This window comes from Mustela lutreola, chromosome 1, assembly GCF_030435805.1.
Source record: "Mustela lutreola isolate mMusLut2 chromosome 1, mMusLut2.pri, whole genome shotgun sequence".
In the NCBI taxonomy this organism is placed as follows: domain Eukaryota; kingdom Metazoa; phylum Chordata; class Mammalia; order Carnivora; family Mustelidae; genus Mustela; species Mustela lutreola.
The window spans coordinates 178,325,718-179,422,361 of NC_081290.1; the positions used below are offsets into that span (position 1 = coordinate 178,325,718).

The 1,096,644-nt window shown below is 40.0% G+C and overlaps 4 protein-coding genes, 6 long non-coding RNA genes and 1 pseudogene across 32 annotated transcripts; 6 read left to right on the forward strand and 5 right to left on the reverse strand.

Annotated features, from left to right (window-relative positions):
* Nucleotides 1-95,263: 95,263 nt before the first annotated feature.
* On the forward strand, nt 95,264-482,509 carry GRIA4 (glutamate ionotropic receptor AMPA type subunit 4). Of its 10 annotated transcripts, none has more exons than XM_059179531.1 (17): nt 95,264-95,484; nt 96,328-96,499; nt 97,717-97,875; nt 241,675-241,914; nt 363,021-363,205; nt 384,789-384,842; nt 408,162-408,320; nt 412,925-413,092; nt 414,269-414,373; nt 419,868-419,978; nt 427,501-427,707; nt 433,552-433,922; nt 435,929-436,127; nt 442,111-442,358; nt 473,238-473,352; nt 475,501-475,635; nt 480,035-482,509. In XM_059179531.1, exons 2-17 carry the CDS (start codon nt 96,412-96,414, stop codon nt 480,197-480,199), a joined length of 2,709 nt encoding a protein of 902 aa, XP_059035514.1. In that variant the 5' UTR covers nt 95,264-95,484; nt 96,328-96,411; the 3' UTR covers nt 480,200-482,509. The 10 variants fall into 10 exon arrangements, with proteins under 10 accessions (XP_059035514.1, XP_059035509.1, XP_059035500.1 ...); XM_059179526.1 differs by lacking the exons at nt 95,264-95,484; nt 473,238-473,352 and adding exons at nt 95,685-95,778; nt 467,906-468,020; XM_059179517.1 differs by lacking the exon at nt 95,264-95,484 and adding an exon at nt 95,685-95,778.
* LOC131834924 (uncharacterized) lies at nt 103,261-127,815 on the reverse strand. 3 transcript variants are annotated; one of them, XR_009355025.1, is made up of 4 exons: nt 127,645-127,815; nt 123,423-123,543; nt 119,156-119,260; nt 103,261-105,247 (listed from the first exon to the last, which is right to left on the reverse strand). It is a non-coding gene; the product is annotated as an uncharacterized LOC131834924 (long non-coding RNA). The 3 variants fall into 3 exon arrangements; XR_009355031.1 differs by lacking the exon at nt 103,261-105,247 and adding an exon at nt 112,357-112,688; XR_009355020.1 differs by lacking the exon at nt 103,261-105,247 and adding an exon at nt 113,377-113,933.
* On the forward strand, nt 202,895-203,565 carry LOC131834908 (60 kDa heat shock protein, mitochondrial-like; annotated as a pseudogene).
* LOC131834945 (uncharacterized) lies at nt 373,768-390,092 on the reverse strand. Its single transcript, XR_009355041.1, has 5 exons — nt 389,712-390,092; nt 387,194-387,391; nt 380,942-383,329; nt 376,019-376,095; nt 373,768-375,553 (listed from the first exon to the last, which is right to left on the reverse strand). It is a non-coding gene; the product is annotated as an uncharacterized LOC131834945 (long non-coding RNA).
* A 7,224-nt stretch (nt 482,510-489,733) lies between the features above and the next one.
* LOC131834956 (uncharacterized) lies at nt 489,734-494,862 on the forward strand. The gene is made up of 3 exons (XR_009355050.1): nt 489,734-489,904; nt 490,229-490,300; nt 490,967-494,862. It is a non-coding gene; the product is annotated as an uncharacterized LOC131834956 (long non-coding RNA).
* A 372-nt stretch (nt 494,863-495,234) lies between these two features.
* On the reverse strand, nt 495,235-501,889 carry MSANTD4 (Myb/SANT DNA binding domain containing 4 with coiled-coils). 3 transcript variants are annotated; one of them, XM_059179560.1, is made up of 3 exons: nt 501,786-501,889; nt 498,332-498,932; nt 495,235-497,426 (listed from the first exon to the last, which is right to left on the reverse strand). In XM_059179560.1, exons 2-3 carry the CDS (start codon nt 498,791-498,793, stop codon nt 496,851-496,853), a joined length of 1,038 nt encoding a protein of 345 aa, XP_059035543.1. In that variant the 5' UTR covers nt 498,794-498,932; nt 501,786-501,889; the 3' UTR covers nt 495,235-496,850. The 3 variants fall into 3 exon arrangements, with proteins under 3 accessions (XP_059035543.1, XP_059035542.1, XP_059035544.1); XM_059179559.1 differs by having other exon boundaries at nt 501,744-501,870; XM_059179561.1 differs by lacking the exon at nt 501,786-501,889 and adding an exon at nt 501,489-501,737.
* A 363-nt stretch (nt 501,890-502,252) lies between these two features.
* On the forward strand, nt 502,253-532,955 carry LOC131820167 (uncharacterized). Its single transcript, XR_009349493.1, has 4 exons — nt 502,253-502,285; nt 503,464-503,545; nt 530,646-530,772; nt 532,057-532,955. It is a non-coding gene; the product is annotated as an uncharacterized LOC131820167 (long non-coding RNA).
* Nucleotides 532,956-536,759: 3,804 nt separating this feature from the next.
* Nucleotides 536,760-573,794, reverse strand: KBTBD3 (kelch repeat and BTB domain containing 3). Of its 5 annotated transcripts, XM_059179562.1 has the most exons (5): nt 573,645-573,787; nt 560,586-560,665; nt 542,870-544,421; nt 540,462-540,548; nt 536,760-537,062 (listed from the first exon to the last, which is right to left on the reverse strand). In XM_059179562.1, the coding sequence occupies exons 3-5, from the start codon at nt 544,415-544,417 to the stop codon at nt 536,796-536,798; spliced, it is 1,902 nt and encodes a 633-aa protein (XP_059035545.1). In that variant the 5' UTR covers nt 544,418-544,421; nt 560,586-560,665; nt 573,645-573,787; the 3' UTR covers nt 536,760-536,795. The 5 variants fall into 5 exon arrangements, with proteins under 5 accessions (XP_059035545.1, XP_059035549.1, XP_059035548.1 ...); XM_059179566.1 differs by lacking the exons at nt 560,586-560,665; nt 573,645-573,787 and adding an exon at nt 548,987-549,225; XM_059179565.1 differs by lacking the exons at nt 536,760-537,062; nt 540,462-540,548 and adding an exon at nt 548,987-549,231 and having other exon boundaries at nt 541,674-544,421; nt 573,645-573,784.
* A 178-nt stretch (nt 573,795-573,972) lies between these two features.
* Nucleotides 573,973-595,879, forward strand: AASDHPPT (aminoadipate-semialdehyde dehydrogenase-phosphopantetheinyl transferase). Of its 4 annotated transcripts, XM_059179570.1 has the most exons (8): nt 574,104-574,237; nt 574,573-574,715; nt 575,809-576,034; nt 588,274-588,395; nt 589,283-589,444; nt 592,244-592,315; nt 593,943-594,093; nt 594,776-595,879. In XM_059179570.1, exons 3-8 carry the CDS (start codon nt 575,821-575,823, stop codon nt 594,877-594,879), a joined length of 825 nt encoding a protein of 274 aa, XP_059035553.1. In that variant the 5' UTR covers nt 574,104-574,237; nt 574,573-574,715; nt 575,809-575,820; the 3' UTR covers nt 594,880-595,879. The 4 variants fall into 4 exon arrangements, with proteins under 4 accessions (XP_059035550.1, XP_059035552.1, XP_059035551.1 ...); XM_059179567.1 differs by lacking the exon at nt 574,573-574,715 and having other exon boundaries at nt 573,973-574,237; XM_059179569.1 differs by lacking the exon at nt 574,573-574,715 and having other exon boundaries at nt 573,974-574,237; nt 594,762-595,879.
* Nucleotides 595,880-597,406: 1,527 nt separating this feature from the next.
* On the forward strand, nt 597,407-673,174 carry LOC131835122 (uncharacterized). 2 transcript variants are annotated; one of them, XR_009355096.1, is made up of 3 exons: nt 597,407-598,557; nt 599,570-599,666; nt 671,021-673,174. It is a non-coding gene; the product is annotated as an uncharacterized LOC131835122 (long non-coding RNA). The 2 variants fall into 2 exon arrangements; XR_009355097.1 differs by having other exon boundaries at nt 597,407-598,539.
* Nucleotides 673,175-879,411: 206,237 nt separating this feature from the next.
* On the reverse strand, nt 879,412-884,575 carry LOC131835106 (uncharacterized). 2 transcript variants are annotated; one of them, XR_009355095.1, is made up of 4 exons: nt 884,190-884,575; nt 883,700-883,867; nt 881,978-882,080; nt 879,412-879,796 (listed from the first exon to the last, which is right to left on the reverse strand). It is a non-coding gene; the product is annotated as an uncharacterized LOC131835106 (long non-coding RNA). The 2 variants fall into 2 exon arrangements; XR_009355094.1 differs by lacking the exon at nt 879,412-879,796 and adding an exon at nt 880,046-880,188.
* Nucleotides 884,576-1,096,644: the final 212,069 nt, after the last annotated feature.

The window sequence follows — 1,096,644 nt, forward strand, 5'->3', positions numbered from 1 at the left end:
AATAAGTATGAATTGTTATCCAGCAGTAGATTCCTATTAGTTAAAATACACACAAAAATACAAAAGTAAACAAAAATCTTCTCTAATCCCATGACACAGGGTTAACTGTAGACTACTGACAGTATTCGGCTTTATGTCCTTCAAGTCATTTTTCTCTGAATAAGCATTTCCCCCTCGCTCCCGCCTTCCTTCCTTCTTTCTTTTCTTTCTTCCTTCCTCTCTTTCTTTCTTAACTAAGATTATAGCATATATAGTTTTATAGTATTCTTTTTTAAAAATTTTTATTTTTTTTTTAATTTTCCGGTCTTCCAGCATTCATTGTTAATGCACCACACCCAGTGCTCCCTGCATCCGTGCCCTCCATAACACCCACCGCCAGACTCCCCCGACCTCCCACCCCTCTCCCCGCCAAAACCCTCAGTTATTCTTCATCAATTCACATTCTATTATGAACAGTCCTATTTTGTTAAGAAGACCTAATTATTGAGAAAATGTTTAGGTTGAATAGTGGTATTTTGTTTATATTTCTTAAAAGAGTACCTTTTAGAGATCCATACAGCTATAATGATGGATATGATGATATGATATCTTGGATTTGCTTAAAATATCAATGAAGCAAGATTGTCCATAAATAGATAATTTTTGATCCTAGGTAATGGGTACATTATACTGATGATACAATGATGGTTCATTATATTACTTTCTGTAGTTTTCTGTAGGTATGCTATTTTTCATTAAACAACTTTAAGAAATCTTCATTTGAAAAAAGGATGAACGGGATAGAAGGTCCAGGTTCCAGTCCCTATAAACTATATACTTATAAACTATGACCAGAGACAGGCTGTTCAACTTCTCCCTGTCTCAGTCTCTATATCTCTAACATGACAGAGGGAGAAGAGTAACTCCTTCCTCATGGGGATCGAATGAGGAGAAAAATCACTAACACATTTCAAACATCTATCACAGAAGAATAGTTCAACCCACTCTACGAAAACCCACTTCTTCCTCTGCTGTCCTGTGAAATAGGAACCAATTCCTATTCTGTTATTCCATGATAAACTGAAGCTAGGAAATTATTAAAATGTTGATTTTGGTTAAATATGAGGAGGATAGTTCTAATAATTATTGCTATCCACGGGGGGATGAAACCACCTCTAAAAAAAGAAGATCTCTTCCTACCCGGCCAGTGAGCAAATGGATCATCTCAAGAGGAGATTCCTACCAGATGAGACTGGTTATTTCTATTCTGAGGATTATATTAATCTAATGATTCCTGATGGGAGGTATTTTTTACCTCCTTTTCTCTGGATTTTGATCATTTGATGTATTGAGCTATTTGAATAAAGTACATTAAAATAAACTAGAAACATGCTGTAATATGATTTTCTTTGAGCCACAGTTTGCAATAAGACAAGAGTCGGTCACCTGCTTTCATCATCCTGAATTACCGCAAAGACCTCATTCAAAGCCATGTGTTTTCTTATCTATTGACATCAGGGTCCCAATGAGGTCTATTGTTAACAAGCATATTAATTCATAATTATACAATAGAGTGATTGCAGCTAGCTTATCAAGTCCTTAATGTTGAAAAAATGCTGTATAAGATTATGAACCATTTTATCATTATGTCAATATGATTTCTCAGTGTGATGCTCAACATATAATTTGGGTTTGAAATAAGAAATCTCTAGCCTCATAAGAATATCAGGTTACCACACATAAAACAATTGCTATAGAGTGGTAATTTTTACTGTGATATTTGTTATTTTATGGTATTTAAAGTTAAATTCTTCCTCATACAGCATGAAGAGTCAAGAGTAAACAGTAAGGGATAGAGTTTCTCAGTGTTTGATCCAGAGAAAACCACACGATCAACATCAGAATTATAGAGTACTAAATAAACTTTCAAACATCATGGTTTTTCCCCAAGACTATTAGACAAGAATGTCTTGGTAGAGATTAGGGACCTATATTTCTACAAACCTCCCTCACAAATCTTACAAAGACCAAAGCTTTGAAATTCAATGTAACAAAATTTAGCTGAGGACTATAAGAACATAAGCTGTTTGGACCACAATTCATAGGGCCATGTTTCTAAGGCAGTGCAGGTAACTAAAATGGTCATATTCATGATTCTGAACTGAATATACTGTTCTGAAGGCATGTGCTTCTGTGGCAGAAGCAAAGTAGACATTAGTCTGGGCAAGGGACAGTGCACCTGGAGAGGTGCTTTCACCTGAGGCCTGAGTCAATGTTAATAAGCATGAGGATCGTGGAGAAGCAGGAAAGGTGCATAGCAGAGCTCACAGCTTCTGGGAGCCACCAGACTTCAACTGGAATTTCAGTGTTGTTGAATATTTGGCAGAAAGTTATTAAAAATGTTGTGGTGCCTGGGTGGCCCAGTGAGTTAAGCCTCTGCCTTCGGCTCAGGTCATGATCCCGGGGTCCTGGGATCGAGCCCCACATCTCTCTCTGCCTGCTTGTGATCTCTCTCTCTCTCTGTCAAATATATAAATATCATCTTTTTTTAAAAAAAAATGCTGCATTAACACAATTACAGAATCCTAGATCTGTGAGAGACTGCGAGAGTCATCAAGTTCAACCCTTTACCCTTTATTGTTTTTGAATCTGCTTCACATCCTCATTATCTTAAAGTGTATCTGCTCACAAATTGAAGACTTACCCCAACTCAGTTCAATGTTCGTGGTTAAGTGTGTTTTATACAGTCAAATTACAGAGAGGGAGGTGGGAGGGAGAGGGATGGGAACTAGGAAGGGAAGAGAGGAAGGCAGGCCTAAGTTTCTTTCGGTGTTGCTATCTATAAAATCCTTTCTTTGCTTTGTAAATGCATATAGAAAATGATGAATTTTATAGAAAACTGGGAGTCACATCTGGCAAGCTATTTCTGATTTACAGAGCTAGGAATAGCTGCAAACACACTTCCTCTTACAGACTTGTATAATCAATCATTTGTTGCTTTCCCTTGCACATCAGCATTAGTTTTACATTACTAAGCTTTTTTCCCCCATTTTCCAGCATTAAAGGAGGTCACAAAGAAATTCAGTGCAGTTTTCAATTCAGTAAAATTAAGAATATATTTATTGAACAGTACTTCTCTCTCTCCCTCTTCTAGATAGCCACAAAGCTAAAGCCTTAGCTGCCACAAGCTTCTAGTTCTCCTTGGAGTCTCCCCCCAGCGAAATAAGAGAAGTAGAATAACAGAATAGACTGCTATAGAATTTGGGCTGAAAGGAAACTGTTTTAGAGCTAAGAGCTGGGGGGGACCGCTCAGTATTTGTAGGAAGATCCAGAGGAGGCTTTATGACAGAGACAGACACATGAGCTGATTAAAGAACTGACAGATGCTGAATAATTCTTTACCATTTCTTCTATGGCAAAAAAAGGGGAAAAAAAGTTTGAAAAAAAAAAATTACATTTTAAAGAAAAAAATACAGTAAAAAAAAAAAAAAAAAAAGTTTGAAAGTTGAAATGAACATAACTGTGCTGGAAACATGACAGGGTATTTTGTCATTTAGAGAAGCCTTTGAACAGCAGGTTTTTGTATGTCCCAGCTCCCCAGCAGGAATGTCAACCCTTTGAGCAGAAGGACTAGGAAGGCAACTTTGACAGTGGAGTGATTACAGTATTTTGAGTCAGCAAACCTTCATTCTCAGTCCTGCATTTGCAATAGCCAACAATATTATGTGAAAATTTCACTTGCATTCTTTGAAATTTGATTTCTTTATAACGTTGGGAATAAGAGACCGTTTCTGGGAAAGCAGTCATAAAGATCTCTTCAAGATCAATACAGTTTACAACAAATAATAAGCGTTAAAAAATATGAACTTTCTTAGAGCCAAGTGTACTCTCTGCACATAACAAGAGCTGGATATGTGTGACGTGGTTGATGGGTAGATGATACTGTGGGTATATTTTTGCAAACATGTTAGGTACTTGAAATCATGAAAATGGATAACATTATGCAAAGGGAATATGTAGAGAGAAAATTAGAGGAAGGATAGATGGTATCATCCCATTTATACAGTGGAAGGAGAAGAGAATCTCACCAAGAACACAGACAGTAAGTGGTTGGAAGTATAGAGCCATATGTCCCAAAGAGCATAGGAATATTGAAAGCAAATAAATACAAAATACCTGAGTATGAAGAGTCATCTACAGAGTCTAGTTTTAGAGAAACCTGAAATTACAAATAGTGAACAATTTCCATTGGCTGGGGCCATTGTCAGACTTTTTAAGAGTAGCTTCATGGGCCTGGCTGGAGGGAGTTGTCAAACCGAGCAGGCTGAGCAAAGAGTGACAGCGTCCACTGCTCTTTAGGATTGTGGCCGGCAGGAGATGAGAGAAGGTAATTAAGGGAAGCTGTATGAGAGGTGGAAGCAGAAGCAGGAGACTGACCCACGTGTATGGCCCCAGAACAGGTCATCATGGATGGAGCAGAGAATGTTTAGAGGGAATGACGGGAACAGTCAACAGGGATCTTTACAATCTGCTTTAAGTTCTGTGGTAGGAGGTGCATATGATCTTCACCGCCAGTCCTGGGAAATAGCAGAATTTTCTTGGGTGAATCACAGGGAGAGGGCATAGAAGAAGAACAGGGGGAAGAGAGGGACTTAGCATGTTTTCTTCGCTGGAATATGTATCAGCAAAAGGAATATGATATGCACAGAGATTATGCATAGATATAAACTCTGTTAAAATCGTTTAATGCCTGCATAGTGTCTACAGCAAAAAGCAAGAAACAAGGAGAAAGAGAGATATTTATGTTTAAATAAAAACTAATTTTTAAAAATGTTCCAATATAATTTTTTTCTTTGTACTCAACTCAGGCAATGAAACAAACAACGCTGTCATCCAGGGAAGGACTATTATAGCGTTGCTTTGGGAAAAATAAAAGTTCGGGCCCAGTGCCTACCCAGTGATGTATTATCTAAGAGAAATTAGAAGAGGCAGGAAATAAGAGAGAGAGTTTTATCGTTTGAATTCTGAAACACACCACACATTCACACACACACACCCCTAGAATAACACAAGGAAGGAAGAAACCAGGGTGAAATGAACATCACATTTGTACCATCATTATACAAACTGCAAAACGAAACTTCTGACCATTCATTTTCATTAAAGGCCCCACTTCCTTTTTAGCAGCAACTTTGACTCAGGACCTCAGGCAGGATTCCACTTGGCTTATTACAGCTGGCTTCCCCATTCACTAACTTTTATTCAAATTTCTTCACTTCCTGACATACCATGTTTTGCATTATGTTGATGTTCACTTGGAAATAGTTGTTTTCCTAGATTCTAATGATGTCTGTGCCAGCAGCTGTAAGCTTACTGAGAATACAGCAAATGTGTATGCACAGTACAAAATTCTTCCAATTAGGATTGCTGCTTAATTGGCAAGATTGCTGTCAAGTAGCATGACCACTGCGTTATACTGGAATCTGAATTCCATGTAAATGGAGATATTTAGAAGCTTATTAGAGAATTTGTTTGGGAGCTGAAAGAGAAAATAGTTGATGTGTTGGAAAGAAGCAAACCCGACGGGATTTTCACATTATTTCCTTCAACAAACTTGAGCAATGTCACAAACTGGTTAAATGTATCAGATGGGAATTCTAGCTATGCATCTTGGCAAGCTGTGTGATCTTACACAAGATTCTTTGGCCACCTAAGCCCTTGGTTTTTCTTTCTTTTTTTTTTTTTTTTAAAGATTTTATTTATTTATTTGACAGAGAGAGATCACAAGTAGACAGGCAGGCAGAGAGAGAAAGAGGAGGAGGAAGCAGGCTCCCTGCTGAGCAAAGAGCCCGATGTGGGACTCGATCCCAGGACCCTGAGATCATGACCTGAGCCAAAGGCAGCGGCTTAACCCACTGAGCCACCCAGGCTCCCCAGCCCTTGGTCTTTCTATATGTAAAATGGGGATAAAGTATCTGCCTTCTAGGGTTGTGAAATGGTAAATGTCCATCACTCGGCCTCGTGACTGCACGATAGTAATTTCTCAGGAAATTGTATCTACCGTTATTATCCAGTCAAGGATAAGTAGGATGTTCCAGATTTCCTAGTTCAACGCTATACATTATAGACTCAATAAATGCTATTAAATTTTTAAATTCTTCTCTGTTAAAATTTATTTCATTGGATTTGAATACTGGCTTGGAATAAACTATACATTTTTGAACTTAGGTGCACGTATTTTATGCCTGGTTTCAGAATCCCCCCCATTCCATCAGTAGTGGTTCTCTCTCCCTCTGTCCTGACTCCTTTGTCAGAAATTTGTAGATGTGATGGAGGTCAGGTTTGGAAGCAGGAGTATCCACAACATTTCCTCACATAATGGAATAAGAAACAATTTTTCTCATTAATTACGATGAAGGACCATCTGTTGCAAAGCAGTCATGGTCCAATTTTACTTAAGTAGTCTAATCAAGCTCTCGGTGCCTGCATTGGAGCTCCTTCCCTCACCAGGAGTTTAGACGTTAGGATGACTCGCTGATGCTCACATAGACAATAGGTCAGACGTGATGGCAATTCCAGTAGTCCTCTAACAGGACGTGATGTTTGTTTCATCCAACTACCCAGATGTGGGGACCATTACCCCTGGGAATTTCTAGTGAGCACTCTCCCAGTGCCTAGACATTTATCCTCTTATTGAGGATATTAAGAGGACATTTATCCTCTTATTGAGCCTAGCCTCAACAGTCGTGTCCAAACTCTATAAGTATAGATTATCAGTAGCCCCACAACCACACACATGTAACACCACTACAACAAATTGCCACTACTCCCACTGTGGGAAGAGAAGAAGTACAGATATTGAAGCAGCCTAAAATGAAGGTTCTCATTTGCTTATGTGGATGGTGGGACATTGTTATTATTATCATTATCATTATCATTTGCTGATACAGACTACAAATGATACTGTATCATTTGCTGATACAGAAAGACCAAACCCCACAAGTAGATGCAACACTTGGCAGGAGACCTGTCATGTCTCATGAACCTAGGGTCATTCCCTTCATCAGAATTGGTGCTGACTTCCAAAGAAGTCAGGAAGACTAAGAAGCCACTTTCTATGTGCACCCACTTGGTGCCTCATTCTAATATAAGGAAAAAGAGATATTTATCACATACTTAGGTCCAAGATTTCCTTCTCCCATAACTTTTTTTTTGTCCTATCTTACCTAAAACTGTGAAGACGTGTATTTGAGGATTTAAAAACTATATTAATTAAGGTAAAAGAGCTACTAAATGGATTCCAAGTCACATGGTGGGTGTTGCTGAATGGGAAGATTATATGAGGGATTGCTGTGCTCCTTTTCTCCATCAACCAGAGTATTTCCCAAGACTCTGCTGAGCTTCAAGAATTCAAAAGTGTTTATCCTCTCTATGAAACTCAATGTCACAAAAGGCTGGAAGAAAAAAGATTGAGTAGAAGATATGTCTTGGATTTAGATACTAAAAGTACTACATGTATTGGTTAAGTTTACAGGATTGATATATAGATACAATGATACCATGTGAGATACCATCTTATACCTGTTGGAATGACTAGAATAAAAAAGACAAGAAATAATACCATTGGGGAGGAAGATAAAGGATGAGATCTTGGCCTTTGCAACAATATGAGCGGACCTAGAGAGTGTTATGCTAAAAGAAATAATTCAAAGAAAGACACACACCATATGATTTCACTTATATGTGGAATCTAAAAACAAAAACAAATAAAAAAAATAAATAAACAAAAAGCAAAAAAAATTCAAAATATAAATTTGCATGTTGGGTTAAAGTACTATTGTTTCTTCAAGTCTTCAAGTGCCAAATGACCCTCTTCATGAGCTAGCTTGAAAACCATTGTGTAGGTTAGTCAGTACTAACCTGGAATATTCCTACAACATTCCCACAGTTGTTGTTGAGAACATTGTGAACAATGTGTGTAAAATTCAGTCCTTCAGAGAATGCTCTAGAATAGCATGAATACTCTGACATGGCTCTGTGCTTATTAAGTGTGATAATTGGTCTTTTGGGATCTGTTATCCTAAAGGAAGTTTTAATGATTTATATTGTTTCTTAATCTTATAATATAAAATCTTACTACACATGGTATCACAGAAACAATAAACCCATTTTTTAAACAAAATTAATTAAGACTTTTTGCCAAAAACAATTTCCTTTTGAGCAATCAACATTGTAGAACCTTCTCATTCACTGTCTTGGTTACCTATCACAAATCCATGTTTTCCCTCAGCTTGCTAAAATTACCCCGTTTTTTTCAGTGATCCACCCTCTCTTCCATGAATAAGGATTCCATTTAAAACAATAGGCAGTGAGTAGATCATGAGCCTAAGACAATCATGGTGACCCCACTGCACTTTGCAATAAATGATGTAGGGTTGGGTATGTGATTCTAACCAATGAGAAAGACAATGCTGATAGAGTACTAAAAGGAGCCCTTCATCATTTTTTTTTAAGATAGATTTATTTATATTTTAAAGAAGCACACAGTGGGGAGAGGCAGAGAAAGAGAGAATCTTAAGCAGACTCCATTCTCAGCATGGAGCCCACCGCAGGGCTTGATCTCATGACCCTGAGATCATTACTCTAAGATCATGACCTGATCTGAAACTAAAAGTCATATGCTTAACCAACTGCACCACCCAGGAGCCCCATCCCTTACTCTTAATAAAGAGATAGAGTAAGAGACAACCCTTCTTTGTACTTTAGCTCTTATTCTAGTTAGATGTGAGGCCTACAAGTGCAGGAATCAGTTAAGGGTAGAGCCATCTCCTAGAGGTGTGGGACCTGGGGCCTGATCAACCTTCACATATTTTCTTATACCAGTTCTTAAACCAACTCCGGATGAGCCTTTATTAATACCTTAAAAATCTAATTCTTTGGCCTTTATAAGTCATTGGAAAGGCTATCAAGATTGCAAACACTCAGGAGATTACATTTAGGTTAGCTGCAGCAGAAAACAAATTGGATGATGGAAACGAACATTTGCTATATAATTAGGAACTCAGAGCACACTTGGCAAATTCAGAAAAGCTGACACTTCTTAGTGTTTATGTTGCTTTGGTTTCAAGTTACCTGTATATATATATTGTGGCATGGAGATGGTAATAAATACTTTAGTTCTTTTTTTCCCCCAAGATTTTATTTATTTATTTGTTTGTTTGTTTGTTTGTTTGAGAGAGAGTTTGATGGCGGGGGCACTAAGAGAGAGGGAAAAGCAGACTCTCCATTGACCAGGGACCTCAACATGGGGCTCGATTCCAGGACCCAGAGATCATGACCTGAGCTGAAGGCAGACTGAGCCACCCAAGTGCCCTGAAATTCTATATTTCTCTTCATTAACCAGGGTTCATTATGGCCCGCCTCTAGTTCAATAGAGTGTATTTGAGATTAAATAAGATAGGATTTAACACTGTGGATTTGGATAATATGTTTCAAATATTCAAGAACTAATGGTCTAGCTGGAAATCACACGAACTATTCATTTAACACAGTAAGAAACGCAGTGCTTGGAGATAGTAATCACTTGGGACAACCACGACGATAAGTCCTGTGGGAGACAGGGGTCGGGAGGAGAAATGCAGAATTCTGTGATGGTGTCTGGCGTGGCTGGGCATGAAGCGATGAGACAGTGGGACATGGAGAACTGACTAGTATTTATACTGTGTGATACAGAGGTGGAAACAGGATGCTGTGACAGAAAGTATCTCATGGTGCGGGAGTGCTTCTTGTCAGTCTCTGCAAATTGAATCAATATTCTCCAAGTCACACAAACTGGAGTCCCTTTGCTCCCTGTGTGGTGTCCCACAGGTTACCAGGTTGTGCCTCTTCTTCCATCTGCTGTGCTGTGTTTCATCCCTTTTCTTTCACCTGCAGAAAATGTTTCCGCTGCAGAAAGCTTCCAACTATACTTGCTGTCTCCGGTCTGTGTGGCTTTTCTGTCCTTCTGGTAATCCTCACAATAATGTTTTTTCAAGGATTTTATTTATTTGTTTGTTTGAGAGTGTGGGTGAGCAGGTGGGGTGGGGATAGGAGCAGAGGGGGAGGCAGAGGGAAGGGGGAAAGAATCTCACACAGACTGGGCACTGGGCACTGGGCACTGAGCACAGAGCCCTAGGTGGGGGTTGATCTCATGACCCTGAGATCATGACCTGAGTCAGAACCAAGAGTCTGACACTTAACTAACTGAGCCACCCAGGTGCCCCATGCAATAATATTTTAAAATACTAATCTCAGTTCCTTTTGTTCCTTCTCAAAATCTCCTGGGAGTCCTGTGGGAAAGAATATAGAGATGAAAAGCCTTCTGTTGAAGTCCTCACAGTCTGAGAGGAAGTTACAGAAAAACACAAACATAAGTACAAAAAGTTATGGAGGGGTTAATGATAGAAGTTTGCTCCGTGTAGAAAGTAGCTTTGTGACTGACCAATATAAACTTTGTCTAGAGAAAACTATTCATTAATCCTCTATACCCAAACAAAGAAGAGAGTTTATCACCATACCTTTCCATAGGACATTTCTCCTGTCTGGAAAATCCTCTCCACCGAGTTCATTCATTAATATTCCAGTAGTTTCTAGCTTTACTTATAGCTTATACTCATTTTATAAGCACCTAAAATATTCTTAAAATGGACTCAGAAAGCCTCTTCCTAGCTATCCCTGTACTAGAGAGCATTGCCCTTTCAAGAGCAGCGTGTTCTTTTTATATACATTTTGAATTATCAGCCGTGGACTTGTGTACATGGAACCAAAAACCAAAATTACTTTTCTTCAGTTTAAGTTGAATCTTACAAAGCACCATTAAATAATTTTCCTTGTATATAACAATAATATAAATATTTGAAAATATTATGACTTCCCTATATTTTCTCTCTTCTAGGCCAGCTATCAATAACAGATTTATTTTTTTCTCAAATGGCATTCTTTCTAGAATCTTCACCATTTTACTGTTATTGTAGGAATTCATTATACAATCATCAGCATTTTTTACATAATAAAAATTGTGTCCATGACATCTGCTTTTGGCTATGGCAGATGAACTTGTACTGTCACAACTATTCCAAACATGATGAAAACCTAATAGTTTGCCACCTATCTGAAAACTTCTGTGGGCTATGAAAGCAGTGGACTTAAGGGAAAAGATCAGAGAGAGAAAGGAAGTAGCCTTAGCCAAGAAGCCATAGTTGAGGGGGGCGAGGAGGGTGGGGGAAGGTTTTGAGGAAACTGGCAAGCTGTGTAGCACATCAGGCAGCCACCTGCGGCTCATAGACCAGTCAGTTAGGAGACATCCTGGCAAATCCCTCATCTTCCAACCAGGACCCCTAACAGTCCACCTGCATTAGTAAATGCAACAACTCTCAGAAAAGCTGAAATGAATAATCTCAATCTAAGCATATATTCTAGTGATTGGACTCTTCCTTAATTGACTTCCAAGAAGAAAAAACAGAATTTAAAAAATAATAATCCTTAGATAAAAATAACATCAGCAAGACTAAATTAACAGTAAAACTGACTCCAGAATAGGTTAAACCTAGATTTTCATATCCGACATCTTGCATTCTATAAAAAAAAAAAAAAAAAAAAAAAATCAAGCCCACCAGAAGACTGAATGATGGAAAACCAAGAGAAAAAAAAAGATAAAATAGAAACTAATACACATGAGATCAAAGATATTTCTTTACACAGAAATGGATTTTAAAATAATTCTGATCAATTTCTGAAGATGTATTACAACATGAAGGACTTAGGCAGAGAGATGGCATCTATAGAAAAGTCAACTCAAAATTATAGCATTATAATTTTGAATAACTAAAATTAATACACCACCTGGGTGGCTCAGCGGGTTAAAGCCTCTGCTGTCAGCCCAGGTCATGATCCCAGGGTCCTGGGATCGAGCCCCGCATCGGGCTCTCTGCTCAGTGCAGAGCCTGCTTCTCACTCTCTCTCTCTGCCTGCCTCTCTGCCTACTTGTGTTCTCTGTTAAATAAATAAATAAAATCTTAAAAAAAAAAAATACATCGTTAGGTGAATACAGGGCACAGAAGGAAAAAGACGAGTAAGTAGGAAAATAAAATAATAGAAAATATCAAAGCTGAAGGCTAGATGGGGGGAAGAGATAATTCAGAGAATAATGGAAAAAAAATATGAATAAAATGAAAAGTCCTAATATGTGTGGAATTGGGAGTCCTAAGAGCGAAAGAAGGCAGATGGAGTTAAAGCAATACTTGAAAGGATTATTAAATTCTACAAATCCAAAGAGTAAGTGCAAAGAAAACCACTCCAATATATTATGTTCAAAGAGAAAAACCAAAGAGAAAATTTTTTAAGTACATAGAGCAAAAGGATATGTTACCTTCAAAGGAGAAACAGTATGTAGGAAACATACTTCTCAGTATGGAAATTCCAAATTATGGAATCATTTGAATTGAATAGCATCTTTATAGAACTGGGGGGAAAAAAACCAAAGCTCTTGCCAATCTACACTTTTCCGCCTAGTTAAGATAGTCTTCAAAATTGAAGTTAAAAATAGCAATGTTTTCTGACACATGAAATTGATACATAAATGTTCTCAGCAACATTATTCACAATAGCAAAAAGAAGTGGAAACAACCCAAATGTCCATTAACTGATGAATGGATCGACAAACCATGACCTAACCAGGCAGTGGAATATTATTCAGTCAGACAAAACAATCAAATAATACAAAGAAATTTTTAAAAATGACACATGTTGCAACTTGGATGAACCTTAAGAACATTCTGCTAAGTGGAAGAGGGCAGTCAGCAGACAGCATATTGTTTGACTCCACCCTACATGAAATGTCAGGAATGTAATAGAGGGGAAGAACAGGTTATCACTTGTCTAGGTTTGAGTATAGGTGGGATTCTGGAGTGACGGTCTTCTTTTTTTTTTTTTTTTTTTTTTAGTAACATATAATATATTATTTGTTTCAGGGGTACAGGTCTGTGGTTCATTACTCTTACGTAATTCACAGCACTCACCATAGCACACACACCCCCTATGTCCATCACCCTGCCACCCCATCTCTGTGCACCCTTCCCACACTCCAGAAACCCTCAGTTTGTTTCCTGAGACTAAGAGTCCCTAAGGTTTGTCTCCCTCTCTGGTTTCATCTTGTTTTATTTTTTCTTCCCTTCTCTTATGATCATCTGTCTTGTTTCTCAAATTCCTCACATCAGTGAGATCATATGATAATTGTCCCTTTCTGATTGACTTATTTTGCTTAGCCTAATACCTTCTAGTCCCATCCATGTTGTTGCAAATGGCAAGATTTCTTTTTTGATGGCTGCCTAATATTTCTGTGTGTGTGTGTGTGTGTGTGTAAAGATACAGTGTATTATATTTATATACACAGCATCTTTTTTTTTTTTAAAAAAAGATCTTATTTATCCATTTGACAGAGAGAGATCACAAGCAGGCAGAGAGGCAGGCAGAGAGAGAGGAGGAAGCAGGCTCCCTGCTGAACAGAGAGCCCGATGCGGGACTCGATCCCAGGACCCTGAGATCATGACCCGAGCCGAAGGCAGCGGCTTAACTCACTGAGCCACCCAGGCGCCCCCACAGCATCTTTTTTATCCATTCATCTGTTGATGGACATCTAGGTTCTTTCCATAGTTTGGCTATTGTGGACATTGCTGCTATGAACATCAGGGTATACATGCCCTTTCAGATCACTACATTTGTATCTTGGGGTAAATACCAAGTAGTACAATTGCTGGGTCATAGGGTAGCTCTAGTCTCAACTTTGTGAGGAACCTCTGTACTGTTTTCCAGAGTGGCTGCACCAACTGGCATTCCCACCAACAGTGTAGAGGGTTGCTCTTTCTCCATATCCTCACCAGCATCTGTCATTTCCTGACTCATTAATTTTAGCCATTCTGACTGTTGTGAGGTGGTATCTCTCTGTGGTTTTGATTTGTATTTCCCTGATGCCAAGTGGTGTTGAGCACTTTTTCATGTGTCTCTTGGCCATCTGGATGTCCTCTTTGTGGAAATGTCTGTTCATGTCCTCTGCCCATTTCTTGACTGGATTGTTTGTTCTTTGGTTGTTGAGTTTGATAAGTTCTTTACAGATTTTGGATACTAGCCCTTTATCTGATATGCCATTTGCAAATATCTTCTCTTGTTCTGTCAGTTGTCTTTTGGTTTTGTTTTCTGTTTCCTTTGCTGTGCAAAAGGTTTTTATCTTGATGAAATCCCAATAGTTTAATTTTGCCCTTACTTCCCTTGTCTTTGGCAATGTTTCTAGGAAGAAGTTGCTGCAGCTAAGGTCCAAGAGGTTTCTGCCTGTGTTCTCCTCAAGGATTTTGATGGATTCCTGTCCACATTGAGGTCTTTCATCCATTTTGAGTCTAATTCTTGGTCATAGGCTTCTTCTGGGGAGAATAAAAATGTCTTACAGTTAGAATGGGTGATGCACAATTCAGTGAATGTACTGCTTAACTGTACATGGTAAATTTGTGAACTTCACAGTAGTTGAATTGTATCTCAATATAGCTATTAAATCAAAAATAGAATGTAGAAGAGACAAGTCAGATTAAAAACAAATAACAAGATAGAAGATTTGAATATAAATATACCAATAATTGTATTAACTATATATTCCCTAAATAATCCAATTAACAAAATTTTCAGACTAGATAATGAATACAAGAAATAACTTTTAATATAAGTATTTTTCAAAGCATTGAAATTAGAATGTGGAAAAGATGTAACTTGCAAACACAAAGTTAAGAAAATCAGGATAGCGGCACGAGGGTGGCTCAGTGGGTTAAAGCCTCTGCCTTCAGCTCAGGTCATGATCCCAGGGTCCTGGGATCAAGCCCTGCATCAGGCTCTCTCCTCAGCAGGGAGCCTGCTTCCTCCTCTCTCTCTGCCTGCCTCTCTGCCTACTTGTGATCTCTGTCAAATAAATAAATAAAATCTTAAAAAAAAAAAAAAAGAAAATCAGGATAGATGTGCTAATTTCAGTATAAATATAATTTAAGACCCGAGCCATTATTTGATGTTTAAATAATCTTTCTCATTGTGCATGATTCTGTTAATTTAGCCTCAAAACACACTAAGCCAAAACTATAATGCTAAAAGAGATAACTAACATCGCTGGATATTTTAGAAGATATTTATCAATAACTGATAGACTAAGTAAATAAAAAAGTAAGCAAGAACATCAAATATGACATGATTAAGCAATGTAACAATTGACATGTATAAAATACTACAAAAGTCAACTACAGGAAACACTTTTATTCAAATGCACATGGAAAATTTATGAAAAATTACTGAATGTTGCCATAAAAACATTTCAGGGAATATTATAAAATGACATCAAATGTAATCTTTGACCACAAAGGAATTATTTTAGAAGAAAACTGAAAACCTCTTTTAAAATATAAGCAATAACTTTGAAATAACTTATGAATCAAATAATAAATCACAGTAAAATATAGTAAATATTTTGGGTTGACTGAATAAAAATACAGTGTACTTAAACTTGTAGAATGCAGCTAATACTCCTCATAGAAAAATATTTCTTTGCCTCAAAAATATACATTAAAAAAACCTGAAAACCAGTAATTTAATTTCCACCTTAAGAAGTTAAGAAAAGAGGGGCACCTGGGTAGCTCAGTTGATTGAATGTCAGACTCTTGATTTCGGTTCAGGTCATGATCTTGGGGCTGTGAGTTCGAGCTCCATACTCAGAAGGGAGTCTTGGGATTCTCTCTCCCTCTCCCTTTGCCCTTCCCCTCCTCTCAAATAAATCTTTTAAAAAAAGAAGGTAAGAAAAGAATGGCAAAGTCAACACAATGTCACTAATGACAGAAATAAAATGCAAAAGAATCAAGAAAGCCACAATATTGTCCTTTCAAAGTTTAGTAAAATCAATGACCTTCTGACAAAGTAATTTAGAAAAAAAATGAGAAAAAATAAATTGCCTATATATAGAGAGAGATAATATGTATTTTCCATATATATGTATATATGTGTATATACATATATCTGGAAATGTATAGATCTTACAGATTTTTAAATGTTTATAAGAGGATACTATAAACAAATACATGTGAAAACTTGAAAAATGAAATGAAATAAACAACCTTTTTGGATACTATTACTTATAAAGATTAACACAAGAAGCCCTGGGAAACATCTGAAGTCTTAATTCCATTACAGAAGTAAATCTGCAGTTTCAACCTTCTCATAAAGTAAACTTCAGATCCAGATGATGTTAATCATTAATTCTTCCAAACATTGGTAGAAGATACTGATAGGAAGAATATTACCTAAACTCTTCCAGAGAATAAAAAAGACAAAGTAATCCCTGTGCCGCTTTATGAGGATGATAGAGTTTGATCAAAATCTGACAATGACTCATGGTGTAAGAAAGGAAAAGTACCAGGCAGTCTCTCAGATAGAGATGTTATCATCCCAAACAGAAGGATAGCAACCCCAATTCAGCAAAGTACAAAATGGATAATATGTCACATCTTAAGATAGGTATATTTCAGAAACATAATCCATTAGGAAAGTAGCTCCATACAAATCATCACACTCACTAAATAAAGTAGAAAACTATATTCAGTAGATGCAGAAAAGCATTTAATAACTTTCATCACCCATTTATTAGTTCTAGAAAACACTCTGCAAGATAGAAATGGAAAATTTTTTATTGTTTTAGAAGGGACCTGCAGTAAAAGACGTATAGCAATTATTATATTTTCAGTGATGAGATATTGAAAGCTTTCAATCATAGATCAGAAAAAAGATAAAATACATTAACACAGCTTATACTAATTATTATCCTGGAGGTCCCTGGTAAGTGAAATAAGGTGAGAGAAAATGCAAAACGTTATAAATATAAGAAAAAGTAAAAGCATCAATACTCACTACTTTATTTTAAATGTAGAAAATCCAAATAATCTACAAACTAGAATGAATAGGTAAATTTAGCAAGTTTATTGCACACAAGGGTAGTATTTAAATGCCCAATATAATGTATGTATAACTATATTTTTAAAATATTTTTTAAAAGATTTTTAACAACCAGAACACTAAAAACAGCAATTTATTCAGGTTTTCATTTAGTTAGCATACAGTGTACTATTAGTTTCAGGTGCACAGTGTAGTGATTCAGTAATTCCATTCCACTGGGTTCAGTAAAACCCAGTGCCCATCATGACCTGTGCCCATCATGACCCCCATGATCTCTTTCCCCTTCCCTCCACTCACCTCCCCTCTGATCAGCATCAGTGCATTCCCTATAGTTAAGAGTGAAAACAGCAAATACAGAGTTTCTATAGTTAACAGTCAAAACAGCAAAACATAACAAAAGATGACCCCAGGAACAGTAAAATCAACATTTTATTATTTTGTTGATCAGTGAACTACCTTCAGTCTACCACGTTTATTGATTGGAATAAACAATATTATGAAGATACTCTCCCAAATGTACATCAGTTCAAATCAGTCACAATCAAATGCCTAGTCAACTTGTGTGCGAGGTATGTGTGAAAATTGACAAAATGATTAATTTTTACTTAGAAAACATAAAGCCTAGGAATAACAAAAAAAGTTCTTGAAGAGAAGAAAATGGATACTTGAAGGGTAAATGAGTTAATCTTCTGGAAGATATAAGAGGAAAACACAGTTCTTCAAGGTAGGCACGTATTCCATGAGCAGGTCTAGGAAACACTAACCATAAAGAAAAAGTGTGGTAAATTGAGCTACATTAAGAACTTAGATGACAAGGAAGATGAAGGCCACAGATTGGGAAAAGATATTGCTGTTTATGGAAATAAGAACACTTATCAAGAAGATAAAATTTAAAAATTCAAAAAATTCATCTAAATTAGTTAAAAAAAAAAAAAAAAACCTTTAGAAACATGGACAAAAGAATACACAAAAAATGTTCAAATGGTTAACAACCAGGAACTCACTCATGTCAGGTTTCCTGGGACATTCCTGGGCTAGGCTTCCTGGAATTGCTTCCAAGTACTGACACTTTCATTCTCAAAATGTCCTGATTCAGATAATAAATTATAGGATCACTTTGGTAGATTTTTTTTAAATGCTTACAACAGTACTTCTCAGCCCCGTACTGATACATTTCATCGCGCTGAAATGTATGACTTTGCCCTGCCATCCAGAGATAGTACGTAGGGACACCTGGGTGGCTTAGTTGGTTAAACGTCTGCTTTCAACTCAGGTCATGATCTCCGGAGCCTGGGATCCATTCCAGCCCTGCATCAGCCACCCTGGTCAATGGCAAGTCTGCTTCTGCCTTTCCCCCAGCTCGTGTGCGTGTGTGCGCGCATGCTCTCTCTCTCTCTCTCTCTCTCTCTGTCGAATAAATAAAATATTTTTTAAAAAATTTAAAAATTCACAAAGAGAGATAGTACCTATTCCTCCATGCATCCCCTCACATGTAGTGGGACTTGTGACTGGGGCTGATGGAAGCAAGAGGGGCCACGTCAGAGGGCTTCCAGGGAAAAGCCCATGCTGGGTCCTTTGAGGATGAGAGACCACAAGACAGAGTCCCTGCTGACAGCTAGTACCACTAGACAGGTCAGAGACCCTCTGGCCCCAGATGAGCTCCCAGATGATTACAACATGCCCCAGCCCTAGGACTGAGCTGCTGATGTGGCTGCTGCTTACATGGTTCAACCTGTGAAATTAATTCAATTTTCCCTAGTATTGGTCATTTTTTTATGTATATGTCTTACTTCAGTAAGAGTTTATTTTTGTAGATGGCTTAGTTGGTTGAACATCTGACTCTTGGTTTCAGCTCAGTTTGTGATCTCAGGGGTCCTGGGACTGAGCCCCACAGCAGACTCTGTGCTTGTCCCTTCCCCCCGCCCTCTCCTGGTCCCACTAATGCTCTGTCTCTCTCTCAAATAAATAAAGTCTTAAATAAAAACAGAATTTTTGTAAATGTCATCTGGAAATCTTAGACTTCCTTAAAGATCTAATCATTATACTGTGACTATTATTTCCATTATTTGGGATGCTACCCTCATATTAATTCAGACTAAAATTTGATTTTAACGCAGCCAACCCATCATCTCAGACTTTGCAGTTACTTGAAGACACTTGAGTTTTATGTGAAGTACAACACAGTGACAGTGTTTTCCTCTGCTTCTGTATGGGAAACCTTTTCTTTTTAGGCCCGAGTGTAATATGTCCGTGGTAGTAGTCATTTGCTTAGTTGTATTATTTTAACCTCCCTTGATATATTTTAATTTTGTTTATACTCAAAAATCAATCTTCACTGTTTTCTTTGCATTACTCATTCTATGAATTTATTAGTTGTATCTCTTACATTGAGTAATCTGGAAAGTCTTGCTATTATTATGCTGACTGAAGTGTTAGGTGGTCAATACATGTTTGTAAATTTATTGATAAATTAAATATTTATAATTTTATGCCTTTATTTTTATGCATACTATTATAGGAATGAATGGCTGATCCATACGTGCTCTCGAAAGCAGGAGATAATTGTCTTTCTGTTTGAATATTGCAAGTGAACAGCAATAAAGTATGCAGAAGAAGAGCTTTAGAGTTGGAGCTGGACCTGAGGTGGTTCAGATCTTGCTATGTTACCTCTTCACCATAGATCATTGGATGAGTAACCCCATGCCTAGGTTAGTCTGTAAAAATGAGATAAATAATGGTACCTACTTCAGACTTTTGTTGTGAAAATTAAATAGTCTTATACGTGTACATCCCTCAGAGTGCAATTGTGCTCCATGATGGCTCTGCCTTCTAAGCAGCAAATACTCAATACATTCTGGGTAGTTGTCTTTGGGTGGACTCATTGGCGTAAACACAAAGCTGCTGAAACCAAGAGACTCAATGATAAAGTGTCTTAACATAAAGTTGAATTCTCTTTTGTACATTTTTTGCCTCATGAGTGGCTCCATTTGGTCAGACTGTTCAGAGACCTGGGTTCTCTTCACCATGTTGCTCTGCCATCTAGAGTGCCTTATTTTTGTTGGCAAGGTCAACAAGGTCCCAGACATGGCCATGTCCTCCAACTGACTGGAAGACAGGAATGCACAGAGGACTGCATGCCTGGAAGCTTATCACTGGAAGGTTCATTACAACTCAGTTCATGTTCCACTGGTCAGAAAATGTAGTTGCATTACCAGATCAAGCTCAGGAGCGTTCTGGTAACTGTTATTCTCTCATCCTGGAAGAAGGGGAGAGGGAATTCCGGTGCAGTAAAGCAGCCTTGGTCCTACACGGTATCTGCAGTAGGAGGTTGTTGCCCTGTGTAGTTCTAATAGGGAGCGTCGATAGGATAAGAACACGTCTCTCTAAATGAGTATTTCCCAGATCACTAATATTAAGAATGCTGCATATAAATAAAAGGGATGTAGGAGAGATGCAGTAGAAGGCCAAATGCAATTTGAATCAACCTGTATACAATAGAATGCAAAACATTTAAAAAAAAAAACAAAACAGTTTTGCCATGTAGAAAGAACTTATTACTGGGTGTTTGAGTAACAACTAAAACACAATTGCCTCAAATTGATGCAATATGAAACCTTTCTCCAAAATTTATTAATAAGCTCTAAAATTAGGGCATCGTAGAATATTCTTTGGGAAATAATACACTAGTTACTACATTGCTTCTAATTCCCAATCTTTTTGTTTGTTTGTTTGTTTGTTTAAGTTTTTAGCTTATTTAGGTATACTTTGCTATATTATTTTTTAATATAGATTTTTAAAAATTCATTGAAATATATTTGACATAACACTGTGTAAACCTAAGGTATATGTGTTAATTTGATACATTTCAAATTAGAAAATATGATTGCAATCATGTGCTTCATATTAAAAACACACATTTAATGTATACATTTTGAGGAGTTTGGACATATATACATCTTTACCATCACCAAAATCAAGGTAATAAGTGTATCTATCACCTCTATCACCTTCGAACAATTTCTTGTGTCCTCTTGCCTTTTTTTTTTTTTTCCTTTCGGTAGTGGTGAGAACACTTCATAAGAGATTTACCCTCTTAAGATTTTAAGTGTGCAACTTTGTACTACTAATTCTAGTACTGTGTTGTACAACAGGTCTCTAGAATTTATTAATGTCCTTTAACTGTAACTTTATACCCATTGGACAACTACTCCCCGATTCTGCATTCCACAGTTCTATCCCTGACAACAGGGATTCCCTAATGTCAGATCCCCAGATTCTAGAACCTGCTTCTGAACGATTGTGCTTGATTACATCTCGCCCCGAATTAGAACAGGAGCATATTTATTTCTGATAGGTTACAGAGGAAGTTGTTTTCGGCAGTGTTTCAGGCTCTTTTAAGCAACTGGCAACCTCCTTCCTTTACTGCGTACAAGCTCTGTGGTGATCATGATGTCATTTTGGTGAACCCAGATTAGTGTAGCCATCGAGGAACCTGTGAGGTTCGCTGGTTTCTTCTGCCAGTGAGCCTTCATCTTAATCTCTTCTCTGATGACTGTGCTTCCATGAGTAAAAGTCTAAAATCATGCAATTTACCACAAATACCTTTACTTTTTCCTCCAGTCTGAGTGCTCTTGATGAAAATTTGCTTTTTAGAGGGCATAAGGTGTCTGTAGATATTTAAAACTTAACATAAAATATATAACTTACTTCTAAGAAATTTCCTAAAACCATACCGTATGTCTACACATGCATTCAGAGACTGTCCTCATATCAGCTCATATATAATAAGAGTGTATCTAGAATAACATAAGCAATGAGGGATATTTTATAATAGTTTTTAAATTTGTTTTTGTCTTGAGAATATGAAATCTGAAAATTGAGACTTTTGGTAAAATTACCTCCTTTGATAATAGACAAAAATAAAAATCTGGAACATCAACTATTAAGGCATGTCACTGTTTTGATATTACATATCCAAGTATGATACAACATAGACCATTAATTCCCTCTGCCCTGAAAAGATACAGTGTTGTATTTTTTTTTTCTTTTAGGAAACATCTTAATATCCACAATTGAGGTAATTAATTGATGTTAAACACTATCTAATCTAAGTTGGTGATTAAAAAACTAAACTTTTTTTTTTTTTTTAATTCAAAAGAAAGATAGAGGACCACGAACAGAAACTAGTGCAGGGCTGTGAACGGGGAGCTGGGGTAAGGTATTTCCCATTTCTGATTTTCTGAAGTTATTTTTGGAACTCAGATACATACAGTGACCTCAAAAAATTCAGGAGCATTGTGACAATGGTGCTTGGGGGAGAAGCCTGACGTAATGGTTCTTTCCCTGCAATGCTATTGGAAATTGTGGCATTTGTAGTAAAGAAATAAAACCGCCAAGGAAGCTCCCATAGAGGAGGTGAGGAGCAGGGCCAGCTCCAAGGCACAGCACTGTGGCCTAGTAACAATCTACCAAAAGAGAACCCGCCCACGAATAGCAGCATTTGCTTTATCTTGAACAGCAACTGTTTCTTTTATAAGTGGCACACTTTCCTGAGTAGAACCACCTTTGAATATAAATTTATATAACTGGTGACATAACATGAAATCTTGTACCCCAAAGACAAACTTTTATGATCCGGCCCATGTGCATTCCCATTTTAAATTTTCCAGTGGGACTATTTTAAAGCCTGTACCCTCTCTTTCCTAAATATAAGAATTATTCATGCTCTCCTGAAATTCATTAAGAATGGAAAAGCTGAGCTCTTAAAAACTGAACCCTAGTGGTAATCAGTTTTTCAAAGCAATTAATTGATCTTGAACAAATGGATACAATGAGCAGATTTGGAGCTTTTAGCCCCACTAGGGATCTCTGGATGTCCAGTCTTGGGATTTTCCAGAGAAGTGGTAGAAGCAGATCAGGTTGCTGCCTTTTTTTTTTTTTTTTTTTTAAATAGGTTCTGGGTTCTAAAAATTGAGGAACTTAATTAGCACAAATTTTTTTACAAAACTTTCACCTTCCATTATGCTTTTGAAACTCGAGGATACACCACCGTGGGATAGGAAGTCTTCAAAGAAAAAATGTCAGAGTTCACTTCTAACTACTATTTTTTTTCCCCTGACTGTTCTCCACTGTGTGACATCCCTTTCCTGGAAACTCAGGGAAAATTTATGAGGTGGAACGCATACAAAGAAGGAATTAATTAATGTAGCAACCTAGTTCTACTAGGACATAAATACCCTAAAATTAGATTTCAGATATATCTCTGTGTGTTTTTGAAATTATATATTAATCAATCTTTTTAAATCTTACTTACTTTTTAAGTGATGTTTACAAAACTACTAGCCAAATAAATAAATGATTTCCTAAGAGGCAAATCTGCCAACAGATTAGGTAAACTAATTATCATACTTAAATGTAATGGCGAATACTGCACCAAACGGCTTTCTCTGAATCTGAGAAGATTGTTGAGGAACGTTGAGTTAACAAAAGAAAAAAATCAGATGTTAATGCTTTTCTTAACTGATAAAAATCCAAATACATTAAAATAACAGATTTCTTGTTTATATTGTTTTTAACAAAAGCAGATCTAACTCATTCATTTAAACAATTAATCTCTAAGATCAGACAGTGATTATTTCACAGGCCTCTGGCGCATCAGCTCTGGAAGGCTCAGTTCACAAAATGGAATGCACTTTAAGACACCAAAATCCCAGATATGTAACATATATCAATGCATATGCATCTATTAAAAGTGCTTGACCTACAAAACAGCCTATAACTCAGGAGAAAGCTGAGTCACTGATGCCTTGCATAATCTATTTTGGGACACGACACTGTACATTATGCTGCAGCAACAAAATGCATAATTTCTATATCAATCACTTCCGTATTCAAAAGAATATACACTTACCTTCTCCGCAGCTGTTTACTTAGAATAATCACTGTGGGCATTGACGCAGCACTTCCAGGGACACACATGAATATATTTCCCACAAAATTGAAGCATCATTTGATCCTTATTTAAAAACAATTAAGCAACTATGAGACAGTGTAAGAAAGCAAACAGTCTGGCCTGTCTTTGAGCTATGGGATCTTGGGCAAGAATATAACCTTTCTTAAGCCAAAATTCCCTTATCTATAAAAATGGAATGACAATATCTCTGTCACTGAACACTGAACATTTATGAGGATTAGGTAAGATGATAGACGGGAACCCACCTCTTAATTTTAAAAGGATTACATAAGGTAATAACCAATAATTGTTACAGTTATATTTAAAATAACACCTTTCTCCCTTCAAACCCTAGAGTTCTACCTGGTGTAACACGAATTGTAAACTCTAGTGTTCTTTGATGATGAGAGTGATGGCACTGAGCCAGTTGTGTCAAATATTACTCAAATTTGGGATGGGAATTATCCTGGCCATTCATACTGATTCTTGAGACTTCCTATGCCACCACCCGTGTGGGGAGACACAGCTAAACGTGAGGTCAACATCTAATTTTAGAACGTGGAGGTTATAACACGAGTACAAGGCACTTCCTGCCACCTCTCTTACGTCAGGAGCCTCCCCTAGGAACGAGAGAGGCCTTGAGGCTTCAGACAGAGATATTTGTGCAGACATAGATGATCCTAAAATCTTTGAGTTCCTCAAGTCTCCTAGAACGCACTTTGCCAGCAGAGGCAACCCCTCCCTCCCCTGAAGGAATTAATCTTCCCCTGTGAAACCAGACTGTGAATTCACCTGTGGCACTATCCTCATGCGACATTTGCATCTCTTCAGGATTACCCTCCATGAGGGTCAGATCCAGTGTAGCAGGGACGGGACAGTAGGAGCTGTGTGCTGTGAGAAGGAAGATACATCCGTGCAGGTGCTTCAAGACCTTAGCCGAATTTGTGTGAAAGAAGGACCCAACATTCTTTTTTTTATTATTATTTTTTTATTTTTTATTTTTTATAAATATATAATATATTTTTAACCCCCGGGGTACAGGTATGTGAATAGCCAGGTTTACACACTTCACAGCACTTACCATAGCACATACCCTCCCCAATGTCCATAACCCCACCATTCTTATCATTAACAATGGCCACAGCGTATGTTGTGTCCCATATTCTTAGTTATTCGTTATAATATCAGTAAGCAAAAATAATTCAGAATGATTCAAACGTCATTGTTTTCTTCCCTGCTTGAAGTCATGCACTACTCACTCCAGTGTTTGTAAGGTTTCAAAGCACTTAATGAGAGTTTAGAAACCTTATTTGAGGTTTATTACTCGTAGTGAAAGGCAAAAAGCCATATACCATTAAAGAAACACTTTTTCTTTCCTGCTGAAACAAAAATAACTAGAAGAATAGACTAAAACCATAATGCCTTCCTTCCTCAGCTGAGAATGGCCGAAATCTCATAGAAAATACGAATAAAGGTGTGAAAAACAAGCATTAGAAAAAAAAGATGCAATGTGAAATTTTGTTATAAAAGTAGAGGAACACAGAGGAGTTTGTAACACCTCTTTGCTCATTGTATTTACTGGACTTGGATTCTGCACGCCTGTGCGCCCTCCGAGTGCACTGGGCCAATGACACAGTGCTCGGGGCCGGGCCAGTTTCCGAGGGGCTTGTACTGAGAGCTCCAGGGAGGGGCAGGAGCAGGGCCAAGCGCAGGGTTCTGTGGTTGCCAGGTTCACTCTGGTGATGAAGTGAGGGCTAGCGAACTACGCCGGATGTCAGTTAGGCAGAGGGGAGGGGTAGTTAGATTGTGTTCCAAGCCTTCTGGATGAATCTGTGTGATAGAGCGAACCAGTGTTCTCAAGCCCCGATTCACCACTTCATCGTTCTGTTAGGACTGGTTATCTCAGGCATCGGTTGTGACCAGTTATAATGAAGAGCGTTTTAGCTTCTACAGGGTCCTACTAAAGAAGAGGCTGACTCCTTCTATGAGGGGGCATCAATCGTAGAGAAGTTAACCTCTCAGAAAAACAAGAAGAAAATTTTATGGGGAAAATATTTATTCAACAGTAAATACCACCTTAATTGAAAGAAAAATGTTATGTGATGAAATTTTTATCTTCTACATTGATGGCTTAGCTCCTTTTAGCCGAATTTAAAAGGGTCGGGGTTACCTCCGTGGCTCAGTCAGTCGAGCATTGGTCTCTGGATTTTGGCTCAGTTCATGATCCCAGGGTCCTGGGGTGGAACTCCACGTTGTTAACTCTCTGCTCAGCAGGAGTCTGCTTCTCCCTCTGCCCCGCCCCCCTTGCTCTCTCTCCCTTTCTCTCGTAAATAAATCCTTTTTAAAAATGGCCAAAGTTGGCACCTGGGTGCCTCAGGATCTGCCTTCAGCTAAGGTCATGATCTCAGGGTCCTCATCGGGTTCCGTGTTCAGTATGGAGTCTGCTTCTTCCTCTCCCCCTGCCTCTCCACCAACACCCCCACCCCCCAGCTGCTTATGGTCTCTCTCAAAAAATAAACAATTACTTTTTAAAAAGGCCAAAGTGAGAAACTTGGCACCTATAGACATTTTTCATTTCAACCTCAGCAGCAGTCCCTTGAAAATGAATGATTTAGTTATTGTGTTGTCTATAAAGACATTCTGACTTTTTAAAAATACAATTTAACATAAAGGAGAATTGCAACGAAATATTTGTAATGACATATAAATACTGATGGTAAGATTTGCTGGTTATCTATGATAAATAGTTAAAAGTGGTGGTTAAATATTTGCCTTCTTCAAAAAGTATTTAAGATATTTTAGCTTTTTTCATGATAATCATTGATTGCAACTAGTTTGGTACTTGGTTGTTTCAGAATATTGCACAAACAATTACATAAATATTACTTTAACTACATACTGCTTTTCAAATATATTTGAGTACACAGCTACTTTTTAAAAAGAATTATGGAAAAAACATTTCTATTTACATAATTTTTGCTGAAAAATATATCAATGTATAAAAATCCTCAAGTGTACATTTCAAAATTTTTTTTAAGATTTTATTTATTTATTTGACAGAGAGAAATTACAAGTACACTGAGAGGCAGGCAGAGAGAGAGAGAGAAGGAAGCAGGCTCCCTGCTGAGCAGAGAGCCCGATGCAGGACTCGATCCCAGGACCCTGAGATCATGACCCCAGCCGAAGGCAGCGGCTTAACCCACTGAGCCACCCAGGCGCCCCACAAATTTTGTTTTTAATTACCTTACATCATACACAGAAATTAACTTAAAATGGAGTAGAGATCTCATTATAAGGGCTAAAATTAGTAAATTTTCTGGAAAAATACAGGAGAAAGTCTTTTTTAAATTATTTTTATTAACATATAATGTTTTATTTGCCCCAGGGGTACAGGTCTGTGAATCATCAGGCTTATACACTTCATAGCACTCACCACAGCATATACCCTCCCCAGAGTCCATAACCCAACCACCTTATCCCTACCCACCCCACCTCCAGCAACCCTCAGTTTGTTTTGTGAAATTAAGAGTCTCTTAAGGTTTGTCTCCCTCCAGACCCCATCTTGTTTCAGTTTTTCCTTCCCTGCCCTCCAAAACCCCCTGTCCTGCCTCTCAAATTCCTCATCTGAGAGATCATATGATAGTTGTCTTTCTCTGATTGACATATTTCTCTCAGCAAAATACCCTCTACTTCCATCCATATTATTGCAAATGGCAAGATCTCATTTCTTTTGATGGCTGCATAGTATCCCATTGTGTGTGTGTGTGTGTGTGTGTGTGTATCACATCTTCTTTATCCATTCATCTATTGATGGATGTCTAGGTTCTTTCCATAGTTGGCTATTGTAGACGTTGTTGCTATAAACATTTGGGTGCATGTGCCCCTTCAGATCACTACATTTGTATCTTTAGGATAAATATCCAGTAGTGTGATTGCTGGGTCATAGGGTAGCTCTATTTTCAACTTTTTGAGGAACCTCCATACTGTTTTCCAGAGTAGCTGCACCAGCTGGCAGTCCCATCAACAGTGTAGGAGGGTTCCCCTTTCTCCACATCTCGCCAACATCTGTCATTTCCTAACTTGTTAATTTTAGCCATTCTGAATGGTGTGAGGTGGTATCTCATTGTGGTCTTGATTTGTATTTCCCTGATGCCGAGTGATGTGGAGCACTTTTTCAAGTGTCTGTGAGCCGTCTCGATGTCTTCTTGGCAGAAATGTCTGTTCATGTCTTCTGCCCATTTCTTGATTGGATTATTTGTTCTTTGGGTGTTGAGTGTGTTAAGTTCTTTATAGATTTTGAACACTAGCCCTTTATCTGATATGTCATTTGCGAAGATCTTCTCCCATTCTGTCAGTTGTTTTTGTTGACTTTTCTTTGCTGTGCAGAAACTTTTGATCTTGATGAAGTCCCAGTAGTTCATTTTTGCCCTTGCTTCCCTTGCCTTTGGCAATGTTTTTAGGAAGAAGTTCCTGAATGTGAGGTCAAAGAGGTTTCTGCCTGTGTTCGCCTCAAGGATTTTGATGGATTCCTATCTCACATTTCTTTCATCCATTTTGAGTCCATTTTTGTGTGTGGTGTGAGGAAATGGTCCAGTTTCATTTTTCTGCATGTGGCTGTCCAATTTTCCCAACACCATTTGTTGAAGAGACTGGTTTTGTTTTTGTTTGTTTGTTTGTTTGTTTTCCCCTTGGACATTCTTTTCTGCTTTGTCAAAGATTAGTTGACCGTAGAGTTGAGGGTCAATTTCTGGGCCCTCACTTCTGTTCCATTGATCTATGTGTCTGTTTTTGTGTCAGTACCATACCATCTTGGTGATGATGGCTTTGTAATAGAGCTTGAAGTCTGGAATTGTGATGCCACCAACTTTGGTTTTCTTTTTCAACATTCCTCTGGCTTTTCGGGCTCTTTTCTGGTTCCACATAAATTTTAGGATTATTTGTTCCATTACTTTGGAAAAAAAAATGGATGTTATTTTCATAGGAATTGCGTTAAATGTGTAGATTGCTTTAGGTAGCATAGATATTTTCACAATACTTGTTCTTCCAATCCATATGCATGGAATGTTTTTTCATTTCTTTGTGTCGTCCTCAGTTTTGTTCATGAGTACTTTATAGTTTTCTGAGTACAGCTTCTGTACTCATAAGAGGTATTGCCTCTTTGATTAGGTTAATTCCTAGGTATCTTATTTTGGGTGCAATTGCAAATGGGATCAACTCCTTTATTTCTCTTTCTTCTGTCTTGCTGTTGGTGTATAGAAATGCAACGGATTTTTGTGCATTGATTTTATATCCTGACACTTGCCAGAATTTCTGTATGAGTTCTAGCAGTTCTAGCAGTTTTGGAGTGGAATTTTTTGTGTTTTTCCAATTAAAGTATCATATCATCTGCAAAGAGTGAGAGTTTGACTTATTTTTTGTTGATTCAAATGCCTTTTATTTCTTTTTGATTTCTGATTGCCGAGGCTAGGACTTCTAGTACTATGTTGAATGGCAGTGATGATACTGGACATCCCTGCCATGTTCCTGATCTTAAGGGAAAAGCTCTCAGTTTTTCTCCATTGAGAAGATATTTGCTGTGGGCTTTTCATAGATGGCTTTGAGGTTATTGAAGTGTGTATATTCTATCCCTACACTTTGAAGAGTTTTGATCAAGAAAGGATGGTGTACTTTGTCAAATGCTTTACCAGCATCTGTTGAGAGTATCATATGGTTCTTGTTATTTCTTTTATTAATGTATTATGTCACTGGTTGATTTGCAGATGTTAAACCAACTTGCAGCGCAGGAATAAATCCTTCTTGGTTATGGTGAATAATCCTTTTAATGTACTGTTAGATCTTATTGGCTGGTATTTTAGTGAGAATTTTTGTCTCTGTGTACATCAGGGTTATTGCGTCTGTAATTCTCCTTTTTGATGGGGTTTCTGTCTGGTTTGGGGATTAAGTAATGCTGGCCTCATAAAATGAGTTTGGAAGTTTTCTTACCATTTCTATTTTTTGGAACAATTTCAGGAGAATAGGTATTATTTTTTCTTAAAATGTTTGATAGAATTTCCCTGGGAAGCTGTCTGACCCTGGGCTCTTGTATTCTGGGAGATTTTTGTTGACTGTTTCAATCTCCTTACTGGTTCTGGGTCTGTTCAAGTTTTCTATTTCTTCCTGGTTCAGTTGTGGTAGTTTATACTTTTCTAGGAATGCATCAATTTCTTCCAGATTGTCAAATTTGGTAGTGTATAGTTGCTCATAATATGTTCTTATAATTGTTTGTATTTCTTTGGTCTTGGTTGTGATCTCTCCTCTTTTATTCATGATTTCATTAATTTGGGTCCTTTCTCTTTTCCTTTTGATAAGTCTGGCCAGGGGTTTATCAATCTTACTAATTTTCAAAGAACCAGCTCCTAGTTTTGTTTATTTGTTCTACTGTTCTTTTGGTTTCTATTTCATTGATTTCTGCTCTGATCTTTATAATTTCTCTTCTCCTGCTGGATTTAGGCTTTCTTTGCTGTTCTTTCTCTAGCTCCTTAAGGTGTAGGATTAGGTTGTATACTTGAGAAAGGCTTGTATTGCTCTATACTTTCCTCTCAGGACTGCCTTTGCTGGGTCCCAAAGATTTTGAACTGTTGTGTTTTCATTTTCATTTCTTTCCATAGATTTTTTCAATTCTTCTTTAATTTCCTGGTTGACCCATTCCTTCTTTAGTAGGATTCTCTTTAGCCTCCATGTATTTAAGTTCTTTCCAACTTTCCTCTTGTGATTGAATTCTGGTTTCAGAGCATTGTGTTCTGAAAATAAGCAGGGAATGATCCCAGTCTTTTGATAATAGTTGAGACCTGATCTGTCACCCAGGATATGATCTATTCTGGAGAGTGTTCCATGTGCACTAGAGAAGAGTGTGTATTCTGTTACTTTGGGATGGAATGTTCTGAATAGATCTGTGATATTCATCTGGTCCAGTGTGTCATTTAAAGCCTTTATTTCCTTGATGATCTTTTGCTTAGATGATTTGTCCATTTCAGTGAGGGCGGTGTTAAAGTACCCTACTATTATTGTATTATTGCCAATGTGTTTCTTTGATTTTTTTATTAATTGGTTTATATAATTGGCTGCTCCCATGTTAGGGGCATAGGTATTTCTAATTGTTAGATCTTCTTGCTGGACAGACCCATTGAGTATGATATAGCATCCTTCCTCATCTCTTATTATAGTCTTTGGCTTAAAATCTAATTTATCTGATAAAAGAATTGGCACCCTAGCTTTCTTTTGATGTCCATTAGCATGGTAAATTGTTTTCCACCCCATCACTTTATATCTGGAGGTGTCTTTGGGTCTAAAATGAGTTTCTTATAGATAGCATATTGATGGGTTTTGGTTTCTTAATCCATTCTGATGCCCCATGTCTTTTGATTGGTGCATTTAGCCCATTTACATTCAGAGTAACTATTGAAAGATATGAATTTAGTGCCATTATATTGCCTATAAGGTGACTGTTACTGTATATTGTCTCTGTTCTTTTCTGGTCTGTTACTTTTAGGCTCTGTGTTTGCTTAGAGGACACCTTTCAATATTTCCTGTAGGGCTGGTTTGGTGTTTGCATATTTTTTTAGTTTTTGTTTGTCCTAGAAGCTTTTTATCTCTCCTTCTATTTTCAATGACAGCCTAGCAGGAAAAAGTATTCTTGGCTGCATATTTTTCTCATTTAGTCCTCTAACCTCTAGCATATCATGCTAACCTGTCAGGTTTCTGTATATAAGTCTGCTGCCAAATTAATATTTCTGCCATTGTATGTTACAGACCTCTTGTCCCTAGCTGCTTTCAGGATTTTCTCTTTGTCACTAAGACGTGTAAGTTTTACTTTTAGATGATGGGGGGTGGACCTATTTTTTATTGATTTTGAGGGGGGTTCTCTGTGCCTCCTGGATTTTGATGCTTGTTCCCTTTGCCAAATTAGGGAAATTCTCTATTATACTTTGCTGCAATATACCTTCTGATCCTCTCTCACCACCTTCTTCTTCTAGGATCTCAATTATTCTAATATTGTTTTGTCTTATGTTATCACTTATCTCTCAAATTCTCCCCTTGTGGTTCAGTAGTTTGTCTCTCTTTTGCTCATCTTCTTTATTCTCCATCATTTGGTCTTCTATATCACTAATTCTCTCTTCTGCCTCATTTATTCTAGCAGTAAGAGCCCCCATTTTTTATTGCATCCCATTAATAGCTTTTTTGATTTCAGCTTGGTTAGATTTTAATTCTTTTATTTCTCCAGAAAGGGATTTTAGTTTTCCAGAAAGGGATTCTCTGATATCTTCTGTGCCTTTTTTAAGCCCAGCTAGTACCTTGATAATCGTCATTCTGAACTCTAGTTCTGACATATTACCTAGCTCCATATTGATTAGGTCCCTGGTCATCAGTATTGCCTCTTGTTCTTTTATTTGTGTTGAGTTTTTCTGCCTTGTCATTTTATTCAGATGAGAGTAGATGAATGAGAGGACAAAATACTAAAAAAGTGACAAAGATCCCAGAAGGATATATGCTAACCAGTTCAGAAGAGACCCAAAACTGGGGGGAAAAGGTGGGGGAGGGAATTAAAAATACATATATGTAAATATATTAGACTGGTGAATAAAACAGAGCCACCCACTTGATCTTGGGTGTATTCTGGTCTCTTAGAAGAAACTATCTCCCAAAAATTTAAAGAAAGAAAAACTTATATATATATATATGTATATGCAATAATAAGGGTAAATATGATGAAGGGATGGAATATGACTGTAAAGATGAAAATTTTAAAAGATTCTAAAAAAGGAATTGATAAGATAAGTTGGATAGAAAAATAAAAAAGGAAAGAAAAGGAGAGAATGTGATCAGACTGGACACTAGAACAAAGCCATGTGCTAGATTTAGGGTATATTTTCATCTACTGGAAGAAATTGTATCCCAAAATTTTAAAGTAAAAAAACCTATATGTATACAAAAAATAAGGTTAAATATAATGAAGGGATAAAATATGACTATAACAATGAATATTTTTTAAAGATTTTTAAAGAAGTATTGATAAGATAAAATAGTAAAAAGCATTAAAAGAGGAAAGAGGAAAAGTTAAAAAAATAGAGTAAGAAAAAAGTAAAATTTAAAAAAATTAACTTTGCAAGACTAAAGGATCATGGCGAAAAAGCCATGAATTCTATGTGTTGCTTTCCCCTTGCTCTGGAGTTCCACAGTTCTGATTGATCGATGAACTCGGTCTTGGTTGGATGTTCTTGCTGATCTTCTGGGGGAGGGGCCTGTTTCAGTAATTCTCAAATGTCTTTGCCCAAGGCAGAATTGTACCACCCTTGCCAGGGGCCAGGCTAAGTACTCTGCTTGGGTTTGCTCTTGGTAGCTTTTGTTCCCTGATCGCTTTCCATACTGCTTTAAAATTCTGGGAATGAAGATGGTGGCCTCCCAGTCTCCCTCTGGAGGAGCTGAGAGCTCAGGCCCCACTCCTCAGAGTGCCCTGAGAGAAAAGCAGTGAATCCCTCCTGTCTCCCTGGTCTCCGGCCACACTCTGTGCTCACCCGGCCTGTGACCAAGCATTTCTGTCTCTGGCACTCAGCCCCATTTGGAGTCTCCAAACCCAGCAGAAAATCTTGGAGGATTTCCTGGAAGGAGGAAGGTGAGTCTCCCAGATCTGCTACTTGTGGGGTCCCTGCTCAAAGAGTAGTAGCCCAGCTGTGCCTCAGATCACAGTTTAAGGTAACCCTAAGCTGAGAGCCCCACCTCAGCTCCATCTCTGCAGTCAGCTTCCCTGCTATGATACCAGGGAGCTCTGCCATACGTAGGCACCCCTGGTCTTTCTGTGACCCTGTGGGTCCTGTGTCCACACTGACCCCACAAGGGCTCCACCCCTAACTTAGCCTTTGTAACGATGTCCCTCAGTGGAGCAGACTTTTAAAAGTTCCAATTTTGTGCTCTTCTGGTCCACCACTTGCCAGGAGTCAGCCCCTCCCTCCTCAGACTATCTTCCCCTCACTTCAGATTCACTTCTCACGTTCTATCTTTCAGAAAGTGGTCAATTTTCCCTTCCTAGAATTACTGCTCTTCTTCTCTTCTATCTCCTTTTGAGTTTATAGGTGTTCAGAATGGTAACTATCTAGCTTGATAACTATCTAGCTGAACTCCTGGACCTAATAATATTTCAGTTTCCTACTTCTCTGCCATCTTGCCTTCTCATCCCAGGAGAGAGTCTTAATGACATCAGGTTCAGCAATGACTTATTAGAGATAACTTCAAAAGCAAGCACAGTTTATTAAAGAAGATGATTAATTGTACATTTTTCTGATTAAAACTTTTTGTTCTCAAAAGACAACATTAAAAGCATGAAAAATAAATTATGGACTAGGAGAAAATATTTGTAAATGATATGTCTTTTAAAATAACTTTATTCAGAATACATCTCAAGAAGACAGCAAAGCAATTAAAATTTTTTTTGTTCTTTTGGGGGTTTTTTTGTTTCAATTTTTTTAATCTGCAAAAGTTTTGAATAGTTTACCAAGAAAGAAATATACAGGTAGCTCATGAGCACATGAGAAGATACTCATACCATCATTAAGTCATATGATAAATACAAATTGAAACTATAATGTCTTAACCACTAAATGGGTACAGTCAAAAGTCTAATATATCAAACATTATCCAGGATATAGAGAAACAAACATTCTTCCTCTACTGGTGGGAATGGTGATTGGTATATCTACTTTGGAAAACAGTTTGGCAATTTCTTAAAAAGTTAAACAGCATGATCTAGCAACTTCCATGTTAGGTATCTGTTCAATGAAAATGAAAATATATGTCCAAATATATTTTCCCACTCAAAATGGGGAAAGCTTGGAACCATTCTTTTTTTTTTTTTTAATATTTTATTTGTTTATTCGAGAGAGAGTGAGAGAAAGTGCATGAGCAAGGGGACAGGCAAAGGGAGGGGAAGAAGCAATCTCCCCACTTAGCAGGAGCCCAGAAGGAACCTGGGGTCAGGACCTGAGCACAAGGCAGACTCTTAACGAACTGAGCAACCCTGGACCCTGGAACCAGTCTTAATTTTAACTCATTTGAGAAGCTGTTAGGAGTGTCTAGTGCAAAAATTTTCAGTTTAGATTATTACTTGTTATCACTTTAAACTGTTGTCTAAACATCCCTAAATACTAGATGAGAAGCTTCCCCAAGGAAAATACAACCATGGTTCAGCTAAATGGAGAAATGTTTTAATTTATGGTTCCCTAAGTAAGAATTAGGAAAGTTTGGGGCACCTAGGTGGCTCAGTGTGTTAAGCTTCTTTCTTCAGCTCAGTTCATGATCTCAGGGTCCTGGGATCAAGCCCTGCATTGGGCTCTCCGCTCAGCGGGGAGCCTGCTTCCCCTTCTCTCTCTGCCTACTTGTGATCTCTCTCTCTGTCAGATACATAAAAAAAAAATCTTTAAATAAAATATTTTAAAAAAAAAGAATTAGTGGGGCGCCTGGGTGGCTCAGTGGGTTAAGCCTCTACCTTCGGCTCAGGTCATGATCCCAGGGGCCTGGGATCGAGTCCCGCATATTGCTCTCTGCTCAGCAGGGAGCCTGCTTCTCCTCATCTCTCTCTCTATCTGTCTCTCTGCCTATTTGTGATCTCTCTCTCTGTCAAATAAATAAATAAAATCTTTTAAAAAAAAAGAATTAGGAAAATTTTATGCTTTCTGCCTTTTAGATCCTAGAACTGCTTTCTTTTTACAAATTGGAGGACTTATTTCCTTTTATTAGCCCAACTATTTTTTGAACCTAACATTTTAAACCTTCTTATAGAATTATGTGATCTTTTATTATTGTATTTTACATATATATAATATTTGATGCATATTAGCCATGCAACAATATTTTTAATTACTGTGTTTTTAACTAGACTTTAAGAAACTTATAAGCAAGGATCTTGTCTGTACTATTCACCTTGCACACCTATCAGAAAGCTGGAACAATGTTTAAAGATGCTGGTTTAGGAGTATATGAATGAAGGTAGATACTGACATCAAATTTGGAAAGAGTAGTTTAAGCAACATATACTGCATTAAAATAGCATTCTCACATCAGTATGTTATTTTTTTAACTTGTGTTTTCCTAAAATAACACAGTAGGAAAATACAGATCTATTTACAGTGATAGCTGATTATACATGGTGGTGGTGATGATGATGATGATGATGATGATGGAGAGGTAGATAGATGATAGATATGGAGAAAAGTAGGTGTATAATAGATACGGATAGTAGTTTCTTATTATTTGTTTTTCCTACTAAAATGTTTTGTCTTCTGAATGAACTGTAAATGAGGAGAAGCCCATGGGGTTTCAGTGATTTGAAGATGACTCATGAATAACTACCAGTCTTCTTTTTTCACTTAATCAAAGGAAATGTAAGGAGGTAAAATATCTATAAGAATAAAAGAAAGATTGCCAGTGAATAAAATATGACAGAAGTTACTTCAGAAAATATATTATAATATTCTTAAACATTGATAAAAATAGCTCTTTGATTAAGCCTGGATTATTAAAAAAGTACCTTGAATCAGTTTCATAGTTACTATTTAATTTCCTGAATACTGCTGGTAAGAATAAATGTTTAGATGAGTATATTAAATATATATGGGTGTGAAATACTTTAGGATTGAAAATTTATACTGTCTTTAATATACATTATATTCATGACAGAATGTCATTCAAAGTATGCTATTTCCAGTGAGGTCTCTGGAATCTTTGATACAAATATTCAGGGTTTGAACCAATGGGTTCTTTTATAATGTTACAATACTATATTACAGAAACTCTATATATGACTGCATACTATATTCATGTGTATATATTTATAAAACTAAGCACAATTATAATAAAATACACACACACACACATAACTGCAGTATTTTTCTAAAGAAATCTCTTCTTCTTTCTTCTCTCTCCTACCTTTTGGACTGTAGGTTATTACATAATAACAGGAACAATCATAATTATAATTAATTACTTAACATTTATTGATTGAGTGATTGCTGCATGCCAGAAACTGTTTGTATTCCCTTTAAATAAGTTCTAACTGTAAGTCTTTGACAGTTATTGTTATTCATGTTATAAATGAGAAAGAAGCCAGAGTTGGTTAAGTAATCCCACCCATGAGTACACAGTAAGAAGGGAAGCCAGGATTTTTAACTCATACAGTCTGGTGTCTAGGTTTTGTGCTCCAGCAAATAAGCCAGCAAATAAGAGAGATTTTTAATAAGGAGAAAGATATTTAAGGAAAGCTAATGATAATAAGTTGACCTCCAACAGCTAGATTACCAATTTTTTTCAGATCTACTTTTTTTCAGAGTTTATACAGTTTTATGAATTACTAATAGTATTAAAAAAATCCTTATCACCTGGGGATGGTGTTAGTAAGTTGAGAGATATGTATATATCTGAAGCAATTTTCTTTTTTCTCATTTTTGAATGCATCTTATTATAAGTAGTAAAGATAATAATATAATTTTTATTTCATTATGTGTAATCTTAATACAGTCTTTAATAGCTTATTTTCATTTCTGCTTAGATACATCATGAGATACCAAAATTTTATGTTTTGAAAAATATAAGACAGTGTTAATTTCTATTAAGTCTAATATCAAATCATCAAAATTAGCTCTTAAATATCCAATTCATTATATCTGCTTTAAAGTCCTTTTTGAAATCCATGATTTATTTTGAATGCGAGACTTTGATACGCTCCTTCAAGGGAAATTCTAAGAAGATAAATAAAAATGGGAAAATTATTTTTTTCCTAATTATGTCTTATTTGGTACTTATTTTTTTAATATTATGCAATTATTTTTCCTTTCCCCAAGAAAGAAAAAGAAATTTTAGTAAATACATGTTCATACTTAAAATTGTACTTTACAAAACCAATTACAAGATCTTGACAAAATTATAAGAAAATTTTATAGAAATTCTTTGATGTTACATTATTTCAATATTGAATTAACCAATCTTACTTTGTGTTTAAAAAGCCATACACAGAGGGACAGATTTCCTATGCAGAAAAGTCCTAATAAATACTTTATATAGATACTCTGCCCTCAAAAAGGTGGAACACCATAACTCTCCATTTCTTTATAGAGTAGACATGCATAGAGAATTCTTGCGAAGAATATAAGGATGGAAAGGGGGAGTAAGGAGGAGTAAGGGGAAGTAACTTTGCAGGAGAAACCTGGCAAACACTAACTCGCCCAGGTGATCGAGGTAACATCAAAAGATGGAAATCATATCCTTGAGATAGATAGGTAGATAGATATCCCTTGGTAGTATTTATGATAGTATCTACCCTAATCAAAAAATATATATATCAGACAAATCTCAATTGAGAGCATGCTTTAGAAAACTTGACCAATACTTCTGAAAGTTGTCAAGATCATCAGAAACAAAATCTGATAAACTGTCACAGCTAAAAGGAGCTTTAAGAGAAATGGATGCTGTGTAGCATCCTGGAACAGGAGAGGTTGGGGGTGGGGGGAACTAATGGCATCTGAATGAGTTATAGACCTAAATTAATAATAATCAATATTGGTTCATTAATTGAAACAAGTATAAGATACTACTGTAAGCCACTAATAATAGGACAAATTGCATGTAGGACATGTGGAAACATTCTGTCCCATCTTGGTAATTTTTCTGTATATGTAAACTGCTCTAGAAAATAAAAATGATGTGTTTCCCTCATTCTTTTATTTATAAATCTGGATCTCCAAACAATACTTAACGCTGTTTGGACATCTTACTTTTGCATTTAACCTTGTATTGTAAGTATTCTATTATGCCATCACATGATCTCTAAAACATAATCTCAGTAACTGCCTAGAATTGAATTGGGTTCATGAATTTAGTTAATTTATTTTTTTAAATACTATCAAGCCAAAAGAAAATTTTCTAACTTTGATTAATTTTGAGGGAAGGTAATTATTATTCTAGAACATAGATGCCTACTTAGTACTACCATTATTTCTTTAGTACATGACAGTGGATTACTTATTCAAAAGTAATAGAAGTACTTAGATGTTGGATGACCATTGCCACATTGCTTTCCAGAAAGTTTATTTCTTCATTTTCTCTTGTAGTTATGAGCTTTGTGTCCTTGGTTTGTTTGTTTGTTTGTTTGTTTGTGTTTTTGTTTTGTTTGCTAATAAAATAGCTAATGACATTGCATCGATTTTTTTTCTTTGTTTCCTTATTAGTAATGTTGCTATTTCTTTCCTGCATATTGTTTTTACTTCCCCCATGGAAATTAGTTATACAAGTACTTTGTATTTTCTCTTTTTGTTTTAAACTGAAAGCAGGCATTTTATGGAGGGGTGTTGTTTTGTTTTGTTTTGTTTTTTAAGATTTTAAAGTAATCTCTGTACCCAGAGTGGGGCTTGAACTCACAACCCTAAGATCAGGAGTTTCATGCTCTACCAACTGAGCCAGCCAGGTGCCCCACTTTGGGGTTTTAATAATCAGTTATATACTAAAGACCTTAACTCCTTGAAATTAATGTTTATTTCTCACATTCCATCACAATTTTTCTGTTAAACTTATTTAGTGTTATATTTGAAAATAGTCAAATCTGACAATGTTTTTCACTGCTACAATATCAGCCAATTTTGTGTTGACCATGTTGTTTTCTGTTGCAAGATTGTCATAAATATGCACCTGTAGTTTTCTGTGTCTCACCTATTTTCAGTTTATCGTTTGTTCTTTTTCTTTTTTGCTTAGTGATTTGGTTATATGAAAGCTCTAAATTACATTTAAGTTCCACTAAGTACCTGGAGAGTAATGACTAATGTTTTATGCAGCTTTATTTCCTTTGCTCAGAGATTCCAGATCAAGCTAAGCATGTGACAGTTTTTACAAACTGACTGAATTAATGTTGAGTGGAGGAAAAGGTTAAGGAGAAAATGGTAAACTTACATGAATTACTTTCTCTGGGCTATCATCATTTATAAGAGTTGAACTGGTTTTTTGGGAGAAGTTTTTCTCTTGAAACTCAAGAATTTAGATTATATTTGTAGGGAAGAGAAGCAAAGGACTATGGAATTTGAGGTAAGAGATAGGGGATACAAATTCACCTAGAAATAGGAAAGACCCTAATCTTGGCAAAGAATTTGCCTCAAGAATTTGTATCCAGTTCTCCATTGACTCTTTTTCTTCTCTACCATTTAGTTTTGGCCATTTCGTCCAGTTGTTCCTCCAAGACAGAATGGACAGATAATTGTTCCAGTCCCATAAGCTAAAGTTCTTCTTTATATGATTTGCAGCCACTGACCCGAAATTCTAAAACTAGATTTCAAACTTAGAAGATCCTTCCAGTTTTGAATTTTGAATTTTGTTTCCTGGGACCTTCGAACAAAGCATTCCTCTCTCTGATTCTCTTCTACTCCTGCAGAACCGGTAGTTTGGTCCTAGGGCACAGAATGTCTGGATGTTCAGCCATAGCCTCCAGTCTTTTCATCTTCCTATTGGGACTCCCTGTCCTAACTGAGGATCCCATCTGCACTCTGTTTAGTGGAAATTCTGTTTGGTTTGGGTAAATGACAGACTGCCATAAAATCTAATGTAGCATTACATTTGATATCCTCCTCTTATTTTTGTGAACTTTAATCAGGAAGAAAAATGAGGGAAAATCTGACAAACTCAATTCAGAAGTCGATATTAAAAGTTGAAAATATTTAAAACATATTTACATAAGTAATTCTATACATATAATTGGAACTGATATACAAATTAATGCAGAAAATTGGAATGTTTATATATATGGTATTTGAATCATAAAACAAAATGTATAATATCATGATGTTGATAAATTAAAACATGAAAGGAATAACTTTAAAGCTTCATAGTTGAACAAGCCAAAGAAACATTGTTATAAACATGATAGGAGCTCATTATAGGAGTCTCATTCTTATTAAAAGAAAGGAAAACTCAGAATAAAATCTAGCACTGCTTTAGAAAATGAAAAGAAAAGGTTTACCCAATTTTATTCTCTTCAATATGTTCCTTTGTGTCTGGACTCTGTTATTAATTTAAATGTATGAAATCATGAATACCTCTGATCAAAATCCCATTTTTCTATTATTAGTTAATTATAATATTCTTGAATGCAGTATTATAAACTGACATGAACTTTCATGCCCCCTGATATTGTCTATCACATTAAATACTTTGTTGTCTAATCAAGTAAATGAAGTCACTTTCAGAAAAAAGAAAACCAGAGTATCTCTGAGCATGTATTTGATATATATTTCTACACTTTTCTTAAGATTATCAGTTGGCTTCCCATGTAATCCTGTATAACCTGATATTTCTCATCACTCTTTTATTACCAGTAGGCATTTGTATAGAATGACTGTCAGAAGAACTCTCTTTCTTTCATCTTTGAAAGCTCTGCATATTAAACATGTCTCATAAGCATCAGTTTTGTTGTCAGAGAATGCCATTCACACAATTTACCCTGTGATAAATGTCCAATTTCCTTTTAAAAGTCAACTTAAGAATCATCTCTCCTGGAAAATTCCCTTGGAATGTCCTCCCAACACATTTAATTCCTCTCCCGCTTTCCCATCCTTGTGTTGAATTCCTCGTTCTGTGTTGTATTTTATAACTTCACACATCTGTATCCTCCCTAAGACTACAAGGAACTTCAGACTATGTCGTTTTCCTCTATGTATCTCTGAGGGTTGACCTATGTTCCATAAGAATGCTGGGCCTCACATCCTTCTGGTGAGTAGGGGATCTCAGGATAATAAATTATAAATCAGAAGGTTCTTTCTTGAGCAAAGAAAAAAAGCTGCAGTCTCCTCAAGAAAGACATTCCTGTCCCAAACCTTCAGCTGGTCATCCAGAATCAGAAAACTTCTTTTTGATGAGTTGAATAAATTGAGAAATTCTTAGTCCAATAGGTCATAATTTTCAAGACTATGCTGATCCTTTCAGTAGGTTAACAAAATATTATCTCAAGAATTTATTCACAAGGTAACTTAATTCATTTAGAGAGGTTTGTTCATTGCACATATTCTATCCCCTTTCTTTACACATAGTCATTATATTAGATTAAGAAATGTTGCTGTTTGGATTAGACCAAGAAATATGTTAGTCCTCAGATTGAATTTTGAAATCACTTTGTTCTTAATGGTAGCTTCTTATCAAGTATAAGTCCAGTATGAGTATCTGTATATTTCATAGGCTGTTTTCTTTTCTTTTCTTTTCTGATTGAGAAAGTAATGGTCAGCTTAGAAAGTTGCAAAAGATTTAAAAATTTACAGATGCAGAAAAAAAGTAAACACCCATAACTTTGTCACATAGACCAACCTCTTTTAGCACTTTGGCACCTTTGTTTCCTGTCTCCTTTTTTTTTTTTAATTTTTTTTTCATTTATTTATTTTCAGCATAACAGTATCATTATTTTTTCACCACATCCAGTACTCCATGCAATCCATGCCCTCTATAATACCCACCACCTGGTACCCCGACCTCCCACCCCCCTGCCGCTTCAAACCCCTCAGATTCTTTTTCAGAGTCCATAGTCTCTCATGATTCACCTCCCCTTCCAATTTACCCCAACCCCCTTCTCTATAACGCCCCATGTCCTCCATGCTTTTTGTTATGCTCCACAAATAAGTGAAATCATATGATAATTGACTCTCTCTGCTTGACTTATTTCACTCAGCATAATCTCTTCCAGTCCTGACCATGTTGCTACAAAAGTTGGGTATTCGTCCTTTCTGATGGAGGCATAATACTCAATAGTGTATATGGACCACATCTTCCTTATCCATTCATCTGTTGAAGGGCATCTTGGTTCTTTCCACAGTTTGGCGACCGTGGCCATTGCTGCTATAAACATTGGGGGTACAGATGGCCCTTATTTTCACTACATCTGTATCTTTGGGGTAAATACCCAGGATTGCAATGGCAGGGTCATAGGGAAGTTCTATTTTTAATTTCTTGAGGAATCTCCACACTCTTCTCCAAAGGGGCTGCACCAACTTGCATTCACACCAACAGTGTAAGAGGGTTCCCCTTTCTCCACATCCTCTCCAACACATGTTGTTTCCTGTCTTGCTAATTTTGGCCATTCTAACTGGTGTAAGGTGATATCTCAATGTAGTTTTAATTTGAATCTCCCTGATGGCTAGTGATGATGGACATTTTTTCATGTGTCTGATAGCCATTTGTATGTCTTTATTGGAGAAGTGTCTGTCCATATCTTCTGTCCATTTTTTGATATGATTGTCTGTTTTGTGTGTGTTGAGTTTGAGGAGTTCATTATAGATCCTGGATATTAACCTTTTGTCTGTACTGTCATTTACAAATATCTTCTCCCATTCCGTGGGTTGCCTCTTTGTTTTCTTGACTGTTTCCTTTCCTGTGCAGAAGCTTTTCATTTTGATGAAGTCCCAAAAGTTCATCTTCACTTTTGTTTCCTTTGCCTTTGGAGACATATCTTGAAAGAAGTTGCTGTGGCTGATATCGAAGAGATTACTGCCTATGTTCTCCTCTAGGATTCTGATGGATTCCTGTCTCACATTGAGGTCTTTTATCCATTTTGAGTTTATCTTTGTGTACGGTGTAAGACAATGGTGGAGTTTCATTCTTCTACATATAGCTGCCCAGTTTTCCCAGCACCATTTATTGAGGAGACTTTTTTTCCACTGTATATTTTTTCCTGTTTTGTCGAAGATTATTTGACCATAGAGTTGAGGGTCCATATCTGGGCTCTCTACTCTGTTCCACTGGTCTATGTGTCTGTTTTTATGCCAGTACCATGCTGTCTTGGTGATCACAGCTTCGTAGTAAAGCTTGAAAGCAGGTAACGTGATGCCCCCAGTTTTATTTTTGTTTTTCAACATTTCCTTAGCGATTCGGGGTCTCTTCTGATTCCATACAAATTTTAGGATTATTTGCTCCAGCTCTTTGAAGAATACTGGTGGAATTTTGATCAGAATAGCATTAAAAGTATAGATTTCTCTAGGCAGTATAGACATTTTAATAATGTTTATTCTTCCAATCCAAGAGCATGGAATGCTCCTCATCTTTTTGTGTCTTCTTCAATTTCTTTCATGAGTGTTCTGTAGTTCCTTGAGTACAGATCCTTAACCTCTTTGGTTAGGTTTATTCCCCAGTATCTTATGGTTCTTGGTGCTATAGTAAATGGAATCGATTCTCTAATTTCCCTTTCTGTATTTTCATTGTTAGAGTATAAGAAAGCCACTGATTTCTGTACATTGACTTTGTATCCTGCCACGTTGCTGAATTGCTGTATGAGTTCTAGTAGTTTGGAGGTGGAGTCTTTTGGGTTTGCCATATAAAGAATCATGTCATCTGCAAAGAGAGAGAGTTTGACTTCTTCATTACGAATTTGGATACCTTTTATTTCCCTTTGTTGTCTGATTGCTGTTGCTAGGACTTCTAATACTATGTTGAACAAGAGTGGTGAGAGTGGGCATCCTTGTCGTGTTTATGATCTCAACGGGAAGGACGCAAGCTCTTTCCCATTGAGGATGATATTTGCTGTGAGTCTTTCATAGACAGATTTGATGAAGTTCAAGGATAGAGGGAACATTCCTCTATCCAAGCGTCTTAATCAGGAACGGATGCTGGATTTTTTCAAATGCTTTTTCTGCATCAATTGACAGGACCAGGTGGTTCTTCTCTCTTCTCTTATTAATTTGTTCTATCACATTGATTGATTTGAGAATGTTGAACCATCCTTGTAGCCCAGGGATGAATCCCACCTGGTCATGGTGGATAATCTTTTTAATGTACTGTTGGATCCTGTTTGCTAGCATCTTGTTGAGAATCTTAGCATCCATATTCATCAATGATATTGGTCTGAAATTCTCCTTTGTGGTAGGGTCTTTGCTTGGTTTGGGGATCAGGGTAATGCTGGCTTCATAGAAAGAGTCAGGAAGTTTTCCTTCTGCTTCAATTTTTTGAAGCAGCTTCAGGAGAATACATGTTATTTCTTCTTTGAAAGTTTGGTAGAATTCCCCGGGGAATCCTTCAGGTCCTGGGCTCTTGTTTTTTGGGAGGTTTTTGATCACCGCTTCAATCTCGTTACTAAATATTGGTCTATTCAGGTTGTCAATTTCTTCCTGATTCAATTTTGGGAGTTTATAGTTTTCCAGGAATGCATCCATTTCATCTAGGTTGCTTAGCTTATTGGCATATAACTGTTGATAATAACTTCTGATGATTGTTTCTACTTCCTTGGTGTTCGTTGTGATCTCTCCCTTTTCATTCATAATTTTATGTATTTGAGCTTTCTCTCTTTTCTTTTGGATTAGTGTCACCAATGGTTTATTGATCTTATTGATTCTTTGAAAAAACCAGCCTCTAGTTTCATTGATACATTCTACTGTATCTCTGGTTTCTACCTCATCGATCTCAGCTCTAATCTTGATTATTTCCCTTCTTATGTGTTGAGTTGGTTTGATTTGTTGTTGATTCTCCAGTTCTTTAAGGTGTAGAGACAGCTGCTATGTTCTGGATTTTTCAATTTTTTTGAGGGAGGCTTGGATGGCTATGTATTTTCCCCTTAGGACCGCCTTTGCTGTATCCCATAGGTTTTGGGTCGAAGTGTCTTCATTTTCATTGGTTTCCATGAATTGTTTCAGTTCTTCCTTGATCTTCTGGTTGATCCAAGCATTCTTAAGCAAGGTGGTCTTTAGCTTCCAGGTGTTTGAGTTCCTTCTGAACTTTTCCTTGTGATTGAGCTTCAGTTTCAAAGCATTGTGATCTGAGAATGTGCAGGGAATAATCTCAATCTTTTGGTATCGGTTGAGTCCTGATTTGTGACCCAGTATGTGGTCTATTCTGGAGAAAGTTCCATGTGCACTTGAGAAGGATGAGTATTCTGTTGTTTTAGGGTGGAATGTTCTGTATATATCTGTGAGGTCCATCTGGTCCAATGTGTCATTCAAAGCTCTTGTTTCTTTATTGATTTTCTGCTTCGATGATCTGTCTATTTCTGAGAGAGGCATGTTAAGATCTCCAACGATTAGTGTATTCATATCAATATGACTCTTTATATTGATTAACAGTTTTCTTATGTAATTGGCTGCTCCCATATTGGGGGCATAGATATTTACAATTGTTAGATCATCTTGGTGGATAATCCCTTTAAGAATGATGTAGTGTCCTTCTGGAACTCTGACTACAGTCTTTAGTTTAAAATCTAATTTGTCTGATATGAGAATCGCTACCCCAGCCTTTTTTTGAGGCCCATTGGCATGAAAGATGCTTCTCCATCCCTTCACTTTCAGTCTGGGTGTACCTTTAGGTTCAAAATGGGTCCCTTGTAGACAACATATGGATGGGTCCTGTCGTTTTATCCAGTCTGCAACCCTGTGCCATTTTATGGGCGCATTTAGGCCATTCACATTGAGAGTGATTATTGATAGATACGTTTTTATTGACATCGTGTTACCTTTGAAGTCTTTCTTTCTGTAGATTGTCTCTATATTTCTGTTCAATGCTTTTCTTGGGCTTTTTCATCCTTTAAAGAAGCCCCCTTAATATTTCCTGCAGTATCGGCTTGGTGGTTGCATAGTCTTTTAAGCCTTTATCTCTCCATCCATTTTGAATGTCAGTCTTGCTGGATAAAGTATTCTTGGCTGCATGCTCTTCTCATTCAGTGCCCTGAATATATCTTGCCAGCCCTTGCCAGCTCTCTGTGGACAGGTCTGACGTTATTCTGGTGGGCTTTCCTCTGTATGTAAGGATCTTCTTTGTCCTAGCTGCTTTCAAGAGGTTCTGCCTACAATTATAATTCTTCATTTTTACTATTAGGTGTCTCGAGGACTTTTGAGAATCTGTAATCTTGGGGGGAAACCTTTTGGCCTCTAGTACATAAATGCTGGTTCCATTCACGAGATTTGGAAAATTTTCATGAAGAACTTGTTCTACTATATCTTCTAGACTTCTTTCTTTCTCCTCCCCTTCAGGGAGTCCAATAATTCTGATGTTGTAATGTTTCATGGCATCATTTATATCCCTGATTCTGTTTTCGTGGTTTCTAAGCTGTTTGTTCCAGGCTTCCTCCTGATCCTTTCTCTCTATCTGTTTGTCCTCCAGATCACTAATTCTATATTCTGTCTCAGTTACTCTGCCCACTGGCGTCTTCTGCTCCAGTAGAGATCCAGACGTGTGTAATTCTGATCAGGCTGATTTCGTGGGTGATTGGAGATCTTTGAAAGGTAATCAGCTCTCTTTAGGGTGCAGGTTGAACGGGCGCCTCCTCCTACTTCCCCGCCATTCCTGTCTCCTTTTTTTAATGTGCTTTATTTTTGTGACCTATCAAATTCTCTTTTCAGAAAAAAAACACATTATATCATGGGCACTTTTCATCATTAAGGATCTTCATGAACATAATTTCAGACTTTATCATATTGACTTGAACTGACATATAATTATTCCTCTAACCATTCAACACTTGGGTGATTTTTTTCCCATATTTTTAATCTCAAATAAAATGGAAAAGCACTTCCACATGTAAGTTATATTCACTTTCTGATTATTTATCTGCAATACATGAGAAGGAGATCACACAAAGAAAAAACAACAAAATGATTAAGAAAATTATACTGACTTTATTCCCTTGTGATAATAAAAAACTAGTATTGAATATTAAAAGATGTGCTAACCTTATGAGGATGAAAACAACCTTATAAGTTTCATTTGCATTTATTTTATTACTAGTGAAATGAAACTTTTAAATATGTATTTGTATATACTCTTGTGTTAAATACATACACACACGCACACACACACACACACACACAACTGGGGCAATATAGTTTTAGTATCTCTGTGGGTTCTCTATATATTTTAATTTCCTATCCTAGAGTTTGCAAACATGTACCCCAGAGAAACTGTTTTTTAAGTAGATTGTTTTATGTAATTAATTGAACTCATCTGTATTATGCTGATGATGTTGATCTTCCATAATTTATGCAGTGGTATTTCCTGAATGTATTTCCAAAATGAAATAGCACTGTTAGAAAATGGAGTATAGTATTCTAAGACCTAATTTTAATAAACTCCTAATAAATATTTTGTTTGACTTATTGAAACATCACAGTGGTTCTCTTTACAATTTAATGATATCATCACTATTACAATCTGACTCTAACACTGTCTTACATGTATGTCATAACAAGGGGCCACAATCACTACATTGTATCTTTTTAATAACAACATAAGATAAATTTATTGATGACATTTTTTGATAAATTGTATTAGGCTAATATCTATAAAGTAGGGTACAAATAATAGGAGCAAAGTATTTGAATGACATGAATATATTTCAATTTACTATCTGGGTGACAATTTTTGCACATAGCCTGTGTCCATAAGGATTATAGACTACGCTTCTTCTAATCCTGTATGTAAATGTAGTATGTCACATACACAACTCTATGTGAACATAATGTGCCACATATGTAAATATATTATATCACACAAAGTGAGTTTGTGCATGTTTCTTCCTCTTCAGTTTTTTGGAAGAGTCTGAAAAGAATTGATTAATTCTTCTTTAAGTGTTTGATAGAATTTGGTACACCTGGGTGGCTCAGTCAGCTGAATGTCTGACTCTAGATTTCAGCTTAGCTCATGATCTTAATTAAGGTTGTAGGATCAAGCCCCATACCATGCTCAGCATGGAGCCTGTTTGAGATTCTCTCTCCCTCTCCATCTTATGCTCCCCCCTCGCTTGTGCTCTCTCTGTATAAAAGAAAATTAAGAATAAAAAATAAATGTTTGGTAGATTTCACATGGGAAGCCACCTGATCCTTGATTTTTGGTTTTGTTCTTGTTTTGGGGGTCTTTTTTTTTTTTAATTTGACAGAGAGAGAGATCACAAGTAGGCAGAGAGGCAGGCAGAGAGAGAGTGGGGGAGGCAGGCTCCCCGCTGTGGAGAGATCCCGATGCGGGGCTCGATCCCAGGTCCTGGTATCATGACCGGAGCAAAGGATACCAGGACCCTGGGATCATGACCTAAGCCAAAGGCAGAGGCTTTAAACCACTGAGCCACCCAGGCGCCCCTTGGGAGTTTTTTGATTACTGATTGAATCTCCTTGTTCATTACTGGTATGTTCAGGTTTTCTGTTACTTCATGATTCAGTCTTGGTAAGTCATGTGTGTTTAGGAATTTATCGCTTTCTAAGTCACTTCATTTGTAGGCATATAATTACTTAAAATAGTCTCTTATGATGCTTTGGATTTCTATCAGTTGTAATGTTTCTTCATTTGTTTACAATTCTCTTCATTTGAGTCCACTCTCCTTTTTTAAAAATTTTTTTTGTCTAGCTAAAGCTTTGTCAATTTTGTTTCTTTTCAAAAAAAAAAAAAAAGAAAGAAAGAAAGAAAAAGAAAACCTTGAGGCACCTGGGTGGCTCAGTGGGTTAAAGCCTCTGCCTTCAGCGGCTCAGGCCATGATCCCAGTGTCCTGGGACCAAGCCCCGCATCAGGCTCTCTACTCAGCGAGAACCCTGCTTCCTCCTCTCTCTCTCCCTGCCTCTCTGCCTACTTGTGATCTCTGTCAGTCAAATAAATAAATAAAATCTTTAAAAAAAAAAACACTCACTTTTGTTGATTTTTTTTCTATTGTCTTTTTGGTCTTCCTTTATTTTTATGCCAGTCTTTATTATTTCCTTGCTTCTGGAAAGTTTTGGCATAGTTCGTTCATTTATACCTTCCTTGAGCTATAAAGATATGTTGTTTATTTGATATGTTTATTTTTTCTAAATGAAGGCATTTGTTGTTTTTGTATATTGTGTTTTAATTTTATTTGTCCAAGATTTTTTTAATTTCTCTTTTGTTTTCTTCTATGATCTATTGGTTGTTCAGAAGTGTGTTAATTTCCATATATGTGTGATTTTTTCAGCTTTCTTCTTGTTACTGATCAGACAATTGTGGTTGGAAAAGATACTGATATTTCAGTCTCATTAAATTTGTTAAAAGACTTATTTTATGATCTAAATATATCCTGGAGAATAGTCCATGTGCACTGGAGAAGAATGTATATTCTGCTGCTGTTGGATGGAATTTTCTGTATAACTGGCACAGTTAAGTCCATTTGGTCTAAAGTGTAGCTCAAGTCCATTATTTCCTTATTGATTTCCTGTCTGAATAATCCATCCATTGTTGACAGTGGGGTATTGATGTCCCCTAATATTATTGCATTACTGTCTATTTTTGACTTCAGATCTACTCATTTTTTGAGGCTAGGAGTATCCTAATAGTGAAACCAGATAAGAGCACTGTAAGAAAGAAAAATTGTAGGCCAATATCTCTGATGAACATGGATGCAAAAATCCTTAACAAAATACGAGCAAATTAAATTCAAGAGCACGTTAAAAGGATGATATGCAATGATCATGTGGGATTCATGCCAAAATGCAGGGATTAGTCAATATATGCAAATCAGTCAATGTGATACATCTCATTAACAAAATGGAGGATAACAATCATTATCTCAATAGGTATAGAAAAACCATTTGACAAAATACAGTATCCTTTCATGATAAACAAACAAAAAACAAAAACAAAAACAAATTGGGTATAGAAAGAATGTACCTTAATATCATAAAGGCCATTTATGGCCAGCCCATAGCTAACATCATACTCAACAGTGAAAAGTTAAAACCTTTTTCCCTGAGACAGGAACAAGATAAGGATGCCCATTCTCACCATTTCTGTTGAACATTGAACTGGAAGTTCTATCATCGGCAAATAGAAAAGAAAAATAAACAAAGAAACAAAATGTATCCAAATTGGAAAGGAAGAAGTAAAATTATCTGTTTGCAGATGGCATTATCTTCTATATAGAAAACTCTATCAAGGCTCCCACAAAAATCTGTTAAGAACTAGTGAATGACTTCAGTAAAATTTCAAGATACAAAATCAGCATACACAAATCACTTTTGTTCCTATGCACTCACAGAGAACTATCTGAAAGAGAAGTTAATAAAGCAGTCCCATTTATAATTGCATCAAAAGCAATAAAATATTTAGGAATATTCTTAACCAAAGTGAAAGACCTATTCACTAAAAACTGTAAGACATTGACTCAAGAAATTTAGTCTCAAATAAATGAAAACATATCTTATGTCCTTGGATTGAAAGAATTATTACTGTAAAAATGTTCATACTACCCAAAGCAATCTACAGATTCGGTGTAATCCCTATCAAAATTTCAAAAGTGTTTTTCACAGATATAGAAGAAAAAACTATTCTAAAATTTGTATGGAGCCACAAAAGACCCTGAATAGCCAAAGCAATCATGAGAAAGAACAAAGCTCAAGGCATCACACATTCTGATCTTAAGCTGTATTACAAAGTTATAGCAATTAAAATAGTATGTTATTATTAAAAGTGGACATAGACCAGTAGCACAGAATAGAGAGACCAGATAAAAATCCAACCATTACAATCAACCTATTTTTAGCAAGGATGCCAAGAACACAAAATGGGGAAAGGGTAGTCTCTTATAAGTGGTGCTGGGAAAACTGGAGATCCACATTTGGAAGAATGAAATTGAACCTCTACCTTATACCACTTACAAAAATGAATTTGAAATGGATCAAAGACTTAAATGTAAGACCTGACACTGTAAAATCCTGGAAGTGAACCTGGAAAAATAGGTCCTGACATTGATCTTGGCAATAATTTCTTGGATAAGACACAAAAGTACAAGCAGCAAAAGCTAAAATAAACAAATGGGTCTACATCAAACTAAAAAGCCTCTGTACTGCAAAGGAAACAATAAATTGAAAAGACAGCCTACAGAACAGGAGAAAATATTTGCAAACCATCTGTATCTTAGCAGATATATATATATATATATATATATATATATATATATATATATTTATATGAATACATATATATACACACATACATATATTTATATATATATAATATATCATACACACAGACACATATACCATATAAGTCAATAGCCAAAAAAAAAGCAAGTAATGCAATTAAAAGTGAGCAAAGGATAGACATTTTTTCTAAAGAAGGCAATAGCTCTATGAAATACTCGGCAATAGCTATATGAAAAGGTGCTCAACATCAATAATCACTAGGGAAAGGCAGACCAAAATCAAAATAAGATATCTCCTTTCACCTGTTAGGATGGCTACTATGAAAAAGAGCGAACCTTTATAAACTGTTGGTAGGAATATAAATTGGTACAGACATTATGAAAAACATTATGACATGTCCTCAAAAACTTAAAAACAGAAATACCATGTGATCTAGCAATCCCATTTCTGTCTATTTATATACAAAGGAAATGAAATCACTATGTTGAGATATCTGCACACCCATGTTCAGTGCAGCATTAATTAGTCACCATAACCAAGGACTTAATTGTCATTCAGTGGATGAGTGGGAAAAGACAATGTGGTATATTATTCGGTCATTTAAAAAAAGGAAATTCAGCCATTTGTGATAACATGAATGAACTTGGGAGGTGTTACACTATAAGCCGGATGGAGGAAGACAAATACTGTGTAGTATCACTTATATGTGGAATGTTAAAAAACCCAAAAAACAAAAAACACATTTTGTAGAAACCAAATAGGATGGTGGTTTCCAAGGGCAGGGGAAGGGGGAACAGGAAGATACAGGTCAAATGGTACACACCTTCAATTATAAGAGTGAATACAGGTGATTTGAGATACAGCATGGAGAATATAGTTAGTAACATAATGCTGTGTATTTTACGGTTGCTTAGAGGAGATCTTAAGCATTCTCATTAAAAAAAAAAAACAAGTTAACTATGTGAGGTGATGGATGCATTAATTATTTTGAACTTCTTAATCATTCTGTTTTACACATAAAATTATGTTAGTCAATTATTCCTCAAAATAATGTACAGCATATATAATAAAAGCTTTTATACATATGAACATTTAAATTAATTGACTTAGGACTGGTTAAGTCTTATGACTCCTCTTAGTGAGATCATCTCTAATGTTAATTCAGTGGATCTCAAGTCTTAGGCCCTTAGATATCTAACTATTATCAGCAGGCTCACATCAGATGCTTTATTAGGCAGAGAAACTTAAATTACAGAAAATAGGCATCCTAGGTATTGATCTATATCTACATCAAATTTATAAAAGTGTTTAATTTATTGAATCACTTTGTTGCAAAATGTCTGAAAATGAGATACCAATCAAGAAAGCTGCAGCTGTTGGGGTGCGTGGGTGGTTCAGTTGGTTAGGCATCTGACTCTTGATTTCTCCTCAGGTCATGATCTCAGGGTCCTGAGATAGAGCCCTGAGTCGGGCTGTACGCTGGACATGGAGTCTGTTTAATAGTCACTCACTCTCTCTTTCCCTCTGCCCTTCCCCATCCCAACTCACACTATCTCAAAAAAAGAAAAAAAAAGTTGCAACTCTCAATTTTGTTAGTAAGTATATTAAAAGAAAGAGCTTTGAATTATATGTGGAATCTGATCCTAATCATCCTTAAAAGAATTTTGAAAGAAATTTTGAAACAGTTTAATAATCTTAATGATCTTAATGAAGTCATCATAACATAAATGGTACTTTTCAGATTGGATAAATTCTCAGTATTTTTTATTTAATTTGTCAATTAAACATTCAACTCAGTTTATTTGCAACTGAGTTTTTGAACAAAATATACATATAGAGACATATATGGCATTATAATGCATGCTAGATAGGTGTGTAAACCTGTAGCTGTAAATACCATTATTGGCCTCTAAAGTTTAAAATTTTAAGGAGAGTAGATGGCTCAGAGAAAATTACAAAAAGATTAGTAAAGATAAAACCAGCATCAAAAAATAAACCTCAAAAGATGGGAACCTTCTTTGAATATTTGAATCTACTAAATTATCCTTTCTTAAGTTCCAGTATAATTAATATACACTATTATATTAGTTTCAGATGTACAGTATAGTGATTCAATCGTGATTCAGCAGTTTTACCTGTTACTCCGAGCTCTTCAGTTAGTTATACTCTTAGTCCCCTTCACCTGGTTCACCCATCTGCCCGCCCACCCCCGTCTGATAACCATCACTGTGTTCTCTATAATGAAGAGTCTGGGTTTCTTGTTATTGTTAGTCTCTATTTTCCTTGTTCTTTTGCTTTATTTTTTAAATTCCATATAAGCGTGAAATCATGGTATTTGTCATTCTCTGATTTATTTCAATTTACATATATTCTTTAGATCAAATGGCAAGATTTCATTCTTTTTTATGGCTGAATAATATATCATTTGATATGTATATGTACATATGTATACATATATACATATACACATATACATACATATATACACATATATGACATAGATATAATAACATATATACATATATAACATATTTATCCCTCCACCTATCAGTGGACACTTGGGTTGCTTCCGTAGTTTGGCTATTGTAAATACTTGCTCAGTAAACATAGGGGTGCTGTTTCCAGAGGGCGCATGGGAGAAGAATGAGGCACAAACAAGTCAGCTGCAAGAGAAAGGGACCAGGGGTCGACCATGGAAAAGACTGTTTTCCGAACGACTCCTCAGTCTCATATTTATTGGAAAGTAGGTAACAACCAACAAAGAAGCCAGAGTAGGTTACACATTGACCATGAGTCTTGCAGATAAGTAAGAAATGCAAAATATGTCTGGTCCCATAGTACATGACCTATAGTGAGTAAGCCCAAACAAGAAGATTATCTGACTAACTGCTGGTGCTCTCCGGGGAAGGGGAGACAACGGAAAAATGAAGCACGCCGTGTCCCCCCCGCCCCCTTAGCGGGACAGGCGTTCCCAGCTGCTCAGCTTCAAGGATGTATATCGTCCTGTCCCCTAGAGGCCTGTTGCTAGTACATTTTTCCCAAGGCTGCATCTAAGCATGCTTGATAGCTCATATAATTTCTCATGGGTTATATTTTAAGCAGTACGTTGTTCTGAGGGATGGTTACATAGGGGTGCATATATTTCTTTAAATTAGTCTTTTTGTATTCTTTGGGTAAGTATCCAGTAGTGAAATTACCAGATTATAGGATAGTTTGCTTTTTAACTTTGAAGGAACTCCATACTCTTTTCCAAAGTGGCTACAGCTTTTGGATTCTCACCAACAGTGCACCAGAGTTCATCTGCCAATTTGTGTTTCTTGTGTTTCTTATTTTAGCTATTCTGACAGGTACTAGATAATATCTCATGGTGGTTTTGAATTGCATTTCCCTGGTGGTCATTAATGTTGAGCATCTTTTCATATGCTTCTCAGCCATCTGGGTGTCTTCTTTGGAGAAATGTCTGTTCATGTCTTCTGCCCACTTTTAGTTAGATTATTTGGGTTGAGTTGTATAAGTTCTTTATATATTTTGGGTACTAACCACTTATCATATATGTCATTTGAAAATATATTCTCCCATTCAATAGATTGTCTTGTAGTTTTGTTGATCATTTTCTTGACTGGGGAGGTTTTTATTTTGATATACTCCTAGTAGTTTTCTTTGCTTTTGTTTCCCCTGCCTCAAGACACAGATCTAGAAAAAACATTGATATGGCCAATGTCAAGAGAGGTTTCCACCTGTGCTCTCTTCGAAGGTTTTTATTGTTTCAGTCCCACATTTAGGTCCTTAAACCATTTCTAGTTTATTTTTGTGTATGGTGTAAGAGAGTAGTCCATTTTCATTTTTTTTTCCATGTAGCTGTCCAGTTTCCCCAACACAATTTGTAGAAAAGACTTTTTGCTGCTGCATATGCTTGCTTCTTTTGTTGAAGATTAATTGACTACATACATACATACATATCCACATCCATACATACGTATATACTTAATTGTGTATTTGTTTCTGGGATTTCTATTCAGTGCCATGGCTCTGTGTGTTTATTTTTGTGCCAAGAGCAGATTGTTTTGATTACAATAGTTCTGTAATAGAGCTGGAAGTCTGGAATTAAGATACCTCCAGTTTTATTCTTCTTTTTCAAGATTGCTTTGACTATTCAGAATCTTTTGAGGTTCCATACAGATTTTAGGATGGTTTATTCTAGTTCTGTGAAAAATTCTGTTGGTATTTTGATAGGAATTGCATTAAATCTATAGATTGCTTTGGGTAGCATAGATATTTTAACAATATTTGTTCTTCCAGTCCATGAGCATGGAATGTCTTTCTGTTTCTTTTTGTGGTTTTCAGTTTCTTTCATCAGTACTTTATAGTTTTTGAGATTTCGCCACCTGGGTTGTTTAGTACTAGGCATTTTATTGTTTTGGTGTAGTTGTAAATAGGACTTTTTAAAAATTTTACTTCTATTTCATTGTTAGTGTGTAGAAATGCAGTGGATTTCTGTATATTGATTTTATATCCTCTGACTTTATTGAATTCATTTATCAGTTCTAGTAGTTTATTTGGTGGCATCTTTAGGGTTTTCTATATATAGTATTTGTCATCTGCACATAGTGAAAGTTTTACTTCTTCCTTACCAATTTGAAAGCCTTTTATTTCTTTCTCTTGTCTGATCACTGTGACTGGAACTTACTTATACATTGAATGAAAGTAATGAGAGTGAACATTCTTGTCTTCTTTCTGATTTTAGGGGTAAAGCTCTCAGTTTTTCATCATTGAGTATGATCTTATCAATGGGTATTTCATGTAGGCTGTTTATTATGCTGAGATATGTTTCTTCTAACCAACTTTGTTGAGAGGCTTTTTTGTTTTTGTTTTTGTTTTTGTTTTTACCATGAATGGATGTTATACTTTGTCAAATGCTTTTTATGTCAAATGATTTTATCTATTGAGATAATCATAAGGTTCTTATCGTTTCTTTTGTTTATGCAATGCATCACTTTGACTGATTTGCAAATACTGAACCACCCTTGCATTAGAGGAATAAATCCCATTTGATTATGTTAACTGTTACTTGTTTGTTTATTTTTAATGTTGTTGAATTTGGTCTGCTAATACTTTGTCTAGGATTTTTCCATGCTTATTTGTCAGAGATACTGGCCTATAGGTCTCCTGTTTTGTGGTGATTGCTTTTGTATCAGGGTAATGCTGGCCTTGTAAAATGAATTTGGAAGTTTTCTTTTCTTTCTTTCTTTTTTTTTCTTTTTCTTTTTTTTTTTTTTTTTTTTGGAATAATTTGAGAAAAATAGGTATGAACTCTTTCTTAAGGGTTAGGTAGAATTCACCTGTGAAGCCATCTGGATTTTTGTTTGTTGAGATTTTTTTGATGACTGATTCAATTTCATTCCTGGTAATTAGTTTGTTCAAATTTTCTATTTCTTCCCAATTCAGTTTTGGGAAGCTAAATGCTTCTAGGAATTGAGCCATTTCTCGTAAGTTGTCCAATTGGTTAGCATATATTTTTATAATCTTCTCTTATAATCCATTGTATTCTGTAGGTGGTTATTTCTCCTCTTTTATTTTTATTTTGTCTTATGCTTTGTTTGTTAGTTTGCATGTTTTTTGTTCTCTATTCTGGATGAATCTACCTAAAAGTTTATCACTTTTGTTGATCTTTTCAGAGAACAAAGCTCCTGGTTTCATTGATCTATTCAGGATTTTGTTCATTCTTCTTTTTCTAGCTCCTTTAGGTGTGAAGTTAGGTTGTTTGGGATTTTTCTTCTTGAGGTAGGCTTGTGTTGCTATAAACTTTTCTTTTAGAACTGCTTTTGCTATATCCCAAACATTTTGGACCATTGTGGTTTCATTTTCATTTGTCTCCATTTTTTAAAAATTTTTTCAATTTATTTATTCAGAAAAACAGTCTTCATTATTTTTTCACCACACCAAGTGCTCCATGCAATCCGTGCCTTCTATAATACCCACCACCTGGTACCCCAACCTCCCACCCCTCCACCACTTCGAACCCCTCAGATTGTTTTTCAGAGTCCATAATCTCTTGTGATTCACCTCCCCTTCCAATTTACCCCAACTCCTTTCTCCTCTCTAACACCCCTTGTCCTCCATGATATTTGTTATGCTCCACAAATAAGTGAAACCATATGATAATTGACTCTCTCTGCTTGACTTATTTCACTCAGCATAAACTCTTCCAGTCCCGTCCATGTTGCTACAAAAGTTGGGTATTCATCCTTTCTGATGGAGGCATAATACTCCATAGTATATATGGACCACATCTTCCTTATCCATTCGTCCGTTGAAGGGCATCTTGGCTCCATTTTTAAAATTTCCTCTTTGATTAAAACATTAAATCTACTAAATGATCTTGGCAAAATAATTTTCCAGCTTCTTTTCAAATATCTCAAATTACCAAAAGGCAGTACTTCCCAAGGTAACACACTTTTCCTTGGATGGCTCCACATGTGTAAATGAATTTCTATAGTGACAGCTGTCTTTCTTGACACATTTGGCACACTGATTTTTTTCCTAGAATTTGTTGGGGACTTTCAGTAAAATTTTCTTCTTCATGACAGCCCATTCAAATCATGTTCTTCTCCTCTTCAACAGTCATCATTTTTCTGGACTAAACATCACTTAGTCTGCATCTGTTCCATATTTGCTCCTATTTATAGAAAAATCACCATTTCAATTGCTCTCTTCTTAACACAGGTAGCTTATCTACATATTTCTTAAAATGGGAGATCTAAAACTAGAAACAATATCTCCTGTAATGTAATTACATAGGAGGTTATATCCCTTAGGCAAGGTACTTGTTATGGACTGAATGTTTATATCCCCTCAAAATACATATGTTGAAGCCCAGCCCCCAATATGGCTGTATTTGAAGGCAGTGCTTTATAAAGGTAATTAAGGTTAAATGAGGTCATAAGGGTTGGGCACCAATCCAATAGGATCAGTGTCCTTATGAGACCAGATAGGAGAGAGCTTGAATTGTCTCTCTCCCACATATGAGGACATAGCAAAAAGGCAATTTCTGCCAGCCAGGAAGAGTCCACACTAGGAATCAAACTGACCAATACCTTGATACGTGAGCTTCCCAGTCTCCAGAACTGTGAAAAAAAAATAAATTTCTGTTGTTTAAGTCACCCAGTCTATTATATTTTGTTATGGCAACCTACACAGACTAAGACAATACTCTGTGTTTTATTTCACCCAAGGTAGCCAAAGAATGCACTCAATTTTCAGTAATCATGTCATATAGTCATTTTATCAAATTAACTATCACATAAAACCTTCAAGCCTGTTGCACACATGTTACTACTAAGCTGTGTTTCCTCTGTATTAGATTGATATTGTTTATTTTCTGTGAAAAGCTTTGTGAGTACTGACCTATCCCCCTGCATGTTGGTATTTCTTGTAGTGCTATGTTATCTACAGCTAATGACCATCTTTTTGCTTTTCATCGAAGTCAGTAGTAGATGTGTTCAATAAACTTGAGAACAGAGCTTTCTGGAGTACTAGTAAAAAGTTCCCATCAGGGGGTGCCTGTGTAGCTCAGTGGGTTAAGCCTCTCCCTTTGGCTCAGGTCATGATCTCAGGGTCCTGGGATCAAGCCCCCCACCATCAGGCTCTCTCCTCTCTCTCTTCCCCCTCTCTCTCTGTGTGCTGCTCTAGCTACTTGTGATCTCTTTCTCTCTGTCAAATAAATAAATAAATAAAATCTTCTTTTAAAAAGTTCCCATCAGATAGGCAGCAATTAATTAACCAGTTTCTTAGTTATGAGTATCAAGAAGATTTTTATGATCAGTAGGACTTCAAAATTTTATTTATTTTTAGCCAACTTTATAGTGTTTTATCAGTACATATCCTGTAGAGAGATGCTGCTGCTACTATGATGAGTACCATCACTCATAATAGAATGCCCTTCCAACGTTTCTCTATGGGTGTTAAAACATCTAAAAAATAAAACCATAATTTATTTACTGTTAAATTTCCAGTGTTCAGAAAGTCCATGGCATATAATAGGAGCTCACTAACTGTTTTTAAACTGAAAGCCAAGTTGGACCTCTCTAATGATATGGCAGTAGTAAGCCAATTGGAAGAGTCACTATTTAATGATGAAAGGTAGTCAATAATAATAATAATAATAATATAATAATAACTGCATAGTGGTAAAAGTGCCAACTCTAATGTAAGTATTTTGAATTAGCACTTTTATTTTCCAGTATAGCTAATATTCCAATGAGTATTCTATTTTACATACTACCATATTATTTAAAATTCAGTGACTTCAGTCAGAGAAAGACAATTATCATAGGATCTTTCTAATATGAGGAAGTTGAGAGGCAACATGGGGGGTTTGGGGAAGAGGAAAAGAATAAATGAAACAAGATGGGATCGGGAGGGAGACAAACCATAAGAGACTCTAAATCTCACAAAACAAACTGAGGATTGCCAGGGGGAAGGGGATTGGGAGAAGGGGGGTGGGGTTAAGGACATTGGGGAAGGTATGTGCTTTGGTGAGTGCTGTGAAGTGTGTAAACCTGGTGATTCACAGACCTGTACCCCTGGGGCTAATAATACATTATATGTTAATAAAATAAAAAATTTAAAATTCACTGACTTCATTAAAAGTTTTCATATAATTAGTATCTATTATTTATTTTATGTCACATATTATTTGAAAAATAGTTAAGATACCTTATAAGAATGCAAACAACTCAGAAGGACATAATGTACATTTAAATTAAGAAAAATGAGACAAAATAAAAACAAAATTTGCAAAAGCAGATGGAGCCAGGAATGAGGTCACACAACATGCATACCTTCAAATCTTATATACTTGTTGGAGCTGGGCCACAATTTTCCTTCAGTATTGGAGCAATCAACAGAAACAGGAAGAAACATGATTCACAATGCAGTTCCTAACACCGGCACTCAAATGTTTCCTATCTCAGGGTTTGGCACCAAACACCCATCCAGGTTGACAAAGTGGCACAGAAGGTTCTTCTAATACCCCTGTTGCAGTTGCCATATCCAATCCATCACCCTGCCCAATGACTTTGTCCTCTGAATGTGAACTGGAGTAGTACCCATTCTGAAAACATCTCTTTCTCACTTAGACAAACACAGTAGCCTTGTAGCTGGTCTCCCCACACACACCCATGCTGACCCTCCACCTCTAATACATGTTTTACCATGCAGCCACAGTGATTTTTTTTTTTTAATTCAAATTGGATTCTGTTAGGTCCTGGAATAATGCCTTTTAGAAGTTCTTTGTTGACCTCAGGATAATGCTTCAATGTGGCATACCACATCTTACGTGCTATGTCTCTCCAACAACACCCAAACCTAAGTCATTTTTCTATTCTTGTGTGGGGGAGGGTTTAACTAAAAGGGCCTCAGTTTAGTTCCACAGTTACCTGGTCCTCCCAACTCAGGCCCTTTGCACTTGTTCTTCCCTCAGATTGTCTTTTTGTTTGTTTTTTCATTTCGCAAACATTATACATTTAGTGGCGTTCAGAATATTTTAGGTAAGCAGATATCAGAACATTTACTTATCATAAATAAAAAAGTTTTTAAATATTTAAGTTCTTTTAATAAATTTGGAAATGAATTACTTTGACTAGATTATCCATGTAACGCTAACTTCTCAGAGATATTAGTTTAACTGTTATAGACCATAACCTCAAAAGTTTTCCTTTTTCTATAAACAAAATGAGTATTCTGCATTTATTGTTTTTTGCATAGCACAATAAAAATGTCATGGTTATGTTTCACAAGTATAAAATATTGGACATTTAAAATAATAGCGTAAACTCAAAAAAATACTAAGGATCCAAAAGCTGATTTGGGAGATGAAGCAAATAAATCTGACATTCTATAAAAGTGAAATTTATTTAACAATCACTTTTTCTATTGCTTATTCTATAGAGCTATAATTTAAAGTTCCTATTTCACCTCTTCTTCTCACCTTTATGAAGTAATCATCTAAAGATGCTTTGGGAAGACAGACTATAAAGTCTTTGAGCTTCCTCTCAAATGACTCTATAAGGTCCAGGATAAATCTCTTTCTAGTCACCATGTTGGAAGGACATAGAGGGTACAGGAGTGCACATTGTATTTTGTATGGAATAGTGAATGTTAATAATAGTTGTCCTTCTAATATTATATTTCTTAAATTACTTTATAAAATGTAGTCACAAGAACAAACTACTTACAATTTTTATATCTCCTTTGTCAGTTAAAGAAAATGCATTATATCATGACAATATGATGTTTTAAAAGCACAGTAAAAGTTAAGATGGAAAGGCCAACTTTGGGAATATGTTTTCTTTTAAGAATGGAAAGGAAATGGGGTGCCTAGGTGATGCAGTTGGTTGAGCGGCTGACTCTTGGTTTTTGGCTCCAGTGGTGATCTTGGGATCGTGAGATTGAGCCCCTTCCTAGGTCTCCCTGCTTGTGTAGGAGTTCACTTGAGACTCTGTGCCCCCCCCCCGCCCTACCCGCTGCACTTTTGTGCTTTCTTGCTCTGTCTCTCTCTCTCTAAAATAAATCTTGAAAAAGAATGGAAAGGAAATGATATTTCTTAAATCAAGATCAAGTTTTAAGACGGTGCTGATTTCTGGGTTTTAGAATTTTATTATGATTTTTTTTCAATAAGAGAGTTTTCTTAAAAACTGGTTCCCTGGTGAGCTTATGCATTCTAAGGAAGTGTTATATCAGGCCATGTTAAAAAAGACCAGTTAAATGTATTCTAGAAAATTATGAAAAGCATGAAGAAGTGTTGGAATTTGAAAGTTGTGCTTGTTGTATAAAAGGAGTGGAGGAAAGGGAAGGAGCTTAGTGAGTTATTGGTGCTCACAGAAAGCATGTGTGTGCAATGTGAAGACCACATCAAAGGCAAGATGTGATTTTAATAATTGTGGTTATTGATAATGAAATGTGGTCAAATTTCTATGACCAGAAGTTACTCTTCATCAAAATAAGAACCCACAGCATCATCTAGTAGTAGACCCTGGGTGTGCTTTTGGAAGTAATGGATAGACATGGTAAGAACTGTAGTTATAAACTATGCAAATATCCAAATGAACAGTCCTGTGCTCTTCCACTATCCTTATTGGCACCTCCAAAGTTACAGATCTCTAAAGTTACCCCTAAAAATTGTATTTGTATGTTTTCATAAATTTTTATAGTGTTATTTCTATTTAATTTCACTTAATCATCTCACTGATTATATATATATTATATATATTTATAATATATATTCTAATATATATATATTTATATATTTATATATTTATATATATATATATAAACATTCATTGCAGAAAAGCAGTGCAAAAGGAACTGAGAAGGTGCTCAGAGTGGATATGTGAATATTGATCACATATTTTGCTGCTTCATTGGAAGGGAAGAGCTTCCTAAGCTATTTCATTAGCCCAAAAATGATCTTCATGTAAATCAAGTATTGTGAGAAGAGAATTGAATAAGGAGCTTGGTCAGATGTGCAGTAGTTGCTGTCTCTGCTATTGTTTCTTGCTGCTATTCTACCCCCTTAAGGTCCTCCTCTCTGTAGGATTTCCTTATTTTGACCAAGTTCAGTATGAACCGAATATCAACCCAAACAGAACTCACAGAAATTCAGAATAATGACAACAGAATATTTTGAAGTGAAGATGGTTACAGTGATCTTGGTTACACACAATTATAGAAAGATTGGGGCAATAATATATCAGAGTGAGGAGTATCTCCATCAAGATGGTAGGATATGGACGGTGCTTTTCCATTTCCAGAGTAAAAGATTGTAAGATTACAGTTGCAGCACACATAAGCAAAAAAATGGGCTAATCCACAATCATTTGGGTCTTCATAGGGTTTCATTGGTTTGGAGAATTTAGTGTAGATGTTTCTAGCACTCAGGAATCAATAAAAGTATTGAACACTTAGCAGCAGTAGGTGTTGACTTCAAAGTCCATAAACAGAAATTAACAGATCACATTTTAAGGAAGGCAGATAACCAGGCTGGGGTAAAATGGAGAGGCTTTCAGTGCTTGAGGTTAATAACTCCTTGTCATCTTTATCCTTGAGGACTAGAGTTCTTCATTTAATGCCTTAGGTTTATCTGTTTCTTAATTGTTCTCTGCTCCACAATGTCTCCAGTGAATGCTTGAGTAATTGAAAACATTTCACTCCCCAGTGGTTGAGCTTTGATCACTGTGGGACTGAAAGAGCTCAGTAAACTGAACCGATCACGGCATTCACGTAAAGGTGTCATGTTTTCAGATGGAATGGTACAGCATCAACACGGTAACCTCCTCTCACTTAGTTAATTCCTTTAAATCATTTTTATACTACAGTGTTTTGTGCTCTAGTGCCTGTTACGATAGTGCAGATATTAAAGCCTGACCTGAATCTGGTCTTTTATTGTAGTGATAATTCTTTCTACCTCCCCAAATGTGGAAATGATCACTTTAACCCTTTAAAGAATATATAACTAAAATAGATGGGGCATTTTTTAAAGATTTATTTATTTATTAATAGGGAGATAGAGGATTGAAGAGATGAGGGGGGTGAAGGGAGGGAGAGAGAGAATCCCAAGCAGACTCCCTACTGGTGCAGAGCCTGATGCAGGGCTCAGTCTCACCACCCTGAGATCATCCTGAGTCTAAACCAATAGTCAGATCTTAACTGACTGGGTCAAAATATTCCAGGTGGAATATTTTTGGTTGTATTATTGCCAGTGGGATGATCATGGAGTGAAATTTTAAAGGTGACAGATGAATGAAATATTAGTAATCATAATGAAGAGTCTGATGATGGCATTTGTGTTAGGATTAAATGGAACATCCAGTAAAAGTAGAGAACTAGAACAAGACCAGAACAAGGAAAAGATCAAGTTGTGTTTTACATGCACTTCTGTGCTCAGAGATGGTGTCTTTGGGGTAAATACCCAGGAGTGCAATGGCAGGGTCATAGGGAAGCTCTATTTTTAATTTCTTGAGGAATCTCCACACTCTTCTCCAAAGGGGCTGCACCAACTTGCATTCACACCAACAGTGTAAGAGGGTTCCCCTTTCTCCACATCCTCTCCAACACATGTTGTTTCCTGTCTTGCTAATTTTGGCCATTCTAACTGGTGTAAGGTGATATCTCAATGTAGTTTTAATTTGAATCTCCCTGATGGCTAGTGATGATGAACATTTTTTCATGTGTCTGATAGCCACTTGTATGTCTTTATTGGAGAAGTGTCTGTCCATATCTTCTGTCCATTTTTTGATATGATTATCTGTTTTGTGTGTGTTGAGTTTGAGGAGTTCATTATAGATCCTGGATATTAACCTTTTGTCTGTACTGTCATTTGCAAATATCTTCTCCCATTCCGTGGGTTGCCTCTTTGTTTTCTTGACTGTTTCCTTTCCTGTGCAGAAGTTTTTCATTTTGATGAGGTCCCAAAAGCTCATATTCGCTTTTGTTTCCTTTGCCTTTGGAGACATATCTTGAAGGAAGTTGCTGTGGCTGATATCGAAGAGATTACTGCCTATGTTCTCCTCTAGGATTCTGATGGATTCCTGTCTCACATTGAGGTCTTTTATCCATTTTGAGTTTATCTTTGTGTACGGTGTAAGAGAATGGTCGAGTTTCATTCTTCTACATATAGCTGCCCAGTTTTCCCAGCACCATTTATTGAAGAGACTGTCTTTTTTCCAATGTATATTTTTTCCTATTTTGTCGAAGATTATTTGACCACAGAGTTGAGGGTCCATATCTGGGCTCTCTACTCTGTTCCACTGGTCTATGTGTCTGTTTTTATGCCAGTACCATGCTGTCTTGGTGATCACAGCTTCGTAGTAAAGCTTGAAAGCAGGTAACGTGATGCCCCCAGTTTTATTTTTGTTTTTCAACATTTCCTTAGCGATTCGGGGTCTCTTCTGATTCCATACAAATTTTAGGATTATTTGCTCCAGCTCTTTGAAGAATACTGGTGGAATTTTGATCAGAATAGCATTAAAAGTATAGATTGCTCTAGGCAGTATAGACATTTTAACAATGTTTATTCTTCCGATCCAAGAGCATGGAATGGTCTTCCATCTTTTTGTGTCTTCTTCAATTTCTTTCATGAGTGTTCTGTAGTTCCTTGAGTACAGATCCTTAACCTCTTTGGTTAGGTTTATTCCCAGGTATCTTATGGTTCTTGGTGCTATAGTAAATGGAATCGATTCTCTAATTTCCCTTTCTGTATTTTTCATTGTTAGAGTATAAGAAAGCCACTGATTTCTGTACATTGACTTTGTATCCTGCCACGTTGCTGAATTGCTGTATGAGTTCTAGTAGTTTGGAGGTGGAGTCTTTTGGGTTTGCCATATAAAGAATCATGTCATCTGCAAAGAGAGAGAGTTTGACTTCTTCATTACGAATTTGGATACCTTTTATTTCCCTTTGTTGTCTGATTGCTGTTGCTAGGACTTCTAATACTATGTTGAACAAGAGTGGTGAGAGTGGGCATCCTTGTCGTGTTTATGATCTCAACGGGAAGGACGCAAGCTCTTTCCCATTGAGGATGATATTTGCTGTGAGTCTTTCATAGACAGATTTGATGAAGTTCAAGGATAGAGGGAACATTCCTCTATCCAAGCGTCTTAATCAGGAACGGATGCTGGATTTTTTCAAATGCTTTTTCTGCATCAATTGACAGGACCAGGTGGTTCTTCTCTCTTCTCTTATTAATTTGTTCTATCACATTGATTGATTTGAGAATGTTGAACCATCCTTGTAGCCCAGGGATGAATCCCACCTGGTCATGGTGGATAATCTTTTTAATGTACTGTTGGATCCTGTTTGCTAGCATCTTGTTGAGAATCTTAGCATCCATATTCATCAATGATATTGGTCTGAAATTCTCCTTTGTGGTAGGGTCTTTGCTTGGTTTGGGGATCAGGGTAATGCTGGCTTCATAGAAAGAGTCAGGAAGTTTTCCTTCTGCTTCAATTTTTTGAAGCAGCTTCAGGAGAATACATGTTATTTCTTCTTTGAAAGTTTGGTAGAATTCCCCGGGGAATCCTTCAGGTCCTGGGCTCTTGTTTTTTGGGAGGTTTTTGATCACCGCTTCAATCTCGTTACTAAATATTGGTCTATTCAGGTTGTCAATTTCTTCCTGATTCAATTTTGGGAGTTTATAGTTTTCCAGGAATGCATCCATTTCATCTAGGTTGCTTAGCTTATTGGCATATAACTGTTGATAATAACTTCTGATGATTGTTTCTACTTCCTTGGTGTTCGTTGTGATCTCTCCCTTTTCATTCATAATTTTATGTATTTGAGCTTTCTCTCTTTTCTTTTGGATTAGTGTCACCAATGGTTTATTGATCTTATTGATTCTTTGAAAAAACCAGCCTCTAGTTTCATTGATACGTTCTACTGTATCTCTGGTTTCTACCTCATCGATCTCAGCTCTAATCTTGATTATTTCCCTTCTTATGTGTTGAGTTGGTTTGATTTGTTGTTGATTCTCCAGTTCTTTAAGGTGTAGAGACAGCTGCTATGTTCTGGATTTTTCAATTTTTTTGAGGGAGGCTTGGATGGCTATGTATTTTCCCCTTAGGACCGCCTTTGCTGTATCCCATAGGTTTTGGGTCGAAGTGTCTTCATTTTCATTGGTTTCCATGAATTGTTTCAGTTCTTCCTTGATCTTCTGGTTGATCCAAGCATTCTTAAGCAAGGTGGTCTTTAGCTTCCAGGTGTTTGAGTTCCTTCTGAACTTTTCCTTGTGATTGAGCTTCAGTTTCAAAGCATTGTGATCTGAGAATGTGCAGGGAATAATCTCAATCTTTTGGTATCGGTTGAGTCCTGATTTGTGACCCAGTATGTGGTCTATTCTGGAGAAAGTTCCATGTGCACTTGAGAAGGATGAGTATTCTGTTGTTTTAGGGTGGAATGTTCTGTATATATCTGTGAGGTCCATCTGGTCCAATGTGTCATTCAAAGCTCTTGTTTCTTTATTGATTTTCTGCTTCGATGATCTGTCTATTTCTGAGAGAGGCATGTTAAGATCTCCAACGATTAGTGTATTCATATCAATATGACTCTTTATATTGATTAACAGTTTTCTTATGTAATTGGCTGCTCCCATATTGGGGGCATAGATATTTACAATTGTTAGATCATCTTGGTGGATAATCCCTTTAAGAATGATGTAGTGTCCTTCTGGAACTCTGACTACAGTCTTTAGTTTAAAATCTAATTTGTCTGATATGAGAATCGCTACCCCAGCCTTTTTTTGAGGCCCATTGGCATGAAAGATGCTTCTCCATCCCTTCACTTTCAGTCTGGGTGTACCTTTAGGTTCAAAATGGGTCCCTTGTAGACAACATATGGATGGGTCCTGTCGTTTTATCCAGTCTGCAACCCTGTGCCATTTTATGGGCGCATTTAGGCCATTCACATTGAGAGTGATTATTGATAGATACGTTTTTATTGACATCGTGTTACCTTTGAAGTCTTTCTTTCTGTAGATTGTCTCTATATTTCTGTTCAATGCTTTTCTTGGGCTTTTTCATCCTTTAAAGAAGCCCCCTTAATATTTCCTGCAGTATCGGCTTGGTGGTTGCATAGTCTTTTAAGCCTTTATCTCTCCATCCATTTTGAATGTCAGTCTTGCTGGATAAAGTATTCTTGGCTGCATGTTCTTCTCATTCAGTGCCCTGAATATATCTTGCCAGCCCTTGCCAGCTCTCTGTGGACAGGTCTGACGTTATTCTGGTGGGCTTTCCTCTGTATGTAAGGATCTTCTTTGTCCTAGCTGCTTTCAAGAGGTTCTGCCTACGATTATAATTCTTCCTTCTTACTATTAGGTGTCTCAAGGACTTTCGAGAATCTGTAATCTTGGGGGGAAACCTTTTGGCCTCTAGTACATAAACGCTCGTTCCATTCACGAGATTTTGAAAATTTGCATGAAGAACTTGTTCCACTGTATCTTCTAGACTTCTTTCTTTCCCCTCCCCTTCAGGGATTCCAATAATTCTGACGTTGGAACGTTTCATGGCATCATTTATTTCCCTGATTCTGTTTTCGTGGTTTCTAAGCTGTTTGTTCCAGGCTTCCTCTTGATCCTTTCTCTCTCTCTGTTTGTCCTCCAGATCACTAATTCTATCTTCTGTCTCAGTTACTCTAGCATTGAGAGAATTTAGATTAGATTGTGACTCATTGAGAGCATTGTGAAGCTCATCCCTGGTAGCTTTCAGCTCTTCCCTAATTTTGAAAACATGATCTCTGGTCGTTTTCTGTTTGGCCCTAATCAGTTCCATTTGGTCACCTGTGGCTTTCTCCAACCCAGCTATTGCTTGAATAATTGTTAGCCTGAATTCTTTTTCTGACATATTGTCTATGTTGATAGCTGTTAGCTCTGTTGCAGAAGGTCCATCCTCTGTATTTTTCTTCTGTGGGCATTCCTCCTGCTAGTCATTTTGGTGAGAGAAGGCTGAACGAGTGTAGCTGGGTGTATCGACTGTGGTGCAGTCAAGGTGCACCCTGGAATGCTTCTGAGCAATCAGGATTCCCCACCCAAATGAGAGGAAAAAGAAAAGGAAAAGAAAAAAAGAGAGGGGGAGAGAGACAGGAAAGAAAGGTGAAATAAAAGAGAAGGTTTAGCCCAAATGGGCCCCAAGGTAAGATTTATGAAGTATACAAAGAGACACAGACAAACAAAAAGACTGATAAAAGTATATGACAAGAGAAAAAAATTATATATATATATACATATATATATATATGTATATATATATATATGTATATATATATGCAAATAAAGGAAGAACCTTGTCAAAAAGAACCTCAAGTGTAAGATTTATATACTATCAGGACAAACACAAAAACACAGAAATACTGGTGGAAGAAAAAGATGGGAGAGTGATTGTAAATTGTCAGTATGGGTGAGGAAGGTTGTTTTGATTCTTCCTGGATGTATCTTGATATCTTTGTTAAAGGACTCAACTTTCCTAAGATAAGGGGGGATTAGGAATTGGTTTACCTATAGGGGTGGCATTGATTAGGGAAAGGGGATTACCTTGGAGTTTAACTCTATATGAATATTAGAAAATAAAAATTTAAAAAAGGAATAAAATAAAATAAAGAAATTTAAAAAATAGAAATGCAAAAGGAAAACACAGGTGTATGTATCAAAAAGTTCAGGTTAGAAGGTTATTATGGAATTTGATGTACTGGACATCTCACTGTGACGGTAAATAGGTTAAAAAATTATCTATATAATAATAAAAAATTAACTATATAAAAAAATGAGCCAGAATAGTAGGATCGAATTAATAATAAAAATTGTCCAATGAAGTAGTGATGGTTGTTCTCTTGTCATCTTTTTTTTTTTTTCCTTTCCCAGTTGGTTTTCTGGGGGAGGGGCCTGCCACGTGGCTTTTCAGTTCCTGACGTTCTCTCAGCTAAGTCCTCCTGCCCCCCTCAAGGGAGTGGGCTCTGAGGAAACTGGTTTTTTCAGCCTTTTGTTCTCTGGAGGTTTTTATATTTGTTCACTTTTGTTTTTCTCTCTCGCCTTGACCGCTTTTGATGGTTTTTGTAGGTTTAGAGGAAAGCAAACTGCACCCTGACCTCCCTCTCAGAGAGAAGCCTCAGTCTGGCTACAGACCCCATATAAATCCCCCCTTGGCCGCTGGCAGAGCAGGTTCCCAGTCGCGGTCCCTGGGGACTCAGGAATTTTTGCTTGTACCCAAAACCACGGCAGCGGCTGCTGTCTGGGCAGCTCCAGACTGCTAGAGAAGTTCCAAGCAGCGATCACACACTGAGATTTTCCCAATGGCCCGGGCTGGGGGTGCCTGGTTTCTCCGGTCCGAGAGCTCCTGGCTGGCGTTTGTGTGCACCTTTTTCAGGGGAGGGCGCGGAGCACGACTGGGACTCTGATGGCAGGGCACTTGCATGGGGACTGCAAAAAGGCTGTGCTTCTGTTGCTGGCAAGGCTCCCAGACCATCATGAGAGCCGGGCGCCATGCACTCTCAGGTGCACTGGTGGTTCAGGGACCAAGACCTGGTTTCTCTGCCGCACTCTCTCTGGCTCTGTGCCAGGGGTGGCTGTCCTGGGTCTGGGGACTTAAGCCTGGACCCTAACACCCCGATTCCCGCAATTTCCCCCCTGGTGATCCTTTGCTCTTTTGGAGTGCTTTCTACCAGACTCCGGAGTTAATGCTGGTCCCCAGGCGCAGGGCACTCTTGTATTGGGATATTACTTTCCAACGGGTCGCCTCTGGTGGCTCCCTCCCCCTTTTGTTTATCTTCCAATATCAGTCCAATGTTCCCACTCCACTTTACCTGCCCACTGGCGTCTTCTGCTCCAGTAGAGATCCAGACATGTATAATTCTGATCTTGGGCTGATTTCATGGGTGATTTGAGATCTTTGGAAGGTAATCAGCTCACTTTAGGGTGCAGGTTGAATGGGCGCCTCCTCCTACTTCCCTGCCATCTTGTCTCCTCTATATTTCTGTAGTGTTGGTTGTTATTTCTCCTCATTTATTTCTGATCGTATTTATTTGAGTTCTCTCTCATTTTCTTGATGAGTCTGGGTAAAGATTTATCAATTTTGTTGATCTTTTCAAAGAACCAGTTCCTGGTTTCATTGATCTGTTCTACAGTTTTTAAAATTTCTGTTCCATTTATTTCTACTCTTATCTTTATTATTCCCTTCTTCTTCAGGCTTGGGCTTTTGTCTATTCTTCTTTTTCTAGCTCCTTTAGATGTAAGGTTAGATTGTTTATTTGAGATTTTTACTATTTCTTGAGTTAGGCCTATGTTATTATAACCTTTTCTTTTGGAATACCTTTTACTGCATCCAAAGAGTTTGAATCATTGTATTTTCATTTTCAGATGTTTTCATGTATTATTAATTTCCTCTTTCATTTCTTGGTTGACACATTCAATGTTTAGTAGCATGTTATTTAGCCTCCATATATTTGTATTCTTTCAAGATTTTTTTTCTAGTGATTGAATTTTAGTTTTATCTTGTTGTGGTTAGAAAAGATGTATGATATGATTCCAATCTTTTTGAATCTACTGAGACTTGTTTTGTGGGCTAATATCTGATCTATCCTGGAGACTCTTCCATGTGCACTTGAAAGTAATATGTATTGTCCTTTTTTTGGATGCAGTGTTCTGTGATATATCTGCTGGGTACATCTGTCTAGTGTGTCATTCAAAGCCATTGTTTTTTTCATTGATTTTCTGCCTGGATGATTTATCCATTGATGTAAGTAGGGTGTTAAAATGCCCTACTATTATTGTATGACTGTCTATTTCTCCCTTTATCTGTCAATAATTACTTTGTATTTGGATCCTCCTATGTTGGATGCATAGATACTTAAAATTATTAACATCCTCTTATTGGATTATTCCCTTTATCATTATGCAGTGTCTTTCTTTGTCCCTTGCTACAGTTTTTGTTTTTAAGCCATTTTTTGCAATGTAAGTATTACTACCCCAGCTTTCCTTTCACTTCCGCTTGCGTGGTAAATGTTTTCTAGTTCCTTCACTTTCAATCTGGAGGTATTTTTAGGTCTAAAATGAATCTCTTATAGGCAACATATAGACCCATCTGTGTCTTTTGATTGGAGTATTTAGTCCATTTACATTCAAAATAATTATTGATAGGTATGTACTTTTTTGCCATTTTGTTACTTTTTATGGTTGTTTTTATAGTTCTTCTCTATTTCTTTCTTCTTTTGCTCTCTTCTCTTGTACTTTGATGGCTTTCTTTAGTGTTATTCTTAGATTCATTTCTTATTTTTTGCAGATCTATTACAAGTTTTTGACTTACGGTTACCATTAGATTCATATATAACATCTTATGCATATAGCTGTCTAATGGTCACTTCAGTCTGAACTGATTCTGAATATACTACATTTTTACTATGTCCCATGTCATACTTTATATCTTTTTATTTTGTAAATCCTCGACTGATTTTTGTAGATACAACCAATTTTATTGCTTTTGTACTTTGATTTTAATATTGGTTTTATAAATGATTCATCTACTGCCTTTATTATATATTTGCATTAACTTGTGAAATTTTTTTCCTTTTATAATTTTTTCCTCCTAATTATAACTTTTTTTCCTCATGCAAAATATTCCCTTTAAGTGTTTCTTGTAAGGCTGGGTTAGTGGTTATAAATACCATTAAGTTTTGTTTTTCTGGGAAAACTCTACCTCTCCTTTAATTCTGAGTGATAATCTTGCCATTAATGTATTCTTGGTTGTAGGATTGTTTGTTTGTTTATTTGTTTTCAGGACTTTGAATATATCATGCCACTCCTTCCTTACCTGTGAAGTTTCTGCTGAAAAATTAGCTTATAGCCTTATGGGGCTTCCTCATGTATAACTGTTTTTCTTTTCTCTTGCTGCTTTAAATTTTCTCTGTCACTATTTTTTTGCCATTTTAATATTATGTGGTACAGGCTTTCTTGCATTAATTTTGTTGGGGTATTTCTGTGTCTCCTGGATCTGGATGTCTATTTCCTTCCCCAGATTAGGGAAGTTTTCAGCTATTATTTCTTCAAATAAATTTTCTGCCCTCTTTTCTCTATCTTCTCTGAGATATCTTCTCTAAGAGACCCTAATAATATGAATGTTATGTTTGATGGTGTCATCAATTTCCCCTAGCCTCTTCTCATTTCTTATTTTGCTTTTTTCATTTTGCTGTTTAGCTTGGTTGCTTTCCATTACTTTGCCTTCCATATTTCAATCTGTTCTTCTGCTTCTTCTACTCTATTATTGATTCTCTAGGATATATTTTTTTAATTTCAGTTATTGAGCACTTCATCCTTTTATTTTTTTTTCTTTTTAGTTTCTGTCTCTTTACGGGTCTCACTGAGATCCTCCACTCTTTTCTCAAGTTCAGTATATTGTTGGCCATTACTTTGAATTCTTTATTAGGCATACTGCCTATCTCCATTTCACTTAGTTCTTTGACTGTGACTTTGTTCTGTCCTTTCATTTGGTACATAAGCCTCTGCCTCCTCATTTTATCTTACTCTCTGTGTTTGTTCCTATGCATAAGAAAGGTCAGGTACATCTCTTGATCTTGGCCTTATGAAGAAGAGGTCCTGTGGTATCCTATAACAAAATATCCCCTGTTCAACAAAACCAGGCATTTCAGGGGAGTCTCCTATATGGGTTCTGTGCATCCTGTTATTGTGGCTGAGCCTCATTTGCCTTCAGTCCAGTCACTTTAATGACCCACTTTGCCTTTTGTGGAGGTACAGGCAGGGTTTGGTCCCTGGCCCTGCTAAGCGGCCTTTCTGGTGCTGTGGTGGGCTTGTAGTTGGGCAGTGTCAGCAATCGGACCAGATGCTGACTTCAGTCCACCTGCCAGGGCTGCAGTCACACTAATTGGGAGGGTGATCTTGCTGCATTGCCATTTTTTTTTTTCTTTTAAAGATCTAACTTATTTATTGGAGAAAGAGCAAGCAAGTGGGTGCATGCACACAGAGGGAAAGGGAGAACCAGACTCCCTGTTGAGAAGAGAGCCCAATGTGGGGCTATATCCTAGGACCCTGAGATCATACCTCAAGCCAAAGGCAGACACCTGACTGACTGACTGAGCCACCCAGGTGCTCCTCGCTGTATTACCATTTGTAAGTTTTTTTTATTATGTTAATCACTGCACAGTACATCCGTAGTTTTTGATGTAGTGTTCCATGATTCATGGTTCTTATAAAACACCCAGTGCTCTATGCAGTAAGTCCTCTCCTTAATACCTATCACCAGACTAACCCACCTCCCCCACCCCTCTCCCCTCTAAAACCTACAGAATGTTTCCCAGAGTCCATAGTCTCTTATGGGCAGGGATCTTTAGGGGACTTCTCCAAGAACAAAAGAGCTGACAGGTACCATTTCTCTTCCCCTCTCACAGTGTAGATAGTTACTTGGCGAAACCAGTGTGAACACTCTCCACCTAGCTTGCTAACACTGCCATGTCCCACCCCTGCATTCCCTGCCAGATCTGCTTCATCCAAGCTACCCCACATAGCAGACATTTCTCCAGAGCAGCTCCTGTCCCCACATACCCTGCAAAAACCCCAGCAGAGACTGATGCCACTCCAGTAGGACTCCTGTCCTGGGAACAGGGGAAGATAACCCCACACACTGGTGAACCTGCAGTCCCAGCAGCCAATTTTTTTTTTAAGATTTTGTTTATTTAGGGGCACTGGGTGGCTCAGTGGGTTAAGCCTCTGCCTTCAGCTCAGGCCATGGTCTCAGGGTCCTGGGATCGAGCCCCACATCAGGCTCTCTGCTCAGCAGGGAGCCTGCTTCCCCTCTCTCTCTACCTGCCTCTCTGCCTACCTGTGATCTCTCTCTCTCTATCAAATAAATAAATAAAATCTTTATAAAAAAAAAAAGATTTTGTTTATTTATTTGACAGAAAGAGATCTCAAGTAGGCAGAGAGGCAGGAAGCAGGCTCCCTGCCTAGCAGAGAACCCTATGTGGGGCTTGATCCCAGCACCCTGGGATCATGACCTGAGCTGAAGGCAAAGGCTTTAACCCACTGAACCACCCAGGTGCCCCTCCCCCCAGCAGCCAAATCTTAATAAAGGGCCCCTTCTAGTGCATGTTCTGAGATTAGTAAATAAACCTCCACATATGCCCCAGGAACTTTTCAAAATGCTGCTTCTGTGCTCTGTCTCAGTAGGGTTGTTTATTATGCTGTCTCTTTAAGGGCAGGCACTCCACTTTATGTAGCCCTCAGGCTCACCCAGAGCTAAACACACCGATGTTTAGAGTACCTGGAGTTAAGGGGCACCTGGGTGGCTCACTTGGTTAAGTGTCTGACTCTTGGTTTCAACTTGGGTCATGATTTCAGGGCCATGAGATCCAGCCCTGCATCAGGCTCTGTACTCAGTACAGAGGCTGCTTGTCCCTTTCCCTCCCTCCTGCCCCTCCCTTTGGGCTCTCTCTCTCTAAAATAAATAAATAAAATCTTTAAAAAATAAATAAAGTAACTAAAGTTAAACCCTGTTGATTTTACAAACATTAAGCCCCACTGGTTTTCAAAGTCAGGTGTTCAGAGGACTCCTCTGGCCAGTGTGGGACCCCCTTGCCTAGGTTTCCTTTTGTGGGATCTGCTCCTATCCCTTCTCTGTGCATGTGCTGTCCTTCCCATCTGTTAGTCTCACCAGGGTATTTGGTTCCCAGGGTGTGTCTGCCCATCCTACCCTTCCCAGTGTAGCCTCTTGTCTGTGACCAACTATGGAAAGGCTGTTCTGCTAGTCTAGTCTAGCCTTTGGGTTGTTTTCAGAGTTAGCTGCACATGTGCAGCAGTTACGATGATGTGTCCTTGGTAAAACTGAGCTTCAGCTCCTTCTCTGCCATCTTCCTCAAAGTCTATTTACTTTAATTTGTGTTTCCTCCAAAAGAAGAACACCTCGCTATATATACTGGGCTGTGTTGCTTACTCTTCTGAATTGTCTATTCTTAGCATGTTCTTATTGCTCTATTAGAATTATCAATTGTAAGGAGTTTTTAAATGTTACAGAGACTAATCCTTTAAATGGTACAAATAATCAGTTTTCCCAAACTTACATAGTTTCATTTTGTTTATAGTATTTTGCTATCTTGAAGATCTGATATTTGTGTAAACATATCCATCTTTTCATATCAGCTTTAGCTCAGTTGGAAATTCTTTCCCAGTTATAGGTGGTATTTTATTTTAAGTGATCTTAAGTATTTTTACTTTTTTACTTTACTTAAGTTTACTTTATTTAACTTTACTTAGCTTAAGATACTTAAGTATCTTTAAGTGATAGATGCATTTTATCAGAATGCATTTTAAAAAAGAAGAAACAAGACCCAACTTCTGCCCTCAAGAACCTAGTTTAAATATAAAGATCCTGGTAGGTTAAAAGTAAAGAAATGCAGAAATATACCATGCTAACATTAATACAAAGAAAGCAGGGGTTGGTGTACTGAAACAAAACTGAATTCAAAAAAGGACAGTTATCAGGGATATTAGGGGGAATTACATAATGAAGAAGGTAACAATTCTGTAAAAAGGGATAAAAATGCTCTATGGATGTGCTTAACAACAAATCATAAAAATACATGAGGCAAAAATTTATAGAACTGGAAGGAGAAGTAGACAAATCCACTATTACAGTTGGAGACATCAGCATCTCTCTTTTGGCACCTAGAGATCCAGCAGGAATGAAATTAGTAACGATAAAGATGACCTGATTGGCACTATCCATCAACTTGGCCTAACGGATATTCATAAAATATTCAATAATAGCAGAATACACATTTTTTCTAGGATTACATGGAACATAAACCAAGATGAACCCCAAACAGTCATAGTGGTATGAGATATTAACAAAAGGAACTGGGTGTGTAGGGTTTATGGCAGTTGTCTATAATATGTTTACAATTTTTCACTAATCTAAAACTTCTAAAATCAAAAGTTATATTAAAATTATATATGAGAATTTAAAAGTATATTTATGATTTTTAATATTCATATTTAGATACATTGCACATAAAAAATCATAACACTGGATTGAATTTTTTTTAATGTATAAAATACTAAGTTAAAATTTAAATTTATTATATAGGAAGAAATGTAATTAAGTTACAAGATATAAAATTATTTTTTTTAACATTAGCAAATATATATCTTTTAACTGATGAAGCAGACAGATTTGCCAGCATCAGGGGTTAATTGTTAATTATTATGAAATATATTTCAGTGCTTTATTATTTTAACTATAAATGAAATGAATAATCTGAGAAAATATTTTTGATACATCTACTATGTTTCTTAATTTTCTTTTGATGCTTTCTTTAACACAAGAATTTAAAGATTAATATCAATGTTCATTAATAGTAGCAGGCAGTTTCATGAATAGCAAATGGAACTATGAAGGATTATGAAGGACTTAATGTGAACTGCTAAAATGCATTCAACAATAAGAAAAAAATTATTGCATGGAATGTCACCTAACATTTCAAATTATTATTTGTTGCAAGCCATTAAGAAACCAGTGAATAAACTGTTTCATATAATGGGAGTATAAATATTTCATGACAAAAGTCACTGGTCACCTGCTGACGAATGATGATGTCAGTTCAGCACATCCTCCCAGCCAGGTCCAAGAGGCACTATGGCTTAATGTTTGCCTGATTCAACTATGAGGAGCTTTAATAAAGTTCACAGTCCTTCATGCAGAGAGCACAGATTAGTATTACCCTTGGGCAAAAATAATTTAATATTTAGTACTCTGGGACAATATTTTATCTTCTAGTACAATTCAAGTCTACTTAGAATACTTGGAGTATGTAACTTGTTGAAAAATCTCAATCTTGGCATGTTTTTACGATTTTAGTATAAGAATTAAGAATTGTTTCGTAGGGGCTGCTGGGTGGCTCAGTGGGTTCAGCCTCTGCCATAGGTTCAGGTCATGATCTCAGGGTCGTGGAATCGAGCCCCTTGTCAGGCTCTCTGCTCAGTGGGAAGCCTGCTCCCTGTGGGCCCCACCTCCCCTACCGCCGTCTCCCTGCCTATTTGTGATCTCTCTCCGTCAAATAAATAAATAAAATCTTTTTAAAAAATTGTTTCATAGTAGTATTCCATTGTGTATATATACCACATCTTCTTGATCCATTATGCAGCCATCAAAAGAAATGAAATCTTGCCATTTGCAACAACATGGATGGAACTAGAGCGTATCATGCTTAGCGAAATAAGTCAAGCAGAGAAAGACAACTATCATATGATCTCCCTGATATGAGGAAGTGGTGATACAACATGGAGGCTTAAGTGGGTAGAAGAAGAATAAATGAAACAAGATGGGATTGGGAGGGAGACAAACCATAAGTGACTCTTAATCTCACGAAACAAACTGAGGGTTGCCGGGGGGAGGGGGTTTGGGAGAAGGGGGTGGGATTATGGACATTGGGGAGGGTATGTGATTTGGTGAGTGCTGTGAAGTGTGTAAACCTGGTGATTCACAGACCTGTACCCCTGGGGATAAAAATATATGTTTATAAAAAATAAAAAAATAAAAAAAAAAAAATTGTTTCATAGATCAGACACATGCTATCATTATTTTTTGAGGGTAACCAAATTAGTGATTATTATCAAAACACTCTTTTTCTGAATCAGAAAGAGAAACACATTATATTTTTATTTTCAGTCATTGCTTTGCTTTCATTTAACCCTCATAAACAAAATTGTTGGCTTTTTGAAAATTTGCAAATTGCTTTGTTATTGCTGTGCAAAATATGATCAAGTTTGAAACCCTTATTTCATTCTTTGTGTTTGTTACATATTTGATATAATTTATTCCTGTGGATGTAGACTAATCAATTTTAACTGCATTGAGTTTTAACCCTCATTGTGTTTACTGCATTCCGTCCTGTACTACAGTTATTTGAGACATGGACATTTCCAGGCAGGGCATTTTTGTACATTTTAGAATCCTCCCCTCAGACACAGAATCCTGACATTATAAGTATTTAATCATGATAAAAACTCTTGTACCTCTCAACTACGTTTAACAGTGGCTCTCCCTCTTTCTTCCTTTTTTTTCTTTTTTTTTTTTTTTTCGAGATTTTATTTATTTATTTATTTATTTGACAGAGATCACAAGCAGGCAGAGAGGCAGGCAGAGAGAGAGAGAGAGAGATGAAGGGAAGCAGGCTCCCTGCTGAGCAGAGAGCCCAACGCAGGGCTGGATCCAGGACCTGCGATCATGACCGAGCTGAAGGGAGAGGCTTTAACCCGGGGCGAGGCTCCATCCCAGGACGTGGGATGGTGACCTGCGCTGAAGGCAGAGGCTTTAACCCACTGAGCCACCCAGGCGCCCCTCACTCTGCCTTCTTTATGTCTCTCTATATGGCCTCTATAGAGAGTCTCCTGAGTTCCCCTTTCTCTCTACTTATCCCCCTCCTCTTTCTCCCCTCCACTCCCCTCCCCTTCTTTTCCCTTCCTTTCCCTTTCCTTTTATCTTCTATGAGTAAGACATTTTACTATGAGCTGTGGAGCAGAGCTTCTCAGTAGCTCAGTGGTACCCTGTGCAAGCCTTATAGAGAAGTCCGAAAATACTGACCTCAGCCCTTGGGATGGACCGGTGGGGCTTAGGGCTTCCGGAGACTCTGGCCAGTCACTTCCAGATTAAAGTAGGCTTGTCGCTAGCTTCTTTGAGGAAGATGGGCATGAGATGAAGTTAAATTCTACCCTCTTATTGGCAGTGAGCACACTGATGATAAGGAGCGCTCCCTGCTTACTACAGGGTGCTGAGGATGGCCACGAAGGGGTTCCACCACGTGGCTGTCCACCTCAGTGGCCAGTGGCAGTGCGCACACTGTCCATTACAGAAGAGCTGGGGAGTTTCTTAAGGGCTTCCCCTTCCCAGGGCCCACAGAGCTTGCCACTCAGGCCAAGGTGCTGCTAAATGGGGTCCAGGGAACAGGGAGGCTGAGTGGGGCTCCTGACGGATGATTCTTGAGGTGGTCACTGCCAATTCTTGTCCTCACCTATACTGTGAGCTGGCCCTTGGCAGGGGTAGGCCTCACACTGGCTTCCCGTTGGCAGTGGAGTGGCTACTCCTACAACGCGTGCGTGTTCTCTAGATCAGGAATCACTATTTAGAAATCTTTACCATGTAAAACTTTGATGATATCCAAATCCATGCCGCTTATTACAAGAAAGTGCAACACGAAGTCATTAAAGACTGACATTTTTAAGTAATTTCAACCTGTGAAATGTATTAAATGATTTTTAAATAAACAACTTGAAGCTTTATCACCTACCTCTGAAAAAAGTTTATAATAGACAAGAACTAACAAAAATGTGAAGAGATCACAACTAAAAAGTTGGGGAAAATTAATTTAGCTGTTCAAAACATAAACCGTAATTTTTAAAAAATGTTTACAAGAAGCTCAAGTTTCAACTTGAATTCATGATTTACTATTTCCCTTATGACTCTATAGCTAATTGTTCTTATCATAATTATTTAATTATTTAACAGTTGGTTGATCTTTTCTCCAAACCCAATATGGTTAGGTTTGAGAGAACTTCATAAACTGAAATGTCTGCAGGAAAGTATGATGCTAGAAGTATCTAGGGGCTATAGAGATGCAGACAGCTGAGCAACTGCATTTAGCTGGGGAAATCAGGGAAAGCATGAGGAGGAGGGGAAAGAAATTAAGGGAAAAGACAAATAGAAAAGAAGGGGAAAAACCCTTGCTTTAAATAGAAAGACTTATGCCAAAACATAGGAGCAGATATTAACTTTGTCCATTTTGATTGATTTTTGTGCCCTCATCTTCCATTTCCCTTCACCCCCCAAATCTGATTTCTGTCCCTCACTGATGTACTGAAAGTGCTTTTGGAAATTTTTCAGTAGCTTTTCATTTCTAATGAACAATCTTCAGACTACATTCTGTTTGATCTCTGGGGCAGACGACACAGTGACTATTCTGTCTTTTCACTTGAAATTCATGACAGCATTTTCTCCTGGCTGTCCTCTTGTCTGACCTGCCTCCATCCTTCGTGCGCTTTTTTTTGGCTGCCTGCTCTGTTTCACCAGGCTGAGTCCAAAGAGGTCCTCCTCTCTTCCCTCTGTACACCCTCTCTTTTAGCTTCCTTGTCCCTTCCATGGTGTGAAAGACCGGCTGCCTTCTATTGAGTTTCATGTCCAATCCAGATCTCTCAGCTGATCCCTTCATTCTGTTGCTAAGTAGACATCTCCATTGTGCACACTCAAGGCAATCAAGTCACAAATTAATATTCCTGTATTGCAACACATAATCATCAGCCCAAGCTAGAAATTCTGCAGACATCTTTCCTTCTCTTGATCTCTAAATACTATTCCCTCAGTCCAACAGGTCATGCATTCTTACCGGTGTGATCTCTGAAATCTGTCTGCTTCCTTGTGCCACTTTTTTTAAATCTAAAAATGAGAAAAATACAGTTTATGAAAATTTAATATATGCAGTTACATTAGAGGGGGAGAATGCAGACCTTATGTTAGCTGGCCATAAGTCGATCTGTAGCATCTGAGCTTTTCATAGAAAATAGTGTAATTTACATAATCTCAAAGGGTTAATAATTATGCCTTAAATCATTGCTTTATTCTCAGTATTCTGAGAAGCTTACATGCTCCAAGATGCGTTTGATGTAGTCAATTTTATAAAAATAATTCTTTAAATCCAAAAATATTTGCAGTTTTTATAAGGGAAAGGGGGCTTATTGTATTAAAATCTTTTGTATGACACAGAGGTTTGCTGTTTAACTAAGGCAAATTACTTAAAGAGTTGGAGAATTTTTAAAAATTTCAGTGTGGAATGCAAGTTGGTGTAGCCACTTTGGAAAACAGTGTGGAGATTCCTCAAGAAATTAAAAATAGAGCTTCCCTATGACCCTGCAATTGCACTACTGGTTATTTATGCAGAGATACAGATGGAGTGAAAAGAAGGGCCATCTGCACCCCAATGTTTATAGCAGCAATGGCCACGGTCGCCAAACTGTGGAAAGAACCAAGATGCCCTTCAACGGACGAATGGATAAGGAAAGATGTGGTCCATACACACTATGGAGTATTATGCCTCCATCAGAAAGGATGAATACCCAACTTTTGTATCAACATGGGCGGGACTGGAAGAGATCATGCTGAGTGAAATAAGTCAAGCAGAGAGAGCCAATTATCATATGGTTTCACTTATGTGTGGAGCATAACAAATAGCATGGAGGACAAGGGGAGATAGAGAGGAGAAGGGCGTTGGGGGAAATTGGAAGGGGAGGTGAACCATGAGAGACTATGGACTCTGAAAAACAATCTGAGGGTTTTGAAGGGGCGGAGGGTGGGAGGTTGGAGGAACCAGGTGGTGGGTATTGGAGAGGGCACGGATTGCATGGAGCACTGGGTGTGGTGCAAAAATAATGAATTCTGTTACGCTGAAAAGAAATTTAAAAAAAAATGCAGTGTCCCTGGGGTGTCTGGGTGGCTCAGTCGGTTAAGTGTCCAACTCGTGGTTTCAGCTTAAGTCATGATCTCAGGTTCATGAGAACGAGCCCCACAATAAGCTCTGTGCTGGGCATAGAGCCTCCTTAATTATCTCTCTCCTTCTGCCCATACCCCTGCTCGTGAGAGCTCTCTTTCTCTAAATAAATAAATGAATCTTAAAAAAAAAAATGCAGTGTGTTGACCTTTTGGGTAAATTATTGTCAGAGGTAAATGTTAGGTAAATTTTGCAGCATATTTTTAAAATATGTTTTTGTATATAATATAATAATATGTAATATATAATTTTGTATATATACTAAATAGAAGTATATATTATATAATATATACATAGAAATATATATGTATACATAATATAATTTTACATATATATAAAAAAATTTTTAAATATTTTTTTGTAGTGGGTCTTTAGATAACAGTAAAGTATAGATGACATTTTAGCACTTGAAAAATAACTTATTTAAGCAGTTGAAACACTTATGTTATAGAAATATTGTTTTAAAAATGTACTTGAGAGTGTTTTTGTCATCATGTGGGAATTTAGCTGGAAAAAAAGAAATATGCATGGGTCTCCTATGTACCAAGTCCACAGAATTGAAAAACTTGGGAATATCATATTCAAATAAATAGTCCCCATATATTTTAAAGCTATTACTAAAGTAAGACTTTCTGATCAGGGTATAATTGAATAAAAACTTTCAACACATAAGCTTTGAATAATTAATGGTTTGGACTGAAACATTAACGTAATGCTGGGTGAAAACCCAGTGAGCCTCTTTCATTGGATGTGTCTATTTTGGTGTATTTTCAACCTCACTAGACACTAAAAGCAGTACCAAAACAAACTAACACAATAATGACATCTTTGACCATCTGTCTCATGAAGTATTAAGGCAAAATTTCAAAGCTAATAAAGCACATTGGATTACATTGCCCTCCCAAAAATATCAATAAATATATTCAGCAATGTAAAGTACATAATGTTACTAGATTTTAGTAACAGATTATAAAAACTGTATTTTAGGGAAAATCAAAGCATTTTATCAAAATAAAATATAGTTGAGATATTCCTTATTTCCTACTTTTTAATTTCCATATTTATATGGTACAGTGTCCAATTATATTAATATGTTAGGATTATAATAAATACAGATCACTTCTGAATTACACTAAATATATATTGGAGTCCATACTCTTTTTTATTGTATAAATGGAAGGGTACAGAAAATTTGGATGTTGCTGTCATCTCTGTGAAATGTTAAAAGCCCTTCATAAGATCGGATACCTTATGGCTTCTTTCCCTATAGTCTAGCTCACCGAGTCCTAGCTTGCTAGGTAGACATCAAGTCTACCATTAGGACATACAACCACTTCTCCCCACATTTGTATATGCTACCTGATCCGCAAACTTCTCTGTCCATTTGTTTTGATCATTCTCTGACTTACCAGGGATATCACTTATTTGATACGGATTCTACTCCAGTCGAGATATTCTGCATGCATTTATCCTTGTTCTAGAAGTGTTTGGGTTGGTTTGGTTTTGTCCGTTTTATTTCCTCCAATTACAGCAAGCTTCATTCTTCTCCACCAACCCATGAACCTCTTTATTGCATGTGAAAGTAATCTCCTATATTACACACATTGTCTTTATTTTCTTAGGGTGTATTTTATTCTCACTTACTTGGGGCTTTCCAAAAAGATCTCTCAAGTAGAATTGTGCATTTATGCAAACAATCAAATATTTTACTTTCTGTACAGTACACATTTCCCCCGACCCTTATATCCCTATGAGGAACCTAGTGATCAATTTTGTGGCTGTCCCCTACTAATTCACAGACAGTAAGGGAGCCATGGATATTATCAATCTCTAATAACGTTACACAGAAGTGTAACCTATCTGATTAATGTGCAGTAGATTAAAATGAACTATTTTTTAAAATCTATATTCATTAGGTATCATAAAGACTTTAAAGGCCACATAAACTAACAAGAAACTTTACTCTGAAGGTTGTTCTTTAGGAAACATTCAGCTAAAGTAAAGCTCCCCCCCCCAACCCCGTATCTGAAAATGGTGTTTTATGTGTATAAAAGCAATACAGATGAATTTTAGAAAAGTTTGAAAGTACATAAAAATATGCAAAAGAGGATACAAATTACCCATGATGCCACATTTCCCAAATAACCATTAATAATTATTTATTATGAAATAATTATGTATAATTATTTAATACACATCTGATTTTATATGCAAAATTATATCACATGATATAACTGTATATATTTTCTTCCTTTCCACACCATATTTTTTGTATTCTTCTAGAATAAAATAAAGGTACAGAAATAATCAGGTTTCAGCAGTATATCTGGAAATGATAGTAACTGAACACTTCCATAAATAATTTACCTATAATTCTGTCATTGGGCTAAGAGGTGTGCTTGGCAAACACACATTGCACAGGAACAGTAAGAAAAGCAGGCAGGTTTGTGAACAGGATCATCTTGAAAGTGAAGTCATTATGCTCTATGTTATTTTTGTTAAAAATGCTATGCAAAATATATTCAGTCACAGCCAAGGATATTTTCAAGGGAAGGCAGTTGGATGGGGTGTGACTAAGTACACACAACTCAATCTTCTTAGGTGCTAAAAAAGGGGAAAAGAAAGAAAGAAAAACAGGAGAGAGAATCTTCAGTTTAGGACTTAAATTCAACAACCAGGGTGCATATGATTGATAATGAGGAAGAGGGGAACTCTAGTATAAATCTCATCAGTTATTTGAAGTACAAGGTGGCTGTATCACTAGAGTCTGCCTTTATTTTCCTTTCTTTAGACTTTCTTTTTCCTAACCAAGCAAATATTTTTTTTAAATGAAAGAAATACATGTAACTGATCTGACTTTGCTACTACAGCCTTTGCGTTAAATGACTCAGTCAGTACTAATGTTTCTACAAAAATGCAAATGTACATACTTTTTCTTTCATTAATTTTTCTTTCATTATGCTTCCGCTTAAGTCAGAGCCAAGGGAAAGATAATTGGTGCAAACCAAATGCTTGACTTTTCTCTTAAATATAGGTGAGGAATGGAAGAGTCAAGCGAGCCCAGCCCTTAGGGAGAAAGATGTTGCTTGGAATCCTGCCAAGGCTCTGTGATGACTAGCTAGGTGAGATTGGGCTGGTTACCTAACTCGTCGAAACGTTAATTTTCTCATCTCCAAAACAAAGCTGGGACTGCCTAAACTGAAAGGTTGTTTTAAGAAGTAAAAATTACACTTCTGTCAGTAGTTGCTTACCAAAGGACGGTTGTAGCTATCACTGTTCCATTGTCCAAAGTAAAATTAAATTTAAAAATACTGAATGTGTATTTTGTGATTGTGTCTAGTGTAGATGTTTAAATTAGAAAACTTAATCTAACATTCACTTTTGAAAATGTGAATCACTGGGGCACCTGGGTGGCTCAGTGAGCTAAGCCTCTGCCTTCCTCTCGGGTCATGATCTCAGGGTCCTGGGATCGAGCCCCCCCCCCCCCCCCCCGCATTGGGCTCTCTGCTCAGCAGGGAGCCTGCTTCCCCCCCTCCCCTGCCTGCCTCTCTGCCTGCTTGTGATCTCTCTGTCAAATAAATAAAATCTTTAAAAAAAAAAAAAAAGAAAGAAAGAAAGAAAATGTGAATCACTGGGTACCTGAGTGGCTTTGTCGGTTAAGTATCCAACTCTTGGTTTCAGCTCAGATCATGATCTCAGGGTGATGAGATGGAGCCCCACATTGGGATTCTTGCTCAGCATGGAGTCAGTTTGAGATTTTCTTGCTTCCTCTCCCTTTGCCCCTCCCCCTGCTCACACATGCTCTCTCTAAATAAATAAATAAATAAATAAGATTTTTTGATAAATAAAATAAAAATCTGAATCATTTTGGAAAAGTGTGGTTATCCTAGTAACTTTTATCAATTCTCCACCAACTCTTTGTGGATGAATCAACCTAAGCAAAATGGCCCATGGGTTCATCATTAGAAGAAATACTGTAGTGTCTGTTAATAAACACGGTAGGGGAGAAATGTGTAGCTCAAGGCCCTATTTTTTTTTTTAAGATTTTATTTATTTATTTGACAGAGATCACAAGTAGGCAGAGATGAAGGCAGAGAGACAGAGAGAGGAGGAAGCAGGCTCCCTGCTGAGCAGAGAGCCCAGGACCCTGGGAACATGACCTGAGCTGAAGGCAGAGGTTTTAACCCACTGAGCCACCCAGGCGCCCTCAAGGCCCTATTTTGAATCACTTGCCAATTTATCGTTCCAGTATTTTTTTAATATTTACGTATGCCAGGCTCTTAAAGTCTGACTTTATTCCAACTTTTGGGCCTCCCTGGCTACTACTCCCTTTCATGAGTCCTATCTCTGGGCTACTCATTGCTCCTAAGGCTCACTTACGTCTTCCCTCTGTCTTGAATTCTCCATTTTTTAACTAATGAAAACCTGTCAGTGGTTCATAGTCAAGCTCAAATATCTACTTTCTCATGATGCTTTTCTTGGTCATTCCTATCCTGGGATGGGTAGTAAAATGAAGGGCTAGAACTAGGATAGATGAGGTAGATTGATGTTTAATATAACAGTATCCCTGCCTTAAAGGAGTTCACATCAAGTTTCTACCACTAATGTAGGGTTTATAACATACTTCTTTGTACTCACTTGTGTATGTTTGGGGATCCTGTCATTGTGAGGAGCAAATGCCATAATGGATAAAACACTCTTCCCTTCCATCCTGATACCGTGATTCGTGGTAAATGTTCTAGAAATACTTGATGAATGAAGGAATGAGTGAGGGAAAGACTGCCAGGTGCTTCTTGGTGACCTCTTTCAATTACAGTGACTCCAGAGAGGAATGAGGAACATAAAACAAGGAAAGTAATCTTTTTGGTGTAATGAGGATTCTGTGGTTCTGGAAGAGAGATAATTTATCAGCATTAAAGTCACGCACAATGTCAATCAGCTCCATGGAGAGACCATGTGAGGTGGATAGATGACAAAAGATTAATCGAGCAGCTGCTATAGGGCAAGATTAGTGTGCTGATTTCAAGCCAGGGTGACAGATAGATACAAAGGTAAAGCAGCACACTCCGTGAGGCACTCGGGTATTATTCCTGTGGCTGGAAAGTGACCTTAGCAAAATACATGAAAATTTAAAAATGTTAATTGGGGAAAAATATATACACCTTCAAAAAAAGATAAAAAAAAGAAAACTAGGCCCTGATAAGAAATGATTTAGCTTATAAACACATAAATTTATTAAGTTGTTGGCATTTTTCTGACTGATGCAGTATCTTCGTGTAAGAATGACATGGACAGTGTCATCTATTTATTACTAATGTTTATGGGATTCAATGTTTTCTAGGCATGTAGATAACTAGCAATAATAGGCATGCGTTTTCAGTAATCACCAGTATAAAAATATCAGTTGCTTTTGGAAAACTTAAGTTCAGGTTGATATCCTCAGTAAATATTTCTTGATCCTGGAAGCCAGGTTTCTCATGATTAGAGAGAAAGTATAAGCTGGTTCTATATTCTATAAAGCAAACCAGGAAGCCTTCTACCTATATTTTAAAAATCATCATTATGATGTCATAGATTCAACAGTGATGTGCTGTAATATATGGCAGGTATTGTTCCTTTTGATATATATGCACACAACATAGAAAGTAGGTTAGAATGAGCAATGTAGTGCTGGATTTGAGTTGGAGTGATCAGTATGAACCCATGATTAGCTTAATACACATATAGATGGATAGATAAAGAAGCAATGACAGAAGTATATCGATACATAGGTTAGTATACTGGCTGCATCCTGTGTGAGAACCTGTGAGCAATGACATCCCAGTAACAATGAGCAACCCCATTATCAAGATTTTGATTTTTAAAGATTTCATTTTATTTATTTAAGAAAGAGAGCACAAGCGGGGGGAGGGGTAGAGGAAAAAGGAGAAGCAGGCTCGCCGCTGATTATCATGACCTGAGCCAAATGCAGATGCTGCACCAACTGAGCCACCCAGGTGCCCCAAGATTTTGATTCTTACACATCATTCTCCAATGAAAGGAAACAGGACCTCTTGAAGAAATGTATCATGCTATGGTGGAGACAGGAAATACACATGAGCATCCTGGGTCCCACTGAATCCCCCCCCCCAATAGAATATGGAATGGAAACATAGTAACTGTACAGTGGAGAAACCTTGCAAACACACTCACCAACTGATGAAAGGTACACAAGCAATATCAATGGGACTAGCACAGATCCCTTGAATATGAGGTGATAAGGACACTTAACCTCTATGGATTCTTACCAGTAATGCATGAAATGAAAAGCATCAGACAAATCCAAATTGAGGGAATTTCTACAGAAAAAGACTCGAAAGTACTCATCAAACTCTCAAGGTCCTAAAACACAAAAAAGAGGATTCTCAGAATAGAAGAGACCAAGGAGATATGGCAACTAAATGTAATAAATTATCCAGAACTAGATCCTAAAACAAGAAAATACATTAATGGAAAAGCAAACCATTTTGCTAGCACTGGTTTTTTAGTTTTGATGAATGGACCACAGTGATGCAAGATGGTAACATTAAGAGGAACTAAGTTGAAAGATATAGGGAAACTAGTACACTGGAAACTTTTATGCAAATCACAAACTATTCCAAAATGGAATATACTTGGAAAATGGAATATACTTGGAAAAAAAAATCCAAGTTGATTTCCTAATAAATAGACCAGTGCAGCTTCTATCTGGAGTTTTTAAATTATGATTTCATGGATTTCACAGGGATGTGTTATAATATATTTTAGGCATTATTCTTTTGATCCCTCAGTTTTCCCATTATCAGCCAATGTGAATGTACTCCAGTTGGTTCCTAAAAACTTTCAACTTGATCTCAGTAATTATAAAAGCTTCCTTGTTTTCTGAATGCCGTGTTCCAGGGGCATCTTATATAATTCCTTCCCTAGGCTTGGAATAAGTCATTTTTTCAAGGAGCATGGATGTCTTTTAGTAGAAAATGGTATTAGGTACTACCAATGGTGTACATGGGGGTGGGGGACGCTGACTTTTAATAGATTAGTCATTATGTCTAAGCTATCAGCATGTAGAACTGAAAAAAAATCGCATATTTTATGGAAAATACAAAATAAAACAAATCACAGTGCATCTCCCTATTCAAATTGAGAACCACCAGGTTTTTTACTTACCCTCTGATTTTAAATATGTATCACTTTGCCTCAATGCTTTCCCAACACCACCAGCATAATCATTCATTTGCTTCATGCAACAGTATATACACAACATTCTCAGAATAGCAACGTCAATACTAGCATCAACAATGTGATTAGTGAAGGCAGTACAGGCAGTTTTTTGCAATTATTTTTGTCTTTATGAGATATCCCACTGGAGAGGACAAGCCAGAATTATCTGTTTTAAAATAAATTGAAATAATGCAACTCTGAGTAGATTTATTTGCTTCTTTCTCTCCATCCTGATTTTCTGTCCCTAGAGGAAGTATTCCTCCTTCTAGATAAATGCTAGTGTGCTGCACACTCGTCTCTACTTGGCTTGTTCTCATATAGTATGTCCGTCCATTGTGATCACTCCATGCTGGTACATAAAGGTATCCCTCTTTACTTGAATGACTGCTCAGCACCGCATTGTATAGATAGCCCATAGCTTAGTAAGATAGTTTCCCCTTGATGGGCATTTGGGCTGTTTTGTGGCTTGTGGTAATAAATAGTGCTGGAATAAAAAGCTTTGTGTATGTACCTTTGGTAATTCTGGCCATGGCCATTTTTAGGCTAGGAAACTAAAAGCATGATTTCAGGGTCAAATGGTACATTTCACTTCTGCAGTTTTGTTCACATGGTCATTTTTCATCTAGACTGTTTCTCCAGGTCCCAGAGGTCTGACTCCGGCCTCCATACTCATGCCAGGAAAATCTAAAATGCAAATCAGATCATTTCTCCCCTTTGCTTATGGACTTCCATGATTTCTGCATCTCGAGGACATGGAGATGGACCTATTGAGTGAGTCATTGCTTTGCTTTCTGGCCTCATTTCCAGCACATCCCCCAGTGCAACCCATCCAGTCATGGTGAACTTTCAGAAGTAGCCAAAAGACATATGTCCTCTCATGTGTTGCACATAATTTTTTCTCCACCTGATAATCTCTCCACATCCATAAACATTGGGTTCAACTTCTCTGTCTCTGTGAGTTCTTCCTAAATTTTCCTCACATCAGAATTAGCCTTCCTATTTTTCCACACATGGCATTTAGTGCCTCCCTCTGTTGGAACCTTGATCACATTTTTTAGCAACTCCTTATGAATTAGAATTTTCTATTATGTGCCAAAACTGTGCTGAATGTTTACGTAGACTCTATCAGAACAGCAAGGCTAAGTACATGTCCAGGGCAATGCAGCCAGAAAGCGGAGGGCTTGTCATCTAAAAGCCTGAGGCTTTTTAAAAGCACACTGCACCACTTTTCTAAGTATTGTGGATTCTTCCAGTTTACTTTTCTGCTTCCAGACCTCTCATTGCACCTGAAGCTTATCAGCTCCATAGGTTTGGGTTTTTTTTTTAAGATTTTATTTATTTATCTGACAGACAGAGATCCCAAGTAGGCAGAGAGGCAGGCAGAGAGAGAGGCAGAAGCAGGCTCCCTATTGAGCAGAGAGCCTGATGCAGGGCTCGATCCCAGGACCCTGGGATCATGACCTGAGCTGAAGGCAGAGGCTTTAACCCACTGAGCCACTCAGGTGCCCCAGCTCCATAGATTTTAATGGAGAAAGCATAGTCTCTGAAATCAGCCAGGTCTGAGTTTTAGCCCTAACTCTGGCTTTAACATTTACTAGGAATACAACCTTCAGTAAGAATTTAAGCTTTAGATGAGTTTCTTGATATATCACAAATATTCTGTAGATCTGGTGAGGTCTACATAGGGCTTCTGCACTGTTCTGGCTCCTTGGTGGAGAATCTTCTAGTGCGCGCAGGGATTTTGCTTTGCTCACTTTTATTTCTCCAGCCCTTAGACAATAAACACATGGCAGGTGCTCATTATGTAATTATTTGAGTGTGCATAATCTATTGAAAAGCTCATTCCCAAGCAGACTTGCTCCTCCCAGGTTCCTTTCCCCAGCGGAAGGCATTACCAACCTTCCGAACACTGCAGCTGCTTTTCAGAGCAGTCAGGCATCGAACTTGGGGGGTATCCTTGACCTGAAGTATGAGGCACACTCTCCATGCCTCCCCGGCAGCTGGAGAGCCTGCCCTGTCAGCTTTGGCCCCGCAGTGCTCTCTCCCTTGCTCTTCCTCCTCTCTCTTCTATATGATCCACGGCAATCCAACCCCGTCTCACCTGACTTTCTGAAAGGCCAGTCTTTAGCCTCAGCCCCTGCTTTTCCTGGTCCACAGCGACAAACCAGCCCCTGACTCCCACTCCCCAGAATGTGCCCTTTCTAAAAGTGTCATATCTGATGATACTATTACAGATTATACATCAGTCATGAGTTTAAAAAAAAAAAAATCACTGTGATTGTGTGTGTGTGTGTGTGTTTACTTGATATCCCAAGCACTTACATTAATATGCCCCAACCTGACTTCTCTTCTTATCCATCTCTCCAATTCCAAGTTTGTACCTCCAAACAGCTCAGCAATGTGTGCTTTATACTGCAGACTCCTGGACACCATTTTTTCTACCTACTAAACTATATCTATCTGTATTTATCTCTTCTCATTGAAAAAGCTCCACAAAGCCCCCTTTGTTCCTTGATTCATTGACTCTCTGTGGCCATATTATGACACAGTGTGTGAGGGTTTTGAGTAGAAGGTTATGACTTACTCATCTGGGGATTCCCCACAGCACCAGGGCCTTTCCCAAAGCAGAACTGAGTTGAGTTCGAAGGGTTAGAGATTTGGGAAGTGGTGAGGAATCTTAGAGATCTTCTGATATGATACCTTCATTTAATGAGTAAATTGCAGTTCAGAAAACTGTGAACATATTTACTTAAAATAGCCCCAAAGCAATAAAATCGAGTGTGTGTGTATGTCTGTGTGTCGTTTTTGGTTTTCTCAGCTAGTAATAACCTTTTAAATTTTTCATTCTGATGTAGCAGGATCTTTTACCTCTACCTTTACAAATGCTCCAAAGAAAGGCTCTGGTAATTGTTCCCTCTAATAGGAGGTATAACTCGAGTCATAATTATAAAATGGTTAAGAGACCAGACACTCGGGACTAAAAGTGAAAGTGCCAGCCCTACCATTATTAGACACATTTTTATTTTTATTTTAAAAAAATTTTTTTTAGAGAGAAGGAGCTAGAGTTGGAGGTGGGGGGTGGCAGAGGGAGGGAGGGAGAAAGAGAGAGAGAGAGAGAGTGAGTATGAAGCAGGCTCCATGATAAAGACCTGAGATCATGACCTGAGCTGACATCGAGTTGGATGCTCAACCAACTGAGCCGTCCAGGCGCTCCAGCCACACTTTTGTTCATGGCTGTTTTGTCTTCAGTGTCTCAATTATCATTTCTGTTATTTATGATACACATAATCTGCTACAACCCCACTTGCCTTTCTTGGTAACCAACTCCAAATGCTTTCCCTCTTGGAACATCTTAAGGACAGGTATGACAGGAGGAAATATCTAGAGGTGTTTATGTAGAGGGGTAGAGGTATACAGAGAAAGATCATTCCGATTTATAAAATCAAAGGGGGGCTTTCATTAACTGGACAAAATAGAAACTAAAAAAATACCCAGATTCTTATCTCAGAAAAATACATTTAAGATGATAATCTGTGGTTCTGTTAGCCAAGATGTCATCATGGTGGTGAGATGAACCCGAAAACTTGTGCATCTAAACCAAGGGTGGCATCACCTCACAGGAGAGCTCGTGTCTTTCAGTTTTGAGAGTAAAATTTGCTAATTCTCTCTGTGCATCAAGCAGAGCTTCCCTTGTTGCCCAATTAGGTAATGAGTTTCATGATTTGGTGGGTTTTGAAATTTTAATTTAACTTAAATTCAACTTGAATTTTATGTGGCCTATTTATTGTCTTATAAGAGAAACGGAATGATATTATCTACAGCCTTGGTTTTTGCACTGACAGAAAAGACAAAAAGAAAACCATTTCAACTCCCACTTGACTCCCAAGACCAAAGTCTTCTACACCGTAAAGACAAATGTACCATCCGTGTAATCCAGTTGCTCACAATTAGGTTGTGTTTTGTCAGAACGCTCTGTGGTGCAATGTCACACGAAGTGGGTAAGTACCAACAACCACAAAAAGATGTGACATTAAAAGCAAAACTCAGAACTTAAAAAGAAAACCCTCTGGAGAAAAGCACTCTGAAGTTTTAGCAGGGATGATGAAATGTCATTTACAAATTACAAATACAGGTAACTGGTGATAGGTTGTATAAGGAGGCCTGAAGGGGTAAGGGTAGTGCGTATTCAAAAACACGTCTAACCAGGTGGGGCCCTCATAAGAATTCCACTTAACCTGAGCCAGTCTGCTCTTTTCCCAAATGTTGCACTGCGTGAACGTGGACACTTGCTATATTCTTTTGAAAATGTAATGGGAAACTCAACTTCAGTTTCCTTAACCTTCAAGGAGAATCTTTACCTGTAATGATTGCTCAGAAGCTTCATGAACTCATCTGACCCAGCTTTCCAGGCCCTCAAACGGTAGCATCCAACCAAGAGCACCCAAAGAACTGTAGAGATTTAAACAAGCTTTCTCTCACCGTTTAATGCATTAGTGGATCGCATTTACTGTGGACAGCAGGAGACCTCAGGCCACAGAGAGGAAATCAGAAACCTGTCTTTCCCAGCTGCCACGCTCACTCTCTGGGGGTTTGCACAGACTCCATCCATCTGCTGAGATGACCTCGCCACCGTGCTCCTGGAGGGACACCAGAGCCTGGACGCTTGCTAGGATAATCCGCGTTCTTCTTCCCAGTCCACACAACCATGGACACCATCAAGGCAGCGCTGAAGTCTTCAGGGGGGTGAAACGGAGATGGGTGAATATTCCAGAGCCCCAGCTAAGAAAAGATGTGCCTGAAAAATACTCCCCTTTCTCGCAGTCTCTTGTGCCCACTGCCCCAAGCACTGCTTGTTCTCCTTCGTCAAGCCCTGAACGTGTCGGGTTATTCTCCGGAAGTGGGCCACAGCACAGAGGGAAAGTGTCCCCCAGAATTGGCTGCTAGAAAGAAAGGAGGCTTCAGTCGCTCTCACCGCTTTGCACTCCACGCAGTTCTTACTCCTAGTCCTGCCTCATGCCTTTCAAACAACGTACTGGACCCCCCACTACCCCCCACCCGCAGTCCCCCACCCCCGAGTTCTTATTACTCAGGCTCTTCCCCATCCCGCTCATTACCCTCAACTTTGCTATTTAAATGAACTTTTCGGTCATCCCTCTTTTTCCAAGGATGTTACCCCTGCCCTGGGTCTCTTCCCCTGCCTTCGCTCCTCCAATTCTCTCCTCCTCGGTGCTGGCCTTTTAAACCTGCTGGGGCTGCCCTTTGCCTTCTTGTCTCCTCCTCTCCCTCTCCGGGCCCCTTCACCTCATCCATTCCTGTCTCAGGCTCTCCAGATTCCCGGGCTGTTTGCTGGTGAGAAATCTTTGCTGCAGCGAGGACCGGAGTCCCCCGCGCGCAGCCCAGTGGCAGAAGAGGGCGAGGCTGGGAGAAGGGCAAGGGCTGTCGGGGAGCGAGGCAGCCGGTCCTCCCCGCGAGCCTGCAAGGATGCGGCAGGGGGCCGGGGGCCTGGGGAGCCACTAACTCCCCGAGCCCCTGATCCGGGCTTGCGCACCCCGCCCGCGGGGCCGATTTCCTGCCCAGTGCGGCGGAGACGCCGAGGCGCCGGGAGAAGCGGCGAAAGGGGCGCTGGGGGTGCCCATCACCAGAGTAGGTCCCTCCGCGAGCCGGGGGAGAACAGAGGAGGGAGTGGGCGAGTGGTGAGCAGGGAAAGCCCGGCTCCAGCCCGGCCGCGGAGCGTGGGGCGCGCGGGGAGCGCCGGCGGGGTGCAGCCGGCCGAGCGGGGGGCGAGGGGCGCGCGGAGGTAGCGCGGCGCTCGGGGAGGGGCGCGCGGGTGCGGGCGTGCGGGGCGGGTGCGGGCGCGCGGGGCGGGTGCGGGCGCGCGTGCGGCGGCCGCGGCGCAGTGTCGGTGTGTGTGCGCGAAGGCGAGCCGCGGGCCGGGCGAGGGAGGCGAGGACAGGGCGCATGTCTCGTCCCGGCGAGCAGCCACTAGACGCGCCACCACCATCTTCTGCATGTGCAACATTTGCAGCCGGACAGGAAACCGCTCTCAGGGCTATGGAGACTGCGGGAAAAAGCTGGCAGCTCGCGATGGATTGCTGAAGGGGAGCAGTCATAATCGCCAACCACCCACATCTCTCTCCTGTCCTTTTTTCTTTTTCTTTTTTTTTTTTTTCTTTTGGTTGTTTTTAATTTTAGCGCCATCGTCGTCAATGCCTCTCTGAACAGCCTTTCGCAAGAGTGTGAGAGAAAGAGCGCGCGCCAGGGAGAGGAGAAAAGAAGATGAGGATTATTTGCAGACAGATTGTCTTGTTGTTTTCTGGATTTTGGGGACTCGCCATGGGAGCCTTTCCGAGCAGCGTGCAGATAGGTAAGCTCTGCCCGGTGCGGTGTGCATGTGGGTGTCTGGGGCAGGTATCCGAAAGTGAGTTAAATGAGTTGCCGGGGAGCAATTCGGGGAGACCTTCGGCGGCTCCCTTTACCTCTGCCTCTCCCTTCCCGTCGCCCCTGTGCACAAGACTGCCTCTTCGGGCGCTGGTTCAGTTGGAATGTGCACACCCTGCCCACCCGTTCCTCCTCGCCTGTGCTCCCACTGCCACCTTCGGTTCAAGTCGCTTAAGTGGGGTTGGAATAAGTTGGAAACAAAACAAAACAAAAAACCTCCTTGGGGTTCGATTATACTGAATGTGCTGTCTCTTCTCTTTCTTCTCCCTAGAGCATGAAGGGATGTCGAGTTTGTTGGGTGTTTAAAATTATTATTGTGTATTTTCAACACACTTCTTCCCCTGCTGAGCTTCTCCGCTTTCTGCTCATTCCAGAAAGACACTGTTCGGGCAAAAAGCATTTCCATCCGCAACCCCCTGTCTTTGCTCGCTGTTGGTTAACCGATTCCAAAGTTAGATCCCTTTTCCGTGAAACGTTCTCTCCTTTTATTTTGTTTTCCGTTTGAGTCTCTTGCTCCTGTTCCTCCCGCTGGACTCCGCGGCCAGCGACCCTACCCTTCAGTGGCTTTCCTTGCTGTTCTCCTCTCCTGTCTTTTTATGGGACGCAGCTATTGAATTTCTTCCAGCCAGGCTCAGCCTCAACACTGCATCATTTCTCGTGGACTGTGCAACAAAACGGGGCTAATTAGGCTGAGTCCGGGAACCGCAGGAAAACAAAGTTCATGTCTCCTCTCCCATTCCCCTCTGCCCTTCGTGTCACCACATCCCTTGATTTCTGCATTTTAATGTAAACCCTCTGTTCTGTTCATCTGCATGCCTCTTAGACAGAAATGCCCTCAGCTTGGCTGATGGAGCAGTGTGCTGGGAATCATGGGGAGGGCAAGAGGGAGGAAGGAAAACACACTCAATGGTCTCAGAGGTCATTGTGATCGTGACAAATTGGGACAGTAAAGCGCTGAGCTGTCCTAAAGACTAAAATACTAAGCATACACCTTAGGGACAAAAGGCGGTCCCAAGACGTGGCAGGGAGAGCTTCGTAATCCTGTGTGTTTCTGAATGCCGGTGGATTTGACAGTGCTGGGGGGGTAGGTATTGCATTTCCAAGAGGAAGCACCGAATATGCTTTTCCTGCTGTTTTTAATAGGTGGTCTCTTCATCCGAAACACAGACCAGGAATACACGGCTTTTCGATTAGCAATTTTCCTTCATAACACCAGCCCCAATGCGTCGGAAGCTCCTTTTAATTTGGTACCTCATGTGGACAACATTGAGACAGCCAACAGTTTTGCTGTGACAAATGCTTGTAAGTAAAACACAAGTTCTAGCTAAATTAGAAGAGAATTCAAATGAAGCAATAGAGTTCTTCCTCCTCCCCTTTATTATATTATTTTAAAAATGGTTTTTGAAAGAAATACAAGATTCCCACAGTTGACTGGTTCCAGAACAAGTCAGAGTTTAAAAAAAAAAAAAGTGTGTGTGTGTGTGTGTGGTGTGTGGTGTGTGTGTGTGTGTGTGAATGATTTAGTCTCGGGGATATTCAGCGGTCTTTCTCCCTTCTCTTCTTCCTTCCTTCCTTATTTATTTATTTATTTTCATTCTTGACTGGATAAGTCAAGTTGATTTCTCCTGCCACATTTCAGTGGTATTCCTGTTACCTGAATGTCAAGTTAGTGATAATTGAACTCCGTCTAGTTTTTTATTCTGTTCCTTTGTGTCTTTGTATTTACTTCTCCCTTGAGGAAGCCTGTGCCTTGCTTTTAAGGAAGAGACATGCTCTCCTGCCCTGGGGAGGGCGAAGGGAGCCTTGCTGAGAGCGAGGCAGAGGGGAGCGCTGGTGTGGAGGATAGACACTCTGGTCGGTTGGCTGACGCTGCAGATGATCTGGTGATGTCACTGGAGGCTGCCCTGCTCTTATATTCTGGGTTATAAATGTCTCTTACTATCACGTAATGCATCTGTCCTGTGGCTAGAGCTCCATGAATCCTTACCTTGGTGCCAAATCATGTTAGTCCACAATCCACCTGAATTCAGGAACCAACCCAGCTTCCTCTCTCATCCCGCTCGGGGGACTGAGCCAGTGACCTCACCTCATGCTGTAATACAGAGACCGTGGCACCGTGTCCCTCACCAAAATACAGTCTAACTTAGTGTAAAAAAATATAATCAATGATATATTTACTTGAAACTCTCTAAAATGTAATCAGTCAGTAGAGCATTCACATAACATTTTCATTCTGAAAACACATTTCAAATATCTCCTCAGCTTGACGTGCTAATTATTACTGTTCAGAAATTTTTGTGTTAAGATAATGGATCTAGATTATGTAAAATGTGTAAGGATAAATTCTGTATAAAATTTTGCATTGCAGTAATACAACATTTCATTTGATTTGTATTTTTGTGATACCAAATAGAGTCCATTTTGGTTTTAAAAGTCCTGTCAGCACAAGAAAGTGTACTGAATAAGTAGGTCCTATAGAAAATAGAGTTTTTAAATATTTGGAGGATATCTGTTTCATTGATTTAACTATTTTAATTCATATTTATTTGCCATTAACTCGTCTAACAGATACCATGATTGCTTTCCCTAAATTTTTGGCACCCAACTCTTACTTCATTTTAGAACTTGGTTTCCTAAAGGAGGTCCAAGCATTTGACATTTTGTAAACTGCTGCAGTAATGTTACTTTGCAGAAATTCTATAGTTGCTCTGAACACAAATTAGGAAAGACCATTTGTTGTGTTTAGTGAGAAAAATCTACATTATAGCAGGAGGGAATCACTGTTCAGCAGAAACATACATGAATTAGAGCTGTCTTTGGGATAGTTATTTTTGCAGATTTTATCAGATATTAGTATTCTGTTTCAAGTTTTGAAAAGGATATCAACATCCCTAAAACAAGTAGTTTTAGATATAAAGTATTCTGCTTAGTACCTGAATATATTTATTTTTTAAGTAGTTTTTTTTTTTATCTCTCCTGAGAGTATATCAACAAAACATTACTAAGTTTAAAAATACCTCAGGATCCAAATATATGTGATGGTACTTCGTCAGCAGTAAACTACTATTTAAATATTAATCTTTATTACTAAATTTTGGAAACACTTTCTTAAAAGTGGCACATATATTACTTTTATATTATCTTGGTTTTACATTTTAAGTTCTTAAGTAGTCTAACGTTTATATTGCAGCTTCCATCTATAGAAACTGTAGAACACTGATCTTTCTCCATATCATTTGTTAATCTCCTTCAGGATAATGTGATTTTATTTATGTTTTGAAAATATTATATAAAGTGTTAGTGGTAAAGCACACATGGGAAATTAAGAAGAAGCTGCACACAAATGAAAAAGTAGAAGATATAAAAATAAAAATAAGTTATTCTTTAACATGTTGGGATTGAGAAAGTTGAAACTAGGTAAACTTTGAGACTACTGATTTTGAATCCAGGCGTAGTACAATGTTAATGATATCATATTTTTTTATAATCACAAGTAATTAATTTTGTGTATGCTCAAAATATTAAAAAAACATAAATTTTAAATGAGGAAAAAACATTTTCTAGTGAAGAAAAGGACTTTTTTATTATTATTATTATTTTTTTTAACAAGTGAGTGTGCCAAATGTCCTCAAGGCAAATCTAAGTAGAACTTGGGGGAAAAAATTCCTTGACCCAAAAGAGTGTGGGTCAAGGGATTGGTGTTTGTTAAGTGGATTGACTGGGAGCATATATATGTACCATTTTCCAGTCTGATTAAAGGTGAAATGTAAGCACTAAGTATGAGGCCAACTCATCTATCAAGTTCTCTGCCTTTGGGTACAAAAGGATAAAAATAGTATTCTGGAGAATTAACATGGAACTCATTCCTCAAAGTGATACAGACTGGATTTTTAAATTTTTCATGTTAGATTAAATATAAAGATATAATATATGACTGGCTAGATTTACTTTAATTGTGATTGACCTGTAGTGGGTTCTTGTCAAACTGTGGGATCCAGTCTGTCTGTGAATAAGGGCCATTAAAAGGCTATGTATACTCACAAGACAGAAAAGCAGATTAAAGAAGGAAGAGTGTTGGTCATCTGCTAGACAGATATAATTTTCTGCTGCTGCTTCTACCTCAGAATTAATTTAGCACTCTAAGAATACTTTGGACAATCTGAACATTCTGTGTTCACTTTGCATACTATGTAAGTCTAGACCTGATTACCTCGAACATACCACTTTGGGTATAAATCACAACTTCCTGAGAGAGGACAAATAATTTTGGCTTATGTTTTATTTTGTCTTTAATAATATTTGATAATAATTAATATTAATCATTAATTAATATTAATACTGCTTTCCTTTTAAACTGTTCACATCATTGGAAAGTCACATGGCTCAATATAAAACTTTTTAAGAAATATAACAATAATAATATAAAATATATTTTATATTATATATAAAATAACAATATAAAATTTATAAGAAATACAGATAATATAAAATTATGACCTATTACAATAACAATAAATAATAGGTGTAATAAATAGCCCAAGTATTCAAATCTCACTATCATTTTGTCCTCTGGATCACTAATTCTGTCTTCTGCCTCAGTTACCCTAGCTGCTAGAGAATTTAGATTAGATTGGAACTCATTGAGAGCATTTTTAACATCTTCACTGGTGGCTTTCACTTCTGCCCTAATCGATTCCATTTTGTCATTCAAATTTCAAAATGTAATTAAAAGTATACCTTCCTTTGTTGTGGTTCATCTGAAGTATAAGGTATAGCAAAATGGATATTTGATAAATAAATTCAATATGGCAGTGCTCTTTAAGAAAGTGCCATACAGTTGACCCAAATTAGCTATCCTTACAAACAGACATGCTATTTAAATTGGATATGTCCTTTGCAAAACACTTGAGACAATCTCAAAACATGTTGTTTTCTTGTATTTTCTGTAGTTAATGAATGGAAGTATTTTGTTTTGGAGGATGTTGTATATTATATCCGACCATAAGCAATAACCAAAACACTAAAGTAGTCTATCACCAAATGTTTTCAAAGATAAAAATATTGGCGCCATAACAGTTATTAGTTTAGTCCACTTACATCAGAAATCCTTCCTTCGGTAAGACAGTACCTTTGCAATGTAATCCACAAATATTCAGTTTGTGAAATGATTCGTAAGTTTCAGATGGGCAATAGGAAATGCATGATAAAACAGATCAAGAACTGTATTATAACTTCGGTGAAATAATAAAAGAATCTTATGACATATTTTTCAACTTTTTTAACTTGGAAGAACCATTTGGTTAATACTTTTTTTTTAAATGATGTTTTAATCTTACTCTTCTTTCTCTGTCTAAAGTCTGTCTATTTAGCAGTTTAAAAAATAGTGGATTTGAGTTAAATAGTAGTTCTGTTTGTGGCCAGTTTCTTAGTCAGCTCTAAATATCCAGGATGAGTGCTACTTGTAAAGGTAGGTTGGTCTGTAAAATATACGTGTTCAGTTAATCTAAATATATTGAAAATGGGACACTATATCTAGTAGGCTCTACAGGCATTTCCACTTATGCATAGGTACTTGATAAAAATTTATTGAATATGAGTGATACTTTCTCTTCACTCTAATTCAACAGCGTTTAAATAATTGTACAGTTTTCCATTTGAGGGGCATGAAGCCCTGAAAAGACATTCTAAGAGTTTACATTGGGCTGATAAAATAATCTTAAACATGCTAAAAGTAAAATTCTGCTAGTTTGACTTGCAGAGTTGTTGACAGAGAATATAATTATTAAATACTGTTTGACTTTGGATTATTTCTTACGGAAATGAATGATGTGAACTTACATGACTGCCTTTAAGTTTTTTTATTTTGAATTGATAGCAAAATTCTATGTTGATTTGAAATAATTCTATGATGATCTTTCTTTCTTCCTCTTAATTTTCTATCATGAGATTATAGACAAAGATGAGTCATATTCCTATAGTTTGTCCTCTTCTTAAGGGATAAGAAAGTACATAATTTGCATTGCTGTATTTCAAAATTTTCACAGGATTAAGATTTCATAAAATTATTAGAAAAAATCCATAAACTTTATTTCAACCAGATTATTCCAAGTGCTGTTTATTTCCTGAAGAGGAAATTTTTTTTATTTTGTGGCATTAGGAGATACTGAGAGGTCTTATTTACAGAATTTTATTATTGTTCAGGAATTTAAAATGAAGAATAAATACAGCATACCTTACATTTTATGATGACACATAGTTTTTAAACTGCTTTCATATATATGATTTTATTTGACCTCAAACTAGTATGAGAAGGAGACACTCTGAGAAGCGTATTGCGAATAAAGAGTATACATCATTATTTTGGTAGTTAAGCTAGCTTTAGCTCAAAGGAGTCACTTGACTTGGCAAAGACCAGGTAGCTAATAAGTTGCAAGCCACAGTTTGAACTTTGGTCTTCTAACTATTATCCTAAGTCTTTTACAAGGATTCTGGTGGTGTGAAAAATACATCTATTTTGAGATTACTTAAGAAAGTGAAAAGAGGGTCGCCTGGGTGGCTCAATGGGTTAAGCCTCTCCCTTCGGCTCAGGTCGTGATCTCAGGGTCCTGGGATGGAGCCCCGCATCGGGCTCTCTGCTCAGCGGGGAACTGCTTCCCTCTCTCTCTGCCTGCCTCTCTGCCTACTTGTGATCTCTCTCTCTGTCAAATAAATAAAAAAAATCTTTAAAAAAAAAAAAAAAGAAAGAAAGTGAAGAGAATCACCATTTATCTTTTTCTCTAATTTACTTGCACTGTTTTGAAGAAAATAGGGCAAGACACTTCTGGGCAATTTATTCATTAATCATATGACAGTGAGTGATACAGCAAAGGCTGAAGTCATATTATGTAATGAATTTTTCCATCCATTCACTAGATTAGATAATGAATGTAACTATGTATTCATTAGACCTGTTTATCAAGGGCAAGTGCATTTAAGACCCTGTGCTAGGAGCAAGGGTAGGAGAGCCTGTAGGGACAGTTGCTGCCCTCAAGGAGCTGATAGCCCAGTGGAAAAGACAGACGAGTCCGTTAGTCCAGTGGCAATGAGGCAAAGTGCTCGGACAGAGGAACAGAGAGCTGGGGCAGAGATGGCCGTGGGAACAGTGCCAGACATGGCCTGGCATCCCAGGTGAGGTGTCCGCAGATCTGGCTGTTAAGGCTCTTGTTGAGTCATTTGAGAAGGAAGAAGGAAAGGGAGGCCAGCCAGCTGGGAGCAGCACAGGATGCGGCCCTAAGGTGTGGGAGAGCCAGGTGTATTTGAGCCCCTGAAGAGGGTTCGGTCTGGCTGGCTCTAGCACCCAGTGCGAGGGGAAGGGGAGAAGGAGAGGGGACGGGCTGTGGACCCACGGAGGACCTTGTTGCTGCTGGAAGGAGACTCTTCTGAATGAAAAGAGGGCCCATCAGTGACATAAAACACAACAGTGACATACAGGATCAGATTTATATTTTACAAAGAATAGGCTGGTTGTGGGAAGGAGAATGAATTGGAAGGGGACGCGGCAGGAAAAGGCAAGTCAGTGGAATCTTGAAGTCATACAGTTTAGTATGGTACAGGCTTGAAGAAAAGTAGACGCCCTGAGGAGGGAGAAAAGATCCAAGAATACAGAACTGTTGACAGAACTTAGTGATGTGTTGGGGACACCTGGGGGCTCAGTTGGTTAAATGTCTTTCTTCGGCTCAGGTCATGATCCCAGGGTCCTGGAATCTAGCCCCACACGGGGCGCCCTGCTCAGCAGGGAGCCTGCTTCTCCCTCTCCCTCTGCTGCTCCCCCTGCTTGTTCACTCTCTCTCTCTCTCTGACAAGGAATAAAATCTTAAAAAAAAAAAAAAAAAAGAATTAACTTATGGGTTGGTATCTTTATGGGTGAGGAGAAAGGAAGTGTGGTTAGAATTCAAGATGAGTTCTCTGATCTCTAACTTGGGGAGATGACTCGGGGCTGTGTCTGTTGACTGTTCCCCGCAGGAGGGGAAGCAGCTTGGAAAGCAGGAGGTGAGCTTGTCGGAAGTATGGACGTGACGGGTGACGAGACACTGAGCGGAGCTCTGCCCACCTCTGCCATAGACAGCGGGGCAGGTGCGTGTGCAGCTGCGGGGCTCAGCGGGAACGGAAGACCGGCATTTGGGGGTGCCTGCAGCCGTGGAGGTGGCGAGACCACCCAGGAGAGCGAGAAGAGTAAAAATGCTGAGTGCAAAGTCCTAGGAAGTACCTTTACTTCGAGGGGCAGCAAAAGAGAGGAGACTGAAGGACGAGGGGTCAGGAAGTTCTGAGGAAAATGAGACAAGAGCAATTTCACAGGCGTCAAGAGGTGAGAAAGCATTTCCAGTAAATAGTGAAAAGCCTTGTCAAAGCCTGCAAAATTTAAATAACGAATTGCGAGGATACTTGATCTTTAACATCAGGCTTCTTTTCTCTTTACAGTGGTCTTTTGACCAGATTTTTTTGAAAAAGCAGCCTTTATTAATTCCATGTAGATTCCGTTAATAATACTCTTCTGTATGTAGGGGTCTAGCGTATTCCCCTGTTTTTCTTAGAGGTGGGGAGATAGTCTTCTCCGGGCTTCTGAACCAGATGGGCTTGAATTTGCAGTCTGATAGTGGGGAAGGTACTTAACACTTCTGAGCCTCAGTTTCTAAATCTGTAGGGAAATAACATATACACATGTGAATTTTATGAATATTAGAAAAGTGTTTGGGAAATAGAATGCAGTTAGAACGTAATTTAGTTGTGTTAACATTTTCTGTGATAGGAGCATTTATTTCTGAGCTGATCTAACTTTGGAAGAGTTACATTTTCTGTTTATATTTTGAGAAAGCAATGCATGTGTTGAATATCTATATTTTGTAGTTATTTCATAAGAATATTTTTTACCTCTCATCGAATTGCTAGTTTTAATTTATGTACACAAATAGAAATTCCTATTTTTCAAAAGTATTTTCACGTCCTAAGAGAGGGTGTCTTTATCTGGAGTCTGTGGGTGATTCAGAGAGAGGACTTATTCATGGATGTATTAAAGAGGTTGATAATTAATTAACTAAACACAAAAGTTAATTAAGCACAAAAATTTTGTGTTCTTAAGCAGTGTGTGTGTGTGTCTAAACTTTTGGAAGGCTTCTCAGTAAATCCCAGTCACAAAAAAAGGCCCAGGACCACAGCCTACATGTAAATTAGAAATAAACAGTACTTCATTCCCTACTTTATCATTTTAGAAGCCTGTTGGATTATATCCTTGAAACTAACCAGGAATCTTTTCATAAAATCCATCTCCATTAGCTTCTCTCTTGACATAGAAAATAATCAGTGCGTCCTGGCTGGAAACATGCTTGGCTTGGTCCTCTGCCTCTCAGACTGTCCTCCTATTATTTTTATTCCTTCTCTTACTCTCCAAGGTTCTACGCATTCCGTATCAGTTCCTATTTTTGTCATGATTTATCTTTTCCCTCACTATCCCGACTCCTGGAACACTGTGTTCTTGAAGGTCAGCACAGACCTACAGATGGGCAAGTCCAGTTGTTATTCCCTGGTTTTCCTTGTCCGTTGGCGGTTGGCGAGATCTGGCGTGGCTGCCGCCTAACTGGCCGTTGACACTCCTTCCTCCTCTGGTGAGAGTCGTGACTGCAGGAGGGGCAGACGGTGTGCCGGGCCCTCCTGGGATTTACCTCAAGCCTAACACAACTCTGAGAAGCCGGCGTTATTGTGATTATCATCATCACTTTACATGCAGAGAGAGAAAAGATCTGTAGTTAGGGAGATTTGCCTGACGTGAAGGATCTGGGCCTTCAGTTCGTGAAGTCAGTTTTGCCTGCCATTCACACACAGCAGCTTGCGAGCATGGTGTCCCGGCCCACAGTGTGACAGCAGCCAGGCAGCTCTTTTTTTAAATAGAAAGATGTTTTCCTCAAAGCTACCTCTTTCCTGGAACAACTGTGATTCACCCCCGCGGATCCGTGTTGCGTTTCACATTGGACATCTCAGATTCTTCTGTACGATTTGCAGTGTGGCCCACAAACTAGAGAGGCTTTCTCTGACTCATTTTGGGGTTCCAAAAATCACAGTGTTGACTGTGTTTTTTAAGAACATCAACCAAGTCAAAATTGCTCCGCCATCTTAGTGCCAGTACTTAGCCCTGACTTAATAAAACTACTAGGATCGCAAATAATGAGTTATCTTAGAAATAAATGGTAAGAAAGAAAATGTGACATTGAGTGCTTTCCTTGAATAATAGCCATGTTTCTCCAGATACAGGACAAAGTTTACAGTCAGCTATAGGTTGTGTTGGCTTACCTTTGTTGCTTATATGCTTCTTCTAAAATTAGCAGGTTTTCACCAGTAACCAGTAACTTCAAATATATTATGCCCTTGTGTTCTTCCGATTTTCCCATTTTTGTCTTTTTTAGAACGAACATGTACTTGTAAAAATTTCAGATAACTCAGAAATCTTAAAAAGCCAAAGTATTTTGTAATCCTACCCCTTAGAGATAATCACAGTGCAGACCCAGGTAGGGAGACAAGAGTACTGAAAACATACGAAGCTAATGTATGTATATCTAAAGATAAAGGCATTAAAAAAAAATGGTAACATTCTGTGCTTGCATGTTATTAATGGTTTGTCTCTCATACCGTAACAAATCAGCATGTCAGAGCCATCTCATTTTCTTCTACTGCTACGTCATACGTCATCGTGCAGTCACTATGATCAGCATACTCCATACCCTCTGGATCAACATTTGTGTGGTTCCCGCATTTCGGATATGACAAACAAAACAGCAGAAGAACTGTTTATGTACCTGTGTGATCATTCCTATGGGACCAATTCCTGGTAATGAAATTTACCCTATTAAATAATGTGGGGTTTTGTTTTTAATAGATATTATCAATTTCTTCTCCTCAAAAACAAACTGTTACTTAAATTTACAACCACCAAAATGTGAGAATAATTCTTTCCCTATGATCTGCCAACACTAAGCCATTATGTCTCTTGAATCTTCACTTGTCCTGATGGGTAGAAATGATACCTAATTGCTCCTTTCATTTGCATGTTTCTTATTAATAGTGAGGCGGAGAATATTGTCTTCTATTTAGAAAATCTGTGTCCTTCTTTGGGGTTCTCCTCCTTTGCCAACATTTTCTTCTTCATTTGTGGGTGCACTTTATGTACTGCAAAAATTAACCCTTTGTTGTCCGCGTTAAGGACTATTTTTCTACTGTGCCTTTGGCTTCCAGCTCCGTGTATGATGCATTTTATCATATAGACATTTTAAACTTATATGTAGTCAGATCTCAGTTATTTTCTTTATAGCTTCTGGGGTTTTGGCTATACTTAAAAGGTATTCCTAATCTTAAAAGTATAAACATATTGTCCCACATTTTTTCTGGTACTTTTAACTCTTTGGGGATTTTTTTTCTTATGTCTGTTAGGAACTTCCATTTATTTATTTTTGATACTATTTCTTTGACCGAGTTATTCTTTGACAGTTGCTTTGCGCAGATACATTTGTGCAAATCTCCTGCTCTGCCTGGACTGAATCTGAGCTTGGGCAGGAGGCCTGCATTTTCTCTCTTTGCATGCTCTCCTGTTTGTTGTTCCTCACCTACCTTTCCTGTCCATCTCTGGGGGTCACACCACTAGCTTTGATATTTTTATCATCCTGCTTTCTTGCTCCTCTTACTTCCTACTTTTTTTCCCTTCAAGTGTGTCACTCACCATCTGACTGAAGGATATCACCATGTGTTACAAATATTCTCACCTTCTCTGTTTCTGTCCCAGCGTTCTACTGTAGTCGGTGGTCCTTTTCTCATGATTTCAGAATGATCCTCCTGCTTTGACTGTACTTCCCTCTGTCCACTCGATGTACTGGAGCCAGGGCAGCTCCTCTGAACTTAAAAATCAGAGGCCGTCTTTTCCTTTCTTGAAGCTTCCAAAGGATTTTATTCTCGTAGAGTAAGATTGTGAGTCTAGCACGCTCCCGCACCATCTGCCCCTTGCCCACCTCTTTGCCTTGTCTACCGTGCTGGAGGCCCCTTGGGTCTTCTTTTTGATTCTTTAACTTGCTTTAACCCTTTCTTTTCTCTATGTCTTATACTTGTGTTCCTTTTTTTGGTGGGGGGGGGTGGATGGGGAGACTCTTCCTATGCAATTATTTGCTTCACTGGCTTGTTCTGAACCTTCGGGACTCAAGTTAAAATCACCGCACCAGAGAAACCTTCCTGATCAACCTCTGGAGTAAACCCTTTCCTTCCCAAATTCTAGCTACTCTGCATTGCATTACCAACCCTAGGATCATCTTTGCTTTGATCACAATCTGTAATTATTATTTCTACTTGTTTACTTATTTATCATCTATATTCCCTGCTTGAAGATCAACTCCCAAAACCAAGGGCTTCCTCTGCTTTAAGTGATACATCCTCATAAACTTTCCCAGTGCCTGGCACAAAGTAAGTCAATAAATGTCTTTGATTCAATGGGTGAGCAATATGTGATGAATTTTCCCGTTGCTCAACTTTCGGGCATCCTTCAGAAAGCTAAGACTATTTTATATGTTATTTTAGAAAAAAATCAAGGAGAGAATGTGAAGGCAATGAGGTAGTAGATCCAAAATAATTGTTACATATTTTCCTTATCATAAGCGTGTGTTGTTGTTGTTGTTTTTCTATTTGTTTCCATTAGACCTAAGTATGGGATGGGCTAAGTGAGGGAGAAAATCATTCCTATAAGGAGGAAAGTGGGACTGTTAATTCAAATTAGCATACATTGGGCTGGTCAGATTTCACTTTGATAAATGTGTCTATGGTAGAAGGGAACTCCGAGGTGCTTATACCATGTGGTGTCTGCTCACAAACTCACTAGAAAATGCTGATACAATCCACTTTCAAAGTAGAAGAAAGCCCGTTTGGGAAGCCAGGTTAGCTAGTAAGCACACTCAGGAGAATCCCATCTGTTCAGACACTGGCTGCTTGTTTGTACTTCTTCAAGTTCATGAAACCAGAAAACTTGTGAAAATGGAAGGCTGAAGTCAAGTGCATGATGCTGTTCCTGCCAGTTCTTCATTATCTCCACTGCACCTTCAGTAGTAAATTTCACAGTTTGCTAGTTGCCCTAACCCTGCTCCCTCCCTCTTCGAAACTAGTCTACCTTGGTTAAATTATTTAATTTTCAGCTATGTACACAGTCTTTCCCAGATAAGACTGAAAGGTATTTCACCACTCCTCTGCTCCAGAGATTTTTGAAATTAAGAGATTCTTTTGCTTCTGAGAAACATCCATGCTTCTTCCTTTCTTAATGGAAAACTTGTAAGTCGAACTCTTTGTCCTTTTCCTCTGTTAACCAGGGAGCTCAATTCCATTTTTACTGTTCAGTTATAGGACTCCCCACTTGAAACGTTTTGCTTTGTTTTTATATCCTTGATTTTCCTGAAATCATATATATCATATAAATAATATATGATAGGGTTATATTAGATATGGTATAAACATGTGTGAGGTAAATATACCTTGTAAGACTATGCATATTATTTTAGGAGAGGAGCATAAAAACACAGGAGCTATAAATTTAAAAACCTAGTTGATGCCTGATGTCCCATCCAGTATTGATGTTGGTCAGCTTTTGCTTGAATACTCAGATTTCCTGTTTAGTACTTTCTGTATTTTGTGTATGCTTTGGGAAAAGATTTATACCAAGTGGGTAGGTAGCTAGATAGGTGGGTAGGTAGATGGTCTCTCAATTCCAGTAGACTTCAGGTTCCTTGAGAACAAGGATGATAGCTTGCGATTCCTCTGCTCCTAGGGCCAGTCACAGTGCCTGGAACATTTCTATTCCCAACTCAGTAATTGTTTGCTGATGGAATGTAAGAGGAAGGAGAGAGAAGGAAGAACATCTTTCTTTCTTCTTCTTCTTCTTCTTCTTCTTTTTTATATATATATTTTAATTTATTCATTTGAGAGATACAGAGAGAGTGAGTGAGAGCATGGTTGGGGGGAAGGACAGAGGGAGAAGGACTATGCAGGACTCAGTCCCAGGACCCTGAGATCATGACCTAAAATGAAGGTAGACGCTCAACTGACTGAGCCACCCAGATGTCCCAGGAGCTTATTTCTTCTTTGCATATTTGTCACAATGAATTCTTAGCCAGAATTGAATAACAAAACACAAGTCTAGCTTCTCTGTGTGACTCAAACCCTTCACATTTTTAAACAGCTTATCACATGTCCCCTTTGTACTACTTTTCCTAAGCTAAATATCATTTCCTTATATACCTTGATTTCTAAGACCTTTAACATCTAAATTCTGACATTCTAAATAGCCTTTGGGTTTATCAAAATTTCATTAAAATATATTGGCTTGAATTAGCCCCATACTCCTGTTATGATCTGTCCAGAACTAAACTCTACATTTTTGGAATCCATGATCATGATCTAACATGAGCTAAGAGAGAATATTAATTTCAGTTTCTTAGACATTCTACGTATAAAATATATATAGATATAGAACCCAAATTCTTTGGGTTTTAGTCCGTTACAACATTAGTCTGTTTGTGTTAATAAGTTCATGGTCAAAACTTAAAAGTCTGCTTTTTTTTTTTCCACATAAATTGCTATAAATCAGCCTCTCTATAATGTATTTTGAGAAATACTAAATGAGGGTGCCTGGATGGTTCAGTTGGTTAAGCATCTGGTTCTTGGTTTTGGCTTGGGTCGCCATCTCAGGGTCACGAGATTGAGCTCCGTCCTGGGCTCTGTACTGAGCTGGAGCCGACTTAAAATCCTCTCTTCTCTTTTCCTCTGTCCCTCTCTAAAAATAATAGTAGTAGTTGATAAGTAAATAAAAATTAGAGTTGTTAATATTTTGAATTCATGAATATAGGAAAATCTCTAGTTATGCAAATGCTCATTAAAGCATTATTACTTAGTGATATTTAGTCGAGAAATGGTTAAATTAATTGAAGTCCAGGCAGACTGTTTAAGGCGGAATGTCAGTTATGAGAGTCGTCTGTCTGACTTGAGCTAGTAGTTCTAAGTTCAGGAATTCTTCTTTATGTAAGTAGAGACCCTCTCTGCCTTTTTTTTTTTTTTTTTTTTTTCCGTTTTCTTTCTTTGTGTTATTTTGTTTTCTTACACAAGAGCCAGGGTCATAATAGGAAGGAAAAAAAAGTATTCTAGTCAGATGTAAAAAAAAATGTCCTCAACCTGTATTAATTACTTATTTGTGGAATTGCTGGAACTAGCTGAATGATTTCTTAAAATCATCAGTTGTGTAGAAGAGCACAGATCTCCCGGTTCTGGCTGATAGCGAGGGTGAGCTAGGTTCCATGTTTGTCCTAGAGGAGTATACTCTCCAGACTCTGCAGATATTTGGAAGTTCTAATCAAGGAATGACATGGAAATCACTGTTTTTACCCTAACCCCTTCCTTGTTCCCTTCCTCTTTCCTTTCATCCTCCCCAGCACAGAGGCCTTGCAGGAAGATTCAGAAATTATGGGATAATCCACTTGGGCCTTGAAGGATGCATGAGATTCTGTCATGTTGTAAAGAAAGACCAAAATATTCCGGGCGGACAAAAGAGCATCCTGGGAAAAAGTGTAGAGGTGTATGGACATCTCTGGGGAGTAGTAACGAAGGGGAAGTGGAGGCAAAAATGCAAGTGAGGGGCTCTGTAGAGTGGGAGATTAAGAGAGGATGCAGTTAGCTCTGCAAAGCAGGGATGAGCCTTGCAGTTGCCTGGGGAGCTAGAATGAGGGCCAGAAGACAGCAAGAACCATTTTAAGCAGTTTATGGCATAATTATATTTATGTTTTAGAAAGAATTCTAGAGGCACTGTTAATCATTCCTGTATATAGCAAAACGTGGTTCCTTTCTCACACCCAACACACTAAGAAACCATTTCCTAGACAGGAAATACTGTATTGCTACTTGACTTGCCATTCGTAGAACCCATTATTGTATGTAATTCTGCTCACTGTTTTCCATTGAGAACTGTTACTTCCAGCAAAAAAAATATTCAGCTTAACATCTCAAACATGTTTCTTCAGACTGCAAACCGAGTCTTTTATGATAATAGGCAGGTTGGAAAAGAGCTGGGGTTTCTGGGAAGAGAAAAATGAATAAATAAACATCATTTATGATATGTGTAAATGCAATTCTGTCTCCTTAAAGATCATCGTAGTTACTGATGGAGCACTGCATATCCCATTCCAGATTAAATCTCCAACTACTCCCCTTGTTATTACTCTTCTTTTGTTATGGCTCTTGGTAGAGGTTTATTTCGTTCAGTTGGCTCAGATAACCATCTCTACTAAAACTGGAACTTGCCACTCAGTCCCATAATGCAGAGTAGTAAGAACTGGCTTTTAAAAAGTGAGTTGAGAGGTGCCTGGGTGGCTCAGGTCAAGCATCCGACTCTTGGTTTTGGCTCATATCATGATCTTGGGGGTGTGGGATTGAGTCTCGAGTCAGGCTCTGCATTCACCAGGGAGTCTGCTTCAGACTCTCTCCCTCCCTCCCTCTCTGCCCCTCCTCCTACTCCCCCCAAAAATAAATAAATAAACCTAAAAAATTAAAAACTAAAAAATTAGTGAGTTGAACGATTTTAAGACTAAAGTAATAATTAGTACAAGTGCCATCACGCGTGTATGTATGGACAGCATATATGCATACAGATAGACACACAGAGCTTAACAAAGGAAAAACATAGGGAAACAATAACATGTATACTTTGTAAGGTAATGGTTTTTTTCATTGCCTTCAAAGTAATGAATAATAAATGTTCCGGTATATATTTTTGCCCAATACTACTTTAAAGATTTTATTTCTTTTTTGAAAATAAAATACAGCAAAATCACACACTATTTCAGAACAACCTTGTAAATGACTTTCTGTCTTGTTCTGTATACGTACAGCATATACATTAAAATCTGTATGCATATATAATAAACGCAGGCCCTTAGCATTTGTTGCTTGTTGTCGTCACAAAATCTGATCATGATTATACATCATGAAAACATACATGACTGTGCAAATAAGCCTCATTTTACAGAAGTGATAAAATCACAGATTAGAAACCCAAGTGTGGGTATTTTATTCAGAGACAAGTGTCACTAAAATGTTTTTATTTTTTATTTTCAGAACAACAATGTCTTTACCTTCCTCACATTTTTTGCTTTGTTTTATTTCAAGGGGAAGTTTTTCAGTCAGTGTCTGTAAGAGTCTTGTGCTATTAGGTCATCTGTTCGTGGCCAGAGTGCTGTCTGTGAGGCAGAAGACGGCGAAACTACTGAACAGCATGATTTAGAGACTTTTGGTGTGTGCGGTCAGGGAAGCGCAGACACTCTCTGTGATTCCAATTCCATGAGAACCACCATGTGCAGAAGACATTGAAGGAGACAATACCGAAATATAATGATTATTTTTCTTTGATGTTAGTATACAGTTATTATTTTTAACTTATTTTCCTGAGTTTTCTACATGTTTACAGGAAGTATACATTTATGCTTCTCTGGCTAATAATATCGAAACAGAAGAAAATGTAGCTGTCTTTCCACCAAGTCCTGAGTTTGCCTTGCTCTGTCTAAATGGGCAGACCATCCAGGGAGCTCTGTAGACATTTTAGCCAATACAGTCCTTGTCAGAATATCAAGTCCACTTAACAGTTGCTGTGTTTAACCTCTTTGTTTACACTCTTTGATTATTTTTAGATGAAAATATCAGCTCCCATTAATTAATTAGAAGTATCAACTTAAGTCCTTTGAAAGAATCAAGGGAACAGTTGGTCACTATGAGCATGTTTCGTTACTAATTGAAATATGAAACTTATATTAGACTTGCATATAATATGCTCAATTCCACAGAAAGGACAGTAGCTACATGTGGGAACTGATGGCTCAGATATCTAGTCACTTTCTCAGGTCAGTCCTTTCTGACTACCTTATTAGGCTCCACTGGGCTGTGATCCCATGGCATCCTGAGCTTACCTTGCTGTGTTACATAATCATTCTCCCTCTGGAATGTGAGGTCCTGAGACCTGAAATGCCATTGGATTTGTGCACAAAGCCATAGTGGTTGGCTTATGGCACAATCCCTGGCACATAAAAGTGCTATACTGATACCCACTGAATGTATGAGAATGAAGGGATTTTTTAAAAGATTTTATTTATTTATTTATTTGAGAGAGAGAAAGAGAGCCTGAGCAGGAGGAGGAGCAGAGGGAGGGGGAGAAGCAGACTGTATGCTGAGGAGGGAGCTGGACCCCAGGGTCCTGGGATCATGACCTGCACAGATGTTCAACCAGCTGAGCCAGCCAGTCCCCCCCCCCAAAATAAGTCTTTTTAAACATTTTTATCTGGTTCTTTTCATTTCTTTTTGTGTATTTGCACGTGGTTAATTCAATAAATATTTCATTAACCATTTAATAGACCTGAACCATTAACCTAGGAACAATGATTCATTCTTTACCCAGATTTTTTTTTTCTTTTAAGATTTTATTTATTTTTTTGAGACAGACAGAGCACAAGGGATGGGAGGAGCAGAGCGAGAGGGAGAAGCAGGCTCCCTGCTCATCAGGGAGCCTGACTTGGGGTTCAGTCCCAGGACCCTGAGATCATGACCTGAGCCAAAGGCACTTAACTGACTGAACCAGGCACCCGTGGAATAACTTTTTTTTATTTTATTATTTTTTAAAATATTAATTTCAGTGTAATTAATGCACAATATTATCTTGGTTTCAGGTGTGCAATGTAGTGGTTCTACAATCCTGTATATTACAGATCATCAAGATACAGCTTATTTTTTTTTAAATTTTAATTCCTGTATACTTGACATGCAGTGTTATATTCGGAGAATGGAGCGCTTTTTAATTGACAGTTAGATATTAGCATTTTAATTCAATATTTTGGGCACCCATTTAAGGAATTAGGGCAGACTCTAAATTAGTCAGTGGGGGTCTATTAAAAAAATGAAAACAGTTTTTTTATGGACTTTTCCATATGAGTAGGTGACTGGTCAAGGATTGTAAGGATTCTTGCTCATTAAAGCACATTGTGTCCGGGAGGTAGAGGCTAAGAGTCCTGGAATGAGAGTCTCCAGGTGAGAATGGACAGCCGTGCAAGTGGCTCTGCACCCTCCTTCTGAGTTCACGTGCCCCCCAAGGACTGCTTCAGACCACTGACAGAGCCCGATGCTGCCCACAGACAGTGCTGTCTCAGGCCTCCACTGAGAAGTCTGATCCAAGCCATGGCAGTGCATTCTCCTTCTGCCCCTACCTCTTGCTCTGCACAGTGCTGGACCCACTACAGTCCTCACTTCTCCTCTGTTTCAGAGGCAGTTTTCAGGTGTCTGGTGTGCTAAGGAATATTCACTCGGGGAACACAGGCCTCTGAGCCTCTAAGGAGTGTGTCCAGTGATGACCACTGACAATCTGAAGGCAGTGTGACAAAGGCTACAATTACAAGGGAGTCCTGCAGCCCGTGGTGTATGTATAATGTCCCTCAAAAGGCATTTCCTCTTTTCTCTCCTCATGGGTCAGGACAGTTCCCACAACTCTTACAGGGCCAGGACAGTAGACGGAAGAAAAGGGCTATCTTACGCAGACTTACTTGATTAATGAAGTAAAATTGGATCGATTTACTTAGATGCTTAAATTTGTGTGGAAAGAATAAAACCAAATCTTTGTCTACTGCAGGTATACTCAAAACCTATGAATCTGTTGGGGTGCCTAGGGGGCTCAGTCGGTTAAGCATCTGATTTCGGCTCAGGTCATGATCTCAGGGTCGTGGGATGGAGCCCCGCATCCGGCTTCATGCTAAGTGGGAGTCTGCTTGGGATTTTCTCTCTCCTTCTGCCCCTCCCGCAGCTCATGTGTGTGCACGTGCTCTCTCTCTCTCCCTCCCTCTCTCAAATAAATAAATACATATGATCTTTAAAAACCCGCCAGCCTCTGAGCCATATTGTCTCACCCATATTGTCTCAGCACAGCCACTCATCGCCGCGACCTTCTATGTTCCTTCCGCATCTGTATGTGTTTGCTACCGTGTCGTTCTGCCCTTGTTAATATGCAGCTTTGTAAGTGTCCAATTGTCACCTTAATTGAATGTTTTTTGACACCTGTCTTTCCTCCTCCACTGTGCCACACATATTATTGGAAAGAAATATTAGATGTGATATTGGACCGTAAAAACCTGATAATCTTCTGGAAAGGCAGAAGTAACTTAATATGAAACAAGGGAATAAGTAGGCGTTACATTAGAAGGAGCTGTGTACAGCATAATTGCCGAGGAAGGACTATCAGGAGAGACCAGACTTTATAAACAGTAACCTTAGTAAGGTGGAATTTAATCTTGTCATAAAAGGGATGAGGAAGAAGAGGAGGGGGCGTAAAACAGCGTTGAAGAGAGTGGGCACAGGCTAAGCTGCAGGAGTACGGGATGGCACAGGACAGCCTCTTGCTGAGTGGAGATGGGGTGGGGGGACCTTATAAATTCAGGACTTTAGGAGCTGAGACAAGAATCTGAACAGGGAAGGTTTGTGCGGGGGACTGGTGTTACTGGAAGGGGAATGCCAGGACTGTCACTCAGGTTTGGGCACGCAGCATCAACTGAGAGGATCAAGAAGGTAGATCCAAAAATGTAGAATGAACCGAATTAAAGGCTCGCTCATCAGTCATCAGCCCACACTGTTCTGGATTCTCTTGAGTCTGTAGTTTTAACTGACGTTCCATCTTCTCTTCTCAGAAGATCTTCGCCAGACATGTCTGTTTCTGCCTCTCACTCTCCAGCCTCTGCTCTTTCACTTACACTCAGTTTCAGAGACCAGAGCACTGCTTTGAACCTCTTTCCAGCTTCTTCCCATCAGTAGAAACACGTGTTTCGGGGCACCTGGGTGGCACAGTGGGTTAAGCCTCTGCCTTCGGCTCAGGTCATGATCTCAGGGTCCTGGAATTGAGCCCCACATCGAGCTCTCTGCTCAGCGGGAAGCCTGCTTCCCCCTTTCTCTCTGCCTACCTCTCTGCCAACTTGTGAGCTCTCTCTTTCTGTCAAATACATAAAATCTTAAAAAAAGAAAAGAAAAGAAAAGAAAAGAAGCACTTGAATCTTTCCATCATGTAGGGAGAGCTTCCTTAGGCTCTGGGTTTGGTTCCCACTGTGTTGCTCAAAAACTATGTGAATTTTCAAAAGGTTCATCAACTACACTGAGTTTCAGGATTCTAAATTATAAATCAAGGGGTGGGGGGGGAACCTTACCTTGCCTTTAATTAGAAACAGATAAAGCAATGCATTAAAATACATTATGTAAAGTGTTTAAGTCCTCTGAGGATTAGTGTAACCACAGTCATCCCTGAAATAATACTGTTTTTTCACTCAGCCTCCTGGGCACCAGGTGGCAGACCAGTGGTTAAAGGTGGTGAAGGAAAAGGGGCTTCGGGATCATGACTGAGAAGAGGTTGGAAGGTGTTGCTAATAAGTAGCATATGAAATGCCGGCGGAATGAGAGACCCAGAGCAATTTTATGCATTCATTTTGGATCTAATTGAGTTAGAAATTTCTGTCTGATGGAGGACTTCTGTGTGGAGTTGAATATTCAAGTAGCTGTAGAAAGATCTGGGGTAAAGATACGGGTTTCAGAATTACCGGTGTGTAGGTAAGAGTCAAAGCCGTAAATGAGATTGTTGAAATGTATCCAGTTAGCATTAAAAAAAATCGGGATTTCCAAGGAAGATCAACAACATGAGAAGAAAGATACAAACTGTGTCTGTTTGGTCCATAAAACTTTAACAAGTTTGAGAAAAAAGAACAAACAAAGAGTAGTTTCTCAGGCCCCATGAAAAACACACATCATGGCATATGATTCAGATAAGGGTGCGAAGTGCGAACTGAAATGTCCTTGACTTGTAGGGGTAGACTTTTCTGCTCACAGATCACGTGCTCAGGCAATCTCTGCAATACCTCAGCTCCTTGCCGTGGTTCTCCTGTGGGGTCCATGTTCTCTTTTCTATATCATGGGAAATAATGGTTGCATGGGTGCCCGTAATGACTAAAGGACGTTAGTTTTAATGTGTGCAGTCTAAATATAGGAACTTTACAATCCATTTTATGGATTTCTGTTTGAAAATGACTTTTAAACTCAAGATTCCTTTTCTTAAAAAGGAATGTGCTTTTTTTTCTTTTCTTTTCTTTCTCTTTTTTACTGACAATATTGCCATTTCTTAGAGGTTTTATAGTTTGGTACTTAGTACTCTTGAAAATAGTTTCTGCCACTTCCTAGACATCATGACCTCAGGCAGGTTTCTAGACTCCTCTGAGCCTCCATTTCCTGATCTGCAAACAGGGACCGTAGTAGGAACCTGAAGGGCCCGCTGTGAGTCTTGAAGGAGATGTTGCCTGCAGGGTGCCTGGTGTAGAGCCTACACGTGCATCAACCCAACCGTGGCCGTGACAGCTTTGCTACCTGCCCAGGGCCCCTCAGCTAGGAGGTGGGCTCACATCCTAAGCTTCTGAGCCCAGACTCCATATGCTGTTGTTCCCCTTTCACCAAGGACTACTTATACATGCTTAAGACTTACTCTGTTTAGTATCTCTGATTCCAACAGCCCCCAAATTTCCTTGGTTTCCCCTGTGGCTTATCACATAATATGTAGGATATTTTCTTTTGGACGGACTGCATGATTCTGAAAAGAAAACATGGTCAGTTATATTCTAGGTATGGGAGGTCAGAAAAGCTTTTGAAAATTCACTAGAAGGTACAATCTATAGAGTTTGCACTGGTATTTTATTAAATGATTTTTGGGCATGTACTTTTGGGGTGGACCTTGACAAGAGGAGAAAACTTTGTCTACATACCTATGATAGTAAGACCGCATCTATGTGTAGTACTTCACAGTGTTTCAGAAATGAGGCATAGGGGCACCTGGGTGGCTCAGTCAGTTGTGTCTAACTCTTGATTTCAACTCAGGTAATAATCTCAGGATCATGGGATCAAACTCCACGTAGGGCTCTGTAGGGCTGGGCGTGGGGTCTGTTGGAGATTCTCTCTGTCCCTCTCCCTCTGCCCCTTCCCCCATTCATGCTCACTCTATTTAAAAAAAAAAAATCTGTATATATATGTATATAGATAGATAGATAGATAGATTAGATAGATATAGGTATTCATAGGCACTGAGAAATTAATTGATATGCAGAGCTTCTCACAACTATATTGACAGTTAAAACTGCGATTAGCATCTTTTTCTTAAAGATCCACAATCAAATATAGGACTCTTATATTTAAATATTATCTAAAATAATGATACCAGGACTTAGAAAATAAATTATCCTTAATTTTCTTTGGAGTCCAAATTAGAACTGGGGGAATTAACCTCTGCCTAGGAAACTAATAGCTTAAAAGTAAAATAAAATGTCAGTATTTGAATTATAATCATGCAAAGAAAGTTTAGTATAAATACATAGTTTTTGACTTGGAAGCAAAAGCCGGATTTGAAGGGGAAAGGCATTATAAAGACCTGTCATAGAGCTGATAAATGATAGCCCCACAATAAGTGTCAAGTGCGAGAACATACATTAAAAATTTCATTGGTTTTACTTTAGGAAGAAAGGCTAGGTGAAATTGAAATAGAAATTGTGGAAATCACATTTTTGACAAAGGAAAATACTATGAGGGACATTTTAAAATTTCCATGGGAATCGCAGGGATGAGTCTTGTCCTGGCTTCATGCCATTTCACAGATCGTTAGCGTCCGGAGCGGAGGCTGCGCCGTGTCACCTGCCTGGCTGCATGTGGCATTGACCTCACCGTCATGTACAGGAAACCATGTCAGTGGCCACAGGGAGATTTTGGCCTGGCCTTTGAAGACTTTCAAACTAATTCTCACACTTTTACTTGCAACCTAGCTGTCCCAGTAAACAAACCCTATTTACATAAACATTCTCACCGTCTTCAGTTCAGTTATTAAGCAGTCCCCCTCATGGAGTGTCTAGTAGTATAAAATGTTCGCATTAATTAAAGACAGGAATGTTCATGAAATGGACATTTTAAGGCAACAAGGAACACAATCTGTGAACATGTGGATAGTATAATTTACTGTTTCCCATATGATTGCTTGCTCTTTTCATTTTATCCCTCAAGAATACTTTGCCATTTTTCCTTTTTTTCAGGATCAGCCTCTTTTCGACTTCCACGCAAGTTTTTATTCAGAGTCTCATTTACTTTCTTTCCCCGCCCCCCCCACACCTGTACCAAATCAAAACCTCCTCTATGTTCATCTTTTCCCTTGGATATAGTGATTAGGTCCCTGTACACTGTCATAGCTGGCATGGCAAAGCCTGTCCCCTCCCCTTTTCCTAGCATCCTCAGGCTTACCCAACCCATAGTCCGCAAAGCCTAGTCTCATTTAGTACGCGCCATATGGTGATGCTTCCGTGCTGTTGTGAAAATGTCATTGTAAATATATGCCTTCGAAAAGGATGCTTATTTAATCCATGAACTCTTTTTAAAGAGAAATCTTAAAACAATGACACGGGATGACAGTATCTCTCAACAGTGATTTGTTTCAAGTAAACCACCAAGAAGCTCAGGTTCAAGTGTACTTGTCTAGAATTGAATCAGTGCCCTATCTGTCATGACCGCGAGACCATCCAATTCCCCTCCCTGTGATGTTTGGATCTGACCACACACTCGTTCAGTTTCTTGACTTTTCAGTTGGTTATCATAGGACAACAGCCTCAACCTGTATTTACTATATAATGATGCTGTGTTGTTGTTGTTGTTTTTTACTCTAAAATCTTAAGTACAGAGACAGAAAAGAATATAGAACATTTTTAAGATTAAAACTCTACAAAATGCAGTTTAGTTTTGATATTTGTACTCCACAATATTGTGGAGAATATCACCAACCATTTGAAAATATTTCTCATGAAACTAGATCATCTTAATGGTATGAGGTATAAATAGAAGCTTTGTGGCCCTTAACACTAGAAAAGGAAATACATAATTAATTTTAGCGCATTTTATGATATTAAAAATAAAATGCTATGTCTCTCACCTTTAAACAATCCTTTTGCTTGCAACAGTATTATATAACATTTTATTAAAATTTCTATTTTAAAAGTAATTCTTTTCAATTGAATTGAATTTCTCTGGGGACTAAGAATCTCTGGATTTTGTGCATATTATGTGATGTGAATCATGTCAAAAAGCATTTGTGTTTGTTAACACCATGATTTATAATGTTTACTGAAAGTCTCTCCAGTGCATCATACTGTCTTAGGCACTATCAAGGATTCAAAGAAAAGCCATATAGATGCTTTGCCTACATGAAGTATTAAATGTGCGAGGAGGAATACACATGCATAGATGACCATTCTAGTAGACGGTGGTGGATCCTGCTGCTTGCTGGCTCCTAAGGACAGAAAAGTTCCTAGCAGATACTTTGATAACTTGTATTTGACAGTCGTTATAGCATACTGTTATTCTATAAGGTAGGTTTAAAAAAATGCAGTTTGAACATGACGATTCTTAAAACCTAATCCATATGATGGGGCACCTGGGTGGCTCAGTTGTTTAAGCATCTTCCTTCCACTCAGGTCATGCTTGGGGTCCTGGGATTGAGTCCTGAGTTGGGCTCCCTGCTCAGCAGGAAGTCTGCTTCTCCCTCTCTCTCTGCCTGTTCCCCAACTCTCGCTCTCTCAAATAAGTAATATCTAAAAAAAGAGAAAAAAAAAGCTAACCCATATGAGAATGATCATGAAAGAAGATGTCTCGTCACCAATGAAATACTAGTTGCAATTCAAAGGGCGGTCTGAGATTCTGAATGCTTACCCTGGTATTTTTGCTACTGAGGTGTCATGTAAGTTTGAACTCATTTCACTGAGTCACCTGGTAAATGATACAGGTTGCTTGTTTCTGGAAGAACTCGAATAGTCAGTCATTATGCCGGAGTGGGAGCGTGAAGCTCTTCCCCCAAAGCGCTGCTGAGGCTTGCATCGGAACAGGAATGGAAGCACTGGTGGTGATTGACAGGACACCAAAGGCAGTAGAGAGACCATGCTGTCAGGGACATCCCTGAGGGCTCAGGGCCAGGGGCTGTCCACACCCACCCCCCACCACAGACTGTGTCTGCAGCTACCCAGAATCGGCCGAACACCTGTTGCTCTAAATCATACTATTTTATTCCATAAATAGCACAGAGTCATTTTAAAACATATATGGTATAAGTTCAGAGTACTGCTATTATCATAGTTTTTCAGGAATCTGCACCCTAGAGAATGGGTTTTTCCTTTATATTTTCTTGGTGCATATCATTTGTTCCCCTTTCTAAGTAGCATCTGCTCATTTAGCCTGTCTTTCCACTAAACATCACTCCTACTTCGTTACTCGAGTGCTTCAGAGTCTCTTCGCTGCTCTCTGACTTCACACTTTCTCCTCCGTTGGATCTCTTAAGTTCACGTGCTCCTTTCTCTGTACTTCTGCCCCGCATGAGGGATCGCTTTCTCTCTTTACCCGTCTTTCTGTCTTTCAGTGGGTTATTAAAACTCACTCCCTTCTCTTTCTCTGACTTTTCTTGACTTTGCATTGTTCCTTTCCCTTTTCGATCTCCTTTTACCTTGTTTATTAGTGAAGTGGTCCATATGTCCTTTCTGTTCCCTGTTCTCAGTTTGCAAATCGGCATAGTGCACCTAGTAGTTAATCAGTGAGTGTTTACTAAATACTCAGTATTGCACTAAAATGTGAGAATTTTCTCTGAAAACAGTAAACCAGTGAGAATCAAAGAAATCCCTGTAAATAAAGCAGGAAGTACGTCTTAGCCCCCTTTTACTTGGAAAGGGCCTACTTACTCCATGACATTAACTCCATGGGGAAGAGGGAGAGTTTGGGCTCCGGCAGTCCTAATGCGGCTTCCTTCTGCTCTTGCTCCTGAATCCAGTGCGTGTGCGTTCATTAAGTCCACCGACTGCGCTTTGGAAGAAAAAAGTTAGGGGATAAAACATTTACTAAGGGGATAAGTCCCTGAACAAGTACAGAATATGTTTTCAAAACTCAGTTGAAGCAGTTTCATGGATGAGGGACACTCATGGCCATGTTTGAGCAGTAGATGTAACAGGCACCCAGGCCTTTGGCCCCACAAGGATCTCAGCACCAGGGTCCTGCGCCTCCTGTGGGGTGGGTAGCCTCAGTCTCTTCTGGGCTTTACAGCATTTGTGATAGTAAATTCAAAGAGTCTTACCTTAGGCAAGTTGAGGACCTCCCCAACATTCAGTATAATGTTTTACTTCAAAATCATACTATACCGTTTTTAATTTGCAATGTTAATGCCATCGTATTATTATTTGTATTTAAACTATAGCCTTGCTCATCACAGGCTGGTAAACTGAAAGATACTTATGAATCAGGTAGTTCCTGTCACCAAAAAAGGGAAAGGGCTCTCTTAAATTCACAGCGTGCCCTTCTGATACAGCCAGGGCTTTGAATCTAGTCTCTTTAATCTGAGGCCAAACTTGGATGGTTCTGTAGTAACCTTGCTAATACAAAGAGAGCAGAGGAGTTTGAAGAAATCATTCAAGATGATGTTTTCTACATAACCTTCCATTTCTAGACTGCATCTTAATTTTCACTTAAATGCGAAAAAGAAAATGAGTGCCCTTTTCCTAGGTCCCCATGTTAGGTCCCCCAATAATGGGTCTGTGATTAAAGGAGGGAGACTGATACAAAGTGAAGGTCAAGCAAAGCTTTATTTCGCACCAAGCATCAAGAATCAAACCAAACATTCGGGTCTGCGCCTCTTACAGAGAGGGCGACGCCTCTCTGCTTCACAGACTAGCTTTTAAGGGCAAAGGCCATGCGGTTGGGCCTGGCCATGCACAGGTGGCCAGTGAAATTATAACAGAGAAAGCTGCACAGGCATGTTAGGTCACACATAAGTGACCAATTGAATTACAATTTACCTTAGTAGATATTTGAACCAGCCTATCACCTTGGTCAGAATTGGCACCCAAAAGGGGGCCCAGAGGGTGGGGCCCATACTCCTTGGTATCTAGGGAGACAGTACGCGTCCCTCCACTGATCGAATGTCTCCATCTGGCCTGACCCACCCTTGTATTTGGGCTTTGTTACCTGGGACTGGTTTCTAGGACTTGTTTTTAAGTAAGTCCCCTTGGGGCAGGGGGGCAGGGACAGTTTTAAGTTTTAAACAACAAAGTTATTGTTTAACTGGACGGAAGCGCTCTGGCTAAATAGGTCTTTAACTCATACTACTTACATGTCATGCGACAGGTGCCATCACTTGCTAAATTCTATTACCAGGTACTATGAGTATTAAAAATGTTTGGCATTTTGTGGAAATTAAAAAAAAAAAAAATCACGTGTCTGCCTTTGACTCAGGTCATGGTCCCAGGGTCCTGGGATGGAGCCCCGCATCGGGCTCTCTGCTCAGCGGAAGTCTGCTTCTCCCTCTGCTCCCTGCTTATGCTCTCTGTCACTATCTCTGTCTTTTTTTACTGTCTCAAATAAATAAATGAATTCTTTTTAAAAAAATCATTAGAATTATTGCAGTAAGTGATTAATGAAGAATATAGAGCATCAACATTTATATTAATAACTACATTTTAGCTTTTCAGAAATAATCTGGGATTTATTTCTGACCAAGAGTCTGATATAGATGTTTCCCTAACATTCACAAAAGGAAAGTAAAGAGAAGACATTCTCTGACTTAAGAAGTTGGGTGTTTCATAACAATTTCAAACCCACAAAAATGAGAAAAAATTATATTTTCCTTATATTCTGTAAAGTCCTTAGCAACACGTTTATACTTGTTGCTTTGTTTTGACAAATCTTTTTAATTATCACGGTAATGTGCCTGTAGCAGGCAATTTGAAAACTACAGTTATAACAAACAAAACAATTAAAATTACAGTAATCCTATTACCAATTGATAAAAATGTACATACTGGCTTTTCTTATTTTAAAAATATTTATAATATTTATTATGTTATTTAGGATTAACTTTTATTTTAGTCATTATCCTAATAAATATTATTCAAAAATACTATTTTAATGATCACATAATAATTTAGTTTATGGGGTACCTGGGTGGCTTAGTAGGTTAAACGTCTGCCTTTGGCTCAGATCATGATCCCAGGGTCCTGGGATTGAGCCCCGAATAGGGCTCTCTGCTCACCAGGGAGCCTGCTTCCCTTCCTCTCTCTCTGCCTACTTGTGATCTCTGCCTGTCAAATAAATAAATAATATCTTTTAAAAAAATTTAGTTTATGCTTAATAATTATAAGTAACACTTTGACCATATTTCTACTTATTTCCTTTGGGTATGTTTTTAGAAGAAAAATTACTGATGAAGGAGCATGCATATTTATTATTATTATTATGATTATTATTTGTATTGAAGTAGTGTTGATGCACAATGTCACATTAGTTTCAGGCAAACAGCATAGTAATTTGGCACGCTCTGCTGTGCTCACGACCAGTGTAGCTGCCATCTGTCACCATGCAGCGCTGTTACAGTACCGTCGACTACACTCCCTGTGCTGTGTCTTTCATCCCCATGACTTACTTCCTCCACAACTGGAAGACTGTGCCTGCTACCCCCTTTCACCCATTTTGCTCATCCTCCAACCTCCCTTCCCTCTAGTAATCGTCAGTTCGTTCTCTGTATTTATGGGTCTGTTTCTGCTTTTTGCTTGTTTCATTTGTTTTGCTTCTTTGGATTCCATATACAAGTGAAACCATATGGCATTTGTCTTTCTCTGACTTATTTCACGTAACAGAATACCTTCTAGGTCCATCCATGTTGCTGTAAATGGCAAGATCTCATTCTTCTTATGACTGAATAATAATCCATCATACACACACACACACACACACACACACATCTTATCGATTCATCAGGTGGTGGACACATAGGGTGCTGAAGTATCCTCGCTATTGTAAATAATCCTGCAATAAACATAAGAGTGCATGTATCTTTTCAAATTAGTGTTTTTGTTTCCTTTTGGGTAAATACCTAGTAGAATTTACTAGATTGCATGGTATTTCTGTTTCTAATTTTTTGAGAAACCTCCATACTGTTGGAGCAGCATACTGTAAAGGTTCTCAGTATATACCGTGAAATTGCTTTCTGTGTAGACATCCATGGCTCTCCGTAGTGTGTGCTGATGCCCTTTCCATCACAATGTATATTAACGTTTTCTCAATTAGATAGATGACTAGTGATAGCTAAGTATTTTCATTTTGTTTTGCTTTCTTTGTAATATATTTCTTAAAATTACATTTCATTTGCTTAATTTTTAGTTTTCACTTAACATGTAAAAATAAATTAGATTACATTGATGTTTTAAAGCTTCAAACAGGCATGTTTTATGACATTATTCTTATCCTAATTATTATTTTTATGTCAAATCACTGTGTTTAGATTCATGAAGCATTGCCTTACAAGTTTTTAATAAACACTTGCGGAGTTTATAAGAGTATTTATCCAATACCTGTCATGAAAACATTGACAAAAGTAAAAGTAGAATAAAATAGAACTTTGACTTATCATTTAAGTCTAGAACTTTATTAGCATTTAATGAGTAAGTGATATAAGCATAATTATTCCCTGTGTTTAATACAGTTCTGAAATTAGTGACTATATTAACTTTCTACCTGAGAGTTATAGAATTTAGATCTAGCAATTTAACCTAAATTATTCTGTGATATTAGCCTTTTTTCTCTCAACTCACCTTAGCTATTATTCTCCATTCTGATGTTACTTTCCAGCTCAGTCTGGTCACTGGTCATTATAGCAGTTACTTGAGCAGAAAATTGAGAAGAATTTTCCTGCTTAATGACTTAGCTAAGACTAGTATAGAGAGCATTTAAATGGCAACAGACTTGGCAGGTAAGATATCTCTGATTTTTTTTTTCTTTTTTTAATCTCCAAAGAATCCTTGAGTACAGCAAGATCGATCATGTCTCATGAACACAGGAGCAGCTGTAGAATACCGTTCTGTGTCACTCCCACTTGGGTCATGCGATTCCTGAGGGCCCCGTGCTGATGTCACTCACCTGTTTGAATTCCAGCCCATGTCAAGTTAGTCACCTGTCCATCCTTCAGTACCTTGTGGCAGGAAAAAGTTCTCCAGCCCGTGTTGTGTTACTCAGCCACCAAGCAGTGCCGCCTGTAGTTTCTTTATTTCAAGACAGAGAACAGCTCTTTCTGACCTTTGTGCTTTCACAGAGGCCCACATGTGAAGGAGGAGGGGTAGCAGCAGGCTGAGAGCACAGCTGTGTTAAACTGTCACCTGTCGCTCTTGATGGAAACCCGTTATTCATTAAACATTCTATCTCCATTAAACATTCAAGTGAGTGACTTGGGTCCATGTAGTTGGGGCACTTCTAACATCCTTGGAAGGTTAAAGGGTGACCTTGGTTCTTAAGTGGAACCTAAATCTTGACTCATGTGAAGCCTCAAAGGTGTTTAGCTAGTATATACTGTCAGCTTCTCAGTTTTTATGCAAAATTGTATGGCCCCAGCAGCCCTTTGTGCCTTTTTACCCCCAACTCCAGTATTCCAGTAAAAAATAAAAAAACAAAAAATCCAGAAAACTCAAGATGTGTCTAAATTAATCAAGACTGTATGTCGTAGGTGTTGAGGTAGGCTTCCTATTGGACATACTAAGTTTACATGACTTTGTTGAATAAGCCACTTCTGGCTTAGTGTCTCATGTCTAGTTCTGATGTAGAGCCTCACATTCTATAACTATTCAGGTAATTTGTTTGAATGGAAGTATGACATCTTCTCTTTCTTCCTCTGATTTTGTTTTGGATATATGTCACGTTTCAGTGCAATATGTTTGCCATAGTCACCGTATTGTCTGCTTCTTGCTTTCTGAAAATATGGTGGCCAGCATTCAGGGCAGTTATACCCATGTCGAGGAGGAACATGAAAAAGCCAAGATCCTGTAGGCAGGATCCTTAACAAACTCTTCCCTTTAGAAAAGTTGGCCTCTTTCGACGGCCAGCACGTCTAAGCAGTTACTTCCCTGGTTAGAAAGCTCTTGTCTCTTCTGTTTTGATTCTTAGGATTTGTTCAGGGATTTTTAAGATATGCTGCCATGCTTTACTGAGGGGCTAATGTCCTAGGTGCTCCTCCTTTCCTGGTTTCCTCTGGTGTAGCAGCGGGAGTCATCCTTGTCCTAGTACCGTCATAGTAGTGCTCGCAGTAATGGCGGCCGTAGGATGGAAACACAGTGCGTTAGATGCAGCTGTTCCTGCCACCCTTTAACTGAGTCAGTGATATACTTGTATCAGACAGTGGAAGTAACTGTGTGAAGAGCTCTGCACATACACATTTCCAAAGGACTTTACTGAGAACCAGGTTTTAAAACTACCTCACCTACTTCAAGAGCAGGAAAAGAGAATGAGGAGAAGTGATTCCTGAGGTTTGTTTTGGAGGCAGTGACTTCCATGCCATGAGATCCCGTGTCCCCCACTTCCCCCTTGGAGCTCCATCACGTTTACTGGTATCTAATGGCTGAGTCTAACTTTTTATCCTTTTAGAAAATCAAAATCTTGTTCACGTAATTGAAAAGGCTCTTTCCAGGAAGTATGTTAAGAGCACATTGGGATAAGATAAAGGTAAGGTAAAGACACTGTGTTGATGCCGACTCTTAGAAACTGATAGCCCTAGCCCTGAATCATCATAGGTTCCAGGCAGTAGTTTCCCTAGGCCGGGAGAAGAATGCTGGCCCTTGACCCCAGCCTTGTGAACCCGGCGCAGGGTGTCCTGTGTGAGAAGCAGGTCGCTGTTCCAAGAGGCCCTGGTAACAGGCCCTCAGTAGATGTGCTGCGTGAGGCTTAAGCCCTGGTGGCCCCCAGGGGAAACAAACTCCCAGCTGAAGACCGACCCTCCATCCCTCAGAGAATTTCTGCCACAGCACGGCTGAGGGGAAGGAGAGAGGACAGACAGGAAGAACCCTGACTGCAGTGGGCCTCACCGCGAGCCTGACTCACTCCTTGCAGCCCTGAAGTAACTCACCGTGGCTCCCAGCTCCCAGTTCAAAGAATAAGAAGGCAACAGCATCCATTGAAACATGATAGGAAAACAGAAAAGACAACATTATTTCGAAACAAATGGCAGGAGTGGAGCTGCCTAGATTCAGAGGTGAAGAACATAAAAAACAAAAGCAACGAAGAATATCATGGAATTTCTCTTAAAAATGATGAAAAGGAATACAGCATGAGAAGACTAGTGAGAACTGTGCATTTAAATGTATATCCTAGAAATTGTGGGGGATAGGGAGCAGATTTTTGAACTTGTAAGAAAATTAAAGAGACCATGAATTCTATGAAATGAATCATGGGAATAAAGAAAGAAGAAACCATGAGAGATTACAGGGAGCTGGCAAAATCGAGGAAACCATTTGATGAGAAAAGTAAAAATATTTCAAAATCAAAACAACCTGCATTAGCAATTTCAAGGAGTGGAATTAACATTTTTTGAAAAACCAAGTAAAATATCAGGAGGATAGAATGCAGAAAATAGCATCCAGTGTAGAGCTGTACCCAGATAAGGAGAGAGTGGCTATTCTAACTATTGAATATAATGTTGGTCAAGTATATAAATAATTACCCCTTCTGAAGAAAGGAAAAATTGGAGCAAAAAAACATGCAAAAAATGAATACAAGAAGACTTATCTGGAATAACATTCACATGACTCTCTGTACAGAAAGAACTTTTTATATTCTAAGAAAATATATTTCAGTAAACAAAGTTTTACCAAATTCTTAAACTTGGTAGGAAACATGTTACTAAAATCTGGAGATAAATATAATTATTTAAATAATGATTAGTCATGAAGCTCTAATGATTTTTGTTGAGAAATGGAAGCAGGTGTAATCCTTGAAAGAAAGTAGAAAAATAATGTTATGCTGAATATAATTCACTGTTTAAAAAAAAAACAAGAACAAACTCCCCCAACCAAAAAAAAAGCAATACATTACCAAAAAGGACACTAGGGAGGAAGTAAAAGAGTGGAGTGAGGTGTGCTCACAGATGCTGTGAATGGCTGAAATCCATGCACTGAGAAAGAGCCATGTGATTTAGACGCAAAAAGATGACTGCTGTTTCATTTCCCCTCCGCATTACTAGTGGGGAAAAGATATGGCATAAAATAAGCCATATCACAAGTGATAGAACATAGAGGACATATTAAGGAAATTGAAGAAATAAAAAATATAAAATAAGATGAAAAATTGAACAGAAAGGAAAAATTGAAAAAAAAAATTGCAAACATATTGAAAAAATATTTACAAACATATCAAGGAATGCAAAAACTAGCCAGGAAAGGAGTGAGGAAGAAGAAGACAGATCCTGAAGAGAGAGGAGGGAGGGCAGAAAGGAGAGAAGGAGAAAATTGCAATAAGAAAACTAATATAGATGCACTACTTTTTGAAGCTTTCAGTCCATGCGTGGAAACTCATTTCATCTTTTCAGTACCCCTATGAGCAGGTACTGCTGTTCTGCTGCGGGCACAGCCAGCCTGTGGTATAGAGAGCTGAGGATGTTGCCTTGGGTGTCAGAGCAGCTGCTGGGGGGCTCAGCCTGTGGGGGTGAGGTGCAGCCTACAGGCAGTGCCCTGATCATGCTGTAGTGCTCCCCAAAGTTGACGTCATGTAAAACATTCAACGGGGTGAGAGAGGTTACTCGCTGCTCACAACTGTAGAAATTATAGGTCACAAGGAAGTTCTTATAAATCTTCGGACATCACACATACTGACCTACAGAAAGCAAAAACTGTAAGGTAGTTGAGGAAGAAATCAATATAAATGCATCGGTAGTAACAGACCATGCTAGATCAGGCAGGTGAGAACTAAAGCTACAATGTATTTAAAAATGTAATTAATTTTTTAGTTTATCTCAGCTAAACATCCCTGAGAAGGTTTCCCCATTTTTCATTTATAAAGTCTTTGAATCTTTCAGTATAGAACTTAAAATCTTTCAGAAAATTACGTGTGTTACTAAAATTATTTCATCTAGTTCTTGGCCTTAGATTGTATCTTAATAATGTTTATTATCATTCCATTGGTCTGATAGTTCTGCTATTAGACAGAAAAGGTTAAAGATAGAAATCAAGCACTTCAGCTTTCTTTTTGATATGCTTTAGCATATTCATATTCATGGCCCATGAATGTGACCCTTTTTGCCTTGTCTAATAACTAAAAATATCCTATCAAAAGCAACATGCCTATTCATAACAATTTAGCCAAATTTAAAAAAGGATAAAATTTTAGCCTTGTGAGATTTCATACATAGGTTTTATCAGATCCTAGTAGTGGAAATTTACATTGGTTTAATCTTTCTGACAGCAGTCTTATTATATGCATCAAGAACTTTACATTTTCCTAACCTTCGACCTGTAAGTTAATAAATTATTTCAGCAACACAGTAGATTTCAGCATTATTTATAATACTGAAAATGCAAATGCATCCTAAATGTAGCAATATAGCAAAGTGATTACTGAAATAATAAATCCCTCATACACTTGACTCAGATGAAGTCGTTGAAAGGATGATGCTAATAGTTTTGAATTATCTAAGGAAATAGCTGTGAAAGAAGATATTAAGATAAAAGATTAGAATCTTAAAAACTTGTATATAAAATGATCTCAACCATATAAACAATTATATGAAGAGAGAACATTTAGAAAAAAATGCCAGCTTATTCCCTGAATCTTTCTGCATTTGGGGAGGATAAATGAATGATGTTTCACTTAACCGTTTTATATTTACAAGTGTTCCAAAATTATACTTTGAAAATAGTGGAAATACTTCCTTTTACTTATATTTGTAAGTCTCTTCTCTTTGGCGGATTATCCATTCTTCCTTTTCATGATGGAGGCCTTGGAAAGTTCAGGTCTCAAAAAGGGTATATTTTCAGAAGAGAGGGACTTGCAGATGAAATAAAACAATCGCCCTGTTTTCATGTCATGGGAATTCCTAGAGTCTGCACTCAGAGCAAAGTCCTGAGTATGGAAAATAGGACACCTGTTGCAACACCATTCAAGTTATAAACATTTTATTATGGGACAGCCAAATAAAACGAAAATCATGTTTCCATTACTGAAAAAGTATTGACCACAAAATAAATCTCTTAAGCATCCAGACACAGAAAAACTTCAGATTTTGATTGGGAAATTTCAACATTTAGTACATCAGAATCTCTGGATGTAGTGGAGAAGCACTTTGAAAAAATTTTGAATTCAAGGACTTCAACTCTGAAATGTTGATCCTCTTGGTCTGGGGTAGGGCGCAGGAGCTAGATTGTGAGGAGAACTATCAGGCAGTTTATTCAGAAGGGCTATGAAGCACAATCACATTAACCCAAGGAACAAACCAGATTTCTTTTCTCTCTTGTTCGTATGATATTTTTTATAGTTTTATTGAAGTATGATTGACATACAATTGACATATAATAATGACACATATTCAATTGTTCACATATGTTAACACCCATGAAACAATCTTCATCTTAAAGACAAACAACATGGGACACCTGGGTGGCTCAGTGGGTTAAAACCTCTGCCTTTGGCTCAGGTCATGATCCCAGGGTCCTGGGATCAAGCCCCGCATCGGGCTCTCTGCTCAGTGGGGAGCCTGCTTCCCTACCTCTCTCTGGCTGCCTCTCTGCCTACTTGTGGTCTCTGTCTGTCAAATAAATAAATAAAATCTAAAAAAAAAAAAAAGGACATATATCACCAGCAAAAATTTTCTCAGGACCCTTGATTTTAAAGAATTCCATAGTCTCTTGATTACTATAAACTTCTAATAACCTTAAAATGTATGTCTTCAGTCATCTTTTCAAAGTTGGTTTAACTATTCTACCAATTTGGTTATTAATCAGACCCCAAAATGTCCTTACAGAAACACCCAGAAATGTTTGATCAGGTATCTGGGCATCCTGTGGTCTAATCGAGTTCACACATAAACTTAGCCGTCATCCTCACTCAGGAAAAAATACAAAACCTGAATAACTCAGTATCTGCTAACAAAATTGAATTTTAGTTACTAATCTTCCTACCAGGAATCCTCCATTCCTATGTTTTCCTGGTAAATTCTACTAAACGTAGGAAGAACTAGTGCCGATCTTATACAGATTCTTCTAGAAAGTTAAAGAGGCGGAAGGATTTACCATCCCATTCTAAAATGCTGTCATTACTCTGATATCAAAATAATCAAAGATATTATAGTAAATTAAAATTACAGACCAGTGCCAAATACCAATGCAACATTTATAACACTTTTAGAAAATCATATATAACAATACATAAAATGGATAATCCATCAATATCAAGTAGATTTTATCCCAGAAATGTAAGTTTGGCTTAACATTTGAAAATTAATGTAATTTGCCACATTAAGCAAAAAAGAAAAATCATATGATCATCTCAACATATACAGAAAAATTATTTGCCCTGAGCCAACATTTCCTGATCAAAATTCTTAGTAAGCTAAACTTTCATACTACAAGTGGCTTTCTCTGTAGAAATCTCAGAAAAGAGATCATTCGTGAATATTCTCATCAGAATTAGACAGTATGTGAATAATATAGAATCTTTGATACGCTTCTCTTACCACAAAATCTTATCAGGCAGATTTGGGTAGATCTAGTCTATTAACACAGATGGGCATTTGAGGGAACATTTTGCAGTTTGATCAATTGAGGTCAGAAAGGTATTTTAAAAATCCAAATCTTAAAACTTTTATATTTAAAAAATGAAATAGCAGGCAAATCGGCCTTTCACGATTAATTTTTCTTACGAATTTTCAAGCAGCTGATTAAATACAAGAAGAAAAAAGTAATTCCAGTTAACTTTGGTAAACACAGAAATTTAAAGATGAATGTTTATGCCTAATTAATAATCAATGAAAATACTATTCTAAAAGGACCATCAATACTATTTTCTTCAAATAATGTCACACCTTGACTTGGACCAACGTCTTTGAAACACATAGTTACACTGAGGAAGCTGAAGTGTATTAGCACTTACATTCTAAATCTGTGGTTCCCTGGTCTGCATCACGGTCATCTGAGATATGCACAGAGATACTCAGATACATAGAACTCGGAAACTTGGGTGAGGAATTGGCAAGCCGGAGAGAGAAACACACAAGAATGTCTTGCTTTAGAAAAATATCCACGTAATTTTGGTGACAGTCATGTTTGAGGACCACTATTCTAAATAAGCACCTGGATGTTCTTGCCTAGCAGAGACCTGTATTTTGGCTTCATTAGACACCAAAGGGGGGTTCTCAGATCCACCCCAGGGTTCATGACACTTTGATAACGCTCCACATTGTGTCCACATCACTGCAGTGCTTTCTTCTGCACACTTCTGTTTGGGGGGTGCATCAGTTGGACTCGGTAGATAGTAACAATTTTAGTAGCCTGTTGTCATTTATCATTCCTCTATCAGCTTCACTATAATGAGAATTGCTTCAGTGCCAAAAGAATGAATAATGCTAGTCTTTGGGCTAATTAATCGGACTCTTGTCACTGTATGTCCAATATAGTAATTAAATATTGCTGATAAAACAGGTCCAAATTTCACACACAGGGTGGGCCATTTTACAGACCTTTAACTTAATTTGGGGATTTCTAGAACATTGATGCTGGACTTGCGTGTTCCACAAAGGAGGGAAATAACTTTCTTGTGCTAATTTTCTTGATATTTTAAAATTATTATCAGATATAAGGACATCTCTTCCATGAGGGCCAGTAAGCCAGTTACTGAAAACCCTGTACCCATAAAAAAGGATGGGGAGGTTGAATGGTATCTCAAGAGAAATACAGTCTCACTGCATTGAGAAGAGGACTCGGTGATTTTATTTAAATCAATTATGAGCATATAAATCATAATCAGGTTCTAAATCATTCTAAGTTGAAATACAGGGGAATAGCAGAAGGAAGAACAGATTGAGAGCATACTGGGGGAGAAAGACCGGGTAGATCTGAGCAGACCCTCATCAGGTTGTCTGTCCAAACAAGCCTCCTGCTGGTTGCCAAGCTCAGGCACCCACCCTTTTCTTAGTGACGCTAGAAAGAGAAAAGCCAGACCCACATTCAGTCAATAGAAGTTAGAGGTCAAAGTATAAATCATCCAGGGAGTTCTGCCCATCGGTGGGCTGACTGCCCACGGACTTGACATACATCTAGCAGCTTCTGTTTAATATAGGCTTCCAGTGTAACTAATATTATAATACGACTCCTACCTCTGATTTTTTTAATAGATTTTCCTTTATTTGTGTTTAATCTAAATGAGAAGAGGGATAGACTTAGTTTTCCAGATTATGTGAAGCTAACAGCTCATTTCTGACGCCTCATTTTGGAGAAGTGTGGCCTTTCTTCCCCTAGGAAAGTCGGCGCTTTTGTTTTTTTTGACTGCAGTACGGGGTCATGTGCTTTCAGACAGTCCTCTTCCTGGGTGAACCCAGTAGGGTCGGTCCTAGGATAGAAATACACCCAGAATGTGAGAATACTTGCAAGGGTTCAGGAAGAAAAGTCAGGAACCAGGGAGTCAAGAAAAGCACCATAGAGGTAACATATATGGAAATCTTAAAAAAAATGAGCAAAACCAGGGGGTTTGGAAAGGTGGTGCGAGCTCTGTTTTTGTTCTGGTGTCACTTATTCATTTCATTTTGTGGAACAAATTATGGTCTGAAAGCAGTAACAACAGTAATGTTCTATGTATAGGATAAGGTGTGTTAATATTCTGTTAACATTATGAACTGTCTTGTTCGTAGTGTTACCTCTCTGTCTACTGATCCTGGTTTCTGAGTTAAGTTTAGTAAAGGGGAAGACCAACAGTTCCAGCGTCAGTCTGGTAAAATCGCTAGTCAGCTGACTTGCACACCACCAGGAGGTTGTCCCCATCCAGGCTGTTCTTCCACACAGGAGAAGCAGAGCCGCTGAAGTAATGCGCGTACATTTCTCACGATGACTGAGCAAGTCCTCAGGGGAAGTGACGGGTCTGAGTATCTAGGAAGTCCCCAAACCACAGGGCCCATAACCAGACCCTTAAGTACAAGCTCATGGCCATAGCTCTTCCTCCTGGTCCTTTGTCCCACTCTCACAAAGTCCTCTTCACATCCTCCTTTGGGACTTCTCCAAGCAGAACTCCCTGGATGATTTATACTTTGACCTCTAACTTCTATTGACTGAATGTGGGTCTGGCTTTTCTCTTTCTAGCGTCACTAAGAAAAGGGTGGGTGCCTGAGCTTGGCAACCAGCAGGAGGCTTGTGCCGCTAAAACTTCCTAGAGACCTTTATTCTTTTCAGTTGCCAAACAGGAAGGCAGCCACATCACATCGCTGTCCAGGTACTCTGTCCGCAGCATCATTACCAAGCTCTCTTTTCCCTTTCTGCATAGGCTTTTTAAAAAATAATAATAATAATAATAATACAATTATAATTTACAAGATTCTTCTCCTTTATACACAAGACTATTATTGTTACCTTAATACAATAGGTTTCTTCTCTTGATTCTTTGGGTAATATTCTTTTTTTTTTTTTTTTTTAATTTTTTTATTTTTTATAAACATATATTTTTATCCCCAGGGGTACAGGTCTGTGAATCACCAGGTTTACACACTTCACAGCACTCACCAAATCACATGCCCTCCCCAATGTCCATAATCCCAACCCCTTCTCCCAAACCCCCTCCCCCCGGCAACCCTCAGTTTGTTTTGTGAGATTAAGAGTCACTTATGGTTTGTCTCCCTCCCAATCCCATCTTGTTTCATTTATTCTTCTTCTACCCACTTAAGCCTCCATGTTGCATCACCACTTCCTCATATCAGGGAGATCATATGATAGTTGTCTTTCTCTGCTTGACTTATTTCGCTAAGCATGATACGCTCTAGTTCCATCCATGTTGTTGCAAATGGCAAGATTTCATTTCTTTTTTTTTTTTTTTTTTAAAGATTTTATTTATTTATTTGACAGACAGAGATCACAAGTAGAGAGAGAGGCAGGCAGAGAGAGGGGAATACAGGCTCCCCGCTGAGTGGAGAGCCCGATGCGGGGCTCGATCCCAGGACCCTGGGATCATGACCCGAGCCGAAGGCAGAGGCTTTAACCCTCTGAGCCACCCAGGTGCCCCGATTTCATTTCTTTTGATGGCTGCATAGTATTCCATTGTGTATATATACCACATCTTCTTGATCCATTCATCTGTTGATGGACATCTAGGTTCTTTTTTTTTTTTTTTTTTTTTTATGAGGAATTTTTTATTATTTTATTATTTTTTTTTAATTTTTTATTTTTTATAAACATATATTTTTTATAAACATATATTTTTATCCCCAGGTCTGTGAATCACCAGGTTTACACACTTCACAGCACTCACCAAATCACATACCCTCCCCAATGTCCATAATCCCACCCCCTTCTCCCCAACCCCCTCCCCCCGGCAACCCTCAGTTTGTTTTGTGAGATTAAGAGTCACTTATGGTTTGTCTCCCTCCCAATCCCATCTTGTTTCATTTATTCTTCTACCCATTTAAGCCTCCATGTTGCATCACCACTTCCTCATATCAGGGAGATCATATGATAGTTGTCTTTCTCTGCTTGACTTATTTCGCTAAGCATGATACGCTCCAGTTCCATCCACGTTGTTGCAAATGGCAAGATTTCATTTCTTTTGATGGCTGCATAGTATTCCATTGTGTACATATACCACATCTTCTTGATCCATTCATCTGTTGATGGACATCTAGGTTCTTTCCATAGTTTGGCTATTGTGGACATTGCTGCTATAAACATTCGGGTGCATGTGTCCCTTTGGATCACTACATTTGTATCTTTAGGGTAAATACCCAATAGTGCAATTGCTGGGTCATAGGGCAGTTCTATTTTCAACATTTTGAGGAACCTCCATGCTGTTTTCCAGAGTGGCTGCACCAGCTTGCATTCCCACCAACAGTGTAGGAGGGTTCCCCTTTCTCCGCATCCTCGCCAGCATCTGTCATTTCCTGACTTGTTGATTTTAGCCATTCTGACTGGTGTGAGGTGATATCTCATTGTGGTTTTGATTTGTATTTCCCTGATGCCGAGCGATATGGAGCACTTTTTCATGTGTCTGTTCGCCATCTGGATGTCTTCTTTGCTGAAATGTCTGTTCATGTCCTCTGCCCATTTCTTGATTGGATTATTTGTTCTTTGGGTGTTGAGTTTGCTAAGTTCTTTATAGATTCTGGACACTAGTCCTTTATCTGATATGTCGTTTGCAAATATCTTCTCCCATTCTGTCAGTTGTCTTTTGATTTTGTTAACTGTTTCCTTTGCTGTGCAAAAGCTTTTGATCTTGATGAAATCCCAGTAGTTCATTTTTTCCCTTGCTTCCCTTGCCTTTTGCGTTGTTCCTAGGAAGATGTTGCTGCGGCAGAGGTTGAAGAGGTTGCTGCCCGTGTTCTCCTCAAGGATTTTGATGGATTCCTTTCGTACATTGAGGTCCTTCATCCATTTTGAGTCTATTTTTGTGTGTGGTGTAAGGAAATGGTCCAATTTCATTTTTCTGCATGTGGCGATGGACATCTAGGTTCTTTCCATAGTTTGGCTATTGTGGACATTGCTGCTATAAACATTCGGGTGCATGTGCCCCTTTGGATCACTACATTTGTATCTTTAGGGTAAATACCCAATAGTGCAATTGCTGGGTCATAGGGCAGTTCTATTTTCAACATTTTGAGGAACCTCCATGCTGTTTTCCAGAGTGGCTGCACCAGCTTGCATTCCCACCAACAGTGTAGGAGGGTTCCCCTTTCTCCGCATCCTCGCCAGCATCTGTCATTTCCTGACTTGTTGATTTTAGCCATTCTGACTGGTGTGAGGTGATATCTCATTGTGGTTTTGATTTGTATTTCCCTGATGCCGAGTGATATGGAGCACTTTTTCATGTGTCTGTTCGCCATCTGGATGTCTTCTTTACAGAAATGTCTGTTCATGTCCTCTGCCCATTTCTTGATTGGATTATTTGTTCTTTGGGTGTTGAGTTTGCTAAGTTCTTTATAGATTCTGGACACTAGTCCTTTATCTGATATGTCGTTTGCAAATATCTTCTCCCATTCTGTCAGTTGTCTTTTGATTTTGTTAACTGTTTCCTTTGCTGTGCAAAAGCTTTTGATCTTGATGAAATCCCAGTAGTTCATTTTTTCCCTTGCTTCCCTTGCCTTTTGCGTTGTTCCTAGGAAGATGTTGCTGCGGCAGAGGTCGAAGAGGTTGCTGCCCGTGTTCTCCTCAAGGATTTTGATGGATTCCTTTCGTACATTGAGGTCCTTCATCCATTTTGAGTCTATTTTTGTGTGTGGTGTAAGGAAATGGTCCAATTTCATTTTTCTGCATGTGGCTGTCCAATTTTCCCAGCACCATTTATTGAAAAGGCTGTCTTTTTTCCATTGGACATTCTTTCCTGCTTTGTCGAAGATTAGTTGACCATAGATTTGAGGGTCTATTTCTGGGCTCACTATTCTGTTCCATTGATCTATGTGTCTGTTTTTGTGCCAGTACCATGCTGTCTTGATGATGACAGCTTTGTAATAGAGCTTGAAGTCCGGAATTGTGATGCCACCAACGTTGGCTTTCTTTTTCAATATCCCTTTGGCTATTCGAGGTCTTTTTTGGTTCCATATAAATTTTAGCATTATTTGTTCCATTTCTTTGAAAAAGATGGATGGTACTTTGATAGGAATTGCATTAAATGTGTAGATTGCTTTAGGTAGCATAGACATTTTCACAATATTTATTCTTCCAATCCAGGAGCATGGAACATTTTTCCATTTCTTTGTGTCTTCCTCAATTTCTTTCATGAGTACTTTATAGTTTTCTGAGTATAGATTCTGTGTCTCTTTGGTTAGGTTTATTCCTAGGTATCTTATGGTTTTGGATGCAATTGTAAATGGGATTGACTCCTTAATATCTCTTTCTTCTGTCTTGCTGTTGGTGTAGAGAAATGCAACTGATTTCTGTGCATTGATTTTATATCCTGACACTTTACTGAATTCCTGTATAAGTTCTAGCAGTTTTGGAGTGGAGTCTTTTGGGTTTTCCACATATAGTATCATATCATCTGCGAAGAGTGATAATTTGACTTCTTCTTTGCCGATTTGGATGCCTTTAATTTCCTTTTGTTGTCTGATTGCTGAGGCTAGGACCTCTAGTACGATGTTGAATAGCAGTGGTGATAATGGACATCCCTGCCGTGTTCCTGACCTTAGCGGAAAAGCTCTCAGTTTTTCTCCATTGAGAATGATATTTGCGGTGGGTTTTTCATAGATGGCTTTGATGATATTGAGGTATGTGCCCTCTATCCCTACACTTTGAAGAGTTTTGATCAGGAAGGGATGTTGTACTTTGTCAAATGCTTTTTCAGCATCTATTGAGAGTATCATATGGTTCTTGTTCTTTCTTTTATTGATGTGTTGTATCACATTGACTGATTTGCGGATGTTGAACCAACCTTGCAGCCCTGGAATAAATCCCACTTGGTCGTGGTGAATAATCTTTTTAATGTACTGTTGAATCCTATTGGCTAGTATTTTGTTGAGTATTTTCGCATCTGTGTTCATCAAGGATATCGGTCTATAGCTCTCTTTTTTGGTGGGATCCTTGTCTGGTTTTGGAATCAAGGTGATGCTGGCTTCATAAAATGAGTTTGGAAGTTTTCCTTCCATTTCTATTTTTTGGAACAGTTTCAGGAGAATAGGAATTAGTTCTTCTTTAAATGTTTGGTAGAATTCCCCCGGGAAGCCGTCTGGCCCTGGGCTTTTGTTTGTTTGGAGATTTTTAATGACTGTTTCAATCTCCTTACTGGTTATGGGTCTGTTCAGGCTTTCTATTTCTTCCTGGTTCAGTTGTGGTAGTTTATATGTTTCTAGGAATGCATCCATTTCTTCCAGATTGTCAAATTTATTGCCATAGAGTTGCTCATAGTATGTTCTTATAATAGTTTGTATTTCTTTGGTGTTAGTTGTGATCTCTCCTCTTTCATTCATGATTTTATTTATTTGGGTCCTTTCTCTTTTCTTTTTGATAAGTCGGGCCAGGGGTTTATCAATTTTATTAATTCTTTCAAAGAACCAGCTCCTAGTTTCGTTGATTTGTTCTATTGTTTTTTTGGTTTCTATTTCATTGATTTCTGCTCTGATCTTTATGATTTCTCTTCTCCTGCTGGGCTTAGGGTTTCTTTCTTGTTCTTTCTCCAGCTCCTTTAGGTGTAGGGTTAGGTTGTGTACCTGAGACCTTTCTTGTTTCTTGAGAAAGGCTTGTACCGCTATATATTTTCCTCTCAGGACTGCCTTTGTTGTGTCCCACAGATTTTGAACCGTTGTATTTTCATTATCATTTGTTTCCATGATTTTTTTCAATTCTTCTTTAATTTCCCGGTTGACCCATTCATTCTTTAGAAGGATACTGTTTAGTCTCCATGTATTTGGGTTCTTTCCAAACTTCCTTTTGTGGTTGAGTTCTAGCTTTAGAGCATTGTGGTCTGAAAATATGCAGGGAATGATCCCAATCTTTTGATACCGGTTGAGTCCTGATTTAGGACCGAGGATGTGATCTATTCTGGAGAATGTTCCATGTGCACTAGAGAAGAATGTGTATTCTGTTGCTTTGGGATGAAATGCTCTGAATATATCTGTGATGTCCATCTGGTCCAGTGTGTCGTTTAAGGCCTTTATTTCCTTGCTGATCTTTTGCTTGGATGACCTGTCTATTTCAGTGAGGGGAGTGTTAAAGTCCCCTACTATTATTGTATTATTGTTGATGTGTTTCTTTGATTTTGTTATTAATTGGTTTATATAGTTGGCTGCTCCCACATTGGGGGCATAGATATTTAAAATTGTTAAATCTTCTTGTTGGACAGACCCTTTGAGTATGATATAGTGTCCTTCCTCATCTCTTATTATAGTCTTTGGCTTAAAATCTAATTGATCTGATATAAGGATTGCCACTCCTGCTTTCTTCTGATGTCCATTAGCATGGTAAATTCTTTTCCACCCCCTCACTTTAAATCTGGAGGTGTCTTCGGGCTTAAAATGTGTTTCTTGGAGGCAACATATAGATGGGTTTTGTTTTTTTATCCATTCTGATACCCTGTGTCTTTTGAAAGGGGCATTTAGCCCATTCACATTCAGGGTAAGTATTGAGAGATATGAATTTAGTGCCATTGTATTGCCTGTAAGGTGACTGTTACTGTATATGGTCTCTGTTCCTTTCTGATCTACCACTTGTAGGCTCTCTCTTTGCTTAGAGGACCCCTTTCAATATTTCCTGTAGAGCTGGTTTGGTATTTGCAAATTCTTTCAGTTGTTGTTTGTCCTGGAAGCTTTTAATCTCTCCTTCTATTTTCAATGATAGCCTAGCTGGATATAGTATTCTTGGCTGCATGTTTTTCTCGTTTAGTGCTCTGAAAATATCATGTCAGCTCTTTCTGGCCTGCCAGGTCTCTGTGGATAAGTCAGCTGCCAATCTAATATTTTTACCATTGTATGTTACAGACTTCTTTTCCCGGGCTGCTTTCAGGATTTTCTCTTTGTCATTGAGACTTGTAAATTTTACTATTAGGTGACGGGGTGTGGGCCTATTCTTATTGATTTTGAGGGGCGTTCTCTGAACCTCCTGAATTTTGATGCTCGTTCCCTTTGCCATATTGGGGAAATTCTCCGCAATAATTCTCTCCAGTATACCTTCTGCTCCCCTCTCATTTTCTTCTTCTTCTGGAATCCCAATTATTCTAATGTTGTTTCGTCTTATGGTGTCACTTATCTCTCGAATTCTCCCCTCGTGGTCCAGTAGCTGTTTGTCCCTCTTTTGCTCAGCTTCTTTATTCTCTGTCATTTGGTCTTCTATATCACTAATTCTTTCTTCTGCCTCATTTATCCTAGCAGTTAGAGCCTCCATTTTTGATTGCACCTCATTAATAGCTTTTTTGATTTCACCTTGGTTAGATTTTAGTTCTTTTATTTCTCCAGAAAGGGCTTTTATATCTCTCGAGAGGGTTTCTCTAATATCTTCCATGCCTTTTTCGAGCCCGGCTAGAACCTTGAGAATTGTCATTCTGAACTCTAGATCTGACATATTACCTATGTCTGTATTGATTAGGTCCCTAGCCTTCGGTACTGCCTCTTGTTCTTTTTTTTGTGTTGAATTTTTATGTCTTGTCATTTTGTCCAGATAAGAGTAAATGAAGGGGCAAGTAAAATACTAAAAGGGTGGCAACAACCCCAGGAAAATATGCTTTAACCAAATTAGAAGAGATCCAAAATCGTGAGTGGGGAGAAAGGGGATAAAAAGAGGTTCAAAAAGAAAGAAAGAAACAAAAAGAAAAGAAAAAAAAAAAGAAAAGAAAAGAATTTTTAAAAAATGAAAACACCTAAGAAAAATGTAAAAAAGAAAAAATATATATATTAGATAAAGTAGTAAAAAATCGTTAAAAAAGAAAAAGGTAACAGTTAAAAAAAAATTTTTCCCGAAGGCGAGAAAAAAAAAAAATGAAAAAGAAAAAATTAAATTAACTGCAAGACTAAAAAAAATCACAGGAAAAAAGCCATGAGTTCCGTGTTTGGCTTTCTCCTCCTCTGGAATTCTGCTGCTCTCCTTGGTATTGAAACCGCACTCCTTGGTAGGTGAACTTGGTCTTGGCTGGATTTCTTGTTGATCTTCTGGGGGAGGGGCCTGGTGTAGTGATTCTCAAGTGTCTTTGCCCCAGGCGGAATTACACCGCCCTTACCCGGGGCCGGGGTGAGTAATCCGCTCGGGTTTGCTTTCAGGAGCTTTTGTTCCCTGAGCGCTTTCCGTAGAGTTCCGGAGGACGGGAATGCAAATGGCGGCCTCCTGGTCTCCGGCCCGGAGGAGCCGAGAGCCCAGGGCCCCACTCCTCAGTGCGCCCTCAGAGAACAGCGCCCAGTTACTCCCGTCTGCCTGACCTCCGGCCGCGCTCCGAGCTCACCGAGCCTGCGACCGGTTCAAGGTAACACGGAGCTGCGAGCTTACTGTCGGCTCTGTCTCTGTAGCCGGCTTTCCCGTTCCAATACCCGCAAGCTCTGCGACACTCAGACACCCCCGATCCTTCTGTGACCCGCGGGACCTGAGGCCACGCTGACCCCGCTTGGGCTTCGCCCCGGTTTAGCCTCTGGAGCGATGTCCCTCAGTGGAACAGACTTTTAAAAGTCCTGAATTTGGGGACGCCTGGGTGGCTCAGTTGGTTGAGCAGCTGCCTTCGGCTCAGGTCATGATCCCAGCGTCCTAGGGTCGAGTCCCATATCGGGCTCCTTGCTCCGCAGGGAGCCTGCTTCTCCGTCTGACTCTGCCTTCCACTCTGTCTGCCTGTGCTCGCTCTCTCGCTCGCTCTCTCTGACAAATGAATAAAATCTTTAAAAAAAAAAAAAAAAGGGGCGCCTGGGTGGCTCAGTGGATTAAGCCGCTGCCTTCGGCTCAGGTCATGATCTCAGGGTCCTGGGATCGAGCCCCGCATCGGGCTCTTTGCTCAGCGGGAGCCTGCTTCTCTCTCTCTCTCTCTCTGCCTGACTCTCCGCCTACTTGTGATCTCTCTCTCTGTCAAATAAATAAATAAATAAAATCTTTAAAAAAAAAAAAAAAAAAAAAAAAAAAAAAGTCCTGATTTTGTGCACGGTTGCTCCGCTGCTTGCCGGGAGCCGGCCCCTCCCCCCGGGGTCTATCTTCCCGTCGCTTTGGATTCACTTCTCCGCCGATCCTACCTTTCAGAGAGTGGTTGTTTTTCTGTTTCCAGAATTGCTGTTCTTCTTCTCTTCGATCTGCCGATGGATTTTCAGGTGTTTGCAATCTTTAGATAAGCTATCTAGCTGATCTCCGGCTAGCTGAAGCAGTCTCAGCTTGCTACTTCTCCGCCATCTTGACTCCTCCCGCCTCTTTGGGTAATATTCTTAATGGGCATAACTGTAAATAACATTGTGACAAAGGAAGGATTTCTGTATTGCTAAAACTTTTCAGAGTTACATCTATTCTTTTTGTACAATAAGAGATAATTTCTCTGATACTTTCAGATTTTTAAAGTTCTTTCCACCGGTCGTAACATTTCTAATTAGTGTAGGTACTGAGATCCCTCGCTGCAATTAGTTTATCAGAAATAGGTGTGTGTTTACTCTTTTACAGCGATGTTTTCTTTAAAAAAAAAAAAAAGAGTATCAGTATGTGTTTTATATGCGTAATCATCCTAAAAGGAAGCAGCTTTGATGTACAAAGGGAAAAATGATGTGCCGGACTCCATCAGCAAATGGGAGAGCCTCGCTCAGGAGATGCATCCTTACTGCTGCAGGGGCGAAGCGTACAGATGAGCGTATGCGGAGCCGGCGTGATAGTTGAACGAAGTGGCTCAGAGTCCTAACTTCAAACTGCCACTTGACCTGTACAGTTGTGAAGATGGGCTTCTCTCTCTGGGAAGCAAACTCAGTGTACGTTAATGACTGTGAACCCAGAAAGCTAATAGAGGCCACAGAAAATGTGTAGAGCGCCCAGGAGACAACAGTGGCAGCCCAGTAGTTAACTCCAGAACGAACAAGTCTGTCCTGAGGAAATAGTGACGGTTAATTGACAGAAGCTTAACCTTTCCACTCTCTGTTCATCAGTAACAGTCAAGCTTTGTAAAAGTTACTCAAACTCTTCAAAAGACTTTTTACAAATATTAGAACAATATTTTTCTTTTCCTTAGTTAACAAAGGAAATAGCATGATTCTTAGATGCATTCTCAGTACTATTGGCAGGGAACTACCAGCCTTACTGTTCGAAGTGATTACAAAACGTGGAGGGTGACACGTGCATGGTGACAGTGAAAGCCATTGCTGAGGCCTCTTTCTTTTGTCGCTACAGAACCATCTTTCCACATCCCTTGGAAAATCAGCACAGGTGTGTCTCAGAGGGTCCTGACTGCTGTAACGCATTTCAGGTTCACAGTCAGCCACCGCGTGTGGCATCCAGCAATATTTCTCATTTTCGTCTGATCATCATCGTGTGTTCAGCTGTCGTGTTGCTGGACACACATACTCGGTGACCACACACTGCTCAAGAATTTGCGGAGGGGACACAGCAGTCTGAAATCAAGTCAAAGGAATAGCACAGGACTTCTTTTTTTTTACATAGAACTTTGAAGTGCAAGGGCCGCTATAGGTCCTGAAAAACAAACAAACAACAACCAAGAAAAAAACCCAAAACTAGAAGGGCATTGTAAAAATAAATACCAAGTGTGAATAAATAGCAATAAATAGAGCCCAGTACTTTAGAATAAAATCTTCAAAATTGATTTTATTTACCTAGGAGACATCTTTTGCCTTTCCATTGTGGCTCTCTTGATGTTGTCAGTCAGTTTGACATGACACCTTTCTTGTGAACTTGTCAGAATCAGGAGTCTTCCCATTTGCACCTTGACAATTTGCATGACTAAGATAATCCTTCTGAGTAAGTACAGCTGCATCCTGCTGCTTCTACTTTTCAAGATTCACTCATCTTCATAGTGCCTATTTGTTATAACTCTGACATATTCTTGAGACATCCCAGTAAATAGTAATTCTGATTTCAAGAAAATGAGCATCTAGATGTCAGTCAATAACCGTTTTCTCTTTCCTTGGGACCAGCAGTGTGTTAACCTCCAGGTACCCGAATAGCTTCATGAACTGAGGATGGAATTAGGGTATAGGCATCGCGGTTGAGTCCAAAAAGAAGGCTCTCCTCCTCAGGAAAGAGAACATTTTTCTTTGAATATTTATGTCCTCAACACAGCAAGTTTCTTCTGCATTTATTTCTATATTTGAAGAGCAAAATAGTTGCTTTATCTGTACACAGTTTGTAAATACTGGCATTTTATCACATAGAGTTTCTTCATAGTCATTCTCTTGATAGAATCTATGTTTAGAAGGTGCGCTGAACTGCAAAAGACTGTATATATCACGTCGTAATCATAACTCTTCACCATGCTTAGGACAGTCACGAAATAGAGGCCAGGGACCAGGAAGAAACAGTGGATCACAGGACATAGAGAAAATGTGAGTTTCATTCTTAGAAATAGTAGAATCTATTTATCAGTTGCTGTTGGTAAACTCTTCCTCTCTAGGGAACTTTTACCTTCCGAGGTTATAATTTAAACAACAGTTACAGAATCAATGAGTAAATCCTGGCATTTACAGTGTGGGATGGGGAAACCAACATGTAAAAATGCACAACCAAATATTAGACTTTCTAACTGAGATTTGGCATAAATTTTGCATTCTATTTCATAAGTGCACAAGCAGCAATTTATTTAAGAGTCTAAATCAAAGTAGTCTATCTGAAAGGAATTTCAGTTGTATATGCAAAATTAGAGGAAGTTAAACATGAAAAGGAAAAGTAAGATTCAGATATTTAAAGAATTTACAGATGGAAGCTTTTTTGTCATCAAAAATAGTTTTAGATTTTATTATATCTTTAAGTTAATTAATTTTACCATTGAATACATTTCTCAGTTTTGAATGTTATTTTTAGAAAAATGCTAACTAGCATATTTCATATATAGAATTTAAAAAGGAATATTGCTATGAGTGTCATATAGTCTCCACTTACAAAATGTTTGAGTATCTGGTCCTTCCTGGTTTCCAAGTCATCAATAGTATTACTGAATTATGTATACAAACTGATAGGAGATATATATATATATTTCAATGTTCAAACCATGTGGCAGACATTATCGTCATGCCCCAGAAAGAGTAAACGTATTACACAATTTATATACATAGCATCATAAACTTTCAACTTACCATTAACAGAAATATTTCCAGTGATAAAAACATTTTTTAAGCTTTAGAAGAAAATCAGCAAATCTAGTGTTATAACACAGAGACTGTGGTTTCTGAATTTTTAATAAACAGGTTGAATTTATTATTTTTACTGTTGACTTTTGGGAATGGAAATGTTTTGAAAATTACACTCTGTGCTGTGCATGTATCTAGAAACCGGAAGCACTCGTGTAGAGGGAGGATGCTAGGTTTGGATTAAGTTATCATTTGTAAATGAGCGTCATGATTTTTCACAGAGGGGTGTCTTAAATGCAATAAGATATTTAAGTAAATTACAAATATTTGAGTTGAATAAATATTTAAGTATATTTTTGGGGTTTAAGTCACACTGAGAGGGATGAAATAGGTCTTGGGATAAGTTTGCTACTTGCCATGACTTTATAGGATAAAAAAAGATGGAAGAACTGCATTATTACTTTTCATTCTGAATAGATTTTTTCCTTTTAAAACTCATCTACAATGCAAAAATGAGGTTCAGAATAACAAGCAACTTATCTTTAAACAGAGTATTTTAAATGATCTGGAATTTTTAAATGATCTATTGTATTAGAAAGGAAAATCTGGAGCTTGTCTAGAAAAAGAAAAGAGAAGTGCACTCTTGTAGGTAAAGAGAAATAGACATGACATTAAGGGTTGACGTCCATGGGACCAACTGGTGGAAGTCTGTGAATCCACTATGAGTAATTTCATGCAGAAAGAAAGGGTGAGAAGGGAATATTACTCATAAATAAAAAAATAGGTCAAAGAAATTATTTTGGCAGTGATATCTGTCATTGTGTATACAAGAAGAAATTTATAGGGATATAGGATTCCGGTCGGAAGTGAAAAAAGATGCCCTTAGAAGTTTCTAAGAGAGGTTTTCTTTGGGAAGGTAGTACATTGTAACAAACTCATCATTTTCTCCTTAAATGTAAATTGAAAAGATCGGTAGGTCATCACAATTGCTGTTGAAATGGAATTCTTCCATGCCAAGATGATAGATTGAATTCATATGTTAATTTCTCCTCCCAAAAGCATTGCAAAATAATATTCAAATAAAAAAAAGACATTAAGTCCACACTGACAAAGACAGTGGGAAACGGCCATCAGTGGATGCTAGAGTGTTCACAGACAGGAGGTTAAGAGGGAGCCAATGAACTTAGCTGAATTCTGAGGAGATGCAGGAAACAAAACTACCTGGGGTTCCAGAACAGTCATTGACTCCTCCCCGAACCCCATGTGACTGCTGCAGTGGGCTCTTTACCCAGATAGCATCTACATCACCCTCCAGGCATTTCCTTGTTGAGATCCTAGCTGTCAGCACTGAGGCTACAAGTGTCAAAGTCTTACTTAGGAGGACTCCTTCACTTCTCAGGAGGGAGCATTTGACTCAGACCTGCGCAGTCAGATATGATGACGTTATCTCCCTGTGGATAAACAGAGTACTAGGAGAAGTCACCCTTCTGCACCATATTCATTGCTTCTACTTAGGATATGTGTACTTGTATAGCCATTTGTGACTAAGGGACAAGTCTGTGAGCCTCTGCACTAAACGACATCATTGAAATTACTGAATTAACCCAGGAGTAACTTATGCCCACAGCTATAGATGTTCCACACTGTAAAAGCCACTTTATTTAAATATTCCATTACTTGAGACCCAAAGTCTTCTGACAGATAGACAGCCTCAGGCAAAGCCTGACAGTTGACAAGCTCCTTCTCTGTGCACCGAGCCCCAGGCACGTTTGTATTGCCCAGTTCTAAAATATGAACAGATAGGGCAAGGGTTACCTGGCGTTTAAGGAAAGCCTCAGGATTGTAAGAATATTGGGGAAATTGCCACAAAAGAAAAAGATATAATTCAGTGCCAAGAACATAAATTTAAAACTAAAACCTCTAATTAGTATCCTCAGAAAATTCATTGCCCCTCAGAACTCATCTAAGAGACTAAAAACACAAACAACTAAGTAAGTAATATGTAATATGTGTATCTTGTTTGATTCTGATTCAAATAGTCTTTTGAGGGAAAAACATGATGTTGAGATAAATAGAAAACACAAATATGTGCTATATATTAGATGAAATCAGGGAATTGTGTTAGGCAAGTAAAGGGCATCACATTACATGCTGAAAATGCCAATATTTTAAGGAAATTAATGCTTAATTCCTTATACAGGCTGATGTATAAATTGATAAAAGAACATTATGTCTGGACTTTGCTTTTCAGTATAATCCAGCTGAGACAGAGTGAGAAAGTAATATGGTAACTAGTAAGTAATATATAGTAATATATATATAGTATATATAGTAATTAGAAAGTAATATAGTAAATTCTTGGTAACTGTTTGATTTAGGTGATGGGATATGAGAGTTACAAGAATATTTTTTTAAAACATTGTTGCTCCTAAGGAAAATAACTGAAAAGGTTAAGAAAAGAAAGAAGAGATTTTCTGGTCATTTGAGGGCTTTCTATACTATTTGATTTTTTAAAATCATACATTTCTATAAAAAACAAATCTTAATGAATTCATTGTTCCGGCACAACTGTGAGGTTGAGGTAATAAGATTGCCAACCACACAAAGTGTGTGTGTGTGCACATGTGTGTGTGCACGTGGGCCAAATCAATATTAAAAATAAGAACTCAATCTAGTTGACAATGGTAGAAGAATGTGATGTGGTAAATCAGGCAAGACATACCTAGGCAGATGAGATTTTATTCGAGTCCTAAAGAAATATTGGGTTGTGTACATACTGGCTAGAAATTGATTAGGAATTTGGCAATTGACTATATTATCTTCTCTAACTGTAAAATTATCAGTTTTATGGATGAAGACTGAGTCAGGTTGAGTAACTTGCCCCCGTTCACAAATTCTGAATGTCAAAACTAGAAGTCAGACCCAGATCTACCTATCTCTTCCCCCAGGCTTCTCCCTCTGAAACAATGCAAGTGAGAAATAAAGACATTGAGGGTGGCGTTTCATGGGGATGAAAAAGGTGTGGACACGGTTGCAGTGACAGACGCAGAGGTGGGGAAGGAGTAGGCTGGAAGCAAGAGCGCGGACAGACCACTGAGGAGAGATCGAGTTTGGGAGGGAAGAAGAGGATGAAGCCATAGTTACCAGGCCACATAGTATTCATTTCAGGAAGGAGTAGTGGATTTTGAGGGAGGAAAAATGTTTTACTCTTTACCCATTCTGAAGTAGATTTTTAAAAAAAGGAATGTATTACATAACAGAACAAATGCTACATAACAAAGGGATCCATTGTAGGAAGATCCGGTGATAAAAGCAAGGGAGGCGGGAGAAAGCGCAATATTTCAGAGAAGATGGTGGTTAAGAAGCAGGTAAAAGGAGTTGGGGCTGAGACTCAGGTTCTCCCAGAGCCAGTGGGAGAAATGATGGGCGAGCCTCCCGCGTTCCCAAACCCCACCCTGTGGGAGCTCGCGGTGCCCGCCATGCCCGACTGCACGCTTCTTGACCACCGTGACACGGGCGGCGAAACATAGATAAAACAGTATCGGAAAACTTGTGAGCAAAAGCAGTTTTGCCAAAAATCTCTGCATAGCAGATAATTTAAAATTCCCTAATACCTAGATAAAGAGACACTGAATACCAGTCATTATTATAAACTCATGTATTTGAGAATGAAAAATTTTAAAACGAATTAACTGTCTAAACAAACCCAGTAAACTCTTCATATCAAATTCATCAATAGAGTCAACCAGTTTTTATTATAGAGAAATTTATATATTCCCAGCTCATAGTTTTCCACTTCAAAAGTTATTTGGTTAAGAAGATGCACTGTGAAGCTCTCTACATCCATTCGACAGTAAGATCTCCTGTTAGTGACTCATAACTGGGAATCTCCATCTATTTCTTCAACAAATATTTATAGCAAATCTATGTTCTAGGCACTGGGACTCTACAGGCAAACAAGATACAGTCTCAAGGAACTCATGGTTTCTTGTGGAAAATGAGCACGTGAACTTAAAAGTGATGTCTCTGTGACATGACACTGAAGCACAGAGGATGCCAGGAGGTGCAGAGCTCAAGTGTTCCTATGTCTTTGCTTGTAGGGTAGTGGGGAGAAGAACAGTTTTGCAGCCAGACACAGCAGGTGGTGAGTCGTGTGGTTACTTACTATAACGCCATGATACTCCACGCCTTGCAGTGTCCTTAGGAGGACTGAAGGGCAGGCAGCGTGCATCAGGAGCCATACGGAACCCACTAGGGAGTCCGTGCTTATTCCACCCTCAACAGATAACGTAGTGAGTGCCTAGCATGTGTGATGAACTCCGCGAGATGTCAGGGAAACCAGAGAGAACAAGGCAACTGAGGGGTTTTGGAGCTGGGATCCTGCCAACATGAGTGGTTAGGGGAGGTCTCCAGGTCAAGACAATTTTCAGCAGAGATGTGAATGCCTACAAGTCAGACAGTGAAGAACAGGAAAGAGAATGTCTGCACCAAAGACCCAGGGATTGAGATGAGCCTGTTGATTATGAAACTGGGCAGAAACCAATGTTTCCAGCTGGACCACAGTGGGGCAAGCAGTAAGTGGCACAAAGTGAGAGATGCAGGAGGTGGGAGCATATAGGAATTCTCAAAACCAGGCTGAAGGGTTTTGATTTGTATCCCAACTTGGGATATGAGCAGGAAAGCAACATAATTGGATGCCTACCTTAAAATGAGTACTTTAGCTCGGGTATATACAGTTTGTAGCTTTGGTACACATTGCCATTAATACTGTCTGGCACTTTCTTCTGCAGCAGAACCAGTCTCTTCTGTTTGTAAAATAACCTGCTGAAACAAGCAATTAACAATCTTATTTTGTGAAACTTGTGTGATTCAATTAGCCCTCCATATAAGACAGCAGTATTCTGGCCAGTCTTCAGAAAAAAAATCATTGCAGAACCAAGTGGTTAAATCAGATAAGGTGTCAAAGGATCTCAAATACAATTATTTTGTGAGTTGAGAAATAAGCTTAATTTTAATCTTTTTTTTAATATGTACCCCACAACAGAATCAATTGGGTGATTCTCATTTTGTTTAATGATGCCCCAAGGATCTGAATGTTTGATTCCTTTTCAAAAAGGATAAGCAATTATAAGAAGTGCTTTCAATTAATTTATTCAAATTTAAACTGGCACTATTTGAGAGATAATTTGGAAATATTTGGGAGATAATTCAAAAGGAATTAATTTGAGGTAATGACAAAGGGTACCTGCCCGTAATTTAATTTACCAAATATTTTAAACTTTAGCAACTTCTAAAAAGAAAAATATGGTCTGAATTTTATGAAGAGATAGTTTTAAAATTGGCTTGTCCTCTTTTTCATTAGTTAGAATTAAGGTAAAAAATCGATCTTATGAGAAGCAGATTATAATATAACAAATTTATTCACTTCTCGGTTCTTTGCTCAAGATCAAAAAGTACTACTGTGGTATGAACACAGAACTATGACCTCTTTTGGTACTTCAGTATTCATCTGCTCCTTTCTAATGCATCACTATTACAAACAGATGCATTGTTGTAGTAATCTTTGGTTTTAGCATTAAATAAAAGATCAAATGTTAGTAGCATGGGCCCCCTAGGAGGGAAAGTAGGTGCTAACCTTTGCAGAATGATTTGTTAGTACTTAGAATGAAGGCCTCTTGGCCTCCTGTGAGTCATGAACTTTTCTAGAAATGTCTTTCTTTAGCTTAAAGAATGAATCATTGAAAACTCTTTTAATGTTTGAATTAGTAAAATATTTCAGTTTGAATTATTTATCTGAATACTTTGGAAGTTCTTCAGTGGCACAAAAAGAATAAAAGATTTGATTGTGGGATAAGAATCACGGACTATGGGGCACCTGGGTGGCTCAGTGGGTTAAGCCTCTCCCTTTGGCTCAGGTCATGATCCCAGGGTCCTGGGATCGAGCCCCGCATCCGGCTCTCTGCTCTGCGGGGAGCCTTCTTCCTCCTCTGTCTCTCTCTGCCTGCCTCTCTGCCTGCTTGTGATCTCTGTCTGTCAAATAAATAAATAAAATCTTTAAAAAAAAAAAAAAAAAAAAGAATCACGGACTAACCATTATATGGCCTTACTGTGTTCCAGGCACCATTTTAAGTGCTTTGCATAGAGAAACTTGAGACTCACTGCCTTCTAAGATCCTTTTTGTTCCCATTTGATGTACACTGAGCCCCTGAGAGTTTCAGTTACCTATCCTGATTGTACCGCATTAAATGGCAGAGCCATGATGTGCACCTAGCCACACTGGCTCTGATTCAAGGGTTTTAACCATCAGTCCCTACTGGAGGTGTCTTGGCCATGGAGAGTGGCCAGTGGTTAAGAGCAGGTGGGACTCTGCAAGGAGCCCAGGCAGAGTACAAGGCCCTGGGAGCTGGGAACTGAAGGAGCCCAGGAAGGAGGAAGCACGGCGCTAAGGGAAAGCATTTGGCTGAGTACAGTATCTCAGCAGATCCTGTAGTGACTCCTGTTTTTGATGGAGCCAAAATAAAACACATAAAGTCCTGCTAATTTCTCGATTTCTCACTTGGATTTTAAAAACCCTCTCCGGGAAACAGTTTATGTCAAAATGACTCCATGAGCATTCAGACAAAATTAGGAGTGTTACTACATTGCATCTATCAGTGAGATGCTTCCTACAATGGATTTAATGCTCATAAAACATTTTCACGGAAAGAAAGTATGCCAGGCTTGTTCCCTGTGCCATTTATCCAAGAACACTTAGGCTTGCTTGCACACACGTATGTGATGGATGGATGCTTTTGGCCAGGAAGGGTCTTAGTCATAGCTTTCATTTGGACAAGGAATAACAATGAGTGATCAGTCAAGTGAAATTCAGTTATTCATCAACACCTAGTGCCTTTCCATCTTATTTTTGAATCTGTACTATTTTAATGCAATGCACGATTTTAATGAGGCAAGATGGATAACTATGGATAGGTAAGGTTGTGAACCTAAGTCACTTTGGACCAGGACTTGAGATTTTGTAAAATCTAGACACTAATGACAATGTATTAATAACCATTGTTTCTCTCTCTCAAGGGGCAAAATGTGAAAGAAACCATTTTAGTCGAATATAAGTTTCAGAGAACAATTAATTTCCATCAGTTATACCTTATTTTTCACTAACCCATTAAAACAATATTTATTGAATATTTTTTATGTGCCAGCTACTATGTTAGTGCTAAAAATATATTTCCATAAAGTTTTATGATCTCCTTTCCCAACTGCCTATGGAAAACTGGGGGGACGGCTGGCCAGAAATAAACTATATTTTATCAGTGATTCATGATACAGATATTAGCCTGAGTGTATTCCTCCATGATTTCTGAATTAACTGGTTATGAGACAGATATACTAGAAAATGTAATCTTTTTTTTTTTAAAGATTTTATTCATTTATTTGACAGACAGAAATCACAAGTAGGCAGAGAGGCAGGCAGAGAGAGAGAGGAGGAAGCAGGCTCCCCGCTGAGCAGAGAGCCCGATGCAGGGCTCGATCCCAGAACCCCCGGATCATGACCTGAGCTGAAGGCAGAGGCTTTAACCCACTGAGCCACCCAGGTGCCCCTAGAAAATGTAATCTTAAAAAAAAAATACATATATATATATATATATATATATATATATATACACATACATATATATATATATATATATATTAAATTGAGGCAGTGCTTGGTATGGGGTAAGCTCTCAATAAATGTTTGCTGCTATTTCTTGTTGGTATTTTTATTACTGAAGAGAATTCCTTAATACTTGATATGTGTTGTTTTGATCATTTTTAATTAGTTATTCATGGAAGAATAACTTTGTTTTGTAGAGTAACTGTTGTGGTAACCTTACCTAATCACCTAAAATTAAATCAATTTTTTTTAACCTCTTAACCTGATCATCTTTCTGCCTTACATAAAACAGTGTTCAGTTTCCTCCTTTGTTTGATTTCACTTCTGAACATCCCTTTTGACTTTTAAAAGAAATTGTGCTTTTTTTGGTCATGCTTAAACTGTCAGGTTCCTAAGCATCTTCCTAAATTAATTACCTGCTGTCTCCACTGAGTATCAAAACACATGGTCCCCAGATCAGTCAGTCTCTTCATTTGATCACGTGTGAGCATGAAGGGAAAGACAGGAGGTGTTTCCTACAACAGGCTTCTCCAACTATGGCGCAGATCCTTTCAGAGCCACATATCGTAACCACATGTCTTCACAGCCACTCTGAATACATATACCACAGACAAGATGATTCAGACTCATAATATTTTCTATTAAACAAAGCCCAGAAGCCTATGTGCCTTGTGGTGGAATTTTTTTCCTCCCAGAAGAGAAACAAATTTGATGGCAAAGTACCACTTAGAAAACATCCTATACTTCCCTTCTCTGGATTTAACGCTCTGTGGAGGGTAGGATGCAAACTATCCTGGTTGAGGAACATAGAGCTGACAAACCGAAAGGGGCAGTGGGCTAGGATGGAGATAAGCTGTAAGGACTGGCTAAAATCCAAATCATTTGGGGAAGAAACGGCCTCTTGCAGTCGGTCGGTTTTTGTTTTTGTTCTTGTTTTTCCCATTTTAATTACATAAATAATCCTGTTAAGTCTCAAAATTAGAGCTTTTGCGCTCTACCTTATTCTAGTTTTCTCTAGGCCACCCACAATTTGTTTTAATTTTCAAGGATAAAAGGGTTTATAAACAACCCCAGTAAAACTATAGTTCTCATAAAAATGCATGTTAATCAACAATTTATGTGTATCTCATTGATCAGTTCTTCACTTTTTTTTTTTTTTTTTTTTTTTTTTTGCTATCCAATTGTGGTTAAAAAGGTGAATAAGACATGAATTCTTAACCCCATCATCTTTCCTGAGGTTCATTGATCTGTTTCTAACCTTCTACTGGAAATGGCCAAGTAGGTGTCCCAGGCACCACAGTGTCCAAAAAAATTCAGCCTACTTTCATTTACTGTTCTTCTTAGAGTGTGTACTTTTCACTTATGCCAGATAACTTGCGGCCATTTTTATATTTCCCACCCTGCTACATTTAACCAGTCACCAAATCCCGATTATTCCTGCTATAGTATCCCACAGTTTCTTTCTTGTTCTTTCTCCTCTTTTCCAGTCTTACAGATTCTGTTCTAACTTAGACATTCTTTCTACCCTGGACTATTACAATGACCTTTTTATGTGTATCAGCTTTACATTAATGTCTCTGGACTTCAGTCTATACTCCACACCAGAGTTAAAATATCTAACTATGTATATTATTATATATGTATATGTAATCATATAATAATAATACATATATAATCATGAAATAATAGAACAGATCAATGAAAGCAGTATCTGGCTCTTTGAAAAGATTAACAAAATTGATAAAGCTCTAACCAGACTCATCAAGAAAAAAGATAAAGAAGAGAGAGAGAAAAGAGAAAGGACTCAAACAAAATTACAAATGAAAAAGGAGAAATAACAACCAACACCACAGAATTCAATTATTAGAGATTATTATTAAAAACTATATGCCAACAAATTGGATAACCTAGAAGAAATGGATAAATTCCTAGAAATATATAACCTAACAAAATTTAACGAGGAAGAAATAGGAAATTGGAGAGACCAGTTATCAGCAAAGAGATTGAATCAGTAATCAGAAAACTCTGAACAAACAAAAGTCCAAGACCAGACAGCTTCATAGGTGTCTATCAAATATTAGAGGAAGAGTGAATAGCTATTCTTCTGAATGTATTCCAAAACTCAAAGAAGAAGAAGGACTTCCAAGTTCATTCTGTGAGGCCAGGATTACCTTGAGACCAAATCCAGATAAAAACTCCACTGAAAAAGAACCATAGGCCAATATTCCTGATAAACATGAATAAAAAAATCCACAACAGAATACTGACAAACAGAAACCACAGTACATTTAAAAAAGCATTCACCCTGAGTGTTGTGAAGTATGTAAACCTGGCGATTCACAGACCTGTATGCTGGGGATAAAAATACATTATATGTTTATAAAAATTTTAAAAAATTAATAAATTTGAAAAAAATAAAAGCATTCACCCTAATCAAGTAGGATTTATTTCCGGGATGCAAGTGTGGTTCACAAGTCAATCAATGTGATATATCACATCAATAAGAAAAATGATAAAAACCATATGATCATTTCAATAGATGCAGAAAAAGCATTTGACAAAGTACAACATCCATCCATGATACAGCATCCATTCATGCCCTAACAAAGTAGGCACAGGGGAACAAACAACATAATAAGGGTCTTCTATAAAAAACCCACAGGGAGCATCTTACCAATAGTGAAAAACTGAGCGCTTTCCCTAAGGTCAGGAACAAGACGAGGATGACCATTTTTACTCCTTTATCCAACATAGTGCCAGAAATCCTAGCCACAGAAATCAGACAAGAAAAAGAAATGAAAGGCATCCATATTGGTAAGGAACAAGTAAAACTTTCAGTATTTGCAGATGGCGTGATATATAGAAAATCCTAAATACGCTACAAAAAGCTACTAGAACTGATAAATGAATTCAGTAAAGTCACAGGATGAAAGTCAATGTGAAGAAATCTGTTGCATTTCTATACAGTAATAATGAAGCAGCAGAAAGAGAAATTAAGAAAATGATCCCATTTACAATTGCATGAAAAATAAAAAAGTACTTAAGAATATACCTAACCAAAAGATAAAAGACCTATACCCTGAAAACTATAAAACATTGGTGAAAGATTAAGAGTCACTTATACAGACCTGGGGATAAAAATATATGTATATAAAAAATATATGTTTATAAAACATTGGTGAAAGAAATTGAAGATGACACAAAAAAATAGAAAGACATTCCATGCTCATTTGGAAGAACAAATACTGCTAGAATTTCTATACACCCCAAAGCAATCCTCATATTTAATATGATCTATGTCAAAATACCAACAGCATTTTTCACAGAACTAGAAGAAGTAATTCTAAAATTTTATGGAACCACAAAAGATCCCAAATAGTCAAAGCAATCTTGAAAAAAAGAAGAAGCTAGAAGCATCACAATTCCAGTCTTTACATTATATGACAAAGCTGTAGTAGTCAAAACAGTATGGTACTAGCAACTTCTGCACAGTGAAGGAAACCATCAACAAAACTAAAAGGCAGCCTGTTGTCATCATTACTCATCAGGAAAATGCAAATCAAAGCCACAGTGAGATATCACCTCACACCTGTCAGAATGGCTAAAATCAGCAGCACAAGAAACAGCTATTAGTGAGGATGTGGAGAAAAAGAAACACTTGTTCACTGTTGGCAGGAATGCAGACTGGTGCAGCCACTCTGGAAAACAGCATGGAGGTTCCTCAAAAAGTTAAAACTAGAACTATCCTATGATCCAGTAATCGTGCTACTAGATATTTTCCCAAAAAAGACTAATTCAAAGAGATAAATGCATGTTTATTGCAGCTTTTTTTACAATAGCTAAGATATGGAAGCAGTCCAAGTATCTAACTATAAAGGAGCGGATAAAGAAGATGTGGCAAATACACACACACACACACACACACACACACACACTGAAATATTTCTCAGCCATAAGAAGAATGAAAATCTTGCCATTTGCATTGACATGGATGAATCTAGAGACTATAATGTTAAGTGAGATAAGTCCGAGAAAAACAAGTAGATATGTGGAATTTAAGAAACAAAACAAAGGAGCAAAGGAAAAATTTTTAAAAGTGAGAGAAAGACAAACTGAGAAACAGACTCTGAACTACGGAGAATACACTAGTGATCACAGAGGGGAGAAGGATGGAGGAGGGCCGTGCTGTGATGAGCACGGGGTGTTGAATGAAACTGTTGACGCCAATGCTTGAAACTGATATCACACCGTATGTATGTTGACCATATGGCAATTACAATAAAAATAAAATAATTGCATATGTAATATATATTCTTACATGTATGAAGTAGCTTTTATATACATCAGGACTAACCACAATGCATTGTACTTCATGGCTAACCTGTTGGTCTTCCCGGCTATAATCTTTTATCAAACTCTGAGATCAGAGACCGTGTGTATGTGTACATCCTTCTCTGTATCGGGTACCTGGCTGGCGGCCTGCTCAGCTTAGGTAGATACTGTTCCTCAGTGAGTAGACATTCTGTGTCAAAGTGTTGTGTCTGCCACATGATTCCGTGTTGTCCATCTTTACTCATTCTTGAAGGACTCTCTCTTGTGGCACCAAAGGTGTACATTTTGTGGAGTCGTTTCTATAAGCTGCTGATCCTGCATGAGTAGATCTGTTTTATGGATTTTAAATAGATGTCTGTGTTTCTATACCCAATGGGAGGGTTGTTCGAAAAACACCCTGTAGACTCCCAAACCATCTTTATATTAGATGGGTATAGTAAGTATAAAGCATACTAAAAATTTAAGATAAAGAATGAGTAATTAACATGTACCATTTATTGAGTAAATTTACTTCTAAATTCTGGGAAAGTGACCAAGAACCTTGAGATATACTGCGCCTCTGTATTCAATTAGAGCATGCAGATAAAATCCTTCTGTTGTTTCTTTTTATGTTGATTTATTTTAAGGTAACTTAATTCCCATGGATACTTCACTGTGATCTTTTTTTTTTTTTTTAATTTTATTTATTTATTTGTCAGAGAGAGAGAGAGTGAGAGCAAGCACAGGCAGACAGAGTGGAAGGCAGAGGCAGAGGGAGAAGCAGGCTCCCTGCGGAGCAAGGAGCCCGATGTGGGACTCGATCCCAGGACGCCGGGATCATGACCTGAGCCGAAGGCAGCTGCTTAACCAACTGAGCCACCCAGGCGTCCCTGTGATCTTTTTTTTTTTAAAGATTTTATTTATTTATTTGAGAGAGAGAGACAGTGAGAGATAGCATGAGCGAGGAGAAGGTCAGAGAGCGAAGCAGACTCCCCATGGAGCTGGGAGCCTGATGCGGGACTCGATCCCGGGACTCTGGGATCATGACCTGAGCCTAAGGCAGTTGTCCAACCAACTGAGCCACCCAGGCGTCCCCACTGTGATCTTTTTAAATATTCTACATTTTCAGAATATTGTAAAGTTCCTCCATAGCCAGTGCATATATTGCCTCATTTTAAACAAATTGAGACCCTATGCGTTATCAGACTGATTTTCCAGATGAGGAATGATGTGCACCCAGAAAGGGGAAGGGTCTAAGACCAGCAGAGCTAAGAGGTGTTAAGATGATCTAGACTGACTTTAAGATTAGTTGTACTTCTATTAAACAACAATCAGCTTCTGAGCAGTTGAAAGTCTATATGGCAAACATAATTTTGGTGATAAAAACTTCAGTTCTGAATACTTTTGTGTGTTACATGCGTTAGTGTTGTTTATTATAAACCTCTGACAACCTTAGCTAAAACTCCCAAAGCTGAATTTGTAATAACCAGAATGTCTTTCTCTCATGGCAGCTACTAGTCACATGAGTACTTCTGTTCTAACTAGACAAACACAGCTGGGATCACAGCCAATGCCTTCTGTATTTGTTTTCTATTTCTGCTATAACAGATTACCACAAATTTAGTGGCTTAAAAAGCAAAACCTCATTTTCTTACAATTCCAGAGATCAGAAATCTGGTAGGCATCTCACTGGACTAACAATGAATTGTCAGGAGGGCTTCATCCCTTTCTGGAAGCTGTAGGGGAGATTCCTTTCCCTGCCTTTTCCAGCTTTCAGAGGCCACCTGCATTCCTTGGCCTGTGGTCCTGGTTTCCATCTTCAAAGATACCAACAGTGCATTTCTTGTGCCTTTCGTTCATAGGCCCGTGTCCCTCCCTGACCACAGCTGGTAAAGAATCCTTGTTGTTATGCATTTGTGTGATTAGATAGGCCCACCTGGAATAATGCAGGGTAATCTCCCGTCCCAAAGTCTTCAACATTTGTCGTTTGTGCAGGGCCGTTTTTGCACTCTAAGATAACATCGTCACAGTTTCCCGGAATCAAAATACAAAAATGTTTGTGAAACTGTTTTTCTGCCTACCGTGATGCCTCTTAACAAAACCGAAGTGGCTTGGAGAAGGATGTGGAGTCATTAAAAACAACATATACAAGTGACAGTGAGCAGAGTTTTCTTTGTTCTTTGTTTGTTTAGTTTTGGTTTTTTACTTTGATAATAGACCAAATGAACTTCAGAAAAAGAATTTAAATAATTTTGGGCTTAATTGTATAGTCACTGTCATTTTAGGGAAAGAAAAGGTAGACAAGATAATCATTGTAAAATCACCTACTTTTAAGGAAATATCTATTAATGTTTCTATTCCGTTATTACAGTTGATCTTTAGGGTCTCAGGTAAAACTGTACATCTCCAGATTCCACGACCCCTGGGTGCTGACTCAGGAGGCTTCTGTGTGAGCTTGGATTTCTGCTTTTTAACAAACTGATCAGGTAATTCTGATGACTGTGTCCATTTACTGCCACCCTCCAAGAAATGCTGCTGTAGTGTTTATTTCTTTACCACTGGAGCTAAAACGGCTGACTCACTCTCACTGGAATTTGAAGCTCTTCCTCTGGAGAACATATATTATTCAAAAGTGACATTTAGTATAAGACAGCACAAACTCGAATTTCAAGCTAATGTAAATAGAGTGATTGGAGCTTATGAAAAATACAATTTTTCAAATCCTTTACTACAAGTTTTTTGTCATTTAAGCATTGTATGCAATTAAATTGAGTTGTATAATCATAATTTTTGCCCTTTATTCAAAATACAGTCTTTGATTGTCCAGTCTACACATAAAACAAGGCCAAGAGCTATGGGAGGATCACAAGAGGATTCTTAGTAGCCTCATCTTTAGAAAGCATATTTGATCTCATCCATTTTTGCTTCAAAGCTAAGCAGGAAGGCGATTCTCGATGTTAATAGAAAAACGAAGTTAGTACAACTCATAAGTTACTAAACAAAATATGTTTTAATATTACTATATTTAGCTTACTATAAATAGAATATAAATTGAAGGACACTTTTTTTTTAAAGATTTTATTTATTTATTTGAGAGAGAGACAGTGAGAGAGAGCACGAGAGGCGAGAAAGTCAGAGGGAGAAGCAGACTCCCCATGGAGCTGGGAGCCCGATGCGGGACTCCATTCCGGGACTCCGGGACCGTGACCTGAGTCGAAAGCAGTTGCCCAACCAACTGAGCCACCCAGGCGCCCTGAAGGACACTTTTTAAAAATATTTTATTTATTTGACAGATAGATAGAAAGCACAAGAAGGGGATGGAGAGGGAGAAGCCCCATGCAGGGCTTGATCCAAGGACCCTAAGGTCATAACCTGAGGTGAAGGCAGATGCTTAATTGACTGAGCCACCCAGGCACACCTGAAGGACACTTTCTAATGCTAAGGCCCAACTATGAAACTTCTGCAGGTAGACAAGTCCAGTGGTTCAGCAGAAACAGTTTGACTTCTTGTTTTTTTTTTTTTTTTTAATTAAAGATTTTATGTATTTATTTGACAGAGATCACAAGTAGGCAGAGAAGCAGACAGAGAGAGAGAGAGAGAGAGAAGAGGAAGCAGGCTCCCTGTGGAGCAGAGAGCCCGATGCGGGGCTTGATCCCAGGACCCTGAGATCATGACCTGAGCCAAAAGCAGAGGTTTAACCCACCGAGTCACCCAGGTGCCCAACAGTTTGACTTCTTAACATAGAATTCAGAACTCTCCAATGCAAAGCTCAATATTGATCTGTAATGGCGATGCTAATGGTATCCTCAAAGTCAAACAGTTGGTTATGACTTTATTTTACTGAATTATCACCTGGTATTTTAACTCAGAATTGCAGCCATCCCCATGAGTTAGTTCACTTGCAAGTACTGTAAGAAACAATACGTAAATTAACTAAAGGACTAATTACTAGGAAAATGAAATTACTTTTTCCCATTTTTGATTACTTTCAATGCTGTAAAATTTGTGCTTTCTACTCCTGTATCTTACCAATTTTTATAACATATACATAGTACAGATATGTCATTTATTAAATACCAGAATTTATTCAACAATTTATTTTTAGAATGGGTCACATCATTTCCTTATGGCCAAACTGAACTCTCCTAATTGTAAATGAATTGGATCCTTCACTTGAGTTCCCTGTATTCTAATACACCCCATTCACTCTCAACTTGAACGTAGCTGAGAAAATCTGCACCATCAGCCTCCTCACCTTTCCAGCCTTGCTGCATTCCACTTCCCTGCGCCCACCTAAGTTCTAACTGCTGTGATTCTGTGGGTGAAACCATGTTCTCTGTACCTCCTCTGCACATGTGCACATGCTTTCTGTGCCAAAACACTCCGCTCTTTCTCCACATCTTGCCTGGACACCTACAAGTCTATAGCTCTCACTGTTTCCTGCAGGAAGCCCTCTGTTTCTCGCCACGCCCAGATTAGGGCCTCACCTACATTTTCCTGTGGCCTCAACGTCCCTTATTGTCTTACCTGTCTCACTCTACTGTATCTGCCTACCTTGTCCCTCCACCAGAAGCTTGTGGAAGTTAGCACCCAAGAGTAACTGGAGAAGAGCTGTCCTATGTGCTGAAACCACACAGGCAGACATGGACGCCTGACTCCAAGGAGCTGACATAATCAGGTACAAAAATAACGTGTAAACACAGACTGAAGGTACTAAGGTCAGTAACATGAGTGGAGAACTATACATGCGTAAGTCAGTGTGCACAGACACACGTGCCCTGCCCTTCACATTGAAGTTGGAAAATATAAAACCAGAAGGTACCCCTGTTAAAAATGATTTGAAAAAGGGGAATGTCTCCTTCTATATGAAAAAGTAGCAGTTTTACTCTTCACTCCTCCTTTTGTGAATTTTATGAATCGTAACAAGATGGCAGCTCCTAATTTGCCACTTTCATTTTTTTTTCCACATTCATCTCACATGAAATGACTCTGCTTATTTTGAAGTTCCCAGTTTTACTTAAAAATAAATTTGGACACATTTGTTTAATTAATTAAAGATTAAAAAATATTGAAAACACATGAGTTAAATATCGTTGTATTCAGAATTTTTGTCACTGATGAGACTGTTCCTTAAAGTTATGCACATCAAATTACCAGATAAAATAAATATAGCTTTAAAGGCTTGACCTTTTATTTTATTTACTTATTTATTTTTAAAGATTTTTTATTTATTTGCCAGAGAGACAGAGAGCAAGAATATAAGCAGGAGGGAGGGGCTGAGGGAGAGGGAGAAGCAGATTCCCTGCTGACCAGGGAGTCCAGTGCAGGGCTCAATCCCAGGACCCTGGGATCATGACCTGAGCTGAAGGCAGATGCTTAACCTACTGAGCCACCCAGGCGCCACTAAACATTTTAAATAGGAGATTTATATCTAACATTTAAAATTTTAAGTGCATTTTTATGTGTTTCTGGATTTTTTTTCATGCGCTGAGATTCAAAGACAGAAACTTAACAGTTATCTGCATATGCAGCCAACTATATGTTACATTGTATATTTGAAGTATAATATGTTACTTACCTGAAATATGTGTAAAGCATGGAGAAAGTGAGAGTATACATAGAAATGGAGAATTAACATTTTAAATATTTATCTCCTCTGATAGTAAAATATTCTACCAATTGTTGCAATCATGTTTATGGAATATGGGTAGATGGATGGATGGATGGATGGATAGATAACCTATATATTCCGGCATGTATTCATGTTTTACTATGAAGTAAATCAATTTTACCATTGATTTTAGCAATGATCAACCAGGATGGGATTAGGAAAGTAGAGGATATGTGTGTATGAGTGTGTGAGAGGGAGAGTGCAGCTTTCAAATTTATTTAAAAGTAGTAAAGCTCACAGCTCTGTAGCTTTATGGCTACTAGATGATTTAGAAACCCATCTGCTCAGGATGATTTCTGTGTTGGCTTAGTTCAAAGGAAGAGGATGGAGCAGATAACCTCTGAAGATAGTCGTAACCCTTTGGCCAAATATAAACTATAATTCAGTCATGAACAGAAATTATGAATTTCTGTGCGGTTAGACCACATGACTCTGGTATGCCAGCAAATTTGAAATTGTCTGCATAAGCAGTGAACCCAATTATTCTAGTATTTCCATTAAGTTACACATTATACCTGAGATGCCTATATACATTATTAATATGGTCGTGGATTAAAAAGGTGCATCAGAAGGAAAAGCTACTTTCCAGGTTTACGAAAGGGACATTGGGAGAAGAAAAGGAACGTTTAGTATCACTACCAGGCAATATAAAACAAATCTTTTACTCCATGAAAAATAAAACAACGCTGATTCAGGCAAGAAGCTCAGTTGTAAAATCGAAACCTCATCTTTTTTTTTTTTTTTTTAAGATTTTATTTATTTATCAGAGAGAGAGGGGGGGAGAGAGCGAACACAGGCAGACAGAATGGCAGGCAGAGGCAGAGGGAGAAGCAGGCTCCCCGCCGAGCAAGGAGCCCGATGTAGGACTCGATCCCAGGACGCTGGGATCATGACCTGAGCTGAAGGCAGCTGCTTAACCAACTGAGCCACCCAGGCGTCCCATCGAAACCTCATCTTACAGATGTAAGTATTAGCATTCTCTTCCTAATCCTCAGAGACTTGTAAAGAATTGAAGATATAAGTGCCTATGTGGAAAAGGAAATCCCTGTATGGAGACCATTTTTAAAGTACGAAAAGAACTCCTCAGGGAATATGTTCCTACAGTATCTGACAGGCAGAGGGTTCACATTCTTTTCAAGATTTTCATTATAGCTGAAACTCGGAAATTGAGTCAATTAATGGCACAGGCTTTGGGTTGGTTCCTACTTTCAAGTAATTAGGTATGAATTGATGGCAACACGGGGCAAATTCCCATGAATAATTGCTTCCCCTTGTGCTGTTGCCGTCTTTGTAAAAAGCTGCTGCCATTTATTTATATGAAAAAAACAGAAAATGTTGTGTGATTTTTGTGACCCATTCTTTTTTTAAAAAAATATATTTTATTTATTTGACAGAGAGCGAGAGATCACAAGTAGGCAGAGCAGCAGGCAGAGAGAAAGGGGGAAGCAGGCTCCCTGCCAAGCAGAGAGCTGGATGTGGGGCTCGATCCCAGGACCTGGGATCATGACCTGAGCTGAAGGCAGAGGCTTAACCCACTGAGCCACCCAGGCGCCCCTTTGTGACCCATTCTTAACAGAAATCTGCACATTTTGAATTCCATAAAAAGGTACTTACTGGTGTCATCTGTTTATTGACATGGTCAAAGAATAGTGGTTCCAATATTTAGGATTCAAAGCACAGTCTCTTGACGAGTAAGTAGATTTAACTAATCTCTACAGTTTCTCTGTTGCTTAATTTTTAATAGAAGGCTTTGAGGTAACATAACGTGACACTTAAAAATTCTATCCGAAGGGTCGTACTCTTCCCCATTTGGAATTCGATTTTTATCTTTGACCTGTTTTTTTACAAACAAGGATCATCAAACAGTAGATTCCATACCCAGTTAGCTTCAGTGTTTCCTGGAATCTTGAACTCAGAAAACCCATCTATGTAATGTTTGATTGCCTATAATAGTTGGTATGAATGGCTTACCATGTACTGTCTTTTATTCTTTCTGAGCCTAAAAAACCTTTTTTTTTTTTTTAATTTGGGGAATCACAGTTTTGGGGGAATGTGGGCATTTACATACCCTGACATTAATAGCACTTCAGTTATCCAATTTTAAAAATGTAGATATGTTCCAGATATTCCACATATTTTCATGTGTTCCTAGGCTGATGTAGTAAGCCTAATGGTAGGATTACAGCATCTGTGCAAAACCATATCAGTGCACTCCAGTCCTGTCACATCTGTCTTTTTACATGTATAAATATATTAATTTATGCAACAAGTATTGAACAAACACCAGTGAACCAAGTAAATATGTTAGGCATAATGAATGTATTCATAAATAAGAGAGAATTTCCTTTTAAAATCTTTTAAAATTTAAAATCTTAGGGCGCATGGGTGGCTCAGTGGGTTAAGCCTCTGCCTTTGGCTCAGGTCCTGATCCCAGGGTCCTGGGATCAACCCCCACGTTGGACTGTCTGCTCAGCAGGGAGCCTGCTTCCCCCTCTCTCTCTGCCTGCCTCTCTGCCTACTTGCAATCTCTGTGTGTCAAATAAATAAAATCTCTTTAAAAAATTTAAAATCTTTACAATTCTTTTAAAATTATTATAAAATATATGATAACATTAACTATTGGAAAGAATAAAAGTTAATAGATGAGTGCTTACACTGCTGATGGATATAAAAATCATTAGACTCCGTGTATAAGAACACTTTGTAGTGAATGATATAATTAAAAATCTACACACTGTTCCCTCGGAACCAGCTCTTTGGGTCTACTCCAGAAAAATAACTATACAAGTACACGGAAGGCAGTTTCAATATTTTACTGCAGACTTATTTGTAAAGAAAACAGAGAAACAAACCAAATGTCCTTCCATCAATAATGGCTGAATAAACCATTTCATACTCATACATTGCAGTACTTTGCAACAATATGAGAGTAGAATAAGTTTCTGTTGGTTTATAGACTATGTTCATTAGTTAGCTTCTATGTTAAAAGAATCTATAAAAGATAAATCAAGGCTTCTACCGGATGTATGGATACATACATGCTTAGAAAGGAGTCAGATAATGAATCCAAGAACTGCTAAGTACAGTTACTTGTGAAGAAAGAATGGGCCATGTGGGTATGGGAAAAGTGGACCTTAGCACTCTCTCTCTCATATTATACCATAATATTTATGAAATTGAAAACAAATATAAAAATAAAATTTAGTGTGATGGACATAATTATGGGATCATGCATGTTTAATGTCAGTGAAAACCAGGAAGTGACTAATTTAGGCTAGCTCTAGAGCAAAGAAACAGTTCACATTACTGGGGTCAACAGATACTCATGAAGTTCGTATACATCCTTGTGTGCATTACCTTCCATGCGCATTACCTTCCAAAATATGTTACCAAGTTATATCTTCATTAACGTTTTCACGGAGACATGATAGAGGGTTTGTGAATTTTTCCCATAGCAGAATTTCCGACATTGCCATTTAGATACTGTTTACCCCAAGGTTTCCCCAGTGAGCAGCTGCAGGAAACCTCTTCCACTCCCCTCTCACAGAGCCCTGACAGTCCATGATCCTTTGACTTTGGCATCCACCTTTCTGGTCCTATGAATCTCATGCAGCCCTCTCTTGTCCAAAGCTTCGGCACGTCACACACGGTCTTTCTACTGAAGTGTCATTTGGGAGTTCAAGTAACCTAGCCCCTAGTCTGCTTGTCCTGTGATGAAAAGCTCTACCTGGAATTCTTGACATCGTTATGCACCGTATCTGCAAAACATTGTACTAGGTGCTGTGGGGATCAGATGAGTCAGACACACTCCCATCTTCAGAGGCTCCATTTCTAAGAGAGGGGAAGAGACAGACCAAAAGTGTGCTAATGTGTAAATGTAGAAATAGAAGTATGTAAAGAAGACATGGATATGGTTACGGCAAGATCAGAAAAAGATCGATGACAACATTAATTTGTTTTGTTTGATTCTGGTTGACACACAATATTACATTAATTTCAGGTATACAACATAGTGGTTCAACTCCTATGCCTGACTTTACTCACTCTAAGTGTATCTACAATGTCACCATGCAATGCTGTTAAAATATCATTGACTATATTTCCTATGTTATGCCTTTTATTTCTATGACTGAGGTACTGCATAACAGAAGGCCTGTGTCTCCCACTGCCCTTCACCCGTTTTGCCCATCTTCCTCACCTCTTCCATCTGGCAACCACCAGTCTGTTTTCTGTATTTATAGGTCTGATTCTGTTTTTTTGTTTGTTTATTCAGTTGCCTTTTTTAGACTCCACATGAGTAAAATCATATGGTGTTTGTCTTTTTCAGTCTGACTTATTTCACTTAGCATAATGCCCTCTAGGCCCATCCACGTTATCACAAAACACAATCTCATTGTTTTTTAAGGCTGCTCATATTCTGTTGTATATAGAACACACCTTCCTCATCCACTTTCCTACTGGTGGACCCTTGGGTTGCCAGCATATCTTGGCTATTGCTACAATAAACGTAGGGGTACATATATCTTTTTGAATTAGTGTTTTCATTTTGTTTGGCTTAATACCCAGTAGTAAAATTACTGAATCATCTGGTATTTCTATTTTTAATTTTTTGAAGACTCTTGATACTGTTCTGCACAGTGGCTGCACCAGTTTACATTCCACCGACAGTGCAAGAAGTTCCCCTTTCTCCACATGCTCACCAACACTTGGTATTTCTTATCTTTTTTATTTTATCTGTTCTGACAGTGTAAGGTGGTATCTCATTGTGGTTTTGATTTGCAGTCCCCTGATGATGAATGATGTTGAGCATCTTTTTATGTGTCTGTTGGCCATCTATAAGTTGTCTTTGGAAAAATGGCTCTTCAGGTCCTCTGCCCATTTTTTAATCTGGTGGTTCTTTTTTTTTTTTTTTTTTTTTGATGTTGAGTTTGCAAGTTCTTTATACATTCTGGTTATTAACCCTTTATCAGATATATCATTTGCAAGTATCTTTTCCCACTTAGTGGGTTGACCTTTTGTTGATGATTTCCTTCACTGGGCAAAAGCTTTTTATTTTGATGTAGTCCCAGTAGTTTACTTTTGCTTTTGTTTCCCTTGCCTCAGGAGACATATCTAGAGAAATGTTGCTACAGCTGATGTCAGATAAATTACTGCCTATGCTCTGTTCTAGGATTTTTATCATTTCAGGTTTCACATTTAGGTCTTTCATCCATTTTGAGCTTATTTTTTTGTATGATGTTAGGAAGCGGTCCAGTTTCATTCTTTTGCATGGGCTGTCCAGTTTTCCCAACACCATTTGTTAAAGAGACTGTCTTTTCTCCCTTTATATTCTCTTGCCTCATTTGTCATACAGTAATTGATCATATAGGCATAGGTTTATTTTTGGGCTGTCTGTCCTGTTCCATGAATCTATGTGTCTGTTTTTGTGCCAATACCATACTGGTTTTTTGTTTGTTTTTTAGTACCGTACAGTTTAGGCTTTGTAACGTATCTTGAAATCCAGAACTACTTATTTTCCTTTCTCAAGATTGCTTTGGATACTTGGGTTCTTTTTTGGTACTATACAAATTTTAGGATTATTTGTTCTAGTTCTGTGAGAAGTATTATTGGTATTTTGGTAAGGATTGCATTAAATCTTGCTCTGGGTAGACATTTTAATAATATTTGTCCTTCCAATCCATGAGCATGGAATATCTTTCCATTTGATTGTGTCATCTTCAATTTCTTTGATCAGTGTTTCATAATTTTCAGAGCGCACGTCTTTTACCTCCTTTGTTAAGTTTATTTCTAATTATTTTTATTCTTTGTTGCAATTGTAAATGGAATCATTTTCTAAATTTCTCTTTCTGCTTTTTTGTTATATCGGTGTATAGAAACACTATTAATTTCTGGGTATTAATTTTTGTATCCTGTGGCTTTACTGAGTTCATTTATAAAGTCTAGTAGTTTTTTGGTGGAAAATTTAGGATTTTCTAAATACAGTATCATATAATCTGCAAATAGTGACAGTTTAACTTCTTTATGGATGCCTTTTATTTTTTTGGTGGTTGTTGATGACTGATTGCTCTGGCTGTGACAGCCAGTACTATGTTGTGTAGAAGTAATGAGAGTGAACATCTTGTCTTGATTCTGAGCTTAGAGGAAAAGTTCCTGGTTTTTCAGCATTGAGTACGATGTTAGCGGGGGTTTTGATATATGGTTCTCATTGTGTTGAGGTATATTCCAAGTCCCCTTTGTTGAGAGTTTTTATCATGAACAGATGTTGAATTTTGCTGGGTGCTTTTTCTATATCTGTTGAGATGATGATATGATTTTTTATCAGAGAAGATGATATTTTAAGTACTCATTTTAAAAGAGCAAGTAATGCTTTTTCTAGGCCCTGAAGGAGGAGCTAAGTGGTTTAGCTCAAGAGAATACATTTTAAAAACCAGAGAAATGTTGAATACTTTAGTATTGCTAGAGAAAAGAAGTCTTGCCTATCTGTTGTTGATATTTGGCTGTTCATATGAATGTAAATGAATTACTCAGGTCACATGTTTTTGCAGAAAAACATGAATTCAGTTTTTAAATTCAGTTATTCTAACCACAGAATTCATAAAGCACAAAAGTAGCTCTGTGTTACTGAAAAATAAATACATGTGAAGAATCACTGGGTTAAGATAAAATTATTGCTTTCACTATCTGCAGATGAGTGACAACTGAGTGAGCCAATCTAATTTTTATTTATCTTTAGAATAGTTGCTAAGTTAATAATCAAGCTCTAAAAACTTAAAGACAAAGTGCTTCTCAGCAATCAGATTAACTCTGGTGTGTGCTCTGGTCAGTGACGGAGAAGGGCAAAGCGATAACCACAGTCCATCCGCGCACTCTTGATGCTTCTCTCATTAACCCTGCGGCTGGTTAACTGGGCAACCATAGCGTGAGGTGGCATTCTCCTAATTTTCCTGTAGCAGGAAACTTTCCTAGTGACCTTCTTGACCAGTTCATAAAATACCATCAAATTAAGAAGATAGTGAAAATAGGAAGTAATTAACACAATAGAACTAGCAGGGTTTTTTCAAACGGTGTTTGCAAATTCAAACAAAGAAGCAGTTTATCCAGGTAATTCATCCTGAAACGAAAATGAAGCAAACTTCAATTCAGAACCTGGAGAATATGCCGGGTGTTCTGTCTTTTAAAATATATTTTAACATGTAATCTATTTTCTATTTTAAATGTAATCTAGTTCACCACACACAGAGTCCTTATCTTTCACACCTAGTTTTCCCTTTGAACTTAAAAAAATAGCACAGCCATGGGGGGATTTAAAGAGGATAACATTTGAGCTGAGACCTGAGTGAGAGGAAGGAACTAGCATGCCAAGATGTTCAACAAGAATTCTGGGTTCAGGAATCGGCCACTGTGGCCGGTGTGCATGGACACCAGGGATACTCCTAAATGGTCAGGACACAGGGGCAGGTAGACAGTGGAAGTAATTGCACATCATGAGCAGAAATCTGGATGTGTTACAGTGCCAGCCCCTGTTTGCGCCTCCCGCCAGCCTGTCTTTATGTTCAGTGAGTGCAGAGACCTCTGCTCCGTCTATCATGGATGCTTCACACTGTGCCTGGCACAAAGGAGACACTAAATAAATGTTTGTTGGATCAGATGATAGATGAGCAACCTGTTTCATTAAACTTGGCACTTCCATATGTAATTCCTACTCAATGTGCTCTGAAAACTACGGTAGCATATATATTTCATAACCTAGGATCAAGCTCATGTTAAGCAGGATTTGGGTTACTAACACTAATAAGAAAGCCCTCAATGAGTAAATGTAAAATTCAGGTGGGGGCCCAATTATGCGCCTGCTTTTGGATAAATCTATCTCAGCATTGATTATGATGTTTCTCTTCTCACTTAGAACTGTAATGGGCTTTGCCCATTATCCTGGTCATTAGCGAGCAAGCATTTCATAAGATGAAAGAGAGCGGTAATAGTTGAAAATTGTTCTTGCCTGTTTTATTCACTCTAATTCTATACTTAATTGGGGAAACTAATGCTTGCTTTCAGTTTTCTATTCATAATTGTTGCCTCGTGAAAGCAGTGTGGTTTCGACACTTCTTGTAAGCAGCACTGACTTTATACTCAGCATTTGTTTAAGCAACTCTCACAGCCTGTTGCTGCGTGAGTAGGTTCTATGTGTTGTCTCCAAAATTTACCTCTGAACTCCAGCTTTTGAGATTAATTTCCAAGTGGTTTTCCACAGAAGCTCTTGTTGAAACTACCATTCAGACTGATGTCAGTGAAACACGTTGAGAGGTTATGGCTGGACAAGACTCTGAATAAACCATTCCCGGATAATTTCCTCAAATATCTTCAGGCTAAAAGCATTTTATTTGTAGAAATAAATAAAAGGGAGCTAATATTTAATCATGAGGGGTAAGATGGAAGGTTTTGGAAGAATGGAAGGGTCATAAGTGAGCAGAAAATTGTAGTTAATTTTCCCACTTGAAGAGATTCCAACCCTGAATCATCAGAACGCCTTGGAGAATATTTTTTTTAAAAGGAGAGAGTGAGAGAGATTTGGAGACTCCACGAAGGAAATTCTGATTTAGCTGATGTATTAGTCATAGCTCTCCAAAAAAACAACCAAATGAATGTGTGTTATATATAGAGAAAGAGATTTATTTTAAGGAATTGTCTCACATGATTATGGAGCCCAGCAAAGCCAAAATGTGCAGGCTGGACGGGTGGGCTGAAGACCCCGGGGAGAGACATGTTGCAGTTCATTTTCAGAAGGTGTCTGCTCAGAAGTCCCTCTTCACTGATGGGCGTCAGTCTTTGTTCTACTAAGTCCTTCAACTGATTGGACAAGGCCCACTCACTTACAACAGAAATAAGCTACTTTATTCAAAGTCCATTGATTTAAATGTTAATCTTATTCAAAAAACACCCTCACAGAAACAGCCAGAAGAATTTTTGATGAATTATCTGGCAGCCATGGCCCAGCCACGCTCACACATAAGAGGAACCATCACGAATCCGCCCCATGTCCACTTGGCATCTACGTGCATCCCTAAGTCATGCTTAATCTTTAACTAAAGATAAAAACAAGCTCATACTTGTGCCTAACACGACACAGCTATCCTGCACACCACTGCAAATAGCAAACACTTTCCCAAGAAATAATGCTAAGTCCTTGAGTGATATCTGCTCTTCTCCTTGCTGTCCTGTGGTTGAGACACTATGGTGTAAAGTGAGTAATACTGAAATGCTGTGATAAGAAATCTGTATATTTTATGTGACAGGATAGGAGAGGACAGAAAATAAAGATTTTATATGTAAATATAAACACAGACACAAATATATTCATAACAAAATAAGGAAAGTGCTCCTGGCAGCTCCTTGTTTCTCTAACTGGTCATGTGGTCATAGCTGGTATCTTTCCTCAACCCACACCTCAGCTAGGCCTGGTTCTTTCCCTGGGGCGGGGAGGGCGGTGACCCAGACCTCCATTCCTGTGACATAGATACGTGGGTATTGTGTGATACACCCATGCAGGCTTTATAGGAACTTCTAACTGAAGCCGGATTTCTTCTTGACCTAAATGCTGCTTCCAATATATTAAGAAGGAAGTACCATTAAAGGCAGAAAACAGTAAACAGATTGGATTATTCCATTTTTCATCTCTTTCCAGGATGGAATCCCTCAGTGGCCAGAACAGAATATTTCTTTGAAATCTCTAATTTTAGCAACACATGCATGCAAAACCTCCATAAAATTTTATTTGCTTTAAATAATAGTGGTTTTTAATTACTTTCTATGGAGTAAAATGAACACTTCAAGAATCATATGCTACTCTTTTCATCTCATGCTCTAAGTAATTCTGGTCTCACTGGAAACTCCCGTATAAACAATGTGCTCAGAAGGCTATGGTTAAAATCTAACTACTTAGCAGTGGGATTTAAGCAGATAGCAACCAGCTCACTTCTTGGATAGAGTTGTGGTCAGCCCTGCTCCCACTTAAAATTCCAGTCTTGGACGTTACCTAATCCTGTGCTCAAAAAGCAGTTATGCTCACATTATTTTCTGTCTCACACTTTTATTTTAACTCAGTGCTGTTGTTGGCTCAGATGATTAATTAACCAACACTCTAACTTAGAGAAGAACAGAGCTTGGTACCCTAACACTAATCTCTAGGAAATGAATGTCATCTTCTCAGTAATGAATGACTTGGACCAGTGATGTAGTTGTCTTTGGCAAAAACTGTACGCTTCAACTGATGATGCATGCCCCTGGTGGGAGGGATGACAAAACCCTCACCCCTCGCGTAAAAATATCCCGGAAGCCATCCATTATTTTTGATAGGCCAAACACATCCTATTCAGAGGGGGGAAATCTATCATCTAATATTAATTGTACCCCTGAAATCCATGAGCCATTTATAATAATGGTAGGTCTTAGGTTTTTCTGGTCTTAGAATTCTAAGGAAGTAAATTAACAAGCTAAAATTAAAACATTTAAGGTGGAGTATAAGAAATAAGAAAAGCCCCCTTTTACTCTGGGTCCATTAAAATGTGTATTAATTTTTTAGGCCTTTCATTTAATGACTTTAATACAAATTTAATACATAAATGTTATTAATTTTGCAAATGAATCACATGGCTCCTAAAATAATAAGACCTTAGTTAATATTAATAATTGTTTTCTCTCCTCCTGCTCATAATTGATGTGAAACAGCAAATAACTAGCTTAATTTGCACTTTAAAAATGTATATGTGTGATAACAGAAAATGTACTCAAACTTGGAAATGAGTTTAAACCCAAGGCTTCTGAAGGCCAAATAAACGTTCTTTATTAAATAATATATAGTCCACTTTCTAGAAACTTTGTAAGTTTAATTTGTGAATCAGTTATGAAATATCTTCATCAGTTTATAAGTATAAAGTACATTATTCATTGGAGTATAAAAGAAAAACCTTTGCTTGATTACCATCATCTTTATCACATAATATATAATAATTTGACTTGACATTTTGAGCATAATTTTGGAAGATACATGGTTGTTCAGTACATTCAGTACAGTATTCTTTGAAAACAGGTGGAGAAAAATTAGAGCCTTCAGGACCTGAAGAGTGAAAAGAGGGGAAAGCAGATGATACTGGGAAAAAAGGGGTGGGGGATACATGCATATTCTTGGAATGGGGGTTTGCCACACAGAATGTTTCAAGGAAAGCCCAGTGTCAGAGTATGATGCATTTTATGTCCTCACAATAGTCTTGGCTGAAGAATTGTACCGATGGTATTTTACAGATAGGGAGCATTGGGGCTGTGCAATTTGTCCTCCATGGCTCAGTCACAGCTGTACACAGTCCTGGTGTTCTGTGTCTCAGTCATTACTTTGGATGTAGGAGTTTGCTTTCAATTCAGTTGCCTACACAAAATTATACAAAGATTATGTCATCTTAGAGTGACCACACTGATAGAGAAAATAAAACAAAAGCAAAAAACCCTTAGGTGATTCCTTTCCTGAGTAAAATAAGGTAAATAATGTAACATAGAAACAGAAGTCTGTATTTCTCCATCTGATTTTAAGGACAAAGGGAAAAAATGAGGCTCACTAAACCCTGTCTATTCTGAAGGTAGGCACTTTGGAAATAGCATGAATGTGTTTTAGAATTGTTAATATTGTTTAAATTGATGTATCACTGGTGGGGTTTTTTTATGTATTATTTATTTGTCAGAGAGAGAGCACAGACAGAGGCAGTGCAGAGGGAGGAAGGAGCAGGCTCCCCACTGAGCAGGGAGCCCAATGCAGGGCTCGATCCCAGGACCCTGAGATCATGACCGGAGCTCAAGGCAGGCACTTAACCAGCTGAGCCCCCCACGTGCCCTGATGTATCACACTTTTTAATGCACCAGAAAACAGTGCATTCACAGATGTTCTCATAAGGAAAGTTTTTTTTTTTTTTTTAAAGTCTCTATCTTAGTAAGTTTCCTTATAAGGATTTTTTTGATACTTGGTATATACATTTTTTTTTCCGATTAGTCATTTAAAGATTTGGAACTTTGAATAATTGCATTGGTTCTTCTTATGATTATATATATCATTACTATTAATAAAAGCTAAAAAAAAAAAAGCTTAAAAAAGGACAATATTCTGGTATATCTGTGTGGCAGCATTTGTGATCTCTGTATTGATTACTTGCCACAGATTCTTTGAGTCTGTGGTTTTTTTCACCAAAACCCTGGCTACAACAAAAAGAGAGAAAAGAAGGAAGGAAGGAAAGGAAAGAGGGAGGGATGGGGGGAGAGGGGAAAGAGAAGAAAAAAGAAAGAAAAAAATTAAAGAAAGTTCCTCTTCGTCACTCAGCCAGAATGTTGAATATGCTACAGTGTGTCTATCCTCAGAAATGTGATGACACTTCATTAAAGTGAGGTTCCCAGCCAAAGCTCTGATTTTCAAAATAAAATATAAACTTGAAACGAATCTGTGATCCAGCTTACCAGACTTAGCCCCTGGCTTGAGTCACCACCAAACTGGCTGTCTGATAGCAGCACGCACGATGGCAGACCGGATGGACTTGCCATTTTGAGGGTCCACACTGTCTAGTATGAGCTGTATCCAAGCTGCTGCACCCGAACCACCTGTCATCCCAGCCAGCCGAAGAGTCTAGTAATGGGAGAGTGTGCAGAGAAAAGTTGTAAGTTTGTCTGCTAATATTTCTTACTTACCTAAGAGAGAGAAGGCACGGATGGAAAATTCTGACTTACGTGTGATCAGAAAAGTCTCGAAGTGGATGAGATCGGACTGAGAGTGGGAGGAGGACGGCCGAGAAGGGCTAACCGCTGTGGGCAGGCGGGAGGCAGCGCGCGTCCGGAGAGCCGGAATGAAGATGAAGCTGGCTGCCGGTTCCAGGTGGGAAAGCTAGAGGCCCTGGTCTGCGGGGCAGCGGTGGCAAGACTGAAGATTCTCGAGAGGTGAATGAATGCAAACCTAGCACAATAGAAAAGGAAGGGTTTTCATTAGAAAAGTCACATAAGCTGGATGTTTTTTAACAAGGCAACAGTAGGAATCTTAGGCAGAAAGCAGTAAGAAAAGGCAGTCCAAGCCGAGAAATAAAATTGAAGCTATAGGAGAGAAATGCTGGTAAGCCAGAGCCAAGTGGTGGCAGAAGAAATGGGGAGGAAAATTAAAAAAAAAAAAAAATGGAAACGGGGATTTGAGAAGCCTTGTGAGGCATCCGTGTACAAGAATCAGCGTGTTTGGGGGCACCTGGGTGGCTCAGTGGGTTAAGAATCTTCCTTCGGCTCAGGTCATGATCTCAGGGTCCTGGGATCCAGCCCCTCGTCGGGCTCTCTGCTCAGCGGGGAGCCTGCTTCCTCCCCTCTCTCTCTGCCTGCCTCTCTGCCTACTTGTGATCTCTCTCTGTCAAATAAATAAATAAAATCTTAAAAAAAAAAAAGAAAAGCAAAGAATCTGTGTGTTTGTTGCTGTCCTCTAGAGACAAGGCACCACTAAGTGCCGGGAAATCAGTATTCAAATAAGACGTAGACGAGGGCCCCGTGGACTCTGGAGTGTGGCGGAGAAGGCAGCCCATGTGTGTTAGTAGTGGTCCTAACATGCCCAGCCCTTCCATGTGTCCACAAGTCAGGGCGCTCCAGACGGAAGGCAGAGAGCGGCGCACGGATGCCCCTTATTCCCTTGTGTTTTGCTCGGCTGCTGTTCATCCACAGTGAGGTTTGTTTGTTTGTTTTTCTTTACAAATTAACAGTTGGTGACAACTCTACAATCAGCAAGTTTATTAGTTTTTTTTCCAGCAGCATGTGCTCATTTTCTATCTATGCCTTAGATTTTGGTAATTCTTGGAATACTTCAGACTTTTTTGTTTTACTGTATTTATTATGGATCTGTGATCAGTGACTTTTGTTACTCTAGTAATTGTTTTGAGGTGCCACAAACCACGCCCATATAAGACTCCAGACTAATCTGTAAACCCTGTGTTCCAGCTGCTCCACCAACCCACCCTTAGCCCTTTTCTCTCCCTTTCATTGGGCCTCCCTAGTCCCTGAGACACAACAGTGTTGAATGTGGGCCAGTTAACAACCCTTCAACGGCCTCTAAGTGTTCAAGTGAAAGGAAGAATGGCGCATCTCTCACTTTCAACATAAGCTAGAAATGATTGAGCTCAGTGAGGAAGGGATGTTGATAGTGGAGAGTGTCCAAAAGTGAGGCCTCTTGTGCCAAATAGTTAGCCAAGTTGTGAATGCAAAGAGAAGGTTCTTGAAAGAAATTTGAAGTGCCACTCCAGTGAATGCACGAATGAGAAGAGAATGAAACAACAGCCTTAGGGAGCCCGGGTGGCTCCGTCAGTTGAGCATCCGACTCGTGATTTTGACTCACATCATGATGTCATGGTTGGGAGATCGAGCCCTCTGTCAGGCTCTTCCACGGCCGCCTGGCCTTCTGCAGCCCGCAACCCGGCCCGGCGGCGCCCTCAGCACTGCGGGGGGACCCCCGCCTGCCCGGAGCTCAGGACCCACGGCCAGCTCAGATGATGAGTAGTATTTATTAGCAAGGAATGTACATTGTAGGTGATGTACAACAGTAGGTCATACTGTTGCACACTTATTAGGTTACAGTAGAGCGTAGACATATGTATAGCTCTGGAAACATTCATTTGACTTGCTCTCTTGCAATATCCCCTTTATTGTGGTGGCCTGGAACCAAGCCTGCTCCATGTCCAATCCTGCTATGCCTGGATTCCTGGAGAGCCAGGGAGCTCCTGGGCAGGAAAGAGAAAGGCGGTGTGAAGAAGGGGAACAGTACCCAGGTCTTCGAATAATTTTAGATGTTGGCTCATCAGGATGACTTGCGATTCATTCACTGTGGGAGACTTGGCGACTGAAGAAGAATCAATGATAACTAAGTTTCCAAACTTGGAGAATGACCGTGATCTCAGGAAATAAACACCTCTTAGAGGATGCTGTAGTTCTTAGGGATGATGCTGATTTCTGAGGCAGCCGTGTGGCGTGGGGAGATGCCAACCCAAAAGCAGGGTTGTGGGAATGGGGAGGGCTCAGAGTCAGACAGAGACTCACTAAGACATTCCCAGACACTCTCATGCCCGCGTTTCCCCTTAAAACTGCAGTTCAGCACAGCTGATCCCTAATGTTTCTAACTGTGGTTTTAAAATGATCTTTATCAGCTTTGTAGTTCTCTTTGCTTTCTCCTCGTTTTTGTCAGCAGCACCAGCGGAAGCATTTGTTTATAAATAAGTGAAGTTTTACGTCACCATCCAAGAGTGATTTCATGTGCAGCACTAAGTAGAGAATAAGCCTCATGAAGAATCTAGGTAGTTCCCTTAGTCTTGAAAGTGATATTCTTTTGGTATCTATTATGATTTACTTTGGTAAAGTAAACATGCTTAAGAAAATAATTTGATACAGAATTTTAGAAGTTTACTTACAAAACAAAATTTAGTTTAATTCATAATCGTGTAGTTTTACAGGAGAACGGAGACATCAACTACTATGTCATAAGTCGGGTCAGGAAGGGAGCACAGAGCTCAAGCACTTTCCTGGGCATTTGGTTTTTGGTAGCTGCTAGAGCCTTGATTTTTTGCATCGGGAAACAGGTAGAGGGCGGCGGGGACTTCGAGAAAGCCACTGAAGCCTCCCCGCCTCCCCCACAGCGGTTTATTTCCACCTCAGACCTCTTTGTCTCTCTCTTTCTCCCATTTAAATATATATATATACATATATATATATATGGTGTGTGCGTATATGTATATACACGTACGTATACCATCTATGTTTGTGGTGTGCACATGTATATGCGTAAATACTTCATGGTATAGTAGCTGGCACATTTTATACATCTTCGGGATCCAGAGAAATGAGAAAAAGATGATGAAGATAAAGTGGAAGAGGAGATCCCTGCATTCAACAATATGCATCCATGAACATGCAACAGGACTGTGCCCTGTGCCGGGGACACAGTGGTTACTGGAATAGAGAGTTGTGTTCTCATGGTGCTTACCTTTCATTCGTGATTCCGTCAACAGAGGTGTGTTCTGTGTGTCTGCTGTGAGCAAGGCATTCTGCTAGCAGAAAGGCAGATGGTAAACACGTAACACAGACAATGCATCATTAGCAGAGATGACGGAGCCAGGAAGAAGACTCAGGTGCTGTTTCTGTCGGGGAATCCGATCTACTCTAGGAGATCGTGGAAGGTTTCTCCAAGGAAAGGACATGCAAGCTGAGACCCAGACAACGACTTATCTAGTAGATTAATTGTGGCAAGAATATTTGAGGCAGATGAACAGCAGTGCTGGGGAGAGAGAGAGAGAGCGCACGTTAGGTAAGGAGATGGAGAGCAGATGTTTAGATTCTCCCCTTTAAGTTACATTTAACGAGATAATTTGCCATTTTAAGTTGAGAAATGTATTTTATGGTGAGTGTACTGAGTGTGTCAGCCATTACCCATGACCCTGGTTATTTGGGTGAGGGCACACACACGGAGGTGGGATTTCATTAAATTGGAGACATCTTCTTTGAGCAAACGGAAGGATTCCACCGCATTTAAGAGACAACAGAAATGCTTCAGTGGCTTTCTCGAAGTCTCTGCTGCCCTCGACCTGTTTCCCGATGCAAAAAATCAAGGCTCTAGCAGCTACCAAAAACCAAATGCCCAGGAAAGTGCTTGAGTTCTGTGCTCCCTTCCTGACCCGACTTATGACATAGTAGTTGATGTCTCCGTTCTCCTGTAAAACTACACGATTATGAATTAAACTAAATTTTGTTTTGTAAATAAACTTCTAAAATTCTGTATCAAATTATTTTCTTAAGCATGTTTACTTTACCAAAGTAAATCATAATAGATATCAAAAGAATATCACTTTCAAGAATGAGGTTTTTGTTTTTCTGTTCTTCAAATACATTTTCTCTCCTTCTCCTAAGTGTCAGCCAGTCCTATGATATAACCCCTTCACGCAGCCAGCCCAGAACTTTGTGCTTCCAAGTCCAGCCTCTCTAGCAACTACTTTCTGCAGAGTCTGACCTCTCCAGATTGTGACCATGGTAGCTTCTCCAGGAAGCAAGGTTATTTCTTAACTTCGAAACTTAGTCCTCACTGAAGAGCCATCACGTTTCTGCAGGCAGCTCCTGGGCTGCAAGGCTGTAATCAGCGCTTATCCTTACACTCTGGCTAACCCCTGTCTAGAGCTGCCTTCTGCTAACCCTGGCGGAAGAATCATCTCACTGGCATTTTCCTTCATGCCTATTGTTGTATCTTTTTTCTTCAAAGTCAGAGAGACGGGGTGGAAGACTAAGAGATTGAAGAAATGCATTGTCTCCATGCCCTTGATCCCATGGGTCTTCTGCCCTGTCAGCAGGAGAGTTTACTCTGATTTCCATGGCAACCCCGTGACACCTGCCTTTGGTAAGTTTACACTTAGCTTCCCCCTAGATTTAATATGTTGACCTTATTTTTCCTAACTTCAGTCACGTTCACTTGCTGAGAACCTACTCTTCCCTCCCCACTCCCCCTTTTGAAGGATATGACAGTTTTTTGAAAGCTTTAATATTTGACTGGTCTGCAGTACTTGTGTGGTAAAATTTGCTCTGTGTGCGTTAATATATTAAGTAGCAGTCTATCACTTGCATCCTCTTGAAAATTAACAGATGATGACAGGGCTACTCTTAATAGAGTTAAGGGACAAGGGGCTGAGTAGAGCTGCTGGCATAGAAACGGTTTTCCTGAAACAGTATTCTCACAACTGCTGTGATCAACATGCTTAAAATCACAGAAGTATGTAAGTCTCTCAGAGAAAAAGATATGTGAATGCCGTATCCCAGAACTTTGAGAATATCCCCCGCCTACCATGGGTGTCAGTTTCCTGGCAGTGCCAGGGATCGATCTAGGTGACCTTTTCCGGAGCTAGAAAAAAACTCACGTCCAAGACCCCAGTCATTTTTAATAAAGGCAAAGTTATTAAAGAATCATAATCAACTTCAAGATTAAATATTTAAACTATGTGGGTTAATTAATTTTCCCATCAGTCTTCTCTTTCTCTCTGCGAACGTGTGTGTTTTATTTTCAGTTTTTATTTCCTCATCTTTGAAATGAGAATGTTGAACTTGCCTTTGAATGGAGGTTTGAATGGAGATAAGTTAGTCAGAACTGGGCTCTCTTAGGATGCCGTGTGGATGTATGTAGGTGTGGGTCTGTGTGTCTACGTCAGGAGGGAATCTTTGTTACCGTATTCTTATACACAAATAACTGATGGTATTAATTCTCTTCAGTGTTAAGGACTTTTTAAAATCATCCTTAAAATATAAATAGTTACTTTTCCTGGGATCAATGTCACCGTATGTTACTACTGTCCTTGGACAGCCAAGGGCAGGCAGTGGGAGGTCAGGAAGCTGGGTGGTAGGACCCTGAGGGAAATAAGCAAAATTGGTTGCTTCCTGGACAGTTTGTACTGACTTGGGAGTAAAGAGCCGTGGGGCTAAGACAGAGACGACAGGAAAATCGCCTAGTCCATGTCTGTTGAGAGTTTTTATTTCTCCAGTTAGTTAGTTAGTTCTTTAGTTGTAAGCCTAGCCTGTTAAGTACAGACGGACATGATTCCAGGTACAGATTTTTGTAAGTTACATTGGCCCCATTAGAGAGACCGTCAGTGTGCCTGCTGAGGGTGACAAAATTGAGCAATCAAAAATCAATAAATAAACTTCCCAGTAGTGATGTTTAAGTGTGGAGAATAAAAGCAATACAGAAAAAGAGATTTCCTGCAAAGAAGTAAGAAATACAGTCATTTCTTTTGTTTATGTTAGCCGGAAGGAGAAGTTAAATTTCCATATGAAAACCAAACTTGAGTTCCACAAAGATGTTTGGATAGTAAACACTATGCTTGATTTAATTGAAAATTAGCTCTAAAACACTGTGCCTCAATGTCATCATCTGTAAAATGAAGAAAATAATAGTATTATGTCATGGGACTATGTAGATGATTAAATGAATTGTTTCTTTATTGAAATAAATGTATTTCAACATTCCAGCACATAATTTTAAATAATAGATATATAAATACATTATCACTAGCTTATAAAACCACGCATTAAAGAGAATATCCAAAATCAACACAGAGTTACCAGGCAACTTGGTGCTGACCTAACTGAAAGGTAACTCATCTCTAGGTTGTAACAGAATCGTGTTGGTGATACTGATGATGATGAGAACTAGAATGACAGTCATCATTTATTGAGCACCTCTTGTGGGCTCAATCTGTGCCCAGAATCCTTCTATATGTAATCACTTGTTCTGGAAAAAAAAAAATAATGAAGACCCCCACTACACATGGCTTTTGTTGAGTGATGTCTCGGTCTAAAGCACCATCGTGAACATTCTTATTATTGGTAACACTTCATGTCCGGTGAAACCTGTGCCCCCAAGGCACCCAGTACTATTGGAGAGACAACATGGACTGGGAGAGGCTAAATATTCAGGGAAAAATTTGCAGCAGCTCTAAAATTTATAGCCACCCCCCTTTGACTGTTTTCAAATGTAAATAACATGTAAGATCAACCCAATAACTTGCCCCTTTGAAATCTAAATCAAAAGGATAGAATCTCGCCCCCATTTAACTGCTTAACTCAGAAGAGTCATTTGTCTAAGGGTTTTCATAACATTTTGGTAACTCATTATTTCAGCTTTAAATTTTTACCCCAAGAGATATGGAATTCTGAAACTGGAGGCTTTGCATTCTGTAGGTCAGTCAGTGCACAAGGCCATCATCCAAAATGCAGTGATCTCATCTGTAACGTATCAAGAGTAATTTCTCATTTCTAAAATAATGCAAATAATTTAATATAAATCACTAAGCTAATTTATAATATTTTTCTTTCAGCTAAATAATGTAGTCTTGAGGACTGCTGAAATGTATAAATATACATGAAACATGCAAAAGAAGATTATAGCCTTTTTAGTGTATATCGTGTTTCTTGGAAAAAAAAATAAAACATAACCCAGATTCTAGACTCATAGTATTCTGCTCTTAAATAAGTTGGTCATTATCTGCCTCCCACTTCACTGAAGGCATGAATTTCAAAGCTTCAGCTATTTCTATACCATTTTATGTTATTAATATTAATACATTGGGTTTTTAAAATATTTTCAATCAGCCAGTGCTTAAGTCATAACTAAATAAAATAAAGGACCAGAATCAAGTCATCATTTGAAAAGAGCAAAAATATAATGATGAAGTTTGCTACTTACTCTGCTACAAACTAAACTACTTGTGTATGTTACAAAAACATTTTTTTAATGACTACATTCTTGATCTGATCAATATGCAGTTTATCCAAAGAAGTGGCAGGTGACATCTGGCTAAGGGAAAAGAAGAACATTTCTTGGTGTTTAGAATTTCTAAAAATAGCTATTAAAAAAAAAACCTCAATCACTGGTTTTGACTTAAAAGAGCAAAATTTTTTAATTTTTTTTGGACAGGGGGTGTTGTTTCAAGTTTTTATTTAAAATCTCGTTAGTTAACATTGGTCTCAGGAACAGAATTTGGTGGTGCAGCGTGACACCCAGTGCTCATCACACGTGCACGCCTTAAATGTCTGATCGTAGAACAGTCTGTGTCTTAAGCTCCAGAACATAAGAAACAGAGCATGTCAGCGTGTCAGTATTCCTCGACGGCCAGGGAATCTGGCATTTCTTCCTGTGTGTCCGTGCTTCCTACTCAGAAGACTCCGCCGGTGTTGTTCTCAGCGTGGTGGTCACACCTTTCTGTCGTCTAAATGCTGGCTTACCCGTTTGTTCATCGTAAACCCTGACACAGCACCTCGTATTCACTTCCTTCCCTCCCACCAGAAGCATGTTCTTGGAGACCACTTACCTAGACCCCTGCCTTGTTCCTGACTGCTGTATCATACTCTGTGCCAGGATTCACTTCTTTTTGCCTATCCCTTCTTCCACTGGCTAACTCGGGGCTGATCCAATGTCTGAATACAGTGTCCTGCAATCTAAGAATCTAAAAGTTAACTGCCTGTAGAAAACGACTTTTCTTAGAAAACATTTATTGAGAGCCAGCTCGGGGCCAAGTCGTCTTCCAGGTACTGAAGATACATCCGAGACAAGGCAGACAGAAATCCTGTCTCCAGGAGTTTATATTTGATTCGGTTGCTTAAAGGAGTCAAACTTGGGGCCAGCTCTTTTTTGTATTGTCCATGGTGTTTGTTTCTGAGTTCAATTTAGAGCACTTTTAAAAATCCTAAGGCAGGGGCGCCTGGGTGGCTCAGTGGGTTAAGCCTCTGCCTTTGGCTCAGGTCATGATCCCAGGGTCCTGGGATGGAGTTCCACATCGGGCTCTCTGCTCAGCAGGGAGCCTGCTTCCTCTTCTCTCTCTCTGCCTGCCTCTCTGCCTAATTGTGATCTCTGTCAAATAAATAAATCAAATATTTTTTTAAAAATTCTAAAGCATTTTTAAGTTGTAGCACCCATTCACTTTGGAAACTGTTTTTATCCATATGCTCTGTCCATTAAATTAATAAAATGGAGGAATTATATTAACCATGTCTTAAATAGAATGTTGTAAACTCAGAAGTAAATAAGATACTCTCTCTGTGTATATGTGTATGCTTAGGTATTAAAAACAATTTTTTAGTAAGTTTTTTTACTTCTATGTGTGTAACCTTGGTACATTAACTTTTACTAAATTTAATTTTCTTATCTAAAAATGTGGATGATAGGCTCTATTTAACAGTTCTATTGCAATGATTGGAAATAGGAAAAATGCCCAGTAACCAGCCACTTAGTACTCCCAAACATCTCACAGACGTGGAATCCAGGGACTAAGGTTAACACGGGAACTCGTGTGAGGACGCCGGGCTGGTGAGCGGCAGTTCTGAACTCAGCATCTTGCTTTCTCTTACCTTTCCTCCAGCTATCAAACTCTGATGACTGCTAACTTGTACACACGAAAATGCCGTCTATTCATTTAATTTAGGCTGAAAAATCGCTTTAAAAATTGTATACATTTCCCACTTCTGTATGTCCTCGCAAAATGCTGTGTTGACATCTTAGGTTTTTCAGTTTGGTTTTGTTCTGTTTCATTTCTAAAAAGCCCACTTAGTGGGGAGCCCGGGTGACTCAGTCGGGGAAGCGTCTGCCTCCATCTCAGGTCATGTTCTCAAGGCCCTGGGATTGAGTTCTGCCTTGGGCTCCAGCTTCTCGCTCTCCCTCTGCCTGCCACTCCCCCTGCTTGTGCTCTCTCTGTCAAATAAATAAAATCTTTAAAAATTTAAAAAAGAGCCCAGTTATAGACCTTGTATGTCAGTCATGTACTTCCAGCCATTCTCATCTCTGCTCCGACAGCGTCTACCAGTCTGTTCTGAGAATCCTCCTCAGTTCACAGAGTGGCTGCGTGACCACCGTCTCCACCCTCTACCTTGCTTTCCTCCCTCTTCTTGTTGAGTTCCTTATGTTTTTATCCTCACCAAGAAGTGTGTGTGTTGGGAGTGGGTATCTTTTCTTGTCTTGCTTCTCCCACTTTACTTACCTTAATTTGAAAGGACTGATCTTTCCCAAACAGTGCCACTCAGTCCGGATTTCTCTCCTAACCTTTAGCAGACTAGTCCATGACTGAGTTCAGAGCACAGTTGTAAAGTCCTATCCTCTTTTTTTTTTTTTTTTTAGATTTTATTTATTTATTTGACAGACAGAGATCACAAGTAGGCAGAGAGAGAGGAGGAAGCAGGCTCCCTGCTGAGCAGAGAGCCCGATGTGGGGCTCCATCCCAGGACCCTGGGATCATGACCTAAACTGAAGGCAGAGGCTTTAACCTACTGAGCCACCCAGGCGCCCCTAAGTCCTCTCCTCTTTATAGTTACATTTATTTGTTTTAATTTCCTGACAAAGAACAGCCATTCCTTTGACAGGAAATGAGAATTTAGATTTTTTTATTATTATTATTTTTTGCCTAGGAGCCATCCCTTAAACTTGAAGATTTTGGCAGCCAAATTCTAGGGGTCTGAAGTATTCAAACTAACTTCGCTCAGCTGTTGATGTGTGAACACTTTGAACATCAGATAGTTCTGGTTTCTGGTCCCGAGTTGCATCTTCTGGTTTGAAGTCTTTAGTACATTCTGTTGCCTTCTGGATGAGGGCAGACAAACTCTTTTAAGAAATGACCAGAAAGACTGACCCCTTTGGCATTTCAGTTCTCCTGATGAAATGTCTAGCTCCCCAAAGAAGCCAGTCTCCCTGATGTGTCTGGATGTTTACATTGGCCGCGCCTGCAGGCTGGTGTGCTGAGTTTTCACTGTCTCTTCCCTCTCCCAACTCTCAGTTTACTCACACCTGCTACTCAGGAGTTCCTTCATCTGTGAAACTGCTTCCAAGCCCCAAAGACTTGTTAGGCACTTGGCCTTGGTTCATCCAGAACCCCCGTACGCCCTCCTAGTAAGACTTTTCACTCCCATTTCTAATGTATTAAAGGTACTTAAAATTTGATAATGTAAGCATTCTGTAGTTTGTGAGATACTACTTCTTATTAAAATTTAATTTTTTGAAATGCTCAGAGCTGATAAGGACTTTTAAAGTCTATTTTATTCTGCATAGAAGGCAGTATCTGAGAGACAAAAGAATAGCATTTTCCTGCTAACATAGTTTATGTTCCAAAATAACTATCGTTTAAGGTTTCTAGCATACTTAGTAATTTATTATTTTCTGGAAAAAAAAAATAAACAAGCCCTGAGAACACAGTGAGGGACTTTTTGGTGATGTGTGAAAAGGCACCTGAAGGTAGTTATTAACCTGCATTGGAAGACAGCATCCCTTTGAAAAGCTGATAAAAGCTTTGGGCTGTCTCTCTTTGCTCCGGAAAAATGCCCAAATGCACATATACTCACCAATTTTGCCTACCATTTTAGGACTCTTGCGTTTCACTCAAGAAAAGTAGGTTAAGAAACCCTAAGCTAAGATCAGCCTGAAAAGAGTATGGACTCAGCCAGCTGAGAGGCAGGACAAGGGCAGAGGGACTGTGTATTCAAGATGGTCAGGGAGTGTGAGCTTCAGAAAAGCAGAACGCACGCGCTTTCTGGACCTCAGGGAGCTCCTCCCTAACTCGAATGCTCCCTGACACGATGACTGGAATTGTTTGGAACTCAGACACTTGTGCTCCTTCATTCATCCGCTCATCCAGCTGGGGGCTCGGCTAGGGCCTGAGAGCTGGGGGGAGGGGTGGCTGTAGAGGCCTTGTTATTACTGTAGACAGGGCAGTGTCTTGCGTTCCCCACGTCCCAGAAATAAGGAAATATCATTCTACAAATAACGAAAATGAATCCATCTGTGGAGAAGTTTCTGCTAATGTGGCACCGATTTTATACCCAGCAGCCATTTTTCATCTATCATCCCTGGTGCTATTATTATGTGCAAATAAATGAAGTCTTTAATGAAGTTTAGAACCATAAAATATAATTTAATTATTTGAATGTTAGGTGACTATAATGAAAATTATTAATGCGACGTATAAACAGTGCAATAATAGTGTAAGGTTATGGTTTAAAGCATCTTAACAGTGCCCAAGATAGAATGAATATTTTTATAGAAATTTAATGAAAACTGTGGCATCTCTTCATTTCCCTGAAATTCTGTTTATATGCACATAGGGAAGCCTCAAATTAAGGTAACAGTCTCGCGTGAGCTCCAGTAGAGCTCAGGTGGGACTGGAGGGGATTTTCACCCTCCGTGCCATTTACTGAGACTCAGACTTGAGTCCGTTTCCCTAGTAACGTGGAACTGCTTCCCAATGAGACACCAAGGGAGACTCTGATCAAATCAATGTGGACAGAACTGCAGCCTCGAGGAAACTGCAGTGAGAACCCAGGAAAACTTTTTGCGTGTCGTCTGTCAGAAAACCAGAGCGAATGTGCATAGACTAAACGGCCACCTCGGGAATGAGGGTAGAGCGCTGTGTGGGTAGAATGCTGTTAGCAGTCATCCTTGGTGATGACACTGGACGCCAATTCTGGCACACGTGCAGGTGTGACTGAAAGTCTGATTTGTGAACAACAGGCCCTTTCAGTCTGCACATCACGCTATGCTTCGCCTTTGCAGCTGCAACTGCTACTTGCAGAACATGCTGCTGATCAGAGGATGTCCATTTCGACGTGAAGTCAGGCCGAATCTTTGTCCAGAAGAGCACCCAGTTCCTACGTTTGTCGCGTCCCCTGGGTCTGTCCGTGTGGGTCCTCCTAACTTCCTCTCGGCTGCGTCGTACTGTTTGCCCGTGTGCACAGAGCTCCCCCCCACCCTGAGTCCACCTGTCTTCCTTTCTACCCTTTATTAATGCCGAAACAGTCAAGAGTTGTGTTTTCAGGAGTAGCACTTAAACTCTGGGCATTTGTTTTCCCTTCCGTGATCCGTTCATTCAGAAAATCTTTACTAGAGAGCCTCTCTTATCCCACGTGCTGCGTGGGAAGGATGGAGCAGGAAGAAGGCAAACAGCTCCCCCGCACCCTGTTGGTGGGTGCTCCAAACTTGCTATCTGATTTTATTATTTTTAAAGGTTTTTAAACTTGTTCATTAGAGAGAGAGATAGAGCAGGGGAGGAACAGAGGGAGAGGGACAGGCAGACTTGATGCCAGGAGCTCGATGCAGGGCTCAATCCCACCAACCTAAGATCATGACCTGAGCCAAAACCAAGACTGCGCCACGCAGGTGCCCCCTGCTATTTGATTTTAAAGGTAACCTACAAGGCCTGTTGATAGAGTCACTCAGGAAATGAGCAGTGCTCTCTGGGACAAGATTATATCGCGTGATAGTCACGCCATTTGAGTGTGACCCTCACTTCGGGTATCATAGGCCGGCCGGGTCATTTGGGTATGGATACAACATGGACCTTTCACTGCTCCGGTTCTTAAGCTGTGCTCTGTTTCCCAGTCTGTTCCGCCAGAAGTAATACTGTAATTTTTTCTTTATATTGACACCTCAGCTTTCTACCTCTTTTATCTCCTTTATTAAAGTATACGTGTTGTGAGGGCAGGGGCTGCGTTAATGTCTCTCTGTTTTCCTTGCTACACCTTGCACAGACCCTAGCATACATACAGTAAGTGCACAACAGTAGGTGCTGTTCCATGGAGACAGGAGTATGTTCCTGCATTGATCCTGCAGGGCCTCTGCACTAACTCCTCCTTCTGCCTGAGACATTTGTCCCATGGGTATCCACGTGGCTCACTCCCTTACCCCGTCCCTCAGTTGGAAGAGCATCTCATCAGAGAAGCTCGTCCTAACCACCCTTCTTGCATTAGAAATTGCACAGCTGGCCGCTGCTGCCCACACTTCCTGTTCTTCTTACCCTGAGTATTTATTCTTCCAAACGTGGTTCACCCTCTGGCATATTTGTCTATTATCGGTCTTCAACCACCAATGAAGGGGAAGGCGGGGACTTTGTTTAGTCACTGTTTTATTCCCAGAGCCTGGAGCAGTTCCTAGGACCGAGCGGGACACTCAGTAAATGTTTGCTGAGTGAATGAATGGATAACTGTTACAAATCCGTGCACATCGTGTGCTGCCTAACAAAGCATAGAGATGCAACGGTCTGTCATAGAACGCGGGCAGTACGGGAGGAGGGCAGCCAAAGCCGCTCCTGGAAGTGTCCCTCTGAGAGGATGACACAGATCACGGTGGCAAAAACATTTTTGACAACCACCGACCTGATGTGATGCATTGATTATATAACTGCAGAAAGAGAGAGGAATGAATCAGCCCATTTCAGATATAACACTTGAACCTTTGGTAGGTTCTAGAATTTTACCATATTGTCTTCATCTTCTTTACTAAGTGAGACTGTTGCTTTGGCAATCATAGGCCTATGCCGGGCACGTCCTACTGGGCCAGAGTAAATCATTCCTATTACTAGTTTCCCCTCCAGGTGGCCTAATTACTTCCCTCCATATTGGAGCCTCACTGCCGACAAAGGTGCGTAAATCCCATGTGACATTTAGATGCTGGCAGATCTTCAGTGAATACATTTATGCACAAGGTCAGAGCTAGGGGGCCATCCTCAACTCTTCTCTCCTCCTCACCACAAAATCCAAGCATTCAAAATGGTAAGTCAGCTCTGTCCGGAAAACCGACCTCTTCTTTTGGTTCCCACTGATATTAATGAGCTGAGGCCACCATCGCCTCTTGAGACCCATGCATGACTTCCTCTCTGGTTTTCCTGCCTCTGGTCTGGCTCCTCTCCAGTGCATTCTCCTAACAACACAAAAATAAATGCAGATGTGTATCAGCTTCTTCTTATCTTCAGAGCAAAGTCAGAGTCTTCAGCATGGCATGAGACAACCATCGTGCATGGACACCTGCTCCTTTTCCAACTTCCCAGCTACTCCCAATCCCTTTGAGTTGCAGTGATTTTTGAGTTACCTAGAAAATCCCTGAAGATATGTTCTTCCCTGACTCTGAACTTTGCACACGTTATTCTTATACTTTGTAAAACTTCTCTCCCACTTTTAGTGGGGTTTATTCCCATTTCTGGTTTCATTTTGAAGACTGTTGTAACCAGAGTTTTCCTGGTCCCCTGAGACGAAATTAGGCATCTTTTATCTGTGCATATTTGTCATGCTGTGGTCATCCCTCTCTTAGAGTTTAAAATGCAGAGTGCTGAAATGCTTTTCTTCCTTCGCTGTTTCCCCACTGGGGAAACCTTCTGTACTCAGCATGGTGCTTGGTACACAATAGATGTTCAGCTTTGTTTGTGGAATGAGTTCCTTCTTAACTGCAACGCCAGTGTGCTTGTATGCACGGGGTTGGTGCAGGATAAGGATCCGTATTATATCTACTTAGAAGTCACTTTTGGAAGTTTACAGATCCTTCAAGACAGCTAGAGGCTTCAAAATATGTACCTGTGTGATTTTAAAGTAAAGCATTATTTTATCTCAAAGCAGAGTGTATCCATTACATGTTGATCAAGAATTCCATTCCATCGTAAAAAAGAGAGTTATGTGTATTCATATGAATGTGAAATGAGGTCTATTTAAGATAGTGGCTGGTACTTTCAGCAGGTGTGAAGCAAACATAATTTTTAACCTCTTTGAATGCAATTAAACAGTGTGGGGTGAGTCATTGATTAAGATCGCACCTTCACTTAGTCTCTTCCACCCGGAAACTGTTAATTGTTGGATGTGTGACAGCACCTGAAAATGAAGAAATTAATAAGTATAATTCACATTCAGACCTGATACTATGGAATTTTAAGACAACTTCCCCTAAAGTTAGTGTATGACTCAAAACTGGTAAATCTTCTGTTTATATTTTTACTGAAAAGTAAATATTTGATAACAGAAATATATTAATTTTTATCTAGCCACTTACATTCTTATATGAATACTTTTTCTAGTCATTGAAGACAAATAACCTTATCACTATGTATACCTTGAAGATAAACCACAAGTTCTAATTCATTATATATAAAATAAGACAATTGAAAATAGAATTTAATATCCAAGTATTGAGATGATTCTGGAGCAAAATAAGAAAATACAAAGAATCAGGGATAAACATAATTATAAGATATTTTAAATGCACATTTATATATAATCAGAAAACAAAGCATATAATAATAATAAAGATAATAAGAAAACCAAAGAATGAGAAACATACACAACTAATGGCTGATGGAAAGGGAATGGAAATAAACTCACACAATAAAATTTTTTTAATGTAATAACAAATCACAGTAATAAAAAATAGGTAGTTTTTAAAATGTTATTGAGATGTAATTGACATATCATATTGTGTAAGTGTGAGGGGCTCCATCTGTTGGTGTGAGACACATGTATTGCAGTATGATGACCAACATAGCTCTCACTAACACCTGTGCCACGTCCCATCATCATCATTTCTTCTCTATGACAGGAACAACTAAGTAAAATCTCTTAGTGACTTTGAAATGTACAATACTGAATTGTCTATAATCTCGATTCTGTGTGTTGTATCTCTAGGAATTACGTATCTGCTGGTTGCAACTTTGTGTCCTTAAATAGCATCTCCCCAATTTTTCCATCCTTCACCTCTGGTAACCACCGTTATATTCTGTTTTTATGAGTTTGGGTTTTTGGTTTTTTTTTTTTTTTAGATTGCACATATATGTGATATCCTACAGCATTTGTCTTTCTCTGACTACTCTAATTTAGCGTAACGCTTTCAAAGTCCATCCAGTTGTTCCAGTGGTAGGATTTCTCTTTTTCATGGCTGAGTATTGCTCTACTGTGTATGTGTGTGTGTGTGTGCGCACACACGCGTGCACACGGAAGATATACATAGATAGATACAGATACAGATATCTCACCTCTTCTTTATCCATTTATCTGCTGATAGATACTTAGGTTGTTGCCGTATCTTAGGTATTATGAATAATGCTGCAAAAGTACAGGAATGCAGATATCTCTTCTCTGTCCTGGTTTTATTTCCCCTCCATATACAGGCATGCCTCCACGGAATTGAGGGTTCTTTTCTGGACCACTGCTATAAAGCAAGTCAGATTACTGTTTTGGTTTCCCAGTGCATATGGAAGTTATGTTTCTGCTGTACTGTAGTCTATTAAATGTACAATAGCATTGTGTCTGAAAATCAGCATTCATATCTCAATTTTAAAAGACTTTTATTGCTGAAAAATGCTAACCATCACCTGAGCTTTCAGCGAGTTGGGGTCTTTTTGCTGGTGGAGGATTTTACCTGATGTTGATGGCTGCTGACTGGTCAGGTGGTGGCTGCTGAAGGCTGGGGTGGCCATGGCAATTTCCTTAAATAAGACAACAGTGAAGCTTGCCTCACTGATTGTTCTGTTTATGAACATTTCTCTATAGAATGCAAGTCTGGTTGATATCATTGTACCCACAGCAGAACTTCTTTAGAGAATTAGAGTTTTTGTAACTCTGCCTCTGCCTTATCAACTTAGTTTATGTTGTATTCCACATGCTTCATTGTATTTCAACAAATCTCATAGTATTTTTACAACTAGATTCCATCTGGAGAAAACACATTCTTTGTTCATCCCTAAGAAGCAACTCCTCATCTGTTCAGGTTTGATCACAAGCAACATTTTTGTCCCATCTTCAGGCTCCCTTTCTGGTTCTAGCTCTTCTGGCTGTTTTCACCGCATCTGTAGCTACTTCACTGAAGTCTTAAACCCCTTAAAATCATTGCTGAGGGGTGGAATCAACTTCTTCCAAACTCGCATTAATGTTGATATGTTGACTGTGAATCTTGAATTTTTCACTGACATCCAGACAGGTGAATTCTTTTCAGAAGGTTTTCATTTTTCCTTGCCCAAACACATCAGAGGAATTGCGGTCTATGCCAGCTATAACCTTGTGACACGTATCTCTTAAACATTAAGACTCAAAGTTGAAACTTCTCCATCCATGGACTACAGAATGGATGTTGTACTGGCAAGCACAAGAACAACACTGATCTCATTAGATATCTCCATCAGAGCTCTGGGGTGACCAGGTGCATTGTCCATGAGCAATAACGTTTTGAAAGGGATCTTTTTTCTGAGCAATTGACCTCAGTAATGGGCTTAAAATATTCAGTAATATTCATGTTACAAACAAAGGTGCTGTCATTCAGGTCTTGTGGCAGCATTTGTAGAATATAGGCAGAGACTGAGCATAATTCTTAATGGCCCCAGGGTTTTCAGAACGGTACACGAGCACTGGCTCAACTTATAGTCACCAGCTGCAGGAGCCCCTCATAGGATGGTCACTCTGTGCTTTGAAGCCAGGCATAGACTTCTCTTCTTTAGCTAGGAGAGTTCTAGATGGCAGCTTCTCCCCATAAAAGGCTGCTCCATCTACATAAAAAATCTCTTGTCTGGTGTAAGTGCCTTCATTAACTCTCTGAACTAGACCTTCTGGAGAACTCCCTGCAGCTTCTCCATTAGCACTTGCTGCTTCGTCTTGCATTTTCATGTCATGAAGACAGCTTCTTTTCTTAAACCTCATGTGCAATCTCTGCTCACTTCACACTTTGCTTCTGCAGCTGCTTCTCTCTCAGCCTTCACAAAACTGAAGAGAGGTAGAGTCTTGCTCTGGACTAGGGTTTGGTTTAAGGGAACATTGTGGCTGGTTTGATCTTCTATCCAGACCACTAGAACTTTCTCCGTACTGCAATAAGGCTGCCATATATATAGATAGATAGATAGATATGATCATTTGTATGATTTCATTGGACTAACTAGCACTTTAAATTTCCTTCAAGAAATTTCTCTTGGCATTCACAACTTAGCTAACTGTTTGACACAAGAGACCTGGCTTTTGGCTTATTTCAGCTTTCAAAATGCGCTCATCACTGAGCTTAATTATTTCTAGCCTTTGATTGAAAATAAAAGATGTGCAACTCTTCCTTTCACTTGAACACTTAGAGGCCATTGTGGTGTTATTAATTGGCCTAATTCCAATATTGTTGTGTCTCAGGGAAGAGGGAGGCCTGAGGAGAGGGAGAAAAATGGGGGAAGGGCCAGTTGGTAGAACAATCAACACCAATGTCAAGGAACCAAGACCAGTGTCAAAGATCTTCTTTTCTGTGTTTTCTTGTAGGAGTTTTATGGTATCAGATCTTATCTTTGCGTCTTTAATCCATTTTGAGTAAGTTTTTCATTCTAATATGACATCAGGGTTCAGTTTCACAGTTCTGCATGTGGTTATGAGTTTTCCCAATACCATGTCTTAAAGAGATTATCCTTTCCCCATTGAGTGTTCCTGCCCCCCTTGTCAACTATCAGCTGACCATAAATGTGAGAGTGTGTTTCTGGGCTCCTGATTCGGTTCCCTTGGTCTCTATGTCTAATGTATGGGAGCACTATACTCTTAAAATTACTTTAGCTCTTTAGTATTATAGTATGAAATCAGGAGGTGTGATCCTGCCATCTTTGTTCTTTCTCATGATTGTTTTGAAGATTTGGGATCTTTTATGGATTCATTCAAATTTTAGGATAGTTTTATTTCTACACCTATGGAAAATGCCATTGGAATTTTGATAGGAATTGCATGGAATCTATAGATGCCTTTGAGTAGTACTTGCCTTTTAACAGTATTATTTTTTTGTGATCCATAAACACAGAATCTCCTTCCATTTTTTTGTGTCTTCTTCAATTTCTTTTTTCCAAGTCTTGTCATCTTCATTGTATGGCTCTTGCCCTTCCTTGGATAAATTTATTCCTAAATTTTATTTATTTTTAAAGATTTATTTATTTATTTGACAGACAGAGATCACAAGTAGACAGAGAGGCAGACAGAGAAATAGAGGAAGCAGGCCCCCTGCTGAGCACAGAGCCCAATGCGGGGCTCGATCCCAGGAACCTGAGATCATGACCTGAGCCAAAGACAGAGGCTTAACCCACTGAGCCACCCAGGTGCCCCTATTTTATTGTTTTTGCTGCTATTATGAATGTCATTTTTTCTTTAAGAGAGAGAGACAGAGAGAGGAGGTGGGTGGGGAAGAAGTAGAGGGAGAGAGAGAATCTTAATCAGACTACCCCGCCCCCCCGACCAAGCCTGATGTGGAGCTCAGTCTCATGACCCTGAGATCATGAAGTGAGCCAAAATCAAGAGATGGACTTTCAACCTACTGTGTCCTCTAGATGCCTCATGAATGTCACATGTTTTAAGTTTTTTGCATACATTTTGTTGTTAGTATGTACTTATTAGTGCTACTGATTTCTATATTTTTATATATTTTTATATTTTATATATATGATACTGATACCTTTATATTGATAGTTTAGTAGGAGTTCTTTTGTAGGTTATAATCTTTTAATCTCTGGCTGCTTTTGGAACTCTCTCTTTATCTTTGATTTTTAGCAATCTTGTTATCATGTGTCTTAGAGGAGGTTTTTTTTGTATTGAGATAATTGTTAGCTTCCTGAAGTTGGATGTCCAGTTCTGCCTCTAGGTTTGGGAAGTTGTCAAATAAACTTTCTGCCCCCTTTACTGTCTCTTGTTCTGGATCCCTGATTAGTCTAATATTTGTTCTTCTGATGGAATCCCATAGATCACTTAGATGTCTCTTCTCTGCACTTTTTTCCTTTGTTCTCCTCTAAATGGCTTATTTCAAAATTCCTATCCTCGAAATCACCTATTCTGTCTTCCATTTGCTCTGTTCACTGCAGATGTGCTCTGTTGGATTTTTCATTTCATTCATTGAAATCTTCAGCTCCAGAATTTGTGTGTGTGTGTTTTTTAATGATTTTTTTCAGTTGTCTTTTTCAGTTTTCTTGTAGTTCATTGAGTTTTTCAAAGACAGCTATTCTGAATTCTTCGTCAGCTAGCTCATAAAATTTCACTGCTTTGAGCTTAGTTATTGGAGAATTATTATCTTTAGTGATAATATGCTTCCTTCACGTTTCATGTTCCTTGTATTTTTAACTCTGCTGCCTCTGCCTTTGAAATAGCAAAAGTCTCTACTAGTTGCCTTAAGGTACCGGTATTCTGTTCCTTGGTGCTGTTTTCATCTGGGGTTTTCTGTCTTTGTGTGAGAAATAGAGGAAGCAGGCCCCCTGCTGAGCACAGAGCCCAATGCGGGGCTCGCTCCCTCTTGTGGCAGAATTCCTCAGTTTTTATGTCCTTTCTGGTCCTTACAACTTGGGGTAAAGGGGTAAAGCCCCTTTACCTCTCTTTTATTTTCCAGAAGGTGGCGCTATAACTCAAATCCGTGGTTTTTCGGCAGTCCACAAGTCTGCGTGCTCTCCCTGCCTCTCACTGGCTGCACAGTAGTGCACCCAGGGGCCCACTCAGTGTGTGTTTAGCAGCTGGACATTGAGGGTGCCTGCAGACCAGGTGGGGAGATCCTCAAGTGAGGGACTCCCAAGGGCCCATGGGAGGATTTCTTGCAGAAGTCCTGAGTGCAAACAGCGGGGACCTCATCCCTGTAATGCTCTTTTATATTCTTATCTGCCTCTTGGCCCATCTCCTTCCTGTTCCCAGTCATGGAGGTCCTACCCCAGGACTCCGGGTGTTGCTGGAGAGAATGGGCATTCACTTACCACTCTCCTTTTCCTTGGGGAATTGGTCACCATCACTTGATAGTTCAGGTCTGTGCATTGTTGCAGTGGGAGAGGTCAGCACTAGGAAGGTTATTCCTACCATCTCCACTGCTTCCACATATATGTGTATATACATAGTTTTCTCCAATGGCATGTGAGGACCTCCCCTTGAGAAGCTGGGCTTCTGAGATGTCTTTCTCACCCATGGCTGCCCAGGTCAGTGCTCCCCAGGTCTTTTCCTGATGTTGGCTAAAAGAGTTGTGCTGTTCCACCAGCTCTAGGGCCTGAGCTAGGGGAAGGGCCCCCCTAGACAGAAAAGTGGCCAGTGTGCTTACAGCCCACAAAGTGCCCAGAAGATGGGAGACTTGAGAAGCCTAATTAGGAACTCAGTCTTCATCTTAATAAATGTAGAAGCTTTTCAAGCACTTGGAAAGAAAATGAGCACATTTACACTTTTAAAAGATCACTCTGGATTGAATGTAGAGAAAGGACTGGAGGAGGACATGGATGTTCGCTCAGAGTTTCTTAAGTTGCCTAAGAAAGAAAGATGTGGATGAGCGGCGCAAAGCCTCTTTAGCAACTATAACAAACAAGACGACAAGACGAAGGATGTGAAGAGAAATGTGTGATGAAGAACTTTATGAAGAAAACTAAAACATACCAGAAAGACACAGAAGGGGACCTGAACAAGAGGAAAGACATGTCTTTCTTTTGTATTAGATTACATGATATTATAAAAATGCCAGTTCTCCCTAAATTAATTTATAAACTTAATACAATCTTATCAAAATACCAGCAGGGTTTTTTTTTTTTATATAAGACAAACTAATAATCAAGTTCATATGGAAAAACAAACATCTAAGAAGAAGCAGGAAAACACTGAAAAAAAAAATCTATGAGGGGATATCAGCTACCCTCCTAGATACAAGGGGGTAAAGATGTACTTCAAAATATCCATAATTAAATTAGTGTGGTGCTGGCATGGGCGTACACAGTGAGACCAGGAAACAGAATGGAAAACCTAGAAATAGATCAAAGTATGTAAGGAAGTTTACTCTGTGAAATAGGTGACATCTTTGGGGTATTACTAGGGCAAAGCTGAACTTCTAAAGTAATGATTATAGAGCATCTGGGTAACCATTTGGAAAAAAAAAAATTGGTACATTTCTCATATCTTTTACCAGAGTAAACTCCAAACAGATCAGGAATTTAAGCAGAAAAAAATGAAAACATGTAAGAACTAGAAGAATAAAGAGATAAATTTCTCTTTGTTCTCTCTTTATTCTCACTTTGGAAAAATACTTTCTATTTCTTACACTCCAGAGGAATTAAAAGAGGACATTGATAAATTGGACTACATGAAAATTAAAAAAAAAAAAACACAATATCATAGATAATTGACAAACTGGAGGAAAATACTTGCAACATGTGACACAAAGGGCTAATATTGTTTTTTTTCTTTTTTAAAGATTTTATTTATTTGACAGAGAGGGATCACAAGTAGGCAGAGAGGCAAGCGAGAAAGAGAGAGAGAGGAGGAAGCAGGCTCCCTGCCGAGCAGAGAGCCCGATGCGGGACTCGATCCCAGGATCCTGAGATCATGACCTGAGCTGAAGGCAAAGGCTTAACCCACTGACACCCAGGTGCCCCAGGGCTAATATTCTTAATATATAAATAACTCTTAAAACCAAAGAGAAAGAGATCAAAGCCCAATGGTAAAATATGAAATAGACATGAGTAGAAGCTCACATATATTTTTTTAAAAAAATAAAAGTGACTCTTTATATGTTTTTTTTTGAAAGTTCAAACATAGAGAAATACAAAATAAAATAATGTCATTTCTCAGCCATCATATGGATAAAAACTAAAAAGTATGACAACATGTCCTCTTGGTAAGCCTGTGGTTAAACAGGGACTCTCCTGGATTGTTAGTGAGAATGAGAACTGGCACAGTCCTTCTGGGGGGAGAGTTAACAATATATAACAAGACTGTACATGTGCTTGTCGTTTGATCCAGCAGTCCCACTTCTGGGAATCTGTTCTGAAAGATACACCTCCAACAGTAGGTTTGCACAAGGTTCTTCCCTACAGCGTTATTTGATTTGTACAGTATTGGAAACAACTTAAATGCTTGTACACAGGAGAGTGTTTGATTAAAATATGGTGCATCTCCCCAGCAGAGTACTTAGAAACTGTGGGAAAGAATGAGGAAGACCTCAATCAAATAATATAGGGTAATTTCCAAGACATATTACTAACGTTAAAAAAGTGTGGTATACAGACTGCCAGGCATGGCCACTGGGAGAGGATGGAGGCTGCTGTGTCACACCGACAGGGCCCGCGCAGAGGGAGCGGTGCAGAGAGGGGACACGGGGTTATTGCTGGGTGTGCCTGACTTTCTCCCATGCCTGTCAAGGTTCACGCCCGTAGACCCCTTGCAGAAATGCTTGAGGACCTACTACTGTCTTTCACCAGATGAGTCCACTGTCCACGGGACTGGTTCCTCATCTCACTCAGGCTTATGCCAAAGATGTAAAATTCAGTGCAGATTTCTGAGCCTTAATGTTTCAAAGTATAGTAGACCTTTCAGTAGATGCTGGGGTGATTACTAGTGATTATTCGTGATTGAGAAGTCCCAGAATATGGTGTGATCGTTGCAAAGTCAGTTGACCTAAGGGTAAATGTAACAATATGTGAATTATGCTTGTTCAACACTTTGCCAGGGACACAAATGAAAAGGCCAAAGATCCAAGACCATGGCTACCAGATCAGTGTCCTATCTGGCCAAGCAAGGCTTGGAGAAGGTTAGCAGAGGTGCTAATCCTGTGGAAATTGGAATAGGTGTGATGTTAGCTGTAGATGCTGTAATTGCTGATTTTAAGAAATAATCCAAAACTGTGTTGACCACCCAAAGAAATTGCTTAGGTTGCTGTGATTTCTGCAAACAAAGAAATTGGCAATATCATTTCTGATACGATAGAGAAGATTGAAAGGAAGGATATAATCCCAAATAAAGAAGGAAGACACTCAATGATGAATCATAAATTATTAAGTTGAGGTTTCTCCATACTTCATATACATCAAAAGCTCAGAAATGTGAACGCCTATGTTATATTGAGTGAAAAGAAGATGTCTAGTGTCTGGTCCATTACGCCTGCCCTTGAAATTGCCAATGCTCCTTGTAAGCCCTTGGTCATAAAAGCTAAAGATGTTAATGAACAAGTTCTAAATACACGCATTTTGAATAGGCCAAAAGCTGGTCTTCAGATGAGAGGAGTCAGATCTCCAGGTTTTGGTGACAATAGAAAAACCTACTTAAACACATGGCTATTGATGCAGGCGGTTCGATGTTCAGAGATCTTGATGATCTTGATGATGTTGAGTTTTATGACTTAGGAAAAGTTGGAAATGTCCCTATGACCAAAGATGAACCCATGTGCTGGAAAGGAAAAGATAATGGGCTCAAATTGAAAGACCTATGCAAGAAATCCCTGAGCAGTAGCATGCCATAACCAAAAATCATGAAAAGGAAACACTGAATGAAGTGTTTCAAGAAACACTTGCAGATGGAGTCATTCTGCTGAAGATTGGTGGGACAGGCGATGTGGAAGTGAATGGAAAGAATGAGCTGCGGGTCCCTCAAAGCTGCAGCGGGGCGCTGTGGAAGAAGGCATTGTTCTGCGAGGGGGTCTGAGACACACTAATTCCAGCAAAATGAAGATTTTTTTTAGATTTTTTAAAAAATTCATTTGAGAGAGGTACAGAGAGATAGCACAAGCAGGGGAAGAGGCAGAGGGAGAGGGAGAAGCACACTCCCCGCTGAGCAGAGAGCTCACCATGGGGCTCTATCCCAAGACCTGGAGATCATGTCCTGATCCGAAGGCAGAAGCTTAACCATCTGAGCCACCCAGATGCCTCAGTATTTTTTAATAATACAGAAATGTTTAAAAGAACACTCAAAACTTTTGCAAAGACCATTGCTAGGAATGTAGATGTTGAAGGATGATCGATAGTTGAGACCACTAGGCTAAGTTCCTCCAAAGTAGTTTGTGATGCTCTGCTTGGAGATTCTGCAAATGTGGTAGAGAAAGGAATCATCGATCCGGCGAAGGTTAGAAGAGCTGTTTTATTGGTAAGTGGAATGGTCAGGGAGGAATATGTTCTGCTCTCTACAATGGTGCTACAGCAATGCTAATAAACTCTGACAGGATGCTCGGGGCAATGTTTCACACCAATAATTTCAGAGAAGTCAGTTAAAGAAAATGAAAAGGCTCGCTGATGTTAAGAAAATCACTATAATCATCAGTTTTTAGTTTCCATTGACAATATATCGTACTTTACCACTGTCATTGTCCATGCCTACAGATAATTTGTTTTGTATTTTTTAATACAAGATTATTTACAAATTCACCAAAAAACATGCTGTGAAAGTGTCTACAGTCTGCTAGTCTTTAGGTTCAGAGGAAGGGGCAATGTGAAAATACACACTTACCCACTAACCTCTGCAAAGGAAATATAGAAAAACAAACCGTAAACTAATGAGATTGGTTGGCAATGTAAGCTGGTTAGGAGTGGCGAATAAAGAATGTAAAAGGAGTGAAACTTCTCTTAGTTTTCTGTGTAACACTGCCTTTTAGGACATTTGCCAAAGCATAAAGAAATAAAACCAACCAGGATTTGGGGAGCCCAAAATAGAACACAAAAAAATAACAAATGTACTTAACTACGTTATAAATGAATGACATACCTTACGGAAGGAAGTAGAGAAGAAAAGAATTAACTTGAATAATGGGGGAAAACAATATTTTGATTGCAAATATATACTCCACATCAGCCCTGTACTGTATTTTCTAAATTTGTTTTTAACAAATATATTAACTAGAGATTCCGAAGTCCTTTCTGTGCAGACTAAGATTTAGCAGAGAGGTAAATATATCATTAAGTAATGAGAGACAGGTTACAAATAAGGAAAGGGGAAAAGCTGGAAGGAGCCCTCTGGTATCGGACTGAAACTGGAGGAGTAAGTATGGACCCAGGGCTTTAATGTATGGACAGAGTCTTAGGTATAGAAAGAAATACAAATGTGAGTGTGTATGTGTGTGTGTGTGTGTGTGTGTTCATACATGTATTTCCTGAGAGCACCTAGAGGCGAAAACATTTCTATAGCTGCGAACACTCCTGCCATCCAGATCTTAATTTCTGGATACCATTCTACAATGAAAGAAAAATGACTTTTAGAAAAAAGGCAGATGACAGGGTAATACAGAGAAAATTTAGGATGAGACAGCATCATCTCATGGTGTCAGAAAGCAAGGGAGTACTTACAGACTGACAGGCTGAGGCACGCGGGAAGGATTCAGGAGCCAACTTGAAGAAGCTGTTGATGGGAAAATCTGGGATGATGTGAGCAAAACAACAAATAATGGTCATAATATAAAACAACCATCGAATACAATAAATATCCCTGAGTCCCAAGTGGTATCAGTAAATAATTGAATAAATAAATAAATGGGGGAGAAGAGATAGCTCTTCTTTACGATTCAGCCACAATGATAATGGAGAAGGAAGAAGGAAGGATGCAAACAGAAAATCACCGTTAGGCAAACGACAGTAATAATTGTTGCAGGAAAGAATTATTGATGATGCTAAAATTAATAGGTGAAATTGTGATGAGAAACAGGATATTTGAATCATCTCTGGGTACTTCTCCACAAAATACTTCTTAATTATTAGGGGAAAAATTATAACTTGCCCATGGAGAAACCTGGCAGACACCATCCTGACCGAGTGACTGAAGTTGACACCCCAGGTCATACAACCCGCCAGCATCGCACCCCTGCACACGGAGACGTGTCTGTGGTGTATCTGCTGTGTGCAAAGATGTCAGACCCCTAAGTTAGGAGACACTGCAGAAGAGAGAAGGGGGAAGAGGAAGGATAGCTTTGGAGTGTGGTTTGGGTTAAGGGGTCAACATTGCAGACAGAAGAGAAAGAAGTAAATGGGAAGAAAAACAGTAAAACAAAACCTGACAATCAATGCAAGCTGTAAAGGGTATGTTCTAGAGAGAGCAGAAGGCGCTTTAGAGAAAGACACTCATTGTGATGCTGGTAATCCTGTTAGGCATGTGCTGTATAACTTCCTGAGGGTCTTAAAACCTTCCTGAGATTTCCATTGTAAATGAAGTCTTTTTGACTAATTAGTCCTTTTTATTTGTCATGTTAAGTTACTTGGGGAGGGCTGTCAAACAAGTGGTGATAACCCTTAGGTTATGTTGCTTGGGTAGATGCTCTGTTCTAGAAATCCTGTGAAATTCCTAAAGTTTTAATATGTTCTGGTATAAGGTCATCACTTGACATTCTAATTATTAAAGTACTATGTGTCACGGGAAAAAGAAAAGAAAGACAGCCAGACAGGTGGATAGTCTTGCCATTTATTAACCAGAGCAGGAGACCAAGTTTTAATAAGAATTATCCTCTAACTGGGAAATACTATCATTTATTAATACTGTCATCCCAAACAGGTGGCATATCTTTACTGACGCTGTCTCTCATTTTTTGTTTTGTTCTATTTTGTATATCTTATTTTATCAAATGCATCCATGGGGAAGCTAGTTTTTGACTGACAAAATCTCACAGTTGGCAGGCCAGTTCACCTTGGAATACTTTGTCTTCATGAGACCTGGGGCCAATGGGTGAGGAGTCCTGTTCCCCCTGGTTTATTCTTTGTAGTAAAAAGAAGTACCTTTTCTACTTCACTGGCTTGCTCTTTGCAGCTTGTGTTATCTGTAGGAAGCAACGGTAGCCTCATGCGAGGCCTCTAAAATGAGTTTTGGTCCTCACAGTATTAATATCAAAAAAATCTCTGACCCCTGAACCCACTATCTCAGGAAGTTTTCTATTTGAAACATGTAAAAGGGAAGTGGTACAAGATAAAAAATAATCCAGAGTCCAAAGTCTTTGATGGTTTGTCCCCTTCTCTGATCCCGACCCCCACTTCAGTTTTCCCTCCCTTCCCCTGTGGCTCTCCACACTATTCTTTATGTTCCACATGTGAGTGAAACCACAGGATCATTGTCTTTTTCTGCCTGACTTATTTCACTCTGCATAATCCCCTCCAGTTCCATCCATGTCCATGCAAATGGTAGGTTACAGAAGGGAGGAGGGTGGAAGATGGGCTGACGGGGTGATAAGTATTAAGAAGGCCATGTGTGCTGATGAGCACTGGGGGTTATATACAACTAAGGAATCATTGAACACTACATCAAGAACTAATGATGTTGGGCGCCTGGGTGGCTCAGTGGGTTAAAGCCTCTGCTTTCTGCTCAGGTCATGATCCCAGGGTCCTGGGATCAAGGCCTGCATGGGGGTCTCCACTCAGCAGGGAGCCTGCTTCCTCCTTTCTCTCCACCTGCCTCTCTGCCTACTTACGATCTCTCTCTCTTTCTCTCTGTCAAATAAATAAATAAAATCTTTTTTAAAAAATCTATTGATGTTAAATATGTTGGCTAACAGAACATAAAAAAATAATAATAAATAATCTAAAAACAACACCACCCAGCACAGAATTTAAAAAGAAAGAAAAAATAATAATACTGTGAAAAAAATGAAGGCCAACTTCAAAACTTTCAGTAGCTTCTAATTGCTTTTGGGATAAAGACCAAAATTCTAACCAAAAAAAAACCAAATTAAAACATAAAACTACAAGAGAAATATTTTGAAATTCTGAAAACAGTCAGGAATGATTCAGCTGTTTAAATCAGAAAATGTATTATGGGTTTAAAAGAAATCTTTTCTAATCACCGTTCTTATTGCTTTTATTTTATGTAATAAAAAAGGCATAATCATGGGAAAGATAACCAGTGCAGAAGGTAAAACAAGTAGATTTTTATTCCAGTTAGAATGCTTTTGCTAAAGTCCGGTTCTTTAGTATTTGGGTCCATGAAATAATGAGCTAAATTATGAAGAGGTCCATCTACATCTTATTTAGAAAAGGTTACATTTAATTATAACATCCTTGTGCAAGATAATGAAAACTAAACTCATGATGTCAACTAATCAAAAGTTGGATTTTTCTTTTATGCACAACAGGAAATATTTGCAGGTACCTTTCTATGCTGAAGTGTCTGGAGGGAAGAAATAGGACTTAGACCCATTAAACGTGGGTTCAAATTCCAGGGTGACCAGTTAGCCAGTAACAGGTCTGTAAGCCTTGAACATGGGTACAAATATAAGCCTCATTTTCCTAGGGAAAAAAAAAAATGGGGCAAAGGACTCACCTCACAGGATTCATGGAGAATTATTTGGAAGAGTTGCAGTACTGAGTACTGTAAACTGTATACAGTGTACATGGTTGTTTTTTTTTTAAAGCCAATGAATTAAGTTTAGCTGATAGTGAACACATAAGTGGGCTCTCTTTTCATTTTTCTTTACTTTTGTTTCTAGGGAAGTAAAAACTAAAGTCATCAGTACTGAGGTCTCAGAATTATTTGTCATAAAACGTCTTTTTCTTGGCCACACTATTAAGCAAATATCAATTAATCTATTTATTTGAAGATCATAAATCCCAATATAGGGAATCAATGCTGAAGCAGACAGAATCATCCTAAAAGCTACACAACATATTTCATTTGTGTGACTTAAATGTATTCGCCTCATTTGGTTCAAAGATCTGTTCCACAGATAAAATTATGAAGAGAAGAAATTGTTCCTTCCTGTGATGTAACATATGTGTGTTTTAGTTTGCCCAGACTTTTACTCATGTTAAAGAACTTAATTTATATGAAGTTAATCTATATATTCCTCCTGGGAAATAATATGAAAATGAACAAAATAACAGCCATTCTTTGAAAATAAAATACTCTTCTTTCAGTCTGAGCATTATCACGTGGATGATGATACAGGGAAGTGAAGAGAGGTTATTTCAGAAGAGTAAACATTGTTTAAGCATGTTCTGTGATTTCAACGTTATAGGCAGTCTTGTTGCTACATTTTTCAAGATGTGACACCTGTCCTTAGGATTTGGAACCAGGAAGGTCTGGCAAGGCAATTTACCAAAACATGGGATATTGGGCAAATTAGGAAGACCTCTGTAAATGGCTGCCTCACCATCTGAAAATGGAGATACCGTGATATTTACTTTGCAAAGTTGTGAAAATTAAATGTAAAATATTGTGAAAATAATTGTCAGAAAATGTCAGTGCTGCTTTCCTTCTATCATAGCATTTTTAATGTAATATCTTTTATTACTTTTTAATTATTTATTTGCAAGTGGTTGACCCACAACGTTACATTAGTTCTGGCTGTACAATAGAGTGATTCCACTTTCGTATCTATTGTGCTGTGCTCACAAGTGTAGCTGCCAGCTGTCCCAGCGATGTTTGAGAAGATTCAATTTTAAATACATCAGAATTTGAGGTTATATATAATAACGTAGATGTAAATGACTGTTATTATGAATAACTAGAAAAATGGGTTCAATTAGTTCTCATTTATTAAGAAATCCAACCTCACTAAATAAATACATATTTTGCTCTATGTACGCCCATGGCCAACATCCTATAAGACATTGGAAAGCAGGATGGAATTTTCCTGCCATGATAAAGAACTGGCTTATCTAGTTCATGTTAAACTATCCATAGTAGATTTTCCAGATACAAAAGGGAAAACCTTAAGATAGTGAAGATAAACTCAAGAGAAGTGAAAAGATCTACAGCTGTATTCTTATACATGTGTTGTCAGCTCTTTAATTTACTAGTATTTTAATCTTATTTAGAATGAGAAGGTATCATAGAAATGGAAAAGGGATAAATAATGCAGAAGTTCCACTGCCATGCATGCAAATTACAAAGTCAGCTCATGTTTACTTCCCAGTGAGAAGATTATCCCAACACTTTCGCCAATCCTAGTTGTTGGGCATAATTTTAAAAAGTCGGATTACTTGTACCTTTTACCATACGTAATTAATCTTTTTAATATAGACTTCTTTTTTCCAAGGGGTTATGATTTTTTTTTAAATCTAGCTGACATACGTTATATTAGTTTCAGATGTATAACATAGTGACTCAGCATTTTATACATGACAAAGTGCCATCCATCTGGCACAGTATGAAGTTATTACAGTCTTATTGACGGTGTTCCCTATGCTGTACTTCTCCCTGTCTCATTTATTTTATAACTGGAAGTTTGTACCTCTTAATTCCCTACACCTCTTTTCCCCCACCCAGCTCCCCTCTGGCAACCACTCATTTGCTCTCGATATTTATGAGTCTGTTTCTATGTTGTTTTGTTTGTTGTGTTTTTTAGATTCCACATAAGTGAAATCATATGGTATTTAGCTTTGTCTGACTTATTTCACTTAGCATAGTAACCTCTAGCTCCATCCACAAATGACAAGATCTCATTTCTTTTTTATAGTTGAGTAATAGTCCATTGTTTTTGTACACCCACATCATTTTATCGATTCATCTATTGATGAACACGGGTTGCTTCCATATCTTGGCTATTGTAAGTAATACTGCAATGAACATAGGATGCATGTCTCTTTAAAGAACAGCATTTTATAGGGGCACCTGGGTGGCTCAGGGGGTTAAGCCTCTGCTTTCAGCTCAGGTCATGATCTCAGGGTGCTGGGATTGAGCCCCACATCGGGCTCTCTGCTCGGCGGGGAGCCTGCTTCCCCCTTTCTCTCTGCCTGCCTCTCTGCCTGCTTGTGATCTCTCTCTTTGTGTCAAATAAGTAAATAAAATCTTTAAAAAAAAAAAGAATTCGCATTTTTTAGTTTTTTTGGATAAATACCCAGAAGTGGAAGGAATGTCCATGCTCTTTTCCACAGCGTCTGCCTCAGTTGACATTCCCACCCGCAGAGCCCAAGGATTCCCTTCCTCCACTTCCTTGCTGACACTCGTTTCCTGTCTTCTTGATGCTAGCCATCCTGACAGATGTGAGGCAATATCTCATTGTGGTTTTGATTTGCATTTCCTTCAAGATTACTCATGTTGGATATCTTTTCATATGTCTGTGGCCATCTGTAGACCTTCTTTGGAAGAATCTCTATTCAGATGCTCTGCCCATTTTTTTAATCCGATTGTTTTTATGGCATTGAGGTGTATGGGTTTTTAATATATTTTGGATATTAACCCTTGTCAGACATATCATTTGCAAATATCTTTTCCCATTCGGTAGGTTTCTTTTCATTTTGTTGATGGTTTCCTTCACTGTGCAAAAGCTTTTTAATTTGATATAGTCCCAATTGTTGGTTTACCTTTGTTGCCCTTGCCTGAAGAAACAGATCTAAGAAAGTATTACAAAGACCAATGCCCAAGAGTTTATTGCCTGTATTTCCTTTTAGATGAGTTTTTTTTTCTTTCCTTTTTTTAACATGGAGAAAGCTTTGAGTGCATTATCTATAAATATATCATCGTAGTCCAGATTTAAAAGTATGTTTGACCTCAGGCCATTCCGCATAACTAGCGAGTGCTCAGAAAGTGTGAGCATAGTGTAAAAAAAAAGAAAAAAATTTTTTGAAAGTGGAGCACTGGATAAAATGACTTCATAAAGAGAAACCATACATCAAGTTTAAAAATATTTTAGAAAGATAAATATTACTGTCTTTTTCGATATATGATAAGCTGTTGAGTTTCCTGATGGGGATATAAAAATAAGTATTAATCTTTAGAAATCTAAGTAGAGCTCTTCTACTAAGTAACAGGTTGCTACTGCACTATAACAGGGAAGAAATATTCTTTTTTTTTTATTTTAAGATTTTATTTATTTATTTGACAGAGAGAGAGATCACAAATAGGCAGAGAGACAGACAGAGAGAGAGATGAGGAGAAGCAGGCTCCCTGCTGAGCAGAGAGCCCAATTCGAGACTCGATCCCAGGCCCCTGGGATTAGGACCCGAGCCGAAGGCAGAGGCCCACCCACCGAGCCACTCAGGCGCCCCCAGGGAAGAAATATTCTGAACACACTGAATCGTGTGCATATGGACACATCCGCAAAGGAAATTTACAAAATGAAATCATTTGTCAAAATGATAGGATTATGGGATTGTCTTCAAATTTTTCTCTAATGCTTTTATAAATAAGAGTCATGCTTAGTTTACAAAAACACCATCAAGTATTATACGTTCCAATTTTGCCTGCAAGTGTTCGTTCTCTCCTGCATGATCTGCGGGGGATAGAATCTTTCAATAAATTTTCAACGACCTGCTTCTCTGCCTCATACAAGAAGCATTTTAATTTAAGGTTGTTGTTAAATTACTCAGGGAAAATAGTTCAGGAATTATTAATTAATTTATGCTAATTAAGAGCATAAAATATTTTAAAGATGCACAAACAGAACCAGAATAAAATTAAAAGTGGCTTGAGGCCATTGAAGTAAAAAAAGGACAACTTAAAAATTATTAGAACTGACCCAGAGGACGGGTGGTGAGTAAGCTGTGGGAATGGATTACGTGGGCCCCGGTCAGGCTTCGCACGAGCGTTGTCCTTCACTGCACCATGTGCTGAACTCACTGTCTTTGTTACCATCACAGTATAGAAACTGCCAGCCTCAGAAAGGCCTGGAGACTACAAGATTTAGGATTTATGAAATATTATTAGAGCCTCTTGTGTGTGAGAATTGTAGAAATTATGTCTCAACTTCCAAGTGAAATTTACAGAAACATACTTATTTAGAGGTGTCCTTTGAAAAAACTAAAATTAATTTTTATTATTATTTTTGAGATTGAATGAGTCTCTTAAGGGATTTTATTTTACTTTTTAAAATTTTTTATTTGAGTATAGTTGACACATAATGTGATGTTAGTTTTATGTGTACAACAAAGTGACTCAACATCTCTATATATTATGCTGTACTGACCACAAGTGTCACCATACATCTCTATATATTATGCTGTACTGACCACAAGTGTCACCATACACTGACTGTATTCCCTCTGCTGTATCTTTTATTCCCACGACTTACTCCTTCCATAACCCGAAGCCTGTACCTGCCACAACCCTTCACCCATTTTGCCCACTCCCCCTTACCTCTCCACTGCCCATTCCCTCTGGCAACCAACTGTCTGTTCTGGGTGTCTTACAGGTCTGATTCTGCTCTTTGTTTTTGCTTTTTTAGTAATTAACTATCTCAAGCTTATGTTAGTAATTTCTAAACTAAGAATTACAAAAAGTAATCAGCAAATGTTTTAAACTTTGAAGAGCAAATAGAAAGAAAATTAACATATAATTGAGACTCGAAGTTATTGGTGCAATTTTTATATTAAAAAATTATAGTAGGGGTGCCTGGCTGGTTCAGTCGGTGGAGCATGTGACTCTTGATCTCAGGGTTGTAAGTTCGAGTTCCATTGTGTGTAGAGATTTCTTAAAAATAAAATCTTTTTAAAAATAAAGAAAATATACTAGAGAATATGTGTCATAAAATTAGACTAATTCAGTTTCTTAGTATCTTAATCTAATACCACTTTTTTTTTTTTTTCCAGAGACGGAGAGAGATAGGGAGGGGAAGAGACGGGGGGAGAGAGAGAATCTTAAGCAGACTCTACGCTTAGCACAGAGCCTGATGCAGGACTCGTTCTCACAACACTGAGGTCGTGACCTAAGCTGCTCAACCATCTGAGCCACCCAGATGTCTCTGATACCATTTCTGTATGATCTAGTTGACTGCTTTTCTTATGGTCAATAGGTGGAAAGGTCCCCATAGAAAAATAACGATAGAATCTTCTGACACAAATTAGCAATAATCACCTCAGCAGTTGATCCTTGTGTCTAAATATTATCAGACATAAGATTGGTTTAATTATAAAATAAAATTGTCATACAAATATAGATGGTTCATACGCAATAAACCCATGTTAGGAGATGTATTTCCAAGAAAATATTTTATTTAAATTCATCAGGAATCTATTTTGTTCAAACCAGACATACCAATGCAGATATTTATTGATATGCATTATCATCTGCCTTAGAAATGTAAAACAGTTATATGGTATAGAAGACCTCTGCACCCCTAAGCAAATTTCAGGCTTTAAGTTGGAACAGACCCAGATGTGTGTGTGTGTGTGTGTGTGTGTGTGTGTGTGGGCGGTGGGGGGAGGTGGCTGTATTCTGACATGGTCAGCAGGTGTTTCTGAGAGCCTTCTATTAGGGAAGAGTCCAGATTAGGTTCCTTACTGGATACAAAAGGTTAACAGTCGAACCATCTGCGTTTTTGCTTTCTCGTGTAATGCATTCACCATCAGCCAACTCAGACTTGTGGCAATCAAGGGCAGACTTGATGACAATCACAATCACAATCGATGGCTGTACAATTCTTATTTTTTTTTAAAAGTCTGATACACAGATACTGTATTTCACAGAGAATTTCTGAAGAGTGCTCTGTCAAACAAGTCTGATCTTTGGATTGAGGCCAAACAAAGTATGGCAGTTACATATTAACTAAACCTTGGCACCCTAGAGAGCTGCCAGCCACGACAATTGTTATAATTAAACCAGTAGATCTGTTCATTACACTTGCATTAGGCATGCTGTTGAGGATATTTCTTTTATTTATTCATTTTAAAGATTTTATGTATTTATTTATCAGAGAGATAGAGCGCAAGTAGGGAGAGGGGCAGGCAGAAGGAGAAGCAGACTCCCACTGAGCTGGGAGCCCAATGTGGGGCTCGATCCCAGGATCCTGAGATCATGACCTAAGCTTAAGGCCGATGCTTAACCCACTAAACCACCCAGGAGTCCCGAGTGTATTTCTTTTAAATCACTGCTTTCCCTGCATGATGTCTGATGTTTGCAACATCTTTTTTTAAGAAATTAACATTAGAGAAAACGTTTCTTCCACCCATAAAATGGTACATTTTGTCCCTACTGGAAGTAAGACTGTGTAACTATCCATGTTCCCTTTTTGTTTTGATGGCCAGCAAGTCTACAGATAGATGGTTTACTTCCATTAATAGCCAATGGATTAGCAGGAGAAATCCAGTCAGGAAGAGATCATTCACTTCAAGATGAGAGAATCAAGGGGAGCTGCACAGAAGGTACTGGATTCTAGACAGGCTTAGAATATGGAACATATTGGGACATTAGACAGGCATAAGGGATACAATATAATCCTATTCTAGTTAGAAGAGGGTAAGCTGTAAGGACAAAAACACTCAAACATTTAAGGACTGATAAAAGAGAAGTCATTTCCCCCAGTGGGGGATGGGCTTTCCTCAACTTGGTCTTTGGGGACCCAGGATCCTTTCCTCTCGTTGTGGTAGCACCTTGTGAAGCATCCCCATCATCTGCTGTTAGCCGGCAGAAAAGAAGTGCAAGCTACACCTGAGAGGTGCAGCAGGTCAAGCCTGCAAGTGACTCACATCGGACTTGCTCACTCGGTCCCCAGTAGCCTAGTGAGGCCCAGAGGCGTAGCACACCTTGGTCCCCGGAGGAAGAGGAGGACTGCACCACAGATATTAAAAATAATGAATTAAACTTAAAATGCAAGTAGTCTTGCACACATAGTAAAAAAAAAAAATTATTTTTCTATTAGATAGGGACGGAAATTTCTTGTAAATTTTTTATCCATTACAAAATCTCTTTTTCCATTTATGCAAGAGCTTCAGCTGTATTCTCAAGGGTTTCAGAATCCATTGAAAGATATATTGGCCGGGTACCATTCAGTACTGTGGAACATATTCTAGCTATGATTAAATAAATGTCAATTTCAGGGGCACCTGGGTGGCTCAGTCAGTTGAGCATCTGCCTCTTGGCCTAGGTTCAGGTCATGGTTTCGGGATGGTGAGATGAAGCCCTGTGTCGGGCTCCCTGTATACCCTGCGGGGAGTCTACAGGAGATTCTCTCTGCCCCTGCCTCACTCCCCCATGCTGTCATCACTTGTGCTCTAGCTCTCTCTCAAAACCAAAACAAAACACCCAGCATGGAAAATTTAGTTTCCTAAATGTAAATTGATTGCAGTCACTGAAAACCTAAAACGTCTGTACTGTACTAGAATGTGATGTACAGGGACTCCGGTCAGGATAGAGTGGGTGGGCAGTTTCCCAGAGACCTCGGGAATGGATAGATGTGTGTATTCCGGCTATACGTGCTACCAGCATATCAGTGCACCCCAGTGCCCTCCCCTGGAGAAGGAACCTTGTATTTGACATCAATACCACTTTCTCCATACATGTCATATCATGAGGCTTCATAACTCAGCGGGGATATCTGCGTGAAGCAGAGAGCAAAAATTATGTAAAAATGGGGAATGGTTGAAAAATTCACACTCAGATGGACTGTAATTCAGTACTGAACTAGAGAAGATACTGCATTATAATGTAAATTACCTTGATGCATTGCTTTCAAAAAAGTAAATTGTTCTCACTTTTTACACTTGATAGGCAGTTGCTCTAATCCATAAAATAAGAAACTGAATCTTTGCCTTTTCCTGCTCTCTGTAATTCTTATTATTCAGTTTTACATAGATATTTATTTTAGCAAAATTCTCCATGATAATTTATTCCCTAATCTATGGAATATCCAAGATGAGTGAGTATTTTCCCCCTTATTTTGAAAATGAGGTTGGCATTATCTTTTACCCCATAGAATGAGGCTGTGCAGTCCCCTGAGCCACCTTTTTAAAATTAATTTTTCCATGCCAGATCGTGGCAAGCTTCATGACAGGTAATTTTCTGTGTGACCAAAAATATAGCCTATTTACTTAACAAAAGGGTAAAAAGAAAAGAAATGTAAGTGGGAATCTTGCTTTTAGCTACAGTACTTTAGTAGTTACACTCTTAACTCTTCATTACAAATCCTTAAAGAATATGAAATAAAACTACCCTTCACTCTCTTCTAAGGTAAGAGTCTACCCAAGACAGACTCTATCTAATTAACCCAACAATATGTTTCTGAATTCCTAAAAAGACATCATCATGAATTAGTTTCTTTTCTTGCAAAGGTATAATAGTCATTCTGGAGAAAAGAAATACAAATGCCAGTGATTTTTCCCTGCTTGCAGATCATCCTGGTAAGACAAACAATACCCACGAAAATATGCAAATGCAGGCATTCTTCTCCTGAAAAGAGATGGGTTGTTGCTTACGTGTGTACTAAAGTGAAAACTGAAGTTACGTGCTATGGTTCATCTCAGATGTATACCCTATATGTGAACACAGTAAATGTAGCCTTACAATATTTTGAATATTGATACCAATGTACATAATTCACTATCATCACACAAGTATGTAGAATCCATGTGTGGCACCGACTGAGGGAGAAATCAGTTGAACTTGGCCAAGATTTCAAGAGTGTAATTATTTAAATGGACACAATTAGATCAGTGGTGTAATTCTCAGGTGACCAATACCAGTGTGAGACTCCGTGTGGAAGTCCAGCCTCGGGTACTGTGAGTAACAATCCCTCCCACCTCTGTGAAGATGCTTTGCATAAAGCCGTGTCCACAGACTGGTTGGATGGATGGATGGAAGGCCTGGCAAATGGATGTTTGTGGCAGGTTAGGAGGATGTCAAAGATTTTGAAGCCAAGGTAAATAATAAGGGAAAAAAAAACTATCACTGAACCATGGTAACACACATAGAAAAAAAATGAGGAAACTGTATTTCGGCCCCGTGCGGATGGAGCATTCAGCTCCCACACACAAATGTGCTCTTAAAGGCACAGGATGCAGTGAGAATATTAACTCTCAGCGTCACTGTTCTTTTAAAAACATATGGGAGGGGGCGCCTGGGTGGCTCAGTCAGTTAAGCCTCTGCCTTCGGCTCAGGTCATGATCTCAGGGTCCTGGGATTGAGCCCTGCATCTGGCTCTCTGCTCAGCAGGGAGTCTGCTTCCCCCTCTCCCTCTGCCTGCCTCTCTGCCTACTTGTGATCTCTCTCTCTGTGTCAAATAAATAAATAAAATAAAATTTAAAAAGAACATACGGAAGATGTCACAGGTTGTGATATAACAGAATGTCATTATTCATAAAGACTTAAAGATCTTTAGAGATAACATATTTATCTTTTGGGGGATTATTAATATTAAAATGGGTAGACAAGTCTTTCTGCCTCTGTGCCTCTCTCTGACTCTCTCTCTCTCTATATATATATATGTGTGTGTATATGTATCTTTAGCATACTCTCCACTGCAGTGAGAGCAATTCATTGAAAGAAATTTGAAAAGCAAAGAGTTAAAAAGACCACACACCTAAAATAGAGTTGATTATTTTCTTACCAAATCATATGCATAGTCAGGGTCCTAAGTATGGTCTTCTTTAGTTTTGGTGGTAGTGGCTGTATTATGAACTCACACCTCTCAAAAGGAGGGCTGACTTCACTGTCCACACGGACCCCGACGGAAGGCGAGAGAATGCATACGTGCCTTTCCATTCCATTGCTCCGTTGGCAGCTCATTCCTTTGAGCTACTAGGGTATTGAAATGGAAAAGATTTGTGTTTGCTGTGGCTCCTAGAGCAGAATTCTTGTCAATTTCAATCAGCTGCCTACTTAGGAGTTTGGAACCAGCGCGGGGACACAAGGTGAGGAGTTCCGCATGAATGAGCTTATATCACGGGATGTCACTGAGCTCCATGTCTGAGGCATTAACAGTGTTGCAGCCCTAATTCTTAAACAGGTAATCTCTCCTCTTTCTTTTTCTTCCCTCCCTCTCTGCCTCTTTCTGTCTTATTTTTTTTTTCAAGTCTTTATTTAAATTCCAGTTAGTTAACATACAGTGTAATACTGGTTTCAGGTATAGGATTTAGTGATTCATCACTTACATACAACACCCAGGGCTCCCCACAATAAGATCTGAGGAATTCTTTTTGAGTCATTTTTAGGCAGTTGGCTAATGACAATTCAATGGTATTGATTTCTAGAACAGGCAAGCTAAACCTCTTCAGGCATAGGTACCTGGCCTTGTTACTCACTCTTTAAACTACAAGTTTAAGAAGTGCTGCAAAGAGTGCAGTTTTAACCTACAGGGTAACAATGACTATGTGTCTTCCTCCATCTTCCCTGACATTCATCACATCCGCTGGAGAGAACTGTGATCAGCGTTAGGAATTACCAGACCAGAAACTAGAAAGCTTTCCCAAGAGTGGCAGTGTTTCGGGAGTTTAGGGTTCCTGTGCGCACACCCCTTAGCAAACCAGCAACTCTCTTTTGTGCGTGTGTGTGCTCCTGAGTTTTGCAAAGATCAGCAGCAGTTCATCGGAGAATTCTGAGCAGGCAGAAAGGCACGTGTCGTTGTGAACCATTTAGAGGGGTCAGCGAGCCAATGTAGTTCTCAGGGTGTGGCACCAGCCGGCAGTAGGCACAGAACCAGCACTCGAGACGGACTTTCCTTGTAAATAAGCACGCATGATCAGTTCTTTCTGAAAACCAATGAGGAAGCCCTCATCATGCATGGCAGTTTTTTCCCTGAGGGGCTTGAGTAAAGGGAGGTAAATGCATGCCATAAGGCATTTCTTTTCCTTCACCAGCGAATCAGATGAGCTTTGGCTAAGTGGGAGGGAGAAAATTGTTGATGGACCAAAAAAAAATTGTTGATGGACTTGGCCGGGATAATGTTCCAGACAATGACTGTTGAAAATACAAATGTGGAGGGTTTCTTGTTTTGTACAGTATTGTTCACAGCAACTAGCATCCTTTAAAACAGCATTTGCTCACATCACTATAAAAATCTGCCGATCAGTCTTTCGCTCAGCTTCTTTCATTTTAAGATTGCTCGTAAGCAGAACTGTGTGTTGCAAAATATATTCGCTCACCATCTGTGAAGAGAGCCTCTTCCGATTTTCTACACCAACAGTGCAAAATTGTGTCACTGGGCCACATTGGGGCTCCAGACGAGCTTTTTCTTCTGCCAATGGTCCTTATTTCATTTTAATTATGGGCTAATACTTTTAAGTTGTGAGCTTGCTCATAAAATGCCAGGCTTCTGGCTCTTCCCAGAACTCTCTGAGATACCACACTGCTGGGCTTCCATGTCCACACAGCAGTCTTTGGTGAGAGCAGAGTCCCCGCAAGCTGCTGGCCTCACTTGGGCAGGAAATTCCCAGCTTTCCCAGAGCCTTGTGCCACCCCGCACAATGTCTGAGCTGTGTTTTCATGAAGTAGACCTAAAAGGAGAGCGAAGTGTTGCTTGTGTCCATGATTACATCCACAGGAAAAAAAGAAAATATTAGGCCTAGCAAATTGGGATTTCAAAAACATAATGTGTGTGTGGGGGTGAAAATGGTAGAGGTGTGAACAACATATGGCCGTGTCTCGAGAGCACGCTGAATGCTGTCAGTAAGGACCAAGTAGAATAAGAAGTGGCTAGTCTTGACTGAAAACCAAGTTGTTTGACTCGCATTTTACCAGGGTGGTCCTTAAGGCGTTTATGTTTTGAGCCAACGTTAGTGCACCTCTTGGTTCCTCTACTGTCACGTGATTTCAGGTCTCTGAGAAGCATGCAGAAAGGTTGGGTAGATTCTGGGCTGCAGGACACTGACTGCTCCTCTGGAATGTTGTTCTAATCCCTCCAGGACTATCAGGAACCAAGTATATTTGGGGATTGCCTGGATAGGAACTAGCCACTGGCTCACTAGCCTTTCTTTATCTGTAGATTCAAACAGAAGGAGAGGCTGGTTTCTGGAGGGCAAGTGGGGATGGGGCAGTCTGACTTGAAGAACACGTTTCCACAGGCGGTACTGCCTGCTTTAGGTCCTTCTTGACATTGGGCCCTTGTTCCTGGAATGGGGACCCACTTCTGGTTTTTCCTCAACTGATTGTACTGGGCTCTATGTTTTAGGGGCTCTTTACATTTAGGTAATGACTTGCTAATTAGGGGACCCCCTAAAGTTCACTGGGAAAGTAACCTTTGTAGGGACAGATCACTACAGAAGGTAGAATGATTTAAAGATGGAGAAAATTCCATTTCTTCTGTTAGTGCATTAGACTTATTTCTGAGCACTGTTAAAAGCAGGAATGCCCCGTCCCCTCTTCTTCCTCTCTGCCTGAATTTTCATTTTTCTCTTCCATGCTCACAAATGGGCGGAGGAAATCAACAGATTCAAAGACTCTCAGAGTTTAATTTCTATTCTCAGCATAACATCCGGGAACTTGTGTTGTGTTGTTTATGAAAATAATCTATGAACCTTGACTCAAACAGGCACATTAAGGAATATTCTGTAATTGGATTTCTTTCACTGATTCTACAAATATTTATTAATGGTGAAAAGTGCTGTGCAAAGTGCTGCAGACAGATCCCTGCAGAAAGCCCCACCCTAGTGGGGTTTACAAACCAAACAGAAAATAAAAACTTAATTAAACAAGTAATTGCATAAATTACTTGTGCAATTATCAATCCTGACCTTTATATTTTTCACTCTCCTGCCTGGAATACTCTGCCTCAGCTATTAGACAGTGAGCTAACTCCCAGCCTCCCCATCACCAGTGTTGGGACACGAAGAGCTTCCTTCATGCAGGATATGCTGCAGCTGAGATGTTGGGGAGCCTTTGCTCTTGAGCGGAGAGACTGCATCCCTCTGAGGAAGAGCCAGCTGTTCCCTTCCTGCTTTCAAAATAAAGCTTACTTTCTCCTAATTGTCAAGATAACAAATGTCAATACTAGTCAACTTGCTATAAGCTTGAAATTACGAAAGAATACATAAGAATTTCCTCTGCCCATTGCTCAAAGACAACTCATCTTGATGTCTTGGCACATATTCTTCCACTGCCTTTCTTAATTTGAAATAATACTGTGAAATCTTTCAATATTGTGATGTTTGGAAGTTTCTAATTTCTTTCCACTACTGTATTATTGAGATGAGACATCTCTGTGTACTCGTCTTTGCAGATCGCTTCCTAGAAGCTACTTACTAGAAGCTACCTGGTATAAAAGATTTTAAGATTGCTCATATGTATTTATAGCCTGTGTTCCTTTTTTTTTTTTTTAAGATGTATTTATTTTTTTTGAGAAAGAGATGGAGTGAGCATGAACAGGGGCAGGAGCAGAGGGAAAGAGACAGGCAGGCTCCCCGCTGAGCATGGGGCTGGATCCCAGCACCCTGGCATCATGACCTGAGCCACAGTCAGACACTTAACTGACTGAGTTGCCCAGGCACTCCAAAGTATCTTGTGTTCCTTACAGGTTACACCAATTTGTGTTTCCATCAGCAGTAAACAGAAGTTCCTGTTTCCTTATGCCTTTACCCTTATTGACTGTTCTTTCTTTAAAATCTTCTCTAATTTCAAAAGTTAAAATAGTGTCATTTAATTTGCATTTTCCTTGCAATTGTATGTCAATTTAGTTATAGCTGTGTACCATCTATGTGTTTTATGAGGATATCCTATGTATACTATGTGTCCATGGAATGACACACATGGAAAGCTAAACATTTAAGTAAATGTTTAAAAATTTAAACTTTTCAACCAAATTTGCATGCTTTTTTAACCTCCTTTAATAATGAAATCATATAACCACCAAATATTATAGTCACACAGTTAGATTTGTCACTTCTATAAATCAACTTATTTAAATGAATATTTTAAATGATTTTTCACTTAAACATTAAAACTTTTAGAGCTATAAAAGCTCAGTTATGGTGATTCTGCAATTCAATTCCAGGAAAAAAAAAAACAAAACAACAAAACTGGACCCTGGAATCTGTTAGTGAATAAGGTTGAACAGACAGAAGGATGAAAAAAGAAAGAGGGGGAGAAAATCTTTCTAATTACTCACAAACGTCTCAGCAGTGAGCAATCATGAGAAAGGAAATGCTGGAAAAGTACTTGACATTTAAATGTCAATTTAATCAAATTATGCAATTTTTAAAATGTGGCTGAGTGTAATGGGCTCTTTAAATTGTTTAAACCATGCCTTTTTCTAAAATGGTCCAGAGACTGAGCATTTAGCTTCCTTAAGCTGCCTTTTGAACTAATATCCTTAAAGAATGATGTACTGAATTGTATCACTACACTTTTACAATGAAAACATAAATTTTGCTATTTTTCAAGAATAAAAGATATCAGCATATCTAATGAAAACTAGTGATTGGTCAACATTTGAAGTAAGTTAATGACATGATGTTCAAAGGGCACATGAGAAAGTTAGGATGTATAAATTCTAAGGGAAATTATTCCCTTAATTTTAGTAGAGATTAATCTCAACCCTAACCCCCTCCTCCTCCCTAGTCTGGACAATTCACTGGGCAGAAAACTAATAATTATCTCACTCAGACTTCCCAACACCATCAGTTTTTTATGGAACTATGAGAAGGTAGGAAATGATCAGAAAAAGATACTCAGGAAAATAGTTGACCCAGTTTAGCCCCAAAGCTCAATAAAATTTGAGCTCTGGGTCTGAACACTAATGATACAGAAGTAGACTTTTCTGCCTAGCTTGGTAGTTAAATATAATTAATATGTGACTGGAGAAAGACAGAACTCCATTTTGATCACACTGTTGTCACAAAAATAACAAACAGGACATCTGCAGGTACACTTAAGAGCACCACATTTGGACATCAGTGTCTGGATTTGGCTGTCATCTCTCCAGCTCATTTCTGCAAATTTGGATAGATCTTTTCTTTCTTATCTATAGTTTCCTCATTTATAATATGTGAATAATTGATACTTTGTGGGAATGTATGAGGATTAAATGTGATAATATAGAGAGTGATTAGAATAGTGCTTGAACAATTTAAGCACTCAAATATTCGCTATTTTTAAGTCTTCTTGGTAGCAAGAAACAGAAACAGAAATTCTAGCTCTTTTAAGTCAAAGAAGAATTCCTTTAAAAGTTATTAAGTTACTTTCCAGAACGGCCAGGAGACCTGATTACCTAGATCAAGGAGAATAAGACATGACCATTGCCCACATGGACCACAAAATGGTCCAGTGAGGACAAACATGCCACCATACAGCATACAGCCTCTTGCAGCAGACACTTGCTGGGGCTAAAAACTGTCACCATAGTCAGTGTCCTGTGGTTGCTCCTTCTGCACATCATTAATGCCTACACAGATTGGCAGAGTCCTGATCCTGACCTGTATTAATCATGAATCCCAAACCAGTTTATTTGCAGAGGGGAATTAAGAGTCTCATGCTCTACCAACTCAGCTAGCCGGGTGCCTTGCAGAGGGGAATTAATCTAAAGAATTGTTGGGAGAAGAAAATTAAGTCCTAAAAGGCATGCAAGAGGACTCTAAGGTGTCCTGAATTATCAAGTGCAAAAGAATAGCTACAGTCCCAAGGCTGAGGAAGAGCGAACAATAAGAATTAGAGACTAGGAGAAGGTTCCTTGCCAAGGTTGAAATTGACTCTTCGAAGCGAGTATAGCTACCATGGGAAATTGCAGGCTGCAGGTGGCAAAGAAACTTGCCGGAAGTCTCAGGCCAGTGCTGGTTTCCATAAGCGGCCAGAACGCATCTGTGGATGGAGGATGTGAAGCAGCAGAATCAGATCTCTGGAAGCATTCAAAGCTGCCACTGAGTGGAGGGCTGTGGGTCTATAGCAGTAGCCATGTGCTGCTGGAGGGTTCTGGTGGTGTGGAGATGCTTGGAAGCCTCTGGAAGGGACAGTGTGGCCTGGGATGTGGTTGGAACTTCTCAGGACCCCTGCACAGAAAAATAACAGAGGAGGACCACAGGCCAAAGGAATGTCTGCTCATCGTCCCTTGGTAGGTTAATCCAGTGCCTTCTGTTGATGAAGGCTTGCATCCCACCATCCGGCAAAGGAGAATGTTAACAGGATCCAGCATCACAAAGCAGGATACAGAGCCAATATTACGCAAAAAGAAAAGTAGGTTTGGAGCTGAGGGAAGTGAGTTGATCATTGGCATATGAGTCCACAGCTTAGTTGCCAGGGATGCTGGGAAAACAATATGTGGCATTTTCAGGCTCCAAGACTCATGAGGTGATGAATTCCCAGAACACAAGCAAGCATTTCAGAGATCAGGCAGCCGAAAAGAATGACTAACATCTGCCTCATTCTCTCTATTAATCACATAGTTACTTTATAATTTATGCATCGTGTTCACCTTTGTTATCTCAGCTGATGCGTCAAAGTGTCCAGATTGTGTATGTCACATTTAAACATCTTCTCTATAGCTTGGGCTTCATATCATCTTCTTTCTTGTGCATAAGTCAATGTCTAAGAGTAAATTCAGAACACAGGCAAACTCCTGAAGGGTAGCGTCACTGTATGTTTCAGAGAGTCCATCCAGCTTCATACATTTGCATCTCATTGTTACAGAGTTGTCAGAGTCTCAGCAAACAATCATAAGCAATGGTATCTTCAGCATAGCACTATTGGAGGGAATGCTGCTTTAGGTGGGATACCGTATTAGTATATGGCCCACAGGGATGGAAGTGAGAAGGCCACACAGGGATGTGATGCATGCATGAAAATACTTTATTTGCAATTAGATGTTAATAGACTCCTCCATAATATGGAGTTGATCTATTCTTTTTATCTTTAAGAATTTTTTCTTCCCATTACTTGGTTTTTCTTTGGTTTCCAATGACTTGTGTTTTTCTCCTGCTTGACGCCTGCAGCATTTGGTACTAATGACACCCGCTCTGTTTTTGAAGTGCTTTTGTTCTGTTGGATTCCATGAGATGACATTATATTTTGTCCTTATTCTCAGGGCCTTTCTTGCTAAGGTTACTTTGCTAGCCACTCTCTAAGTGCTTCTCCCAAATGCTTGTGCCCGCTCCTCTGAATTCAGAGGCCATTAATTTTTTATAAATCCAAAATTTCTGTCTCCAGCTTTGAATGTATCTGCCCAGTTGCCTTATTGGGTATGCACATCCGAAGTTGGAGATAGAAATTTCTGCAAGCATCTCAAATTCAGGCTGTCCAAAACTGGACTCACTAGCCTTTATAGCTGTACTCCACCTTGGTGAACACAGCAGCCAGCATTCAGCCAGTTGCTTTAGTGAGAGACTGAGACATCAATTTTGCCTCAGGTTCAGGTGTAATTAATCACCAAAGTCTGTCACTTCCACTTGCTACATTATGTCTTGAGTCCCTGTATTTCTCTCCCTCCTCGTGGATCCTAGCAATAGTTTTTCCCTGCCTTACTACGATACTGATTCTCAAGTTCACCAGGATCTATTCCTAGCCCACACAGCAGCTCGCCTTCTAAAATCACAGATTAGATTATTCTCCCTGTATGCTTCAGAACAGAAAGGTGGCTTCCCAACTGCCTTAGAATGAAGTCCCAAATCCATACTCTCATTACATTGTTCTCTAAGACCTGGCTCTCTACTTCCTTTTCAGCCTCATCATTCATTCGCCATATCCTTGCCCTCTCTAGGCACCAAACAAAGTCATCTTCAGTTTCTTTATATCTCTTTGTAGTTTCCAGCTATTGTATCTGAAAATGTGTTTCCCTACTTGTGAGTGCTGTACTCCTAGTTAACACTCCACCTGAACACATATCCTCAGAGCATCCTTACTCCTCCCCCGCTTTTTTAGATTTTTTTTTTTTAGATTTTATTTATTTATTTATTTTTTTGACAAAGAGAGGTGACAAGTAGATGGAGAGGCACGCAGAGAGAGAGAGAGAGAAAGAGAGAGAGAGAGAGAAGCAGGCTCCCTGCTGAGCAGAGAGCCCCATGCAGGACTCGATCCCAGGACCCTGAGATCATGACTGAGCCGAAGGCAGTGGCTTAACCCACTGAGCCACCCAGGCGCCCTCCTTCCCCGCTTTTAAAAGCATTTGTTCCACTTGTTATCATTTGTTCAATTTAAGAGTAGAGGTCATATGTGAATTCTTTCCTGGGACGCCCCCACCACTTAGCACATGGCCCAGCTCAGAGTCAATGCTCAGTATTGCTGAAATAAATATTCTAGCTTTGGTGGGGTTAAATGCTATCACGTAAAGTTCTAATTTGCATATTCCCTAAGTTGTGGGATATATTTTACTTAGTTTTATTGTCTCAGCTTTTAACAAAGGACCTGAAACACACTATACAAATGAGTAATTAATATGCTGACTTAGTACATAGCTACTCAAACACAAAATAGTATTCGAAACAACTAGCTTTTAGATTAAATCCTTAGAAACTTTATCCCATAATGTTTGTGAGTATTATATAAAAAAGAAAGAAAAAATGAAGAGAAAAACCAAGTTGCAAAACAAAAATCTGCCTAAAGTTGCAATACATAGTGGACAGTGGCTTGTATGTTTATCTGCCTGTAAGTGACTAGATGACATAAACAACTCATTTGTCTTAATCGTTAGAGGAAAAAGGAGAACAGTTTATACAGCATGAAAACACTACTGATTAAATATTTGAGTAATTAAAATGTGCTCAGACCCGTAATGAAAGTCTGCAGAAGTATTTGTCATCTTGCTGAGCACAACGATTTCATGAAATACGGTTGGAATGCTACTGGCACACAAGATAGCATATTCTTTCCTTGCTCACAGATCGCATCCTTGCTCTATAAATTTTAAACCTCTATGAATTTATAGGTAGGATCTTACTGTTGTGTTTTTCCTCTCATTTGAATGGGTTTTTTATCTTTACTTTCTGTCTAAGCCAAGGAGGTCTGCTTTACTTAGTATCTCAAGGCCTTGGGCAGTGACTGTAGTGACTGTGTACCTTGAGGATTCACTTTCCTCCTCTGTAAAATGAGATACTCTACCTTGATAGACAGCCATGAAATTCCATAATCTAGGAAATCCATGGTGTCTCTGTCGGTTGATTTCTGTTGGTTTGCAGACCCTCTGGGAGCCTCTTGGGTGTTATCTGCAGCCCGCCCTTGGACGTGGAGGGCAGGGAGAGACAGGAAAAAAGGGGCAGACTTCAATAAAAAAAATTTTTTAAAGAAACAAAAGAAATAACACAAGGGGAATAAACAAGAAGAAAAAAAAGAAAAAGGCAGACCATTCCAGATTGGTGGGTGGCAGGGTTAATGAGCAAGGGAACGTACCTTCGAGGCTTGTCTTGGGTGTCCACAGATAAACAGATAGTCCCACCTGCCTTCCAGAATCTTAAAGATTTCTGTAGCTGGTTCAGTCACGTATACTGTTCAGATGCTCTCGACATCACATCACTGTCTCAGGGTCATGTTCTTGGGGCAGCTTCAGGGAGCAGGGATGGTAAGTAGAACACATATTCCAAGGACAGGGAGGGGGTGAGGAATCTCTGATCTCCCCCAGGACCAGCTCATGGGTCAACCATTGGTCACATCCTCTTGATGATTTCCCCCAACGATCTCTTCAACACTTGGCATTAATTACTTTATATGTATAACAAAACTTTATATTGCATAATTGCCTTTCCCTTGGATAGAGTGAATAAGCTCTTCATTTTATTTGCTAAGAAACAGATGTACATAAATTTCAATTTTTTTTCCCTAAAGTCTGTGTTCTAATATTAAATCTGTTTTTTTTGGTCATAAGAGATTTTAACTATTCTAAGAAAAGTTAATAGCGGGAAACATGTACTCAAGTTTTAATGCTTTTAAAACGACTGTGATTATAGTGATTATTGTTGCACCAAGTCATATTCTATTATTTCTCAAAACCCAAAAGTGTTTTCTGTTTTCATCTCTCTCCCCCCCCCACTCTAACACACACACACACACACACACACATGCAGTCAGAACAATTATTAATAGTGTTCTTTGAATAGTGAATCATGGTTTAACAGCATAGGGAATGAAATAGTATTTTTATTAGACATCATTCTGTTCTGTAATGCCCTAATAATTTAGAAGGATGAAGTAAAGGGATTTATAAACCAGGGTGTATTTAACTATGAAATCTCTGGAAAAAGTTCTGAGCATTCAAAAAGCTTAAAAATGTAACCTTGACAAAGTAGCCATAGTGGTTCATTATTTCTATTTTTGTGTTTTCCTTCTTCATGTGTGGCCCCAAGGTCTGACAATTGTTTTTTGAAATTTGGATATAAACAAAATAATATATCAGAACATAAAGGCTTCTCCATTCTAGAATATAAAATTAGAACCAGAAGTCAGGCACTAGTAAAAAATCATAAAACAGCTGGTTTAATTATATGTTGTGAGATATATACTATAGATCTATATATCTATATGCACTATAGATACTATAAAAATACTATCTATTTTTATGTACACAGAAACTACACCATGCAGTTGCTCAGTATTTCCATCTAGTCATGGTTACCTGTAAATTCTCTCTCAAGATTATATGCAGTGCATTTTAGAAAGGCACAACTACCCACCCCCCAAAAAAAGGCATAAGAAGCATTGGATACTATAATCTTATTTGTCTGAGTTATATGTGTATTTGTCCTTTTTAAATGACAGCTGAAGTTCGGTTTGCTTTAAGAGGTGGCTTTTTAAGAGAAAGCAATTTTCCATAATCCTTTAAGACCTCCGATTTCCATGAAGTATATGCATTCTTATATTGCCTTTAACACTAGCAATCAAGGTGTAATGGCCCAAACGTCCTCAGCAGAGCAAGATAGAAGAAATGTCTAACCAGTCATTTTCCTTCAAGGGGTAGAGTAGAATGAATTTTGGAATCAGACCTGGGCTAAAAATTGACCTTTCCCTGCTTAGATATATAAACTTATACAAGTTGCATAACTTCACCAAATTTTATTTTCAACAATGAAAAAGAAAAATGGACAGAATAATACCTACCATATATGTCTGCCGTGAAGTTTGAGTGAAGTCATGCTTACAAAATGACTATGGCAGAACCAGACATACAGTAGATACTCACTAGTTGTTGGGGTTTCTTCCCATCCCCTTGCCCAGCTAGCTCCTTGGATGTCTTCTCCGTGCTCTGGATGTGGCACTAGAACACTGGGTGTGGAGCTTTGGCCTAAAGCACAGAGCAGGGAGTTGGTAATGGGTTACCAATGTATAAGCTGTGACTTCCAAGGAAGTTAAATGTAAATTCTCATTGCTAAATTGTCCCATCTTAAATCCAATGGGGCAATGTTTTCTTTTATCAAAACACAATTTTACATGTTAGATTTGCTTTCAATGGCGGTTCCTTCCACTTAAAAGGTTAGGCCAAATAGCTTCACAGATCCCGAATACCTTTCACACACAACCCCACTTTGCCTCTGTTCATTTTGCTATTCATTCAGCAAATACTTATTGACCACCAACTCTGTGCCAAGCGTTATGCTGAATGCTGGAGATGGAAAAGCAGGATGAGAGAAGCGGTCAGTCCTTGCTGTTATGTCCTGGGAGTACAGACAGGCATGAAACCCATGTCAAAATTCTGCACCCGAGCAAGGCATGACACTCCAGTTATTTTACTGGGAAGCACCATATTCATGAGAACAGTTGTTTCTAAACCCCACTCCAGTAGCTGTCAGATATTATTCCATTCCATTTTTAATTGAGGTTATCCACGTCCATGATGTTTTGAAATGATTTTCAGGAAGACAGCTGTGTCTCCTCTGATGAAGAAAAGCTTTCAACATACTATTTAGACCCTTGAAGAAGTTTCTCAAGCATACAGAAAACTCTGCTGCAATTATGCCTCCCAGTTATATAGTATAAAATACAGATGATGACGCGAATGTTTCCATTAAGGAGCCACTTAGAGGTAAAACTAGGTTCCAAATCCTTCAATACCGAACAGTATATCACTGGGTGTCTTGGCCCCCTGCATTCTTCTCTATGGCTGGAAGTTGAAACTGAAGAACCAAACACACCTGTTAGGATTTAGGTGCCCTTTGGAATTGGTTTCTTCCTCTCCTCTCAACTTCTTTCCTTCTAAAGACTTACTTGTTGGAGTCCTTACGGTTATATATTAGGAGTATAAAAGAATCATATGATCTTCACAGCACCCAGATTACTGCTAGGACAGCCAGTTTTACACAGAATGGAGCCTTGCTTCTTGTGCTGAGTGTTGCAAATAGCCTTCTGCTTATTCCTTTATAGGCCTTGGAAGCAAAATGAGCCATGTGTTTCCATTATGATGGCCTGACTCTGGAAAGAAAAGTGCAAACAAGCCTGTATATTTTTACTGAGCTCTCAATTAGTTTAATTTAGAATTGAAATATGCTTTCTAGCTGAGATGTCACAAAGCTGAAGGGGGAGCATGTGAGGGCTGTGCAAGTGATTATATCTCATTGTGGTCTTTGACGGCATTGTCCAGAAGCATCTTCAGAGAAGACATCTGAGAAAGTGGAAGTTCTTAATTGTGATAGAATTAAAGTGAAATATTTTTGTGGTATTTGCATTTCAACTTGTCATTTATAGTGATTAGCTTCAGTAACTTTATGTACTGTAGCTAACCACCACTTACAAGTCTAAGAAAATTAGCTTTTACATATTAATAATCTATGATAATGCCTTAAGGGCATAAATTAATGAATTCTGGGCCCAGCATGCTCTATCCACCATCTGATTGAACGTTTTCAAATCCAGATATGAGCAGTTCATCATTTTCATATCAAATACTCAGAGAAAGAGGGAAGATGCTTAACTAGTATGTCCTGACTTTGTAAGGTTTTCCAATAGACTGTTGGCATTTTAAGAGACATTATTTTAAAAAATCCAGATATGTGACAAGATGTCTTTTTGAAGAAAGATACATGGCAGGATTCTTAAAAAAACAAACAAAAAAAAAAGGTAGAAATTAGGTAGACACAGGGTGACAACAGTACCAGGACAGGCGAGGGCCAGGTGAGGAAGCATTTCACACACAGCTCAGGCTCTGCTGTGCTGGAGAGACTCCCCGCCTCACCATATTCCAGCCAAGTCAGAATTAAGTGTATAGAAATGATAATAGGGGCACCTGGGTGGCTCAGTGGTTAAGCTGCTGCCTTCGGCTCAGGTCATGATCTCAGGGTCCTGGGATTGAGTCCCGCATCGGGCTCTCTGCTCAGCAGGGAGCCTGCTTCCTCCTCTCTCTCTCTCTCTCTGCCTGCCTCTCTGCCTACTTGTGATTTCTCTCTGTCAAATAAATAAATAAAATCTTAAAAAAAAAAGAAATGATAATAGAACATCACCATGATGAATGCATAAAACATAGATGATTTTGTCAATGGTAAGAGAACTGTCTCGTTACCCAAGTGTTAAATTGTTTAAAAAAATTAATGTGTAGTTAAGATTATAATTATTTTCCTTATAAGGAATCATGAAATCTCTATGTCATAATAGCAGGCAGTCTTCATGAACTAAGCTTTAATTAAAAACAAATGGTGAGGGGTACCTGTGTGGCTCAGTCATTAAGCATCTGCCTTTGGCTCAGGTCATGATCCCAGGGTCCTGGGATCAAGCTCTGCATCAGGTTCCCTGTTCAGCAGGAGGTTTGCTTCTTCCTCTCTTGCTCCCCGTGCTTGTGTTCCCCCCTCACTATTTTTTCTCTCTGTGCCAAATAAATAAATAAATAAATAATCTTTTAAACAAAAAACAAATGGTGAACAGATGTCCAGTCAAAAGGGAAGGGAGGATGCCCCTAGAGACTGAAAGTAAGTTACCTAGACCATGGGTTGGGGGGACTTAGCTTCCAGAGTCCACTCAGCAACAAGGAAGTAGATTTTTGTGGTTACCGGCCAGTCGTTCCACACTCTCCCAATCTCTCTTCTGTCTTTACTGCCTTTACCAGAGACCGTGATTCCATTCACTCTGCCAGCATTCAGGGAGCACTTTCCATATGCCCATTCCAGAGCCTGAGGTTGCCTCAGTGGATGGGCTGCCAGATTCCCTCTTCTTGCAGAACTCCTGACATCCTGAAGAAAAGAGGTAAATAAGCCATCAAATAAGTAAGGTAATTTCAAATAGTGGTAAGGGCTAAGCACAATATAAAAGAAGGTCACAAGCAAGAGAGTGACTGGAGCTGTGGGAACCTCATTTCCTAGAGGAGTCAGGGAGAGGCTGTTAGGGAGTTGACATTTTCACTGGGACAGGAATGGTAGGAAGTACAGCCAAGGGACAGTCAGGCCAGAGAGAGCAGTTAGAGCCAAGGCCCTAGAGTGGATGGGAAAGTGTATTTAAGTAACAGAAAAAGGGAGAGTCTGGCTTAGTCTAGTGGGTGAGGGGGGCAATGGTGGATGAGTTTAGGGAAGACAAAATCATTAGAGCTTTTAAGGCCACACGGAATTAGTTAAATCGGATGAAAAGCCACTGAAACTTTAAGTCGGGTTGGAGTGCCATCTTACACACTCTCTGCTGAGTGGGCAATGATTAGGAAGGAATAAAACTGGGAACAGGAAGTACAGTCTGGAGACTTTACTAGTAGACTGGGCAGGATAGTGGCAGCATAAAAGGGATACAGAGGAGTGAGTGGATTTTGATATATTTTAGGTATTTTAGAAATGAAACCATCAAGATTTGTCATGATTTCAATGTGGGGTAGAAGGAAGGTAAGAATCAATAATATTTTTATAGATGGTCATGCTTTTTATTTGGATGGGGGAAAACAGACACAAGATTCTGGAAGAAAAATAAAGGGTCCTGTTTTGGCCCAGCTGGGTTTCAGGTGCCAAAAAGACAACAAAGGAGAGATGTCAAGTATTGATGTTTGGGTCTGAACTCATAAGAAAGAACAAAGCTGAAGTTATTAATCAGGGCATTCTTGACGCATGAATGATATTTGAAGCCCTAGAAATAGATGACATTATCTAAAGAGTGTAGAAGAAGTGCTCTTTCATTACTTAAAGATTGGTCAGACAGGGAGATGCAAGCCAGGAAACTGAGAACCAGCATTCAAATAAGAGGAAATGCAGGAAAGAGTGCTGTTGGGTAAGCCAAGAGAAAATTTTGCTTCAAGGAGTAAAGTTGTAAACTCCTCATTATTATTCCCTTTGGTTACTCTTCTCATGCTGTGCCTGAAGGAAATCATGAATTTCTAAATTGTTGCCACCGCTAGTGCATATTTCCATATTTTTTTTCTGTCAATATTCATTTAATCTTTCACTTTGTTTTGTCATCCCACTCAGTAAGGTCTTACAGGGCACTTACCCTGGCCCACGTGCTGTATTGTGTGTGTTAGGTTGGATATTGTTGTGGCTAAAATAGGAAGGGTTCCTTATTATCAGGTGGTTTGTAAGATATTTTATGTGCTCTTGGTTTCCTCTCCTACCCTCTGCAATTATTTGTAACGTGTGCCACTTTTCGACAGCTTTATGGAATCTCACTGTTGCAACCTTGCCTCTCATACTGATGCAAGTAGGAAACTATCAACCACACACATCTCAGCTTATCTTTTAATCTGTGAACTCCATGGAATGAAGTACCTTCCCTACACCTGCTCATCTCATTCAAGGCCAGCTTTGTATGTGCCCTGGGCCCAATACATGCTGTCTTTCTGGACCTTCTTTAATTATTACCCCTTTCTCTTCTATATCCTTTCTCCTTCTCTGATGGCTCCATTTCTCAACCAGTAAACATGCTCGTATTTGTTCTATCCTCTCTCTCTGTCTCTTATCTCTCATTGAGATAGACGATAAATATATTCACTCTGTAGTCATGTTTCCTTGAAGACAAATTTAGCATTACATCATTAATGAAGACTACATCTTTTTGGTATCTAATCCAATTGTTACTAGGATCATGAAGATTTATTACTTATATTTATTTATTAAATACCTTAATAAAATAAAAGATTTTTTAATAATAAAATAAAATAATTTAAATTTTATTATTTAAAATAATAAAATAAATTAATAAAATAAAAGGGTTTTTTTTAAGTAATAAAATAAAGATTTATTACTTATATTCTAGGATTACCTTTTAGAAGTAGGTATGTCCAGGGGCATTTGGGTGGCTCAGACTGTTAAGCATCTGCCTTTGGCTCGGGTCATGATCTCAGGGTCCTCGGATGGAGTCCTGCATTTGGCTCCTTGCTCAGTGGGGAGTCTGCTTCTCCCTCTCCCTCTGTCCCTCCTCTGGTTCACAAGCTTTCAGGGACTCTTCAAATAAATAAAATATTCAAAAAATTTTAAAGAAAGAAATTGGTACATCCAGTAACAGGATCTCTGTAGTACATGTTTGCACAGGGCATAGCATTTTGATGTTTTGGTGATAGGTTTTTGTTTTTTTTAAAGCACCTAATAACCAAATGCCATATAGTGACTCTCTGTGCTCCCACCACTACATTTATATCCAAGCAACTGGCATGTATTTGTTTCCCTAACATTTCTAGATATTATTGGACTCTGATGTGGTTTAAATATGATCTTTAATCAGAAATAGAAATATTGGCAACCTGCTTGTTGGTTTCTATATCTTTAATCACTATTCAAACCTAACCTCCATAGACAAGTAACATTTCCTTCAATCCATAGCCCTATGGCCTATGGGCTAAGCTAAGGACTCCTCTGTGCTTCCTCATAACCTCTGCCTATCACTTACTGTGTTCACTATCTTGAAGCATCAATTTGTATCTGGCTACTTAGAATGTGAACCTCTTCTCAGTGGAAAACACTGTATTAATTGTATTTTGTTAGAAATGCTTAACACAGTGGCTGTAATAAATTAGGCAGCATATAAGCATTTGTTGAATGAAACGATGAGTGGTAGTGTTAAATCTACCTTTTTTTTCTTTTTTTTTTTGCAGTACATTCTTTCTACTACAGATTGATTAAACACCAACAAACACTTTTTACACTGCTTTATGCAGTTTACCCAAACCAGTAAACAGTTCTGTTTACATTGAAAAATGGATAGCTTAATCATGCAAATTCAAATATCTACAAGGCTGGGGATAGATAGATATATAGATAGATAGAGATAGATATATAGATATAGATATATAGTTTGGGGGGGGGTTGTATGCTACACATCCAACATGGGGCTTAGACTCATGACCCTGAGGTTGAGAGTCCCATGCTCTATGACTGATCTGGCAGGCACCCTCACAGGGCTAGGTTATTTTTTTTTAAATATTTCATTGATTTATTTAACAGAGACAGAGATATCAAAAGTAGACAGAGAGGAAGGCAGGTGGCAGGGGGGGCAGGAAACAGGCTCCCCGCTGAGCAGAGAGCCTGATGTGGGGTTCAATCCCAGAACCCTGAGATCATGATCTGAGCTGAAGGTAGAGGTTTAACCCACTGAGCCACCCAGGTGCCCCAGGGCTGGGTTATTAACAGAAGTACCTGGAGTGGCATAGTAGAAATAGGAAGTGGTTGGGTTTGCAGCCCAGCAGACATCTAAAGTTCCAAACCCAACAGAGAACTCCAGTAAGATGGGAGTTCAAGGATGTCGGATTTAGGATGTAGTTGGTCATCAGCACACTTGATGAAAGTGGTTCTGGTGGCTGGGAAGTAGACGAGCCAAATCAAATGAGTTGGAAAACAGTGTAAGTAGAAAACCTTATCAACAAAAGTGCCTGGAGAAGGATAGGAGGGTAAGAAGCGGTAGGTGTAGAAGGTTGTTTGATAAAATGAAGGACAGCTGGGCTTATTTTCGGAAGTTGTATAGGGTGGAGGAAGCCTGCAGAGGCAGGAGAAAGGGAAGAGCATCCGATGGATCACTGGCCTGTGCTCTTCCTACATGCGCCGCGGTGGTCAGTGAAATTCAGCATATCACTTGGATTTATGTCCCATGACTTGAGAAACACTGAGCTAAGACCACGTCATTTGATTTACATGTGATGGAGGGCTATAAATCATCACAAATTATATGACAGATTGACTTGGCTTGGCATCTGGAGTGTGGCATCTGGAACAGAATGGGGTGACTACCTGATGAAAAGACAGATCTAATTAATTGACACCATCAGGTAAAAGATGAATGAATTATTACGATGTGTTTATATTATGTGTTATTTACATAATAACTTGATCTTAGTGATCTCATTAGTGAAGCAGAATATAGAATATGTGCTTAAAATTTTGATTGGATTATTTCCTTGGAAGTCTTATCCTGATTAGTGTTTGTATCCCAAAATATGTATCTAATACCATCACATCTCTTTAGTGACTAACCATTACATTAAAATTCAGCTTGCTCCCCTCTTATGTATGCATTTCTGAACACACTGATACTTACCTTATTTTATTTTCATTAATTTGTGTATGCATACAGATAGTTCAAGAAGTTCCATTGTTTGAATAATTATCTGTATACTAAGCAACAATAGACGTCATAAGACATAATCAAGTGAATTTTGATTTGAGTGTTTGCAAAAGCTAGATTCTAATACTAAATCTGGAAATAATTATCTTTTAAAATTGGTATCTATTGAGCAAATGAAATACTATCTAAGGGATCATATAGAGATAATATTGAACATTTGATTGACCATCTATCCACATACATAGGAAACCCAATAACCCTCACCTACCAAGGATATAATTCTAGATTAAACAGACCAAAAAAAAAAATAATAATAATAATAATCAAATTAGTACTACTAAACCTGGACATTTGCAAAGGGAAACTAAAATGTGAGTGACAAAATACAGCCAAAAGCAAAGTTATTAGTCTAAGACTTTTTACAGTTTCTAAATAAGTGTATTAGGAGAATGACAAGTTGCTGTGAAAAAGAGAAGTTAGATGGATATTTTTGATGATGCAAATGAAGAAAGCAGACAGAAGATGATTAAATATCAGAAAATACTGTTTATTGAGGAACAAGTGGAATAAATTAAGTTAAAATGCTATGGCAAGCACCAGAGTAGTGGAAAGTCATAATGATTACATTGAAAAGAACACAGTAGGAAAGAAAAAATAATCAAGGAACTTTGTATAGGGTATATTAGTTGTTTTGGGCCTTCTTAAATAGCATAATACTATTTGCACATAAAATGTGATGTTGGAAGCAGCTCAGTATTTGAAATAGAGGAAATCAGAAGTGCTGTTCAGCTTTTTTGGGGAAAGGGGTGCCACCCTTTCCTGTTTCATCAAAGGTTCTCCTGCAAAGCTAATGAAGTCCTCTTAGGAAACTTGTGGGGTTCCTCGAAATGGAGTTTGGAAACCAAAACTTGACAAAGGTATGGTTTTAAAAATGCAATAACAAAGAATTAAGTATTTACATAATTATACTCCATAATACTATAATTATACATGCATATAATACATTATATGTATAACTGTCTTAAAGTACATGACTTGCTTACATTTTCTTTTCTTTTTTAAAGATTTATTTATTTATTTTAAAAAGAGTGGGTGCTCATCCTGGGGGGATGGACAAAGGGAGAGGGAGAGAGAAACTCCAGCAGACTCCCTGTTGTGCCCGGAGCCCAATAAGGGGCTCAATCCCACGACTAAAGCCTTAAGCCACAGTCAGACACCCAACTAACTGTGCCACCCAGGTGCCCGCTGTTTGCTTAACAGTTTCTTGAACAACCACTAAAATCTGTGTGTATGTTCAGAACCAAACTGAAAGCCAGTGTCTTAGTTTTGAGTTCTAAAGCTCTTCAACTTTTTTCAATAAAGTGAAACAAAAATTATTTGAACCAGATTATTTGCTGACTAAAGATTAAGAGTGGGCTCTCAACTTGTATGGAAATCAAGGGAACAGGACAATATGAAAAATCTATAAGGGAGCCAAGGGACTCCTAGTTATACACTAAGTGTACAGCACTTACATAAATACATCCAAAGCCTTGGTGGAACTTTCTCAAGGTTAACAGCTGATCCAGCAACTTGATTTATCGGAGAAGGTCTCTTAAGTTATAGAAATTAATTGAATTGAAACACTAGGTACCCAAATGTTACATCATACTGTTTCTTATACCTTGAAAGAAAATTTCAGCCAGTCACACCGTCAGAACAAGTCTTCCAGTTGGTCAGATTACTTAGGTGATCAAATTGTAGTTCCTGGGCGAGCATAGAATTAGAATTGGATGTTTTTTCCTTCATGGAATTTATAAAATCTACTTACAGGGCACCTGGGTGGCTCAGTCAGTTGAGCATCTGCCTTAGGCTCAGGTCATGATATCAGGGCCCTGGGATCGAGCCCTGCATTGGGCTCCCTGCTCAGCAGGGAGCCTGCTTCTCCATCTACTCCCTGCTTGTACTCTCTCTCCCTATCTCTGTCTCTCTCTCAAGTGAATAAAATATTAAAAAAAAAAAAAAATCTACCACTTACTAATTATCTCCTGTATAGGGTCATGGTTTTGTATGCATTATCTTATTTAATCTTTGGCATATTATGTATTTATAATTGAGACAATTAAGATTAAATAATTTAGTCAAGGTCACCTGGCTAACAAGTAAAAGCACTAGGATTTAAACTGTTTTGCTGAGTTTGCAGTCATTCCCTTCTATTTTAAAGTCTAGTCTATCCTAGTCTTGTCCATTTGAATATAGATGCTGGTTCCTTAGTTAGGTGTTACTTTTTCCAGAACTTATACAAGATCTCTTAGAACATATTATCTACAAAAGACCAGAAGCATCCCTTTTCTGTTAATTGGTACCTTCTGCTATAGTTATATTGCTCAGACTCTATCCCTAATTTCAGAGGTATAATAAACAAGAACAGAAGAAACACTGCCAGGTTTTATTAATTTATCTTATTTAATTATGCCTCATAATTTCCTAAAACCTGGATATTGTAGAATATGGGTATAAATGTTATTAGGATAATTAATTTTTTTTCCAAGAGCCTATTATTACTTCAACAAAGCAAAATCTAATTTCTTTGTATCACAATAAACTACTCCTAATCTCTAGATTATCTAATATCCTCGGCTTCTTTATAAACTTAGCACTTAAAAGTAGTAACCAAAATCAGAAAACATCAACATTTTAGAGAATTAAGGACATTTTAAACTAGCGGTATAAGACAAAAATGGGACCTTTCACCATATGTCGTAAACTATAAGAATTTGGATTTCAGTGATGCTTTCCTTCTTAAACAGAAAAAGTATTTTTTTAATGCAAGCCTGTATCCTTTAAAAGGTAAATTAGAAAAAGTTACCCAAGTTAGGACTAGGATTCAGTCATGCTGAAGAAGGGATTAAAATGATGCTAGGAAAGAATCTTGAGAAGAGGTGTTTGTGTGTGTGTGTTTGTGTGTGTGTGTTTGTTTCTCTTTATGTATTTGTCTCATTGTTCTTGCAACAACTAGGAGAATAGACAGGAAAGAGAAGGAGGCTGTGCACCTGTTCACCGCAGGTTCTTACTGCAAGAGCACTTGGTTCTGTTGGGTTTTGAAATTGTCTTGTCTTCGCTTTATAGCCTACCTATAAGCTGCACAGCTCGTCACAATACCGCCAAGTATCCAGGACACCCCAGTAGTGATTTTCCAGAGAGCTTAACTTGTGTTCACACGTGGTTCTAGAGAACTCTAAGGTTGTGAGGGGGAAAAAATGACAACTGCAACTGCAAAAAACAAAAAAGCCACAAAGTAACGAATTTAAGTAGATTTATCTCCGTTTTATTTTAGTTCTTGTTCTTTCATTTGGAGCATATTCCTCTGTCTTCTCTTTTCGTTCGACTTCGTGTGTTTGTTTCTGTGAGCTAGGCGAACGACTACCTTTCCTGAAGTTGAAGGAGGGATCCCATGGAAGGTCGTCCCCAGTGTAGACTGTGTATGTTGGGGGTCCCCGGTGGGATGGCTGCAGGTGAAGTGGGCACTGGCTGCGGTGGTCCCCCGGCTCTCTGCACTGAGGGTGCCCCGGGGGGGGACTGCAGAAGCTGAAGCTGGTGAAGCCGGACGCCTGGCCCTCCAGGAACTCGGTGTAGGGCGGTGTAGGCCATGCCCTGGTGGGGCCGGAAGCACGCGCCCGCAGCTGTCGGGGGCTCGAGGAGTGCTGGGCGCCTTTTTCACCTTATCCCGCTGGCTGGGGGTGCCCCGCTGTGCACCACGCTGGGCCCTCGTTGGTGAGACGCCTGGGAATGGTGCGGGCTGGGGGCGCGGGGCGCACTGCGGCGGCAGGCCAGCCCGGCGGCGCCGACCCTGCCCCGTGGGATTGAGGTGGCTGGGGAACGGCAAGCGTGGGGCTGGCTGGCCTCGGTCTCAGGGTTGTTCCGGCAGCTTCCCCCGCTGTTCAGTGGAGCTCTAAGGCTGGGTCGTTTGTATGCTAGTTGCTCTTTTAAACTGCGGGTTGTTTTCTTGTGCCCGAGGGCATCTGGGGCTAGAGCCAGGGCTCGCGGAGGCAGCAGGCCGGCCGCGGCGCCGGAACCCGGTTTCCGTCAGCACCAGGCGCTCGCCAGGTGGACGCCAGTGTAAACAGTGGCGCTCGCCAGCCTCTGGAGCTGGAGAGGTTCCAGCCGCTCCCCCGCTGCTTGGCAGGGTTCTAGGGCTGAGGCCTTTCTGTGCCGGTTGCTCCTTCACACCCGGCCGTCTATCCGCGCCCCGCAGGGCACACGGGTCGGCTCCGGGTCCCTCCGTGCTCGCACAGCCGGGGCTTCCCCGTGTCAGCGCCTCCTCTCTGTCCCTCTCTGCCTGGGGTCCTTCTGGCTTGTGGGCAGGAGCGGCTCGCCGGCTCTCGGTTCTCCTCTCGGAGGAGCGGCTGTCCAGGTCGGTGTCGACGCGAGGGGCGGGGCGAGCGCGGGCTCTTCCTGCGGCGCCATCTTGCACCGGAAGTGCAGATTGGCTCCGTGAGGAAGGACGCCTTCGTGGAGGACAGAATTAATTATACGCTTCAGTTTTACTCTTTCCTGATGTGACATTCCCAGATGTCCTCATGACTCAGACTTCTTTTACCCTCATAGACGGTTGATGTGGAAGTCAGCAGGTTGAGAGTGTGCTCACAGTTGTGTGGTTTTTTTCTTTTCTTTCAGTCTGTTCCCAGTACTCCAGAGGAGTTTTTGCGATTTTCGGACTCTATGACAAGAGGTCGGTGCATACCTTGACCTCATTCTGCAGCGCCTTACACATCTCCCTCATCACGCCCAGTTTCCCCACGGAGGGCGAGAGCCAGTTCGTGCTGCAGCTGCGGCCGTCCCTGCGGGGCGCGCTCCTGAGCCTGCTGGACCACTATGAGTGGAACTGCTTCGTCTTCCTGTACGACACGGACCGGGGTGAGTCCGCGGTGCGCGGCCGAGCGCTGCTCTCGGTGCGCCGCGACCGGCCCTGGTGTCGCGCGTGCGGCGCGCCGAAGTGTTTGGAGCCGGAGTGTGGCTGGGATCAGCAAGTGCGCGATGCGTATGATTAGTGAACTTAGCCTGACTGGGCCACAGTCCGTCATTAAACAAGCTCCAGACGCGCATGGTGGTGGGTGAGGAAGCCATGCTCTGTCACTTGGCCGAAATAAAAGGATTCCGTGAAAATGTCCGTGATGGTATTTCAAGTACGATCAGGAAGTAAACAGGTCTTTTACCTCGAGTGCAGATGATTTAAGGTCATCTTAATGATGATTTAAGGTCTTGGAAGATCTTAAGAAAGTTGCAGGTTGAGTTTTGTGTCTACTTCTGTATATCTCAAATTTTATTTTAAAAAAGGGAAAGTAGCAGTTTGGAAGCATAGCATTGAGTTTGAAGTGTAGAATTTTTTAAATTAAATTCCGTTAGCCAGCACAGAGTACATCATTAGTTTCAGATGTCGTGTTGAAATGTAACCTTGAGTACTTGAAGCGTCGTGTCAGTGCAGTACGGATTCGGTGGGAGGGCTTGTGCGCTAGGAACCTTTACTTCATCAGGGTATGGAGATCAGTAAGTGACACTGTTCCACTCATGCATTGGGAAAACGGGGTGAAGAATGTTGGATTATTAACAGTCCATTCATTTGTGGGCCTGTTTGAGATACTCTGACTTTACAGTATGAGACATAACTTACGAAGTTCCCATATTCATTCTTTTTTTCTTTTTTTTAAAATTTAGTGACTAGAATGATAGCAACATATTACATTACAATTTAAACAGCAAGAAAACCCCTGTGGGTTTTTGTCTTCAATCTTTTTTCCTTAAAGACTTTGATTTTTTATCAGAAGTTGGAATAATTGAGCGCCTGGGTGGCTCAGTGGGTTAAGCCGCTGCCTTCGGCTCAGGTCATGATCTCAGAGTCCTGGGATCGAGTCCCACATCGGGCTCTCTGCTCAGCAGGGAGCCTGCTTCCCTCTCTCTCTCTCTGCCTGCCTCTTCATCTACTTATAATTTCTCTCTGTCAAATAAATAAATAAAATCTTTAAAAAAAAAAGAAGTTGGAATAATTGAAACTGGCAACATTTTAAGAATATCCTTGAATAGAATTCTATCTACAAAGTGGGTAAGATAATAAATATAAGACAATAAATAAGCAAGATAAGTCTTGAAAATATGATTACCTTCAAAAGTCCAAACATAATTTTCTATACTCAGAGATGGTATATATCATATAAAATGTCACAGTGGTGGTCTTAGTACATTGCTTATATTAGCATTCTTGGTAAATTTCCCTTTCTGTAACACATTCAGAAAATTTAATAACAGTGTTTTTTTTTTTTTTTTTTTTGGCATGGTTGCAGCATGCAGTAATTCTCATTTGGAAATAAGGGACAGTAACACTGTCCTACCGTATCTCATGATAACCTACCCATATCTCATGATAACATTTTCCAATAGCTAATTATCCAAGTCATTCTGCAGAATATATTCTAGGTTGGAGAAATGATCATTCTGTACATTTCTAACTTTTGGAAAAATCCTTAAGCAAGAGGACACTGATAATTGAATCATAATACAACTGAAAACAGCAATGAGATACCACAACATATCTATCAGAATGGCCAAAATCCAGATCACTGACAGCACCAAATGATGATGAGGATGTGGAGCAACAGGAGCTCTCATTCATTGTTGGTGGGAATGCAAAATGGTACAGCCCCTTTGGAAGACAGTTTGGCAGTTTCTTACAAAACTATGCTCTCACCATGTGATCCAGTAGTCCCGCTTCTTGGTATTTTACTAACCGGAGGTGAAAAATTACGTCCACACAAAAAACCCACACACAGATGTTTAGAGCAGCTTTATTCATAATTGCCAAAACTGGAAAGCAACCAAAATGCCCTTCAGTAGGTGAATGGATAAACTGTGGTTCATCCAAATAGTGAAATATTGTTCGGAGCTAAAAGGAAATGAGCAATCAGTGCATAAAAAAACATGGAGGGACCTTAAATACATCTTCCTGCTAAGTGAAGGAAGCCCATCTGAAAAGACTACATGCTGTATGATTCCAAGTGTATGACGTTCTGGAAAAGGCAAAACTATGAAGATAGGAAAAAGCTTAGTATTTGCCAGAGGTTAAGGGGAAGGAGGGATGAATAGATAGAGCACAGAGGATTTTCAGGCAGTGAAACTATTCACTATGATACTGTAACGATAGACACATCATTATACATTTGCTCAAACACATGGAATGTCCAAAACCAAGAGTGAAGCCTAGTGTAAGCCATGGACTTCAGGTGATAATAATGTGCTGATGTAGGTTTATCAGTTGTAAAATATGAATGTCAAATGCAGAAAAAAACTGTACTTCATTAAGTTAACTTAATGTGTTAAAAAATTGAACCATAATGCCAGGAAATATATACTGGGATCAGGATAAGATGGTTTTTAATGACACAGCCCAGTTCACCACTTTGGGCAGAAAATCCTTATTTTATGATGTCTCGATCTCACAGAAATAAGGGTGGGACCCCTATCTTGCTTTCTGCCTCTGTGCCTGAGTAAATCGGTCTCCGGCAAGGAGAATGGTGTAGGCATTCATGTGTTAGCCTCCCTACAAACAGAGATTAAAAGTGGTGCCTTGCTTTTGTACTAGTTGGTACTTTCCAGGATCTTCACTCTTGCATAGCACATCAGATGCTCCAACCCTGAGCCACGTCCCATCACCTCATTCCAGGGATATGTCTAGTATAAATATACATACTTCATTATTTAAAGTATCTTTTTCCTGGCTAAATTTAGGGTTTATGTCCTTCATGGTATGAGCACTGTTTCTTCTAATGTGGCATCTTGTCATCTTTAACTTACTTACTGACTTGCTGCACAAAGCCTGCTTTTTCATTGTTGTCTCCCTGGAGTGTAACTGTCCTGTTGTGTTGTGTTTTAAAGTTCTTTTTTTTTAAGATTTTACTCATTTATTTAGAAATTACACAAGGGGGGAGGGGCGAAGGAAGAGGGAGTGGGTGAATCTCAAGGAGACTCCTTGCTGAGTGCAGATACTGGGCCTCATTCTCATGACCCTAAAATCATGACCTGAGCCAAAATAAAGAGTTGGGCATTTAACCAGCTGAGCCAACCAGGTGCCTCATAACTGTCCAGTTTTTAACCAGTTGGTGCAAGTCACTCTCTCAGATTTCCTAATCTTCTCCAGTAGTGGCTGCAGGATGAACAGCTAGTCCTTTTTATGGCCTTCTGTTATAGTAACCCAAGCCATTTGCAAAAGAGACACCTTTCTACCGAGTGGTAATTGCATGAATGAAAAAATATCAGGAAGATGGCTATTTAAGGTTTTTTTCCTGAAGTGTATTTGACATACAATGTTATATGAGCTTCAGGTGTACAACGTAGTGATTCAACAGTTCTGTGCATTGCTGAGTGTTTACCACAATAAGTGTAGTCACCATCTGTCACCAGACAATGTTATTACAATGTTGACTTCTACTCCCTACACTGTACTTTTCATCACGGTGACTGACTTATTTTATATTTGGTAATGTGTGGCCTTCCCTGAATGTTGAGATGGTTCACCCTATCGTGGCATGATGCTGCTTCCCAATATTCTTGGCCTTAATTAAGTACTCAAAAAAGATAGTAACAATTTTTTCTCCCTTTGAAACTGTTGTGCTTATAAGTTTAGGATCACAAGACCAATTTATTTCCTCTTATTTACTGGGCTTAAGATTTTGTGTCACTGTCACCAACTTTGGCTTGAACTTCAGTTGTGAACATGATTGCTTTCTGTCATAAACATAGTTGGCTAAGAGTCATCCATATTTTCACATCATGCAGAAGAAATGCTTATCAACATTAAAGATAAGAATTTTTTTTTAATGTTCAAAACCAAGTGTAAAGAAATAAGATTTTGGTGCTTTTCTCTGATCTTGTTAACCATAAACTATTTAAACACTTTTCATGTTACAAGTAACTACCTCAATAGGACCCTGAATTTCTTCACAAACTTGAGTGAAAATGGCTTTCTGATGCATCAGAAATCCTTATTTTGGAATATGTATTTTCACTGATCTCCTCAATTACTTATGAAATCTTAATCTCTGTATATAATGATCTCATAAAACACAAGAACCTCACTGTCATAACTTAAAGTAATGTTTTCATGTTGATTCTCGGTTAGTAAAAAGAAGGATGCTTTTTTTCCTCTGTAAGACTTATATTCAAGTTCTGTTCTGCTGTTCAGGAGCTGTGTGAACCTACCCATGTTTTTGTCTACATCTTCTAGGGAGACAGAAATACAGAGAAGGCAGAAAGTTAAACTCATTGTCTCTAAAGCCCATTCATCCTTTTATAAGGTGTTTTTTTTTTTTTAAATTTTATATTCTCAATAGTCTGTTCCTAACCTGGAAATGGTGGTAGTAGGCGGCATCAGAGAAGGATAGTAGGCGGCATCAGCATTCTCTGTACCAGGTGACTCCCTGCTTCTTTTCATTTGACTGCCTCTCAAAGAAGAAAACAAAGGTGTTCATTCATTTATTCATTTAGTTTATCCATTTGTCATTCAGTAAAAATTTTTTGCTCAGTTTTTCTGTATCGGGCACTTTGATAGGTATTAAGATGCAGTGGACGAGCAGGACAGTATTGAAAGTAAGTTAACTCACTTGGTATGGCTTCATTAGGAAACAGTACACAAGATTCTACTTAACAGCTAGAAGCTTGCCTTTGATACATAGTTTAATGTTTTTACAATTTTAATTTGGAACAAAACTTCAGTAAGATTTTTGAGTTGATAAATGTAAGACTAATGAGTACTTAAAATGTGACTTATAAACCTGAAGATTTGAATTTTAAATTTAAATTTTAATTGGTTAATTCAAGTAGCCACATTTGCCTAATGGCTACTGTATGGGACAACACAGTGTATCTAAACAACGAGTTCATTTGGAATAACAGATTGCACTTTGAGTGAAACATCTAAATCTTTTCTTGACTCATGTAGGAAAAGAACTTCGAGAACATTCTGTACAGATCCTTTTTACAGTAATTTTCACATTGCATTGTGTATACATTTACATATCTTTTCTTCTCCAGAAATAGGTCTTTTGCCGGTAATTATTATATCTTATTACGTTTATACCTTTTGCATGTAGCATAGTAACCCCTGATAAACATACCATAACCATGAAATGGACTAATGAATTCATCAAGTGAAGTCCTTCATACTTGGTATCAAATAATTTTAGTGCTCTAATAACTAATCATTTAATTCATATTTTATTAATGATACCATATTTTGTTTTATTTTCAATAATACCATATTTTAGTGTCTCAGAGTTCATAGACTAGTCAAAATGAAAAATTCTCCTATGGAGTGGCCTTTGATTAAATGCAGTTTTCTTATCATGAAAAAATGTGGAGAAGTGTGAAAAATAGCATTCTTGATTTGAATATAATTAAGCTAAATATTTATAGCATTTTAAAATCTGTATTTTTGGTATTATAAAACCTTGAAAATCTTTTCAAATCTACTTAAAGGGAAGTCATTTTCCTTCAGTGAAAAAGACATTAATTTAAGTACTATAAGCAGCGGTTATTTTCCCATTTGAAATAGATCTTTTCAAAGGAAAATATTTTTTACTTGTGTCTCTTGCCCAGAATTGCGTATACTTATGATGCATTTTTGGCCATTCCCAACACCACTGGTCACAAGGTGTATTTATGATCAACGGAGATGAGACAGTGTCTCAAAGGAGACATAAACCTAACATTTTAAAAATTCAAATGATCCCTCTCAGTGTTTTCCAGAGAACTGATAATGAAAGACAGCAGTTTTGGTCTCACATCCAGAGTAACCAGTGGCTGGCACTGACCATGTTTTACTTCCTCCTACTTCTCTTTAATGCTTAATGTTCAATATTTTATCACATCAGTGCTTTCCAGCCTAGCAGTGTTATTTCACAGGTTGCTGAATATCTTGTATTCAGTATCTGAATTAATATTATAACATTATGTAAATTTTCCCTAGGAGAGATACATTTGGCAAGACATAGAGTAGAAAACTTCACTTTGGTTTGTTTTGGCTTATTTCCTTTGGCCCGTTTTTTTGTTTTTTTAGCTTCCCCTCCCCCTTTTTTACAAAAATATATTCTACACATAGCATAACATACTTTGAAAAACCTAGGAAACAGTGTTGTGGGCTGGCATAATGTACGCATGCAGCTCCCCTATGCTGAACAAGGAGGGAAGGCGGATGGAAAGACACCTTTGTGTGGGGAGGGCAGGGATCTTGCTGTTTCATTTTTACTTTTTGGGTTTTGCTGCATACATGCCTTTTTTTTTTTTTTTTTTTTATAAATGACCTAAATCCTTTTGGAAAAAAGTCAAGATCTACATAACAGAAAGAGGAACAAATGAAGAGGCATAAAATCCCCTTCAGTGATGCCTCTCTTACTTCCCAGTAAAAAAGCCTGAATGAAATGCTCCAGAGAACTCTCCTCTCTTCCCTTTGGGTTCTCAACTCCAGTTCTGTATTTCTTCTCATATTGTTGTTCTTTTACTTTTTGCCTCCTTCTCTTCCTGCTCTCGGAAACTAATTGGGATAGGCAGCATGATTCCAGGAAACTGGGAGCCTCAGCCCTCTGTCAGTCCTTACCAGTTACAGACTGTGGTAAACTCACAGCCAGAAATAATGGAGGGGAGCAGATACCTCCAAGGGATATGGCATAACAACTTCAGTTCACATCAAAACAGTATTACTGGTTCTGCTCCCTCTTTGAAATTCCTTTCAGAGAGGTATGAGTTGGGGAAGATTTTCAGGGGTGACTGGACACCTGTCATCTGGGCTCGACACCACTCAGAGGAATGATCAGTGGGGAGCGTTGCTTACAAGCACCCATCTCCAATCTCCAGTTCCCATATGTGCACACGTCTGCCATTAATTGTGCCACTTAAAATGCTTCTGGTCCATTTTTCTTATTAAAAACAAAATTAGGGGCGCCTGGGTGGCTCAGTGGGTTAAAGCCTCTGTCTTCAGCTCAGGTCGTGATCCCAGGGTCCTGGGATCGAGCACCGTGTCGGGCTCTCTGCTCAGCAGGGAGCCTGTTTCCCTTCCTCTCTCTCTGGCTGTCTCTCTGCCCACTTGTGATCTCTGTCTGTCAAATAAATAAATAAAATCTTAAAAAAAAAACCCAAAATTAGAATCACAGTAGCAAAACAGATAATTGATGTATGAATTCAGGAGAAGTAAGAGTCTTTCAGATCCTAACTAGGTGCCATCCAAGAAGGGATTAAAAAAATTTATCTTTAATTCTTGATATATTAAGCCCCATTTTCCATTTGTTTCCTAACCCCGTGGGGGAAGAACTTTTATGTCTAAAACCCCCATGCAGATGAAGAAGATTCCCTTTCTATAAATGTCCCGTGATGAACCTTGGGCAATTATCTGTGTTTATAGTGAACTCATTAGGATTTAGAATGTTTTTACAGCTCATCCCAATACTTTTGGTTACTGATTTTCCACACATTTATAGTCTGGCTGACAATGCCAAATACTTACTTGTTGCCAGTTGCCAAGTGTGAGGATAACCCATTCTACCAGGAGGAAAACAACACTTAACTGTACCTTTCAAGCATGTATCACTGCCTTCCTGCTGGAACCTGGCCAGGGGGAGAGAGAAAAAACAACAACAGCAACAAAACCTGTATAAAAATAGCAATAGAGCTTCCTATAGAGATTGTGGCTTGTAATTGAGGGAGAAAAAGTAATCAGAAGCTGGCAAAACGGCCCTGCTCCCTTCACAGCATCTCTTTTAGTGTCAACTGCAGTGTTTATTCTCTGCCCTCATTAACCCAGATTCCATAGGCTGTTTCCACCATGGGTTATGAAGGGGAGCAGTAGGGTAAGGGGCAAGTGGATGGGATGAAGGCACATGGGTGGGTGTTCTCATTAAGAGGGTTATGTGTCTAATCCCTTTTCCCTGGTTAGAGGAGGCAAAGGGAGGCACATGCCTGTTACCTCCTGCTTTCCCTGGTTACAGAAAGGAGAGGTTGAAGGCAAATGCTAGAAGTCATATCCTAAAATCTACAAGGAGAATAAATCAGAGCCACATTGCCAGACAAGGGGATTATCAAAGAACAATGAAGTAAAGCTACAAGGAGGGTCATCTGAGGAGGGATCAGAGCAAGGAGCAGAAAAGTAAACAGTGTGAACAGATTGGAGAAGGTCTGGAGAAGGACAGAAGCCCGTGGTTGTGTTTGTGGTGCCAGCAGCCTTCTAGACATTCATGTGGAAGGTTAAAGAGGCCTGAGTGGAATGCAGGGAAAACAGACCTGTAGAATTCCATGAATGTTTTTGCCAGGTCCATGCAGTTGTCTGCTGGGAGGCACTAGACACATTGTTGGCTCGGTGACACAACCCTTGTTTAGATGTCCTTCCTTTCCCATTTGCTACCTGTTGTTGGTGTTAGGTCTGAATGGAAGAGCAGAGCAGATCTTGGTAAGACCTTTGGGGGTCCTTCTCACTGGAAAGGTGATTGTGCTCCCCCCCCATTGAAATTCAAAATTCAAACAAACAAATTACTATTATATGGGAGTCCATCCAAATTCTGTCCACCCCCATGGTGACCCATATTAATGCTTTTATTGAAACATTAAATTTGCTTAGAAAATTTTGTTGTGATAGAGTCCTGAGCATAGACACAACCTGTCAGTTGAATTACTCAGTCAGGCCTGAGGACTTCAGGGGCCGGAGGGATACAGACATGCTCCTTGAGGATCCTTAGATTGGCGAAATGTGGATGTAATATATGAACGATTTTCTTACGCTAAAAAAACAGGTTTTTTTTTTTTTAAGGCAAGGATTTCTCACTGGCTCCATCTTTACAGTGACCCACACCTTTCTAAAGCAGTAAGTTTGCAAATGACTTATAATTTTATGACAACTTCATTTAAAAAAAAAGAAAAAGTTGCTTATCTGAAGATATGGGGGAAGATCTTTCTTTTCGACCTCTGACTGAACAGATTGCCTCAAGATAATGTATATTGTCTCTATGAACTGTTCCTTCTCTTATAAAAATGGAACAACTGTGTATGTAATGACAATGCACAGTCAAGTTTAAATCCCTGTAGTGCTAAACTTCTGTCAGAGGTAAGGTTCACTGAAGTGATGTGCCCTGTAGCTTATCACCACGTTATAACCTGTGGTATCAGGGCTGTGGGAGGAGTTATTATTTGTTATGGTGAGAAGTAGTGGTTAGATATAAGTTGAGGCTATGGCAGGTCTGCCAGTCTTTTGCCTGTCCAAAGAGAAGTAGTTCCAGCATTATTTTGGTCCTGTAACCCAGATGCTGTCCATGGAGGACAGTGGCACACAATGGAAAGTGACTGGATTCACATCGCAGCTGTACTGCTGATTACGTGTCTGACCTTGCGTGGGTTTCCTGAAATCGCTGGATGTCTGTGATCTTCCCGGTCACTGTGAGTTGTATGTAAAGTGCTCACACAGTTCCTGGTATAAAGCAAAGTCTGTTATGTTTCAGGTGCTCTATTACTCATTATTGTCAGCAGCGTTATTACTGTACTAATACCTTAGCAATTGATGCTTAAATGCCAATAAATATTTATCATTTTAATATTATTAATCCTTAATCTGATATATTTGGTTAATATTTTATATTGTGAGACATACACCTTTTTTTTAAAGATTTTATTTATTTATTTGACAGATCACAAGTAGGCAGAGAGGCAGGCAGAGAGAGGGGGAAGCAGGGTCCCTGCTGAGCAGAGAGCCTGATGCAGTGCTGAACCATGGGATCATGACCTGAGCTGAAGACAAGAGGCTTTAACCCACTGAGCCACCCAGGCACCCCCCTTTTTAATACAGGGATATATCTGAGTATAAATGCTAAATTGATGAAAACACAAACAGGCATAAATTTGTGGTTTCTAGAGGTTCATTTCCTCCGTAGACTTCCCTTACTCTGACTTCTCTTAAAATGCTGACATCCCCCCCCAGGTCTGTCCTCATGTTGCCTCTGTTGTCCGTGGCCCACTCCTGATTAGAATGATCTCATGTTGGCATTACCCTTCCTCTAATATCCACATTCCTTAAAAGGTGCTGCCCAGCCCATCTCCTGATTACTTCTCCGTTAGGTCATCTGCATCTACTGTAACACCCAGCCCCAGTGAAAATGGCCTTTTCTAGATTCTGAGTGCATTAGATGCTTTTGGCTTGCGTTGTCGGTATGCACTTGGCATTCCCTCAGCCTCAGACATGGAGATCCCAGCTGTTTCCCTGTGATGTGCAGTACTCATCCTTCAGTTCTGAGCATGATGTCTTTCAAGAAGTCTTTTTTTTGCACCTCTTCCCTGGAGTGATAAACCTCTTCAATGTGCTCCTGTTGCATTTTGTGTTACTTGTACCAAACACAGAATTCTGTTCAATTCAGTGCCTCTGTCACCAGACTCTTTGAGGTCTGTAAGAGCAGGGACTTGTCTTTCTCATTGAGAGTCCCTGAACAAGGATTGGACCTACCATTTAGTCACACTCAGTAAATATGAATGGATGAATCTTAGGGTCTCATCTTCACTGTATTTAGATAGAGCTCAGTCCTCACCTGTGAACCAGACTTGTTTTCATAGTAACCATTGGAAGTCCCATTGTATCTAAAATCTCAGCATTTCAACAGTGAATCTATCAACTGCCCCCTGAAACTTGCTCCTTTTCATATGTTTCTGTCTTAGAAGGTGTACTCTGCCTTGCATGCTAGAAAAGGAAGAAGCTTCCTTACTCCTTTTCTCCCTCATGCAGTTCTAGCTAACCACTCATCAATTTTGCCAAATGTGTGCCTCATAGAAATATGCCCAAAGCATCCTCTTCTCTGTGGAAGTGCGTGGAAGAGAGATTTGAGGATAGCATTGGAGCCTCTGCCCAGACCTTCATTGTCCTGCATCAACCAGCTTTCTTCCTTGGCTCCACTGAGAGCCTCTTGAATCTGTCTCCCATGTACTTTGCCAGGATGAGTGATCTGCAACGTAGAACTCACATATGTCACTTCTGTGCCCTCGCATCTTCAGAAGGATCCAGAGATTGTCCATTTCACTTACCAAATACTTGTCAGGAAGACTTCTGTATGTATTTGGAAAGAATAACTTCAGAAGGTACTTGCGTATGTTACATTTCTAAGGAAAATGCTGTGGAAGCTGATTTCTATCTTAGGTTGTGTATCCATAGGGAGAGTTTAGACTTCAAATAATAACAAAAAACAAAGCAACAGTATACATAGGCACATAGGTATCAGTGTGAATGTATGTGTTTGTATGAGGTACACATAATGTGGAGCTGTTACTATCGCTGCTGTGGAAGCTTCATCACCTTCCTGCAGTCCGGCTTCTATTGTCGCTACATGTCATCAACATGTGGCTTCACGTTAAGGTCCATGGTGGCTACTGAAGCCCCAGTCTTGTTCACATTCCAGTCAGCCAGAAGGGGAGAGGGAAAGTAGAACCACACCACTTCCCTGTACTGTACATGTCATTATCATATGTAATTACATGTGATTATGTGTGCAATTTTGTGACAGGGTTATACTGGCTTTCTGGAATATGCTACAGAATATTACATTTTTTTGAATCTGTAGAATGGTAAGATTAACTCCTCAGAAGTTTGATAAAACATGCCTTAAAATATTTGGGCATGACGTCTGAAGAATTTTTTTAAACCACACTTCAATTTCTTTCCTGATTCAGAAGCCTGTTCACATCTTTCATGTATCCTTGTGTTACATTTGTTCAGATACACAACACACATTGGTGGAGGAGCTTAATGGGTTCTGGCAGCAAATATATTCTCTGTGATATAGTTCTTTGAAACCTCTTGGAACTTTCTTCATGTTCCAGTACATGTTCAATTATAATAATATTTCATGTAGTCTTAGCAAGAGTATTCACTTTCTTCTTCTTTTTGGGGGGTGGGGCACTGTTGCATTCTAAGTAATCATTTTATGTTGTCTGAATCTTCTGTGTCTTTACTAAATTTCTGATTGCTTGACCTAATTGAGAGATAGATGTTCATGAAAATCTCCCACTTTAGTCTTAGATTTATCAATTTCTTTCTGTACTTCTATAGATTTTTGTTTCATATGTGATACGTTTTCATATAAAATTCTTTAGACTTTTTAGTGTTTTCCTCATAAACTGAAACTTTTTTCTTTTTATAAACTGAAACTTTTTATACTGTATAGTAAACCTTGCTCTCCTTAACGATGCTTTCTGTCTTGAGGTCTGTTTTTTCAACATTAATATAGCTACCCAAGCTTTCTTTTGGCTCGTATTTTTCAAGTATATCTTTTTAGTTTCAGCTTTCCTGCATCCTTACATTTTAGGCATATCTTTTTGGCGGCATAACTGCCACTATGCATGGGGTAATTTTCTTGTGTGTTGCATATTTAATTCTCCCCAAATCCAGAAGGTGAGTAGAATTATTATCCTATTTTATTCCCGAGACAGTTAAAACTTAGAGAATTTAATTAATTCACCCAAAGTCACCTAGCAGCCAGTAACAGGCTGGGACTTAGCTACTTCTCTTAGTCAACAAACGCATGCCTTTAGCTGCTGTGTTACACTACATGCCAGGAAAGCTTAGCTTACGTTTGTTATGAGGGAGAATGATCTCTACTAAGAGTGAGCAAACTAGGAAACTTTTTGTTAAGAGCCAGACAGAAGACACTTGAGGCTTTTCAGACCATATGGTTTCTGTCTCAACTTCTCAACTCTGATATGGGAGCGAAAACCAGCCATTGATAATACAGTAGTGAAGGAGCATACCTGTGTCCTAATAAAACTCTATTTATGGACACTGAAATTTGAATTTCACATCATATTCATGTGTCACAAAATTCTATTTCTATTTCCCTCTCTCCTTCGAAACATTTAAAAATGTAGAAACCATTCATACCTTACAAACATACAAAGGCAGATGGTAGGTCAGATTTGGCCTGTGGGCTGTAGTTTGCAATATGTATACAGATTTATATATATATATATATTTTTTGAAGTACAATTTTTAACATTGTATTGTTTAGTAGTTTGAATCTGGGTTAAGCGAAAAATGTGTTAATGTGTTAGAAGCAGTTTTCCAACTACATGAGTAAATGCACGCACATGTATGAGCCTGCACTGCTTCCCAAGATAGCCCTTACTCATGTTCCTTTGGGAAATTCTATAATTTAAAGTCTGCAGTACATGAACCAGACCTGCTTCAATGAATTTTTGTTTAAAATCAAAGTTATAATTTTTCTGACAGTTATTTTCTGTGTGATTTTGTAATTGGTCAATGGCTAGAATAACCTTCTGATCTATTAAAACATTGGCCTTGTCTCCATCTTGTACTGCACTAGTTTCTTTTGGAAATACATGTGTGCCACAGGTATTTTTGTTCGCTTCATTTTTTTTATATCCTAGCTCTACCTGTATGCTACCTGCCAACAGACTGTAGAATAGCAAACAAAATGGTGTAAAGAGAAGTATTTGGGATCACGGTGACAGGGCCAGTTGTTGAAACAGGTTTAGAGATCGTGTTCCATCGTGTGGTATAAGCATGGAGCCGTGCTACATGGAGCAGGGGTAGAAGTACAAACTGAATGGAGGGCTAGGGTAAATATCAGGTTGAAAATAATAGAAAATTCTTATACTCTTTGGGGGAGAACAAAAAGAGTGTGAAGAAATAGGATTTTTTAGAAAAACAAAGAGAGAAGAGAGCTCCAAGTACAGCAGGCAGCACAAACCGAAGCTTGGGGGTGAGGAGTGCATAAATTTTGCAGGTGCTGCGAGGTCCTTTGGGCTCAAACCTTTGGCACAAGGGGAGGTGGAAGTAGAGGCCAGAAGTGTGGTTGTGATGACCATGTTTCACTGTGTTCACTAGGGTTACCCCTTACTCTCATGCCACTTTGTATTTACTTAAACTACCTTCCAAAACTCCTAAGACAGTTGGGAACATAACTTGATCAGTCCATAGCCGACTGGATAAGATCTACTGAATGCATGGAGTAACACCAGAAGATGTTAGTATCTAAACATAGTAGGTATCATCCTGTAAGAGGTTACAGTCTTATGGTTTTCTGGGGTTTATTTTAAGGATTTTATTCTGTTTTGATAGATGCCTGATTAAGATCATAACAAACAAGTTTCTTCCTGTATTTATAGGAAAACAGCATAAGCACCTATAGCTTTAATTTGGAAAGCAGAGAAAATAATTTTGTACATGATACTGCTTTGGGCCTTTTACATTTTGCCTACCTCTACCCTGCCCAAAAGGATTCCATGTCGTGAGTATTTTAGATGAGTGCACATTACTCTCTCTCTCTCTCACTTCGCTGGGGATCTGTTAGCTCTTTTCTTGATAATTTTAGGGAAAGCTATTTAAGAGAAACATTTCTATCAATTCTAACTTAGGAAAGATTTGAACTATGACTTATTTAAAAAAATTGTCTACTTGTAAAATGTTGTGTTTGTTTTTAAAGTAGGCTCCATACCCAAAGTGTAGCCCAAGGTGGGACATGAACTCACGACCCTGAGATCATGACCTGAGCTGCTATCAAGAGTCAGGTACTTAAGTGACTAAACCACCCAGGTGCCTGCACTTGTAACATATCTTAAAGTGCCCCCAAACACAACCTAAGAGGCCAATTCAGAAATTGAGTATGAAATTAAAACTAACATTTTATACTTGAAAAATTCTAATGAAATTATTTTTCTGTAGTCTCGTATTAAACTTGATGATTTATGTTAATGAATGTGTACATTTTTTACCTGAAACATGTTAGTTGAAGCACTTCGGATACTTCATTTTGTGATTTTTATATTATCTATGTTGCAATATCGGTTTTCACCAATTATTTAGGAAATAAATGTTACATAGAATCAATGTCCACATGCCCATTAAGTCTAAAAATAGAGCTGTCTTATGCCTCTGCAATTGCACTCCTCTGAGTATTTACCCCAGAGCTACAGATGTAGTGAAAAGAAGGGCCTTCTGGCCGTCTGTACTCCAGCGTTTATAGCAGCAATGGCCACAGTAGCCAAACTGTGGAAAGAACCAAGATGCCCTTCAGTGGATGGATAGGTAAAGAAGATATGGTCCACATATACAATGGAGTATTATGCCTCCATCAGAAAGGATGAATACCCAACTTTTCTATCAACATGGATGGGACTGGAGGAGATTATGCTGAGTGAAAGAAGCAGAAAGAGTCAGTTATCATATGGTTTTGCTTACTTGTGGAGCATAAGAAATAACATGGAAGACATTAGAAGAAGGAAAGGAAAAGTGAATTGGGGGAAATAGGAGGAGAAGACGAACCATGAGAGACTGTGGACTCTGAGAAACAAACAGGGTTTTGGAGGGGAGAGGAGGAGGGCTTGGGTGAGCCTGGTGGTGGGTATTAAGGAGGGCACATACTGCATGGAGCACTGGGTGTGTGCATAAACAATGAATCTTGGAACACTGAAAATATAAAATTAAAAAAAAGAATCAATGTCCACATGCCCATGAAGTCTAAAAAAAAATGGTTTAGACAGGAACTGTAGATTGTATCTTAAGGAGTTAGCATATTTTAAACAAATTTCTGTTCAACTACAATGATAAGTTTGAGAGTGAGTTGTGTTCTTCCATATTAAGTGTATGTTGCTTCCATGTTACTATAGTTGGGGAATGGCAGGTTGTTTTTAAAAGAAGAACAGGGGAAAAAATATTTAAAGAGCATTCTTAGTTTCTTAAGAAGCAGTCTTCTTCATAGCACCTGGACTGCAAATTATTGTTTCCTGTCTAAAAACATTAGAATGAGGTAGGTTTATTCTTACTAGATACAAGAAACTTTTTTAAAAAAGATTTATTTATTTATTTATATTGAGAGACACAGAATAAGGAGAGGGGCAGAGGGAAAGGGAGAGAGAGTCCTCAGCAGACTCCCTGCTGAGCACAGAGCCTGATGCAGGGCTCAATCCTACAACCCTGAGATCATGACCTGAGCCAAAATCAAGAATCGGATGTTCAACCGACTTTATCGGCCAGCCACCCCAAGATCCAAGATACTATTAAAGTATGACATGCTGTTGTCAGAATGAGGCCAGTACTACCTATTAGACCAGATATTACTATAGCCAAGGAGTTCAGCCCCAAGAAGTGTGTGACCGATGGTGCCTTCAGTCCTATCACTATATAGAGTCTGATACACGCTTTAGAGGGAGAAGACCATTAGAGCAGTGCATAAAGCACTTTGCACTTTGAGAACCCTTGAAAGTGGATTCAGAGAGCATCCCACGTTGGAAAAGGTCATGATGCAGCTGAATTCAGTACAGATTAACATTAACATGGGGTGCAAAGTAGGACAGATCATTTAAGAGTCAAAATTTTTCTGATCCAACATCAAACAGTACTCCTACTCCTGTTCAGAACTGTAATTTGTACAGGATATTTAAATTAAAAAGCATAATTTTAAAAATAGCAATAGTAGAATTGTTGATACAAATAGCAAGAGTTAAGGTGCTAGTAATTAACGTTCATGAGACAAATCAGAATGAGTTTAAAGAAGCGCTGGGACCAGCATATTGCTAAAGAAAATACTGATGAGAACATGAACTTCTTAGTTGAAATCAGCGTGAAATGGATGGAGCTGAGGAGTGTAGTCAGGTCTAAAGTTACTGCCCTTGGTCACGCATAATCACTAGAATTTACCAGTTACCACAGATCATCAGTGTTTTGAAGCTTTCATTCCTAACCTTTAGAACAAGAGTTGGCAAACAGCAGCTGGTGGACCAAATCATTAGGCAGACAGCCTTTTACTGCAAGTACACACAATCACATTCACTCATTATGCATCGTTGGTGGCTGTTTTCACCCTGCAGTGGCAGGGTTGGAGAGTTGCCACAGAGACAGTATGCCCTGCAAAGCCTAAGGTATTTGCCACCTGACCCTTTGCAGAAGCTTGCCCAACCCTGACCTAGCAACTTTGTTGAAAATTGATTACTTCAATAGAATTATCTTACATAAAATGGATATTTAAGTTTGTTCTGTGTATCCATTCCTTCCTAAGTAAACCACATTTGCAGAATACAAAAATAACTCTTAAAAACTATTCATAAAATTAACTCAGTAAGTATTTGTCAAGTTGATTTCAGGATCTGTGCAAGAATATGAATATGAGTACCATAGAAACAGTATTATAAATCCATAATACCATGGACACAGATGCTTTCTCCTGGTATATTACATTCCTGAACTAACAAAGTCTTCGTTTTCATATCTCTTACAGTAATAATGAAATACTCCTTTCAGTTACTGGATAAATAGAACCAAAGTCTTTGTTGTTAAAGAATGGTATTTCTCTCTCAAGAATACCCTAAAATCATAGGCCTGATCAAAGCCTCTGACATAAAGTATCAAAACTAGGGATTATACTAAATGCTATTTGTTCGTATAAAACAAAACAATTTCCCAAGTATCAGAAGTTTTTATTGTATATATATATGCATATATTAACTTTAACACAGAGTCCACTGTTTATATATATGTATATAAACAATAAAAAATACATATATTAATATATGTAGTAATTGAAGTAAAACTACATAAAATGAGTTTTCCCTTACCTCACATCATATTTAGTTTTTTGTTTGTTTTAATGCCACCTTATGATTTATGTTAACTAGGTAATAGATAAGAAATTAATCTTGGAACAATTGCAATTTAGTAACAGCACTTTTAACTTGAATTAGACTTATTTCCAAAACCCTAATTAGGTCTTTGTATATGGCTTAATTTTGTTGAATAGCTTGCATACTTACTGACTCAAAAAGTAGATCAGAGAGACTGTCATCTCTAAGCTGGATTGTTACCATAGACAGTTTCTTTAATATTAAAAAGATAGTCTCTTCAATAAATGGTGCTGGGAAAATTGGACAGCTATGTATAGAAGAATGAAACTCAACCATTCTCTTATACCATACACAAAGATAAACTCGAAATGGATAAAAGACCTCTCAACATGAGGCAGGAATCTATCAAAATCCTAGAGGAGAGCATGGGCAGTAACCTCCTCAACATTGGCCGTGGCAACTTCTTTCAAGACATGTCTCCAAAGGCAAAGGAAACAAAAGTGAAAATGAACTTTGGGACTTCATCAAGATCAAAAACAGTCAACAAAACAAAGAGGCAACCCACGGAATGCGAGAAGATATTCGCAAATAACACTACAGCCAAAGGGCTGATATCCAAGATCTATAAAGAACTCCTCAAACTCGGGGTGCCTGGGTGGCTCAGTAGGTTAAAGCCTCTGCCTTTGGCTCAGGTCATGATCCGAGGATCCTGGGATGGAGCCCCACATCGGGCTCTCTGCTCAGCAGGGAGCCTGCCTCCTCCACTCTCTCTGCCTCCTTCTCTGCCTACTTGTGATCTCTCTCTCTGTCAAATAAATAAATAAAATCTTTAAAACAAACAAACAAACAAACTACTCAAACTCAACACACACCAAACAGATAATTATGTCCAAAAATGGGCAGAAGACACGAACAGACACTTCTTCAAAGAATACCAGCAAATGGCTAACAGGCACATGAAAAAATGTTCATCATCATTAGCCATCAGGGAGATTCAAATCAAAACCACATTGAAATACCATCTTACACCAGTTCGAACGGCCAAAATTAATAAGACTGTAAACAGTGGGTGTTGGAGAGGATGTGGAGAAAGGGGAACCCTCTTACACTGTTGGTGGGAATGCGAGTTGGTATAGCCACGTTGGAAAACAGTGTGGAGCTTCCTTAAGAAATTAAAAATAGAGCTTCCCTATGACTCTGCAGTTGTATTACTGGGTATTTACCCGAAGATACAGATGTAGTGAAAAGAAGGGCCATCTGTGCCCCAGTGTTCATAGCAGCAATGGCCACAGTCACCAAACTGTGGAAAGAGCCAAGATGCCCTTCAATGGATGAATGGATAAAGAAGAAGATATGTTCCATATATACAATGAAGTTTTATGCCTCCATGAGAAAGGATGAATACCCAACCTTTATATTAACATGGATGGGACTGGAGGAGATTATGCTGAGTGAAATAAGTCAAGCAGAGAGAGTCAAGTATGATATTATTTCACTTACTTGTGGAGCATAAGGAATAACCTGGAGGAAGTTGGAAGATGGAGAGAAGTGAGTTGGGTGAAATTGGAGGGAGAGACAAACCATGAGAAGCTGTGGTCTGTGAGAAACAAACTGAGGGATTTGGAGGGAAGGGAGATGGGGGGTTGGGTGATCCTGGTGGTGGGTATTAAGGGCACATAATGCATGGAACACTGGGTGTGGTGCAAAAAGAATGGATTTTGGAACATTGAAAAGAAGTAAAATGGAAAAATATATATATAGTATGTAAATATTAACACACTACTGCGAAGTAATGGACTGAATAAGAAATAAGATGGCAAATCAAGTATGTCTCAAAGCAAGCAATATTCCAAAACCTATGGGATACAGCAAAAGCAGATGTTAGAGTGAAATTTACACTATAAAGCTTGTGTTAGGAAAAAATGCGCAAATAAACAACAATACACCACAAGGAACTAGAAAAAGAAAGAACTTAGCTGAAATTTATCATTATCAGAAATGAATGGAAGACTTCAGGGAGGCCGTTACCTCAGAGATAAGAGAATAAAACAATCTATCAGAAATGAAAAATGCAGTAACGGATCATGGAAAGCAGCCTAGAAGAAGCAGAGGAATGAATTAGTGATCCAGAAAACACTAGTAGAGGAAAGAAATAACAAAGAAAAGTTAGATAAATGAAATAGAGACTCAATAAACAATAACATAACATTGAAAGTAACAACCAGTCCCCCCCAAAAAAAAACAAAATTGGCAATAATCTAACTGCATTAACTAAGATAAAGAAGCCAAAAAAGCAAAATGAGAACTGCAAGAGAAAGCAGTGCAAGAAATGACCAAAAATGTAACAGAGTATGGTAATAGATTAAGCAATTATATACTAACAAATCAGATAACTTAGAAAAACATAAAGGTAGTTCCTAAAAATGTACAAGTTACCATGCTTTAGTTGTGAATCCAATAAATGGGAAATCTTAGACCAATAACAAGAATGAAAGGTGAATTAGGAATCAGAAATCTCCTAGCACAGAAAATCCCCAGAATTTACTGGTAAATTCTACTGAGTTTATTAAAAATGACTCTTTATCAAAATCTTTCAAATAATGGAATAGAGGGAACACATTGAAAATAATTCCATGAGACCTGTATTGCCCTGATACCAAAGCAGAATAAAAACAATACAAGAACAAAAAAATAATAATAAAAATACAAGAACAAAAAAGTCTAGTTTGTCTGTTCCCTTCCCCAGATTAGGGAAGTTTTCTGATATTATTTCCTCACATAAACCCTCTGCCCGTTTTTTCTCTTCTTCTGGAACTCCTGTCATACCAGTGTTAGGATGTTTGATGGAATCACTGAGCTCTCCAAGTGTATTCTTGTGTTCCGTAATTCTTTTTTTTTTTTTTTTTTGAAAATTTATTTATTTATTTGAGAGAGTGCGCATAAGCGGGGTGGAGGTGGGGGGGCAGGGGCAGAGGGAGATGGAGAAGCAGACCCCTCACTGAGCTGGGAGCCTGATGCGGGACTTGATCCCACGACCATGGGATTATGACCCAAGCTAAAGGCAGACGCTTAACGGTCTGAGCCACCAGGTGCCCCACCATAATTCTTTCTCTTTTGTTCAGCTTCATTATCTTCCATTACGTTGTCTTCTGGATCAGATTCATTCTTCTCCTGCTTCTGCCTTGCATCAGGCCTGTTTCATGATCAGTTACTGCATTCTTCATCTCTCACTGATTCTGTTTTATTCTCTTATCTCTGTAGTGAGGGCTTCCCTGAAGTCTTCTGTTCATTTCTCAAGCCCAGTGAGTATGCTTTTGATTGTTGCTTTAAATTTCCCATCAGATGTTAGTTACATCTGTTTTGCTTAGATCTCTGGCTGTGGCCTTACCTTGTTCTCCAATTTGGGATAAATTCCTCCATCTTGGTATTTTATCCAAGTCTCTTCCTCCTTCTCTGTGTTAGAAAAGCCTGTTACGTCTCTGCTCCTGAAAACAATGACCTTCTGAGGAAGAGGCCCTGTGGTGCCCAGGGCCTGGTGCTTCAGGGAGTGTCTCGGGTGTGCGCTGCATGCGCTCTGCTGCTGTGGTTTGGCTGCTCTGTCCTTCGGGCCAGCGGTCTGCACGGGCTCTCCTTGCCCGCTGTGGGCAGCATTTGGTCCCTGGCCCGAATGTGGTGAGCTTTAATGAGGTGCGCTCGGGTCTGTTTGTGAAGTGAGACCTGTCAGCTCCTCCAGCAGAACTGCGGCCTTGCAGAACTCCCTGGTTGGGAGACGCGGTGTGGGCAGGGGTTTCTGTTTGTCTTCTGGCACTCTGCGACTGAGGCAAGCTTGACCGGGGAGGGCTTTCCCGGCAGTGTGTGGGGTGGGGCGTGGGCCCCGGTATAAGCAGGGTACACAGCCAGTGTGGGCGCTGTGCTGTTCACTGCAGGTGGGTCTGTGTTTATGCTGAGGGGCGGGGAGGAAAGAGGGGCCAGCGGTGCCTTTGTACCCAGAGAGGCGTCTCTGTAATGCTGCCTCTCAGGGATGCACTCCAAGAAGAGCAAATAAAAATCTTCTTGCCAGTGCCCCAGGCATTTCTCAGGTTGCTATTTCTACACTGTGTTCCCTTGGGTTGTTTGCCTGCTCTCTCCAGCAATAGAGAAGTACCCTCTGTGTTCTATCCCAGCCAAACCCACTGGCCTTTAAAACTCCCGGCCTTGAGCCCCACTGGTTGCAAGAAGTCACGAAATTCAGCCCGTCTCATTTTTGAAGCCAGTTACTTGGGGGAACCATTCTCCTTGTGCATTCCCTTTTGTGCTCCTCTCTCGCCCTTTTTTGCAACCAGGGCTCCCTCTCCTCCACAGCAGCCACAATCCCTTTCTGCCCTAAACCATGTCTCCGCACTCCCTACCTTCTTTGATAGGGCCTCTTCTCTCCCTTTAGGTGTGGACTTATTCTGTCAGTCTTTGAGCTGATTTCTGGGGTATTTAGGTTGATCTGTTCCCTCGTTGCATTTATGGGATGAGAGGAGCTTAGGGTTCAGCTGCTCTGCCACCATCTTGTAATATTGTCTACTGTAGCTTCTTAACTGATTTCTGTGCTCCGGTCCGTTCCCCAGTCTGTGCCTTTCAAATGAAATAACCAGAGTGAACCTTTTAGAACCAGCAGATCACATTTCTCTGCCCATAGCTAGCTAATGTCTTCCAAATCGCAGTGTCCCATCAGAGTTCTCATGATGTCATGCCAGGCACATCCCTCAGGGCCTCTGTATATGCCCTTTTTCCTGGAATATTCTTTCTGCAGCTGCAAAAAGACCTCACCCCTCTTCTCCTTTAAGTCTTTATTGAATGTTACATTCCTAGATTCTCTCTGACCACTTCTATTCTCCTTGCTAATATCCCCATTCTTCTTTTCTGTTTTAATTTTCTCTACAGCAAGCACCACCACCCTACATTCTATACGTTTTACTTAACATAGGCTCCATTATAACAGGCATTTTTGTTTATTCACTGCTCTACTTCCAGGGTCTTCACATAGAAGATGTATATGTATGGTACATATATATCAAATGAAATTTGATAAATGAATTTTAAAATTGGCAAGAATAATAATGAAAGCAAAAAAGGACTGGAGCATGCATAACAGTCTAGTAGCTATTATGGGGAAGGTTGGTCTTGAGTTCCATAGGCCCAGGAATGAATGACCAGAGTACTTTGTATCTAGGATATGTATGGGGTTCATGGAGTATCTGACATTGCCATCACTTATTAAGCTGTTTATACTTGAACTAGGGCTTTTTAAAAATAATTTTACCTCTTAACAGGTGTTGATGGTATAAACGTTTTGTGGTATGCTCTTAAAATTCTAGAAGGGGGGAAAACTCTTAACATATATTGTTCTAATTTCTCCAGAGTAAAGTTTAAGCCCATTGTGTTTCTAATGACCTTTGTACATTTTTTGGATAAATCAGAAGCGTATGCCACACAAAATGCAAATGGGAAAAGAAAAGTATGGACAAGGAGAAAAGCTCATAGATTATAGTTATTATGAAAAAATTGCTTTCTAAATTGTACCTGTGTATCTTCAAGAATTTATAGTCTTATAATAATAAGGACTTCTATAGTGCTTACCATCAACAGGCATGGTTCTAAAAGCTTTACATATATAAACTCACTTCATCTTCACAGCATTTCTGAGGTATGTGATATCATTTCCATTTTATAGTGAGAAAATTGAGGTTTTATAGAGGTTTAATAATCTGTCCAAGATTATACAGTAAGTAGTAGATCGAGGCTTCAAATCCAGGCAGTTTGATTTCAAAACCTCTGCTTGTCTCTACTGTATTATGCTGCCAATGAGGACCTCCCCCTTTAATTTGAATCAGAGATATCCAAAGAAGATAGAGTACACAAGTGCTGGACACTTGATATATATCACTCTGTAGCACTGGGCAATCCCAGCAGTTCCTGAAAGGCTCAAAAAAAGAACCAGTCCCAGATCCAAATATCTCAGCTTTAGAAATTTATTTCGGCATGGACATCTGAGTCCTGCAGCTGCTATGTTTGGTCTTTTGTGTGGCCACAGGTGTTGGCTGTACTGCTAGGGCACATAATGGAGGATGACAAGGCGAGCATAGTGGGGACTGCCAGCCCCAGGAGGTAATGCCAAGTTTAATACTGAAAGTCAAACATAGGCACGTGCCAATTTCCTTATAAATGCATTTTTATTGAAGAAAAACAAAGATGTCTTCTAAAAAACATCATCTGTGGATGGATAAAGGATATATTGGCATAACAAACAGTAGCATTAGGGGGCTTAAGAAATAAAATTTCATTTAAAAACTGGGGTTGAGAGTGATGAAATCAGACAGTTATGTCAAGGAATGACCACTTGAATATCAAGTAAACAATAATCAGAATCTGCATAGTTCAGTTCTAGGATCTCAGAGTGCTTAGGTTTTCATGTAAAAATTTTTTCTTAAAAAAGAAAATCCAAGAAATAAACCACACCCAGAACCTTAAAAAAACAGAAGAAGAATACACCTGGCCCTTTCTGTGAATAGATGCTTCAGTGACCATAATATGTGATGCTTTGGTGAGAGGGGCCTAGAGCCTTCCTTAGGTGAGTTGAGTCATTCACCTGAATTAAACAAATGCTTGTGGATGATCAGATACACGCACCAGCAAAATGACTTAGATTTTGATAGCAAAGAGAAGACAGAACACAGATCACTGTAATGTAAAGTGCACTCGGAAAGTGCACTCGATAAATAACAGAATCACCAAGACAGTGTTGGCACTCAAGGGAAGAAGACCCTGTATTAGATTTGAGACCCAGATGGGCCCTAAGTAGGAGGTAGGATTTGAAATGGTGTCTAAGAAGTTAATTTAGGCTTTTGATCAGAAGAGAGGGAAGGCATTCTGGGGAGAGGAAATTGAGTGATAAAAGGGAAGACGTGAATAGGTAAGTTTCAACATGATTAGCAAGCTGTCCACTTTTTCTGGAGTATAAGCTCAGTAACCTGAGAAGCTCAGAGTCCAGTAAGGGAGCTCTGAGCCCAGGGACAAGGACTAGCTCTTGTTCTGACTCATGTAGCAGGTGTTTGGTTAATGTTAGGTGAAAGGAAATGGTAGGTGAATTGTTAGGTGGAACAGAATGTATGATGGTATGTACACAGGTAGCCCTTACACAGTGTGAACCATGTTCTAAGGGAGGCACATCAAAGGCAGCAGAGGCAGGTCATTTTGCCTGCAGAGTCTGGGGAGGCTTCAGGATGGTTGATGCTGGAGCTGAGTGGATCCTAAAAACTGAGAGGTTTCTAGATGAAGTAGAGGAGAAGGGTGTTTGTTTTAGGGAGCAGTGTGTACAAGAATGTGATCTGTCATGCAAATGGTAAATGACTGTGGCTCCAGAGAGGGTCTGCAGGAGAAGATTGGCAAAGAGAAGCATGCTTGGGATGGATGAGAACAGATAGTGCCACCTGTGGACACCCTACCAGAGATCCTGGGTCCTATGTCCTAGGTATAGGGGAGCCAGCATTTATTTTAAAGGAGAGTAGTGGCATGGGGAAAGTTTATACTTCAGAAATGTAACACTAAAGCAGTATGGAGAATGACCTGGGGTGGTGAGACTCTGCAGGCAAGAAAAACCAACCAGGAAAATTACAGTGTGACATGTAAACAAGAAGATGAGCACACTAAAACCTATATCCATAAATGCTAAAAAGATGTCAAGTACATGAATCACCAGAGTAGGCTGGCTTTAGTCAAAGTTTATCGTGTGGGATTTGGAACCAGATTTTATTTTAAAAGATTTTCATTCCTGTTTTAACTTAAAAGTAACAAGTTACTTTATCTCATGGATTCCTGCTATGTATTAAAATACCTACAAAAGATGCTGGTGACAATATCAATGTATTCATTTTCTTTATGTCATTATACATTATGTTACTGTGTGGTGTATCTACATGATACATATTTATTGCATGGACGATAAAGTACTCTAGTTTGCTCTAGCCTTGTAATGCATCTAGTATCTTGATGCAGGGAGAGTTTAGTAGGTGATGATGCCATGATTACCTCCTAACTTCCCTTCTTTAAGGTGACTCTTCTGATTTGGCCATTTAGCAATTTTATGGGGAAAAAAAAAACTCCTTCTCAAGACTTTAATGTGTGAAGTGTGATTACCAGTATCACTTCCCATTTACTGATGGTACATTTTTGTCAGATTTTATATATATTCTCTCTTAGTTTGTCTAGATAAATGTATTTGTGTAATTTAGATAAGTTTAGGTACTTGTCAAATTTTCTCAACCTCTTCACCTATCTGCCCCAAATTCATCTTGAGTATTTTAATACATAGTTTAAAAATACTCTCCAATTTAAAATCAGTTTTTAAATAAATAAAATCATCCAAATTTTTCTTATTTCCAGGATTCTGTCTAGTCCCGGAGAAAGACATGAAATGGGGTTAGTTCATTCCATTACAAACTGACCTAAGCTCTCCCTGCGGTGAGCAATTTTCTCCTTTTCTCTATTAAATCCCTATTACTTTCTCCAAAACTCTTATTCCAAATGTTTTCTCCAGTTTTCAGAAATAGCAAGATGGACTTTTCTTCCCCTTGATTCTCTGGAGATCAGGATACTTTTATTGAGGCCAATTATCATGAGCTCTCTCACTTTTCTGTCAACATTAAAATGATCTGGATAGTCATTCATTTCCTCTGTGTTCTTTCTACCTTCAAGAAGTCATTCTTGACTTAATTCAGGGCTAACCCTGTCCATGAGACCATGTTTTCCCTCATACTTGAAGATGTCTCTCTTCCATTATCTACTCCTTCTTTGACCATTAGCTTATCTCTTTCTGTCTATACAAATGACCAAAGTCTCCCCAAACTATAAACAGTCACTCACTACCCTTTATAATCTGAACAGTCCTGAGCCCTTGTGCAAAGTCTGTCTTCATTACATTCTGTGGAATATAGTCCAAAGAGTTCTCGCTACGTCTTCATTCTACAGCTGTTTGTGGTTTAGGTTCTGCCTGCTCCTACCCTACTCCACAGAACTTAACTTTTTCAAAAAATAAACTTCAATTTTCGAAACCCAAAGATGTTCCTGATAGTTCACACTCTTAAATGTTTCCTGTTTTTATCCTCTTAAATCCCTCTTTGGTAGCTGACACTCTTTTGCACTATTTTTTGAAATACTGTGTTTTCAAGATCATCTTCAATGCTCTGTGTTGTCTGCCTTATGTTCCTGAGCCTGGGCATAAGTACCCTTCCCGCTGAGTCCTTATTACTCAGCTCTGCTCTTGCAGCATTCTCTCTGGAGCCAGTGCCATTTCTGCTGTTGCTCTAACTGTAATTTTGATCTGAATGATTTCCTGGATCCCAGTCTATGAGCTCATGCTAAAGCTTCAGTCCCTGTTGTCAAACAAGTTCCTCTAAGAAGGTACAATGAATGCTTTTAAATAAACCAAATGCTGATTTATACAGCTTGTATACAGACACTGATATATTTAGAGTAAGGGTTCATGATGAAATGCATTTGTTTCAGAAGAAAAATGTGTATGCCACTTGGAATATACACACACACAAATTTGTGTAGAATGTGTATGGGTCTTTATTGTATTATTTTTATTCTTAAACTTTCTTCAAAGTTAAAATCATTTCCAAAAAAATTGTAAAAAAAATAAGTGGGATATAACTAAAGTTGTACTGAGAGGAAATTTCATAGCTATGAAGACATAGAAGTGAATACAAATTAAAGAAGTGAATACAAATAAACTTTCAACTTAAGAGACAGAGTGAGGGAGGGAGACACACGTTATAGGCCTAAATTAAACATTCAGAAAAAATAAAGTAATGCAGACAAGGGTGAAAGTGAGCATGCACAAGTAAGAAAGCTGCAGGGACTTCTCACTTAGCTGTTCATTACTAAATAGGTCCCCATGATCTCCTCCACCTCTCCTGCTCTTCCTTCTTCTCCTCCTTTTTTTTTTTCCTTTTTTTCCTTCCTTTCTTTCCTTCTTTCTGCTTTTTATGTGCTTTTCTCCAAGTTTGCTCTCAAAATTGTACCTTCTTTAAAGTGCAAGGTATTAAAAGATACCTAATGGAGAGACATGACCTAGTTTGGAAATTGAAGGAAGTCTTTTCTGAGGCAGTGATGTGGGAGCCATCATTTAAAGGGTAAGTAAAGATTCTTAAGGCAAACGTTCAGGAAAAGGTAGAAGAGAAGCGCAGGGATAAAGGTTTAACAAGAAAAAAGCAAAATGAACATTCTCAAGAAAGTAAAGTAAGTCCCAAGTAGGTGGAGCAGAGGGAGAAAGAAGAGACAAATCTAAAAGAAAAATAGCAGTGGTCCAAACAAAGTAAGCTGTGTCACCATTTAGGAAAGCAACAAAGAAATAGCAGCTATATATTAATTTCATATAAAGCAAGTAATTTTACTAAAAAGTTAACCAGTTTTGTAATAGTCGAATTCATAATTTAATTCAAACCAAGACGTTTAAACCATAAAATAGTACATTAAATGAATATATAATAAAAAAGCTATCAAAATAATGAAAAAATTTTAAATACTACTTTTGGTTTTACAGACAGTAGAAAAAGTATAGGGATATTTGAATAATATATTTAATGTGTTTGTTTAAGAAACTAATTATAAGGGAAAATATTCTTTTATTTTCTTTTATGAATTTTTCATGGAACATTTATGAAAATAAGCTATATATTAAGTCCATATATGCAATGCAAACTAATAGGTTTTTTAAAATTTTCAATAAGGAAAGCCATATTTGTTGTAATAGAAGATAATATGCAGAGAATATAAAATATATAATATGTATAAAATATATAGAAGTAAAAATATAGAAATATAAAATATATATTCTATATAGAAAATATGTAGAAGCATAAACTTAATACAAATAAAAATTTATGTGAGTTTATAAAATAAAAATCTGGAAAAAGAACTTGTGGCAAAGAGGAAATTAAAAAAAATCAACTTCAAGCTATGAAAAATAATGAGAAGGGGCACCTGTGTGGCTCAGTTGGTTAAGCATTTGACTTTGGCTTAGGTTATGATCTCAGGATCCTGGGTCGAAGTCTGGCATCTGTATAGGCCTCCACGCTCAGCGGAGAGTCTGCTTCTCCTTCTCCCTTTGCTCCTCCCCTTGCGCCTGCTCACTTGCTTGCTCTCTCTCATAAATAAAATAGAATCTTTGAAAAAAAATAAAAATAATGAAAACAATAAAATCTCAAAGGTGAACCAGAGCTATACTGAGATATAAATTATAGCCTTAAATACTTTATTAAATAGTACAAGATTAAAACAACTTGACTACATACACAGCCTATTACATATACAATAAAAGTGGTATTGAAGAGAAACTGGAAACATAACATACCAAAGATAAAAGCAGAAATTGAAGAAGTAGAAAAGCGTTGAACTGTTAATGTCAAGAACTGATTTCTTCAAAAAGACCAATGTGTTTTAACTCTTATCTGCAGATAGTATTAATGTCCAAGGCTAACGAAAAAAATTTAACTTGCGTTGGATGATAGATGAGAAGTTGGCAGAAAGTAGATGCCTCCTTACCAGATGTGAAAATTTATAAGACTCAGACATTCAGAATACACACATTTGAGCCAAAATACATAGACAGCAGTAAGTGAGAATATTATGTGTCTGGTCAACAAGTATGAGGATAATTTTCAACTTCACATTAGTCAATTAAGTTGAAATACCACGTACATCAAATTGGAAAAGGTCTGCCGCCGATAATGATTTTGAGCTCTAATGAGCATTTAGGAATTAGGCTCTTTTAAATACCATCCCTCGTGGTTCTGTTCATGCCAGTTTTCTTGAGAAAATTAGGCAATAGAGATCAAAACCTATACTCAGAACTTCACTTGTCAAAATTTTCCTAAGGAAATAATCTGAAATTTGCATGAGGACTAATAACTGAAAATGCAATAGAAATAAGATAAATGTTTATAATTATTAATAAGAAAATTGGGTATTTATTGAATCTTACAGTATGTGCCAAGTGAGCATTTTGTGAATAGTATCTCACAGTTTTATCATAAAATTAGTGTTTTTCCCATTTAAGGAAGAAGAAACAGATTTAGAGAAGCCAAGAATGTTGTCCCAAATCATATGAGTGAATCAATGATCCAAGAATTGTTACTCTGACAATAAAATCTCAATCACAATGTTAAGATACTCATCATTGTGGGGCGCCTGGGTGGTTTAGTGGATTAAAGCCTCTCCCTTAGGCTTAGGTCATGATCCCAGGGTCTTGGGATCGAGCCCCATGTCAGGCTCTCTGCTCAGTGGGGAGTCTGCTTCCCCCCTTCTCTCTGCCTGCCACTCTGACTACTTGTGATCTCTGTCTGTTAAACAAATGAATAAAACCTTTAAAAAAAGATACTCATCGATTATGACAGCAAGAGAAATATAAATATCTTAAATAGACATCACCAGGATTTCAAAAGTCGTATTGAATCCATATACCATGTAGAAATGATTAATAATATTTTAGGAATATATCAAACTTGTCTCAACATTAACAAGAAGAAAAATTGGTGGGAAAACCAGTATATTCTTTGTGAGATAGATAGATAGTTCTATACACCAGATAGCCTACAGTTGAATTCTAGGTCTACCACTAACCTTATAGGGTTATGGAAATTCAATGAGATAATTTATGTAAACTTCTGAACTGCTTATCAGAATGCCAGACACATAGTAAATTTCAAAAAAGCATACACATCTCCAATGTCAACTATGCTCTTCCTGGTCTTGGAGGAATAGGTCAAGCTGCTTGGCTTGGAAAGTCTCGATTTTCAAACAGATCTGAGGACCTTAAGAGTTTCCTGACTCCTGCCTTCAACATGTCACCCTATCCCATGTGGCAGAGGGCCAGATGGGAAACCACTCTCACTAAACATTGTGAGTGGACTTTACTGAAGTACTTGGGGTTGCAGAGAGTGGTAATACCAAGTACCACCAGTTTAAAATAATAATTATCAGTAACCTCTAACCATATTTTAGACAGGCCTATTGCTTGATTTTCTACTACCATCACACTAGCTAGAGGTGATCCTGTCCCTGCATCCACATGGCACCTTGTCTCATCCAAGGAGGACAGTGTGAGGCTTTCTCAAAGGCTTTAGTGCCAGCCAACAGCTAGCATGTAAGCACACACGCACCACACAGAATGTTACACATGAAAACCATGTACCAAGTATCATCAGTGCTGCTTGTCTTTGGAATTGAGCTTATAGATGATTTTAATTTTTCCTCTATACTTTATCTTGTAATTATTCTTCAGTGAATAAATAGTGCTTATAGAATTTGAAAAATAATAATGTTCTTTTTAAAGATTTTATTTATTTGAGAGAGAGAGAACAAGTGAGGTGGGGCAGAGGCAGAGGTAGAAGCAGACTCCCAGCTGAGCAAGGAGCCCGATGTGGGACTTGATCCCAGGGACCCAGGCTATGCCCTGAGCCAAAGGCAGCCTCTTAACTGACTGAGCTGCCCAAGCACCCAGCAATGCTTTAAAATAAAGGGAGATGGTACATAATAAATTTAAGGAAATATTTTTTTCGAGCACATGTTTTGTTTTGTTGTTAATTGCCACTTAGTTACGTGTTTAAGTTAGCTAGAACTTTTTATTTACATGGAATAATTTATGAAGTAACCCAATAATGGCCTGCAGATGACAGGGAGATGAAACATTCTACTAAATTCGTATGTCTTGCCTTTCATTAAATAAAAGCGATATTCATCTGATTAAGCTAAGTCCCCACTCATTTTAATACATAACCATTCAGGAAAATCTTTAAAGTTGTTTGAATGGTGCCCAAAGTAACACATTATTCAAATAATATAGATGTTTTTAAGATCCTAGATATCATCAGGATGAAGCTTATGTTCACTGAAGTATGAGAGCAGAGCTGGGAAATTTCAGTTTCTAGAACCTATTCCGTGTTGTACAGTGAGAGCCACTCACTCCCTCGGTTTAGCCATAGGAGCAACGGACATACAACAACAATCCCAAAAGCATGATTTGTTCTGACTCTTCACTTGAAAGTAATAGGAAGTGAGAACAGCTGGCAGATGGGTGTTTTCATGGGTCTGAGGGCAAGAGTGCTTAAGACTCGGGAAGGGACGGGGACCCAGAACTGAAAACCCACAGGCTAGGCAGTGCGACCCCCTTCTACTTCATTCATATTTTCAGTCACAGTTGCTGTGTTTCAGGGGAGGTCAATGACCGTCACTCCACTGATAATGATTCGTGAGACTAAGCCAGATGGAATGGGGTTAGATCCTCTTAGTTTTTATTCTAAATTTGTAGAAAAGAGAATTCATTTGGCCCAGATTTGGGAAGGAATTCCCTTTGTCCAAATACCTAAATTCAGTAGAGTCTTCATGTGTAGTTTATTCCACTCATGCTTTTAATAGCCTTCTAGTTTTGGGTACCTGATGTCATTTCATTATAAATTCAGGGATTCTGTCTTGTAGGTTGGATGTTCAGAACATGGGATCATTGTGTGTAATGTGTGGATCCCTCAAGATGCTTTTTGCAAAGATGCATGCACATCTTTGACAAATGCCTTTCTGGTTTTATTAAGCAAATGCAAATAAAATCTTTAAAACACTAAGCAAAAGGGGAGATATTTAAGACACCAATCATACATAGGAAAACATTATTAAAAATCCCATCAATTTTACAGAATGGAGAGCTCATCTCAGGCTCTATTTATAAGATCATGGTAAGCTATCTACTAAAAAAAGAATAATATTCACATTTACATGCAATAGCTCACATTACTGCATTTAAATCCAGTCATAATTTGAAAGCTATGGAATGTCTTCTTGCAGTGTGACTTCGACTGACTCAAGTGGTTTCTTAAAGCAATGTAAGCATTAGGAGAAAGACGTTACACACCTGTGGCTGCTCCTGGGTCTACCCTAGCTGCTGGCTATAGTGGCCTCCTCCATGTGGTCTTCCCCCTGCTGCAAAAGCCTTCTAAAAATCATTTTATTGGGAATATACACTTGACCACTTACCAAGAACTGGGGAAAAAAGCCACATTTATAGAATACCTTTTCTAATTGAGGTGTGACAGAGGCTCTGTTGCTTGAAGAAGAAAAGCATTAGACTGGAATAACACACATGAAATATTCCAGTCTGATAGATTAGATTTAGTAAGATCAGATTTAAATAGATTTAATTAGATCAGATTTAATAATCTGATTGATTATTAAACCAAAATAATGATCTGATTCCTAGATCAGTTTTAAAATTGATCCTCTATTCAAGTAGCTGGTAACTGCTGATCTTTATTTGTACTGATTTCATTATAGAGATTTTAAAATTGGCATTTTTCTCTCTCTAGTGTAACATTGCAAGGGCCCTGGCAGGGAGGGTGCTCTCACCTGTGTGTGCGCAATTCTGCCACTGCATATATTCATTATTCATCCCGTCTATGCAAACTCCTGTACAATTGGAGTCTCAATTTTGTTTTTACAAGAGATGAAGTTTCTGGATAAAAAAAAAATTGCATACCTAATTTTGTTTTGTTTTATAATTTCTGGGGTACATCTCATTTTATATTGGTGATTATTTTGGCTTATGGAAAGTTAAGGTCAATAATTCTATATAGAGTTACTGTTAGTTCCTAGAAGAAAAAAAAAACTGTTCTCTTATTGGTATTCTTTTCATTTATAGCTGTGTTTAATTCAACTCACAGTTCTTTTAAAAATCAGTTATAATCCCACAAGAATCAGATAGGCAATAATACCCAGAGGAACTTCTTACCTTTAAAGTTCTACTGAACTCAAGGAAAAATTGTATCCAGATGGGTTAGGAAGAATGGTTAGAAAAAGAATCCACCCCACCCCCACCCCAAAAGAGAGGCATTTATTCAGTATTGCAGGTTTCTTTTACAAGTAACAAAAGAGTATTAGGCTCTTTAAGAAATTTTTGCTTTAAGAGTCAGAGGAGACAGTACCCTTTTGTTAATTGGAAAATAAACAAATCTGAAGCAGAAGATGATGCCCAGGAAAAGTCAGTGTGTTTTCAGAGCATAGACGAAAGCTTGTAAACTCTTCCCCTTGCTGAATTTAAGACCTGTTGTAATCAGATCACAAGTGGCACATTTGGCTTGGGTCTGACTTATCTTTTCAGTCCCAGTATCAGTTACCCTCAACCTACAAAGTTCAGACTTCTTTCCCACAGAGAAATTTATCTGGCCTCTGCTTGGTTCCCTCTGGGAAACTGTAGATACTTACTAAATAATCTCATAAATGTATCAGTGCTGACTTTTTAATGAATAATGCAGAGTAAATATACAGCCTGCCAAAATATGTATTTTGTTATTAACAGTATCTTAGAAACAATATCCATTTCCCAAAGAAATTATCAAATTTTTGAGACTTTTGAAAATGTATGCTTTCATTTCAATAATCCTAACAAAATTAGTTGAGTTTTATTGAGTGTCCCCTTATAACCAAGTGGTGCATGATTTCCTCTTACTCTGATTTCAAACCATAGTCAAAGTTAGAGGGGTCAGTGGCACTTCTCATACTGGGATTCATAGGTTCCTGGAGACCTGAAGTACTCATTCAGGTCTGTGGTTTCTCAAGTTTGGGAAAGAAGCACGACCTTAACTTGAGGGCTGAATTGACTAGAGAGAGGCAGAGTATGGATTAGGCACGCTTGTTGGTAGATCTTTGTGTCCTCAGATCATACCAAGGAACATCCAACTTCTCCTCTGCACAAGACCAGCCTGACAGACGGGAAGAGCAGTGCTGTTGTGCTATGGAAATGTTAAGGACTTTGGGTTCAGACAGCCCTGACTCAGGTTTGGTTTCCGGCTTCCACCCTTACTGGCTGCTTAAACCTCAGGTTGGGTTGAGGATTGAATGAAATAATAAACACAAAGTTATATCAATACTCAATACTCAGCTGCTTAATAAAGGTTATGCACTCTTTATGCTCTCATAAATTAGCTTAAAATCGAGAGCTTCTGATACTAAACTCTGTGCTTTACCTTTATAATGCTGCCCTGGGAAAACATGTCAAGAGTAAAATAATTCAAGGATTGTCTTTTACAGTGTGTCTCTCTTCTTTTCCCAAATATTTAACTCTCAATGAAGAAAAGACAATATATGACTAACACTGACTTCACCATTGCAGTTGACTAAAAGGCATTTTGATCTTACCTAACACGAACAATTTAATATAAACAGTTCCCAAACTCTTGGAAAAGTTTAAATCCAAAATTCAGGGAACACAAAGTCACACAATCTTCTTGTTTCCAGAGTCACTTTCAGTCTTAGCTCCACACAGCTGTTACACTGGGAATTATCCAATTGCACACAGATAGATCTCTTTCCATTCATTCAGATAATTCTGAATTCCTTTCAGAGGAAGCATAATGGCCAGTGCAGAAGTATAAAGACTCAATAACGGTCATCCTAAGAAAGGATTCAACCAGCTCCAACAGCTGCTCATCAGAAACGCTGTAAAGCTTCCTTTATCATCCATATGTTTCTGGCCGACAGTTGAAATTTCAAATTATATTGGATATTTTTTATTCAGCCATAGTATTAAAATATTTTCTCAGTTATGCTATTCGAAATATTCCAGGCCTTGGAAGAAGAGATGAAACCGCTTCCAGTTGTGTGTGTGTGTGTGGGTGCGTGTACAAAAGAGTAAAAAATTGTACCAGTCTGTATATAATTGAAACAATAAGGTATAAGGTCAAAAGACAAAGTTAATTTGAGAATATGCACCAGCAGCTAGCTTCACATTACTGAACTATGTGAGACTCCATTGAAATGGATTATTTATTTAAATGTTGATTCAGATGCAGCAAAATTATGTGAGCATGGTTGACTTGAATACAAGTCTGCCTGGATCTAGGTACTGATTTTACCTCTCGTATCTGTGTGACCTCACGTGTCAGACGGGACAACACTTCTTCTGCCTTCCCTGTAGAATTCTTTTAGAAGGTTGAGTCCATCTATGGCAAGTGCTTAGATCAAGTACCTGAGTCATCATAAGCACTAAGTTATAACTGTCAGTATTAGTAATGTTATTACAGAAATTTATCTCTATATTGGTTTAGCAAGGTGACTGTAGTACAGTTTGGTGACCTTGTAATCAGGATTAATTTTGAAGACTATCCTATAGACATCACAACATTTCTGTAATTTATATAACAGCCTAGATAAATAGCTATTAAAAATGCACTTTTGTTAATAAAATTTTTAATTCCACTTCAAGTAATTCTTGAATATGATCATTTTGCTGTTTAAATGACATGAGTGCAGGATTCTGGCACATCTTCTTTATCTTTGTGATCCTGTTAATTAGCACAGTGCTAGGCATGTGTGGGCACTCAGTCAGTATGTGTTCAGTGAATGAGCCATTCAGTAAGTAGTGGACGTTGGCTTAGACTTCTTGAAGTTTCTTACGCTTTTTTGTGCAAATCATCTTTTCCACTATTCCACAATAAAGTAGCAGTTTTCCATTAGTAAGTTAGGCAAAGTTTAAATATTACAAGTATTTCTTGCACCTAAACGTCTAACCATGGTCATTTTTCTGGCATAAAAAAAGACCTATAAAAAACAAAGTATAATTGAAAGGAAAAAAATTATCTTTAAAAAAAGGTCCCGTCACTTACTGGAAGGACCGCAGCTGAGATTCTCAAGTAGGGATGCTGATTCAGTGGCTGGGGTAGGGGGTGGGGGTAGAAATCTGTTGTCTCAGGCATCCTAGATGATCCTGGACACCATGCTTTGGGAGACTCTGAAGAAATAATAGTGAAATCTCTTATGTATGGAGCCCATGCTTAATGTGCTATCTATCATTTCAATGCTTTATGTAGTTAACTAATTTAAGGCCTCAGTATACCCATGCGCCAGAGTTCAGACCAGGCCATCTGCTTCAGAAGCCTGTGTTCTTGTTGTTGCATACTTACTATAAGGTATTGTGGCTCAGATAATCAACTAGATTCTCTGAATTTCGAGTTCTTTCTTTAAAAATTCAAAATTTGGGGCACCTGGGTGGTTCAATCAGCTGAGTGTCTGCCTTCAGCTCAGGTCATGATCTCGGGGTCCTGGAATAGAGCCCCATTGGGCTCCCTGCTCGGAAGGAAGCCTGCTTCTCCCTCTTCCTCTGATCCTCCTCCCCCTGCTCATGCTCTCATTTTCTCTCTCTCAAATAAATAAAATCTTTATAAAAGAAAAGGACATTCAAAATATATTCATTTGGAGTAAAGAATAAATAAAGTGAGGTTTACTAGTACATATTGAAAGTGTTTTGCATACATGTATAAAGTATGCATTTATTAATTAATTATTGCAATTAGATGGGTCAGTGGTGTCAGTTTGAAAGGCAGTACATTTCATTTTCAATATGAAATGGGGAATGAGAAAGACATTACAGAAAGGTTGGAATGAAAAAAGTGATAAACAGAAAGAACATTAATTAAGATTAATTTAACTTACTGCTATGAAGTACCAAAGGGATGTAAATTGTTTCTGGGGAAGTTGTGGCTACTGATCACCATTGAACATTTCTGAAGCATGACCTCATCGTATGTGGTTGTATCTTGCACTTCCAGAATTTTTTTCTTGTTATAGCCCTTCCCATAGGAAACTTGCAATATAAATCGAGCCATGCTCCTATCTTTAAACAGCAACAAAAAATTTCTTCTTTCACATTTAACATCTGATAGCTAACTTCTCTTGCCTACTTTTTAATCTAATACTAAAATCAAGTAACTGAAGCAGAAGGAAGTATGTAGACCTCTTGTCAGTGGTCTCAATTGACTGGTATACAGGCATTCATGCCTAAAATGAAATATTTGCTATTGACCAGCTACTAATGACAATGTTTTATAAAACAGCTCTGCCCTTGTTATGACATTATTGAGTTGAATCTTTTATTACAGTAGATCATCTCAAGTTCTGATGGAAGTGAGGCAGTAAATTTTTCCCTTTTGGGTTCATTCATTATAACAAATTCCAGAATCTAACCCTTTGAGCATAGTAGATTTTACTTATCAATATATTATTGATTGGTAAAAAATTTATCTTTATAACGCTTTATTTAACTTCTCCCTCTGATTTTTTTTTTTAAGTGAAGGATAGTATACTAAACAGAATGTTAGATGGAGTATGATAATTCATTCATTTAAGCGGAAACGGTCATATGCTGAGGGTGTGTTATGTAGTGTGCTACATTCTGTGGATGAAACAGTAAATAAGATACAATGCATACTCTAGTCTTTCTCTTCTAATTCAGAAGGGGGGAAAAGTCTTGCCCAAGGGCAAGGACTTTTATTAAATGAGGTCTGTTTGCTTTTTTGTAAGGTAAGCTTAAAAGTAATGTTGCTATTACTCTGCAGGAAAAACTCTGTTAGAATCTTTTTAATCTACAAAACAGTGGTTTTAATTGAACTACTAGCAATTCACTGTGAATCAGCCTTTAAACATGCTGTTATGGCACATCTTGGACTTTCGGAAAAGAGAAATGGACTACTTCACACACACAGAATTTCTCAGTGAGGAGGTAAACAGAAAGCAGTCAGAGTCAACACTCACCGCCTTACAGATAGACTCATTGTTCTCTTACTCTCTCAGCTTCTCAGAAAATAGCTGAAAAGCATTCTTTTTCTCACTGCACACTGTAAACATTACAGTGATTTCCATTCCTATTCTGGTCAAAAGCACAGACAGACTCTAACCTGTTAGGTAGTTCAAGCCAAAGATAACTAATTGAATACTGGCCTCAGTTTAATTCCACAACTGTTAAATCTATGATTTAAGGAGTATAAAGGCATTTGACTCTGTAAGCTCATTCTCAAAATCATTAGCAAATGTTTCTATAAAGCTTTGTAATGTAAATTTGAGCAGACATAGTAAATGAGCAATGGTGATTATTTTCCCCCAATCAGTTAAAAGTACATAAAGCCTCATTGTTTGTGTCGGCTCTATTAGACCCTCTGAAGGATGCAGAAAATTTGAAACATTGTTCCTGTAGTCAGAGAGTTCCGAGAAATTTAAAACAAGGAAAACATTTCGTAAACAACATAAGCCAGTCCATAAGAGGTGAAGAATTCTGTATATCAAGCTGTTGTACGAATTTGGGAACAGGAAAACTGGTAAAGACTAGGACAATCATGCAGCATCACTGATGTCACATAAGTTTAATATTTTCAACTGTTGCTTAGGTAGTGTTTGTAGAGTAAAAAGATGACTGTGACAGTGTCCCTGGTCTTGGAGGTTTTGTTTGTTTCATTATCTGTTTTGTTAGCATTAGCACTGAAAATATAATGTCTTTACCGTAATCTACTTATATTTAATGAATAGGAATAGATTTACCATCCATTTCAAAGAAGAAATTCTCCCCCCACATCCAAGGAGAGGCACATGGCATTAGTCCATATTTGATCAGTAACACTAATACTACTGCTGTTGATAGTCAAATAATATCCAATAAAAAATGGAATGATTACATCCCCAAAATATTATTTTAGAAATTTGGTGTATTAAAATGACATTAAAATCTTCTAAACTAACTCATAAAACCCTTTGTGATTATTCTAAAATTAATGGAATTAATGTGGTCTACATCACTGTTACCTTCAGTGAGAGGCTGCAAATATCCATGTATTAAATGGTAGGAAAAGAAAGGCTTTCCAGTGTTAGTCAGTATTGATATGATTGGTTGGATTAAAAACTAGGAATCAGCTCCTGGCATTAGGATACTCTGTTGAAGCCCTAGAAAATTCTTATACTTGTGACAATAATATTCATATAAAGACTAGACAGTGACATGAATATTATGTTAAAAAAATTAAAAGGTGAATGGTGGAATTGTCAAGCCAAAGGGAATTAGGCTTTAGGACTAAATTGTCTACAATCCAATGTGGGTGCTAGACAATTCTAGCCACATAGAAGTGGATAAAAGTATTTAATAGGTTCTATCCTGATTCTGAGAGTAAAATCTAACCCAAAGGTAAATAAGCTTTTTTTTTTTTTTTTAACAAAGAACGTAAACTCTGTAGCTTTATAAATACGACTTTTATCAAGACCAAGAAGGCATAAAAGTCATGCAAGACAAATTAAGATCTTGATCTTCCTTCCTTGATGTGATGTACAGATCTACAAGAACAGCAATGGGCTTCCATCAGGAGAACCGAACCCATAAAAGGCCACCAAGGGTAGAATATTCCCATGCTACAAGGTTTATGTGAGATCCCAGCCTGCTGAGGAAGCTTTCTGTAACTACTCAAGCCCTCAGTGACTGTTCTTTTTCTCTAAACTCACCTAGAACATGAAGAATACAGCACCATGTGTAGCACATCTGGATGCCAAGGAAAAGGCATCTGTAAGCCAATGATCAGAGAATTCAGAGACAGGGTGTGTTTGTCCTGCTGCTCGGCTTTCTTCTTCCAACATCATCCCCTCAGAGCCGAACCTGGAGTGCCCTTCCCCGAGGCACCTTCTGACCCTAAGCAGTTCCACCTCTTTGGACCTTGGTGTCTGGCCTGGAAAATGATTAGTGCCAGTCTTGCATTTGGCTCATTACAATGCCAACAATTCAGATGCTGTTCCTGTATTTCTGTTGAAATTACTCAAAAGGAAAATACAAGTTAATATTCTGACCTGTTGAAGTGAAATATAAGCTTTCATAAGCAGATTCTCTAAATGAATGTCTTTAATTCCACTGATGCTTAGGGTGACTTTACTGACCAAAAGAAGTAGCACAAAAAAATTTGCTAAGTGAAGTCATTGTGGCATTCTTAACGGTCCTAAATGTCAGTTTGAAGAATAGGCCGCTGCTTCCGAAGCACTCCTGTTTAAAACAGAGTGCAGCGACACTGATGGATGAGTGGGGCGGTCTGAGTCACACAAGGGGACTTTATGCTTCTGCGAGTAAGGAGGAAAATGCAGAATCTTTTCTCTCTCACACTCACACAGCTATGAAATGCTGTTAGCTATTCAGAATGCAAAACTGTCTACTAAAATCTGAGAGAAGATCATCCATTCTGTCCATCCACCTGCATGGGTAAGAACCACAGGCTGGTTGGGAACTTCTCCAAATTTCTTTATGCTGTCTCCCCTTTTACATCTTTTTGCTATATAAACCATTTTCTCTAGGTAATCTGTCAGAGAGACATCTGTTACCTTTATAGAAGCCAGTGTACATTGGTGTGTGTCACGCTTTGGTTTTCCAGTGCCAACATTCGGAGACAAGTCCTTTCTACTGCACTTTGTCTGGAAACTGTCTTTAACTCTGTCGGTCACTAGGGGCACGTGTGTTACCCACCCTCAACTTCAGGCACTGGTAGCAGGTGATCTATGAGCCTAGTTATCTTCTCCCATGCTGCAAAAAATGACATGCTACTTCTGCGGCTCCCTTGCCAGCTTTTAAACTACCCTGTCAAGCACAGAGAATTAAGAAAAAAATATGAAGCATCCATAATATAACCTTAATGCCCCTGTGCACCATTCTTCCATTACTTTTCACCTTTCTGCCTCAAGCCAGGGAACTAAAAGGATTAGATGGAATGCTATAAATTGAAATGTGCGACAGTCCATGGAGGCCTTAGTCCAGCTTTGCAAGATACAGGAGAATTTTCATGTTACTACTGATACCTTAAATTTAAGGCTTTGATGTATCAAAAAAGTTTTGTGATATTTAAAAAAAAAAAAAAAAAAAAAGGTGGTGGAAGGAGCCAAGGCCTGAGAAGGCGAGTTAAAATTATGGTCATTGCCTGTGAACTCTTGTGTACTTCCATTGACTTCTTATGTGGCTGGATCCGTTGCTTGCTTCTCTGCCCCCAGAGAACCTTGGCCGTCCACATGAACCCTCGTCATAGTGACAGCGTTCTGTCGTATGTATCCTCCCCTGGGGTCCATGTCAGCAGATCCAGTGGCCTCTGTGAGTGTCGTCCTTCAACTGAGTGGATGATGAGCTCCGTTGTTCCAACCCTGAAAGTGCCGAGGGAGCTTCCAGCCCAGATGGTCTTCTTGCTGAGTTTGCCTGAGGCGTGTTCTGTTTTGTTCTGCTCTTCCCTTACATTGACTCATTTAATATAGGATATATCTGAGGCAGTTTGGTGTGAGCCAACAAAAAATAATGATAAAGTTGAATTATTAATTATTAGTTAAAAAAACCAAAGACGGTTACCAATGTAAAGGTATTTTCCTCAGCGTTAAAGAGAAAAAAATTGTGCTAAGTATTTATATGTATCAATACTAACAGGTCCAAGCATCCTGTTTTTTTACTTGGTCTCAAAAAAACAGTGATTTTGCAGTTAATACAACCTCATACATGTTTCTATAGAAGACATTGGAATTGTTTTTCTGATTCACTTTTTAAAGGTTGAAAATATTATGATAGATTCATAATATACATGTCATTAAGGGAGGGTGCCCTCATTTCTCTTCTGAATTATTCGTGGTGGGTTTTCTTCACCAGTCACTGAATGTACCTTGGAGCACCAAGCCCTAAACCTGTCCAGTCTTATCACCTACTTGGAATATGTGTCTGCACAAAGACTTGTTCCTAGTAATATTAACCACTCAAAGATCTTTTCAGATGTTCAAAAGGAAGGACCTGGCTCCATTTAGAGAGAGTCTTTCATCATGGAATGTACAGGACAGTGATATATCCAGTGTCTAGAGATACTGTAGCAATGTGAATTTTGCTATCTGTTGGCTATCCATTTGAAATTAATATTCATAGAGATTTAATTCCAGAATGAATTACATTTGGGCAATGTCATCAATGTCCTGAAACATTAAAACTTAGTAAAAGGATTTATCCCCATGTGATCAGTTAGAGATGTAGAGAAGGCTGAAAAGATTCTCAGGGAGTATGTCAAGTAGGAAGGTTGGTTCACATGGAAACAACGTGGTGTTGCCTGAAATAGAGAAGCAGCACTGTCACGTCCCCTTAGGTAGCTGAGTGCTTGGAAAGCAGGATTTGTAAATGCTGTATGTTAAAGACATTAGAAAAAATTTTAGGGATGCTAATGAGTAAAACTATGCTTGGTTCTTCTCATCTGAAGAACTTCATAGAACTATTTTGTCTGTAGGAGGAAAGTCAACAGCAGACTGTGAATAAGTAGAGATAATGCACATCAAGAAATAAACTGGCATCAAAATCGAGAACTTAAATTATTTTAAAAATATTTTAAATATATTCAGATATAAAAAGTAGTTTATAAGGAGAATGACCATAGTCATATATGCAGTTTATTTTGCCCAAGTTTTTCAGAAGAGTTCCTATGAGAAGAAAAAATTTTGAGATTAACAGTGAAAACCCTCACACTTTACAAGCAAAATTTTTAGACTTTTATATCATAACACTTTAAGAGATTTCTTATCAAGAATAAATTAGGTCCTTTTCAATATGGGAAACTTAACACAGCACTTAATCATAACTTTAATACATATTCAGTCACTCCAATATAATTATACATTCATTATCTATATTTTGATGATGTTAAGTATTTAGAATTAGTAAGGCATACTTTTAGTGTACCTGAAGGCATTTTTTTAGATTTTCCAAAAATTATCAATAAGAGGGAGGACAGACACTTAATGATTATACCTACTATATTTTTGGGATCTAGTTTAATTTTAATTTTTAATTGAAATTCTTTTTTTTAAAGATTTTATTTATTTATTTGACAGATAGAGATCACAGTAGGCAGAGAGGCAGGCAGAGGGAGAGGGAAGCAGGCTCCCCGCTGAGTGGAGAGCCCAATATGGGGCTTGATCCCAGGACCCTGAGATCATGACCTGAGCTGAAGGCAGAGAGGCTTAACCCACTGAGCCACCCTGGCACCCCTTAATTGAAATTCTTATCTAAACTATTCAGTTCAGGGGTGCTTGGGTGGCTCAGTGGGTTAAAGCCTCTGCCTTTGGCTCAGGTCATGATCTCGGGTCCTGGGATCGAGCCCCACATCATGCTCTCCGCTCAGCAGGGAGCCTGCTTCCCCCCTCTCTCTCTGCCTGCCTCTCTGCCTACTTGTGATCTCTGTCAAATAAATAAATAAAATTAAAAAAAAAAAAACTAAACTATTCAGTTCAGCAAGTATGATTTAATGTGGTAAGACATGGTCTTCAGGTGGTTTATCGTCTGGAGCAGGAGACAATGAAACTATACTGAAAGTCCTACACAGACATGTGTTTGGCTATGCCAGTTTACCAGCTGTAGTTTGTGCACCCTGAAAATGTAGGCTGTGTATCATCCCTGTTGTGTACACAGGAATTAAATTTTTAAGACTTCAATCAAAAGAGTCAAAGTTCTATCGGATTGTCAGAAATTCCCTTTATTCCTTTATTTAAGGAGAAGCATACATTATTCACGGAAAAAACACATCCTGTGCCAGCAGGCTAGTAAATCTCATAATCTCATTAAAGTCACTTCAGTTGAGTTCAGGAAACATTTATAGAGAAGTACCATATGCCGGGCACCATGCTGACTCCTGGAGATGTAAATAGAAGTGAGAGTGGGCTCCTACTCCCTAAGGTACCTCCCTAGGGTAACACAGAGGTAAGTGAGGTCCAGCAAGTCTCGCCAGTGCATACCTGAGGCCAGTGCTATTTAACTTTCAAAGATAAACAGCCAGCAACAAGGATGCCACACAGACCCTGTCCACTACTTCCTCAGGCGTAAAGAGAGGAAGAGGAATGGTGCAGATCAGGCATTAGAATGACCATGTTCTGGACACAGTCCTGCGGATTCTGTCTCCTGCAAGGAGCTAGTGCCCTAGAATCCAACAGTAAGAAGCTCAGAAAGTGCATATAACATCCCTTCTGAAAGGGTTTTGAGAACTCAATGATGCAGAGAGACACTCTGCTACCTCTCTTGAAATTGACCTTTATACATTCTTAACAAAGTCAGAATGGATGCTCCCAGATCTGAAAGCCTCCGTAAGGTTTCCCTTCCCATTGGGAATTTGGAAGCACTGCAGTGAGGAGAGGAGTGTGTCTGCTCTGCTGAAGGCTTTGTAGCTCTGGCAGAGACAGAAGGTCACATCGTTTAGGGGAATGAAAATGAGGCTATGAATACACAGGCAGATAATTTCACTTCTGTCTATCAGCTCTCCAAAAAGAGAGAGATGCCTGAAGTGCTTTTTGAACACAAAAGAAGGATTCCTACCCAGGGCGGTGAAGCTCCATGGGAAGAAGTGGAGAGAAACATTCCCAGAGTAAGTGATGTCCCAGTCTTCCAGTGTTAGTAGTTCACCTGGAGCAGCAGGAACACAAGGATCAAGGAGGGGAGAAGTTCATGAGCTAGGACACAGAGATAGAGGAATGGTAATCCAGCAAATCAGGGAGCCCTAAATGTAGCAGGCAGTTAAGAAAATGTATATTCTAAAGGGTAATAACAATCTCTTTCAGTTTTTTAAATGATCTCTTTATTGTCAGCCAATTAATTCAGAACTTCAATACCTGCTTATAAACTGTTACAGCAGATGTTTGTAGGTACTAACTTATCTTAGAAGAGGTCAAAGCAGAGGAGGAACATTCAGCTTCACAAATAGTATGGGTGTCTGTGATGTACTGGGCAGACTTTCCTCTCCTACCAGAATGAATGCTCCATGACACAGGGATCTTGTCTTGGTCTTAGCTCTGTCCTCAGCAGCTACAACAGCAGGTCTTATATATACAGTTACAGTTATATGATGATATAGTATAAAATGGGGTTTGATGGTCCACGAGGCGGATCTGCTGCCTGTCCTCATGGAGTTGGCATGCTAGCACACGGGTTTCAACCTAGGATGGTGGAGAGGGTATTACAAACTTTGTGGAGAAAAAAAAAATGACGTTTACTTTCCCTAACCTGTAAGTGAAATTCAGCATTCAATTTAATTAAAAACATAGGTCACAAACCATATAGATATTAATAGTACCTGTGACTTTGTCACCATTATGCAACCATCAAAAGAAATGAAATCTTGCCATTTGCGACAACATGGATGGAACTAGAGCGTATCATGCTTAGCGAAATAAGTCAAGCAGAGAAAGACAACTATCATATGATCTCCCTGATATGAGGAAGTGGTGATGCAACATGGGGGCTTAAGTGGGTAGAAGAAGAATCAATGAAACAAGATGGAATTGGGAGGGAGACAAACCATAAGTGACTCTTAATCTCACAAAACAAACTGAGGGTTGCTGGGGGGAGGGGGTTGGGAGAAGGGGTGGGATTATGGACATTGGGGAGGGTATGTGCTTTGGTGAGTGCTGTGAAGTGTGTAAACCTGGTGATTCACAGTCCTATACCCCTGGGGATAAAAATATATGTTTATAAAAAATAAAAAATTAAAAAAAAATTTTAATAAAAAAAATCACAGATAATTTCATATCCCATTTCAGTATTTTAAATATTGGAGAATGTAGTTTTTGCTTGTGATTTTTTTTTTTTTAAGATTTTACTTATTTATTGGTATTGGGCGGGGAGCCCAACATGGGGCTTAATCCTAGGACCCTGAGATCATGATTTGAGCCAAAGACAGATGCTTAACTGACTGAGCCACCCAGGCACCCCTAGCTTGTCATGATTTTTAAGTTGTTTGCTATTGACGTACCACTAGGTTTTATTGCTTCTATAAAGAAGCAAGTATATTATGGTGTCAATTTAATTTTTAGTACTTTGAAGTTATATTTCAATATAAGTGTTTTATTTTGTTATCCTAGTTTATGCATTTGAAAACAGTGTTTTAAGAACAGAGCTACAGACCTCACCAGAATATTACACACATTCATGGCACCAAAATCGTTAAGAACTCCAGGTCTGGGGAGGTCATTATTAAAGATTTTTATTTATTTATTTTGAGAGAGAGAGGGAGAGCACGAGAGGGAAGGTCAGAGGGAGAAGCAGACTCCCCATGCAGCTGGGAGCTGGATGTGGGACTCGATCCCAGGACTCTGGGGCCATGACCTAAGCTGAAGGCAGTTGCTTAACCAACTGAGCCACCCAGGCACCCTGGGGACGTCATTATTATTCAATGACAAAGCTCATGCACTGAGTGGAGAAGCACTCAGCACCTGGAGGGTAGCTGGAATGGTCTCTGAAGGATGGCCAGAGAAGGCAGGCCTCCGCTCCCCTTGAGAAAGTAGCAGGAGAGTCTGACATGTTCCAGAACTGGTGGAACTTTGTCAAGAAAGGAACTGGAGCTACAGTGTGTGAGGAAGTGGGTGTTCGGGGGTGTTTGAAGAGTGTATTTAACTGGGCCCAAGTTAAATAAGACTCAGGAGAGTTTGTGCTATCTTCTAAGGATGATGGGAAGCTACTTGTGAGTTTTAAAAACTGAACGTAGGGAGATCACTCTGGAGACTGCTGATTCTAGGAGGGGTACACGGTCATCAGGGAGAGGAATCATTTGGGAAGATTGTGGGAGACTTGCATTGTCATTAGAAAAATATGGAAAAAAAGAAAACCAACATGGTTCTAGAACACCAATGTTTATTCTGTTTTTATACTCAGCTTGCCTACTATCCTTAATAGTAGAAGCACAGGCTTTACTGCTGTTGCCTAATGCAAACCATGTGTACATCTTTTAGTGGCTCATGTAATTCTAAGTAAGTTAGAGGACCTTAGGTAGGGTGTTCAGCAAACAACAAATAGCATTTTAGCTGAAAGTCTGTGTGAGAAAGATGGTCAGCCAACTGTGTGCAGTAGGACCCTTTTCTCTCTTCTAATCATTATTCTAAGCTTCCAATTTGGGCGTAGTGATTTCTTGATAAGCTATATCATTTTAAAGGACATATCAGCTGCTTCTATTTTAATTTTATCTTTAGCCAAATCCTCTCTTTTCTGTACTGTTTGTTCCTCAGGATGCAATTCAGTGTTTTCACTGATTCCATCCAACTTATCCATTATCCTCAAATCAAATGGAGTACACTGTTTGGCAAGAAGATCCAAAATTTTGCTCTTTATGTGTTCACTTATGGGTACTTTCTATTGATTAAATGTTAAACTGTTGTGTTCTTCCCAAACCCTTCAAAATTTTTTACATAGAATCATTCTTATATGTGATTTTGATACATCATCTATAATTTTTTTTTTTTATTATATATGTTGGAGACAGTGGGTGAGCTCTGGAAACTGTGAGCTGGCCTGTTAAAAGCATCTGGATTCCACTGTAACACCCTTCACGAATATCAGTCCCCACTCTAGTCCTACATTTCCAAAACTTGGTAAACACTGTGATTACATACATTTACCTATAACCATTCTCTCTTTGTGTGAAGTTATTTCCATCAGGGTTCTAATGTCTCCATCATCATGTGAGGTATAAGAGAAGACAAGTAAGTAGTATCAACACATGAGAACTGAAGAAAATAACAAGAAAGAAAAATTATCTTTCTTAAAAAATAAAGTGACCTTAAGTAAAGAAAGTAAAATCTACTTTGCTCTGAATACTTTTTAGGATTTTTTTTTTTTTTTTTTTTTTTTTAGAGTGCATGAGCAGCAGGAGGGGCTGGGGCGGTGGGGGGAAGAGAATCTCAAGCAGACTCTGCACCAAGCTTAGAGCCCAATGCTGGGCTCGATCCCACCACCCTGAGATCATGACCTGAGCCAAAATCAAGCATCATACCCTCCACCAACTAAGCCATAGGTGCCCCTGAACATTTTTAAAGCTGTTATACCAAACTTATACAGAGCAATAGATTAATACTTTCATAGCTACTCTTGGTTTTGTCTTATAAAAAACTGATGAAAGTTTTGTTTTTTAAGTACAGTTGACACACAATGTTACATTGGTTTTAGGTGGAAACATAGTGGTTCAACATTTCTGTACTTTAGGCTGTGCTCACCTCAAGTGTAGCTATCATCCATCAGCCTGCAGCACTATTAAAATAGCCTTGACTATATTCTCTCTGCTGTGCCTTTTATTCCTGTGACTTACTGAGTCTAAGACTGGAGTCCTGTATCTCCCACTCCTCCTCCCTCATTTTACCCATTCGCCCACTCCCCTCCCTACTGGTAGCCATCAGTTTATTCTCTGTATTTATGGGTCTGATTCTGCTTTTTGTTTACTTATTCATTTGTTTTTTAGATTCCACATATAAGTGAAACCATATGGTATCTGTCTTTCTGTGACTTCCTCCACTTAGCATAATACCCTCTTGGTCCATCCTTGTTCTTGCAAGTTGCTTCCATATCTTGGCTTTTGTAAATAATGCTGCAGTACACATAGGGGTGCATGTATCTTTTCAAATTAGTGGTTTTGTTTCCTTTGGGTAAATACCTAGTAGTGGAATTTTTGGATCATAGGTTATTTCCACCTTTAATTTTTTGAGGAACCTCCATACTGCTTTCCACAGTGACTGTAACAAATGGTATTCCCACCAACAGTTCACAAGGGTTCCTCTTTCTCCACATCCTTTTTAATGCTTGATCATTCTTGTCTTTTTTATTTTAGCCATTCTGACAGGTATGAGGTGATATCCTGTTGTGCTTTTGATTTGCATTTCCCTGATGCTGATGATGAACATCGTTTCATGTGACTGTTGGCCATCTCGATGTCTTCTTTGGAAAAGTGTCTGTTTGGGTCCTCTGCCCACCTTTTTTTTTTTTTAACTTAACTTTTTTTCAGTGTTCCAAAATTCATTGTTTATGCACCACACCCAGTGCTCCATGCAATCTGTGCCTTCCTTAATACCCACCACCTGGCCCAGCCAATCCCCCACTCCACTCCCCTTCAAAACCCTCAAGTTTGTTTCTCAGAGTCCACAGTCTCTCATGGTTTGTCTCTCACTCCGATTTCCCCCATCTCCCAATGTCCTCCGTGTTATTCCTTATGCTCTACAAGTAAGTGAAACCATATGATACTTGACTCTCTCTCTTTGATTCACTCAGCATAATCTCCTCCAGACCCATCCATGTTGATACAACAGTTGGGTATTCATCCTTTCTCATGGAGGCATAATACTCCATTGTATATATGGACCATATCTTCTTTATCCATTCGTCTGTTGAAAGGCATTTTGGCTCTTTCCACAGTTTGGCTATTTCCACAGTTTGGCTATTGTGGCCATTGCTGCTATGAATATTGGGGTACAGATGGCCCTTCTTTTCACTACATCTCAATCTTTGGGTAAATACCCAGTAGTGCAATTGCAGAATCATAGGGTAGTTCTATTTTTAATTTCTTAAGGAAGCTCCACAGTTTCCCAAAGTGGCTGCACCAATTTGCACTCCCACCAGCAGTGTAAGACTCCACATCCTCTCCAACACTTGTTGCTTACTGTCTTTATTAATTTTGGCGGTTCAAACTGGTGCAAGGTGGTATCTCAATGTGGTTTTTATTTGAATCTCCGTGATGGCTAATGATGATGAACATTTTTTCACGTCATTTGTATGTCTTCTTTGAAGAAATGTCTGTTCATGTCTGCTGCCCATTTTTTGATGTGATTATCTGTTTGGTGTGTGTTGAGTTTGAGGAGTTCTTTATAGATCTTGGATATCAGCCCTTTGTCTGTAGTGTCTTTTACGAATATCTTCTAGCATTCCGTGGGTTGCCTCTTTGTTTTGTTGACTGTTTCCTTTGCTGTGCAGAAGCTTTTGATCTTGATGAAGTCCCAAAAGTTCATTTTCACTTTTGTTTCCTTTGCCTTTGGAGACATGTCTTGAAAGAAGTTGCTATGGCCAGTGTCGAGAAGGTTACTGCCCATGTTCTCCTCTAGGATTTTGATAGATTCCTGACTCATGTTGAGGTCTTTTATCCATTTTGAGTTTATCTTTGTGTATGATATAAGAGAATGGTTAAGTTTCATTCTTCTATACATAGCTGTCCAATTTTCCCAGCACCGATTATTGAAGAGACTTTTTTCCCACTATATACTTTTTCCTACTTTGTCGAAGATTATTTGACCATAGTGTTAAGGGTCCATATCTGGGTTCTCTACTCTGTTCCACTGGTCTATGTGTCTGTTTTTGTGCCAGTACTATGTTGTCTTGGTGATCACAGCTTGTAGTAAAGCTTGAAATCAGGGGATATGATGCCCCCAGTTTCGATTTTCTTTTTCAACATTTCCTTAGCAATTCAGGGTCTCTTCTGGTTCCATACAAATTTTAGGATTGTTTGTTCCAGCTCTTTGAAAAATTTTGGTGTAATTTTGATCAGGATGGCATTGAAAGTATGGATTACGATAGATAGTATAGACATTTTAACAATGTTTATTCTTCCAGTCCATGAGCATGAAATGCTCATCCATCTTTCTGTGCCTTCTTCAGTTTCTTTCCAAAACTTCGTAAAAAAAAAACTAATAGCCAGATAATAGTTTGGCAAGGAAAAAATATAATAGTAAATCAGGGAACAGGCTTATGAAGGAGGGTGAAGTCACCTGTGGAGGTAACTTGGAGGAAGGCTTGAAGGAAGTGAGGGGGAGTTTATCCTGAGAACATCTGTGGGAAAGCTTTCAGGCAGAAAAATTAGTTGCAAATACCTCACTGAGAAAGCACCTTCCTTTGAGCTCTTAAGGAATAGTGACAAAGTAAAGTGGCAAGAAAGTGAGCAAAAGGAGGAGAAGAATAGGAAATCAGCTCAAAGAGGTAATAGATGCTTTATGACATGGGACATTGCATGGATTCATTTTGAGTGAAAATAGAAATGATGTAATCTGACTTACATTTTAACAGGATATCTCTCACTACTGAAAATGGGACTGGGCAGAAACACGAGGACATTTAGGAGTCTGTGTCGGTAATCCAGGCAAGAAATTCACAGACTGGCACTATGAGTGGTCAGAAGTGGTCAAATTCAGAATATATTTTGAAGGTGGAGCCAGTATTATGGGGTGTGAGAGAAAGGGCAGAATCACCAGTGACATCAACCTTCTAGGTAGGCTCTAGCAACCAGAGATGGTATTGTCATTACTGAGAGGAGGGCAGACAGAAGAACAATTGTGGGGAGTGAAGGAGAGCTCAGACTCTGACATGTTAATTTTGAGGCGCTTATTAAATCACCAAGTGGAGATGATAAGTAGGTCTAGAATTCAGAGGAGAAGGCCAGGCTGAAGATGTAAATGTGGGCGTGAGTCATATTAAGATGGTATTTAAAGACATCTCTGAAGACTATCAGCGCCTAGACAACAAGGACAGAAATGAAAGAGAAATTGAAATCATGAATTCTGTTCTGAGGCACTGTGATCTGTAGAGATAGATGAGACGAAAAGAAACCAGCAAAGAGACTGAGAAATGAGTGGACAGGAAGAAAGAAAGAAAACTAGGTGAGTATGGTAGTTCTAGATGCTTATCATCCCATGGTTGTAAAGAAGAGTGATCAACTGGGTAAAATTAGGTCTCAGAAATTCCCATTGGATTTAACATGGTGGTCATTGGTGACCTTCACAACAGCAGTTTCACTGGAAGGAGTGAAAACTTACTTTCAGTGTGATCAATAAAGCACAGAAAGAGAGAAATTAAAGACAGCAAAAATAAAGAACTCCTTCAAGGAGTTTTGCTATAAAGCAAAGAATAGAAATGAGACAGTAGCTGGAGGTAAACTGGGATTAAAATAAGGGAGAAACGGCAGCATATCTGTTAGCTGATAAATGATCAGCAGAGAGGGAAAAAAATGGCGATGCTGGAGACAAAGGAGAACATTTCTATAGATGTCCTTGAATAGGCAGGGTCAGAAGGGAACTAGGGTTTGCAGAGAGGACTGGACCTTAACTAGGAGCACAGATCATGAACCCATAGTAATAGAAGAGAATGTAGAATATTTGTACACAGAGATGTGTGAGTAGTATAATGGTACTTATATGGCTTGTGAAAATTCTTTTCTAAAAAATTCAATTTTAGGTAAAACTGAAGTAATGGTCATCTGCTAAAATTGAGAATATGGAAAAGTGGTGGTATATTTGAGGAAAGAGAAGAAGAGATTTAAATATCATCTAAGTACAAAAGAGAATGGATTAGGGAGGTAGAGTATTATTCTCCGACATCATTAAAAGGAGATGAGTTGGTATGGCTGTGACTTTTTAATCTAGCTACATTCTACTCTGTAGATGTAGGCTCAAAGTGATGAAGAATTAGATTCCATCTGGGCTGGAATTTTGCTACATGAATATGATAAACTCAAGAGAGAGAAAGGAGTCAAGGATGTATATATAAGTGTATAAAAAAGTATGAAATCTTGCCATTTACAATGACGTTGGAGCTATAGAATACAATGCTAAGTGAAATAAGTCATAGAAAGACAAATGCCAGATGATTTTACTCATATGTGGAATTTAAGAAACAAAACAATGAGCAAAAGAAAAAAAACAAACCAAGAAACAGATTCTGAAGTCCAGAGAACACACTGATGGTGACCAGAGAGGAGGTGGGCCAGGGGCGGGGGAGAAGGGGAGCAGACAGTTGATGGGGATGAAGGAGAACACTTACCGTGATAAGCACTGAGGTGATGTATGGAAGTGCTGAATCACTGTATTATACACCTGTAGCTAATATTACACTGTGTGTTAATTAACTGGAATTAAAATTAAAAATTTAATTAAAAAACTAAAAAGGAAACTGTAGGTCAAAAAATTTGTTGAACTGACCAAGGTCATCCAACAAGTAAAAGGCAGAGCTGTGATTTAAACCCAGGTCTGACTGAAGAGCCTGTGCTCAGATGTGTTATTATGACATATAAATAAAATCTAGCTAGATGTGACATTTCCTAGCTCAGATCTCTGTTCCTTCTCCACCTCTTTCACTGGAACCAGCCCTACATAGAACTGCTACATCTTTTTCTCCCACCTCCTGTGGCCCTGCCCTCATGTCCTCCAGAGAAGGCAAGAAGACACCAAAAAACAATAAGGGATAGAGCAAAAGCAATAGGAACAATGGACTGATGGCTCTGTGGGGGGTCAAAGGATTTTTGGAGTATGGCTCTAGAAGGAATTGGTTAGAAGGACAGGAGGTAAGTTTATAGAGTGACTGATTGAAGTTGACATGATAGAGGGGCTGAAGTTTTTAATCAGTGTCAAGATTGTAGCTATTGGGAGTGAATGGCTACAGTGTGATTGGGTAGTCAAAATCACTGGGGAAAAAGAAACCTATGTTAATTTTGGGATCTCAGTTTACTAACTATAACTTCTGGCAAATAACTTACACTTTCTTACCCTCGGATTTTTCTTTTCACGATTTTGTTCTCCAGGGGGAGAAAAATCTTTCATTTGAAAACTTTGAGTCCTAAATAATAGTAGCTGCTACTATTTACTATCTGCGGTGCACAAGCACAGTGCTCATTATTACCGTGGTTAACCAGGGAATAAATTTTCAGGAGGTTGAATTTGATTTAGAATAAGAAAAAACTTCCTAACAATAAGTGTAATGGAAGTGGAATTGAGTTTGTTGGTAGATAATTTTGCTTCTGATGACTGGAGTTGTTCAAGGAAAGATTTCATGATAACTAACTAAAGTAGTCTGTAATATTGAAAGTGTGATACTTAGGTATGAGTCACAGGGAGGGACACCTGTGGAATAGCAGTCTTATAAGGCAAGGTTGAAGAGAAGGCCAGCATCTGGGGTGCCACTTGGAACAGAACAAGGCATGCAATTAGTGGAGATCCAAGAAAGAGAATGACTTAAGAAAGGCCCAGATGGGCAGATGGCCTGCCTGAATCCAGATGGACAGACACTTCCCCATCAAGGAGATTTCATCAGTCTGGTCAATGACCCAAAACAAACTTACAGGGCATCTGAGTTTCAGAGACTGTCAGTGGAAGGATGGAGCAGAAGAACAGAAAGCAGCTAGACAGAGGGTGGTGTTCAAGAGCAAGAATCCATCTGCTGCTGTTAGATAAGCAGCAGGAATGAAGCCAGAATGGCCGAGTGCTGGACAAGGAGCTTCTTTAGTGCATTCTTTTCTTTTCTTTTTTAAAAGATTTTATTTATTTATTTATTTATTTGGCAGAGATCACAAGAAGGCAGAGAGGCAGGCAGAGAGAAGAGGAAGCAGGCTCCCTGCTGAGCAGATAGCCCAAAACGGGGCTCAGTCCCAGGACCCTGATATCATAACCTGAGCCGAAGGCAGAGGCTTAACCCACTGAGTCACCCAGGCGCCCCCATTCTTGTTTAAGAGTTGAGGCAATCTCCATTAGATTTAGAACACTCTGGCAGAAGTAGTACCTACAGGCCTGCATTAATAACAGACAAAATCCAGGCACTTAGTTCATCTTACCAGTGACCCTGGATGTCAAGAGGTAGAAAGTAGTAGCTAATGGAACTCTGGCCCAAAATGGGGGTGGGGGATCTGAGATACAGTTAAGCCTATCAATATAGGCAATTTTTAACCATAAATATATTTCACTATATTACAATAATAATGTATTTTCTCCCTTCTTGAAGCTATTGAAAGGTTTTCTAGATACTAATTAAAACAAAAAGATATTTTTACCATATGATTTCACTCATATGTGGAATCTAAAAAACAAATGAGTAAACAAAAAGCAGAATCAGACATACAGGTGCGGTGAACAAATTAATGATTGTCAAAGGGAAGAGGGGTAAAGGGTTGTGGGAGGTACAGGATGCTAGTTATGGAATGAATAACTCATGGGCACAGAAGCCACAACACAGAGAATACATTCTGCGGTGCTGCAATAGTTCTGTGTACGGTGACAGGTGGTAGTTACACTTGTGATGAGCACAGTATACTATACAGTCAAGGGTAATCATTGTGCTGTAGGCCTGAAAATAATGTGACTATGTGTCAGCTGTACTCAAACAAATTTTTCAAGAAACCTTTTATAAATAAAAATGTTGGGTATTTCTCTAATGTTTACCAAGATTGTTTTTCTTTACAAGCATATTAGATACAGTTTTCTTACTGAATTACATCTGGCATGTTAATTAATTTTAAAACTTATCTCATTGAAAAATTATTTTTGTTTTGCCTGTTCAAAGTAGATTATTTGGTAGCTGTATTTTATTAACTTATGTTTATGACACATATTAGGAATCTACACATTATAGATACTATGTAGCTGTATGAATATGCTACACATACAGGCATATGCACATATGGTAGAATCTTAAAATGGTAATACTCACTGCATTATTTTATTTAGGAAAAATTTTTTAGAGTCCACATAACAAAAGAGCCTGGGCTTTGGCCTTCAGATAGCAAATAGGGTTGAATTTTGGCATTGTCATTTACTAGCTGTACCAATTTTTGAACGTTTCTTAGATTTGCTAAAACTTAGCTTACTCATCTGTTAAGTGGGATGAATGGCTCCTACTTTATTGGGTTGTTGTTAGTGTCCATAGCTAATGCATCTTGTTCAGGATTTATTTATCACCTTCCTGGTCTAGGAGTCTTTTCCTTTTAACTGAATTTCTCTGTTTCTTCCAGTTTCCATATTTGCATATGCAAATATATTCAAAACAACTATCTTCCTCTAGCTTCAGGTATTGCTGTTTTGTTTGTTCTTTATTTTCATTTTGACCCCCTCACCCATTTCTTCTATCCCTCATCTTCCACCTCTGGCAAGCACCAATGTGTTCTTATTATCTATGAGATTGGGTTTTTTTAGGGTTTGTTTTGGGTTGTTTAGAGTTTACATGTAAGAGAGATCATACTATATTTTTCTCTTATCTGACTTGTTTTACTTAGTTTGATGCCTTCAGGGTACATCTGTGTTGTCACAGATACATATGCATAGATATGTACATACCATATGTCATATATATAAGAATCTTATGGATCATATAGTAAGTGTAACAAGTTATTTATTTTACATGCTAATGTGAAAGTAAGATCACACAGAAAAGTTAATTATTTGTTTTAACTTTATTAAGGCTTAATTGAGGTAATTAAATCCCTACACTTTTCTGAGCAATATTTTAGATCACTGTTCATGAACAGCTAAATAAATTGAAGTGCCATTTCCATCATATAATTGTTAATTAGTTAAGCAACACACATTGTATACCTTCTAGATAAAGAATAGTCTATGAGTTCCTAATGAGTTTTATTTGAGGCTTCAAAAATGTGCAAGATGTGGTCTTAGTCTCAGGGTAAGCTAACAGTACAGTTGGTGGATTGAATAAGTAGGTGATTCTGACTGATGCGGTACCAAAGAAAACCAAAGAGCCATGGTGACTAATATCTTGAGGTTACAATGAGAATACCTCTCTCTTGTATGTTTGACATTTCCTGTATTTAAAAAATTCTCAAAGCATATCTGAAGATGAGAAGGATATGGAATTAGAGCATAAAAAAATTACCAAACTTGTTTGTTTGCTGCATTTGGAGACTTTATTGCAGGTGGCATTGTTACCTCCCCAATTTGATGTGACATTTATTTGTGGTGTAGATTGGTGATCTAATGACTTGTCCATACATGACACACATCAGAAGTGTTAATGAAACATACTAATTAGTAAATCCACACACTAAAATTTCTTAAAATAATTTCACTTAGACTTTGAAGAATATAAACCTGATTATTAGAGGCATATTATGATTTAAAGCTACCTTCAGTTTTTCAGGGCATCTGGGTGGCTCAGTCAGTTGAATGTCCAACCCTTGATTTTGCCCCAGGTCATGATCTCAGGGTCATGGGATCGAGCCATGTGTTGGGCTACACCTCAGCATGGAGTTTGCTTGTCTCTCTCCTTCTGCTCTTCCCTTGCTTGCAAGCGTGTGCATGCTGTCTCTTAAACACACAAACAAACAAATAGACTATCTTCAGTTTTCCCTAATAAATAAACACAATTTTCTGGTTGTTACATATTGTTGGTTCCTTTTAATTAGAACACACATACACACCCCACTCCCCACCACACACACACTAGATGATTCTCAAGAAATGACATGTTTCCTTAAAGGAAAAAAGCAAAGTTGCCTTTTTAAAAGGTATTTTAAGTCATGAATTATATTGAAAAAGAGAGAAAATATATTTTAGTTGTGTACCCTTGCACAGAAAAATGACAGTAGACACGAGGAGAATTTGGTAAGGATAGTTAGAGATGTCAAGAGGTTAACCAAGTTGTAGCCAACTGTAATTGATTGGAAGAAGGAGAAAACTATTATTAAAATAAATAATTTTACATGGATGATTGTACAATTTTTAAATCCCAAGACCATGGTTCTAGCTGGTGGTACGTTAATGGCCTTCATTTTTTAACCACTAGCTGCCTCTTTGAATGGTTGAAAAGCATGCTTTACTTGAAAACTATTCCTATATGAAAACCACTAGGGAAATGTATTTGATGTGAAGATCATTGCCTAGGTATTTTCAATTAAATGACTGGAACACAGTATTATGCTTTTTTTCAAGGAGAACATAAAAATGACTCCATGGGGGGAAAAAAACAAAGACTACTTTGATGTGTGAGTGTATAATAGAAATATACACTTAATAGGTTATCTGTATCTTCCTAAGCTAAAGCAGCTGATTTCAGTTACAGAATTTTTAAATTTGAAATAGTTTTATATCAGATTGAGAATTTGATTGCTAATACTTTCATACTTTTTTTCATTTTTTTACTTTAAGCTGGATTTTCTCATTCTTTTTCTGTGACGCTGCTGTTGTAATGTGATATCTATTTATGACATTAGGAATGAGTAAGAATGCTAACAAGGAATCAGAGTAGTGTTTTATTAAAAATATATATATTATTTAATGTGTCATCTGTAAGAAGTTATTAGGGAACAGAAAATACATCATTCATGCGGTGTCTGGGTGGCTCAGTGGGTTAATAAGCCTCTGCCTTTGGCTCAAGTCATCATCTCAGGGTCCTGGGATCAAGCCCTACATCTGGCTCTCTGCTCAGTGGGGAGCCTGCTTCCCCCCTCTCTCTGCCTGCCTCTCTGTCTACTTGTGATCTCTCTCGGTCAAATAAATAAATAAAATCTTTAAAAAAAGAAAGAAAAGAAAAGAATATACATCATTCATGATCTCATAAGATGACCCACTTGCCTGAAATTGATGACTGAGGGGGAAAACATGAACATTAAGTCTAAAATGGCTTTTAAGGCACTCTGAATCTTCAAAATGGCCAAGTATTGTGAGGGTTAAGTTGATAGGAAGAAATTACAAAAGCAGTGAAAAATGGCTACAAGAAAAGAAACTGTATCAGAAGCCAAATTTTGGAATAACCGAAGCCAAAAGCAAAGGCAAAGTCAGCATTGTCATAAGATAAATGGCTCAATTAAAGGAATACAATGTAAAAGTCAAAACCAGAAAAATTCTAGAATGTTAAAGGTCAGTATATGTGAGCAGCTGCATTTCCCTATGGCTCTGGGATTTCCTGACTAGAGTAATTGCTAATAGCTTGGGGGGTTAACCCATCTATAGACATTTACATTTTAATGTGGATTTGTGAAATTTTAAAGCCTTCTAGACACAAAGTGTATATTTCATTATTGAAGGACAGAATGTCAGACTATGTTAAGGTTACTTTGTGGCAGAGAGCCTTCCTGGGTAACTCATAAATGTGGCCTAACTGGAAACCAGGGGCCTGACTTAAGAGTTCCATTTAGTCGAGAAATTTAGGGGGGAAAATGACATTATCTAAGAAGCAAAGATGAAAAGGAAAGAATTAAGCCTTAAAATAGTACAGAACCAAAGCAATTTGTAATTGCAGAAGATGAAGTCAGAGCTATCCTGATTTTTTAATTCAATAAAAGTAATTCATCTATCTTTTCTCCTTGCCCTCCTTAGACCTATAATTCTTTTTTTTTTTTTTAAATTCAAAACATTGAAACTTCTAGTTAAATAAAAACTGCACTTCTTTATTCACCACTATTTCCTCTAATGCCTTCCTTAAAATTACAGGCAAAAAGGTAAATGTCAAGGCGTGGCCATAAACCTACATGAACTGTGGGAATGGAGGGCAGTGAAATTGGGGGGTAGAGATTGTCAAGCGGGAGATTCCAAGGATTTGATTTAGCAGAGCAGAGGGACCTGGTGCCCAGTGGGAAGAGGAAGATCGACCAAAGGAGGGACAACTCGGAAGCACAGACCCCAGAACCTTAGAAAGGTTCAAGAATGAAGGCATCGATTCTATTGAAAAGAGAATACCTTTGGGGCTGGAGATAGGTACATTGGTTCAAGTCTACTTAGAAAAAATAGATAACTAAAAACTCACACTCCCCATTCCTTTCCTAAGTCAAGTAACTGGCATTTACCTATCTCCTACCCCATGCAAATCTGGATGTATACTTTCTAAAGAGAATAAAACAAAAGTATTCTAGGGTCGAGGATATGAAGCAGATTTAGGGAAGGTATGCCATGATGAAAACAGGCTGTGAAATGAAGTTCTCCGTACTGAATGGCAATCCCCTTCTAGTCAGTGATTTAGCACCTTATGTAGAAATATTAGACACATCCCTTGAGAAATGTCTCAACTAGAAAATTATTTACCCAAACAAAGCAAAAAGGAAAATAATATCCGAGTAAAAAGATTTCAGTTCAGGAAGACAATATGTCAAAACACATTTGTTCAGAGATGAAATGATGCTATGTATACATAAAGCAAGAACAGGAGACTAAGGAAAAGGAATATTTAGATAACAATAGAAACAAAGAGCTCTCAAAAAAAAATAAAATAAAATGACAAAAACACAAAAAGATATATAAAAAAGAAGTATAACTTGGCAATATCTCTTAGAAGGTGTACCCAAAAGGCAGAAAAAGAAAAATAGGAGGGGAAAAACAAGAAATTTCCATCAGTGTATGACAGATCAGTATATGACTCCCAATGTCCAAATAATAGGAGTTCCTAAAAGAGAGCAGAGAAAACTAAAAATTTCATAGACTTCCATTATAAGAATTTCCAAACTGGGGCCCCTGGGTAGCTCAGTCAGTTGAGTGTCCAACTCTTGGTCTGGGCTCAGGTCATGATCTTGAACTGAGCACAGAGTCTGCTTGAGTCTCTTTCCTCCCCCCCCACCCCCACCCTACCCCTGCTCATGCTTTCTCATTCATAGGTAGATAGATAAGAAGAGAGAGGAGAGGAGAAAAAAAAAGAAAAGAATTTCCAGACTGAACAGACAGTTCAGCACAATGAATGGTAGGAAAAATGCTAGTCTTAGTCACGTCTTCATACGATTTAAGAACACTGAGGATGAAGAGTAGATGCTAACAGCTTGCAACGTGGGTAATCAAGTGGCCCAATACAGATAACCAAGAATAAAATAACACTGTGTATTGATCTTATCCCTAATTACGGCAGTTATAGTCGGAGGAAGGAAATGGAGGTAAGGTAGGTAGGTGTATATTGAAAAGAATCCAGATAGTTTGGTCTTCATCTTTCATGGCAAAAAGTCAGTAGATAATATTTAACACTGCGAAAAAGGCCAAGAAAATAGCAGTAGAAGTATGATATTCAGAACGTATACATCCAGATATTCAGAATTCAGTCAAAAACTGTCAGGAGTTATCAGGGCTTTGAAAGGATTTTTGTTCTACTCTATCACTAATAATTGAGTTTCACTCTGTTCATTATTATTCAGAGACTTTGGTTAATTATAAAATAGTTCTCCTTATTCTTTCCCCATTCTGACCACTTTTGCTCACATTTTTGCTCACATTTTTTGGATTCTTTACTTTACCTCCTTAATTTTCTGGATATTTATCACAGTTATCTTCTATATAACTTCAGCTAATCTGTTACTTTTTAACTGTTCTCAATGTTAATTTTGTTTGGTCTGTTTCAGGTTTTATGTTATCATTTCTATTGGTACTGTCTTATTCTGCTTAATTTTAAAAATAGCTATTAGTTTAGTTATTTTTTGAATCTATTAAATGTAATTAAGGAAATATATCCTCCTCTACATTTCTACAATGTTGGTCATCTTTATATGTGTGTGCCAGAAGGATTTTCCTTCGATCTAATATTACTGTTTTCTATTTATTGATCCATGAGTCCAATTTGTTGATCTTCATTTTGGGTTTCCATTGATCTTGAAAAGCTACTTTAAAACTCACCCCGCCACACACTAAGTGTTACATACAATTAATGAATCACTGAACTCTACCTCTGAAACTAATAATATACTATATGTTAATTAATTGAATTTAAATTTAAAAAAAGAAAAGAAAAGAAAACTCACTCCCTAGTCCTGGTTGAAATAGAAACCAGGGTGGCACAGTCATTTAAGTGTCTGACTCTTGGTTTTAGCTCAGGTCATGATCTCAGCGTCCTGAGATCAAGCCCTGCAAGGGACTCCATACTCAGCAGGGAATCTACCTGAGATTGTCTCTCTCTCTTTCTGCCTCTTCCACTCATGCTCTCTCTCAAATAAATAACTCTTAAAAAAATAAATCCTTCCAAGTCTAGGACCAGAGGGGAAAAGATAAACAATCAAGGGTGGGGGGTAGCTTTTAATTATGTTTTTTTCCTTATGGCCTAAGAGCTCAGAGTCTTTTTTCTCTGGATCTAAGAGCAGAAGGCAGACGGGGGAAAAAATGCAATTAGAGATCCATTTTCTTTTCTTTTCTTTTTTTAAAGATTTTATTTATTTATTTGACAGAGATCACAAGTAGGCAGAGAGGCAGGCAGGGGGTGGGGTGGGGGAGGGAAGCAGGCTCCCCACAGAGCAAAGAGCCCAATGTGGATCCCAGGACCCTCGGATCACAACCTGAGGTAAAGGCAGAGGCTTAACTCACTGAGCCACCCAGGCGCCCCTAGAGATCAATTTTCACTGGAAAAAGTTATGGTACTAAATTCAGGATGTGTAACAATCTCTGTCCTTCTCTGTTGTCACTTGATCTAAAGTATTTTAATTACAATAAAGAAATAGAGGAATGGCAAGATATTTTCTTCTCTGTAATTCACTCCTTTCTCCAGAAACTACAAAACCAGATAGTTTGCAGATAGTACACAAATTTAAAGTAAAGTGATAGAGTTTTTTGATCAGAAGTATATTTTAGTCCATCTTCTCCCCAAATATGAATAAATGCCAGTGTGTAGCTTGCCTCCCAACTAGTAAAATACATATTCAGTCTCTATCCCTTGAAATTTAAAATAAGTGCCAGGTTTAAAATATGTTGACAAATAAAAAATAAAATACTAGAAATAAATGGGGAACAACAAGTCTGCACCTAATTCATAGTACATTGAATTAATTCTCAGGAAAAAAGCTTCACAAATTCATGGCATAATGCACAAATTTTAAATTTCCTTTCCTATAATGATCAAATAAAGGTGACCTTAAATCATTTAGGCATCATTTCTAATAGTTTGTAAAGCAGTTGCAGGGATTTGAGGATAAGCTCTGTTACCTGTTACAGGAATGCGCTCAGCTCACGGAGTTCTACGTTTTCTCCGTCTGTTCCACTCATTCCTCACCATTGACCTGCACAGATGAGGGAGGACAGGTCTCCTTTTGCTTTGCCTCAAGGCCTTCATCTGTCCGGCTTGGAGTTCAGTTGGGGCTTTCATGGTAGAGCAAAACTCAAACAACATAACTTCTGTATGCTGTCGTCTCCACCTGAAATAAAAGCAGTAAGAATAACCGCGTGTATTATAGGAAGTGGATTGATTCCTTCAAAAACACAGGGATTTAATAAATGTGAGGCATTATATGAATGTCATTAATATATTTCTTTTAAGAATTTAAATGTAAAGGCAGTTCAGGAGAAGTATTTTTCTTCCGTACAGAGGAAGATACTGTTTGTTGGGACACTGTTGGCTAGTGAATTTGCCAGCCATACGGACAACGGTGTTGTGGGGAGGGGGCAGTTACAGTCAGATAACGAGTTTTTCCTGGAAGATAGCTTGCCAGTCGTTAACCACTTTCTTTGCTCCGATGGGGTGGGGGAGCCGAAGGGGGAACCAGGTCTCAGCCTGACTAAGAGCCAGGGTCCATGCTGTTCTCACTGGGCATCCCGCCACCTATGGAAGGTGATTTCCAATGAACCTCATGCAATGACACTTACCACACAGATCAGTGTAGTCAGCCTGTCAAAGTAAAAGCCCATCTTTAGAAATCTATTCCATGAGGTCCAAGAGCCATCAGTTCTTCCTGGGGCTAAGAAAGGTGAATCCTAACTTAACCAAGCAACATTTCATGAGGATGAGTGGTCAAGGCGAGGGAGAAAAGAAATTTCCTGAGGGACTTTATCAAAATGTATCTGTCTCCTGCCTCCTTCCTGAGGCCCAGCTGAAAGTCCGAAGAAGTTGTATGTAAATGTTACAGCTTGCCTGGGTATTCAGATAAACATACACTATCTCCCGGACACTTTGCAGAGTTCCACCTGATACCTGAAGACAAGAATAAGCAGACTTTTTTGCATAAACCACAGTAAGGAAAAAGCAAATGTTTGTGGGCTGCATTCTTCATAATTATTTTTATGAGAAAGTGCAATATCTACAGTTGTGTTTAAGCATGTTTAAATGATTATTTGCTTTCTTTTAAGGTAGCTATTTCTTTTTTTTTTTTTTTTAAGATTTTATTTGCTTATTTGTCAGAGAGAGCACAAGCAGGCAAAGTGGCAAGCAGAGAGAGAGAAGCAGGCTGTCCACCAAGCAAAGAGCCTGATGCGGGACTCGATCCCAGGACTCTGGGATCATGACCTGAGCCGAAGGCAGGGGCTTAACCCACTGAGCCACCCAGGCATCCCAAGGTTGCTATTTCTGAATACTGATCCCAATACTACAACTTTTAGCAAGTCACAGTGAGATCTTACAGACTTGAGAAGAGGCCGGAGGAGAATGGGTTCTTTGGGAGTGAGGAGTTGTGTTTTTACCTGAGTGCATTCACCCCTTTTCCAAACTATAAAATTACCCATGTAGGGCTTCCTAGGTGGTAAGAGGAGAAAGGAGGCCACTGTGGTGACAGGTGGATGAGAAGGAATGCAACAGCACCCCTCAGAGAGTCTGTGGTGAGGGAACTGTGTTAATAACATGATGCAATTCAGCTTTCCTTAAAGTCTTAGCCTGTAACAGACAGAAATGAACAGTCTTTCTCCAGCCTATCTCAGAGGCAGAAGCAGGGGACTTTTAATCCATCTTTTTGATTCCTTTCTCTCTTCCCCATCTCTTCCATTCTTTTGGTGTGTCAGGTTCCAAATGTCCCATGTCCAGAGGCAGCCTGTGGTGGCAGTGGCTTCCAAGCCTCCGTGTGGCAATGAGCAAAGGGATGACGAGAATTGCACTGGCTAGGGAGGTTTTTCTTAATTCCCACCTATGAATGAGACAGAGACATTATTAGTATACTTTATCATTTTTTTTTAAATGAGACTCAGAATCATTTGCCTGGTAAAATATAGGAGACCCAGTTAAATCTGAATTTCAGATAAACAATGAATAACTCTTTTTGAAAAACATAGTCCAAATGTTGCATGGAACATACTAAAAAACGATTTGATATTTATCTGAAATTCAGATTTGAATGAGCTTGCTGTGTTTTTACTGACTCTATGTGACAACATGACACTCAGACCACAGTACAAAGCTAAGCTGTGACAGAGCAGGTAGGTGACATCCGGAGTTTGTACTCACTCTCCTTAGTAAGGGCCTCTGATGGGCCAGAGTTCGTAGGGATCATCATCCTCATGGTGCCCATCATGTCTTCTGTCCCTAACTCATTTTGCTTCCCCTGAGCTTCCCACATGTTCCAGAAAGAGAAACTGTGGGCTGGGGTTTTAGAGTAAGCTGTTTCCCTGGTCCACCCAGAACTGGCACCCGGACTGCTTGGAGAGTGTGGAGGAGGGGAAAGGAGAACACCCACAGACTTTGAAGATCCTACTGTTTCGCCAAGGACCAGCTCTGGTACATGAAAATGTTTTCATTTACTCACAAGCATTTCTTTGTTTTCTCCACATTATTACATTGCCCTTTGCTTTCTCTGCCCTTCCCCATGTAACATACAGGGGTTCGTTCAGATTTATTTCGTAAACACACAGATAAACCAGACACCATGGGTATGTCATGAACAATTGGCCACAGAGGATTAGAAAAGTTTGATTAAATGGAACCTCTCGAAACTCTTCCGGCCATCTCGTTACCCACGTTGGAACACTGAGACCTAGACAAGGTTTGACTGGTCCTTGCAACTCCCTGGTGCCATCTTCCAATGTGATGTAAAGGAACATGCCACCTTCCATCACCTTTGTCGTTTTAGCAAATTTATATAATCATTGTGAACCTTTTCCCTCCTTATTGAACCTGTTGGGTTTTAGAGTAAATTACATAAGAACATAGATATCAAGTGACTAATACAGCATAAAAACTCAGTGTTCCCTCCTTTCCTCTCCTTCTCCCTTATAGGACCATGTCACAGCTACATAATGTTACAGCCGAAATTTCAACTCCAGGCTTCTGGTTCCTACCTTCTTTGAAAATCATGTTTCTCATAAATAGATAATTTCGTAGATTCGGGACATGAAGATTAGGGTAGAGTGCTTTAGTTCTTATTTAAAAGATGATTACAAAAAAAAAAAAAAAAGGAATGACTAGCTGGGCTCTTCAGTAGGCTAGAAAATAAATACCAGAGTTAACATGAAGACTGAGACATGCCATTTTTTTATAAGGGTAGGATGAAAGAGAGGAAGGAAGGAGTAGCATAAAGCCACATCTGGCTTATTCATATTCAGATAACAGGCTAATTGGAGGTCCTCAATAAGGAAGATTTCATCCATTATATAATTTCTTTTATATTTAGCAGTGCTATGTAGAGCTTGAAATATTTTCAGGAATTGAACGGTTCTAATAAAATTCATCTGTTGATACTGAATCACTGAAGTTCCAAAAATAGTTCTGCAAAATAAAGAAAATTTCTAGAAAGAGTTGAAGGCAGAAACATTCCTGCTTTATACTTTACAGATGACTCTAAGTAGATAAGCAATTAATATTTTTCCCCAGAGGGTGCATGGTATGGGGATTAATTAGTTCCAGCTTTAGGTGGGATCTAGGAAGGCCCCAAACCAATAAGGTCAGTAAACATGTAGGGTCAGAAGCCTTATAACCTTATAAGGCTTTGAATGCAGACTCTGCCACTCATTAGCTATGGAATATTTGGACACTTTAAGCCCATCTAACTCCTTCTTTCCTTATTGGTATAAAGTGAGATTCTAATAGTGTATGCTTCATAAGATACTGTGAACAATCCTTCTCTCAGAAAATGCTGATGCCTAGTATGTGCCTAGCCTTGTGCTCAAAATGTTGAGGAAACGTGAATACAAAGTAGACATTTACAGACTATAAGAACCATGAAGGAAACTGTGGGAGGACTTTTCCCTTCTTCCCTTCTAGGTCCCTTGACTGCCCTAGTAACTAAATTGATGCAAAACATTGATCGGAGAAAATTTTAATTTTGAAAATATTGGAGCTCATGGAAATATGAAACTCAAAGAAAGTAGCTTTTATACCTTTTAGACAATGACAAAAGAAATGAGTCTGGGCTTGGGGTAGTAAATTAGTAAAGAAGTAACAACTGACTCATGTAACTGGAGCTGTCCAGTAGAAGGTGTGACTTGAGCTATTGCTTGACTTAGAGCCTGAAATTCTGTCATCAGAACTCTCTTTACCCCTTTCTCAGTGAGCAAGAAGGAATGTTGGTAGCCCCAAACTCAACGTATCTACCTGTTCATGCTAACAAAAAGTTTTTTCTTCTTGCTGGGGTACAGAAGTCCCTGACTGGCCGAGCTCAGGTCACATGCTGATCTCACAGTGATACTGTGGCTAGGGCAGCGTATTGTAGTTTGTCCTTGGTAGAGACTCCCCATGAATTGGCAGAGATTTTCCATAGCAGGAGTAAGAGGAAAAGCTAGATGGAAATATAAGACAATAGATGTCCCACTAATTGCTCTGCACTTACTTCTCTATATACTGCATGCATTCTTAAGAATCCAAGGCTGAAGAATGTATCTAATTTTGTTGTTCCCCTTGTGTATACACTTAAAATGGTAATAATGGGTAACATTTGTTATTTGCCTACTATCTGCCTCTCCATTAGGAATTTTACATCTGTTTTCTGGTTTGAATCCTACAACAGCCTTACCATTATTACCATTTTACAAATCAAGTCACTAAATTTTCAGAGAGGTTCATTTGCTCAAGGCTACACAGAAAGCAACAATTGCTGCAAAAGAATTTATCCTACTTATTGGTATAGACCGCATCATTTTAATTCTGTAAATGGTCAGTATACACACAATACTGTCGTTAATACTCAGCGTGCACATCGAGAGTAGTGTCAACGATAATGATCCACAGATGTATTATGAATAAGTAATAATAACATTAATTACTAACATTTACTGGACACTTACTGTGCATCAGCCACTAATATTCATTTTCTCTAGAGCAGCCACAAAGATTATTTTTTGACTATAAATTGAATCAGACCATCCCCTGTTTAAAACTCTTCATTTATTCACTCTGCACTTAAAATGAAACCTAAACTTTTTACTGTGGGTTAAGAGGCCTTGCTTCCCTCACTAACCTCAGCTGACACCCTCCCTCCTCTTGCTCATTTTGCAACATATTGAGATCTTTTTCAGTTCAGCACATTTGTATTTGCTGTTTCATCCTCTGAAAAGATTTTGTCTTTGTTGTTTTTTGCAGGGCTGCTTCTTTCATTATTCAGGTCACAATGAGGCTTCCAGGAGCACCTGTCTAAAGCAGCCCAACCTCCACCCCCCAGGACCCTTACTCTCTCACTTCTCTGTCCCCCGGAAAGGAGGAAGTAAATCTTCCATGTGAAAGGTATCCTCCCTGTACCAGGAGGAAAGAAAGCAGACATTCTCATGGCCAGAGACAGGGAATTCATGGCTGAGAAGGATGTATAAACAAACCTTGTTCCCCCTTTTGGCTTAAACTAGTGTCAGGAATCAAGCATTCCTGTCTAATAAGCCAGTGCAACTTAAAATCAGTTCTAGAAGTATTTGCGTTCATTTTGGGCAGAAATTTGCTGTTCTCCAGAGCAGATTCTTCACTCAGTTTGTAGAAAGGCCTTCAAAGATAATCAGTTAAGATAAAAAGTGTCACTATTAAGATTCTTTCATCTCGGGCACCTGGGTGGCTCAGTGGGTTAAGCCGCTGCCTTCAGCTCAGGTCATGATCTCAGGGTCCTGGGATCGAGGCCCGCATCGGGCTCTCTGCTCAGCGGGTAGCCTGCTTCCGTCTCTCTCTCTCTGCCTGCCTGTCTACTTGTGATCTCTCTCTGTCTAATAAATAAATAAAATCTTTAAAAAAAAAAAAAAAAGATTCTTTCGTCTCCTAGAAAGGGAATGCGTATGTCCTTCCCTTCCCAGAGCCCTCTGCCTTTCCCACTCTTCATCTGTCCTCTCGCCTGACTCCTGACCTCCTTCACATGCCACATCACTCCCACTTTGAGAGCTCTCTGGGTCATCTCGGTCATCCAGCCCATCTGCTCTTGATACTGCTCCAGCTGCTCCAGCTAAAAGCCGAGTTAGAAGCTTAGATTCACTCACAGATATATTTAAGAGGGTTATATGAATGAAAAACGACCAAAAAAACCCCCAAAACATAACTTGTGCGGGTGAGTCCCAAGAGGATTTCTTCTTCCTTATTTCCAAAGCTTTGACAGAGTTGGGAGTTTGGACATCATTCTTGCTGTATTTGATTTTTCAAGGAATATTTTAGGAAGTCAGATAGCTTCAAGGAGTATGTAATTTTAATGGGAAAATGTCAGACCTTCTCACGAAATCTCTATCACTTTAAAGTTGATTGAGTTTACTAATGTGCCAAGATATTTATCCATGTTTCTAGGAATGACTTAAGATACAACTCCTCCTAATGTCCAGTAGCCCACCCCCATAGCACACATACCAGTCTAGGTGTGAGTGAGAACTTGATATAGCAAGAGTCAGCATAGCATCATGCAGAAAGTGTAAATATTGGATGTTCTATATGTAGGGTCACTGCCCACTCATTTTATGTCTGTGACATTGGGCCAGGCTCTTCACTTCCCTACTTAGGAAAGTACCTAAGTACCTAAGTACCTAAATACAATAACATACCCTTTAAGGCATTCTATATTTAGAAATATAACATGTGATTTCTCATAGGGTCTTACATATATTGTAAGTGATTAGTAAATACAGTAAGTATTATGCACCTACTTTTTTTCTGCTCAGTTCTATTTTAATTGGATATAAATTAAGTGCCTATCAGCTCATGAATGGATAGATAAAATATAGTCTGTCTATCCAACCAAATAGTATTCAGTGTAAGAAGGAATGAAATACTGACACTTGGGACACCTGAGTGGCTCACTGGGTTAAGCCTCTGCCTTCAGCTCAGGTCATGATCCCAGGGTCCTGGGATTGAGCCCCTCATCAGGCTCTCTGCTCAGCAGGGAGCCTGCTTCCCCCTCTCTCTGCCTGCCTCTCTGCATACTAGTGATCTCTGCCTGTCAGATAAATAAATAAAATCTTAAAAAAAGAAAAAAAAGAAATACTGACACTTGCCTACAACATGGATGAACTTTGAAAATACTACGCTGAAAGTGAAAGAAGCCAGAGACAAAAGACCACATATGGTATGATTCCATTTATATTAAATGTTCAGAATAGGCAGATCTAATAGAAAAAAACGATTGGTGGTTGCTAGGGTCTGTGAAGAAGAAGGAGTAACTGACTACTGAATTTTTTATGGAATAATGAGTATTTTGTGCAATTACAGAGTGTTAATAGTTGTACAGCGTTGTAAATATATTAAAAATCTATTAAGTATACACTTTAAAAGAGTGAATCTTATAGTATGTGAATTACATTTTTTTTTTTTTAAAGATAGCATGTTCAGGAAAAGCAACATCACTTCAATGCTTAGATAACCAAAATTTTATGGAATATTTATAGTGTTTACCTTAAAACATGTATCACATTCAAATTATTTTTAAATACAATAACATAAAAGTAGTTGCTGCTTCTCCTCTCGAAAATTTCTCACAGTCACAAGCAGCAAAATTAGAAATAGTCATAAAACCCATTACTGGTGTAAAAAACAGCAGAAACCTTAAAACAAAATAATTATTTATAAAAATTTACCCTAAGTGGTATTAAGCAGGGTTGTGGTGGAAGAAACGTAGAAAAGACATCAAAGCTGTAGATCTCAGAACTAGAAAACCATGTGTCTTAAAGCGAGAGGCACAAACTGAGGTATAACCTAAACTTGTTGCCAGAGTTTAGGCAACTGCATACATAGCATGGTAGTGAGGGCTTCCCTACACTCAGTTCTGGGACTGGAGGAGTCGTTGCTACGTAAGCACTGACACAGTCTATATTTGCAAGGAGTCAAATTCCCACAGCTAGCAGAGGAGGAGTTCTGGTGGAGAAGAGGCTTTACATTGTCAGTAATTTAGCATCTCTGTTTCTCCACTGGATTGGAAGAAGTACAAGGTAAAGAAGCACATAGGTAAAATCCAGGCTATTAAGGAAAATTTCTGCTTTCCTAGAAAAGAGCTCCACCTATCCCTCTCCAATACATATTGCCTACAAATAGCTACTTCAGGAAAAACTGGTCTCTTTCAGAAGTTAATCATCAAAAAGGGCACATGGGGGTGGGGTGGAGAATTGGATGAAATAAATAACGACTAAAAAATACACAGCAACAAATTGAGTCGAGCAAAACTTATGGCAAACATTTTAACTTGATCTGAGCACTTAAATGAAGCAAGAGCACAAAGCAGCGATACAGATTCTCAAGACCAGAGTTCAAGAAAGTAGTGTCTGTATGTATGCATGAAATGAATGAATGAATGAATGAATGAATCAGAAGTAAAAATTGGACTGGATATTGCTGAAAGTACAGTATCCATCATCAAAAATGAGCAAAATAAAATGGTTAAACTAAAGATTTTTAAGAAATTAGGTAACAGATTGCAGTTACCAAACACAGACCCAGAAAATACACCAAATGCATAATTAGAGTCCCAAGAATTGGGAGTTTTGTTGGGTGCCTAATGAGTTAGAAATGCCTGTGCCACCCTTATGAGGAGGTGTCTCTTAGATAGCTAGACGTATCGGTCTGTAACTCAGGAGACAGGTGAATGTAACTACTTGACTGCATTGTTTCACACTTGCAGAATGGCCTGGATAACCTCCTGCATGACAGTAATCTGCATGTCACCTTGGCTGGTGATACTTCCACCCATTATAACCACTTATATTTAAAGGGAAAGAGCATACATTATTTTTCTCCAAATATTCATTTAATATTTTATTACACATGATAATAGTGACAGTTCAGATGGGTAACATTCTCAGAATGGGCACAAACTTCCTCTGTATGAAATGCAGAATGCCTGCTGAGAGCAGTTTCAGGACAAATACAACTCTCACATGCTGACATCTTCCCTTCACGTGTACTGAGGAGGGCATAATGGAAATCAGATGGCCCAAGAGCAAGCAGCAGGACAGAAAAAGCAGCAAAGGAGGCCTTGGCTAATAGCCCCACATAAGTGACCTCTACTCGGTGATGTCGACATGTGTTTGTTTAATATAGGCCTCTGAAAATTGCTACAAGTTTGATACGGGATTTTAGAAGTCATAGCTTTGAAAACTAAACTCTTTCTGTTTTAAATCTAATTGTTTTATGGTTTTATGAGAACCAAGCTATGTGAATTAGCTTAGATTTCATGACCATGCATTTTAGACAAGGAAATTAGGACAATGGAAGAAACTTTTCCCTTCATCTTTCTGAAGGCCGTGGTTTAAGGACCTAAAAAGCGGCCTTTCAGGTTTGGATGCTGTCAGTTTATTTTAGTATATAATTTGTCCCTTGGTGAAACATTTTATGGTTTCACGAAGAACTAGGGCAGGTTAGGGCAGAAGGGCAGAAGGGGATTGTTCGGATTTGTTTGCTCTGATTGTCACACTGGGTGGGATTCAGAACCTTTGGTCTAAAATGCTACTATCTAGTGTTGGACCCTGGCTCTCCCTCTTACTATTTATGTGACTGTGTGCGAGGCAGTTAATGTCTCTGTACTCACTTTTTCCATCCACTGAAATGAGAATGATCATGGACCTATTTGGGTGACAATTAAGTCTTATAATCAACTCATAGCAGTGTTCAACATACAGCGTGCCATCACTTTTTTTTTTCCTTTTTTCCAAGTTTTTATTTAAATTCCAATTAGGTAACCTATACACTCAACTAGTTTTGTATTTTATAACATGCATACATTACTATATATCATCATATGTAAGCCTCTCAACAATGTAATGAAGTTAAGTAGATATGATTATCCCTCTTATGGGTTGAATTTTGTCTCCTTAAAAAGAAATGATATGTTAAGTGGTGATGCAACATGGGGGCTTAAGTGGGTAGGAGAAGAATAAATGAAACGAGATGGGATTTGGAGGGAGACAAATCTTAAGGGACTCTTAATCTCACAAAACAAACTGAGGGTTGCTGGGGAGAGGGGGATTGGGGGGATGGGGTTATTCACATTGGGGAGGGTATGTGCTTTGGTGAGTGCTGTGAAGTGTGTAAACCTGGCGATTCACAGACCTGTACCCCTAGGGATAAAAATATATGTTTATTAAAAATAAAAAAAATTTTAAAAAAAGAAATGATATGTTGATAACCCTCAGAACCTGACTTTATTTGGATTATAGGGTCATTGTGGATGCAGTTAGTTAAGATGAGACCCTAGGGTACCCTTCCTCCAATATGACTAGGGTCTTATAAAGACGACAGTCATATTAAGACAGAGACGCAAAAGGAGAATGTCATGTGACAACAAGAATGGAGATTGAAGGTATGTAGCTCCAAGCTAAGGGGCACCAAAAATCATTAGAAAATCAGCAGAAGCTAGGAAGAGGTAAAGAAAGATCTCCCCTCCAGGCTTCAGGGGTAATACAACCTGAAGACACCCTGATTGTGGACTTCACGGGTCCAGAATTGTGGAACGATACATTTCTGTTGTTTAAAGCCCCCAAGTTTGTGGCAGTTTTATTATCACAGCCTGAGGAAACTAATACAGTCCCCATCTTGCAAATAAAGAAATTCAGGCGTTCAAAGACTCATCCAAAATCACACATGTAGTAGGCAAAGGAACCTATGTGTTTTGTGTCTTTCCATCATCCCTTCCTTCGAGTTCATTCCGTCCCAGGTAAGCTCTTCCAGCTAACTGGTTTTCACGCCTGCCAGGCACTCCCATGCTCTGTCTTTCATCTGAGGGAAGAAACAGTATCGGTTGACTGTTCTCCATGCCCAGCGTCACACAGGGCAGTGTTCATGTGCAGTGTTCTTGCAAGCTGAAATAAGTCCTCCTCCTTTTTCCTTCCGTGAAAATCCTCATCTTTCAGCTGCCGAGACAAACACCCCAAGTCCGAGGGTTTCATCCACCTAGTCAGAACTACTCCTTTCTTCCCTGCCCATTTCCACATCTATTAGTCTTTATCCCGTTTAGCCCTCATGTCACACAGCTGTGTCTGTCGACGACCAGTGGCCTGTAAGTCTGTCAACCTCACTGAAGTTTAAGTTTCTTAAAGCCAGGACTATAAATATAATAGTCCTTTAAGGAACAAGAGATTAATACTTTGGAAATTTTATTTAGACCTCACAATTCAGGAACATAGCTTTTGCTACATATGTTTACGCTGCATGAAATCTCTGTCCTATTCTCCACCCGGAAATTGATTAGTGAGTGGACTATTAGGGATGAAAGGAAGACGGCCAAGATGTTAGGTGAGACTTGGACTTCCAGTAGTCATTTTTGTCGTTGTTGTTTGAATTGGCTCTCCATTTACACTGCTGGTTCACTCTCTCCTTCCACCTTGGGCCTTCTGTTCAATTTGAAATCTCACTGAATCTTTTTTTTTTTTTTTTAAGATTTTATTTATTTGACAGAGAGATCACAAGTAGGCAGAGAGGCAGGCAGAGAGAGAGGGGGAAGCAGGCGTCCCGCTGAGCAGAGAGCCCCATGCAGGTTGGATCCCAGGACCCTGAGATCATGACTGGCCAAAGGCAGGGGCTGAACCCGCTGAGCCACCCAGGTGCCCCTTGAAATCTTACTGAATCTTTAGAAGGCCCTGAACTGAGAGCTCACTTCCTCTCCATACTCAATAAAATGGTGAAATGGAAATTTAGACTCACAAGTTGTATTGCACAAAATGTTTTCAGAAAACAATATGCTAGAAAACTGAAAAAGTCAAAATGTCAGTGATTTAATTAAAATTGTTTTGAAACTGTGTAATTTCAGAAGTATCACTCCTGAAGAAATTTCAGGTGGGTCTTACTAATTTGAATTGTGAAATTTTTACTTCTTATATGCAATTTCTTCATAGAATTTATGTTAAGAAATCACATTTGTGCACGCACAACACACTACATTAGGCCCGTGGCTGGCAGAGCCATGACTGATCATATTAAGCACAATCTGGATGATTTTACTGCTGCTCTGAGGTCTCCCCCTAATGCAGCAGAACTGTTGCATGCTGTAGATGAGCTAGTCTCAGCTTTGTTAGCCATGAGGTTCCCATAGCTGGGAAAATCCTGTGCTAGAGAACAATTTGCATTACAAAGGGACAGTAATACCTAGAGCTTAAGCGGAACGGAAATGCTTAGCTTTAAGCCAAGCCATCCCTTTGTAGACATAATGTTATTTTAACTCCTGTAGCATCTTTCATTCTTCAAGGTAATAAGGTACTTGACAAATAATATAAATATTGTTTCATGACTGGTTTGCAGTAATAACCAAGATAAAGTTTAAATGCCAGATCATCGAAGACTTTGCTGGGAGTGCTGCTTCAGCTGAGCCGCCTCCAAAGGAGAGCAGAATGGGTCTTTGAGAAAAAGAAAAGAAGCTGAAGTTTATTGACCTTTCTGTTTTCTTTTGGTTTGATTTTAAAAGATTATTTCTCAGTGTGGGGAAACTTACATTCTTCTTGTAAGTGTTTATGCGTATGCACATCAGGGTCCGATTTTCAATTCTTGGGAAGGAAACATGTTTGAACCGCTTTTGCACTTGTATAGCATTTAGCATAATGTTGGCAAATAGGATGCATGGGAAATGCATTTTCTTTTTTTATCTTATTTGCTCACATTGTTTTTCTGTGTCCTTGTAAGCTTAACGTACATTTTGTTGTGTTTTGGTAAGTGAGTAACTAAGGTGTGATGAACTAGAATTTAAAATATCCTCTTCATATGATAATACAGTTTAATGGTAGGGAAAAGGGTATCTGAAAAAAACAGAAGATGAAGTTATTACGTCCCAAAAGTATGTTACCCAAATGGATTTTTTTATGTGAATGTATATTTGGGAATTACTCACAAAGCTTGCATACGGTATGAATGTTGAATAAATATAGTTTTGTTGGTCAGTCCCTTTCTCCTGCCTTTAATACAAATGATGCTTCTGAACATTTCTGCTTTGATAATGTTCTTAATACTCTGTGCTTTTCAGTCCTTATAAGCTGCCCTCAGTATTTTCTTTCTTTTCAGAATGACAGTGGCTGGGCAATATAATAATTCTCTCTTGGTTCAATCCCATTTCATATTTCCCCATTAATCTTGTTTAGGATTTGTGTCAGAGTCTTCTCAAAGGCACTGTGATAAAGCAGGATCCTTATCACTGCTTACAGAACTTCATTTGGAGTCACAGTGTCTGTTGGCAGATTCATGTATGTCCTCCCAACAGAATTAACGAGCACTAGTTTTGACTTATTAGAGCACAGATCTTAAATTGCAGAATTAGTTGAAGACCATAGAGGGGAATTTCTTTTTTTTTCTTTTCTTGCTATAATCATCTAGCTTCTCCACAAGAACGTCAAGAGTTCTGTGGTTATTGGGCTCTTGCAGATAAAATAAGATACTAAGCTAAAAAGAGAAGAGGTCAAAAAAGTGGGGGAGAGAGGACAAAACAAATTTTAGAAACATGGATAAGAAGCTTGAGGAACTGCTGGTGTGAACTTGAGAAAACAGGTGGTGCAAAGTGGTTTTGCAAGATGGAGTGGAACCAGCTGATGGAAATAGTAGGGGTGTCATTTTCCCAGTATTATTGTGATTACTGCTATCCTGCTTGAAACCTGATCAATGAATCTAAAATTAAACATTAGTCTCCAAGTTCTGGCATATTGTGCAAAATATAAGAGCACCTGTGGATATTGCAGCTGGAGTGGACAATAGTTTAAAGTGCCAGCCGACTGTTAACTCCTACGTGGTTTACATCTGAAGGATATTTCTGAGATAGGACTTTTTTTTTTTAATTATTGTTTTAACTAATACATGACTTATGGGCTGAATTGTCACCACAGAATTCATATGTTGAAGTTCTAGCCCACCAAACCTTGGACTGTAACCATATGTAGAGATAAGGTGGTTTCAGAGGTAATTAAGTTAAAATAAGACCACTGGGGTGGGCCCTAACCCAGTCTGACTGGTGTCCCTATAAGGAGATTTGGGCACATAAGAGAGACACCAGGTATCCACAGAGGGAAGGGCACACAATTAACATAGAGAGAGCAGCCATCTGCTTGCCAAGGATGGGAGCCTCAGAAGAAACCAAATCTGTAGATATCTTGATCCCCAACTTCCAGCTTCCAGAACTGTGAAAAATACATGTGTGTTCTTTAAACCATTCAGCCTGTGGCATTCTGTTAAAACAGTCCTAGGAAACTAATAGGTGATATGTATGGTTTTTAAAAGTCAGGTAGTTTAGTGAGGCTTAAAAACTCCCCCTAGTCTTCTGCTCCACCCCTGCTTATCCCACTTCCCATATCCCAAAGGTAACTACTTCAGCTCTTTGCTTTTGCTTCCTTTTGTACCTCCTTATATTTAAATAGCATTTCATGTTATCTCTTAAACTTTTCATTAGGCAACACCTACTGACTTCCTACTAAGAAAGCTTATTCCAGTATCACAGACACATCTATCTATCTATCTATATCCCCCATCTTCACAAGAGACACCCATCACAATATTTGGTGTTTTGATTTCTATGCTTGTTGAAATATTATCCATAGTTGAGCCATGCAGAGCACTATGGTTATAATTGTATAGTATTTTTTCCTCTGGAGTTAATAATTGCCTCATAGATCGTTTACACATAACAAGTTAGTTATTTCCCCAGGAACATCTTCCAATAAACCAAGGGTAGCCTCATTTTGGAGAGTTCTCTATAATCATCTGAAGGCTATGTAATCTGCTTCCAATGTTTCCTTTAACCCTTGGATCTCTTCATGTCATGCCCCGTCTGGTGATGGTGGGTGTGATACCGAGGTCAGTACAATGATGTCTCTAGGGAGCAATGGGGGCATTTTGAGTGGTGCAGACTCCATCAGCTCTTGATTCCAGTCTTGTCAGAGAATGGGGCCGTATCTGTTGTTGGTCATTGAGGCCAATGAGTGACTCAGATAGTTCATTGGCAGCCATAATTTGTGGTCTTCAAGAGAAGTAGGACTAATTTAGGAGATCTGTAATTTTCCAAGTGTCAGACCAAAAATCCCAGTCATTGGTAACTTCCCTATGAGTCAGTAAAAATGTAACAAAGTTCATGAAGGGGAACTTTAGCCAGTGCTATGAGAATGAACTTGAGTTCTGGCCACTGGGCAAGGTGAGCACATCTATTTTTTAATTCTACATGGCCGGCAGTGTTTTTTTACAGATACAACACAACAGCAGACATGATTGGGTTTCAACCTAACTGAACCACCAGTGGACGAGGCCCAGGCAATTAGAAGAACTGCAGTGAGCTGGCAACTTAAAAAAAAAAAAAAAAAAAAAATATATATATATATATATATATATATAGAGAGAGAGAGAGAGAGAGAGAGAGAGAGACAAATGAAAATGAAGGCATAACATTCGAGATGCAGTAAAAGCTGTTTTAAGAGGGAAGATTATAGCAATATAGGCCAACCTCAAGAAAGAAGAAAAATCTGAAACAACCTAACCTTACACCTGAAAGAACTAGGAAAAAAGAACAAACCAAACACTAAGCCAGTAGAAGGAAGGAAATAATAAAGATTAAAGCCAAAATAAGTGAAATAGAGATACAGTAGAACAAATCAATGAAATCAGGAGCTGATTCTGTGAAAAGATCCACAAAATTGATAAATCTTTAAGCAGACTCATTATAAAAAAGAGAGGATTCAAATATGTAAAACCAGAAATGAAGGAGAAGAAATAACAACCAAGAACACAGAAATACAAAGGATTACAAGAGAATATTATGAAAAATTATATGCCAGCAAGTTAGACTACTAACAAGAAATGGGACAAATTCCTAGAATTATCTTCCAAAACTGAATCAAGAAAAAATAGAAAATTTGAACAGACCAATTACTAGTGATCAAATTGAATCAGTAATCAAAAATTCCCGAGAAACAAAAATCCAGAACCAGATAGCTTCATAGGCAAATTCTAACAAATATTTAAGGAAGGGTTAATACCTATTCTTCGCCAACTACTCCCAAGAAAATAGAAGAGAGAGGAAAGCTTCAAATTCATTCTACAAGGCCAGCTTATTACTGATACTAAAATCAAGCACTAGAAAAGAAGAGAATTGCAGAGAATTATGGGCCAGTTTCTCTGATGAACATAGATATAAAAGTCCCTAACAAAATATTAGCAAACTGAATCCAAAAGCACATTTAAAAAATGATTCACCATGATCAAGGAAAAAAAAGAAAAGAAAAGAAACTTGTCCGTGTGTCATCTGTGGTTTCAGATTAGAGTTTGTCTGTTTCAGGAAAATCTATCCAAAAGGGCCTAAGCTCTCTTTCAGGGGAAAAAAACAAAAACAAACAAACAGACCAAAAAAAAAAAAAAAAACCTACAAAAAACAAAAACAGTCTTAAACCTTTTATAATCTTCTCCTGAATGGATCTCAGTTTGTCATGATAAAATGCAGAAAGGGCTGAGCCTGATGATAGACTGTTCTTCCTTAATAGGTATCACATGCCCTCTCTCAATCTTCCAAACAAACCAGTCAAGTTTGTAATAATTTATTTGGTTTCTGCCTGGGAGCAGTCCTTTCTCTCTCACTGAGAGTACTCAGCTCTGAAACCATCATGCTAAAGGCAGAACAATCTTCTTCCCTCACAGAATGAATGTTAGTAATGTGTGTTACCCTGGGCAGACCTGGGACCAGATACCAGATTGGCAAGGAAGTCTCCTGTCTGGAATAGAGTTAGCAATAACCAGGGTACTATTTGGGCTGCTGTCTTTGAACCTACTTCCTTTTACCCCTAAAGCAGAGGATCATTTACTGCCTGGTTGGCCATACAATGTCATCAACATCTTTGCTCCTGATTTCTGTGGATTTCCTTCACATCCTGTCAGTCAGCCTGTGAGACCCGTGTCCTTTTGCTTCTGGAGAGACGTATCTCTCAGCATCCCATCCTCACTGCAGAAACTGTAAACAGGGTAAAATCTCAGACCCATTACAACTATCTGTAAGCTAAGCAGTCTTCCTGCCACATTTTAATGGATGCTGGAAGGAGGCAAAAGTTTCTTGGTCAAAGGTGAAGGACAGTTTGAAGGACAGCTTCCAGAGTAGCTATGGTATCATTTCATGTCATGTGTCCAAGTCCTGATTTCCAGAAGCTGAAACAAGGAGCGTCAGGTGACAGGTGCCTACAGAGTAGTTTGCATCTAAAGAGAGGAGCACTGAGCTTCTGGTTCCCCAGTCTTTTTTATCAGGAGCAGTAGGTATGACTGCCCTGTGCTCCAGAGGGAGACACTGTCTTGATCTTCCAAAACTATAAACAAACCCAGTTTTTGCCCCAGAGAGAGAAGCTGTCTCTGTTTTCCAAGGCTGTTTGCTGTACAAATATCCAGGAAAAGATGGTCTGGAACAAAGGCGGTCAGTCTCACAAGACATGCGTAAGTTTGAGAGACCGTGAAGTATTATCTCCCAACAATTGGTACAAGATAGAATTAATGTTCTGAGTAAATTGTTTCAAAATGCATGCCTTTCATTTCTGGAAGATGTCCCTATTGTTTCTTTGGTAATGTCCTCATCTTCAGTTCTCTCCCTTTCTAAAGTCCTGACTGTTCGACATGGTTTTCAGGGTTAATCTTCTCATTTTCTTGTTACCTCTGTTTTTTCTCCTTCTCTATCTGTTCTACTTTATGGAAGTAGAGGAAGTAGAGTATAGAAGTTTCTCTTCTAACTTAGTTAATAATTTTTAATTTCTGCTGTCATTTTTAAATTTTCTAAATTTAGGTTTCTTCTTTTAAGTTTCTGAATGGTTCTCTTCAAAATTTATTCCTTTTTGTTTCATGGGTGTGGTGTCTTTTCCTAGTTCTCTGAGCATACCAGTTGTGATGACTTTTTGTCTTCCAAGTCTTCTTCTGCATTGCCATTTTTCCTTTAAGTTCCTTTTGGTTAGTTTTATTCTGTATTTTTAATAATCATAAGGGCTTTCTTGAAATCTGTGATTTTCTTTACCTATTCAGCCTTCTATGAGACTGAGAGCACCAGAAATCAGACTGGAAGCTCTTACTTGAATAGTTGGAGCTTGTCAGGCAGTTGGCCTCACTATGGGATGGTGGGGTAGAAACCTAGCTATTCCTGCTTTCTACGTCTTTCCACTTGCAGTAGTCAGTATCCCCAGAGAGAAATCATCAATTTTTTGCTTAGGGTATATAACCCTGGCTGCCAAAATCCTTAGAAATGAAGGGACTGGGACTGAAATTCTTTAGCTCTCAACAAATAGACTTTCACGTCACCCACTCTGTTCAGTTCAGTACCCTTACCCACAGCTCTGCTAGTGTCTTCCCAGTCAGTAAACCACCTATATCTTGCCAGGATTAAAGAGAGAATCTGGATGCCTGACACATTCTCTTTCTCCTCCTTAGCCCTACCAGTTTTCAGCCTTCAGAAGTACTGGAGATCTCTAAATCCTGAGACATTCTGGCATTTTACAGCATTAGCCTTGATTCTTGCTTCCTCTATTTTAGACACACAGTGTTCAGCTTTCCCTGCTGGAATGAGTGTCACCACCTGTCCATCTGCTTTCCAGCTTCCAATCATGTCTCAATGTCTCTAGCATGCTCTCATATCTTCTCCAGCTTTCTTTGATTTGTGGGATTTTTAACCTTAGTTTTATCTCATTACAGAGCAAGCAAAAATATGCATTTGTACCCAATACGCCATATTTTACCATGATAGACTTTTAAGGAGCTGCAAAGAAGTGCATTAGGAAAGGATTCTCACTTCCCATAGGTGAAATGGGAATTTCCCATGTTAACCATGCATCATTGTTGGTAAAGCTTCAGAGATGTCAGTTACGAAGTTTTTAAGGTCAGCAGTTGTTTCCAAATGTCCTAACAGAATAACTAGCCTGCCATTTAAAAGCATTCAGGCTTCCATAATTCCAAAGTGCCTGCTTAAAATCTTAACAGATTCCCAAAACATTCACTCAAACCAAGAATTCACAAAATATAGCCATAGTAAAATAATGACACTTTGTTATATACAAGTGTTAAAAATAATTAAAGAATGTGATTTAGTGATAAAATGAACTTTATTTAACCCTCAGTTAAGGGGGCAGTCCTTCTTCCCAAGGGTTCTGGGAGTGGAACAGTGGAACAGAAGATAGGAAGCTTTTATAGGGTAAAGAATAAAGGATCAGGGAGAGAGAAACAGAAGATGAACAAGGAACAAGGAAGTAAGTATAGAGCATAGACCTGGCTTGGCGTTTGAGGGCTGGTTGATTGGAGGTACCATGTTTGCAGTCCAGCAGAGTGCTATCAGGGATAGGAAAGCTCTCTCCAAGTTTTGGTTTGCAGAATTGGCACCCCAGACAGACATGGCTCCATCTTGGGCCTAGAAATGCCTTTCAACACAAGATACTAATGCCAGTGGCATTGTCCAATGGGTATTTATTACATTACATGGCTGACTGATTCCTAATTAAGCAGAATAGAAAATATTTTGCAGAAAAGAAACAACCAGAAAAATTACCCTGAAGTTGAATTTTATTTCAGAAATTTTTCTGTTACAGCAGCTTGTCTTAAAATCAATCTACATCACTTTGTAAGTTTACTAAAGTATCCTATAATTTTATTTTACAGTCAGAGGATAATAGAGAAGAGAATGGTGTGGCTATTCTGGGACCGCTGTCTTTCATAAAAAGGGATCTATAATGAGAGCTAAAAAAAATGTTGAAATTTTTTCCATTCATCAGTGCTTCACAGCTAGGGGAGAGATAGAGCTTTATGATATTACTACTGATTATTTTATGATTTTCCTCATGAGAAGGACAGAAGAGAAATTAATGGTGGTACCAAAGGAAAAATATGCATTTAGAAAATCTCCTTACCTCTTATTGTACTTCACAGGTATTTGTAAATCAACAGTTCCTAGTTAAATCATAGAGTATTAACTAAATTTGCTTTCTTTTGTATGCCCAAAAAAGTTGGTATGTTTCAGGTGTAATGAGGAATTTTAGTGCACATGTATTAAAAAACCATGAGGCAAATGCTTCTCCTATGTGGTACTTGGTTAAGATATCATCAGTGAAACAGGGCTGCTCTTTGAGTTAGGATTTGTATTGTGACACTATTTTTAGTCATTAAAAATAGACCTGCAAGATTTTATTTTCTCCGGACAGTTGACATCACAAATGTGAATTAAATCGGATGAGTCATTTTTAAGTACCAAGTGAAGGGGAGCAACTCCGGATATTTCAAACCTGTTTCTCTTCCACCTCCACAGAACCTAATTTGTTTCTTAACTAAGGGAGTGCCTTGTAGGCATTTGTAGAGGGGGAATAAAATCTCCCAACCTGTTTTGTTCTATGTAAGAGCCACCGCATTAACAGTGAATCCAGAATGATTTTCAAACGTGGACCAGTGACATAGCCAAGCGTACATTTCTCATGCGTGAAAAACCATGGTTGGCACAGGAACCACCACTGACCCTGTGTGTGGTATGTACCCAGGGGATTCCATATGTCAGAAATACTCCCTGCACACTATTGGCAGTTCCTGCCCAACACAGCCAATACAGAGTATCACTGAAGCTCCCCAAATGGATGAAAATCATAATTAGCAGAACTTGTACTTCTCAGTCACGATTCAAAATAAGGAGTGAAACATAACATTTTGCCAGTCAGCTGACCTTCTGAAAGATAAAGGGCTGGTAAGACAAATCCCAGTGTTTTCATAAAGATAATGTAAGGCTTTCAGATCTTCAATTTTGCTCTGGTCCGTGGTCTGATTTCTCACACGTGGTGTCACAGAATTTCTAGAGGGTCATAGCACAGTTCTAGAGGAGCGGTTTATCTGAAAGCATCACAGCCTCCCATCTTTGGTGGTTGCCTCTTGTTCCTGCAGGGTCAAGATGTGATTTCTGACCTGAGACTGTATATTCAGCCACCTTGAGTCCAACAGATGTTCAAACAGAGACCGGTTTTCAGATTTAGTGCTGAGGAGAGCTTGCCGACACTGCAGAGTGAGACTGGAGACTGAGGAGAACAGATGGAGTTCCCTGTGTTCCCAGATATGTCCGTAGGAGGCTGAAGAGTTACAGAACCACCTAGTGTAGTAGCTCCATTTACTGTGTGCTGTGTACGCTGACACATGTACACACACACACACACACACAAACCTGATCTCTAACTCTCCCCAGATCCTGCTATAATCCTTTCACAGATGAGACTAGCGGAGCTCTTAAAGTCTTCATAATGTGTGGAAGACCATCGAGTTAGTGAGGTGGAGACAGAGTCACGCTGACAGTACATCAGAAGCACCAGGTCCCTCGGAAGCTGATGGCCCGCCTTCTGGTAACGCACAAGCAATAACGAGTTCTTGGGCAGGAGCTCCACAGAGTCGAGAAATGTCTCCTCATGTTTCATCTTCTCAGTCAGTCTGTCACAACTTGAGAAGACTTCAGAGGAGGGCTGTGGAATTATTTTATTTATGAGCCTCAGCTGCCACTGACAAAAGTGGCAATGACTGCTGTATTCCATGAGCAGCCCCTGCAATTGCGTGTGCAAAGGGAAGGGACTTTGCAGGCGGCTCACGGTGAATTATGATCAGCTCCCCACAGAGAAGGAGCCCTAGTGCTGAGGGAACGTTAGAAGACCTGCTCCCCTAGTCCATGTTCATCGTGTACTCACGGAGGTGCTGCTGTCTATCTGGAGACATGTTTGAAGGAAAGGGAAAGATGTATCCGACCCATTGGAAGTAGTTTCACTTTCCTTCAATAAAAACTGAAGGGAGGGAAGCAGAAAGCTCTTTTATCCACATGTACATCTAAGCTTCAAGTTAGGGACTCAGAGGGAGAGAAGTATAGGGAGGGCTGAGCTGGCGATAGGACCGGACAGCCACATGTGCCCTTGAGAATAGAGGAAGGGTCAAAAAGAGGGCCCAAGAAATGATTTTGGTTGCTGTGAATTAAAACTAGCAGACTAGTAGACCTGATTAAAACCAAAAGAAATGGCTGATTCTGATTTAGAGGGTAGAGAAGACATTTTCAGAAAACTGATTTGTCTGTTCCTCTTCCCTTCTCCTTAGAAATCTTGATACAGTCCTGTTTCCTGCTGTGTAAAATCCGAACTCCTCAGCCTGACAGCCAAGCTCTCCCATCCCCATACTCTTAATGATTACCCCATTCTGCATGTTGAGAAATTCAGTGGCGACTTTTCTAACTGGGCAGCGAGGGCACAGATTGGTGTTTTAGAAATACTGCTGACAGCAGGTGGAGCATGTACGAAAAGAAATGAAAACTCCACACTGGAGTTCACAAGTTAGGAAACATGTGTAGTGGTTTAGTCTCAAAGATAAAGAGGATGTCAGTGCACATAGTCAAAGTGAGAATGGGAATTGCATTGGGCTTGGTTTTTAAAAGACTGACTGGGACTTAGTGCAGCTTTCCCAGATGCAAGATGACTTGTCTCCAGGCTCTTGGGATAAAACCTGGAGAACTCACCTGAGATGAGGACTTGGAAAGAGAATAGCAGACTCCTCCTTCCTGGTTCACAGAGCCCACAGAGTTGGTAATGGGACTAGTGTCATGTGACAAGCTACATCTCGGCGGGTTTCCTGGCCTTACAGACGAGTGGCCAGGTGTGGGGACTCTTCCTCTGGAATTTCAGGTGGAAGAAGTGTTTCAAGTACCGCAGTCTTAATTGTTGTTCCCTTGAAGTTTTATTGACTCATTTGGACATGAGTGTAACATTTAACAGGATAACCAGAAGCTTATATTATAAGACCCGTTGTCTGCATTTTTCTGTTCAGGATCTGATCCTGTTTTCCTCGTCTCTGGGGCATTCTCTTCTCTTCTTCTTTTCTATTATTTATCCATCGCCTTAACAGACAGTCTTACTAAATATTGCCGAGAACCACCTTGGAAACTACTTCAATGAAAAGTATACATACCGCTTCTAGCTAATGGTCTTCTTTGCCTTTGTCTTAGGTTCTTTAAAGAGATTGGCTGAATGCACATTCATGTGTACACACACACACTCTGTTTTACTTCTCTGTCCTGGGTAACAAACCACCCCAAATTTAGTGGCTTAAAAAAAGCATTTATTATTGTTAATGACTTTTTGTGGTGACTTGCTCAGTTGGGCAATTCATTAGCTCCCTGTGATGAAGGTTGGGGCTCTGGTCTTTTGGTGACCTGACTGGGTGAGAAGGTGCAAGATGGCTCATCCACAGGATGGGCAAGTTGATGCCTTGTGTCAGTTGAGATCTCAGCTGGGTCCGTTAACCAGTATGCTTGGTTCTTCCCTTTGTATCTTTCTTAAAACATGGCAGCTGTGTTCTAAGAAGGAGTGTTTCAAAGGACAAATCCCAGTGCTCAAGACTTAGCAAGTCTTCAGTTGCACCTTTCTTGGAAATATCCCATTGGCCACGGTGGTAGTCACAAGATCCACACAAATTCAAGGGGAAGACAAGTAATTTCTACCTCTTGATGTGAAGAGCAGCATGATCTTATGGAGGGAAAGGATTGCTAGGGCTACCTTTAGAGATTCTTAACTGAACACATGCATGCACACGTGTATAAACAGTGTTAAAATAGATGTGTTTAAATTAAACATAAATCTTCTGCATTATAATTTTCACAGATAATAATCTATATTCACGTACTGTCCCTGATTTGTCAACTGAATTTATAACCATGATGAAGTGGTGTGAATGTTTAAGTGGAAGCCTCTCATAATTTGAGTTGTCCACAGATTCAGCTGTAGAAAATCAAGGAATTAGTGACCACTGAAATAATGGGACAGGCTATTGGGAGGGCTGCCATGTTTGGTTATACAGCTTGTACACGGCACAAGATTGGCTCCATTCACAGAGACTACTGTATGAATGCAGTTAACTGAGAGAAAAATCAGAAGAGAAATTAGTGTAAGGAAAGTGTAGGGAAGAGAATGAATTCCATTTTGGACACACTGGGCTCAAAGTGCCTGTTCAATATCCATGTCCAAGTATGTGATAGATAGTAGGAAGCATTCATTTGGAGCAAAGTAAGACAGGAAAATAGATGAGATCATCGAAGGACAACAGGTTTGGAAAGAAGAGGAAGAGCCAGAAACAATAACCTTGTAATGTATGAGACAGAACGATGGGAACCAGCAAAGCGTTTGGAGACAGAGTGGCCAGAAAGCTGCCACAACATGACACGTATCTGCTAGGATGAGACAGATCAGTAAAAGCCACTTAAAACAAAAAAACAAAAACAAAACCATAAAAATCTCTGCTTAAAACAAGGGCAGTTAACTTTCCATCACTGTCTTTACACAAGTTCTCTGCGTCTCCCAGAGACAAGGCGATAATTCACGTAAAGCGGCATTTTCTCTCTGGCTTTCCTCCTGCTGCATAGTATCCAGGATGACCTTAAATAATGAGGAGTTTGCCTTGTGTTGTGATTTACAGTTTACAGAGCTTGTTCACTTCCTTCGTCCAATTTGTTCTCTACGGTCAGCCGTCGAAGTACACGGGGCAGGTATTAGTACCTTCATTTCAGAGGCGAGCAAACTGAAGCCAGGAGCAGTGATTGGTCCCAAGTGGAGCTCTGTCCTCTTGACTCCTACCTCCATTCTGTTTCCACTGAGCCACTCCATTAAATTAAAGATCGGCAAGTCCTTGTTTTCCATTTGTCTGCGCAGGTGCCCAGGTTATCTAAACTGGGAGTTTCCCGTCTCAGAGTGAAGGGTCCTGGCAAGATGTGGCAGCAGCCGGGACTCTAGGGTGGCTGACATCTGCCCCTCCTGTGCATTTTTGTTGCCATGCGTTCCACTCCCTCTCTTTCTGCAGCATGAATTTCAGAGTATGTGTTACTTTCTTCCACACCACGAAGAAAATTAATCAGTTCTCTCTGCCTTTAGGAATACATTTGCACAAAGCTTAAAACCAGGAAATCAAACATGTTTTATTGATAGAACACCTTTCATTATTTTTTTCATCTCCCAAATTTATGTAATTATAAAACATATTCTTAATAGTTTAACAATACTATTTGCGATGAATTCCCACATCTTTCGGCAAGACCCTTTTTTTTTAGCACTACCCCATCAAAACTTTATTCTGAAGTTGTTCACTGCTTTACCCTGTATTTCTTTTTTTTTTTTTTCTTAAGATTTTATTTATCTATTTGACAGAGAAAGAGAGACACAGCGAGAGAGGGGGAGGGAGAGGGAGAAGCAGGCTTCCCACTGAGCAGGGAGCCGGATGCAGGACTGGATCACAGGACCTTGAGATCATGACCTGAGTCGAAGGCAGATGCCCAGTGACTGAGCCCCCCAGGCACCCCTACCCTGTATTTCTAAACAGAGTACTTTTTCCTCATCACTCGTTCAGCAATATTTATTGACTGCTTAGCAGGTATCAGACACTGTGATATTCTTGAGTTACAACAGGGATATCACCCGAAAATAACTGGTGTTATTAGCTGAGCATTATTTCAACTATTTCTGGGTAAATATAGATCAATTTATAAACATAGCTATATATTTATAGATACATTTTCTGTAGATTTTTGGTTATATTTTCATACCCCTATTCCATATCTCAGTCCTTCCATCTCTTTGTAGTATCTAAATTATTCAAGATAATCATTATTAACCTTGTAAATTAATTTGTAACAATATGAAAGATGTGTATCTATGTATTGTGAGGGAGAGTAGAATGCAAATAATCTCACAACTGAGCTCAAACAGTAATGATATTTTTTTATATAAAATTAATAGTTATTTTACTGAATGCCTGAGAAGGTAAGGAAATATAGAATTATGAACTTCTAATAAATTTCTTTATGATAAATGGTATTACTTCTTACAAGACTTTTTTAATATAGAGACAAAGACTGAACAATCTTAAGAAGCTAGAGTAATTACTGTTGTTTTTCGCTTTGTGTTAGCTACCTATTTCTGTTTTTAAAGGAGCCAACTGCTCTGTGTTATGTAAGATGTGGAATCTCTTATATTTTGCCCAGCCATCTTCCAGTTCTGTATGTTACATTATTATTTTTACATGTTCAATATTTATTACATTTATTTTGTTTTTCATTATAGTTCCTGCCCATTAAGTCTCAATTATTTATTTTAATGGAATCATTGGTCATCAACAATCATTTTACTATGCCTTGTTTTTCTAAAATATTTTATTTCCTATGTTGATCAGTTGATTGCGTCAAGATGGTCAATATGTAAAGGATAATTGTAATAAAAATTAATTGCCATGGCCTTGGAAATACAGGATACTATGTTACACTGTTCCCAGAGTTGCTGCCTTTTATGCCTCTGTGCTATACATGTGTATGCACACGCACACGCGGTCCATCCTGCATATTTCAGTCTTTCAGTCCTTTTTTAAATATCTCAGTTATCCAAGATAATAATTATTAACATGGCAGATTAATTTGTGCAAATATAATGGAAGGCCAGTGGGAAAGGATGTGAGGACAAATGAGGTTTCAGGGCCCATATTGTCCTGCACATGCTGCCCATACCCCTGGGGTATGTACTACAAAGTTCTGACACTTTCCCTTCTGAAACCAACACACACACAGTGCCATTAAACAGAGAATGACGCAGTGGCTCGGGGCTGTACTCTGGCCCCACTAATGACAAGTGTTTTGGAATAGCAGTGCTAGTGTTCTCTGTGGGAAGCATGCTAGCATTTTAAGGATAAGAAGACAAAAAAGGTCGTAAGTGAATCAGAGAAATTATGGGGAAATGTGGCTTTCACCTAGAAATATGCAGTGAATTATAAAGAGTTATTTAAAGAAACTTTCAGATCTGAGTGTCGCTGTCCTGCTGCATAAAGACCTTCTCTCCACTGTGCTGTGTGGCATGAGCTGGTTAAGTCCAGTTCCCTGGGGTTCAGACGGACACGCAGGCCTGCAGCAGGTTGATGTGTAACAAAGAGCCAGCCTATTCAGCTGACTGTTCAGATATCAGCCTGCTACAAATAGTCTCCAGGAAATTTTAACATCACCCTAGTAAATACAGTGTTCATTAGTATAGTGCATTTGGTTCTTAAGCTTTCTGATCGATATATGGACAAGATAGGGAGATAATTCAGATTTCCAATAGTTCATGTTTCAGTATAAAATGCAAAGTGAGCCTAACATTCTAGAAATGCTAATATGAAATTGAAATTCCCAAAGAGCTGAAACGCTCTACTACTTATTCCATACCCTTTATAATGTATTTAGGGCCACCTGGGTGGCTCAGTGGGTTAAGCAGGCAACTCTTGGATTCAACTCAGGTCATGATCTCAGGGTCTTGAGATGGAGCCAGGTTTGGGCCCTGTGCTCAGTGGGGAGTCTTCCTGAGATTCTTTCTCTCCCTCCCACTCTGCCCCTCTGCCTGCTCACATGCTCTGCCTTCCTAAAATAAATAAATAAAATCTTTTAAAAAGCAGAAAAATATATTCAATCATTTACTCTAATCGTTTATTTAATTTTATTATTAAACATCATAATTATTTAGAAATTTGTCAAAACAAATAAAAGAGATTACCATATTTAAGTAGAAAATTTTATTAATCAATTAAGATATCCTCTGATCAGATGTGTAAAATTGGATTTATGCGTGAGGGATACATCTATTGCATGACATAACCTTTACTAATGTATTTGTAGAACATTACATTATAAATCGAACGAAGGTCCAAATCCACTAAAACACAGATGTATGTAATGTGGTATTTATTTAAATTACACTATGCTATGATTTTCCATTCTCATTTTCTATTATAATTAAGAAATATGTAACCATGAACATCTAAGTGAATATCTGTAAACCTGTGGGCTTTTATTAACTGATTATTGTGCTAAAATTGGGGATTAATTATCAGTTTCGCCATTTGGATTCCCAGGTGATACATATTAAATGCCATTATCCTTTGATAGTTTTCAACCAACATGGAAAAAAGTAAAAGTCATTCGATTAGAAGAGCAGAGACCTTTGGTGATACTTGAGAGAACAGCGTCAGCTTAAGTGGGGGCTAGAAATGAAGTGGACTGCAGGAAACCGAATCCAGCAGATAAACCCTAGTCATTTGAGAAATTTAGTAGTGAAAGAAAGAAGAAAAATAACACAGTGATTGACTAGGTTAAAAGGGAAAAGGATAAAACAGTTTATTAAGAAGAAAGGAGTTTTGAATTGAGAGTAAAAGGTACAGAGTCAATAAAAGGAGATTTTTAATATATCGGAGAAGAGGATAAAGTGGTAACAAAAATGTGTTGTGAATGAACAGAATTTTAGTTCAATAATTGTTTCCTTAGCTTTTCTTAATAGTAAGGAGTTGAAGCCCCTAGGCTGGTAGAGAAGGAAAGTCATTAGTCCTGACAGCAGGGGACTCTTGACGGGAGGGATTTTATTGTGATTCCCCCCCCCTTCCCTTAACCAGACCCAATGCAAGAAAGGGGGAGGAGAGGGAGGAGAAAGTCCTGGATGCTGACTTGCTCTTTTTGACTCATTTTCTTGTGGGCAGTAGGGGGAGGAGCTAACATGGGGACCACCTCATTTGATTTCCGTGAGAAATCTGCCTGTGGGGACATTAAATTTGGGGGTGACTGACCCAAAGCTTTAAGTCATTTAGCTGGGAATAACTATGAGTGAACCAGTGATAGGAAGAGCACAGATCCAGTCCTCCCCATCAGGCCGTCCTCCCTCTGTGGACTCTGCCTCCCTCCCTTTACTGACATTCCTCCTTCATATTACCAGTGCTTTTCTTCACCTAAGGCTTCAGCTTCAGAGCACTCACTGCCAATGCTGTCTCTGCAGTCATATTAAGTCAATGACACCCAACCTCAGTTTCCCATAGTAATCACTTGGGGAGCTTGGAAATCCCACACCAGGAGGTTCAGATTCGGAAGGTGTCCTATAGAGCCAGGTATATTCCCTTTTAATGAGCACAGGAACATCACGCTTTTTTAAAAGATTTTATTTGTGTATGTATGTATGTATGTTTATATTTGAAAGAGAGCAAGAGAGAGAGAGAAAGAGCTTAAGTGAGGTGAGGGGCAGGGGTGGGTGTGGTGGGAGCGGCTCCCCACTGAGCAGGAAGCCGGACACAGGGCTCCATCCAGGGACTCTAGGTATGACTAAGCTGAAGGCAGACACCCAGTCAGCTGAGCCACCCAGGCGCCCCGGAACATCACACTTTGAGAAACAGTCCTAAGTGATACCCAAAGATGAGGCACCGTGTGTGTGTGTGTGTGTGTGTGTGTGTGTGTGTGTGTGGGTGTGGGTGCGCGCGCGCGCGTGAGCACCCTTTGCTTCTCAGACTGGTAACTCTTCTTCTCTATTTTTTTATGTATGATAATCCATGTTCCAAACAGTATTTGCATAGTACTCTTAAAGTAGCAGCAGGATGATTTCGGGTGGCAGAGTGAAAATTAGTGCTTCCTACTAGCGAGGTTGTTCCCACGGACACTTAAGACCACACCAGATCTTCATGTGCTGATCCAAGATGGCAACTGGAGTCATGGGCATTAGAGAGAAGGAAATAGACCTAATCCTTCCATTATTAAAGAATGGATAAAGAGCACAGCCTAGAGTCAAGGTTTGGAGAGTACTTAAAGGATATGCGTACAGATAGATGTCCTTTATCTTAGGTAGATCAGCAGGTCCAACTGCTGAAGGTGAGATTAGCCCAGGGCAAAGGGACACTAAGTCCCGGAATCAGAAGGGAAGAGAGAGGCGGCACACCGTGGAACTCAGGAATCGATGAACGCGTTCTGTACTATCATGAAATGTAAGTTCTTCCAGTGTGAAGAGATTTTTGAAATCACGAATTGCTCAATTTTCTGTGTTTTCTTATGTTCTAGTAGGATATTTATCCTTATTGTCTTTTAATTAAGTTGAAAATATAGCAGATTCGCATGTTAGCACATTAAAATTTCCAAATAAGAACTCTCATCAGGAGTTGCAGGCTAGGTGAGGAAACGTGACAGTGATTAATTCTGTTTCTGTTGCAATCACTTATCTTCCCAGTGCACTCATAATGGGGCTCAAGAGATAAAGCCCACTCTGTTCCTCTCATCTGAAAGCACTTTATTTAGATTGGTTTCAAAACTATTGACCTATTTCTGGCAATTTAAAAAATTCACATTAAGGTTTTGATCATTAGAATAAGCTAAACTTTGATAAGAAACTGATTACAAAGCTCAATAAAAGGTGCAGATTTAAAAAATGAGTATTTAACACTGGCATGACTTTCTAATAAAGACGAAATCACCTAATCAGATAATTATGGTTTTCTTTTGTGAATTAAAATGTTTTCAGTTTTAAACTGAGACCTGGGAGTTGGTTTCTTCTGAGTAGTAAGCGGTCAAGTGAGCCTGGTCCTGCACGGTGGTGTGGCATGGGCACCAACGTTGGACCAGAGGCCCCCTTTACTCTGCGTGAAGTCATGGGGTTTGCAGACCCACCTGCTGCTTTGTAGTTGCTGGTCTCATAATCCCCAGGCTCCCAGCAACAGGCTTGCAGAATGATCTGAGGAAGTTGGGCTAGATGGAAGCAGAAGGGCTTACACTTCCCTGACCCCTGCAATCGTGTCCAGCCTGCCTGAGCCAGAGCACTGTATAAAGTACCACTGTGCTCCCAAGGACAGGATGGTGGCTGCTGGCAGACCCGAGCACCCGACCCCTCCATGAAATGGACATTTGGGCTCCACTCCCACCATGCTTCTTGGATACCTGCTCTGGTGCTTGCTCCCCGCAGCTGTATCTCATCTGCTTCCTGGTGTCTGTGGTGCCCCCACACCCATCACACAGACCGGTCTGCCCTGCTGCCTCATGCGTGTGCCTGCTGTCCACTGCCATGCCCGGTGCCCTTCCTTTCTGATGTTAGCAGGACGTATGGCAGTCCTACTCACTACAAAATAAGGGAAGTTATTTCCGTTGAACTTTCACAGAAGCATATTTGGAGCTCTTGAATTACAACTACTACTTTCTTTTGCTTATAAATCAGAATTCTAGAACATTTTAACAAAAGTAGTGTTTTATGTGAATCCAGCATATCTCATCGCACACTGTTGACCAGCAGTTGTGAGCAAATAGAATTTCTTAGGGGCCTTCTGTAATATGCGTTAACAGTTTTTATAATTACCATAATCGTTGTTTTCTAGGGAAGTATGTCTGCAGTATATTTTTAACCAGAATATTATAGCTATAATCATCCTATAAAAAGTTACTAAAGTATATCTTTAAATACAATCAACTTTTCCTAAGTTATATTTTAATATTATTTTCTTATAAAATTTCATTAATAAGCTAAAGGAAATGTAAACCTGGTCCTGTCTTACCTAAATTTTGACAAAAGCTGAATTAGTTAGGTCTGCAATAAGTAGGCCTTTTAAGATTGTTATCATTCCAAAAGAAAAATTACATGTTTTAAAACTGTTAATAGTTGACAAGTTGTTCTAGATATATATTATATTTCACACAGTTTTTACTTACTTTGAATAGTAAAGTCCCTTACTTACTTTGAATAGTAAAGTACTTCTATTTATTTTGAAGTCAATACATTTTTATTTTAATAAATTGAACTGAAGTTTTCAGCTATTATAGACTCTTGGACATAAGCTTTTCCTCATTGATACTATTTAAAATCTTTAGTAACCAGATTACTACCCACAACAAAGTGGGTTGTATTACTGGCACTAAACTATAAATCTCTTTCTGTAAACAGTGCTCTGAAAGTAGATTATTTCTTTTTAAAATTTCTAGACTGTCCCTCAAAACTGACAGCATAACTTATGGGGGAGCTTAATAAGTATAATATGATAGGGGAACATGAAATGATTTGTTTTGACAGAAATCTCCAAGTATACCTACAGCATGTGTGCGTAGCATTTTAGGGTGCCCCACTAACAGAGTAATGAGTTCTGACCCATCATGTGGTACTGGTGGTGAAGGGCCATGCTCCCACACGCCTCCAGGGTTTGAATAGTGCAGTTTCTTCGCTACAGTCACCAAAATCACTTCAAAGGAAGCTCTCAATTGCTGCACATCTTCTGTAAGGTTAACTTTTGACATCAAAAAATACGAATATCTTATAGACTCAAAATATGGTGAAAAATGTGCATTTGTTATAAAGCCGGTCTTATAGAGAAATTGGAATCTGAACTGCTCCTCCGTTTCAGTGTGCTTGTGGTTTCATCTGTTATTAACCAAATGGTTTGACCTTTCCTTACATTTTGGGCTTTTTCATAATCAACCATCCTAAATCCTCAAAAAATATACCACTGCCCTCCATGACTTATGGAAAACTCTAAAAGCAAGCAAAGGAGTCAGGAGTGCTTATTTATTAAGAAACCCTACAAATTTGAATTTCATTTTGGGCTTCTTTAAGCTTCCAGTTTATTCTATAGCAAAATCCAGATGATTAGCATTCTACCGCTGTGTTTTAGTGGATTCTTTTCAGCCCTCCTTTCTTAACAACATGGTTTCTCATTCGTAAAGTCAAAGATTTGAGCATTCAGGTTCTTGAACCAAAAAGGGGAAGCTGAATGGATATTTCAAGAAAAGTCCTTAAATCTTAGATTAACTCTTGTCTTTCTGTATAAAACCTTAACCCCAGCACCTCTTCTTTCATTTCTGTCATATAAAGACCATATATGTACTATCTTTATACCGTGTGTATACCATGCATATCCCTCTATCTCTCCTGCATCTTTATCAATTCATCTGTCAACAGACACCGCTTACCTATCTTGGCTGTTGTAAATAATGCTGCAGGAAACATAGGAGTGCATATATCTTTTCAAATTAGTTTTTTGTTTCCTTTGGGTAAATACCCAGTAGTGGAATTACTGGATCATATTGTATTTCTGTTTTTAATTTTCGTGGAACCTCCATGCTGTTTTCCACAGTGGCTGCACCAGTTCGCATTCCCACCAACAATTTAAGAGGCTCCCTTTCTCCACATCCTCGCCAATATTTGATATTTCTTGTGCTTAGCCCTTCTGGCAGGTATGAGGTAATATCGCACTGTAGTTTTGATTTGCATTTCCCTGATTATTAGTACTGTTGAGCAACTTTTAATGGGTCTGCTGGCCCTCTGTATGTCTTCTTTAAAAAAAAAAAAAGAAGTCTCAGGGCACCTGGGTGGCTCAGTGGGTTAAGCCTCTGCCTTCGGCTCAGGTCATGATCCCAGGGTTCTGGGATCGAGCCCCTCATCGGGCTCTCTGCTCAGCAGGGAGCCTGCTTCCTCCTCTCTCTCTGCCTTCCTCTCTGCTTGGTTGTGATCTCTCTCTCTCTTTCAAATAAAATCTTAAAAAATAAATGTCTCTTCAGGTCCTCTTCCCATTTTTAATTTGTTTTCCTGGTGTTGAGTTGTGTAAATTCTTCATACATTTCGGATGTTAACTCTTTATCAGATGTATCACTGTAAAGATCTTCTTCCATTCAGTAGGTTGCATTTTTGTTTTGTAGATGGTTTCCTTCACTGTGCAGGAGCCTTTTATTTTGGTGTAATCCCAATAGTTTATTTTTGCTTTTGTTTTCCTTGCTTCTAGAAAAGTGTTTCTATGGACAATGTCAAAGAGATTGCTGCCTGTGTTTACTTCTAGGAGTTTTATGGTTTCAGGCTTCACAATAAGGTCTTTAATATATTTTGAGTTTATGTTCGTGTAAGAAGGTGCTCCAGTTTCATTCTTCTGCTTGTGGCTGTCTGGTTTTTCCAACATCATTTGTTGAAGAGACTGTCTTTTCCCTGTTGTGTATTCTTATCTCTCTGTCATAAATTAATTGACTGTGCAGTTGTAGGTTTATTTCTTTGCCCTCCATTCTGTTCTGTTGATCTGTGTGTCTGTTTTTGTACTAGTACCATACTGTTTTGTTTAGTCCAGCTTTGCAGTATATTTTAATGATCAATAATTCTTATTGCACATCTGTTCTTAGAAGAATGTGGTGCTAAGGAAAAAGAGTACAAAATTTTTTGATAATCCTTAAGAGCCTTCTTAAAAGATTTACTTATTTTAATGGGAACTCAATAGGCATATCCTTATTTTGTTCTTTTTCTTCCTTTGCTCTATTCTGCAAAAGAGCTGATGGGAGTTCACATCCTCTGGGAGACTATAGACTTCCTCCTCAGCTTTTCCCTGTCCAGATTCCCCCAAGGACAATGACAGTGTTCTCAAAGACATGAGAAAGGATATTTTTAGATCCTTCTTTGTCAGCAGCCAGCTCTTCCCGTAACTAACTCTTTATCTTGGGCAAGTCCTGTAGGCACTCTGGCTCAGCTTTTGTCCACATTAGAATTTTGATTAAATTGTTCTGTGATTCCTCCCAGCTGTAAAATGCTTCAGTTCAACAACAGATTAGAACTGGAAGTGAAGTAGATTAAGTTGGTTAAGCATCTGCCTTCGGCTTGGGCCATGATCTCGGATCCTGGGATTGAACTCCCAAGTTGAGCCCCAAATCAGGCTCCCTGCTCAGCAAGGAGTCTGCTTCTCCCCCTCCCTTTGCCCCTGCCCCTGCTCATGGTCTTTCTGCCTCTCTCAAATAAATAAATTAAATCTTAAAAAAAATAATTAGACGTGAACTCTGTGTGCCTCATAGGGTCACTTGATCTTCAAATCCACTATTTTACGTTTTGTAAAAAATACTATTATGTTTATTTGTTAACGCTTTTAATTTGGTTTGAAAATATAAAAATAGGCAATAAACATGAAAATTCAATACATAATGTATCAGAGTATGATCAGACATACTCGTGTGTCTAAAATTTAATTTGGCTTTTTAGGAATAGAATCCATTGAACCCATTCTGTTAGTCTAACTGCATTACACCTTTCAGTGTCTTCCCAAATCAAAGTTTGACTTGATTTCCATTGGAATTCCAATGCAGTTCCAATAACCTTGGTATCAACATTCTGCAAACACTGGAGAGCCAGAATTCTCTGATCTCGAATATTAGATTCTAGTTCCTGACCCCCAGTTCTAGACATCTTACAGAATTTCTAATATTACCCTAACTTTCTAAAATTAAAAAAAAAAAAATAGAAATGTTGATAGGATCGTTGTAACTCCTCAGAGCCATGGATTAACATCTGCCCAGATAAGAAGGAGAAAAACAATGAAGAGGACTCAGGACTGCCTGGACAGCCAGGACCTCTTCACAGAACATCCCTCTGGACTTGCACCTGACTTCTCCCACTGGGCATTTTTTCTGTTGGTGTTTTTTGTTACCTCTCAGTTACAATACTGGAAGAGTGGGAGAACTAGGAGCTGCTTCTGTACAGTGCCTTCTTTATCTCTGTTTTCCCCCAGGACCCGCCCTGGGAGCCAGCCCATATATCTGGGCTTGCCTGCACAGTTCTGTTTTGCACCTGACAGCTTAGCAAGCGTAACTGTAACGGGGTCCCCTTTTACTGTTGAAAGTGTCTGAGTTTGTATGAGAAGTTGTACATTCACTCTACTTATAATAAGGAATCAAAGTTAAATATTGTTGGGCTAGAAAATTAATGAGATGTACATACCCCCCCTTCCAATTCGTATAAAGTGACCAATCCAGTGTGAATGAGTTGGAGATACAGGTCACCTTCAGCGATGCTTGAAAAGATTTCAGATTATGCCATGGATAAATAGTCTATTATTAAGCATGCCAAATGGTTTTCTTTTTTATTCTTCTCTTCTGACCTCATCATATTCCAAGAGCCTCTTGAAATGGAATATTAAGACCCAGTAAATTATGAATTCTAGTGAGAGCTATGTTTTACAACTGTATATCCCAGACCCTAAATGCCCTTGAAGGGAATAAAATGAAAATTAATGAATTGCAGAGCGATTGTAAAGCAGGACCTTTCGCATCAGGAACAAACTATTCAGTAACAACTTTTAATAAGGTGCATAATGTAGTCTTTGTAACTTCCAGAACTTAGAGTACTGGGAAAATGCATTAAGAATATAAATATTTCTCCAAGGATCCTGGAAGTTAAACTATTCCGTGAACTGTTTTCCTGTACCTAGCATTCTTTAAAAATAATATTCACTGTAATGCTATCCAGAGATCACTACTGTTACTGTTAGTGGTGCCAGCCAGAAGCCATTATTGCTGCTGCTAGTACTGTTGCCATGTTGCACACATGTGGACGCACACACACACACACACACAACATCTCTCAAACCTGTATAAAGAAGGCTCTCTACATCTTGACAGTTGACAGAAGGCAGTCGGTAGACACAGTACAGTGTAGGGTTAGAAGCATAGATGAGGTGATGAAGTAGGCATGCCATGTACAGGCTCTGGTAATCCACTGTTGTGCAGTCATTCACCCCACACCTAACTGACAGCATGTTAGATCACCTTCCATGGTCCCAGGGACTGGGCTCAGCGAGGTAGGTGGTTCTTGCTCATGGGTCTCCTGTGTAGTTGCAGTGAGATGGTCATTGGGGTAGGAGTGGTCTCAAGACTGTCTTGGTCACGTGTCTAGTGAATGGTCGGGGCTGTCAGCTGAAGCTTCATGTGTGGTGGCCAGCTGTCACCCTCCCCTGGTAACCTGTGCACTGGCTCTTGGGCTTTATGGCTCCATGGTAGTCAGCATTCCCAGGGGATCAGGAGGAAGCCCTATCAATTTTCATGATCTAACCCTGGAAATCACACTGTCACTGGTCCACTGGAGCCAAGGGGAGGGAACTTGGACCCCCACTGTTCAGTGTGGGAGGAGGCTCAGTTTCATGTCGTGTGAGGACAGGTGAGAAGGGAGATTTTAACGCAGCTCTCTCAGAGAAGACTCTGCCAACAAGGTTGCTAGTTCCGTTTCATCATCTGAAAAAGTGTGGGTGAATACCTAATACGTTTTAAACTTGTTTGGGGGATTAAATAAGAAAAATCCGTGCAGAGTCCTTTACACATAGTAAGTAAGCCATCAAATGTTAGCTATGGTGTATGTGCTTCCTTATTAGAGGGATTGCTTTCGTTTGTCAAGGCAAAGAAGAAAGATAATTTTCATTTACTATTCAGTGTGTTTACCTGCAAAATGAATGATAAGTGGTTTCTGACAGCAGTATTTGAGTATCTTGGAAATCTACACATACTATTTCTTTTGTATCTGTATTTCCTTGTCATTAATTCTAAAAATTAGAAAATTTATGTTTGGGGGGCGCCTGGGTGGCTCAGTGGATTAAGCCTCTGCCCCTTCAGCTCACGTCATGATCCCAGAGGCCTGGGATCGAGCCCTGCATAGAGCTCTCTGCTCAGCAGGGAGCCTGCTTCCCTCTCTCTCTGCCTGCCTCTCTGCCTACTTGTGATCTCTCTCTGTCAAATAAAAAATAAAACCTTTAAAAAAAATTATGTTTGGAATTTGGAAAACAAAGGCCATTTTAAAATAATTGATTTTTCTGATGTCCATTGTACATAAGTTGTTTTGACCGTACCTCTAGTTAATTTTGAAGAAGAGGTATTGACTAAAGTAACCCAGAAAGTATTTCCACATATATTCATATCTTAATTCTTAAAAAAATGGAGTTGAGATGGTTTTATTACGTAATGATGGCACATATGCATAATATAATATGGAGTATACATATATGGAATTACACATATATATGTAGTTACACAGGTATATCTGTGCATTATGTCTATATCTAAATATCACACACATGCACATATCTGTAACTTTAAAAGAAGTAGAAGCCAAGAGCATGGAAAGGAAGGAAAAATAAGTATGCAAACAAGGACTGTTAGAATTATAATGATTGAACATCATATTTGCCCTAAACTGCTTGGTAATCAGTGTATGGGGGAGGGAGGAGATGGTTAATTGTGTCATTCTTGCTACTCCAGAATACTGACTTTATGAGTTCTCCAGGAGGGATCATCCTGATGATGAATCATAAAGACAGGTTAAATGAGACCTTATTCAGATAACACTGAATAAAATATATTCTTTCTAAATAGGTAAAGACGTTTATAACAGATGAAAAAACAGTCTAGTGTTACTTACTGAAAAGATTCTCCATAAATGTTGAAGCCTTAGGGGCACCTGGATGGCTCAGTCAGTTAAGTGTCTGCCTTGGGCTCAGGTCATGATCCCAGAGTCCTGGGATGGAACCCCACACTGGGCTCCTTGCTTAGTGGGGAGTCTGCTTCTTCCTCTATTCCTTCCCCTCCTCATGTGTGTGTGCTCACTCTCCCACTCTCTCCCTCCCAAATAAATGAATAAACTCTTAAAAAAAGTTGAAGGTCTCCCATACCTTGTGAACTCCCTTCCATAGCTGGCCTGGGCTGAACTGGGACGAGCCAGTAAGCAGTCTGGCCCAGGCTGTAGTGTAAAATGTACAGGCAACTGCTTTATCTGTATCAGCATTTGATAAAAGGATGGTGGATTATTCAATAATATATTTAATGAAGGCCTAAGATATTGATTTATCTTTATGCGTGACTGAGTCAGCATCATGTGTTTAAAGAACCAGATGATCACATGGCTGGCTAAGATATTTTATTTCAAATATTGAAAAACTTACAGAAAACATAGTCTCATCTCCTTGTGAAAAAATATTTGTAGGCAAAGTCTAGGATGTTTCCTACAAAACATCTTTGTATCTTTGGGTCAAACATGTCCATATTTGTGGGATTGTCACCCCAACACCCTGTATCATATGGAGACATACTTAGATTTGGTAAATTTTAAACAACAGATACTATAACCAACCCATTTGAGAGGCACCTGGGTGGCTCAGTCAATTAAGCATCCAACTCTTGATTTCAGCTCAGACCATGATCTCAGGGTCGTGGGATCGAGCCCTATGTCCAGCTCTGCACTCAGGAGGGATTCTGCATGAGATTCTGTTTCCCTCTCCCTCCCATGCTCTCTCCTTCTTTCAAATAAATAAATAAATCTTAAAAAAATCTGATCCATTTGAGCCACCGTAAATCCCCCATAGATGTCCCTGTAGAATCTGGTTATGGACCATGTAACCATCTGATGTGCCTGCCCGCATGGGCAAGCTGGAAAGGTGTACTCATGTAATTTAATGAGCAGACATGCAAAATGAAGTTTTATAGAGTTAGCCAATTGAATTTTGGGTAATGTCTATCCAAATAATACTTCTAAGTGTAACTTTTTTGGTTGGGGGGGGGGGGGTAGTCAAATAAGCCAGGCTTTGTGGCAGCAATCAGAAAAGCCTTTGTCTTTCTAGACTGTACCTAGTTTGTATCACTAACATAACATAATGGAAAACATTTGATTATTGTTTATTAGAAAAAGAATGCAAGATTACTAAGGTATAACCACAAAATAAAGAGGGCCAAGATACAGCTCCTTTTTATCCTCTTGGAAATTATTTTTTTGAAAATTATTTTTTGAAATTAATTTTTTTTGTCTGAAAATGTCTTGTTTTTATTTAAAGCACAAAAATTGAGACATAACATATACATTTGTACATGAAGAAAAAAATACCAGAAACTGTACAAAACCTTGGTCACTGCCATGATCAGTTGTTCTGGGGCTGAGTGGGCGGGCAGTCTGCACACTGCCTGGGGTGGGCCCCAGGTTCCCAGGCACAGGCGCAGGCAGTTGGCCAGCTTATTGAGAAGTCCCCTCAGACCACACACCCGCCCCTGTAGATGGCCTTTAGAGGACAGGGTGCAGGTTTTATCTGTGGACTCCCAGGTGCCCATCACACGGGACACACCTGAGGAATCCCCAGGACCAGTGACAGGTGACCTAGATTCCATGGGCGGGGTGGGGGGTACAGGGAAGCCCTCAGTAAAGTGGCTCATCAGTCCAACATGAGGGATGCAGTTCTGGACTGATTCTTCTGCCCCCCCAGAAGAGTCATACACACGTACTGATTCTTCTGCGCCCCCGGAAGAGTCATACACATGTGATATTGCTAACTATTGTGTTAGGTCTTAAATTTTGAAGCAATATTAAAATGCAGTGTATTTGAAAGTAGTGATATCTGAGGACATAAGGTTAGCCTAGGCTTTTTCTGATAGAAGGAAAAAAGAAAGGATAACACAGTGAAAGTTACAAACTGTCTCATGGAATTTTTGGAATTTAATTTAATATGAAGGTGAGAGATGTAACAGGATAGGTAGAATAAGTACACCTATAAGTTTCTTCTACTAAACATATATTTCTTTGGATTCAAAGCTATTAACATTAGATGCCATCCTGCTAGGAGATGCATGACATGCTCTAACAGGGTAATTGGTGTGGTCTGGATGTATGTGTCTCCTCTGTTGCATCCCATGGCCAAACTTGTGTGTTGAAATCTTAACTCTGTGATAAGAGGTGGAGCATTTTGAAGGTGACAGGTTATGGCTGTAGAGCCCTCATGATTGGGATTAGTTTCTTTTTATAAAAGAAACTCCAGAGAGCCAGCCTGTCCCTTCCCCCTTCCACTCTGTGAGGTTACTCTGAGAGACAGCCACCAGTAGGTAAGTTGGCCCATCCCATGAGCCAAGATCTATCTTCCCAGTGCCATCATCTGAGACTCTGCAGCCTCTAGAACTGCGAGAAGTCAACGTTTGCTGTTTATAAACCACCTAGTTTGTGGTATTTTTATAATAGCAGCCCAGATGGACTAAAGCCATAATCAATAACTGCTTTTAATAATGGAACTGCTTTAAAAAGATGTGAGTAGAGCCTAGAGACACCAGTGAGAAATGGGAGGGAGCTATATCGCAGAGCTAGCAAGAGCCGGAAGCCTTTACCACCATATACCTGAGTGGGTAAGAAAGTGGGGGATTGTCTGTTTTATATAGAGAGTTTGACTTACGGAGAATGCTGAGTGAAAGGGACTATGGCCCCTTATTTAAGGGATGCCATCACCCCACACTGACTTGGCAGGAAAGGAATTGTGCAAAGAATACACTGACGTCACTCACCTCCAGCCCTTGGGTGTGTGGCATATGACTTCTTTTAATCCCTTCCACCAGAAGCCAGAGATCATGGATGTGGACCATACTGATCAGCCTTCTTGACCATCGGCATTGGGAAGTGTGGCAAAAAATGAGCTGATCTTGATGTACCATCCAGTAGAATTCATAAAAAGTCACCTAGCTAAACTCTGAGCAGATATAACCAGCAAAGTGGAAATCTATATTTTGAATATATACAGGTATGCCTTTTGTAAGATGAATAGCTAATTAAGAATTGAAATGGCTAATTTGGCACGTGTGCTGTACAGCCTGCATAAACAGGTGAGCAGCAGCATGGCCGGCACCATCTTTAGCGTAGAATGATAGATCAGACGGGGGAGAACCCGTGTATAAGCCCTGGATATGGAGAGCGCCTGACTGTGTGAACCTGGAGGCAGCTGTCCCAGGACTGATTAAGCCAGAACAACCCGCATGTCACCCAACAGTGGTGATCCCAATCCTTCTGTAACCTTTACCCTTGAAGACAGCTCACTGGCATCAACATCTCAGACTTTTTGCACTCACAATTAGCCCTAATAATCCAACACTAGAACTTCCTTCGGGAATTTATCATTCTTCATTTTCTCTTAACAAGTAGAGCCTCACAAAAAGAACTATTCTAAAAAGATTTTAACCTAATGAATTACTCAGTGTTGTTGCCCCCCCCCCCCGGGGTGTGTATAGTTAACTGCCTTATTAGCCTTTGCAGTTGTAAAAGGATGGTACCAGTGTTTAAAGCAAACAGAACTGCCTTAGCATTATGAATATCTACTGACATGTAATGCAGAACTCCTTCCATGTTCCCTTCTTTAAAAAAAAAAACACACACAAAGCAAAACAAAACAGTTGAAATGGAGCATTAGAAGCCAAATATACATCACAATATTGTTTACAAGAGCAAAAAAGGGAACAAGGTAAACAGGGACATAAGTGAGCTGTAGAGAAGCCTCATGTCACAATAGTAAGCAGCCCTTAACATGGTGCTTGTTAAGTTTTGAATAGCATAGACAAGTATTTTATGGAATAAAAGTGTACATACAATATTAGAATTCATCTTAGGGGGAATATAAATGAAAAGTACTCAGAAAAATTCAACAAATATAATAGATAGCTTTGGATGGTAGATGCATGGTTTTTTTTTTTCTACTTTATTCCTGACTCTTGCATGCGAGTGCTCTCTCCCTCCATCTCTCTCTCTCTCTCTCCACACACACACACACACACACACATTGCTTTTATAAATAAGAAAGTGTTAAATAGCTACATTTTTTTAAAAAAATCTGTGAAAACCTTTAAAAAGGTTTATTTAGTTATGAGACATATGCTTACATATTTTAAACTACTTCTCAAACTCTCGATCTCGACATTATAGGTAGGATGGTTAGACAACAAGGCATAAAAAAGAAGCAAGTAAATGAGAAGGCGTACTTTTTTGAGCAAAGTCTCTTTTTATAAATTCTGTGCTGATTTGCCATCTGAGACCTTGTTGAGTGATCTGAGAAATGTTTGATTACCTGATCAGGGCAAGAAAGACCCAGGACAGTGCCTGTCATGGATGAGAAGTTATCCCATCTCACACTTCATCTGCTCTCAGTTCTAACTGCGCATTCTAATGGAGATCAGAGCTCTTGAGGCACACGAAAGACAAATTGGCAACAAGCACATTTCTTTTATATGGTTACGTCTCTCAAATAGTACATTTGGTTTATCTTTAAGATATTCTTCATTTAGATGCAGCTACTACATTATTGAAGAGCCTTTAAAATTTTTAGGCTGATGCTTAAATTTAAAGACTTAAGTAAAGGCAAAAGGAAAGAAAACCACTAAGGAGAGGAGAAGTCAGTTTCATTTTATATGCAGTTTTAAATATTCATGGAAAGAATTTTGGATGGAAAGAGAACATTCCAGTACCACTTGGTTTCTGTTTATAAAAGCCAAATAGCTATATTGCAATTTAGTAAGAATATGTTATCCATTAAACACAAACATGATTTGTTACATTTTAGCTTTTTTTTGTATTCCTCATCAAGTTATCAGTGAACATGGATTTGATATGAATTACATTTTCAAAGATTTTATTTTTAAGTAATCTCTACACCAAACATGGGGCTCAGACTCAACCCCAAGATCGAGTGTTGTGTGCTACACCAACTGAGCCAGCCCAAGTGCCCCTGAATTACATTTTAAAATGAAAAATTAATACATTGTATACAATAGGCAAAAATGGAAATAACCTAAATGTTACATAAAATATGAGGCACCATGCAATGGCATACTGTGTTACCATTAATAATTATGCAACTCTATACTTATTGACCTAAAAAGATACATATGATCTATTATTGAAAATAAATGGAGTTATAAAAAACATGTGAGTAGATATGATATTCTTCCCTGCAGGACAGTGCTGCACTGATGATTGACCAATATCAAATGAGTTGTTAAATATATTGCATATTATCTCTATAGGTACAGTAGATTCATTTTGTAAAGTAAAATGTAATAAATGTAGATAATCTAAATGTGGCAAGATGATAAAATGATACAGAAGAGATGGAAGGGGAGAGACAGAATAAGAAGAAAGGAAGAGAAAATGGAGTGGAGGATGAGAGACGGAGACAGACAGAGAAAGAGAGAGGGAAGGAGAGCAGGACAGGGAGGGGCAGAGAGACTTCCAGGTCCTCATTTCACAGGTGACTTTTTATACCCTCTATTCCTCCAGTACTGATTTCGCAACTGACTTCTTAAGGGGTGCCCATCATTTCTTCTCCCTAAGACTCAGTTCCCTTATTTGTTTATAAAGGGAGAGTTGAGTTCTATCTTTAAAATTCTGATTGCTAAACATGAGAAGAGCACTCAGCCACATTCAGTAAGTGCTCAGCCATCTCCAGAAATTTTAAATTATTTTTCTATTGGGCTAGTTCATCTAACAAACACACTTTCCCATTCTCTGGGTCACTTGTGATCATCAGCTTACATTTGGTAGAATAATAACACTTGTCTTGCACTTAGTCCAATAGTGTATGAAAAATGGTGCCATGAGACCATGGAATATACTTGTCAGGAATAGATGTCCCATGACTTTTTGGATTTTACTCTTCTGTCTTCTGGATCCAAAGGAAGACAGGAGGCATGATTGGCTAGATTTGTATTCATATTGTTTTACAAAAGGATTTAGATTAGATTAGGACCTTAATTAGGAGAGGCAGACCCTTTCTTTATTCTGCGTTATAAAAGGAATTTATCATGAGGGTTCTTTCTTAAATAAGGGATGTTAAGAATTTTTTTTAAATATATGATTCTGCAGTCTAAATAAATATAAAAATTCATGTCTGAGAATTATATCCTTGGTGATCACCTTTCTTTAGATTCCCTTCCTCAAATGGCAGTTGTAGAGCAGGATTTTTAATATGAAGCAGTGAAATTCAGGTAAGTATACTAATTTGGGAGTCAGGAGACCTGTTTGATTTTCTACCATACCTAACACATATCTTGGCAAAGCATTTTTGGTGGATGGAGGGGCATTCATATTCTGAAAGTCAAGAGTTTGGATTACATTATCCCTCAGGTCTCTGGACTGCAAACGGTCTGTGAGGGTTTAGATTAGCATGCTAGGGGAATTGGAATCCAGAAGCTCTCCATTTCCAATTACATGGAGAGTTTATATGTTTTATGTAAAACATATACCTATGGCATAGCTGACATTCTATTACAAAATTCAGAATCCCAGTTTATACTCTTCTGTGTACAGAACCACCCCACATGTACAAAGAGGTGAGTCCCAAAGAAAAAATCCTTTTAACTCTAGAGTTCTTCAATTTAATTTTTTAATGCTTTTTTCCCTTATTGTACTGAAATAGTACATAAGGGTGGTCAGTCGATGAAAATTGCTAGAATTATTAAAATTAGAAAGGGGTATCACAAATAAAGCAAACCATGCTTAAGGAGGTTAACAGTGTTTGGGGAAATATCCCAATATCCTTTAACTCTGAGTATCTAACTGCAAATGGATATATTTTTCAGAAATGAACTATAATCTTTGTTCACAAATACCCAGCACTAAAAACTTCTTAGACAATAAGAAGCTTTCAACAAAACAGTAGTTGAATTTAAGTATTGTAATTATATTAATATTATTTTGAACCCTGAGGGAACATTCAGAGATTAAAATAGAGAACATAACTCAAACTTCACATTTTAAAAAGGAACATAATGAAGAAATGTGTCCTGACTTTATGAGTTAATGTATGGAGTGCCTTATAATAACTACACAAATAAAATCAAACTCGCTAGCACAATTAATTTGATTAGTGACATTAGTTATGTCAAAATGAACCCGGAAAACCATGAATTTCAATCAAATGTCAGTGATACATTGTTTAGCTTATTGACTCAGAGAGAAGCAGACTGATTTCCTGATTTATTGCCATATTCTAAGTATTTGATGTAAAAATGAATAGTTCAATCTGATTTTTCAGCCTGATAATACACACGTGGCTCAGATTTGTTACAAATATAAAACTGTGCACAGATGTTTCAATATCCATTTTAATTTTCAGGCAAATTTATTCTAATTAAAAATGCAGGTGCTTTTTGGTTTTACTATCATAATAACTGTTCAGAACACCACTCCCTGCCTTAACCCCTGCGTCAGCAGAAGCCACCCCATACCATGATTCGAGTAGAATTTGTGAAATGGCCTTGTAGGGTTTTGTGACTCTAGGAGGGAAGAGCTTGGACAAGCGTACAGATAGATCTAAGTAGTAATGCAAAAGCCTTCTCTCCAGATTCGACCTAATTCTGTGATTTAATGTTTGATACCCTTAGAGAAGACAGTTGATGTATGTATGTCCTGAGCAGTCCCATCAGTAACCAAACTGGACCATAGGGCAGCATTCGTAAACTGTGGTGAAGGAATCCACTGTGTTCACTATTGTAATCTTCTCAGTTGGTGTAACGTTTGGCGCAGATCTGCCGGAGACTGCTGGGGCAGGGTGGTGTGGGACAAGCGCATCTCTTCTCTGTGAGGCTGGAGTGAAAGCCCTGAGCACACATCCCTAGCTTCTGTGGCCAAAGCCACACACAGCGCTCCTGGGAGGTCCCCCTGGTACCTGGAACACTTCGCAGGCAGGGATATTCCTAGGTCAAAAATGAATCCTTAATAGGGGAATAAAATTAATCCAAACAGAAGGGAATTAAGTGTTCAGTATATTACAGACAGTATCGTTGAGGAGAATAAAAGGCAGACTTTAACATCAGACTGAATGAGGCTCTGCCAATTAATAGCAAAGCAGTCTTAGCCAAGAATTTAACTTCTCCTACATCCAGTTTGCTTTACATAAAATGAAGATAATAAAACTAACACCGTGCCCATAAAGCACTTTATATGATATCTGCTTCAGATTAGGTAGGGCTTCAATAAGTTTTAGGTATTTTTATTATCTTTATTATTATTATATTTAATCAGGCAGGGGAGGGGTATGACATAAAACAGGCAGAATGTTTACCCTTGCTGTGCAGATCAGTCTCATTCTAGATTTTTTCCTTTGTGTTGAGACAAACTAGGGAAACAAAAGTGAATAAGAATTCATGTCATGCTTAAAGAGAATTAGACAGATAAAAATAAGCAATTACGAATTATTAAAATCCAGCATCTTCAGATCAGCAGCTGTGCCTCACTGTATACTTAGTACTTTCAAAAATAGCATATAGTGCTTTCTTGATCAATAATTGATTAATTAATTCAGTGAGATATGAGCTGTAATTACTGTACAAACACCTAGGGAAATTTAAAGAAAAAAGACAACTCCCTCTGAAAGGTCAGAGAAGTCTTCTTTTATTTTTCTTTTCTTTTAATTCCAGTACAGTTAACATACAGTTTAATAGTAGTTTCAGGTGTATGCTATAGTGGTTCACTTCCAGACTTCACCCATCCATGTATCACTCCTTAATCCCCATCACCTGTCGCCCTATCCCCCACCCACCCACCTCCCCTCTTGTAACCATCAGTGTGTTCTCTAGAGTTAAGAGTCTGTTTCTTGGTTTGCCTCTCTCTCTTTTTTTCCCCATTATTTATTTGTTTTGTTTCTTAAATTCCACATTTGAGTGAAATCCTATGGTATTCTTCTCTGACTTACTTTTGTTAACATGATACTCTCTAGCTCCATCCATTTTGTTGCAGATAGCAAGATTTCCTTCTTTTTATTGATGAATGATCTTCCATTGTGTGTGTGTGTATATATATATACATGTATTTTTTAGCCGATGGACACTTGGGCTGCTTCCATAATTTAGCTATTGTGAATAATGGTGCTATAAAACACAGGTGTGTGTATCTGTTTGGATGAGTGCTTTGCATTTTGGAGGTAAATACCCAGTAGTGTGATTACTGTATTGTAGGGTAGCTCTATTTTTTAACTTTCTGAGGAAACGCCATACTGTTTTTTACAGTGGCTGTACCAGCTTGCATTCCCACCCACAGTGTAATAGGGTTCCCCCTTCTCCACATCCTCGCCAACACCTGTTGTTTCTTGTGTTTCAGTTTTAGCCATTCTGACAGGTGTGAGATGATATCTCATTGTAGTTTTGATTTGCATTTCCCTGATGAGTGATGTTGAGCATCTTTTCATGTCTGTTGGCCATCTGATTGTCTTATTTGGAGAACTTTTGTTCATGTCTTCTGCCTATTTTAATTGGATTATTTGTTTTTTGGGTGTTGAGTTGTAGATGTTCTTCAATATTTTGGATACTAACCCTTTATCAGATATCAGGTCATTTGCAAACATCTCCCATTTCGTGGGTTGCCTTTTAGTTTTATGGGCTATCCTACTCTGTACAGAAGATTTTTGTTTTGATGTAGTCCCAATGAGAGAAGTTTTCTAAAATGACCTAAAGCTGAGACTTAAAATAAAAGGAGAAGTTGCAAGTGAGGCTGAAGAATACAGACTTCCTCAGCTCAAGGAATAGCCATCAGAACACAGTAAGCAAGAGAGAAAGAACCTGGTTTGTTTGGCAAACCGCCAGTCTTCAGCGTGACTTGAGCGATGGGTAGCTCAGAGAGACAGTGAGAGAGATTGGTGTGGAAAAATAAGTGCTCCTCCTACCACCACTCCCAGTCATTTCTGTCCTATTCTTCCTTCATTTTTCTTCATAGAACTTAGCACCTCTTTTGTTATACTGTAAGTGTTTTGTGTGTTTGCTTATTGTCTGCCTTAGTCCTGGAGTGTAAGCTTCATGGAGGTGGCATCTGTTACTGTTTTGGTTGTTCCTGTATCTGCAGATCCTGGAGCAATGGTCTGGCATACAGTAGACACTCAGTAAATATTCACTGAATGAAAATGAAACCATAAGTAGGACCATGTTTATGGAGGATCTTAAATACAGTATTTTAGGAGAAGTATCAGGAGTGACATGACTCGATGGTGGAGGGTGGAGAAAAGTGACAAGTCCGAGAGGATCCCTTGGGTTTCTGACTAAACCGACTGAGTTCTTGGCTAATGACCAAATATGTAATTCAAGAATAAGACTTAAGTTTTTGTTTTCGTCTTTGAGAGGGTATGGGATGTTGAGTTATACGTTATGAGTCTCCTAGACTCATGGGGAGGAATTCCCTCAACTACCCAGAATTCACAAAGTACATCCCTCAAATGGACAAAAGCATTCTACATTCACTCTGCCATGGGGAATAAAAGGATTTTTCTTAACAGCTACGGAGCAGATTACTCTATGTAATAAAATTCTACATTCACCATCTTCATTGCATAGAAGTCAGAAGTGGATGATTAAGAAATTCAGATACCTTGCCTTAGAACCAGAGAGTTGAAATGAAAAGCACAGTTGTTGCATTTGAAAGTAGCTGAGTCGACCACTGAATCCATCATTTGTCACTTGGCATGCTGTTCAAGAAATCACTCTTTCTTTAGATGATCACCTCAGTGTCATTTCCCCACTAAAGAAATTTAATAGTGAGTAATCAAATGTATTCACTCTCAGTCACTGACATGAGTTTACAATTACTTCTTGGAATTGAGCGAGCCTCAGTGGGATATAAAAATTAGGCTAATCATATGGTGAATACTTACTTCATCCTGTGTTTGTTCCCGCTAGGAACAGAAATTGTCTTGATAATTGTATGCAAATCCTTTCACCAGAATCATCTAAAGAAAATTATGTACTGCTACTCCTTTTCTAAAGAAAAGACAAAAGTAACATTTTAAAATATCACTTTCAAATCAACCAAAATGAATGGTTTTGGCTTTGTGTGCAGAAGCCAGATCCAAATTAATATTATTTACAGTACACAGTCTGGCATGTGAGGGTAACAAACTGATATTTAATATGTTGTGTAACACTCTGTGTGTTTTGTTGCTAGTGATTGCTTTCATGATTAATTAATGAGATCTATTGGACTCAGACTTCAACATAGGGTAGAATAAATTAATTGGGTCTCTTCAGAACGAGCGTTCTATATGGAGCATAGACTATCCTCAACCAGTGAACCAGCTTTTCAGGGTTAGCTGAGGATTTGTTTTTATAAACCAAAAGTCTTTCTGTGTTTAGCATTTAGAATAGAATTTTTTCTAAAATGGATTTGAAACTTCTTTTAATACTGAATTTTTTTGAGGCTTATTTCAGCCTTTGTTAATGACTCAAGATGGTTGCTGTAAAGATTGATAATGGAAAGTGTAGAGTAATTTCCACGGATACCCTAAGGAATGCCGAGATGTGCAAGGCTCTTGGCTCCTACAACTCATGACCTCCCTCGGGCCTGCTTTGGGAGTTTTTGCATTTACCTGCCACATTATTTTTGCATCTAAATGCATAAATTAAGTAGTTTTCAGGCCACTCTAATTCCTTTGAATATTATTGACCATCAATTCAGAAGCCATCTCTAATGAAACAGAAGACATTGCTGAAATTCGAATATTTTAGACTAACAGAAATGACAGTCTCATATGGTTCCAACCTGATAAAATGAAAATCTCCTGGCTCTTCAGTGGGTGAGTACAGAATAAGGGGGAAAGGATAGAATTTGGAGAGAAGTGAGCAACTGACATTGTCCTTCCTTCCCGTTTGTTTGAGAACTATTGTAGATTGGAGGAATTACTGCATTACACCTGGATTCATTTTAGTAGCCTCCTGTTCGGTTCCCTTTCCTCCTTTCTTTGAGTCCATCATTATAAATGTTAATATTATGAAAACAATTTTATAATCTGTCTCGTCTCTGCTCCAAAACCTCCGTGTTTCTCTGTGGCCCCCAAAGTAAAATTTAACTTTCCATTTTTAATTATCCCAATACATTCATTGAGTGGCTTTTAGTCACCAGGTGCTCTTCTCGCATAGGGAGCAGCACGAAACTTGCCTCCCTGCATAAGCTTGCCCTCTATTGGGGGCAACAGATGATACACAGGATAAATAAAATGCATTGTCTCTTAGGTGATGATGCTAGGGAGAAAAACCGCAAAGAAGGGAGTGTGCCAGCTCAGGACAACAACGTTGACAGGTGGAGAATGAGATTGGGGTGCCCTCCTTGAAGAGGGCAGGTGAGTTAGAGACCTGACGGAGGTGAAAGGATGAGCCTCCCAGACCCGCCTTGCGGAGCGCACTGCACACGGCAAAGGCCGGTGGAGAACAAAGCTGTGGGAGAGGGCCGTTTGCTGGCAGTGTCTGAGAGCAAGTGAGCTGCAGATGGGATCAGAAAGGTGGCGGGCCCTGTGCAAGCAGCGAGAGGGCTGTGAGCTCTGAGTGGGCTGGTCTGCGGGCTCAGAGCCGTGCTATCACCAGTCCAAAGGGGGCAAAGGCAGAGCAAGGACACCTGTCCCAGGAGAGGGCTATAGATTCCGGACAAGAGAGGGTGCTCCTTTGCACGGGGTGGCAGCCTCAGTGGTATTTGGGAAAGACATTAGATTCTCTGAGTGTTTTGAAGATTGCACTGACAGACTACGCTAATTTGCTAGCTGTGTTCCTGAGAAGAAGAGGGACCCCGGCAACACAGCCTTGACCTTACTTTCCAGTCTCATCTGCAGCTCTCTCTGTCCGCTAACACGGGGTTCAAGAGCCCCTCCACTTGAGAATGGGGACCTGCGTTCACAACGTAGTTCTGCCACTTGCTAGGGCTACCATCACGTAGCTCACCCTTATCTCTGTTCCTTCATCTACCGGGTGGGGATGAGCAGACCTACTGCACAGGGCTGTCCTGAGGTCCAGCTGAATTGTCAAAGGGTCATAAAGCTTAGTATGTTTATGAACCCACCACTCAACAAACCAGTCTCTTGACAATTAATAATCTGTGAGGCATTCCTCAAGCTTCCTGCCACTCAGCCCTTAGCTCCTATGCTCATCACCATCTCTGTCCTTCAGACCATCTTCACCTGTCATTCTCTCGCAGAGAAGTCCTCTTCCCGAGGGCCTCTGTCCCTCCTCTCAACTCAACACTTTGCTTTCCCAAAGCGTTGCCATGTGGAGGAAGTTTAACATACAAAATTAGGTCTTAGGTACTTTTAAGTTTTAATATGAGACAAGCATTATTTGGTTGCCTCTTAATTCACAGATCTGCATTTTAATCTTCTTATAAAGATACAATAGTTGGAGCACTTAGGTGGATCAGTCAGTTGAGCATCTGACTCTTGATTTTGGCGCAGGTCGTGACCTCAGGGTCCTGGGATTCAGCCCTGCATTGGGCTTCAAGCTCTGTGAGAGTCTGCTTGCATTTCTCTCTCCCTCTGTCCTTCCCCACCCTCCTAAAATAGATAAATTTTTAAAAAAAGAAAAGATACAATGGCTGCATTTAGTGCAAATTCAAATTGTGAACTTTTTATAGTGTGATATTAAAAAAAATATAATCAGAAATGTGAATTTTACATAGTGTGATATTTAAAATTGATAAAATCTCAACTTAGGAGCAAAATAATAACCATATAGAAATCATTCCAGACATATATTCTGATTAGGAAACTAGTGTTTAGTTATTGGAGTTTAAAATTATGCAAAATTTTCAGGAATGCCTTTCTTACATGAAAAGAGATTGTCATCCACTATGAAAAGATACTAATAAATGCTCATAGTGCTGAGGAGATAGATAATTCTGGAGGCGAACTTGCAAAGATATCCAGTTTATTCTTAGAGACTATTCAAAATCTACAGAGACGGTCTTTAGAAAAATGGATGCCTATTGCAAGAGAGAAAGTTGGGTTTCTCAAGCCTGTGTCAATCTAGCTTACTGGTTTGGGTGATGAAGGAGGTGGCTGCCAGGCCTTATCACCAGAAGTTACTTGACGTTGGAAATCTAAGTAGAAAAGTATGTTCTTCTTCAGGATATCCTAAAAGACCTAACTGCCCTCTGAAAACAGCATTAAATGACCACCAATAGAGCAGATTGATGTCACGCCCAAATCCTCGTCCTCCATATCCCTGATGTTAATGGATCACCACTAAGCAGAGTCATCCTTCCCCCGTCTAGCATCCGCTCTCCTTCCCCTCCTTCATCTCAACTGGTTGACTTCAGTATGCGCTCCGAATGGGCTTTCCATTTCCTGTTAACTCCATCCCCTGTATTCCCACACCTCAGCTGAAGGGTCGGTCTGCAGCACATTTGTCATTCTCTTCCTGAAGTCCTTGAGGAATAAAGACCAAATTCTGTGAGATGAGAGAAAGGCCTAATGACACGACTTTTGCCTGCTTCTCTCTGCTGCCTTTGGAGCCCTTCCTATAGTCCACACCAAAATCTGCCCATATCCTCCTCGTTCTTCAGAACACATGAGATAAACTGAAGAGTTTGAGGTTCCCAGATGTGACCTGTCATGCTACTTCTCACTGCCAAGCCTTGTAACATTCTGACTCCTGTCTGTAAAATTCCCTCTAATTCATTCGTGCATTCAGACAACTCTTTGCTGAGCATCCACTGAGCACAGGGACTGTCCCTAACTTCGTGAAGCCTACAGTATAGTAGAGGGCAAAGACCTAATCGGGTCATCATTCAAATACATAGTTAGAAAGTGAGCTAAAAATCTTGGAAACAAATGTACGGAAAACTATGAGAGCTTGAAGAGCTAAGGGGGAAAGTGATCTAGGTAGGGTTAAGTAATGTTTGCAGTGAGCTCTGAAAGACGAAAGAAAGCAAAAGTGAAAGGAAGCAGTTTTTTTAAAAGGGAATAGCAGCTTTTTGCAAAGGCACTAAGGTAGAAGATGAGTGGTACCTTCTAGAACATCTGAGAAGGGCAGTGTTGCTGGAGGATAGAAAACAAAGACATTAATGGTCTAAAATAATACTGGAAAGAGGGAGGAGACACATATGATTTGGGTATGTATCAGAGAAGAGTAAGAAAATACAGGGCACTGCAGGGAAGTCCATAGAGTCTCTACCTATAAAAATGAATCTAGTATGGAAACAAGTGATTATATAAATAATAGATTCAGGCATTGTTTGCGTTGAAATGAAATTTTCCAGTGGCCTTGTTCTAGAAAAGCCCAAGAGAATGAAGAAAAACATGGTGTTAGAGCATGCCTGTAGTGGGGTGTTCAGGGCCTTGAACCTGTGGCAGATGGTTGAAAATACTTGCAGTATGCCTGTATTCATGAGGGTGAGGCTCATTTGCAACTAACAGAAACTTTAAAGATTTAGATGACCAGATTTACCTGTAAGATGGCATCTGAATTAAATATGCCCATGGAGTGTCGGGTTCAGGAAACAATAAATGTTCTTGTCAGAAAATACTAGAGGCTTTAGGGAAAATCCAGGACCCAGAATGACCATCTTTAAAGATGGATTTTCTGTTTTTACTGTTGATTATAGACAAGGGAAAACTCAAGACTTTCCATCTTCTGTCAGGTTTGCATGTTTGGCCTCAAACGGCATGAGTTAGAAGATCTTCGTTTATTTTCACTCTGCCCTTCTTGAATTCTTGAACTGTGCATAGAATAAATGCTGTAGTCACAGCTGCTGATCATTTTAACCGAGCTGCAAGGTTGGTTACTCCTCCTGTGTGCTGAGACCTTGGAGTCCAGACAGGAGGCTTTGAACAGGTTGTTTGGTGCTAAGCTGCTTTGGAACGAATCCAAACTAAATGGTTGCTAAATCCGTTCAGTAGTTCCAGCATGGTGGCACTCAGTGCAGCGCAGCCTCCAAACCTCGTTCCCTCGCAGACGGAGGTTAATACGTAGCACGGCGCATACTTCCAGGCCTACATGCTAGTGTATGGGGTGCTGGGAGTCATGCCCAGACTGGAGACATCGGTAGTGCTGCGGTGGGTGCCCGCGTAGCGGTTCCCAAGGTTGATGGGAGGACTGGTACTTGGAGTAAGAACCTGCCGCCACTGCGTCCCTTTGCCACTTCTCCTTTGGTAGCTCATCAACACTCCCCTCTCCCCAGCCATGGGACAGACCCAATCCTCTCTTTCCATGCTGGTTCCCACACTCCAGTCTTGCTGATTCTCTGTCCTGCCCTTATCCTACTGGTTCCCAGGACCTAGGAGCTTCTCCACCCCATGTGCATCGTCATGGTCCACCCTTCATGGCATTACTTCATTCTCCTGATGAGACTTTAAGAATGTCCGCACTCTCACCTCTCCTCATCTTCTCCTCAGTTTCTTAGCCGTCCGAAACACGGCTTCTGTACCTAGCATTGCACACTGCTCAGTGTACCCGTGAACTTCTAATTAAAAAGCACTATGAGCACTTTTCAGTCTTGATCGAAGGGAAGTCTTTTTAACAGTTTATCAGTAACTCTCTTCTGTTTGAAATTATATGCACCCTGACATAAATTTCTCCTGATTCTCCTCCTGCTCCTCTGTGTACAGATAGTTGAATCAAATAACTCTCGAAAGAGAGAACATCAAATAAAATAAAACCCAGCTCGTGTTGCTAGCAGCCACATCTCTGGATGGTGCTACTCATCCAAAATAGGTCATTCCCCATGGATGATAGAAACATTGTCACTGTGCACAGATGCAGTCATTTGGGACAGCTTGCATTACTGTCATCAATTACCAGCATAATTGATAATATCATCACATGGCATAAAAACATTTTAAGCAATGTTTTTATGTATAACTGATAGTGTTCTTTAACAACTATGAAAAGCCTTTATTTACTTACTGTAAAATAGTACTGTGATTTTCTCCATGGTACACTTTCACCGCTATTCTGATAAAATTATTTTGGTGCTTTATACAGTACTGTCATTTGTGCAATGGTTAGTTACTTAGTAAGTGACTAGATAGTGAATTCCTTGTAGAAACCAGAATCTTGTCTTTATCTTGGCAAACCTTAAAGGATCTTTATAGTAGGTTTTTAGTAAATTATATTGAATTAAAATGTTAGGCAGCTTTTCTAAAATCAAAGTGAGACTTAAAAGATCCTTTATGGTAGCAAAGTCTCTGTTAGTCTTTTGATATGCACCAAACCCTGAAGTATTCATAGCCAACAATATTGCATTACAGGTTTTCTAATAACTAGGAGATACAAATCATAGCCGGATGTAGAATTAGTATGACATGACTTGTGATTTTCTAGTTTATGTAACAGCCAAGTTACATAACCATAGACTCAACAGCAGTATTTTCTCCCAACTCACAATATATTCCCAACTATCTTGGCAAATAAATAAGACACACACATCTGAGTAACACTGAACAAGAGAGCATATGAAAATCAAACATAGCTTATAAAAGAATTCCAGCTTCCAGCCTTTAACTGCATGTCCTTTGCACTGCACTGAAAAGATGCCATTTATTTCTGACTATGATTAACGGTTCTTCTTAGGCAGCCAACTTTCTTTGCCATTTAACAAAGATTGTGTCCTAGGGTTTTCTCTTATTTCAGTTCTTGTGTCATTTGTAAATTAGATTGTGTAACGAAAATTTGAATTTGAATTATAGTTTGGTTTATTAGTGTGAATCTTGAAGTATCTCTTATACAACTGGGAACATACATTAATTTCATCAGAAGGTTTGTGGCTGTACAATCTGTAAAGGTCCTGTAGGCAGGAAAATAACAACCTGGATGCCTAGTAATGATGTGAAGCCTGATAACCACATGATGCCAAAAATTAAAAAAATAAAGTAAAAAGGCAGTATACAAAGAACACTGCCTTGTGAATGGATCCTAGGGCACAGGACGACTACTTTGATGTGTGTGGTTGGTATTTATCATTTTTTTTTTGGCAACATGCAAAAAAAATCAAATGACATGTCTTTGAATTATTTTGACATGACACTAAATAAAAGGAGAAAGAGGGAAAGTAAGATATCAATTGGAATTTTTTAAAAGAACATGTTCATGGGTGTCAAAAATGAATAAAAGGAACATTGCCTTGCTTCCTATCAGAGAGCAAGTCCCTGTAACAGAATAAATGAGGCCTGAGCATACATGAAAAGAGCACTCAGACCATCCTGTTACCTAGGTATTAGACAGCAAATAAGGGGAAGAGTCCTGGGCTTGGGGTGGGGGCCAAGGGGAATCTAAGTAAGATCCGAAAAGATGGTTACAGGCATGTGTTACAAAAGGGAAGACTAAATGGAGCACTAGATAGACCAGAATAATTACAGAGTAATTAACATGCCCTCTGTCTTCCTCTTGGGGGAATTTTTTTCATTTAGATAAAAATGAATCCTGACTGCCACAGTATTTCATTTGGCAGGATACCAGGTAATTTATATTTCAAATATGATCTCATCATCGGTTCCATCTGTTGACATTAACCAAGCATCCGTAACGTTTGAAGCTCTGACTTGTAGAAAATTTACCTGAAAATCAGAATCCTTGAATCTGAGAGACTCATACCAATCAGAAACCTGAGTAAATACCCTCTTATCTTACAAGTGCTGTGTATTCATTTAAGTCTTCACTTTTAATCCACCCCATTCTACACTCTGACTCCAGGGATCAAGGAAGGCAGAAACCACAGTCTTCTGCCATAGGATGAGCTCAAATCAGTGCTAGACCTTCTTAAAGAGGACCAGCATTTTTTTCTTTTTTATGCTAAGCAGCAAGTGGAAAAACTCACTGGTTACCAGGCTCTGATTCTAACCTGTTCTTATTTATTGTCTATTCATAGTTTCAAAGACTTTTCCCTTCTTCTTATATGCCAGTTGAAAACTGAGAGCTGGAAAAAGCAAGATTATAGGACAGTGTTGGCCTGAAGAAACACTCCAGGAGCTGTGTTCCTAAGTTTGCCTCAGCTTCCCTAACCCAGACCCCGAGACCTTTGACTTCCCTTCCCCTTTGTGCTGGTTGGTACAGGGAGATAAGGACCAACAGTAGGGCACAGACCACCCCATTCTCTGGAAGACTGTCTCCAGATAGCGAACGTTCCCTTTTTCAGCAAGCTTGGATGAGTCTTCTCAACCTTCAGGACCCAGTGCAAGTTGTTCCTCCTCTTGCTGATGAACCAGCAGGCAAATTTAACCAAACCTTCTTTGGGCCCACAATGGACATTGAGTACAGCTTTCATTGCAGTATCTTAAACTGACTTGCATTTGTTTATCTGAATGTCTTTCCTCCTCTACTAGATTATGAGTTTGAATGCCTGGTGCCTCGCCTAGTAGCCATTCAGTTCACCCGCTTTCTGCATCATCCCCCTGCTAAAGAGACAACGAGTTAAATAATGCCTTCTCCCCAAAAAAGGTGGGGGTTGGGGAAAAATAATAATGGCTCCTCCATTCACAATAATGGATCCTCAATAAATACTGTTGCATTAGATTTTAATATCCTCTTTTCCATAACTGAACCCAAAAATGTCATTTTCGCCTTGCTCAAGGGGAGCAGATGTTCAAAACAGATGTTCAAAATTAATTCTGTCCAGTGAGTAAAATTAACAAAAATAATGTATGAAATTTTTATTGACTACGGTAGTACTGAGTTTGGTTTTTGGTTTATTTCATGAAAAATATGTCTAAAGCAATGTAATGTTCTCTCTACTAGAGGGATTGTGAGAGTTTATTCAAGGCATGCTGTTCTTCCTTCATTCAAGAAATATTTTTAAGGGGTGTTGCCCCCAAATAAAAGAACAACCACTCAGATCTTTAGATTTCTCAGCATTTATTGTATATCTGCAGCATAAAAATGTTGACATAGTCTCAGTGCCTGTATAAGTTATTAATGAGGAGGAGAGAAAGTATGTTTTTAGTAACCCTTCTGGATTTCTTTCCTCACTAGGGTACTCAATACTTCAAGCTATTATGGAAAAAGCAGGACAAAATGGTTGGCATGTCAGCGCTATATGTGTGGAAAATTTTAATGATGTCAGCTATAGGCAACTTCTAGAAGAACTTGACAGACGACAAGAGAAGAAATTTGTAATAGACTGTGAGATAGAGAGGCTTCAAAACATATTAGAACAGGTAAGTCCTGGATTTTATATTATTATTACCCTAGACCTTCTACAAAAAGTTGACTTTTGATTTACTTTTTTCCCATCAGTATTTTCTCTAAACCATTCAGTCTGAAGTACAGAGTTCAGGCATTTTCATTCCATGATTCATCTTCAAGACTAAATCGTAATCCTTTATCACCAAAGGCCATTTTGGTTCATAGGTCTCAGTGCAGTGAGGAGCACTATTTCTCACACATTTTAAAGACCTACCACATAGTAAGGACCTTTTGTGAATCACCAAGAGCTCTTGGCCTCCTACGTTCATAAACATAAGTTTTGAAGATTAATGCCATCTAGAATCTTAGAGAGTTTTAGTATTCACAACTGTGCTTTTTGTAACCTTTAGAAAAAGAGCTACATGAAAAAAAAAGAAAAGAAAAAGAGCTACATGAGAACGAACATGAAATAGTAAAGCAATGAAATAAAACCAAGTTAAATGGCATACTTCTAGATGTGTAGCTCATCTTCTTCTGATGTTTTAAGTGCAATGCCATCACAGTGAAGATGGTTTTCAACTCTCTTCACAAATGAATCTTTCAACAAATACTCGTTGATTTGATTTGAAGCAGATAGGAAAAGGTAAAATTGAGCTTTGTTATTGTGTTAAATGATAGGAAAATCTCATCAAATAAAGGGTAGTATTTGCCTTCCTCCTCACCCCACATCTCTATAAGCTTTAAGTCGTATTTGGCCAAAATCGCGGTGAATGAATGCCACCTAGTGGTTTTGGAAATGTTTGCTCCTGCCTTATCTATTGTAAGCCCTTCAATCTGAGAGTATAGTAAGCAAGAGGTTTTGTTACTTTGCTGCGTACAGTATGCATAATAATATGATTGGATTTGTAGAAGTAAACTTAGCAATTTGTAGCTTTATTTATAACAAGAACTTAAGTACTCAACTAGAAAAATCAAAACTGAAATATGTTTTAGAGATTCCTACTTCATATTGAAGAGCCCTACACGAAATGCCTTTCAGTTTCCCTCAACTATATCAGTATTTATAAAAGTTAAAAGTAAAAAAGCATGGCGTACTTTCTTTTCAGGATCTTGTGAAGCCAGTCTATACTGTAAGAGGAAATAACAGTATTCAATTTCTGTTAATTTTTCTTGGAAGAAGAAAAAAATCTTGATTGAAGAACTATGTTTTTATTATATTGGAAGACAGTCATTATAACCCTGTATGTCATTTAGGTTTATTCCTAAGGGACTCCAAAAAAAAATCATTAAGGTTGCAACTATTCAAGGTATTTAGAAATTTTCAGTGTGTATTTATGAAATCCAAGGAAAAACTTTCTGACTTGTCATTTCAGCTCCAACTCTGACTTTCTTAAGACACTCATCTCAGCTTAAACTGTGCTCTCCCTCCCTCTCACTGCCGCCCGTGTTGAGAGTTTGAGTTGATATGAACAAATGAAGCTTTGTAAATACCTCCTCATGAATCCCACAGAGCAGTTAGTTCTGAGAATGCCCAGAATTGCCAGGTTCCTGTCCGAGGGCGAGGAAGGCTCAGAAAGACCCTCCACTTAGCACCTGTGCTTAAAAGACTGTGTCTGGAGAAGGCAGTGCAGGGGGGCCTACAGCACACTTACTCATTTCACAGGCTTAGCTAGTTTCTAAGAAGAATATCGGAGTGCCCCAGTGCTTTGGATAAACTCTTGCCTTAAATAAAATCTTGGCAGGGGAAATGATAGCTTTTTTTTTGTCATCTCAAAAGTATTTTTTATATTCTTAGCCTTGAGATATGACTGAAATATAATGTTGTATAAGTTTAATGTGACGGTGTGGGAATTTGATAAATTAATAGATTTAAAAGTATTTACCACAGCAGAGCAGGCGAACGAACAATTCTTTCTCTTCACATGGTTACCGTTTTTGATGACAGGAGGAATGAGAATATTTAAGATCTACTCTCCTGACAACTTCCAGATACATAATACAATATTGTTAACTGTGGTCACCGTGCTGTATAATAGATCCCCCAGAACTTAGAAAATGGAGTGTCTGCCTTTTCTGTGTCTCTCCTTGCTGAATTCTAAAAGGTTTCTTTTCTCCTGTGACTGCATAGTAATCATGAGACTTTGTCTCTTTAAAATGCCTTTCAAGTATAAACCTAATCAGTTGTACAGTATCTACTATATCATGAGAATATAGTATACTCTAAATTGTTCTATAAAGGGGCACCTGGGTGGCTCCGTGGGTTGGGTCTCTGCCTTCGGCTCGGATCATGGTCTCAGGGTCCTGGGATCGAGCCCCACATCGGGCTCCCTGCTCAAGCCGGGAGCCTGCTTCCCCCTCTCTCTCTGCCTGCCTCTCTGCCTGCTTGTGATCTCTGTCAAATAAATAAATAAATAAATCTTTTAAAAATAAATAAATACATAAATAAAATAAATTGTTCTATAAAGTCTTCCCTAAGAAAAGATGTTTTTTGATCCTGAACATGATTTTTTTTTAGCTACTGATACTTTAATTCCTTGTAACTAGGCCAAATCATTTTAAATGCTCCTTGGTTTTACTCTTGACTCATCCAAACACAAGAGCTGGTCCAAACTGTGTCAAGAGTTTCTACATGTTACCCCTGTGTTTCTGCACTGTCTTTAATAAGTTGAGATAACAGTGGAAGACAGTTTCAGAGAATCAAGTGCCTTTTTTAAAAAAGTAAAACACTAAATAATCTTGACCAAAAAAATGCTTTTGAAAAGAAGTAGCCATCTTTCAGAAGATGATGAAGTTAATGTGATGAAGATAAGGGGATATGCTGGTAGATTCTAGAAAGATGAGCACACTTAATATTGGCATGCTACCAATAACAACTTTGCGGATATTTAATTTGTATCATTTTTCAAAAACATAATGGAAATGGCTTCCACAATTTTCTCTTAAAATCTGTGAACGGACAACTGTGTTTGGAGAACCACTTCATCCTCTGCACATGTTTTCCAAATTATTGTTGTGCCACAAACTGTTTAGTTCTTATAAATGTATTACTGTTTGTTCTTGTAGCATCTCTTTTCTTTCTTTAATCACTGCCCAGAAGAGTTAGATAATGTATCAGAGGTTTCAAATTAATTAAAATTTGTTGTTCTAAGAATTTTACAGTATCTTTTAAACTTAATTACAAATACTCTAAAGCAGTGGATCTCAAACAATAGTAGGCTTGAGAACCACCTGAAATGAGGTGTCAGCCTTGCTAAAAATGCAGAATTTTGTCCGTATCTTTAGATCGTTTGCTTGAAAAAGTCTGGCCTGGGACCCAAAACACTACCATAAAAACAAAATTGTAACTAGAAATCTGTAATAAGTACAACACAGCCAAGATGTTTATTAAAGCTAAAGTTCTTTTTATAAAGGGTGAGTAAATTAGTGTTTCATATGTGTGCTTTACTTTTATTTTTTTGAGTTTCAGTGGGTGGTGGTTTTTTTTTGTTGTTGTTGTTTTGTTTTGGTTTGGTTTTTTTAGTATTTCAAGTTTTTACTTAAATTCTAGTTAGTTAGCATAGAGTGCAATATAGTTTCCAGAGTAGGGTTCAGTGATGCATCACTTACATGGAATACCCCGTGCTCATCACAGGTGCCCTCCTTAATGCCTGTCACCCTCCAGCCCATCCCCTTCCTACCTCCCTCCAGCAACTCTCAGTTTGTTCTCTGTAGTTAAGAGTTTGTTTTGGCTCCACCTTCATCTCCTTTTGTTTTCTTTCCCCTATGTTCTTCTGTTTTATTTCTTAAATTCCCGTACGAGTGAACTCTTAAAGTATTTACCTTTCCCTAACTGCCTTATTTCAGTTTGCATTGTACTCTCTAGCTCCAACCATGCTGTTGCAAATGGCAAGATTCATTCTTTTTTATGGCTGAGTAATCTTTGTGTGTTTGTGTGTCTGTGTATGTGTATATGTGTGTGTGTGTGTTTACACCACATCTTTATCCATTCATCAATCGATGGACACTTAAGCTGAATAAATAGTTTCGCTATTGTAGATATAATGCTGCTATAACCATCGGGGTGCATATATTCTTTTCAGTCAATCTCTTCGTATCCTTCAGATAAATACCCAGTAGTGCAGTTGCTAGGTTGTAGCGTAGCTCTGTTTTCAACTTTTTGAGGAACTTCCATGCTGTTTTCCAGAGTGGCTGCACCAGCTTGCATTCCCACCAACAGTGTAGGAGGTTCCTCTTTCTCCACATCCTCACCAACACCCGTTGTTTCTTATGTTGTTGAATTTAGCCACTCTTACAGGTGTGAGGTAGCATCCCACTTTTTTTTTTAATTTGTATTTCCCAGATGATGAGTCATGTTGAACATTTTTTATGTGTCTGTTAGCCATCTGTATATCTTTTTTGGAAAAATATGTACTCATGTCTTCTGCCCACTTCTTAACTGGGTTATTTGTTTTGAGGGTATTAGGTTTGATAAGTTTTTTTATAGATTTTTTATACTAACCTTTTATCAGATATGCCATTTGCACATATCTTCTCCCATTCTGAAGTTGCCTTTTAGTTTTGTTGATTGGTTCCTTTGCTGTGCAGAAGTTTTTATCTTGATGAAGTTCCAATAGTTCATTTTTGCTTTTGTATCCCATGCCTTTGGAGACGTGTCTACTAAGAAGTTGCTGCAGCTGATGTCAAAGAGGTTGCTACCTGTGTTCTCCTCTACGAATTTGATGGTTTCCTGTCTCACATTTAGGTCTTTCATCCATTTTGAATTTATTTTGGGGTATAGTATTGGAAGGTGGTTCAGTCCCATTCTTCTGCATGTGGCTGTCCAATTTTCCTAACACTACGTGTTAAAGAGACTGTCTTTTTTCCATTGGATATTCTTTCTTGCTTTATTGAAGATTAGTTGACCATATAGTTGTGGGTCCATTTCTGGCTTCTCTCTTCTGTTCCTTTGATCTATGTGTCTGTTTTGTGCTGGTATCATACTGTCTTGATGACTACAGCTTTGTAATATAGCTTGAACTCCAAAATCATGATGAGTCCAGCTTTGGTTTTATTTTTTAAGATTGCTGTGGCTGTTTGGGGTCTTCCATGGCTCCATACATATTTTAGGATTGTTTTTTCTAGCTCTTTAAAAAGTGTTGATGGTATTTTGATAGGGACTGCATTGAATTTGTGATTGCTTTGGGTAGCATAGACATATTCACAATATATGTTCTTCAAGTCAATAAGCATGAAGTGTTTTTCTATTGCTTTGTTTCTTCCTCAATTTTTTTCGTAAGTGCTCCGTAGTTTTTAGAGTACAGCTCTTTTACATATTTGGTTAGGTTTATTCCTAGGTATCTTACGGGTTTTGGTGCAGTTGTAAATGGGATTAATTCCTTGATGTCTTTTTCTGCTGCTATGTTATTGGTTTATAGAAATGCAACAGATTTCTATATGTTAATTTTGTATCCTGCAACTTTACTGAATTTGTGAATGTGTTCTAGCGATTTTTTTGGTGGAGTCCTTCAAGTTTTATATATAGAGTATCATGTCGTCTGTGAATAGCGAGTTTGACTTCTTCCTTGCTGATTTGGATGCCTTGTATTTCTTTTAGTTTTCTGATTGCTATGGCTAGGATTTTTAGTACTACATTAAATAACAGCGGTGTACGGTGGACATCATGTGTTGTTCTGACCATACAGGAGAAGCTCTCCGTTTTCTCCCACTGAGGATGATACTAGCTGTGGATCTTCCACATATGATGTTGAGTTACTTTCCTCTTCCCCTACTTTGTTGATGGTTTTTATCAAGAATGGTTACTGTACTTTGTCAGATGCTTTTTCTGCATCTATTTAGAGGATCACATGGTTCCTGTCCTTTCTTTTATTAAGGTGGTATATCACACTGATTGATTCGCAGATTGAACCACCCTTGCAGCCCAGGAATAAAGCCCACTTGATTGTGGTGAATAATTATCTTAATGTACTGTTGGATTTGATTTGTTAGTATCTTGTTGAGAATTTTTGCATCCATGTTCATCAGGAATATTGGCCTGTAATTCTCCTCTGTAGTGGGGTCTTCGGTTTTGGAATCAGGGTAATGTTGGCCTCATAGAATGAGTTTGGAAGTCTTCCTTCCTTGGATTGCTGTTTAAAATAGCAGTTAGCGGGATGCCTGGGTGGCTCAGTTGGTTAAGCCGCTGCCTTCAGCTCAGGTCATGATCCTGGGGTCCTGGGATCAAGTCCTGCATCGGGCTCCTTGCTTGGCAGGGAGCCTGCTTCCTCCTCTCTCTCTCTCTGCCTGCTTGTGTGTATTCTCTCTCTCTGACAAATAAATAAAATCTTTTAAAAATTAAATAAATAAAAAATAAAATAGCAGTTAGCCATTCCAACATCTCAGAACATGAGTTTCAAAACAACTATTTGATAATGTAGTTTAATATAGATTGATTTTTCTATCCTAAATTACACCATAGGAAAAAATGGAAGAATTTATATAAATATTACCTACTGAGCTTGAAGGTAGTAGAAATATAACAAAACTACAAAGTTTGATCTACTGTCATATTGTTTGTATGAGGCCACAATAAAACAACTTGGCATTTTTGGCCTTCTGACCCCATTGGGCAGTTTGGTTCACTTACCTACAGAAAATAATTCAGGAAAACAAAAACAAAAACACCTAAAAGTACTTTTTGAATATTTGTTGAGTTTGTAATCAGTTATTTAAAATGTCAATTTTTACTTTAATATTCCTCACTGGACACTTGTGGTATTCATCTTACCTAGTTTTCTTCCTCTTACAACAATCAATTATTTCATAATATAGCTAAAAATAACATAGCTGGAATCAAGAATTGCTTTCATGTCAAAATTAGTGCTTTATAGTGGGAGCCTTTTTATATTTTATTTTTGCATCTATCCATTGATTTTAAATCCTGAACTCAGTTACTTGCAAAGAGTCCTGATAAAGTCTAAGACCTTACCCATTGAATATTGAACTCCAAGTCTGATTCATATGTTTAACCCAGTGGCAAAAAGGCTACAACAGATTTTATCTTAACTGTTTTCCTAGCCTCAAAAATTATTTGAGCAAAATAGCACTTAAGGGTAGTGGTTGCTCACACATTTTACTCCACCATGGGGAAAAAAAAAAAAGCAAGGGTCACACAAGTATTTCTGTGTTCCTATAGTCTGTGAAACCCTTCTCTTATAACTTCCAGCTCATCCTCTGGAATATAGGCATTACACAAATGGTGGGGTCACTTGTACTCTCTGCTACCTCTTTTCTTTGCTCAGTGGGCTTATATCCGCAAAATTATAATGCTTCCAAAAGAGATGAATATTTTCACTTTTGAAGAAATGGATAAGAAATCTTCCATTGTTTACTTTTACAAAAAAGTAAATGGAATAATAAATAAATAAATAAATACCTGTCCCCCTGTGGGGGAGGGGAGTAAATAGACTAATTCAATGTTTGTGATTCTTCTTCTCTTTACTCTGAATAAGGAGCATTAGACCAAGATGATCTTAGAAAATCTTGATCGCTCTAAAAGTCAGTAACGCTATTTCCAGTAAAAACTTCCTGATCGTTGCATTTGATCCTGAAGCAATTATAATTTTTACACATGAGATTCACCTTGAAAGGAAGCATAGACTAAAAGCTCAGTCAAGTCGCCCTTTCTGTACATTCATTCATCCTATGAATATTTGTTGACTGCCCCTTTCAGGTGTGGCGCCAGGCCCTGCTGAAGATAAAGTGATGAGCAAAACAGAGGCATTTTCTCTTCTGGTTAGGAGCTCTTCTCTGGCCAATTAAGGTTTAAACCAAAAGCATTTGCTAAAATCCTGCTAAAACGCTTTCTTTCCTTGAGAAACATGGTGCATAGAAAGTGATCAAGGATTTCGTGATCCCCAACAAAATCCCCAATAAAATCTTGGGGATTTTGTTACAGGTACGGTTCTTACTGAATACATTATGGTATCAGGGGCATTCAGTGGAGACCTGGAACTCTACTGTCCCTGGAACACGCCATGGGTATATGTAAGAAGCCTTACCAAGTCCGTGTCGGGAGAAGATGACAGGGACTAACCTCGCAGGATGAAATAGCTTTTAACCAAAGAGCTGAGAAAGTGGCTCATAGGCATCTCGAACTGCCTGTTTATTGCACATCTCAAACGTAATTGATGCCTCTTTCAGCAATATTCCCCCTTCCACTTTATAAAAGGGAAATTGGGGTTTCCATTAGACTCAATGGGACTCAGATAATTGGCAAAATCAGTGACCTTCCCATCTGTTGCAAATTAATAAGAAAAGCCTAAAAACCACAGTGACCTCTCAGAGGTTTATTGCCTCACCAGAGGAAACCAATAATCCTGCCTCGGGGCACAATCAGTTGGAAAGAGGGAAATTTCTCACACAAGGAAATGTGGTCACTTGCACCTAACTGGTGAAAAGTGCACCAGGTCCCAGTTAACCTAATTTAAGTCTAAGGCTGCCTCCCTGGCTAGTTCCATCCAAGTGAGACGTCAGGTGCAGACGGATTTTTGGCAGCTTGCCAAATGTATGGCCTCAGATAATGTCTGTTTTTCTAGAATCTGCATTTATACATTTTCAGACATCTCTAACACAAATGACTACACTAAATCTAGAGTTCTGGCCACCTCCACTTCCAAAAACATCTCTGACTTTGAATAAAGCATTAAAAAGAGCCTGCCCCCATATGCCGTAAGCGGTTGAGTCATTATCTAGAAGGAAAGGAACATTCTATTTACTTTCTGATAACCATAGGGTCATTTTTTTTTTCCCCTCACACTAAGACCCCGCCCCCAAAAGAAAATCCTTAAAAACAAAAGTACAAGAGACAGAGGAGACAAAAAGAAGCACAGAGACAAGGAAAGCTAGCTTTGGTCATAGGAATAGCCCTACAGAAAGGGCCTCATCGCAGGGGAAAATGGCTCTGATTATTTGAATGGTGTCTGGAAGAATGAAGCCGCAGGCGCTACAGCAGCAGCGGAGACAGGACGGTCCGCACTTAATTTCTGATGCCCCCATTCAACACCTGTGTGCCGGATATCATTCCAGGCACAAGGGCGCTGTGCGAAGATGAGCAGAGCTGGCTGGCCCTGCACTGGGCGCGCATACACCCAAGTTGGGAGCTCAGAAGCGTGAGTGCGGAGTGGCCGGCCACGCAGTTCTTGATGGCTTTGGAATCAGAAACATTACAGCAGGTGTCAGGAACTCAGGGAATGTGGTGACTCAGTATAATCCAGGCAGGCCTCACAGGGAAAACAGACACTTACGTTGAAAACGCATTGCATTTTCCCGGGAACAGTGTGGAGGGGTAAGGGTAGTCCAGACAGAAACAACCTCAAAGGCAAAGAGTTCTGGAAAAGCCCAGAAGGAGGACACTCCTTCCATGTGATAAAATTGGCTGGGGGGAAAGGCAGAAATGGGAGCTGAGCAATAATAAAAAATAATGCTGTAAAGACTCGAGGTAGCCAGCATATGGATTCCTCCTGTTGTGTTTAGCTACCTGTCTTTGTTGTGGAACTCTTATCTCCCTCAGAGCAGGGTCTGTACTTAGAGTTACAGTATATCCCCAGTGATATGAAAGGGTATCAAAAATAATTGTTGAATAAATGAAAGTCAATCTCAATGAGCTTCATTTGAAGACACTGGCAGGTGGGATCTCATTTCTGTGTTTCAAGGACGAACAGTCAGAAGCCCTTTAAGGTTCTGGAAGTTAAGCCCTCCATTCCCTGAGAAGCTTTCTTGTCCAGAAGACCTCCCCCGCCAACAATGGTGGGAAATCAGGGTTTTCTGGTGTTTGTTGTATTGGCTGAAAAAGCATGAAAGTTTCATTTCCATATATTAATGTAACAATGAGTGAGATGCAGTGGGAACAAACCAGGCACTCAAAGAAATTACTACAGCAGAGAAATCGTATCAGCAATTTCCCGCACAGGGGCACTTGGCAAAGCTTGCTGAAATGCCTCCTTATAAAGCTTGCTTTGTCATCTTGAGCTCTGCTCAGTCAGGAGCTGCTACGAAGTAAGGGGAAACTTAAAAGACAGGAGGTTATGTTTAAAACCAGGAAGGTTTACTTCTTTGATCTTACTTTTTAGCTGAACTGATTTGAATGCACAAATCCCATCACAATGCACTGGGTTTGTTGTTTTCATAGAAAACAGAAACATCTTTACAGATCTCAGTCAGACTAGTGCAAATGGAATTTGGTGGGAGTTAGAAAGTCAATCTCTAATTGACTGACTCTTAGCAACAGTAACCATGGTTGCAGGAATTCCTCATTTTCTTAAAAGTTTAAAAAAATTAAAAAAGGAAAAAGTAAAGAAAGCAAAGGATGTAAGATTTTTGAAGAGCAAGGAAAATATGGTTGTGAGAATACTAGTACTTTTTTCTTGGAAGAATTGTGAATTCTAGGCATTGATTGTGTTCAACTCAATTTGTTCTGGTTGATGCTCCAAGAATACTGCTTAGAATAATTTCCATTATTGCTGTTGACATAAACATTCAAAAACTCAGGTGTTTTTTTTTTAAAAGGACAATCTGCTTGACAATTTTAGAGAAATAAGTTAGTTTTTCTAGCCTTAAATAGAAAGCAGCTGCATAGACTTACCTACCGTAGTTTAGAGAAAGGCAAGTAATACCTCTTATTAAGGAGAAAATAGAGAATAACTTCATAATTTATTTCATCTACTCTTTAAATATTTAAAAGGCAGTGAGATTAACAAAAAGGAAGCAACACAGCCAGCAATACCTTTGAGGGCACTCTTCTGAGTCTTGTAAACATAAATACAACCACGCTTTATAAACTCTGGAGTATTTAGAGTCAACAGTTCAGTGGTAGAGTGCCTTCCCTGCTAATGAATGAAGGGATACATCTTCTTCTTTTTTTTTTTTTTTAAGATTTTTTATTTATTTATTTGACAGAGAGAGATTACAAGTAGGCAGAGAGGCAGGCAGAGAGAGAGGAGGAAGCAGGCTCCCTGCCGAGCAGAGAGCCCGATGCGGGACTCGATCCCAGGACCCTGAGATCACGACCTGAGCCAAAGGCAGCGGCTTAACCCACTGAGCCACCCAGGCGCCCCAGGGATACATCTTCTTAATCAGTGTGCTGGTTAGAAAGGTAATAACACAAATCCATACTGAACCCTCCCCATGATTGTACACAACTTCCCCAGTGATCATCTAGATTTTCTCTGAACTCCTATACAACTAGTGCCAAGATTAAGATGAGATTATGGAAGGAAATTTAAATGGTGTACTTTTTACCAAAAAAAAGAAAAGAAAAAAAGAGGGAGAATAAGTTCCACATGATCACTGGTAAATGGAAGAAAGATCAAGATTGTACATAGTGAGTTTTTCTTTTGTTTGTTTGTTTTCCCCCCTAGAGTCACATGTATACCCCATGATTCTTATGTTCTTCCAAGTCCAGGTTTATGCTGTCTCTGTACTTACCCTATGTATTTTCCTTTACAACCTCAAAATCTATACTGGAAAAATACGTTTTGAATTTTGTTCTTTTAGTTAATTGTGTGGCTGTTTTGGCTGATTGTTATCATAATGTAAATTTGAAGGTCAAATGTTTTAATATACTATAATGACATAATAGTATAAATATCTTGCCAGTAACACAAAGAAACTCATCTTCTTGTGTCTGCCCACCCCACCCTATCATTTTCCTTTCTTATGCATGTACATAGCATTCACCCATTTGCTCATTTATTCAGTACCTACCAATTCCCGAGCACTGTGTATAAAGTTTAATCAATTGTTGTCCATCCCTTGAAGGAATTTCAGATGTAAAGGAAAAGAGAGGAACACAAGCAAATAATGTAGCACCATGCAGACAGGTGTAATAAAGCACATTGCTGAAAGATGAGTCAGAATTCCCCAGGAAGAAACGCCGGGACCGGGCATTCAGGGCAGATGGCAGTGGGAGAGCAGAGCCCTGGGTTGGAGCCACATGTTTGGGGAAAGCAAATGCATATGTTTGGAACATTAGCTACAGGGGAAATGAAAAGATGCTCAGGGCAAATTGAAGACAGATTACAGAGGGCCCCATGGGGTCTCCTCAGTAGTTTTATATTCCTCATTAACATTTTGATGCCTTTGGGTAGTTTTAGACATGATCTGATCAATTCATATTTTAAGAACAATAATTCTTGTGACATCTTAGAGAATAGGCTGAAAGGGGGACAGATTACTGACTAGTAGTGTGCCAAGTGAGCAGTGGTTCTTAGTTTTCATTTTTTGTGTCTCATGTATACCAGTATTTCATTTCATTTATTTGAAATCTGCATAACAGATATTTATTGAAGGCTTATCAAAGGCCAGGCAGTCTCCAAGATCCCTGAAGTCCCTGCTCCATGGAGCCCCTATTTTAATGAGGGAGACACAAAATAAACAAGTAAATACATAATGCCAAATAGGGATCATGAGAGATTCTTAAAGGTGTTTATTAATACCTACTTCGCCAAGCATCACGATAGGCACTTAATTTAGAGATTCATAGTCCCTATTACTTTTGTTACTATTTTGAGAAGTTTAACTGACCTAAGGTTAAAAAAAAAGAGAGAGGGGGAAATCTCCTTTGGTGAATTTAGTGGTGTTATTAGTTATGGATAACAGTCTTTGTAGGACTAAAATACCTGCACAGTGAGCTTGCTAGGCATATACAACATGCCAGCACCAAGTAGGAGAATCTCCTTTTTTAGGAACATGCATATTATCCCTGCTTTGTTTCTTTTCATAACCTTTCATTTGCTTGTTTTTTTTTTTCAAGTAATTTCTTAGTTAGTCGATTGAAAAAAGATAAAAAATTGACACAGAAAAGATTTTACTTGTGTATGAAGATAGGGGCTCTGCTTTGTCCTCACTCTGAATCCACTTCATAGGAACATGGTCCTGTAGCACTGAGCTGTTGGAAATAAAATAAAACAAAACAAGTGAGCTTAATGGCCAAGAAAACATTCTCCTGAAATAAAAGTAAGGAGAGTGACTCTGGGGTCTTCTGTCTTCTATATTTAATCACAATTTTATCTGTTGAGTAGAACTCACGACCAAAAAGTTACTAGCTGACGTTATTAAATAGCAAGGTGCTGCCACAATTATTATGGACAGAACATACCTTCAGTATGCCTCAAAAAAATGGTTGTGAAAGTTAAGGAAAGTAGTGAGTACAGAGTAAAGCTATAGGAAAGATGTCCTTAAACAACCTTTTAAAACTGTTCTCTAGAGTGGCATGCTCTATTTGGCTCCTGGGATTTCTGTGTGCATTAGCATATTAAAGTCTAAAAATTCCTATAGCAAAGCAACCTCAAACCTTATTTAACCTGGTGTTCCCTGTAAGAGTGTCTATAGAATCTCTCTCTCTCGGGCGCCTGGGTGGCTCAGTGGGTTGGGCCGCTGCCTTCGGCTCAGGTCATGATCTCAGAGTTCTGGGATCGAGTCCCGCATCGGGCTCTCTGCTCAGCAGAGAGCCTGCTTCCCTCTCTCTCTCTCTCTGGCTGCCTCTCCATCTACTTGTGATTTCTCTCTGTTAAATTAATAAATAAAATCTTTAAAAAAAAAAAAAAAAAAAAGAATCTCTCTCTCTCTATTTCTCTCTCTCTCTCTCTCTCTCTGCAGTCACTTCTTTGCATTTTATTTGCCTAGAAAATACGGGAAAAGAAAATGATTCCAAGAAAATAAAGGAAGTTTTGAATTAAGAAAAATGAGGGAGGAGGAAATGCTCTGATGGTAATATTTCAAATAAATATGATAAGAAAAATAAATATAAAACCAAGGGGATAGTGGTAGGAACATGTTAACAGGAGCCCCCAGAAAGTGTTTCATACAGTTCCCTACACTACAAGATTCTCCGGTTGGATAGATCTTAGAGGTCATCCATCCCATAAACAACGCCTTCACAGGGTGCTTCTGCAAGCCATGTTCAAACATAGTTGACATATAATTCAGACACCCCCTCATAATTATCTGTCCCTTGGAAACGTGTGGCAATACATGACCTTTGAAGATAACTTCTATTCCCATCACCACCAACCCCACCAGGCCCTCAAGTTTTCTTTGTAACCCATGAATAGATGTTTATCCATTGATGACCTGTCCAATTAGGGACATGAAATATTCTGAATAATAGAAAGTTAACCACTTACAGTATTCCTGTTCTCAAAAAGAACACCATAGAGTGTACTTAAAACTGTACTGTACATGGGTGAACATTTAATTGGTCATTTTGAGCTTGTCCTGTGAGTAGAATTATCTATTGGATTGAGTTGGATTTACAGTAAAGGTAGGCTTTATACCTCAACTGTCATTTTAGATACACATCTGGTAAAGTACAAACTATACAAAACTAAATCCAAGCTATTTAAGTTTTCCTGCTAATTGGCTTTCTTGTGGATATATAAGGAACTTGCACACCTAAACTTGGATATGTTAAATTTTACCTGCTCGTTCTCCATCTGCGTGGCCGTGTCCCAGTCTGCTGCAGAATGGGACTGGGGAAACCTTGCATATATGATGTTATTCAAATAAGCAATATGTTCAAACAGGAGATTAGTTGAAGAAAAGGAACTTTACTTCATTATGAAAAAGCTGGTTTTTCTCATCAACACATTTGGCATTCATGAACTAGTATGATAAAGTCACTGTCATAAATATCTGTTATTCATTTTCTGCTTATGAAAAATGTATAAAAATTGGCCAAAATCAAACCATTTTTCTGATTGCTATGGCATAGGGAAGGCAACAGTGTATAATTAAAACATATATATATATATATATATATATATATATATATATATATTACAGTCAGAACATCTGGGCTGGAGTCCCAGCTTTATTACTTAATGACTCTACCTATTTAATGTGTTTGTTTATGAAAAAGCAAAGGATTACCCCCTCCAACTATATCTCATTAGAATTATCTTTTATATTGCTTCTTAGAAAATATCTCTTTAGTTAAAGAAAAGCAGGGCGCTCAATGGTTCTTTCAAGCTATTATGTGCATTTCACATTCATAATTACAAATTCCATCGAACCTCTGTGCCTCTTTGCAAATATTTTCAATCACTAAATTAAAATGCTATTAAATCAGAATGGATCTTTGCTAAGAGATGGTCATCATTAGCATGATGAGAATCATATTATTCAAGCTCTGTGGATGTAGAATTCTGGAACCACCGTAATAGGCAGAGAGAGAAGGATATGCTCCTCCACTGTGCTTTTCTGTAGCTGCTGGCAGTTACCATGATGAGATGAGTCCCAAGCAAGAAATAAATACCTGCATTTCAGCACTTAGTTTTCAGTCATTGTTTTACAACCGCATTCAAATCACCTCACTTACAGGGCCTTCCGTGTAGATAGGTATATACAAAGTGATCTGCCATCTTTGTTCTGAAGGGATGAAATTGAAGGTGCTTTGCGGTTGTTGTTGTTGTTGTTGTTTTTAACATTTGGAATATAGTCCAAGAAAGAGACCGGTACTAAGAATGGTTGTTCTTAAGATATATAAAGACAGTATGAAAGGGAAGATCATATGGTGGGAATAAAAAGAAGGTATTAAATAAAGATACCGATTCATTCCTATTTCCCTATATAAGAGGTTTAACCTTTCCCACCAAATTTAAATATCCAAATAAAAGCATGGTGTTTTATGCAACTTGAGTCTTTGACTGTAGACAGTGGTTAGGGACTCAGAATATGATGTATGTGTGTTGCATTATAGGCATGAAAAGCTTGGCACAGTTAGCCAACAAAAGTGTTTTGTACCCTTATTAATTTTCCTGCCACATTCTTCCTTTCTTTTTTTATTTGTAGACTGTCTTAGTTTGGTTTCTGCAGAAGCAGACCTCAAGACAAAGATTTATGTGTAATCAATCAGTCAGTTTGGGAGGTAAAGAACACACTAGAAGGGCAGTGGAGAAATTCAGTCAATTAAAGGTGCATTTATCCCGAAAATTACCACATGGGTAACGGAGGCTTAATCTCATTTGAAATTAATGTAAATTACTGGAAGATTATTGTAAATGTCATTTGAAATTAGTGTAAATAGAACACACATGTCACAATCCTCTCTCTGGCAAGGGCATTGGAATATTTGTGCACCGGCTCCTGTCAATCACTGTGGGAGGAAGGCACCCCACTCCCTGGCACTTCCTACCTGGCCTCCTGCTCCTCTCCACCATGAGCAAATTGGGCTCTGGGACCAGAGCAGACCCTAAAGTCACAGAACTCCAGGTGCCAGGCATTACAGCAGCATGTGCTGAACCGGTCAGAGAAGAGCCTTAGTGGGTGGCCAGTAGTGTCTCTGACAGTCGCTGGTGGTGCAGACAAAGGACTTGATGGCTGAGAAGGCCTCTATCCCTTCTACTTCTAGTACATATTCTAGTACATCTTCTACTGGAATTCAGCAGTCCCGTTGGGCACTTCCACGGAGAGATCACACCACTGTTTCGAGAGGCAGCCATCCTTTCATGGGCAATGCTTTTCTACTCCCTTTACCCTAAAAATGAGTTTGTCCTAATTAGAAAGTTTTATAATTTCTACCATCTCCAAGTGTATGTGTGTGCGGACCCTCTATCAGTTAAAACATCTGATGAGCACTGTCCTTCCATCTTCTCCCTGAATCTCTTCCCATACCAAGTAGCCTCATTCCTTTACTTCTGGGGTTCTTTATTTTCCTCTCTCTGTGAATCACACCCCCAGAAGGAAAAGTCCTGCTGTTTTCTTAGGAGGCTGTAATTCAGCAGTCCATTTGCAAAAGCCCTTTGCCTTATATTTTTCTTTTGGTAAAACTGAGGTAAACAAACTCAACAAACTAAAGAAGCTAAAGCTTGAGTTTTTATCTATAATAAAATATTTTGAAGCATCCTGAAAAATCAACATTCGAGGGACATCTGGGGGTTGGGATTTCTGTAGATACAAAGGACTGGGGAGAGTGACAGAACATCTCCAGCATTTACTGGGCTTTGTGTCCGCAACACCACCAAATGCTGGCCTGCTGTGCTCCTGTCCCAGAATTCTCTGGAATGTGGTAACAGGCAGGAGAGGAATTTCCAGCTGACTTATAAATTCAAAGTAAAAGGAAAACCAAAATCATTCATATTTGGGTGTGCTGTTGCAGGCCTCTAGCTTGAGGACAGTACAATGTCATGATCATGGTTTCATAATAGTAGTTCAAGGTAATACACAGCCGCCCTCCTCTGGGAAGACCCCCAGATGCTTTATAAACCATCGGTATGTAAAGGATTCGCATAAAATTGGATTGTGGGTTAAAGGCCGAACTCTCATCATTTACAAGCCTCAAAATGATCTTAATATACTGTGTTTGTGGCATTTATATGCTAACTTCTGTATTCATCCACTCAATCAATATTTAACATCTGTTCTGTCTTTCAAATTACCTTGTTCTCCCAGCTGAATGATACCACTTCTTAAAATCCATGGCATTCCCTTTGCTTTACTCTGCATTTGCTTTACTCTGTGTGAGGCTTATCGCCTTAAGAGATTAATTAAACACCCTTAGAGCAGCAGCACCAGCTTACTTCTGTCTATAAGCCTTCAATCTGCTTACCCTAAATTTATACATAAGACACATTTATTCAACTCAGTTTATTTAAAGGTGAGGCCAAGGTGGGAAAGTCTCTTGGATTCATTCTTCCTTAATTTTAATAGAAGAGTAAAGATTTAGAAGTCACAGTCATAGAGATTAGGCTGTAATTTGTTAACAAAACAGTGCGGTGGCTGCATCTGGCATTTACCTTATTAGTGCACCGAGGCCTGATTTTAGAATTGAATCATTTGACCAACACCATAGATATTTCTAAGCAACTGTTGTTTCCTAAAAAACAAACAAGAAAAAAATAATCAAAGGAATCAATTTCTTAAACGTTTTATTCTTGGAAAAATGGGCTCCTTGGAAAGTATATGATCTGTGGAACTTGCATATCCTTCCTAATCCGTTCTTTAGAACTCTGAATGGACACTTAATCATCATTCTTTGTTCATTTGCATCCTCTGGGTTTTTTTTTTTAAGATGAAAAGAATAGAGATGCAGAGTCTCTACTCGAACACTTTTCTGTCTTATAAAAGGACATAATTAATTATTGCAACCAAGGCCTCAACGTAGGCATGTTTCCCCCTTAACAACTGACCCAAACCCACTTGTACATCACTGTGGGAGGGCTGCTGGGGTGGGGGGCATCCATTTCCTGGCACTTCTGACCTGGCCTCCTGCCCCTCCCCACCATGAGCGAAGTGGGCTTTGGGGACCAGAGGAGACCCTAAGGTCATGGGACTCTGGGCTGACCGTTACAGCTGCATGTGCTGAACCGATCAAAGAAAGGCCTTGGGGGCAGCCAGCCCTGTCTCTGACAGTCAGGGGTGCTGCAGACATACCCACGCTGTCAGGTATCCTTGTATCTTTCACCTCACTGTTTACTTTCCCTCTTTATAAAGAATAACATCAGAAATACAGAGACACAAGGTTTTGCCTGCTTCCAAAGTCAAGTCACTCAGATTTGTTGTTTTTGAGTTTCTTGTTTGGTTGGGTTGTTTGTTTGTTTGGGGTGGGGTTGTTTTCTGTTTTGTTTTTGTTTTTACACATGAGACAGTCTGCACTTGGGTTGAGATGATGATGGCCGAGTCAAACCATACCGTGACACTGTTTCACACAACCATAAAAAAGTAAATAAATTATTTAGCTTAACCAAACAGCACTTTGGGTGCAGGACACTTTCCTATAGAGTATTGGAGTATCCACTGTATTTTTGTTGATGTTGTTCACAAGAAACTTCCATCTCGTGTTATATGCTTGGCAGAGGGCCCAAGACCTGGCCTTAACCCCTGGCCCGCCGTGGTCAGAAGCTGTGAGGGCCTCACAGCAGTTTCTGCAGCACCTTTGTTTTTCCCGAGCAAGGATCTTGCTCGGAAAAACGATGTTCTTCTCTCTGGCCTCCCCAGCCAGGTGACTAAATCGTCTGCTCACTGCTCCCCGAGGCCCCCGGTGCCCATCATGCCAGTGCACACCAAGCTCAGCAAGGCCTTTCTGCCAGGACTTTTGTCACTTTCACTTGTTTTGTAAGTCTTGAAAACTTCTTACATAAGGTTGAACTTATAGGCAGTCAAGAACGGATGGTTGTTTCCTTGTAGAGGCACCGAGGGCAGAATTTCTACTGGCCCCACATCTTTTTAACATTTACAAGAGTTAGCTCTTCACAGTGTTTTTAGAAGAAGGGAGAGGGGATGGAGTGCAGCCATGGAGAAATCACACACTGAGAGCCTTGAGAGAGAAGAGGCGGGCTGAGTGTGGGGGCTTGGGGAGAGTGAGGAGGCTGACCCCTCACACTGGAGAAGGTTGCAGTGAAAGCTCGAGAGAAAAACAATGAACTGTTGGAGGGCGGCAGTCCCTGCTGAGGTTCCATAGAGTGAGTCCTGAGTACCAGCCATCAAGTGTTCCTTAATAATTATCTTTTGCACAAGCTCCACCTCAGATTCCCAGAGAATTCCAGGGCTCTGCCCTCCTCAGCCTGGTCTAAATCAATCAGGTTTGGGTTACCCGGTATGATGACTAGTTACACAGTTTCTTTCCTGGACTTTCTTTGCAATCCCATCTACACATGGCTTGTCCTCATCTGTATGGTGAGACTGTCGAGGGCTGTTCAGTTTTAGATTAACTGTGGACTGGATGAATCAGGCAAGAGGAAAAAGCTGGAGACACGCTGTGTAAAACATTGCACATGCAAAGGAAAGCTTCCTGGAGAATAAAGAACATTTCAGGAGCCAAGAAGGACTCTGGGAGGGACTGTGCCCATATAAGCTGCCAGATTGGACAGCCTGACCCGGGGGCTAATGGTCACCCGAGAACAGGAACTTCGGGTGCAGCCAAGGCAGTAAGTTCAACCTCAGATCCGATCGAAAGCCACACTCTTGAAGGGTGTGACACTGCAGTCATGAAGGGGACTAGAAAACCACCTGCTACCTGGACGTGGAGTCAGCTGGGTGTGTTCTGCCGGGGCCGGGCTCTGTGTGGCGGGGCAAATACATCCGATGGGAAGTGGTCATCACAACCTTCTGTAGGCAGATTGTTAATTGAATTTAATTTGTACCACACTGTGAGGTGGGAATCAGTGACAGCAACATTGCAGTACCTGTTAGAGGCAAACACAGATACCTTTGAAGGGATGTTTTCAGGGATGTGGGTGGAGAATTTCCCAGAATTGAAGAAATCTTCATACTCAGGAAACACAACAAATCCCAAACAATATAAAAAATACTAAGGTAAAAATCCAAACTCCATTGTAGTGAAACCGCAGAGCCATCCGGATAAGGGAAGGTCTTAGCTATGACCAGAAAGCAATGATGAGATGAGCAGACACTCATTTCACCAGGGGCCTTGTGTGCAAAGCTCTGGTTTGGAGCACATTTTGCATTTTCTGGATTTTAAAAGGGTTTTCCTTTATTTTATACGGAAGTCACCTATTTACAAAGAATTATTTTTAGAGGATATTAAAATGCTGAAAACAATTTAATTTTTTTCTTTGGTGATTGAAGTATACAAAACTCATACATCATGTTGTCCCCTTTGAGGAACCAATGAAGTTACCACACTGCTCACCGGTATCTGTCATTAGATTTTCTCTCATTGAAGAAATTGTCAATTTTATAGAAAATAAGAGTTTTAACTTCTGATGCAATTTTATTTCTGTGATAGAAATTTCTGAATTTCTAATTCCTGAAACATTCCTAGAAACATTCTTAGAAAAAAATTAATGAATCGGGGCACCTGGGTGGCTCAGTGGGTTAAAGCCTCTGCCTTCAGCTCAGGTCATGATCCCAGAGTCCTGGGATCGAGCCCCGCATAGGGCTCTCTGCTCAGCAGGGAGCCTGCTTCCCCCCTCTCTCTGCCTGCCTTTCTGCCTACTTGTGATCTCTGTGTGTCAAATAAATAAATAAAATCTTTTTAAAAAATTAATGAATCTAACAGAGAAAGTCTCTTGATGATGTTTTGTCTTTATTCTTTTGATTATAATAAAATACTGCTCTATTCATAGGCAGGTGGGAATTAACTAAGCACTCTAGTTTCAGAAGCATCTAAACACGGGTACTTTGCCTTACAGAAACCTTGCTTGCTGCTCAGGACAAAAGTCCAATCTACTCATAGAAAATCATTCTTAACAGTGGAAGACACTTAACAGTGTATCATACATTTCTATAAATTACCAACAAATTAAGGATGTCTATCTTCTTTGGACCAAAATAATTTTAAGTTTCTTACGTTAGTGTTTGTTCTTTTTTAGAATATATATATGAACTATCAGTTTGTTTCATAACCATCTTCTCCTCTTTGAGGGAATTACAGTGTAATTTTTTGAACAAGGTTTATTGATTGAAGGATCATTTATACAGCATGATTGAAATTAGAATTTTTTTTTACTTTAATCACTTAATTTTTGGCTTAGGAATTTCTTCTAATTACAAGGAAGAGTGTAACATTTTTTTCATCATGTTTCCACATGGAATTAGGCTAAAGTAGCTAAGATTCTATTTTTTAATGTATTCTTCAGTAAAGTTAAATTGGTTTTCTCTTGTTTCCTTCCATTTTCACAGATTGTGAGCGTTGGGAAGCATGTAAAAGGCTACCATTACATCATTGCAAACTTGGTAAGAGCTCTCTATTTTCTGTTATTCAGAAGAATTGCTCAAGCGTTCCAGATTATTTTAACTGTGCCTTAAAATAACATTTCAGTAAATGAATAAATCACAGTACTTACTAAGCTTTTTATAACCCCTAGGATAATGTACGATAATTTGGTACGGTGGTCATTGTATTTCTAATGTGCAATTCAGTGTATGTTGATGCGGACTCCCCTGACATCTGCCAAAGGGACCTTTAAAGTAACTATGACACTTGCTTTACTACGATACCACCTGGCAAATTAAACAATGGTCTTTCCTCTATAAATGATAAATGTATCACTGTATGGATCAAGATTGCCAATTCTTAGGATATCACAAAGATGATGGAACTGATGACCCATGTCCTCTGATTTTAAGAAAAGCAGGATTGAAATGGCTATTAAGGAAGTCTTTTGATTGCAAGTAATCCATATTTTTTAAATTATGTCAGCTTTTCATGTATATAGGTGGTTATTAAGCAAAATACATACATTAGTATAAAATCCTGAAAGACCTAAGACAACTCCTTCTGGATTTCTTGCCAAGGCTCACCAAGTTTTTCTTGTAAACTATGCGGTGTAGAGGGCACGTGAGCTATGCAGAACACTATTCTCCTTGCTTCATTAGAAGGCCATCAGCCCCAAGGGCTTGATCTCAGATGTGGTTTATTTTAGAGAAGTTAAGAATATTTTCTTCTCCTTTTTCTCTTTTCCTACCACATATTTCTTTGGTGAGGATCTTTTGCTTAAGACAGGAAAAGAGCCAAAAGCTGCAAAAAAGATTCAGATTTATCTATTCCCCTCCTATAGTGAGTGGGCCATCACCCTCTGAGACTGGAATTTTTAGTGGATGGATCACATTGTGGAATTGAGATACTAAAATTCAACGAAAGACTGTCAAATTCTAATAGTAAAAGATTACCATAAGTTACCATCAGTAACTTGTGCATACCTGTGTTATAATATATTGTGTTAATTATGCTTTCTCGACTTACTCATTTATCTCTAAATAACTGTGATTTCCAAAACCAGAATGAATTTTGTTTCATTGGGCCAATCAATAGCTTTTTCTTGGGAACTATTGCATAGGGTTCCTGAATAGGAAGTAAATCCATTATCAAAAGAAAGATTATGTTAATGTAGTTAATGTTGAAAGACTGAATGATTTCCTCCTAAGATCAGGAGCAGACAAGGATTCCCTTCATCCTTTATGTTGAACATTGTACTGAAGCTTCTAGCAAGAAAAAGAAATAAAAGGCATTCGGATTGAAAAAAAAGTATTTTGTGAATAGACAATACTAGAAAATCTAATAAAAATAAGGAATCTAATAAATAATTTTATTCTTAAGGAATCAAATTTTAAAAATCTAACAGGAGAACTAATAAGTAGATTTAGCAGGGTTTCAGGATCTAAGGTCAGTATAAAAAACTTTTGCATTTTTGTACACTAGTAGCTGACATTCTGAGAGTGAGGTTAAGAGAAAAATTCCATTTATAACTCCCAGTTACAGTCTACAATTAATGAGAAACTGCTACTTCAGTCTGGCAGGACCATTCAGTTGGAGGAACCTAGATGGTAAGATAGGAAATCCCCGAAATTCCCTCCTCCCCCAGATACACACACAGAGTAGTCCCTCTGAGAGAAATCGAGAAAGTAGTTCAGTGACTCGTACACATCAGGCAACTAAGAAAATAAACCACGTTGAAATGGGTAGGAAAGGCTTAAACACACTCCTTCCATAAAAACTATACCCAGCACAGTGCCATACCATCAAGAGGGCATCCCCAACTCCCAGCTTCTCCATGAGCAGCAGAGGATGTGGACCATACATTCAGCACCCTATCACTCAAAAGACAGACCCCCAAAACACCTACCTCTGAAAGCCGGTTGGTTATACACCCACAAGACCCACAAGACTACAGAAACCATTCTTAATGGGCTCACATTCACTGTTAACTATCCCCACAGGCCTTGTTAGCACAGAGAGAGCAGGCAAAAATGCCCATCTCTAGTCTTTCCCTGAAAGGAAATTGACTACCTACTTTCCAGTCTGCTGTGGAGAGTCCATATGCAAAAGCCTGGCTGAGTACATTAAGAAAATGGCTGTGATTCCCCGTGGAGCGCATGGTAGCTAGTGGGCATTTCTGTCACCTTCTCCCTCTGGCTCACTCCCACTGTAAAACCAGGTCATCAGCCCCTCTCTAGAAGAAGAGTGAACACATGCCTGATGCCCTACCCTTTACTGTTGCTGCTCAGGGTTGACTGCATCTGATTGCCAACGGAGCTTGCATTCACAAATCCCACAGGCCTGTAGCTAACAGTGAGGTGGTTCTTACCAGCAATGCGTGAGGGTGCTCACCCGGGTATCCGCCAGGGCTCCATGTGGAGGGAACTGGCAAGTCTTTCTCTGAAGCAGGTTTGACTATGTATTTCACAGACTGCTTCCTGAGAGTCAGTCTTACAGTCAGCCTGCATCTAGGTGCTGACTGTGATCCTTTGGGGACACTGTCAGGTCCCTCAACTACTAGGAACCACTAAAAAAAAAAAAGTCTGTTTGAGTAATCACATAGATTTAAAGGACAACCAACAGTTTAGCCTGTGCTGATTTGATGAGGCTCATCTTCTATACGACACCAGTGATCAAGACTGGCAGAGCTGTCTGTATTATCTACTGTGCAGAACCCACAGAGGGAATAAGAAAAATGAAAAAAAAAAAAAAAAAAGAGGAAATACATTACAAACAAAAGAACAAAATAAATCTCTAGAAACAAATCTTAATGAAGTGGAGATAAGTGATTTACACAATAGAGCTCAAAATAACAGTCATAAAGATGCTTGTCAAGGTCAGGAGAGCAAGGCATTATTAACAAAATAAGCATTTCAACAAAGAGGTAGTTTTTTTTTTTTTTTTTCTAACAGAAATCATGGAGCTGAAGAATATAACTAACTAACTACAAAATTCAGTAGAGGTGTTCAGCAGCAGACTAGAATAGGTGGAAAAAAAGATCAGCCAAATGAAGATAAGGCAGTGGAATCTATCCAATCAGAGAAGCAAAAAAGAAAAAAAAAAAAAGAAAGGGAAGATAGCTTTAAGGACTTAGAATACACCATCATGGACCAACGGACATATTATAGGGCTCCCAAAAAGAAGAAGAGATAGACAAAGGAGCAGAAAGCTTCTTCAAAGAAATAATGGCTAAAAAGTTCCCTAATCTGGGGAAAGTCATAAAAGTCCAATTCTAGGAAGACCAAAGAATACAGATAAGCTGCATCTCAGGAGATACACACCAAGACACATTGCAGTTAAGTTATTCACAAATTAAAAGACCAGGAGAGCATCTTAAAGCAGCAAGAGGAAAAAAACTTGTTATTTACAAGGGAACTAACGCAAGATCATCAGCAGAAGCTTTATAAGCAAGAGGGGAGTGGGATAATGTATTCAAAGTACTGATAGGAAAAAAAACAGCTAACCAAGAATACTCTACCTGGCAAAGTTTTCTTTGAGAACTGAAGGAGAACTAAAGAATTTTCCAGACAAGAAGAAACTAAAGAGTTGATCATGAGTGCTTTTACAAGAAGTGTTAATGTTTCAAGCTGAAATTAAAGGACATAAATTAGTAATATAAAAATAGATGAAAGTATAAAATCCACTGCTAACAGTTAAGTATATAGAAAAATTCAGAAAACTCCAATAGTGTCATAGTGGCACATAAATCACTTCTAATTCTAATATAAGGTTAAAAAACATAAATATTAGAAATAATTATAACTACAATAATTTCTTAATATATACACAATGTAAAAGATGTAAATTGTTGCCATCAAAAACAAAATGGGGAAGACATGTGTAGAATTAGGGAGCTTTTGAATGCATTCAGTTTAGTTGTTACCAACTTAAAATAGACTGTTGTGACTCTTAAGAAGTTTTATTAAAGCCTCATGATAACCACAAAGCAAAAACTTATAGAAGAAGAAAGGAATCAAAACCTACCACCTCAGAAAATCGAATCACAAAAGAAGAGAGCAAGAGAGAGAAAAAGGAGTAAAGGAACTACAAATCAGCTAGAAAACCATTCACAAAATGTCAGTAGTAAATCTCTTCCTACCAGGAGAGGAGGGGCAAGATGGTGGAGAAGTAGGAGACCCTGTTTAAACCGGTCCCCTAAAGTGAGCTAATCATCTACCAGAAGTCTCTGAACACCCATGAAATCAGCCTGAAATGGAGGATTATACACTTCTGGATCTCTACGGAGGCAGAAGACACTAGTGGAGATCTAAAGTGTACTGGGAGCAATTGGACTGATATCCAAGGATAAACAGAAGGGGGAGGGAGCCACCAGAAGCGACCCACTGCAGAGTAATACCCCCAGTACGAAAGTGCCCTGTGGTTGGGACCAGCGGTCAATTGGAGTCGGGTTAAAAGCACTAAAAAAGAGCGAAAGATCTTCGGGGACAGCTGGTGGAATCCGGTGGTCAGGGGCACAGGCCTAAGCCCACAGTCCCAGGATGGCCACTGCTGGCGACCACCCCTGCCAGAGAGAGAGCGGCAGAGCAAGTGTGCGGTGCAAGTGCGCGGCTTACACCATGGCTCGACTGGGCACATTCCCGCCCCACTCATGAGGGAGTCTGGTGATGGCGCCAGCCAGCGCTCCCAAGAACTTTTGCACACTGTGTGAACAGGGTCTGACCCACTCCCTACCAGGACCTGAGAAAACTCTGCGGTCGATAGCCATCCATCTCTAGGACTGGCCGAGTAACCATCCCACCGTGGCAACCTGAGGTCTGGACCCTGGACTATACAGTCCCAGCAAAGGCAGCCACCAGAAGCGGGCTCCCTGGACCAATATCACTCACCGTTTTAGTAGCAAAGACAAGCAGGTGCAGAGACAAGCAGGCGCTTCGGGCAACCCCAGGACAGTGGCTGGGGATGTGCTCTGCCTTTGGGAGTTTGTATGGCTCAGCGGAGTTGGCAGAGGGGGAGTCTGTGTGTTCTGGACCACCCAGAGGGGAGCAGACTGAGGCTTCTCTCAGGTGGAGGTCTGGGTGCAGTTTGCTTTTCACTGAACCTCCGAAAAGCTGCAGAAAGCCCCCAAAAGGAAAAAAACCTCAAGAGAACAAAAGCCTGAAAAACCAGTTTCCAGAGCCCAGCCCCTTGATCAAGGGCAGGAGGACTCAACCCAAGCAAGACTGACCGAAAAAACGAGGCAGGCCCCTCCCCTGAAAGCCAGCCAAAAGAATGAGAGGACAACCACCACAAGGTCCCCATAAAGCTGTAAATCTCCAATATCAGGGGAAAACAATATATTAAGCTCCTGGTGTTGCCCTAAAACCTGTATATTTCATAGATACAACTTTAATTTTTAATTTGTTTTCACTATTCTTGTTCGTTTTAATTTTTTTAACCTACTTACCATTACAAATAGAGGTTTAATACAACATATTCCATAATAACCTTTTAACTTGAACTTTTTGCATACATATACCTGTGTTTTTCTTTTTCTTTTCTTTTTTTTTTTTTTTTAATATACATATAGATACAAGCTTCAAGGTAATCCTCTTCCCCTAATCAGTACTACTCCTATATATAAAACGATTTTGATCTCCCTTTATCTCTGGAAAGTTGAGTCCTTTAATGAAGATAGCAAGATACACCCAGGAAGAACTGAAATAACCTTCCTCATTCCACATGGAACCTTCCACATGGAGGATTTATAACCATCTTCCCATCTTTGTCTTCTGTCAGTGTTTCTGTATATTTGTTTTTGTTCTGGTATTATATAAATCTTATCCTTGGGGTTATTTTGACTATTTTTTTTTCTTGCCATTTTATTTTTTTGTCAGTCTTTTTGTTTGTATACCTTATAAATCTTATCTTTGGGGCCTGTTCTGGCTGGCTTTTTGTTTGTTTGTTTGTTTGTTTGTTTTCCTGTTTCTCTCTCTTTTTTTTTCTTTTTTCTTTCTTTTTGGTGGTGACTTCCGATTGCTCAGAAGCATTCCAGGGTGCACCTTGAGTGGATCATGGTTGACATATTCAGCTATACATCCCCTCAACCACCTCTCACCAAAATGACTAGGAGGAGGAACACCCAACAGAGGAAAAATTCAGAGACTGTGCCCTCTCTATCAGAGCTGTTGGGTATGGACATAAACATTATGTTGTAAAGGGAATTCAGAGTAATAGTTATCTAGGCAATGGCTAGGTTGGAGAAAACTATTAGTGACAGCATGGAATCAATTAGGGCAGAAGTGAAAGCTGCCTGGGAAGAAGTTAAAAATGCTACCAATGAGATCCAATCTAATCTAAATACTCTAACAGCTAGGGTAACCAAGGCAGAATATAGAATTAGTGATCTAGATGACAAACTGATAGAGAAAAAGGATCAGATGGAGGCCTGGAACAAACGTCTTAGAAGCCATAAACACAATTAGGGAAATAAATGACACCGTGAAACATTCCAACGTCATAATTATTGGGATACCTGAGGGGGAGGAGAAAGAAAGAAGGTTAGAAGCTACAATTGAACAAATTCTTGATGAAATTTTTCCCAATCTGGGGAATGGAACCAGCATTTGTGTCTTAGAGGTAGAAAGAACATCCCCCAAGATCAACAAATCTAAAAAGACCTCGAGGCACTTGATTGTGAGACTGACAAATCATAATTTTAGACAGGTGCTTTTTAGAGCAACTAGGGGGAAGATATTCCTTACATACAGAGGAAGGTCCATCAGAATAACGTCAGACCTGTCCACAGAAACCTGGCAAGTCAGAAAGTCTGGCAAGACATATTCAGGGCACTAAATAAGAAGAATATGCAGCCAAGAATACTTTATCCAGCAAGGCTGACATTCAGAATGCATGGAGAGATAAAGAGCTTCCAAGACTGGCAAGGTTTAAAGGAGTATGTGGCCACCAAGCTGGCACTACAAGAAATACTAAGGTGGTTTCTATAAAGGAAGAAAGAACCCAAGAGTAGCATAGAACAGAAAATTACAGAAACAATCTATAGAAACAAGGACTTCATAGGCAATATGATGTCAATAAAAACATATCTTTCAATAATCACTCTCAACGTGAACAGCCTAAACAGTCCCATAAAATGGCACAGAACTGCATATTGGATGAAATGACAGGACCCATACTTAAGTTGTCTACAAGAGATCCACTTGGAATGTTAGGATACATCCAGACTGAAAGTGAAGGAATGGAGAAGCATCTTTCATGCCACTGCGCCTGAAAAGAGACCTGGGGTAGCAATTCTCATATCAGATAAATCAGATTTTAAACTAAAGACTGTCGTCAGATAAAGAAGGACACTACATCATTCTTAAAGGGTCTATCTACCAAGAAGATCTAACAATTATAAATATTTATGCCCCCAATATGGGAGCAGCCAACTACAACTGTTAATCAAGATAAAGAGTCATATTGATATGAATGCATTATTAGTAGGGGTCTTAACACAGTAATACATCATCCCAAGCAGAAAATCAATAAAGAAACAAGAACATTGAATGACACATGGACCAGATGGACATCATAGATATATACAGAACATTCCACCCTAAAACAACAGAATACTTACTCTTCTAGAGCACGCATGGATCTTTTTCCAGAATAGACCATACAGTAGGTCACAAATCAGGGCCCAACCAATACCAAAAGATTGAGATTATTCCCTGAATTTTCTCAGACCACAGTGCTTTGAAACTGGAACTCAGTCACAAGAAGAAGTTTGGAAGGAATTCAAACACTTGGAAGCTAAAGACCACCCTGCTTGAGAATGTTTGGATCAACCAGGAAATCAAAGAAGAGCTTAAACAATTAATGGAAACCAATGAATGAAGACACTTCAGTCCAAAACTTATGGGGGGAAATACATACAAATACAAATACAAGCCTCCCTCAAAAAAACTGAAAAATCCAGAATACACCAGCTCTCCTTTACACCTTAAAGAACTGGAGAATCAGCAGCAAATTAAGCCAGCCCCACACATAAGAAGGGAAATAATCAAGATTAGAGCAGAGATCAATGAGATAGAAACTAGAGATACAGTAGAACACATCAACAACACTAAAAGCTGGTTTTTTGGAAGAATCAATAAGATTGATAAACCATTGGCCAAACTAATCCAAAAGAAAAGAGAGAGGACCCAAATTAATAAAATTATGAATGAAAAGGGAGAGATCATGACTAACACCAAGGAAACAATCATCAGAAATTATTATCAACAGCTATATGCAAATAAGTTAAGCAACCTAGACAAAACAGGTGCGTTCCTAGAAACCTATAAACTTTCAAAACTGAATCAGGAAGAAACTGACAACCTGAATAGACCAATATCTAGTAAGGAGATCGAAGCAGTGATCTAAAACCTCCCAAAAAACAAGAGCCCAGGACCTGACGGATTCCTTGGAGAATTCTAGCAAACATTCAAAGAAGAAATAATACCTGTTCTCCTGAAGCTATTTCAAAAAATAGAAACAGAAGGAAAACTTCTAGACCCTTTTTATGAAGCCAGTATTACCCTGATCCCCAAACCAGGAAAAGACCCCCCCCCCAAAAGGGAGAATTTCAGACCAATATCCCTGATGAATATGGATCCCAAGATTCTCAACAAGATCCCAGCTAACTGGATCCAACAGTACATTAAAAAGATTATCCACCATGACTGGGTGGGATTTATCCTTGGGATGCAAGGGTGGTTCAACGTTTGCAAATCTAATCAATGTGATACAACAAATAAATAAGAAGAACCACATCGTTCTCTCAGTTGATGCAGAAAAAGCATTTGACAAGGTACAGCATCCGTTTCTGATTAAAACCTTTCAATGTATAGGGATAGAAGGAACATTCCTGAACTTCATAAAATCTATGGAAACCCCACAGCGAATATTATCCTCAACAGGGAAAAGCTGACAGCTTTCCCTTGGAAATCAGGAACACGACAAGGATGTCCACTATTGCCTCTGTTGTTCAACATAGTACTAGAAGTCCCAGCAACAGCAATCGGACAACAAAAAGAAATAAAAGGTATTCAAATTGGCAAAGAAGTCAAACTCTCTCTCTTCACAGATGACATGATATTTTATATGGAAAACCCAAAAGATTCCACCCCCAAACTACTAGAACTCATACAGCAATTCAATAATATTGGCAGAATACAAAATCAAGGTACAGAAATCAGTTGCTTTCTTACACACTAACAATGAAAATATAGAAAAGGAAATTAGAGAATCGATTCCATTTACTATAGCACCAAGGAACCACAAGATATCTGGGAATAAACCTAACCAAAGAGGTAAAGGATCTGTACTTGAACTACAGAACACTCATGAATGAAATTGAAGAAGACAAAGAAAGATGGAAGAGCATTCCATGCTCGTGGATTGGATAGAATAAACATTGGAAAGAATAAACATTGTTAAAATGTCTATACTGCCTAGAGTAATCTATACTTTCAATGCCATCCCAATCAAAATTCCACCAGCATTTTTCAAAGAGCTGGAACAAACAATCCTAAAATTTTGTATGGAACCAGAAGAGATCCCGAATTGCTAAGGAAATGTAGAAAAAGAAAAAACTGGGGGCATCACATTGTCTGATTTCAAGCTTTACTGCAAAGTTGTGATCACCAAGGCATCTCAGTACTGGTACAGAAACAGACACATAAACCAGTGGGACAGGGTAGAGACACCAGATATGAACCCTCAGTTCTATGGTGAAATAATCTTTGACAAAGCAGGAAAAAATATCCAGTGGAAGAATGACAGTCTCTTCAATAAATCATGCTGGGAAAATTGGACAGCCGTGTGTAGAAGAATGATACTCGACCATTCTCTTACATCATACACAAAGATAAACTTGAAATAGATAAAAGACCTCAACTTGAGGCAGTAATCTGTCAGAATCCTAGAGGAGAACATAGGCAGTAACGTCTTCGACATGGGCCACAGCAACTTCTTTAAGACATGTCTCCAAAGGCAAAATAACAAAAACTAAAATGAATTTTTGGGACATCATCAAGATCAAAAGCTTCTGCACAGCAAAGGAAACAGTGAAACAAAGAGACAACCCACGAAATGGGAGAAGATATTCACAAGTGACACTACAGATAAAGGGCTGATATCCAAGATCTATAAAGAACTCACACTCAACACACACCAAACAGATAATCACATCAAAAAATGGGCAACAGATATGATCAGACACTTCTCCAAAAAAGACATAAAAATGGCTAACAGAAAAAAATGTTCATCATCATTAGCCATCAGGGAGATTGAAATCAAAACCACATTGGGATACCATTTTACACCAGTTAGAATGGCCAAATCAACAAGACAAGAAACAACAAATGTTGGAGAGGATGTGGAGAAAGGGGAACCCTCTTACACTCTTGCTGAATGAATGCAAGTTGGTGCAGCCACTTTGGAAAACAGTGTGGAGATTCCTTAAGAAATTAAAAATAGAGCTATCCTATGACCCTGCAATTGCACTATTTGGTATTTGCCCCAAAGATACAGAAGCACTGAACAGAAGTGTACCCCATATGTATGTACCCCAATGTTTATAGCAGCAATGGGCACAATCACCAACCTGTGGAAAGAGTCAAGATGCCCTTTAAAAGATGAATGGATAAAGAAGATATAGTCCATATATACAAAGGAGTATTATGCTTCCATCAGAAGCATTTTTGTATCAACATGGACAGGACTGTAAGAGATTATGCTGAGTGAAATAAGTGAAACAAGCAGAGAGTCAGTTATATGGTTCACTTACTTGTGAAGCATAAGGAATAACATGCAGGACATTGGGAGATGGAGAGGAGAAGTGAGTTGGGAATCGGAGGGGGAGATGAACCATGAGAGATTGTGGACTCTGAGAAACAAACTGAGGGTTTTGGAAGGATGGGGAGTTGGAGGATGGGTGAGCCAGGCAGTGGGTATTAAGGAGGGCACGGATTGCGTGGAGCACTGGGTGTGGTGCATAAACAATGAATTTTGGAACACTGAAAATAAAATAAATTTTAAAAAATCTATTCCTACCAACAGCTGTTTAAATGTAAATGGACTATATTCTCCAATCAGAAGACCTAGAATGGCTGAATGAATTTAAAAACAGAAGGAAAGAAAGAGACCCCCCCCCCCCAAAAAAAAAGAAAAAAAGAAAAGACCTAACTCTCTTCTGCCTACAGAGACTCATTTCTGCTTTAGTTATACAATCAGACTGAAAGTGAAAGAAGGGAAGAAAGACCATGCAAATGGAAACTGAGGAAAGAAGGAATAGTTATGGTTTTATCAGACAAATTGACTTGAAGCCAGAAACTATAACAAAAGCCAAAGAATATCATTTTTAATGCTAAAGGAGTTAATTCATCAATAAAAACAACATTTGTAAATACTTTTGCACTCAACAGCAGAGCACCTAAATATATAATAAAGCAAATATCAACAAATCTGAAAACAGAAATAGACAGCAACCCAGAAATAGTAAGGAGTTTCAACACGCCATTTTCTTCCTTTTTTTTTTTAAATTAAATTCAATTTAGTTAACATAACGTGTATTATTAGTCTCAGGGTAGGCTTTAGTGATTTATCCATTGTATATAACACCCAGTGCTCATTACATCAAGTGCCCTCCTTAATGCCCGTTACTCAGTTACTCCATTTCCCCCACCCACTTCCCTTCCAGCAACCCTCATTTTATTCCCTGTAGTTAAGAGTCTCTTACGGTTTGCCCCTCTTTCTGTTTTATCTTATTTTTCCTTCCATTCCCCTATGATCATCTGTTTTGTGTCTTAAATTCCACACACAAGTGAAATCATACAGTATTTGTCTTTCTCTGACTGACTTAACTTAGTGTAATATACTCTGGTTCCATCCACGTCCTTACAAATGGCAAGATTTCATTCCTTTTAACTGCTGGGTAATATTACATTTCCATATTTTTATATAGGAGTGTGTGTGTATACTTATGTGTACACACAAACACACACACCCCACATTTACTGTATCCATTCATCTGTCAATAGACATCTGGGCTCTTTCTATAGTTTGGCTACTGTGGATATTGCTCCTATAAACATTGGGGTGCACGTTTTCCTTTGAATCACTATTTTTGTATTCTTTGGATAAATTCCTAATAGTTCTATTGCTGAGTCATAGGGTAGTTCTATTTTTAGCTTTTTGAGGATCCTCCATACTGTTTTCTAGAGTGGCTGCACCAATTGGCATTTCCACCAACAGTATAAGAGGTTCTCCTTTCTCTGCATCCTCACTGACATCTGTTGTTTAATTATAGTCCCTCTGACAGGTGTCAGGTGGTATCTCATTGTGGTTTATTTGTATGTTTGTTTTTTTAAAGATTTTACTTATTTATTTGACAGAGAGAGACACAGCAAGAGAGGGAACACAAGCAGGGGGAGTGGGAGAGGGAGAAGCAGGCTCCCTGTTGAGCAGGCAGCCCGATGTGGGGCTCAATCCCAGGACCCTGGGATCATGACCTAAGCTGAAGGCAGACACTTAATGACTGAGCCACCCAGGTGCCCCTTTCATTGTGGTTTTGATTTGCATTTCCTTAATGATGAGTGATGTTGAACATTTTTTCATGTGTCTTTTGGCCATTTGTCTGTCATTAGAGAAATGTCTGTTCATGTCTTATGCCCAGTTCTTGACTGGAGTTTTTGTTTCAATACTCCATTTTCAATAATGGCTAGATCCTTGACTCAGAATATTCAACAAGGAGACATGGGTTTAAACTGCCTGTTGGACCACATGGGCCTAACAGACAGCTACAGAGTATTCCATGTAACAGGGGAAAAAATGCATTTTTTTTCAAGCACATATGAAACATCCTACAGGATAGATCCTATGTTAGGCCACAAAACAAGTCTTCATCAATTTAAGATCATGCTTCCTTTCTAACCATATAGATATGCAGCTAGAAATCAGTTAATGGAATAATATTCAGAAATCTGCAAATATATGGAGACTAGGGGCGCCTGGGTGGCTCAGTGTGTTAAGCCGCTGCCTTCGGCTCAGGTCATGATCTCAGGATCCTGGGATGGAGTCCTGCATTGGGCTCTCTGCTCAGCAGGGAGCCTGCTTCTTCCTCTCTCTCTGCCTGCCCCTCTGCCTACTTGTGATCTCTCTCTGTCAAATAAATAAATAAAATCTTAAAAAAAAAAAAAAAGAAAAGAAATTTAAAATATATATATATGTATATATTTATGGAGACTAAACAAATGCTTCTGTACAACCAGTGGCTTAAATAAGAAATTAAAGAAGAAATACAAAAGTACCTTGAGACAAGTGAAAATGGAAACATAACATACTAGAACATGTGAAATGGAGCAAAAGCAGGTCTGAGAAGGAAGTTTACAGTGATAAATGCCTATATTAAGAAAAAAGAGAAATCAAATAAACTAAATTTATACCTCAAGGAACTAGAAAAAGTAGAACAAACTAAGCTCAAAGTTAGTAGAAGAAAGGAAAAAAACAAAGGTCAGAGTGAATATAAATGAAATAGAGACCAAAAAGACAATAGATCAACTGAGAAGTGGTTTTATGAAAAGATAAAATTGACCAATCTTTAGGTAGACTAAGAAAAAAAAAAAGAACACTCAAATTAAAAATGTAAGGAGATACATTACAACTCACATAATACGAATACAAAGGATTATAAGAAAGGTCTATAAGCAATTATACACCAACACATTAGAACACTAGAAGAACCAGATAAATTCCAAATACATAACCTACTATGCATGCATTATGATGAAAAAGGAAGACCAGCTAACAAGTAAGGAGTTCAAATCAGTAATCAAAACACTCCCACCAAAAAAGTCTAGGACCAGATGGCTTCTTGGGCAAATTCTACCAAACAATAAAAGAAGAATTAATACCAATCCTTTTGAAATTAATCCAACAAATAGAAGAGGAAGGAACACTTCCAAAATCATTTTAAAAAGCCAGTGTTAGGGACGCCTGGGTGGCTCAGTTGGTTAAGCAGTTGCCTTCGGCTTGGGTCATGATCCCAGCGTCCTGGGATCAAGTCCCACATCGGGCTCCTTGCTCTGCAGGGAGCCTGCTTCTCCCTCTGCCTCTGCCTGCCATTCTGTCTGCCTGTGCTCACTCTCTCCCCCTCTTTCTCTCTGATAAATAAATAAAATCTTAAAAAAAAAAAAAAAGCCAGTGTTACATTGATACCAAAGTCAGACACGGACACTACCAAAATTAATTAATTAAAGCCTTATATTCCTGATGAATGTAGATGCATAAGTCATCAACAAATTATTAGCAGATCAAATTCAATAGTATATTAAAGAGATCATAGCAATATCAGGAGTGATTTATCCCAGAGATGCAAAGATGGCTCAAAGTCCCAACTCAGTCACCGTGACACACCACAATAACAAAAGAATAAAAACCACATGGTCAAAAAAAAAAAAAAAAAAAAAACAACCACATGGTCATCTCATTGGATGCAGAAAATGCATTTGACAAAATTCAACATCATCTCATGATAAAAACTGGGTCTAGAAGGAACATACCTCAAGAAAACAAAAGCCATGTATGTCAAGCCCACATCTAATATACCCAATGTGGAAAAGCTGTAAAAGCTTCTCCTCTAAGGTCAGGAACAAGACAAGGATATCCATTCTCACCACTGTTTTATAATGTAGTATCATATGTTCCAGCCAGAGCAATTAAGCAAGAAAAGAAGTAAAAGACATCCGAACTGGAAAGGAATACATAAAATTTTAGATGATAAAATATTATATATAGAAAGCCTTAATGAGTCCACCACAAATCTAATAGAATAAATGACTTCCTTAAAGTTGTAAAATACAAAATAAATAAATAAAACTCAGCTGTGTTTCTGTACAGTAACAATAAACTCTCAGAAATTAAGGGAACAGTCTTGTTTACAAAAGCATCAAAAACTTTATAAAGGTATTTAGGAATAAATTTAATCAGGAAGTGGAAGATCTATACAGTGAAAACGCTAAGACATGGGTGAAAGAAGACACAGATAAACAAAAATATATTGTGTGTTCATAGAATGGAAATATTAATATTGTTAAAATTCCCATACTCCCCAAAGCAGTCTACAGATTGAATGCAACCCCTATCAAGATTAAAGGAGCATATTCCACAGAGATAGAAAAAATAATCCTAAAATATGTATGGAGCCACAAAAGACCTGGAATGGGTAAAGCCATCTACAAAGCTGGAGGCTTCACCTCCGGATTCAAACTATATTACCAAGCTATGATAATCAAAACAGCATGATTTTGGAATAAAAGCAGACAAACACAGATCAGTGGAACAGAATATAGAGCCCAGGGGTACACCCTGGCACATACGTGGTCAATTAACTTTCCTCAGAGGAGCCAAGAGTATACTATGGGAAAAGGAGAGTCTCTTCAGTAAATGCTATTGGGAAAACTAAATATTTACATGCACACTGAGCCTTATCTTACACCATGCACAAAAATTAATTCAGACATGGCTTAAATTCTTCAACATGAGACGTGAAATTGTAAAACTTCTAGAAAAAAGCCTCAGAAATAATCCCTTTGACATTGATCTTAGCAATGCTTTTTTGGACTGGACTCCAAAAGCACAGGAACAAAGAGCAAAAATAAACAAGTGGACCACGACAAAAAAGCTTCTACCTAGCAAAGGAAGCCTTCAACAAGATGAAAAGGCACCTTACAGAATGGGAGAAAATATTTGCAAACAACATGTCTATTAAGGGGTTAATGTCCAAAATACACAAGGAATTTTTACAATTCAATAGCAAAAATAACAACAATAACAACAGCAACAAATACCTCAATGAAAGAATGGGGGGGCAGGGGGGTGCACCTGAGTGGCTCAGTTGGTTAGGCATTTGCCTTCAGCTCAGGTCACAATCCTCCAGGTCCTGGGATGAAACCCTACATCAGGCTCCCTGCTCAATGGGGAGTCTGCTTCTCCCTCTGGCTCTCCCTCTGGTTTCTGCACGCTCTCGCTCTCTCTCAAATAAGTGAAATCTTCTTAAGAAATAAAGAATAAAAATGGGCAAAGGACTGTTTTAACAAAAAAGACACACAGATGGCCAGCAGTACATGAAAAGGTGCTCAGCATCACTAATCATGAGGGAAATGCTAATCAAAGCTACAATGAGATGTTAGCTTACAACTGTTAGCATAGCTGTTTTCTAAAGGAAAGAACCAAATGCTGGTAAGGGTGTAGAAAAATGGGAATGCCTTCGCGCTGTTGGTAGAAATGGGAACTGATGCAGCCCTTATGGAAAACAATATGGAGCTCCTTCACAAAATTAAAAATAGCAATCCCAACTTCTATGTATATATCCAAAGGAAGAAAATCTGTATCAGAAAGATATCTATACCCCTGTGTTCATTGTAGCATTATTCACAGTAGCCAAAGTACAGAAACAGTCTAGGTGTCCATCACAGATGAATGGATAATATGTATATATATATATATACATCAGCCATAAAAAAGAAACTTCACCATTTCTGATAACATGGATGATCCAGGATGGCATAATGCTAAGTAAAAAAAGAGTAAGACAAACACAGCTGACCTCACCTATATTGGGAATGTTTTAAAGAAATCTAACTCACAGATTAACTCCTGAAGAGTACAGTGTTTCTAGCCAGGTGCTGGAGGGTGGGGAACGTAGGAAGAAGTTGGTAAAAGGGTACAAACTTGCAGTTATGAGCTAAGTATGGTCTTGGAATCAAAGATTTAACAGGGTGGCCGTAGCTTATAATAATGTGTTTTGTAATTGAAATTTGCCAAGAGAATAGAACTTAAGGGTTCTCTCGAAAAGAGAAAAAAATAAAGGTAAACGTGAGGTGACGGATGTGTTAAATAAATCGATGGTGGGAACGCTTTCACAAAGTGTACGTGTGTCAAATCAACAGGTTGTACACTTCAAATACGTTACAAGTGTACTTGGCAGTTATACCTCAGTAAAACTGAAGAAAAGACTGATTTAACAGCAATAGCAAGAACTGATTTCTAAAATAACAATTCTTGGGTCACCTGAGTGGTTCAGTCATTAAGTGTCTGCCTTCAGCTCAGGTCATAATCTCAGGTTCCTGGGATAGAGCCCAGTGTCAGGCTCCCTGCTCAATGGGGAGTCTGCTTCTCCCTCTCCCGCTTTTTGTGTTCCCTCTCTCACTATCTCTCTGTCAAATAAATAAATAAATAAAATCTTTAAATAAATAAATAAGCAAACAAATAAAATAAAAATTCTTACTGGTTACTGGTGGCTACAAGCGATCCAGACGCTAGAAAATATTCTGTAGTCAAAACATTGAAAAAGCAGAAGGTATGAGGCTAACTTGTATTTGCCAAAAAGAGGAGAAAGAAGCAAGCCAGATATTAGACATCATTTGTGCTGCCTAAAATATATCATGAATTTACAGGCATGCATTTTTGCCAGAGTCAGGGAACTCCCTTATTTAAGCAGGTTTATTTCCACAGGAACCCAAATTTCATTATGGATATTTTGGGGGGATTCTTTTCAAATGATAATCCTCTAAACCAAGAAATAAAACAAGTAATGTCCCGGATATTGACTTCTTAATGGCCATTAAATCCTTTGCGTGAAATATCAAAGGCAGATTCCACATATTTAAATAAAATAATATTCCATTTCATTATGAGTAAGGATGCAAATGGTTTGTGAAAGCTCATCAGCACTACTCAGAACTGTGTTTTCATTATCCATAAGTTAAATTTAACTATGATTCAATCTCATGCATCTTTCTATGTTGATGAATTGGGAATAGATTGATGTTTTCGTTCCCTTTGCCACTCCTGCAGTGTGCTGGGACCTCACCTCCCCAGACAGGAGCCACAAGAAACAAGGATCCCTTTAATTCATGACTCAGACGTGACCCTGCTGGGGGTCCAGGACGACCTGCAGGGACTTGAGGCCATCCGGATAGCATGAGCTGTGCTTGACATGCAAGTGCAGGGACATGCCCCTCCCAGATTCTTGAAATTTTTCTGTGATATCACTGCCATTGTCATTAACAATGGCATCTTAAGGATGAGTAAAATTTGTAAGAAAGGAAAGCTCTTTCTTTTCTCTGTCCTGTTTTCGGTTTGTATGTGGAAAAGTTGTACTTGTACATGCCTGTCATCTAGAGGTACTGGTGGAAACATGTGGTATCTCATTAGATTAAATTCTGTTCTAGAAATTGCCAAGATGCTTAGAAGCAGGAAAACTTTATTTGGTTCACTGTAGTCTGTTTTTCAGAAATTTAAGTACGAAAAATATATCCTGTCTTTGCCCATCAACTTTCTCTTTTCCAGTTCTTTGTTTACTTTGCTCCCAGATTTGTTGCTGTTTTGTTGTGTTGTTGTTTAAGACAAGAATGATCATACCATTTCCCAGCTTAAATTATTCCTTTAGCTCCCAGCTGCAAACGCAGTAAAAGAATTTGGAGCTCTGTGAAAGGGAAAGATCCTGAGATCCCTCCAACTCTCCCTGCGGATGCCTGTCCTCTCCCCTCTCCCTAAAACTGCCTGTGGTTCTCAAAAGGACACACCCCCATTGCCCATTTGTCACCACCTCCTACCAGACCAGCACACTGCACTGCCAAGAGCCTTAAGGGTGGAGTAGTGACACTGTCCTCGCTAACGCACAAAACCCTTCCAGTTTTCTCCCTCTTGACCCCAGATCCTCTCTCCTACTCCACCCCTCACATGCCCCTTCTCAAAACCAGACTGGTTCCCAGACACCTGATACCTCCTTTATGTCACAGGTTTAGCTTTGTCTCCCTGGGAGGCAATCCTTAGTCCACCCAATCCTGACACACAGTCCCTTCTTCCAGAAAGCTGTCTGTATGCACTTAATCAGATAGTGGCTCTTCTGGGCTCACAAGTCACTGCAGGTACCAATAATATAGAATGCAATTATTTCTTTTCATCCATAAAATCATTATTTTACCCCTCCTTTGTACCAAGTATTGTCTATTACCCTTTCACCCAGCTGCAAATAAGACATCACTAGCACATGGCAAGTTCTTTAGGGGAAGAAACAATGTCGAATCTGACCTCCTAAAAAGTGCTCTTACCTTCCCTCCCTCTTTGTTGAAGCAGCCAACTGCCTATCCTCCAGCACCCAGCTTGTGTTTATGTTGTTGCTGTAATTGTTCCAGTTAACCCTCAACATAGATATTTATTCTATAGACTGCAAAGTGGAGTTCAGGGTAATTTGCCCAAGATCACACAGATCCTCAGTCTCCAAAGCAGGAATGAAACTCTGCCCTGTCTGATTGCAAAGAATAAATAAAATCAAAATTAGTAAATAGCTGATTGAGCCACAAAGTGAACATGCATTCGAGTATCTCCTGTACCCCCCCCTTGAGGGGGATCCAGCTTTACAGACATTGTCTGTGTCCGTATTCAGAGCTTGCTTCTCCCATCCTCCCACAGTCAGAGTATTTAAATACGGCCCAGAGCAACAAGAAACTGTTGACATTGTTGCACCTGTGAGGCAAATTCTTAAAATCTTGCTCTCATTTAGGTTTCTAATTTTTTAAAAAATATATTCCGTTCACATTTAGGAAAACACCTGGCTCTTTCATGAAGTAGTATAAAATTATGGAATGATCAGAGTATATCATTAAAGATTAACCACAGCTCTTGCTTACCTGTCCCTCACCTCACCACACAGAAGCACACAGGCACATACCATCCATGCCTTCTTTGGAAGGTAAGGAAGTTAAGACAGAAAGTAAAGTGACTTGTCCACATGTAGGCGTGTGGTTGATGTCAGAATGGGAACTAGAACTCAGTTCCCCATATTTACAGACTAGCACGTTTTTACTCAGGGGCAAGGACCCCACTCAAGATTCCATGAACTTGAAGACTTTGTTTTACCTTTTTCCTTGTGCTTACTGTATTTTTAACTTTTCTGCATTGAGCACGTCTGATTCTACCATCTGTAGACTTGGTCACCCAAAATGGATACTTTGTCAATTACTTAACAACCTGGTTTTTAAAAGATGTTAGAAGGAAACCTCTCCCATTCTACTTGGCAGCCATTTCTGTCTCAATATGATTTCATCGTCCTTTGAGTCTGAAGTAAAAAACATCAGAAATGTAATCAGAATTAGTCACACCCTAAAGGGCAAGCCTTTTTTAAGCACCTGTGATGTGAATGGATATCAGTAGTCAGAGGGATATCTGAAGTCCTGCCATTTACTTCCTGATTTCCTGGGGCTTCTTTACCCTTAGCAGATGTATGAACTGTCAGTGGGAGTTAAAGGGAAAACCAAGTTGAAAGGTAATCTTTCCTTAGGATGTCAGTATATTATAGAGAGAGACTATATATACCGTTTACTTAGTTACTAATGACTGATTTCACACACACAGACACACACACACTCTGTAGAATTACAATTTTACAACAATGTCTTCTAGAACCGTCATTCCACAGTACTCTCTGGGTCGGAACTGAAGTCTCAATAGGCACCAAGGTAACTGTTTCCAAGAAAATGACTTCACAGCCTAGATCATATCACTTTTCTATAGAAAACTATTTGAAAGTGTATGAAAGGAAAAATATTGCTTGTACTCAAACAGACATAGCTGAAATTAACTGAGCCACCCACCGCTCATTGAGGTCAAAACTGAAAGAAGCTTAAAATCCGATGTGGTGATATTTTTTTCCTTCGCCTTCAGCCTAGCAGGATGGCATCAGAGAAATGTGGACTGTTATGTATCAGTGAGACTTGACATCAGATGGTTTTTCCAAAGGCTTCAGCTTTGCCTGTGTGTCTTGCAGCTGTGGGAGATGCTGTGGAAGAAAGCGTGGCAGGTTTCTGTTTTAGCCACACTGAAAGAAACTAATAATGTCATCAATTAGCAACTAATGCAATAGTTGAATCACTGTGGCTTTCAGAAAACTGAGATTTTATTTATTTTTTCTCCCCCTGCCCATGGGTCTGCCCTGTCTTCGCATAGATGCAAACAAATGTTCAGCTGACATTTTACTAGCTAGAGATTGATGGACAGTGCTTTTCCCATTTCAGAAACATAGATTTGCTTTCTGGTGTCTAGTTTCTCTTCCAGTGAAATGAGAATGTTACTGATGAGCTGTCAAATTAGCTGGCACATAATGGGCAGGAGATAAATATTTGTCGAGGGTATTAATTAATAACAACTATCGCTTACTGAATTCAAACCAGATGTGCCAGCGACTTTAGCATTGTCATTCTCATTTTGCACATGGGAATCCCAAGGCCAGGAAGTTTCAGAGGTGGATTCAGGGCATGGATAGTTTCCGACAGTATCACCGAGTCTCTCCTAGGGCCATTGTTGATAAATACCACAATTAAAACACACATACTTGGGTAAGAATCCACAGGAGCACAGGGCAAAGAAGGCCAAGGCAAGAGTCATCTTGGCTCTACAATGTGTTTCCTGCATGATCTTCAATCGTTTTTCTTTAATCAACTGAGCCTTGGTTACCTTATTTGTAAGATAAGTCTAATAATAGGATGAATCTCATTATCTTGTTAGGAGAACCAAACTAGCTCATCTGTGTCAAGTGCCCAGCACATAAGCAGCCCCCCTCAGTATTAGCTATAAGTACACATTCCTGGGACTTCCTGTAGCAACTTCGCTTACTTGTCAGTAGACTGGTCTGTTTCTTCCTAGACAGCAGTGTGCATACAGAACCTGCTTGGTTGGTAACAAAACATAGACATTTCCAAAATGAGAAAGAAACAACACCAGGTCCTGGTCTTCTACCTGATGGTTGCGCCCATCCCTGTGCTAACTGTAGTGTCACTGCTGCATAGTTCACTTTTGCCAAAAAAACAGAAAGCAGAACACTTTACCTTAGTTCACTAATACAATTGGATCAAATTCACATTAAAAAAAAAAAAACTTGGGGTGCCTGGTGGCTCAGTCAGTGAAGTGTCAGCCTTTAGCTCAGGTCATGATCCTGTGGTCCTGGGATCGGGGTCTTGGGATCGAGCCCCAAGTCACGGGGCTCCCTGCTCCATGGGAGTCTGCCCCCACCCCACTTGTTCTCTCTCTCAAAAAAAAAAAAAATTTATATATATATGTGTATGTGCTTAAAATTGTAAAAATCTTTACTAAATACTAAGAGGGAAGAAAGCAAATACAGATGCTAGAAACTCATGGCCATGTGTGCACACACATTTGTGTTGGAGGGGGGTTACATTCTCTGAGCCAATAGCTTTGATTTTATTAATTCAGTTACCTAATAGGTTTTTCCCCCTCTTATAATTGCCCATTTGTTTTAGATTTTGTATCGAATGTTTATTTTTGTAAGGCACCTTAAATACTTAGCAGGGAAAAAAAAAAAAAAACAGGCCAGGTATTAAAAAATAGAGAAGGAGGAAAGGGAAAATAAACAACTTTCCAATATTTTTGAAACTTCTGTAACTACCTGTGGACGAGAGAGAACACCCTTGCCTCAGCCCACCTGGTGAACGCCATTTTGTTTCCCACCGCCCAGAAGTCCACAAATGGCTTGTCTTGCTTTCTTCTCTTCCATTACCATGTCCCAGGACTTTGAGCATTGTAGTGACTCATATAATCGAAGTTTTTAACTCTCCCTGGCTCAAATTATTGGCTCCGTCTGCTTTTAGACCACTGTATAACTAAACTGAACCCCCCTAAAAAAGTGCTACCCATCACAGACTCAAACTATCTGAATACCTTGATATTTTCTGACATAAGACACATTTTTGCATACCTATCTCAGTGGGCAATTGAGCCCTCAACCAGAGACTTTTTGATGGTATCATTTTCATCTCCTATATCTGCCTCCATGCTTTATAAACGGCATTCAGAGGCATTCAAGAACTACTTGTTGGGGCGCCTAGGTGGCTCAGTGGGTTAAGCCGCTGCCTTCGGCTCAGGTCATGATCCCAGGGTCCTGGGATCGAGCCCCGCATCGGGCTCTCTGCTCAGCGGGGAGCCTGCTTCCTCCTCTCTCTCTGCCTGCCTCTCTGCCTGCTTGTCATCTCTCTGTCAAATAAATAAATAAATAATCTTTAAAAAAAAAAAAAAAAAAGAACTACTTGTTAAATGGAATTGAACTGAACTGAAAATATTTTTATCCTCTTCTCATGTATTAGATTTTGGATAACAATTTAACAGCTGAATTAGGCATAATTGAACCCTCCAACCATGTTGGTTATTAACTTACCTAATGTTGGTTGTTAACTTACGTTACCATTGAGGAGCTGTAACATATAATGAACCAAACAAACTGTCATGTTGATTTCTTACAGGGTTTCAAGGATATTTCTCTTGAGAGATTTATACACGGTGGAGCCAATGTTACGGGATTCCAGTTGGTCGATTTTAACACACCTATGGTAACCAAACTAATGGATCGTTGGAAGAAACTAGACCAGAGAGAGTATCCGGGATCTGAGACTCCTCCAAAGGTATGTGTTTACAGCAGGAGAGCCAAAGCAAGAAGGCAGAGTGCCACCTTGCTTGATTGTGGCTAGGTTGTGTGTGTATCCTGTGACTCAAATTTTTCAGCACTCTACCCGCATCTGCAAATGACCCACCGTGACAGTGGATTTGGGGGTCATAAACTAATTTTAGCAAGTAATCAGATGTACAAATGTGGGATCCATGAATGAGGAGGATCAAATGCACTTCCTTTAATTGTACTTGATTCTTTTGGAGTCTCATCAAAGATGTAAAACACGATTTCTGATCTCTCGTGACTCCCTGCCTAAAGCAAAAGCAATCTTCCGGAATAAAGGTATTCCACAAGATAGCCCTAGCGAGTCTTTCCAGTCAGATGTCTTTCTTCCCCCTTTCTGGTGAGCCAAACTGAACTGCCCTACATTTTCCATCCTTCCCAGTCCCTGTGCTCTTGCTTTAACCTCCACTGTGCTGCACTTCATTCCGTCTGTCATATCCAACCACCTCCTGAGCGTTTATCTCAAACACTACTTTCTCTGTGAAGCCTTTTCTTAGATTTCCAGAAAATATCAGCTGTGTAATCTCCGTAATTTTGGACTGAGTTATTCTCCGCAAGGATTTAATGTAATTTTTTTGTGTACTTCTTGTTCCCCATCTCTGAAGTCCTTTGGAGCAGTGTGATCTGGGACACATCCTTCTTGTCCTTGCCATTCCCGGCCAGTGTCCAGCACACTTTCAACAGAGCTCACAGATACCGTATGCTATTTCATTCTTTTATTTTTTTCAAGATTTTATTTATTTATTTGACAGAGTGAGAGAGATCCCAAGTAGGCAGAGAGGAAGGCGTGGGGCAGGGGTGGAAGCAGGTTCCCTGTCAAGCAGAGAGCCCACTGCAGGGCTCAATCCCAGGACCATGGGATCATGACCTGAGCCGAAGGCAGAGGCTTTAACCCAGTGAGCCACCCAGGCACCCTATGCTATTTCATTCTTGCAACTACCACAGGAAATAGTGTTCTTTGGTTTGGTTTGGTTTGGTTTTTCTCTGTTTTGTGCCCCATATCTGAAAAATGTATACATTCCCCTAAGACTATGAGTGGCAGAGTTAGAATTCATGGAGTTCTTTCTTCTCAAAGCGAGGCTCCTGGTGCTGTGCTATGATTCTGCCAGACTCCATCTTGTTATCTACAAACCTTGGTAAACAGAGCTCACTTCACCATTGAAATCACTGGTTGAAGCAGGAAATAACTCTCAGCTAAGACCTTGGTTTTACCCTGCCCTAAAATGAAGCATTTATTCAATAAAAATGTTCTAGACGCCATCCAGAATTGTGCACCCATAAATATAAGTTCTTGGACTTTAACTCAGTAAGACATGCGGAAGGGAATTAAATCCCTTGAAAAGGTAAGACCTGTTTAAACTACTGCCTCTTTCATGTCTCAGCTGTGACCTGTCAGAGGCCTTTGCTGCTCGAGCCAGCTGTCTGATTTTCTCTGCCCCACACTGTATGATATCAGTCCTTTTCTCTAGTTCACGTGTTTCACACAAGTGGATGCACTTCTTAAAACACAGCAGGTGCATTTGCTTTTTGGTGCTATCTCTTCCCAGCTTTTTCCTCCCTGGTAAAAAAGCGACAGTGTTTTTCTCTTTTCCTTTCTTGATCCTCAAATAGTAGCAGGTGCATTCTTCTCATGCCCTAACGTCTTTAGTAGTTCTCCCTTATTTCTTGTTTTTATTTTCTTACTTTACAAAACAAAACAATTTGTTGGCTTTTTCTACTCAAGTGTGCTTGGTCCATGCAGGGGAGGACGTATGTTCCTGTTTGGCTTTGCACCATGCTTAAGCACCTTCATTGCCCTCAGCCTCCCCATCCCAGTGGTGAGGGTGTAAGTCTATCCATAAGTCTTTTTTCTCACGTCTTTGAAGAATGTATTGCAAGGCTGTTTATTTACATGTCTCACACACATGTTTCTGATGAAGCTTTTTAACTAGGTTCTCTACCACTGGAAGGTTCTTTGTTAGGATTTATCTTCTTTATCTCATCCACAGTCAGCCTCTCTTCCTCAGAATGCCAGCTGGTGTGCCTACTGATCCTATGGCCTAAGTTTGCTTCCTGCAGTTGAATTTCAAACAGTTGTTTTTCTCTTGCAAGACCCGAAGCAAGGAGACCATCCTCCATATTCCTCGCACAGAGCTACCTTCGGCGCAGGCGTAGAATGGGTTCCTTCCCAAGAACTGACCATATGGGTTTCCTCAAACAGATCACGCGGGGTTTTGGTCATGATTAGCAGTCGGTGCTCTGCCGTGCTTCGGAAAACTGTGCCCTCTTTTCCACATGTTCAGGAAGTCCCGTGGTCAAACTATGCAAATATTCCCTGGCCCTTTTATGAAATTTTCAGTTTATACAAGTTACATTTTCTTCTCTTTTTTCTCTGAGTAGTGCCTCTCCTAGGCTGAATCATTTTTTCCCACTGGCTTTATCTCTTCTCCCAGAGAAATGAGGGGGCGTGGTCAGAAAGCACAGGGCATGTACTGCACTTCTCCACTTTGGCCCTGGCTTACAGTGGAAGTGTGGGGGAATGACTCAGCCTGGCCGCACACACTCACACAGGTGTGGGCAGAGTGACGCTCTTTCCTGTGGACGACAGTGACCGGTGTTAAATCGGCATGTGTTATTTCTGGCATTTAGATCTAAGAAGCGGTCAGCGTTTCCACATTCTTCTGAGAAACCAAACCAGCATACACACGTCAAGTCAGTAAATACATACTGAATCTCCAGGAGCCTTGCTCAGCATTTCAGAAGAGGCATCCCTGCCCTTCCGGGACCTAACCACAGCGTATGACTGCAAGGCAGCCGGAGGCATCATGCAGTTGGCCACTTAGACTTCTCTCCTCCTACTCACCAACAGAAAGAGGCCTTGCTTTTCTCAGCTGATGGAAAACTGTATTAGAATTTCTGAAGATTGGAAGAGATTATGCTGAGTGAAATAAGTCAAGCAGAGAGAGTCAATTCTCATATGGTTTCACTTTTTTGTGGAGCATAACAAATAGCATGGAGGACAAGGGGAGATGGAGAGGAGAAGGGAGTTGGGGGAAATTGGGAGGGGAGGTGAACCATGAGAGACTATGGACTCTGAAAAACAGTCTGAGGATTTTGAAGGGGCAGGGGGAGGGGGAAGGTTGGGGGAGCCAGGTGGTAGGTATTAAGGAGGGCATGTATTGCATGGAGAACTGGGTGTGGTGCAAAAACAATGAATTCTGTTACACTGAAAAGTGGGGGGGGGGGATTTTTTTAAATAAATAAATTAATTAAAATTAAAATTAAATTTTTTTTAAAAAAGGCAACCCACAGAGTGGGAGAAGATATTCCTTAATGACAATACAGACAATGGGCTGATATCCAGAATTTATAAAGAACTCCTCAGAATCAACACAAAACGGATAATCACATCAAAAAATGGGCAGAAGACTTGAACAGATACTTCTCCAATGAAGACATACAAATGGCTATCAGACACATGAAAAAATGTTCATCACTAGCCATCAGGGAGATTCAAATCAAAACCACATTGAGATATCACCTTACACCAGTTAGAATGGCCAAAATTAACAAGACAGTAAACAACGTGTTTTGGAGAGGGTGTGTAGAAAGGGGAACCCTCTTAAGCTGTTGGGGGGATGCAAGTTGGTGCAGCCACTTTGGAGAACAGTGTGGAGATTCCTCAAGAAATTAAAAATGGAGCTTCCCTATGACCCTGCAATTGTACTACTGGGTATTTACCACAAAGATACGTATGTAGTGAGAAGAAGGGCCATCTGTACCCCAACGTTCATAGCAGCAATGGCCACAGTCCCCAAACTGTGGAAAGAACCAAGATGCCCTTCAGCGTACAAATGGATAAGGAAGATGTTGTCCATATTACACTATGGAGTATTATGCCTCCATCAGAAAGGATGAATACCCAACTTTTGTATCAACATGGACGGGACTGGAAGAGATTATGCTGAGTGAAATAAGTCAAGCAGAGAGAGTCAATTATCATATGGTTTCACTTATTTGTGGAGCATAAGAAATAATACGGGGGACATAGGAAGCTGGAGAGGAGAAGGGAATTGGGGGAAATCAAACGAACCATGAGAGTCTGAGAAACAAACTGAGGGTTTTGGAGGGGTAGGGGTGGGGGTTGGGTGAGCCTGGTGGTGGGTATTATGGAGGGCACGGTTGCATGGAGCACTGGGTGTGGTTCATAAACAATGAATTCTGGAATTTAAAAAAAAGAATTTCTGAAGAGTGTGTTTTCTCCTTTTTAAATCTTGATCTCAGCTCACATCTCAATCAGGGTCTCAGGCTCCTGAGTTTAAGCCCCACATTGGGCTCCACTCTGCACATGGTGCCTACTTTAAAAAAAAAAATCAGAGGGGTATGATTTGGTATACATTATGTGTAATAAAATGATAATAGAAATTTCCGAAGCTAGAGCCAATTAATTATCAATAATTTGACTATCCTTCAGGCAGGAGGGTGCTTAATGTCATAAGCACAAGCTCCCCCCACGCTGTTTCCAGATTGATAAAACTTTATCATTCACCAATATAATTACTTTTATTTTGTTAGTACACATCTGCACTGACTTATGATGGAGTCCTTGTGATGGCCGAAACGTTCCGCAGTCTTAGAAGACAGAAAATTGATATTTCAAGGAGAGGAAATGCTGGGGATTGCCTGGCAAATCCTGCTGCTCCCTGGGGCCAGGGGATTGACATGGAGAGGACGCTCAAACAGGTAACAATTTTGGTTAAGTGCAGTTTATTGTAGTCTTGTTTAAGTGGCATATTTGAGAAAATGGAATAATTTATTGGAGAATAAATATATACTACAGTTGCCATTTCAATAGGTTAAGCCATTAGCATTTTTGAGACATTTCTAAATACAATACTAAGTAGAATACTGTTTATATATGTTAAAAATATATATATATGTAATATATATATGTATATATATATGTAATATATATATGTAATATATATATGTATATATATGTAATATATATATATGTATATATATATATATTATATATATGTATATATATATATATTATATATATATGATGGACTATGTTACGCGCCAGTATAGACAATCCCAAGTCCCAAAGGGTTTGAACAAGAGTGTTTCTCACTCAAAAACACATTAGATTTGGAGGGGTATTCAGGGACCAAGGCTGACAGCAGCTACCATCCACAGTGCCACAAAGGGAAATCAGGTTATGGAAGGTTTCAAATTGGCAATTAAACACTGTGGCCCAGTGGTGGCACTCATCACAGCTGTTTACAGCTCACTTATTTTAGTCACATAGACCTACATAACTACAAGGGCTGTGGGAATTACAGCCTATCTTGGAGCCAGAAAGTATAAGATCCAGAAATATTTTTTAAACATTGCTAATGACTACCTCAGTAGATCTCTATAAATTGCCTTGTAACCTTGGATTAAGTAAAAATGAATTAAAAGGAAATTTGGAATAAAATAAACTTGAATTTTTTAATATGTTTATATTTTGAACTTCTTAATTTTAATATTAGCAAAGAGAAATATGATCTAGTGTGATTAGCAGGACTATTTAATGTATTATGTGGACACATAAATAGAACCAAAAAGTAACTACGAATGAACCGTATTTCCTTTCCTATAGGCAACACTTCAGTATTAAGGAAGTATTCTTTATCACATAACAAAACATATTCCTCTTCTAAGTATAGAGCAGAGTTGCTTGTATCCCTTTGATTTACATCTTTAAGCTTATATCCCAGCAGCTCAAATACTCTTTGGTTTTTTAGTGAGTTATTTACAGTTTATAGTTCCATACTCAATGTGTTGTTATAAGCCTAGCAGATGAAGTTAACATTTCTGAAAGCAAAATGGCCCATGAATATATGTATGGGTTTTATTTTTCATTTATAGGTTCGCATTCAGGGACTGACAGGGAACGTTCAATTTGACCACTACGGACGTAGGGTCAATTACACAATGGATGTGTTTGAGCTGAAGAGCACAGGGCCCAGGAAGGTAAGCTACACTCAACCCATTTTCCTAGTTTGTATTTGACATGCTTAAAGGCTTACAGGTAAAAAGTAGCTGGATATTCTGCATTTGTGTTTTTAATGTGAGTACTTACAAATTGTATCTTTTTATAATCTATGCTGAAATAAGCTCTTGGGTCATATAATTGGTATGTAATAATGTGCCAAAACTGAAACAAAACTCATTTATATACTGTTTGCATCCTTTATCCAAAGTGGAAGCAATACTTTTAAAAAAAAAAAAAAAGGCTTAGCAAAAAGAATCTCAGAAAACAAAATTTACTGTGTAAGAAAGTACACCTTGCAGATAAGAGACCTACTCTCCTCCACACGGTTATTTATAAAATCATTAGAGAGAACAAAGGAAGCTATTTCTAAGGAGTGAGCATACTGAGAATTGACTCAATGTTCTTGAAATAAGCAAGTAAACACATGCCAATGAGCAAAAGAAAGAGCAGGTAGAAGATGAGATTATTCTCACTTGCCTAGTTTAGGGGAGAGAAACACCTGGGAAGCTCTACTTGGGGGATTGGGGAGGTTGGATGGGGAAGCTGCCAGACTCCTGGATCTCGGAGATTCACTCTGCTGGTGACAGGACATGACTAGGCAGATCCAAGGTCTTCCGAACATTCAAAAAGTACCTGATGTAATGGAATGATACAATCACACCCCATAACTGGCATCAACATTTTATACCTAGCATATGAACTATTTAACATTCTTTTTCTGTAGGATTAGATAGGATGCTCAAGGAAAAACATGGTAAGTTACCTTTTCTTAGAATTCTGTCCAAACACTGGGCTGTTTTAAAAAACTTTCTAATATGTGATTTTCTGCTATAATGTAATAATGATAGCTGTGACATTTGTGAATTGTCTGCTGTGTCCCAAACACCAGACTTGGTGTAATTTAATCCTCACAACAAACCTGTAATGTGAGTACCATTTTTCCAATGAGAAAATTACAGTCCGACAGGTTATAGTTGCTTGTCTAAGGCTTGTAAATGAGAAAACAAGGATTTTAATTCAGGTGTGTCTGTCCGTGGAACGATTCTGCATCATCCTCCAACTTGAGCAGAACCTGCTGTAAAGGAGTTTACTTGCCAGTGGGGTAGAATCTAAGTTCCATGACAGTTAAAAGAGAAGGCATATGGAAACTCTAAAGAGGAAGAGATTTCTTGCAGCTAGAGGAAAACGAATCAAAGAAGGCTGCATGGAGGAGGTAGGCTTTAACGTTGGCCAGCACCTTTGTGTTTGGGCAGGCAGGCAGACATGGAAGCTGGAAGGACAAGAACTTGAAGCGAGTCAGGGAGGCAGGACAGTTGAAGTCACAGATGGGAAGGTCAGAGGCTCTCCTAGTTATGTTTTGCTCCAGTGTGTCATGGGACATGCTCTTGGGTGTGCGGGGACAGATTTGGAGCTGCCATGCACACCACCCCTGCTTTCCAGCCTCTCAGTGACATCTCCTTGAGCTTAGTCTGCCAGTTAATACAGGGATGCAGCTCAGGGAGCTCAGAAGACAGGTGACTGTCCCCCTCAAAGACCCTGCCCGCAGCAGGACAATGAGATGTGCTCCCAGAAGAAATGTAGTGAGTTCCACATCTATACCGATTTTACCCACTCTGTCTGCTCACGGCCAGCAACAGGACAGAAGGAGGCCCATTTGGGGCAAAATCCTTCTGGTCACTCTGGAGCAGACAGAGTATTCCCCAGGCCCCTAAAAACACGGCCTCACTGGCGGGCGGAGCTAGGACATTCCTGCCACACACTGGACTTCGCAAAATTGGCCAGTGAAACAGAAGCTTCCTGAAATGCAAAAAAAGTTCCATAATTCATAAAACTAAGTCCCAAAAGCAAAATGACCTCTATGTAAAAGAAAGAATAATGTAAAAAGGAGAACAGTGGTTAAAAACGGTCATATCAAGGGAGTTGCTTATGGCCCTGATCCTTCTGTGGCCTGATGGTCAGGACAATTAAGGGATTTTGAGGGGAAGTTAAAGAGTGTGAGTGAGGACAGTGAGGAAGGTCTTTGCACTCAGCCGACACCCATCAAGACTCTTACAAGAAATATGAAGTGTAAAACCGTGTAGACTCATCTGTCTTTGTTTTTCTGTGGCAGTGATCAACTTGGGCATTCTGTCAGGAATATTAAGCTTAAAAATGAGCTACCACGAGAAATGTGCTGCTGGTGAAACTCGGCAATATGTCTGAAAAGTGAGCAATCGTTCTTGTAAATTGAACACTTCCTAGCAAGAGAACTGTCTCTGAAAATAGATCAGAGAGTCTGCCCATCAGATTGTCTGACTTCTGTAACAGGAGCACTGACTGAGGGACTCATTCCAGCTCTTTCTCAGGTCCTGGCTCCTGAGTGGGATAGAGTCTTCCCCGCCCAGTGGCCCCCAAGGGATCCCCTAAAACCCAGAGTGTATGCTTGCAGGAGCTCTTCATTGTAAACATTTTTGTGTTGAGAGCAGGTGATATGCCACGCACAGAAATGGAAAATTGATGTGCATTTTTATATTGAATCTTCACAACAACGTGAAAGTGAGATATATCTTTTCTCATTTTAAAGAAGAGGAAAAAGTAAGGCTCTGAGAAACCAGGGAACCCGTCCAGGGATGTTCAGCTCAAAGGATATAGGGGAGGGAGATAGAAACCAGGGCTCACCTAGCTCCAGAGCTCACTGTCTTGATGGCTGTGAAATACTGTCAGACCCGGAGCCCCTGAGAGTTCTCTTTAGGATGGAGACGAGAATTCAGCCGTGTTGCGGGGGGCAGGTCTGGTCCTGTCATCCCTCCAAGGAACAAGTTCTGAGCAGAACAGTGGCTCCTCCTGAACCCAGTCCCTCCGTTGCAGGCAAAGGCCACTATAAATACAGAGACGGCTATGCCTTGCGTGCTGGCATTTATGCACAGCTCACCTTTAGGAGTGCCAAGAAGACAAATATGTTTCTGACTAAACCTTCAGTTTAGTGATTTGAAATCTAACATTTTTGCTCTAGCGTTCCAGAAGTATTCTTCACCCCGTTTCTCTCTCTAGGAAAAATGCCCACTTCCCTGTCTGATTAAATGAGACCAGGCATGGGGAAAGTTCTTAGTACATTGTAAAATGTTGTGAAGAAAACTAGAGAGAAACCCCCTCTCACGTGAGGTTCCAGGTCCAAACTTTAGAATTCCTTTCTTCAAGAAGTGACGCGCTGATTGCCTCACCTCCCAGTGCATCTCTGGCCCAGTGGGATCTAGCGTGAATGGCCCCATACCCCAAACCACGGCCTCCTTTTTTCACAAAATTGCAAGTAGATACAAGGGGCACACATACAGTTAGGTAGAATTTTGCTCTTTAGTTCAGCTTGTCAGCACTTCTAAATAATTTATGTTTTAAGGGTAGACAGTTGTGAAGCTGTTTTAAATGCAGAATGTCAAGGTCTTGCCAACATCTGAAACTCTTCAGAATATCCCAAATCTATGGTTTTTCTGTTCTGGGAATTCATTAATAAAGAAAAATACTTTTCCCAGAGAATGGGCTGCTGAGATCTGGAGGCCAGCTGCCTTGGAACCAAGTGCTAAGTTATTTTGATGTCATGTAAATCATCATGAGGAAAGGAGAGTTACCAGGAGGCAACTGATACATTGTTGATGTTTTATTTTGTAAATACCTATAGGAATTGAAGCTGTATGAGGATGTATGTACATCTCAAAGGCATACTTGTTTTTAAATTAACTTTTTCACTGGGTTATTAAATAAATATTAGCTACCAATAGATTCCTGTGGACACTTGAAAACTGTTGCTGAATTGATAGATGTTCATAATTGCATATCAAACTAAGAGCTACAGAAAACCATACTAATGAAAATTCATTTCCTTCATCTCTTCTGTGGTTATGTCTGTGACATTTGTGTTGGACAGTGCCTCTTTCTGACACGTTACTGCTTACTTTCTTTCAATACATTCACAAATACTGAGATGATAGTCAGAAACTTGAAGGAAGCCAGGAGAGACTCCCAAAACATATTAGAACAAACAGCAAATACAGACCAGTAAACAATTACATACATTGTAATGGAGACAGGAGTTTGATAAGGTGTATCCAGAAATCCGAGAAAGAAGTCTGGCACGCATTCGGTGGACACGCATCAGGGTAGCTTGTGGAGCCTCACAGCCAAGTGTGTGGACCTGGTGTCTTAGAGAACTCAGTTGGGAGCTCTGGCCCCTCTGGAGCGTGATCACCTCATGCAGTGTATGTAACCTGCTGCTATTTAGTCCCCATCTCCAACATGTGGGTCACAGTTGCACCTACTTCTATTCTACATTTGCTGTGTGTATAAACTCTTTTTAAATTTTTTTAAGATCTTATTTATTTCGGGGCGCCTGGATGGCTCAGTGGGTTAAGCCGCTGCCTTCGGCTCAGGTCATGATCTCAGGGTCCTGGGATCGAGTCCCGCATCGGGCTCTCTGCTCGGCAGAGAGCCTGCTTCCCTCTCTCTCTCTCTGCCTGCCTCTCCATCTACTTGTGATTTCTCCCTGTCAAATAAATAAATAAAATCTTTAAAAAAAAAAAAAAGATCTTATTTATTTGTCAGAGAGAGAGAACAGGCAGAAGGAGAAGCAGCAGGCAGAAGGAGAAAGCGGGACTCAATCCCAGGACCCTGGGATCATGACCTGAACTGAAGGCAGACACTTCAGCAACTGAACCACACAGGCTCTGTAAACTTTTAGATGCATATTTAGACTCTGCCCAGAGCAAGCGGTTAAGTGGTAGCCATTCCTAGTACTTAGTAGTCGGCACGATACAAAGAACCCTCAGTTTCCTTTAGGACCCCATTAGAGTTTACTACTTTGTGAAGTACCTAACTAAGTGCTAAATATATTTTACAGAAAGGACTTTGTTTCTCCTCTAAGTGAGAAAGTAATATAAGAACTTAAAAATTTTAAAAATACAAATTTAAGTGTCATCTTTACAAGTGAAAATATTATTCATTAATATTAACCTCTGATGTATTTAGCATTTTAGAAATGGTTAGATTTTTTACCCAGTGGCTAAGGTATGTAAAACCCCCAAATTCTTTCTATATTGCCTTATATATGCAAGTCTTTTTTGCTTAAAAATATCCTGTACATATTCCCTTTTCGGTGAAACCTGTAACATCATTGATAAAATCATGTAACTTAATTTTAGAGGGTGCCAGTCAATCCCACTAGAAGAGAGGATCGACATAAAATGGTATTCTGTATATATCCATATTCTTTTCGGAACGTCTCCTTTCCCAATGTTTTGGCTGCTCTAAGACTGTAAATTGAAAAGTTGCCAAATGTACAACTAGGCAGTATCTGGCTTATCATCAATTCAGAAGGCTTCCCGAGCCTCCTTTTTGTCTCTTTTTTAAGTTTGTTTGCTTACTTATTAATACCCTGATGGTTCCGGAAAGAACTAGAGAAAACTGTTCTAAAATGTGTTTTCAAGAATTTTCTCTGTTTGGTAGGTCGGTTACTGGAATGACATGGATAAATTGGTCTTGATTCAAGATGTGCCCACTCTTGGCAATGACACAGCAGCTATTGAGAACAGAACGGTGGTTGTAACCACAATTATGGTAAGTTTTGGTCTATGCTTTATGCTGTTCCGTCTTGTCCACAGGCAGTTTTAAGTCCCCAGCTTTGGTGAATGGCATGAGAGCTGCATCACAGCTGGGATAACACAGGTGTTCTGATCTGCAAAAGTCTGTTGAGGCTCTGAATAGGTTTTCCCTGACCTTTGAATACATTCATTACCTTCATTTGTATTATCTTTTGTTGCAATGTTGTTCTTGGAAAGACACTCAGATGTTAAAGATGGAAACTGTCACACCCTAGTTAGAAATGGATGAAATGCTAACATTCCAAAGGACAAAAGAATGAACATGAAGACTCAGCAACCAGTCACATAAAAACATGTGGTAATAAACACCACATTATTGTTGTTACGCTGTTTTTTATGACATCAGTGTAATAATAGTTGATAGTGTTAAAACTGATCACTTTCAAGGACTTTAATCATTGAATAATGATATGCATTGTCTGTCTATAATAGTGGGGCTATGAATGTAAAGATTTAAATGAGCATGTTTTATACAACTAAATGCTTTAGAAATAAATTTTGTTCTCTATTTTTAATGTGAAAATGGTGTTCTGCACCGATTATTTTTCTCATTGACCAATGATAAAAACACAATAAATTTATCAGACTTCTAAGACTTAAGGAAAGTATGATTGCTCCATTCTGTCACGTCATAAAGTGAAAACAACTCTAAATGTTAAGGAAATGTTTTCAAAGAGATCATAAAGACATTATCTTCCCAGTCGAAGTCAAGCATGCCCTTTTGAGGGCACACTGGTCGAAGGAGATCAACAATCGGTGACCTATAGCCTCAGCTCCGTCTCATTAGGCAGAACACGTTTTTAATTACTTACAAAGCCCTTACTCTAAATAAAGTGGAAATACTTTATGTTATTTAGCTTTTAGCTTATGTAATTTTGATTTTTAGTAACGTCAAGTTATTTCCAAAAGTTTGGGCACTGAGGTCAAAGCATGAAAATGCCAGAGAGAAGCGTTCATATGTTGCAGTGAGCAGCCTCTGTGCCATGTTACTCCGCTGAGACTTGATGGGAACTTGATTTTAGAATGCAAGCCAACCGATAGCAGTTTTTGTGTAAGAGTGCAAAATACACTCCTTCTAGCTTAATTGTGTAATGATTGCATGGGACTTGAAAAGCAGTATATATGTACATATATATTTCTTTTCCTAAAAAAACACAGTAATGGAAAGTCATACTTCAGTGCAGTCCTCCTCTTTTCAGCCTCTGATGAAGAATCCTATTTTAAGAGATTGATCAAGAAAGAAATGAGTTCCACGCTGTTCGACCGTTCCTAACTAAGGCTCAAGTCTTGTTCTCCTGTAGTAAATTTAATTTTTCATGTGGGATTCTTCTTGGATGACCAACTCTGGATTACCAGAAACAAAAAAAAAATTTTTTTTAAGTTCTGTGACTTTTCTGAGATACTAGAACAAAAGAAGAATTAATCCTCATGTTTCTCAAGAAAATACATAGATGTTGAAAGAGAATCACTTAACAATTCTGACAAAGCAATTCCCCTATCCTGAAATAAGGTCATTGTATATAAAGCTGGAATTACATCACCCCCAATTCCAAGTGAAGGTTTTCTAAAAGTAAATATCTATGAATTTATGTGCTTGTTTTCCGAATATGCCCAGTTTATTTTCTTTAAAGGTCTTTTGCAATTTTGCCTGTTCTGTGTGAAATAAAGTGTCTGGATGTGCATTATAGGTACAATGTAGAGAATCTTCTTTCCATCCCTGTTATTAAGGGGGCTGGAGATAGAATTCTTAAAACCAAAATATTGAATCAGTTTGCAAGCATGGCTGGTTTTCAGAAAGCATGCTACCAAAACAGCTAAAATGATTGAGAAATTAGTTGTTTCCTTTATATACGAAGAATATTCTGTAAAGCTGTTGTTTGACAATGATATCATCAATATTTTTGCTATCAAAATAGTGCAATACTAGTATTTGTCTTTTGTATAAAAATGTAATCTTCATATAATAATACCTCTTTGGGCTTTGCAATTGCGTAATCATTCAGTAATTAAAAAAAGAATACCAGAATCCTTTCCCTAAACGTGTTCCTTGTATTTGCTTTGTTGAAAATGGTCGTCCGGGACCTATGAAGCGCCACATCTCATTCACGTTGAAAGAAATAATGATTCCTTGTAGACAAATGAGGTATTGTCACCTGCATGTAATAATCTCCCAAATTCAGCTGAAAACTCCCAACACAGACGGAGCTGGTTTGACATCGTTCATATGTGCAAGACAGCCCTCTAGACACACAAGGTTGAGAGTGGTGCCACCCTGGAAATCACGCACTTTGATCAAAATTGATATGGCGTTGTTGTTCTTCCCATTTGTCTTTCCTTGGTGTATATTGTTATTTATATGTTGACACATTGTAATGATATATGCTGTTGTTAAATAAAATTGATTGAGAAATTCATTTATTCATCCATAAATATTTATTAAGCGTCTGCTGTGTGCTGGGCACCACTGTAAGCCCAGGGACATGCCAGAGAACGAGACCGACAACAGTCCTGCACTCAAATGAGTTTCTATTCCAGTGAAAGAAAGCAGACAACAAACAATAGATAGGTAGACTAGATATCATTCTGAAATAAAATGGGGCTCCAGCTTCCTGTACTGAAATTTATTTTTTTCTTCTGACAGTATTGTATATCAATAACATGGTCTTCATTTTAATGTCTCATTTATTCTACCTGAAGACGGTCATGCTGACTGTTTGCTTGGCTAATTCCAAATAAAAGTACCACTGGCAGCCGCCTCCCATGAGATCGTGACTACAAGAGTGAAAGGTCTAAAGTTTTGAGTTCAGATGTTGTTTTCTGTCTTTAAGACGTAGTGACTAAAAATTTGATAAAGCTATAATTGTATATGAGACTGTGAGTCCTACTAACTTTCTCCATCCTCAGTAATAGTTTCTGTCAGCCGCTGAAGGAAGCCAGATCCGAGTCGTGCAGTGTGCATTGGCTCAGCGGTTGAGGGGAAGGCGGCGTGCAAGAGGGAGACTTGTAATCTCAGTCTTCTGGCTGCTGAACTCTCTGGAAGAGGAGAGATAAAGCAGTATTTCAGCCGAGCCCATTTTCCCCCAGATGTTCATGACTGAAGCTAAACGATGCTTATGATGCATTGCTCAGTTAAGAAGCTATTTCTTACCATCTTATGAATGTTAACAATCCTCTAGGAAGATTTTCCATAAATCCACGTGTATTCCCTGCAGTATTAGAATTATGTTAAAAACCTGAAAGCAGTTTTACTTATCATAGTTGATCTTTCCAGAGGTTACTTTCTTACACCTTTTCATTAGATGTTTGATATTTTATCTTCTCTATGTAGAATTTTATAGCTGCCCTCCACATGTATACATGTGCATATATTTTTATATATATATTTTTATATCCTATGTACATAAATATACAAAAATAGATACACTTGTTTTCCTCCTTGCACTAAATATTAATTTTCCCCATGCATACACCTGCCTCCAAAGGACTAAGTACTCAACTAGTTTTGAATTACCTTCTTTTGAATAAATTTTAAAGCTGTAGAGCCATCCAATTTCGTTTTTTTCTCTGAATTGAATAATAACCTGTTAATTCTCCTTTTACAAATTTTTATCCATGGGATAAATTATCTGCATCCAGTAAGATTCTTTGGAGAAAGGCAAATATACACACAGCAAATAACTTTGGTTAATATTATTGATTTTATTACTTTAACTGTTTTCGATAGTATTTGAAATCATTATATTTTTTGTTTAGAAAATCTTAAAGCCTTTCTAATAAGTATCTATTTCAACAAGTTTTGCTAAATACAAATAATCTGAAAAAATCCTCAGTAGGAAAATACTTTATTGATTGAAAATCATCTTAATTCATTTACACAAACATTTCCTTAAGCAAGCCCTAATGTAGCAGGTTTAGACAGAGATTGATTTCTTTCCTGAAATAGCAGAGCAGATGTGGAACACTACCCATTATGGAAATGTTAGTAATAAACTCATAATCACTAAGAAGTAATGCATTTAAAATAACTTCTGAGGAATTACCAGTCCACAGAGCACAGTAGTTGATATTGAGGATGGTAGGTTAGACTTTTAGGGCAGAAATAAGAGGTTATTTTCCACACCTCTGATCATTCCATTTTTATTCACAGTTACTTACCTGAACTCCATAAGGGCTCCTTACTGAAGATGCCCCACAAATCCTCCTCAGTGATTGGCTAGGACTCATTTTCTATCATATTGAAAAGATTTGGCATTTTCTTCACCCATAGTAGCCCCAAACATTTGTATTAAATCCTTCCCAAATATGCAGATCAGAAGGGCTACTTGTGGGCAAAATTATCAGGCTGGGTTGGTGCAAAGGAGGAGGTTGGGAGAACATTTAGGATCTGCTACTTGTATTAAAATATGCAGGAAAAGCAAAATGAGACACACTTGAGGCAAGTGAGGAGAGCCGAGCAACCAGGAGAGCTTCTGTCCAAGAAAAGCCTGGTCTTTCTCTCGGCCTGTTCCCCCACGTCCCCAAGCGCGACCGTCTTACTTCTCTCACGCTGCATGCCTCGCTCATCTGAGTCTCGGTAATTGCACATGCCCCTGGTTATACAAACGTTCTGGCTCAGTTTCTAGTCAACGTCTTCAGTAAGCTGAAGGTTTTCTAGTCTTTGTTGGTCTCTTTGGCAGGAAAGCAAAGACCCTGATGGGCCCATGCTGCCCAAAAAGGGAATTGAAAAAAAAAAAAGAAGAAAAGAAAACACCAAATACATTTTTTTATTCAGTTTTACAGATGTCTATTTCAGAAGAGATGTCCTCGCACTTAGTAATTACTTCACCATGGTATTCCCATTTAGGGAGCGGTGATGTGCCAGGAAATCTCTTTTATTCATGGAGTGCCTTATAGGTACCAGATGATATGAGGAGATAGGGAAAGGTTTTATCTACAATGTGTACCCACAGTTTCATAGAACGTATATCATTTACACATAATACAGACATTTGTGTCCTTAAACTTGTCCCCTCCCTGGTTAAATCATATGAAATCTCGAAGAGTTGCATGCATTTTGACAAATGCGTTGATAGCTTCAACAGTTTCCAGATACTTCGAACAACAGATTTAGTTCCCACATTGGCTACTTCTGTGAACTTGAACAATTTACTTGCCCTCTCTGAGACTTAAATGTTCCCCCTGCAAAAGGGAAGTGCCTACCTCAAAATATCAGTGTGAAAAGTAAGTGAAGGGCACAATTAAAGAACTTAGCATGATTTCTGATCCAGAGCATGCCCTAAATAAGTAGAGCTGTTCTTATTTTTCACTCCTGTATTTTATGATTGTCCCCCTCACTCTTACTCCTTTATCCTTATTGCAAAGAATTGTAATCTTAATCACAAGAGGACAAGAGGCACATTTTACTTATTTTTGTACCCCCTAGTTTCCAGCAAACTGCCTGGCACACAGTGGGTGCTTAGTAAATGTTTGAGTACATAATATAAGTGCAGCTTTTAATAAAGCAAACTGTTCACTGTATAATGTAGAGGGAATTGAGCAAATGAGGAGGGATTTCTAGCTAAAGAAACATGCACACAAGCTAATACTGTCATACATAGATTTGAGGGCTGAAATTCTAAGTGCTCAAGTATTCCAGACACTTTAGAATTGACCTTCAGTCTTAGTACTGCATGTGAGCCATAGTTGTACAACTTTGCGAAACTCTAAAGTTTATTATAGTGAAAGTTGTAAGTGAAAACTATACAGCCATTTCAGTTACAGTTTTAAGCATTTTACAAATGTGTGGATCTTGCTTTTCTCTACATATAGAGAATTTTAATTAGCTGTCACAAGAAAAAGAGAACGTAAGGATTAGCTCATTTTAACTACTAGTATTTTATATCTTAGGCATTGACACTGCTTTGCAACAACTCACCACATTTATAATTTTCAAAACCCTTTATATTTGGAGGATGATTTCCATAAGCTACTAAATAATTGTCGTCTGTCTGAAGAAGAGGCAATTAGTTATCTTAACTTTATAGGTGGAGAAACTTTCTTCACCCAAGTCTGGTGTTAATACCTGCATCAATTTCAAAGACAGGAGAGAGTTCTGGGTCCTTTGACTATGTTAGCCTAAGGTAGAATTATTCGAGGACCAGCCCTAGACAATGGCCCATGGTAGAGTTATTTAGGGCATCCCGATGAGAAAGTTATAGATCATGCAATTTACATTTTTATTAAGTTTCTTAAAGTAGTTTCTATGTTTATAAAGTACTTAAAATCAGAACCTGTATATACTGCGATGTTATGCAAAGTAAAATACTGTCTAATCTAGAGTTTTAGGAGCAAGTTCAACTTCCCCAAATACACGTGCTGGGAGAGAAGAATATGGTGTGAAAATTACTCAGTGGATGTTATGTTACAATGTTATAAAATATAAATGCATGATCTCAGTGACATTGTGGCTAAAGGTGGCCACTCCTTTGTCTGCGAATCTGAGGTGTGACCAGCAGGTCTATCTTGCATGTTTTCACCAGACCTATCTTTTGGTGGCTTTAGGCTCCATTTATAAAATAGGTGCTTGCTTGCTAATGTGTCTCTTAGTTCATGGCCTTTAAATGGTTTGGTTTAGGGGTGCGTGTGTGCATGTGTGTGTATATGTGTGTGCTTTAACTAAAAACTGTCTAGTTATTGTTAGCCACAAGTAAGTCTGTAAATTTTATAAGGATTTTCACAGTAATTCTTCATCCTATTTTCTATCTTTCTTACTTCAAAAACTAAACAGGAATATCACTTGAAGTGTGTGACTATCACAATTGGGGGGATTATTAGCTTTCTTTGAAGACATATTTTATAATAGATAAAACTTCATTAACCACAACCCTCATTAAAGCCAAAAATACTGGACAGTTTTAGGAAAGCCACTTTAAGGCAAATAAGTATGTAAAATGTTTTAAATAATGAGTTTATTTCTTCATTGAACCTTGCTAGTGCCTGCTCTGAAAAGGGCATTCAGCGAAATGCTAGAGAGCAGAGAAAAATCATTGAGCTCCTTTGCTAAAGGAGATTGTAGTTCAATATGAATAAAAAAGATGCAGAATATGGAGACCTGTGACCTTGAATAGCTACTAGTTGGTCTCTAATTTCATGAGCTATTTTTAGAAATAACTAATTTCATTGCCAAAGATGATAGGCTTATCCTTCCCTTGACAGTTACTAATACCTACTTTTCATGTCGTCGTCACGGTACTCGGTATGTAACAGTCACTGGGTAGAAAACTGTTTTAAAGGTTTCCCTTTTAGTACCCAACATAAAGCAACTGAATATACTCCTTAGTGTATTTATAAATTCATCTGTTTTATTATTGATTTCTAGCCACACAAAATCAGTGTGTATATTAAATATAATCTTGTCAAATTCTGCAGCTGAAAAGTTACATAAAGATTTTTGAATGTTTTGTAATTTCTCCTTTACAGTTCTACTTCTCTCATTATAGGAATCCCCATATGTTATGTACAAGAAAAATCACGAAATGTTTGAAGGAAATGACAAGTATGAAGGATACTGTGTAGATTTGGCATCTGAAATTGCAAAACATATTGGTATCAAGTATAAAATTGCCATTGTCCCTGATGGAAAGTATGGAGCAAGGGATGCAGACACAAAAATCTGGAATGGGATGGTAGGCGAACTTGTTTATGGGGTAAGCAAATCAATTTATTGAAGGATTTACTTGTATAAACCTGAAAGTTTTTATCACCTGGGCATATATCCATTTCTTAAGACCTGTTAACTTTTTTTTTTTTTTTTAACAAATTTGCGGTTACATTCAAAGAGGCATATATGAAGTTCAGATGTTTCTCTAATTCATTATGGTGCAATTCCCAAATAATGAGAGAAGCTAACACCTCATAATTTCAAAATCAGGAAAGATAAAAATTTGGGATATGATGTCCTATCTTTTTTAAAAATTGACTTCAGTGTCTGTGATGATAATTCTCGAAAACCTAATGCTGCTCTACCATAGCCATGTTGTTTTTAAGAACTGCAAAACAAAAATAAATAAATAATAAATAAAAATTAAAAATAAAATTTAAAAAAAAAAAGAACTGCAAAACAAATCTACTATGAATGTTACTTGATAATGGAAGGAGCATATTTTCCCCAACAGCATAAAGGTGGACATTATTGTAACTAGTTACTTATGTCCCTGTTGATTGGGGTTACTGGTAGATTTCATTTACATAATTGATAAAGCAATCATTAAGCTACTTTAGCATCTCTAAAATATTCAGCAATAATATGAGATTCTTAGAGTTCCGCTGAACACGGTAAGTTTAAACTTTATGCAATGCCATAATTTTCTGAGGCGTAGCCAAATGCAATTCCGTATTCCAAAGGCATTCCATAGCAGGCCTCACACGCATACATGTCAAACCCTTCCGTTTACCGGATGCTGAATATACACATTTATAGCCAAGAGCAAATTCAATGTAGACATTCCTGCCTGAATGAGAGCAAGATCGTTTTTGTCAGCAATCCCTGCGAAGTATCAAAATGAAACCGGCAGTTACCAAATGCTGGTAACGCGCTGTAGTTCCAGAGCCCAGAAGCCAAACCCAGAGCTTACAGTAAGCTGTAGTCATCGAATAATCGATAAGTCATACACACCTGAAGTGTATTTGGAGGTGTCCTGTAAGCCAATCCGTAGTTCACAGATTCCACCTTCAAAGCACACTCTCTGAGTCATCCTCCTCATATGACCTCTTTGAAATCATTACATGAGAGTCCTCCTTCCCTAAAAGTGAAAAAGGATGGAATGATGGAGAGCGTAACTGGAGTCTGGAGAGAGGCTCCCTTTCCAAGCCTGAACTACAAGTGGATAGTTTCCCGATTCTGTATCCTGCATTTCAGACCCCAAAGCCACATACTTTCTCCAGCCAGTCTGATACAGTAGCTATAACCTCAGCAGAAGAGGAAATCGTTTGGCATTAAAGAACAATCATTTCGTTTTATATCCATTTAAAAAGAACTGACTAGTTCGTTGTCCTAAGTGAAGAAAAATTTTGCAGTTTTAAAAAAATCAAGAAGTGTTTTATCACAGTGCTCACAAACGGTTTGATAGTGAGATTTAAGTTCCAAAAAAAAGGATTCCTAAACCATGTGTCCCTTGGTAATATTTTAAATTTTTGGTAATACTTTTAGTTTTTGAGACAGTAAGTAGATTTTTTTTTTTTTTTTTTTTTTTTAGATTTTATTTATTTGTTTATTTGACACGGAGAGTGAGCACAAGGGAGGGCGGGGGAGCAGCAGGCAGACAGGTTGAAGCAAGGCCCCTGCTGATCAGGGAGGACCCTGGGATCATGACCTGAGCTGAAGGCAGCCACTTAACTGACTGAGCCACCCAGGCGCCCCGACTATATATAGATTATAAATGTAAACATTATTCAACTTGTAACTAAAGTAATTAGTTGTGAACTAAACTTGTGAACTAAAGTAATTTATTTCCTTCAGAAAACACTATTGGGTATTTCATCTCCAAAAATCCTTCTTGAATTACCAGTTAGTCATGTATGGTGTGACTAACCTGAGTAACTTCCTACAGCAGTTATTATATCTCTCTCCTCCGGAGTCCATGCCCATTGGGCAGCCCAACCTCACCCCTTTGCAAGGGCTCTGACCACATTGTTCAAGTAACGGAAACAAGTGCTATTCAGAGATTGGCATCATCAACCAAGAGTTACAGCCATAGCACCTGTCATAGTAACACAGAGTCCCAAGGTCAAGCAGTTCTCAGAAAAGATAGCAGAGTGCTTATTAATACGCAGCGTATTCAGTCCTCAGTTCATTTGCGAGGGGTCAGATTCTCTCATTTCTGTCACTTGACGTTTTCCCAAAAGGAACCTTCCATGACTCAATACTTTGTGCAGATTTGGTGCTTTTCATCCTGGTGTCTGTCAAGTCTGCACTTCTTAATGTTTGTGCTTTCTTACTGCTAATCCGTAGAACAAATGCCCAGTGTCCAGGGCCCAAGGGAAAGCTCCATCCATTCTCTCCTACCCAACAAAGCCCATTAGAAAGTAAAATTATTTACTTTGAACCTGTTATTATTACTGCTTCTTTATTCTTCACACACTTTGTTACTGGCATTGTTAGGAGTAAGTGTTCTGGGACACACGCATGGCCTCAGCACGCCAGCTGGTGGTGGCCCCAGAGCACAGGACCACGCTCCTCCCCACCCCCAGCTGCTCATGTCCTTCCTGCCTGTGGCCACCGTGCACCAAGTCCAAATCCTGTCGCCGTGTTCTGTGCGCATTCTGCTGGCCCCTGCCATACTCGTGTGCATGGATTTTAATCCAGGGAAGTATTTCCCCACGCACCTTCCGGGTCCTGCGAGCACCAGCGTTCCCTGTGGTCTGGGTCACAGCGCAGGCTCCTGAGCCTCGCTCCGGTCTTGAGAACCCAAATGTTAGTCAGCTCTTGCAGGAGATACTCGACCCCCGGGAGTCGCTGAGAGATCGTGGAACCAGACCCACGATGTAACATCTCCAGTCTGAGCAGAGAAAGCCCAGGTGTATCTTCTCTGTTTCACTGGCCTCTTTCAAAACACGACTTTCAGACTTCAAAAGTGTCCCCTTCGACCTTCCCATCACCACCCTGATCCAGCATTCACTTTCCCTCACCCCTTGTTCCCCAAGCGGGAGGCACCTCCATTTCTCTCCATGTTGCTTTCGTTTATCGGTGGTAACTCGTGTCAATACAACTTTGCCTAAGAACACAACACCAAGCAGCTTAGTTCACAAAAGGTGGCATTTCCCATCAGCGACAGTTTGCCTTACTCATTTGTGCTGCGACAGTGGACCAACATCACGTACAATACCAACTAAAGCTGAAAGCAGTTCTGAGTACAAGAATAAAATTTGTTTGATTGAGACTCATCATATGAGAAGAATTTTTCTGAGCATGAAACCGAAGGCTGAAAACAGAAAAAAAGATAGTCCCATATAGCTACAACAAAATTAAATATTCCTATATTGCAGTGGAGTACTGTGAACTGAGTTACGTAAACAAAACCATTACTGAATAGGGCGAATATTTGCAACATGTATGGAAAATAAAAATTTATTTCTGGAATATATTTAAAAGCACTTACAGGGCGCCTGGGTGGCTCAGTGGGTTAGGCCGCTGCCTTCGGCTCAGGTCATGATCTCGGGGTCCTGGGATCGAGTCCCGCATCGGGCTCTCTGCTCAGCAGGGAACTTGCTTCTTCCTCTCTCTCTGCCTGCCTCTCTGCCTACTTGTGATCTCTCTCTGTCAAATAAATAAATAAAATCTTAAAAAAAAAAATAAAAAAATAAAAAAAAATAAAAGCACTTACAAATTAGTAAGTAAAAAGTGAATATACCATATGGAAAATAGGGGCAGAGTATGACAAGCTGTGGCATAGGGAAAAATGGCTATTTGTTTTATAAAATAAATGTTTTATAAAAATAAATTCAGATTACTGCAAAGAGATCTAGCTGGCCGTGGAGCAATTGGCAAAGATGGATGAGAATAAAGGTACACGTGGCTGGCCGGCATTCCTAGTGGCAAGTGCTCTCCACACAGTGCTGATGATGGTAGAAATTTGCATGATCTTCCCAGAGAAAAGTTGCACAAAACGTATCGTGGCCATTGCAAGGATTGTTCCCATTTAGACCAGAGAATCCCCTTTCTAGAAATTCATCTTAAATGGTTACGGAATATACCGGGGCTTGTCTTCAAAGATGTTAACATCATCGAAGTTGGAAATTGTGTAAACCTGGAAACAGCATAAGCCTCTCCTAAAATAATAAGTAGGTTGAGCACATTGTGATATTTTCCCATGATCAAATACTTGCAATCTTTGATTCTTAGTATGTATGATAAGACGAAAAGGAGTTCATCATAACTTTCTGAGTAAAGAAATTGCAAACAGTATTACCCCGTTTCAGAATAGAGAAGTACGATTGCTCAAATCACGTCCAGCAGGCCTCTCTGAAGAACGAGCAGGAGCAGGTGAAGGGAACGGAGGTCATTCTGTTTCTACATCTCATTATTCTGTAGCCAGTTAGATCACTTGTCTAATGGAAATTATGTAAATAATAAAATGGCAAAAATGATAACCTCCCAGCGGTGAGTCTGACTTTCATAAATGTGGGCGTTCATGAGGTAAGCTAAGTTCATTCCCCCAGAGGACTCTCAGAACTAGTGCTCAGCCCCACAATGGGCAGCCTCGTTGCTGCTGTACCCTCCCCGCACTAGCCACCGCAGTGCCCTGGGATGGAGCTGCCGGCTGGCCTGTGAGCCAGTGACCTGAGGGTCTCTAGGAATCCCTGGAGATGTCAGCCTCTCCAGGAGCATGCCTGGCCGTGTTTCCGATTCCCCTTTACTGCCAGATATGTTCTTTTCAAAATGAACAATCAAATAACCTTTTTGTACCTGCAGATCACTTAACAGTTTACAGTGTTTTCACGACCCTTTATTCCATTCACTTTTGGAGATGGCGTGATTGATGGAAGACACGCGAGCCCCGATCAAGACGGGCCGTGATGTGTACACCTGAGTCTCAGCTCCATCGTCTAGAAAACAGTGATAAACGGGATTAGCGTAGTGTTAAATGAGAGGCCGTTTAAAGTACTTAGCTCAGAGCCAGATATATAGTCCCTCAGTAAATGCTCACTAGGATTTTATTAAATTGTCCAAAAGAGAGAATCACAGTGATGCAATGAGGCAAACACAAAAGTGTCCTCACTGGGGAGACATGGAAAATGGGCTTGGAAAAATGGCCGAGTCACAGAACAAAAACAGAAACTGGTGTCTTACAGATCATAAGAGCTGAGAATTGAATCCACTGTTTTCCGAACGCTGAAATTCAGAGTATAAAATCAAAGTATGTGGCTAGGGAGAAATAAATGCCAATTTTCAGATTTTTGTGTGTGCTCTGGATTGGAAAATGTCCTCAAACAGCAGGTGTCTTCCATGCTACAAACACAGACTGTAGGGTAGGTTTTCCTACAACTGGAAAGGAATAAAAAAGGGCTGTTTGAAATTTGCATTCATAATATTAAGGACGGCCAAGTAATGAGTCAGTGGCACCATTCCAAATGAAACAGAAAACACTGCAACATAATGGCCATTCCGGCCAAGAAATTGAGAAATCCAGCCATATGGGAAGTCCGGTCAGGCTCATCCTCTGGCCCGGCCCATGTGCTTAAAGACGAAGACAGTTATCTGAGTTCAAGTACATTTTTGCTTCTATCCACTCTTTCCCTGCGTCTCTTCCTCTCATCTAATCACCAGCACCAATAAAAATATTTCATGCACTTGCACAGGGTATATTCTCTTGGGAAAACAATCTACCGTTCACCCTCAGTTTATCGCCGTTCATACTCAGCTAGCTGCTGGCCTTCCCCTTCAGAATGTAGAGTGGATGCATAACTCGTTAATTTTGAGTGGATCGGCCCCGTGCCAGCCACTTCATGGAGTGCATTAACCTGTGTGTTTTCATGTGTCTCTTCTCTTCTAGAAAGCAGAGATTGCTATTGCCCCTCTGACTATCACTTTGGTCCGAGAGGAGGTCATTGACTTCTCTAAGCCCTTCATGAGTTTGGGCATATCCATCATGATCAAGAAGCCTCAGAAATCTAAACCGGGAGTGTTTTCCTTCTTGGACCCTCTGGCCTATGAGATCTGGATGTGTATAGTGTTTGCCTACATTGGTGTCAGTGTGGTCTTATTCCTAGTCAGCAGGTTTAGTCCGTATGAATGGCACACAGAAGAGCCAGAGGATGGAAAGGAAGGGCCCAGCGACCAGCCTCCCAATGAGTTCGGCATCTTCAACAGCCTCTGGTTTTCCCTGGGCGCCTTCATGCAGCAAGGATGTGACATTTCACCCAGGTTAGTTTGAAAACGCTTCGCTTCCTCCCTGCGCCGTCATTCTCGGTGTTGCGCAGGCTGTCTCCGCACATTGTTCTCCTGGGGGAGGGGAGAAAGGTGCAATTCCCAAATTAATCTGAGTGCCACCGGGGCCAGTTTTTCCAAGTTAGCACCAGATGTGGACACATCATACAGATGAACTTTCCCAGCGGAGAAGTAACATATGCAACCGCTCCGCAGTCTCCAAAATCACATAGTGTTAGTATGGCCTTCAGTGGTCTGACAGGTGGAAATGAAAATCTGAATTGTCAGACTAAGATTTCATTTTCATTTTGTCTCCTTTTCAAAATCAGAATTTTTCGTTACTCTTGCTGTTGTTCCCTTTTTATAAAAGTTAATTTTGACCTCAGTTTATACCCCACATACCTTATGGGGGATTTCTGCTGTAGACTTTACCTGACGCCTGAGTCAGTATATTAGGTACCAGATATCTGTTGTTCTGTGTAACAGAACATGAACTAAGTAAGCTTAGTTAGTGGGCAAACTCAGCAATGTCAAGACGGTGTTGGTTTAATAGACATGTTTTTCAATATCTGTGGAGTCATGCTCACTTCCTTTGGATGCCACTAAGACCTTTTCAGTCATTTTCCAGAAATGCAGCCAGTCTCCTATTGCAAGAAAAATACCAACCTTCTCCCACAGAAAAAATAACTGCAAGTAGGAGAAGGCTATGAACTGAACTTAAATATGTGACTTAGATTAGCAACACAAATATACAGATTTTTTTAAAGAAATGTGTGCCCTCTCAAAAAGAGACATTTTAGGCACAATGCAGTTGTGTTCCTTAAGGTCCCAGAAAACTCTAAATGTGTTTAAATTCCAATAACATAGAAAACTGAGTCAGTAACTCTGAATTAATCAAATGAAGAGAAAGCAAAAGCAAGTCATGGGATGGTTTTGAAAACCAGGATGAAGCAGGTGCTAAGTTAAAACTGTCAGGTGCTACTTAATAATAATGGTTAAGAAGGGAGAATTTGAAAGTTAAAAATGTCATGGAAAATAGGAAATTTTTTTCTTACATTAAAAAAAAAAGTTTAAAAACAATTTGTCCTAGTAATTTTGAAGTCTGATGGTCCCAGGGAGTGAAATCAATGATAAAATTACCTGGATTTTTTATTCATTCCATCCTCACTGTTCCTCTGCACGCACCTTACCCACACATCCCTGATACCAGGGAAAGGATGTGGAAAGAACTTTTTTTTTTGAGGTTTAGTGTCTGTTTTTTAATGGCATCCCCCAGTGCACTGAGAAGTCACACGCTGTGCTCTCGTGTTGGCAATGGCAGAGAGAACCTGTTTAGGGCAGAAAGTAAAGATGTGTTTGGAGATAGCCCATCCTCAGCTCAGATCAGAAATGAAATATCAAACAGACCAAACAATCCCCAGCGTGGTCACTCTGAGACCAGTCTGAGTCCTCATCTGGTCCAACCCCGTTCGGGGTGTCCCACCTGCCCTGGCAGGGCTCCGTCTGAAAGCCATTACAAGTCCTCTCGGAAGGACATCTGTATGAAATCTGAGACCTTGCCCGCTGGTAACACGCACTGCTGTTTCATGTACCACAAAGAGATCAGTGATGCTGCCGATGAAGCCACACGAGTGTGTTTATCTCATCACCTGTAGGCTACACCCCAATTTCAGAGATGCTAAAACGTAAAGTGGGGCGGATATATCAGTGAATTTCAGTAAGTGTTCCTTTCCTGTACCTGGGGGAAAGGCATTAAGCTCCACGTTTCTGGAAACACACAATAAAAAGGGAACATCTTCCATATTTTCAGTGGCATTCATATCCTCGAGGTAGCGTGCCCAGCTCAGATTGTACAGAAAGATAGAATCATTCTGGAGTAGACAGAAGATAAAACTGTAATTGCCATCGTGGTTTTAAACGTACCCTGTGAATTTATGATATTTCTTTTCTTTTTCTTTGTTGGTTAGAGAAAGGAAAATGTGCATTATCTTATCCATGTTTAGATCCCTCTCAGGTCGAATTGTTGGAGGTGTTTGGTGGTTCTTTACGCTCATCATTATATCATCTTACACCGCTAACCTCGCCGCTTTCCTGACGGTTGAACGAATGGTCTCCCCCATAGAAAGTGCAGAAGATCTGGCCAAACAAACAGAAATTGCCTATGGAACCCTGGATTCAGGGTCAACAAAAGAATTCTTCAGAGTAAGTTAAGGGAAAAACTAACCATGAAATGTTCATAATTTTGAAACTCAGGCAGTTTCTGCCAACCATTATATTATGGGCTCTAGCTGTTTGTACGTTTTGCAAATTTAATAGTAATGCTATGTTTAATGCTAATACTTCTACTTGGGAATTATAATCACTTCAGTTTGTAAAAGTTAATTGATTTATTCACATTGCAATAGAGACCCCGGGGAAAAGTAACAACAAAAAGGTAATTAAGACAACTTTAGAGTGTAACTTATCCAGAAGGTTCCAGTTTTGATAATGCTGTGATGATACTGCGTCTGGGAAGATTATAATTTAGATGTGCTTGGGGGTTAAGGGCATAACAATGAAAGCAAGGGTTTTTTGTTTTGTCTCAAGAATACATTTAACTTGCCACATTTGAAACCCAAAACCTTAATTGAAGCTTATACTTCCTTCTGTGAGGTAGAGTCTGTAATCTGTTCCATAACAATGGATTTCAAAGCACAACATTTGCTTTCTCACAGAGTAATGGTAATAGAACTGTTAAGTTCTGGACACCTTTGCAAGATATTATGTGTGCCGATTTCTCTGCTTTTATACAGATAGAAGTGTTCAATCTGTTATCATTTCATATATGGATGCAGGTTACCAGGGGTTTAAAAGTTTCTGGGTTTTAGTTCTTTGTTTCACTGTGAGGATGAATTTTTGATTGGTGAAACTCTTTTACTCTGCTTGTACTTAAATCCAGAGATATGCACTTGATAATGTCTGGTCAGAGATAAGGATTCATTTTGTGACTTCAGAACCATAACATTAAAAGACAGTCAGAGTGACAATTTCACAAATATTTACCCAAGTAATAATGAGGTTATTTTACATTTAATTTCAATTGCTTACAGGTTAGATGTTTACTAATTTAGGAGACAGGAATTTTATTTCCCTGTTTTCTAAGCTTTCATGTAAAACTAATGACAGCCCTTTGAAGTAAGTGGGCACTTAAAACCCAGTACTGGGAGAGCACATTGTCATTCAAATGTATATGCTTATCATCTTCCCACTCAGCTATGAAAAAAACAACAAAACACCCTACTCTTTAAGCCAGCCTTTAACTGTCATGTACTTGAAGTTCATAAGAGATTTCTCTTTTTTAAGAGGATCTAACTACATGTGTTTACATAATACTGAATTAAGAACAAACCAATCAAAAGTTTTGTCAAACCCATCATTGGACGTTGTTTACAAAAGAAACCAGGCAGCGAACCATGTCCTTGTCAACAATTTAGAGAGAGCCTTGCTAGTAGATTTAATGAAACATTTAGGATAATTACAAATATTTGCGGATTTTTCTAGAACTGTAAGTAATGCTCATGACAATGGATAAACTTAACTCACCAGATTTTTAAAACTTACTGAGTGCATCCCAGTCTTTAAAGCTTCCTGATAGAAGTATACTGCTCTAACACATTTCAGCACAATTACAGTACCTTGCCAGAAATCTGTAAATTTCTGACTCCTTCCACCCAAAACTAGGTAAGTAAAATTCAGTAACTTTGCCTAGAAACCATTATGCCTAGGCATCAAAATGGAATACACTTGCATTTTACCGAGCAGTGGTGACAGAATTTCATGTAAGTAAGGTAAATATTTGCAGGTCCATCATTCTGCCTTGAGTGATAAAGGGAGAAAGAAATGTCATGTTGATGCCCTGAAAAAAAAAAAAATCAGAAATAACTCACTGTACAGCTCTTTGGCATCGAGCACACAGAAAATGTTTATTTCTAATCTTTATAGAGTTTTTAAAAAGTGTTCCAAATTCTAAAATCTGGTGAGGGAGATAAGAGACCATATTGATAAGAAGTAGAGGATGAAGGGGAGCTGCTTGCTGGATTTACAGAGCCTTTCCTGCGGGCCACGCCCATCACCATGGCCTGTTCTCTCTGCCCCCCCTCCACACCCCCAAAATGGCAGCTTTAAAATGGGAAGATTTTTTTATAAGGTATTTATTGTTGCAGAACGGTCTGAACCCTAATGGGACAAGAAAAAAATTTTCCCTGGCAGCACCCTTTCAGGAAGGCATAACCGTGGGTTCTCTGATAAAAATCTAATTCACTCCCTCCCCTCCCACAGATGATGGCCTGGTTTAAATAAACCATTTTGTCTGACAGGTGGAGGCAGTGGAATGTGAAGGGTGTTTTTGTACCTGTCAGAACTGTTTTCTCATAGGAACACAGTAATGGTACATCAGCTCCATTAAACTGCCTCAGGCAGTGACCCGTACCTATGCTTCCAAAAAATGTTGCAGTCACACATAGGCTGGAGAAGGAACTAGGCCGTTGGGGGAGGGGGGGACTAATCCGAATGCAACTGTTGCCTTGGTTTTGGCCCCCTTATGAAACTTGGTGTGTTCTGTGTTCTGTGTTCTGTACACCTTGCGGAGCATGAACGTGGAGGCGTTGAAGGGCGGTCCGGACCTGTCCCTGATGGCACTCTTGCTGGTGAGGTGTTCAGACGTTACTGTGCACCTGAGGCTCACGCACTGAAGGGCCCCGCAGCTCCGACTTCATACCGCGGCTGCTGTGGTCATCCGTCACTCCGCCGGGGGCGTAAATGAGGTGGATGACTATCTCAGGGCTTAGAAGATTATCAAATACTGCAAACCATGGCCTTGCTGCCTAAGCTGCTGGAAGCGGGGACCTGGCAACAATGTTAATGTTAACTAGAATGCCTGACATTTGTACCTGTTTTCTATTAAAAAATGGAAAGGCGGGAATACTTAATTTTTGAGCAGTTTAAAGGACAGCACATTTTTAAAAGTCCAAGAGTTATTTTCAGTAATAGAATAGTGCTTTAAGTCAGCAAGTTTCCTATGTTGAACTTCACAAAAAGGAAAGAAATAATTCTGAGATTATTTTTCTAATATCAAAAAAATGATGACTTTTGTATCATCTTGGCTTATGACTTTCAGCGTATTTACTCCCCCAGCCTGATCTTTAAAAAGATAATTACAGCTGAAGATTTTAGGGACTTAGAATCCCATTATCACTGTGTTTGGGAGTTTTCTGGGACTGCAGAAATTCCCTGTTAGCCTGTCTCATCAAATTTACAAAGCTTTGCTTGCCCTCGCTCCTTAACACTCACCTCTTGTGGTCACAAATAAGGCACGGGAATATTATTTCCAGTTCTTCCCTACTTGAATGCCCCAGTACTCCCTTCCCCAAGTGAATGTGACCTTATCTCTGTCATGCACCTTGAAATCAGAATCAGAATTTCTAAACATTCGTAGAGTGACAGTGTGATTTTTTCCCCCCGAAGGAGTTGCTTTATTTCTCTCTTTTCCACCGGGTGCTGTATCTTTACAATTCCTTTTATACATAAGGTTTTGCTAAGTGTGGCCCAACTACACTGTGGATTCCTCTTTCTTCTGAACTTTAAGGGAATTAATTCAACTTCTTTTGCATTTCTGGTAAATATATATAATTCAATATATATAAACAAATGCAACAGTAATTTCCTTCACATTAGTATTATACAAATGGACTTCTAAAAAGTATCAGTGGCCTAAAGGTACTTTATTCCTTTGAAAAGGAGTAATTAAATTATCTTCCTAATTACCAACCCCTAAAAATACTTTTTCCACCCTGCTGTGTTAGTTTTGTTTAGTGGTTCCAATTCCTTTAAGTAACATGCTAAACAGTAACTGGAAAATTGCCAGATAACTACCGGACTCTCATATTCTTCAAAAATTTCAAAAAATTTTCCATTCAAATAATATGTTTTATTTCTTCTGTTTTCAATATAGTATACATGACAAAGTGTGCGATGTTTGTGCAATGCTGTATCTTTTTAGGTAAAAGTCTTAAGTTATCAGTATATTTTGAAGAGTGATTATACACCAAAAGGACATTGTTGACCAACATTTGTCTTAATAGAAATAATCAGAATAAGTGTGAAGGACGTCTGTATCTGGTGATTGAGACAGTTTATGATTTTCAGAGTTTGGAACTCATTGTAAAATGGCAGAGTTCATTCTCTGAAGAGGATTGTGTTATTGAAGATGGACTGATTGGGGCCCGGCGACATGGCCCCCCTAGTGGATCCCACAGCTGCAGGTGCTGAGTCCTTATGCTTCTCTGTCCTAGACGCACATAGAATCTTTGCGATTTCATTTAGTAGTTGGTATGCAATTTCCTAACATAAGGATTTCTATAACTAGAGTTAACCCATCATTATATACGCACACACGCGCACATAACCCACAAGCTCTATATCATGGCAGTATTTTTAAGTGTTAATAACATGAAGACATTCATAGGACAATAAAGGATGTCTATTTTCCATCATGATATTTACCAGCATTTGAATATACAGTAACATTGAATATCTGGGTTTTTTAATAGTGTCCAAGTATGAAAATCTCTTACTGTTACATAGGATGTTGATTACGAAGTTTCCATCTTTGAAACCAAAATTTTAAATCCAACATTTATCAGTTTCTTTCTTGGTTAAACGAATCATTTGATTTTGCCTCAAAACATGTCTTCTTAAGTTTGCTATTCAGGACATTTGTTGATTATTGAAGATCCACCTCTTACTGGACTCTATATTCTGGTAAACAAAGGAGGGGCCATATAAAATGCATATTCGTGCTACTTGAGATTTTCCCTCATGCTTAAATGTAAGTCTGAATGAAATGTCCGCTAATTTTTATTTGGATCGAGATGCAAAATCTTAGCATCATGTTATTGAACAGATGCCCTTGCACCACAGAAGTCTGTGTACCATTGTATAATCGGACATCAGACAGGGGGCAGGTTTCTTGACCTCATCAAATACATGCCTGGGGACATTTGAGTTCATTTAGATGTATTTTCACCTTTAAAATGTCTGTATGGATGAAAAAATCGAACAGGAATTCAGAGACCAGCGGAAGGTTCTAGGTAAATTAAATAGTGGGACTAAAGTAGATGGAGCCCAAATAGACAGAACTAAATAGATTCCTTGGTTGAGGTCAAGGTATTAGAAAGACTAACTCTCCAAAATATATCCTAGGAAAACAAGAATCTCCATTCTTTCTTTTCAGCTTTTCTAACTTTTTACTTGGAAAAAACTTATTCTTGAAGTATCGGTGACATAGGATGTCAGATTAGTCTCAGGTGTGGGGTATAGTGATGCGTCACTTTCATCTATCGCCTGGGGCTCCTGACCATAAGTGTGCTCACTCTCTGTGCCCCCGCCCCGCATTGTCAGGCCCTTCCTGACCCTGGTCCCTGGGTGGCACTTGTCATCTCCATGGCATTTATTGTATAACCGGAGGTCTGTACCTGTGGAGGAGTAATCACTTCTCTTTAAAGTCAGTGGATATTCTGTTTGGAGATTTTATGAGAAAAAGCCCTCGGCTGTCTGTTGGATCCAGCGTTTGCCTCTTGGGTTATGGACGTTTGGGTTTGAAGCCCACTATGTCTGGTCCTCGGTACGTGCTCAGCTGCTGGCTTGATCTGACCATCTTTCGAATATGTCTTAGAACACTTCATATTAAAACGTGGAGGCATGAAAAAGGATAAAAATGAAAACAGTATAGCAGCACTCCTTATCAGTTATCATTCAGGCATAGAATTGAAGGGAGTTTTGCAAAGCTGGCCCCTTCTGGATTTACCGTGACTGTGATAGCGGGCATGATTTTGTATGTCCCACACGCTATGACATCCTACCTTTAAAAATAATGATAATACGTTGTTCTTTAGACAGCTGAGTAGGGTAATCATCTATGACCAGAGGGACCTGCTTGTTCCAATATCACTTCTAAATGTCTGCTCTTTCTGTGACGTCCTTAACTGTAAAAGTTTTCTGACGGGAGAGGAACAGGTTAGCCAGGCAGACCAGAGTTGCAGGACCAGGAAATGGTACTTTAAAAAGGCTTTCTCCTCGTCCGGCTCAGTCACTATTAACATACTGTTCCCTTCTCTCCTGAATTTGATTTTATTTGCATTTCCTCCAGAGATCAAAAATAGCAGTGTACGAAAAGATGTGGACCTACATGCGATCCGCAGAACCGTCAGTGTTCACTCGGACGACCGCAGAGGGAGTAGCTCGGGTCCGAAAATCCAAAGGCAAATTCGCCTTCCTCCTGGAGTCCACTATGAACGAGTACATCGAGCAGCGAAAGCCGTGTGACACCATGAAAGTGGGAGGAAATCTGGATTCCAAGGGCTACGGAGTAGCTACACCCAAGGGTTCTTCATTAAGGTGGGTGGGATAGTATAACAATGTAACATGTGTTGTTATAATATTCCACCTTCCCTGATGTCCCCGACACAGTGGTTTTATTTTGTGTGTGAACATGGTATGTTCGTTTTTGGTTTTGTTTTTTTTTTTTTTCCTTTTTCTCCATTTCATACGTTTTGATCAACAGTCAGGTAATTTTTTTTTTTAATTTTGGAATAATTAATCGTAGTTGACCTGTATATCTTTTAAGGCCATATAAAAACCAAACTGGTTGAACACTAGCTGCTTCCAGTGGGCCTGAAACATGGGTAGCAACGCTTCCATGTCTCATCAACTTTTTTTGGTCACTCAAATCTGTACTCTCCTTTTGTCAGCTACTGATTCTACATTTTATCATGACTTTTTTTTTTTTAATTCTGCCTGCCCACTAGTTTCTGAGTATGAAGAAATCAACCTCTTCCTAACAAACCACTTTTTTTTTTTCCATTTCAGTGTTTCATTGATTATGGCATCATTATATTTTAGGTTACCCCGAGGTTGTATTGGTGCTAACTTTGTAACCACATCTATTCATAGTTGGAATCACGATCAGCGGGAAGCTGGGCTCTGATTCTATGGGGCTTACTCCAGTCACACTCTCGCCCGTTGCAAAGGGAGTGTGCTGTCAGTAAGAGCTGTACAATTAGACCCAATGACAGTCCGTAACTGTTCACACACAGACCCTTGCAATGTGATCTGTGAGCACAGCATCTCACATGCGGATTGCTTCGAAAATCCACATGTGCTAAAGATGAGACTCTCATTCTTAAGGAAATGTTGATAAAATCTGCCCTTTTTGCCCTTTTGGTCCTGGACATAGGGAATTCACATGTTTATGCCCAGGATGCAGAATATCCCATTTTCCTTAAGCAGTAAAGGCTACTGGTGAATTGCTGGGTCTAGAGCAGGCCGAGGTCAGCAGTGACTGACAAGTCACTCCGGTCACAGTGCCGCTTAGAAGGGATTCGTACAAAGCACAGATTCCAGAAGAAGTCAGAATCTTTGCTAAAGGACTTAACCACGAACCCGGTCTTGAGAAGCAATGTCTCTGGTAAGCCTTTGAAACCTGAAAATAATGAGACCTGTACTGTTAGCTGGTAGGAATGAAAGCTGTATAAAGATGGTGTGATTGTTTTCATGGTTTGGAAAAGGGAACTGCAGTGTGCTTTGGATATGTGTGTGTGGGGGGCGCGGGGTGACACAGTTCTGAGAAACAGACAGGAACCCTGGAAAGATTGGGTTAACCCAGTATTTATTGTTTGCAAGCAACACTGCAGTAATTAGTGAGGAGTTTGACGGTGTGTCCAAAAGGGACCATTTTAAAAGGAGAGGGAACAAAATGAGCCAGTAAAGACAGACTTGGGTATGGACTTTGGCAGGAAAGCACCTTTCTTTGCACATAAGTCTCGTACGAAACTGGAGGAATGTCCAGGGAGAAAGCCAGGCCAATAAATAACCCTTGATAAAATTCTCCCCCAGAACATTCCAGCCATTCAGAAACTCAGACTGGCATCGGAGTGTTTGGCCTTCGAGGGTCTGTTTTGTAAGATGCGATAGGAGACATGTGTCATTTCAGCAAAGCCAAGGAGCAAAGAAATCTCTATTGACACAGGAGTTGTAAGGGCACCCTCGTGTAACTAATTTAAAAGGGCGAGAAGGGGAGAAAGCAATGGTGGTTGATATGTAGATCAGTGTTCAGACTATTGATTACATTCACTGGATGTCGCTTTTGCTCTTAATTAATTCTCTGTGGCTATAGCTGCCTTGTCCTCTGTCTTGTGTCTCCTGATAAAGTCAAGTTCCAGGGACTGCATTTGGCCCTCAGTTACGGGTGCGCCTGACTCCCATTGATGGCAAGAGAGAGTTCCCTCTTAAATGTGCCACTTTGTCAAATCCACACTACGGGGATTGTTTGGGAAGACGCTGAAGGGCTTCATCTGTCTAGAACTGGATAATAATCCGCTCTTGGCTTCCCCTCTTTTCCTGTCCTTCCCTGGCTCTTGTTAATGAGGCAATTGTTAAACTCCGCTTCCTGGAGGAGAGTTTGTTTCTGTACTTTGTTTGATATACGCCACTATTTCCTGTGTGAGCAGCCCTGCATGCCAACACCACAGTCCCTTTGTCCCGTCGAGAACGCTGGAAGAGCACGGACGGCTAACAGCATGCACCTTACCCCCACGGCAGGCACCTTACCCCCACCTCCTCACTTCCCCAGCCCCGGTTCACTAGGTGGGAGGCTCATTAAGCTTAAATCCTCATTCTTACTCAATGAGGAGCTTTCTGTTTGAACAGAAATAGCCTCGTATAGAGCTGGACCCGTGGGTACCTTCTGATAAATGACTTAGTTTGTAGGAACATACTCAAAACAACTGCATTCATCACAGCGAGATCGCAAGGGTACATCTGCATGGAGAGCGCCTTTGCAACCTTTCTGCCTTATTTGTTCAGTAGACTGCTTTCCGCTAGGAGCTGTCTTTTTTTTAACTAAGTCTTTGCTTTAATAGTTCTGGATACAGTGAGATTTGGTCTGTTTCATTGTCCTGCTCACAAACTCTGCTGTCACGATTCACTGGGCAGCAGGAGTCTTGAAGAACAGGAGAACTTGAAGAACGCAGAGAAATGGCTGACAGTCTTCCAGTGGTCTAGGGAGTCTCACGTTTCCGGTGCTTCAGAGTCAGTGTCCCAGAAAAGAGGAAGACTGGGGTGTAGGATCAGGATGGAAAGCCGAAACTCTGGTTTCGACTGTAGACTTTCAAACAAATGCTGTGTGGGTGGTGATAGAGATGGTCTCTGTGCCTGGGGTAGAAAACACTGCAACAGGGGGGACCAGCGCCTGATTTCACGGGAGAGGAATAACGCTCCGCGTTGTTGGAAGAGACTTTATTTCAGACTTGTGTTCGTGAGGTTTACAGAAAGCTTTCAGTTACAGAGAAGTGCAGTAACCGTGCTCAGAAATGATTGACTTTCTGGTACTTGGACACAGATTCGTCAAGTTTGAGGTCATAGAAGAACACTAGGACTGTTGATGCTGTTGAACGGAGCCTCTTTAGATCTTACTGTGATAAAGTTTGCAATGCAGTGTGAGGAAGTTCATGAGCGATCACAGGCGAGTGTGTCTGCAAGCTCTGTTGGTCAGCAAGAGAACCCAAATCTTACCGGCATAGTTAGTTATTTTCCAAAGTCATCTTCTGAAGAAAACTTTTAGTTCCCATTGTGAGATGAAAAGGTGAAATCTCCTCTTTTATATTATCTCTCAGCTCTCCCCACACTCTACTATTTCTCTCAAATCTTCTTTTCATAGGCACGATACCATTTATACTACTCTCAGCATCCTGGCTTCCTTATTGTTCCTTCTCCAGCACCCTGACAGCCCGATACTGTCGTGGAATCTGTCCTCTGGCTGAGGGACGTTTATGACCTGTGCTTTAGACAGTGCCGCAGTGCAGTGCGGAGCGTAGATGAAAGAGGCGTGTGTCCACGGTGACTTCACTGCAAACCAGAGGAGACCTGCCTGTGCTCTAGTAGTTACTGGACGGGAGATGTGCTCGCTCCAGCAGCACATATTCTAGTCTTCATTGGGCAGGAGAGCCGTATGCTCCACTGACAAAATCCTGTCTTCGCTGTCTCACCCATATTCCTCTGGTTGCTCTTCTCTCTGCTATGCAACAAGTAAAACGGGCATGCTTAGAGGGAATCCTAACTTAGTTACTGCAGAGGTTCCTGGGTCCCAAATAGCTGTGAGATGGGAATACCCCCTTTGAAGACACTCACAGTCCGTGGTATCTGCAGGTGGCGCCTCCAGGGAACACAGCGAAGGATCCCGACTGAAGACTCCCCCGGCCTCTGTAAGAATCTGTAGATTCGACCCTAGTGTTTGAAGCCAAGTTTGAGGGGGGGGGAAAAAAAAAAAGCCAACAAACACTAGTGATAATTTTATTCATATTTTGCCTTCTCTAAAAATATTGGCGAGACTGGGTCTAAAATAAGACAAATGCTCTGTCATCCACCCCACCCCTAAAGTGATGTTTCAGAAGAAAGCAGTTCCAAAAGGACTTGATCAGTACTTGAGATCTGGGCAAATTGAGGCCCAGTTGGACCTGCTCTCCTCCTGTCCTAGGAGCCCATGACCGCAGGAGCAAGACCTCTGAAACCAGGCACGTGCGGCTCAGTCCACAGCGGCCAGCTCCAAGCCCGGGGCCACAGCGTTGGGGGGTAGCACAATTTCACCGGCCCTCTTCTTTCCGTGTTGTGCGCAGTCCCAAGCCAGCGTCTGCATCTCCATCAGTGTGGGCAGCATCCTCTGTAGGCCCGGTCCTGTTGGAGGGTCGTTCAGGGCACGTGTATTAAACCTTGTATTCATATCCACATACGAAAAAATATATGATCCTTAAGGAACCACCTTCTCATGTGCAATCAGTGATAGGTGTTTACTCATCAGTTGGAGGGTACTTGCAAGGTTTGGGAACAAGGGGCCTGCTGGATGTTGTCCGCTAGAAGAAAGTTGGTATCTGTTTCCGTGTTAGTAACAAGTCGCTGTTAGCACCTGAGGTGGACATTGGAAAAGGTTACAGGTACAGAAAGTGAAACCTCAGTGCTAGTAATTCCTGAGCAGCACTTGGCCTCAAGTGAATTAATTTTTCACTTGTTTTCAGGAAATGAATTGCAGTAGATTAGTACATAACTTTTTTTAAAATTTTAACTGTTATGGAAGAAAAGGTTTCTGTATGTGCTGTATGAACACCCTTCATTCTTCTTGATGCTATATTAAGAGATGCTGCAGGTGACTTAGTCCTTGTGATCCCTTACAACTTGGAATACTAGCTGGACTAGGGATTAGAACACACACAAACACACGTCCATCATACACGCACACAAGCACACAAACCCGGCTGGGATGTGCTTCATCACTTACCTGGTTTCCTCTCAGAGATGCTGATGTTTATTGCAGGCTCCCGGGGGTTACTGCATCACCAGCTGAGATGCACCTGGTACGGTTACCAATACTACATGCATCCGAGGGGGAAATAATCCCCTTTACCGTCCATATACTCCATCTTTCCCTTCCTTTCTTGATGTCCAGTCCAGTAGGAAACCTGAAACTTCTCCACTGCCTTTAGAAATTACTACTTTTTTCAATTAGGTCTTGCCAGTGCTTGAAGGATGACTGAAAACACAGCTCCCAGGAAGAAGAAAAATATTGTGGCATTTTCCTGCATTTCTTTAAGATTTACCAGGCATTAAACATGTTTGCCATTCTTCCTACTAGTAAAAAAAAAAAATGCCAATATGATTCACCATCACATATTTGCCAGCTCATTCAACAGATGGCCCTGGGGTCCCCTCTGAGAATTTGCTAGTTGTTGTCAAGTTGCTCCCTTTGAGTTTGGCTCTGTGACTGCCATAGGTAACACCACATCTAGATGTTTCTAAATTTAATGTCTAGCTGTGTGCTCCTACTCACCATGACACGTAGAAACGTGTTTTAGTAACTTGTCTCAGAAAGTGGGTAATTCATGGTCATTTTAGTTTCAACCACTTCAAAGAGAATTAAATATAAGGAGATAAAAATGCTATAAATGAGGTTCACCAGGTCAAGCCTTCACAGCCTGACCGGAGGAGACACCGACACTGGATGTCAATTGTGACAGTTCTGAGAAAAGTGAGAATCCCAAACTTTTGTTCTTTAGTCCTATGAAATTGCCTTGTAAGCAAGTCCTATAGAGAAAGAGAGCCTCCCGAGAAAACATGTATATCCTGTGTAATTCAAATCGACTCAGTGATAGCACAATTAACGTGAGTGCCAGACCTGTAGCCAACCAAGTCACGTGGCCTTGACCCACGTGTGCCGACAGTACTTAGGAGACACAGTGTTGTGTCTAAGACCAGAGTTTGTCAGCTGCTAAGTGGATGAATGTATCCTCACGTTAATAAACAAGTGTTGTCTTGCCAGTGCCCTTGGGGGGGGGGGGGGGAGTGTCTTTCCTCAGACTTGGCATTTTTGGCTTGACCCCTGAGGAACCCACACATGGGCTTCCACCCAGCACTGCAGAACCTTCAGACACTTGCTTTGTTGTTCCCTCGTGTCCCCCTGTCAGCCCGAGCACTAGAGCTGCCGTTGTGTCTGGAAGCCATTCTGCAGAGTGAGAGTGAGCGCTAGGGATGCCAGAATCTAGAAGGGGGCCCAGCTCAGACAGCCTACTAAGAAAATCAGGTCTGGGTAGTCAAAGCAAAGAATCAAAAAGCATGGGGTGGGGGGAGAGAAGGGTAGGGACAGGACAGAAGGGAAATGTGGCCGCAGGAATCTTAGAGCTGGGAAAAGCGCGGCGGCCGCAGAGGTCCTGCTTTATGGGGAATCAGACACATTGGTGTGGCCCATGCCGGGTTTGCTGCCGCCAGTTAAAGTCTCAGCCGTAGGCCAAGCACCCCCCACCAGAGAAATTGCTGGTGTGAAACGTCTCTCTGCTGGGTGTGAGGCAGCTTCTGCCCATGGCTACAAAGCTCCTCTCTGGGCCTGTCTGTGCCCAGTTATAAGAGAAACTGTCCGATAGTGTTCCTCCCTAGAAGACCTCGGGCTGTAGAACCATGAATTTTATAGACAGTAAATGCCCTTGTCCGAAGACCAGCAAGGTCAAGTGATAGGGGGGTTTCTTGTTTTTTTGCTTTTTCGTGCATTGCTTGTATAGGATTCTGTTCTCCAGACTTCTCTTCCTAAAGGGAAGGCTGCAAAGACAATCAGCCCAGGCTGCTGCAGAAGAAGGGGTCAGTCAAGTTGTCAGAGAGATCCCAGCTCCTACTCCTCTCCGCAGTTCGGTAGGAACAAGACGAGAAGCATTATCCCACTCTACCAGATTCCTACCCCTGACTGTCCCGAGTCCGTCTTACCTGAGATCATGGAGGTAGGGCGGAGAGGGAGTGCAGGAGAGAGGGAATTTTTCCATGCTTGGAATAATCAGACGGGTAAAGAGTATTTCAGACTTGCATATGCGCACAGGACTTTGGAGGGAGCATGGTAATCAGATTTACCACGAAACTCCAAAATACCTGTAATAAACTAAGTGTGTTGCTCACTTTACTGTGGACATGTCATATTCTCCTAAATGTAGAATTCTATGCAATACTGTTTTAATGCAGTTTTATCCTAATGATAAACTTCTACTTAGTGCATCATAAGTAAATAATGGTTTTCCATAAAAATGAAACTGTTTCAGCAGAGATATGGGAAACCAGCCAACCACAACCTGAGACATTATTATCTTCCTTTTGTCTCTAAAGATAATATCAGCCATGATTGGGCTGAGTTTATGATTCATACTTAAGGAAGGGAAGATAAAATAGCTTGGCAGATATTTGGAATGAACTGGAAAATAGTGCAGACTCTGGTTTAGGATTCTGTTGTTTTAATTTAGCTAAGAATGAGAAACAGCAATTCATTTATTTTAATGTTTGGTCCCCTACCCCTAATTCAGTCCAATAACACTTGTTTTCAGAATGAAATAACAGAATTTGAGATAACTTTGCCACAAATACCATATCCCTTACATCTTTGCAGCACCGAAACACAATCCCCAGCCTCAGCCCCAGGCCCTCTCAGAAACAGCCTTGTATTAATTCTAAGAATATCTTGTGACTGATAATCATACTAACAGAAGTTAGAAATACTTTGTTTATCCTCCTTGATAACAGAAAAGTCTATTTTATGATTGAAAGTAGTTTATTTTAAATGGACAGATTCCATACTCTCTGGAAACCTGAAAAGCCATTGTTAGGGCTCACCAATACACTTCATACAAACTTTATGAGACCATTTCCTTATGCTCCCTTAGTATCACATGACTCAACAGCGTAGACAAATTAAAGGCAGAAAAATAATTCTAGCATCAGTTCTGCCTTTCCAAGTTTATAATTCCCAGATGGGGGAGAAGTCTGTCATTTTAAATACCACTGACCATGCAAGGTCCTGTCTCGTCATGTTGAAATAAAGTAGTCTTTATTTAGCTTACCTCCCCCCCCAAGGTACTCAGGAAAGAAACTGACACACAGATAATTTTTTACAGCATTATTATTCAGTCTTTATTCTCTAAGCATTCAATCTTTGCAAGTTAGCCGAAATAAGAATTAAAGTGGAGTCAGTTAACCAAATGTGACATAAACAGCTCTGTACTTTGAAAGAGAAGAGGTGTGTGTGGGACCTCTCACCACAGAGAAAAGATGGCGTGAACTCTGTGGAGACCTGCACACAAGACCTCTGCTCTTACAGAGAATGTTTGCTTCCTCGTTGGGGCTGACAGATACGCACCTTCTGAACATCCTTTTTCAAAATGGTAACAGGCCAGAATCCCATTAGTAACTGAGAGAAGCTCTTCTCAGATACCCAGCCCCCTATTCTTCTGTCTTTTCAGGTATTTGCAACTAAAAGAAAAAAAAAATCATAAAAGCATTTATCAGTGAATATAGCTGCTCTAAGTTGTTGGTGCCTTTCGTATGGAAAGGAAATTTTTTAAAATAGGCTGGAGAAATAGAAAAGTTAGGATGAAACCAAGGATCCAGACCCCTAAGTGGGTACCATAACCTTTGGCTTCTACTCAAGGCCAGGTGGAGGGAAAAAGTCAACAGGGTCCAAGAAGAGCTCACCTCAGATGGTCTCCCAGAGTAAAAAGCAAAAAGCAAAGGCTAACAGAAAAAGAAGTTGCTTTCTTTTAAATGATACAGCAATGTTAACATCGTAGAAGGCAAAGAACCAGTTCATGTATGATCTAATTGATGATCTTTCTAATCTGTTCACTTTTAAGAGGTGATGTTTAAGTTTGGCTTGATGATAGAACTCTAAAAATTACTGAGCAGTATATTTCTTAAGTGAGACAATAATAGTGACCGTGAGGCCTGAGCGTTTTTTAACCACCCCCACATCGTTCTTTTTACTTGCTCCTTTTCACCCTCTTATGGTGTCATTCTGTTAAGAGGAAGAGTCTAGTGTGTAAACCTGGTGATTCACAGACCTGTACCCCTGGGGATAAAAATATATGTTTATAAAAAATTTAAAAAAAAAAAAAAAAAAAGAGGAAGAGTCTGTCAGTCGGCAACATTAAGTGACTTGCCCACAGTGCCACAGCTGAGACAGAAATCTTCTGGCTCTCTTCAGTGCTCTTATGGGGAAAGAACAAAAGAGAACTTTTTAACATAGATACAATTTGATTTCAAAACTTACTCAACAGTTTCTGTGATTCTCCCGTGTCGTATTTCAACAATATCCATAATTTCAAAGTGTATTGCGAATACCCCATAGAGTTCAAGGAATTGTTTATATTAGGGAAAAAAAAAACTACTAAATAATTCTGGCTAAGCTGAAGAAATCACACAGGAATAGATTTCAGGTCAGCATAAAAATTTTACAACAATTAAAACTGGTCCAAAAGTGGGAGGAAATTGGCCAAGATCCCCAACTTCAGAATTGCTTGAGTGGAAACAGAAGAGTTTCCCACTTTCAGAGTCTAAGAATCTGTGTCACGTCCTGCATTATCTTTAGCAAAGCAACCAAAGAATTCCTTTACACCTCTTTGAAGTTGCTGACAATAAGACTGAGGAGAAATTCATCCCCAGAACCTCAATACAAGCTCATCTGGTTTTGGAATTAAATAAGTCACATCTTCGGGGTGCCTGGGTGGCTCAGTGGGTTAAGCTGCTGCCTTCGGCTCAGGTCATGGTCTCAGGGTCCTGGGATCGAGTCCCGCATCGGCCTCTCTGCTCAGCAGGGAGCCTGCTTCTCTCTCTCTCTCTCTGCCTGCCTCTCCGTCTACTTGTGATCTCTATCTGTCAAATAAATAAAGTCTTTAAAAATAAATAAATAAATAAGTCACATCTTCGGTAAATAGCTAATTTTTATCACATTCTGTCTACACTGTGAAATAGATATTTAAGGAAAGCACTTCTCTTTAAGAACCACAGAGCTAGAGACAGAAGCAGGTCTTGTTTTCCTCCCTGTACAGACATTTAAAATTATATACTGACGTCAAACTTTGGGCAAGGTACAAATCTGACAAAGTTCGCTGGGTTGTAAAAGGGGGAGTAAAGCAGCAAAAGTGAGGCATGTGCCTATGGAAGGACTTGCTTTTGTTTATTTTTTTTAGAACAGCATGTATGCTTCCCTATCTAGATAATGATAAAAACTGATCCATGTAATATGGTACCCCATGGCGTTTCAATTAAAATACTTGAGAGAGTAATTTTTAAGGGCCCCTGATAACATCAGCAACATTGGTTGCTACTTCATTTATTTTTCATTTTTGCCCTTATCACAGAGAGCAGCCCATTTATGCTCTGAAGCATGTAGACTGCACGCCACTGGAATTTCATCCACACAGCTTCACAATTTCCAAGTGTATTATTATAGGAAAAAAGGAAATTCCCTATTTCTGTGGAAAAAAAATATGTATATATATATATATGCGGAATTTATGGAATTCAGCGGATAAAAGGCTGGTTTGTCAAAATGGACATTTTTTAAATACTCCTTCAAGATAATGAACGAAGTTAAGGTTCCCAAGTAAGAACAAGAGGATAAGCACGTGTATTTGTCATTGGAGAAGCTTTACTCTGTTGTGTCTGCATCATGTAGCTTCAAGGGGATCAAAGCCCAGAGGGTGATGGTGACAGACGGATAGTGTAGAACCTTCCATACAGTGGTTTTTCTCTGCACATTTTCATAATGGCCATTAGAGTAACGATTACCCCATCCTTCATTTCGACGCCTCTGGAATATATGGTGACAACCCAAGGTTCCAAAGTACATCCATTTTCTCACCTGATGTCATTTTACTTGATCAAGAATTTTAATAAATTACCCAAAGTTAAATAACAATAGCACATGATCTTGTATGGGTTCAGGCTCATTCTCGGTCTCCACTTCCCTTCATGTCTCATGGAACTCAATCAATTGTCTGGTATTTGATCTTTCTTTTTGGGAGCCAGTCACTGAAATTATGCCAAAGGGTGACTAGGAATGGACTCTAAGCTCGGTTAACTAGACGGGAGTCTCAAAAAGACGTTCAAACAAGAAAAGATTGGATCAGATGCCATGTAAATGAAAAACCAAACAAATTCAACAACTCCTACCTACCAAGTGCATGTATATGAGTGTATTTGCCCCACAAATCCTTGGTGCTGGTGCTCCTGTCTTCACTAGACAGATGTGGCCCCTGAAGCTCAGGAGGAGAAGGAGCCCATCATTCCCCGGCCCCAAATCCACGCCCCTTTCATGTGCTGCCTTCTTTCTCTCCGGAGATTCCAGAAGCCCTTCTTAGCTAGAGGCACATTACGGAAGAAAACCTCTCTGTCCTACCTGTGATTCCCTGTTTTGATCAAATAAAGCAAGTACCTAGTTTCGGATACTATCCCCTCTCCCCAACTTTCCTAACCCTCCCCTTTTATGACCCCTTAGGGTTTGGTTGGGTCTTTTTTTTTTTTTTTTTTTTTGCATGTTTGCAATAATTCTTGTTAATACCAAATTCGCTACTGCCCTCCACACGATGTCGGCTTGTAGCACCATCCGTTTACCCTCAAAAACACCAGGAACCTCAGGGAAACGGGTTGAGGGCACACAGCATGCCTCTGTCTCTTTAAGGAGCTCAGGTCCGCTTCACCCCACGCTCTCCCTGATTCACCCACCCAATGTGCTCTGCTCTATGCCAGCCTTCAGTTCATCCAAGCCCCGACACAACACACTGAGAAGAGCAGACTTTTGTCCCTCTTACACAGCGTATGTTCATTCCCCTTTGGCTTAATCCTCAATATGAATTTGAAGCTCATTTCAATGAACACCCCAGGATATCAGACAGTTGGTAGTGTCTTGTGAGACCTGAGGAAAGGGTTGGCCAGAACTGAACTTGACTTTAATACAAGACCATGTTCTATTATTGTTTAACTTTGGGTATTTCTCCCCTAGGAGGAGGACAGAGGAGAACTAACGAGCTCCAGGACCAAGGTAAGAGGGGAGTTTTCTTTCAAAAGAATGGGTTCCATCCATTTGAAGGAAACCCCTCCCCCACCTATTTTTCAATCCCTTTTTCTTTATAAATTTTATTTTTTAACTCACGCCTTAGGAAGCAAGCTTGCCACCTGTGTGTAATAGTTACTTGAACATCCTCTTACAAATGTTTTAGCAGGAAGTAGTAAACACCCTCACACAAGTCCTATCAGTTACATGCTAATGCGTGTAAAGTTCTCCATCATCATTAACTATCAGTGCCAATCTCCCATTACGGATCAGTCTCTTGCACAGGCCTGAAGAAATTGCCATCTGCCGTTTATTTCTCTCTGTAGAATATGGATGGTAACTGATAACCAAACCATAATGGGTGATGGGGTTACAAAAATATTAAAATTAAAAATCCAAAGTGTTTCTATAGGAAATTTATTATTCTTAAGAATTTTTTTTATTTAAAAATTTTATATTAATAGAAGCAGCTGATCTAATGTAAAGGATACGGAATTTGGAATATGCACAGACCAGACTCTGGGTGGGTAGCAGTATAGACGTGATGAGATGTTTAAGGTGCCGTATGAAACCTGGGGAGGAAAACGCGGAAGGGGAGTGGATGCTGTGCTGAGCAGTGTTTCTCCGGCTGAAAGCGCCTTCCCGGGCATCCCTCCCAAGTGGTTTCCAGTGTTACTGCTCACCTTCTGTGTCATTGTCCCTGGAAGTCGTGGGTTTTCCATCCTTTCGGTACTCTGTGTCGCATTGGTCCTTCCAGGCAAAAAACAAGTGAGCAAATCAAAAAGCATCCAGAATTTGAGCTGTTGGAAGAAAGGTGGAAACCGGCAGGGGCCGGGGGGCACGAAGGGACAGCGTCCAGACCGTCTGCAGCAATCCTTCTGTCATCCTAGCCCTCCAAGGAGGCCAAGTTTTGTGATTCAAGTCGATTTTAGGGAAGCTTGCGGCTCAGACAATTGAGCTACTTGAGGCTCAAGAAAAAGGGGATCCTAGGAAGCAGGGGAAATGTTCAGAAAGAAGGAGAATTCAGGTGATTTGTTGCCAATAAATCTTCACCGTCTTTCAGAGACAGTTCTGGGTGTTCTGTTACAAGCCTGCTTAGAATCATCTTCAGGTTGGATGTTCAAGGTTTTTTAAGGAAAGAAAAACTCTTCAAACAGATCTGTTTTTATTGGAGACTGTTGTCCTAGGAGCGGGAGCCACAGTAGCCATCTGATTAGGAACAGCTGTGAGAGGACGCGCAGGAGATGGGAACTTGATTTCAATGCCAGCATACCCTACTTTGTAGCTAATGCTATTGCCAGTGGTCACCAGGTCCCGGTCTTTTAGCAGGTCACGCGTTTTGTTGTCAGAAGTCAGAACCTAATTTTTGTGTTCTCACTCCCTGACTCCCTTAGTGAAACACACGGGATATGTTGGAGACACATAATTCACTCCTGAATTTGAAGATGCCTGATGTATGGATCGCCTGAGCAGTCACACAGAGAAGGGAAGGCATTTGGTGGTGTTTCATGAACTGTGTCCACACCGACATCAGTCTGTCAGGCAGATCTCTTGCGCAATCTGAATTTCAGGAAACAGTTCCTGGTGGTCTTGTGCAGGGAAAGAACTAGGGGGTCGTTCTGCAGTGACTTGGTTCTGTTAGATAACCTGAGATTGAGGTGAAACACCATTTTCAGCTTTTTGCTTTGTGCCGTTGCTCTATAAAGTGAAAAATACTGATCCCATATTGGTTGCATTCGGTTTATTATGTCTGTGAAAACCAATGAATGCAAGAGCCCAGGCTGGTAGCTTAAGAAATACTCAGGTACTCCGGGCCAGGAGCAAGTGACTGAAGGGCTGTGTGCTGTGTTCTCACGTTAATACCACTTGAAGCAAATGCCAGGGAAACCGTTTTCAGAATTCACAGTTCTGGGTTTTGTTTTTTAATAAAAATAAGTGAGGGACTATACTTCTGTTTTGAAATACGGTTGTGAGCCCTGCTGCCCTCAGAGATAAGCAGCTTTGTGTTTCCCTCTGAAGGGCATAAACTGAAAAGCTGTAAAGACACACAGACTTAGAATTCTTAGGGTTTGGTTAATTTTGAAGAACAGCAAGAGCCAACTGCCCTCCTGGTAGGGTGGTTCACACAGCTTCCTCAGGTTCCCGTAGCTTCGCATCCCTTCTTCTAGACGACCGTTTTTATCCCTTTGTTTATGCTCTTCTCCCGCCTCACCAAAATCCAAGCCAAAAGTTAGCATAGATGAAACGAGAGCGTTCAAAGACATTTTACGTTCTGTCCAAATTCTAGGCTGCCGCAAAGGAATCAGGCACCCCGAGTGAAAGAGAAATTGAAACTTTAATTTTTTAAGCGTTTGTAGGGAGTCTGGTGGTGGGTATTAAGGAGGGCATGGTGGATCTTGGAACATTGAAAAAATAAATTTAGAAAAAGAATTTTAGGGAAATTTAAAATATTTGTAGATATTTATTAGACATAGTCAGCTAACTGCATATTTAAATACACAAAATAAATCTTAATCAGGTTAAACCACACATAGCGTTGACATTTAGTATCTGTTAATGACGAATGCAATTGTTAATTTCTCTGACGTACTGAGTTATACTGTTCTCAGTAGTAAATTTAGTAATAGGAGAATTCAATAAAAGTGACATGTTTTATTTGCTACTCATAAATAGGTTAGAACAAAACGATAAGAATACCATTATCTGGGATTTAGTTGTAAGTATCTGATTTCACCTGATACTTACAAGCTTGTATCTGATTTGATCAATTAGTACTTTTTCCTTGCCTGGATACACAAAGTGAGCTGGTAATCCCTTTATTTTAACCATCTATAATCTCACTGAAATACCATTTAGGTATTTTGTTTATACAGCAGACAAAATTGTTGGCCATTATTCATAAAAACAGCTAGTGTCAGTGGCTCGTCCTGTCCCTCTTACCGTCATTTAATAGATGGTTTGGGAGCATTTCGTTTTATTGTGTTCTGTTTTAAAACCCTCTCCATACCGGGTGTTCCCAGAATCCCTTAGGTGGCATGGTCAAAAGACCCCCTCTAATGATTCAGCTCTGGATTCTTTCATTTTAATAGGCTGCTTAAAAAGTAGCACCTTAAGTTAATCATGGAGATACCAGCCCTCCCTGTAGTCACTGCGTGGCTCCTGTGGTTCTCGCCCTGCCTTGGGACCAAGCAGGGTGTAAAATACCATGAAACATAGTCGCTGTGCCCCACCAGGAAAGACGTTCGGAGATGGCAATACTGTGACGCCATGTAGGACTCCAAGTAAATGGAGCGCTCCAGACGGTAGATATTGAAAGAAGGAGATCAGTTGCGTGTAGAGCATCAGGAAGAGATCTCCTAAAAAAGGTTCAGATGTAGTAGTTGATAAATATTAGTTGAATGAATAAGTCCATGAGTGATTATTGGAAAATGGTAAGAACTTTAGAAAAGCTAAGGGCAGGGGGTGCGAGGGGGAGAAATTTCTGGTGAAGGTTCTGTTAATGAGATTGGCATGGATTGTGAATAAAATGTGTTTGGGGCTCTAAGGAATCTAGCCTGGAGAAGGCAGAGAAGGTCTGTTTGGGGAATTAGGGTGGTTAAGAGGCTGGGCTTCTATGGTAGAAGGACTCGGGTTCCAGTCCCGCCTTTGGCATTTGCCAGCCATGTGGATTCAGTGAGGAATTGGTGGGAATGTGAGAACTTGGGACAGAGCCTGGCTCAGTCAAATATAATGGAGTCATTCTTTAAAGGTATACCTATAAACTGAATTGTTAGGAAGCTTTGAATGTCAGGAAAATTAGAACAAAGTCGTATCTTGGAAACAGCCACGAGGCCCCGAAGATTTTCAATAAAGCGGTGTAAACACGCAGACAGTCGGGAGTCTTCTGACTCTGGGTAGCTGAGAACAGATGCAGAGAGTCTGTGATTCTGTCTCAGGAGATACAGGTGTCACCTGTATAATAGAAATGAACATATAAATTTGAGAGACATCTTTTCAGAAAAAAAGAGTTCTTAATGGCCACTTAGCGGTAGGAAAGGAGTGGGCATGAAGATTTGAAGATGAGATTGAGTTTCTGTGATTGGGCTTTGTTGTTGTGTTTACTTTTCTACTTCTGTGAACGTTTTCTGATCCATTATACTGAAGCTTCTTTATGATGACGTTTGTAGGATCTCTCATTACCTGTCCTAAAAGGTCAGATCTTAAGTCATTAGGAACCTAGTATGTATCAAAATAGACCCATCTTATTCCAACCTTAGGAAGGAGCAAGGATCACGATCTAATCAAATCAAGTCAATATAAAGTTTATTGGTACGGCTTTTTAAGGAACATTACTGTTCTTCTTGGATATTTAGGAAGTGTCAGTTTCAGCTGATAAGACTGTAGGCCTTGGAAGTCTTATCTCAGCTCAAGAAGTATTTAGCCAGAGGGTACAGAACTTGCTGGGAATGTATCAGTCTAAGCTTAATGAGAGAGCACCCCCAGCAAGCCTGATGAATGGGGTGAGGGAGAAAAAATCCTCCTTGGAGAGCCAGAGTAGGGAGGAACCCAGAGTTTAGCTACATAGGCGAGGGGACCCACAGAAAGCAAAGTTTGACTGTGAGAGAGAGCTCTGGACCAGGAGGCTGAGGACCACCATCCCGACTGGGTCTTGGTGAGCTAGGCATCTGACTTGCTGTAGACCCCAGTGACCAATGAGAAGGTTTGAGACTCCCCTCCAACCCCCATCCTGACTCACAAATGCTAGGATTCTAGGTCTTTTTAAGGCAGCTGATGGAAGTTTTTAACAGTGAGCCAAGGAAGGAAACAGGGAACTTGGTTGTTGAGCATTCTGGAAATCCTATAAAGAGAATAAGGAACGGGTCTAAGAGAAGAAGGAATCCCAAGTCAGGGACAGAGCAGGGGGCATCTAGCAAATCTGAAAACCCTGTGCTGCTCAACAGCCCACATGCAGTGAGCGGTGACTGCCACCACCTCTGTTTCTGAAACTGTACTTCAGTAACAATCACTTAACGGGAGATTCACAGAGAACTGTTAGCACTTCACAGTTGAGAGGTAGTGACAGTCCCATCTTGAAACATGCTCCCTGTTGTATGATTCCAGAACAGAAACTGATCATAAAACCAGGGTGGCTTGGGTGGGGACTGGAGCTGGTATCTCGAACAGCACCCCAAGGCCAGCACAAGTCAAATAAGATTGATACGATTTAATATGAATAATTGATAGTTTCCCAATATTATGTAAGGGTTACCAAAAGTATCTTTGGGCAGTTTTTATTTTTAACTGTGATCAGTGTCACATACAGTCCTTTAAGAAGCCCTGTACCTGGGGGCACCCGGGTGGCTCATTAGGTTAAGTGTCTGACTCTTGATCTCAGTTCAGCTCTTGATCTCAGCGTTCTGAGTTCAATCCCTGCACTGGGCTGCATGCTGGGTGCGGAACCTACTTAAAAAATTTTTTTAAAAATCAAGAAGCTCTGCCCATGATGTGTTTGCAGAATGATCATGAATTGAGGCTCGTAGCTTGCAAGTTCCTTAGTCTTAAAACCTCCTCTCTGTTAAAATTCTGGAGCAACCATGGGTCACAGAGATATATTTTATGTCCCTTCCCTTAATAGACATACTTGGAAGTAGTCATTAATTAATTTTAAAACAAGTGTTCCTACAATCTGGAAGAGAGATTTTTTTTTTTATCTGCTTCACGATTCCCTTTCCAGGTTTTGCAAATCCCCAAAAATCATTACGCCAGTCTCTCCATAGCCTTCAAGAGCTTCTAAGAGGTCCCTGACCCAAAGGAGGATAGAAGATTCTACTCTGTGACCTAAAATTGACAAAATCATGAAACTAAACTGCATAAAATTTTCGTAAGGATTATATTTTTTTTTAAAGTTTAACACTAAAAATGAAATTTTTTCATTCATCACAATCTTCAGCTAGTGCTCTAAATTACCAGCAGGCATCCTCACAAAAATCACAGTTTCTTCAAAGAATCACATTCCTCAGACCTAGGCCTCAAATAGCAATTAGTCATGCAAATTCCAAGGAACACAGACTTTAGGGGCAGCACTTGGGGGGCTCAGTCAGCTAAGCATCTGCTTTGGCTCAGGTCTTGATCCCAGGACCCTGAGCTGGAGCCCCGCATCGGGCTCCCTGCTCCTCGGGGAGTCTGCTTCTCCCTCTCCCTCTGCTGCTCCCCTGCTCATGCTCATGCTCTCTCTTTCTCTCTCAAATAAGTAAATACAATCTGCGGAAAACACACACTTTAGAAGCCATTTCTGGAATCTAACCCAGTATCTACGCAATTTATTTAGTTGTCTTTGACTCACTTGGAGTATGAAACGCAGAGGACTCTCTGCACTAAATTAACTGCATATATGCCATCCAAAATCTAAAACAAAGACAATGGATCCTTCCTTATCAAAGTGGTTTTCTGAGGCTCATTATACATCATGTTGGGTCTGAATGGTGTGTCCACTGAAAAAGATTTTCTCTCCTAATTTTGACATCAAGTTATTGGTTGATAGTGCCATTTTCATGCAAATCTTACCTGTCATTGTGTAAACCAACTGGAATTAAAACTTAGTACCTTTTTAAAAAACATTTGCATATATATGCAGAGCAATTTAGCCCAAATCCTGTCTTTGGAAAGAAGTGCACAAATCCAATGAAGCAAAAAAGAGCCGTGTGCTTGTTTACTGGAAGGGATAATTTGGGAAGAAAGCTAACAGCACAGCTGCAAGTTAAATGGAAAACTTAGTGGAGCATTTATAATGCTGACAACCAGTTACTCTTCAGGCCGCACACAGCCGAGCAAGGGTAGAACAGTGGACACGGACGCCTTTCCTTAAGATCAGATCCTCACCTGCTTATCAGTAGACAGCCTGCTGATTTGTATTTGCTTATTATATTTTCTTGCCTGATAAACTAGTTCTTTCTCAGTGAGTTATTCATAGACTTCATACAAAATTCTGGGCTTCTTGTCATTTCTCAGTTTCGTGGCTGATTTCCTCCAAACACCTTTACTTGGGGGGAATATCATTAAACTGCGAAAGTAAAGCCCCATGTGTCCTGTGCTCCTCCCTTCCCATCTCCTCTTGCTCTACTGGGGTAAACTTTCCTGTATGCAACCCTCATGACAGTAGTGACAGTTGCCACCATTATTTAATAAGAGAACCAGCAGTCTGTGCAATAGTCTCTGAAAAATTATTCATTTCTCATGAAATTACAATTTCCTTACTACAGTGTTCCTAGAAATTCTTCTGCATGCACTTATCTCCTGCATCACAAAGTCTAAATCAAATGAGTTTTCCAATCTGGAATTCTACGGGTTTTTTGTTTGTTTGTTTTCTTTTTGAGATTTTACTTATTTGACAGAGAGAGACACAGCAAGAGAGGGAACACTAGCAGGGGGAGTGGGAGAGGGAGAAGCAGGCTGGGCTCCATCCCAAGCCCCTGGGATCATGACCTGAGTGGATTAACCAGGTGAGCCACCCAGGCACCCCTGGAATTTTAGTTTAAATGCAAAAAAGGAATTCAGTAAAGATGTGGTGTGATGAAAGACTTTTTTAATTGCATTTTTTTCCTAATTCCTTCAGAAATGAAAAGGACTTTTTTCTTAGGGTCTGTACTACTTGTTCTGGGAAAAATGTAGTTGCCAGCCCTGAAAATTCTTTTCCTAAAAACAGGGGTACACACACACACACACACACACACACACACACACACTTTTTTTTTTTTTTTTTAAGTGGCCTACTTAGCAGAACTGAAGTCTACCCACCATCACATTCATTTAATTCAGCCTAAGGAGAAAAACTCACCTTGTCTATGTAAGTATGTGTGAAACAGCGAGTCTTCTCTCCATGCCTCTGAGAGTTCTATTAGCCTCCTGCAGATCCTGTCTGATGGGGGAGGTCTACTAATTGATGCATTACTCATACTTCTCTGCCTGACCTGTTCCCTTCAAATAAGGCAGAACCTTTGCAGAAGCCCAGTACATCATTCCGTGTCCTCCAGCCTGTGACTAGAGACACAAAACCAGGTGGACCAAAGCCAACCACATCATCAGGAGCAATAAGTGCTTTACTAACATCCTTAAGAGCAATTCCTAAATTCTACCTCTTTTTTTTTTTTTGGATCCAAAATAAAATGTTGATTTGCATAAAACAGATCTTTTAGGCATAATATTATAAACTAATATAAAATTAGGAAAAATAATATAAAATTGGAAAATAATTGAGAAGGCTTTTTTATTTACTTATTATTAAAGTATCACTTATTGTAGAAAATTTTGGATGGGTGGGGAAGCATAGAAAGGAAAATGCAATCCAAACTAATCCAAATCCGTACATCCAGAGACAGCTCTTTGTTGGATTTTTTTCCTCAATATTTTTCCATTAATGTCTCTGTCTCTAAATATATATTTTTATTCTTAAATTAAAATTAAGTGAATATGCAAATTATTTCTTTTTTTCACTTAACATTACATTGTAATCATTTTTACTGGTCATTAAAAACTTAGAATGGTCGTAAAACCTTCAGCCGTATGAATTAGGGGTACTTATCAGTACCATCAACCCGGGGAGCTTTGTAAAAATGGAGACACAGTGCCCATGATTCAGAGAGACCTGACCCAGCAGTGTTAGGCCTGGGCATCTGTATTTGTGATGGTAACTCTCTGCTCAGGTCGCGCTTGAGAACCACTGCTGGGTCTCCCCACATCTACTTCCTTCTCCTCTTCTGGTGGGCACACAAATTGCCTGCCATGTTTACTACAGAAACATACTGTGAGGTTCATTCAGTTACTCCCGTCAACATCATTGATTACCTTTATTAGACTGGGTTCCTCAAAAGAGAATTATTATTAACCAGTAATATTTAGCCAATTAGCGTAGTTATCAACATTATCAGTAATTTCCAAGGACAAGAACTGTGTTTAAGTTTTGTTGTGCAGTCATCTAACTTCATTTTTTAGTTCTTAATTCCGTCACCAGTGGAGGAGGACACCCATCTTATATAGTCCTTGACTGTTTCGCACATTATCTTTACTTTTGTCTTTCCTAACACGAGTGGCAGAGAATTGAACTGGCATCATTTTAATTCATAGTAATTTAATTGCAAGCCAAGACTAATGCTTTTTATATGATTTGCATGATCTTCTGCATAAATCATCTACTAACATCCTTTGTGGATTTTAAAGGGATTTTCTTAAGTGTTGACACAATGTCTTGTGGATTCACAGCTTTTAAGTTTTTAAAAAACAGACTAAGATTAATTGGAGACTATGAAAAAAAATTTGCTGACATCATTCAGGTAAATATTCTGGACATTGGAACCCCATGATATTTAAATTTTACAGAGTTTAGGGGCACCTGGCTGTCTCAGTCAATAGAACTCGACTCTTGATCTCAGGGTTATAAGTTCGATTACTTAGACATAAAATCTTCATATACCAATATCTATACCTACATGTATATGGAGAGAGAGAGAGAGTTAGTTTAGTATGGAGAGAGCACTCCCGTTAAGAGAGCACAGGCCTAAAAGTGATGAGACTTTCTCATGTGCATATAACTAATAGATCCTTTCCCATAACGATAATAAAGCAGTAGCAAAATCACACTGTAGGTTCAAATATACTGCACCATCACTGCCAGCAATGAAATACTGATCCTATTAAGTAAAACGGAATTGAGTTTTTTTTAATCAGACTAAATACGATATTGCAAGTTATTTGGTCTGCAAACTACATATGCCCTAAATACCCCACGTGCAGATGTTAACTAAGGATAGGGCTGGTGTATCAGTCCTTTCCAGTAATATTCTTAAATCCAGGGAATCATTAAAAAAAAAAAAAAAATTGATTAAACTTAAACTTTAAAAATGTTCCTATTATAAACTTCAAAAATGACAAATATTTTGTCAGATGTACATTTAATTTTTTTAAAGATTTTTATTTATTTGAGAGAGCGTGAGAGGGGGGAGGATCAGAGGGAGAAACAGACTCCCTGCTGAGCAGGGAGCCCAATGCAGGACTCAATCCTGGGACTCCAGGATCACAACCTGAGCCATGAAGGCAGGCGCCCAACCAACTGACCCACCCAGGGGTTCCCAGATGTACATTTTAAAACCTCACCATCAGAAAAATTACAAGTGATACGGTCCAGGAGTAAATATAATGAGTAAAGAAGAAAAGCATATCTAAACATATAGAAATGAATGATAAATTATTTATGAAAGGGTGGAAGAGATGGATATCTTTGCTCAAATTAAGATGCTTTTAACAAAAAAATCTCCGCACTAGATGACTTTACCCAATATCAATAAGTAGAAGTTCAGGTCTTAGTTCCCATTCTAGAGCTTCTGTTGTATGTGGTCTTAACAAGAGTCTCATTAACAAGAACGGGTCCTGGAAGTTAGCACAATGCGGTATGGCTTTTCATTATCTCAAGCTCAGTGGAAGGAAATTTCAGGATTAAAAACCTTGGGCAGTTTTCTTGAGCTTCTGGAGTTTGACTCAAAGATCATTCTCCTTCCAACCTACATCAAGTACCCCACCATCTCACCTCTATTAAAAAGCCAACTTGGAGAAGGATTTTTCTTACCTAGAATTCCCCCAAAGGTACAAAAAGCAAGAAGTAAGTTGCCTGAGGCCTGCTTCACTCTATGGAAGGTCCTTTTCAACACACCAGGGCTCTCAGTTGTGGTTTCCGCCCCTGCAGCAAGAATGTGGTCCTTGACTCTTTCTTCTTCTCCTTTCATTTTTAAATGACAGCAGTCTACTAGGTTGAGTTGATCTGTAAACCTGCCTTTTATAGGACAAGAAGAATAATCAGTGTAAGGACTGATCTTTAGGACATTTCTCTTCTAACTCTCATCTTCCTGTCCGACCACTAGTTTGGCTTCTCTGAGGCTTCCTCAGGACCAGAATATCCCTGATCTGCATTTCTGACCTTGACTCTGATACCTCTGTTTGAAGTGTAGGAAGGGGATTACAAAGCAATAGTAAAACGTGCTGTAGTAAGAGTGCGCTTCCTATGTCCCTCATTCACCCCCCAGTACTTGTGACTTCGCTAAGCATGCCTCTACTGCCTCCTTCAGGGTTTCTTTTTCTCTTGCCTAAGTAAAAAAAGGAAAAAAACACAACTTTTAAATCTATTCCAGCAAAATGAGCGAAGAACTAACTTTATGTGTTTTTCTAAGTCACTTGATGATTCTTAGAATTAATAACATGTAAAGGCAATGTGTTTCATAAAATAGGGCAGATGTTCTAATGTGGTTTATGCTAGTTGAGATGGCAATCTCCAGAGCTCGGTCGACCTGATTATATACAGAAATGACGTCTGTAGTCAGTTGTAGAAAACAGGCAGTTTTCACGTGCAGAAAAATCTTGAGTACCTGAAGACTCTTTCTGAATATTAATTACCAGGGGCCTCCCATGCATCCTAAGAGAAAAGTAAATGTACATTTAATAATATTAGGCAGACTTTATCAAGGGGCTGCATGTTTCTGGAAAGAAAAATGTGAATTGTGAACTGGGCAGTGACCTACCTATTGGTCAGGTGTATCATATAAACCAAATGTTGCTGCTTACACACACACACACACACGCACACACACACGGATAGCGGTGTGAAACTAAACTGTTTTTACATGGCCTATTAGATGGTCTTAGAAAGACAATGTCTTAGAATAATTTTGTAGAAAACTTTATTCCAAATAGTTTTCTCAACATGAAGCTTTTTTTCCTTATCCATTCCTTTATTTTGCTTTTTGTTTTCTCCTGTGCTGTGGAACTGTCTTTGGATATGGCTAAAAACCCTGTTAAATAACCCTCTCATGAAATGACTTCGGTTTTATCCAAGGAATGGTCTAAACCAACTGATAAAATTATTGGGATGCCAGTTCATTAAAACATCTCAGATGAATGTTTCAGGCTAAAATAAAGTGGAATATAAAAATAATTTTCTCCAAAATACAAAATTTGAGTCATCCAGCTTAAATCACTAGAAGACAAATTTAGTTTGTTGTAGATGCAAAATAAATTAAAACAACTTTCTCCCAACGACATTTTTTTTTAAATAGGTCTCTCTTCAGTGAATATTCATTCATTCTTGCATTTCGGTCTGGTCCTTTTGGTGATTAAACCAACCACCTGATACCGCTCACTTTGGCAAGTATATGCATTATTTTAGGCCACCAGTGTGGCACTTAGGAAGGTGGGAACTGCTGATTATTTAATTAGCATTTCATAAGTGGCGGAACAGTTAGTACTCTCAAAGTGCATGGTTTACTTGCGGGAAGTGTTTATTCTCCAAGTGGATCAGACTGTCACAACACTGGAGAATGAACATTGTTTACATAAAATTTGATAAACACATTTTAAGAAAAGAAACACTTCCACAGGCTGATGGCTGGTGAAATATGTCACCCTTTTTACTACTCGACAGCCATTTCACTTGCAAATCAAGTTTTCAAGTGCTATTCATTAATACGGGGCTGTCATGTTTTATTTCTAACTCATACAGCATTAAGGCATCAGCAGACTCAGTTTTTATCAGCTAGCATAGTCCTAACTCTCCATATAGAAGCCACTCCCTCACTTTAACAGAAATTTCATGAAATGGGAAGTCCTCTTGAAGGGCAGAATGGCTCATTTAAAAACTGTAACCTGAAGGCAAGTAAGAAGCCACATACCTGGCAGGCAGAAGCCCGTGACACATTTTTAACCCTTTCAGACATTCATTAGAATCTGCTCCCTTATTCCCTGATAGAGATAGCCAAGGAGGCAACCAAATCTTGAGTCTGCAAAGTTCCGATCCCATGCAGCCCAGCTTCCTGGGGTTTAGTTCCTTAATTTCAGCAGTGGAATGGCCATGCCGGCCCAGTTTCTAAATAGCATCCAAACCCTTCAAGAATCAACACCAAACTCAAATATAAGACCTTTTCCCTGAGAGCTGCTACTCCCTTTCTCTTGACCATCCTGTGACTTCTAGCGCAGGAAACCGAACCCAGCACGCCAATCCTAGATTCTGAGACCAGTGAAATCAAACGAATGAAACTAAACTCCCAAACAATAAAGGGAACCAAAATTCAGCTGGACTCTTTGTGGTCAGAAGTCCGTTCACAAAAATGAATGAATGGCTGCTTTTTTGGTTCGGAATGCTGTTCCATGTTTCCTTCTGGGAATGCATTTTCATCTCGGTGTCTTCAGTTGTTGACATTCTTAGAGGCAGAGGAGTCAAGGCACAGTTCTTCCTGTTTACTGCTCTTTTGCAAAAGAAAGAAAAATCCATGTCATTGGTTGATTACAGCGTCATTTATTGGAATAAATGAGCTCTGAGATTGAGCAGCACCAAGTAACCCCGTGTTTCACACACTTTGAAATTAGTCCCCATTGCCTTCGGTTTGGACGGACGGGGCTGCAGGACCGCAAAATGAGAGGTTTATTTAGCGCCTGGGAGAAGCTTCTAAAAGAGCTTAAGTCCTCATTCCTTCTAACATCTTAACAGCTGTGCAGTTTCTTACAAAATATGTTTTATCGTTTCAAGAAATGCTGTTAACCTCGCAGTTTTAAAACTGAATGAACAAGGCCTCTTGGACAAATTGAAAAACAAATGGTGGTACGACAAAGGAGAATGTGGCAGCGGGGGAGGTGACTCCAAGGTCAGCCTCAATGTCACCAAAAGCGGGTAAACAGTATGTATAGTAATAGGTGCATCTGCTGGGAGACGCAGCTTGGACACCCCCCCACTCCCACCCCTAGAATTGCCAGTCCAGTCCCTTCGAAACCCAAGTATGCAATTACTGTCAAAGCAAAAATATTCGCAGCCGTTACCCATTTGGGGGACACACCAACAGACCTCATTACAAAAGTGCCTGCACCTCTCTGGCTTCACAGAGCTCGTGGGTCAGACCCTCTAGTCCTGCAAAGCCCCTTGTAGAAAGCAGGAAGCGATCCCAGCCTTCGAAAGGGCGATTCAGTGACGGGAGACGGGCAGACACCGAGGGGAAGTCTGTCTCCTTTGGCTTGTGTGTGCTGAGACCCCTACACAGTGTTTGTGAGTAACAGCAGTGACTTGACACCTGCCAAGAATACCTTCCAGAAAGCCATGTCTCCACCCAGAACGCTCACACTTCCTTACGTAGCAAGTTAAATCAGAGATGGTCATGTGAACTAGAATTTTTTGCCTTCGTAACTGGATCAAATCACAAAATGATCAACTCCAAAAACAAGACCCTTTCAAGCCCGTCTCCAATCAAAAACACCGGCCACATATTCACTTAAGGAATATTAACTCTTTTTATATTTTGGCGCCCTAACTTGCCTACAGTGTTCTGACAGTTTCCATAAAAACATAAGTAAATACATATTTATATGCAGAGAAAATTATATAAATTTACACTCATAATCTACTATTTTCCATGCAAGTTAAAAATAGAAGAAAACATGCTCTGATAGCACCAAAGAAAAGCAAAAATTTTCTAATCCATTAGAAAAATTTTGCTCACAAATATTTACTTTTATCACCAGTGTAAGAGAAGTACAACAGTGCTTACTATTCCACAAAAATGATTAACAAAGTCCTATTTTAGTGTCCATTAAAACGTCTTTTCAGATAAAAATAAGCAGAGCAGAAACGTACACACAATGGAAAAGTCTGTGTAAGAAAAGTCACTTCCATTTATTTAACTCAGGGGCTGGACAGCTCAGTCAGCTTTTAATCAGTTTGTATCCCATCGATTGTTTGGTACCAAACGGACACTAAATATTTGTTGTCAAAAAATATATGTAAATCTAACCTTGTAGCGCTCAAAAGTCGATCTATTGTCCCCATAGGTATGCAGTAACTTACTTCACCAAATATGAGCTACAAAATGATACATTCTAAAACGTTACTTCAGATCTTAAATGTTATAAGAATCAACATAAAATAGTCCCCCCAGATGATATCATAATATGTCCTGTGTCCCCTCAGAAGTTCTGTTTTCATACTAAAAACCATTCCTTGTAGGTTGTTGACTGATGTACTATCACCGAACGAATAGGTGATCACATCTAAGTGTTCATAATGCCCGACTCTGAATTTGTGATAAAAGGCAGCATTTTAAATGCCCTCACCTAACTTAGGAGGCACTTGCTGTTTCATTTTTGTTTTGTACCTTCTACAGGTGACTAGTTTTCTTTTTTCAAGTTCTCCCACCCCTCCCGTGGGGCTTGATCTTCCTCAGAGGAGGTGAGACCAGGAGGAGAAGGGCTCAGTTGGAGAACAAAGATTGTTTTTGAGCTTTTGCTGAGTATGAAGCCAAGGCAGGAGAAATATTAAATGACACCAATTCCGTGTAGGGAGAATAAGCTCACTCAGAGGCCCCGGCCCAAGCATGCAGAAATCTGGCGTCGTCTGACGTTCAAATACAGACTCTTGTTGGGAGAAAACTCAGCTTTCTAGTAGTGATGCATCTCACAGAGGGGGAAAATCATGGAAAGCCCGACCCCCCCCCCCCCGCCATGAATGGGTTCCTTTGAGGAGGAAAGGACCTGCCTGCCATTGTCCAGCCTTCTGTTCAGCAGCAAATTATTAAGTTTCTGCTTTCAGTAGGCCATGCACCATATTGGTGGGGAAAAGAGAATTCTCTTTCTCTCAAGGAGCTCATGATTTAGTAGATCTGAAAACTGAACTAGAGTCACTGTGAGAGCGTCTGGTCACAACCTGTAGCTACAGAATAATTCGTATCCCTCTCACCGAGAGTTTTTCCCTGAGCGCGAAGTTCTGACCCAGCTGCCCGCAGCCAAGGCTTCATGCTGAAATGTAAACATTTAAGGAAAGAAGTAAGAAAAAGGGTCCTGCATCTTAAAAAATAATAAAGTCGAAAGGCAGGATTTGGGGTATCCAAATCCATTTTTTTTTAATTTACTTAATGATATTAGTGCAATGTGGTCTTTTCTATGATCAGAAGAAATTTATACTTACTCTTGTGAATAAAGTAATAGAAGTTTACCATTGGCAGTAAACCAGTTTAAAAATATCATTGCAATATCTAAAACTCATTTTCCTCTCTGATGAATCTGATACGGTTTAGTCAGAGCATAGACTGAACACAGAATTTTATGTCAGTTTTTGATGTGAGTTACTTACTCCTGGTTCTAGCTGGAAATTTTGGCAAGGCCTGTAATCATTAATGATCTATAAAATTGCTGATTTTTTTGTTTTATACCTTATTTTCCTTTATGCATATAAAAACAGGCACACTCCGGAATGTGGACATTTGTATAAAAATTACTTCGTAAATGTGATTCTCGAATCATGTCTTCTTTAGGAATTGTATTAGATCACATGATACCCGTTTCCAGTTTAGCACTTGGAAGACTGTAGCCCATTCCTGACTTTAAAGTATGTCCTAAGTGGCCTTCTCCCCTTTACCACAGCTATAGACACCAAGGCAAGAATGAAGGGATCATTACCAAAAGTATGAGTTCATAAGCAGGGAAAAAATGTGGCAAACAAAAGCCAGTGATCTCTCAGGAACACATTCCTTGCTCAGTGCCCAATACTCCGCCAGTTGACCCTTGAGTTTGGTTCCCGATGAATATCTTAAACTCAAAATTCGAATCTACTCACAGCCCCTAAAACCAGCTCTCGTGGTGGAGAGCAGAAGGAACAAAGAGGCAAGGGGAGAAGTGAAGGAGAAGGGGAAGGTAGGCTTTTGAGGACGTCCCTTCCAGAAGAAATGGAAAGAAACTCTGCTTTCTTTCCCTTCCCTTTGCAGCATTCAGCATGAAGTCCTCCTCCTGGAGCACCCTAGTCGAGAAGTGCAGTGTAGGCTCATAGAATACACCTGTGCACGTATTAGAAAGGCTTTTGGTAGGGACCTCAGCACTCTTAAGAGTATCAGTTAAAGGAAAAACTTGCTCTGGGTTCAAAATAATTTAAATACAGCAGCCCTGCAGAGCACCTACTCTGAGTCAAATACTTGGTAACTGCTGTCCCACAAGGACGAATGAATGAGACGAGGCTTTTATTCCCAAGTAGTTCACAACTCATCAAGCGACCCAGGGTGGGCTTTTGTAATCACTTCACAATGGCAGTCATGGTGTATAGATAGTAAAGCCCACATTGGGACCAGACTCACCAAACTCCCCAGTTTACCAAAATCTTCATCCTACTCAACCCCAAACTCGGCATTTAGTAGAAAGTGTTAAATAGTGCTCATACTAGATTTTGTTCCAAAACACGATGCCTTTTTCTAGCAATGCGGCAAATGCATATTACTTCTTAAATGGAACGAGTCTTATTAAGATGTTATAAAATAGATATAAAAATTAAATCATAATGAGAAAAGAGTTAAAAAGATAAACTTAACACCTTAGAAACTTTTTTCCAGAATGAACAGTTCAACAACAACAGAACAACAGAAAAAGTTTTGGCAGTTAACCAGAAACTCCCATTTCTTGACTCTTCCATTGTGAATGTTTTTAATTGCACAAGCTATCAAGTCAGACTATTACAAACCCTGATTCAGCAGCTACTTCCTTGCTGTGTGGCTAGATGATTTAATCTCTCCATGCCTTTGTTTCCTCATTTGTAAAATGCAGGTTATCATAGTATCCAAACATATAAAATGCTTCCAACACGTGCTGGAACCTAGTTAGGGCTCCATCAGTGTCAGCTGGCATCATCACCGTCATCATTACTGTATTGCCTACTTGTGCAGTTAAGTTAGATTTATGGGATTAATCCCCTAGCAAATCAATGCACGTCGTGTCTCTCCAAGTGCACTCAGTATTTCCTAGAAAAATGAGGTGTTGGGAGACAGAGCCAGACAAAATGATTGGGGCAGCCTTAGAAATGTCAAGAGAAATTCAACGAATCTCTCTCCGAATGTTTGTAAAAGCGAAGAGAAGCAGAAACCAGCCAACCATGGAAACAGAACAGGGATGTCAGGGGTTACCACTCCCCATCCATCCTCTTGGACTTTTACTTTATGCAACAGAGGTGTTCACATGGGAATGAAAACCGAGGGAGTTCGTAGATTCCTTGGGACACTGAGACGGTGATGACTGGCCTTTTCCTCCTTGAGACTCCCTATATAATATCAAGTACCAAAAGACTCAAATATGGTTGAAAAGTGAGGTTTTGTAGGACTAGTTTGTTCATAAAAACCTCGGTTCCCCTGAGCCTGTCATGGATCTGGTGGGAAGCATCCGTGGAGTACATTCTAGTCCCTCCCCTTTGTACGCACGGCATGTTAATGTGATGGACTCAAGATAGTGATATTGTTTAGGTGAAATACCACAGTCCAGAACTAGAGTCTCCGCATGGGCTGCTACTTTCACGATTCCCGTCTCTGTCTTCTGAGGACCTTCCTGGACCTTTGTCAGTACCACATGCACCCTCCTTCTCTTCCAACCCGTGTAGACCTGCTTTTGCGACATACAGTAAAATGCTGCCAGCTGAGTCACAGTGTAGGGGAGAGCCCAAACCAGTGTGAGCCAGGTTCTCTGCACACCTGTCCATTTGCAGCCACTGCCATTCATTTCGAAAGGGGTGGGGGCACACTGAGCTTGCAAATCTTGCATGACTCCCACCGTCTTGCTGGGAACCTTGTAAACGCTCCAGCAGCATTCTCCAGGCCAATAGTTTTGGGTTCACAGTAATTGCATACGTTTTATTTACCCCTCCTCCCTAGCAGTATGCACCTGTTACCTAAAGTGATGGAGCAGGCCCCAGCCACCGGCCTGGTTCTCCACCTGGGCCTCCGCACGAGACACAGCGCCTCCTGTGGCCTCTGCTCCGTCACTTTGCCATGCGATTCTAATGTAGTTTGACTTGAATAACATAAAATAACATATATAATGTTATTTATGTTATTTTCCACGTGAAGAACTCCTGTAAACCTTGCCGTTTTGAAACTCAGTGAGGCAGGCGTCTTAGACAAGCTGAAAAACAAGTGGTGGTACGATAAAGGTGAATGTGGACCCAAGGACTCTGGAAGCAAGGTCAGTCGTCGCCCTCCGGGGCGCCCCCTTGTGTTCACAGAGCCGTAGCCGCGAGCGCTTGTCACAGGGCACGACCCACTCACCCGCCCCGCGTGGCCCATGCTGTCTCGGAAGACTGCAGCCCGCTCCCCCCTGCTCAGGCCTGGGTGCAAGCCCAGATTAACTGCAGGAGCACCTACAGGGACCAAAGTCCTTCTAGGATCCTCGGGCTCACCTTCCATGCGAGTAGCGCTTCTGGGTTTCGTGTGTTTCGGAGGCGAGAGCCACGAAACCTGTTGTTTGAGGACCCGGTGGGGTCTCCAGACAGGAAGTGGGGGACTGTCCGGTAGCCGTCCAGAGACGGAGGTTAACGTTCACCCTATGGCACTGGGAGGTTGTCTGCCGTCACTGTGTGGCCGAGCGTTCCTCTTTAGTTGAAGAGGCCCCCTTACAGCTTTGAGCTGACGGATGTGCAGTGGACCTTCCGGTGGGGCTCAACAGAGATGCTCTTACTAGATCAGCGTTTGCAAATGATATCCTCAAGGTCAGATCTCTGCTTCGTGTATCCTTGTTAGTCAACGCGGAGATCTAGAGACCTGATTCACTGAGTATGAGTTAACAGTGGTGCAGTTACGTTGCCATTCCAGTGTATCAGTGAATCCAGTTACCTGAGCAAAATAACAGACTGTAACCAGTGCCCAAAAGCCCTAGTTGAGGATTCTCGAAATCTTTAGCTTTTTTAAAAGAAGAAAAATATTCGTTATTCTAAGATGCGAAACAAGTAAATGGCTTAAATAGGAGAGCCTCCATTCAGTTAAGAAAGAGATCAAGTAATGTCACTGGATGCCTTTTCGGGGTTTATCCCTACGTTTTAATCAGCTTTTTCCCTGTCTTTGAACCAGAGTGGAATGAGACAAGCTTGGCCAAATAATGAAACACTTATCTCAAATCCCTGTGTCAAGCCAGAGAAGCATAAATATTTAATGAGAGATTATTTTAAAAATGAAATGACCCTAAATTTTGGCCCAATTGGGTAATGTCATGGCTAATTGGACCATCTACATAGTCGTCTTTTGAATTAAATACTCTCCTAATAAAACTATTTAAGTCTCTGAATCACAGTTTGTACAAAACCTACAGCCGAGAAGATGACAGCCACGGGGCATCCTACAAGGAGTCTAACCCAAAATACTTTCTCAAATCACGTTATATAACATACGTATTTCTAATCTATGAAAAAAATTCTGAAGTCCTGTTAAAATTTTAGTATCTTCTAATCTTATGTTTGAGTATTTTCAAAATTCTTATGAGGTAATATGTAATCTAAAGCTCTGGAGAATAATATGTCTGAACTATTAACTGATCAAGTATTTTTAAGTGGAAAGAGAATCTTACTTTTTAATCAATAAAAATAGTCCTAAATTTGTCCATACAAAAGTAATTTATGTCTCAGTTAACCATGGTAATGTGTATATTTTTAAGTTACCTAACTGTGGTGCATACATAGTTATTCCTAAATAGTGTGTAATATGTAAAAATGACTTTCTAGTCATGACTTTCTAGAAGCTTTCCCATATACCTGTGACTGAACAAACAAATGAGTACCCTAGCACATTGTTTACATATATTTGGTAAAGCAACAGTGAAGAAAATGTGAAACTGTTAGCTAAAAAATAAAAACAAACAAAAAACTTAGTTCCTTAATTAGGAAATGTGAAGTGAAATTTATACAAGAAAAATTTCAGACATTGCAAGTGTAAATAATGGCAGGAAACTCAAAAGACATCACTTCCCATGTAACTGGGTTTTAAATATGCCATTTTCAAACTTAATAATAAGCCCAATTCTGCCACCCTGTGTAAATATATAAATGCTTTTATATGGCTAGGCATAGTGGCTTTCACTGCATATTTAATAATGATAAAACATTATAAATTTTATTGAATGTAATTACACACAGTTTTATTGGTAATCATCATAATTTCACTTCTCCTGAGAGCTGTAAGCTTTCTGCTTAAATCCATAAACCTCCATCAGTGATTTATACGTGTAAATAATTTCAGGTTGCATTAGGCATTTGCTTTAATTAGCTGTTTGGATTTCGTGTGTTCTTTTGCCTTCCGGGTATGACATTTCCACAGCTAACTGAACTGTCTTTATCTCCCCCAGGACAAGACGAGCGCCTTGAGCCTCAGCAACGTAGCAGGCGTCTTCTACATTCTGGTTGGCGGCTTGGGCTTGGCTATGCTGGTGGCTTTGATAGAGTTCTGTTACAAGTCCAGGGCAGAGGCGAAGAGAATGAAGGTGGCAAAGAGTGCACAGACTTTTAACCCAACTTCCTCGCAGAATACCCAGAATTTAGCAACCTATAGAGAAGGTTACAACGTATATGGAACCGAAAGTATTAAAATTTAGGGGTAGGACTTAGGGCTTACTCCAGTGAGTGGGTGATGCATCCCGTCATTGCAGTGTTGTGACCTGTCTGTCCAGTGGTGGCATTGCTTGCTTCTGATTACAGCTTGGATATTTTGGAAAAACATCAGTGCAAAGTGGTTCGGTTTTCTTTGGCTGCGGATGCACTGTTCAAAACTTTATGTTACCAATAGATATCTGCATTGAAAGGGGCAGAAAGACAAAAACAAACCTCCAGGATTGCTCTGCAGAATGATCTGAACAGCATATCCTACCCGAAATTTGGGAGAAAATGGAAATCAGTTCTGGGTTTCTGTACTGGGCTAATTCTACTTGGAACAATACAATTTTAGGAGAATTGCTCACAAAGTCAGCATAAACCCATTTCAAGGGATCAAAGCTTTGACAGTTGCCTGTTTTGATAGTATTATTTGATACGATTATGTATTTGCATAATCCTAACAATATGATTATGATTATGTATACAACTCCAAGCACCTAGTAAGGGCTCAGAAAATTTTAGCTCCTATTCTGTTTCACATTAACCATCATTCTATATTTTTTAAGAGCAAAACCCTGCTGTTTGCTCATCTGAAAGTACCTTGAGCCAGACCTTTAGATGAGAGTGACTGTCAGAGTCTTGACCGCAGTTCATATTTATTAGATGGGTTTCAGCTCTCACCTTCACAGTATCACTAAGGTGGATGTGCATTTTAGGCAAGAGGCACGTTCTCCATCAAAACTGTCAGCAATGTATGTGTTCTTTAGGAGGATACAGGAAAAGATAAAAATTGCAGTGAATTGTTATGACCTCTTTTTTTTCTCATTTCAATTTTTTTTAATTTAATTTCATTTTTTTTTCAGTGTTCCATAATTCATTGATTATGCAGCACACCCAGTGCTCCATGCAATCCGTGCCCTCCTTAGTACCCACCACCAGGCTCACCCAACCCCCCACCACTCCCCTCCAAAACCCTCATTTTGTCTCTCAGAGTCCACAATCTCTCATGGTTCGTCTCCTCCTCTGATTTCCCCCAACTCACTTTTCCTTTCCTTCTCCCAATGTCCTCCATGCTATTCTTTATGCTCCACAAGTAAGTGAAACTGTATGATAATTGACTCTCTCTGCTTGACTTATAAGTAGATCAGAGCCTCACTTACTCACATCCTCTCACTGTGTCACAATAAAACAGTGTAAATATTCAGTGAAATGTAGGAAATGGAAATAATTTTTTAAGAATCTAAGTGTACACTACTTTTTTCCTCAAATGATAGAAAGGAGTTTTAAATAAGACCTGAAAGCATTTGTTATTGCTCTTCCTAAAATCAGGACTCTAAGACCCATTTTCTAAAATTACATATAATAGTCGACTGACGAGGCTGCTCACTCTGATTTCAACGGTAAGTGAGCCTTTGAACCCGCAAGAGACATGCAGTGCTTGACGTAGCCGAGAGTCAGAAACACAATATAATTTTCATAAGCTGTACATCTGAGGTTATTCCAGGTAAATACCCCTGTTTTTTATATTTATTGTTACAAAAGCTATTGAAACACTTTGTTAATATCTTAAAGAACAAAAGCCGTTCCCTTTTACCAAGATCTAGCTCTTGAGCATTTTTCCATAATCTAGAAATCAGTGGATGACTGTAACTATACATAGATAAGCCCCACATGGTTCTTTCCCAGTTTTATGTAAAGGAATCCAGAACAAGACCCTCTGTTCACTCAGATCAGAATGTTTTGAGCCTGTCTCCTGATAGCAAAACAACAATCAAGGAAACTAGTGGAGGAGAGATTATCCCAAACTGAGAAAAACAACTCGTGACAAGTTTTAAGAGTCAATTATTTGGATTTTATTCTGGAATGAATTTTATGTCTTAAGAAAAGGGTTTTCTGGTTTAGTTTGGGTTTGTTTTGTTTTTTGTTTTTTTTTTGTTCTGGTTTTTGGGGGGTTGTTTTTATTTTTTGGGTTTTTGTTTTTTGTTTTTGTTTTATTTTTTACATTTTGATTTTTCTTTGGCAAAGCAAAAGCATTCCAACCATCAGCAAGGTCCAAGGATAAGGTTGCAAAGAAAAGAAAATTAGGAAATTCTAGAAACAAACACTCATGGATGCCAGTTAATTGACAAAACCTGGGAAATTGCTAAAGAGACTTAAATTCCCAAGTTATGTACATACAGTTTCATGTAATAATGTTTTTGGAGTCAGAACCTGGCATTACAATGTATCACAAATTGCCCCTACAGTTAGGGTTAAATTTCTAAGACAGTAAATTTCAAATAAAAACAAAGCATTCCTACCCATGACTTTTGAAAAAAACTTAATGGCATTCAGGGTGAATGAAATGATTTGCACCTAAGAAGACTGTTGGCCACAATTAACAAAATTTTTGATAATCTAAATAATATTGTCCTTAAATCCCAAAAACATACCCTGAAACCTTCAGTATAGATAATATTTACTCTAAAAGTGATTATCCCTCACAGGAGCACTTACAACTGAGGTCATAGCCTTTTTTTTTTTTTTTTTTAAGATTTTATTTATTTATTTGACAGGCAGAGATCACAAGTAGGCAGAGAGGCAGGCAGAGGCAGAGAGAGAAGCAGGCTCCCCGCTGAGAAAGGAGCCCGATGCGGGACTGGATCCCAGGGCCCTGGGATCAAGACCTGAGCCGAAGACAGCGGCTTAATCGTCCCAAGGTCGTAGCCTTTAACGTCAACAATCTAAACAGACCCCAGACCATGTGTAAATTTATAAGAATGTTTTTTAGTCTGAGCAGCCTCAGTGGGTTCACAGTAAGCTGAATAGAAATGACATTTTCTGGAAGAAACAGGAGATATAAGTATAAGAAATAATAAGAATGAAGAATGCTAAGATTAAAGGGAAAATAGCTGTCAAAGATTTATTAACTATTCTATTCAGTTGCATTCTTCTACAGAAAAGGAAAAATTTCTTAAGAGCATATGCTTCCTGTTTGGGGTGTTTTCCTTTCTTTGCAAAGGCAATCAAGAAAAGAAAGGAAACGAAAATAAATTTTATGGCAAGAGCCTTCTAAAAAAAAATCCCTTCCAAAAATTATAATGCTTTTATTAATTGCATTTCTTCAAAAAAAAATGAAAACAAAACTAAACCAGTAAATTCTAAAAAAATATTTATCTATTTTACTTAATGTTAAATATTGAAAATGAATCTGAGGTAACAAATTCAGACTTTGGTCTTGGTTCATTTTAATTTAGTGATGTGTAGTTTCTGTAGAGATTGTATCCTGACTTCTGAACTTTTTAGACTACTTGCTAAAGAAGAACTATGATAATGGCCTTGGTTTTTATCTCAGGTCATTAACTAGCAGTCTGATTTTATCAGGGTATCTGATCTCTAAACCTTTACATTTGCCCTCATCACTAATTTCATTATTTAATATACAGCTATTTTAATACTGAAGTTCCAGAGCAGTACTAATACAGGAATGGAATTCCTAAAAAATTAAGTAAACTTAAATTCACCACAGGGAATTAAGATATAACTTAGAGAAATAAATGATCTGTGCCATAACAAACTTAGGCAATATCTTGTTTGCCTGCTTTTTACTCTTGAGTTAACATTAAAATTCAGTTATTACAAAAAATGTAAAGGCAATGAACAAGGAGTAATTAGATTTACATAATAACACTGCCTGTTTCTCTTCTGTGTAATATTGTTACCTGCTACTAACTTAACATGACAGAGAACAGGAGTTTAATGTCACTGACTGTGCTGTTCTGGGTCATGTCTATACCTGGTGTGGGTGAATGAAGGTGTTTGTGGATAGATCTGTGTTCCGAAGACGGGAAGATCTGCCATGAATAGTCTATAGTTTGTTTTGACAACACATCCCAGTTTTGAGGATAATGCCCCCACCATAAAGACATATTCTAGCGAGAGTCAGAGGCTCAGTTAAAAATGTTGTCTAATGTAGAAGAGATTTTTAAGCCAGACCACAAGTGCTAGGGTGTAGAGGACCCCAAGGGGAAGGCTTTGTCGCACCCAGATTGGCGAAACAAAACCTAGTTTGACGATTTCAAAATTAGTTCCGGAACAGGTAGGACTGCAAACCCTGGACCCAATTCATTGTTCGCTGTAGTTGAGCTTTCCTCTCCTGTAATGCACAGTTTTCACATGACCAAAAGAATATTGGGAAAAAATGCAGATGTCTAATTATTGATATCTTGGTGTTTGCTGTGTCGCCTTTTGTCAAAGAAACAGAAACATTGTAACAGTCTACACTCTCTCTGTTTCCTTTCCATGCCCCAGCTGACCTTTTCTGAAGCCATAAGAAACAAAGCCAGATTATCCATCACTGGGAGCGTAGGTGAGAACGGCCGTGTTTTGACGCCCGACTGCCCCAAGGCTGTACACACGGGAACTACAATTAGACAAAGTTCAGGATTGGCTGTCATTGCATCGGACCTACCATAAAAACCAAAAACATAATTGAGTGCCTTAATCAAACTGTGTTGGTGACCGACGGGAGCGCAGCCCGGGGCGTGCCGAGCAGGTGCCCTGGACCCGGCCTCTGGCCTCCGCGTCCTGATGCTCCCACTTCCGCAGCAGCAACGCGTGCATGAGCTCAGCTCGGAAACCCAAACTCAGATTTTATATCAGGAAAACTCACAATTTAGGTTTTTTCGGGGAGCGGGAGGGGGGGAGCTGGGATGGGCATATTAACAGCAACAAATCTCACTCGAGTGGACTTAAAAACTAATCAGACTTGCGAGTTAGCGCATCCAACTGTGAAGTTCTTGCTCCAAAAGGCCTGTCTTCACCGCAAGGGATAAACTAGCTAGAGAAATCAGTGAACACGCTAACGTGTGTCTCCAGAACACCCACGTGGTCCGTGGACGACTCTCCAGCCGAGAAAACGCATCACGCACCTGTGGTCGGAAAGTAATCCACACTCATGTAAATCCTGTGAAAAAATTTAAAGGAAGTATTTACACTTACTTTGGAGAAAACAAATACTGAAACATGCTTGCTTTTTAACTGATGTAAATCCAGTAGAGGACAACACAATCCTTTTTTCTAACCATCTTAGGGAACAGTACATTGCAATAATTGATATAAATGCCATCACTGTAATAAACTTTAGAGACTTTTTTTTAATATAAAAGCTGTTGGTCATCTCCTTGTTGCCGTAACCTCCACTCTGTCACATGAGTCAGTGTCCACAGATCGCGTTTGTCTCACTACCGGAAACACAAACACGAAGACAATGTTACCGTGAAATCATCAGTCCACGATGTAGAGTCAGAAGACTACGGGTCACTCATGGTATCGATCTTATTTATAATCTCATTCTGTGTACAAAATTGTGGTTTTTGTACCCACCAAAAAGAATAAAACAATGAACCTTCTTACACTATCTACAGAGCTTAAAGTTTGTTTCCTATCGTGAATAAAAATTATTTGAGAAATCATTAAGACTATGTAGGAGGGATTGTAGAAGTCGAGTGTGGGCCATATCGGAACATGTAGCTAGCTCTTATTATTTCCATATAATAAGCTTACCCTCTTTTACGGATGTTTGCCTTGTGATCAGGTGAAATTGTCACAGATGGCGTGTCTGAATTGGGGAACGATCCATTGTCGTTAACAGCAACATACCTTGTAATCGTGTGTTGGAATTTTACTTGACTGTATTTGCTGCGTAAAATAATGTCTCTTGGGCTTCTCCCCCCATTCCTCTTGTTCTGTTTAAATTGCTTGAAGGCACGGATAGTAGCTCGTGGTAGACAAAAAAAAAAAAAAGAAGAAGAAGAAGAAGAATTTGTCCTTGTTTTTTCAACTGGAAATGGTGAAGAAAATTATACCGATGTTTGTTTCCCAAACCCACCTTATGTTTATGTATGGATAAAATGAACATGGTTCAAAGGAAGGTTTGGATCATCTGAAATAATAAATGAGTACTAGAGTACAGCTAACCATCACCCTACGTAGCGATCTTGTCAGAAAGCACAAGTTAGGATGATTTTGGAAGTGTGGCCTTGAAGGACGAGTTCCATTTCCCCAGGTGGAGAAGGCATGGAGAGCCTTAGGGGTCCAACGCGGTGCGTGTCCATAGACTGTCAAAGGCATGCGTGCCCCTGGATGGGCGGCCGCGAGCACAGGCTGCAACATCACACAAGATAAAGTTGGAGAAGGTGAAGGACCAACCACCTTGCTTCTACTTTGGAGATATCCGCCTCCTTACCCCGCGATCTCGCAGGAAGAAACACCACGAAAAGCGCAGGTTTGATGATACATTCACATGCACGGTCCCCTCAGGAAAGTCCCAGGCTCTGAAGTAGAGCAGATGAGTCCCTCTATGACCTGGTCCCCACTCCTCTCTCCCGGGCGTCTCTCCCCTGACCCAGCCATCCCCACCCGCTCACCTCCAAAGCAGCACACAGGACACTGCATTCACTCTTTCCCAGGGCGGTCTCTTTTCCCTGACTAACTTGGACTCATCCTTCAGTACCAAATCGAATTGCACCTGCCCTAGGAAGGTTTCCATGATGACCCGCCACCCGCTGCCTCCGAGACCAAGTTAGGTGCCCTTCTCATGTTCTCTCCCCATCACAGCACTTGCCACTCCCGCATTGTACTTGCCTGTGTACTTGTCTGTATACTGTCTAGACTGTAAGCTCCTTGAGGGCAGGGACTGTGTCTGTCTCGTTCACAGTTGTATCCCCAGCACCCAGCACAGTGCCTGGCATATTGTAGGTGCTTAATAAATATTTGTCGAATGAATTAATGAATTGAATCGAATTAATTTAATTGAGTGGAAGAAGAAAGTATCTTTCCTCATTAACAGTCCCTAGCATGGATGTTAAGTAAACAGGTCAAAACAAGGGATGGGGGTGCTGGGGTGGCTCAGTGGGTTGAGCATCCGACTCTTGATTTCAGCCCAGGTCATGATGTCAGGCTTGTGAGATGGAGCCCCACACTGGGCTCCGTGCTGGGCATGGAGAAGGCTTGGTACGTTTCCTCCCTCTCTCTCTACACCCCCGCCCCAACTCAAAAAAGTTGAAGGGTGGTTGATTTTATGATGTTGTCCATCTCACTGTAGTACTGTGGCTAAGAATCAAAACAACATGGCCTGTCTAAATTCTGATCAGAGGAGACATTATTCCATGTAATTGTACCTACCGAATTTGCTTAGCTAAAGAAATTGTCTTGAGGTAATTAAATAACCCAAACCAGGATTCTGGCTGGGTTTTTACCTATTATTCTAAAGAGCACTTTCATTTAAGTCTTAGAGTGGATAAGTGAAGCAACATTAAAAAAGTTGTATTTCTCATAGTTTAATTTCTTTTTGTTTTGTGTTGTTTTCTTTCTATATTAGTAATAGTATCATATAGTGAAATTTCTCTATTTCTCATGGAATAATTCTGCCAAAACCAAAATCAGTACAATGGGACACCCTCTCCAGGCTACAATCTGAAGAAATGCTTTAAAGCTAGGTAATGTGATTTTAAAATATTTATGTTTAAATTAAGAACATTTAATTTAAATGTTCCATAAAGAACTAAATTATCAAGCAAGCAAGACTACCATCGAGTGCATAATTTCCTGAATCTGGTAAAACCACTTCTGAAGCTCTATCAAGCTGGTTAAATGTACACAATGACCGCATTTGGAAGCTATAAAGAACCCTCAAGGGAACCACTTTGTTACACTCAAGTCGATAGCTACCTATTAAAAATGCCAGCCCTACCCTTCCCAGCGCTAGCTTCGGGCTTGCTTTGGGCGGCTCCCTGGTCCCACCACCGGCTGACCGTCAACTCATTCATCCAGTCCCCCAGGGCAAAGCACATGGTAGGTATAAAATACACATTTTTCAAGGCATTAACACAACTTCAGCTATTATGTCAGTGTGCACGAGCAAACCATGCTCTACTAATTTGCCCAGAGAACAGAATATCCCAACTTGCAACACTGATGAAGTCCAACTAGAAATAAGCATTAAGGGGCACCTGGGTGGCTCAGTGGGTTGGGCCGCTGCCTTCGGCTCAGGTCATGATCTCAGGGTCCTGGGGTCGAGTCCCGCATCGGGCTCTCTGCTCAGCGGGGAGCCTGCTTCCCCTCTCTCTTCCCCTCTCTCTCTCTGTCTGCCTCTCCATCTACTTGTGATTTCTCTCTATCAAATAAATAAATAAAATCTTTAAAAAAAAATAGAAATAAGCATTAAATGAAAGTGATGTTGGGGGAGTTTCTGAAAAGACAGATTGGGATTGTGTGGATTCTTTTGTCTTCTTAGTTTGAGGCTGCATGAAAAGTGTGCCTTCCCAAGCATGTTCATAAACAGCTTTTCATTTCAGGTGGTGTGGCAGGCTACCATGCTTAGCAGTTGTCAGACCAGACACCCGTGTGGTAGATGGAAGGCATATCGAGTTCCTGAACAGCTAGTACCGGTGGTCTTGTCGAAAGGGGACTGTGCTGCTTTAAGAAATGATGTCGATCAATTAGAGCAAAAGACGAAATTTGGAAACTATACCTCAAAAATAACAGAGAACTAAATTGTTTCCCATGAAATAGAATAACCTGTTGATTGATCATACTTTGATTTTACTGTCCTTGGAGGAAACGGCAGGTGCTCAGGGGAGTGAGGGAAAATAAGAGCTAAGGCAAAGGAGACATAAAGAAAGCAGAAAGTTGGCAAAAGGCCAGAAGTACAGCCCTGGGTGGCCCAAAGAACCAAGGAGAACAGGGCTGTTTGACAAATGGTTTTCCTCTGTTAGGTGTGTAATGAATGCCTGATAAATTCCTCTTCCCACGACCTGCTTACAAAGTTTCTTATGAGCTGCAGGCTGGTACTTGTGGTCAGATTAAAGGGAGTCAAGGAAAAAATTCTAAATCCCATAATTGGGTTGATGCTAGGCCAGAAATAACCCTAATAACATGTCTCCTTCCCACAGAAATGGGCAGAAATCTAGATTGGGACTTGTCCTTCCACTTGGCAAAGAGGGAAGTCTTGTTCAAATGTTTTCCGGATCTGGAGAAGATGGTAGGTGTGAGAGGACCTATGATACACACATACATAAATATTTTATTTATTAATATTATAAATTATTACTATATATTATTACATACAATTAAATTCCTATATAAATATATACTTATAAATATTGTGAATATTAAATTATATAACATTTATTTGTATTATATTTATATCACATTACATAGTATATATATTTTATTAACTTGATATTAAATATAAGAGTGAATTTATATATTTATCAATAATTTATTGACAAGTAAATTTATATAATAAATGACTATATTGATATTAAATATATATTATTTATATTATACCTATGTATTATTGTTATATAATTATAAATATTAAAATATAAACATAAATAAAATTTATAAATATTAAATTATAATGCCTCAATCATGGCTCCCTTGAGGGGGTGACTTAGGATATTTGGAATCCTGGAATCCTGAACCCAATGGGAGCCTGCTCAAACAGATTATTATGACTTTCTTCTCCATGTCTTTTCATTGGATCAACACTTCTAAAGTTCCTAAACATCTAGCAGCAGCTGAAAACTTTCTAGAGACTCATTGCTCAAGCAGAATAGGTCTGTAGTCATGGCAATCAGAGTTTCAACATATGATTGAATGAACTGATTGGCTAAATGAATAAAGGGCTGAGTGGAGACCCTCGGAAAAAGTTGTCAGGAGACAACTGTTTCTCCTGTTTCAGGAGAAAGTGAGTTTTCCAGCATAAACATGAATGCCCTCAACATTTGGTAACAAAGAAGAGATTTGGAATGACTTAGGCCATAGCTGGCTTCTCCTAAAGAATGACCTCATCCTGGGCGCCTGGGTGGCTCAGTGGATTAAGCCACTGCCTTCGGCTCGGGTCATGATCTCGGGGCCTGGGATTGAGTCCTGCATCGGGCTCTCTGCTCAGCGGGGGGCCTACTTCCGTCTGTCTCCCTCTCTGCCTGCCTCTCTGTCTGCTTGTGATCTCTCTCTGTCAAATAAACAAATAAAATCTTAAAAAAAAAAAAAAAAGAATGACCTCATCCTTCAGTCACCTAAAATTGGTATTTTTCAGATGTCTAAAGAGTTAAGATTGAGGAGTTCCATCTGTCTGAGAAATTTCCCAGAGCCATGGTTCCCACTGGCATTCTGTCTCTAAATCTAAGCGCAATTACAGTGTGGTGGCTCCATGAATCTTCCAGGACCACAGTCAGAGCAGGTGGCCTGTGGATCCTGGGCCTCAGACCTGCTCAGGATCTCGAGGTTTGGTCCATTTGGCCTCCATCACAGCCTCTTTGTCTCAGCCACACAGGGATACTGTCCCTCTCTCGACCCACACTGCCCTTCAGTACACTCCTGTGTTTCTCCTCCTCCTCCCATTCATCTCCCCACTGTCCACCTCTGTCCCTGACCTTGACACCATTCTCCCCAGTGCCCTCACTCCCAGCATCCTCAACCTGTCCCCCGGAGCATGGCCCAGTGCCACGATGTCATCCCTCCACATACCACCAGCTTGGAAGGGAGAGGAATGACCATCCTGGCAGTCACACCTCTGGCCCCAAGGGTGCAAACCCTCCTTTTTCATGTGTATGCCCCCACCATGCTGTCAGATGGACCACCCACCTATCCGTTGTGTCTGCTGGATTCTCGGCCACTGCTCCACATTCAGCGATTTCAGCATTGGGCTCATTCTTGCCCTGCACCCAAGTTCTAGTAACATCTTGACTGACTTCAAGACTGGTGGAGGTACTTCATTTAAGCCCCAGCCCTGCAGTTTCTTGACTTCCCAATGGTCCCTGCCTGTGGGAATTAACTCACCCACACCAGCAGACACATGGCCAATCTTAGGATCATTCACCTGTTCATCTTACTCCAAATGCTGACTGACTTCCCTCCTTCCTTTCATACCCTGGTCACTGAAAAGAGAGGCCTTTCTCACATGGCCATAGTAAGTGAACATTTCAATAGCGAACTAAACCAACCAATCTCTTCATTCTTTAGTTTCCCCCCTAATTCTCTACTCTTTCTCCATCTGTTTTATGTTCCTCATTTCCTCCAACCAAATTAACTGGTATTGCCCAGTGTGGTATCCTCCCACTCGCACGTCTCATATAGCCCATAATCCACCTGGTTGATCTGACCACTGTCACGACCACGCACACGCCACTCGCTCAGAAATCTCTCTTTTTCACTCGGTCCCACCCATCCAACCTCATGTGGATCATTTTTTTTTTTACTTCTCAGCTGAAACACCTCATCTTCTAGTCTACATCCCTGCTGCCTCTTAAACTCCCTGTCTCAGGGAGGCTCAGTACTGTCTACCTAATCTCACACATCACAGCAGAGGGGTCATTCTAGAACCCCCTTTCTGCATCTTTCTCACATCCAGCCAAACACATCTTAAATTTCTTGCCAAATACCTTCCTACTGCATCCTGTACCCTTCATCTCTACAAGGGCCAACATTTCGGAGACTCATGATTTCTCACTGTTGTTTCCACAGTTGTCTCCCGGCAGGTCCCCTTTCTTCTTGTGCCCCTGGTATCTTCTCTGAGTCCATTCTCCACACAGCTGCGAGGGTGATTTTCCTAAACCACACATCTGACGCTGTCACCTTCCTGATTAAAACAACTCAGAGTGTGTCATAGAACATCTGTCAATATCTCTAGTATCTTCTCTCACTTTTTTTTTAAAAGATTTTATTTATTTATTTGACAGAGAGAGATCACAAGTAGGCAGAGAGGCAGGCAGAGAGAGAGAGGAGGCCCCCTGCTGAGCAGTGAGCTCAATTGGGGCCTTGATCCCAGAACCCTGGATCATGACTCGACCTGAAGTCAGAGGCCTAACCCACTGAGCCACCTAGGCGCCCCTTCTCTCACTTTCCACTCCAGTAACACCTAATTCCTGCCCACAGCTCCAGGTTTGAGTGTCTCATGTTCTTTTCCTTCGAAGTTTGCGGATTGTTACCTTTCCCCCAATGCCCCTGCCTCAGACAGGGGTCTGAGCTGTAACCAGCGGAGCCCACTCTCACTCAGTTAAGCAGCAAGTGCATTCATTAGCGGATACTGGATAGTTCCAGAACCTCTGGGAAGGACGGAGCATCTGGCTGAAGGCAAAGCAGGCGAGACCGATACCAAAATTACATCACTGATCTTCCCCCAAGCCATGTCCAGCTTCCAGAAGACATGTATGTAAGAAGCAGGGACACTGAGCAAGGAGCTTCTGTTTGTACGTCTCTGAGCCCAGGGTCTCTCCCACCCATGCTGTTTCCTTCTTAAGAAACGGGCTCCACGGGCGGCTTCTATCACATCAAACCTCCGTCATGGTCATCGCTTGCCTGGAATCTAGCAGCGAGGGAGACATGGAAACTAAGCACTAGCTTCCACCTTAGGGAAGCACTATTTGGAGAATAAATATAAGAAGTTGAAAGGAGCTAAATGGGCACATTTATCTCTCCTGTTTCTTTATGTCTAATACCTGCTTGTCCATCAAGAAGTGTTGTAGAAATCATCTCAGGCACAGAGCCCTGATCCCTGAGCTTGGAGATCACTCTTCCTTTCCCTGGATCTTGTGCTCACCTCCGTGGAGACTTAGACCACTGTTTTCGCGATTATTTTTAGAAATGTCTCCACCTGATCTCTCCAGACTTGGGGCACTGACAGAAATGGGGAGTGCAGAGGCTGCGTTGTGAGCTGGAGAGCCAGGCAAAGTGCGGTGGAAATCCTTGTTCTGCACTTACCGTTGGGCCCCTGGAAGATGCCCGTGGCTTCGTCCGTAGAATGGGGACAAGAATACGGAGCGTGTGATCTTTCTGTGAAATCGAAAATGAATGTTTACGGGTTGCGCATCACAGCACGGGAGCTCAGTGGGAGCCCTGTAAACAACACTACATCCGCTTCTGCTTCTGCCTGGGAAACAGAAGGCAGGGGAGTTATTTTCTCAAAAGCCAAATAGTGTCTGCAATCATAACTTTTCTCGTGTGACTCAGAAAGTGGCTCCAGTAAACCGAATTCCAGAGAAGGACAAGTCCCTTCAAGGAGAAATGGGATACCCGGGTAGTTCGCTCCCCTCAGCAGGAGGAGGGCTGCGGCCCAGCTCCTGACACTATGAGCAAGACCTGAGCTCACATATTAGCAGATTCTGAAAGGCCCAGCCGGTGTGGCTGTGATGCAGGGGGAAGGAGTGGAGGACACTGGACCGAGAGAAACTGAACTCACGCCGAAGCCTTTTTTCATGACCCTCGACTGAGTGTTCAGAAGAAAGAGGGAGGCGAGAGCCGAAGCCGGGACAGAGACCCCCGTGATGGGTGGAGCAGTGGTGCGGGAGGCCACCGGCACCTCCACCTCCCGGGCAGGGGCGCAGGGACACACCCCAAATGCCCGGCCTGACTTCCCAGGCCGCTCTCTCTACAAATCGTTAGTCCAGGGCCCCGAGGAGACCGGCAGACGGTTCTGTCTCCGCGGCAGGAAGACGTCCCTGCTTCTGCAGCAGGAGCGGGAGCCCTCGTCCTCTGTCCCCGCAGGAACTTATCCCCCGAGACAGACTCCAGTTTGCTTGAGGTGATGGGAGGCTTCAGGACATCCCACCCTGCGGGCTGGGAGCGGAAGGGAAGGCGGCCTGCCGGGACCGGGCTGGGGTCCGCAGAGGGGAGTGAGCGCGGGCCCGCGGGCTGGTGGCGGGAGCACCTGCCTGCGCGCGGGAAAGCGGAGGGTGGGGGACGAGTTGGGGCATCCGCGGGGCCGCCGGCGGGGCCGCACCGAGGTGACCACTGGTTACCCGCGGGACAGATCCCCGAGCAAGGGCTTCCGAGAGCTTCCGGGACAGGGAACACATCCACCTTGCGGGAGGGCGGGTGACGCACCCCAGCCCCAGGGACCGGGGCTGCTGCACCGCGGAGCCGCCCAGACCCGGCTCCCGGCAGCCGCTCTTGGCCACTCCTCTGTGACGCGGACGGACCAAGTGCGCCTCGTCCCGCCGGCTGTGCGCGCCCAGCGAAGGAGGGAGTCCGAGGAGCAGCGGCTAGTGGGAGCTTCGGACTCGTGGCCGAACCTGACGGAGGCGCTGGGAGCCGGGGGACCCGCCAGCCGCGCTGCCTGCAGTGCGGGGGCGGCTCGTGGGCGTCGGCGCTGGACCTGCGGGACCTGATGCGGCGGTCAGCACAGGGTCGCCGGATAGACGCGCCGCGGGCGTCGTGGGGGATCCCACGTGTGCGGAAAGAGCCACACATCGGGGAACCAGCAGCTCAGAGGGCTCTGTGTGAGGCGACAGACTCACAGAAGGAAGCCTCCCGAGTCTCCTGCGCGCTGGGTTACACGGGGGGCAAGACCTGAGTTCAAATGTTAGCTTCTAGACCGGACTGGGCAGTTTCAGCGAACCATTACCGTTTTAAACCATTCACTCACTCAAAAAGCGTTTATAATGGGGTTGAGCATGAAAAATAGGTTATTTCTTTAAAGGAATTGAACTTCTCTTCCAGGGCCAATGAGGTCAAAGAGGCATTTGCTGCACGAGTGAAATTTAAGGCCGAACCAAAAAGTCAATAATCAAGGTAAATAACATTTTAAATATTTTTAAGCATCAGAATTTTTGTAAAATGTGTCTAAAATTCAAATACATAGAAAATCTAGAGTTTCAGGTAAACCATCTGAACCAATGTTAAAGAAAAAAAATGTGTCCCTTTTTACGTGGTTTTTTTATGTTTGATGGTTAGCTTTATTGTAGAATATTAAGGTGGTCAAAAAAATATTCAAAATTTCAGGGCGCCTAGGTGACTCAGTGAATTAAGCCTCTGCCTTCAGCTCAGGTCATGATCTCAGGGTCCTGGGATCAAGCCCCACATCAGGCTCTCTGCTCAGCCAATAGCCTGCTTCTCTCTCTCTCTGTCTCTGCCTGTCTGTCTGCCTGCTTGTGATCTGTCTGCCAAATAAATGCATAAAATCTTTAAAAAAAAGAGAGAGAGAGAGAGAAGGACATACACAGTTATCAGATGAAAAGAACTGTGGGGTCACCTACTTTTTTCTTGATCTGGCTACGTAAGTCTATACTCTTTAGTTTTAAGTCATAGAAACTCCAACTCAAACAACTTAATCACCCCACCCAGGTGATGGTGGGGGGGGGGGTGTTCTAAAATTTAAACCAGGATTTAATTTATCAAGGCTTGACTGAGACCAATGAAAGGCTTTTAGTAATGATGTTTCCACACTGCACCATGAAGGACCACCGGGAAAGCAGCAGGTTCCATATGGAGGCAGAAGTAAGAGGGATTAAAAAGCCAAGGCCCAGCTTCTGTAGGAGTTTCTGCCAGAGAGATGAAGCAGGGCAGGTCAACACTCCTGGAGTGGCCAGTCTGAATATGGCAGCGGGACCTACACGCTGGGCCTGTCTCTAGGTGCCTGACTCCTGACACCGGGTTGATTGCAGGTAGGCAACAATACTGGCTTGGTCTGTGTGAGTTTGATAAAGCAAGTCCTGGGGGTCTGGGCATTGGTTGGTTTGCATGTGAAAGGCCTGTTCCAGCCCAAGACTGCACAGCCCCTGAGAACTGGCTAGTCAGGGGAGGGAGAGTCTCTCCCCAGATGACAAAGGCCAGAGCATGAAGAAAATGGAAAATTAGAAGATATGATTCATGTAATTGACCTTGTGGTGACAAAGGGACAAATCACCACATCCAAGAAAAGGCAAAACAGGGAGAAAGTCATTGATTTGTAAGGCTGAAAATTCAGATTCATGTCCAGTATTAGGTGAGGTTTGATCCAGCAGTTCAGATGACATCCTCAAGGACTCAAATTCATCCTCCCTATTCAGTCTTCCCTGACAGGCTCTATGCAGAGACTTCCCAACTGCCCCCTTCCATGTAGCCAAAACAGCTTTATACCTGCCCAGACAGCTCATCTTTATGGAGAGCTTAGATGTCAATAGAAAGCATGGAAACTTGTCTTTCACAGAAGGTCCAACAAATACACTGGTTTTGAATGGGTTATGTGCTTGAATTTGAACCAACCATTGTCACAGGAGAGTGGATATGTGGATGGCCTTGAGCCCATCATATCTACTCCTACAGTGTGACATCAAATTAACAAATTGACATCCCTTCTTGGACTCTGAAGATGAGAGATAACAATGATTCCTGGGCGGTGGGGTGGGGGGGATCAGTAAACCCAGGAAAGGGACATAGATGCTGGGCATCCAAAAAAATGTCCATTAGTTAAAATTTTTCACATTCCTGGTACGAGTACTTTGGTCACAATAGTAAGAGAGTCCAGAGTCCTCTTCCTCTCAGTAGAGACTAGCTTAGCTGGGCAGACAGGAAGTTATACACAATTGTTTAACAAGTGGAGTAGACAGGTATCACCAGTTCCAGTTTGGTTACCTTACACAGTCCTTTCACTAAAGTACCCTCTCTCACATCTTGGCCCACGTCAAATGTTCCATTTTAGCAGCACCCTTGGGATGAAGTGGGGGATTTTTAAAGGCCTCTACAGGGCGAGTATGTCAGAACGGAAATCTTTATCATCCTGTTTATTCGCAGAACCATCAAAGGCTCATGAGCTCTGGGGCGGGACCCAGGTCATCTTTAATAGGAAAGAAAATCCTCTGGATGGTCCCATTAGCTGAGAGGCTGCAAGGCTAAGCCTGGTCTGCCCCCAGTGCATCGTGTACTGTGCGACCCAATGAACAGAGTCCCTGAACACACGCTTGGCTGCCAGGGCTTGCCCTGCGGTTAGGGAGCACTTCTCAGACAGCTGGCAATGAGCCATAAGCTGGGTGGACTGGCATTTTAACATTTTAACTCGAAAGATCTTCAGGGAGACTTTGAAAGACATAGAGATACCATTTTTTATATGATAAAATATTCTAATTTTATTCAGTGAAATTAATTTCAGTATTTTAAAATTATGGTATTGAGTGATGGAAATGACAAAGTCCCTGGATCTGAAAAAGCTTTGCTCTGTTGATGGTCACTCTGGGATAGAAAATGAAAAGGTCGAGGGTGAAAGCTACATGATCAAAGGCAAAGGGAAGGGAAATGTGTGAAGTGTTTGGAGAGCAGCTTGACAAATGTATTTTAGTGATGTAGGTAAGAGAACATCTTAAACAGGGCAGAGAACGTTTGAGGACATTTCATTTGATTCAGAGGGAAGGGGGACTCGTGAGAGGGAAGACGAGTTTCTAGTATCTTTGAGCTGATTTGTAGTTTTAAGCTGACTAATAAGGAGGCAGCGACTTAGACACACTGAGGGCCCGCCACGCCCCCGCTGATAGAAGAGCACTGAGACGGGACCTGTGGTCTTTTCCAGAACTCTTGTCTTTCATGATCTCGTGTTCCGTTGATTCTCAGGATGTAACGAAAGCAGTTCTTGGGGAAATCTATTCAGGAAGTGTCGTGCAGGGAGGATTAGAAAGGAAGAGGCAGGAAGCTTCTGGAATTGATGGTCAATGCCACTGCGCTAAGGACGACCTGGGAGGTTGGAGGCTGCAGATGGACTTTATATTCCAACTTACTCATTTTTTTAAAGGTGAATGGGTCACATCAGAAAAATGGTAAAAATAATAATAATAATAATAATAGTAATGAAGGTATTTCCTAATGAAATTCATTAAGAAAGTTATTAGAACTTCTTTTATCAAAATTCAAATTGTGTAATCATCATCTTTTCTCATGTCTCGCTGGTCACGATGCCTCTCTGGATGGGGGTAAATTAATCTCTGGAGACTTCGGCAGCCAATTTAGCATTTAGCCACCTTCCCCCCCAACCCCCCCGAAGATAGGTCTTCTCTGGTTGTCTCTTCGGTGTACATATGCTAAACCCTTTCTGATACGCACCCCAAAGAGATATATTCCACCTTCCTCCTCTGGATTTTAATGAAGCCTCTAAACCTCCTGGAGTATATGTGTATAAAGGAGCACACAGGTCAGAAAGAAAGTTAGAGATTGAAAAAGCAAACAGGCGGTTAGTATTCTGGGAGCTTTAGGAGGTACAACTTGTGGTCCAAGAAGAGCGACTGGAAAGCCTGGACAAATTACAAGTGACATAATTAAAAAAAAAAAAATTGTGAAGGCCAGAAAGGCAGGAAAAGGTAGCTATTCATTTGAAATGAAGTATTCTCAGAGCACTAGGATCTGTTTTTCTACTCAGGATAGAAGTGACGAAGCATGAAGAGGTAGAGGCATGAAAAGAGGGGAGTAGCAAAGCCGGATAAAATGGACAAATGAGGCAGAAGGTGAGAGAAGCGAAGCAAGAATTCTCTCCAGTTACAAAGACCGAGTGTTCAGTTTCCAAGAAAAAGCCTGAGAGCATGCTCTGTCCCTACAGATGGACGGGCCCTTCCTTCTTCTAACTCAGCATCTTGACTGAAGGGTATCCTCAGGAGCAGGCTGACCACAGACTGAGTTTCCGTGAACCCCCGGCCAACCTGTAGACCGGAGGAACCCAGCCGAGACCCAAGCCACCCACAGGAGTTCAGTCTCGTTTCCTTTAAAATGCAGAGCAACGGGAGCCACGGAGCACCCGTGTGGTGATGAAAGAGGAGCTGCGAACCCCCTGGGATGCATTCCAAGTGTGCCTGCCCAAGTGTGCCAGCCAGGTTTTCTAGTGGAGGGACCAATCCAATCCTGGGGGAAGGTTAAGGAAAGCCAAGGCTCTTCAACCAAGGCTCTGGAAGACAGGAAGCGGCTGCTTGAAAAAAAAAATCTCCTCCAGGAACTTAAAGATTGGCCACCCAAAACAGTCTTCATGTTTGCTTCTAGGGAATTGCAGCCTACTGACCTTCAGTCCAAATGCTGACAGCACCTTGCATTTAAGTAGCAGGTTAGAGGTTAGATCGGGTTTTAAAGCAAACTACGAACACAGGTGGGGCAGGTGTCGCGGTGCCCACTGTACAGATGAAGAGATGCCACCGTGGGGCGTGTGAAAGGACTTCTCACACATGGTCTGCGGCAGAGCTGCCCTCGAAAGCCCTGCTTATGACTGCACCGCAGACTTTCACTCCTGCTGGGAGGCCTTACGGTCAATATTGGCATTTCCTTTTTCAAGAATGTAACCGAATTGATGAGGCAATTTTTCCTTTCTTGTAAAAGTAGGGATAATATGACTTAGCTCAAGAGTTGTTCTGGAGGGGCGCCTGGGTGGCTCAGTGGGTTAAAGCCTCTGCCTTCGGCTCAGGTCATGATCCCAGGGTCCTGGGATCGAGCCCCGCATCAGGCTCTCTGCTCAGTGGGGAGCCTGCTTCCCCCTCTCTCTCTGCCTGCCTCTCTGCCTACTTGTGATTTCTGTCTGTCAAAAAAATAAATAAAATCTTTGAAAAAAAAAAAAAAAAAAAAGAGTTGTTCTGGAGAGCGAATAAAATCATGTGGGAAGAGCCCCGAGCACAGTGCCTGCCCCAGATGTGAGCACTCACAGATGAGGCTCTCTTACAGGCTTAAAAAACCTCAGTCCTCAGAACGCTGATATCACTGTAAACGGTAAACTTTCAGATAGTTAGTATAGGCAGATTTCATTTCTACGGCAGAAGCATTTATTTTGGTTATAAAAAAATAACACTATTTCAAAGTCAAAGTAATGAAGCAGAAGTATATTTTCTCCTTAGAGGTCCCTAGTCCAATCTCACACATGGTATCAAGACATTCTTAAATTAACAAGGAACAAATGCAGAATCCAGGTCATATCTGCCAACAGAAGAGATGGATTAAAGCTACACTGTCAGCCCTGGAAATCAGAGAATACAAAATGATCTCACATAGAGAGTCTCAAGGTTAGTGCACAGGGAGACCACCTGGACTGTGGAAACAGCACCTGCAGGGGAACTGAAGGCAAGCCACCAGTTTAAAAGCAAGCCCTTGGTCTCAGAACACATACCCCAGGGACTGAAGATACAAAACTCTGTTCCTCAGGGAGGGGGTGGAGACAATATATACCACAGACTTTCAGTGTTCCTTTTCTGAGTCTCAGACCCAAGAATAATACTCCATAGTACAGAGTAGGTCAGACAGTGCGTGGTAAGTGCATCCCTAAACCATTTACACACAGCTACTACCATCATCGTCATCATCACCAACTGACACAGAGGACATACTCCCCCTCCCCCACCCCCAAGCCCACATAGCTACTAGGACTTATTTAAAAAGTAACCATTCATTGATTTAAAGCTCATGGACTACTGGTACCATTTCTATATCGGTACCATTTTTACTAGCTTCCACCTTCATTTACATTAAGATTTAAGTACATGGTTGAAATGAGCATTTTTCTACTGAAACTTAAGATTATGAATTCAAAGAAAAAAGGGAACTAAACTTTATGCAGCACGTGCAGCTTTGAAAGCATCAACAGCTAGAGGAATGAACTGCTTTTCAAAGTGACCCACCTTGGGTAAACTGATATTCCCTGCACTATGCTCGGAGTCTCAGGTTAGAGATATAGACACGGGGATAAAATACCTAAACATCTTCGTCACTCCCTACGTTCAATATACTACACACGAATGTTACATAGTTAAAGGTTTTGGCCATTTAAGTAACTACCCATTTAAATATCTGAGGTTTTTAATATTCTGAAACTACAACCAAAGCTCTCGAGGGGGAATCAGGCTAGGAAAGGGTTTCTGCCCCTCAGCAGTACTGCTGTTTTGTGCGGGACCATCTGGAGGCGGGAGCCCTGTGCACGGCAGGACACAGGTAGGCCAGGTGGGCTCTACTCGCTCCATGCCAGTAGCGGACAACCAAAAATATCTCTAGCTGTTGTCACAGGTCTTCCGGGGGGCAGAATCACCCCCTTCTGGGAACCGAGCTAGAATTGTACGTGGATGGTAACTTGTCAACTCTGAGTGTACAGATGATACAAGACGCTATGTTATTTTACTCATTCAAGGAGTAGAGCACAAGGGTTTCTGCTATACTGTCTATGCTAGGGCCTGCCGCTGCTATGGAACACACGACTTCAGTATACAGGAACCCACACTTAATTGTCTTTTTCCTATCCCAAACACAGACATTAAACAGGAGAAAAACCAGAGCTAATCTTGCAACCATTTTTATATTACTGGATACAGAGAAAAATCTATGGTTTCCACACGTCCGCGCACCTTGGAACCGAGATCCATCAAGGCAAGTGTCCCTCCTTCTGAATTCGGAGTCTCTCCTTCTCCACTTGCAAGCGTTCCTTTTCAATCTGCAGCTTCTCCGACTCGAATTTCAAAAACTGCAGCCGATCTTTCTCCAGCTGCAAGCGTTCTCTCTCCAGTTTTAGCTTCTCTGCTTCTATGTCCTGCGGCTGAAGCACGGCCTTTTCCCCCTGGCCGAGTTCGTTCTCCGGGGCCGCTTTCTCCGCGCCCACGATCTGCAGCCTCAGCTTCTCGCGCTCAACCTGCAGCCGCTCCTTCTCCAGCTGCAGCCGCTCGTGCTCCAGGTCCAGGTGCCGCAGCCGCTCCTTCTCCACCTGCAGCCGCTCCTTCTCCACCTGCAGCCGCTCCGCCTCAATGTCCAGGCGCCGCTTCTCGAGCTCCAGCTTCTGTTTCTCGATGTTCACCAGTAGGTGGGGCTCGTCGTAGGCCGACCTGGACGGCGTGGAGTTCAGGGTAAAAAACTCGTCGATGTGGGGAAAGTCGGGGAGTTCGTTTTCCCTCCTGGAATCCGGTATGACGGACGACAACATTTCTTCCTCCTCCTCAATCTCAAACTAAAAGGAAAAAGCAACTTTCAGTTTTTATTTCGATTTCACCTTTGTTCATGTGTCTAAACGCGTCCTTCAGAGTTTCTGTATTGTTTTGAGAAAGTCATTTCTTTTGAATCTTGAAAAATATTTATAATAAATTACCTGATGTGACTAATACAGCTGACCCTTGAACACCTTGAGCTGGGCGGGTCCACCTGTTCCCCCCCCCCCTTTTTTTTTTTTTTTGCTAAATACAGTATAGCACTGGAAATGTATTTTCTCTTATGATTTTCTTTTCTGTAGCTTACATTAAGAATACCACACGTGATAAATGTAGGAAAAAACAGGAGGTCATCAAGGGTTTGTGTTACTGTTAAGGCTGTGGGTCCACAGCAGGCAACTGGGAGTTAAGTTTGAGGGGCAGCGAAAACTTACGCTTTTCCACTTGCGAAGCCAGTGCGCCCCACCACCCCCCCCCGCCCCAGCCCCCATGTCGCTCAAGGGTCACCTGTATGCATCATTTAAAAGAAAAAATTTTTTTTAAGATTTTATTTAATTATTTGACAGAGAGATCACAAGTAGGCAGAGAGGCAGGCAGAGGGAGAGGAGGAAGCAGGCTCCCCACTGAGCAGAGAGCCCGATGCTGGACTCGATCCCAGGACCCTGAGATCATGACCTGAGCCGAAGGCAGAGGCTTTAACCCACTGAGCCACCGAGGCACCCCACCTATATGCATCATTAAGAGAAACATATTTAGGTTCAAAGACAGATTAATGTTATGGAGGAAGAAAAAATGGAATGACTTTCTTAGGAACTACTTTTAAGTGAGCTTGACAACTGGGACCTTTACTGTTCCTAAACTACCCTGAACTCCAACATCAGAACTAAAGGAGCGAAAAGAGAACGCGGACTCCCGAGCTACTACTTACTTCGGGACTCTGGGGATCTCTTTCTTCCTCTTCCACTTTGACCTCAGTTAAGGATCCACCTGCGTCCCGGAAATCCGCCACGTTCTGCCAATCGAAATTCGTATCATTGCGGAATCCAATCTTTTCATCGATCTCTTCGGTGAGAGAGTCATCCAGGTCGGATGTGGGGAGGGGAAACCCCGAGCCGACCAGCTTAATGTTCGCCTTCATCCTCTTCCTCTTCATAAGGGCCCGCCAGTCCAGGTACCGCCGCTTCACCTCGGTCCCGGTCCTCTGCTCGCCCTCCCCGACCGCGTTCACGCACTGCGCGATCTCCTCCCACGCCATCCGCTTCATCACGTTAATGGTCGTGTTGAGCTGCTTGGAAAAAATGACTTCTTTCCGTTTCGTGATTTCTTTCAAAAGGGTCTGAGTTTCTTGGACACTAAAATTGCTTTTCCTTTTCCTTTTCAACTGCTTCATTTTCCCAACGTAAGTGCAAAGAAGATGTGAAAAGCCGGGAAATGCGACAAAGCACAAGAACCAAGGGCACCCCCCGGCTGGCCCTTTGTTCACATCAGAGTCTTCCGCTCATCTAGGAGCACAGGCGGGCGGGATGTTCCTGAGGAGAAAGAGGTCAAAGCCATCAGCCTGCAGCGTTCACGCAGGGAGCCATACCCCTGGCCGAAGACAAGCACACAGCTCTGCTCTGGCTCTGACCCGACCACCTCCCCGCGGTTCCCTCACCTGGGCTCCTGCCCTGGCGCCTGACCCCCACTTGTCACCCTTGGCCACCCCTGCTTCTCCACTCCCAAGCCATTCTCTCTTCCCACCCCACCGGCCGGCTTCCCGTCACCCATCGTCACCCTCCTCCCCTGTTCCGGGCCTCTGTTGCACATGGGTGCCTCGGCTGGGGAGGTGGGCACCTGCCAGAAATGAACGCCCTGCCTTCACATTAGATCCCAAGTTGCTGAGTGAACATTCTAAAACACTGGTAAAGGATTACATTTAATTAGTACTCTGGCCTACCATTCCTTATGTAATTTATATTAAAATATATATTTCCTACATATACTTATAAAAAAGGACAGAAGCAAAGTGACTTATACATTGTCACACCAGCCCAAATGTACTTCTTAGTACCTATGTCGCAGCTCACTTCAGAGAACTACTGAAGTGCAAACTTGGCTTTTGCCTTCCTCTACCATCTGTTTCAGCACTAGTGGGATCTGGGAGAGGATAGCCTACTTGTTCCAAGGGAGGTATCCTCAATATGTAACAATATGCCTAACAAACAGGAGGTACAAATACAACTTAAAACAAGGTGATTGGGGTTGGGAAAAGACAGAAAATGAAAGAAAGTAACACAAGGAAGGTAAGCTAACAAAACAAACTTCAATAGGCAAAGCATTGTTTAAAATGTTTAAAAGGAAATGTTTAAAAGGAAAAGGCAGCCCCAGACAGTATGGGCAAGAATCAGTTTGTGAAACTAAGTGAAGCCTTTAGATAAATTCCCCACCCTTGATTATGCCAAAAAATGTGAGAACCTAACAAGTCATAAAACATTGTAAGGAGAGGGGCGCCTGGGTGGCTCAGGGGGTTAAGCCTCTGCCTTCGGCTCAGGTCATGATCACAGGGTCCTGGGAGTCCCGCATAGGGCTCTCTGCTCAGCAGGGAGCCTGCTTCCCTCTCTCTCTCTCTGCCTGCCTCTCTGTCTACTTGTGATTTCTATCAAATAAATAACTAAAATCTTTTTTAAAAAGTCTGTGATATTTATAAAAACACATTGTAAGGAGAAAATTCTAAGTAAAAAGGCTTTGTTGCTACTATAGTCTGTATGGACCAATGAGGAGTACGTAGGTTATCAAAGACATATTTTCAGTATGGAATCAGCAAGTTAGATGTCCTTAAAAATAGAACAGAGAGCTAAAATAATATCAAATTCTGTATCATATTAAATACAATGTATTCATGGCTTTTTGTTTCCAAAAGATAAAGAATGTTTCAGAGCATTTCAATAGTTTCTTGAACCAATTAAAAAGTGCCACCGTATTTTTAAGGTAAAAGCATGATAAAAATAAAAATATTTACCAGGAGATGAGATGAATAAACTACACACAGCGACACAGGGGCATACGTGCAGTAAATATTATGTTAGAGGATGGATATGGCTTAGCCCAACATTATTCCTGTGTACACCTATCTTAGATTTCCAGACAGTTTTGACGTAATTATGTGAAAACCTCTGACATCTTCTGATTACTGTAAGAAAGTACCCAAATCAGTGCACCCTGAGTTGAAATTTGGTCGCGATTTTTGCACGGAGAGAAGCTAAGCTATGTTTCCAAGATCTTTTTTTCCCCTGTCCTTTCCTTTGTATTTTGATGCTTATATAACAGCTTGGGGTTCTGTCATCCACCACCTAGTAACTTACTCAAATATTGATTGGGCTCCTCCTATGTGCCACGCGCATAGTCCCTGTTCCCAGTGCTGGGGATAGAACACGTCACAGAGCGGGAAAAGATGCCATTTTAGATGTCAAATACTACCCCGTTTATATCGGTTGCGTTCCCTGTCTTTACCGAAGGGAATTCGGCAACTGCAACCTCTAAAAACCCATAGATCTGGCATGCCCTAACACAGCCTTTCCAGGTCGGACATGGGTATAAGTAGTTGACTGATGTAATCCACCGAAGGCCTAAAATAACTGGGGCCGTTGTTTTTTCGCGGACTAACACTTGAGAATGAAGTACCTAAATACTGTGTGATAGGGCAGAATGAAGAGGTCCGAGGGAAATCAGGCGCCGTCAATTCTGGGTCCCCCTCTCCCCCCCAATATAATATTTGTAAATTCGGTAGGCAGGTCAGAAAAGGAAAGCATCACAGAATATCCAAACTTTCCCCAGCCCCCTCCTCCCCGCGCCCACATCTCCTTCTAGGAAATTCCCGTCCCTGCCGACCAGGATGCGCTCTTCTCGGAAACTTGCGGTAGGTAAGTGAAGTTTACTTGGGGGCCACCTGTTACCAGAATGAGAGGACACCTGTCCCCCGGCCCCACCGCCTTCTGCGGGACCGCCCCGGCAGGGCCGCCGGGAAGACCCGGGGACTCGGAGCTCCCTGGAGGCCACCCCGGGGGAGGTGGCGCTCGCCCGCCTCTGCCACAGCGCGGCGGCCGCACCTGCTGGGAGAGGTGGCGACCTGGAAGGCAAGTCTTCTTTCTGTTTACTAAAGCAGAGTCCCGACTCGGTGCGCGGGAAAGTCCCGCAGCCTGGGTTCAGCGGCCACAGCCCTCCCACCGGCCCCGGGCGGGCCGCTACTTCTAGGAGCGTCGTGGTCCCGCTGCGACGCAGATGCAGGGCCAAGGCCGGCCCCATGGGGACCGCCACCTGCCGCTGAGCCCCGCCGGGACCTTCCCCGCTGCGAGGGCACCCACCGTCCGCGGAGCTGCCGCCTCCTCCGGGACAGACTCTCTCACCTGCGACCCCGGCGGCACCTCCGCCCGATCGCCTCTGAAGGGGCTAGGAAAAAAAGATGCTTCATTGATGCCCCGCCCACTAACTTCGCCCGCCCCCTTGCCGCCACCCACTGGCTGGCGCAGCTGCCACTCGTTCTAGACGGCTCACCCATTGGTCCGGATGGTATTGCCATTTTGGCTGAGGGCCCGCCCCAGGTCTGGCCTCACAATGGGAATCGAGTCCCCAACCGGTTCCGGGTTAGTGCCCTGGAATTCCGCCCCCTTGTGATTCGCGGCCTCCCGCTCTGCGCTCAGGCGTTGGCGTGAGGCTCTGTCACTCAAGTGGGCTCTAGAAACCGATTGGCTCCTGGCGATCAGCCTGCGGCGCTTTTCCGCCTGATTGGGTCCCTGGCCATCCCGCCTCCAAACTCTACCCCTGTCCTTGACCCTCACCTATTAAAAGGGCGAAGAGGCGGGCGGGGGTGGGTGGGTTGGAGAGGAAAACCTTGGCGTTGCCCCAGGTACTTTCAGGGTTTCTTTCACCTTCTGCTCCAGCAAGTGGGGCTTAGTTTGGCCTCAGCGAAATGCCCGTGGTTTCCTCACACCTCAGCCGGTCCTCACACTTGCCTCCAGAGTCCCTGGGCCCGTTGACCAGCTCTTGCTGGTTTCCCGCGCTCCTCGCCTTCCTCCCTGGCGGCCCAGTGCTGGCTGCCCGCCCCGGCTCTAGCGTCCCTGAGGGCTGTGTCTGTGGTCCCTCCTTCCCGCTGTCGCCGGGGCGGGCGTCTGGGCGTCCCTGGGCGCAGCCACACTCCTGACAGGAAGTGCAGACCGTCTCCCAGGAGCTGGGCTGCGTTTCCCTCTGGCTTCACTTGGGCTTCGTCTCCGAGCCACATGCCCCGCTTCTCCCTCTCTCCTTCCCCCACGTCTCGGCTCTCAGTCCCCAGCCTGGAGAGTGGCCCTGGGACGCCGTGTGCTCACCGCGGGGCCTCCGCCGGGAAAGGCCTCCCGCTGCCTCTTCCCTGCCGGGGAGGCCTGGGCTGGCAGTTCTGTCAGAAGGAAGCCCTCCTTTGTCTCCGCTCGCCGGCCTCCTTCCAAGCGGTCTCGGGTGTGGGCGGCCCAGCAGGCCGATGCTCAGTCCCATCTCCAGCTCTGGGGCTCCTGAGAACGCGTGCCGTCGGGTGTTGCCCAAGGCTGCACGTGCGTCCCCGCTCTGTACCTGTTCCGTCCTGCTGCAGCCCTGCCCCGGCGCGCCCCTCGCCTCGGACAGCTCCTGTCCCCTGGGCCCTGTGGTGGGTCTTCCTAGTGCACTGTGGTCGTGTCTCGGCCTACGCGGTGCCTGGAGTGTGCGAGGCACGCAGAAGGCTCTGGTGGGTCAATAATGGAACATTCCGGGGGAGCGGTGCCTGTTGTCGGGATTCCCGGAAGGTCGCGCCCATAAAAGCGAAGCCCCGGTGAGATACACTCCTGGAGATGGGCTGATCCGTTTAATCTTGCCGAGTTTCACTGGCGAGTCTGTGTAAGAAGCGTGCCTACACTTTTGCCTAAGTAGGACATAAACATGTTTTCCTGAAAATTACAAGAACTTAGATTTTTAGAATTTTGACTTTTGTTTGGGTGGGTGTTTCCCGGGTGAGTGCGGTGAGAAGGTGAGAAAACTATCCATCCCAATAATGACCGCTTTCTCTCTGTTCCCTTTCAGAGTCTGTCCGCTTCTTGAGTCTGTTCGCTTCTTGAGTCTGTTCATGGGCTTCATGAACATGGATAACACCTAGACCGTGGCAGTAAGTATTAAGACCCTTCTGCTTTCAGAGGAACTCTCGAAGGTTCCTGCAATCAAATCTCCATCTCTTTGCAAGGCCTTTTCCAGGTAGCCTCACTGTTTTTTCTCAGCTATGACTTGCAGGAGTGCATGTGGACCAACAAGGGGTCATGGAGGGTAATCTTTTTATGCCTAATACTAGGACCCTGTTATGAACCTGATAGTCTGTTAACTGATTTGATTTTTGTTTTTACTGATTTCAGAGTAGAGGTAAAACCCCAGCGTTCTTACACACTTATTCTAGAACTGAGCTGTCCAACTGTTGTAGCTGCTAGCCAGAAATGTGGCTAGTAGAACTGAATAACTGAAGTTTAGTTCTATTTAATTTTAATTAATTTTAGCTTAAAAACAATTCAATTCAGTCACTGGAAATGTTTGGAAAACTTGAGTTATGTGAATCTACTTTTTGAACTGTAAATTTTTAAAAAATTTAATTACAGATGGAATAGGGATGCCTGGCTGGCTTAAGGTGGTAGAACCTGTGCCTCTTGATCCTGGGGTCAAGCGTTCAATACTACACTGGGTATAGCGCTTGCTTACTTGCTTACTTAAATACATATATACGTGCATACGTACAGACAGGATTTCTGATAAATTAATCCGAACTGAGAGGTACTGTAAGAGTAAAATAAACACAGGATTTCAGAGATTTAGTTTAAAAATGTACAATGCCTCATTGATGATTTTCATACTGATTACAAGTTAAATGATAAAATTTTGCATAATTGGGTTAAGGAAAATATATTCTTAAAATGAATTTTGCCTGTGATTTGTTTTTGTACTTTTTAAATTGAGGCTAATAGGAAATTTAATCTTATACATGTGGTTTGCATTATATTTCTGTTAGACAGGCTGTTCTAGGTTGTGCGTGGCCACAGCTTATTAAAAGTCTCAGAATGAGAATGTAATCGTTAGCTAAAATATTTCTATTTCACTACCTATTATTTAATCAAAGAGAAAGAAGAAAGTCACAAGTGCTGTCTTTCCTCCAAATGCAGTTTAGTTAAGAAACAAGTCACCCAGTTCCCATGATAGAACTTAACATTATATATGAACAGTCACCTCATCACGCTGTCTCTGCCCTCCAGGTTTGCCTGCACATGGCCTGCTTCTTCCTGGCCCATGTGGTACTCTTATTCCGCAAAACCTTCTTTTTCCTGACAACCTGAGAACAGATCAACTTGGCCTTTCTCTTAAGAGTTCTGTGCTTAATACATACTCTGTTTAGATGTTCACCGTCCTGCCCGCCCTGTCTCCCACTGAGCGCTAGCACCTAGCACCTGTTGGGCTGACAGAAGTGTATTTGTTGACTTGAACTGAACATTGACAAAGCAAAACTTACTGTATTTTGTCCTCTGTGATGTTCCACCAACTTACCTGCAATTTTTGTCATCCCTCAGTTAAATTATAAGGGGGTATAAAATGATATTGAATGTCTTCCGGCACAAATTTCATGTTTCTAGAAACTTTTACATTGAATGGAAAGCCAGTGTGGTTCTTAAAGTGTTGTGGTTCCTCTCCTTTGGTTTTTCTCTTATAACTGGAAAAAATAGGAAATGTTAGAACACAGGCTTTTAAAAAATGGTACTTATAACAGCAAGAGGTAGAGAGAGCAGATTTTAATTTTGAAGATCATTCTGGTACCAGATCTTGAGAAGTAGTTGGGTCCTGGTGTTCTGGCCAGCATTGGCTGAGGCTGGGTCGCCATTTTGTTTATGGTGGGAGGTTTGGTTCCTACTGGAGTAGCCTATGAAATAGTGTGGGCCAGTGCTTATTAGAAAAGTCATTCATAATAGTCTTTCAGAAAATCACCTGTACAGGGGGTTGCCCATGGGAGAAACAGATTGATTCCAAATCTATTCTTGTGATTTGGAATGTGTGCCCTGGTCACTTTCTATTTGGAGTCCGTTTTAAAAATTCACTCTTGGTGTATATACACTTTTGGTTTTTCTCTCCCGTTTGGCAGTCAGAGAGGCCTCTTGTTGAAAACAGTTTTAACGGTTTTGTGGGTTGACCATCTGTCTCTTTGAGTCCCCTGCAGAATGAGTTTATTCGTGCAAAATAGCCTATATTTTAAATTGCCCCATTCCAAATATATACTGAATGTGTAGTGAAATTGATCTGACCCTTTTTTGCATTATATATCAACAGAAAAACTGCAGAAATGTCATTTTAATAATAAAGATTAATCACATTGTTTTCTCAGTTTGAGAAATTACTATGACTTTTTGTAACCTCTTGGTTGTTTTATGTGGATGCACATTCTTGAGTTCCTTCTATAAGAATTGTACTGAGTTTTGGAGCCGGGAGCTCATCAGTCACTGGCCAGTTCTCTTTCTTCATCTCATTTTGAAAATAATTATTGAATACTATTCCATGCCAGCCATTGCCCTAAGGGCTTCCTCTGCATGAGTCTATTTCACTATTACAAGAACCTTTCTATTCCTTCCAGTTTGTAGGGGAGGGACCTGAGGCTGAATGCTGGGAAGTGTGTCTCCCAGGCTGCACAAGGGAACTCGCATTTAAGCCCAGGTGGTCCCCACACTCACACCCCTCACTCACAGCACTCACAGCAGGTGTTACGGCTCCCTGCCAGGACATTCAGAAAGATTATAGAGGAGTAGAGAGAGACGACTCCTCTCCACCATACATACCAAATAACATCTTTTCCCAAACATTACTGGACTGTGTTATAAGCTCCTCAAAGGCAGGGATCATGTCCCTTATCTCTTATCCCCAGCACAGACCTTGCATTCACTGTTTGTTCCCAAACACGTTTTGATTTGGGCTTGTGGCATGGATGATGGTCGTAGAATCCCCTGGAGCCGTGGCCTTCGCCAGGAAATCCATCAGTAGTTAGGGGCTGACTGACAGCTGCTCTGTACTACACTGTCTGTTGCTTTTACTTCACTTTTTCGCCATTTTCCATGGAGAACCTTCTGAATACCAGAGCTGTATTGTCTCTAGGCAAAGTTTGTTCTTGACTTTTTTCCTGTTCCGATCATTTGTCCGTGAGGAGGAGTAATGGCTGTGGTCAGAACACATTAACACTAACACAGATGTAAGTGGGATCCTGAGTTGGCCCAGACAACTTGCCTTCGGTGACTCTGCTCATTTAATTGTTTTTCTTTAAGTGCTCTCTGTCCCCAGTGTGGGGCTGGAACTCATGACCTTGAGATCAAGAGTCACAGGCTGTCCTGACTGAGCCAGTCAGACGCCACTCATTTAAATTTTTAAGACAGGAGCCGTGATTGCTGGTGAGACTTTTTGGAAATAAGGAAAAAGGCTGAAGGGACATGGGGCGGTGCGGGTGGGGGGAGCATTTCACAGGATCTAGTAACAGAGAGCACCTCAAATTTTAGCTTGTCTCCCATTCCCAAACACACACTTTCTTAATACCCTTGAGCACGGTTCACTGTCTGCAAGGCCAAGAAATGAGAGTACAGATTTAAACCATAGTTAACAAGGTGGTTACAGGGGATCCAGGTTATTTGCCATTTTTCAAAATGATTTCTAACTTCATAAAAAGATAAATACAGAAGACTTTGTAATCCTACTTCCTTTATAATCTCTGTCTTTTATTTCTGTCCTCACGATGTCATCCTTTTGGGTCTGTCTTATAAGAAAGAGTGGTTTGTGACTTGTCTGGTCACTAAGCAGTGGTCGGCCTGAGACCACATCAGCAGGAGCCTGGCCCCCAGGTCTGGTTTCCCTCCCTTCTCCCATGGTCAGCTTCAGAGAATCCTGTTCTGCCACTTCAGAGAGCATATCAAACTATTTGATTTCTCAAAAACGTAATGATATGGAAGACAAAAGACAAAAAAACAGAAGATAAAATTCACCCGTGTTGTGTCTCTCCCCAATTCCTCCCATCCCCTTCATTCCTAGCTGGAAAATACCATAGCTACACTTGCTCGATGCTAACCAGGCACCAGACAGTAGTAAGTACTTCACTCATCTCGTCTTTTATAAGGGGCTTACAATTAGGGAAACTGAGGCATGGAGTTGAGGACACATCAGCATTTTATGAGAGAGGAAATGGAGGCTTAGGAGTTAGGAGGTTATCTTCAGGTCACACAGCAAGGCTGTGGGGGTACTGAGACCCCCTGCACGGATCCAGCCCCTTGTTTCCCCAAACCCTTGTGAAGACTTCCTCTCTGGGCGAGAAATGATTTTCCCAAGTTACCACTGAGCTGAAAAAAGCAGAAAGCAGTGGCCCCTTACAGAGCTGTTGATAACGTACCAGCAACTCCTGCAGCGTGAGCTGTAGGTCCAGACCGCCCTCTCAGAGGCTCCATGCCATCCCCTTCCAGATTCTCTACCTTTTCCGGGTTTTGGGTTTTGGTTCTTGAACTACCCTTAGCTCTCCACTGTGGATCACTAACCTTCCTTTTTTTTTTTTTTTAAATTTTATTTTTTAATTAAGTTTAAAAATTTTTAAATAAACATGCAATGTACTTTTATCCCCAGGGGTACAGGTCTCTGAATCGCCAGGTTTACACATTTCATAGCACTCACCATAGCACATACACTCCCCAAAGTCCATATCCCCACCACCCTCTCTCCTGACCCCTCTCCCCGCAGCAACCCTCAGTCTGTTTTTTGAGATTGGGTCTTTTATGGTTTGTCTCCCTCCCAATCCCATCTTCTTTCATTTTTTTCTTTTTCAACCCCCTAAACGCCCCATGTTGCATCTCCACTTCCTCATATCAGGGAAGTCATATGATAGTTGTCTTTCTCCAATTGACTTATTTCGCTAAGCATAATACCCTCTAGTTCCATCCATGTCTTTGCAAATGGCAAGATTTCATTTCTTTTGATGGCTGCATAGTAGTCCAGTGTGTGTGTGTGTGTGTTTGTGTGTGTGTGTGTGTGAGTATACACATATATATATATCGCATCTTCTTTATCCATTCATCTGTTGATGGACATCTAGGTTCTTTCCATAGTTTGGCTATTGTGGACATTGCTACTGTAAGCATTCGGGTGCACGTGCCCCTTCAGAGCACCATGTTTGTATCTTTAGGGTATATACCTAGTAGTGCAATTGCTGGGTCATAGGGTAGCTCTATTTTCAGTTTTTTGAGGAACCTCCACACTGTTTTCCAGAGTGGTTGCACCCGCTTGCATTCCCACCAACAATGGAGGAGGGGTACTAACCTTCCTTTTTGTACCCCTCCTTCTGCATGGCATTCTCACCACTCTCTCCCCTGCTTTTTCTTCTAAATCTCTCCCTTTTTTCTCATTAATCAAAAATGCATACTGAAGCATGTTTCTACTCTTGCATCCCGTGATTGAATAATTAGTAATAATCTGGTTGCTAGTCATAAGTTTCAGAGTGGACAAGTAACAGATTTTATCATATTTTCTTCAACACAAAAAGCCCCTGAAAACCCCAAGTAATTTCTTTACTAATTTTGGTGGACCCTTAGTTGCCATCATCCTACTATGTATTTCTCCTAAAAAGAAACAAAAGTTCTCCTTTATCCATTACTATTTGAGGTTAAACTTCAACATCTCATAAATTAAGGGGATGTATATATGTGTTTAAAAGGTTGATTTTCTTTTAAGTAATCTCTCCACCCAACATGGGGCTCGAACTCACAACCCCGAGATCGAGGGTTGCACACTCCACTGACTGAACCAGCCAGGTGCCCCAAAAAGCTGACTTTTAATAAGAAAAACCTGCTTTACTTTTGTTGTACTGAGTTTTTGCCTATGTTTCCATTTGTTTTTTTTTCCACGTTGATTAAAGTGCAGTAAAGTGTGCCTCCTATCATGTGTGTCCCAGTGCTAGAGAACATTCTCATGCATCTTGGGCATTAATAGTTAGGCCCTCCCTTCTCCTTGCAGGGTGAGAGGGGTTTTATTTTAATCGAATTTGGAAATGGTGTCAGAATACAAGGTTTCATTACTATAGCAACAGGGAATAATGGAAAGACTAAATGTCAGACACATTCCAGGTTGTCATAGTAACAATCAGTTGCTTTCCCAAATATGTTTACTGTTCCCTTCTGGTCAGTTTTTAAAATGTACTCGTCAGTATGAATGCTCAAAAAGGGGAGAAAAAGTTCAAAGTCATTTAAGAAAGAAAGAATCCCTTCAAGAGATGAAAGCAATTTGCTTTACTCTCTATTATTTAATAAGAAGTCCACAGAGTCTACAAAAAGGCTATATATGGGAAGTAGAAATTCTCATTTCTGTTCAAATGAGCGTTCCTTTTATTTGCAGTCAGGGAAATTGAAGTGTGGAGTTTAAGGCATGTCTGTATTATCATTTCATGCTATTTCAAACCATTTTTTCTGAGCTCCTGAAAATAGTGAATTCTGCCCCCATCGAAATGGAAAACTTTTCTTCTGAGTGGCAGCCCTTGAGGGCCTGCCCCTGCCAGGGAAAGCAGGCGAGGTCAGAAAAGCAGGCAGTGGTTGATGCCAGCCCCTTGATTACCTTCCTGCACTTTCCAGCAGCCTCTTCCCCTTCGTCCATCCCCTCCTGGACAAATCATTCTCCTAGTAACTTATCAGGCCCCCCCCCATCCCACAACTGACCAGTGACCTTGATCTCTGCCTTTCTGTTCCTCTTCCCCTGATTACTTCCACCAGAGTGGGGAGAACATGAGCCATGGTCACTGTCACGTTTGAAAATGCTGTTCCTAGTACAGTGCCTGGCTCATAGTAGGATATAATAAATCTTAATTGAGTGAATGAGCTTCCATCAAATGATATCCTTTGTTTAGGTGTGTGTGATTTTTCTGGTATACTTTTTTTAATTAAATATTTTTATTAACATATAATGTATTATTTGCCCCAGGGGTACAGGTCTGTGAATTGTCAGGCTTACACACTTTACAGCACTCACCATAGCACATACCCTCCCCAATGTCCATAACCCAGCCATTCTCTCCCTACCCTCCCCCCACCTCTCAGCAACCCTCAGTTTGTTTTGTGAGATTAGGAGTCTCTTATGGTTTCTCTCCCTTCTAATCCCATCTTGTTTCATTTTTTCCTTCCCTACCCACCAAACCCTCCACTCTGCCTCTCAAATTCCTCATATCAGGGAGATCATATGATAATTGTCTTTCTTGGATTCACTTATTTCGCTCAGCATAATGCCCTTTTAGTTCCATCCACATCGTTGCAAATGGCAAGATTTCATTTCTTTTGATGGCTGCATAGTATTCCACTGTGTGTGTATGTGTGTGTGTGTGTGTGTGTGTGTGTGCACATGCATGTGCACACCTTCTTTATCCATTCATCTGTGGTTGGACATCTTGGTTCTTTCTGTCGTTTGGCTGTTGTGGACATTGCTGCTATAAATATTTGTGTGCATGTGCCCCTTCATATCACTACATTTATAACTTTAGGGTAAATACCCGGTAGTGCAATTGCTGGGTCATAGGGTAGCTCTGTTTTCAACATTTTGAGAAACCTCCATACTGTTTTCCAGAGTAGCTGCACCAGCTTGCATTCCCACCAACAGTGAAGGAGGGTTCCCCTTTCTCTGCATCCTCTCCAACATCTGTCGTTTCCTGATTTGTTAATTTTAGCCATTCTGACTGGTGTGATGTGGTCTCATTGTGGTTTTGATTTGTATTTCCCTGATTTCCAGTGATGTGGAGCACTTTTTCATGTGTCTGTTGGCCATCTGGGTGTCCTCTTTGCAGAAATGTCTGTTCATGTCTTCTGCCCATTTCTTGATTGGATTATTTGTTCTTTGGGTGTCGAGTTTCATAAATTCATTATAGATTTTGGATACTAGCCCTTTCTCTAATATGTCATTTGCGAATATCTTCTCCCATTCTGTCAGTTGTCTTTGGTTTTGTTGACTGTTTCCTTTGCTGTGCAAAAGCTTTTGATCTTGATGAAGTCCCAATAGTTAATTTTTGCCCTTGCTTCCCTTCCTTTGGCGATGTTCCTAGGAAGAAGTCAGTGTGGCTAAGGTCGAAGAGTTTCCTGCCTATGTTCTCCTCAAGGATTTTGATGGAGTCCTGTCCACATTGAGGTCTTTCATCCATTTTGAGTCTATTTTTGTATGTGGTATTAGGAAATGGTTCAGTTTCATTCTTCTGCATATGGTGTCCAATTATCCCAACACCATTTGTCAAAGAGACTGTCTTTTACCATTGGACATTCTTTCCTGCTTTGTTGAAGAGTAGTTGACTATAGAGTTGAGGGTCCTTTTCTGGGCTCTCTATGTTGTTCCATTGATCTTTGTGTCCATTTTGTGCCAGTGCCATACTACCTTGATGATTACAGCTTGGTAATAAACCTTGAAGTCTGGAATTGTGATGCCACCAACTTTGGCTTTCTTTTTCAACATTCCTGTGGCTATTTGAGGTCTTTTCTGATTCCATATAAATTTTAGAATTGTTTGTTCCATTTCTTTGAAAAAAATGGATGGTATTTTGATAGGGATTGCATTAAATATGTAGATTGCTCTGGTAGTATAGATATTTGCACACTATTTGTTCTTCCAATCCATGAGGATGGAACATTTTCCCATTTCTTTGTGTCTTCCTCAATTTCTTTCTTAAGTACTTTATAGTTTTATGAGTACAGATTCTTTGCCTCTTTGGTTAGGTTTATTCCTAGGTATCTTATGGCTTTGGGTGCAATTGTAAATGGGATTGACTCCTTAATTTCTCTTTCTTCTGTCTTGCTGTTGGTATATAGAAATGCACCTGATTTCTGTGCATTGATTTTATATCGTGACACTTTACTGAATTCCTGTATGAGTTCTAGTAGATTTGGAGTGGAATATTTTGGGTTTTCCACATAAAGTATCATATCATCTGCAAAGAGTGAGAGTTTGATTTCTTTTTCGCTGATTCAGATGTCTTTTATTTCTTTTTGTTGTTTGATTGCCGAGACTAGGACTTCTAGTACTATGTTGAATAGCAGTGGTGATAGTAGACATCCCTGTCGTGTTCTTGACCTTAGAGGAAAAGCTCTCAGTTTTTTCCCATTGAGAATGATATTTGCTCTGGGTTTTTCATAGACAGCTTTGATGATATTGAGGTATATACTCTCTATGCCTCCATTGTGAAGAGTTTTGATCAAGAAAGGATGCTGTACTTTGTCAGATGCTTTTTCAGCATCTATTGAGAGGATCATATGGTTCTTGTTCTTTCTTTTATTAATTTATTGTACAACATTGATTGATTTGTGGATGTGAACCAACCTTACAGCCAAGGAATAAATCCCACTTGGTTGTGGTGAGTAATCCTTTAATGTACTGTTGGATCCTATTGGCTTGTATTTTGGTGAGCATTTTCACATCTGTGTTCATCAAGGATATTGTTCTATAATTCTCCTTTTTGATGGGGTCTTTTTCTGGTTTTGAGTTCAAGATAATGCTGGCCTCATAAAATGAGTTTGGAAATTTTTCCTCCATTTCTATTTTTTGGAATAGTTTCAGGAGAATAGGTTTTAGTTCTTCTTTAAATGTTTGGTAGAATTCCCTTGGGAAGCCATCTGGCCCTGGGCTCTTGTTTGTTGGGAGGTTTTTTGATGACTGCTTCAGTCTCCTTACTGGTTCCAGGTTTGTTTGGGTTTTCCATTTCTTACTGGTTCAGTTTTGGTAGTTTATACTTCTCTAGGAATGCATCCATTTCTTCCAGATTGTCAAATTTGCTGGTATATAGTTGCTCATAATATATTCTTATAATTCTTTGTATTTCTTTGGTGTTGGTTGGGATCTCTCCTCTTTCATTCATAATTTTATTTATTTGGGTCTTTTCTCTTTTCTTTTTGATAAGTTTGGCCAGGGGTTTATCAATCTTATTAATTCTTTCAAAGAACCAGCTCCTAGTTTTGTTGATCTGTTCTACTGTTCTTTTGGCTTCTATTACATTAATTTCTGCTCTGATCTTTATGGTTTCTCTTCTCCTCTGGGTTTAGGCTTTCTTTCCTATTCTTTCTCCAGCTCCTTTAGGTGCAGGGTTAGGTTGTGTACTTGATACCTTTCTTGTTCCTTGAGAAAGGCTTGCATTGCTCTATACTTTCCTCTCAGGACTGCCTTTGCTGTGTCCCACAGATTTTGAACAGTTGTGTTTTCATTTTCATTGTTTTCCATGAATTTTTTCAATTTTTCTTTAATTTCCTGTTTGACCCATTCGTTCTTTAGTGGGCTGCACTTTAGCCTCCATGTATTTGAGTTCTTTTCAACTTTCCTCATGTGATTGAATTCTAGCTTCAGAGCATTGTGGTATCAAAATGTGCAGAGAATGATCCCAACCTTTTAGTACCAGTTGAGACTTGATTTATGACCCAGGATGTGATCTATTCTGGAGAATGTTCCATGTGCACTAGAGAAGAGTGTATATTCTGTTGCTTTAGGATGGAATGTTCTGAATATATCTGTGATGTCCATTGGTCCAGTGTTTCATTTAAAATCTTTTTTTCCTTGTTGATCTTCTGCTTGGATAATCTGTCCATTTCAGTGAGGGGAGTGTTAAAGTCTCCTACTACTGTTGTATTATTGTTGATGTGTTTCTTTGATTTTTGTTATTAATTGGTTTATATATTTGGCTGCTTCCATGTCAGGGGCGTAGATATTTAAAATTGTTAGATCTTCTTGTTGGACAGACCCTTTGAGTATGATATGGTGTCCTTCCTCATCTCTTATTATAGTCTTTGGCTTAAAATTTAATTGATCTGATATAAGGATGGCCACCCCAGCTTTCTTTTGATGCCCATTAGCATGGTAAATTGTTTTCCACCCCCTTACTTTAAATCTGGAGTTTTCTTTGGATCTCAAATGAGTTTCTTATAGATAGTATATTGATGGGTTTTAGCTTTTTTTTTTTAAGATTTTATTTATTTATTTGACAGAGAGAAATCACAAGCAGTCAGAGAGGCAGGCAGAGAGAGAGAGAGAGGAGGAAGCAGGTTCCCTGCTGAGCAGAGAGCCCCATGCGTGACTCGATCCCAGGACCCTGAGATCATGACCTGAGCCTAAGGCAGCGGCTTAACCCACTGAGCCACCCAGGCGCCTGGGTTTTAGCTTTTTATGCATTCTGATACCCCTTGTCTTTTGATTGGGGCATTTAACCCATTTACATTCAGGGTAACTACTGAAAGATATGAATTTAGTGCCATTGTAATGCCTGTAAGGTGACTGTTACTGTATATTGTCTCTGTTCCTTCCTGATCTTCTACTTTGAGGCTCTCTCTTTGCTTAGAGCACCCCTTTCAACATTTCCTCTAGGGCTGGTTTGGTGTTTGCAAATTCTTTTAATTTTTGTTTGTCCTGGAAGCTTTGTATCTCTTCTTCTATTTTCAATGTTAGCCTAGCTGGATATAGTATTTTTGGCTGCATATTTTTCTCATTTAGTGCTCTGAATATATCATGCCAGTTCTTTCAGACCTGCCAGGTCTCTGTAGAAAGTCTGCTGCCAGTCTAATATTTTTATCATTGTATGTTACAGACGTCTTCTCCTGAGCTGCTTTAAGGATTTTCTCTTTGGCACTAAGACTTGTAAGTTTTACTATTAGATGATGGGGTGTGGACCTATTTTTATTGATTTTCAGGGCAGTTCTCTATGCCTCCTGGATTTTGATGCTTGTTCGCTTTGCCATATTAGGGAAATTCTCTACTATAATTTGCTTCAATATATGTTTTGCCCCTCTCTGTTGTTCTTCTCCTTCTGGAATCCCAATTCTAATATTGTTTTGTATTATGATATCACTTATCTCTTGAATTCTCCCCTTGTGGTCCAGGAGTTGTTTATCTCTCTTTTTCTCAGCTTCTTTATTCTCCATCATTTTGTCTTCTATATCACTAATTCTCTCTTCTGCCTCATTTATCCTAGCAGTAAGAGCCTCCATTTATTGACTGCACCTCATTGACAGCTTTGTAAATTTCAACTTGGTTAGACTTTAGTTCTTTTATTCCTCCAGAAAGGATTTTATTCCTCCAGAAAGGATTTTATTTCTCCAGAAAGGGTTTCTCTAATATCTTCCATGCCTCTTTTGAGCCCAGCTAGCACCTTGAGAATAGTTGTTCTGAACTCTAGTTCTGACATATTACCAATGTCCTTATTGTTTAGGTCCCTAGCTGTCAGTACTGCCTCATGTTCTTTTTTTTTTTTTTGGTGAGTTTTTCTGCCTTGTAATTTCATCAAGATAAGAATGAATGAATGAGAGAATAAAATACTGAAAGGGTAGCAAAGATCTCAGAAAAATGTACACTAACCAAATCAGAAGAGATCCAAAACCGGGGGGAGAAGAAAGGAGGAAAAAAGAAATTAAAAAAATATATATATATACATACATACATATATATATTAGACTGGTGAATATAACAGGGCCACCCACTTGATTTTGGGTGTATTTTGGTCTCTTAGAAGAAACTACCTCCCAAAATTTTAAAGAAAAAAAAACTTACATATATACAAAAATAAGGGTAAACTTGATCAAGGGATGGAATATGTCTGTAAGATGAAAATTTAAAAAAATATTCTAGAAAAGGAATTGATAAGTTGGTTTGATGATGAAAAAAAAAAAGAGAGAGAGAGAGATGGGAATGTGCTCAGGCTGGAGACTAGAACAAAGCCTTGTGCTAGATTAGGGTATATTTTGATCTATTAGAAGGAATTTTATCCCAAAATTTTTTAGAAAAAAATCCTATATGTATACAAAATATAAATTAAATAAAATGAAGGGATAAATTATGACTATAACAATGAAGGTTTAAGAAGACTTTTTTAGGCAGGTATTATTAAGATAAACTTGTCTTCGTTCCTCTTTTAATGTTTTTTAACAAGTTAAAAAATAGAATAAGAAAAAAAATTTAAAACACTTTATCTTTGGAAGATTAAAGGATCATGGGGAAAAAGCCATGAATTCTGTGCACTGCTTTTCTCTAACTCTGGAGTTCCATAGTTCTCATCAATTGGTGAACTTGGTCTTGGCTGGATGTCCTTGCTGATCATCTGTGGGAGGGGCCTGTTGGAGTGATTCTCACACATCTTTGTCCCAGTGGGAATCACACCGCCCTTGTCAGGGGCCGGGCTAAGTAATCTGCACGGGTTCGCTCTAGGGAGCTTTTGTTCCCTGATCGCTTTCCTTATGGCTTTGGAGGATGGGAATGAAGATGGCGGCCGCCCAGTGTCCCACCGGAGGAGCCGAGAGCTTGGCCCCACTCCTCAGTGCGCCCTCAGAGAAAAGCCGTCAATCCCTCCATCTCCCTGGTCTCTGGCTGGGCTCTGTGCTCACCTGGCCTGTGAGTGAGTTTCTGTCTCTGGCGCACGGCCCTGTTTGGAGTCTCCAGACCCATCAGATTCCTGCTGTGCTGCTCCTCCTGGGGAAGGAAGGTGAGTCTCCCTGGATCTGCCACATGTGGGGTCCCTACTCAAAAAGCAGTGGGCTAAAAAAAAAAAAAAAAAGCAGTGGGCTGACTGTGCCTCAGATCATGGTTTAAGGTAACCCTAATCTGAAAGCTCACTCCTTGGCTCCGTCTCTGCAGCTGGCTTCCTGGTTTTGATACCTGGGAGCTCTGCCGCACACAGACACCCCCAATCTTTCTGTGACCCCACAGGACTTGAGATGACATGGTCTCTGTGAGCGCCCCCCCCCCCCCCCCCCCCGTCTTAGCTTCTGGAGCAATGTCCCTTAGTGGAGCAGACTTCTAAAAGTTCTGGTTTTGTGCTCTACTGTTCTACCACTTGCTGGGAGCCGGTCCTTCCCTGTGCTGTCTTCCTGTTGCTTTGGATTCATTTCTCTGCATGTCCTACCTTCCAGAAAGTGGTCGATTTTCTGTTCCTAAAATTGCTGCTCTTCTTTTCTTCTATCTCTTGTTGAGTTTGTAGGTGTTTGGAATGGTTTGATATCTATCTAGCTGAACTCCTGGGATCTGATGTCATTTCAGTCTGCTACTACTCTGCTATCTTCCCTCTCTTAGGTGTGTGTGGTTTTTGTTTTTGTTTTTGTTTGTTTGAGAGAGAATCTCTCCAAGAGATTCTCTTGAAGAGAGAATCCCAAGCTGACACCCCTCTGAGTGCAGAGCTCTATCCCATGCTCTGAATTGAAACCAAGAGTCAGATGCTTAACGGCCTGAGCCACCCAGATATTCCTTTTGAGGTACTTCTGAGACTCTTTACTAAGTGACCAAGACATCCAATTTGAAGTAATGTGTGAATAGACACAGTGGTCCAGGGGTCACTCTTCTCAGTATCAGCTACTTCAGAAGTGACGACCTTTAGGTTCATTTAGGAGGGGACTTTGTGAAGTCCAGTCACATTTATGCTACAGAAGCAATGTGCTAAGTGGTAGTTAAGTTTTGGGGTGACCAGCAAAAATGCCTGTGAGGCCAGCTGTGCCTCAGCTGGGAAAATAACAGTACCACTTCCATAATTCTCAGTCTCTCTCATAATTTTGTTTTGGTTGTTCGAATTTCACTTCCGTTTCTATCTCAGGATTTCAGTTCATCTCCACTGGCCATAATGACAGTTCTGGCAACAGAAAATATTCTTAGATACCAGAGAGGGGCTGGCTCACAGTACTTCTGTGGAGGCAGGAGCATGTACGCATTGTCAGAACATGTGGATATATCACTGTACGTGGCAGGATGGGCTGTCCAAGTGTGGTTAAGGATCCTTGGTCATGGGATGGATGAGGGAATTATTCTGGATTGTCTTGGTGTGCCCAACTTAATTATAGCAGTCTTTATAAGTAATGGAGTGGGGAGGAGTGTGTCAGAGGGATTGCATGTGAGCAGATGGCCATCCACTGCTGACCTTGAAGAGGAAAAGGGAACCAGGAGCTGAGGAACCCTTGAGAATCTAGAAAAGCAAGGAATTGGATTTTAACCCAGTGACTATGGTTTTGGAATTCTGAACTCCAGAACCCTAAGAGGATAAATTTGGGTTGTCTTAAACCATCACCTTTGTGTTGTTAGAGCAGCCTTTGGAAACTAATTCACCTCCCGTATCTACATAACAGAAGTGAGCTTTACTAGAGCAATGGCTGGGAGATGCTTTTGATTTGTCCCAGAAAATTTCCATTTAAAAACTTTTCCCTCACCCACTACAGCTTCTGTACTATCTAGTGAGCAGAAGAACTCCACCATCATATTGAACATATACAAAATAACTATAGAAAGGAGAATCAGCCATCATTAAAACACCAAAACACCATCAATGAAAGTAAAAATTCTGCAGATAATTAGAGCAATCAAAAACCACAGCCAAGTCAAACCAACACATAAGATTCAATAATTACAACTTCTCCTCTAGGAAGTTTGGGGGTTCCAGTGAGGATCCTTTGCCCACACACACAGAGGACGTGTGCAGTGTGGTGAAGTCAGCCGCCCATGACCTCATGATGTGCTCATTTTGGTTGATGAACTTCCAATTTTATTAACCTTTAATAACTCACTATGTAGGTGACTCAGATCTTGCCCTTGTCCATACAAAAAAGTAGAGCCTTTGAGCCACTAAGAACTGAGAAACAGCCCTGGGTTTGGGAATGCCTCAAAGACCAACAGTAAGAGACCAAGTTTTGAGAAATGGCTCACAGTCATTCTTCCTGCAAGTTTCGTTTAATGAACTGGAGAGGGCACGTCCATCCTGTGCGGAAGATGAACAGCTCTAGAGAGGGTTGAGGGGAGGTGAAAGAAAAGAATTTCCAAGTTTGGTTCCTGAGAGATGACTCCATTTATGACATAGATCGCTGTACACTGGTTGTTTTTCTTGCAACACCTTCATTTGAACTTTGTTTTGCATTCATCCATACATGTTTCAAAATGTGTTTCTGGAAGGAGTACGTACTATCACACCTCACACAAGTAACGAGTTTTGCCATCTAATCTAGGCATTGCAGTTAACCCACCAGGTAAAAATAACATGGTTGTCATGTTATCTTTTTGAAAAAGATATCTTTTAGAAAACGGATACCTGATGTTCCAAATGTTAACATGGGAGCCATCGAATCCCAGAAGTGGAAGGTCCCTGTAGAGACGGAGATCAAATCCTTGAATGTTTCCGTGTCCCAGCATCACAAAGAATTTCCTGTCTTCCCGGTTTGTTTAGTTAATTCTCATCATGGGATTTTAAGCTTCTTCATGCCTTGGTCCTTTGGGATACTCTCATGATCTCTTTCAAATTGTGACATACAGTATTCTAGATAGGAAATGAGGTGTCCCCAATAGCACCGTAACCAAACCATCTGCTGTTTTTCTCTTTCAACTGCCACATTTATTCCACAAAAATGTGTTGGGGATTGACCATGTGAACACACAAACAAAAATCTGTCCTCGTGGACATACACCCCCCCCCGCTCCCGGACCTGTGTCACTGACTTAGATACGTACAAGTCCTGAATTTGCTTTGAATTTATTTAAAATTGACTCAGCCCGATTTCTGTCAGTTTCATGCCCCAGTAAGTGGCTGATTGTCAGCGAGGTGCTTGCGTCTGTTCCACATAGAAGATATTTTGAAAGTTTCCTTAGCTTACCATGTGTAAGAGCTGCTGTTCTATCACAGTAAAAAGATCTCTAAATGAAAACATTTTTATCCACTTTTTATGTTTTGTGCTTTTTTTTGGTCATTCAACTTGCAATTTTTTTTCTATTTCCTTATTTTCCCTGTAAACAATAATATCAAATACAAATGAACAGAAGTTTGGTAAGGTTTCTTAGAAAACAAAGTAACAACAAAAACCCAAAAGACACAACCTCAGCACTGGGAGAGTAAGTAAGGAAAAGAAGAAATGATACACAAATGCTAGAACCTCACAATGGTGTTGTATCCCCTTGCCAAAGTGACAGCCACACACCACAGAGGACGGATATTAAGAAGCAAAGCTCCCGGCTCTCTCTGTATTGGCCGCTTGATTACCTTTGTTTCCATTCATGCATGTGGACTGTGGACATTTATTTTAAATTATGCCATAAAGAAAGCCAAACATGATTTTTGTTTTGTGCAGAAAACAAAATGGTTTTTGCAGCCTCAGTGACTAAAGTAATAACTGTTATTTCAAGACACTTTTCGAAAGCACAGGGCCCCACTTTTGCAGGGAGACAAGGTCATCGAAGGTTGTTCTCTTCAGCATAAAAGAATCCACAGGGAGTTCCTTCCCACTAAGGAGAGACAGGCCCCACTGAACATTCTGACGCGGCTGGTTGTGTTTCCCCAAATCTGATCAGTCTTTCTGGTTTTCGTTCTTCAGTGTTTTCTCAAAACCGTCTCATTCCATCTCCTTTGTGTTCTGATTCTCCATCTCTTTTGCCTGGAGAGAGGCAGGACCCTCAAATAATCCCAGCCTCAGCTCCGCCCGTTTGTGCACCGCTGCACATCTCTCCTCGTGCAGCGGATGCCTGTCCTGTGACTCTTCCTCGAGCGCCTCCACCCACGTCCTGCCACGCCGGTAGCTCCCGTGTCGCTTCTGAGTCCTTGCAAGGGACTTCATTGTGTTTCCTTATCCAGCTGAATTCTTTATCCCTGCCGAGACTGTTGAGCTGGGAGTTTATACCTGTGAAGATTTTTGTCCATTTGTGTCGCTTGCCTAGTGGAAAGGGGGACGGGTCACATGGTGTCAGGCTGCACTGCCTTGGAGCGGGAGGGGTCCCGTGTGTCTGGCAGGAAGGCGGGTTAGGTACCTTAGACGAGCCGTGAGCGCTGGTGAGAAGAGTAGACGGGAGAGTCGAGTCCGCCTGCCCAGGAGGACGAACTCCAGCTCAGGGACAGGTGTCAGGTGTCACCCGGCGGGGTGGGGACGTGCCGGTGATTAGGTGAACGCTGTCACGATTGCAGCAACACGACGGTGTATTCAGAACCTGTGTTCAGAGCAGGTTTGGGCCCAGTGTCGAAGCACAGTTAAGTCCACCTGCTCGGGAGAAGGACCGGACGCCCTCCGTGCTGCGGGAGGCGTGGACGACAGCGTAGCACAGGCCACCTGCGGGTCGGAGTCGCGCCCGTGCTGGCTCCTTGTGCTTCTGCGGAGCGGTCGGGTGTGCTGGGGACACCGCTGCGGACCGACTCCGATCCGCTGGGGCGGATAATGGGGTTTTCCAAACACCAGGCAGCAGTGCCTCCTGCCCACACCCTTCTCGCGTGTGACCTCGCCACAGCGCCGCCCAGGAGTCCGTGTCTCCTCCGTGACTCTGGGCACGTCCGAGGCTGCCTTGACGGAAGCCAAACCCGAAACCCGGCAGCTGTCCCGGAAGCCAGGAAACCAGCTGCGACGGGGCCGGGCCCAGGTGGGCCTGGCAGCCTTGGGGTCTGCTCCGCAGGGTGGCCGGGCCGTCGGAAGAACATGCGGCCACCGCTGCCCAGTGCCGTGAAGCCCGGGTGCGGGGAGCCCCCGGGGGGAGCCGCGCGGCCCCGCAGACACGCCGGCAGGTGCGCAGCCGCATGGGGGAGGGTGAGGAGCCCAGAAGCCGGGGGAACCCGCAACCCTGCGCGGCGCGTGCTCCGTGGGTGGCAGATGCCCAGAGCCGACCCTTCTGGAATCCACGGAATGCGGGAGGCAGACGCAGTGGTGGCGGTCACCGCGGAGCATGGGGAGCTTGTCACACGGCCGCAGGGGACGGTGCCAGGCTCCTAGGTGGTTGCTGCCACCCCTGCCTCTGCAAGGGCCTCCTTCGGCCCCACGCGGGCGGGCGCTGGTCCTTGCCCGCTGGCCTGCCTCAAGTGCTGGCCCTGAGGCTCTGGCAAGGATGGGGCGGGTGTGGCGGGTCGGGAAGGCCGCGGGCGGTGACGTCACTGCCCCTTGAAGGACAGAATCCGACTGTGCGTGCCCCTTCAGGGGAGAGGGCTCTTTGCCACGGAAGCTCGCCCGGGGCTTCGAGATGGGTCAGTGGCCGCGCCTGCAGCCTCGGTGGTCGCTTCCAGTTTGGGTGGGATATCTTGTCGGAAACAGAAATTGCCCCATTGTGTTATCTTAAAAACAATCTTTTAATCAAGGACTAGCATTCTTCCTTCCAAAGCCCCATGTGATTGGAAAGCATCCCTACTTTTTTTTTTTTTTTTTTTTTTTTTTACAGCAACAAAATGATTTTCCAATCATGTGAACAAATCAAAAACCCTTAAAGGGATCCTATGGCTCATTGTTTCTTGACGAAGGTAATTTGAAAGAGGAAATAAAAATCAATTGTGCTTCTCTAAATAATAGAAAAGTAAAGGAGAAATTTAAAAAGCAGTAAACTTGTATTGGCTCTTTGTTTTTATCTTTGTAGAGCAAGCATATTTTTAATTTATGGTCAGCTGGTAGACTCCTGATCTGCAGAATTGATCAGTAATGTAGCTCATTCTCAAGCTTTGAGGCATTCCCCGTAATGAAGGAAGGGCTCACTTTTCCATAGTAATTCTCACAGATGATAACCTTATAATGTTGAACTGCAGCTGAATTTGTTCCGCTAATAAGATAGAAAACATGCACCAAATAAAATTTCCAAACTGGGACTTCGCAGCACCCTCCCAATATTGAGCGTTCCTGTCAGTTCAGTAACCTGGTTGATCAAGCTTTTCTGAGAGAGACAATGTGGTTTCAAGAAAACAGTCCTGGTGCCATCATGAACTTGTCTCACCAGCTGTGTGTCTCTGGGCAAGGTGTGCCACCATCTCAGCCTTGCTCACACATCTCTTCCCTCCTGCCAGGGAGCTGGGGCATCTGTGTGACTGGGGGGGTGAATGGGATGTGCGCATGGGCACCGGCCATGGTGCTCTCTGTCCATGGCTTTCCCGGCCCGTGTTGCTGTGATGTCCATGTCAGAAGCCAGGCTAGCCGCGTCGCTGCTGTTGTCACTGACATCATCCTTACTGCTGGTCTCTTTCTCTATTTCTTTTTTGAAGATTTTGTTTGTTTGAGAGAGAGCATGAGCAGGAGGGAAGTTGAGGGGAGGGGTTGAGGGAGAGGGAGAAGTAGAATCCCCATGGAGCAGGGAGCCCAATGTGGGGCTCCATCAGGGGACCCCAGGATCATGACCTGAGCCAAAGGCAGACACTTCACTGACTGAGCCGCCCAGGGGCCCTGCTGTTGCCAGTCTTATTCACACTGCTTGTTACTGCTGCTGATGGGTCAGGGACCCACCGTTTCACCAGAGGCTCCTGCAAAGGGCAACGTGTATCGTCATTTTTCTTGGGTCCCGTTCTTCTAGATAAGCTTTCCTTGGGCTTGGCTAATGGAGACTTGACCCACTCCAGGCTACTCCATACCTGCGCACAGCTGCTCAGGGGCCAGAAGAGCTCGCAGAGACCAGGCGGCCTTCTCGCATATGGTCCTTCTCCCATATCCCTGGACCCCCAGCAAGCACACACCACACTTCGTGTAGACCCTTGATTCTTGTGTCTCTTATTTAACAGTCCCAGACTGTGTAGCTGTGCACGAACAGGAATCTCGTGACCTGCCCTTCCTTATGATGAATCTCCCAGTGAGTACAACCTCCCTCCCAAGCCTAGGGACCCTGCATCTAAAGATTCCAGGTTGCCTGTAGATGGTTTCCTTGTTTAGCATCTGCGAGTCTGTGACTGTGAAGTCCCCTCCTGTGTGGACTCCCAGGTCACCTCTGGGGCCAGGCTTGCCTTGAGGGTAGCACACAGCTGTGTGGACCCAGCCCAGCTATAAGATGGCTCTTCAATTTATCTTTCTAATGTGGTTAAAAAGGAATGAGAACAGAAAGGGGAAGGAAGAAAACAGTGCCCTGAATTTTATTCCCTTTAAGAAAAAATGTTTCAGCAAGTAGGCCATGTATATTTGCATCTTTAAAAAATTAAATCAATACAGTAATCAAACAAAAATCCATTAAGCTATGAGGTAGCAGAGCTACAAATCTATGCTGTTTTTGATGAATGCATTTAGTCAAGGGATAAAATGTTCAGAGGAAAGGCTAAACGCGTCCTTGGTTTTAAATAGATTTGCCCTTGCAAATGCCGTTTGTATATACAGCCTTTACTGCTGAAAGACACGATGGTCAAGAATACAGTTCACGGGGCGCCTGGGTGGCTCAATGGATTAAGCATCTGCCTTCGGCTCAGGTCATGATCTCGGGGTCCTGGGATCGAGTTCCGCATCGGGCTCTCTGCTCAGCGGGGGGCCTGCTTCCCCCTCTGTCTCTGCCTGCCTCTCTGCCTACTTGTGATCTCTCTCTCTGTCAAATAAAATAAATAAAATCTTAAAAAAAAAAAAAAAAAAAGAATACAGTTCACTTTGCCACAAGATACCAGAACTCTAACTGCCCTTTTGGAGAATGCTGAAGTGTTATCACTAAATGGTTACTGAACAGCCACGAGACAGCCTGTACTCTCTTTGGTACTTTGGAACCACTGTAATTTTTATTTTATTTTATTTTATTAGTCACTGTACAGTACATCATTAGTTCTTGATGTACTGTTCCATGATTCATTGTTTGCTTTATAACACCCAGTGCTCCATGCAATCCGTGCCCTCCTTAATACCCACCACCGGGCTCACCCAACCCCCCCACCCCCGTCCCCTCCAAAACCGTCAGTTTGTTTCTCAGAGTCCACAGTCTCTCATGGTTGGTCTCTCCTTCTGATTCCACCCCTCCTTCATTTTGCTTTCCTTCACCTAATGTCCTTAGTGCTGTTCCTTATGTTTCACAAATAACTAAAATCATATAATAATTGATTTTCTCTGCTTGACTTATTTCACTCAGCATAATCTCCTCCAGACGCATCCATGTTGATGTAAAAGTTGGGTATTCATCCTTTCTGTTGGCTGAATAATATTCCATTGTGTATATGGACCACATCTTTATCCCTTCGTCTGTCGAACGGCATGTTGGCTCCTTCCACAGTTTGGCTATTGTGAACATTGCTGCTATGAACATTGGGTGCATATGACACTTCCTTTAACTACATCTGTACCTTTGGGGTAAATACCCAGTAGTGCAATTGCTGGGTCATAGGGTAGCTCTATTTTTAACTTTTTGAGGAACTTCCATGCTGCTTTCCAAAGCGGCTGCACCAGTTTGCATTCCCACCAACAGTGTAAGAGGGTTTCCCCTTCTCCGCATCCTCTCCAATGTTTGTTGTTTCTTGCCTTGTCGATTTTGGCCATTCTGACTGGTGTAAGGTGGTATCTCTATGTGGTTTTGATTTGAATTTCCTTGATGGCTAATGATGTTAAGCACTTTTTCGTGTGTCTGTTAGCCATTTGTATGTATTTTTTGGAGAACTGTCTGCTCATGTCTTCTGCTCATTTTTTGACTTGATTATCTCTATTTTGGGTGTTGAGTTTGAGAAGTTCTTTATAGATCTTGGCAATCAGCCTTTGTCTTTAGTGTCATTTGCAAATATCTTCTCCCATTTCCTGGGTTGCCTCTTTGTTTTGTTGACATTTCTTTTGTTGTGCAGAAGCTTGTTATCTTGATGAAGTCCTAAAAGTTCATTTTCACATTTGTTTCCCTTGCCTTTGGAGATGTATCTTGAAAGAAGTTGCTGTGGCTAATGTTGAAGAGGTTACTGCCTATGTTCTCCTCTAGAGTTTTGTTTTTCTTCTTCTCAACATAGCACATACCCTCCCCAATGTCCATTACCCAGCTACCGCATTCCTCTCACCCCCCACCCCTCCAGTAACCCTCAGATTGTTTCCCGAGATTAAAAATCTCTCAGGGCGCCTGGGTGGCTCAGTGGTTTAGGCCTCTGTCTTCAGCTCAGGTAATGATCTCAGGGTCTTGGGATCAAGCCCCACATCGGGCTCTCCACTCCACTCCTGCTTCCCCCCCATCTCTCTGCCTGCCTCTCTGCCTACTTGTGATCTCTCTCTATAAGGAAAAAAAAATCTCTTATGGTTTGTCTCCCTCTTTGGTTTCATTTTGTTTCATTTTTCTCTCCCTTCTCCTATGGTCCTCTGTCTTGTTTCTCAAATTCCTCATATCAGTGAGGTCATATGATAATTATCTTTCTCTTATTTCACTTAGCGTAATAACCTCTAGTTCCATCCATGTCATTGCAAATGGCAAGATTTCATTTTTGATGGCTGCATAGTATTCCGTGTGTGTGTGTGTGTGTGTGTGTGTGTGTACACATTTTCTTTATCTATTCATCTGTTGATGGACATATAGGCTCTTTCCATGGTTTGGCTATTATGGACATTGCTGCTATAAACATTCAGGTCTATGTGCCTCTTCAGATCACTACATTTATATCTTTAGGGTAAATACCCAGTAGTGCAATTGCTGGGTCATAGGGTAGCTCTATTTTCAACTTTTTGAGGAACCTCCATACTGTTTTCCAGAGTGGCTGCACCAGCTTGCATTCCCACCAATGGTGTAGGAGGATTCCCCTTTCTCCACATCCTCGCCAACACCTGTCATTTCCCGACTTGTTAATTTTAGTCATTCTGACTGACTGGTGTGAGGTGGTATCTCACTGCGGTTTTGATTTGTATTTCCCTGGTGGAGCACTTTTTCATGTGTCTGTTGGCCATTTGGATGTCTTCTTTGCAGAAATGTGTATTCATGTCTTCTGCCCATTTCTTGACCTCAGCTGCAGCAACTTCTTCCTAGACACATCACCAAAGGCAAGGGAAGCAAGGGCAAAAATGAACTATTGGGACTTCACCAAGATAAAAAGCTTTTGCGCAGCAAAGGAACAGTCAACAAAACCAAGAGACAACTGACAGAATAGGAGAAGATATTTCCATTTTCATTCATTTAGAGTTTATATTTGTGTATGGTATAACACAAGGGTCGAGTTTCATTCTTCTATACATAGCTGTCCAATTTTCCCAGCACCATTTATTGAAAGAGACTATTTTTTTCCACTTGTATTTTCCCTGCTTTGTTGAAGATTATTTGACCAGAGAATTGAGAGTTCATATCTGGGCTCTCTATTCTGTTCCACTGATCTATGTGTCTGTTTTTGTGCCAGTACCATGCTGTCTTGGTGATCACAGCTTTGTAATATAGTTTGAAATCAACATTTCCTTGGCAATTCAGGGTCTTTTCTGCTTCCATACAAATTTTAGGATTGTTTGTTCCAGCATTTTGAAAAATGCCGTTGGTATTTTGATTAGGAAGATGTTAAAAGTATATAGATTACCCTGGGCAGCATAGTCATTTTAATGACGTTTTTTCTTCTGATCCATGAACATGGAATGTTTTTCCATCCTTTTGTATCTTCTTTGGTGAACTAATATAATTTTAATTAGAGCAGTTTTTGCCCTTAGAAAGTTTAGAATGAAATACACATCAGGTATAACACAAATATATTGTTTTATTTAATGTTAAGTATATAATTTATTGGATCGTAGAGCAAAGCTACTATTTAAAAAACTGTTACTTCATACTCTTCTTATCTTTAAATCTGCACCGTAAGTTTAAAAGCCAGAGAATTGTATTTGAAAATAAATATACAACTTAAAGTTCAAAATTAGGGGTCCCTGAGTGGCTCAGTCAGTTAAATGTTCAACTCTTGACTTCAACTAAGGTTGTAATCTTGAGGGTCATGAGATCGAGCCCTGCATCAGGCTCTATGTTGAGCATGGAGTCTGCTCTCCCTCTCCCTCACCCTCCACCCCTCCCAGCCTCTCTCTTTCTCCTTCAAATAAACAAACAAACAAACAAATAAATAAATAAATTAACAAATAAATAGGACTTAAAAATAATTTTCAAAATTAGAGTTTCAACAACAAACCCTCCCATGGTACTGTTCCGGACCTGACATTACTGGGAAGATTCTGCATATGTTAAACACACAGAATTCTGACAGTGACCATGTGGTAAGGACACAATTATTCTTCCCATTTTCCAGAGATAGAAACAGAGTCACTGAGGTAGTAAATAGCTTCATGACAGAGTTTTGCTCCTTATACCAAATTCCTAGTGATGGGAATTAAGGGTGGAGGAGGAATGACGTATTCAAATAAAAATAATTTCACATTGCAAAACTGATATGTAAACCTCTCAAATTGTCACAAATAAGACTAAAGTACAACTAAAGGACAACTGAAAGTATAAGACAAACACCAGTTTTTAAAAAAATGACTTTTGGAAATAAAATAGTTATAGGCGTTTTCCTTATGAAGTACCTACTTTAACCCATTATGGATTAGTGCATTAACAGACTCTCTGTAGCAGATTTCTTTAGACATGGGACATAGGTCGGAAAAATAAAGAGGGAAAGCTAATGGAGGGGAAAAGGGTAATTAATGTGTCCTGACAATTTGACCTGGAAGTGGTCATAGGAAAGAGATGATTTAACCTAATTCATAATTTCACCACCTGGAGTAGTTACTCTTGATTATCCAACTGTTCTAATGTATTTAAATTTGTTTTGGCATCGTTCTGGTACTGGTACAGACAAAATATGCAGGGTTCAAATACCTAATTTCATTATTTGACTTTTTTTTTTAAGATTTTATTGATTTGTCTGACAGAGATCATAAGTATCAGAGAGGCAGGCAGAGAGAGAGGAGGAAGCAGAGAGCCCGATGCGGGGCTCGATCCCAGGACCCTGAGATCATAACCTGAGCCGAAGGCAGCGGCTTAACCCACTGAGCCACTCAGGCACCCGTGACTTTTTTTTTTTTTTTTTTTTTAACTCATCTCTCCTCTCAGTATGGGGCTTGAACTCAACGACCCTGAGATCAAGAATCTCCTGCTTTACTAACTGAGCCTGCCAGGTGTCCCTTGACAAGTATTTGTTAAGCATGTACCCAGTAGTAGGTACTTAAGATCCCTGCCTTAATGTAACTTAAGCAGAAGAAAACATAAAATATAACTATACACTGTGTAATAATACACTGTACATGATATATACTATATATGTATGTATATAATATATGTATGTATATGTGCATAATCTATGTATATTATATATATAATACAGTATATTAGAAGATGAGCAGTGGATAAAGGAAGAACAGAGTGTCGGGGTTGGAGGCTCTGGGGACTGGGGTGGTGGCAGGTTTAGCGTGCTCGGGTAAGGTAAGCGTCATTCACAAACTGACATTTCTGCTGAGCTTTGAAGAGGGAGGGGGAGCTGGGAGAGAGCCTTCCTGCAAAGGAAGCCCTCAGCATGGAAGCCCTGAGAAGGGGCCTCCTGTGCTGAGTGAGTGGAGGGAGAATGTAGTAGGTGAGGAGGTCGGTAGGAGACAGTGGGTCTGTGGCACAGGCTTTGGTTTTTTTAGAGAAACTTGGAACCATCTGAAGGTTCTGGGCAAAAGAATGAAATAACCTGATCCACAGAGATCCAACAGGACCACTCTGGCTCCAGTGTTAAGAACAGACTGTAGGGCTCTGAGTGGAAGCAGAAAGACTAGTCAGGAGGCTACTAGGATACTCCACATAAGAGATGGCAGTGGCCCAGGTCAGGGCAGAGGAGGTGGTGATGCTGGTGGTTTTCTGAAGGTAGAGCTTACGGGAATTCCTGACGCATGGGACATAAGGGTGAGCAAGGCGAGTTGAAGATGTCTGCAAAACCTTTGGCGTGAGGAAATGGAAGCACAATGTCTGGGTTGTAAGAAAGGGTAGTAGGAGTTGAGCATTGGAAACCTTAAGTTTTTTGACGTCTGTTAGACGTGACAGGAGATAATATGCAGGAATTTTGATGTAGGAACTTCAGAAGAGGTATGGATTAGAAGTATGCGTTTGGAAGCCATGGGCGAATGGATGGTCCTGACACTGGATGAGGTCACCCAGGGAGATGGTGTGGAGGGAGCAGATAGTCTCAAGCTGGTCCCAAGGGCACCCTCACTTCAGAAGATCTGAGACAAGGGAGGGAGCATGCATAGCAGACTGAGCTGGAGTGAGGCCGCAGGAAAGCCAGAAGAGGGTGAGGTTCTGGAAGCCCCACAAGGAAAGTAAGAAGCGGCTGACAGGTCAGGCAGGAGAAGTATCTGGAGGCCACTGGTGCTCTTGACAGAAGCAGTTGTGGTGAAGTCATTGGCAGAAGCCTGAGCAAAGAAAGATAAGAAATGGACACATGCAGAGAAGTGGGTCAGTTGCTGGAAGGCATATGGCGTCCCCATGTCTGTGTGCTGGTAGGAGTGATCCATGGAGCTGGGAGATGGAAGGAGGAAGGATTGCCGAGGTGACAGGGGGTGTAATCTCACAAGAACACGGCATCTACCACAGCCCCCCTCCCTTGTGATCCCCAGGTACTGTGGTCGCCCGTGGCCAGAACCCGATGACCTTCCTCCTGATGAACTGACGCTACCTCAGTGCCCACCTCACGCCTCTCGCCATGCAGGGGTTTTCCCATCTCCCAAGATCCCAGGAAGAATGGTGAGTCCAGTATGATGAAGTATTGAGAGAGAGACACACCATATTCTTTCATTACAGTGTATTGTTATAGTTCTATTCTGTCACTAGTTATTCTTGTTAATCTCTGTGCCTTGTTTGTAAATGAGATATGTAGGGAGAAACACAATATACTAGGATTTGGTTTCAGGCCTCCCCTGGGGCCCTGGGAGTGGGGCGCTGGTGGGTAGAGACAGAGGGATGCTGGTAGTGGGTAGGTGTGATTGGTGGTGGGAATTTAGAGATGTTCTCATCAGACCACTTGTGCCGAGTTTTGATTTTGCCAAGCGTGACAGAGCAAGACAGGGGCAAAGGATTGGAGCGTGTGATCCTGGGAGCCATCCGAAAGTCTGACAGTGGCACACAAGCAGTCTTTACTTCACAACGTAGTGTTACCTCACAGTCGTAACGGAAAGGGGATACAGAAGCAGAGCTTGGAGGGAACGTGGCTGCCACGCAGAGAGTGACACAAATGCAAGGCAGCAGGGGAGGAGAGGCGAGGCCGGAAGGGGGCCACGTTCTGCGGTGAGAGAACACAAGGTTGAGTCAGCTGTGGAGGTTGAGTGTTAAAAATGGCGTGAGGTCAATCCTCCCTCCCTGCCGCTGTGGCCTCTGTGGTATTTCTTGATTCAGAGTCGATTTTCCGTCCTTAAATCTGTTATTTTGTGAAGGGCTTCAGCCAGCAGAATGCAGAAGTGGCGTCGGGGCTGTCGGAGGCCAGGTCTTGAGGCCTCGAGGCTCTGCGGTGTCGGGGAGTCAGCCCCCTGGGGGGAGGCCCTAGCCGCGGCCCTGTGCTGGCCCGTGCGGTAGACGCTGGCCACGCGGGGCTCCTCAGCCCTTGCCATGGGGCTGGTAGCTGAGAAACGGGCTCTTGGGCTTCCAGCCATTTTCATCGGTATTATTTTTGGTGTAAATAGCCACGTGCGGCTGGCGCTTCCTGTGGGGAACTGCGTGGTCCTCGAGGAAACAGACACCGCGGCCGCGTGAACGGGGACGGAGCATCCCCTGGGGAAGCCAGCCCCCTGCTGCCGTGCGGGGGGGCCCCCAGCCCTGGGTGAACCCCTCCAGCCACCAGCGTGTGGAGTGGAGATGAGCTGTCCCCGCTAACCCTGCAGCAGCAGGAGCAAGAAGGCTGTCTTCAGCCACTGAATTTGAGGGAGCTTGTCACGGGAGCTGACCAGTAGGTGACTGGTGAAGACGGTGGCGAGAAGGGCCTGCCCTCCAGCAAGGCCTGCCACACCTTCCTGCCTCATGCCTTCCCCCTCACAGGCCGTAAGGGTTACTCCGCGGAAGCGCTGACTGCACAGGCCCAGTGGAAGGAATGAAGGTGCTGGAAGTAGAACGGGTGAGGAGAAACCTTCTCACTTATTATGGACGAGGGTCTCCTGCTCAGAAAACCCCAGTGGCCCATGGAGGAACAAGGCAGAACCAGGATGTTTGGGCCCCGCTGCTGCATTCGAGGGCCTCTTCCTGGGAGCCCTGCTCCCTCCTCCACCCCACAGGACACCTTCCTTTTCTGTTTTGTTTTGTTTTCCCTCAAGGTCCTGTCTTGGTTTTCAGTGTAGCCCACTTAAGGCCAGTGGGGGTGGCTGGAGAGCAGGATGGAGCCAGGATTGTTTACAGCTGTTGGCCTGACTCCTCTGGCCTGACTCCTCTGAGAAGCACCGGTTTCTACTCCCAGCACCAACTCCCTTGTTGCTGAGGTGCTGACTCCGCATCCTGTGGGTTCCCCGGTGTCCTTGGTCACAGGGAACTGATGCTCCTTGTCTCTGCTCTCCTTTACTGCCCCGATGCTGCAGAAACGACATCTGCAGGGTCAAGGCGGGCCCGTGAATTATTAATGAAAGGGATCATTTTACCTGAGTGGAATTTTTCCCTCCTGACCATTGTCATGCTTCCTTTCCAAATGTCCATTGGCTGACCGCCGCACCCTTTCTCAAGTCTGTGCTTTATTTTGGTGAGGATGTACTTGGGGAACAGATGAGAAATGGTACTCTCCCTCAACTGGCGGGGGGAAAATGTTAAAGCTGTCCCCTGCACACTCTGTGACACATTGTGTAGGGCTGGGTATGGACCCCAGGGGAGGGGATTATTGAGAAGACTTTGTTCATTCCAAAATTTACACATTTTTCTGCATTACATTTTGTGCAAATAAAATATTCACTATATCTGAGAGTCCTTGTAGACTCCTAAGAGCCCTCACCCATTTGGGGGCTGTTCTAGGGTTCTGGGGTCTTGGCTTGTCTGACCCTCTGCTCATGTGTGTGCAGGAAAGTGGGCTTCATTCTCCTTCTGGCATCAGCCACAGGAGCTGAGCTTGACCTTGAAAGCTGTGGGTCAGGGAGCATAAGGGAATTCTCATCTGTGCGGGCAGATGTGGAAGTCAAGGCAGAGTGGGGGAGGGAGAAGGGAGAAGAGGAGAGAGAAAACCAAAAATGGGGCCAAAACCCCATCTGGAAAAACACTTCTGATTTTCTTGCTGTTATACCTCCATGCTTTGTACGGTCATGACACACGTCGGTGGGACAAGAAGCGGCGGTTGAATGAACAGATGACTAGATGAGAACCTTGTGGTTGAACCTAGGAAGGAATAGTTAGGGCCAAGTCCAAGCTCTGTTAGGCATTAGCCATGTTTTACTTTGTCCACCATTCCCTCTGCCGAGGTAGAAGTGGTATTTCTTAGACTTAAAATTTTATCTCTAACTGTTGGATTTAAGACTGGTAGCACAGTGAAAGGTTAGGGGAAGTTGGTCCTGCTGAAACGAAGGAAGAAAAAGTAGCAGAGGAGACATGGGCATTGTACTGAACATTTCCCACCAGCAGGCACTGTGTCAAGCGTATCACACCCGCTGTCTTGATTCTCACAACATTTTGTGGGAGCTACAACCAGTAGCCCGGTTTTACTGATGAAGAAGCTGGGCACAGACTTTAAAGTAACTTTGTCAAGTTAATGCAGCTTTTAAACCACTGTCGGTGGTCCACTGAGAGCCGGCCTCGTCGGCCTGAGCCACAGGTTTCCCTGTGGCTTACTGTTAAGAAGTAAGAAGTATTTGCAGTGCTTATGGAAAATATGAGTTCCCAGGACCCGAATCTAGGCTTATTGAATCAAAATAACCAACAAGGAGATCCTGGATTCTGTATCTTTAACTGGCACTCTAGATGATGGCCTTTTTTAAAAGCAAGTTTGAGGTACACTACGGATGCTATATGCTCCCGGTGGCTATTCCATTACTAAAATTACTGGTTAGAGCTTCAATATGTTACTTATGCATGGAAGAACGTTCAATGCTTTGAACTGTTGAATAATTTTCTGCATAAAAATTCCTAGAAACATGAGTATAGCTTGTGATCCTTAAGAAGGAACATGAACTCTGTATTTTATTTCTTTAGGAATAGATACAAGGTGAATACTATTTGTAAAAGAAACAAAAAATTCACTGATTTGTTTAAAGGTTGTTTAAAAAAGATCTATAAATAGTTTGAATTCCAATTAATGTTTCATAACATAAAAGGATGGTTAATCTCTAAAAGGAAAACATTAAGGCTAATTGGATTTTTAAATCTGAAAAGCCCACAGGGAAAGCCTTTTCTTGATTAAAAAATTTAGCTCATTTTACAGCATATATTTTGGTCAGGGTTAGGGAAGGGTAATTAACTTCCTATGGAAGATTCACTAATTAACACTAGCGCCAAATCAGGCTACACAAACCTTGAACTTGGAAGAAATGCAAAAATATTTATCAGGTGCAGTGCAGTAGAATCTAAAACTATAAATATTAGGATGATCTGTTTAATATTAATGCCTACATTCTATTTTAAGTCCCACAGATTTCTTAATTTTTTTTCTTGATATTACTAAGTTTGCTATCTTGGGTCTAGTTTCATCAAGCTTTGTAGAGTCTTTAAGATTGCAAAATTTAATAAATGCAAACAAATTTTATCCTGGAAACATTTTTTTTAAAGATTTTATTTATTTATTTGAGAGAGAGAGAGAAAGTGAGGGAGCATATAGGAGGGGAGAAGGTCAGAGGGAGAAGCAAACTCACCATGGAGCTGGGAGCCCGATGCGGGACTCGACCCCGGGACTCTGGGATCATGACCTGAGCCAATGGCAGTCGCCTAACCAACTGAGCCACCCAGGCACCCATGGAAACATGGGTTTTATACAAGTATTTAAAAATACAGCCTGTAGTTTTAATTAATTAAGCCTCATTAATTGATTGGTTTAGTGTCACATTGCCTAAAAAAACATCATTTTTTAGTTTCAAAAACTTCAAAACACTTTATAAACATTATTTTGACTCTATGGTCATCGTAAAAGTGGTATTAATTTTTAGGACTATTATTTTTCTCTGTAAAATATACCTATAAGTCAATGAAAATCTGTTTATTGGCTAAATTGCTCCAAGTAGTTTTTGCTAGAACATACTGGGTACTTCATTCAGTAAATGCGTGAGGCCCCGTAGCAGAGTAGTGACTGACGCTGAGTGATTGGAAAGGGGATAAACTGCTAGTTTAAGTGTCCTTTGCAATTTATTTTCTGTAAGTACGGAGTTACACTTTGTCCCTGAGGGGCTTTTCTCTCTCTCTCTCTCTCTTTTTTTTCTTATTATGGGGGCAGGTAGGACAAATTCGGGTAGATTTAGAATTGGGGAAAGAACTTGAAATGGCAGCACGTCAGACGGACATTTTGTTTCATGACCTAAGAACAAAGCTTCCCTTCCTTTCTCTTTCTTTATTCCTTTCCTTTTCTTTCCCTTCCATTCCTTTCCTTTCCCTTTCTTCCTTCCTTCTTCTTTCTTTTGTGTGTATGTGTGAGAGAGAGAGAACAAGCAAGCAGAGGGCAGAGGGAGAGGGAGAGAGAGAATCTTAAGCAGACTCCACACTGAGCACAGAGCCTGACGTGGGGCTTGATCTCACAACCCCAAGATCGTCACCTGAGCTGAGACCAGGAGTCAGATACTTAACCAACTGAGCCACCTAGGCACTCCTACCTTGATGTTTCTAATAAGCTTTTGAGAGTCTTTTGTGTAGGGGATTAAAGAGAAGGAATGATTCCAGGTTTGAGGGACAAAGGGAATAGCAGAAGCTGGAGGCAGATGGGGAATTGGAGGCAAGAAGAGACTCTTTGGAGCAGTGAGTCTGGACCAGCAGTTAACGGGAGTGCCAGAGAGCTTTAGAAATTCAGAGAAGGCAGCTGGCCTTATGCAGTCCTGTGGGATAGGGACGGACTTGGTTTTTCAACGGTTGGGTTTCTGAGGAGGAACTCTGTTTCCACCTGGACAGTAGTGCAGAGAGGAACCTGGGAGCCAAGGTCAATGTCATTAGTAAATGACACATAGGAAGAAATCACCACATAGGAAGGCCAGAGACATGATGGAAAATGGGCCTATGCAGAAAGAGGAAACATGACAGGAATTGGAACTGACACATTTGTCCAGTGTAAACACATGAACAATCTTTCCATGGTCCGAGTCCATCTTCGGGCCCCCTTCCTAGCTTCCCCCAGGCATCTGGGCTTATGAGTTAGGGAGGAGGTTTATTGCCCAGAAGCTGGCTGTTGCATGTGTGCCTTGATCCAGGGAGGCAGGGATGGCCAGGTCCGGGGCCGTGCACAGCCGGCTGGTGTCTGCTGCTGTCATTTGTGGCTCAGGGACCTTTGGTTTCTTCTTCCTTAGCTCTTAGGGTCTGGGGGTGGGGGTCTCACACACCTGTGACTCCTCTGAAGTCTGAGGGGTGCTGTGCTCTCTCGGATGGGGGTGTCCGCCTTGAAGCGCATGCAGGGCCCTTTCTCAGAGCTAGAGGTCCCTTCGGAAACCCTCCCCCCAAACTCCCGCCACCATACCCTGGAACCCCAAGTCTGATCAGAGCACTCAGGGCATCTGGGGAGCAGAGGTGGCGAGAAAATGAGCAGCTCAGCACCCACCTGCGCCCACTGCTTTCCTTTCCAGTAACCACAGGTACACACAGAATGTGTTCTTTTCTGAGATACATTTTAATAAATTATTTTACAGAATTGAAATGTTCACTACATGGTAATATGGTTCACATGGACCTGCAGAAATTCTGATTTTGTTTCTCGAAGCATATCGCAAAAGCCCACATTCCACAATAGGGAAATGAAGAAACTTGTTTGCATACACAGGGTTCAGTAACCGGAGCACTGGCTCCTCCCGTGCCGAGGATGTCGCTGAACTATTGGGTTCTAATAGGGGACGAAAGTGGGTTGCATGTCTGCTAAGGAACTTTGCAGTCATTGTCTTATATATGATCACCTTTGAAAGGAAGCACAGAATTAGATACAAAATTCACTGAGAACAAACAGTTCCTAAGCACTAAAAAAGCAGGTAGATAAATGACTGGACCTATAATTCTACTTCCAGGAACCAACCGTGCATATATGGCGCAGCCGTCCGTGTTCTCCAACAGGGCTCTGCGTCTCGCTCTCAACAAATGCTTCAGTGTTAGCTCTCCCAAACTAACAAAAACTACAGCCATGTAAATCCCCTAACCCAGGCTTCTCGGACTTTGACCATGAGACAGGTCTCAGATATTACAAAAAGAACACACACATTCATAACTGAAGTCTGATGTGCTATCCTTCTAAGAGGTCAGATCCTGAAGTAGATCAAAATGATTTCCTTTGTCCGTGGAAATAAGTTGCAAAATGTACAGCTATAATGTACCTACTCAGTAACAATATAGTTGTAACAAATCTTTGTTTCACATATTGGGTCAACAGAATAGCAGTTTACTGGATGTCTAATTATATGCAGGCACTATGCTAATTGCTAGGTCCAGAAATGATGAATACATTGTCCCTATTCCTAAGAGCTTCCAATTAAATGAGGAAAACAGACACAAAAAGAAATATTTAGACCACAACGTGATACTCAGGGAACTGTACTGTTACGCCAGCCGCCTTGTTTCCCTTGAAACCAACAGCATCATTTGGTGAACTAGTTAGACAGCTGTGGTGGGGAATGCTGTCCAAGTCAATGGGATGAGTAGAGCTGCCTGGCTCATAGCATTGTTCAGCAGCGGCGTCGTTATAGGGAGAGGGCATACTCTAGCCAACCAGACTAACAGTACAGGTGAAGCTCAGCACTTAGATCGCTGTTACCATAAGGCTAATCTTCATTGATTTGTAAGCAAATTGTCCTCTCATTACCCACCAAGGATGTGACTGCTTTGGTTTCTTTCTATTTCTGTATACTTTTTGAGGTCTTTATTAGAAGTGGTTTTAAGAGTCTGAAAACCCTAGCTAATGGCAAATGATTGAAAGACTTACTAAAATTTGGCTTTAGAATTCCTCTCCCAGAAAACTTGTATTTGTAGTTTATGTTGATGGTTGGGGGGGGGGGGACTTAAAAGGAGAAAGACCTAGCTGGGCTCTAGTTCAGAATGGATTTGTAACAACTAGAGCAGGTTCGGGGATGAAAATGCCTGAATTATCAAGAGATTCCACAATGCTGGTCATGCTTAACCCACAGAAAAGGTGAGAGAATTAGGATAGATTTTCTGAGGCACCTGTAAGAAAAGGCATGTAACCCCAGCCGTTGTGGCAGGTTTTAAAGTGCTAAGCATTTCAACAGGAAGGAAAATAACACCTTGTTTTTACAGGAAGGGGAGACATGCTTACAGTTTGAAATACTTGTGGAGAGACAGGGGCAGGAAGTTAATGCTGGGAGGAAGCAGAGCTTTCTATGTGAGCAGTAATAGAACTTTTAAGAAATGAAGGCATTGAGCTCTTTATTCCTGAAAGAACTGAATTAGAAATTGGAAAAAAAAATCATTTGTCAGGGTGAATCACCTGTCAGTGTGTTTTGTAATTTAGAGGGGCTTTGTCTCCAGCATGTCAGAAGCTGTGTTAGATTCTAAGGCTATTTTCAAGTTGGAATAGGAGTCTAGGATTTAGAAGTTATCTTTTGATCAATGTATAATAGTACCATCCTGTGATTATATTCCCTAACGAGATATTAAATTTAATTAAGCATTATTAGTGCCATCCAACAGAATCGATTTGTAAACACATCTAGGTTTTTAAGATATAAAGATATTCTTTTAAATCAAATACTCTTTAACTAGAATCACTACATTTAACTAGACAGCAACATTTGCAGCAAAACGGGCACTAATTCAGGAGAAAATTTTAGGTGCTGGTCTTTCAGTGTCTGTTCTCCGTGAAACAGATGTGCATCCACAGGAGAGAGGAGGAAAAGGCCCTATTAGCAGTGCACTAAAAACATCAGCACCATTGATAGATTTTTCCTGAGTGATTAAAAAGAAAAAAAAAAAAAAAAAGAATGAAGAACAGATCGTCTCCAATAAGACTGGTCCTAAACTGGCGTAGTTGTTAGACTCTGGTCCTACTGAAACCTTGCATGTGCAGAGCTACTGAGCTACTGAGATCAAGTTCCTTAGAATCTAAAATGCTCAATAAATCAGAGGAGGCAGTCATCAGTTATACGTCAGAAAACTAGAAAAATGGGAAAGTGTAAAGAGCATGTAGAAATCTTTGGTTGTTGACTGCTGTATTGGACTTAACGGGGTGGACCATGGGCCACAAGGCCCGTCTGAGGACGTGTCTTACTCTAAATATGGTTTTTCAAAGGGGAGTCAAGTGATTTCTTACGTTGAATGGAAATCTGCTTCCCTATGAAGTCTAGCCTTTCTTTTTAGGTTGCCCTCCAGGGCTGCCCATGGAAGCCATTTCCAACTCTAAATATCAAAGACTTTCCACACACAAGATCCAATTAAACTGAGAATGAGCACCTAACAGTAACACTACATGGTCCACACCATACTTGATCGTTAGATTGTATTTACTGCTTCCCTATCTCGGAATGTCAATACATGTTTCTCTCTACTTGAGTCTGATTTTCTGAACGGTCCCCTTAAGCGAGGCATACCATGCTCCAATCCAGTTGCTCTCGATACCAGATGTGGTCACTCTCAAAGCACACTCGCTTTCCAGAGTAGCAGATCAAATACTGCCATGATAAAGACTTCCCACCCAGAACCAGAGCTGAGTGTGCTGGGAAGGTAGTTAATTTTGATTATGCAAATATTCTTCCTACTGCCCAGTTTTTCAAGCAATAAATGAACAAAAGGTGCTCCACATTTGAAATCAAGTTTGTGGATCACTCTGGGCGTGCCCATTCACTTTGAACTGATCTCATATAAATGTTCAATTGAATCGTCTTCATATATAATAATGCCAGAGACCTACTTTCAATTTTAGAAGATGTATTAGATTTGTGTGTGTGTGTGTGTGTGTGTGTACATAATCCAAATGATAAAGGACTTAGAAATGTTTAACAGAATTTTTCCACAAGAACGAAAGCAACCTAGGTAATGAGCACAATTATTTTGTCTCTTACATTGCATTATTGGCTGAACAAGGATCATGAAGGGAAAGCAGACTTTAGAGAAAAAAAAAAAGACTTGGGGAAGAGGCCATAGATAAAGGGATGTGTTGTTTCCTCTGACCTAACTTTACAGACAGGAATACAGCAGTTCTTTCTGGGGGTTCTGAGAATAACCTTGAAAGATCAGATACTTGCCTGTCGGAGATCCAGAATGGAGTCAGGCCAGAACGACAGGCATGGTTCTCAGACTGTAAAGCCAGGGATCGGCAAGATGAGAAGGCTATACCCAGTTCAGTCACTTACCACGTGTGCATGTGGCTGGGTTCCTCGAGGGTGCGGGACACAGACAACCATTTTGTCAATATGGCAGACAGATAATGAAAGTGCCACCTTTACAAGAAGATGTAAAATTAGAACAAGATCAGTCATTAATGGAGCCAAGCCCAGCCCAGCAGTCTGTGCTCTGATGCCAAGGATCAAAGTAAAAAAACAAAAACAAAACAAAAAAACCATAGTAAATAAAGGAAGAATTCAGGTGTTGATGACTAGATGGAGTACTTTTCTTGGTGTTGTAACTGACAAAGAGCACCCAGTTGTGGATGTAAAGGGATGGCAATGAGAAAAACATGATCAACAAGTCAAGTGCAGCAACTGTAGAAAAAAAGCCTCGTGTGTTAGAAAGTGTATTAAATCAAATGCAGGGGGAGCTTCCTAGGCCTTGTTTCTAGAAACATTACCATGAACCAACAGCTAATGAGAAGATTGGCAGACATCAAGATAATCTGATAATGAATCAAGATCAGGAAGGGATTGTTTCGCCTTAGTTTTTCCTTTCTGGAAGAGATGAACAATTCCTAGAGTCAGTAATTAATATTTATTTTAAACATACTTTAATTATTTATATATGTTTAAGTTAACAGTTCATTAAATCCAGATAGGTGACCCACTGTGTTATGGTCTTCCCTAAATAATTTTTTCATAGCCACAAGTATACACACAAAATCATTCACTGAACTTCCTTTTTTCTTGCACACACAGACACACAGACACAAACACATAAACACATACATATGGGAAAGGGCAGAGCCCACTTAGGAGGGACAGCCCACAATTCTACAGAATACTTTTTATGCAACAGCCATCTGATTAGGGACAGTCCAATTTTGGAAATGCATGATCATGTAGTCTAATATTCTGTTCTATTTTGAAAAAATATATATATTTGAAGCTTATGAATGCATAAACTTATATGGTATAGTGGAAGGACCTTTATTTAGGTTTATTTCTACTTTTACAACCTAAAATAGTTATATCTTTTAAACTAATGAAAGAAACATACTCTCTTACAACCCAGAATCATCCTACCTGAGAACAAGGATGATTGATACTCTTTCTTTGTTTGGGTGAAAGATGATGAAGCATCTAAACAGTTACAGCAAGTTGTGAATTTGAGCAACACCAAAAACCTAGTCATTTTAAAAAATTTAGAAAATAAATCACTGTGACCAAGTTACATAAGTTGTAAACCAACACGATGCTTTATGGTTGATATATATCATCAAAGGAAACTGATATGGTACTAATTTAAATGTTGAAATTTCTTTTCTTTTTTCTTAATGTTGAAATTTCTTACTGCAACTCAAATTTGAACATTTAAAAAATTATGAAAATCAACATAAGGACACACTGATCTAGAGGCCAGATTTCCTACATCCTCAATTATGTTGGAACCTGGCAAGGATAGAGAATAAGTATTTGAGGACCACCATCTTGGAATCCAAGAACTTCACTCAGAAGGTTATGATAGACTCAGATTGGTTGTAACTTAGAACTAATAATTAAATCAAGAATGTTAATTTACTGAGCCTGAGCCAGAAAATGAGAAAGATAATGATACTGCTAGAAACTAAAACCAACAAACACTGGGATCTAATAGAAGAAGCAATTTTAAAAGCATTTCAGTAACTGCCATTGGCATTATGGCATTGTAGCATGGGACATTATGCTTTAATGAAGAGTTGAATCATAAAAAAAGTCAAGCCATGTTGAGTGTACAGCTTAGAAGCCTAGGGAAATACACAGCATTTTAGAAAAGTTTACCTAACCCCCAAAAAAAGAGGAGGGAAAAGAAAAAAGGAAGGGCTGAAAAGAAGCTAAGCCAGGATCAGAAAGGGTAAGAATTCAGCAACTCTTACTCCTGTAGTAACGGGACAGACTTCTTACCTCTTTCTAATTAAAATTTCACTTCACCTAATATAATGTGCAAATAATCCATTTTCACTACCTTAAGAGATTTTCCCCACCTAGATAGTACAAATCTGTGAACACTGATTTGTTCTTACTAGTCTTTTATGGATAAAGTACTCTAAAAATCAAGACAGCAATGCCTACGAGTTTTATTTACAGATGAGAATACTAAGTGTTCTGGATTCTCCAAGATTCAGTTATATTCAGTATAATGTTTGGTGAATGTATTTTGTCTTTGAAATTTCTGGCAACTGCTAAGTCATATATGCTTACATTCATAGTGATTCTCTAACAGACGGTACATTTTATTTTACTAAGAGGTAAAGGCCTTGTTACCAACTATTATGGTTAGTAGATTTACGGTAGGTTTCTAGAACTGGAATAGTTTTAGAATGTCTAAGCACATGCTCCCTTCAGAAATGGTTAGAAAACCATGGGTCTCTGTATTTATTGAACTGAATCACCTGACAGTAGAATTCCGTTAAGGCTCTTGGCATCGGAGCGACTTCCTCCCACTCTGACCTGCTGCTGTGGTAGACTTGGACTTCATCTGTGATTTCGTCCGGGGCGTAATCGCCGCCCAAGATGTAAATTTTATCTTCAATCCCAACCGCGCCTGCGTTGAAGCCCGCACACTCAAAAGAGCCTTCCCCCTTCCAGACGCAAGTATCTGGACAAAAACTATACACCTTGTAGGTGGAAAGGTCACATATGTACAGTGTGCAGTTTACTGGGACAGCTTTGATCAGCGTTGCATGAAAAAACTGCCCGAACTCTGCTACTAGTTCAGACCATTGGTCAGTGGTCGCGTTGTATTTAAAAAAGCAGTCGAGCGACGGGTTAAAGGCATCTGTAATCTCTACCTCCGACCCAAGGACATAGATGACATTCTGGCATGCGCTGGCTTCGGGGTAGTATATGCCCCTGGGTAAGGGGCTAACAGACATCCATTCTTTGGAAAGAGGGTTGTAAGACTCAACGTCCAAGAGACTTTTAATGTCTTGAGACCCTCTGGTCTTTCCACCTATGACAAATAACCTGTTGAGAGCCAGAACAGACGTATGCATGGTTCTTGGGGTCTTCATAGTTGATACCAGGAAGAAATCGTTTTTAACCGGACAGTAGCACCAGGTTTGGTCAGTCGCGTCGTGGTAGGACTCTGCGATGTGAAGCCGCACGGTTCTGCAGCACGGCCCCTTGCAGCCCCCGGTCAGGAATATCTTCTCACCATAACTAGACAGACTAGACCCTGGCAGATCGATCAGATGCGACTGTGGCAGTACTTTCCAGGAGTCACTGTTGATGTTGTAGCAAAATGTGTATTGGTCGCCTCCGTTCTCCTCGGTTTTGTGGACAAAGATGTATTTCTCGGTGGTGGATGGCCGAGCGTCAGGGAAGAGTCCGCCAGAACCTTGCACGCACTTCACGGCATCCATGACCATGTCAAAACAGTTCGTGCTCTTGAGTAAACATTCCTCGTTGAGCAGACAGTCTCGAAGCGTCTCCTCAGATAACTGATGTAATCGGACTTTTTTAATCAAATAAGGCAGATGCTTTTGCCTTGATTCTAGGTTATGTTTGGTCCAACTAAGGACAACTTTCAGGACAGTTTCTTCCTCGGGGACATTTAAGTCATCTGATTCTAGACATTTTTGCAGGACTCCAAAATTCATCTCTAAGAAATCACTGGATTTAAATAGCAAGGAAAAGTGGTTCTGTACAAAGTAGAGGGCGTGATCGAACAAGCGAGGGGAGCCATAGCTGTCTGATATAGATAGTAACTGTAGACAGTTGACAAGGTTAATGCTTTTTATTAAAAAGTCACTGCAAGCTTTGGCCAGGAAGGAGACTTGAAGAAATGAGGACAACTGGAAGAACATTTCCACATTCTCATCTGTTATCTGTGTTTTCCCGGTATAGGCGTAGTCAAGGAACGCCTTCACAGCTTTGGAGGACAGATTCGTGATGGTGACACTCCCACCATCTCTCTCTCTCATGTTTACTTCAAACATAGCCCTGCAACAGTGAAGAACAGAGAAGAACACGTGGGAAGAGGTCATTCTGTGCTAGCTGTCAACATTACCTTCCAGACGCTTCCTTGACCCTTAGGTTGATTTAAAATATATTTCAGACATGTCAAGTTTATCTTTATGAATTATCTAGAAGAGTAGTATACCGCATTGTTTATCTTTAAACATAACTCCCATACTACAGAATACACACATGATAGCCAAGCTATTGCAACTCATCCAGAGAAGACTGTAAGAAGAGTCACGTTTGGTGAACTAATTACATGCTTTTAAATATTATTCATAAAATTAGGGTAAAATCTCTCTAATGGCTGAATTTCTTTTTTTTTTTTTTTGAGTTAATTAGTATCAACTCTGCAGGTGATAACTAGGAGTACTTAAAATACACAATGCTTCTGAGTTTAGGGTTTAAAAGTATCTTGCACAGTAATTTTCAGCTTGGCAGCAGTCAAACATGGGGAAGGTGGAATGCTGTGAGGTATCACATGTCCCCAAGGAGTCTATGTGGGAAATCCACCACATGAGATATATTTAAATACACCCTGAAAGAGACACATTTCATGCAGCACTTTAGGAACAAAAGGGAATGTGATTTCGTGGAGCTAAACACCAACCCAAAAGGCTAAAAGTAAGTTTTCGAACAGACAGCCACTGAGAGATGGAGGTGGTCCCCAGATTTAAGTTCTTCTGAGTTCTTCTAAGCTGTAATTCATCCCCACCCGGCCAAGAGGATAGAGTCTAAGGAAGTGGGAACTTTAGGGGTTCAATTTAAGTGAAAATGTAACTTATTTGTAAGTGTTTGGGCAGGAAACTAAGACGTATTTTACTTTTGGTTTTGGTAGACCAATCTTGCCACCCATCCTTCTATTGACTTCATATCCAGCATGATTCATTTTCACACAGACCTGCTATGGCAGTTGTCAGTGGACAGCGAGCGGAGGCTGAGATTAAAGAGAAACAGCTACAAGAAAGAACTAAGGACCACCAGTAGCTGTACCTTTGGTAGGACTGGACTGACTGGTGTGGGTTCTGGTTTAATACTCGTTTGCGTCCGTACCATTATTGTCCAGGATACCTGTGTGAGCAGTGCCCTGAAGTGCTTAAGTACTCTGGGGGGGACCAGTTTAGTTCTTAGAGTCTGTTCTAGAGGGTAAGCAAAGCTATTCAGGAAGCACTAGTATCTGACTGAGAAGTATGAGGAGCCCTCCAAATATGGGAACACCCCTCAGGACAAGGAAGGATGATACTTGCCCCCTAGGCTACTGGAGTGGATATAGTTAAACAAATTATGTACATGTTCTGCATCATGTACAGTTATCTCAGTAATGTCAGCTGAGCAATATGAAACTGTGATGACAATTATATTGGATTATGAAGACATGGATCATCAGTTTAGGGTAATATTAAGAGCCAGACCTCTAGAATATGGCTACCTGGGTGGGTGTCTGGCCATTGTCACTTAATAGCTCTGTGACCTTCATGGGGAGGGCTTCATTGTGCTTCCAGTTCCTCATCTGAAAATGGGGATACTTGTAGTATCTATTTCACTGAGTGTTCAGAGGCATCAATGAATTAATCAATGCAAAGTATTAGGTACTATCATTATTTTAGGAAAATGTTTTCTGTCAGATGCTATACATTTTTAGTTTATCAACAGCTTCCACATTTTCTTTGAGAAGACGCAAGTAAGGTCATATTTCTGTACTTGCTCCTGTTCATCCTTAAAGTATCCGGTTACCATCCATTTCAAATTTGCCATATTACCAGAAAGTGGTTGTACAATATGTGAAACTCCTCTTTAGTCTTCTGTGACTTTACATCTCATAACTTTTATTTTCCAAAATCATAAAGTGCACTTCTCATGCATTGCACACTGGCCTGCTGTTTTACATTCTTCCTCCCAGTACTTCAGTGAACTTGATAACACAAATACTATGAATTAGTGGCCTCATCACTCAAGAATGTAAATTACAGAATTTCAGTCTTTATTTGTTTCCATTTTGTTATGAACTGAGTATTCCTTTAGTAAAATACTATATATAATTAAAGATCTAGGACATTATAACATGGACATTTGTGTTACATCAAAGCAGGGAGAAGATTTTAATTGTTCTTTTTTTTTTTTTTTTTTTTTAAAGATTTTTATTTATTTATTTGACAGGCAGAGAGGCAGGCAGAGAGAGAGATTGGAGGAAGCAGGCTCCCCACTGAGCAGAGAGCCCGATGCGGGGCTCGATCCCAGGACCCTGGGATCATGACCTGAGCCAAAGGCAGAGGCTTTAACCCACTGAGCCACCCAGGCGCCCCTAATTGTTTTAACAGGACTTTTAAAAAATGTAAAGCAGATCCATAAAAGTTAGGAGTAGGATGAACAAAATATTGTGCAGAAATTATGTGCAGATACATTTAATAAATAAGCTCTACATGAAGACTAGAGGCCTGCAATCCAAATGCTCACAGGAACTTCTTATTTCGTTAACATGATAGGGAAATCAAGCTGGGTGTTTGCACCAGATTACGTCCATTTTTTGCTTTGGAAATAAGAGTAATCATAGCATCTAGTGTTAGTTGAAAGTAGTGGACAGCATCCTAAACAGTACATATACATTATTTCATTTAACCCTCATAATGACTCGGTAAGTTAGGTTCTTATTTATTTTTACAAATAGGGAACCCGAGACTTGAAGAAATTAAGTCACTTGTTTAAGGTCATGTCTGATTAGTGGCAGAACCAGGATTTAGATTTAGGGCCTGTGTATTAAGAGGCCAGGTACTTTATTTATTTATTTATTTATTTATTTATTTATTTGACAGAGAGAAATCACAAGTAGATGGAGAGGCAGGCAGAGAGAGAGAGGGAAGCAGGCTCTCCGCTGAGCAGAGAGCCCGATGCGGGACTCGATCCCAGGACTCTGAGGTCATGACCTGAGCCGAAGGCAGCGGCTTAACCCACTGAGCCACCCAGGCGCCCCAAGAGGCCAGGTACTTAACCGTTAGAGCATCCAGCTCTAACGGAGGAGGTGGCAGAAGATGGGGGAACAGAATGGAGCTACTAGAAGAAAACTGGAATGGAACAGAGCTGGGGAGAAACTGGTGGCACCACCGAGAGGCAGAGCACAAGGACAGTGAGGGGCCCAGTGGAGTTCAAAGAACAGCTTAGGTTACCAGAGAGAAGACATGAAAAGAGCAGAGAAAGAACTAGTGTCTGGGTGGGGAGAAGGTGTAGCCTCCATGTCCCCGGTGATGTGGGACACAGCACCAAGCCACTGCTCCCCACTCAAGCAGGAAACCCCCCAGGCACGGGAGTTCAGCGAGCAGTGACTATCAATACACTTTTGCTGATTGACTCCAGAGCAACAGGGGTGAGGTCTAATCAGATGCCGGTGGCAAAGTAGCAGTTTTAATTAAGGATTAAAATCAGTGTAAGTTACCTTGCACCTAGTATATTTGTATTTTAAATCTTACTCTGTTTTTATAAATTTTATTTACTAGAGATTTAAGTCCTGCTTATTTTGAATAAAAATTGTTTCTATAACTGAACATAATGCAAATACTGCAATTAGGATTAAATTTATTGCAGTGAGACTGGGAGGGCTGAGGCCAGGATGTCACCAGGAGAGGTTCATGCATCTGACCAAGAGGACTCACAGGCGGGTATGACCTTGATATGGTTGCCACGGTACTGAGGTTCTGCGTCTGGCACTTGCCCTTGCAGAATCAGAAACCCACTGTCACCACAGGGGGTTGGAACAGTGTCATTACGAGGACATTCCCTGTAGGATGATCTGTGGGGGAACCAAGTTATATTCAGAAGGTTGCCTGGAATCAGAACAAGTTGGGAGTTCTCCAGAAATGCTCCTGGAAGTACTTTTCCCATATAGAACTCTCTCTGTTAAAGAGAGAAGAAATCTTGAAATCCTCTGTGTGAGTCCTTCTCCCTTGTTTAGCGCACAGATACATGACTAAACTCAGTTTTCCTCTCAAGTTCATTTCCTTTGACTTATACTTATACTTTTTAATCCATTTGTCCTCTCCTTTTTTTCTATACAACACAGTGTAAGAACTCCTCCAAACAAAACTGGCTCTAGATCAAAACAGTTTTTTTCCCAAGAGACCAGTGGTCCATACAACCTTAGGAAATGCTGACCTGGGAAGACCTAACTATTTAAAAAGGTAGTCTTAGGGTGCCTGGGTGGCTCAGTCATTGGGCATCTGCCTTCAGCTTGGGTCTTGGTCTTGGGGTCCTGGGATCGAGGCCCGAATTGGACTCCCTGCTTGGTGGGAGGCCTGCTTCTCCCTCTCCCACTCCCTCTGCTTGTGTTCCCTCCCTTCCTCTCTCTCTCTCTGTCAAAGAAATAATAAAAAATCTTAAAAAAAAAAGGTAGTCTTAAATTTTCATATTAAAAATTCACTAGTTAATCTAGGTTCAAATTAGTTTTTATTTTAAGAATTAAAAATTACCATTCTGTGCTCCTGTAGGGGAGAAATTCAGTAGTTATGAAACATAACTTAATAACACAAAATCTGAGGCACACACAGAAGGCAAAGTACCTGAAAAAGTCACTGCACGCTGCTAAGACACAGCGATGACATGGGATTATTTCATCTTTCATGATTATTTCAAAATCATAAAAGACATTTTGTTCTCTAAAATTCTGCAGTACACTTAAGATTTTCTGTCCATGATCTTCAGATACAAGGAAGTTGTTTTTCTTGTCAGGTGGAAGTCCGTTAAGTGAGTTTCGTTGATTGAAATGATATGAATTATCCATAGCCAATTCCTTTTGTTCTTAGAACTGGAATGGAAAAGAAAAATCACTGTTGTGGTGAGTCCTGATGACATTTCAGATCCAAAGTCTGTTCAGTGTCATTTATACTGAGAACAACTGTAACATAGTAAACTTGTTCTAAACATTTGTTTTCAGGACATTTAATAATAAACTTCTTCTGAATGTTTATAAATATTGAGATTCCTGGAATAAAAAGTACCATCAGATGGAAGGATACAGTTCAGGGCTATATAATTGTGTCAAATAGCACAATTTTAAAATTGTATGTGTACACACATAGGCTCTCACTACATGACTAGTCTTGTATGTAAGACGTATTATGTACCCCGTAGTTCTCACATGGCTGTACACCCAGCACATCCCTGTCCCTTCACATCCATTTTCTTCTAGTAGCAAAGAAAATGTTAAAACACTGATCTTGAAGCACAGATATATGCCTTCTGGGGTTCAGCTTTTCAGAGATAAACACCAAAAAAGACCAGAGTGTTAGACTGTATTAACTGGTTATGGCCTTTAGTATGGAAAGAAAGGCAAACATCAGTCCAAGTTGGCCTATATGGTTGCCTTTTATTTCTTTTCCTTGTCTGATTGCTTGTGGCTAGGACTTCCAGTACTACATTGAATCAGAGTGGTAAGACAGGACCTCCTTGTTTTATTCCTGACCTTAAAAAGTTCTCCATTTTTCCCCATTTAGGATGATACTAGCTGTGGGTTTTCATATATGGCCTTTATTATATGGAGGTATGTTCCCTCTAAACCTATTTTGTTGAGGGTTTTTATCATGACTGGATGAACTTTGTTGAATGCTTTTTTCTGCATCTATTAAGGTGATCCTATGGTTCTTATCTTCTCTTACTGATGTGACATATGACGTTGACTGGTTTGTGAATATTGAACCACCCTGGCAACTCAGGGATAAATCCCTCTTGATCATGGTGAATGATTTTCCTAATGTATTGTTGAATTTGGCTTGTTACTATTTTATCGAGATTTTTGCTTCTATTTTTATCAGGGATATTGACCTGTAGTTCTCTTTAAATTTTAGTGGACTCTTTATCCTGTTTTGGTATGAGGGTAATGCTGGCTTCATAGAGTGAATTTAGAAGTTTTCCTTCCTTTTCTATTTCTTTTGGAATAGTTTGATAAGACAGGCATTAACTCTTCTTTAAACGTTTGGTATAATTCCTCTTGTGAAGCCAATCTGGTCCTGTACTTCTGTTTGTTGGGAGTTTTTTGATCACTGATTCAGTCTATTTGCTTTGGTCTGTTCAAGTTTCCTATTTCTTCCTATATCAGTTTTGGTAATTTATATGTTTCTAGGCAGTTATCCATTTCTTCCAGGTTGTCCAGTTTGTTGGCATAGTTTATCATTAAAATTCTCTTACGATTGTTTCTCTTTCTGTGGTGTTGGTTATTATTTCTCCCCTCTCATTTGTGATTTTGAGTCCTTTCTCTCTCTCTCTCTCTCTTAAGCCAAATTGTCCTATTTGAAAGCATGACAGAAAAAAGTGTAACTTTATTTAAAAAGGCCTTTTAAACATGAGATCAGAAATCCAAGATAGTTGAAGGCCAGATCATTGTGACTTTCCCAAATTCAGTTCTATGCACACAACTTTACCCCACCAAAAAGCAAGGAGGTGGGAAACAGAAAGGGAGAGAAGATTGGGAACTAAGGAAGCCAGAGAAATAGGGAACCTTGATTATCTTAGTATGTTTTTATTCTGGTTATCTGTTGCTTTGTAAATCACCAGAAAACTTAGTAGCTTGTGAGAACAATTTACTCTCTCTCATGGTTCTGTGGGTTTAATTGGAGCTTCTTGCTTGAGGCTTTAATATGCTTAGAATCAGGTGGCAGCTCTGGCTGAAGTCATTTGAAGGCCTGACTGGGCTCCAGGTCCAATATGGTTCCTTTTCCTACATTTCTGATTCTTCAAATGGGATGCCTAGAACAGACAGGTCTCTGTCTGTCTTTGTGTGTGTCTCTCAATGCACTCTCTCCATGTGGGCTAGCTTACACTTCCTCACAACATGGCGGTCTCTGGGTAGTTGGACTTCTTACACGGTGGCTTGGTTCTCCCAGAGGGATTGTTTCAAGCCCAGGTGGAAGCTATACACAGAGAAGTAGTCGGAATGGTCCTAGAACATCAGTTAAAGCTCTAGTCTAGGACTAAGACCATCTACTGCTATGTTGTCCAATACAGTAATCATAAGCCATGTACTGCTATTTAAATTTAAATCATCTGATTAAATTAAATTAAAAATTTGGTTCTTTGGTTGCTCTAACCCTATTTTAAGTAATCAGTAGCCACATGTAGTGTGATGGTTACTTTCATGTGTCAGCATGACTGAGCCAGGGAGTGCCCAGATATGTAGTAGCTAGGCATTATTTTGGGGGATGTCTGTGAGGGCATTTGTGGATGTTAACATTTGAAGTGTGAAACTCAGTAAAGCAGAGTGCCCTCCCTCATGTGAATGGGGCTCATCCATTCCTTTTGAAAGCCAGACAGAACACAAGGCCAAGTAAGAAAGAATTCTTTCTGTCTGCTGCACTGTGTTGGAGTTCGGGCGTTGGGCTTCTCCTACCTTCGGACTGAGACTTAGGACTGTCCCTGTCCCACTGGCTCTCTTGCTGGCTCTCCTGGCAGCATGCCGGCTGCAGATCTCTGGGTTTCTCAGACTCCATGATCACAGAAGCCAGCTTCCTAGTGTAAATCTGTCTGTCTATCCATCTCTCCAGTTGGTTCTGTTTCTCCGGAGAACTGCATTGTCACATACGGCAGCAGCTATTACATTGTTCAGCAGAAATCTGAAATATTTTCATCATCACGGGAAGATCCACTGGATGGCTGATGTACTGTGGGGAGGCCAGTGTGTACACACGTGCATGGGAGGGATGGTGAGCGTGTACAAGTGGGGGAGGGTAATAGGATGTGACTGGCAGTGTTCCTGGAAAAACAAGTTCCCTGCAGTGATTCTGTGAGCAGCGTTCTAAAGCAGCTGTAAGGAGGGAGACATAATGAGAGTGGGTGCCATGAAAGGAGAGAGATAATGAGAGGCTTGGGGGCAGTTCCGAAGAAAAGGAAGGCAGAAAAAAGTTGCACTAGTGAGAGTTCTCTGGAGAAACAGAACCAGTGAACCAATAGGCTACAAGCCTATTGTTTTTGTGTACAGAGGTACACACACACACACACACACACACACACTGGTACATATAGTTTGTGTGTGTGTGTGTGTGTGTCTATAAAAAATAAGGAATTGGTTCACAAAATTATGGAGGTCCCAAGATCTGTGATTGGCAAGCGGGAGACCCAGGGTAGTTTGAAAGCTGACAGCCTGGAGACCTGGAAACAGATGATTTTTTAATTTGAGTCCAAAGGCAGGAAATGATTTTTCTCAACTCAGCACTCAAATAAGTTTCCTCTTACTTAGCAATTTTGTCCTATCCAGGTCTTCAACTGATTGGGTGAGGCCCACCTTCATTAGGGAGGACCACCTGCTTCACTCAGTCCATCTAGAAACATCCTTATAGAAACACAGCGAATAATGTTTGACCAAATGTCTGGGAATCCTGTGGTCCAGTTCAGTTGATACAATACATGAATCACCACAACACTATAAATCTTTACTTAAGAATGTTGTTAATGTGTGACCTAAGGCGGAAAAGAATATTGAAGGCCAAAGAGTGGTGTACACAGACAATTACATATGGCTGCCATCCCAAGAGTCATTCGTCACTTCACAAGGCATGCCTCTTAAGTCACTTGTAAAACTCTGTTTTTAGAAGTATGGATGTTTTTCCCTCCTTTTCTAGTAACTACAAATCATCCACCTTCCCAGGGGAACGATGTCATGTGAGGAAGCGGGACGAGCAGGGCTTTGGGATCGGACACACGGCTCCAGTGCTACTCCAGCACTTTACCTGGGATATAGTTGAGGCAAGGAGCTTCTAGTCTTTGATTCCCATTTTTTTTTCTTCTACTAAACATTTAACATAAAAGCCAAGGAAGCCCTTTAATTGACACTGATCAGGAGGTTTACATGCCTAATAAGCTGGTGGGGGAAGAAGCAGACTCTAAGAGCTCCTAAGGCATAAGAGAAAAGTCGAGCACAAGCAGTGTCACTGTGACATAGTTCATGTGAAGTGCCAGGACCAGGGAGTCAGGGGAGAGAAAGACACACTGGTTGAGACCTAAGCTAGCCTCTTGTACTGACTCCAGAATGCTGGAAAGGAATATTTAAGGGGAGAGACCAGGGAGCATGTACAGTACACAAAACGGTACACAGAGCAAATAAGCAGCCTCATCTGGACTTGACAGACAGATATGATGTAATGCTGTGCAGAGGGTCATAGCATTTTCTCAAGCACACAAACCAGGTGTATCTCCTGGGCTGTTTCTTAAGTCTGGCCATGGGCTGGAGAGCTGGACATCTGTAGCAGCAATGCAGGGTCTCCCCACGGCTGCCTCAGAGGACCACAGGAGTGGTGGGGACACTCAGCACACACAGCCTGCACACCTTTCGGAACTGCTCTAAATCCTCATCCATTTAGAAATGTATTAAATGCCTCTGGCAGAGGAACTTAGATGTAGATGGAAAGATACATTTCTCTCCTACAATCGTAGACTCTTCTTGGTTTTCAGAAGTTCAAAGTTTGGGAGTATTGGTACTGACAAGGCTCTGTGATCCCCATGGGACAATATAAAGCAGAAATTACTACCTTGGCCTTCAAGCCATTTAATCAAGGAGAGAGAGAGGAGAAGACCGTGGCTAGATGCTGAAAACTCATTCCACAATACTTTTGTTCTGTATCTGATTGTGTGTGTGTGTGTGTGTGTGTGTGTGTGTGTGTCGTACATACAAATTTAATTTCAATTTTAAAACATATGTTTTATTGGGCATTAAAAAATCTCTATTTTTCAATTCTTCAGTGTGGCCATAATTACCAATGAAAACTACTGAAGTTTAAGTAATAGCATTCTGATCCCCCGCACCACCCCCCTCCATAACGCTATTCTTTTTGGATTTCCCATGGAGATGCTCCTATTTCCCAAGCCAGGCACTCAGAGGTCCTCCTGCACCAGCCATATCTATTTTAAAACCACTACCTTTTCTTCACCCCGACAGCCACTCTTTGAGATAAATGTCATTGTTCTCACTTGAATTGCCTCCACTCTGATCTTCCCTCTTCTGTAAACTTTTACTGAATATCTACTGGGCTTCTAACCTGTGCAGGCATTGGGAATCTAAAGACAGAGGAGTCACAGGGTCCCTGCTCTTGCCTGCTCACAGGCTGGTGTGGAGAGAAAGAAGTAACAAGTAAGCATCCTAGTAGAGATACGAAGAGTGTTGTGGAGGCAGGAAGGAAGGACAAAGCTCAGACTTGATCCCAGGGGTGAGGAGGACAGAGCAGAGAGAGCAGAGAGGGGGGAGGACAGAGGAAGACATTCTGATGGTATTTGAGCTGTTAAAGAAAAATTAAAGATGACTGATTACCAAAGAAGATGAGAAAGACATTTCCAAGAGAAAAAAGTGTAAGTGGAGAGGCATGGATGAAAGAGTTACCACAGCCCCTTGGGAGAAGCAGTGTTGAGGAGCAGATATGGGGTAGATAAAGCTGAAGTGGACCGGCTCATGCAAAGCTGCATGCCATGCGAGGGGGCGTGGCTTTCATTCTAGAAGTAATGAGGAATATTTAGAAGGACTTGAAGTTGGAGAGGCACTACACCATGGCTTTACATTTTAGAAAGATCGTTCTGCTCAGAATACCAGCAGTAAATGACTAAGATGTGGCTCTTATTCTCATGGAGCTTACTATCTAAGGTTCACTGGCATGAGGAATGTCAATTTAAAAAGATGCCAACACTGGTTTTTGATTTTGGGATTTTTTTTGGATAAAAAATTATTAAGTCACTGAGGTGTGTCTATTACAATAAATAGGGTTATTTTAATTAATGCATATGAATTTTAATCCCAGTAACTCAAACACATTTCTTTTTTTTTTCTTAAGCACATTCTTAATCTAAATATTTTTCTGTTGATTCTTTAGTGTTTTCTGCATAAAAATTACATCATTTGTAACAAATGGGGCTTGTTTTTTTTTCTATTTTTTACAGATACTGTTTCTTTCTTTTACTACAGAAGTAGCTATGTAGCTACTGTAGCTAAGTAGCTACAGTGTTTAATAAAGGCAATAATGGTTTGCAATACTTTTTAATATCAGTATATATAAGTGACTTATTGGAGTAAATCAACTATTGAAGCTTATAGTTCACAGGTCAAAGGTGAACCCAATGATATATGTATACAGTAATTTTGTCTGTGACTAGTAATATAAGTAAAAGAACTTAGTAGAAACTTTCAATTATCAGGGTGCCTGGGTGGCTCAGTGGGTTAAAGCCTCTGCCTTCAGCTCAGGTCATGATCCCAGGTTCCTGGGATCGAGTTGACCCTGGGATCGAGTCCCGCATTGGGCTTTCTGCTCAGTGGGGAGCCTGCTTCCCCTCCTCTCTCTCTGCCTGCCTCTCTGCCTACTTGTGATCTCTGTCTGTCAAATAAATAAATAAATAAAATCTTTAAAAAAAAGTAACTTTCAAGTATCAAATTTATATATTTGCATTATGCATTTATTTTGATGAAGTTGTTATAAGTTCAAGCCTGCCATGTTTACTCCATATAGAATGGCCAAGCAGAGAAGCTGAAATTTTCTATTTTCTTAACTTGGTTTGAGTACTTTTGTATATGTAGACTTTATTTAATCATGATAAAGTTAAGTGCTATCAAAGAGAAAGGGTATGGGAAGGTTTATGAAGGGGATAGGGGAACTCAGTCCACAAGATAACTAAAGCCATTGAAACAGATAAAAATCAATCAAAGAAAATAAACAAAATTAGAAAAGAAGAGGTCCAGGAGTGGAACACTGAGGATAACTAACCTTAAGGCATAGACCACTTAGTTGAAGAATTATTTGTGTTTAACAGCTACCTACCAGGTGATGTCTAGATGAACTGAAAATATAGCAGAAATTTGTGGAAGACACAGGTGACAAAGTTTGTTGGCTAAGGAAGAACTCATGAAGAACAGGGACAGAAATGGAGGAAAAGTAGGAGAGGCGGTGGAGGGCAAAGGAAGAGAATTTCTATGTAGGAAATAGTCACACATCATCCAAAGCTGAGGTAAGAACTGAGAAAACATCACTGATGATTTGGGGGTGGGGTGAGGAGAGGCCACACTACAGTAGCTTAATGAGGAAATAATGGACACAATTTGTATAAATTATTTTTTAAAGAAGTTCAGTGAGGTAAGGACTTGAGGAATAGGTGAATTGTAGGAAATTTTGTTTTCTTTTATTTGAGACCTGAGCATGTTAATACACTGAGGAGAAAGTGGAGCCAGGGAGGCAATTATTTTTTAGGGAGGCAAATTTTGATCACTGATTACAATAGTCTAAATCTGCCATCTGTGTCTGTGTTCCAAAGCAAATCTTTCTGGACCTTTTAACCAATGAATCAGAGAACAATACCATATGACAAAACTTCCATTTCTGTTAAAAGGTACACATTGGTAGGCAAATAAATGCTGAGAGACTCTTAACTTTTGTAGTTATAACGTGATATTCAAGCCTGAAGGCTACCCCACATGATGTCAGTGGAGACCTCATGGAGAGTAGCAACGATGTGCGCTTCCCTCTCCCAGCCACAGTGGTATCAGAGGACGCAAAGAGGGGAAACTTAACTCCCAACTCTGTCCAGCAGCCCCCCTCTCCCAGGTGTCCACAAAGGTGGGGTGGAAAATCAGGACTTCCATCCCAACCTAGCAGTAATGAGGTGGTGACCTTAACCCAACAGAACAACAACAATTAAAAAAAAAAACAAAACCCAAAACACAAAAACCTAAAACACAGGATTTAAATATGATCTAGAATCTTACCACATAATATCCAATATATACAAAATCAGGTATATGTCAAGTTGAAAAGACAATCAAAAGATATGAACAGAGATGACACAGATGTCAGAATTATCTACCAAGAATTTTAAAGCAGCCCTCACAGAGATGCCTCAATGAGTAATGGCAAAGTCTGTGTGACTTTTATTCTTTTCAGTCATTTGAGGTTTGTTTTGTGCATAAGGATATGGTTACTCAGTATATGTTCCATGACAGTTGAAAATACTGTGTGTTCTTTTGTTAGGTGGAGTTTTCTATTAATGTTGATTTGATTCTATTGATTGATGGTATTGTGTTCTGTGTCATTTCTTACTCTCTTCTTGTTCTATTAATTTAAGACAGGAAAATAGTAAAGTATCCAGCTGTTAAGTATATTTGTCTGTTTTTCTTAACAGTTCCATCAGTTTTTGCTTCACATATTTTGCAGCTCTGTTGTTTGGTACTTAGACAATTAGGTTTGCTGTGACTTCTTGGTGGGCTGACATGTAATATTCCTCTCTGTCCCTCATAATTTTCTTTGCTGACATCCATTTTGTCTAATATTGATATAACCTTACCTGTTTACTTTTAATTAATGCTTGCATAGTATATTTTCAACCTGCTTGTTGACTTTGAACTTACTTCTGTCATTCCATTTGAAGTGAATAACTTATAGGAATTGTATAAAATTGGATCATTTTTTGAAAATCTACTCTGCTGATCTCTGTCTTTTAACTGGCATATATAGACCATTTATATTTAGTACAATTATTGATATATTAATACTTAGCTCTGCTTTTTGGTTGTTTTCTGTGATTTCTGTTTTTAATTAATTTATTTTTCTTCTTTCTGCCTTCCTATGAGTTACTTGGAGTAACTTTCTTTACTCAGATTCCTGTGAGTTGCTTTCTGCCTCTCCTATGAGATACTTAAGTTACTTAACCCTTTGCAGAATTCCATTTTGATTTAGCTATAGTGGCTATGAGTGTACCGCTTTGTATGGACTTTTTAGTGGTTGTTCTATGTATTACATTTATATGTGTGTATATATGTGTGTGTGTGTATAATATATGTTATAATAATATTTGTGCAAATATTTTACCAGTGTGAATAAAGTGTATAAACTTTACACTCTTTTACTTCCCTTTACACTCCCTCATATCTTTCTTATATAATCGTTTTAAGTAATTCCTTACATATGCTGAGATCTACATTAGGCAGTGTTATAATTTTTGCTTCAACCTGAAGAAACTATGAGAAGGGCAAAACAAACTCAATAAAGTTATGTGAAAGGAAATGATAAAGAGCAGAACTCTATGAAATAAATGGAAAACCACAGAGAAAATCAACAAAAGTTCAATTCTTTGAAAAGTTCAATGAAATAGACAAACTTGAGCAAGATTAACAAGGAATGAAGGAAAGAAGACATGCATTACTAATATCAGGAATGAAAGAGGGGAATCACTACAGACCTTGAAGATAATCAGAAAGAAAGGGAAAGGAATATTATAAACAACTCTACATGTAACAGTGCAATAGGACAGATGAAATGGACTAATTTCCCAAAGAACCCATGTATTACCACAACCCACTCAAGATGAAATGTAAAATTTGAACAGCCCTGTAACTATTAAAGACATTGAGTTTACAGAAGTTTTTTAAAAAGTGAATACTAAATCTGTACAATTTCCTCCAGAATACAGAAGAGGAGGGAACACTTCCCAAGTAAGTCAGTACAACTGTGGTGCCCCAGACAAAGACAATACAAAAACAAAGAAATATACAAAACTAAATGGCAGGAGACTGAATCCTTTTTCTCTAAGATGATGAAAATGGCAAATATGTCCACTTTTTATTATTGCTATTAATCATAGTACTGGAAGTTCTTAGATCTCAATTCTTAGATCTATGATATTAAAAGCACAATCCAGGGGTGCCTGGGTGGCTCAGTGGGTTAAAGCCTCTGCCTTCGGCTCAGGTCATGATCCCAGGGTCCTGGGATCGAGCCCCACATCGGGCTCTCTGCAGAGAGCCTGCTTCCTCCTTTCTCTCTCTGCCTGCCTCTCTGCTTATTTGTGATCTCTCTCTGTCAAATAGATAAATTAAAAAAAATAATAATAAAATAAAAGCACAATCCATTAAACAGAGGAAAAATGCTAGTTGAATGTTACCAAACTGAAAACGTTTCCTCTGTGAAAGACTCTGTTAAGAAGAAAAGACAATCTATAGCCTGGGAGAAAATATTTGCAAATGAAATCTGATAAAAGATTAATATCTACAATATATAAGGAATTCTCAAAATCCATCAGTAAAAAAAACCAAACAATTCAATTAAAAAATGGGCAGAAGATATGGAGAAATATTTCACCAAAGAAAATACAGAAATGAACACATGAAGGCATGTTCAATATCATTAGTCATGGAAATACAAAATTAAAACCACAATGAAATCGCACTTCCTATCCATTAGAATGGCTAATAAAAAGATACTGATAATATCAAATGGTTGAGAAGCCAGAGAGACACTGTATCATTCACATGTTGCTAATATAAATTATTTGGAAGTTTTTTAAAAAGCTAACCATGACATGGTGACTCCATCTGGTCAGGGAACTCAGGGTGCAGTTCTGCCTGATTCAAGAACCCAAACAATGAGCCCTGCTGGCCTTAGAGCCTATTTTTGCCACCCTGCCTGGCAGAAAAGCTAATTCATAGCCCTGCTTACTGCTGAGTGCAGCCCCCAGCTTCATGCCACCAGGAAACCTGACTGGAGCATCTGGGAAACCGAGTAGCTCAGCAGCACTTGAGAGAGTACCTAAGCAGGGTGCCTGCCCTTCTGCGGAGCCCACGTGGTGACTCCATCTGTCTGGGGAGCTCAGTGTGTTTTGCCTTACTCATGTCCCTGACTACCAAGTCCACCTGGCTGTGGAGGCTGTTATACAGCCTTTCCCCATGTGGGGAAGCAAATCTGAAGCCCTGCTTGGCACTGAAGATAGCCTTCAGCCCTTCCCAATGAGCAAGCCTAACCAGAACACCTGGGAAGCTGTGTAGCCCAACCTACACCTAAGTATACAACAGCACCTGAGTGGAACACCAAGCCAGTTGGGCTTTCCATCTGCAGAGCACAGCTGGTGGCACTGTCTGACCCAGGAGTTTGGTGGGTAGCTCTGCTGGATACAGATCCCCAAACATCAAGCTAAAGGGCCATGGAGACTGTCTTACAACTCCACTCAGGCAAGGAAGCATATTTGTAGCCCTTCCTAGCTGCTGAGTATAGCACCAGTCCTACCTGAGTAGGAAGTTTAGCCAGAGAATTCCTCCAGAGCGCATCCCACAGCTTCATGTAGGCAGGAACCCACCAGCCAGAGGCACCCAGCCTGACCTCAGAGCTCAGGCAGCAGCCTTGCCCAAACAGAGACCCTGTCAGCAAGCCCCACCTGACCAAGGATGCTGCCTGCTGACTGGTCCAGAATCAAGGTGAACTGACTGGGGGAAGGCCATTTCTGGAGAAGACAACCTGTAAAGTATGGAAGAGGAGACTGCTTACTCAAATATGCAGATAACAACACAAAGAAGCAAGGATGATAAAGAATCAGATAATCATTGACATTACCATAGGGGGGTAATAAAGCTCCAATAATTGACTTTAAAGAAATGGGAGATCTGTGAATTGTCTGCAAGTAATTCAGATTATTCCTCTTAAAGAAGTCCAGTTAACTACAGGAAAACACAAATCACTAAACAAAATTGGGGGGAAAATGCATGAACAAAATGAAAAGTTCAACAAGAAATAGAAACCACAAAAAGAAAGAAAGAAGAAAGAAAGAAATCCTATAAGTAAAGAATTCAGTGACTTCCCTGAAGAATTCAATTGAGAACTTCAACTGTAGGGGCACCTGGGTGGCTCAGTGGGTTAAAGCCTCTGCCTTCGGCTCAGGTCATGATCTCAGGGTCCTGGGATCGAGCTCCACGATTGGGCTCTCTGCTCAGCAGAGAGCCTGCTTCCTCCCTCTCTCTCTGCCTGCCTCTCTGCCTACTTGTGATCTCTGTCAAATAAATAAGTAAAATCTTTTAAGTTAAAAAAAAAAAAGAACTTAAACAGCAGACTTCATCAAGCAGAAGAATCAGTGAACTATAAAATAGGGCACGTGAAATTTTCCAGTCAGAACAGCAAAAAGAAAGAATTAAAAAGAGTAAAGAAAGCATACAGGACTCCTAGGACACCATCTAAAGAATAAACATGCATTGTAAGAACCCCAAAGTAGAAGAGAGTGGGGAAAAGGGGACAGAAAGTATTTAAAAACAATAATGGTTGAAAACTTCCCATACATGAGGAGAGAAATGGATATCAGAATAATGACACCCAAAAGACCCCAAATAGATTGAATCCAAAAAGGGCTACATAGAGACATATTATAATTGTCAAAAGTCACAAAGAATTTTGAAAGCAGCAAAAGACTGACACATCACAGTGATGTGTGATCCCTCCCATAAGACTATGGACAGATTTCTCAATAGCAACTTTTCAATCAGGAGAGAATGAGGTGATATATTCAAAGTACTGAAAGAGAAGCAGAAGCTGTTAACTAAGAATAGTATAGCTGGTGAAGTAGTCTTTCAAAAATGAATGAGAGGTAAAGAATTTCTCAACAAATAAAAGCTAAGGAAGTTAATTAGCATTACATCTGCCTTACAAGCAATACTAAGGTAGTTTTTCAAGGAGAAATAAAATGATGCTAATTAACATCATAAAAATATATAAATGTTTGTAGAACTGGTAATAGTAAATACAGTCAAAATAAGATTCTCCAATATTGGGGAATTGTATTCTCAAATATGTAATTTATTTACAACTCTAGTTTTAACTATGATAATTTATTTTTGGATACATAATATAAAATATATGTAAACTGAGGGGTGCCTGACTTGCTCAGTCAGTGGAGTATGTGACTCTTGATCTCAGGTTTGTGAGTGTGAGTCCCACAATGGGTGCAGAGATTACGTAGAAATAAAATCCTGAAAATACTATATATATATTCACATATACATATATATATGAACATTATACTGAAACATTAATAACTGGAACTGTGAGTGAGGGAGAAGTAAAAATTTAAAGTTTATGTTAGTAAAATTGAGTTGTTATCAACTTAAAATAGAATGTTATAAATAGATTTTATGTTAGCATCACAGTAGCCAAAAAGAAAACCCTGAAGTGGTCACATGAAAGATTATGATAAAAGAATGACAAAATATTGCCACAAAAAGTCATCAAACCACAAAGAAGCAATAAAGTATCTACAAAATAGAACACAGTTAACAAAATAGTAGTAGTAAGTCTTGACATATTAACAATTTAAGTGTAAATGGATTAAATTCTCCAATCAAGAGACACAGGATAACTGAATAGAGAAAAATACAAGATCCAATAATAAGCTGCCTACAAGAGATTTCCTGTAGCTTTATTTATTTTATTTTATTTTTTAACTTATTTGTCAAAGAGAGAGCACACAAGCAGGTAGAGCTGCAGGCAGAGGGAGAAGCAGGTTCCCTGCTGAGCAAGGAGCCTAATATGGAACTCAAACCCAGGACCCTCGGATCATGACCTGAGCCGAAGGCAGCCACTTAACCAACTGAGCCATGAGGGCATCCCTCCCTGTAGTTTTAAAAACACATGCAGACTGAGAGTGAAGGAATGGGAAAAAAATATTTCACACAAATTGTAACCAAAAGAAAGCAGAGATGCTATACTCATATCAGACAAAAGAGACTTTAAAAATAGAAGAGATGAGGAAGGTCCTTATATAATGATAATGGAGTCAATCCATTAAAAATACATAATTGTAAATGTTTATGTACCCAATATCAGAGAACCAAATATATAAAGCAAATACTAGCAGAACTGACAGAAATAAATAGCAATAAAATAATAACTGGAGACTTTAATATCCTACTCAGCAATGGATATACCATCCAGAGAATCAGTAAGGAAAGAGTAGATTTGAATAACATTATAAATCACAAGGACTTAAGTGACATATACAGACACAGAACATTTTGTAAGATAGAGCAAATGTTAGGCCATAATACAAGTTGTAGCAAATATAAGAAGACTGAAATTACACCAACTATATTTTCTAGCAACAATCATATAAAAGCAGAAGTCAATAATGGGAAAATTTGCAAATATATTTAAAAAATTTTAAGTATTTTATTTGAGAGAGAAAGAGAGCAAAAGAGAGAGAAAGGGAGCATGGAGCCAGGGAAGGGGTTGGGGGAGCTGAGGAGGAAGTTGGGGGAGGAAGTTGGAGGAGGGGTTGGGGGAGTTGAGGAGGAAGCAGACTCCCAGTTGAGCAGGAACTCAACCTGAGCTGAAGGCAGTCCTTAACCAACTGAGCCAGCATTACCATGATATCAAAGCCAGATAAGGCCACTACAAACACAAGAGAAAAATAAAACAAAACAAAACAACTTACAAGCCAATATCTCTGGTGACTAAAGATGCAAAAAGTCTCAACAAAATTCTAGCAAACTGAATCCAACAGCACACTAAAAGGATAATACACCATGATCAATTAGGATTCATTCCTAGGAGGCAAGGATGAGTGAACATATGCAAATCAAAAATTGTAATTTACCACATTAATTAAAAAGATTAAAGTCATATGAGCATCCCAACAGATGGAGAAAAACATTTAAAAATTCAGCATCAATTCATTATAAAAATTCTCATTTAGGCATAGAAGCAAATTGGGCATAGAATTCTCAAATAATAAAAGGCCGTACATGACAACCCACAACTAACATCAAACTCAATGGTGAAAGGTTGAAAGTTTTTCCTCTAATATTAGGACTGAGTGAAGGTTGTCCACTCTCATCACTATTTAACACAGTACTGGAAGTTCTAGCCAGAGCAATGAGGCAAGAAAAACAAATAAATGGAATCAGAATTGGAAAGGAAAATAGTAAAATTGTCTTTGTTTGCAGATGATGTTTTGTATACAGAAAATCCTAAAGACTACACCAAAAAAACATGTAACAACTAATAAATGACTTCAGTGAAGCTCTAGGATACAAAATCAACATACAAAAAATCAGTAACATTTCTATATACTAACAAACTAAAATTTAAAATAAAGAAAACAATCTCATTTACAACAGTGTCAAAAACAATAAAATACTTAGGAATAAATTTAACCAAGTAGGTCAATGGCTTATAAATTAAAAACTATAAAACATTGTTGAAAGAAATCAGAGAAAATATAAATAAATGGAAATACACCCTGTGTTCATGGATTGGAAAAATTAATATTATTAAAATTTCCATACTACCTAAACGCCTCTGTAAATTGAATGTAATCCCTATCAAGATACCTAAGGCATTTTTCATAAAAATAGAAAAATAATCTTAAAATTCATAAAGAACTATCTACACAGCCAGAGTAATCCTGCAATAGCCAAAGTAATCCTGAGAAAGAATAGCAAGGCTAGATGCATCACACTTCCTGATTTTTTAAAAAGATTTTATTTACTTATTTGAGAGTGTGTATGAGAGAGAGCAGAAGAGGATGGTGGGGGAGAGAGGAGGAATGGAACAGCAGACTCTCCATTGAACAGGGAGCCTGATATGGGGCTTGATCCTAGAACCCTGAGATCCTGAACCAAAGGCAGATGTTTAACTGACTGTGCCACCCAGGCACCCCTACACTTCCTGATTTTAAATTATATTACAAAGCTATAGTAATCAAGACAGTATGGCACTGGCATAAAGACAGACACATGGACTAATGGAAGAGAACTGAGAGACCAGAAGTAAATTCACACATAAATGGACAACTATTATATAACAACGATGGCATGAGTACTCAATGGTGAAAAGATAGTTTCTTCAATAAATCACACTAGGAAAATTGGATATTCACATGCAAAAGAATGGAACCGGACCCGTATCTCACACCATTCACAACAATTAAGTCAGTTAAATATTTAATGTGAGACCAGAAACTATAAAACTCCTAGAAGAAAAAGTAGGGAATAAGCTCCTTGACATTGGTAATAGCAATTATTTTGGGGGGTGGTGGTGGTGGATAAGACACATAAGGCACAAGCAACAAAATAAAAAATAAAGAAGTGGGACTACATCAGCTACAAAATTTCTACACTATAAAATAAGTGATCAACCAAATGAAAGGTCAGCCTACAGACTGGGAGAAAATGTTCTTAACCCACGCATCTGATAAGGTGTTAATATCCAAAATTTGTAAGGAACTTCTAGAACTCAAGAGCAAAAAAAAAACCCAAACAAAAAAAACCCCTCCAAGTAATCCAATTAAAAATGGGCAGTGAGGGGTGCCTGGGTGGCTCAGAGAGTTAGGCCTCTGCCTTCGGCTTGGGTCATGGTCTCAGGGTCTTGGGATCGAGCCCCACATCGGGCTCTCTGCTCAGCAGGGAGCCTGTTTCTCCCTCTCTCTCTGCCTGCTTGTGATCTCTCTCTCTCTCTGTGTCAAATGAATAAATAAAATCTTTAAAAATTAAAAAAAATAAAAATAAATGGGCAGTGAACATGAATAGATATTTTTCCAAAGCTATTCACATGGTTTAACAGGTACATGAGGTGATGCTCATTGTCACTAATCATCAGGAAAAGGCTAATCAAAACCCCGAGATACAAACTCACACTTGTCAGTCTGGCTTTTGTCAAAAAGATAAGAGACAGCAAGTGCTGTTGGGGATGTGAATAAAAGGGAACCTTGTATCCTTTTGGTGTGAATGAAAACTGGTGCAACCAATATAGAAAATAGTATGGCAGTTTCTCAAAAATTTTAAATGAAACTACAATATGATCTTAACCAATTCAGCTTCTAGGTGTGAACTGAAAGGACATTAAATCACTATCCTGAAGAGGCATCTATCTGCTGTGTTCCAGCAGCATATTCACAACAGCCGAGAGAAGGAAATGACTTAAGTGTCTGTAGATTGATAAATGGATAAAGAAAATGTGAAGTGTACACACACACACACACACACACACACACACAATAGAGCATTAGCCATAAAAAAGAAGGAATCCTGCCATTTGCAACAGCACAGATGGACCTTGAGGGTATTATGCTAAGTGAAATAATAAATGTAGACTGTAGAATGTCACTTAAATGTGGAATCTTGAAGAAGAAAAAAAAACCTCATGGGAACAGAGAAAAGGTTGGAGTTTGCCAGAGGGGCTGGGGGTAGGGGAACTGAGGGAAGGGGGTGAAAGTACAAATTTCCAGTTATAAGAGAACCAAATTCTGGAGATGTAATGTACAGCATGAGGACTACAGTTAACAATGCTGAGTTCTATATTTGGACGTTGCTCTGGGAGTAAATCTTAAAAGCCATCAGCAAAAGAAAAAATTCTGCAAGGCAATGGATGTTAACTATACTTATTGTGGTATTCATTCCATAATATTTATAAATATCAAGTCATTCTGTTGTACACCTAAAACTAACACAATGTTATATGTCAGTTACATCTCAATAAAAATGGGGAACTAAGTATACATTATATTAGCCAATAATCACTGATATGAACACATTTATCCTAGAGAAATACAAATCTGTACATGGTTTATCATAGCCCTTAGAATTGTATTGTCAAAAACCATAAACATCCAAAATGTTGCTCAACATATGGACAAGTATACTGACTGTCGTACCTCCATACCACGGAAGACTGCCCACCATTAAAAAGGAACAGGCCACTGATGTACAATCACAACTTAGAGGAATTTCAAGAGCATTATGTTGAGTGAAAAAGGGCAGTCTCAAAAGGTCACATACTGTATGTTTCCATTTCTAGAACGTTCTTGAAATGACAAAATGATAGAGATGGACAACATATTAGTGGTTTCCGGGGCTGAGGAACGTGGTGGGGGTGGAGGGGCAGGAATGCATAGGGACACTTCTGCAGTGAATTGTAATAATCTGTGACTTGATCAGCTATAGGCATCTATACATGTGATAAAATGACACAGGACTGTCCCTACACAGTGCACCAAAGTCAAGTTCCTGATTTTGATTTTAGGCAATAACTGTGGAAGATGCTGTCCTGGGGAAACTGTGTAAAGGGCACCTGGGACTGCTTCATACTATTTTTGTAACTTGTATATATATATGTGATTATTTCAAAATAAAAATTAAAGACCACAAAATAGAAATTTAGTTTAAAAACTGATATCCCAGTTTTGTTCTTGTTCAAAACACTTTAAAAATGCAAAGAAAACATTGTTTTCTTTTTTAGTGTAAGTTTTTTTTTTTAAGATTTATTTATTTACTTGAGAGAGAGTAAGCACAAGCAGGAAGGCCCCCGGCATATAGAGAACCCCAAGCAGACTCCACACCTGGTGTAGAGCCCAACCCTATGACCCAGAGATCATGACCTGAGCCAAAATCAAGGGTTCGATGCTTAACCAACTGAGCCATCCAGGTGGCCTGTTCCTCGGTTTTCAAAAGAGAAGTTGAATATAAAACAAAAAAGCTAAAAGGTACTCAAACCTGAGACTTTAAAAAGGATAAAAACTGTATTTGTATATAGTGATGTGAGTCTTGAGGAAATAAATTTTAAGAAACGTCAGCCACAAACATATTTTAATTAACTTTATTATCATTAAAAATATGTATTGAATTAGGATCTTGTGTTGGATTAAGTCTCTTGAGGCTCACTGTTCATTGAATCCAATGATGGAGATATAAAGAATTCTCATTTCTATAAATAGTAACAAAAAGCAAATTTTACTAAAAATTTTATGTTTCAGAGCACCTAGGTGTCTCCGTCGGTTGAGTATCTGCCTTCGGTTCAGGTCATGATCCCAGGGTCCTGGGATCGAGCCTGAGTCAGGCTCCCACTCAGTGGGGAGCCTACTTCTCCCTCTGCCTCTTACCCGGCTTGTGTGTGTACTCTCACGCTCTCTTTCAAATAAATAAAATCTTAAAAAAAAGAATAAGTATCTCAAACATATTAGAGTCATATATAGATATTCACTTTTATGACACTGTTAAAAGATAAAACCTGCCGTGTATATTCTGTACAGAATGAAAGAGCAAAGAAGCTGAAATCTTCATTTCTTAAATTTGGTCGGAGTAAATGTGCACTCATAGTAGTAGTGTATTTTGCATATAACCAAGAATTCAGGACTCAGGCTGAAGGAATAGGGTCCTAAGTAGCCCATCACCATACTGCGGCGCCTATGGAGGCTCTCTGAGGCTTTAGCTTCCTTGTGTTCAAGGCAGACACACCAATACATCGTACTGTTGTGATGCTTAAGCTATGTCATAAATAATAAATCAATATTGTCAGGTGGTGTATCAATATTAATGGTTAAACTCAGTAATAACATGTACTTAATAACATTATTGTTAAAACAATTCTTAAATCTTGTTAAAAGATATATAAGGCAATTTTTTCTTCAAATACTCTGCAAATTCAATATAATATTTCACTGATTTTTTTAAAAAGATTTTATTTGACAGAGAGAGAGATCACAAGCAGGCAGAGAGGCAGGCAGAGAGAGAGAGAGTGGGGGAAGCAGGCTCCCCGATGAGCAGAGAGCCCGATGCAGGGTTTGATCCCAGGACCCTAAAATCATGACCCAAGCCGAAGGCAGAGGCTTAACCCACTAAGCCACCCAGGTGCCCCTAATATTTCACTAATTTTAAGGCACATTTTTTCCCACCCTAAACATATCTGAAATTGACAGGTATCTTATTGCTTCTGGCCAGGGAGCAACATGACCTGTTTGTCCCTATGTGCATCAAACTGTGCATCAGAATGTGAAGAATGGTTATCCATGTCTTAAAATACAGCCCTGGAGATAATAACAGATAGTCATTTAAGAAATGATGCATCAGGGGCACCTGGGTGGCTCAGTGGGTTAAGCCTCTGCCTTTGGCTCAGGTCATGATCTCAGGGTCCTGGGATCGAGCCCCACATTGGGCTCTCTGCTCAGCGGGGAGCCTGCTTCCCCCCTCTCTCTGCCTGCCTCTCTGCCAACTTGTGATCTGTCAAATAAATAAATAAATAAAATCTTAAAAAAAAAAGAAATGATGCATCACTAATGCTCTTGATAACAGAATATTATGTAGAAAAACATGGACTTCGAGATTCTGAGTTGCGGGTGAATTTGAAGTACTGGATTCTGAATGTGAAAATGTTTTAAGAGTATCTCAGCCAGCTAATTTTGCGTGTGTACTGGGGTGATATATGAAAATTTTAAAAGGGCTTTCCTTGAGTATGAAAAATACCACGCGATAAGGAGTTGTATGGAGCTGAGGATGGCAGTGTTTTCTTTCTTCAAAGTGCATGAGACAGTGGTGTGTAAGGGTGCATCTTAGTTTCAACAAAACTCCTTCCTGCTCAAAACACTGAATCAATTTTTAATACTATTGTTTCCTTCTTCCTTTTAACATCTTCCATTAAAATTTGATTTAAATAATTGAATCAATAAAAGCACAACAATCAAGTCTGACAAGATTGATACAAAGTAAGGACAGAAAATGCAGGTGCTGGACAGGAGTGCGGGATTCCACCGAGGCTGCACCAAGACTGGTCTGGGCTTTGATTCCGTCAGGCTCTCCAGTGATGCGAGTTTGGTCACTGGAGTTTCAAAACCGAGCGTGATTTCTGGCCTAACCTAATTATTATTTGTCACAGGCTGCTCACTGTGTGCCAGGTAGGGAATTAGTCAGGAAGGCATGGAGGATAGAGGCCGACTTGATCCTTGCTTTCCTGGTGGTTCCTATCTAGTGAGGAAGACTGATAAATTAGACATTGTTGCAAAAACAGTGAAGAAACCGCTGGGAAAGGAACAGAAACGAACAGTGGGGGATATTCAGCTTCAGGGAGTGACCCTGGTAACACTTACAGAGGGTTCACTCTGTACTGCTGCTCCATATACTCTTGAGTCTTCAAAAGGAGTGTGTAAACCAGATATTGCTATGGTCTATACTTCACAGGAAGGGGAGCTGGGGCCTTAAGACCTTCTGCAGTTTGCTCAAGGTTATATGGCAGGTACCAGGGAGCTGGCCCAGGACCACGTGGCTCCAGGAGATTTTGCTCTGGTTCACTACAGTCTCAGGGAGTGTCTTCTCAGAAGGTGTCATTTAAGGGGACACCTGAATGATGTCAAGACAAGAAGTTTGGCGGGGGGGGGGGGGCGGAGAAATCCTGTATAAAGCCCTAATGTGGGAAGGAGTCCTTCTGTTTGAGGACATGAAAGAAGGCCAGCATCACTAGAATTCAGTTAAGGAGAGAAGAATGCAGGGGAGGTAGGGCTCCAGAAGGCGGGCATCACCTCATGTGGGACCCGATAGGCTACAGGGTGCTGGAATTCCATTCTACGTGCAGTTGGGACCACAGAAGCCTTCGCACTGTGCAGTGACATGGTCTGATTTATTTTTTAAAAGTATCTTTCTGGCTGATGTGTGAAGAATTAATTTTTTAAAAAGGAGGTAAGAGAAATAGTGTCCAAGTTAATCATTTATTCAACAGATATTAAAAAGTTTACAGAGTAGCTATTACTTTGGCAAGTACTGTTCTAACTACTGGGCGTATGGCCAAAACCAGTGGAGACAGGGTCCCCCACTCTGGAGTACACTCTAGAGTACCACGCACACACGCGCACACCCACACCCACACAACTACCACCTCTCCTGCATCAACACATTCTCCCCTGCACTGGACAGATTCCATCAGCAGACACATTGTAATATCTCCCATCTTTAAATATCAAACAAAAATCTGTCCTTTGAACTTTCATTACCCTCTACTGACCATCCCGGTTTCCCACTCTCTGACCCAGAAAGTCTGTAACAGCTTTCCATGCAGTGGCCATCTGAGCCCGCTGCTGTCCAGTCGTCTCACCCAACATCCTGCTGAGTCAGTGTCACCACACCGTGCTCTCGTCTTCTCTCTCCACGTTCTAGTTAACTCACGTTGCTAACTAGTCCCCCCTTCTTGCAACACACATCTCTAGTTTCTGGAGCACAACGGTCTTCAGGATTCCTATCTTGCTGGCCTCTCCTACACTGCCTGGTCAGAAGCACATATGATGCAGTGCTCAAGGGCGTGGACTTGGAGAACTAGCTCTGAAGACCCGCTGCTTCAGAAGTGCTGATGGCAGGGAGGACTTAGGAAAACAATGTTGCCCCGTCTGCTGCAGGCTAGATAATGATTCAGTCTTGCTGGTGAGACAGGATGGTGGTTAAGACCAGAGTGTTAGCAGTGAAGAAGGAGAAATTTAGATGGTAACTCTAGCTTAGACGCAGAACCGATAGAATGGATAATAGATTGGATATGCAAACTGAGGGGGGAAAGGTTGCAAGATTTCTTTCTTGGGTAACTGGTAGAATTAAAAATATATTTATTAAAGTCTTGAAAAGTTAAGCTTTGCAATGGAGTAAAGTTGTGTCCCAATAAGAAGCTAATGAACATTATCTCCCCTGCTCCCTAAAAGCGATGAAACTTAGAGGATTTCATTTGATGCTTTTCCAATCAAATTGAAACCCGGGAGAGGTTATGTGATTTTCTCAAAGTCACACAGATAACTGGTGGTGGAAATGGAAAAAGAACACAGGCAGGTTTCTCAGAATTCCACTAAGAAGCGACAGCTCAGAATCTGGCAAGTTGACTATTACAAGCTTGCTGAACCCCTAACACTTCAGTCCTCCTCTTCCCCTCACCAATGCAATAAAAAAAAAAAAAAATCACAATAATATGTTTGGGATTCCTGAATATAGTTAGGCACACTTTATATTTCCTTAAGAAATAAAATGAGGGAAGTAAAGGTAGACAGACTAAAAATACCAATGTTAGCTTATAATAGAAGTAAAATCTATTGTAAAAGTTCATCAAAACATGTGTATACTATTTGTAAAACGTAAGGTATGCATTAAATTTCCTCTCAAGTAGTTTATATTCTGACACACATAAAAATAATTCGGGATAATAGATGCCATAAGACTGTGTAAGAATAGTTGCCAAATGAATTAAACAGAGAATTAAAAAGAAAAAAAAAAAAAAAAAAACTCCGGGGTTGTCCTCAAGAAAAGGTCGGGTTTGCCCTAAGCCTTGAAGGACAAGTAAGAATTTACAAAGTAGACAAGTAAGGGGATTCCATTAAACAAACCTAAAAAGAATGTCCACTGTAGTACCAGGGATAGAAGGGAGTGGGGAGACTGAGCTTGTACATAGACATTCTCCTAGGTATGACATTTGAGCTGAGACCGGAATGACACAGAGGAACAAGAAATGTGATGACGGGAGGACAGAATTTTCTAGGCAGAGAAAGCAAGTACGAATAACCACTGCACTATCTGTCTACGAGGCTGTACAGATGAATACACAGAGCTCAGTTCAATGCTAAAAGATTGGACTATGAATTCCTAAACCTGTTTTGAAATCGTCCCACAGATTTCTCTTTCTCACCTCAGATTCTCCATCAGTAACAATAATTACTACTGCACAGAGCATGGAAGTGTTTTGGAAACAGTGGAATTTAAAAAGATCAGTTCAAAAAGCCAAGAGTGGAGAAGTTACCATATGCTCAGATACATAAAGTTAAAAATGGAGAACGGAGTTGGGATCATCGGGGAGAGGAGAATTAGTAGGCACCGTATACTGCACGTACCTACACATTTTCAGTTACTGCGGGGTTTTGGCACATGTTCCCTCTGCCTGGCCAGACTGTAAGCTCTCTTCAGGTGGCAAGCAGATCTTACATAGCGCCCCTGACACAGGCTCTTAGTATTACCCAAGTTGATCTATCAAGACAGTACGTTACATCCCTTTGCGGATTTGTGTGTGTTGGGCGTTCAGAACCCCACCTACCTGCAAAGGGTTGGAAGGGGCTTGTGAGATCAGGAAAACTTACAGAAACAAGCATAGATAAAAACAGAATAGAAGCCATCTTAAAGAGGGTGGAAATAATCCTTAGGTCGCTGTGTAATGACTACTGCTGGCCCTGGACTGACGTCCCCTGGCCGCCAAAGGGCGGAGGGGACCGTCTCCATCTCAGCAGATGGCATTTCATCGGCCGCGAAGCTGGGCATCGACAGGGCTCCGCAGAGGCCAGTACCGCAGGGGCTGCGGTCACGAGGGTCCCCCAGAGGCGTCCAGACGGCCCTCGGTCAGGCCTGGGAAAACCACCGAGCCGAGGCACGGAGCCCCCGAGGAAGGCTGCTGAGCTAAGTGCGCTCCGCCGCTCCTAGGGCCCCCGGTGCCCCGGCCGCCGCACCGCCGCAGCGAGGGGTCCCAGGGCCGGCGGGGAGGCCAGGTTGGGGCGGCCGCGGGGCACAGCTCCGGGGTCCCCGAGCGGCGCGCTCCCCGTCGCCCATAGCCTTCCCCCACCCGGCACACGGACGACCCAAGGGGCGGCCAGAGCCCCGGGAGTCCCCTCCTCCGCGGACCCCCAGCACCCGGCGCTGCCATCCCACTCCTCCCTCAGACCCCAGAGCTCACCCACCTGCAACTGCAGTCTCCGAAGTCTCCACCCTAGTCTCGCTGCTTCCGCAGCCCTGACTGCGATTGGCCTGAACCGCTGTCCCGTTAGCGCTTCTCCGAGTGTGACTGGCGTAATTAGGGGTCTCTCGGCCTTGGTCCCTCCCTCTGCAAGCCGCTAGGCCCCGCCCCTCGTGACGTCACGAGCTGCCGCAGAGCGCGGAGCGCAGAGGCCGGCCTCTGTCTCCGCCCCTAGTCCATCTCTCCTGGAGACCGGGGCTGGGCCGGGGAAACCTGCGCTCGCGGTGGGCGGGGCGTCGTGCGCGTCGCCGTCCGCACCGCCCCCCCCGCCGCGACGCCGGGAAGAAGGGGGCGGGGCCACGCCAGCGTCCGCGCCATCAGAGCCTGGCTAGCGGCGAGGTCCTTTCTCGGTGCATGGTCTCGCCCGCGCCGCGGTCCCGCTTGGTGCCGGCCATGGAGGGCGTGCGCTGGGCGTTTTCGTGCGGCACCTGGCTGCCGAGCCGCGCGGAGTGGCTGCTGGCCGTGCGGTCGATCCAGCCCGAGGAGAAGGAGCGCATCGGCCAGTTCGTCTTTGCCCGGGACGCTAAGGCGGCCATGGTACTACTCGGGTCTGGGGCGCGGAGGGCCCTTTGTGTGTCGGGGCGGGCTGGCGGCCGTGCGGCGCGTCCCGCGGGCAGCGTGTCTGCGGGCCACGCCGGCGCTCCGCCGCGCGACCCCGCGCCGGCTCGGACAGGCCCCGGCACACCGTGACGGGAGGCTGGGGTCGCGGGAGGAGGCCCGGGCCGGCCTTCTCGTCCGGGAGAAGCCGGCCCGGCGGGGGGACGCCGCTCGGGCTTCCCTCCCCGACTGCGTCGCTCGGGGAACGCCGTTGTAAATGAGGTGTTGCTTGTGGTTAGGCCTTTCCAAGCAACAAAGGGAATGTTGGGTTTCAGAATTACCTCGGCCGCAGGGTGCAGTTTGAAGTCGCCTCTGGTGATCGTCGCTTCCAAGACCGCCATTGCTCGAAAGTGCCCCGGATAGAAACACCTTTTCGTTTGGGCTGTGGACTAATTGATAGTGTTTTGAAGGCAGAGTGGTGAATTTCTTTTAACTTTTTTATAGTTTGTAAGAAATTGTGTAATTCATAACGTCGTGCAGATTTTGAAAGTCAAGGTTAGAATGTTAGAATGGAAGGGGAGACATCCGGAAAGGCATTTTATAAATTATTACAGACTTTGTTATTTCCTGCTCTTGGGCATTTTTGTATGATTTGAGTAGTTTGTTTTTTCATAATTCATGGAAGAGGGACAGTGGGAGGAGGGGTGTATGTGAAACAAGTCATGCATCGCTAATTATTGAAGCTGAGTGGTGGGTATATGGGATCTAGAAGTACTTGGACATACGTACAGACATGTAGGTAGAATTGGTCTGTTCACTGGGAAATTTTTCATAGTAGCTAAACTAGAGCCAGCCTACAAGCCCAGTAGTAGCGGAATAGTCCATCAAGAGGAGTATCTTGATATTGTGAAATATTAGACTACACTTAAAAGGCAGAGCGGACTCATAGTAGGTACAGACATGAAATAATCCCCAACACTTGCAAGTTATAAAGCTTAGGCCTGGTGGCAGTACTCCTTATAGTAGGATCTCAAATGTATATCTACATTTAAAAAAAAAGCATATCTAAATGAAAAGGTATATAGATACTTAGAAGAACAGAAAGATGCAGAATTGTTAACATTGGTTATTTGTTGAGGGGAGGGAATTGCTAAAGAGGGACTTTAACTTTTTCTTCTACTTTCTTTCTTTCTTTTTTTTTTTTTTTAAGATTTTATTTATTTATTTGACAGAGAGAGAGAGAGAGATGACAGGGAGGCAAAGAAGCAGGCAGGGGAGGGAGCATATTCCCTGCTGAGCAGAGAGCCAGATGCAGAACTCTATCCCAAGACCCTGGGATCATGACCTGAGCTGAAGACAGAGGCTTTAACCCACTGAGCCACCAGGCGCCCCTCTTCTACTTTCTTAAGCATTGCTTAAATCTTAGCACAGCAAGTTTAATAATATACTTTTAAACACTTAAAAATGAATTTATTTTAGAAACCACAAAAATAGATTTTGTATGTTACAGGCAGGGTATCTGAGTCTTTAGTAGACTTCAATACATACCACATGTTTTACTTCCTTAACAGGCTGGTCGTCTGATGATAAGGAAATTAGTTGCAGAGAAATTGAATATTCCTTGGAATAATATTCGTTTGCAAAGAACTGCAAAGGGAAAACCAGTTCTTGCAAAAGACTCCTTGAATCCCTACCCCAACTTCAACTTTAATGTCTCTCATCAAGGGGACTATGCAGTGCTCGCTGCTGAACCTGAGCTACAAGTTGGAATCGATGTAATGAAGACCAGTTTTCCAGGTAATGTTGCATTTTCGCGGTGCTAAGTGTCTTGTTTTCTCAGTTCTTATCTGTTCTGAAATCTCAGGCCAGGAGGTGGATTACAGTTACTAAAACTTAGGGAAAATGTGCTCAGTACTCAACGGTGGTGTATCTGAGAGAGCATGAATCTGAAAAGGGTGTGTTTCCCCTTTTCAGTGAACATCAACAGACTTATGTGTAAAGGCAAGTACTGGGGATGCATGTAATGCTTTGCCTGGAGGCAGAGTGAAAATATGAGGGTTTTCTTTTTGGGTTATACCTCCGTTTGTTAAATAAGACTAAATTTGAAACTGTTTTCCAAGGTGGTCAAATTTTTTAAAGAGCAGTTTTTAAATAGCTGTTTGTCTTTGATTTAAATAACAGATGTTAAACCGAATTCATCAATTTTCAAGAGCATTCCATTCAGAAAACTTAATAATTATATTGTAAGAACTTTGTTTCACTCAAGTGTTCTCCAGAATTCATCAGGAAGTTGTTTTGCTTAAAAAAAAAAAAAAAAATTTCAATGGTGAAGTATATTCTAGCCCTTGGGTAGAGATTTGTGTTATATCTAAATACAATTCAGTGCATCCCATTTACTACATTAGTGAAAACAAAGAGCAAGCAGTTAGTAAAATATTTAAGCTGCCTGTATTTTGCTTTAGAAATTCATAATTGGTGGCTGTAGGAACTTTTCACATTGACTGTGGGGTTGGTGTACCCAGACTGTATTTAGCAGAGCACAGGTTCTCTTCACCGCTCTGTGATTTTCAGCGTCGCTCACACTGAGCGCTTCCTCTCTGCCAGCGCATTGTACCCGGTGCTCTATGGAAAGTGTCCGATTTCATGGTTTCAGGCTCCCCCCCCCCAAAAAAAAACCCCCTGTGAATGTGTTAGTACAGTTGGCAGGAGGTAAGGAGCAGGCGAAGAGAACCAGCACCTTCCTAACTTCAGAGTGTGGCTTCCACATCTTGGCAATGTCTCTGCACAGAATCTTCCATTACCCTTAGTCAGGAAGATTTGTGTTAACTTCACCCCACCCCTGTTTCTGCAGAGATGACCATGGACTGGTTGGCTGTTACCTCAGTCTCACTCTGTAAGGCTCTGTGAACCCTCTGTTGTAGCTAGATTCTTTAGCGATAGGCTCTCGTAAGAGACATTTCCTTCATGCCAGTAACCTGTCTCAGCTCCTGACGATTTGTCAGGATACGTGATTGTCACTCATGGTCCTTACAAGCTGCACGAGAGCAAGAACTGTGCACTCCTTCCGAGATTGGTGGCCGCCCACGTCTCTGCCCCGACGTTGTGTAGTGGCCAGAGGGCCCGCTAAGTATTTTGTCAGACAGATGCCGCCGTGCCCTGTGCTGCCCCACTGGGGCTTCAGAGGACCAGGTGACTCTCCTCTCACTGTTGCGGTCAGTGTATTTACTCCCATTCTCCCATCACTTCCTTTCTTCCTGACCTTCTCGTGAGCCTCTCCATGAGAGCTCGGTTCTTAACTTTGCTCAGGAAGCTCTCATAGGAATGGGGGCTTGACCCAGAAATCCCTGGGTAAGCATCAAGGCATTTTTTTAACCCCCTTAATATTGTTTACTACATTTCATATGAATATGCACATGGTTTTCTCTGGAGAGGATCCGCTTTTCAGCAGGATTATAGCTAATAAGGGGCCCCTGGGCGGCTCAGTCAGGGAAGCGTCTGCCTTCGGCTCAGGTCATGATCCTGGGGTCCTAGGATCAGTCCCCACGTCGGGCTTCTTGCTCAGTGGGGCGTCTGCTTCTCCCTCTGCCTCTGCTTGCTTGTGCTTGTGTTCTCTCGCAAATAAATAAGATCTTTAAGAAAAGAAATAAAAGGCAGCTTACTCAGAAAAGGTGAGCATGGGAACAAGCGCGTATGCTTTCATAGCTTTCTTTTGTCCTGAATCCAAAAATCAGAAATCATCTGAGAGGCCACTGGTCCATACAGTGCAGTCAGCACAATTACAGTGACCGCTGGCTCGTCAGGTTAATCTCTGCCTTGAAATTAGGCCTGTGAGACAGAATTTATTACCAGTTGGCTTCATGAACAGTGTTGGCTTATGGTTGGTACTGGATAAACAAGTAATTGCTAATTGAAACTTTTAATCATTGATAAGGTAATTGAGCAAAAATTGAAAACTCGGTTTCCTGATAATTGTATTTTATTAGAGCCCTCCCCCCATACTTATTTTGACTGATTTTATTTGGCTGGTCTCAGTGTCCAGACCTTTTACTTTCTTTGCTTCATTGCCAAAGACCTGTTGATACATCTCACATGAGGAAGAGATCTTTTCCATTTGTCCCTAGTGTTGTGATCGTGTCCCTCATTTCTGAAGTATGAGTGCACACGGTTTCATCACGTGGGGGAGTACACACTGTTCTACTTCGCTGGCTTTCATTAGAATTGCTCTGCGTACCTGAGTCAGTGAGGTGAGCTGCCGAGTGATGGAGGATACAGCTTAATACCCTGTGTCGGACATCATTATTAGATCGTCCGCTCTCAAGATGGAGTCAGCCTTTGGCGCGTCAAGGGTACCTTGAAAGACTCAGTTCTGTGTTGTCCTTCGTTCTCCTGTCCCTGCGAGTGGCATGTAGGGACTTGCAGAGTCTTGCCTTCTAGCGGAAGCAGGTGCTTGCCCTTGCTCTCTGGTCCCCTCCATGGCTGCTGTGGGATGGCTGATGGATCTGGGGGCTCTGGACCTCTTCCAGCCAGATGTTCATGGTTGGGGACACTGTTGCATCTGCCACTTGATTCTCTTTTTAATGGAGAAAAGAGCCTTATACCAAAGTAGCTCGTGCATGGTTTGCACTCAAGAAATGACTATCCAGAGAAGAGGGATTAGAAGATATTGGGGACCCTGCTGGAAGGAAGGTGCCAGTGCAGTACCTTTCTAACCCAGGTGGGGAAGGACTTCTGTAGGTCATCATTATAGCTTGCTACTACCCCCAATTGGGAAATTGGTTTTTGCTCCTTTTTTTTTTTTTTGCTTCATTTTCTAATTTTTTATCCAGCATTAAAGGCTTTTATAAGTATAAAAAAAAAGATAGTTTTATGAATTGTGTAATTTTGTTGTCATGTTTAAGGCAGGATAAAATAGATAAACTATAAAAATTATGATTTATATCTGGGAAAAGACCAAAATCAATTTTTTTTCGCCATGGTTTTTACATTTTCATATTTCCATTTTTATTATAAACATGGCTGGATATTAATTGGAGGGACAGAGTAACTATATTTTGAGATTTAATACTAATTTAACAGCTTTGAAATGACTGCCAAAGAACTGCTTTCTAGAAGAGCTGCTCTGTGAATTAAGTACAGTAAGTATAAAGTGAGAAGTGGTATTATAAGTAGGAAGGTGATAGAGTTTGTCTGTTTCCATCATACCATTCCCTGCATTATTATAATTAGTTACCCCTTTCACTTTTGTCCCCACAGGGGCAGTACATTTCTCTGTACAGAAGACAGTGGTCTTTAAAAATTCCTACAGCAGGGGGCGCCTGGGTGGCTCAGTGGGTTAAAGCCTCTGCCTTTTGGCTCAGGTCATGATTCGAGGGTCATGGGATGGAGCCCCACATTGGGCTCTCTGCTCAGCGGGGAGCCTGCTTCCCTTCCTCTCTCTCTGCCTGCCTGCCTACCTGTGATCCCTGTCTGTCAAATAAATAAATAAAATCTTTTAAAAAACTCCTACAGCAGTTTTCTCAAAACTCTTGGGTTGGTTCTTAATAAGCCCAGTCACCTTAATATGACCCTATCGTCTTGATCTCATATCCCTCTCTCTCCACATTTCTGGTCGCTCTCCTTGCTCAGAGCTGTCCACACTCATCTTTCATTACCTCCCGTGCAGCAGATGTTTTCCTGTTCAGAGTCCTTCCTTCTGCCTGTTCTTCTGCCCTGTCTTTTTTCTTCAGTAGCTGAGACCTGAAGGGTGAGATAGAGTGAGTACCTCTTTAGAAAAGATTCTCTGACCCTCTGTGGCCCTTCTGATTTGTGCTTGTAGCTTAGTTACTGGAACGTTGTTTTCCCGCACCAGAGGTCAGGAACCATGGCTGGCTTGTCTTCGCTGTCGAGGACCTGGGACTTACCCGAGTGTGTGGCACAGAGCAAGTGCTCCATGACTATTTACTGCATGTACAGAGGGTCTGGGTTCTAGGTTTTACCGACTGTGTTTGTTGAAGAATAAAAAAATGAGTACACAGCCACAACAGAAAATGTTACTCATCTGAGATTCTAGCTGGAATATAAACTGTTCTGAATTACAATCACAAGTAGTTCTTCTTTGGGTCTTAATCTTCAACATCCATGGATCTACCCCCGCTGCTTCTCTTCTTCACCCTCTCCCTTTCTCGGCTTCAGCTTTCATCGGTATTGCTTGTACAGTCTATTCCTCTGTCGTTTGCACATAGACTGGTCTCTCTTTGCCTGGACCTGTGTTTTGCTGGATATGCTTAAAGCATTTTTCTTAAGCTTGGAGACACAGCCTGCAGGCACCTTCAGTAAGTCACTCTTCCTTTTGTTCTTTGACCTTCTTACAGGAGAACCAGGTCTTTGCCTGCAGGGAGCTTTCCCCCTGCCTGGATACAGGACAGGTCTTCTCTATGCAGAGGATTTGATGGGGTGTGTAGTGTGGAGCTAGTGTTTACGGAGCATTTCTTCTTTGTGACACTGTGTTAGAGCCTCTTAAATGTTTTCTTCATCTGCTTAAGCCTAGGATGTAAGTACTCCTTTTACTGTATACAAAAGAGTAAGACGACGGGTGCCAGGAGGGCTCAGTTGGCTCAGTTCGTGATCTCAGGGTCATGAGTTCCTCCCCCACATCTGACTCTGCATTTGGTGTGGGTGTGGAGTCCACTTGATATTCTCTCTCCCTCTCCCTTCTTTCCCCCTACTCGTGTGTGCGCTTGCACCTTCTCTCTCTTGCTATCTCTATCTCAAATAAATATATTAAAAAAAAAAAAAAAGAATAGATTAAGACTCTGGCCCAAGGTGACAGCTCAAAAATAGAAGATCATGGCTTTGTAGCCACAAATACAGAGCCCACATATCGAGCCACTGATTCTCACTACTACATTTTGTTGATAGCTGTGTAAGGACTTGCCAGCACAAAAGTGTATGAAAAATTCTGTGAACTGGGTCAAATGAATTTAACGTTTTTATGGAGGTACTGATTCCTTTTTTATTTTTTTATTTTTTTTTTTGAGATTTTATTTGACACAGAGAGATCACAAGTAGGCAGAGAGAGATGGAGAAGGAGGCTCCCCACTAAGCAGAGAGCCTAATGAGGGGCTCGATCCCAGGACCCTGAGATCATGACCTAAGCCAAAGGCAGAGGCTCAACCCACTGAGCCACCCTGGTTTCCCTGGAGGTACTGATGTCTTAAGAGGATGAGAAATACAGTGAGAGGGACTGGCTTTACCATTTTCTGCAGCTGCGTTAGATATTGTAAACAAAAGCGAGGTATCAGCAGAAGAATAGTCAGCTAAGAGCGTTAAGAGTTATTTACATAGAGTAGTTCAGTGGTTAAAGATAATTTATTAAATGTGCATTAGTCTGATAACAAGAGTGATCCATAGTCAATAGCTTATTGACTTTGAATTTTTTGTGTGTAAACTACATATCCATACTTTCTAATTGTTATATAAAAGATTTTTTACATATTATGGATATTAACAGTCTATTGACCAAATTTGTTGGATCTTCCCCATTCTATATTTATCTTTTAAACTTATATTTTTGGCCATATGAGTTTATTTTTTAATTAAATGCATCTCTCTCTTCCTTGATAAGTTCTGAATTGTCTTGTTTGGAAAAAATAATTGATGAAAGATTTACTCTACCCATAGAGTCTACTAGATTTTGTTCTAAAATTATTTGTACATTTAAATCTTTCGTTCCTCTAGAATTTGTGTGTGTATTGTGTTTCACATTCTAAGGGCTTAACAGTTCTGCCACCAGCAGTGCTGGGTAGATCAGGGCCTAAACCTGGGAAGGGCTGACGTTACTAAGAACCTTTTTTTTTTTTTTTTTTTTTTTGAAGATTTTATTTATTTATCGGGGGGAGGGGTGAGCACAGGCAGACAGAGGCAGAGGGAGAAGCAGGCTCCCTACCAAGCAAGGAGCCCAATGTGGGACTCGATCCCACGACGCTGGGATCATGACCTGAGCCGAAGGCAGTTGCTTAACCAACTGAGCCACCCAGGCATCCCACTAAGAACCTTCTTACGAAACGCTCACTCTAAGGTGGTTGTGCCCGTCGCTGCTGTGGCGTGTATGGAGTGGTGCTTCTGATATGGGTCGGGATGCTGCTGCAACGGCAGACGCCGCGACAGCCACTTCGCACCCGCTGGCACAGAACTTCTGAGAGCGCAGGCGGCTTCTGTGCTTGCGCACTGCTTGGGGGCGTGGCCGATGTGCTGACGTGGGGACGCTGTACGCCGCACTCTCGCTGTTTGTAGTGCGGCGCCATCAGACCCCGTCTCGCGCTGCGGAGCGCCAGGAGAGCTAGCTTCTAATGGTCTAGAGTCCAGGGACGAGTCCGCTTCGTCAGACGTCCGGAGGACGGCTTCCTGTCAGGCTCCCAAAGGCCGGAAGGAGCCACGAGGTCCGCGGAAGGTCGGTTTCCGTCAGTCTTCTCAGTCACGAATGCGGGACTGCGTTGTGGCACCCTTGGTTGACGGAGGTTCATATGGCTGCAGTGTAAAATGCTTGGAAGTCTCGGTGGGAGAAGCGCTTGGGCCTCCCTCGGTGAAGGGACGGGCTGGGGACGGAGGAGCCGCATACGACGCAGGACACCCGGCTGCGGGAGCGGCCGCAGCCAGGGCAGAGCTTCGGCGTCCTCGTGCTCAAGGGTTGCCGGCACGTCACTCGCGTATTCCTCCGTCTCCGCAACTCCCCGCCCGAAGCGTCAGAGACCCCCGACGTCCGTGGGTACCAGCCAGGAGGTGCTGGAGGCCCGTGGGGACGTTTGGCGCAGGCGCGGCGCTCAGTCCCAGGAGCGCAGCGGTGCGGCTGCGTGTGATGTGCCCTGGGGGACATGGGTGTCGGTTGCCAGGGCCCCTGGCGGAGGACGGCGAAGTCCTGTGTCTGCCACCACAGAACTCCGTGTGTTCCGAGAGCAGCGAGTCAGTCAGCGTGTTGACGGGGCCGCGCTCCCTCTCTTGTTCCAGAGAAGAATCCTTCGTCACTCCGTCCTGGTCCCCCGGCGGTCCCCGCCATTCCTTGGCTTGTAGCTCCATCACTTTGGTTTTACCTTCATCTTCGCGCGGCCTTCTCTCCTGCATCCTCTGTCTCAGCGTTCCCCTCAGAAAGACGGCAGTCGGGGACGCCTGGGTGGCTCAGTTGGTTAAGCGGCTGCCTTCGGCTCAGGTCATGATCCCAGCGTCCTGGGATCGAGTCCCACATCGGGCTCCTTGCTTGGCAGAGAGCCTGCTTCTCCCTCTGCCTCTGCCTGCCACTTTGTCTGCCTGTGCTTGCTCTCGTTTCTCTATGACAAATAAATAAAATCTTTTAAAAAAAAGAAAGAAAGACGGCAGTCAGTAGATACGGGGCCCACCCTGACGCAGTGTGACCTCTTCTTGGCTTGATAACATTTGCACCGTGTGCACGGAAGGGTCCATTTCCTAGGTTCTGGGTGGGCATGAATTGGGGGAGACACTGTCCAACCCAGCACAGTCCATCCTCTGCCTCCTCCTCCTCCAGTTTCTGTCTTTCCCACATACAAAATAAAGTCATCCTATCCCAGCCTCTCCAGATCTTAGCCTATTCCATCCGACTCCAAGATTCTTATGAACATCGTCAACTCAGAAAGTTCCAGACGTCATCATCTGATCTAAGTCCGATAGTGGTGAGGTGGGTATGCTCCCTGGTGGGGCAGAAGTCCTCTTTCTTCAGCGGGCCTGTTCCGCTAGAAAACAGACCATCTCCTCCCACAGGAGGTAGAACAGGTGTAGGGTAGACTTTCCCACTTCAAAGGGGAGAAGTTGGAAAATAAAAGGGAGGCATGGGTTCCAAGCAAGTGTGCAACCCAGCAGGACAAATGACCTAAAGTTTCAAGGTGTACAACTAGGCCCTGGGGTCTCTTACGTTCCGTGTTCTGGTCCCTGGGGTGGTCTCACCCTCCTGACCCTCCACCTTGCCCTCAGGATCTTTAAAAGCGCATTTACAGGGGCGCCTGGGTGGCTCAGTGGGTTAAGCCTCTGCCTTCTACTCAAGTCATGATCTCAGGGTCTTGGGATCAAGTCCTGCATTGGGCTTTCTGCTCAGTGGGGAGCCTGCTTTCCCTTCTCTTTCTCTGCCTGCTGCTCTGCCTGCTTGTTATCTCTCTCTCTCTGTCAAATAAATCTTTTTAAAAAAAGATTCTCTAAAAGAAAGCACATTTACAGCCACAGAATCCTGTCCTGGCTCTGTAGGCCTGTTTCCTATGTGTGTGTTGACACGTGTGTGTTGAAAAAAGTGTTCACAGAAACATGGAGAGCAGCCAGGGTTCAGGGCTACCAACAGGGAGGGCCTCAGCCCAGGTAGCTGCCTTTTGGTCCAGTGTTTCTGCCCTACAGCACATCTGGGAAGGGTCCCTTGAGCTCGTGAAACCTAGTAGGAGTTGCTTGTGCAGTTTGCTTTATTCTGGGTTTGTGTCTGGATAAATTCCCAAACAGGTAAGCTTGTAAATCACACATCATTGTGTACATACTAACTCAGATTTTAGAAATCTGTCCCCTCCCATGGAAGCGAGAATGTATGTAATCCAGAAAATGACACTACTGGAATTTTTTTTTTTTTTAAGATTTTATTTATTTATTTGACAGAGAACACAAGTAGGTAGAGAGGCAGGCAGAGAGAGAGAGAAGCAGGCTCTGCACTGAGCAGAGAGCCCGATGCGGGGCTCAATCCCAGGGTCCTGGGATCATGACCTGGGCCGAAGGCAGAGGCTTTAACCTGCTGAGCCACCCAGGCGCCCCACTACTGGAATTTCTAATATGACCTACTATCAAAAACTAAATGTATTTCCTACGCACGCAGTTAGTTGGACTTTGCTCAGCTCCTGCCCTCCCCCGCCCCAGTAACCGATCCCTTTTCTTAAGGAAGAAAAGTGAACTTCACCTGAGATGCTGGTCCAGATACACATTAGTGACCTTGTTTGGGGGACAGATTGATGTCGGTTGTGGCACTAATAGGATTTTTTTCCATAGGCTGGCAACAGCAGCTGGAGGCTCTTAATGTAAATTACTTGGTTGTAGGTTGTTACTGTTTAATTGTTCAATGAGTAGTTAGTTGGTCATTGTGGAATGGTGAATATCTAATGATGCTTTTCCTCTGGTTTCTGTAAACTTGGTTAATCTAGAACAATGTTAATTTTTGAGTCATTTTATCTTTATATGTAAATTCTTAAATATCTGGTATGATTAAGTCGAAGATTGTATTAGGAAGATTTGCCAGATTATATGGCTGATAGTTGTGTTGCCTTCAGATAGTCTGAGGGACAGGTGTGGTGTTCTGGTATTTCATACTGTTTTTTGTTTTTTTCCTTTAAATTCCAGTTTCCTAGACAGACTGTTCCCCACTATGTATTTCTACCACGTGCCACACCGTGGCGCTGTCGTGCTTTGGCTGAATATTTACAAAATCCTCTTTTCCTGTTGCTCTCAAATCTCTTATTTTGTGGAATGGATAAAATGCTCTCAAAAGTATATGAAAACACACTCATTGGATACTTTTTTAGCTGTACATAATCAGTTTGTGATTGCTTTCAGTGATTGTGCTAGATTGCTTTTTATGTTAATCAGTTTGTTTTTTATTAGCATGCATATTTAAATCTTTTTTCTTTCATGATTGCCCCATCTTATTTAGTTAAAAAAAATCAGAGGGCTTTTTGAAGGTTATGAAGAAACCAGCAAACAAAATGACAGTGTAGTTGACAACAGGCATGTATTTTTAAATATGGCTTTTTGGGTAGTGTTCCATTAAAACTACAGTTCTACTCAAAATATGCAATGCAATGCTGTCTCCCAAATCCAAGGTAGCTTTTCCCCATTGTTATTGCTCTGTGCCAGGATTTGTTAAAGAGGTAACAGTTGATGATTTATGTAGATAACAACACTCCCAGCATTTAAAATACCAGTTTTTCTCTTATCACTTTTGCAAGCCTGCTGTCTTAAGCGTGTTCTTTCTCAAGCCAGTTATGTACTAGTTCTGTTTGCTTTTTAACAAGACCGTGTTTATTCAGGGGCTTAAAGAAGGTGTTGAAGAGTAAGGGGTCCATGGCCTGAAGAAGAATCCCCTTCCCTGGGACTTCTAGATCAGTTTACTATTTCAGTGCTGTTACATGAAATGACTTTATAGCTTTGCTGGGCTGATTTTAGGAAATAGCAGTCTTTTAACAATATGAATAGATACAGACAGTAAATATTAGTTGAATTCATAAAATGTGTTCAAAGGTATTCTTGAGAAGAATAGAGTGCCAGGGAGTAGACAGATGAATTAAATGAGTCTGATGAACTTGAAAATAAATGAGTGTTTGTCTTGATTTGTAAAGGACCACATATCACTCATTGTAAGGTCATCAGAAATATTTCCTGGCTTAACAAGAAGAGACTGTTGACTGTTGAAGTGGGAATGGTAGGAGAATCATAAACAGTCATGTGGAAGAATTGGCTTTTATGGGGTTCTACCCTTGACAGAGCTTAGGGAATGATAGATGGTTACTGCAGGAGAAACTGTAAGCCCCCTGTGGAGGTGAGCGCAGGTCTGTTCTGCTCGTTGGCATGTCCCTGGCATCTAGCACTGGGATGTTTGCAGAGGAAAGGATCGTCATAGGAGCCCAGCTGTTGAATCCTTATGGGGTGAGTTAGCAATGAAATGCCAGGGAAAGGTTCAGCAGGGGGATTTAACATCTTTTTTCCCTAGACAAGTTTCTAATGCCCTTAAAGAGTATAGTGGCGGCTGTCACTTCAAGAGTGGTGGTCAGCCAGTTGGGCACGCAGATTTTAGAGCTGGGTATTCTGGAAATGGAAATTGGAGTTAGTAGATAAACTGTGTTATCACAATCTACAGAGGGACTGCCTTGACAGTAGAGGAGGTGGTATTTCTGCAAAATATGTAGTCTTGAAGGAAGTACATAGGGCAGTAGGGCATTGGGAAGTAAACAAATAATGGCTAAGTTCATTTATTCATACAGTAGACGTTTGTGATTCATTTCCCTAGGGCCAGGCTCTCTGATGGGCCAGTTGGGCTGTCGGTGTGTGAGGCCAGGAACCAGGATTGACGTTTGTAACCATTAGGTCTCTACATGTCTGTGTAATGTTTATACATAATCTGCATATTTGTACAGTAAGTAAATGAACGATGATGGAAACGTCCTGCTTAGGGGTAAAGGTAGACAAACAAAATAGTCATATTTTGGAAAAGTATAATACGAAAGGCACATGTTGTATTTTTAATTTGCATCTTAGCACTTAATTCTGAGAATCGGATTCTTTGAATTCTTCTATTATTCCTGTTGAGAATGTTCTGTAAAGAGGCAGTAGGACTGGGTCTCAGTTTCTTTTTCTTTCTTTCTTTTTTTTTTTTTAATGCACTTATTTCACAGGAGCATCCCTGAAAAGACAGAAATTAAAATCTTTTTCTTTTGGAGATGTCAAATTAGGAAACCTGTTGAAAGAGCACTATTTTGAAGGAAATGAGCATATGTTAATTTTGCAAAGTGGTGACTTAAGAGTAATAACAAAGATCCTCAGCTTTTTCTTGGTTCTTAAAAACTTCTAATAAGGAAATTGCTTTTTTTCCCCCCTGTTCTGTAGCAAAGTAAAAAATGTAAACCCTAGAGAGTATCTCTTTTAAGAGTGTTTTTTATGGATTTCTGATGCTTTACCACATATAGGAAATTTCCTCCTAGTTACTTAGAATTTATAGCTCATTTGGCTGCTAAATTGTATCAGATTTTCAGAAGGTACCTATTCATATGACCATATGTGGTATTTTCCCCTTAATTATTTAATATTCCACAGAATTTCATAATTTCTTTTAAACTATGCTTCCATTTATGGGATAAACCCTGCTGGTTACGGAATCTTATTTTAATTCCCACCTTTGATTTGCTGACATTTTGTTTAGGATTATTGTGATTATATTCAAAAGTGAGGTTGACCTGTAGCTTTCTCTTTGTGCTCTTTGACGGTTTTGGTTAACAGAATAGCTATTTTTAATTTTGTATTTCCTCAATTGGCAGGTCGTGGTTCAATTCCAGAATTCTTTCATATTATGAAAAGAAAGTTCACCAACAAAGAATGGGAAACGATCAGAAGCTTTAAGGATGAATGGACTCAACTTGACATGTTTTACAGGAACTGGGTATAATTTCTTTCTAATTATGAGAATAAAAGCCTAGGATGATCCATTAGCCTCACTAAAAACGGAAGCAAAAGTCCTTTGGTTACCCAGTAGTTCTTAAGAGTGTTTGGAATAAATGGGTGACTACTTGGAAACTTCATGATTTTTATGCATCATTGCTATAATCATATTTAAGAAAATTGAATATATATTCAGTTCTCAGAAGGTACCTGCTCTAAAGTTAAAACAAGACCTTTTATCACTGTTTAATATTAAATATTAAATTCTAAATAATATTTAATGTTTTTGTTTTCAAAGGAGCTCATACACATGAGGCCTTACTTAACGAGCACTAATGTAATATTTGCTACATGGCAGGAGACATATTATTTAACAAATACTAATGTAATATGCTCTAATGTAACATATGTTCTTCACGTGGTAGTTCATTTAATTATCATGACAGTGCTGTGAGGAAGGTACCATTAGTATCTCCTGTTACATGTGACAGAATGGAGGCACCAAGAGATTAAATGATTGACCTTAAGATCACACATCTGGTTTGTCTCTTTGCTACTGTAAGTGTAAAAATAGTAATTTTTTTTTTTTTTGAGATTTTATTTGAGAGAGAGTGAGTGAGAGAGAGCATGAGCCAGGTGGTGGGGGGGCACAGAGTTGCAGACAGAGAAGCAAACTCCCCGCTGACTGTGAACTCGGGACTCCAAGATCATGACCTAAGCCAGAGGCAGATGTTCAGCCAACTGAGCCACCTAGGCACCTCCCAAAATAGTAATAATTTACAGCCCTAATGTAGCATAGAGTTAAAACTCCAGTTGCGTTGGGCCTGTAAAGTTTATGAAAAATTTTGCTTGCTGAATGCTCTAATAGAAAATATCTCTGTATTTTAGGCACTCAAAGAAAGCTTCATAAAGGCCATTGGTGTTGGACTAGGCTTTGAATTGCAACGGCTTGAATTCGATATTTCCCCATTAAATCTGGATATTGGCCAAGTTTATAAGGAAACACGTTTGTTCCTGGATGGGGAAGAAGAAAAAGAATGGGCATTTGAAGTAAGAAATTTATCACACTAGCTCTAACTTTAAGATTCTCCATACTGTGTGCATGTCTACGAGATGAGTTTGGGGTCTGGTCATTGAAATGAGACACGGCTGGAATCCACTGTTGGTGCTTTGAGCGGGGTGAGGGAAGCTGTGAGAACCTACCGATTTTAGGCTGATACTTGAAAGGTCAGTCACAGAGAGTTCAGTAAAATGGGAAGGGAAATCCCATGATGAGGGGATTTGAGAGAGAGAGTCCAGGTTAGACGACCACGATCATGTGGCCATAATTAGTTGAGTTAAAGATTTTGGTCTCTCTCTATATTTGGTCTCTCATTAGCAATTCTTGGTCATTAGAGGAAGGAACCCAACACAAACTCATTTAAACCAGAAATGCAGTATTATGGCCTATTGGAGGGATTCACTTTATGGGGCTTCAGAAATAACTAGAATTCAGGACTAGAAAACTCAGATATTTTTTTTCTTTTACCTTTTTCTTTCTATATGACCCGGCTCAGTTTATTATAGACCAAAATGCTAGCTTGGACATACTCAAGAATCCATTATTTATTGTAACAAATACAAAGGACTTTCACTTAAATATTGTATTCCATACCTGGAAGAATAATCCTCTAGAAAAATGGAATCTTAGGTCAAGAAGGATGTCCTCTTTTGTAGGCTCTCAGTTTCCATAGAAGGTCACCACCAAAAAGTTCCAACTGATGAGGTTAGATTGAAAGAAAAATATTTGCATTGAAAGGAAAGTGCTTAAAGAATTAGAAGTATTAATATTTAGGACAGATACATTTTCAGCTTTGCCATTTGAAAAAAATTACAAAATTTGAATTTTTAAGTTCCAGCTTAAACTCTTGTCTTTGTTTAAAAATGGGCTACATTATAAAGAAAATAACATGCACTCTCACTGCAGATGATTGATCTTTGTAATCTTTACACTAAACTATCTCCTAAAAAGATAAAATGTTCTTGCTCCCTTTTGGTTTGTTGGCGATTATAGGGAAGTTCTGATATTCACAGTAATTTTATGGATAAAATTTGTAAGCTTAGGAGAAAGTCTTGAAAATTTGGAGAGTCTTTAGAAGTTAAATCTTAAATTCAGGAGCACTGAATGAGCTTGGTTTAAGTAGGTAGCTAAGTTGCTGGTTCCTTTTTTTTATTTCATCTGATATTTCTTGTATGTCGTCTTTGATAGAAAGGACATAGGGGCAAAGTTCTCCCCTCACAGAGCTGCTGTTGCAGCGTCTCACTGAGTGTGGGTGTACTGTGATTGAGTCACTCATTGTCAAGCGGTCTCTTCGTGTTTTTTGTGTCGTGTTTCATATTTACATGGCGCTTATGAGGTCTCATTAGGTAGGAGGAAGCTGTATTTTGAAATTCACGTCACTGAGTTGTGGCTTCTGGCGAGATATATAGGTGGGTCGAGCAGGGCATCCTGGTGTTCTAGCAGGCGGACAGAAGGCGGACTGGTGGTCGCCTATGATTCCTTCTGATAGTCCCCTCAGGTGCAGACACCGCAGAGCTTTTACCTAGTGGTCAGTGGTTTTGTAAAAGTGATTACAGCTGAAGTGTGCCTGCGTTAGGAAGTGCACGTGTCCGTGTATTCACAGTGAGGAAGGGAAGGCAGCACATCAGTAAGGGCAGTTGTGTCTATAATTACAAATACTGTGAGCTTGCCTTTCGTTAAAGGGAAAACCCCTTCGACATTTCACTTCTAAGTTTTTTCTTCTTTTAAACATACCTGTCCCTTACTCAATCTCATTTATTTTTTGCTAATTTGGGTACCTTAAGTTGTGAAGATACGAAGAAGATACTATTTCTGACTATTAGTTTCCTATTTCAGACTGGTACCTTATGGAAGAATCCCTTAGTAAGTGGCTTTTCATTGGAAACTTTAATAGTTGGGGTGGTTTTATTTATAATTTATATTATTTATATATTATTATACGTATATAATAAATATTATTTATATTGAGGTAACTGCAATATCTTTATAAACTATTAGAAACTATTAAAACATCCAAACTATTACCTCAGTATCTGTCCTATTCTAAGCCCCATCCCCACGTTTCAAACCTAGCAGAGGGCAGAAAACTACGTGTTCTTTCAGGCTTACCTATGAGTTCCCACGAAGTTCCCACAGGCTGTACTCCATAATTCACGAAATGATTACAAACCAGGGTTGTGGTCTGAGTTTTTTATGTGAGCGCTTGAAGTATGTCCAGAATAAACACCAGTGACGGCCGAGGCCGAGGACTGTCTTGATGGGTCGCCAGATAGGGCACTCCGTCTAGTTCGTTTTCTGGTTGAAAAAGCATAGTCAGACCAAAAAAAAAATGAGCAATGCTCTGTTAATAAAGGAGGGACAGTAATGGGGCCTATATTTTAAAATGCTGTCCTAAAAGACACAAGGGCTAGCAAGACAAGACAACTGAAAGCAGACTTTGACTCTCCATGGGCTCTGGTGCTAGAAGGTGGGAATGCTGGAAAGGACATTCCTGGATTCAGTCACAAACATTGCAGTACAGGTGGTAGATTGAACTCCTCTCTCTCAATGTAAATTTCCTGAAGCTGTTAACTCGTGTGGTTACATGAGAGAATGTCCTGAGTAGGAAGTACATACTGAAGTATTATTTACAAGTAAGGGGCCACAGTCCAGGTGATGTCGTAAATGGGTCAGAGGAGGCATGTTCCTGTGTATACAGAGAGAGAGGGAAAGGAGATTGAAAAATAAAGACCAAACAACATCGGAGTTTGCACATTTAGTGATGTTATTAACTACTTTTTATTTTTCAGGAAAGCAAAATAGATGAACACCATTTTGTTGCCGTGGCTCTTAGGAAACCGGATGGATCCAGACATCAGGATGTAAGATTTTAAGATTTCTCTTACTTTTTTCTAAAAAGCATGAATCAGTGTGGACTTGTTTTTTATTGATGGAAACAGTCATCTGGTTTCTATCATGTTAGAGGTGTCTGTTTAAGATTATGGATTTAGAAGTGTTTTTTCATTATCAAATCCTCAATATCATCTCGGAATTCACAGAAATTTTTAAAGAGCGTATTACCTGTTTCTTCATATTCAAGAATATTACAAAGGAGAAATTTTGTTAGTATTGTCCTCGTACTTCTATTTCCATAGAAACTCCAGATAGCCCGTCTTAGTCCCCTTAGCAGTGGTTTATTTCCGGGTGCCCTGGGGCTGTGTGGAATAGAAAGGTACCAGCTGAGGGGTGCTGAGTAATGGCATTATCTGGCAGGTTGAGCCCCCTCCCCCTTTTATAGCGATCTCCTGAATTATTCCCAGAGTTACAGGCTGACACACATGGGGGCTGTGTGTCATGTTGGAGCAGAATATGGGGCTCTGTTCTTCCCATCACAGTCTGCGGTTGCTTGCTTCTGCTGTTAATTGTTACATGAGGAAATGAGACAGAAAGACCCTCCAGTCAGGGACCCCTGACCTCCACATACAGAGTTGTGATTCTGCGGAAATAATGTGTTAAAGAATCCTGGTAGTGTTAGAAGAATTGGAGCCGTGTGCATGTCCCTGTTTTTAGGGAACCCGCGTGAGGAACCATAGCGGGACTGGAATAATAGCTCTGCACACAGACCCTGCCTCTGATCGTTAGCCAAGGATTTAAAGTCTTCATAACTTAGTTACAGGGGACATTAAGTTAGTTACACACGGACGTTACCTGAAGCTGTTCTGGCCCAGGTTACCTGTCCTGTGGGTAAGTCTCAGCTTTATGCTGCAGAGCGCTGTAGGCTGTCTCTCAAGGACAAGCATGCTGTTAGGAAGACCCGGCTTCTAGGCCCAAGTATGCCATGTTAACCTGGGTGAGCTTGCAGAGTGCTGGATCTTCCTGAGCCTCAGTTTACCCATCTGTAAAATTGGGATAACAGTGCCATCAGCTTAGCTGTGAGACAAATCATGCAAAATTGTACTGGGCTTTGTTAGTGTACAGTAGGAAACCCACGTCTTGCCCTCAGAGAGGAGATGAGATGGTAAAGAATGTCTCCACTGGGTTAGTTGTGAACGGGGGCTCTCTCTGAGAACGAAACCGAGGGCACACTGAGTGCTGTGTGTTGATGGGAACTTTATCAGATCTGCCCTCAGAAGAGGTCTCAGAAGTTTGTTATGGCCCACCTCATCAGAAAAACCTCGCTGCATATTAAAAGTGACATATTTTTGGGGATCCTTTTAACTCATCTCTTAGAATTTTTGGATGTGGCTCAGAAAGCTACATTTGAAACAAATAGCACAGGTTATGAACCAAAAAAGTTCAAGGGCCAGGTTATTTGTTAACTTTTCTTAACTTGTTATGTTGGCAACACTGACATGAGGGATGATTGCAATTATCTAGAAATCCTGTTCTGTTATAACTTAATATTACTGACCTGTAATTGGTCTTACTTCTCTTTTTCCTAATCATGAAGTTGATCGTAAGGTGAACATGCGGTAAAACAATGAGGTAATCTATTCTTTTCCCTTATAGGTTCCATCTCAGGATGATTCTAAACCAACTCAGAGGCAGTTCACTATTCTCACCTTTAATGATTTAATATCATCTGCTGTTCCTATGACCCCTGAAGATCCTTCATTTTGGGACTGTTTTTGCTTCACAGAAGAAATTCCAATACGAAATGGTACAAAGTCATGATAGGATTCCCTGAGTAACAAAGGAAAATGAAAACTGTTTGTAATCTTCTGTATTCACTAAAAAAAAATGCCTGATAGTATCAAATTTTATTTCAAAAACCAGTTTAAAAAAAAAAAAAAACAAGTTTTCCTATTAGAAACAGCAGGCTGTCAGTTGAGGATAGCTCACTAGAATATCTGTGTGCCCCCCCCATCACACTGGGTTGATGCAAGGAGTAGAAAAGGTATCAGAATCCTAAAGTGGTAAGTGCTCATTGTAGAAAATAGAAAATGCAAATATGCGGAGGAACCATTTAAACTCTTAATCTTTCAGCCATCATGAATCCGTATTAGTACACTTTTTTTTTTAGTGGAAACATAGTGTTGCGTTATCTTTTTATTGTCTTAATTGCTCATCTGGTTGTTGCCGTGCGTTTGTGGCATAACCGACAGGCGCTAGAGGCTTCTGCCATACAGTAAATAACAGCCAGGATGTTTTTGACCAGAGGTAACAATGTCCGGCTGTAATGAACCTCAGTAGCCTGGGGCATTTCTCATCTGACCTCACATACAGGGCACAGGTGCCCTTCAGGACACTTGGTTTGCCTGAGCCTGTTTGCCGGGTTTGCCTTCAGCTTCTCTCCCTCATTGTAAGAGCCGCTCTTGTAACTTTCAGCTTCACATTCATAGACTTGCATCTGACCAGCAGTGAGGGCCGGGTCTCCTCTCACATCTCATTTCTGTCTGTGAAGAGGACTCCCCCAAGCCCCGCGTCTCCCCTCAGTTCCTGCTGACTCAGGTCCTGAGAAAGCTGTTCTCCAGCAGTATCTGCCTCTGTGGGAAGTGGACTCTGGGTAAGGAGGAGACCGAGGCGCGGTAGGGGGTATGGCCGGGGCGGGGGTTGGGGGGTGTCCATCCCATTGCCTGAGGCCTAAGTGGGGTGCGCCATGGTGCACAGATTCCTTGCCCCGGGTTGGGCGTTCTGATTGCAGTTTTTACGATGGGCATTGGTGCAGTGGTTGTCCTTGCAACCGTGTTATGAGGTGTACGTGCTTATTTCTGTCCTTAAGAAAAATTCTGCAAGTTGGTTCCCAAGGCTTGGGTGCTCTTAGAGCTTTGATAAATAAAGGCCCTGTGATTTCCATGTCCACAGTATCAGGTGTGTGACCAGCCTTCACCCCCAGCTACGTTTTCCCTGCTCAGCTATAGATAGGAGCCCTTTTTTAATTTAATCTTTGCCAATATAAGTGGAAAATGGTATCTTATTTTTTTGATTTGTATTTCTTTAATCATAAATGAGATTGATACATCAGTGTTGTTATTGGCTGTTTTTATTCCTTTTTTATGAGCCATCTGTTCATTGTCTTTGCGTCTTTTAAAATCTAGCAAATAGAATTTGTGGGAACAATATGTAAGATGCCAAGACCGTCCTGTCGACGACAGACTCTTTTCTGGCTGTAGTGCATGTCTTGGGGAGTGCAAGTCTTGTTACTGTTAAATATCAATAAGTGAAATGACATCATTGTTTGTTACTAAAATTAAAAATTGTGTGTAAATTGTATAAAATTAGGTACTTTGCTCAGTAAAAAAAAGAAAAAAAAAAGGAATGTTTTGTAATTTTTTTAAAATTTTATTAAGCATGCCCAAATATCCCAAGCTTAGTAAATAAGTGTTTTTAAAAGACCACATAGCCTCTGGAGTGGGAAACAGTGTTGTCCCTAGCATGAATGTAATGGTGAAGTGAAAACCTGTCATCTGTCTTGTCATGACAATAAAGCAGTTACCTTTCCTGAATTTTTATGAGCCAGGCACTGGCTCTCATGTTTTTGTTTTTCTGTTTCTTGAAGTTACACAGTTTACAGAGTCAAATGGATCTATTGATTTGTTCTTCTGAATGAAAAATACTACCCCCTTGACCTCATTCCCCACCTTCCTACCCCCCTCCCAGAGCAGGCTCTTCTTGTCACCATGCCTGTATCTTCCAATAATGTGTTTCTTTTGCTTTTACTTGAATTCTCAACTGGAGGCACAAATTCCTAGTGTCAGGTTTGCTCCTCTGCTCCCAGTCCACTGGGGGCTCCCTTCCTGCTCTGCTTTGCCCCAGCGGAACTAGGTTGTAATTTTGCGCTCACGCTATTAGACTGACTTAGAAGATGATGTAACACTGTGTACAGCGGAGTGGTGGGGTGTTCCTCTCACCCCATACCGCATTTTGAGTTCCCTGAGTTAACAGTTGACTTTGTTTGCATAGGTTCCTACAAGCTTACTGCTGATGTGACCACAAACTCTGCTAGATATAGGGACTTGTCAATATTATCGGTTTCATCTATTTTCTGAAAGAAATTGTTTCTGGGGCGATGTGTTTTGTCCAGTCTGGACTTGGTCACTTCTGTGGCTGCTATAGCCATCATCCTGAAATTGCCTCTCCCCTCCATTGGATTCCCAGATTTCCCATGTCCTCTGTCTCCTGTCTTAGCATATCCTCAGGTAGCTTCCTAAGAACAACGGGGACAAGGGAGATAACATTTCGAGACTTTATACGAGGAAGGTCATTCTCCTTAGTGGTAAGAGACTTAGCTGCTGCCGACACAGATGCTCTATTTCCCTCACCACAAAAGCCCAGTATTTGGTCCTGCTAATTGTTGAATCCTCTGCTGCGCTGGACCACAGTGCTGTTGATCCTTAACTATGTTTTGCTGAGTCCAAAACCATTATTTGCATTATACTGTACTGCTCAAGTTTCATTGGTTTCTGTTAATAGTTTCTTGCATAGGAACTGATGGATTGATTTGAGAAATGGATCTATTAGGTATGTGTGCATATTCATGTACCCCTTACAGTTTAAAACTCGGGAATCAAGTAGAGTTGGATAAATTTTCAATTAAGTTTTTCATTATCCTTACTACTCAGTATCAGAAACCAGTTCGATTTGGGTAACCCAATAGCTCCTCACCGGCTGAACTATTGCCATCCGAACTTGAAGATGAAATAGGTTCATACGTAAGTATGTAGGTACATGCATCTTTGATCAAAAATACGTCTGAAAACAGTTAATCAAACAACATTCAATTAAAGGGGAGATAGAGCTAATTTCATTTTATGGCGGAACTAAATATGTCATCATAGAGTTTGTGGATGTGAGGTTAGCAGAGGTCTTTGGACATATGTCCAGTTAATATCAAGTGGCTTCTCTGTCCCAAGGTATTCATTCATATGTAGACTGGCTCTCTCCCTTGGTAAGTGCTTCAGAAGTGTCGAGCTAGTCAGCCCTCAGAACCTTCCAGAGTAGGGTGTATTATCCACATTTTATTGATGGGGGAATAAAAGGTAGCGTGATGTTAAGGACTTAGTTAAAAATCCTGCATCCGTGGAATAGCAGACTCAATATTTGGACCAGATAGACTAGATACAGAGTCTGAACTCTAATCTACAGAATTCAGGGGCATGCCAGTAAGTGTTCTAACAAGCACTCCTCAGGCAGGGAGGTTGCTGGGGGCCTTTACTGGTAGCTGGTGCTGATTTCATGAAATAGTGCCATGTGGTAACGGTAGCTTAACTGTGTTTTGCAGTATTTACTTCAGATTGCTCCCCCACACACACATGCAGCTGAAGACCTCCCATGCTCTCCCCCTTAGGCCTGCCCTCACCAGGGACAGCCTCTCTCACCGGTCATTGTTTGCACTGAACCCCTTAGGTATGTACCTTACAGAATGTGTAGTGTCCTGTACTCACGTCCTGTATTTTCCTGTTAGGGTGGAAATATCAGGATCAGATCTCTGAGTGTTATTTAGAAGTGTAACCATGTGGAATAAGGAGCTCACTGGACCCAGACTTCTCAGGGTGCGCTGTGCTGTGCTAGCATCTGGGAAACAGTGTTGTCCCTAGCTATTACATTTGCACATCTTCCAGCTCAAGACGGCCCAGCGTGGAGGGGTGAGGCCATGCAAGAAAGTGGAGATGCTGACGGCACCCTTTTTTCGTCTGTGGCTACTTTGCACTTTTCCGTGCTCCTGCTCGTGCAGGATAAGCAGGGAGCCCCCCTTACACCACTTTCCGGCCTTCACCCTGCTCAGTACGCCAGAGGTTCATTAATTACTTGCACTGTATTAACCAGAGTCCCCTTGCCCTGTTGGCTTTTGCAGACGGGAGAGGCCATTAGGCGAAGACGGGGCGGGAAGGAAGCGTTCAGGGTGTTTGTTTCTCCCCCCCGTCCCCCTGCCGGACCATGGCCTGGGGCTGCACTGGGCCATCCCCTTCCTCCACGGTCGGTTCTGGTGGTTTCAGTTCTGCACTCAGCCCGGACGGGAAGCAGGTGAGCGGGCGATCATCTGAAGAAGCACGAGGAAGCTCCGCGAGGGCGGAGAGCGAGGAGCCTTTACGACGTCACAGAGCCGTGGCGCGTGCTGACGTCATCGCGCGGAGCCGTGTTCCTGTCTCACACGGTGCCCTGACGGGTGAGCGCGGCGGTGAAGGTAGGGTGAGCGGGAGTCGGGTCCCCGCCGCTGCGTCCTGGCGCTGTGCTGTCCCGCTTGCTCCCAGTTACCGTTCCGAGGGGTTCATCTCTGCTTTACGCTGGCTGCGGCCTGCGTTTGCGCGCGGAGCGACGAGCCGTACGCGCCCTGTAGGACCCCTCGGAGCTCGTCCTCACCTGCCGGTGCCGACCTCTCGGGCTCAGGAGCCACTCCTCGCCTCGCCTTCTTGGCAGGGACTTCTCGCTCGAGCAGCTCGTGCAGCGTCTCCGTCTCCTCCGGGCGGCCTCCAGCCTCGTCCGCGCCCTCCCCGCCGGCCTCTGCGTCAGACCGGGAGCAGCGCGGGGAAACTGCCTCCGGGGGGTTCTGGGTGGGCCGGCGCTTCTCTTGGACAGAGAGACTCGTAGCTTCCTTGCGGATGGGAATGGACATCCGGGACTCGACGTTTGCTCACGTTCTCACGAGTGCTGTTTGGGCGCGCTGAGGGCTGTGACGTGGCGTCACTGGCCGTGGTGGGGTTACAGAGCCTGGGCGGGTCGGGGAGGTGGCTGTTTTGGACATGCACACGGGAAGCAGGAGGGATTGAAAGCAACGGCGAGGTTAGGGCGAGCCGTGGAAAATTTCAGGCAGCATTGGGGGGGAAATCTTCTGTTTTGTGGCGGCAGAAGCAGCTCCTCCTGTCCGAGGGACGTGGTCTTACCCCCGCTGCCCCAGGCCCCCAACACAGAAGGTTTCAAGGACTTCCCCTAAGACAGTTCTGTCATGAGGGATAACAGCGATGCTCGGGATGCAGGACAGTCACCCATATTTATTTCCTGGAACGTGACAGGCTGCCGGCACCCCCAAACAATACAGGATCGGGGCCAAGGGAAGGTGCCTGTGCAGAAGAGTTGCAGGAGATCACTTCACACTGGGAGGAGTCTGGGGAGCAAGTGTGGGACTGGGTTCTAGGACTGTTAAACCAAGAGGGATGATCTAAGGTGCACCAGACATTGACATAGATGTACTCCCACAGGAAATGTGCGAACCTGGGGATGGTGGCAGTAGTGACCGGATGACTGCCTCCAGTTGAGGAGGTTGAAGTGTCAGAACCTCCCTGGCGTGCTATGAAGGTAAGACTCCGAAGTCGGAGGGAGATGGGAATGTGGATCTTTTACCACACATCTGCTCCTTTACCATAAACCAGGTGGCTTACAGGAGTGGACGCATACTCTTTCACAGTTCTGGAGGCCAGAAATCCAAAAATTGACTTCTCTGGACTGAGACGAAGGGGTTAGCAGAGCTGTCCTTCCTCTGGAGACTCAGGGCTCCAGGGACAGTCTGCTCCTCGCCTCGGGTAGCTCTGTGTGCCTGCCATCTTCCCTTGGCTTGAGTCCACATCCCTCCAGCCTGTCTCCATGGACGCACTACCACCTCTTTTGTCAAATCTCCCTTTGCCTCTCTTTTAGAAGGATACTTGGGATTCCATTGAGGGCTCAGCCAGATAATCCAGGATTCAAAATCCTTACATAAATCCGAAGGATGGGACCCAGATCCCAGGTATTAGGATTTGATTTCTCTGATGGCCATTATCCAGCCTCCTACAAGACGTCCTTTAATAGGGAAATGGTTATCGGTGCCAGCTGCGTACCATGGGATTCTAACCAATGAGCGATGAAAAGGAACACACTACTGATACACATTACAACCTGAACGAATCTCCAGAGAATGATGCTGACGGGGAAAAAGCAAATCCTGGAAGGTTGCGTGCCATATGATTCTATGTGTATAACATTCTTGAGATGACAATATTCGAGAAATGGCGAGCAGACAAGCAAGAGCCAGGTGGGAAGGTGGTGGGGATGGCCGTTGTCAGAGGACTTCCGGGATCCCAGTGGAGATGTCGATGTTGTTTCTTGAGTGTGTCACTATCAAAGTCCTGACGGTGACAGAGTTCTGTGGGCAGAGAGGATGGAGGATTCTGCAGTGTTTGGCAGCCCCACTCTCAGCAACCTCACACCTGCCCACCTACAGCTGTTCGCACAGCTCTGGCTTGGGTCCTGTCCCTGCAGTGCAGCCTTGTGCTAACCGCAGCAGTGGTAAGCCACCTCTGCCCTCTCTCCCTCGGCAGAAGCATGGCTCCAGCCGTTCCCCCCTTTTTTCTGATGGGGGCCATCCTCTGTGGTAGGTCGCTGTTTCGCCTGCCTGAGGGAAACGGTGAACTTCCACCTGCCACCACCCTTGTACTCATTTTACCTTGTAGCACTGTTTGCACCTGGTGCCTGCGGATCCTTTCGTCATCCTCTCTTAAATCCGAGTCTGGGCAGGGATGCTCTCCCGCTTGCTTACCCTTAAGAGGGGCTTCTTCCCTTGTTTATGAATGATATCATAAAGCTCACAGTGACGTCTCATGCTCTGATTTAACTCATTGACACCATTTTACAGACATGATAATTATTCCTTTTCTTTTTTAAAAGATTTTATTTCTCTATTTGACAGACTGCAAGCAGAGGGAGAAGCAGACAGATGCCCCACTGAGCAGGGAGCCCAACGCAGGACTCGATCCCAGGACACTGAGATCATGACCTGAGCCCGAGGCAGACACTTACCAGAAGGAGCCACCCAGGTGCCCCTATTCCCTTCTTGAAAAGACACTTTTTCCCCCACGTGGCTGGAAGGACGTGGCTGGTTACTCTCTCCTCCTCCCACGCCCAGGGCCATGGCTTACCGACATCTCTATTGCTTCCTCCTCATCTTCATAAATTGTAGGAGAGACCCAGTCTTGGTCCTGGCACCTTGTCTGACTTCCAGCCATACCTATTCCTGTAAGAGCTCAGCTCTGACTTCTCACCTAGGCCTGCTGGGGCCTCCAAGGCTGGGTTGGTCTTTTGCCCACAGCTCTTAATGTCTCCAGACTCACAACTCCACCAGCGTACTGCACACGTCCTCCCCATCCTCTGGAGCCCGTTCCCCACCCCCCCACCCCACCCCAATCTCCTCTCCTCTCAGCAGACCCTTGTTCCCTCTGCGGCAGTCACTGTGCCCCCTCCTTGTTCTCTGAGCATGCTGGGCACACTCCCGCTTCAGGGCTTTGCACTCACGTCACCTCTGTCTGGAATATTCTCCCACATAGCCACGACTCCTCATTCCCATCCTGCCTTTGCTCAGACATCACCTGATGAGCAGGGCCTTTCCCAACTACAATATCTGACTGAAAATGGCTCTTTGACCTACCCCAACAGCTGACCTCGCTTCTCAGATTTCATTTCTCCTTGGTACTTCGCATCCCCCATTTTCTTCCTTGCTTCCTGTCTGTCTGGTGCTGCGGTCCCTGCCAGGCTATAGGCGTCCTGGCGTTCAAGGACCACACCAGCTCCGTTCACTGCTCTGTCCCTGGCGTCCTGCAACTGTGCCTGGCTCATTGGAAGGTTCAGAAACCATTTGCTGAGGGAGTCGATGTTGGGATTTTGTATTCATTTGCAGGGCAGCCATAATAAAGTCCTGTGGACTGGGTGACTTCAGCAACAGTTTATTTTCTCACAGCTTAGATCGAGGTGTGGGCAGGGTGGAGTTCTGGCTTGGGGACCACCTCCTTCTTGCCCCTCACACGTTCTTCCTTCTGTGTGCCGGTGCCTACTCTCCTCTCGGAAGGACGCCACTTATTTTGGATTCAAACCACCCCAGTGACTCATTTGACCTTCACCACGCCTGTTAGGATCGATATCCAAACACAGTCACCAGGGCAGCTAGGATTTCAACGTATGAGTTTTGTGGGCATATTCATTCCATAACCGGTTTCTCTGTGGTACCTATGTAGGCACTTCTCAGATGTGTTTTTTTCTGCTTCCTTTGCCCCCCGTTATGTGCCCATCCAGTGCTAATCCCATTTGCTCTTATCCCAAGTAACAGTGCTTGTCTCTTCCCTCTACCTCCAGGTTCTCGGTTCCTGGCCTTGTGCTAACACTTGAATTACAAGGGAGCCTGGGTGGCTCAGTCATTAAGCATCTGCCTTTGGCGCAGGTCATTTCTGGGGTCCTGGGATCGAGCCCTGCATTAGGGTCCTTGCTCAGCGGGAAGCCTGCTTCTCCCTCTCCCCCTGCGGTGTTCCCTGTTCCCTCTCTCACTGTCTCTTTCTCAAATAACAAATAAAATCCTAAAAATAAAAAGCGAAAAAACAAAAAACAAAAGCACTTGAATTACATTCTTAGCTTGAACATCAGGACCTCCCTCTAAGCTAAGTATGATTCCTCTCGTTTTAAGAATATAAAACCTGAGGCTCAAAAGAGAGTAAGTCATGTTTCTGAGGTCACAGGCCTAGTAAATGGGGTCATTCTGGTTTTAACTTGGCTCTCTTGGGCTCAAAAGCCCACTTCCTTTCCTGCCACACAGTCTTCCACCTTATATCTTAGACGCAGTAGTACCTTTAAAGTTGGTGTCACATTTCAGGAAATGGGAGTAAATTTAGAATCTGAGTAATTATACCCACAGGTTGAATTTGAATCTCCTGTCTTTTTTTTTTTTTTTTTTTTTTTTTTTAACTGCTGCAGTTTCTGTTATCCTTAATGATTATCTAAATTTATTCTTTCCTTTGCAAAATTTAGCAACTAAGAATACTAAGAAAGTTTGTTTCCTATTTAAGAGGTCAGAATTATACAATGAATTCATAATGTCAAGGCAATAGCTGTTATTTTATTCTAAAATATAGAGGAAAAGGTCATTGCTTTTGTTATAAGGGTTTAATACGTGTTCTTGATAACATGCCAGAGCTCTCAGTGAAAAACCATCGTAGGCTTTGAAAGTCAGTTATTTATAGTTAGGAGAATATCATTCTCTATTTCAGTGCAGCTGAAAACAGAAATTTAAAATTCTTCTCCACAGATACTTGTATTTTAGAATGAGCTTTGCTTGGAAAAGTATATCATGTTTGCATTAAAAAGTTTATTTCCACTGCATACAAGTTGTGCAGTCATTAAATCGACAGGGACATGGGTGTCAGTTCTTTTCGTCTTGATCTGCAGATGGCAATACGACCGGTCCCCATGTGGCTCCTCAGACCTGATGAGCTCCAGTCTTCACTTGGTTCTTCCAGACCACTGCTCTGAGCTCATGGATGTTGATTGAGTGACCACTTCGGGGTTGTTTTAAACTGACATCAGGGCACAAAGATGGCTTTTAAGTTGTGTATGAGGAAGCTGTTGGTTCTCTCTTTCTGCATCTGCATTGCTCCTAAACATAGAAGACCAGACCCTCTTAGCCAAACAAATTTTGTTCAAAGCAAATGCAGCTTACGAAGGAGCTAAAGGCTTAGATAATAAATCAATACTTTTGGAGTCTGATGTTGATTTAGGGACTTAAAATCAGTCTAGGATAAACCTGTAGACCATAACATAACTGTAATGACAGATAACTAACACAGAGAAACAGCCTGAATCTTCTAAGCATAAACTACTGTTGGTTCCTTAGAAACTCCTCATATGTTAAGTTGACCATTAAGTTGAATGAAAGCATTTATCTTATAGTTATGTGGAAGAGATGAGCATACTATCTTAGCTAGTAAGGTTTGGTATATATCTTTGTTGTAGACCTATTTTTCTTTAGTGATCAAAGAATTAATTTGAGGTCTATCTTTTATTCGGGTATTCAGGGTTAAGATAAGTAACCTGAAGGAAATTAATTAAGACCACTTTAGAACTGAGCTAGACTAGAAAAGCCAGATCCTAGAGTCATGATAAAGATGGTTTAAAACTTCCTTTTCATCAGTAAAAAAGAGGACAATTCCTGGATGGCAGTCATCGTGTGGAAAAGAGTTTCTGGGGTTCCCTCCAAAAATGGCATGTGATTTTGAGTCAACCATACAGCCTCAGTGAATCTACTGTCATAGAAATGGTCGTTCCAATTTCAATACGGTTGTCGCTTGGAATAGTCTGCAGAGCTGATCTCCTTTCAGCTTTTGGGCATGATGAATTTACTGAAGAGAAAACATGTTTACCTCCTTCTGAAACCTACTCACATTTGTGTTTAGAATGATCATTAAAAACAGTATTTCTAAAAATGGTTGATAAATTATAAGTCAAGAAAAATTTTTTTGTGAAGTTATCAAATAGAAAGTGTTCCCAAAGTAGTTATTTTACAATTTACAGGAAAATCAGTCTTCTGTGCTCTTAGTGTGTTTATGTTATATCCTATTCATTTGTGTTTTATACTATTTGTGGGTGTGTGGGGGTGTGTGTGTGGAAAATGTGAAGTATTTGGTCATTTAAAAGCTTCAGTAATTTATGGGCGCCTGGGTGGCTCAGTGGGTTGGGCCGCTGCCTTCGGCTCAGGTCATGGTCTCAGAGTCCTGGGATCGAGTCCCGCATCGGGCTCTCTGCTCAGCGGAGAGCCTGCTTCCTCCTCTCTCTCTGCCTGTCTCTCTGCCTACTTGTGATTTCTCTCTGTCAAATAAATAAATAAAATCTTTAAAAAAAAAAAAAAAAAAAAAAAAAAAAAAAAAAAAAAAGCTTCAGTAATTTAGAAAAAGTCAACCAGAAACAAACGCAATACACTTCTGTCCAAAATAATCATGCAGATTTTCCATCATGAGAAATAGTTGATTTATTTCACATGAATTTTCTTTCCTTTCCTTTTTAACAAGCCACATCATAGAAGATTTTTCTTTCTGATAACCTTGAGGCAGATTTGTCAGAACACATGGCCCATATTTATGAGGAACCTAGGAAGTTAAGAAAGCCACTCAGATAAAAAGTTTATTGGGGACTCATGATGGGTTTGGATTTTTCAACAACGTTGTGTCAAGAAAGCTTTTGTTTGCCAGGTTTGTCTATAGAGTGCACCATATTTTCTGGTTCTAAGAAGGAGTTTTAGCTACCACCAAGTCAGTATTTTCCAATAAAAACTTCGAGCCCGACATATTCATACCTACCAGAATTTTCTCTCTGGCAGACCAAATTAAATACTGCCATTGCCCTGCTTGAAAAGCAGGATTAGATCCCTCTGATCTTGTAGGTTCAAGTATAAAATCCTTCACAGGGCATCCAGCACTCCAGTCCCAGCCCCTCTGTGTCTTCCTTCCTCGGCTGTCCCCACCACACTGCTGCTGAGCCACACCAGGTCCTCACGGCTCACCACAACCTCCAGCTCTTCACTCTCTGCCGCTTCTGTTCCTGCCCTTTCCAGCTTCTCGATCTCAGTTCCACTTGAAACCACTGCTGTCGAATGGGCTCTGGAGCTGCTCTGCAGTCATACCGCGTTTCTTGGGTCCACTCCCTGGGATGACTGTTCCACACCTCTCTCCGCCCCCTGCTCAGTTTACATCAGCCTCCATCCTTATTCTCAGCGGATTCCTTTGTTCCCTATTGCACTGAAAAAAACAATCCTTTTGAGGAGACCTTTCCCAGCTACCCCATGCTCCCTCCATCACATCCACCCATCGTGCTGCACTGTTCCCCTTCGCTCTGCCTTCCCTCCTGCTGCTAGAGAGGGATTGTCCATGCCCCTGCCTGAGGCCAGCCCCTCCCGCCTTGTATTAGATTCAGTTAGATTCATAAGATTCAATTCCTTCCCCCTTACTTTGGTATTTCTTACCTCCTGGGCATGTCCATATCCCCTCTTTACTACCACATCCCCCAAAGCATAGAAACATGTTATGGCTCTTCCCATAAGAAGAAAATCCCTCTTTTGAGATCCTGTCGGTCACCCTTAGATACCATCCCATGTTTTTGTTCTCCTTTTCTGTCAGAACTGGAGACAAATTCATTATTTCCAGTTTCTCTCATCCATGGCCTCTAGAAGCTTCAAATCAGTCTTCTTTTTTTCAAAGATAACAAAGACCATTTTGCTCCCTGTTTTGGGGGACAGTACTAGCCTTCATTCTTTATTCATAGTCTTTGTCTTACTTGACCTGTCAACACATTTAGCTCAGTGCGGATGCTCTCTGGTGGGGACTGACTGTTTGGGTCCTTCCCTCAATTTATATGTTAAAATTCTACTCCCCTCAATGTGATGATATCAGCAGGTGGGACATTATTAGATGTGTTCCTGAGGGTGCAGTCCTTATGGATGCGATTAGTGCCCTTGGAAGAAGAGACAAGAAAGAGCTTGCCTCCTTTTTCTGCTTTTGCCACATAAGGACACAAGAAGAAATCGGCACCCCAGAAGAGAGCTCTCCCCAGAATCTGCCCATGCTGCTCCCTGATCTCAGACTTCCAGACTCCAGAACTGTGAGAAATAAATTTGTGTTTTTTAGGCCCCCATACCACCGACGGTATTCTGTCAGATTAGCCATAACTGATCAGTTGATGTGGCTTCCTCTGTTGGCTTGCAGAATTCCCCATCAGTTGGTCTCCTCTCCCATACTGTCCATGTTCACTCAGTCTCTCTGCTGGGTCCTGTTGTCTCCCCAAACCCTAAATGTTGGAAGCTCCCAGGTCTCAGTCCTCTCATCTCTTCTTTTCTCTGTTACCACTCTCTGAAGTACATTTTTCACTGATGATTCTCACATCTCCCTCTGCAGCCCAGCCCTCCCCCTGAACTCATCTATTTCTCTACTTGACATCTTCTCTTGTAGGTCCTCCTGTCATCTTAAATACATTATATTTGAAATCAAAACCTTCACCCTCTAGAAACTGATTCCACTGTCATCTCTCCATAGTAAAAATAAGTTTTGTTTTTCCAGGTGTTTGGTTTAAAAATCTTAGAGTTCTTTGGACTCCCTACTTTGTTTTCTACCCTACCCTCATATCCAGTCTGTCAGCAGGTGCTGTTGGCCTTACCTTAAAAATACTTCAAGTCGGGCTGCTTTTCATCATTTCTGAAATTACCACCCTGGGCTAAGCTACCATCATTCTTCACCAAGAACATTGCAGCAGCCTTCTCATTGATACCCTACTTTCTCCCTCTTTAACTTAGTTTGTTTTTTAACACGAAACAAAATCGTCCTTTAAAAACTGAAGTCTGATTATGTTATTCTTGCACTTAAAACTCTGCATTGTCTTCCAACTCGCCCAAACTAAAACCCAAAGTCATTACCACGGCTCAGGAGATCTTATCTGCCCACCCCTGGATACCTCTTTGATCATATCTTCTACTGGTTTCTTCTTCCCTTGCTCCACACCACCTGTATTACCTCTTTGCTGTTCTTCAAACCCACCAAGTTTTTAATCTCAGAAACTTTGCAAGAAACTTGGCAAGCGTTTCCCAGGTGTCCACATGGATCACTTCCTTCCCTCCTCCTGGCCCTTGAGCAAATACTGTCTTACCAGTAAGGCTTTCCCTGACCGCCCTGACTAAAAGTACACCTGTCCTAACTTCTATTTCCCATACTCATCCTGAGCTCATATATCATTTTGCTTCTGTTTTTGTCAATTATCTCCTCCTCTCTTCCTTCATTAAGGATTAGCTCCCTGAGGGCGGAGATTGTGGTATGTTCTGTGAATGGCTATATCCCTGTTGCTTTGAACTGGACCCCACTAAATGCTTGTTGGAAGATTGAACACCTTCATACCTTTACCTTAAGTCTTTCCTCTGAGATGTCTTGAATGTTGTTTGCTTAGCAGTTTTAAGAAAATCTTTTTGTGACACAGCCTTCTGTCAGAGAGATTTTCCTCTCTTAGGAAAATAATAATCATCCCTCTCAGAGTGTGCTTACTCTGATCTAAATGCTTTACCTACATTATTGCTTTATTTTACAGATAAGTTGACACAGGAGGTTTAAAATTACACAGGTAATAAGTGGTGGAGCCAGGATATTTTAACCTCTAGGGGTCTGGCTGTAAAGGCTGTGCTTGTAATCATAGTGCTGTGCTGCTTAGAGACAGAAGTTGTGTTAAGTAGAAAAGGTGGATAGAGACTTTGATTTGACTTATGGAAGCCAGCTCCCCTTCATGGTGGAGACAGTGTTGACTGGGTATGGGTAAAGGAGTATGTGAACCTTCCAGGAAGAAAGAACTGAGTTATGATTTCATATTCTGGTGCACTCTTCGTGTTGGAGAGAGAGGAGGACTCTTACTGTCACAATGAGAGCCTGGGCCAGAAGTAGCTGAGTTGTGCCAAGAAGCAAAGAGAGTGGTCTGCTTCCATGATGCAGCAAACCCTGCAGCTCGTGCTAACCTGGCCAGGTTGCTCTCCCGTCAGCACCTGGACAGGTGACCTGAACAACTGGCTCAGGAAAGCTTGCAAAATTGGGCCTATGAGGGCAAGATACCATCTCAGTTGAACTGTATAACCTTCCTCATAGAGCCTTTGGAGAATGTTTCCTGTGCAGAGCTGTGGCCACCTCCAGTCTTCTCTTCAGTTCTTGCCATTATTCCTAAAAAGCTTCCCCTCACAGCTGAAGCCCCTGAGATGACAGGCACTTTCCAATCTGGCTTGACACCCCCACACTGGGGCTGCCATGTGCCTTGTGAATGTGCATAGGTGAGGGGGTGACAGAGCATTGATCCTCGGCGGCCAGGCCCCTTCTCTGAGCGCAGTGCTGGGGACTAGGTTCTTCCGTCCTCCAAGACACAACTGTGCTGAGATGCTGCCGTACTCCTTAGAATAGCTGCTGAACCCCAAGTACCATGCTTCCAACATAGCCTGCTAATGCCACTTTTTAAATACCCGTTGCCGGGATGCCTGCATGGCTCAGTCAGTCAAGCGTCTGCCTTCGGCTCAGGTCATGGTCCCAGGGTCCTGGGACCCAGCCCCACATCAGGCTCCTTGCTCAGCAGGGAGCCTGCTTCTCTCCCTCTCTCTGCCTGCCTTTCTGCCGGCTTGTGCTCTCTCTCTCTGTCAAATAAATAAGACTTTAAATAAATAAATACATTACACTTTAAATAAGTAAATACATTACACTTTAAATAAATACATTCATACATACATACATACATACCAGTTGCCATGAACTAGTGGGCAAACTGGGTTAGGACAAAACAAAAAACCACTGTTGCTTTGATATATGAGAGAGGAAAGGGTTTGAGAGATGTGGAATGAGTGAACTTCCTCTTGCACCCGATGGTTGGTAACTCAGGCATGGCACAGGTAGGGGCCCATTAAGTGCACTCAAACCTGAAAGAGAGGCGACCAGACATGTTTCAGAATCCATCACTAATATTCCCTTATTGACTTCCTTCAGGATAAATGTTAAACCACTGTGATAGCATTTCCTGATCTTGATTGTAATTTGTATGTTGTTACTCATTAGTTGATACCTCTGTCTCCCCACTAGCCAGTAAATTCCTCAGCCATCTCTTGCTGGTCTACTTGTCCTTAGACTTAGTTGTGGCTGGCTTAGTAGGACTCTTTTTTTTTTTTTTTTAATTCATTTGACAGAGATCACAAGTAGACAGAGAGGCAGGCAGAGAGAGAGAGAGAGAAGCAGGCTCTGCACTGAGCAGAGAGCCCGATGCGGGGCTCGATCCCAGGACCCTGGGATCATGACCTGAGCCGAAAGCCGAGGCTTTAACCCACTGAGCCACCCAGGCGCCCCGCTTAGTAGGACTCTTAATATATGCTTCATAATTGATCTACTTATTGAATGAGTACATGGGTGGACAAATAATAATTTCTCTTTTTAGATTATGTTATTGCTACTGGTTATATATTTTAACAAAAACTTTATCAAGAAATCGTGTTATAGGTCAGGAAAGGACAGGTGTTGGCGAGGATGTGGAGAAAGGGGAACCCTCCTACACTGTTGGTGGGGATGCCAGCTGGTGCAGCCACTCTGGAAAAGAGCATGGAGGTTCCTCAAAAAGTTGAAAACAGAGCTACCCTATGACCCAGCAATTGCACTACTGGGTATTTACCCCAAAGACACAGATGTAGTGATGTGAAGAGACACCTGCACCCCAATGTTTATAGCAGCAATGTCCACAATAGCCAAACTATGGAAAGTATTATGCTGAGTGGAATAAGTCAATCAGAGGAAGGCAATTATCATATGATCTTTCTGATATGAGGAATTTGAGAAACAAGGCAGGGGATCGTAGGGGAAGAGAGAAAAAAAATGAAACGATGAAACCAGAAAGGAAGACAAACCATAAGAAACTCTTAATCTCAGGAAACAAACTGAGGGTTGCTGGAGGGACGTGGGATGGGGGGGATGGGGTCAATGGGCGATGGACATCAGGGAGAGCATGTGTTGTGATGAGTGCTGTGAATTATGTAAGACTGATGATTCACAGACCTGTACCCCTGGGACAAATAATACATTATATGTTAATAAAAAGAGGAAAGACAAAAATAAATAAGATGTAAATTTTTTAAAAAGTTCCAACTTAAGGGAACAGACAAATGCGAAAAATACAAGAGAAAAGGAGACAAAGGCACTTCTCCTGTGTCCATGACTAGTGTGTACAGGGATGGAGAATAAGTGTCAAGTGACTTTAATTTGTCAGAAGAATTTTATGGTCTCTTGTCTCAAAGAAATAAAAGTCTGGACTTGTTATAAAAGAAAAGAGATGGTTTATATTGAAAAGGATTTGTAGCAGATATTTGGGACAATCTTCAGAAACATGTTTAAAAAGATGCATCCTTTACACAAAGTAGATACGTCATATATAAACATATATATATGTTTTTTCTTTTTTTTAAAAGCAATTGAAGTGATTTTATGAAACAGAACAGAGCCCGTTATAGTCTCATTTTTGCAACTGACCTGGAACAAGGAGGTTGACTTCTTAGTCTGTTCTGGCTCTTATATTCTACAGTTTTATGAATTTATACCCACATATAAACTATGCGTCTGTTTCCTAGTGAAATTAGTGAAGACAAGTAAAAACACCCAGACCTCTCCAAGCAGAGCCTACTTCTCTGGCAAGAAAAGAGGGGAAGGAATTCTCTCTGTTAGGCTCTACTGGAGATGAACTATTTTGCCCTTGTGGCCCTAATCTCAGAAAAAGCTATTGTTTGAACATTTGACTCATGATAGATAGAAATAGAAACCCATATACTTTCTGTTGCAAATGGATCTAATTCTGTCACCTTCAGAAAACCTCATAGATTGCGGAAAAGTTGCACGAGACAACAAATAAATTGTAACATGACCTATTGTCTGATCTGGAGGGACTTAGGGCTCCATTGCTAAGGGAATAAAATAATATCTTAGTAAACTGACATGTATGAGGATCTGTAAATTCCTCTACATTGTTAAAAACTTGCTGAAAACCCCATAATAGCATTCCTTTGATTGTTAAGAAAAATTCTCCAACACATGTGAAATTAGTACTGTGTGGGACTTATTGCCACAACATCTTACATTGATTCACTTACTGATGTTAATTACCCCATAGGGAAGTCTATGTACATATTCTGAAACTGCTGTTGTTAGGACTGATCAAATTCTCAGGCCCGTAGTTTGCTTCCTGAAGCAAATGGGCTGCTGCTTGTGTGGAGAGCAGAGCACAGGTGTGATGTAATCAATAGGGCTTAGAGTCCTAATGAGATAAACCAGTGAATATTTGGGTTATTTGTCACCTGAAGTCATTTTCAAAGCAAGAATGTGTTTTGCAGTAATAAGATTTGGGGTTCAGAAAGTCATGTATAAATGGGTCCTTAGGTTTGCATTAGAAAAGAAACTCTTCAGTTCTAAGAACTGTCAGGAAGGGGGGAGAACAGTCCCAGCCCCCAGGAACAGTACCTGGGACTCTGAGGATAAGCCAAGGGGAGAGAAGAGGTGTGTTTGGACTTGAGGAAACATCTGGGGAGCTTGGGAAGGCACACCTGCAGCAGACAGGGCAAACCAGCTTGGCCAGGTATACTAAGGTGCTATCACAGTTGCATTTGAATGATCAACCAGTACAGCCCATTGTCCCATATTTGAGATGGGGGACCCCTGCTGAGACTCCCAGTACTGTAACAGTATGGCAGTCTAGGGAGGCTGCCGTGGCCCACCTCTCACTGTGGATCACGTGCTATGCCGCGGAGAGCACTCAGTCCCATAACACCTGGGAAAGCTGTTATCTACCCAGGTTTGCAATGGAATGTCCTGCAGGATGGGTGACAACCAAGACAAGTTCCTAAAGCCTTTAGTCTCCCTGTCCTCATGGCCATAAAGCACTGACAGCCCCTGGTACTCAGGAGGCTGGGGCCTTAGCTTGGGTGAAAGCCCTTGCAACGGACCCGGACTCTTGCAGATGCAGCAGATAAAGTGCTTTGGAAGAGCAGCTACTGTAGCCGCCTAATGGATGGAACAGCATATGGCCAAGGTTTGCCCTTGAAATGCAGTGACTTGGGTAACGCAGTAGCAGCACGTCCGTGTGGTTTTTTTTGGCGTAGTGTTTTGAGTTTTCTCTATATCAGATCATTTTATTTGCAAATAGGCAATTTTACTTTTTCCTTTCCGATTTGGATGTCTTTTATTTCTTTTTCTTGCCTGAGTGCTCTGGTAGGACTTTCAGTACCATGTTGAATAGAAGTGGAGAAAGTGGGCACCCTTGTCTTGCTCCTGATCTTGTAGAAAAAGCCTTCAGCTTTTACTGTTGAGTTTGATATTAGCTGTGGGCTTGTCATATGTGTCCTTTATTATGTTGAAGTAAATTACTTTTATATCTGATTTATTGAGGGTTTTGAATTTTAAATTCTTTGGGATCCATAATTATATGATTTTTATCTTTCATTCTATTACAATGGTATATCACATTTATTGATTTGTGTATGTTGAACCATCTTTGCATCCCTGGACTAGATCTCCACTTGAAGATGTTATATGATCCTTTTGATGTGTTATTGAATTCACATCATTTTAATTAGAATTTTTGCATCTATGTTCATTAGGAATATTAGCCTATAATTTTCTGTTCTTGTAGTGGCCTTGTCTGGCTTTAGAGTAAGGGTAGTGCTGAATATCCCGTCCTTTTCTTTTTTTCTTTCTTCCTTTTTTTCTTTTTTTTTTTTTGGAAGACATTGTGTAAAGAGTTGATATTAATTCTTGTTTAAATGTTAGGTAGACTTTGCCAGTGAAGCCATCTGGTTCTGGGCTTTTCTTTTTTGGGAGGTTTTTTTATTAGTGATTTAATCTTCTTAGCCATTATTGGTCTGTTCAGATTTTCTTTCTTTTTTCTTTTTCTTTTTTTTTTTAATTAACATATAATGTACTATTTGCCCCAGGGGTACAGGTCTGTGAATCATCAGTCTTACATAATTAACAGCACTCAGTTAGCACATATCCTCCCCAATGTCCATAACCCAGCCACCCTATCCCTACCCCCCCCACCCCCCAAGCAACCCTTAGTTTATTTCCTGAGATTGAGAGGCTCTTATGGTTTGTCTCCCTTCCTATCTCATCTTGTTTCATTTTTTTTCCTTCCCTACCTCCCATGACCCCCTGTCCTGCCTCTCAACTTGCTCATATCAGCGAGATCATATGATAATTGTCCTTCTCTGATTGACTTATGTCCTTCTCTGATTGACTTATTTTGCTCAGCATAATACCCTATAGTTCCATCCATGTCATTGCAAATGGCAAGATTTCATTTCTCTTGATGGCTGCATAGTATTCCATTGTGTGTGTGTGTGTGTGTGTGTGTGTGTGTGTGTGTGTATCACATCTTCTTTATCCATTCATCTATTGATGGACTTCTAGGCTGTTTCCATAGTTTGACTATTATGGACATTGCTGCTATAAACATTCAGGTACAATGTTCAGATTTTCTCTTTCTAGCTTGTCCAACAGACTCAATTCTTTTTTTTTTTTTTTTGGGAAAGGATTTCATTTATTTATTTACTTGAGAGAGAGAGTGTGTGAGCATGTGAGAGGGTGGAGAGAGAGAAGCAGGCTCCCCACTCCACAGGGAGCCTGACACGGGGCTCTGACCTGAGCCAAAGGTAGCTGCTTAACTGACTGAGCCACCCAGGCACTCCTTAAATTTATTTATTTATTTTAGAAAGAGGGAGAGCTTGAGTGATTAACAGGGAGGGGCAGAGAGAGGGAGAGAGAGAATCTCAAGCCAACTCCTCATTGATCACAGAGCCTGATGCAGGGCTCAAGCTCAGGACCCCGAGTTCATAACCTGAGATGAAATTAGGAGTCAGTTGTTTAACTGACTTGAATCACCCAGGTGCCCCTTGCCCAAGTCATGAGAAAGTGTTATTTGTCAGGCTAGAAGAAGGGAGACGTCAGCATGAAGCAGCTGCAAAGGTACAGAGAGAGGAAACCGCTTGAACATTGGCTGCCTGTGTTGGGTGTAGGTGGATTAGGTAGAGGAGTAGTAGCTTCTAAGGTTCACAGTTCGGCTGCAAGGAAGGCCACAGTGGGTTGTGAATGGTGGGTAGGGTCATGGTCATCTACAGTTTATTAGGGTAAGTGATTTGAGTTTTATTCTATAGATTATTAGAAGCCATTGGAAGGATTTTAAGCAGTGAATGACTTTGATGGTGAATAAACAGTGTATTATTGCTTAAAAGTATCCCCTCCAGCTTTGCCTGAGTCCCCTCTGACTCAAAAGGGGAGTTTTAATGAAACTCTTCAATCAGGTGCTTCCTCCTTTCAGTGTACTCATTTGTTATTGGCAAATAGGTGAATTTCAAAATAGCTTATGTCTTAAAAAAGGAGATGAGCTTCTTTATTGACAGATCCACTCTCTCACTGTCAGATTACATGGAACTGACCCGGTTACCTGTTTATTGTTTTCCCCAGCTTGGGACTGAATGCTCCTTGGGCACTTCTGTGGCTCAATACAAATCTTTAGGAGTATTTACAGATCTCATAAATCTTAACGAGGCTGACTTAGAGATGAAAAAGTTCAAATAAAATGTTTGAAAATAAAAACCCATCTCCCTGCCCAAAGATTAATGCTAATCCAAACAAAGCATCCAGCTCAGCTTTGTGTAACCCGAAAGATTAGAGAAAGACACTGGTTACACATTCCTGCTCAAACCTCAAGACTTTTTCTGTTGTTTGTTTATCTAATTAATTAATTGACTCATTGATTGATTTTATCCTAATACTGAAAACCCAATATGAACTATGGGGACCCTGTAAAATTAAACATAACCATGGGTATTGTTGTTTTATCTGATTTGCATTAGGCTCATTTAGTTGGTTTATTTTTGTACAATATTCTTGTAAAGCCAGCCCAGCATTTATCAGCTTTATGTGCAGAAACCCTATGAGGAACAATTCAGAAGTCATTTCTCCTTTGCTGGATTCACTGCTTAAAACACCACGTGTAGCTGAACCTGCTTAACAAAGTGTACACTTCAAAAAGAAATTCTGTATATGCAATGCAAAGCCAGAGGACAAAGACAAAGAGAAACCTGGGCCCGGTCCAAGTGCTGGCTCCCAGACTAAGTCCCATGTGAAGAAGAGTTGCTGAGAGCGCTCTTTGGGCTGAAGCCTGGGTCCCTTCTGCGATTGGGGAGGGAGGATTTGAGAAGTAAAAGTACAGTCTGGTGTCAGGGTGGTTAAGAAGAGAAATAGACAAAACTCTTAGTGAATGAAGTATTTATTTGGCAGTCCGAAGACACCATGGGGTGTGGTTTGCAACCCTTGAGCTGACTGAAGAGGCTCGAAATCTGACCTGTACACTGAAAACCAACTATAAACCAGAGGTTTAGAAGTTATATGTTTTTTTTTTTAATTTATTTATTTGTGAGAGAGAGAGAGAGCGAGCACGCGTGCACAGGTAGGCAGAGTGGCAGGCAGAGGCAGAGGGAGAAGCAGGCTCCCTGCCGAGTAAGGAGCCCGATGTGAGACTCGACCCAGGATACTGGGATCACGACCCGAGCTGAAGGCAGCCGCTCAACTGACTGAGCCACCCAGACGTCCCAGAAATTCTATGTTTTTGAGTAAACATCTGAGTGTTTGCTTAGAGATAAACTTGAGATAGAGGCTTTTGTTGGACTCTATGCTTTGTTCCATTAAACAAAATATTTGTATGCATTTGAAAGAGTTGATTAATGAGTTACATGTTTTGCATAAAAAGTTGGATTTGTTGTTGAGAAGAGACTATCTTTTTCCTCCCTAATATTCACTGAGGATGATATCTATCAGTTTGGCAGACATATTAAGATTCTTTCCTTTGCAAGTGTCAGAAATGTAACTCTATCTACTTAACACAGGAAAACATGAGCTCCTGTATTAACCTGGGAAGGTGATGGGAGCTGACATCGGTTCTGTACCTACTATGTGTGTGGTAAAAGCCTATATTCTAGAATCAGATGGTCTGAGTCCCAATCCTGGCTTTGATGCTTTGATGCTTCTTAGCAGTTATGACTTGGGCCTCAGTTTTCTTATTTATGAAAGGAAGACAATGGCAGAAACGCTATAATGTGGCAAGAATTTTGTGAAATACTAGGTATAAAGTGCTTAGAACAGTGTTACCATTTCCTTAATCCTGACCATCTCCAATGAAGAAGGCATTGTTTTACAAAGGAATTGAACAGACTTAGAAAACCTGAGTGATTTGCTCGGAGCCACCCCGCTAGCCGAGATGGGGCTGTCTTTCTACCTCTCCATGTTGGCTTCTGATCAGTGATAAACATGCTTTGAGAAAATTAATCTGGTGTAGGCTTATAAAATGAGTCAGAAAGGAGGACAGAAAGCATCCCAGTGAGAAAGTACAGCAAAAGTCCATCTCAGAAGTCATGAGGCTCTGAGTTTGAATAGCAGAAGCTGGAACACATAGGACAGAACCTATCTGGAAGATCCCATGAGTTAGGTGGACTTAGCCCTGAGTTGTACCAGAAAGGAAAGAGGAATTGAAGTTGAGTGTGACAAGAACAGATGCCCAGCAGCTGGCCCAGTCCCTGGTGCCTGGTGCATGACAGATGCTCAATTAGGTTTTGTTTTTTGTTTTTCTGTGAATAAATAAATAAGCATGAGACCTGGAATCTCTGGGAGAATTGTGTTGAAGGGAAATTCAGAGAACAAGCAGGTTTGGGAGGGAGGCTGATGAGTTTCATTTTCGGGGCACTCCTTTGGAGAAGACAGTTGATATTAGGGGACCCCCTAAACAGCTGGGAATGGAACAGCAGGTGGATTTCAGATCCAGAGACAGAGACTTCCGAGTCTTCTCGGGAAATGGGAATTATGGAGCTGTATGATAAATGGAGAGTTCCAGTGGAGAAAATACCCACGAGAGAAGAATGTCAAAGGCAGGCCAATTAGGCAAGACTGATGAAGAGAAGCCTGATGGGTGGGTGGTCCAGGAGCAGCCCGAGAGAGTGAGGTGAGCCAGACAGCACTCGGAGCTCAGGGAAGCCCGTGTGCCCAGCAGCCCCTGTGGAGGGCCACGTGGCATGGGGTGGACAGAGTCCACAAGAACTGAAGATGAGGGCCATTAACCGGAGCTGTTTCAACAAAATAATGGGAAAGGAAGCTAGATCTAGATGTCACTGGGTAGAGGCGTGCGTAGATGAGGTTTCTCAGCTGGTGGGGTTCTCTCGTTCCCGCTGGCCCAGATGCTGATAAATGTACCATCTTTCCAGCCTGTACTTACTCAAAGGTGAGACTACTGTCGCCCCTAGGAGTACACTTTGTTTTTGAGAAGTGCTTGGCTCCAGTTCTTATTTTGTGTGTCACTCTAATGAGGCTAGAGGGAGCTTGAACTGGCCCCTGTGGGTCCTCTGGGCCTACCCTGGCCCTTTTCAAACTGCAGAATCATCCTCCCGGTTAAATGACCTTATGTCTTCTACTATCTGAAAAGGGCCAGAAAGAAAACAGAGAAGCCCACAAGGCAGGTGGGGAGATGTTCGTAATATTTTTACCTCTCCTGTCAAGTGTTCATTTTCTTTCTTTTTTATTTGCTTAACATATAATGTATTATTTGCCCCAGGTGTACAGGTCTGTGAATCACCAGTCTTACACATTTCACAGCACTTACCATAGCACATAATCTCCACCACTCCATAACCCCACCACTCCATCCCTCCCCACCCCGGCAACCCTCAATTTGTTTCATGAGATATTAAGAGTCTCTTATGGTTTGTCTCCCTCCCGATCCCATCATGTTTCATTTTTTTCCCTCCCTACTCCCCCAACCCCTGACCCTGCCTCCCAAATTGCTCATATCAGGATCATATGATAATTGTCTTTCTTGAATTCACTTATTTTGCTTAGCATAATACCCTCTAGTTCCATCCATATAATTGCAAATGGCAAGATTTCATTTCTTTTGATGGCTGCATAGTAGTCCATTGTGTGTGTGTGTGTGTGTGTGTGTGTATATATATATATATATATATATATATATACCACATCTTTATCCATTCATCTGTTGATGGACATCTAGGTTCTTCCCATAGTTTGGCTGTTGTGAACATTGCTGCCATAAACATGCAGGTACACTTCAGATCACTACATTTGTATCTTTAGGGTAAATACCCAGTAGTGTGATTGCTGGGTCATAGGGTAGCTCTATTTTCAACTTTATGAGGAACCTCCATGCTGTTTTTCAGAGTGGCTGCACCAGCTTGCATTCCCACCAACAGTGTAGGAGGGTTCCCCTTTCTCTGCATCCTCGCCAACATCTTTTATTTCCTGACTTGTTAATTTTAGCCATTCTGACTGGTGTGAGGTGGGATCTCACTGTCGTTTTTTTTTTTTTTTAAAGATTTTTATTTATTTATTTGATAGACAGAGAGAGATCACAAGTAGGCAGAGAGGCAGGCAGAGAGAGAGCGGGGGAAGCAGGCTCCCCGCTGAGCAGAGAGCCCAATGTGGGGCTCGATCCCAGGAACCTGAGATCATGACCTGAGCTGAAGGCAGAGGCCTAAACCACTGAGCCACCCAGGTGCCCCCTCACTGTCGTTTTGATTTGTATTTCCCTGATGCCCAGTGATGCAGAGCACTTTTTCATGTGTCTTTTGGCCATTTGGATGTCTTCTTTCTTGAAGTGTCTGTTTATGTCGTCTGCCCATTTTTTGATTGGATTATTTGTTCTTTGGGTGTTGAGTTTGATAAGTTCTTTCTAGATTTTGGATACTAGACCTTTATCTGATATGTCATTTGCGAATATCTTCTCCCATTCTATCAGTTGTCTTTTGGTTTTGTTGACTGTTTCCTTTACTGTGCAAAAGTTTTTGATCTTGATGAATTCCCAGTAGTTCATTTTTGCCCTTGCTTCCCTTGCCTTTGGCAGTGTCTCTAGGAAGAAGTTGGTGCGGCTGAGGTTGAAGAGCTTGCTGCCTGTTTACTCCTCAAGGATTTTGATGGATTCCTGTCTCACATTGAGTTCTTTCACCCATTTTGAGTCCATTTTTGTGTGTGGTGTAAGGAGGTGGTCTTTTTTCATTCGTCTGCATGTCTTCAATTTTTTCAACACCATTTGTTGAAGAGATCATCTTTTTTCCATTGGGCATTCTTTCCTGCTTTGTCGAAGATGAGTTGACCGTGGAGTTGAGTGTCATATTTCTGGGCTCTCTATTCTGTTCCATTGATCTTTGTGTCTGTTTTTCTGCCAGTACCATATTGTCTTGATGATTACAGCTTTGTAATAGAGCTTGGAGTGGGAATTTCGATGCCACTAATTCTTTAAATGTTTGGTAGATTCCCCCCGGGAAGCTGTCTGGCCCTGGGCTCTTGTTTGTTTTGGGATATTTTTGATGACTGCTTCAATCTCCTTACTGGTTATGGGTCTGTTCAGGTTTTCTATTTCTTCCTGGTTCAGTTTTGGTAGTTCATATGTCTCTAGGAATGCATCCATTTCTTCCAGATTGTCAAATTTGCTGGTATGTGGTTGCTTATAATATGTTCTTATAATTGTTTGTCTCTCTTTGGTGTCGGTTGTGATCTCTCCTCTTTCCTTCATGATTTTATTAATTTTTAAATAAAATTCTCTCTCTCTCTTTGTTTTGAAAAGTCTGGCTAGGGGTTTATCAATCTTACTAAATCTTGCAAAGAACCAGCTCCTAGTTTTGTTGATTTGTTGTACTGTTCTTTTGTTTTCTATTCCATTGATTTCTGCTCTGATTTTTTTTTTAAGATTTTATTTATTTATTTGACAGAGAGAGATCACAAGTAGGCAGAGAGGCAGGCAGAGACAGAGAAGGGGAAGCAGGCTCCCCACTGAGCAGAGAGCCTGATATGGGGCTTGATCCCAGGACCCTGAGATCATGAACTGAGCTGAAAGCAGAGGCTCAAAACACTGAGCCACCCAGACCCCCTCTACTCTGATCTTTATTACTTCTTTTCTCCTACTGGGATTAGGCTTTCTTTGCTGCCCTTTCTCCAGTTTCTTTAGGTGTGCAGGGTTAGGTGTGTACTTGAGCACTTTCTTGTTTCTTGAGAAAGGCTTGCATCTCTCTATACTTTCAGGACCGCCTTTGCTGTGTCCCAAAGATTTTGAACAGCTGTGTTTGCATTTTCATTTGTTTCCATGAATTTTTTCAATTCTTTAATTTCCTGGTTGCCCCATTTATTCTTTAGTAGGATGCTCTTTAGCCTCCATGTATTTGAGTTCTTTCCTACTTTCCTTTTGTGATTGAGTTCTAGCTTCAGAACATTGTGGTCTGAAAATATGCAGGGAATGATCCCAATCTTTTGGTACTGGTTTAGACCTGATTTGTGACTGAGAATGTGATCTATTCTGGAGAATGTTACATGTGCACTAGAGAAGAGTGTGTATTCTGTTGCTTTGGGATGGAGTGTTCTGAATATATTTGTGATGTCCATTTGGTCCAGTGTGTCATTTAAAACCTATATTATATTTCCTTGTTGATCTTTTGCTCAGATGATCTGTCCATTTCAGTTAAAGTTGCCTACTATTATTGTATTGTTGTCGATGTGTTTCTTTGATTTCATTATTAATTGGTTTGTATAGTTGGCTGCTCCCATGTTAGGGGCATAGATATTTAAAATTGTTAGATCTTCTTGTTGGACAGGCCCTTTAAGTATGATACAGTGACCTTTCTCATCTCTTATTATAGTCTTTAGCTTAAAATCTAATTGATCTCATATAAAGCTTGCCACCCCAGCTTTCTTTTGATGTCCATTAGCATGGTAAATTGTCTTCCACCCCTTCACTTTAAATCTGGAGGTGTCTTTGGGTCTAAAATGAGTTTCTTGTAGATAGTATATTGATGGGTTTTGGGTTTTTATCCATTCTGATACCCTGTGTCTTTTGATTGGGGCATTTAGATTTAGCTCATTTACATTCAGTGTAACTATTGAAAGATATGAATTTAGTGCCATTCTATTGCCTATAAGTTGACTGTTATTGTATATTGTCTCAGTTCCTTTCTGGTCTGTTACTTTTAGGCTCTCTCTTTGCTTAGAGGACCACTTTAAATATTTCTTGTAGGGCTGGTTTGGTGTTTGAATATTCTTTTAAATTTTGTTTGTCCTGGAAGCTTTTTATCTCTCTTTCTATTTTCAATGATAGCCTAGCTGGATATAGTATTCTTGGCTGCATATTTTTCTTGTTTAGTGCTCTGAATATATCATACCGGCCCTTTCTGGCCTGCCAGGTCTCTTTGGATAGGTCTGCTGCAAATCTAGTATTTCTGTTGTTGTATGTTACAGATCTCTTGTCCCGAGCTGCTTTCAGGATTTTCTCTTTGTCACTGAGACTTGTACGTTTTACTATTAGATCACAGGGTATGGACTTATTTTTATTGATTTTGAGGTGGGTTCTCTGTGCCTCCTGGATTTTGATGCTTGTTCCCTAGGCCAAATTAGGGGAATTATCTGGTATAATTTGCTCCAATATACCTTCTTCCCCTTTCTCTCTTTTTTCTTCTTCTGGAATCCCAATTTATTCTAATATTGTTTCATCTTACAGTATCACTAATCTCTCAAATTCTCCCCTCATGACCCAGTAGTTGTTTGTCTCTCTTTTGCTCAGCTTCTTTATTCTGTCTTTTGGTCTTCTATATCACTAATTCTCTCTTCTGCCTCATTTATCCTAGCAATAAGAGCCTCTGTTTTTTATTGCACCTCAGTAATAGCTTTTTTGATTTCAACTTCATTAGATTTTAGTTCTTTTATATCTCCAGAAAGGGATTCTCTAATTAATCTTCCATGCTTTTTTTGAGCTCAGCCAGTGCCTTCTTTTTTTTTTTTTTTTTTTTTTTAAAGATTTTATTTATTTATTTGACAGAGAGAAATCACAAGTAGTCGGAGAGGCAGGCAGAGAGAGAGGGAAGCAGGCTCCTGGCTGAGCAGAGAGCCCGATGCGGGACTCGATCCCAGGACCCTGAGATCATGACCTGAGCCGAAGGCAGCGGCTTAACCCACTGAGCCACCCAGGCGTCCCTCAGCCAGTGCCTTCTTAATTGTCATTCTGAACTCTATTTCTGATGTATTACCAATGTCCGTATTGATTAGGTCCTTAGCCGTCGGTACTGCCTTTTGTTTCTTTTGTGGTGTTTTTTTCCACCTTTTCATTTTATCCAGATAGGAATAGGATGAATGGGAGAAAAAAATACTAAAAGGGTAATAACAATCCCAGAAAAATATACACTTACCAAATCAGAAGAGACCTGAAACTAGGGGGAGATGAAGAATGGGAGAGAAAAAATGAAAAAAAGTGAAAAATTTATATATGTATATATATGGAATAGAACCGAGGCACACACTTGATTTTGGGTATATTTTGGTCTGTTAGAAGAAACTACCTCCCAAAATTTTAAAGAAAGAAAAAACAATAAAAAACATATGTATATATATATATGTTTTTTATTGTTTTGTCATTGCACCCCTTCATCACGTTTACCCATATATATATACATATACATATATATGTATATACTTTACCCATATATATATATGTATATATATGGGTAAACGTGATGAAGGGGTGCAATGTTACTATAAAGATGAAAATTTAAAGGTTCTAAAAAAGGAATTGATATGACAAGAAGTTGGCTGAAAAAAGAAAAAGAGGAAAAAATGTGATCAGGCTGGAGACTAGAACAACGCTATACACTAGATGTAGGGTATATTTTGATCTATTAGAAGAAGTTGTGTCCCAAAATTTTAAAGAAAAAAACCTATATGTATGCAAGAAATGAGTTTAAATACAATGAAGGGATAAAATATGACTATGAAATATGAAAATCAAAGATTTTTAAAAAGTTATTGATGAAATAGTTAAATATTAAAATAGGAAAGAGGAAAAATTAAAAAACAGAATAAGAAAAAATATAACTTCAATGATTTAACTTTGAAAGACTAAAAGATCATGGGAAAACCATGAATTCTTTGTGTTGCTTTACCCTGTCTCTGGAGTTCTGCTGTTCTCCTCAATCAAAGAACTTGGTCTGGGCTGGATGTTCTTGCTGATCTTCTGGGGAAGGGGCCTATTGCCATGACTCTCAAGTGTTTTTGCCTGAGGCTGAATTGCACTGCCCTTGCCAGGGCTGGGCTAAGTAAACTGCTTGGGTTCATGCTTTGTAGCTTTCATTTCCTGAGCGCCTTCTATACGGCTTTGGAGGACGGGAATGAAAATGGCGGCCGCCCAGTCTCCCACCAGAGGAGCCGAGAGCTTCGGTTCCCAGTCCTTAGTGCGCCGTCAGAGAAAAGCAGTCCATCCCTCCTGTCTCCCCGGTCTCTGGCTGCACTCTGAGCTCACTCGGCCTGTGACCAAGGGTTTCCATCTTTGGCGCGTGGCCCCGTTTGGAGTTTCTGGACCTAGCAGATTCATGCTGCCTGCTCTCCTGCCTTTCCTCCCAGAAGAGGATGAGTCTCTCTGGATCTGCCACTTGTGGGGTCCCTGCTCGTAGAGCAGTGGCCCGACTGTGCCTCAGATCTCGGTTTAATGTAACCCTAGCCTAGAGTCCCATTCTTGGTTCCATCTCTGCAGTGGCTACCCCGCTCTGATACTTGGGTTTCTGCCACACTCAGCCACCCCCAGTCTTTCTGTGACCCTGAAGATCCTGAGACCACACTGTCTCCGGGAGCACTCTACCCCCACTTAGCTTCTGCAGCAATGTTCCTCCGTGGAACAGACTTATAAAAGTTCCAGTTTTGTGTGCCACTGCTCCACCACTTGCCAGGAGCCAGCCCCTCCCCTGCGGTCTGTTTTCCTGTCACTTTGGACTCACTTCTCTGCACATCCTACCTTCTGGAAAGTCGTTGATTTTCTGTTCCTAGAATTGGTGCTCCTCTTCTCTTTGATCTCCTGTTGAGTTTGTAGGTGTTCAGAATGGTTTAATAACCATCACACTGAGCTCCTAGGACCTGATGATATCTTTGTCTCCTAGTTCTCTACCATCTTGCTCCTTCTCTCAAATGTTCATTTTCATATTGTCTGTGACCAATCACAGAAAGACCAGATAACAAATGAATGAGACCATGGGTTTCCCAGACCATGGGTTTCCCAGAGCAGCAGTATTAAAGGATTGTTTGTTAGGAGCAGGGAGGTTTTCCCAGAGCTCTAAGGTGTGTCGAAGAACCAGGTAGAAAAGATGGTCAGTTTGGGTGGATCATGTGGACTTTGACTTTCTGAATGGCACCATGCGTCAGTCCACGAGTATGCTGGAACGAGGCTCTGTGGTTCAGGAGAGGGCAGTATCAACCATTCGGTTGCCATTGTCTTGTTCCTCCTCTGTCATCAGTACCTGTTGACCACATCCCACTCCCATTGCCTTTGCCGTGGCCCCCTCCATGTCCGCATTACTCTCATGGAGACTCTCATGGGCCACCTGCCTTCCCGCCTCATCTCTCCTTTCTTTCTTGTTTATACCCTGCTCTCAGGTTAACCTTCTGGAAACGCAGCTTTATAAGACGCCCCATATCAGTGGCTCTGGAGGACAATGATCAGTATTAGAAAAGCCATATGCCCAACAAAAGAGCATTTTTCTCATTTCCTGTTTTCCCCTCCATGACCTGCTCATCCTTTCTGTGATGATAAAGGCTTCCTTTCCATCTCCCCCTCCAGCCTGATCCTGCAGTCCCCATAGCAGAAGCAACAGGGAGGCAAGGAAGAACATCTCCCTTTATTTCTAGGGGAATCCATTTTTTCTTCCTTTACACATAAAAACACTCATGGCTACATAATAGGGTCTTTTACTCAGTTGAATGTTATTGAGGTTGTATGTAATATAGATTCATGTGGTTGGAGATGTGTTCATATATTTCTGTGTATCACAGTTCAGTGGAACAGCACCATGAAGAAAGAAAACATAACCCGCCATCCTTATTGCTATTTTAACAGAATGTTTTAAATTGTGTTTCTTCCAGTTAATGGTGTAGAGAGGAAAAATGGGGAAAGTGCATGCATTTTACTAGAATGAGCCATCTGAGATCTAAATAAATGGACCAAATGAGTTTGTTTGAATGTTCCCATTCACACAGGATTACACATTCAAATAAAGCTGTGTACATTTATTTGAATATGTAATCAAGGAGCTGAGCATAAGTGGCACTTATTTTCAAGTATAACTTCCCTGGTTTACATATGTGGGTACCTCAGTGTATTGTTAAGAGGCAGAAAGTATTTCTTTCTATATGCATTTTATGCAGGTTTTACAGCTTTTGTGATTGTTTATCAGCTCACTACACCTCATGCTAAAGGCACCTGTACATATTAGCAATAATGCTGCTTTCAAAAAGAAAGTTGTGTTCCCATTTCTCGAGTTTTCCCAGTCTTCGAGAGGGTTCAAGTTCTCTATTCCTTCATTTCTCATTCAACAAGTATTTGTGAGGCACTGTGATATTTGCTGGACTACAAAGATATGTGAGTGATCAACCTAGGCATTTCACAGTCCCTGTTCTTCCTGGTCTTAGTACGGTTTGTTGGGAGGAATCCGTCACCTTTTTAGGCTAATGCTTGGTTCTTTGAGAATAGAAGTAGACGCAGGCAAATGCTCATGTTACCATGTGTGTGATGTGGTACACGAGTCCAAATGGGGACCCACATGTGTCAATATTCAAAAACTCATTAGCCAAACTGAAAAGCTGTTTAAAACAGTGCTATCCATCTACCTTATTTCTCTCTCCACAATAGCTGGGAGGCCAAGTTTGAGTTGAGAATTCTTGGCTTCCTGAGAGTTCCGTGCTGGGATGTGGCAGCGCTAGGGAGCTAGCCTCTGTTGCCCAAGCCCTGGCCAACGCCTGTGCCTGCTGCGTACTTTTCACACACCCTTGGTTCCATCCGTCCCAAGAGAAGATTTGCATTCTGGGCAGGCTCTGTGGTCCACACGTCCACTCTCTGTCTTCGCTGCGTGGACAGTTTTGCCAACTGAGTGAAGAGAACTGAGCCTGACCTAGAAGCAGTTTGGTGCCACTGGGGAAGGAAATTTTGGGGTCCCTATACCTGGAAAGAGGTCCTGAAGAAGGGCTGTGTGGGCTCTGGCCTTGCTGGTGGAACCACCATGGGGTTCTTCTGACTGCACGCACACAGCTGGACAGCTCGTGAGCGTCATCCACGTGCCTGGCTTCTTTAGCACATGAGTGTTCACACCTTTCCTGTGGTCCTCCTTGGCCTTTTCTGCATGGCCATCGCTGTAGGTGGGAGCATGAGAAAAAGAAGACCTCACAGACAAACATGACTCTAATCTTCCTCCTTTCTTCTACCCAGCCTCATCCCCTTTATGGTGACACAGACCTCAGGGAAATGAGCCACACCTTGGGGTTAGGTTGGGGGAGGGTTGTGTTGGCCTGAGTGCCATCGGTGTGTTTTGCACTAAGACAAAGCCCTGTGTGGATTGAAGAATTTTGATGACTCTCGCCTAAGCTATTCCATTAATTCTAAGCAAATTGTGGGAAGGGGAGTGAGGCAGCAGCAGATGGAAAGATGCTGCTAGAGAAATACAACTACTGAGGGGTTTTCATGGTTGAAAAGGAAGCATTTTCATGTCCGTATTATTTTAAAATAATCTGAGTTATCAACAAAGAAAAATAGTTGACTAATACCTTCATACTGAATAACTGAATGCTAGTAAGAAATGCTTATGCCATGCGATGCAAAGCTATAGAAATGTGTCTCCGTAAAAAGTTGCATGAGTGGGTGACTTGCATTATCAGGATGGTGGTGATGGTATGGATGGTGATGATAGTGATGGTGGTGTGGATGGTGATGATGATGATGGTGGTGATGATGGTGATGGTGGTAGTGATGGTGATGGTGGTGATGGTGATGGTGATCATTAACATTTATTGGGTGCTTACTCTGTGTCAGGCACTTTTGTAAGAATATACATTAACTCATTTAATCTTCCCAAAACGCTCAAGGCAGATACAATTAGTGACCCCGTTTTGCAAATGAAAAATGAGGCACAGAGCTGTCTGGCAACTTGGATGTGTACTATAGGTTGTAAATTTGGATGTAACTCCAGAGCCTCTACTTCTAACCACTGCATGTAGAGACTGAAGTGTCATCATCGCTGAATTAGAGTGTCTTCTTTTTGTTTTGGTTTGGTTCATTTTTATTTTTACCTGTTACAAAAATAAAAGAATGGTGACCCACTTATCAATAAACATATTGATTTTCTAGCATATCTCTAATAATACATATTTTTCCTCTAGGAAGGTTGTGGGCACCATGGTTTGTGTTTTACTTGTCCATTCCTCTTCCACTTCTGTGACTCCCCCCCACTTGCAAGGCTAGTGTTGTCTCTGCTGGGTCTCCATTTGGTCCTTAACCCCCATTAGACAGGGGGTGAATGAGACCCCTGGGCCCATCCTAGTGATTACAGTGCGCGATTAGACTAGTTACTGAAAGAAGCAGTTTTGATTAAAAAATACCTATTTGAAGGAAGATTAGAATCCAGAACTGAGGGCGCCTGGGTGGCTCAGTGGGTTAAGCCGCTGCCTTCGGCTCAGGTCATGATCTCAGGGTCCTGGGATCGAGGCCCGCATCGGGCTCTCTGCTCAGCAGGGAGCCTGCTTCCTCCTCTCTCTCTCCGCCTGCCTCTCTGCCTACTTGTAATCTCTGTCTGTCAAATAAAATAAATAAAATCTTTAAAAAAAAAAAAAAGAAAAGAATCCAGGACTGAAATATTAACTCAATGGGAAGAAAAGGGATTGTCTCATGAAAAAAAGCATAGCATTGATTTATATGGTACAACATATAAAGGAATTGTCTGGCAAAGACAGTGTTTCTTCTTCACTAAAGCAGATGACAATGACTTTGGAAATCTAGCACTTCCTGTAATCCAGTTTAATTTTCCTGAAATTGAGTTTTTGGTGTGTCATTCTAGTCCAAAGTACATTAATAGGTCACTCGCTTATGGAATTAATTTCAGGCATTTACAACTCAGCAAAATATTCCTCAAACTCCTTTGTCAGGGGAGTTTTACTATCTCCTTTCACTGCTTTTGTATATGAGTCAGATGAAACTTGTTTCTTCTTACTCATTATAATCCCATTTTTTTCCTTACCTTGAAATACCTCTTTTAGTCCCACTCTTATCTTTATATATCCATATCTTACTCACTTCCAAGATCCAGCTCATATTTTTATAAAATATTCCTTATTCTCCACATGGAAATAATTTCTTGCACCTCTGAATTCCCAGGGCGTGTGCTTATTTCTCTGACTACAAATGAGTTTCTAAGGGTGCCTGGGTAGCTCAGCATCTGACTCTTGATTTCGGCTCAGGTCATGATCTCAAGGTCTTGAAATAGAGCTCCATTTTGAGCTCTGAGCTCATCATAGAGTCTTCTTGAGATTCTCTCTCTCTCTCTCCCTCTGCCTCTTCTCACCATTGTGCTCTCTAAATACATACATACATACATATCTTTAGGGAAAAAAATGACATTCTTAACCCTGCTTGATAGTTAGGTCATTATTATCTCCATATTGACTTTTGATACAGGACATATATCTAAATCATCTTCATATTTATTATAGCACTCAGCATGGCACCTTATACATATTAGGTACTGAAGTATATACCATATTGAGATGAATGGATGACTATGAACAGAGGTTCACAGATGTATCTGAAACAGATTTAAATCCTTTTCATATCTCTTTAATAATAAACACATCACAGTGGAGGCTCTAGAGACATTTATAGAACAAAGGAATTCATTCCTCCAGTTGGGTGTGTTAGCTCACAGTCTGGCTCATAGCTGAGCCCCTTTCCAGAAGGTACTTCAGCCCTAGAATTGACCTTACCTGGAGAGAGCTGGCATTCAGTGATTGGCTGAGTTGAAGTTCAAATACCCTGCCCCCTTACCTCAGTCAGACATTTCTGAAGGGCCATCCCTGCTTTGAAGCATCCCATGGTTCTGATTGAGATCTTGCAAGTGAATCATGGTTCCACTTTTCCCACTGTCCAGTACTTATGAAGGTGATTCCTGAGACAATTCACCAGTAGTTTATTCTATGCAAATCTCCAATTTCCAACTCAGAGTCTGTTTCCTGGAGAACCAAATTTAAGATGCATGTTTCTTCACTGGATTATTTTCTAGAGCTCTTAAACTTTGGCATCATATATATCTGGTTTTGGAGCATGTTTTAGTCCTGATTTTATCACCTACTAGATATGTGAACTTGGAATCGTATGTTCTTGTACCTGTTAGGATCAGATTTTCCTATATATAATAAAAACACAAAATCAGTGCTGGCTAAATTATATTTAAAGAATCTTAAACAGGGGAAGATCAGAGTTATGGAATAGAGGAGTCCTCATAATATGAATAGGAACGAGTTCTATGATTCCTCACTGTATAGTGTGTTCCTTGTCTTCATGATCCAAAATGGCTATTGGAGTTCCAGCAATCACATGAATTAACAGAGTGGATGAAGCAAAGAATGGCATGTGCCCTTTCTTTTAAGAAGATTTCCTAGAAGTTTCATACAGTATTTTGTTTTATATCATAGGCTAAAACATATGTCATAGATATCCCTAAAACTGAAAATGTATCTGAAAAATGTAATCTTTCAACCATAGGCATTGTAAAAGTTATGTTCTCTATAGAATGCTTTGCTCTAAGTGTTAGAAATAACTATATATTGACTAGGCAGATAATGGTCAATAAATGGTTCAAAATCACTTCTTTTATTTCACAACTATTTTTTATTGTAAAATATTTAATATTTTAATAAGTAGCATTGTAGGTAAGTCAGGAGTAGTAGGATCTAAATATTAGTGAGCATTCTTTGTTAAATCCTAATAGAATTGAGTGAGATCTGAGACTTCCCTTCCTATGATGTTGTCATAAGGGCATTGTGATATGATTAACAGAACGATACTGATACATATTGGAAAGGAAAACACGTTCCTTAAATTCAGGAAAAGAATATAACTAAATGTGCACATGCTTCTTAGAGCAGGGGAGACAAAAGTAAATTAGGATCCGAGTAGCAACAGGCCCTGGTCTTCAGGTCCTCACCGAAGTGTTGCCAATGGTAATATTCGGGGCGGGAATCCTGTGTGGTCCCTTGAGTAGCACCTTCTGCCTTTGAGTTTTGGGTTTGTTTGTAGAGTCTAGCCATCTGTTGACTATTCTGTAGATTTCCAGCTCCTCTCCTGCTTGCCAGCAAAATGCAGCCTCAGCGTCCTGTCCGAGCGCTCACTCAGAGTGCTGTCCAAGGTCCGTTTGCCAGGACCAGTTTTCCAGGCAGACCTATCCTTTCTCTGCCTCCCTAGACCATCTCTGTCAGTTTGAGCAAGCAGAACTGGGAGGACTGGCCACAATAAGAGTTCCGTCTCTAGATCTTCCCTCTGAGGTTCTGACCTTAGCTGCCCTGTGCCCACATGAAACGTCAGGACAACCCTCCCTCCGCCTCTTCTGCTCTAGACGGAGGTTTGATTGTTAAGCAGTACCAACCTACAGTTGCTTTTCAGTAAATTGCATTGCAGTGATTTTTATGGCTGTTCATGAGTGATATGTTTGTCCTCCTCTCACTCTTTCTGAAATCAGTGTACCATATGTCACCATGCTCTGGATCGAGGCCAAGCCGTGGATCTTTCTCTCTGCAGAATCTGCTTTACCACACTCAGGCCCACCTGGATCAGAGTCAGTGTTTTCTCTGTTGTCTCTTTAATTATTTTTTGGATGAGGCTTATTTGTCTCTTGGGGCTGTTTGGAATTCTTCCAAGACAATATATAAACACAACCATTGAAGATAATTGTGAACACTGACCTCTCCTCGGGACAAAAAATTTCATTACAGGGTAGCTTTAAGTCTTTATGGTAAACAAATTGGCTTGGTTCTTGTACAGGAATCAGCATGGAGTATGGAAACATATTTGGCTTTGTCATTGGACAGCCCTAGTTCTGAGTCTATCCTTTGCCACCTTTTAGCTTTATGATCTTAGAGAAATAAATTAATCTCTCTACATGTACTTCTTAGTATTCATAGTATTTCTGTAAGGATTTAATGAGATTTTTAAAGCCTATCACATAGTGTCTGATACGGTAACTAACACCAAAGATGAACTTTTGTAATGGTATTATTCATTACTTATAAAAGAGGATTTTCTTCTAATTATAGCTTGGTCTTCGTAAAAATAAGATTTTAAACACATGTTAAATTTGGTCATGTCTTTTTGAGCATCAGCTGAGATAATCATTATTTTTTTTTCCTTTAGTTTATTGAGATGAGGAATTGCTCTAATATTTCTGAGGTGAATCATTCTTATATTCCTTGGATAAACCCTCTGCAGTTTATTATTATTACTTTTTTGAAGATACTTTTAGATTTAATTAATGAACACGGTACTAGCTAACGTATTATTTAAGGATCTTTTATACTACATGTATAAACAGAACGGACCTAAAATGTTCTTTCTCTGATGTTTCCTTTTCTGACAGTGGAATCAAGATTACGTTAACTTCATAAAAAGAGCTGGGCATCTTTTTTCCATTTAAAAAATAGTTATATATAAATTTACAATAAATTTATATTAAATTTAATATATATTATATATAAATTTATATAAATACATAAAAATATATTTATTATATTATATATAAATTTAAATAAATTATATGGTTATATGATTATACATAAATTTATATAAATCTATAAAATAGTGAAGAATTATTCCTTGAAAATTTGGTAGAATTCTCCTTTAAGGACAAAATAGCCTGGGTTTAGGGGAGAAACAGTGTGTGATTACCATTCTAATTCTTTTAATACTTAACTGCTCTCTTGAAATTCTCTTTCTTGCACCAATTTTTACATTTGACACATTTCTAGAAGTGTTTCCATTTCATCTTTGTTTTCAAATTTATTAGTGTAAGCTGTTTGTAATAGTTTTTTTAAATTAATTCATAAAAGGGACGCCTGGGTGGCTCAGTTGGTTAAGCAGCTGCCTTCGGCTCAGGTCATGATCCCGGGGTTCTGGGATCGAGTCCCACATCGGGCTCCTTGCTCGGCAGGGAACCTGCTTCTCCCTCTGCCTCTGCCTGCCTCTCTGTCTGCCTATGCTCACTCGCTCTCTCACCCTCTGTCTCTGTGAATAAATAAATAAAAATCTTTATAAAAAAATTAATTAATAAATTAATTCATAATGTATTATTTGTTTCAGGGGTACAGATCTATCATTCATTAGTCTTATACAATTCATAGCACTCACCATAGCACATACCCTCCCCAATGTCCATTACCCTGCCACCAAATCCTTCCTATGCTCTTCCCCTCCAGCAACCCTCAGTTTTTGTGGTTTTTTTTTTTTTTTTTTCCCTGAGATTAAGAGTCTCTTATGGTTTGTCTCCATCTCTGGTTTCATCTTGTTTCATTTTTCCTTTCCTTCCCCTCTGGGTCTCTGTCTTATTTCTCAAATTCCTCATATTAGGGAGATCATATGATAATTGTCTTTATTTGATTGCCCTCTAGTTCCGTCCATATCGTTGCCAAAGGCAAGATTTCATTTTTTGGTGGCTGCATAGTATTCCATTTTTGTCATTTTATATTAGGACCCTGGGATCATGACCTGAGCCGAAGGCAGACACTTAACTGGCTGAGCCACCCAGGCACCCCTGAAATCTATTAATATATTTATAAATAATATCCAACACTGGTTTTTTTGCATGTCCCTGATGGTCAGTGATGTTGGGCATCTTATCCTATATATTGTTGGTGTAGCAGAAGATTATTCCTAAACCATCTGTATGTCTTTCTTTAAGAAATGTCTATTTAAAATCCCTTTGTCCATTTTAATAGGGTTATTTGATTTTTTTCTGTAGAGTTGTAGGAGTTCCCTATCTATTTTAGAGATTAACCCTTTATCAGACAGTTTGCCAGTATTTTCTCCCACCCTACAGGCTGCCTTTTCCTTCTTTGATTGTTACCTTTGCTGTGCAGAAACTTTTTAGTTTGTTGTAATCCTACTTTTTTTCTTTTAATGTCTATGCTATTAATGTTATATCCATCAAACTGTTGCCAAGACCGATGCCAATGAGATGTTTTTCCTAGTTTTTTTTTGTTTTCTTTAAGATTTTATTTATTTATTTGACAGACAGAGATTACAAGTAGGCAGAGAGGCAGGCAGAGAGAGAGGAAGCAGGCTCCCTGCTGAGCAGAGAGCCCGATGTGGGACTCGATACCGGGACCCTGAGATCATGACCTGAGCTGAAGGCAGAGGCTTTAACCCATTGAGCCACTCAGGCGCGCCTCCTACATTTTCTTTTAGGAGTTTTTCAGTTTCGTGTGTTGCATCAAATTCTTTAATCAGTTTTGAGTTGATTTTGTGTATGATGTAAGGTAAGAATCCAATTTCACTTTTTCACACATGGATATCCGGTTTCCCCAACACCATTTGCCGAAGACACTATCCTTTCCTCATTGTGTATTCTTGGCACCCTTGTTTGAAGATCAGTTGACTAAATATGTGTAGGTTATTTCTGGGTTCTCTGGTATGTTTAGGTGGTGTATATGTCTGTCTTTAAGACAGTACCATATTGTTTTAGGTACTATAGCTTTGTAATATATTGTGAAATCAGGAAATGTGATATCTCCAGCTTTATTCTTCTTTCTCAAGATTGTTTTGGCTATTTGACGTCCTCTCTGGGTCCATATGAATTTTAAGATTGCTTTTTCTATTTCTGTGAAAAATGTTACTGAACCTTTAATAGGTATTGCAGTGGATGTAGATCTCTTTGGGTAGTATGAACATTTTAACAATATTAAGTCTTCCAATCTATGAACACTAGATATCTTTCCATTTATTTGTATTTTTAATTTATCAGTGTATTGTAATTTTCAGTATACAAGTGTTTTACGTCTGTAGTTAAGTTTATTCCTATGTATTTTGTTCTTTTAATGAATCACACAGGAGATTCCTTTCTTACTTTCTTTTTTGGGTAGTTCATTGTTAGAATATAGAAACATAACTGGTTTCATGTAGATTTGTATCCTGCAATATCATTGAATTTGCTTATTAGATCTAACAATGTTTTGGTGAAATCTTTAGGGTTTTCTACATATAAGATCATGTGATCTGTAAACAGGTAGTTCTGCTCCTTCCTTTCCTATTTGGATGCTTTTATTTCTTTTTATTGCTCAGTTTTGGTGGCTAGAACTTACAGTACTGTGATAAATAGGAATGGTGGGAATGGATATCCTTGTCTTGTTCCTGATCCAGGAGGAAAAGCTTCCCATTTTTTACCATTGAGTATGCTGTTTGCTGTAGACTTTCATACATGTACTTCCTTAAATTGATGTAATCTCCTTTTATTTCTAGTTTATTGAGAGTTTTTATCCAGAAAAGACATTCAGTTTTATCAGATGACTTTTCTGCCTCTATTGAGATGATCCTATGATTTTCATCCTTCATTCTGTAAAATGACATATCACATAGAATGATTTCCATATTCTTTGCATCCCAAGGATAAAGCCCTACTTGGTTGATGTATATTATTTTTTAAATGTGTTGTTAAATTTGGTTTGCTGCTATTTTGTTGAGGATTTTTGCATCTTTGTTCATCAAAGATAATGACCTGTAGTTTTCTTCTCTTGTAGTCTTTTTATGACTTTGTAAATAGGGTAATGCTGATTTCATAAAATGAATTTGGGAGTATTCTTTTTTTTTTTTTTTTTTTAATATTTATTTATTTATTTGAGAGAGAGAGACAGTGAGAGAGAGCATGAGCGAGAAGGTCAGAGGGAGAAGCAGACTCCCCATGGAGCTGGGAGCCCGATGTGGGATTCGATCCTGCGATTCCGGGATCATGACCTGAGCTGAAGGCAGTCGTCCAACCAACTGAGCCACCCAGGCATCCCGAATTTGGGAGTATTCTTTGCTGTTTAATTTTTTGGAAAGAGTTTGGGAAAGCTGCTGTTAATTCTTCTTTAAATGTTTGGTGGAATTCAATGGTACAGACATCTGGTTCTGGGCTTTTCTCTCTTGGGAGATATTTGATGACTGATTCAATCTTCTTTCCAATTATAGGTTTGTTAAGATTTTCTATTTCTTCATGACTCAGTTTTGGTAGCTTGTATGTTTCTAGGAATGTGGCCATTTCTTCTAGGTGATCCAATTTGTTGATTTGTAATTGTTCGCAAAAGTCTCTTATCCCTTTTATTTCCCCAGTTGTCTGAGGAACTTTTTTTGATAGTTTGTTTGAATTAGTATGGAAAAATGTTCCCCATGTTGCAGTTTGTTAACTGTCTTTTAATATACTTCTGAACTATATATTCCCCTTCAGTTTTTTTCTTGCTATGCATTTTTTGAAGAAATTGAGTCGTTCGTGTGGTTTAAATTGCCCTAGAAGTTAATTTTTTTGTTTTTCTTTCAAATTGTGGGCACTAGTCTCTAAATTTAATTTTGCTTTTAATTAGGGAAATCAGTAGTTGCAAAGTAAATTTTACAAAACAAGATATATTAAGATAACTTAAACTTCTATCCCTGTCCTTTCTACCTTATTAATTTTCCCCTTCTTATAGTTAAGTATTTAAAAGGTGTTCTTATTTTATCCTTTCATTTACATATATATTTATAAGCACTCTCTAGCTTTTGTTAATTGCATCCCTGTTGTATGATTTCATATGTCCCTCTGTGCCCTTCAATTCCTGTAAATCGGTAGATTATTTAGGGTGTGTATTCTCACAGGGGGTGATGTCACCTCCAAAAGGGTGAAAATTGGCTCTTTGGGAGTTAAGAAAAATCTTACTCTTTTTAGCTACATCTGCCCAATTTTAATACATTGTTTTTTATCATCACTAATATCAAAGTATTGAATTTCATATATGATTTTAACTTTCTTAGAAATATCCTATTTAGTCTTTTTCAAATACATAAATTTTTAAGTTCTATTTTGTTTTCATTTTTTAATCCTGTTGTATTATGGTCAGTATATATATAGTCTAAATAATAATGATACTGGGCTTTTATTGGTGATTTCTTTTTCTTAACATATGGCCTGTTTTTGTATATGTTCCATGAGTGTCCTGCTTTGTTAGTTATAGATTTTTTTTTCCTATCGAGTTTTTACTTTTATTCCTGTATACTTAACATACAGTGTTTATATTAGTTTCAGGTGTACAATGTAGTGGTTCAGAATTCTATACATTACTCAATGCTCATCATGGTAAGTATACTATATATGTAAGTGTACAGTATGTATACTGTAATTATACATAAGTATAATTTATGTTACATGTAGATTTCTTTGTGTGTTGGTGTGTATGTTAGCATCAGTATATTTATAATACTTCAAATCCTGATGTCTGTTTATTTTTTGTCTCTTTCATGTCTCATTTTCTGAGATGACTGTATTAAATCTCCAATTATTATTACTCATTTATATATTTCTTTCTTTAATTATGTCATTGCTACTTGACATATTTTCAAGCCCCATTCCTAGGTGCAATGATGTCAATAGGAGTATGTCATCTTGTTCTATCATTCCTTTTACCAGCATGTAATATTCCTTTGTGCAGCTTTTTGCCTTCCTTATATCTTATCAGATAATAATATTGCTTTTTCTGTTTCATATTTGCTTCACAATTAAAAAATCTTTTCATATTCAACCTTTGAAATTTTTGCAAGTTGTTTTGTCTCAAGAGTTTCTTATACACAACATATGATTGACTTCATATATATATATATTTTTTTTTTTTTTAAGATTTTATTTATTTACTTAAGACAGAGAGAGAGAGAGGGCGCGCACGAGAGCATGAGCCATGAGGGAGGGGTAGAGGGAGAGGTCAGCTGTTGGGAAGACTAAGGGATGGAAGAAGTGACAAGTAGTATACAACCTGGGCCAAGAGCCAGATATAGGGGCAAATGTAAGTTTGGATGCCAATCATATGCTGTGAACCCCGGGTGGTTTGTCATATCCATCATCTTATATGGGAGGATGAGTTGTAGTTTTATTTTCTTGATACAGCAGGTTTTGAAAACTCAGTTTTCTAAAAAATATTTGTATGGCCAATTATACTTATTCTAAAAATGTATTCTTGATAACAAGAGAGGAACATGATCAGTATGGAGAGAAGAAGACCAAATTAATTTGCAATCCACTTATATGATAGTTAATTAGGACATGAGTTAATTAGATCCAACTTAAATGGAAGGGGAAATCTTGTTAAGCCAAGTTTTAAAAGCATCAAATTTTTTTTTTTTAAGTATGGAATCATTGATTGGATTCCTCTAGCCCTTTTAAAAAGTATTAAAACTGGCATCTTGTAAATGCCTTAAAATAAATCAGGCATACATAGTGGTAAGAATACAAGCTTTGTAATTAGATCTGAATCCCAATCTTAGCAACATCACTTAATGTTTGTCATTGGACAATGAATTTGAATGGTCTGCTTGTCAGTTTTCTCATCTGTATAATTGAGTAACTACCACAATGCGTGATGTGAAGCCAAAAGTGAATGTATTCAAAAGCCCTTAGTATGGTACTAAATATGGAATAACCAATGACAATAGTTAATATTTAGTGAGGCCTTATATCATGTGTTTCCCTGTTTTTGTCTCTTATTGAGCCTAGAGGATCCTATTAACATTCCATTACACAGGTAAGGAAAGTGAGGCATAGTTATGTAATCTACTCATGGTCACAGTGCCAGTAAGTGGTAGTGTTGGGATGTGAACACAGAATGGTCTGAATTGGGGTCTCATATCCTTCCTTTGTGTTAGAGATAAAAGCCAGTTTTCTCTCCTTCTCTCTTTTCCTTTACCTACAAACTATAAAATTCATAAAAACAAATTAAGGACCATGTCTTGTATACTTTTATATTGTTGTAGTACCTGACATTGTGTTTGTCTATTAACTAAAATATACCAGTGAACTAGGGAGAGATTAGAAGGCAGGGCAAGGGTTAGGTCAAGTGAGAGGCAGGATCTATAGTCTTTGTCTTTCTTGTTGTGGACATAGGGATCCGGGATCTAAGTTTCCTTTTTAATGCTCACTTGTCCTTAAACAGGTATGGTTTGGCTAACATGAAATCTTGGCAGATTTCTATGTAGTGAAGGGCTAGTTTCCTTGTATTCATATGGAGCTGCATGAAGAAGGTTTAACCATCTGTCCTTCCGTAATATCATGTATTCATTTAGTAGAAATATGGATTGGCTAGTTTTTAATTAGTCTTCACTCTGTGGGGAGCTGTTAAGCAAGGTGGTTAATGTTGATATTACTGTCCCGTGAGCCTTTCTTTTTTGGATGGATTCTCGGACTTTTTGAGAATATTAGATCCATTGTTTTTATTTTACCATTTTCATTTCCAGAGCACATTTTCTAATTTCTTTCAGAATGATTGGTTTCATTTTAAAGTGTTTTGAGTTGGTTGAATAAGAACATAAACTATATGGCACTTGTACATGAGCTGTGGAGTTTCAACTTGAGGGGCAGTGCGTCAATTTAAAATAAAATGTTAAGCTTCTCATAGAACTCACAACACTTGATGACCTTGGTCCTCTGGAGAGATTAGATTTCCCCAACTGATACATTTGTGTCTGGCACTGGGACAATGAATGCATTTGGAAGTGAATTTTTCTGATGTTTTTTGCCCAATTCCTTCTACATAGTCTTGCAGGCTAAGATCTGATTTTATTGACATTACTTAAGTTCCCCCAAAAGATAGAATAAACAATGAAAATTTTATTTACTTGGTTATTACTCAGATGACCATGGTTTGGAAGACTTAAATTAGGATAGGGACAAATTCTAAAATACTGATTCTGATAAGTCCTTACTAGCAACATTTACGTGTTCTGGGATTCGTGGTAGTTTCATTTTATAATACAAGCCTTCCAGATGAGAAGGCAGGAAGTGAGGACCCGCAGATTCATTCAGTTCATTTAATATTATTGTGATCAAAATAGACAAAAGATAGTGAAAAACAAACACCAAAAAAGACATTGACTATCCTGAGCTAAGATTTGCTGCTAATTTCTGCTCTTGGGTCCCCCAAATAAAATGGTCTTAATATTTTTCATTATGTACCTCTATATGTTTGCATAAAGCTAATGAACTGACTTCATGGTGAGAAGAAGGAAAAACAAGTGATTGTAAGAGATTTTGGGGGATCACAAGGCACCGGTGGATATTATAAGGAGACTCAGGAAAGCATCTTTCCTTCATGTGTTCAGGCAATGAGCAGAAGTGATAGGTGCGGTGAAGGCAGTAGCAGGTGTAACAGAAATACAATGGATAGCTATTAACAAATATAAATTATTTGTTAATAATTATAAATTATAAATTATTTGTTAAATTATTACATTTATAAATTAGTTTGACATCAAACATGCATGATATGACTTGCCAAATAAAGACATAGTATCTTCCATGGGAATCAGATAAAATCACCTCAAAAATTTAAAAATACGAGATGCATATTAATATATCAATTTTTTATCAAAATGCATAAACATGAATAGAAGTTAAAATCCTAGCTTTAGACACTGAATTAATAACAGTATGTAGCTACAGTGGTATAAAAAAGAGATACTGTAATACAGTGGGAAAGATACTGGGTTTAAAGTCTGTTAATCTGTGTCCAACTGAAATTCTTTCTTACATTATTTTTCTGATCTTTGGAGAAGTTCCTGAATATACTGGAGCCTATGTTTCCTCATATTAGAAATGTGGATATAATAATATGCATAATAAATAATAATGATAATATTTATTATACAGTGCTATTTAGATATAAATTAGATGAGTTAATATATAAGAAAATCCTGATATTGTCTTTAATAAATATCCGTTCTCTTCTTTCTCCTACCCACTAGTTAGAATGCATAGCTTTAGGCAATGGGAAGATTCATTTTTTAATGAAAATGATATATTGATAAGGGTAGAACCATCATGATCTTGCTTATGCTATAATTAGAAGTCACATCTGAGAAAAAACAATAAATTATGATGAATCTTCTTAGTGCTATCATTGGTTTTAGTGTAATTGCTCATTAAGCCTTTAAAATTATTAGACCTTGTTAATTAAAAAGACTTTCCTAAAGTGCAATGAGGATGCTTATTCGTGTCAAATGATTTACAGTGAGATCCTTTCTAATTACAGATGTTAGAGCTTCATTTGCATAGTTGGGAGAGTTCGCTGCAACGTGCAGCTGGTGCTCCCCATGCCACGAAGGGCTGTAGCCCACCACAAATGAGAATTCGTGAAGACAGCAGTGTTGGGCTAGTTTGGTATCAAATCTTAACTGCAAGCAACATCAGTGTTGAAAGAGAACACAGGTCTCAGAATCAAGCATTTGGGGGCATTGCATCTCTCTGCCAAGAGAAAGAGGAAAGGGTGAATAAGAGAACTGGTGTTTAGTTAAGGCAAATGCTGTGCTAAGAACTATGTTAAATAATTTTCTGTTTTTCTGTGGAAAAACTATAGCAGCTGATATCTTAGCAATTTATCTGAGTCCATTATTCAGTGATGCTTTTAAGAGACTTTATATCCTCATTTATAATTTTTAATGAAAACTGCCAGGGTAAATGGGGCAGTGCAGACACTGACTGTTGAGAACCTCTTATCTATCAAGGGCTATAAATCAGAGTGGGGAAAGAAATCAAACCCGGGTCAAATAAAAATATAAATCATATTTTTTGTTTTATATAGAGAAATATAGAAAGCAAAAATAACTTTCTAGTATAATAAATGTTAATAGCATACTATTTATCATACTACAGAAAATCATATTTTCAAGATAATGTATATCACAATATGAAAATATCCATTTCTTCTCAGTATGTAACTGTCTAGAAAAAAAAAGTATATCCTCTACTGTATAGAGATGAATAGACACCAGGAAAAGCCTAACAATTTTGGAAAAATGAGAAACTTTATCAGGAAAAAAAGTCCCTGGTCTGAACTTGAGGGTATGAATAATTTCAAGGTATGAAAAGAATCCAAATATATGTTGAAAACAATGAGTGAGGTTATTATATGCCTTCCAAAGGATCACAGAATCATTTTGTAGTTTTCTTAACAAGAGTGCATGATTTTAATGTAATAATGAAGAAATGATTAGAGAAACCAATTGAATGTCAGTTTTAAAACAGCTGTCCTGTTAAAAAAAAAGCTGTCCTCTTTTAAAGTGACCATGTCATGAAAAACAAGGAAAGATGGAAGAATTATTCCAGTATAAAAAAAGATTCCATTTCTGCCCATGAAAGAGTAAAGGGACTGGATTTAATTTCCTGTCTTAAATGATTAGAAAACTTGAGAGGGGCACCTGGGGTGCTCAGTTAGTTGATCGTCCAACTCCTGGTTTCAGTTCGGGTCACGATCTCATGGTCATGAGATGAGCCCTGCATCAGGCTCCACATTCAGCATGGAGTCTGTTTCAGACTCTCTCTCTGTGTATCCTTCTTCTTCACCCCCTGCCCCACTTGTGTACTCTCTAGCTCTCTCAAATAAATGAATAAATAAATGAAACTTTAAAAAAAAAAAAACTTGACAAAATCTATGAAGCAACTATTTTCTGTTGTTTCATTAAACAACAGAAATCATAGGATCATGACCCCTGAAGGGAAACAAATGAGTTGAGCCTGATGACTACACTGGCTTTTGCCTACGGACACCTTCCCGAACAGGTAGCAGAAAGAGACATTCCAAGTAGCTCATCGTGGTCTTCTGCGTTGAGATGGAGATCAGAGGTCAGGGGGTTTGAAGCAGCTGGAAGTTGCAGAGCAGAATTCTGGAGCAGAGGAAATTACACAGAAGAGCTCCATAATCTGAAGATGTATTTCTGTGAATTTTGCTGAATATGAAGAAATGAGTACATCAGATGAAACTCCATGAAGTTGGAAAATAGAGTGACTGGGAAATTGTGAGTTGAATGGTACCCAGAACTTATGCAGGAATGGAAATCATTTGATTTTTCCATCAGCTGGAGGAAGGAGTCTTTGCTGACTATTTGCAGACATTCAGTAGTGGCCCCAGATGAGCCTTGCTTCAGTAGTGGGGATAATCTATCCCTAAAGTAAAGGAACTGCAAATAACTTTAATTGCTTATCAGAAAACCCCAAAACTCTTTAAATAAAAATACCACAGTCCACGAACTAATAACATAAAATTTGTGATGTTTAGCATCTAATGAAAAAACCACTTGGACATACCAAGAAGCAGGGAAAAATGACTTTCATCAAGAGAAAGGTTAGTTAATGTGTACAGACTCAGAAATAATGCAGACAGAATTAGCAAACATGCATGTTGAAATAGTGATTATAAACATTTTCAAGAATTTAAAAGAAAATATATAGAGAGGAAGCACAGTAAAGATACACATCAAATGAAATGAAAAATTAACAGCAGGTTAGACTTCAGAACAAAACACCTGCACTTAACAGTAGATTAGACGTAGAATAGATCATCAGTAAACTTGAAGACAGAAGTAGAAACTTCCCAAAATAAAGCATACACACAAAAAAAGACTATATGAGATGAACAAAATATCAGTGATCTTTAGATAATAAATCTAAATATATGTAATTGGACTCCAAGAATGATATGAGAGAAGGGAACATGAAAAATATTTGAGATAAATCTTTGCAAATTTGATGAAAACTGTAAACTCAGAGGTCCAAGAAACTCAACAAGCTTCAAGCAGGTTAAACAAGGGTAAAACCACAGCTAGACACATTTCCAAAAAATTGATGAAGAGAAAGTCTAAAAAATAGCAAAAGGAGAAAAAGACATTACATAAAAAGGGACAAAGAATTACAGCAGACATTGTATAAGAAACTATACAAATCAAATGACAATAAACCAAGTGAAAAATACCTTTAAAAATAACAGCAAAGTATTTTTTTTCTGAGGTGAGAGAATTTCCAGCAAATTTACACTGAAAGCTGTTAAATTTTTAATGCAAAAATGAGTTGTAACAGGGGCACCTGGGTGCCTCAGTGGGTTAAAAGCTTTGCCTTCGGCTCGGGTCATGATCTTAGTGTCCTGGGATCGAGCCCCGCATCAGGCTCTCTGCTCAGCAGAAAACCTGCTTCCTCCTCTCTCTCTCTGCCTGCCTATTTGCCTACTTGGGATCTCTATCAAATAAATAAATAAAATCTTTTTAAAAAAATGAGTTATAACAGATGAACTTGGACAGAAGAAGGATAAAAATTAGAAATGGTCATCTATTGGTAAATATATTTCTGTTATTTTATTTTATTTAAAGTAAGTATAATTCAGTGCATTGTTAGCTTCACAACACATGTAGAAGTATACTTTAGCAAGAACAAAGAATGGATCTAATATTAAATGTAAAAATATTTTAAAGTATAAATATCTATATATTACAATTAAAAGGCAGAGATGTGCAGTTGCAGAAGAGAAGAAAACCCAGCTTAAATGTGAGATACAAATAAATTAAAAATAAAAGGTTGGAAAAGATATACTATGCAATACTAATTATAAAACAGGCACAGTGGATATATTAACTTCAAACAATGTAGCCTTTAGAATAAGGCATTATTACCACAGATGATGAGAGCTGTTTTACAACAATAAAAGATTCAATTTATAAAATAAATAAATAAATAACACTAAATTGTATGAACTGAATTACAGATTTCACAACATATGAAGAAAAACTGATAACATGAAAAGAATATGGATAAATTCATGATTCTATTTAAAGACTGCAATGATCCTTTTAAATAATTGATAGAACATGTAGAAAGACAACCAGGAGAATATAGAAGGAGACATGAGCAACACCATCAACCAACGTAACCCAAGTGGCGGCTATGCAGAATGCTTTGCCAACTGTACTGCATATTTTCAAATCCACAAGGAATATTCACCAAGCTAGACTATACCCTCGCTCTTTGAAAAGTCTCATTAACTTTAAAAAGATTGAAATCATACAGATTATATTCTCTGACCACAATAAAACTCAGCTTTCAATAATAGAAGAATACCAGTGTAACACCAAATATTTGTAAATTAAAGAGTGCACAGCTAAATAACCTGTGGGACACTAAAGAAATCACAAGAAAATTAGAAATACTTCATACCGAATGAAAATGAAAACACAACATAATCAGAATTCCTGGGATGCAGCTAAAATTGTACTCTATGAAAATTCATGTTTTTAAAAGTATTTGTTAGAAAGAGGAGTCCAAAATCCATCATCTATACTTTCACCATAGAGAATTAGGAAAATAATTCACTGAGTATAATCCACCATATTAACCGTCTAAAGAAAAACCGTGTGATCATATCAATTAATGAAGAAATGTAATTTGACAAAACTCAACAATACTTCACGATAATATATTTCAGTATACTTGGAATAAAAGGGAAATTTCTCAGCTTGATAATGAGCATCTAAGAAAAACCCACAACTACTGGGACTTAATGTTAGTAGACTCATGCTTTCCCCTAGGGGAATGTCCACTCTCTCCATTCTTAACATCATACTAGAAGTTCTAGCCAGCAAAGTAAGGAAATTAAAGAAACAGGCAAATAAGCAAACAAACAACCCCAATCCAGTTTGGAAAATAAATAAATAAAGCTGTCTCTATTCACAGACATGATTACTTATGTAGGCTCTCTCAAATAATCTACAAAATATTCCTAGAACAAGTGAATTTAGTAATATTGTAAGACACAAGGTGAACACATAAAAAAGTCGTACATTTCTTTAAATAAAGCAATGAAAACCTTCAAACCAAAATTTGCATACTGCCATTTATAATGGGCGTTTTAAAAAAGAGGGAAGACCTATATGCTGAAAACTGCAAAACACTGGTGAAAGAAATAAAAGATCCAAATAATTGAAGATACACACCATGTAAATAGATTGGAAGTTTCAACATATGTAAGATGTTGTATCTCTCCAAACTGATCTTTCATTACATTATCTCATAGATGACATGATTCCAACATTTTATGAAAAAGAAATGGAACTTGAATAGCCTAATCTATTTTTAAGAAGAAAGATAAAGTTGAGAAATCATAGTATACAATGTTAAGCCTTTATTTTTTTCCCCCCAAATTTGTTTGTTCTACACAGAGAGAGAAACAAGAGAACATGAGCATGGGGAGGGGCAGAGGGAGAGGGAGAGAAAAATCTATTATTGAGTTGGTTTCCTAAACATTTGCAAGATAAACAAGTTATCAGGCTAAATTCTACTAGAGAGAGATATCTGAGACAGAAGGAGTCAAAGCTTTGCCTTCTGTTGAGATTTTAGAATTTTAATTTCATGACCCATGTGTGAATTATCACTTTGTGAATCCTCTGCTAAAAAATTTAAATCTAGGCTAACCTTACATCAATATCTAGAAATGTTTGGGTCCATCCTGTCCTACAGTCGTTGCAGATTTAGATGTGATAGAGAGGAACAGGTCTTGGAAAGACTGCAGAGTATAATAAATCTTATTTTTCGGATGAGGAACTGTTAATACAGCTAGTTAGAGGATAAAATGAGACAAATGCTTTATACCATACTATGATACTTTTAAAATATTTCTTTTTTTTTTTAATATAAGCAAGAGTTTTGTTGATTAGATAAATACCTATTCACTTACAAAATTTAATGTACTGGTAGCTTTTAGTTTTTTAATCTTTTTATTGTTTTGAGTCTGCTCTATTTATTTTTTTATTTTTTTATTAGGTTAGCCACCACATAGTACATCATTTGTTTCAGATGTAGTATTCAACAATTCATTAGTTGCGTATAACACCTAGTGCTCATCACAACACGTGACCTCCTTAATACCCATCACCCAGTTACCCCATCCTCCCCTCCCCCTCCCTTCTGTAACTCTTGGTTTGTTTCCCAGAGTCCAAAGTCTTTCATGGTTTGTCTCCCTCTCTCATTCCGCCCTTCAGTTTCCCACTCCTTCCCCTCTGGTCTTCTGTGTGATTCCTTATGTTCCACGTGTGAGTGAAACCATATGATAATTGCAGTATCACATTGTTAAATGCAAAATTAGTTTGCTTCAGGTGAATTCCAAAATCATGTCTTAATCCAGTTTGTATTACATGAACTATACTTCCTTTTATACTTGAGAACAACAATAATGAGGCCTTCTTGTATTTGTATAGTATTTACAATTTATGGGAAACTTTTATTCTCTTTCAGTGTGTGGTGTAAGCAGTGGGGGAGGGGCAGAGAGAAAAGGAGAGAGAGAATCTTAAGCAGGCTTCATATGCTCAACAAGGACCCACAACCCTAAGGTCATGACCTGAGCCAAGACCAAGAGTCACATACTAAGCCACTAGGTGCTCCATACAGTTTATGGGAAAGTTTTATTGTATCCAAGCTTGTACAATGACCATTCATAATAGGCAAGGATTGCTACAGATAAAAAAATTTAGGCTCAAAGAGGAAGCGTAACTTACCGAAATTAGAAGGTTAGGAAGTGCTGATGCAGTAAAACTATTTTGGGTTGTTTTATACTTAATTCCAGGCTCCTTTTGCCATATCCCTAAGCACTTCTATAATTAAGAATTAACTCTTCGATAAAAGTTGTAGAACAGTGTGTATCAGAGTCCACTGCTTAAATGGCTCATAATGTAAGTTCTGAGATCTCTGTTCACAGTGTTGCTTATTAAGACACTGAACTAGAAGCTCTAATGTGTTCAGCAGTTCTCAAACCAGTAACATGGTACCAGTTTAGAGACCTCTGTTTGGCTTACATATGTAGGGTGAAATGCAAGGCTTTTTAATAAATAAGGTTACTGGATCAAGTTATATTATATATTATATATTATATATTATATACTGGATCAAGTTATATTCAACATTGCTATTTACTTTTTTATACTTTTAAGGTAATCTAGAAATACCCATTCTCTAAACTCTCTATTCTACCTTCACCTTCTAAATAATTACTTACATGGAATAGGAGAGGATTTGAATGTTCCTAGCACCCTTGCCAGTGCTGATCATGTGTATGGTATAGTTCTAGACACAGCATTTAATTCTGGATTTCAGTGCCCATACTCCATAAGGGAGAAGTAGTGTCTGTTTTGTTCCCTGTTGTATTTCCAGCACAAACTTGTAGCTATATTAATTGATGCAAAATGTAAAATTCCCTATTGTAAGTACAGCTTCTTTTTGATTTTTTTAGAGGAGGGAGAAACAAAAAACGGCACACTTTCCAAACGAATTGAATGCTAGAAGGATTAAATGAGTTATATATGTAAAGTGCTTCACATAGAGTGTGTGTAGGTAGGACTGTAAGATAAAAATACAGGATGCCCGGTTAATTTTGAATTTCAGATTTTTTATCTGAAATTGGACATGCCTATGTTAAAAAATTATTCATATGAAATGGAAGATACACCAAAAATTATTCCTATTTACCTAAAATTCAAATTTAGATGAGCATGCAGGATTTCATCTGGGAACCCAGGGCAGAGGTGAAGTGCTTCGTCGATGTTCGGCAGTGTTGCTGACACTCCTACCATCTTGCAGTCTGATTTTTATTCCCAGCACACGGAAGAACTCAAGGAGTAAGAGAGTCAGCCCTTTGCAGACCTTATGAAGCAATTATCTTTGACCTACCCAGGACCTCTGACCTTGGAGTTCTCATTGCTGTGCCTTTTGTGACAGCACATTGTTTTGATTCTCTTTTGATGCTCTTCCCATCTCTACCATACCTAGGGTTCTTCTGGTCATTGTTTTTCCCTTTCTGCCAGCTGCAGGCATTGCCTAGGGCTCAAGCTTTGTTCTTTCCTTGCTTTTCTTTGAAGAGCACAGCTTGTCCTGTCGTCTTAGTCATCTCTTGTATGTTGTGTGTCACCTAAGCTCCCGTCTTCACTCCTCCTCCTGCCCTGCATGTCCCGGCTCACTGCTGGGGACGTCTGTGCGGTCCGTGCCAGGGATTTCAGACCCACAGTTCACAAAACTCAGCAGCTCGCCGGGCCTCTTGTTGGCTTCTCCTTCCAATTCCCTGAGTTTGGTGATACATTATTTTTGACTTCTCTTCCGTCTTTAACGTTCATAGGTCATCAGGCTCACTCTGTATTGTTTCTTTGAGTAGTGGGATGAAAACAATGCAGTTAAAAAATGCAATGTAACTATTACAGATTTTGTATTTTAGGTTTGGAGGTTTAAGGAGAGACTGTGGGGAGAGCTGACCCTGTTTATTGTGGGGGGCATGTGAATATCTGTACTGTGCCCTTTTATTTACAGAGGCTTTTGGGTATGGAGGGGAAGAAACAACCGAAACTGACTTCTCGGGCAGTGCCTCTCATCTCAGAATGAATGGGCCTGGATTTTAGCGGGCCTTGGTAATGAACATGTGGTTGTGAGACACCGGTCCAAGGCTGAGGAGCAGATGGAAATGTGACATTTTCTGGAAAATAAAGTGAAGGAATTGGAGGCAGTATAGACTCAAGGGAGAAAGGGGTCCAAGCTGTATGGTGGGCAGCTGGAGTCTCCGGAGAGAGGCTCCTCTTGAGGAATTGCTGGTGTCAATTTCCTGGAGAACTTGCTAGAGCATGGATGTCCACTCCTCAGTTTCAGTGGCAGCCATTTGTAACTGTAGACCCACGGCAGAGTTTGAAAAACACAGAAATGCCTCTCTTTGTTGGAATAGGATAGGTAGAAAGGAGCCAAGGCTTCCGAGGCAAGAGAGAGGCTTCACTTAAAACAGAAACAGAGCCAGAAGTGGAAACCTGTCTTAACGTCCTTCTAGACGACGCAGGCATACATCTTCTGGGTGGGGTCTGTGGACTCCAGGTCTGAAGGTCTGTTATCGGTGAGCTGCATGGCTCTGAGTTGGATCCCTCTGTTCCCTTTACTCTGACACAGAAAAATTGATACAGTCAAGTCCTGCTTTTCAATGTTAAGAATTTCTGTACCTGATGTGAGTCCAAGAACAGCTTCAGACTAGGAACTGTTTTCCTTAGTTATAGCCATGACTTGACTCTCTGTCTCCAGCAGGTGGGGCCAGGGAAAGGTTTTTGCCAAGTTCCAAATGTTTTATGAGGTCTCTTAGAGCCAGCTGCTTTGTCCCGGGTTCTCATATCATCCTTATAACAGCCCTATTCAGTAGGAATTATGATCCCTGTTTCATGGTGGGAAGATTGAGGCTTGGAGGGTTAAGTAATTTGGCCAAGGCTGCATGAGCTACTTAGTAGCAGAACCAAGATTAGATCAGAAGTCTTTCTGACTCCAACCGTCCTCCTCCTGTACTGTGTTTCTTCCCCGGAGAAGGAAAATGCTTATTTCAGCTCTGTTCCCTAGATAGAAAAGCCTAGAGCTTTTTTTGGAAGTTGCAGGTGAGCTGATGATGAAGCAAATTAATCAGCAAAAAAACGAAGTGTAAGGATTTTAGCGAGACGCGTGAGCGCATGGGGGAAATGCAAAGTGGCCACAAAAGGGGCTCCCTGTACTTGCCTCTCTTAGCTCACGGAATTATTGCGAGAATCAGGAGAGAGGAGGGGCAAGAAAGCAGAGCGAGAAGTGTAAAGTACTCTCCAAGGTTTTATGACTTCAGTTATTGTTGTTTTAGAAATTATTCCTTGGGCTCCCATGTGTACGGTGATTTTTTTTATAATCGCGTTTTTTTAAGCGGCTGATGAGCTTTCCCGGGAGAAGCACTGACTGAGGTCCTAAACCTCACAGTTGCGGGCAGGTATCACGCTGAGGGCGGGGGCCGGAGCGCTCTGTGGGGCTGGGTGCCGCGCGCCCCCTGGTCCCAGGAGGAAGGTGCTCGCATTTAGGTGTGCTCCATGGGTAGCGGCAATGAGGCAGTGTCATTTTGCGGCAAGAGACGGGCCAGCAGTCACCACCGAACTCCATCCTTGTCAAAGTCCTGCCGCGCCTCGGTCAGGGGCAGAACCGGATTAGGCGGCTCTGGGGAAAATGGCATATTGTGCAAATAGAGACCATTTGAAAGCGTTAACTTTTTTCTTTGTAAAAGTAGCAGACATTTATTTTCAAAAAGCAAAGAAATTCATAGCTATCAACTGAATGGCCCATTTTTTCCAGTTGTCATCTTTCCCCACATTGCTGTGCGGAAAATTTGATGGGTGTCTTCCTCACATTTTTTTTTTTAAAGATTTTATTTATTTATTTGACAGACAGAGATCACAAGTAGACAGAGAGGCAGGCAGAGAGAGAGGAGGAAGCAGGCTCCCCACTGAGCAGAGAGCCCGATGAGGGGCTCTATCCCAGGACCCTGAGATCATGACCTAAGCTGAAGGCAGAGGCTTTAACCCACTGAGCCACCCAGGTGCCCCTCTTCCTCGCATTTTAATCTATTTTCTCTTCCATCATAAATATATTAATATGCTAATAGGTTAAAATAGATTTAAGTGTCAGTAAAAGTAAATATGTATTTACCATAATTTATTATGCATACATATATAAACACAAAATCTGGACTCCTGCTGTAAGTTTTCTGATTTCTGTTCCCCTTACTCTAGGGTGAACATTTTCGTATGCCAATATATATTCAGCTCTAGCTCATAGTAAAATCAGTTTAAAATGCTCATTTAGGAATAGTGGCAGAGAAATATGGAGTAATACCTTTCAAGAGTTGGGAAATAAAGGGAAGAAAATGAGCAGGAGAAATGGCAATGAACAAACAATGAGTTGAACACTTGTTTCTGATATGCTCAGATGTTTTGTTTACCGTTGGAAGAGCCTCAAGGACATTATTTAAGTTCAGTAATTTTTTTTAGATGTAGTTGTTTTGTGGTTAAAAAAATCTTCACATAAAGGTCTTAATAGAACAAGAATTAAGAAAGAACGTGTAGGAAGATGGAGAGCCAGCAATTTCTTTTGCTGGATAAGACCTCTTGCTAGAATGGACCAGTCTGTACGGGGACTGGTTTAGAAATGGATTTATTCGGGGCGCCTGGGTGACTCAGTCAGTTAAGTGTCTGCCTTCGGCTCAGGTCATGATTCCACAGTCCTGGGATCGAGCTCTACATTGGGCTCCTTGCTCAGCGGGGGGTCTGCTGCTCCCTCTGCCCATCCCCCTGCTGTGCTCTCCCTTGTGCTCTCTCTCGTTCTCTCTCTCTCACAAGTGGATAAATACAATCTTAAAAAAAAAAAAATGGGATTTATTCATGTTACTGCTATTGTTTTGCCCACAATTGAATGGAAAAGCACACGGTGAGTTTTGCTATCTAAAAACAAACAACACTGCTGGAAACGTTGGGGATGTAGTGTTTCTACAAAAGAAAACTTGTAATAATTTTTTCATAGGGAGGAATCATGTTCTCAGACAATTTCTTGATGGAGGTGGATTCAGAATTTCTAAAACGTCTTAAGAACAAATGTAACATTAAAAATAGTTCTTCAAGGACATTTCTGCATTGGCCGACTGAAACATTCAATTCAGGTGCTTTCTTACTTTCTACTCCTGGAAATAAGATGAATGTGATGTTGGCATTAGCCATGTGGTAGAAGTACCATTGTCCCCTCTAAATATAGATGCCTTGATTTTAAGTACAGGACCCACTGTTTTCTCCTATATCTGCCTTCCAGCAACTTCTTCCCAAGGCACTTCGTTAATATCTAACACTGCTCTCCAATCTAACACCATATCATCTATGGTGTTAGATAAAGAAATGCATAAAGAAATGCATTTTACCAAGAGTTTTCAGACACTCAACGGAACTAGTAGGGGGTAGAATGGACGTGAGGTGTGGATTACCAACCCAGAGTTCAGCCAACCAGCCAACAGGCCATCAAACCATCTGCAACCTAGAGAGTACTTACAATTCAGCTGAATTCAGAAAGCAGGCTAGCAGGAGATGAATTTTTAAAGAGGGAAGTCCAACAGCTACTTGAAGATCAATGGTAAGATTTAAGGTTAGAAAATACTAATTTGTTGGGCGCCTGGGTGGCTCAGTGGGTTAAGCCACTGCCTTCGGCTCAGGTCATGATCTCAGGGTCCTGGGATCGAGTCCCGTATCGGGCTCTCTGCTCAGCAGGGAGCCTGCTTCCTCCTCTCTCTCTCTCTCTGCCTGCCTCTCTGCCTACTTGTGATCTCTCTCTCTGTCAAATAAATAAATAAAATCTTTAAAAAAAAAAAAGAAAATACTAATTTGTTTTTCTCTTGTGCTTCTCAATGTGGTGAGCAGATTCCAAAGAGGCCTCCAGGACCTCTGCCTCCTACCATTTTCCCCTTTGTGTAGTCCCTTCCTCTTGGGTAGGGAAGGAGCCTGTGACTTGCTTCCAGCTAAGAGAATACCTCAAAGGGGTCAGGCTATACGGGATTATGTAGATAGGGTTATTGCATATTGGATATTGGATAAATAGAACTCCAGTCTGGAAGGAGATGCTTTCCTCCTTGTTGGCCTTGAAGAGCAAGCTGCCATCTTGTGTACTTCCCAGTGGAAAGAGCCACTTGGCAAGCAACTGGGGGTGATCTCTGGCCAGCAAGACACAGAGAACTTCAGTTTGGCAGCCTGCAAGAACAGAACACTGCTAATTACCGTCTGAGCTTGGAAGTGGAGCCTTCTCCAATAGAGCCGCAGATGAGGACCTGTACTGGCCAACATTTTTATTGCAGGGAATTCACCAAAGCAATCCAATCTTTGATCTGTGCTGCCCCTGCTCTCCACCTCTCTGGAAGATTTTCACTGATATCAGCCCAGCATCTCCTTCCAGATATTTATGCATAATCGAGGAAAAATATTTTTCTTTCCTTCCTTTTTATTTTTATTTTTTTTTCTCACTGATTTTTTTTGTCATTTTTTTTTTTAAATTAACATGTATTTTTATCCCCAGGGGCACAGGTCTGTGAACACCAGGCACAGGTCTGTGAATCACCAGGTTTACACACTTCACAGCACTCACCAAAACACATACCCTCCCCAATGTCCATAACCCCATTTCCTTCCTTTTTATTAATGTTCTGTAATCTACACCGTTTTGCAGTTTATTAGTTTGTTTGTTTTTTTTTTTTACTTCCCAGCGTATGTTGTCAAGTTAAGGACTGTCTGTATCAAGGCATAAAGGGCGTCCTCATTTTTATGGCTGTAGTGTTCTTTTACAGTGATTGACGCTGATGAATGCATCAGCTCTCTTACTGACAGATGTTTGGGTTATTTCTATTCATTTGCTTTGACAAATGATAGTTTCATTGGCTAAATTGGTACTTGCTTGATTGGTTCTATAGGCTACATTTTTTAGAAATGGCATTGCTGGATCCGAGATACATTTATTTGTAACTTCTATGCATACTAATTTGCTATCTGAAAGGATGTGTCGGCTTCCAACTTTCATAAGCAGTCATGAGACAGGTTGTTGCCAAAGCCTTGCCAAAAAGAGCGTGGATCTTTTAGATGAAGAGACAGTGACCACCTTTGGTGAAAAATGATCTTTCTGTCAAATTTTAATTTGCATTCTTATTATCTGTAAAGTAGAGCACCTTGTCATGGCTTTCTCTGTGCCTGGTCTTTAATGGCCTTTTATGGCCTCTGACTCTTTCTCAGCTAGATTTTTAGTCATACTGATTTGTAGCATCTTTTTTTTTTTTTTTTAACCATAACTACCCCTTTGTCTATGATATGATTTACAAAAGCAAGTTCCCCCTAATTTCTTGGATGCCTTTTGGCTTTATGTCTCAGCCAAGTATAAACATTTGAATTTTGTGAGTCAAACCTCAAAATTTTATTCTCTTGGTATTAAAGTTATATTACAAAGTTCTTGCCCATGTTCAGATTAACAAACGTTTTCTCTCTAGATTGTTCCAGTGCTGTGTGATTTCATTATAATATTTCATCCATTTGAAATTTATATTATAAGGTATGAAAAACAAAACCACCTTGATTTTTGGCCGGCACAGGGCACAGTCTCATGACCCCAAGATCATGACCTGAGCCAAAATCAAGAGTCGGATTCTTTTTTTTTTTTTTTAATTTTTTATTTTTTATAAACATATATTTTTATCCCCAGGGGTACAGGTCTGTGAATCACCAGGTTTACACACTTCACAGCACTCACCAAATCACATACCCTCCCCAATGTCCATAATCCCACCCCCTTCTCCCAAACCCCCTCCCCCCGGCAACCCTCAGTTTGTTTTGTGAGATTAAGAGTCACTTATGGTTTGTCTCCCTCCCAATCCCATCTTGTTTCATTTATTCTTCTTCTACCCACTTAAGCCTCCATGTTGTATCACCACTTCCTCATATCAGGGAGATCATAGGATAGTTGTCTTTCTCTGCTTGACTTATTTCGCTAAGCATGATACGCTCTAGTTCCATCCATGTTGTTGCAAATGGCAAGATTTCATTTCTTTTGATGGCTGCATAGTATTCCATTGTGTATATATACCACATCTTCTTGATCCATTCATCTGTTGATGGGCATCTAGGTTCTTTCCATAGTTTGGCTATTGTGGACATTGCTGCTATAAACATTCGGGTGCATGTGCCCCTTTGGATCACTACATTTGTATCTTTAGGGTAAATACCCAATAGTGCAATTGCTGGGTCATAGGGCAGTTCTATTTTCAACATTTTGAGGAACCTCCATGCTGTTTTCCAGAGTGGCTGCACCAGCTTGCATTCCCACCAACAGTGTAGGAGGGTTCCCCTTTCTCCGCATCCTCGCCAGCATCTGTCATTTCCTGACTTGTTGATTTTAGCCATTCTGACTGGTGTGAGGTGATATCTCATTGTGGTTTTGATTTGTATTTCCCTGATGCCGAGTGATATGGAGCACTTTTTCATGTGTCTGTTCGCCATCTGGATGTCTTCTTTGCAGAAATGTCTGTTCATGTCCTCTGCCCATTTCTTGATTGGATTATTTGTTCTTTGGGTGTTGAGTTTGCTAAGTTCTTTATAGATTCTGGACACTAGTCCTTTATCTGATATGTCGTTTGCAAATATCTTCTCCCATTCTGTCAGTTGTCTTTTGATTTTGTTAACTGTTTCCTTTGCTGTGCAAAAGCTTTTGATCTTGATGAAATCCCAGTAGTTCATTTTTTCCCTTGCTTCCCTTGCCTTTTGCGTTGTTCCTAGGAAGATGTTGCTGCGGCAGAGGTCGAAGAGGTTGCTGCCCGTGTTCTCCTCAAGGATTTTGATGGATTCCTTTCGTACATTGAGGTCCTTCATCCATTTTGAGTCTATTTTTGTGTGTGGTGTAAGGGAATGGTCCAATTTCATTTTTCTGCATGTGGCTGTCCAATTTTCCCAGCACCATTTATTGAAAAGGCTGTCTTTTTTCCATTGGACATTCTTTCCTGCTTTGTCGAAGATTAGTTGACCATAGATTTGAGGGTCTATTTCTGGGCTCTCTATTCTGTTCCATTGATCTATGTGTCTGTTTTTGTGCCAGTACCATGCTGTCTTGATGATGACAGCTTTGTAATAGAGCCTGAAGTCCGGAATTGTGATGCCACCAACGTTGGCTTTCTTTTTCAATATCCCTTTGGCTATTCGAGGTCTAAGAGTCGGATTCTTAATTGACTGAGATACCCAGGGGTCCCTCATATCAACATTTTAAAGATACCTTTCCTTCTGTCATGGTTTCCATTATTTTGATGAGAAGTCAACTATAATTATTTTTTGTTTTTTTTTAACCCTGACTTTAATGTCTTTTTCTTTTTTTTCTTGGTTGCCTATAAGATTTTCCTTTTACCTTTAATTGTCATGCTGATATACCTAGGACTGTAATCCTTCATTTATCCTGCTTGAGATTTGCTAAACTTGACTGTGAAGTTAACATCTTTATCCTGTTCAGGAAATTCTCCACCATTGTTCTTTCGTATTTCTTTTGGATCTGACCAGTGCACGTCTGTACGACCAGACACGTCCCCATACCACTGTTTACTCGGCAAGGTCTTGTAGAAGAGAATTGGCATATGGGAAACACCAGCCCTGGATTTCTGCCGCCGCCGCACCAGATAGCACATGGCTCTTGTGAGTTAAGCTGGTTTCTACTTGTCTCCCTGCAGGTCCGCTGCCTTCCGTGGGGCTCCTTTTCCACTTCTCAATGCTTCCAGCCCCACAGAGGAAACAGGGACTTGCATCTCTGCTCACCTACAGAAGGGCTGGTTCCTTTTTATAATTTAAAATTTCTTAAGATTTTATTTATTTATTTGAGAGAGAGAGTGTGCAGAGTAGGAGGGAGGGGCAGAGAGAGAAGCTGACTCCCCACTGAGCAGGGAGCCCAATGTGGAACTCCATTCCAGGACCCCAGGATTATAACCTGAGCTGAATGCAGATGCTTCACTGACTGAACCCCCTAGGTGCCCCTTACAATTTTTCTAGAGTTCTTTGATCCCACAGATCTTCAGTGACTTTACGAGACCAGTGCTCTAACCCCTGAGCTACGGAGCCTCTTCAGTGACTTTAAAGAAAAACACATTTTCCCCCATTTATCTGCTTTTTTCCTCATCTTTTCTGCCACAAGAATGAGGGTCTTCTTCAGTCTTTACAATCTAGGTAGAAATGAACCTCTCCAATTTTTTTTCACAATTTTGTTGCATTTATGTTTTATTTTGCTTGATTTTATTTTTTCTGCACTCTTTATCTCCTACTTCATTTTAATTATTGATATACTTCATTGTGTCTCTCCCACTTTTGTCTTCATTTCTGTGATGGTTTAATTTTTCTTCTGGTTTTTTTTTTCCTGAGCTTCGTCAGTTCATGCTTTATCTCCTGTTTCTTCCTTTCTCTTTGCTTTCCCTCAGCTTTTCGTCTTCTTTAGCTTAGTTCTTGAATCTTGACTCCACTTCTTTCTAAATGGCAGCATTTTGTTAATTTAAAAATCTATTTTGTAAGATATGGTCAAACTTTCAACTGCTCTGTGACTATGTTTTTCTGCCTTTTGTCCTTTCTTTATCTGGTGTCTTCTTTCCCTCCTTTTAATTTGATCTTCTTTTCTTGTGGTGGGTTTGAATTGATCCTGTATTGGTCTCCAGCCCAACCCCACGACTTTTTAAAGTAGGGTCCATACCCAGCATGGAGCCCAACACAGGGCTTGAACTCATGACCCTGAGATAAACATCTGAGCTGAGATCAAGAGTCAGACACTTACTTGACTCAGCCACGCAGACACCCCTGGTTCCTTTTGATTATCAGTTTTTGACCTATGTGAACTTTTTTATATGTTTCCCTAAAACGTGTCCTGAGGGGGGCCAGAACTCTGTTCTGGGTTAGTTGAAATAATTGTTGATGATTTTGTGCATGTGAGCTTCTTGGGAATTTACTTCCCCATCAGTGGATATAGGATCTATGATATATATACATATATATATACACACATGTATGTATTTTCCACAGCGAAAAGCCTTTCTTCCCAGTCTGTCCCTGACACAATGGGTCCCTGCCGCTGTGACTTGCGTGGACGTGACCCTCCTGTCACAACGCTCATCTTGTTTCTCTCATCCCAGGAAGGTTCTTTACTTCCCGGTGGGCTTCTCTCCTTTCACTTCCTTCCCTTTGAGAAACTTGTTTTTCTTGTTCTTTCTGTTCCATCTTGGCTTTTTCTCTCGACTTCTTCCCACTCACATTTCTGCTCAGTCTTCACTGTTTTTGACAGCTTCTATACCAATGTTGACTTCTAGGGTGTTAGCTTGTTCCTGTTTTCACACACACAAAATGGATTAGTGATTTTTTTTCCAATGATTTCCTAGGAAGATAAAGGGTGCAGTCTTCAAACTTGTAGTCATTTTATTGTCTGTGAACATCTTCCGTATGTCAGGTTCTTTCTGTAAGGGTGGCTGTTGTAATAGGAGTAACAAGGTATTTGCATTCTGGGGGAATCTGATGTGGGAAGGGTTCTCGAATGGGGTAACATTTTGAATAATCTCGAAATTTCTCTGGACAGTGACATAGCCTATCTCATGCATTGATTTTCATTAGTTTTGAAAATGTCTAGATTTAGTTCAGTAACTTATAACAATCCCTTCTTTTTCATACCTCATATCCCTCAGGGTAATAATAATTTTTGATTAATTTAAATATTCTGTAGAAGGCCTTTCACGTGAGCCCTGGCAAACAGTTTTTGTTCAGTAAAGGTTAGCTTTCTATGCTGCGTTCTTTGGGCTTGTCATCCACTCACTGCTTACAGGGGGTCTGCCGTTAACCCTGTCATCAGACCAGGACACTGAAGAGCAGATGAGTTAAATCACTCACCCCAGGTGAGTGGCAAACTCAGCTGTCAACACCCCCCACCCTGCTTTCTTTCCCCTCTGCTCTTACTCTTTTTTAAAAAGTCTTTATGTCATTTGGGGTCCCTGGCTGGCTCAGTTGGTCAAGTGTTGAACTCTCGATTTCAGCTCAGGTCATGATCTCAGAGTCATGGGATTGAGTCCTACATTGGGCTCTGCGCTCAGAGGGCGTCTGCTTGAGATTCTCTCCTTTTCCCTCTGCTCCTCCCCCTACTCACTCACTCTCTCTCTAAAAAATTATTTAAAAAAATTTTTTTTAATTTAAAATTTAAAAATAATATCTTTACATTATGCTGCTTACTTTGAAAATCATTGAGAAATTACCTATTGTTTCTCTTTAAAAATGAAACCATCTTTGCTCCTTTGTAGTGTTTTTTAAGATTTTATTTATTTATTTTTGACAGAGAGAGACACAGTGAGAGAGGGAACAGAAGCAGGAGGAGTGGGAGAGGGAGAAGCAGGCTCCCCACTGAACAGGGAACCCGATGCGGGGCTCCATCTCAGGACCCTGGGATCATGACCTGAGCTGAAGGCAGACACTCAACGACTGAGCCACCCAGGCACCCCATATCCTTTGTAGTTTTATTGTGTTCTTTTCCTCCCTTCTAGAACAACGTTAGGGTAGAAAGCATGACTGTCACTGGAAATGCTATTTCCTTAGACCGTGTTCCCACTTACATGTCCTGCCTTTGGAATCTGTCTTTTTACAGTAACGTGGCTTTGTGAGCTCCTGTCTGATCTCCTTTCCATGGACCACCTTTTCCTGGGTCCCCCTTTCTCCTCTTTCTCAGACCCCCCCAATCCCCCTTTTTCCTTCCCTCTGACTCCTTTCAGCTTTCCGGTTCCTCAAAGAGGCCGTGTCACATCTGTAATCACTGTGTAGAGCTCCGCTCCTCTGTCCTTCTTCCAGGCAAGCACATCTTTACATCTTTCTCACGCTGGCTCTGACCCCTCGTTAGCACATGAGACTGATGAGTCGTGAAAGTTTCTGATGTAGTTTCCGTGATTCATCGTTTGTGTATAATACCCAGTATTGTCTTCTTGATAGTAGCCATTCCGATGGTTGTAAGATATCACAATGTGGTTCTGATTTGCATTTCCCTGATAATTAGTGATGTTAAAGTGTTTCTTCATGTGCCCGTAAGCCATTTGTTTATCTTCTTCAGAAAAATTTCTATTCAGAGACCACTTTTTAAAATTTTTAAATGAGACTTTTTTTGTTATTGAGTTGTATGAGCTCTTTACATATATTTTTATATTAATCCCTTATCAGATATAGCACCTGCAAATATCTTCTCCTATTCAGTAGGTTGCCTTTTCATTTTGTTGTTGTTTTTTCCCTCCTGTGCAGAAGCTCCTTAGTTTGGTGTTTTCCCATTTATTTATTTTTGCCTTTGTTGCCATTGCCCTTAGAGTCAGATCAAAAAAAGCAACCAACCAACCAAACAAAACCCTGCCAAGAGTGATGTCATGGAGCTTACCCCCTATGGTTTTTTCTGGGAGTTTTATAATTTCTGGTCTTACATTCAAATCTTTATTCCATTTTTAGTTAATTTTTATATCTGGTGTTAAGGCAATGATCCTGTCTCATTCTTTCGCATATGGCTGTTCAGTTTTCTGAACACTGGTTATTGAAAAGACAGCCCTTTCCCCATGAATTACTCTCACCTCCGTTGTCATAAATCAAATGACCCCGTATGCATAGGTTTATTTATGGATCCACTGTTCCAGTCATCTGTGTGTCTGTTTGGACTACTACAGCTTTGTAATGTCGTTTAAAGTCACAGAGTGTGATGCCTCCAGCTTCATCTTTTTTTCTCAAGATTGCTTTGGCTATTTGGGATCTTTTGTGTTTCCATAGAAATTTTATTCTTTCTGATGCAGTTTAAGTGGGATTGTTTTTCTTAATTTGTCTATTTTTTTTAAAGATTTTATTTATTTATTTGACAGAGAAATCACAAGTAGATGGAGAGGCAGACAGAGAGGGAGAGAGAGAAAGAGAGGGAAGCAGGCTCCCCGCTGAGCAGAGAGCCCGATGCGGGACTCGATCCCAGGACTCTGAGATCATGACCTGAGCTGAAGGCAGCGGCTTAACCCACTGAGCCGCCCAGGCACCCCTTAATTTGTCTATTTGATAGCTCATTGTTAGTGTTAAAAATGCAATAGGTATTTGCATATTGATTTTGTACACTGCAGCTTTATTGAACTTATTTATTAGTCCTAACAGTTTTTTGGCAGAGTCTTTATAGTTTCCTGTATGTAATATTAGATTATCTACAAATAATGAGTTTTACTTCTTCCTTTCCTATCTAGATGGCTTAACTGGGTTATCTTTATTTTATTTTTGCTGTTCAGTTGTATGAGTTCCTTATACATTTTTGAAATTAGCCCCTTACCAGAAATGTGGTTTGCTAGTCCTTTCTCCCATTCTGTGGGTTGTCTTTTCCCTTCTGCTGTGCAGAAGCTTATTAGTTTGATGTAGTCCCACTTGTCTGTTTTCATTTGTTGCCTGTGCTTTTGGAGTCATAGCCAGGAAATCATTGCCAAGACGGTGTTTTTCTTCTCCTGTGTGTGTTTTTTGTTTTTGTTTGTTTGTTTGTTTGTTTTTTTAGAGAGTTACAGTTTTGTGTTTACATCTTTAAGCCATTAAGAGTTGATTGTTGTGTCTGGTGTATGATTAGATCCAATTTCAATCTCTAGTACCTGGATATACAGTCTTCCCAACACCGTTTGTTGAAGACAGGGAATCCCCATTGTCCTTTTCCCCATTGTGTGTTCTTAGCACTCTCAGTGAAGATCAGATGACTGTATATGTGCAGGTTTATTTCTGGGCTTTTATTCTGTTTCATTGGTTTGTAGGTTTGTCTTTATGCCAGTACATTGATGGTAGAAATTAAGTAAGACAAAAGCAAATGGAAAGACATTCACATTCATCATTTGGAAGGCTTGATAATGTTAAAGTATTCCTGCTACCCAAAGTGATCTACAGATTGATTGCTGTTCCCCTCAAAACCCTAATGGCAGCTTTTACAGAAATAGAAAAAAAAAAAAAAAACCCTAAAAGTTATGTGGAAGCATGGAAGATCCAGAATGGCCAAAGAAATCTTGAGAAAAAACAAAAAAGCTGGAAGCATCTTATGTCTTGATTTCAAATATATTTCAATGATACAGTATAAAACAGAATAGTACTGGCTGTCCACTGATTCTGAAATGTGCCAGAACCAGCCTAATTAGTTCCTAGGTGTTTTGTGAATATTACACCAGAGGAGGATAAGTTAAAATAATCTGCTGGTGTGTTTGTCCTAGAAACAGTTTTCACTCAGGTTGAATCATTGTGCTGCTTTGTTGAGATGTGATTGGACACCAGAGCATAAAGGTGAGGCCACTGTCATTTCTCCCTACTAGAAAGTGAGGAGGGAACTTATTAGAATCCTCCAGAGAGGAATATTCTCCTGTGCCTTCCTAAAGAATCCTTGTTATTTTGTGATCATAAGAGAATCTGACTGTACCTCTAACTAGGTGTGGAATTTGGGAAAGTCCTGTGTTTCCTTGGGCCTCGGTGTGTTCATCTCTGCATTCAAGCAACAGGAGTGGTTGGGTTGTAGCTTTTAACATTTTATAATCTTGCGGCAGCAGACAGACTGACCCCTACAAGGAGGTGGCAACAAAGAGGCTGTGTGGGAAGGTGAGGCAGGGAATCCATATGGGGGCGTCAGCCATGACCCTTCCTCTGTGAGGAGGGCTGAGCACAGAGCCCTGGTGTCCAGGTTGATAGAAGACATTCAAAGGTATTTGTTAAAATGCCCACACAAACTTCTCTTCCAAAGGCTTGCCAAAGTAGTCAGAAGCTGTTTGTCCCCTTTAATGTCCAGGGAGACAGAAATGAGATAAACAGGAAGGAATTAAAGAAACTTGGTGGTACACACAGCAGATTTATATCTGTGGTTTGTGTATTTATCATTTGATCTCTTGTCTGGTTTCCTGGCTCCTGCTTCTGTCAGCGTGATAAAAATCCTAATGCCAATGACACTGACACTGATGATGGTAAATGCTAAAGTGGCCGGAATATGAGCCACGTGCCGGACGGTCTTCTGAATAGAGGCCCGTCTCTTTGTATTGCGCTTCCCTGTGTCATGCTGCTCAGAGACTGGGCTTTGGACAGTTTTACAAGGTTCGGGAGCTTGGGGCAGGAAGTGGCTGTAGATGGGGTAGAAACAGCGGGGGCGCTAGAATCGGAAGTGGGACCCGGCGATGGGGCTGACGGGCTGCCGGGTCGTGATCGAACTCGAACGGGGGAGAATTTGCTTCTTGTGGATGAGCAGAGACCGTGGTTCCATGGGATGGGGTCTCCTGCTGCTGAAGGTGCGGGGAAGATTGTTGAAATGACAGCAGAGGACTGGGAGTCTGACAGACGCAGAGATGATAAAGCAACGGCAGGTTTGAGAGAACGGAGTCCAGTTTTGAAAGAAGCTTGGCTGTAGGTGGCTATCAAACAGCATCGCACACTACGGAGAAATCGTGGGTGAGCATTGATCCGTGAGGCCCGTTGCACTGTTATCTTATTTGGAGAAATTGCCGCGGCTGCCCCAGCCTTCAGCAGCCCCCAGCACTGAGGCAGGACCTTCCACCAGCAAGAAAATCATGACTTCCTAAAAGCTCAGATGACGCTTAACAGCTTTTAGCAATCAAGTAATTTTATATTGTGTTATATGCGCATTGTTTTTATATACTTAGTAGACCATTACACACTTCATGGACTACAATATAGTATAAACATATAACTTTTATATGAACTGGGAAACCAAGAATATCGTTTGATGGGATTTATTGGAACAGCCGCTTTATTGCAGTGGTGCGGAACTGAGCCAAACCCCCCCAAGGAGTGCCTTTCCTTTCCATGCATCATCTCAGCTAATCCCCACCGCAGCCCCGCGACATAGGTACTTTACTTACTTTAGACATGAGGAAACTGGAAGATAGAGTTTGGGCACTGGAACAAGGTCAGGCTTCTAGCGAAAGTGAGTTCGACCTCAGGCTTGTGTCTCCGGAGCCCGCGTGCCCCGTCGCTGTGCCCTGCTTTCTCCCTGCGCGACTCCAGGCTGCTGGGTCAGTGTCAGTTAGTTTCTTGGTTTCTGTGCTTACGTGTGACCCAGTTACCAATTTCTGCTGACGCCTGAAGCCGGCCATTTCTCCCTTTGCAAACTTCGTCCTTCCTCTCAGCACACCTGTGCAGTGTTTGCCCAGTGCCCGCTCTCCTGCCGTCTTTAACATGACGGAGCTCGAGTTACAGAAATGATAGACACGTGGTCCATTACTTACCTGTGGCGGCCCTGACACATGACCACAAACTGCATGGCTGAAAACCCCAGAAATGCTTTTTCTCCCACTTAGGAGGGCCGGAAGTCCGAAATCAAGGTGTCCGTAGAGTTGTGTTCTTCCAGGGTCTTCGGGGCGAATCCATTCTTGGCTTCTCCCAGCTTCTGGTGGCCATTGGCGTTCCTTGACCTTGACTCCAATCTCTGCCTCCGTTGTTATGTTGTGTCTTTCTCATCCATTAAATTTCCTTCTGCCTCACTCTTCGAAGTACGGGTGTCCCACTCTGATAATCCAGGTAGAGGATGCTTCTTATAATCCTTAATTTAATCACATTAGTGTAATTTCATTCTCTTACCATATGGTAATATTTGCAGTGCTTCCAAGTGGGATGTGGACGAATCTTTTAGGGGGACACCATTCAACCCACTATCCATGGTAAGACAGCAGTCACTCTTCTGCCTAATTGCTAATTGATTCCTGAACTCTGATAAAGCTGGTATCTCTCCCAAGTACGGCATTCTAGGCAGCCACTGTCCGTGGGTTGATACTGGCTTTGGAGGTGAAACCAGCGTGTTATTGATACGATGGTATGTTGAGCCCCTCCCCACCCTTATTACTGCTTCTCTGGTGCTTTGTGCAAACTGGCAGCCAATACCAGGTTTTAGTATTGTACTAGAAGGTCATAGGGCTTCATTTCTCTTGGGTATTGGAGGGAGATAAAAATGATGTGAAGATTTTAATCATTGCTGAGGCCAAAAATAATTTTTGCATGATGCTAGAAAGCTTCTTTCCTGAATTTGATGAATGAATAATAATGTCTTCTTGAGTGCAATCCCTGCTATTACTCTAGATTATCGGGCTTTACGGATCCCCAAACCTGCCCAAGGTTGTAGTCATTCTACTTATAATCTGGATATTTCCATAAAAACAGAACAGTAGGGCTAGAAAGCAGAGATCATAAGGGTAAAAGGTTACATTTTATAATTTACTTTGGGTCCTCATATCCATAATCTTTCCTTTTTTAGTGTTTTCACTGATGTGGTATTGATTTTGTTTCTTGTTTTTATTTTTATTTATTTTTTAAAAAGATTTTATTTATTTATTTGACAGAGAAATCAGAAGCAGCCAGAATGGCAGGCAGAGGGAGAGGGATAAGCAGGCTCCCGGCGGCTGCAGGGCTCCATCCCAGGACCCCGGGATCATGACCTGAGGAAAAGACAGACGCTTCACAAACTGAGGCACCCCAGTTTCTTGTTTTCAGTTGAAAATAATTTCATATACAATGTTCAGATAGGTAGATTGTCATAGGACAGGATAGTTGATATTATAGTTATTAGATATTATAGACATTATAGTTATATAGATATTATATAGATATTATATTGATATGATAGTATGATAGTTGGGTATTCAGACAGATGTGAGTGGAGTCTTGACCTTTCCAAGTGGTGCCTGCCTGACTGGGCAAGTAGAATTTGTCGAACTTGCTGTGGCAGGTTGTGGTGAGGGCCAGGAATGACATTGGTAAGGCCCCTGAAGAGAGTTTGTTGGATGAATGAGTGAACACTTTCTAGGTTGTCTAGCGGTAAAAAGAAGATAAAAATTTCTTTTGACTTTGTAGCGATGAGTGTTTTGCAAATAGACACACCTACACTTCCATATTCAGTGACAGAACGTGAACATAGGGGAAAGCCTATCAGCCAAATGCTGTTTGGACACCAACAAAGCCGAGTTCAGCTTGAGTCGCAGTGCCCTGTGATTAAATGGCGCCATCGCTGGGGAAGAACAACTCTGAAAGGATCATTGCATGATGGTAGATATTTTTGGAAACAGAAATGGTGTAAACTCATTAAGTTAAAATGACTTTCTTTCTATAGGCATTTCATCGCTAGTGAAACTGATTGCCCTGTCGGTTGCTGGCCGGTGTGGTGATTTTGGCTGAAGCATTAGTGTTCCAGTGTTGACTGGCTTAGAACTCGGACACTTAGCTGTGGGAGGTGACCAGAAAACCCCGAATATGTGTCCATAAATCCGTGGCCCTTTAAAGGACAGACAGTGTGATGTTTGAACACTCATAGTTTCCTTCTGAGTGCATATCGTTCTACTGTATTTTCTCATGTCCAAGTTTTGCATTGTATGATATTATTTCTGTTGCTATTTTCGTGCTCCCCCCCATGTGTTATCAGAAGGGACAGGTCATGCGAAGAGCAAAGCTGCATACCTGTTTTATTCGGCCTCTGCAAACTCTTTGAACTCTTTGAGGGCACTTAGGAGATATTAAACTACGAACTCTGGGCACATGGGTGTGCTCCCTTAATGGGAAATAAAGCGTCTTTGTGCCAAAGCATCATTGTGCCTGAGAGGAGGTACGAAGCCATGTCTTGAAAGACCCTGGGGCTCTGAAGCCCACAGACCTAGATTCAGACTTTGGCTTTTCCACTTCTGTTGCTTTTCGACTTTGAGAAAGCTACTTGACCTCTGAGTTTCTATTTCTTTATTTTACAAATAATTATCATTATTTATATCTATATATCTTGACAGCGTTCTCTTGAAAGGAACCAGCTGGTATTGTGTTTGACCCATGGCAGGTGCATAGTCTCTAAATTCCCTTCTTCTCCTCCCTTTTGAATGGAAACTTACCCCCTCCCCAAACACAAAAGTCCTCAAATAAAATAAAGTGAAACCAAACTAGACCAACAAAATGATACTGTATAGATATTCAGATCTTTCTCTTCACCTCTCCATGATTTTTAGAAAAAATCTTCAAGATTGTGTTTTCTTTCATAATAAGGAAAAAAAAATAGAGCAGGACAGGGAGCAATAATTTGATCAGGTGTCAGGACCGTTGGGCGCTCTCTTAGGGGGACATCCTGCTTTCCGCGGGGCACTCTCTGCTTGTATGTTCCTATTTCAGGGTGCTTTATAGGAGTCATTTGCATAATTGTATATCCAGGGGATGGATTAGCTACACTGAGTCATTTTAGCCTTATGATGCAATCACTCATTCACCACATGTTATTCAAAATATTTATTGAAGAAATGGAATTGCTGACCTAAGGTGAGTAATTCTGAAAGCAAATTGACTAACATGGTTTTCTCCCTCTATCCCCACACTTACTTGCTCTCACATTCATTCAGGTCTGTTTGTAGAAGTTGATTCACTAATTTAATTCATATCTATTATATACCTACAATGTAGTGATCATGGGATCCAATGGAAAAGAAGAGAAAATTATACATATATATATAGAGAGAGAGACATGTGGGAATACACATACACACATTCTAGTGTATATCCATAATGTATATTGAATAAGCAAAAAAATGAATTTTATATGTATATATATAAACTTCAATTGTCCCTACCTGTTTGGAGATTGTCCTACCTGTTTGGAGGAGGGACTCGAGGTTGCTTGCAGAAGCTGAGATAGAGGAGGGAAGGGTCTTGTAATCTGGAGTGGGAATAGAGTGATGCTACAACGTAGTGATCTCAGGAGTCCCGTGCTTTACCTTTGATTTTGGCTGTCAGGGAATCTGTGTGCAGCCTCAGTGAAACTGTGGGGGAGATGTGTATGCTTGAACCTGTGTGTATGTGTGTGTGTGTGCCTGTGCTTGGAAGTTGAGAAGGAAGATTGGCGCGCCCAGAGCTAGGATCCAGTGGGATTGCTGCCGGACTCCTGGTTGTCTTCCCTGGAGTTAATTTCCTGTCATTGAAGCTAGAGCCTTTGTAAACGCGATCGTTGCTTTGTTTCTGTTCTCACCGACTCCTTCCTGCTTCGTCCCAGCGTGACATACAGATGGTGGGCTCCGGTCTCTGTAGTGTGAGGTGTGAGGTGGCGAATATTACATCTCAAAGAAAATCTGCGTGTTGGATGACATCTTAACAAGATAAAGTGCTGATCAATGTCTGTAGATGGGTTATAGGGTTGTGTTTTGGAGGGATTTCTTGAGATCTATTGTCCACATTCCGATTGAGACCTCAGAGCGTCTTAATCATGTATCCTTAAGCAACATATTTGCTCTAAAGGGTGTAAAAGAAGATCTTATCTGGAGTAAACATAATAATATTTTATTTTTAGAGAGAAAATGTTCTCAAGAAAATTGGGATTTCAGCAAGTTTAGTATTGTCTGTTAAGGCAATATGAGAGCAACTCAACTCAACATTTGCTAACGCTGTATGTCAGATATATTAAAAGCACTGGAAAACAAAGATGAATAATACGCAAACACATATTTTAGAAACCAGCAAGAGAGGGAAAGAACCCTCATCTTTCTGATTATAAAGTATTCCTCAGTGTATCCAAATAGTCGATGAGAAGTTTTTCTTTTAGGGGTATTTAGGCTAATAAATGCAGAATAAGTGATAATTGGGTCAGAAGGTCCAATTTTACAATGCTGCTATGAACTCAAGTTATGTCTCCCCCAAATTCTTATGTAGAAACCCTACCCCCAGTATCCTCAGTGTTACTATATTGTGAAACACACACACACACACACGAGGTCCTAGAGTAGGATGCTAATCTGACAGAGCTGGGGCTCCTATAAGAAGAGAAAGAGACACTGGAGCTCACTTGTTCTTTCTGCCACGTGAGGACACAGCGAGGGGGTGACCTGTAAGCCACGAAGAGAGTTCTGTCCAGGAACCAAATTGGCTGCAACCTTGCCTCCCGGACTCCCAGCCTCCAGAACTGTGAGAAGAGGCATTTCTGTGGTAGAAGCCGCTGGGCCTGTGGTATTTTGTGATGGCAGCCCTACCAGAAAAACGCAATTTCCTAGCAAAGTAATGATTCTAAACTGCGATCATCCATGACTGCTAATATCAGAGAGAGAGGACCAGAACATAAACATCTCCTAATAGATGTAGACATTATTACCTTTGAAGTCATATTGCCAGAAATTCTAATCTGTTTCTGGTAAGTTTCTAGACCTAATTTATAGCAAATACAAGGGGTCAGGGAACGTTTTATATGACCTCATGGTGATGCAGTTAGCAGAAGCTTGGCTCATAAAGATGGATAAGCCAGTTTCTTCAACACATAAATTACAGGGAAAGAGAATAGGAGGGAAAGAAACTCTGTGGTTTATGAAAGAGACCTGTCTACCGTCTGTGGTTTATGGGCTTTGTGGCAATCCCCATTAATGAGGACATGGTACAAAATGTATCTGAAACAGGGAAATGTGAGTACCACCTGGACATTTCCTGAAATTAGTGAATTACCTAATTACTAGCAGGGATAATGGAATTGTGATTATATTTTACAAAGATAACTGTCTTTTAAAGATATGTGTTGACATTTGTGGCTGGAAATGATACTGATGTCCAGAAATGGTTTCAGAATAATCTGGAGGAGGGGAAAGTATGTAGGAAAATAGGCAAAGCACAATTGGTCTTGAGTGGATAATGGTTTGAGGAGGGTGACAGGTGGGCAGGCATTCGTGATACACTTCTCTCCACTTACTTGCAAAATTTGGAGCTTTCCATAACAAATACCTTAATAGAAAGTTAGAAAGTGCCTGAAGGATCTCAAAATGTAATAAGATGGGCATGGATGTGGGCAGATCATCGCAATAACAGGAGAAGGACAAGGAAAGGAGAGACAATTGAGCCGCCGGGCTGATCGTTATTAGAATTTCAGTGTTTTCCTGTGAGAGGCAATGTATTCTGCCTGTTGATTTGTGCGTTTACCACCTAGAGGCAAATTCATAAAGACATGAATTTTCTTTGAAAAATTTACTTGGCTATTTTCCATGGGCTTCAGACCTGCTGAAAGATAGTTTTTTCCCTCCTTCCTCTCAAGTCTTTGCTAGTAAATGATGCTGATTAAGAGTCCACACAGGGACAGCGGCTTTTCCGTGAAATTGTTTATTAAGAGTAACACTTGGCATTTTATGGTGACATAGCCGTATTTCATTATGCCAAATGAATGGGGGTTTGCTAGATGATCTGTCATTTAACCTTACCAAGCCCCGGTTTCTTCATCTGTAAAATTAAAATGCTAATGATGTCAGAATCTCTTGGACGCGAGTGTGATAGATATTAGCGCCTCTGTCTCCAAAAGGATTGTTTGTTGCAAAGAGATGGTACACCCTGGCTCTTTAAGGATGGAAGAAGCAAATTTTAAAAAGATATTAGGCAGCCACGGTCTATGTTGATGGGTCAAGAAAAACAGGCTGGGAGCCAGCCCGAGCTTTGGAGATCGAGCATCAGAAACACTGCAGGACCAGCAAGGTAACAGACTGGCCTGCTGTCACCGCTCCTCCTTGTACCCTGGAGGCCGGGACCCTGAGTCCGCCAGTGGGACATGGATGAGGACATTGCCTTCACTGTCCCCGTCACTGGTGTCAGAGAGATGACGCCTCCTCCAAGCCTCTTTCTTTAGGCTGCTCACTCACAACTTGCCATCTTGTGTGCACGTTCCTGACAGGTGAAAGCCAAGTGTCATGCTTTGTCCTGCAAGGGGATCAGGGGACCAGGGCGTCGCGTGGTCCGGATTCTGTCTTCGGGGTAGAGTGGGGGGGTATAGGGCTCTCGGGGAGGGGGGGGGCTCGCCAGAAGATGCTGGGTTCCTTCTTACCACTCTTCCTTAGCTCTAATAACGGCATCATCTTCTTTTCTTCTGCCTACATTGACGAAGTACTTAGCTATGGGCTGACTGAGACTCCAGACAGCCCCACTTCGCAGAGGGGCAAATGGAGGTGTGAAGCGATTCGTTTGCCTCTGGTTGGTTAGAGGCAGAAGCTGGACCTCTGGCTGGCGGAGCCCTAGCTCAGAATGGGAAATCCCTGTACAATGTTCTTTCTCTGGAAGTGCTTCCATGTTCTTAAATCCTATTTCCTTTCTTGCCATCTTTCCCTCAGAGCCGGTAAGCGTCTTGTCCTATGAACCCTCTGCTAGTGCTGTTCGTTCCGGCTCAACCCACCCAGCGGCCCGCCCACCCCATGGAAGAGGTTTGGAAAGAAGGGTCAGAGAAGCTCCTAGACTCCTCTGAGGCCCTAGTGCCCAGCATGTGAGGAAAAACCACTTCGGTGTCCGAGACGTCCCTTCGAGACTGTCCATATGGAACCTTCCTGTGTTGCTCGCCTCCTCCGCAGTGGAAGCGCACAGGCGGGGAGCGCTTGCCAAGACAGAAACAGGAGCCACACTCCCTCTTACTCGATTTCGAACCCTGACGTTGTCACTGACACGCGGTGATTGAATCCCTCTGCACCCGACTTCTGTCATCTGGAAAACGTGCCCCGCTTTCAGAGTTGCGGCGCCATGGGCCTTGGGACGTTCGGATCCCTGCCACTTCCCCGCCCCATGCCATGCGCCTTAGCCCATCCTGTAGGAGGCAGAGTCCAGACCCAGCTGCGGGGTGAGCACTTTCCTAAAGCCTCCAGCATGTGAGAGTGGCAGGAACAGGCACGTGAGGCAGGAAGGTGGGGGAAGCTAGCCCAGGAGATGTGGTATCAAGCCGGCCAGAGCTTCTCAAATCCACTCAGCTGGGTGCTCAGCCCCCAGGACATTCCCAGAGAGACCTTCCAGAGTTATTGACCCTCAGAACCATTTTTCCAGGAAAAGAGTGGCAAGCGTTTGCCAGCTGGATTCTTGCCAGCTTATGTTGCTTATCATTCAAAATCTGTCCCCTGAGACATTAACTGGCTTGTGCCCCTGGGGTGTGTGATGGGGTCCCTGGAGAAGCCCGGGTGGAACCCCAGGGGGCAGAGCTACAGAGTCTTCTTCTGGAGACCACACCCGAGCCTCACTCCCACACGGGAAGGAGGAACGTGCAGAGACGATGGGGGCTGGAGGTCTGGAGACAGCGTCACTGTGTGCTTTGTGTTCACAGGAAAAATGTGAGCCCTTATCCCCCGGCTCTGTCAGAGAAGTGAGGCCCAGGGCCAGGATCTAGGGCACAGGCGGTGTCAGCTGGGTCAGAGACACTGTTCAGGGGATCGACTCTCTTTGGGGTCATGGCAGAGAGCAGCAGCACTGATCCCACGGCTGAAAAGCCTTTCCTGGTCATTCCTGTTGTCAGGACGCAGGCAGGCTAGAATCTGGGCTGTGCTCAGGAGAGGCGCCCATCCTGGGTTCGGACTCAGGAGTTATGATCTGAAGAGTTGGGGCTGCTCAGAAGCTGTTCTGGCGTGGAGAGGGAGCCTGAGAAGCCACAGCAACTTCCAGGAGCCCTAACAGCAGAGGCACCTGTGCCCAGGGGGACAAGTATCTTCACAGGATAGACCCATTTTGTTGTAAATTTTGGATGCCGTTCCTAATATTTGCACATTCCAGGTCTGGTCCTCCCAGCCTTCTTGGGGATCCTGTGGGCTTCTCATATCATGGGACACAGCGCCTTTACGTTTAAATTAGCCAGGTTCTTTTATCTAAAAACCCAAGGGACATAGTGATGACAGGAAGACAGGAATGAGTGGCAGGGTCGTTTTTCGACATGTTAACCATTTCCCCCATTTGCTCTGTCCCTTTCCAGGCAGGCGTGTCATTGTGTGCTTAACCCCAGGGGCTTCTGGGACAGGAGCAAAGACCCCATTTTGGTCCATACTGTCGACTTGACTTATGTTCCTGTCTTCCCTTGGAGAAGTTGTCACACTATTGTCTATGATTATGAAGGTGGAATGCTTAATTTTGGCATAAAGCAAGCTGTGAGTGTTGGCTTTTGTGCCCTGATGTGGGCTGTTGCCTAGAATTTAAGGAGAGTTTATAATTTAGAGTTACTCAAGGAAATTGGTTATTCTTACTTGTTTTTTAAGGATCGATGAACGTTGTGCACCCTACACAGGTCTGTTTGGGTATTGAAGAAAAGAAATGCTCCTCGGTTTACCTAATCCAGTGTAACAGAGAGGCTCCATAGAAAAAAATGTCAAACATGTTCTTTCCTGTGTCATTTTAACTTTAAATTATTTTAATCCAACTTAATTTTTTAGCCATTTTTATTACTCAAGTTTAATTTTACCCCTGTAATTGGACCTTTTTTGATGTTATTAAAAAAAGGAATATTTACTTTGAAGACAGAATGGTAGAAGGATTTTATGGAACCGTGGTTAATTTTCTTCGGAGTGACAACGTTATTGTAGTCACATATGAAGATGTCCTGAGGAAGACCATGTTGAACTGTCTGTGAGGTCTCATGCTGTTTGCAGGTGATTTTCAAATGTTTCGACAAGGAAAGTGCAAAGCAGGAACAGAAAAGATTAAGTAAATGTGGTAAATAATAATTCTTAAATGTAGGCAGAGGATATGTGCACATTTATTGTAGTATTCTTTCAAATTTGAAAATACTACCGTATTGAAGACTTTTAAAAACCATTTAATTGAAGTAAGGGAGGTTGCAGGGCATTACACATGATTTTCTTGGAATTCAGTATTATAAGGCTTCTGGAACTTCTGGCTTTCCAATAAGATATCTCACTGATCCTGTGCCGAGCTCTGCTCTAACTATCTCATTTAATCTCCACAAGTACCTTACGTATATCTCTCCAAACCCTTGCCAACTGCAAAGGTAGGGGGTATCAGCTCCATTTTATTTATTTATTTATTTATATTTTATTAACATATAATGTATTATTTGCCCCAGGGGTACAGATCTGTGAATCGTCAGGCTTACACATTTCACAGCACTCACCATAGCACATACCCTCCCCAGTGTCCATCACCCGGTCACCCTGTCCCTTCCCCTTCCTCCCCATCCCCTCCAGCAACCTTCAGTTTGTTTCCTGAGATTAAGAGTCTCTCTCTCACTCTCTCTCTCTTTTTTTTTTTTTTTTTTTTTTTTAGATTAAGAGTCTCTTATGGTTTGTCTCCCTCCCTGTCCCATCTTGTTTCATTTTTTTCTCCCAACCCCCAGGATTCCCTGCCCAACCTATTCACTTAGCATAATACCCTCTAGTTCCATCCACCTTGTTGCGCATTGTTAAGATTATTTGATGGCTGCATAGTACTCCATTGTCTATATATACACCACATCTTCTTTATCCATTCATCTGTTGATGGACATCTAGGTTCTTTCCACAGTTTGGCTATTGTGGACATTGCTGCTATGAACATTGGGGTGCACATGCCCCTTCGGATCTCTACATTTGTATCTTTAGGGTAAATACCTAGTAGTGCGATTGCTGGGTCATAGGGCAGCTCTATTTTCAACATTTTGAGGAACCTCCATGCTGTTTTCCAGAGTGGCTGCACCAGCTTGCATCCCCACCAACAGTGTAGGAGGGTTCCCCTTTCTCCACATCCTCACCAACACTGTTGTTTCCTGGCTTGTTTTCAGCTCCATTTTAGAGGTGAACAAAATCCAATCTAGGCTAGGTAAATTGGCAGAGAACCCCAGTTTGCCCCTCTGTTATATAGTTTCACAGTCACCCACCAGGAGAGAAACAGTGGTTACTCCAAAATATGTTGAGTTAATGAGGATATTTCAGTGTGTGTGTTAAGATAGGGAACCAAAAAGACCAATCTAGTTGCACAACAGAGGCAACAGCTGTGTGGGAGACAGCCCGCAAGCCTCAGTGGAGGGGTGGGTAGACAGTGGAGGAGGGGCTTCCTGTTTCTATAATTTAGACTCAGCCAGCTAAAACATGGTATTGTCCCTATCAACTCTTGAACAAATGTGAGGAAGACCAGAATAAATGTCACTGACTCACAAACATGGCTCCAGGATGCATGAACTCAGTATGTTGGAGTGGCCTCACATGGTGCTTCCTTGAGAAAGGGATTCTCAGGAAAACTTAGCTAAGAAAGAATGTGTTTGCCTGTCTTTATCTTTGGAAAATCACCAGTGACTCTGACAAAGATAAATGAGCTGGCTCTGTCTTGATTTTGAAGGAAGTTTATCTAATAGAGTGTAACGGAGAGGCTCAACAGCAAAAATGCCAAAAATGTTCTTTTCTTCGTAATTTTAAATTAAATGAATTCTTCGCCATTTTTGTCATTCTAATTTAATTTTGCCACTATAATTGGACTTTGATTATTTTTTTAAAAGACATTTTAAAGCCAGTCCTAAAAACTTAAATTTTCCAGTGAGCCATAGGAAGCAAAGAGATGTGGGGCAGCTGCTGCTTCTAGCCCTTCGTTCCTGAGCACAAGCACTCTTTCTGTTGAAGGCACAGCATGACAGGAAGGTCTTTGATCCAATGCATATACTGCATGAGGGAGATGGTTCTCGTTCTTGCAGAATATTGCCTCCAGCATGACATGGCCATTGTGCTTTGTGCAGGAGGTCCCTACAGTGGCTGACAGTTTCTGGGCAGCACTGTATGTGATACAGCCAAGGAATCCGAGGATTATGGGCTCACTCTCGCACCTCCTCCTGCTGTGAAGTGGGTCGTGTCCAACGAGATGTTATTTGGGATGCTGTGTCAGTGGGTAAATAGTCCATAAGCCTAAGGACCGTGGTACTGGCTGAAGCCCAGAGGGCAGAAAAGGCCAACCTGCAACTGAAAAAAAAATGAAAATTCAGTTTTCTCTTTTGGAAATACCATGCTGGCTTTTGCAAGCATGGGATGGGCCACTAGGTGGCCACAAACCGGTTCATTGTTCTCTTTGAGGAAGGGTAGCCTACCGTGGACTCTGTGTTGGTTAAGTGTGGTTTGTGGGTTGGACAATAGGCAGGTGGGGAAACTCGATAAGACTGCAAAAGCAGGAGTCCATGTGTCATATCCATCTCTGTTGCCATGGAGACGTTGTTCATCTGCTCACAGTGCCATTGCTGGTGTGGCCAGTGATAGAAGCTGGATGATGTAATTGGGCTGAGACATTTGTTGACTTGGCCATTTATTGCCTTTTCCACGGTCATTGCTTTCTGGAAGCCATTACATGTCATACCGAGACCTTCACACTTTCTGCTCAGTCCTCTGTGTCCATCCACACGTGTCTACCCCGGACCTCCTTGTCCATCATTGTTTTGTCTCTTTCCTTTCAAGTCCCTGAGCAGCAGGCCAGGCTCTCTGCCACTGCTCCCGAGTTAGTATACTCCAACGTGGGGCCACTTCTCCTTCCACATAAAGCGGATGACTGGTTATACCACTGAAAATTCTACCCAGCGGGAGGAGTTTTTAAATCACCATTGTCTTTCAAATCTATCCCTGAATCAACATATGCCTGTCAAGTCTGCACACTTGTAAACTGACTCAGACTTTTTGTTCCTCCTTCATCCGGTTGTATGGGGCACGCCATATAGCCATAGGAATAAGCTAGAGAAACAGATGGGTGCCCATGGGCTGTGGACTAGTGGTGCTGCTCCTGCTTGATTTGAGATGGGCCCCTTCTCAAAAAGACAGATTTCTGGTGGGTCTGCGCCACTCTTTGACCTTGATGGTCCGATAGGGTCCCATTCTTGATAGCCCATTCCAGGCACGTGGTGGCTTGGTTTCCTATAGTCAGTTGCTCTCTCTCACTCAGGTTCCAGGAAGCACCATGCCTGGGGGATGTTTTTGGGTTCTAGAGGCAGCATGGGATTGAGGGTCTTTGTGGTGGGAAGGCCCCATGGGAAGTGGGTCATGGTACTTGCAGCACAGAATTATACACATTTTGAGTAATAACACCTAGTGCATTCCTGGGCTAGGCGCTCCAGCACAGTGTTGAACAAAAGAGGCAGTGATAAGCCCACTTGACTTGTCTGTGTTCTGAAAGGGAAAATACTCAATATTTCAAAATACTCAATATATCAAAAATTTTTGATAATCAATTAAAGGTAGTTGTTTCCATTTTACATTTGCTAGGGTTTTTTTTTAAGTTATTCATTAATTTTGGTTTTTAGCAAATGCTTTTTGGGCATCTATTAAAATGATATTTTTTTCTTTAATCTGTTAACATGAAGAATTTCAACATTTTTGATTATTAAATCACAATCATGTATTTCTAGGATAATTCTTATGTGACCATTAAGTATTATCTATTTTACACCTTATTGGTTTTGATTTAACACCTCACTGTGAGTTTTTGTCACATTGTCCTTAGGTAGTATAAGCCTGTATACTGTCTAGAACCCACTCTTCTTTGCCCCTGAGATAAACTGCGTACACGACGCTCCTCTTCTGCAGTCTCTCTATTGTGGGCACCATCTGTCTTCTCTATTGATTACCCCACAGTTATCTTCTCAAAATGCTTGCCTCAGAAATGAATTGGAAGAGACCCTACTTTTATGTGCTCTGGAATTATTTTGGCAAGATTACCATATTTGCTTCTTGAGTGTGTTTAAGTATTCAGTGTGAAGCCACTTGAATTTGAAATTTTTTTATACAAAGATGTTCTTCTTCTGACTCAGTTTCTTTAAGAGTTATAAGACAATTTAAGTACTTTTGTTTCTTGAGTTGGTTTTTATGAGTCATATATTTTTTCTGATAATTTATTTAACCTACATTTTCAAATTTATTGGTAGAAATTCATCAATAATACCTCATTATCTTTTCAGTGTTTGTAGAACTTAATGTAATGTTCTCCTTTTCATGGGCTCGAGTTAGTTATTTTTATATTTTTTACTTAAGAGGTTACTTACCTATAAAAAAATTGTATAGGGACACCTGAATGGCTCATTCAGTGAAGCACCTTGCTCTCAATTTCGGCTGGGATCGTCATCTCACGGTCCTGGGTTCGAGCCCTGCCTCTGGGCTCAGTGAGGAGTCTGCTTGAGGATTCTCTCTCCTTCTCCTTCTGCCCCTTCCCCCACTCATGCAAGCTCTCTCTCTAAAGTAAACAATCTTAAGGAAAAAAAAGATTGTTTAATGACAATAAAATTTTGCACAGAAATACTAATTTACATGATTTGTACTGCCTTGGTACAATGCGACTGAACTCTTTCCAAGGTTAGAATTCAGAGACATACTAACTAGTGGGTCTTAAAAGGAAGCTGGATTGAAAAGAGAGATAAAGAGGACACAAAGGGAAGTGGACATATGTCACAGTTTGCATATGCTGGCTAAGCTCAGCGTGTGTGATGGACATGAGTTAGGCTCACAGAAACTTGAACAGGGAAAGCTTGCTATCGAGAATTATTAACTATGCAAATGACAGTTAACTTTAGAAAAGTGGAAAAAAATTGTCAGGTATAATAAATGTGGCAATTGCAGAAAGCAGCCACTGCCCCTAGAGCTGAGATGGATAAAGATGGTACTTAGAGAGGGGAGGACCCTGCAAAGCTGAGACCTCTCAGCAGAGAGTGTGGCTGCTGTTGCAGAAACACACCACCTACCCCTCTAGGGAGGAAGCTTGTTGGGGTCCTCTTCATGCAGAAGTGTGAAAGCCACCCCTGCTTTCTTGACTTCTTCTGGAACCAACTCAGGATGACCCATTCAACTGGCAAGCACCAAGTGAAAGAAGGAAAAGCTCTTTTACCCTTCCTCCTTGTAGAGGCGCTCTCTCTTTCTCGGTCTCTGTCTCTCTCTCTCTCTCTCTCTTTCTAGCGGCCCCTAGTGGCAGAGCCTAACATTGACCCAACTGGCAAAGAAGAGAACTTGGCTGGCTGAGCTCTAAAATCACAAAAAAGGGTGGTGTCTTTTTGTTTGTTTGTTTGTTTTGTTTTAATTTTTTATTTGACAGACAGAGATCACAAGTAGGCAGAGAGAGAGAGGAGGAAGCAGGCTCCCTGCCAAGCAGAGATCCCGATGTGGGGCTCGATCCCAGGACCCTGAGATCATGACCTGAGTCAAAGGCAGAGGGTTTAACCCACTGAGCCATCCAGGCACCCCACAAAAAAGGGTGGGTTTTAGACCTGAGAGTTTAACTTAATGACATGTTCACACACTGTTTGAAGTTGTACCTGACTAGCCACCTACTCAGTTCTGCAACCTTCTCATCCTGGATTATTTGTGCAGTCTGGAAAGGAGAAGGCTGTTACATAAGAAAACAAAAAGAAAATGACGTTCCGGGAGATCTGAAGGTTCTCCTGAAAGACGCAGTTATGGAACAGGTGGTCACATGACACAGTAAAGCCCCTTCTGCCAGAAGCCTGTGGGGCAGGAGAGGTTTGTATGAGATGGGCAGCCATGCGCACAGCAACAATGGCATGGGAAAGGAGAGGTCTAGGAGAGGCTGTCCCTGGTTGAAGAAGGTAACTGTGGGATCCCTTGGCAGCAGCGCAGGAGGAGGCAGCCCAGGGCAGAGACCACAGAGCAGCAGCTAGCCGCTCTGATCTGCTGAGACTACATCCCCGGGCACACATTCACCCAGGGGTCACGCACGTACCACCCCGCCACATTCATCCCACAGCCCCGATCGCTCCCTGTGCATCATCAGTTCCATCGCACCTGCTCTGAGCCCTCCTGCCATACTGGGCTCTAGTGAATTCAGTTCCAATTACTTCTGTAGTGCTTCTTTTCACAAGGATTTGCGATAAACTCAGGCTTCTACTGTATGGCAGAAATGGTGTCTGTCCGTGGAGGTCAGCTATCTTTGGGTTTCTCCTTCTGCTATCTGAGGTTGCTTGCAGATTTTGGTTCTTGAGCTCTGAGGGAAGATCCTGCTGTGGGAATACTGCGATGTCCTGGTCCGAGGAACTCACTGTTGGCTGCAGACTCCCCTCTAGGTTATATACCCTCGTGGCTCATCTGTCAGCATGGGGTCCAACCTCTTTACAGTGCTATAGTCGCCTCTCACTTAGGACGTGGTGCTAAATGTGGGTTGGGTTCTGTGTGTCACCACTTCCTGAAATTTGGTGATAACAAAGAAGAGTAAATTTCACGCACCTTCTCAGGTTAGCTCATTTTTCAACTTAGACTTCTTTCCACCTTCAAAACGTTGGGTGGTGACTGTCCATTGCATGGCCAGTAGCTTCTGTTTTGGGCTGCGTCAGCCATGGGAGTATGCCTCCCAGATTTCCCTTCAAGCAAGAATTTGACGCAGGGTTAGGATATAGCCTTCAGCTGGCACACTGTCAGAACCCAGCCAGTCCCATGTTCGCACCAGGGCCCACACTCCTCTGGCCGCTCCTAGCCAATGACTGAGCATGGCGGGGTACTAGAGCTGGGCCCTTCCTGCCCTGTGCTGGACTTCTCCAATGGGCAGTATTTGCTCTGGATTGCCCCACTGGCCTAGATAAGACTTACTGTGAGCTGCTGTGGGATCCAATCATCCATCATCCCCTTCTTCCCCTCACATATGTCAGGTTTGCATCACATTCTGAAGCTCTCCAGTTGACCCCCACGCACCCTCATCTTTTACAGGACCTACTTGGACTTGTAAATTTCTCTTGGTGTCAGCATTCTAGAGGATCCAAACCGCCATACTCTGTAGTATAAAATTTATAATCCTCTTCTCTCACGTGTCTCTGCAGCCATTCCTCAAAAATGCAAGCCACTCACACTCCGCATCATAACGCTTGGCTACAGTCATTTATTGGGGGAAGAATTTATGCCAGGACAGTGAAAACAGAAACCAGATTGATATCTCATTAAGTCATAACTGCCAAATAGGCAAACCACCAATATATGTTAAGACATATAAACCAAGGTAATTTACATTTTTATGTGTAAATGGGAGAAAGAAATAAGGGAAACAATGGGAGAAGAAAAATACAGTCAGTCAGTTGATGAATGTGTGGTCGTGGAGAATCTTTTTCTCTAACAAAAATTAATTTTAAACTGAAGAGATGCAACGAATAAGGATCAAAGTTAGTGTTGATAGTCTGAGTCCTGTTATAACTTCCAGATGATGTCACTCTCGCAATAAGAAAAGAAGTGGCAACATTTGAAATTTATGAAAATTATTCTTGAAACAGGAAACAATGAAACAAAGTACAAAGTCATATAAAGTGGACACAAAGGAAAAATGAATGGTGTTATAGTTAAAAAGTGAAGAAAAATCCAGTAAGAGTGATGGGTATTTATTTCAAAAGGTGCAAAGCAGTTGAAAAATGGGGGACAAGATTAAAAGGGTCTTTGTAGGTATGTATGTAACATAGGCAAATAGACAAGGCTTATCAATCAGATTCTTTTGTCAGTTTACCTGCATAACAGTGATGCATGGGTCCCACCAAGAGATACACCATTTCATTGGTGGTGGCACTTTTCATGGCACTGTAAGAAAAGAGAGAAAACATAGAGGGAGTTCACATTTCAGTCCCAAGGAGGGAGCTGAGTCCACTTCTCTGTTTAACCTTTAACGCAGCAGATAAATCTAGACAGAAACCAGGCAGGGGGTAAACTTTAAGTTCTGACAGCTCTAACTGAAATCCCCTAGGAAAGAGGAGAAGAGATTTTTGAAAGCCAGAAAGGAAAACTTACAGGAGTATGCAGAGAAGATGGCAGAGTGGAGGGCCCAGGCCGAGGTCCGATAATAGGAATAATAGAGGGGTACTCGCAAAGGAAGTAGGCGATGTGGACAATGGGAATATTATGGGCTGTAGGGGAATTGATCCCAGGATCAAGCAAGTGTGCTCTGCACTGTGTCCTACCTACATGCTCTTAATCAAGGTTAAGATAAAAATCTAGGGTAGGGGAGAGAGAGAGACAGTCTTTCTTAAGAGAGGCCATGGGCAGGAGGAAAGTCAACAACAGAGACTATCTGAATTACCCCAAACAAAACAGAATTGGAATTAGTTGAGTAAGATTATGTAGAACAAAGACAGAACAGGTAGAGTTAAGTGAAGAGCCTTATGGCCCTTAGAATAGGACAACGAGGATGTAATTCCCATCTTGGGAATGATGACTTTCCTGAAGAAGGGAAACATGAAAGTCTGCAAATGTATAAAGAAAAATAAAATAAACAGCTTGAATAAATACATAGACTATATGATGGTCAACTAAGTGAGAACAATGACAATTTGAAAGGTTGTAAGAAATTGATGTTCAGTATTTGTGGAAGTTTAGTTGACCTCAGATCCTTAAGAAATTCTGAAAATGTTGGGAAAAAAAACCCCTTCTAAACAAATTCATGTAATCCAATAAGTAGAACCTTAATTATAACCAGTTTGGGTTTGAGTGTACCACAGTGAATGAGTCTGCCTCCATGTCCAAGATGAGAGGCACATACATATCACTTGAGAACGATGTTTCGTGCTCTGTAACGAGGTGTATATTTTTCTATTGCTGCTATAACAGATTGCCACACATTTAGTAGCTAAAGACAGGGTAAATTTATTATTTTAGAGTTTGAAATCCAAAATGGCCCCAAAGGGCAAAAGTCAAGATATTGGCAGGGCTTTGTTTCCTTTTCTTTTCCAGTGTTTGCAACCCACATTTCCTGGCTTCTCTCCATCTTTATCCACTGAGCCACCCAGGTGTCCCTTCTCTCCATCTTTATTATTTGACAGACAGAGATCACAAGTAGGCAGAGAGGCAGGCAGAGAGAGAGGAGGAAGCAGGCTCCCTGCTGAGCAGAGAGCCCAATGTGGGGCTGGATCCCAGGACCCTGGGATCATGACCTGAACTCAAGGCAGAGGCTTTAACCCACTGAGCCACCCAGGTGCCCCTCCTTCTCTCCATCTTTAAAGCAGCAATGGCCAGTAGTGTTTCTCAGGCTGCCTCACTCTGACATGGACACTCTTGCTTTTCTCTTTCACTTATAAGGACCCAGAGGTCCCACCCAGATCATTCAAGGTAACTGACCCTATTTTAAGGTCAGCTCATTAGCAACCTTAATTCAATCTGCAGGCTTGATTCCCCCTTGTCATCCAGCCACATAATCATAAGTTCTGGGAATCAGGACACAGACATCTCTGGAGGCCATTACTCTATTTAGCACATGAGACAATTCTCAGGATACAGTAAGTTATGGGGTTTGGGGGTAATAGATACATTCAACAAATACTTACTGACCACAGAGTAGGTGTGCCTGGCATGCTTTTAGCCTAGAAACATTGCATGGTTCTTGATTCTTCATGTCAACAATGAGAACTTATTGGAAGATTTCATAAAAGGAAGGGATGCGATCAGCTCTGTGTTTCAGAAATAGGTTTTGATTTTAGTGCATAAGACACTAGCAATAGAGGGTAGACTGGAGATACAGAAGTCAGTCAGGAAAGTATTGTGATGGTGTAAATGAGCGAGGTGAAGCAGGAGCAAGCTAAAGAATAAAAAAAAACAAAATTGAGAAGTTCAGTTTTGTAAACAGGAGGATATGTGGAATTGATGTATGGTCAATGTCTCATCAACACTGTCCAGTTGGCTTTGAGCTCCAAATTTGGAACAAAGAAATATAGCTTTCCTTTAGAAAAATGGATTCCTCTGGAAAATATTTTAAGGAGCAAGAATGAATCCAATACAAGATGGGGCTCTGCCCCATTTGTCTCTCATTTAAAGGAGAGATTGAGTAGAGCAAAAGCCAGTTTAGACATAGTTACAAGAAAATGAACTATGAAATATTCTGATTAAGGAGATACTACAATGCTTTTGGGATTGAGTGGCTTCATTATCAGCTCCCTTTGGAGCTTCTAAAGGGAAATGAAGAACACTTCTAGTTTTGTTTCATGAGCATGTCCTGAATATCTGGATGTGGTATGCATTATGTCAAAACTCACATTTTGCATCATAATGTTTATCAGGAAATTAGACAAGATTGGAAGATTTTAAGTCAGTATAAAATTTGGACTCTGATGAGAAATCGACATTTGGAACACAGGATGATCCTATAAGCAGGTTAAGTGGATTAAATAGCTATTTGTAGAATAAAATGAATGTAATCTTTGAACTGTGTTCATCTGGCATGGAGTTATTTCCTCAAATATATTAAAACCATGTCGTGACTAACTGATGGCACATTAGAAGTTATTTGGTTTTTTTCTTTTTTTTGATCGATAGTCTATAAACAGCACTAAAGAAATTATTCTTTCAAGTAAAAATACAGAATCTCTATGTACACTGTGGAGCTCACCCCTTATTTTTACAGTGGCAGAATTTCTCTGAGAAAAGTAAAAGTACTTTTGGGGCATGTTTTCCTTGACCTGTGTGCATGGTAAAAGGGAGTCTGCGGTCCTTTTGAGTATCAGTAATTACATGCCTTGTAATTAGGCATGTCCCAGAAGTTTCCTCAAAGTGGCCAAAGTGTGTGGTAGTTAAGATGCAGATTGACTTTGAAGAAGACAAGTCATAGAGTCAAAGCCTTTCTTCCTACTCACTTTGCCAAAAGAGTAGTAGTCAGGATTCACCTACCTCTGGCTGCTGCTTCTGGAGGTCGATCAACCTCTGTGGTAATTCTTGTCAATGAAGTTATGCCAGAAAGTCCGTTTGCTGATTGGCTGAGCAACGTGGCTAGGCCCACCATGTTGCTAAAGGAGTCTTCATTGCTTTGCTTTATGTGTTCACCCACATAAACACAGCCTCTGTTCTACTCTGGTAAGAGGAATGGAGACACTTATTGTAACCTTTTTAACATTTAATTCTTGTCTCTCAGCAGTAAGATGAAGAATGTTTTGTATTATGCTCAGTTCATCCTTTTCTCTCCTCTACTAGTTATCAAGGAGATCTAAATCATTCTTCGTGCTTTGGAAGGTGTGATGAATCATAATTGTTTGGTCTTCTCATGTCATATATACCTTTTGTTGTCTTCTGGGTCTTCTTGAGAACAGTCTTCATGGTGTTTCAGTTTTTCCGGAAGATTCTCAAAGCCATGCCGTAATGGGGGGATCACGTGGAAGAGGGGTTACACTTACTGTTTTTGGTTCTTTTTTTTTTTTTAATGTTTTTATTTATTTGACAGACAGAGATCACAAGCAGGCAGAGAGGCAGGCAGAGAGACAGGAGGAAGCAGGCTCCCTGCTGAGCAGAGAGCCCGAAGTGGGACTCGATCCCAGGACCCTGAGATCATGACCTGAGCCGAAGGCAGAGGCTTAACCCACTGAGCCACCCAGGCGCCCCCTGTTTTTGGTTCTTAAATTAAGAGCACCAATAGGTAGATGTGTGTCAGTTCAATTTAAGTTAATTTAAGAAACACATATTGAGTGGTCATTCTCTGTCAGCTAGTCTGCTGTGCCCAGAGATACAAAGATGAGTAAGATTCTAATTTCCCTCAGTGATTTTAACTTTTGGTAGGAAAGTCAAGGGAACAGACAAAGCGGCACAATGAGATGAAAGCTCCTTAGAAATGTCTACACAACCCTATGGAAACACAGATCAACCAAAAAATAACACCTAGTTTAGAAGGTCAAAGATTATTTTTGCCTCTAATTTAATGTTATCTACCCCAAAATAGGATATTCTTTCCTGTAAGAAATTTGATCTCCTGTCACTGGAGGTTTACAAGTTGAGGTTAAACTGGAAGGATAAAAAAAATGGGAAAGGGGGTGGCATATGGGTCAGTTGGGACATTGATAGTCTTTCTAAAAGACTGAAATTGAAGGATTCATTTGACTCCAGGGCAGGGCTGAAGTTATAGTTGTAAATCCTTGTATAAAGTCAACAGACATGAGGTTGAATTCCTCACTGCCTGGTAATCCCACTCTCATCCCCATTCACCTGCTGTAATAACAGCTACTGGTCATTTTCACCAATGAGGGCTTCGGAGTCTAGAACCTTCTACTCCTGGCACATCGCCTTCTCTACTTCTTCTTCTTCTTCCCTTTTTTTTTTTTTTTTGAATCATTTTTTAATTAACATATAATGTATTATCAGCCCCAGGGGTACAGGTCTGTGAATCACCAGGTTTACACACTTCACAGCACTCACCATAGCACATACCTTCTCCCATGTCCATAATCCCTACGCCTTCTCTACTTCTAAGGAGGCCCTGACTCACATTCCATCACAACCAGCCTTGTCCAGAAACACCTTTCACTGCCATCTTCTAATCCTCTTCTTGGTATTTATGCAAAGAAAATGAAAACCCCAATTTGAAAAGATAGATGCACCTCCATGTTCACCGTAGCATTATTTACAATGGAAATTACCTAAATGTCCATTGACGGGTGAATGCGTGAAGAAAAAGTGGTATGTATACACCCAATGGAATAATATTCAGCCATCAAAAGAAAATCCTGCCATTTGTGACAATGTGGAAGGACCTCGAAGGCGTTAGGCTAAGTGAAATAAGTCAGACAGGGAAAAGACACAGTGCTGTATGACCTCACTTATATGTGGAATCCAAACAAATCAAAGCTCAAAAACCAAAATTCAAACTGAGCTTGCGAAGAACGGAGTGGTGGTTACCAGAGGCCAGGGGGTTGGGGGAGGTGAGCGAAGTAGGTGAAAGGGGTTAAAGGGGACAAATATTTCCACTTATAAAATAAATAAGTCATGGTGATATACAGTATGGTGACAACAGTTAGATATACTGTATTTTACATTTGAAAGTTACTAAGAGAATAAATCTCAAAAGTTCTCATCATAAGAAAATTTTGTAACTCTGTGTGGGGATGGGTGTTAACTAGACATGTTGTGGTGATCATTTTGCATCTAGACAGAGAGTGAATCACTATGTCACACACATGACACTAAAAAGATGTTATAGTGTCAATTATGCCTGAATTTTAAAAAAAGATGCAGCACATGTTAACATGAGAAAATATTCCCACAGCCTGTGTTCAGGCTTTTCACTTTCTCTCATTTGCATCCAAAAGCAATAGGGATTTTTTGTTTTCCATGACACTGTCAATATTGACCCCAGAGCACTGGATGTCTTATTTTTTTCAGGCATGGGATATTGCTTTGAGATAAAAGTTAGTCCCTTAAATCAGCAGTAATATTTAGTGCCGAAGGTGGCTCATAAATAACTCTTTTAAAATTGGTTTCTGTGACTTTATTTAATAAAGTACAGTTTCTGCCTCCTATCTGTTTGCTCCCAAGACCCTTGGTGATTTTAACTCAGGTTGACAATCTAGACACAAATCTAGATTTTGTTCTACAGATTTTCTTACAGTGGGCCTGAGATAGGACAGTATGAGGAAGGGCAGTGGGACAGCAGTTTTCATGGGAGAGGCGCTGGCAGGCTGCAGGATGTCTGCACCCATTCCTTCCTCCAGTATTCACTGAGCAACTATATGTGCGAGACCACTAAATTCTGGCCAAGTGGAGGAGAATCATGGTTCCTCATGCCTAGGAGTTCATAGTCTAGGCAATGCAGACTCTTCTTCCTACATACTTCCTAAGAATTGAAAGAAAAGGACTTGGGCTGCTACATTTCAATGTCAAGTTAAGGTACAAACCTTAACGATATAACTCAGAGTAGAGAGGGAAAAAACGGCACACTAAAATCAAGGTATGAATTCACAGGAAATGTAAAGTTATGTCAATAGAGGAGTGTTATTCCCATGTACAGTTTCTTTATGTTAATCCTCAGAGAGAAATTCTCAAGTGGACCATCCAGGTGCTTCTAGAAACCCTGTGGGGGGAACTCACCAGTATTCCCCTGCCATCCGTCTATTCACAGAACCAGAGCTCATCTCCAGCTGTCTTCCCTCTACCCCTTGCACCTAGACCCTTGCACCTAGACACCATGGACTAGAGCCAGCGTCTCTGCAGAGCAGCACCAATTGGCGAAGGAGTAAATCATTGACATTTTGCAACTAAGAATGAATATTTTATAACATATAACAGCTAGTTGATGGAAACTTGATTAGTTTTACAGGAGTGCTTAATGCAGATGGTGGGACGAGGATGAAAAGAGACATGTAAAACAGGGAACAAGTAGGTTTATAAGGAGCAGTCTCCCCCAGTGGGCAGAAAATCCCAACTTTGTGTGGTTGTGGAGATCTAAGTAGCTGAATGCATGACATGACCCGTGATTAACTCTTCCCCCTTAAATTCATTCCATGAAGAATTGCTTAAATCCATTGGTATCCAGAAACTATTTAAATCCGAGAAATACAGAAGAGGCAGGAGAAGGGATACTCCACTAGAGAAAGAAAATCATCTATTCACAGGCATAGACCCAACTGAAAGAATTATGAAATAAGGCCCCAAACTACCCCTGAGCATGTGTAGAGAAGTAGCCTATAGGATTCACGTGTATCTCTGAAGACTCAGCTCAAACATCCCTTCTACTGGGAAACCACCTCTGAACCCCCCAAAGTGTTAGTCCTCCTCTTGGCCCTCATGGAACATCACCTGCAGTACGGAGTTACGTGGTTCTTGTAAGTTTGCTTACTTATATCCTATTCATTTGTGTATGACCAGAACCTGGCACAGTACCTGAGACATAGTTTCTGCTCAATAATTATTTGTTGAATGAATGGATTGCAGGAGTTGAAGGACAGATGGGAAGTGGAGACACAGGATACTGGGCATATGTAGATAAGTTAGGGAAGTTAAAAAAAAGTTCTCTAAGTGAGTCAGGAAGGCTTGAACTAGTAATGGAATGGAGATAATGAATGTGAGAGAACTAGGCAAGGCAACAAATGAATAAAATTGAGCAGCCGTCGTTATGGGAGAGGAGAGAAAATGACGTCACGGACTAAGTGCTGTGAGGGAGTGAGTCAGATCAAAAGGCAACAACTCTCCAACACACACACACACACACACACACACACACACACACAAACTTGCTTGGTGGGAAAACTGTGCTCAGATTTGATTTTGCTGGTTTTAGAGTATTGTTGTCATGTCTGGTTGTGTGTGTTGCAATTGTGTACGTGGGACTTGAGTTTTGAGGGCATTCATGCCAAGTGATGATTTGGTAAATACCTGTTAGGATATGGTGTTTGAAGCCATGAGAATTTCTGAATTTGCTGAGTAATAAAATACATCTGAAGAAGAAAATAAGATCAATGATAGTACTTTGGGCAATTTGGGCATTTCATGAATTTGAGGAGAAAAAAAGACCTAGAGGAAGTGTCAAAGAGACCCAGAAAGAACTCGAATTTATCTTGATTAAAGACAAAAATAGAGTAACTTCCTCAAGCAGATTAAGAAACCAAACTGGCACCAGCTGGACAGAATACAGGTTAAATTTCAACAAGACTCCATCTGCTTTCTCTTCTGCACTTATTGGGAGAAATTTTTTAACTCTTTAAGCCAAAGAGAAATACTAAAATCCCAAGGAGTCATAGGTATTTTTTTCTAATGGTGATGAGAATTGAAGGTGGTTGCTAATTAAACTCCACATTTTTTTTTTAAAGATTTTATTTATTTATTTGAGAGAGAGACAGTGAGAGAGAACATGAGCGAGGAGGTCAGAGGGAGAAGCAAACTCCCCATGGAGCTGGGAGCCCGATGTGGGACTCGATCCCGGGACTCCAGGATCATGACCTGAGCTGAAGGCAGTCGTCCAACCAACTGAGCCACCCAGGTGCCCTTAAACTCCATTTTTAAAAAAAGATTTTATTTGTTTGACAGATCACAAGTAGGCAGAGAGGCAGGCAGAGAGAGAAGGGGAAGCAGGCTTCCTGCTGAGCAGAGAACCTGATGTGGGACTCGATCCCAGGACCCTGGGATCATGACCTGAGCCGAAGGCAGAGGCTTTAACCCACTGAGCCACCCAGGCGCCCCAAACTCCATTTTTGTTACATTTCTATCAGGTTCACTCTAACCCGTGGTATATTGGAAAGATTATTGACCTTGAAACCAAATTTCCTAGGGTTCGAGAATTCTCCATACTAAGTAGTTATATGACATCAGGAAATTTATTTTATATTTTTGAAGCTCAGTTTACTCATGGGTAAAATGGAGATCGTAATGCTTACCATGCAGTACCGTTGTGAAAATGAGACCGTATATCTAAATTACTTAGCATACCATTTATAGTAAATGATAATCATTAGATGTCAGACCTTTTGCTCCCCTGAGTCCCAACATCACTTAACCCTCATAGGAAATCTCTGAAAATATATTTGCATGTATTTTTGCCTAAATATAGAAAACCACAAAGAGCATTATTCAGGACTTTATGAAAAGATATTGGAGAAGTGTGCACCATTGAAAGAGAGATCTAAGAACTAGGTAAACCTGTGGCAACATGCCTGGATTAGAATTCATACAGGTTGTCCTGCCATTTCCCGGTTTCCAGGGACAAAACATGATGCAGAGAAGGAATTAAAGGTCTGTAGAATGGGAAGAGTAAGTATTTTTCCGGAGCCACTTGATCCCTTGCTCAGAAGGACCAGAACCAGGACATCAGTGCTTTTTGTTTTTTAAATATTCCAAAACATTTATTTCATTTTTTTTGTATTTGTTATCAGTTAGCCTAAGTAATTTTATTTTTTAAAATTTTTATTTTTAAAATTTCTTTTCAGTATTCCAGAATTCATTGTTTATGCACCACACCCAGTGTTCCATGTAATACATGCCCTCCTTAATACCCACCGCCAGGCTTACCCAACTCCCACCTCCCGCCCCTCCAAAACCCTCAGATATTTTTCTCAGAGTCCACAGTCTCTCATGGTTCCAGTCCCCCTCAGATTTCCCCCAACTCCCTTCTCCTCTCCATCTCCCCATGTCCTCCGTGTTATTCCTATGCTCCACAAATAAGCGAAACCATATGATAATTGACTCTCTCTGCTTGACTTACTTCACTCAGCATCATCTCTTCCAGTCCCGTCCATGTTGATACAGAAGTTGGGTATTCGTCCTTTCTGATGGAGGCATCATACTCCATAGTGTGTATGGACCACATCTTCCTTATCCATTCATCTGTTGAAGGGCATCTTGGTTCTTTCCACACTTTGGTGACTGTGGCCATTGCTGCTATGAACACTGGGGCACAGATGGCCCTTCTTTACATCTGTATCTTTGGAGTAAATACCCATAGTGCAATTGCAGGGTCATAGGGAAGCTCTATTTTTAATTTTTTAAGGATTCTCCTCACTGTTTTCCAAAGTGGCTGCACCAACTTGTATTCCCACCAACAGTGTATGAGGGTTCCGCTTTCTCCACATCCCCTCCAACACACGTTGTTTACAGTCTTATTAATTTTGGCCATTCTAACTGGTGTAAAGTGATATCTCTATGTGGTTTTGATTTGAATCTCCCTGATGGCTAGTGATGATGAACATTTTTTCATGTGTCTGTTAGCCATTTGTATGCTGGGAAAACTGGACAGCTATGTGTAGAAGAATGAAACTGCACCATTTACTTACACCATAAACAAAGACAAACTCGAAATGGATAAAAGACCTCAACATCAGGCAGCAACCCATCAGAATCCTAGAGTAGAACATAGGCAGTAACCTCTTTAACATCGGCCACAGCAACTTATTTCAAGGTATGTTTCTAAAGGCAAAAGAAACAAAAGCGAAAATGAATTTTTGGGACTTCATCAAGATCAACAGCTTCTGCACAGCAAAGGAAACAGTCAAGAAAGCAAAGAGGCAACCCACGGAATGGGAGAAGATATTCAGAAATGACAATCCAGACAAAGGGCTGATACCCAGGATCTATAAAGAACTCCTCAGACTCAACACACACAAAACAGATAATCATGTCAAAAAATGGGCAGAAAACATGAACAGACACTTCTCCAATGAAGACATACAAATGGCTAACAGACATCAGTGCTTTTAAGATGCTGCTTTTATTTTTTTAACTTTGCTCATTTGTACTTGGCTTCATTTGCTTTTACTGTAAATGACTTTACATCCAAGGGATGCAGTTGTTTGTAGCCAAATTAATTACCTTCTAGCTCTGTGAGTAAAGAAGAGAGCCAGCCTTACAAAAAATTACAGAAAAAGGCTGATCTGGCTTACTACTCATGCTGATATTGCATCATGAACATGGTTAAGGTTATAGGGTTCTAGGACTGCCCCCTTTGGGACTGTGAACACAGTCCTATGCACATTGAGAGTGGGGTTTGATACCGTCATGTTGGAGGAGGTCTTCTAGAGGACGTGACATCTAATTGCCCTGTAAGCCGGACCCGGGCAGTTGAAGGTTCTGTCCCTCTCCTTTCTCTGGCCAATGTTTGTTCCATTCACCACGCCCACAGCTGGAGCCATTTTCAAGGAGGTGGCTTTGAAAGTGTGATGCGTTATTGAGATCACCTGGACTGAATGTCTGTGTGAAGCCAATTAAGGCCTCTATATAAACTCCAAAGCTTTGGTGGGTGGGTGCAGTGTTTTCCTTGTCTTTGCGCAGCTCAGGACGAGCCTGGTGAGTTCCCAAGCTTATAGACCCGCCGTGTCTGGAGGGACTTGCCTCTTTCCTGGGTCTCTCCTTGCCCCCTGTGTGTAGGAGTCATGTGCAAACCAACACATAGGCTAGAGAGAAGATGTCCACACACAAAAAAAGAAGAGCCTCTACAGGTATTATTTTGTTCTTTCTAAGACTTACACTTGTTTTTCTTGTCTTAGCTGTCGGCTAAGCCCTCCAAAGCCATATTGAATGCTAGCAGTGATAAGGGGTATCTTTATCTTCTTTTTGACTTTTGTGGAAATGTTTCCAACATTTGCTGTGAGATTTTGATAGATACTAATTTAATTAAGTTCATTTTGTTCTTAGTATGCCACAAGTTTTATTTTTTAATCATGAAAATGTGCTGTTGATGGTTGAGGTAATTTGAATACTTTTTCCTAAAATTTTAGGTTTTTTTTTTTTTCATTTAATCTGTTAGTATGATCAATGACTTGATTCCTTAAATTGTTGAATCAGTTTGGATTATTGATATAGGTCCTCTTGCCTAAAACATTTTGTTTTTTGGTAAATGCTGAATTTCGTTTATTGAGAAAACATGTTTGATCCCACGAGTGAGAGTGAACAATGTTTTTTTCAGGTTACCTAGTTTGGACATCAGTGGTTTTCCAGAACTGTAAAATGAGTTGGGCCATTTTGCATAAAATAAGGATTGTTTGTACGTTTGATAGAAATTTTTGTAAAGTATCTGGGCCTGGTACCTTTTCTTGAGGGAGAGAATCTCGTTTACTTTTTGACTTTCTGTGATTATATTAACTTCAGGTGTCTTGGTGGGGGGCAGGTAGCTCAGGTATTATAACATTAACCTGGCCCAACTAACTGCTACGGTGGCTTTGTCCAGAGTCCTATGTGATTCAGAAAATTCTCCTCCTCCTCCAGAATTCCCCTTTCTCCTCTTCCTTATTTCTTAAAACTGCTGATCGTGAAATCTGAGTGTGCTCCTATTTTAAGATGTTATCTATGTGGACAGACCAGGACTCTGGCTGTTAAAGGCTTAGCCTGGGTTTTTTTCCTGGGAGGCAGAGGATTCCTCCACTTTCATCATAGCCCTGTACGGATGGATTTCTGCCTCTATACTGGACCATTTCTCTCTTCTCCCTTGCCATATTCCAGATTCTGGTAGGTCCCCATACGGTGTGGAGAGGTGGACATGAACTTGGTTTTGATCTATAAGTAAAGACGTTTGTGTCAGGGAAGTGCAGTCCGGGAACTGGACTGGTTCTGTTTAAATAACACATTGAGGTTTTGGGTTTTTTCCCCCCAATAATTGGGTTGTCACTCTGTACAAAATCTTTTCCAATTTTCTCTTCTGATGTCGTTTATAAATCCACAATCGAGATAGAATTCCTTTCTTTGTTTTGTAAATTTGTAGACTTTGGAGGTTTTTTTGAGGTTTATTGATAATTGTACCGTGATAAGTGAATGCTGTTAAAAATCATGATTTATTGAGATTTCCTTTGAAATGTAGTCCTCGGTCAGTATTAATGATTTTGCTTGCTTCAAAGCAAGTAGATTCACTATTGGAGGCCATTTATGTTTTCTGTCCTGTTATTGATTATATGTGTCATGTTTTTATTAGTTTCAAAGAGGTAAATCTTCAATTATGATCTAAATTATATTAATTTAGTTGGTATTTACCTAGTTTAACATTTTCCATGTATTTAATTTAAACTTTTTTTGGTGTCCTTCTGTTTTGAGTGTTCCTCTTGTGTTTTTTTTGTTGGTCTTTTTTTTTTTTTTTTGTATTTTGAGTGATGGAGAGAGGATGTGTGCACCAGTGTGTGCGTGACCGGGGATAGCAGGGGCAGAGGGAGAGGGAGAGAGAATCTGAAGGAAATGCCCCACTAGGTGCAGAGCCCAATTCAGGATTTGATCTCAGAACCCCTAGATCATGAACTGAGCTGAAATCAAGAGTTGAACATTTACCCAACTGAATCACTCATGTGGCCCAGAATACTTTTAGGATATATAGAATATTAGAATATTTAGAATATTTTTAGGATGCATTTAACGCTTTAAAATAACGTTGTCTAGGGATAAATTTGACCTTCTATCATCCTGTTTCATGCCTTGTGATATTTCTTTTACTCTTTTCCTGTCTTCTGTCAGACTGCTGGAACTTTCAACAACAACAAAAAAATTAGGTGCTTCAGGACACCTGGGAGGCTCAGTCGGTCAAGTGTCTGCCTTCAGATCAGGTCCTGGGATCCAGTCCTGCTTCTCCCTCTCCCTCTGCTGCTCCCCACTGATCATGCCTAGGTGCTCACGCTCGCCCTCACTCGTGCTCGCGCTCTCCTTCCAATAATTTTAAAAAATACGTGCTTAATTTTCCCTTAATAGTTTGTAAGTTAGGGCTTAGTTTTAAAAAAAAAGCATTTTAAAAATGTTTCCTGGGGCACCTGGTAGGCTCAGTGGGTTAAAGCCTCTGCCTTTGGCTCAGGGTCATGATCCCAGGGTCCTGGGATCAAGCCCCATATCAGGCTCTCTGCTCAGTGGGGAGCCTGCTTCCCCCTCTCTCTCTGCCTGCCTCTCTGCCTACTTGTGATCTCTCTCTGTCAAATAAATAAATAATCTTTAAGAAAAATGTTTCCTAATAATGTCTTAAGTTTATTTTTATTCTGAGCAACATAAAATCTTCAGTTGGCTATTACTTCTCTGAGCTAGCTCTCCAAAATTTCTGTGTTAGTGAATTTTAAAAATTACATACCAACCTGGTATTATCCCTCTGAAAATTGTCATTTATTTCATGTCTTATTCCTAATTAGCCACAGATTATACAGCTTTTGTCACATATTTTGTATTCTGCCTCTAAGGTTATTTTTCTTGTTGAATATATTCTTCTGTAGTTTTATGATTGGGGTTTGTGGAGGATAAACTGTCTGAATTTTTTGGTCTTCATGTATCTTTATTCCTTGTTCTTGAATGGCTATTTGGATGGATATAGAGTTCAATGTTCTCAGTTATTTTGCTCACAATTTTGAAGATAAATTTATCCATTGTCTTTGATATCCAAAGTTCCTAGTGAAAAAGCTGATATTAATTCCTCTTTGTAGATAATCTGATTTTACTTTTATTGTTTTTATGATTATCAATTTCAAAAGTTTTATCATAATGGGTCTATGTATAAGACTGGAAAATTAGTCCTCCTTGTTATTTGAAAACTTCTTCAATATTCAGGACTTGTCCTTCTTCAGTGGTAGGAATTCTCAGTATTTTTCTTTAAACATTGCCCAACTACCACCATCCTGTGTCCTGATAATCTCACTAGTTATATTGGAACATTTGGTCCTATTCAAATGTATTCCTTAATTGTCTTGCCACCTTTAATATATATATATATATATATATATATATATATATATATATATATATATGTATCTTCATTCAATTTTATGAAAGTCTGCCTCATTTTGATTAACAACTTGGATTTGCTGTTAACTTTTTATTGAATAGATCTATATCCCTTTACTGATAGTTAAAGTTCTATTGTAAATGACTCTAAAATTTTTAATGGGTTCTCTTAAAATAACCAACTACTCATTTTTATTACCTATTTTTTTATTACCCTTCCGTCCTTCTGTTTGTTTGCTTCCCATTGACTACTTTAATTCAGAAAATGTTAAAAGTGCTTATCCCAAAGTTTTCTGAACCCTCTACTCTGACTTTCTGGAGTTTTAAGTTCTTCAAAGTGAGGCGAATATTTCTTGATTTTTTTTTTTTTTTTTTTTTTTTTTTTTTTATAGTGCTACTTGACTTTGCTGCTTGGTGATTGTTATGATACTGGAAGGTATCATAATCATGTGCCAAGGAGCTGCACTGGTCATGGTCTTAGCATCTAACACATGAGGCATGGCTCCAACTAGCCTTGGGTATGTTTCTTAGCTTGAGTTTCTGATCCTTGAAGGTGACTTACTATTTCTAGAGAAGGTGATTCCTGTGCTCACGTCCTTTCATGGATGGGTGACAGATCCACTTTCAGTGGCTTTACCCAGTTGCTGCCCTCTGTGTGTCACCTGGGGACTGGCTGGGAAACACAGGCTCTTCTCCAAGTACTTGGTCTGATTCTCTTCCTGATCCACTGAGAAACAGTCCACATTCATCCCTCTTAACCACGGTGGCTTTTAGAATGACCAGCCTTTTATGGGAACAATGACTTTTCCCTTCTTGTTTTTTGGAGAGCTTAAGTGTTACACATGTACCCTATGATCTTAAATTAGGAATATTACTTTTAATATTTACATTGAATTCTTTTACTTAAAAGGATGTATTTTTATATGCTGATATAGGGATCCAGTTTTGTTTTCCAGAATGGTGTACTCTTTGACCAGAAACCATTCATTGATGACTCTAATCCTCCTTAAGTGCCAATTTTATGAAATACTTCTAACTCCTAGATCATTTGTCAATCTCTATCGTCTACCATGCTCTTGGAATTACTGTAGAATTATCACCTGTTTCGATGTAGGGTAGCCTTTCCTTCTTGACACTTGCAGAATTTTTTTCAGATGTTCTCCTCTGCTGATTCTTTAATCTAAACTTCAGAATAATCTTGTCATTAAACATGTTTTTGGTGTTTTGATGAGGAGTATATACTGTTGATATGGAATTGAATACTTAAAGAGCAAGTATAAATCCTTCTAATCAAATCTTGTAACCTGTATTACAATTTTGTGGTTCAGATACTGAGTTGGTTTCTAGGAATTTTGGTAGTAGTTATACTTGCTGTTATAAATAGGATTTTGTTTTAAATTATCCCGATTATTTGTCATCTGTGTACATTAGCATTTAGCTAAGTATAACTTCTAATGGTTTCATAGCTCAGAATTTGAGATTTTCCAATTATCTACTTACCTCATCTGTAAATGATGATTTTTCTATTTCTGTTGGCTAATTCTTATAAAACAATGTGAAGCAATATTCAACAACCAGAATCCCTTTGTTACCTCCAAATTGGGCATGCTCTTAATGTTTTTGCTTTTTGTTTTGATTTTTATCCTGAACCAGATAAAGAGAATGTATCAGTTATAATGGCATAAATAACAAAAATCCAGCTAAAATTTGCATGAACAGTGAGGAAAAGCTATCCTTACATAATGTATTGAAAGGCAGCGTTCTAGAGTGAATTTGGTGACTCAAGTCTGTCGTCAGGTGTGCGAGTACAATCTGCTCTGCCATCTTGAGTTTGTTGGGATGTCAAGCCTAATGACGGCCAGATGGCTATTGTAATTTCTGTTCTCACATAAAGGCCCAAACATATCTGGTAATGAGAAAAAGTGGGTTTCTTTCCCCATATTATTTTGTTAGTGAGGAAAATCTTTCCTAAATCTCCAACAGATTATAGCCCAGTGGCCAGGATATTGTTTTGTGTTCATCTACAGACGGACTCATGATAAAGGAAAAGCAACAGCTATGATACAAAATTAAACCATGGTTTACCCTCTGAAATGAGGGAGGGTGTGGTCACATTCTCTGAGCAAACAGAAGGGTGAAGAATGGAACCAAATGAGGGTTGTGCATATTAACATCTAGGGTGTGGGGGTAGAATGACTGTTGATAGGCAGTGGTGTCTGCTGGAGGGTGTTCCCACCTCGGTTTTCCTGCAGGGTTCATCAGCTGTCATTGGTTTTCTGCCTTTAGACGACAACCAAGCTGATGATATCCTTTTCCTTAATTTCTTTTTCATAGGAAAAAGATTTCCTAAAATTGAACTTCCATTTCTTTAAGGAATTTGGTGATTAAAGGTAACTTAAAAAATATTTCTGGATTATATTTGCAAATAAGTATATAAAATATTTATAAAAGTGCCAGCTCCGTGGTAACAGAAGACAGCCATCATTTTTGAAACCTTCACAAAACGTGGCATCCGTCCACAGACAGCTGGGACTTTGAGGGAGCTGTGGGATTCAGCACTAGACACCTAAGGACTGGGAGGAGTCTTGCTTACATGACCTACTTACATTTGGACAACAGGCACACAGACCTTGGTCCTAGATGTGGACTCTGTGGCAGTGTCTAAGCCAGCTCCAGGCCCTTGGGGCTGCAGTGAGGGTGCCCCTGGAAAACATTGTCTTAAATAATCACCCATGGGCCAAGGAGCCTTTTAGGGTTGGCTTCCAGAGAAGTTCCAGCACTTCATGGGAGCAAAACACAGGAGTTGGGGTGCACAGGAGTACAAGAGAGGCCCAGCTTCACTTTGCCCACACTCTCTCGCCAACACAGCTCAGCTTAGGGCTAAGAGAGCTCTTCCTCCGCCCACGATTTCTCCCACAGGGGAAAGAGCTCCTGTGAATGTGATGAAGTTCCAGAACCTAAGTCATGTTTGGTGGGGTGAGGTTCGGAGCTGACGACTAAAGAAAGAATTCTTAAGACATCTTTGGTGCAAAATGGTGGTTTATTAAAGCACGGGGACAGGACCCGTGGGCAGGAAGAGCTGCTGCCCCGGGTTGTGAGGAGTGGCTGGTTATATACACAGGAGTTGGGTAGGTGAGGACAAAGGGTTGTTCAGAAGGGCTATTGGGATAAAGAAGACTGTCAGGATATGGAAGGCCTGGTTACTATCAAGCCAAGGCCACTTTCCCTCTAATGAGGCACTAACATAAAGACAATTGGGAGTCTCCTGGTGGAATGTTACATTCCTGCTATCAAACGTCCTTGTTAGTGAGATTTAGGTCTTAAAAGAAATTTAACTTTATTTACTTTTCCTTCTCCATCTCCTTCGGTTTTTTTATGGAGGGGAGGGTGATGTTAGGGCTTGAGGAACTGAGTTATGTATCTTTGGAAATTGGGCTATTGATAAGGCAACTTCTTTGTTGTAAATCTCAAGGACATTTGTAAACCAAGAGAGACTCTTGCCTTGCAGGACTGTGATCTCTGCAAGATAACCATTTGCTCTTCTTTTAGGGCAGTCAGGGGTGCCTGTGAAATGTCACACATATTACCAAGGGGAGTGGGTGGAGAGGGGGTGCAAGGTGCCAGCCCCTGCTCCGTTCTCAGCCAGCCTCCTGCTCCCTCATCAAATGAGTCCCTAGCTTCCCCATCTGTGCAAGGTGAGGCTGAAAAAGCTCCTGTCTCTTGCCTTCCATCCGGAGTACTACATCATGAGCTATGTGACTGGGGGAAGGAGGGGACTGGGAGAGGGGCGCATGGGATCCTCAGAAGGCATTAAAGGGATTCAGATCCTACCAGCTGCATACCAGACTCCATCCAGAACCTGCCAGTGACCCTCCCCGTTCTGTAATTGTCCCTGTGCACAACCCCGAAAGCAGTGGTGGGAGTGGGCTTGGCATGCAGCTGGGCACGCAGCCGATCTGAGTCCTGGCCAGGGCAAGAACACAAACACCCTGGGCTTCAGACTGTCTTTCTGGAAAACAGAAAAGCAGATCTATCAGCATATGGATTGGTGCATTTTAGCGTCCAGCAAAGGCACACAAGCTTAAGAATTCTGCCCAGGGCCAGGAAGTGCTTGATACTCCTAGGAGGTTTCAGATAGCCTCAGGGTCTTGGTAAGGCCAACAAAGTCTCTCTCTCCCAAAAGCAGTTAGTTAATACTGAAGGAGGGGACTGCTTAAAATGCAAAGATGCCAACAGAATTTAGAGGAGCATAAATGGTGAAAGGATTAACACATCACCAAAAGGTCATCGTCATAGGCAGCAACTGAACCCAAGGACATGGAGATTAGGGACTTACCCAACGAAGAATTGAAAACAGCTGTTTTTTTTAAAGGCTGATATGTTTGAGAGAGGGTGCATGTGTCCTGGGCAGGGAGGAGCGGAGGGGGAGGGAGTGAGCCTCTCCAGCAGACTCCCTGCTGAGCACAGAGCCTGACACCAGGCTTGATCCCAGGACCCTGAGATTACCACCCTGGCCGAAACCAAGAGTCAGAGGCCGAACGCGCTCTGCCACCCCAGGCCTCCGCAAAAGAGCCGTTGTACTGAAACTCCATAGGCTGCAGGAAAATTCAGAAGGGTAATGCAACCATATGAGGAAAACAACTTAAAAACAAAATCAAGTTTTATAAAGACCTAGAAATGATGAGAAGCTGCCAGACAAGATCTGGAGATAGAGCCTCTCCTCTGTCCCAAGACCAGAGCAACCCTTGTTCTCGCCACTCTGCCCCCACAAATTCTACCCCCCTTCCTTGTAATCTGGATGGGTTTTCAAGGACCACTCCAGCTGGGTTTGCCAGATTAGTGAAGTGGAAAACCCCACAGAATCTGAACACCTCTCCTCATGGGACCATAAACACTTAAAGACAAGGGAGAGTTCCTATGAAGTCTGTCCTTCTCAGCAACTTGCAAAAAAGGGCGGAGGAGGAAAAGCTATCAATTGCAGTGATTCAAGTGTTAATTTCGTTCTTTGTGCAATTGGCATGAAACAGATAGGTAGAACTGTGCAGAATCAGCACCCAGTATTCAGGTATCTGGGTGGTGAAGGGTAGAGCCCTAGGAAAGGAAGGCAGCAAAGGGTGTAAGGATAGTTTTTTGTGCTGAAAGGTGTGTTAGTTTCCTAAGGTTGAAAGGACCTCAAGCTTGAGGATCTGAAACATCAGGATTTGGTTCTTACTGTTCTTGGAGGTCAGAGGTGTGAAATTCAGGTGCTGGCAGAACCTTGCTCCCTGTGAAGGCTCTAGGGCTGAGCATTTCCTTGCCTCTGGGAGCTTGTGATTGCTCCTGGTGGCTTAACTCCAGTCTTCACTTGTGTCATCACGTGGCTGTCTACCCTGTGCCTCTGTGTGTCCTTGACTCTCTTTTAGAAGGACATTCTCCTTGGATTCAGGGACTACCCTAATTTAGTATGCTTCCATCTAGATCCTTCCCATTACATTTACAAAGATCCTATTTCCAAATAATATCCTATTCTGAGGTTAAAGGTGGACATGAATTTTGGGGGGACATTATTAAACCCACTACAAAGAAACTGCTGAGCTAAATTGAGTCCACTATTCCTTAATTTGACTTTTCTTTTTTTAATTCCCCAAAACATGACTAGGTTCTCTGCTTTAAGTCTCCTAAAACAAATCAAAGTGTGTGCTGAACTGAGCATGTATCTGAGGTTATGGATGGAATCCAGTTCCATGCTGCTTTGGGTTGTTGGCAGGTATTCATGACTGGCTGAACATGAATTGGTTGTGGTTGGTGGAATGAAGTCCTGTGTTCTTGCTGGTTGTTGGTTGGGAGTCCTTTTAGGTTTCCAGAGGTTACCTGTGTTCCTTTGCTGTGTTACCTGGTCCTTCAAACTACTTATGGCAGACTGGGTCCTTCTCATAATTTGAATTTCTCCTCTGACTTTCTCTTCTGTCTGATCTGGCCGAATTCCCTTTCTACCACAGAGTTCTGCCTCCTTCCACAGCATCTCCGACTCCAGCCAGAGCATGTTCTCTGCTTGTAAAGCTCATGTAATTGCACTGGGCTCACCTAGACGGGTTAGGAGAATACCCAACCTTGATGAACATAGAATATACTTTTTGCTTTCGGCTGCATCTGTTCAAAGCATCCAGCAGATTAGGGTGTAAACATCTTCTGGGGAGTAGAGCGCGTTCATTATTGGCCCACCATAACCAATTAAAGTATTTTTGTGTTTCTTACAACTATACATATTTTTTAACTTCATATTTATGACTAGAGTTTTGACCAAAGAGTCCCTGATTTTCTCTTACTAAACGTACTCTCAGAATATTGATAATACTTTTGCTTTTCATTTTAGGACCTTTTTCCTTCTCTTTGCACCAGTAGGCCCTTCGTGGACATTTGTGACCACAAGCCTGATAGAGTATTAGTAACTCTCACTTCTCAGAGGTAGTTGGAAGATTCATGTGCCACAAAAATTCTTAAAGAACTTTTTATTTAAAGCACATATGTGAATTAATGACATTGGAGATAAGTTACCCTATTTAACTAATCCATTAGGTTATTTTTTCCCCCAGACTACAGCACTAGTCATTTTCTTGCCTGAGAAAATCCCACAGTATAAAAATTTAACAAAGTTTATTTTTCTGTATATTGAGCAAACCAAATGAAAATATCAAATATTATGTTGAACAATTAAAAGAATTTTGTCATAACTGAAGGAATTCAGACATGTATAGATTTGGGGCTTATCTCTGCCCCTTTTCGGTGGCTCCATCCACTGTTTCCATGGGGTTTCATGATGTGGGATCATCGGGTTTGACCTGGTTGACCTCCAGTTGGTAAAGTGTCCAAGTACACTTGCTCATTAGTTCAAGACAGTAACTTTGGATTTTACTATATCTACTTCAAAACTTACTGAAAGCAAGTTTGTTCAGTTAAGCCCATCATAACACCCAAGTCTTGAAAATAAAGGTTGGATGGGAATATAGCAGGAATCCTTATTGCTGTATTTTTCAACACTTGTAGAACAAGTGTTTAAAAATATAAAATTAGATGGGGCGCCTGGGTGGATCAGTGAGTTAAAGCCTCTGCCTTCAGCTCAGGTCATGATCCCAGTGTTCTGAGATTAAGCCCGGAATTGGGCTCTCTACTCAGCAGGGAGCCTGCTTCCCCCTGTCTCTCTGCCTGCCTCTCTGCCTACTTGTGATCTCTGTCTGTGGGGGGGGGGGGGGAAATATATATATATATATATTTTTCATATATATATATATATATATATATATATGAAAAATTAGGCTGCAGTATTGTTGTATATAACCCCGTTTTTATTTACCCCCAAGTTTTGTTTTAAGATTTTATTTATTTGACAGAGGGCACAAGAAGGCAGACAGCAGGTGGAGGGAGCAGGGTAAATAGCTCTCTGCTGGGCAGGGAGCCCGATGTGGGGCTCCATCCTGGGACTCTGGGATCATGACTTGAGTGGAAGGCAGGCACTTACTGAGCCCCCCAGGTGCCCACCTCTCCCCACCCAAATTTTAATAAAACCTAAGTGCATGAAAATTGAAGAATGGGTCAAGTTTCATGTCTGGCTTTTAGGGAGAATCTTTACTTGGCTTGTGTCATGTCTCCAGGAAGAAGGGCTTCCACTGGAAATACACTTCACCTCTCTCCAGCAGCAGGAGAGTGACTTCCTGCTGGGTGAGCTAGAAGTGAATTTAGACTCTTCTGGGTGCTCTTCTTAGTTTTCTTGAGAACCTATTCTTTCAGTTCCTTCATGAAGTAAACTCACAGAGAATGTCAGGGACAGATGGTGGCTTTTCTGGGTGGATGGACCCGTGGCATTCTAGAGGAGATAATTAGTGAATGCATTTGGCTGTAGATGTAAAGATGTTTTCTCCAGTCAGCTCTGTTAAGAATGTAACTGACATTTTGAGGTGTGTCTTCTCCAGCTCTCAAGTTTCATTCCTTGTTCTAATCAAGGAAGGTGAGATCAGGTATGTGACTGGTTTTGTAAGGTCTCAAGAGTGGGCACCGTGAGTTGTATCAAAAAAGAGAGCAAGACCTCAGGAACTGACAGGGCTTTGGGAGTGTGAAACACCCAGGAATCCTGAGAAACTGTCAGGATCGACTTGGTACTTTGAAAGCCTCGGAAGTGAGGATTTGAGGCGAATTTTAATCAGACCTTGGTCAAATAGTTTAAACCTTAAGCAGTCCAATTTATTTACTTAAAAAATAGGGAAAACCACACCAACCACAAAAACTATATATACACACACAGCTTAAGAAAGCAAATGTTAAGAGGTCTACACTAGTTATTTATTTGGATTATTGTGATAACAATTACAAGATGGGTTATCACTGACAGCTAAATTACACAAAAATCTAAAAAGTACAGAAAGATTACGGATGCTTAACAGTTACACAGACAAGCAACTGTGACCTTTTCTGGCAAAATGGCAAACTGGCCAACGTTGGGTTATGTAGCTCTTGCCGAGGAGAGAACTAATACGTGTTTTAGATAGTGTTTCTTTGACATAGAAGACCATTTTCTACTCTGGCCACAAAGCTTGGTCAGACTATTTTTGGTGAGAAGCTCAGGGAGATGGAGGTGATCCCAAGGAACTGGTAGAAATCATATGTGTGCTATTATGGAGGATACCTTTGAAGACTCCACCTAAGGAGATGAATAAAAGTATAGTTCTCAGAAAAAGTGTACTGTGTGTCAAGCTGGAAGAGGAGAGGACAGATGGCAAAAAAAAATCTGTTAAGTAGGTAGCTAGAGGATCTGGGGAAAAAGAGTAAGATGTAGGTAGACCAGAGGAGTTGAGACTTCAGGAACAAAATCTAAACAATAGGGATGAGCTGGGATGGTTCCATGTACACCGTACTTAACAGTATTTTCCAGAATGGCAACAAATCCTTGAGGACACAACATGGGCTTTCTGAAGAGGCCAGTCTTTCTCTAGGTTCTGTGTTTCTTTATCAAGCATTCATTCATCCCCTAAATATACCCTGCTCGATATGGTGGGGGTGTTGGTGAAGCAAAAATAAAAATACATCAGTGAGCCCCTGGCTGGCTCAGTCAGTGAAGCATGTGACTTTTGATCTGAAGGTCATGAGTTCAAGCCCCAGATTAGGTGTGGAACCTGCTGAAAAACCCTTTATATGGTCAGAATTCAGGCATATTAACCTTCTAGTAGTTTGGTTCAGTTGCACATTTTCTGAATGTCCTAACACTGATTTGCTGATTTGTAGGGAACACAAATAAAAAAACCTGTTTCTAATCTTCTTGGGCAGAAAAGCACCTGAAATTACTTTGTTTTTGTAATATTTGAGAGGAATAACACTTAATTCTCAAAAGTAATTGTAGGATATGTTATATAATTACATATAACATCTAATATAGAATATGAATGTATGTTATGATAATGAAAGTTCAATATATAATAGTGAAATACATATTATATAATTTATATGTGCAGAATCAGTGAGTGCACGTGCTACAGTAAAAAAGTGTTCTTGGAGTTTGCTCTTCCCATGCTATGGGGCTTCTGTGTTGCTTTGATCAACTTCGGATCACGATTTTAAGACCTAAAATAGTCTTACAATGCACACTTGCAGTACTCCACAGAACTTGGAATACACCAGACTTAAAGCACGCCGTGGAAATTGAGTGTGAGCGAACACCCGGAGAAGGCTTATGGGTGGTCGTGACTCTTGCTTCTCTTTTTCATGAACTTGCACTCCTCCGAGGTGCAACACTACCTTCACTTTTCCACTTGTTCTCCCCTTTCGAGGAATGACTGGCACCCGATAGGTCACGCAAGGTGGGAGGCAGGCCCTTCTCTCGTGATGTGGGCAAGCTGAGCCATTGTTCTCGCTTCGTCAGACCTGCCTTTTCTCAAAACGGTGTGTGTTATTCTTACTCCTTGAGGTGGCAGATGAAGCAGGTCTCCTTTCTAACCGGTCAGCTCTTTTCTCCTCTGCCCACCTCCAGCCATTCGGTGGAGACTTCTATGTCCTGTGCGTTGAAAGGCCAGCTTTATGGAGGGGACAGGGAGGCCCCACGTGCGCTCAGTTCAGCCTTGTTAGCAGCCAATACCTGTAAATGCACCTTGGCCCACCTGTTTGATTCCTTGAGTATATCTGCTCTTAGTTAACATCGAAATGGAAGGAGGGAGTGATGGGTGGGTAAGTGTCCCCGAAGTTCGAGCACAAAGTACAAAATAAGTGTTAGCCTTGACTTAGTCATGTTCTCTGGGGGCTGTTGGGTAAGTTATTCCGTCCGCTGTGTTTATTAACTAAGACTAGGGTGTGCTGCCTGTGAGAAGGGCCATCCCAGTAAGCAGACGTTCTCAGTTAGATGTTCACAGAGATTGGCCTCCCCCTACTTGTGTCCCTTCAACTCTTCCATGGTGGATCTGCTCCTCAATCAGGGGTAGGGGTGGCTCTGTTTTTCAGCGTTCTCTTTGCATTTAGGAATGAGCAGCTGGAAAAAGTGAGCTATTTCAGGCCTGTGTTCAGTGCTATGTACATAGAGGAGAAATAAGCTAAGAAACCGGTAAGAGCCCCAGACTGCTTAAGAATGAAATTGAGGGCGCCTGGGTGGCTCAGTGGTTAAGCCGCTGCCTTCGGCTCAGGTCATGATCTCGGGGTCCTGGGATCGAGTCCCGCATCGGGCTCTCTGCTCAGCAGGGAGCCTGCTTCCTCCTCTCTCTCTCTCTGCCTGCCTCTCTGCCTACTTGTGATTTCTCTCTGTCAAATAAATAAATAAAAATCTTTAAAAAAAAAAAAAAAAAAGAATGAAATTGAAATCCATTCCAAGTTTCTGACATTGTAAAACATTTTATTATTTCTATCTCCAAGCTTCCTAGGGTAATTCAGTGCTTTAAATTCTCACAATGGATGAATATGATGATATGTTGGTAAAAATCTTCCCTTGGCTGGAACTGGAAAGTCACTGAAAGCTGATGTAATAACTGATTTGTTGTGAGCATTGAATTTTTCTGCTCTTTCTCTAGAAGTGAATAGTTTTGAAGTTACTTCTTTGCAATAAAAAATACTATCATTTTCTCTGCAACCGCAATTACATCGTTTTTCTAAGTTCAGGATTGCAAACATTCTATTTAAAATCAGAGATTAATTTCATAGAGGGAGGGCTGGGATTAAGTCCCTTCAATAAAAAGTAAGAAGACATCGTGCTCTCACAAATGCATGGATTGATTTGGGGACGGTTTTCTTGGGGTAGACCTTCTTCCTTGGAAAGATTTAGTCTTCAACTATGAATGTATCTAAACCTGTCCCATTTTCCAATTCTAATTAAGAACTCAATTTTTACACGAAGCTTTGTCTGGTTCCAGGCCAGCTAACCCTCCTCTGAACTCCCTTTGAACCTACAGTCAGTTGCACAAAGAATGGTCCAGCAGATAAGGTACTTCTAGAGTCAGATCTGTGTTCACATCTTGGCTTTCAGTTTGCTAGATATGGACCTTGGGGAAAATTAACTCTCAAAATGATTTCTTCAAAAACAAAATGGGGAAAATATAAACTATTTTGGGGGAAAAAAAACCTTTGCTGTAGAAATTAAATAATGATATAATATATTGGAAGTACCCAGAAGAGTTACTGATCAAAAGTGATTGGCCCATTTAATTCACTATTAATTGATTCATTCTGTAAATATTTGCCAGGCAGCTGTGTGCTACTTAGTATACTAAGTTAGTGACATGATAGGAATATAGAAAAGTCCTTTTGCTCAGTAGCCCACTATTTACCAGAAGATAAATCAGTAAACAAGAGACTAGAGTATGCTAGGAGCTCTGCTAGATCTAAGAGATTGTCGATAAACAGAGGATCTGTGACCGGTGAATAGCAGATGGTCCTTCAGGATTCCAGGAAGCATGTTGAAGAGGTACCGAAGCCAGTGTGGGGAGGAGTCCGGAAGGAAGAAAGGAGGAGAACGTTGTTATATGGAAAGGACACTGCTTGTACAATAGGAAAGAGCCTGTCCCATTCAGGGAGAATTGCCAAGATTTTAGCATGGCTGCAGCATGGGGGAATTGGCAGTAAATGAGGTTGGAGAGGTAGGCAGGAGGCAGTTCAAGAGAGAGCTTAAGTCACATATGGTCTTTTAATTTTATACTAATGAAAAATATTGATGGATTTTTAGACTAGAGAGACTGTTTGACATGCATTTTAACAGTGGTGAGTATTAGATTGGTAGAGCATTGATTTAAAATGGAGTAAAAGTGTAGGTAGGGACGTGAAGTTGTTAGGTTGGAGGTTTGGATGGGGAGGGTCTGGTTTAGGATATTGTTAACATTGGGAAAAGGACAGAAGGTAAGAGCTTCAACAAAGAATAAAGTATTGGTGGGATACAGGGGAGAAGGAGGGAGGGAAAATCTATATTAACGTTACTAGATGATGTAATTCAGACTATCAGAGGTCAGCTTAGCCACCTTCCCAAATCCCTAAAGAAATTCCTGTTGCTTTAATTCAGGATGTATCTTGGGGTGTTTCTGAGTTATGTGTAGTATTCCTTTTTTTTAAAAAATATTTTATTTATTTATTTGACAGACAGAGATGACAAGTAGGCAGAGAGGCAGGCAGAGAGAGAGGAGGAAGCAGGCTCCCTGCTGAGCAGAGAACCCAATGTGGGGCTCAATCCCAGGACCCTGGGATCATGACCTGAGCCGAAGGCAGAGGCTTTAACCCACTGAGCCACCCAGGTGCCCCTACGTGTAGTATTCCTAACAGAGAGTGCTGGGGAGGGAGTATCAAATAGCCATTGACTTGGCAGTTCTTCCTGCACTTTATAAATCGTTAATTTGCCTTGCAATCTGGTCTAATGGGACATTGCTTGTGAGAAACTTAGTCACTCTTGGGAGGCTGGCAGTTGTTCTTAGCTGTGAAGGCGGACCCAGCACTGAGGTGGACCCAGCCATGCTGTGCTGTTCCAGGAGGGGAGTGGGTGGCCTGGGAAGCCCCTCCCACTGGGATCATTTGTCCAGGGAGATGTTGTCAGCCTTTCAGCAGGTCTGCCTGGCCTTTGACCCGTGCCACGTGCAAACTGGAGGGGGAGCAGCTTAATGACCACGTGTACCAGGCAAGTAGGTAAAGCGTATGTTCTTCGGGATAAGGAACGCTAGGTGCTCTAATAAAAAACCTTCCCAAAACTTGATCTCTCAACCCATGAAAAGTTGCTTACTTGCTTATGCAGAGACCAGTGCAGGTATGCCTGGCTGCTGGGCTGCCTTCCTGGCTTCTCGTTACCATATTCGTTCCTAGAGGATCTGCCTCGGCCAGCCGTGGGAGGAGAGAAGGAATGGAAGCACCCATGGAAAGTGTCTGATGGGCCAGTCCTCTGGGTGCCTTGAGTACACCTGTGCTCTGTTTCATTGACAGAGTTCACTGCCCTTGCTGTGCAGAACTACGAGGGAGGACAGGAGAGGAAGCCTGGCAGTGGAAGCAGCCGCGCCTGCTGTTAGGGGTTTAGGATTCAGAAATGAGCTGTGGACCAGGGCTGTAGGATCCAGCATCAAATCAGCTAGAATGGTTGAAGGGGGCTACAAAGTAGATGGGAATTTACAGAGAGTAGAATTAAGAACAAGACAGGGAACTCTGAGGAGCAGTGAGTTTTCTCAGTAAATATTTAAGTGACTAGTAGACAAGGAGGAACAGAAGTAGAAACCAAACAGCGTTAACATGTAATTATTGTGTATCAAGTATATGATGCTGTGCAGCATTATCTGATTTTAAGAACGCGTGTGTTTCAGAGCGCACGTGGAGGAAGGGAGGGAGTAATTTCGGGCACACTGTGCGCTGAGCATGGAGCCGAGCCGGGTCTCCATCTGTGACCCCGAGACCACGATCTGAGCTGAACCTGGGAGTCAGGTGCTTAACCGGCTAAGTCACCAGGTGCCCTGACCGTGATTATTTCACACGGTCTTCCTACTCTGGTGAGGACGTATCATCAGAGCCAGATGCTTTTCACGAAGAAATCCGACCAGGGAGTTCAGCTTGTGTCTGGAAAAGTGCTCCATATCACTCGGAATCAGGGAAATACAAATCAAAACCACAATGAGATATCACCTCACACCAGTCAGAATGGCTAAAATCAACAAATCAGGAAATGACAGATGCTGGCGAGGATGTGGAGAAAGGGGAACACTCCTACACTGTTGGTGGGAATGCAAGCTGGTGCAACCGCTCTGGAAAACAGCATGGAGGTTCCTCAAAATGTTGAAAATAGAACTGCCCTATGACCCAGCAATTGCACTACTGGGTATTTACCCTAAAGATACAAACGTAGTGATCTGAAGGGGCACGTGCACCCGAATGTTTATAGCAGCAATGTCCACAATAGCCAAACTATGGAAAGAACCTAGATGTCCATCAACAGATGAATGGACCAAGAAGACGTGGTATATATACACAATGGAATACTATGCAGCCAACAAAAGAAATGAAATCTTGCCATTTGCAGCAACATGGATGGAACTAGAGGGTATTATGCTTAGCGAAATAAGTCAAGCAGAGAAAGACAACTATCATATGATCTCCCTGATATGAGGAAGTGGTGATGCAACATGGGGGCTTAAGTGGGTAGGAGAAGAATCAATGAAACAAGATGGGATCGGGAGGGAGACAAACCATAAGTGATTCTTAATCTCACAAAACAAACTGAGGGTTGCTGGGGGGAGGGGGCTTGGGAGAAGGGGGGTGGGGTTATGGACACTGGGGAGGGTACGTGCTATGGTGAGTGCTGTGAAGTGTGTAAACCTGGCGATTCACAGACCTGTACCCCTGGGGATAAAAATATATGTTTATAAAAAATAAAAAAAAAAAAAGACGTCGAGTTGGAGCACAATTTGATTCCGGAGTCTCAACTCCTGATCCGTGTACTGCCACTCCACCTCACCAGAAAGGCCTGGGAACAGCAGTATCAAGGGAGAGAGGGTTCCAAGAATGGGAATGAGGGTAACTGGAAAAGAACTGGAAGGTCATTGTTGCTTTAAGAACTTTTTTTTTTTTTTTTTTTTTTTTACCCCCAACAAATGCTCATTGAGTACAGACACTGGCAGTCCCAGTTGCTGGGGCTTGGGACACAGTGGTGAGTACGGTCCCTTCCCTTAGGGAGCTTATAGCTGAGCGACAACGCAGAGGGTGATGGTAGGTGCAAGATGGTAGAGAGCTAAGAAAAGTAGGAATATCAGTTGACAAAGCTAGTAAGAGGTAGAACTGGCATTTGGATTTCACAAAGTTGAATTTCTACATTGTTGTCTAGTACTGAGCAGGGAATACAAGCTCCATGTGAAGTCATAACTGAAAAACAAAAAGATTATTCAGATGGCCTAGGGACTGAGGGTGGGGGATGGGGGACTCCCTGGAGGGAGTGACTGTAAACCTGGCATTTGACCTTCCCATTCCCAAAGCTGGGTTCCAGAAAGGCAGAGGACACCACCCTCCCACCCCCCCACCCCCTTACCCCCCCACCCCCCCATCCTCCCGGCTGACTTTTTAAAAACTTACAGCAGGTGGAGGACAGGATAAGTGCAGGCCCAGCAGGGTGTCAATGACTGACAAAGCTTGATACACTGGATTCCTAGGGGTATTTGACATGCGGAAAATGCAGGAAGCCACAGCTTAAAGGAACAAATCTGTGAATGTTGAGACCTCATTAAGGGATGGAGACCTACTGTTATGAGAGCCAGAGATGCCTTCTTGTTGACCCCAGAATTCTATCACAACAGCTGCTGCTAAGTTTCCTGTCTTGCTTCAACTTGCACTTTAGGGGCTAGTCAGGATAAGACTGAGCTGTGAAATTATGCAACGTTTGGAAAAATCTTTCATGCGAGGACAACATGGGACAATCCTCTAACCAAAATAGCTTAGAAATCCGTGTCACAGTGAACCCCAAGAGCCTTCTGCATTCACCACAGCAGCCTTCTGAGGATGGAGGGAGGAGAATGAGCAAGGGGGCTGCAGCCTTCAGATAGACGGGGTATAGAGAGAGGCCGCCGGGCTGGGACCCCAGGGATGGCCGCTTTCGGAGCTGGGCTTGAGGTGGTCCGTTCCTTCAGTTTACCTGACTGATGAGTTACATTTGAGGGAGTAGATGGGGCCTGAAAAACCTGGTTATCTCCATTCACAAGGCGTTTTATAACCTGATAGAATTATTTTCCAGAAACTGTGACTGGCCGGAGGACCTGAATAATAATGGCAGTTGGCCAGTGCGTTCTCACCCTGAAGGAACTTCTTCGTAGCAGGCGGCGGAATGAGACTTGTCTTTCAGGAATTTGTACACAGAGTTACAGAGCCGGAGAATCCTGGCTTTGCAAACCACTGGCTACAAGACACAGGGTCTGTCATTACCTTCATGAGCTGTAGCCTTCATGTAGCCTTTTGTCTATAAAATGGATTTAGGAGGAGAGTCAGAGAAGAGCATGAATGTGTGTGTGCAAAGTAATCCCCACATGGTCGGTGCCCGGCCAGGTCTTCTAAAACTCAAAGATTCTGTGAGCAGAGCCTGAGGAGTTAGGTAGAACACCTACTTGATGAGTGTCCTTGTTTAGTACTCTACAGTCGTGCTTTTTAAAGGAAGCTGGTCTTGTCTGCTAGTCAGATTCCCATCTTCTGTCCTGTGTCAAAGACACATTGACCTGTGCCTTCTCCTTGACTTCCTTCTTTCGAGATCTTGTGGTGACCACAACACATTCTTTTTTTTTTTTTTAAATTAATTTATTTTCAGAAAAACAGTATTCATTATTTTTTCACCACACCCAGTGCTCCATGCAATCCGTGCCCTCTCTATTACCCACCACCTGGTACTCCAACCTCCCACCCCCCCCGCTACTTCAACCCCCTCAGACTGTTTTTCAGAGTCCATAGTCTCTCATGATTCACCTCCCCTTCCAATTTCCCCCAACTCCCTTCTCCTCTCTATCTCCCCTTGTCCTCCATGATATTTATGCTCCACAAATAAGTGAAACCATATGATAATTGACTCTCTCTGCTTGACTTATTTCACTCAGCATAATCTCTTCCAGTCCCGTCCATGTTGCCACAAAAGTTGGGTATTCATCCTTTCTGATGGAGACATAATACTCCATAGTGTATATGGACCACATCTTCCTTATCCATTCGTCCGTTGAAGGGCATCTTGGTTCTTTCCATAGTTTGGCGACCACATTGAGCTATCACCTTACACCAGTTAGAATGGTCAAAATTAACAAAACAGGAAACAACATGTTTTGGAGAGGATGTGGAGAAAGGGGAACCCTCTTACACTGTTGGTGGGAATGCAAGTTGGTGCAGCCTCTTTGGAGAACAGTGTGGAGATTCCTCAAGAAAATAAAAATAGAACTTCCCTATGACCCTGCAATTGCACTCCTGGGTATTTACCCCAAAGATACAGATGTCATGATGGGCCTTAATTGTCTCTGGATGACTGACAAATGCTGCGTTTCCCCCACCATCGGAAGCAGCCTGATTTAAGCCGTCCAGTCTGGCCACAGTGTGCTCATTCTTAATATCGGTACACACAGTGTCTGTCTTCCTCTTACTTTCTAGTGCTTGATTGACTGACTGTGGAGTCTGGTCTCTCTCTCTCTCTCTTTTTTTTTTTTTTTTTAAAGATTTATTTATTTATTTGACAGATCACAAGTAGGCAGAGAGGCAGGCAGAGAGAGAGAGGAGGAAGCAGGCTCCCTGCTGAGCAGAGCCCGATGCGGGGCTAGATCCCAGGACCCTGGGATCATAACCTGAGCCGAAGGCAGAGGCTTAACCCACTGAGCCACCCAGGCGCCCTTGGTCTCTCTTTCTGACAAATTCCATTTTGTTCGAAAATGGCAGTAAGGTTTGGTTAGAGATAACAGAAACTGTCCCAGCCAGTTTGAGCAGGAAGGGACTTCATATAGGGCATTAGTTAGGGGTAGCGTTGCTCGGAATACTGGAGGAGCAGCCCTTTCGCTGAGCCTCTGGGAAGAACTTCCAGAATGTGAATGAGGTTGCGGAGCTGTCTCACCAGAATTGAAGTCCTGTCACAGCTCCCACACTGGGAGATTAGGAAGCTGCTTTGCAAACAGTTGGCCCTAGGTTCATCCTCCTTGGCCATAATCCAGCAAGTCACTGCTGGAGTTGGTGGCGCCAGCCCCATGCGCCCACTAAAATTCACGGAACTAAGGGATGGTTGAGGGCCTGCAGCTGCCTCCCTTTAACTCATTTCTAAAACAACTCTCAGGCTGTGCCAGTAACAAGCAACAAAACAAAACAAAACAAAACAAAAAAACACACCTCCATATCCAGGCAGACAAGTGAATCTGGGGAATGTTGTTTAAGCTTTCCAGCCTTGAAGGATAATACAAGGAGGTTGGACTAGATGTCGAGTGACCCAGTCCTCTGGACACAAGCCAGGCAAGCACCTGTGTAAAGTAATAGGTATGGAGGATGCAGAGGCGAGTAAGCCAGATTCTTTAATCAGGAATTAAAATTTAATAGGGGAGAAGAGCCCAGTTCAGTGTCCTGATATCATGGAAACGCTTCCTTGTCAATCTGGGAGGACTTCTTTTCTAGGAATTTGCAAAGCCTATTTTTCCGATCATGACTGTTATGCGAGATTATAATTGCTGGTTATCTCAACTGTGCATTCAGTGGGCTGTGAGCTATAAAAGATAGGGACCAGATGTACCTTGCTTACTGTTAAATACCTCATGTTTAATCCTAGGTCAGTAAATACTGGTTAAATGACTAGATAAAGGAAAAGATACTTTAACTAGGAGTCAAAATGACAACTCCAGAGGACAGAAGTGGTCATTTATGACAACCTGTTTTCTTCCTGCCAGATACCGGCCTTCTCTGTAGGCTAAACTTGAAGACTTGAAACAACAAAATGAACACCAATGTTAACATGGATTTTGTCATTGTTGTCTGCAAGTCCTCCATTGTCCTTAAAGGACAGTTCCGTGTTTGTGGCTAGAGAAGCTGGCTTCATTTAATTTCCTTTTGCTATTAGCATGATAAGTTAGTGGAAAGCTGAGCTACCTGATGAGTTACCTGAATGAAACCACTTGCTAGTTGATGTTAAAACTGATTTCATAGTCAGGGTTTCCCATGCTCATTTACTTCTTAGGAATAGGTAATTCCAGATATTTCTGGATCTGGGATGATGCTCTTTTTCTAAGTACTATTGGAAATACCACTTACAGCAGTGTCCACTACTATTACGTTGGGGGCATATAAGAAGTGTGAATCCTGGAGCCCAATGCTTTATACTCATGATCTTGTGTGATGTAATTGAAAATCACATCAGCTTAGGGGCTGAAGTGCTCTTTTACCCCCTTTTAGAGCTACTAGGACTGAAGCTTGGTAGTAACTTGTTCAATATTAAATGGTGAGTGATTTAAAAATGGCCGTCTCAAAGTTAGGTCTCCAGGATTCCCAAGTCGGCATTCTTAACTCCTAAATGAACTTTGCTACTAGTTCTCCTTATTCTGTAAGAAAACTCTTCTTATCACAAATATGAAGAACATGTAGGGATGTCCAACTCACATGATGCTTTTCTGCATGGTAACTGTTAGAAATACTTAATACAGATATTCTGAGGATTGGTATTTCCCCTTCATAGATTCTAACATGGAAATTTACACTGGGTGGAGTAGAGACTTCAGTGGAAGTATTCTGAACCTAAATGCTGATCTTGAGGTTTTTCATGACTGTCCCTCCCACAATACACAATAAGATCTGCAGCCTGCCCACGTTTGCGAAATGGCTTCCTGGGCCTCTGGGTCCAGCAGAGCTGATGACCTGGTTCTCGGTTGCTGTTCATGCAACCATCGTGGTACAGGGAGCCTTGGGGATGTGTACATTGAACTTCAATTTGAAAAATTTTCTTCTCTAAAATGACTTGCTGTCTTTTTCATCCAGAGAAGGGTTCTTCTGTAGTATTTTCAGTGTGTAAAAACAAACAAAAACATTATTTTAAAGTAAATTTGGTCTACATGCCTTTAACCTTCTGTATTTATCATTGAAAATACAGCATAGCCTGTCACTGCCATTACATTTCATCTTACTGTGTGTGCTTGAAGATAACTACCAGTTAAACAGTGCTCGCACTCTGGGAATGATTTTTGAAATAAAAACATGATTCTCAGTACTCTTGAGGATGTTTGGTATATGGTACATCTTCAAAGATTGATGGTAGATGGTACTGGTTCAGATTGAGTTCTAAGGATTGAGACTAACTCGGGTTATTACTGTATTTGAATATACAGGCATGGGAGTTGAGAAAGAGCCACACAGACTGAGAAGAACAGGAGTCTGAGGGTCGTTCTGGGTCCCAGGGGGCTTAAGGGATATATGGCTTTTTATTCCAAGACTCCCAACTTAATGTCACATCCCGTGTGTCTTGGCTTCCTTACCATCTTACATTTTACTTTGCTACTTACCATATAGTCTTTGTATTTCTTAGCTTTTATTCCCATGAACATCAACATGAATTTCCTTCTTTTTTTTTTTTTTAAGGTTTTATTTATTTATTTGACAGACACAAGTAGTCAGAGAGGCAGGCAGAGAGAGAGAAGGGGAAGCAGTCTCCCTGCTGAGCAGACAGCCTGATGCGGGGCTCAATCCCAGGAACTTGGAGTCATGACCTGAGGCTTTAACCCTCTGAGCCATCCAGGTGCCTCTGCAACATGAATTTCTTAAAGGCAGACTTTATCCCAGCCGTGGGCCACATACTCCACTTCCATCTCCCAAGATACCTCTTCTCCAGTCACCTGGGCCTGCTGGTGGTGGGATCACAGAGAGCAGAATAGGATGGTCTCTTCGGCAGAGGCTATGAGAGAAATTATTTCTGTGGGAAGGGGCTGAGGATGGCGTGAAATGTGCTGAGAAAAGGGCACCCTGTTGATCCTCCCTTGAAGACAGAGCGCCCCTCCATCAGTGACTCTCAGTCCCCATCATCACTGCTATAGTTGAAATAACCACCATTTCTTGTTTAGATGAGAGCAGTAACTTGCTCAGGTAAGCGCCTACCTTCTGTGCTGTTCCATTCTGTCCATTTTCGTTTCTACAGCCAGAGAGAACTTCCAGCACTTAAGGCAATCTGATTCCTTCTTTGCTAAAAGGTCCCGTGACTTAGGGCAAATCACGCATTCTCTGACATGGCTTATGGGGTCCACACTCCTGCAGAAATCCCCATCTTCCTCTCGAAACTTCTCTTCCACTCTGTAGTTCAATCATCCTCCCTTTCTACTTTGGATCTTCTCCTAATCTGTTCCCTTGACTTATAATGCACCCCCGCCCCCTTCACCTGGCTGACACTCCTCCACTTCTAGGTCCTGGCTGGTGTGCTCCTGATCTCCTGGTTTGGGTTAGGTGTCCTTTCTAGGCCTGCCTCTAGCAACCTGCATTTCTCTGTCACAGAACTGAATCTTGATTACCTGTCTGTTGTGTTCCGGTAGAGACTTGAAGTCCCCTCATGCAGAGACCATTATCTGTTCCCTGGCTCCCCCGGCACTTACTGTATTGTGCCTGGTAGGCGAGGAGTGCTCTGTCAATGTGTTAGAGCAGCAGGAGAAGAAGGTAAATATACCTTCCTAGGACGGTGCTGAAAATGCATATTGTGGGCTGTTTTGTCTCCCACTATACTGTCCCCATCTTGGTTCTGTTCTGGCTTCCCTGTTTTTTGTTTCTGTTTTCCCTTGAAATTCTTTGTGACACACTCTTCTATGCTGCTTCCACTCTCCTGTGTTCTTTCCTCTGCTGGGAATACTTTCCTTTTGCCTGGGTGGCTGCCACTTACTTTTCAATTTCAGCTTCATTGTCGCTCCTTCTGGAAGCATTTCTGGCCTCACTGCCCTGACTAAATGAAATGTCCTCATTATGTGTTTCCACAGCATCATGGAGTTCTTCAACACTCATCCCAATTCTAAGCTTAAATGCATTTCTGCAGTGATGTCTGTTGGTGGATATTATGAGGTCCCAGCATCCTACCTAATAAGAGAGGAGCAATACTTAATGAAATCATTTAAAAAAGTAATGCTGCTAGGTAAGACCTACCATGGACATAGTGAATGAGGTGATGAGAGCTTCAAAAGTCTTCAGAAGTCATTGACTAGCTTTAGTGAAAAGACTAGTGAGAGTTAGATGTTAAGGGTTTGAATCTCCCAGTAAGCTGGTTTTGTGGCTGTGAGCAGGTTGTATCATTTCCTCGAATTTCAGTTTACATAGTAGTAAAAATAGAGAATGATAGTATTTTGCCCTTCTTGAAAATTAAAGGAGATGAAACAGGTAAATACCCTGAAATCTGCCATTTAAAGCCCGGATATTGTCTTGACAAAACTCAACCTCCCTCAAAATAAAGTATAAGAATGCATAGATTGAGAATATGTATCTCTTAAAACTCACAGTAAAAGGACACATAGGTTGAGCATATCTATTTCTTAAAATTCAAACTTTGCCCTATGGTGAGACAATCAAAGCTGAGAAAGCATTTAAAATAATATTTTGTTTTTTCTTTGTGCATTATGTTCTAGGACTGTTTTGCATGCCAAATCTGAATTAAGCCATTTGAGATACAATGGACAATGCAAATGTATTGAGCTCCCTGATAACCCATTTAAGAAAGAAAAAAATGTTAGTGAGGGCTTAATGCACATTGTTTTGTTACTGGAGCCAATGAATGGGATCTGGGAATTCCGAAGAGGTTAGGTGTGAATGAGAAATCTGCTTCCCTTTGCTCCATTCGAACATGGCGGACTGTTAAAACTGGAAAGAGAGAATTTAAGAGTAATAGATATTTAACATAGCCTTAATTTGAAGAGTTCAAAGCACTTTAAGAAAGCAATTAATTGAAGATGCTAGACTTTAAACTGGGTGGTTTACATGATTCATGTGTTTTAAGCCTCACCAATGCTTAGAAGTGGGTACTATGATCATTCCAGCATCACATGGAAATGGTAGATGAGAGAGGAAATAATTTACTGAGTCCCTTTCTGTGTCTAGGGCTCAGTGGTCTATGGCAAGTGGTAAATAAGGAGGAACTTCTGTGTGGTTCCCCTCTGTTCACTGATGTGAGAATTACAAAGGAGTCTCAGACGGCCCACCCTGGGATTCTTTCACGCCCCTTCAGTCCAGTCCTATGGTCTTCATGTTGTAGAAGGAGAAACTGAAACCTGATAGGTTCTATTGACTGAATTTACACAAAGGGCAGAACATGAATGTGTCCCATCTAGAATAGCACGTGGCATATAGTAGGGGATCTGATAGGTGTTAATTGATGGATGCAGCTGTGTGTTCCTCTTAAGGAGAGCTCTGGGATCTAGTGAGAGATCTAGTGCTACTGTCAGAAAGAATCCAGGCCCCTGTTTCCTATGTTCTCTGAGTATGTGACTTTCTTGTTGGATTCTCATACATCCAGGCGGATGTCAAACTTGACACCAGCTCCAGATCTGCACTTTTTGTGAATTTTCCTTTCAAAATGTTGTACAGCTGCAAGGTGCAGTGATGGCTTTCACATTACAACTGGGCTCTGAAGTTTCTGTGATACCAGGAAGGCATGCAAATAGCTTTTCGAAGGTGCCGTGAAATTCACATTTATCAGTGTTCGCTGACTAATTACACAGTAAAATTGGGTCCCAGTTTTACATAAACACATCAATCTATATTAGTGATCACCCTTTTCATTCAAGGAACTCTGTGTGCACATCATTTACTTTAGGGATGGAGTGGTGGGGAGTGAGCGAGTGTCTGATTCAGTTCCCCTTCTATATCCCTGCTGTGTGGCCTTCAGCAAGACTGCTGTGGAACAGAATGGGATGGATGGTAAAGCAGGAGGTTTGTGTAGGAAAGGCTCAGGCTCAGTGGTCTATGAGATCTCAGTTCAAATCTCCTGAGTACTTAACTTACCCACAAAGAATCTCAGTTCCCTCTTCTCCAAAGTAGAATTATAATAGTCCTCTCATTAGTATGCTGTGGGTTGAATTAGTTAATCTTGTAAAGGCCCTGGCACTTGGCAGGACTGTTACTGATTACTGCCAAAGAAAGGGCAGTATTCCTATAAAAGGGAGGTAGGGGCTTGGACACTTTGGAGTGAGACGTCCTGGAGGCCAAGACCTCCATTCTCTGTTGGCTTTTTGTTCTAACCCAGAGAATAATACACTAGATGAATGATAATTATGGTATTTTTCCTATTACTTGGAAGGCAGAAGTAATGAAGAGTTCTTGCGGTGGTGGGAAATCCTCACTCAAATTTGCAGTTCCAGGGGGGCATGGGAACTCCCAGTGTGGAGGGTCCCAAATCACACTGTAGCTTTTCTTGGATCAGCTTTCCCTGCTCCCCACTTGCAGGGCTGGGCTGGCAATAATTACTTTTCCTCTGACCTCGCTGTTGGGTCATTCCTGTCAGCACACCAATGTGCTATTTCCTGCACATTAACAGAATGTTTGTTGATTTCACTTTGTTTCAGTTGCTGACATAGTTCTTCATTGCCTTTCACAGCAAAACCTTTGGGAAAACTTGGTTTTATTCTTTGTCTCCAGTTTTTCTTTTTCTCCCCAGGGACCCCTCTGAGGCCTTCACCCTTATCACTCTACCAGAAAGCTCTAGATGACCTCCACGTGGCCGAATCCAGCAATAAATTCTCAGTCTTTTTTGTACTTAACGAACCAGAAGCATTTGATTGAGTTCTTTGCTCCCTCGTCCTTGAAAGAATTGGTTTGGCTTCTAGGACCTTCTTACGGCTCCTTCCCCATTGTGTTGAATGTTCTAGGGCTGTCTCTTCAGATCCCTGCCCTTTCTTGGTGATCTCATCTACTATTGGGCTTTAAACACCCCCTGTGCATTAATAACATGGAGACTGAATCTCTTGATTCATCCATACGTGAAGGTATAGTAAGTCCGACTCCTCAACGTCTCTCCTTGGATTGCTGATAAATATCTCATCTCAAATTTAACACGTCCCAGATCTAAATCTTGAGCTTCCTTCCCCAGATCTGGTCCCCATGGGTCTTCTCAACATAATGATGACAGCAGTAGCAAACATTTACATTGGGCCTTTGTGTTGGGTAATATTTGAAGAGCTTTTTATTAGCACTAATAATCACAAAAAACTTCATATAAGGTAAGTATTCTTACGCCAGCTTATAGTAAACAATGGAGAGACCTATTGACTTGCCCTGTGTCCGAGCGGCAGGGCCGGCAGAGCCTCATTCCGGTCCGAGCGTGAGTACCCTTCCAGTTCCTGAAGCCAAACATTTTGACATCATCCAAAAAAAGGATTTCTCTTCTATGTCCACTTCCGATCCAATAGCAAATCCTGTTGCCAGTGTTTTGATAATCTATCCAGAATCTGACCACTTAGCTCTGACACTGCTACAGTTTTGGTCCCAGCATTATTCCTCCTTGGACTATTAGAAATCTTCCTCTAATTGATCTTCCCTCTATCTCAACACAGCAGACAGGGAGAGGCAGATCATTTTACATCTTCTGCCCGAAGTACCCCAGTGGTTTTCCGTCTCCGAGCAAAAGACGCCATCTGCACAATGACCCGCAAGGCTTTACTGGCTCATCTCCACCTTTTCTCTCCAACCTCATGTCCTACTCATGTCTTCTCTCATCCCACTCACAAGGGCTCCCCGCTTTTCCTGGAACACGAACACACTGGCTCTTGTCTGAGGTTGTTTTCACTTCCAGTTGACTTTTCCTTAGTGTCTTCTGCCTTCAAGTACCCACGTATCTCTCTTCCTTATCGCCTTCATTTATTTGGTTAAATGTCACCTTTTTAGTGAGGGCTGCTGTTTGAATTGTCACACCTTATTCAATTCAACTATTGTTTTTGCTTCCTTGTTTTGAATTTCTCTGCTTCATACCCTCTGACTTTTATTCCCCCTGACCCCCAAGTAAGAATGTCAGTGTCAGGGCAGCAGAGATTTTTTACTTTGGATCATGTATTGGTAAATATGTAGTAACTATGTGCCTAGTGCATATTAGGTTCAACAAATATTTGTTAGATATGTAGTAACTGTAAACATGTTTGTTAAAGAATGGATAAGCAAATATCCTTCAGAGATGGATAGATGAAATAGTTAGGATTCTTAATATCTTAAATAATAATATAATTTGGAGCCAGATGGAATTTCATATTTTCTTACAGACACATCACTGAAACGTGAAGAATGTAAGCAAGCAAAGGGACTTACTCAAAGCCAATTTGCCAGTTAACCTCATATTTCATGGACCAAATTTGAATCATCCAGGGATGGTCTTTCCTATTCTTTCCATAACTCTGCTTCTAAAGTAAACATCAGATACTCTTACTTACAGAAACAAAGAACCCAACCTTTGAAAACATTTTAAGATAGGTTTGTTTAAAGGTGACCTGTCCTATTTGTCAATGGATTTGCTTTATGTTTGTAGTCAAAAGAGCCAGCTCCCTACTGATGGCTAGACCATCAGTTACATAGCAGAATTTAATTGACAGCCCCGTTAGTCCAAATCCACAAAAGGTTACTGTTCTAGATTACATAATAACTTATGTTAAATGATTTGTTGAAATAGATTCCGGAAGGAGACTAGAAGATAGCACATGGGATCTACAGTCTTCGAATCTTTACTTCAAAAAAAACTAAATATAGAATTCTTCCAGAGCTGAAGTTTGACTTTTATCCTAGACCATGAATTCCACCGGCTTCATTACTTTTAGATACTGGGATTTTAAAATCAAGTGCAAGAGCAAAGATCTGAGCCCTTATCATTGCCAGTGCAAACCTGTAGGTGCTCATTAAGGTTTTTAGATATATTTCAGGAAAAATTTTTTTTTAATGGATCAGAGTTGCCTCAAGTTAGGTGGGCTATAGCTGGATAATAGCAACCTAAAAATAACATGTCCTTGTGAGGACCATCTTCCCCAGATTTTTACTTTCATGTGAGCCTTGAGAGATTTGAAAATAGGGACACCTGGGTGGTTCAGTTGGTTAAGCTCCTGACTCGGTTTTGGCTCAGGTCACCATCTCAGGGTCTTGAGATTGAGCCCTGTGACAGGCTCCACACTCAAATGGGAGTCTGTTTCTCTCCCTCTTCTCCCTCTCACTCACTCTCTCCCAAACTCTCTCCTTCTCAAAATAATTTTTTAAAAGATTTGAAAGCATTTAAGTGTGTTTATATATAGCATCATATTCTAAACAGAATTGATTCCAGCTCATCTTTTTCTGCACGAAATATCACAGAATAGCATTTCAGGTATATTCTCCAGTTTGAATTTTCTTTATAGTTGTTCCTAAGCTTGATGATCAAACCAACACTAGTTATGTATTTTTTCTTAGTTACCTTTTTTCTTTTTAGATCTACCTGCGAGACACATCTATCTATGAGACAGTGCTTAAATTCCTCTAAATGTTGCCATTAAAGTTTTATAAGAGTGTATACTGCAAAATTGGTTTTGGATTAACTCCTTGTTTCTGATAGGACCTGTCCGTCTTTGTGGAGAGAAGCCCAGACCAGGAGATTGACTACACAAAACAACTAAGGGAGAGTTTATATGGAAATTATCAACCATAGGAGGAAAATAAAGTGGGATTTTTCTTCTTCTTCTTTTTTTTTTTTTTAATAAACATGTATTTTTATCCCCAAGGGTACAGGTCTGTGAATCACCAGGTTTACACACTTCACAGCACTTACCAAAGCACATACCCTCCCCAATGTCCATAATCCCACCCCCTTCTCCCAAACCCCCTCCCCCCAGCAACCCTCAGTTTGTTTTGTAAGATTAAGAGTCACTTATGGTTTGTCTCCCTCCCAATGGGATTTTTCTTCTAATTCTGATTAATGTGTCCCCCATATTTTAGACCTGGTCTCCTTAACAGTCTTAATTTGACCATGCAATGACCAAGTCAAATAGATATTTCTCTTTGTTTTTGGTACACTGGCAACAAAGCTTGAGAGTGGTTAGTCTAAGCCACGTCTAATCTAAGACAGAACAAGTATTCAAATCCAACTCAGGTTTTGCTCCGAAAGCTAAAGGTCTAATCCATTACATTGTTCTCTGTCTTTCTGTCAACTTCTCAACTTTCCTTTCAGGACACACAGGCTTTATTAACCTAGTAAAATTAGTCTTGGGCATTTTCCTCCTTTTTTTTTTTTTTTTTTTTAAGCTCTAGGTGTCCATGCTTGACACGTGAACAGGTGAGATGGCCTCTTGAGGTAGAGACCCTCTTTCTTCCTCTGTGCCACTTGAGCTCTTTTTATGAAATTGACTGGTTTTATGAAGATGCCTAGAATTCTGCATTATTTTGTTACTTGCAAGTTTGAATGCCTCACTTGAATTTGAGCTTTCCTAGAGACAAAGGATGTTGACCGAGTTCTCTTGGTGTGACACAAAGAGAAATCACCAGGAGCCACTATTTGGAAACTGAATTGATATCTGAAGTCCCAGTGTTGAACTGGTATTCTGAATACTTGTCTCATAGACTATCTGAGAAGCAATAGTGAGGTCATTCCCAAGCTACAGTGTAACTTTCCCCACAGAGCTGAAATTATCTCAGAGTTAACATTTCCTGAATTCCACATTGAAAAGAGATCAGGGTTATCAACGTGGTGAAGTCTCAAATAGACCCAAGCTGTTCTGTCTCCAGAATAGAGAAGTCCAAGAAAATTTTTGCTGTGTTTAAAAATAGCTACTCAGACACAAATTATTTGGAGTTGTACAGTGTTCAATCTGCGAAAGACCTAATCACAACCCTGTTAACCCAAAGTCAAAATTGAATTCCCAAAAGGTTAACTTCTTTTTGATCTCACAGGCTCTTTATAGACTATTCTCATTCCTTTTTTTTCTGGAAAATTTATTGGTTTACTATGCTTTTGAAAGTCATATGGTTTTTCTGGAATCCTTTTGTGGATGCTAATATTTTCTATGGGGAGCCTCTTTTAATTTATGAACAGCTGTGGCTGAGCCATCAGAAAACCCTTTCTGAACTTAGTTGATCAAATTAAAGTCAATTAAAACATGCCTACTTTAGTGTCTACTAAGCACTGTGCCAGGAGCAGGGAAGATTATAGAGTTGAATATATTCAACTCTACTTGCCTTGGTTCTATTCACATTGTTAGATTTACACTTTTAGAATGTTCTATTTGCGGTAAAATTCTACTTATAATTTCTTCTCTACTATCTGAGACCTGCCGCTAACTCATGTTGACCATGTTGCTGCAAACCTCTGTGTTCCATCCCCCTGGTGGCAGGATGAAAAGGACCAAACAGAGGACGCTGCCATGTGGACGGATCCTGTTGGATGGCTGGACGGTCACACTGAAATCTTCGCTGCAGAAATGTTTGTTGGCAGCAGTGAAAACGGGTTGGGAGCAGATAGCTCACTAGTGCCCTGGGTATTCCACAGTTTCCTAAAGGGGATTGCGTATATGTTCTCCACATGCACTCTTGAAAATATATATAAATAGGAGGCCCTGTGTCTAATAGGTCGGCAGAACCTTGTGTCTCTGATAGGCTGCTTCTCTCTACTCCTGACTTCTAGGAAGTCACGCAATCTGTTGGGCTCTTAACTTCTGATGAAGTGGCAGGAGCTATAGGGAAACTCTTACCATCAGTCCTCAGTCAGCTGCGCTATGACTCTGGGGCTCATTAGTCTCAATCCCGACAAGGGGAATAATAAACTGAACCAAACAAGATTTAGGTCAACTGATACAGAGTCCTGTTCTATCTGAACAGTCTTAAAATGGAGAGATGGCATCTTTGATGCAAGATCCCTTAGCCTGTTTTTTTTTTTTTTTCTATTTCAGTCTCTAATGTATAAAACATTGCTCCGAAAAGAGAAGTATAAATCACGCAGTATTGGACTAGTTTCCGGGGTGCCGTGCAGGGATGCAGCAGCTCCTTGCAGAGTCCGTGCTCCCCTAGGTGTGCTTAATCCTCGTCATCTGTTCCACCACTCACCCCTCCCCTCTGGCCACCAGCAGTTCTCTGTATTTAAGAGTCCGTTTGTCTCTTTCTTCCATTGTTCCTTAAATATGAGTGAAGTCATCTGGCAATGGTAATTCTCTGACTTATCTCACTTAGCATTATACTCGCTAGAGCAATTCGTGTTGTTGGAAGTGACAAGATTTCATTTTTTATGGCTGAATAGTCGTCCATTGTGCCTGTGCACCGCATCTTTATCCATTTGTCTGTTGACGGACACTTGGGCTGCTTCTGTAATTGTACTCTCATCAGTCATGCCACAATAACACAAGGGTGCGTGTGTCATTTGGAATTAGTGGTCTTTTGTGTTGTTTGGCTGAATATCCAGTTGGGGAATTATTAGATTATATGGTAATTATATTTTTTGTTTGTTTTTTGAGAGACTTCCATACTGTTTACCAAAGGGGCTGTACCAGTTTGCATTCCCGCCAACACTGCATGAGAGTTTCTCTCTCTCCACATCCTCGCCAACGTCTTTTGTTTCTTGTGTTGATTTTGGCCATTCTGACAGGTGTGAGGTGACAGCTCATTGTGGTTTCAATTTGCATTTCCCTGATGGTGAGTGATGGTGAGCATCTTTTCATGTGTCTATTGGCCATCTGTCTGTCTTCCTTGGAGAAATATCTATTCGTGTTTTCTGCCCATTTTCTAATTGGATTATTTATTTTTTGAATGTTGAGTTGTATCCGTTCTTACATATTTTGGATACTGACTCCTTATTGGCTATGTCCTTAGCAAATATCTTTTTCCATTCCTAAAACATTTTTTAAGTTTTTGCACCATAGCACATACCCTCCCCAGGGTGCATAAAACATTCTTGAGGATCATTTACTTAAGTCTGTGCCATGTTTAAGCTGTGCTCGGTGGGGTTATATACAATAAGAACTAACAGTGGCTTGGATTTACGTCCTTTTATCTTTGTCTCAGACTTTCCTCTCTACCGTTTCAGGATGTCTTTTGTTTGCAGCAGAAGTTTCCCAGAGCACTGCTCCCACCAGATAGCTATAGGACGCGATAAGGGAGTTACTTAAAATTCTGGTTATGGAATCTTTCCTGACTTCTGTACAGCTCTCAGGATTTCTTTCTGGAACTGATGGGGACATGATTTCCCAGGCTCCATTGATGTGTTTCAGACTGAACCAGATCTCCTAAGCACATGGAGGGAAAGATGGAGGCCATGTTTCCCAGCCAACATCTTGCCAAATAGCATCAGGAAAAGAACTTTTAAGATCCACACAGAATTCACTCAGTTTATTATTGGCTTAAAATTCCAAACATTGTTCATTGACATTGTGCTGCTGAACTTCCCAAGTTGTGGCAGGGAGCCTGGAGTTTGTGTGTTTTCCATCAACTGCAGGAGCACCTCGAAGTGAAGAGGACTAGGAAACAAGTGCAGCAGAATTAATGAAAAAGACTGTATTTGAGGACGTTAAAGTCTTGACATTTATTTCATGAGGAACATCAGAGGCCTCACCTTGATAAATAAAATCACTAAAGCAACATCGCCATTGATAAATGTGGGTTTGGTGTTCTCCTATCTTCCTTGTCACAGTCCTTTGCTTTCCCGGGCATGAGAGTATCTGCCTGGTGGTTCATTTTAAAATCTTAATTGGTTGTCAAGTCCTCAATGGTATTAGCTGATGAAGGGCTTATCAATATACAAAAATATGATGCTAGTGTATTTTTTCAAAGCTCGTTCACTTTATCTCTCTTACCTTTGCAGGAACCCTATAAAGTATTTTCATCTGCAGTTTAAAGATAGGGTGGCTAAAGCTTAGAGTTGAATTACAAGATCACGCTGTCAAATGTAACCCGAGTGTTTGAATTCTTATGCACACGGTGTTGTCTCCCTTTTTGGACTACTTTCCAAGAGTTTTCATTTCAGAGGTGACATGGAGCTTTGGAAGGAGGCAGCAGCTGTGGGAAAGTGAGGGGCAAGGGGAAACCATCTCTGCAGGCATTCCTTCCAATCCCTTGGGCACCAGTGGACAGTGTCTGCCTTTCTCTGCTTCTATGGCTGGCTCCACCCACATAATCTCCATCAGAAGGGGAAGGGAATCCGTGTTTTGGAGCCCTTGTTACCACTCGTACAAGTCTTGGAGATAATTTTGAATTGAAATGTATGTATCCGTGATGGTGAATACATTTCAACTCTGGGACATCCCTGATAGATGATTAGTGGTTGCCTCCTTGAAGAGGATCCCAAGGCTGTGTCTGAGCTCAGCAGAAGCTTATCCTTATGGGTAACTGATGTCTAGTTCTGTGTGGAGGAAGCCTTCAGGTACTAGTAGTTCATGTGTTATTGACAAAGAAAGACCTAATATATGAGCCTTGGGAAGGGTCCCAGAGAGATTAATCTCCTGGCCTTATAAATGGAAGAACCAAGACAGAGGGAGGAGGCTCCTCTCCATCTCACAGCTCTGGTACTGTGTCATGGAAAAGCATAGCACCATTTTGATCTGGTAGTCTGGTTGGATTCCTTGACTTCAGGGCAGAAATGTGGCAACTGTAAAGGAATCCCTGAGCTTCATCCTCTTGGGTTACCTTTAAAGTTATTTTGCTCTGCTGATCTGCTGTCTATACTGCTTAGACTCCAGCTTTCTAGAACTCTTCTGCCTTTTCCCCCGTCACCTGCTTAGGTCACCTGAGCTCACCTTTAGTACAATGCCTCCTACTCCTAACCTACCTTCCCCTACCATGTCCATCTGGACCCATCTCTCTTGGTCCCTTATCATTAGGTCCTTGCTTCATACACAAATATATTGGAAGACAAGTGTTAGTTAACACCTTATTCCTCTGTAGGCTGATTCAGTTATAAAAAGAGGATTGTTAGAGACACAGTGCTATCATCCCAAGAAAGAAAATCCCAAATGATTGGAACTGGAAATGCCAGAGGAGATCTGTCCTTGGAGTATATGGGACATTTGGGCAGAAAGCCCTAAAGTAGTGCTCATCCAGTCCTGGCCAGTCCCAACTACATAAATATATCAATGGATTTTGTTTTCTCACCTCACGTGCATGGTACTTTCTAAATCTTTGATGCCCTCACTTTTGTATGGCTCTCCGTATTGCTGAAGGGTTGTCCACCTTTAACAGCTAGAGAAATCAAAGACCTGCCAAATGGATGACGTGCCCTCGGGCTCTTGGGCAGTTAGAGGCAGGGCTGGGATACAGGACTGCCGCTTGCTGCCCGCCCCACACCCAGCAGCCGCTCCCTGCTCCTTGGCCAGCAGAGCTCTAGGAGTTGTGCCTACTTCTGTCAAAAACTGGGTTTTCTCATCGGTCTGCTTCACATAGGCTTAGCTCATTTCACTAGGATCTGAAGGTATTGTGTCCCCCTAAATGATACCTAATTTTCAAACTTACAGTTAGAAAACCTACAAACGCTTCAGTGAATATGTTTAGTTTAAGCTTCTATTTTTTGTTTAGTCTTTCGGCAAAGCCTCCTTCTCCATGAAGATGTTGTACTAACGCCTAACCCTTTACATCTTAATAGCAGAACAACATACAGGCAAGCAGGCACGGGGTTAGCCTGGGAGCCATCAGAATCCCTGTGGAGAACAAGTTCCCACTTGTGTGGCTGTGGGAGGGTGGGTGTGTTCTGCAGGGATCTCAGACTTTGGGTGAATGAATGTCAAAGATGATATGCCACAAAACTTTGTTTTTATAGCAGAGGTTGGGGGAATGGGGTAGGATCTGTTAATACTAAGTATTTACAAGTCATCAGAGGATTAGGTCTAGATTAGGTCTAGAACCAAAGATCTCACTTCACATTTCTTTTGTTCTTTTTTCTTTTTTAAGATTTTATTTTATTTATTCGACAGAGAGAGAGATCACAAGCAGGCAGAGAGGCAGGCAGAGAGAGAGGGGGAAGCAGGCTCCCGGCTGAGCAAAGAGCCTGATGTGGGGCTCGATCCCAAGACCCTGAGATCATGACCTGAGCCGAAGAGAGAGGCTTAAGCCACTGAGCCACCCAGGCGCCCCAGAAGGTGACATTCTTCAGAGTAGACCCTCCTGTTAGCACACCTGGGACTTCCATAAAGTTGACTGTCAGAACTGGAAGAGACGTGTCACCCATTCTGCAAGTGAGAAAGCGAGGCTTTTGTAGCAAGGCTTTAGCTCTGCAAAGTGACATCTCGAGGTCACAGACCTACTTGGTGTACAAACAGGAAGTCGTGGCTTAATGCATACTAAGGCTTTTAGGCATGTCAGAGTCCCGATGAAAGATGTAAGGACCTCAGGTAAGCACTGAAAACAGATTTCCTCCTATGCCAACTCAGATCCTATTAGTAGTAGCTATTTGAGTTATTTTGTTGACAAGGATTTGGAGGTTGCTTCTGGAATCAGTGGGGAAGAGTGCGATAATTGATAATTGATGTTCATTGTACCTATAGGAAGTGGAATTTAATAGCATGTGCACAGTGTAGTCTATATTTCTGATGGATGGCATGCAGACGCCCTAGCTCCTTATCAGGAGAGTGGATAAAGTCTCACCATCACCATCAGAAGGGCTGCTTTCCTGTCCTGATGGGTCTGTGTCCTTGAATGAGTCACTCGATGTCCCTAAACCCTTGGTTTCCTGTTATTTTTAAACCAACTAATTACTGCTGCTCTCCTACTTCTGATAATATCTGTGATGATTAAAAATAGGTAACACCTGAGGATGTATGTTGTAAATGTAGGAATTCATCTTTATGACTAAAAGCCGAGAAGTTACCAGGACCAGAAGGGGTGAAAAGGAGCTCAAATTGAAGGCAGGAAGATAATACTTGAAAATGCTGATGGAGGTAGTCATGTGCACCAGAACTGATCTGAAATGCAGGCTTCTCTAAAAAGGGACAAAATCATGATTGCCAGGGTGAAAAATTTAGCCCTACCGAGAATGCTCTAAGTTTTTTCTGATCAAAAAGTAGGAGAAAAAAAATAACTTTTTGAGACGCTTGATAAGTTCCTGGGGTTCTTTTCAATATAGACCCGAGCTGCTTTAGGAGACTGACCTTTTCACTCCTTTCCTACAGGGAGGGTGGAGTGGGTGGGAGTCTTCGTGATGTTCTAATTTGAATGACTGTGTGCTCGGCTCTGACCAGGCTGTCCAGGCCCACTAGCGTCTGCTTCTGGACTTGGTTGCATATCAATGTTGAACCCCTTACTTGCCAGCCATACTCTCTGGAAAGAGGCCTCCATCTTCTCCACATCTTCATCCTTCACTGATGTCCCACTCCCTCCCTTTTTTTTTTTCAGAAAACTCAGTGGCCTCATCCAAACGAAAGCCACCAAAGTTCTCTCCCCTCCCTATAGATCTCTCCCAGTCTTCTCTCTCTCTGTTGAGAACTTGAGAAAACAGAGCTACTCTTAACACCTCCCCACCCCCACACCCCTTGATTCAGTCCCTTACCATGTTCTGTTGATTTTTACTACCACTAATACCTCCTGAGTCTGTCCACTACTCTTCACTACCACTGCTGTCACTCTGGTCCTGGACCCCATGACATGTCATCTAGACCTGGATGACTTCATAAAGCTCACTCATCTCTTGGCTTCCCAGAGCTGGAGTGCTTCTTCACAAATCCACCCATGATGGTGTTAGGTTGGTTCCATAGCTCTCTGGAAGTGAAACTGACCAGTCCGTGCTAGCTCAGCCTCCAGTCGTATCTCCTGGCACCTCTTGATGCTTTTGAGCTAGCATTCGGAGTTGAGTTCTGTTGCTGGAAGTCACATGTTCTCCTTCACTTCTGGATGTTTGGCATATACTGTTTCTTCTGTCTGGAATACTTTATCTGCTTCTCTTCATTTACTCAACTTTCAGTTTTCAGCTTAATCATCAGGTACTTGAGTTGGCCTTGCCTGATGCCCTGAAATCAATTTGGGCTCCTGTGTTTTCTCAAAACACTATTTATTTTGCAATTGGCTTATTTTGTTATAATCACCCATTCATTATTGACCTCTGTTGCTTAGTCCATTAACTCTATGGAGGCATGGGTATTGTGTATTGTGTTGATCATTGTATCTACAGTTTCCTGTTGGATACTAGGGCTTAGTAAGTACTTATTGAGTGAGTGAGTGAATGAATAGGTTCTTTACAATTTTAGTGAATCATAGTCCTCTTCAAAGTTCATCTTAAAAGTCAAATGTATAGACATTTACTATAATTCCCCTTATGTGGTAATTATGTAGAATTCTTAAGTCTGTGATTGGTATCATTTGTATGATAGTCTTTTGTTTTGTTTTCAGTGACCATTACTCTCTAAATTTACCTTGATAGACTCTCCCGCTGCCTACCTCGGAGCCTAGTACGTAAGTCATTTAAGGAATATATGATTGCTTAAATCACCCTAGAGAACTGCTTAGGTAGGACAAATGAGTGAACTACGTGCATCTTACAGAAGCCAAACATTTTTAGGCAAATATTTTTGCCTAAAAATTCCAGTCATAAACAAGAAACAAGAAACTGGAATCATGAAACATGAAACATAAACTGGAATCCAGTCATAAACATGACTGGAATTCAGATGATATAGCTAAAACATTTTTCCTGATACTGGAATTTTCATAACTACCTTAGATAATATAGAAAAGGGATGATTACTGGAATTTCCTGATACTGGAATTTTCATAACTACCTTAGATAGAAAATAGACCTTCTAGTATGAAACAGCACCCCAACTCAAAAAAATAATTGGATCAGAAAGTAGTATTTTTTTTTTCCTGCTTTATACAGGTTTATTTCAAAGATACCATTTCTGGTAATTTTTCTTTACCTGAAAATGGCTATGAACCTTCGAGCACATACAAGATAGTCCTGCACAGAATATTTTATTGCTCATACTTAGGTGTATAGGGAGACTAAATGAGCTCTAAGATCCCTTCTAAGACTCCAGGATCCTACACACTAATGTATTAAAGCAGGAAGCTACTCTGTGCATTTGGAATGCATACTGGGATCAGAAGAGAAGAGTTCGACCCCTAAGTCCACTTACTATCGTCTGTCTTGGTTAAATTTTTGCACTTGATAATCTTTATTTTGACACACATTCTGCTTTGGGAGTTGGGGATTCAATGGTGTACAGATAGTTTACTGACACAGTAACATAGCCTCTCTGAAAATTGGGTTTTCTGTAAAACCCAGTTGAAATGACACGTGGGCTCCCCTGCCAGAGAGTTGACTAACAAGGCTTTCAGGATAGGCTAACAGATGTTTGGGAATAAAAACATGCAGCTGTTGAGGAATTAAAATAGGGGCTTGCCAAGTTGGGGAAAAAAAAAATACAACACTGTAGCTGGGTCTACTAGTGTTTAGGGGTCCTGCCACTGAGCTAGTGAGTCTCCCCCTAGCCCTTTGAAGCAGCATGGTGTTCTCAATAACCAGTGCAAACTTCCTGAGGTAGGGATTGATTTGTTCTGCTGACTCTTACTTAGGTCGAGGGTTCGCTAGGTGATCCCATGTCTAACGGGCATCTAGGACTTCCTGGGGAAGGACAGAGTGGAGCTCCAGCGTTCGTGCAGAACTGGTTCAGGAGATCTATCCTCTCTCGCTCTGCTATGAGTCCTTGACCTCGAGCATCTGGAAACTTGAGACTTCTTGGACTCTGCTGCTTCTGTATTCTCGTACCTCTTTTTACCCAAAGAGCAGCAATCAGAGTAATAAGTACTCTGTCTCACGGCGAGGAGGCAGCACAAAGTAAAATAGCTTTAATCTAGACAGCCCTGGCCAGGGGGCTCCGTACCGTGAATGGAACACTCGGATTGGCCACCTCTGCCTTGAAAACTCGTGTCATGGGGATTGATGTCACCCTTGCCTCTGGGGTCACCACTCAAAGGGGACTTTGCCCACATTCCTGCTTTGGACATGATCCGCCTAGATAGGCTGCTAGAAATCTGTGCCCTTTAGCCGTGGCCAGTTAGTTGATACTCTGAGAAGGTACGTGACTGTCCTTGGGGACACCTAGCCATAAGAGAAGAGTGGGAGCAGGATCTATTGGACTTCCGAGGGGCTTGGAATTGGCAACGCCGGGGATACACTGGGGCACGCTGTCTGGACACAACTATATAAAATGACTCCTACGAACAGAAAACGTAACGAAGTGCTGCACTAGCTGCAAGGTGCCTTACAAATCTGTAAGATTAAGTCAGCGTCCTTTTAATGAAGACACTGAGTTATTACGTGTTCTGTCTTGATAGGATCCCCTCACCCTGCGCCTGGCCCTCTCCTGCCTTCCTCCAGGCATAACTGCCAAAATGGAGGGACAGAAAGGTGCGAAGCCTGTGTGGTGAAGAAGTAAAACGATTTTTCTGGCACAAGTTATTAGTTAAGACTCACTTCTTCTTCAGTTTTTTAGAGTTTGTACAACTTCAGTGCCTCTGAATTTCTAGGCTACCCTGAGTGGTTTAACTTCTGAATGGTTTTAGTTCATCCCAGTTGATTTTATTTATTTATTTATTTATTTATTTACTTATATTTTTTTAAAGATTTTTAAAAATTTACTTATTATTTGTCAGAGAAAGAGATAGAGAGAGGCCGACCACAGGAGGACAGAATGGCAGGCAGAGGCTAGGGAGAAGCAGGCTCTCTGCCAAGCTAGGAGCCCGATTGGGACTCGATGCCAGGATGCTGGGATCATGACCTGAGCCGAAGGCAGCCGCCCAACCAACTGAGCCACGCGGGTGCCCTAATTCATCCCAGTTGATTCTAGCTGGGAGGACATGTGTTGATCTATTTCTGTTTTGGTGGTGAAGTAAAAGAAAATGGGAAAATCCTCACATTTGGGAGTCAAGTTTATATTTTTTCTGCTCCCATTTATTTGTTTTCTTTTTGGGGGATGTATTAGTTTATGTAATTGGTGCAGCTACATTGGTGTTGTCACGTTTGTTTCCCACGACTTTGCACGGAAGCCCTGAGGGGGTTGTTGACTTGCCCGTGGGTTGCACAAATGCGGAGGAGCGGGAGGGAGATGCTCACCCCCAGCTCCAGTCACCGTCTGAGTCCCAGGCTCCTTCTGAATCAGTCTTTTGTTAAAATTGTTCATCATAAATCCGTTATCAGCCAAGAAGAGAGCCTCCATCTGCTCCTTGCTCTGGCTGTCAGTCTTAGAGCACACAACCTTGGCTGTGGGGAAGGAGAGTGGAGGAATCTTGCCAACTACTGAACCCTACTTGACCTGAATGTCTGGAGACCAAAGTTAACAGGGAAAGCACTCAAAGGTAGCTGTCAGCAGCCTGGAAAAGGAAATTTAGGTGCCAGGGTCTAACACAACCAGAGAATCAGCAGCTCCCCATGTCCAGGGATATTGGGGCCGTGGGCATGTGCCTTTCTGTGACAGAGAATGTCACTAAATTTCTCTAAGAAGCTTACAACAGATTAGAGCACTATCAGAAAATAAGAATATTTTAAGTCAAATAAAAGGGCTTAGAAAGTAGATGGACATGTATAATTAAAAAAAACAACAAAGTTACTATGAAATCTTTGAAATCAATTTAAAGAGAATCAGGCCCATTTTGGAGGATGGCTGTATCTTGAGTTCAATAATAATAGTGAAATATATCTTTTGCTTCAAAGGCATTTTTCTTTTGAGCATGGCATTAAATTAATTTAGGTACAGAAACTAAAAAGATACCTTCCTTTTCATCTTCTTTCACTCCTAACAATATCATGTATCATGAAAAGGGGAAAGATGGCCAAGCTTCAAGGCTCTCCTTCATCTCAAACATACCTTCTGAGTAGCTTCTCTACATCTTTAATGACCCAGTTTTGAAAAAGAGGATTTAAAATATTTTTTCTTTTAAAAACCTAGACTAAGTATCAAGTATCAAGTACAGGTAAAGTGAGAAAGCACTCTTTATTTTTTTATTTTTTTAAGATTATATTTATTTATTTGATGGAGAGAGAGAAAGAGACAGCAAGAGAGGGAACACAAGCAGAGGGAGTTGGGGAGGGAGAAGCAGACTCCTCATTGAGCAGGGGGCCCGATACGGGGCTCAATCCCGGGACCCTGGGATCATGACCTGAGCTGAAAGCAGACACTTAATGACTGAACCACCCAGGCACCCTTTAAACAGCAGAGAATCTGTAGACGATCTTCTTCAAAGTAAAATACATCGAGCACAGTTCTAATCTAGAACTTACAAGAAACTTGCAGTGACTTACAAGACTTACAAGAGTCTGGTAGTGTTGAGCCCCCATGGAGGACATAAAGGAAGAGGGAATAAAATTCCAGCCATTCCATGGTTTATTGTCTATTGACCTGCACATGGAAATCATGAAAAAGCATTGCCATGCAGAGATTAGATTTTAGAGATACTATGTGTAGTAGTCAGCAGAGACCTGAGAAGTCGCCATCCTTGGAAAAAGGGGAGGAATGCTTCACGGATCAGGATGGTTTCAAAGGAAACTTGAAGGAAAGATAAGATGAAATCCAAGAGAGAAAAGGACTTTTCAGTCATGAGGGCACAGGCTTAGAAATAAAAATGCTTTAAAATAATGGGTAGACTGGTTTGAGTGAAACAGCATTGGTCCAGCCAGTGGGGAGCAGCAGGGTATATATGCTTACGATGCAGGCATGTCGTCAGCCCTCATTCTGTGTTTGTTGAGTGAATACACACATTCTTAAGTCTGTGTGATCTTGGAAAATGTAAGTTTCCTGGATTCTCTGATTGCTCATTTGTAAATGAGGAAAGTAAGAAAATAAGAAATTCAGCTCACGGTGCTGTTGTGTTCAGCAGGTCTGCACAGAGTACTTGTTGAGTATCTTGGAACCAAGTACTGCACTGTCTTGCTCTTTGCTGTATTTGTGGTCCTGCAGAGCTTCCTGACCCTTGCCTTGAACAGTTTTCTTAAAAGCATTTGGGAAGCAAGCAAAGGCTGGGAAATGCAGATTCTCAGCGCGGTGAATCAGTTAGTCCGGTGGGTGGGAAGGTCTAATGGGGGAGGTGTGGATCATCAGATTTCAGAGATCGGATTTGGAAGGACTAGGCCATGGACCTCATTGAAGATGTTCTTCTAGGACACCACATTAACAAAAGGAAGTGCAAGGAAAAAAACAACAATCGGACACGGCCCAGATGCAGCCTCCAGTGGGCCAGGAACACTTAAAGAGCAGAAAGATGATGCTTTTAGTTCAAAGCGATTTTGGTTTCACCAGGTCCTGGCTGCTCCAGAGGTTGGCTCCCTTCTGTCCAGCTCAGGAAGAGTCTAACATGGGTGCATGGACCTTCCTTCCAGAACCAGGCTATATTAGTCCTCACTTCTCTTCCAACAACTGGGCGTTTTGAAATGCCTTCTTGGGACCTACCACGCTGTCGCAGGTCAGTCCTGGTTATGCAGGTTTCAGTGATGCATGATTCTGTCCTCCACTTCTGAGGACAGAAATCCCTCGAGTGGGTGTAACCACTTTCCTGTGCCCTTCTCTGCCTCCTGCTCCACTCAGGAGCTGTATTCAGTAGGAGGCCCTGAGCTGACCCTTTCATCACCCCTTCCGCCCGGGCTCACCTCTTGGCTCAGAGCATTGCTCTGCACTTGGATACTTTGGTCTGTTGACCCAACATGGAGCCTTTCAGGCAAGCCTGGTGCAAAATGAGATAGAAGATTGTCATTCTTTCATTCATTCTACAAATTATACAAAAACATTAGTGGAACACAGACAGACTGATTTGTGCTGGTGTTGGAAAGAGAATAGGGAATAAAAAGAGACACTTTCTCTGCCCTCATGAAGCTTATAGTCTTGCTGAAGTCCTAAACAGTTGAGTTGATTGTAATAGATGCAAATTTGCAACTATATTTATTAAAAACTGTAATCTCAAAAATTAGCTATGCCCAGCCAAATGAATATAAGTTTAAAACTTTATTGAATTCTAAAACTGATTTTTTTGTGGGCTATTCTTTAAATATGCATGTAGTTTGGATTTGAAAGGAGAAATGAATGGAATTTGAGGGATTGGATTTATTAATCCAAGGTTTAGAATCCGCTCAACTGTATTCTAGGCTCTGTGCAAGCCCAGATGTGTAGAATGAGAAGAGAGGAGGGTCTGCAATAGCATCTCTGGGGTTGTCAGCTTTCAGGGGGAAGATGACCGAAATAGCTAGAGAGCTACAATAGTCATGGAAGACGAGAAAGACTTTGTCCAGACAGGAGTATGTTGCTTTATCAAATGCTGTATAACACAGTGAAGACGTGAACTGAAAAATACCATCTAGATGAACAGCTTGGAATTCATTGGTAAAATAAGAGTATTAACAAAATGGAATATTTTTGTCTTATCAAAGAGAAGATACACATCACTGGTTGGTGGTAAGATAATCAATTCTGATTAGTTAAGGAATTGTAACTCAATGGTGAATCAATCACAAACCTTTAAAAAGAAAGACTTCTTGAACAGTATTATATTTTGTACTACCTGTGATTTCTTAGAGTGATTACATAGAGCAGATCATGAGTCACATTCTGAAAGGAGCTATGTTTTAGCAAGGCTGAACATAATTTAAAGTTGTGTCCCGGAACTTCTTTCTGATCTTCACCATTGCTTGTCCATATTTCCAGGTACCATTCCTCTTTTCCAGTCCAAGCTTCCTTTTTTTTTTTTTTTTTTTAAAGATTTTATTTATTTATTTGAGAGAGAGACAGTGAGAGAGAGCATGAGCAAGGAGAAAGTCAGAGGGAGAAGCAGACTCCCTGTGGAGCTGGGAGCCCGATGCGGGACTCGATCCCGGGACTCCGGGATCATGACCTGAGCTGAAGGCAGTCGTCCAACCAACTGAGCCACCCAGGGGTCCCCAAGTTTCCTTTTTGACAGTGTTTCATGAGTGTTAGGGAAAACCACCCTCTAAGTGACCAGATCAGTAATTACAACTTAGAAAAGCTCTTGCTTTAAACTTAACTTGCTTTCTTACGCATTTTAAACCAATTTCCACTGGAGACATAAAACCTTTTGGTTCATTCTTTCTTGACTTCCATAGTTTCCCTCTCACATAAGTATGCTATGGGAATTTCATGAGCTGTGGACTGTGGGTTCTTCAATGGAATGACAGGGCTTCCACCTCTGTCACGATGGGTGTTCCCAGAAATACATTTGCACAGAGGGGATGCCCAGGCACCCCTGTTTCTTCTTTGTTTCATGTTCTGTGAGTACCATTCTTGGAGGGCACCAAAAATGAACAGTCTGTACACTGTATGCCTGTTGGCATCTAGGGCAGCAAGAGGTATGTATACCCCATAGCAGGATGGGCTTGATAACATTTCCAGATAAAGCAATCTAGATCTATCCTCTTGCCTTGAAAGCAGAGGAATAGTTCATTTTTTTTACTGGGTTTGATGCCTATACAAGCGTTCAAATTAAGAAATGACCTCCACTGCTCCCCCAAATAATTGTTTTCTAGTGTTTGCACTGATCTACCCATACTCTCTTTCACTATTACTCCTTTCTGCTGCATAATCAATGATGTCACCATCAAGGCAGTTGGCCTAGGTTTGGAGGAAACAGTGTGCAAGTGGTGATGACTAATCCAAGGGTTTATCTCTGAGTAGATGGAGAGGAAGGGTGTCAGTTATCAGTGGAGAGCCGGTTGTTTGATGCTGCAAATTCCTGTTCTCTCCATGACCGTTATTCTTTCTCTGAACATGGATAGGGTGTCACTTAATTGGTGTCCGTGCTTTTTATAATCCCGTCGCTCTTTGACTTATCATTGTTAATGGTAACAAGACATCCAGCCACAGCTCATTCCTGTGTCACAGAAAGAAGCTCCAAAGTGGAGGCTTCCTTTAGTGTCTGTCCCCAAATGGGCCAAGTTACTTGTATTTGTACCATCATCTTTTTCTTTTCTTCCCCCTACAGTGAAAGAGCTGTCCCTTTCTGTTTTGTGTCCCGTCTGCATAAGGAAAAATTTCCTTGCATAAGGAAAAATTCAGTGTTTGCTAGATAGTGTTCTGGGTATCAGACGACACTACTGAATGGGACCCATACGGTTGAGAAAGGAAGCAAACATACCCAGGAGAAATACAATGGCACAGAGTGCGAAGGGGCTGTAAAGAGTATGCATTTGCTCCTTTGTGAAGAGTTATAGTTGCAGAATGAGGGAAACCCTTTCTTAGGAAGTGACCATTGAGGTGAGACTTTAAGATGCAAATGTGCCAGCATGAAACCTGGGGCAGAGCTCTATTAGTAGAGGGATAAGTGTCCTCAATAAGGCTGAAATGAGGGACGCCTGGGTGGCTCAGTTGGTTAAGCAACTGCCTTCGGCTCAGGTCATGATTCCAGCATCCTGGGATCAAGTCCCACATCGGGCTCCTTGCTCAGCAGGGAGCCTGCTTCTCCCTCTGCCTGCCATTCTGTCTGCCTGTGCTCACTCTCTCCCTCTCTTTCTCTGATAAATAAATAAAATCTTTTTTTAAAAAAAAATAAGGCTGAAATGAGTTTTGCATGTTTGAGCCCAGAATTAAGACCAGCATGGCTGGAATGTACAAGGCAAGGGGGAGAGTAGAAACCAATGAGGTTGGGCAGGCAGGGAGGACTGGATTATTCATAAGGGGGTTTTTAGATCATGTTAAATTTACTTTTATTTTAAAGGCAATGGAAAGCCTTTAAGAAACTCTTATTAAATAATATACTTAGTAAGTAACATAGAACCCATAAAAATCTTTTCATATCTGAAAGGCACTTCTGAGAATGCATTTCTTTTGCTCGCTCTCTTTGAGGTGGGTAGATGTTACTTGTTTAACTGGATTCCCTCTCCTACCCACTCACACATACGCACTTCAAATAATTGTTGAGTGAATGAATACATTTTAATTTTCTGAAGAAAGTCAGAGAACGTAATTGGAAACCCATAGCTACTGTGTAGAATTTTGGCACTGCCTCAAAGACACCTCAAATAAATTATCAGAAAACATAAATATATTTTTATCTGAAGTCAAAATATATTCTAGAATTTCCCCTGTATTGTGCTCATTCTAGAAGTTTAAGAAAGAAACCCTTCTCGGCATCAGTAATAACTTTGTACTTTAAAAACTGCACAACTTTTTTTTAATGTTGAGCTCTTATGAGCTCTGATGAGTACACTAGTTCCAAGTTGTTTAAAATTCAAAATAAAGCTTGAGAAAAGAAGCGCAGTAGGGTATAAATTCCTTCTACATGGCTTGTTAGAAAATCCAGGGGCTCCAAGCATTGAAGGAAAAAGTGGGAGGCTGGGTGGACAAATAAGGGGGAGAATGGGAGAATCGAACTGTGAGTGGGAAATCTCCAAGTTGAGAGGGTGGGTTTTGTGCAGAAATTACTCACCTCCCATCACCCAGTGTTAGACTTGGACTGTGAGGAAAGTTATCTTACTTACTGTGAGCTCTGAATTAGAGATCTCTTTCACACTGAGCCCTCCGTGGAGTATAAGAAAGTAGTCCAGTCCACACCAGGGTCCCATTAAAATTTCCGGAGTGCGAACATTAACGATTTCTGCAGGAATGCTCCAGGTCCACTGAGGGGCTGGGGGTTAGCCCATAGTGGGTCTTGGTACCCGGGAACCGAGGACCATTACCAGCTGCTCCTCTCTAGGGCCTGGATACAAGGAGGCTGTGGGCTTGGTGGGAGACGTAAAGGAAATGGGGTCCAGGGCCGTGGGATCTAGAGAGGCTGATACTGTCAGAACACGGCGAGCCTTTGGGTGAGGACTCAGAAGCACAGTGGTAGTTGAAATAGCAGCAGTTACCGTCCATAGGTCTGATGAAGTAAATATTTTAGTAGGACACTTTTCCTTTATATTTTATGTTTTCTAATAAATTTTATTATTGACTTTTACTTGCATGGTTGAATTAAGTCATCACTTTTTAGCCCGAGTCCCTCATCTGTGGCTAGATGCCTAGTGAACGCTTGTTGCTTGAACAGATCAGGTATAACAAAAGCAGAATTAATGTTTTTCTGCTTCCCTTTTGAATATAATGGCCAAATCACCTGTTGCCCTCCCGCACAGGGCAGGGTCCAGTCAGGGAGACAAAAACTAGACAAAGTATTTCCGACAGAAGGGATCCTGATCCAGGTAGTTAGTTACACAGGCTTTGGAAAGGTGGAAAGAGAAGGGGAGCCCGCAGGGGGCGCAGAGAGTGACTGCTGGAAGCAGCTAGGACCCTTAGGAGTACCCTCAGGAGTGGTGTGGGGTCACTAGAGCCTAGAACCCGGGACTTCTGAGGAAGAGACATCCCTGGCTACCGCCAACAGCTCTGAGAGTGAACCGAGGGTGGTCTGGAAGTGCCGAGGGAAGCTGGAAGCAGGAAGGAAGCTGACAGGAACAGGAAAAACCACAGGAAAAAACCCTGTGAGCCTGCTCCAGGGTATTCTGTCGGCAGAAACCAGGAGGAAATCAGCTAACTTTGAAGTTGGTGAGCAGTAGCTTGCAGGGCCACAGAAGAATAGATGAAGAACAATGGGTTTGGAGCTGGAAAACCATGTGTAAAATTCTGCATCCCTGTTGTGCAAAGGAAACATGACCACCTTGAAAATCATACCAGCAATAAATCCCATGTGAGGTAGGACCTGCCTCAGGAGCTGTTTTCTGGTTGAATTATCCTGACATCTATTGAGTTGAATTACCTGTGCTATTAGAACCCCCAGTGTGAATTATTTAGTGACCCTGACTTGCTCTCCAGGCATAAGGGCTCTGTCTGCAGAGACAGTGGTCTTTTTCTGAAGTCCTAACATCTTCACGTGGCCATAGCACTAAAGTTTCAGCCACTCTTCTGGCAAAGAAAGGTCACTTCGGATTACAGTAACCTTGGAAAGAGATTCCCCCTCTTCAGGTTGTCCATGGAGAGCTAACGGTCCTTCCCAAATTGTTGAACTTCTGGTACTGTGCTCTCCCCTCTGTTTCCCAGCACAGGAGGCTAACTACATCTGCACCTGTCTCTCTGGGTCCAGCCTTTGCCTGATCCAGCCCACTCATGGGTCTTCTGGATATGGCCGCCCTCTAGAGCATAGTTGCGCAACCCCCCCCCACACACACACACACTGGAAGTACAGCACAGCTGAACAGATGAGTTTAATAACACTTGACATTATTTCACTTTCCAAACTTTCCAAATCATTTTGTCTTCTTTCTGGGCCTTCCAAATATTATGCCTTGCATAATTAAACCAAGATGTCCCTTCTAAGGGAAGGATTGCCTTGTCAAAGGGAATGCACATTCTGTCATTTGTCTGGCTTTGCACTGGTAGAAATGAACAGGCAGGATGGATACAACCTACAGAAAATACCCATTTTACTTAATACACCATTTTATCTCATACAGAGAAACTCTGGGACTTGTGTCAAGATGGCTTAATCCTTGGTAATAGGCTCCATTAGTCTTAACTGAGGCATAAACTGATTAACTCCCTGAAAATAAGGATCAGGTAACTTTCAGATTTTAGGATTTCTTCTTTGGGTTAAGTTTTCTGAAAAGGAATATTTTCCAGAGCCCATGTGGTCCTGAGAATTAAAACCAATGGTCTGAAATTTTGGTTCAGAATCAGAATAGTACATGGAACTTTTCTAAGAGTAGATGTCCAGTTTTCATCCCAGACCCATGAAAAGAATATCTGAATGTTGGGACCCAAGTGTGCATGTTAAGTTTTATAGACTGTTTAGATGTATAGTCAGAACTGAGAATTGTAGATGTGTTTCCCCAGGGCAAGCGTGAATTTGATTTAACTAGCATCGGCAGTTCTGTATTGTTGGTGTCAGACAGCCGACTGAACAGATAGTCTAAGGGTCTTAATGTTCTTCAGCCAGGTGTTAAGGACCAAAGACCATTTCCTTTATTGGCTCGTTTGCTTATTCCTTGTGGCACTGCTGTTGGCTTTCACTCTTTGGGATGGCTGAGAATTGAGTCACGTTTTGATACGTATTCCACTTGGTTCTTCTGTGTTCATGGAAGTTCTCACGTGGGAAGGACCGAGGCTAAAACCATCACACAGGAGCTCTGGACTCTCTGATACAAACTGAAATCTAGGCTGCATTACTCAGTGGGTAGTTGATCGGCACTTCATAGGCTCTGCGAAAGCTCATGGTTTCAGTACAGAACCCTGCACTCCCCAGAGGGAAAGCCGCTTCTGCTCCGGGAAATAATGGGTCATAAATGTGGCACAGGACCTGCTCAGTGTTCAGTAAGTGGAGAGCAGGCAACCATTTTCAAGGAGTTGAAGAAAAGGGCCACTTTGGAAGATGGAGAAATAAAAACAGCTTCTTTATTTTTTTTTATTTTTTATTTTTATTTTTATTTTTTTTTTTTTTTTAAAGATTTTATTTATTTATTTGACAGAGAGAAATCACAAGTAGACGGAGAGGCAGGCAGAGAGAGAGAGAGGGAAACAGGCTCCCTGCTGAGCAGAGAGCCCGATGCGGGACTCGATCCCAGGACCCTGAGATCATGACCTGAGCCGAAGGCAGCGGCTTAACCCACTGAGCCACCCAGGCGCCCAAAACAGCTTCTTTAAAGAATAAGGGAAGGTAGCATCCAGAAGAAAATAGATGCACATGAAGGACTGGGTTTTAGGAGAAGAGGTAACTGGGAATCAGCCGCTTACGTCTAGGATTCGCCATTGCCCACCACAAACCACTGGGGCAACTTCAGCAAATACTCTAAATTGTCTGTCTGTCCTATTTGGGGACTTAAGGTGGTTTAATGAAAGAAACTCAGTGGATATAATACAGATGAAACCAATGTTTGTAAGATTTTAATAACTGCTGAGAGACATTTGCTAAAAGTAATTTGATTTAAAAAATTCCATCAGGCAGTGCTCACAAGAATAGAGTAAAATGGACTTCGTTTCACTGGTTTGACAACTTTGGAAAGCATCAGGATATATAAATCTCATGATTTTTTGCACTGATAAGTCCAAGTTTTTTCATTTTTGTTTTCTAAGAGAAAAGAACACCATAAAGATAAAAGCTCTAAGCAGAGATGGAAGTTTGAGAATTACTTTTGGTGATAGTGAAAAATGGGGAGCAAACTAGATAAGTCCTATCTAAACTATTTGAGCATTTATGCCCTACGGTAAAACAAAATTGGAGCATTCATGTCCTTTACAGACCTAGTGACTTAGGTATAAATTATACACATGTACTGGCATGGTAGCATGGATGGTATGCTGACATTCACAATTAGAGACTGAAGGATGAATTAAAAATGTTGTCGATACTATTTTTAAGTAAGATCATTGTGATTGACTGTGCCTTAAATTCTTTAAACTCACTGGTATAACATTTTATGTTTTGGTAATTCCATGGTCTGCTCTTGAGATGACTGTCAAGGTTACATGTATTGAAGGAAAATTTGTGTACAGTAAAATTCGCTGTTTTTAGGAGCACGATTTGTTTCCAGAGATGTTTGCAGTTCTGTAACCATTGCCACAGTCAAGAAAAAGAACACTTCCCTAAACTCACTAATACCTCACCCCCTTTCCATACAAGACCTCTTCAAAGTCCATTCCCTGTTCCCAGCCAGAGCCCCGGCAGTCTTGTTCGAATTTTTATCCCTGCAGTTTTGCCTTTTCCAGAGCCACATATGTTGTGCTGTCTCATGTGTCTTCTTTCACTTAGCCTTCTGTGCTCAGCTACTTTAAGCAAACGCATACAGTACTCAATACTGTCCAGATTGTTGAACATGTACTGAACTTTCTCCTCGTTTTGGAGCGTTGTTGCTTGTTGGATGAACTGCGATTCATTCACCAGTTGGTGCATATCTTGGTTCTGTGATATTTGGGGCTCTCCTGAGTGAAATTACAATAAACATCTGTGTCCAGTATCGATGGGAGGGTATGCTCTAAATGCTCTTGGGTGAATAGTAGGAGAGATATTGGTGGCTTCTATGGCAAGTGGGTGTTTTCCAGAGTGGGCATCCTATTGAGAATTCCCACCAGAGTGAGTAAGAAGCCCATTTCTTCTCATATTCACTAGCACTTTGTGGGTCTTTTTTTTTTTCCTTCTTAAGCTTTTGGTCAATTTGATGGGTGGATGTTAGTGGTGGAGCCATGTGTCTGAACGCTGTACTCCTCCAATTCATGTGTTCAGGTCTTACCCCCTGCACTTGGGGAATGTGGCTGTATCTGGGGACAGGGCCTCTCAAGATGTAAATTAAAGTAAAATGATATCATGAGGCTGGACCCAAATCCAACATGCTCCTTATCCTTAATAGCAGGGGAGATTAGGCCCCAGGTACACAGAGAGTGAAGAGGCCAAGTCAAGATGTGGGGAAAGAATGGCCTCAAAAGAAGCCAACCCTGTGGATGGCCCTTGATGTCGTGTGCTTTCAGCCTCTAGAACAGGGAGAAAATGGAGTTTTGTTGGGGAAGCCCCCCGGTCTATGGTGCTTCATTATGTCAGCCCTAGAAAACTAGTACAACATATAAAGGTATCTTGCTGAAGTTTTGTTCTTGTTTTTGTTTTTAAATATTTTATTTATTTATTTATTTATTTTAGAGAGACCACAAGCAAGGGGAGGGGTAGAGGGAGAGGGGAAGAATCTCAGGTAGACTCCCTGATGAGCACAGAGCACAATGCAGACCTCAACTCACAACCCGGGAGGTCATGACCTGAACTGAAATCAAGTCAGACTCTTAACTGACTGACTCACCCAGGCACCCCTAACTCTTACTGATTTTTTAAAGCTCTTTACATATACTGAATACAAGTACTTTATTAGATAGCTATTTTACAAGTATTTATTCAGGGTTTGTGGCACATCCTTTGAATTTTTGTAGTGTCATATGAAAGGTAAGAAGTTTTAATTTTTATTAAATTCAGTTTATTTTTTTTTTTTGCATTTGTAGTTTGTGTGTGTGTGTGTGTGTGTGTGTGTGTGTGTGTGTGTGTTTCATTACAACGTTACTGAGGTCATTTTTACTGCTTTGAGATAAGTCAAAGGGTGGGATAATGTGTGACAAATACACCCTGAAAACCATCATCACAGTCAGGATGACAGAGATTTCTATGACTCCCTCCACAGGAAATTTCGTTGTGCTCCTCTGCAAACTATCCCTCCTGCCATCCCATCTCCAGGCAACTAGCGACCTGCTTTCTATCACTAAATGTTAGTTTGACTAGATTTTGTATAAATTAAATCACACAGTATTTTTCTTTCTTTCTTTTTCTGTTTCTTTCTCTTTTCCTTCCTTCCTTTTTATTTCTCTTTTTTCTCTCTCTTTATCCCTCGCCCCCTTCCTTCCTTTCCATGGCTCCTTTCACTCAGATAAGCGATTTTGAGATGTATCTGTGTTGATCCTGTATCAATAATTCATTTGTTTATATTCCATTTATTAATCTAATAACTGACTGATTGACATTTACTTTTAATGCTTGTCATTCTTGAAAGAGTTATCTCACAAAACATTAAATTGACTGAAATGGAATGTAATACTGATTTCATTTGTTGAATTGTTCTACTCATTTTCCAAACTATTCACCAAACAGATAATTGGTGTTGTTGAAATTTCAATCTGCCTTCATGTTCAGTCTTTTGACATTACAAATTAACTATAAGTCATTAAATCATTATATTTATGATAAGTATATAAAATCCAATGAAGCTCTTTATTATTTCCTACTGAAATATTTGTAAGCAAATAAGAAAATTCTGCTTGTGAGTGTTTTAAGCATTTTATAGGTGATACGCATTGTTTTGGGCATTAAAATCACTTAACGATTAAAACATTTCCAAACATCGTTTCAAAAACTTAGAAATGCCTTTAGCTATTCTCCTTTATTGATAAAATGTCATCTTGAATTTTAATATTTAATGCTTTTCTGAAATTACTTGGTAGCAGTTTTTTTATTATGGAAATTTAAAATACAAAATTACATCTTTTTATAGAATGCAAATTAGTTATGCACCTTTGTTTGCTTGACAGATCTAAGTTTTTGTGCATAAATCAGCCAGAAAATCTTTTTGTTATAGAAAAAAGATTTTTAAGGTTGTTTCCTATTTATTATTATAAGGACTCTACTGTAATTTGAAGATTTTTAAAATTTTATTAACATATAATGTATTACTTGCCTCAAGGGTATAGGTCTATGAATCCTCAGTCTTACATAATTCATAGCACTCCCCATAACACATCCCCTCCCCAATGTCTATAACCCACCCACCCTATCCCTCCCCCTCACCCCCCCCCAGCAACCCTCAATTTGTTTCTTGAGATTAAGAGTCTTTTATGGTTTGTCTCCTTCCCTGGTCCCATCTTGCTTCATTTTTTCCCTCCTTTCCCCCACGACCCCCTGTCGAGCCTCTCAGATTCCTCATATCAGACAGATCATATGATAATTGTCTTTCTCTGATTGACTTATTTCGCTCAGCATAATACCCTCTAGTTCCATCCACATCATTGCAAATGGCAATATTTTGTGGGGTTTTTTTGATGGCTGCATAGTATTCCGTTGAATATATAGACCACATCTTCTTTAATCATTCATCTATTGATGGACCTCTAGGTTCTTCCCATAGTTTGGCTATTGTGCACATTGCTGCTCTAAACATTTGGGTGCATGTGCCCCTTCGGATCACTACATTTGTATCTTTAGGGTAAATTCCCAGTAGTGTGATCGCTGGGTCGTAGGGTAGCCCTATTTTCAACTTTTTGAGGAGTCTCCATACTCAGCTTTTTTTTTTTTTTTAAAGATTTTATTTATTTATTTGACAGAGAGAGATCACAAGTAGGCAGAGAGGCAGGCAGAGAGAGAGGAGGAAGCAGGCTCCCCGCTGAGCAGAGAGCCCAATGCAGGGCTCGATCCCAGGACCCTGAGATCATGACCTGAGCCGAAGGCAGCGGCTTAACCCACTGAGCCACCCAGGCGCCCCCATACTCAGCTTTTTGAGGAATTGTCCAGAGTGGCTTCACCAGGTTGCATTCCCACCAACAGTGCACAAAGGTTCCCCTTTCTCTGCATCTTTGCCAACATCTATTGTTTCCTGACTTGCTAATTTTAGCCATTCTGACTGGTGTGAAGTGGTATCTCACTGTGGTTTTATAAAAAATTTTAAAAAATTTTTAAAAAGGTATTGATAAGGGATGCCTGGGAGGCCCAGTGGGTTAAGCCTCTGCCTTCGGCTTGGGTCCTGAACTCAGGGTCCTGGGATCGAGCCCTGCATTGGGCTCTCTGCTCAGTGGGGAGCCTGCTTCTGCCTCTATCTCTCTCTCTCTGTCAAATAAATAAATAAAATCTTTTTTTTTAAAAAGGTATTGATAAGATAACATAGTTAAAAATTGTAAAAATAGAAAAGAGGAAAATTAAAAAAAATAGAATAAGAAAAACATTTAACTTTGATAGACTAAAAGATCTTGGTAAGAAAGCCATGAATTCTGTGTTGCCTTCCCCTAGCTCTGGAGTTCCGCAGTTCTCAGTAAACTTGGTCTTGGCTGGGTGTTCTTGTTGATGTTCTGGGAGCGAGGCCTACTGCAGTGATTCTCACCTGTCTTTGCCCAAGGCAGAATTGCACCGCCCTTGCCAGGGGCCGGGCTAAGTATTCTGTTCTGTTTTGGTCTGGGGAGTTTTTGTTCCCTGATCCCTTTCCCTACCGCTTTGGAGGCTGGGAATGAAGATGGCGGCCGCCCAGTCTCTGGCTGGGAGGAGCAGAGGGCTGGGGCCCCACTCCTCAGTGCGCCCTCAGAGAAAAGCCCTCAATCCCTCCCGTCTCCCTGGTCTCCGGCGCGCTCCGAGCTCACCCGGCCTGTGACCGAGTGTCTCTGTCTCTGGCGCACGGCCTCGTTTGGAGTCTCCAAATCCAGCAGATTTCTACTGTGCCCTGTCGCACTGCTCCTCCTGGAGGAGGAAGTAGGGGTCTCCATGGATCTGCCACTTGTAAGGTCCCTGCTCGAAGAGTAGTGGCCCAACTGTGCCTTGGATCTCGGGTTAAGGTAACCCCCAGCTGACGCCCCCCCCCCCCCCCCAGCTCCTTCTCTGCTGGCAGCTTCCCAGCTCCTGTCCCTGGCAGCTCTGCCGCACTCAGACACCGCAGTCTTTCTGTGACCCCACAGGTCCTGAGACCACACCGTCCCCAAGAGGGCTCCACCCCTGCTTAGCCTCTGGAGCCACATACCTCAGTGGAGCCGACTTCTACAAGTTCCGATTCTGCGCTCCGCTGCTCCACCACTTGCAGGGAGCCGGCCCCTCCCCTCGCAGTCCATCTTCCCACATAGCCCCTCGGAATTACTTCTCTGCATGTCCTGCCTTCCAGAAAGTGGCCGATTTTCTGTTCCTAGAATTGTTGCTCTTCTCCTCTTTGATTTCCTGTTGAGTTTGTTGGGGTTGGGAATGGTTTGATAACTACCTCGCTGAACTCCTGGGACCTGGTGATATTTAGTCTCCTGCTCCTCCTCCACCTTGCTCCTCCCCCTTCCCTGGAGCGCTTTCTAAATGTCAGGTTGCAACTTGTGTGGTGAAAGGACTTTCTAGTGTTACAGTAAATTAATTTTAAATATACTATTATGGTTGCAGTTTTATCCAGGATAATTCTGAAAGAGAACTGGCTGAAATCTATTTTATCAACAGTGACAACACTTCCACAGTTCTTAAAAATTGTTTTAGTTTGATAATATATCCTCTGTAATATAGCTTTCCTTTAATAGTTCAGAGAAAGCTATTGCATTCTTAAAACAGTACTTAGCAAGTATCATAAGCTGAGACATTTTCAAATTTGAGCCAACTCTTACAACATACTTCTCACACTGTAAATGTTCTAATACACGTTTATTCAAATCTTTAGCATTGTTTTCTATCAATCTTCAAAGAAATGTTTGAATATAATTTCTGCTTTTCTCAGCCATTTTTATAAATCATGACATGACAGGAAATTACATACATCCCCAGTGGTATGGGATATAAATTTTGTCTGTAATTGAGGAAGACCACCTAAAGAAGGTTCTAAACTTTATTATTATATTTCACGTAATTCTGTAAATACTGAATTAGATTTTGCATGACTACAAACACTGGTGGGGAAATTTTATTTTATTTATTTTTTGGGGGGGCAAATTTTGTTGACTTAATAGATTTTTGTTGGTTTTTACATACAGAATGTGGCTGAAGAGTTTATACTAGGAGTAAATCTGTCAGCTTTGCTGTTAGCAGTTGACTACAGATCAAGAAATTCAACAGGGTGGGAGTGTGTGTATCCATCATTGACATCTTACTTAGCTAATATAATTATAGGTATTGTTGCTACACAAGAAAATGTGTGATATAAAGTGCTAGTTCAAAAAATTGGTGCGTTTTTGTGCATGATAATAACTAATAAAGACTAGAGTAGAATATATACTTTAAAAAACTCTCAAGGGTGTTAGGATTAAAGGTATTTTGCTTTTTTCCTTAGTTGTGAAGCATTTTATGTTTTGCTTTATTTAGAATTTCAAGGAAACATGCTTTTCATATTTACCTCTTACAGAAATTTTTGAGTCTGTGTGAAAGCTAATTTACCTTCCATATATAAGTGTTTCTCTGACTCTGACCAATGACCGATTTTAAAATTGCTTTCAACTACTAATTTGGGGAAGAAATTTATATTGCAATATTTACATAGGCATTTCCACGAATACTAGTGTCTTTTTTTCCTTGTAGACTTTTTTTTTCTAATTAAAGTGTACTTGACATAAAATATACTATTAGTTTTAAGTGTATAACATAGTGATTTGATTATATACATTATGAAATGATCACCATGTTAGGTCTGATGAGCACCTGTCACTATACATAATCCTTATAATATTATCAACCACATTCCCTGTGCTCTGCTTAAAAGCTCGTGACTTTGAGCTGTAAGTTCATATGTCCTAGTCCTCATGACCTATTTTATCCATCTCTTTTCCCAACTTCCTGAACTATCAGTTTGTTCTCTATATTTATGAGTTTGTTTCTATTTTGTTTTTTGTTTCTGGATTTAGATTTCATCTCTATAAGTGAAATGATACTGTATTTGTTTCTCTCTGTCTGACTTATTTCACTTAGCTTAATACTCTCTAGGTCCACCCATGTTGGCACAGTTGGTAAGGTTTTACTCCTTTTTTTAATGACTGAGCAATATTTTGTTTTTCGGATTCCACATAAAAGTAAAATACAATATTTGTCTTTCTTGGACTTACTTCACATAACATAAAATCCTCTAAGTATATCTGTGTTGCTGAAAATGGCAAGAACTCCTCCTTTCTATAATTCTCTCTGCATGTATATATTTGTACATAAGTACCTGCCACATATTCTTTATCCATTCATCTGTCGATGGACACTTGCTTCCATATCTTGGCTATTGTTGATAAAGCTGCAACGAACATGGGTGCCTGTATCTTTCTGAATTAGTGTTTTCATTTTCTTTGGATAAATACCCAGAATGGAGTTGCTGGATAACATGGTTTTTCTAGTTTTAACTTTTTGAGAAACCTCCATACTGTTTGCCAATTTACCTTCCTACCAGGGTTCCCCTGGTTCCCCTTCCTCCACTTCTCAAAACTTGTTACTTCTTGCCATTCTGACAGGTGTGAGAGGATATCTTACTGTGTTGATTTGTGTCTTCTCCTGTGTATGTGTTGGCCATCTGCATATCTTCTTGGAAAAATGCCCATTTAGATCTTCTGTCCATTTTTAATCGGATTGTAGTTTTCTGCATATATTTTGGACATTAACCCTTTATTATGTCTATCCTTGGCAAATCTATTCTCCCGTTCAGTAACCTGCCTTTGTTTTTAGTCTTGCTTTCCTTTGCTGTGAGAAGTTTGTTAGTTTGATCTAATCCCAGTGGATTATTTTAGGTTTTGTTGCCTTTGCTTGAGGAGACAGGTCCAAAGAAATATTATTGAGACCAATATCTAAGGCTTCTGCCTGTTTTCTTTCAGGAGTCTTAATGTTTTAGGTCTTTGATCTTTAATCCATTTTGAGTTTATTATGTATATGAAATAAGATAGTGGTCCACTTTCATTTCCTTCCATGTAGCTGCCTAGTTTTCCCAGCACTGTTTATTGAAATGACTTTCTTTTCCCCATTGTAAATCTTGTCTTCTTTGTTGTAGATTAACTGACCAGATGAACTTGAGTTTATTCTGCTCTGTGATGTCTGTTTTTTACTGTTCTAATCACTCTAGTTCTGTAGTACAGCTTGAAATGAGAGGTCATATCTCCAGCTTAGAGGTTCTTAAGATTGCTTAGGCTATTCAGGGTCTTTCGTGGTTCCATACACATTTTAGGATCATTTGTTGTAGTTTTGTGAAAAATGTCATTGGTGCTTTGACAGGGATTGTCCAGTGAAGTGTTTGTAAATGGGCCATTTGGTTTCATTTTTTGTTAATTACTGGAGTAGAAGAGGCCTTCTCCCACTACCTTTGATAAAATCGTTCTCAACTTCATCCTGGTGCTGGGTTTACATTTTTATTTTCTGTGATGCTTACTTGACTTCCATTATATATGTATTAATGTGTGCTTCTGTTTTCTGCGGGGTCAGGTTTAGATGGCAGGTGACATAGGATAAAGGCTTAACATATGTCGAATGAATGAAGGAATAAATCTCAACATTTTTCTGATGGAGTAATCAGATTTTATTTATGAATCAGTAAAATATTAAAGATTATTTTTAAGCATATATTGGGAAAAATTTTAAATGGTCACTTACTATTTGAGAAATAAGTTTAATATAGTGATGTGTATGCACTGTCTGCATGGTTTCAGTACTTGGTGTTTTGCTTATGAAAAGTCCTCACCCTCCCCTTCCTGCTTGTGTGTGTGTGTGTGTTTGTGAGAGAGAGAGAGGGAAACAGACAAGGGAGAAAGAGAAAAGAGACAAAGGGAGAGAGTGAAAGGGAGGGAGGGGGAGAGAAAGGGAGAGAGAATCTAGAGCTTAGTGTAGCACACATGTAAGGTATAAAGACCAATCTGTGTTCCCACATGGGGACTTCACTGTGCCAGCCCCACATAGCCTGTGAGCACCCCTCACCCCGGGAGGGAGGCCACCTCTGTGACAGACCGAGTATTTATGGCTCTGGGCCCCTGGGACCTGCTGTGGGCTGTGTCTGCTCTGCCCAGGCATCAGTTTCTGTTGTAATTATTATGAATACTTGATGAATAAATCCCCCTTTGAGTTATTTTTTAAAATTAATTTGGTTCTTCCTGTACTCTTCTGATGAATTTGAGGGGATTTTTCAATGCAAATAAGCACATGAGTGGGAATAAATTGTGCATGCCTGAAACACAAGTTTGAGCCTTTGGCAGAGACTGGCCCCTCTGCCCTTGAGCTTCTAGGCTCTGAACTGTCTCCTAGCACTGTCCCCTAAAAAGCATGTTCCAGAAATACTGCAAGCTCTTTTGCTAATACCTACCCTGTTCTGCAGGTTCTCAGTTTTTCTCTTTAAGCCTGATGAACTTTCAGTGTTGTTGGTGGGGTTTTTAAGTTGAAATTTTCATGACTTTTCAGTAGCTGCCTGTTTTTGTTGTTGATGGATAATTGTGAAAACTCCTTTCCTTTTTTTTTTTTTTTTCATCTCAGATCAACTATAGAAGATCCCTGAACAAACAGTAAAGTGCTGGGACAGCTCGGGAATGCCTGGTTTGCTCTGGTGCATCTGCCGGCATGCTTCTCAGACCCAGAGCAGACCCTCAAGACTGGTCCTAGATGAAGCCTTTGATTGCTAAATGCAGTCAGCCCTGAGTAGCTGAAAAGAGCTTGATAAATCCTCGCTTATTTCTGTAGGCAGGCCAGAACATGGGTCTCTCCCTGCCCAGGGAAATTTCTTCCACAGCATGTTGTCTTTCTTCCACTTTTAGGTTAAATCCTAAAAGTTCAGGAGCCTTCTGAAGGCTTTCTCTAGAAATACGGTCTTCCATCCCTGGAACCATCCGACTAGGCCGAAGGGGCGTGTCCTTCAGGACACCTTTATTCAAAGCATTAAAATAGTTAGACCTTTCAAAAGAGGGGGAAGACATCCCATTGGTTTGTACCTGCTTGGCAATAGGTTCCATTAAATATGACCCAGAGGTTTCTTTACGTAGGATCTCTCTCTGACATTGAGATTTATAAATACATCTCACAAATCTGCCCACAGTTTTATGCTCTACATACCCCGTGAGGCTTGAAGTAACATCCTGTGGGTTCCAAATCAAAGGCGCTCATTGTTTGCTGCTTTGTTCACACTGAGACCCGAAGCACTTTGTCATAACTGGTTTTTTTTTTTTTTTAAATGTCTTAAAATATCATCTTTTCCAGCCTTCCTTCTATACAAAGGCTTGAGAGACACAATGATGTCAGTGCAAGTAAATGAATCTAAACACATTGCTTCAGTAGAGAAAAGCTTTGAAACCTAATCGCATTCAGCGAATGGACTGCCTTTGAGTAGGCTCCGTCTCGTTGCTGCTGCTTTTGGAGCTGCTTGTCATCTGCAGTCTGGCCCCATGGCCCCCCCTTGCCTGCAGACAAGGCTTAATGTCTCACAGCCCATCAGGGGCCCTGGGGCAGCTGCCCAGAGCTAGGGACTAGGGGCTCAAAGGAAACAGGGGTCTGGACTTGTAGGTGAGGCTTTATCAATGAATTAGGAGCAATGCTTGTTTTCCTGGTTTTTCTTTCCTGTCACCCCGCTCTGATTTCTCTGTTTCCTGTGTGCCTTCGTTTGAACTACACCTCTTACTCCAACTTAACCTGTGATTTATTACCAAAGTCTTGGTTCTGTTAGGATGTTCTAAACAATCCTGCTCAGGAAATGAAAGGGCATAGTCTCTTGAATCCTATTCAGGAGCAAACATTTGAAGGAAATTTTATGTATAATAACAAGAACAAAAAACAGTCCCTAAATTAAAAAGTCCACCTATCAACAGCTTAGTGAGTGCGTGACTATTGACGGGCTGCCCATTCTTTCCCAGGGTAGGAAGAGCTTACGATCTGAGGGCCTCCCCTTTCTCAGGTTTTACTCTTTACTCCCTAAAGAATGGGAGAAATGGTTGCTACTTTTTTTTTCTTAAGATTTTTTTTATTTATTTGACAGAGATCACAAGTAGGCAGAGAGGTAGGCAGGCAGAGAGAGGGGGAAACCGGCTCCCTGCTGAGCAGAGAGCCCAGTGCGGGTTTCGATCCCAGGACCCTGAGATCATGACCAGAGTCGAAGGCAGAGGCTTTAACCCACTGAGCCACCCAGGTGCCCCTGGTTGCTATTTCTTGTAAGTGCTCTCAGATACCTGGTATAAGTAGGCGGAGGACAAAATATCCCATATAAGGAGTATCTGGCATTTTCTGAATTCCTTTAAAATCCGTGCTGGATTTCGGTCATCTTCCAGGAACTTTGGTATCTCCCTCAGGTTGGACGCTCACCCGAGACAGGTGAGCTCTGGGCCCACTTACTGCATTTCTTGTCTCCTCTGCTCTCCTCCTCCTCCCATACCTGGCTTCAGCACACCGATCACCTCTCTCCCTGGAACCCACCCAGGTAAGCTCTGCCTCAAGGCCTTTGCACTTGGTTTCCTCTTTTTGAGAAAATTCTTCCTGTGGGTGTCCCACCCTTTCTGCATATCTTGGCTCAACTATGCTTTACTGGAGAGGCCTCCGTGACCACTCCATCTAAAATCGTGACCCTGGTATCTCTCCCCTTGCTCTGGAAACACTGCTTCATGTTTCATGATGACCTTTATCACCATCAGGCACGATTTAGCGTTTAGTGACTTAAGGCTTACTAAGAGACTCTGTCCCTGGAAAATAAGCTCAGTGAGGGGACAGTTTCATTTATTTTCCTCATTGTGGTATTTCTAATATCTTTAACAGTATCTGGCCATTAAATCTGTTTAAAACAACAACAACAACAACAACTTTGTGCAACAATTCAGATATACCCTTTAAGAAAAGATTTATTTTGCTATGTATGTATGGAATGGATTGTGAGTCAACTATAAGGTAACCAAATCTCTCTGAGCTCTTGGCCTTGTTACGGGGAACAGAAAGATGAATTTATTCTACTTCTGCTTACAACTCAATGGCCTAGAAAGGGTTAAAGACGAATGATCGACACAGTGTCCAATAATAGCCAGTTAGGACTTCGTAGGGTAGAGACAGCAGTAATAGAAAACTGTCCCATCCGCCGAATCTTTCTAAGTAGAAACAGGAAGTGGATAGAATAAGAGGTAGAGACATTCCTTCAATCTTGTATTAATGAACTATTAAGACATGCCCTGCCTAAATCCTAAAACTGATGGGAAAAAACTTGAAATGACTAAAACAAAAATGATATTAGAAGTGGGAGAGCAAAAAATACTTTGAATATCCTATTCTTAAACCTCTGTGGGACATCATCCCCTTTGAGAGTGATGGGTCCTTTCTCCAGAACATTGCACATCAACACCATACTACACTAAAATTAAAACATTGTATGGGTTAAATGTGTGTCCCAGTGTAAACAGAGGAATAGAAAAGTATAACCCAAGGCAAAGTTAGTATAATTACTGTGATTCAACATTGAATTCTCCTTGAAGCCTACTAACAAATTAAAAAAAAAAAAAAGAAGTTCTATAAGAGAAAGAAAGAAATCATGGAAAAGGAATTGTTATGCATCTAGTCTGTACCTTATTTTATGCTAGACTTTTTAATCTGTCTCTCTGAATTTCCATAGCATTCACTTGAGGTACCTCTTATCTGTATTTTACACATAAAGGAAAAAAGAGCAGAAATGGAATTTAAATCCAGGTCTTTATAATTTCAAAAGGCTATAATGTTTTTTTTTTTTAATTTTTATTTATTTATTTGACAGAGAGAGATCACAAGTAGGCAGAGAGGCAGTGAGAGGGGAGAAGCAGGCTCGCTGCTGAGCAGAGAGCCCGATGTGGGGCTCAATCCCGGGACCCTGAGATCATGACCTGAGCTGAAGGCAGAGACTTTAATCCACTGAGCCACCCAGGCGCCCGGAAAAGGCTATGATGTTTTTGCAATGAACATAAGTGTACCAGTTTGTCAGTGAGGAAAGACACTCTGTGTGTGTTGGGTGTGTGTGTGTGTGTGTGTGTGTGTGTGTGTGTTTGTGGGGTGGGGGGGCAGGGGTGGGGTGGCTACGTCCTGACAGAGATAAGAACCAGCTACAGGCCAGGAAAACGAGCATTTCAAGTTTCCTTCGGCCTGCCTTTCACTGGGCAGGGTACAGACCTAAGATCTGGGGAGCTTTTAATGTTTTATCTGGCAATTAATTTCTGTGCTTAGTTAATAGGTGCTATGTTTATGTTTCTAATTTTCAGCTCTGTGAAAATACCCTGCTTTGTATGTAGAGATCCTTTAGGACACAGTGGCTGAAAGATTGATCTATTGTGATCATTTCAAATGGCTCCGAACCCAGTCTCCTTTCAATAACCAAGTAGTCTCTTAGGTTCGGAATGAGTCTTGAGAAATCCAGATAGATAGCCACAGTGCACAGCAGACAGCATGTCCATTAATAGTTAATGATAATTGAGTACTTACTAAGCTCTAGGCTGTGCTTTAAGTACTCTCCGTGAATTTTTCTTGCCGTTTCCAAATTACTTGTCAGTTGGGCCAAAAACGGACTAGTCGGTTCTTCCAAATTCTATTCAAATTCTCTCCACTAATTACAGTCCAGACATTCCAACAGGCCAGAGTAGAACTGATTTATATAGAGAAGTTTCAGCTTCTTTGCTAAGACCCTGGTTTCAGATGATACAGATGATGGCAAGGCTAGGTAGATGTCACCCTGCTTCACCAAGATGGCCTGTCACACTTTGTTCCTAGGAGTCTGGCATCTTTCTCAGCAGACTGTGAAAGATCAATCAGAAGTAGAGCATCTGAGCGTGGAGGCTCCAGGGGCCCCTGAAATACCAGCTTTCCACAAGCCTAACCTGGAGGGTGATGGGCTTCCTCTGGAGGCTTGGCAGCCCCACAGTGAAAAGGGCAGTCGTCATGTTGCAGGGTGGATTTCAAAGGATCTTGGCATTTTGTTATTTTATTAAGAGGGAATCATTAGTGAGAGTAACCTTTTGATATTAACATATGCTATAAAACTAATTAATGCTGAAATTCAGCACTCCGCATTGTACAGACATTTGTCTTCGTTTTTGCTTCAAAAAAAAAAAGACAGAGTTCCATCCTCACTGTATTTGGCTTCAAGTGAGACACGAGCTCTAGCTGTCTAACCACCCACTATGCTCATTTACATGCACAAAAAGCAGTTTCGTGTGGGAGATGTCTTTCCAGTTTCACGGATTCCTGAGAGAGTTTGTGAGCAGAGGCAGCACTGAGGCTGTGCTGTTTAATTGAGGGATTTCTGGAATCACCTGGGGTCCTATCTGCCTCTTCCTGATTGATCTCCTAGTCTATGCCCTTAGGGTCCGGCTGGCCTCCCGCAGGCAGACCCAAAGAGTCTCCTGCCTTGCTAGAACAGTCACAAATGAGCGGCAGGGGGCGCTCTGGTGCTGGGTCGGGGGTGGTGGAGCTGGGTGAGGTGAGGAAAGGGGGAGCTGGGTTAGAGATGGGTCCGCCGGTGACAGGAGGAGCAAGGACTAAGTGACAGAGTGTGCCTGCAGACCAGATTCCTGATAAAATATTCTAGCTGCTGGGGGACGTGCAGCTCAAAGGGGTATTGTTAAGCTTGGAAATTGTCAGCTTAAAGCATCGCTGGGCACACCTGGCATTTTGTTGCTCAGGTATGATGTGAACAAAGGAGGAGATGGATGCCGTTGAAAAGGTAGTTTATTACTTGTGACATTTATTTCAATGCCAGTGGAAAGGTCCCAAGAGGGAAGGGAGTGGGCATGTCAGACAGGGCCAGGCTGGAGAACCTGGGGTTGGCCACAGGCAGAGAGCGAACAAGGACACCTTTCGAAAGCCTTGCCTGTGGTTCTTCTGGGAAGGAATGGGTGAGCCCCTAGTTTTTAAGGGTCTGGCCTGGAACAATCAGGGCAGAGAAATACTGTCTTACAGTGAAAAGTAGGTAGGAGGGGCGGATGAGTGCTGGATATTTTCTTTGTGTAAAGAAGCTATGTCCCAGGAAGAATCACTTGGCTGTCTCTAGAATCCCATAATCCTGGGAGGAATATCCGGTCCTGGGTCAGCCAGGCCCTTCAGTGCTAGACACCTCGCACAGGAGCTAGGTAACTAGTTAATCTGGCTATGTGCATAATCACCAAAATAAACGTCACCATCCCCATCTCCTAAGGGACTCCTGGGTGTCCGTGGAAGGTAGAAGCCATCGTTGAGTGGTTTCATGGCAGAAGAGTAACACATTCCCTCTGACTTACCCAGACACTGAGCCAGCATCTGGGGGCCTGTTCTGTGTAATTCGTAGAGGAGAGGTCTTTGTTGGAGGTTGGGAGCTGATGGCTGGGAGCTATGGGAACAGTGTACCTTACAAATGGGGCTTTGGCAGGGACGCTGCCCCTTCCGTCTTGAGAGCTACCAAGCAAACCCACATGTTTCTATCATTACAGAATTATCAGGAAGTATTTGAAAGATACTCTTAACCCCAGACTTGCCTTTTCCTTGATCTCTTCCTCCCATGCTCACGCCCTTCCCCTATCCTGTCCTTAGGTCATTTGTGGGGAGTTTCGGTTTCTCCAGTTGTTTTTATACGTCTTTACCTGGAGGACTAATACATTCGATTACCACCTAAATTCTGTCCATCTTTCCAGACACAGCTGGAAGTTTGAGTTTTTTTTTTTTTTAAAAGATTTAATTTATTTATTTGACAGACAGAGATCACAAGTAGGCAGAGAGGCAGGCAGAGAGAGAGAGAGGGAAGCAGGCTCCCTGCTGAGCAGAGAGCCCGATGCGGGACTTGATCCCAGGACCCTGAGATCATGACCTGAGCTGAAGGCAGCGGCTTAACCCACTGAGCCACCCAGGCGCCCCTGGAAGTTTGAGTTCTTTGAAGTTGTTCATTTATTCCTGGGCTACTAATGGAGCCCCTCGTCGGAGCCAGCACTGTTTTAGGGTAAAGCCTGGAACAAAAGAGAAGAAATATGTTCCTATTTGGTGCTGATGTTCTAAGGGAGCAGTCAGACAATTAACAAATAAGCAAATATATAGGGTGCCAGATGGTTAATGCTATAGAGAAAAACAAAACAGAAATAGCAGAAATAGATGAATGTAGCAGAACAGCAGAAATAGAGAATGTGGGTTGGAAGGGAAATGGTGTTTCATACAGGCGGTAAGGGAGGGTCTTGCTCATCATGTGAGGATGCCTATGTTGTAGTAAGCTTTTCTGTTCGTTCTTTCTTTTAAAGAAGATTTTATTTGACAGAGACAGGGAGGGAGAGAATACAAGCAGGGGGAGTGAGAGAGGGAGAAGCAGGCTTCTTGCAGAACAGGGAGCCCCTGTGGCTTGATCCCAAGACCCTGGGATCATGACCTGAGCCAAAGACAGATGCTTAATGCCGAGCCACCCAGGTGCCTCTGTAGTAAACTTTTCATTCAGAGGGAACACCTTATGAAAATACCTTGAAATGGGAATGCATTTGGGGTGTTCCAGGAAAAACATGGAGGCCCCTGTGACTGAAACAAGGTAGCAAGAAGGGAGAGAAGGAAAAGATAAACCAGAGAGTGATGGGCAGTGGATTACAAAGGGAAGTGATGGGGTTTGCAGTCCTTTCTAAGGACCTGAGTGAGAAGCGATGCTACTTGCAGGTTTTGAGCATAGAGGCAGAGGGAAGATACTCACCTTTTACAGGGTCATGTTGGCCTCAGAAAATTGTCCACAGGAGTTAAGAACACAAATTAGGGGGCTTTTTTACATCTCTAGATGAAAGATGGTGGAGCCTTGGACCAGTAGTGGAAATGGAAAGTGTTTCAGAAGGAAGGAACGATGTAAAATTCTGCCTTAAGATAAGGTAGATGTAGGAAACAGACTGACTGTAGGATTTAACAACATAGGGGTTATTGGGAGCCTTGGTGAGAATGGTTTTCACAGCACAGAGAGGAATTTGAAGCCTGTGTGGAGAGAGGTCAAGAGACAATCAGAGAAGAAATGTGGAGTATAGGCACAGAGTTTTTTATTTTTTATTTTTGGATGGCGGGTGGTTAGATTTTGCTAGAAAAGGGAGCAGAGAACAGGGATGGTTGTTAAACTAAGCATGTGGGGGTCAAGAAACGAACATGTTCCTTGAAGATTCTGGGCCATGTTTCTCTTTAAAACCACCCCAACATAGACGCTCAGCAGCTGTCTACTGTGAGAGTAAGTGGTTGTACTGTGACCTATATTTCTAGTATGCTATATCATATGGCTTTGAGGTTGTTTTATGGATATTTTTCTTGTATAATATTGGGTTGAAAGACACTAATCCGACAATGTATGGAAAATAGGAACAAAGTGGGTGCTAAAATTTCATGTGGTATATTGATTGCACAACCTGATCTCTCAGCTAGTCCAGAGAGCGGAAGGGAGTTGCTTGGCTTGCCGGCCCGTCTTCCTTTTCAGTCTGCGATTGCACATGGCCAAGGGCCATGCCTTCTTGGTCTCTGTGTCTTCGGATACAAAGAGTACCTGGAAAGTGGAGACCTTTGAAAATGAGTGATTGGCCAGCATGAATTAACAAATGATTGAATAGCAGGTAGTACAGTGGTCTGTGCAGAATGTATCGTCTTCTGAAAGAAGACGGAATTGGTAAAGAACAGCTCCTTGAACTCTCAGAAACTGAGAGCTAGCAATAATACAGCAGGAGTAGAATCTTTGAAGATTTATGAAACTTGAGGTCTTATAGACTTGAACTGATTTATGAACACCAAAAATGAAGGAAAAGTGATTTTAAAATGGAGTCTAAGAGATTGTTTTCTTTAAATTTGCCAGACTTTGAGAATTCTAATATATTAAGCACTGGATTAGAATTGTTCTTCACAATTTATGGATCATAATGGTTTAGTTTATTATTAATAAGACCATTCAGAATTCCATTATAGTCCAACACTAATAAATCATTTGCCATGAAAGTATCACCCAAACTTCTAATTAAACAAAGTGCACCCTTGTATCCAATTTCGGTCTCCTCATGATGGAGTGCTTTGGTGCAAGCCCAATTTTATGACTTTGTGATCAGTTGATACCCAGTTCAAGAGGAAAAACCTCCTGCTTCATGTTCATTTTTCAGCCCATGGCTAGGTACTGACTCTACCAAAACCAGAGAGTGGTCAGCAGTCATTTTCCTCAAATGAGAAACATTATTCACCAATGATGGTATAACTTAGCCACAGAATTCTCAGGTAACTATTCTTAGATTGTTGTAGTGGTGCTTGCTCCCTGTAGCATTGAAATCTGCAGGTACTTCAAGCCCCATTGGGTCTGCAGGCTCCTGGGTCCCCAGTGGTGGGATTGCTCCCTGGGGTCTGAAACACCCAAGGAAGCTCCTCTTGCTTGTGGCATGCTAAGCTAGTCTCCTGGACTTGACTGAACTTTGCCCTGATGTCTTAATGATGATACATCCTTGACCTCCCTTTTTTTATATAGCATTTACTAGAGAAAACTTGTAATTATAAATTTCCTCTGCCCCCTTGAGATGACATTTTCCCCCCAGTCCCCTGGAATTCTGTCCTCTATGAATGTCTTTCCAAAGGACTTGGGGGCCATCACTTAAAGACATTATCTCTTTTGATGATTCTGTCTCTCTCTTACAGTCTCTGTGGTGGGTAGGTACCTGGTTTTGATAAGCAACAATCAGCAAATGCAAAATGTCTAATCATAAGGACCAGCCTCCCCATGGAGGTCTTTTAGTACTTTTCCACCGACATATTCCAACTCCTCTTATTTCAAGGGTAGAGTTGAGTCTTCCCACCACCCCCATATGCTAATAGCCTTGAATAAAATCTTCTTGCCTATATAACTCCATCCTGATAATTTGTCTTTGACAGTGCCGAGAGCTCATCTCTTATTTGGTAAATGGGTCAAAGCAGTACCAGTGAATGTTGTGTATGTTGCTGAGAGATAAAAACAGAATTTAAAAAGCCTGTCAGGTACTGTAACATGATTCTGCTCAAACAGGCATATTGAACCCAGAATTTGTGCCAAGTTCATGCTGACAAATTCTGTTCAATGTAAAATCTCCTTCCTTCCTCCTTGGTGTAACAGCTTCAGGATGCAACCTCACACATTTTCGTGGTTTCTACTGATACCAATTAGCAAACTCGTATGTCCTTTCGTTGTGTGTGTCCTCTCCTTACAGGGGGGACTCTACTTGCTCCTTAGGGGTGTGTCTTGATCTGACTGGACATAGGTCTGGAGAAATAAAGGAGATTTTTAGGTCTAAGAGCAGTTGACATTCTTGGGCAAGAAAATACTAAGGCAAGATCATGGCCGAGTTGGGAGCCAAGCAAGACCATACTGTTCACATAGCAGAGAAGGGGTGGTTTCTGCTGGTAAGGGGGTCCACTGGCTCAGGATACTCAGATTCCTCTGGATTATCTCAGATCCTCGGATGCTTGCGCTCTTCCACAGAAACTGCCCACCTTTTTTGGGTCAGAAACCTGCAAGGTAGTGAGTTCCACTTGCATTGTCGTGACACGCTTTTGAATCCTACTCTTCATCTAATTTTCAAATGACATCAGTCCTGTAACTGCAAGAAATAAGAGGCTTTATAGGGGAAATGATAAAACCTCACTGTACTCTTGACCACGCCTTGAAGGAAGACTTCTAAACCTGACACTGGCTCTTAGCTTAGCTTCGAGTGTGGTGTGAAGTGGGCTGATTGCTCCACAGCGTTTATGTGTTATGTGATAACTGTCCAGCGTCTTTTCAAAGCACATGTTTAATTGATGAGGCCATGGGTCATAATTAAAAAAAAAAAAACCTGCTTTGCCACTTAAGGGCTTAGACTGTTTGTGTCCTGTTATCTACCAACAGCTGGATTGTCATGGCCTCCAAACTCTGTCCAGCAAGGTAAACCAAGTAAAAATTGAGACCGTTTATTGCCAGCAGTGTAAGTATGAAAATTTAAAAAAAAATACATTTTAGGAATAAGGAAATGGGAGCGCCTTGGTGGCTCAATGGGCTAAAGCCTCTGCCTTCAGCTCAGGTCATGATCCCGGGGTCCTGGGATCGAGCCCCACATCGGGCTCTCTGCTCAGCGGGGAGCCTGCTTCCCCTCTCTCACTGCCTCTCTGCTACTTGTGATCTCTGTCAAATAACTAAATAAATAAATCTTAAAAAAAAAAGGAATAAGGAAATGATCTCTGAAGGAGGTCTGAAAAACAAAAAGGAATAAAAGTAAATTCTCTGTAAATGTAAACATTGGTTGGAACAGAAGTATAATTTGAGGGATTAAAAATCAGGAACAGAGGGGCACCTGGGTGGCTCAGTGGGTTAAAGCCTCTCTGCCTTTGGCTCAGATCATGATCTTAGGGTCCTGGGATTGAGTCCCACATCGGGTTCTCTGCTCAGCAGGGAGCCTGCTTCCCCCTCTCTCTCTGCCTGCCTCTCTGCCTAAATAAAAATCTTTAAAATAAAAATCAGGAACAGAATACTGTGCAGTGGTACCAAGTAAGTCATAAGGAGGGTGATTAGAATTTTATGTTCCAGTGTCCTTGTAAAGTTTGGGAGGCTAAGATATTAGTTACCTTCAGACTTGGTTAATTTTGCATGGCAAGACTTGAGAGAGAACAACTAAAATAAAAGAAATACCATATAATTTCCAAATCAGTAAACAGATGAAATATGAAATCAAAACCGTGTTGTAATTCATTAAAGCCAAGAAAAGAGGGAAGAGAAATGTAAAGAATTGAAACAGGAAGTGCTAAGATGGTAGAAACATCACCAAACATCACCACATCTATCACCAATTACAATGAAGGTAAAGATAGCACTCTTGTTTTTATCTTGAGAGAGAACATGAAAGAGAGCAGAGGCTTGGGGAGGGGGAGAGGAGGAGCAGAGGGAAAGAAAGACTTTTTTTTTAAGATTTTATTTATTTATTTGAGAGCAAGGGCACAAGCCGGTGGGGGAGGGGTGGAGGTAAGGGAGAAGCACACTTTCTATTGAGTGGGGAGGCCAACTCAGGGCTCGACCCAATTCATGATCTCGATCCCCGAGATCATGACCTGAGCCAAAGGCAGATGCTTACACAACTGAGCCACCCAGATGCCTGGGAGAGAGAGATTCTTTTTTTTTTTTTTTTCCAGGTTATCTTTTTATTTTATTTTATTTTTTTTTAATTTTTAATTTTTTATTTTTTATAAACATATATTTTTATCCCCAGGGGTACAGGTCTGTGAATCACCAGGTTTACACACTTCACAGCACTCACCAAATCACATACCCTCCCCAATGTCCATAATCCCACCCCCTTCTCCCAAACCCCCTCCCCCCGGCAACCCTCAGTTTGTTTTGTGAGATTAAGAGTCACTTATGGTTTGTCTCCCTCCCAATCCCATCTTGTTTCATTTATTCTTCTTCTACCCACTTAAGCCTCCATGTTGCATCACCACTTCCTCATATCAGGGAGATCATAGGATAGTTGTCTTTCTCTGCTTGACTTATTTCGCTAAGCATGATACGCTCTAGTTCCATCCATGTTGTTGCAAATGGCAAGATTTCATTTCTTTTGATGGCTGCATAGTATTCCATTGTGTATATATACCACATCTTCTTGATCCATTCATCTGTTGATGGACATCTAGGTTCTTTCCATAGTTTGGCTATTGTGGACATTGCTCCTATAAACATTCGGGTGCATGTGTCCCTTTGGATCACTACATTTGTATCTTTAGGGTAAATACCCAATAGTGCAATTGCTGGGTCATAGGGCAGTTCTATTTTCAACATTTTGAGGAACCTCCATGCTGTTTTCCAGAGTGGCTGCACCAGCTTGCATTCCCACCAACAGTGTAGGAGGGTTCCCCTTTCTCCGCATCCTCGCCAGCATCTGTCATTTCCTGATTTGTTGATTTTAGCTATTCTGACTGGTGTGAGGTGATATCTCATTGTGGTTTTGATTTGTATTTCCCTGATGCCGAGTGATATGGAGCACTTTTTCATGTGTCTGTTCGCCATCTGGATGTCTTCTTTGCAGAAATGTCTGTTCATGTCTTCTGCCCATTTCTTGATTGGATTATTTGTTCTTTGGGTGTTGAGTTTGCTAAGTTCTTTATAGATTCTGGACACTAGTCCTTTATCTGATATGTCGTTTGCAAATATCTTCTCCCATTCTGTCAGTTGTCTTTTGATTTTGTTAACTGTTTCCTTTGCTGTGCAAAAGCTTTTGATCTTGATGAAATCCCAGTAGTTCATTTTTTCCCTTGCTTCCCTTGCCTTTTGCGTTGTTCCTAGGAAGATGTTGCTGCGGCAGAGGTCGAAGAGGTTGCTGCCCGTGTTCTCCTCAAGGATTTTGATGGATTCCTTTCGTACATTGAGATCCTTCATCCATTTTGAGTCTATTTTTGTGTGTGGTGTAAGGAAATGGTCCAATTTCATTTTTCTGCATGTGGCTGTCCAATTTTCCCAGCACCATTTATTGAAAAGGCTGTCTTTTTTCCATTGGACATTCTTTCCTGCTTTGTCGAAGATTAGTTGACCATAGATTTGAGGGTCTATTTCTGGGCTCTCTATTCTGTTCCATTGATCTATGTGTCTGTTTTTGTGCCAGTACCATGCTGTCTTGATGATGACAGCTTTGTAATAGAGCTTGAAGTCCGGAATTGTGATGCCACCAACGTTGGCTTTCTTTTTCAATATCCCTTTGGCTATTCGAGGTCTTTTCTGGTTCCATATAAATTTTAGAATTATTTGTTCCATTTCTTTGAAAAAGATGGATGGTACTTTGATAGGAATTGCATTAAATGTGTAGATTGCTTTAGGTAGCATAGACATTTTCACAATATTTATTCTTCCAATCCAGGAGCATGGAACATTTTTCCATTTCTTTGTGTCTTCCTCAATTTCTTTCATGAGTACTTTATAGTTTTCTGAGTATAGATTCTGTGTCTTTTTGGTTAGGTTTATTCCTAGGTATCTTATGGTTTTGGATGCAATTGTAAATGGGATTGACTCCTTAATATCTCTTTCTTCTGTCTTGCTGTTGGTGTAGAGAAATGCAACTGATTTCTGTGCATTGATTTTATATCCTGACACTTTACTGAATTCCTGTATAAGTTCTAGCAGTTTTGGAGTGGAGTCTTTTGGGTTTTCCACATATAGTATCATATCATCTGCGAAGAGTGATAATTTGACTGCTTCTTTGCCGATTTGGATGCCTTTAATTTCCTTTTGTTGTCTGATTGCTGAGGCTAGGACCTCTAGTACGATGTTGAATAGCAGTGGTGATAATGGACATCCCTGCCGTGTTCCTGACCTTAGCGGAAAAGCTTTCAGTTTTTCTCCATTGAGAATGATATTTGCGGTGGGTTTTTCATAGATGGCTTTGATGATATTGAGGTATGTGCCCTCTATCCCTACACTTTGAAGAGTTTTGATCAGGAAGGGATGTTGTACTTTGTCAAATGCTTTTTCAGCATCTATTGAGAGTATCATATGGTTCTTGTTCTTTCTTTTATTGATGTGTTGTATCACATTGACTGATTTGCGGATGTTGAACCAACCTTGCAGCCCTGGAATAAATCCCACTTGGTCGTGGTGAATAATCTTTTTAATGTACTGTTGAATCCTATTGGCTAGTATTTTGTTGAGTATTTTCGCATCTGTGTTCATCAAGGATATCGGTCTATAGCTCTCTTTTTTGGTGGGATCCTTGTCTGGTTTTGGGATCAAGGTGATGCTGGCCTCATAAAATGAGTTTGGAAGTTTTCCTTCCATTTCTATTTTTTGGAACAGTTTCAGGAGAATAGGAATTAGTTCTTCTTTAAATGTTTGGTAGAATTCCCCCGGGAAGCCGTCTGGCCCTGGGCTTTTGTTTGTTTGGAGATTTTTAATGACTGTTTCAATCTCCTTACTGGTTATGGGTCTGTGCAGGCTTTCTATTTCTTCCTGGTTCAGTTGTGGTAGTTTATATGTTTCTAGGAATGCATCCATTTCTTCCAGATTGTCAAATTTATTGGTGTAGAGTTGCTCATAGTATGTTCTTATAATAGTTTGTATTTCTTTGGTGTTAGTTGTGATCTCTCCTCTTTCATTCATGATTTTATTTATTTGGGTCCTTTCTCTTTTCTTTTTGATAAGTCGGGCCAGGGGTTTATCAATTTTATTAATTCTTTCAAAGAACCAGCTCCTAGTTTCGTTGATTTGTTCTATTGTTTTTTTGGTTTCTATTTCATTGATTTCTGCTCTGATCTTTATGATTTCTCTTCTCCTGCTGGGCTTAGGGTTTCTTTCTTGTTCTTTCTCCAGCTCCTTTAGGTGTAGGGTTAGGTTGTGTACCTGAGACCTTTCTTGTTTCTTGAGAAAGGCTTGTACCGCTATATATTTTCCTCTCAGGACTGCCTTTGTTGTGTCCCACAGATTTTGAACCGTTGTATTTTCATTATCATTTGTTTCCATGATTTTTTTCAATTCTTCTTTAATTTCCCGGTTGACCCATTCATTCTTTAGAAGAATACTGTTTAGTCTCCATGTATTTGGGTTCTTTCCAAACTTCCTTTTGTGGTTGAGTTCTAGCTTTAGAGCATTGTGGTCTGAAAATATGCAGGGAATGATCCCAATCTTTTGATATCGGTTGAGGCCTGATTTAGGACCGAGGATGTGATCTATTCTGGAGAATGTTCCATGTGCACTAGAGAAGAATGTGTATTCTGTTGCTTTGGGATGAAATATTCTGAATATATCTGTGATGTCCATCTGGTCCAGTGTGTCGTTTAAGGCCTTTATTTCCTTGCTGATCTTTTGCTTGGATGACCTGTCCATTTCAGTGAGGGGAGTGTTAAAGTCCCCTACTATTATTGTATTATTGTTGATGTGTTTCTTTGATTTTGTTATTAATTGGTTTATATAGTTGGCTGCTCCCACATTGGGGGCATAGATATTTAAAATTGTTAAATCTTCTTGTTGGACAGACCCTTTGAGTATGATATAGTGTCCTTCCTCATCTCTTATTATAGTCTTTGGCTTAAAATCTAATTGATCTGATATAAGGATTGCCACTCCTGCTTTCTTCTGATGTCCATTAGCATGGTAAATTCTTTTCCACCCCCTCACTTTAAATCTGGAGGTGTCTTCGGGCTTAAAATGTGTTTCTTGGAGGCAACATATAGATGGGTTTTGTTTTTTTATCCATTCTGATACCCTGTGTCTTTTGACAGGGGCATTTAGCCCATTCACATTCAGGGTAACTATTGAGAGATATGAATTTAGTGCCATTGTATTGCCTGTAAGGTGACTGTTACTGTATAGGTCTCTGTTCCTTTCTGATCTACCACTTGTAGGCTCTCTCTTTGCTTAGAGGACCCCTTTCAATATTTCCTGTAGAGCTGGTTTGGTGTTTGCAAATTCTTTCAGTTGTTGTTTGTCCTGGAAGCTTTTAATCTCTCCTTCTATTTTCAATGATAGCCTAGCTGGATATAGTATTCTTGGCTGCATGTTTTTCTCGTTTAGTGCTCTGAAAATATCATGCCAGCTCTTTCTGGCCTGCCAGGTCTCTGTGGATAAGTCAGCTGCCAATCTAATATTTTTACCATTGTATGTTACAGACTTCTTTTCCCGGGCTGCTTTCAGGATTTTCTCTTTGTCATTGAGACTTGTAAATTTTACTATTAGGTGACGGGGTGTGGGCCTATTCTTATTGATTTTGAGGGGCATTCTCTGAACCTCCTGAATTTTGATGCTCGTTCCCTTTGCCATATTGGGGAAATTCTCCCCAATAATTCTCTCCAGTATACCTTCTGCTCCCCTCTCACTTTCTTCTTCTTCTGGAATCCCAATTATTCTAATGTTGTTTCGTCTTATGGTGTCACTTATCTCTCGAATTCTCCCCTCGTGGTCCAGTAGCTGTTTGTCCCTCTTTTGCTCAGCTTCTTTATTCTCTGTCATTTGGTCTTCTATATCACTAATTCTTTCTTCTGCCTCATTTATCCTAGCAGTTAGAGCCTCCATTTTTGATTACACCTCATTAATAGCTTTTTTGATTTCACCTTGGTTAGATTTTAGTTCTTTTATTTCTCCAGAAAGGGCTTTTATATCTCTCGAGAGTGTTTCTCTCATATCTTCCATGCCTTTTTCGAGCCCGGCTAGAACCTTGAGAATTGTCATTCTGAACTCTAGATCTGACATATTACCGATGTCTGTATTGATTAGGTCCCTAGCCTTCGGTACTGCCTCTTGTTCTTTTTTTTGTGTTGAATTTTTCCGTCTTGTCATTTTGTCCAGATAAGAGTAAATGAAGGGGCAAGTAAAATACTAAAAGGGTGGCAACAACCCCAGGAAAATATGCTTTAACCAAATTAGAAGAGATCCAAAATCGTGAGTGGGGAGAAAGGGGATAAAAAGAGGTTCAAAAAGGAAGAAAGAAAAAAGAAAAAAAAGAAAAGAAAAGAAAAGAATATTTTTAAAGAAAGAAAACACCTAAGAAAAATGTAAAAAAAAATATATATATATATTAGATAAACTAGTAAAAAATCGTTAAATAAGAAAAAGGTAACAGTTAAAAAAAAATTTTACCCGAAGGCGAGGAAAAAAAAAAAAAAGAAAAAGAAAAAATTAAATTAACTGCAAGACTAAAAAAAATCACAGGAAAAAAGCCATGAGTTCCGTGCTTGGCTTTCTCCTCCTCTGGAATTCTGCTGCTCTCCTTGGTATTGAAACCGCACTCCTTGGTAGGTGAACTTGGTCTCGGCTGGATTTCTTGTTGATCTTCTGGGGGAGGGGCCTGTTGTAGTGATTCTCAAGTGTCTTTGCCCCAGGCGGAATTACACCGCCCTTACCCGGGGCCGGGGTGAGTAATCCGCTCGGGTTTGCTTTCAGGAGCTTTTGTTCCCTGAGCGCTTTCCTAGAGTTCCAGAGGACGGGAATACAAATGGCGGCCTCCTGGTCTCCGGCCCGGAGGAGCCGAGAGCCCAGGGCCCCACTCCTCAGTGCGCCCTCAGAGAACAGCGCCCAGTTACTCCCGTCTGCCTGACCTCCGGCCGCGCTCCGAGCTCACCGAGCCTGCGACCGGTTCAAGGTAACACGGAGCTGCGAGCTTACTGTCGGCTCTGTCTCTGTAGCCGGCTTTCCCGTTCCAATACCCGCAAGCTCTGCGACACTCAGACACCCCCGATCCTTCTGTGACCCTGCGGGACCTGAGGCCACGCTGACCCCGCGTGGGCTTCGCCCCGGTTTAGCCTCTGGAGCGATGTCCCTCAGCGGAACAGACTTTTAAAAGTCCTGATTTTGTGCGCGGTTGCTCCGCCGCTTGCCGGGAGCCGGCCCCTCCCCCCGGGGTCTATCTTCCAGTCGCTTTGGATTCACTTCTCCGCCGGTCCTACCTTTCAGAAAGTGGTTGTTTTTCTGTTTCCAGAATTGCTGTTCTTCTTCTCTTTGATCTGCCGATGGATTTTCAGGTGTTTGCAATCTTTAGATAAGCTATCTAGCTGATCTCCGGCTAGCTGAAGCAGTCTCAGCTTGCTACTTCTCCGCCATCTTGACTCGAGTCCCCGAGAGAGAGATTCTTAAGCAGAGAATCCATGCTGGGTATGGAACCTAACATGGGGCTCAAACTCCCAACCCCAAGATCGAGAGCGGAGCTGAAGTAAAGAGTTGGATACTCAATGGAGTGAGGCACCAGGACCCCATACGCTCAATACTTGAGAGAGATTCACCTCTTGCTTTGGTGGGGGAAGTGGCCTTGTTCTCAGAACTATATAAAGGGGAACTGGTTGCAGGTAGTCAAAAGGTACCAACTTTGACTTAAAAGATAAGATAAAAACAAAATGCAAGGGATGCAACACACAACATGCTGGTGCTAGTTAACACTGGTGTCTGGTGTATTTTGAAAGTTTTTAAGAGTAAATTAGAGGAGTTCTCATCACAGGGGACAATTTTTTTTTTTTTAAAAATTCGGGATCTGTATGAGATGATGGATGTTAACTCCATTCTTTTCTAGGGGAATCCTACTTGGGCTTCAAGGTTTCAGTAAAGCATTCCCCTTGAGCTTCAGGGTTCCAGTAAAGCATTCCCTAGCCTTCTTTCCTTAGTCCTCCTCTCATGCTGCACTGGGTCTTTGTGCATACCTGCACCTTTTCCTGTCCCACACTGTTACGAATGTTTGTCCTCCATGTGCACACCTTGGGGACAGGACCATCCCTTATTTACCACAGCACACACCATTTACAGCACAGTGTTTGACGTGTCGGCAAACCTCAGCACAGCCTGAGCTGCTGCACTGTGCGTTTCTATGGGCTTCCCTTTGGGTAATTCTACAAAAGAGACTGCAAACATGATCTAACTTGATGTTGCTCTGAGCACAAATTTAGCAGCTGCAAGTGGTACCAAGCCTCCATTTTCCTGGATTAGGGACTCTCCGTGCAAATTTGAGCAGGAAAAGCACAACCAGCGCATACTTTGCTGATATTCCATATATAAAAATAATTTTGAATGATTTCTGATTCTTTTTTTTTTTCTTTTTCTTTTCATTTTTTTTCTTTTCTCTTTTTTTTCTTCTTTTTCTTTTTTTTTTCTTCTTTTTCTTTTCTTTTTCTTTTCAAAGATTTTATTTATTAATTTGACAGAGAGAAATCACAAGTAGACAGAGAGGCAGCCAGAGAGAGAGAGAGAGGGAGCAGGCTCTCTGCTGAGCAGAGAGCCCGATGCGGGACTCGATCCCAGGACTCTGAGATCATGACCTGAGCTGAAGGCAGCGGCTTAATCCACTGAGCCACCCAGGCGCCCTGATTTCTGATTCTTTACTGAAATTCTGGTTTGTCTAAAGTAAGGATGAAAAAGGTAGACTGTGTGCAAAATTCTTATACTAGAAATTTGCTTTCACTTTAGAAAGGTTTTTAATTTTGAATTCTCCTTAGATTTCATTCGTTACTCTAATAGAAAGACTGCACCACGCTTTCATTTTCCTTTTATTTCTAGTTATTGCCATGGTAACAGACTTATTCCAACATGCATGCATTTTGAGCTAATTTTTTTCTGGAGAAAAATACTAAGGAGGATAAAAGGTAAGGAAAAAAAGCAAATGACTTCTGTTGAATGGGTTTTATGATGTTCAACCGTTAGCTTGGTACCAAATAAAAGCAAGTAATTTCTCCTTTGGGTAATTAAGAGAAGGGCCAAATGTATTCATTTAAAAAAGACTTGTAAAATTCACAGGAGTGAAAAAATTGTCGCCCAAGATTATTAATGGGTAAATTAAGTGTGGAGGAATATATTAAGAAACAGAGATGTATGTGACTTGCTTTATAGTCACGCTAGTGGGTGGGAGAGCTAAGCATTTTTTTCTTCCAAATATGACCTTGGCACATCTGGGTGGCTCAATTAATCATCTCTCTCTGGCTCAGGTCATGATCTCAGGGTCATGGGATTGAGTCCCACACTGGGCTACCTGCTCAATGGAGAGTCTGCTTCTCCATTTCCTTCTGGCACTCCTCCTGCTTGTGCTTTCTCTCTCTCTTGACAAATAAATCTCTAAAAATTTTTAAAAATGACCTGGTGAATGGCAAAAAAACAATACTTAAAGAGGCATGGCTGAATTTTTTGAGAAAGGCTCACTAGTTTATTTGCATATTGTTGTATTCATATGAAATGCTTACTATGCTCCAGTCCCCATACTAAATTCTGGATTTAATAAGAAACCAGATAACCATGGCCCAGCCTTCAAAGAGCTTGGAGTCAAGTAAGGGAGATAAACATGGACTTAAAAGTCCTCAAATGTATAACTAGATACTATGAAAAGAGCACAAGGTAAAGAATCTGGAGCTAAAGAAGCAGATAACATGTAGACCTAATACAGTCCAAGGAATTAGAAAGTCTCCTTTGTAAATTTCTATCTCATAATCTGACCCCAAATTAACAAAAGTGCAGAGTCAGCAGAAGAGCACCGAGGCAGCGGAAAGTAAGGTAAAGTCCTAAGAAGAGACAAGTGTGTGGGGCACCTGGGTGGCTCAGTGGTTAAAGCCTCTGCCTTCGGCTCAGGTCATGATCCCAGGGTCCTGGGATCAAGCCTCACATCAGGCTCTCTGCTCAGCAGGGAGCCTGCCTCCTCCTCCTCTCTCTCTCTGCCTGCCTCTCTGCCTACTTCTGATCTGTCTGTCAAATAAAAAAAAAATCTTTAAAGTAAAAAATATATATAAAAAAAAAGACAAGAGTGGTATAACTGGGGCACAGGGTTCTAGAGTGTGTGTATGATGCATGTTTGAGGGACTGTTGGGTGATAAGCTGGTGGGAACAGAAGTTGGAGGGAACAGATGGTTTCCTTTGGGTCCTATAAGGATTTCGATTTTGATCTCGAGCTCATTCAGAAGCTCCTCAAGAGTTTCAAATAAGAGAAAACTAGGATCAGATTCATGGTTCCAGAGTATTCATGCCAGCTGCTGATCTGGGCAGGAGTAAAGGTAAGAGCCAGTTGGGACACTTTTCAGTAGTTCATGCAATAGCTGAGCGTAATTTTCTTGAGGTGACAGGGGTGTTTTGTCAGGGGCAAATGATGCTCAAAGACTGAGATTGCCTTTGCCGATGATTTATTTAACACAGGTTCACTGCAGGAATTAGAATATTTCACAAGGCGGTAGCATACAAGATAATGTCTATTAAGACAATAAAGAAATCGTGTACCCCAGGCCAATGATAAACTAAGTGCACTGTTCTTCCAGACAAAGAGGAGATAAATGAAGTCTAAATTTAGTCAAGGGGCTTTTTTTTTTTTTTTTTTTAAGATTTAATTAATTGAGAGAGCGAGGGTACTTGTGTTGGTGGAGGGGTAGAGGGAGAGAATCTTCAAGCAGATTTCTTGCTGAACATGGAGCCCAGTGGTGATTAGATATGGCATCATGTTAAAACAAACTTGACCTCATGACCCTGAGATCGTGACCTGAACCGAAACCAAGAGTGTGATGCTTAACTGACTGAGATACCCAGGTGCCCTTGAGGTGCAGGTTTTTATGATTTGGTTCTCAGTAGAGTCCATCCTTTCAACTGAGCTGGCTATGAGTTTCCGGTTTAGGTCCCTGACTGCTGAGACACCTGCTAGCAGGTGATGATGGCATTGGTGTTGGCAGGCAAGGTGGGCTGTTCTGAAGAACATTAATCCAAAAACCATTACATACCTTGCACTACTGTTTATGAGAGGTAGCTCCAGCAGAGTGTAATCAGATGTCCCTTCTCTTCCTGAGATGAGATGACCAAGCGTAACTTGGTCAGGACAGTTATCTCAAGATCTTTGGAAAGTTCTTTCCGTCAGCAAAGAATAGCCTTAGATGGAGTACTCTGAAGTTGCTCATCAGACATCTTGGTTTTTGGAGCTCACAGCTCCAACACATAATGGGCAGCACAACATGGTGGTCTTCATGCCAGGTGAAAGAGTTAGACAAAGAAGTCCTAATACCCAACTTCAGAACAATTTCACAAAAACAAGTTATTTAAAACCAGTTCAGGGACGCCTGGGTGGCTCAGTTGGTTGAGCAGCTGCCTTTGGCTCTGGTCATGATCCCAGCGTCCTGGGATCGAGTCCCGCATCGGGCTCCTTGCTCAGCAGGGAGCCTGCTTCTCCCTCTGCCTCTGCCTGCCTCTCTGTCTGCCTGTGCTCGCTCTCTTCCCCTCTCTCTCTCTGATAAATAAATAAAATTAAAAAAAAAAAAAAACCAGTTCAAACAATTTTGTCCAAAACAAGCTTCTACTAAAATGGGGGTTTGAAATAAGTCAGTATGTAAAAATCTCCCTTGAGATTTCAGAGGCTTACATAAAGACCTAATGTCCTTAACAAATCTAAGTTCACAGATGTATCCATTCACACTTGAATACTGAAATATTTATAATCTTAATCCAAAATCCAGTCATATTTTTCCTTTGACACATATTCTACACTTGGATGACCTGTTTAAGCAACTGTATTCCTGGTGTTATCAATCCAAGCATAGTAGAGAACTCTTTAACGGGATGCCTGTCTAATCACCAAATGACCAAAGGTTAAGCTCCTTAAACCAGTCAATTAACTTCCTTGACAGTTAGGTTTCCAGGCAAATATTTTTATCAAATTCCACAGTTATCAGCTCGCATAGCATCTCTAAGCACAGACTGAATTGCTATTACATCAGAATTAAAAGCTGTCATAATTTTGGTAGAAGCATGCTTTTGTTCTTTTTTCAATTCCTGCAGACTTATTAGTTGCATCTTCTAGATGTTCTTTTACTTGTCTAAAGGTTTCTAATGTATGATTTATATTTATTATATTAATTTTAGGAGATTCAGGGTGGAATATGCCTTGAGTTATTTTGTGTTCCTCTATTTTCTATTGACTTCAAATAAGATCCTTCCCCCTTTATTGTTACATTCCTTACTTGTTCTATTTTTCCACATCCCACCATGTTTGCCCTTTCTAATAGGCTGGGGTAGGGTTTGACTTAGAGCAGGCTATTATGGTTCAGTTTCCCCAGTTACATACAACTGGTTGAGGAGCTATCAAGGCTGTAGTCATGGGTACTTTAACCATGGGTCTATTCAAATGTCTTGCTGTGAAAAAGATACTTTGGTTCTATCCCACCAGCATATCCTTAGGAACACTTAGGAACACTTAGGAACACTTTGTTCTTACCATACTTTGTTCCACCACAAGGCAACTCTCTGTGGTATGTGGTTCCACACACCCTTTTGACTGTAAAAATGTGGTAACACAATTTCCTGTTTGGTTTTTTAAGTGCCAGTGTTTTAATATAATGGTTACTCAGGGAATCACAGCCATTAAGGTGTGTGCTATCTACTGTACTTCTGGTTGGGTTGTCTGTTACCTTGGGTGCCAGTATTGCCCCAAAATTATAGCTGTTTTTTGTTTGTTTGTTTGTTTGTTTGTTTTTAGCAGTCAGAACACACACTTTTATTAACTTTGCTGTCCTATATGGGTGCAGTTGGTGGTGCCCCCAAAACAATTACGATGGTAATTGTAATTACTGATCACAGTTCACCATAACAAATATAATAAAGTCCAAAATACTGTGAGAATTACCAAAATGTGACAAAAGCGAGCAAACGCTATCAGAAAACAGCACTGACAGACTTGTTCAACAAGTTTGCCACAAACATTCAATTTGTAAAGAACATACTACCTATGAAGGAAAACAGAGCAAAGCACAATAAAACGAGGTATGTCTGTACCGATTCAAGTCTCGGACTCTAGTTGTAATACCATGCTATCTCGTCATTGTTCAATAAGAGGAGCATAACACGTTGTTGTGGGTTTTACAGAATTCAAGATCTCTAAGAAAAATTATTATGGTATCTACAGTTCTTTACAGAAATTTTGGAATTCCCAGGTGTACTGAAGTAGATATAAACTATATTGAAAACTTGCTCAAAACTCATTGCTATAGCCTATATTAAAGTTAAGTATTTTTCTCATTATGTTCAATTTTATAAAGAGAAAAGAGCTGGAATAAATCAACAGAAGCAACTCTGTCTCCTTACAAAATCTCATTCCATCACGTGATTTCAACTCCCTTCTACATGATGATTGTTGAAACCTTTGGATCTTCAGTCCAAATCTCTCTGGCACTCCAGACATCACTATGTAATGGTCAACACTACTTAATGATCGTGATCCCCTCAAACTCACAATATCAAAAGTAGAACTTATCCTGTTTCTCCCACACCCAAATGTCACAACGAAACCAAAGAAACAAAAATCAGGCCAGGTTTCTCTTCGTTATTCTCTAATACTAGAAGACAGAGAAGATTATAGCTGTTTTAAGAGTATTCCAGGTATCAACTACTCTGAACTGCACCAACTGACAGTCTACACTTAAGACATACATCTCTTATGTCATTGCTTTGTACTTTATTTTTAGTGTTTTCTCCCACTGATTTCTGTAGAGTTTACATTGCTTTACTTCCATCTGTAATTTTTTTATAATATACTGGTAATTTTATCCATCTGTTTATCCAAAGAGGACGGAGCTACCATTGCACACATGTTAAACTGAGATGGCTTGGTTTCAAAGTTTTTAAAATTGAATACGATTTGATCAAATTGGAATTGAGAAAACATAGCTGCCATTGTGTCTCTAATTAAACCTACCAGTTCAATAAGAAACTATAAGGCTTTTTTTTTTTTTTTAAACCTATTTTTGGTATAGGTTGTAAACTGAGTGTAAATGAAGATTGGTAAAACTGAGCACAATTTGAGAATGTGTGTCTGGCATGAAAATCAAATTTAATTTCAAGCTACAGGCTACTGTTGTAGGTTCCAATATGATCATAAAAAGCTATATTAGCATCATTTCCATATTTTTGAGGTAGAGATCGGTGGTGTGAGAAGAAACCTGATGTGTGCCACCCAAGGCAATGATCTGTGCTTTGTGTTAAGTTTCATTTGTGACCTCAATGCACCTTCAATGTATCTCTGTTTTTGTTTTTTTTTTTTTAAATATATGAATGTAGTGTCTATGGATCTATTGCTGTGTTTCTACAAGAGGGCTACAGATTAAACAGTGTAAGTTGGGAGTGTAGAAATAGTTCATCACTACTAGCAATCAGGGAGATTAAAATTAAAACCACATTGAGATGCATCAGGGAGATTCAAATTAAAGCCACACCTTACATCAGTTAGAATGGCCAAAATTAGTAAGTCATTAGGAATATTTATATTTAAAGATATTACTGCCACATTGTCATGTGGATATGACTTGACGTATCTGTTCCTGAAGTACTAGTACCCACGGCTGGGAGTACATAGTAAGTATTCCATGTGGCAAATGGATCTTTATAAGTTTTTAGTTTTTCTAGGTTGTCCCCAATTTTTCTACCTAATGTTGTTCTCACTCTTGGTTTCTGCTAGTCATCTCTTTATTCTTGACATGTTCTATTCCATAAATACATCATGATTCTGCTCTAATTGGTAATTTTTGGTATATTATCAGTATAATAAATGTTTTCTACATTGATCTGACCATGCTTCTACCTCTCATCTAGTGATATTTCTATCTATGTTGTTCTTCGTACGTCCCAGTGCATGTACATGCAGGTTCTGAGATTTCTCCCTCATCACTAGAGGAGCCCTCTGCCTGCCATTGACACTTGGCTTGTCTGTATGTCATGTCACGTCTGTTCAAGAACATGTTTGTAAAATTTAAACTTTTATAGCAACCTTACTCATGGGCCACCATAATGTTTGGTTCAAAGTTGTGCTGTTTGTTGCATCTGTACATAGTGATTAAGTATTATTTTGGAAGGTAAAGATCAAGTCTTGGTCTATGAGTGGCATTGAATTATTTATATGTGTTGTTTTTTTGTTTTGTTTTGTTTTGTTTTACAACACCAAGTTAATAGTTTATATCCTTTCACTATGAGAATGAAAGGTCTGAAACTCTCTGGTCTTGTAGACACACTGAGTGTGGGATCAGAGCACATGAAGGCATCGCATAGCACTTGACTCTTCTTTCCTTGGCTCAGCTTCTTTCTTCATTACTACGCTAATTTTTTTTTTTTTTTCTGTGTATATACTACTGGTCTTCTCCCTGGGTTACCAGATAGCTTTGCCTTGGTCCTATCTCCTGGTCTGTAGTCATCTTGGTAAGATTAGCTAAATGTGGTGAAATCTGGAGTGGTGGAACAGCTGCTGCTGGAACTGTCAGAGTATCCGTAGCTGCGATGAGCGTGGTATTCCCACTCGTGAATGGTGTGCTCGATAGGTCACAGGTCCCACTGACCCGCTTACCATCAGTTGTAGGGTTTAAGATGCATAATGCGTTCATTTGTGCAAATGCTAAAGATGGTGCTTTTATAAATCTCTGCCCCTTCCTCGTTCTTTTTGCTGTTCAAGGAGGTCTATGACAAGAGTGACTGCCACTGCTGGGAGTCCTCCATCCATCTTGGTCTTGCGTCATTCTTGTGTTGGCTTTCCTGTGAAGTGAGTGCCCTGATCGGATTTTGTGATGACGGATGTGCTACAGCATGCTATCCATAACTTTAGCACTTTGACTGTTGACCTTTGATCGTACTTCTTGCAGGGATAGGGTAATCTTTTTCTTGACCATGCATGTATTCTGGGGCATGGGTACATTTTGTGATACTGGCAATGGTCCTATGTAGTCAATCTGAATTCTTGGGAAGAGTTTATCAGCCTCAACTTTGAAGTGTGGATTAAAGATTTCTAAGTTTTAAATGTTCCAAAATTCCCCCTTTCTCTTTTTTTTTAGTGTGATACTGTAGCTATTGAGTTGGTATTAGGTTTCTGTTTTCTAACCAGGTTTTAACATTATGCTATGTTTTAGTGTCCTGATGATATGTCCATATAATAGTTTTTCAATTGGCATATCTATGCCTTCCTCTTTTATTTCCCATTATTCCTTTACTTTATGCACAAGAATATTTTGAATACGCTGTTTTTTAAACTGTGAATCGATGTGGGTTTTTTTGAGACTGGTTTTAGGAATTCTAGCCTCATTGGTTTGCTGGTGATTTGTCTACCTGATTACTATACTCAGCACACAGTCATCTCTCTGGTGAGCTGAGACATGTGGGACAAATCTGGAAATATCAGCCTGTGCTGTTTTCTGATATGTGTCCACACCCCACATATCTTTATTTCTTATTTTCATTTTCTTTCCTTGTTCTTGACCAAGTAGCTATTACGTTAGCTACTGTCAGGAGTCTGAGAATAGATACACCTCATTCCGATTTTAAACAGTTGCTCAATGGCCAGTTTTATGACTCTTAATTCATCATATTGTACGGATTCTCCCAAGCTTGATTCTGTCAAGGTTAGGCTGTCATTACTCCTCAAGGCCATGGCCTACCAGCATACCCAGGTGGTGTCATGGAGAATGATACATCTGAAAACCAGTGCGTTTTTGAGCACTGTGGGCCTGAGTGATCCCTCTTGCCCAGCTGCTCCAGCTTCAATAGGCTCACCCCTCAAAACTCTAGCAAGTAGATTATTGGCATTGCTGAAATTTCCTCAGCTGAAGCAGAGGGTCGACCATCTATCTATATGTACCACTAGGAAATACACCATTTCCATGTTGGGACTTTATGGTCAGGGGTAGTTCCCCTATACTTATTAGAGGTCTGCTGTTCCCAGTCTAGAATAGGATGTTGGAGTTGAAGAATAATTGGCTTATTTTCTAGTAGCTCTGCATTTTGTAGGGTTTCAGAGAGCTACCAGATTAGCTTTTCACTTGGTTGGTATCTATTCTTGGACTACAAGAACTTTTGGTCCAAATGCTGTCAGGTGAAGTTTGAGGTCATGGAGTGTTTTAGTCCACTGTGACCAGGTTGCAAACTCTTGAGGGGATAAGCATTCTAGTGTGTAGTCAGAATCTTCATTAGCTGACACCAATAAGTTTAAAGTTCTGAAAGCATTTCAGAAAAGTCTGCATCTTGTGTCTTCCCATCTAAGTCCCCGGTTCTGCCTATTTACTTCATGGATGGGTTTTAAAATTTTCCCCATATATGTTACATGCTGTTACCAGTATTCATACAGTAATCAATTTCTGAGATTCTTCTATTATGATAGGAGTTGGGTTACAATCTATTGTGTAATTGTGTAGAAGACCAAATTATGCCTAGAAATTTTACTGTAGTTTGGGGCTCTTAGAACTTACCTGAGTAAATAAATCATCCTTTGGGTATGAGGAATTCAGTTAACTCTGTCTTGACCCTTGCCTAGTCTTCCAAGTTATTACTACAAATAAAGATGTCATCAATTTAGGAAATCATGGTTCGTGTTTGTTTTGTTTTCCTGAAGGGCTTGCATGTCTTGTTCATGAAGGCTGTGGGTTATCATTAGTTTGTTAAGGGGTCTTTGTGATGAGCTAGTAAACTGATATTTTCTACCTTCCCGTGTGAATGCAGTCATGTGTTGGCTCTCTCATCAATGTGTATAACAAAGAACATATCAGAGAAGTATGTCATCATAAAGAAAGTTTTGATCCCGTGGTTGTGCTGCTTGTATTACTATCTTTAGCTGAGACTGTTCTTTTCAATCTGGGGAGAGTGTTTAAATTCCTGTAATCTACTGTAAATCTATAGTAGGCACAAAAATTTGTTCCTTCAGGAGTTCCTGCATTTCTTTGTGTGTCCTCCCTAAGATTATATTGAGGTACATTTGTTAATTTAGAGGGGCAGGTAGCTCAACTGTAGTCACTTTCCTGTAGTTAAACTGTTCTTTGGGATAGCTATACCTTAGTTATTCACATGTTGTCCTATTACATCCATTACTGGGATGATTTCTAAATTGGGTTCTGTGATTTCTAAATTGGGTTCTATGAGACATTTTTATTTTCCTGATGGTGGTCATAATTTCATCAATTGTTGGCATCTACCTGCCCATGTTCCTGGGGTTAATTTTCCTTCTAATCCTTCAGTTGGCCCCACCATGTTTTTTAATTTTCTGTCTTACTGGGTTTTCCCTGTATCATTGTTACTTGGGACCCAGTATACAATAGCATAATGTAGTATAAAAATATTTTTATTTATAAAAGGGTTTCTGTTGAAGCGACTATTATGACATATGGGCAGTTTTCTCTGGCTTGGTCCAAGAGACAGACTGCTGAGCCCCTCTAGGGGTGTTATTCGAACTTTCTCTATTTAATTTGTCAGTAGTTCATCTATAGGCTTTGTGGAAGGGCTGGCATATATGGGTTGGTGGGTCTGTTTCCCCTCAAAGGTTGGTGGTTTTTATTTCTTTGCCACTGTAAGTAGTTTTTGGGGTTTCTGTTTGTGTTTCTGTTTTCATAATTAGGATTAAAGGGTGGTGGTTTATACAGTTTAGTGGCCAAAAGGGCCTGAGAGGTTTTGTTCAATTAAGTTTGTTTACATTAGGTTTCGGCCCTTTATGTCTATATACATTAGTGCTGAAGCTGTAGCCTTTACCTTGACTCAGTTTCTCAGCTGTTCTGATCAAGTCAATAAGTTCTGTGTTTCTGGCACCTCCAATTATTATAAACCCTGCTGTTCTGTCCTGTGGGGCGCAGCTTTTGGGAGACCTTTTAAATTTGTTCTGTTGCATTACACATAACCTGTCTGTGCCCTGTAGCACATCATAGCCAGTGCTCTTAATTTCATTATTATTAGCTTCCCCTGCTGCTTTCCACTGGGGTTTTTAAAGGATAATATATTAGGTATAGGCTATTTTAATTTCTAGATTGCTACAACCAAAGGTTTTTGTAAATCAGTATAATTTTCTCCAAATACTCAAAGGTGTTGAGTAAGTTCAGCATCCATGGTAATGGGTCTGAGTTGTACAGTCTCTGGTCCTGGGAGGATCAAGTTTTACTCCCCTTTGGTCGATAATTCTAATAGCCACTGGTTTCCAGTGTCCAAATCAGTTGGTTGGAATTGCATCCTAGTTTTTGTCATTTCTTGTCTAGTAGAAGCTTTCTGTTCAATAACTCTGATTAGTTTCATATTGTCATTTGTTGTATTTTTGTCTATTCTCAGGGGCTTAATTTCTAGTAGGTTAAAATTACCAGAGTCAAAAGAATTATAATAATCATCTTTGGAGTGTCAATTGGTGCTCTTGGGAGCAAAAGGGTCTGGGTTTCCTCCTACTCCAGAGAAAAGATTTCAGGCTATAGCCTTCATTTTCTGTTTGTTTGCATCCTAATGAGAGCATTGGGATTTCTTATTTGCTCTTTTTATTTTTTTATTTTTTTTTTTAAAGATTTTATTCATTTATTTGGCAGAGAGAGATTACAAGTAGGCAGAGAGGCAGGCAGAGAGAGAGAGGAGGAAGCAGGCTCCCCGCTGAGCAGAGAGCCCGATGCGGGACTCGATCCCAGGACCCTGAGATCATGACCCGAGCCGAAGGCAGCGGCCTAACCCACTGAGCCACCCAGGCGCCCTTATTTGCTCTTTTTAATATAGGATACAAATCACTGGGTTAATTGATTAGCTCAACATCTGGAATTTCCTTAATTTTAAGTTGTGTCTAGGCTAAATCTTCACATCTCCAGGGGTCCTCTGAAGTTAATAAATAATCCAGGGTACTCCTCAGCTACTTCTTGAGTAATTTTGGTGACGTCAGTGAATGAAGCATATTCGCTGTTGTCCTCCTGTCTTTGACAACAGTGTTCGAGGTCTATTTTATTATAGAGATGTTTAATAGAATGTTCCGAATTGTTTATAATATGGTGTGGAGCAGTATTAAGATAAATATGGTGGGCAGTGTTAGCATCTGAACTATAACAGCTCTGTCAATTCTGTCCATTTATAGGGTGTTTGTAATTTCAATAGGATACCGTAGATGGTAAACAGTATAGTAAGTTTAAAGTTTGTCAGCCCAGCAATGGGCTTTACCAGATTTTTGTTAATTATAAATTCCACATAATTTATCAACATGTTTTCAAATATTACCTTGCAGGATGGTATATCCCCTAGCACTGACAAATTTTAATTATTAGTTTGGGTAAGGTTGGATTGTTTTCTTCTGGGCAAAATTATGCTCAGGTACTGAGACTGTGTTTGCTAATAGTTTTTTTTTTTCATTTATTTATTTTCAGCATAACAGTATCATTATTTTTTCACCACACCCAGTGCTCCATGCATGCTAATAGTTTCTTTAACACGGGTTCACTGTGGGCATTACCATAATACTTCACAAGTCAGTAGCACACAGGATAATGCCTCTTACTAAGTCAGTGAAAATAACAATATACCCCAGAACAATGAGAGACTAATTGCACTCTTGTTTTAGGCAAAGGGGAGATGGAAGATAGAAAGCCCAAATTTAGTTGAGGTACGCTGGTTTGCAAGTTGGTTCTTGGTAGAGTCCATCTTTCTAACTAGAAACTGGGTATTAACTGCTGGCTTGGGTCCCTCATCGCTGGGGCCCATAGTTAGTAGATCACAGGCATCAGGCGAGCAAGGTGGGCTGGTTTAAAGGTTGTTACGCCGTGGACTGTTAGATGGCTCACAGACCTGCCTTCGGCCAGGGGAATGGGGGAGGACCTCTGCTAAAACAGAAACAGACGTTCTTTCCCTGTGGTTTACCAACACTGCTGACCATGAGTAGCCTGGCCATAGCAGGAGCCAAGTGTCTTAAGATCGCTGGAGAGCTACTGAGGTGAGCCACATACTCTCAAGTTGCTGGTCAAAACTTTTGGTTTTTAAATTTTAAAAATTTTCCTGTGAAGGACACACTGTCCACACTAGGATGTCAATGCTGTAATGGTCCTTTTCATATCAGGTGCCAGAGTTTGATGAAAGGGTCCTAATATCCTACTTCAAAATAATTTCATAAAAGCAAGTTACTCAAAAATTTAGACTACAGAGAATTTTTTTTGAAGGTTTCAAAACAGGAACTTCTGAATTTTTATTTATTTTATTAATTACTTTATTTTTTAAAGATTTTATTTATTTATTTGACAGACAGAGATCACAAGTAGGCAGAGAGGCAGGCAGAGAGAGAGGAGGAGGAAACAGGCTCCTCGCCAAGCAGAGAGCCCGATGCAGGACTCAATCCCAGGTCCCTGAGATCATGACCTGAGCTGAAGGCAGAGGCTTAACCCACTGAGCCACCCAAGTGGCCCCAAATTTTTATTTATTTTATAAAAGATTTTATTTACTTGACAGAGACACAGTGAGAGAGGGAACACAAGCAGGGGGAGTGGGAGAGGGAGAGGCAGACTCCCCACTGAGCAGGGAGCCCGATGCAGGGCTTGATCCCAGGACCCTGGGATCATGACCTGAGCTGAAGACAGATGCTTAACAACTGAGCCACCCAGGTGCCCCAAAACATGAACTTTATAAAAATTTAAATTTGATTTAATAATAATACAGTGTATTATTAGTTTCAGGGGTAGAATTTAGTGATTCATCAGTTGCATACAACACTCAGTGCTCATTACATCACATGCCCTCCTTAATGCCCATCACCCAGTTACCCCATCCCCCCACAAACCACCCCCTTAGCAATCCTCAGTTAGTTGCCTAAAGAGTTTTTTTTTTAATTTTTAAATTTATTATTATTATTTTTTATAAACATATCATGTATTTTTATCCCCAGGGGTACAGGTCTGTGAATCTCCAGGTTTAAACACTTCATAGCACTCACCATAGCACACACCCTCCCCAATGTCCATAACCACACCCCCATCTCCCGACCCACCTCCCCCCAGCAACCCTCAGTTTGTTTTGTGAGATTAAGAGTCACTTATGGTTTGTCTCCCTCCCAATTGCATCTTGTTTCATTGATTCTTCTCCTACCCCCCAAAACCCCCCATGTTGCATCCCCACTTCCTCATATCAGGGAGATCATGTGATAGTTGTCTTTCGCCAATTGACTTATTTCACTAAGCATGATACCCTCTAGTTCCCTCCACGTCATTGCAAATGGCAAGATTTCATTTGTTTTGATGGCTGCATAGTATTCCATTGTGTATATATACCACATCTTCTTGATCCACTCAGCTGTTGATGGACATCTAGGTTCTTTCCATAGTTTGGCTATTGTGGACATTGCTGCTATAAACATTCAGGTGCACGTGCCCCTTTGGATCACTACGTTCGTATCTTTAGGGTAAATACCCAGTAGTGCAACTGCTGGGTCATAGGGTAGTTCTTTTTTCAACGTTTTGAGGAACCTTCATGCTGTTTTCCAGAGTGGCTGCACCAGCTTGCATTCCCAACAACAGTGTAGGATGGTTCCCCTTTCTCTGCATCCTCGCCACCATCTGTCATTTCCTAAATTGTTAATTTTAGCTATTCTGACTGGTGTGAGGTGATATCTCATTGTGCTTTGATTTGTATTTCCCTGATGCCCAGTGATGTGGAGCACTTTTTCATATGTCTGTTGGCCATCTGGATGTCTTCTCTGCAGAAATGTCTGATCATGTCTTCTGCCCATTTCTTGATTGGATTATTTGTTCTTTGGGTGTTGAGTTTGATAAATTATTTATAGATTTTGGACACTAGCTTTTTATCTGATACATTGTTTGCGAATATCTTCTCCCATTCTGTCAGTTATCTTTTGGTTTTGTTAACTGTTTCCTTTGCTGTGCAAAAGCTTTTGATCTTGATGAAATCCCAATAGTTCATTTTTGCCCTTGCTTCCCTTGCCTTTGGCGATGTTCCTAGGAAGATGTTGCTGCGGCTGAGGTCGAAGAGGTCGCTGCCTGTGTTCTCAAGGATTTTGATGGGGTCCTTTCTCATACTGAGGTCCTTCATCCATTTTGAGTCTATTTTTGTATGTGGTGTAAGGAAATGGTCCAATTTCATTTTTCTGCATGGGGCTGTCCAATTTTCCCAGCACCATTTATTGAAGAGGCTGTCTTTTTTCCAATGGACATTCTTTCCTGCTTTGTCGAAGATTAGTTGACCATAGAGTTGAGGGTCTATTTCTGGGATCTCTATTCTGTTCCATTAATCTATTTTTCTGTTTTTGTGCCAGTACCATGCTGTCTTGATGATGACAGCTTTGTAATAGAGCTTGAAGTCCAGAATTGTGATGCCACCAACTTTGGCTTGCTTTTTCAATATTCCTTTGGCTATTCGAGGTCTTTTCTGGTTCCATAAAATTTTAGGATTATTTGTTCCATTTCTTTGAAAAAAAAAATGGGTTGGATTTTGATAGGGATTGCATTAAATGTGTAGATTGCTTTAGGTAGCATAGACCTTTTCACAATATTTGTTCTTCCAATCCAGGAGCATGGAACATTTTTCCATTTCTTTGTGTCTTCCTCAATTTCTTTCTTAAGTACTTTATAGTTTTCTGAGAATAGATTCTTGGCCTCTTTGGTTAGGTTTATTCCTAGGTACTTATAGTTTTGGGTGCAATTGTAAATGGGATTGGCTCCTTAATTTCTCTTTTATCTGTCTTGTTGGTGTAGAGAACTGCAACTGATTTCGGTGCATTGATTTTATATCCTGACACTTTACTAAATTCTTGTACAAGTTCTAACAGTTTTGGAGTGGAGTCTTTTGGGTTTTCCACATATAGTATCATATCATGTGTGAAGAGTGATAGTTTGACTTCTTCTTTGCCAATTTGGATGCCTTTAATTAAATTTGCCTTTAATTTCTTTTTGTTGTCTGATTGCCGAGGCTAGGACTTCCAGTATTATGTTGAATAGCAGTCGTGATAATGGACATCCCTGCTGTGCTCCTGACCTTAGCGGAAAAGCTTTCAGTTTTTCTCCATTGAGAATGATATTTGCGGTGGGTTTTTCATAGATGGCTTTGATGATATTGAGGTATGTGCCCCCTCTATCTCTACACTTTGAAGAGTTTTGATCAGGAAGGGATGCTGTACTTTGTCAAATGCTTTTTCAGCATCTATTGAAAGTATCATATGGTTCTTGTTCTTTCTTTTATTAATGTGTTGTATCACATCGATTGATTTGAGGATGTTGAACCAGCCTTGCAGCCCTGGAATAAATCCCACTTGGTCTTGTAGAATAATCCTTTTAATGTACTGTTGAATCCTATTGGTTAGTATTTTGGTGAGAATTTTCGCATCTGTGTTCATCAAGGATTTGGTCTGTAATTCTCTTTTTTGATGGGATCCTTGTCTGGTTTGGGGATCAAGGTGTTGCTGGCCTCATAAAATGAGTTTGGAAGTTTTCCTTCCATTTCTGTTTTTTTGGAACAGTTTCAGGAGAATAGGGATTAGTTCTTCTTTAAATGTTTGGTAGAATTCCTCTGGGAAGGCGTCTGGCTCTGAGCTTTTGTTTGGAGATTTTTGATGACTGTTTCAATCTCCTTACTGGTTATGGGTCTGTTCAGGTTCTCTATTTCTTCCTGGTTCAGTTGTGGTAGTTTATATGTCTCTAGGAATGCATCCATTTCTTCCAGATTGTCAAGTTTGTTGGCGGAGAGTTGCTCATAGTATGTTCTTATAATTCTTTGTATTTCTTTGGTGTTAGTTGTGATCTCTCCTCTTTCATTCATGATTTTATTTATTTGGGTCCTTTCTCTTTTCTTTTTGGTAAGTCTGGCCAGGGATTTATCAATCTTATTAATTCTTTCAAAGAGCCAGCTCCTAGTTTCATTGATTTTGTTCTATCATTTTTTTGGTTTCTGTCTCATTGATTTCTGCTCTGATCTTTATGATTTTTCTTCTCCTGCTGGGTTAGGGTTTCTTTCTTGTTCTTTCTCAACTCCTTTAGGTTTAGGGTTAGGTTGTGCATTTGAGACCTTTCTTGTTTCTCGAGAAAGGATTGTACCACTATATATTTTCCTCTCAGGACTGCCTTTGCTGTGTCCCACAGATTTTGAACTGTTGTGTTTTTATTATCATTTGTTTCCATGAATTTTTTCAATTCTTCTTTAATTTCCTGGTTGACCCATTCATTCTTTAGAAGGATGCTGTTTAATCTCCATGTGTTTGTGTTCTTTCCAAATTTCCTCTTGTGATTCAGTTCTAGCTTCAGAGCACTGTGGTCTGCAAATATAAAGGGAATGATCCCAATCTTTTGATACCAGTTGAGACCTGATTGAGGACCAAGGATGTGATCTATTCTGGAGAATGTTCCATGTGCACTAGAGAAGAATGTGTATTCTGTTGCTTTGGGATGAAATGTTTTGAATATATCTGTGATGTCCATCTGGTCCAGTGTGTCATTTAAGGCCTTTATTTCTTTGTTGATCTTTTGCTTGGATGATCTGTCCATTTCAGTGAGGGGAGTGTTAAAGTCTCCTACTATTATTGTATTATTATTGATGTCTTTCTTTGATTTTGTTATTAATTGGTGTATATAGTTGGTTGCTCTCACGTTAGGGGCATATATATTTAAAACTGTGAGGTCTTTTTGTTGGACAGATCCTTTGAGTATGATATAGTGTCCTGCCTCATCTCTTATTATAGGCTTTGGCTTAAAATCTAATTGATCTGATATAAGGATTGCCACCCCAGCTTTCTTCTGATGTCCATTAGCATGGTAAATTGTTTTCCATCACTTTAAATCTGGAGGTGTCTTTGGGTCTAAAATGAGTTTCTTGTAGGCAGTATATTGATGGGTTTTGTTTTCTTATCCATTCTGATATCCTGTGTCTTTTGATTGGGACATTTAGCCCATTTACATTCAGGGTAACTATTGAGAGATATGAATTTAGGGCCATTGTATTGCCTGTAAGGTGACTGTTACTGTATATTGTCTCTGTTCCTTTCTGATCTACTACTTTTAGGGTTTCTCTTTGCTTAGAGGACCCCTTTCAATGTTTCCTGTAGAGCTGGTTTGGTGTTTGCAAATTCTTTCAGTTTTTGTTTGTCCTGGAAGCTTTTAATCTCTACTTCTATTTTCAAGGATAGCCTAGCTGGATATAGTATTCTTGGCTGCATGTTTTTCTCGTTTAGTGCTCTGAATATATCATGCCAGTTCTTTCTGGCCTGCCAGGTCTCTGTGAATAAGTCTGCTGCCAATCTAATATTTTTACCATTGTATGTTACAGACTTCTTTTCCTGGGCTGCTTTCAGTACTTTTTCTTTGTCACTAAGACTTATAAATTTTACTATTAGGTGACGGGGTGTGGACCTATTCTTGTTGATTTTGAGGGGGGTTCTCTGCACCTCCTGGATTTTGATGCTTGTTCCCTTTGCCATATTAGGGAAATTCTCACCAGTAATTCTCTCCAGTATACCTTCTGCTCCCCTCTCTCTTTCTTCTTCTTCTGGAATCCCAATTATTCCAATGTTGTTTCGTCTTATGGTGTCACTTACCTCTCGAATTCTCCCCTCATGGTCCAGTAGCTGTTTGTCTCTGCTTTGCTCAGCGTCTTTATTCTCTGTCATTTGGTCTTCTATATCACTAATACTTTCTTCTGCCTCATTTATCCTAGCAGTAAGAGCCTCCATTTTTTTTCTTTTATTTATTTTTTTAATAAACATATAATGTGTTTTTATCCCCAGGGGTACATGTCTGTGAATCACCAGGTTTACCCATTTCACAACACTCATCATAGCATATACCCTCCCCAATGTCCATATCCCCACCACCCTCTTCCGTCCCCCCTCCCCTCAGCAACCCTCAGTCTGTTTTTTGAGATTGAGTCTTTTATGGTTTGTCTCCCTCCCTATCCCACCTTCTTTCATTTTTTCTTTTTCTAACCCCCCCAATCTCCCCACATTGCATATCCACTTCCTCATATCAGGGAGATCATATGATAGTTGTCTTTCACTGATTGACCTATTTCTCTAAGTGTAATACCCTCTAGTTCCATCCACATCGTCGCAAATGGCAAGATTTCATTTCTTTTGATGGCTGCATAGTATTCCATTGTGTATATATACCAAATCTTCTTTATCCATTCATCTGTTGATGGACATATAGGTTCTTTGCATAATTTGGCTATTGTGGACATTGCTGCGATAAACATTCAGGTGCACGTGTCCCTTCAGAGCACCACGTTTGTATCTTTAGGATATATATCCAGTAATAGAGCCTCCATTTTTGATTGCACCTCATTAATAGCTTTTTTTATTTCAACTTGGTTAGATTTTAGTTCTTTTATTTCCCCAGAAAGGGCTTTTATCTCTCCAGAGAGGGTTTCTCTAATATCTTCCATGCCTTTTTTGAGCCCGGCTAGAACCTTGAGAATTGTCATTCTGAACTCTAGATCAACATATTACCAATGTCTGTATTGATTAGGTCCCTAGCCTTCGGTACTGCCTCTTGTTCTTTTTTTTGTGGTGAGTTTTTCCGTCTTGTCATTTTATCCAGATAAGAGTATATGAAGGAGCAAATAAAATACTAAAAGGGTGGCAAAGACCCCATGAAAATGTGCTTTAACCAAATCAGAAGAGACCCCAAATCATAGGGGGAGAAAGGGGATAAAAAGAAGTTCAGAAAGATAAAAAAAATTTTAAAAGAAAACGATAACAGCAACAAATTAAATATATATATATATATATATATATATATATATATATTAGACAAACTGGTTAAAAAATGTTAAAAAAAAGAGTAAAAGTTAAAAAAAATGTAGCAGAAGAAAAAAATATAAAAAAAAATTACATTAACCGCAAGACTAAAGAATCATGGGGAGAAAGCCATGAGTTCCATGCTTTGCTTTCTCCTCCTCTGGAATTCTGTTGTTCTCCTTGGTAGGTGAATTTGGTCCTGGCTGGATTTCTTGTTGATCTTCTTGGGGAGCGGCCTGTTTAGTGATTCTCAAGTGTCTTTGCTGGAGGGGGAATTGCACCACCCTTACCAGGAGCCGGGCTGAGTAATCCGCTTGGGTTTGCTTTTGGGAGCTTTTGTTCCCTGAGTGCTTTCTGTAGAATTCCGGAGGACGGGAATGAAAATGGCGGCCGCCCAGTCTCGGCCTGGAGGGGCTGAGAGCTGGGGGCCCCACTCCTCTGTGCGCCCTCAGAGAAAAGAGCCCCATCACTCCTGTCTCCTTGGCTTCCAGCTGCGCTCCGAGCTCACCAGGCTGCGACCGATTCAAGGTAACCCCGGGCTGAGAGCTTACTGTTGGCTCTGTCTCTGTTGCTGGCTTCCCTGCTCTAATACCTGCAAGCTCTGCAACACTCAGACACCCCTGATCCTTCCATGATCCCACAGGACTTGGAGCCACGGTGACCCTGTATGGGCGTCACCCCAGTTTAGCCTCAGGAGCGATGTCCCTCCGTGGAGCAGACTTTTAAAAGTCCCAATTTTGTGCTCGGTTGCTCCGCCAATTGCCAGGAGCTGGCCTCTCCCCCCCGCAGTCTATCTTCTCATCGCTTTGGATTCACGTCTCCGCCGGTCTCACCTTTCAGAAAGTGGTCGATTTTCTGTTTCTAGAATTGCTGTTCTTCTTGTCTTCAATCTCCCATTGGATTTGCAGGTGTTTGCAATCTTTAGATAAGCTATCTAGCTGATCTCCTGCTACCTGATTTCATCTCAGCCTGCTACTTCTCCGCCATCTTGACTCCCTTCCAGTTAAGAGTCTCTTATGGTTTGTGTCTCCCTCTCTGTTTTTGTTTTATTTTTCCTTTCCTTCTCTTATGTTCATCTGTTTTGTCAAAATATGAGCTTGAAATCATAATAAGTCATTACACAACACATGGAGAACATATTAATTGGATGAGTTAAAAATGCATTTTGGAAGTAAACAAGACTGTTGGGGGAAGTAGGGGAAAAGAAATCACACCAATAGGGTCTTTTTCATAATCAAACAACCCGGACAATAGGGTCAAAGCTATTCAAGATCCCTTAGCATTTTCTTGACCCTAAAATGTGGGCACAACTTAACAAGAGAATTTCTTATTGACCTTCCTGGAAATTGCTGTTTGCCTTCTGAGTTGGTATTGTCTGGAGAAAGGTTGGATAATAACCTCATGCTAACATACATAAATACTGCTTAGGACAGAGTTAGCAAAAGCTTGTCACTGATGCATGGACAAACCTGTTAGCTAAATACTTAGTTTTTCTCAGGAACCTCCTATAGAAAATAGTACACCAAACTATTAAGTTCATTTTTTATCATCTTACATCTTTCAAAAAAGTTTTTGAGGTGTAATTGACATATAGCATTTTATTACTTTCTGGTGTACAACATAATGATTATTAGATATTTGTATATGTTGTGAAAAGATCACCACAATATATCTGGTTAACATCCGTCACCACACATCCTTAAAAAATGCTTTTCTTTGGATGAGAAGTTTAAAATTCTACATTCTTAATAACTTTCAGATATGCAATACAGTATTAAGTATAGTCACCATGATGCATTTTACATCCCAGGTCTGACCTGTTTTATAATAGGAAGTTGGTACCTTTTGATTTCCTTTATGCATTCCACGTTTCTCTTCTACCTTTGCTCTGGCAACCCCTGATCTTGTTTTGCTACACAGAGTAGTGGTTGTTCAGTGAAGACAGTTGAACGAATGAACTTCAGACTCCGTTAGGACACCCATGTCTTCCTGGAAAACCTCCCTGGACTTTTCTCTCACCTCTCATGGGTTGACTGTCTCTCCTAAGTGCTCTCACAGCACCTCCTCTCCACCCCTCCTGTGACATGGCACGTATCCTAATTTATTGGAACTGTGATTTATGATGGCAAGCAGATGTATATTTTGTCCCAAACTGTATCACTTTAATAAATGTTTAATTAATGCATGAATCATGCATTCATATATAAATATTAATAAATATATTCATATGTTTAATACAGTGCATATTTCTGGAATCTCTGTGAAGGAATAGCTTCAAAGTTCTGTAGATGTTAGTTTTGTTTTCAGCATGCCAGCCCTTAAATCCTGGGGAATAATTTTTTATGTGGACTCTTAACTTGAGCCCTTCGATTTTGACCTGACCCAATGTTTACTTTAGAAGTCTGTTGAGAAATTATTTGAGCATCGGTTTTGAATGTCCTATAAATGATGTAAGAAAAGAGCTACCCAACCTATAGGAGATGTAGTGCACTCGCTTTATGCAATCTCCTATAATCTTACTATAGTAAGTAAGGGACTTATTATAAAACACATTATTTCATAGAGTATGGTAATTTCAAGATACCTTACAGTAAATGTACTACTAAATAATCTTTGTAAAAAGCAGATACTGTTCCATATCTTTTATGCAAATCTGGATTTTTGTAATAACAAAACAATCACAGTAGTTCATTTCAATTCACTGTCCGGTCATACTAGTGACAATACATCCAGCATTTTCTATTGTGTGTTTCCTTTGTGTAAGTCTGCTGATCCACATGTTTGTCTAGACTGCTAGTTCTTCAGAGTACTAATTGAGTCTCATTCCCTTAGTTCAAAAGCATCTTGTAAAGTTCTTTACATCTATCTGCTAATTTGAAATGATCCGTCTGTTCCTCAAATTTTGTTTGCTGCCAGATAGGTCTCTGTGGGGCACTGGAGAGCCAAAGACAAAACACAAAGCTTCTTTCTGAGGCATCTTTGTTCTATTTTATTATTATTATTTTTAAATTATTTATTTGACAGAGAGAGTGAGCAAGGGAACACAAGCAGAGGGAGTGGGAGTGGGAGAAGCAGACTCTCCGAAGAGCAGGGAGCTGGACGTGGGGCTCAATCCCAGGACCCTGGGATCATGACCTGAGCTGAAGGCAGACGCTTAACGACTGAGCCCCCCAGGGGCCCAGCATCTTAGTATTAAAATGGAAGCAGATACCTGGATGTATAATTGTCAAATTCAGTGAGATTGGTGGTCTGATAGGCATGGATTTAGGGTGGGGCACAAGTGACAGAATGTTCAGCCTTCTGGTGGTAATGGTGAGCAGAGGGGAGGAGGTCAGGAGGCGTGTCTACGAAGAGAAAGGAGAGAGTAGGTCATCTCTTCATAGAGAAGGAGACTGGGGATAGGTGATGGTCAAAGAGAATATGGGCAAAGACATGAAGCCATGCAGTGAAATGGTATATTCATAGAAGTCACACGCTCCTGGGTGTCTGTGAAAAGGAAAGTGATGGGATTGGACAGATAACTAGAAGTCAGATCAAAAAGTTCCAGAGAACTTTGCTACAGCTTTTGACCTTAAAGGAATTGTAAAGCTTTTTTTTTTTTTTTTTTTTAAGATTTTTATTTATTTATTTGACAGACGGATATCACAAGTAGGCAGAGAGGCAGGCAGAGAGAGAAGGGGAAGCAGGCTCCCCACTGAGCAGAGAGCCCGATGTGGGGCTTGATCCTAGGACCCTGAGATCATGACCTGAGCCTAAAGCAGAGGTGTTAACCCATGGAGCCACCCCGGCACCCCAGGAATTGTAAAGTTTTACGTATGGAAGTAACATGAGAGAGTAAGCCACGGCTTTGGTATGGAGGATGAATGGGAGGAAAGAAACAGTGAAACCAGGAATATCTCTTAAGAAGTGGTCACACAGTCTGGGCAGTCATGAGGGCCTGATGTGGCACATTTTGGGGTAAGTAGAATTGGAAGAACTTACTGATCAATATGGTATAAAGGAGAGAGAGAGGAATCCAGGATTGCTTTGGGCTACCTTGCTTAGGTGAGTGGAGTTAAATGGTGGTGCCAGTTCTCTGTGTAGGGATCATAAAAAGAAAAGCAAATGTAGTTAGTTCTCCTTCTCCGGAGGTGCAGTGTCTCGGGATAATGTGTACCAGACAAGAGGATACTAGTTCTGAATAACAGGAACGACACCCGAGGTGGGGATGTGTGTGGATGGGCAGGTTACCAGGGTGGAAGGAACAGTTAACTGTCTTCACTTGGGTGAGATTGTGCACAGGGGGGTGGGATTATTGAAGTGAATACTTAGAGGACAGAACCTTTGCTACCACCACCGTTTATTGGAGAAAAGTAAAGAACAGAAGCTAACAGCGCAGATTGAAAACAGATTAAACAAATGTGGGAGAACCCAGATGTCAGGACACAATGCCCTCAAAGAGAAGGTAGAGTGTCAAAGAGGAAATGTTCATTTGTGTGAAGATGTTAACTAGAATAAGAATGAAACAGAGTCCATGTTAGCGACAAAATATAAATGGGCAAATGAATTACTAGTCAAGAGTAGTTCGGTGGTGTCTTGGGTTAACAAGTAGGACGTGAGAAGGTGGAGGCTGTAAGTCAACTGTTTTTCCAAGTAGCCTGCCTGTATGGTTGGAAGGGATCTAGGTAGACATGGAAGTATCTGTCTCAGAGGAGACAAAATGCAGCGCTCTCTCTCTCTCTCTCTCTCTCTCTCTGTGTGTGTGTGTGTGTGTATGTTTATAATTTAGGAGAAGGTTTAATTGGTTTATGTGGAGAAGTTTGTGGAGAACCTCACATACCCAACAGTGCGGGGGTGGGAGGGTGGAATAGGAGGAAAGAGAAAATGTATTGATAGAGTGAGTCTAATGGGGAGATCAGAAGAGGGGGGTCAAGGATACAGGTGAAGAAATTAGCTTTAGAAAAGGGCAGAGACATTTCTTCAGAGAGCATACTGGGGGGACATTTCTTCAGACATGCCACAGAGAGGATATTGGTTTAGAACTAATACAGATAAGTAATGGTTTAACATCGTTTGATTTCCAGTAACTTGAAATGCCCTGAATTTCACTGCTATCTTTTGGAGAAAGTTTACAGGAAGTTAGATACAGGCTCACTTTTTAACTTTTCTTTTCCAAGATACAGTCAGGTTGATTAATTTCTTGCACAGCTGCAAGTCATGTGCTCTTCCTTTGACAGCTTCCACTTGTTTTCTCATTATTGTACAATCTGAAGAGGTGGGTTGTGTCTTTGTTGATGTCACTCAGCAAAGATTAAAGTTCGGTGCAACCCTCTTTGAGCTCTGCTGGGTAATGCCTTCAAAACTCAGGCTTGTGACTTGAATTTACTTTTCAGATTTCCAGAAGAATGACTCTTAGCTTGCAAATCCATATCCTGGATTCCTCCTCCAGTGTTCTAAGGACAGAGTTTGGAGATGTGTCCAGGGGATACTTAATAGCCCCTATATTTTTTTTATCAGCTTTAATTATCCATCTGTTTTTTCAGCCAATTTAGTACACTGAAAAATTTGAACAGATGGGCTATTGCAATTGGAAATGGCGGTAAGCATTGGGGAGTTCAGGCAAAGCAAAGGCTTAACCCAGAGAGACATGACACGTAGGATTTCACCGAATTCCTGTATCTCAGACGCAGGCATGATAATTATTGCTGAGGCCAGGAACCCACTGCTGGCATCATGTCAATGCAGGTACAAGTTGAGGATTGGCAGGGCGGGCACATGGTGGTTCCCGTGCAGGGAATGATGCTTGTTGGAGGGTATATTGATGCTGGGTGGGGACATAATAATGTGTATTATAGGAGTGTAGGAGAAATAAAGGTGTGATAGAGTCTTATTTTGTGATTTGGCATATAAAACATGGCACTTTGGACTCAGTAGCTAAAGAATGAGGCATGGGTTTTCACTTCCTCACCTAGACCATGGAACAGCTAGGTCCCATGTTCTGGATTTCTGAATTCTCTTGTCCTGAAGGAACACTGAGTCTTTCTGTTTCAGAGCTGAAAATTGCCAGATAGAGCCAGACTACAAAAGATAGCTTTGCCACAGAGTCTTTATGGACAAGGTCTAGGCAGGGGAATCTAGTGACTACAGCAGCCAACCAAGTAACATAAATGAATGAAGAGAGAGGAAAGTGACACAGCAGAGGGTAGTGAGGACTGTGGAGAAGTAGAGGGTGTGTGCTGTAGGTGGAAGTGCTGCTCTTACTGCTCACTCTTAACGTGCACGGATGTGAGCCCAATTGGGTAGCTCTTTCTGATTGGCAGAAATCACAAGTCATGAATTCTAAAGCGAAAATCTAATTGTTAGTGTGTGTTCAAAAGTTATAAACTACTTTGTGGATGAAACAGGTGCATCTGTTTGACTGATGTCTGGTCTGTCCCGTTCAACTTGGATCGTTTGAGGCAGGAGGGAGGTGGTTCTAATATTGTCAAAGCTGGGAGAAAGGGAGCATGAGAGGGTGGAGAGGTCATGAAGCGCCTTAAAACTCAGAGGACCAAAGAGGGGCAGCCTCTGCAAGTGGCTAACCCGAGTCCTACTCACCTCTAAGGGCACCTTTAGAGGTGTCGGTACAAAACTCTGGGAGATTTCCGCAGACTCCCCAAAGCAGAGATCAGTGTAGCAAGAGCAGAGCTAGTACAGGAAAGCAGCCAACCACCTTAACCTCACTCTGTGGACCTGCATAAGACCCAATGAAGTGTGATGCCCTGAACGGAAAAACAGGGTTTTCCCTGGTTTCTCCTGAAGTATGGAAGCTACCAGATTCAGAAAAAACCTACAGGAAGAGAGGTGGCCATGAAGAGGACTGACCCGAGTTTCTTGATACCCTTGGCCAGTGGTGTGGCTTGAAGAGGATAGTTTATGATTAAGGACAATAAAAAAATGCAGGGTGGCCTGCACTCCAAACTTTGAGGTCAACACTCTGAAGACATATCCTGGGTGGGCCATCCCTTGGGACTCACTGGGAGCTCTGTGGAGAAAGGGATGGTGGCGGAAGCTGGAGGAGTGAATTTTTGTTGGAATCTATGAGACAGGAAGCCCCACTGGGCTGTTCAGAGTGGTAACAGTTGGGTGGAGAAACAGTCTTCCCCAATGTCCCTTTGAGATGCCCGAGGCCTTGGTGCCTCAGTGAAGGATTGTGTCACTTTTGCTTGAGACTCTGGGCTCTCTGGCAGCTGGAGAGGCTGCAGTTTTTAAAATGATAGGAGGGACAACCTTGGGAATGGACGTGCAGGTTTCAGCAGCAGTGCAGTGGGCAGGGAGGCCTCGGCATAGAGGGGAGGGCAGCTATGTGCACCATAGCTAGCAGATGTGGTCTGGGTCCTGTTGGAGACCCAGCCAAGGACTTGCAAAAATAACTGGATGAGACTTGAGTGCGGTCTTCTAAGGAAACAGAGGCAGAATTAGTGACTTATTAGTCATTAGTCAATGCAGAGCAATTGTACCTATAGCTGAAGAATTTATAGAACTTTATGCTGAAGAAACACACTCACTATGGTCCCCAGTGTTTTGTGATGAAACTCAAATTTAAATTCCGGGCTCTTCGAGTTCACCATCTAATTCGTTCACCATCTACTTTCCTGCCTTTTGCCCATGTTTATCAATTTATTATTTTTTTTATCTCAAAATATTTCTTAGGAAATGTCTTAAAAGTAGAAGTGTGATCATAAATACTTGGAGAACACTCAAAAACCCGCTGGCTCTACCTATTGTAGTGTGTGTTGGTACATTTTGAATATTGTAAACAAAATGGTTAATTGTATTAAAATTAACAAATATTATAATTTGTACAATTGTAATTTGTACTTTGTAATTTGTAATACAAATTGTAATGCAAATTGTAATTTGTAATACAAAATGTATTACAATTTAACAAAGAAACAGTAAGTAAATGGGGTGTCAGAAGCTAGAGGCCCTGCTTCCAGAGAAATAATTACAATAAACATGAAATGACACATTAGCATAAAAAAATAGAAAGCAGGAGATTGAGCACTTCCAAAGTGCTTAAGCACTTCCAAAGGTGAGGGGTTGTGATCTGTATGCAAATCCAGATTCGCCCCTCACAAGGGAAGGGAAACATCACAACTCCTGTCTCCAGGCTGCCCAGCTGTGGCTTGGGTGTTGACACTCAGGTAGGAAATTCCTTCTCTTCAAATAGAAAACGGCTCCCTTTTCTCTTAGGGCTAGTCAGTCTTTACCTCTTCCCAGTCTCAGTGCTCTCCCTCAGTAGCCCTGCCGCCTGGCAGTTCCCGTGAACTCTCTGTCGCGAATGTTCCAGTGGCCAGCTACGTTCTTCTTCCCCTCCAACTTCCGAGACGTGGCTCGGAATTCAGTGAGGAGTGGCCCCCAGATCATCCTTGGTCACCTGTCATTCACATGACAAAGGCAGGAAAGCTTGTCCGGAACTGCCTTAGTACTTACCTCGTGCCCTACAGGCACTTGGCCCACAACTGAACAACAGTGGGTTCTCTCCTTTCAGAGCTCTGTCCCTGAGATCGGATACCATCAAGCAGTGTCCTGGTGGAGGAGGGTATTTAGAGGGAGGCAGATAATGACTGTCTGTCGGAAAGTTACACAAGAAGAAGTAGCTTCTCATGTTGCAGCATCACCAAGGTGACACTGAATGCATTCCACCTTTTTAACCGACACGCCACATGCAGTCTCCTGTTGCATCTGGCGAGAGGGGAAGCGGCCTCCCTCCCGCAGCTTCTGCTCACTGGGGCCTGCTACTCCTCTGCTGGGCCCGTCACCTGATGATGTGTCTCCCATGCAGACTCTGTAACAATACAGATGCCTAAATAATTAAGCTGCCTTCCTCTGCACTGAATGTAGGTCGTCAGTACAGTATGTTTTGAAAAAGCACAAACCATAGAATGGGAAGAGAATCTCCATCGGGAGACTTCACTTCTTCAGACGTCAGTCTCTTCAGCCACTAAAATACGATGACAGGTGCATGGTCAGCCCTCCGCACGTTCGGGATGAACACGTGAGCGTACTGTGGATGAAGGAATAATTCAGTTATGATTGCTTGGCTGAATGCCAGGGCTGAGATAAGGATAAGCTGAAATGACAGTGGAGTATGTATGAAAAAATTATATCTGTGGGGCAGACGTGGATCGAGATCCTGCCTCTGGCATTCACAGCTGTACCACGACGAGCAGGTCCGTCACCCTTTGCACGGGACCTGGCCAGGGATGAGCGGGTGCCCACTGGGTCGGTGCTCTCATTGGTGGAAGGGCTGATGTGTAATGTAGCCCGTCTTCTTTTTCCCTCGTCATATTTGTTATCTGGCACTTGTGTAATGTGTATGTTTCTCTACAGGTCTAGCAATCCATATTCCACACATTTGTCTTAAGTGACAGAGAGAGGATATATTTTATGCTATACACATCATTCCCCCCAGCACAAAAGTGAAACATTCTAGAAACCACGGTAAAAGTGGGAGATCTAAGGCACTGATGGTCTGCAGTCATATGCTGGCTCTCTGGATTTAGTAGATAATTCTTCATGAAGCACATTATAGGTGGGAGCTGTCGGCCACCTCTACGGCTGAGGTATTTACAGAGCCAAGCCTCTGCACACTCCCCCATAAATATGCAATGTCCTTTATAGGTGTTGTTGAGCACAGTGTCATTCACATAAACTCATTTGTCATTTTAAGCCATTTTATTTATTTATTTTTATTTTTTATTTTTTTAAAAGATTTTATTTATTTATTTGACAGAGAGAGATTACAAGTAGGCAGAGAGAGAGAGAGAGGAGGAAGCAGGCTCCCCGCTGAGCAGAGAGCCCGATGCGGGACTCGATCCCAGGACCCTGGGATCATGACCTGAGCTGAAGGCAGCGGCTTAACCCACTGAGCCACCCAGGCGCCCCCATTTTAAGCCATTTTAAAGAAAAGAAGAAGGATTCTACCTTGTATAGGTTTACTCATTTCTAAGCACCGAGGACTTTTGAAACCCAATGGAAGCACTGGTACACAGGGATGGACACACGTGTGGTCCGTTTCTGTCCTTCTCCCTTGTCCCGTGACGTTTTCAGTTCTTACTGAAGCCTTGTGACCTTAAAAGACATTTGTTCTGGGGTGCCTGGGTGGCTCAGTGGGTTAAAGCCTCTCCCTTCAGCTTAGGTCATGAGCCCAGGGTCCTGGGATGGAGCCCCACATCGGGCTCTCTGCTCAGCAGGGAGCCTGCTCCCCCCCCCCCCACACCGCCTGCCTCTCTGCCTACTTGTGATCTCTGTCTGTCAAATAAATAAAATAAAATTTAAAAAAGACACTCATTCTACATATTATTACAGAGCTGCTCCACTAGACACGGATATCTGGAGATGTCCGGAAACGGGCTGTGTTGCACATGTTTCCCGTGTGTCTGAAACAAAGCCCTTTGGGGGCCAATTTATAGGAGGAGAAAACCAGCTAACTAAGGTGCACATGGATGCTCTATCCCACACCATCAGCAATCGTCCCGCATTCGGAGCGCAATACCTGGTAGGGACAGGTGTGGCATGTTTTTTTTTTTTTTCCTATTATAAAGTCAAAAATCCAAAACAGTCCAGATGCTGGGACTACAAATTACTGTCTGTGCTTTCTGTGTTTTTTGATTTTGTTTATCCTGACTGCTCGCTTCATGTGAAGCTACAATTCCTCCCCTTTGGCTCTTGGCAGGCCATTTACCTCCCCTCCACACTGCCTTCCCTTTCCTGACTGATGGCTCTGGGTGCCTCTTGCTCCCCTCCCCTCCCCCACTTTCCTCTTCTGCAAACCTTTGGGCTCCCTCTGTGGGCGTGGGCTGGGCGTGGTTCCAAGGGCCCCGCCCCTCCTCCTGCCACACGTGATCCTGAAATGGAGCACACAGAGTGTGCACAGACCACATCCTACCTGCTGAGTGATTCTAGAGGCAGCCCAGGGGTGGCAGACCTCCAACAGATGATAAAAATACTACAAATGAGTGGATTACGGAGGTGCGTATCGAGTGATAAGGCAGCACATGGGAGACAATGTCTCTGTATAATATGTCAAATAGGAACTGAAATGCTGAAAGAGCTAAGAAGTTTTCCTGCGATTAACAGGCCACCTTGAGCCGATAGCCGTTAGGGTCGCTCTTCTGTGCGCTTGAACTATTTTGCTTTGCTCATCTCCCGGGTTGCCCAGTTTCCTCGGTTCTGTGGGGTTGGACAGTTGTGATGTGATGTTACACCGTTGGTTTGCGTTAGCGTTGCATTTTCATCCTTCTTTTTCTTTGCCGTTGCCCACCAGAAGTCATGAGCTCCATTGGCCAGTAAGCTGTCTCTGGGGATGATGTGGTTTGAAGTTAGAATGTCATGCGCCTGGTGTCTTCTGTCACTCTACCGGGACAGAAAATGTAAAGTAATTGAGAATTATGGTAATTCCTCACAAGTCCTAGAAATTATAAAAAGTCTAATATACATTTCATTTTCTCCTGTGTATTTTACATTTTAGATGTGGTGTGAAAAGTAATTTTAATTTTACATTTCTCTAGATAGTTTTGCATTTTGAAAATGCAGTTATAATTGGCTTTTTAAGGAAAACCAGTATGGAACACCATCCTGATAAGAAAGCATTTAATTGTGCCATCCAGTTTCAGGGCCCGACGTTTCTTCTTCCAAGTCATGCTGAAAGCATTTTAAATAGATGTCTTAGAAATCCCGTGGCTCCATAGAGCAATTCTGGGTTTCTTGTTGTTGGACTCCGTGCTCATTCCTGATATTCCATTATCCCTATCAAGGAGATGGATAGATGGGAAAACAGAAAAACTGTCTTTTATTAGTTCCTTCTTTTTTTTTTTTTTTTTGGTTTTGATCTGTCACTCATATTCAGACTTAGTTAATAACTTTCCAGTCATTCTTTTATTCTAACATTTTAAGATGTTATTTTCTTTTACTACCTTTACTGTGTTCTCCAAGTTTGATGTTCAGAGCCATCACTGGGACTTAATTCTAAAAATAAATTTCCATTCTGAATTTTTTTTTACACGAAAACTTTTCATTTTGGTTTTGATTTTCAGTTGATTCATTTTGATGGTGATGTCCAATTTAGTACACTCTTCAGACAACATAATCTCGCTATACATATTCCTCAGTTGTTTTTGAGAATTTGTTTTATGATCGAGTGTACTTCTTTTAATTAACATGCCTTGGGGTATAAGGCTTCAGATGCTTCCATCTATTCAAATGTTGCAGCAGCTTAATGTTATTAAGATCTTTAAATTGATCAGGCTCAGTCTTCTTGAGGTTATATTAGTGAATGAGTCATTTCCCCATGAAAAGCAGGTGCCGATCAATGTGAAATGAAAACTTTGAAGGCCATAAAAGACGAGTGAATTTGTAATGTCACAGTAGGGCCCCCATCCTGGGGCCTCCAGGCCTTCTGTGCTTCTCTGTGTGGTGTGGGATGAGGCCTCTCTGAAGCTTACCTGTAAAATGCAAATCATGACATTTGCTCTACCTTCTTTATGGAATTTTGAAGCAAAAGACAAGCACCATAAGCCCAGTTCTGTGAGGATAACTTAAACAGCAAGGATTTCTTGGGGGTGTTTTATTTACTATTTGATAGGCTTAACTTATGAAAAATGAGTAAATGAGTATAGACATTTTCCTTAGGACTTTTTTTTTTTTAACATGTTTCTCCTTTGTTTAGCAAGGAGTCATACAGTTAGCAACGATCAAAATGATGCAAGGTTCACATCAGTCATTCTCAAAAGGGACAGGGGATAAGACACCTTTGTGTTTCAGTGCAAGTGGAGGGGGTGACATCTGGTCCACAAATAGAAACAAGACTTTATTTGCAAGTAGAGTCATTGCAGATGGAATCGAGTTAAGGTGAGGTTGTCATGGATCAGGAGCATCCAACAGTGATGTTGTCCCAGGCCAAGGGACCCTAGAGTTGGCCAGCAGCCATCAGAAACTAGAAGAGGCAAAATGAATTCCTTCTTACAGCTTTCAGATGGAGCATGACCTGCCAACAGCTGGATTTCAGACTTCTAGCCTTCAGAATTGTGAGAGGTTATTTTAAATCACCCTGTTTGTGGTATTATGTCAGGGCATACCCATGAAGCTAATGCCCCAGAGGTCTGCCTTGGAACATCTAAATCTCCTCCTGAAAATCTAATCCATTCTCAGGAGTTCTATGTCGACCATGATCTATCTGTTGAGCTCCAGTTCTGTGTTTTCTCTCTCTTTTCAGTCTCTTCACCTAGATTTCCTCCTTGGGAATCACCTTGAATATGTGGAGTCCATCTCCATTCTGTTAATTCCTGACCTGAGTCACCCACTTCTGTTCCTGGTCTCACCCTCCTGCTGGTTACCCAGGTTTCAAGTGGAAGAGGGTCCCTTGAGTCTCTGTCTTCTTTTGCCCACCCCACAGATGGGGTTTACGTCCTTATGAACTGTAACATACCTGAGCTCATTCTTTGCTTTGTATCCCCACCTTCACTGGGCTGGCCCAGTGGTGCTCTAATGGCTTCGCTTCTGTTCATCTCTCATGCATTATGTTATGTTCCTTGGAAAACTCTGGGATGCCATAGCTCTGGTTGTGTACTCCCTTATTTAGATAAATGCAGCACCTCATCCTAGACTTACAGGAAGGTCCATCCTGACACGTTCCCACTTCCTTCAGTGCATTTTCCTCTAAACCCTTCACGGACACTGTTTAGCTCAATTAACATTTTTCTTGTCTAAGCTTTTATATCTTAGTGTGATCTTTATTTCTTATATCTTTCGGGATCACTCTTGGCTTCATTATCCACGCATTAGAATCTGACCCATCATTCAGGTTCAAAGATCACCCCTTCTGGTCCTTGTCAACACTCTTTCTATTTTATGTTCTGTGTACATGTCTTGTACACTGTGCTAGATGGTAAGCTCAGGGAATGGAAGGACATGCTTTTATATACACTTACCACAGTGCCTTGGGCATAGCAGACTCTCAAAATCTATCTTTTGGATGAATTAGTACCTATTTCAAATGAAAAAATCATCAATTATTTGATAATGTCTCTCTCTCTCAACTGATTATGAACTTCGTTTTTACAAGCTATATATTTTGGCAGGCAGCCCTCCCAAAAAAACACTGTTGTAGATCATTTTGTCTTCTTGTTCCCAATTATCAAAATAAAGCAAATTAAGGACGGCTCTCTCAGTTAAAGCCTGTTACTGTCCTGAGACACTGTGTGTGCATGAAGTTTACTAAATCTTGGAAAATTTTGTGTTTATGTGGAATGATTGGACAACACACAGGCCATCGAAGGGCTTAGCCCTCGACACTTTTGCTGAGTTGTGTGTGCTTAGTGGTAGGCAAAATATTCTTGGAGAGAATTTATCCAGCATTTTCGGGTGGATTGCTGTTGCTCCTTCATGGATACAGAGGACAGGCAAAGTGTCTTTGTGCTCCAGGTTTGGAAGAAACCATTGGAGCTGGGCCAGGGCTCTGCTCCTCTGTGCTCAAGGCCACACTGCTCGGGAAAAGTTGAGCACAGGTAGTGCCGGGTGCTAGCTAGGAGCTGCCCAAAGGTGTTCTTGGATGTGGACATTTACTGGGAACCCTAGACTGCTCAGTGTTCTTCAAGGTAACATTAAACCTATTGTTGTAGCTTCAGAGACATCAAATACTATGTATTCGTGACACAGAGATTGAAAAGCTGGCTCTTCTGAACTTCACATATTATATATTGATTAATGCCCAGAAAGGGTGGATTTTATTTACTTTACTTATTTTAAATTTTTTAAAAAATATTTTATTTATTTGGCAGAGATCACAAGTAGGCAGAGAGGCAGGCAGAGAGAGAGGGGGAAGCAGGCTTCCTGCTGAGCAGAGACCCTGAGATCATGACCTGAGCTGAAGGCAGAGGCTTTAACCTACTGAGCCACCCAGGTGCCCCAGAAAGGGTGGATTTTAAAGCAATGCATATTGGTGTTGTAGATCATTTTATGTCCTGTTTTTAAAATTCATCTGAACTTTCATGCTGGTAAAATAAATACTTCTTATGAAGTTAATGCATATTCATTAAAGGAAACCCCACATTGAATAAAATGACGTTCTTTATGTTGCTTCTTCAAAGCTAATGCTTCAAGCATGGAACGACATTAGAAAGGCCAAATTATTTAAAAGTGCATAATGTTTCGAGAGAAAAGGCTCAGGTTACCTGAGGCAAAGGAGGGGTGATTTGGGATGATTTTATTTTGCATTAGCTTTAACAATGAAGTTTTTTATGTCCTCCTCGTCTTACTGCTCTGAAGAGACTTGGGGTTCAGTGGAAACGCACGCTGCTCCAGTGTCCTAATGGGTTCTCCTTGAGGTAAGGTGGCTAAGGTCCAGGGTAACCCTGAGAGGGCAGAGTGCCTTTGTGATGGACCTCTGCTCCCCCACGTGAGTGTCTGGGGCCAGGAGCGAGTCTGAGTGCCTCGGATGCAGGCTGAAGAAGGGCAGCGGCCTTTCTCTCACGGGGTGCTCGTGGCATGCCAAAGCCCTGGGCTGGGCACTTGCTGTGTACGCCAGTGCTGTATTTCTTGAGGAGTTAAAGAGAATCTATGCATGAGACTCAGTAGCAGAGAATACACTAGACTAGGATTTAGGACCTCTGATCTCTCCTCCCCAGTCTGGCATTAACAAATGCTGGTATTTGGGGAAAACCAAGAATCTCCTCTATGCCTCAGCCTCCTCATTTTCATAAAGTTGAAATGATTTTGCCCTTTTGAATGAAATGAGGCAGAGTATGCAAAATATAAAAGGTCTGAAGTATAAAGCAGCGACGAGGTAAATATTTATACACACATTCCCTCTTCCGCCACCCTCCAATCCTATCCTCCCCTTTGGCTCCTATCAGGAAAGAATGGAGAGTTTGCGTGGGACCTGGGGGTGTGGCCTGAAAGTCTGAAGAGCTCGCTCCAGTCTTGCTTGTGCATCTGGATTTTCTGGAGAGCTTTGAGTTTGGATCATAGTAATGTGACAGAATTAGATGTCCAGGGACAATCTTCTGAGAGGGAGTAATTGAACTTTGCTCTCAATAAGGCCTGGAATTAATGAAAATGTCAGGAGGAAGGGAGCAGGGAGTGATGGCATCACTGCATGGCAACTGTTCATGGGTGATTGTCAAACTGTAGGTAATACAGGCAGAACGCAGATGATGTGTGAAATCTCCTTAACAAGTTTCTGCTAGAGGCGGGATGCTTCTGTCATCTCCCAAATCCATGCGACGAAACTGAATCCCCAGTTTGATGGTATCTGGAGGTGAGGCTTTTAGGAAGTGACTCGATCATGAGGATGGAACCTCCTGGAGGGGGTTAGTGTCCTTGTAGAGGAGACCCCAGAGAGCTACCCCAAACCCCCATGTAATGACCCAGCAAGAAAATGGTTGTCTTGCCAGATGCCGAATTTCCTGGTGCCTTGATCTTGGACTTCCCAGCCTGCAGAACCATGAGAAATAAGTTCCTGCTGTTCAGAAACCAGTCAGTCTACGGTAATCAGTGAGAACAGGCCAGATTACCTAAGACAGTTCATCAGGAACACTAAATTTTCCATGTGGACTAGGTATATATAATAACAATAATATAAATCTTATTTCTCAGCTCCAGTAGCTACAGATAAAGCTAATCTCAATCAAATACTGTTCTGAATTGACCAGTGACATGTGAAGTTCAGCCCTAATAGGGGAGAAGGGGATGTCATGGCCCATATAGTTCCCATCTTTTCTTCCTTGGGTTTGTACTCCTGTCTGAGGCCTGTCATATCGAATTACCACAGTGGTTCACAACAACAGAAATACAGTCTTTCTTGGGTTCTAGAGGCTGGATGTCGGATCTCAAGCTTCTACCAGTACTCTGGGGGGAGCGGGTCATTCCTTTTCTTCATGGACTCTGGTAGGCTTACATGCCTTTGCCCTCAGGCAGTATGCCTTCATCCTCTGCCTCTGTCTCGGTGTTGCCATCTTCTCTGTGTCTTTACTTGCCCTTCTCCTCTGCATGTGTCTTTGTCCACATCTCCCTCTTCTTATTGTGGCACCAGTCATTGTGAATTAAGGCCCATCCTCATGGCCTTACTTCAGTCTGATTGCAACTACAGAACCTCATTTCCCAATAAGGTCACATTCACAGGTATAGGGGTTAGGACTTCGACATGGCTATTTTGGGGGTGCAGTTCAGGTCATGACAGAACTTTCTGGAGGTTTTTATCATTTGCTTCCAAATACGGAGTGCATGACAGTTTAAGAAATTTAATGAGGAAAGAAGATATGAAGGGATTGCAAGGTAAAACTACCTTTTGGACCAACAGAAATTAAAATTTCATATCTGCCAGTTGGCTCGACTCCTTGTCTCCTTCCTGGCCTACATGAAGTCTAGAGACAAGATTTGCAGAGGACTTCTGGAGGCAGAGAATTTGCTAAGCACGTACTTCCAAAATAGTTGAGGGAAGGGGCTAGGAGAAGGGGACTGGGTGTCTGCTAGGTCTGGGGACCAACATTGCCATTACTAGCTGGGTGACTTTGGCTGACCTTACCAACTTGTCCAAGTACACTTTTCCTCATCTAGTGAGGAGATAGTTAACAATATGTATCTGTGGGGTTTTCATAAGGATTACTGTGAGACGAAGCATGTAAAATGCATGTTAGAGTACAACAATTCAAGCCCTAAACACGTTGCATATAGTTATTTCTCTGGACCCTGTACTAGGATACGGATTTCACCTTCTGTGTGTTGTAATTCATTAAAATACTAATTTAACTGTTTCATAATTTTTCAAGAATTTTAGAATATAAACATGAATTAGAATTCATGGGATCATAATTTTTACAAGGAAATCTGTTGAAAAGTGTGAATTAGATGTGAATTCAGCAGTAAATGGGATAAACAACATTTAAAACTTTTTTTTTCCTTTAGTAATACTTAAATCAGCAGTAGCAAACAAAAGTAATTTTGTTTCAGACAAGTATTTCTCTAGAGGTATTGTGTCAATTTCTTGTTCCCTGTAATTTCGAGAAACAGTTATGATTTTTTTCAATTTTCACTTTCTTGGGCTACATTATATGAATGACAAATAGCATCTCATTGGGATCTTGATTCTGTCAAATAAGAAAGACAAGCTTTGCAAAGTTCTTTAGAAATAAATTATTTCTGGAAGAAAAACAGAAGTGAATTTTAAAATTACAAATCATTACCCCTTATTGAAAAGGCTAATCTAGTCTAAAACATAAAATTATATTCATTCATAATGTTTCAAATTGTACTTATTAGAAAAGATACATTCATTCTGACTGTATTGTGTCCTGAGGAAAAATTAAATTTGTCAGAAGAGGAATATGCTTTTGTAGATAAATAATTAATAAAGAGAAAAGCTTTGTGCATCAGGGGCTACAGAGAGGAATTTTAGGACACAGAAAAATCCAGCAACTCCTATTATCTAACTCTGTTTGACTGAGCACATTAAGATGTCATTGGTATTCTCTGCATTCTCTGAAGCCAGAATTGCTTTGAGCTGAAAGGTACAGTCGCCTTTCCCATAGCGATGTGTTCTACCAATTTTCTTCTTGTTTTTGCATCTTTTCACTTGGAATATGGAGCTATTCATGATACAAAGAAAAGAGAAAATTCATCTCCTTTTAGGAAAAATCCTTTAGATAATTAGTAGTTCCACATTTTGTGCCAAATAGGGTACATTCTTGATTTTAAAATAAAATTCATACTTGTTTGAGAAAGAAGAATTTCTTGTCATTTGCTTTGATTTCTTGATTTAAGGATTATGGAAAGATTTTTTTTTTTTTTTCCCTCCTGAAAAACACTGATTTTCCTTTGCCAGAAAATGATCTTTGGGGATGCCACATCATCTTTTTGAAAGGATATTTTTAGGAACACACAAAGCTGAAAACTAAATTGTGTGCTTAGGGTCATGTGGCCCTCTGGGTTCAGAGGAGAGCAGGTTCTTCCTGTTCTTTTCCCAAGAATCACATTTTCATAATTACTAGTCTATGTGCTCCACGAAGGCAGGGAACATGCCTATCTTGTCTACTAGCACAGTGCTCACACAAATTTGAATCTTAAAAAATTTCTGTAATTTCCATCTGTTCTCTATTCAGGGCAAGAACGCCTAAGCATAGCTAAATTATCTTTAAAAATCATTTTTGTATGTAACTTTATTTAGATGCATGCAAGATTAACAGAATATTGGAATTCTTAGTTACCAAAGTGTACCTGACTTTTGAATTTATTCTCTCTTCTTTTGGGGGGGCTTCCTTTCTTTTTCTTCCCTTCTCCCTTACCCTACCTTCCCTGCTTCATCCTACCCCTGCCTCCGCTGCCCCCAACTCTAGGAAAGATTCTAAGGACTGAAAAAGCTCCAGGCTAAAAGGACCGGCTGGCCTCAGTTGACTTGGGGAGGGTGGGGGAAGGGGGTCAGTAGACCGTGTGTATCTGGTCAGCAAAGGCTGCAACCTAAAGTGTGGTTTTAATGACCAGATAATATATAATATAAATATAATATATATATATATATATATAATATAAATGCAAGAGCATTTTGCACAGGGTTTGTTTTCCTGTCTTGTACTTACAGATGAGGTTTATGGGAATAGCATGGAAAATTTTTGCTGTCCACTCTTTTAATTGCTTTTGTTTAAAATTTGATTGCCTTAACTACTGTAAACACAGCCTATATTTGTGCTTAAGATACTGAATGGAAAACTCCATTCTGTGTTGCTGGACTGTTTTGGAAATACTTGGTCAAATGTGTGTTAATTTGGCTCTAATGGCATTTAAAGCAAACAAATAAAGGCGTGAAAATGGCCTTGGAGCATTATCTTTACTTATTTGAAGAGTTTCTAGTTTTCTTAAACACAGTTTATGTTAGAATAATTGTTAGAGGAGAAAATGAATGTGTGAGAAAACTGACTTTCTTGGATTTTCTTTTTGTGGTCATTATAAGTGATGGCTTTTTCCTTTTATTAGTTTCACACTTTGCCATTGTTGTAAAACTTAGATGGACATCTAGCTTTGACAATCATAGTATGTTTTATTTTCCTGAGGGAAGAATATCTTATAATCCTGTTTTGTTTTGTACTATCGGTGTGTTGGTGAATTTTTAAACTGTGTGCTATCTGCAATAAATTATATGATATGAAAAAATATATTATCTATAATATTCAATTACTTGACACCAACTGAGCAGTAGTTGAACATAAGGCTCATAATTAAAGGACTGCCCCCATTTTCCATGTGTAAGAAGTGGGGAAAAAAGACCACTTCAGTCTCCTGAAGGGCTCAGGTTGTTACACAACTACATAATAGCAGTCAAATTCCCTAATTGCCCCTCAGTTGATAATATTGGACAGAGAACATACATTCCATTGGAGGTTCGATGACCTATGATAGTAAATTCTTGAACAACTCTGTAAGAGGCCCTGCAGGTAGAATGAAGAAATACATTATGGAGCATTGATGTAAGTCCCTTGTGTTGAATATTCTCCAATTTCCTCTTTCATTAAGCCCTTCCTGACCTGAGAAATGCCAACGCAACTCTGTGCTACAGAATAATATTTGTCAAGAAAAGCTGAGACTGTCCAGGTGTTCTGATTGAAAAGACTTAGGTCACAGTTACTGCACCTCATTAGGCTGTTGCCATTAATATTGATGGAAACAGGAGTCAACATTTTTTTCTTTCCCAGTAAAGCTTGTTTCAGGGTTGAGAGTTGGAGAACACAGAGAGAACTGGGCTGAATGAATAGCAAATATCATTAATGTAATATACACAGAAATCATTGATTTCTCTTCCAGGTGGCTCTTCCCTTCAATTTTAGACACTTCCAGAAATCAAGCGTCATCTACATCGTGTGACTGCTCCAGACAGCTACCAGAAGGTAGGGGAAAAACCACCACTACTCTCAGTAGACAGGATTATATTAATTGGCTAATAATAAGGATGCTTAACTTTTAATATGAGTTTCTATTTAAAAAAGAAACCCACTGGAGAAAGCTCTTATTTATGGCTCCCTCTAGCTTTTCTATTTAAACTCTTAAACTGAAATCTTGTTGATGGAAAAATTTTCGTGTGGGCAGCATGATGGGACACAAGTCTTGCCCAGAGGCTGGATGTTTTCATGTGTCTGTGTTCTCCAAGTCTGCCATTTTAGCGAAACCTACTATGAGTATGTTCGTGATCATCTTCTTTTCTAAACAGTTGTGAAAGAAAGGCATTTGGGCAGTTTCCAGATGTTTATTGTATTAGGGGATGATCTTCCAGGTAGCAGTCGTGAATTTCCTTTTTTTTTTTTTTTTGTCACACAAGGGAACTGAAGCAATGGAATTTTCCAGTTTCCATAGTAGCTTGTTTCCTTGAATCTTTGAAGGGGGTTTTCTACCTTGGTAAATGAAGACACATTAAAAGGCTCAAGCTCTTAGAAATAATCCTGTATCTCTGGACTATGAGAACCTTTGGGAAGGTTGCTTGAGGGGGTGAACATTGAGATTGTTAACACTGAGGGACAGCTCCTTCACGAGCTCTGTTGAAAAACATTGGCTTCTTCTAAAGTGCATTCTTCTGCCTCCAAGAATTGCTTGTTAGGTTGGAAATGACTTTAAAAATCATATCATTTAATGGAAGAAGGAACACAGGTAAGGGAAGTGAAATGACTTCTCTAAGGTTATAAAAACTAGAAAGTAGAGCAAAGACTAAAAACCAGATGTGCTAGTCAGTTAAATGTTCTTCACATATTTGTCATAGATGGTAGGATCTAGACCCACCTTTGCTTCATTTAATGAGATTTGTTTTCCTGTGTTTCATTTGCAGTCATCCCCTGAGCATTGTTCAGACAGGTTTATGGTGACTCCTTGTAAATATTAGTCAAGTTAATCCAAGTAATTATTAGTCGAGTATTTGTCAATAGCTAGTTCAAAATGTCCCATGAGAGTGTGCATGAGGACTAGGAAGCCAAAAACACAAAAAGTCACTGCGCCTCTTGTCAAAATCAGTTAAGGATGGTAAGAGGACAAGGTTTATAAGGGTTTATACTTGTGTGTCAAATGCTGTGTTTTGAGTTTGTGCATTTTGACTAAATATTGACAAATAATACTCTGATGGGATGTACCAATTTATACTCCAACAGAGTAACCTTTGTTGTGTGTCATTATGTGTTTGAATTGTACTAATTATTTTTGCACACATCAACTCTGGTTGTAACCGTCTCAGAGGTTTGGGTACCACTATTATTCTCATTTTAAGTATAAGAAGATGAGGCACAGAAATCAAGGAACTTGTTCAGGGTCACTCAACCAGTAAGCAGCAGAGCTGAGATTTGAACCCAGGCCATCTGATTCTGAATGAATACACTTATTTCTTGGTACTAGGTACTCTGTCCTCCCTAACAGTTGCTATTACCCAAATATTTAATTTTTGAGAATATGTTATTTGTTAAATAGTATTTAATTTTGCATTTTGCTAGTTAATAGTGAGATTGAGTTTTTATCAAAAGTGTATTTCTTTTTCCCTCCATTAGTTATATTTCTTTTAGATTGTTTGCCCTCTTATTACTTGAAATAATTCCTTATAAAGACTAAATACTCATTCTGTCTTGGTCATGAACATTGCAAATAATTTCTACTAAAATGTAGCTTATCTAATAAAATTTTTAAGAATGTATTCCTTTGTATATGTTTTTAATTTTAATGAAGTTGAACTTGTCCATATTTTTCTTAGTTTTGCTTTTGGGCTCTTAACTAATTCTTCCACGTTGCAAGGGCTTGAATATATTTACTTGAATTTTTTATTGAAAAGTTAAGCTCTCACATTTAGAGTTTATTATATCTGAAATTCAGTCTTATTTTACAGACTAGATGATCATTTCTGTGCTGATTTATAGTGCTACTTCTTTGTATATATGCATTAACTCTCTTGTCTATCCCTAGATTAGTGGGATCTTCTGCATTATAACTTAAAATTAACTCTTGATTGGAGTCCCAACCACCTAGCTCTCTAAATTTTCTTGGTTATTTTTGCCTACTTGCTCTTACGTGTGAATTTCAGATAGTGATAACTTCCAGTAAAAACACCTATTGATAGGGACGCCTGGGTGGCTCAGTTGGTTAAGCAGCTGCCTTCGGCTCACGTCATGATCCCAGCATCCTGGGATCGAGTCCCACATCGGCCTCCTTGCTCCGCAGGGAGCCTGCTTCTCCCTCTGACTCTTCCTTCCACTCTGTCTGCCTGTGCTCGCTCTCACTCACTCTCTCTCTGACAAATAAATAAATAAAATCTTAAAAAAAAAAAAAAACCCTAGAGTTACAACTTATTAAAAAAAAAAAACCTATTGATATTTTGATTGGAATTATATAGGACTTGTAGAAAAACATTAAGAAGACTGACATCTTCACACAACTAATGAATCATTGAGCACTACATCAAATCTAATGATGTGCTATATGTTGGCTAAATGAACATAATAATAAAAAAGTCTTAAAATTCATGTCTAGATTTTATCTCTCCATTTAGATCTTTAAAGAAGTCTTCCTTTAGAATGTCATCTATTTCTGCATAAAGGTCTTTTAATAGGTTTTCAGTAACCCTATTTTTGTCTGCCTCATATTTCTACTGATACTGTTGTTATATCTTTATAAAATTGCATTCTGTAATCATTCTTTTATGACATGTAAGAATTACTTGAGGGGCACTTGAGTGGCTCAGTTGGTTGAACCATGATTCTTGATTTCAGTTCAGGTCATGACCTTAGGGGCCATGAGATCAAGTCCTGGAAGGGCTCCGTGCTCAGCAGGGAGTCTATTTGAAGATGGTATTCCTCTGCTCACTCATGAGTATGCTCTCTTTCTTTATAATAAGTAAATCTTTAAAAAAAAATAAATAACCTGAGTTTGTAAATACATATTATTGCCCATCATCTTTACTGAACTCTTAAAATTCTAATAATTTTTCAAAGTTTAGATTCAGGACCATGAAGACCTCCTTTTAGCAGTAAAGCTAAAGACCTTGGACCTCTCTTCTCTTTTAAAATGATTTATTTAGGGGCGCCTGGGTGGCTCAGTGGATTAAGCCGCTGCCTTCAGCTCAGGTCATGATCTCAGGGTCCTGGGATCGAGTCCCGCATCGGGCTCTCTGCTCAGCAGGGAGCCTGCTTCCCTCTCTCTCTCTCTCTCTGGCTGCCTCTCTGTCTACTTGTGATTTCTCTCTGTCAAATAAATAAATCTTTAAAAAAAAATAAAAGGATTTATTTACCTTCATAAGGATGATAATAAGGACTTTGGATCCTGTCCAAGGAGCAGAAAGTTTTCTCCCTTCCTATTAGGAGAGGAGATGATTTTCTCTCTCCTATACAAATCCCTAGTTTCATATTCTTGTGGTTTCTTGCCTGCAGTAGACCCCAATATGTGTAGGAATTAACATCAGACTCTCAGGTCTGATATGTGTCACCTCCGGGATAAGAACTGAAGCTAATAGGAACCAGTACAGTGATTTGTACTGGTGACAGAGAGACCAGGGAAGATGGAAAGAGAAAAGTAATGTTTCTTCTTATTAATTTATTGGTTTAGGGGTCCCTGGGCCCCAGAGGTAATATATATCCATACTTTAAAATCATGTGAGAACAGGTCTGTGATTTTCTCAGGGAGACCTTTTATTTTATTATATATATAATATGTGTATGACCAACTGCCTTTCTTGAGTAGACAAACTTCTGTGATAAAAAATCTTGTTATGGATTGTCTACTCCTTCAGTGGAGTTACAGCATTTCAGGGGTTAAACTTTCTAGACATTTCAGTTACAACTCCTGATCTTGCTCAGAACCAAGGCTTATTTTTCTATCCTCATGTAGCCTTCACAAGTATGCTCTTTGGTACCAAGGCTGGAAAAGTCCCCAGGGTGGTTCCAACGTTAGTTCACACTAACCGCTCCAACTTCTTTTGTTTTTTGTTCCTGACCTCTGAACATTTCTCTTGCTTTCCTGACATCTAGAATTGCGTTTAAAATAGTGTTTGTCATGTTTATCCAGTATTTTGAAGGGTGCTTTTCAGGGTGTTCAGCTTTTCACATTTCTAGAAACAAAAGTCCAAAAGCATGTATCAAGCATTTTCTCTGTATCAGTTACTGGGGAAATGGATAAATGATAGATTTTCCTTGCTTGGTATAACACAAATTCTAAGGTAGATGCAGAAACATGTAATTATGTTCAAGAGTGATCACTACTCTGTTAAAGGCTAGTAAAAACTGCCATATGAAGAGAATACAGGTAGATTTTCATCCCACTGGACCCAAATGGGGAAAGGCATTACTAAAAACGCAGTGGCTGATCCAAGCCTAGAAGAACTGGTAGCACGCTGCCATATGGAGGAAGAGGGCTTTTGTGTTCCAAGGCTTGGAGGCATGAAATTGCATATATGGGAAAGAGTATGTTGACATCCGTGCTCCAGTGATCATGCCTTGGACTGTTGGCATGGTCCGTTGGCATGGCATGAAGGATGAGGGTGTGGGAATATCATTTACTGAAAAGATACGGGAGCAGAAGGATCAAAAAGACAAATTTTCTTATTTAAAATTTTATGTTAGCTCCACCCTGCATGCCAGGTAAGAAATTAGAATTTAAAGGAAACTTGCTTTTTTTTAGAGAACAAGGTCCACCCACTGTGGAATTCAGTATGTATGCCAGTATCTACAAGATTCTTCCATAATCACCAACTTGAACTATCACTGAAAAAGATGTTGGGGTGTTTTGTTTTGTTTTGTTTTGTCCCCTCCCCCCAGAGTTTTAAGGCTTGTTTACTATGATGCTCTCTAGGGTAACCAACAAGCTTGATTTACCCAAGACTGAGGGGATCCCTAGGACATAGGTCTATGAGTTTTAAAACTCAGAAAGTCATGGGCAAACCAGGAAGAGTTGATTATCATTTTAGATATCCCATTAGAATGTTAGTCTCTCCAAGAGCAGCAAAATGTTTAGAACATTGCCTGGCAGATAGTGGATGTCAATAAATATTTGATAAGTGAATGAGTGTTTTTTGTCACATAGGAAAATGCAAGAAAAACCATTAGACCTCATGCAAGGGAAAACAGCCAAGCCGTTAACTGTTGACCTTGCAGTGGCTTAGGACAGCGGCTCCTTGGGGGACAGGGACACTGGGCAGGAGGACAAAGACAAAGAGGCCCTCAGCACTTAAAGACACAATGAAAAAATAAAGAGAGGCATTCCCTATGGACTATTCAGATTAATTTGATGTAGAGTTGGACATTTTAAAGGATTTTTCATGAAGCATTTTCCTAGTCTTCTGGTGAGCAAGGTGAAGTTATACCTCCATACTTTCTTTTCCAGTTTTTCTACATTTTGGTGAGTTTTAAGACTAATGGAAGTGGAAGCCATTATAGAATTTAGTGTCTTAGGTAATTTAAAGACTGGAGAATAGTGATTAGTTTTCCTCTTTCCGGAACACTTCCATTTCTATAACTTTTTCGATAACATTTCTATAACTATAAGTGCTGCTAGGATATGAGCAAGTCACAGCAGGGTTGGGTGAGCAGAGAGAGGTGTGAGGCTTTGCTTTGGCCGTAGCATGCACGTCCCAAGCTGTTTCCAGGAGGAAGTACTATTAGGAGGATTAGGTTTCCAAATGGGACTTGGACCCTGGTGATAGGGTATAGTCAACATGAGAGAGCCACCGTCGATCCCAAATTATACTTCAAAATCATTTTATAAAGTTGTAAAAGAGTCCAAGGAAATTTAAAAGGGAAATAGGATTCAGTTGAGTCTCTCTGTCTAATGCTGAGGATTCTTCATTTACCTGCTCCGACACTATTTTCTTTTTGGAAATAATGTTATCCACACTAATAGCATTGCCAAATGGGACATAGTCCTGCTTCTTAAAAAGAGGGTCTCATTAATTTGAATGGTTATCTACACCTTGATTTATATTAACATAATCCTGAAATAGCATAAATTAACACAAATATATATGTGTATTATATACACATATATATATGACACATATACCTGCACATATACATGTACGTATGCTTATGGATTATACTAAACTCGCCTACCCTACACTCAGGGATCAATCTGAAAATTTCTTCTTGTGAATTACACTGTTTTCTAGGCTGATTGATACTGATCAGCAGGAAAGGAGGATTTATTGGCACAATTAAAACACTTAACTCATCTAAAGAGACCAAATAAATCCTTTTCTCATTTATGGTTTTTTCCCCTGAAAATGATTCTCTTTTTTCATCATAAAAAAGAAGAAAGATGTCCAATTAAAAAAAAAAAAAACGTCAGAGATCTACAGCACACGGAAATATGATGAGTCCTACAGCATGCTACATCTCAGACATAAGGCTTTGCTTCCCGTAGAGGGGAAAAAGGGATGTGCTGCAGAATCCCTTGTGGGATAACAAGGAAAATAGATAAAGTCAGAGCTGCAGTGAAAATAGTGTTTAATCAAATACAGATAGTGGAAGAAAAGTTCCATCCATAAACTGTAACAGGGTGGCATGACAGGCTGGGTTCTAATCTTATTACGTGGAGAGAAGGTACATGCTAAGCTGGAAATTATTGTAATTACCCACGCTGGTGATTTACCAGATGGTGAGGAAAAAAAGTAATGAAACCAATTTCTCTCTCGCTTGCAGTGGAAGCTTTTTCTCAGGTCTTTGAACGTCGAGAATGGTAGACAATTACAGCAGAGGAATCGTAGTAGAAAACTGCAAGGTTGTTAAGAAATCAAACAAAATAATCAGAGCAGGATAGGGAAAGGAGAGTCAAGTTAAAAGCGGAGGAAGTCCTGTTGATGAAACCCTTTTCTACAAGGCTCTGCTACAGGGCGTCGTTCTGGGCTGTCGAGCTCCTGCCCCTTCAGCCTCTCACCCAGCGGAGTGGGCAGCTCCGTCAGAGAAGGCTGGGCCAGTGCACTTCGGGCGTCACGTCATTTGTCTCTCTGTGGATCTGACTTCAGAGGGTCCTCATCCTCCTGGCCGCTGTTAGGGATCCTAAAATAGAATTTATCTTTTTGGAATTAGATCTCGTGTTTTCCAAGCTTGGTTTTTCTGATAAAATCTTGTTGGTATTTTTAAATCCTTTGCTGGGGGAAATGAAGCAGCACTGTGTTGGTGAAATGAGTCTGGGTCGAAGGGAGAACAAGGGGCTACTATGGCATGTCGATCCGAAGCGGTCTTGAGCATCCCCGTCCTGGGGCTCCCATCTCTGGATCCCCATTCCTTCTGGGGCGGATTGCCGCTTCCTTGACTGCAAAACCCTACGTGTAACCTGCTGGCTTTACCCCTCTGGTATGGTTCTTATATATACATGTTCCTAACGTCGACTCTCCCGTCCATGACTCGAATGGACTCTTCTTGAAGACCTGGCCTCTGTGAATCTGCCTCCCTACTCTGCTCTTCTCTTTCTTCCCTGGTCTGCCTCTTCCTCTCCCCATGTCTGGCCACCACACTGATTCACTCAACAGACAGCTGGCATTCTTCAGTTATGGTCTGTGTCTCCTCTCAGTGAAATCCATCTCCGGGCTTTGCCTTTCCTTAGATGTGTCTAGAGAAATACAGAACAATTATTATTTGACCATAGGATTTTATAATTTTGTTGTTGTTGTTCATAGAGATTCTCACCTGCTGATAGGGGGAAAATATAGGGAGAATATGGTGTAAACCAAGAGCTCCTGAGTCACTACAGTGGTGGAAAATTCCATGCCCTTCTAGCAATTCTAAATTCATTGATCTCATGTCACATATGTCATAGCTCACTTAGAAGAAATTATACCAACTTTGAGTATGGTTGGGTAGTTAGAGGAGGATTGATAACCTGCCTCCGGAATTCTTCAACTTATAAGCCTGACTAATGTCTCATCATCATTGACTGTAGCACTCCATGTGACTCCTGTCTTGTTACAGTAAACAAACCTGTAGCTTACCTGTGCCCCACACTGTCCGTTAAATGACAGAGGCTCTCTTGAGAGATGGCTGCCCCTGGGGGATGGGTGGCTCTCCTGTTCACTTAACTGGGGTCTTTATGCTGCCATTTTGTTGAAGAATCTATTCAAGATCTCCCTGAGTTACCCAGCAGCCACCAGTGGTGGCTCCCTTTTTGCCCTCCAAGCTCCTTGGGTGCAGTGACCAAGCAGGATCACAAGACCTGGTGAAGTAAGGTTGTTCTGTAGCTTTTCTTGTTGTTGTGCTTTTGTCTAGGTAGATGCAAAGACTGAGGGTGCTTTGCTTCTTTTATTGTGGTGGAATATTTCTTTGCATCTCACCTGTCTAACCCATCCCAAGAGGCTTTATTAAGATCTGATTTAGCAATAACAGGAATTAAGGAAATTTGAAACTTAAATATAATAACTACCTGTCATGACTGGTTAAAAATATGACAGAGATGCCACAGTGCCGAGATGCTTTGCATTAATCAGAACGTCTTCTTCCCTAACTTCTGCAGTCTAATTAAAATCAGCCTCCACAGTGATTGTTTCACAATTTCTTCCTATCAGGTCACTGTATCTGAACCTCTGAGATTCTAAAGCAGTTTCAGACGCCAAGGTCAAAGTATGCTGCCCTCGTCCAATTACTCTAGCTCAGCCAGTCCTTACTCGCTTACATGCAATTATAAGACAGTAGACTTCCACCTAATTAGAAAGAGGGTGTTTAGTCCACCAAAATTACCTTATGCTTGGAGCAAATAGACAAACTTTACAAAATATAATGCTACACAAACACGTATTCTGAAGGAGAAAAATACTTCGTGTAAGTTGTAATGAAAGTTTAATAACAGGTCTGAATTTCTTGGTTTTTTTTTTTCCTTTTTGTTTTTTTCAGGGTGGAATGGTTTCTTGACTTTCTGAGATTCAGAATCCCCACATGATGCTAATTATATTTAAATTCCTCTGGCAAAGGGAGGGGCATGATGGGAAGGAATTGGGGACTCTGACTTGAGCTTCCAGACACTGAAGTGTCACCTGCTTCCGGGGAGCGGCAGTAAGTAGGTGCCCAGAGTAAAAGGAAGTTAAGCAAAATCTAGAGTCAACTCACTAGACTGAAAACACATTGATCTGAAGGCAGGAAGGAAAAAGAGGAAAACTGATCAAAGTCCAAAGAACTGTGGTTGGAGATAATGTGATGGAGTGAGTGGGTTTGGGAGAGAGGATGGTAGATACAAGACTCCTTTGAGCGGTGTCTGTGGCTACTTTTAGGAGATGAGTGAACTTTAAGGTTACTGGGTTTCTCCTTTATTTTGTCTCCAGACTTGAGCTCTGTTTAAGAGTGGAATGTAGACCAGGAAGCTGGTTTCAGCTTCAAGTCATAGCTTGAAAGCTCAGTAACATGACTACATTTGAGGACACGTAGAATCACTAACAGCAGACAGAGAAACTCGTAGGAAGATCAGGCTCAGGGAGAAATGTAAAGTGGTGAGCATTTTTTTCAGAGTTGTTCTCCCGCCTTCTTCTTGATTCCTCAGTAGCATGTCACTTGGGTGGAGGCATGGGGGGCATCCATAGGCAATTTCTCATGCTTTAGGTGAGTGGTCCTTTAGCATGGCCCAGTCCTGAAACCTTTTCAGGGAGCTTATAAGGCCAAAGATGTTAATAATAACGCACACATGTCATGTACATTTTTCTCCTTCTCAGTTTCTCATGAATGTACAGTGGAGTTTTCCAGTATCATATACTAACAGATTGAATACAGAAACAGAAGAGAATTTTATTCTTTCTAATAAGGCTTTTATCATTTGTAAGAGGTAAAATAATCTCTCTTCTCACTATATGTTTTTGCTTTCATAAATATTCATAAAAATATATATTGTATGAACACATTAGTTGTTTATTGTTAATTTTAACTAAATTTATAAAAATACTTTTTGGGTTTAACTTCAAATATGGTTACCATTTGGGGTCCTCAATGATTTTTGTGAGTACAAATGATTCCAGAGACCAGAAAATAGGCACATTACTATAGGTCTGTGCCTTGCTATGCTTCTTATTCTTGTATAGGTGGAGTTGACATCTGGTTCTGTGATCTAGTGTTGAGGGCGCCACACAGGCTCCTCTTGGCACACCACCCTATCAGGCCATCACTGATGCCTGATTTACCGCTATTTGCGATTTCTTCATTGGGGGTAAGAGATTCACATGCAGAGGACCTTAAAAGGTAAAGCCTACTGAACTTCATCAGCAGTTAGCCTCCTCACCATCATCAGCACCAGTGTAAGAAGACCTCAGGTCAGAAGTGGGGAAATGTCAAAGGACATTAAATGGAGGCTACTCATCCCTTGCTCTTTGGATTAAGGTTTGGAGGATGTTGCTCCGGAATGTTCATGTGGTCCTCCAGTTATTTTTAAGTAGTCACTTGGATGTGATGTGATGGCCTTTTTGATGTGAAGGCTTCTTTGTCTTGCTCACTCCATCATCACTATCTATAGCAAAGTGCATGACCTATAATGAGATTTAGATATCTGCCACTCGGAAGAATGAGGTCGTAGCGCGTCAGGTATGTAAGGTAGAGAATTGCAACAACTTTCTGATGGGTTGACTTCGGGACGAGATGACTTCAGGATGTTGGTCCAGAATCCAGGACGACTTCAGGACATGGTGAGCCTCAGGAATGTAGGGGAGGGGGAACAGGGAACAGAGGAGACAAACAGAACTAACGTTGGTGATGGAGTCCTTACTGGAGGTCTGATGTTATGCTAAGCCTTTACAGACTTCACCTTGTCTTAATTCTTTGAACAACTCTGAAAGAGGAGTCTTCCTGTCTCCGTCTTTCCGGCACAGGTGTTCTTACCCCACCACCTCCCTCTGGGTTTTTCTGGAAGTACAAAGGTGAGATGCTGGACTACAATAAAGACAACATTTTACTCAGACCTCCAGGCCCGTCCTCTTCATCTGTCACACAGGGAGATGGTTCAGAAGTAGACGGAGGAATTTTGGAAATGTTTGGATGTCTCCCACACATGCATTTTTTTCCCATTTTCACTAAGCTTGTGTTCTGGTTTTTTGGCTGTGAACCTGTGCATCGCTGTTGCCAAATCCATGGGTTTCTGACACTGTTTTGAGTCCGTCCTTGTCTGTTTGGTCACAGTGACCACTTGCTCCACAGCAGCTGGATGGGTGACCTGCCCAGTCTTGTGCTGGGGATGACTCATTTCTTACTGCTTCTATCTCTCAGTTATGGTTCAGACCAGTCCAAAGAAGTCTACATTCTTCTCTCCTTCAGATACGATTGCTAGAGTTAGAAAAACAAATAAGAAAATTATGAGTTTCCAATAAACAACAGTACTTTGTAGTTCAACTTTGTGGCACACAACCTTTGGGACATACCATACTATCCTAAAACATACTGCTTATAAGAAACCTCAAATTTCACTGGATTTCCTGTATTTTGTCTGACAGCTTTACAGAAAAAAAAAAAAAAAAAAAAAGATCGGTGTTCTGTAACTCCTAAGTTTCCTCCCCAGAGAGTGCCAATTCCCCCTCTTTGCTATCCACATTTTGAAAAGAACCTGCATGTGTCGGGAGGGAGACATTTACCATGTTATTCCTGGGGAATCTGAGGATCGGAGAGGTTGACCTGGTCAAAGTCGGACGCTCAGCGTGTGGTAGACCTTGGATTCAAAGCTGGGTGTCCCCCTAAAGTTTAGTTTTCTTTTCATAAAGTTTTCTTTCCACTCCTCTTTCTCCATACTCCCATATGCAATGGAGAAGAGAAAGTGTGTCAGATTTTACCTATTTTTCTTAAAGCTTCTCTTGTCTCTCTGTGTTAACTGGGGCATATTTGATGCTGCCCCAAGAAACCAAAATGAAACATTTCAGTGATGGGTTGGCAGTTCAGAAATCAGGAGATCATTCGAATATCCAGATTTCTTCCATTGTATGGTTTTGCCACACAATTAACATACCCACATTGCAGCTCAGGGAAGGAGAAAAGAGAAAGCAAGTCCAGAGTGAACAATTTTAGTTTAAAAAGTTGTGAGAAAATTGTACTTTGCACTTATAAGATATACCATCTAATTACATACAATTGTCCTCTTTAATCTGTTAATGTAATTAAATTCATGAATGTATTTTCTGGCGTTGAACCAATCTTGCATTCCTGGGATGAATTCAAATTAATTGCGATGCGCAATACTTAAAAAAATATAGTTCCACAGGGGCACCTGGGTGGCTCAGTGGGTTAAGCCTCTGCCTTCGGCTAAGGTCATGATCCCAGGTTCCTGGGATCGAGCCCCACACTGGGCTCTCTGCTCAGCAGGGAGCCTGCTTCCCCCTCTCTCTCTGCCTGCCTCTCTGCCTGCTTGTCATCTCTTTCTCTCTCTCTCTCTGTTCAATAAATAAATAAATCTTTAAAAAATATAGTTCCACATTTAATTTGCTAACATTTTGTTAACATTGTTGCCCTTATATACACAAGTAATGTGGTCTTTCCTTTTTCATGTTGCCCATAACTAATTTTGTTAGGTGAGCAGCCTTATGGTTGTGTGTAATAGAACATTTTTCCTTCTCTCAGAAAGGGTTTGTGTCCATTGAATTTATTTTGAGAGTTTCATGTAAGTTCTTTTGGACAGTTATTGAATGACTAATTTTCTTTAATGTCCTATGAGAATTTTTTTCTTAATATTGAGTCTGTTTTACAAATTTGTTTTTCTAAGCATATGCCCATTTTCTCTGCTAATTTATGGCATGAAGATTTTTACAGTATTATTATTAAAATTTCTTTTACATCTTTTTATTTGTGATACTGTTGAAAATCTCTTTTAAATCTTAATTATTTGTCATTTATATGTGTCATTTCTCTCTCCCTTTTTCTCCCCTATTCTTAGTCTTAACCTAAGGTTTGTCAGACAAGTTTTAGAAATGTTTTCAATATATTAGCTTGGGTTGCTTTGTTCTGTCTGTTTTTGGCTTTCTTTTCTTTTTCATTAATTATTGCCCCTCTTTATTTAATTCTCTCTGTCCTTTTTAGTTGATATTTTTTTAACTTCTCAAGTTGTATGCTTAGCTTACTGACTTTTGTCCTTTCTGCTTTTCTCATATGAACCTATAAGGTTGTAAATTTCCTTTAGTATTGATTTAGCTATGGTTCAGAAGTTGTGCTATCAAGTTTTTCAATACCTTTCCAATGTAAGTATTTTGTGTTTGCCTTATGGTTTCTTCTTGGCCTTTGAGTCAGTTGGTCATATGCTTAGAGACTTCCAAACTAAGAAGGTTTTAAATCTTTTTCTTGTAACTAATGAATAGCCCAATCATATTAAGAGTAGAGATTAGAGGGTACATGATACTGGATCTTTAAAACCTTTGCAGGTTTGGGCCCAAACTTTGATTTTTTTTTTTTTATTACCACTTTTTTTTTTAAAATGACTCGTTTAGACACATTTATCTCAAAAAGGAAGAGGCATCAGTTCAAATTCCCATGAAACAGTTGTAAGGAGTGTTTGGGCTTTGCAAATGATCTCTCCCAATATTACACACTACATCTCTCTTCTTTTTTCTAACTTCTCTGCAGGAGCTATCTACATCTTGACACATGTGAGATCTAAGCAATGTTCCATTACCACTTTGGTGGCAGTATACTGAAGCACAGCCATTTTATACAGCTCCCTAACCAATTTCCACTCAGAGGTCCTCAGTCCAGTTACTCCTCTCCATCTATGGTCCATGCCTCTCCATCTATGGTCACCACTGAAAACACTCTTCAGGTTTCTCTCCCACCCGCATTGCGCACTGCTCTTCCCATCCTCCGATTCTTCTACCAGCTCTCACCATGGTAACTTCCTGAATCCCAGGGTTCTTTTTAACCCTAAATGATGAGCTCTTCAGAGTCCTCTGGCTAATTGCTATCACTGCCCCCAGAAGCTGTCAATGAAGAGGACCTGGGAACTAACTAGAAGATTGTTGGTTTTTGTCTTTGCAGTCAGCAACTCAATCTTGTCAGTGGTTACCACCTTATTTTTTTCTAGCTGTATTGAAATAAACTGACACAAATGAGTACAAGGTTAAGGCGTACATTGAGTTGATGGGATAGGCTTACATATTGCAATATAATCACTACCATGCCTTTAGTTAATAACTCATTCACATCACATAATTACTATAGTTTTTGCATTGACAACCTTGAAGATTTACTCTGTTTACACTTTTCAAGTATATAATACAGAACCGTTTTTATTCTGTAAAGCAGCATTCATAATTTTTGTGTTTTTTATTGAAGTATAATTCACATACAAGGATCTATTAGTTTCAAGTATACAACACTGATACGATAACTCTCTATATTAGTGCCTATCATGCTAAGTGTCGTCACCATCTTTCACCGTACAATGCTATTAGATATATTGACTGTATTCCCTTTACTATACTATGCATCTCTGTGACTTACTAGGAGGTTTGTGCCTCCTAATACTCTTGATTTCACCCCCACTGACCCAGCCTCTGCCAGCCATGAGTTTGTTTTCTAAGAGTTTGCTTTTTATTCATTTGTTCTGTTTTTTAGATTCTACATTTAAGTAAAAACATAGGTGTTTGGCTTTTTCTGACTCACTTCACTTACCACAATACCCTCTAGGCCCATCCATGTCATTGCAGATGACTAGATCTCCTTTTTTTAATGGCTGAGTAATATTCCAGTGTGTGTGTGTATGTGTGTGTATATACACACATATATACATATACATACTGTATATACATACACACTGTATATACATACACATAGTGTGTGTTTGTGTGTGTGTGTGTGTGTGTGTGTGTCTGGTGTGTATCCATTCTTCTCCTTATGGACACTTGGCTTGCTTCCACATCTTGGCTATTGCAATAATGCTGCAATAAATACAGGGGTGCATATATATATATATATATATGAAGTGGGATTTGAGGATTTTTATTTTTAATATTTTAAGTAACCTCCATACTGTTTCCATAGTAGCTGTTACCAGTTTACATTTTCACTAAAAGTGCACAGTGTTCTCTTCTCTGCACATCCTCACCAACACCTGTTACTTCTTGTGTCATTGATGTGAGTTGAGATCTCACTGTGATTTTTGACTGGCATTTCCTTGATGACTGGTGATGTTGAGCACCTTTTCAAGCACTTGTTGGCTATCTTTATGTCTTCTTTGGAAAAAGGTCTATTTTTTCTGTCCAGGTTTTTAATTAAATTCCTTAGTTTCTGTTGAATTGCATGAATTTCATATGTATGTATGTGTATATATTTTATATGTATACATATATGTGCTTATTTATATACGTATATGTATATATATGAACCCCTAATCAGATATGTTTAGCTAACACTTCCTCCCATTCTATAAGTTGTGTTTCTATTTTGTTAGTTGATCTTTTGGTGTACAGAAGCTTTTTAATTAGCTGTAGTCCCATTTATTCATTTTTTTCTTTGTTGCTTTTGCTTTTTGTGTCAGATCCAAAATGTTATTATCAAGATCAGTACCCAAGAGCTTTTCCTCTGTGTTTTCTTCTAGAAGTTTTACAGTTTCACGTCTTACATTTGTGTCTGGAATCCACTTAAAGTTAAGTGTTGTGACTCTTTAAGATAGAAGTCTGATTTCACTTTTCTGCGTGTGGTCGCCCAGTTTCCCCAACATCACTTACTGAAGAGACTCAGGGGTGCCCCACTGTGACATTCCTGGTGAACATAGTATTGGAAATCCTAGCCAGCGCATTCAGGCAAGATAGATAAAAGTCAGCCAAATCAGTAAGGAAGAAGTAAAATTGTCTTTATTTGCAAATGATAAGATCTTACACATAGAAAGCCTTAAAGACTCAACCAAAAAGCTGTTGTAACTAATCAACAAATTAATTAAAGTTGCAGGATATAAAACCAGCATTCAAATAACAATTACATATCTACACATAAACAAAATATCTGAAAAATACTAAGAAAACCCATTCACAAGAGCATCCAAAACAATAAAATACTTAGAAATAAATTTAATCAAGGAGGTGAAAGATTCATATACCTAAAACTACAGGACTTTGATAACAGAAATTAAATATTCAAAGAAATGTTAAGATATGCTCTTTGACAGATGAATGGATAAAGATGTGATCCATATATATAATGGAATATTACTCAGCCATCAGAAAGGATTAATACCCAACATTTGTATCAACATGGGTGGGACTGGAGGGTATTATGCTGAGTGAAATAAGTCAAAGAAAGACAGTTGTCATATAGTTTCACTTATTTGTGGAACATAAGGGATCACATGGAGGACATTAGGAGAAAGAAGGAAAAAATGAAGGAGGGGAAATCAGATGAACCATGAGAGACTCCAGCAATCCAGGACTCCAGGAATCAAACTGAGGGTTTTAGAGGGGACGGGGGTAGAGGGTTGGGTGAGCCTAGTGATGGGTATTAAGGAGGGCACGGATTGCACGGAGCACTGGGTGTTTGACACAAACAATGAATCATGGAACACTACATCAAAAACTAGTGATGTACTGTGTGGTGACTAACATAATAAAAAAATTATTTTAAAAATGTTAAGATGGGACGCCTGGGTGGCTCAGTTGGTTAAGCAGCTGCCTTCGGCTCAGGTCATGATCCCAGGGTCCTGGGATCGAGTCCCACATCGGGCTCCTTGCTCGGCAGGGAGCCTGCTTCTCCCTCTGCCTCTGCCTTCCTCTCTGTCTGCCTGTGCTTGTTCTCTCCCTCTCTCTCTCTGATAAATAAATAAAATCTTTTAAAAAAATGTTAAGATAACCTCTGTTGATGGATCAGAAGATTTGCTATTGTTACAATGTCCATGCTACTGAAAGCCATCTGTAGACTAAACGTCTGTCAATATTTCAGTGGCATTTTTCACAGAAATAGAAAAATCCTAAAATAAGTCTGAAATCACAAAAGACCCTGTATAGCTAAAGCAATTCTAGGAAAGAATAAAGATGGAGGCATCACACTTACTGATTTCAGACAATGCTACAAAACTCTAAAAATCCAATGGCATGGCATGGCTTTATGAAAAACACACACAGAGACCTATAGAACACAATAGAGAGCCGGGAAATAAACTCCAGCCTCACAGGGAATGGATATTTGACAGGGAGCTACGAATATTCAGTGGGGAAAGGATGGTCTCCTGCCTATCCTTTCTCAAACCATGGTAGCAGAACTTTAGGTCTCACTTGTCCTTGCAGAGAGAGAAGGAATCTTCCTGATTATGGGCCTATGCAACAGTCTGTCCAGAGATGACCAAATGATCGGCAGTGTAGGAATGATGTCTTCCTATATCTGTGCCAGGTCCCGGATCGATATTTAGACCTGTCTTACAAAACTGAGTTAAAGTGGTGACTGGGTGGCTCGGTGGGTTAAAGCCTTTGCCTTCGGCTCAGGTCATGATCCCAGCGTCCTGGGATTGAGCCCAGCATCGGGCTCTCTGCTCAGCAGGGAGCCTGCTTCCTTCCCTCTCTCTGCCTGCCTATTTGTGATCTGTCTCTGTCAAATAAATAAATAAAATATTAAAAAAAAAAAACTGAGTTAAAGTCACCCTTCTGCCAATTCTGACAACTCATTTAGAGTTCAGTGCAGTTTATTCCAACATGTTTTGTTTCCAGAGGTTCTGTTAATCAAATCCATTCCCCACAAGGCATACCAGATAATCTTTCTTCAATGTAAACTAATTATTTTCTTCCCACTACTAAAAACCTTTCCAAGTCTCTTTAAGGCCTGCAAGGTAGATGGCAAATCCCTTAAGAACGCTCTACAAACCTCTGTACAATCCAGTCAGGCTTCTCTCTCAGGTCGAGTTCTACTCCATTGTTTTGTGCTTTTGTTTCATCCCTGTTGAGTTCTCTGTAGTGCAAATTCAGCCCCTGACTTTCATGCTGCTTTCTCTGCTGGGAATATCTCTCCTTGCTTAACCTGTCAACTTGATGACTCCTACTAATCCTCCAGATCTAGACCTAGACATCATTTCCTGCAGGAAGCCTTCCCTGTTACCACCTCCTCACCACTGGCTCTGGAATAGGTGACTCTCCTATGTGATCTGAAAATACCCTGGACCTCCCATATCAGAGTACTTAACTCACGATGCCAAAATAGATGCTCGGATGCCTCTATGATGAACTCTGAGCTCTGTGAGAGTAAATCACTACGGTTCCCCCTTGTGCTGGGCACACAATAGACGACAAATAACTTGACAAATGAGTGTTATGTTCAAAATTCTAATAGTTTAATGTGGTGGGGACAAGATTTGGTTAATCAACTTCAGGTATAAATGAATGAGAGTATTTTTGTTGTGGTTCAGCTGGGTTGAGTTTTTAATCACCTAACTACTATGAACCTCCGTTTCCTGCTCTATGAGATAAGGAAGTAAGTGATTTCCTCAAAGGGATACCGAGAGAATTGAACAAGGTAGTGAATACCTTTATAAAGTACAAAACACAACTGGGAAGAGTTATTACAATCAGCCATGCTAGTTAATTTATTGACTGATGGCATTTAACCAAAAGATTATTTGCTGCTAAGTGCTTCAAAAGATAAGAATTTCTATTTTTTTCAATTATTAATTAAAAGATGAAAGGTTTAGCACTTAAAAGAATCTTGGGCATTTGAGAGGTTTTTTTTTTTTTTTTTTTTTTTTTTTTAAGTATACGGAATAGATTGTGGCGATCAGGAAATTGATGCAATTCAGCAGTCTGAGTAGAAGATTTGGGGGGCGAGGAGAAGGTCTCTTCTTCCGGGACACTGCTTATGTCCCGTCCCAGCACTGATGGGTCAGCAGATCTCTGGCATTCCTGAGTGCTTTCTCAATCTTTCTCTGTGTGAATGGAGCCTTAGTTTCCCTTCATGTCACCTAACCATGCCTACCATTCATTCTCTTTACCCTCTTTACCATCTTCATTAACTACGTATTCTTTTTGGTTTGATTTCTTAATTAAAAAAATTATAGTTGACACGTAATGTTATTAGTTTCAGGTGTCTGGAATATTGATTTGACAAATCTATACTCAGTGCTCACCACATAAGTGTAGTCACCATACAGTGTTATTATAGTATTATTTACTATATTGCTCTGTTTTCCGTTTCCTTGACCTATTCATTGTATAACTGGAAGTTTGTACCCTTAAACTCCTCTATTTCACCCATCCCTCCACTTCTCTCCCCTCCACCAACTACCAGCGTATTCTCTCTGTTTACAAATCTGGGGCTTTGGGGTTGTTCATTTTGTACATGAGTGAAATCATTTGGTATTTGCCTTTTTCTAACTGGCTTATTTGAGCATAATACTCTGTAGGCAATACTGTGCTTAGAGGTAGGTCCGTCTGTATTGTTGCAGATGGCGAGATCTTCCTTTTTTATGCCCATGATACTCCATTGTATATATGTACCACTTCTTTATTCATTTATCTGCTGATGGACACTTAGGTTGCTTCCTAAGTGTTGGCTATTATAAATAATGTAGCTATTAACACACATATCACACATAACACATATATCCATCTTTCTGGATTAGTGTTGGCACATATCCATCTTTCTGAATTAAGTGTTTTCATTTTCTCTGAGTAAATGCCCAGTAGTGCATTCCCTGGGTGTTCTGAGATACCAGCATCAGTATCTATATGCACCTGATAATACTCGATATTACTCAAGATAGAATTTCAAGATGCTTTCTACTGTTAACTTCCATATTTGATAGCTTAGGACATAACCTGTGCTTCTAATATAAGTTCTTCTAGTATCTATCTAAGGATTGTTTTCCTTCAACGAGAAATGACAGTGCTGTAAACATTTATCACTTGGAGCCAAGTAGAACCTCTTGTGTTACAGTGAGAGCAAAACCTACTTTTGGACTTTGCTTTCATCACAGAAGCTCCAGAGAGAGGAGTGTGACAACTGGCTTTGCCCCACATGCTCTCTCTCTCTCTCTTCCTTCTCTGATTCAATTAAGAAGGGTCTGGGCCTGAGAAGTATGGCTTCCCTTCTTTGGTCCATGCCTATCACTTTAAGATGGAAAGTTTCTGGGGGACCCTCATCTTATCCCTTTACCCTTCAAATCTGTAGCGTCCCTCTGCATGGCAGATTTTAACCCCCAGAAGTTCATGGTGTAGTTATCAACCATGACATGAATGACTTATGGGTTGCAGACATGTGCCCCATCATGGTTAGGCATGGCCCTGGGGTTTTGAGAGCCTGTTGACTTTGGTGCTCTGTGTACATAGTATCATTCTCTGTGTTTTTCTTGAGAAACATTGCAGAGCAATTCTTGACTGTCAGTACTTAGGTAGCAAGTGATTCAGGAGATCCTATTTGTGCTTCTGCTTTAGCAGCTCTGCTGGGTTATGATGGGGCACCAGGTGTTCTATTTTTATGGTATCCTACATGTTGGCTGGAAGAAATGCTGAAGCAAGCTTTGGAACCACAGGCTGATCCCTGTGTGGTTTAAAGTCCTACAGAAAGACCAGGGATGAGCCAGTGGTGAAATAAAGACTTGAAATTTCAAGTCTCAGGGCACCTGGGTGGCTCAGTAGGTTAAGCATCTGCCTTCAGCTCAGGTCATGATCTCAGGATTCTGGGATCAAGTCCAGCATTGGGCTCTCTGCTCAGCAAGGGGTCCCCTTCTCCCTCTCCCTCTGCTTGCTGCTCCCCCTGCTTATACTCTCTCTGTCAAATTAAAAAAAAAAAAACATTAAAAAAAAAGAAATTTCGAGTCTGGGGCGTAGACAGGAAATGGACTCCATTATTCAGTAAAGTAATGATATCAGACTTTTTTGTCTTGGGGCAAACATTGGGGCCAAGAGTAGGGGTTCCATTTATTTAGGCAGTTGCTGATAGAATGTTAATATTCTACAATTCAGCCCTGGGAAGGTTTTGCTCTAAATTGGGGAAACAAACAACAAACAAATAAGTAAAAAGAAAAAGGTTGTGAGGAAACTTACAGTCAGACTCTCTTTGGGAAACCAAGTAGAAGTGCTGCAGTGCTGTGGGGGTGACTCTTCCTCATGTTGGGGCAAGGTTTCTAACCTCTGCACTGTTGGCAGTTTTCACTGGCTACGTGCTGTGGGGCTGAGCTCTGCACTGCAGAATTTTTAACAGCATCACTGGCCTACTCACTAACTGCCAGGAGCATGCGTGTGTGTGTGTGTGTGTGTGTGTGTGTGTTCTCCCCTATTCCAGACACTGGCATATATCTCCCGGGGAGCAGTGCTGCCCCTCTGTTGAGAAGCGCTGCCGGGAAGAAAAGTCAGTGGCCAAGGAAACACCCTTGGGGAAGCGCCATCTGTGGGGCAGCTATGCTAGCATGCTGATGGATGTGACCACAGTGAGAAGGCGCGAGAGACAACGTTCACAGCATCAGGGGCAATTTAAATAGCACTGAGGAAAATAGACAAGCCACAGAAACCTTTGTGAGACAAGATGAGACAGACAGGTTGGATGCCTGGTAACCATGCTAGGTGAGTTTCTGGAATCAAACACCTCTGGCCTGGACAGACAACATTGCCCCCTCCCTAGCAGTATGACGGGGGGACATGAGGCTCATAGACTTTGTGTCTGACCTTCATTGAGTATTGAATGCCACTATGTTCCAGTCACTGTGTTAGGGATTGAGGCCAACATGAATGAATGGAAATTCTGTCCCTAATATGGACCTGCAAACAATCACAACCTATATTAAAAATTGACATCGTGGTGGTTTGCATAAGGTACAGTGGTAGAACAAATACAATACCCCATTCTGCCTGACGCCATCAGGGAAGTATTTGGAGACCATGTAGTTCTTGACCTGAAACAGGAGAAAGATGAATGGTGAAAATTGGGCAGGTGGATTTAGGAGACCTGGAAGGTACTCAAAGTAACAGGGAATAGCAAATGAATAGTACTGAGAGGGGGCAGAACACCCTCCATTCTTGGTTCAACACCTAGTTATACACCGCAAGATGGTCATCTTTGTGAGGGACATTTAAAATCAATGGGGTTAGATGGGTTGTCTGCAATTACTCTTCAAGCTTTTCTTGTTTCTGCCTTCATAGGACTATGTGGTCTGCTGGAAAGAAGCATAGACATGGCCTCTGTGCTCCCTGGTTGGGCTACCCGATGCTTGTGTGGTGTGGATGTGAAATGGGCATATTAAAGGAAATAAGGCCAAGATTCTGGTGTGACCTTAGTCATGAGGGTAGGTCATAGTGTTCTGAGGTCACCACATAATTCATATGCAGGGACAATTGGAGAGCAAGGGGTCAAACATCAAGACGGAACCATCTTCCCAGAGAAAGAATCACATGGGCATCCAAGACCTTAGTGAGAGCCTGCCAGAGTTCATTCTCAGCGTAGCCCTTTAGAGTCAGTGTTTCTAAAGAAATTACAGCTATTATGGCTTTTTAAGGCAGGTCTGGCACTCATGTTTAAAAGAAAAAAACAAAACCTGCAGAATCATTTGCCCACTTTTCTTTACTTCTCTATGGCCCTCTTTTGTTCACTTAGCGTTAGTATGTTAATTTCTTTCTATGAGCCAGGAAAGATGAAAATGTTAAATTCGTTTGAAAGACTTAGTTATGTAGCTCTGAGGAAAGTGCCTGTATCCTGAATCAGCACAGAAACTTGGAAAATAAAGGTCCCTGCCTTTATTCACTCTGATGAGGGGAAATTATAGGATATTCTAACAAATGAAACAGGAAAGTACCCTGACTGTAGTAGAGTCACCTAGCGATCCATTGCCATGTCCGTTCAGTCATCCCATAGGGTCCTTGTAAGTCATGTTTACCCAGGGATGGAGAAACAAGAGGCACCGATAGGCAGGTTGTAGTTTTCTGATCTACTTTTCGGGTTGGGAGGAGATTAGTCCCTACTTGTCTCTATCCTGCCTCCGTTATGTTACCTTGTAAGAGTTAGAAAGGGGAAGTATTCAACACCTTAATTCTGATGCTGAATATAATGCAGTTTGGATTTGGTCATAAAATTATATTTTAAATATAAACCCCAGCTTAATTTCTAAATCCATTCCTCCACATATAAACTATTTACTTACAAGGCGCACAAAGGTTGAAAAGCCTTAAGTGGGAAAAAAAATCAGAGAGAGAAAGACCACGCGGGGTTGAAAATTAATTAGGTTTTACTAATGGTTGTCATGTTTCTGTGTCAACCTCCTATTTCCAGGCAATTTTCACAATAAAATTGTCTATCACAATAGCTATTTTAGAAGACTCTTTTTTTTTTTTTTACAATAGAACTCAGTAAGTCTAATATTCTGCTTCCAAATATATTTCCATATTTATTCAGAAGAGTTTTGAAGGCTCTGTCACATAGCTGATTTTTTCCCTTTACAGTTGTACTTATTAATATTGAATAAATAAGATTTTCTCACCTTCAAATTGATTTTTTTTTTTCCTTAAAGGTTGTTGCATGCAATATGGTAAAATATGTTAAAAGAGATTTCAGGCTTTGACAAAAATGCGAAAACCGGGTGCTACTGTTCAGGTCCCTGCATCATCATGTCAGCTTTCCATGGTCTCCTTCTTTTTTTTTTTTTTTATTTTTTTTTAAAGATTTTATTTATTCAAGTAGACTGAGAGGCAGGCAGAGAGAGAGAGAGGGAAGCAGGCTCCCTGCTGAGCAGAGAGCCCGATGCGGGACTCGATCCCAGGACCCTGAGATCATGACCTGAGCCGAAGGCAGCGGCTCAACCCACTGAGCCACCCAGGTGCCCTCCATGGTCTCCTTCTGAGATAGCCTGCAGCCATGTGGGTCCTCAGGTTCCAGGATTTCCTACTGATAGAATTATTTTAAATGAGTATCTCTCCTAGAAAATAGTCTGCTTCTTGCCTTTGAAAAGCTCAAGGCCTGTGTGCAGCTCTGAATTCCCTCCTGGGGGCTCTGCAGTGAAGTACTCCCATTGCTCGCTCTACTTATTGTGAATAGAACAGGCTGCTTTTGAGTTTCTCAGTCCCAGAAGCAGAATGAATAGGACACCGTTGTTCTGTGGAAGGGGACACATGCACGTTGCCTGCCCACCGTCCCTGCTGGGGCACCAATCTCCCTTCCTCACCTGGCAGTCACTGATAGGATTCCTTCCTAGTCTCGCTGGTGAATCCCCAGCACCTGCTATAGAATAAAGAGAACGGCTTCCTCTGTGTGTGTGCGACCAGCTCGGCCATTTGAGAGCTAGACACACTCATTCCTTATTCTGTCACAGAATAATAAATAGGGCATTTCAACTGAAGCATTCAGATACAAAGATGGGGAATTCCAAGATGAGATGCCCAGGCAGCACACAGATTTTCAAAGAAATATTGGACAGTTGGTGTTACAGTTCTAGAAATGACCGTCAAGAAGAGGGAAATAAACAGATGCAGAAGTGAAGATGAAAAGAGCCTCTTGGAAGGTGACTTCCTCGGTGAGGGAACTGTGGGAAGTAGAAGGGGTGCTGCCCTTTTTCAAGCCCAGTGGCTCATCAGGCATGTCATCGGGACCTTTCAGGAGCTTGACAAGTGTTCCCTGCAGTTGGAAGATGTAGGGATTGGTATGTGTCTCATGGCTAGTGACAGCAACAGAGGAAAGGATGGTTTCAGATAGGGTCCTGCATCCGTAATGTCACCTAATTCTCCTGTGACTGGGGGGTCAAAGGCACTTAGGTCCCAGAGAGCAGACATGGAACCACCAGTGGGACATTAACCCCAAGGACTGTTTAAACTGTCAGGGTAAGTGGGACCCTGGAAACTACGGGTTTTCCACCCAGGGTGATGCTGAGCGGCTGGAGGAGGGGCGAGCTGACGGAGAGTCCCTAGCTATGACCAAGCCGCTACATGGGGGCCCCAGCACCAAAGATCCTTGGGATGTACCCATGAGGCTGTTAGAGTCAGGAGGGAGACCCAGGATGCAAGCCCACCTTGTTCCTCCCCGAAGGCTCTTCTCTGAAGATAGCACAACTGTGTCTGCATGTGGGGTGGCGTGGACAGGTCTTGAAGTGTGGGTTGTGTTGAACTGAAGTCTTAATTTCGCAATTCGAAGTCCATTCTGTGATACAGTGTTGACAATGTCTCAGTGACATAGTGACATTAAGAGGGATCAGAAAAGCCAACAGACGACCCGAGTTTCCATCCAAGGGGAGGCCATACAGGGGGAGGACAGCTGTCACTAAGGAGATTCAGAGGGTGAGTGGAAGCAGGGTGGATGACCAAAAGAAGTGGGCTCTACTGGTTTTACATCAGGCATGCACTTGGCCATTTTTTTTCGTTAGGATACTGATTTGATTCTCTGCCTTGCATCTTCATGTCCCAAGAACACAGGGACATAAGTTCCTAGGATTTTGAGACTCTGCATTGAGCAAGACAGAGTCCTTTATCTATAAGCCAAATCCTGTAAAACCTGTCCAGCACAAACCACACCTGACCAGCGGTGCTTGTTTTCAGGAACAGAGGGCCAGGAAAGTTCTGAAAAGCACGTCCGGAATCAGCTGCTGTTACCAGGCATCTAGGAAAGAGTGCCAGGAACTATTTTATTATTTTTTAAAATAAACTATAGGAATACATGCCTACAGATGAAATCTAAGCCCAGTGATCAGAAATCACTGAAAAATACCTTCCCTCTAAGATGACATTTCCCTCGGACAAGTTCTCTCCTCTCCTGCCTCGCCCTCCCCTTCTCTCCCCTTCCTCTCCACCACAGGCACCCAAGTTTGGTGTTCCGATGGCCATAGCCAGGCCGGAAGTCAAAGGTGTGGTAGAGAAAAGATGGTGAACTAACCATCTCAGAATTTGTTTCCAGCAAGTGTAAAGACCTTGAGCATTTTTGCCATGACTAGGACAGGAACTTTATTTTTAACTGTGATAATTAAAAATCCTTATATATATTTGGTGACAGAAAACTGTGGAAGACGATGTGGGGACCACGCCTCCTCCTACTGGAGCTCTAGCATGTTGAAGGACTTTAAGGTTCAGCCCGCACAAGTGTGGAAAGCACTTGTGCCCGTGCTCCACGCCCCAGCTCCGGATACTGGAAGGAGCTGGAGTCCGTGTGGGAGGCCGTGTGGGGTTAAAAGTCGGGGTACCAGAGCTCTACAGCAGGTATCAAACGCTGGCTCTGCCGCCTCTGTCTGCAACTTGCATAAACTCTGTGTCCTTGTTAGCTCATACGCGAAATACGTGTGCGGGGGGGTGGGAGGCAGGAGGGAGGGCAGTGGCCAGCAAGAGAACAGTGAGAAGAGCAGAGCTGGAGAAACAGCACCTCATGATGTTTGCTTTGTACTGTTGGCGAGGGCCCGCGGGTCCCAGATTTCTGTCCTTCCCTCTCCTCCCTCCCTCCCTTCTGTTTTGGAACCTTGGCTTTTTGATTATAGTTTATTAAAAACTTTATTTTATTCTAAAAATACAGTATGGAAATTTAGCTTCCTAGAGTCACCTGCGCACTCATGAGGCCACATGTGTGACATGACTTTAACGAGTACAGATGTGAAGGTGGTTCTTAAGAGGGGTGGTTAAGCCGGGTCTGGAGACTGAAGACCACCTCGTCTTCATCGTGCTCCCAGACAGAGGGTGTCTTGGCTTGAGTCCGTGATGACTTAAGGGGAGTCACATGTGAAATTCTGTGTTGGCTTTTGTTGTTGTTGTTGTTGTTTTTAGTTTTCACTGCAAAAATTACTTCTGAGTGACATTGTAAAACAAAAAGCTGAGCTCTGAGAAGACCTCTGGGTGTAATATTAGCAGCGTGAAGATTTATGAAAATACTTGGGGGCAGCCGCGTTCTGGCCAGCGGCCTGAATCCACACATCTCCCCCTTGGGTCTCTACTCGGACCTGACTAAACTGATTTACTCTGAGCGTGAGGCACACTATTCACACCAAAAGAATATACTTAAGTAGAGAGAACGCAACCTTCCCCTGGGGCTAGTTTTGCTTTGCTCTAGACAGGAGCTTGGCTGCCATCTGGAAAGATGTCCTAACTTGACTGCTCAGCCAATAAAGCCCAAATAATGTGAAATGGCATAAGCTTTTAAGTAAGTCCATTGGAGAGGAAAGCTTGTGGTGGGGGTTTATCAGAAGGCAAATGGCCCGAGACCATTAGAAGTGCAGTCCCAGCCAGGCTGGAAACGTAATTGAATTCCACGAATGGGAGCACTCCTGAAGAGAAGAATAATGCACTGGTTATGGCAACAGACCTTTTTTTAAAGTCTTTTTAAGATGCGGGTTCAAATCCCCAGCACAGCTGCTTTCTCGCAGGCCAAGTTACTTAGCCTCTCTGGACGTGTTTTCTCATTAAGTCAGGAAAATAGCACCAACCTCACTGGGTTTTTTAAGGATTAAAGAAAATATCTATGTAAAGCCTGTGGAGTGCCTAGTGGTTTTCAACTCTGGCCGCACCCTGGGACCAACTGGGGAAGGTTGCAGATACTTACTGTGCCCCACCTCAGTCCAGACAAGCTCAGAATTTCTGGAGCTGGGACCTGGGGTTTGTAGCTGCCGAATGCTCCTGGGCGATTCTCACGTACTAGAAGGGATGAGAACCACTGGGACCGTATAGTAAACACCAAAGGAAGGATAGACACGGGAGAGAGTCTTCAGTGACAAAATGTTGGAAAAGAACCTCACACCATCTTAAGCCTATATTAAGTACTCAGAAAATGATATCTGTATTCTACTTACCTTAATTTTATTAAGCCATATGAATAATGATTTATAGTTGCTTCTCAGTTGGGGTAGCGAAGCTGATCTATGGGTGGTTAGAGAACACAGAGTGTAGACTTCACTCTGGGGAGTGTCAAGTGTGGCAGGAGAAAGCACACCAAACCTTAAGATTTGGGCTAAGGGGGTGTATTATTCCGAAGTGCAGTGCCAGATTGCTGTCCGAACAAGTCAGCATCCATAGCTTTTTGTGAAATCGATTCTTAATGGAGAGACAGGGAGCAGAGTGGCTAATGGTGTGATCTTCTCAGGCTCAGTGTCCGTGTTCCAACCTCAGCTCAGTCACTTACAAGCTGTGTGAGCCTGGGCATGGCATCTGACCTCTTTGTGTCTTAGTCTCTGCATTGCTGAGATAGACATGATAATAGTACCTGCATCAGGGATGTTTTGATGAGTAAATGAGTTAATAGAAGTAAACCACTCTCAACAGAGTCTGGCATTTAGTGATTACAGAACATTAGGTAGTAGTAGTGGAAAGACAAGTGTTCCTGAATTTTCTAAGATCTCTGTGTTCAGAAGGTGACTGAAGGACAGAATAATATGCTTATGGTTCTCATACTTTGGTACACTTCCGAATTGCCTGAGAGTCTTGCTTAAAAATCAGAATTCTGGGTGAATCTGATACACAAAATATTCAAGGATCTTTGCTATTATAGAAATACTAGATGTTTTAGTTTCGGTTCTCTAGAGGAATAGAGCCAATAAGAGAGAGCTTGATTGTTCTGTGTCTGTCTACTCTATCATCTATCTATCTATCTATGCATCTGTCTACACTGGAAGATATTTACTATAAGGAATTGGCTCACATAATTATTGGACTGAAAAGGCTTCTAGAGACCATTTGCATTTCTTTTCCTGGACCCCTCTCATCTTCAGGGCAACAATGTCTAATTGAGTCTTTATCACAGTGCAATGCTCAGAGACTGACCCTTCTGCTTTCCTTTTCCACTCATACGAACTTCTGTGATTACGTCGGGCCTATCCATAAAATCCATCACAAGTTCTCCGTCTTGAGATCAGCTGATTTGCAACTTTAATTCCCTTTGCCATGTAATGTAACCTATTCACAGATTCTGAGGATTAGGATATGGTCATGTTTGGGAGGTCATTATTTTGCCTGCTACAGGGTTATCTAATACATCATTTATTTTGCTGCTTAAATTATTTCAGCTTTGGCTCCTTTGGGTTAGTTCCTTTGTCTTTAAGACATATCACCATCACTGCTTAAAAACATCATTTCTTGGGGCGCCTGAGTGGCTCAGTGGGTTAAGTCTCTGCCTTCGGCTCAGGTCATGATCCTAGGGTTCTGGGATTGAGCCCCACATTGGGCTCACTGCTCGGCAAAGAGCCTGCTTCCCCCCTCTCTCTCTGCCTGCCTCTCTGCCTACTTGTGATCTCTCTGTCTGTCAAATAAATAAATAAAATCTTAAAAAAGAAAAAAAGGCATTTCTTTCTTTCTGGCATGGCAAGATGCTGCTGGCTTATTACGTATTTCCCCTATCCCAGACTGAGAATCAGCCATTTCTCTAAGGTTTCCTGGTTCCCTCTGTTGGAGAATGGTATTTAGACACCAAGATCTGGAAACTAGGTCTTCCTGTTACTCCTGGGGCTCGCTGTCCTCAGTGGACAACTCTGGAATATATATGTATGTGTAGTAACCCACGTGAACACTCACATCTGTAATTATTTTTACATCTGGATATCTGCACATACATTAAAATAAACATATACTCATAGTTACTTTTGCAACTCTGATTAACCACTATAAGGTTTGTTCTAGACTTCTCCCCTTACTTGTACCTTCTATCTATGTCAGTGACAAATTGGCTCCCATCATCTATAATTTATTTACTTCTTTAGTCCTAGTATACATGTAAAGTAATTTCAGAATTGCAAACTCCGACCTCTGTGAGAAAAAAAAATTGTCAAATATCTACAGTGTTTACATGCAGTTTTTATGTCTTTAGCCATACCATGTCTGACCAAAATGCCATTGCCAAAACTTCTTAGGTCAGATCCTTTTTTCTCTAATATTTTCAGTGCCATTGTTTTGTGTTTTTGTAATGCAGTTAGATTTCTTTCTCACTGTTTGCATTTTACCTCGGTATTCCCTCACTTCCTGGCTCCTTCTTAAAAATATGCCTACAACAGTGTTAATTCCTTTTAATGAACAATTCTATGGGCTTGAAAAATTCTTAAAGTCCTCTATCTGTCTCCCTAGTACCATACAGAGCTGTTCCATCATTGTGAAGATCGCCCTGCAGTAGTCCATCACTCCTTTCCACTTCTAACCCTAATAGCCAGAAGAGTGATTCTCTATCCCTATAGTTTGCCTTTTCAATAATGCCATCTAAATGGGATCATAGAAGAAAAAGCCTGAAATCAGCCCCCTGAAATCACCAAAGTGCATTTAAGATCTTTGTATCATGTTGTGTGAATCAACAACTTGTTCTTTTTCATTGCTATTTAATACTTCCATTCAATAGTTTACCATAGTTTTCCTATCATTTCACTTATGGATGAATTTCTAGATTGTTTCCAGTTTGGGGTTATTTTAAAAAGCTGCTATAAACATTTGCATGAAAGTATGATGATGATGATTATGGTGGTGGTGGTGGTGGTGGTGGTGTGTGTGTGTGTGTGTGCGTGCATGGGTTTTCAATTCATTTGGATTAACATTTAGGTGCATGATAGCTAGATCATATGGTAAGTATATGTTTGACTTTATAAAATCTGCTAAACTGTTTTCTTAAGTGGCTATACCATTTTGTTTTCTCACCAGCAATGAAGGAGCATTATTGTTGCTTCACATCCTTGGAAGCATTTGGTGGTGTTTTAAAATCTATTTTTAAAATCTATTTAGGTAGGTAGTAGTATCCCATTTTGATTTTCATCTGCATTTTCCTAATGACGACTGATCATGACCAGACCCTTATATGCTTACTTTTCCATTTTCATACAGTTTTTTAGTGAAGTCTCTGTTTATATCTTTTACCACTTAAAAAAAAATTTTTTTTTTTTGCTTGCTTATTATTGAGTTCTGAGTGTTCTTCCTATATGCTTGGTATGACTCCTTAACTCCCAGCTGGGCAGGGAACCCAATGTGTGACTCGATCCTTGGACTCCAGGATCATGGCCCGAGCTGAACAAGTCGCTTAACCTACTGAGCCACCCACGCATCCCAACTTACTCTTATTTTCTTTACTGTGTACTTTGCAGAACAAAATTCCTGAACTCTAACAAGGCTCAGTAGATGAGTTTTTTCCTTTCATGGATCATGCTTTTGGTGTTGTGTGTTTCTAAAGAACTCATTGCCAAACGAGGTCACAGAGATTTTCTTTGGTTTTCTAATACAAAATTTTAATTTTAGTTTTACATTTTCATATTTGATGCTTTTGAGTTAAATTTGTATACAATGTGAAATACATCTCAACCATATTTATTTAGTTTAGTATGAGGATTTTTAGTTATTCTAACACTGTTTGTTGAAATGACTGTTCTTTCTCCATTGTATTGCCTTGGCACCCTTGTCAAAAATCAGTTGACTATATTTATGTGGCCTATTTCTGAGTTGTCTGTTGTGTTTTTTTGATCTGTATTTGTTAGCATCACACCGTCTTGATTAAAGTTGATTAAAGACTTGATATTAAGTCTTGAATTTAGACAGTGTAACTTCTCCAATTTTGTCCTTTTTCAGAATTTTCGTCTTTTAAAGTTCTTCCCCTGCCATGTAAGTTTTGGAATCAGCTTGCCATTATCTATAAATCCTTACTGGAATCTTACTGTGATTGTGTTTAGTCTATGAGTCAACTTAGGGAGAACTGAGATCCTAATAATATTGAATCTTGCAATCCATAAACAAAGTATGTCTGTTTAGATCTTTTTTGGTTTCTGTAGTATTTTGTAGTTTTCAGCATACACATCTTCATAATATTTTGCTAATACTCTTGAAATTCTGAAGGGCAGAGTTACCCAGGTGAAATGAGGGTACACAATTAGACAAAAATTGAGTACCACGATCTTGGCTATAGTGCAATCACTTGCCCTTAAATTTTCGATAGTTTTCCATTATACTGCAGTAAGATTTCAAACTCTTCAGTATGAAATTTACATTATGACCTCTAATTAACTTTCCATTCTTAAATTCTATTATATTTTCACATCTTTCGCTTTAGCTAATATGATTAATTTGATAATTTTGAGTGCTAGTATAAGTTTTAAGACACCATGTAAATCTTTGTTTTCTGTCATTTCAATTCAGTGAGACAACAGATAAAATACATACTTGATATTATTGGTGATAACAGTACCATTTATTTACTGAGAAGATGCGATGTAAATCTGCAATCTGATTGTTAACAGAATCCTACAAAATAATTTTGAATTATTTTGGCAAGAAAATAAGGTTCAGAAAAGTTAGGTAGCTTGCCCTCAGGGCACATGCTAAGTGATGGGTTTAGTATTCCAGTAGGGATCTAACTGAAGCCTGCGATCTCTCTGTAGGGCTCACTGCCATTCAGTACATGTAAGAACAGAAAATAAACTTGGACTGACTTGGGGGACTCTGAGATTTCCTAGAAAGTTAACACTTGAGCCTCTGGTTGAAAGGGATGATATTGTTGGCAGCCGGGCAAGAGCAATGAGAACAAGAGCATCTCGGGAAGGGAGCAGTGCATGTGTTTACATTCGGATCATGTAGTGAGGGGAGAGAAGCTTATCACATAACAGGAGTGTCATACTTTGTGGTGAGGGGAGTCCGCTCTGAGTCTAGGAAGCAGTTGTGGGTCACACGGAGAGAGGCGCTGTGTATTAAATAGAGCTGGTGGCACTTGTTCCTGTAGTTGGGATACAACCATGGTAGAGGTCCAAAGAGAGGAACTACTTGAATAGGTGTATGGTTTGGAAGGGTTTCTCTGGCAGCAGTACGAGGGCAGGAATGAGAAGTTGGCAGATTAGTTAGAAAACTATGGAGATATGGCTGGTTGGACAGATCAGATCTTGCAGGGTTGGAGAAGAGAGGACAGATCAGGGAGATGAGTAAGAATTAGTATGACAAGGACTTAAAGTAAATTGGTGGTAAAGTCATGGTTGAGGGAGAAAGCTTGAGTGATCCAGGGTTCTGGCTCGAGTAACAGAAATAAGAGATAAGGAGTGGGTTTGAGGAGTACAGAGGAAATGAGGTAGCTTATTCATGTTAAGTTGGTGAACCTTGTGGTATATATAGGGAGAAAGATGTGAGCAGAAAGTTAAGTATGTGATAATGTTTTTTAAATTAATGTTTTTTAAATTAATGTTTTTTTATTACCACAGGTCACAGGGACACAGGTCTGTGAATCGTCAGGCTTACACAATTCACAGCACTCACCATAGCACACGCCCTCCCCAATGTCTGTCACCCATCACCCCATCCCTCCCACACTCCTCCCCTCCAGCAGCCCTCAGTTTGTTTCCTGAGATTAAGAGTCTCTTATCCAGTCTTCCCTTTTTAACTTAAAATAATGCCCACTCTATCAATGAAAGGTATCTATTCTGAAGGCATATTTTGGATTTAGAAATGTAGTCACATAAGGTATAATAACATAGGAGCTTAAGAATGTGTTGCAGGAGATAATTTCTCTCCTCCTAACAGTACTTTCTCTATTGCCAGTTGAGGCTACCTTTTCCCTCAACTTGTGCCCACTTTGTCCTCTCTGGAAATGGTCTTTCTTAGTCCTAATGCTCCCTGATCCACCTTCTGTGTACCTAGACAGTGGGAAGTAAGGTCTTCACCTTATCTGAGCCCAGATCCAAGACCATCCTTACCTCACTTATCTTAATTGAGATATATTTTACTCCCCTCTCTACTTTTTTCCAGGGTGACTATATTCCAAGGCATTGCATCTCTAAAGACGGAATGTATCTACATTCTCCTTAATGGAGCTGGGATGTCTTAGTAAAGCTGCAGTACTATTCATGTCACTTTCCTGATTAAAAAACCTTTTAGTGGCTCCCCATTTCTCACTGGAGAAAGTCCAAATTCCTCAGCACTGTGTGCAGTCTCCGTGAGAGTCCCTGGCTTTCTCCTCCAGGCTCATCCCTCACTAATGATATGCTATGATACAGTCAAATGAATTTTCTCCTAACTATACAAGATTGTACTAAGTGCTTGTCCTAAGGGTCCCTATAGTCAGTCTCTGTGCTCACGCCTATTTTAGCATGTTTCTGAATTGTGTCTTCTTAAATTTGTCTGTATCCCCTTCTGCAGTCTCTGTTCCCTAATGGGCAGAAGCTGTGTCTTGTTCCCTGATACATCCCCAGGGGCTCTCACAGTGCCCGGGAGATAAATACTTGTTCACTTTTTAAAAATGCATATATGCATGAATGAAGCCATCATTGTCATTATTTTCACAAGGTTCTATAACCCAATATTTGTAAGGATTTTTATTACAATTCAGGCCTTCAGATTTCCCAGTCTGCTCTAATGCATTGCAGGAAGTCACACACACAAAGAAGTGCAAAGTCCGGAAGTATTTTTATCAAACAAGACAGCATTTTCGTGCTCCCATTATATTACATGACACAGAAAGAGCAATAATAGCTTAACTGGCCACCCACATAATGAACCTGCGTCCTTCTTGTCAAAATGACCCTGTAGGCCTATGTGGAGCGATACGGCAACCCTAATAGCAGTTGAAGAAAGATCGAAGGCCCAAGATTCATAAAGAATAGATGAGGCATACACTGGAAGCAGGCATGTGTGGCCACATATTTAAAAGGAGCACAGAAAAGAATTAAATAAGTAAAAATGAGATCTTCTAAATTGTCTGTCCTGTGGTTGCCAAAAATGCGGTTAAGCGTCTTCTTAGAATCCTCATGATAATGCTTCACAGAGACTGGTTGGAAAACAGTGTGAAGAATGGCTCCTCCTAATTATTAGGATTAGTCTTAGTTGAACCTGAAATTTTATAGTTGTTTTAGGTTTCAAAGTCCAAAGGTTCATAGAAAAAACTTTCCTGAAGATATAGCAGTGTCTGCCCTTAGGTGTGTAATCATATAGACAAGCCCATATAGGACATCTCTGAAAATATTTGACTGCATAATTGTAAAATTCTATCTAATTTAGTGGAATGAAGAGTATAGCTTTGAAGCTTTTCAAGATAGTTTTAAATTTTGTCTCTACTTATTAGCTGTGTGACATCTGAGCAAATTACAGAAACACTCATAGTTTTTTGACCAGTAGAATGGGACACAGTAGATCTTCCTTAATGGTCTCCTGTGATAATTCTGGGAATAAAGTATAAAACACATTTTTTAAAAAGATTTTATGTATTTATTTTAGAGAGAGCAAGTGAGTAGGTGCACAAGCAGGGGAGGGGCGAGGGGGACAGAGAAGCAGGCTCCCCACTGAGCAGGGAGCGTGATGCCGAGCTCAAGGGCTCAGTCCCAGGACTCTGGGATCATGACCTGAGCCGAAGGCAGAGGCTTTAACCCACTGAGTCACCCCGCCCCTCCCCAAGCACATGTTCTTGTTCACAGCAGACACACCACAGAGTATGGCGGCTGCAACAATTTCTTGTAACTTCGTCTTTTCTGAATCTTTCCTTTCTTCATCCCTTAGAAAACAGACATGTTCTCCAACAGCTCAAGTTTTCTCCTGAACTCATTTGCATGGGGGATAACAAAACCACATCATATGGAGAGATTAAGTGTTACTTAAGGTTAATGCATAATATATTAGATCCTTATTCATTTTTCTTTGTTTTCTGGTCTGTCATAACACTCAACATGTGGCCTAATTCTGTCCATGATTCCTTGGGGGCAGTTTCATTATACAAGGAGGACTAACGTAAACTCATATTAGGCTAACTTTCATTGGAAAAAGAAGTGCTATAGGTTCCTGACTCCTGATACTAATAAACTTTAAGCTTCACGTTCTGAGATCTAGAAAACGCAAAACCAGTTGAAGCTATTGTTAGTTACTGACTTAGTACAAACCAGTTTCTGATGATTTCTTGAGGGCTGCTTTCAATAGATAAAATAGCAAAGGCTGTGGTGGAGAAGGGAGGCATCCCCTTGGATGTGGGAGCCCTTCCAAGGTCGATCAGGATCCCATGTGGAGCCACCTACAGGTGCCATGTGGTACTGCTCCACGTTCCTCCACTCACGGCAGCGGCGTTTCTATCCCAAATCAAACTAACTAGTGCAAAAAATGGTAAACAACTTATGGAATTCTGAAGGAATTATGTTAGTATCTTGGAGAAAAAGCTTGAAACTGCAAACTTTCAGTTTTCCAGCAGATACTCTAATGCTCATATAATTTGATCTATTTTTAAATTTAGGGGGAGAGGTTGTTTGTTTTTAGAATGGCAACTGTTGTATATTTCCATATATTTTGCCTGGCCCATTTTTCAGGCAAATACACATGTAGGTAATTGTTATCTATGTGTCATCATGTAATCTGAGAGCGTGGCTTATGTTGAGAATTCAGACTTGAGTCTTAGTATCCAGAATTTGGGCTTCACCCTTTGGTGATATGCTCCATGTTCTAACAGCACTTTATTGTCTACCTGTGTCGTTTATCTGTCAGCGATGTCCTTTCTCTTGTCAAATCTGAGAATCTTCTTTATCCCATGATGCAACTGAGTGCAGTCATTGTGGCATATCACTTACGTTGTTGGTTGTCTTATTGTTTAGCATATAAAGCATGTTTAGCATGTTTTATATGTATTGTGAATCTCTCAGCACTGAACCATGTGTACACTTAGTAAAGCATAGATGATTTAGCCTGAACACAATGCATGGATAATCTTTATTGTTTACATGTATTAAAGTCAAGATTGTGAATCCTAGAGAAAATGAAATTCACAATACCAGAATTACTGTTTTTTAATTGACTCCATTTCTGAGGACAGGATAAATATAATACCACGAATAATTTTTAAGTGCAGTGCAGATTAGTGTTTCAAATCAAGCTATACATGTAATTGAACATAGAAAAATTTGCAGCTTCTAGTGCCTGATTTGCTCTTATATTTGTAGTCAGTCTTTTTTTTTTTTTTTTTTTGGTCAGTCATTTTTCACATAAATTTTAGATGCTAATATCTGTTTAGTTCTGCAGAGAAATTAGTGATTTGTATCCAGTAATCAGTAAGTCCATGAATAGTTTTCGGTTTTCCCCGCTGCCCTCCTTCCCCTGCAATCCATACTCATCTTCCACCCACGATTTCTCTATATACCTGTCCCCCCCACACACTTCAAACCACTGCCCACCCTTAGTCTGGAGCCTTGCATGCTTTCTCAGCATGTCTTTGGATTTTTTTTTTGATGAACACAGATGTCCCTGGAGTTCCATATGGCCTTTACAACTCGGTAGGGAGTATAATCTCACAAATTCTAGGGACATAGAGCTTTCTGATCAGTTTGGGAGAGACTAAATGACATTTCTAGGACACATTTGTGAGAAGGTGACCAACAGCATTCCAGGAAACCCCTCAGTCCCTAGCAAACTTGGAGTTGCTCACCCTGTCTACTAGTTATTGTGATAAATTTTACAAAACAGAAACAAATATTGGAAAAATTAATCAATTCTTACCACTTACCTTTTGCTAACCAACATATTCATTAGGCACTCACAACATCAATCTAGGCAGATAGAGAATCTGCCTGTATTTGAATCTCAAACACAGCTTAGAAACTCTTTCCATTATATTTTCTATTTGCTGATCAAATGTGGTCACACCTCTTGTGAGCTTGTTATTATTTTGCTTTATTATGGAACCCATAACATGCTATCATTATTGACACCCATATTTTCTCCTCCTCTGGGTAACATATTACTTGAAAGCAGATTTTTTTTTTAATCTGTCTACTTGGGGCCTTACAGATGTCTTTTTTAAATGAAATGATCATGACTAATCATGCACCAAGTGGTTTTAACATTTTAAATATATCTTTCTCTCCACACCTGTTCTCTTGGTAACAAACTTAGTCCTACAGATGCCAGGGAAGATTGTCTTCATCTTCAAATCTCTCTTGAATTCTTTCCTTTCCATGTCTTCCCATGCCACTACTCTCCTTCCTCATTTCTTAACTGGATTAGAATGAGGTTCTAGTCCTGCATCCCCACATCTTAAGCCTTTCTCTCCTGTTTCATATTTACTGGCAGAACCATTACACCTCGTGATGAGGCCTTTCACAATCATCACCATCACCACCGCCATCATCATCATCTTCAGGACCACCGCCACCATTTCGCCCTTATAATTTCTTCCATCCTGTGCATCTCCCCTTCCACCCGCACTAAATCATTCCCTTTCCTTGAATGCCTTGTTTCTTCTTATCTCTGTATCTTGTCTCTTTTTCTTTCACTTTCCAGGAGAGCTCCTTGTCACTTTTCTGCTCTTGGACATAGATAGTCCTATCTTTCTTCATCTCTCTGGTTAAATGTCACCAATCTGTAGAAGCTCTCCCTAATCCTGTAGTTTGTACTTGACATGCTTTCCTCTCTTTTCATATTTCTATGGCAATTTGGATATATTTTATATAAGCATTAATCTCTTGGAATGTTTTTCTCTTGCCTCTTGGTATTACTAAAATAGGAGCTCTTAAAGCACAGGGGTGGTATTTGGTCATCTTTGTCCTTTCCTTGAGGAATCTGGCATGCACAGGGTAAACAAGGAGGTTCAGAATATACCTACTGAGGCCAAGAACTGGAATGACACATAATTCCTGTGATACGTTTATTTCTTCCCAAGCTACCTTTCCTCAGGTACACTGTGTTTTCCCCATTTGGTTTGAAGAATTGTAGGAATAATAAAAAAAATCAGCATAATCATTAATGGAAAGTAACATTAGAATGATACTAGATTTCAACCTCCTCCAGAGGTTGTGATGCCCCAGAGGTCAAGGTCATCTGAAATTTGATTGTCAGTTTTGAATTACTGTCTTTTAAGAAACTAGAGCAGTTGGATTTTCTTACAAATAATGGGCACTTAGAAACATTGCAAAATCCATATGGTTCTCTCTATTTTTTAAAAAATTTTTTATTTTTTATAAACATATATTTTTATCAGCAGGGGTACAGGTCTGTGAATCACCAGGTTTACACACTTCACAGCACTCACCAAAGCACATACCCTCCCCAATGTCCATAATCCCACCCCCTTCTCCCAAACCCCTTCCCCCCAGCAACCCTCAGTTGGTTTTGTGAGATTAAGGGTCACTTATGATTTGTCTCCCTCCCAATTCCATCTTGTTTCATTGATTCTTCTCCTACCCACTTAAGTGCCCATGTTGCATCACCACATCCTCCTATCAGGGAGATCATAGGATAGTTGTCTTTCTCTGCTTGACTTATTTCGCTAAGCATGATACGCTCTAGTTCCATCCATGTTGTCGCAAATGGCAAGATTTCATTTCTTTTGATGGCTGCATAGTATTCCATTGTGTATATATACCACATCTTCTTGATCCATTCATCTGTTGATGGACATCTAGGTTCTTTCCATAGTTTGGCTATTGTGGACATTGCTGCTATAAACATTCGGGTGCACATGCCCCTTTGGATCACTACGTTTGTATCTTTAGGGTAAATACCCAATAGTGCAATTGCTGGGTCATAGGGCAGTTCTATTTTCAACATTTTGAGGAACCTCCATGCTGTTTTCCAGAGTGGCTGCACCAGCTTGCATTCCCACCAACAGTGTAGGAGGGTTCCCCTTTCTCCGCATCCTCGCCAGCATCTGTCATTTCCTGACTTGTTGATTTTAGCCATTCTGACTGGTGTGAGGTGATAGCTCATTGTGGTTTTGATTTGTATTTCCCTGATGCCGAGTGATATGGAGTACTTTTTCATGTGTCTGTTGGCCATCTGGATGTCTTCTTTGCAGAAATGTCTGTTCATGTCCTCTGCCCATTTCTTGATTGGATTATTTGTTCTTTGGGTGTTGAGTTTGCTAAGTTCTTTATAGATTCTGGACACTAGTCCTTTATCTGATATGTCGTTTGCAAATATCTTCTCCCATTCTGTCAGTTGTCTTTTGATTTTGTTAACTGTTTCCTTTGCTGTGCAAAAGCTTTTGATCTTGATGAAATCCCAATAGTTCATTTTTGCCCTTGCTTCCCTTGCCTTTGGCGATGTTCCTAGGAAGATGTTGCTGCGGCTGAGGTCGAAGAGGTTGCTGCCTGTGTTCTCCTCAAGGATTTTGATGGATTCCTTTCGCACATTGAGGTCCTTCATCCATTTTGAGTCTATTTTTGTGTGTGGTGTAAGGAAATGGTCCAATTTCATTTTTCTGCATGTGGCTGTCCAATTTTCCCAACAGCATTTATTGAAGAGGCTGTCTTTTTTCCATTGGACATTCTTTCCTGCTTTGTCGAAGATTAGTTGACCATAGAGTTGAGGGTCTATTTCTGGGCTCTCTATTCTGTTCCATTGATCTATGTGTCTGTTTTTGTGCCAGTACCATGCTGTCTTGATGATGACAGCTTTGTAATAGAGCTTGAAGTCCGGAATTGTGATGCCACCAACGTTGGCTTTCTTTTTCAATATCCCTTTGGCTATTCGAGGTCTTTTCTGGTTCCATATAAATTTTAGAATTATTTGTTCCATTTCTTTGAAAAAGATGGATGGTACTTTGATAGGAATTGCATTAAATGTGTAGATTGCTTTAGGTAGCATAGACATTTTCACAATATTTATTCTTCCAATCCAGGAGCATGGAAGATTTTTCCATTTCTTTGTGTCTTCCTCAATTTCTTTCATGAGTACTTTATAGTTTTCTGAGTATAGATTCTGTGCCTCTTTGGTTAGGTTTATTCCTAGGTATCTTATGGTTTTGGGTGCAATTGTAAATGGGATTGACTCCTTAATTTCTCTTTCTTCTGTCTTGCTGTTGGTGTAGAGAAATGCAACTGATTTCTGTGCATTGATTTTATATCCTGACACTTTACTGAATTCCTGTATAAGTTCTAGCAGTTTTGGAGTGGAGTCTTTTGGGTTTTCCACATACAGTATCATATCATCTGCGAAGAGTGATAATTTGACTTCTTCTTTGCCGATTTGGATGCCTTTAATTTCCTTTTGTTGTCTGATTGCTGAGGCTAGGACCTCTAGTACTACGTTGAATAACAGTGGTGATAATGGACATCCCTGCCGTGTTCCTGACCTTAGCGGAAAAGCTTTCAGTTTTTCTCCATTGAGAATGATATTTGCGGTGGGTTTTTCATAGATGGCTTTGATGATATTGAGGTATGTGCCCTCTATCCCTACACTTTGAAGAGTTTTGATCAGGAAGGGATGTTGTACTTTGTCAAATGCTTTTTCAGCATCTATTGAGAGTATCATATGGTTCTTGTTCTTTCTTTTATTGATGTGTTGTATCACATTGACTGATTTGCGGATGTTGAACCAACCTTGCAGCCCTGGAATAAATCCCACTTGGTCGTGGTGAATAATCCTTTTAATGTACTGTTGAATCCTATTGGCTAGTATTTTGTTGAGTATTTTCGCACCTGTGTTCATCAAGGATATTGGTTTATAGCTCTCTTTTTTGATGGGATCCTTGTCTGGTTTTGGGATCAAGGTGATGCTGGCCTCATAAAATGAGTTTGGAAGTTTTCCTTCCATTTCTATTTTTTGGAACAGTTGTAGGAGAATAGGAATTAGTTCTTCTTTAAATGTTTGGTAGAATTCCCCCGGGAAGCCGTCTGGCCCTGGGCTTTTGTTTGTTTGGAGATTTTTAATGACTGTTTCAATCTCCTTACTGGTTATGGGTCTGTTCAGGCTTTCTATTTCTTCCTGGTTCAGTTGTGGTAGTTTATATGTTTCTAGGAACGCATCCATTTCTTCCAGATTGTCAAATTTATTGGTGTAGAGTTGCTCATAGTATGTTCTTATAATAGTTTGTATTTCTTTGGTGTTAGTTGTGATCTCTCCTCTTTCATTCATGATTTTATTTATTTGGGTCCTTTCTCTTTTCTTTTTGATAAGTCGGGCCAGGGGTTTATCAATTTTATTAATTCTTTCAAAGAACCAGCTCCTAGTTTCGTTGATTTGTTCTATTGTTTTTTTGGTTTCTATTTCATTGATTTCTGCTCTGATCTTTATGATTTCTCTTCTCCTGCTGGGCTTAGGGTTTCTTTCTTGTTCTTTCTCCAGCTCCTTTAGCTTTACGGTTAGGTTGTGTACCTGAGACCTTTCTTGTTTCTTGAGAAAGGCTTGTACTGCTATATATTTTCCTCTCAGGACTGCCTTTGTTGTGTCCCACAGATTTTGAACCGTTGTATTTTCATTATCATTTGTTTCCATGATTTTTTTCAATTCTTCTTTAATTTCCCGGTTGACCCATTCATTCTTTAGAAGGATGCTGTTTAGTCTCCATGTATTGGGTTCTTTCCAAACTTCCTTTTGTGGTTGAGTTCTAGCTTTAGAGCACTGTGGTCTGAAAATATGTAGGGAATGATCCCAATCTTTTGATACCGGTTGAGTCCTGATTTAGGACCGAGGATGTGATCTATTCTGGAGAATGTTCCATGTGCACTAGAGAAGAATGTGTATTCTGTTGCTTTGGGATGAAATGTTCTGAATATATCTGTGATGTCCATCTGGTCCAGTGTGTCATTTAAGGCCTTTATTTCCTTGCTGATCTTTTGCTTGGATGATCTGTTCATTTCAGTGAGGGGAGTGTTAAAGTCCCCTACTATTATTGTATTATTGTTGATGTGTTTCTTTGATTTTGTTATTAATTGGTTTATATAGTTGGCTGCTCCCACGTTGGGGGCATAGATATTTAAAATTGTTAAATCTTCTTGTTGGACAGACCCTTTGAGTATGATATAGTGTCCTTCCTCATCTCTTATTATAGTCTTTGGCTTAAAATCTAATTGATCTGATATAAGGATTGCCACTCCTGCTTTCTTCTGATGTCCATTAGCATGGTAAATTCTTTTCCACCCCCTCACTTTAAATCTGGAGGTGTCTTCAGGCTTAAAATGAGTTTCTTGGAGGCAACATATAGATGGGTTTTGTTTTTTTATCCATTCTGATACCCTGTGTCTTTTGACAGGGGCATTTAGCCCATTAACATTCAGGGTCAACTATTGAGAGATATTAATTTAGTGCCATTGTATTGCCAGTAAGGTGACTGTTACGGTATATGGTCTCTGTTCCTTTCTGATCTACCACTTGTAGGCTGTCTCTTTGCTTAGAGGACCCCTTTCAAGATTTCCTGTAGAGCTGGTTTGGTGTTTGCAAATTCTTTCAGTTTTTGTTTGTCCTGGAAGCTTTTAATCTCTCCTTCTATTTTCAAGGATAGCCTAGCTGGATATAGTATTCTTGGCTGCATGTTTTTCTCGTTTAGTGCTCTGAAAATATCATGCCAGCTCTTTCTGGCCTGCCAGGTCTCTGTGGATAAGTCAGCTGCCAATCTAATATTTTTACCATTGTATGTTACAGACTTCTTTTCCCGGGCTGCTTTCAGGATTTTCTCTTTGTCACTGAGACTTGTAAATTTTACTATTAGGTGACGGGGTGTGGGCCTATTCTTATTGATTTTGAGGGGCATTCTCTGAACCTCCTGAATTTTGATGCTCGTTCCCTTTGCCACATTGGGGAAATTCTCCCCAATAATTCTCTCCAGTATACCTTCTGCTCCCCTCTCTCTTTCTTCTTCTTCTGGAATCCCAATTATTCTAATGTTGTTTCGTCTTACGGTGTCACTTATCTCTCGAATTCTCCCCTCGTGGTCCAGTAGCTGTTTGTCCCTCTTTTGCTCAGCTTCTTTATTCTCTGTCATTTGGTCTTCTATATCACTAATTCTTTCTTCTGCCTCATTTATCCTAGCAGTGAGAGCCTCCATTTTTGATTGTACCTCATTAATAGCTTTTTTGATTTCAACTTGGTTAGATTTTAGTTCTTTTATTTCTCCAGAAAGGGCTTTTATATCTCTCGAGAGGGTTTCTCTAATATCTTCCATGCCTTTTTCGAGCCCGGCTAGAACCTTGAGAATTGTCATTCTGAACTCTAGATCTGACATATTACCAATGTCTGTATTGATTAGGTCCCTAGCCTTCGGTACTGCCTCTTGTTCTTTTTTTTGTGTTGAATTCTTCCGTCTTGTCATTTTGTCCAGATAAGAGTATATGAAGGAGCAAGGAAAATACTAAAAGGGTGGCAAAAACCCCAGGAAAATATGCTTTAACCAAAATAGGAGAGATCCCAAATCGTGAGGGGCGAGAAAGGGGATAAAAAGAGGTTCAAAAAGGAATAAAGAAAGAAAAAAAAAAAAAGAAAAGGAAAAAGAGAAAAAAAAGAAAAGAAAAGAATTTTTTAAAAAGAAAACAAATAAGATAAATATAAAAAAGAAAATATATATATATTAGATAAACTGGTTAAAAAACTTTAAAAAAGAAAAGAAAAAGGTAAAAGTTAAAAAAAAAATTTTACCAGAAGGCGAGAAAAAAAAAAACAAAAAATGAAAAAGAAAAAAATCATATTAACTGCAAGACTAAAAAAATCACAGGGAAAAAGCCATGAGTTCCATGCTTTGCTTTTTCCTCCTCTGGAATTCTGCTGCTCTCCTTGGTATTGAAACCGCACTCCTTGGTAGGTGAACTTGGTCTCGGCTGGATTTCTTGTTGATCTTCTGGGGGAGGGGCCTGGTGTAGTGATTCTCAAGTGTCTTTGCCCCAGGCGGAATTACACCGCCCTTACCGGGGGCCGGGGTGAGTAATCCGCTCGGGTTTGCTTTCAGGAGCTTTTGTTACCTGAGCGCTTTCCGTAGAGTTCCGGAGGACGGGAATACAAATGGCGGCCTCCTGGTCTCCGGCCCGGAGGAGCCGAGAGCCCAGGGCCCCACTCCTCAGTGCGCCCTCAGAGAACAGCGCCCAGTTACTCCCGTCTGCCTGACCTCCGGCCGCGCTCCGAGCTCACCGAGCCTGCGACCGGTTCAAGGTAACACGGAGCTGCGAGCTTACTGTCGGCTCTGTCTCTGTAGCCGGCTTTCCCGTTCCAGTACCCGCAAGCTCTGCGCCACTCAGACACCCCCGATCCTTCTGTGACCCTGTGGGACCTGAGGCCACGCTGATCCCGTGTGGGCTTCGCCCCGGTTTAGCCTCTGGAGCGATGTCCCTCAGCGGAACAGACTTTTAAAAGTCCTGATTTTGTGCGCCATTGCTCTGCCGCTTGCCGGGAGCCGGCCCCTCCCCACCGGGGTCTATCTTCCGTCGCTTTGGATTCACTTCTCCACCGGTCCTACCTTTCAGAAAGTGGTTGTTTTGCTGTTTCCAGAATTGAGTTCTTCTTCTCTTCGATCTGCCAATGGATTTTCCGGTGTTTGCAATCTTTAGATAAGCTATCTAGCTTATCTCCGGCTAGCTGAAGTAGTCTCAGCCTGCTACTTCTCCGCCATCTTGACTCCTCCCCCCAGTTCTCTCCATTTTAAAAAATCTGTATGAAGTAAATTATTTGCCTGAGATATAATTTACAGAATAGACTTAACAATTTTTGGTGAAGTAAGACAGGCTCCTCATTGGAAGGTTTACTCAAGAGATACATTTGAACAGTACCAGTGAGTTGAAACCTTGAAGAACTTCTATTATTTTAGAGTTGATTGCTTTTTAATTTTGTGAGTGTGTGCCAGTTGTCAAATTCTCTCCATTTCTTATAAGGTTTAATATTCCTTTTGCATTCTTAAAGCTAGAAGGTGAATAAAATACCATAAGGAAGTGTGTACTTGTTTAAAATTACTGTTGTTGCACGGAATACTAGCATATTTGATCACAAAGTCCTTTAACACACCAGGGACCCCTAGCTGGTATTCATTTAGACCATTTCACAGAATAACACATTTCAGTCAAGGTAACTGAGAATTTATGTGCCATGTGAGGGGCTAGGATGGGGACACAAAGGCAAAGAAGCCCAGAAATTTTCGTAAGGAGCCTGGCACCTATGTGGGAGACCCATATGTAAACAGATCGTGCTGAAACCGTGTGAAGCTTCTCTTGGCCTGACTGAAAGCAGGTCAGTAGCTCAGGAGAAGACATGAGTGACTTTTAACTAGAGAGGAGAGGGAGGGATATTATTTGGTAAAGGGCTAAGCAACGTGGCTCAGGACTAGAAAAAGAAAGAACAAACTGAGAATCTCTTGAGAGGGGCTTTTCAAAAGAAGAACACGTCCTCGCCGGATAAATCAGGGAAGAGAAATCCTAAGTCTGCAAAGGTAAGGAACAACAGAGAAGCATAATTATATAAAAGAACCTCGGGGAGATAGAACTGAAAGGTTGACTAAGGTTTGGGGCAAGAAATGTATATTCTGGAAAGGTGATACTGGTACTGAAACCTACCTTTTATTCTGAATGAAGAGGAACTGACTGGGCTGTTTCAGCAGGCCACACAGAAGGCAAAGCCGTCTAGTGAACTGGAGAGCCCAAGGCTCCGTTTCAGTAGAAAAGGTCTAATAGAAAAAGTTCTCATGAACTAGAAACCTAATCATAAGTTTAGGCTGACAAAAACGGAAATTTACGATTTCCTTTATACCTTGCATAAGTGGACAGGGGCTTTCCCTCCTCATCTCGGTCATGTTTGCCTACTGTGTTGCCCAGAAGGCCCTCAATCCTTTAATTTGCCCTTAAAGAAATCTGGTTCACACAAGGGGAGCTGAGACAGTAGTTCTTCCCTAAATTGTAGAACTTTGCAGTTCAAGCCTTGTCTGCTAGGTTAACTTCCGCACATAGCCCTTGGAAATATTGTCACAATTATGTTTGAGCTTGATGGGATGAGGTGAGTCGTCGTTGTTTCCAGATTTGAAAATTAACTTTTCCTTGAACTTTGAACTGGGACCCTTTATATATAGAACAACAGATATTTAACAAAGCTATTCTCATCTTCTGAATCAGCAAAATGTGATCCTGTAGACTAGAAATAATAATGTCAGCTCTTCCTATCACCCTCGACCCGCAAGGACGACAAGAAGCCCCAGTTCAGATGTATCTTCTCTCTCCTTATTTCCGCAAGTCTACACACTTATATATGCTTACATGACCAATCAGCGAGCAGGGTACAGGAGGGAGCGAATCAGGCTGTGCACCTAAACGAACAACTTTGCTAGCAACCAATGCTGTTTACTTCCTCTTTGGGCGTTCCGCTTAGTCTCACGAGACAATCCTAACCTGGCAACTAGCCAGGCGCCATCTTTTAATGGCGGAGGCTGCCCTGGCCAGGGGCCTGCCTCCAACATCACCCCCTTTTTTCTTTTATGGCAGGGATCGTGCCTGTCTTAGGTTGTCAGTGGCGGGGAATATCCTTACCTGTCATCAGACGGCGGATATCAATGATCTGTGTCCTGTCTTAGGTGGGTATATTTCCCCCACCAATCTTACCTGTCATTCACTACCGATCCAGCATACTTAGCCACACTTGGGGGGATTTTCCAGCCTCGATGGCTAACAAGGCCTGCACCATGGCTTGCTGTTGCCTAGGTTGCTGTCGCCTCCAAATTTGCAGTTTCCTTACTAGTAGAATCAAGCCCACTATGAGGATTGTCATCAGACCAATTACGCTAGCCCATTGTTTTGTAAAGGTTAACACATCTTGCAATGTTTTGATTATCTCTGGGAGGGTTGCAAGCTCAACTCTGGTGTTATTTATCCTTGTTATGCCTAGTAGCAGGTGCTGAGTGTAGTTTTGGAATTCTGTGGACTAATTCCCCTGCAAGTATTGGGAGAGCTGTCGGGAGACATTCTGTAAGTCACTCATATTAGTATAGGCCATGGGAGTTACACAAATTGCCAGGAAGGGTGCTATACATCCCAATAGGGCCCCCAATATGTCCACTTGTTTTTGAACCAAATCCACTCTCTGGTTGACTATGAGGATTCCTGCTTGCAGATGTGCATTGATCTGAGTCTGTGTTTGAAGGGCAGCCACCATTCCTTCTGCAAGGGTGTTCACAGCTTCTGCAGTGGGTATAGTTGCAGCAAGCGAGACTGCTGCTGCCGTGGCAGCTGCTGTAGATATAGCCAATGCTGTCACAATGGCGGCTGTGATACCAAAATCTCTCTTCTTTCTGGATAGCACCACCGGTAACTTGTCCTCTGGAATGGAAACTGGGATAGGAACATGGGTAGGGATACGCATAATCACAGCCAGCTTGAAGGCCGTGACATTCCAGCACTGGGAAAGATAGCAATTCTTACTGCAATTCAACGTATCATTCAGCTCACTAGCATTTGTTACGAGGAAACGAATGGTGGCGAGATGCATATGGGAGTGGGCTGATAAGTAATATTATTGGGACAAGACACATTAACTATTGTCTCAAAGGCACTAGAGTCATTTTGTTTATAAGAACAGTTGAGGAATTTGCCACCATTTAACATGGACACTGCTGAGATATCAGTATATGCTCCTAGCAAGTTACAGACCTGCCATGCATCTAAGGGAGAGGAGGGATTGCCTTGCTTAGGATTTTGAAAGGAATAATTGTACCCTGTAAAGGTATTATTTTTATAATTAGGAAAGCGTGGAGTGAATGTAAAGCTATGCATTTCATTGATGTAAACTGAGCGCAAGGTACTCTGACATCCAGACCACTCCGGTGGCCATACCCTGTTATTGGTGCTCCTGGGCAACTTAAAAGGTTGATATGGCCCCGAGGCATTAAGAGGTTTCACAGGGGCCAAACCCTGGATCACAGGTGGTCCCATTGAGGTATGTTTAGCAAGCCTTCATCTAGGAACCATGGAGCCGCCTTTTCCACTGTTTTCAAAAAGGCCCGAGCAGTTTTTGCTTTTAGTGGAGTTCCATTGGCTTTCAGAAGGTCTTTTAAAGACCCTTCCAACCACACTTTAGATACTTCAGATCCCAGTATGAACACACAGACAACAGACGCGGACGTTAAAGCCACTAACTAGTACATTAACTTTTTACATGCATATACTTCAGTCGACCTTTACTCCCTGCTTTACCGCGGAATTCCTACTTTTGAATGTGGCTAATGTCCCCGCTTACCTGTGGATTACCTTGCAAGATTCCTTTATTTAGTTCCCGGGTTTCGGCACCATTTATCACCCTTGACCCGCAAGGACGACAAGAAGCCCCAGTTCAGATGTATCTTCTCTTTATTTCCACAAGTCTACACACTTACATACGTTTACGTAACCAATCAGCGAGCAGGGTACAGGAGGGTGCGAATCAGGCTGTGCACCTAAACGAACAACTTCGCTAGCAACCAATGCTGTTTACTTCCTCTTTGGGCGTTCCGCTTAGTCTCACGAGGCAATCCTAACCTGACAACTAGCCAGGCGCCATCTTTTAATGGCGGAGGCCACCCTGGCCAGGGCCCTGCCTCTGATATTTCCTACACTGTGAGCTAGAATTGAACCTCACAGGGCCACTGGGGTCCTGCTCTTGAAGCTGGTAGAAACCCACATGCCTGCAGCCAGCGTGGAGTGAGTCCCAGGTGGCGCTCAAGATGGGGGTGCATGGCTGGGGGTGGACAGGTCCAGAGAGCCAGCCAGTCGCCGTTCAAAGAGCAGCCTGCCATGGCCTCTTGTCATCTGCCCTTCTTGACTTTGTATACCTAGAACAAGGTCCCAGAGGTATTTCAGAGGCAGAACTCAGGAGTATGAGACAGCTAGCTCCATAATCACATAAAATAGTGTATAGCTTCTCGTGCCAGGCACTACTGGGCACTGGGAAGAAAACGCTTCACAGGGCAGAATTTCTGCCAACAAGGATCTTAAGGGTAGTGGACTTGCAGAGAGGAGGAGCCAAGAATTTACATTGCAGCCTACAAGGCACAATACAAGGTGTCAGTATGTCAGCTAAGTGAGCCTTTGGGTAAGGAGAAAAGGCCTCCGAAACATAGTGGTGTCTCACACACGAATGAAGAATAAGGTATAGCTAGTTGAGGACAGGTGGAAAGAGGGTTCTAAGCAAGTCAAAGGTGAAGAAAGAAGAGCGATCCTGGTGCATAGAGTCAAGGGACCCAGTACCAGGAGACCACTGTGGCTACCCTCTGAGTGGGTCTGAAGGTCTAGCAGGTGTCGCTTTTCTTCCTAACAGAAACTAAGTCCTGGCTGTGAGTTCTGGGGACTAACCACGAGCTGAGAGTTTGATCCAGTAGATATGAATGAATACATTGGAGGGGTTAGTCTTGACACAGAGAAGAGCAGGATACTAAGTCAGAGTCTTTGAAGGAAGATAAGCCTCAAAATTCAGGAAGGGGAAAAAAACCAACTCTGAAGATCATGATAATGACTGGGAAATGGGAATCAGAGGCAAAATCTAGAACCTTAAGGGGCAGGACAGGTTAAGAATACTCATGGAGGGTTTGATATGATTCCTACAGTCATTATTGTCATACTCTTGGCTTGCACATTTGCTACCCTGGCAAATGATTGAGGTGAAAACTCTTTGTATTTAATATTGTATACTGTGTTGGTTTCATTATCTTGTTTTTACTAGTTTGCCTTTTTATGAAACTCCATCTTCTTGCTTCCTAGTTAAGCATCATCAATGGTGGGTTGGAGCTGTTGTAGAGAGGATAATGGGAGGTGTTTTTGGAATATTCAGGAATTTTTACAAGCCGATTATGAAACCATTGATAGCTTAAACTCAGCCATGGTACTTGCACCATGGAAATGGGTAAACATTACTAAATCAGGATTTTTGAAGGGGAGAAGAAGGAGTTTGATTTGTTTTCTACAAAGCTAGTTTATCAAGTGTGCTACTTATACTGCATCATGCATGAATTTATTTTCTATAGAAATCCTGAGAGGCCCATACTCTTGAGATCTACATTTTTTCACATGAAGAAATTGAGCTAGAGAGAAGTGACATAGGGCTTCCAAGGTCACAGCTTGTGAGTAGAAGAGTCAGGCAGCCATTATGCCCTGGCTGTCCCGGTGGGCCTGAAGCCGAAACCTAAAGTTTTAACTACAGGCCCTAGGGGGCTTCCACATTATAAACTCATGCTTTCTGTTTGCTTGCTTGCTTGCTTGCTTGCTTGCTTGCTTTTTTTTTTTTTTTTAGAAGAAAGTATTTTATGAACAGGTTTCTCTTCTGTGTACTCCGTTTTCTTGTTAGGAGGAATGTTTTAAAAGGACTCACTTCATGTATTTTTGGTTTGTTTCTGTGTTTAAACTTCAAGTGATAGATGGAAGAGGAAATGGATGGACGGACAGGCTTCAACTCACTTTCTACATGCTTAGATCAATTCTATGCTTTATAAAACAATTCTACTTAGCATTTTCTTTGTACTAGACACTGTTCTAAGTGTTGGAGTAAGAGTTGGAGCTTATATTTTAGTAGAGCAAAAATTAATAATGCTCTTTATGTATCAAATTGTGTCATTAAAAAATAACATAGGTAATGGGGTTGAGACTGAAGGGGACATAGAAGTAAAGAGATGCAGACAGCTACATGAAGATTGAGGGGAAAATATTCCAGGCACTGAAAACAGAGAGAACAAAGATGTGTGAGTCCTTTCAAAAAGGCCAGTGTCATGAGGAGTATTACTGTAAAAGATGCAGAGCCTGGAGGTGATGGGGGTCCCCAAAGACCCGGGGGACGACTTTGGGTTGTATTCTGTGGTTAGCGGGAAACCACTGAAGGGTATTGTTCATCAGGGTATGATACCATACCACTTGTTCTTGAGAGTATCACTGGCTACAGTGAGGAGAATGCACTTTGGGGGTAAGATGAAAACAGACTTGATCACAGTGGTTCAGTTGAGAGGAGATGATGGTCTGAATGAGGTGGGGTTTTGCTGTGGGGATGGAGAACCTGCCTCTGTTCTTGGTGTGATAGTAGGCCCTAGGAAAATGACCCACTTTCTTGGAGTCTCCAATTCTTTATCTGTCATGTAGGATAGAACACAGTGTCTCCCTCACAGAAATGTGGTGATGGTGAAATGAGGGGTAAGGTATGTGGAAGGCTTGGGACACCGTCTTCAGTCCACAATCCTTCCTGCAAGTGTGCATCTCATTGACCTTCTCAATAGAATTCTTAGGTTTTTTATGGGGAAGATGTCTCCTGAAATGCAGTGCTAATCCTTAAGATACAGTGAATAATTATACCTGATAATTATGGATACTGTTCTCAGGATTTCCAAAAATCAGCCCCACCCAGCAGCTTTCTCAGAACACTTTTCATGAATGAATAAAATAGGAAGCAGTGATCCAAGAATAAATCAGAGATTCTGAGAATATGAAGGAAGTTCATTTTTTTTTTAAATGCTCAGTCTAACAGATTAAAAATCTGTGGCCTGGAGTGGTTTTGAAAGCATTTTCTCAGAAAGCAAACAAATACAGAAACCTCAAGTGGCTAATCCATATCCAATACTTTATGAAAGGACACAGTGTTCAACTAGTGTAAGTCAGTACAGTTGGATTAAACCTCTACAAATGCTTAGCATTGAGCAAAATAGTTGTCAAATAATAATTGAAAAAATGAGAGAATGGACTTGAGTTTTCCCTCTTCTCTCTAGCCATATACTAAGTTGTTCACGTGTTCTTATTTAAATCATTGTTTCATAGATCACTAAATCCATCCAAATACTTTTCTGCTGATCGCCACTCATCAATCCTGGACCACCTGGCCAGCACTATGGGTGCTGGCATATGATTTACTCTGTTCCATCTGGTCTCAGCTAGAATAAGCCCCACAAAAATATCAAGTGATGGGCAGTATCTACTTCATTTCTAAATAGTCGTCTTAAAATAAAACTATATTTGGATTAACATGGGGTGTCTCGTCATCTTAATGAGCAAACATTTTGCACACAATTGGTTTGGGAGAATATGATCTCCAGAGGACATTCTTGCCTTGAACCAGAATCAATTTGGAATTTGAACTAAAATGAATCCAGTGTCCCAGCAGGGTCATCACTCCTGGGGGTAGATTTCATCAAAAAACCTCTTTGTTCATTTGAGAAGTTCCGTGATTTGGAAGCTTATGTCCTGGTCCTCTAGGAGGAACCCAGTTTGATGGGAAAGGATTAGTTGTCCATCCATTCTTGCTTCTGTAGTCCAAGTTAGGAGCCCATTGCTGCTGGGCGTGCTTACATGGACAGGCAACTGTTCTCATCCCAGAAAATCTCAAATAAATAAAAAGGGCCAATTTTTAGGCACACCTATACATCAGGCTAGACATTAGACCCCATTGAGGAACCAAATAATAAGTTCAAAGTAAGGCATTTATATCATACAACTTTTGCTATTAACAAACTATCTCAAAAGTTGGTGACTTAAAACAACTACTTAATATGCCTCATGCCTCTGAAGCCTCCCAGCAGAGATGGACAGACTATCTGGAATGGCTGGAGCCTCTTTTCATGGAGTCTTTTATCAATCAGCAGGCTAGCCTGGACTAGTTCACAGAGTAGTAGAACAGTTATCAGCATAAGAGAACAAACAGAGAAGTCTCTTGAGGCCCAGGCTTGGAAGCCATCCAGTGGTTTCTTCTAGTGCATTCTGTTGGTCAAAGAAAGTCACAAGGCTGCCCAGATTTAAGAGGCAGGGAAGGAGACTCCCCTTACTGTTAAAAGGGATCTAGGAAATCTAGGGTAATTTTGCAATCTACAAAAACATTCATGACTTTTGTCCTTAATGCAGATGTTTCCATCAAGGGAAAATCATCTTTTCATAAATAATTTACAAACAAGCTGTTTTTCATTAAGTATTTTATACAGGTTAGTGAATATGGAAGCATGAATCCAGCATAGCTGGTCTAAGTCTTGCCACTGCTCTACTTTTGCACCTCATCAGATTCTGAAGTTGAAGCAAACACGCTGTTGAATCCCAGCATGGAATCCTTCCTTCTGGCGATGGTCCCTGGATGATCGCCATCCTATTAATGGCAAAGTAGATCCAGAAGTGAAATTCCACCAAAAGCCAAAAACAATGTCACCCCTCAAAAAACCTCTTGGAAGAATTCTGTCTTTTCCATTAGTGAAAAATGCAGAAAGGGAGAGAGAAAAAAAAAAAAAAAACTCTTGGCTTTATTCTTTGCAAACTGGTCATACCAACAGCAAGATTAAAAAAAAAAATAGTCAAGACTTTTAGTTTCAGGTGATCTATCCTGATTTCCCTGGTGCTCATTGGACAAAAGTTTTCATACTTGTTGAAATTCTCCTTTATTATTCCTAGACTTGGGCAGCATTTCTGACATCTTTGTGCCTTCAAATTTTAGAGGATAAACACTAACGTCTTCAGAAGTTTTTTTTAGGTCTCTTTTGATTGAAAGTCTCCTTTGGCAGATAAGGATATTTTCACAAGTCACTGTCTCCTTTTCAACATCTGCTGTTCCCAATCTTTAACTTCACCAGTGAAGCCCAAAGTCTTTGCCGTCCATCTTCCTCAAAGAGCTCAGTAAACACAATGATATTAAGTATAAAGTAGGAATCTGTCTACTTCGTGTGATGCGAGGCATCATCATCTACCTACATATTGTCATGATTCCTGATATTCCCACTATTAGAGGGGCATTATTTCTTTAGGATTAGTCCAGTTCATAGCAAGAATTAGAACATTATATATTGAGTAATTCAGCCCATCTTGAGGAGCAGGTCACAGGAAAAACGACATGGAGAGTATGAAGAGTTTGGAATTAAATGTGCTAGAACTGGGCTCTACGAGTAGGATCACTAACTGGCAGGGTCAGCTGTGAGACTCTTATCTCTGGGTCATCTGCTGAATCAGGGCTGTGAAAAAAGAGAGTGTTATGTCTCTTACTGTGAGTGTGATGAGAACATGCACGAGAAGATGAGCGAGGACCAGGAGTCAGTGCCAGGGTGGTGTGTGCTGGAGATCTTGAAGGACCTCAAAAACTCCCAGTTACTGGACCCTAAAGACAGGGCTTCTAATGAGAAGAAAAATAGTGGGGAAGAAAAGACATTAAAGATAAATGGGAAATTTTCTACTGTTCAGTTTAGCAGTCATTGCGCATCTATGATGTGCCAGGCACGATACTGGGTAATGAATCTGAAAGAGTTCCTGACTCAAAAAGATCAGAGGGAAGCTTACAAAAATTGTTAATAGCAAAACATTACTGCCACACAGTGAGCCAGCTCTCACTTCTGAGTACTAGAAGAGCCTGGAGGAGGGGCCAGGGAGAGATTGCTGTAGGAGCTCACGACGAACAAAGCCTTGAAGGCTGAGTGGCTGTCACTCAAGGAATCCGGAAGGGAAGAACATTCTAGGAGAGCATTTCACAGAGAAGAAAGTAGAGAAGCCAAAGTGCTGAGGCATAAACAGCACAGAGCATTCATGCCTAAGCTTTTGACAGTATGCTTGCTGGGCAGCAGCTTGGATTCAGGGCAGAGGACCCCACCGTTATGAGCTCAGGAGGAGCAAGAAAGCCATTCTTTCTCAGAGTTTGCTCAGTCCCGGAGGGCATCACCATGTGTTTCTGCCGTCTTACTCTCTGGGTCTCAAAGCTCCTCCTTATTTCTAATATATGGGTGGAAGAGTTAGCCACATACTAATCTCCAGTTCTTCTATTAACTGTATGGAATGGGGAAATTTGCCTCGAATATGGGTACTTTCTTTAAGATCCTGGGTTGTTCTCTGAGCTCCCACACAGGGAAGTCAGAGACAAAATGGAGCTGGGATAGAAACCGGGGCTCATTTCCCCAGGTTCAGCAGCTTGCTTTTCACTACACAAATGTCAGTTTAATTCAAATTTAAATATTTAAGAGCCTCTATGATATTAAAGACATTTAATTCTGCATCTGAACTTTCATTTCACCTCCATTGCACAGAGAAATTAAAAAGTGCATTTCCAGATGGCCACATCACTCAGAGTATGCTCTCAGAGGTAGGCTGGCAGTCTGGAATTCAGAGTCTGTTAAATGTGCTGAGAAAAACCAGATCCCAACATGCCCAGGCATTCCTGATCCCCAGAGCCCTACAGCTACTCGATTTTGGAATTTACCCTATGCCCAGCACTGTGCTAGATACAAGTAAGACCAAACAGAAGAATCACATCTGGACCCTAATGTATAATCTGTACCTAATTACAGAAGAGGCAAGCTTTGCCCACCTGAAGCAGTTAGACAAGAAATGAAAAAAAAAAAAAGTTTTAGTATAATATTACTTAAGCCTCTACTATCTCTCACTGATTGGTGAGAAGCCCAGGAGAGAAATAAAAAACAAACAAACAAAAATAGATCAGCTATCCACTATTTCACACCGGGAGTCTGAGCCAAGTGGGGTGTTTAGGTAACAAGGAGTAATGTGAGTTTTGTGCGTTGAGAGATAAGGTAAATGTTGGTGGAAGGGATGAGCCACAAAAGGGACTTTTGGTGTCACCTGGCATCACTCCCCCCCAAGTTCTGTTAAATGTCCTCCTTAATTACTACTCTGTACTACTCACTTAGTCATTTATTCAGTAAATATTTGTGTAGCATGCTCAATGCTGCCAAGTGCTGGAAAGACCAAAATAATAAAACACAATTCTGAGAATCAAGATCTTATGTCCTACTAGAGGTGCCAGACAAGCAGATGGTAGGCACAATACAGTATGAAAAAACACGACAATAAACACAGAGTACCAGGTGTGGGGATGCACGAGGAATGTGGGCTAAGCCCACTTCGTCACTGGCAGGGACACAGTGCTTGAGCTGAGTGTCATTAAGCGGAGAAGAGTGTTGTAGGCTGATGAGGGATACTGGACAGTCCTCTGGACATTCCATGTGGTTCTGGGTGGGTGGATGGAGGTATATGAGGGCGAGGCAGAGATGGCGCTGGAAACCAAGTTGGCAGGGCTCAAGTTACAATTAAGGCACTGAGATTGCTTCTAAAATGCCGGAGTTGTGGGGGAGAAATAAACACAAATGAATTAGCATCCACTTTCACTTCATGCCAAATCAGTAGATATGTTCATTTTTGTGAAACACATATCAGATAGGAATGGTTCTGTGCAGCCTTGGCAAGGACAAGAGGCCGGTAGGACAAGAGGATTCTGTGTCCAGGGGGCCACTTCAAGACACTGAGTCCCTAGGGTCCAATCTGGAACGGGCACCAAGGAAAGGAAGAGTGCAGCCACGCTCACTTTACTACCTGAGCCAACTGATTGTGTGACTTACTACTGGCAAACCACTCCTTTGCACGTTTGTCAATTTAGTGTAATTTCTGTTCAAGTCCAAGATGGGTTTTAAGGTTCAGATGTCAATCTGAAGGAAGCCCTGATGAGTGCAGACCTGTGGTGGATCACCTGCCTCATTCTTGTCCTTGCTCCGTCCTCAGATGCCGCCTTCCCAGCTGTCTGTGTAGGTCTCAACTCCCCAGCTACTGCCCGAAGCTTGAAGGAGCACCGCCTCTTCATGCCTTGGACAGTCTGGTGTATAATGGGGTGCAGAAGCACATGATGTATTAATTCCTTCCCTCAAGAAATCTTTTCCCAGGGAAATATACAACAGGGCAAACAGGAAATTCTGGTGCAAAGCAATGAGGGCTATAAAAATGTGAAGGATGAATTGGAAGTTTGGGTGGAGGGGACCGGAGGTAGGGAGGCCAGCCAGCAGGCTGCTAAGCCAGTCACGATGTAAAGGCGAAGATGAAAAGCAGGATGGATCTCAGACTCTTAGAGCTACTGTGTTTTGGATTACGACCCTAGCTCAGTGCTTACTAATACATGAGTCACACCTCCCTTCTTTTTCTGTGATTTAAAAAAAATTTTTAATTACAAAATATTAATTAAAATTTTTACCATTTTTCAAAAAATTTAAATTCAATTAATGTATAACATATTATACATTATTCATGGGTATAGGTCTGTGATATATCAGTCTTCTATATTACCCAGTGCTCATTGCAACACATACCCACCCCAGAGTCCCTCACCATTACCCTGCCCTCCCACCGCCTTTCCCCTCCACCAACCTTGAGTTTGTTTCCTAAGATTAAGAGTGTCTTAGGATCCTCTGCCTTGATTCTTATATTCTGCATATGAATGAGATCATATGACAGTTATCTTTCTCTGATTGACTTATCTTACTTAGCATAATACCCTCTTAGTTCCATCCATGTTGTTGCAAATAGCAAGATTTCATTTTTGATGGCTGCATAATATTTCATTTTTGATAGTCCATAATATATGGACCGCATTTTCTTTATCCATTCATCTGTCAATCGACAGTTGAGCTCTTTCTATAGTTTGGCTATTGTGGACATTGCTGCTATAGACATTTGGATTGCTACATTTGTATCTTTGGGGTAAATACTCAGTAGTGTGATTGCAGGGTCGTAGGGTAGCTCTATTTTCAACTTTTTGAGGAAACTCCATACTGTTTTCCAGAGTGGCTGCCACCTCACACCCGTCAGGATGGCTAAAATTGACAAGTTAGGAAACAACAGATGTTGCAAAATTGTGGAGAAAGGGGAACTCTCACATATTCCTTCCATTAACTTCTTTTGCTAACTGTCAAAAGGTTAAATCAGAAGGAGTAGAAACCAGAACAAATTCATCAATGTTTCCTTCTAAAAATCATCAGGTCGGGAGGTCAAAGTTTGTAGAAGAACTATGAACTAGAACTGACCGATGGAGAACACAAAGACCCAATCGGAGTGTCCTGGAGTCCCGCTTGGACATAAGTGTACGACTCATAGCCATGCACTTGTGATTTTTACAACCCAATTTTGATTGATTCCGTCCCTACCACACTGTTGGGGACTGATAATCTCCTGGGGATTTAAATTTAAATTTTTGGTACAGCATTACTGAGAGGGAATTAATGCACCAAAATGCAGCATACCATACATGCAGCATACGTGCCATCCACATATCAATTTTTGCCAATCATTCTCTGCCTGGTATTACCTGATTCACTGCCTGCTCGTGCCAGATGGTGGGGCCTTTACTTTCTGTTTCGGTTGTGGGGCACTGCGTGTGTGTGTGTGTGTGTGTATAACTGTTTTGAGGGTACCGTGTGTGATGGAAGGATAAATCTCTGAATCCCAGCAGCCTCCAGGGCCTATATCTAGATTCATCTCAGGTTGATCAAGAACAACTGCTTCGTCATCAGCCCAGGCTGTAAAAGGAAGATAATCTGTGTGTTCACAAAATTGCCCTAATGCTTTCATCCGTGGATCGTCATTTTTAAAGTTAAATCCAAGACAACATAGTATTATGTCCTTTCTCCTCTGCCGGTCTTCTTTTTTTTTTTCCCCCACACAGTTTAATATAAGAGAGCAGGCAACGAACTGAAACACATGGCGATGTTTTCTAAGCTGAGCTTGTCATAAAATGTTGTAAGTGACATAGGAATGATCAAGCAGCACTTCAATGCCTTCACATGGGGTGAAAATTTTTTTCCTATGAATCATGCCTCCTCGTGTAAGCTTCCCTCTGATCTTTTTGAACTGCTCGCCTTCTGCGTCGTGACATCACAACTCACCTGCTGTAAGGAGGGCAGGTAGCAGCAATATTGCAGTGGGATCATAAATTTTGTTTTTCTACCATTTCATCCTGGTGTTTTGCTCAATAAATGAGAGTTACTAAAATATATTTAGGATTACTTTTTATATCTCTCTAAATGCTTTCAGGTCATTGCAATTTTTTTTTCCCCCAATGGACATGGCAGGTATTCTTAGAAGAGCATTTATAGGGACGTCTGAGTGGCTCAGTTGGTTAAGCATCTGCCTGCAGCCAGGGTCATGATCCCAGAGTTCTGGAACTGAGTCCCACATCGGGCTCCTTGCTCAGTGGTGAGCTTGCTTCCTCCTCTCCCTCTGCCTGCCGCTCCCCTGCTTGTGCTCTCTGTCTCTCTCTGACAAATGGATACATAAAATCGTTTTTTTTTTAAAAAAGTTTTTATGCAATTTCACCAATCCCCATTGTTTATTTTCCAATATATATGCATTTTAAATAGTCATGCTTATTGCTCCAATTAAAAAAATAAAATGGAAGGTGATAACCCGGAAATGGTAAATTGCATTTAGCTGTGGGAAGAACTTGAGAGACGACAGTTAGTGAGCAGAAGACAGCTCAGAGAAATAAAGGAGAGAGGGTGGGACCTAAGGAAATGAGCCGTTTTAAGTCCCCTCACATTTCCATGGCAGCTTTGCTTTTAGTAAAATACTTTTTCTATTTGCATTTTCTTCGTGATGCACTCATGTGTGTGTGTGTGTGTGTGTGTGTGTGTGTGTGTACACAAAGAAACTGCTAACACCATTGTAGATGTTGGGATAGCTGGAGTGATTTAATACCACTATTTCAGTTTTTTAGAATTTGACTAGATGTCCCTCCGTTTGTTTGATGGTTTTGTGTTTGTGTGTATGTATTTGACCAATGGACATTTCTGAAGCTTGTGCTTAGGTAGTGTGAGTCATGGACTGGAAATTAAAATACCATTCAAAATAAAACAGAAAGGAGCTCAGAGACAAAGGAAGCAACCTGGGGGTTACCATAGTGGTGAGGGTTTGGGGGGAGCAGGTGAAATAGGTGAGGGGAATTGAGAAAGAAACAAGTCACAGGGCTGTGATAGCATAGGGAACATAGCCAGTGATACTGTAATACTGTGTGGTGACAGATAGTGACTAGACGTACTGTGGGAGTCATTTCATAATGTACGAAAATGTCAAATCACTATCGTGTATACCTGGAGCTAATAGGAATATGTGTGTTTGTTATAATTCAGTTAAAAATATATGAAAATCCCCTTAATAAACATTTACAGAAGGGTCTCTTTCCGGTAGTTGTGTTGAAATTACTTACTTTGTATGGTGTAGCGGAAAGCAATTTAAAGACTTTATTGTCTGAAGTACATTTATGGCGTATTTACTTAACCCTGATTTCCCCACTGTCTTAGGCTGGCTTCCCTGGGAAAAGACTGGATACTTCAACTTGTGCACAGGTGGTGTAGGGGGACACGTTACGCAGAATCGAGGGAAGCAGAAAGGTCTAAGGGGCAGTTGAGTTCTGGTACAATGACGACAGAACTTAGTCTCACACGGAGTTTTGGAGCTGAATGGGCCTTCAGGGACTGATCTGTTCGGCAGTAGTTCTTTACTGTCCGGCAGGGATGGGCTATAGACGGGCCCCTGGGGATGAGACGTGATCACGGGCTGGGCTCCCTCTAGTGGATAGCAGTTGCTGCAAGGAGACGTGGCTGAGGACCGCCTGAGGCCAGTACTCACGGCTCCTGGAGGAATGTACTCCCTGGTCCTACCGGGAGGACCTGGGCAGCCTGTCGCAACATTCAGTACACCCACTGGAGAACCCAGACAGGGTATTGTGCTTTTGGAGGACTTCTATTAAATCTTGTGGGCGTTTGAAGCTGAAAACATTCAACTGAGAAGTTCTGTCGCATTGTGTATTCCAAAATCAGTTCTTTAAAAAATGGGGTCTGAGACTCTCATAGAATTAGTGGGGGCCGTAAGTCCTGACTTTTTTATTTTCCTCTCGATTGGCCTCGTTGTGTTAGTTATGGCTTCTTGAGAAATCCTTGAGGTGCTGAAATTGTTTCTACAGTTCCTTGGGATGAAATGGAGTCTAATATTTTCTAGAAAATGCCATGGTATAGGCAATCATTAGAATAAATAATTCAGTAATAATCCTGGTAAATCTAAGAGTATGTTTAAGAAATCAGTTTTGAACTAATTTTATTTGGTCTGAACAACAGGCAAATTTCTGGTCTTTTAACAAACATATGTTGTATATCTATTGCATGCCAGGAACTATGGGGGAAATGAGATAAAATTTCTCATTCCTGGAGAGTATATAAGCTCTGTGTGATCATGACAGATTTATATCAGCCATCTTGGTGGCCCAGAGAGAGAGGGGATTGTACCATATTTAGGTAAAAGCAAAGATCAGAAAAGGGAAAGTAGATAAGCCAGTTTATTTCAAATCAGCAATAAGATCTTTTGGGAAATATGGCCTTTGATTAATAGAGATGAGCTGAATGTTTGGAGTTCGGAGGAAGTCAGGTTTTCTAGATTTGGGAACGAATTGGAATTAAAAGGTAACAATAGAGGTATGGGATTTTCAGATGCCCTGGGCCTTAGAATATCTAAGGAAGTAAGTAATAGACAAGGGAAGGAATGCCAGATCACTGAGGACCTCTGATGATGAGCTATGAGCCATCTTCGATGAGCCAAAGACAGTCGCTTAAAGACTGAGCCACCCAGGCACCCCTGAATTCAGAATTATTAATGAATAACCTAGAGCAATTGACAACTTATAATATGCAGAGTGAATAGAATTCTCTTGGATTAATTTGGCATGGTTGTGTTTGCTTTTCCCAGTAACACTTAGTCGTTTGAGACCCAGACCTCTTAATTTCAAACGACTCAACTAGCATTTGTTAATCACTCATTGTGAGTTTAGTGTCTCAAGATCAATTTCAAATATAGTTTATGGGGCTATATATAAAAAAAAACAAGAGCACTTATGTTTCTTATTTAAATACCTTCTGAATAATTTTGTAAAGCAGTACTACTGGCATTTGAAACTCAAATCGCAAACTACCCATAATTCTCATCCATATATATATGGATGAGTATGTGTGTGTGTGTGTGTGTGTGTGTGCACGCGTGTGTGTATACACACACACGCACGCACTCACACAGACACACCCTGTCCCATTGTGCTGGTTCTCAACATAATTAATAGTGTAATGGAGAACAGTGTGACATTAAGAAAGCCTGCCAGTAAGCATTTCCAGTGTAGAAGTTGTGAGAGGTGTGTGTGTGGTGTGTGTGCGCGTGCACGCATACATGAGCGCATGTGAGTGGGGGTAGCGGGAGAGAAGGTGGAGGGGAGGAGAAAGAAGGGAGAGAGTGAGGGAGGTTGTGGAGGCATCTGCTTTTTTGTTTCTTCCTGAGAAAACACTGAAATAGTCTTTTTTTTCCAGTACAAGTCTCAAACTGAGACAAAGAAGAGCAAAATTTCTCTACACAATAAGGGAAGAGGTCATCATATTTAGCTGGGAACATTGTTAGGATTTTAATCATTCTTCTCCTAAGGGGCAGGGTATATGGGAATTTGATACAATGAGGCCTTGTGGGTGATGGTTAAGTACCTGAGGACTAGAGGGAGGGATGAACAGCCTAGGAAAGCAGCTCTGATGAAGCATCATTTCATAGTTGAGAAGGTGTGGCATGCAAATGGGAAGTGGTAGGTCCAGTACTTAAATTAGTTGGTCCGAGCACCCCAGCCTATGCTCAGAACCCCACTGCCATCCTGATTCTGACAGTGAAGCAGGATGGGTCAGTAGAGCTGCCCTAAGCGGTGGTCCTCTTGCAGATGTGACAAGAGAGAGAAGACTGGGCTTTGTGCATGGGAACTTCAGACATTGTATTTGACAATTAAATGAAGGAATGATCCTGGAAGAATGGGACACTTGGCACCCGTGGAATCTCCCGAGCCAGAAGACCAATGTCATATTTACCATTTAGTTCACCACTCATGGGCAGTCGTGCATCAAGCAGATCTGTTCGTATGCCCCGTCTCCCCAGCCTCCTCCTTGTTCCATTGCCATCACTGTACACCCGATGCGCCAGGGTGGTTCTGATGACGCTCTCTGTGTCTGTCTCCAGACTTACCTGAAGCGTGAACACCTGTCGGACCAACCTGCTTTCTGACCTTGCTCAGGTTCATGCCACATATGCTCCCGTGCTGGAGTCTTCTCTTTTGCTAAGTTTCTTTGGAGTAATTTCAAGTTTGTAACTGTGCTTTCCTTCTTGGCTTGTTAGGGGGAACAGGGGTTCTTTCTTTGTAGGCATCTCTTCTACCTGTCTCTATATTGTTATCACCATCTATCTTAAAATAAAATCCTCACATTAGGAAAGTGGCTGCTAAAGCACATGTCTGTCCTTTTTCATTTTTATGATTCTTTTTTGACCAAAGTTCAGTATTTTTTCATACTAGATTTAGTTTGTTACTTCAGCCTGCTAAAATCTTTGATAATCTTGATTTTTTTAATGCCATGAACTCACTGGCCCACTCAGCTCTGAGTTACTGGATAAGAATTCTATTTGAACATCCACTGAAATTATCTAACAAAAATGCCAGGGTTCTGGGGGAAGTGAATTAAGAGCTGCAGATAGAACCAATGTGTACAGGATGGTGGTGAGGTTGGTTGGAAAATGCTCTTAGGGGCTACTTAATTTTGTCATTAACATTCTCTGTCCCTCTTTTCTCATATGTAGATGAGAGGGTTTGATAGTACCTACTTTATAGGTATTGTGGACTTAAATGAAATGATGCAGGAAAATATTACATGTGTACTATTTTTATTTTTGAACTTACCATTAGAAGTCTAATCCTGATATTTAGGATTAGACTTTCATGTGTGCCACAGAAAGTCTGGCACACATGCAAGTCACGATTATGGCAGGAAAGATTTATCCAGACAGTTTAATATGCATTAGTTTGGTTTTGTTACAATGTGATCTTTCTACCACCTATACATCCAACAGAAATCACCCCACCCACCCCAGCACCAATTAGCTTGCTAAGCATCCAAAGCCAAAGAACACAAAAAAGAAAGTAGATACTAGACTTTTTGCAAAGCTTTTATATTACCTGATTTTATAGTTTCCCTATGACAAACCTAGCTGATTTGTCAAATAATCAGAATCACATTTCTCTGAGGTCAGTGTTATATTTCCATTTGCAACATTCGCTTATTGCATGGACTGTTTCTGTCAATATTGTCAGCAAACAGGACTGCAATGCGAATACCTTCAGTTCATAACCATATTTGGTTCCTTGGCTTTATTTAGCAGAGAGAGAAAAATGACTTTGTTACCTGAATACTAACAAGAGCACCTAGTTAGCTGTTCAGGTTGCTTTAGAAGAAGAAAACCTACAAGGAAGGCTAGCAACAGCCTTGGCTAGCAACAAACATCTTGGAGATTGTTTTAGAGATTTTCATATTTCCATATTAATATGTCATACTGATACCATTTTAAACTAATACACAAGTTTCAGTTTTATGGTGTATATAGATAGGCAAAATTAGAGTGGGAAATTAATCTCTCATTCAATATAGCAGCTAAAGAAAAGCTCTTGTCTTCTGCACAGTGTATTCTAATTTACTCTAACAGCATTCTCAATTGTACACAACATGCAAGGGAAAATATGTACCATGAATAAAAGTACCTGCCATTTATTGTCTATATATCAGATGCACATGGTCTTTCTCTGTATATATGTATTTTCTCAATAACACAAAAAATCTTTTATTATTTCTGTTTAAGAGTGAGAAAATTATGGCTCATGGGCTATTAGTAATTTGCCCAAAGTCACAACTCGAAGATTTAAGATGTTTATCTGAGTTTAAAACTTGCATATTATCCATTAAAACCTGATTTTTGTTTTCAGAGAGGGAAATCAGGGGCAGAGAGAGAATCCCAAATAGGCTTCACACTCAGCATGGAGCCCTACCCAGAGCTTGAACTCATGACCCTGAGATCATGACCTGAGCTGAAATCAAGAGTCAGACGCTTAATGGACTGAGCCACCCAGGCATCTCAAAGCATGAGAGTTTTAATTTCTTTTTCAACCTTCTGAAACAGTTTTAGCTGAAACTTTCCTAAATTTATACCTTTCTGTCTTTTACCAGTGATAATAGGAATTGAAAGAAGTATTAAAAATAGGAGGTGGGGGGATGGTGCCTTGGTGGCTCATGGGTTAAACATCTGATTCTTGGTTTCTCCTCAGGTCATGATCTCAGGGTCTTGAGATCAAGCCCTTCTTCAGGCTCCATGCTGAATTGGGGAGTCTGCTTGTCCCTCTCCTTCTGCTCCTTCTGCCCACCTTCTCCCCTTCTCTCTCCATCCTCAAATGAATACATACATGCATGCATGCATACATACATACATACACACATATATACATATGTAAATAAATATCTTTTTAAAAAATAGGAGGTGGGGCTGAATAACAAAATGGATTTGCCAGGAACCCACCTTCTATAAAACACCCACATGTAGCATAAAATATATTTTACCATTTTTCTGGGCCACAGATGTGAGGGAGATGGCCAAATGGCTAACAATCAAAACAGGTTGATGCTTGATGAGCAGTAAGCTTTAAATCAGATTTCCCCTGGAGGTAAATAACTGATAGCTTTGTAACCAAGAGACTAAACACTGGATTAGCTACAGAGTGGGGGAACAGAAAATGAGCCTCCAGAAATGGACTTAGAATGGTAATGAAATAGTCCCAGTCTGTAGCAAAAGCAGGATTCAAAAGGAAATAGAGTTAAATCCCCACTGGAAGAAAGCACCATAACTTTCGTCTTATAGGTTTTCCATAGATTAAGATGTATGGCTTCCAGATAATCATCATATACACAAGGAAATAAACTACCATGAATGAAAGCCAGCAGAAAAAAACCCAAACAAACAACAAAGACCAGAGATCTCTAAAGAACTCAAACTTTTTAATTTTCAGATAGAAATAAATGATGTACAAAAAAGAGTATGTGAAAATGATGAAAACTAGTAGTTGACACATTGGAAAAACACAAAATAGAACTTTTATCATAAAAAATATTACAAAACAGAAACTAAGTAAGATCTAGCTGGAGAGAAATTTAGCAAACTGAGAAACATATTCAGAAGTAGCACAAAACACAACACAGAAGTAGGAGATGAAAACCATGACAGTTTAAGATAGATGGAGGATAGAATAGGGGTTATAGTGTATGCTTAGCTGAATTCCCAGAAGTCCAGTATGGAGATAATAGAAGAAAGGCAACATACTCAGGAATACCGTAGGTTGATCTTTCTATTTCTAGCTCATACTGTAATGAAGCAACCCCCACATCTTAGTGGTTTAGTACAACAAAAGTTGGCTTCAGTCAAGATGATGCTTGCCTCTGTTTTTCATTCAGTAAGTCAATAATCTAAACTGTTCTGATCTTGAATCTCTCTGCCATCTTGACCTGAAGTTGCCACGTTTGTTCTGGAAAAGGAAGAAGGGTGTAGAGAATGACACAAGCCTTGTCACTGTCTCAACCTGGAATGATGCCCATCTCTCCCACTTACCTACCCTGAACAAAACAGTCCCAAGGTCCCTATGAAAGTTTACCAATTAGACTGAAAACAGATTTCTCAATAGCAACAATAAAAGGGAGCAGGGAATAATACATTTGAAGGGCTAGGAGAAAACTACCTTCAACTTCTGTATTCCTGAAAAAAAAAAAATCAAAAGGGAAGACAGACTAAACATATTTTCAGATGAAATACATATTTTATTTATATATAAAGAGATTCCCATAAATAAGTCTACATCAAGGGACTTGCTGAAGAACTTTTGTGAGATAATCAATGATCTCAGAAGACAGGTCCATGATTCTGGAAGGAATAGTGAAAAAGAAATCGATGAATATGTAGATAAATCCAAACAAATGTGTTTTGTTGTTGTTGTTTTTTTTTTTTTAAGATTTTATTTATTTATCTGACAGAGAGAGATGACAAGCAGGCAGAAAGAGAGGAGGAAGCAGGCTCCCTGCTGAGCAGAGGGCCCAATGTGGGGCTTGATCCCAGGACCCTGAGATCATGATCTGAGCCAAAGGCAGCGGCTTAACCCACTTAGCCACCCAGGCGCCCCGCAACAAATGTTTTTAAATAAAATAATATCTAATTTGGGGAAGTTGGAAAAAGGACAGCACTAAATGATTGAACCAAAAAATGCATGTAAAATGTAGAAGATTGATTTGAATATGGTGTTAAGTATTTTCTTACATTGTTTAGAGGTGAGAATTATATTAGCTTCAAACATTAAATTAGAATGTATAATGAGCTTCTATGATAACTAACAAAAATAGAGGGGATATAGTTTTCAAATGAGTAGAAAAAAATGAATGGTTTAAAAATAATAAAGCAACCTAAAAATTCTTAAGGCTTAAAAGGAGAACAAATGAAAAGCTCAAGACAAAATATAAGGCATTGATTTCATAACCCCTCTGACCCCTCATAATCCCAACTGGGGATTCATAAATACTCATGAAAACAGACAAATACTAAAGAGATAGAAATAACACATCGGTCTTAAATGCTAATTAAAAGAAACTTGGAGAGCGATGTGAAGTTCAGACAAAAGTGACTTTAAGATAAAAAGCAATTTTAGATATTGGAAAAGTTATTGCATAATACTAAAAATTTGAATTGAATCAGGAAAGTTAAATGATATAAATGTGTATGCATCTAAAATTATATAGATATAAAACCAAAAGTGCTTTGAAAACAGCAAAAAAGTAGTTCAACTGCCATCGAGTTTAAGAATAAAAGAGAAAAGGTACAGATATTAAAACTGAAAAATGAACATGACCGCAGGCAGTAGAGTGTAAAAAAAAAAAGTATAAGGCAAACAACGTTATGCCAACAAAGTCTATTTTGGCAAATTACTAGGAAAAATATCACTTAACGGTGGTTATTCAAAAAGAAATAGGCTAATAACTGCTGCTGATAAAGATGTGGAGAAAAAGCCATTGTGATGCGCTATTGGTGGGAATGCAAACTGGGGCAGCCATTGTGGAAGATAGGGCAGAAGTCCCTCGGTAAAGTAAACGCGGAGCTACCACGTGATCCCGCAATTCTACCTCTGCATATATATCTGAATGAAACGAGATCACTGTCTTGAAGAGATATCTGTTCCCCCTTATTCATGAAAGCATTATTACAGCAGCCCAGATATGGAGACAACCTAAGTGTCCATGGAGGGATGAATAAAGACACACACACACGAATGTTATTCAGCCAGAAAAGAAGGGACTCCTTCGTTTGCGACAACATGGATGGAACCTGGCGACATGATGAAGTGACAAAAGTCAGACACAGACAAATACTGCACGATCTCATTTGCATATAGAATATAAAACACCTTAACTCATTTAAACAGAGAGTAGATTGGTGGCTGCTGGGGTGAGGTGGGGGAATTGGGTAAAAGAAGGTGGGAAGACGGTAAAAACGTTGAGTAAGGTAAGTTCTGGAGTTCTGACCTAAAGCATGACAACTTTAGCTAACAGTACTGTATTACATACTTTAGAAGTTGCTAAGAGTAAATCCTAAAAGTTCTCGATCCCTCTCCCACCCACTCCCCTGACAAGGATAATTATATGAAGCGATAGATGTGTTAACTAACCTTATTGTGGTAATCATTTGGCAATATATGCATTTATCAGATTGTCACGTTGTTTTATAGAGAAGTTCTAGAAAAATTCCATGAAACAAATAAATCTAATTCTCTGCAAAAGATTTCAGAGAAAAAAAGTTTATAACTCCCTATTCATTTTAATAGATGACTTTTACATTTATAACAAAGAATACACAGTATGACAAATGGAAATCATAAGCTAATCTTACTCATTAATATAGATCAACATTCTAAATAGTTTTAGCAATTCTGGCCATATAAACATAATTCATTATGTGTAAGTTGGGCTTCTTTTTGGAATAGCTTGATTCAACACTAAAATTGTTTAAAGGAAAGAAATATGATTATCTCAAGGCATGCAGCAAAGTGTCTTATAAAATTCAATTTCTGTTTATGACTGAAAACCTTACAGCAAGTATCCATTCTTACTATATGAGATGTCAGAAGCGTTCTTGCTATCACTGCTTCTAGTTGACATTGCACTGGAGGTCCTAGAGGTGCTGCACTAGCTAGTGAGGTAAAACAATAAAAATGAAGGTGCAAGGAAGAATTGGAGGGATTTGAACAATTCCCTCATAAATCAAAATACAATCATCCTGGGTTGCCTGGCTGGCTTAGTCAGTAGAGCATGGGACTCTTGACTTCAGAGCCTTGAGTTCAAGGCCCACATTGTTCATAAAGCTTATTTTTTTTTTTTTAAATAGGGGTTCCTGGGTGGCTCAGTCAGTTAAGTGTCTAGCTTTTGCTCAGGTCATGATCTCAGGGTCCTGGCATTGAGTCCCACATGGATGGGGCTTCCTGCTTAACGGGGAGCCAGCCTCTCCCTCTGTGGGCTGGTCCCCTGCTTGTGCTCTTTCTCTCTGTCAAATAAATAAATAAAAATAAAAAATATATAAACTGAAATTTTGAAATATATGATCATCTGCATAGAGAACCACCAAACCTTTAAGACAAATCATTAGAAATTTTAAGAGGTAAACAAATTAGTTGCCTGTGAGATCGATATATTTAAGTCAATTTTATTTCTATATATCATCAACAATGAGATAGAAAAAATAATTTTAAAAATATGTCATTTAGAATTGCAATAAAAGCCATCAGGTTCTAGGAATAATTTTGGGAAAAGAGAAGCAAGACTTTTGTTTCATTTTTTCCCCATATTTCCTTTTTTAATTTTTTGTATTTAAATTCAGCTAATTAACACATGGTTTATTATTAGTTTCAGGGCTAGAGTTCAGTGATGTATCAGTCTTCTTAGACACCCAGTGCTTATTACATCACATACCCTCCTTAATGTCCATCACCTGGTTATCCCAACCCCCTACTTCCCACCCCTCCAGCAATTCTGTTTTCTGTTTCCTATGATTAAAAGTCTCTTATGGGATGGCTCACTTGGTTAAGCATCTGACTTTGGCTTGGGGCACGGTCTCGGGGTCCTGGGATCGAGCCCCTCATCAAGCCTCACAGCGGGCTCCCTGCTCAACAGGAAGCCTGCTTCTCCCTCTCCCAATCCCATGCTTGTGTTCCTTCTCTCTCTGTGTCTCTGTCAAATAAATAAATAAAATCTTTTTTTTATTTTTTATAAACATATATTTTTATCCCCAGGGGTACAGGTTTGTCATATGATCTCCCTGATATGAGGAAGTGGTGATGCAACATAAATAAAATCTTTTAAAAAAGTGTATTCATTAAAAAAAAAAAGTCTCTTACATTTTGTATCCCTCTTTGATTTCATCTTCTTTTATTTTCTTCTCTCTTCCTCTATGATCCTCTGTTTTGTTTCTTAAATTCCACATGTGAGTGAGAGCATATGGTAATTGTCCTTTTCTGATTGACTTATTTCACTGAGCATAATACTCTCTAGTTCCGTGCATGTTGCTGCAAAAGGCAAGATGTGTAGTTCTGAAACTTAATATCTTTGTTGAACGACTCTAAAGAAGAGCTTTTTAAAAATCCAGTTATTCTACCTTAACAAATGCGGGAATTATCTTGTTGCACTTTTGATTGTTTTGGTCAATTGTGTTATCCCAGGTAATTCTCTGTTTTGTATAGGTTTTTAAATTTATTTACCCTGAGCTATGGGAAGTAGCATTTTCATTTCTTAAAATTTACTCACTGAAAAATAATCAGTACTCACATTTTAGTATATTTCCTGATCTTTTTGGAAGCATACCTTGCAGCCATCATTTAGAGTGCTTACAGTGGTGGGAAATGGCCTCGAAGAGTGTTTAGGATTTCAGTTACGCCCTCTTCCCTTGCAACTTCAATCTTCTGTGTGTATCCTAGTTCCTGGCCATATCCAGATCACTGGAAAATAGCTGACACAATATTAGTGATACACTTGGTAAAAATCTTTAAAAGTGCACTTTTTCCAACCAGTGAAATACTGAAAAATCAACTTTCACTAAACCAGCACTTAGCAGTTTGCTCATTAGTCCTTAGATTACGCTTTCACTAGATTTCTCCCACTTGAGCAGTAGAAAAGAGGATGGAAATGAAATCATGAACCAATTTAAATAAATGCAGAGCAGCAATTCTTTGCTGGAAAAGAAAGTATTTTTCTTTAAATGGAAGTGAATCTCAAGTTTAAGACTGAATTCTGAAAAGGCAATCTGGAAGAAGCCCTTTTATATCATGGTTACAATGAACAGATTTGTTGTTTTTCTTGCCAAAAGGGCAGTGTCTCAAAATCAAGCTGGGCAGATCCATCAGAATGTCGACAGCTAAATTCCCCCAAAGAAAACTTCCCTTCTCCAAAGTACACACGTTCCAGTACTTACGGAAGCAATTCTTTCCCAATGCAAGCGTATCTTTCACACTGAAAACAACTTTATAATTTTTATCTTCTTTCATGAACTTGAACAAATTAAATCAGTAAAGAAAATAATTACCCCCAACAGGTATCCCTGATTGTGAAAACTGCATGCCCTACTCCATTTCGTGTGCATAATTGAAAATACCCAGCATGACGGCATGAGTGTTTCTGTTTGGCCACTAGACATTGGAGAGCACTTCCCTGGTGTCCACGGTTCTGGGTCATAATGAGGGCATTACTGATGCATACACCAGCAATGCCTTTGCTTTTATGTCTAAATAGCAGTGAGTGGGCTTCATGATGTCCACTGCATATCAAGAACGCATGTATGGAAATCAGGCAGTAATTGTACTAATGCTAGTATCTATGGAATGACTATTTTCTCTCTGCCAGGTGCTCTGCTAAACATTTTGTTTGGACTATCCCATGTAATCTTTGTAAATCCCTTAGGAAGTAAATATGGTGATCCCTGTTCCACCAAGACAAAAATGGAAGCTTCCAGGGACAGAATAACGTGGCCTTGGTCTGATAGCTGGTCTCTGGCAGAGGATTCAAAAGCTTCTCTGTCTGACTCTGAAGACAGCTCCGACCACTAGGCAGCTCCAGTATTTAAACACACAGAGACATAATAGAAAAATACAGCAGGAAACCAGAATGAGGAAACATCAAAGGCATTTTTCATAGGCTTAATACCAGACTGTATGGTCTAAATCTAGACACAGGATTTTACTGGCTATTTCTCTCTTTCCTGTCCATCTGTAATCTATCTATCTGTTTATGTCTGCCAGCCTTTTGTGACCTGTCTCTCCTCTTTCAGTCCATCCCCCCCCCACCCCCCGGCACCGTGATTGGATCAGGGACGGGCTTGTGGGCCAGACAGAGCCAGGCCAGAGTCCTTTGGACAGGCCTGATGTGGACACAGAAGGGAAAAAGCGTCCTGATCCTTCTGAGAGTGTAAGCGCTAATGACTGCCTCACCTGGAACTGCCCTGAGACACCTTCTCTGCTCGGAGAGAAGGCTTGCTCACTCCTGAGGCCAACAGAGACCAGATAAGGGGCTAAAGACATGGATCACATGATATTTGAGAACTGAGAGCCAGCTGCGTTAGGGTTAGGAGCATAAGATGCCTCTTCGGTATCTCAGTAAGATGAGTAGGAAAGACCTTTTTTCCCCTCAAAGTTTAATTTGAGTTGGGTTTCTGATTTCTCAAACACAGAAGTGCTGACTCATTTCCACTGTATAATTTTACATTTTGTTGAAGATTCCATACTCTTTTCTGTGTGTGTGTGTGTGTGTGTGTGTGCGCGCGCGCTGCGACCACTTTCTGCACTGCCGATTCCTGATCTTTCTTCTGGCAAAGATGGGTAATGCAGAGTATCCATGGATAGAGTTGTGGTGCCTCATAATGTGAGCTGCAGGTTACATGCACAGGTGACAATCTGTATGTGTGCTGGAGAACACAGAAGAAACACCATAAAATTAACTGCTTATTACCCCAAACATCATGCCACCAGGATTTTGAGCATTAAACTCTGAAACATAAATCATTCCAGACAATTTAGGCAAAACGTGCTTGAGCCTGCTCTAGCTCCCTGTCACCATGTAAGGCTGATTTAATTCCTTAAGGCTGCTGCAATGGTGCATCATAAATACCTATTCCGGAATTCCCTAGAGTTACACTGTTCTCTGTATGCTACTCACCCATGGAATCAGACTCTGATATTCAATCTAGTCTTTCATAAATTAAGTAATAGCTTAGTAAATGTCTCTATCAGAGTTTCAAGAAATTTTGACATTTTAGTGGCCAATTCAGTATAGTTTTTATTGCTTTATTAGTAATGTTTTTCAATGATTTATATATGTCTATGTTAGTGGAATGAAATGTCCCTCCTACAGGCTTTCTGTAGTATTACAGGAGGTGTATAATGTTAGACAAACATTAAAAAAATAAGAACTGAAAATACCATGTATAGTACTTGACACAAAGTTTTTTTTGGATGTAAGTAGAGTGAATTAAGAAAAGAGTTCAGATGTTTTGGAGGAAGGAAATTTTTTCATAAGTCAGATTAGGAAATACAAGTTTATGGTTTTTAAGAAATGTTGGCTCGATTTACTTTAAAATCTGTTAAGGGTTTCTATATAAGGAAGGAATACTTCATGGAAAAAGTCAAAGAGGATTCATCATTGGTGAAATTTAGGAATCAAACTAGCAAACTCTCCATCTTGGTTACTTATGAAAACTATTTATTTAAAGACTGTCCAAAGTGCTTCCAAATTGCTTGAGCAAGGTGAAAGTAATCTCCGTAAAAGTCATCTTGTGGGTCATTTGTGAAGAATCTGTAGGAGAATGACAAAGATAAGATGAAAATGCAAGGCAGGCAGAAGGGTGTGTGGAGTTCAGGGAAGTTACAGAAATTGTTCTGGGAAAATCCTTCAGCTTTTAATCTCACTGGGTTTCAGTTCACAGATGTGAGTAGAAAGTCCCCTCCTTAGAGGAGCTGAATGAATTTCTTTTTCTCCAGTGGAGGAAAAGACACTGGAGACTTTAAATCCAAAACAACAGAAGGAATATTGTTTGATACATAAGATGGTATAACTTCATATATGGTTTTGCTGTTACATAACTCTTAGTTTCTAGATTTTAAGAATGAAGACTCCTTTTCTAACAAGGCATACATATTTGTACTTTTATTTTTTATTTTTTTTTCTAGGCCTTTACTGTTTGGGGTTAGAGACAACTAAATAAATCAAGGAGTGAAGCTTGTATTAAATAGCCTAGTCCCGTATGTCCTACCACCTAGCTTCCCACTGACATTTCCATTACCTGAAATGTACAAAGTAAAGAGTTTTTGAGCTCCTCAAAGATGAGGTAGTATATAAATAGCAGTGGTCTAAAAGGCAAATTGGAAAGTTGAAGGGAGTGAAAATAAAATCTGTGCTGTTGACTTGATCTATGAGCACATTTTAAAACAATGAATATCCCTGTGATGGTTAGCAGCTTTATGCAGATTGTACCAGAAAGGAAAGCAATCATTCAGAGCAGCCAAGGAGAAAGCAGATCATAAGTCAGGAAATGGCACTTTAAAATTAGAAATGTAAACATCTCACCAAAAAGTAAAGGTAGGAATGGTCTTATCCGTGACCCTTGAGTTTAGCCACAAGGACACCCATACAAAACATCACATTAAATGTAAACGCTGGATCGACTGAACACGAACACCACTGGCTGGCATCAGCCCTAAGGAATATTGCCTTCACTAACTTCTGCAAAGCCAGGAGAAATGTTTTCCCCCCACCTCCCTCTTTCCACCAACCCGTCCATTCTGAAGTGGAGTAGGCACGAAGAAAAAAAAAAATTCACCTTAATGAAATTGGCTAAGAATAGATTCATTTTTGCACAAGTAATCTGGGTAAAAACAAAAATATTAAAGAAGTGATTTGATGAGATCTTCAATAAGAGAATCAGTTTCCCTGAGTATATTAGACAGTATTTTCCCCCAAAGCATCTTCTCGAATACATACAGATTTGGTGGGTATATACCTTGCTTTATCCATTGCCCTGCTAAAGGACTTTTCAAAGGGCACTAAAAAAGCTCATTATCTAAAGCAACAGTTCATCATATGTTTTTGTAAAGTGAGGGATTACTTTCCTGTTCCTGTCTCATTTTATCTTTTGTAAGAGTTGTTCTCATAGGAGAGTGCAATAATATACTTCTAAGCAATGAGATGTAAAGATATATGAATAAGGTGAATTGAGCAGTGTGTATTAAACAGAGCTTTGAAATTTGGTTTGAAGATGTCTGTCACATTTGGTCACCCTAAAGCCAAATCTAAGAAGTTAATGGGGTATGAAAATGTCGGTTTGTAGTCATCAAGGTGTTTTTTCTCCCGTGGAGTTCACTGAGCAGTAATTTATTTGCACTTCTAGAATTTTTCATTCTACTATCTCTATTTTTTTTTTAATTTTGAAAATTTTTGACTCTAAGGAAAACATTAAAAAATAATACAGTATATGTTCATATTACCCCCTACCTAGGTTCATTATAACTTTTTGCCATATTTGCTTGTGCTTTCTTTCTGAATTACATTTTTTATTCTTTTTTATGCTGAATATAAAATTAGGCCGGGGGGGCCATTCACACATCTATGTACACAAACACATACACTCTCTTTTTTAACTCTTTGAAGGTAAGAGACTGACATGTCATCAAACATATTCCAAGATTAAGATGGGCTTTGACAGAACAGTCACATCATTTTCACCTCTGTCACACTTAAGAAAACCACTCAACATTATCTAATATACAATCCATATTTGAATTTTCTCAGTTGCCCGCAATATGTGGTTTTTTTCTAATTATTTTTATTAACATATAATTTATTACTTGCCCCAGGGGTGCAGGTCTGTGAATCGTCGGGCTTACACCTTTCATAGCACTCACCATAGCACATACCCTCCCATAACCCCCCAAAATGTGTTTTTTTAATTTAAATTTTCATGATACCAAAATGAGTCCATACCCGGTGGCTTGTAGATCATTGCATATTCTACATATGAGTTTGTCTGATTGTTTCCCCCTGATGTGCTTCCAGTTAAGGGATGTTGGGTGTCAGGCGTGCCTGGGCGGCTCCGATAGTTAAGCGTCTGCCTTCAGCTCAGGTTCTGATCCTGGGGTCCTAGGATCGAGTCCCGCTTCGGACTACTGCTCAATGGGGAGCCTACTTCTCCATCTCCCTCTGACTCTCTCTCTCTGTCTTTCATGAATAAATAAATGAAATCTTTACAAAAAAGAAAAGGCTGTTGGAGAAAACACTTCTTAAATGATGTTGTATCCTCTTGCTGTTGATGCAGTAAATGCCCAACTAAATATAATGCTAGTTTGTCTCATATTGGTGATGCTAAGACTTGTCGCTTGGTTAGGGTGGTGAGAGATACACCTCTTCATTTTTAAAGATGTATTTTTCTTGGGTAGGTAGCAAACCATCTATTCAGGAATATTTTGAGATTGTGTTAGTAACCTAATCACCCCCCCCCCAGTGGCTTTTTAACCTGTGTTGTGTGTACATGTGTGTGTTGATTTGGATTTATGGATTCTTGATTCAAGAATAATTTTTATGGGGCACCTGGGTGGCTCAGTCATTAAGCGGCTGCCTTCAGCTTAGGTCATGATCCCAGGGTCCTGGGGTAGAGCTCTGCATCAGACTCCCTGCTCCTCGGGGAGCCTGCTTCTCCCTCTCCCACTTAGCCTGCTTGTGTTCCCTCTCACTGTGTCTCTCTCCGTCAAATAAATAAATAAAATCTTTTAAAAAATTGAATAATTTTTATTATTCTTTTAGATTCTCAAAATATTGTATAGCCAGTGGAAGCCCCTTCAGATAGTCTCCATCTTGTTCCAACAAGACTTCAGTAGTTGTTGAGGAATTTCTTGGTTTGTTTTCTGGCAGGGCCGTATGTTCTAGGCTTATCTTGTATTCTACCTAAGAACAACCATTTCTCCAAGAGGCTTTGATTTCTTTTAGTAGGGACTGATACACACAAAAAAAGATCTGGACTCTAGACTTATTGTTACTGGGTATGCTTATTGTTAGATGTCTTTAAGAATTAAAGAGATTAGATGAATTTCTAATATAAATTAGAAATATTCACCCACTTAGGTATATTTTGACTTTGACATGTTTTATGCCATAATATTTTACTTCTACATGGCAGAATTTGTGCATTTTCTTTCTAGTTTTTGAATCAAGTTAGAAATCCATACTGGAGCCCAGTCTTTTTTGTTTTTTTAAAGATTTTATTTATTTATTTAATTTATTTGACAGAGATCGCAAGGAGGCAGAGAGGCAGGCAGAGAGAGAGAGAGAGGAGGAAGCAGGCTCCCTGCTGAGCAGAGAGCCTGATGTGGGACTTGGTCCCAGGACCTTGAGATCACGAACTGAGCCGAAGGCAGAGGCTTAACCCACTGAGCCACCCAGGTGCCCCTACTGGAACCCAGTTTTAAAGGGATGTCTTTTGCTGCTACTGGTATATGGTTTCCTTCATTCCATTAAAATCTTTCATTTGTGTGGAGTTTATTGAAATATGGTCTGAGTTATGGCAATAGTGTTACTGTTTTCTAAAGGCTATTAGTTCCAGTGTACTTATCGAGAAGGGATTGAGAAATCCCTTCATTATATAGTAAGTTTCCAAATGTATTTGGGTAACTTTGCAGGGCTTCTGTTCTCTTCTAGTGTTTTGTCTGTCTGCTCATGTGTCAGTTCATGGCAGTTTTAAATAAAGAGGTTTTGTAGTGTCTTAAATCTGGCAGAGCTAGCCACTCCTCATTGCTTTTTTTAAATCCCACAATCAATTTTTCTTGCTATTCTTACTCTTGCATGTACACACACACACACACACTCTCACACTTTCCAAGAGATTTGTCTAGCTCCAGAAAATTAACTTGCTCTCTCTCTTTTTTTTTTTAAATAGACATGATGTTAAATGTACATATCAGTTTGGGGAGGACTGATATCTTGACAACGTCAAGTGATTCTTTTTATGAGGAAGGGTGTCTTTCTTGGTCAGATCTCATTTTTTGTCTTTCAGGAGTGATTAAGTTTCCTCTTATGTTTCCACATGTTAAAAAAATTGTTAGTTTATTTCTTTTTTCCTGCTATTTTTTTTTTTTATCACTACTCTTGTTATTCTGTGGTTTTCCTCTTTCGCTGAGCTCTTACACTGGTTATTAAATGTATATATGAGGGCTATCGATTTTTGTAGTTTATATCCTACTTTATTTAATACCTTATTTTTATTAGCATCATTTTTGGCCCTATTGGGTATCTTAAAGTATACTATCCTATACAAACACGTATGGTTGTACGTCCTCTTTACCTATTCTGTCTTCGGTAGTTCTTTCTGGTCTCTCTTCATTGACTGCACCTCCAGTGCTTGTTTAAACCTGGTGAGGAGTGCCCAGGTAGAGTGTTCATTGTGATATTGTCTAAACACTGTGAAAATGCCTCTGGGGTTTCTAGATGACAACATAGTTGACAGTTTTTTTTCAATCAAGAATAAGTATTTAATTCTGTCAAAGTTTTTAAAGTCTCTATCATGTGATTTTTCTCCTTGGATATATTGAGATGTTGAAGTTAAGTATAATTACTTAAATTTTGAACTATCCTAATATTTGGGAATATATCTCCTGGTCATGGTGAATAATTATTTATGTGGTATTAAATCATATTTACTAATATTGAGGTATTTTGCACTGATACTCACAACTGACACATAGAGTAAAAGTATAAGGCAGAAACTTCATTGGATTTATCTTTTTCTTTGCTCTTGGAGGATTAATGATTTAGGATTAACTCATTTTTGAGCATTCAGTAGAGGCGCTCTGTAAAACCTTGAGTCTTCATTTTTTGTTATGGGGTATTCTTTGATAAATTCTATTTATTTTTTTATTTTTTTTTTCTTAAAGACTTATTTTTTTTTTAAAGATTTTATTTATTTATTTGACAGAGAGAAATCACAAGTAGTCGGAGAGGCAGGCAGAGATAGAGAGAGAAGCAGGCTCCCTGCTGAGCAGAGAGCCCGATGTGGGACTCGATCCCAGGACCCTGAGATCATGACCTGAGCCGAAGGCAGCGGCTTAACCCACTGAGCCACCCAGGTGCCCCAATAAATTCTATTTATTAAATGAAAATTATTCTGCTTCAAACTCTGATTCATGTTAACCCAATTTTTAATGAGGAGACTCAACGTTTTAACTTATTAACTCAATAAAGCAATGAGTTGAGAGCATGCACTGTGACAGTAGACTTGGCCTACGTTAAAATTTTAGTTTCAACCATTACCATGTGACCTTGAGAGAGAAATTTACTCTTGAAGCCTCACTTTCTTGGTCTGTGTATTATCCACCTCCTGAAGCTGTCATGAGGAACAGACTTGCCAATGTGTATATGCCTAGACCGTACTAAGTGCTCAGTGAGTATTAGCTGTCATTCTTCTCATACTTTCATTTATTCATACATTCATCAGACCTATCAAAGCAACGTTGAAAAACTAAAAAATGCCATTTCTGCAATTGATACTTAGGGATCAATTAAGGATGACATATGTCTTATCCCGAAGATAAGATCACATTGTAAAGAGGAAGCCAGATAGATGTGGTAATCAGGAAAGGTACTACAGAGTACTTGGAAAGAAAAATAAGACTCATTGAGAAAATAATGGATTGAACGGCACAGAAGTATACTACATGTTTTGGGAAATCACAACTGTGCACAACCTGAGCTTAAGAACCCAAAGAAGTAGAGAGAGAAAATGCTGAAGAGTGGGAAACTGCTAGATTCGAAGGGTCATGTTACTGGTCATGTTAATGAGTTCAGACTTCGCTCTGTGATGGACAGTGGTTGCGGGTTTTAAATAGTATAGGATTGGGTCTGGCTTGTGTTTATTAGAGAACATAATGGTAGCCATATGGAGAACGGATGGGAGGAGGAACGACTGGCATCGTGACCGGGAGTAGAGCTATTGTCTGTAAGAATGACCTGGGGATCTTGTGTAAAAATACAAATGGTTAAGACCTATTCTCAAAGATTTCTGAGTTACTGGGACCAGGGCAGAGCCTTGCATAAGTAAGAAAGGAGTGTGCAAAGGAGAGAAGTAAATCCAGGTAAGGCATAGATCAAATGGGGGTTATTAATTTGAAAGCCAAGGGAGAAACAGATGTCGACAGAGGGAATTGGATGCCTCAGCGAGGTCAGTGAGAGCCCCAGAGGCTCTGGGATAAGGACCAGAGAGCTGCTACTAACTTTCAGAGCGCAGTTTCAGTGGGGTGCTGAGAGCAGCAAGCCCGCTTCTCCTAGTCCATGAGGGAAACCAGAAGGGTAAGCGAGAGAAGGCAACACTTAGAGGTAACAGATCATTTAACGTTGCTGCAGAACAGGGCAAGGAGATGCGGTCAGACCTTGGGAGGGATATAGCATGTGTCCAAAAGCAGGAGACACGTGAGCCTATTTGATAAGCAGAGAAGCAGCTGGAAGAATAAGGCAGAAAGAGACAGAGAAGTGGCATTAGATGAAACCCAGGCACAGGGCAGGACCTTTTCTACTCTGCAACTAGCATGAAAAAAGGAGGCAGCTGTGTGAGCGCAGATGCATTCGAAGATGAGAGGTTTGGAGACAGAGTGAGTTCATCTCTGACCTTCTTCATTGTTTCTGTGCAGTAAAATGGAGAGGCTCCTCTATCAGGAAGGAAAGGACTGAAGACTTTAAGGCACTAAGTGCTGAACGATCTGCCTCTGTCACCGCACCCTTGCACCCTTTTTATTTGCAGATCGACAGGGAATCTCAATTTTGTAAAACAGAATTTGTCTCGAAGGGATAGAAATTTTTTATACGTGCTGACACCAAAAGAGGCCTTTCTGCAGATTTCCTGTTTTTCTCTTTTTCCTTCCCGGAGTGTCAGCCCTGCTGGTGTGCTAAGTATGTGTTCACCCCTGCCCATCAGGCCCTCCCACAGTAAAGGTTTTGGGACAAGCTGTGAAAGGCTGGAGCAGCTGCGATCAGGATTGGAAAAGGCAGGGGAAGAAACCCGGGACACAGTGCAGAGGCCTCCGTTAAGCTTGCATCATCAACCTCGTTCTGATTGCAGTCCTCATGGTTCTGTGATTTTTCTCTGTTTGCAGCTGACAGCCCTTACATGTATGTAATTACAGGACGGGGTAGGGTGGGGTGGGGCTGGCCGAGCCACGGACTCAGGCTGCTTCTTGAAGAATTATTTAGTTCAGGTCCAGTCTCAGTTCCTACAAGCCACCAAAGGCCTTAGTGAGACACTCAGAAGGGATGAAAATATTCTTGTGCTAAATAATAGACATCATTAAGTTTTTGTGCTTATTATCAACCTGTTTTTAAAGATTTTACACGACCTAACTCATTCAGTATTCATAGCAACCCTATGAGACAAGTACTATTATTAGCCTTATTTTAATAAAAGGAAACGAAAATGAAAATCTAAAATAATTTGCCCAAGGCCAGAACCTGTTCAATGGTAGAGCTAGGATTTAAATACAGAAATTCTCTTTTTCTTTGTTAAAGTGAGAAAGAAATGAAGGAATATGAACTCGTGGGGTGGCTTAGGATAAAAGCTATTTTCAGGCCACCTGGGTGGCTCAGTCCTTTGAGCATTGGACTCCTGAATTCTGCTCATATTTGTCATAACCTCAGGGTTGTGAGATCAAGCCCCACATTGGGCTCCGTGCTAGGCCTGGAGCCTGCTTAAGAGCCTCTCTCCTCCTCCCTCTGCCACCCCTTCCCTGCCCCGTGCACTCACTCATTTGCTCTCTCTCAAATTAAAAAAAAAAATCAATAGAGAAATATATGGGAAGGAGAAGGAGGATGAGATGGATGGGGAATCTTCTATGGTAGCAAGAACCTCCGCTTAGACATTTTATCCTCAAAGTGAACAAAACGAGGCATCTAACTTGCGGGCAGTGCGGTAAGACTCAGAAGTCCAGCAATGTCCATTTCCCCTGTAAAAAAAATCAGTGAAGCTATAATGAGAGTCTGATAGCTTTAGACCGATGCCCTGTGCCAGTTCGCTGGAGTTCAGTCGCCCTGTATGTGTCAGCTCCTTGCTGTGGATTGGTGGTAGCCCATCTGGGTTAGCCTCACACTCAGGGAAGAGCCCAGCAGCTCCTCAAGGCCATTACACGTGAAACTTGTTTCCTCCAGAAAATTCTATTGGTTTTCCCACTTGGGTCTTCATGACACTTCTGCTTATGGTGAGCAGGTCGGGAAGACGAGGGGGTCAGCTTAAGAGAAAAGAACTGAGTAAAAATAGAAAATCTCATCGATTTCTTACTCTAGAAAAAGGAGGGTGTCCCAGGAGGGCAGCCATGGGAATGGTTCTCCCTTCTCTACTTTTTGTGTTGGAGCAATCCCATCACCCTTGTGATGACACAAGGCACTGTGACGTGTCCTTCCACACAGTCTGTGAGAGTCCCACTCAACAGCGGGACTGTCTTGTTATTCTCCCCGACTCGTCTGCTGGAAGTTTATATTGGTGTTCATGTTAGTTCCAAATTAAAATCCTACCTCCTTTGCTGAAAACCTGCAGTGAGAAGAGATTTTCTGTTCCTCCATACCCTACTAGAATTTAATTCACCCCATTTGTGCAGAATTTAAGAAATTCTGCTTTTATGGAAATCTGTAGACACTGCACGAATGTCTTGGAGTAGAGAGTAGTGGTTATGGTTCTTTCTTGCCTGGTGTGCTGGGGCTGCCAGTCTTGTGTCCTGACCCTCCCCATTCCTCCCAACTCACATGCCCACCACCAACAACTTGAAAAGAGGATAAGTAAGCCCATGACTAAGGCCAACAGGAAACTTCTCTGGGATCAACTTATTAACTTATAAGGAAAATGAAATAGCTGAAAAAAAATTGGTAGCCAATCTTCTGGCCTTTGAGCAAGACCAGTTCAAGAATGGCAGGGAAGAGAAGTAGAAACCAGGAGAGAGAAAGGAGAGACTGAGCCCTGACAGCACTGAGCTCCTGGAATAAGGCTTGTCTGGCTTGTCTGAAGTCCTTTATCCTGCACTTCCAAGTTCTGACTTTGAAATTTATTTATTTATTTATTTTCTTTCTTTCTTTCTTTCTTTCTTTCTTTCTTTCTTTCTTTCTCCCCCCCCCCTCCTCCTCCTCCTATGCTGTAGACAAGTCACATGCATAGAAACATACAATAAATGGTCTTTTGTGAGTCTCTCCTTTATCATAACGTTTTCAAGGTTAGTGTGTGTCAGCACCTCATTTATTTTTATTTCCAAATAACATACTATAGTATAAATATACCACTTACCAGTTGATAAAAATTTAGGTTGTTCATACATTTTGCTATTACGAATGTTTCATGAACACTCATGTACAAGTTTATGTGTAGATATGTTTTCTTTTCTCTAAGTTATATACTGAGGGATGGAATTACTGGATCATGTGGTAACTGTGTTTTTCACTTTGTGAGGAAGGGCCAAACTCTTTCTCATGGCTGCACCATTTTATGTTATCACTAGCAATATGTGACGATGCCATTTTTCTACCTCTTTGTCAATAACTGTTATCATGTATCTTTTTTATTTTAGCCATTCTCATGGATGTAAAGTAATACCTCACTTTGGTTTTGATTTCCCCTTTCCCTAATGACTAAGGATGTTGAGCATTTTTTCATTTGTTTATTGGACATGTGTATATTGTCTTTGGAGATAGGTCTATTCAAATCCTTTGCCACATTATCCATTGTGATATGTGTCTTGTTGTTGTTGAATTGGAAAAGTTCTTTATATATGCTGGACACAGATCCTTTGGCAGATAAAAGATTTTCAAATATTCTCTCCCTTTAGGAAGGCTGGTTTTTTACTTTAATGATGTCTTTTGATGCATGAGTTTTTAATTTTAATAAAATTAAATTTATGTATTCTTTGCTTTTAGGATTTTTTTTTTTAATTTATTTGACAGAGAGAGAGATCACAAGTAGGCAGAGAGGCAGGTACGGAGAGGGGGGAAAGCAGGCTTCCCCTGAGCAGAGAGCCCGATGTGGGGCTCGATCCTAGGACACTGAGATCATGACCCAAGCTGGAGGCAGTGGCTTAACCCACTGAGCCACCCAGGTGCCCCAATATGGATTTTTTTCTTTTGTTGCTTTTGCTTTCGGTGTCATTTCTAAGAACTCATTGCCTAGTTGGAGATCAAAGTCATGAAAGTTTATCCTTTATTTTCTTCCAGGTGTTTCATAGTTTCAGATCTTACAGTTAGGTCAATGATTAATTAATTTTTTTAAAATTTATTTATTTGTCAGAGAGAGAGGGAGAGAGAGCGAGCACAGGCAGACAGAATGGCAGGCAGAGGCAGAGGGAGAAGCAGGCTCCCTGCCAAGCAAGGAGCCCGATGTGGGACTCGATCCCAGGACGCTGGGATCATGACCTGAGCCGAAGGCAGCTGCTTAACCAACTGAGCCACCCAGGCGTCCCGATTAATTAATATTTTTAATTAATATTTTTCATGTGGAATGACAAGAGTCCCAAATTCATTATTTTCCATATGAATATCCAGTCCTCCCACAAATGTTTGTTGAAAAGATTTTTCCTTCCCATTTAATTTCCTTGAGTCCACTGTCAAAAATCAGTCACCCATGAATGGAAGTTTATATCTATCTGAATTGTCCAACTGTTCCATTGATCTATGTATCTACTCTTATGCCTGTACCATATTCTCTTAATTACTATAGATTTATAGTTTTGATATTAGGACATGAAAGTCTTCCAACTTCACTTTTCCTTTTAAGATTAGTTTGGTTTTTCTGGGTTACTTGCATTTACATATGAACTTTAAGGTCAGATTGTCAGTATCTGCCAAAAAAACCCTCATCTGGGATGTTGGTAGATTACATTGACTATGGAGATCTCTTGGGGGAATATTGTAATCTTAACAGTGTTAAGTCTTCTAATCTATGAACTAGATCATTGATCTAGCATCTAGGATGTTTTTCCATTTACGTAGACCTTTAATTTTTTTCCAACATTTATAGCTGTCAGTGTATAAGTCTCAAACTTCTTTGTTAAATTTAATTCTAAGTACTTTTTAATTTTTGTTGCTATAATAAATGGGATAGTTTTCTTAATTTCATTTTCAGATTACTCATTACTAACATATAGAACTACCAGTGATTTTTTTATCTTGATCTTGTACCCTATCATACTGCTGAAGTCTCGTATTAGTTTCAGTAGTTTCTTAGTGAATTCCTCAGAATTTTGATCATGTCCTCTGCAAATAGTTTAACTTTTTCCAATTTGGATGCCTTTATCTCTTTTTATTATCTAATTATGTTGGCTAGAACATCTGGAACATTGAATAGAAGTGAAATTGAACCCTTTTGGCATGGTATTGATCTTAGTGGCAACACTGCTCAGTCTTTTCTATAGTATGTTTGATGCTACCTATATGTTTTCATACATATCCTGTATCAGTTTGAGGGTGCTCCTTCTGTTCCTAGTTTATTGAATATTTTTACCATAAAAGTGTGTGGGATTTTATTAGGTGCTTTCTCTGTATCTGTTGATTGATTTTCATATGCTAAACGAACTTTGCAGTCCTCTGATAAATCTCACTTGGCCATGGGGTATAATCCTGTACGTTGTGGGATTTGATGCACTAGGATTTTTGCATATATATTTATAAGAATATTGGTTTGTCATTTTCTTGTGATATCTTTCTCTGATTCTGGCAACTGTGGAATACTGGCCTCAGAACGAGCTAGGAAGTGTTCTCTCTTCTCTTTTTAGAAGAGTTGGTGAAGAAATATTATTCTTTATTAAACGTTTAGTAGAGGTTACTAGTGAAGTCATCTGTCCTATGCATTCCTTTGTTGGAAGTTTTAAAATTACTTAATCAGGGACGCCTGGGTGGCTCAGCTGGTTAAGCGGCTCAGGTCATGATCCCAGCGTCCTGGGATCGAGTCCCCCATTGGGCTCCTTGCTCAGCCGGGAGCCTGCTTCTCCCTCTGCCTCTGCTTACCACTCTGTCTGCTTGTGCTCACTCTCGCTCCTCTCTCTCTGACAAATAAATAAATAAAATCTTTTAAAAAATTACTTAATCAGTCTATTTGTGATACATTTATTAAGATTTTTTAAAAATTTCTATTTGAGTCACTTTCTGTAGCTTGTGACCTTCTACATATGTGTCCACTTCTTCTCATCTACCTCATTTGTTGTCATACAGTTATTCGTCATGTTCTTTTAGAGTCCTTTTTGTTTCTGCAAGGTCAGTAGTCCCCTTTTGTTTACTGATTTTAATAATTTGAGTCTTTTCATCTTTTCCTGATGTTTTGGGTTTTTTTGTTTGTTTATGTTTGTTGCTAATCTAGTTAAAACTGTGCCTACTTATTTTTTTATACTGTTTTTTAAAAATTCCTTTATTCATTTTCACTCTAATCATTATTTCCTTCTACCTTGTCATTTCTTAATTTTACTTTTCTAACCATCTAGGATAAAAGGTTAGGTTATTGACTTGATTTCTTTTTTTAATGTAGGCATTTACAATTATAAAATGTTCTCCAAGAACTGCTTAGCTGCTTTCCATAAGTTTTGGTATGTTTAGTTGTTGTTTTAATTTGTCTCAAAGTATTTTCTGACTTCCCTTGTGATTTCTTTTTTGACTATTTAGGACTATTTTATCTTCTTTGCTTATTTAGGAGTTTATTGCTTATTTATATTTGTGAATTTCCCAAGTTTTCTTCTGTTGATTTCTAATTTAATTTTATTGTGGTCAGAGAGAACATAGTATGTTTTAGTCCTTTAAGTTTTATTATGTCTCGTTTTATTTTTTAGACATTGGAGAATGTCTCATGTATAATTGAGGAAAAAAATACACTCTCTGCTGCTTTTGAAAGGAGTGTTCAGTGTAGGTCTGTTAGATATGGTTGGTTTATAATGTAATTTAAATATTCCATTTTCTTGCCCACAATCAGCTTCATTGCCCAGTTCATTATTCAAAGTTGAATTTTGAAGTGTCTTATTATTATGATTAAATTATATTATTCCCTTCAATTTTGTCCGGTTTTGTCTCACGTATTTTGGTGCCCTGCTATTAGGCACATGCATGTTTGTAATCAAAATATATTCCTGATGAATTTAACTTCTTATCATCATTAAATGTCATTTGTCTTTAAGCAGCAGTTTTGATCTTAAAATGCATTCTCTCTGATACTACTATTGCTATGCCACCTTTCTTTTTTACTTCTTGCATCGTACATCTTGTTCTAGACTTTTATTTTTAACTTATTTCTGTCTTTGAATCTAAAGGTTGAGCCAGAACATATTTTAAAATACATTTTTTCTAGTCTTTGTCTTCTCTTTGGAGAATTTAATTCATTTACATTTAATATGATTACTGATAAGGTAAGAAAACATCTGCTATTTTGCCACTTGTTTTTTGTAGGTCTTTTTTATTCCACCATCCCTGAAATTGTATCTTCTAAGCATTAAATAAATATCACCTACCTTTTTTATTTCTTTTTTGTTACTTTTAATATATTTTTTGAGTTATTTTCTTAATATGGGTATCCTGGGAGTTACCATTAGCATCTTAAATAAAACCTAAATGAAGGATGCCTGGGTGGCTCAGTTAGTTAAGCATCTGCCTTTGGCTTAGGTCATGATAACAGGGTCCTGGGATTGAATCCCACATTAGGCTCCCTGCTCAGTGGGGACCCTGCTTCTCTCTCTCTCTGCCACTTCCCTTGCTTGTGCATTCTTTCTCTCTCAAATAAATAAAATCTTTAAAAAATAAGTTGAGCTTAAAATTAAAATATGCTTTTAAATATTGCTGACCTAATTTCAGTAGTATTCAAGAAACTTTGCTTTAATATAATTCCATTCCTCACTCCTCCTTTGTACTATTATCATATCATATAAATTATGTTATAAACACTTCAATATAAATTTGTAAATTTTTAAGTGAAAAATTTTTAAGAAAATGGAACAGCTATAAACAAAAGTACATCTCTGTTGTCTTTTCATAATACCTACATAGCTAATTCAATTAGTGCTCTTATGTCTTCATATAAATTCAGGGTACTGTCTATTGTCATTTTATATCATCCTGAAGATCTCCTTTGAGATTTCCTGCAAGGCAGGTCTGTTAGCAATTAATTCTGTTTTTATTTATCTGGCAATGTCCTAATTTTTGTAAGTTTTTGAAGGATGGTTTATCAGTATACAGAATTGTTGGGTGACAGCATTTCTTTCAACATTTTGAAATGTCATTTGCACTGTTTTCAGGCTTCTGTGGTTTCTGATGATAAAACAGCTGTTAATTTTATTGTGGATCTCTTGTATTTCATTTTTTTCTCTATTTTCAAGTTTTTCTCTTGTAATTTTTAATTTTGTCAATTGGGCTAAGATACGTTATATTCTTTGATCTCTGAATTTATTCTATTTGGATATCATTAAGATTTTTGAATGTGTTGATAAATTTTTCACAAAAATTGGAAAGTTTTTGATCATTATTTCTTCAAATATATGTGGGTTTTCAGTTTTGTGTTTTTTAGTTTAGTTTGTTTTTTTATTTTTTAATTTTTAGTTTTTTATTTTGTTGCCATTTCATCTCTCTCCTCTTTCTGGAGTCTCATTTCTTCTTGGTTCTTTTTAATTTCTGTGTCTTCATTCATATTATCTATTTAGTGAGATATCATGACCATATTTCCCTCTAATTTTTTAAGACATGTTTTCCTTTAGTTCTTTGAACATATCTATAGTAGCTGATTTTGTCCTTATATATTAAATCAATACCCAGGGCTTCCTTAGCAATATTTTTTTGGGGGTACACTTTCCTCTGTATATGTGGCATACTTTACATTTGTTTGCACATTTCATATATTTTTTAAAGATTTATTTATTTATTGACAGAGATCACAAGTAGGCAGAGAGGGAGAGAGGAGGAAGCAGGCTCCCTGCTGAGCAGAGAACCCGATGCAGGGCTTGATCCCAGGATCCTGGGCTCATGACCTGAGCCGAAGGCAGCGGCTTTAACCCACTGAGCCACCCAAGTGCCCCACATTTCATCATTTTTTGTGGAAAATTGGACAGTAATATATTGTAACGATAATATTCCTACCCCATCAAGACTTATTGTTGTTGTTGTTTTATATCGTTTTAGTTTTCTCTGTTGCTGCTTATTTGTTTAGTTACTTTCCTGGGCTAATTCTACAGATTCTGTCTTCCATCCTATATGTGGTTAGTCATTTCTCTGCTAGATTTTTAAGAAATGTTTTTATCTTTATTTTTAAATGTGGCTTCCTAGGGTGACTTGTTGGTCAGTATAATTTAGTGGTTAGTCAATGATTGGTCAAAAGATTTCCTTAAATGCCCTTCCTGTATCCTTCACTTTTTGCCAACAATAGTTTACATAGTACCTTCAGCTTTCATTTCCTGCATTGTCATGGCCTCAAGGTCAAGAAAAGATGAGTGACTAAGGATTTTTCTTTTCTTAGATCTTTCCTGGGTATGTACAGAGCCTTGCAGGTGCTCAGCCTTCTAGATCCTCAGAGATATGTGGGAGCTTTAAAAGATTACCTACTTCTTCCCTGCTCCTCTTCTAAGCTGAACTCTGTGTCACATCAAATAGCCATCACATGCTGAGAATGCCCATTTTCCTAGGGATCTACAGGTTTGGACAAAAGTTTGAATTTCTTTGAGGGTACTTTTCACAAAGTTCAAAAAGTAATTGGATCTCACTGTTGTCTGCAGTTCTGCTGGCTTTTAGCTACTGAATTCCTGAGCTGGAAAGGAAAGGGAGATGGGGTTAATTCCCAGGTAAAATGTTACAGAATGTACTGTCTCATTAAGGTTCATTAGCTCTTTTGGATACATGATTCTTAGTTTGATTTGTACTTTTAGTTAATTGCTCACATCTTGAAAATATTTTTTTCATTGTTTTGCCCATATTTTTATTGTTACTGAAGGAGAGGAGTTTCCTGTGGTCACTGCCATTTTGGAAGTTGATTGCCACTTCTTGTGTCTTAATCATGTTTCCCATGCGTTATTGCTAAGCTTTTCCTTTATTTAGTATTTTTCAAGGTAATTCTCATATTAGGAAATTATAATCCTTTGTATTTTCCTTATGTTGTAGTGCTTCTAGTAGATATCCAACAAATAATTGAATGTACTATACTATATATTGCCATATGTCTCTTTATGAGGAACCACTGATAAACATTGCATTAAATCCTTTTCATGGTACTGTGGGGTAAGTATTTTTAGTTCTGTTGTATCATGGCCTAGAGAGCCACTTAATGTCTCACGATGTCACGTGGCTAGTTAAGTGGCAAAAGTTGCATTTAAGTACAGATTTCTCTGCCAGTTTTAGGAATAGTTTATACATTAAGAGGAAGAACTTTGTCATTTTTATTTTTCTAAATTATGACTACTTAGGATTTTCTCAGTTCTAAGATACTACATTTTATTCTATAATTTTGACAATAGGTTTTGGACATGATTACACATTTGACCGAGTTTTTATGACCCTATTAATTGAGCACTCAGCAGTGATACTGGGTTAACTTAGCCTTTTTTTCCCTAGAACTTAGCATGACTGGGTTTGCAGAATACAAAGCATTCACACAGATAATCAGTGATATTATTCTTCCAAACCTTCTCCTTTTTTAACAGCAAGCGCTCAGAGGAGGCTGGCTTCGAGTTGTGCACACTTACCCACATCCTGTTGTCTTGTCAAAAGAACACAGGGAGAGGTGTGGAGGTGCTCCAGGCAGCTTTCCATGCATCTTGTTACCAAGGCAACAGTGCCATGATTCCCTGTATTGTATAGCTAATGTAGCAGCGGGTTGGTACCCAAGAAAACTTCACACTCTCACCTGTGTCTTACTATCTTGGAAGAACATAAGGAAAACTTGTTGAGTTTGTGGTCATAGTCAGGATTATTTATGATTAAGATTACACTCAGACAATTGGGGCGCCTGGGTGGCTCATTGGGTTAAGCCACTGCCTTCGGCTCAGGTCATGATCTCAGAGTCCTGGGATCGAGTCCTGCATCGGGCTCTCTGCTCAGCAGAGAGCCTGCTTCCCTCTCTCTCTCTCTGCCTGCCTCTCCATCTACTTGTGATTTCTCTCTGTCAAATAAACAAATAAAATCTTAAATAAAATAAAATAAAATAAAATCTTTAAAAAGATTACACTCAGACAACTAATGACTCTTTGGCGCTCTTTTATTTATTTATTTATTTATTTATTTATTTATTTATTTTCAGCATAACAGTATCATTATTTTTTCACCACACCCAGTGCTCCATGCAATTCTTGCCCTCTATAATACTCACCACCTGGTACCCCGACCTCCCACCACCCCCCCGCCACTTCAAACCCCTCAGATTGTTTTTCAGAGTCCATAGTCTCTCATGATTCACCTCCCCTTCCAATTTACCCCAACCCCCTTCTCTCTAACTCCTCATGTCCTCCATGCTTTTTGTTATGCTCCACAAATAAGTGAAACCTTATGATAATTGATGCTCTCTGCTTGACTTATCTCAGTCAGCATTATCTCTTCCAGTCCCATCCATGTTGCTACAAAAGTTGGGTATTCATCCTTTCTGATGGAGGCATAATACTCCATAGTGTGTATGGACCACATCTTCCTTATCCATTCATCCGCTGAAGAGCATCTTGGTTCTTTCCACAGTTGGGCGACCGTGGCCATTGCTGCTATAAACATTGGGGTACAGATGGCCCTTCTTTTCACTACATCTGGTGCTCTTTTTCATACAAAATTCTATTCACAAAAGAGTGTGCCTCACCAAACAGTTGCTACCAAGCCTAAGGACATGTACTGAAACTCTGATTTTGTCCCTGAATAGACAGTCTTGAACTACTTTCCCTATGTCCCAGTTTTCTTTTCTCAGGGAAACAGAATTATTAATGTTGTCCTGGAGCCAGAATATCCTGTCCCTTTCAAGGTCCTACTAGCTGGAGTAAGAATCAGATTGACAGGAGACCAGTTAATAGGAGAAAGTAAAATTTAATTTTGTACGATGGGGAATCTACACAGACATGGAAATCCCAAAGACAGTCAGGCAATATGAAGTAAATATGCCATCTGAAACTAAGAAGAAGGGGCTAGGAGGTTTGGAACGTCAGAGGAGGGGGATGCATTTCATGGGGCAGGTGTTTGGTAATGAGACTTTTTTTGTGCAGGTGGGTCACTCAGATAAAATTTGTCTCTGGTAATAATCTTATTCTGGGAAAGATTCCCAGTTAGGTTCTGACATGTACTTAAGGGAGGGGCAAACATTTCTCTCGAGCCCACAGGGTGTGGGTTGCCTTCAGCTCAATATCATCTTTATGCCCCACTGACCCATCTTAGGGCCATCTGCCTTTGGCCCCTACAGTATCAGTTATCTCATTGAGTCACGCCAAAGATAAAGCACGTGTGAAATTAGTCCTTAAAGTTACTCAAATGCCAATTTTAATTATTTTAAAGCCCATGCTTTAATTTTGATATTGCTTTATCCGTGTGAAGAAAGTAATCAGTGACCAAGGAGAAGGAACGTTGCATGGTTTGAAGTCAAGAATCCTATTTCTAAAGAAGCATAAAGTAGTTCCCCAGAGAATGGTTATTCGTGCATGGATGTGGGTCTTTAGAGCCATTGTGCATGAGGTTCTGGGCTGGCAAATCCCGCAGTCATGAATGCCATGTGTTCTTGTCTTCAGCATGCCTCCCTAGCCCCTTGCTTTCAGTGTAAGCTTTGTAGCCATGAATATAAGCATTTATGATGGATATGTTTGTCCTTTTTTTTAAGGAACATTTGTGTGTATGTTTAAAGTCCCATCATTCTGATGTACATTAATATTTTATTCAGTTAGATTAGGGATGAACCACATTTTATGAATAATCTTTGATGAACACAAACACAGCTGTGTTTACTCTAAGCTCTACACATTGTGATTGAAGGAAAAATGAGTAAAGGTTTTCATGCTAGGAGGAAAAGAGTAACTCTAGCTTGTTTGTATCTCTTAAAGCATTTCAGTCCATCAAGAGCAAGTCAGGAACAACTGTATTTGGAATCCATATGGGTCAGTTATCAGGGTGGATGAAATTACAAGGATGGGAAGGAAACAAGAGAGCGGATCCGAGTAATGAGAGATTTCTACTACATCCTTGGAAGTTACGCACATACCATTCTCAACCAAGGTCTCAGTGCCTTTCTGATCTTAAGCCAGTGTATTTAGTGACATTGGAAAACAACATTTATAATATTCAGAAATCTAAAAGTTAACAGCTGCAAAACAATCCATAATATTCTTTATGACCGCTTTTGAATTTGAGAGTGAATTATGCCTTGCCTATAGATAAGGTAAACACCTGCTGTGTTCATTTGATAAACTCTGAGACAGTAGAGACCATTGACCCAATGTGATGTCTAGGAGAGCATCACGTATAGATGAAAAGCAGTCACTAATTTATATTTATTATGAATGGTGTCAGCACTATTTCTGTTTCTTAAAAAGGCAGAGTTTTCATCGCCTAGATGAAAAGTGGGCACTCAGTAAATGTTTGCTGAGTAAAAAGGTAATGCACAAATTAGAAAGCTTGAGCAGAACGAACATACTGAATTACCACATGAATAAGCAGTAACACAGATACCTTTATCAGTGATTTGCTCTTGCCCATGTGTAACAGCAGCAGAAGGTCCCTGTCACATCCCTAAAGAAATAAAGCCTTTCACAGAGACTATTTTCCCAGTATTTGTAGGTCTGAAAAAGATCTTTCACCCGAAGCACTGCTTACACTACTTCGAATATTAGTATTGTGATATAAGATTAAATAAGGAATTTAATCAGCAAGTATAAATGTAGGTGTGTGCAGATGAAAACGATGCCTTTGAACATGGTAAAAACAGGGGCTATATTTAGCCTAACACTTTTCTCATCCGTTATCCAACAGAGAGTCATATTGTTTCTCGTCAGGGAATTGGCAGCTCGTCATCAGTTTCAATTAATCCGAAGCTTCAGATAACCTGGAAGGCTTTTGCATTATCAAATATTCCAGCAGCATTGAGACTTTCCTTTTTATGTCTTCAGAGTGATTTAGCATTCTTCTTTTTGAACAGATTCCCACACGTGTTCATCCCTTGAAACTGAATGTCTGTTGATAGGGAAAGGAACCAGAAAAACCTGTTTCTTTCTGACCCCAGTAGCATCACAGTAGCATCTGAAATAAGTTCACATACAGTTATCCACGGGGTGGGGTGGGGGAGTGGAGGGGCGGAGACAGTGGTCATAAGGACTTTCTTTGAGTAAATCCTAAAAACACCGTATGAATTCCACTTTCCCATGACATCATATTTCCATCTACTCTGGTTAATTAATGTCTTTTCAGAAGCAGCATTTTCTAGATTTGGACAGAGAGTAAAAACGATTGCAGGTTTTGTCAGAAGCTCACCTTTGAAGCATTGGTGCCTCCATCCTATGTCTGTGGTACACACCATGAACTCTGCAAAGCTAGCCTTCTGGTTATTATGAATTTGGCTTGAAATAAACACGTATTTCCTGTAATGTAGATCTTACGGAAAGAACAATTTCTTCTTTACCTGGGAGTGATAATTCTGATTCTGTTAACCTAGTTAAGTTCTCTTTTGAAAGTAGCATGTTAAAGCAGGCATTAATGGAGAACAAAGGGATATTTATGAATGGAAGATGGAAGGTTCTCCAAGCTGAATGAGTGTGAAATAGAGTTTGGAGTCTAAGGTGAAAATAAATTCTCCATTTGCTAAACGGAGTTTGCTAAAATGCGTGGCTCCAAAACTGAGACTAGCAGCCTTGTCCTGAGGCTTCCTCTGAGACTGGTGGTTCATGGTAAGGATGCAGAAAGTAAGAGAGATAAGATCCAGAGTTAGGAATATTGGTCTGGGATGGATATGTTGCTGACACTGTGAATTTGTCTCTTGTGTTTTATTACCTCTTGTTGCTATAATAAAATTTCTTCACTGCCAATAATGGGTAAATACTCCTTCCCAACCAGGGTGTGGACCAGAGATGCAGCGTTAGAGTTAAGGAGGTTAGGATGCCTTGGAAGAAGAAACACTTGTACTTGGAAGGGAGGAAAATATAGGCAAAAAAATACCTGAGCCTGACTAAAGCAGTAAAGTACAAATTCTGTTTCTCAATTTACCCTCAGCCCTTTTCTGGTGATTACCAAAAATGAATCTGTAGATGGTTGGTGTCTGATAGAATTTTCTCTGTAGATGGAAGTGTTCTGTAATCTGCATTGTTCGACACAGTAGCCACTAGCCACACTGAGCGATTGATCACTTGACATGTGAGTCGAGCTGGTGAGGAACTGATTTTCAAATTTATTTAATAATTAATTTGAGCTCCAATTGTCCCATGTGGCTAATGCCTCCTGGATTGGATAGTACGTCTGTTAACTCCATGTTTCCTGCTGTGGTGGTGGACAGGAGGCCATGACTTCAGAAGTACTCCTGCTAATTGGTGCCAAGGTCAAAGAGAGCTGGTGCTAGGAGGTACCACAGTTCCCAGCTCTTAGCATGGACACTTTTTCAAATAGGGAAGTTGTGTTTTCTTTTACAAGAGGGAAGCAAAATCAATCTTTGCTTATCACATAGTAGCAGGTCATTACACAGGACTGAGAGACGAATACAATAAATCAAGGGTTCTCAGAAGTGCATTTAGTGAAAGAGAACAAAGAAGGCTTGTGAAGATTCTAATGAACAGTGAATGTTTGGTTTTCGGTGTCAAAAGTAGCACTTGGATTTGCAACCTAACCTCTGACCTTCAGATCTGATAAGCAAGATAAAAAAGAGTTTATTGCCAAACCTCAGAGCTGTCAAGTCAGGGTCAGATGAAGCATGGTATTCCTCCCTGATAAAGAATAAAGTGTCTGCACAGAAAAGGGCCGGTCCATTAGACCACACACAGAATTTGGTGGGAAGAATTTCAAGCAGCAGTCTGAAAGGAAGTAAGGTAGGAGAACTAGCAGGGGAAAAAATGAGCAAGAGCTGGTTTGTGTTTGTGCATAAGAAATAAGACATAAAATGGAAATCACTTTTTCTTTAGAACATGTCCCCAGGAAATGTGGAGTTTCATAGACTGTGCTGCCGAGAGGGGAAATAAGTACCCCTCTGCAGGGAAATCTGCCAGTAATTATCTGAGCGCTTTTCGAATGTATACATTTTTGACCCAGCAATTCCATTTTTAGAAAAGTATCATAAGAAATAATCAGAACTGTGGTGCCTGGGAAGTTCGCTCAGTTAAGCGGCTGGCTCTTGGTTTCATCTCTGGTCACGATTTCCGGGTCTCAGGATCGAGCCCAACATCAGGAGGTCCATGCTCAGTGGGAGGATTGCTTGAGACTCTCTCTCCCTCTCCCTTCGCCCCTCCCCCTGCTCATGCATGCGCTCTCTCTCTCTCTCAAATAAATAAATAAACTTTTTTTTTTTTTTAAATGTCATTAGAAATAATCAGAACTGTGTGGGGTACAACTAATAGCTGTTCAGCGAAGCAGTAGTTATTGTAGCCTTAATTATAAGGGAGAAAAATTATAATTGAATATCTATCAATGCAGGGGTGGTTAATTAAATTATGTTATTTCCATACAAAGGATCTTTATTCAATCAGAAAAAAAAAAAGATGGGAAAAGCCTATAAACGCATGAGAGTTTATATACCCATATATATTGTTTTTCTTCTTATCTCACTATATTTTAAAAGTATTCTTCAATGTATCTTCAAATTTTCTTAACTATATTTAGAAAGTATTTTCAGGTATATTAATTTCATAATAAAAAGAAAAGGTTTTTTTTTTTTCAAAATGATCCTTATGGGTTTGTTTTACAAAACAGGTTTTTAGCTATTCTGTAAACACCTTTCTTCCTTGTTGTCAAGGAGATCGACTGTTATCTGTTATCAGATGGAGATCATAGTGTGGAAAATTAACCCTCTTTGGCACCTCCTGGAAGACCTACTTATATGCCTTGTATGTCCAAGAGGATCTTAAGCCACACACGCAGTCATAGTGTGTAAGCGGTTCTAGCCATTCATGCTTTCATTTGGCTTATGCGATTTACATTCCTGCTTGCTTATCCCCTTTAATAAGCGAAGAGCTATTGCAGAACTACTCTGCTACAATTACTTGGTGTTGATTGTTTCCTGTTTCTCCTTGGAGAGATGTGGGTCCCTAAATGGATGACTGGTGGTAACCGTCCATTGCCCCACCCCAAATTGGGTGACAATTTGCCATGTATTTTCCAGAAAGTGTTAAGTCAGGACCCATTGCTCTTGTCTCTGCGACCCCATTTTGACTTCTCAATTCTTTCTAATAGTACTCAAACAGCAACAAAAAGAGGAAATGAGACAAAAACAAAGCCCCCCCCGCCCAAAAAAAACCTTGACCAAACAAATCCAAACTATAATTTAGATGTGTAAGGGTCATGGGAAGGACTGGAAGCATAAGTCTGGGTTCATCCTCATTTGTTTTGATTGGAAAACTGGCTGTGGTTTTCAATATGAACAATCTTTTACCTCCATTCTGGCTGGGTTAACGTGGTATGTACTAGGAAGCCTTTGCAGAAATGAAATGTTAATGCCAGGAATGGGCCCGGAAAGAATGTTCTCGTAACAAAAGGCCATGTCAGGTCTTCATCATTTCTTTTGCAGAAGCCAAGCCTCATGAAACAACAACACATATATTCCCAGGAGTGACAGGACATGCCTTTCCTATCACTGTCACTTTGGAAGAATGTACACAAGTCGTGGGAAAATCCAGAAAGCAGAATTTACTGCCAGAATGCAGATACTACTTAGCTCGCCTTTAACTCTTACCCGCCTTCGTATGTAGTTTGGAGAGTATAGGTGTTTTCTTAACCTGATGTTATGTGACAGCTGGAGGTGTCACCTGGAAGGGGCTCCTGTGTCTCTCACATGGATCCTATCGGTGAAGGTCCTCAAAGCACTCCATAGCCCTACATAGCATATACCACATCTGAAATCGCTTGCTGAATGTCTGTGTTTTCCACATCCCAGTAAGACTCTTGTTTGCAGGAACTATGCCTTTTTTGTTCACTGTTGTAACCCCTGGGGTTTGGCTTTGTCCTGGGGCAGAGTTGACATTTAAAATGTGTATGTTGAATGGGCAAATGAGAAATGTTGAAGGAAATGTAGAGAAAAGAAGACCTCACTGAAAGGGGTGTTAAGAACCAGTGCTGATAGCAATGTCACAATAGCCAAACTATGGAAAGAACCTAAGACGTCCATCAACAGATGAATGGATAAAGAAGATGTGGTATATATATACAATGGAATACTGTGCAGCCATCAAAAGAAATGAAATCTTGCCATTAGCGATGACGTGGATGGAACTAGAGGGTATTATGCTTAGCGAAATAAGTCAGCCAGATCTCCCTGATTTGAGGAAGTGGAGATGCAACGTGGGGGGGTTTGGGGACTAGGAAAAGACTAAATGAAACAAGATGGGGTCGGGAGGGAGAAAAACCATAAGTGACTCTTAATCTCACAAAACAAACTGAGGGTTGCCATGGGGAGGGGGTAGGAAGAAGGTGGTGGGGTTATGGATGTTGGGGAGGGTGTGTGCTATGGTGAGTGCTATGAAGTGTGTAAACCTGGCAATGCACAGACCTGTACCCCTGGGGCTAATACTACATTATATGTTTATAAAAAAAATAAATTATTTTAAATAAATGAAAAGAAAAAAAGAACCAATGCTGATAAGATGGCATGTCCAGTACAAAGTATTATGGGTCTATTTGCTGATGTTCACCATTAATCTGCACAAAATAATAACACCAGCATCAGTAATAATACTAATTACTATTTATTGAAGATCTCCAATGTAAGCCAAGGCCTTTCCATTCCTGATGCCATTAAATTTTTGTAAGAACCATGCAAGGCAGTATATGTTCATTTTGTGTATAAAAAACGGAAGTGCAGAGTATTAATGTTACTCAAGGTCACAGCTGCAGGGCACATAGTAGGGTCTTGCCAAGAACTCATTCCAAAAAAGAATAAAGTAGGTGAACCAAAATTGAATCAGTTCTTTGAATCCCAGAGCCTATGTATTTTTTATTCACTATATTCCAGAAAGATAATTTAGATGAACTCTATCTATGGAATGCACATACCTACACAATATGGAGCTGGCTTTTGTGCAACAGGTTTCTGCAGAAACGACTTAGCTGCTCTAGGAGTGATTCTCAAGCCTCCTACAATATGAAGAAAGGAGGTGCTCCAGATGATGGAATGAAGCTACCCCGGGGCAGGCTTCCTGGGGGCAAAGCTTAGGGTTATGCTCTCTCTTATGGAGAACTAAATACAACAACAAACTCTGCCAAGGGTTTCAGCACCTTCTTGATGAGAGTGAAGACCAGCACACAGGCAGCTCATCCCCAAAGGAACAGCAAGGCTGAGGTGGCAGCAGGAAATTCAGGGGAGACCAAGACCACATCTGAGAAAGAGGAGCAACAGCTCTGGGAGATTCGCCGGAGCGGGGCTCCCCGGAATCTCCGGGGGCAAATCCCCGAGGAAAGGGTCAAGGCCTTGATGTCTATGTGGGATTAACTGGTTTGTCACTTTCTAGCCACTGGTGGAAAATGTGAACTCCGAGCAGACTTCTGACATTGGCATGCTGAAGCCTGGCTCTTGGGCCTTGGAAACTTGTCTGAAGGAAGCGGACTTTAAAAGGATGGGCGGTTTGAGCAGCAATGCAGCTTCTGTTGGAGGCACAAAGTAAACTTAATTTCTGCATTTTCTTTCCTCCATTCTCAGTTCCAGGTCATTGAAAAGTGCTGCCGGAAGTCATTGCTTCTTGCAGGATAATGCCTCTGTGTTCACCTTGCAGGTTGAGCTTATCCTTCCATGCTAGTCCCATTCCAAGAGACCAGCAACGGGGAAGGAACTCAGTGCTTACCAGGACTGACTTGAAACAGAGACCCACGACGAAGAGCTAGACTGAAGTCAGTGGGTTTTGTGGGCTGAATGGTGTCCCCTAGATTCCTATATTCACAGCACCTCAGAAAGTTACCATATCGGGAGAGAAGGTTTTCAAGAGGGGAATAAGTTGAGATGAAGTCTTTGGGATTGGCCCCAAATCTACCACGACTGGAGTCCTTGTCACAAGAGGAGTTTAGGACACACGCATGCTCGAGGAAAGGCTATGTGAAGACACAGTGAGAAGACGGACATTTACAGGCCAAGGAGAGAGGCCTTAGGAGAAACCAACCCTGCTGACCCCTGATCTGGGACTTGTAGCCTCCAGAGCTGTGGGAAAACCCACTCCTGTAAGCCCCAGCCTGGGGTTGCTTTGTCATGGTTAAGACTAATGTAGTGTTCTAAGGTTTTGCAAATACCATATGAGGCTTTAGGGCCAGTAGAGCAGGGAAAGGGGGAATTACAGACCGCCTCTGGCCCCAAATTCTGCCTACGTAAGTGAATGAAATAATCAGATTTTAGTGTGCTTTAAACTCATGGAAAAGCAGAATGCACATTGTTCTGTTCACAGAGAATATGTAACAGGAATGATAGTGATGTCTATTTACAGAGTGTTAATTGTGTTCCAACCTGTGTTCTGAGTGCTCTACAAATAGCCATTCGGTCCTCACTCCAGCCCTCTGAGATGGGTAAGGTAAAGCACCCCATTTTATGGATAAGGAAACAGCCCTACAGGGTTGAGTAATTGGTTCACAGTTACCCAGCTAGAGGCAGGGCTCGGGCTCTGACAGAGGAAGGGGCTTGCTTAGGCTCAAAGGTGTTGAGAAGTTGTTGAGAGTTATAAAACAAGAGAAGCAGCAGAAGAGCGGGGGCTTATCAGCTCCTCTGCATTCAACTGTTGTCTTTTCACCGTTCCTCCCGGACTGCAGTGAGTCAGACGAATGGTGTTATTATTCTGCCAATGTGTTTTCACCACTCTTTAGAAAAGGAACAGCCTGTTAAAATCAGGAAAGTTAAAACATCAGTGGAGAGGGCTAAAGATGTCCTTCGTCAACTTTATTTTTGCTTAGAACTTTCCGTGCTAATTTCTGAAACTCTTCAAAGAAAACCTTCAGTTTATGCTGAGTATTTATTACACATGATTGATCTTACAACTGGAATTATGCCATGATATAAGGCTGCAGTAATCCTTAAACACTGACTCATAGGCCCAGCTGGTGCTTAATTTGTATTTGCAATCAGCAGTGTAGAAACACTTCTTTTTTCCAGACTGAGTAAACATATGAATCCAGGATCAATATAGATTGGAGGCTGTTTAAAATGAACAAAGCATGAGTTCTTTGGTATTGTGGGGAAGAGAAAGGAGAAGAAAAGCAAGGGCTCTTCTCTAAAACTCCTCCAGGTGCTCTCAGGTTGAAATGTCTGACTAGATTGTTACAGAATTGGAAAATTGTGTATAAAAAGGTCTTTTAGTGCACCTGTGGTAAAATATACACACATACAGGGAAGGAAGCTTTTGAGAACAGGTATTTGTTTTTGATTAAGGATAAGACATTTGATGAAGGTTCAGATATTTGCCAGACACCTTACAAATCAGCTTGAAGATGACATATTTTTGTGTGTTTGTATCTTTATCTCTTTTTGTGTTCAGAACTATTACTGTGCATTCCATGGGGTGTATGGAAATCTTTCAGACTTGGACTGACCTTTTAACTGTATATATATTTATTTATTCCATGTCCTTTTTATCTATTCAGAAATACCTAGAGCATGCCTCCTGGTGTTCTAGACTGGAGTTATGACAGTGGATATGACAAAACCTGGTTCCTTTGCCCAAAGATCTTAGAATCTGGAGAGGCAGTGAGTCATCAGACAATCATGGGAATGCAACGTTGATGAATGCCATGAAGAAGTTAATGGTAGTATAAGGACAACAGCTGGGCCCGAGTCTAAAGCTAGAATTATTTCCCAGATGCATTTGCAGAGGTGATATGAAATGCCAAAGATGAAGGATGAAAGTTTAAAAAGAAGAGTTGTACACTGTGCCAGAAATTTTTACTTTTACTATAACTGGCTTTGGGTTCATTATATTATAGAAGTGATTCTATAGCTGTTGGGAAAAAGAGTATTCTAGCTCTTAAAAATTGCTTATTCACTACCATTCACAATGCCATTAAGTTCCTAATAGATCAGGAGAGGGAGTAATTTAAAATGTTCTCCTATTTTGTCTTCTGGACACCCAATGCCATCCTTGGGATCTGTCAGAGCACCTTCAGCAGAAGGAAAATCAAGGGAAAGCATGGAAAGCCTGGCTGTTTTCAGCCCTTCCCAGACTCCACTCATTGTTCTCAGATCTTTTCCTACTCACTGAGCTGTTGTTAGGATGATGTTGTTTGGACATATTTGTTCCTGACTTGAAGGTATGGTTAAGGGAGAGTGAGCTCCTTCCTGAGAGTTGAGAGTTAATTTAGCCTCCTTGAAAACTAAATTGATGTTTTTTCATGTGGAAACAATGAGTTCTTTCCTTCTCAACTTACGAGTAGAAATTCATTTACTGACCGTAATAGTCATTTAGCCAGTAAATGTATGAAGCTATAAAAAGGCCCAAGGGAAGTCAGGGTGAAAAGAAGATTTTGAAAGCCAATAAAAACGACTGTAAGCAAAAGCATTTCTTGTTTTCAGCTGGTGAACTTTGCTCTGGCAAATTTGACTCTAGCCAGATAACCATGACCACTGTATATTAGTGGATTTTTTTTTTATTGTGTTGTGACATGACTGAAATAAATTTAATTAGAACTCATTATCAGCATGGAGAGGCTTGAGTGGTAACAAGCCAGGATTTTGATTTTTTTTTCAGTATAGCATAGTGTCCTTTTTCAATATCAGTATCTGAAGTCTGTCCTGCAAAAATAAGTGAAAGGGAATAGAAGTTAAAAGTACTTCCATCTGATAGTCAGTTTGTAATTTCCAGAGCCACAAAGTATAGAAGATAAGACTCCTGGGGTTTTCTAAGTCTCTGATGGCTGGTTCTGAATCCTATCTAAATGGTTACTATGTGGTCCAAAGGAGGACTGACAAATGATTCACACTTAAGAGAGAAAAATAGGGAAATATTCAGACGTTAGGTTCCAGGAGGTTGGAGAAGATGTATTTTTATGTTGGCTAAACTTTAATCAATATTAATTTAGAAAATTAGATGTATTCTTACAGAATAAAAGAAAATCAGTGAAAAGACAAGAGTGTAAGTGCACGATATTCAAGCAAAACCATATCTAATTGTTAGGCTGAGAAATTAGCTCCATGTGAATTATTTTTTATGAAATTGAAGAGACTTGTAGATTATTCAATACTCAGTGTTGTTCAGAATGCCGAGTATTAGATATCACTGTTGTAGTCACTGTTTTTCTCCAAGGGAAGTCAATTAAACAAGAGTGATGAGGTTTAGAAGTAGGAAATTTTGAGGACCAATGATCTTATACTAAAATTAATAAATGAAGTGGAATAAAATACATCCTGGACTGGAACTCAAGAATAGAAGCTAGCTGGCTCTTTTTTTTTTTTTTTTTTTTGGCTCCTCTCTAAGTTCACTTCAACAAACATGAAAAATGGAGATAATTATGCTTTTCTACCACCCTGTTGCACCAAGGACAAACAAACTAATATATAAGAAGCCCTTCATGGCCCTCAGAGGAAAGGTAATATAAATTCACAGGATAACTTCAAGCCTTCAGCTCACAGTAAATGGAAACACTCACCTCTTATTCAGTTAACTCTTGACATGGGAGCCTGGCAGGATGTCCTCTTGGAATATGCCATTCAGGACTAAGGAAATTCATGAACTATAGGATAAGAAAAGTGAAAACATCTGTCATGTAACTCTTAGAAAAGCTCTTGCAAGGCTTGAAACTATTCTCCAAGCTGTATGGGACAGCTCAAGGCAGGAGGTTATCTTTGTAACTGCCTCCAGTCTTCATTTTCAGGCTTCTGGTAGCCATTTTGTGCCCAGAGAAATGTACGGTCCCACATGATTTCCCTACTATGTCTTGTGAGCTCTAATTCTTCTTATAGTCAACACATAGGCCTGAATGTGGTTACATAAATGAAGGTCCTATCTCAGGTAGGACTTCCTCAGCAGAAGAGTCTCCATGCTTGCCTACCATATGGATGAATGCGAGAGATGTTTGTCTGCCCTCACTGTCAGAGTTATTTGAGAGGACGTGAACGCTGAAGAAAGAAAAGCGCCACTGCACTAGGAATTCTTTGTGTGAAAATGCTTTACCTCATGCCTTGAGTCTGTTAAATTGCTACAACTCTTTGGGAAAGGAGTTGGTTGCGATGAATCAAGGATCGTTAAAATGTTTAAATCCATCTATTTAGTCATCTCATTTATTCTAAAGAAATAATTCGAGAGAATATAAAAATCATATGCAAAAGATACTAAGTTATATGTTTATTATAAATTTTGGTGCAATAATCTAGGAAGTGGAAGTAAACTAGATACCAGGAAATCGCTGTATGCTCACATCACTCAGAATACTAAGCAGTCATTTCAAGTTACCACTATAAAGGTTGTGTGGCTTTGTGAATAAATGCATACAATACTTAGCAGAAAAGGATGTAAAAATGATAAAAACAAAGTAATTGCAAATATGTATAAATATTCATGCAAGGAAAAATGAAAGGGAAGCAAACATAAAAATATTTGCTAAATGTTCATTTTGTTCCATGTTCTGTTTGAGTAACTGTGAGAAATCAGTGAAAGAAGACCGATAAGGGCACAGTTCTCTTGACATTTACACTTAGTGGAAAGAAATAACAAACAAGTAAATATCAGAGAGTGACAAATGCATTGAAGAAGGTTATTATAGATTACAGGGAAGGGGTTATTCTAGATTGTAGATTCAGGGAGATCTCTCTGAGGAGAAGGACTATCATCAGAGATCTTAAAGTTCTTGTTACTGCTCCCTCCTCCATGCTCTTCTCAGCCGCCAAAAGGGAATCATTATCTTCACTCCTTGTGAGAGGAGATTCCTCAGAATGGGGTCATTCTTGTATTCAGGGGCTCAGGTTTTCTCCCATAGGAATAGACCACCTAGAAGCAGGGCTTGTTTGCTACAAGTCCTTCCCTCCTATGTGGCATTCCTTGTGAGCACTCCTCTCATCAGTCAGCTTTGTGAGGCCCACCCAAAGGGGATCTACCGATGTGAGTTTGAGTTCTTGAGTTTCTGGTTCACCTAGTCACCCATCCTGAATTAAAATGCTAGTCCCTTGGGCGCCTGGGTGGCTCAGTGGGTTGAGCCGCTGCCTTCAGCTCAGGTCATGATCTCAGGGTCCTGGGATCGAGTCCCGCGTCGGGCTCTGCTCAGCAGGGAGCCTGCTTCCCTCTCTCTCTCTCTCTCTGCCTGCCTCTCCATCTACTTGTGATTTCTCTCTGTCAAATAAATAAATAAAATCTTTAAAAAAAATAAAATAAAATGCTAGTCCCATGTGGAGAGCACTCAACCTTGTACTGTATTTGGGATCACTTCCATTTCCTTCTATGCCCCTGTTGTCCTCTCTGAATGCTGCTTTTCTTTGGCTGGTGACCTCCGGTAGGGATCTGGGAATGGGGAGGTTCAGTCCTGAGCAGTCCCTCACAGTTGACTCAGGTGCTAAAGCGAGCTGCCTGCCTCCTTTAGTGGTGGACTATTCGTGGTACCTGGGGTGGGAGGAGGACCTGTGGTACACTGTGCCCTGTTGAGCCTCTATAGCAGAAACAGCAGAAAGAAAGATCATTTTCATATAAAATTGGTCTTTTTCATGGTTTTCTCATGTTAAGATTGGATACTTCCACCTCTCCTTCCCCATTAGTAGCAGACTCACAGGCCATGTGGTCATAAAGCCATTCTAACTGCTCAAGTCCAGCAGTGAGGTGACCTTGCTTTTGGGTTTCTGTCCAGTGTGTAGGTGGCAGCAGGCCAGGTGACTCGACTCTTATCTTGTCCAGGGCACAAACCTTTCCCTCTGTCTTTATGACTGTAACAGGCCTGCAGTTCTGCAAAGAGAGTTGATAAAACCCCAGGTTTACAGCCACCCACTAGAATGGGAATTTGCACGGATCTGTGAACTGAGTGGGTAGCCAGTTGCTGGTATTGCTGTATGAAGTGTTCACCCCTCATCTGTCTTGAGACTCATACTATATTTACAAGTGTCTAACTTGTGTTGGGGAGGAGACACAGCACTCCCAGTGAATCTAAAGCATTAAAATAAGGCTATCCCCTTCAACCTTCCCAGCCCCATACAGGCTCTCCACTGGTAGCTAAACCAGTATGTGCCTTAACCACAGAGCTAGGCTGCTCTCACCATGCACAGCACCTTGTGGGAAGGAGCGAGTTCTTGGATGGGCATTGGGGTGGAGAAGGAACAATGAGAGTATCATTATCTGGTGACCTTTTCTGGAGGAGACAGATGAGCCCCACTGGGGAAGGACTTGAGTGGTCTATCTAATGTAGGAGTTCTCTGTAGATAAACTACCGACCACCCCCCCCCCCTGTCTTCCAGGTATGTATTGTGAGAATGAATGTGTATGTGTAATCATCTGCACTGCGTTGAAAACCATAAAACTAATCAGGTCCTCCTACCTCTCAGTATCCTTTATCATTCTCTAGTCCTGCCTCATCTTCAACAAAACAATAATAATACTAACAATAATCTCCTTTGTTTGGACTTTTAAAATAGCTGTTTTAAAAAATTAACTGTATTAGTAATAACTAAGTAATTAGAAATTTATACTTTCTAAGGGGAAGCATCTTATTCTTAAAGTTTTAGCTTTGAGATTGAATCTTTTTGAGAGTATCCACTCTGGGTAATTTTAATCATTTCCTTGTTTATCATCCCCCCTTTTTCTTTGCCCTCATAGCTGACTGTTTCTGAGACCATGCTTGCCTCACACCTGCTTGGTATTCTGGCTCTGTCTCTTCTTATCAAAATGCTAACAGTGTGCTCACTGCAGCCTCTGGCCATGACTTTTAAATAACCGTATAGAATTTTTCCAAGGATATATGCTACATTGCATTGTCCAGGATTTTTTTTCCCTGCAGAGGATGCTCTTTTGGCCTCTATAAATCTTTTTTAGTTTTATTTTATTATGAATATAACATATTCTATAAATCCATGACTCATTTTTAGTTGCTTGACAGGCTGTGTATTTAAAAGTTGTTTGGCAAGGAACCAATGTGATGCATATTCAGTCATCTGGTCCACCATCTGTCACAAATATGCTAGTTGGTTACCATTAAAGTTTGATCCAGATTGATTCATAGGGCTTTATAAGAATCTACCTTAGTACATAACCTCAAAATATAGTCTGTCTGACTTGCTCCAGCTTGTCTTTACAATAAAACTCACTCAACACACACACACACACACACACACACACACACACACGCTGCTTTTTGCTATGCTCAAAAGATCAACTTGGGCAAATATTACTATTATGGATTACAGTCTGGTTTGCTTATATTATATAAACATAAGCTATTACCTCACTAAAGTTGTTCAATTCATAAACCATCTCCGTCAGATGAGGCTTAAAATATTACCTTCTCCAAAAAGTCTTCCATAATTTTGACCTGGTTCTAATAGTTTTCGACTATATATTAACAGTGTACCCTGACATTCAATGCATATTACATTGACCTAAGGGGAAGATGTTGGGGAGGCATTATTAGAGGGTCATGTCTATAGCTTCTCTATAGTGAAGGTATGATCTTTTATGGGAGCTGGACTGAAAGATAGACTCCAACCATTTTTTCCCCTCTGTATGTTCATGCTGATGGTCATGCCAAGAGAAAGAGCTTATTTTTTTCTCCCTAAGTAGAAACTAGCCAACAGAAAACAGAGAAGTGGCAAAGTGGGAATTATTATCAGAATGATCCCTCTTAGAACCCAGTCTCCATACTGTGAGAAGCCCAAGCTCCATGAAGAAGCCGTGCTGCTCCATTTGGCATCTCACATGAACTCCCAGCTGAGAGCCGGCATCCACTGCCAGCCCACTTGACATTCCAATGAATAAGCCCCCAGACGACTCTGGCCCATTGCTGAAATCACAAGGAGCAGAGAACCACCTAATTGAGCCTAGTCAATGCAAAGAACCATGACGTAGACAAATAATGACATAGCTGTTTTTCTACACTATTAAGCTGGACACTAGAAGCAGTAGATAAATAAAATGCCTTGTAGGGACCCCATGCCTACCATGAGGCAGCGCCTCCAGTGAGCAGGTACCTGCTATGGGGAAAAATAAGCACCAGGCCTGAGCATAAGATTTACCAAAGGATTTCACCATGAGCCTTTTAATATCTGGGGTCTCCCAGAGAACCAAAACTCTGTCAAAGTTCCTCACTCTGGGGAGGGAGAAGTGGATGGAATTCTATGAAAACCTATGAAGATTCTTAAATTCTTGCTCTTACCCAGTATCATTCCTACACTAGTTCATACATCATTTTTATATTTGTTTTATAACTTTTCTGCATATTCTTCCCCATTTGCATGAAAAGCTATTCAGAATAATGGGAACAAATATGGGCTTCTTCTTATGGTGTAATCTTGACACTACTTTGGGGTCTCCTGTGGCCCGTTTTTCTTCCTGTAAAATGGGAATAGCAATACCTACATGCTGAGATTGTTGTAAGGATCAAGTGAACAGGACTGAGTGTTTTCTATAATATCTTAAATACACTTAAAATTTATGTTTTATATCTAGGGTTTTGCTATATTTTCTCCCTGTTTCTTATTTTGCTTTGTCTTGTATATTACAGAGATGTGACATGTTTAAATGATAAAAATGTTGATTTAGGCTTGGAAACATTGTAATATTTATCATTTTTTCCCTGGAGGATTTGCTGGCAGTGTATAAATGAGTACTTTCCCTCAAATAATAAATTATAACACCACAACAGACTGAATAGTCCCAAGGCAAATAGTTTCCTGAAGTGACTGTGATTAAACTCAGCAGGAGGTGATGGATCACTGATTTTGCCAAGTTTGGATACACAACTCTTAGAATGGCCTTCCTGGTCAGGCAAGGCTCAAGTGTTATAGACGGCTCCAGTAGATAAGTAATGAAACTAAACAGAGTAAGTCTCTTCAGGAGACAGAACTTGGAAATGGCCTCTTTTGTAATCAAGTTCAACACTGAGATTTGTAATTTCTCATTGTCTCCTATTTTCACATTACTTAGAAATGAAATCCAGTTGAGCGAATGACTCAAATAATGGTGACTTGTGAACCATGCACATGGCACCTTTAAAAATGAACTCCGCAATACTTAGTGTGCTTCCTTTGGCTTAATGTAGGAAATCTTGTCAGAACTTAACTGTGAGGGGATTATATTTGTGAACTTCTCAGTTGTTCTAATGTTTCATGTCCCAGGAAACTGACTCTGGAGGAAAACTATGTACTATGTCCCAGGCTGTCTTGACTTGCATGCCATTAAAGATAAGAGGGTCAGCGCCCTTCAAGATTTTTCCTGCTCTTAAAGGAGCCTAGTAAAAGACAATTTAATTGAACAGATGCAGCATGAAGTTGTTTTAATATAAAAGAAATATTTTTCTCTTACTTACTCTTACAGGTTTCCTCAAGGTTTTTGAATCTGAATTTAATTTACAAAAAAGGTGGGGAACACCTGAGTTTTCCAAGTGTGTCTGTGTATTTTATAGCTCCAAGTTATATAACTGCAACTCGTCCCGCACTTTTAAACGTTGGGAAGAGTGGATGAGTACTGACTCCCTTCCCAAAGAATGTAATCTGGAGGCACCCAGGGAAATGAAACAAGAAGTAAATCACAGGAATCACTGGACACTATTCTTGTCCACAGCCTCAAAATCACTTGCCTCTGGGTTGGAGGTGGGAAAGGTCTTTTTCCCTTGCCCTTTCCCAGGATCTTGAACCAACACTGCAATATACAAAGAAAAGCTAAGTTTCTCTTTTCTGTGTCAGGGATCTTCACCTGCTCCTCCGCCTGTCTGGAATGTTTCTGACTATTCCCACCCGAGTTCCTTGTCCTCTGCCAGGTTTCAGCCCCAATTGTCTCCAGGAAGAGAAGCCTTCCATCTGATCAATGTCTTCCTCCTCTTCTGTACCTCACCCTCTCTCCTGGCTCTGAAGAAGGTATTCATTCCGTAATTATCTCATCTATAGTCCATCTCTTCCACTAGAACATAATCTCTCCAAAGGGAAGTAGATAGTTCTGGGGGAGATAGATGAATGAGGTAATTTTGAATAAATGGATGGATGGGTGGATGGATGGATGGACAGATGGATGGAGGAAGGAAGGAAAGAAGGAATGTATGAGGCTGAGGTAGACCAGAAGTTATATCTTCAGGATATACTTATAAAACTGCACTGTATACAGAATCATGGGGGAAAGGTAGTTTGTGGATATACAGAATCTTTATGGAGACAAGATTCACTTCCTGATTTTCTGCTTGTGGCTCACTTATCTGACGGATTTTCTCTGGCTAGCATTTAGATTCCAGAACACCTCCTGCCATCACGTAGAACAAGTCTTGATTGCCTTGCTGCTCTGATTTGATATGTGCTCTCTGAACACTCATTTTAATATCAGTTAAGCTAGACATAATTGAGAAGGGAGATGAACTGCTACGGATACAGACGCACGTATCCCCAGGACAAACAAAAATAATGAGCAGGGGAAATTCCATGCGTTGCCATGAGGAAAAACATTTTTTTCTTAGAAACGAAAGATTGGAGGTGGAGACCTTGCTCCTTCCTTTAATTAAGTCACATGGTCTTTTCGAGCCTCCCTCTCCTTGACTATTATGTGCAGATAAGAGCAACTGCCCTGAACTTGCTCTTGGAATATCTGTGAGACCTGCATGGCATGAAAAGCTATTGGAAAACTATGACACTCTCTATCTATAAAAGGAATTGCTTCTAGAACATAATTTAGATATTATGCTCCATAATATATAAACCAAAGCCTGTGAAGTACAGACATAATATACAATGTTCTCACATGGTCCTATTCATGGAGAAAGTCAGCATTATATGCTCAGTCATAAACATGTATCAGATATTTCTATGTTCCAGGATCTAGAGTTGACCCTGGGGGAATAAGATGGAGTATGTGTCTCCGGAGTTGACAGTCCAGTTGAGAATATGAGCCAGGAATGGCAAATGCGTGTAAGTGCCTTCAGCGTTTATGCTAGGGGAAGTACTAGGCATTCCGGGAGGGTTGCTGGGAAACACTTTTAAAAGCAATAGATACCACCTGAGACCTGAAATAGGAAAAATGAGGTTAAAGGGCAGGAGAAAGAATGCTTTAAGAGGAGAAGGGTTTTTTAAAGTCAAGACATGAACACAGAAGAGATCATAGAGATGTTGCGGGAGACCAGAAATTGTAGACCTGGACGAGGCTCCCCATGAGAGATTCGGCATGGCAGGAGGTGAGGTGGGGAAGCTGGACCAGAGCCAGGAACTGAGGGAGTTTCAGATTTTGTGTGAGACTGAAACAGGGATCTTGAAGGCTTTCAAAGGTGGTGGGGAAAAGGGAAGTGTTACTCTGCCTACAGTACAGCAAATAACTGGGAACAGGGAACCCAAGGCCTTAAGTCAAGAGGTGGAGAAGGGTGGTGTCAGCAGGAGTGGAGAAACGTTGAGTGCTTGGTTTATGGAAGGGGGCAAGTGAGACCACAAACAGGACTGCCCCCTGCCCTATTCTGGGTGGGCGCTCTTCCTTTCATTCTAAGGGTCAGGGTCTCCCTATACTGATTTCTCTTGTGTCTTCAGACTTCATTCTAAACTCTCAATCAGGAAATAGAAGACAATTTCAGAGTGGCTTCACTATTTTTCTTGAATCTATACTTAAATATCCCTTTGGGCTTAGAAAGGAAAGAAGCCTGATGTAATAGACATATTTTTGCTGTGGCTTCTTCTTCCGAGAAACTTAATAGAAAAACTGTACTTTCTCTCCCCTACTAGAAACAAAGTGTCTAAGTTTCTAGTTATCCATAAATCTTGGGGGTTATCTGATTATATTTAGCAATAGAGAAATTTTAATTGTTGCTCAAACTATTGGAACACAGTAAATGCATTTAATGCTAAAATACTTAATATTATTTACTGTTTTGAATTGATGTGTTAACATATGTTAGGAAGCAAGAGTCATTTTATAAAAACATTATTTCTTGAGACTGGATGTCAGAGGAATGAGAGAGGCTTGTTTGAATAAATCCTCGTTATCCATCTCTTTTCATAAAAATAAAATGTGAGGAATACATAAAATGTACAGACATATCTGGTTCTTTCCACTTTCCAGTTGCTTAGATTCCATGTAAGTTCTAAGGAAATCCTAATGTGAAAAGATTAAGATCAGGACTTAGATTGTTAGAGAAGAAAAATTACAGAATATTAAGTAGGCACTTTCACTGAGCATTTACTATAAGTCAGGTGTTGCCGGTAGGTGACAGAACTGAGATTTGGACTCAGGCCTGACCTGACAGTCTATGGTAGGCAGTTCCCCTACAGTTTAACCCGGCATTCCACGGGCAATAAGAAGGCCTAAAAACACACATTTTGCTGATATTATGTGACCTTGCATAACGTTTTCATCTTATTTGTCAATTAATTGCCAACACTTTAAAATCAACTTACTTCACACATATTTTTGAATTTTGTAGCTTTTTTAGAAAAAAATGTGAGCTCTGACCTGGGTATTGTTTTGTTTTGTTTTGTTTTTAAGAAAAACAGGTCAGTTGGGTCTCAGCTTCAGAGTAGGCTAGCAGAGTATAGTATAATACTGTGTAAAGTAGATTATATCCTGTACTCTTCACTTTAATAATAATTTAATAATTCTCACTATTTCTGACTGTGCTACTGTCACTGAGGCCAAGTGTCAGTAGTCCTTAATGATGAGTGTTTGCTTTACAGTTTTGCTTCAAACAGAATTAGAAAGTGATATTTTTTATGTATTTTAGGTTTCTCTACTGTTTAACAAAACAAAAGAACTAAATACATCAATAAATAAAGAAACCCTAAAAGGTACAAAATGCAAACTGGCACAGCCACTCTGGAAAACAGCATGGAGGTTCCTCAAAAAGCTAAAAATAGAGCTACCCTATGACCCAGCAATCCCACTACTGGGTATGTACCCAAAGGATGCAAAAATACAGATTCAAAGGAACGCATGCACCCTGATAATTATTGCAACATTATTAACGATAGCCACATTATGGAAGCAGCCCAATGTCCATCGACTGATGAATGGATAAGGAAGAGGTGGTATATTTATACAATGGAATATTACTCACTTAAAAAAAAAAGAATGAAATCTTGCCATTTGCAATGACATGGATAGGGCTAGATGGTGTTATGCTAAGTGAAATAAGGCAGTTAGAGAAAGACAAATACCGTATGATCTCATTCCTATGTAGAATTTAAGAAACAAAACACATGAGCATGGTGGGAAAAAAAGAGAGGCAAACCAGAAAACAGACTCTTAACTATAGAGAACAAACTGAGGGTTGCTGGCGGGGAGGTGGGCGGGGTGATGGACCAAATATAAGGAGGGCACTTGGGATGAGCACTGGTCTTATATGTAAGTTTTGAGTCACTAAATTCTACACCTGAAAGAAAAAACAAAATCTAAAAGATAGCTGAAGTTGCATATTTACAGAAAATTGAGAGAAAATATACATTTCTGAGGCTTTGCAAAATTCTGCTTATTTATAGGAACTTCCTGGTCTGTTAAATTTTTACAGGCCCATTACAACTTGGGGCCCAAAGAGGCTCAGTATGGAATATTTTTAAAATATCTCAGTAATCCTAAGCAGGGTGAGAATTACAGGGTTCACAATGCCATTGGTTAGTGCCAGAGCCTGGTCTTCTGCCCTAACTGTGGAATGAATGCGTGGGTGACTCCCACAGGGCCAGAGAAGTGTGGCTCGCTGCATAGCCCATCCCGGGAGCAAGACAAAGCTGCCCATTTAAGTAAAGAAAGGCCTTTTGTGTTTTCCTTTCATTTGACAGTTTCTAAGCTTTGCTTGTTTCTGTTTACTCTTTTTTGGCAAATATTTTTAAAAGTCTTTCCAATTTAACTTAGCCATTAGCCTATTCATAACAAGCCTGCTTTTGGAAAGCACTAGTCTAGTACTCATGAGTCACAATCCCCAATTAGCAGGAAAAGCATAATTCAGAGTGGGGGGTGATAGAAAGGTAAGCCATTTCCTACTGAACTAGAAGTTCAGAAAGTTACTGGGTCATTTTTTTTAAAAGATTTTATTTATTTATTTGACAGAGAGAGATCACAAGTAGACAGAGAGAGAGAGGCAGAGAGAGAGAGAGAGAGGGAAGCAGGCTCCCTGCTGAGCAGAGAGCCCGATGCGGGACTCGATCCCAGGACCCTGAGATCATGACCTGAGCCAAAGGCAGTGGCTTAACCCACTGAGCCACCCAGGCACCCATTACTGGGTCATTTTTTTTTCCTCCTGAAAACCAAATGAAAGTACATTAGAATAAGTGTTCTGGGGCCCCAACTTTTGACAGAGGAAACAAGAGTGAGAACAGGTTAAAAACTGAGAGCAAAGAGCTGGTTCATTTATAGGCAGCAAGTGCACAGGACATAACAGAGCCTGAGACTTCCCTCAAGAATTTCACACATCAGTTTGGGAGGTACACTGACAGCAAAGGGAATAAAGGAGGGATCTGTTCTAGGAGCAGCTCAGCTCAACAGACTTCTGATCCAGCATTTCTCTGTAAAATAGATACAACCTCGTGTGACTGAGCACGTAGTGAAGATCTGAGAAATTATGGTCTTTAAAAAAAAAATGAGACCTATCAAATTAAATGCCTATTTATATAAATGTCTAATATCCTGGAGCTAAAGCCCTTGAACTTAGTATCCAATTATCAGTCCCTTTTTGAACAAAAATTATCATGTTGAAGCCTTCAGCATCTTTCAGTATCGGTTGATTGCATGATTTGGAGAAAACTCCGAAGTAGGCACTCTGGGTTAGCGTCAGCTGGTAAATGCTGGACCTGATTTCTGAAGAGCCTCAGTCCCAGGACAGATTCCGTTTTCGTGGAGCATCTTAACTTGACAGAGGGAGGCAGTTCTCCTATGCGAACACACATAGGAGAACCACTTTAAAATATTAGTGAGCTGATGGGGAGGAGTCAAGATGGCGGAGAAGTAGCAAGCTGAGACTGCTTCAGCTAGCCGGAGATCAGCTAGATAGCTTATCTAAAGATTGCAAACACCTGAAAATCCATCGGCAGATCGAAGAGAAGAAGAACAGCAATTCTGGAAACAGAAAAACAACCACTTTCTGAAAGGTAGGACCGGCGGAGAAGTGAATCCAAAGCGACGGGAAGATAGACCCCGGGGGGAGGGGCCGGCTCCCGGCAAGCGGCGGAGCAACCGCGCACAAAATCAGGACTTTTAAAAGTCTGTTCCGCTGAGGGACATCGCTCCAGAGGCTAAACCGGGGCGAAGCCCACGCGGGGTCAGCGTGGCCTCAGGTCCCGCAGGGTCACAGAAGGATCGGGGGTGTCTGAGTGTCGCAGAGCTTGCGGGTATTGGAACGGGAAAGCTGGCTACAGAGACAGAGCCAACAGTAAGCTCGCAGCTCCGTGTTACCTTGAACCGGTCGCAGGCTCGGTGAGCTTGGAGCGCGGCCGGAGGTCAGGCAGACAGGAGTAACTGGGCGCTGTTCTCTGAGGGCGCACTGAGGAGTGGGGCCCTGGGCTCTCGGCTCCTCCGGGCCGGAGACCAGGAGGCCGCCATTTGTATTCCCGTCCTCTGGAACTCTACGGAAAGCGCTCAGGGAACAAAAGCTCCTGAAAGCAAACCCGAGCGGATTACTCACCCCAGCCCCGGGTAAGGGCGGTGTAATTCCGCCTGGGGCAAAGACACTTGAGAATCACTACAACAGGCCCCTCCCCCAGAAGATCAACAAGAAATCCAGCCGAGACCAAGTTCACCTACCAAGGAGTGCGGTTTCAATACCAAGGAGAGCAGCAGAATTCCAGAGGAGGAGAAAGCCAAGCACGGAACTCATGGCTTTTTTCCTGTGATTTTTTTTAGTCTTGCAGTTAATTTAATTTTTTCTTTTTCATTTTTTTTTTTTTCTCTCGCCTTCGGGTAAAATGTTTTTTTAACTGTTACCTTTTTCTTTTTTAACGATTTTTTACTAGTTTATCTAATATATATATATATTTTTACATTTATCTTAGGTGTTTTCTTTCTTTAAAAATATTCTTTTCTTTTTTTTTTTTTTCTTTTTTCTTTCTTCCTTTTTGAACCTCTTTTTATCCCCTTTCTCCCCACTCACGATTTTGGATCTCTTCTAATTTGGTTAAAGCATATTTTCCTGGGGTTGTTGCCACCCTTTTAGTATTTTACTTGCCCCTTCATTTACTCTTATCTGGACAAAATGACAAGACGGAAAAATTCAACACAAAAAAAAGAACAAGAGGCAGTACCGAAGGCTAGGGACCTAATCAATACAGACATCGGTAATATGTCAGATCTAGAGTTCAGAATGACAATTCTCAAGGTTCTAGCCGGGCTCGAAAAAGGCATGGAAGATATGAGAGAAACACTCTCGAGAGATATAAAAGCCCTTTCTGGAGAAATAAAAGAACTAAAATCTAACCAAGGTGAAATCAAAAAAGCTATTAATGAGGTGCAATCAAAAATGGAGGCTCTAACTGCTAGGATAAATGAGGCAGAAGAAAGAATTAGTGATATAGAAGACCAAATGACAGAGAATAAAGAAGCTGAGCAAAAGAGGGACAAACAGCTACTGGACCACGAGGGGAGAATTCGAGAGATAAGTGACACCATAAGACGAAACAACATTAGAATAATTGGGATTCCAGAAGAAGAAGAAAGTGAGAGGGGAGCAGAAGGTATACTGGAGAGAATTATTGGGGAGAATTTCCCCAATATGGCAAAGGGAACGAGCATCAAAATTCAGGAGGTTCAGAGAATGCCCCTCAAAATCAATAAGAATAGGCCCACACCCCGTCACCTAATAGTAAAATTTACAAGTCTCAATGACAAAGAGAAAATCCTGAAAGCAGCCCGGGAAAAGAAGTCTGTAACATACAATGGTAAAAATATTAGATTGGCAGCTGACTTATCCACAGAGACCTGGCAGGCCAGAAAGAGCTGGCATGATATTTTCAGAGCACTAAACGAGAAAAACATGCAGCCAAGAATACTATATCCAGCTAGGCTATCATTGAAAATAGAAGGAGAGATTAAAAGCTTCCAGGACAAACAACAACTGAAAGAATTTGCAAATACCAAACCAGCTCTACGGAAATATTGAAAGGGGTCCTCTAAGCAAAGAGAGAGCCTACAAGTGGTAGATCAGAAAGGAACAGAGACCTATACAGTAACAGTCACCTTACAGGCAATACAATGGCACTAAATTCATATCTCTCAATAGTTACCCTGAATGTGAATGGGCTAAATGCCCCTGTCAAAAGACACAGGGTATCAGAATGGATAAAAAAACAAAACCCATCTATATGTTGCCTCCAAGAAACACATTTTAAGCCCGAAGACACCTCCAGATTTAAAGTGAGGGGGTGGAAAAGAATTTACCATGCTAATGGACATCAGAAGAAAGCAGGAGTGGCAATCCTTATATCAGATCAATTAGATTTTAAGCCAAAGACTATAATAAGAGATGAGGAAGGACACTATATCATACTCAAAGGGTCTGTCCAACAAGAAGATTTAACAATTTTAAATATCTATGCCCCCAATGTGGGAGCAGCCAACTATATAAACCAATTAATAACAAAATCAAAGAAACACATCAACAATAATACAATAATAGTAGGGGACTTTAACACTCCCCTCACTGAAATGGACAGGTCATCCAAGCAAAAGATCAGCAAGGAAATAAAGGCCTTAAACGACACACTGGACCAGATGGACATCACAGATATATTCAGAATATTTCATCCCAAAGCAACAGAATACACATTCTTCTCTAGTGCACATGGAACATTCTCCAGAATAGATCACATCCTCGGTCCTAAATCAGGACTCAACCGGTATCAAAAGATTGGGATCATTCCCTGCATATTTTCAGACCACAATGCTCTAAAGCTAGAACTCAACCACAAAAGGAAGTTTGGAAAGAACCCAAATACATGGAGACTAAACAGTATCCTTCTAAAGAATGAATGGGTCAACCGGGAAATTAAAGAAGAATTGAAAAAAATCATGGAAACAAATGATAATGAAAATACAACGGTTCAAAATCTGTGGGACACAACAAAGGCAGTCCTGAGAGGAAAATATATAGCGGTACAAGCCTTTCTCAAGAAACAAGAAAGGTCTCAGGTACACAACCTAACCCTACACCTAAAGGAGCTGGAGAAAGAACAAGAAAGAAACCCTAAGCCCAGCAGGAGAAGAGAAATCATAAAGATCAGAGCAGAAATCAATGAAATAGAAACCAAAAAAACAATAGAACAAATCAACGAAACTAGGAGCTGGTTCTTTGAAAGAATTAATAAAATTGATAAACCCCTGGCCCGACTTATCAAAAAGAAAAGAGAAAGGACCCAAATAAATAAAATCATGAATGAAAGAGGAGAGATCACAACTAACACCAAAGAAATACAAACTATTATAAGAACATACTATGAGCAACTCTACACCAATAAATTTGACAATCTGGAAGAAATGGATGCATTCCTAGAAACATATAAACTACCACAACTGAACCAGGAACAAATAGAAAGCCTGAACAGACCCATAACCAGTAAGGAGATTGAAACAGTCATTAAAAATCTCAAAACAAACAAAAGCCCAGGGCCAGACGGCTTCCCGGGGGAATTCTACCAAACATTTAAAGAAGAACTAATTCCTATTCTCCTGAAACTGTTCCAAAAAATAGAAATGGAAGGAAAACTTCCAAACTCATTTTATGAGGCCAGCATCACCTTGATCCCAAAACCAGACAAGGATCCCACCAAAAAAGAGAGCTATAGACCAATATCCTTGATGAACACAGATGCGAAAATACTCAACAAAATACTAGCCAATAGGATTCAACAGTACATTAAAAAGATTATTCACTACAACCAAGTGGGATTTATTCCAGGGCTGCAAGGTTGGTTCAACATCCGCAAATCAGTCAATGTGATACAACACATCAATAAAAGAAAGAACAAGAACCATATGATACTCTCAATAGATGCTGAAAAAGCATTTGACAAAGTACAACATCCCTTCCTGATCAAAACTCTTCAAAGTGTAGGGATAGAGGGCACATACCTCAATATCATCAAAGCCATCTATGAAAAACCCACCGCAAATATCATTCTCAATGGAGAAAAACTGAAAGCTTTTCCGCTAAGGTCAGGAACACGGCAGGGATGTCCATTATCACCACTGCTATTCAACATCGTACTAGAGGTCCTAGCCTCAGCAATCAGACAACAAAAGGAAATTAAAGGCATCCAAATCGGCAAAGAAGAAGTCAAATTATCACTCTTCGCAGATGATATGATACTATATGTGGAAAACCCAAAAGACTCCACTCCAAAACTGCTAGAACTTATACAGGAATTCAGTAAAGTGTCAGGATATAAAATCAATGCACAGAAATCAGTTGCATTTCTCTACACCAACAGCAAGACAGAAGAAAGAGATATTAAGGAGTCAATCCCATTCACAATTGCATCCAAAACCATAAGATACCTAGGAATAAACCTAACCAAAGAGACACAGAATCTATACTCAGAAAACTATAAAGTTCTCATGAAAGAAATTGAGGAAGACACAAACAAATGGAAAAATGTTCCATGCTCCTGGATTGGAAGAATAAATATTGTGAAAATGTCTATGCTACCTAAAGCAATCTACACATTTAATGCAATTCCTATCAAAGTACCATCCATCTTTTTCAAAGAAATGGAACAAATAATGCTAAAATTTATATGGAACCAGAAAAGACCTCGAATAGCCAAAGGGATATTGAAAAAGAAAGCCAACGTTGGTGGCATCACAATTCCGGACTTCAAGCTCTATTACAAAGCTGTCATCATCAAGACAGCATGGTACTGGCACAAAAACAGACACATAGATCAATGGAACAGAATAGAGAGCCCAGAAATAGACCCTCAAATCTATGGTCAACTAATCTTCGACAAAGCAGGAAAGAATGTCCAATGGAAAAAAGACAGCCTTTTCAATAAATGGTGTTGGGAAAATTGGACAGCCACATGCAGAAAAATGAAATTGGACCATTTCCTTACACCACACACAAAAATAGACTCAAAATGGATGAAGGACCTCAATGTACGAAAGGAATCCATCAAAATCCTTGAGGAGAACACGGGCAGCAACCTCTTCGACCTCTGCCGCAGCAACATCTTCCTAGGAACTACGCAAAAGGCAAGGGAAGCAAGGGCAAAAATGAACTACTGGGATTTCATCAAGATCAAAAGCTTTTGCACAGCAAAGGAAACAGTTAACAAAATCAAAAGACAACTGACAGAATGGGAGAAGATATTTGCAAACGACATATCAGATAAAGGACTAGTGTCCAGAATCTATAAAGAACTTAGCAAACTCAACACCCAAAGAACAAATAATCCAATCAAGAAATGGGCAGAAGACATGAACAGACATTTCTGCAAAGAAGACATCCAGATGGCGAACAGACACATGAAAAAGTGCTCCATATCACTCGGCATCAGGGAAATACAAATCAAAACCACAATGAGATACCACCTCACACCAGTCAGAATGGCTAAAATCAACAAATCAGGAAATGACAGATGCTGGCGAGGATGCGGAGAAAGGGGAACCCTCCTACACTGTTGGTGGGAATGCAAGCTGGTGCAGCCACTCTGGAAAACAGCATGGAGGTTCCTCAAAATGTTGAAAATAGAACTGCCCTATGACCCAGCAATTGCACTATTGGGTATTTACCCTAAAGATACAAATGTAGTGATCCAAAGGGGCACATGCACCCGAATGTTTATAGCAGCAATGTCCACAATAGCCAAACTATGGAAAGAACCTAGATGTCCATCAACAGATGAATGGATCAAGAAGATGTGGTATATATACACAATGGAATACTATGCAGCCATCAAAAGAAATGAAATCTTGCCATTTGCGACAACATGGATGGAACTAGAGCGTATCATGCTTAGCGAAATAAGTCAAGCAGAGAAAGACAACTATCATATGATCTCCCTGATATGAGGAAGTGGTGATACAACATGGAGGCTTAAGTGGGTAGAAGAAGAATAAATGAAACAAGATGGGATTGGGAGGGAGACAAACCATAAGTGACTCTTAATCTCACGAAACAAACTGAGGTTTGCCGGGGGGAGGGGGTTTGGGAGAAGGGGGTGGGATTATGGACATTGGGGAGGGTATGTGATTTGGTGAGTGCTGTGAAGTGTGTAAACCTGGTGATTCACAGACCTGTACCCCTGGGGATAAAAATATATGTTTATAAAAAATAAAAAATTAAAAAAAAATATTAGTGAGCTTACGGTATGGTGTTTTTGTTGTATGCCATACCTCAGATCTCCTGTATTTCAGCTGTTTGGGCACAGGGAGACAAAATTTAGCAGGTGAAATGACCGTATCGGGTCTTCATGGGTTGTTCATGGGACTCCCCTTTATTTATTGTTAATGCCTGGATCTAATTGACTGATACGTCAGTAGTGATTTCTGTGCGTGTGCTTTTGTGTGTTTGCATCCATGCGGATGGGATAACGGTTAAGATACCAACCCTAGAATCTGTTGGATTTGATTTGAATCCTTGCCCAGCTCTGTGCAAGCTATAGGACCTAGGACAGCTTGCTTAGTGTTTCTAAATTTTAGCTTCCTCCTATGTTAAACCTATGTAATAGCAGTCTCTACTTCATAAAGCCATTGTGAAAATTAAATGAGATAATATGTTTAAAATAGTGTCTGTGTCCTGATCATCCCCATTGCTCACCGTAATCATCAGACAATCACCTACCAAATACTGCTTCTGCAGAAATGTAGAGTTTATTCAGTTTCTTCTTTTTGAAATATCCAGTCTTTGCATTTAAAATGTATTCTTCTCTTCTCAACTTTGCTTAGAACTTTGTGTAAATCTTTAGTGCTCAAATTCAGTTACCGTCTGGCTTCTTTTTATTTCCCCTCATATACAGAGTATTTATTTCCCTAATATACATTGAAGTCCTTAAGAAGAATTTCCATATCTCATTTATTTTTACTTCTCAGGGCATATTAAAATGAGTGATATCCATAATATGTTTGTTGTAATAAATGCTTCTAGGTGACTAGTTACCATTTCTAAATTGGTCTTATCCTGCTTAGCACAACTGTGATAAAGATACTTATGATTTGATAAGGATACCAAAGAAAACTAAGTTAGGAATTAAGAACAGAAAATGGTGACTAGAATATTTATACATTTTTAAACTTTTTTTCTAGCTGTAAAAAGAAAAAAATAATGCCAGAAAATGGCAAGAAGAGGAAAAATATTTACCAATGATCCCTCCACTGCAAGGCAAACCTGACATGTTTATTTTGACATATACATTTTTTAGTGTTAATGTATTTTTAACAAAGTTAACACTTGTGTATATACATACACACATGAGAAAATGTTCTCATTTTGCCTAATGTTACATTAGTAAACCCTTCCAGTAAAATTTGAAATCTTTTTGCAAACATTATTTTTGGTTTACACCCATGGTTGTTCTGTTTTCTTCCATTCCAATCTGTATGTGATTTATTTGCTTTTCCTACCTTCTTGTGCTGGCCAGAGCTTCCAGTACTAAGTGGAAAGTCTTAGGAGGGGAACTCTTATGAGGAAAGCTTTCAGTTTTTCAACTTTGAGTACGATGTTAGCTGTAAATTGGTGTTGTTTTTAACCAAATTGAAATTCTATATGCCTAGTTTTCTGAGAGATTTTATAAATATACGTAACTTTTTTCTAACGCTTTGTGGTATTTGCATCAGTTGATATAACCATGTGATTTTTCTTCTCTACCTATTATGGTGGAATGATGTAATTTATTTTCAAATATTGAAAAGCTTTGCATCACTGGAATAAATCCAACTCAGATACTGCCTGTAGTTCTTTTTGTATATTGCAGAATTTTATCTTTTAGGAATATTTACATCTGTATTTGTGAGCAAACCGGACTATAGTTTTCCCTTTTTGAGCTGTGCTGATCGGGAATTCTAGTTTCAAAAATAGAATTAGGAAGTGTCTCTTGCATTTTCTTAAGGAGTTGGTAGAGGATTTCTGTACATTATTTTAAAAACATTTGGTAGAATTCTTCAGGGAAACCATCTCAGCCTAGTGATTTTATTAGCTTTTAAATTATGACCTCAATTTCCTGATTCATTATAGGGTTATTAAAATACATTTTTCATGTTCTGTATTGTGCCCTTTTCAAGAAATGTGACCATTTTATTTGAGTTGTTAAATTTATGTGCATAGAGTTGTTTGTAGTATTTCCTTAATGTCATCCATGTGTCTATGAGGTCTGTATTAATGCCCTCTAATTCCTGATTCGGGTAATTTGTGTCACCTTTTTCCCTTGTCACACTGCTTTTGTTGCTGTGGCTGGGAGTGGGCCCCAGTTTCCCACCTCCATGATGTCTGGCTGGCATCCAGTTGTTGTTATCTTGCTCTGCTGCTTCTCTCCTGGTCCTTAAAACAGAGCTGGATTTATTTGGGCTTTTTCCTTTTTGTCTGGTCTATCCCCATTGGTATTTCTGGCTGCTGGATTCTTCAGTGTCTGGGATATGTAAGTCAAAAAGAAAAACGAAGGAACTCGCCACTGTCTTGTTCCTTGGTCCCAAGCTCCCTGGCTTGTCTTCATTCTTCTCTCTACCTTTCAGAACCTTCATATGTTTATTTTAGATATAATGTCCAAGATGTTGAGTTGTGTGTGAGTGTGACAATCAGGGAAAAGTACATCTATCTACCTTCACAGACGTGGAAATCTAAACATAAGTACTTGTATGTGCAAGACCTGTTAACAACTACAAAACATAGAAGAAAGGAGTTTAAGACCTAAATAAATAGAGCAATATGCAGTGTTCATGGATGGGAAGACTCAGTGTTGTTGAGGTATTAGACTTATCTGTAGATTTAATGCAATCACAATCAAATCTTGTAGTATTTTTAATTGAAATGAAGAAGCTCATTATAAAATTCCTATTTCAAAAGAAAGACTCTAGAAGAGTTAAATAAATTCCTTGGAAGAACAAAGTAGAGGAATTCATACTATTGATTTCAAGTCTTGAAATCAGGCTGTGGGAATTAGGACAGTGTTGACAAAAGGAAAGACACATGAATGAAAATAACAAACTAGAATTAGATCCACACATATATGTCTAATTGATTTTCATAAGGTGTAAATGCAAATAAGTGCAGAAAAAATATTCATCACACTAAGTGCTGGAATATGTATGTAAAGAAAACCAGCCCTCATGATAAACTCACATGATACATACATCACATCAAATACAAATATTATTTCAGAATGGGTCACACATCTAAATGCAAAACGTATCGCTTTAAAACTTGTTAAGGAAAACACAAGGAAGACTTGGTCACTTGGGATTAGACAAAAATGTCTTAGGTAAAACACAAAAGGCACAATCCATAAAAATTGATAAAATTTGGATGTTTTCAGAATTAAGGACTTTGCTTCTCAAAACACAGTTGAGAGAATAAAAAGACAAAGAGCAGACTGGAAGAAAATATTTGAAAATTATATAAAAAATACATAAGGAACTTTTATAGCTCAATACCTAGAAATTAAATAAACCCATACAAACTAAGAAAAACATATTTGAACACTTCACCAAAGATGATACAGAGATGACAAACAACCATATTAAAAGAATCTCACTGTCATTAGATATTAAGAAATGCAAATTAAATTCATTATCACTATTTCATAAGCTTAGATAACCTTGAGGCAGCTTAAAAAACAAACTAGGGTACCTACTTGGGTGACTCAGTTGGTTAAGCAACCGATTCTTGATTTCAGATCAGGTCATGATCTCATGGTCCTGGGGATGAAGGCGTTGCGCTCCCCGCTAAGTGGGGCATCACATTGTTTCCCTCTCTTTCTGCCCCTTCCCCTGCTCATGCTTTCTCTCTCTCTCTCTCTCTTTCTTAAATAAATAAATTTTTTGACAGGTTTTTTTTTTAAGATTTTATTTATTTGACAGAGAGAGATCACAAGTAGGCAGAGAGGCAGGCCTCCTGCTGAGCAGAGAGCTTGATATGGGGCTCGATCCCAGGCCCCTGGGATCATGACCTGAGCTGAAGGCAGAGGCTTTAACCCAAGGAGCCACCCAGGCGCCCCAAATAAATAAATCTTTAAACAAAAACAAATTGGTGAATTTATGGAGCAACTTGAAGTCTCATACATTGGTTTGGGAATGCAAAATTGTACAACAACTTTGAAAACCAGTGCAATTAAAAAAAATTTATTCTTTTTAAAAGATTTTATTTTTATTTTTTATATATTAGAGAGAGAGAGAGAGAGAGCAGAAGTGGGGGGGAAGGGCAGAGGGAGTGGGAGAATCTGGAGCAGACTCCCTGCTGAGCGTGGAGCCCAGTGTGGAGCTTGAGTTCAAAACCCCAAAATCATGACCCAGGCCAAAATTAGGTAGTCAGATGCTTAACTGACTGAGTTACCCAGCCACCCCAGTACAATTTCTTACAGTTAAATACACACTTGCATAAGACCCAGCCATCCTACTTCTGGGTATTTGCTCAAGTGAAATGAAACCATATGTAGATATAAGCACTTGGACACAAATGTTCATAGAAGTTTTATTCATGATTCTCCAAAACTGAGAACAGTCCAAATATTTATTATCTAGTATAGAATAGAATACTCCTCAGCAGTAGAAGGAATGAGTTATTAATGTGTGCCACAATGTGGGTGAATCTCAAAAGCATTATGGTGAGGCAAAATAACTGACTCAAAAGGTTATATTCAGTTACATAATGTGTGATTCCATTTATATTACATTATGGAATAGATATATTTATAGAAAGAAAAAGCTCATAAGTAGTTTCCAAGGGTTAGGGCAGGGTCACGAAGGAATTTTTGACTAATTAGTACCTTGGTCATGATGGTAGTTCTTACAAGACTGTATGTAATGATCAAAACTTATGTAATTAAACAATAAAAAGGACAAATACTAACACTCAATTAAACATAGATTATAGTAGTTACTTGGATCTCAGCATTATAGGAGAAAGATTTTACTGAATCAAAAAGGAAAAAAAATATAAAATCAAAGAATTAAATCATAGTATTTGTAACCTTCAGTGTTCAGTGCCTAGTAAGTCACTCAGTAACAATTTGTTGAATGAAACTGTTGAATGAGAGCTAATTCTGTAATATTTTCATCTTGTGGCAGCAGTGTCTTTAGAACAAAAGAATTGTGATTAAACTGAATACAGACATGTCTATTGGGAAAGAAATCTTCTGTAACTTGTGAATCATTTTCAAGGTGAAACATGTTAGGACCACATTATCATTATAAATTATGAGTTTCTCATTGCTCACATTTTTATTAATTGAGGGTGTGTTAATTGAATTTTTTTGATCAAATGTTTAATTACATGTTTCAGAAGTAATTTATGAGCACAGAGGTGAATTTATAAGTTGTTTAACATACAATGTCACCAGCTATTGATAAATAACTTTTACACCTTAACAATATTTTTAGTTCCTCTGTAGTTTTCATGAGCTGTTTATCATCACTGGACTTACTTTGTTTCATCATGGTGCCTTTGCATGAGAAATATTAACACCGATGAAGTGGAATAATGCATTAGGGTCTCCTTAGCTCCAAGAGTCTTGAATAAGTTTCAAGAAGGCCAGCGCCTCTTAAGTATCCCTGGGACTGCCAGTGAAATGACACATGACAATGGAACAGACAGGGCTACCGGTTGACAGATTATTTCATAGTCCATCAGGGGATATTTGCTGAGGTCTTTCTCTGTAAGTTCTGCAACCTGGGCCCCACAGGCATACACATCTGCTCATGAGGTCTGCTGGAACCATGCACTCGCACATGTGGCTGTCTGGGTGACCTGACTGCCATTGCTTATGCAAATTATGTTTCATTTTATACCCTTGGAACAAAAAAGAGAAAAATGTCTCCTCTCCACCAACTTGAAAGTATTTGAGTGTCCAGGAAGTCCTGGAATATAATAAGGGAAAGGATAATACAATAAAAAGAGAATGGACTTTGGAATGACACCAACTGAGATCCAAAGTCTAAGCTAGGTGATTATATTTTGCTTCTCTAATTTTCAATTTCCTGAAATGATCCTGTCTTCCTCATAGTACTGTGAATGTCAAATAGGTACTCTTTTTGAAACATGTTGAGCATAAGCAAGGAATTGTCACTGTTTCCCTTTCTCCTCTCCTGAAGTGCAAGTTAAATAGTGCCTGTCTCTGTGGACCTTGTGATGTAGAATGTATCTGCCCCGAGACACATTCTTAATCCCTCTGGAATGACCCTGTTGTCTACATAGCTTTTCCTGAGCCTATTGTTTGTTTGTTTTTTTTTAAAGATTTTATTTATTTGACAGACAGAGATCACAAGTAGACAGAGAGGCAGGCAGAGAGAGAGGAGGAAGCAGGCTCCCCGCAGAGCAGAGAGCCCAATGTGGGGCTCGATCCCAGGACGCTGGGATCATGACCTGAGCTGAAGGCAGAGGCTTTAACCCACTGAGCCACCCAGGCGCCCCCCTGAGCCTATTGTTTTGAGAGGACATCCTCCACTACCTTGCTGTCTACTGGCTTAGAGGAGATCTTCCAACTCAAGATCTTCCAAACTGGAACAGTTAGTTCCCCTCTCTGGGGTGGAACCTGTATGAGATGAAACCTGGAAGGTATTTTGGTTTTTTAACCCTTAAAAAATTCCATGAGCATATTTGGTTGGATTTCTGTCCCTTTTCAGCCAAAGTCATAATGGCACAAATTATGGAGAGGAATAATTTGACAGAGAAGTGACATTTTCAAAAGTTTACTTTTTGGAAGTCCTGATGAAGAAAGTAGCCCAGAGAATATATGTGAATTTCCCACGTCACAGTGAAAGTTCTTGAAGTTAAGACTAATTTCATGTCTAATGATCTTTATGATACTTCTTTCTTTTTAAAAGATTTTACTTATTTGAGAGAGAGAGAGAGAGAGAGAGAGAGATCACACAAGCAGAGGAAGAAGGAAAAGCAAACTACCTGCTGAGCAGAGAGCCCAATGTGGGGCTCTATCCCAGGACCCTGAGATCATGACCAGAGCAGAAGATAGACACTGCTGACTGAGCCACCCCGGTGGCTTTTCAAAGATCTTATTTCTTTATTTGAGAGAGAGAGAGAGAGAGATCACATAGGCAGAGGGAAAGGGAGAAGCAGAATTCTCTTTATAATACTTCTATGCACACAAAAAGCTACAATGGTGAGTTGGGTGGCTAAAAAAAAATAAAATAAAATAAAAAAGATTTTCTCACAGTTGACTTGGATATCCTAGCTTTGCTCCTTCAGAGGTTATAATGTGAGGAGCTCTGGCCTGTAGAGTTGGATGAGAAGACATGCTGCACTTAAGGTTTTCTTAGACTATAAAGGTATTCTTAGACTATAGGTAGTTTGAAAAATATTAAAGATACAGCATTTATAGGATTTAGTGATTGATTATATAGGGAAGATAAGGATAAAAGAAGAGGGGAAATCATGCTCATGTGTCTGGCTTGGGTCAAAACTGATTAAAATTCATTGAGATAAGACCTAGTTGGGGTCAGGTTTGATGACAGAGCTGTCCCTCTCCAGCTATAGCTGTGTGCTTTCTCCAAGCACTACGATTTCCCACTCCTAGAAGGCATACACGTGTAGTATGTTACCCTATCTCCCTGGGCCACAGTTTATTGAACAGGGATGAACTCTTGAGTCAAAGCCAGTGATACTCTTGGTGAAATTCGGACTGGGACTGTACTTATTGCTGAAACTGAGAACATAAAAATTCACGAGAGGCTAAGAAGGCTAGTCTTCAAAGTGAGAAGAGATGAGTATACATAGGGAAGCAGAGAAGAGATAAGAAACATGGGGAGGGAAGAAGGGAGAAGGCTGCTTTGATTTCTGGCAGCTTCTCTGTTCTTGACTTAAACCACTGCTATGCCTGGCTATTCTCTCTAATGATTGTCTTTGAAATATGTATTATATCTTTGAGAGGTGAGGATTAATTTGATTGATTCTTTGCAGGCTGGATTCAGAAAAGGAGTTGGCCTCCTAACAGAAACCCCTGAATTTCTGCTTAAAGCAGTTAACAGTAGTCAAGAGCAAGGCTTGGACTCAGCCCTTGATCACACTAGAAGCAGGGCTGGTGCTCTGTGTCCAAGAGCTTTCCCCATGGAATACTGCTGCAACAGGCTTGATGTGGTCTCTGAGAATCTGCCCTGTTTTTACAACAATCCTTACAACACATCCCTTTGTTTTTGCTTAAGATGTCCTATGGTTTTCTATTATTTTCTGCCCAAAGCTGAAGAGAACAGGGCTTAAATATCCATTTTGCTCTTCCACACAGCAAAGATTACTCCTGGGGATGGCTAGGACTCTAAAGCCAAGGAAAATGTTCTCAAGGCTTGATAGTCATGAAATTAGATGGACGAGGTGCCCTGAAGGTGCTTCTTTACACTGCTTCCTTACATTGTTTTTTGACTAAAAATGGGAAAATGTGATGTAAGAGAGTGTCAACTTGTCTACCTGGATTTGTACTCCCACCAAAACTATAGAAGGAAGCAGGACTTAGGGCTCTTGTTCTGGTGTGGAAAGGCCTGGCTGACTTCATGATGGGTTGGGATGCTCTGGTTCCTTAGTTATTCCCATAATCCCATCAAATACTACTTCTGCCATGACCTTTTAGCATGGCAACATCCCAGGACATAAGCAGGACATTTTATTATGTATTTTCTTATGTATTTTTTCAATCTCCTGTGAAGTCTCATAGTGGTATATTTTTTTTTCCCATAGTGGTATATTTGATCTAAGTATTTTTCTCTTTTACTGTAGAGCTATCCATATCCTTTGACATGGAATAACTTCTCTGATTATTAGTGCTTTTACTTTCATGATAGATTATTTTGAAATTCATCCCATGTCAATTTTGATTCTACCACCCAAGCAGCTCCAGTGGTACTATGTCATCACTTCTCAGAAAACCAAAGAATTTCCAAGGTGATAGGCCTATAGCAGAGGCTGAGGATTCCCAGTGATAAATTCCAAAGAAAATCTGTTCTGTTTTCTTATTACAAAGTAACATTACTTTGTTAAGAGTAAGAATTATAAAAAACAGAGAATAAACATATAAAAGAATATTTCAGATCCCACCAAAAATAGATGAATTGATGGCATTTTAAGTGGAAAAAAATATATATATATGTATTTAGAGACCCTTATTATCTCTTCCTGAAATCTTTTTCTTTGTGCTCCTTCTTTTTCTCTTGCTGTGGTGCCATACTGAGAAGTAGCTCTGTAATGGTCCATCAGCAATAAAACTTTTCATTTTTGCTTTCTTGAAAAAGTCTTTGCATTCCTATCACATCCACCTATCAATAATAATATATTTGGGTATGTAATTATAATTCATTGAGCATTACAATGTCATTTTATATCATTTAGTGTTTTGCATGAGAAATATTCCATTCTTTGGGTAGTCATTCTTTTGTTTTCCTAACTCTGGAGTTTTAAAACAGGTTTTCTCCTTTGTTGTTGTTGTTGTTTTTAAGTTAATCATTTCATGTGGCTGTGGGTTTGCTAATTTATTTACTTATTTAGGTCATGGCATCTTCCTCCAAGGATTCCATCTTTCTTCATATTTGTCCCTAGTTAATTCTTTGAATATTGCCTTTTCTTCTGAAACAACATTAGATGTAACTTGGCAGTTCTCAGTCTGTTCTCCAAGCCTCATATAATTTTTCAGATTTTCAAAAAAAGGAAAAAGAAAAATAATCTCTCTCTGCTTCTTTTTGGGTGATGTACTCAGATGTATTTTTCAATTCAGTAATTTGCTCTTCAGTTGTGTCAACTATATTGTTTAAAGAACCACTGAGTATTTTTTTAAATTTCACCTTTCACATTTCTGCATTTTTGCATTTCTTAGGCTTTAATTTTACTTACTTGAAATATGCTATTTTTTGCCTCATTACTTTTAATATTTCTTACCATTTTGAAATCCTTATCCCACAGTCTCTTCCATTGTGTCATGAGTTTGACCTTTATATCAGCTATGTATATTTCATGGCAATGGATTTCACTGCTTACTTTGTAATTTTGTCTGATGGCTCATCTTCATTGACAAATAACTTCTCCAGGGACTTTCTGTGAGTCATGAATTTGACAATACTCCTGTGACATGATTTCATATGGGATCATGCTAATAATACTCTTTAATTTGTTGTTTCTAGTTTATTTTTAAATATTAATTTCTTTGCTTTAGGTTCCAGCATTTCCCACAGTTTAAGCAAGACCTATGGTTCAAAAGTTGCAGTCTGAATAAACTGCCACTTCTGTTATTATCAGAGCCCCAAATCACCAATCTTTGAACTTGAGAGCTAAGGTTTCCAAGTCAATATTCATGGGTGAGATAACTATTCCTAGACTTCTGTGTTGAAGTTCTAGACCCTTTTTTGAGCACAGGATCTGTAGCTCAATGTTCATCTATTCCATGTGGTCATCAAAACTTCTAACCCAACCTCTCTATCCCTGGTTTGGTTAATTTTTAGCCAGAAAACTTGAACTTCTTACACCCTTATTTATAAGTTACCTTTTAAATCCTGGCACTTAATTTTAATCCTCCTAATGCATGTTATTAAGTGAAATTTATCTTTATCTACCATTCTATATGTGTGAAGAAAAAGGAAATTTTACATTTTGACTCAGGCCACAGTGATGAAAATCTCCATCATAGGTCCTACAGATTTCCCAGTAACATACCTAGTTCCTCAGAGAAAGGTACAAGTTAAAGTTTTTGCTTAAATTTTTATTGAATAATGCCAACCACAGACATTATAAGCTGAGGAGTATATTATAAGCTAAGAGAGGAGTATATTATGGAATAGTTGGTGTTGTGAATATGACCATCTGTTGACACAGGAAAACAGAACTTTGGATATGACCAGATACACAAAATAGCCAGTTAATAGCTGGTAATAAATCAGTTTTCCAATAGCTAATCTAATCAATGTTAACAACTAAATAGGTACTTATTTATTACATTTGTTGCATTTGTTGTTAACATAGTTTAATGCAACTGCTATTTCTATTGTGGTAGTGTTTTTTGTTTTTTTACTTCATGTTTACTATTAATCAGACATGAACATTTATCTTGATAGATGGTAGATAAATCACTGGTGACATGAAATGAACACGATGTATGAATAATAGACTAAAAATAATACTGAAGATAATCACCAAGATGATACTATTTATCTTTTTCAGTGGGTTTTCTATATTAAGTTCAGTATTGGTTGATCCATTTCTATGGAAATAATGTTTGTAGAATAACAAAACAGTTGTCATTAAATATTTCTTAGGCCTTATAAATAATAAATATGTGTACTCCCAATGCTTTTCCAACAAGGTTGCCAAAGTACTTCATTGTCAAATACTCTGTTATTATTAGTCTTGTGCCAGGGAGGAGTTTAGACTTAGGACACTCAATAATATTGAAGTTTACATAGCAAATCAGTAGCTAAGAGAGAAAATGAGCCCTTCTTAGGCCTCATCCTATGCTCTGGCCTGAGCACCATATATCATCAGCATAATCTGCTCAGAGCAGTGAGGGCATTCGTGAACTAGGTCATGTGGATGTGCCTGAAATGTACAGTGATGTTCCTGAGCACGGTGGAATCACAAACAGCAACACCGAATTAAACAGACCATGAAATTTCAAATCTGCTAACCGATAAATACACATTACAAAGGGGGAAAGGACATAAAGTAGCATTTCTTTATTCTATTAAATCCCACTTTATAAAGTTTTATCATAATGAAGGGAGCAGAAGTATTAAAATAATCATATGGAATAAAAGTATCAATAAGCAGCTATTTTTACTATGTTCAAACAATGAGGAAATTGTTTTGATAAAGGAGTACTTGTTTGCGTAGGAGGAGTACTTGCTGGAATAGGCTTGCGCATCTGGATCTCAAGTTGTTATCAGTTGTCTTTTTTTAAATTAACATATAATGTATTATTTGCTTCATGAGTCTGTGAATCATGAAGATATACATTGCTAGTTCAGTGACTTGCTCAAAAATATTTTAGAAAGCTGGTGAAAATCAGTGCCAAGAATCGAGCTTAAGATTTCAAATATCAACTCTATGTTCCTCCATGTTATTTGGTAGCTTAATATCCCTTATACTCTCATCAGCAGCTTATGAGAGTTCCAGTTGTTCTAGGTCTTGCCAACTCCTGGAATTGCTAGTCTTTCTACTTTTAGTCATTTTCATGGGTTAAAAAATGTTATCTTGATGTAGTTTTTATTTTTATTTTTTATTACTAATGACACTGAGCATTTTTATGTGTGTGCTCATTGGCCATTACTGGCATAAGTTCATTTGTGAAATGTCTGTTCAAATTTTTTTATTATTTATATGTTGGGGTGTCCTCTCATTGATTTCTGAGAACTCTCTCTGTATTCTAGGTAAATTTCCCATGTCAGATATAGGAGTTTCTACTATTTTCCCATAGTCTGCAACTTAAGTTTGCATATTCTTAACAAGCATTCTATGAAGGGTATATAGTGTATACTACTTGATAAATTCCAGCTCATCAATTTAATTTTTTATGTTTCTTACTTTTGTGTTCTGTGTAATATTTGCCTACCTGAAACTATCAATTTTATTCCCTGTTTTCTTCTAGAAGCTTTATGATTCGGTCAGTAATCCATTTAAAATTAATTTTGCCTATTTTGTGTGAAAGAGGTTGAGATTATTTGTTCATAGTGTGGCTATGCCATTGCTCCAGCTCCACTTGAAATAAACTTTCTGTTACTCATTGAATTACATTGACTGTCAAAATGAAAATCAGTTGGCAATATATATGTGGACTCTATTCTGTTCCACAGAGTTGTATGATGATCATTATTCCAATATGTATGTTGATGTCTATGGCTGTTTATGAATATATCTTGAAGAAAAGTTGGCCCAAGTCCTCCAATATTGTTATTTTTGTTGAAATGGTTTCAACCATCAGATCCTTTGGATTTTTATACAAATCTTAGAATTAACATGCAGACTTTTATAAATATACTGCTGGGGTATTTGGTTTAGATAGCATTTTATTTATAGTTAGATTTGGGTACAGTGGATATCTTTACAGCAGTAGACACTCAAATCCATTAATGTGTTAGGTATCTACATTTGTTTAAGTTTTAACTTCTTTTAAGACTGTTTTCTACTTTTTGGTGTACAGGTCTTCCATGTGTTTTGTCAGGTTTATCCCTAAGTATTTTATGTTCATAATTCTATGTAAATATAATATTTATTTCAATGTCTGATTTTTCATTGCAACTGTATATAAATACAATTGATTTTTTAATACTGACCTCACATCCTACAGCCTTGCTGAATTGACTTGCTAGTTCTTGTCATGTTTTTTAAGTCCATTGGATTTTCCACATAGATGGTCATGTCATCTACAAATACAGTTTAATTCTTTCTTTCCAGTCTGGATGCGTTTATTTGTTTATCTTAGCTTATTTCACTGGTTAGGGGTGCCAGTCAATGTTGTAGTTGGAGGGGGTGTGGTGGGGGGACACATTTTTCTCTTGTTAATCTTTGGAGGAAAGCATTCAGTATTTCACAATTAAATGTAATAACTGGAGATTTGTGTATGAATGCCTTTTATCTGTTCTAGGAAATTCCTTCCTATTCCTGGGTTGCTGGGGGTGGGGGGTGTGGTGTGGTTTGGTTGGTTGGTTGGTAGCTTGTTTGTATTTTAGGAGAGGACTTGATTTTGTTGAAAGCACTGTGGTTTCTGTTGAGAATTAGCACTAGCTTTTTCTTATTTGTTTGTTCTTAGGGTGAATTGCCTTGATTAATTTTTAAATTTTAAATCAACCTTGTATTTGCAAGAAAAAAATCTGCTTGGTCATGATGAATTCACCTTTCTATACATTGAATCTGTTGTTTAAATTTTTGTTGGAATTTTTGCATGTATTCATGAAGGATATTTGTAGTTTTCTATTCTTGAAATGGTTTAGGTCAGGTTTTGGTATCAGGTTAATGATGGTTTCCTCAATTTCTGGTCAGGTTTATTGAGAGTTGGTATTATTTATTTCTTAAATGTCTGTTACAATTAAAAAGTCAATCCATCTCAGCCTGAAGTTTTCTTTGTGGAAATGATATTAACTAAAAACTCAGTTCTTTCAATAGGTATAGAATTACTTGGGTTATTTATTTCTTCTTGAAGGAGCTCTGGTAGTTTCTTTCAGGGATTCATCCATTTCACCTAAATTTGTTGGAATTATTGGCATGAACTTGTTCATAATATATCCTCTCTACCCTTTTAATATATATATAATAACGCCATTTTCTCTTCCTGATATTGGTAACTTGCTTTTCTTTTATTCCCCCTCATCTCTATGACCAGAGGTTATCAATTATTGGTCTCAAAGAAACAGCTTTTGTTTTCCTCAATTTTCTTTCTTGTTGTTGTTTCATGATTTCAATTCAGATCTTCTTGGTTTTCTTTCTTTTTTTCTTTCTTTCTTTCTTTTCTTTCCTGTTATTGTTTGTTTCTTTCTTTCTTTCTTTCTTTCTTTCTTTCTTTCTTTCTTTTTAGGGAGAGCAACTGAGCGGAGGGGCAGAGGGAAATGGAGAGAGAGAATCCCAAGCAGGCTCCATGCCCAGGGCAGAGCCCAAGGCAGGGCTGGGTCTCATGACCTGAGATGATGCCATGAGCCATAATCTAGAGTCAGACAGTTGCCCAACTGAGCCACCCAGGCAACCCTGTTTTCTTTCTTTTATTTACTCGGAGTTTCATTTGACTTTCTTTCTTAGCTTCATAAAGAGGAAACTGAAGTGCTTGAATGATTCCTTCTTTTCCAATAAAGGCACTTAGAGCTCCAAGTTTTCTCTCAGTTCCTTCTTTAGGAGCATCCCATAAATCTTAGGATATTGTATTTTCATTTTCATTTAGTTCAAACTACTTTTCATTCAGGCTAATTTGTTGACCTATAGGTTTTGTTTATTTGTTTGTTTGTTTGTTTTTTGATGTGTATGATTTAGCTCCTATCTGGAGAATTTCCAAAAAATCTTTCGGATAAAGATTTCAATTTAATTCTACTATAGGTGAAGAGCAAACTTTGATGTGAATTGTTTTTAACCCAGAATATGGTTTACCTTGGTAGATGTTCTCAGGTTGTTAAAATAGTCTGTAAATGTTATTTTTGAGTGAATTATTCTATAAATGTCATTTAGGTCAAGTTGGTTGATTTTTTTCAAGTTCTGTACATGCTTATGATTTCCATCTGCTTGCTTTTTTAATTTTTGAGAGAGAGATAATGAAATCTCTGAATTTCTGATGGACTTACCTATTTGTCCTTGCATTTGCATCAATTTTTCTTACAGATTTGGAGCTGTTATTAGAGGCATAAATGCCATGGGTTGTTAGGTCCTTCTGATGAGCTAACCTCTTCATTTTTATGAAATAGACTTCTTTATCCCTGCTTATATTCCTCGCTCTGAAATCCACATTGTCTTGTAATATATAGCCACACCAACTTTTTTTGATTTGTATTAATGTGGTGTATTGTTTTTAAGAAATTCTGTAACATTAACACAAACAAGATGGCCTAAAACAACAGAAACGTACTCTTTTGACAGTTCTAGAGGTCAGAAATCCAAAATCAAGGTGTGAGCAAGGTCAGTTTTTTTCCTCTAGGCTCTGAGGGAGAATCCATTACTTGCGTTTCTCCTAGCTTCTAGTTGGTACCAACAAGTGGCCATTATTAGGATTCCTTGGCTTGTAAACACAGCACTTCAATCTCTGACTCTTTCACATGGCCTTCCCTTTGTTGTGTCTTGTTCTGCTTCCTCTTCTTTCTTATAAGGACTTCTCATTGCATTTAGGACTCACTCTAGTCTAGGATGACCTCATTTCGATTTCTTTACCTTAATTACATCTGCAAAGCCCCTTATTCCAGATAATGCACCATTCTAAAGTCGTAGATGGAAATATCATTTGGGTGCTACAATTCAATCTACTACATTCGGTGGATCATTCACCTTCCTTTTACTTGTAACCTATTTGTATTTTTCCATTTATAATGAGACTCTTGTAAGTATGACACAATTAGATCTTTTTAAAAATTCTAGTTACACAATATCTTTCATTTAACTTTTAGACCATTTAGGTTTTATGTGCTTGTTGATATTGTTAGGTTTAAATCTATCCTTTTGCTATTTGTTTTCTGTTTTCCCCTTCTGTTTTTTCTTTTCTCTATTTTCTTCCTTTTTTAGTTATAATACATAATATATTTTCTGCTCTGATTTTGTTTTACAACTTTGTTCTTTTTCTGCAAGGATTTTGAATGAATAATTTTAAGTTCTGGCTTGTTATATAAATAAAAATACAAAATAGCACACCAGAGCAGATTTCCTCAAAGCCAAATTATAAGAATACATAGAGTTCTGTAATAGCATCTAGGCAACAACTCTATCCAGCAGATGCTATTTTATGTCTATTTCATAGATGAGAAAACTCAAGATACAAGGAGGTTAACTAATGTGTTCTTAAGAACTTGGGTCTGGGATGCAAAACTAGTATATGCAGAGATCATGGTCTTACCCTGAATTCCAATAAAGTTTCCTCATTGTTGACTTTGTTGGCTGTTGTGCTTATTGATTTTATTGTGAGCCTTGAGTAAAAGGATTTTTTTCTTCTCCTTTCTAATTTCTTTTCATATCTGTTGATCTGATAGTTATCTTCATCTAGAGAATGTCCCTCACTCAAATTCAGGTATTAAGTGGATGCTTGCAAGCTTTCTTCTTTTAGAATATCACAAATACAGGTTCTTAACCAGCAGCAGCTTCATGCATGTCCTGCCTGAGCCGTCTCTGCTTCTTTCTCATCATTTATAAAGAAGCCTGGTGAAGGCTACAGCTCCAGGAAAGTTTTTTGTCTTCACATTTAGGGCAGAAGTCATGGTCCTGTGAGGCTGGTTCTTTTTGTTACCTGTGGATCTTTTTGGGTGCTGGTTCCCTGTGTCCCTGAGGGATTAAAACTCTTGGCAACTTTTGCTGGATTTCAGTTCAGAAGTCATGCATATATTCTATTCAGTATCTCTTTAATATTTCCATCCCTTCTAAGACAGTTATTATTATGTCCTTTTTGGCAGATGTGGACACTGGGTCTCAAAATAGCTAAGCAACTTTCCTGAGGTCACCTATTAGTAAAAGAGCCAAGGATTAATTCTGTAGCAGAAAAACTCAGAATTCTATGCCATTCCACTTTCATTGCACATCATTCCAAGATATGGATATTATATGTTTATCTTATGGGCTAGGACTCTAAATGACACAAGTTAATGCAGCCATTCACATCCCATGGAAAGCATATTTCCTCTCCGTGGAAAGCTTCCTCTCCCCATTGCTTTTCTCGGCTTTACTGCCCACAAGGAGGACAGTGGCATCTCTTTCTAATGAGAAAGATGGTAACATGATGAGATTAATCAGGGTCAAAACTGAGCAGTGTCATATGCATATACATTTAGTAAAGGCAGTGTGAATTTATTAGGCACCTGCCTCTAGAACAAGTTGAAAGATTCTATTGGTGGGATAATCTTAGCATCAGTACATGAAAATGCTACCCAGGACACAGTTAGGTTCTCCATCGCCCCAGAGGGGCATATCAGAGAGAGAAAGGAACTATGTGGAGCATATTTACAGCTAGGCTTCTGTCTGGAAAGTTTACATTCATTAGTTTGCTTAATTGTTTAAAAAAAACTTAGGGGTTGGGTATTTAATGCAGAATTGTTACCTTTAAGAAAACAGACTTAGAAGAATTAAATGATTTGCTTACCGTCACAAAAGCATAAGCACAAGCACACAGCCCAGGTTTCTCTGATTCCCTATCAGGGACTTTCTCTCTTTTGCTAGCTAGGTTGCTTTTGTCTTTCTTCTTACCCGGCACTTGATGAAAGGCATCTGCTTAATGAGTAATTTTTAGTCTTACAAGTGCTTCCTTAATCTTTAAAAGAAAAAAAAAAAAAAAGAGGGGTTACATTCTCTGTGAATACTGGTACATACATTGGTCTTTAATCCTGGATTAGGCACAAATAGAGGTTGATCTGTCTGATGAGGCTTCTCTGAGTGACCTTGCTTGTGTTCCCTTTTATGGCAACACACCCGGCAACTACCACCACAAATGTGGAACACCACCCAAGCTGGGCCACATACGGGTCTCACCTGCCTGGACACAGTGATTGGTTCTAGGGGTAGGTAGATATATGACCTATAGGGGGCAACATTGAGCTTTTCCCTTGAAGGATATGGCGAAGATGACATATGTCTCTGGCAAACAGTAGCTAAAGTCATGTTACCAAGTTAATGGAGAAAGTACACTTTTTTTTTTTCATTTTATTTTATCTCTTTTCAGTGTTCCATAATCCATTGTTTATGTACCACACCCAGTGCTTCACGCAATACGTGGCCTCCATAATACCTACCACCAGGCTCACCCAACCTCCCAACCCCCTTCCCTCCACAGCCCTCAGTTTGTTTCTCAGAGTCCACAGTTTCTTATGGTTTGTCTCCCCCTCCAATTTCCCCCAGCTCACTCTCCATCTCCCAATGTCCTCAGTGTTATTCCTTATGCTCCACAAGTAAGTGAAACCATATGATAACTGACTCTCTCTGCTTGACTTATTTCACTCAGCATCATCTCTTCCAGTCCCATCCATGTTGCCACAAAAGTTGGGTATTCATCCTTTCTGATGGAGGCATAATACTCCATTGTATACATGGACCAGATCTTCTTTATCCATTTGTCTGTTGAAGAGCATCTTGGTTCTTTCCACAGTTTGGCGACTGTGGCCATTGTTGCTATGGACATCGGGGTACAGATGGCCCTTCTTTTCACTACATCTGTATCTTTGGGGTAAGTACCCAGTAGTGCAATTGCAGGGTCATAGGGAAGTTCTATTTTTAATTTCTTAAGGAATCTCCATACTGTTTTCCAAAGTGGCTGCACCAACTTGCACTCCCACAGTGTAAGAGGGTTCCCCTTGGAGAAAGTACAATTAAAGTTGAAGACCACAAAGCCAGTAAACTGAGAGAAATATAAGTGTGTGATGGGAAGTTTTGTAGTATCTGGATCCAGACATTTCTAAGAACAAACCTCCTCCTGCTTGTACATGGTCGGATTATCCAAACCCTAAAGTTTGCTAAAGCTATTTTGAGTTGGATTTATGTTCTTTGCAACCCCAAATACCTTGCTTGATATAGCTTGTTTCTGAAGAGAACAACAAATTAAAGATGAGAAATCATGGAACTTTAGCTCGTAGGGTGTTTTCATTTTGTCTTTTTCCCAAACCCCCAAAGAATAGCACTGGTACTCTTTTATGAATGCCATGCCTTTTACAGATTATACCAGAAAATGCAAACTCCACACTCATCAACACTCTCCTCAAATTACACAAAGGAACAAGTTGTTTGGAGTGTGTGGGCATTTAATATTTGACGTTGCCAAGAACTGGGCAGAAATGAGGAGAATTGATTTTCCCAGAACTGGCCACAGTGCCCTCAACGATGTTTCTGGCTCAGACAGTTGGCATGGTAGGCGGGAGGATCTTTAGATGAACAGTAAGCAGTTCCATACGTTAAGATCCCAGAGGCTGCTGATAGCTTTTTTCCCCCCTTCTCTTTTAAAGAGAAATGCCTTTAATTTCCCTCCAGGAACCCTGATAACAGTCCTCAAAGTGGTACACCCTTGTCTTTTGTTGCTTCAACAAACTCTGGGTGTCTCTGTGAGGAAGATACCAGCAGTGAGTCTGATGACGGGACAGTATCTTTGGGGCCACCAATCTATTTTTTTTCCACCAATCTATTTTAAAGTGAAAAAATTCAAAATATAGAAAGCTCAGCCATGGTCTATGTAAATCAGGGTGCCTCCTCTGTTAAAGAGATTCGTCCCTTAAGGCACGCTTTTCCCTCTGCTTCCCATTTTATTCTTTTTAAAGCCTCTCTTTGAGCTAAAGAGATTTTTTCTTTTTATCATACATTCAGTTCTGAAATACATTTCCTCTCAGCTTCCTCTTTGCTACTTACCGGCTCAGTTGGTGAATTGTCCATTCTTCCCTAGGTCAGCTCTCAGGAGGTTTACTCTTCAGTTCACCCTGTTTTCTGACTTTTTCTCTCACAACACTTTTGTAACCACTCTCACCATGGTGGCCACAGGCTATTTAATTGTCAAATACAGTTGACTCTGCTGTCCATGTTTTACCTGACCCCTTAGAGGAGATTAGGAATTCTCTTCTTTGGTATTTGTGGCACTTCCTTGGTGATCTGTTTTTGTTGTCATTCCTGAGATTTATTTCCTGGACTTTGTTCTTTTCCAAACATTAGTATTTTTCTGAAATTATTTTGGGTCTTTTTTTAACACTACTCTTTTCTGATAATATCCTACTGATATTAGCTATATATTGATCACTCCAAAATGTTCGTATAAATGTCAGATCTATGTATCCAACTGCCTATTACATATTCCTAATTTAGGGTTCCAAGCAGAATCAGAAGCTCAGTTTATTCAAACCTAAACTCATCATTTCCTGCACTACAAAAATGTTTTCTTGTTTTGTATTTCCCAATTTAAGTGAATTACAGCACACAATATTCCAAGCTTTTTTTAATTCTGTATTATTTTCAACTTGTTAAGGCCTCTCAGGTTAGTTTCCAGATAATCCTTCAGTTGGTTTCCTCCTGCAAGTACCCTCTCCTTCTTTCATAGAACACATTCTTACTATTTTCGTTCTTGGCTTTAACTGTTTTCCTGTGTCTACCATCTTCTGCACTACTGCTGAGGTGAGGTTTCAACAGTGGAAATTGGATCAGAGTCCATTCCTTCCGGAAGTCCTACAATGTTCCTGTTGTCTTTGGTATGAAATTTGAATCCTGCACTGTAGTATTAATTGCTCTTCAACTCTCCAACATCATCTCCTGTTTCAGTCACTACACTTATTCTTGTGAAGTTCTCAGACTTTTTCAGGACTCTGTTCCTCCTATAGAACTGCTGCTTCCCCCTAGATACAATTTTATTTTAAAGCAAGGAGCCTGGTTTAGGTGTGTGTTTCTGTAATTCAAATTGTCCTCCAAAATGTAATATATATTAGCTTTTAGAAATTCTCTGTAAGTATGTAAACAGTTCTGGAAGGATGGTAATATAATCCAATACAATGTTATTCTAATTCTATTGGAATATGTTATCAAACAGGTAATATACATAACAGTAACAGCATTTTGCGTACTTCAGTTGTATCACTTGACATGTATTCTTCATCAACATCATTTCACAACTAAAAAATGAAAAAAGAGATGAAATGAAATACTTGGGATACTAGGTCATGCCTGTGGACAAAGTCTTGTTTCATTGTGATTTGTGGTCATGGAGGAAATAACTGAAATGGTGAAAGGAATCATCTGAAAATAAGGTGGAGATACACATTTTACTTATAATTTTTTGAACTTAATAGTGTACTATTTATATTTAAGGGTTTGCTAAATTGGTCACTGGCAAACAAAAGTAAATATAAAATATATTCATTATGTCCAAGAAGCAAGTATAGTCCAACGATTAAAATGTTCAAAAAGAGTTCTTGAATTTTAGGCAAACAAGAACAATAGAATAAACTATAAATAATAACAATACTAGAAATCATGGGGCATTTATTATATTGTAGCTATTTATTATAAATGTGAAAACTCTCATAGATTAAGAAACTGATCTTCATATAAAATTAGAATCCCCAAATCCACATACCTAAAAGTAGCAAATCTAGTTTTTTCTCCCATTTTTAAAGCACTAATTGTAAAATACATTAATTATTATTCATCTTTTGGTGAATGTTAGAAAGCCTTTGTTATCTGCAGAACAGAATAGATATATTTGAAATGCAGAAGCCAAAAAAGTTGCTAGTAATGAGTGTTGAACTGAGTATACTAAATCCGTATATGACCATTTCTGTACAGCCGCATTTGAACAAGGGCTGTGTTATCCAGAAGCTGGACCCTGTGTCCTTTTGCTGTATTTTTACTTCTGTAGTTTCAAAGCTGTTTTGACTGTGATGAAAATTGTGTATTTGAAGGATAGAACACCTTCTTAACTGGACAAACAAAAGCTTTTGTACTAAAAAGGGTTCTTTCCTTACAACACAAATATCTTGTAGCGGTGCAGGGTGTCCTGTGAACTTTGGATCTCTGCTTACAATCCTGGTAGGAAGAGGACATTGGTTTTCTTCCTCACAACACTGGGTTCAACTCTTTCTTTGAGATTTTCCCTGAATGAGCTCTGAATTCACCTGAGTAATTTCTGTGCCCTTTTATCATAGACATTTCTTATGTGACTTTGAAAAACACATTCTCTAATGGAGGTGAAATGGAAAAATTATCCCCATTTTGAGTTAAAAGAATTATTCTTGGAAATGCCACCATCGAATCCAGTTCATTGTACTGTGTGAATTGTACCTTTTATGCTTTTAAATGATGTGACAATTTTATTTAGCACCAATCCCGAAGTGACCAGAAAATAAATGAGCTTTCTGGTTTTGCAACATTTTATCATTCCAATATAAATGTCTTTAGAATTATTACTAACTAAAGAATCAGAAGATAAATTCATACAACTACTTCTCTGGATTTTCAGGTCTTTGTATCCATGCACTTCTTTCTTCATAATCTTCACTTCTTCACAACAAAAATCAATAGATAAAGCAATGTGAAGCTGTGGTTCCCTGACTGGAGTAGAAGTAGGAAGTGAGAATGGGAAGGTCCCCTTTAACATCCCAACCCCCGCTTAATTCCCCTTTAACATCCCCATAATAATCCTCTAGCCCACAGTGTAGTCTCTGAAAGAACTCAGAACTCCTATGCTGACAAGCACAAGTCAGAGAACACCAGACCTCAGAAACTAAGAAAAAAATCATAGGGCATTCTAGCTAGCTTCTTCACTTTTTTACATTCCTCTCCATAGCTTCCTTGATGTATGACCATATAAATATCTCTCTGAATATTTCTGGAGCCATAATGTTTTTCACCCAACCATTTACCTTTGTGACCAAATCTGCTAGTATACTGAGCCAAAGCAGTTGCATAGATTTTATGGTACAGACTAAGTCACCAACCCTCCTTGATGTGATATAGTGCTTTCTTAAAGTCATCCCTTATCAAAGCCAACTGTCATTGTTTCAGTCATTCCACAAAGATAGTAAACCACTCTATAAACCACTCTCCATTTCAACAGTTCTTTTCTAGAATGGTTCCTGCTGTCAATGTTCTTTTTAAAACCAGACTTGCTAGAATAAAAATCTCCAGATATGATCTGACTAGGGTAAAATACACTAGGACATTAATTTTTCTTGGATTGCATGTTAGGGCTCTATAAATTATGTCCAGAGTTGGAGTACTCCTTTAGAAAGATGTGCACAATATGATTGGGGAACAAGAAATACTTGAGGAATTATTCAAGGGGAATATTGTTAAAATCATTATTCCCAGTCTCTGCTTGCCATTTGGATACTTTAAAGCCTTAAAATATCAAAAGTAAAAGGGAATATATTTACCCTCTAGCATGAATTACCAAAAACACAAAATCTATGAAACAGTGATACTCAAGACATTGATCATTAGGCAACAGAAGATGACAAAGCCTGTGAGATGAAAACAGAGGGTTTGAGCCCTACACTTGGCTGAGCATACCACTAGTTGAAAGCTTCTAGGCCACAGAACAGGGAAGGGAATAGAGGAAGTCTCCCTGATTTAAGGATTTGTGTATCCAGGAAAGGCAAGGAAGCTAGAATTCACTAAGTCCAAGAGGGGAGAGCCACGCAAAAGGAAAACTCTGGATATCAGCAGGTAATTTCCCTTGTGTATCTGGTTAAGTACTAGTCAGTGCACATGCATGAGAAAAATCACTCAAGGCAGGGAGAGAACCACTCAAAAGCATTACAGAGACAACGCCTGGTGTCCTTGCACCAAAAGTGGTAATTACCTGGGTAAATACGAAGACTTTTTAAAATTTAAATCTCTTTTAAAAAATGAACTTTTCAAAATAAAAATAATAACATTATAATTAGAAACTTATAAAATTATAATTGCAAACTTAGAAGTATGAAAAACCTGCAAAAGCTGGAAGGGGATATTGGAAATACACAGTTTCAAGGATTTTAAGTGTTGAATGCTGTCATTTAAGCTAAATTAAAGATTTATGCTTTAACCTTAAAAAAAAAAACACTAAAGTGACACAATAAATAGTTATAGCAAATATACCACTGGAGGAAAAAAGTGAAATTATAATAATTAACCAAAAAATGCAGACAAAAATTTAAAAAAGAAATGAATAACAAATAGAAAACATATAGCAGAATATTAATCAATATCTGTGTGTGATGTGTTTGTGTAATGGGCTCACACAGTTGTGGAAACTGGAAAATCCAGACCAGGAGAGTTTATGATATAAACCAAAGGCCTGAGAGCAAGAGAGTTTACACTGTAAATTCTAATTTGAGTCTGAAGGCCTGAGAACCAGGAGAGCCAATAATCTAAGTTCTACTCTAAATCCAAAGTGAGGAGATTACTGATGACACAGCTTGAAGACAATGAAGGTGAATTCTTGCCTACTTAACCTTTTAGTCTGTTCAGTCCTTCAGTGGATTCGATGAGGTACAACCACAATGAGGAGGGCAATCTGCTTCACTCTGTCAACTGATTCAAATTTAATCTCATCCAGAAATATCTTCACAGACATATGCAGAAATAGTATTTAACCAAACATCTGAGTACCCTGTGGGCCAGTCCAATTGACAAAATTAACCATTTCAAGTAGGATAGTATTATTAAAACATCAGTTATCACACTAAATGTAAATAACCCAAATTTCCTTTAAAAGATAGATTGTCAGGGTCCACCTGGCTGGCTCAGTCAGTAGAACATGTAACTCTTGATCTCAGAGTGTTGGGTTCAAACCCCATGATGGGAATAGATCTTACTTTTAAAAAACGAAATGAAATAATGTAATAAGGGATAGATTGTGAAAATGAATATAAAAGTCAAGACCCAAGTACATGGTGCCTAGAAGAAACCCCCTAAAAATATAAAAACACAAAAAGGTAAAATGTAAAAGAAAAAAACAAAAGTAAAGCATACAAACATAAACCAAAAGGAAGCTAGATTGGTTACACTATATTAGATTGTGTAGGTGTGGTGAGCAGAATAATGACTTTTTAAGGATGGCCACATTGTATGTTACATTACAGGACAACAATAATTAAGTTTGCAGGTATAAGGTATAAGATTGTTAGTCACCTGACCTAATATATCTGGGTTGGACCAATGGAATCATGATTTCCTTAAATGTGGAAGAGGGAAGAGAAAAAAGGAGAGGTATGAGTATGAGAGAATGATCAGATGATGCTGGCTTGATTTATACAGTAAGGGCCATGAGTCAAAGAATATGAGTGTCCTCTAGAGGCTTGAAAAGGGAAGGAAATGGGTTCTCTCCTAGCCTCCAGAAGTTAACACAGCCCTTCTGACACCTTGACTTTTCAAAAATTGAAGTATAATTAGCATAGAATGCTCTATTAGTTTCAGGTATACAAGATACTGATTCAGCAATTCTGTATATTACTCAATGCCCATCACATTAACTATACTCACCATCTGTTAGCATATAACATGATTACAATATCAAATGATTATATTCCTTATGCTGTACTTTTCTTCTCCATACTTATTTATTTGATAATTGGAAGTATGTATGTATCAATTCCCTTTATCTTTTTTCCCCATCTCCTCATTCACCTACATTATGGCAAATACCAGATCTCTGTATTTAAGAATATCTTTTTTCTTTTTGTTGTTTTGAATTTGTTTTGTTTCTTAGATTCCACTTATAAGTGAAATCATCCGGTATTTATCTTTGCCTGATGACTTATTTCACTTAGCACAATACCCTCTAGGTCCATCCATGTTGTGGAAAATGGCAAAATCTCATCCTTTTTATGGATGGCTAATACTCCTTTATATATGAATACCACATCTTCTTTAAACATCCATCTACCAATGGACATTATAAAGTTGCTTCCATATCTTGATAATTACTAATAATGCTCCCATAAGCAGAGGAATACATATATCTTTTTAAATTAGTGTTTTCTTTTCCTTGGGTAAATACCCAGTAGTGGATTTACTAGGTCATATGGTATTTCTGTTCTTAATTTTTTAAGGAACTCCTATATTTATTTCCACAGTGGTTTTATCAATGTATATTCCCACCAGCAGTACACAAGTGTTCCTTTTCTCCACCTCCTCACCAACACTTACTTCTTGTCTTTTCCAAACTACCATTCTGACTGTTAAGAAGTAATATCTCATTATGATTTTCATTATTTCATTATTATTTCATTTGTATATACCTAATGATGAGTGACATTGAGCATCTTTTCATGTGACTGTTGGCCACTTGGTAAAATGTTTAGTTAGGCTCTCTGCTCATTTTTACTTTCATATTTTTTTTTGATGTTGAGTTGTGTAAGTTCTTTATATATTTTATGTATCAACCCTTTATTAGATATGTCATTTGCAAATATCTTTACCCATTCAATAGGTTGCCTTTTCATTTTGTTCATGGTTTCTTTTGCTGTGCAAAAGCTTTTTATTTTGAGATAATCTCAGTAATTTATTTTTTTGCTTTTGTTTCCTTTGCCTGAGGAAACATATCTATAAATATGTTGTTAAAGTCATGTTCCCTTGGGGCACCTGGGTGGCTCAGTGGGTTAAAGCCTCTGCCTTCAGCTCAGGTCATGATCCCAGGGTTCTGGGATCGAGCCCCGCATCAGGCTCTCTGCTCAGTGGGGAGCCTGTTTCCCCTTCTCTCTCTCTCTCTCTCTGCCTGCCTCTCTGCCTACTTGTGATCTCTGTCTGTCGAATAAATAAATAAAATCTTCAAAAAAAAAAAAAAGTCATGTCCCCTCTAAGCCCGCTTTGTTGAGTTTTTGTCATGAATGGATATTGTATTCCCTCTAAGCCCGCTTTTTTGAGTTTTTGTCATGAATGGATATTGTATTTTTATATATCCATTGAAATGATCATATGCTTTTTAATCTTCCTCTTGTTAAGATGATGTATCACGTTGATTGATTTGTGATTATTTACCACTCCTGGATCCCTAGAGTAAATCCCACTTGACCCTCATGAAAAAATTTCTTAATGTGCTGTTGAACTCAGTTTGTTAGTATTTTGTTCAGGATTTTTGTATCTATATTCCTCAGAGATACTGGCCTGGAAAGTGTGTGTGTGTGTGTGTGTGTGTGTGTGTGTGTGTGTGTGTGTTTATGGTTTTGCTTTTGTTTGTATATGTGTGTATGTGTCTTTGGTTTTGGTATTGGGGTAATGTTGGTTTCATGAATGAACCTGGAAGTTTTTCTTCTTCATATTTTTTGGACGAGTTTAAGAAGCATAGCTGTTACCTCTTTGTAAGTGTTTGGTAGAATTCAGCTGTGAAACCATCTGGTCCTGAATTATTGTATTTGGGAACTTTTTGATTACTGATTTTAATTTCATTACTAGTAAGCAGTATATTCAAATTTTCTGGGTTTTTTTTTTCTGATTCACTTTTGGAAGATTGTATGTTTTTAGGATTTACCCATTTCTGAATTTTCTGATTTATTGGCATATAATTCTTCACAATATTCTTTTTTTTTAATATGATTTTTTATTTTTTATAAACATATATTTTTATCCCCAGGGGTACAGGTCTGTGAATCACCAGGTTTACACACTTCACAGCACTCACCAAAGCACATACCCTCTTTTTTTCCACTATATTCACTTATAATCCTTTTTAGTACTTTGAGGTTGTTGTTATTCTCCTCCTCCTTTTTTTAAAAATTTTATTTGAGTAATTTCTCTTTTTTCTTTATGGTTTATCAATTTTATCTTACCAAAGAGTTAGCTTTTGTTTTCATTTATTTTTCCTAGTATTTTTTTAGTCTCTATTTCATTTATTTCTGCTATAATTTTTGAATTTTTTATTTTTTGTAAACGTATATTTTTATTTCTGCTATAATTTAATCTTAATTTCTTCCACTTATTTGGGGTTTTGTTTGTTCTTCTTTTTCTAGCTCCTTTAGATATAAGGTTAAGTTATTTGAGGTGTTACTTATTTCTTGAAGTAGTCCTGTATCATTATGAACTTCCCTTTTAGAACTTCTGCTGCATCCTAAGGATTTTCAACCATTGTGTTTTCATTTTTGTTTTTCTCTGTGTGTTTTTTTTACTTTCTTTGATGTCTTGGTTGACTCAGATGTTGTTTAGTAGTATGTTGTTTAGCTCTACATGTCTGTGCTTTTTCCCAGATCTTGTGTGTGTGTGTGATTGATCTTTAGTTTGATTCTATTGTGGTTGAAAAAGATGCTTGATACGATCTCAGTCTTCTTAAATTTATTGAGACTTATTTTGTTAGATAACATGTGATCTATCCTAAAAAGTGTTATCTGTGCACTTGAGAAGGAGGGAGACAAACCATAAGTGACTCTTAATCTCACAAAACAAACTGAGGTTTGCTGGGGGGAGGGGGTTGGGAGAAGGGGGTGGGATTATGGACATTGGGGAGGGTGTGTGCTTTGGTGAGTGCTGTGAAGTGTGTAAACCTGGTGATTCACAGACCTGTATCCCTGGGGATAAAAATATATGTTTATAAAAAATAAAAAATTAAAAAAAAAAGAATATGTATTCTGTTTTTAGATGGCATGTCCTATATGTATTTGTTAGGTCCATCTGGTCTAATGAGTTGTTCAAAGACCCTGGGAGTTTTTTTATTGTTTATTTTTTGTATAGATTATCTATTGATGTAAGTGAGGTGTTAAAATCATATATTATTACTGTTTTTTTAATTTATCCCTTTATGCCTGTTAATATTTGCTTTATGTATTTATGTGCTGCAATGTTTTGTGCATAGATATTTACAATTGCTAAATTCTCATGTTGTATTGCTGCCTTTTTCTTTTTCTTTTTTTAAAAGATTTTATTTGTTTATTTGACAGAGAGAGAGAGATCACAAGTGGGCAGAGAGGCAGGCAGAGTGGGGGTGGGGGGAAGCAGGCTCCCCGCTGAACAGAGAGCCTGATACGGGGCTGGATCCCAGGACCCTGGGATAATGACCTGAGCTGAAGGCAGAGGCTTTAACCCACTGAGCCACCCAGGTTCCCCTGCCTTTTTCATTGAATAATGCCTTCTTTGTTTCTTGCTAAACTCTTTGTTTTAAAGTATGGTTTTTTTGGATATGAGCATTGCTAGTCCAACTTTTATTTTTTTTTACTCCTATTTACGTAGTGTATGCTTTTATGTTCATTCATTTTTAGTTTATAAATCTTTAGGTCTGAAGTGAGTCTCTTGTAGGTGGCATAGAGAAAGGCCTTGTTTTTTTACATATCCAGTCATTATATGTCTTGATTGGAGCATTTAGATTATTTACAGTTAAAGTAATTATTGATACATATGTACTTATTGCCATTTGTTCATTGTTTTCTGGTTATTTTTGTGGCTCTCTGCTCTCTTCCCTCATGGTTTGATGGCTTTCTTTAGTTTTAGGCTTGGATTCCTTTCTCTTTGGTTTTGTGTCTGTGCCAATTACAGGTTTTTGATCTGTAGCTGCCATTGGGTTTAGCAGTCTATATTGTTGCTATATATTGCTATATATGTATAGCAGTCTATATTAATTTGATGGTCACTTAAGTTCAAACACTAAAAGCACTAAATTTTTACTCTTTCCTCCTCCATATTTTAAGTATAGAATGCCATATTTAAAATCTTTTTACGTTGTATACCCCTTCACTAATTTTATTAGATTTTGCAACTTTGATGTTTTAATCTTTATATTGGCTTTATAAGTGTGTAATCTGATACCTTTGTTATTTGTTTGATTTTACCTGGAAATTATTTTCTTTTATGATTCTTCTTATGGCCTTTCCTTTCTACTTGTATGGTCTGTATGTGCCCTATTCCGGCTAAGGTGTGATTGCCCCCAACCCAGCCTGCCTCAGTGGCCTATTCTGCCAGTGCCAGAGCAAGCAGGTTTTGGTCCCCATGCTCTTGAGAGGCTTGTCTGAGGCCGCCATTGGGCTTGTAAGAAAGTGAAGCCAACAGTCAGTCTAGGTGTCTGCAATGATGCTCAGTGTCACATTTTCTGGCATCACAAAGAGCATGGTTTTCTCCCTGCATGGCCAAATGAGAGGCCAAGCTGCTGGAATTGCAGGTATGCTTTTGTGTGAGTTATCTACCCCCCAGCATCCAGGGAAGGAGACATTTAGGAATGGCACCAGTCTCTCCCAGGGCTGCCTGCAGGAGGTGGTGGGGAAGGAGCTACTTTGGAAGGATTTCTACTGAGGTGAGTGGGTTGAATAGTACAGTTTTGCAGGGGGATGTGGTGGCATAGCGTGCAGTGCTAACAAAGTAGATGAGAAAGAAAGAGTGTTATTCCTGGCTCTTGCAAGTATCTGGCTTTCTATCTAGGCTGGGGAGAAGAAGAGAAATGGTGCCTGCCAACCTTTTTGTTCCCAGAGAAATACAAAATTCCCTGCCCCTATAGCACTCATATCCTAATATTAGCTAATAATTTATACCCCAGGCACTTTTCAAATTGCTGTTTTTTGCTGTGTCTTAGGTCAAGTTTTTATGCTAGCCCTTTAAGGGCAGAGACTCAGTTTACTATTACCTTCTGTCTATTCCAGAGTTGAGCCCCACTGATTTCAAATGCTCCTAAAGTTAAGCCTTTGTGGTTTTTATTTTATTTTTATTTTTTTTTAATTTTTAATTTTTTTATAAACATATATTTTTATCCCCAGGGGTACAGGTCTGTGAATCACCAGGTTTACACACTTCACAGCACTCACCAAAGCACATACCTTTCCCAATGTCCCTAATCCCACCCCCTTCTCCCAAACCCCTCCCCCCAGCAACCCTCAGTTTGTTTTGTGAGATTAAGAGTCACTTATGGTTTGTCTCCTAGATGTCCATCAACAGATGAATGGATCAAGAAGATGTGGTATATATACACAATGGAATACTATGCAGCCATCAAAAGAAATGAAATCTTGCCATTTGCGACAACATGGATGGAACTAGAGCATATCATGCTTAGTGAAATAAGTCAAGCAGAGAAAGACAACTATCATATGATCTCCCTGATATGAGGAAGTGGTGATGCAACATGGGGGCTTAAGTGGGTAGGAGAAGAGCCTTGGTGGTTTTTAAAGCCAGATGGTATGGGTCTTATCTTACCAGTTCATGTCCCCAGTGCCAGCAGTGCTTAGTGGAGAGGTCCTGTCAGCTCCCTACTCCATGCTTGTGATATTGCTCCCATTTGTGGTCTCACCAGGACTTTGGTTCCCAGTGACATCTTTATCACTACTACTCTTTTCAATGCGGCATCCTCTCTGTGATTAAGTGTGGAAGGTCTGTTCTGCCAGTCTTCGATCATTTTTAGAGTTAGTTGCAGAGAGTCGCTGTTTTCTTACAAGGTGTCCATCTTACAAGGTGGGCTCTAGATCCTCCTACACCACACCTTTCCTGTGTTCTACCCTGGCACTGAGTGTGGAGTCTGCTTATCCCTCTCCCTCTGGCCTTCCCCCTGCTCTGCTTTCTGTCTCAATCTCTAAAATAAAAAAAGAAAAAAATTAAAAAATATATATATATAATATTAGCAGACCTAAAAGGAGAAATAGACCACAATGTAAGAATAGTCAGAGACTTTAAATCAATAGATAAAATATTCAGACAAACATCAATAAGGAAAGGTTGGCCTTAAACAGGATACTAATCCAGTTGGAATTAACAGATATTTACAGACTGTTCCATCTAAAAGCAATAGAATACAAATTCTTCTCAAGTGCTCAAGAAAGATTTTTCAAGGTAGGTCATGTTAGGCCACAAAACAAGTCTTAATAAATTTAAGAGATTTGAAACCATATCAAGAATCTTTTTCACCACAGTATTATGAAATTAGAAATTAATTACACAGGGAAAACTGAGAAATTCACAAATATTTGGAGATTAAACAACATGTTTCTGGACAATCAGTGGGTCAAAAAGAAATCAAAAGAGAAATAAAATACTTTGAGACAAATGAAAGTTGCAAAATAACATTCATAGCAGTAAATGCCTACCTCAAAAAACAAAAAAGTCTAAAGTGAAAAACTTTTCACTTCAGGTGTCTAGAAAAAGTATAAATAAATTCCGCATATAGTGGAAGTAAGGAAATAACAAAGATGAAAGAAGAAATAAAGACTAAAAAGACAATGGAAAAAGGTAAATTGAAATAAGGATTGGTTCTTTGAAAAGATAAACTAAATTGCCAAGCTTTGACTAGACTATCACCACGAAAAAACAAGATGAAATAAATAAATTCACAAATAAAAGAGATGTTACACATAACACCAGAAGAAAAAAATCATAAAAGACTACCGGGAACAATTATATCCTAACAAATTGGGCAACCTAGGAGAAATGGGTAAATTTCTGGAAACACCACAAGCTATCAAGATTGAACTGTGATGAAATAGATACTCAGAACAGACCAGTTATTAGTAAAGATAATGAATCTAATCAAAAACTTCGCAGCAAGGGCACCTGGGTGGCTCAGTGGGTTAAGCCGTTGCCTTCAGCTCAGGTCACGATCTCAGGGGTCCTGGGATCGAGTCCCACATCGGGCTCTCTGCTCGGCAGGGAGCCTGCTTCCCCCCCCTCTCTCTGCCTGCCTCTCCGCCTGCTTGTGATCTCTATCTCTGTCAAATAAATAAATAAATAAAATATTAAAAGAAAAAAAAATATGTATATATATATATATAAACCCAAAACTTCCCAGCAAACAAAAGTCTAAGACCAGATGGCTTCACTGAAGCATTCTAACAAACATTCAAAGAAGAATACGTCTTTATCAAACTGTTCCAAAAAATAGAAGAGGATGCTCCAAACTCATTTTATAAGGTTGATATTACTCTGATACCAAAGAAAATTACAGGCTAATATCCCTGATGAGCATAGATGCCAAACCCTCAACAAAATATTAGTAAATTGAATTTATCAATACATTAAAACGATTATATATCTGATCAAATGGGATTAATTCCAGGGATCCAAGGATATTTGACATCCACAAAGCAGTCAATATATATACACATTAACAAAATACAAGATAAATATTACATGATCTTCTCCAAAGATGCATAGAAAGCATTTAGCAAAATTCAATATCCTTCAGTGATTAAAAGCTCTCAATAAAGTAGATACAGAGGAAATGTACTTCAGCATAATAAGGGTCTATATGATAAGCCTACAGCTAACATCATACACAAAGATGTAAAGCTGCAAATTTTTCCTTTAAAATCAGAGGCAAGACAAGGATGCTCACTCTGACCAGTTGTATTCAGCATTATATTGGAAGTCCTATCCAGAGAAACTGAACAGGAAAAAGAAATAAAACATATCTGAATTGGAAATGAAGAAGGAAAACTGTCACTTATTGCAGATGACACAATGTTATATGTAGAAAACCCTATAGTATCCTTCAGAAACTTGAGGACCAATAAATCAATTTAGTCAAGTTGCAGGATACAAAATCAAAATCAATACAAAAAGTCTATTGCATTTCTAAAAAAAAAAAAAAAAAGCTTTACAATTTCTGTACACTAATAATGAACTGTCAGAAAGAGAAAATGAAAAACAGTCTCATCTATAATTGCATCAAAAAAAGGAAATACCTAGGAATCAATTTAATCAGGGAGGTAGACTACCTGAATTTTGAAACAGAAAGACATTGATGAAAGAAATTGAAGATTACACAAAATAATGGAAAGATATTCTATGTTCATGGATTGAAAGAGTTATTGTTATTAAAATGTACTACCCAAAGCAATCTATGGATTCAGTATAATCACTATCAAAATTCTAATATTTTTCATAGAACTAGAATAAAAGTACTAACATTTGTATGAAACTATAAGACCATGAATAGCCAAAGCAATCTTGAGAAAGAACAGCAAAGCTGGAGATATCATGTTTCCTGATTTCAAACTATATTACAGAACTATAATAATTAAAACAGTGAAGTTTGGGCACAAATAGAGATACAACGTCAATGGAACAGAATAGACAGCCTAGAAATAAATCTATGTGCATAAGGTGAACTAATATAAGAACATACAATGGGGAAAGTACAATCTCGATAAATGATATTGGGAACATTGGACAGGCACATCCTAAAAAATGAAACTGGACCTCTGTCTTACATCATGCACAAAAACTAACTCAAAATAGATTTAAAACTTAAATGTCGTACCTGAAACCATAGAACTCATGGAAGAAAACAAATGGTAATGATTTTTTCTTAATCTGATTCCAGTGGCAAAATCAAAAATAAGTGTGATTACGTCAAACAAAAAGCTTCTGTACAACAAAGGAAATATTAGTAGAGTGAAAAGACAACTCCCTGAATTGGAGAGAACAATTAAAAATCACATATTTGATAAACAGGAAATACTCAAAACATATAAAGAACTTGCATAGTCCAAAGCATAAAAAAACTGATCAAAAAATGGTCAAAAGTTATGAATAGGCATTTTTCCAAAGTAAACATTCCAAATGAACAAGATGCATGAAAAGACGATCAACGTAATTAATCATTAGGGAAATACAAATCAGAATCATAATGAGCTATCACCTGACACTTGTTAGAATGGCAGTTACCAAAATGAGAAGAAATAACAAGTGTTGGCAAGAATATGGAGAAAAGGGAACATTTATACACAGTTGGAGGGAATGCAAACTGATGCAGCCACTGTGGAAGACAGTATTAGTGCTCCTCAGAAATGAAAAATAGAACTACCTTAGGATTCATCAGTCCCACTTGTTGGTATTTAGCTGAAGAAAACAAAAACACTAATTTGAAAAAAATACATGCATCCCCCATGTTTATTGTGGCATTATTTATAATAGCAAAGATATGGAAACAACCTAAGTGTCCATCAGTGGATAATCAGATAAAGAAACTATGATAAATACACACACACACACACACACACACAGGAATATTACTCACCATAAAAAAGAGATCTTGCCACTTACAATAACGTGAATCTAAATGAAATGCCAGAAAAAGATAAATACCATGTGATCTCTCATATATGTGGAAGCTAAATATTTATATTAATTATGCTCCTTAGATGTGGAGAATAGTTTGGTGGTTTCCAGAGGCAGGGAGTGGGTGGTGGGATAAATGGGTGAAAGTTTTTTTAGTTTACGTCAGTTGAATAAAATAAGCAAAAAATCCCACAAAATACATGAAACAAATAACATAAAGCAAAAGAAAAAAGTCCAACCACTTCCAAAAATTGATAGAAAAAGTGGAAAGAAAAATGAATATACAGGAAACTTGAGCAACACTAGCGAACAACTTGACCTGACACTTAAAGAACTCTTCATCCAACCAAAGCATAGTTTTTTTATTTTTCTCAAAAGTGCAAGGAATGTTTAACACGACAGACCTCATTCTTGCCCCGAAAGTAAGTATCAATAGATTCAAAGATATTCAAGCCATCCAAAGTATGTTATTTTACCACAATAGCATTAAATTATTTAAAAATTACTGAAATATTTCTGAAAAATGAAGAAATACTTGGAAAGGTACATACTTTTAAGTAACACTGGTATCAAAGTTATCAGTAGGAAAGTTTGAAAATGTTTTAAACTGAAAATGAAGTCACTATCAATATTTATGACTTGCTAAAGCAAAATGTGGAAAATTATGGCATTAAATATGTATTCTAGAAAGAAAAGTATCAGCATAATGACCTCAGATTCTGACTCAACTAACTAGAAAAAGAAGAGTAAATAACATTCTCCTCCTCCCCTTCCAAAAAAGCAGAAGAAATTAATATGAAAAACCAGAGGGAAAACCAATGAAATAGAAAAAAAGTACAGAGAAAACTGATAAAAACAAAAATTATTTCTTTGAGAAGTTCACTATAAACTATTAAATGATTGGCATGACTGATGAGAAAAAAAATTCTAATATTAGGAATGATTAGAGGTAATATCATTACAGAATCTATAAATATTTTAAAAGTTTAATAAGGGACTATTATCAACAAATTTTATCAATAAACTTAAAAAATTGAAGAAATAGATACTCCTTGAAAAACACAAGCTCTCAGAACTCATTCAAGATGAATTATATAACCTGAGTAGTCTTGTATCTACTGACAAAACTGAATTTATATTTTAATAATTTTTTTTCCGCAAAGAAAATCTCAGTACTTAACTGATAGGTCTACCAAACATTTGAAAAAGAAATAAGACCAGTTGTACTCATTTTTTCCCCAGAAATTGAAGAGATGTGAAATTTTCCCAATTAATTCAATAGGGTCATCATTATTCTGATTCCCAAAACACACAGAAACTTTGAATGAAAAAATAACAATAAGCAAACATCCATGATGAATATAGATAAAAAAAATTTTTTTAGCAGAATTGTAACTCTTTCAAACCAAAAGTATAGAAATAATAATACATCGCAACAAAGCATGATTTATTTCCAGAATTCAAGGCTGACTGAATATTTAAAAATCAATTTAATTCATTATCTAACATAATCTTTCTGGAAAAGAAAAAAACTTTGACCATCACAATAGATTGAAAGTATTTGACAGTGTTTAATATTTATCATCTATTTATGATAAGATCATTTAATAAATGGAATAGAAGGGAATTTTGAAACTAACCTAAACTAATATATTTAATGATATCAGCTTTCCTCCTAAAATCAAGAATGAATACCCATTCTCATCAATGCTTCTCAATATTGTACTGAACCTCTAACCAGTGCAATAAGGTAAGAGAAGATAGTAAAATGCATCCAGATTCAAAGGGAAGATATAAAATTGCTCATTCACAGATGTCTTGATTGTTTACATGGAAGATCCTATGGAATCTGCAGAAAAAGCTATTGAAACTAATAAGTGAGTTTAGCAACATTGGCAAAATAACATCCATACAAGAAAAAATCAAGCATATATCTGTATACCAGCAATTTAAGAAACTAATTTACAATAACATCAAAATATAAAATTCTTACAGATATTTCTGACGAAAGATGTGCAAGGCCTGAAAACTATAAAATATTGCTGAAAGAAATTAAGGAAGACTAAATGTGTTCATGAATTGGAAAACTCAATATTGTTAAAATTTCAAATGACTAAGTTTACTTATAGATTCATGCAAATCAATAAAAATTCAAGCAGAATTTTTTGTAGACATTCAAAGCTGATTCATATGTAAATGCAAAACAACTTTGGATTTTGGAATACTGAAAAAAAAATTTTTTAAATAATTAAAAACAAACTTTAGAAAAGGACAGATTTAGTAGACTTACATGCCCAGGTTCAAAATTTATAATAAAGCAACTATAATAAGACAGCTGGTGTTGGCATCAAGGTAGAAAATGGATCATAATAATAAATGGGCCAGAAAAAATTAACATATATGTTATGGACTGAATGTGTCCCCCTGAAATTCATATGTTGAAGCCCTAACTCCTAGTGTGTCTGTATTTTGAGATAGGGGCTATAAAGAGGGAAGTAATGTTAAATCAGGTCATATAGATGGGACCCTAATCTGATAGAATTAGTGCCCTTATAAGAAGCGATCTCTAAAGTGTCTGCAAGCCAGGAGGAGAGCTCTCACCAGAAACCAAATCACCTGAAACCTTGATCTCAGACAGCTCACCTCCAGAACTTAGAGAAAATAAATTTCTGTTGCTTAAGCCACCCAGTATAAGGTACTTTGTTAAGGCAGTCTGAGCAGACTAATACAGCATATAAGATCAGTTAATTTTTGATCAATGTACAAAAACGTTTTTATGAAGAAAGGATGGTATTTTCAGCACATGGTGGAAGAGCAATTGCATGTGCAATTTTGTTAAGAAAAAAGAAATCTGTCTACATCTCATATCCTATCCGAAAATTAACGTAGTGCATTATAGACCTCAATATGAAATCTAAAACCGTGAAACTTCTAGAAGAAAATAGGAATTATTTGTGACCCTGGGTAAGGGAAAGGCTCCTTAAATTTAACACAAAAGAACAATCCATGTAGAAAACAATTGACAAATTGGATTTCATCAAAATGAAGTTCTCCAGCTCTTCCAAGGCACAGACTGAGAGAGAATATTTGCAAATTACATACCTAATCAGGGACTTGCATTCTTTCTTTTGATAGGCTCTTTGCTAACGTAATAAAAATTGGGTAGAAGAAAAGGTTGGTTTGAATTGGATCACAGTAAGTGAATTCATCTTTGATCCTCTTATTTTGGGTCATTACTTTTAGAACACGTGAGATATGGATCAACATCAGAGTCACTGGTGAAAAATAACGAGTCTTCAGTCTCTGGCTTCTCTGTCCTTTTTGGTGTTATCTCAAAGATGACTAAAGTTTTCTGTAATCACAGTTGCAGAAGTTCTCAGTGCTCTGATGGGGGGCAGGGCGACATGAAGAAATGAGAACCTGGGGCAGGGGGCAGGCTTAGCAAGTTTCTTCATCGCCCAAAGTATTGTTCTAATTTATAGGATTCGGGGCCAGATAATTTCTAGATTTCTTCCTAATTTCAGAACACAGATAATGTCAGGTTTTCGTTTTAAGAAAAAAGAGTACTGATCTATTTTGGTGATTACATTGGCTTATATTTTCTCCCAGAACTCATCAAATGTGTTTAAAGCCCCTGAAAATAAGGGACAGGGGGTGGGTGGGGGGGGGGGTGCAGAGAGGGTGGAAATAGCCACAGGGCTGTATTGCTTTTAATCACTTTTTCTGGGTTCCCTTCGTTGACCCAGAGATCACACAGCACCTGTGGGCTGGCTGCAATTTTCAATCTATTTACCATCGTCTTTTCTTATTCCTTAAATCTTTCGTGTCCGATCTCTGCTTTGGCAGGATTGCCATCGCACTCCATTTATGTTGCTGGTCCTAGAGGAATTCTTTTCAGTACATCCATCCTTATGCATGTACGTCAAGCCTGATGGTATTTATTTGCATTCAGAGCACATGTTCAAACACATATGCATAAGCACATCTGTTAAACCTTCGCCGTTTTCATTGCCCAGTGCATAAAATCCAGTCTCCTCTATTCTTTATTACAAGCTCCTTATGGACGGAGCGATCTGGAATTCAGTTTTCCTTGATGGACCACCTTGAACACAATGTTCACTCAAAGAGCATATGCTGCTTCTTAGCTCATAATGAAAACGTGAAAATAAAACTGAGGCCCAACACACCTTAGCCGTTGCTTTTTGTTTGCCAACATATTCTGCAGCCAGAAGAGCAGTTAACAAGTGACAGCATTGAGTTAGGTGTCCTCTCCTTGATGGAAGTGTTAATGAGGTGGGTAATGAACCAGAGGGAGAGAGAATCAGGCAGAAAGAGAAACTAGATGCATGAACAGTTCGGAGAACAAACAACCCAGGAGACTGATAATGCCTGGACTAAATCAGTGAGCGCTCGGCATATTTCTAAGCGATGAATATTTTTAATGGGGGTCACTGCTTCTCTTTCGAAAAGAACAAACCAAGAGAAATAGGCCCTCACAATTTTAGAAAAGTGGTCATTATATAGGTCATTTTCCCTATCAATAACTAATTTCCTTGATGCTTGAATGTGATATTTTCTAAATGTTAGAACTTGAGAACCTACCAGAAAAAGCAGGAGCTTGAAATTTTCAAGGATATCCTTTTTGCTACATTGAGGTCCACTTGCCGTTCATCTGGAATGTTCACACAAATAGCACCCATGTCTGACTGGTAAATACACTCCTGAGGCTGAGTGGCAATAATTAAATCAGGGGGAACTAGAGGATGAAGGAAGGTATAAAGTATTGGCTTATTTGGGGCATTTTGATATTAACAGCCTTGATTTGCGTGCTGCTCTTTTCAAACTGTTGCTTTTTATATTTTAGCTGGAAGATTCTAAATAGTTTTTTTTAGCAATCGGAATTGTATAGTATATATAGATGTACACGTAAGATAAAATTTTCATGATATATATAGGAAGAGCAACTTTATTTCATATATATTTTAAATCAAACAAGTTGTCTTAGAAACAAGGGATTGTAAGTGTAATTTCAATTTAACTTAGCATATAGACAGTGTGGCACGGTAGAAAGATGGTCTTTTGGAATAAAACGGGCCTTGATTTAAACATAACTATGCTGATTGTAAATTGCACACTGTGGAACAGGAGACTACAATCTGAGTCTTGGTGTCCTCATCTGCAAATTGGGGTTAGTTTGCCTGCATGTCCTTATACGTTTTCATAGATTGAATGAATTCATACAGGTAAAAGACCCGATTTTTTTTTTTTTTTTGAGGGATAGGAAACCAATAAACTAGAAAGTAGAAACAATAGACATAAAAGTAATCCAAAAAAGATATCAGAATGCCTGACTAGAGAGATACTATGGGCAGGGCTTTTCTAATAAAAAAAAAATAAATAAAGATATCTCACAGTGAAATTAGAACAGTGATCTAAGACATTAACTATTCATACATATTTACTAGAAATACTCTTCTGTCCAAAGAAGAGAAAGAAACATCCTTTACTAGTCTCTTCCCTGATAAACAAGAAAGAACAAGTGAGTAAAGAGGGAATGAGGGCAATACTAGGGGAAAGAGATCATGATGGCATTCTTTAGTTCTGTTAGACACGAAAACTGGGCCACATTGTTGGGGGGAGAATTGCTGTACAAGAATCCTTTGAAGAGAAATTGTCAAAAGAGATTTTCTGATCCCATTCGCCCCGGAGAGTCGATGGGTATGGATGGCCCAAGAGTGGGAACTTGAAAGCTTTTCCAGGTCAGCCGTGTATTAGCTAGGACAGGAAACAGGTGTCCAAGATGACAGAATAACATATATAACACAGATCATGGAAAAGCATAAACCTATAAAGGGAATATAGATGTGGAGGAAGGGGAGGTTCTCAAACTGGTTCTGGGTGGGAAAGAGAAGTGGGAGATTTATAAAGAATTGTCAAAGGCACTCACATTTTCAAAGGGCCTGTATATTGGGTGTAAGAAAGGGTATTTTAACCAAGGACATAGTGACAAAACTTTGAGTCTTGCTGAAGTTTTCATGAACAAAGATCTAGTACGTGGGACAGATAGAATACTATTAAAGATTAGAATAAGTAAAAACATTCTGAGCTCTTTTTTTTCCACCTCTCAATTCCTATATAATGGAGAATGGCCCTTTTTTTGTAGTTGACACATTTGTTTTGTCTTATTTCACTTAGCATTATACCTCTAGAGGCACCCGGGTTGTCCCAAATGGCAAGATCTCATTCTTTTTTATGACTGAATAATATTCCTCCCCCCTCCCTCTCTGTCTCTCTCACACACACACACACACACACATCTTTATCCATTCATCTATCGATGGACACTTGGGCTGTTTCCATATCTTGGCTACTGTAAATAATGCTGCGATAAATATGGGGGTGTATCTTTTCAAATTAGTGTTTTCAGTTTCTTTGTGTAAAGACCTAGTAGTGGGATTACTGTATCACTTGGTATTTTTAATTTTTTTGAGGAACCTCCATACTGTTCTCCACACTGGCTGCACCAGTTAGCATTCCCACAACAGGGCATGAGGGTTCCTTTTTCTTCCCATCCTTGCCCACACTTTTTACTTCTTGTCTTTTTGATTTGAGGCATTCTGACAGGTTTAGAGTGACAGCTCTTTCGGGTTTAGATTTGCATTCCACCGATGATTGGTGGCAATTAGCAACTCTTCATGTGTCGGTTGACCATCTGTATAACTTTTTGGAAAAACTCCTATTTGGGTCCTCTGCCCATTTTTTAATCAGATTTTTTTAGTGTGGCTTGTGTGAGTTTTCCTTATATATTTTGGATATTAACCCTTTATCAGATGTATTATTTGCAAATATCTTCTCTCATTCAGTGGTTTGCCTTTTCATTATGTTGATGGTTTGCTGTGAAAAAGCTCTTTATTTTGGTGTAAGCCCAATAGTTTATTTTTGGTTTAGTTTCCCTTGGCTGATGAGATACATCTAGGAAAATACTGCAACAGCCAAGAATGATTTTTTTTTTAAGATTTAATTTATTTATTTGACAGATCACAAGTAGTTAGAGAGGCAGGCAGAGAGAGAGGAGGAAGCAGGCTCCCCGCTGAGCAGAGAACCCAATGTGGGGCTCGAACCCAGGACCCTGAGACCATGACCTGAGCTGAAAGCAGAGGCTTAACCCACTGAGCCACCCAGGTGCCCCAAGAATGGTCTTTTTAATTGGACAGGATAGAACAGGTTACTAGTAAAATACTGCTGCATGTTAGCTCATGTTCCTCCTGGAACCAGCTCTAGCCAGGAGATGTTCTTGTGAGGATGGCAGATGTGCAAGAAGGATATGCTCTATTGTGCAAGCCAGTGTCAATGCCCTGTTGTTCCATGTGTGCTTACATTCCATTGGCCAAAGCAAGTCACATAGTTGAGCCCTGTATCAAAGAACACTTTTGGTGAGTAATTTCCAAGTTAAATAACAAAGGAGTAGTTACAGGGAAGGGTAGTTTAGGGCCAATAATCCAATCTACCACAAACATTGATGAAATCATAATACCTATTTTATTATATTGTAGAATTTAATGCCAAAGCTATTAAAGATCTTTTTAGATGAGGAAGCTGATAAAACATATGGAACCTATGTCTGAACCAAAGCTCAATGTTATTTTTAATAGAAATACACTGCCTCAGAATATTCAAGGCATAATTACTATTGTTGAATATTCAAAGATTTTTAAAAAACACTTTGAAAATATATTTATCTGTTCACTATCTACTGAGTTCCTGCCATGTGAAGGTCAGGGCTCAACTGTGGAGAGTTTATAATAACCAAACAAGGGTTCTTTATATTAAGGAGTATGTAAGACTGGTGATAATGATTTTAAAATGAGAATCATATAAACATTTCTAAATCTTTTATTAACATCTGTTTTATTTTCCATAAAAAAGAGCTAATAAAGACATAGTAGATGAATACTTAATAAGGTAGAAATTTTTAATGACTAATGAAGGATTCTATACTGTAATGGGAAGAAAACACTGAATTGAAATCAGTGGATATGATTGAAGGGTTGAAACTTCTGCTTCACCTCCCAAACCTCCAGGGAAGTTTGGATCAGTCACCAATGGCCAGTGATTTAATCAACTGTGTCTGTGTAATAAAGCTTCCATTACAAAACAGAAATGGAGTTCAGAGAGTTTGTAGGCTGGTGAATAGGTGGAGATGTGGGGAGCCTGGTGCATTGAGAAGTGGCGTGAAATTTCATCCCCCTTTCCCCATACTTTGCTGTAGGAACCCCCTTGTATCTGGCTGTCCCTGGAGTGACATCCTCTACAATAAATTGGTAATCCAGTTTAAAAAAAAATCAGGATGTGCATTCCAGGTCTGAATCTGTGCCTTACTAGCTGTGCTGACATTGAGAGAGTCATGGAACTCCTCTCGGCTCCTCTTTTCACATTAGTGAAATTGGGACAATAGTATCTATTCTTTCTACCTCTGATAAGTATTATTATCAAACCCATGAAAACTGTAAAGTGTTTTAAAGTTGAGACTCCAGTGAAAAGTTATTTTAAAAGTATCAGAAACTAGATAAAATAATAGTTGAACTTGCTGGCATCAATTTGGCACTTTTTTTTTTTTTAACAACTCTTAGTTGTCCAAGATCGAGAGCAAGAAGTTAGAAGGAAAACCATTTCAAAGGACCTTTTAACTGCTGTGACTCTACTTGTGTAAACAATAACCAAAAAAAATTTAAAAAGCTTATTTTCTCTGTACTGCTAGAGCTTGAATTTGCTGCCATATTGCAGAAGGCTGACTGAGTATCAAACATCAACATATGCTCCTGCTTAAGCATCCCATATGGAGAAAAACAGCTGACTTCACTGCTAGTTTTGATAATCTGCTACTCTGGTAAATCAGACCTTGTCCACGTCCTTGAAGGCTAGCTGAAGCTACTTAAAATTACTTGTGGATGAGTTTTAATTAGGAATTAGCATTTCATTCAGGGGACAAGAGCTCCCCCTCATATAGTTCTGTGTGTTGTACTCAAAGACATTCTCTAAGATCATTTTCCAGTGATATATGAATGCCCCACATTCTTTTTTTTTTTTTTTATAAACATATATTTTTATCCCCAGGGGTACAGGTCTGTGAATCACCAGGTTTACACACTTCACAGCATTCACCAAAGCACATACCCTCCCCAATGTCCATAATCCCACCCCCTTCTCCCAAACCCCCTCCCCCCAGCAACCCTCAGTTTGTTTTGTGAGATTAAGAGTCACTTATGGTTTGTCTCCCTCCCAATCCCATCTTGTTTCATTGATTCTTCTCCTACCCACTTAAGCCCCCATGTTGCATCACCACTTCCTCATATCAGGGAGATCATATGATAGTTGTCTTTCTCTGCTTGACTTATTTCGCTAAGCATGATACGCTCTAGTTCCATCCATGTTGTCGCAAATGGCAAGATTTCGTTTCTTTTGATGGCTGCATAGTATTCCATTGTGTATATATACCACATCTTCTTGATCCATTCATCTGTTGATGGACATCTAGGTTCTTTCCATAGTTTGGCTATTGTGGACATTGCTGCTATAAACATTCGGGTGCACATGCCCCTTTGGACTACTATGTTTGTATCTTTAGGGTAAATACCCAATATTCTTTGCCAGCATTTCTTCTCGTATCATTCTAGACAGCTTCAATATTCAGGAGAATGATATTATTTTATTTTTTTAGCCTCTGAATTTTTCACATATCTGGTCCTCAGTAGCCTCCCCATAAAGCACTCCTCCCTGAATCATGGTTTTGGTGTTGTCTTCTTCAAACAACATCCCACTTCTATAATATTGACTTCTCTGATTACTACCATCTGTCCTTACAGCTTACCTAATTTGTTAGTTTCATTCTAGTAATTATTCACTCTCTGATGACGTTTTTCTTTTTTCTTTTATGTACTTGTTTTTAAATGAACTTTAAACTCAGGATAGATTTATAGAAAAATGGTGAAGAGAATAGAGTTCTCATCTACCCCACACCTAGTTTCCCCTATTATTATTTTACTTGTTGTAATTGAACCAGTATTGATATATTATTAGGATACTGTGTATACTCTGTGAGAGTGCCTTAGTTTTTACTAAGTGGTAATTTTCTCTTTAAAGATTCCATACAGGATATCTTAATACATTTCGTCTTATGTCCTTAGGCTCCCTTGCCTATGACAGTTTCTGAGACTTTCCTTGACAGTTTTGATGAGTCCTGGTCTGGTATTTTGAAGGATACAGATTTATCTGATTAGAATAAGGTTGTGAGTTTTGGGGAGGAAGACCAGAAAGGTGAAGCACTCTTCTCATTCTCATCCCTTATGTCAAGGATACTTATTATCAACATGACATTTTGCTGTTGATATTAGCCATGATCACTTGACTGAAGTACCATTTGTTAACTTTTTCTCCCTTTCCCATACTGTATTCCTTGGAAGAAAGTCAATGCACACCCCACAATTGAATGAGGAGTTATACTCCATCTCCTTGAGGTTGGAGTATCTATATAAATTATTTGGAATTTTTCTGGAGATGATCTCTTCCATATTGACTTAATCATTTGTTTACATCAGTATAAACCATGGATACTTATTTTTTACTTTGGGTTATAATTCAAAGCTACATATTTTTTAAAGTGTTTTAATTCCAGTATAGTTAATATACAGTATAATATTAGTTTCAGGTTACAATATAGTGATTCACTTCCGTACATCAGCCAACCAAACATCACTCCTTATTCCCCATCACCTGTTTCACCCATCCCCCCATCACCTTCCATCTTGTCGCCATCACTTTGTCCTCTATAGTTAAGAGTCTGTCTCTTGGTTTGTTTCTTTTTTATTCATTCATTCATTCATTCATTCATTCATTTATTTATTTATTTTCAGCATAACAGTATTCATTATTTTTGCACCACACCCAGTGCTCCATGCAATCGTGCCCTCTATAATACCCACCACCTGGTACCCCAACCTTCTACCCCCCCCCCCCGCCACTTCAAACCCCTCAGATTGTTTTTCAGAGGCCATAGTCTCTCATGATTCACCTCCCCTTCCCATTTCCCCCAACTCCCTTCTCCTAACTCCCCATGTCCACCATGCTATTTGTTATGCTCCACAAATAAGTGAAACCATATGATACTTGACTCTCTCTGCTTGACTTATTTCACTCAGCATAATCTCTTCCAGTCCCGTCCATGTTGCTACAAAAATTGGGTATTCATCCTTTCTGATGGAGGCATAATACTCCATAGTATATATGGACCACATCTTCCTTATCCATTCGTCCCTTGAAGGGCATCTTGGTTCTTTCCACAGTTTGGCGACCGTGGCCATTGCTGCTATAAACATTGGGGTACAGATGGCCCTTCTTTTCACTACATTTCTTTCTTTTTTATTTCCTTTGTTCATTTGTTTTGTTTCTTAAATTCTACATGTGAATGAAATCATACAGCATTTATCTTTCTCTGATTGATTTATTGCATTTAGCCTTAGGCTCTTTTGCTGCATCCATGTTGTTGCAAATGGCAAAATTTCATTCATTTTTATGGCTGAACAATATTCCATTGTATACATAAGCAACATCTTCTTAATCTATTCTTCTGTCAAGGGATACTTAACTTGAGTCCATAATTTGGCTAGTGTAAATAATGCTGCAATAAACATAAGGGTGTATGTATGTATCCCTTAAAATTTAGTGCTTCTGTATTCTTTGCTAAATACCCAGTAGTGCAATTTCTGCGTTGTTAGGGTAGTCCTATTTTTAACTTTTTGAGGAACCTCCATACTGTTTTCCAGAGTGACTACCTCAGTTTGCATTCCCACCAACAGTGTACAAAGATTCCTCTTGTTCCACATCCTTGCCAACACTTGCTTTTTCTTGTGATTTTGATTTTAGTCATCTTGACAGATCGTAGTGTTGATTTGCCTTTCCCTGATGATGAGTGATTTCAGCATCTTTTCATGAGTCTACTGACCACCTTGCTGTCTTCTTTGGAGAAACGTCTGTTCATGTTCTCCATTCAATTTTAAATTGGAGTATTCATTCTTGGGTGTTGAGTTCTTTATCTATCTTTATCTATCTATCTATCTATCTATATAGTTCTATGTATATAGTTCTTTATCTATATTGGATACTAACTCTTTTATTTTTAAGATTTTATTTATTTATTTGATAGGCAGAGATCTCAAGTAGACAGAGAGAGAGGAGAAAGCAGGCTCCCCGCTGAGCAGAGAGCCCAAGGCGGGCTCGATCCCAGGTCCCTGAGATCATGACCTGAGTAGATCATGACCTGAGTAGAAGGCAGAGGCTTTAACCCACTGAAGGCAGAGGCTTTAACCCACTGAGCCACCCAGGCGCCCCTAGATACTAACTCTTTATCAGATATTTATTTGTAAATATTTTCTCCCATTCCATAGGTTGTCTTTTAATTTTGTTAATTGTTTTCTTCACTATGCAGAAGCTTTTGATTTTGATGTAGTCCTAAGAGCTCATTTTTGGTTTTATTTCTCTTGCCTCAGAGCCTTATCTAGAAAAATATTGCTTTGCCTGATGCCAGAGAAATTACTGCTTGTGCTCTCTACTAGGACTTTTATGGTTTCAGGTCTCTCACATTTAGGTCTTTAATCCATTTTGAATTCATTTTTGCATGTGGTATGAGAAAGTGGTTCAATTTCTCTTTTGCAGGTAGCTGTTCAGTTTTTCCAACAATTTGTTGAAGAGACATTTTCCTATTGCATAGTTTGCCCCTCAGAGCTATGTGTTTATTTTATTGTTCAAAGTGTTCTAGCTGTGGCCATTATAAGCTCTTTCACTTGGCTTCCTTGTCCTTTTGACATACCTCTCATCATTCTATTTTCTCTTGTAGCACTTTATTACTTTCTAATACTACAGGATGCTTCAGTCTCATCTTACATACTTCTTGCTCTAGGTTTAGAATTAGCCTTTTCTCCACGGAGCCCTGGTTTCTTGTATTAGAGAATGATTTTAGATAATCCAAGATCTGGGTATTGATCCATTTATCTAACACTTCCTCACCATGAATCAGCCTCTAATTTTTCCTCCTGTGTTCTAATTTCTACTCTTCAAATGGCAATTTTATGCCTTCCCTTTTCTCTTCAAATGTTATCACCCTGATGCTTGCTTCCTTTTCATATTTACTTGATGGATTTTGCATAGATATACACATATATTTGGGTGTGAATACACACACACACAACAAATACATTCATACATGCACACAGTGGGGCAAAATCATCAAGTAAATGTGAAAAGGAAGCATACACACACACACACACAGACACACACACACACACACACATCATTGAGAAAATTGATGTAAAAAGGAAATTTCCCATATTTTTACCACCCGAGCTAATAATACATCCATCTTTACCCAAATTGTGCCACTTCATTCAATACCGAGGTCGAAATATCTGCATTCTGAGAACCAAGGAAATGAGAGAAAGGTTAATTTCTTGTTCTTGCATGTATAAAATCCATCTATTTTTTTGTTGTCGTCGTCGTCAGTATTCTCCTCACCCTTGTCCACAGCTGCTTCTGTGTCTTGTATGCCTGAGTTATTTGCTCCTTCGGTTCAACTTCTCTAGACCATAAACTTCTGTCTTCTGCCAGGGCAGAGACAAAGTAAGGTCCTGTTTGGTAAGAATAGAAGAAACTGAGTTCCAACTGTTTAAGTCTACTTCCAGCTGCACTTTTGAGAGATACCTTCAAACTTTGCTTTGAAGAAATCCCCTTGGGGGCTCCATTCTCTCACATTATCCCATTTCCCACCCAAGCCTGCCACCCATCCCCACGCACTTAGCTTTTACTGTCTCTGTTAATAGTTGTCATTCACAAGTATGTTTTCTGTAGCCCGCAACTTCTTACCTGCTGTTTTCTCCTCAAATTATTCTGTAAGACTTAAGATTTTTATATGGATTTACTATCACTTTGGTGAGATTTGGAGAAAAAGATGAAATAAACACGCTCAATTTGTCATGGTTCATCAAGAGTCTCAGATTTCAACAAGCCTGCTTTCTCAGATTAACTCTTCCATTTAATCAGCTAGTTCTTCCCAAACTTCCAGACTTCATCACTGCTGGAGTTGAAAAACCAAAATCTAGGGGGGAAAAAACTTCTGTCTTTGAAGCCCAGTGGCTCTGATTTGGAACCTAGTCACTCTCTCTATAGTTACATAATACCAAAATTAGGAGTGTAGTCTTAAAATAGCAGAAATTCTTTTCACAACTTTCTTTCACAAGAAATTCTTTTTCTGTAACTCAGAAATCCACTCTCCGTGTTGGAGCAGGGCTGTGCCTTCGCCAGAGGCTCTACAGGAGACTGCATTCCTGACCTCTTGCAGCTTCACTGGTCCTTAGCATGTGGCTGTATTTTTCCAATTGCTGCCTCTATCTTCACAGACTCTTCCTTGTATGTCTTTCTCTGCCCTCTCTTTTGTGAAAAAACTTGTTCTCTCATGTCAAAATCCCCACTCTTTAATTCCATCTGCAAAGACCCTTTTCCCAAGTCAATATTTACAAGTCCCAGGGATTGGATCTTCATATCCTTGGGTGGTCATTCAGCCGACTACTGTAGTGTGTCAGTGAGGGCATTTGCTTGTAAGCAATAGAAATTGACCCTGGTTGCCATAGAACAGCAGTCTATTGCAGGAAGCTACTGGAAGCTGACAACTGGAGACCTGAGATTCAGTTTGGGAAAATGGTGAAGAACAAAGAGGGGGACGGCTTTGCAGTTGGAATGTTCTGCCTCAGGACAATGTCACTGTGAATAAATTGTAATCAAATTTGTGTCTCTGAGTTATTTGATCAAGGTTCAGAGCTTTTCCCAAGGGCATCTGGTTGGCTCAGCCTAAGGCTTGTGTCAAGTCTCTGGTTCTCAAAGGCAGAGATTGTGGCACTTGCCAAAAAGAACTATCCCAAAATATGAGAACAGGGTTGATGTTGGGGGAAGAAGGAAGGGAAGGAGGAAGGAAGAAAGGGAGGAGGGAAGGAGTCCACTGTAAGGAGGGAAGGAGTCCACTGTAAGGAATAGCTATATTTCTCAATTTAAAAGATGAAGAAACAGGTGCTCAGTTCGGTAAGCATGGAAAATAGGATCTAATTCCAGGGCTGCTAACTTCATAGTTTATATTCTTTCATTCACTGATGCCACCTTCTGCTGTACCAAAATTCACTTTGTTTATAGAAGAATTTTTCATTAATAAAGTAATAAATTGTATATATGTTTCCTAATTCACACGGTAAATAAATGTCAAAACTGTAAATGACGGGTTTGAATAAAAGGCTCTCCCCCCCCTTATGGAATATAAAAAATATTCAAACTTCATCCTTCAAATAAATATCAAATAGTACCCATTCAAATCTAATCCTGAAAATTCTGTTTTGTTAAAATAGTGTTGTCATTACTCAAAAAAGATTTAGAAATCTTATTTTTAAAAATTAAGACCATAGTCCCCATATTCCAAGTTTGTGTCTTAAAGACCAACATGCATGTTTAAAATATAATATTGTGTCTACTGAAATATTTGTTTTAAATGACCTCCTGGCAAAAAAAAAAAAAAAATTAAATGAATAAAGATGCTTTCAAGAAACAATTTTTTTCAGCCTAAATTTTGATCTGCAAACATCTCGTCAGAAAATGGTGGTTGCTACAGAAACCACTAAATTCAGATTTCAAGTTCTATAAAAAGTTAGAAGGAGAAGGCACCAACCTTTATGAAGATACTCTTGACTTGCCAGCTTTGTAAGAAAACAAAATCTCTATTTTATAATTAAAGAAATTAAGAGAGTTTATATAGATCTGTTTCAAGATCTTAGCACTATAAGCACTCAGAGCTTTAATCCTAGACTAACAACAAATTTTAAACTAACAGGCAAATTTTAAACTTAAAAAAGGATAAGGGAGTTATATCTCAGTTTTCATTGCAAGAAAGACAAGATAGCTTGTAAAAGGCAGCTAGAAGAAAAATCAGTTTCTTTGTTTTTCTCCCACTTGAGGCAAAGTTGAGAAAATCTCTATGACAGAGAGAGAGAAAGAAAGCAAGAGAGAGAGCGTGCACCTGCTAGGGAGAAGGCCCCCTTCACTAAGTAAATAATCCCTTCATGGTTTACCAAGGAAAAGCAAAACAAGGATTATGATGTAAAATAAGTGCTTTGTGGAAGAAATATTGAATTGCTTTAATTCATTCTTTCACACAGTGGTCTTTATAATTCTAAGTTTAGTCATTTTAATGAAGATTTCCCCTGTCAATTGTTTCCAAAATAGCATATGAGAAGGAAAACAGTCTTCCTTTTTTCTCTTCATTATCTATTAAATGACTTTTTTTTTTTTTTTTAAGGACATATGGTTCAGGCTTATTAGAGCGCAGTCTCAAATATTTGAAATTCTGGTTTATACTTAATGGCCTGTTTTATTTTTTTTTTTAATTTTTATTTGTTTGTTTGTTTATTTATTTTAATGGCCTGTTTTGTAAGTAGCTTGACATAAATAGCTTTTGCCATACCTGCCGACTAATCACGGAGCCCCTTTTCATCTGGTGTCTTCTGCTTGTTCTTCCCACCCAGCTCACCATAGTGCCAGCTCCGTAAAGCCTTATCTGGCCTCCCTAAGCAGAGTACTACCACGCTCCTTGATAATATTGACGCCATTTAAGTCTCACACGTGTCCCTGAGTACCTCAAAGACAGGAATTGTGTGTTACCAAGTCTTTTATTCTGAATGCCATGTATAGCATCTGGTGCAATGGACTAACGTTATCATAAATCGTTTTTAAGTGGGTACAGGCCATCTGAGTGAATGAATGCAAGGAAAAAACTGAATGAGCAAAATTCTGTCTCATGGAGTGAATAACAGAATACATGCCGTCAATTACATTTTTTCCGTTACGAGCTCTAGCCTTTATTTCCTGTAAGACTTGGATTGGTTATTTTGTCCTTGTTGCTGAGACAATGGTAGGAAGGACAGCAGAGAATGAGTGTGAAACAGCTGGGAGCCTAAGACTGAAAGGAGAGGCTGGCTCTGTTTTCATCCCTGCCACTCATTCCAAGGCTCCCACACCAGTTCTCAGAGCCAACCAAACGCCTGTGAGTTTAAAGAGGCCTCCACTGCCAAGCTGGGGTGTCCAGGGCAGAGTCTGATGGTGGCGAACACTAGAGCGTATTTTAACCCTGAAGAAGCCGAAGCCATCCCTTGTGGTTCAGCAGATTTCCCTCACCCTCATACAAAAGCCATGACTTCTGCAAAGCTCTTGGTCATGAGAACTGAAGACTTACTAGAGAAGGGAATATTTCCTTGTTTTTCTAACTACTAAAAAGCAGTCATTTCTGAGATTTTTCATTTGAGGTTTTGGATTCACTCTCAGAGGGAGAAGTGTGGTGGGCAAAAATCCCTGTCATCGTAATGTTTTCGAGATAATGAAAGACACTTGTTTATTTCTCTCAGTAGACGAGGCCTCTGACATCTTCTATGTAAACTGACTGGTAGCTTCTTTGTAAATATTTATAAGAGTTGGAAAAGTCAGAAGGAAAGGCAGTGAATATATACATTTTCTCATCTGTTTAAAGAGAAGACTGTAAATCCCCTACTGAGTTATTCAGCCAAGGAAACATCAAAACCATACTTTAGGGGGAAATGATTAAGTCACTTAGTAGAGAATCAAAACATGAGTGTATGCTATTTATAGACAAATGAATTAAGTAAAATTTTTCTAATTCTGCAGTGCTGGAGGGCTTAAAACACACTAAATTCATCTACAATTACCACAAGAAGTCTGATTTTCCTTTTAACCTAAAACTTTTTAAAGACACAGACTGTGTCTGTTCTGTTTGTAGCTCTCTTGCCACTCTCTGGCTTTATATATTCTCCCAGTGGAGTGCTGATACTAACCCAAGAGTCCGTTTTCTTTTCTTTTTCTTTTTCCTTAAAGGCTTTTTTCTTCTAATATTTGAGAGAAGCAGGAGAGAGGTTGCCTGAAGCTCTCTTTTACCTTATCTCTTTAATCTCTGCTCCTGTGGAATACTTGATTTTAGGTTCAAGTAAAATATAGAAGGATAAGCCTGGAAAATCATTTTCCAGAAAGTAAGAGGACTGTGAACGGAAATGAAGTATTGTCTAAATGACCCATGATCCTCTCAAATAGAACCTTACTGCCCAAAGAAGGGACAATTTGAGTTTCAAAAATAATAATAATTGCAACTGATTAAAACACATTTAATATACAAAAAGGGATAAATTCATAATTGTATCTTAAACAGTGAGAAAAACAACCCAAAACTCACTGAATTTTGGACATCCATTAGAGACTGTCTGAGCACCACTCAGTATTCTCAAAATTGGTAACTGAAGGGAATGAACTCAACATTTACCTTGCCATCTGGAAATAAATGGTATTTCAGGGTATCCCACAGATCCTATGGATGTAGGAAGAACTTCATATAGAAGGGTTCCCAGTTACTAAATGCAGAAAGAATGATGGAATTAGAAAATCGTTATGCAACCCTTTTTGAAGTGCCTAACAGGGAATCATTATCCGTAGAGGATAAAATTATTAAATGTAAGGTTTATGAGTAATTGTTGTCCAAACAGAGACATTTTGCAAGTGAAAGGTGTACTATGAATAATTATGCAAGACAAGAGGCATGCACTGAGGCAACCCAGACAAAGGCATGTCAGGTCATCCTATGCTCAGGAGTCTGACAGTGAGACCAATCAGACCTAATGCACCTTCTGTAATGAGGCAGGATGAAGAACTCAACATTATGATGCATTTTTGCAAAATCAGTGCATAGATCTGTATGTATATATTATATAATTATGTATTTTATATGATAATGTATGTATAATACACACTAATATATCACTGTATTATAATGTATAATATACATGCATAGAGCAAGACTTTAAATCTTGTCTCCAGTCAACAAGAAACACAGGAGATAGAAAACAAGTCAGATGATACCAGGGGAAGTATTACCCAAATCCAGAATATGGTCTGCTGCGATTCCTTCAACACTTCAGTAGTGTTTTAGAACATGATTATAGCAGGTTTAAATGAGAATAAAACAGATTAAAATGGCTTTTAAGCTGACTTCTAAAAAGCATGATGCAAGGAAATTAACTAAAAAGGCAGTCTGGGGACTACTTGGGTAAATTTTAATATGAATTGGGCATTAGGTGATATTAAAGAATTGTTGATAAGTGTAGAGGTAACACCAATGACATCATGATGCTGTAAGAAGTCCCTGGCCACCTCCAAGTGTTGAGATACCTGGGAGTGAAAAACATGACAGCTGGACATTGTTTTAAACTACTGCAGCCAAAGAGGAAGGTGGTAAATGAGAGAGCTCTGACAAAATACAGATGGTTGTTGAAGGAAGGAGGTGGGTTAGGGTTGGTGGAGCCTCTACATTGTTTCTCCGTGTCTCCCAAACCTCTGCACTGTGCCACGGGCCACCACTGCCTCCTGGCTCCTGGCTGTGGACTGGGAGTTCCCACAGGCCATCCTTAAATCTCATTGTTACCCACTACCACACAAAGTTGTATTGTTTTTTTTGTTTGTTTGTTTGTTTTTTATTTTTTTATAAGCATATAATGTATTATTATCCCCAGGGATATAGGTCTGTGAATTGCCAGGTTTGCACACTTCACAGCACTCACCATAGCACATACCGCCCCCCCCCCCACAATGTCCATAACCCCACCACCCTTTCCCTACCCCCCGCCCTGGCAACCCTCAGTTTGTTTTGTGTGAGATTAAGGGTCTCTTATGGTTTGTCTCCCTCCCTTCCTACCCCCAAAACCCCTACTTTGCATCTCCACTTTCTCATATCAGGGAGATCATACAATAGTTGTCTTTCTCTGATTGACTTATTTCGCTAAGCATGATACCCTCTAGTTGCATCCACGTCGTCACAAATGGCAAGATTTCATTTCTTTTGATGGCTGCATAGTATTTCATCGTGTGTGTGTGTGTGTGTGTGTGTAACATCTTCTTTATCCATTTATCTGTTGATGGACATCTAGGTTCTTTCCATATCTTGTCTATTATAGACATTGCTGCTATAAACATTACGTGCACATGCCCCTTCGGATCACGATGTTTGTATCTTTAGAGTAAATACCCAGTAGTGCAATTGCTGGGTCATAGGGCAGCTCTATTTTCAACTTATTGAGGAACCTCCATGCTGTTTTCCAGAGTGGTTGCACCAGGTTGCATTCCCACCAACAGTGTAGGAGGGTTCCCCTTTCTCCGCATCCTCGCCAGCATCTGTCGTTTCCTCACTTGTTAATTTTAGCCATTCTGACTGGTGTGAGGTGGTATTTCACTGTGGTTTTGATTTTTGATTTGTATTTCCCTGATGCTCAGTGATGTTGAGCACTTTTTCATGTGTCTGTTGGCCATCTGGAACTCTTCTTTGCTGAAATGTCTGTTCATATCTTCTGCCCATTTTCTTGATTGGATTATTTGTTCTTTGGGTGTTGAGTTTGCTAAACTCTTTATAGATTTTGGACACTAGCCCTTTATCTGATATGTCATTTGCAAATATCTTCTCCCATTCTGTCAGTTGTCTTTTGATTTTGTTAACTGTTTCCTTTGCAGTGCAAAAGCTTTTGATCTTGATGAAATCCCAATAGTTCATTTTTGCCCTTGCTTCCCTTGCCTTTGGCGATGTTTCTAGGAAGATGTTGCTGCAGCTGAGGTCGAAGAGGTTGCTGCCTGTGTTCTCCTCAAGGATTTTGATGGATTCCTATCTCACATTGATCCTTCATCCATTTTGAGTCTATTTTCGTGTGTGGTATAAGGAAATCGTCCAAACATTTCCTTACACCAAACAAAAATTGTGGCTGTCCAATTTTCCCAACAGCATTTATTGAAGAGGCTATCTTTTTTCCATTGGACATTCTTTCCTGCTTTGTCGAAGATTAGTTGACTGTAGAGTTGAGGGTCTATTTCTGGGCTCTCTATTCTGTTCCATTGATCTATGTGTCTGTTTTTGTGCCAGTACCATACTGTCTTGATGATGACAGCTTTGTAATAGAGCTTAAAGTCTGGAATTGTGATGCCACCAACGTTGGCTTTCTTTTTCAATATTCCTTTGGCTATTCGAGGATTTTTCTGGTTCCATCTAAATTTTAGGATTATTTGTTCCATTTCTTTGAAAAAATGGATGGTATTTTGATAGGAATTGCATTAAGTGTGTAGATTGCTTTAGGAGGCATAGACATTTTCACAATATTTGTTCTTCCAATCCATGAGCATGGAACATTTTTCCATTTCTTTGTGTCTTCCTTAGGTTCTTTTATGAGTACTTTATAGTTTTCTGAGTATATATTCTTTGCCTCTTTGGTTAGGTTTATTCCTAGGTCTCCTGTGGTTTTGGGTGTGATTGTAAATGGGATTGACTCCTTAATATCTCTTTCTTCTGTCTTGTTGTTGGTGTGGTGAAATGCAACTGGTTTCTGTGCATTGATTTTATATCTTGACACTTTACTGAATTCCTACACAAGATCTAGTAGATTTGGAGTGGAGTATTTTGGGTTTTCCACATATAGTATCATATCATCTGCGAAGAGTGAAGAGTTTGACTTCTTTGCCGATTTGGATGCCTTTAATTTCTTTTTGTTGTCTGATTGCTGAGGCTAGGACTTCTAGTACTATGTTGAATAGCAGTGGTGATAATGGACGCCCCTGCCATGTTCTGACATTAGCAGAAAAGCTCTCAGTTTTTCTCCATTGAGAATGGTATTTGCAGTGGGTTTTTCGTAGATGGCTTTGATAATATTGAGGTATGTGCCCTCTGTCCCTACACTTTGAAGAGTTTTGATCAGGAAGGGATGCTGTACTTTTTCTAATACTTTTTCAGCATCTATTGAGAGTATCGTGGTTCTTGTTCTTTCTTTTATTAATGTATTGTATCACATTGATTGGTTTGTGGATGTTGAACCAACCTTGCAGCCCTGGAATAAATCCCACTTGGTCGTGGTGAATAATCCTTTCAATGTACTGTTGGATCCTATTGGCTAGTATTTCGGTGAGAATTTTCACTTATGTGTTCATCAAGGATATTGATCTGTAATTCTCTTTTTTGATGGGTTCCTTGTCTGGTTTGGGGATCAAGGTGATGCTGGCCTCATAAAATGAGTTTGGAAGTTTTCCTTCCATTTCTATTTTTTGGAACAGTTTCAGGAGAATAGGAATTAATTCTTCTTTAAATGTTTGGTAGAATTCCCCTGGGAAGCTGCTGTCTGGCCCTGGGCTTTTATTTGGAGATTTTTGATGAATGTTTCAATCTCCTTACTGGTTATGGGTCTGTTCAGGTTTTCTATTTCTTCCTGGTTCAGTTGTGGTAGTTTATATGTCTCTAGGAATGCATCTGTTTCTTCCAGATTTGTTGGCGTAGAGTTGTTCATAATATGACCTTATAATTGTTTGTATTTCTTTGGTGTTGGTTGTCATCTCTCCTCTTTCATTCATGATTTTACTTATTTGGGTCCTTTCTCTTTTCTTTTTGATAAGTCTGCCCAGGGATTTATCAATCTTATTAATTCTTTCAAAGAACAAGCTCTTAGTTTCGTTGGTTTGTTCTGTTGTTTTTTTTTTTTTTTTTTGGTTTCTATTTCATTGATTTCTGCTCTGATCTTTATGATTTCTCTTCTCCTGCTGGGTTTAGGCTTTCTTTGTTGTTTTTTCTCTAGCTTCTTTCGGTGGAGGGTTAGGTTGTGTATTTGAAACCTTTCTTATTTCTTGAGAAAGGCTTGTACTGCTATATATTTTCCTCTCAGGACTGCCTTTGCTGTGTCTCACAGATTTTGAACCATTATGTTTTCATTATCATTTGTTTCCATTTATTTTTTCAATTCTTCTTTAATTACCTGGTTGACCCATTCATTCTTTAGAAGAATGCTGTTTAGTCTCCATGTATTTGGGTTCTTTCCAAATTTCCTTATGTGGCTGAGTTGTAGCTTCAGAGCATTGTGGTCTGAAAATATGTAGGGAATGATCCCAATCTTTTGATACCAGTTGAGTCCTGATTTATGACCCAGGATGTGATCTATTGTGGAGAATGTTCCATGTGCACTAGAGAAGAATGTGTATTCTGTTGCTTTGGTATGGAATGTTCTGAATATATCTGTGATGTCTGTCTGGTCCAGTGTGTCATTTAAGGCCTTTATTTCCTTGTTGATCTTTTGCTTGGATGATCTGTCCATTTCAGTGACAGGAGTGTTAAAGTCCCCTACTATTATTTTATTATTATTTATGTGTTTCTTTGATTTTGTTATTAATTGGTTTATTTAGTTGGTAGCTCCCATGTTAGGGGCATATTTAAAATTATTAGATCTTCTTGTTGGACAGACCCTTTGATTATGATATAGTGTCCTGTCTCATCTCTTATTATAGTCTTTGGCTTAAAATCTAATTGATCTGATAATAAGGATTGCCACCCCAGCTTTCTTTTGATGTCCATTAGCAGGGTAAATTGTTTTCCACCCCCTTACTTTAAATCTGGAGGTGTCTCTGGGTCTAACATGAGTTTCTTGTAGGCAGCTTATTGATGGGTTTTGGTTTTTTATCCATTCTGATACCCTGTGTCTTTTGATTGGGGCATTTAGCCCATTAACATTCGGGGTAACTATTGAGAGATATGAATTTTGTGTCACTGTATTGCCTGTAAGGTGACTGCTACTGTATATGTCTCTATTCCTTTCTGATCTACTACTTTTAGGCTCTCTCTTTGCTTAGAGGACCCCTTTCAATATTTCCTGTAGAGCTGGTTTGGTGTTTGCAAATTCTTTCAGTTTTTTTTTTTTTTTTTTCCTGGAAGCTTTTTATCTCTCCTATTTTCAAGGATAGCCTAGCTGGATATAGTATTCTTGGCTGCACATTTTTCTCATTTAGTGCTCTGAATATATCATGCCAGTTCTTTCTGGCCTGCCAGGTCTTTGCCTGCCAATCTAATATTTTTACCATTGTATGTTACAGACTTCTTTTCCCGGGCTGCTTTCAGGATTTTCTCTTTGTCACTGAGACTTGTAAATTTTACTATTAGGTGAAGGGGTGTGGACCTATTCTTATTGATTTTGAGGGGGGTTCTCTGCACCTCCTGGATTTTGATGCTTGTTCCCTTTGCCATATTAGGGAAATTCTCTCCAATAATTCTCTCCAATATGCCTTCTGCTCCCCTCTCTCTTTTTTCTTCTTCTGGAATCTCAATTATTCTAATGTTGTTTCTTCTTATGGTATCACTTATCTCTCTCATTCTCCCCTTGTGGTCCAGTAGTTGTCTCTCTTTTGCTCAGCTTCTTTATTCCCCATCATTTGGTCTTTTATATCACAAATTCTTTCTTCTGCCTTATTTATCCTAGCAGTAAGAGCCTCCACTTTTTATTGTACCTCATTAATAGATTTTTTTATTTCAACTTGGTTAGACTTTAGTTCTTTTATTTCTCCAGAAAGGGCTTTTATTTCTCCGGACAGGGTGTCTCTTAATATCTTCCATGCTTTTTTCAAGCCTGGTTAGAACCTTGAGAATCATCATTCTGAACTCTAGATCTGACATATTACCAATGTCCATATTGATTAGGTCCCTAGCCTTCGGTATTGCCTCTTGTTCTCTTCTTTGTGGTAATTTTTTCCACCTTGTCATTTTGTCCAGATAAGAGTATATGAAGGAGCAAATAAAATACTAAAAGGGTGGCAAAGACCTCAGGAAAATATGTTTTAACCAAATCAGAAGAGACCCCCAAATCGTTGGGGGGAGGAAGGGCGTAAAAAGAAGTTCAGAAAAACAATTAAAAAAAGAAAACAAGTAAAGAAAAAAGAAAAATATATATATATTAGACTGGTGACTAGAACAGGGTCACCCACTTAATTTTGGGAATATTTTGGTCTCTTAGAAGAAACTACCTTCCAAAATTTTAAAGAATAAAAAACATATATAAGGGTAAACACAATGAAGGGTTGGAATATGACTATAAAGGTGAAAATTTTTTTTTAATTTCTAAAAAAGGAGTTGATAAAGTAAGTTGGTTGGGAGAATAAAGAAAGAGAAAGTGGAGAGAATTTGGTTGGGCTGGAGGCTAGAAAAAGCCTGGGTTAGACTTAAGGTGTATTTTGATCTAGTAGAAGAAATTGTACTCCAAAATTTTTTAGAAGAAAAAACTCCTATGTGTATACAGAAAATAAAGTTAGACACAATGAAGGATAAAATATAACTATAATAATGAAGGTTCAAAAAAGATTATTTTTTTATGAAAGGTATTGTTAAGATAAACTAGTTTAAAAAAGCATTAGAAGAGGAAAGGGTAAAAGTTAAAAAAAATTTAGTGGAAGAGAAAAAAATAAAATTAAAAAGTTTATTAACTTTGCAATACTAAAGAATCATGGGGAGAAAGCCTTGAATTCTATGCTTTGCTTTCTCCTCCTCTGGAATTCTGCTGTTCTCCTTGGTAAGTGAACTTGGTCTTGGCTGGATTTCTTGTTGATCTTCTGGGGGAAGGGCCTGTTGTAATGATTCTCAAGTGTCTTTGCCTGAGGCAGAATTGCACCACCTTTACCAGGGGCCGGGCTGAGTAATCTGCTCGGGTTTGCTTTCAGGAGCTTTTGTTCCCTGAGGGCTTTCTGTAGAGTTCCGGAGGACGGGAATACAAATGGCGGCCTCCTGGTCTCCGGCCCGGAGGAGATGAGGGCTCAGGGCCCCACTCCTCAGAGCGCCCTCAAGGAAAAGCGCTCATCAATCCCATCTCCCTGGCCTCCGGCTGTGCTCCGAGCTCACCCAGCCTGTGACCAAGCGTCTCTGTCTCTGGCATGCAGCTCCGCCTGGAGTCTCTGAACCCCGCAGATCCCTGAGCTCCCCCAGGGGGTGTCTCCCCGGATCTTGTGGAGACCCCACTCACAGAGCAGTGGCCTGTGCCATGGATTACGGTTCAAGGTAACCATGAGCTGAGAGCTCACTCCTTGGCTCTGTCTCTGTAGCCGGCTTCCCCACTCTAATACCTGAGAGCTCTGCGACACTCAGACACCCCCGATCCTCTGTGATCCCATGGGACCTGGGGCCACACTGTCCCCGTGTGGGCTTCACCCCGGTTTAGCCTCTGGAGTGATGTCCCTCAGTGGAGCAGACTTTTAAAAGTCCTGATTTTGTGCTCCATTGCTCCGGTGCTTGCCGGCAGCTGGTACCTTCCCCTGCCGTCTGTCTTCCCGTCGCTTGGATTCACTTCTCCGCTGGTCCTACCTTTCAGAAAGTGGTTGATTTTCTGTTTCTAGAATTGTTCCTCTTCTCTCCGATCTCCTGTTGGATTTGTAGGTGGTCCGAATGGTTTGATAAACTATCTAGCTGATCTCCTGCTACCTGAGGTCGTCTCAGCCTGCTACTCCTCTGCCGTCTTGACTCCGCCTGTCTCCAAAGTTGTACTGTTATTTCAAACTTCATGAACAGGTGAAAGGAGGAGAAAGTAAATGGAATGATAAGACAGGAAATAATGTCTTTCTAGCTTTATTCTGACATGTGATTTGTTAAAGTCCACACATAGGGGTAGAAAACTCTCTCCTCCTCCCTTGATTCTTTGGATGGTCGAACGAGACAGTAGACATAAGATAGATTAACAGGAGGAAAAACAAACAAATTTTGTATCTATGGTAGCCCTGTAGAAATATGACTCCCTCGCAGTCAGGTAATTGAGACTCACATACCATCCTGAGCTGTGGAGCTAAGGAGTAGATGGTAGTTGTCCAGAGCTTGAAAATGGAGGAAAGCAATTCACAGGGAAATGAGAAGAGCAAATGTTGGGTAAACAGATGTTTGCCGTGCAATGCAGATGTCTTCCTGATACAATACACTCACACCTCCTCCACCCCGACCCACCCTGGTAATAGCTTTCTTCCTGGTACAGGAATCTAAATTCTTTCAGTCAGTTAAGGAGGTGGTTAAAGCTGTCCCTAAATCTGCTGGGCCTTTATTGTCTTCAACTTAGAATGATTGACATGCCACAATGGCACATTCTGGGAAGTTGATGGTAAATTATAATTATCGTGGTTCATTTCTCTAAGTCTGAGTAAAGCTATTGGATCTCACATAGAGGCATAGGTACACACACACACACCCTCCTCCCAAGGATTATCACTAATACTCTACCATTTCATAGTCTACTGAGGGGGGAAAACTATCCTTAACTACTTCATAACTGCAACTCAGCTTCTCCACTTGGTCAGCTGGTCCTTTATATTATCATGCAGGGTGGTGGTAGTTCCTTCTCCTCAGTGGCATGTTGGTCCAAAGTAAGTATTGCTGAACATACTAGAAAAAATAAAAAGAGTCTGTGAGTTACATACCCTTTAATGATATATCCCTTAGCTATAGAGAGTTTATGTCATGGCTTTAAAACTGTAATTTGTAAAGACCCAGTTATGCCTCCAGACGCAGTACTGACCTTTTTTCCAGCCTGGTGTGGAAGTGGGGAGGTGGTTTCCAGTCTCCCAGTTACATTAATTTTAATAGAGTTAAATTAAGTTAAATTGAACAGAAAGCTCTGAAAGTCATGCTCTCATGTAAAGTTTGAGATTTGAGTGCTGAAATTTATTCCAGGTTAAGTAGTATCAAAATTAGCAAAATGAGGGCAAGTACTACTCCAGTTACTTCAGGGAATTAGACAGACTCTAGATAGTACTGATTCTCTTTCAGCAGAAAAATGAGAAGCCATGGAAACAAAAGCTGTAGGCCAAGGACTGCCTACATGAATAACAAAAGCCGACCTTGAACCATATCCATCAGGAACACAGATTTAGGCACATTTCCTGTAACTTGAGAACGTAATGGGCTTGGAATCACCCTGAAACAGCAGTGGATTTAGAGTGGAATGTACTAGGTGGTGTGCTACCTTCTTTCAGAGCATGGGTTCTGGATCAACACTAACAACCATATGGTGGGCATTGGGCTAGGGCCTATATTTAGGAGCGTGTAACATCAAGGGTACTTAAAATCACCTTAGATACATAAAACAAGGCTGACTGTATGAAAAAGTCAAATGGGAAAAGTCAACACCCAAGCTACTCTTAAAATTAACAAAAAAAGAAATGCTTTGAAAAGTAAAATATAGAGTTTTCAAGAGAGAAGTTAAGAACAGTGAGTTCTGAAAAACTTAGAAATGGACAGATTTCTTTTTATCCCAGGAAAGGGGATATGCCAGAGAGGCATTCTAAAAGAGATGGGACTTGATATTGGCTTTGGGGAAAAAAATAAATCAGGGAGAATGCCTGACCATAAGAAGAACAAGTGAAAGGCACTGAACAGCCAGTGAAATTCTGCAGTTCATAGACTGACAAACGCTGGAGTAGGGACTGGGTAGAAGTAAGAGGAGAAAGATGGTTTGGTACATTGCCTTGGGGTTCCTTACCTAGTGTCTCCTAAGCGTCAGATCCTGTCCTCTCATGCTAACCCACATAGCTCAGTGGCTTACCAACCCAACAGTGAGCCAGTCCTAAGGCTGAACCACCATAAGACTTTCTGCTCAAGTGTTTCTTGTTCTCCCCTTCTAAAACATAGCTAGATCTTACCTGAGTCTTTGTCTCTTGGTGTTCCACAAACAAGTCATTGATGAAGTGTCCAAAACAAGTCCATTCCTGATATAAGTCAGTCATTAAGTATTGAAAACTACAGATTTTGAAGACATTTATTTTATTTACAGTAATCTAGACTTCAGACTTATTTTAGTGTGACTTACCCATTCCCAAACAAAAATATTGGTTAATTCAATTTATTCACTGCTCCTTTTTTAAAAATCCATTTGTAATGTTCCTCATTACTATTTATTTTTTACTCTGTCCAGTGGAATCCCATATTCTCAATTATTTTCATTGATTCAGGAGTTCACCTCCTTGACTATTTTTCCTGAAATGGGCTGATTTAAGAAAACTGGCCCTGACTGTTTTAGCTCATTGCTTTTAACAATGTGCTATTATGTAAAACTTTTCTATTAAATGCATCCTTAACTCCAAACAAGTAAAACTCTATTCATCATCCCTGCCCCACTGTACCAGTAACCTTGCCCGCTGCCTGAATGTAAACAAATGACTGTAGGTTACATTAAAACTTAATAGGGTCGTTGGTTGCTTAAAGTTGATGGTTCATTTGTCTGCTATAAACAAACATATTCTCACACTAAGTCAAGGAAAGGATCCTTATACTACAAATACCAGTGAACTAGGAAGTAAACATTAGCAGGGAGTAAGGCAGCTCTAGGGACTGGCTATCCACTTTGTTACCACAGTGTCCTCTTTGAGCTTCTTTACTTTACTCTGGGAATCTGCTTTAGGCACCTCTCTGTGTGAATCAGCACTTTTTGTACTTGTAAACATTCTGATTCTTCACAATTTCAACTTTGCCTTATCATGACCATTCTAGCCTGGATCTCCCTCATGGGATCCGTCTAGACAAATTTTGTCATCTCTCTGATATTTTCAATGCAGTAATTCCTAGAGAGGAAAGTGATTGCCTCAGTATACCTTTCATACTAAGCCATGGATGTAAAATTATAGATTGTACAGTGATTTATTGGCTTGCCAATTGGCTTACTGTGCTTAGGTCAAGTGTCCAACTTTGTCTGACAGTCTGTGACTAAGGGGCCAATATATTCTGGGACAAAATTTAGTCATTATCCCTTCAGCTATGCCCTAGGTGGAGCTATTTCTCTTCGAAGAGGAAGCAGATGTGGGAAGCCCTAAACCTTTGAATTATATAGATGTACCACAGTCCCTGAGCAATGGACCCGTGAAAAGTATGAAAGTGATGGACTTTGCACCCACCATGAGAAGAAGAGATTCTTAACTCAGGGTTAGTCTTGGGAAACATTGCAGCAGGCTGTTGGTTTTTTAGGGTGTGAGTGAGGCTCTGGATCTATTCAGACACTGAAGGATGCCTGCAGATTCTGAATAACCCTTCTCTAGGATTCCTGCCAAGAGGTCATCCTGTTTCAACTTGGATACCTCTGGTGATAGGGAGCTCACTTACAGGGGCTATGAGCATTCTAAGGAACTGATATCACGGAAAGGAAGAGTATGTTCAGTTATGTTCAGTATTTATGTTTTAGTATGAAAAACCATGTTTTCATTTGCCTGTGCATTAGTTAGGACATAAATAACAGAAACAGACTTTGAGAGCTAAAATACAAAATAAATATATTGATGGAGTATTTCTGTATAAAAACTTGAGAGCAGGCTTGGGGAAAACAGGAATCAAAGCATCTGTGGGAGTTTAATGAGTCTGTAGATCTTTCCTCTAAATATTCCAAGTAATGTTAGGCAGTTACCAATCCTTCTTACCCCTGCATTTCCAAATTTCATATTCTGAAATCTTAAGAAGCATCATTTGCCCAAAAAAGGATCAGCAAATCCACCCTTCAGTGGTCAGCTATGGTTCCAGGGTGAACTGGCAGAAACATGCTTCTTGGAGTCTTCTCCTGGGGAGGCTGGCGGATGGTTCTAAGAGAAGGGTGATGCAGAACAGAGAGGCCATCACATCCATGAGTAAAAGCCCAAACTCTTTCAGACAGTATTCACATGTCTCAGTGACCTGGTCTCAACCTCTGTCTTCAGCATCATGTTTGACGACTTGTTTTCCCTATTTGGCCCTTTATTTGGGTCACACATGACTGTGACTAATGATACCATTTACTGTCACACTTTTTCCTCTGTTCGTGCTGTTCCCTCGGCAGGGAGGCCACACCCATAATTGTCCCATCAGTGCCTCACTTTAAAATTTTAGTTTCTATCCATTAATTTAATAGTATCATTTTAAAAACAGACTGTCCTTACCTATCTTCAGTCTTATCTCTGCTTCCCAGAGGTACCGGCTCTCAGCTGCTGGGGCTGCCTCTTAGGATATATATATCAATACTGTCCCATATAAAATTTGTACCCTTCCATTTTACTTTCTATTTTTATTTTCATTCCTCCTTACTGGCTTCCCACTACGGGAGCTTCCTTCTCTGTCCATTTACACTTTCCCTCTCTTCTCCATGTTTCGAAGATAGTTTATATGCTTATAAGTTTTAGTGTAAAACTCCTCAGCATGTACGTTATTATAACAATGGAAAGACTAATAACAACTAAGCCACACAGGGTACATCTTGTTTTCTTGCATATTCTTTTCTTTTCCATGGACCTAATAATTGGTTGATTCTTAGTCGCTGTGTTTTCTGAATGCTTATCATCAGCTTATCAATAATTTATCTGCCATTGATACAAATCTCACTGTTATGCTTAAAGATATTGAATAATGTATCCATCTCATCTTCTTCTTTGAAATATTCCTCTGGAGTCTTATCTCTCTGAGTACAATCTAGAAAGGCTGTTTTCCAGAAATGTGGCAACTCTGTTAAGTTTGGACATCTCTTCACCATCTTCTTGGGGTTTCTCTTTCCTTCTCTCCAGTGCATAATTTAGTATCTTCCTTTCTCTTTGTGTTCTCCCATATAAACTCTCCAAAATTGCATGCATGATTAGTTGTAAAGAGCTTTTGTGACAGAAACTATGGTCCCTCCAACCTAACTCTTGATTACTTTGGCTATATATAGAATTCTGTGTTGAAATAATTTTTCCTCAAAAGTTCAAAAGCACTGAACCATATTAATGTAGCTTCCACATTTATCATTATAAATTTGAAAGCATTTTAATTCTAGACACTTTGGACATAATCCTTCCCTCACTCCCTCCCCTACCTCCTCTCATCCTCTCTCATGTATATTTCTGTGTTTCAGATTTTAGGATCTTCTCTTTGTCCACAGTGGTCTCAAATTTCATGATGATGTATGTTTTGTGTGCTTTTCTCATCCATTTTGCCAGACAACTGAAGGGTACTTTCAATCTGGAAACTTTGATTTTTCAGTGTTAGTAATCTGTCCTAATGTATTATTTGGTAATTTGCTCCCTTTAGATAGCTATTCTATTTTTCTGGAAGTCTTATCTTCCCTTTTAGAAACCATAAAATTGATCTTAAATTTTTTCTATTTTTTTTTCACCCTTTTTTCAGTCATGCTCTTTGTTTTCTTATTTATTTATTTATTTATTATTTTTTTTGGAGATTTTTCCATGATAGTCTCTAAAGGAGGGGACTCGTGATGAATGTGGGTGTATTTGTGTGTATAAGATTCGAAATGCATAGATGGTAAACATGTTTACGGACAAAATGCCTTTGTAAATTCTTTAACTCTCCCACATTCCTAATTCAGTTCCATCTACAGTTAAGATTTTTTTCATTGGTGTTTCTCCATAGTGTACTGTTCAGAATAGCCAAATATTTATGGTTTTTATGGTAGAATCTAAATTAAGATACATGTTTCCTAAAGGAAGGACAAAGATATTAAAGTTCTTGGTTGTGTTGGGACTAGTGGATAATTAGTTAGACTAGTGGATAATTTAGTAAGCAAATTGAAATGGTCCTTGTACCGTGTTCTCCAAAAACCTATTTTATGAAGAGTCACATTATCATGCAGATTAGTCTTTCATTTGCTTCTCTTAGATTTTTTTTTTCCCAGTTCTACGTACCTATCCCACCATACAACAGAATCATGCTTATGGCTGCTCCCACATCTAGTCACCCTACCCCTTCCCCCAATCAACTTCCAACAGTAATGGGAAGCTGATGATGATCACTGTCAGGTAACATATCTGCACTTTTGCCGGAGGCCTTCTTTACCCAATGCTTTCACCCAAAGGACAGTGGTTAATAATGACACCCACCATCAGCCATCCCTGTGGCCATAGATCGGAGCTGGAACATTAGGAGCTTCTGAGACCACATCATGTAGGCAGGAGCATCTCACTCCTGTATTGTGAATTCAGCTGGATTCCAAGAGTTTAAAGGACATTGTCTTTTCCCAAAGTCTGCCTTTTCGTGAATATTTTGTTTTGGTGAATAGCATGGTATAGAATAATTTCTAACTCTTCTCTTATTTGCACTGTTTGGTCAACAAGGCTTTTGATTATACCACCTAAATATTTCTGGAAATTTTTTATTTCCTTTTTTTTCTGCTGCCACTGCATGATTGCATGTAGTAATCATTCCTTTCTGAACCACTGTGGTTGCTTCCTCATTACCCCCCTACCTTCAGGCTTGCCCACATTTAGTTCGTCCTCTATACTTCTGTCAGTGCTTGTGCTACAAAATATACAATTTATGTTTTTATGATTATATGAACATAATTGTGATTATGTTCACCCACATCTTAAGTTATCCTTTTTATTAGCACCTGTTGGTTTCTAAGGAAAACTCAAATTCTAAACTGTGCTCCTGGAGCCATGTTCTGAGCTGGGCTCTTGCGGCCCTCACCCTTGCTCAGGCTAACTTGTGTTCCAGCTGTAAGTGGCACAGCATTTGTGGGGCCCACCACACAATGGAAATACAGGCGACTTATTGAAGTATTCAGAATTTCAAGATGAGGATAGAAAAGTGTTAAACCAAACATAGGGTCTTTCTAAATGTGGGGTTAATGAGACTGCACAGTACCGCATGTTCATGAAGCCAGTTCTTAGCCCAGCCTCTAAACACCAAAATGAATGATAACAATGCGACTGCTACTAAAGACCATTTTCTTAGGACTATTTTCAAAGCCTGAAATATGCCATGATACCCAGCTCGCCATTCTTGTTTCCTTGGCTCAGGTGGTTTTTTTCTTCCTGCCCTTCCTCCTTCTTGACCTTGCTGCATCCCACTATTCCTTGTAAACTCCATTCAGTTATCTTCAGCTTTGGAAGTGTGTTTCCTGACCTCTCCCCTTCTAACTTCCAGCTTTGAGTACATGTCTCCCTACCATCACATGTATGTGTGCTTGTGGTGGATTCTATGATTAAATTATTTATATCTTTGTCTTTCTCCTAGGCTTGGGCTCTCCTACCCCTTGACATCCACAGAGCCTCATACAGCCTAAGTACAGAGTATGTGCATAATAAAAGATGATTGATTATAAAATTAAAAAGAAAAACTTATTTTAGAATTTAGAAGTTCAGAATTTTATTTCTGTGTTTCATAACATATAATTCTTATCTTTGCACAGAGTGAAAAGGACCTATTTTGCTACCATATACCAGCATATTCTGTGTTAAAACAGTCTTCACTGTGCGTCATGAAGATTAGAGGGAATAATTTGACCTTTAAAGTTGATATGAGTCTATAGTACAGCTATTAAATACCCAGTTTTAATTCAACCCTTTGATGTATCATATTGTAGCCTAATGAATAATTAACTTTTCAGAAACTTTGCATATTTTAGAAATACTCTGTAGCTTTTTTTAATTGATTTTTATGTTTCTTAGCTCCTTGCTAATATTACCAGTGACATTTAAAATCTAAAATTTATCTAAGAGTCAGGGAAATGGACCTGTCAGTATTTCTTCTTTTCCCCTGTTCTGTTCTTTGATGTTAGAAATGATGTATCAGTTAATATTTACAATAGAGTTTTAGAGCAAAATAAAGTCTCTTATGGAGTCATTTGGATAAATACAAAATCTCCTTTAACTCAGTTGGATAAGCTATCTATTTCAAAGAGGAAAAACTAAATTCCTAACATAATAGTTTCCCCAAACATATTTACCAATGATATTTTAAGAATAACCTAATAAACCAATAATTACTTAGGGCATCCACAGTTAAAATGTTTCTTCCAATGTAATTTTTAGATATTTGAAAACATCGCTACTAAAAATTTCCCCCACGTAGTTTACATTACAAGCGTACTTTAAATTTTCAGTTAACCTCATATCAAAATCATGTCTCCATTTTATTAAAAACCATATTAACATAAATTCAAAAAAATTACACTATGATCTCATTTTAAGATATGAAATAAGTATAAATAAATATAGCTTCATTTAGTGATTTCCTTTTTCTGTAGGATTTCTCAATTGTTTTTATTGAAATGAATAGTACTTATATATGAATGTGCATATATATAAAGTTTTGAAGATTTTTATTTTCCTAAGAGACATATAAATGGATCAATTGCATTACCAAATTACTTCCCACAAGGATTCTAACCAATCTACATTGCAAATATCTATGCATTGACCATTTCTAACCTTGTGAACTTTATTTGTCGTCTCTTTTTAAAAAATATTTAAGGAAAATACTGTTTAAATAGACATTTGTTTCATTACTAATGAGATTGATGAAGTCTGTACAAATGAAATCTTTTATCCTTTGAAAAAAACATACACTGAGCACCCATGTTGCCATCATTGTGCTATGGACTAGAACTAGAGTGATGGTTTTCACTTGGGAGCAGTCTTGTCTCCAGGACACACTTGGTATGTTTGGGTGTCTCGGCTGGGGTGGGGAGGAATGCTAGCACATGTAAGTGTGTAAAAACCAAGGATGCTGCTGAACATCCTACAGTGCCAAGGACCGCTCTCTATAACAAAGAATTCTTCAGCTCCTAGGAATAAAAGTACTGGAGCTGAGAAATCTTGAGATAAAGCAACAAATTAGATTGACATAATCTCAGCTCCCAGATGGTCCCAGGATTACAGGAGTGGCAATATGACTGTGTATTGCAGTCATATAATTACATCTGATTCATATTATATTAAATATATATAGCACAGCTTTTAACCCAAGGTAGGTGAACAGAAAAACATAGTAATAGAAGAGGTGATTCAAGCCTCCTGATTTTTGCTCTGTGTGTGTGTGTGTGTGTGTGTGTGCATGTGAAAGAAAATGTGCTGTTGGAATGTTACGTTAATTTCTTTGGATAGCTTTATTGAAATATAATGAACATACAGGGTACTGTGCCATTTGATAAATTTTGACATGTGATATACCCATGTAGCTTTACAATAGTCATGGAAATGAAGATACCCATCACCACCAAAATGCTCCTCCTGGTGGTTTTTAATCCCTCATTACTATGAACCATCCATTTTTCTGATTTCAAGGCAACCACTGAGATCAGATTAATTTCTGTAAATTAGTTTGCACTTTCTGTGATTCTATATAATGGAATAAAAAATATGTACTCTATCTTGTCTATCTACTTTCATGTGGTAAAAATATATTGAGACAGAGCATAGTTGTTGCGTGTATTAATACTTCATTCCTTGTTGTTGCCAAGTATTATTCCATTTTATAGATAGACCAAAACAATTTCTTTTTACAAATATTCCAAAATTTATTCACTCATGATTGACACTGGGGCTATTACAAATAAATTGCTGTGGATACTCCTGTGCTTTTATTTGAGCATATGAGTGTTCATTCCTTTTGGATAAATACCTAGGATAAATATTGTGTGTTTCACATTAATATTAAGAAACTCCCAAACTGTTTTCCACAGTGGAGGTACTACGTTTATTTCCATCAGCATTGTAAGAGTTCCTGTTCCTCCACATCCTACTAATGCTTGTAATAGATATCTTTTATCGTTTCAGCCATTCTAATAGGTTTGCTGTGATTCATGGATCTGTTGGGTTTAAAATTTGGAAAAGTTTTAGTCCTATTTAAATACATCATACAATTTATTAAAAGAATTTATTTATTTATTTATTTATGAGAGAGAGAAAGAGACAGATAGTGACAGAGATAGAGTACAAGCAGGGAGCAGAGGGAGGAGCAGTCTCCTAGCTAAGCAGAGAGCCTAATGCAGGACTTGATCCCAGAACTCTGAGATCATGACCTGAACTGAAGGCAGACATTAACCAACTAAGCCACCCAGGCACCCCAAATGCATCATATAATTTTGTCTTCAATTACACATATATTGGACTGCTTGAACTTTCCGCATGACTTACTGATTCTCTTTTCATTTCTCTTCAGTTTTTTTCTTCTCTATGCTTCATTTGGACACTTTTTATTGCTACATCCTTAAGTCCACTATGTGTTTCTTCTGCAATGTTCAATCTGCTGTCAATTTTATCCACTGTATTTTTCAATTTAGACATGATAGTTTTTATTTCCAAAAGTTTGGTTTGCTTCATTGTAAAATATATTTGCTGTTTCTACTCAATGTTTTCCTCTGGTTTCTTGAATGTCTGGGATATTTTAAACATTCTTTTCTAAATTTCCCTCAGATTGGTCTTTTCTGGGCCTTCGAAGTTTTCTCCACAAGGTTGTGCTTGTAAGTTCTCACCTGCGATTGTTGGGAGGAGCCTGTGTCTGTCTCTGGAGTGACTCCTCTCCATGCCTTCCTTATTTCCAATGCTCCGCCCTCAGCAGGCTGCTGTTGGCTTCTTCATACTTCTCTGTACATAATTCTGGCGCTGTGTCCAGGTCTACCTTGGTTTTCCTCCCTGCCCTCCGGCAACCAAACATAAAAACAAACTTGGGACATTAAGCTGGAGCAGTTAGAGGATTCATCTCCTTTACTTCTCCTCTCCCCAAATCACTGCCTTTTTGGTCTCATGTCCAAGCCTTTGATTTTCCTAGTTTGTTCAGTTCATTTAGTTGTGTCAGTTGGAATGGTAAATCCAGTCCTGGTTATTCTATCTTGGCCAGAAGTGAATTCACTGTTTTTGAAACTTGATTATTTTGGCCCCTTAGACTCAGGGTTATCGTGGGCCAGCTAGTTGAGCAGACCATTGTGTTTCATGTACCATCTTCCTTAAATAATAGTCTTTTAGAGACCAATGTTTGATGCTCCCCCAAAGACAGGTCTCCATTTATTATATAATAGGGATTTCAAAAGATATTATTCTGCAATGGAATTACACAGGCAATGTAATGCAGGAGAACACACTCTGTGTTTTAAGTTCTGTGATCCAGGTAACTGAAGAGAAAGAGAAAATGATCAGTTAAAGATGTTCCCATGCTGAAGGTATTGTCATATTAATATAGAAAATATAAAAGCTCATATAGAGGCACATAAATATGACAAAATGCATCATCATGAAGTTATAAGAGTCAACTAATGGGTTTCTTAAGCTCTGACAAACTGTATCTTCTTGGAGGAGAATCAAGAAAATCATTAGGAAAATGTCCATAAATTCCCACCATTACATCTACTAAATTGCTTGTTTCTATACCCATAGTCTCTGACTTCTCTCCTGTTACACATTCCAAACTCTGGACATCACTTTCTTTTCTATTCATAAACATTGCCCAGAAATTCTTTTAATTTCCTGCATCAACAATTTTTCATTCCTCTGTCTTCTTCATCAGCTTAAAAACCTGCTTTTAATATTCCTATTTAAAAAAAAAAAAAACCCTCTTGACAGTTACTTCTTATTCATCTACAGTGACATCTCTCTTCTCCCCCATGCAGTCATATTCCTTACTTTCTCCAATATCTCTCCTTGATATTCTCTTGAATCCCATTCTAATCTGCCTTTATCAGATTTGCTATTATCACAGTTACAAAAATATCTCAACTTTGCTAAATACAAGTATAAATTCTCCATTTTCATCTTCCATGAACTAAGAGCAATATTTCACATGGTTGATTTCTAATCTCAAGCAGCAAAACAAAACAAGCCTTCTTTGCCTGCCAAAACACAATTCTCCAGGCTTCTTATCACTCAGGGTAGACATTTTCAGGTCACATTGCCAGTATCTCCTCTCTCCCAGCCTCAAAGATCAGAAGTCTTGGTCTTTGGATCATTATTCTTTATTATTATCATTATTTTAAGATTTAATCTATTTTAGAAGAAGAGCATGAACATGGGTTAGGGGAGGGGCAGACGAAAAGGGAGAGAGAGAATCTTAAGCAGGTTCTACGTTAAGCATGGAGTCCAACTTGGGGATTGATCTCACGATCCTGAGACCATGACCTGAGCCAAAATCAAGGGTTGGACGCTTAACAGACTGAGCCATCCAGGCACCTCTGGATCCTTGCTCTTAACTCCCCTAATGTTCTTGATGATCTCATTCATTATCATTACACTTAAAAAGCTTTGTTATGAGTCTCTGTGTATTTTAAACCTAGCACATTCATCTGATTTTTTTCTTTTATAGCACCGAGAGTATATTTTTTACTATAAAGTATAGGAAGATATAATAAAAACACTAAACTATCATTTTTAGCTTCCCCTTATATAAGATTGCATGTATATATTTTATATGTTTATATACATGAAGACAGTCTACTGCCAAACTGTAAGTCTTCTTATCAGATGTTTGTGTCAAGCTACCAGCTTTTTTCTCTTTGTCTTTAAGTAATTAAAGCAATGATTTGAACTAGACCAAACTTCTTCCAGGCTCTACTGTCTTTATGGCTTCTCAGATCTACAACTTGTTTTATTTTTACAAAATTCACACATAGCATATTTCTGTCCCTCTTATTTTGTTTCTTGATATTTCTACTTTGCTTTATTTAAAACTTCAGCTGAAAAACTCATCTTTTTTATTAGCCTACATCTTCAAATGTTTTTCTTCCTCATGATTTCTTTCTGCATTTGACTTACCATACTAATCGAAAACTGACAGAATAAATCACTTATTTCCTAAGACTTCTGTAAATGATGACATGCAAAATGGTATTTTTAAGTAGAACTTGGAACTCTGATCACTGATGGCAAATTTAAAACCTTGGCAACATGAGTGGGTGTTTTTGTTTTTGTTTTTGTTTTTTGTTAGTTTTGCCAGCAATGGTAGCTTTCCCTTTTAGGCTGCTTTCTGTTACTGATGAAAATATTAACCCAAACTAAACCTACATAAAATGTACATTAGAGGCCAGTATTATTTAATTTAATTTCTGGAAGGGAAAGCAAATAAAACCAGTTAAATAAATGAATTTATAAAATGCCCCATTGGGACAAGTGATAAAGAGACAAAGCAGAGGAAAACATCAAGGATTGTTTTTAAGAAGGGGAAGTTTGAGTTAGTGTGGTCAGAGGTGGATTGAGGTGATAACATTGGCCCAAAGAAAGTGAGGGACTTGCAGTTATTTGGAAAACAATGAACAATCAGAAGGAATAGTAAGTCTAGAGATGCTTGCCTGGAAAGTTTAAGGAACTTTTGTGCTTAGAGATGAGTATAGTAGAGAAGAACGGGACGTAAGGGGAGAGAGGTAAAAGGGAGCAAGTTGTGTAAGATTCTCAGGCCTTCCCATGAATTTAGACTTTTTCTCACAGTCCATTTGAAATCTGTTGAGGAATGGGAGAGGTGGTTCAACAGAGGAGTGCTAAGAGCTGAGATAGTTTTTGCTATGGACTGAATGTTTGAAATCCACATGTTGAAACCCTAATCCCCAGTATGATGGTTTTTGGTGATGATGCCTTTGGTAGGTAATTAGGTCATGGGAGTGGAGCTCAGTGGGTTAGTGCTCTTGAATAGAAGAGACAAGAGTGCTTGCTTCCTCTCTCTGTGCCACATGAGAACACAACCAAATTGGAGAATCTAGATTTGAGTAAATTTCAGAATTATCAGCATACGATTGCACCTAAAGCCATGATATCATGAGGTCACCAAGGAAATGGATATAAATTGGGAAAAGTAGAAGTCTAAGCACTAAGCCCAATCACATGCTGACCTTAACAAGTGATGAATTAGAAGGAACCAGTACAAGAGATTGAGGCGGAGTAGCTGAGGGACAGAAAGAAATCCAGAAGAGAGGTCTGGCAGACCCATGAAGCAAGTATCTCAGGAATAGGGAACAGGAAATAATCAACCATGTCAAATGCTACAGCTGAAATAAGAGAACTCTTGGATTTAGCACTCTAGAGGTCACTGGTGAGCTTGATCAAAGGGGTTTTAGTGGCGTGTTCTAAAAGAACACAAGATTAGAATGGCTTTAAGATAGAATGAGAGTTGAAAAATTGGTAACAAAGTACAGAAAGGTTTTCCAAGGATCTTTGCTATAGAAAGAAGAGAAGAAAATGAAATCAAAGAGACATTTTTTTAAAGATACAGATAACAAGGGGCGCCTGGGTAGCTCAGTGGGTTAAGCCCCTGCCTTCAGCTCAGGTCATGATCTCAGGACCCTGGAATCGAGCCCCGCATGGGGCTCTCTGCTCAGTGGGGAGCCTGCTTCCCCCTGCTGCCTGCCGCTCTGCCTATTTGTGATCTCTCTCTGTGTCAAATAAGTAAATAAAATCTTAAAAAAAAAAAAGATAGAGATAACAAAAGTATGTTTGTTGGCTGATAGAAAAGATCCAGTGGATCACTGGGGCAGTACCCTTGAGTGAAGGAAGGTCTGTGGTCTGCTGCTCAAGCACTAGGTGTGGTACTTGGTAGAATCACTGATACCCATACAGAGAGAAGGGGGATCTGATTCTGTGGATGCGGATATAGGCAGGAGAGAAACGTACTGTAGGAGTGGGGAGGAAACTTCTCTTGATTATTTCTGTGTTCACAGTGAAATTAAAAGGAAGGTAGGGTAGATGTGTTCTCTCCCACACCCCTCTTACTGTGGACCTAGAGGTGGGGGCTCCTTACTTCCTCATCCACATTATTCTCCTGTCCCTTTTCTCATGAACATACCAACTGTCAATCTCATGTCATTGAACAGCATCACCCACAAAGCTTGCTTGTCTCCATGATCTGTTGGCTTTTTGTAACTCTTTACTTCTTGAAGGTTTTAGCTACAAGCTCCTTCCCCCTCACATTCTCAAACACTACTTCTGCCAGAATCCTTCATGATCAAAATAAAACGTCCTTCAGTAACATGGCCAGTGTGGGTTAGATTACCAGTAGGTGTGATCTCCCTGGAAAATCAGAGGAGAGACTAGATGCCATCTCAATACTATTTTGGCACTAAAAATATGACTTGGTTGACGGAGAAAAAGGAAGATCAGTTGTTCTAAATAATTGTCTATCAAATGGTTAATAAGGTGGTTCTTAATTGAGGGTGATTTTGCCTTCCAGAAGATACTTGAAAATGTCTGGAGTCATTCTTTTGTCGTCACAAGTCAGGGGTTGAGTGTGCTGCTAGCATCCAGTGAGTAGATCCCCACAACAAAGAATTATCCAGCCTGAATCATCCCCAGTGCTGGTTGAGAAATCCCAAGTTCAGGATGGTCAGTGTTCATTGCTTTCCTATTTTCACCCATGAAAATGCAATGTTTATCTCTTTAGTTTGAAGTAGGACACTAGCAGATTTAGATGGAGTAGGAATACAGCAAATACTTAAAAAAAAAAAAAACCCAAAACACTGAAATCTCTAGAGGATTAAAAGATTTTTTTTAAATATGAAAATGTGATGTTCACATTTTCAGAGCTTCCAGTTTTTTATAAGACTCTCCCTCATGAGCACAGAAAGCCTTACTAGTGTTTCATCTGAAGTTGAAATAGGGCTTAGTTCATGACTCCCAAGTTTCCGTTTCTTCTTTATAGCCTAAGGAGCTCTTTATTTGGCCTCTTTGCCTCCTGGGCTTCCATTTGGAAGGAAAATATTTTGAAGTAGAATGTGATGCCCTTGATAGAAAGTATTCTGTTTGTGAACAGGGACTCAGGCTTGGTCTTTGGAGTTGCTTCCTTTCACAGTGGGGAGGAGAAGAATGTTAACCTCACAGGTGACCAGTGGCATTACCCTATAGGGTGGCTGGCCTTATTCCACTGGCACTCATTTCCATCCACTCACATATTTATTGCAGAAGTATTTGTTGAATTTCTATGATATGCTAAACAACATGTTGGCTGTGAGGATATAGGGATGAAAGAGAAAATGGTTCTGCCCTCAAGTTATTTTCACAATGGTGGAGAAGAAAACCACAGAAAGTGTAGTAATTTAATAATCAATACATTAACACATTAAGATAAACAGTGAACGGGACGCCTGGGTGGCTCAGTTGGTTAAGCAGCTGCCTTCGGCTCGGGTCATGATCCCAGCGTCCTGAGATCGAGTCCCACATCGGGCTCCTTGCTCGGCGGGGAGCCTGCTTCTCCCTCTGCCTCTGCCTGTCATTCTGTCTGCCTGTGCTCGCTCTCTCCCCCCCCCTCTCTCTCTGATAAATAAATAAAATCTTTTAAAAAAAAAAAGATAAACAGTGAAAAGTGTTATAATAGCACACAGAAAGAAGTAATTTATAATTCTGTGTGATGTTGGGAAGAAATACCAGCAGATTTACAAGATCAGAAAATACTAGAGCTGAAATGTGTAGATTAAAAGAAAGAGTGATTTCATATTTTAGCAATATTCACTATGAGCCAGACCCCATGCAAGGCACTTTATAATCTTATTTAATTCTCACTATAACCTTGGATGGTGCATTTTCTACATGTAGAAACAAGATCAGATAGATGGGTCAAAGTTACAATGTAAATAAGTAGCAGAATGGAGATCAGGCTCTGTATCACACTCCTCATAACCACATTCCTTCCAATAAGCCAAATAGAGGAGACACTGAGGGTGCAGTATACTCACATTTTGCCAGGTATGCCAGACTTTCTCTCATGTCACCTGCAGATCGGGAAGATAGTCTCCCAAGAACGTCAGCAAAGAAGAGTATATTCATGATGGTGTCTACGTGGTGAGGGTTTATTGCTCCAGTAGGACATGTGGTGAGGCTGACATAAGCTGGAGAGAAGGAAGCAAACGAGAGTCATTTGTAAGCCACCATGCTGCAAGATTAGAAACTATGTGTGAGCAGAGAAAAATGTCAGAAGTAGAGAGGAGCCAAAAGAAGCTTCTGGAGAACAAAAGACACTAACACAGTGACAGTTACTGTTCCTGAAGTAGGCTCTCTGTTTCCCATTAAGCCTGGATGTATTTTTTCCTCAAAGTCTTACCTCATTACCCTTCTTGCCACTGATGGGGTTTTGGAATATAGGGGAGGTTCAGTGGGGTGAGGTCTGGAGCCAATGATCAAGATTTCTTGAGACGTCTTTGGTGCAGAATGGTGGTTTATTAAAGCATGGTGACAGGACCCAGGGGCAGAAAGAGCTGTTGGTGGTGGTGGTGGGGGGGGGTTTGAGAAGTGACTGATTGTATACTTGGGAGTTGGGGGAAGTAAGGAAAAGGGAGGTTTCAAAAGGGCTTTCATATGCTAAAGAGGACCAACCCACTAGATACCTACAAGATACCAGAGGTCTTGCCATTATCAAGTTAAGGTGATTTTCCCCAATAGCAAGGTATTAACATTTAGTTGGGAGTTCTCTCAAAGAATGTCCCACTCAGGAGTATGTGTGGCGTCAGGAAGGGGAGGTTCCAGGGTCCCCTTAGGCTTTGTCTTCTTCAGCTTGCCCTCTGCTCCCTCATTACCACCACCATATATGCAAGTCTTTAACTGGAGCTTTTTTTTTTTTTTTTTTAGAATTCTGGTAATAAAAAGAGATTTTTCAACTGGACAAACATTAATAAAGATTAAGAAAAAAACCTGTGAGACAATAAGAAATGGTAGCTTAGAATCAGTGGAACAGAGTGGACCCCTTGTTCCACTAATGAACCTGCAGAGGGGGGAGGCCCAGGTGAGCATGTGAACTGCTTTTAGTTTTCTCCAAGGACTTAGACCTTTTTCTAAAAGCTTTTTGGAGACTTGAATGCTCTAAAGCACTTTCTTGAACTACAACTGCTGGCTTTGTTATCCCTGCATCATTAGTACCTGCCTGATGGACCTGTACACAATTTATGTTTAACAGATACTTGTTGTAACAATGAAGCAAACAAGGGAAATAAAGCTAATCATGCAGTTCATTCATTCTCTTTAGTAACAGTGACCTCTTCTCTAGTCCTTGAAGACACCAGGCTTTGTCCTATGTCAGACTCTTTGTATTTACTCTGTTCTCTTCCAGAACACTCTTCCTTAGCACATCCCCTTAGCTCACTCCTACATTCCCTTTGCTTTCTGCACCATGTCACCTCAAGAAGGTCTTCTTTGTTAGTATCTTAAAACCACACTTCCCGAACTCCAGCATTCCCTCTCCTTCTTCCATTTTTTTAAGGCATTTTTTTTTTTTTCCAGAGCAGTATTAGATTGACAGCAAAATTGAGAGGCTGGCATAGAGATTTCCCATATACACTCTATCTGCCACAAACACGACCTTCCCTGTTACCTGTGTCCCCCCACAAGAGGTATGTTGGTCAAACTAATATGCTTTTTTTAGTAAAGCATTTATTACCACCTCCCACACTCTATATTTTTCTTATTATCGCTCTCTCTGACTAAAATGTAAGCTCCAAGATGACTCCAGTGTATTCTGTACGACATGTTCCTTGATTTCTCCCAGGACAGGTGCTGTCCTCAGCCTCCCATTCAGACCACAGTGAGAGTTCCGATGGATCGCGTCCTTACCGACACTTGACATTGTCAGTCTCTTTTTCTTCAGGTGGAGAGGGAGGATTAGCTCCCTGAAAGATGGGCGATGTCATTTCTGGAAGAAGGAGTATATATTATGGGGCAAAAACAACAGGATATACACACCAGCACAGGGAAAACACCACTTGATAAAATACACTGGGCTTGTAAAAAATATAAATGTGGGAATGAGCTCAAACCAATCCAGACTTCTCGAGGTTAAGCATTCAACTGAATGACAAAGGGATAAAAAGGTGGTACATTTTAATGAGTGGATGACATGTGCCAAATTATTTCTCTTGTTCTTTAGCAGGCACTGACAGAAAATCCCTGTGAGGCATTTGGAATATGAGGCAGATAGTTGTTAATTGCATGCTTTTGAAAAGTTTGAGAGATTTCACAGTTCAGTTATTTAAAACATCAGTAAGTTTACTAGAACTAATTTTAACTGTGTAGAAATTCCTTATGTCTTATATTATTGAAGCATAATTTAAATACAGGAAATTGCATTTATTATAAAGCTACAGTTCAGTTAACTTCACAAATTAAACACACTAGTGTCAAGATTACCCAGACCCCAAAGTTGAATATTTCAAGCATTAATGGGTCTTTTTTGTGCTCCCTTCTACTCACTATCTGTTGTCAAGAATGAGTACTATTTGGGCTGCTTCCTGATTACTTTCGCTTTTTTTTTTTTTTTTTTTAAACTTTAAAGAAGTGCGATGAAATCATATTCAGTATTTTGGTAACAGACTTCTTTTTTCAGTGTTACTTTTGTAAGCTGGATCCACGTTGTTGACTGTAGTTGTAGTCTGTGTTTTCATTGCCATGCAGTATGTGATGGCTCGTTTATTCTTCCCATTGTTAGTGGTATTTGAGTATTTCTGGTTTGAGTTACTGTGCTGCTAGTAACATTCTAGCGCAGGTCGTTGGTCAACACAACACAACACAGCACGGCACAACCTATTGTATATGCACCAAAAGTGGAATTGTTAGCTTATTGGTTACTGTGTTTTGTTTTGTTTTTTACTTTTTTAGAAATACAAGGGTTTTCCTTAACTTTTTTAAAGCTTGTATGTATATCCCAGTTAGTTAACATACAGTGTAATATTGGTTTCAGGTGTTAAGTGTGGTGATTCCACACGTTCCATGTAACACCCAGTGCTCATCACGAGAGGGGCCCTCCTTCATCCCCATCGCGTTTTCCGCTCATCTCCCCTCAGGTGACCATCTGTAGTTAAGAGTCTGTCTCTTGGTTTGCTTCTCTCTCTCTCTCTCTTTTCCTCCTTTGCTCCTTTGTTTTGTTTCTTAAATTCCACCTCTGAATGTAATCATATGGCATTTGTCTTTCTCTCTCTCTCTTTTTTAAAGATTTTATTTATTTGACAGAGAGAGAGAGACAGTGAGAGAGGGAACGCAAGCATGAGGAGTGGGAGAGGGAGAAGCAGGCTTCCCGCTGAGCAAGGAGCATGATGATCCAGGGTCCTGGGATCATGATCGGAGCCAAAGGCAGACACTTAACGACTGAGCCACCCAGGCACCCCTCTCTGACTGGTTTTGCTCAGCGTTATCCTCTCTAGCTCTAGTCCTGTCCTTGCAAATGGTGTGATTCCGTTCTTTTTTGCGGCTCAATAATATTCCTGTGTGTGTGTGTGTGTGTGTGTGTGTGTGTGTGCGCGCGCATGTGTGTGTACCACATCTTCTTTATCCAGACATCCATTGATGCTTCTCTAACTTGGGTATTGTCAATAATTCTGCTAGAAAACTCAGGGTGGGTGTATCCCTTTGATTTCATGTTCCAATATTCTTTCCATAACTCTGCAGCAGTGCAGTTGCTGGATCGTAGGGTAGCTCTACTTTTAACTTTCTGAGGAACCTCCATACTGTTTTTCCACACCAGCTGCCCCAGTGTGCATTCCTCCCCACAGTGCATGAGGGTTCCTTTTCCTCCACGTCATGTGTTCAGCTTTCGATGATAGTAAATACTGCTGGCATTCTCATTTACTTCCTAAAATACATAGTGCACTTGATTGTAGGAAACAGCATATTTTCCTATGGGGTTAGTACAAGGACATAGGCAAGCTTCAGAAATGTGCATAACTTGCTTTGCAATCATATACTCTAACAAAACCTGTTTTTAGTTTATTTTCTATCCTGTGCTACCTGTTGCCCAATACTGGTCTTCTGTACTGTTTCCTCTTCTCTCTTTTTTCCCCCAGCTTTGAGGAATAATAGACAAGTACAGTTGCATACATTGAAAGTATACCACATGATGACTGACACACAAAGGCCTTGGGAGCGATAGTCCAGATCAAGATAAGTAAACATCTGTCAGCTCACGTGGTCAGCTTTCTGTCGTTGCTGTGGGAGAAGTCCTGAGATTTAATCTCGGAACTCCCAGGTATGCGACGCGGGATTGTGGACTGCAGTGGCCGTGCTTCCCATTCAGTCCTCAGAACGGATTCTTCTTATAACTGAAAGTTTGTGTCCTTTGACTTAACTCTCCCCATATCTCTCTCCCATAGCCCTTGGCTACCACCACTCTGTTCTCTTTCTTTGAAACTGGTTTTTTGTGTGTGTGTTTTTTTTTAACATTCCACATACATCATTTTCATTTTTCTCTCTACTTACATATAAAAAGAAATCCGTTAATCTAGCATAGCTGGAAAGGACGTCTCTTCCTTTATCTTCCTGCAGTTTGTCTTGAAGTGTTCTATGTAAGGTCTCACATGAAATTTATTTATTCCTAGAGGTTTGATGTTTTTTAATACTATGATAGAATACATCTTTAATATTTCTTTATTCTGTTTACTTTTTCTGGTATAGAGAGAGGTACAGTTGTTTAAATATTACCCTGGTATCCAGCGGCCTTGCTAAATTCAGTGGTCAATTCTAATAATATGTCTGTGGACTACTTTTTAATGTTTTAGGATATAGTTAGTCTTGTTCTGGAGTGCCCAGCTCTGACCGGAAGTCACAGAGAGGATTAAAGAAAGGCTTCACTGGGGTGGGCACTCTCACACATAACCTCGAGTGAAGAGCCCGAGTGTGCCAGTTAGAAATGAAGGAACAGGAATTTTAGGCAGAGACAAGAGTAGGCTCAATGACAGAGAGTTGACTGGGAATGAGGGATCCCGAGATTATTGAAAAAGCAACAGAAAGAGTGGCAGGAGATGTAATCAGAGAAGTAAGTGGGACCCAACTGGTAAAAGTCCCTCTAAGTCCAACCAAGGAGTTTGGACTCTTCCTACTGAGACTTTAGAGTCACTGACATAGTTCCAGGCTGGGGAGCAAAGTGGTCAACATGAGACTGAAAGACATCACTCCTGAGGCTCAAACTATCGTGTATGACCTGGGACATTTTGCTTGTACAGGTTCAGGGAATGTCATTCACCTTGCTCCCATGGAAACGATGTCCCCTGAAATCGTGTGCCTTGTGGAAGTATGGCCGACAGATGGGAGAGGTCTTCCTAGAGGCAGGGAGACATGTCTGAAATAAAGACAAATCCAAAATTTAATGAGAGACTGCATCTATAAAGAATATGGGAATAAGGAGAAACTCTAAGTATCTCAAGGTCAGACAGAAAAGGGCCTTTCTTACATAAGGAGGACTAAGTGAGGCTAGAAAGAACCCAGAGGAGTTGGCAGGACAGAGATGCATGGGAGGGGTCCTAAGGAAGATCAGTTCTGCCTGATCTTACTGGATCAGGCTCTGGGTAAAGTTCAAGGTCATGCGGCGAGAAGAGAATCAAAGTAAAATTCACAAGCATTGTGTTACTATTGACCAGTGGGAACAAATAACTCAGCTAATCATCGATTGAGTAAAAATTGGGATTTGGGAGGCTCTGTGCTAGGCTTTGTTCTAATGTGAACAACAGGGCTGGTTATTCAGGGTTCTTTCCAAGACATTTAGGAATCTTGGCTTCTTGTGGTAGATCACTTATTTCCTAGTACAAAAGGGGTAGGGGAGTTCCTTGAATGATTGCTGCTTTCTGGGATTATAAGGGGCTCCAGTGAAGTTCAAAGTGATCATTACTGAGGAAACTTCTGTGAAAGTGGTTAGAAATTAATATATTTTAAATGAACATATTGCAGGTATCCAGAACTCTCTTGGTTTTTGAACCATAACAAATATTAACAGAGCAGCATCCTTATCTTGCAGAAGAAAATGGAGTTAATTCCACCGGCCCTCCCCCATGGAGAAAATAAGGTCCCTGCTTCCAAATGTCCCACAGCAGACCCTCTTTCTGTGGTTTTACTTTCTTACTGAGAGAACCCCTGATATTCTTTGCATTCGACTGTCTTATTAGGGATGTCGTAAGTACTAAAAGTTACAGTTAATGTGAAGTATTAACATACAGCTTGGTACACAATGAGCTCTCCTTGATTATGAGCTCTTCCTGCTTTCTTTGTTCTTGGTTTGCCGCTGCTGAACAAGGAATATGTTGTCACTGAGTACACAAAAATCCAGCCCACAGTCTGTTTAATTCATGGGTATGGTAGACAAATGAATGCTAGACAAATTTGATTATTAATTATTGGTCAGGTTCTCTAGAAGCATAATGCAGATCCACTGTATATAAATCACTGTTCTAAAGGCCAAGGATAAAAGATAAATTCCCGCTCACCACACTGCCCCGCCTAGCACACAGGCACACACATTTTTCTGCAGTGGGAACTCACCAGCGTGAATTATTTCCATCCCTTATTTTCAAGCTACATGCTTCAGTGCTGTATCCTGTTAGAATTCATTGTCTGCAAGTTGCTGGGCGGTCACAGGGAAACTTTTTCTACACTTTCTATTGTACTATTACTTCCAGTAATCACCTCTAATTATGCCTCCAAGTGAGACAATTAGTAAATAATTACAAATTCCTTTTCTTGTGGTTTTCATTGGTGCTATTTAAAATCTGAGAAGCTGTGTTAATTTTGGTGGCTTTTAATAATTTCTCTCTTTTCCTCCCCTAAAAAAAAAAAGTTTTGTTCTCGAAAGCTTCCTTAAGAGTTATTGCATATTAATGAATTGCATGCGATAAGCAAGACTGATTTCCTAAAGGAATAACCAGATTGTATCAGTGAAACCACCGAAACCCTAGAGTAGTTACAAGTTATATCTGAAGCGTTCCATAAGTATTTTTTTACATTCATAACAATTGAATGAATTAATTGGACATGGCCCTGTTAAACCATCCATCCATCTATTTATCTTTTGGTATTTTTCTTGAGGGAAATTTTTTAAAGAAAAAAAAAACCCAGAAGAACACTCATTTGCTCAAATATCCTGCCTTTAGCAATTACTGTATGTTCATTGAGTCCTGGGTACTCTTGTGTGTAAAATACAAACAGCAGTCCATTCTGTTGTCCTAACACATGCAGTCATACCCCAATTCAAACCAATGAAATGATGTGTTTAATTTAGACTCTTATAATCTCAAAGAGATCAACCAAGAGCTTATTGGAATTTTAAAATAATCTCTGAAATTAGAATTTGACCTTTACCAAGATCACAGGTGAGGTATATGCCTATAAAGTTTGAGAAGCCCTGCTCAACTCCGACTGTGTATACCCCAGTCACCCCAAAACCATGCACATGCCAGGCTCCCAGGCCAGATTGATCAGAAGCAACTCTTTGAAGGAGAGATCTAGGAATTGCTAAAAAATTTAAAAGGTGATTTTGATAAAATGCCAAGACTTGGAATTATTGATCTAAGGGAATCTTTAGTTACACTGTGATTTACCTCTGATGCTAATTTCCTAAACCACTTACCTACACTTCAAAAAAGCAGACTGAAAAAATGAAGAGACTGATTCTGTCTACTCCCACAGGCAAAGATCCCAATAGAGAAAATATCTCCACAGGATAAAATCGATACTTGTATAAATAGTTTTACCGTAATAATTTTTGGAAGGGAGAAATAAAGAATCCTTGGTTGCTAAGGAGTGATCATTCCATTTTGCTAAAATTTTAATAGATCACGTACAGAACATGGCTTACAGTTGGCTAAGGAAAACTAGAGCTAAGTGACACAGACTTATTTGAGTAAGTGTGAATATTAGAATGCAGAATTAATTGATTGATTAATTTTAATTTAATTTTATTTTTTCAGTGTTCCAAGATCCATTTTTATGCACCACACCCAGTGCTCCATGCAATCCGTGCCCTCCTTAATACCCACCAGCAGGCTCACCCAACCCTCCACCCCCTTCCCCTCAAAACTCTGTTTGTTTCTCAGAGTCCACAGTCTCTCATGGTTCATCTCCCCTTTTGATTTATTTATTTATATTTCCTCTCTTGTGTTTATTCTGACAAATACTTTGTTTCACTGGATGCATCCTAAGTGTGGACCTCTCCACCAGGCACTGAGTAAGCGGACATGTAAAACTCTGAGTAACAACTTAAACGTTCTCATAACTACTTTCAGATCAATGAGATCGTATAGATCCCTTGCTTGAGTAAGCTATAATTTTAGCAAATGACAGAGTAAGTAGAGTGACTCAACCCTTACTTTAATTCTCTCTTCTCTGCCATTAAGGACAATATACTAACAGGAAAGGGTAAATCAAACATTGTACAAAAGGAATTAAAACCCAAAAAGGAAGTAAATTATTAAGAGAATGCATGTTATTGTAAATTGCCATGCCTGCAAAATCACCTGCCAGTGCACGCCAGAATTGTGCAGGTGTGTTCCCAGAAATAGAGTAAGTGTTGAAAATGTTACAACCATAAGCGATGCTTGCTTTAGGGTTTCGACTCCCTGTATTTTGCCTTTTCCACTGTGCTACACTATCACTATACCCCTCAATATCCTTTACCTGAATTTCTTCAACAAATTCTTTCATTACAAACAACACAAAATGTCTTTTAACCCGTTATGCTGGAAGAATTTTTAATTTAAAATTGTGGGACACCACTTGTGAGGTCTTCAGTGTGTTATTAATGATGGCTTCCCTTCAGTGTATACTGGAGCTGGTTCCAACAATCCCAGACAAGCTGGTTATATGTTTCTCTTCCCAACCTTGGGTTCAGTGACATCCCATTGGACAACTAGAAATTGGCCTTGTTGGGAATATTTACACTATGGAAATCAGTAAGTGCTACAAGTGAGGGTCTCTTTTTATTTGGAAAGCTGGTTATCAATCCATCATTAGACATACTGTGTATGAGTGTGTCGGTTAAGACAATAAAAAAATGCACTGCAGACACACAAATTCAGGGAAACTTAAAATTTGTTTAATTTCCTTTCTTCCCCAGTGGCCAACACTTTTTTGTTTTCCAGCTGCTATGATTCTAGAAGAGACCTTTATAGTCTCCTGGATAAGATATTGCAATAATCCTTGTAAATCTTGCAACTCTATGGATTGATTTATTGTTGTAACTGCATATATAAATTATGGAATAAAATGTCAATGAAAATTTTATAAATGGATTAAGTCACTATAAGTTCTTTTATATGTGGCATCTTTAAAAAATTTTTTTTAATTGAAGCATAATTAACATACAGTGTTACATTAGTTTCAGGTATATAACATTGATTCAATAACTCTATACATTACTCAGTGCTCACCACTCTGAGTATAGCCATCATACATCATTATCCAATATTATTGACTGTATTCCTTATATTGTACTTTTTATCATCATTATTTACTTTATAACTAGACACTTATAACCTTTTAATCTCTTTATTTTACCCATTCCCCCACTCCTTCCCCTTTGATAACCACCAGATTTTTCTCTATATTTAAGAATCTGTTTTTGTTTCTTTTTTTGTTAGTTTTGTTTTTTAGATTCTACATATAAATGAAATTATATGGTATTTGTCATGCTCTAACTTAATTCACTTAGCATAATACATTCTAGGTCCATCCATGTTGACATAAATAAGAAGATCTCATTCTTTTATTACTCAGTAATAATCATGTGTGTTTGTGTACTCCATTACAATACAAATACTGCAATACACATAGGAGTGCATATATATTTTCAGATAAGTATTTTCTTTTTCTTTGGGTAGATACCCAGTAGTGGAATTATTGGAACATATTGTATTTCTATTTTTTATTTTTTTGAGAGACCTCCGTACTGTTTTCCACAGTGGCTGTGCCACTTTATATTCCCACCAACAGTACATGAAATCCCTTTTTCTCCACATCCTAACCAATACATGTTATTTCTTGTCTTTTGATACTAGCCATTCTGATAGGTGTGAGGGAATATGTCATTGTAGTTTTGATTTACGTTTCCGTGATGTTTGGCAAGAGTCTTTCCATGTGTCTGTGGACCATCTGTAATGTCTCCTTTGGAAATATGTCTGTTCAGGTCCTCTATCATTTTTAATAGAATTGTTTTTTGGTTTTGAGTTGTGTAAGTTCTTTGTGAATTTCTGATATTAATCCTTTATTGGATATCTCATTTGCAAACATCATCTTCCATTTGGTAGACTACCTTTCATTTTGTTGCTGTGCAGAAGCTTTTTATTTTGGTTTAGTCCTGATAGTTTATTTTTGCTTGCTTTCTCCTTGCCTTGTGTTTAGAGACAAGGGAAATATCAGAGACATATCTAGAAAAATGATGTTAACAAGTTTATGGTTTCAAGTCATAGATTTAGGTCTTTAATCAGTTTTGAGTTTATTTTTGTGTGTAGTGTGAGAAAGTGATCCAGGTTCATTCTTGTGCACATGTCTGTCCAGGCTTCCCAGGTCCATTTATTAAAGATTCTATCTTTTTTCCATTTTACATTCTTGCCTCCTTTATCATAGATTAAGTGACCATATACATGTGGGTTTATTTCTAGACTCTCTATCATGTTACACTAATCTCTGTATTTTTGTGCCAGTGCCATACTGTCTGGATTATGGTAATTTTGTGGTGTATTTTGAAATCTGGGATTCTGATACCATCAACCTTGTTCTTTTTTTCTCAAGAGTGTTTTGGCTATTTGAGGTCTTTTGTGGTTCTGTAGACATTTAAAGATTATTTGTTCTAATTTTACCAAAAATTGTTTTGGTATTTTGATAGGGATTACAATTAAATTATAGATTTTTTTGGGAATATGGACATTGTCATGACCTTCCTCATTCTTTGAGCATGGTGTATCTTTCCATTTGTTTGTGTCATCATCAATTTCTTTCATCAGTGTCTTACAATAAATTTTCAATGTATAGGTCTTTCACCTCCTAGGTTAAATTTATTCCTAGGTTCTTCTTTTCCATTCAATTGGAAATGGAATTTTTTTTAAATTTTTTATTTTAATTTTAATTTTTTTATTTTTTATAAACATATATTTTTATCCCCAGGGGTACAGGTCTGTGAATCACCAGGTTTACACACTTCACAGCACTCACCAAAGCACATACCCTCCCCAATGTCCATAATCCCACCCCCTTCTCCCAAACCCCCTCCCCCCAGCAACCCTCAGTTTGTTTTGTGAGATTAAGAGTCACTTATGGTTTGTCTCCCTCCCAATCCCATCTTGTTTCATTGATTCTTCTCCTACCCACTTAAGCCCCCATGTTGCATCACCACTTCCTCATATCAGGGAGATCATAGGATAGTTGTCTTTCTCTTCTTGACTTATTTCGCTAAGCATGATACGCTCTAGTTCCATCCATGTTGTCGCAAATGGCAAGATTTCATTTCTTTTGATGGCTGCATAGTATTCCATTGTGTATATATACCACATCTTCTTGATCCATTCATCTGCTGATGGACATCTAGGTTCTTTCCATAGTTTGGCTATTGTGGACATTGCTGCTATAAACATTCGGGTGCACGTGCCCCTTTGGATCACTACGTTTGTATCTTTAGGGTAAATACCCAATAGTGCAATTGCTGGGTCATAGGGCAGTTCTATTTTCAACATTTTGAGGAACCTCCATGCTGTTTTCCAGAGTGGCTGCACCAGCTTTCATTCCCACCAACAGTGTAGGAGGGTTCCCCTTTCTCCGCATCCTCGCCAGCATCTGTCATTTCCTGACTTGTTTATTTTAGCCACTCTGACTGGTGTGAGGTGATATCTCATTGTGGTTTTGATTTGTATTTCCCTGATGCCGAGTGATATGGAGCACTTTTTCATGTGTCTGTTGGCCATCTGGATGTCTTCTTTGCAGAAATGTCTGTTCATGTCCTCTGCCCATTTCTTGATTGGATTATTTGTTCTTTGGGTGTTGAGTTTGCTAAGTTCTTTATAGATTTTGGACACTAGCCCTTTATCTGATATGTCATTTGCAAATATCTTCTCCCATTCTGTCAGTTGTCTTTTATTTTGTTAACTGTTTCCTTTGCTGTGCAAAAGCTTTTGATCTTGATGAAATCCCAATAGTTCATTTTTGCCCTTGCTTCCCTTGCCTTTGGCGTTGTTCCTAGGAAGATGTTGCTGCGGCTGAGGTCGAAGAGGTTGCTGCCTGTGTTCTCCTCAAGGATTTTGAGGATTCCTTTCTCACATTGAGGTCCTTCATCCATTTTGAGTATTTTCGTGTGTGGTGTAAGGAAATGGTCCAATTTCATTTTTCTGCATGTGGCTGTCCAATTTTCCCAACAGCATTTATTGAAGAGGCTATCTTTTTTCCATTGGACATTCTTTCCTGCTTTGTCGAAGATTAGTTGACTGTAGAGTTGAGGGTCTATTTCTGGGCTCTCTATTCTGTTCCATTGATCTATGTGTCTGTTTTTGTGCCAGTACCATGCTGTCTTGATGATGACAGCTTTGTAATAGAGCTTGAAGTCCGGGATTGTGATGCCACCAACGTTGGCTTTCTTTTTCAATATCCCTTTGGCTATTCGAGGTCTTTTCTGGTTCCATATAAATTTTAGAATTATTTGTTCCATTTCTTTGAAAAGGATGGATGGTACTTTGATAGGAATTGCATTAAATGTGTAGATTGCTTTAGGTAGCATAGACATTTTCACAATATTTATTCTTCCAATCCAGGAGCATGGAACATTTTTCCATTTCTTTGTGTCTTCCTCAATTTCTTTCATGAGTACTTTATAGTTTTCTGAGTATAAATTCTGTGCCTCTTTGGTTAGGTTTATTCCTAGGTATCTTATGGTTTGGGGTGCAATTGTAAATGGGATTGACTCCTTAATTTCTCTTTCTTCTGTCTTGCTGTTGGTGTAGAGAAATGCAACTGATTTCTGTGCATTGATTTTATATCCTGACACTTTACTGAATTCCTGTACAAGTTCTAGCAGTTTTGGAGTGGAGTCTTTTGGGTTTTCCACATATAGTATGATATCATCTGCAAAGAGTGATAATTTGACTTCTTCTTTGCTGGTTTGGATGCCTTTAATTTCCTTTTGTTGTCTGATTGCTGAGGCTAGAACTTCTAGTACTATGTTGAATAGCAGTGGTGATAATGGACATCCCTGCCGTGTTCCTGACCTTAGCAGAAAAGCTTTCAGTTTTTCTCCATTGAGAATGATATTTGCGGTGGGTTTTTCATAGATGGCTTTGATGATATTGAGGTATGTGCCCTCTATCCCTACACTTTGAAGAGTTTTGATCAGGAAGGGATGCTGTACTTTGTCAAATGCTTTTTGAGCATCTATTGAGAGTATCATATGGTTCTTGTTCTTTCTTTTATTGATGTGTTGTATCACATTGACTGATTTGCGGATGTTGAACCAACCTTGCAGCCCTGGAATAAATCCCACTTGGTCGTGGTGAATAATCTTTTTAATGTACTGTTGAATCCTATTGGCTAGTATTTTGTTGAGTATTTTCGCATCTGTGTTCCTCAACGATATTGGTCTATAGCTCTCTTTTTTGGTGGGATCCTTGTCTGGTTTTGGGATCAAGGTGATGCTGGCCTCATAAAATGAGTTTGGAAGATTTCCTTCCATTTCTATTTTTTGGAACAGTTGTAGGAGAATAGGAATTAGTTCTTCTTTAAATGTTTGGTAGAATTCCCCCGGGAAGCCGTCTGGCCCTGGGCTTTTGTTTGTTTGGAGATTTTTAATGACTGTTTCAATCTCCTTACTGGTTATGGGTCTGTTCAGGCTTTCTATTTCTTCCTGGTTCAGTTGTGGTAGTTTATATGTTTCTAGGAATGCATCCATTTCTTCCAAATTGTCAAATTTATTGCGGTAGAGTTGTTCATAGTATGTTCTTATAATAATTTGTATTTCTTTGGTGTTAGTTGTGATCTCTCCTCTTTCATTCATGATTTTATTTATTTGGGTCCTTTCTCTTTTCTTTTTGATAAGTCGGGCCAGGGGTTTATCAATTTTATTAATTCTTTCAAAGAACCAGCTCCTAGTTTCGTTGATTTGTTCTATTGTTTTTTTAGTTTCTATTTCATTGATTTCTGCTCTGATCTTTATGATTTCTCTTCTCCTGCTTGGCTTAGGGTTTCTTTCTTGTTCTTTCTCCAGCTCCTTTACGTGTAGGGTTAGGTTGTGTACCTGAGACCTTTCTTGTTTCTTGAGAAAGGCTTGTACCGCTATATATTTTCCTCTCAGGACTGCCTTTGTTGTGTCCCACAGATTTTGAACCATTGTATTTGCATTATCATTTGTTTCCATGATTTTTTTCAATTCTTCTTTAATTTCCTGGTTGACCCATTCATTCTTTAGAAGGATGCTGTTTAGTCTCCATGTATTTGGATTCTTTTCAAACTTCCTTTTGTGGTTGAGTTCTAGCTTTAGAGCATTGTGGTCTGAAAATATGCAGGGAATGATCCCAATCTTTTGATACCGGTTGAGTCCTGATTTAGGACCGAGGATGTGATCTATTGTGGAGAATGTTCCATGTGCACTAGAGAAGAATGTGTATTCTGTTGCTTTGGGATGAAACGTTCTGAATATATCTGTGATGTCCATCTGGTCCAGTGTGTCGTTTAAGGCCTTTATTTCCTTGCTGATCTTTTGCTTGGATGATCTGTCCATTTCAGTGAGGGGAGTATTAAAGTCCCCTACTATTATTGTATTATTGTTGATGTGTTTCTTTGATTTTGTTATTAATGGTTTATATAGTTCGCTGCTCCCACGTTGGGGGCATAGATATTTAACATTGTTAAATCTTCTTGTTGGACAGACCCTTTGAGTATGATATAGTGTCCTTCCTCATCTCTTATTATAATCTTTGGCTTAAAATCTAATTGATCTGATATAAGGATTGCCACTCCTGCTTTCCTCTGATGTCCATTAGCATGGTAAATTCTTTTCCACCCCCTCACTTTAAATCTGGAGGTGTCTTCGGGCTTAAAATGAGTTTCTTGGAGGCAACATATAGATGGGTTTTGTTTTTTTATCCATTCTGATACCCTGTGTCTTTTGAGAGGGGCATTTAGCCCATTAACATTCAGGGTAACTATTGAGAGATATGAATTTAGGGCCATTGTATTGCCTGTAAGGTAACTGTTACTGTATATGGTCTCTGTTCCTCTCTGATCTACCACTTGTAGGCTGTCTCTTTGCTTAGAGGACCCCTTTCAAGATTTCCTGTAGAGCTGGTTTGGTGTTTGCAAATTCTTTCAGTTTTTGTTTGTCCTGGAAGCTTTTAATCTCTCCTTCTATTTTCAAGGATAGCCTAGCTGGATATAGTATTCTTGGCTGCATGTTTTTCTCGTTTAGTGCTCTGAAAATATCATGCCAGCTCTTTCTGGCCTGCCAGGTCTCTGTGGATAAGTCAGCTGCCAATCTAATATTTTTACCATTGTATGTTACAGACTTCTTTTCCCGGGCTGCTTTCAGGATTTTCTCTTTGTCACTGAGACTTGTAAATTTTACTATTAGGTGACGGGGTGTGGGCCTATTCTTATTGATTTTGAGGGGCATTCTCTGAACCTCCTGAATTTTGATGCTCGTTCCCTTTGCCACATTGGGGAAATTCTCCCCAATAATTCTCTCTAGTATACCTTCTGCTCCCCTCTCTCTTTCTTCTTCTTCTGGAATCCCAATTATTCTAATGTTGTTTCATCTTATGGTGTCACTTATCTCTCGAATTCTCCCCTCGTGGTCCAGTAGCTGTTTGTCCCTCTTTTGCTCAGCTTCTTTATTTTCTGTCATTTGGTCTTCTATATCACTAATTCTTTCTTCTGCCTCATTTATCCTCACAGTATGAGCCTCCATTTTTTATTACTCCTCATTAATATCTTTTTTGATTTCAACTTGGTTAGATTTTAGTTCTTTTATTTCTCCAGAAAGGGCTTTTATATCTCTCGAGATGGTTTCTCTGATATCTTCCATGCCTTTTTCGAGCCCGGCTAGAACCTTGAGAATTGTCATTCTGAACTCTAGATCTGACATATTACCAATGTCTGTATTGATTAGGTCCTTAGCCTTTGGTACTGCCTCTTGTTCTTTTTTTTTTTGTGTTGAATTTTTCCGTCTTGTCATTTTGTCCAGATAAGAGTATATGAAGGGGCAAGTAAAATACTAAAAGGGTGGCAACAGCCCCAGGAAAATATGCTTTAAGCAAATTAGACGAGATACCAAATAGTGAGGGGGGAAAAAGGGGAGAAAAAGAGGTTCAAAAAGGAAGAAAGAAAAAAAGAAAAAAAAAAGAAAAAAGAAAAAAAAGAAAAGAATTAAAAAAAGAAAACACCTAAGAAAAATATAAAAAAATATATATATATATATTAGATAAACTAGTAAAAAATCATTAAAAAAGAAAAAGGTAACAGTTAAAAAAAAATTTTTTTACCCGAAGGCGAGAAAAAAAAAACAAAAAATGAAAAAGAAAAAAATTAAATTAACTGCAATACTAAAAAAAATCACAGGGAAAAAGCCATGAGTTCCGTGCTTGGCTTTTTCCTCCTCTGGAATTCTGCTGCTCTCCTTGGTATTGAAACCGCACTCCTTGGTAGGTGAACTTGGTCTCGGCTGGATTTCTTGTTGATCTTCTGGGGGAGGGGCCTGTTGTAGTGATTCTCAAGTGTCTTTGCCCCAGGCGGAATTACACCGCCCTTACCCGGGGCCGGGGTGAGTAATCCCCTCGGGTTTGCTTTCAGGAGCTTTTGTTCCCTGAGCGCTTTCTGTAGAGTTCCAGAGGACAGGAATACAAATGGCGGCCTCCTGGTCTCCGGCCTGGAGGAGCCGAGAGCCCAGGGCCGCACTCCTCAGTGCGCCCTCGGAGAACAGCGCCCAGTTACTCCCGTCTGCCTGACCTCCAGCCGCGCTCCGAGCTCACCCAGCCTGCAACCGGTTCAAGGTCACCCCGAGCTGCGAGCTTACTGTCGGCTCTGTCTCTGTAGCCGGCTTTCCCGTTCCAATACCCGCAAGTTCTGCGACACTCAGACACCCCCGATCCTTCTGTGACCTTGGGGGACCTGAGGCCACGCTGACCCCGTGTGGGCTTTGCCCCGGGTAGCCTCTGGAGCGATGTCCCTCAGCGGAACAGACTTTTAAAAGTCCTGATTTTGTGCATGGTTGCTCCGCCGCTTGCCGGGAACCGGCCCCTCCCCCCGGGGTCTATCTTCCCGTCGCTTTGGATTCACTTCTCCGCTGGTCCTACCTTTCAGAAAGTGGTTGTTTTTCTATTTCCAGAATTGCTGTTCTTCTTCTCTTCGATCTGCCGATGGATTTTCAGGTGTTTGCAATCTTTAGATAAGCTATCTAGCTGATCTCCGGCTAGCTAATAGTAGTCTCAGCCTGCTACTTCTCCGCCATCTTGACTCCTCCCCTGGAATTATTTTAATTTCTTTTTCTGCTGCTTTGTTATTAGTGTTCAGAATAGTCTTTATTTCATTTATTTCTATGCTAATCTTTATTATTTCTTTCCTTCTACTGGATTTTGGCTCTGTTTGTTCTTCCTTTTTTCTCATTTAGGTGTAAGGTTCAGTGGCTAATTTGACAATTTTCTTGTTTCTTGAGAAAGGCCTATATTGCTAGAAAATTCCCAGTTGAAATGTATTTTGCAACGTCCTGAAGAATTTGTACCATCACATTTACATTTCATTTGTATCCCTGTCTTTTGATTCTCTCTTTGATTTCTTTGTTGTCGTACTCATTGTTTAGTACCTATTGATTGTCCTCTGTGTGTTTGTCTTTCTTTCATATTTTTTTCCTAAAGATTGATTTCTTTTTTTTATTTTTTATTTTTTATAAACATATAATATATTTTTATCCCCAGGGGTACAGGTCTGTGAATTACCCGGCTTACACACTTCAGAGCACTCACCAAAGCACATACCCTCCCCAATGTCCATAATCCCATCCCCCTACTCCCAACCTCCCTCCCCCCAACAACCCTGAGTTTGTTTTGTGAGATTAAGAGTCACTTATGGTTTGTCTCCCTCCCAATCCCATCTTGTTTCATTGATTCTTCTCCTACCCACTTAAGCCCCCATGTTGCATCACCACTTCCTCATATCAGGGAGATCATAGGATAGTTGTCTTTCTCTTCTTGACTTATTTCGCTAAGCATGATACGCTCTAGTTCCATCCATGTTGTCGCAAATGGCAAGATTTCATTTCTTTTGATGGCTGCATAGTATTCCATTGTGTATATATACCACATCTTCTTGATCCATTCATCTGTTGATGGACATCTAGGTTCTTTCCATAGTTTGGCTATTGTGGACATTGCTGCTATAAACATTCAGGTGTATGTGCCCCTTCGGATCACTACGTTTGTATCTTTAGGGTAAATACCCAGTAGTGCTATTGCTGGGTCATAGGGTAGTTCTATTTTCAACATTTTGAGGAACCTCCATGTTGTTTTCCAGAGCGGTTGCACCAGCTTTCATTCCCACCAACAGTGTAGGAGGGTTCTCTTTTCTCCGCATCCTTGCCAGCATCTGTCATTTCCTGACTTGTTTATTTTAGCCACTCTGACTGGTGTGAGGTGATATCTCATTGTGGTTTTGATTTGTATTTCCCTGATGCCGAGTGATATGGAGCACTTTTTCATGTGTCTGTTGGCCATCTGGATGTCTTCTTTGCAGAAATGTCTGTTCATGTCCTCTGCCCATTTCTTGATTGGATTATTTGTTCTTTGGGTGTTGAGTTTGCTAAGTTCTTTATAGATTTTGGACACTAGCCCTTTATCTGATATGTCATTTGCAAATATCTTCTCCCATTCTGTCAGTTGTCTTTTATTTTGTTAACTGTTTCCTTTGCTGTGCAAAAGCTTTTGTTCTTGATGAAATCCCAATAGTTCATTTTTGCCCTTGCTTCCCTTGCCTTTGGTGATGTTTCTAAGAAGATGTTGCTGCAGCTGAGGTCGAAGAGGTTGCTGCCTGTGTTCTCCTCAAGGATTTTGAGGATTCCTTTCTCACATTGAGGTCCTTCATCCATTTTGAGTATTTTCGTGTGTGGTGTAAGGAAATGGTCCAATTTCATTTTTCTGCATGTGGCTGTCCAATTTTCCCAACAGCATTTATTGAAGAGGCTGTCTTTTTTCCATTGGACATTCTTTCCTGCTTTGTCGAAGATTAGTTGACCATAGATTGAGGGTCTATTTCTGGGCTCTCTATTCTGTTCCATTGATCTATGTGTCTGTTTTTGTGCCAGTACCATGCTGTCTTGATGATGACAGCTTTGTAATAGAGCTTGAAGTCCGGAATTGTGATGCCACCAACTTTGGCTTTCTTTTTCAATATCCCTTTGGCTATTCGAGGTCTTTTCTGGTTCCATATAAATTTTAGAATTATTTGTTCCATTTCTTTGGAAAAGATGGATGGTACTTTGATAGGAATTGCATTAAATGTGTAGATTGCTTTAGGTAGCATAGACATTTTCACAATATTTATTCTTCCAATCCAGGAGCATGGAACATTTTTCCATTTCTTTGTGTCTTCCTCAATTTCTTTCATGAGTACTTTATAGTTTTCTGAGTATAGATTCTGTGCCTCTTTGGTTAGGTTTATTCCTAGGTATCTTATGGTTTTGGGTGCAATTGTAAATGGCATTGACTCCTTAATTTCCCTTTTGTCTTGTTGGTGGTGTAGAGAAATGCAACTGATTTCTGTGCATTGATTTTATATCCTGACACTTTACTGAATTCCTGTACAAGTTCTAGCAGTTTTGGAGTGGAGTCTTTTGGGTTTTCCATATATAGTATGATATCATCTGCGAAGAGTGATAGTTTGATTTCTTCTTTGCTGGTTTGGATGCCTTTAATTTCCTTTTGTTGTCTGAATGCTGAGGCTAGGACTTCTAGTACTATGTTGAATAGCAGTGGTGATAATGGACATCCCTGCCATGTTCCTGACCTTAGCGGAAAAGCTTTTAGTTTTTCTCCATGGAGAATGATATTTGTGGTGGGTTTTTCATAAATGGCTTTGATAATATTGAGATATGTGCCCTCTATCCCTACACTTTAAAGAATTTTATTAGGAAGGGATGCTGTACTTTGTCAAATGCTTTTTCAGCATCTATTGAGAATATCATATGTTTCTTGTTCTTTCTTTTATTGATGTGTTGTATCACATTAATTGACTTGCAGATGTTGAACCAAGCTTGCAGCCCTGGGATAAATCCCACTTGGTTGTGGTGAATAATCCTTTTAATGTACTGTTGAATCCTATTGGCTAGTATTTTGGTGAGAATTTTCGCATCTGTGTTCATCAAGGATATTGGTCTATAGCTCTCTATTTTGATTGGATCCTTGTCTGGTTTTGGGATCAAGGTGATGCTGGCCTCATAAAAGATATGTGTGTGTTTCAACTTTAGTGAATATTGCTAAAGAGTTTTTGAAAGTGTTGCAGCAATTTATATTCCTGTTTAGCAGTCTATGAGAGTTGATTTACTTTATGGTCTCATATACATTTTGCATTGCTGGTCTTCCTAATTTGAGTCATTTTGGTGAATGCACAGTAGATTGTCATTGCTAGGCAAGGAATGAAGACATCTTTTCAGTGCTCATTGGTCATTTGGATGTGCTCATTTTGGAAGTTCCTCTTCAAGGTCATTGTGGAGTTTTTTTTTGCCAATTTTTCAAATGATTTTGCTTTTTCTATTGATTTGTGGAAGTTCTTTATATCTTTTAGAAAGGAGTCTTTTTTCAGATGTAATTATTGAGAGTGTATTCTCATTTGTGGATTTGCCTTGTCACTCTCTAAGTAGAATGTTTTCATCAATTTTTATATAGTCAAAATAAATTTTTTGTCAAGATTAAAAATTAAAAATATAAACATTATATTTTATGTTTTACCCTTCATGTTTAGATTTAATTTCACATGAAATTATGAGCTAGAATTGATTTCTACCTCCCCCACAGATAACTAATTGCTCCAGCACTATTTTCTGAACAACATTTACCTATAATCATAATTTTTGTAATCAAATGCCAATATGTGTACGGACTTATTCCTAGAATCTCTAGTCTAAATCATTGTTTATCTTTACAGAAATAACATATGTAATTCATAATACATCTTGATATATGACATCTTGTGTCTTCTATATGTGCTCATCTTCTTCAAGATTCTCTTAGTTATTGGTGAACTTTTAGTTTACATATACGTTTTAGAAATAGCTTGCCAATTTATGCACATATCCACACATGCACACACATCCTGGAATTTTGAAAGAAATCCTACTGAGTCCAAGTTTTGTTTTGTTTTTCCCTCTAGGTTTTAGTAGCAAGATTACACAGAGCACGTACAACATCTTGGTAAGTGTTCCATTCTTACTTACTCTCTAGAAGATATTTATAATGGTGATGTCATCCTTTCTTTAACCGTTCATTAGAAATCATCAAACATTTGCAACAAAACACCTGAGCATGGAGTTTTCTTTTGAGGTAGGTTTTGAATCATGAATACAATTTATTTCATAGATATAGGAGTAACATGATTTTCTCTTTCTTTGGGAGACACATTTGGTAAGTTGTGTTTTTCTAGGATTTTCGTCCATTCCATCCATATGTAAGCAGATGTTCACTTTATCCTTACAGTATTACTTACTATAACTTATTATTTTCTCTTCATTATTTTTATCTTCTGCTTTTGGGAGGTTAATTTTCTGTTCTTTTCCCAATTTCTTGATATGGATGCTTAGATAATTGATTATAATTTATAATATGCACATGTACATCTATAGATCTATGAGCATGGATTTAGGTATATATCATTTGTTTTCAGATGTGTTTTCATTATGATTCAGCTCAAAAATTTTTTAATCATTGTGATTTCTTCATTGAATCATGAGTTATTTAAAAGTACATTTTAGAATTTCCAAATATGATAGAATTTTCTAGTTTGATTTTTAATATCATTCCATTCTACAGTAGTCCAAGAATATACATGGTATGGTTTGAATCTCCCCAAATCTGTTCATGTACACTTACAAAGAGTGAGTATTCTAGATCTTGATATACAGTGTTGTACATAGTGCCTTAGGTCAGTTTTGTGAATATGGGTGTTCTGTATTTAGTCTTGGTGACTTTTTGTTGTCTTCTTGGTCTATAAGTTACTGATAAAAATGTACTGAAATATTCCACTCCAGATGTTGCACATCTCTCCTGTATCATTGAATTTTTCCTTTTATCACTAGCTTGCTTAATTATTAGAAACCTTGTCATAAATTAGCACCTTGAAGTACTAGATGGGAACATCAAATAGGTTATAAAGCAGATCTCTTCATTTCAATCTTTTATCAAGCAATCATAGTTATATTGTGCTTTATCTTGATTGACCCAGTATGACGGGCAAAAATGATCACTTTCCTACTCCTGCTCAGTGGAGTTTCACAGTTGTATTTAATAGACACTAATCCAGAGATCTGCGAGCTAGAAAAGGCTAGATTCATGGCCGCCGTTGGGGGCTGACACTGATGAGTAACAGACAAGAGTTCAGGTTTTGCTGCTCATTCCAGTCACCAAAATGTATATGGTATTACCATAGAACCATTGGCCATGGGTCAACTACAAAGGAAGTATCCAAGGGAGAATCGTCAATTTCCTTAGGCTGCCACTGCAACACTGAGCTATAAATTAGCAAGAAAACCTACATAATTCTTAGGCATGAAGGAACCTTAAATATTGGGTACAATTAACAGAGCTCCTTAAAGACAGAAATTATGCCTTATGGATTATTTCAGTCTTAACACTGAGTCTTCTCCTGGCATTTGGTGACAGTCCATAAATATTTTTTGAAGAAAATTCTTGGTCCTGCTTGAACAGAAAGGAAAGAATAGTAAGTCACATTTCAGTGAGCCTGGAAACCCATGACAGTATAAGTGGGTCTCTCAGGCTTCAACAATCTCAAGAAATAACGTGTTTTCTCTAGCAGAATACAAAACTGCAAGACAAAACTACCAGCACTAGGATAACCTCTCCAACAAGTGTTATCTTCTTATGTCTTAGATCATTGGAGGAAAATTATATATATACACGTCAGCCCTGGAAAGTGCTAGGGCTAGTACCCTAGGCCAGGGTAAATCTAAGCAGATTAATGATTCTTCTTCCTTTCTCTTCCTCTTCTCCTGGTGTGCAAACTTAAAATGGCAGCATCCATTCTCAAGAATGACTAATGAAATTTCAAAGGAGCAAAGATTATATTTAACCTACAGCCTCACAGATTAGTCTTCATTGTAGTATATTTTCAGAGATAATTGTTGTTTTTTTTTTTTTTAAAGATTTTATTTATTTTATTTGACAGACAGAGATTACAAGTAGGCAGAGAGGCAGGCAGAGAGAGAGAGAGAGAGAGAGAGGAGGAAGCAGGCTCCCTGCTGAGCAGAGAGCCCGATGTGGGGCTCGATCCCAGGACCCTGAGATTATGACCTGAGCCGAAGGCAGCGGCTTAACCCACTGAGCCACCCAGGCGCCCAGAGATAATTGTTTTAAAAGTAATACACCCCTTTTTAAAAAGCACACTGATTGTGTAACATTGGTCCTTAAGAAGAGAGCAGAGTCTGAACACTGAAGAGCTCAAGAATCAAGTGTCATTGTTTTTGTGCACTGAGCAATTTACACAAAACTTGTGAGTCAGGGCATCTTGGACTCCGTGCTCTTACTCTCTTTCCTTGCCTCCTACCCTCTTCTCTCTCTCATTCCTCCCCTCTCCCTCCTTCCCCTGTCACTCTGTCGCTCCCTCGCTCCCTCCTCCACTCCTGCCTGTTCTGACACTAAATCCTGAGTAACCTGCTATCCCACCTGTCCTAGCCCCCATTCCACAACACACACTGTTCTTGCTTCTGGTTCTTGTTCTTTCCTTTGTTAAAACTAAGGTAATCAATATGTTTAAAACTACCTATTTCATCTTTTCTTTTTTTTTTTTTTTTACTTTTAGAAGGTAACATTTATATATTAACAATGGCTTCTATTTGAATAAATCCAGAGTTGGGAAAACCTTTATTCTAGCAAGACACTATAATGCTATAGTGACAAGCATGAACTTTTACATGCTAGAGAGGGGATTAATGTATTTATCAAATTGCTACACATTAAGCAAATGGGTAGAGAGACTAAAATAATCTGAGTTGTTTTGTTCACATCATCTCGACCATCTGAGTAAGAATAACTGCCATGGCATAGTTTGCTTGGAGAGGCATGAAATCCCATAAAGGCAGCTTTCTCTCATACAATACCTTAGGGTTACCTGGGGCTCCAAAAGAACAATTAGTACCCTAACCCTGATATTTATTGCAAATTGGGATTTTTATATATATATTTCTCATTCATTTGACTCAAGTAGAATACTTTCCTTCAGTCCTTGGGTCTGTAGAGAGATTGAACCTTCCATTCCTCTTTTACAAAATGGAAACAACAGTTATTTTAAAGGGTTACTTTGAAATTTAAGCAGGAAAAACAGATGTAAAATTTCTAACATGACCTAGTGCATAGCAGACACTCTAGTAATGGAAGTAGTATTATCACCCCCTAACCTTCAAAGTGATCTCTCCCCGTTTCTGTCACCCTAATACTGGCATTACTGCCTTTCTGCCTGACTGTCTTTCTTGAGTACCGTAAAATAATTTTTTTTTAAAGTTGACCACTTGTAGAGTGGGGCCCTGGAACTGAAGGAGAACACATTTTCTCATATCCCCTCTGTATTCTTTAGAACTTCTGGAGAGACAAGGAAAAAAAAAATCATGTTTAGCCTTGACAGTATAGATCAAGTGAGCTGAAGAGATTTCCTCTCACTGTTCAATATTTGGGGTCTTCATGACAAAATGTGGTATCCCCAGTGTACAGAAGGGAATTTTTCTGTAACCATGTTATATCCCAGAGGATGGAGATCCACTGTAGAGGCCAGGGTACTGACATCTGTGAATTTGGTCATGACCCCTTAGCAGAAATGATAACCTAGAGATAATTGTCTTTTAAATAAAAAGTCAACCAGGCTGCCAAAATATTTTCATAGACCAAGACAGGTGTCACTCACCCTGCTATTTCAAAGAGCTTCCTATAATTGTTTTCTTTTTTTTTTTTTTCTTAAAGTCACTAGAGGAAACAATTCAAAGAGTAGGAATTGCTATGACCTTTCTTCAAAAATCACCTCTCTCAGGGAAACACCAACTGCTTCCTTGGTTTATAATTGTCTCATCTGTGTTTGGCATCTGGCCACTGCTAAATCTAGATGATCTGCTTCTGAGTGAGTTGTATCCCACCCAACAGATGGTCTTGAATCTGGGCACTGTATGTTCACAGTTTTGGACAGAGTTCTAGTCTAAGTACCGCCAAACTACAGAGATATGAAATTTGCTTACTTACATCAGGGCAGTGACTTACACTGAAAACTTGGTGGGTGAGGCTGACTGGTTGTAATATTAATATTTAAGTCTCTCTTGCCTTGCTACTGTCAGTCAAATACCAAGCCAATAGACCCCTGAGACTCCACTGATGTCCCAAGAATCATTGTCCTTGCCTCCTGTCACCCAAATCCATTGCAGTGATAAGTCTTGTCAAATTTACCTTCCAAATACCTGTTGAATATACTCATACCTCCATCTCCACTCTCTGTCTGAACTACCATCTTTTCTACTTTGGTTTACTTTAAGGTCACCTAAGTGACCATCTACCGTCCACTTCTAGCCCCCTCAACTCATATCCTTTGCACAGTAGCAGAGTAATCCCTTAGAAAATAATGGGGATTATGTCACCACTAAACCTAACACCCTTCAATGATGTCTTTCATTTAACTCCAGACTTATCATTGTGTCCCTCCTCTTCTCCTTCATGGGAATGTAAATTCCATGAGGGAGAGACTATGTCTGTCTTGTTCACAACTGAATTATAGAGCCTGGAATTAATTAATGGAGTCAGTGTAGCTATAATCCAGCCTCCTATCCCGGCAGACTAGCCATGGCTTCAGTGGAGTGGATTCCTAGCCCAATTTTGGAAACTTTTTCCAGACAAGATTCTGAGAGCGGGGCACTGCAAACCAGGGCACAACAACAGTAGTGGCATTGTCCCTGTCCCATTCTTGCAGCATGAGAGATGATGGGAGCGTGAAGGCATTGTCCAGAAAATTCTAGGCTGGACACAACCTAAAACGAGTCAACAAATCAAGCAATCATAGATAAAGAATAGAAAGGTAGGGGGACACTTGAAGAACAAAGGGCTTCTGAGAAAAGACCTTTTGAATCGGATGCTGGAAAACAGGGACTTGAGAAGTTCCTGATCCTCAGTGTAAGAGTCATAGACTTGAACGCTCATGGCATCCCTGCTAGGGATGAGCAGAGTGTCAGAGGCGGAATATGCACAAGTTTTCAAACCTCACCTCCCTCTTTAAACACACACACTGCACTTAGCAGTGTACTTACTCTTTACTCATTCGCTTATTCATTCACTCATTTATAATACCATCTTTATTGAGAGTTTGTGAATGTCTTTGGAAACTAAATACACTGAAATGCAGATGATCTTAAAATATAGTACTATCCATCCATAATAAGGCACATTGGTTTTCCCACTTCTAATACTATTCCTTCTTCCACTTGTCCTCAGAAAACAAAAGCAAAAGAAAAAAATTAAATGTCCTTACAACTTACAGCCCATTCATTGGTAAGCACTTGAAATAGGCAGAGCGACCTTCCTCTGGGAACTCAACTGCCTCACTGTTAATATTTTGCTAAGGGAAAAAGGCAACCTAAGCTTAACATTAGCCTGACCTCAGGATCCTGTAAGTCTACTTTAACATATAATAATTCCTTTGGAAACTTTCTTTATCTCTGCCCCCCAAGATATATGTTAGCAATCATATCCAAAGCATATGGCCCACTGGTACAAATCTGAAGGCTCTCATGTCTAAGTTTTGACTAGACAGTAGTAAATGAACTTTTCCTCACAACACCTCAAGGTCCTGGAAACCTTGTTTTCAAAATTCCTTGGAGACTTAAGGTATCCCTAATGCCCTCCCAACTTGAAAGTATGTAATCAGTCATTCCTGCCCAGAACCCCAGGATACCTCTTTCTGCCCACAGGTCCTGCCCGTTACTTTATTAAAAGCAACCTTTTTGCACCAAAGATGTACCCAGAATTCTTCCTTGACTATTCATTCCAGAACCTCACCTTTTTCCCATCATTAAGATTCAGGAAAAGTCCCCCTCTCACCTAGGGTTTTTGGAATCCCCTATTCCTCTGTTTCCCTTACCTGAGATTCCTTTGCATATAAAATGGCCTCCCATCTTTTAAGCCTTGAAGAGTGGCTCTCAGTAGAATTTCCAGATTGTGCGTACCTTAAAAACTGGCACCCTTTGTCAGTCTTTGTGTCTTCCTCATGGAACTTAGGTCTGGTGATTTGGCATATGATAAGTTCTTGGCAAATATTTCAAATCTGTTTGCTGCTTAGTAGGATTACTCTCCCCAGGTTAGAACTCCAGTTGACTTACCCTCTTGATTCTTGGTTAATCTGGATGTATGAGAAGACCTTGCTCAGTAGTTTCAGACTTGTATTGCATCTGTCCGCCAGCCAGAGCCACTCTCCATTCTCCCAACTCGCTCCTGTAATGGCTCTTTGGCGCACTAAGCCAGAGTAGGCTTCTGTTTCTACCATTTGGTTACTGGACACCTTGAATCCTTTAATGTAATCGATCCAGGAATTCACAAGGATTAGAAGTAAATCCATTTCAGATATACACACATGTATTTATTTAGAGAACATTGTTAAAATAGCATTTTTTTTCAAGTTTGTTACACATTTTCTTTTCATTTAAAAAAAAGTGACACATGGAGGGGCGCCTGGGTGGCTCAGTTGGTTAAGTCTCTGCCTTTGGCTCAGGTCGTGATCCCGGGGTGCTGGGGTTGAGCCCCACATCGGGTTCCCTGCTCAGCGGGAAACCTGCTTCTTCCTCTGCAGCTCCCCCTGCTTGTGCTCCTGCTCTCACTATCTCTTTCTCTCTCTCTCTGTCAAATGAATAAAAATTAAAAAAAAAAATTAAAAGTAACACATGGAAATTAGAAATTTTTGCCAGAGAAAAGAAAATATTTATAATTCCAGCTTCACAATAAACTTGGCATCTGGACGTATCATTGCATTTTTGTCCATTTCTCCCTTCTGGTTTTATCTATTCATTCTGGAGTGTGCTTCTCTCTTTTCCACTTCATATGGAAATTTTTGATGACATACTTACCAGTTCCCTCCTATTCTTCTTTATCCCCTCGGCTTTGAGTCTGTCAAATTCTCCTGAGAGGTTTAAATGAAATAAAAGGGAGATGCCGAGTACTGAGCATATTCTATCAGGAACAAATTTCTGTGGTGTTGTATATCCTTCGCACAATTACTGTTAACATTTCTGTGAACCAGATGTAAACTCCGTTACTAATATTGTAGTCGGTAATTTCCATGCACAGGCAGTGATGCCAACATGGGCTCATTTTATTTTGGCTTGTATTTTGGCTCCTCGAGGCTCCTGGTCAGGTCACTCACACAAGCCAACACCTGCAGGATACGGCTGTGTGGGGGTAGTGAGGAGAGGGGCGCAGATGTCAGAAGGGAAGGGGAGGGAGGGCAGAGAAGGCAGGATGAAAGCCCCCTCAGTTGACATCCTCCACGGGTTCAATTGCTTTTGCAGCTTTACTCTGGCTCTTTGTACAGAGTTAGAAGTGTGACATTTTAAAGTTAGTTTTTATAGAAACAAATGTCAGGAGAGGTGAGTCATCCTAATATCTCTAAAAATAAATCAAGGTTGTCAAAGAAATCAAAACTTTGTTCTCAAGTTTAGCCGGCAAGAGAGCAAGAGTCTCCCCACCCTGTGGGTGTGTGCAGCTGCTTGAGGTAACCCAGCATCCGAGGGCAGCATGGGGCCACAAAGGTTGGAAATAGGAAGCAGAGAGAACTTGGGATTTGGTCTTTATTTAACTAGAATGTAGCCCTCAGGAAATGTACTATATTGAGAAAGAGAGAAAGGATTTGAAGGTTTCAAATGAGAGCCAAGACAGGCTTCCCGGGGGGAATAGCCTCCATTGTTCGGATCTGAAATACAGCTTCATCAGCAGCCTAGAATGTTAAAGTGTGATAATCAGCAGCCATAGTGGAATGAATTCAGAGGGAGAAAAAACCTCCAAACCCCTCCGTGGACTATCTGGGATCCTAGGCTCTACCCAGTATGTGCCCTAAGGTAGACACATCAGTGTCAAAAGTACATACAAATTGAGTTCCAGCTTCAGAGACGGTAAAGACATCTGTGTTTGGTTTTCTCCCATGTTCCGTCCTCCTAGCCCCCTCTCCTGTGCCAACAGCCATCCAGAGGGCCAGAACCCTTTGGCTTTCTGGCCCGGCCTGCTCACAGAATAAATGAGTATCTTCCCCTCTCTGCTGTCTTGAGAATAGCAAATAGTCAGGTTTCCTTGTTGTTGTTTTTGTTTTTCTTCATTGAGACCATGTCTGTATTGAGCTAGGGACCGATGACACAGGACTGAGCAAGAAACTGTCTCTGCCATCAACACGCTTCCATTTTACTGTGGAAACCAGACAGCAAACATGCTAACCACAAAGATAGAGTGTAACTGGTGTGGGGTCGTTGAGTGCAGTGGTCAAGAAGGAGTTCTCGAGACATTTTATGATGCAAAAAGGTACTTTTTATTATAGCGCAGGGACAAGACCCCCTATGAGGATTGTGAGGTGTGTATAGATGATTATATAATTTTAAGTTGGGGTGAGTGGGTTGGGTAAAGATAACTTAAGTCTCCAAAGGGATTTCCATATGTTAAAAAACCCCTAGAAGATCCTGGAAGTCTTGCTATTGTCAAGGTAAGATTGATTTTGGTGTCTAGCAAAGCATTAAGCATTAAAGCAGCTTTGAGTTCCTTGAGGAACATCAGACGCTGCACGTCTTGGGTATTTTTCAATGGGCTGCAAGTTGTAAGGAAATTTAATTTTATCTATGGTCTCTTGGCCTTTGTTCTCCTCATTTTCTCCCCTGAGAAATTTTGACCCTTCAGTCTTTAAGGTTGATGGGGATGGAAGGTCTTATCGCCCATAACTTTTTTCTCCTGAGTAGGGCCGTAGAGATATCCCCACCTGTGGGTCAATATTGGGCAGGTAGGGACTTCGTATATCAGAGCTACTAAAGGCAGAGGCAGCCAAATCCAAGGCAGACAACATATACGAACCTCTTTGAGTAGAAAGGATCATCTGTCAGCTGGAAGTTATGGCAATGAAGGAGTCCTGGCACCAGGCAAAGAGACATCAGAAAACACAACAAAATAAGATGAATGTGATTATGAGAAAAAGAAGCCCAATTAGAAGGCCTGATAGTTGTCCCAAACCCACCTCCAGTCCAGGAGTTTCACCAGTCACTAAAGTAGTGAGAGATCATTTAAAATGTCCATCCATGTCTTTGAGCAATCCTGTTACATTTTTATGACAATCTAGAGTATACTCAACATGCTGTTTTAACAATGGCTCATGTTGCTCCTTGTGCTGCCATCAAGATGTCCAAGGCCACTCGATTTTGTAGAACTGCCCTACACATATGAGTCATTTCAGTGTTTGATACTGTAAAGCTATTTTGAGAGTCACTTAAGGCCTTAATTGTGCAGCAGGTGGTGTCAGCCATCATACAGACTCTGTTTTGTTTAGCAAGCAGCCAGGTAATGAAGAGGAACTTCTATGGAAACAAAAGGAAAACTTAATGGTCAGAACAAATGACAAACCCAGCGTCTGAGTTTCCAGCGCAGCCTGTGGGATTTTTAAAGGTTGGGCCTGAAGAGTCCTCAGATGGAGCAGGAACAGGCAGTGGAGATCAGATGGGTTTTTCTGGTTTGTAATTCCAATGTCTTTGGTGATCCTTTGGAACCACGCACAGAGCAACAGGTACAAAGACTGTGTAAATGTGAGTTTTGTGGTAATTTCTCTGGAGCCAACCTCAAGTTGTCCAGCAACAGTTTTCAAGGCTTGAGTAAAAAATGGCAGTCTTAGTTTTTAATGACATTAAGTTAGAGTGGAAGAAGACTGGAAACCTTAGTTTGGAGACCCGTAGCCAGGCATTTGAAGAAACCTGAAGAATTCAGAATCTAGTCCAGTTTACTGTAAACAGTAATTAAAATCTAGTATCTCCGAAGATATATTACTGACATGTATTTTCTCTCTATAATCATTCTCATTTTTACCAAAGCTAGCCAAATCAAAACTAATTTGTTCATAAAACAAGTCCAGTTTTAATAAACTTGGCCTAATTATTTACAGAAGCTTAGCAAGACTATTAATTGAGCATACAGAACTTTAAAAATCTATTTTGCTGGAACTGTTTATAAGAACTCTCTAGATTGAACTGTTAATCACCTCCTGGGGCCGGAAGTGGAGCCAAATGCTTGTCATCAAGCTTGCCGGCAGTTCCTATTAGAGTTGGGCAAAGTCCTCTTCTCAAGGGCCCCCACATATTCTGAGGTTCCTGCACCGACCAGGAAGTGAGATTTTCTACTCACCTGGTAAGTTTGCTGGAAACTGTAAGCAAGGGATGAGGCTAGCCCTTGACCTTTCATAAGGTCAGCCTTAGTTCCTTAAAGCTGTCTGATCATGTCTGAGTCTGTGTATACCTCTCTCAAATGTGACATTCTAGTTGAAGTCTTGGTAGTATAACCAGTGTTTCCAGTGGAGCCCTGTTGCAAGAACAGATTCTCATTAAACTTCTGCAAATGATTATAATTGCCATGGAAGAAAGAATACTCACGCAGAGTCTCTGAGTTGCAGAGGGTTCAGGGAGAAAAGTTAAATGCTTCAGTTTGTTCAGAAATGAATCTTCTATCATGCTTTTGGATATCTTAAGAGAAATTTTCATTAATCTGGAAGAGCGAACATTAGAGAATGAGAATTGTTTCAAATAAGAGTTAAAAAACTGTAATCATCTTCCTCATCTCATTTATTTCCATGTTACTCTTTCTTGTTCAGCTTGAATGCAGCTTTTTCCATTAGTTCTGGAAATTGTTAGCTGTTTTAGTTAGATGATTTCAAAGATATCAAAAACCTGTATTTGTCAAAAGTCATTTTCATGAATCTCCTTGAAGATGAAACACATTTTGCAAGAGAATAAGAAAAATAACTATAAATGAGAAATGAATAAAAAATGGATATGGTTAAATATCTGATACGAGAGTTCATTATAATATAGCTGACAAGGAAATCTGGTTATTTCTGTGACATATAACACCCCACTAATCAGAATATCAAGTGATGATGTTATACCTGAACATATTAAAACTTTAGAAATTGTATATAATTTCTGGAGCAGTTATACCATTTATCCCAACAATACAACCTAAGGCTTATCATAATTTATTTGACAGTGCTTCCCAAGTAACTTAACGTATGAAATAAACAAGTCTAATTAGTCAAAAACTTCATTTACAATTCAAATCTCATGAAGTTTGTTAAAGCCCTCAGAAAATTTTAAAGCTCATCCCTAAGTAGGATTACAGATGATTATAAAATCGGTATTTACGTGGCAATAAAAGATTCTACAGGGGTTATATCATGTTAGTAAAACTTAGCTTCTTTAATATTGAGGAACTTTTCACTTTACTAAGTAATTAAAGACTTAAAAAGCCCAAACATAGAAACCTTGGTTTTCTGGGCAGATGAGGCTTTATAAACAAAGTTTTTTGTTTTTTTGTTTTTTGTTTTCCAAATCAAGAGCTGACCTACAATCCAGCAAGTGGTGTCAGCCATCACATACTCTTTTTTTTTACCCCGCAGTCTAAAACTGACCTACAATCCAAGAAAACTTGTTTTTAAACTGGGAGAAAAGCAGAATTTTAGTGTTATACCAGTGCACTTTTAAAGTCCATTCATTTCAACCTTAGTCCTGATCATACTTAAAATCCTTTTGCAAAGATTTCCTTTCACAATCCTTCTACAACTTTCTTTTTCATTTACATTTGGTCCTAAGATTTTTCTCTCTAAATAATCAGTCTCGTTTTAGGATTAAGTTACTGTCTTTTTCCCTCAACAAAATGGATTCCTATTCCTCATAGCTTTCTTATATTACCTATTTTCCTACATACAGTGTTGCTTCCCCCCTTATCCCCAGCAGTGTCAACCATATTTATCGAAACTGTAACTCTCAGAAACATGTCTCTGGTGAAAATTAAGTGATAACCAATTTTAAACTGTCTATTCCATCTGAATTCTCTCTGAGATTTATAAATATATTTTATAATACCTCAAAACATGCTTTTCCAGAGTACAGCCTTATAGCACAAAGCATGTTTACCAACAGACGTAAGAATCTTCAATTTCTCTGAAATAAGAAGCCAAAAGCACAACCCTACATTTAGTAACCTGTGATTTAGTGTTTTGTCTTATTTGGAGAAGACTTAGATATCCAATGAATTCAGTCCAATTTATCATCTAACATAGCAAAAGTTTAAAGTTGAAGGTTACCAAATATTTTGAAACCTAGAACCATTTTACTTACTCAGCCTACTTGTTTTTTAACAATGACCCATGAAAACTTTGAGACAAAGTTAATCATCATTTTAAGTCATCTTTTTGCTGACAAATTGCAGCAGAAATAACATAAGCTTATTTGACCTTTAGTAAATCTTGGTAGAATTAAAGTTTTGTATTTGAAGCTGATAATTCTAAAAACATATCTATCTATTTTTTTTTAAGGATTTTATTTATTTATTTGACAGAGAGAGATCACAGGTAGGTAGAGAGGCTGGCAGAGAGAGAGAGAGAAAGAGGGAAGCAGGCTCCCTGCCGAGCAGAGAGCCCGACGTGGGACTCGATCCCAGGACCCTGAGATCATGACCTGAGCTGAAGGCAGCGGCTTAATCCACTGAGCCACCCAGGCGCCCCTAAAAACATATCTATCTTAATTAAAGTAATAAGCATTAATTAGTTGAAATACAGAATATGTTACACCTATGTCCACTTAAAAGTCATGCAACTTGGGGCACCTGGGTGTCTCAGTCATTTAAGCAGCCAGATCTCTTGATTTCGGTCCAGGTCATGGTCTCAGGGTCCTAGATCAAGCCCCACATTGGACTCCTTACTCAATGTGGAGTCTGCTTGGAATTCTCTCTCTCCCTCTGCCCTTTGACCCAGCTCTCTCTCTCGGGAATAAATAAATAAATCTTTACCCCCCCCCCAAAAATCAATCAATTTGTCCCCCACTGTCAATTCTTACATGGGTGCCTGTGGGAAAATCTAAGTAGGTGGTTTAAATCCGGGGAAGGGTCTCTGGACCCCTTCATATTGATTTAGGGAGGTGTTCCAGCTTGAACCTCATAAGGAGGTATCCCAATAGCTTGGGGTGCTTTTTCCTTGTTGATAGCTAGGGTAGGAGGAACACTGCGAGTGGCACAAGAGGCACAGAGGATGGTACAGAGGCAGGTTATGCAAGCCATACCCATGGTGGTACAGAAGCAGGATATGGGGAGGAGAGGCTGAAGGGGTGAGGTGGTGCTGGTAAGGCTAGAGGCAGAACAGAGCCTAGAAGGCAGAGAGAAAGAATTCTTAGCCCTAAAACTTGTCAGCACTGACAGATGACCCTGTTTTCTTTCCACCAGCAAAAAGTGAAAATAAGAAGTCCATGTCAGATAGGAGAAGACAGGGAAACTCCCCAAAACAAGGAGTTTTGGCAACTCTTGGGAATATTCTATAGAGTCCCTATCCCCAGGTAGACTATCCAGACAATTGGCTCCAGTGATCATAGCCGTTAACCTGGGAAATGAATGAGGGAGAAGAACCCCCATTCAAGAGTCAGGCCTAGTTTTCTCAACATATATTTCAGATCTTGAGAAAGAAGCAAACAAAAATGAAATAAGTAATTCACGAATAAGTGGGAGGCATGTACGGCATCTTGGCAGAAATAGAACTGAGGTTTAAGAACCCATTAATGGGCCATCTTTCCTTGTTTCTGAAGCAGTATTGAGGCTGAGTGTTATATTAGAAGATAAGTTTTTCTTTATATCTTGCAATCCAAATTGGCTCCAGTGAGACAATTAAGATTCCACGGTGGAGTCCTTGAGGACTAGAGAAGAAAAAATGTCCATTACCGTAATCCATCCCCTGCCCAACTCCTGGGTCATAGCCTACTCAGGATAATTTCAAGGGTCCCTAGTGTTCAAAGCAGCCAGAGATGTCCTTGTCCTACTGAAAGGATTGTCCTACTGAAGGGATTTCGATGTCCCTTTTATTCCCTGTTGTTTTTCCTGGGACACAATAGGTGCTGGTGGATAGACCGAGAGAGGCTGCCATTTTAATGCATGGAAATGTTAAGAATAGGAGAAGATACCTACTGTTACAATCTAAGTAGTCAGTAGGGGACATAGACAGATAATAGTAAAAATGGAAATCCACCATGGCCTAAATGACATTCCAAAACAAGTAGTCATTACAGCAGATAACCCTAGGAAACGGTCCCTGATTGAGTTTTAATTGGATTGGGTACTAGTTTCAGCCAGCTCCAAGTGGAGATCTCTTGGCCAGAAGTGGCTAGACCAGGTATGTGGAGGGGATCACATTAGACCAAAGAGGAGGTAGCCTTACAGAGTCTTGAGATTAGCAACTAGTGACTTAAGGACTATCCCATGCCGAAGAAAGACAGCTTTTTATAAGAATAGGAATAAGGAGTGGTCATCAAGTATCTGGGTCTTATTACCATTTTGGCCAAGGTACTAGCTTCCAGACCTTTCTAGCAGGCTTTTGTTCCATAGAGTAGCCATGGACTAGAGGACTTGCAGCCTAAACAATGGACATGAAAGTGTTCCAGTAACACTGTACTCCTCGAAAGCCCCTGAAGTGAAAGTAAGAAGAGAAGAGGGAGTAACTCCCTGAGTTTGCGCTGAGGCTCAAAGTCCAGATGAAAGAAGACGCAGGGAAGACCCTGTGTGTACAGCCCACTGGAAATACGATGCTGGGTTACTGAGCACAGTGGTCAAGAGAGAGTTCTGGAGATGTTGTACAGTGCAAACAGGTGCTTTTTGTTCTAGCCCAGGGACAGGAGCTGTGGACAGAAAGGGCTGCACTGGAGATCTGGCTATTGTCAAGCTAAGGTTGAATTTGGTCTCTGGCAAAGCATTGACATGAAGGCAGCTGTGAGTAATTTGAAGAATGTCAGACTCTACATGTCGCAGGTATTTATCAATGGGCTGCAAGTTGTAAGGAAATTTAATTTTATCTACATTTCTCTTGCCTTCATTCTCCTCATTGTAATGTCATGCATCATAAAGATAATGTAGGTAAGATAATAGTAATTTATGGATTATGTCTTGGTGTGGAGACTGCTTAGAGATACCCTTTTTCCATTTGATATCTATCGTCCATGCATACGATATCTATTCAGAAGTACCGGAAGACATACAGTTAAAAGAAAGTCTCTCTGTTCCACCTTGGTGTTTAGCAGTATAGTCCACCCCTAGGAGACAACCACCATGGTTACTGGCTTCTCCGATATGCTTCCCAAAGTATTCTGTGCATAGGCAAGCATCAGTTCATTGATGTATTTATACTTATATAACATTTTATTATGAGGTCTTTAAAACATACCATCAGTATTGAATGAACTTCACAGTAAACACCCGTAGACCCACCATGGAGATTCTGCCGTTACCATTTAACAGCACTCATTAGATCGTTCATCTATCCAAACATCTATTCTTTTATCTATTTTATTGTCCATGCATTTCAAAGTAAACCAGAGATTCTGCAATATAACTCCTAAATATTTCTGTATATATATCATTAACTAGAGCTTAATTTTTTTTTAGATTTTTCTTTTAATGTAAACTTGAAATGGATGTTTTCAATCTTTCCCCATTGGTGACCTTGCTAGTCATGCTGCATACATTCAGGTCTCCTCTAAGTTTTCACAGCAATGTGATGAAGTTTTTCATAGGTAACTGATAAGTATTTTGTTACATTTATGTATGTGTTTTATGTTCATCATACCCTTGGGGAAAGAGTGAAAGTTTTTCCTTTAAGGTCAGGAACAAGAGAGGATGATGCCTTTGCCACCTATATTCAACATAGTATTGTGAGTTCTAGGCAGAGCAAGTACACAAGAAAAAGAAATAGTTATTCAAACTGGAAGGAAAGAAGTAAAATTATTTCTGTTTGCAGATGACATGATTTTACACTTGACAGTGCTGAAGATACACAATCACATGCATACATAAAACCTGTTAGGAAAACTGTTCAAACTAACAAGAAAAATGGAGCAGTGTTGCAGGAAACAGAATCAACCTGCAAAAGTTAGTTGTGTTCTTATATATTAACAATGAACAATCCAAAAAGAAAATGAAGAAAATCATTCTACTTACACTAGCCTCAAAAAGAATAATACTTAAGAACGAACTTAACCAAGGAGGAGACAGATTTTATACTGAACGCTACAAACATAGCTGAAAGAAATCAAAGAAGAAACAAATAGGAGCGTACTTGAGAGATACTGCAGGTTCAGTTCCAGATCACTGCAATTACAGGAGTCAATTTTTTTTGCTTCCCAAGGCATATAAAAGTTATGATTATACTATAGAGTAGGCCATTAAGAATGAGATAACATTATGTATAAAAAACAATGTATATACCTTAATTTAAAATCCTTTATTGCTAAGCAGTGTAATCATCATCCAGCTTCCAGAGAGTTGTCTTCTTGCTGGTAGAGGGTCTTGCCTCAATGCTGATGGCTGTTGAATGATCAGGGTGGTGGTTGCCGAAGGCTCGAGTGGCTATGGCAATTCGTTAAAATATAACAACAATGAAGTTTGACATGTGGATTGACTCTTCTCATGAGCTAGTCTTCTGTAGCATGTAATAATGTAATGATAGTATTTTACTCACAGTAGAATATCTTTCAAAATGGGAGTCAGTCTTCTCAAACCCTGCTGAGGCTTTATCAGCAAAGTTTATGCAATATTCAAAGTCATTTGTTGTCATTTCAACAATCTTCACAGCATCTTCACCAGGAATAGCTTCCATTTCAAGAAACCACTTTCTTTGCTCATTCTTAAGAAACAACTCTGTATCCATTCAAGTTTTATCATCAGATTGCAGTACTGTGATAATGAAATGATTTGAAATTGTGAGATTGACAAAATGTGACATGGAGACAGGAAGTAAGGGAATCCTGTTGGGAAATGGCATCAGTAGACTTACTTGATTCAGGGTTGATACAAAGTTTTTGTTTATTAAAGAAAAAGCAGTATTTGTGAAGCACAATGAAATGACATATGCCTTTAATGGAAAGACATCCCATGCTCAGGCACTAGAAGAGTTAAAGTGTTAAAATTTCAGTACTATTCAAAATGATCTACATATTCAAAGCAATCCTATTAAAATCCCAATAACATTTTTTGGCAGACATAGACAAATTTATCATAAAATTCATACAGAGTTGCAAAGGCCCTACATAACAAACAATCTTAAAAAAAAAAAAAAAAAGTTGGGGATCTCACACTTCCTGATTTCAAAACTTAATGCAAAGCTACACTTGTGGAAACACTGTGGTAGTGGCAAAAGGTGTATAGACCAATGGACTAGTGCTAACAATTCATAAATAAACCCTTATACGTATGGTCAGATGATTTTTGACAAAAGTGTCTGACTTCAGCTCAGGTCGTGATCTCAGGGTCCTAGAATCAAGCCCCACCTCAGGCTCCATACTCAGCAGGGCGTCTGCTTCTCTCTCTCTCTCTACCTCTCCCCATCCCTCCCTATTCTTCTCCCTCTGCCTCTCCCCACTTGTGCTGTCTCTGTTTCTCTTTCTTTCAGATAAATAAAACCTTTAAAAGATGATTGTAGGAAAACTGGGCATTGAAAACCATGCAAAAACATTATGTTAGACCCTTATGTTACACCATATACAAAAAATTGACTGAATGAGTCAAAGACCTAACCAGAGAAGCTGAAACTGTAAAACTGTTAGAATTAAACATAGGAGTAAAGCTTCATGCATGGCATTGGACCTGCCAATGATTTTTTGGATATGACAACAGAAGCACAGACAAAAGGAACAAAAAAGAATAAATCAATAGGACTATCTCAAAATTTAAAATTTCTATACTTTAAAGAACTCAGTCAATGGGGTGTCTACAATCTACAGAATAGGAGTAAGTATTTGCAAATCATAAAATCATATATTTGACAAAGGATTACTATCTAGAATATATGGAGAAAACTTCTACAACTCATTTTAAAAAACCCCACAACTCAATATAAAAAATGGGCAAAGACTGAACAGGTATTTCTCCACAAAAGATACACCGATGGCAAAATAAGTACATGAGAAGATGTCCAATATCACTAATCATTAGGAAAATACAAATCAAAATCACAATATGTTACCACTTCACACCCACTAGGCTACCTATTTTTAAAAAGGAAAAAAAAAATTTAAAAACTGAGAGTTGGTGAGGTTGTAGAGAAGTTGGAATCCGTGTGCATTAGTGGTCAGAATGTAAAACGGGGCAGCTACTAATGAAAACAGCATGGCAGTCTCTCAAAAATATTAAAAACAGAACTATCATTTTATCTAGCAATTCTACTTCTGGGTTTATACTCAAAAGAATTTCAAGCAAGAACTCAGATATTTTTACACCTATGTCCATGCCAGAACAGAACTATCATTTTATCTAGCAATTCTACTTCTGGGTTTATACTCAAAAGAATTTCAAGCAAGAACTCAGATATTTTTACACCTATGTCCATGCCAGCATTATTCCCAATAGCCATAATATGGAAGCAACCCAAGTGTCCATCACTTGATAAACAGATAAACAAAATGTGGTAGGTGCATGTGTTGGAATATTATTCAGCCTTTCAAAGGAATTTGGAATTCTGATACATGTTAAAACATGCATGAATCTTTAAAAAATTATGGTAAGCAAAATAAGCCATACACCAAAGGACAGTTACTGTATTATTCCACTTAAATGAGGTATATGGAATATATAGGTATAAAGAAGTCAAATCCATAGAGACAGAAAGTAGAACAATGGTTACTAGGGACTGGTGGGAAGGAGGTATGGGGATTTACCTTTCAATGTGTACAGGGTTACAGTTTGTGATGGTGAGAAAGTTCCAGAAATAGATATTGTTGATAGTTGTATAATGATGTGTATGTACTTAATGCCCATGAACTGTACAGGTAAATTTAGTAGATTTTATGTTAGGTATATTTTACCACAATAAAAAATAAAATGTCATAGTATGGGAGTAGGGAGGCATATAGGAAATTTCAATAATTTTCTCTTAATTTTGGTGAGAACCTGAATCTGCTTTTTCTTCTTCTTTTTTTTTTTTTAAAGATTTTTATTTATTTGTCAGAGACAGAGGGAGAGAGAGTGAGCGAGCACAGGCAGAAGAGAGAGGCAGGCAGAGGCAGAGGGAGAAGCAGGCTCCCTGCCGAGCAAGGAGCCCGATGTGGGACTCGATCCCAGGACCCTGGGATCATGACCTGAGCCGAAGGCAGCTGCTTAACAAACTGAGCCACCCAGGGTTAGAAATGTTTTGGCCAGGACCAACAACAATGGAAAGGCAGTAGTCCATCTGATTCCCATCATCCCATTTGGAGATGTATGCTGGTGCCATTTTGCATTGGCTATACCATTCCAAAGTGCTTATACCTTTTGCATTCCCACCAGCAGTGAACTAAGAGTTTCTGTTGCTCCATATTCTTAACCAGCATTTGGTGTTATCAGTGTCTTAGATTTTGACCATTCTATTAGGTGAGTAATGGCATGACGTTGTTGTTTTAATTTGAATTTTCCTAATGGCATGTGGTATAGTATCTTTTTTAGTGAGGTGTCTGATAAGATCTTTAGCCCATTTTTTTAATCTGAGTGATTTTTTATTATTGAGTTTTAAGAGTTCTTTATTTATTTGCAATAACTATCTTCTATAAGATATGTCTTTGCAAATATTTTCTTCCCACCCTGTGGCTTATCTTCCATTTTCTTGACATTGTCTTGAAGATAAGAGAAGTTTTTCATTTAAATGAAGTCTGGCTTATCAGTTCTCTCTTTTATGGTTTCTGCCTTTGGTGTTTTATCTAAAAAGACATCTAGATTTTCTTTTATGTTATCTTCTAAGAGTATTATAATTATAATTTTAGATTTTACATTATGTATGTGGTTCACTTTGATTTTTTTTTTTTTGAGAAGAGTATAAGGTATTTGTCTAGATTCATTCTTTCTCCTTTCTTCCTTTCTTTTTCTCTTTCTTTCTTTCCTTCTTTCTTTTTCTCTTTCCTTCTTTTTTCTCTGCATGTGGTTGCCTTTTGTTCCAGCATCATTTCTTGAAAAAACTTTCTTTACTCCATTGTATTTCCTCTGGTCGTTTGTCAAAGATAAGTTAACCTTATGTAGGTGGGCATATTTCTGAGCTCTCTCTTCTGTCCCATTGATGTATTTGTTGATTGTTCCACTAATTCCACACTGTGTTGATTACTATAGCTCTATAGTAAATTTGAAGTTAGGTCGGGTCAGTCTTCTAAGTTTTTCTTTTCCTTCAATATTGTATTGGCTACTTTGGGTCTTTACTGCCTTTCCATATAAACTGTAGAAGAGAGTTTGTCAATATCCATAAAATAACTTGCTGATATTTTTATTAGGATTGCATTGAAGTTACAGATGGGAAGAACTGACATCTTGACAATACTGAGTCTTCTTATCCAGTTAGATTTATACTTTGGAATTTTATATATTGGAGTGCTAATGTAAATGTATTGTGTTTTTAATTTCAAATTCCACTTTTCATTGCTGGTATATAGGGAAATAGTTAACTTTTATATATTAACCTTATATCCTACAACCTTACTATAATTACCTTTTTTATTATTTATTATTATTTATAAATCTTGTTTATTATTTCCAGGAGTTTTTTGGTAGATTCTTTCTAATTTTCCATATAGACAGTTATATCTTCTGTGGACAGAGTCAATTTTTGTTCTTTTCTTTCTAATATGTGTGTGTGAGTATATATATGTATATATATTTCCTTTTCGTGCCCTATGGTATTAGCTAGAACTTCCACTGTGATGTTGAGAAGGAGGGGTGAGGGGGGACATCCCTGCCTGATCTTATTAGGAAAGCTTTGAGTTTCTCACCATTAATTATGATAACTACATTGTTTTATAGATACTTTTTATCAAGTCAAGGAAGTTCTGTTCTATTCCTAGTTTACTAAGAGTTTTGATCATGAATGGATGTTGGATTTGTCACTTGCTTTTTCTGAAACTTTTGATAGGATCATGTGATCTTTATTTTTTTGTCTGTTAATGTAATGGAACATATATTGATTCTCAGTTGTTGAACTAGCTTTACATACCTGAGGTAAACCCCGCTTGGTTGTGGTACATAATTCTTTTTATACTTTTATACAATTTGCTAATACTTTGTCGCATTCTTGCATTTTTTACGTCAACAATGGCAAGGGATCTGGGCCCATGTTAGAGCTTTCAAGCAGCAATGAGAGAGGAGAATGTGATCCAACCTCCACAGACCAGTCCTCACTAGCAAATTGTCGCATAGCTACGACATACGTGGTTTTAGTTAAGAATCTTGAATGCTCTATCCTGTTGAAAGATGTTGATTGAATAAGTAGGACTGTAACGAAGCCTTTTATGAAGTTATTGGATACAGTTTTCACTCCCAAACTTGGGACAAACATGCTGAAATAGAACTCTGTCTTTAGCTTTGAACATTATGTGGATCATAGAGTTGCAGAAATAAGATAAATAATTTTGAATTTAGGAGCCACCTTTAATAATAGGTCAAATTCTAAACAATTTTTTTTTTTACTTTTTTGAAAATTTAGCCCAGTTGATTTTTGTATCTAATTTTTAAAATCATTACCTTGGATGTAAATGGTGGAAAGTCGATACCCATATATCTTTTTGAAATAGCCTGAATTTACATGATTCTTTTTTCTACTAAGGTGCATAAAGTACTTTACGTTATCAAAGTGTTCCATCAAATGGCTTGTTGAAGGGAATGGGGACGTCTTTCCATGGGAAAGAGCCGACTGAGAGATAACAGTCTCCACAAGATTACAAAAGAAATTAGAAGAGGACACTTTAAAGAAAAAAGTTATCACATTCTCAAATGGAACATGTTTTATGTGATTTAAGAGCTGGTGTATAGCTATTTCTGCTCCAAATTACCCTTTATTTCATTTTTAAATTCTACCTGAATTTCTGCCAATTAGAAATTCATTTTAGATAATTCAGTATTAAATAATAGATAACTCGAGGACTCTGAAGCTCTTTGTAGTGCATGCATTTGTATGGTTTAGTTTTCTGGGGGTTTTTTGCCCTTTTTCTTTTTTTTTCCCCAGTCTGAGCTGAACTGTACTGAAGAAAGTAACTGGATAATGGGAAGGGAGTGGAGAGAGGAGAGCTCACTGAGAAGACTGGAGCATTGACTACAGTGCTGTCACCAACCACTTTAAGGCGGAGGTCTGAATCCTGGCTGCATGTTAAAACTACCAAGGGATTCATTTTTAATTTTAATTCATTTTCAGTGAAAACCACAAAACAAAGATCAGTACCTAAGCTCCTCGTCCCCCAAGGACAACTATATCAGAATCTTGGCAAGGGGAAGGGTTTTTTTAGTTTTAGTTTATTTTTTAAAGTTCTCAGGATGATTTTAATTTAACACAGAGATTGAGAACTACTCTCTCAGTCCTGAGGTCCAGGTGATGTATTTCCTGTACCAACTAAATCAGATTATCTGGTACAAGGAAACTAGGCATTGGGAGTTTTTTCCCAAGGACCCCCCACCCCCAAAATAATTCTACCATTCAATACAGTTGAGGGACTTGAGCTTACATCAGAAAAACCTAGAGGAATGGTTCAAACAAATATTGCTCAGCTCCATCCTTCGCATTCCTGATTCAGCTGTCCTGGAGAAAGGTCTTTGAGTGTGTATCTGTCACATGTCCCCAGCTGGTGCTGATAAAGCAAGTGTGGGAATGCACTGGGCAGGATCCTTTTGGAAACCTGTTCCATGCTAGCTGCAGAAGGTGGTTATATGTGATTACCCAACAATTTTCCCCCAGTATGTTTCCTACAAAAATTCATACTTTTATGTACCAGGAAACCTGAATAGAATGTTTCTTTGCAGTATTATTATTTTTTTTAGGTTTTTATTTATTTATTTGACAGACAGAGAGAGAGAGCACACAAGCAGGGGGAATGGCAAGCAGAGGGAGAGGGAGAAGAAGATTCCCCACGGAGCAGGGAACCTGTGTGGGACTCAAACTCAGGACCCTGAGATCATGACCTGAGCCAAAGGCAGACGCTTAATGGAATGAGCCACCCAGGCACCCTGCAGTATTATTTTTAATGACCAAAAACTAAAAACAACCCAAATACCCACCAGTAGTAGAATGACAAAACAATTTGTGGCGTGTTCAAATAATGAAATAACATACAGCAATAATAATATAGTAATGTACATGTGAGTCTACATAGCACAATATAGATGATTCTTTAAAATGTAGTATTGAACAAAGGAAGACAGACCCATACACAAAACATGTTCATTTATATGCATTTCAAATAAACTGGATGAGTCTAAAATACTGATACTTAGGGATTCATACTTCAGAGTTACTACAAAAAAAAGTCAAATATTTAATTAATTTCCTTAGTATAGATGTGGTTTCCTCTGAAGGTGACAGGATTTTATTGGGAAATGCCTTCTAGGGGCTTCAAAGACATGACAATGTTCCATCTCTTTACTGGGGAGACGACTATATACGTGTTTTCTTTTTAGTTGCAAAACACTTGTATTTTATGTACTTTTGTATGTCTATAATAATTCATAATAAACCATAATCCAACATCAAACAATGAAATTAGGAAGGCTGAATCACTGGTAGAAAAAAATAGAATTAACGCTAAATTAAAAACTGAAGCAATGTGAATTTCAAGTTGTCTCTAGTGAGGAAATTTTATTGAAATTGAAATTGAACTAAGTAAAGAATATTTCAGTCATTTTATTTAGAAAGCTAGAACTGTTGTCATTGATTTTGATCTTTTTTAGGGGCAAGTGATGATAGCCTGGACCTCATTTGTGAGATAAACTGGTTTATACCTCTTGTCCCAGTATATTGTTTCTTTTTTTTTTTTTTTTAAGATTTTATTTATTTATTTGACAGAGAAAGAGATCACAAGTAGGCAGAGAGGCAGAGAGAGAGGAGGAAGCAGGCTGCTCATCCAGCAGAGAGCCCAATGAGGGGCTCCATCCCAGGACCCTAAGATCATGACCGGAGCTGAAGGCAGATGCTTAACCCACTGAGCCACCCCCCAGTGTATTTTTTCTTTCTATCTTTCTTTTTTAAAAGATTTTATTTATTTATTTCACAGACAAGAGATCACAAATGTGCAGAGAGGCAGGCAGAGTTGGGGGCGGGAAGCAGGCTCCCTGCTGAGCAGAGAGCCTGATGTGGGGCTCGATCCCAGGACCCTGAGATCATGACCTGAGCTGAAGGTAGACACTTAGCCCACTGAGCCACACAGGCATCCCAGGCCCCCTGTGTATTCTTAATAGTACAATTTCATTCCCAAACTTTCCTATTTGAGCAGTAAATTATGAATTTATGTATATTTTTAGCATTATTTTGTTAGACGCCTAAAACATTAGAGAAATACGTCTTTCTAATGATGAATATTAGTCCATGCAATCAGAATTTCCAGTTGTGTGGGGGGGGTGCTGGGTAGGTCAGTGGATTAAGCACCCACTCTTGATTTGAGCTCAATTCATGATCTCAGGCCATGAGATGGAGCCTGCTTAAGATTCTCTCCCTCTCCCTCAGTCTCAAAAAAAAAAAAAAAAATCAACTGGGTGAATGGAGAATAGCTTATTCACATGCATATTGTTAGGGGAAAAAAAGTATGCATTTTCAAAAACTCTAGCTTTTCTTTTAGGTTATAAGCTTTTCTTCTTTCTCCGTATGTAAAAGGTTTGGCCTAATTTAATAGTTCCACTGAAATTAATCAGTTTGAGTGCTCATGCGCAATCTGCTAAAAAAAAACAAAAAACAAGCTGACTTCTTAAAAAATAAAAATAAATAAAAAATTTAGGAAAAGGCCAAGTACACCCAAACTCCCAAACCTTTTGAGAAAATATTCAACATCTGTAGGGCCATCTGCTTTTAAATGCAAATGTCATTTTCAGAGTTTTGCTGAGAATCAGTACAAATTGAAATCATGCAAGAGAAATGCAACAAGATGAGAAAGAGGTCAGGGAGGGAGGGGAGGGAGGGGCGAGGCAGAGCACAGAGGAATAGGAAGCTGTGCTAAGTCTTGTCCAACTTGAACTTCCTAAGTAAAATCTCTTAAGTAAGACATGGGGAGCATCAACGTGTTCCCACATCGTCACGTCCTCCTCTTCTCTCACCCACTCTCGGGGAGGAGAAAGCTAAAGCTTTCATATAAGATGGAAATAACTCAGCAAAATTTATTAATACTCACCTAATTCTTAGGCCCTCGGGATAAACTCCCATTGACGTCAATAGATTTCTTGTGTAGACAGTTGCGAATGCGTCTCAGTAGGTCTCAGCTATGTTATTTAGAGCACTGCCATTTTAGGAGAAAGCTTCAAAGGGCCTTACCTACCAGTGCTGGGAGAGTGGTATTGAGAGTCCCAAACCCCAGATGCAATAACTCATTCCTGCTGTTTCTAAAGGATGCTTCTTGAATTGTGTATCTGCAGGGGTGAAGTAGGATGAGAGTTTGCCTGATTCTGGAAAATTCTCTTGCATGGCTGTTGTCAATTTGTAAGTGTGAGGACTGGCCAGTAGAAGTGATGCTGTTGATAAGAGGAGACAAGAGTCCACTTACACACATTCAAGCCATGTCTGCACACCCATGGTGGTTAGAGGATGGGGAGCTAGTTACTTTCAGCCACAGACTTTTCTGGAAATTAACCTATCACTCTAGGATCACCAGTTGCAAGGAATAAAGCTCATTTAAACTAGCTTAAGGTAAGGAGAATTTAGTTTCAGCCTAAAAAAGGCAACCTCATGGGCGTGTAAGGATAAGAAATTAAATAGAGCCTTGCTACCTGGGGACAAACACTAAAACAGAAAAATCTTTTTTGGACACTCATTCTTTGGATTCTTAAAGCATGAGATTCTCTCTTATATCTGCTTCTTTTTTCTCTTGCTGAGTTTCATGTGGGTCCACATTCCTCTGCTTGCCCTGACATTTCCATTGTCCATTACCATCTAAATAATACCCTATGTCTCCCAAGTACAATTTCTCAAGAGAAACACTCTTATTAGTTGAACTCACTCCCTTCATTAGTTCTTCTCGTGTTTGCATTTAACCCTAGCAAGGTCAGGATTAGGGGTGAGGGGTCACTTCCTACAAAAGGGGCTGTGAGGGGGATACATTCCAGAAAAGGTAGGGTGGCCTGGGTGATTGCTTCCAGAATGTTTACATAACAACTTGACACAAATTATTTAAAATTATTGTATCTGGTATGGACCTGTGTAAAGATGCCCAAAGTGCTAGCTCTTCTCCCATTCTCTCCCAGAGAAGTATGAAATTCAGGAAATAAGAGAACCAGCTTTCGATGACAGTGTTGAGGCCACAACCGGAGTTTTCCATCTCCTTCAATGAGAGTTTATTTTTAAAAACTGGATGATGTTTCTAATATCCATCCTTTCTTTATTAAAAGGCCTTTGAGCTTAGATGGCTCCATTCCCCTAATGAAGATTTATACTGCTCTAACATGTTTCTCGTTAACATTCCTTTCAGCCAAATCTGAAGTGACGAGTTACTTATGTTTTACATTGATAATGATAAGAATGCATTTGGATTTTGCCAGAAAATGTAAAGATTTCCAAAGCATCATGCATTTGGGTCTTACTGAGCTTCTCAGAATATATAAGGGCCAATGCAGTAATTAAAATCTTAATATTTGGTTGACCTGCTTTTCTGTGGTTTTGATTTGATCTTCTAGCTAATTTTTTCTCTAAAGTTAGAATGTTCAGTTTATTTTCTCTTGCTTAAAGGAAAAACAACTATTAGTTATTTTTAGTCACTTCAGAGTTAGTTTTTGTAAAAATTACATATTCTAATGTGTGCTTGCTGCTAGAGATTTACACAGGGCGTATATGATCCATTTCCAGGAAGGACTAACTGCTTTTCCTAAGGTATTCAAGAAGGATGAAGAAAAGTCAGCAATGCAATGAAAAAATTAGATTTCTTTTCACATGTTTTCTTGGCTTTAATATTGTGGGAGTGGAAAATATAGGGTGATTTTTATCTTAATTTTCTTAATATCTTATATTCTCTTAATGTGTAAAATTTCCATTTAAATTTTTAGACTTTTCAGGATTTCAGGGAGGCTCACTTGGTTGAGCATCTGACTTTGATTTATGTCATTATCCCAGGGTCCTGGGATCAAGTCCCAAGTCGAGCTCTTTGCTCAGCAGAGAGCCTACTTCTTTCTCCGCTGCCATTCCCCCTACTTGTGTTCTCTCTCTCTCTCTCTCTTTCTTTCACCGGCAAATAAAAATATTAAAAAATATTTAAAAATGGAGTTAAAAAATAAATAAATTTTTAGACTTTTCAAGGTGTAGCTATCATCACTTAGGAGTGTAATGAAACTTCGTTTCACAATTTATTTATTTGCTTTTAACCAACTTGGCTTGTTCCTTGAAAGCTCAGGATCTGAGGTGGGGTAGGGAAGGTTAGAAAGATCTTTCAGTTTCTTTATCTCCAGCCAGAGATGTAATCTGTGGCCAATAACTCAGTCCTCGGCGTGGAAATAGTTTGGCCTCCTTTTGGAAATTGTGCACGCTGAGTGTCTCTTGGCTATGCAGTGCCCATGTCACTCCTGAGTATCTGTGGCAGCTAACACTGATGGAAATGCCAACTACTAAGGCTGGGCTTTTTTTTTTTTTTAAGTGAGCAAATGATTGGTGGATTTAATTTTATTTATTCATTTATTTAGCTATTCACTCAATGAAGCAACAGATGTTTTATAAGTGTTTATCAAACACCTACTATATACCAAGCACTCTGCTAGAAATGGGAATACAGATGTAAGTCAGAATAGTACAGTCCCTACTTCAGCTCAGTGGGGAAGACGGTCACATAGATCCTGTTCGTATGAAGAGAGCTGTGAGAAGGAGAAGAGGAAGGCATAACTGAGGTTGGGGATCAAAGAACACCTTTTCTGGAAATAACATTTAGGTAAAGAAATAAATGTTAAGTAGGAGTTAAGAGGGTGGTTGTGAAGGAGGAAGAAAAATTTTATATTTGGGGAACTGAAAAGCCAAAGTAGCTGGCCCATAGAAAGCTCTATAAAGCGGATGAAGGCAAGACCGGTCACAGTAGCCTGAGCTCCAAATCCACATTAAGGGGCTGGGGCTCCATCTCTGGTACAGTTGAAAACTATTCATGCATTCTGAGCCAGGATGCTGTGACCTCATCCCTGGAATGGAATAGTGTCAAGAGGGAAAATGCAGTAAGTGACTTTAAATTAGGGTGGGAACCATGGGAACAAGAAATAGTGAGTGGATGGAAGACCCCTCGGGAGTGTATCTATCTAGCCTGTCACCATTCTATTCTTTATGAGTGTAACAGAAGCAAAAACCATCAATGGGGTTGAAGCTGTTGGGTGCATTGTTGTGCCAACAGCTGAGATGGGGAAGATTGATGGAAATGCATGCTCTGAGCAGAACTGTGCCCCCTCACATTCCCATGTTGAAGTCCTAGTACCCCCGGTGACTGTCATGGGACAGGGCCTTGTGAGGATGTGGTAAAGGTATGAGGTCGTAAGGGGTAGGCCTAGATCCCTTAGAAGAAGAGGAAGAGAACCTAGAATTCTCTTTCTCTCTGCCACATGAGGACATAGTGAGTAGATGGTAGTCTGCTAGGCAGGAAGAGAGCTCTCATCAGAAACCATATTGGTTGAAACTTCATCTTGGACTTCTATGTCTTTCTGAGAAATAAATACCTGTTGTTTAAGATGCCCAGCCTATGATGTTTTAGTCATGTCAGACCTAGCTGACTGAGACGTAGGGGTTGGGAGGATGCCTCTGGATTGAGAGGGATGCGGGCTGGTTGAGATAATGTGTATGAAGTGCAGAGGAGATCTAAGCTGCACATCAAAATCTAGACATCATTAGCACTTATAAGCTATTCAAAGTCACAGATATAAATGAGATTATGGGGGCGCCTGGATGGCTCAGTGTGTTAAGCCTCTGCCTTCGGCTCAGGTCATGATCTCAGGGTCCTGGGATGGAGCCCCGCATCGGGCTCTCTGCTCAGCAGGGAGCCTGCTTCCCTTCCTCTTTCTCTGCCTGCCTCTCTGCCTACTTGTGATCTCTCTCTGTCAAATAAATAAATAAAATCTTTAAAAAAAATAAATGAAATTGTGTAACACAATCTGTAGATAGAGGGAAAAAAAGCATGAATCAAATCCCGAGTGCTCCTTTTATTTAGACTTGGGTGCAGGAGTTGTAGCCACTGGCCAAAGACATTGAGAAAGAATGGCCAGAAAGGGGAGAGATTGGTTACCAGGACCAAGGGAAATTGAGAGGAGACTGTATTAAAGCAGAACAGTAGTAGTCAGCAATGGTGAATGTTGCTGAAGGGCTGAATAAGAGGAAGACAAAGAAGTTACCATTAGATTTGGCAATGTTTAAGTCATTGGTGACCACTAGGACAACAGCTTTGGTTGTGATGGTGTAGTAGAATCTGTATTTGAGTGGATCAAAGGTAAAGAAGTGGAGGCATCTTTCATTGTGTGTGTGTGTGAGAGAGAGAGAGAGAGAGATTTGACTGTAAAAGGAAGCTGACTAATAAGAGGGTAATTGATCTAATGTGTGTTAATGACTCCCCTGGGTGGGGGGGCTAGGTCTAGGATGAGTCATGTTAGTTGATCCTTAGGCAATGAATGTATCTCTGTATCTTGTACCTTAAAAATTAAATAACAGTCACTACCGTCTTTCATGGAAAAATTACTTTCAATGTATTTATTTTGGGGTTAGGTTTTCGAGAATATACCTCCATTGTTATGACAAGAGCTGTCTACAGTTCCAGTTCTTTGATAATGGAAACCTTTTATAGCTTCTCTCCAGTCAGGAGGTAGTTCTGTGCTCCTGAACCCTGGCTACTTTGGTTGGGTCCTTGTGACTTACTTCTAGACCTTTGGAGCAGTCTGCCTCCCTCTCTAGTCATCTGCCTGTTTCCTGCTTTCATCATTTCCTTATGTGGCTTTTGGCCTATCTTCACTGAATTCTTCCTGCGTACTTTGAGATCTCCATGACACCAGCCTGGCTTTCTGGATCATGTTCTATCACCTGCGGTTTGGGCCTTCTTTGGCCACCTGTTCTGATTTTCCATCCTTGTGGCATCCAGGCTGCAGACTGGTTGGTTACACATGTAATAGGTTAAGAGTTCTGTAAACCTACATAGGATTTTTGCTGTAAAGATTGCTATGAATGCTAACTTAAATACCAGCTATCACATTTACCTAAAACCAAGAAAACGCCAGCTAAATAGTGACTACAATTATTATACCCAATAGTGACCTAAAGAAATTCTTTAGCTAGCTTCATTTACCTTCTCAGATTTGTGATTTCATTTGTGTTATTAAATCAGCTGGAGTTAAATAATAGAAATGGTGATCTTTAAGTCTGTCTCACTTCTTCATTTTAGAAATTGATGAACTTTAAACACTCTGTAACACTGTTTTAAATGGTATTCTGTCCTTCTGTTTTGTGACTTAACTCTTTTTTGTAATTATCATAAAAAAGTCTTCATAAAGGGCTCATTGGTCATTCAATTAGTTAACCCATTTACCATTTCTGGATTCTAGTAGAATCACATTCTCAAAAGTATAGGGAAGAACACAGGAAAAGAGGAGTAAGTGATATGATTAGGAAAGTGAGGAACAAAGGATGCCCGGGCGGCTCAGCCAGGTAAGCGTCTGCCTTTGGCTCAGCACATAATCCCGGGGTTCTGGGATCAAGCCCCATGTCAGGCTCCCTGCTCACCCAGAAGTCGGCTTCGCTGTCTCCCTCTGACTCTCCTCCCCACTTGCTCTCTCTTTCTCTCTCTAACAATAAATAAAACCTTAAAAAACAGACAGACAGAAGGTGAGAAACATGTGTCCGATTTACCACTGCATTTTTCTTCCTACTCCCAGAGTTTGCTTCACTCTAGTACCAATTAAATGTTAGGCAAGCTATTCCCAGTAAGAACATAAAAAGCCACACAAATAAATAAAAAATTTTTTCCACATATGAAATTTAAAATATTCTATTAGTGACTTGTACTATAATAATTCACTTTTTAGAAGATTTATTTATTTGAGAGAGAGAGAGAGCCTGAGTGTGGGCAGACATAGACAAAGAGAAAGAGAGAGAGAAGCAGACTCCCTGCTGAGCCTGGAGCCAGACCTGGGCTCTGTCTCATGACCCAGAGACCATGACCTGAGCCAAAATCAAGAGTCCCAATGCTTAACTGACTGAGCTACCCAGGTGCCTTTTAATTATTCATTTTTATTTACTTGTTTATTAATTTTTTTATTAGCTTTATTGATATAAAATTGTTCTATCGTATAATTCACCCGTTTAAAACCCAAGATTCAGTGTTTCTTAGCATACTGACAGAATTGTGCAATAATCAACAGAATCAATTTTGAAATATTTTCATCATCCTCAGAAGAAACCCTTGAGCAATTAGCTGTCACTTACCATTTTGCGCCAGTCTCCCACCCTTGGCCCTGGATGGTCACGAGTCTCCATCTCTCCACACATCTGTCTATTCTGCACATGGTCTTTGGCCGTCATTCACTGTGTGCAGCATTTTGAATATGGCTACTTTTGTTTTAACACAGTGCATTTGAGATTCATAGGGGTCGTAATGTGTATCAGTAGTTCATTCCTTTTTGTTCAACTGTATGACTACATCACAGTTATTCATGTATTTGTTGGTGGAAGAAAATAGGGTCATTTCCCCTTGGGGTGATTATGAATAAAGATGCTATAGACATTCTCACAGACATTTTGCTGTGAACATAAGTTTTAATTTCTCTTAGATAATACTCAGGATTGGTGAATCATAGACCAAGTGTTACATTTAACTTCACAAGAAATTGTCAAATCGCTTCCCCAAATGGCTGCCCCATATTACATTCTCTTACTGGATGAGAGTTGCAGTGGTTTTCTGTTGTTGCTAGCGCTTGGCAGTGGGGTGTTTGCTTTTGTCTTTGCCAGTCCAGTAGGTGTGATGGTGCAGCCATATTTTAAAAAGTTTAAAAAGATGAAATTAATTTTAATATATTTAATCCAATGTATAAAATTTTTATTTCAGCAAGTAGTAAATATAGCAATTACTCATATATCACTTTCTAATATAATTGTTAATATTTTTTCTTGAACCAAATTTGGAAATCTGGTATTTTCACTTATAGCACCTCTCAGTGTAAGTGCTAAATATCCATGATTAAAGCGAAGCGGAGTCCTATCAAAACAAAGTTTGATGGCTGGGGAGGGTATGTGATTTGGTGAGTGCTGTGAAGTGTGTAAACCTGGTGATTCACAGACCTGGGGATAAAAATATATGTATATAAAAAATATATGTTTATAAAAAATAAAAAATAAAAAAAAAAAAAAAACAAAGTTTGGTTTAACTGAAAATATTTATACTGCTTCACATTTTCAAATTAAGTAGGAATATATTGAAATAAAATAAAAAGGCAATCCCTCAAGTGCACTAGCTACATTTCAAGTGCCTCCTAACTACGTGTAACTGGTGGCTAGAATTACTGCACTACACATGCAGAAATATTTGCCCATTTACTCTGACCCACAGTACTTGATTGCTTTCCCAGTCTGTGAACCAAAGGGCCTCCAAGAGGTATAGACTTACTCAAGACTAAACGAGATTTAATGCTACCATGTTGGGTTTAGTGCCTCCTTTTGGGGATCCCAACATTATTATGCTCTAATAATGGATTTAATTTTTACTCTTCTTGCTTATTCCAAGTTCCTTCTGGGCACACACTATGTCTTTATCCTATTTACCAGTGGATCCCCAGCACCTAGAATAGTGCCTAGCACACTGTAGTAGGTGTTCAGTAACTATGCACTGAAAGAACAAAGGAACAAATGGATGTGAAAATACTGTTGCACTACTGCAGTAACACTTGGTCAAGACAAATGGTTAGTTTCCTATTTTATATATGGTGCTGAGTCTGTTAGCACCCAGGGGCGGGGGGGGGGGTGTCTTACCAATCTTCAATAGTGAGACTGGAAATCTCGTTGAATTTTTACATTCCCTTTAATTTTATGAGTGTTTGGGAAACTCTTATTTCATCAGGAGCAGCCAATTCATAGAATCCAGTTGTAGGCCAGGTAAAGACACATTCTGCATGAAAGCATGAGTCGCCCTCAGAGGTGTTCCTTCCTGTCACTGGAGAGCAGGAGCTACCAAAGGTTCAGGCTCGGGCTCAGTGGTGGAAGCCGGTGAGAGCCTCAGTGTGGTCCCTGTCAGCGAAGATCTACGAAGAGCGCAGTGCGGAAGGTCTGGGAACCGGGCCAGTGTTCGGAGAGAGGGCTGGGGTTGGGGAAAGGAGAGCGTGGCTTTGAATCCCAAAGTGAACACACCGCTGAAGAAGGAACAGGGGGAGGAAGAAGAGTGGGGGAGGAAGGAAAGGCAGGAAGAAAATAAGAAGCCCTGCAAAGACTGAAGAGACCAGCAGTCCAAGTCGGAAGCACAAGTGATGCAGGGATATTGGGGATCACGTGTGGAAAGGCTCTGGAACATAGACAGCCGTCTCATGCCCATCCGTGCTCACAGAGAGCCTCTAGTCCACACTGGGACACCTGAGGCCTCTCCCTGAGAAAGGCTTGCCAGAGCGAGGGCGAAGCCAGAATCACCTCAAGACAAAAGGAAAAATAACTGGCAGGACGAGTGAAATAAACAGAAGTAACAGGCCACGCAGAGACAACAGGCTTGATCTGTGCTTTACAAGCCACTTGATAGACTGAAACGACATAGTTGTACCAAAGAGGCAGGGACGTCAGGCGTGGAATGATGCTTGTGAGGTTCCACAGTTGAATTCATGTCTCGTCGCACCAAGTGAGCACGGCCTTCAGGAATGAGGGACGCTCAGGCTGGCCACAGCTATTGACCACGCGAGGGCTGCTCGGTGAATGCAACACTGGCTGCCAGACGGGGTGGGAGCTGTCTTGGGCAGCCAGGACGTCCCACCACCGCCGATGTGTTCTCACTTCCAGGCTGCACTGTGTCTCCCAGAATTTCCTAGATGGAAGCCTTCACCCCCAGACTGAGCACGTTTGAGCCCAGGGCCTTTAAGGAGGCAGTGGAGGTGAAGTGAGGCCATCGAGGCAGGCCCTGAGAGCTCCGCAGAAAGCAGCCCCGTGAGCACCTCGCTGTTAGACCTGTGGCCTCCAGCACTGGGAGAAAATGCGTTGCTGTTGTTTCAAGTCGCCTCATCTGTGGCTTTCAGGCATGGCCCCCCGAGCTGACTAAGACGACCACCAGGTCGAATCTGCGTGTGCTTGCCTGGAGCCACAATCTGAGTAGAGCAGACGGTCCGGCCATGCTGCGCGTCCTCCTTTCCGGGGTGTCGTGCGCACGTGGTCCTGGGGCTGGGGAACAGTTTCTGAATCAGGTATTGTGTTTTTGTCCAGATGGTATTCCTCTTTAAAAAATAAAGAAAGGAATGAAAAAGCCAGGCTTCATCTGATACTCAAAGGATAAAGTCATGGTTATTCAGTCCCACACCGTGTTCCAAAAAAAGTCAGGAACTGGAAGGCAGAGTCTAGAAGGAACCGGGGTAAACTGCTGGGACTTTGTTCAAGCAAAAGGCCACCTCATGGGAGTGGAAAAGGCTTGTGTTTCTGTTTGAATAATGGCACTGGTGATCCCCCTCACATTTGTGATGTGGGCTCTGGGTACTAAGCACCCTTTGAAAATGAGTGAGAGCCATTCCTTCTGTTTAAGTAATGTATCTGTGTACGACAGATCGTCACAGAGTTATTTGAGACACTATATCGACACGGGAAGATGTCCGTGATGGTGTGAAACGTATCTAAAAAGTAAGCTTCGGACCTATTTGTATACTGTTTTAAGTATGTAAACATTTATAGAATTCCAGATATTATCAGTGTAGACGCGTGTGCATGGAAGACTTCCGGGAGCACTGGCTACATCTGGGGGGGCTCAGGGTGGAGTGAAGGAGGACGGAGAGAGTTAACCTCACAAAGTGCAGATTACAGCTGGTCTCCAGGAGAAGCTAATGAATTCGTCCTCTAGTTACAGAGGAGAGGAGTACAAATAAGTGCAACAAAGTGTTCTAAGTACTAAAAGAAAATACACATGGGCTAAGCAAGGATATAAAGGAGGGAGTGTTCATTTTCCTATAGAATGGTTAGAATTGACTTTTCAAGGGGAAATGATGCAGGTGCTAAGCTTTAAAAACTGGGAAATTAAAAAAGGGAACTGGGAAGCCCCATATGGGAGAGAGAGAGAGACCCTGAGCTAAGAGACGTCATGGAACATTAGAGAATCTGCCTGTGGTCCTCTAAACCCATTCCAGCCAGTTGAATACATGGAGGCGGACAATGCAGGGAGGTATGGCCATGGAGAGGATCTGTGAGGGAGATAATAGTAAGCATATCCAAATTTTTTTTTAAAGATTTTATTTTTTATGTATTTGAAAGAGATCATAAGTAGGCAGTGATCATAAATGAGGCAGGCAGTGAGTTCACAAGTGAGGCAGGCAGACAGGAGGCGGAAGCAGGCTCCTCGCTGGGCAGAGAGCCTGATGCGGGGCTTGATCCCAGGACCCTGAGATCCTGACCTGAGCCGAAGGCAGAGGCTTTAACCCACTGAGCCACCCAGGCACCCTAGCATATCCAAATTTTAATGAACAATGTGAAAGATAGATATTGTCCTAAGAGCTTTGTCAGTATAAAGGAAGGGCAGGAGGTTGAGACAAACTTGAGGAAAGGTTGAGAAGGCAGCAGTATCAACTAGTACATCAAGGATCAGTCCTAACAGCCTGGAAAGAGTTCTCTGCTTCTCTCTCACAGCAGTGTTTTCGTGAGTTGAAGAATAACACACACTGTGGTCAGTGGTAGTAATGACAGGGCTGCTAGGTGGGTGACTAGACTACCTTGAGAGCTCAGGTCCCAGGTAGCTTGAGACACAAGATGAAATGATTAGGTTGCCTTTGTCCCACAGGAGGTCTGGAAGTTGCTTAGTGACCATTTTCAGCCAGTGAAGAAAACTGTCCACAGGAAGTGATGGGCAGGGAGGCTGACCTGGAGCTGGAGCTACAGCCCATGGTGACTGGGTCTGCCACAGCTTCTCAGTGTTTAACCAGAGAGGCCTGGAGCATCTTGGGGAGAGGACCCAGATGGCTGGGAGCCCAGAAGAAGCTGGGTAAAAATGGCCCTTGAATGCAATAGTTCTCTTTTGATAGTTGCATAAGTAATTTATTCTTTATTTCATTTTTTAAAAGACTTAATTAAACACTTCACCCAATGTGGGGCTCGAACTCCCAACCCCAAGATCAAGAGTTGCATGCTCTATCAAGTGAGGCAGTCAGGTGCCCCTTGTAGGTAATTTAGAACTTCTTTCCTTTAAGATATCTGGGGATGAACATCTGAACATATTCCCATCTGATTCTATCCAGAACTATGAATAATTCTTGTGCTTTAATTAAAACATCCCATTGAATTTACTTTTGCTTTAAGATTAGAAACCAGGCTTTCATTTTTCCATACCCTGACTTAAAAACACATGAAAACACTCATTGTTAAAGTGACCCTGTGATGAATATAAAAATATGTTAGCAGAATAAAATTTGTCTGAAAATACCAAACAATGAGCCACAACCCCCAAAACCTAGTATTAGGCATCAGGCCCATTTGGACTCATATCTTGGCTTTGCCACTTGGCTGGGTTATTGGACTTCACGCCTCCACAGCCACGATTTGGGAGGTCTATGTGAACTTCCTCGTGAATTGTATTTGGAAGTACAGTTGAGAGAGGGTATTAAAAGGCCTAGCATAACACCATGCAGAAACTAAGGACCTCTAAAAGAACTATATTTCATTGCCCTTATTTTAAGAACTTACCCCTTCATAATTTTATCTGACAAGTTTTTTTGCAAATGAACTCAGTCACATTTATTTTCAGGTGTGTCGTTAAAGGCAATCTCAGGTTTTAATAACTAGTACTCATGGTAAGCCATATGAAATCCTTTGGACTCTAAGACATATTATTATTTTTTTAATCTGGTAACAAAGCACTGACGGTGTATAGGAATTTATTTCTTTCACTCCATACCTGCAGGGTACTGAATTTATGTATTACTCATTGCATCCCTTAAATGTCTGAGTGGTGTGGTATAGTTGAAAACGTGATTTTTCATTTTGAGGGCAAATAAGTCCAAATTTGATTCCTGAAAGTGCTACTTACGAATTCTGGGGTCTTCCTCAGGGTACTTTAAATTCTAGCTGAGCTATGTTGTGCAGTCGCTGTGTGCCAGCCCATGGTCGTTTGATTCTTACAAAGCACCTGTGAGCTAAGTACTGATCGTTCCATCTCATGAATGACGAATTTGAGGGAGGCCTTAGATCCTTTGTCTGACGTCAGAGGGAGGGAGGACAAGTGGGGATTTGAACCCAGGTCTGTGAGAGGATGAACCCCATCCTCTTCCCTATACTGTGTACTACGTACTGTCAGTATAAAATAAAGCTAAAGAAACTCACTTGGCACAGTTACCATGAAGACTGGTGTTAGATAACAAATACATTTGAAGATCGAATGCTGATTTAGGCAGCATTCCATCTAGAAAAATAAAGGAGCTGGGTTGAGCTGCCAGGAAAGAGCAGGTTTTTAAAGGCAGAGAAGGAAAAGAGAAAAGGAGATTATTAGCCCAGGATCCTTGTTTCAGGTAACATTTCCATCCTGAGGGGAACAGAAATGGTCTTGCCTTGGATCTCCTCCTAGCGCAGAGCAGGAAACTCCGGGCTGCCTGGGGAAAGGTCACATTCCCGGGGATCTGGAACTTCAGCGAAGCAGGGTGTTAAATCTTGGTTTTTCAGATGAAGGCCCTAACATAAGTGACTCCGTCTAGGGGCCTGTGGTTTTCTTTTTAACACCGATGCTAATGTATGTCATCTCACATGGCAAACTGTAAATGTCAGCAATTTTTATTTATTTATTTATTTTTAAGATTTTATTTATTTATTTATTTGGCAGAGAGACACAGTGAGAGAGGGAACACAAGTAGGGGGAGTGGGAGAGGGAGAAGCAGGCTTCCCACTGTGCAGGGAGCCCCACCTGGAGCTCCATCCCAGAATCCGGGATCATGACCTGAGCTGAAGGTAGATGCTTAACCGACTGAGCCACTCAGGCGCACCCTATTGTCAGTGATTTTGAAGTTCTCATTTCTGAGAATCAGTAATCTGCAATGAAAAAATAACTAACATTTTGGAATTCATAAAATACTCAAGGTTCCAAATATACCAACAGTAAAATGTATAATGTGGACAGACTCAACACTAAGAATGCCATATATGCTGAAACATCAGACTTTTAATAAAGTAAAAAGAGGTGTTCACATATGGGGAGCAGAGTCCAATGTTTAAATTTCTATCTGATGATACATTTTACCCACTGCTCATTTTATGTGAAATTTGGAAAAACTGTTCTATTAGAATTTTTAATGAGCTTAACAAGGAATTTCTGTGTGTCTTTTTAAAAATGCCTTTCTTATTCAAGAAAAGAAAAGTATGTTCACAGTATTTTGTTACATCCTTTTTATATTTTCCTCTTAATGTTTTCCTCTCTGTCTTTATCAGTCCTAGCTTGGGTGAACTCAGCGAGTACTTTACATGAAAGCGAAAACTGACATCATTTTCAAATACATCAAATTATGCAAAACGGGCTGCAGTTTGCCAAATGTATTTTAAGTCGCAACTATTAGCATTGCTGTGTTTGTTCAACTTCAGAAATCGTAAAGTAGTCACACCAATGTGTTTTACTTGACACCGAAACAATTCAGAGGACTGCTAAGTAGTGAACCGACCCCCAAACCTCGTCAAGTCCTCGGGTTCCAGCAACGCTGAAGGACCAACTGACAGCGAGGAGACAAGGTATAGAGCGTGAGGGGTGCTGCTCCCAGCCCCTCTGGGCAGGGGCTTCCCACACCCACCTGGTGCAGAATCCTGTCCGTGTAGCCCCCCACAGATTTCCCAAAGAGCCAAAGATAAAACAAGTTTTAGTCTTGTTCAAGGAGCAAAAATAAACCCAGCCTCAACTCATATGTAATTCTGGATTTAGTGTCCCCCCGTAGGTGAACACAAAGTTCAGACATCTCATGAGGGTTATGACACACCCACCGAAAGTAGAGATGTGCAGGTGTTCACAGTGTGCCTGATCTCCGAGTCCCAGACCTCTGCCAGAAATCGGCCCATGGCTTGTTTCCAGGCTATGATCAGTAATTGAAATAGCCAAAGTCAGCTCGCTCTTTACAATTAGTTTTGATTCTGTTGTTACATAAGTCAACATATTGTGGAAAATCAGCTAAAATGTTAAGTATTTGTCTAACACATTCTGAATTAGCATTTTCTCCCCTTCTTCTCTCCCTCCCTTCTCTATCCTCCCCCTTCTTATCTTCCTTTCTTCTCACTTAACTCTTCCCCCACCCCCTTCTATTTCTCCCATTTTACCTTTCTACCTTCCTATCTTTCTATCAGCATTTTGTTCTGTGTGCCGTGGTTGTAACAGGCGTGTACACCAGTTACCTAATAGGAAATGATGGGGTAGGATCTTATCAAGGGAAGCCTAATCAGCTGACCAAATGGCCATGTATTTTATTCATTAAAGGCTAATCGAGGAAACCTTAAAGGACTTACCTAAAAATGTTTAAAGTACTGGACAAATCGTCCATGTATTGCTACCATACAGTGGAGAAAATGAAGAATATTTCAAGCCTCTTGCTCCATTCTAATGTACATTTGTGCCCACACTTCTGAAAGATGGGTGTCTTCAGAGTCACAGTTTTTCCTTCATATTATAAGACTGTTGTTGAGGAAACTAAGCAGAGAAAATGACCTCCCTCACAGAGCTTTTGTGGGACAGACAAGAGGTACCTGAATCAGGAAGGGACTTACTTTTCTATTATTTGCATCGTGGAAATGCTAACATTGAAATGCTGTACGTATTTTTCTCCATTGGAGGTGTTTTTCAAGCAGTGTTCATCTCCTTTCTGCCTCAATCCTTCCGCAGGTGGCAATTGCATCAGGACAACTTTTATTGCAAAGTACGCTCTTAAATGAAATTCAGAGCAGATGAGCTAAAGCTAGGAGGCTATTGGTTTACCAGTGCCAGTCTCTACTCACAAAACTCAAGTGCTACTTGTCTTGTAATTGCAAGTGTAAGGACACATCTTCTCTCACTCAGAAGCACTCACTTTGTCCTACACCATGATCAGGACAGCATATGCGTCTTAAATTATCACCCATCCACGTTCGTGGTGCAATTTGCTCCATAGTGATTTGGAGGGTCGAGGAGGAAATAAGCTGTGGATTTCTCTTGATTCAAGTAGGGGGCATTGAGTGGGTTCAAATGTTAGTGTTCTTTTTGCAAAGATCAACATATTCTCATTTTAAAAATGCATGCTCCTTTTAAATATGAATTAATTGGTAGATTTTGACCTTTGGTTTGGGTTTTTTTTTTCCCCCTCCTACTGCTAAGCAGCATTCAGAAGTCACCATGTGATGGTTTGCAAGGGGACAAATGTCAAATAAATGGTTGAAGCAATGATGTCTTCTCAATTAGTCAGGCTGACAGAGAGGGTGGGTAGCCACCTCCTTTATATTTAAGGTGAAATAATGTGAAATATATCACGGTGAGCTTGTACAAGAGCCAGTGTGTTCAGGACAGTGAACGATCTTTGTCTTTGTTTCTGCTCCCAGATGACGAAGGTAGAATGGAAAATGGCTCCTGTGGGGAAGTAATCTAGACCTTTCTTCAGGCGGATCATGGGCAGGTAGTTAGTCTGGCGGGCAACGTGATGAGCACCGGGTGTTACATGCAACTGGTGCATCACTGAACATTCAGTCAGAACTGATGACGTACTGTATGTTAGCTAACTGAATTTGAATGAAAAAGAAAAAAAACATCATTTAAAATGATCCTACTCTAAAAAGTCTTGCTTGAAAATAGGATGTAAATCAAAATAAAACCATGCAGCCTGCAAGAGTTTGACCCAGACTGAAGAGCTGACTGGCCCTTTTCACTTCAGGAAAAATATACAACTTAATAGATTTAGAATAAAAAAAATTCTAATTAAGTTAGAATGAGTTCAGCTAATTGAGCAATCCTTGGTGATATCTGTATTTGTGGGCAACCTTGATTGTAGTTGTTTGAATGTGGGCTAAGTAGCATCCAAATATTGGCATTTTAAAAATAGGCACTATTAAATTCAGGTTGCTTTAATTAGCATATAATTGTACAATATTTAGCAACACTCATTCATACAATTTTTAGGACTCTGCTTCTTAAAATGTAAGAGATCAGTTGCAGGACCCACTATTATTTTATGAACCCCTAAGAAAAACAAAAATCTGCCAAATAAAATATAGCACAGTACATTAAAGAAGATTTTCAATGATGCATGAATTGTTGACACAGCTTCCTATTGCTTGGAAGCTGTTACTGTCCTCTGTTCTAAGGATCATGTGGTTTTCCCCAACTTTCACTGTTTGAGACAGTTTGCGTTTTTCACAAACAGATGTACCACATCTTCATCTACTCACAACTGTCTTCCTTTCTTTGATCCTATAACAGCACATGGTCATTATTCTGAAAGACAATACAGAATTGTAGTTAGTCTCCAAATAATGGGAATTTGCTTCACTCATTTCTTTTTGTTATCATTTTGAATAAAGAGAAGGTTTTTCTCCTCTAAAAACCCACCTTGTAATCTTTTATTACATTTTAGATTAAACTCATCACAGGTAGTACTGCCAGTGTCCATAACTCTAGAAATGTGAGTAGCTGTGTCCTAGTCCATCCCTGTAGACAACGGCATGACTTCTACCTGGTCCCAAAGAGCGGTGAGCGCCATGGATTTTAACATGTGTCCTTATTCCAGAGACTTAAGATGTACCAAAACCTCGTAGGTTTTAGAATCTATGAAAAGAGTACTTACTTTATAAGAACACTTACTTTACTTTCTTATGTGTCTCTTTGCATGAGAAAAAATATATCCATTCCATAACTATATGCTAAATACTGTAGGAGCTTAGGAGGACAAAGGAGAAGGCCATAACAAAGTTCTCCAGGCCACCAGGGAAGTAGCGGGCTTGAAAGCAGAGTGCCTCAGACGAGGTAAACCAGTTCTAGAACACTTCCTGCAAACTCCTGTCTGTAAAGATCTGTCAGTATAAAGGGACAGTAAACTAGAAAACAGAGTGCTGGCGCTTTGTTAAAAATACTACGGTGAAAACTGTAGAGTCGAGGAGGTGAGGGAGGCGGTGTCGGGAATCACTAGTTCCCAGTCACTGGAAACTGAGTAATCGGAATAAGTCAAGTCCAGCCCCCACCCCCGAAAAGCATAATTTAGGTCAGGGCTTAGCTTGAGCTAACCCCTCTTCGAAGGCCAGACGGTAAGTATTCTAGGCCCCACTGGCCACATAAATTCTCTGTCATACATTCTTGTTTATTTTGGACCATCTTTAAAATCATGAAGACCATTCTTGTCTCACTACCCTACAGTAAGATTGCTAGCTAGATTTCTCTCTGTCCTCCGTCTGCAGACCCTGGTTTAGATCAGAGGTTGTCAGATTTTAGCTTGTCATCTGGAGGGTTTTCTAAAACTGACTGCCACCCCCAGAGTCTTGGATTCAGAAGGTCTGAGATAGAACTTGAGAATTTGCATTTCTAACAGGTTCCTAGTCAGTGCTGACGCTGAAGATCCAGGAACCGGTTTGGAAGGTCCGCTGGTCTGCTGGTACAAAGTGGCAAGGGGGCAGTAGCATTTAGGTCACAGTTCTCACCATTTCGCCCCCACCTGTGAGAACTTGGGCAACCTACAGAGCTGAGTGAAAACTGCAGCTTCCTTAGCTGTGCAATAGACAGAACCTCCTTTTCTGGGCTCCTATGAAGTTTATTTTATTTTTCAATTGTTTTTATATTCTAGTGAGCGTACAGTGTTATATTAGTCTCAGGTGCACAGTGTAGTGATTCAGTGGCTTTGTGCTTGACTCAGTGCTCATCATGACCAGTGCTGTCCTCAGCATGCCCTCCTCCACCTCCCCGTCTCCTGTTCCATCCTTTCTCCACCTCCCCTGTGGTCACCGTCCCCGTGTTCTCTACAGCTACGAGTCTGTTTCTTGGTTTGCTCCTCTCTTGCTCTCTTCCCCGCCCCCCCACCACCCCGTGATCATTTGCTTTGTTTCTTAAATTCCATACCTGAGTGAAGCCATGTGGTATTTGTCTTTCTCTGACCGACTTACCTCACGTCGCATCACACTCTCGGGCTTCATCTGCGTCATTGCAAATGGCAAGGTCTCAGCCTGTCTGACGGCCGAGTTACCGTCCATTGGGTATACACACCGCGTCTCCATCCATTCAGCTCTCAGTGGACACCTGGGCTGCTTCCATAATTTGGCTATTGTAGATAATGTTGCAGTAAATATCAGAATGCATGTACCCCTTTGAATTGGCTTTTGTGTTTTTTTGGGTCGGGACTCCTGTGAAGTTTAAATAAGATAATATTCGCAGAGCATTAAGCACAGTGCTTCACATAAAGTGCTTGCTACGTATGCATATAAAGAAGTTATAGTCTTACATCGATTTGTTCGAGGTGAGGAAAAATGTAAGTGAGAAAGTCTAGAAGAAGCACGTAAAGGAAGTAGCGATGTAGGCATTTCTGGAGAAGAGACCAGATTCTTGGACATGTGTTTTGTTGTCCTAACCCTCCTGTCGCTCAGAGGGAGCTGGAGCAGTGTCTCTGCTACCCGGCGCAGCTGCTGGATCATTACCCGGTGCGGCTGCTAGATTGTTGCGGACGCTCCCTCTGGTTCTGATTGGATTTCATGCCTGCTGGGTGGTCACGGCGACAAAGAAATAAACAGCTCAGCTATCAGAGACACCTTTGGGAGTTGTTGGAAGATCCACCTGCACCAAGATGGGTAAAAAGAGTGGGTTCCCCATGCTTAGAAGCTGGCCTCTTCTCTAGTGTGCCTGGAACATAGGGTGTCCGCACCACAAACAATGAGAATGAACAACGTGCTCCTACTTCCCAGCGAATGGTGCCTGTTGGGCAGATCACTATTAAAAAGCATCACGGTAAAGCCAATGAACCCATCTGGCTTTGCTTTCTGCTGCTCCCATCACATGAGGGTGCGTCTTCTAAGACAAGCATTCTCCTGTCCCGGCAAACGGTGTAGGGATAAAGGACCCCACCCAGGCTTTGGGTCACAGAATCCTGGACACGCATTGTGAATCTATAGCAAGACCTTGGTGAATTATTGAACGTCTCTCAGCACTGGTTTCTTCTGTATCATTATCTGTCTCATGCTTTACTCTTGCGTTTCTAAAAGCTATCATCCAGAGTACACTTTTGAAAAGTAAATCCTGTCCATTCATTGTCTCTTTAAAGCCCTCTGTGGCTTCAGTGACACTTGTAATTTTGTATTAACTTCTTATGAAGAACTGCAACATCAGAATTGCAGGCCCTACCACAGAGTTCCTGAAGCGGTTATTGTTTCTTAACAAGATGTCCAGATAATTCTTATGTACCTTTGAGAAACACTGACCTATAAGGCCCACCTGACCTTCCCATGAGTCTCTGGCTTGACTCACTTCACCTCCCCTTCATTATACTATAGGCACTCGGTCAGTCCTAGAATGCAGGACCTGTAGGGTCTTTGCCCTCTACCTAGGACATCCAGCACTTAGATCAACTCATGACCAGGACCTTCTTCTCATTTGAGTTTGAACTTTAAGTTTGCTTTCTCAGAAACACTTTCTTTTCTTTCTTATCCTATGATTCCACCCAGTATGAGAACCGTAAGAGCTGGAATCGGACTTATCTTGATCATTGCAGTATCCCTAGCACATAGAACCATGCCTAATAAGTGGCATATGGTCAAGAAATAACTTTGAATATGTCAAGAAATATTAGCTTCCTGGGGTGGAACTAGGGACTAAAGTGCATCGTGGTACAGAGGGGCTGCTCGCTTCATCTTCCCTTTTTCCTCCTGCCTTTGTCTGTTTGGTACTGAGATGCCTCCATCGTCCAGACCATGTTTGTGGTAACCCAAAGCCTTCTATATCAAGATCTTGGGAGAGAGCTTAATCCATGGTATCATCTTTTGAATTCTCTGAGTTTCAGTTTCTTCTGAACCTAACCCTGACATTTTTCTCCAATAGATGGTGGGGTAGAAGCAAATTAAGGAAAAGGAAGAATGAAAGAGGGACTAGAGGCATTTAGTCTCAAAGGTCCCGAGACACAGGCGTACCCTTTACCTGTGTCGTGGTGGTCCTAGATCTCAGACAAGGATAATCTCAGCAGGAAAACGCAGCGTAGCTGCTCATTTACATATGGGAAATTTGGAGTCCTGAGAGTTCGAACCTGTGTAGTTTATTCATTTATTTTTCCGAATTTGGTTGTCAAAAATGTGGAACACAGTGTGTGGCAAGTGGAGCCAGTTTCTCCAGCCATGCTCTCTGAAATGTCCCTTTCAGTACACTTGAAAATGCCAGGAAAATGCGGGAGGTTGAGAATGGCAGGGGCGAGCACAGCAAGAACATCCGTGGAACCTGAGGACGTGAGTGGAGGATGTGTAGATTAGAGGCGGTTTGCAGGTGGCTCTGCAGGGGCGAGACCACAGGCTCCGAAGGGCTATGGGTAGATGGGGGGCTCGGCTGGTAAGTGGTTAACAATAGTAACTACTGTCGTTTACTAACTGTGGAGTGTTCCATAATCCTTCTGGCCCTTGGTGCTCTAAGCAGCAGGAGTTAGAAAACGCTGGTATCCTGCTCCCAGAGCCATAAAAAGAGATAGGATCTGTGTGCAAGTCTTCACCATGCCCAAGGTGGGGGCAGCATCCTACAGATTATAATCCTTCGATACACAGTAGCAATTACCAGAATTATTGGAAGGCAGAGGGCAGACTGACAGGGTGACATTCCTGCTGCCTCCCTATCTCAAATGTATGTGGCTGTCATTCACATGCCCCTTTCGTCTCTCGCTGTGCTCTCACACCTTCCGCTGTCTCTCTACGCTGATCTCCTTGTGCAACAACCAGATGGATGGGTCAGAGAACCACAGTTCAAAATGGGCAGAATATAAGAGCCAAGGGACCAGGTGGATGGAAAAATAAACAGCTCCTTTTGTGCCTTGTCCAGGGGACAAAACCCCAGAATTCATTCCTGGACCCAGATATAATCGGCTGCTATGGAGGAACGTCTACGAAAGCAGGGGAAGAGAAGCATGAGACGGAGTGGAGAAAGGGTTTTACCTTCACGGGGTCATTAGCTGCCCGAGGAGTTCCCCCTTGACCCAGCCAAGGGAGACGAGATGAAGGTTCCACTTGATAGGACTTGAAAAATGAAACTCAAGTGGAACACAGATGGAATAATTGAAGTGGTATCAGAATAAGTATATAATTTCTCTAACGTAGGAAGGTAGGCACTGATATTTTATTGCAATGAACTGCCTGATTTTTTTTCTTCCCTGGGCTAAGACGGTTTTTATTAATTATGCTGGTGGTAATGTCGAAATTTCGCTTTTCTCTGTGAGGTTTTGTAAGCTTGTTTCTCTACTGTAATGATAATGAGGAACATCCTAAATATCTTCTCTTCTTACCACTCTTCATGAATTTCTAATTCCGTGGCATTTAGCTCCCGTGAGCTGTAGAGCTGTGAGCTATTTAGAACCTTCATTTATTCTCCCAATTAGCTGGCATAAATGTGGGCAAATAATCCATCTCATTTCTGATAAACAAATGTGCTAGATGTGCTGTTAAGAAAAGTTTACTTGTACTCTAATCCCTGCGTTTTCTGAGGAGGTCTGGGAGTAGGAACGATTTGCCCAAGCACACAGGTATTTGGACCTTGGCAGGGATCCTTTCACTTTCATTTCATTCCAGGCTCCTGTCATGATACCACAGGGATTCTGTTTGCATGCAAATGTATTGTACTTTACATGAAAAACACTGGGAACTCCAGGGGTTTAAGCTTGAATTTTTGGTACTTGGCTTCAGGCCTGGGGTTAATTCTGAAACCTGCTAAACTATAAACCGGTGGATGTCATTAAATCTCTTGACAAGAAGACTACAGTGCCATGAACAGCTTTATCAGACAGGGAGTATTAGCTCCTTATTGCTGCTGTGACAAGTTAAGCAGAAATTGAGTGGCTTAAAATGAAACACATTATCTTGAAAATCTGGAGATCTGTGGGCTAAAATCAGCAGAGCTGCCGTATTTCTGAATGATCAAGGAGCAAACGCATTGCCTTGTCTTGTCTGGCTTCTGGAGGGTGCCTACGCTCCTCGGCTCATGGCTGAGCATCACTCCAACCTCTGCTTCTCTTTCATCCTTTGTTCTCTGACTCTAGTCTTCCTGCCTCCTCCTGTAAGACCCCTCGTGCTATTATTATGGGACTCCCTTGTATAATCCAGGATAATCTCCTTCTCTCCAGACAGTTCCTTAATTACCAGGTCCCTTTTGACAGGTAAGGTATTATAATCACAGATTTTAGAAATTGGGATGTGGACTGCCCTGGGGAAGGGCCATACAACAGCCCTATAAGTCTTCCAAGTTTTTGCCTTGGCCTAACTGCCTCACCCCTATAACAAGTCTGTGCTGTAATTACGGATGGAAGGGAAGGTGGTAGCTGTTTGTGGGTCCTTACCCCCCTCCCCTTCCATCCATTCATTGCAGGCAGGCTGTCTAGTTTGTGGCCGTCTGCACAGAACAGCCATCTCTAAGAATGCTCACCGATCACCGTTACCTGTGAAGAGGAATCAGCAATTCCCATATGTGAATTTTATTAAGCCTGGCCATGTTTATGGGGGGGGGGGAGGGTTTGATATTTGTTCTCTTCTAGTCTGCCTAACTTGGAAAGTGTTGGGTCTGACTTTTCAAAAAGTGGATGTCTTCCCTAGACAACCAAAGTCATGGCCACAAAAAATTGTCAGGATGGGATTGCAGATGTCTTGGCTTGGCATAGCCCAAGTGCCTGTGTTACAGAACACTCACAGCACGCCCAGCCCTCTGGAACCAATTTATAGGTCCCAGGAGCTCACTGTATATTCCATATTCAATATTATCATTATTTTTTAAATTCTTCACTACATAAATTGCTATTTGCGAATTCATCATGGATTTATTCGGTGTTGGCTCTCTTCCAAGCATTGCCGTACACTCTGGGGATACAAAAATGAATAACTTTAGCATCTCCCTTCAAGGAAGTGATTATTCAATATAGGGGTGTTCAAAGTGTGGTCTTTGGATCCATCACCATCACCAGGGATCTTGATAGAAATGCACATTCATGAGCCTCATCTAAGACCTACAGAATCAGAAACCCTTAAAGGTGATTCTCTAGCAATTTGCATGTTAACAAACCCTCTGGGTGATTCTGGTGCATGCTCTAGTTGGGGGACTAGTGACTGGGCTAATAGGGGAGATGGGAACATACACAGATGACAGCACAGCACCTATAATCTGGGCTCTAAGAATAGTGTTGAGTATGTGACGTAAAAACCCAAAGGAAAAGGTCGCCAAAAGGGTCGAGCAGGTTTCACATCAAAGTTAACATTTGATCTGGCCTGGGAAAGATAAGTAGGGACATTTCTTAGATTATCTTCTGAACCTTGATGTACCCTGAAGTCACGGAGGTTCCATCTGGCTGGTGCACAGTGTGTTGGGGGGAGAGTCAGAGTAGCTGAATGCAAGACTTAGAAAGGACTTAGATTTTGAAGGACCTTTTATCTCAAGCTGAAATGAATGGGATGGTTTTCTTTTTCATTGGAAGACTCTGGCACCAGTGTGAACATGCATCAGAGAAAATACAGATCAGCGGTGGGGATGTCAGATAAGAGATGGAGGCAGAAGTCAACATGAATGATAAAGAGGGTCTGAACTCTGGGCAGCTAAGAACTTTTCCAAAACATTTTGAAAATTTCAAATAAACAAAAAACTTGAAAGAATTTTCCAGTGAACATCCATATGTCCACCAGCTACGCATTATCATTAACATTTGACTAAACTTGCTTTGTTACATATCCATACAGTCATTCCTTTCTTCAACCATTCCTTTCACTTTTTTAGTTGTTCTGAATTCCATACACATGCCTTCTCCCTATCTGGTATGCATGTTGTTCCCCAGAGTTCAGTGTTTGATATACTTTTACCTTTTTTTTTTTTTAAAGATTTTATTTATTTGACAGAGATCACAAGTAGGCAGAGAGGCAGGCAGAGAGAGAAGGAAGAAGGATCTCTGCTGAGCAGAGAGCCCGATGCGGGGCTCGATCCCAGGACCTTGGGATCATGACCTGAGCCGAAGGCAGAGGCTTTAACCCACTGAGCCACCCAGGTGCCCCACACTTTTACCTTTTGACGTAACATTTATGTATAATGAATTACACCAACCTTAAATGTACTTTACTGAATTTTGTAAAATACCTGTAGTTATTTAACCCCTCTCCAGTAAGACATTACCCCTTTCTTCAGAAAAAGCGTCTCCTACCACAGCCCAGTCAACTCCTGTGTCCACTGCTAGAGACACACCCTGCCTGATTTTTTTTCGACCATAGATATTTGGGCTATTCTAGAATTTCATACCAATAAAATTATATAATATGTACTTTTTAATTTATGGTTTGTCCCACTCAGCATAACTTCTGAGACTTATCCATACCCTTGTATGTATTACGAGCACTTTCCTTTTCACTGTAGTGATAGTCCTCTGTATGAGGAAATATACCACATTTTTAAATATGTTTTCCTATTGAGGGACACCAAACTGTTTCCATAGTTGGTTAGTATTGAGAAAACTGATGTGAACATTCTTGGGGAAGTCACTTTTTGTAAATAAACACATGTCTATTTCTTTTCAGGAAATGCCTAGGAGTGGAATTTTAGGGTCATAGATGGGTACATGTTCAGTTTTATTAAAAAAAAAAAAAACAGTGAAATCGTTGCTCAAAGTGGTTGTGTTCCATGTACATCCCCACCAAACACTGTATGAAGATCCCAGTTATTTGATATTTTCACTAGTTTTGCAGTTGTTAGTCTATTAAATTTTGGCCATTCTGATGGGTCCACAGTATCATCTATGGGTGGCTTAACTGGCATTTTCCTGATGAGTATTGAAGTTAAGCAGAATTTTATGTGCATATTGATCATTTCTATATCTTTGTGAAGTGTCATTTTTTAAATTTAAATTCAATTAGCCAACATATAGTACATCATTAGTCTTTGAGGTAGTGTTCAGTGATTCATTAGTTGTATATAACACCCAGTGCTCATCGCATCACCTGCCCTTCTTAATGCCCGTCACCCACTTGCCCCATCCCTCCACCCACCTCCCTTTCCACAACCCTCAGTTTGTTTCCTAGAGTCAAGAGTCTCTCATGGTTTTTCTCCCTCTCTGATTTCTTCCCAATTTTCCTTCCCTTCCCCGATGATCCTCTGCAGCATTTGTTATGTTCCACCTATGAATGAAACCATAGGATCATTGTCTTTCTCTGATTGACTTATTTTGCTCAGCATAATCCCCTCTAGTTCCATCCATATCATTGTAAATAGAAGGTATTCATTCTTCCTGATGGCTGAGTAATATTCCACTATATATCTTCTTTGTCCATTCATCTGCTGAAGTGCATCTTGGCTCCTTTCACAGTTTGGCTATTGTGGACATTGCTGCTATGAACATTGGGGTGCAAGTGCCCTTTCTTTTCACTAGCTCTGTATCTTTGGGGTAAATACCTCATTGTGAAATTGCCGGGTCTTAGTGTAGCTCTATATTTAACTTCTTGAGGAAACTCCATACTGTTTTCCAAAGTGGCTCTACCAGCTTGCATTCCCACCAACAGTGTGAGAGGGTTCCCCTTTCTCCACATCCTCACCAACATTTGCTGTCTTGTTAATTTTTGCCATTCTATCTAGTGTAGGGTGGTATGTCATTGTGCTTTTGATTTGTATTTCCCTGATGCCGAGGGATGTGAAGTGTTTTTTCATGTGTCTGTTGGCCGCTTGTATGACTTCTTTGGAGACGTGTCTGTTCATGTCTTTTGCTCATTTCTTGACTGGATTATTTGTTCTTTGGGTGTTGAGTTTGAGAAGTTCTTTATAGATTTTGGATACTATCCCTTTATCTGTTATGTCATTTGCAAATATCTTTTCCCATTCTGTAGGTTGCCTGTTAGTTTTGTCAACTGTTTCCTTTGCTGTGCAGAAGCTTTTTATTTTGATGAAATCCCAGTAGTTCATTTTTGCTTTTGTTTCTCTTGCTTTTAGGGATTGTGTCTTGCAAGAAATTGCTGTGGCTGAGGTCAAAGAGGTTGCTGCTTGTATTCTCCTCTAGGATTCTGATGGATTCCTGTCTCACATTTAGGTCTTTCATATATTTTGAGTTTATCTTTATATGTGGTGTAAGATATGGTCCAGTCTCATTCTTCTGCATGTGGCCGTCCCATTTTCCCAGCATCATTTATTGAAGAGACTGTCTTTTTTCCATTGGATGGTCTTCCTGCTTTGTCAGACATTAGTTGACCATAGAGTTGAGGGTCTTTTCAAAACTTTGACCCATTTTATTGGGTTGTCTTATTCTTAGTAGTTAATTTTTTTACATGTATATAACTCTAGCTATTTGTCAGATAAAGGTTTTATACTGCCCCCAAATTTGAGAATAAGCATGTTTAAGAAACATGGTATTGGCTGCCTGACCATATTCAATAGAATTCTCAGGCTGCAGAGATTAAGCAGGAGAGAAGAGTTGATGTGTTATCAAAGCCCGCCACGAGTACAAGTGCGGGATAGAAAATAAATATTTATTTATTTATTGCCTTTGACTAATATAGTACTAGTGCAAATGGAATGTGTCTTAGTCAGTGTGGGTTCTTATAACAGAATTCCAGAGACTGGTTGGCTTAAAACTGCAAACATTTATTGCTTCCCATTTTGGAGGCTGTGAAGTCCCAGATGAAGGCACTTGCAGATTTGATATCTGGTGAGGGTCCACTTTCTGGTTTACAGATGGTACTTCTAGCTCTAACCTCACTTGGAAGAAGCAAGCTGTCTCTGTGAGGTCTCTTTTATAAGGGCACTAATCCCATTCATGAGGGCTCCACCCTCTTGGCCTAAGACCCACCTACATGCCCACTTCCTAATACCATCATGTTGGGTACTAGATTTCTAGGTATAAATTTTGGAGCTGATGCAAACACTGAGACCATAGCAGAGGATAACAGAATGGAGACAAATTTCTGAGGTAAAATGCAGACAGTGGTGATCACAGCCTAGAGGGTAGGACTGGAGAGATGACACAATTAAGTACAATTCTAGATTGCTAGCTCACACCATTGAGGGCTCAGGTATAACTACAATAAAGTAAGAGGAAGATATGTAATGAGAATGATGTAGAACTTGCTATATTTTGAGATTTGGACATGAAAGTGTAGATGTGTAATCAGCTGGACATAAAGATCTAGAACTCTTTATAGATGAGCAGTTCCATGGCTTATTTGATTGATTAGGGAATAAAAGTCCTCGAAAGAAAGTAACTTGATCAAAATCTTAGGGGCACATCCAAGTCTATAACCCAGGGCTCTTGTTTCTTTATGTTGTGTTTTTCCTACCCCTCAGGGCACTCAGAGATGGCACTCCCACAGCAGAACTCAGAGTATTCATGCATAAACAGGACTTGGTTTGGTAAACATTGAGATCTTCTCTCTGAACAGCAGTACACCAAAGGGAACTGCCAGATGCGTTTCTGCAGTTCATTAGCTGCTTTAATGCCAGCTGCTGAGTTTGCTCACCAATGGTGATTAGAGGTACAGGTTTTTTCAAATGATGCCAGGTGTAGTTCAAGTCCTTTGGCTCTTCCGTCTTTTGCTCTTTAAAGGAGATTAAAATTTAGATGCCAATGTGGTATAGCATAATTGACTACCTGATATCAAATAAGCTTGCCAAAAACAGATGTTTGCTAACACAGATGCAAAAGTGAGAGAAACGATATAATAGCTGTGATCTTCTGTTGAAACAGATTGGCTCCACGTGCCATCTTTTTTTCAGCAGTTTATTTTTTAGAAACAAAGCAGTTTCCAGTTGTTCATGGCTAATATATAAACATACGATTTATTTTAGCATACTGACCTTGTATGTTGCAACCTTGCTGAACTCATTTAGTTTTGGTATTTAAGTTTTTATTTAAATTCCAGTTAATTAACATACCGTGTAATATTAGTTTCAGGTGTAGAATGTAGTGGTTCGTGACTTGCTTACATCACCTCGTCCTCCTCCTTCATTCCTTCCCCCAGACCCTCACCCCCCATCTCTCTGGTAACCAGCCTTTTGTCACATTCCATAGTCACATTCCATCTTGATTCCGACTCAAATGCCAACAATTTCATGTGTACTATTTTATAAAAGTCTTGAACTTGACCTTCCAGTTACGGAAACCAAGACCATGACTCCTCGGTAGATTGGCCAGCACCATAGACTCTGTCCTCCAGTTGTACAAACCTGCAGATTTCAAGCATTATTAAAATCAGTTCATTTCCAAGAGTCACTGTAAGCATTCTGGGATTAAAAAAAAAAAAAAAAAAAAAAGCCCATGAGTATAATTTTATTATAGGGAATACCATAAATTCCAGCTGGAGGATTTCTCATACAAGTAAAACAAAACTATAAGCATGCAAACTTGAGAGAAGTTGGTGTTACGCATGTGGCAACAAGAAGGACAATACTATGTCTACCTGCTTATTAAATAGGTATCCTACCAGTGAGTAGAGAAGGCGAGACTTTCTTTAAATTGAGATTCCAAATGAGAATTAGATAAGAATCCTAAGCCAATACTCTGTGGTCCCAGACCCTCTTCCAAACTGACTTGTTTCCTTGGTGAGCCTCTGCTTTTCCATTTCAGAACTGTGACTGTTCACCATCTTTCCCTCACCTCTAACTCAGATAGAAACAAATGCTCATGTAGAAACAATTGTACTTTAAAAATCATAATAATACCTCTAAGAAATTATCTTCCCTCATTACCTAATATCACCAGTTATCTGGATTTCATCATTATAATCAGGTCCAAAAATTCATTTACCAAGTATCTTAAGTGCCAACTCTAGATTATAAACTATCCCAAGTGCTAAATCCTATTATAAGCACGAAGTCCTAAGTGCTAAGTCCTATGTCCTAAAGAACATAGCAATAAACAAAATACAAAGAAAGATCCCTGCTATGAGTGGATTTATGTTTTACCAGATAATAAGTAATATTTATAGAGTGCCTATACTGCTAGTCATGTCCCACATATTTATATATTCTGTATTATTGACTCGTTTACTCTCTAGCACACCCTGGTTAGCCTCATTATACAGATTAAACTAAAGCACAGAGAGGGTAAGTAACACAGAAATCTAGTGAATATCAGAGCTGCTGTACAAGCTCACATCCTTGGTTTTCCTTGCTGCTCATCTCATACTCATTCCCGGAAGGACTTCATCCCGTCTCCTGCCTTTCAATAACACTGGTTGGAGCTCCTGGGGGGGCTCAGTCAGTTAAGCATCTGCCTTTGGCTCAGGTCATGAATCCCAGGGTCATGGAATTGAGCCTCCTCTCCAGCAGGCTCCACACTCAACAGGGAGTCTGCTCCTCCCTCTGCCCCTGCCCTTGCTCATGCTCTCCCCCTCTCTCTCTCTCAAATAAAGAAAATCCTATAAATAAATAAATAGATAGATAGATAGATAGATAGATAGATAGATAAATAAATAAATAAATAACACTGATAGGGCAATAGACTCCCAAATTTATATCTCACATTCCCCCGACCCCTGGAATACTAGGCTTATATATCCCATTGCCTATCTCTGGTTTGATTTCTATCAAAATTTCCATCAAAATGTCTGTCAAATTTTCATTGCAGATATACCAAGTTAATCTCTTTATCTTCCCTAGACCTACTTACAGCCTTTTCCATGCCAGTGGATGACATCTGCGTCTTTCCAGTTGCTCATCCCAAAACCTCTGGTTCTACTGTCTCCCACATACATCTGGGCTCTACATTCAACCGTCAAGGATGCTTCATACCAGCCCGTTGTTACGGCCGTAGCATAAGCCGCACGATCTCTCCCTCGAACTGCCACAGTTGGCTTTATCAACGCTGGACTTCTTGGTCTTCACCGAACACACAGGCTTCTACCTTAAGGCTGTTGCACACAGTCTCTGCCCTCTGCTAGGATGTTTTCCCCCCAAATATCTGAAATCTGGCTCCTCCGTCAGAACTCTGCTCACATGTTACTTTCTTAAAGAGGCCTAACATGAAGTTGGTATTTAAAACTATAATATCCCCTTCACTCTGTATTTCTATTCTTGCTCTGAGTTTTGTCCCTTGACACAAAATCTCCTTGATTACTTTTCTATAGGATGTTTCATCTCCTAAGGAATTACGTAATTTACCTGTGTTACTCATTTTGTCTATTCTGCTAGAATGTAAGCTCTGAGAAGATAGCAATTTTTGTATCTTTTGTTCACTGGTGTATCCTGATAACCTAAGGTAGTGTCTGTTCAGTAAATAATTCTTGCACAAATTGAACAAAAGCCCTTTATAAGAAGTCAAGGAAAGTAGCATTCCAGAGTTAGAGAACAATTAAAGAAAAGAACTTAGGTGGGTGTGACCTTGGCATTTTTATGAAATTGAAAGAAAATCAGTGTAGCTGAACCCCCTAACTCAGGGGGAGGGGAAGTTGTATGAAGTTGTCTTGCAGAGGTCAGAAGAAGGAAGCCTGGAGGGCTTTATAAGAAAGGGTAAGAAGTGTGGGCTTTATTCTAAATGTTGATGATTCATTTGAGGGTTTTTAAGCAGAGTAGAGACATAACTAAGCTTAGTTAAAAATACAAACCGGCTGCTATGTGCAGGTTGAATTGTAGGGAGCCGGATTTGAAGCAGGCAGGTAGTTTTGGAAAATGCTTGGCATTATCTACTAAGGTCGAACATAAGTATATCCTAGACCCTGCCATTCCATGCTTAGTTATGGACACAGAAAGTGTGTTAACAAGTGTGCTGAAAGAAAAAAATAGAATTTAAAAAAAAATTTTTTAAAATGCACTAAAAGGACAGGCAGAAAACTCAGGACAGCATTACTCATAATATACAAAAACTAGAATCAACCCAAATGAACTCAACAGTAAATTGTGACATATTCGTGCAATGAAATACGGCATGGCCATAAAAAGACCTTGAACTCCCAACTATGTGGAACCACATGAATGAATGTCACAAACACATTCTTAAATTTAAAAAAAAAACAAAAAACAAAAAACACAAAAAAACAACAACTTAGAAACAAATGGTAACATCCATGTGGTAGCTGGACTTCAGAAACGGCCAGCAATGGGCTGGGTCTCTAGGAATTTTATACAGGTGCCTGCAGCAGTGAATGTGGCCTCCCCTATGACTAACTTGTCCCCATAAATGTGGTGGAGGGCACATGGGTCACTTCTAGGCCTAAGCATTAAAGAGGCTTTGAAGTTTCCACTTTGGTGCATTTGAGATTTCCGAGCCATGTGTAGCTCCCCTGCTGGAGAGACAGCTGGAGAGGCCACATGGAAGAGACAGGTCTGAGCCTCTCTTGGGATGCCGTCCAACGGTGAGCGCATGAGACAGCCAGCCCAGGAACTACACACTGAATCCGGTCCCTCCACGGAACCATGAGAGACAATCAGGTGTCACTTTAAGCCACTAAGTTTCGGATAGTTTCTTGGGTGGCCATAGATAACTAAAGCAGAACTTGGAGCTGGGCTGCCGCTCTAGCAAAACCCTAAATGTGTGGCATTGGCTTTGAGCTCAGGCAGCACACACAGGCGAGGAGGCTGCAGTCACGGAGACCCATGTCATGTGAGACAGTGGGCGCGTCAGCTGTCCTCGGTGTTAATGTGGACATAGAAGCTGTACCGCACAGACTCGGCCGATTGGACTGAGGGAATTTCCAGGCGTGACGTTAGTAGCCCTGCTGTGTCCTTCAGCTTCACGTAGTAAGATGTGGATATAGAGCACGACAAACCTAAGCGGGAACTGTTAGACTTTTAGGCAGACAAAGGAGACATTTCCAAGTCAGAACCTTCTGGGTCCCTGGAAAAAGAATCTCCACGCAAGAAATAGCTTTGAGGGAAATGGGAAGTTCAGAGTCTTTCCGTTATACTGTGATCTTCCGCTCAAGATCTCAAAGCTAGTCCCCTATAGGCCCTCTCAGTGCCTGTAGGGGCTTTGAAAACCTGAAGGGTGTTGTTTCCTAGCACCCTAACACTACATCCAAGACAGAGGGCCCTGTCTGTGAGACATGTGTGGGTGTGGCTTTCATCTAGATGAGCAGATTATCTTTGGAATCCCAGAAGGCTGAGGGAGTCCCAGTCCTTTGGGACTGTGATAGTGAGAGGCTATTCAAAATGTAAGAAGGTTTTAGGGGCCCTAAATCCTTATGGACGGGAAGCTGTCTGAGAAGGCTATGAAATGGGTTATTTCTTATGGAAAATGAAGAATGACTCAGAGGCATTGTAGAGTGACTCCTATCCGAGGAGCGGGATGGGCCCTTTTTGGGAGCTGGCAACGTGTTCCCGGCCAAAGTTCCCATTTGTTGGGGATGAGTGGCTGCAGTCTGCTCCCGGGCTCTTCCTCCGGGTAAAGAGAATGGCTCTGTGGCGCCTCTTGTCCCTCTCTCATCGTTGCTTATCGGGGAGTGGCTGGGCAGCTAACGTCACTTGAGTTCACATGTGTTCCCGTGCACAGGACTCCTACCCACAGAGCTTTACCCACACCTGACCTCATTTAGAAAGTGTTCTTAGAATCCAGCCCCTCTCTCCATGCTTTATTAGATTGAAATGTTGGGAGTGGGACACAGTGGGTTTATTTTACATGGGGGTTACGTGACTCTGGGGGAACCGTACGACAGACTAGACACTCAACTCGAAAGATGGCTCCCCTGTGAATACTTCCCGGCATTCCCTGTACAGTAAGTTTCAGGACCTCTTTGTCTGATTATTCCTTTACCCAGCACCCTCTTCCTGATTTATAGGTAAGATATCTGTTAGTCTAACTAAGAATACGTATTTGAGTTACTTGCCTTTAAAGCAACAGTCCCTCTCCTGCCTTGAATTAACACTTGTTTTACCTCAGGTCATTATTTTTTTTTTTGCCATGCATGTGTGTATGTGCGTTATTTTTCTTTCATGTTGAAATTTTCCCCCAAATTATAGGTGATGTTGGGTTGTCCATTTATATTTAAGAAGCAGACAATAAAAATGTTGACTGGAAACATGGATGGAGTTTGTCAAACAGCAAGACTTCATTGTAAGATCAACAGTTGTTCCCACAACAAGAACTCTGCATTTGGGGTCCTTGGGTGATTCAATCAGTTAAGTGTCTAACTCTTGATTTCAGCTCAGGTCATGATCTCAGGGTCATAGGATCCAGCCCTGGTTTGGGCCTAGAGCCTACTTAAGATTCTCTCTCTCCCTCCCTGTCTGTCCTTCCCCCTCTCTCTAAAAACAAACAAAAAACTCTGTACTCGGTCTCTCCCAGAACTCCTTGAAAGAAGTTTTCATGTCTAGTTTCTTTTGGTCATTCAGGTGTCCCTTCAGATGTCCCAAATTCATCCACGCCTTCCCTGGGAAAAGTGTGTAGTCCATACCACCATCACCACATGCATACAGACCGTCTCTCTCCACGTTTTGCTCTTGGTGGGATTGATTTCTGTCCTAAACGACCCCGAGGGCTTGCTTATTTCATGGGTTTGGTCAGCTGTCTCTTGGACTGGAATGTAAAACTGTGAGTCAAGGATTTCAGCGGCTCTCTTTACCATCAGATCCTCAACATTTATAAAGCATTGTATACTGCCTGTTATTAATAAATACTAATTGAGAGAAGTAATGATTAAAGCCTTATTAATCCATTCTTTTTTTTTCTAAGAGAGAGGAAGGACAAGGATGGGCAGAAGGGCAGAGGGAAAGGGAGAAAATCCCAAGCAGAATTTGTTCTGAGCAGGGAGCCTAAGGCAGGGCCCAATCTCACCATCCTGAGACCAAGACCCAAGCTCAGATCAAGAGTCTGATGCCCGACTGACCACAGCACTCAGGCCATCTTGATGACGAAAGCCTCACAAAGGTATCTTAACTCCTGTCCTACAAAAAGTCATCTGAGTGCCCCAGCGCAACATTAAGAAAATGGCTATAGCATTTTATAATAGATGCCATTGATGTCTGCTATAAACTCTCTTTATGACAATACTACTAGATCATAAAAATCCAGGCTGAGAAGACTATTTTCAGCATATGTTAAAAGGTGATTTCATACTGCATTGTCTTTCACAGCAGGAAGGAGGCGTGCAAGGAAAGCGTCAAGAACGAGGTCAGAACGTCTGTGTTTGAATCAGGGCTCTGCCCCCGACTAGTTGTGGGACATGATTCAAAGAGCATAAGCTCTCTGAGTCGATATCTTGGTGTGTAATTTAAGGATAATAACCCACACACCCAGTTGAAGATCCGTGAAATACATTGCATGTCACGAAATAATCGACGAATAATCCTTTGCTTCCTGTAGGCTTTACATTGGGAAGTATTCTGTGATGTCTAAGTTAGGTCTCTTCTGCTCTCTGTTCTCTGTTGCAAATGTGGTAACAGAAACTACCCCACAAATATGATGCTTAAAGTTTTACACTTTATGGTTTCTTACAGATTTTATAAAATTACTCTATTTCTGTGAAAAACATGCCTTTGGAATTTTGGTATGGATTGCATAGATTGCTTAGGATAGTATGACATTTTAATTATATTATTCTGTCCTCTTAGTGTGTCCTCTTCAATTTCTTTCATCCATGTGTTAAAGTTTTCAGGGGACAGGTCTTTCACCTTCTTGGTTAAATTTATTCCTAGGTATTTTATTCTTCTTAGTGGAATTATAAATAGGATTTTTTCCCTTAATTCCTCTTTCTCATAATTTGTTAGTAGTGTATAGAAACACAGATTTCTACATATCGATATTATACTCTGGAACTTCACAGAGTTCATTTATTCTGACAGTTTTTGAGGGAGTCTTTAAGGTTTTTCATATATGATAGTTCATCTGCCAATAGTGATGATTTTACTTCTTCTTTTTGAATTGGATGCATTTTACTTCTTTTTCTTGCCTAAGTTCCCTGGCTAGGATTCCAGTATGATCTTGAGTAAAAGCAGCAAGAGTGGACATCCTGTCTTCGTCCTGATCTGAGAGGAAATGGTTTCAACTTTTACTCCATTGAGCATGATGTTAGCTGTGCGCTTGTCATATAAGGCTTTATTATGTTGAGGCATGTTCTCTCTACACCCATTTTATTGAGTTTTTAGCATAAATGGATGTTGAGTTTGGTCCACTATCTTTCCTGCATCTGTTGGGATGATCATATGATTTTTATCCTTCATTTTTAAAAAGTGTATGCACCGCACTGATTTGCAGCTGTCAGACCATCCTTGGATCCTTGGAATAAATCACACTTGATCAAGTATACAATTCTTTTAAATTACTATTGAATTCAGTTTGTTAATATTCTATTGAGGATTTTTGCTTTTATGTTCATCAAGGAAATTGACCTGTAATCTTCCTTTTTTTGTACTGTCCTTGTTTGGCTTTTGTAAAATGAGTTTGAAGTGTTCCCTCCCCTTCTCTCTGTTGGAAGAGTTTGAAAAAGATTGGTGTTAATTCGTTGAATGTTTGATAGAGTTGACCAGTGAAGCTGTCTGGTTCTGGGTTTTTGTTTTGAGGAAGTTTTTGATTACTTGTTGAATCTCCTTATTAGTAATTGGTCTGTGCAGATTTTCTGTTGCTTCACAATTCAATATTACAAGTTTGTAAGTTTCTAAGAATTTATCCATCTCCTCTAGATTGTCCAGTTTGTTGACACATAATTGCATTTAGTTGTCCCTTATGATTTCCATTTCCATGATGCCAGTTGTAACTTCTCCTTGTTTATTTCTGATTATACCAGGGTAGGGGTCCCCTTATTTTCTTGGTAATTCCAGATAAAGATTTGTTAATTCTGTCTTTTCATAGAACCATCTCTTGGATTCATTGATCTTTTCTATTATCTTTTTCGTCTCTGTTTCATCTGTATCTTCTCTGATCCTTGGTATTTCCTTCCTCCTATTAACTGAGCTTTGCCTGTTTTTTTCTAGTTCCTCGAGGTATAAAGTTAGGTTATTTATTTGAGATTTTTCTTGTTTATTGAAATAAGTATTTATTGTTATGAGTTTCTCACTTAGGACTCCTTTTCTTGCATCCCCTGTTTAGGTATGTTTGAAGGCATCATGTAGCTCTGTTACAAAGTCACAGATGTTTTTGTTATACCCACATTACCTGTTTCCCTGTGTGGACAGTTGCACCTTCTCCATTTCCCAGTCCTCTGGCCACACCTAAGGTCCTGAACAGACCTCCTCAGGTCCTTGGCCCCTGAGTCTGCCCACTGTCAGGAAGCATCCAAGTCATCTATCCCATGCATTGTGAGCCATTCCTAGCCAGCGTGTCGTTTATTCTCCCCATTATGAGTTGATTTTAAATGTGGGCTGAAATATTTGTTTCTTCTTCTAATCAGGCAGGAGAGAAAATAAGGAGCAGTGAGCACTCGGTGGAAATAGGCACCAGGGCTTTGTGCCCAAAGCAGCATTCACGACCTGAACATGCTCTGGGGAGAACACAGTCATTACAATGAGCATTTATTATATATCATTTTCTCCCCTACGGAACAGCAAATTGACAAATGGACAATTTGGTGCATCCTTAATGATTTTGTCATTAAAAATGCTTTCATGGAGAGACCGTGCTAGCAAAGCATCTCTGTGAATACATCAGGCCACAGACGCCCCTCCCCCGCCCCCCCAACGCGGCCTGTGGCTGCGTGTGGATCCGTGTGCTTCAGCACCGAGCTTGACTCGTTTCTAAATACAGCATCCTGTGCTTACAATATAAAATAATATCTTACTCTGAGTCTATTGTCATCTTTAATGTCATAGATATTAATGAAATAGAATGTTTAGGGGCACCTGCGTGGCTCAGTTGGTTAAGCAACTGCCTTTGGCTGGGGTCGTGATCCTGGGGTCCTGGGAATCAAGTCCCGTGTCAGACTCTGGCTCAGCACGAAGCCTGCTTCGCCCTCTCCT

Bases quoted from the DNA above. Each gene is read 5' to 3' on its own strand.
- GRIA4 (XM_059179531.1), top strand. From the start codon at position 96,412: ATGAGGATTATTTGCAGACAGATTGTCTTGTTGTTTTCTGGATTTTGG. The intron at 414,374-419,867 runs GTAAGCTACACT...TCTGTTTGGTAG, and splicing joins AGAGCACAGGGCCCAGGAAG to GTCGGTTACTGGAATGACAT. The intron at 433,923-435,928 runs GTTAGTTTGAAA...ATCCATGTTTAG, and splicing joins GGATGTGACATTTCACCCAG to ATCCCTCTCAGGTCGAATTG.
- MSANTD4 (XM_059179560.1), bottom strand. From the start codon at position 498,793: ATGAAGCAGTTGAAAAGGAAAAGGAAAAGCAATTTTAGTGTCCAAGAA. The intron at 497,427-498,331 runs GTAAGTAGTAGC...TTTTCCTTTTAG, and splicing joins GAGATCCCCAGAGTCCCGAA to TTTGAGATTGAGGAGGAGGA.
- KBTBD3 (XM_059179566.1), bottom strand. From the start codon at position 549,207: ATGGATAATTCATATCATTTCAATCAACGAAACTCACTTAACGGACTT. The intron at 544,422-548,986 runs GTACTTTGCCTT...TCACTGTTGCAG, and splicing joins GCGTGCAGTGACTTTTTCAG to GGCTATGTTTGAAGTAAACA. The intron at 537,063-540,461 runs GTAAGTGACTGA...TTCCTTTCAAAG, and splicing joins CCCAGCCACATGCACACGTG to GTGATCATATATAAGACAAT.
- AASDHPPT (XM_059179567.1), top strand. From the start codon at position 574,055: ATGGTCTCGCCCGCGCCGCGGTCCCGCTTGGTGCCGGCCATGGAGGGC. The intron at 592,316-593,942 runs GTAAGATTTTAA...TTTCCCTTATAG, and splicing joins ATGGATCCAGACATCAGGAT to GTTCCATCTCAGGATGATTC. The intron at 594,094-594,775 runs GTACAAAGTCAT...TCACATTCATAG, and splicing joins AGAAATTCCAATACGAAATG to ACTTGCATCTGACCAGCAGT.